Raw genomic sequence first — 1153433 nt, 5'->3', positions numbered from 1 at the left:
TCCAGGTCTCAGTTGTGAGTCAATGGGTAGACACAAAGGTACCATATCAGGGTACAAGTGAGACGAAGGGGAAACATTACCAGATAACTAATTGCTTGGGGGGTAGGAAATTCACTGTAAATGTCTATGAAGCTGCAATTTATTGCTGTAGCCAAGCTGATATTCTAAGATGCATCTCTTTCATACATTCCTTTGAGAGAAATTTATAAAAGACTGGTTTGTGAAAGACTAGAGAAAAGAAAGCCATGAGATCCTTGACACATTGTGACAGATTTTTATTTTGCAGCCAGGCCTTCATTTTCCTTCTACCCTTCCCACATCACAGCACAAGTGTTTCAAAGGGGTCTCACAGACAAGAGAGGAACAGATGTGATAACAAATAAATTTCAGGTTTATCTTAATAAGATTGGAGTTAAGCAGGCTTGCCATTCATCCATGACATGAAAAATACCCTATTTAAAAGGCTCCTTTTCATGTCAAAAGTAGATTGTCTGTGTATTACACTGCCAAGTATTTCACAGTATTTCAAACAACCACAACAAACTTATGACTGACACTGTCCCACTTTTTCTCCCTGTCCATCCCTGCTTGGTGTAGTTAAAATTGCTTTTTGGCAGCAACATCCCTAAATATTTTGGAGGAGACCCAGTATTTCCATGGCATCTCCAGAGATTTTCCTTTTCATGCCTTAGACTTCCCAACAGCTCCTCTGGGAATATATACGTGTCTTACTTCAGTAGGAGCTGTTGTGTAACTTGATCATTTGAAAGATCTTTCCATTGATCCCAGGTGCTCCTTGTTTATCCAATTTTCTGCTCAATACAATGACTGGTGTGTTCACTATCAGACTCACTCTAGTGAGGTGCCCAAAGATTTGTTCACCCCTGCAGCACTCCCAGCTGGAGGTAAGTTTGGTTTGGAATGAAAGGCAATTAGTGAAGAAAGTTCCACCCAGCCTTGCCACAGGTGGTTAGATAAAGAAAACAAAAATGCCATTGCAAAAGTGTTGCTTGTTTGTATTTTTGTGTTCATCCTATTTACACAAAAATTAATTGGAGCAACACCACAGCCCCCTGCAGAGTGGCTCATGAGCTGTCTCAGAGGAACTGGGCAGACAGAATCTGTTCCACCATGAACTACTTAGACAGCAATGCAGCTGAAATCCCTGGGATGCAGCAACCCTGAGCATTTTTCAGGGAAATACCCCAAAAATCTATTGAGAGGACTTCCCTTCAGTGCACGATTCCTAAGCAAACAACTCTTTCCACACCATTCTTCTCAACTGTGAGAAATTTGGAACAAGCATTTCCTGTTGTTTTTAATTTTTCTCTCTTTAAAATGTCTCAGAACCTGTGCTTACTCAATATACACTTTTGGCTGATGCCAAAAATGACATATCACAGCATTCTGGAGAAAGTCCATGACCATGTGGTATCCTAACAGCAACCAGAAAAAGTGGAGGCCAAGATTCATATGTGCCTCCAGAGGCAGAAAGAAACTTTATAATGCTCCTCCTGCCTTTTATAATACCTTCTATAAGATATAAAACATTTAGCATTTGTAGCTAAAGGATGCCTGGACATGATGTTTCAGTAGCATTTTAAGCCAGATCCACAGAACCATCCTGCATGAGTGGATCAACTTCTGCTGGAGTGAAAACCAGAGAGGAATGTGTATCACAAGCTCACAAAGGACAAGGTGAATATTTAACATCAAGCTTGAAAGATCCATCTCAGGCTTCCTATGATTTGTGGGGAATTTCAATAGATATTTTGATGGCCTTGTAGAAACTTTGAAAATGCCTGTCCTTGAAGATGATAGTTTTCCAAGTTACTTGTTTTTGAGCATTATCAGACACAATAAAGTCCTTAAAGCAAGAGCTATTACTGTCTAAACTTTTAATTTGATACTGTTGTTATTGCAATTTAAAATTTTAAACTCAATGCAAATTAAAATAACATCCTCCATTTGCTAACTGGCACAGGATAAAAGCCAAACACTTTCCAGCACGAGTCTTCAGAGATTCTCTTCCTTCCTGGATGCTAAAAATCTTTATTCCTCTTTATTTTTTTATTATTTTCATTGGCAAGATTAAATCCAAGCTTTAATGTCCAACTGGGCAGTACAGAGACCAAACACTTTTTCTTTCCTGACATAAAATAAGTTTGTGGCTCATTTCGTGTTTGCTCTGTTTGGAAATCACAACCTGGCAGCTGAGGCACAGCCTTGGATGCCTGATGGCAGCCACATCCCCAGAACAGGCAACTGCACTTACCATAGTCCTTGTGGCAATAAATGGGTGTCAGTCCTTCCTCTTCTATCATCCTCACCTGTTTCAAGCCCTGATGAAGGATTTATTTACACAAAAGTACAATATTACACCCACTTACTGATTTCATTGTCTTGTATCTCTTGTCCATTGGAAATCCTTAGATGCTCTACTGACAGAAGAACACTGCTTAGAATTAACATATGTCCAAATGAAAGAGAAGCAGAGTCCAGATACAGAAATTATCTTTTTATTTTTAGTTAAATCATGAATTACTGTAAATCTTAAACAAAATTTCTATGGGGAATCATAGAATCATGCACAAATCACTTAATTGCAGTTCCCAGTATTTAGGGAAATAGGCAAATTACAAAAGCATAACTGCTCTTTCTAGACTGAAAAATTGAGAACAAAGAAGTTTGTGAACATCACATAAAATTAATAGTTGTGTCTGCTTTGGGGAGTCACAGTACTTTAATTGCAATGTTGGAATAAATGTTGTGCCTAATACTTTCAAATATTCCTCTTCTCCAGCTAAGAATCTTTCTTACCTGTAGTGATGGGTAAGAATTGAACATGTTCATGGATAATGAGATCTTTGATCATGCAGACAAATGTTAATAGACTAAAGTCTGTGGTTGGACAACCAAGCTAGGCTGAGACCCACAGTTTAAGTACAGAAAGGTTGGAAGAGCAATTGCAGATGATTCTAAAGCACTTACAGCAAAATCACAGTGACCTGGAAACTACATTATCTTCTAACACTGATAATTTCAGGCAGGTCTGTAGGTGTGTACTGCACCACAGGTCAGGCCACCTGAATATAATGGTTCCTTTGGATGGTTTTATCCTGGAATCTGTGAGCCTGTGAGCAGTTGATCCTGTTCCTCATAACGAGGAATGCATAAGTTTAGCTCCTTGTGCACTACAGCGCATGATTAAATCAGAAATGCCAGTTTATGCTGCATGCAGCTGTGGTACTGAAAGGGGAGAAAACTCACCCTGTGTTAGAAACATGGTAAGAGAAAGAGATGTTCTCCACTACCAGGAAAATCAATAATTGGAATTTACTCTGAATCCTTCGTTGGTACTACATAACTTGAATCACTTTCCAAGAACACAAATGTGAATGGGAAAAAATTAAGTTAGGACTCCTCTGGAAAGTGTCATGTTGTCCTCTTCCCCTGCCTTGGTAAATGGATCTGATTCCATTTTGCACTTGTGTATTTGAAATCCCTTTCTATCCTGAAGGATAAAACCAATCTGAATTACTACTTAGCAGAATTGCTACAAAGTGGCATGAATTTCTCTTCCACTGAGCACTAGAGACTGAAAAAAATGAGCTGCCGTTTATAGGAAGGATGTTACTTTATTTGAAATACAAGTGATTATAATTGGTTAGTCTATGATGTTATTACTTCTACCACAGCCCTCTGAAGTGTTAAAATTCCTTTTTACACCCAGTCTGATGAATCTGTTGGAAGAAGAACTTCTAGGACACAGCCTTATACAATTAATAACTCTATGTTTGGAGGAACTGCTCATTTGTGCTGTTCTCCAAGCATTTCCAGGCAGTGCTTGCCAACATGGTCCCATAGAGGACACAAAACTTCAAGTTGAAGGAAATGTCACCTTCACCCCAGGTATTCAATCTCTCCAAAGAAAAAAAATTCTATTATACTAATGCCAAGGTGGTCTCTGCAATCAGGCTGAAATCCCTTCAGGAAGGAGAAAGAAATGTTTTCTCTAGCAATTGCTTTGAAACCACCATGGATGAACATCCCTAAGCAGTGAACACTGCTCCCCTTTCCAACAGTGAAAACAAGATGAACACCAGGCAACATCTAGGCACATTGTGCACTGTGCCTGGCAGTTTTAAGGCCATGTGGAGATAGTGACTCATTAGAAGCTCACCTATTAGTCCTCTTTAACTCAATTTTTCAGCAAGTGCAAAGTCATTTACAATGAGAAGAAAAAAAAAAAAATCTCATTAGTGACAACCAAAGCAAGACAAGTGACCTATGCTTGGCCTGTAAGCATAGGTGCCCCAAACAGCTTCCAACTGTATTCAAAATATTTGTGAACAAGTAACCATTCAAGAGTCTATTTTTGAAATCTTTGGCTCCAGAAAAGAAAATTAGCTGCATCCTCATTTCAGTGACTTTGTAGTTGAGGCTAATGGTGTGTCATTAAATGAAGGTTGTTGTCAGTTTTGGGGAACTTCTGGATGACAATCTCTCCAGTCAGTAAGGGGTATCAACAAGTTCCTTCCCAAAAAACATATTTTATGCTCTTTGGTTTCTGAATAGTTATAAAAGGCAGGAAGGAATTTTGTAGAATAAGAAAGATATGTCTATAAAATATTACTGGTTCTCTGATGTGCAAATTATTAATATAAAAAATTACAGTAACAGGCACATAAATCCTTTCAACTGGGATGTGAATTATTGTCAGAGAATAGGACAGAATTACAGAAAACTTCCCATCATCAAAAAGAAGCTATTATAGGTAAAATGATATAGAATATTGTTCGGAATTACATTAAATTATACTGAAATCTTTAAATAATTTTCTTTTTACATTAAATTTATATCTTACACATTCCAATATGTAAATTTTGAAAGTACAGCTTTTTAGAAAAAAAGATATTGCAAACTGAACAGGACTAAATTTTAAAAGGCACAATATGTGCAGATATTTCATTTTAACTGGTGGCAGCTGTTTCAGGAAGTGAAAGGCTGATCAAGCCTGTAATGGAAATAAAACAGTCATGAAATGCACCTCAGTGCCATGGCAGGGAGAGGAACAAAGCAAAAGACTGAGTCAGATGAGCCCCAAGTGGCCCCTGCTGTAAACATAGATTTAGCCAAGCTGTATGAAATGGGGAGCACTTCACTCCTCTCACCAAAGCAAGAATTTAGTGAACCAAAAGTGTGTTTAAGTTTACAGAATTTTTCAGGATCCCCATTGTGCCAGCCTGGATCTAATCAATTTATTTTTTATTAGGACACTAATGTGAAGTTTCTGCCTTATTCATACATGATTTGTTTCAGGGATCAGGAAGGGCTGGTGTGAGCAATGGAAACCTGCTCCTTCCACCAGGAGGCCTGAAGGGCACCATGTAAGCTTCCTTTCCCCACTTCCTCTGACTCTAATGTGCAAAAAAACAAAGTTAGCAAAGCCCCAGGGCAGAACCCAGTGTGAAGCTTTCCTACACAACAGACACTACAGATTAAACCTAAAAGTTAAGGTAGGGACCAGAACTGAAGGCACTGGTAGCTTTTGTGTGGACCTGGATTCTCTTTTATTCAGGCCCTAATTGAAACATTAATCACAGTTTGTTAAATGTCCTTGGACTGATATTTGTCAATTCCAGTTCCCTGAGTTTTCCACTTGTCATTCGTTAAAAATTTTCATTTCTTTTACGACTGGTTGCCACAGAGAAAGATAAATGAGTAGCCCTGGAGAAGGATCCCATGGTACTCTGCATGCTGGGACTTCCACAGCGAGTTTCTGCTCCAGGGATCATGGCACACACAGTGAGCTGTAGTTATTGATGGTGTGTCTCTGTCTCCCCTCATGTGTTCCCTCTACAGAATTATCGACAGATATTTGGCACATTCCATCCCCAAACCTCCTTGTTCTGCACAATCAGAAAGGGCTTTCCACCCCCACAAAGATGATTGTCATTCTTGGCACCTGCTCCACACTGCCATGAACCAACCAGATTTACTCATTTTGAAATCTAATTAAATCTCTTACTGCCTTATTGGATGAATCATTTCATTTTTTTTTTAGTGACTTGTCCTAAGTTTCCAGAGAGAAAAATAAACCAACAAACAAAAAAGCATGGAAACCAAAGTACTGGCACTGAGGTTTTGGGCTCAATTTGAGCAAGGGTCTTGGGAGTCTGACCTTGGGAACACGGTAAGAAATCTGCCATTCCCTCAGCCTTGTCCCATGATCCAACACAGGTGATCCCAAATCCCTTTTTCATTATATTGAAGGTATGACTTAAAATCTGTCAAATTCATACAAATGTTCAATTTCATTTTTCATGCTTTGGGATTGGGCCCAAAGGCATTATGGAACAACTAGATGAAAACTAACAAAGAAAAAATCCCAAAGACAGTGACACATCTGTGTCAAACCCCCAGTGAATCTGTTGGGGTTTTATTTTGTTGGTCTTTTGGGAGTTGTTTTAGGTTTATTGGGGTATTTTATATCCTGAGTTAGAAGATACCCACAAGATTCAACTCCTGGCCCTGCCCAGCACCATTCCCAACAATCCCACCCTGTGCCTGAGAGCACTTCCCTGGGGAGCCTGTTCAGTGTCCAACCACCCTCTGGGTGAAAAATCTCCTCCTAATAACCAAATTAAACCTTCCTTGATGCTGCTTCTTGGCATTCCTTTGTGTCCTGTCCCTGGTCACCAGAGAGAAGAGGTCACTGCTGCCCCTCTGCTTCCCTGCAAGGAGCTCTCCCTTCAGTCTTCTCTTTTCCAGGCTGAACACACCAAGTGACCTCAAGTGCTCCTCATTTGGCTTCTTCACTCTTCACCACAGTGCTGCAATGAGGAAAAACATGGAATCAGACACTAGGGAACAGCCCACCTTGGAAGAGCCCACCTTTCCTTGTAATCATCACATAAATGGGTTTTTTTGAAATTGCCAACCATGTTGACTTAGTTTCAACCATGTGCACAAAAAACTTCTAGACAGACTAATTCCATATCATCCAGAATTACAACAGAATTTGCATTGCCTACTCATACTGTGTAATTTTTAACTCCTGAGGATTTTTTTCACATCTTTTAAGTCTAGAATGATGCATTTTCCTCAAAATTTACCATCATCTTGAGAATCTTTTTGGAGGGTTTGTTGTTTTGGTTTGGTTTGTTTTTTATTTTATTGCACCACTCCATATCATACCATTAAGACCTTCCCTGTAACTGGGCATTTCTATTTCAATAATTTCATTTTAGAATTTAAAATCAATCATACACTTGCCTCAGCAGTTCTTTCACTCAAAGCCTTTCTTCCTCACTACCACTATTCTCTCTGGAATGTGGTAGCTCTTCCCTGGCAGCAACCTGAACTCCCTGTGGTGGTGCATCCCTATTTCTCCTTTCCAGGCCACACTATGGTCTGAGAAATGCTTCTTAGGCTCAGCCTCAAGAAACAGCACTCAGCTCTTCCTGAGCATATCAGAAACACCCAGAAACTGCTGTCTAACCAGCATTGTTTTCCTTAGGAACAGCCTTGGAAAATATTTTTCTTGCCCAAATGGCATTACATTTCTGTTCTCAAGCTTTCAAAGAAAATGCCAACCCAAACTGTGGCCAGGATGAAATGTGGTTAGGACTAAAACCCAATAAAGAGTGGTCCAAAATTAGACCCTTTGAGCTCTCCTGGGCTGTGACAAGTTTGCTGTACTTGGAGGATCTCTGCAAAACAGAGTCCTGGGCCACCACCTCACTCCTCAAGGCCAGACCCTTTGCCTGTGATGAGATGTAAAAATGTCTGAAGTGAGCATTTCACTGACCTGCAGGGGGAATTTTTCACAGGTGCCTTGCTTGCATTGACTCTTTATGTCTGTGTGCATTAACTTGTGCATGTGATATAGCAAATCTGGGAGAAATCCTTCTTCCTTAGATGTTTAAGCACCTTGGATGTTGAAGTAAGTTAGGCCAGTAAGAAAGTTTGTAGCTTATGAGTTAACCTTGCTTAAATGCTGCTAAGTGTTGTTCTTTTGCCTCATACTAAGCTTGGCTTTGAAGTCATAAATTAGGTTAAATGTTGTTAAGTTTTACTCATTTGTTAAATTATTAAGTTATAAGCTTGGTGTTATAAGGTGTTAGGTGTTATAAGCTAAGTGTTGTTTCTTTGTAAAATTGTTTGGCTTAAGGTATAAGTTCAATTAAAGTACTGGTAAGTTTAAATGCTGTTAAGCTTTTAGGCCACATTTCTTTTGATCATTGTTCTCACTGTCCTTTTGTCATGGGCACCTAAACACACACACACACACAAATATACATACAGCCCTAGATAGTTCTCAGTTCATTTCTGTTGTGATTGCCTGGATTTTATTTCATTTTGTTGTTGTTTTTCCTTAGTGTGCCTTAACTGTCCTGTAAGTTGTTGAGTGAATCTTGTCAATGAACCTTGTTGTGCTGTCACTTAATATTAAATCTGGTTTTTGCTCATACCCTTGCAAATTACTATTTAGGTGATCTCCAACACTCAGTTGTAACCCTCCCATTGCATTTAGACTTCCATGTGTCCCTGTGACCTCTCAGTTATGAATACTTTCCACCACTACTCTAAATTTCCCTATTTTTTACTATTTTTCTTCTTCAATACCAGGTGTCTTCCCTTAAAGCATTATGGAATATCATTTGTATAAAAGCCAAAAGTTTGTTTAAAGTGATGCCAAATTTTTGCTTTTTTGAGGATGGGGGTGTTTTATGCCCGGAAGCTCATGATTTGAGGATGGATGTAGTTTAAAAGAGATCAAGAGAGCCAGGCACACAGCCAGTTCTAGCCTACTTTTGAGAGCAGATACCAGTACTTAATGCCAAGTTTTTGGACTAAATATGAACAGGATCAGACTTTTTAACCTAGCAAATTTTAATGAGATATATTCACTACCAAATAATAAACATTTGCTGAACCTAATATCTCAGTTAGAAATTTTCTACTTTATAAAATTTTGAAGACTTTTCCTGGGCAGAACATATTCAAATAATTTGATAGTGTAACACAACACAATGAATTTTTAAGATGTGGGTGGAAGTTGGGCCATTTATATAAATGGCCTATATTTGGTAGGGCTCATGGGCAGCAGTGGGAGTTTTGATAAACAACCTGACAAAACCAAAAGTGTTGGCAGAGGGAGAGTGGTCATGGGGTGAGAAAGAGTCTGAGTCCAGAAATGGGGGGCTTTTACAGAAGCAAAAAGTTCTGCAAAGCTTTGAAGAGAAAGACAAGAAGGTTTAACATGCTGGACTGCTGATTCAGGAGCTGACAACCATCCTCTGTTGAAACAGGCTTGTATTGTACTTCATTTTCAGCAACAATTGTCACAGCCCATCCCTGCCACTGCAGTGCTATAAAAAGTTAAATATTGTTATCTAAACACAGAGGGAGGGAGGAAGGGAACTCAGGTTTAGATATCCACTGTTACAAAACCAGAAGAAAGAGTGCTGGAGAAGGAGCCTAAAGGGGAGATTGTTCCCAAATGTACAAAAGGCTCCACCTGGGCCATCCCATCCCACTTGAATTCTTTCTCCCCAGTTAAACAGAGCTATTATAGAGCTATATATAACCCCAGAGCCTGCATGGAAGGTTCATTTTGGTAGTGCTGCACCATCATCCTCATAGCTGTTTAGCAGCACAGGGTATCAGTCAAATATAACACAGCAAAGGAGATTATTTGAGGATAATGCATGAAATAGATAATACAATTGCAAAGCTGTTGGGACTTAATTATGGGATGCAAGCAACCACTGCATCTGCACCACAGCCACCTGGGAACACAGCAAAATGAATTATTTTCCATGTGCACGTCATATTGATGACTCTTTTCTATTGACACTCTTGGTACTGGCAGCAAATTAGATTTTTCCCATTCCAGTACATGCTAACTGAAAGGTAATTTCAAGTCTGTGCATATTCACAGACTAAACTACAATCTGCCAGCTTCAAACAAAGGAAGGAGAGAAGAACAAAGCTTTTGGCTTTTTTTTAAATGATATTGGCTTCCTTGTGCAACAGACTGTTAAATCCTATTAGTAAAGTTTCCCCAGGAGTAGCTACAATAATTGAGGAATGGCACTCTTGATTGCTGTGATGCTTAAATACCCAAACATTTTGTTTGAGGATAATATTTTAACTTTTTTTTTTTTTTTTTATAAAATCAGTGGGAAGACAAACTGTACCACCCTTGGGGCCTCTGAAGCTGTCTGGTCAGACCAAACCCTTTGGCAGAGTTTGGATGTTCCTGTGGTCACAGAGCCTGGTCCAGACATCAGAGATGCCAATGGACAGTGTCACCTGACGGGCTTTTTGCAAAGCCTCTCCACATTTGAGTTCCCTCATTTCTCAACACACAAGGATACTTTTTATTCAGCTCTTAACTTGTTTCAACCATGACCTAAGCTCTTCTGTTTCAGTACCAAGAAATGCAACATTTTTTAAAGCAGTGGTTTGGCTTTAGGTCCATCTAGAAAAAAAATTAAATAAGTGATCAATTTAAAAAAATATTTCTTACTGACCAATTCAGTTCTTCTTCAGCACCAGAAAGATGTGGCTCTAAACCAGTTTTTCATATGTGCTCAAGCTGAAGTCAACTCTCTACTTGTGAATTCCATTTCTCTAAGAAGGCAGATATTAGTAATGATTAAATAAGAGATTGTATATAAAAATCACTGTAGACAAAAACCCTCACTTCAGCATCATAATGACATTAACAACTGCTGATTGAATTGGGGATATTGAAGCAGCTCTTAAGTTTCCTGAACCTGAAAGTTTCCTGAACCCTAATTTTCCTGAACCTTTCTTCCTTGTGTAAAAATGAACACAAAAAAAGGCAACAAGAAATGGAGTATGATTATTTTCCAGTAACTTATAACTCAAAAAAGCATAGCATCTAATGTCATTGTGTTGGAAGAGTTGAACTAAATTGCTTGAAAAGATGAAGTGCAGCTTTGCCAGTCAAGGGGTTTTTTTGTGATCTATAATTTTGTACTAGTTTAGCTCAACCTTGCTTAGTTTAGAAAGCTGCCAAAACTCAATTTGGCAGTGGTGTTATCATGTTTGACAAGTTTTTTTTCCTTAGGCCTTTTGATTTTCTGTAACTCATCATTAATTTCTACCAATGTGGCAAGCATAAAGATTAAGTATTTTCCAGTAATGGATATGAGGAGGGAAAAAAAATCAAACACTGTTTACTTGCAAATATAAAATAAAGAGTAGTCAAGCAAGGCGTGAAGAAAAAGAGCTTAGCTTCTGTAGTGCTTTGTTATAACCAAAATAACAACTTGCAGGCATTTTTTCCTATGTATACCTTTTATAAGTGTTTTTCTCAGTTGATGTTTTCAAGCTTTCAGTATTTTTTCCGACAGTTTTCAGTATTTTATAGGCATCATTAATGTATTTGAACCTCACTACACATTATAAATTTTCTTCACAAAGCATGCTATGGGTAGCTGTAATTAGTAAATTTTGTTTAGACTTCCAGAAGATCCATCTACCTGGATATCTTTACTAAAAATACAACACCACCTCTGAGGTAGCCATGTGCAGGAAAGACCCATCAGAAGGAAAGTGAATGTGTAATATCTCCATTATATATTATTTTATGAATGCTAAGAAGTGCTCAAGTTTGAACTTGAGGAGAATCCCAAGCACAAAATGAGTTTCTAAGGAAATTTTTTCCCTCCAAAGACGAAGAAGATCAAGACCTCAATCAATGAAAGCAATTTGGAATACTACAGCCTTGTTGAGGGTTTTTATCACAGTTGGGAGAGCTGAGCAAGTGTGCTGAAACAGAGTGGATCTCTTGAATAAATATATGCACAGTCAGAAAAGGACACCTTCATTTCCTACATTGCTATTGTGTAAATTATGAATTCCATCAGTACATACATCCTCAAATTTTACTGTAATAGGTGTCTGGTTTGAGGGTTTGCAAGAGTCAGGCTAGCCAGAGAAAATTTTCCAAAGTGATCTGCAAAAATAGAAATGGGGATGAATCCTTCAGCCCTTATCATTAGGAGATGTCAGAGGTGTGCTCCCCAACTGGGGGTATGGGCTGGGTCCCAGTGAGACATCATCAGCCAGGGATGGGACAACTGAACCCTCTGAATGCTGTGACAGTCCCTTTATTTAAACAGGTGTCATTCAAATGTTTCTTTGTAAAGAAACAGCGTAGCCTGGAGATGTTGCTCATTTTTTGTGTTTGCCTCAGTTAAGTTTTGACACTAGAAGACAATGATAGTGAGAAAGAAAAATATCTGCATTTTAACCTGACAGGCCTCTGCCTTGTTACAGACCTCAGGAATTTCTGATCTTTGCAACAGATCATAATCTAGTGATTTTTTAACACTAGTAAATGCTGATCAAAGACATGCCTCAGACAGTGAATGTCTAGGAAATTAAGGCAGATTTGAAACATGCTCTCTAGAGCTCATAGGTTAGGACTTTTTATTTTAAAAGTACTATCTGCTTCATTGCAACCCTTCAGTAACACACACACACAAATAAACCAGGCAAATCAATCCCTGACGTGCTGGAATTATGCCAGTAATTAATCTGTTTAACTCCTGGGACTGAGAGAACAGTTGGGAAAATGCATCCCTTTCCACCTGAAATAGCAGTGCTGTATCTTAAGTTAACAAGGCCCTAACACCTCTGTAAATATTATTTTGTAATTTAGTCATGACAGCTGTAATTCTAGTCTCTGTACCTTATGTCTTCCATAACATGGGATGATTCATTGAGCTTAAGTCCTTTTGATACTTTCATGTAGGAAAGGGAAAAAGCAAAGAGAGACAAGGGAAGAGGAGGGAACTGTGATATTTAACCTGGAAAAGGTTCCCTATTAATGTGTATAAACACCTGAAGGAAGGATGCTAAAAAGGATTTGGCCAGGCTCTTTCAATGGTGCCCCAGTGTCAAACCCAGGGACAAGGGGCACAGATTGAAACACGGGATGTTCTCTCTGAGCATGAGCACATGGTTCTTACTGTGAGGGTGACTGAGCACTGGCACAAGATGCCAAGCAGGGTGTGGAGTCTCCATCCTTGGAGATATTTAAATTTTGATTGGACATTGTCAGTCTGGGCAACTAGATCTTGGGGGACCTGTTTGAGCTACAGTGTTGGACCGCATGATGGTCAAAGGCCCCTTGCAACATCAATGATTCTGTGAGAAAAGAGAGAAAGGAGAAAAAAAAAGACAGAGAGGGAGGAAAATAAGGAGAAAGGAGGAGCAGGGAGGAGGAGGAGGAGGAGGAGAAGGAGAAGAGAAGGAGAAGGAGAAGGAGAAGGAGAAGGAGAAGGAGAAGGAGAAGGAGAAGGAGAAGGAGAAGGAGAAGGAGAAGGAGAAGGAGAAGGAGAAGGAGAAGGAGAAGGAGAAGGAGAAGGAGAAGGAGAAGGAGAAGGAGAAGGAGAAGGAGAAGGAGAAGGAGAAGGAGAAGGAGAAGGAGAAGGAGAAGGAGAAGGAGAAGGAGAAGGAGAAGAAAGGTTAGTTTGTAAAGACACAATCAAGGGCAAATGCTCAGTTGGTCTAAATCAATCAGAGGGACTGTCTAATAGTACTTACTTATTTTCTCTTCAGCAAACACATTTTCTGTCACATCATGTGGGAGCTCCCACACAGTTCCAGATTTCTCTCATTCTGATCAAGGATATATCTCTCTTTGCTTATACAAGGCACTGACTGTCTTCAAAATACTAAGCAACCAAAGAGAAAACAAATGACTAAATGGATCTGCTGAAGTAAAAAAAAAAAAGAAATATTGCATTTAGGAGCATCTGACCCTACATTTCCTAGCAGTTAGAACACACAAAGTATTAATAACTCGGGCTAGTGCCTAGACCAGCTGATCTCTGTTCCCCATGTTCTCTCAGAAACTAAACTGTCTATCCTGCAAACCAGACATTCACCACCTACCATTTAAAGCCCTATTACTTTATTCTGATTTTTAAGTGATCAATAAAATAAAAAGTACATTAACAATGAAAAAACACATGAATGTCTATTAATTTCCTATTGAGCCACAGCTGTAAGAAGGTACATCAAACTGCACCCTATTCCTAATGAACAAAGCATTAGGGATACAAGAGAAATATAGCAGAACACCTGATCATCAAACCATGATGATTACAAACTATTGATTCCAAAATGACCCATCTTCCTTGGCATTAAAGAGTGATAAGTATGTTAATTCATCTGTCCAAAGATATTATACTAAAAAGTTATGAATGGTCAAGTTATTCATATATACAGAAACATTATTGGTTTAGATTGATTTTTAAAACATTTTCAATCTGTTGGTTCATATTTGTTGCCTCCAACCTTCTTAATAGAGATGTTTGGCCAAACATTGTTTTCAAAAATATTGTAGAATACTGGGAAAATTCCAATGAACCAGAGTAAAATTCTTATGACACAATATTTTAAAAGAAAGATGTGAGTGACAGCAATTGCAGCAATAAATTTTTGTCTGACATCTAGACTTGGGGGAAAAAAATTAGCCTGAACAATATATGAATTGATTAGTAAGGAATTTAAACGTCAATATGTAAATCAGGGTTCCATCATAGAAGCATGGAATATTCTGAGTTGGAAGGGACCTACAGGGTCATCAAGGCCAGCCCCTGGCTCTGCACAGGACAGCCCCAAGAGTCACACCCTGTGCCTGAGAGTTGTCCAAACTATCCCTGAACTCTGCCAGGCTGGTGCTGTGACCACTGTCCTCAGGAACCTGTTCCAGTGCCCAACACCTCTTGGGGAAAAACCTTTTTCTAGTGTGATAATAGATCTTTTAAAGAATATAGGGTATTATTTTTCTTAAGACAGCAGGCTTGGATAAAAGACAAAAATGTCAAAACAGTAGAAATCACTATGGTATTTGACTTTACACCAAAAACAACTTGTACAAGAACTAGGAGGATCTGAAATGAATATGTAGATGTTGAACTTTTTACAACCCGTTGACTGATAGTTCTTGACATGAAATTGCAAACAGGGTGTATATTTAGTTGGGTTTCTAAGCAGAAAACACTGAAAAGAAAGGTTACTGAGACACACAAAAGTGTGCTTTTATCAACTGTCAAGCTATTTATGAAAGAATAAAGAATAATATATTGGCCCCTTTCCTCTTGGAAATTAGTAACTCTCAAAAAAAATGACTTTTGAGTGTAACACAGTCAGAAATGAGAATATGACAGTTGGATACATAAATTTGAGGATTTTTGAGTGCATGAACAGAAAATACACAAGCTTTCAATTTGATAAAGTATTGCAGCTGTAAGATTGCTCCTTCCAGTTCAGGTCTCTACTCATCCATGTCAGGATGGTTATCAAAATATTAGAAAGATCACATTACACACCAGAAAGGGCAAATTGCACTGCCCACCAGTTATCACATACAGGTCTGAAAAGTGAGTTAAAGATTCCTCTATCTTTATCACACAAAGATCTAACCTAGACTAAAAAGCTCAGACAAGAAATAAGTCATGAACTGTCAACAGGCAAGGTACTTAACCATCAGAACAACTTATCAACAGCTATGATGGATTTTCTATCCCTGGAAAATTTTGAATAAATATTGAATGTTTTTCTGAAAGCTCCATCACAATTCAAGGAGAGTTAATGGTCTTGAAAAAGGAATCAGTTAAAGCATGTCCTATGGCTTGGTTTATGCATTTTACACTGGATAATTGCTATAGTTTCTTTTGGCTTTAAAAGCTGCCACAGTAGGAAAAGAGCAAGATATTCAAGAGTTGCAACTAGGGTGTGAGGGCTAGAATTTAGCATTTTCCTATTTAATACTTGAGTGGATGCCTTGAGTGTCCATCTTGAGACAGTGACTTGTGAATTCTGTCACAGGTACTGTTTCCAGTTTTGACAGGGAGATCTATCACAGTTCAAACTTATTTTACATTAGTAACCTGATGCTGAATTTTTTGAAGGCTGGAAACTAGAACCCTTAGTTTCACTGAGAATCTTGACTATAATGTGAAGTCATGGTTCTTCAGCTTCACATTAAAAGTTCTGAAAATGGTCAAGGGAAAGTTTAATCACCTGTTCAGGCTTTCTCTGTTACAGACACTGACATTTGCTAAAGGCAGCCCTGCTTTTCCAAAAGAGCTCCCTGCTGTCCAGTCTTTACCACTCCAACTAAACCTTGTGAAACCTGATTGATAAACTCATCTTCACCATCTAATTTGAATCTCTTTCCCAAGTATCCACTTCTGGTATCCACAAATGCCCTCTGAGACCATGGGGAAAAGGTAATTATATATTCTCTGCTACAAATACCCAGCTGTTCATCCAGACTGATTTCACACAGCTTCTACCTGATAGTCTTTACTATTGGAATGGCAAGGTCTTGGCTGTAGAGACTAACCACCAATGCAGGATATCTTGTGAGGACCCTGATTTAATTCATAGACTTTCATAATATTTTTTAAGTTGGAAGGAACATTAAAGATCATTTCATTCCAAGCCCTCTACCATGGGCAGGGACACCTTCCACTAGACCAGGTTGCTTTAAGCCTCATCCAGCCTGGCCTTGAACTCTTCCAGGGATGGGGCATCCTCATCTTTGGGCAGCCTGTGCCAGTGCCTCACCACCCTCACAGGGAAGAATTTCTTCCTGATATCCAATCTAAGTCTATCCTCTTTCAGTTTAAAGCCATTCTCTCGTCTTATCCTTACATTCCCTTGCCAAAAGTCTCTCCAGAAATCTTGTAGGCCCCCTTTAAAGACTGGCAGGCTACAAAAACTCTCCCTGGAGCATTATTATCTCCATATTGAATAACCCCAGCTCTCTCAGCCTGTCTGTGCAGTTCTTCAGCCCTCTGATAATCTCATGGCCTCCTCTGTACTCCCTCCATCAGGTCAATGTCATTCTATGCTGAGGACCCAGGTGGAGTCTGACTAGGATGGAATATTGGGGAGAATCACTTCCCACAGCCTGTTGGTCACCCTTCTTTTGCTGCAGCCCAGGATTCACTTGGCTTTCTTGGCTGCATTGTTGTTTTGTTGAATTGCCAAGCATCAGTAACTTAACAAAGACCTTGGGAAGCTCATGGAACTCACACTGTGAGAAATAATGCACAGCACATTAGCATATCTTTTTTCCCCTCATATACTCATTTAAATCACATAAATCCACTCTAAAGCCTAATTTTGACTCTGTCAGAGATCTTTTATTATATTATTATGATCACATGTAGCAGCATGAAACCAGTGATGTAAATCTATACATAACATATGTTAGTTAATGGTTTTCTAAGTGTATTGAAAATTCAATCTGCTTCCAGAGCTTTACAGTGCCTCAGCATTTAAATCTATATGAAAGCATCCTTCCCACAAGTAGTTTCATGGTGACCAGTTTAGTCAAACTTTGCTGTACATCTCCTCTACAGTGCTTAAGGTATTCTAAAAAGCCAAAAATATGACAAACAGGAATTATTAAATATCACCAGCCTAGGTGCAAAAAAAGCTTTATAGAGATTAATAAAATTACAAGGGTAATAAAGCAAAACCTTTCAACTCATGGGAAAATATTAATCCCTTTTATAACATTTCTGATATTAAGGTTATTGAGGCTGGAATTACTTTGTCTTAGTTATTGATTTCCAAGCCTTCATGATTACTGCTCTTTAAACATTGCAGAGTCATATTGTGCTTTGCTGCAGACTCTAAACCAACAAGCAGCTAAAAGGCCACTAGGGCCCCAAAACCACAACTTTTCACATGAGGTCTTTTCTCCATCTTCAACTGATAGATGAAACTTCTCTTTGGGCACCCTTTCTTTATCAAAAGAAAAATTACATCCCCCCTCCCTCCCTCCCTCCCTCCCTCCCTCCCTCCAGCTTGCTATTCAGTCATTAACAGCAGTCTTTGTAGACAATTATTTCTTCCTTTACATTAATCACTAGGAGCAGAGTGACTCACTCCACCAGCAAACATGAAAGTCCTGCTAGGTCATCTGCCCTTCCCTCCACTGCAGCAGGAGGTATAAGCCTATGCTCAATTGGCTCAGTTCTTGATGCTCAAATATCTCTATCTGCTCTTTTTTCAGCCTAATAGGCAACTTATCAGGGAATTTTCTCCTTAACTGGTGATTTAGAAGCTCTCATTTTCACTTCTGGAAATGGATAAATGAGCATTTCAGAGAATCATGATTTCAAGTAGATGAAAACTACACTGATGAAAGACCCTTCTATATTGCCAGCGTAGTCTCAAAGACAGTTTTAGTCTTTTTAGCACAAGCTCAGAGCTTTAGTCAGGCTCAGAAATCTAAAACTGCTGTGGCATCCATTAGGACCTGCCATTCATAAAGCCAGAGGCCCCAGCCTGGCAGGCACAGGGACCATGATGCCCATCTGGAGCAGGGAGCTGCACCAACACCCTACACACAGAGACACAGCACAGAGAATGAAAGCTGCAGAACAGCATCCAACACTTTTTGCTGTACAGAAAGCAAGAGTTTGCCATCTCCAAGGCAAGAATTCATGAAATTCCAGCTGTGTTGCACTTTGCACATCAATTATTCCTTCAAACTTGAGAAAAAGGAGATTTTTGTTTGTTCTCCTTCAAGAGCTATTCTCTTGATTAAGCAGCTCCTTCACCTACCCTGAACAAGGCTGAACTTGGGCAGCAGGTAAGGGGAGGCTGATTTTACATGAAGCCTGTGACAGGGAGATCCTTGGCCAGAAGGGGCAGAGAAAGAGCATGATAATTATCAAGGTCTCTTCAGTGGTCATTACAGATATAGAAGAGAAGAGAAGAAACTGTGGCACATCTAATGTGGTAGAAAGAAAACTGAAGCCATTGCAGATATCTTAATTTCTGCTCAGTGTTTAGCACAGGAGTCTTACCACGCTTCAGCCTCTCAGTCGGGAGAAATTACAATGCCCTATGAATAATAGATGAAGTGCTATTTTGATGATGTAAATTAGTATTAATGCAGAAGATTATTTTAATAGTGTGCATAAATGGAATTTTCAGTGCTGAAAGGAACCCTAATTAAATCTGATTCTTTCAACCATTCGCTGCTACGCCGCTCAGCATTTTGGCAGGGGGGAGGCTGTTTGTTTTCCCTAACACTTATTTCTGTCTCCTCTTTAAATCATTTATTGTTATATTTAGTCATTACAATCAAAAAGTAAAATAAAGCCCTAATGAAGAAGTCAAACAAGAAGCCTTTAATAATGCAGAGCACGCTGTACCAGAAGGAAAACATGCCAGTACCTAGGGAGAGTCATACTGGGGACAGGCATGCTTTAAAGCCAGGAGGCTGCAGAAAGTCCTTCCCATTCCTCTTGCTTGTTTGCAACAAAACTTTGGAATTTCATCAGCACAGAACAGCCAAGAGCTGCAGAAAGCCCCAGGGATTTTGCTGCCTTGACCTTCTCTTTGCCCGTTGCACACAACATATACAATGTGTACTGCTCGGTGATATACATTCACCATTACCTCGTAATTGGAACACTGCCTTAGATCTGGCTTGGGAAAAACAGCCAGTCACATCACATCTTTCAAAGGTTTTTTGTCCCACAGGAATTTCCCATTCAGCAGGCATCTACCCAAAGCCCTGCTCACATAACAGTGACTTCCCTATTTGGACTGACCTTCTGCAACTCAAGTGCTTCTAAATAATGTTTTCTAATCTATGGGTAGGAAAAGAATTATATCAATGAGATTACTGTACAACCTGTCACGTGCTGTGCTAGTCCTTTGGGCAATATTTATGATCATGTATTGTGCTATAAAGCATAATGAACAATGACAAAATATCAATTACATATTCATCTGAAGTGTCATTATTTATATGTTTTATGACAGGGCTGTTCCATAATTTATTGTAAAGCTGTTTGGTGTTGTAAGTACATTGTGCAATAGTTTCTAATATATGTTCACAATACATTATTGTAGCACTGAGATTAAAATCAGGTGTTTATTACTGAGGCACTTTTAATCTGGTACAAATCATAAAGGAGAAGCCAGGAGTGACTCACCAGCTTGGTAGAAATTGGAGTTAATGAAATACTTACATGAGAACAATAGTTGCTGTCAAACTGGAAGGCCACTGACAACAGACTGCAGAGCTTCTGCATTCAGGACCCCATATGAGGCTTATTTCAAGTTAATTTCATTTGCTTTTGTTCTGGTGATGTTGATACAGATATAAATGCCTATTTACAGATAAAAAATAGTTTTTTGAATCATTCTTCTAGATAAAGAAAGCCAAGGAGTTTTTTTCTTTGTGACCTTCAGTAACATCTCTCTCACGTAAGGATAGAGGTTATCACTCCTGCACATCCAGGCTTTTCTCCTCCACAGATGCCACTGGCTCCTCAAGCCTGTCAGCAGAGCATCAGTGCATCTCAACCAAGTTCTGAAGAATTGAGAGAATTACACACTCAGACCATGGAAAAAAAGCAAAGAGGGGAAAAAACCCCACTGTGATCAAGGCACAGGTGTTTGTGCTGTACACATCTATCCTCCAATCAAGTCATGCCTTTTTCTCCTCCTGAATCACATTTTGCTACTAAGGAGAACATCATATTGAAGTCTGCAGTCACCACTTCTGTCTCCTCCAGATCCATCCCACCTTTTTAAGGATGCTCACAAAATTTGCCCCCTGACCTCTTGTTGGGCAGCTCAGCTTGCCCTGGGAAGGCAGCACTCTCACTTGACTGACTCTCCACTGCACAGGTTTTTGGGGGTTCCCCCCACCATCCCCTGGATGGCATCTAACCATAGAACTAGACTAGGAGAATAAACAAATTAATTGGCCTGGGTCAGACTTGGGTGTAAACACAACACAAAATGTATTGTAGAAAAAGGGTTCCCTGAGAAAACCAGTTAAATTCACAAACCACAGTAGGCTTGGGGAAGTGACAGTTCAGGACCATCACCAATAACTATATTTCATCACTAATATCTGTAGTCACATTTCATTTTCTTCTGTGACTTGTATTGTGACTGGGCTGTGCTTCCTCTGTGCTGTTCTTCAAGGGCCATCACCAGGGTGAGATTTTTCTGTAAGACCTGCACCTAGCACAAAAATGGGAGGTTAAAATAACATGTGGCTAATAATTAACTCATCTTCTCATAATTTTAAATTCCTCATAACACTTTATTAAAAAATATGGGGCAGTCATAGACCTAAAGGTATATCATTGCCACCAGTGTCATAAGAATTGCTCTCAGAGAAGCAATAAGGAGAACTCTAGCATTGCATATTCTCAGCCAGCTTTCAGGGTTTGTAATGTGTCACTGCAACTTGTCTGCAGTCATTAAGGAGGTCAACTGACAAGACAGACCTGAACTTGGACTTCAATATTTTCATCATGGAAATTTAAGCTTCACTCAGATGCACTGACCTGAAAGAGGCACTTAATCAAAAGGGATCTCTGCTCAGAAAGAGAAAGCTGAGGTTTTTCCAGTAATGGCTAAAAATATGGTTGTCGTGGCTGTGCATTTAATTGCACATCTGTTTGCAAGGTTATGATTTCCATTCCAGTTCACTGACGTTTATTTTCAAGACACTTCCAATCTGATTAGAAATTCTGCATATAAACCTAGCAGCCACAAAACTAGGAAAGAGGTGTGTTGTAGCTGAAGATAAAAAGTGACATCTTAAAATCCTCGTTAACATTTTCCAAATACTCTGAGTACATCATCTTGGGAAAGTTTGTTTCTTCTTTGATTTTCTTTTGGAATGTAGAGAAAATATTTTTTTTAACTTAGCTAAGTTCAAGCTTTGTTCCTAAAGCAGTTATTGATGAAATAATTTAGGTCTGTTCTACTTTCACCTTGAATATCAAGATTAAGGCCTTTACATTTGGATGTCAGCTCAAAATTAAAGCCAAAAACCAGACATATGTGGAGGACCACTGAGTCCTCCCCTCTCTCATCCAAGTAATGGCATTTTTCTGGAAGAAGATTTTGAAATCTTGTCAGTGTTTTTTGTTGCAGTATTGTGTGGAGAAGGCGGGCAGCTGTAATGTGCACTATAAAAAGATAATTTTGAAAATGTAAGTAATGGAATCTGACAGGTATAAAATTTTCTGTCCTTAGGATGGGCTGTGGTACCAAAGGAGTGCTGTTAACCTTAGCAAGAAATTAGAGGCCCTGGAAAAATAACTCTTTCCAGTGCAGTATCCTCATCACTCAGGCAAGGGAAAACCACCAGCTGCTGCTATTGAAACAGGCTGATGAATGATCACTCTCATGCTTCCCATCCCCCTTGTGAAGAGTAAGAAAATGCTTCCTTCCAGTGGTTTCTTTGGTTAGAGTTTTAACCCAGTTCCATGGGCATCATTCAAGTGAGTTCCTGGCTGTGTTGACAGCAGCAGCTGACTCGTCCAAGAGGAAGACAGTAAGCATGGGGCTTCCAACTTTTTTCAATTTCTCCTCAAATTTTCCTCTTACAGCTTCGATTTGCATTGCTGTCATGCTCCTAGAAATCTGAATACCTTGCAGAATATACATTTATGGTTTTCAGATAGTAAGTTTGCTGTTGCAAACTCTTCATTCCTCTTCTACCAAGTCAGCATCTTCATGACATTTCTTTTTGGAGATTTCTGTGGGAAGATGTTTCAGCTTCAGCTTAGATTGATAAACATGAGTAGGACCAACACCAGCCTGAGATCTGGAGGTATAGCAGCTCTTCCACATTGGTTGGCCTCCTGGCTAAAGAACTTTCAATACATTTTGGTCTCCCAAAGAGCTCAGAGTGATCCCACCTGCTCCTTTCACTCATCATGCAAAGTGGCAGGGCAGGGGGCACAGATATCCAGTTTTTTTATCCTCTGACACCTAAATCAGAAATGCTTCTTGTGTTTCCAGAGCTCTTTCTTTGGCTTTATTTGTGCACCTTCTGCCAAAAGAATGCTGAACAAGCCTCTGGAAAACCAAAAGTCAGGTATCCTGAACTAGGCACTTTGATGGATACTTCAGAAATTGCTTGTCCTTAGCTATCTGCATTTCTAAAATTCAAATAATGATTGCAACCTACCTTGAGGGCATACTGGCAAGATTAATTCATTAACTATGTTCAGAAAGCAGAACATTATCTTTTGGCTCCTAATTTAAATTCAGTAGCCAATGTTAAGTTCCTAAATCAATATGTAGAGATGTGAACAATAAAGATTTATCTTTCAAAGGAGTTTATGTCCATTCATCTCTCAGCAAGAACTCTCCTACTCTCTCCACTTTTAATTGACTCAGCTGAGAATTGGGAACCAAACCTCTGACCATTATGATCTAAATTTGTGTTTGTCAGAGGAAAAATCCAGCTTAAATAATGTGGCTATTATGCTCTCCACAGCAGCAGCTATCCATGATTAAAGTGTTATTCTCATTAACTTCATTATAAGCCTCTGCAATCAGAAGATGCTTCACTAATGGGAACTTTCTGAGACTTTCTCTACTCTGATTAAATGTCTTTTGTGCATGTTTGCAATTACAAACATTCATACACATATATAAACATTTCAAATGTCCATGCCATACTCTTACCTCTGCAGAACCATGGAGTAATTTTATCTCCTCATAAAGCAGATAGTATGTTGTCTTTTCCTTTCTTTTATTTCCTCCCTATTTAATGGATCATCTGACATATTTTCATATTATGGGGGACTGGAGAGGGTGTGGACCTGCATGTCAAATGCAGCTTTCCCCACCCCCCTTATCCTCTCATTTCTGTCTACATGTCAGCTTCATTCCTTTCAACTTCTGAAATACCTGATGCTTTCAGGTGATGTCACTGACTAGAGCATGAAGACTAAATTGTTAAATATAGTATCATTGTCATTCTTCAGGGTTTCTGCCAGTTGCCTAGAGAGGTGATGAAAGAACTCTTTCCTTCTTAGGCATAATTTGTCCCTTGGGATGTTTTAGAGGGAGATTTTGCCTCTCTCTGAATCACTCCTGATTGCCACAGACATAGGTGATAAGTGATCTCAGAATCACAGAATCAATTAGGTTGGAAAAGATGTCTAAGATCAACAAGCCCAAAGTTTGACTGAACACCACCATGTCACTATACCATGGCACTGAGTGCCACATCCAGTGATGGAAACTCACCCCCTCTCTCCATGACATATTCATCTGAAGTACCATTATTTATCAGTTTTATGACAGGGCTATTGGCCTTCTTGCCCACCTGGGCACACACTGGCTCATGTTCAGAGTGCCCCATACATCAGAGTGATGCAGAGTGCTGGAGTGGGATTTTTGCTTTGGTCCATACAATTTTTTGCTCCCTGCCCCCTATGAGAACTAGAAAATATCATGGCAAAGCCTTTGGTCTTCTTTGCATGCCATACTATAGCACTGGCAATTGATTTTTTTATTATAAGACTTTTCACAGACTGTTATAAATGCTTTATTGGCCTGTGAAGACATGTGGAATAAATTTTTATAGACTTTTCTTTACTACACATTTATTATGCACTTGTTAATAATTGTAAGGAATTGTTGAACCAACTAATCCAGTCCAGCATTTGCATGTTCACTTTGGTGTGACCAGTTCTTTGATCAGCCAAACACTTCAATGGATTTTTCAACTCTCCTGCAATTGATTTGTGTGCAAATACAACAATCTGGACAAGTCCAAATGGTTACCACTTGCTGAAGTGGTGAACTTGCAGTACAGTCTGAACTTAGCTGAGGCACATGAGTGCAGCTGTGGAAAGAATCCCTTTCAGGGGAGCATTTAAACACATGGAGGAATTGCTTGAGATGACTGGGATTATGATGGATTTGCATTTCCAAGACAAACAGGACAGTGGGATAATGCAGTCAGGACCTCCTATATTTACAGCTAATGCAGCACCAAGGAACTGTGTGACCAAACTTCTCTGAGATCCATCAGAATGTAGGGAACTCATTAAGCAACCAGGCACAGATTTACTAGGTGGGGAAGGAAAAGCACTACCTTAGGAAGCATTTGTACTCCTGGCTGGGGTGTAACTAGCTGATCATTTGAGGTGATGAATTTACAGCACAGATGGATCTGGCCTCACCCCATGGTCACTTCCAGCTGTGTTGGGGTTTTTCTGACTCATTCTGAAAGATCTTTTAATTTCTACAGGTTCCATAATGCTAAAGATCCAGTGGCTTGGAGGATGGTCTTATTTTTCCCCACTGTGTGATACCATGGCAAGTCTCTTAGTTTCTTTCAGTTCTATTTTTCTACACTATGAAATAGCACAAAACTCTACCCACCACCAAGCTGTGGTAAAAACAAAGCAGTTTGTCAGAGTAAAAGTCACTTTTGTTTCTAAATACTCCCACACTTTATATATTGTGGAGGAGAAATTGAAATGAATACACCAGGTTTTTTTCTTGGTTTCTACTAAGATTTTTGCACTGGTTTTAACCCTTTAAGATGCTGGGTTAATACCTGGGCAATGTCTGGAGTCTCCAGACATTAGAGGTTTGAATCCACAGCATTATTTTAGAATGAGCTGTAGCTCTCTTTACCAGAAAACAGAAATCATTAAGGAGCAGACAGGGCACAAGCCAGACTAACCTTTTTATATTCCTTTAGTGCCAAAATTTTGTTCTTGGTAGCATCTTTCTCATGCTCCTCTTTCTTTCCTCTTGGATGGTCAATGGCAGAAGCCCAGAGTGCAAGTCAGGTGATAAGAAGATTTCCCAGCAGGGTCTGAAGTCAAAAATGATCCAGAATAACTAGAGCCAAAGCTGTGAAGATCTGCCAAATCTGTGCTTAGCCTAGCTCTGCTACAGGAAATTATTACCTGCCTCACACCCTGCTTTCCATCTGGCTTTCCTTTGGTTCCCTAAGGAAAAAAAAAAAAAAATCAAAGTTCTTAATTTATAATTGTATAAGCAAGATGTCAATGGCACTTTGAGAATTATACTGTATTAAGGAGTCCATGCACTCCTCAACGAAGGAGAGAAAAGATCTTGAAAGGCTTTGTATTAAATAAGTGACAAGAGGAACACATCACACCAGAAATACTGATAAACAAACAGAGCCCTTATCTGAACATATGTCTATAACCATTGTCAAATGATTAAAGAATTACATTTTTTTCACTTTGGAAGAATGGATAAATAAGTGATGTTTAAAGCTTAAAAGAGTAAGACCTGTGGTCTCACCTTTTATTGATTCAACTGCTATTTATCTCCATGTATATTTCCCTGCAACTAAACAAAAATGGTTCCTATTATATTCTATTCCTTTCAGAAAAAAAAAAAAAAATCCAACATATCCTGCCTGGGAGCAAAGCCAAAATGTTGAAAAGATATGATGAATGAGTGTAGACATTAGCTGAAACAAGAACAGTGAACAAAAAATATCAGGCATCAGCATGACACTGCTTTTATTGTCACTAGAGAATCTGAAGGCTGACACTTGTTAAAAAGTTTTTTGTTTTTTGTTTTGTTTTTTGTTTTGGTTTTTTTTTTTTTTTTTATTTAATACTAAATTCAGTGTAGACTATAGTCCTGGCTATAGTATAGTCCTGGCTATTTTTAATTAAATTTCTATTTCTGTCACACCAGTCCCCAAACAAACAGGCTGGAAACCACAAAAGACACAGGAATTGTTGGCTGGTTGGTAGGTTCCTGAGATGCTCAAGTTGGAGTTGCTCCATACTGGCTGCCAAAACACGAAGCAAACATTTTCTTCTTCCCCATGCAAGCTGAAGTGTGCAGTCAAGAGAGGGTAATGGAAACCTTTCCCTCACTGGAGAATTTTCTTGGGTCAAAAATCCTTTAGTAATTCAAAACTCAGCCCCAAAGAACAGCAAAGTTTTTTTGGTGATGTTTCCATAGAACTTCAGGGTTTTTTTCCAGTTCTGCAAACATTGGGAAATATCCCACCATATCCTTCACATCCAGAGATGACCTGGGTTCTGGGGGAGACTCACAACCCAATAAAGACCAGGTGGGACATGCCAAAAAGTCTAAGATGGTGCTAAGCACTGAAGCTTAAGCAGTGGGCACTTAAATGAATCACGAGCAGAATTTTGTCACGATCCCTTCACATTGCCCATTCCAAACAAAAAGCAGTTCCTTCCATTATACAGCAGAAAACACAATTTGCTCTGTCCTGCTCACATTTACCTCGGTACAAATCTGCTGCCAGGTGAAGATGTGCAGCTGTGCTAGCACAGTGCCACAGCAGGAAAATCAGTCTCCCAAGAAATCCATTAGATGCTCACAGATGCTGGGTCTGACACATGTGGCCAGTTTGATGCCCAGCCAGTGTCAGCTGGGCTCTCCCTGCACATCACTCCCTGCTATTAACAGATGACATTTTCTGTAAGAGCTGCCTGCCTGGAGCAGAGAATAAATTCCTGCTCACCTTTAATCTCAGAACTGGGTGATAACCTGCTAATATCAAGGCTTCTGGAAGAGCTTAGGTGGGTCTGTAAGCACACAGATGTCTCAGGCTTGCTGAGTGCCCTTTCAGCAGCCTCTGTATCTCCATGCCAGCTACAACTGTACCTGGGTGGCCTGGGTACTTTTCCTTGCTCTTGTCTTCCACCCCAGCTCCTCCAAGGAGTCAGAAATTGCTATAATTTAATTTATCTGATCATTATGTAGATAAGAGATGTGTTTTGCAGGTGAAAATTGTTCCCCTTTTTGAGGAGTGCTTTAACAGCACTATGCTATCCATAGGAAGGATGTCCGACCCAAGGAAACGTGGCAAATGGAAAAGCTAATGAGACTGAACTACAGGGTTTTTAAAACGTGCATCTCTGCTCAGAATGAGGGATGCATACAGATTATAGCTATCAACAGAGCTCTTCCTGAGCTTGGGCAGAGCTCAGGGCAGGTCTGACTCCTCTGCAGCTTCTACAAAAGATATGGCAGCAGATCTATCTGTCCAAAGTGTCCTACTCAATTAGAAAGGGGGTAAATCCCACCATCAAGGGGATAAGTGAATTTTCTATTGGTCTATATTTTGTTTTAATCAGCACTGTATCTGAAAATTAAAAAAACAAAAAACCAAAAAAACTCACCAGATGCAGAACTTATCTTAAGATCTGAACCAATAATGCATGGAACTCAATACAAGCCAGAAATTTAAAAATGGAGAGTCTTTAAGATCACTGGCTCCACTGAAATCCCAGGAGCTTCTTCTGCATACCTGTGCAGGTTATAAACAAGGCAAACATGTCCAGAGCCACTGTGGCTGATGCCTGAGCTGCAGAATCACCACCTGTCAGCTCCATGACCAATGTGGCCCCTGACAGCAGACTCAGCTCAGGCACATTTAGCTCACTGTCTGGGATGCATTTAAGCTCTTTGTTTTCTTTCTGAGATGAGGATTTGCCAGCTCTAGTACTTCTCTACACTGACAGCTTAACTGCTGATGTCAGATTTTGCTGAGAAATGAGTTAATTTATGATTGCATGAAATGTTTGTCAAAAAGACAAAACACTTGGATTTGTTGGCAGTTTATAGAACTATAAATACTAGAGAACATAGTGACAGGAGCCAACATTTTTTAAAATTATGGCCTATAATGTTTTCAATAACCTCTTTCATTTGATTATTATTATTATTTCACACTGGGAAGTATCTAAAACCATGTGATCCAGCCAGTCAGAGCATGCCTAGAATCAGGTGGGCAGCAAGTTCCAGCATGAAGGACTCAGGAAAGGGAACAAGCAACGATAGGAGAGAAGTCTGTGATCACACCTAGTCAGACTTCTTCACAGGTAAGTTCCACCACTCCTTCTGATAGAGGTGCTGCTCCTTATCCAGTGACTTTCTGATGTCTTTACTGCAGATTCTTAGATGGTAATCACGTTGGAGTAACACCAGGAAAGTGAGGAGTAGGCTGTGTTCCTCCTGACCTTCTGAAGCCACTCTGCAGAACTGAACCCTTCTGGGCTTTTGCCAAGGGTCACAGATGCTTTTGCACAGACAGCTCCTGATCCATGGAGTCATAAGGGATCTTGGTGCACTAAACAAAGTAGGGACTCTTTATAAAAAGCTGTTCTTGTTCAGTCACACCCTCCTCCTGATTGTTTTGGACCTCAGATCACTCCAAGAAACAGACTCACCTCAGCTGTGCTCTGTCCTTGCTATTTATGTCACTGATCAGGATTCTGATGGGTCAGTCCTCAGACACCTACACTTGCTGTAGTGAACCTCACACCTAAAGGCCCTTAAATAAATAAAGGAGAGGAAAGGAATTAGATGCCCAGAGAAAGCAAGCAATTGATTTGAGTAAAATAAATCATGGCTGTACTGGTGGCAGATCTTAGGTGTCCTGGCATAAAACTTAGCTCCATGTCCACTAATCCTGCCACTTAGTCTTTTTCTCCCTGGCCTCACCTGTCTTCCACAATCATTCCTATTGTATATGTGTTAGGTTGATGTGGCCAGCAATGTGGATTCTGTCACCACCTGTTGAAGCCGGGTGGGGCAGTGATTCCTTATCTCTGTGGTACATATTATCTGCTAATGGGCCATCTTTAAACCAGCTGGGACAATTATTTTTATCTTTCCACAGCCCATCTTCCCTCCAGGAAGATATCATCTGCTAATGGGCCATTGAGTCCCAGTGTGTGACTGATAAAATTACATCATCCCACTGGGAGATGCTCCAGCCAGGGGAGGAGCCAATTCTTTCCTACCCAGATAAAAACTGAGATTTTGGACAAAAGATACCTTCTTTCCACTGGATTCCAGAGGAAAGCCAGACCTTTCCACATCATCCCTGGACCTTCAGAGGAAAACTGCACTTTCTCCAGGAGCACTGCTCCAGCTGAACCACATCTGCCACTGCAGGAGGATGCAGCCACCATTGAATGGGACTGCTGCCACCACCCTGACTGACTGACAGGGTGTCAGGCTGGATTCTGACTCTGTCAGGGTTGGGATTGTTCTTTGCAATACTGTATTTCTATTTTAATTTTCCTAGTAAAGAACTGTTATTCTTAATTCCCCTATCTTTGCCTGAGAGCCCCTTAATTTCAAAATTATAATAATTTGGAGGGAGGGGGTTTACATTCTCCATTTCAAAGAGAAGCTTCTGCCTTTCTTAGCAGACACCTGTCCTTCAGACCAAGACAATATAGTATTCCTTTTCTCTCATGCCCAGGGAAATTTCCTGGACTTCATGCTCTTCTACCTTGCTCATTAAAGTATTTTCCTGCTACTGGTCCCCAGTCAAAATAACACTTTGGATTTCATTTCCTCACATTGTTTTTTGAGTTTGCATGTCTCAAGCTGCTTTTAACCATTCTTTTCCAGAGCACAACCAAGGAGAGAACCATCAGCATGAGCATGGCAAAATTCCAGAGAGAGAGCATAGCACAGTCACTCCACTGTCAATACAGGAGCCTTTCCACAGTATTTGCTCTAATTCTCTGTTTATCTTGATTTAAAATAGATTGCCCAATCATTCCTTTGAGGAAGTATAGCATATTGTTCAGCACTAGATTTTTGTCATCTATTGATAGAATCCTCCTTCCATGAAATATGCAACTCCAGTCAGGCTCCTCTCAAATCACATTCATGGCAATGTCATGACAATATTTCAATTATTGAGATTGCTCTGAATTTGTGTATTAAACAATACTAACCTCCTCTGCTAATCTCAACATTAGCAAAAGCTTAGACAACTTTTTTTTTTTTTTTATACTGAAAATTTGAAGCAGAAGCATGAGTTCTGGGGAAAGCCTGAATGAAAGATATATGTTTCTTTTTTACATTTTGAATTTTTGGGCTCACCCCAGTTGCCCAAAAATTGTGTAGCAACTTTTAAGATGCCATTGACATCCAAGATTGCTGCACAGGTATGCCCCAGGAGCAACAGGACAGGCAGAATGGGTTAGGAGCTCTGAAGTGGTCCTTTCATCAGGCATGGTGGCCCCTTTCCTGCTGAGCCTAAAGCAGGAGTGCAGCAGGGTACAATTTCAAGCTTAGCTTATCACATTTCCCAGCTGTTATCTCCTGCATAGCTGGCAGGGAACAAACTGACATCACTGAGACCCCTCTGCCCCTTAGATCCTCAGTTGCCCTTAACTTCAGCTGCAGAAGAGGAGCAACAGCTCAGCATCTTAAAACATCTTCTTTATTCCATGCAGCCAGCTGGGGTAGAGATCTGAGCAAGAAAAACCTGTTCTGGCAGAATGTTTTCTAGGCTTTTCAGGATAAATTCTGACCATCACAGATCCTTTTCTGTCTTGTAGGGAAAAATTAGTAAGATAAATGACCAGTATAGATGTGGTCCCTTGATCTTGAAAGCATGGGCAGTCAGGTAAAGAAATTGCATTAGCATAAAACAGAGAGAGCTGCTGAAGTTCACCTGTTCCAGTCCTTAGAGGGTCACAGTAATGCTAAATCTGCTCTCCTATTGGGAATATTGTCATGAAAGAGCACTCTGAAGGCATCACAGCTTTTGTAAGACTTCCCAGAGACAGTCAGACCAGTCAGGTCCTCAGGGGTGTGTCAGTCACTCATGTTTTCAAAAGCATTCATGATGGTAAACATTTCTCAAGAGGTCTGTCTACACAAGCTGCTTTACCAGCAAAGTTTCACTCTTCCTGGGGTTTTTCCCTTAATACAGCAATGATCTTCAGTCATTCCATCTCACAGTACTGAGAGATGGGGTTTTGCTGCCAACAGAAGAGCCAACACCGAGCAATTCTACTGGAATTGTGCACATACAATCATAAGGAAAGATATTGCCTAAGAAGAAAAGAAAATTAATAGGTGCTTTTAATTACATGATAGATTTGTCATGATGTGTCAGATTAGCTAAGGGCTGAAATTCCATCCTGTTGCTCACTCCTGCTCTGCCACTGCTGCCTTTGGTATTTCCAGAACTTGTTTTCATCCCAGCCCCCTCAGCCTGGCTGAGCTGGAACCACTGGGACCCACTGGGACCATCTGTGTCCCACATGGGAGAGTCCTGGACTGTCCTCACAATGACCCCCCTGCAGCCCCAGAGACAACATCTGGGCATGTGCACTGCTACACCTGAGAAGAAAGATCCTCAAATAGAGCTAAGGCATTTCAGATTTAAGGAGAACTACATATCTGGTTGAGTTAAAAATCAATTATATTATAGTAGCAGAACAAATTGGGGGAAATTATATAAGTAGAGCAAATGTACATTTTGTAGGTCTTACAGGACATTCGTAACTTCATTGTTTAAAGACAGAACTGTGGGGTAGGTTCAACTTCATCTCTTCAAACTCTAGTCTCACAGAGATGAACTCCAGAGGTGCCTTGTTGAGTAGGAAGGGCAGTGGCAGAGCTCTGATCATCTTCAGTGGGTGAAGGTCAGGAAGAATCCATGTGAGATTTAAGCAAACACAGATAAGTATAAGTTTTCTTCTTAACTGGGAAATGAGCCTGCTGCCCTTCACTAACCCCATGAAGCTCAGCATCAGAGAATGGCAATGAGGCAAGGTAGGCAACCAGTGCACAGCAAGTCCTTCTTATGTGGACAAAGGCTGCTTGAACCAAGCCACAAAGATCAGTCATAACCTCTCAGCTTGCTCCTTGGAGCAACTGTGAGTCAGACCCTTAATTTGGTTTGCCCAGTGTTTGGCTCCTGCTGTGTTGCTGGGGCTCAGCTGAGTTGGATGCATAGCAAGTGGCTGAAGTAGTTCTCAACTGGAGAAAAAGCAAGTTTAAAGCACAGCAGAGTGAAGAACACACTTTTGACAGTGGATCTGTGGTTCTCCTTGCACCTGGAAGTCCTATTTGATGAGAGGTAATAGATTGGCAGAACACTTTAATATCACATTTAGGCAAGCTGGGTGTCATCAAGAAAGATTCCAGATGCTGAAAGCAGGAGGAAGAAAAACATAGCAATGAATAAAATAGCCCAGCAATGTCTCCTTCTTCCCTCAGTTCTGACAACAAGGAAATTAGCTTTGAAGGTTTTCAATACCACAACACGACTGAAACTCAAAGAAAACAACTCTCTGAAATTTATCACAGTGTTTGCAAATTCCCCACCCTGGATAGGGCAGGCTTCATCTGCCTGCTCTTTTATCTGTCTCCCATGCAACTGTGGATATAAATTCTGCTTAAAAAAAAAAATAATAAGTGTTTTAGAACTTGTACTTCAGCCAAGATTCAATGTACTTTTCAACATCAGCAAATTGGAAAATCTCAGTGTAAGTTGAAAGTTGAAATAAATGAGCTCTGAGATCTCTGCTTCGGTGGGAGAATTTGTTTTGCCTTTTCTTTTTCTTGGCTGCTTGTGTTTTGTTTTTTGTTTTTTGGGGTTTTTTTTGCCTGAGACTTCTTGCCTCTTTCCTTACCATGTCACAAGCAAAAAACCAATAAAACATATGATGGTGCAGTCTGTTAAGGAAGATGGAGAAGAGGGCAAACTGACTGCCAGGGTAAAGGCATCACAGATAGACACTGCTAGTGAAAAAGGTAGAAAGATCCAGCTGCCTCTGCAGGTGCCAGATCCAAAGACTCATCTCCAACACAAGAGCCTGGACTGGTTGCAGGGACTGCATTTTGAAGAGAAGGCATCAAATTCTATGAGGCAGCCCATAGGAAAAACAAATTACTCCCCACACCCTCTGCATTGACCCTCTGGCTCCAGCCAAAACCTCCCAAAGGTTCGTTGAGCCACTGAGATTCAGAATGGAAAATCCTATTTTGGTGGGTGGTGTTATAGAAGAAATCTTGCACTTGGGAAAGTGCTCAGGGTGTTAGCACAGGGAAAGGATTTTTTTGAAAGGGTTCAATAAAAGCCACACATGAAAACCAAGAGCACACATGCTAGGAGATGGGAAATGCCAAATGCAGATTAATCCCTCTCATCTTCAGCATCTAAGTGTCTAAGTGCAATACTGACACAACCCCCTCCTAAGATAGGAGCCACCTTCCACAGAGACTGCTGGAAGTGCAAGGCTCAGTCTGGAATGCAGATGTGGAGCCACATGTATGAAACCTCTGGGAATTCAAACCAAGGAGGATCCCAATAATTTTATTTCCCTGTGAGCCATTCTTTTCACAGTAAGGTCCTGTCCCATACTGTTTCCCTCTTGTGAAGGGTGAAGAGCCCTGACTGGGGCAGCAGCCAGGATTATGAAGTTAACACCAGGCTGAGCAATGTCAAAATCTCATCAACTGTTCCAGCAATAAGAGGATGTTATTTGGAAACTGTGGGGGGAAATATACATGGAAAAACAAGCAATGGCAAGAAATTTCAAGAAGTAATTTAGTGCTACTTATAACAGGGGAGCACAATCACTCAGACTGATGAACAGTCTAATTAAGAGTAATATACAAATAATAATTCCATCTAAATAGCCTGTGTGCATGTGTGTGTGTTTGTGCAAATAGTGAGTCTGCCTTGGCTCTTGGTAATCCTGTGAGTGCTGTGGCAAGGGGGCTAATGAACCATGAAGTACAGAGATCCAGTTGTCTGACAATGCTTCATAATAAGAACAGGAAACCAAGTGTGAAAAAGGGACGGGATATGAATGCATTAAATGCTGCTTGTTTTTCTGCACTCACATGAAAAGAATGAGCCTCCAACGAGTGCAATTGTACCCAGCAGCACCAGAGGTGCTTCAGATGCATTCTTTGATCAGTCATGCTCCTGAAGCAGAGAACTTTTTGTCTTGCCTTAGTTTTAAGGATCACACGCCAAACTCCGTGTTGCAAGATTATTAAAAATATTTTTATCTGTCATAGCAAAAGCTATGAATTCCCTGAGAGGAGAAAAAAAAAATCCCTCCTATGATCTGTTGTAAAGCAGGGGTTGCAGACCCAGAATCAAGTTTTTATATATTTTTGTCCTTGGCTCTTATCTCTTAAACAAGTGTTTCTAAGGAGTATTAGATTTATAGTGCTGATAATGTGTAGAGCAATGTTTATTGGAAAATTGCAGAAGGAAACAAAGGAAGAATATGTAGTGGGTTTCATTTCTTTCTTTCCTTGCAAGGAACACTCATTAAGAACTTTGCTGAGAGATTACAATGGTTTGGTTGGCGTATTTTTTTTTTTTTACCCAATCCAGATATAAGATGTACTCATATGAGAACATAAATAGCAGTAGAAGTGAAGAATTGTGTATTTTTTACTAACCCTGGAGGAACTACTACTGCAGTGCTGAATGCAGTTTTCTTGTCTGCATTCCAGAATAACTAGAACAGGGACTGACAGATATGACATGGAGAAACAGCACAAGAGAACATCTGGGGTGGGCTTGGAAGTCAGGAGAGGCTTCTGTACAGGTTACATAAAGACTTATCCCACCTTTTACCTCTGCTTCATATCAACATCTGCGACCTTCCTTTTCTAGTAACTTGGGAACTTCCAGTTCCACTTTCTTCCATACAAATGACTTGCACCCTCTGGTTGCTCCAGACCTTCTATCTTTCAGCCATTTATCTTCTTGTGACCATGTGATTTTTTTAATTCCTCCCCAAAAAGAAGACTTTCAGCCCAGCTGCTTACAAAACAGCCTCTGGCACCACACTCAAGTTCCAGTGCAACATCCAGCAAGGATTCCTGTGACTCTACACTCCTTTTACACCTGTCCAGCCTTTCTTCACTTCCCTCCTTCAGAGCCATCAGAGCACTTTTGCCAAGCTGGGCTTGCTCAGCTTCACAGGAATAAAAGAACATGGAAATGGGAAGAATATCTTGGGTTAACCCCAGCTGACATCTGAGCACCACAGAGACACTCAGCCACTCCCTTCCAGTGGGATGGGGGAGAGAATCAATGAAAGCAAGAAAAATACATGGGTTGAGATAAAGACAGCTGACCAGACAAACAGACAAAAATTGTGTGTACAGGCAGAGCAAAATAAGGACTTTTGTTCACTAAGTCCCATCAGCAGGCAGAATTTTGAATTTCAGAATCACAGAATATTCTGAGTTGGAAGGGACCCACGAGGATCATGGTCCAGCTCCACAGTGAATGGCACAGACAGGGATCAAACCCACAGCCTTGGTGTTATGAGCAGCAGGCTCTGAGCCCATCTCAGCCAGTTCTAGGACAGCACAGCTTTATCTCACATCATGGTGACTGAGGAAGGCAAATGTCATAACTCCAAACATTCCTTCCTTTCTCCTTCTTCTTTCCAGCTTTATAAGCTGAGCATGATGCCATATGGTATGGAATATTCCTTTGGACAATTAATAAAATCATGAAATCATATCTTCAAGGTGATAAAAAAAAAAAAAACCAAAAACTTTGACCAAACACCACCTCATCAACCACACCAGAGAACTGAGTGCCATGTCCAGTATTTCCTGAAATATCTCCAGGGACAGTGACTCCACCACCTCCCTGGGCAGCCCATTCCAATGTTTGACCACCCTTCCAGTGAAAAAATTCCTCCTGATGTCCAACCTGAACCTCTCCTGGTTCAGCTTGAGGCCATCTCCTCTCATTCTGTCACTTGCTGCCTGGGAGAAGAGTTCATCCCCCTCCTTTCAGCTGGTTGTAAAAAGTGATAGTTGGGTTCATCAGTCCTGGAAGTTTAATATCTTATAAATCACTGTGTAATCTGCACTCTTGTCATTGCAAATCAAAAACGTGACACCAAACCAGCTACTGTGAAGAAAGCTAACTCCAAAACCTCACAGAGCAGAATAATGAAGTTTCAGCCTATCTTCCCAATTAAGTGTCCCTGATGTTACATGGATGTGGAAAAGAAAGAAGCTTTGAGGGAGGCAAACAGGGAAAAAAGTGCAGTAAAAATGCAAAACCCACATGGACTTTCATCACTGAAGGCCTCTACACATTCCACAGAGCACAAGAGTAACCAGGTTCTTTACTTGTCACTTAATGCTTGAGAATCATTAGCTAAATAAACATCTACCAGCCTTTATTTTCTTCAAATGTGTAATTAGGTAGCTTCTCAAGACTTTTTTTGGCATTGTTTGTAATTATTTTTCTTGGGTTTGCTTTGATTCTTTTTTCAGTGTCTGAGACTCAGGCAGCTCTATAAAGAAATACAGACAAATGCAATAATAAATCTGACTTCTCTCCACTTAGTCCTCTATCTAGAGACTTACTTTCTTGTATAAAATCAATCAAAACTTTTTTGGAAAACTGATTGACTCTACAAAGTAATCATAATGTGAGTAACTCAGATTTATTTCAAGCCACGTTCTTCTTTACAGCTGCAGTAGAAGATGTGGAACAAGGAAAGGCAATATACATCAACCTGTTCCCATGCAGTAGCTCATGGTACTCAGCTGTAGCATCTAAAAATAGCCCACAGAATGGGGAAAGATAGAAATGCATAGATTTACAGATGCACAGATATATCTTAAGCTTCAGAAAAAAAAAGAAATTATTCTGTTATTTCAAATAATGCATCTGGGAGGGAAAAAAAAAAAAAAAGAGGATGTACCTATATGATTTCTGGATTCAGGCTTCCCAAAAGGAGAGAACAGCTGAATTCTGAAGTGCTCATTTTTTAAGGGAAGTGAGAAATAGAAGTGGTAAGATGAGAAGATGTCATAGAAAGAGGCTTCAGTGTCTGGTTACCAGCTTGGAATTGTGTTGGATAAAGTGAGAGACAGCTCATACCACACTGACCCCAGAGCAGAACATACACAGGGAATGCTCAGAATTAGCAATGCCCTGGTGCTCTGCCTTCCCTGAAGGTCTGCTGGCATTAGTGGATGATAAAGCAGTTTATAGAATGAAAATTCCTCTGGGGAAATATTGATCAAAAGCATCTGCTGCTCTCATTGCTTATTGCTGAAAATAACTGCCTGCTTTGGAACCAAGCAAAGGAATTTGGTGAATGCGGGATTTCATAAGGTCCACAAAGGCATATTAAATGTGAGATAGGTGCTCAGTATGATCTACAAAAGAACCTAGAAAGTGAATTGCAAAGGATTAGGCACCCATCCTTCTTTGGTCCTTTTGCAAGTGCTGTGTGGCACCCTTACTCCTCTCTGTATGCAGAAATCTCTTAAGAAACACCCCAAGCTTTAATCACAATCCTTGAAATGACATTTGGATTTCAAGTTTCATGCACAGAAATGAAACACAAGCAGAATTTCCCTTTCACTTCTCAGCTCCTCTACCAACCTTCCCCCATCTCAACATCTTCAGTGAGACACAGGCTGTGCTTGCAGAGCAGAAAAAGGCACCTTTTATTTCTGGAGGAAAGCAAGCAAAAGTGAGCCACTGAGGGAGGACAGGCCATGTTCACTGATCTTACACGTTTTGACTTCTCTCTCCTCTTTGTCCCTTGTGTTTCTGCCTCAGCTTTCTCTCTTTGCCCTCAATTTCCACTGAGATCAACAGAAAGTCTCTTCTCACACCCTGATATTTGCAAACAGCAAGCTTGGAACATTTAAACATTTTCCCTTAAATGTATGCTCTGATTGTGGAAAAGTAGGGTCCTTAGGAAATTTCAGCAAAATTGCTGATTGAAGGAATAACACAAAGGGAAGAAGCAAATATGAAGTAATTTAAAGTAAATCTAGGGAAGTAAATCTTCCATAGATTTAAATCATTTCACTGTTTTCATGGCAATTTTCTAGGACCCTCATGCTGACCTTTACACTCCACTTACCAGCAGTGTCCTGTCCACTCTCCTTGTGCCTGGTGAGCTGCAGTCTCAGCAGAGTATCTGCACAAAGTCTTTCAGTCCTTCTAGAACTTTCAGTCTAGCAAGGACACTCCATCACAGGTTTTGAGCCAAATTTTTCCTGAGGTTGCTTCTTTTGGCTGGTAGGGACAATTATGGGACTGAAAATAGGTTGGTGCCCAGGCAGCCAAGAGGAGCAGAAGGTCCCAGAATCCAGCTAGGAGTCAAAATATGATGAGGAGCCAGAGAACTGTAAGGAAGAAGGGAAAAGAACTGGGATGAGCAGGGGATTGATTTCAGGCAGTGCCACAACCCCCAGAAGAGCAAATACAATTCTCTGAGCCATAGGATCGCCCTGGGATCCTGCAGCTTGCTGTCATAGTCCCACTGAAAATGGGACAGAAGGGAAAACATGCAGCCCAGCTACCACATCATCACCAGCCCCTGCAGAGCCCTCGCAGGAGGATGCAGGCTCTGCCATCCCACACAGCCAAAGGTGAATCTCTCTCTCCTCCTGAGAGACAGAGGATAGACTGCTGCAAGAAATATGCCCTGAGGACTTCTGGCAATCTACAAATGAAGTTTTCAGACTGACAAGTCTGCAAAAGACACAGACACAATCTTGTGCTGGAGGAGAATGGCAATAAAAAGCAATCATGCTTTTATATTGCTGAGCAGAGGCAGTAGGCATTAAAAAATGCTCAGCCAGCAAACTGAAACAGCAACAGCAAAACACCACATTTGTTGTCAAAATTCAAACCACCAAGGAGTAAATTAACACAACTCGGTCCTGAGTTCCTCACCCCATCAGAAATGGCAGTGTTGCCATATTTATTGTTTCAGTAAACTTCAAATGCTGGAATAGGGACCCCTGAAAAGAAACCAGAAAATTTCAAGATGTGGTGGTTGTAAGTTAGATGTGTAGATGGGGAGTTTATTGCCTGAGCTATTTTTACAGACCATCAGAATTACTCATCTATAGTGAGCACTGCTAGAAAAATTATCTGTCCAGTATATTTCAGACATCAAGTCTAAAAAGGAAACTGCGAAACCATGGAGAAAGTAATGAGTGTTATTTTGTACTCCACTCTGTATTTCAGTCTAATATTTGATCCCACCTCGTTCAGTGGCCAGTGAGAATAAAGATTTCCTAGTTACACTTTGAAATCTCAAGATCTGAGAGAGGTAAGTTATGACTGCACTCACCATGGAGAAGGGCAAAAAGAAGCCCTGAGGAACCACATTGCCAATGCCAGAATTGAGAATGAAGATTGATGTCCAAGTGTTCTGCCTGTGGATGAACCTCAATAACTCTGCCTTCAATATGCACTTCAATAAGCCAAAAGAGCTGGTTTATTCTTATAGTCCCAGGAAGCACATGCTTGACCAAGTGCAGGTTTTGTGAAAGAGCATTATGTTGAAAGTTAATATCACCAAGCAGTCTGAGCTACTGAAGAGCAAGAGTGTGCCAAAGTCCACCTTCACCTTCTTATGGGATCTGAATGGAAGTTCCTTCTTCCTTCTTTGAAACACATCAGCTTAGCTTTTCTTACTTGTTATGGATCATTGTTACGACTACCAGTGTAGAAAGAGATCTGATTTTTTAGTCTACACACAAAATTCTAGTTCTTTAATGAGTATGATGATTCAGGCTGGGATAGAGTTAATTTTCTTCATAGCATCTCATGTGGTGATATATTTATGATGAAAATGAAGTCAAATACAGGGATATTTTAGCTATTGCTGAGAAGTGATTACACAACATCAAGGGTTTATCTGCTTCTCCTGTTGTCCTGCCAGAGAAGGCTGGAGTGCACAGGGATGGGATGGGACAGAGCCAGGATAGTGGACAACAAAGGACCACTGACCAAAGGAGAGTCCCCACCATATGGCTGCACCATATGGCCTCATGCTCAGCAAGCAGCACCAGACAGAAGAATCTTGGAGCCATGGAATCACAGACTCTGCTGAGACCCATCAGGATCATCAAGTCCAACTCCTGGCCCTATGCAGGGCAGCCCAGCGGTCACACCAATGCCTGACAGCATTGTCCAAACACTTCTCAAATTCTGTCAGGCTTGGGCTGGCACTTCTCTGGGGAGCTTGTTCCAGTGTCCAGCCCTCTGAGTGAAAATTTTCCTGCTAACCAACCTAAACTCCCCTGACTCAGCTTCAGGCTGTTCCAGTCTTGTCACTGGTCAAGAGAGTGAGGTAATCAGTCCCTGCCCCTCCACTTCCCCTCCTGAGGAGGTTGAAGACCATAATGTGGTCTTTCCCCTGTCTCCTCCAGGCTGAACAGACCAATCAATCCCTGGCACTCCTCATACAGCTTCTCCAGACCCTTCACCATCCTCACTGCTCTGCTTTGGATACTCTCTAATAGTTTAATGTATTTTTTATATTGTGGTGCCTAAAACTGCACACAGGACTTCAGGTGAGGCCAAACCAGTGCAGGAGAAGGAAGAGAATTTGGCCATCAGGTTAAAATTTGTAGGGGTTAGAGGATATTGACTAACAGACAGTGTGCCTGCTCAGCCATCTTTCCTACTCATTTCAGTATAAATTCAGACTAAAAATTTTTTAAAATGTCATGATTTCTACCCATTTTCCTCATTCTAATTTAGAGAAACTATTTTTGTCAGGGCACAGAAGCTATCATCACTAATATCCAAGATCCCCAGGGTATCTTTTAGAGAAGAGTGACTGCAAACATCTGTAGTTGGCATCCCTGGAGGCTTAGAGTCCCATGAATGTCAATACCTAGTTCTCAACCTGTGTGATCATATTACTCATTAGAATCAACCTAAAAGGCAAGACATGGGCCTAATGAGCCTTGAATATTGTTCCAGATTGTGTGGGAAGAACAGCCATGGGACAGACACTTCTGTTTGTTTACAACTCCTTCCAGCTTAGGTGCATTTTGCCTTATAACAAAAACAAAAAAAAAACAAACCAAACCAGACTAAAACAAAACAAAACAAAACTAACTAACAAAAAAGTCCCAAACAAAACAAAACAGCAGCAAATTTAGTTTACTTTGTATGCAAAGGGCAGTGGAATGAGGAGAGCACTAGGACTCAGGCATCTACCCTGCTAGCAGTGCTGCTCACAAAGAAATTACTCTCCTCACAAGATTATGAACTTGACTTTTAATAACAGCTTTTATGAAGTGCTGGCCCCTCTTCCCACAGGAGAGGACCTCCATTCATGTAAACTTTCCTATGTTCTAGGAGTATTTGGTTTTGTCTTCTCTTTTGCCTTTTCAAAGGAAAGCTGAGGATGTCAAGTCTTTGCTGCAGATTCTGTCAGCTGGGACTTGCTCTACGAAAAGTCAACTAATATGTGACTCACAAGTGTGTCACAAAAGGAACACCCTTCCAGCCTGCTTTGTTCAAGCAGACAGTCCCTGTTTGAAGACATTGAGAAGATGCCTTTTCTTCCTGTGCCTCTATTTACCCTAAATCAGACCACACAAGGACCAGATCATGCCATTCTGCATCCAGGCTCTACAGTTCAGTCACCTGGTTACCCCCTGCCTGAAGCACATTTTATTACCAAGGAAGACACAGCTCCTCAACCCAAATACAGAAAATATTCAAAAAGTGTCTGTGTATTAGCCCTGCTGAAGCTCTTGATTAGGCAATTCATCATGTTCTTAGCAAAAAGACCCATCAGTGTGTTCTTGTCAAAGAGCTGCCAGTCCAAATCCTTACTTTCTTAGTCCTCTTGTATTATGCAGGTCTTGAAAGCTTTCTGTCATATCACAGCATTAGAATTCACAAGATCTTCCTAGATTTAAAAAATGTATTAGTACTAATCTCTCTCCCTTTCAGTCTCTCTCTTTCCCCTCACCTGTGCAGTTAGCCAGATGGTAACTAAGGCAACCTGGATTTATAGTGGGATGTGCAGACCATAAAGCATTTTATAACTCTCTAACTCATAATATTTCTGTAAGAATCTGTACATAAACAAACCAGGAGGATAAAAGCCATTCATTAATAATGCAGCTAACCTGAACTTCTCCATGAAACCTTTAATGGGTTAAATGGAATCTTCAAATCTTCCTCCAGATACAGACTTCACATCTCCCATCTCCAGAGACAGCCTTACTTCAGGTTTGATAATTTCACCTCATTCTGCCTTTAAACAATGAGTTAATCTCCAGCTAATTTATTTCCAAAATTCTATTTTATCATTGTCAAACAAATATTTTTGGAGGAATCAAATCTGCTTGCCATAAAAATCAAACCCCATGAAGCTTGGGATTTCATCCCATTGTTATTTGTTATTGGACAAGACTTTCTGCAAGAGGTGGTTTGAAGTCTGATGACTTGCACAGCTCTAACACTAGAAGACAGAGGTGGGATCTGCAGGAGGTGGGAAAATCATCCTTGCAGGGATTCATACAGTTGTGGATTATATGAATAAATTGGGTCTCACAAGCAGAATACATCATTCCCATGTCCTGAAGCAGTGGAGTATAAACACCTCATGAATGCCACAGGGGCAGTGCCCAAAGCAAAGGAAGACAAATTTGTGTCAGGAGCATACTTGAGGCAAAAAAAAAACTCATTCTGTTCTTCTCCTCTTCAATGCAGCTTTTTTGAGACCTGTTTCAATGCATCTTTTGGGCCACAACCAGAGGAGCAGAAACAAAGCACGTGGTTTCCATTATGCATCTGGACAGTGTCAGCCTAGAACTAGAAACACTTGTCTTTTTTTTCAGATTGCAAAATGAAAAGACTCAAAAGCAGGCAGAGAGCAGCCTGGGAAAGGTTATTCAAGGTTGCCCAGCTTTGGAAGAAGGAGGTTGTTTATTCAAAATATTGCAGTGTCCTCAGCAGCTAATCCAGTGTCTGTCTGAAGCTTAGGTCCCCACAGAACTCAGCTCAGCAGTGTCTGCAGGTGACTGCACCCAGTAATTTGAGCTGGCCCTGAACTCCTCCAGGGCCTCATTCAGTCCTGGGTGCAGCAAAGTTCACATTTAACCCAAATCTCCAGAACAGCCTCAGTCGTTCTGCATCTGTCTGCTCCTGCCTCATGTTGCTCTCCCCCTGTTTCAGTCATAGGATCTTTACAGCCACATACATTTGGTGCTCCCTAGAAGTGCTAAGCATTGCTTCCTGTATACACAATACAGATTTTGCATTTCCTTGCCCCAGAGAAAATTCCTTTGAGAACTGAAAAATGCGTGCAGTGCCACAAGTCTGTGTAGACAGAGAGCCACAGTTTATCTGCTGCCCTTCCAGATTGTTCCCAGGGCCACTGTTACCACAGGAGCTTGCAGAGCAGCAAGGATCATAGACTCATAGAGCCATAGAATGATTTAGGTTGGAAGGGACCTTAAGAACCATCTCATTCCACCCCCCTGCCATGGGCAGGGACACTTTCCACTGGACCAGGTTGCCAAGATTCTCATCCAGCCTGGTCTTGATTCTCAGTCATCAGAAACTCTCCAGCAACATATTCCTTCCCTCCAGGCACTGCATCATCCACCTGCTGTCAGAAAGAGACAGTGCAGGTCATCACCAGCACACTGAGGCTGTCTTCCAGATGTTTGACCACTGTGCTAACACAAGTGTGTGTGTGGGTGCCTGAATGATTCCCATTAATGGATAAGAACACCACTTTGCAGAAAACACTGAAACAAAAACCCTGCAGTCAAGAAGCTTCCTGTTTTAATGAATGTGGCAATATCCTTTCAATCAAAAAAAAAACCCTTGGTTGAATTTTGTTTGCAGAGACATCAGAGCTGGACAGAGCTCTGAACTCTGAGATGTCGATTGACGTCAGCAATGGTTTGATGACGAAGACTGCAGCTGTGATGCTCTGTGAACCAGGGAGATAAACCACCTGGGATCAGGCACAAAAATGAAGCTGAGAAGTTGCTTGAGAAGTGGAGCAGTCAGTAGTGTAATGACTTGAAAGCCTGGGGATCATGCAAGGGATTGTGTCTGTGCCACACACAATCCCTTCTCCCAAATAAGGACCCTTGACAGACTGTAACACTACATTATGGAAGAGATACTGTGCATCTGATGCCTTCTCTTTTATTGAAGTCCAGGATTATGAACTGTAAATCATTTAGCCCACTTTAGATAAGCATCACTTTCAAATCGGATCATAATTTGCAGAGGCACAACATGTTCAGGGCAGCACCATGTCAGACCAAGATAAGTATTCCTGGAGCTCTGCTGCATGGCTGCTTTGCAGACAAGGAACCAGGGCACTGGGAACATTTTAGTAACACATGACCTGACAAAAGAGGCCCCTTTTAATTCAGCTTGAGACAAAGGTGAGCTATTAGACCTCCCAAGGCAATTGCCACAGACAGCTGGGGAAAGCTGTGCAACAGGCAGCCCTTCGTGGTTGCTCATGCTGCTTTGGCACACATATACATTATTAATGCTGCTTTTTAAGTTTTATTTTCCCTTGTGCTGTGTGAAAAGCTATGCCATTTCCCACTGTGCCAATGACTGTCCTTTGAACATATTTTCATTTCCCATTTTCCCACATGAAGCATTTGCCCATGTCCAGCAGAGCAAATGAAGAGGAGATGCCAGCTCTGACTCAGAGGGGAGGGGGATGCCACAGGCAGCAAAGGAAGCAAAGGTGAATGCTTCTCTCCCATAACATGCAGGCAGTCTCAGGCATTCCTTGCCAGCTTCACAGAAATTCTGGAATATTAATGAAGGAAATGCAGGTCCCCCTCCTGGCCCTGCTTCTCTCAGAGAGGCCAGTGGATGAGTCAGTGCTGAGCTGCTGCTGCGTCATCCCTGTAATCACTGGGGAGGATCCCGAGGCACAGGGAGAAGCTTAAGCCATGGAGTTACTCCTCCCAGAGTGCTGAGGCAGGCAGGGCAGGCTGACATTCAGCACTGGGCTCAGAGGCAATTCCCTGCTAGGATTAGGCTGCTTTGAAGAAGAGGTTTCCCCTTCCCCTGTAGGCCCTTCCTTGCCAAGATTTGCATCCACAGCCTGACAGGAAAGGAGAGTTTTCACTGTGGCATTGAAGCCTCTGATGCCATTGAAAAAGAAGGATGAAGGTGCACAAACTCATAATCCTGGTTCACTTTTATGTCCAGCCAGATGTGCTAACACAGGAAGATATTGGAAGATTGGCTCTGCCAGAGCTACGATTGACTTGGTACTTGGTGCCAATGGCACTCATTTCTTCTTAGAATGAGAATCGCAGAATCATTAAAATCAAAAAGGACCTCGTCAATTAAACCATGTAAGTACCACATTCAGGCATTTCTTGAACACCTGGTGACTTCACCACCACCCTGGGCAGCCCATTCCAATGCTTGACAGCTCTTTCCATAAAAAATTCTTCCTGATGTCCCACATTAAGCTCTCCTGGTGCAGCTTGAGGCTGTGTCCTCTTGTCCTGTCACTAATTTTCTGGGAGAAGAGGCCAACACCACATGGCTACAACCTCCTTTCAGGTGGTTGTAGAGAGTGACAAGGTCTCCCCTGAGTATCCTTCACTCCAGGCTATGGAATGTGTTTACAGAGATCTGCATGACTCCCATTAATGCATAAGAACACCATTTTACAGAAAATACTGACAAAAAACTGTAACAGAAAAGACTCCTGTTTTTATGACTGTGATAATATCCTTTCTATTCAGAAACTCCCTTGGCTGAATATTGTTTGCAGAGACACCAGAGCTGGGCAGAGCTTTGCACTGTGAGATGTCCATGTCAGCAATGATGGTGATGAAGATGATGAAGGCTGCAGCTGTGATGCTCTGTGAACCAGGGAAATAAACCTGGGATCAGGCACAGAAACAAAACTGTAGAAGACAGAAGACATTTCCCCCTATCCTTGCATTTTTTTTAACTATGATAGTGTGTTTAGATAGTTTTTAACTATCATTCAATCATCAGAACACTGAAAATCACTGACCAGGCCTCACCTAACCCATGTGCCTTTGGGGATGGAAGTTTCCTCCAGAGACATGTTCCAAAAAACACAGTATTTGTCCATCAGTTTCAGCTGCTGATCCACAGAGCTAAGCCAAAGCAAGACCATGGAACTGGTGTCTAAAACCAGATTTGTCCTCTTCATCTTAGCAGTGGATTTGAAGTCTGGGTATGGCATTATCTTTTTAAAAGTCTTACAGCAGAGGAACACTGGTGAATGTTTGGGACTTTTCGTAGGAACAAAGAGGAAGAGAAAAGGAACATCATTGGCACCATCTGCATCTTTCTAAACTCCATGGAGTTATTCTGTGGAGCAGGAGACTCCTGTTTCTGCTATTCTGCTGTCTTGTATTCCTAAGAGGAAATGCTCAAGGGCTTATTATCTGACTAGGATTTTTTTTTTTATTATTATTTGAGCCAGGATTCTTTTCCTTGACCCATGTCCTATTTCAGTTTGGCACCTGCACTTCACTACCAAATTTTTCAAGGATCCTCCATATTTCTCTTGATTTATGAGAGGGAGTGACAAGCCTGACTAATCACTGTGTATCTCAGTCCATGACATCAAACTCTCAGAAAGGCCAAGGAGGCCATGAGAGTCATGGTCCCTTAAGAATGATTTTGACAAGGAAACTGAATTTATATTTCCCAGCCCCATTTAGAGCAGCTTGAATTCCTGCCTGTTTCAGTTTCTGGCCTTTTGGGCCACCAGCAAGCACAGAGTCCAGAAACACAGATCTACTGTACTCAGTGTTTCTTCATATTGCTCCTGAATGAAAATACCTCCTGTTCCAGGTCATTGCCTAAAGCCAGTTACTCCTACAGGGGCATCTGAGTCCTGAAGTTTCCTGGGCCATCATCATCAGAAGACACATCAGGGTTTGCTGCAGCCCAGTCTCCCACTCTGTGTGAGGGAAATGCTAATCCTTAGCCTTAGGGTAGCATGAGGGCTCATTAACTCATGTTTACACAGGGCTAGGCATTAATTATTAAGTCAAGCTGCCATTGAAGGAAACAAAAGGCCTTGGCTTTCTGAATAATAGGGCAAGCATTTCTTGGAAGACTCCCACTGCCTCTTTGACAGATGCACAGTGTGACATGACATGTGGGAAACTGGAACCATGTTTTCCTTTAAGTCACATAACTAATTAAACTCATGAGATAGCTCAAGTTTCACTGAGTAATGTGGTGTTTTGAAAGGAATATTGCAAAGCTTTGTGAACAGCTGAAACTCTGAAGGTGAGGATTGACTGAAAGAGTAGAAAGACAACTCCACTAGGATGCAAATGGTGAGTATTTTTCTTCCAGCAATTTTTTTTAGTGTCAGAAAGAAGAGACACAAAGAAGTCAACATTTCCCTTCCATGAAAAAACCCTAAATAAAATTAGGACTCAACTTAAGAATTTACCAAATAATAAAAAAACCAACCCCTTTTCAGTAGAAAGTCAGCACCCTCACTCTGCAGCTGAAGAGAGCATGGCTGCAGGTTTCCATTTGCTTCACAGAACCTGGTAACTTCATTGGTGGATGAAATCCTCTCTTGACCAAGAATATCTCATTAGCCTAAAATTTTCTGAAGATTTTCCTAAGTAACAGGAACAACTGGGACTGTGCCATACCAGTAGCTACCATTATTGCCCAGTTCTGGGATTATTTTCTTTAAAGTGGAAACAGTCAGTGTCAGGGTCAGAAAAGATCCTGACTTGGCTGTTCTGTGTATGCACCATGCCTCAGCACAACAGGTGACTGAGAATACTGTAAAAACCAATCTTTACAAAACAAGAGTATATTTCAATGTGGAAACACAGGGAGCTACCATGTAATTGCCTATATGGGCATCATTTCTGCTCTGAAAATTTTGAGTGATCTTCAGAGACATATTCCACATCTTTGTGAATTATGGTGACAATTTCATCACAAACTCTAATGCTTTGATGCAATTGCTTACAGCCCCAGCACCACCTGCACCATCAGGTGATTTGTCTTCACACACATCCCTTCTCCACCCTCTCCAACCTCATTTTAAAGGCAGCCCCACAGCAAAGCCCCAAAGTGACACCCTCAGAAACCCCTGCATGGATAAACCACGGCCATTAAAGATCAGATGGTGCTGGGCAGTCAGTGCCATATTTTTGTATTCTTGCCAGGGGCATTTTAGTGTTTTGGGAACAATGTGGGAAATGTCTTTACTATTATTATTCCTCGTTGTTTTTACCGCTAGCACTACTGGTTATGCTGTATCACCTGTAGTAGTGGTGGCACTGGCAGTAGCAGCAACAACAGTAAAAGGAGCATCATTCTTAGTAGCCAGAGTCATGACTTCAGCTTTTATCTGAAAAATAAATCTCTTCCGGGATCTCAGTTTAGTTGCACTGGCAAAGCCAGTTCAGCCTGGGGAGGGGGTGGTGATGCATGTCTGCTTGAAGCTACTGTGGCACTCCTGGCACTTTTCTCACAGGTGCCAGGACACTATCAAACAGCAGCACTGAGAGCTCACCCAGAAGCATCAGAGATGGAAAAACAAAATGCACCCCAATGAGAAAGGGAGGAGCACAAGGAGATGCTCATTTGAAGCACACAGGCTCTGCTCAGATTTACTGTCACCAGTTAACTGGTTCTGTAAGGCAACCACTTATGTGTAACTGATAGGTAGTAAAAAGAATTATTTGATGATTATCCCATTGCCTTTCCATTACTGGCCTGACCTGATAAGAAGCAGCTCCCCTATCCATCACAGCTGTGACCGTTCTAACTGAACTCATTTTTCAGACCACTATCAGTCAGCCTCAGCTATTTTTACTCCTAGATTTATGGGGTAAATTCATCCCCTAAATTCAATTTTCTTTGATGAAAGCTTTTCAGAATTTTTTTCATCCTTTTTCCATTGTCTGTGAGTTATGCTTTACCTTCTCTGTCCCAGGTGTGAGTCTCAGAAGGTTATCTGCACCTGCAGGGATATTGCATTGACTTCCTATATTTCTTTTTAACTACTGAAGTTATTATTTTCAGAAATAATATTTTTCATTCAAATGTCACTGTAAGCTCCAGGAAGCCCTAAAACAAGGCAGAATCTATGTTTGTGTATTTAGGTGGGTTTTCCTCCTCCCCAGTAGACCTTGGACCAGCTGGTGATCTGTGAGTTTCTGCAGAATTGAGGACATCAGTCAATTACACACTGGAGGATGCTCCCATTCACTTGCATTACTGCTCCAATTATCCATTAATACTTGCAGCAGGCTTGGATACTGGTAGCTATGTAAGGCACTTTGCATCAGTTTAAATAGCAAGTGAAAAAATAAATTCCACAGAAAAGAAGGGAGTGCTTAGGGAAAAGAAATTAAATTCCCCAATAACTCAAACTCCTACTCAGTCAGAAAGGTCCCACCCTCCCCATCCCTGTCAGCTCTATGCAGGGATATTGCTGCAAGCCCATTTCCCAGAGCAGAATTTGGCTCTTTGGGGAAAATTTATCTACCTACTAGTGCAAAAGCTCAACATTTATCTTGCAGAAGGGAGATAAGATAAAAATGCACAAGTCTGGATGAGGCACATTATACTCCTTGGGCAACCTGTACTGCACTTAACAAACTAGACCAAATCTGTCTGGATAAAAAATAATTTTGAGGCAGATAACTCAGCCCTACCCATAAAACACTCATTTAGAGAGGGAGCAAAATCCAACATAGTCCAGTCTACAGCCCAGACACCCAAAATTTGGGTTGGCTGAGGTCTCTTGACAGTGCTGCTTGAATTATTAACTTCAAGTGCTTTAATGATTTGGAGTGTTGCATTTTACTCCTCTCAGGCAGCTAAACCTCAGCTGTTTCAGCAGTTTGACAAGCACTGAATGTAAAACACCTCTCAATACCCCCTGTGCCCCATACAATAGTGGGGAAACTGAGGAGGGGTGGTATCCAGTGCTGCCAACCCTGGCATTCAATGGTCTGGAGGCAGAAACAATTCCAGGGAAGAAGCTGCTGGATCTCCTCTGCTCTTTGCATGTGAGCAGAAGGCTTGAAACATAGGGACAGATCAGGAGGTGTCAGTCCCTGTAGAGACCCACAAAAATCGTGTCAGACCTAGAATCTGTGACTTGCAAGTTCCCTGACATCAAGGAATTCCCCTGTCCATTGAATCTGCAGCTGTGTCTGGGGATGGAGACCCTCAGCTGGATTATGTGTGGGGGAACACGAGCACTGCCTGTGCCCAGAGATCTGGCTTTGGCTTTTGCCTTCAGCAGAGTACAGACATTCAAAACCAAAGGACCAGGGTCCCAGGTGGTTTCAGGGGAAGCCTGTAAGGTAGAGATTTATCCCCTCAGTTTTGAGTTTTAAACTAGTTTATTTTATCTAGCCTTTTTTTCCACAAAGGAGTAGCTTTTGTCTTGACTGCTGTTAAAGGAACAAATCTCAAAAACACCCCCACCTGCAATGGCCAGATGCTTCTTACTTCCATTGCAGATCTTAATTCTTTATAAAACTCATTCTCCAGCCCTGAGTGGTGGCAGAAGACATCAGTAGATCACCATCCCAAGCAGTCACTCATGATAATGTCATATAACTGCTCATATATACTGTATATGCTGCTGAAACACAATCATCCCTCAGATCCTTCCCCCTCAACAAGATGTGGCCACAAGACAGACCTGATTTAAAACATTTCCAGAGGTTACACGTGTTTGCTGATTCCCCTCCTCCACATGGCAGCAGTTTGGTGGGAAAAGCAGTGACTTTGGGAGCAGCTGGGGGATGTAGGATGTGGGGAGAAGAGCAGGAACCCCTTTGCTAGAGGGCACAGGTGTTAATTGATACCACACCCTAAGAAAAGGCTCGAGATAAAGGCTTTTCAGTGATGAATCAGCCCTTGCACCTGTCCCCTGTTCCTTCTCCTTCCATCCCAGCAGGGCTGGGCTGTCCTGTCCTGCCCACCAAGGAGCTTCCTGAGCAGAGCCCACCCTGCAGCCCTGGCAGGGAGCTGTTCCCCATCCTGCAAGGGATGCTCTGGGTCTGCTCCCTCCCTGCCTGTCCCACCCACCCTGCCTGTGTGAGGACAGACAGACATCAGCCAGCTCATAACCCCTCCAGTGCTCCATCCCCTGGGGAATGCTGATCCAGGGAATTGTTCTCTGTGCCAGGACATTTGGTTCACTGCAGGGACAATGCACATCTCCTGAATGGGAGCTGGTTTCTCTGTTCTGCAGTGCTGTGGAGCTTTGCTAGGATGAATCCTCTGCACTGCACTGATCTGTTTCTCACTGAATTGGCTTTGCCTGATTAAGGATCCAACTGTTTCTCACACTATCCTCAACCTTCTTAACCTTGGCACCAAGAAATGCACAGAGACACTCAGGGAAAGAGCTAAAAGTCTCACAGCATATGCATCCATAATCAGGCCTATATCCAGCTACCCTTGTTTTAGTGGTAACAGAACCTGCTCCAAAACTGCCTTGTGGAAAAGCAGGACTGTCTCTGTGGCAGGTGCTGCACCCACTGACATTTTTTCTCAGGCAAATTGAAATAAATGAACTGCATCCTCCCTAAACCCAGACTATTCATGGGCTGCTCCTGCTCCTTGGGCTCTGGCCAATCTCCTTTTCCCAGGAAAGGACCATGTTCTCAGCATATCTAGGTGGAATGAGTCTCTTCCTGCTGGATCAGTCTGTTTTCTATGTCTCTGCAGTGGCACCTTAGACCTTTACAGACTCAATGGTCCCAACACAAAGCTCCTGGGTCTGCTGCATATCAAAGACCTTCTGGCTCACTGGTGGCCGTGAGAAAATTCTCCTTTCTCCTGCATATGATGCTGCCAGGCAGCCTGTGGCAGGTGAGGAAGGCTACAGTCCCATTTTCTTGAGATTTTCTATGAATTAGACCATCTCAGTATCTTCATTTTAAGGCCTGGTATGACAAAAGGATGAGAAATCTTGGTATGAGCCCATTATCTCTAAATCTCTTTATTCCAAGCTGCACTAAGGTAAGAACAAATAGTAGTAATACCAGACATAGTGTGCAGTGCAGGAATAGATAATGCAGTTCAGAGAGACATTTCTATAAATATGCTACTTTCTAGTCTAGCAGGTTTCAAAGTTTCTTTCACACTCTGTGATTCAGCTAATAAGCTGAAAGATGCTTCTCAGGCTTCTTATTCAAGGACTTGCACAACCCATTCACCATCTGTCTGCCTCACAAAAGGCAACCCATGCATAGATCCCTTTGCTCTTTCAAAATTTAAGTTTGCAGTTTCTTCAGATCCAACAATTTCTCACTCAATCAAGAAGAGTTGCAGCATCCCATCCCTACACCATAGCCTGGCCCCACCAGCATTTGATAATGTCTTTTGGATATAGCCCAGTGTGACCTCTGTTTGCCCAGATGGACAATACAGTTATTTAATGAATATTCCTCTGGTCAGGGGATAAATTATTAAGTCACTGTAAAGGAAAATTAGCTTCCCCCCAAAACAGCTAAAGTCAAGTGCCAGAGTGAAGCCTCATCATTCCTCTCCAGATCCCACAGGACCATGTAAATTGATGGCCACATTTTATCCAGCTAAATAAATGTCACTGATGTGTGTGGCCTACGGTTGCATTTTGATCAAGACTGCACTGAGCTGTTAGGGAATTTGTGATTAAATGATCCATGAATTGTAGTTTTGAGGGAAAGCAGCAGAACCATTCTGGTCCCACTCAACCCCCCTTCCCCCATGGCAGCCCAGCTGGTGGCATTCTTTATGGCAAATATGATAATTCCATCAGAAAATACTGTGTCTGACTAAAGCTCTGACCAGGACTCTCACTGGACAGACATTCAGTTCTTTGAACACTGAGTGCAGAGTAGCCCATTTCTGTCTCTGTGGGCATTACTCCTCCTTTTGGCATATCATTTGCAAATGGACAGCTTGTATCTCACCTCTTTCAAAGTGCATTTATTCTCTAAAATCTTGGACTTCATTGCCCATTTGCATTTTCAAAAGCTCATTTCTCAAAGTCCATAGGGTTGTGCATCATGATGCTAGAGGAATTTGTTCAGGGCCATTCAGATTTTGAATACGTCCAAGCATGGAGGCTCCACAGACTCACTGGGTGACCTGTTCCAGAGTTTCTCAACTTCCCTCCTTCCAAGATTAATATTTTCTCTTACATTTAAATGGAGTTTCTTCTATGTCAGTTTCTGTCATTTCCATTTGTCCTGTCACCACTGAGGACATGTTGGACATTGCAAGATGGCTCCATTTTCTTTACTTCACCTCATCAAATATTTATACACCTGGGCAAGATTTCCCTGAACTTTCTCAAGGATGAATATTCTCTCAGTTTCTGCCCATATGCCAAGTGCTTCACACATGACCCATCAGTGTGGCTCTTTCCTAGATCCCTGCAGTGTCCCTGCTGCTGAGCCCAGCAGTGGCACAGCACTGCTGCAGGTGCCCACCAGTGCTGGAGGCAGGTGAAAACCACCTCCCTTGCTCTGCCTAATGCAGCTCTGAAGGCTGTTGGCCTTTTCTTTTTGCTCTAAGGGCAAATTTCCAGCTCCTGTGAAACTTGTGCACCTCTCTGGTTTCTTCTGCAAAGCTGTTTTTCAGCCACTTGTTCCTGGTGCCTGGGGTTATTCCTCCCCAAGGGGTAGAATTTGGTGTTCCCTTTGTTGAAATGAATGAAGCTTTGTCAGCCCATTTCTTCAGCCTGCTGAGGTCACTCCAAAAGGCAGCAGAACCCTCTGTTCTCTCAGATACAACTCACAATTTTGTGTACATATGTAGGACACCTGTATAGCTCAAGCAGGACTTCTCAGTTCTACTCTTAGAGCCAGAAGAGTGAAAATGAGATATCCCACAATGTAACTTCAGGGGTCTAAATTCCTTATTAGTTGTGGTTCTGAGAACTGCTCTCCCTGTCATATCTCATTATCCTCCACTGCTCACTGAAAAGACCATATTTAAATATCAAAGCCGTGGTGCATACATTTTATTTCAGCCTCTGTGTGTGTTAATATTATTAGTATTAAAATTCTGAGATTTCAGCAGAGATGCAAAGGTGTCTCTTTACCTCACACTCTCTGCACAGCCCTCCATTCTCATGTCATTGCTTCTGCAAATATGAAAGCTCCATTCCAGTCCTCCACGTGCCACAAAAATATACAACAATGAACTTTGAAAACAAGCCACTTGGAAGCTCATGTCTTTTTTAAAAAGCTCTGTTTGATTTTGTCATTGTCTAATTGTCTTGGCTCATTGAATGAGATTAATCTCTGCAAGAAGAAAGTGAGATTCTGCTTCTCCCTTTACAGCTGGAGGACAGCATGAGGGCAGAGAAACACTTTTTGAATCTGGGACACATTTCTCTCCCTCCTCTGCCCTTTGCAGGGGCTCCTATGGAAGGTCCTCATTAGGAATTCTTACTCTTCACAGTCTCGAGCCATCTGTTGCTACAGAATAAAATGTTTGCTGTAAGAATTTCTTTTCATTAACAGTTGCAGAGCAGTTGGTGCTGTCTGGTGTTTGGGGTACTCCTGGAGGGTGGTCAGTGCTCAAACAGGACCTGTCTAGCCAGATACTTCCAGTCTTTTTACAAAAAAACACCCAGCCTCTGGATCTGGGTGGATCACAGTGAATGTCAGCTGAATCCACAAACACCTTCCCTGAAAACAGAACAAGACTTGGGCTCTGCCTAAATTTCTTCTCCACAACTAGAGTGGTCTCAGCCAAATCATTTGCAGAACTCAGATATTGCCCAGTGACACTGCCCACTTCAGTGGTTTTCTTTTGCACTAGATATGAAGACACAATTCCTTTATCATGAGATGGAGCTCTGCCAAGTGGGTTTCAGGCTCACTTTTCTGATGGGTCATTCTGAGGCTAAGAATTTGTTTTTCCCTCCCTGAGCTTTAGACCCATGGGGATCCTTGAGTGCTTCCTGTGATGGGTTAAAAGGCTTGGCAGGACCTCAGACCCAGCTAGTGCCTCCCTCTCTGGAAAAGTAAACTCAGATTATACCTAAACTACTCACCATAATCAATGTCATCATTTGTTTCAGGGTCCCCTCCCAAGAAGAAGCATTCTCAGCCTGTGCCACCCCTTAGGTAGAAGCACAGGGAAGGTGGCAGCATCCCACCCACCCATTCCTTTTCCAGGAGTAGCTGAAGAAGGAAACAAGCTCAGTGATCAGAGTCACTGTTCAAGGCACAAAGCAGTGGCTGTTCCATGAGAGGCTGGTGGGAATACAGCAATAAAAACATAGAAGTAATAAATCAAGTACAGAAAGAACAAGAACAAAGGGGATGCTCCAGACTTCTTGGGACCTATAGCAGGACAGACTTTGACTTGTGGAATTCAGAAAATCAGCTACTTTTCCTCTTGGTAGCCAGTTCAGAGTTATTACAAAAGTAGCTTATCCCTATAGGTGAATTTGTAAGGGCTGAGTAAGATCTGATCCAGGGATTTTAGTGTGAGGAGAGAGCTACAGATGCCTTCACATTGTGTCTGGAGATTTTTATTCACTCATTTGCCCCCACATTAACTGCAGGGATGGTGTTACTGAAGTCTTGGCCACATGAAATCTTCACCCTACTTGAAAGCTGGAAAAAAAATACATATTGATGGTTTGACTTGATAATAGAATAACCTTCAGGTTTCTCACATGCAACAAGTTAAAAAGAGATCTCAATTTCTTTCCCAAGTCACAAGCAAAGTCTTCTTCTTATCATTTTCCCCACTGAAGGATCCTAAGATGCTGAGGCAAACCTGCCCCTCAGAGAACAAGAACTGTCATTAGAGAGAAGAATGGTCTTAGCTGTAAGAAACTGGCCTGGGATGGAGGGCAGTGTGAATGTTTTCCAGCTGTGTGATATGATGCATCTTTTAGAAATGCCATCTAATCTGTGATTTTGTAACATTATTATTCCAATATACTTCTTTTGATATCCATTTTGTTTATTTTCCCACATAGATTATAACAAGGAAATTTTTTTCTGTCTAAAGACTTAGGACATCAATGCAGACTACTACTACTTATACTACTAGTAGCACCCTCAAAAGATCACTACATGTATTTTCACTGTTATTAGAGAAAACAATCCAATACCTGTTATAACTCTGATCCTCTGATTCATTGATTCTACTGGTTCATTGATTCTACTCCACACCCTGCCCTGAATCAGTGAGTCTGTATAAATCAACTTTCACCATGTCCTGTTCCAGGCATAAGACTGGATTGGATGATCTTTTAAGATCCCTTCCAAAGTGAATTATCATATGATCCTGTTGTATTGCTCAACTGGCTAATGATGTTTTGGTGACACATTTTATCTGGGGAGGTGACATTTCTGGTTGTTGTGGTATCAAAGGCCTCCAATTACTGAAATAAACAATAAATACAGAACTCAGTCAGGTGCATTCTGATGTGTCAGCCAAGGGCAACATTAAATCTGAGGAGAAGGGAGCACTGGAGAAATTTGGTTTTCCCACTCATTATGAACAAAATCTATGAAATAGAACAATCTGCAAAAGGGGGCAACAAAAGTAGGAATAGGATTATTTAATTTACCTTTCCTACAGACTAAGCTAAACATACAGTGTGAGAGGAAAAAGGAAGCTTCTCGAAGTGCCCATGACAGGGAAATATAAAATAATGGAACAATTTAGAGTGGAAATGGAACTTGATCATCTAACCTTTGAATAAAGCAGAGACAACTTCAAAATTAGATCAAACTGCTGAAGAGCTTTTCTAGTCAGACTTTGATTATTTCAAGGTTAGCACTGGAGCAACCTGTTCCAGGATTTGACCATTCTCTTTGTGATGCCTTTTTCCCTGGATTTCACTTTCTGCTGTTCATGTCTGCTGCTGCTCATCCTTTTGCTGCACAGCTCCAGCTGGAGTCTGGCTCCATCCAACCACCCAGCCCACATGGGAATGGTCCCATCCTTTTAGTGCTGGTACAGCCCTACTGAAAATCAATCAAATTGCCCTGGGCTAAAACAAAGGGACAAATCTACCTTTTCCTTCTGTGGATTCACAAGGTGTTGAAATTTCTCCTCCCCTGTGTCCCCATGTCATTCCCAACTCGCTTTTCTTTACGCACGGATCTCAGCATTGCCTTTCATGATGCAGAGAGAAAGAACTGTTTAATACCTCATATCCCAGCATCTACTCTTGGTACCTCACTGGGATATTGCCATGGAAACAGGGGAAGTTTGAAATAAAAGTGAATACACTTGCTTTTCTTATTTTTCAGTAGGGACTTCAAAATTTACTGCAGTATAAAAAAAGCCGTGCGCCATCTGCTTATTGAAAATTGAATGCAAATATTTCTTTTCTATCTTCTGGAGCAATAAATCACTGCCACAGTGTATCCCCTCAGAAGCATCCCTAGAGGTGGTGCTGGAGTTTTTGTGTATCTTCCTGTCCAGAAGTTAAGGTGATAAGAAACGTTCTTGTCCTTCAGCCAGGGATGGCACAGATAAGGAACAGGCTGAACCCGAATGGAAGGCAACATGTACTGGAGATGAGCAGAACTGTGAAACCAGCTGCTGGAGCAGAATTTAGGCTCTATAAGTCAACCTCCCAGCTATTTTTGGGGAAAGGTATTTTTTTACGTGTGATAGGGCAATGTAGGAGAGTCTTCACAAATGCACCAGTATCACTTTTCCCTCTGTGGTCATATTTTCTGTGGTTTAATTGAGTCAAGCACCACTGAGCTGGAGGGCTGAGTCCTCAGTTTGCAGCAGCATCAGGCTCTCAGCTCTTGTGACTGTGATTTATTCACACTACCCCCTAATAAGGGGCACCAGAGTATGGTTCTTGATAAAGTCAATGGAGATCAGGAGCTATGGCATCTAACTCAGCTGTCTGGAGGAGATGATGGGTTTGTGTAAGGCACCAGTTCTTCCTGCTGAGATCTGTACAGGATGTCAGATTCCCTTCATGTTTTGTGCCATAGCAGAGACCTAAGTCCATGTAAGGCTAGAAGGAAGATCATCTCTTTTCATATTCTTGATCTCATTGTATTGAGATTTCTGCTGAAGAAAAATTTTGTCATAATTTTGAGTATTGATTTTATCATCCAGACACTTACCTGTGTACAACCTGTCTCTCTGAGGTTTTGCTCTCTGCATTGGCATCAGTGTTTTGCTACACAAGGAAATTTCCTGTCACAGGAGGGATATTCCAGACATACCACTGAGCCTCTGACAGCTTTCCAGGGGAGAAAAAAGATGTGGCAATGCTGATGAGTGCAGTTGTTTCTTTGCCTGTGATCTCAACACCCTTTCCCCAATCAGTGGTTAAAGAGCTTATATCTCTTTATCAATTTCCATGGGCTCAGGCTGGCCAGGAGAGGCTGACTTACAACTTTTCTTTAGGTACAGGGCCACCACTTCCCCTAGAGGCAGAGGGAGCAGCACAGCAGGCCTTGCACCCTGCACATAACTCTGCTTCACCAGCAGCTCTCAGGGCTGCAGCCTGTGCAGGGCCATCCATCTCCTGCCTGCCTTTCCTCTCCCAGAGCTGCTGCAGGGAAAAGTGCTCAGGAAGCAGTTGCAGCCAGATCGTGTCTTCTGTTGCTGTTTCTCTGGTAATCAGACAGCTACACTAATAATCATGTCCTTACAGCCCTGGCTCCTGCTTATCAGAGGCTTGTCTGGGAAGGAAAGCCTGCTGTGCCCTGCTCACTCAGCCATCTGTCACCTGGCCATCCCCAGTGATTAATGTCTCCCCACCTGAGCCTGCACAGCTTTCCCTGGGAGCCACTGCAGCTGCTGCAGTGCAATCTGCTGTGCCCACTGGAAGGTGGGGATGAATGATCAGAATTGGTAAGTCCAGGGTGCTATGAATATGTCCATGAGTGACTAAGATTTACACAGAATTTATTTTAGATGTCTTTAGATTATGCTTCATTTAAGCTTTTTCCTCATTCACAGACAGGTCAAATCTTCCATTGTGTCCATTTGGAGACAGATCCATTGTGTCTGGAGAAGTGTTGGTTATACTGAGAGTAGATTTAAGATACTGCTATTATATCTATGGGGTAAGTCTTGATTACAGGTGTCTGCTTTGTGTTACACTGATTCAAACACAGAGTCACAGGCTGGGAGGTATTTCAGGATGTCTCTAGCCCAGACTCCTGTTTAAAATTGGAACATCACTAAAGTCAGACCAAGTTGTTTACAGCTGTTTCCACACCTGCTGTGGTGGGTTAACCTTGGCTAGGAAACAAACTCCCACTTAGCTGCTCTTCCACATCTCAACAGGACACAATGGGGCAGAGGGGAAAAGCCAAATCCAAAGACTGGAAATTTTGTATATTGAGATAAAGACAGGGAGATCACTTATCTGTTACTGTCATGGCCAAAGTAGACTCAAACCAAGGTAACTAATTTATTGCAAGTTAAACTAAATTTGGATTATGAGAAACAACTGAAACAGCACTTTCCTCCCATACCTTTCCCAGTCCTGCCTTCACCTCTTCATTCCCAGCTCCTGAGGAGAGGAATGGGAATGAGGCTGAGGTCAGTCCATCACAGTCTCTTTTAGTCACCCTTCACTCCTCACATCTCCCTGCTAGGAACCTGCTGGATTAGTCAAACTGTCTTTGGGGTTTGAACCTGAGTAAGAATTGACCCTGTGAAAAGGTCTTTGAAGGAAATAATTTCTTATACACCAATTTCCTACAGAGGATTAGCTGGAGTAGAGCAAGCCACCTAGAACCCCAGTAAATCTGGGGTAGAATAAATGCCTCTATGTATTTATCCAGGAACACACACTCCATCAGAAGTGACTGGACACTCCACACAGCATGGCCATGGGCTGAGGAAAGAGCTGAGTCCTGGTTTTACAGCTCACCTGCTACACAGCAGCTCAGTGAGACCCTGACCCACGATGGATGTGAACCCTTGTGCTGTCTCCAGCTGTGGGACATCTGGAGGGAGCTCAGGAACATCTCCAGATCATCACTTCCTTCAGCTCTTTCACTAAAGGCCACAAAATGCAAAGTATGATCATTTATTCTTTACTGCAAGATGACTGAATCCTTCTGTCTCTACAAGCCCTGGACCACGTCAGATTATCTAATGAAGCACAGGGAGGAAATGGCAAATTTGAAAATTCATTTGCTAAAAGAAACTACATGGTCACTCAATGGTGAGATCCTTGCTGCCACTATCAACATTTAAATGGTCAAAGGCAGGCCAAAAACATTGTGAAATTACCCAAGTGCAATCAACTGTGTTTGGGACTCCACTTTCCAAGGGGGTTCCCAGAGCTCTCCCTTTCATTTAAACAGCATCTGGTCACCTCTTGTTCTTTTTGTTAGCAGATCTGCCAGACTTGATTGACTTGTTTTGCATTAGGACTCCTGACAGGACCAAGCCTGGCAAAGTCCTGTTGGCCCACAGGCTGGGGTGATTTGCATTCTAGATTCTTCCCTCTCTCTCTCTCCATCCCTCTCCCTGGGGGGAGCAGACACTAATCATTGCCTGCAGCACTGGGTGATTAATTTAAATGATTTAGCACCTGGGGATTAACCTTCACACAGAGATCGATGTTTTGGCTGTTTCCTACATTTTTACCCTTACAGCAATTACCTCCCACAGACACTTGTTCTCCTGCTAATGAGCCAGAAGCTATTAGCATCCACATCCCTTATCTACAGGTTTTAGAGTTGCAGGAGTGTTCTTCCTTGATGACCACAACTTCTGGACAGGTAAATTTACAACATGATTAGAAAAGACTTTTCTGAAGACATTTCTGGAAGGAAAAAAGAAAAGCAAAAATCGTATTAGCATTATGAAGAGAAGCGTGTCAAAATTAGAGTCAAGAAGAGAATCAGACTATATTAATTGCTGTCCTACCCTCCCCTTTCTTTTCATCACATTTATATTCAGCTGAGTCCTATCTCAGTGGTGTTGGCTTTTATACTGCCACCCATCAGTTTGTCCCATAGTACCTCACATGCTCTTGCACCAAGGTATGGATTATTTTAACCCATTAATCCAAATATTCCTCTTGTTTGGTTTTTTTTTTTAATTTTTTATTCCTCTTGTAATATACATTCAATGAGTTGCTATCAGAACAATTGTGAAATGCAGAGTCCATACCAGGTTAGTCAGATCCCATTGCACAGCATAGAGACAGACTAACACACAAACTGGGATCACTTATACTAACACACAAACACGAATTGGGATCACTTCTACTGTGCAGTGTTTCATAATGGCAGCATGAACCTAGAATTGAGGGACATTGTCTTCCTGCTTCATCTCTGCTCCTTTTATCTCTTGGCAAAATTATTTCCACTGCCTTAGCAGCTCCCTTTTTACACATAGAATTTCTTACATTTTATGAAGTAGAAATAACAAAAGAAAAGCACAGCAATAGTTGTGCTTACTAAATATGAGCCATCAAGAGGCATAACTCATAGTTTGAGATCAAAGTCACTTGGGTTGCAAGTTGGGCCTTTCCCCCTCTCCTTTCTGTGTATAACACAGCAAACTTCTATCCTAAAACTCCACAGATGTCAGCATCTTGCAGTTTGCATCTGCATCCAACTATTCAAAATGCAGCTGCTAACACTCATCAGACACTACAACAGAGAAACAGATAGAAGCTGCTGCTCCAAATCCACTGGCCAGCACAGGACACCAGAGGATGGAATAAACTCTTCTACTTGAAAAATCAGCTGCTGGGATTTGTGGATTGAAGGACCATGACATACTACATGTTCTCCTTTTATTCAAACCTAACTTGGACTATCCCAGCTGTTGGTTGCTTCCTTTGGAAATACCAAGTTCATTCACATGACCTGAAGTTTCAAAGTGAAATTGGGGTTTATTGTGATACAAGACCATTAATGTAGGAGGTATGTAGGAGCAAAATTGATATTAAAGTAGAGGGGTTTTTCCTGCCTCTCAACCTTGACTAGAAGGTAGAAGGGAAAGATTAACTCAATGTAGACTGGGGTGGTAGAGATCAGTAGCTTTTATCTCTAGCATTTCCACCTTCTTAGAAACACAGTGACACTCCTTAGCCAGACCTGGGAGAAGTAACCCTAGGTCTAAGTCAGGTTAGGTCATCTGAGTTCATGACAAATGTTAAAGCCAAGAGTTTTCATCAACAGCCACTATGGAAGTGGCACAGTGCATTGGCTTCAAGGACATTTTCTTCCTTTTCTTCAGCAGTCAGCATTTCCCAGCAGTAAAATGCTGGAGGCCAGGATAGTCTGAATATAATCATTAAACCATGAAATGGTTGGGTTTGAGGGCACCCTTAAGATCATCTAATTCCATGCCCCCCATGCCATGGGCAGGGACTCCTTCTACTACACCAGGTTGTTCCAAGCCCCACCCTGGCCTTGAACACTTCCAGGGATGGGACATGCTGTGAAATGGTTTAAACCCAGAAGAGCAAAGAAAGCTAAGCCTCTGTGAATAAAATAGATCAGACCCAGAAAGGTTTGAAATATACCCAAAAGTGTGATTCAAACCAAATGAGGTGCCAAAAAAATGATATATTTTATTTAACAGCAAAAGAGGCAAAGAGAAAGAGAAAATAAATAGGGAAAGAAGTGGGGGGGGGGGGGGGGGAGGACAGGGAAAGAGTGACAGGGCTAGGTGGAACACATCATACATCCAGGGGTCTCAGTGACATCTCATTGCTCCCCTTCATCTGCTCCTCTGGGTGATGAGGGTCCCTGTCCCTGCTGCAGCACCCTGTGAAGTGTAGGATCCCATATATCCATAATACACATTTTGGGCAGGTAGGAGCACCCAGCTGCCCCCTGAAGGGGACAGGTTTCACACTGTCCCTTGCAGTGCTGAGGGTCTGCTGCATCATCTGCAGTGCTCTGGAGCAGGTGTGGGGACACCTTTGGGGACCCTTGGTGGGCCATGACACCCTTCTGCTGTGGAAAAGCTTTTCCTGGGGTGAAGCCCCTGCAGCTGGGCTGGTCTGCACAGTGGAGGGTGGGCAGTACTGCACACACACACCCAAAACCTCCTCCCCCCACACCTTGGGGTGATATCTGATATCTGGCAGCTGATAAACCAGGGCTGTGGTCTCCACCCAAGGTGCTCTGTGAATGCTTTCTTTCTTCTCCCCCTGCCCTGAGTTATTCCTTTATCTCATCACCAGCAGTCCAGGGCCTCAGTCAGAAAGGTTCTTCAGGGTGGGGTGGTCTTCTCTGCAGCTTTTGGAATGCAGTTTTGCTATAATAGGCAAGATGTTTAAGCCATAAATGATAACATTCAGTCCCTGACACAACCTGTGCTAGGGCCTCACCACCCTCATGGCAAAAAATTTCTTCTGTTATCAGTTTAAATCTCTTTGAGTTTAAAGCCATTCCTCCTTGTCCTGTCACCCTCTAGCTCCTCTCCAGCTCTCCTGGCAGCCCCTTCGGGTCTGGAAGAGGCACTAAAGTCTCCCAGGAGCCTTTTCTTCTCCAGACTGAACCTCCCCAAGACCCTCTTAACCTGAGTTCACAGCAGAGGTGCTCCAGCCCTTTGATCATCTTTGTGTTCTCCTCTGGCCTCACTCCAGCAGCTCCGTGTCCTTCTCCTGCTGGGGGCTCCAGGGCTGGGCACAGTGCTCTAGGTGGGGTCCATAAGGGCACAGTAGAGGGATAGAATCATGCCCCAGCAGCAAAATAGTCTTTTATACATCTTTTACTGACTGAATTTGGACTGACACATGGATACCAGGTCTTCCAGAGCTTTTGTTTTCTGCCTTTTAATCAAATAACAGGTTTTTTTTCCTGGATCTGAAGATCCTATAAATATCCTTTTTTATTATTATTGACAAACTTTTTTTTTTTTTAAATAACAGAAATAAAAATATTTTCTTTTCTCAGTTCTAAATGCTTTAGTTTCTGTTTAATTGGATATTGCTTTGTCCTGGGAGAGTGAGAGAGCACAACAGGGGAGAGCTCATTTATCTCTTCTGTACAGCTCATTATTTTGTACACTTCCAGCACAATTCCCTCATTTGTTCTCTCTCAAAAGTCACTGTTTTTACAATGGACAAGCTGAACTAAAGGTATTGCCTTAGGTGAGAAAGATGCAGAGATTTGGTCACAGCATGATTACAGACACAAACCTGTTTTCAGTGACTGAAATGTGTGGTTTGCTGTCAACCAAGCAGTTGATATGTACTGAGCAGGCTCTTGCATTTTGCTGCAGGATGTTTAATTCCTGTTCTACTCTGAGACAAGACCAATGCACATGGCAGCAGCCAAACCCTAAAAAATCAGACTTTGATTCAAATTTATAGAGATATCTATAGCCAATAGATGAAAGGTTGAAGTTTTTTTTCCTTCATTTTTACATCCATCCCCTGAAGTCTGACATTCCTGTGGTTGTTAAGCTCAACATGCAAAGTCTTCTTCAAATTCTCCTGCAATACCTGGAGCCCTTTAAAATGTTGTCTTCTAGTCTATATTATTGATTCCTTAATTAATTACTCTGAAAGGTTTTTGGAAAAGGAGCAAATGGGGTCCAACAGCACTTTAGCTTTTCTGTGAATGATAAAATATGCTTGCAAATACCACTCCAAAAAGAAAGAAATAATTGATCCATGCTGCTAATAGAGATGTTCTCAGAATTCACAGAATCATTTGGTTTGAAAAGGACCTTGAAGGTCACCTAGTTCCAGCCCCCTGCCATGGGCAGGGATGCCACTCTCTAGACCAGGCTGCTCAGAGCTCCAACCTGGCCTTGAACATTTCCAGGGATGGGGCACCCACAGCCTCTGTGCCACTCATGTAAAGAATGTTATCTGATACAGCCCAAAAAACATGTGAGATTGCTTTAGTATCTTTCTCTCTGTGGTTAGTGTTGTTTTTCTCCTTTCTGTGCCATAAATACTCCTGTCTTCACCAGAAAATTAAGATATCACATGCATCTTTTTCATTGTTTTAATGTAGGCCAAGCACTAAATAAAGATATGTAGAGCACTGACACACAGGACTTCTTGGATCTTCACTCATTTGTGAGACTCATGCACAGCAAGAGCAGATGAAGGCTTTGACAACAAACTTGTCTCACTGCTGCTGCAATATCTCATTATAGCTGGTGGTGAGACCTACCCTGGCACAGGCTGACCAGAGAGTTGTGGCTGCCCCATCCCTGGAAGTGTTCAGGGCCAGGCTGGATGAGGCTTGGAGCAACCTGGGACAGTGGAAAGTGTCCCTGCCCATGGCAGGTGATTGGAATGATGATTTTTAAGATCTCTTCCAACCCAAACAATTCCATTATTATATCATAACATGTAGCTGGTTTGTGTTTTATCACTGCATGTCATGGTAAATTTGCTGTAACCAGCTTTTTATTCTATGGTTAACTATTCTCACTGTTCATTGAAGCTGCTGGAAGGAAATATAAAAACTCTCACTCTCTGTCACTGTGCAGCTGGGATCAGCTTCTGGCCACGGCATCACCAAGAAGGAAAAAAGAGGGGATTCTTCCCATTAGTGAGATTTTTTTTTTAAAGTGAAATATTAACTCTGGCAACTTTCACAATCCTTCCATTAGTAGGGTGTGGTGAAGCCCGTGTAGGAGCAGTTGTGGTGGTGCCTCCTCCCCAGACCACACTATAATCTGAGAAAAGCTCATTACACCTCAGCAGTGATGAACAGCACCCAGGCTGAGCCCCTCTTGAGTTTATCAGAAACACTGAGTGCTCCCAGGAACTTGTGCTGTCTGGTGTGATGCTGCTTTTTTCCTAATCAACAGCCTTGGAAATGCTTGTTTTCTTTTTCTTGTTGGTGTTGGGTTTTTTTTGGTTTTGGTTTTGTGGGTTTTTTGTTATTATTATTTTTCCTGTATAACAACCCAAGTGGGATGATATTTTTGTTCTCAGACTTTCAAAGAAAGCCACCAACCTGGATTGCAGCCAGGATGAAACAAAGCCCAAGACTCTCTGGTGACCCAAAAAAACCACTGTCCCAAAGTCAGAGCCTCTGAGCTCTCCTGGACCACAGAGGGCTGTGAGCAGCATCTCCCTCTGAGTGGACACTTCTCTGAAACAGAGACCTCTCAAATTTGCTATACATGGGTGTTACTGAACAATGACAGATCCTGCCCTGACACCCCAATTCCTCAACCCTTCACTGAGAACATACAAAGGCATCTGAAGTGACTATTTCAGTTTTCAAGGGGAATTTTTCACAGGCACCTTGTGCAGACTCTTCATGTCTGTTTGCATGCAAGAGTGCATATGCCATAGCAAATGTGGAAGAAATGCTGCTCTCCTGGATTCTGAGGCACTTTGGATTTGTAGGTGAAGCCTGTAAGAAAGTTACTCTTGTGGCACAGTAAGTCCTATGTGAATCCTTTGCTGAGTTGTTTAACTTAAGTTATCCTTTTGTGTCACTTCCCACCCCACCTCCACATGGATAGTTTTGGGTTTATTTTGGTTTGGATTGATTAACACTGGATTTTTTTTTTTGTTTTCCCTTGGTGTGCCTTAACCCTGTAGGAAGTGGTAGAGTGAATCTTGCCAATGAACTTTGTCATGCTGTCATTTTCTATCAATCCTGTTTTTACTGATAGCTTTGATGATGATTCTTTAAATGATCTTTAAACACTCGTTCATGACAAAATCACAGCATTAGGACAAAGTGAGGGCCTGTCCCTGGCTTCCCTTGTGACTTACCTGGATGGCAACAACAGCACAAGCTGCCCATCCCAAACAAGGAATCATGCTTGTGCCTTGAGGCAATATCTGCCAGCTGAACTTAGCACTGAGACCCACTTCCCCTCTTTTTTTTGAGGCAGCTCAGGATTAATCATTCCATGAGCAGAATCCTGGTCTCCTCAAGTCAGGAGAAGCCACAATTTTCAGCTTGAGATCCCAAGATCCTGCCCTTCAGCTCCACAAAGTCAAGATGGGGGGAGTCTCAACAGCTGACTCCAGCCCACCATGCACTGACTCTGCCTTTATGCCTCCTCTAAGCAGTTTATTTTTGCTTATTCTGTGCTGCAGTCATTTGGGAACAGCATCGTTGGGTATTTGATGAAGGTTCATACTTCACTCTGCACGTACTTTTGTCAAAAAAGCTTTTATTGCAATGCAAAATATCTTCTGTATATGACATCTTTCTGCCCCCCAACCCCCTTAAATTTAATGAGTAATCCTTTCTGGGTTTGTACATTGTGATTCTTGTGTGTATGTATGAATATATATACATATCTATATATCTATCAATCTATAGATATTATATTAATACAATCATATATAAATCTGGACCTATATCATTTTATATATACACATATCACTGGATATATGTGTGTGTGTGCATATACATATACATACATTACATATACACTATATACACATATATGCACACACATACATATTGTATAATCATAAACATCTGTTGGTTGTCAAGGGACTTTTCTTTAACAAAATAAGTTCCATCAGTGGATTTTACTTCTGTAGTGCAATTTTACAGGAAGTTAACATTTCCACATTCAATATAAAAGAAACAATATACATTTGAAAACGTGCCATAGGATTTTTAATGAAAAAATTAGAAAAGTGCATTATTTTACAACACTACAGTAAATGATTCTTTTTTTTTTCTCTGTAAAGACATTGTAAAATATATACAGGGTTGCGTAGTGCATTCATTACAAAAAAAAGATGCAATCCCTTGCATAAATTACATATTGTACAGGGGTTCGCTGTCTACTTGGACTTGTAAACATTTGTGTGATACAGTTTTCATTCTTTAAGTAAGCTGCAATACATCTTATTTTCATTGACTGTTGTTGCATTCTGACTCCAGTACGGCATTCTAAGGCCATGTGTGAAGGCATCCTCTCCCATGACGAAGAAGGCCAGGAAAAGAAATGAAAATGCAAAAAGTCTTTAATTTGGTTCTTTGTAATCAAGTTATCACTGGTTTAACAAATCACATCTTGATGCTTATGACCTGATCACTCTCATTTGCCAGGACCCACTCAACAACTATGTTGAAGTTTAGAGGTCTGAAATGAGCAGAGAAAACAGCTTCCAGGAGGTAAATTCCAAGTGCAGTCTCCACAGCCAAGCAGCTCCTCTCTCTAGATGACCGTGCCCCTAATGCTCTGTGTGCTGCACAGAAAATGTGTCAACCAGGGTAGGAATTTAGATTTTTGCTCTATCTCAGGCTGCTGAGGGCCTTTAGAATGCCGTCAATACACCGTCGGTAAGTCCGCATATGCACATTCAAAGAAGTACAAAAATGCACCAAAAAGTGTCAAGAGATCCGAAAGAGACACAGCATCAACACACACTCACAAACACACACATACACACACGCCTGTCTGAGCAGGAAGGCTCAGTCTCCAAAGTAGGATTCACAATTTAATTTCAACATGTATGTGTGTTTGGAAGAAATCCAAGAATTTCCATATAAACTCCTTAGGTCCCAAATTGAACACTTTTATCCCTGTTTCTCATAGATGAACAGTTTGTTGAAGTAAGAAATTGCACCTTGAAGAGACAGTATCCACATTCTTTTGGCCTACTGGAAACATCTGTTAAGCCCCCCTCCCTTCCCCCATTGACCAATCCAGCTCCAATTAATTTCCTTTGCCATCACGGCATTAGGATCAAAAGTTTTACTTGATACTCCTGAATGGCAACAAACAACCACACAAATTTTAACAAGTCAAGGGAAGAGGAAAAATAAAGCATTGGTTTTTTTTCTTCCACAGTTCACTCCTGACCTTGCAAAAAAAAAAAAAAAAAAAAAAAAAAAAAAAAAAAAAAAAAAAAGATGGATTATTGGTTGTATTATAGGAAATGTGCATTCTGTAAAAGAATGACAAATTAGGTTTGCATTCTAAAGGAAAAGCCATTGGCTCATAATTTCTGCTTATTTCTTAGTTGTCAGAGGTTTGCAGTAGACAGGACTCTTCCTGAAGGACATATTAGCTTTTTTTTTCTGACAAGGTCAACCCAACAGTACTTACACCTAAACTAACTTTGTGTGCATTAACCAAATTTGTCAAAGTCCAAAAAAGCAGTGCTTAGAGTGGTACCCAAGAAATTACTTAATAAACCCAACTGCTAGATTAACTGTCTTAAACCTCTTGTGACCTGGGACACTGGGACCCCTCTTGTGTTATGTAGGTATTACACTTTTCTCCACTCAGCTGCATAATATTCCTGTGCTAAGAATTTATACAGAAAGCATCTGCCACAATGCAAATGCAGCTGAACAGTTGGAAAGGAAGGAAATTGCCACGAGAAAATCATTAAGTTGTGTTGGTCTGTGGTGACCACACAGGATTCTGCTCTTCCCAAGAAAATACAAAATAGAATACCAACAATCAAGAGGAATTTCCCACTGCTGACTCTGACTACAGAGTCTCTCCATGCTGGGCATTGAGAAGATAGGCTAGAAAGGATCTTTTCTGAAAAACATACATGGCAGTAATGAATTCTTCAAAGGAAAGAGAAGTCACATGGAAATATCAGTCACCAGTCAGCTGGAGCTTCAGTGCTGAAGAACTTGAAAAGAATGTAGAGTGAAGATAAAAAATCCAACTAATTGCATTGCTAGAAGGATCTCACATACACATCTTTTGCCTCACTTGGCCAACCTTTTGGGAAGACAGTAGCTGCTAGAGAAATCGGAAGAATTTGGCAGTTTTGGTGGTCAAAACCACAATGAATTGCTGTGACCTGGCCCCCAGATCCATTTGGATGACTGGTACAATGAAGACAATGGTCTGTGCTCACTGCTGGTTGCTGAACAAGAAACTTCAAACCATCCACTTCACCATTCAGAAGGGGTTCTGAAAAGAGCTTTGAATCAGAGAGGTGAGATAAATGTGGTGGGTACTTCACAGGAAGCATTAAGAGAAACAGCTGTAGATCTACCTGAAGGCACTGCCACCCAAGCTCCATGTCTTAGTTTCTAAGAAGAAACCCTAAGGAGAAACCAGCCCTGAGCTCTTGCCCAGTGTGCAAGTCAGATATCAGCCCTGAATCCAGTGGGAATTAGGAGCCTCACTGCACTGGTGCTGAACTAAAATCCTTTCCCCAGATTGTTCCAGCACCAGCTCCAGTCAAGATGCCAAGATGATGCTTGTCAATAGAGCAGCTGAGGCATGACCCCCATGTCAGAAGTGATATCATCAAATAGGCCTTTTGGAAATCATTTTGTAGAGTTGCAGTTTCAGACTCTGGGAGGCCAAAATCGCTTACACAGTCTAGTTCAGATAATCTAATTAAATACTTTTATCAGATTAATTATCCTTTGAACAATAATTATGATTAAGGAGCTTCATACCCACTCTGCAGGGAGAGCCAGCAATAATGAATAAATGTTACTTCTCTAAAGGTCAGTTTTGATGACATTTTGACATGTAGAAACTGTCCAAACACAGTCAATACAAGAGGTTTCTATGCTATATTGTGACCTCCTGGACTCAGCTAGAGAAGCTTAGAATTTCCCACATATCCCTGTGACTCTGGGGAGGTGCAATTGAAGATGGACAAGGACACCAGTTCAGTTTTGGGTTTGCTGCAGGCAGTGGGAGGGTTGGTGTAACTGATCTCTTCTGTAGAATAGGAGAGGGAAGGTGTTCTAGGAGACACAATTTTGCCTACTTTCCCTTTGACACTGGTGTTGGTGAGGTGGTCCTACCACAACAATCCACTCCACTATGAACCAGCCCTGCTCCATCCTTCCCACACCTCCTGCCACTCCTGTGTGGGAAGATGATGGCAGATGACTAGAAAATAAACTAAAGCCAGAAGGCCATGACTCTTTCTTAATCTGAAACTATGCCATGGACCTCACCCATGATCTACACAAAATGAGCCAAACCACTGTGGCTCTTTACCTGCTTATATAATTTGTGCTGGCCATTCTCCTGATGGCCTTCTCCCAGACAAAGACACTCCAGAGTTCTCCTCGTGGGCTAATGCATTGCATCCCAGCCAGGGAAGAAACAGATCTCACCCATTCAAGGCTATGCACATTGCATTTCCTACTTAATTCCCTACATACTGCTTTTAATCAATCTGTAGATTTCTTTTGTCAGTCATAATTAGAGAGGAACATTTCCTTCCCCAGGGTGTAGTTGTGTAGCATAATGATTTTCATTAATAGGTGAGGGAACAGAGTACAGAATGTGGTGATCCTGGGCCTGAACATACATCCATGAAATGGCAAGCTCATGAGTTAATGTCTGAGTGGGAAAGGGGGCAGAGACTGTAGAGAAAGCCAGAGGGTGGCTGTCTGTGAAATGGGTCTCTCTTCTAGCCTCAAGTGTAGTGCTCTGGATATAGCAATTACTGCAAGCTGCTCCACAGGCCAGATAAACAGTGCATCAAAGCCAGGATGGTGGTATCAGAACTCATGCATGAGGAAGATGCATTATGGAGCATAGTTTCAATTATTATATTTGCCAGCTCCACTTGTGAATTCACCAGCTATGATAAATGTTATTATCTTGTTGTTTGCTGTGTATTTCTCAAAGTGAACTAAAAGACAACGCAGCTTAGAACTGGGAATATTAATTACTAATAAAATTGCAGCATTAATTTTTCCCCCACTACCCCTCCTTTTTTTTTTTTCCCCAATCTGTTGTGGGTGTTAATAAATGGAGCACTCCTTGTCAGAAAGGAAGGTGAAGAAGGGCTTTGGGATATTTATTAATTACAATATTCACAGAAGGAGAGACAAATGACAGCTGAAGGCTCCAGGGATAGTATTTCCAGCCTAAAATTAGCAGGCAGCTTTGAATGACTGGATTCCATAAAGCAAAATACAGCTGTATAAATTTTACAGGTTGACTGTTGGTGTTAGGTCTTACTGCTTTCCCTTAGGTTTAGGAAATACTGTCCATGGTGAGCAGTAGTTGGAGGCACTGACAGAGTATTTAGCAGTAAACAGAAAAAAGGTTCACGTGCCATTCTCAGGAAAAGGGAATAAATCAGGACTCATTGCATGGCACCCAAATCAGCTGGCTTGAGGAAGGCCCTGCCTACCCAGACCTTAGATAAGGAGAGAATTTGCTCATGTCCTTTTGCACTTGGGAGCACCAGGAGGAGGAAATAGCATCACTAACATAATATAGAGAGAGACCAGCACTGCTTAGGGTGGGCTGGCTGAATAAAATCTTGGTTTAAATGGAGCCAGCAGCAAAAACCTGACTGGAGAGTCAGGAGCCCTGTGAATCTCCCCATCAGCAGTTGTCAGTGGAACACTGGGGTGGGCTTTGACTGAGCAGAGGACAGTCAGTGTACCAGACTGATTCTACACATAGGAATGCTCAACAGTCCTTCAGCATCACCTCACAGCCATTTCAACTGGAAATGGCAGAACTGCTCCTGCTTCTGAAAAAAATTTATTCTTTCCCAATTTTCTTTTTGCCTTCCTACTACTTTTTTGGGGGTGAAAGTTCCTTTGCTATATTCATTATATGCATCTTAAAGAACTGAAAATGGCATTTTGGCAAAGGGTTTAATCTATTTTTCATGGTTTTAATTCAGCCTCTGAGCTCAGACTAACAGGCAAAAGTGTCCCAGGGCACCTTCCATCCATAATCAATTTCTCTGTGTTCACTGTCACACTATTCCATTTGTTTCAATTTTGGTGAATTGTTATGATAGCCAATCCTTTTTCTTACTGAAGTTCCCAAAATAAAGTTTTATATAAAAGTTAGATGGCAGCAGGCTGGTCACAAAGGCAATATTTTCTTTTTCTAGTTCTGTGTTACATATCTCTGGTTTATGGAAGTAGCAGTGGTGCAATTCTCATTGTCATTTGTGCAATAATCCAGTCAGTAATAGTGTCTTGTTGAAATATGCATGAAAAAGTCCATAACATTAGTGTAATGGACACACTCCAACACATCTCTCTCATCTGGCTTCCTCAGAAAGATTTTAAATGACTGTCTTAATTAGATCTTAATATTAACTGGAATATTACATAAAGCTAAATGAGGATATAAACTTCATCTGAAAGCTACTTCTGCCCAAACCCCTGCCCTCTGGTCTGCACACACCCCAAATAGTTTTGGAACATTTTCATGCTCCATCTTGGTTCCACTGACTGCACCTTTTTAAGCTTTTAGCAACAAATCAAGCTTTATTTTTTCCTTAACAAAAAGCTTCCAAATCTATCAGAGAAAACAAGGAATTACCTTGCTTAGGTCAGATTCACAATAATCTTGATTACTGCCCTGGCATTTCATTGATCAAAGCACTAGGGAACTAATGAGAGAATGTACAATACAGTAGATTAACTTGGTCACTTCCCTCTTTTCTTTTTTTCTTCTTCTTCTTTTTTTTTTTTTTTTTTTTTTTTTTTTTTTTTTTAAATAATGTCTGTTTCATCGTAAAGAGCTGTTTCTGGGACTTTAAACAGAAGTTTATTGCTGAAGGTCATTGTACATTTTCTCCATTCATTAACAACCAAGAAGCTATTTTGGACTCTTGAAGGAAAATCTAAACACTCCTTCCAGGGCTGCCCCACTACAGGCACCTCTGAAAAGCAGGTGCATGTACAAGGTTCTGGCAGTGCCTGTTGGATCACTCAGGATATTCCTTACACTGAAAACCAGGTAGAGACTTGTGCCTGTATTGTTCTATTAAGTTTCCTCTTGTTTCCATATCACAGCATGCTCAGTCAAAGCTATTTTGGTGCTTCACTGATCAAACTGATTTTTCCCTTTGATGATAATATGAAATATTATAGGATAATAGGGTTGTTATATAATCAAAGTCGACAGCAGGGAGCTAAATTTGTGTTGTTTTGATGAAGAGCACATTAGTGTGACATAAATAGACTAATCTGATTTATTATTATTATTTCTAATGCTTAATAATAGGGAAGGGTAGGGGAAATGAGACTCTGGGGAATGAGAGTGCATCACAAAGTGATAGCAGACATTAGGATGTCTAGTCACAAGCAACACCACTACTACCTGCTTTAGCTGAATTTCCAAAGAGAGAGTAACAAGCAAGAGAAGTTGTTCTGAAAGAGATAATATCTAAAGTGGAATAAAACCAATAATGTACTAGCAAAAATATTCTGTGAAAAGCAGTGTTATGAGAAGAAACCATGTAGGGCAATAAGAATCCAGAGACAGACCTGACAAAAGTCAGCTCACCTTTCACTGACTGATTTTTCATGTTTAACTGAAAAGCTGGGATTAACCTTGGACAAAAGCTTTCCTTTCATGATTCAGTCTGTCCCAGTTCCAGACAGCCCAAGCCATTATTCATACATCAGCCAAGAACCATGAAAACAACTAAAGAGAGAGGCAGATTTTGCCTCGTGTTCTGATGTGCACACGTGAGAGTTCTTGTGTCTGGCTGCTCACAAGGCAAAGTCCTGCAAGAGTTTCCTGGCAAATGAAACATTCTGCTCCTTCAAAATCCCACTGTGGCAAAAATGCAGGTTGGAGAGAATCAGCCAGAAAATGAAAAAAATAAGGGTGTTTGAAAATCCCAAGGAATGCAGATACATTCAAGCACACCAGTTTCCCACATACACACTGATCACAGCTTTTAAATTTAAAAGTGTGGCTACAGACATCTACTCTGGCTCCTTCATACCAACATACACAGATTTCTTCAACTACATCTACAAACTTCAACTAAGCTAAAGCAGAGCTATTACAAAGCCATTGAGTTTAAATGCAAAGACTCTAAGTGGCAGATAACCCATGGCATGCTGAGGTAAGTTTCTCCCCTGGTTAAACACCCCTTGTTTTAAAATGTACTCTTCATTTGTGGTTCCAGAGGGAAGATTCAGCTAGAGTATGTAAAGTTTTCAACCTCTGCAGTTCAATATTTTTTTAGGACATTTAAAGATTATTTTTATATGCAGCAGAAACAAGAATTTCTTCTTTTCTGAAAGGAAAATAGAAAAAAAACAACTATGCAATGTTTTATAAAATGCAACTGCTTTTTTCTTTTTAAAGGTTTTGCTAAATGTCCTGTTACCAAAATTCTCTTTTGCCAGGCACAGAATTCAACTCAAATTCTGCAAAACCCCCAAATTTTTCTGCTTCAGTGTCAAATACACCCAGCAGCTGTACATGATACAGAGGTGCATAGTCCAGGCATACTTCTTATCTCCATAGCAGGAAAAGAGACATACATTTATTTTCACTTCTGGGATAACAAGCAAAGATGAAAAAAGTGAATTTGGAGAGCACCATGAACCCTATGGGCTGTCAGGGGAAGCAGCTTTGAGGTGTCAAACACTGAGGTGGTTTAACTCATCCTGAAATTGCTTTTTTAGGTATTCTTGCTTTGATCCTTCTGCCATCAGCATTTGCCCCAGGACATGGTACTGGTAGCAGAGCACTGAGGCACCCAGCACGCCCCACACATTACTCTGACAAAGTCCATCCTCATTAAAAATCCTGTTGGCTCTTCACCAATCTTGATGGAGGATTTCATGCCACAGCAATTTCTACACCCAAAAAAGCTGAGTAACGAAGTCATGGGCAGCTTGCTTGTCATTTACTTATTGAAAGACAGATGTGGAGAACATGAGCATAATTAGTTAATAATTTAAAGCCAATGAGAAGACAACAGAGGAGGAATGAGCATTATTTCTCCCTAATAATGCTCTTTATAGATGCCTCTCTGAGAGGGTATCAATGTCCATCAGCACACAGAGCTCAGGGCTGGGCACACACCATCCAGTTTTAAGGGTAAAAAAAGGATTATTGCTTTTACACTGAGAGCACAAAATGGTAGAATCAGCAGGAGGTGATTAGTGCCAAAAATAAATGGGTTTTGTATGGCAAATTAACACGGAAAGTGATTTAAAATATAGAATTAAATCAGAGACAAAGGTGCAAGTTCATAAAACTCCCAGTCCTACCCTTGTAAAATCAAAGATAAATCTCCAAAAGCACTAAATCCCATGTAATCACTGAAAATTCCTATTCTCTTAAAAGGGAGCTGGATTAGGCCTCTAATTAGGTTCTGTAAAGTCTGTTTGGTCCAGATGAACAACTGAGAGATGGACAATGTCCAAGGAACAACTCTATGACATGGTCTCAACATCCTCCACTACAACTTGCCAACACAACTGCTCCTGCTGTTTCCCTCCAAACACTGGAGTAAAGCTATTTTTGCCTGTTACTGCTAAATGCATTTTGCCTTTGCCTAGCAAAAAAAGCAATATCACATCTAATCTCACAAGTTCCCAGTGAGCCAAACACAAGATACTGTCCCTTGAATTCTTCCTGAGACCAACAAAGGCTTTCCATTATTTACAAATCAAAAGCATTTAGAGACAATCATCTTTATTTTTTTTATTTAAAACAAGGAATGCCCTGTCCCTATTATATAAGAAAAAATATACATCCTCCTATTTATACCCATCTTAACCAAGCATTCCAAAAAATATAAATCCTAGTCATGCAGGTAATTGCTGCACAAAATAATAATAATAATAATAATAATAATAATAATAATAATAATAATAATAATAATAATAATTTATAAATAAAAATTAAAATAACAAAATACACTCTCCTGTTCCAACAATTCTCCCAATTTATCCTAAAAATTCTGCTTGCAAATTGTTGGAACAGTTGAAAATTATAAAATTAAATATAGTTAAATTAATATGGTTATTTGCTTTTGATTATTAATTCCATTGCTAGTTTTTCATGTGTTTTTTTTATTATGCATACCAGTTTTACAAAGTGCATGCTTTATTTTTTTTTTTTTAATTTTGAACCGGCAAGCTAAAATGATCCATCTTCTCCTGCCTTTTTTAAAATGTTAATACAATCTAAAATCTAGCATTAAAAAATTTGATACCATGATACACCTGGTATATTGACTGCTTATGGCGCATGCTTGTCTTGGCAAAAAAAAAAAAAAAAAAAAAAAAAAAACCAAAATTGGCTCCCCTCCCACCCTCCCCGTTCCTTTTGGAAGCAATCTAAAAAAAAAAGCAGGCTGGAACACAATTGCTTCAAGGGCAAAAGAAAAAATAATACCTGATGCTTTAATTTTTGTCACATGGCACTGGTTGTGGAACTGCACACGCACACACACACACCCACACTCACACAGGCACACACACACTGCAACCTGCTCGTGAGGAAAAAGTTTGTTAGGTCAGGAGTGCCAGTGGCACATGAAGGCTCCCAGCTGTGTGTGCAACTTTGGATTTGGTACCCACTTCACGTCACCTTGAATCCTCTGACATCCACCAAGGGGGTAATGTAAGGCATACTTTGCTGGAACAGTAATAATCCATGCTTCATGCTCAAGAGCTGAGTCTCAGAGGAGGACTGGCTTGCTCTACTCCCTTTGGCCTCGCTCCGTCTCACTCAAGGAACAAAAAACCCAAAACAACAAAGAACTGGGAAAAACAAGGAAAGCAAAATAAGACAAATCCCTTTAAATGGACTTTCGCCGTTTCATCAGCCTGTGGTTATCTGTAAAGCTGTGCAACCCAGGGGAGATGGAGCTGACAGGAGATGGGAAAAGGCTGTTTTTTAATGTGCTTGGCGAGATCTCCTCTATCTTGTAAGAGATGGAGTGAAAGTACTGGGGGTTCAGCTTCGAGCTGAACGAATTTTGGTGGGACACCACCCGGCTGGTGTACTCGTGGGACCTGTAACACATGCAGGAGCAAACTGACTGCAGGTCTGTCACTTCAGCCTTGTACCGTGGCCGACCGTGCTGGGAGTCCTCTTGGATGTGGATAATCATGCTGTTGCGGTTCCCTGCCAGGGACGCCCGCTCCTCGGCATCCCTCCTCTCATCCTCACTGTTCATGGTCAAGAACCTGAGAACAACCAGATTTAGAAATGCCCCAATGACTGTCAACCCCACTAGAATGTACATAAAGCTAAAAGCCACGTAGAGAGGTTTCTTTTGAAGGGCCCCTTTGGTCTGCAGGGCCACATAGTCTCCAAACCCTATGGTAGTCAATGTTATAAAGCAGTAATAGTAAGCATGGAAAAAGCTCCATTCCTCGTACTGGGAAAAGGCTGCTGCTCCAATGCAGAGTGTCCCCATGCAGGAGAAGAAACCCACAGTGACCATGTTTTCCATGGAGACCTCGGTGCTCCTCATGCCACAGCACTTTTTGATGCGTTTCAAGAGGTACTTGACGAAGGTGTTCATGCGCTCGCCCAGGCTCTGGAACATGACGAGTGTCAGAGGGATCCCCAGCACGGCGTAGAACATGCAGAAAGCCTTCCCTGCGTCCGTCCCTGGGGCAGCGTGTCCGTAACCTGGCAGGGGATGGAAACAAGGACAGTCAGCAGGGCTGAGAGCAGCAGCAGCCAGCAGAGCTGAGAGCAGCAGCAGCAGCCAGCAGAGCTGAGAGCAGCAGCCAGCAGGGCTGAGAGCAGCAGCCAGCAGCCAGCAGGGCTGAGAGCAGCAGCAGCCAGCAGGGCTGAGAGCAGCAGCCAGCAGGGCTGAGAGCAGCAGCCAGCAGCCAGCAGGGCTGAGAGCACCAGCAGTCAGCAGGGCTGAGAGCAGCAGCCAGCAGGGCTGAGAACAGCAGTCAGTCAGCAGAGCTGAGAGCAGCAGCAGCAGCCAGCAGAGCTGAGAGCAGCAGCAGTCAGCAGGGCTGAGAGCAGCAGCCAGCAGCCAGCAGGGCTGAGAGCAGCAGCCAGCAGGGCTGAGAGCAGCAGCAGCAGCAGGGCTGAGAGCAGCAGCCAGCAGGGCTGAGAGCAGCAGTCAGCAGGGCTGAGAGCAGCAGCAGCAGCCAGCAGAGCTGAGAGCAGCAGCCAGCAGAGCTGAGAGCAGCAGCAGTCAGTCAGCAGGGCTGAGAGCAGCAGTCAGCAGAGCTGAGAGCAGCAGCAGTCAGTCAGCAGGGCTGAGAGCAGCAGTCAGCAGAGCTGAGAGCAGCAGCAGTCAGTCAGCAGGGCTGAGAGCAGCAGCCAGCAGAGCTGAGAGCAGCAGCAGTCAGTCAGCAGGGCTGAGAGCAGCAGCCAGCAGGGCTGAGAGCAGCAGCAGCAGGGCTGAGAGCAGCAGAAGCCAGCAGGGCTGAGAGCAGCAGCTAGCAGTCAGCAGAGCTGAGAGCAACAGCAGTCAGTCAGCAGAGCTGAGAGCAGCAGCCAGCAGAGCTGAGAGCAGCAGCAGTCAGTCAGCAGGGCTGAGAGCAGCAGCCAGCAGGGCTGAGAGCAGCAGCAGTCAGTCAGCAGAGCTGAGAGCAGCAGCAACCAGCAGGGCTGAGAGCAGCAGCAGTCAGTCAGCAGGGCTGAGAGCAGCAGCCAGCAGCCAGCAGGGCTGAGAGCAGCAGCCAGCAGGGCTGAGAGCAGCAGCAGCCAGCAGGGCTGAGAGCAGCAGCCAGCAGAGCTGAGAGCAGCAGCAGCAGTCAGCAGAGCTGAGAGCAGCAGCAGTCAGTCAGCAGGGCTGAGAGCAGCAGCCAGCAGGGCTGAGAGCAGCAGCAGTCAGCAGGGCTGAGAGCAGCAGCCAGCAGGGCTGAGAGCAGCAGCAGCAGCAGGGCTGAGAGCAGCAGCAGCAGTCAGCAGGGCTGAGAGCAGCAGCCAGCAGGGCTGAGAGCAGCAGCAGCAGCAGGGCTGAGAGCAGCAGCAGCAGGGCTGAGAGCAGCAGCAGCAGTCAGCAGGGCTGAGAGCAGCAGCAGCAGGGCTGAGAGCAGCAGCAGCAGTCAGCAGGGCTGAGAGCAGCAGCAGCAGCAGGGCTGAGAGCAGCAGCCAGCAGGGCTGAGAGCAGCAGCAGTCAGCAGGGCTGAGAGCAGCAGCAGTCAGTCAGCAGGGCTGAGAGCAGCAGCAGTCAGTCAGCAGGGCTGAGAGCAGCAGCAGCCAGCAGGGCTGAGAGCAGCAGCAGCAGGGCTGAGAGCAGCAGCCAGCAGTGCACGCCATGGCCACGGCTCCCCCATCATTCAAGCCACGCCAATCACTCTGACACCAGATCCAAAGCTGCAGGAACACTGCAGCCACACCACCCTCCCACTCCTCCTCACCCATGCTCTGTGTCTGAAGTAAATAGGGCACAGAACAGCAATGCTCACACAGGAGTGGGAAAGGTGATAGAACAGGCAACCCATTCTACCTCAAACAATGCTGAGTCTCCTAAACAAAATTATATCACATTGACTAACTGAAGAAATTTCATGTTTGTTGAGTGTCAGAAGCAATAGTGGAAACTTTAGAAACAGATGGACTTTCCCAGAATGTTTTTGAGAGTAGTCGGTGTTGCTCTGTCCCAAAACTAGAGTATAGTGATGGCATCCAAATTTTGTGTCTACTGACAGCATGGAGTTAACAACATCCACAGGCCCACCAGCCAAAGAAATTCCTTTTCAAACTGTCCCATACTCAAAAAACCTTTCTCCTAGACACCTAATGAAAGTGACTCACTGCTGGAACACCATAGGAATTTAGGGATTTAATCCTTTCTATCTTTTCTTGCTGAAAAAATCAACAACTTACCAGCTTGTGCAATAGTTGTACAGCTTCGACAGTTAGTATTGCACAGGCAATTTAATCAGGATGTTAAACTCATCCAAGGATAGAGGATGTACCACGTTTCACAGCATGGTTTTCAGATGGTAAAATCATGGCTAAGCCTTTATTCTAAATCAACCCTTAAGCAGGGGGCTGCTTTGATATTATAATTACACCTATTAAGATTACATTGCTTAAAAAATCTACATTTCTTACTGCTGAGATTTCAAGAGACTGTACCAAAGTCTCCAAAATGAGATGGCTGGGAGCCACTTGGCCATGGTGTCCATTCACCATGTGGGTACCAGTGTCCAGAGTCCCTTTAGTCAGCGAGTGGAACTCAGTACTTCACAAGGGCAGCTCCTGTTGTGTACACAGAGGTGTCTAAAACAATGAGTTATTCTCAGGAGGCAAATGTGTCTCTGCAATCCCCATAATAGAAATCTTGGGACAGAACTCTGTTCAAGATTAATATACCTACATTTATGTATCTGCAAGTTTTCTGTGTGCCCAAACTCTCATTATAGTCAACAGAAATTCTATGCAAACAGGCAGTAGTGAATTATTTCACTGGCCATCCCAAGTCTGGCAAGTTGTAATGACAGCTCTGACTGTTCATTGATCATGTTCATTAGGTCCCCATTAGACTGACTAGACATCTGTTGACTGCAGAAGAATTTAGACACCCACAGCACTGGCAGACAACTACCTGTAAACAGCCCAAGGAAGACATCCTAATCATGATAGTCACCTTGAGTGACTGTCTCCAGGGTAGGAGCCTGCATTGGAGATATTGAGGGTTTAAATCAGTTTTCCAGAAAGAATCTTTATACCAGACCCCTGAGATATCAGGATACTCCTAGACAGCTGGCAGATAAAACACAGGGCATTCAGCACACCCACATTATTACAGATCTGAAGCTGGAGGACAGGTCTGATGTGAGGTTCCACTGAGGCAGGAGCACTGAGGAGCCCTGCCCAGCATCTTTTGATTCTGGTCATGGACCTGCTGCTCTGAATTTCTCTAATTCTGTTTCAAAACTGTTGACACTGCATGCCTCCTCAATCTCCTGTGGCAACAAATTCCAGAAGTTCACTCACTATCTGCTATGTAAAAAACATACATTTTAATTTCAAGGATATCTCCTTGTTTCAGCTAGAACACCTTAGTTACAGAATTGAAGTTCTAAATCTTCCTTATCTACCACCTTCATGTTTTCAGCTGAACTCAGCTTTATCTCTGCTCTCAGCTTTTTCCTGTCCAAACTGAAGCCACAGCCTTTTTAACTTATATAGCAGAAGTCACATTTCCTTGATCATTTCCATGTCCTCTGGACCTTCTGTAGCTCTGCCACACCAGTTGAGGTGCAGATCCCAGAATTCTTTCTCCTAGAATGGGGCTGCATCTCAGAATCTGCACTTTTACTACAACTGAAATATGAACACCAGGCAACCTTCAAAATGTAAAGCAAGAGTAGAGAAAGAAAATAAAACAAGAAAACCAGCAAGAATCCCTTTCAAAAAGCAACAGGTTTATTCTAGCTCAGTTGGTATTTGTTGATGGATGGATGGTAAAAACCACTTTACGAAAGAAGGAAATAGGAAGTTCTTTTCCAGGTTATAAAGGAAAGATATTCACCTCTTGTATTGAGCCAGGTAGACAGGTAGACTGTTCATCATAAAAAACACCAAAGTACCTGGACAGAGAAGTGTCTTACCAGATTGATGGTGAGTTAGTTCCACCTGACTGCCCCTCAGTAAAGGCTATAATTGCCTCTCATTACTAAGATCAGCTTTTGAACTATAGGGGTGTGCTAAGATTACTGTGTCTGCCTCATTACAACAGGGGTGTTAATTAAACCAGGGACATCTCCTATTTTATAGCTTTAGTTACAGATAATAAATAGAAGGAAAGCTTCAGCAAATGTGATCTTCCAGATGGTTGCAGAGATGGCAGTTGGTGGAAACAACTTTTACTTTGGGTTCTAAAAAAATATTTGGGGTGAAAAAAGGTTTCTTTTGATCTCACTATATCCTTCTCATTAAGGATATCCCTAAGAAACAGTTTGGGGACATCATGAAACATTAATAGTATGTGCTTACACGCTCACAGTTGAATTTCTAAGATTTGTCTTACAGACTCTGTAATTACATATCCCATAAGATATAAATATATCCATATCCCTGTTTTACAGATAGGGAAACACAGACCTCAGCAGACTTTCGTTTCCCTCCAATTCACATAGGTAGACAGAAAATCCAGAAATTTTGACTTCTATTGGGCCCCAAGTCACACTCATCTTCCAAAATATCAGATAAAAGCCTCTTACTGTATTTTCACCATGAATCTGGGGTAAAGAAAGGGCTTTATTCATGAAGTTGGAATAAGATTTTACAAATAGATTAATGCACAAGGCATTAGAGTCACAGATTTTTCCTATACAATATGGCTTTAAGGAATAGACACCCTAGCCATTGCCTTAAACACACTGAAATGAGGGGTGTGAAAATGCAACAAAGACAGACCTAACTCTCCATTTCTTAAGCATTGCAGGATCTATCCAGCAGTGTACAGAGTAACACATGGAAAGCAAACTGCAGCAGTGCATGTTCTCTGAAATTCAGTATTTTTCAAGTCTAAAGCAAACCACAGTCTTCTTAGCATCAGAGACTGACTCTGGGAAAAAAGGGGAAGAGGGAGAGGGGCACAAAGGAGCAATAATGCTGGGAAAGGACACGGGTCACAGAGTCAGGTAGTTGGTTTTTACTCCAGGTAGTTGGGTTTTACTTGCATCAAGGAAAGACAGAAGCAGAAGTAACTGCCTTGGTAGCAGATTACAGCTACAAAAACTCTTCCTGATTTCCTCCACACAAATGTCACTGCCCTTTAGCAGAGTATAAAGAGATGACTTTGTGCCATCATTAAGAAACACAAGGCTTAAAAAAAACCAGAAACATTAATGATTACATCAGGGCTCCTCTCTCTTCTGTGGTGAAGGAGATGGAGCAGCAGACCTCAGTACTGGGTACAGGACATGCCTCCCTTAACAGGCCACAGAGCTGAGGTAGGAGTGAGAAAGGTACAGGTGGAGCTTTACATTGCACCACACCTAAGCAAACACCACCCATCCCGCTCTAGTACAGTAACTGGTTTGCTGAGGTGCCACAAGGCAGCAATGTGACCACAGCAGGCAGTTTGTCTGGTGTTTAATAAGGTATCATTTGAATGATCAAGGAAAGTCTAAATGACTCTCACTCTGGTTGGAAGCAATGTCATTAGTACTCCCCCTCCCTTTCAAAACCCCTCCCAGCTGCTTAGGCTTTCAAGACAGCTCATCTGGGCTGGCACCAAGAGGAATAGCTTGGCACAAGGAAATGTCATGTTTCAGTGTGACTTCAGTTCTGGAGTGTGAAGCACCAACACAGCACAAAATCCATCTCTTCCCTGGGGTCTTCCCTGTCTTTGGCTTTTTCAGGCCTTGTCCATTCTCTGATGAAAAACTCTCAAAGAACATGTGCACCTACATGTAATTCTAGAAGAGAAAAAGAATTCTCTTGTCTTGTTTTCCAGAGTGTAGCTATAAAGGTCTGAGGAAAAAACACTTAGAGCCTTCTTCAATGCTTATTTTTCTATGGTGCCTTTCAGATGAGACACAGAGAGAAACTACTCATTCCATCTCTATGAGATCCATCTGGGGACAACCCCATTATCTTTCTCTGTGTTGTAAAGAGACATTGTCCTGGTGTGCCAGCCCACAACCAGAACATGGAGAGCAGCTCTGTGCACAGCTACCCTGAATCCACCAGTGAGCACAAACAGAGGGCTGATAGGAATGCTATAATTACATGTGAATTTCCCCCCAAGAATTCACCTATCCAGCTTCATTATTTGGTGCTCAAGGATTTCCCAAGCCAGTTTTTGCTGGGTTTAGCAAAATGGATTTCTCTTCCATGAGCTTGGGCATTGTCCCTTCAACGTCTTTAACACCCTGTGGCAAGAAGGTTCATAGAACCATGTGTTCTCTAAAAAATTGCCATTGCTCCTTTACTTCCCTTTCATTCCCTTGTCAGTTGATGGCAATGTTATCTCCTCTTTGGAAGAGACAAGGAACAATTGTTCCTCGTTCCTCCTCTTTGTGTCACTCATGATTTTATAGACCTTTTATCCACAAAAAATGCCATCTTGCATTCAGGCCCCAAGCAAGTATCTCTGACACTTTACAGCTTCATGTGGACAGAGCAGCTTGCTCAGATCTACATCAGTCATTTCTGCACCACACTCAGCTGGAGGGTATAGACAGGTCTCTAACATCTGTCCTGTCCTCCAACACAAATTTCCTGAAATAAAACTTTTCTTCTAGGGCAAAAAGAGTCTTAAACAAATTCATGCTACTGTAGTGGTACAGACTGCTTGGAATAAGTAAACCCATAAAAAAAGAAAATGTTATGGGGAAAAATCCTGAATATATTCAATGTGTTGCATCTACATAGTAGTCACCTCCACCACTGCAAGGCAGTATCTACTCTAGCAAACTAAATTGGGCTGTCAAGTTCTGCCAGGGGAGTTTTAAGTTAGATATTAGGGCAAAAAAAATAATGAAAAGGAATATAAAGCATTGGAACAGATTGCCCAGGGAAGCAGTCCAGTATTCAGAAAACATGGCATGGTTTAATAGTAAACATGACATTGGTGCTGGGTTGACCATTGGACTTGAACTTAAACATCTTTTACAACCTTAATGATTCTGTGATTCTGAGGATGAATTTCACCACCAGGCCATGATGGTCACACTCTTATCATCAGCCCAGCCCATTATGGCTTCCCCCTGGAATAACCAGCCCTGTTCCAGGCAAAGTCCATGCCTGGTCCACACAGGGGGGTTAACACTGGGTCCAGTGGAACTAAGCATCCTCCTGGTGCAGTACATGTGTTTATCTATTTCTGGCACTCAGTTTTTCATCTCTGCTGGCCTCTGTTTCCTACAAAACACAGGTCCTGCTTCACTTAGTAGCACAGATAGAGCCTGCATGGGGTTTCTGAGTGGTTTTCTATGTTGGGCTCTGTCAGAGATTGAGGGAGGTTTGTCTCTAGTTGTGCATTGGTACCAGGCCAAGTACATGGCCGTGTTAAAAAATAAAAACTGTGGCAGTGGTGAGTTAGTTATAGGTCATGCTCAGGCCAGAGTGAATCTGCAGAGCAGCTGAGCCTCATTCACATTCACATTCAATGTGCAATAAGTCTTAGGTGTCTTGAATGTCAAAGCAATGCTCTACATTATTCATGAGGGATGCCTTATTTCTCTTAGGAGGAGGTTTCTCCCCTCATTCATCTACACATCATTCATCCCCATGATGGGCATTTGGGCCAGGTTGTCTCTGACAACAGTCCCCAGGAAGGAATTAACTTCTCCATCCCTGTGACTCAAACCCTTCTTACTCATGCTGGCAGCAGCCCAGGCCAGGAGATAATGGAGAAAGGATAATGACACCTGTTCTTCAGATGGGCAAGTGTAATTCAGATTAAAACATCTTCCTGATGTCACACACTTCACTTCAGAGGTTCACCTACGTCAGAGGAACTGCCACAAGGATCAGGCTGTGTCTGCTGGATGTGCTGCTCCTGCTTTCAGCTTTCAGCAGGGAGAAGAAACAAGGTGGGCTTTGTGGTGCAGATGAAAGAGATTTTCAGGAGGGATCAGGAAGACTCCATCTAACTATCTGGTAGTAACTCATTCACCAGGACAAAGACTTTTCCCTGTGTAAGAGCCCCATGGAGAGATGGAGACTTCAGCTTTCCAGGTGTTGTTTATTGCATAGATGAGGTTACAGAAGTTGTGGGTGGTGGGTGGGCCTATAGCTGATGGCTACAGGCAAGCTGTGTGTCCTGAAACTCTGTTCTATTCATGTTACAAAGCATTGTATTTCTTCTTCTGCTGTTTATCTTATTACATAACAACCAATCAATACCTTTACTACTATCTATAGTTTATCCTAACTACTAACATTACCATATCCATGTTACTATTCTCCAATCACCAGAAGTTAGTATATTACAGTTTAAGCTAGAAGTTGTTTTTCTTGCAGTAGAAAATTCTGAGATCTTTTCTCTACTTTCAACATGGTATTTTTGTTTGTCTGTTAAAATCCTTCTCCTTGGTAAAAACATCTTTTATTTGTGGTGGGTTAATCCTCTGCTCAGAGTCATAAAAGCCCCTTCCAACCCACCTGCTCTTTGCCCTCTGGGTTACTATGCAGGTTCCACATGGAAGGTGGGGGCAGAGCCGCCGGGGGAGCGCAGGGGCTGTGCCCCTCTGGGAGCTCCCCCTGTGGGATGCAGGGGCCACTCGGGGCAGATCCGGTGGCTGGCGTCCCAGGTGGGCAGGAGAGAGTTGTTTTGTGTTCATAAATCACATTGGTGGGGGTGGCCGCTCTCTTTCGGCTACCGGCCTCCTTGGAGGAGTGGTGGCTTTGCCCAGGGTCCTGGGCTCCCCCGGGCCCGGTACCGGACTTGGCCTCGGACCCGGCACCCCGGTCCTGGCTCTGTGAGGCTCAGCCCTGGTCCTGGCTCTGAGGGGCTCAGCCCTGGTCCCGGCTCTGTGAGGCTCGGCCCTGGTCCTGGCTCTGAGGGGCTCAGCCCTGGTCCCGGCTCTGAAGGGGCTCAGCCCTGGTCCTGGCTCTGAGGGGCTCAGCCCTGGTCCCGGCTCTGTGAGGCTCGGCCCTGGTCCCGGCTCTGCAGGGCTCAGCCCTGGTCCTGGCTCTGCAGGGCTCAGCCCTGGTCCCGGCTCTGCAGGGGCTGAGCCCTGGTCCCGGCTCTGCAGAGGCTCAGCCCTGGTCCTGGCTCTGCAGGGCTCGGCCCTGGTCCCGGCTCTGCGGGGCTCGGCCCTGGTCCTGGCTCTGTGAGGCTCGGCCCTGGTCCCGGCTCTGCAGGGCTCAGCCCTGGTCTCGGCTCTGTGAGGCTCGGCCCTGGTCCTGGCTCTGCAGGGCTCGGCCCTGGTCCCGGCTCTGTGAGACTCAGCCCTGGTCTCGGCTCTGCTGGGCTCAGCCCTGGTCCCGGCTCTGTGAGGCTCGGCCCTGGTCCTGGCTCTGCAGGGGCTCGGCCCTGGTCCCGGCTCTGTGAGACTCAGCCCTGGTCCCGGCTCTACAGGGGCTCGGCCCTGGTCCCGGCTCTGTGAGGCTCGGCCCTGGTCCCGGCTCTGTGAGACTCAGCCCTGGTCCCGGCTCTGAAGGGGCTTGGCCCTGGTCCCGGCTCTGAGGGGCTCAGCCCTGGTCCCGGCTCTGTGAGACTCAGCCCTGGTCCCGGCTCTGCAGGGCTCGGCCCTGGTCCCGGCTCTGTGAGGCTCGGCCCTGGTCCCGGCTCTGCAGGGCTCGGCTCTAGTCCCAGCTCCACGGGGCCCCAGCCCGGCTCCTGGCCCCGCAGATCCCAGTCCTGGCTCAGCTCAGCTCAGCTCAGCTCAGCTCAGCTCCCCTCTCCACGTGGCGTGGCCGAGCGCAGGGATTCAAAGATGTTTCCGTTATACATACATATCTGTGAGACCCTCCTGTCACATCCTTATCTTCCCAACACCCCTGTAAGGTCATGAAGAGCTGCTGTTACCTGGATGAGATCTGCTGTGTAACTACACCACTTTCCTTGCACAGGGGCACTGCTGGCTGCTCTCTCCTCCCCCTGCACCCTGCTGCCTTTCTCCTCAGACATCACCAGGACCTCTTTTTTGTTTTATTCCCTAGTTGATTGATCTCAGTATAGTCTTCAGCTGAACAATCGCTCTTAGTTTTGCACATCCCCTTCCATCCTCAGAGAGATCCTCCTCTTCCATGACCAAAAGACAGTCTCTAATGCCAGGACAAAGCATGGCACATCTCCCCACAGGAACACACAGCAATACATGATAATATCATCTCCTGTTGGGAATCACAGGAGAAGAAAAAGAATCTGACATGCCCAGATGCAACCTCAAATCCTAAATCCCTCAACAAGCTTGGCATGGCCTGTCATCCTGGCCCATCCCTGGTCTGCTACAATTGCTTCCATGTCCTGCAGAAGTAAGGTCATGCCACCTTGGAGATTGCACTCACTGCTTTCTTCTATATCAAACCTGCAGAAGATCTGTTCTGGGTGGCAGGGATGCAACAGGCTTCTACTGATTTTTTTCTCCCTACAACAAGGACAGATTTCTTTTCTTAGTGATCTTGAAACCAAATTTCCAATATGTTCAGGGAAAACAGCTTCAAAATGCAGCAGGAAACAACTCCTCTCTTTTGAGCTTTGTTTTTGCATAATGCAAAAAGATGATTTGGTCACATTCGGCCCTTTCAAATACCCAGTGGGTTATGGCAGTAAGGAATAGGTTTATGAGATTAAATCAAGGCATAAAATTTTTTCCTTTTTCTAATTAGTTCTGTGTTTTTCTCATTTTTTGGTAAGGATGAGCCATCTATATCTGTATTTCTGACCATCTGTTTTTCCTCCATGATAACTTTGAAGCTAGCTGCTCACCAATTTCCACCACTTAGAAGAAACTGTAATGTGAACTTGATAGTGATCTGTTCTGCTGGGCCTGCCATCTGGCCAATCTGTGAATACACATAAAAGGGCCTAAAAACCAACACGCACATCGTGCAGGCTGAGCTGCAGCTGGGATCAGCTCCTTTTCTGGCCAGTTACTGGAAAGAAACAGGAGCTGGAGGTCCTGGAAAGTGGGGTGAGATGTAGAGGCATGGGAGAGAACTGCAGGAATGTCTCCATCACCTTATAAAACAGCCTGTGATGGAATATCTACCTGTCTGCAAGGATGAAGATGCAAATCAGGGCTCAAGAGACCCGGGGATGTTTCTGAGTTCACAGGAAACCAGGGTTGTTACTGTTACTGTTACTGCTCATCAAGGAACATCTTGTTTCTAGCAAAAGACAAAATTTGGAAGATGTTGCTTAAAAAAAAAAAAAAAAAAAATTGAGACTTCTGTGTTTGCTTAGATTTGTTCCTGTTTTTTCTTTGAATGTGAATATTTCTTTTTTTTTTTTTTCTGTTTAAAATTTACGTTATAAAGGGGTTTACTAAAAAAGTAAATGAGAGGAAGTGGAAAACTTCAACTGGCCCCATGAAATCACAATCTTTCTGTTCATCTATCTGGCACAGAAGATCTGATGATCTCAAACTTCCCATTGTTGAACTTAGCCTCTATTTTTACTGCTCGGATAGGAGATGTCTGCAGTCACTGGCAATTCTTTTGAATAAGGTAACAGAGCAGCTGTTAGGTAATTTCCACCTGGTCTACCACCTCCTAAGAAATCAAGGATGCCAACACTCACCAGTTCATTTTGTACAGATAGAACAGCACCTCAGCTTATTCCTAAAAATTCCTCTGCTTCAGAAAAGAGGCTGGAAAGAGAGGAGATGTTCCTCTCCAGCTCTGTGAGGAGACATCCATTAAACAGCAGTGATTCTGGTATTTCAGGTTTGTGTCTAGTGTACTATTCCTGACTCCTCCCAAAACCAACAGCAGCTCTGTGCTGGATTCCAGCTGGGCAGCAGTTGGCAGTTGTCTTCTGAGTCAATATTTCCCCATGAGCTCTATTTTTGACTGTCCCTGCACTCTTTTCCTCCCCTTCCTCTTCTCTGCTTAGTTCTCTGAATCAATCAGAGGACTGACCTGAGGCTCACATCATATCCAGTCCCAAGACAAATCATGCCCAGAACAAGCTCTCAATCTGAAGAGAATGGCCACAACCACTAGGAAAAGACTTTATCAGGTCATGTTATCCATTCCCAGGGGGTGGCATATGATTGTTCCTTACAATATATTCTCCAGGGCTTTGTCCAGTTTTGTTTAAATGATTGAAATAACAGGGCTTCTGCTCTCTCCCTTAGGAAACTGTTGCCCTGTCCAGTAGATCCAGCTATTAGGAAGTTCTTTTTTGATACACAGCCTGTACTTTTCTTGTTCTATGCTGCCTTTTATCACACTGTTCTTTTGTAGCCCTCAATCCAACATTCCCATTTCTCTCCATCATTGCTCACTCCTTTACACTTCTTGGAAATAGTCATAGCTTCATTTCTTAGTTAATATTAGCTATAAACAGAGCTCTTGGAGTCAGAGTCCTGCAGCAAGAAATACAAGAGGCATTTTGCAACATATACATATGAACATATACAGTTCAGATTTTGTCTCTTTAGAAGCAGCTCCTTACATGATCACTTTAATTGTACTTGTCTGAGATCACTCTTGCTCTTCAAAAACTTTCATGATCTTTGCTAGAACTGAGCACAGCCCTTCTAGCTGTAGAACACTGGTATCAGGGTTATCAGTTCCCTGGACTGCAAAATATTATCCTTTTTGCACATGAAGATGTGACTGGCCATCACTCTAACTGTATGTCCTCAGTGCATAGCAAACTTTTCTTTCTGTCATTCCTATACATCACAAAAGCTTTTTGTTCTCCATGGATGTGATTGCAATAAGCATTTTTTCCTTATTCACCTCAGTAAATTGCCTTTTTGGGCAATTTTAGTAGTTTTCTATAACTGATTTTTGTTGCTCACAGTTTATTAACAATGACCTGAGTCTTGTCCATGAGAGGGGAAGATGAAGGACTCACCACCTGCAGAGCTGGCAGGATGATCCAAACAGCACTCTGAGGGATCAGGGAGAAATACATCAGGAAAAAGCACAGGGAATCATGCCTTAACAAAAGACCAAAAATTAATGGGTTTCTTCTATGCTGTGATGATAAAAAAGAAGCATAAGAAGCTTCTCATTTTAATAAACTCACTTTATTCAAAGAATTCATTATTTCCAAACCACCAGGTCTGAGTCTTCACAGAGTTAGCAGGATCCTGCTCTCAGCTCTCAGTCTGACACTGCCAGGGCTTGAGAAGCTGTATCTGAACCAAAACCCTACTGAACAAACATCACCCAAGGGCAGCACAGAGCAGAGTGACTGAGATCATTGGTGACACAGCACCCACGTCCTCTGAAGCTGTGATGTCACTGCCCAGTGCAGTTCACAGAGTCATTTCATAAATCTGTGTGACATCAAAAGCTGCCAGGGCTGGTCTGGTAAAACACATCACACCCAGCAAGAGACATGGGGTGACACTCAGCAAAGTGGTTCAGATGTGTTTGCACTGAAATAATTGCATTTTTCCTCATACAACTTTCCCCTTTATGCAGCTAAGAGACACACAAGACATACAACTTGCCATGAGTTTGCTCATGTATCTGTTTAAATTTTGTGCTGTTTCTACTGCAGATTTTTCCCATGTGGAAGATGAAAAAAGTATTTTTTTCAACTTTTAAAAAATATTAATAGATCCATGGTATTTTAAGCAAATTCTCCTTTCTGCTGTTGAGAAACCAGGACTTTCCTCATCCTAAAGGGCAGCTAAAGGGAGAGTTAGTTATTCCCACTGTGCTTAAGTTCAGTCGCTGCTAGAAAAACATGGCAGTAAATCAATTTAGAGACACAACTTTGACTAAAACAGAGAAAGCTCTGATCTAGACAAAGCTATGCAGATACAAAATTGCTTTTCCAGGGAAGGCTCTGTGTCAGCAGGTGAACAGCTGAATGTGGAAGAATCAAAAATTTCTCTTCCCTCTCATTTTCTTGTGATTTTCTGTCCCTTAATGACCACAATAAGAAATTGGCCAGAATGACACAAATTTTCCTGCTTCTAGAACTTTGCAACCATAGACTTCTTTACATCAGTTACAGCATTGATTGTACCCTTCTCTAAAGAAAACCATCCCCAAACATGTCTTCTGAATCTGGCTGTCTGAAGTTTTGGCCAGGTTAATTTCCCTGCAGACAACTCCAATTTTGCAGCAGTTTTATTAATTGAAACCTGGCTTCAATGATCTAACAGCAAAAGTCAGTAAATGCTGTCATAATTTCCCCCAATACATCATGTATAGGCTGAGTAGTGATTCAATTGGATTTATAGACAGATTTCATTGAATGCAGTACATGGATTTCATTAAAAATAAAGAAAAAGTAATGCTCAAATGCTTTAGGTTCAGCTTTTACCAACATACATGTTTTTTTTTATTTCTCTTGCTATTGTTCCCCCCAAAAAACCCTTATACTTGAAAATGCAAGCAAAGAGAGATGCCTCAATTATCCTCTACAAATTTTAAAGTGTGTTCTGTCAATTATCTTTGAGAAGCTGAAATCATTCAATCAAAACTTCTGCAAAGGAAGAAGTTCCATTCTTATTGAGAAAGCATTTTTTGAAGCTGAAACCAAGAAAGTTAATGGAAATATATTACCCAATGGTACAATCCTGTCCAGCTTTCCACTGAGCCAGTACTAACTTTGGGACACATCTGTCCTTGTACTTTGAAGACAGAAGAGCTGAGCTAAAACATGAAGGTCAAAGTTTTGCAACGTTGTTGAGCTTTGGCCATGGGGAGATTTGCTGGACTTGCTGTATCAGGGTAATTACACCAGCCTAACTCACTGGGCTGGCACTTTCAAATGAAGCAACCTCATACATTTTTCTGATAGCAACTTTGATCTTGCAGAAGCAAGGACACCCCAGGAGCGTAGAGACCTTGGTACCTTTGCCCAACAAGACAAAGCCAGAAGCATTTCTCATGGGATGCTGTTCCAGCCATCAGAAACTGCCTAAGGAGAGTCAGGAAATTGAGCCTAAGAGATATTAAACCCAGAAGTTGAGATCATTGTGCATTGAAAATCTTCTTCCTTAAAAGACAGAGGTACACCTCAGTTAGGGCTTCCATCTCCACTAATCAAGCTCTAAGACTGTCCCTGAACTCACTGTTCTTACAGCTAAAAGTTTTCCTGTTTTCAATTCAAACTTGTTCAAGGTCTGATTCTTCTCATTAGTTCCTAGCTCAAACAGCAGCCCACCCAGTCTGCCTTTCCTACAGACTAATAAAAATCAGCCATATCTCACCAGCCTGGTTTGTTTGTTTGTTTTTTCCAAGGAGGAATAAACCAGTCACAGCTAGTCTGTTGCATTAGACAGGGTCACTTTGATAGCATTTTGCACCTTTCCAGCTTCAATTCAATTTTCTTGTACATCAACAACCCAAATTTAGATACATAGCCACAAAATTCAATGCTGCATTTGTACAGACTTTGAATTGTATTTCATACAACTTTAGACAGCTTTTGTACACAGCACTGACACAAAACCTGAAATAAAGTACTGCATCTCAAACCTACTTGTCCTTGGTTCATAGCTAAAAATCCATAGGATCTTATTTTGTCTTACACTGATGATAATAGAGTAATTTTTCTTGGTGTCTGTGAACTCACAGCACTGTTACTCAAGTACACATGAGTTCATATTTTAACCAGAGACAAGTATGTGAGCTTAGCTCCATGTAGCATTAAACAGATGGATGCTAAAAAGAAACTTTCCATATACTGCAAGCATCTCTCCCATGGAATGACCCATGAAAAGCAGGACAGGGTTCATATGAGCTGACAGACATATCCCAGTTACTAAAAGTGAATCTGTTCAAACTCCTCAACACATTTCCAGTGCCCAGAAAATCTTTTTGCTGAGAGCAGTCTGAGCTCTTCTTTGTTGTTTACAGACATCTACCTTTTCCCCACCAGCCCTGATAAGCACAGCAAGCAGTGAGATTGTGGGAGGCAGCAGAGTGAGACACCATTTAATGCACCTGACTGGGCATAATCAGAGCCATCCATCACTTCAGTTTTCTATTCCAAGCCAACAGGAATAGTCAAACTGAGTGGGAAGAAATGGGAAGTCACTTAGTAAAACTTCTTCAAACCCCTCACCATTTATCTTCTGCTGGGTGGAAAACAATGACCTACTGTATTATTTTAATATCATAACCAGTGTTTTTCATTTTATTTCACCACTGAACTCCTCCATACAAGGTGGCTTAATAAATCAGACTGACAAACTACTTCATGGAAGATTTCTGAGCAGTCATAAACATCATTTGCACAGTTTTTATACCTGAGAACCTCCACTGTGATCCAGGACCCTGCAGTGGCAGGGGATATATAAATGACACGGGAGATGGTCCCTAACTATTCACAATTCTGCTCTGACACACAGAATTACTGTGTGATCTCATGGATACCAGAGAGGGAGAAGGCCTAGTAATGAAGAATACAAACCAGACTAAGAGTTTAATATCCCCCCAAAAAGGAAGATTTGCAATGAGAGAAGTTATTAGTTTATTCAACACGAGAGAAAAAAACACTTAGAAGGGTTGTTTCATAAAATCACAGAATGGTTTGGGTGGGAAGGAATCTTAAAGATCATCTTGTTCCAATGCCCTGCCATGGTCAGGGACACCTTCCACTAGATCAGGTTGCAAAGGACCCCATAAAACCTGGCCTTCATCACTTTAAGGGACAGCATCCACAACTTATCTGGGCAACATCTGTCACTGCCTCACCACCCTCACAGTGAAAACTTTCTTACTAATATCTAATCTACTCTACCCTCTTTCATTTTACAGTCATGCCCTCTTATCCTATTTAAAACTTCTTCAAATCAAACATCCTCCAGAGCTATTCCTGTTGTGATTTAACTCTGTATTTCAGCTTCATTTGCTGGTTTTGAAGCTTATACAAAAAAGGAGCAGCACTGCTGAGGGTCTACTGGAGACCTAAAAGACATAATGCTCCTCCACTTGTCCCATGCATCTGCAAGGGACTTGTATTTACAGTGGGATGTATTTATCATCTCACACTTATCAGTCTGGGGTTTGAGCAGCAAACACATGCTCAATTTTGGACTATTACTAAGTTTATTAGTGCAGTTTTGTCAAAGTCAAGTTTCCTCAACTGCACATTTCTGAGAATCAATATATAGGATCATGTGATAGGTTGACCTTGGCTGGCCACAAAGTTTTCTCACTTCTAAACAGAATAGGGAGAAAAAATAGGATTGAAAAAATTGTGGCTTATGATGAGGACAAGTTGATTGATCAACAGTTACCAATCATGGGAAAAACATGCTCAGCTTGGGGAAGAGTAATTTCATTTGTTACCATTTACTCTCTGACAAGACAAGTGAGGAAAAAAGGCAAAACCAAAAACTCCTTATCCCTACTTCTCCCTTCTTCTCATTCTGAACTCCAATCCTTCACTCTCAACTCTTCTCTCTCCTCCTCCTTTCCCAATTTGACACGAGGGATGGAGACTGGGGGTTGTGGTCAGCCCATGACACTTTGTCCCTGCCACTCTTTGCTTTCACTCTTGTCCTTGCCCCAGCACAGGGTCCCTCCCATGGGATACAGTCCTTACCAAACTGCTCCAGCCTGGGTCCTTTCTCTGGGCTGCAGATCTTCAAGAACTGCTACAGTTTGGGAGCTTTCCACAGGGCACAGTCCTTCAGGAACAGACTGCTCCAATGTGGGTCCCTCGTGGACCACAGCTCTTGCCAGCAAACCTGCTCCAGCATGGGCTCCTTTCCATGAGCTGCCATTCCTGCCAGGAATTCCTGCTCCTGTGTGTGCCTGCCAAGGGCTACAGCTTCCTTCAGGGCAAATCCTTCTTCTCCAGCACAGGGTTCTCCAAAGTCTTCAGGGTGGGTTATCTGCTCTGGGTGGTTCTCCAACAGCTGCAGGTGGGTCTCTGCTCCCCCATGCACATCCATGGTCTGCACCAGGGGAATCTCAGCTCTGGCACCTGGAGCAGCTCCTCTCCATCCCTCTGTACTGATCTTGGGGTCTGCAGAGCTGTTCCTCTCTCATACCCTCACTCCTCTCTCACAGATGCTGTCTGGCATTTTTCACCCTTTCTTAAATCAAGATGTCTCCAGCCTTGCTGATGGGCTCAGCTTTGGCCATGGTGGGTTCCATGTTGGAGCTGGCTGGAGCTGGCTCTGTCCAACATGGGGACAGCTTCCCCTGTGTTCTCACAGAAGCCACTCCTGCAGCCAAAACCTTTCCACATAAACCAAAAATAGATCCAAAGCTTTTTTATATTCACTTGCTTGCTTGCAACTCTTGGAAGTAACAACTTCACTTTCAGGCTTGCTACCTCATTCATTGATGGGTCTCAGTTTGCCTTGCAAAACCACAAACAGTTTGATAGAGCTGTTGTCAGCAGCTTCAAGTGCTCACACTGAGTCTGAAGCTGCTCCTGAAGATCTCTGACTCCCTGGCTGTGCAGCAGCAGCAGGAGCATTATAAACCTGGCAAGGGTTCATTTATCTCTGCAGAGGACCAGCTCTCAGCTTCAAAGAGCCTGTCCCAGGGAGAGGACTCCAGTAAGCACCAGCACAGCTACTGGGGTAACCAAGCTGCTTTTCTTACCAGGCAGACAGGGACATGGCCTAAAGACAGGAGCTGAAAATTTCCTTCAAAACAACAACAAAAGCAGTGTCTTTGACTACACTGAATCTCAGACTTGTGTACTCACTGGCCTGGTTCTCCCATCAGTTCCTTTCTATTTTATTTTCACATTTCTCCCATTTTGTTGGTCATATCCATTCCTCTTCCTTGCCTGATCCACCATTGTTGTTCTCCTGCCTTCACCCTACTTGCTTCCATTTGTTATTTCCTTTATTTTGGTTCTGTTTTCCTCCTCTCTGTCACCCATTTTCTTTCATTCCCATCTGCCCCTTTTTCATTCTCCTCTAACTACAGCAAACACCTGCCTGCAAAGGCAATGCACAATATTTTAGAGAACTCCATAACCTGTAACCACCCTATGCAACAGTTCTCCTGTGATGATAATTGCCAGCTATAAACCATCAGCCTTATCTCGGCCGTCAAGATTAATTCTGGTGTGGGGCATTATAAAATTAGCCCTTCTTGGCAGAGCTGCTGGCCTTTAGTTTCCACAAGAACACAATTAAATGGTATTTGTGCAGTCAAGTACAGCAAAGCTAAGAGGAAACAGACATCAGGAAGTTATTAGATTAGGAAGTAAAACAACTACTCCTTGGTTAGATCAAGCATTCAAACACATTATGTAATATTTCAAAGGCAATACAAGCAAAACAAAACCTCTCAGGCACTTTGCCTTCTTCCCTCCCTTCCTATCTAAGCTGTGAGGAGGCACATATCATAATAGCAAATGAGAAAAGTCATTACCAGACCTCCAGATTTTGGGTTTGTTCACAAGGTTACTTGTGCCACGCTGGGTTAACTCAGTGGGGACTCCAGAGCACAGACACAGCTTGAAGTCCTTCCTAATTAAATACACACACATACACCATAATCAGAGCTCTTTCTTCACCCCAGGGCAGGATCTTTGCTCATATAAGTCAGCAGAATGCCCTGAGGAGCTACTTTGATTTATACTGGCTAAAAATCCAGTCCCAGAGCCTCTGTGCATTAGAGGATATTTTAGAATAACTGGTGAGTATCTGAGCTTAAAGAAGCCTTCTCACACACAGATTTATACCCTTCAGTGGTGCATCAGTGGCAGCTCAAGTTTTACCCCTCCTTCAAATCAGCTTTTGATCAGAGATGGGCAATACTCTGTGTGCACAAGCTCCATCCTGTTCCCCCTCATGCAGTCATACAGTCCAAAGGAAACAAAATCAAGCAAATTTGCTGGGCATGTCCTACATCTTCAGAGACATCCCCCTAGTTATTGCCTTTGGCATGATTTTGGAGGAAAGCTATAAAACACAAACCAGTTTCTACTCATGAAATTTTTTTTCACAGAACCTGTGATGGGGTTTGCTCAAATAAATTAGAAAAGTTAAACAATTGCTCAGCACCTTCTAAACACCTGTGCCATGTCAAAAGTTACTCATTAATATCACCATCAGGGAAACAGGGATCATAATAAGGTGCTTCTTAAGAGGAAAGCAGGTGAGAGATACCAGCTTTAGGGTAGGATCTGCAGTCCTTTGGAGTCTGTCAAGGCCAAGTGTCCCAGGCACTCAAATCATTACACAGTGAAAACACATCCTCTGGGAACCAGGTTCAACTTGTGACAACCCACACAAGGTTTATGTGTGAATCCTGCTCAGCACAGCTCTGTTTCTCCACCCACCCACGGCCAAAGGAGCAGACAGGCTTAATTTACTGCTCTTTAAAAACAGATGCTGGCCTTCAATTTATTTCCATCAAGAGAAAAAAACACCCAAGCTCCTCAAATGAAATGCCCTGCAGAATTTTGCCTGAGCAAATGTGAGATGGAGATTTGACAATAAAAAAGACATTTCATTTGTCTTATTAGTGGCTGACTACTGTGGAAGGTGTTCAATCAATTAGACTGATCTTGGCCTCCTGAATTATTGATAGAGAGATCTGGATTACACTCTAAAATGCTTTTAGTTTAATTGCCCAACCCATCATTGCTTCATTTTCCTTTTCTTATGTATATAAATTTTTGTTGTTGTTGTTTTGTTATTTAACCAAAGCAGTTTGCCAGCAGCTGACTCTGGCACTTTGCTGCTGCTGGAGGGAGCTGGGTGCAGCAGGCAGGGAGCAGTGCCAGCATCCCCAGAGACCAGGGGGAACCTGGGGGAGAACAGGCTTATCATGGCGAGAGAGAAACACAGGGGAGTCAGGGGGGCTCCTCCCTCACCTCATGCCCATTCTGTGCATGTTGTAACTCTTGGTGCTTTCCCATTCCTTTATCTTCATACTCTGCTTCCTGCCCACTTTCCTTCCCTTGCCTTGCATCGTACAATCCCTTTAATCCCTTTCCTCCCCTTGCAGAATCATAGAATCATTGATCCTGGAAAAGATAAAGTCTAACCTTGAACTAAACATCATGATGCCCAGTAAACCCCATCACGAAGTGATGCATCTACTCATTTTTGGAACACTTCCAGGAATGGTGACTCCACCACTTCCCTGGGCAGCCTGCTCAAGTGCTAAACCACTTTTTCAGTGAAGAAGTTTGCACAAATATCCAACTTGACCCTCCTCCTGGTGCAGCCTGAAGCCACTTCTCCTCTTCCTATTGCTGGTAGTGTGGGAGAAGAGCCCAGCCCCAGGTGGAATGCAATGCAGCACAGAACTGTCTTGGCCATGGCACTGTCCCCAGCACCACCTGGGTGCCCAAACAGCTTTTCTTACCCCATCATGGTTCCCCCCAGAATTTCTTAACCCTCTTTGCTCACTACCCCTTTCCACCCTCAATATATTCCAGCCTCTTCTCATGCTTCACTTCTCATCAGCTCTTATACACTCTCTCCATTTCCCAGGTTGTGCACATCACCTTTTGCTGAGGCACCAGGACATGAGCAGAGACATAATAACTGTGTTAAAGAGTGCTCCATATTTTATAGACCAAGAACAAGTTAAATGCCTTTAAAGCATGCTTCCCTTCTACTTTTTTGCAGGCTAATATAAAGTAGTGAAAGAAGCACAAATGGAGTTATAAAAACATGGAAGTTTTTTCACAGTGAGAGAGGAAAAAGGGAAGGAGGGTGGGAAAAGAGCGAAATAAGATGAGATGGGAAAGGGTATAAAAAACAGATTAAATGGGCAGAGCAGAGAGAGGAGGAAGATAAAGGAGGGTATGAAGAAAGAGGGAAAAAAAGGAAAAGTAAGAAGAAAATAAAAAGGTGAGGGGACCTTGCCCACTGGAAGTGGCAGATATACGATGTGGATGCTTGGAAGAACAAAACTTCTGGGTACCAGATGTGAAAGAGCATTTTTGTGACAACAAAATACCAAAAACATGACATAACAAAATATCAATGCATGATAATGATCAGTATGCAGGGCTGAGGGACATGATCTGAGAGGGAATAAAGGTAGTAACCACAAAGCTGCAGAGCAGGTGAACACTGCACCTCATATGGGTTTAAAAGATGAGACCATGCACATAACAGGATCCATCTGAATATAATTCATTTTCCAGGAAATCATTGGAGATCTCTGCCACTGGATCCAGACATTTTTGAGATCTCTTGGAAACCATTCAGAAGATAAATTCTAGGAAATGTGTCATTTTGTGTTTTTTCTAGATGGCAAGTGAAGAATTACTGTTATGAGTGATACTTCAGCTCAGCCCTTCCTGGATGTAATAGGCAATAGATATTTTTCCCCCTAAAATAGCATCAAAACCAGCAAAAAGCAATTTTATTTTAGACTTGGTTTAGATCAGCAGGGTGGACACTATGGAAAAGTATTTGATCAGATGTTCAGTACTATTGTTGAAATTAAAAGAAGGATAAGCAAAAACAAGTATGAAAGTCCTTAATTTCTGAATGACAAGGGTGAAGAATTAAAGGGATTAGCAATTGAGTCACTTGGTATTAAGAATGCAGAGATGATAACAAAGGAGATTGAGATTTCTCCATGACAAATTCACAAATACCAAGATTAAAGTATAATAATACTTATTGCAATACATCTTGCAACTTATTGTAAGATTACAGTAACACTTATTGCAAGGGAAGAATAGTCAGGGACACTTAAGAGGAGTGGGAAAAGGATAAATCAACAAATCCATGTCCAAGTTTTTGTATGTAGGAATAATAGGACAATGGTCCAAGAAACATTAAAACAACAGGTATGTAAGAAAAGAAAGGAGCTGAGTAACAAGGGTAGGATGAGTATGAGCTATACATTAGAATAAAGAGTTGCTTTTGGTTCCAGCAGAAAAAAAAAAAAAATAATTATTGCTGGTAACTGGTAACAAGTCTGAAAAACTCCCCATGTTCTCAAATGTATAAACTAAATATTCATATAAAAGATAAAAAGAGAAGGAAGGAAGGAAGGAAGGAAGGAAGGAAGGAAGGAAGGAGGAAGAAGGAAGGAAGGAAGGAAGGAAGGAAGGAAGGAGAAGGAAGGAAGGAAGGAAGGAAGGAAGGAGAAGGAAGGAAGGAAGGAAGGAAGAAGGAAGGAAGGAAGGAAGGAAGGAAGGAAGGAAGGAAGGAAGGAAGGAAGGGAAGGAAGGAAGGAAGGAGGAAGAAGGAAGGAAGGAAGGAAGGAAGGAAGGAAGGAAGGAAGGAGGAAGGAAGGAAAGGAAAGGAGGAAGGAAGGAGGAAGGGGAAGGAAGGAAGGAAGGAAGGAAGGAAGGAAGGAAGGAAGGAAGGAAGGAAGGAAGGAGGAAGGAAGGAAGGAAGGAAGGAAGGAAGGAAGGAGGAAGGAAGGAAGGAAGGAAGGAGGAGGAAGGGAAGGAAGGGAAGGAAGGAAGGAAGGAAGGAGGAAGGAAGGAAGGAAGGAAGGAAGGAAGGAAGGAAGGAAGGAGGAGGAAGGAAGGAAGGAAGGAAGGAAGGAAGGAAGGAAGGAAGGAAGAAGGAAGGGGAAGGAAGGAAGGAAGGAAGGAAGGAAGGAAGGAAGGAAGGAAGGAAGGAAGGAAGGAAGGAAGGAAGGAAGGAAGGAAGGAAGGAAGAAAATTGCAGGTGTGTTTCTTATTGTACTTCAGTGGGATTAATTAACATGCTCCACAGGGAATCCCTCATGAAAATGAGGAATCTCAGATCTCAGCAGGCTGCAGACAAGGGACAGTGGTTGGGCAACTGGCAGAAGTGCCAAAGCCTTGCAGGAGAGAGGTCCCATCCCTGCAAGCACATGTGGAGTTACTCACAGTGGGGCTGATTTTAATTAATATTTCCATTACTGGGACAGAAGCTGGATGCCAGGGGTGAGATGAGATGAGCAGATAGCAAGCCATGAATACATGGGCAGTAAAGGAGGGCTCTGTGGCTGATATTCACCAAAAAGTGAAGTTGGAGCCCTGGGGACATTTGCCCAGTCACCAAGCAGCCCTGACCATACAGAAGGTGTCTTTGGGGGGCTGCCAGCCCCTTTCCAGGGGGTTCCCCTTCTGCTGGCACAAAGAGACAAATTGTGTGGAAACAAGGAGACACTTTGCTTACGTCAAAGCATCCCAGAGGAGAATTTCATTCACAGTAAATCCTTCTCAGCAGTGGCAATTGCAAGGTCCTAGGCTCTTCTTGCATTTAATTCCCCTGATTGGCATTAGTCCCATTTTGCCATGTTTTAAGCACAGAACTAAGTTCCAATGTCCTTTGAAACTACTGCACTGCCTCCTGTCTAAACCTCTCCCTGCCTGACTTTGATCAGTGCTGGGACATTGCTCTGACCTTGGGCCAAGGAACTTGCACCCTGGCAACACCACCAGGTTTGGGTTAGCCTCAGTCTTTGTGGCCCTGTTACACCCCAAGGGCTGGTGCATGTTCAGGTCTCAGATCCTGGTGTATTCCCAATTCTGGACCTTCCTCGTGGCAGAAATGCAGAGATGCCAATTGCCTTGTCATCATGAAACTTCCTGGAAGCAGAACAGTCTGAATTTGAGGGGGAAGTGCAGGTATCTGTGGGACTAAAGCCATTTGAAATTTTTGGGGAATATTACATTATGGTATATCAGATATATAATATATATAACATATAGCATATCACATCAATTATATATAGTAGCTAATATATTATATATATTTGGGCATAGTATATCACAGCTTGGACAGATGTTTCTCTTTCTTTTGATGAGATGGCTGGGCCCAGAGAGTGGTGGTGAATGGAATCACATCCATTTGGCATCTGGTCACCAGCAGGGTTCCTCAAGGCTCAGAACTGGCACCAGTCCTTTTTAATGTCATCATCAATGATCTGGACAAGGAGATTGAGATGAAACCCCACTGGGCAGGAGTGTTGATGTGCTGGAGGGTTGGAAGGATCTGCAGAGGGATCTGGGCAGGCTGGATCAATAGGTCAAGGCCAACAGAATGAGGTTCTCTCCTTGTTTCAGCTGGGATACAGGTAATTTTCTTTCTAATATCTGGGACAGTGCTGTGTTTGGGATTTAGTATGAAAATAATGTTGACAACACGCTGATGTTTCAGTTGTTGTTAAACAGTGATTGTCCCAAGTCAAGGACTTTTCAGTGTGTCTTGTTCTGCCAGGAGCAGGTGCACAAGATGCTGGGAGGGAGCACAACCAGCACAGGTGACCTGAATTGGCCAGAGGAGTAATGCACACCAGAGAACACCATGCCCAGTCTATTAATTGTGGGAGATTGGCTGTGAGGAACTGGTTGCTGCTCAGGCTGGGCATCACTCAGCAGGTGGTAAGCAACACTGTTGTGCATCACTTATTTATATTGAGTGCTATTTCTCTCTTCCTCTCCATTTCATTACAATTACAATTGTAATAATTGCAACTTCATTACAATTTTTATTATTATTGTAGTTGTTCTTATGATTACTGTTATTATTATGTTTTATTTTGTTTCAATTACTAAAGTGTTCTTATCTCAACCCATGAGGTTTACCTTTTTTCCTCAATTCTCCTCCCCACTGGGGTGGCAGAACAGGGGGTAATGAGCAGCTGTGTGGTATTTAGTTGCCAGATGGGGTTGAACCATGACAAAGTTCAACAAGGCCAAGTGCCAGGTCCTTCACTTCAGTTACAGGAAGCCCCTGCAGTGCTCCAGGCTGGGGACAGGCTGCCCATTGGGAAAGGCTCTGTGGGTGCTGGGGGACAGTGGCCAAACATGACCCAGGGTGTGCCCAGGTGGACAAGGAGCCAGTGGCCTCCTGGCCTTCTGTGTCAGCACTAGAGTGGCCAGCAGGACCAGGACAGTGATTGTCCCTCTGTGCTGGGCACTGGGGAGGTCACACCTCAAATTCTTGGTTCAGTTTTGGGCACCTCACTACAAGAAAGACATTGAGGTGCTGGAGTGTGTGCAGAGAAGGGAACAGAGCTGGGAAGGGTCTGCAGATCAGGTCTCATGAGGAGCAGCTGAGGGAGATGGGGCTGTTCCACCTGGAGTAAAGGAGGCTCAGGAAAGACCTTCTGACCCTCTACAGATCCTGGCAGGAGGTTGTAGCTGTAGGTTTGTTCTCTTTTTCCACCTAACAAGTGTCAGAACAAGAGGACATATCTCAATCTGTGCCAGGGAAGGTTTAGGTTGGGTATTAGGACACATTTCTTCACTCAAAGGGTGGTCAGGCTTGGAAGAGGCTGCCCAGGGCAGTCGTTGAGTCACCATGCCTGGAGGTGTTTAAAAGATGAGTAGATGTGGCACCTGAGGACATGGTTTAGTGTTGAGCCTTGGCAGTGCTGGGTTAATGGTTGGATTCAATGACAGTAGAGGTCTTTTCCAATTTCAATGACCCTATGATTCTATTAGTACAGTGATAAAGAAGAACCTGAATGAATAAATGCATGTTTGGTTAAAAATCACATAAGTATTTTTTTTTAATTGAGTTTTAAAGAAAATGAACCACATTCCCCCGAGCATCTTCCAGAATTGAGTATGACTCCCTTCTTACTGGTGTGGGGTTGAATCATTTTGTATCATGGGGGAATCCACACACGAATATACTTTTTTTAGCATTTAATTTGCAAACTGAAATCTCAGTCTTGGTGTAGAGTTCACTAAAGGATCCCTCTGCAAACCCAGGTATAATGAATGCAGCTTGGTGTCACCACGTGGCAGTGCAGCCTGTCCCTGCAGCACCCCAAACACCCCTATCACACCCTCACCCTGAGAGCTCACAAAGAAGCCTGACACAGACCTAAACCCCTCCTTGTGCTCAAAATATCACTGCAGACCTGCAGGAGAGGTTTACTTACACAGAGCTACTGCCAAGCATTTTCCAACACATATTTTCATATTACTTAAACTATTATGGCCATGACCCAAGGCATTTCCTGGGGATCAGAGAACAGCTGAATGTACTGAGCACACAGACCATTAATCCCAGACTGATAATGGCCAGTTTGAGCATCACAGCACACAAGATTCCCTACATTCTTAGTCAGGGCCTCCAGCTGCTACCACAGTATATATAAATACTACAAAAGCTCCTTTTGCATGAGCAAACACAGAAGACAAAAAAATAAAGAAAAAAATAGAAGACAAAAAGTAAACAAATGAGCGAATGAACCCTCTAATCCTTGTGGGGAAAATGAGGGATAGACAATGGATTTGCTTTGGGTAAATGGTGCAAAGACACATCAGGACCTTGGGGAAGGCCCAGGACTTTTTTCAACACCCATCCTCTGCTCTCTCACAGCTCTGTGCATCCCCCTCCCGGGATGCTGAGGGAAGCAGGTGTGTGCCATGAACAGGAGCCACCTGGGACCACACTGGGCTGTGCTCCTTCAGCTTAATAGTCCCTGTCCCTGCAGTGCCTGCCTGGGAAATCTGAGTTTGATAAAGTCCCAGTGGCTGAGATGAGGCCTCCTCCTGCCAGCCTTGGATTTCTCACTCACCCTCAAAGTAGATGAGTGGAAATATCAGAGAAGTGAATCTCTTACCTGCACTGCTCAATGAGGCTTTTATGAGATTCCTTGTTCCCCTTGGAGAGATGCTTAGCACACTCTGGGGTATTGAGACACATTCATTTCCATTTCCAATTCCCTTTTATTTCCCATCCATCTCCTGGCTGCTATAGCACATACTCTCTTATTTCTGCAAACAAAACGCCTTTCTCCTCAGCCATTTCTTCACAAAATGCCTTCCAGTGACCCCCAGCTGGCTGCTCTAAGTTTCATCAGCACACCTGGGGTAGGAATGTAACTTTTCAGATTCCTCTTCCTCTCCTCCATCACCTTGAACAACCTTGCACCTACTTGTACTCGAGCACCTTGTCTCCAGAAAACTCTGCTCCCAGCCCCTTTTCAACAGAGATATGGTTTATTGTCCCCTAAGTAGCCCTTCACAGCTCCCCTTCTCAATCAGCACTGGGTAATGGTTTCCTGGGGATCATAATACTTAGCAGCACAGTAATTGAATGATATTATTAACAGCAGTAGCATCTGTGTTGTCTGTTTAATTAACTGGAGAGCAAATGAGGCCCTAAGAGTCATTAGTCTGATCCTTTATTGTTTTTCTAATGATATGCTGCTTCTTACTTGATTATTGGCTAAGGATCCCCTTTACCAAAAAAATGCATTTTTAATACAATAATAGCAGAACAACTCTCTGCACTCCTGAATGACATGTATTACTTCTCTCAGGCTACAGATTAAATAACTGTAAACTTCTGCTCTAAATACTGCAAGTCCACCACCTCTACTACTCCCTGAGCAGCAGAAAAGAAAGAGGAGACACCATTCCATGTTTCAAGGAACGAAAGAACAAAGCTCATTTTACTGCTGAGAAGCTGATAACAAAAGCAAAGCTCACCCTGCAGTCACACATGGGGACGCTGCAGGGGCTGAAGGAGGAAAGATCACCTTTAGAGACTGCTGGACACACACTCACAAAAAGCTACAATATCCCAGAACTGATCCCAACATCACAACATTTCATTCCACCTCTGCACTGAAGGGAATGGGGACCAAAGGAAGCAAACATCCTCTCTATTCACAATTGGGCTGAATTAATGGGCAATCTGACAGCAGCAGTTGCCATTTCTCCACTTGGGAGCTTCTTGCAAAGGTGGGGCAGCCCCTCCACAGCAGCCCCAGCACCCATGGGAACCTGCAGCCCTGTCAGCACACACAGGCAGGAGCCAGATGTGGATGTGGAGGCACCATTCCCTCCACCCCCATTTAGCAGCTGTCCTGGTTGGATCTTTGGGCTGAGGTTCATTGCCTGACAGCTGGTTATTGGCTTCTCTGCAAGGGGCATATGGAAATTTCCATGAAGATGATCCCAACTGCAGTTATTCGGCTTTTAAAGGAAGCATGGTCAATTGGAATTAACCAAATTAGGGAAAAATTCCATCTCAGACAGGAAGGAGATCTTGTTCCTTACATGCCTAAGATGTTTGCTCCTGCAGTCTGTAGGCTAAGCTGAGCAGTAAAGGATGTCAGATTCAGCCATACACTGATCTGGGGACATAGAGATGTGTGTTACAGATCCTCTTCAACAGCCAGGTGTGAGAGTCTTCCCACTACACAGCTTTTCTTCAACTTTACCTTGTGTAGCTGGTTAATCCCTGCTCTGGTGGCCCCAAGCACCAACCCCCCTGCAGCAGGTGGTTTGTGGAGGCTGCAGCTGAAGATCTGCCAAGCCTGTCTTCACACCAGCACCACACCAGCACCTTTGGATCCTCATGGGCTTGGGGCCTGTCTCCAGCTGCTGATTTGGAGACCACTGTGCTTAGTCATGGGCTTTAGAGAGCTACTGCCTCCTTTGCTGCCATCCACCCAGATGGAGAGGAAGGGCTTGGCTCTGGTGTGGTTCACGTTTAAGTGTAGTGCTTGGGAGATACTTTTCTACAGACATTTTTGGGTCTGGGAATCAAATGGGATCTCTGAATATCAAGTCTGTTCTTTGTGCCAAATCCCAAGTGCATCTCACTGCACAACACCATCAGTGCCAAGAGACAAAGCCCATGAACATCACACGAGTGTCCCTCACTGTGCAAAGTGCTCCAAGAAAACCCCACCCTGAGCAGGGAGGTTGGACCAGGTGACACCACTGGGGCTCCTTTCAACACCAATCACTCTGCAATTCTATGTTTAGGACCAAGGATGAGGCTCTGAGTGCAGCTACAGAAAGAGAACTGCCAGTAACTCCATGATCTCAATGCAAAATCCTCCAAGAGTCATTGCCTACTTATCTGAATTGTCATTAAGGAGAAAAATAAACCCATTTTCTCCTCTGATGGCCTCATTCAGTTCAGTAGTATGTTTCATCAACCAACTTCTCCTTGCACATATTAAATAAATACAAAATGAAAAATGAGCAGAAATGGATCCTGGGGCGTTAGAGAGATTGGGAAAATGACTGTGGCTAAGAATAAACAGGCACATCAAACAAGTGAGGAAAGAAAAGAAAATGTAATGTCTCTTGTCACCACTGGACCTATCCATCTCAGGACAAATTCACAGCTACTCCAAGAATTGCAGATTCAAAATGGTTTTGTTTCCAAGGAAATTTCTCTGGAGCTGACTCTTCATCAAAACAACTTCTTAGTTAGGGACTATTTTTTTGAACAGTTACAGATATTTCTGCCTCTGACTTGTTCACCTGGAAATTTTGCTTCTTGTTCACAAGGGACTTATTTGTAATCTCTGATTTGCTGCCATTCTCTCGCTCCCTGAATCCTGGTGCAACAGCTGTTGGCTGACTCCTGTGCATGAATGAAAAATAAATGAATGAACACATGAACTTGTGGCTTCCTCTAAATTTAGAATACAGCAGCTCCTTCATACTGATTATAATGACAGGCACCATAAGAAGCCAAGAAAGCTGCTGTGTGGTTGAAGTTGCCTCAGACATTTCTTCATTTGGGTCTGGAGAACCATTAAAATGTCAAACATTTTTGAAAAAGTGTTTAAAAAAATCTCCAGAGTTGTGAAGTAAATTTGACAGGTACAATATCTCTTGTGATTCAGATGGAGATGGAGATCCCCAGCTTCCCAGCAACACTTTGGGTACAGCAGGTTCCAGTACTCACTGGAAAAGGATAAAAAGGAAAAGGATACAAATTATATATGTATATATGAGCTTCAGAGATGGTACACTTCAGACAAAAGCCTAAATTATAAGAATAATTTATTTCAAGTCAGTCACTATCCAACTGACTACAGAGAGTCTTGCCTTCCCAAGTCTTCTTTTTATTGTCTCCATAAATAAAGAGTGGTGTCAGTCCATCAGTAAGTGAAAATAGTTATGAGATCTCTGAACAGCAAGCACTGGACATAAAAATGCTCAGATAAACCTTGCTGATTTGTGATTTTTCTCATCAGAATCTTCCTTGTGATAGCTGCTTGGAAAGCCATCCCACTGGATTCTCCCAGCTCTTCTGTCCATATTATTTATGGACAAAGTGAACAGCCCACATGCATTCATATCCCACCAGAATTGCTCACACAGATTTCTTTCCCCAGATGTCAATTTGCCCTTATCCTTTCTGTGCACTTACCAAACTGCCAACCAAGTGCCACACACCTCCATGGGAGCTTATTCTCCAAAGTAACACATCTGACTGCAGATTTCTCCTGTACTCAGACTGGTTTTGTTTGAAATCTTCCATAATTCCCCCCTCCCTCCCATTACTGCTAAACCAAATTATTCCCCCCTTTCTTTGGTTTTTACATCCATTAAATTTTAACTACATTTTGTAGCTAGATAGCACAAGCCCTTTAACTCATCCCTTGGGCATCCTCTCCAGATTGAACCCCTAACTAGTATTTTACAGTGCCTTCCCACTGGAGTGCATATTTTTGTGCATTTTTGGTAATTCAGGTTTTTTTAATGGTAATTACAAAAAGAAGGTCTGAATATCTGCCCTTACTAGAACTATAAGTGAGGAACTCCCTTTCTTAATAGAGTACACCACCTTCAGTCCCATCCTTTTTTCTTCCCAGTGCCTGTACTGGTGATTTCTCCCACTCACTCTACCTGTGCCTGCAGGGAGTGTAGCACATTTTATATCCTGATCTGAAGCCATCTACCTCTTTCCCAGCACCTAGAGCAGAGCTGGAAGTCATGCCAAGAGTCCAGGGGGATTCACCTACAAGCTGGAACCTCTAAGTTCATTTATAGATCACCTTTCCAGTTGCATTCTGCAGAATTAAAGACTAAAGTGTATAATGAAAACAGGAAAGGAATAAACAGGAAATAATCCAGCTCTGTGGGAGGGATCCAGGACAGTCCCCTAGAAAGGTGCATTCAAAGGAAGCCCCAGTTTCCTACCAAATAATGAAACAGGTGGCCACACACTGTGGAAGAGCCCAGCCATTGCCAACAGGCAGTGCAGGGAAACAAAATCCTGGCTCACAGGCTCTGCTCTCCACATGGAGCCACTGAGAAAAACTACATAATCCACTTAAGCACAAGTCTCATTTTATGATCTCTGGATGTAACAAGGTAGAGATCAGTGGCCTCATTGACCATTTTTGAAAGGTGCATGGGGAAGAGCTGACTGACTGGGTTTTAAAGGGTGTTCCTTGCTGCATTTTTTCAAAGTGGTCATGATTAAAATGAGGAGAGAGCAACTCACAACACAAGAAATGCATTAGGCACCATAGACACTGAACTGGAATCTGCAGGACTTTACCCAGCTGGAGGCTGAGTTTTAGGTAATTGATTTCCTGAAAACCTGTTCTTTGCCAAAATTGCTATTCCACTGGCTCTTAAAGGCAAACAGAAAATTCAGCATATTTAGATCTTTTCAGGTAGGTCTGTGGGCAAGGGGAGCAGTAGGAAATAATCACCCAGTGATGCAGAACAGGGCTGAGCCCCTGACAGTGGCTGTGCCAGGGGGTGTCACCTCCCATTCCCCACGTCACCAGAGCTCTCCCCAGCTGACAAATTACAAATTAGGGACAGAGCTCTCACATTTTCCTGTGTTCCAGCTGGAGGGCTGTGTCACATCCCTTGCTGCTCCTGGCCATGCAGGACATGGCTGTCACAGATTTCACTCTCTGGCTCCTGGCAGTCTGATCTTCTCTGGCCTAGCTCAGAGAGGGTTCCAAACCAAGAGAGGACAAAGCCTGGCTCAGGGTAGGGAAGGTCAGCCTAAGTCCTGCCACGCTGATGATGCTGTGCTGAAGGCTCCTGGGATGACACTAAATCACTCAGCTTCCTATTTCATTTGTCTTTCCAGGGAGAAATGTCTGGCAAGGGATAGCAAGGATGTTTTGATGGCTGGGCATGATCTCTGCTTCCTCCTGGCATGTTCTGGCTAGCAGGTTTGGCCACCACTGATTCCAAGGCTGGCCTGCATTTGCCCTATCCATTTTCTCCCTCCCTCCTCTTTCTTTCCCATCTGTCCCTCCTTTCCCTTCCCCTTTCCATAGCAAGCTGTGTGCTCCTACAGAACTTTCCATGCACAAGACATGAGTAGATGATTGATCTATTTTCCCAGCAGAGGTGTGTCACATTCCTGGGATTTCAAAGGGACCACCATTCCGCTAGATGACCACAATGGGCTGATTCCTCTACCCAAAAGACCAACAAACCTTGTTTACAGCAGTTTGCTTTTACAAAGCAGGCACTCTCAGGTTTTGATTTAACCTGATGGAGACCCTGATGAAGCTTCCCCCATGTTCTCTCCCTGGCCAGCCAAAGACACCAGGAGACATCAGGGTGATGAAGCTACAGCTACATTCCTATTCCTGCCTCCTCTATCACCTCCAAAAAGCACTTCTGTGGTAACCAGAGACAAAGATGACAACCTTCCAGCTACACAGTTATACATACCCATATCCATAGCTATATAAATACATATATATATGCATAAATAGCTATAGGTACTGTAGGAACCAGCCCTGCTACCAGCATCTTTCAACAAAAACATGACTGGTTTTGCAATGACTCAAAGTTTATAGTAATGCATTTTTCTGCCCACAGAGCCACCCCTGTACCTCAGCAGCTCTGAAGCAGGAACAAGGCTGTGTAGGGGAGAGCACTGACAGTGAATGAAGTAGTCTGAAAGCCTGTGGCACAGTCAGGAGCAGAACCCCAATCTGACAATTTAGCTGGCAGTGAAATCACACAAGCATTTTCTTCCATTCAGCCACAGCCTAATTGTCTCCTAAGCTGGTTATCCTTGCTTGTTGCCCATGTCCTGACTCCAGATGACTGTCTCTTGCACAAAGCATCTTTCCAGCCTGCACTCAGCTTGCCTCATCTCTGCTGTTCTTTAGGCTGCTCTCAGTGACTGCTGATCTCACTCAGGTTTACCAAATCATTTCATAATGCTGGGTGCTCTTTGCTTGGTAGCCTCACAGCTGTCTTGGTGGGAACAGATTCAGGCCCTTAATCTTTGCTGATATACAAGAAATACTTTTCTAAGCCAAATCAATGAACCCTGTTGTCAGGTACCAGGCACCAGGTTCTTTATAACAGAAGAAATGTCTCTCTAGTGAAAAGCAATCAGTTTGCACATGAAGTCCCCCCAAAACTTAGCTATATCTTACCATAAGGTAGATTTGGGTTTCTACTCTGCCTCTACACAGGAAAAGCTGTAGCCACCTCTCTCCAGCTCTACCTGCTTAGGTACCTGTTATCACTCTCTGTACCACTTACCACATCAAGAGTGGCCACAAGACAAACCCCTCAATGCTCAGCATTCTTGTTGAAATCTGCCAAATATTGCCATTAGCAGCCATGGAGGCCCATGGCATACATGCTGTCACTTTTAGTAATTTGTTCAGCAATGGACTTCAAAAGTCACAGAAAAAAGCCAAGTCCCTTAGGCCTGTGGCTTTGTGGGTGCTAGAGCGTGGCATAGTTTGGATTAAAACACACAAACTGTGACTGGCACACTCTGACAGATGTTGGCAGATGAGTAAAGAAATGACTACTGTTCTCAGAGGAGGAAGTATATCTTCCTGCTTTAGAAAACTTGGGCCAGCTAAATCAGTCACCAGCAGGGCTGACTGTGTGTGAGCTTTTATCACAGAATCACAGAATGATTTGGGTTGGGAGGGGCCTTAAAGATCATCTTCTTCCAACTCCTATGCCACAAGCAGGGACACTCTCCACCAGACCAAGGTGTTCACTCCTCATTAGCCTGGCCTTGAACAGCTCCATCATTAAAGATATAACAAGGGTTTGGGGAGCAGTATTGCTGGCTGAATGTTAAGCACAGGGCTTGACTTGCCTGGGCTAACACATTCCCATCATGTTTTTGGACTTTGATAAATGCTGCCACATGCTTACAGTAGAGACACAGCATTCACATATTGACACAGAAATAAATGACATGTAAACAGGATCCATCCCCATTAGGCTGTAAACTGGGTGACCTCTCCTGAAACCCATGGAAGTAAAAATTTTGTACTAAACAGGAAGAAAAAAAAAAAAAAGGCAGGTCTGCTTCATTAACATGCTTCTAGTAGCACCATTATCTGATAGTACTGAGAAGCTGTCTTTATGTAAAAACACTCCCATAATGGGTAATCAATATTCTACCTGGTAAACTGTTTATCTTTGGAGAAAGCATTTTATGTTCCAAAACTGAGTTGTGGATGCCCCATGCCTTGAAGCATTCAAGGGCCAGGTTGGATGGGGCTCTGGGAAACCTGGTCTAGTGGAAGGTGTCCCTGCCCATGGCAGGGGCTTGGAACTGATGATCTTTAAGGTCCTTTCCAACCCAGATCATTCTGGGATTTTATGATAGATTCATACCCAGAAATGTTATAGCTGGGCTAGATATTAGCTATAACTCTAAAATCTGACCTCATCCTCTGAGCAACAGGCTGTTCTGCATACTCATCAAAAGGGGTAACAGGAGGTAACAGATTGATTTCAGCACCTACCATGACAGGAGGACAACATTTAATTTCCCTGACCTCTGATGAGCCAGATTCCTTTCCCTGTCATATAATTTGCAATAAATAACCCATCAGTCCTTTCACTGGTGGCTGCTGCAGAGCTGCTCAGTTTAACATATGCACTTTACTGTCCCTGTTGTATCATTTCACATTAGTCCACATTTAAACCATATTTTCCATTGAAAATCTCACTTGGAAAAAAAAAATATCCCTCACATCTCAAAATCTACATTAGCCACCGTCACCACTGACTCATCCCCCTGCGGCAAACACAAACTTGTCCTGGATAATCCTGTCTCATCTCCCTTTCATCTCCATCACTGTGCTCCCCTGCCCTTCTTGTTAACCACTTCACTGCTGCCCTCAGAGCTAATTTTTGAGTGTTAGATTGAAGAGACTCTCAAAACTAGCTGAAGGGTGGCATGAGTCAATATAAAAAGTTAAAATTAGTATTTCAGCAGAGGAAAGGAGTATCATCACCATGCATTCACCAGCCCACTGTAGAGCTATAGAATTGTTTGGGGTTGGAAGTGTCCTTAAAGATTATTTAGTTCCAACACACCTTCCACTAAACCCAGAGCCCCATTCAACCTGGCCTTGAACACTGCCAGGGATGTCACCAAGGTGAAAATCAGGAGCAGCTGCACTAAGGAGAGTTGTGCTTGCCTTTGACCAGGCAAAAGGAACTTTTTCCTTTTTTTTTTTTTTTTTCTTTTGCCACCTTTGAGCAGCTTTCAGGACACAAACATATCAGCATTTGGGAATCCAAAACACATTGTTGCATTTCTATCACCTTTGGTTTTATCAAATATTTTTGTTTTATTAGAAGTATAGATTGAAATTGTTAAATGATCAAAAATGGAGATACTTAACTTCTTCTGAAACAGAAGTTTAGAATAACTTCACAATAATCTAAACTTATCAGTGTTGAGTAATCCAGGTTCCCTGCCAGGCAACCCACTGAATTTGCCACTAAATATAATCTAATTTCATACCAAAATTAAATGTGACCTGACCACTTCCATGCCTGCAACAGATGAGGGGGAAGTGGTGGATGAGCAGTTCTACCTTCCATAGACCCCTTCAGCAGATCACTCATCTCACTGCATGGAAGACAGAGATGGCAAAGCACTCACATTTCCCTGCAGGCATCAGATCCCTCCTCCAGCCCCTGGAGCCCTCCCTGGGCAGAGCAAGGGGGTGGGAGCAGAGGGGAGATGTGCTCTCCTTTCTGGAATGGGCAGAACTCAAAAAGCCTCCTGGCACACGAGTACATTAGTGAAGCACAACTGAGCAAGCAGAGGAAATGCAATGCCCCTGAATCCTCCCTGAGAGTAAAGCAGCCAGCACCAGGAACAGCTGTTCACACCAAAATGTTTTCCACCTTTACCCTGGGTAACCTCTGGGTGATCACTGAATCTTGCCTCGGTGCTGAGAGAGGATGTCAAGGCCAGGTCCAGTACATTGTGCTCTACATGACTGATAAGGGACTTTTAGTTTGCTTAAAGTAGTAATTTGATGATAAAAATCCTAATAATATCCTGCTCCTTTCAACCTCAATACACTATAATCTTATTTAACACATTGTGGGGAGGAAAAATAAAGGAAGAAATCTCGTAGTGAGCAGGCACCAGCGGGAATGTGGGCTAGGAAAGGATATTACAGTATCACTTCAGAGAGCACCATAAATAAATCTTCACCCAAGATGGGTGGGCAGATCAGCACATTTTTGCTCCACACAAAATTGCACTGCTCTACAAGACAGTGACTCATCAACTTCTCCACTTCTGATAATCATTCCAACCAGGCTTTCACTGCAGCAAGAAGAGAAGCCAGAGAAGGGAACCATCTCTGAGCCTGGCTAGAAAGCACAGCCTGGCTGTCAGAAAGGAGAGCTGGGACACACAGGTCTGGATCTGCCTCCTCTGATCCCTTTCTGATGGGCAGTGTGGATGGTGGCCAAAGGACAATGCCTGTGGCCAAGCTCTCCAAGGCTGGGCTCCACAATCCAAGAGAGACATGGAAATACTGGAGTGAGTCCAGCAAAGAGCCATAAAGGATGGGAGTACCTGGCACAGAAGAGGCTGGGAAAGCTGGGACTGTTCAGCTTTCAATAAGAGAAGGGTCAGGGAGAATCTTATCTGTGTGTATCCATATTTGACAGCAGAATGTAAGGAAGACAAAGACAGACTCTTCTCAGTGGTGCCTCTCAGAGGGCAAGGGCATAGAGGAAATGCCCTTTTAACATGAAGAACTTGTCTACTATGAGAATGGTGACCCCTAGGACAAATTGCCCAGAGACTCTTCTTCCTTGGGGATATATAACTTCTGTCTGGATGGGGCACTCAGGAACCACTGTCTAGCTGGCCCTGCTTTAGTTGGGGACTAGGTGATCTCCCTTCAAACTTCCATTGTTTTGATTTCATGAGTCTCACTCTAGTTCATTGACTGTTCAAGATTCTTAATATCACCTGCATATGGAATTAGCTGCTTAAAAGCAGTTTAAATACCTGGTAGGCCTCACTAAATGAAAAATCCAGTATTTACTCAGATGTCCATAAATTTTTGAGTCAGTGTTTAGCCAGCAAAGCTACAGAGGTTGGGTGTGTAGAACTCATTTTATTTCTCTCAAAATATATAAATTCAGCATATGAATCAGAGGTTTCCAGTGAGAATCCATTAGTCCCTGTAGGGGTGCTCTCTGGAGACTCTCCATCTGGCAGAGACCCCTCTCAGACCATCACTCTCCCCACTGGATCACCAATCCTCAAGGATTCCATATGAACACTTTCTACACTGCCTATCACCACAGTAACTTTGTTCAGGAGCACATTTGCAAAGCAACACCCTCACTGTACATCATGCACCACTCTGATTTTCTGCTGTGGTTACAGAATGCACCAGGTATAAGATACATTCACAAAGAACCAGGTAGAGTGATGACTCCCAAGACAACCTGTTTGTTTTTAATTTATTGCCAACTTGGGTTTTCTCCCTCCTATACAGCTCTTTGACTCTACACTAGGAAGTTTTTAGTTTTTTTATTTATTCTCCTTTACCTTTTGGCTAATTAATCTAACATCTCCTTGTAGGACTGGGGCTCCTCCTGTACTCCTTGTGCTAATTTACATAGCTTTTAAACTCAGGTTTGGGTAGGACTGCAACAGGCAGAACCAAGCCTTTAATCCTCCTCCTTTGCAGACTCCTGCATGCAATTCCCCTGAATGCATTATTTGGGTTGGGTTTGTTTGTCTGTTTGTTTAAGTCATTTCCCTTCAGAGAAACATCCCTGTTTTGTCTCTCCACAAGCCTAGACAGGTAATTGCATCTCCACAGAGCCCAGGATAAATGTGCATTCTGCAGCTTTGTTATCATTTTGTTTTCCTATTTCCACAATCTTCTGTTTGCTTAGAACAAGAGACACTGAAGCCAGTTGGAGGCTTCCTATTGATTTCCAAGGCCACTGGGTTAGGCCTCCATTTCCCAATAAACTCCACACTCCAACTATGAGAGCAAAATCCAATCAGCCTTTCCCCATCTGTCTTTTCCACCTTTTTCTCCCCCAAGATGACAACTTTGCAATTAGCCTGCCAACACACAAACCAGGAAAGGACATTAGGCAGGCAGCCCCTTAACTGGAAACTTTTCTTCCTCAGAAGCAGCATTGACCCCAAGGCTCAGCAGGACCTGGGAGGAGCTGAGCTCTGTGGATTAAGGGGAAAGCTGCAACCAGGGCAGCCAGACTGTTCATAAGCATCTGCTGGCCAAAGCCCAGCACCCAGCAGGGCAAGAGAGTTTTGTGTTGTCCATGCTGCCCTTAAAATGTCTCTTGGGTGCAACACCCAGTGTTCACTACCTAGAACCAGCCTGCAGGGTGTTTTATGGCAGTAGGAGCATAAACCAGGACTTTGGCTGCAGTGAATCCTCTGAGCTCAGCTGAGGTCACACAGTTCAGCCACCCCACACCAGCTGGAAAAAGAGCTTTGATTTCAGCTTGGCATTAAAAATAATTGCTCTACTCCACACTGGGGAAATGATTTCCCTGTGATGAGAGTTGTTAGGATAGCACTGAGGATTACAAAAACACAGATACATTTGATGTTGCCCCTCCACCACCTTATCTGGACACCTCCAATGGTTACCACTGGTTATTTTCTAAATTTTCCACACCCTGTTTCCTTCTTTTTTTTCTGCCTCCTACACAGTGTTTCTTCTCTCTTGCCCACTTGCACCTTCTACTAAATGTAGAAGAATTTAACCAGACAAACCCTGACACTCCTGCAGCCATGCTCTTCAGCAGAAGAATTAATTAATACCCAGGGAAAGAGAGCAATGCATATCACCTGCTCTGGAAATTAGGAGCAGCATTTACACATGCAGAACAGCTATTTAAGAATGTTCACAGAAGCTTTATGGTTGTCTCCAAGCTCTGGAGAGCTCAAGTCATGATAAATAAAGCACCTGGATTTCCAGGTGGGAGGATGCTACCCTAAATCAAAGTTTAATATCTTACAGCTCTTTGTAGTGTTTGCACAATTTCTCTGTAAGAAAGCATGTACAGAAGGAAATTTAGATGATGGGATAGGAGGAATTCCTCAGCAGACATTTACCTTCTGCAACTCTAAGCTCCATGCAATATTTAACCCACAGTTCCCACAAACAGCATCACTGTCTCTTGCATTCTGTAGGACCACCTTGGATCTTGCATGACATCCAAATCAGGATGATGAAAGGATAATTTTCAGTCAAATTACCCCACCAGCTCTGCTAATTAAAGGTTCTCTTCATCAAGGGCAAGGAAAAAACAGGTAGAAAGAAGACCCAGGCAGAGAACCCACATGAACCCCGGGGAGAGCAATACCAGGCAAGGAGAACTGAGCCACAGGAGGACAGAGACAGAGCATGGCACTGCCCAGGAATGATCTACAGGCTTTGAGCAGCACAAAGCAGAACAAAACAGCAGTGGAGCAGCTGCTGTTCAGCTGCAGCAAACCCCTGCAGCATCAGCTAGGCTGTCCCAAGGGGTGTGGGGAAGGAGGATGACCCTCCAGGTACACTGATGCTGAGGGGGGCAGCTTCATGTCACATCTCCAGAGATAGATCCCTTTTTAAAGAATTCCATGTCTCCATCACAAATTTCTGCCTGCCTGCCTCTATCCCTTTTTCTGCCACCAGATACACCACAGTTCCTGTGTTCTAGCACCCACGCTTTTAGGAGAATAAGTAAATAAACATGTTTATAAAAACAAGTCAATCACACCACATGACTTCACCATAACCTACTTACCTTTCCCTCACCTTTAAACACAGGCATATGCCTTTTTTAAAGCTAACTTTAGCTAAAGCTAAAAGCTAAAGCTATAAAAGCTATATATTAAAAGCTAAAGCTACATAAGCCTTCCTATATCTTATTTATTAAAAATTACCAGTTCCAGTGATCCAAGCACTGAGACTTCATTCAACCAACACTGGACAGGCTAGAAGAGCAGCAAATTTCCAAACTCAGCTCTTGATTTAGATGTTCACTTCCCTCACACCCCTTGCTTTTGAATGGTGTCTATCTAGATCATCAGCTTTACATAACTCACAGTTAAGGGTCTGCAACACGAGGCCATGTCCCCCCTGTTGTCATACTTGTAAATGCAAGAGAGAACAGTGCATTATCACAGAGCAAGAGTTCAATGCTGCATTGCCATTGGGGATCTTGGCTCTGTCTGTGGGACAACCTTGAAAACTGAAGGAAAAGCCAAAATCAGCTGCTCATGCTGGATATTTAGTGCAATCATGCTGCAGGATGAGGAAGTTTTGCATCCTTGGCCCTGGGTCTTGGGCACTGCACATTGGGACAAGCTCTCAATTCCTAGTGAAACACATTCCAGAAAGGAAAAAATGTTTTCTCTTGGTAATTCCACACCTTCCTACTTCTGACTTACCAAACATAAGTTGGTAAAATTACTACTGCACAGGTGGTCAGGGCACCCTATGGAAGAAGTATGAATCAAAGTGCCAGGAACTCCTGAATGTAACTGTGCCTTCCTGAAATAGAATTGAGCATTCACAAATTCAGCACCCTAAGGAAACAATCTGTGCTTTTTTAAAATTTCTAGATTGTCAGAATGAAAGACTAGGAGATAGTAAGAAAAGACCAGTACTAGCTGAATGCTTTACATTCCTGACAGGGAGGGCACATGTGGCACGTGTGACTGCTCTGGTCTGGCTCAGTTGTGTCCCCTCTCAGAATCCAAGCACTTCAAGGCAAACATCTCCAGCCAGATGTTTCCTGGATCCCTCCACTGGCTGTACACAGTGCCTCTAGCACAGACTATGCCCCTCCTTTTTCTCCTAGGCTTATTCAGTAGGCCCACAGCAGCTTTATGCCCAATTAGCAAAGAAATACCTCTGCAAGGCAATGTCGCCCAGTACCACCTCCCCTGGCTTTCTGGTTTTGCACAATTTCCTGCACTTTAGAGCTGTCCTTCAGAGTAGTTCAAAGGCCAGGGGTCTGCTGAGAGTCCCTGCCCCAGGTTTTTCCAGGGTGCTCTGTGTGAATACAGAATCATTGCTCCCTGGCTGGCTCCTGTGGCTGTCCCCAAAGCCCCAAAGGTGCAGCAGAGAGGAGGGAGAGGCAGTTTCAAAATGCCCCATCTCCCAGTGACTCATCATCCATGGGGCACTGACATGGCCATTACAGCTTATCAAGTCAGTGCATGCCTAAGGAAAGGTCTGAGCCACACATCCACACACGAGTGAGATGTGCAGACAAAAACCATCTTGATGTGATTAAGGCTGAAGAGCAGTGACTGCCTTCAACGAGACTCTCCTCTTTTCCTACGGTTTTCAAATTACACACAATATTTCCAAAGGGAATTTATTAAAAGGAGATGCCTTTTAAAAACATACTGTAGGGACATTAGAAAGTCCTTATCATTACTAAGAGAATCATTCATTGGAAAATAATGTTCTTGATTCATTTTAGAAATTACCCATGATTAAGGATTACTATTTTTGGATCATAGATGGTATGAATTTGCATCCCAGAAACACCTGACCTGTCCAAGCACATGTGGATGTTAATTCCAAGCACTGTGCAATGAGACACAGTGACAAAGAGGCAGGAGGGGAAAAAACAGCCTCTTTGAAGGGTCAGGCTTCTGCTTTACAGCCAGGGCTGGACTCCAAGAAAGCTGGAATCATTTGCTGACATTGAATTTCTTCATGGTGTGACCAGGAAATTTTCTGTGCCTCAGCTCCCCAGTGATAATTGAAGGCTGAGGCACTTCCCTGCCTTCTCAAGCAATGGGGAGATGTGATCCCTGTGTCACATTTGATCAGTGTCTTAAGTGCTTATTTAGCATCCAGATAGCTCTTCCTTGATCTGTTTGCTGCCTCTGCCATTAAGAGTGCTGTGGAAAAAGGAGGTAAGGCAAGAAGACAGCAGGTGACTTCTCAGCACCAGCTGGAGGACTCCAATTAGTGTAGGGCTAGGACAGCATCACCATTATGGGAAAGCAGGCAGATCAGGTGCCTCAGGTGGTCACAGTTTAACATGCACATCAGTGACTCCAGGAAAAAAGAGAGAAATAGAGAGCACATGTTCAGTTCTCCAGAACTGATCCCCACTGATGGCACTTGGCCCTGACATCTCACTCACAGCAGCAGCCCAACCCATCACAAACAAGCATGGGGCTTGCTGTGTGTCCAGCACGTGTGTGTGCACAGCAACATCCCAGCCTGTGCCATCACAACAGGGCTGCCAGGGCACAGGCAGTTCCTCATGGCTTTCCTCAGACATTGCAGGGATTTCACTCTGCTGTTCTTCAAAACAAACAGATCTGGAGTTTTGCTGCCCAAGAGCTGGGATGAACAGAGTTTGTTTCATTTCAAATGCTTCAGGCTGAGTGAAAACTGCAGTCACACACAGGCAAAGCCTCACACCCCTGCCCAAGCATTGCAATAGTCTGGGACACCACAAGACAGCCTGACCTAGAGCCCCAAACTGCCAAAAAATCTGAACCCTGTGCAGTTGGGAAGGAGACAACCCATGTTACAATCACTGCAAAGTGAAAGTGATTTTGTGCAGAGCAGCACTTATGAGCAGGGTGGTATTTCCATGGCATGACATCCCTTTCCATTCCCAGTTTGAAATCAGTTATGCACCTTGAACATTCACAGGCAAAGACATTTCCTTCACAGTACTAAAATTCTAGATCCTGAAAGTGCTAAATCCTTCATTAAAAAAAATATATATGCATATACATACATATACATATATATAAAAGCATATATTATAAAAGTATACAGCTGCCACCAAGAAATACTTCCCCCACTGAGTTCCACAAAATTAAAATGCAGCCTCTGTCATGCAGCTTCTGAACATTTCTCCTTTCTGAAACAAACTGCCTTTTACTGTCTTTGTAGTTCTCTGTACTCATTACTTCATAAAAAAGATTAATATACAAAAAGCAAAATCTGAAAGTGACAGACAAGTTCTTCCCTTTGAGTATTAACCCTGTAAAATACATCAGTTTTAACTTATCTTCTTTCCCTGTGGATTAAATTGCAACATTTTCCCTCAAACCTGTAAAGAAAAACTACCTGTTGCTGATCACTGTCATTTTTTTCCTATTTGCACTACCAAACACTTTTAATCATTTACCAGCAATCTTGCCCAAACTGGAGAGATCCCATTTTGCTGGAGGTTAGCAAATGTGATGCCCATTTGTGAGAAGGGGCAGAAGCAGGATCCAGGGAATTCCAAGCCTGTCAACCTGACTTCAGTGACAGGGGAGATGATGGAAAATCCATTTGGAGTTCCATCATGTGATGTCTACAGGACAACCAAGGGATCAGGACCAGCCAGTGTGGGTTTATGAAAGGCAGGTCCTGCCTGAGTAACCTGATCTCCTTCTGGGATCAAGTGACTGCCTGGTGGCTGAGGGACAGGCTGGGGATGTGCCTACCTGGACTTTGGTAAAGCCATTTCCCACAGCATGGTCCTGCAGAAACTGAATTCTCATGGCTTGGATGGACTCAGTCCTCACTAGGTTTATCTGGCTGGGTGGTCAAGCCCAGAGGATGGTGGTGAACAGAGCTCCATCCAGCTGGCAGCCACTCACTGTTGGTTCCTGGTCCCCAGGGCTCAGTGCTGGGACCAGCCTTGTTTAATATCTTTATTGGTGATCTGGATGAGGGGATCAATTTCAGTGAATTCACAGATGGCACCCAGCTGGACTGGAGTGTTGATCTTGTAGAGCATAGGAAGGCTCTGCAGGGGGATGTGGACAGGCTGGACTGATGGTGTGAGGCCAGCAGGATGAGGCTCAAGAAAACCAAAGCCTGAGTCCTGCCCTGGTGTCCTAACAATGCCCTGCAGTGCCCCAGGCTGGGGGCAGAGTGGCTGGAGGCTGCCCAGTGGGAACAACCTGGGAGTGCTGGGGGACAGTGGCCAAACTGAGCCAACATGTGCCCAGGTGGACAAGGAGCCAGTGGCCTCCTGGCCTTCTGTGTCAGCACTAGAGTGGCCAGCAGGACCAGGACAGTGATTGTCCCTCTGTGCTGGGCACTGGGGAGGTCACACCTCAAATTCTTGGTTCAGTTTTGGGCACCTCACAACAAGAAAGACATTGAGGTGCTGGAGTGTGTGCAGAGAAGGGAACAGAGCTGGGAAGGGTCTGCACATCAGGTCTCATGAGGAGCAGCTGAGGGAGATGGGGTTGTGTTCCAGGTTACACACCTGGAGTAAAGGGGGCTCAGGAAGGACCTTCTGACCCTCTACAGATCCTGACAGGAGGTTGTAGCTGTAGGTTTGTTCTCTTCTTCTACCTAACAAGTGTCAGAACAAGACGACATATCTCAAGCTGTGCCAGGGAAAGGTTTAGGTTGGGTATTAGGAAATATTTCTTCACTGAAAGGGTGGTCAGGTTTGGAAAAGGCTGCCCAGGGCAATGACTGAGCCAACACTCCTGGAGGTGTTTAAAAGATGTGTAGATGTGGCACCTGGGGACATGGTTTGTATGGGAACTTGGCAGATCTGGGTTAACAGTTGGACTCAGTGCTCTCAAAGGTCTTTTCCAACCTTAACAATTTCATGATTCTTTGATTCTACCATTCTTTTTCTCAATAAAAGGGTGATCAGACTCAATACAGCAGGTGGCACAGTTGAAGCATTAGTTCATCAGATTATTATTAGATACATCATTATTATTGGACACAGCTTCCTCCACCCATTTCTTAACTCAGCTGAGCAGGCTTTTCACTGTTCCAAGTCCTGCTGTGTGCTGCCTGAATCTCTTCTTTCAGTTGCTAGCAATTATGTCCCTATGTCTAGAGGGTTAAATTGAATGCAGAAATCATCAGCTTGTATGAAACCTTTAAATCAGTCCTTTTGAGCAGCACTGACTTCTGCTTGGTTATACTGAAATTCATGTTGGCAATTTTTATGGCTTATTAGGTTTTTATGGAGTTGCTTTTATTCCTCACAAATCTTCATGAACCTGATTCAGGGTGGAACTTGTTATTAACCTCTTCCCATGCTGAGAATTGAACTCTTGGCCTTTGTCTTTCTGTCCCTCCTCTTCACCACTGCTGAAGCAATGCCTCTGCCTTCCCTCTTCCTCTATCCTCACCAAATCCCATTAATAGCTTCTTGTAAAGCACTATTTTTCAAAAGCATCTTGAAAATCTAAATTAACTGTATTTGCTAGTCATCCATTATCTGCTCTGCTCTTAATCTTCCCAAAGAAATTGAGGGGTTATTAACATCAGACACATAACATTATTTGCATTCAGGTGCTGCAGCCTTCTAAGACATCACCAAAGATTAGGTGGCAATGTGCTGAGCTCTGCTTACACTGACTGAGAGCCCACATCTCTGCCCATGATCTTAGCAGATACAGAAATGCCAGGGAGAGGAGTAATCCCTACCCTGAGTAGAAAATGTCAATGAAAGCATGCATGATTTTACCCTTAAAATCCATGGAGTTTTGCTACTTTCAATTTGTATTTGCCCTGGTGTTATACTGCCTGTTCTTTGATTAATTTCTTGGTTATTCTTTCAGCAATTGAAATAAGACAGAGAAGTCTATGATTCTTTGGATCACCCATGGTTCATATTAAATAGATGGATACATTGGCCTCTCTCCAGTTCTGCCTAGTCAAATTATTCATCATAAATAGCATTTATTATGAATAAAGCCCCACTTGGGTTAGCAGAATGCTTGGGAACAATCCTGATTTTCTTTAAATGTATTGATTTTTTATAAGCACTTGGCAAATAGACTTGAAGATATTTGCAAATAATTTCCTTTTACTCTTTAATGGTTGGTTCCTAGTTGGTTCATAGCGTCCACAACCTTTTGTAACAGTTTTATTAGAGAAGGAACAAACTACATTGGGAAATCATTGATCAATGATAAATTGATTTAAAATAATTTAAATTGATAAATTGAAGACTGGAAGATATCTTCCCAAATCCTCTGGTGCTTTCAGCATACTTGCAAACAACATTAAGTGAATGAAGCAAAGCATAGTGAATCAAGAGCTCAGTCACAAAAACCCAAGCCAATTATTTTAACTACAGCATTATTCTGTTTCTCCAGATGCTTTTGATGCATGGCTGTGCATTTTCCACGTGGTACTGAACTGCTCAGCTCTTTCAGAACACCCCACTGCTCTGATCTGTGTCTCTTTTCTGGGACCTGGTCCTTAGGAACCAAAGCTGCACCCAGCCAACTTCACCAGGGTACAAGAGGGAAGTGCCCATGATGTGTTCCCTACTGAGCAGTAGCTTTAAAATCCCAATTTGTTCCAGTGCCACATTGATTTTGGCTCCCTTTTTCAGTGTCTCTGTTGCCCTCCCCCTCTAATTATCCTATTGGCAAAGCACGAGTAAAGAAGGAGAAATTCTGCAAAATGGGATCCTGGATTACCTGCAGCCCCAGAGTCAGGAAAGTCTTCTGGTTGCTGTGATGTGATGCACTCACAGGGGAGACACTGTGTCAGAAACACTCTGCCTCACTGAGCTCTGCTTGTGGGAATAGTTCAATGACACTCAGAAATTAAAACTCAGAAGAGGAAAGGGATTCCCTCCCACACATCTCTTCTCACCCTGTCACCCAAACCCTTCCCAATATGAACACAGCTTTGGAGTGAAGATTGATGCAAACAAGTAATTGAACTCCTCTGCAGTATGTGTATTGCCCATGATCACCCCCCCTTCACCTTGACAGTCTCCTATTTAGAGTCACCACAACCAGCCTATAACTGGGAAGAGGGAGATGAATCAAGTGTTTATTAACCCCAGCAGGAAATGAACTTGAAAATGATGCATCTCTTGGAAGCCTGCAAAGCTTTATGAGAAGCCTGATCACCTCTGCATGAATGAAGCCAGTAGGAGGGGTCCCCACTGCAATGGAAAAGGGATCTGTAGTTTCTGCCTGCCTTGCAACAACACTCCAAGTCAGCAGCAGGAAGGTTGTATTTCACATTCATTTTTATAGATGAATTCACCAATAAATTGGGGAACATATTACCACCTTCGATTTATTGTTATCGTAAATTTTGTGGCTGCAGAATGGAACAAAACACAACAGTTAGGGACTTCATCTTAGGAAAAGTGATGTTGTGCAGCCTCCCTCAGTACTCCCTGATGGCAAAGGAAGAAAAGCTGAAGGGAGGGGGGAGACAATGAAATATGGAAGAAGGGGAAATACTTGGTCCTGTTTCCATGCTGTTCACTGCCCCATTAAATCTAAAAACCTTTCAGGCTCTGATTTATTGCCATTTTATGTACCCAAGTTTTCCCCTGACTTCCAGCAGTAAACTCTTTGAGGTTTCTGCTTGCACAGTTCAACAGGAGCCAGACAATCCAAGCTTTTATTAGCCAATACTCAATCAGCATGTGTTAGGAGAATTTTCAGCTGGATATCCCACTGTCTGATTTACCCTGCAAGCAGATGCTCCATCTTTCACAAGACAAACAGCTGCCTGGCCATTATGAGGGCTGGAGACCACTAATCAGATCCCAGCTGGCTTGAGCTGTATCATTTTCACCCATTTACCCTTCTGTCAGGCAGCACTGCCCAAATCTCCAATGTTAGTGCCTTGCACACAGTTGAAGGACACCAAATTCTCAGCGCTGACAAGTTTAAGGTGCCAGCTTTGGCCTCACAGCATCATCTGGATTTGGCTTTTTGTGTCCCAGCTTGGTGGTGCACAGGTGAGACAGGGCACAGTGGAGAGGGCTGGGTCTCAGAGAGGTGGAGACCACCCGTGTCTCCAAGAGCACAGGAAGAGATGGGCTCAGAGATGTGAGACAAGGAACTCCCACTACTGCTCCTTTCATTCTGTCAGGGAGAAAAAGGCTGCCCAGGGGCCAAGCACTAAAGACCCTGCCCAGGTAATGTTGCATTTGACTATAGCAGAGCATCGAAAAGGATAATTCAACATTGATCCTGGTGTAAAGGAGAAGCAAAAGAAAGCTTTATTTAAAGAAACACTACACTTTTATATAGGGTAGTTTGTGCAAAACAAAACAGAAAAGACTCACTGGTCCAAGAAGGCAACACCCCTTTGAAAACATGCTTTCTGCAAAACATCCTGAGACACTCACGTGGCTTTCACACACCCTGCAGGTCCATAATCATTGTTATCATTTCTTGTCCTTGAGCACCTTGAGAAAGGCTGCCAGTCGTATCCAATGGTTTTACTCTTTACTTACTTACACTGCCTTCAAACTGGGAATCTAAGTGGATATGTGAGAGTGGTCAGCTCTCCTCATGTGTCATTTTTATAAGCAAATTTCTATCAGATTAGAGTTAAAATGAGACTGTCATATGGTTGTCATAGGGGTTACAGCTCACACAGGGTGGTGGGTTGTTAAAGGACTGAAATAGCCCTCAGCCTTTGGGCTATTGGGAGGAATTCCCATTTCTATCAACACCAGGCAAGCAGACTTTCTGACACCAGGGAGGCAGTGAGCTGCTTTGGAGAGGGAGAGAAGCACCTCTGCAGCCAACAGGGCAAGTCAGGGCAGGAAGTGAGAGGAGGACACAGCTGAGATGATTTTTTGGCTGGTGCTACAAGCAGTCTTTCCTCTTTGGGACTGAGATGTTGGGAGACTCCCAATTTTCCATTGGGCACATCACCCAAGGCTTAAAGACACATGGTATAAAACCTGTATCCTCACAGGAATTTCTGAACTCTATAGGTTAGTATTCACCTAATTGAGAAGAGAATTGAGAAGAGGTTCCCTTCCTTCAGACATAAAAAAGCAAACTCAGCAATTTTATGAAGAAGGAAAAGAAGAGATGAAGAGAATGAAATGCTGAACAGTGACAAGGCCACTGCTATGCCTAAGAGACCCCTACCTGATGTGAAATTGGACAGGTTAAATTTGAAGATTAGATGCATTCTTCATGTTTCCAGTGAAGCCCTCAGCTCAGCACAGACACCAGGCAGCCCCAGCCCCTGCCAACCCTCCAGTGAGGCTTGGCTCTGCATTTTCAGGGCAGACAGGTCAGACACCCAGCTGTGTTTGGGATGGCACTGAGTGTGGTGCAGAGATCAGCAGATCCTAAAAGAGCACTGCAGGGAAAGCTGATTGACCATCAGCACACAATCTCATCTTCTGCAGGGACTCAGTGTCCCCTGCCTGCCCATGGCATGACAGGCCTAGAGGACTGAGGACAGTGTTTTGCAGTCTGACAGTGGCTCAGGATGTCAGCTTGTGAATTTTCCATGGCCCATCAGCACCTCCACCAGCAACACTTCACTGGCCTGGCCTGAATTAACCTCTTGACCTAGAAGGGACTTTTGTCCTTACTGTTGCCCTCCCTCCCATCCAAACTTATTTCCCAGTGTTGCACTGCACTACATGGTGTCAGCAGTTCCCATCTCTCCAGGAGACATCCCTGGAATTGCAGACATTATTAAGTCACTGTTGGGTCAACTGCAACACTGCACAGTGTTTCAGTGGTGCAGAAAATGAGTCAGACATGTTGTGCTGCTATTTTGAATACTCTGCAAAACTCCAAGCAAGCCCACATGGGATGGAGGTTGAGATCTGTCCCTCAGATAAGGACATTGCCACTACTCAACCTGAGGTGCTGCCAGGTTCCCTCACTGCAGGGAGCTTCCTCTGTCAAAGCCCATTTCCAGGAGCAAGCACAGTGAAACATCACTAGCTAGTCTGGAGTAGCTTCTTGTTTCCATGTGGAGCTCTGGAACCTGAGATATCCCCTACCAGAGACTTCTTGTACACACCTGTAGTTAGATGGATGTAATTGCTTTTGGTAAACTGAACCCTTAGCTTTACAAAGAATCATAGGACAGTGGAGAAGGGAAGGGACCTCTGCAGGTCATCCTGCCTCCCCCTCACAGGACCCCAGAGCCAGCTGCCAAGCCCACTGGCTTTTGAATATTCCCAAGGATGGAGACTCCACAACCACCCAGCATCACAGTAAAAAAAGGTATTTCCTGATGTCCAGATAGACCCTCCCATGGTCCTGTCACTGGGCACCACTGAAAAGAGCCTGGCTCTGCCCTCTCTGTATCCTCCTTTCTGGTATTTATGCATCCTGAGGAGATTCTCCCTGAGCTCCCAGCTTTCTCAGCCTCCCCACAGGAGAGAAGCTCCAGTCCCTTAATCACAACCATGGCCCTTCTCTGGACTCTCTCCAGCATGTGGCTCTCTTGTACTGGGGAGACCAAAAATAGACACAGGACCCCTGAAACTACCCAGGACTGAAGATCAGCCCCATTTGATTACCTAGCAGGGCCAAATGAGCAACTGATCCCTAAAAAAACCACCATCAACTCCCACTGTAAACTATTTCAACCCTTCCCATCCCTTCATCTCCTAGAGACAATGTTATATCCTATGGCTCACAGGCTTTGCAGAACAATTTGGTATGTGAGTCAGAGGATTAGAAAATTCTCTTGCCCCTATCCTGTAGCTTCAAGAGAAGTTGAAGTTTTTGTGCTTTGCATTTACCAGTTTTTTAGAGTCACTTTAATTTTGCTGGCTGAGACCTTGGCTTTGTTGTGGGTACCAATTCTTGCACAGATGCTTCTTTTAAATAAAAGGGCACCCAAGACGTTGGCAAGTCTATAACTCTGTCATCTGACATTTAAATCAAAATCAATCTTTCTCTTCGCTCGTTAAAGAAAGATAAACAGAAAAGTCCTAAGGTTCTCCAAGTCTCTAACCTAAGTGCGAGGAGGGAAAATCATGACTGCCCTTGCATTCAGGAGCATCAGCTGGCATTTCCCCCTCCAGTCCTGGCAAGCTTGCCTCTGCCCGAGGAGGCAGAGGTGTGACTTTAACTCTGAACCCCCCAAGGCACTTCCTAGAGCCAGAGGCAAGGCTGAACATATGGACTGGATGCTGTTTCATGTTAGCACACGTGAGGATTAACCTCAGCAAGGTCACAGAGAGCCTCAGCTCCAGCAACCATCTCCATGCAGTTACCTGAGGTGATACCTACAGCACCAGGAGGAGTTTGAGCACAGCAGGGCACTGGGTCTCCCATGGGAGAGGCAAACCCTTCCCAGAGCATTTCAGCATAAGAAGGGGTGAGGCATCCACAAGCTTCAGCCACAGGCATCAGTCTGTTCAGTTTTGCACTGGATTTGGTTCAAGTTTTGGTATGGATTAAGCTATGTCTTATCTTTTTGTTATGCCAGAGACAAGCAAAAGAATTAAGATCTAGGACTGTGCAATGAAATCCCAGTCACAGGACAAAAACCAGTATAGCTGCCATGATGGCTGTTTCCACTTTTTCCCCTCCAGAACATTGGTAAAATGCTATTAAAACAAATCAGCTCTGTGACTTATACCACCTTTTGTGCCTGTGAAAATCATGGTACAAGGTGAGAACCAGGTTATCGTGCACTGACTCAGAAAGAATTCTCCCTTGATTGCACAAAAGATGGGAAGCTGCTCACAAACATTGCACTAATCAACACCCATCACATTTATTAGTGTCTCTGAAGGGTCTCTAATTTTGTCTCACCATGCATTTCACATTTCCCTTTTTCCTGGAATCCTAAAGCCTCCAAGAATATTACCTGTCACTCACCTCACATATATTTCCCCATAATTCATGGCTTGTTCTGTGCTTTCCTGTAACCCCAGGCAGTTCAAGGTTGAATTCTGTAATAACTCTTCTCTACTTTAAACACTTCTGACACCCTAGTGTTGGTCCCAGGTTGGTTAAGTCTGAATAAAAATGTGTTCAGGCATATTACAAAAAGGGAGGATTTGTGAAAAATACATGAAGTCTAGAACAAAGACATTTGGGGGTATGTTAATGAACTGGTCTGATAGCAGGAGACCACTCTGAATTCTTGTGAAACCATAAAAATAATTATATTATTGCAGAAATATCTTCTCAGCAAGCACCTCAATATTGTAAGTAACAAAACATGAAACTTTACATATTCCCAGAAGTTTGCAGCCCACCAATATCCTGTAATTCTACCCCTTACCCAGACATCTGACCCTCTTGGGGTTTCAAGGGATTTTCAGTATTTCTTTTTTCATGTGAAAAATATTACAGATCCTAAACAAAAACATTGTTTCACAGAACAACCCAAATTCTCCTGTCCAAAAAGCACAGACAAACCAAGGCTGCAGATGACAGTCTGCATAAATATTTCCTTCCATGGAAGCACTTTTTGATATATTCATAAGGATATCATGGGGTGTCTGACTAAATCTGTCTATCAGGACTAAATCTGTCTATCTCCAGAGATCCCACAGTGGACTCCTGGCTGCTGAGGATGTCTTTGTCAAACCTACCAACAGAAAAACAGGGCTGAAGGTGTTTTTTAAAAGTCATTTTAAGAGGTGTTTACTGAGCAGAAATTCAGGGGAACTGACTCCAACCAACTGGTGCAAGATTTGTGCCTTAGGATTTCTACATGCAATCCTTACAAAGATGGACTAACCAGGTACCTGTGGCAGTAAGGAGGCTGAAAAAAATGGCCTGAGACTCATAATGTGCTAGAACCTGAGTATTTATTTATCCAAGAGTAAAATCCAGGAGTAAAAAACATAAGATCCTACTACAGATCTCTACAGTCTGCTCCAAAATTAATACGTGTCATACTTACATTATTAAGGAAAACAGATAAAGTATTCTCTCCTGGTCTATCTCTTTCACATATGATATTTCTTCTTACACGATTACAGGGAATAATCTTATTATGACATTTTGACAGAGCCTGCAAAACTCACAGTCTCTAGTTACAGAGTGTCAGCAATTAAAAAATGACATTCAGTTGCTCTGAATATCTTTTACACATGCTGAATGGAGGATAAAATAATTTGTTTGGTTGTAGGAAGTGATTCCATGAGGGTGAAGGTGAAGAGCCCCTTTCTCATCACCACCTGTGCTCTGGGCTGTGTCAGAGCTGGTCCTGGGTGAGCTCACAGGGAAGACAAGGATCAGGAGAATTTCTTTGTGGCAGACCTTGGTCTCCATCAGTAAAAGATTTAATTCAGCTTCAAGCCTTCCCTTGGAGCTCAATTAAATCCTCACAGCCTGAAGCAGATGAACTGCTCCATTTGCCCACAAGTGTAGCTGTGACAACATCCTTAAAATCTTTACAGCAACTGTTCCTGAAAGAGCAGGCCATGTTCCTCAGATTCCCAGGGGGGACCAGCTGTGGCTCTAATCCCTCTTTTGTGCCCACCACAGGGGCCACCTCACCATGGCTTGCAAAGGCTGGAACAGGACACCCAAATGTGCAGGTGCCTCTGGTCAGGAGCCAAGCTGCAGCTCTTCCAGAGAGCACTGTGCAGAAACCTGAGGCAAAATGGGAGTAAGGAGGAAGGTCTGGGGGAAAGGGTGACAAATCAACCTTGATACTCTTACCCCAGGGAAATGACAGGGGTGGTTGGTGCTGCTGAGCACAGCCAAACCCCTGAATACAGTCAAAACCCCAAATCCCAACCCCCTGCCCTGTCTTCAAAGGACAAATAATCCCACCTTCAAGCTGGAACAACCTCTGCCCATGCCTGACACTGCTTACAGCCATGCAGCCAGAGGAGTGGGAGCTGGAGACAGGATGGCAAAGCCACTTAAATAGAATAAATATCATTAATATGCAAAGGAAATGGTTGGCAGGCTCCAAACAGGAGAGGCATTCTCCTGTGGTAATTGGGCTTGGCTGCAGCTCACAGCATCACACCCAGCCTGCCCTGCTAGCAGAGGCTTTGCTGGTACAGATAATGCCTTCACTGTGCAACACATAACATTACCCCAGGCTCATAATTCAGTGGCTAAGCAGGGCCTTGGAGTGAATTGTTCTGAACATCAGCTGATTTTGCCACTGGGCAATTCCTCCAAATGCAAAATTATTGTGCACAATTATTGTACACACACCAGCATCTCATCACTTGAGTAACAATTAGCACTTTTGGAGATATTTCTTCACTCCCACCATTAAGGGCTCAGGAAGGCAGGCAGTGGGAACTGCCACAGTTAGAGAAGGAAACAGGCATCAGTTTTAAGCCAATTGTCTGGAATGACCCAACAAAGCAAAGGAAATAAGGATCTAAACTCAAAGGATTTCCATCCCAAATTTACCCACTGAACCAGACTGCCAGGTCAGAGTCTGACCTTTCAGTGAGGTTTGCCTGTCCCTCTAAAATCTTTATAGAAAGATAAAGGCAGGACAGCACCAGTGTGGCTACTCTGGCAGTTCTGACTGGAAAAATCTCCCCCTTTCAGCTTGTGAGTGAAAGTTTTAATTTTGCTGTAGGTGCAGGAGGCTCTTTTTATGGGGAGGGACAGATTTACTGGAGCACAGAGCAGCTCTGGCTGCCCCCACTCCTTTCCTGGTCCTGCAATCCTGAGAGAGGGACTCTGGAATCCCTGGGATGCAGTTGTAAGGCCTGGGGGCTTCCTGAGCTTGGCAGGTGGTGCCAAAAATGAAGATGATAAGGTAACAACACATTAGTCACCCATTTGTGTAAGAAGCCATTATTGTTGTAAATATAAATCGGGGGATGAGAGGCTGGGGAGCAGCTCTGCAGAAAGAGATTTGGGCTGGTGGCAAATTGAATGTGAGTCAGCAGTGAGTCCTGGCAGCCTAAAGGATCTCCATGGACAGGGTGGGCAGCCAGGGAGAGGCTTCCCAGGGAAGGGGTCATGGCACCAACATGTCAGAGTCAAGGAGTGCTTGGACAATGATCTTTCTTCTCAGTTTTTGACAGTCCTGAGAGGATCAGGGAGTTGGAATCCATGGCCTTTATGAGTCCTTTCATAATTGAGATAGTCTTGAGTTTGTTGTAAGATTCTGTGTCAGTGCAGGTACTTCTAGGATTACTGATCCCATGTGTGGGACTGCTTCCTGCTGAGAAATTGGGGTGGAAGTTGACATGACTCACTGCTACTCCTAACTGAAAGAGCAAAATGTAAGATTGGTTTCAATTTCAAACATATCATAATTTCCACCTAACATTATAGTAGCACCCTTACTAGAAGGGAAAAAAAAAATATATATCAAAACTCTTTGTTTGTATTTAGTAGGATTCACTATTTAATTTCCTCTTCCCACCAAACATAATTTTGCTGAAGATACTAAAAATGGCCTCTTATGATTATGATAAAGTAGTGGCACTTCTGAATAGACAAATCAAAGGAGAAAAAGAAGAGAAATGAATCTGTTGATGAAAAATTGAATGATTCAGACAAGGGAATTGATTATTTAAGTCAATTCCATCAGAATGTGAATGTCACTGTTGTTCTTCAATTTTACTTTCTTTTATTGAAAACTTATTGTCTGTAAAGTAAAAAAAAATCATTATCTTAACAAAATATCAATAGAGACCAAATTCTGCATCATTCCCGTGGAATTATTTGGTCATTTTGAGCACGTTTTTAACCACATACTTAAAAGAAGCACTTCAACATATATTTTCTCATGATTCTTGTACTAAGACCTCCTTGAGTTAGAAGCAGTGTATCTACCTAAAACATGTATTTTTCACAGTGTTTTATGCTTTTTACAGTCTTCAAGATGAAAAGTATTAAAGCATCATTTTCTTATTCTCTTTTATTAAACACCTGTTAACCAGAATAAAATATGATTTGCATCTACACATTCAGTGAGGTACAGGAGCTGGGTTTTTTTTCCATAATCATTAAACAGACCAATTTTCACTAGATACTGACTAAAAAACAGCACTTTTTGAAGGTAATATATTATCATGAATGAGATCCATGTATACTGAAAAGGTTTTACTTGGTATCATTGTCCTTTTAATCTAACACAGCATTGTTGATTATGATGTTTGGATTTCTTCACCACAACCTATTTATTTCTTCTTTACACATCACTTCCTGAAAGTCTGGTAATTTTTTACCAAAAATTCAGAAAATACACTTTAAAGAAGAAAAAGCAAGGCTCTAACTCCATCCCCACTGAGCTCCATGGTTACAGAGAAGGAGGTGGGTAAGAAATGCCAGACCAGCCAATTTCAGATCAGTTCTGCTCCAGTAGGTGTTTTCCTGCAGCAGATGTCAAAGCCTCTCTGATGTCCACCAGCATTATTCTGCTGTCCAGGAGCTGCAGTGACCCCAGGGCACATTCAGGGGGCTGCACTGACATCAAAAGTAGTGGCTGAAGAACATGTTCCAGCATTTAAAATTCCTGCATAACTCCCACTGATTCGAAAAACATAATGTGCCTACTCTTTCCTCTCATGCTGATGGAGAACTTCCCTGGAACACCTTGGAGATTTGCCTTGGGTGGCACACACAGCATGGAGCTCCACCAGAAAATATCTGCTGGCCACATGCAACGTGCAAGTGTCCTGAGAACATCTTCACAGGGTTGCTCATCACAGCATGAGCTCAGATCCCCTGGATGGTCTCACACTGACTCCCACTCTGACTCAAATTTAGATTAAATAAATTTACTATCAAGTGAAGAAACTCCACACTGGACAAGAAGAAACTACCCCCAAATGCTAAAATGCTACTCCCTTCCCATTAAAAGCATTTAAGTGACTTAAATCACATTGGGTAAGATATTTCAAGCCTGTGCTCAAGCAAGACAGGAACAGTCAGACTGCATAAAATGGAGAGGGAAACACCAGAAAATAACCCTTGGTAAGTACACAGTCCATTGTAAAAGTCTTGCCCAGGTGCCAAAAACGAATCCAATAGAGAATCCATCAGTCTGTGCATGTCCCAGCTGAATACATAACACATTAAGAAGGAGGAAAGACTGTGTCTATGGCAAGGCAAACAGAAGCTGAGAAAGGAAAATGCCAACATTCTGAAAAGGGAGCTCTTTATAAATGAATTGACACCCCCACAGCTCCCCAGCTGCACTTTGCTTTCTGCTCACTGGCATACCAGGACTTGGCCAAGGCCTTGCTGACAGCATAAAGATTTCTGTCTTCTTCATCTCAGCTGGCCATCTAAATGTCACCCTAATGTTAACCAAACACAGTGACACAGGCTTGGGAGATGAGTTCTGACAATGGATTAGCACCTCCTCCTATAATCCTTCCCATGAAACAAATGTAACTGAAGACTCCCTACAAAACACCAGTTTGGTGGCTGTATCATCTCTCTCCTCCACAGCACCCACTGGGTTACCCAAAAAAACCCTCCAGGCCGACCCTACAGTCCCCACACTGCAGTGTAACTGATATTGCTATTCTCTGCAGCTCCTTTTTCTTTATCAAAATAACCCACCCTTTTGGGGAAGAAGGGAAGAGGAGTAGGATGGTAGGAGGAATTGATCCAAAATTCCCCAGCGAAACCAGAAGAAAAAACACGGGCTTAATCAATCACATCCCTCAAACCTGCAGAAATCCTAACAACCCAGCCAGAAATAAGCGTTACCTAGAAACATGAGAATGCATCCCAAGAAGTGGGAGTTTGGTTTGGCCAGGAATCCAGAGTTAATAGGAACATCCATCAGGAGGGTGCACAAAGGGCTGAGCACAAGTGTCCCTCCTGCCTGCTCTACCGTCCCTCCAGTGATGGCTTGAACAGAACCAGGCAGCCCAAATGACAAGAGTCTGCACACTCCCAGCCACTGGCAAATCTCTTTTAACCTGAAGCTTCTCCTACACAGCCAACGCCAAAAATAAACCAGATACAATTGTTTAAGATGCAGCGTGAGGAGTTTTGTTTCCTTCCCTATTTTGTGTTCGGGTATTTGTTTGGTTGGGTTTTTTTCCTGTTATCCCAACATCCACAACAGGTTTAATAATTGGTTGACCAGAGAGCACCTGGGGCTGCAGGGTTTCTTTTTGCATTGCAGGTGGTAATGGACACCTTATTCTGCAAATAAAACCCAAAATGATAAATAAATAAATAAATAAATAAATAAATAAATAAATAAATAAATAAATTCTACAAAGCACCCATAGAGAGGGGAAATGGAGGAGGGGATAAATTTGTGCTGAAGATCAGACAAATCTTGACTTACCTGTGGCTTTCCTGGGAAGAGGGAAAGGAGGGAAAGGAGAGGTTTGCGAGGCGGCGGCGCCGCTGCCGCTGGGGGGAGCTCGGGAGCCGCGGCTGCCCCGCCGAGCCCGTCCCCGCCCGGCGCCGGGACGGGAGCGGGCGCAGCCCCCGTCCCCCTGCCCCTTTGTCCCCTGCTCGGGAAAAAGCGTCCTCTTCCCTCGGAAATGCAGTGTGAAAATGCAGGTGTCTGCTTGACAGCGTTTTGTCAGCTTGCTTAAAGAGAAAAAGGAGCGCTGAGCAAAAACCCCATTCAGCCCCTACAATGCTGCTCTCACCAACAGGGTCTCTTTTGGGTCCTACCAGTTGTACCTGTGATTGAGATCATGAACACAAGGGCTAAAGCACCCCAAGGAACCCCAAGGCATCCCAAGGCATCACAAGGCACCCCAAGGCGCCCCAAGGTATCCCAAGGCATCACAAGGCATCCCAAGGCATCACAAGGTACCCAGGGCACCCAAGGCATCACAAGGTACCCAGGGCACCCAAGCATTGTCATGAGCACAGGCAGTGATGCTGAAGTTGGTGGCACATCATCCACCAGCTCCTGTGTCATCTCTCAGAGCCTCAGGAATTTTGAACAGCTTCTGAATTAATCAGTCTCAAAGTCTTCTTCCCTCATCACTCGGCACCCATCCCTTCTAATTCCATCAGGACTGTCACTAGAGGAGTGTGTTCATTTTCCTCAGTGATACAAAGTCCCTTGAACACCTCTTGCTCAGAATACTCTACAGGGAATATGCATTAAGCAAACCCTCACAGAATGGGGGAGGCAAACCTGTGACCCTTCTATCCCCAAAGTCCTTGCCAGCCTGTGGGATTTAACTCTGATGGTCCTTGATGTTAGTTAAGCTGAGTTTGGGAAAAGCCATGCTTCCCAAAGCAGAGGAGAACAGGAGATAGCCAGTATGTTCCTCCTCCAGCCTCAGCTACAGACCTGGCTTTTGGTTCCAGAAGTCCTCCATTCATTGTGGCACTTTCTGAAGTAATTGCTCCACTCTCACACTTTCATCAGGAAAGGCAAAATTAAAAACTTAAATCACTGATGAAATACAACCAGCATGAATGTCATGGTGAAAAAAATGAGAGGCAAACTGCTCACTTGTGATTGTTTTTCCAGAATACTCCCTGGCCCAGAAAGGGAGGATAACAAATTGACTGAGATAAGAAACTCCAAAGAAAGACACGAGAAATTATTTCTGTGTTGGAAAGAACTGGCTAACAAGGGGAGATTAAATCAGCCAATTACACATATTCTCGGACTAAATATAACCTATGCTGAGGACTTTATAGCAGCCTCTAAATATTGGAAAGATGCAAACACTTTACTAGAGACAGTAAAACTACCAAAAACTGATGGAATTTATGAAATACAGAAGGCCAGCTAAAAATTAGGAGCTGTCTCCCAAGTCTGGGTTTCTGCATCAGTGGAACAGGCTGTCGAGGAAAGCGATCTGTCCCAGAAAAAGCAAAGATTTCATTTAATGAAAACGTGAAAGTCTCCAAGAACAGCCTGACATCTGTGAGGATTCAGCAGAACCAGCGGAGGAACCTTCAGGCTCCGGCGTGAAGCTTCACACTGGCTGCTCAACATGCATGTTTGCAAATTGCAATGCTGCAGTTACAACTGACACTGTGCACCAAGGGAGGAAAAAAACATCGCTCCAGCTACAGAAGGAAGCACTGGTGACAGATCCCTCCTGAAGGCTTTTCTTTCCTTTCTTCTAATATTCATCCAGGTGGACTTGCAGTCCCTTTTTATTGCCCCTATGATCCTCTGGAAGGGAAAGGGATGGAGACAGTCATTAGGGGTTTGAAAATTCTCATGGCTGGTTAGGAGGCAGCTTTGCAGAAAAGGGAGACAGCAAGAAGAGGAGGCAGCAGTGGGCTAGGGTTGACCACACCAGCTGCACTAGAGAGCACAAGGGGCAGGTCAAGAGAAGGGAGAGCTGGGTACCAGAGATGCACTGCAAAATGGGAGGCACTGGTGACAAATTGCAGACAGAGAAACTCAAGTTTAAGGATCAAAATCTTTATGACAAACGCTTGACAGGGACAGAGAAGCTGTGCCATCTCAGCTGGGTAAAAATCTGCCTTGGAGATGATCAGAACACAACTGGATAAGGCTCCAACCTAACTCAGGACTTGGGCTAATTGGAGGAGAGGCTTGGACTGATGCTCCACAGAGAGACCTTCCATCTTAAGCCATTTTGTGGTTCTACATAAGGAACTTACTCAATCCAAAACAGAGCAACATCAGGAGCAAGTGCACTCAGAAGCACAAAACAGATTTAGAGCTGCATCAGAAACAAACCTAAGAAATCATTCTCCTTTCCCTCCCCATAAGACTGCTAAAACCCCAATATCCACCCAAAATCTCAGAGGCATAATTGGAAATCTATGCATGGTCACCTCTGAGCTGCTGCCTTCAGGACACAGCACTTCCCAGCTTAAAGATTCTGTATTGCACAAGTGGGAATTCCATATGACCCTCCAAAAAGAGGAGTAACACCTATAGACATATATGCAGGAGCTTCCCTTCTTCTTCACCACAAAATAGGCACAGAAACATCAGCTTCCTACCAGAGTGCTCTTTAAAAATGAGTGTAGGAACCAGGAAAAAGCAGGTAAGTCAACAGTTACCACTGTGTCAAATTAAAAAACAATCCCGTTTCCAAGATGGTACGTGCCTAAGTTAATTATTCTGATTTTGTTCAGAGGGACAGGTTTTTATCATCCTTAGCAGAGTAAGGTCACTGTGGGGGGGAATGAACCAGGATCTAAGCTGGCTCACATATCACCAGTAATGATGCTTCCCATGTGCTGATTGCAGGATATTACTGGAGGCAGCAGTTGTGAGGGAGAAAGCACTGCTTTATTTCCAGAACCCAGCTAAGTTCATGTGGTTGGCAGTAGGGAAAAATAGTATCACCACTGTTGACTTGAAAACTGAGCAAACCCAGCCTAGAAGTCATTGAGGGGGAATAATCTTGGAGTCCCAAGATGCCTTTTATAGAAGCACTTTATCATGGATAAGCACACTTTGGAATAAGGCACTTCTCCCACTCCACCTTCCTCGTGTCGATGTTATGTTTCTACCAGGAATAAGGAGCTTCCCTCAGCTTTTTTTTTTGGTCAGCTAGAGAAGAACCAGCTTTTGCTGAGTGCCCTCATCCCTACCTCACCAGGGACATTTCTGGAGTCCTTATGGCTTGAAAGCCAACTGAGAGTAAATGACTCCACATCATAACCAGGTCCCAACCCATCAGAGAGACGAACTGTCAGGCTCGTTCGAGCTGGCTGAGTCACAACATCATTGCTTTCATCTTTGTGATGAATATCAGGGATAAAAGAAAAAGCACTACAGTTACATTATTCCTGCTCACAGAATATTGGAAAATGTATTAAATTACTTCACACTGGCTGGAACAGAGTACTTGGCTCCCTGAAGTTTTTTGTAATGAAGTTCCCACTTCAATAGCCACGGGTGTGTTCTGGGGGAGTCCTCATCTCATCAGGTCCCACCTGCCAGCTGCCTCCCTCTGTGCCCAGGATCCCTGCCACTGCATCCACAGCTTTTAAAACAATTTTTTAGGCTCCTTTCAGAGTTGCCCTGGCTTACACGTGGCCATAAAAGGCAACTTCCTCGATGTAATAATGAGACAGATATTCAGATTGCCTTCTGGGGCTGCCCAGCAGTAACAGCCCTTCCAGAAGCAGTCATTGTCCTGCCTACACACATCTAAAGCAAATTTGTGAGGACAGACCTGTTTCCATCACTTGAGCTGTACAAGGCATTCAGTCTTTTCTCTTTCTCTGCCTGCTTAGATTTTACCAAAAAATGCAGAACTCAAGGTGCACTTCTGAATTCCCATTGCATTTTCAGGCACATATTAAGGAGCCTTCACTCATTTCAGAAACAAAACTGACTGCATTGGGATTGTACTTAACTTCAGCTCTAGAAAGAGTTTCTGCTTCTGCAGGGGGACACACAGGACACACAGCTGGATTCCCTTGCAGCAATAAGGACAGATATTGAATATCAGCCATTTCACAGTATTTTTTAGTTAAACTTTCAGTTTTGTCCTTGCCCCCCATGCTTAGGAACACACCTCTTTTGTCATAGAGCATTCCTTCAGACCAGGATGAAATGTCAGGCTGAAAAGCACCATCATTAGACTGAATTCCATTCACAAAGAACTTGATCCCACCATCAAGCTTCCAAAAATACTATTTCCTTCCCTATCGCTTGAACTTGTTCCTCACTTTGCATCTCACTGAGCCATTAGCAGAGTGGTAACATGAATCTCACCCAAGTCTATCTTTACTACCAGACTAATCCATCCACTCCTGTTCTCTCTGGAGCAGTGACAAGTACAAAGAAGGACCCTGCCAAAAAAAGAGACTGATATGAAAACCAAGAGAAGCTCATGCAAACACCATCACAACTGTGCTGTTAAACCCAAGCAGCCACATTCTGCCACACTCCTATTAAAGCACTGCCATGGTCTTCATTACTCAGGAATAAAAAGTCACAGGGCAGGAAAAGCATTTTCTTGTGCTAGGACTAAATACTCTCAGTTGTCTGTGAAACCTGAAGCCCAAGCTTTTCTGGGAATATGAATGTCTCAGGCTAGTGGCCAATTTTAGAGGCTATTGAACAGTTCAAGCAAGCATTAACTGGCACTTACTTATAGCCACCTCTGTTCACCTACTATATGCATCAGAGCCCAGGGTCATGCTAAGAATCAAAAAGGAAGATTGGGATGTGGAAGGTTTGGAGGGTTAGAAGATAAACAGTTAGTTTAAAATATAGTTTAAGGAAAAAAAAAAAAAAAAAAACGGAGCTATGCATGGGAAATGAGTCTATTAGTGAGTGCTCCAGCCTGCAGACCACAAGGCTACTTTTTTTCCAGGATTGGCTCAGACCACTCTATTTCCTACTCTACAAACTACAGATTCTCTCCTTTGTGCTTTGTTAAGTAGGATGGTTTCTATGCTGTTTTATTCCTGACCCACAAGCCAGCATAAAGAATAGTAGATAATAAGCCATCTTTTTGATTATTCTGTTGTAGGAGCTGGAGATCCTATTAAGTAAATGTCATTTATAGCCTGTTTGTGGCCACATGAGACACCAGGCATTTCTCTGATGCAAGAGAGCTTCCACTGTGCTCTCATGCAGAAGACCACCATTACTGCCAAGCACATAATGGGGCATTTCTGGTTCTCCCTGATACAATCAGCTGCACTATTCCAGACCAGCTGCTTGCTCACAGCTCGAAGCACTTTGTAGTGTAAGCACTAACACAGTAGAGCAATAACTTGAGATGATAATTTAGGTTGCTGCTCTTTCTTAAGTGTCTGGATTTTACAGGCTGTCTACCTTAATTCCCTCTTTCCCATTAAAACCTCTTTGGGGAGAATGAGCATGAATTTGTAAAAGAAAAAAAAATCCAGGAATTTGGAGAACAATAACAGGTGCATACAGAAATTGAAATAACACATTAGTTCACTGGATTTGAGCTGGGCTTTTAAATCCCCAGCCAAGCATCTATATATTATGTGCTCCAAAAATGCAGCAAAAGACAAGGAAAGGATTCATTCTGAGTGCAGACTGCACATGCAGGGGAAGAAGGAGGCATCAGTAATTGTATTGCTTGTAGTAAACTGAGATGTGGCCAAATTAAGGGTAGAAGCAGAATGGTCCTAGGGCGCCAGGTATAGCAATGTACATAATTTTTTTCAAGTTTGCAGAGTAAAACCTTAAACCTTTTCTCAGGGGCTTGGAAGATGTGGTTACCATGACTGTCACAATATTTTAATTCTAATTAAAATATCAAGAATCAGTTCAAGGAACAAAAAACATCAAAGGTTTCATCCTCATCTGATCACCATTCTACAGCATCCCTGCTCCCTCCCTTCTCCTCTATCTTGCTGGATCCTTGCTGATAGAATGGCTCATTTTTGACAGCAAACAGAGAAAGTGCTCATTCCCCACCTTCTCCTGCTCCAAGTAAGTTCTATTTATGATCCTGGGGCTGCCTAATGTGTGTTAGGTGTTGAGTTGATAAAAGAGTGTTGGCTTGGCTCTGCACACATGCCAAACTGCAGCTGTTGTGACTGGAAGAGCTCAAAAATTCACAAAAATTCAAGGAAAAAGAAATGAAACAGCAGAGGCACCAGAAGAGTGCAGGTAAGCTCACCTGAACACCAAAGGGAGCCAGCCCTAAGCATGGAGACACATCACCTGCAACTCAAACCAGCAACTGCAAGGACATGTTGATTTGTCTTTATGGCAGATGGAGCTGGGAAAGGGAACTTGTTGGACACCCTCATTTTCCTGGGGTATTATGCCCCAGTTCTGGAGCCAGGCTCCCAGACAGTTGTGCTACTTGTTCCAGACCTATTCAACCCCCAGGGCTGAATGAATATTGAATTTGATTGTGCTGTTCCACCCACAGCATGTCCAAGTCCAGGAGAAGAGCAAGCACACACCTTGCCATGTCCTCAATGAGTCCTGTAACTGATGTGCTCCCTAAAGAGTCTCTTCCCCCTTTTCCCTTCACTTTTCCACTGCAGCTGGGCCAGTGCCAGGGCAGGGAGAGCAGCACAGGCAGCAGCAGAGAGCAGCCCAGAGCCTGTGACAAATCACTGCAGAACCAGCACAGCCCCAGATGCCAGTCAGCTCTGCCATCCAGACAAAAGTAACAAGGGAGACAAGCACTGAGATATTTCCATTCCACTTTGAGTTTGCCCTGGGCACTGCAGATTTTTACAGACTCACAGAGATTGTTCTCTCCCTTATCAGCAACAGGACTCATCTTTTCAAGCTAGTCAGCCTGGTGTGCCTTTTCCAACAATAACACCACTAAAGCAATTAACATTTCCTCTTTTAGTTTTAGAGTCAAGGTAGAAGCACTCATCCTGAAGAGTGTGGCTGCCATCAGAAAGGGCTGTTGTGCTTTTCAAGGGGCAAAGAGGATCCTTAAATTAGCTGAATACACACAGGCACAGCAAAAGCTTTGTAAGTAAATCACACAGTGAGGTTTGGAAGGCTGCACATAAACAGGACCAGATTGAGGATCCTGGCAATGGACATCCTAAAAACAGGTGCAGGGGGCCAGCAGCAAGCCATGGATTTTCCACCCAGGAGCTAAAAAGGAAATTGTAAAGTCCAGGCAGTACAAATTAACCATTTATTTTTGAGCTGCTGAATTTGTTGCAGTCCCTGAAGCTTTTTTGCCTGTAACAAAACAGAGCCAGGTATGGAGAAGGTGAAGAAGCACCATGCTACAACACCCCAGCTGAATTGCAGGGTGCTGACACATTTGGCAGAGCAGCCCCAGGAGAGGTGAGTGTCAGCACACCCAGGACAGCAGCCGTGCCATGGTCCTGTCAGGAGTCACTGCTGTGCCTCTGGCTTGCCCCTTTTCAGCAGGATGAAAAAATGATGCCACATGCCAGGCAAAGCCAGTCATGTGGATGGCTAAAAGTGTCTAACACATGGGGATCACGTGGAGTGAGATGCAAAGGAGCAGCCACACTGGGGAGAATCAAGAACAGAGCCAGCCCCACCCTCCATGTGCAGGGCTGGCAGTGCCCCAGCCCAGCAGACACACAGGAACAGGAGGAACTCTCCATCTCTGCAGGACATGCTAAGGCAGGTGGGATCATATGAGGAACAGATAAAGAGCCCTTGGCATGAGCCTGGAGGGGGGCTGGGTGAGAGGGTGACTTTGAGCAATGTGAAAACCTGTCTGCCAGAAGTTGGACTGAGATCCACCCACTCATTCCACACAGCTCCCCAAACAGACACACTTCCTTTTCTTAGAAGCACAGATGCTTATATATATTTAAATCACTGCTCTAGTCAGGGGTTGTACTAGCTTTAAATTTTTTAAACTGGGGGGAGGGGAAAGGCACTGAAGATTCCAGTATGTAATTTTTTCTCTTATTAGATTATACCCTTGTTTAAGAACTAACTGTTCTTTTACTTGGTGTCCTTTTGGCAACCATCTCTACCTAGCAAGACGTGGGTGTGTGCACTCCCCCAAGTTCGCCTGTACTTGCATAGCAAGTTCAGATGAAATACAGCACAGAAATTGTACTCCTGCAGTCCAGGAGCAAGAGTATTTAGAGCAATTAATCACTAAAATGAAGAAAAGGCAATGACTGGCACTGTAGAGGAAAAGAAAAAAAATGTTAACTTAGAGCAGTACTGAAACGTGCTCCAAATACACAATGCAGGGAGGAGGCAGCACGTCTGCCTGAGCATTGCACTGATGGCAGCTGAGCATCACAGGCACTTTGGGCTGGTGCTGCTCACCATCAAAATTCTTCTCTGGGGCAATGCAGCCACAGAGTGGATTTGGCTGGTTCTTTTCTCCCCAAGGTAATCCAGCTCTCTCCAGTCACACAAGGAACAGTGACAATATTTAGTGCTCCCTGAGCGTGGTTTAACCTAGAGAACAGCTCCAGCAAGGTTTGCATGGCCCTGCCCCAGGCTGAAGACAGAAGCATCAGCACGTCTGCCACATATTGCAGCAGCAGCCTCCCTCCTCAGAGGTCTGCTTGGAAACAGCCAGAGCTGGAAGGTGGCCACAAATTCAGCTGAAGTCATTAAGAAAGCTTGATGTTGGAAAATTAGGATTGCAGATTATTGATCGATGGTTTTAATGACATAGGTCTAGCATTTCTACATTATCTAATCCTACTGAGGTATAACTGTTCCCACAGCCAAATACCTCTACAGGTCAGAACAGCACAAAGAGTTTTATGACTCTCATCAGAGTTTTAACCCCAAAGTGTTGGTAATCATTAAAAAAAAAAAAACAACTGTGCTACTAATGAGGCTGATGATAAAACCCGTGCAGAGAGCACAAAACCTGTACCTTCAGGCCAAAGGGTGATGGGATGCTTCAATCCTGCCTGTATAGGAACTTTGTGAGCTGTGTAAACCTCTGATGTTGTATGAGACCATAATACAGACAGCTGTGCAGTGCAAATAGAACTTATGGTAGTGCTGTCTCTGGAGGCTTAAAAAATAAAATACATAGCTTCAGACTCTTTCAGAAAGGACAAGGCATCCTGCATCCAGATCCCTACAATCATACAAGGCATAAAGAAAACCCTCAGCCAAGTCCAATTAGCTCCAGCATCCAGGGAAGGCCAATCAAGTTGTGACTGTTCTAAACTGCACTTGCATATGCTGGGATGTTCTATACCTGCAGGCTGCTCGCTTCAGCAGGGGTATCCTGGAAAACACTTTAAAGCAAACCAAGGCAAAAGCACAAAATAAGAACTTTGCCCTTTCCTCTCTACTAACTTATCCTTTTCCCACATCTTCAAGTTTCTCATGGCCACACAACCCTGTCCCATCTTTCCCAGTTCTCTTTTCTCATCACCCACTTCCCCATCTGCAATGCCATTTGTGCCAGCTGTGACTACAATTTTTTGGCTTCTTCAAAACACGTCTCCAGGCATTTTTCCTCACAGCATCTTGGATGCAAAACATGTCCCTGAACTAACCCTCAAGCCCAGTATCTTTCTTGGGATAAATTCTATATCTGATCAGTGATGGTGGCAACTAAGAGCAATTGGCAGAATATAACTGTTATTATTTTCCTCTTCATTCATCCATTGTTACACTCATTTGTTACCTGTCTCAAAGCGACAGAAATTTCTCTAAAGCATAGACTTATTCCTGTGTTTAACAGGTATTTATCAAGTGAAAATCAATGTGAGTTGGTACCTCATGAGTCAGCAAGCAGAAAGAGCAGCTTAAATGTCTAAGCACGAGAGATGGTAGCTTTTATTAATAGTCCACATTGTGACTTACTTCCTCAGGTGTAATGGGAGAAAAATCTTCCAAGAGGTGTTTGTGTGACAGATAGTTAAATAAGTGGATTACCAAAGGATTTGGACTTACCAGGCACCTGAACTTATTTTATAAACTATCCTGAAAGGCATACTTTTCTCATATTCTTCAATGACTTCACACTCCAACCAACCTGTTTTCTAAACCTGTATTTGGCAGGTATGAGTTTCCTTGGCTTGGAAAGCAGCCTCCTAAGTGCAAAAGCTACTTTTGAAAATGGAGCTTGAGTTCTGTGGTCTTCTAGACACTTTTTTGAAATTACTCTGAATTTCGTGCTGGTATGGAGCCCAGTGCAGCAGGGCTTGAATCCAAGAACAGGACCAATCATCATGACTGGCTCTCAGTTTCAGTGAGTAGCAAATCAGAAGAAAACTGACATCAAATCCAATTGCACATATAGCTGTGCTATTGTCACTGCCAAGGGGGGAGGCACATGATTCAGCACAGAGCTCACCTTCTTCCCAGGTGGGTCTTACAGCCTGTGCTGAATGAGAGCCACAGCAGCAGCAGCCCACCCCAGAGGGCTCAGTCTAGCAGAGGAATGGCTGCAGTAGGTTTTGGAGTGCAGATGCACTCTGGCACCTGGAAGGCTTCAGAAGAGAGCACACAGACACAAAGGACAAGCTTGCATGTAAGTGGTCACCTCCACTGAGTTCCCCACGTCAGTGGCCCCCAATCTTTCTGAAGGAACCATCAGAACACCAGATTTGGTGTCACTGTCTCACCTCTCCCATCCCATGCTAAACTCCAGTCCACTGCAGCACTGTTTCCCTGCCCTTTCCTAAAACTACTGTGCTGAAGGGGTCTCACAGCTCGAGCTCAGCTGAGAAAGAGGTGACACTACACACACAGCAGGGTGACAGATTCTGCCCTGACACACCCTGCCACTGCTCTTGTCATGGTCATGGCCACCAGCCAAATTGCAACAGCCTCTGACTCCAGTTCCTGCTGCTCTGGGACCAAATGAGAACCAGCAGCCAAAACTGCACCAGCTCCATGTCCTGAGTGCTGTCAGCTCTCTGCCAGGCTCTTGTGCCCAGCACAGCCCCCAGACACCTGGAGGCCTGAGCCCTGTGACTGTGCTCAGCTCCAGCCTTCCCAAAGACATGCCAAGTCCCTTGTACACTAGCCATGACTACCTCCTCATCCCCAAACCTAGGAAACATTCTCAACAAATTTTCCCAAATGAATGTCTTGCAATCTTAATGAAGTGGCATCTTCTAGCAAAAATACTTCATCCCCAGACCTTCACCCAGCTGTGAAAATCAGCTTCACTGATTTCAAAATGCATGTACTGTTGTCCAGCTGGATATATAGAGCAGGTTGATCTTGGCACATGATTTTTCCCCTTGCTAGGACACATATTTCAGATTGGTAAGTGGACTCAGTCATCAGTCCATTCTCCCTGGTCCCTGCTTTGTTTTTTCCAGTTATTTTAATCCTCTGCTTCATTATAACAAAGGAAGAGAGTGGAAATTTTCCACTGCCCCAGTGTCTGGTCCTGAGCTTGAAGTCTTCACAGTGACATGAAGATTGGAGGATGCTTTGCAGCTGAGCAGAGATCTCTGTTCAAGCAAAGGCTGGTCCTTCATTAGATCAGCCCACGGGTGAAATGAAAGTGTGGTGACATTAGTGAACACCCTACTAGAAGCAAAGAAAAGGCTGCAGACCCACAGATGAGTCACAAAATCTGTCTGTTCCAGTGCTCTAATTACATTGCTCATCCAAGAAAAGCCTCTTTTGGAGCCATTAGGTCAGAATCTGTTCTCCCCTAGCTGTAAATCCCTCATAACTCAGTGAAGTCAATCAATTTGTATTGGTGTAAGCAAAATCAAGCACAGTGCACTTGCACAGCCTTTGATCTTTCTGACTCTCTGAGAACACAAGCTTATAGACTGCCATTAAAGAGACAAGGAACCCAGGCCCCTGGGTCTCGTGCATGCTGCAGGCACTCTGAGCAGAGAGATCAACATCAAGCACTGCAGGGAGGTGGAATAGAAGGCAGAGGAGAGACAACAACCTTCTGTGTCCCCTTCAGGATGGATGAAAGGCTCCCAGAGGGCCTGCAGACACTTATTAAAGGGTTGGAGCACATCACATTAAAAAAAAATAAATTAGCTATCCATCTATCTATCTGTCTATCTATCAATCAATCAATCAATCAGTCTATATTTCAAGTAATATTACCTTTCAAAAGAAAGAGCAAACTCAGGGAGGCACATCTCCTGTGGCTCTCCAGCACACTCGGTGAGCATGAACAGCTTTGCTGATACATGGCACTAAAACTCCAGAAGACCAAAGACCACCAAAACAAAACATTTCTCTTTCAGGAAATCACCTGAATGTAGGATTCCAAGTAATGGTCCATTTTGTCCTAATAGTTGTTTCCAGCTTCTTCCTCTTCTTCAGAGCCTCTACCAATGTCCTGTGCAGGAAATCTTGCCAGCCTCTCCTTGGCAAAGAGCTCTGCACTGTGAATGGAAGCAGAAGTCACCATCCAAAAGACACAGGATGTTCCCTCAGTATTAAGTGTATTAGACAGGCAACCAAAGAATGACACTGGGTCACAGGAGCATTTCCTCCTGCTAAACCTCACACAACTGAGATTTGCACTTCTGGTAAGGAAGAGAATCAACCACGTGCTTAGTCTGCAGCTCACTCTTGCTTCCTGGATAAATTTGAGCACCAAGTTCTCAGGGGAACAGGAGAGGGAATGCTGACAGCAGCAAAGAGCAGCTTGGCTTGAAGGAATTCAGCAGGGAAGCCCACAAGAATAGCTTGAATACTGCTGATTGTGTTGGAAGACATGAAGAGTAAGGGAAGGCCATGAGGCAAAGGCTGGAAAGCATTAGGATATTTTTCTCTCAGATTCCCTCCAAGCAGAAGAGAAGCTAAGGAAGACAAAGATTTTAGAATGCAGAAAGCTGAAAGGCTGTCCCCTCCTCTTGGACATCCTGTACCTAACATTATTTCTCACCAATTTCTCTAGTTAGTGGAGATGACTTTAAAAAAAGGAGTTTTCAAGGAGATTTTTCTATTAATGTTGTAACAATGATTAATATGTATTAGTTTTGTATATATATTTATATTTCTTTGACTCAGTTAATGCTCTTTTGGGGGGTTCAAGGGGAAAATCTTTCTGTTATTTAGTATAAATCTCTTCCAGGCCTTCTATCCCAGGCCTTGCATTCAATACACCATCTCCAAGTTCTGAAATTAGGTCCCCTGGGTTCTACATTTTCCACAGCACTGAAATGTGCACAGTATGATGTAGACAAAGACAGAGATATCTGTAATGGCTAATATGAAACTGTATTGATTTTGTTGGTTATATGATGTTTGTTTACTTTTTAAGCCCTGTTTGAGAACATTTTCTATTCCTTTCAGGCTACTGACATATTTTCCATTTGCTACAGGAGCTAATATCGATGCTACACCATGTGTGTGTAAATTTGTTGGGTGAGTAGGAGGAGATGCTTCCTTCAAAATACAGGCTCTCCAGACCACATTCTGCACACATTTATCTCAGTTTAAAGTCAACAAATACACCAAAACAACCAAGTTTTGCAGGAATTGCAGAGATAAACCGTGATCAGAATCTGTTCCAGTCTGTCAGGATCCACCATTTTTGTCTGTTGGGAAAGCTGTGGGTGTTTTCTCCCACTGCCTGTTGGAAGGGGTGGGAACACAATACCACATGGGAATAAAAAAGCAGCTTTACGGTGAACTGAGATATGAACAGGAATTAACAGGGTGGTGGGAAGGGGATGAATCAGCCAGTCCCAGGGAAGACAAAGGAAATTTTTCAGACACTACCCTGGATCTCACCCACTCAGACACAGCATCTTTTCTTGGGCCCTGTGATACATCACTTCTTCCCCTCATAAAAACCTAGTATTGCAGGATCAAAAAACCCCATGAAAATAGCCCTGCTAGGAACAAATCAACTGATCCTACACCCAGCCAGTGCTGCACAGTCAGTCCATGAGTGCCAAGTCAGCCCAAGGTGTCCAGAATTGCTTCTGCATAAATGAAGTTCATACCAATGCTGAAGTCTAGAAAATGTGGAACCCAACAAAAGTTTGGACATCTGCACTTCCAGAATTAGAGAAGCATTCATTTCAAGCTGTAGAACCTAGAAGAAATACTTGGTGATGATCTCTGATGTTATTTCAACAGCAGTTATCTATGTCACTCTTATGGTAAAAGATCCACACTTGAAGGCCATGAAGGGGGAAACAGATTTTGAAATATAAAAATGGAGACTACACAGTGGCTTAGAGGGTTCTTCTGGGAAAAAAAAAAAAGTGCATTTGGGCTTAGATCTGTATGGTAAATTATCTGTTCTCCCCCTGGTGCAGGCAAGTAATTCCTCTCACTTTAATGGACAATTTTATGGCTGCTAATAACATTTGTAGCTTAGATAATGACAAGGATAATCAAATCTCATGCTTGAGGGCATAAACTGATTGCTGCGGGGGTTAGCAACAAAATCACCATTGCCATATATTGCACAGGTATATTATGGGATAGATTTCCTTCCTCCAAAGTAGAAAGGCATTGGTGTCTGCCAAGATAACAGATTGGATGGTTGTCTGTGCCATGGAAATTGCTGGTTTGTATGCATGGGATTTAGAGAAAGAGGAGGAACCTCTTTGTTTCAGCATTACAGAATATGCAACCCAAAATGCCAAGTGAGCAGGGGCTGCAAGATGAATATTGATGCCTGTCCCAGCAGAACAGCTCTCTTAAAGCCAAATTCAGCCTTGACCATCACAAAGTCCACTGCCAGACAGCAAATATTGCTGTACATTCAGCACAGCATTTAGAAATGTCCATTGAGTGCATAATCTCAGAAGCTGAGAGTTGGGAAAATCCTCAATAGCAATTTGACCTGTTGCAGGATGCTGAGATCCTCAGTCCATCACTTAGGGGTTACTCTTCTCAGCTCCTGTAGAGCAGCTCAGCCACCCAGTCCTAGGAGCACAGGGCTGGAGGGGCCTCAAAAGGTAACTGAGCCCATTCAGCACTGAGGCAGCCTGAAGCATACCAAACCCATGTGTTTTGGACAATTCTTTAACCACTTCAGACAAATATTCCACTGCTGGCACTCTGGGGGTTCCTTACAGATCATGTTACAGCTGCTCTCACAGCTGATGATCAACCTACAACTGGGTGTGTTGCAGAAAAAAATTATCAATGTCTTCTTTACAACAACCTTTCCCATGTTTGAAGCTGCTATTATTCACATATTTCATATAGGCTAAACCATCTCTGTCCATTTCATACTGAATACAGGTTAATTTTTCTTTAAGCATTTTGATTTTTCTCATTCTTCCTCTAAACACTATGTGCCCAAAACTGCACTCAGTTTCCAGGCTGAAGCCTTACCACTTTATCAGCATGATGTTGTGGTACTTGCATCTAGTCAGTTTATATCATTTTTTTATATGTGTCTTTGATATTTTCTTCTTCAGTGTAATTCTGTGCACTTGACTTTATTGAATTTTGTCATATTGATTCCAGACCATTTCTCCAATCTAACAAAATCGTTTTGTATTCTGCTCCTGCCCTGGCAGTGTAAGCCACCCCTCACAATTAATGTGTGTACTCTCTGTTCTACCAGACAAGTCATTAATGGGAAGCTTGAACAGCACCAGCCACAGGACAGACCCCTGCATGGCTGCATATGTTATGCCCATCCAGTCTGACAGAAAACCAGTGATAATTATTTCTGCATTTTTTTATCCTGCATACTTTTTTTATTATTTTATAATACATTATTTCATAGCATTGTACAATTATCTGGAGGCAGATTTAGCAGATCTGTGGGTTTCTGCCCCACTTACACCTGCACAGTGCATGTGTTTTTCACACATGTGATAAACCCAGTCACTGTCCAATCTCTGGTCCACAGCACGTGCCCATCCAGACTTTGCACCCACCTTGCAGTTCAACCCAGTCAAGGATTTTCTACTGCAATTATGAGAATTCAATGCTCTTATCATGCCACATATGTTATAAATGTCTCAACCAACTGATTCTTCCTCCATCAGCTATCTGCTGGAATAAAAACCACCCAGAGAAATCCAGCATGAGTTACTCAAGAAAAATCTGGGGTTGTTCCAACTTGTCCCTTGTTATCCCTTAGGTACTTTCATGCTGATTAACAGCTTGGCCAAATATCTTTCTGAAGATCAAATTTAGGTTGACTGAGCATTAACTGCCTGTTCTCTCCTGTCCCTTTTTTAAAGATAGGCAGCATGTTTGTTTTTCCCTGCAACAGCCACTGGTAGGGCTGTTCAAACAGCAGCCATAAAAAGCTGGTGACACTGCTAACACGGAGCAGTTGCTGCTTAGACAAGAGGTTTGATTCTTATCCCAGTATTCAGCTGGAGACAGAATTGTAGGGTGCACTGATAATCCCTCAGGGAAGCATAAACCTTCAGAAAAAAAAAAAAAAAGGACAAGATAAACTTACATAGATCCCAAGCAAGCTCCAAGGCAAACTTCAAACAGCCTGTGTGAAGGGAACCATCAAAAATACAGGGCGAGGAGGCCAGTCCATACCTTGCTGCAGGGCAGGACAGAATGCTTGGGTCATTCCTGGCAGATGCTTGCCCATCCTGTTCTGCAAGGCCTAGCAAAAAGAGCCCACACTCCACCCCTGCCAATACATTTCCATGTTTCACAAATGCCACTGCTAGAAAGGTGTTTTTTCTCTGTGGCCACTCACTCTAATGCTTCCTCACTGTTTTAACACTTCTTATTCACTGTGACACACTCAGGGTCTTCAGGAATAGACCTGGACTTTTGACCAGATTTGAAATGCTCCACAGGCTGGATTCTTGTCAAAGAGACCACAGAAACAGTTTTTAAGTCCTCATCACCCAACCTGCAGTCAGGTTATCCAAATCAGGACCATGCACACCCAAGAGCCAGGAGCTTTCACCATGACAGGCATTGCTGGATACCCAGAGCCAGGATTGCACCCTGTGCCTCTTCCTCTTCAATACCACCAGCCTTTACTGTGATCCATCCTGGGGAAAGAAACACCTTCTGGAACCTTTAAAATAAATGTGTTATCCCAAAATGCCAGCAGCATACCTACATCTTTAGGACACTGATTTCAAACATCAGACAGCAACAGCAATGAAGCAAGTCTGAGACTTTATTAAAAATTGCCTCTGGTGCCAGTCCAGCAGGTCCAACCAGACCTGAATGCAACCCATACTGTGTAAACTATCACAAGTACAGGAGTGGTACAAGATCTTCTGAATGAAGATATAAAAGGGAGTGGAGATATGGGGAGAAACCAAAACTAAGCCACTCTGCATTATACCTAGTGCCTTTCACTCATTAAAATAAACCTCTTGGATGTGCAGTACATTCAGTAACTGACTTGTAGCACTGCTAACTTGCCTATGTTAGCCATCTCTAGGTATCAGCTTATGCTCTTTCCTCTGACTGCCAGAGTGCACTCATTAAGGCAAACACATTGCTACTAAAGTACTAATTGTTTTGAAAAGTGCCCTTTAAATAACAGGCCTTTTACTACTAGGCAGGATGTGTTTTAAGAGCTTAAGCCTTTGTTGCCAGAAGACTGGACAGTAATTTATTTGTTTGTCAGAGAAAAATACCAGAAATGAACAAAAAAGCTGATAGGGCATCAGTACAGACTGAACAGCAACCATCTGCTTCCTTTTCTTGGGATCTTCATTCCCACATGGAACAGCAAGAGGGGAGAAACTCAAAAGTAGAGAGGTTGGGAAGGTCACTGAATTCTCAATACATCAGCTGAAAGGTCAGCTGAAGAGTTCAGGTCAATCATGGGATTTCCAGGTGCTTCCAATCCACAGATCCAGTGTTGCTGTTTTAACTTCTGTTGCCTAGAACCAGCCCTATGTCTATTTCTAACACACCTAATAATACTGAAAAAAAAAAAAAAACAAACCCCTAAACCAGAAGGAAGGTAAGGGGAAAGGACCCACGGAAACCAAAAAACAAAGATATATTTGGTGTCCAGAAGCAAACAAGCAGTAGATCAGGAACTTTTATAGAGGACATGTCAAAGTGATGGTGGGTAGAAAATTTTAAATGTTGGAAGAGACTTTCACTCCCCAGATGTTGGTCTCTAGACTACCACATCCCAAAATATAGGTTTTTTTCCTCTTTGGCAGTCTGGGGCAATCCAGATGTGATGATCCTGAATAATGCTGAAAGAGCATTCTTCAACTGTTTCTAGTCCTCAGCAGAAAATACAATATGCTTTATCCTGTAAGGAACTCTTCTAAAATTCAGGGTTTACTCTGGAAGCCCAAGAAGTCCCCCAAAGGCCACAAAAAACATGAGCAAGCATTGAGACTTCAAGTCACTTCAACAAGTATAAGGTGTTTTTCTGATGCAAAATTGTAATGGAGAGTTCAATCACCTTTATTTCATGAACTGTTTTAAAATATTCTTGATGCAGTATCTTACAAGACACAGCCTGCATGCAGAGCCTTACAGTCAGGGCTCCACATCCTTGCTGAAGTTCATTTTATTGCAGTACAATATTTTATATATTTATCCAGAGCAAAATTAAATTAAACACCAAACTGCAGATTTTTAGAAATTATTACTGCTGCAAACACTGTTTGCACTAAGTGAAGTCAGCCTTGTTTCACTATAACATTTCAAAATGCTAACAACTAACAGCAACTGTTCATTAGTTCAAGCAATGGAGATACATACCTTGGAAACAGGAATATTTGACAGCTTTTCCTACTGTGTCTGGTCCTGAGAAATTCTATATGGGTGAAATGCAGCAGAGTGACAAATCAAAACTCGAGTGGTTTAGATTTGTTATAATTTTTAATTTCTGACACAGTTCCCATAGCCTGTGTTAGTTTAAACATAGGAGGAGGACATCTTCTCCAGAGGACATCAGAAGAAAAGAGGGTGCAAGAAATAAAATATTTTATCTTCACCCAAAACATCCCTGTAATGAGTTAATGGTAGCACACATCTGAAATTGCTGACACTGTCAATTGTCTTAGGAGTGGATCACTTATTTCTATCTTCCCTTCAATGTCAAGAATATCCCTAAATTGGGAGTCTATGAGCATTTCCTCAGAGCTAATCTCCTGCACTACAGAATTAGAGAGAGCTGCAGCAGGTTTCATTCATCAATCTGTGCCCTCAAGCTCCCTGTGAAATTTTTATGCCTGAGAAGGAAAGTCCTCTGATGGGAAAGTAAGGAGACAATCAGCTTCCCATCAGATGCATTTTAACCCCACTACTTGCCTGCTTTTCTCTGAAGCTCTTTTTTCCTTCTGGTGCAGGGAATTGAAAGGACAAGGTAGTCTGCTCCTTCCTAATCATCCTAATAAGTAACAAATACATGAGCCCTTAATAGAGAGATTTCTTTCACTGGCATGCCCTAATCACCTCCATAATGAAAGCAGTTAAAGAGGATATTGAACCCTTTAACCAGCTGGTAACTGCCTAAGCCTCTTGTGGCAATTGGCCAGGTACTAAAAAAAAAAAAAAAAAAGTCATTGAACTCCTTAAAAAGAAAAAAAAAAACTGCTAAGAAACTTCAGGGATTCTTCCCCTGAAATAGAAAATAAGTAAGTGCAGCTTACACTTATTAAAAAAAAAAAAAAAAAAAAAAGAATCTCAGTAGATCAGAAAATGATAGATCAGAAGAAGTTGTTAACTGTCTGGGAGTCATAAAAGTAAGGAAAATACACAAACAACAAGAACTACACACGACCAAAAAAAAATAGAATAAAACCATCAACATTCTTCCTCAAGATTTCTCTTTGCTCAAGTTTGAGGTATGCAGCAGGCCTGTAGTTTAGCCTTTTGCTTTCAATTAAAAAGATACAAATCAGTATAAATATCAAAGTCAACTTCATTATTAAAAATAAATAAATCTGAAAAGTGCATTTAAAGATATTTTCCATTAGTTGGTTTGCTACAGAATACAGCTCCTTGCATAGGAGAATTCTTGTCAAATAATAGCCTGATCCAAAACAACTGTGACTCAAAATATTTTCTCTCTTACTTAGATTAAACTTTGGATCAGGTCTTTATTTCTGGGTTTGGAGGTTTTCGGTTTTTTTGCAAAGAATCCTTTTACAGAGGAGGTGTCCATAGACACTCTCACTTTAATCAAAGGAAGTGCAGCAGCTACAACATCAGCAATATCAATTTTAGTTGTAGTTAATAGTCACAAACACTTGGGGGGTATAGGTAACAGGGTAATCCACCTAAAATCAGTAGATTCCATGGACTATAATCCTGAGAAAATAACAAATTATAACTAATTTGCATTGCAGCAATGTCCATGGGTGAAATTTCTGGAGGAGTCCACAGCTTCATTCAGAACTATGCAGAAAGAGAAGAACAGGTCTGCTACACACAGCAAACATCTGTTGCAAGTCCACAGTAACCTCTCAGCTCGACATACAGACATCAAGGACTCATTAGTTCTGCATCACCAGTAAGTGTCCTTGCTAGCATCTGTTAGAGGGGAAGGGGATATTTCATGTGGCCTCTAATTATATCCAGCCAAGGATCTTCAGTAAAATCCACAGCAAGTGGATACCTGATAGCCTAAAGGGCCTTTGAAAGAAGACACATAGTAATAACACAGATAATTACCTAGAATAGTATATGAACCTTGAGGAAATAAAGCTCCAGGTTCTGCTATTACTGCATGGCAGAAGACCTAGGCTGCAGGAGTTTGCCAGTATCACCTTGAACTCCTTATGGATCTCTGCCTTTGGTTCATCTCCACTGTTCAATCTGGCTGTAAACTCATGTCATGTGGTCCAAAACAAAAAAGAAGTGAGCAGTTTGGCAATTAGAAATAGCTCCCAACCTGAATCTTCAGAAAGCCATTTTCTCTTCTTGTCTCTAAATTGAGGATAATTTTTACACAGAGGAGTTGTGAAGATGAATCACCTAATGTCAGTACAGCATTCTGAATATAAAGTGCTGTGCAACCCCAGCTCAAAACCATGAGAAAGGATTTCAGCATTTATGGGGGAATATGCTCTGACACTGAAGGAACTGAGCTCCTCAGCTCAGATGGCATTCAAGGAAACATGACAGCATTTTCAGCTGTCCTTCATGGCAGACCAGCAACTTCTGTCACAAAACTCATGGTGTCCAACACAAAAGCTCTCCATTAATCAGTTTTCCTTTGGTCAAGCCTCATGAAGCTGTCCCAAGAAAAAGCAAAAAGGTTTTATTATTTTTATTTGAAGCAGGCATAAGCCCATGGCCAACAGCTAAATTTCTTTCCTTATTCTTAGTCAAAACCACACTCCCAGTTCTGCCCTGTGAACTTCTGCTTGCCATCCTTGTATCAGCAGGATCATCTTCTCCTAAGCTAACTTCTTTCCCAACACTCACCAACACCTCTAGCTTCTAACCTTAACTGTGGATAAACACAGATATTTCTATTCTGACACTTGCAAGGGTACACATATGGGTTTACTGGCTAGAAAAATAATCAGTAAGCAAAGACCATCAAGTGGAGAAAACAGAATTTCAAATATTTTTTGTTGTTTTTTTTTTTCACAAGAAAAACAAGTTAACCCAAGAACTACTAGGTCTCAAGAAGCAGGGAAAAAAAAGGAAGATTGAGAAAATCATAGAACATACGGCTGATAAAGACTTCAAGAGGTCAGCCAGTCCATCTTCCTTCCCAAAGGCAAAAGCAGCAGCAGCAGCTTATTCATTCCAGGGAAACTTTTGTCTTATCTCTTTCTAAAGCAGTCTCCTTGAGCAGTCTCTACCTGCACACAACTGCTGATGGCAGGGAAGAGTTTTCCTCATTGTTAATCTAAATCTCACTTGCTTCAGGTAAAGAAATAAGTTATGAAGAGTTAGAAGGAAGTGAAAGAGCACCAAACCCTAAAAAACTACAAGACACTAATTTCTCCAGTGTTGTTACAGTAGGGAAATCTGCAGACACCTTCAAGTAGCTCAGTGACCAGAAATTTCTCAGTATTTCCCCAAAACTGTTTTCCAACTCTTACTATTCCACTTGCAATGCCAATAAACCATACTGTGGGAAGTTGCAGCTAAGCATCATTCTGGGCTGTAATTTTTACTTGTTTATCAGTGATTTTTAAAAAGTTTTTGCTAAAGTGCCTCTGGCAAGAGTCTGAGGTATCATTGCAAAACCATTTTTTTAAGAACTCAAGAACTTTTTCCACAAATGGAATCAAAGTAGCTTCAAAGTGTCCTCTGTTGGCAGAACACTATTCTGGTTTTTTTTTTGTTGTCGTTTTGTTTTTTTTTTCATTTTCATGAGACAAAGAATAGAGTGTGAAATAATCTTGCAGACTTTTCTAGTTTTGCTGGGGAGAAAAATCCTACACACAGTTCATCTTCACAGGCTCACTGTAGCAGACCTTCTCCTTGCTTGGGAGATATTATCAGCAGATATTCAGGTCTTCATCATCCAGTATTCTCCACTAAAGCTTCAGATGGCATGAATGAAGAGATTTGTTACTTCGGTGTATCTTCAAGCATTTGTCTCACCTGAAAATCTTGCTCTCTGCTTTCACCTGAATTTATTAATAATTGATTGGCTTAATCTACTCTGTGCTTGTTTGGTTTTTTAACAAGATATGACCTTCATGGTCCTGGCAAGTCATGAATGCTGCAGTTAATTGACCAAAACATTTGTGTCTTTGTTCTTAACCTCTTCCCTTATATGTCTTGTTTCCTTCCTTTCTTTTCTTTCTTTCAATTGCAGGTTGTCCATCTGCCACGATTCCCTACTGTGCTGGTTATGTTAACACCTACTCAAACCTTTTCAATGGACAGGCTCTGAATATTACCATGCATCAAAAGCCAAGATCAGACTCAAAACACCAGAGGCCAGTCTTAAAGGAGGAGCAACAGACAAAATGATTCGCTTGTGAGAACACTTCAATCTTTTTCTAACCTAAATCAAAGACATCACTGTTCTCCCAAGTTGGTGTTTTTACACCTATTTTACAGAAGGGTAAAATAATGCAGAGAAAGAACACAGAAACTCAACCACTATCCCAAAATGGATTTAAGCATGTGTTTGCTTAGTTCATTAATGCAGGTTCAAACTCCCTGTCAGGACACCATCTGCCAGAAGTATGAAATGTCCTCATCTGGATGCAGACAGTACCTGAGTGTTTGGCTACTCAGTGGCCAACCAGCTGTCAATAGGTGGATGTTGCATTCACCATTACAGGTATTGCACGACATTCTTTTAACAAGTATTTTATCTGAATAGTTCACTCACTGCCTATAGTAGGTTCAAAACTGTAAACGAAGGCTAAAAGCTAGAAAGAGAGACTCATAATTCACAGCACAAACAGCCTGAATTTGCTTCCCTTACAGTCACTTCTCAGGAAAAAATATATAAATAACAATTTTCAATCTGTTTGTTGTTTCAGTTCATTTTAGGGTGACACAAACAGCTTTCAGTTCTTTACATTCTGCATAAGCCTCCAGAAATATTCAGTGTTTACTAGAGTTTGGTGGTGTTAAATCAAGTATGACTATCACCCTTTAAGGCCTAAATTATAAAGTGATATCCATACCAATAACACATTTTGACAGTGTTGACACCTGCTTACACAGAAGCAGTTTAATGACTCTTCTAGACCTGTAGAAAAGGGCATTAAAACTTGCTAGGAATCCTAGAAATAACCCTTTATTTTTGGAAGGTGGTGTTTTCATTCATAGTATCAAGCCTTTAGATGAACTATGTGGCATATTCTACAGTGTATCTCGTAAAAGACAAATAGCTGGATGATTCATTAAACCACTCTTTTTCATGATTTTGACTGTGTAAGTGGAAATGGATAGGAATTCATACTAGCTTACTTTGAAACAAGAACAATCCTGAAATGAACACAGCACCTGGTGAGAGGCAAGAAAAGCTTACTAGCTCTTTTTGATCTAAAAACTTTTACAGGAATCAAACATAACCAAATATTTGTGGAAGCAGGTGGGGGTGGGGGGAAAGAAGGGGAGAGGAAAAGAATTTTCTGCTAATTGATTTTAAGAGCAGACTCATCTAATGTTGTAGCACCTGTTGTTATCAACCTTTCCACTGTTGTTTCAGTAAAAAAAAAAAAAAAAAAAAAAAAAAAAATTGCATCTGGGGAGTAGAAAAGCATGTTTTGCCCCAGCTTAAAAAAAACCAAAACCTGTTTCCGTATACTTGATAAGCCCTCACTTTTTTTGCTTAGTACTCAGCTCAACAAGTTAGCAAGTTAGCAACAACCCCCAACCACACTCCAATAAAAGCCAAATACCATAGGTTAGAGGAAATGAGAGACTTGACCAAATCTCAGTGGTTTGCCTCACACAGGAGAGTTTCAGGTTTTCATGGTCCCTTCCAAGCAGGTCTTTAATGATGCATTTCCACGGGAAGCAACAAGCTGCAGAGCTTGCCAGAGGAGGGGATTTCGGAGCTGCAGCAACGGATCGGAGGCGAGCGCCATAGCCCGAGGGCTCTGCCGGAGCTGTCCCTTCAGCACCACGGACTGGGGACACTGCCGGAGCTGTCCCTTCAGCACCACGGGCTGGGGACACTGCCGGGACTGTCCCTTCAGCACCACGGGCTGGGGACACTGCCGGAGCTGTCCCTTTAGCACCACGGGCTGGGGACACTGCCGGGACTGTCCCTTCAGCACCACGGGCTGGGGACACTGCCGGGACTGTCCCTTCAGCACCACGGGCTGGGGACACTGCCGGAGCTGGTCCTTCAGCACCATAGACTAGGGACACTGCCGGGACTGTCCCTTCAGCACCACGGGCTGGGGACACTGCCGGAGCTCTCCCTTTAACACCACGGGCTGGGGACACTGCCGGGACTGTCCCTTCAGCACCACGGGCTGGGACACTGCCGGAGCTGTCCCTTTAGCACCACGGGCTGGGGACACTGCCGGGACTGTCCCTTCAGCACCACGGGCTGGGGACACTGCCGGAGCTGGTCCTTCAGCACCATAGACTAGGGACACTGCCGGGACTGTCCCTTCAGCACCATGGACTGGGGACACTGCTGGAGCTGGTCCTTCAGCACCACGGGCTGGGGGCACTGCCGGAGCTGGTCCTTCAGTACCTTAAAGGGGGGACACTGCCAGAGCTGTCCCTTCGGTACCTTAAACTGGGGACACTGCCAGAGCTGTCTCTTCAGCACCATGGAGTGGGGACACTGTCAGAGGTGTCCCTTCAACGCTGTGCTCTGGGGGCATTAGCAGAGCTGTTGTCCCTTCAACACTAGAGCTCCCAGAGCTGTCCCTTCTGCCCCACATCTCAGGGGCAATGGGGCACCTGTTCCATGGTCTGGGACACTGTTGTACCTGTCCCCTGGCACTGCAAGAGAAGCACTGGCCTCTTCCTGGCTACTGATGGGCCATGGCCAACCATAAACGCCTTTGATTAAATTAAAACCACGGTAGTTGAAATCAGCACAGCAAAGAGGTAATCGCACCAGACATGCTGCTAGCATGGCAATATCACAGAGTACAATTAAGTTAGACATAAATTAGTCTGCAACCATATGCATATTGCTCAACTTTGTGGTCTGCTGATTCCTATGTTTTGTCTTAAGGGAAGTTTTGTGGAGATAGAGGTACCCTTCTAGATTAGGTAAGGTCTTTATTAATTTTATTTTAATGCTCAGCCTGTGATGTTATTTAAGACACACTTTTGCAGGAGTACCTACTGAGTACAGCAGGTTCACCAACACACATCCCACAGTCTGTGCTTCTGGAAGTCTGTCTAGAAGGTTTTCGAGGGAGAAAGATTTATATGAAAGCATACACACAGATTTGAAAAAAATAACCAGCACAAAAGATTAATATGAACATTTTAGATCACTTCCCTGTACAAGAAACATAGATAAGAACTCTTATTTTTCTAAGAACTTACACAAAGAAAATAGGGGGTTTTTTTCCCATTCACGAGGCAAATTAGTTTAGGATAATGACGAAATTTTTAAAAATCTTCCATGCTTACTTTTACAGAATAGCAGTAGATCAGATAACATCATGAAGCCACTTTAGTACTGAAGAGATGGTACAAAAAATAGAAGTGCATTTGGCAAGATGCAGAGAGCGACTATTAATAAACTTTTGAAAGACGAATCAGATATCCTCCCAGAGCTCAGCTTCCGAACTGAACAATTGTTACAGAATGTCTGTAACTTTCTGCACCATTCTTTATTATTAGTCTTCCTCCCAGTGGTTCCCTGTTGCTATATACTTTTTAAAATTTAAACAATTCGTACATCCCAAAGCGCCTCTGACTACAGAAATGCATTCTATCCTCTACATGCTGAGGCACTCCAAGCTTCCTAAACAAATCCCAGTCCTTTGAAGGAGAAAATGCTACGACTTCCCATGCAAGTTGTACTTGGTTATGGGTAAAACACCATCAAAACAGCAAAGTACTGTGCAAACAGCCCTTTCTATCTGTCACCACAAAGCTTAGGAACGCAGCAAGTCTTGCAGGCAGCTCCTAGGCAGGAGTACAAGGCAGCATGAGTACACAGGCGTGTGTGTGGAAGGCTCGTTGTAACACAGAGGAGCACGACAGAGCAGTGTACACTTAGCACAAACAAGTGGCAAGAGACAGGCTGAGGAAGAGACTCAGTGGTCAAAGGAGGAAAGAGAGTTCTGACATCGTAACGAACAGCGGGAGATACAAATCATCAGCCAAAGTTGCATTCTACTTTATATTCTATATCTTGTTAATATATGCATTTTTATTAATATATTAATAACGGAAAGGTAGAAAAATTAACCCTTAAAAATCTTGTCTTTATAAGGGCAAATAGGCTTTATAATGTCAGATGGTCTTTCAAAGGAAATTTTTTACTACCCCAGGTAGAATATAGTCAAATGAAAACATAAGCAGACACTTTTCAAAGAGCAGTACACAGCATGTTCTGCTGAAAACTCAATATCTTCAGATGGCAGTGTGAAAATTTCTTGTAACGATCCCTACATGTCAAGAAGACCAAGTCCTTCTGTATTAATAGAAGAGTTATTTTCACGTCCTGTTATGTATAACGCACTATCAAACAGCCACCGACTTAGAGGGGTCTTTTCAGACCTCCACAGATGTTAGAAGTTGTGGGAGAAAAACATTATCAACTGCCTTAGTAATCCCACCTTAAAGAACACAAAATTGGGATGAGCAAACCTGCTCATCCAGCCAAATCCAGAGTTGTAGCGCAGTCCTGTGTGCGCTCTGCAGCCTGATATCACCGTGATATTTATTTTTATGGCAGAGAAGCAAACTTTGTGACAAATGCTTGGCTTTAGCTGTGGGAAGCAGGCAAGTACAAAATGACAGCCTGTGGCTGTGTCCACTGACTGTCCCTTGACTGTCCTGGGAAGTGGCACATCTGGGAAGCTGGGCAGCAGGGATGTGACAGCGGGCATCATTTTGCCTGTCAGACCATGTGCCCACAAAGGGGAAATGCAGACAGATGTGACCTGTTGTCACATCAGACGCTCCAGTTGCAATAAAAATTCCAGGAACACATTGTCAGTGCTCAGGGTTTGACCACAACTGTGAGAACCACCACCACTGCCATTGCAACACCAAAACAAAGTTTGCAAAAGCAGGTGTCTCCATGCCTGGCTAAATTAAGGGCTTTCCCAGCTGATCCAGTTCCCATGCCTTCAACATTTTCATTCTCCTCCAGATGCTTTTTCCCTAAGTTTTCCCCGTGTCTCTTCAGGTGGAAGAAGGAGTGTGACAACAGGGCCTTCAACCTGAGGGGAATCCCAGGAGTGCCACTCTGCCTCTTCCCTCTTTCCCCCTCTTCCTCTCCATCCAAGCCACAGCACCATGGTAGTCCACTGGCCAGTGCCAATGACCTTAGCCAGACCAGCCCCACTCTTCTCCAGCCCCACACAAGAGACGGAGGGTCCATCCCCAGGAGAAGAGGTGCGGGACACCATCAAGTCCAACAAGTGCCCAAGAAGAGCATTAAATTATGTAACAGGGAGGGAAGAAAAAAGACTCATCCAGCACAGACACCTTTGCATGCCACAGCCTCCCTGTCCCTCTCCCTTTTTTCCAGCCCTGGAAGTTTTTGCCCCAGCCCCGGCTCTGGCCCCAGAGGGCCTCCCCGAGGCGAGTCACTCACCGATGGTCGTGATGACCGTGATGGCAAAGTAGAAGGAGCCGGCAAATTTCCACTGGACTCCGGCGCGGTGCGGCTCGGACTGCATGATCACCAACTCCAGCTGCCGATAGTCCTCGCTGGTGATGTTGTACTTTCCTTTGAGCCGGATCTCCTCGGCTTTGAGTTTCTCCTCCTCCCGCATCTCGTTGTCGGACTCCAGGGCATCAAAGACGGCAGCCCCGACCAGCAGGTATGTGAACGTGCAGATGATGAGGGACAGGGTCCGCACGTTCTGCCTCTTCATGGCCGCCAGCAAGGGGCGAGTGAGGGGACCATGTCCCCCCCTGGCCGCCCGGGGTTCCGACAGGCCGCAGCAGCTACAGCAGGGGAGCAGCTGCCGGGGGGGCCGGCGGCGCCCGCCGCCGCTGCCGCTGCTCCGGGGCAGCTTGTGCTGCGGCGGCGGCCGCTCCCCGCCCGCCTGCTCGGGCTCCTGGGAAGAAGAGAGGCACAGGAGGCTGCTGGAGCGCCGGGACCAGGTGCCCTGAAGCCGGGAAACTCTGCGCAGGACCTGCCCAAACCAAGCCGTCCCAGTGCGCAGGGCCATCCAGGGCGACCCCCGCTCCTCCCCAGCACCGAGGCCAGGGGCAGGGGGTCCCCGCCGAGGGGCCGGCGGCCCCGGCACGGAGTCCTGCGGCGGGAGGGTCCCCCCGCGAAGTTGGCGCGGCGGCGCGGGGAAGGGTCGCCCGCAGCCCGGGCGGGGCGCGGCGGGGAGGCGGAGGCCGCCGCCGTCCCAAGTTTCTTCAGGCGGAGCGGCGGGGCCGGGGGGAGCCGGGCGGCGGCAGCGCGCCCATCCGCGGAGGAGGAGCGGGGCGAGGGGCGGAGGGCTCCCGGGCTCCGGCCGTCGACGACCCGACCCGCCCCGACCCCGGCTGCCTGCGGGAGCGCCGGCCGGGCGGGTCGGGACGGGCTGGGCGCTCTATTCCTTCCGCCGCGGTGCGCGGAGTGCGGCGGGGAGCCGGGCAGCTGCTGCCTCTGCCTCTGCTGCTGCTGCTGCTGCTGCTGCAGGTGGCCGCGGCGTGGGCAGCGGCGCGGCGTCCGGCGCGGCGAGGGCGGCGGCGGCGGTGTCAGGCGGCGGGCGCGGGGCCGGGGGCAGCATCCCCGGGCGCGCCGGGCCGCGCCGCCGCTCGGGCGGGAGGCGGGGGCGCCGGGCCGGCGGCGTGGCCCTGGCGGCGGGGAGCCGGCGCCCAGCGAGCGGGAGGAGCGGCGCGGAGCCGCCCCGGCCGGCGGGCGGGGAGCGGCGGCCGCGGGGCGAGCACCTGCCCGGGGCAGCGGCGGGGCGGGACGGCGGCGGGCGCCGGCTCCGGCCGCGGGAGGAGCGGAGAATCGCCGGCGGCTTCCGCGGGGAGAGCGTGAGGGCAGCCCGGCCCCAGGCGGACACAAAGACGGAGGCAAGAAAATAAATAAAAAAAAAAAAAAAAAAAAAAAAAAAAAAAAAAAAACCAAGAGGAAAAAAAGGAAAGAAAGAAAGAAAAAAATAAAAGAGGCAAAAAGGAGGGGAAAATGAAAGGGTACTTTCACGGCTGCTGCCCCGGCGGTCGGGGCGGGGGCTGCTTTATTTAGGATGGTTTTAGAACAAAGCCGTTAAGAAAAAGAGCAACCGTCCTCCTCCTCCTTCTCCCGGGCTCTTGACATCATCTCGGGGAGAAGCGAGCCCGCGCCCCGCAGCCATCGCCTGCGCGTGTGTGAGAGAGCGTGTGTGTGCGGGCGTGTGTGTGTGTGAGTGTGAGTGTGCCCGTGCCCGTGCCCGCTCCGGCGCGGGAGGCGGGATGCGGGAGGCGGGATGCAGAACCCGCCCCGGCCCGCCGCGGGGAGCGCCTTAACCCTCTCGGCGCCGCCCCGGCAGGGAGCGGCCGCGGAGCTCCCCCGGTGCGGCTGCGGCTCCCGCTCCTCTCCCCGGGCTCGGCCACGCCCCGGCCGCCGAGCGGGGCCGGGCGGCGGCGGGGCGGGTTTGTGCCTTCCCGCAGGGACAGCCCGGAGCCCTTCCCGCCTCGAGCGAGCCGCGCGTACTGCCCGGGACGGGTTTGTGCCGCCTCCGCCGCCCCGGGGACAGCGGCTCCGCGCACTGCAGCTCCGCCGCCCCTCCGCAGACCGGCACGTACAGCCCCGCACGCCGCCGACACTCAGAGGCAGAGCCCTGCACTCCCCGAGCTTCACACACCATCGCCCTACCCGCCGCCGAACGCGCACACACAGCTCTACACACCCCGAGCATCACACCCGGCAGTCACACACACCACAGCCACTCACCGCACCTGCACAGCTTGTGCTGACACTCCACACACACACAGATCCACACACCATAGTTCCACTCAGGTACCCCATACACACACTAACCTCGACACACCACAGCACACGTACCACAGCCCCATGCATCAAAACTCCCTCGGGTACCCAGCCGAAAGTGCCACAGCATCACACACTCCAAAACCTGCCCACTCCACGGCCCTCCACACAGCACAGCCCCTTCCCCAGCTCCAGCACACCCCCAAAGCACACACATGCACTCAGACCATGTCATGGGGGTGGAACTGGATGATCTTTAACATTCCTTCCAACTGAAACCATTATGTGATTCTATGCTCATTACATACAACCTACATACCCGCAGTAAAATATTCCCAGTGATCCAGAGAAGCCAGCCTGGCTCCACAGGGTCCGTCCCCCTGCCCATGGCTCCTGAGCCACCACCCTGTGGAGGCTGCAATCACAATGTCCTCTAGCCACATCCTGCCTCTGATTCACCATCAGGTTTCCAGCAGCAGGTGTTACCACAGGAGCCTGAGGCTGCTTTTATGTACTCCCTGAGACAAGGCTGTCCCTCCTGGTGTTGCCTTGCCCATAATTGTAGGCATCCTTCTGCATTAGAGCTGGGATTTTCAACCTTACTCAGTGAAGGCTGAGCTGGTCCTCATTCTCTGAGCCTCAGGTTACATTCCCTTGGTTTAGGTCTTTCTCAAATCCTAGGACTGCAGGGCTCATTGCTGTAACTCTTCATCCATAAAAGTGACTCTGTCTGTCTGATTTCTGGCTATACATTGTCTAAAGGCTTTGGATACCTGTCCTGAGATATGAGGGGAAAAGGGAAACCTGTGCCTCGTAGGTGGATCAGATCAGAAGTCGATCTCCAAGATTAAAGCCCTCTTAAAGGTGCACCCCAAGCTGAGTGGATGAAATTGGTCATCAGGCCCTTTGGGAAACTCCTGGATGCAGGGACAAGGAAGAATTAATTTCATCAATTCAGCAAACAAGAGTTCACCCAGGGCAAATTCTGAATCACATCACCTGAGAGTTAGCAGAATTCTTACAGCACGACATGGAGCAAGGTCTCACCTGCCAAAAGAAGTGTGTACAGATCAGGAACAGAGGGAAGGAGGGGAAAGGTGGGGAAAAGAGGAAATATCTGGTTTCGATCAACTCCTTAAGTATAGAAGTCTGATTACCTTTGCCCGTTTCTGATTCCTCAAGGGAGAGCGGGAGAAGAGGAATCTATAAATAGTTTGCAACACAGAGAATCCTATAGCAAAGTTGCTGGGAAAGATCAATAACATGATTCAAGGAGGGCTCCAAATTACATCTCAGGGGAGGGAGGTGCGGAACAGAATTGATAAATGAGTTGCAAATGCTGTGTGTGTTGTGTGTATCTAATTAACACAGGGTGACTGGGATCAATAGCAAGGAAGGAGATGGTCTAAAAATAGGACTCAGGCAGGGACTGCAACCTGCAGGCAACAGCTTGGATGGAAATGTCCCCTGGAGTAATTAACCTTTAGCTGAAAGTGATGATTAACATGAGGCCAAAGTGGGGCCTGGGGGCAGCTGGGAAGGGATGAGGGCTCTGTGGGACTTAGGGCACAGAGCAGTGTGACATTGTGGGGGTACAGGCACGGCCATGAGCTCAGAGCCTTCCTTTGGTCAGGCGACAGTGACAAGATGCTGATTGGTGTGGTGCTTTCTGGAGAAACATCTGAATATTGACATTTTACTGGGGTTTGGAACAGAAGATACATGCTGTGCTGTGTACTCACAAACATTTCAACATTGCTTAGAGAAAAGTAACAGTAATTTTTTTAAACATCTATTTATTTCCATGAGAATTCTGCGGTTTTCTTCTTTTTGGCTGACCCTGTTACTGAGGAAGTACACACCACTCTGAGGACCAGTCTTTGCTTATCCAGACTCAACACCATATAGATATTTGAGCCACAGAGAAAATAACTTGAGAAGGGGAGTGTCCTTCAATCCTTCCATCTACAACAAAGCTGTCAGGCAAACTCCAATGGAGAAGAATTGATGTTGGGCAGGATGGTCTGTGGCTCAGCTTACAGCTTCAGCCAAGTGAGAGGCAGAGACACACTCAGCAGCAGAAGGTTCAGGATTCAAGTGCAGGATTTGGACCTGGGCTGTACAGCATGACCGAAAGAAAATGAAACTCTAAAGGTGAAGAATCTAGAAAATATCTGTCAGGAAAGGATTGGAAGGGTAAGTGGTGAGTGAAGAGCTTTTCTTTAATACAGACAGAAGTGACTAAAAATTCTCGAACAATAGTTTTTTCCGTAAGATTAAAAAAAAAAACAAAAAACCCCAAACTTTTATTCTTCTATAGATGGAGGTACCAAAGCAGCCAACCATGTTCAGTCACCAAAAGGAAAGTTAACTTAAAGGGACAACACATAACCTTGTTGGAGAGAACACAGGCTGGAACACAGCTCTGAGATGTGCAGTGGGTGCCCTGACAGCTCTGCTAACCCAAAGTTGCACCTACTGTCTCCACAAAAAGCCAACCAGAATTTGAAATTTCACACATTTTAGGTAGGAGCATGTGGGTGCTGTTGTGTCACAGCAGCTGTCCTGTTTTACCTGGAATTCACTCTGCAACCAAGGCAAGAGCCAGCAGCAAGGCACCTAGATTGTGAGTTGTCTCCAGTCCATCCTTTGGACCTGACAGAGGTTCTCCTTGAGAGAAATCTGATGACCCTTCCTGTGCAAGAAGGGGCTGAGAGCTGCCAATCCATGAGCCATCTTCCAGATGAACAACAGGAGTCACAACAAACCAGAAAAGGAAAAAGGCTCCCAAAACAAGAAAAATAACTGAAAAATATAATCAGTACTAGAAAGAACGTGTAACTCGTTCATTTTTCAACACAGGTTAATAATAAACCATTTTCTTTCTCTGAAAATGGTGGCATGAGGATGACCAGAACAGCAGTTCATATTCAGGCTAAGGTTCATTGAGCCCAGAAGCCCCTCATCCACAGAGGCTGTGCAGGCACAAGGGAGAAATGCAAATGGAACAAGTATGTGTGGTTCTTTTTCATCTCCTTAAATACTCCCCCAGCCTCAGACTATCTTAAATCAGTGTGGACTTTCTGAGTTCTCAGTTATTTGCTCTATCCAGTGACTCATGACAGATCTTTCTCCCAAGCTCTTGTCCTCCCTCTTCCTGAACCCAGCTGAATTTTGTTTGCCTCCTTAGCAAAAAATTCAAGCTAAGGGTAGGTTGGATGGGGCTCTGAGCAATGTGGTCTCATTGAAGATGTCCCTGCCCACACCAATAGGGCTGGAATGAGATGATCTTCAAGCTTGCCTTCCAACCCAAACCATTCTATGATTCTATGAAAAATCCTCATCCTTTCTGAAGATGAGTGAATAAATGGATCTGTTATTCAGAGCAGGAAAAGCAATCCCTTTTATCTGTTTTGACCACGATTCCTTCAGTGATCCCCAGGCCCTGGGCTGGAACAGAGAACACACTGTAATTTCTTTATGCCATCAGGGCTTGGTAAAGGTTTTGAAGTTCAGGAAGGTAACCCTATTTTTAGCCACACTTCCCAGTGCAGGGCCATAAAATGACATCTCCATGTGGGTCTCCCAGCTCTACTATGTAAGAGGAAGAGGGTTCATGTGTACAGGTGAGCAAGGCAGGGATGTAGCCCTGGCTCATTTTGCCCTAAAAAATGTCTCTGGACCTTTGAGGGATCATTTTGAATTACCACTATAAAAGAGTCACTGTGTTGAATTTTGCTGTGGATGTTCTTTTAAGTGACAATTCATGGAAGGTGCTGGCACACAAGGAGTAGTTGTTGCCATGCTGTTCACATGAGAGGAGGGGCTGCAAATCTGTATCAATTCCAAGACCTAGTGAGACTGGCAATAGGTAAAAAAGACACTGCAATTTCAGTCATTAAGAGTCACCAGAGGTCCTCCATAAAAATTCTTCCCTGCAATCTATAGAATTCATTCATTAAATGATCTGGCTATGAATGAAGTCTGTCCTTTACAATGCAGCTGCAGTGAAGCAGACATTGCAATTTCAAGAACTGGGAAGTGGCTCAGTAAAAATTGCAGTGCCTTACTCAAAGCCTGTCATAGCCCTGTCTATCACTTCTGGTGGCCTTTGGATCCGGCTGTTATCAGGAATACAGAGATTATGATGACAAGTGACTGGATTGTGAGGAGCCAGGCTTGTCTTTGGTGTCAGAGCTCTCTTCATGTCCTTAGCTTCGCCAGCTGTGTGCATTTGCTCAGTCACCGAGGGTTTGTGGACCATGGACTCAGCTGAGTGAGGAGGAAGCTGAGCTCGGGTTACTGGGTGAATGCACCTGTGTCCTTAGAGCAGTAGCTCGGGAAAATGATGGAGGAGGGAACCTTCCCTGTGCAGCTCTCATTTTATTCTTTGTACCTTCTTCCCATTGATGTTCAAAGGAGTGCAACCTCTGTTGGATACAGTGGGGCAGGACTCACAGGATTCAACAGCATTCCTTTGTCAGGCAGCGTTTGTGCCGAAGCAGGTAGAACAGGACTGGTGCTTTAATTCTTGCCTCCATCCCCCCGTGCCTGCAACATGACAGTCCTCTTGAAAGTAATCAGCAGTGACAGAAAACATGCACGAAGAGTCTCATTGACTTAGGGAGAGGGTGCTTGTGTGAAACAACTTCACACATGGGAGAAAAAAAAGGACAGGATCAGACCTACGCTTTGTATTTTTCCCACACTTGTTTCTTTTCACAGGGAATTCACTAATATTAAATCCACCTAGGTGGCAGGAATGCGAGCATCTGGTCCAACCTAAGTAGTCTCCTCTGTTCTATTTTTATCCTCGTGTATCATTTTTATTCTGCAGAGGCTGTGCGTGGCAGAAAGGGTGAGTTCACTTCTCAGTGTACAAGCCAAAGGTCTCTTCCAGAACTGCTGTGAGGGATTTGGAAGATATTTCACTCAAGCACAGAATTTATATATAGGCACAAAGCTTTCATTAAACTTGAGCAGCCACAGGGACAGCATCAGTCACTGATGGTAATGTATGCATGTCTTGTAGACACACTATAGAGGAGCGAGCTGCTTGGAGGAATTAATGCAGCAAAGGTGTTGGATGTGGCTGCATTTGTTACTGAATCGACTCCATCTAAGTTTCCTGAGCCACTTTTACTTCCAGGTCTATTTGTAGATTACCAAATGCTCATAGTGTGACTGTCACTTTTGCATTTACTGCAGCTGATGCCTCAACGTGATATTTAATGCATATTTTGAATGAAAAATTCTCATACCAAACCAGCCCCTGATTAAGAATAAGTCTTTCAGGAAAACCCTGTCAGGGTAGAAAGGAAGATGTCTGAACAGGTACAGCCCTCACCATTGTCCCCAGAGATAAGTGAGCTGCAAAGATGCAGAGCTCTGGGAGAGACATCTTCCTGCAGCAACGGGTACTGTATTCTGGTGCAACAATTTCTGAATGAATTGGTGGAAAATGTGCATTTCATTAAAATCACCACTGAAGAAGGAAAGCAATTGCTGAGGGGGTTTGCTGGCTAGTGCAATAATCTGCAACTGTTACTAACAGAATGCCACAGTAAAAGCAAAATAGGAGCTGTCATGTATATTTGCTGTGGAATTGTCCTTTTCTGTCCAGAAAAGAAAATTGCTTATAATAATTAGAATAATGCTGAATGAAATGTGAATGAAATGTTCTGGTTTATCTTACTTCTCTCTTTTGATTGCTTGAGAAGCAGGATCCAGCTTTTATCTCCTTGGAATGAATGGCTGATCCATTTATTCCAAGGAGATACTCATCCTATTTATTCGGAACAGATAGAGTGGGGTGTCCTACACCTCTTTCTATGTTTGTTTGGGTTTTTTTCCTAATTGAGGATTCATGATTACACTCACCCTTCAGTTACCTCCATAATTTTCACAGTGCATTTTGTTCTAACATATATTTTCTGGCCTCTACTTCTATTGTTTATGACCTGACTGCTCCCAGTAATGGAAACACTTCTCCCAACCAACATTTTCCTCCTGCACATACCATTTTTCAGGTAGGGAGCTGAGAGTTTCACCAAGCCTGTGGAAGGTGAGGTACCCAGCTGCAGCCTTGGATCTGGCACACACCTCAATGTGGCACACACCTCAGTGGGGTGTCCCCACTGCCTCCACTTGCAGCTCTTGCCAAGCTGCCTCAGTGGTCCATGGCATGAATATTCCAACAGAATCCCTGAATACTCCAATTGTGGGTTTACTTTGAACTCTACCTAGGATGCCTCAAGGCCAACCAAGCCAATCTGTTGTAGAGCAAGTGGAAGAAAAGCTTCTTCCCTCATCTCCACAGACATGCTGGAACTGTCAGCTGTATCTCTACAAATTCAGACAGTAGTTGGACTGTAGCTTGTAGTTGGATTGTAGTTGGAGTAGCAATTAAAAAGCTGATGCTAAACATTGTTATTACTGTATCTGTGTTGAAATGGAAGACCATAGCAGCAGCCTAAACCTCAGCTAATTCAATTACCTTTAGCAGTTCTCTAAGGGTCTCTTACAGATATTTTCAAAATAAATTCCAACCTGTATATACACACAAAGCTGAACTGTTTCTTTGAAAGGAAGATTATAGTGTTACTGGTAAAGATCAGGCAGGATATTTACTGCAGTGGAAACATTTCCTGAGAAACTCAGAGTCAGGGCAAAGGCAGTACCAGCTCATGGAGACAATTCCCTACCACCTCATATTATCACTTAGTTTGAAACTGGAGGAGGGAAGGAAAGTAAACCTTTAATAACTGTCCTGATCTAAAACCAATTTCAGTGCTCAAGACAGCTTGTAAACACAATGTGCTTTAAGAAGGATTGATGCTGAGCAAAGTGAGGTGCACATTTTCCTGCTGTTGAAGTCAAACAAAGCTTCTTAAACAGCTTCCATTTTCCAGGGTGTGTAAATGGATACATTAGTAAGAGCTTTCCTCTGTCTGAAGATGAGAGATTTGATTCTCAGCTCTCATACACACATTTAAATCAGGAATAACCCACTGAGAATTGACCTGGTGTACATTTGTTATGAGAAAAGAATAGGGGAAAAAAAAAAAAGAAGTTCTGTGTAAAAATTCTAACATGGATATAAATTATGATGATTTACACTTTTGGGCCAGGAGTTGAGATTCCTTTTAAAACCACAACTGATTGATGAAGCCTCAAAACATGCCTGTGATTCAGTAAGTGCTACACTCAGTTTGCAGATGGCTGCTCTGGAGCACAACATTGTTATATGGTTACAAGCCCAACAAATGAATTAGTGGCAGAGCATGAACCAAATGCAGATTGCTATATCCTAATTATTACAGAGCAGTGCTTTGGGACAGCATTTCTTCCCTGTGGCTGCTCACAACACAGCAAGAATTTCTGTGGTTTTGTGTCTCTTGGCTAAAAAAGTGGATAACTTAGCATGGTACTGCTGCCTTTATATCTTCATAGTGTCACATCCCATCATCCTGAAACCCATGGTTTTTCTTGACAACCCACAATACCCCCAGGGTTCAATACTGGGCCTGGTATTTTTTTACTTAATCCTAAATTACTTGGATAAGGGGCAGATGCCTCCTCAGCAAGTTTGCTGATGACCCAAAGCTGGGAGCAGTGGTCAAAACCCCAGAGAGCCATGGAGCCATGCAGAAGGACCTCATCAGGTGGGAGAGGTGGGCAGGGAAAAGCTGAAATTCAAGAGAGGTAAATGGATCCTGCAGCTGGGGAGGAATAGTCCAGCCCCCAGCACAGGCTGGGGGCTGATCTGATGGAAAACCACTCTGCAGAGAAGGACCTGGGAGTCCTGGTGGACAACAGGCTGTTCCTGAACCAGCAGGGCCCTTGTGGGCAAGAAGGCCAAGGGATCCTGGGGTGCTTTGGGAAGAGTATTGCCAGAAGATCAAGGGAGGTGATCCTGTCCCTCTACTCAGCCCTGGTGAGACACATTCAGAGTGCTGTGTCCAGTTCTGGGCTACTCAGGACGAGAAAGACATGGAGCTCCTGGGTCTGGGCCACTGGAGGACAACAAAACATGATTAAAGGACCAGAGCATCCCTCTTACAAGGAAAGCTGAGGGAGATGGGCTGATCAGCCTCGAGAAGATACAGGGGACATCATCCCTGTCTGTCAGTGTCTGCAGGGAGGGCTCAGAGCAGGACCAGGCTCTGCTCCTGGTGCCCAGCAATGGGACAAGAGGAACAGGCAGGAACTGATCCCAGGAAGCTCCACCTGGACATCAGGAATAATTTCTCCCCTGTGCAGTGACCAAGCCCTGAGCAGATCGCCCAGAGCAGGTGTGGGGTCTCTCTCCCTGGAGATATCCCAGCAGTGTCTGTTCACGATGCTGTGCCTGTGCTCTGGGATGGCCCTGCTGGGGCAGGGAGGTGGCACAGGGTGACCCCACTGTGGTCCCTTCCAGCCTGACCCATTCTGTGGTTCTGGGATTCTGGGATTCTGTGTAATGCATTAAAGTCACTGAAGTAGATGTTTAAAAACTGTGCTTACTAGAAGGTTTAGAGATGCTCAACTGCCAGCCAGGCTCTGTAAATCCATCCTGAAAGATCAGTCAAAAAAAGGGATGTCTGCCACTGATGGGTCACACTATAGAAGTGCAAGACAAAAAAAATCAGTGATAAGGGCAGAATGCACAAAGAGTGAAGAGAATGACAGCAAAGGTCATCACACAGGGGATCTAACCTAGATGGGAGAAAAAAAAACAGACTGGAAAGAAGATGTAGGAGACTGGGGAAAGAAGTGAACAGAGAAATTGAATGCTGAGGATGTGGGGCTAGAAGGGAGATGGTGCAATCAGTCATTTGACACTGGGCAGAAAAAAATTGCAGTCAGAACTCAGAAAATGTTTATCATTGTCCACTTCAGCTGTGTCTGCAGCTTTTCCAGCTGTCTGGAGACTCTGGATGAATCCTCTTGGCATTTTTTCTTGAAGGCAACAAAGTAGAGGAGGGAACAGATAGCACCCACATTTTATTTTCCTCAGGGGGACAGGCAGTCTGTCATACAGTGTTCCAAACCCAGGGGATTTTTGGGAAAGGCACATTATGTCCAGTGAAGTTATCACTGGCATGATGCTGGCATAATAAAGTAGACCTTCAAACCTGAACTCTGTCCTGAACTGTGTGCCTTGAGGATTTCTGAGCACATCTCTTGCTATGGCTTTTTTCTTACATGGGCATCACACTGCATCAGACTTTTTGTCTTGCATGTCAAGAGAGATATGTGAGGAAAAAAAAGGAGACAGATCTCCACCAGCTCTTCAGTTGTCTGTTCCCAGTCTGCCTTAGTGCACCTGAAGAACCTTGTGTGTGCCAATATCTGAGGGACATTAATGCTAAAACACCTCCCAGCCATTCTCCCGAAAAGACAGTTTAGGAGGGAAACTTGCTGTTTAAACAGACATTCCCTGAGATTAATTTTATGTCTGCAGTGAATCCATTTCTGTACTGCTAAACCATAGTGGAAAAGCATCTTTGCAAGTGTCTGCAGATGCCTGCCTGCAAAGCAGAGCTCTGCATAAGCTCAGTAGCTTTTCCCCACCAGCAAAGCGAGCTGTGTGACTGCAGCAGCAGCTTCTGCTGGATAACCACTCTGCTTTTAGGACCTGGTGCCAGCTTAGCTAGACAGTGACTGTTCACACCTCCTCACACCCCGGGGCAATGCTGCTTGGCCAGTGCAAAGCCTGTGGTTAGTGGTGGCCAAGCAGCGTGACTGGTGCTGGCCCTGGTCCCCAGTGTGTGCTGGGGCACTGCTGGGCTCTTCCTCGCTGAACCTGCTCTAAAGTCACATTAAATAACCCACAAGAGCTGCAGGTCAAAAGTTTATGAGACAGTGGCAAATGATATTTCTGGCCTGCTGAGTCAGGAAAAGGAGATGGGGAGGGAGGGGCTTGGGACTTTTTGGTTTTCTCTGAAGATCATGCCTTGGCAAGGTTAAAAAATTTCTGGCAGATTGAAAAGACACATTGGGCAGATTGGAAATTCTAGCAAAGGCCTTTTTAGAGCAGACTGAAAAGGCAGAAATCTGAGCTCTGAATATGAAGCTGCTTGATAGCTTCGTAAGACCACTTACTATCAATCTCATCCTCTTAGCAACTGTATGAACAGCAGGGCACATGATTGAATGTTTTTCATATATTGTGAAATAAACTGCACTCCACTTCCTACTGCAGCAAGTGTCAGGTGTGCAAGATAAAACAGGGGCTGAGGTGCTCCTGATCACAGCACCTTCTGCATTTCAAACGTGCACAGCACCTCCCCTCCACAAGCTACACAAGATTGAATTCATCACACTTTCCAGCACACTGCTAAGTAAAACAGAAGACTGATACACTACTAATAGTCGAGGCTTCTTATAGCAGCCTCATCTGTTATCACATCCTCCGCCACCGTTCAGCTTCTGCTCCCACCTCGCAGTTACTCTGCCCTCGTGCTCTGTTTATCTTGCTCTTCCTCTCCCAACTCCATGCCTCTTTCCATGCTCCTCACTCTCCTGGATCCAGTTTTCCTGCTGACTCCTGATGCCATCAGCTCGCACAAATCCTCAGGACCAATCTCTTTTGCCATGACACGAGACAGGAGCTCAGGATGACTTTGTGGGGCTGGCAGAGGTCCGTGCTCCTGGCTGGGTGCAAGGTGGGGCTGGAGCATGGCACAGCTCTTTGCACTCCTCTGGGCTACAGCTTCTTCACTTGTGGGAAGAAAAACCTTACAATCTTACTCAGGGCTTGATTCTCTGTAAGTCTTGAAGTCTAGAAAATCAAAGACTGGGTTTGGTGGAAATGACTGGTTTCACTGGCAGTTTGCATGAGAAGAGATTGAGAATGAACAAAAAGACATTTTGGATTTAACCCAAAGCATCTATTATGAATATGTCATTAAATCCATCCTAGCACAACTTCTGCAGTTAAGGAATAGGGTAGGAGCTCCAGGCCTGACCTGGAGCTGAATCTAGGGGATCATAATTCTATGTAAGATCACTATTAACTGACACACTGTCATGATGCTTTAGAGAAGAGAAAGGGGATGATTACAGAGGAAGAGCAGGAGCCACAAAATAGTACTTTTATTTTTCAAAACCTTCACATAGCTTGGCAGAAAAAATGACAACAGAAGTTAAAACAGCACTTTTCAATTTTCCATTTTTTATTTCCACATGATTTTTCTGTGGAACTGCAATTAGGATATTTATTTCCCTGTCTTGTGCTTTTTCAACACAGAATGTCAAATGGTTCAGTAACAGACAGAAAAGCATGGCTCTTATCTCCATATAAATATAAGAGTACATTTCTGCAGGACTAAATTCAGGTATTCATGATTCTCATAGTCACCATTACCCTATTACCCAAATGTCTTGCATTAATGGATTTCTTCTTGCATCACTTGACTGAGGAGAAAATCAGTGCTGAATTACTACCCTCATCTTACAGACAGGAACCTGCATCTTAGAGAAATTACAGCATTGACTGGATGCTCACAGGAAACCTGTGCAGATCAGAAACCTCAATCAAAAGCAATGCAGACACAAAGGCCAAATCTGCTCCCTCAAGTACCTGTCCAGCACTTATGGGAACCAGATTTCCTTGAGACTATTTCCCAGTCAGGCCCACACAAACAAGATTTCAAACTACTACATGATAAATTCAAAGCCAAACCAAAATCTTTAGCTGACAGAAACTGGAGAAAATGCAACTTCAAAGCTGCCAACAATGTCATTTGCACCTGCTGGGAATTTGACCCAATCCACTCACTGCATCCAATTATGCAGACAATAAACCACTGAAATTGTCAGATATTATATACCTTTAATAGCAGATCAAAGCAGTCCTCTAAACTGTAAGATCTTGGGGAATTTCTCTCTGCTGGATTGGGAAGAAGAAAAATTTTTAATGTGAGGCAAGTATTCTCTTTTTACAATATTGCTAATAAATTTATTAGAAACAGGGAATTTCTTTTATAAGGTAATATGTTCTCATGAGAAATTTCTGATGCAGAAACTTTCCTCCAGCTCTGAATTCCCATCAGATGCCATTCAGGATCTCCTGGTGAGGGTGTTTTTTAACAGCAGTTTTCCCAGTCCCATGTTAGGTCTGGCTAGGGAATGGCAGCACCAGGCCCCAGATCTTATGGTGACTTGCATCTCTCAGGGTAAAGATGTTGACACAGCTCACTGCAGTCAATTTACTCCTTGATAAAGACAAAAAAAATTGTTTAAAAGAAAAAAGTTGGAAAATCTGTCTCTACCATAAGGTATTGTCCTAGGTTATAATGTAAAGATGTGCCCAAAGGGATGTATTCTATCACCATCTGCTGAAACCAGGTGGGGCAGTGACTCTAATCTCTGTGGCAGATATCCTCTGCTAATGGGCCAGCTGTTAAAAAACAGGTGGGACAATGTTCTTTATCTTTCCCATGACCCACCCTTCCTCCAGGAGATATCTTCTGTTAATGGCCATTGAGTCCCACTGTATGACTGATAAAATTACATCAAACCATTGGGAGATGCTCCAGCCAGGGGGAGGAGCCAAACATTTCCTACCTAGATAAAAACTGAGATTTGGAGCACTAAAGCAGCCCTTACCCACTGGTCTCCAGAGGACAAGAGCTACCAGACCTTTCTACAGGATCACTGCTTTGAGAAGACCACTTCATCTGCACTGCTACCACCACACTAACTAGTGGGGTGTCAGGTTGTATTCTGACTCTGTCAGTGGTTTTTCTTTTGTACTATTGCATGTATTTTATTTTTTATCTTTTTTCATGTTAAATTGTATTCCTGACTTGGCATCTCTCACTAGTTTTGCTTTCAAACCAGTGCAGCTATTTAAAGCAGAAGTTCATCCACTTTCCAGCATAGCCAGGTTTCTCACAGCTCCATGTCCATTCAAGTTCTAAAGGAGCACCACCATTCTGGCCCTCAGTGAGACTAGTGTTAAAACGTCTATGTCACAAATTCACTTAGGGAATTTAGTAATTCGTATAAAGTCCACACACCTCACAAAGAGCTAAAACAGGCAAATAACTCAGCCTGTGGAGGAGGAAGTGCTTTGGTGCCACAATGGTTTGTAATTGCAGTGCTTTGGTAATTCTGCCCTGCTTCTGGTATGGAAGAGATTGTGTAATCCCATTTTCTTTCTCTCTTAGAAACCTGTTCTCTGCTAACATTGTTGGAAGCCTGTTGTAGCTGTTAGCCTGTCACAGTGAAAGTATGGCTTTATTTATTTAAACAAAATACAAACAGAAAAAAAAACAAACAAAAAAAAAAGACAGTCTGTGTGCCTGCTTCTCTTCCTGTAGGAATTTGATCAAATTTAGCTTTACAAATGCAGAAATAATTCCATTCAGAAGAGAATCCAGAGATATTGTTGTCTGTATGATATCCAATGCTTTCTTTCAGAACTGCAGGAAACAGAGACTCCATTTCTCAGCATTGAGATTCTTCCTGACTAAAAAAGCTCATGGAACCTTTTCACTAAACTTCTCATGTTCTCCCAGCCTGAAGGTTTTTCCAGCCCTCTCTAGCTTCAGATCATGTCCTTCTACTGTCTTGTCAGCTTTCAGATTGTCTCACCTTTTCATTTCTATTTTCCTTTGCATTTGCTCATTATCTCTCTCTTCATTCTCAGCAATCTAGTCCTTAGTTAAAGTAAATGTCAACTTTTCTCTCTACTGGCATGAAATGATATTTTAACATTTATGCTCTTACTTTGCCTCAACTCATAATTAAAATGATCAAATTAGCTATTTCATTAAAGTCAATGGCCAGACTGCTAACAGAGCCCCTCTTTTAGTATAATTTAACATCAGCATACAGTGCAATGAAGGTGCCTAGCACTTAACATACCACCTGGAATAGATACCAGTTAGCTCTGAACCCAACTGAAATAATTTGTCACCACTGAGCCAGCAAAGAATGCTTTACACTGGTTGCTGCAGTTAAGTATCTGAGGCCAAGTATTCCAGTGCCTCCATTCAATAGCATCACACAATTTGTCTTAGCTCCAGATGCCTGAATTCACCACAACAGCTGGTATGAACCAAGATTGCTTTAACCCACCTTTATGCCCTCCTGGTCCATGTGGTGGCCCTTTGTCTGCTCACAGTGTTGGTTAAAAGAGATTCAAGGTCAATAATGGAGATCCCACTGTCCCATGAAGGGCCAGCACCCAGGACTGCTCTGCCTGTGGCCTCCTTTCCCCTGTGAGACACATCACAGACCCCTAATGCATGATCTGGATAAAGCAGTTCATTAAAATCACTTACTGACTCAGTGCCTTGGAGAGATCCATAAGGGTTACAGAAAGATGCTAAAACAGCTGTACTCTAATGAGAATGGCACACACGTGCCAAAAATTTCCTTGAAGGGCTAGGTTAGCACACACAGGAGAAAAAGGGCTTTGGTATTTAACAGGGTTTTTTAATCTTGGCCTATGCAGAAATGAATCACTTGATGCTGGTGTATTCTTGTTTTTTCAGAAATTAGCATCTCAGTACTGATAGCAATAACTGAACTGAGTGTGCTTTCTGAGGCTTTCAGTGTCCTTTTCTGAGTGTGCTCCATAAAGGGTAAAACTAATTTTACACCAACAAGTCTGAATATTAATGACCTTACTGAGGTCTTGCTGTTCCCAGTGTGGGAAAGGGGAGCTGGGACAGAGGGCTGATAATGCCTTGGACAGCTAAACTTGGTGTTCAGCTGTCTTCAGGAGGATGGAAAATTACCACCCCAGTGCCCTACAGCAGATTAGCAAACCCTGTCCCTCAGGGCTCCAGCATCAGCCAGCAGGCAGAGAGCTCTGCACCACTAAAGCCCATACCTCTGAAACTGTATATCCCCAAAGTCTATGCTAATCTCATCTGAAAAATCCTCCTTGGCAATTACAACCATTTTAGGGACTATTGTAAACCACTCTGAAATCATCCTGCTATCACATTGCCTGTGCTAAGGCCTGTGGAGGAAATTTCCTTCCAATAGAGCAAAGGCACTGCAGTTTCAGTGGGACAGGGTGGGGTTTTGCTTCTTTGTCTGTGATGGTCTATATGGGAATCTTTCAATGCCATGGAAGTATTGGAAATTGCAAAGTCAAGGATATTTGAGGCAGGTTCTGTGAGGTTTGTGTGCACACACAGTAGTGGCATCAGGGTGAGGATATTTTGGAGAGAAGAACTTTGCTGCAACATGAAGCTTTAGAGACAGAGGAACTATGCATTACATGTCTGTTTATTCTCTTTTATGTTTTCATGTGTCCTATCACAATGAGATCTGTGCTGAAGAATTTTGCCAATGGAAGCTAGGATAATATCCCAATGATTAATTTTATAAGTAGCTCTCATTCTGATATAATTTTATCCAGACAGGTATTGCTTCCAATATTTCATATTTGCCCTTTTTGAGGCCAAAGACATCATTAACTCCTGGTGTGTGATTACAGAAATGATAGAGACAGATTCTTTTCAGGGGTGTAGAGTGAAAAGATGAGAAGCATCAGACACAGGTTGCAGTAAGAAGAAGTCCTGCTGTTTGCAAGGAAATATTTTTCACAATGTTCCAGCTAAGCACTGGAGTGGGTTGACCAGGCAGGCTGTGATTTCTCCATTCTTAGATATTTTAAACTCTGTCAGAGGGAACCCTCAAGCAAACTGACACAGATATGAAATGAGCCTTGCACAGAACAGGAGGCTGAACTAGAGTACCTCCAGAGGTACTTCCTAATCTGCAGTAATCCCTGATTCTAAAATTTATTTATCAGAAAAATGTATTGACCAGAGTGTTTATGAAAAGAGCAATACTATTCATTTTAAACAGCATGGAAGATGGATCTGAAGGCTTCTATACTTGGGCTCATGATTTTTTTTCAGCCTTTGAGATGAAGAGTTACCAGGTTCCTTGTGGATGATGTCTTTTGGAAGGCAACATGTGATGCACTTCAAAAAGCTTAGACAGCAAAATATAATTGCATCAATCAGCAGACAGACTCGGAATTTGGTTTCAGAGCTGTTTTTCCTGAAGACTATACTCTTAGATTTCCTGCCAACCAATGATGGAAAAGAAACAATGCACATAACATATGTGTGTAGGCAAAGCTGCCTGACCTTAGTCAATCATACATTCATAGGAAAGAGATCCTGTAGACACAGTGGCAGAAATTGTTCAGCTTCAGCACACAGTTTCAGCCTTAACCTATTAAGGGACAATTTGTGGGGAAAAAAAAAAAAACAAACAACAAAAACAAAAAAAAAACCATAAAAGTAACATTTATGAGAGAAGTTATTTATGGCAATTTGCTCTCCCAAAACTACCTCTTCTATATCCCCCATTACTGTTACACTACCTCAGAGCTGTGAGGAAGGAAGGCTGATGTATATTAGCCAGGCTACTGTGTTAGCTGTCACTCAACACATGAGGAAATAATTATATTTGCAAACTCTGCAAGCAGATCACTGTAAGCAATCTTCAGGAACATGCACTTTGACTTCATTCTCAAGTAAATGTTGGCATGTTGGTAAATAGAACAGGCATGGTTTAATTTAAAGTTTGATTTTTTTGTTGTTTTGATGGTGGACACTTATGTTTGCTTTTTTTCTTTTTTAATAGAAAGCTAAATTATTTGCTTTTAGCTTAAGTCTGCACAAATATTTATAAGGGCATCATTTGGTCATGAAGTCCTAAATAACAAATAAATTCAGACAAAAGCTACAAATTAGCTTGGATTTGCATTTTAAAAGCACCTGTTTTATCTAAGTCATGGATACATGAGGACTTTGCCTTCCTCCACAACTTTATTCCACAATTCTATGTTGGCAAAAAGCCAAAGTTTTAGTCTGAGACACACAGGCTGCATTGTGATTTAAAGGGGAGCTGAAAACACAGTTCGAAAAAAAAAGATATTCTGAAATTTCTTTATTGGATATATGGATCAGACAAACATCTGGATATGAACTCCTTTCAACAGAATTTCCTCTCAGGATCCTGGTTATTCCTGAGCTTTCTGACATTATTGAACAGTGATGAGACTACTCACAATCTGAATATCAGGGTCTTTGAATACGCTTTTAGCTGAGCTAAAAATTTGCAACAAAGCATTAATCTATTGGACTGTGTATTCACAATACTGCCAGGAATTCTGAAGGGCTCACAGTGCAGTTTTTATGATTTCCAGTTCAAGCAGTGCTCTGAGAGCTGATCTGGTGCTTCTGAGCTGCATTTCTCATCAGTGGAACATTGTCATCCCATGTGAGCACCTTCTGCTCCACAGTCCGTGTTCAGCCCGTCTCTCTCACAGCTACATCCCTGCACAAGGCCACTTCTTTTCAGGAGGCAGCAGCTTCTACAGGTGAATCCCAAATTTTCTTCTACACACTATGCCATCCCAGACATTGGCCAGAAGAGGATTCCTAAGAAAGAGAAATAATTGAGTCAGCACGTGCTGACATTTGCCCCTCTTCTGTGACTTTTCATCCAGGAATTCCTCAGACAGGCATTACATGTATGCATTTAATAGTTCTTAGCACATTTTCTTCTATGAATCTGCCTAATCACTTCTTGAACACACATAAACTTATAACAGCATCCCTTGGGAAGAAATTTCACAGCCTAATTATACATTACACAGGGGAGACAGTATCCTCTTGTTTGCACTGAACCTGTAGCCTGGTAGTTTCACTATTATCCCCTAGTTCTGGCACTGAAAGAGATCATAAAGTAAACTATAATTTTCTCCATACCACTCAGGTTTTAAAAGGCCTCTTTGAATTTTTTCCTGCTATTCACTTTTGAGGGGGAAGATTCTTAGTCTTTTATCTCTTGCTGTGTCTCCCTTTGCATGAAATACAGTCCTACTGCACCTTTTTGAGATAGATGGGACACAACTCCATACTGGCATCAGGATGTGAGCAGTGTGGGGTCACACACATACAATGAAGTTCTCTTTTATGTTGTCAACTCATTTTTCCAACACCTGATTCCTATTTTTGACCCCTGTGCAGCAGCCCAGTTATGTTTTCATGTAATGTATTCCTCTACTCTCAAAACATTGTTTCCAAGTGAAATAACCAACTGCTCTGCACATGCTCAAACATTTCTCTTTGTGTCCAAGCTCTGCAAACTTTCTTTTACTTAGCTAGCCCAGTCCTGACCCAGTGGTTATTCCTGCATGCTGATCCCCCATAATCATAGAACCATTGAATGGTTTGGGCTAGAAAGGATGTTAAAGATAATCCAGTTCCAGCCCTCTGCCATGGCAGGGACACCTTCCACTATCCCAGGTTTCTCAGAGTCCCACCCAACCCAGCCTTAGGCATTTCCAGGGATGGGGCAGCCACAGCTTCTCTGGGCAACCTGTGCCAGATCCTCACCACCCTCACAGGGAAGAATTTCTTCCTAATCTAAACCCTTCCTCTTTTAGTTTAAAGCCATTCTCCCTTCTTCTATCACTGTCAAAAATTCCTCTCCAGCTTTCCTGCAAGTCCTGTTTAGCTACTGAAGGGGGTGAATTCTGTCTTCTGGATTGCTGCTTTTTGCATCTTCAGAACTCTGATATATCTGTAGTTAGTGGAATATTTTCTTTGCATAGAAAAAAGTGAGAGTTTCCAGAGAGGCTTAAAACTTACTGGCATGTTAGAATGGAAAGGATGAAGCACCACCTGCACCACCTGCAAAACACATGGAGAAATGTTCATCTGTGTGAACTAGCAGCTTCCATTATTTCTTTCTACTGAACATGTGTATAAATCAGGTTATTGCAGACCATCCATGACATGGACATCCATTTCTGAGAAGTGTCTTGTAAGACCTGAAATGAAATGAAACTAAATTAAATAAATTAAATATACATTAATGATTCAGTTGCTGGAATTTTGCATGGTACATAACAGAGAGGGCACAGACCAACTCCATCTGTGAAAAAGCCATAGAAAAAGCAGATGTGCAAGCAACCAACTAGAAGTTTAACAGGGTCAAGTTTGTTTCTCTGTCTCCCTGCCCAATGGCAGAAGTGGGAATGAAAGCATATGCAAAAATTCCAAAATGTAGAATTTTTGAGAGGAAAAAAAAACAACAGTAAGGAAAAGAATCAACCAGGCTGAGTGAGCAGAATGGAGCTGTGGATGCTCTCGAACTGAGCTGCAACTTCTGTTGTTTTCTTCAGCTGCTCTGTTTAATTCACTGCTCTGGTTTTTTGTGAAATATTGTTAAAAAAGAAGATGTGTTATCAGCAGTGATGGATTCACTGAACCACAAAGCAAGGTGACCACCTGGGAACCCCTTCAGTTACATGACAATATTAATGTGGCTAAGTTTGAGCCTTCTTTACATGCATGTCACTCATCTCTTCATGACATCTCAGAGCCCTTCAGTCCATGGAAAACAATTTTTTGTATCACATTATAAAGACAGAATCCTTGAAAGGTTGCATCTTAAGCTTATTATCCAGGCAGACATTTCAAAGTTTTGCAGAAGTGTGTTATACATAAGACTCATCTAACCTTAGTCCTATATACAAAACAGAGTGTTGCTTGACCCAGAATCTAAACTGGCAGATCAAAAGTGGAACTAGAATTCTTCCTGATCTCCTTGATCATCTTTGTGTCCTGTTCTTCAAATCCAGTTTATGCTGGAGTATCAGAGGTTGTGACACAGCAGCCATTATAGACACAAATTTGCCACTGACCATGGGAAGTGTGGCCATTCTGCAGATGGCTCCAGCCTAGATCAGTGCTGGCACTGGAAGTTCTGTGATCAGGAAATGGGCAAAGGGCTCTAAGTGCACATTTTCTAAGTGAATGGATGATTTTTCTCCTAATAATTTTTCAATACTTTATTTAAATCATGATTATGGATAACACTGGGGAGCCATGAACCTCTTTTTCACAGATGCAGACCAGCCTTCTAGATCTTTCAACAGAAAGGCTTTTCTTCTTTCAAAACACCTCAGATCCAAAAAAATATTTCTAAACGTGGGGTTTTCTGTCTGCATCTGATGAATGGAGAAATGAATTTGGTGAGCTCAGAGAATACTGGAGAAAAAAATCCCTGTCTGCCAAACCACTGAGCTGGCAAAGAATTTGCTGAGAACTTCAGCAACTTGCAGCTGGCCAAAGGCCTGTTATTTATCTAATGTATTGACAACAGTAATATTTTCCTTCTTCAGGCTTCAGCTGAAAAATATCATAATGTACTTGGGCTGTAGCCTTGTGAAAGAGAGCAAAGATTGGATTTGCTCATCCTATGTCTTCCACAAAACTCTTGATGAGAGTTTTCCTCTCACCCTAAAAGCAAATAGTTCTGGTAGATATAAATACTTGGTTATCTGGTTTAATGTATGCCTGGAAGTTCTTTCACAGGTGATATCAGACTTTGTGTCCTTGGAATTTCCACTGGGATCTGACAAGTAAAAGTATTGCAGAAGTTCTGAATTCTATGAAGTGAGTTTAGCTGGATATTAGCCAATCAGTCAGAAGAAACTGAAGTCCTGGAAAACAGGCAAGTATCTCATCCAGCTACTCAGAGAGCTTATTGAATGCTGGAAATCTTTTTTCTGCCTGAGAAGAGAAGCAGACTGGAGGTCTTGTCTGCTGTTCATAAATGCACCTTCATGACTTCTACTATTTGAGTAAGGAAAGGAAGCAGCTCCATCCATCAACTCTGTTGAAGTTTTTTGTACTGCAATTAAAAAAAAATACACTCAGTACAGAGACAAGAATGAAAATGAATCACCATTGAGTGATGAGTGTATTCTACTGGGAGGGAAAGAGTTTGGAGCTCCAGCTCTCCTTCAGAAGGCTGTGTGCTTTATCTGTTTGTGTGATGGACACTTCATCTCACATCCCAAGGCTTCCCCACTCCAGCACTGCACCAATTACCTGCCAATCAGACTATCAGATTAGTACACACACTTTTTTTGGATGCCACCTCTGGTTTCCATAGAAACTGTTTTAAGCCTTATCCTCTTTCACAATTAGGACTTTTTATAATTTCTCCACCCTTACGAAATCATTTGTGGTTCCCATGGTAATCACTGAAAATTTGTTCCCTCTCAAGTACTGCTTCTTAATCAGAGGCTTCACCAATGGCAATGTCCTGCTGGAGAAGTAAAAGGCACAAGGAGGTTCTAATCCTCTTTTGGAATGAGTAGTGTGCCCTTTGCTCACCCTTAGGGCTGTGCACCATCAATCCCTTCTGAGGCTCCTAACTCTGGCATCAGCAGTGCAGTTCACTGCATTCACTGAGCTGCTGCTCTGTCCCCATTTTACTCAGTGCACAGGTGATGGGCACAGACTTGCACTCACTTTGTCCAAGGTGTTTCCATAGGTCAGGTTGTCTCTACAAAGCTCGTAGGAGAATTCAGGTCTGCTTTGCTGAATTTACCTCCTATCTAATTCCCTTTTCACTGGAGCACCATGCACTCTCCTATAACACAGGTGCCAAAAGTCCAAATCCCCTGTGTACATTCATTTCATGTTCAGGTATCTAAAACACCATATAGTCAATACAAACCAAATTTTATATATATACACACATACACAGAGTACATTTATAACACATTTTATTCACTCTCCTTCAAGCCTACAGCAATTTCCATGACTGTAAATACACTGATGCATGATAATATGTCCTACCACAGTCCCAGACTGAGGTTTGCTTTGACATTAAAATCTCAGCCCATTTTTTTTTTTTCAAAAATCAGCCCACATTTCCTCCTCTACAACAGCTCTTCTTGGAGTCCTGCTCTGAGCCTGTTATCAAGGTTCAGAGCAAATCCCATGGATGGTATCCTCTGGCCTTTCTGACTCAACTCCATCATTTCAGCAACTTCTATCTTTATCCATCTGGGATGAGAGCAGACAGCTCTCCATCAAATACTGGTTGTACTTGCTTCTTATAGCTGATTCTGGACTTCTCTCTGCTCTGAGTCATAAAAACCAAATTAACTGTGTTTCAAATTTTGGTTAAATCTAAAACATAGATATGTGTGCATGTATCTTCTGGATGCACAAGGCACCACTTGATGAGGTAAAATCCCATCCCCACCTGTTCTAGTGAAACCAGGACCTCACCCAGGAGTTTCAGGTTGAGTGGGGCTATTGTAACCAGCTATCATAATTTCCAGCCAGCAAACACTGAATTTCTCATTCCTCTTTGAAATAAGCAATACTTTTTGCAAAGATAGCCACTCTTGGCTGAAAAAATTAAAGTGAAAGAACACCATTTTCCCTCTACAGAACTGTCCCAGTAGCTACTTGCTGGAGATTCATTTTTTGTTTACAGTAAAATATTCCACATGACACACATCCATCTTACAGAAATTGCTATCTTGTGTATCCCTGTGTATCCAATTCCCTTTTGGTCCCGCTCCCTCAGCATAGTATATCATCCCTGAGACATATCAGACTTTTTTTTCTTTTTTTCTTTTTTTTTTTTTTTTTTTTTTTTTTTTAGTAGGAATCTTATTTTGTCTTTCATATGTGGAATTTCTTTCTCAGCTGACATTAATCCAGGGTCTGAGCTGGTGGGATCTGATCTTGATGTGACTGTGTGAATATCACCATGCACTGGAGATTATGTTTGTATTCTGACCTCACCTCTGAAAGAGGGGGATATTATCTGCAGCACTGTAGAAAGAGGTCATTGATGGACAAGGTGATAAATAGCAACAACCTCTGGAGAATTGTTCCATTTTGTTAATCAGATCAGGTTATTTCCTATACCCATAGAAACCCAAGGCTCATGGTCTGTTCATGCCCCATGTCAGGACATGGAGCTGTTGGAGAGAGTCCAGAGGAGGCACCAGGATGATCAGAGGGATGGAGCAGCTCTGCTGGGAGGAAAGGCTGGACAGACTGGGATTGTTCAGCCTGCAACAGAGAAGGCTTCAAGGTGACCTAATTTCAGGCTTCCAGTGCATGAAGGGAGCTGACAGAAAAGATGGAGAGGGATTTTTTACCAGAGCATGCAGTGACAGGAGAAGGGAGAATGGCTTCAAACTGAAACACAGTAGGTTTAGACTAGATTTTGGGAAGAAATTCTTTACCCAGAGGATGGTGAGGTCCTGGCTCAGGTTGCCCAGAAAAGCAGTGGATGCCCCATCCCTGGAAGTGTTCAAGGCCAGGTTGGATGGGGATTTTAGCAACCTGGGATGGTGGAAGGTGTCCTATGGCAGGGGGTAGGAAATGGATGATCATTAAAGTCCCTACCAACCAAACAATTCAATGATTATGTGATTCTGTGACTAGTACTAAGCAAAGTAGGATTTGATTTTAAGGCCATATATGGTATTTAAAACAACAGACACTCAGAGTTGTTAAGACACATCAGAATTCAGAAGAAACTTATGTAGCCTTTTGTATTTAAAAAGGCATTGTGAAGCATTTGACATTTTGGTGTCTCAAAAAGGTTAAATGAATACCTGATAATCATGTAGCTGAACACTGGCATCTATTTGATAAAAAAATAAAGGCATTTGCAAGCTATAGAAGATCAAAGAGCACCAAAAACCATTTCATTTATATGTTGAAAAGCCAGTGTGATGTCACACTTTTCAAAGGCCTTGCAAACAAGGCCTCAGAAGGAAAAGAAATTGTTGCAGAGGCTTATTAGCAGATTTAGTAGACACTGACAGTAACCCCAGCTTGGAAAGAAAATGAGAGAATAATAAATACAATAGAATTTTGTTGGCACTGCCCCAGAAGCTCAGTAACTCATCAGAAAGAAAATTATTTTCCCAAAAACATCAGAGTTGCATGTGGTTTCGACTGAATACTGTCTCCCCCTGAACAACACATTTTATTGAAAGAGCACATGCCTTAAAAAAAGGAATTAAGTCTCAAGAATCTCTCCCAAGTGCTTTGGAGGCTCCTGAGACAGACTGGAAAGCTGATGGCTCAGACAATTAGGGGGTAGCTAATGGTGTGCAAGGTCAGGACACAGCCCCACCTCAGGGACAGTGGGTGCTGAAGGATGGGAGGGAGGAGGCTAATAAGAGGCAGATCCTTCCAAACAGCCCAGCTGTGAAATCTTCCCTCTGGGAAAGCACTGGGACAGACACAGATCCTGAAGGCTTTCTTTTCTTCTGATGAGCCACCACTGACTCCAGCCCTGCTGACTTGAGAGGCAGCTGTGGCACCTTGGACCACCAAACACCCACAAACTGTCCCTGGTCCACAGCATTGCAACACCCAGTTAAACCCCCTGCTTGAGGGGAGGTACCTGGGCATTGATAACCCCTGGAACATCAGAGCTGCCTTGGTTTACTCCACCCTGACAGATGGAGACTGTGACCATCACTTTGACCAACAGCCACTGAAGCTGCAACAACCAAATCTCACTGTGAGGTCCATGGGTAGTGAGACCCTTCTACTCTTTCTTATACATTTTCTTAAGAGATATTTTTATGCTTTTATATTGCTATATTACTATAGATAATAACCAAAATAGCTACATAACTGATTTTCATTGCAATTAAATTGTTCTAAAATAAACCCTACATATATGTACTCACAAGCACCAATCACTCAGTGTTATTTCACTCTAATCCACCTCCAGGGACCTATTAACAAGAACCTGGTTTGCCTTTGCCTTCAGGAGTGGGTCACAACAGCTCTCAAGGCCAAGCTATCAGAAATAGAAAGTTTAATGCATGTATCAGTGTCTGCCCCTGGGAGATGGGGAAGGGCTCTGTGCACATGCTGTTTGTGTGTGGATATGCTTCACAGACAGTGATATAGAAACAGAAATACCTTTGTAAAGGAAAATCTTGGAGAGGATCAAAGGTTTGCCACATCTCCACATCTTCTCTTTCCATGTTCATCTCTTTGAAAATCACTCTCAAAATGGACCTGTTGATACAAAAGGAGCTGATTTGGGCCCACCACAGTGTGATGGGTGTAGCACAGCTGTCCTGCTTCCATCCTACTCTGCACTGCTTATTTCTATCTCACCCAGCCTCAACTTTTCCCCCTCAGAAGTACAGCCTAGACTGATGCAAAAAGATGACAAAAAAAACCCTAGAGGCTACAAAATCAAACTTTTAATTAATATCTCAAATTCCAGTGGAGTGTTAGCATTTTAAATTGCTGCTGTTTAACAGCATAAGCAATTTTTGGTGCCTCAGCAAAGCTTGGAAATAATAACTGGCAGAGCCAAATGGTGCAGATGAATACGCACCTCACTGACATGAATAAAGGATATTACAGCTATTTCTTACCTAGAGGTAAGTTTCTCCAAGGCTGAGTTAACAAAATGACAGTGCTCTGATTAGAATGCCCTGTTAGTTTTGAACTAAGGTCACTTGTGAATCTCAGGATTTTTAATGGAAAGATTTAGGCAACAAAATACCTGCCTGGTTTGCAGGATCCCAGACCCAGCAGCCAGCACTGATTCTTTGTTTTCATTAGTTCTTCACCCAGCACAGGGTGGTGGGAGGTTCTTCTGTCTTCTCAGAACTGGAAATCTTGAAGCCCCAGAACCCTCCCTGAAGAAGCAACATAGTCCATCATCCAAAAGCCATGTGCAGGGGGCTCTTTCCATCTTAGAGCAAAGCTGTACCTCTACAGGTGTCATGCTCTTTAACAGAGGTGTTGGGATCAGTGTTTTCCTCAAAGAAAGATGTATCTTGCCCTTTGTGCTATGTCTGTAATTACTGATTCAGAAGGTGAAGTCTTCATTGGCTTGTGTAAAAGCAGAAGAGGACTGGTCTGCTCTGATTTCTTGAGGAGAGGGGAGGTCTGGGTTCCTCTCACTGCCTCTGTGCCTGTTCATTGTAAAGTGTGTGGAAGATCACAACCAGACCTGGATCCCAGATGGACTTTGGTGCAGTTTCCAGCAGCAGAGCAGAACCTGGAATGCATTGCTGTAAAATAATCACTGATAGAAGATTCTAGTGTGAGCTGAACACAGGATTTTAAGCTCATAATTTTGGGCTTGGAATCTTGCCTTCCATGTTTATATACTTACTGCAAGAGTCAACCCCTACTCTGTTCACTCTCCAAAAGTACCTTCTGAAGTCAGTGAGTCTGCTGAGACAGCAGATAATCTTTCATTCAGATCAACATCTGAACTGAATCAGCAGCCATGGAAGAGTTGAAGTGGATTCCAATCAACAGCCTTAAGTCAGCTTGGGATTCACATGTCAGATGAATTTTCCTGGAGGAAACCCACCTCCACCAGATTCTGCATCATCTCAGCTGTAGCTAAAATCCCAGCATTGCAAAGCCTGCAGTAAAATTCCAGTTGTAAGAATAAGTGTGTATTTACTTCTGTAGAGCATGAGAGATTCTGCTGAAGATTTTACAGGTGGTTTTATTTACATCTGTGTCAGGGAGGTTAGAATCTTATCCAAAACATTCTGGTTTTGTGTTGGCGAGCAAAAATCTCCACACTAACTAAATCTATCCTATAAATCACCTTGACAGTCCTCATAATTCAACATAATAGGGTTTTTTGCAGAAAGAATTGTCTCTCAGCTGATGCAAGAGGATGGGCAGGATAACCTAAGAGAGTTCTACGTCTATGAAAAATTAAATTCTTGACCCTTTTCTTATTCCACTGAATTCCACCCATTCAGGAGCAGTTATATCCCAATCCTTAAGGAGATTTCCCTCCATTACCTCTCCAAATCTCTTTGCTAGTCAGTAAGGTGCTGCAGCTCCTGCTCAACATTTTCTGTCTCTATTTTCTTTGCTCCAAGAGTCATTATTCTACATTTATCTGCACTGAACTGAATTTGTCACCTTTTTGCCCAATTACTTAAATGATCTAAGACCTTCTGTGTCTGACTGCATTGTTCTTCATTGTTTACCTCTCTTCACCCACTCCTGTCACCCAAAAGTCTTGCTTTCAATAATTTCCAAGTCATGTCTGCAAATAATAAAGCATTTAAAGAGCCACGGTGTAACACTCATAGTGAAATGCCTTCTCACTTGAGACACAGAAAATAGACACAATTTCTGTGTGTTTTACACATCTTAGTCTGATGTCTTCCTGTCACTCTCTGCTACCCACAGCCTTCAGATGCAAAAGGCACATATTGAAGCTGCCAATGCAAACATTAATTTATGAGCTGACTACCTCTGGGTCATAAATCAAAGGAATATCTTCCACCTAACTGGACTTTCTAAGTTTTTAAATAACCCTCTGGGTACATTGGTGGCTGTGAGGCTTAGTAATTATGCAGATTTTTTTCTGCCAACTTGAAATGGCAGGGAAAAGAAGTGATGCAGTGACTTCCTTCAGAGCTGCAATTTCCCACCCAGCTAGGGAGAACCCCTTTTCCTCATGGTATAGCACATTCTAGGATAAAGCCAAGCTGGTCAGGTCAAGCTTTTCCTCATTCTCAAGGTAACAAATCTGCAAATCTTCTGAGAGGGATGTTTTTGACTGCAGAAAAAAACGTTCAGGAGTTTTTCCAAAAAAAAAGCATCAATATCATTGGCCTGGAAAAACTTATTTGAATTACATTTAGCCCCCCACCAGCAATAGATCAGTGCAGAATTACTGCACTGCTCTTTAAGAATTTAAACAGTCTAGCACAAAATTTGGACAAACTGCAATAAGCCACTAGAAAAGCTAATAAAACAAAAGGTAAAACATCTGCCATTACAGCGTCATTGCTTCTAAGATGCTTTTCTCCTCTGCCCTATAGATATTTAATACAGAAAATCCTGTAACATCTTAATTTCTAATTTTCTGCTCCAAAAATTCCCTTTTGCTCATGGGTCAGTGGTGGATTGGTGAGCCATCAGAAGATAACTTAGCTCCCAGTTTAATTTTGGATCCTGGTTTTTAGGCTGTTCACAAGGCAGGGCTCACCAAGATGAGAGGCAGAGGAGGATCACTAGGTTGTGTCTCCCCACCAGAGTGAGGGTTGGTAGCTAAAGGGAAGCTGAGAGCTCAGCACATTTCCTCTGTAGCTCTGTTTGGCTCCTTCTGCCCTAAAAACCAAGCAACTGGGATGAACAGCCCATGTCTGCAAGCTTATCTGGCTGCAGGTTTGAAAAGTTTGGAGAGTCTCTTGAACTGAACTGTATCAAATCTCATAAAAATGTGACCAATTGCAAGAAGCTTATCTAAGTGGGAAACATCAGGGCACAAGGCACCTAAATTTGAAAACAGAAGAAATACCTTCCTGATGTGTTACCAAGAGAACCTGTTTTATCATTTTGAAATGTACTCCAGCAATTCAGCTCCTTGAAACCTTCAGGACTGACCCATAACACATTTTACAATGCCTTTTATAATAAAATTATTCAAGACTATCACCTTTCTACTGGAGTAGTTAAGATGGACATACTGTATTAATCCACATTAGAGTTGTAGTGGAGATCAGGATTTGCCTTGGAAGTGAATTTCTCAGTCACACTTCCTGCACTTCCCTACACAGAATGAAATTGCACCTGAAATTTATTTCATTTTAGATTAAACTGAACAAAAAGAACTGAACAACCTCGAGCACTTGAGCCACAAATGGTAATCTATGAGATCAGTCTACAGACACATTGTACCATGTGGATGTCAGATAGCCAGGCTGGGTTGCTAATTATTTTATTAATTTGCTGGCAGTTTGGGTCTGAAATACATTTCCCAAGAAAACACACCTGCTTACACCTACAAAGTCATTGCCACCTCCTGATGGTTTTACACTGGCATGCAAAAAAATCCCTGTCAGAAAACATCAGCAAGGACATGGTGGTGTGAGGACTGTGGAGTCTTGTGAACTCTGAAAAACATGTGAGAGGAGTTAGGGAAGGATGTTGCTACTGGGGAAAAGAAAAAGGATGAAGAAGGTTTAGGGAAATCAGTGGAAAACTGAAGTAATGAAGAAAAGTTTACTGTGAAAGTGAAGTAAACTGTAGAAGGAGCTACAGGAAAGATCAAATGGCAGATAGAGGAGCAAGTTCTCTCCAGGTTTCCAGAGAAGAGGATACATCTTAGGGTAATTTCTGTTCCTTGTGGATGGACAAAACCAGTTATTTTTACTTTCAAATGAAATATCTTGTTCTGGACATGGACAACATTTTCTTCCCTTTTCAAAAGGCAGGAAGAACATAGCCTGGGTTAGCCAAACTCATTTGTTTAGGATGGATGGAAAGGAAGGAGTAGCACACACACACAGACACACAAACACCAAACTAACTCACCACAAATTCTGGGTGCTCCTCCTATTCTTCACTCTGCTCACTGAGCATCGTATTTAAATCAGGCTGCAAAGTCTTCCAGTGTAGAAATCAAGTCAAAACTATTACTTTTCTTCCCCTGAAACCCCTCAGCATACTTTAAAAATGAATAATCTTCACCTCTACCTGTGAACCTGAGAGCAGGGAAGTGCAATAGAAAAGAGCAGAAGTCTGTGACATCCTTCACTCATGGTGATCAAGAAATGAGATCTTTCACCATCTGCAGCAGTTCATTTCAGTCTTGATTCTTCCTCAAGTTTCCAAGCTTACAGTGCCATGGATGAAAGGACCTCAAAATAAAATGCTTGAGCAGGTATTTTCCCTTCCTTCCTTGACACCATGCACAAACTCTCAAAGCCATGATGACTGTTTACATTGTTATGAGCAGCAATATTCAAATCACAAACATTATAAAGCTGCTGATGAACTTGTTGAGGCTGCTGGAAATACCTAGAGCTGGCCAGTGCTACTGAATCCTAAGTTTTGTATATTTTTTTTAGGGCAAACTGTGGAGATCTTGAAGGGACTGGCAAAGCCCAGCATTCATTCACAGCTGAAGGCTGCTTCCCTCCCATCCATCCTAATGGAGAAAGGGAGCAGGAGCAAAGCCCTTCCCCTTGGCTCCCCTCCTCCCTTTTGCAGTCAGGGCTGGTGGAACACAGCACAGACATGCTGCATCCCATTAAACAGGCTCTCCAGCAGCACCAGGGAGTGTGATGCTCTCAAGGGCAGTAGCTAACAAACAGCTGAGGTTTCTGGATGAGCAGGTCACAGAGGCTGCAGCAGAGGTTACCAGTTTGGCCAGTTTGGCCAGCAGCAGCTCTGTCAGCTGAGCTCTCTCCTCCTGGGCTCCCACCACTCTGCAGATGCTGCTTTGGAGAGTTCAGCTCCCCCAGCACTGAAATGCCAACCCAGGAGACCAGGGGAGCACAATCCATGTGTCAGGAGACCAGGGAACTTGCTGGCTATGTATCTGCATACTCAGTCTCTCACAAATTCACAGAACTGCCCATTTTTTATTGTCATCCTTAGCAGATCTTTAGGAAGTGTCTTTGTGGATTGACTGTCCTTTGCTCTCCCATTGGATTTTGGAGTGGAATATCCAATAACAGCTATTTCTTGTGTTGACTAAAGGATCAGCACTGAGCAGTTCTTGCTTTCCCTGCCTGTTGGAGAAGAGAGGATCATTCTCCTGCTTAACTCTTTCTGGAGCTCATACAGAAACTGGGGAAGGAACTAAATTTACATTATCCTTTCTCCCAAGCCTGCTAAATTAGAGTCTTGAGGCACTATTGGTGCTTCACCAATTAGCTCTGGAGTGCCATTTCAGCCCTCTGAGCACTGAGTAATGCCCATCATGAAAGCAGATGGGGCAGGGAAGGTCAGTGCATATGCAGAGAATGACTACCTGCAGGCTTGCCTGCTGTTAATAAGGCACATCCAAGTTAATTTAACAAGCCAATTAGTTCAGAGCATCAGCAGAATTTGAATCTAGGAAGTCCAGAGTTACAATATAAACTTGAATTTGGTTGTCATATTCCATTTAGACATGTATTTTAACAGTAGGCAATTCCACCTGAGTTTATGTGAGTCCGAGTCTTATATTATCCCCTAGAATCAATTTCTGTAAATATTCTCAAAATAATTTAACTCTTAGCTTTTTAAAAAAATACTGTAATTTTGAGAGAATTTTTTTTCTATCACAGTGTTTTTTTCCTATCACAGAAATATGAGTCCTTGTTTAAAAGTTTCCATGTATATTTTTCTCTACATTGTACATTTTTCTCTTAATCCCTGCACAATAAAAATTTTCCACTGGCACTTCACTGCATCTGGCTAGCTTGATGCTTTCGTAGGTTTGCAGTTTCTATCTTCTTTTGCTTATTCCATTAGAAAAGTTGGAATTGGCCTGAAGTCCCTAGTAGCTTGAGTTAATTTGGGAAGAAATAGTGTCAAAAATTCCACCCAGAAAGGATGCTAAACAAATGTTCAGGCAAGAAATTTCTCCCTCTAAATATTTCATCATGACAGATTCCCAGGACACATTCCTGCTCAATCCCTCCAGTACTGGACTAATCAGTTGCTTCAGACAAAATTCATTTCCACTAAGTTTTCCTGTTCACAGTGTAGATATTTGCACCAAAGTGTTTAACCTCCCAGGGCTCAGGATAGCTCTGACCAAAGATGATCATTTCACCAAGGATAGTGAAATTTATCCTGTCCTGATCTCTACTGACCTTGTGGATCAGCTCTGCATTACTTTAGAGGGTGTGGGGTTTGCTCAGGAGGGGATGCCATGGCTGAAATGCAGGTTAAATATTTAGCCACATTTTTGGGGGAGTTGTACACCCAGTGAGAGAGAGGAACACGCTCAGGGTGGGTGGTGTCATAGCAGGCAGACTCCAACATATCCCTCCTGAGGATGTGCAAACACATTTCAGCAGCTAATAATTAAAATTAATGGGGATGAATTTTAATAGGAGTAGCAGGAGGCACATTCCTGGCACAAGGGGGAAATCATGTCTGCTGTGGAACATCTGGATGCTCCATTTCCCAAAAAATTCCCAGGAAACTGGGCAAAATAAGCAGCTTTTCCATTTCCTTCTTACATCTTATAGACAAATATTTTTTGCTAAAATTAAGAGAGCGGTATTTGGGGAAAGAAATAATAATTAAAAAAAAAACCAAAAAAACCCAAAAACGAAACCTCAAACCAATCAATAAAATAATAATTTAAGATAAACAGAAAGAAATATCTCATAAATACGCAGGTAGAATATTTCAGTCAAGGCAGAACTATTCCACAGTTGTATAAAAACCTATCAAAACTTTCAAGAAGAGGGTTGATGCAGAAGTGACAGTGTTGGGAAGCCTTATGGGCTGCACTGTGAGCTCTGACTCTTCTTGTTCCTGAATAAAGGCCCAGCTAAGATTTAAAGCCTCACATTAAAACTGCTCTCATTTGCTCCTTCATTTTGAGAGGGCCTTTTCCATAGACAAGAGGTTAATAATAAGATACTGGAAAGCTTCAGAAGGTGATTGCATGGCTTAGGTTAAACAAAGATTTACTGCACACAATCATTTGCTGCTCTAATTGCAGCTAAGTGTGTCTATGTTTGATTGCCCAGGTTTTCTTTCACAGCACCTTTAAATTTTTGTTCCACTACATGTGAAATGAATGGAACTTGGTATTTCAAAACACTGTGTTCTGAGCAAACCAGTAACAAAGGAGATGATTTTATTATATATTCAATGGGATAAAGATCACCATGGGTTATCACATAAGAACCTTCCTTAGTCTGAAACAACACCTTTTCAAAAAATAAACAGATTTTTCTGTGGAAAACCCATCTTCTTGAAAATTTGTGAGAGACTTTACCTACAAATTGAACCCAACTAGGGAACCAGTTTAGTTTTATTTAGCCCTGAAAGAGTTTCTCATTGCAGGATGGATAGGCAGGGGCTGGCATCCTAACATGTAGGACTGCAGGGACACTGAGTCCTGTGTCACTCTGTGTGGCATTTGGCTGCACAGATTCTTCCCTCTTCATTGCACAGAAGTCATGAGAGCAGATGCACCTGATTTACTTGCTTTTCCACCAGAAGGGCATGTCTTGGTGTGGAATATTGTCCTTTTTTTGGCATCAATCAGGATATTGCTGTAAGAAACAGCCAAGGACCTTGAGACAGTGACTAACTGAGCCTGGGAAGCTGTTTTGTGTCTCAGAATGTTGCAATGATGTTTTCCATGGTAATTAATAAATATAACAACTTTTTTTTTTTTTTTTTTTTCATTCAGCACACTGACCAGTCCCTGCCTGAGCTGAGCCTCAAGCCAGTGGAAAGCCAAGAGGATCTGCAGCACAAAACCAAACTGTTTCTTTCCAATTTGAGAAAAAAAAAACAATGTAATTATGGAGCTCCACAAGTGCTAAATGAGGTCTTGCCTTTTAAAAGAACTCTGTGATGTGGAAAGCTATGGAGGGAGCAACAGGTTAAATGAACAGGCAACAGCAGCTAAAATGAAGCCTGAATAGATAAAAAGTAACACATGATTGAGGTGAATGTCCACTTTTAAAAGTTTGGCCCTAAATATGTCCTTGACTATGTCAAAGAACTTTATAGAGCCAGAAGTTTTTTTCCCTTTAACATTTTTCTTTTAGCTAAAATTATACTGGTACTGCATTATTATATTATCACAATGGAGTATTTTTTCTTTCCCTTTCTCTTCTCTCCCATACACAAAATCAATAGAAAGAAATATTGAAAATGCCCTATTTTCCCTCTTTTATTATAAAAAGACTTTTGCAGCAGCCAGAGGTTGTGGGGTTTATGATTAAGCAATACTGTTAACAGGGCCTAGACAGATAGGAACATGAAATACAACAAAAGGTTGAAAAATATAACTGAATTTAGGGCTGTCTGAGCCTTGATATTTCAATAGTGAACCCTTTTTTGAGTCTCTCATGGCCAGTGAAACAAGTTAATGGTGCTAGAAAATGAAAAGTTCCTTTTCTGTTTTGTGTTTTAATAATTTAAGGGCACCTCCAGCAACCAAAACAAATATATTTATCATTGCACTCAAAGCCTTTAGGCATGAGCTCTAAAGAGGCACATTAGTGTCAATGCATCTGGTACACTGTCACTTTCCAGTTCAGTTTAACTTCCTTCTCCTTTTTTCCTGACACTTGTGTCTGAAGAGATGCTGCTTGATGCTGGGCAATTTTTTTTCAGACAACAGAAGCAGGTTAAATACATATTATTTATATTAAAATACACAAACATGCAAAATTCTCTTGGCAAAATTCAACAGTTTCACTATGCAGAAGATCGTGTTTGACTGTAATGATGGATGCACTTGATCTAAGACCTGTGAAATAACAGTTCCTCTTCACTCCTCATCATGCATGTGGGCAGGGTGGCTTTATTCACATAATGAAAAAAAAATTGTACAGATGAACAACAAAACAACCCCTGGAAGGAATTTTCTCAGATAAAGTAATACATGAAGGATTAGAGCAGCAGCTGTTTGTAGACAACAGGACTGCAAGCTTAAATCTGGAAGGAGTGAAAAGATATAACCATGCATAAGAATCCTGGTGTTTGGTATCTCTTCAGAAGACACATTTCATGGTGGAATTATATTTTGGGGATCAGCTTGGGGCAAAGTTTGTTTTGCATCATTACATCCAGCAGCTTACTCTAGATCATGAAGCAAGTCAAGCCAGCAGTAAATGGGAAAATTTACTGCTTTGCATGTTAGCAAACAGTCCTGCAAAGGTGGATCCTGAGAGTCCACAAACTCAATTTTACAGAAGGAAAAATAAAGGCAGAGCATCTGGGACAAGGTCATGCAGTGAAGCCATTGCTCAAGGCACACTGAGATGTCAGCACCTTGGGCTCCCAGAGCTGCTCTGAGGAGTGAACCCAACCCTCCCATTCAGCAAGAAGTGAAATGTTGATGTCTGAGGAGCAGGGAGAGTTTACCTTGGCACATCAGCAGCACCAGGTTAATCAGGGTGGCACAAGGGGCTCTCCCAGAAGCCAAGAGAGGCTGAGCTGCAGCAAGGGCAGAGAGCCCCAGTGCCTGGGAGCCAGGCTGGCCCACAGGGAACAGCACATCACCATCCACAAAGGGTCCTTCCCAAAAAACAGGCTGGTCTGGGGCAGAACAACACCCCAAGCTCATCCTCATTTTCATCCAGCAGACATCTGTGAGCAAACCCAGCAGAGCCACTCCTGGAGCCAGGAGGTGCCTGGCAGGGCTGATTTTGCTGTCTTTAGCCCTAGTTGCAGTAATCAGTTCCCTTGGCTTCAGTGGCATCAGCCATTATTTACCTTACTGTGAAAGAAGCAGCAACACAGAGGAGGTTTTCAGTTCCCCACTGGAGCTCTGTCTTGGGCACTGTCTCACAGCCAGGCACAATTATCAATCTCTTCTCCCAAAGCTCTCCTCTCAGGGCTGGAAATCTTGAGATGCTGAAGGTCAGGAGATTTAAGGTACATTGGCAGAGCTCTATATCTCCAGCTTGCATTATTCTGGGTGCTGGCCAATGCTATCAGTCTCTTGCCAAAAAGGAATAGCTATTATGGCATTGATTTTCTGCCACAAAAAAAACAGAGAGAGTGACTTCTAGTTAAATGCAACAGTAGAAAATGCTACAGCCTCAGCCTTTTATTGCAAAAAAAAAAAAAAAAAAAGGCTGTGTCTTGGTCTGTGTGTCTTGGTCTGTGATGGCTGAGTCTGGACTAAAATGTTTTCAACACCAGTTCTGCACAGAGGAATTAGAAAGAGCCAGTAGAAACAACTGGTATGCAAAGAGCAGATTTTAGAAGTTCTTACAGATTGATCCCAAGATCCCAGAGGCTCCCAGTGACAGCAAGAAAAATGAATATAAAGCTAATAATTGTTCTGGAATGGTAATATTCCACAGCAGGTTCAGATCTGTAGGCTGTATCCATCATGGATGGATAGGGCCTCACCACAGCAGTGATTTTTTTCAGTGTTTCTCTGTTGAAAATTTTATCTGCTTATTAACAATCATAAGCCCAGTCCAGGCTGCACCAAACACTTCAGCATTAAACAAACAAACAAAATCCATAGTGACAATAAACATTAGTCACTAAGTAATTCCTAAGCTTTGTTGACTATCCAGATCACTTGGCTTCTGAGAATATCTTTTCCTGCTGAATTTCTGGTATGCTCACCCTGTTTTGGATAAGAACCTATATAATCCAAGTTTTTTGTTTTATTTTTGGCTTGTCTTTTTTTTCTTTTCCAGGGCTTGGCCAGAGTGCAGAGGAAGAAAAAGTACAAAAGAGATGGGGAGAGAGAGATTTGACAATAAAACACAGGAGATATCTAACATCCCCTGAACCTTAAATAATCATCTACTTCAATTCAGTTGGAGCCATTGAAGATATGAAGGGTCATGTTTTATTCTTATTTCTGCAGATCCAAAGAAGTCAGTGATAGCTTAAGCTCCCATTATACAAGCTGAAAATGAACCTGAATTCATTGTATCCAAAAAGAAACCTAATCCATTAAAAAAAAAAAAAAAAAAAAAAAGGAGATAATTCATTTAAAAATACACAGTGACTTCTACTGCTTGTGGTTTGCAAATAATGTTGGACCTGTGCCACAGAACAGAGAAAACATGAATGCAACCAGCAATTTAACTCACAGGAGCCCCACTTTAGGAGAGTGCTTCTGGCTTTACCCAGGGTAGGTGAAATAACCTTCTCTTAATTGCTTAAATTAATCTCAGACAATCATGACAAGCTCTGTTTCTCAGCTCTTTTACTCTTCCAGATGAAATTCAGTTTCATGCACTTGGTGCAAATTTTGGAGTTGTCCTCTGCAGGACCAGGGTTTGCACTCAAAGATCTTTAGGGGTCCCTTCCAACCCAGCAGCCAGTGTGATTCTGTGGCTGGTTTGACCCTGATCTTCACTCAGATCTGGTTCTCACCATCTCCCTGGTGGTGCCCACAGCAGCATTTGCACTGGGAGAAGAATTCAGCTGGAGACAAACCTCCGTGAATAACTATGGACAACTACAGACACTCCTTTAAACCTTTCCATGCATCTAATCTCAGATGTGTTTGTGCTCTCCAGAAAGCCTGGTAGAGGCTGGGAGGAGTCAGAATTCCCAGCCCCAGCATCCCCACATGCTTGGGCTCTCATTCCCATGGATGTGCCAGTAACTCCTCTCTGAAATGTGGAAATGGGGTGAGGCTGAGGCAGTACCAGCTCTGTGCAGAGGGCTCACACCTCCCCATCCACAGGAGCTGTGCTCTCAGCCCAGCTACAAAGGTTGGCTCCCTGTGTCTGTGACTCATGCTCAGTCCCAGCAGCTTTTAATTCAATCCCAGGTGTGCTAAGCACTGGCCATCATCACCAATATATGTGAAATGGTTGCATTAATCTAGTTACAACACACGAAGGTAGAACAGAGTCATTTCACAGTAATGAATCACAGTCATGGAGATTTCAACATGGGGATTTAAAAGGAAATTAAAGTCAAGTTTCCTGTATGGCTCATTCTCTGTCCCAGCATTGGCCCAGATAGGAGAGAGATTTCTTTTTTGTTCATTAATAGCAGGGGCAGACCCAGCACTGCTTCCTGTGGACTGTGCCCTGTCCTGGACAGCAGTGACCATCCTGGACAGCAGTGACCACTCAGTGCCACTCAGGATTGGTGTTGGGAGCTCCCCAGCTGCTGCTCTGCAGTGCCTGTGGCACCAGTGTGTGTTCTGTAACACACAGAAAGCTTCTGACTTCAGATGTAACTAGGAACAAACCTAGGACTTGGACAAACCATGGTTCATCATAAAATACTCAATGAGAAAGAATCCTAAATTAAACCCCATGGGTCCTACCTGGTCATGACAGAGAGGGCTCTTCAGGGGTCCTGCTGCAGGAGGAATAAGGACATACCTGAGCAGCTACTTACCTTTGTAAGAAAATAACCATTTTTGCTTTTTCTATACCTCTGAATAATGAGCAACACAGTAATCATATTAAACAGGACTTTAAGGGCATGACCAGCTGCATACAGTGTCAAGCATAACAGCCCTTGGAAGTGCTTAGTCACCTTTTAACTCCTGTTATTATTTTCCAAGCCTGTGTTTAACTCAGACAGAAATGTGGCTTTTTCTCACTGGGTGCAATATTGCCAGCATGTTTAACCATAACCTCCCACAGCAGCAGAAGGGCAGGTGCTGCACTTTCTTTCACTAGTGCAAGAGACACAGGCTGAGAAAATTGTCTCAAGTTTTCACATGATTGTTGCCTTCAAAACATCTTTGCCCAGGGCCAGCTTTTGCACTGATGTCCCTCTGATACCTTAGGTGGAGAACTATCCTGGAAAAATTTGCTTTGCTAACTACTAGAGGACTCAGGAGCTGTAGGGACCAATAAAGCAGAAAGATCTCTGGAGGGTAAACACAGTGAATGAAGAAATACAACAGAAAGAGGAGAGAGCTCCTCTTGCACATGCCACTGAAGGGTGACAGCTCCTTTCCTAGATAATGTCACTCAGTCCTAGCCAAGGGCTATTCTTTTGATCTTACAAGGCTGAAGATGTAAAATGAAGCCAACAGATCTGGGAAATCACAGTCCTAGAAATGGGGAAGACAATATTAGATTAACACACCCAAAATAGATGGTTGACATCCAGAAGAGTTCATATTATATTCATAAATAACAGGCAAAACTTTAGTGTCACCGTATGTTTAGAGTCTTTACTGTGTAAATCCCCTCTGCTCTGAAGGTTTTTGTTGCTCTAGCAACAAAAGGGAGGGAAGGGAGAAAAAGGAGAAGGGGGAATAAAAGGAAGGAGCAAAAAAGGTGGTCTAATTGATAGGAAAGTTCAGAAAATCAGAAAAGGGGAAAAATAAACTGAAAGAACTAGTGGAGTGTTTTTGATAAAAATACAAATATATTTATAAAAAACAGAGCTGCAACTTTTCAAAAATATAAAATAGAATAGCTTTCAAATTAGTGTTTTCACAGCTGCAGGCAACAGAGTTTATTGCTTGCAGTATGAAACCTAATGACATGATGAGGAAAAAAATCTGAAAACTCTTCCATCCAGCCCTAGACAGACTGACAGCCCTGGAGATCAATGTCCATTATTAAGTTGCTGACTTCATGCACAGCAAGGCAGAGCATGAAGTTCTCTGGTTCTCTTCAAATTTGGCTTAATTGGATCACCTACAGGATGAGAGGATAATTCAGCATGCATGGCCAGCCACATCTCCATTGCACCCCTGAGCCTAGAACAGGCTCTGGCCAGGAGGGTGTGCACATCTGAGCAGTAAGATGCCCTGGGACTATCTGTCCATGTCTTGAGTCCCCCTGATCACACAGGAGAGGGCAACTGATCCAGTCACTATTGTTCTGAGCTGTCTCCAACCCTGGAATGGAAGAGAAATGCCCATGTGTCCTTTCAGTGGAATCCTGATGAGACTTCAAAGGGAAAGGACCAAGTTTCTACCTGCAAACCATTCTCCTTAGGGATTTAACCTAACCCTACTGAAAGTAATTGCAGCTGGTGCAGCATCAAGTCCATGTGGTCAGAGATGGGTTAGGGTCACAAATCACGGGTTTTGTTTTGTGTTTTCTTCCCCTGATTACCCAGGAACCTTGTCCTTACACAGGAGCAGCCTCCATGAAATTCTCTTACTGGAGCTTGCTTCTAGAAAATTAAATAGGCCTTGGTTTTTTTAACAAATCATGCTTTAAAAAAAAATAAAATTAAGCCATCCTGTGAAATTTCACAGAATTTTGTTTGCTAAAGTAACAGGAAGCACTAAAAAGAGTTTTAACTAACATTTAGAGGACATAAGAAAATTCATGGTTTAGAAACTGGTTTCTCAAAGGAGGAAAGAAGCAGCTCTATCATCTCATCAGAGAGAGACCCAGGGTCACTTTTATCCCTGAACTGCACCCCTGCCATGGTTTTGGTCCCTGGCTGCCCAAGCAGATCTGCTGGCAGCAGTTTCCAGCCAGGCTTTGCCTGGGGGGACCCTGTGCCTCAGTCAGTCCCTGCAGACCCTCTGCTCCCTCCTCCACAGCTGCTTCTTTGGATCTATTGACCATGGTGTCAGAGTAATGAGGCAGGAGTTGTCTGTGCAGCCACTGACTCCATTATCTCACACGATATCAGGAGTGAAAAAGTGGCTGCTGGGTTTTTAATGGTCTGCCAGAAGAGCCCTGTCGATAATAATTCTTTAGTTGGGTTTCCTGGAAATTACAGCCATCTCCTCTGCTCCAGCATCTTGCAGTTCTGCGGGGAAGAGTTTTGAAACAGCTTCTCCAGCCTTAGAAAAAAAAAAAAAAAGAATGAAAAAAAAGTAAATTTGCCCATGTTGAACATGCCTTCCTCTCTCTTAAGCAACAATAAATGAGACTCTCTGGTTTCTTATCTCTCACTCCTGCCTTATTATTTAGGAGTCAGTACTAGCAAGACCCTCTCTGGTTCTCAGTTACAAGTTTGGATTTATTTGACTGATCCCAGCACTCTCCTGGATCCCTGACTGCAGCTCACTAATGCCCATCTCAGCAGCACCCTGGGCAGGGCAGACTCAAAGGGATGAGCAGCTGAAAATCCTGTTTCTGTCATGTTCCCTCTGAGCTGGAGTGAGCACAGGCTCAGCACATCCTGCTCCCCCAGAACCTCCCCAGGCCCCATGCTGGACCATGCCATGCTCCATGAGCCTCTGGATTCACACAACATGCAATAAATGCCTAAAAATCCCCACCCCTGCTCTAACTGAGCCTATGCTGGGTTCTGTCCCTATTATGAGAGTTCTCTGTGACACTCTTAGCAGCTTTTTCCTCCATGTTATTCTCTGGGGGGGGGAAAAAAGAAAAAGAAAAATAAAGAAGACCCTGGGTCTCTCTCTGCTGCCTTGTTTAGTGCAAAACCAGTCTCATCTAAAACCTGTATGAAATTTCTTGGGGGGCAGAGACTCAGCTGGTTTGAATCTGAACTCTTCCTTTGACTTAAGTGGACTCATGCCCCATTACACCAACTGCAGCTCTGATTTGAGGTATTTAACTCATTTATTCTCTGGATGTTGCGCTGGCCTTCTCCTGAGATATTTCTCTCAAGTTGTCCCTTACTTTGGGTTCCAGAGAGAAATATTATTTCAATGACATGCAAAACTCTTCTAGGCATTTCCCACCACTAATTGAAAGAGACAGACTCTCTCTTACCTCAAAATCTTCAGTAAAAAACCTGCCAGGTAGAGCTGGAACTGCAAACAGTGCATCAGCTTGGTTACCTGGTCATTTGGCAAGGACAGGGTCTGAGGGGGAGGGGTGGCCAAAATTAAGTGTGGCCTGTGTTAATTAAACCTGTGTTGTGGGTCTCAGTGGTGGGAAAACAGCACTGCTTTAAACTGACAGAGACAGACAAAACCATCGCTCACAGCCAGCTGTGCAGTGTGATATGTTCTATTCCAGAAGTAGCTGTGAACCAGGAGGAGCAGTCTGAGGGTGGAGCTCCTGCAAAACTTCCAGATATGTTAATATCATCTGCAGGATCCAGGGAAGTCACTGACTGGACACAGTATGAGAAGAGAATGAATTTCTGTATGGCTATAGTTAAAAAATGGGAAATGGAGGATGGAAAGCATTGCCAGTGGGATGGCCAGGAATCATGGAACCATAGAACACCTGAGATGGAAGGGACCCACAAGAATCCTCGAGTCCAAATACTGGCTTTACAAAGGACAACCCCAACAACCCCACCCTGTGCCTGAGAGTGTTGTCCAAACACTCCTTGAGCTCTGTCAGGCTTGGGCTGTGACCCTTGGGAACCTGTTCCAGTGCCCAACCACCCTCTGGATTTTCAAATATCCCAGCTAAACTACCCCTGACACAGCTCCAGCCGTGTCCTTGAGTCCTGTCATTGTCACCACAGAGAAGAAATCAACATCTGCCCCTCCTCTTGCCCTCACAAGGAACCCTTAACTGCAGTGATGTCTCTCCTCAGTCTCCTGTTCTCCAGACTGAACATCCTCAGCTTCTCCTCTCAAGGCCCTTCACCACCTTCATTACCCTCCTTTGGACAATCTCCAATGCCTTTGTATCTTCCTTGTGGTGCCCCAAACTGCACTCAGGACCTGAGGAGAGGCAGGAGAAGACTGGGAGAGAGTGTTTGGGGAGGGCTTGGAGTGTGGGACACATAAAGAGAGCTCCAGGAGGGAAGCACTGCCTGAGCTGGTGTCCCGTGTCTGCCATAGCAGGGAAAGGCATCCAAAAAGTGGCAAGTAGTGCAAGGTAGGAGGAGTCACAAAAAAGGGTGAGGGAGTGGTGATGGGGAAGGGATTCAAAATGGAAAAAGCAGATGGAGACATTTGTTCAGAAAGAAAATCTCCACCAATGCTTAGGAAGCCAAGAGGAACCACATCCAGAAGAGACAAATTAGAAAACAACAGAACAACTTCCTCTGAATCAAAGAGCTTTCAGAGAAGCTATGAATGACAGGACTCAGTACAAGGTTGATTTTTGTGTGAGTAAGTGCACCTTCTTTGAAGCTCTCAGGCTAAAACACCAGCTACTTTTAAGGTCTGTCAACCCCTCTCTCCTGTCCTCCAGGCAGCAGCCTGAGCACATCATGTTTGATGTCATCTCAATGCATGCAAACCAGAAAGGGATAAAGACTATTTACTGTCTGCAGATCTCTAAACATTGACCATCTTTTCAACTTGACAGTCTGTTTTAAAACTTGCCACACTGCAAAGCTGGGAATTCCTTGCCTCATCTTTTATTCCACATTTCCTCCTGTTTTTTCTCAGGTGGGGACAGACTCCTCACTGGTGAAGTCTCTCATTTACTTCCAGGCATTATGTCCTGGATCACAGTCCTTTAACAGGGTTAAACTCAAACCATTATAAAGCAAACTGAATTCAACATGCACATATTTGCCAGACAAATTGAATTTGCTTTCACTCAGTTAATTAGGATAAGCATCCATTCTCACATCAACTATTTTGCATTCGTACACAGACACAGCCTCCTCTTCTCCCTGCAATTACCAACACAAGGCCAGCAGATTTGCAGACATACACCTCCTCTGTGGCTCATTCAAAACCACATTCTGGTTCTCACAAGACTCTTCCTAGACTTTGATATCCAGCACCTCCTGCAGAAGACATCTCAGTTATCATGGTCACACCTCAGGCCCTCAAAAGAAAAACATACCAAAAACAAACCAAAACCAAAAAAAAAAAAAAAAAAAAAGGAAATTTATCACTCAAGAAAGAGGAAAAAAAGTTGTTAAAAAAAGAAAGCATTTTTCCTTTTTTTTCACCTTGCCCGAAACAGAGAGCTTCAACCCTCTTGTAGGCCAGCACAGATTAGTTTTGGAAATCAGAAACAAGTGGCCTAGAAAACACCCATCCCAGGACTTGGTGGTGCTGTGCTTGTTACCCCGTAGTCACATGTACCTGTCTTTCAATGTCCTTCATTATATATCAAAGCACACAGCCACAGGACACTATTAATTTATTATCTTCCAAAGTTTCCTGTTTGCTGGATCCTGAGGCACTCCCAAAGAGTGGTTATGCAACAAAGGGAGCTCAGCTCACAATGAATATCTTCCTTTTTCAAAATTTAAATATATCAAACCTTCACCTTTTCTCCCCCTGCTCCCCCACATGTTCCAGAGGCCTGAAGTGCAATATTATTGCTTTTAGTTGCACTAAGATCTGCAGAATAAGGCCAAATTCACTCATCTACCCTCATTGGCTTAGCCCAGTTCTTCTAAGACAGATGCAAGCACACAGGAGCCTAAAGCACTGCAAAAGCTGAATCTTAATCAGACATCTTTGGTTGTACCAAGGTCCCAGGAACATCCTTACCTAGGGGCAACCTTTATCTTTCAACTCTTCTTCCATGTGTTTTCCCTTGAATCTAAGTCCATACAGCTTCTTAATCAAATCACAAAATAATCAGCTTGTGATCACATTTTAAGGGATAAATAACACAACTCCAGCATTAATCACTCATTACACCCCATATGGGTGGCTAATTCCCAAGGACTTCCAATAAAATCTAGAAAGTGCTATGTTTTTCCTTGCACACAGCAGCCTTCACCTGAATCAAGTGGAATTTTTTTATCATGTTTAATTTGTTAACACTGCAGATCTTAGAATAGGTATTGGCAGTGCTGCTAATAAAAACATTTTAAAGTTATTACCCTCATTGAAGTTGTATAGGATTTTATTAAAGCTAATGCAATTCCCCCAAACTCTAATGGTTAAACCACACTTTTCAAATCATCTTACAGGCGTAGCATTGCCATTACTGTACTCAATGGTTTCCTTAAACACCAAAATATATCAAGGAGGGAAAAGAGATTGTTTAAGCAGGTACATTTCCCACAAAACATTGTATTAACCACACTCTAGCACAGCTCTAAAATCGATAGATTTACATCTGGGAGACAAAAGCAGGAAAGGTCAGGGGGTGGGTTATTGTGAGCTGGTTGGTGATCAATCCTGGCTGAAGACAGTTCCCATACTACAGAAAACCCCAGCCCCCACTGCATTTTGTTGTGTTATGCTTTTCCCATTATGCAATGTAGTTTTAAGAAGTGCACCCTACAGATTGTGACTGCTTTGCTAATATTCTCATCAAGCCAAAGTGTTCAGTTGTTGCAGCACAGTGGGTGGAGGGGGGGAATAAAATCTTCAAAAATAGATCCTAAAGTCTTTACTTAGATTGCAAAAAAAAAAAAATTCTTAAAAAAATTTAAAAGAAATCCAAGCTACCACACACTCCCCCATTCATCTGAAAGTGATTTGTTGGCAAGAATAGAAATTTGGTTTCCAAGGTACAGTGAAAGAGCATAGAGACAGCCTGAGGAATGGGATAAATATGCCATATTTCTCAGTTACACAAGGTGCTGTAGCTAAGAGGAGAGGCAAAGGGGGTACCAGTGTGAAGCTGCTTGCCAAAAACGCCCCAGAACATTTGCATGCAATGCCTTGAGTTGGAAAGTGGAGTACAGGTGTGACTCAGTGCTGAGGCAGCCGTGCCAGCAGACCCTGCAGGGCTGAGAGATCCTCCCCAGCTTGCTCAGACAAATTCCATGTGCCAGCTGCTCCTTGAATGGGGACAGGCTCCCTCCAGCTTTCACAGAAGGACCCAGTGACACTTGCATTGCTTGTGATCCTTCAATGGCCCTGAATCCCACAGCAGTTTCTGGCAGTGTGGTGCCTTTGCTGCAAAAATCCGTATTTAGAGAGATGCAGCCCTGCACGGCCCCTTCACAGCTGTCAGCTCTCCCTGCCTGCAGAAACACAGCCAGACCTGCCAGATGTACCAAGGGACAGGGTTCCCATGTGCACCTGAGGCCAGGAGGGGGATGGTGAAGAGTTGGGGCATGAAACCCTTGGGGTGGCTGCTCCCTACAGAGCCCCTCACAAGAGAAGAGGGATTTAATTCCACCCTGATTTGCACACAGCTCTGAGGCTCCTGCTGAGCCTGGGGCAAAGCAGCAGAGGCTGTGGGAGAAGGGTTTGGATGAGCAGCCACTTCACATGGAGATGCTCTGTGGGAGTCACAGCCCTTGGTGGGGTGGGTTTCACCCAGACAGGAGCATTCTCAGAGCTGCTTTCCACTGAGGTGTCTGCTCTCATGCCCAGCCTGAACACCAGAGGCTCAAGGTGGAACACCCACCCATTGCTCAGGTGCTGGGGCCAAGCCTGCCTGGGCTCCTGCTGCAGCTTGGCCTTTGCCAGCTCTCCACACTGGCCCCTTTTGCCCCCAGAGGGTCCTGGAACCCAACTGCAAAGGGCACTGCCACCTCAGATGGGGCTGAACTGGATTGTCAGAAATGAGAGACAAGAAAACAGCACAAGTGCTGGAGAGCAGAGAGCAATGAGAGAGGAGAGAGCAAAGAGAGAGGAGAGAGCAATGAGAGAGGAGAGAGCAATGAGAGAGGAGAGAGCAAAGAGAGAGGAGAGAGCAATGAGAGAGGAGAGAGCAATGAGAGAGGAGAGAGCAATGTGCTTCAGGCTGCCATGACTGGAGCAGCCCTGGGAAGGCTCCAGTGTGTGAAATAAAGACCAGGCTAACTGTGTTGACCACTTTTTCATGCCTCATTGTGAGGTTCACTTTGTGACCCAGCTTTCTTTGCAAAGTTTTTTTTCCAGGCACCACTTTTAGCCTAAAAAATTGCTTTAGGTGTCAATCCATCAGTCAATCAATCAGCCTCATTGATGTTAAACCCTTACTGGGATTACCTGGAAATAGATGCACAACAATGGAGAGGGCCCATTCAATTTCATTCCAACTTCTTCCTTTCAGGAATAAGAGATCTCAGCTCTTTCTTATGCAGAGAAATCCCCCAACCCATATTTCCCATTCCACAGCCCACGTGAGCTTCTCCTCAAGCTGGTGGTGATGTGAAGGTCAACCAAGGGCAAGGAGATGCCCTGGATGCACTACAGAGAAAACACCCAAAGACACTCATAGATACATATTCTCTTCTCTTGTGAAGTACTTTAGCTTTCCTGCTTTATCCCATACAAACTCCCAGCCCTGGATTCTTTGGTTTTTCCAGGTGGGTCCAGCTGGAAGCACCTACAGACTTCTGTGGTGGGGTGGGAAAAGACACCAACTTTCTGTGTGTTTTTCCAGCCTGTGGGAATGCTGTGGGGAGAATGAAGTTTGAAAGATGTAGACCCAGACCTATCCTTCTGTGAACTGCCTACAGAGTAGCCAAAGCTTCTTACAGGTTATTTTGAATTGCATCCTGTAAGTAAAAAGAAAAAAGAGACAGACATTAAACTCCAAGCACACTTGCTGTGCCCCCAGCTAAAACCACTGCTCAGAAATCCCTCAGCTCATTTGCCCTAAGGGGGCTGCACAGCACTGATCTATCCCTGGGCAGAGATATTGCTCAGGGTTACTTCTCCAGGCTGAGAAACCCCTTACCCAACACCTGATATCTGAAAAGAGATAAGCAATATTTCACATTGGGCTTACAAGTACATTGTATGTCAGCACCATATATCCAGCTGCAGGTTAGTTATTTAAGGTGAAGTAAATAGTAGTGTTTAGCCACTTTTTAAATCACTTTTGAAATCATTGTCAAATCACTGTCTAAACTATCATTCACGTCATCATCAAAATCACCATTAAATATTTGTTAAATCATTGTCAAATCATTGTTAAAGCACTGTTTCACTTATTGCTTAATCACCAATCGATTTTCAATCAACAATTAATTTCCATCTGATCATTATTTGATCATTAATAGGAGCTTTAAGTTAACCCCTATGAGAAGCTATGGCTTCTCATAATTCTCCTCTGACAGAAGTCTCAAGGGCAAGCTGAGGGGATGTGGTAAAATAAAGCAATTTTGGCACATTTAGCCCAAAATCCCCAAGCTATGCCCAAAAGTCACCTCACTGAAACACCACACTCCCTGTGGAGTGTGGAACTCTACTGAAGCTGAGCTGGAAATGCATGTGATTCATAATACAGATAACATCTAATGGTTGGGTTATTTTCCTTTAATAAACCTTTCCTGAACCCAACTATTTTTCCCTTCTGGGTCCCCACCCCTCATCCTGCTTCCTCCAATAAAAGCATTTCCTATTGCAGCCACAGGAATACTTCATCACTGCACCAAAATTTCCTACAGCCTTCCCAACATTTGTCCTCTGAAACGCCTGAATGTGCATGAAGGCTTTCACACAGCTGAACAGCTCACAGAACAAGGAGAAGAAGAGCTCAGCAAGGAGTTGAAAAGTCACCCAGCAGGTAGCTGGGTCAGCTCTGCTCCTCCTTCCCTGGCAGCAGCTGGAATAAACCTCTGCAGAGTGGAGGGAATGGAGCACCCCAGTGTTGAAGCAATGCTCTGTCTCCCCTGCACTCAGCCATCACAAGTTTCAGCTCCAGGCTTTTGTTTTGGAATCCCTAATTTTAATGGTGTGATTATTGATTTGAGCAGATAAAGCATCGGGTAGATCAAATAGCTTATTAATTTTCAGGAGAGTTATATTGCATCCTGATTATATAACTCATATTTTGTTGCAGAACTGTACTAGGTTTGGGTATTAAACCACCTTTTAATTTTATTTTTTTCCCCAATGAATACTAACCTGGGTTATTCCTGGGTGGAGGAACATTATTGTTGCAAGCCTGGAATGTGCCCAGTCTCACCTGGAACATGGGGGAAAGGTGTAGTAGCTCTGGTGACATGGTGGGTGCTGTCATTTGTGTTTTGCCCACTGGAAAGGTCCCACCCAAGCCCTGTTTGTGCCCAGTGAGCACAGGGTGTCCCTGCTGTAGAGGTAAGGGGGGAATGGGTGACGCTGAGGCACCAGGGCAGGTGATTTCAGGCTGTGCTGTGCAGCTCCTAGGGGAAACAGCAGCACTGCTTTTCAGAAAGATCATTTTTCATTTGATTTCATTTTTTTCTTGCCAGTAAAAGATTCCTGCAAACACTGAGCTTTTAAATTAAAGGGAGTTAATGAAAGTGTACCTGTGGTAACAATTACCAGGTCCCCTGTACATTCAACAGTCGCATTAAGATGATTTCTTATTATCTCTAAATCCATTCCAGAGGTATGTTCTTGCTGTTACAGCCCTCCTGTGCACCATTGCAGGTGCAAGTTTGCTGCCCAGCATGGCTGATAAAATACTGTCCAACTGTGTTGGCTACAGCCCTGACTTGGTTTTTTAATTTTTTTTGTTTTCTTAGACAGAAGAGCTGGGGCTTACCAAAAGCCCGGCTCTACCTTGCCTGTGGATAAAGAATGTTCTTGTACCCACATCCCCTGGGCATTCTAATGCAAATGGATACTTCACCTAAAAGGAGAGATCCTTTGTTCTAAGAACAGCAAAGCAGTTTTGAGCTGAGACTGTGATGTGTTGTATAAAACAATATCAAACAAGACAGAAAAGGAATATTATTTTGGTGTAGACAAAGCTGCTGCAGCCTCTCCAGCCCCCTGAATGGATTAGGCAGGGTTTACCAGCAAGGCAGGCTGTCCAAAATATATTTGGTGCATTGTCAGTCACAGGTAGCCCATGAAATACACATTTCCACACAGCAGTCACTTATTTTGATTGAACCAGGCTTTAGTCCCTGAGCTCTTCTCTTTGATACAGATGGAGAGTTTTGCCACTCTTTTAATTTTGGTCCAATTCTGAGTCATAGATTGTTCCTAATTCACAATGCCTTGGGTTTTCTTGGGGGGATATTTCTTTAGTGAGAGGTCAGGTCAAACACTAGAAGCAGCTTCATAGAGAATTGGTCAGTTCCCCAAGCTTCACTCCCCAAGAGTCATTTGGATAATGATTTTAATAACCTGCTTTAAATTTTGGTCAGCCCTGAAGTGGTCAGGCAGTTGGACTGCATGACCATTTTAGGTGCCTTTCAACTGAAATCTCTTCTCTCTTCTCTTCTCTTCTCTTCTCTTCTCTTCTCTTCTCTTCTCTTCTCTTCTCTTCTCTTCTCTTCTCTTCTCTTCTCTTCTCTTCTCTTCTCTTCTCTTCTCTTCTCTTCTCTTCTCTTCTCTTCTCTTCTCTTCTCTTCTCTTCTCTTCTCTTCTCTTCTCTTCTCTTCTCTTCTCTTCTCTTCTTCCCTTTCTGATGTCATTGGGGTTGTTCCACACTCTGGCTGCCACTGTCTGCAGCTCCAGAGCCTCCTCTCTTAATGTGAGTTACAGTATCCACAAGACAGAGGCTTGAAAACAGTTAGGAGTTGCCTTTTTATCTTCAGGTGGAAGTGAGAAAAAGAGCTGCTGAAGTGTTTCCTCCTGGGAAAGACTGTGGAATAAAAACAAACTTTGTGTCAAAGTAAGCAAAGCCATTTCTACACACGTGTGAGACAGTTGTCTTTCACTCCTGAGCTCTGTGGGCTGCTCTGGGGAACTCTGTCCTTCTAGGCAGCCAGAACCTGCCCCCAGATTCATCCCACCCTCCCCTGGACACAAGCAATATTCGGGATGCTCTGGATATGGCAGAGCCAGCACTGCTTTGGTGCCAGGGAGCTGGGGGTGGCTGTGCCCATCTGCAGTGTCCTTGAGTGTTTGGAAGAGGAGCTGGGAGCCCCATTCCAGCTCTGAGTGATATGTGGCATTCAGCAAAGCTTAACCTCTTGCTGCCTGGCAGTGCTGAACATTCAGCATTTCACATCTAGCACTGGGACCCAGCATAAAGATGTTGTCACTAAGCAACAAAACACAGGTTTTGCAGGAGACAAAGAAGTGATACTGAACCTCCTCTCCTCCTGCCTCCTCTCCCCTGCACCAGGGCACCACAACCAGTCTCACCTGTGTGGTGGTGGGGAGCAGCAGGAGGATTGGTGGATAGGGAAGAGAGGAGTGTTGTGGACTAATTAAAACCAAATATGTCAGGTGTGAAGGGAGAGCCCAGACAGGCAGGAGTTCTCCTGTTCCCTCAGAGTCTAACCTTGAGATCAGGCTGGCAGCAGAGCAAGGCAGGAGGTGAACAAGCAGTGAGATGCACTTGAACACAGAGAAGGAAGACTTCATCCATGGCATAGGACTCAGGACTCTGAGCATTCCAAACCCAGAAACCCAGGGTTTGAACAAACAGGAAAAATGGTGTGGTCTACTTGCAGGAAAGTGACACTGAGAACAGTGAAGGGCTATGAAATAAATAAATCTGTTGTCAGAAAAAAAACCCTGAAACTAAAAATCTAAAGAAGCTAGAGGAGAAAGAGGTTTGGAACTGAGCAAGAGAACAGTGAGCAAGACTGGTGCAGGGGCTTTTTGGGTACTGAAAGCAGATCTGCCTGGTCTGTGATGCCCAGCATCACTGCTCTTTGCATTGCCACCAAAACAGCCAGCTAATGTCCCCAGCACGATGAACAGAGGCAAACTGACCCCAGTGATGGTGATGGGTGGCACATTTCCATTAGTGTCCTGCATGTGCAAACAGATAGAGCATCACCCACCAGCTGCCAAAACACTGCTGCCTTATCTACAGAGCAGCCAGGGGTAGAGGGAACAGAGAGAGGGAAAATATGACTACACTCATTCAGGAACAGCTCAAAAAGCCTCTCAGCTGAAGGTCTGGTCAGGGCAGGTTTGCACAAAGCTGAGATAAAGCTGCAGCAGGTTTCCCTCTTTCCCTGGACATTGCACACATTCTCCCCAGGAGAGCTGCATTTCCCCATCATGTGGCTCCCTGCTGACAGGCTGCCTGCTGCCCTGTCACCCAGGTCACCCTGTGCCTGACCCATGGAAAAGTACTGGGAATGAGACACAGCACTCACGTTTGTACCACAGGGGCTGAAGAGCCCGTGTACAAACCTGAACCCCGTGGAACTGCATCCTGGATGGGGAGGGAAAGGGGTTTGCTTTGTCTGATCCCCAAAGAAATGAGTCTCCTGTGCTCACTTGGGTTCAGAGGTGTGTCCCTGGGTCCTTTGAAACTTTTAAACACATTTGCTAACGTCATCCATGTTTCATGGGACAGGACATGGGGATTTATAGGACAAGAGGGAATGGCTTTAAACTGACAGAAAATAGGTTTAGATTACCCATTAGGAAAAAAATTCTTTACTGTGAGTGTGGTGAGGCCCTGGCAGAGGCTGCCCAGAGAAGCTGTGGATGCCACATCCCTGGGAATATTAAAGGCCAGGCTGGATGGGCTTTGAGAAACCTGGTCTAGTGGAAAGTGTCTCTGCCCATGGCAGGGGGTTGGAATAAGGTTCCTTCCAACCCAGATCATTCTGGATTTATCTCACCTGAATGCACTAGTCTGGTAAGTGAGCATCTCCATGTCTACTCATCACCCTGGCCTCTCTTTACAGGCATTTCAGGTTGGAAACTTTTCTGAAGCAAGGTGGGTGTTTCCTTACAGAGCCTCCTTGCCCTGTGGATTTTTTGGGAAGCACAGATTGTGTGGTTCCTGTTCATATCCAGTGTTCTTTAATAAAGAGGTTTGTATTAACAACATCACTGATCTCCCCTATTGTTTCTCTCAACAGAGCCCTCAACATGGACAAGCTTTAGAGGATGTGATTTTTACTGAAACCAGCAGCAGCAACATTTGGAGAGCTACACAAAAGGGAAAATCTGTTAGATTTACTCAATACTTGTGTTGAAAACAACATCCCAAAACATTTGCACCTATTTTGTCTTATTTTTGTGTGACATTTAAAATGAACATTATCCATGGGCTTTGCTCTGACACCACATGCAGTGGCTAATATTGATACACAATTCAAATACTACAGACCTGGGCCAGGTCCCTGCAGTGCCCTCAAGAGACTTGTAAAGACACATCCCTGGCCAGGATTCAGCCAAGAATGGAAAGACAAGAGCATCTTCTTTCTCTTCCACTTGTGAAAAGAGTTTTGAGACTCAGCTCTGCACAGGAATGAGAGATGGGATGGGATGGGATGGGATGGGATGGGATGGGATGGGATGGGATGGGATGGGATGGGATGGGATGGGATGGGATGGGATGGGATGGGATGGGATGGGATGGGACAGGCAGGTTTTACACTTTCCTCCAGGATTATGGAGGATGTGATGCTAGGGAAGGACAGTTCTTACCTGCTCTGCCCTGTGCTGAGGGTCTGCAATAGTAACCTCTTCTCTAGTGACATCTTCCATGTAAGCAAATGGCCAGAGTGGATGTAGGGTTCATTTTAATAAATTAAATTATCGTGTTCAAGTCTTATTTCATGGCTCTTCACTTAATTTAACATTACTAAATTCACATTACTTTTGTACTCTCTGCAGGGATCTGCAGACACACTGGCTGGCAAGGTGACATCCTGCTGGGGTGACATCCTTCTGCATCCCTGCAGTCCATACCCACAAAATTCACTAAACACATTTGCAGCAGAGGGGAGCACATCCAAATACTGTATGTGTTCCATAAAACCTTTTAATTCTCAGGACCCTGTGGCCTTTCTCAAACCAGAGGTGAGGAAAAACATAATCATTATTAAACTGGTGAATTGAGAGTTTGGGGGGAGGGGGAGGCAGGTGTTGGTGTTTTGTTGGTTCGGTTTGGGATTTTTTTAGGAATAAAAAAAAAAGGATGAAAGGGACAAAAGTTCTCTGTTTCAAAGTTCCTAAGATCACACTTCATATTAAGGCTCTATTTAGAAAGAGCACATAATTCCTTGATACATGTTGAGGTGATTGATGAATCATTCATTGTGTATTGCTGTTGAAGTGCTGGTCTCAGAGCAGTGATTTCACCATCTATAATACCTGCAGCTGCCCTGGGCAGCCATCGATAACGCTGGGACACAAAGTATTTGTGTGCATAACGTGCTTACCACATCTAACATTTATGAATGCTTTATAAACAATTTATAAATGAAATCTTAATATACAGCATAACCTATTTTTAATGTTGTGGCAGTTACATAACCTGTTTCACCTTGATTCATCTCAGTTAACTTTGGGCACCTGGTCGAGGTGTCTCTGTAGCCCTGTACCATCTCCCTCTGCATTTTTTTTTTTTCCTACCTTCCTCCCACTGCTCATTTACCCCAGTTCTGCCCCAAAAGTTCTGATCTGGGATGCTGCAGCCTCACAGGCTTCTGTGTGATGATGTAGCTTCACATCATCAACTCACTGACGTGTGCACACACTAAAGGAAAACACTCCCCTGCCTTTTCTCTCCTCTTTACAACCCAAACCCATTGCATGGGTTCAGCCTTGTGTGGCCACATGAAGAGGTGAATCAGGCAAAGGAATGGGGAGGGAATGGCATCTCTGCTCTGTATCTGAGCTGTTGGGAAAGGAGGTGGAAGGCAGATGCCTGAGTCAGACCATGGCATCACTTCAGCACCAGGCTGGACCAGTGTGTAAGAGCATGGGCAGACTTTGGAGAGCAGAAGGGCCCATTTCTGACACACATTACTGACCACATCTTCACAGTCATTAACAAGATGCTCACTGTTAAACTGTTTCAAAAGTTGGCCTGATTTCTCTCTGGCAGTGTCTACATTGTTTTGTTCAAGCTGAAGAGGGGCTGAAATTGCCCTTCTCCAACCACAGCATCAGAGAACACTGGGCCATAAAAAATTCTCTGCAGAGGCTCCATCACAGAAATGGTGCTGTGCTGCCTCACCGTTAACATAGGTTTCCATTATGCCAAGTGACTTCTGAGCACTCCTGAGGAGTTTTCCTGTGGCTGTGAAGATGGGGAGGCTGGGAGGATGTGCAGGCACCAGCCCTTGGGAGAGAAACACCTGGAATACCAACTGCAAGCAGGAGTGGCTGAGCACTGCTTTGCCTGGTGCTCAGTGCTGGGGACACTGTGGCTTCCCAGGTAAGCCTGTGCATCTGATTTACAGCTCCAGGGTGCATTTCTGTGGTTGGTATAGCCACACACTGAGCACATCTTGGCCTGGAAGGATCTTCTGCACTCCCAGACATGTACAGATGCAGTGGCAGATTTTGGTGATGCTTTCTCCCTGGAGCCAGTGGTGATGGCCATGCAACACAATGGCATGTGGGCCTCCATCAGAAATTTGCAGGTTGAGGTGAAGATTGCACATCTGGGCAGAGAGTTAGCAGATTTCCCAGGGAGATGTGTGACTGAATTATCTGTCAAAAGAGGGGCTATTAATGTGTTTAACATTAGGCACGTGCTTGGATATCCTGCTGAATCAGGAACACAGGGACAGTAAGTGAGCAGTGACACATCACCTACACAAAATCCCACTGGTGTTAGGGAATTGGTGCAACTGAATGCAGTGGACTCAAGTATCCTTCCAACAAGAAACATCAGATTGTAACAAAATAGACAAGATCCTGTTCTACTGAAATAACTCAAGATGCTTTAAGGAGAGGATAGATGAGAGTCAAACTCCAGTCTAGCAGATGAAATTGGGTTTGAAGCAATTTTTTCCCAACATGAACAAAGTGTTAGGAGGGCTCTAACAGAAATGCAGAGGAATGAAGAAAAGAAAGGGGTAAGTTAATCCTTTCTGTTGGGACCAAAGAAAAGCAGAAAAGTGCAGTGAGTGGAAGAGCCAGTGGGAAGGATGAGGCGAAAAAGAGCAAGATGAGAAGCTAAGAACTAAAAAGATGCTGAACAACCCAAGAACCCTGACCTAACCCCAGAAGGAAACAGCTATCATGGAACACTTGGCATAAAAATTTCATCCAGATCTTTTGTGTCTTCTACATTAAGAAAAGAGCACAAGTGTTTGCAAAGTTCTGTAAAGCAGCTACCTGTAGGAAAGCTGCAATCCCCCTGTGCCCACAGAGCTGGGTGCAGGGGCTTGGTTCCACCACAGGGAGCTGGCAGCCAGCACTGCTCTGGGGTGTGTAGTGCAGGCAGGGTGGGTGCACAGCCCCATTCCAGGGACAAACAAAGTGCCCACAGCCAGGCAGGGAGCCAGAGGGAGTGTGCAGCTGGCCCTCACTTAGGAAACCTTAAGAGTTTCTAGGCTGGGAATCCAAGCACAGGAGCCCCAGCACTGACAGAAGGAGCTCAGACAAGGCTGGGCATCAAATGGTTTTTAAGTGCTTGCAGTCAGTCTCCCAAGATGGTCCTTCCAGCCTTTGAGCTGTTTCTTAAAGGATGGGAAGGGTGATAGATTCATGGAATGCTTTGGGTTGCAAGGAACATTTACAGGTCTATTCCAATCCTCCAGTAACCAGCAGGGATATCCTCAGCGGGGTCAGGTTGTTCAGAGCCCTGTCCAACCCAATCTCGAATGCTCCCAGGGATGGAGCAGCCATCATTCTCTGGCCAATCTGTGCCAGGGCCTCACCACCCTCAACACCAGTATTGGGACACTGATGCATTTCACAGATTAAGCCAAACTGGAAGGAATCCACAGGAATCAGCAAATCCAGCTCCCACCCCTTCACAGCACCTCCCCTGGAGTCCCACCCTGTGCCTGAGAGCATTGTCCAAACACTCCCTGCCCTGGGGAGCCTGTTCCAGCACCCAGCCACCCCCTGGGGGAAGAACCTTTTCCTAATACCCATCCCAAGCCTCCCTGGACACAGCTTCTGGCCACTTGCTGCCTTTCATGTGAGTGTCTCTCCCCTCAGCTGCCAGTGAATAGGCACTGACACAGGAGCCACACTATAAACCAGACAGGGTTCACCACCTCTGAGCTCATCTAGGAAGAGAAAATATGAGTGAAGCTGAAATTTCAGTTCCTGGGTCCAACACATTCTTTCAGAGACACAATACAGAACTGTGTGGGTTTCCTGTGCTTGGGGGCAGGGTTGGCTTCCCCTCAGGGAAAGCTCCACGTGGTCCGGGAATGGAGGTGGCTGTCCCAGGGCCTCCCCTGTGAGCTGCTGGCACCAATCAGAGAGCTGATTTGGTGATGGACAGCTCGGGAAACCAATGGAAAGTTATTTTGCTGTCACAAATCACAGTGGATCAAGTGCTGGGGGGTCTTGGCTCTGCCCCGTGGCCCCTACACCGGCCGCATGTTGCTTCTGCACGATCTGGATACAATTTTAACTTCTTAATGCCTAGATAAGATTCTCGATCTCCTGAGCTCTCCTAAATGAGAAGAAATAAAGCATGGAGTCCATAGAAGTTGGCAGAATGAAGATAAGGTTCCTGATGGGAATAGATTGTAAAGATGCAACTGATAAGTAGCTGAAAACCTTTTTTGTGGCGCTATGAGGGGATTGTGACTTCACTAAAATTCCTTTAAAGTGTGAAATATACTTGGGGAGGATGGGTGCTTGAGATGAAGACTTTCCTTGCCTCGGGAAATTGAGCTCTCTGCTTTGGGACTAGAATATGAACAGAGACATTTGAAAGAGAAGGACATGAAGAGAATTTTGTTTTTCAGCAGCCTGCCTTTAAAAGTAGTACCCCATGTGTGTAACATAACCCATAGCACAGCCCTGGAATGACTGTGGAAATGAGAGGAAAATTCATGGTTCTGTAGGTCCTGGGCGGATGCAGACTGTGAAGGTGAAGACACCCCCTAAGCCATAACTAAAAAAGGAACTTTTCTCTCTTAAATGAACTGAACTGATTATTTGGATAGATCACTGACTGAAGTGTTCTCTGTATGTTGTTGGTAAGGAATGAAGGAAGGAGGGAATAATCTAGGAATCTTATTCTGAATTCTTTTTTTGTGTGTGTGTTATTAATAAACTTCTTCTTGTACCTTTTTAAGTTTTGAGCCTGCCTTGTCTCTACTCCTGGGTCCTGTCTCTAAAAGAAATTAAATATATTAAAATTGGCAAACCCAAGTCACACCGTGTCAAGAACCAAGAGATATGCATTATTATCAGCAAAACCACACAAGAACACAACCAAGAACTACAGACTAAAGAGACTGGCAGAGGTGTAAATAACAAGACACAAGCATTTATTCAGGTAAAGTTACATAACTTATGCTTCTCCAGTGCATTCATATATGGGATCAACATCTGCTCTCAGCAATGGACATTTAAATCAGGAATAATTTATTGCAACCACTGGTTCGTATCAGATTTACAATGAACAGTTCAGCTCATCATGTTCAAAATAATTGCTGGGTGTTTCAGAGAAAGAAAAAAAAATTCAGTACCAAGAAAGGAAAGCAGATAAGACAAGCATCATCCTTCTTTCAAGCAGTACAAGGACCAATCCTGACAGCAACCCCAGTGATATTGAGCACCTTTCCCTCAACCCTTCTCCAAATCACACTAACACTTAAAATCTTCCTTCTGGACAAGTTAAAAATGATCCCCAGAAGGAAAGAATTCTTGTGCTTCATCTCTCTCACCAAGACAAGTAGAAGTGTGAGAAGATTGGGGAAGATATCATAAATGCCAAAAGCAACTAAGCATCCAAGTTGACAAGGGACAGAGTAGTTTACTGTACAACAAACAGACCTTTAAGGGTCAGCTCACATAAGAACTTATATTTATGTGCACATATGGCAGATTTATAATGGCATATTGGATACCTAGAAAATATGCAGCCTGCTTTTGTTGTAATAAAACATGTTTCCATTCCAACAGCATCAGTGGGCTGTACATCAGGATCCTTTATCAGTAAAAGCACAGGAATGTTACATCCCAGGACAGGCTCCACAGAACAAGACCCTCTCTTTTCAGACAACACTGTCAAAAATTAATTAGAGAATAGTCCCTTAGCTGGGTAAATTGAAGGATCTTGACTGCAACTACTTTACAATAATTTTATTTCAAATGCAGTGTGCTCCTTATAAAGCCTTAGCTGTATCCCTAGAATGTGCAGATTTTCTCCTGGGAACACTGAATAAAAACCCAATTTGGACTTTGCCGCCAGAGTGTTGTGCAACATAGTAGAGACATTCATGTCAAAACTAAGCTTTTACAGAGAAGATGTACTAGTTTAGTTCCTGCTCTCCTTGGATCTTATTTTTGTGTGCATTGCCTATCCAGGGATAGAGAATTCAGCCTCATCTGGCACAGTCTGGTCAGCCAAGCTCCACCAGCACAGAAAAACAGGCCCAGCTCAGCTGTGGGACCCTCCTTCCAGGGCTGTCTAAAGCCCAGAGCCAGTCTAAGGCTAAGTTTTGTTACTGCACCTGACAGAGCAGTGAATCATTGCAAATAAATCTTCACCAAGGCTCAGATTTTCATCAGGTCAAGACTGAAAGCTTCCACTTTCAAGGCTGAGTACAGAGCCACAGCTCAACACAAACACTGATAACATTGCCACAGCACAGGTTTTTAGAGATAATACCCTGCATACACTGGAAATACAGCTACCATGCTACAGCCACAGCTCCCTCAGGTTAGCAATATATTTAGGATGAACAATCATTTGCAAACATGCAATAAATGGAGTCTTGAGCACTGTCTTTCCTATGGAAAACACCAGCCAAATCTAAAATACCCCTGGCATGATGCAGAGAGCCAGAACTGAGCAGGAAGGGTCAGGCCAGGCATTCAGTGGGGGCCCATGTTTGCATGAATTCTAAAGAATCAAGGAATCTGCAAAGAGGTTGTGCATGTAGATTTAAATTATGTAGAGCTAACTGGAGTGTCCCTGCCACATCTTGGTGTATCCACCCCCAAAGCATACTACCACCAAATTTAACTCTGTATTTAGGAAAAGACTGAGATAGGTTTTAAACATATGCTCCATGAAATAATATATTAATCATACAGCTAAGACATCTCCCTGCTTTACATGGGGTAAAAACATGTCTCACTATACAAAAACATTATTCTGAAAAATAGGCTAAATTATCAGTACATTCAACAACTACTCTCACACTCAGGAATTCCATGAGCTTAATTGCCTAATAATTAAACTTTAAAAAAACCCCAAACTTTAAAGAAAACAGAAAGAAAAAAAAAAGAGGAAAAAAACCAGACAAATTTAAAGGCAGTATATTAGTATGAAAAAATCTGATGAGAAGTGCTTGCAAAAACTCACGAAAAGTTATATTAATGATCATCTGATTAATTCTGGTGGATCTTTAAGAGTCTGCAAATATTTCAAATTACTATGACTATGCAAAACAGAACTGTGAAAGCCTAAATTCACAGGCAAGCCTTAGGCAGCCCAAAAGTTGGATTATTTTTTCTCTCAAGGACAAAACTCTTTTGCTCTTCCTCACCCTCTCTCCTTTCTTGTTCATAGATCTGCCAAACTAAAGGCAGTGACTTTACCAGCAGCAAGTGGCACTGGGCTCAGGGGAGGGAGAGAATAACTGGAGGCTATTCTTCCTTTCAGTAGCACACTAAAAAGCACCACTACTGCCACTTACTACCAAAGACACCAAATTCTCAGCAAACAAATGAACAAGAGCAAGCCAGTGAACAAATCTAACAGAGATCTGTACCCCAAGGGAACATGCCATGGGTCCAGCATAAACCAGGAGGAATTTCATACACACACACAAATCTTACTGAAAAATGATCAAACAGGATTATTCAAATAGGATTTAAGACCTTCAAACACAGGGCAAAATTCAGCCCTCAAGACTCTTTCAAACCACTGATATCAATGGAGTGTATTGAAGTATAATGCATATAGTTTCAAAGCCTGTCTGGAAACAGAGGAAAACTTCAGAACAGTTATAATCTCTCTCTCTCCCCCTCTGAAATTAGCCAAAGCAGCTGTCTAAATGACTATCAGCCAATTCAGAAAGTGTTCAGCAGTTCCTCCAAAGCAGAGACTGTGTCCTGGGGTTGGACAGAACCAAGGGTCAGGCAGAGATGTGCCAGGCATTGCTGTGTGCTGGTCAATCAGCAGCACTCAGAGCATTTACAGCTTGGCTGGGGCCACGGGCTCTGTGGCACGGATGTGCACACTGGGAAGGCAGAGCCAGGACAGAGGCAGCTCCCTGCTGCTACTGTCTTCATGGAATTTGATATTCAGGTAGAAATCGCCCGTGTAGAGGAAGAGAAGTGCTCCAAAGTACACAGAGTCTTTGGCTGGCTTTACCTGGTGAAGAGAAGGCAAAAAATCAGTACAAACAAACCATCAACAAAAGCAATTTAATTGCAGTGTGCAATTCAAAGTTCTCAGAGTAGTCCAGATTCACATCTTAATAATGCTTTCATACAAAAAAGGAGTAAACACCTTGTCCTCATTCTAGTAAAACTGCTACATTAAAAAATTAATCCTGTTATTCAGTCATGCAGTAAATCTGTGTCACAGCTCAAAACAGAGTATGAACCTTTAGGAGTCACTGATTCCAAAACAGAATTTGTTTAAGGTAGAGGTCCCCCTAAATCACCCCTAGACTGCATTTACCAACAGCTCTATTAAAGTTTTAAATCATGTCTCTGAATTAATGTTAAATACATGGCTAAACACCATTTAACAGCTTAGCAATAACTCAGTTCATTCTCACTTGTTACTTAGACACAATCTGACTGCAAATCTAATCAGGAACTTAGGTCACTATCTTTGAAATAACAAAGTTTAGCAAGAAACTTCTCAGTAACAGTACCAATCCTGTTTTACTTGTCCAAATTAAATATACAGAGTTCACACTGTTTCTACATTTATGTATCTTCCTTCATCACAAATCCATCTACAGTCCATATCTTCACAACAGATAATATATCTCAGTCCATCATTTCAGCAAGACACTTCAGTAATTTCTAACTTTAACACTCCCACCACTGTTCAGCATGTGATAATGTTTGAATTAGTATCTGCTTCCACAAGATGTTAAATTCAGTTTCAGGATGCCTAGAACTGAGTTAAAGTTACACCAAATGCAAAACACCAAATCAACACAAAGCCATTCCACTGGATGGAATTTTTCCAAAAATTGTGAAAAAGCAGCTTCATCCCAGCAGAAAAGCTCCAATAAAGGCTGAGGGTCTGAAGTGATCAGGGCTGTTCCCCACTACAAAAAAATTCATCATATGGTAAATTGGGACATGAACAACAGGGTGTGAACTGGGAAAGTGCTCATGGACACCCTTTGCTGAAGGACAACTTGCCACTGCTTGGGAAGACCAGAACAGGGATGATGAGAAAGCCACAGTGGGGAAGAGGGGGAAGGCAAATGACCAACAGAAGATTTCAGGAGTGCAGGGAACTCAAGAATATTTCAGAGAGCTGAAAACTTCCAGCCACCACCTTCCATGAGGCAGAATCTCTGCAGCTCTCAGAAGTTAAGGGAATAAGCTGTTTCCACTTTTTCCTGTTCTAGTTTTTTGGGTTTTTTTTTTTACTTTCACTTCTGGTTTCTTTAGCCAGGAGATGCATATAGCTATGCACGCTGTATAGTCCCCAGGGCTTTGTTGGACCTCCCTAAATGGGAAGAAGTCCAGAGAGGGGCCATGAAGCTGCTAAAGATACTGGAGCAGCTTTTCTATGAAGACAGGCTGAGAAAGTTGGGGTTGTTCAGCCCGGAGAAGAGAAGATTGAGTGAAGACCTCACAGCACCTTCCAGTACTTGAAGGAGCTGCAGAGAAGCTGGAAAAGACTCTCCATCAGGATCTGCAGTGCCAGGACAAAAAGTATGGGAATCAAATTGAAAGAGGGAAAATTTAGGAAACTTACATGGAAAAAATTATTTACTGTGAGGGTGGTGAGGCCCTGGCACAGGCTGAATGCCCCATCTCTGGAAATGTTCAAGGCCAGGCTGGTTGGGGCTTGGAGCAACCTGGGATAAGGAAGGTGTCCCTTATCCCAGAGGGGTTGGAATGAGATGAGCTTTAAGTTCCCTTCCCACCCAAACCATTCTGTGCTTCTGTGACTCCAAATTGCAGCTCCTGCACAAGGAGCCACAACCTCAGAGCTGGAGAGCTCAGGCTCCTTTTGCTTTTGGTGCAGAGCACCTACAGCAAACTGTATCAGCATCATGTCACCCACCTCAGTGATCAGAGAGCCACAGCTGCTCCCCTGACCCCTCCCTGGCATCTCCCCTCCTGGCTGGGGGCAGGTTCTTGCCTCTGGCAACGTGCACAGCTACAACAAGCCATGTCCCCTCTTGCTTCCTTCCCTTCTCCCAGGGCTGCCTGCCTGATTGCTGCCTCACTGGGGCTGATTGGACTTTCACCCAGAGGAGGGCAGAGGCAGCAGTGCCAGCAGTGGGTGCAGGCAAACAGCAAATGAAGCCTCCCAAGGACCCTCAGCTTTTAAAGGCTTCTGGTCCATTTTTACCAATCTTGCTGCATCACAAAGGAATATCTGTAACAGCTCAGAGCCCTGGCCAAGCAGCAAGGTGGCTTCAGGCTCATCAGCACCAACACCACACATCACATTCATGGTTTGGGGTCGACCACATCTGTTGTACCACCACCACTGTAACAACACTTGTGGTTTGGAGAAGAAACGGGGAAGCAAAATGAGTTTGAAACCTTTGCCATGCCTAAGTGCAGGTGGCTCTGCAGAAGTTACAAGATGTTTCCTTCAAAACCAACTTTGGAAAGTAAAGCTGCATCTCCAGTGGGACTGCCTACAAACATTCCCAAAAGATCAGATATTGAGATGCAGCAGTCAGGTCAGTAGAGGGTCACATCCAGCCCAGCTGCTACACCAGGCACAGGACTAATTTTGAGGTTAAACCCTACATTTAGGAGCCCAAGGTACCCAATCCTGATCAAATGGAGAATGAGGCAAAATGCTCCCTAAACTCCACAAGCTCTGGCTTGCTCAGGCACTCAGAGTGGCTTGTTCAGGTGGCCACCTCTGCAGCTGGCAGGAGACACCAGCCATGGCTGCAGGGCATGACCCAGCTAAAGCAGGAGGAACAAGGCTCATGTCTGACCCAGACCAAACCTGAGCTGTCCTTCAGTCCAACAGCACACAGCTCTGGTAGTGTGTCCTGGGTTGCAATACAGGATGTGGCCAGCAATGTGTATTCTGTCACCATTTGCTGAAACCGGGTGGGGCAGTGATTCCTTATCTCTGTGGCACATATTATCTGTTAATGGGCCATCTTTAAACCAGCTGGGGCAGTCATCTTTATCTTTTCCACAGCCCATCCTCCCTCCAGGAAGATATCATCTGCTGCTGGCCCATTGAGTCCCACTGTGTGACTGATAAAATTACATCATCCCACTGGGAGATGCTCCAGCCAGGGGAGGAGCCAATTCTTTCCTAAAAAGATAAAAATTGAGATTTTGGACACCCAGATACCTTCTTTCCACTGGATTCCAGAGGAAAGCCAGACCATTCCACATCATCCCTGGACCTTCAGAGGAAAACTGCACCTTCTACAGGAGCACTGCTCCAGCTGAACCACATCTGCCACTGCAGGAGGATGCAGCCACCATTGAATGGGACTGCTGCCACCACCCTGACTGACTGACAGGGTGTCAGGCTGGATTCTGACTCTGGCAGTGTTTTTGGTTTGTTCTTTGTACTACTGTATTTCTATTTAAATTTTTCTAGTAAAGAACTGTTATTCCTAATTCCCATATTTTTGCCTGAGAGCCCCTTAATTTCAAAATTATAATAATTTGGAGGGAGGGGGTTTGCATTCTCCATTTCAAAGAGAAGCTTCTGCCTTTATTGGCAGACACCTGTCCTTCAAACCAGGACATAGTGCCACTGCCAGATATGTGCCTGTGTGTGTCTGAATCATTCATCAGGATGCTGACATTCCTGAGTCAGGACAGAGTCAAAACAGGTTTTATTAACACTATTTATTCCACCATTCACAGAAACAAAGATGAGCAGCTTGTACCTCAGAAAATAATGATTGAAAATCAAGGAAAAAAGTCCACATTACTCCTTTGTTCCACCAAGATAGAAGAAAAATTAAGTTTCTAGCTCCATCCTAATTCTTCCCTGATTTAGGCTACCATGTGGGACTGTGATTGCTTAGAACTAATTACTACTTATTTATACTGCTGTACTACTTAGGGAGCTCAGTTGGAGATTAGGGCTGGTGCCAGCTACTGCTTGCTGCCCCAAAGAGTTTACAGTGTGAATAAAACAGTGCCAAGAAAAATAATTTGTTCCAGATGGGCCACAGAGGACCTGCCAGAAGTGAGCAAATGTTCACCATGGCTTCTGAGCTGATTCAAAATGACCATCTACTAATGAATTTCTCCTCATCTCCCACTACCAATCACTTGAGCCTGTGTGTGATAACACACACACAGGAAAAAATCCTGCTTGAGAATAACTAATGGCACAAGCAGGGACAACATGAGAGATGAACTGCTGGGAGTTACAAGATTCTCCACAAAAGACAGTATTTTTGGTTAAAATTTGGCAAAAAACAACTCTGTGATTAACTAAGTCTTCAACAAAAAACATTGGTAAGAAGGAAAAAAATAGTAATAGAGCAAAAGATAAAACTTATATTGTGAAGCAAGATTAAAAAAAATAAATCAACCCACTGTATTTTAATGGGTAGATTTCATCATGTTAACTTGTGTTTTCAAAATCACACACTGAACAAAAAAGGTCAAATATTTAAGTCATAATGGAGAAAGTCACTTTTTCTGTCAAATACAGAAAAAAGTAAGGTTAGCCAAATTTGAAGTTGTGCTTAAAAATACAGATTTTTACTTAATTTAAAATGCATGGAAATAACTCAATATCCTTCAAAATGTTCCAGAAAAGACTTTGCTTTTTGAAGTAGCACATCCCAGCAGAGACTTTGTGACACAAACCCAGGCTGCTGCATCGAATTGAGGTAAAAGCACAAAGAGGTGAATAACCATCATTACATTACTTCCAAGATAAATCTTCTAACTAGGACTTCAAGCCACAAGAAAGGGAAATACAAGATTGTGTGACTTTACCCTTTCAACAATTTATATTCACACTGCAAAGCAGCATGTGCATCCTGCAAATTCCTGTATAAGTCCCCTGTCTTCCAGGTAGCAGCAGAAACTGCTTGGAGACCTTTCAGTCTGGAATCAAAAATAATGGTGAATTTTTGAGCATGACACTTAATATGAAACTAACATTTAGGAAGGCAGAGGGATCTCCTGGGGATTTTTTTGTACCAATAATGAAATTTCTGCATGACAACAGGGTGGATTTTCAGGGTGTGAGGAGTATCTGCCCTTGCTGTAATACCTGATGCTCCCACTCGTTCTTGACCCTGCACCAGTGGTACCAAACCAGACTTGATTCTCCATCCTTCCTCCCACCCAGCTCAGCCCTGCAATAAATCATGTCAGCATTCCTGTGCCAGTGTGAAGTCAGCCCAATTAACTTAAACTGCTGACCAATGCAGTTTTTGCCAAACTGGACAACTTTGCACAAAACAAGTGCTTGCAGTAATGGGCCTGTGGGAGAGGGGAGCATCTTTCACAAGCAGCTGGGAAAGGGCAGCACCTCAAGCCACCTCCACTAAACAAGAAAAATAGTCCAGTGCCCATGACCTCAGGTTAAAAAAATGATGGGACATTTTTAACAGCTTCCACACAGCAACACTAAGTTAAAAACCAGAAGGCAATCTTGTCCAATATCTCAAGTTTTGTTTATAAAAAAGGAGAAACTCTGGCTTTCATCTCACCCAGCCATGAGCTTCTTGGTTTTTCGACCCGTGTCTGTCTGACTTTTGAACAAACTCAGGGCAAAAACACAATTCTGAGCATGGTGGTTCTTCCCTGAAGCATCAAATGCACAAACCAGGGTTTTCCCCTCGTCCCCCCCAAACAGATGGAACCTTCTGAAATTTACTTTCTATTTCTGAATTAGTTATTATGAGGGAAGAAAGGGCCTCTGAAGATGTGAAGGATTTTCTCCCACAAGCAGGGCTCTATGCCCCAGAGAAACATGACCAAGCACTTTTCCTAGCAGCCTGTCTAGTGTCAACTCCACACACTGAAATGGAACACTTGTCTCTAAGAGTCAACATTTTGTTCATTTCACCTTTTTGTATGGAAAGGAGGACAAGCAGCAGAAAACAATTCTATTTTTAACTTCTTGGGGATTGTGTTTACAGGAGAAATGTCAAAATACTGAGCAATGGGGCAAAAGCAGGGACTGTAACATATGAGAAGGCTGCCTGGGCAGGCACCAGAGATGTGACCTCCTGACTTTCTGCCCCGTAGGAGACTCAATCAGAAGCTGAGAATACATCACACTGACATCTCCCTTTTCCCTCATTAGCCTGGAGGGTCAGGCCCTTTGGCAGCTGGGCATCCAAACACCACCACTCTGATTAAAAACTCCACATTGTCAGAAACAAAGTCAAAGAAAGCCACCCCTGGATGATTTCTGTTGACATATTTAAATTATTCAGCTATAAGAATGCAGTTAGCCCCCATTAAAATTCAAGTTGATGGTATATTTCATGCTCATTAGCTTTTAGAAATACTGTCTTCTGTGATGTGTAATTGAGAAATATGCATGGTGACTATCTCTGTGGTTAACCTTTAATTTCTTTTTAACTGAGGTTCACTTATATATTTAATTTTGACAGGTACATTTTATTACCAATCTGAAGAGCTGACCTAAACAAAGGTCCTAAGCACCATCCCAAACACTCACCCCCTTCTTCATGTTTATTTCATGAGTTACCAGAAATGCTGCTCATTCCACCATGCACCATTGCCTGCAAAATTTCAATCCAGGTATTTTGCTGTATTTTTGGAAGGGAAGGATGTGGGAGAGATTAGGGTTATCTATATTTTCAGTGTCTTGCCTTAGAAGCAAAAAGCTCCCAGACTTGAATTTTCTAGAGAAATTGAGAGAAAAATCATAATCTCAATTGTTTTATAAAGGGGCTTTTTTTTTTTTCCTCATTTTAAGCATTTCTTTATAGTTTTGTAACAGTATGCTAAGCATCCAGGAAATGAACCAGCTCATCAGATTGGCCATTAATGTTTAGCATTTTCTTCTTGCAGTCTGTTGTGTTTCCTCAGGACCTGACTAAAACTGATTTGCTGAGTTCCTCAGCTCAGCCTGGGGAATGTTTCTTATGGACTAAAGAAAAAAAGAGAAGTTATTTAAAATCTATTACTGCAGGCTGTGCTGGGTGGCTCAAGGGACTGGCAATCTGGTATTGAACATTCAATCTAGGGTTACCCATTCACATCCAGCCAGATCTGCAGTGACCAGAAGTTGCTGCCTCTGATAATTTACCACTGGTTTACACGGTAGGAAATTGCAGTCTTAAACCATTGCAGAGAAACCATTGCAGATGAACACAGCAGCACTGTTAGCAGTAGCTGCCATAATGATGGGGCTTCCAAAAATTAATCTGCTTTAAAATGCCCAATAGAACAATGAAACCCCTTCAAAATGCAAAATGTTACTCAAGATCCTGACACTTGTATAAAACAACTCACGGTGTCGATGTAGAAGGTGTTGGAGCCCACAAAGGTGATGGCATCCTGCAGGTCATAGTTGTGCACCCCATTCTGGTAGTCCTGGTAGGGCATCATGGTCAGAGCAAAGGGCCCCACGCTGTGCCTGCTCCTGTTGGTCAGCTTCACCTGCAGGGGCACAGGGTCCCCCACCTGGCACGTCACCACCACGTCGCAGTCACAGACCTTGCCATCGACCAGGATGTCTGCAAACCAAGCAAAGGAGTCCTCATCAGGCTGGGCACCTGCTTCAGAAGCTGCATGGATCTTGACAGGAGACTCAACAAGAAAAAAGTAACCTTAATGAAACCAGGAGTGCCAGGCAGTTAATTCTGGGAAAGAAAACCCAACGCTGTGCTGTTGTGCAGGGCACTCACTCACTGAGAAAAACCAGCTCATGTGGGCCTGATATCTCCACAGCTGTTGAAAGAATTATGAAAAAAACTCAATTAGGATCCATACACAGGCACCAGAAGATATTTTTTAACCTCCTCCCCTGAAGGCCAAAGCCACAGACCATTCTCATGGTTCTGCAAATTAACAGCATGAGATGAAGGGAAATGCAAACAGGAACCATCAATACAAACAGCAGCTAGAGAGATCCAGGGCTGGAGGCCCATGTTCATGTGGCACAGCCAGAATAAATCCTGCATGGATGTGAGCTTTTGGAGCAGGACAGACATTGGCAGAATTTGCAATGTAATACATATATTAAAATGCAGATTATAAGGAAAAGAGGGATTTTAAAATTATACTGGAGTACAATAAGCTTGTTCACTCTTTGCACTTTAAATCACTCTGGGATTTCTATTTTTAATTTTCTACTTTTCTTTCCCTTACTGGGACAGCAGAAAATATAAAGCCTCTAAATTGGTTACTGCTGGGACAATGACAGCCAGAGTAATGTGTCCATTAACCTTGCCCATTTGCTTATACAGAACCAAAATGTTTCATTACCAACACACTATGAAATCGCCAGTCCAATTCCCTGCTCTGAAAGGGCTCCCAGTTGTGCAGTATTACTGTATTTTTCAGATGAGGGTTATCTCCAATGCACTATTAACACAGGAACATTTCTATTTCACTATGGGTTCATGTCCAGAGATAAGAGAAAGCCCTGGGCACATGTAAAAAAGCTTCCTTTGTGTGAATACCTATCCCCACAATCTCATATGCCCACGAGGCATTGCCATCACTCCAGCTCCTCCTCGGTTGCTTGCCTTTTGACATACATCATATTATTCCTCTGCATTGGATTTACATTAGTAATATCTCCTCTTCAAAGAAAAACACTATTTTTATGCTTCAGGAGTTTTCACATACAAAAAAAAAAAATACACCAAAGTGATTTTTTTTAAACTCAGTTTTGTTCTGTTGCCTTAGACAAAAAGTACAAAATGATGCATGTTCTTGTGATGCTCTTTACCCTGGCAAACTGAACAAGCCTCACAGCAGCCACTGGATAAGAAAATAAACTAAAGCTTTGCCAAAGAAGAAAGAAGTTCAGAAAGGAACACAAATTTCAGAGGTCAGTCCAGCAAAGCTGAGATACCCAGATGAAAGCCCCTCCTTGACCAAAGCTGCCCAAATGCAGCAGCATCAGAGACAAGAGGTTTGGCAAAAAGAACACAAAAACACCCTTCAGTGTTCAAGCTGAAGCCATCCAAAACCAGTGTTGGTGTCCCAGTTGGAACAGCCCCTGTTCCAAAATCTCCTTTCATTTTTTTTTTTGACAATCAGAACACTGTTGAGGAGCACTGGAGTGCTGTATCCAGTTCTGGGCTCCTCACTACAAGAGAGACATGGACACACTGGAGAGACTCCAGTACAGGGTCATGAGGAGGATTAAGGGACTGCAGCATCTCTTGCACAAGGACAGGATGTGAGAACTGGGACTGCTCAGGCTGGGGAAGACTCAGGGGATGTCAGCAGTGATCACCTGGAGGGAGGTGCAAAGAGGACAGAGCCAGGCTCTGACTCAGTGCTGGGATCAGAAGCAATGTGCACACATTGAAACACAGGAGCTTCCCTCTGACCATCAGGAAATAATTTCTTTGCTGTGAAGGTGACCCAGAGCTGGCACAGGTTGCCCAGGGAGGTTGTGGAGTCTCCATCCCTGGAGATACTCAAAAGCCATCTGGACATGGCCCATGGCAAGTGACTTTAGGTGGCCCTGCTTGAACAGGGATAGGACCACATGATTCCTAGAGGTCCCTGCCCATCTCTGTGATTCTCTGAAAGGAAGACATAATCACCGCTGCATTTTAGGCAAGGGCTGGAAAACCTTTTTGGCATTGGATTTCTTTTGCAACAGCACACTCTAATGCCATGGGCTGTCCTGCCCAACATGATCAATTTGCTTCTTGCAGTATTGCCCAAGATCATGGAGAGAAGCAGTGGCTATTATGGTATCCCATTATCAGGATTAACTGACTTGAGTTTCTCAAAACACAAAGAATGTGTGTCTGTGGATAACCTTTATGCTTCCCAGTCTCCTGGCACAGAGCTGAAGTCCAGTTGCTTCCTTCAAAAGCAGTGCATTTATATCAATTCATTATTTTATATCAGATCGTGTTTTCAAGCTTCTCCCTGCAAGGTGACTCCTTTCATTAACTAAAAAAAAAAAAAAAAAAAAAAATTAAAAACCCACTTGCTTTCTGCTTCCTCCATCCAGTGGGTTTTATAGCTGCACAAAGGGTTAGATCTCCAGACCAGCACAAACCTTTGGAAATACTCCCTAAGCTTAGTGGATGAATCTATATTTTCAAGCTGCTCATCAGTTGCCTTTTAGCTTCAATGGTGTGCTGTAGGAATTGTAAATGATCCCTTTGCCCTCTATCTCTACCTTTCTATCTAATAATAGCTCAGAGCATTTCTTTCTAATATCTTCATGAGAAATAGAAAATCCAAACAAAAGGGAAGTAATTAAGTCTGGCTCAACCAGATTAATTTTTTTTCCCGCATTCCTAAAAAAAAAAATAAAATTCAATTTTAGATTGATTTAAGAGAGAGTGTGTGTGCACACATGTTTGTGTTCATATTGAGAGATAATCTCCTCCCTTCCCAGAACACACTTCCCTCCTGCAAGGAGCCAAGGATCTCAATGAGATGTCAGATGAGAAAGCACACATGGCTGGCGTGCAAAATACTATGGAAAGGAGTGTTTAAAAACAGCCCCCTTCCATCAGAGAGAACAGCTTGGCTTGCCAGGCAGCTTCACTCCCTGCCTGACACTGAAAACATCTCATGGACCATACGGGTTTGCTTTAATATTTTCATCCATGAGCAGAGGAAAAGCCATGTGCACAGGGTCCCGTTTCTGCAGATTCAGCTCCCTCACACAGATGGCACAGAAAAGCTGAGACTGCTCACACCACTGCTGTGAGAGTGAATCATTACTGGCTTTGGAGCACAGGAGCTCTGAATCACAAGATGCAGTCACTAGCACAGAAACCAGTCGTGGCTGTATCTCCATCCTACAAAGATTCAGATACGAGAGAAACAGCACTTCAGAAAATTAGAAGGATCAAGTTTAATTCCAACTGAATAAATAAATTGCATTTTAAAAGTGGCAGCAGAAAATCTGGATAACAGAAAGGGAAAAAAAAAAAAGCATAAAGACATAGCAATCTCCCAAACTCCTTCTAATTAAAAGTTAGATCATTTTTAAAAGAATGCAATAAGCCAACAGAATGCTGTTCTCCCTACCCCTTTTCCTGTTCATTTACCTACAATGCCACTGTGTTGGCATCCTTGGGTGCCAAAATAAACCTGCAATGCCTGACAGCCATGAAAAGAGAACAGACATTGTCTCTGCCACACATTAATGAACAGGCACAGGCCATTCTCTTTTCCCTCTAGGACCCTCCCTGAGTGATTATTGCATCAAGGGAGAAAATGCTGTCCAACACATTTTGGAAGGCAGAGGATGAGGCTGCCACAACCACTGAGAAGGGTGATTGGAAAGCCTTGCTTTTTTACTGACAGCCTTTGCCAAGCCTTTTAGGATCTCCATGAATTAATCTTTAAGATGGAAAACTACTTCATGGCCCAGCTGATGGGTGATGCTCATTGACACCACAGGAAGTTTGTGAGAGACCATTATGTGAAAACAATACATCAGTATTCTTATAATGTCTTTCAGGACCTCAGACCTCTCAAGAAAAGGGAATGAATGTTACTAATAGGAAGACAATGACTACTCCACAAGAAAAACATAATTTACCATCACCTGCCAGGTGCACTTCTGTCTACATCACCCAAAGGAGCCACTTGGAAATGAATACCAAACATTATTAACATTATTAACATTAATAACATTAACTTTTTGTTATTTACTCTGCTCATATTAACACATAGAAATTTGTTCTTGCCATTTTGTTAAGTTCCCATGCAAGAACTCACAACTGATTGGTGCCCCTGTAAATTAAGAGTCCTGAGTCATGGCTAATTGCATTTTGACATCCAAGTCCCTCTTTGCCACTGTCAAAGTTTAATTTTGAAAAGCCACATACAAATACATTTAATCCCACTGGAAATGCATATTCCAGCAATGTTTTCTCTCCCCACTCATTTTTGAGCTGATTTTAGAAAACAAGCTGCAGATAAAGGCAGGGTGGTTTTGCTCATCTTTACAGGGGAGGGATGGAGAAATTTCCATTGGATAGTTCCCTTTAAACTGGGTGTTGAATCCCCAGCTGATGCACACAAACTGGCCTCTGCCATTCTCTGCAGCTGGGAACTTGGCCCAGGATTTGAGCAAATACCTCACAGAGGAATGGCTTTGCACAAACAAAACTCAACCAACAAAACCCAAGGCATGAGATGCCCAGATGAGCAAATTCCTCTCACATAAAAGGTAAAAGAGAGTTAAACCAGAAAAGCAATCCTTGCCTAGCTTTGCTGTTGTAGTTAGGGTACTCTGTCAATCAACAATTGCAATTGTTAATTACAAATACTAATTTTACTCATCTTGGTCTGTGCACCAGGAGAGCCATGGCCTGGGGAGGGGACAGGAGTAGCAGCATCATTGACATCTCTGGATAATCTCCATCAGGTACTTTGATGGAGGAAAGCCAAAGACCCAGAGCCCATGCTAGAGTTGCTGCAATGAAGGTCTCATGGGATGATTCAGTTCTTTTGTGTTCAAAATACCCAAAATGCTGATTAAAATGTTTGCCCATGCCAGATTTCCTTTTAATTGCCTTAAAAGAGCACAGAAAGGGCCAGCCATGGTGTCTGGAACAACTTCTCTGTATTTATTTTTTTCTTCCCCTTAACCATTTTTGCAAGAGTATTTGTTCAGAACTTTGCAGGAAGTTAACAATGAAAAGGGAATTATTTTTGAAATTATTTATTTGGAAATAGGTTTAATCAGTTCTCTCCATTTCTGATCTTAAATTTTATGCAGGTGCAAGAAAAGATCAGAAAGCAGGAAAAAATCTGTACTACAGGCAAACTCTCTGTACAGAGCAGATCCTGCCTATGTCCACACAAGCAAGTTTCCCATCCTTCCCCTCATGCTTTGTGTCAAGTCAGGAACAGATTTATCAGCCTGGTTTTTGGGGCAGGAACTGGTGACATGTGGCATTCCATTGAGACAACAGGATCCCTGGTTTTTCCTGTGTCTCCTCTAAAGAATGAACCTAAACACTGTTTTCCCTCTTTGCACTTGTTCTCCCTAATGTAGACCAGTTTCCTTTCATTTTCCAAACCATTCCTGCAAATTATTTGCACACAGAGAGGCAGATTTGATACATTCATTTGTCCATGATGACATCCTGCAGCATTTTCAGAGCTGAATACATCCATACAAAAGATATTTCTATAAATATAAGAACTGTGCTCCCTGTCACTTCCATCAGGAAAATGCTGAATGGTTATTTAAAATAACACAAGACCTGCCTGGCTACTTGCATTAAACCTTCTGTCTGTGATTTGGACCTGCTCCTTGCACCTGAACATCTTAATTTGGAATAACATCCTTGCATTCATTAAATGTTACAGTGACACAATAGTGAGGCAAAGTGAGCCCTTGCTGAATTTCCCTGCAGTCAGTAGTACCAAAGCACAGAGGTATACAGATGTTTGTGTTGTAACAGGTTCAAACTACACAGATATCTCACCTTGTCAACCACTGCTAGTCCTGTCCTAAAACCTGCCCTTATACTCAGAGCCTGCTGCCCCAAACCCCCTGCGCACCTCAAGAGTTCAGCTCCTCTTTGGGTCAAGGCCCTTGCACAGTGATGAATGAAAAATGCAGGAAAGGACATGAACAAACTATTGCAGCTTCCTGCAAGTCCCAACAAGCCAGAGACCTTCAGCCAACATCAGGGCATGAACCAGAAAACAGGAATGTTGGCAGAGGATGGGATAACTGGACATGAATATAGGCTGGGGAAAGAGGCAATTGCTTTCACAAGACCTCTGAGCTGCCCCGTTCCTGGCAGACTTCCCATTCCTAAACATTTTAGAATTAAATTAAGGACACTTTATTCGCTCCAAAACCAATTAAAAAGAAAAACACATTTAAAATATAGCTCTAGTAACAATAAGCAATTAGTCTTTGATAACTGTCTGTGTCTTCCTATTTAATCACTCTTTTGCAGTGCCCAGTATGCTGATAACAGATCCCAACTGGTCCCATTATCGTTCCTGCCAAATTGTTCCAGTTTGTGTCTGTTCTTAACTCTGTGATGGCAGCAGGCTGAGGATGCTGCAGCATCCCATGGGATTCACTTGCAAAAGGATTCCTCAACCTTGTAATTTGCCCTGAGTAAGATTTCTTCCTCCAAATCTGTCCAATTTTAAACTCCAAGGCATGTGACCAGCATTCAGTTTTAGCACTATTTGATTTTGGCTACGAACATCTAAATGTTGTACAACCTTCTTCCATTAACTCCCAATAATAGGTCATGCTGGCTGAGGGGGGAAGCATGAACATGACTCTGGGGTTTGGCTGCCTCCAGCTTCTGCTTGGGATCTTAAAACCTGAAAGCACATTAACCACAAATTTATTTCAGAAATGTGTCAGTTCAGTTTAACCTCCCTGATTTTGGTGGGAGTTATTTTACTTCACACATGCCTTTTATGACAGACATTTCTCCTTCCTTAAGAAACTGCTGGCACATGGATGGCACCTGCTTGTCTCATCCTCTGGCAGCCAAGATAACCTGTGATTTGGTGCTTTGCCCAATTTGCTATCAAGTGAAAATCACTGCAGATTTTATACTGCTTGTGTCCAGTCCTAATCTAAATGCACAAAGGCAGATCCCTAAAATTTTAAGATACTCAAAGCACTGTGTTTTCCAGTAAGCTTGAGTCCTTGAGTTCCTTTTGACTTATTTTAAAATATTCCATGACATTGCCCCAGCTTGCTTAAATAGTCTCATTTATGAATGTGGGCCAACCCTTTTTTATCTGTTCATCCAAGCAGGTTTAACAAAATTTCTTTTTATTATCTGCTCCACAGCCAGGAGGTCAGGCTGGCATACAGTGTGTCTTGTGTTTGAAATTTCACAAGCCTGGGATTTGCATGTTATTTCAGGTTATTGAAAATTTGATTCTACAGCTTGTCTGTGTTAGGACTACTTTCAGAGCATTCTTATCCACCTTCATGGGAAAAAAAAAAAAAAAAAAGGAGAGGGAAAAATCCTTACAATGCATTTAAACAAAACTAAAACGTGTTAGAATGTATCATGTAACACTGTTTTTTGTATATTGGCAGCTTTGTGCAAAACCTCTGCAGGAACTGAACTGAATCATAGAATAAATACCCTGAATCAGAAGGGAACACACAAGGATCATTGAGTCCAACTTTTGGCTCTGCAAAAAAGGACAAACCTAAAAATCACACATCACTTAACCAACAGTTTACTGAAAGCAAATCACCTCCTTCTTCACTAGTTGCTTAATGAGACTTTAAATTTTCTTTTTTCCTGCCATTCTGCAGTGATGGATGTTGGACAAACTCCTCCCTCTATAGAAGAGATTTTGAAAAGCCTCATGCCAACTTTGTCAGAGATTCTGACTTGTGGCTGCAAAAGTTAATGGTAAAAACGGTAAAAAATGTTTTGGGAGCATGTCTCAACCTCAAAGCAGGTTTAGTCTAGACACTGGATGGACTGCAGACCTGCAGGGAGTGTTACCTGCTCTGGAAATCAGTGATAAGGGCAGTGATTGGGGCACATTTGCTATGGAGATGGCAATGAACTACAACTGCTCCCAAGAGAAGTAATGCCTATTTAACAGCAGACACACAAAACTAGGCTCCTGTACTCAGTTCTGTGCATGCAAAGTCAAGTATGTGAGCTCAGTCACACAGCTTACTTACCCAAAATACCATGGAATATGGCAAAATGGAAGTGGATTTTTTTTTCTGGATTTTCTACTATTTCAAATGGAAACAGCATTTTCTGCATTACCCATTCAACAAGCACACAGTGCTGCTCTGGATTCTTACAGAGGTAACACTTAACAGGGAGTTATATTTTTTTAAAGTTGCTGGTTAAAATAATCCTCTAGTAGTGTAGTATAATTATCTTTTTTGAGGCCTGTAGGAAGAGATCTGTGAGGTATTGTCTGATGCAGAAGGAACTCAAATACAGAGAAGAGAGATGAGACAGCAGTATCTCCATGCCCTGATGTTCAGAGACACCAGTGCAAGATGCTTTAGGTAAGGAAAAAAAAAAAAAAAAAAGAAAAGTTATACTGATTATTTGAAGAAAAATGTGGACCTGTGACTCATTTTCCATGCTTGTCATAAAAATAACCATGAGACACTTCATGAGATGTCCAGGCCATGAGAATTTTTGTGTCCTTGTAGAGCAGCCACAGCCTGGTACAGGATAATGTTTAACCCCCTATTAAGAGGCAGGTAGATGATTTACCACATTTCAGAGGCTATGTAAACATGGGCAGTAGGGCACTGAGCCTCACTGGCCTCCTTTAGCTCAGCCAGGACTGAGATGCAATGAGCTGAGCTAAGTGAGGGATATCAAACAAGGCCAGACTACCTGTGCCCAATATCCACACTGGGGGTGTTCAGAGGGAGGGGTGCCCACTGAAATCAACATATTCTTCATAAAGCTTCTTTGAATTTCAGTCACAGCTGATTTCAGTCTTAGTTGTTTCACTTGCCAATGGACTGTGTTAATTTTTTCCCATTTTCCCTATGTATGATTAGTCCAGTTTTGCATTAAGGCATGAGACAATAACCCAGGCAGATTCAAACTGGAAACTCTCAAACCCTACTGTGACTTCTTTATTCTGACTGCATCCTGCTTCTATATCATGACCTGTCTCAAAATCCAATCTGAATGCACAAAAGAACTGCAGTAATAGATATGTGTAGATGGAAGTTTCCAGTCGTCCTCTGTGACACAAATCCATATTTTTCCTTGCTAGATTGGATATGAACACTCAAATAACAATCAAGCTTACAGAAAACAAGAAATCTTTAAGCCTAGAGTCATCAAACCAAACTACTTTTGGCCTTTCTCAGAGATATTTCTGTTAATAATTTACTACTTCTAAAACTGAACATGCTCAAAACCTAGCTCCTGCATTTTTCATGAAGTCCTTTTCTCCCCATACCTGTCTTAATTTCAGAAATAAAATCAGACTCCCTCCTGCCAATCTCAGCTTTCACTTTGACTTGATATCCTCTCATGACTCACACCTCCAGCCTGTGATTAAATTCTGATGCCACTTTCCAGAAAACTTCTCCAAGACTGACCTTTTTGCTCTGCCTGCACTGCCAAGCCCTCCTCTGAGATCTAACTGGATTATACGCCTTAAAAATTAAAGTCACCTCATCTCTGCTTTTGACACCTCCAAACTTTCTATTCCCCTGAAGCTCTTGCACCAAATACCATCCTACAGGTCCATGGCCTGGCCATGTCCACAAGGCACCTTGCATGATCTCATTCCCAGCTTTCTAGACAGGGAGTGAAGCTAAACCCCCACATAATGACCCATCTTTTCCTGGGCCAGCTGAAACCCATTGCTCAGGTCACACAATAATAACCACAGAAACCTGAAGATTGCTGCAGAGGTGGCAAATTGTGTTCACTGCTACCTGTGGGCTACAACCTGGGTAGAAAACTACTTCTTTATTTGTTATTACTCTCTTATATTATTTTTCCTTTTTCCTGTTCTTCCTTCCTGCCCACCATTTTTTTACATATATCATATATATCTATATAGACCACAACACAGACATATATATATGTGTGTGTATGCATATATCTGTATTTATATAGATAGATATAGATAGATATAGATATAGATAGATATAGATATAAAATGATGGACTTACTTTAAGCACCCAGGGACAAAGACAATAAGCTCTTACGGACCACAATACTCATGTTCCTAAGAGCTTAGCAGAACAATTTTTATAGCACTTAGAAGTACACAGACCTATTTTCCTGGGATGTGAAGAAGGCACTGCTAGAGAATCAAAACAATTAAATAAAAAAAAAAAACTTTCAAAAAAACCCAACAAACCTAATAATAAATAAATTAAAAAATTCTTTATCTGTGTATCTCAATTCTCTAATCTCAAGGGCCAAGGGAGTGAGCACTGCACCAGGTTTCCACATGGCGACACTGAGACATTTTAGGGAGGAGTTTAGCCTGTCCTGGGAAGAGAAGCAAGGAGTTCTCATTAAGCAGAAATGAACTAAGCTACCAAAAAGAACTAAGAGGGGAAAGTGACTTCCAGAAGATAGAGAAAAACATCTTAATTGTAAGTTTTCAAAATCCCCATGCTGGCTCGTTGAGGTACCAGCTCCTTACAGAAATAACTCTTACACTAAACCAAAGGTAAAGCCTGAGGATTTACAGGACATGCAGGAAGAGTGTAGAGGGGATAAAAGAAAACCCAACCACAAGGAAAAGTAAATTGAAATAAAAATAATGCTGTTTAAAGGAGAATTCTCTGAGAAAAGACTTAATGTAAGAGCCTAGAAATCCTTTCTTTCCCATCACTGCATTTTGAGGGAAAGGAAACCTCAAATATCAGCACAAGGGAGTGCACAGAGGATGAAAACTTTGTCTTTAAATAAAACTGCAAATATGACATTGTGGTGAAGAGAAGAAAAGAAACACTGAGTTCAGCTAGACAGAGTAAAAAATTAAATCCTCTCCATACCCAAGACTGTGAGCCATGCCTTGGGCTTCATCTGTCAAGTGCTGCACAGCATTCCTGCAAACCCTTCTCCTTTCACTGACAACCCGGGTGGCAAAACCTTTTTCCTCACTCAAACCCTGCTCCAGCCTGGAGAGCTGCTGGGAAAATGAGCAATGAGCAGGTGTCAAATTCTGTCCTTTTATCTCTGGCTTTTAAAAGACAGACACAATTATGTGCAAATCAGCGTAGTGTGGCAGCTGATTAAGTCCCTTTTCTAAGAATTATTTTCCCAAGGCTCTGTGCACAGGCCAGCCAGAGCTATCAGCCCATCTGCAGACACAGTATGGTGGCTGCTCCACCTTCTAGAGGCCCATAGACATAGAAACTGAGATGAGAAATTATTAATTTCTCATCCTCCACGTCAGGCAAAGGGCCCTGCATCCTCTGACAAGGCCTCTCTGGCACAATCTTTGCATGGTTTAGGTATTTTGAGATGGTGTGGGTACATTTGATACACAGTAATAGAATGCCCAATAAATGAAATGAGATTGTCAAGTACAGCAAGTTGAGAAAGTTGAAAAACTAAAGGCGAAAGTCTTCAAAATTAAGTGTATGGGAAGACTTTATGGCTTCCTTAGTCTGTGTCTTAGGTCATGCATCATCCTGTGAATTTACATGTGAAGTGCAAAGAACTGCATTGTGTTTCAACCTACAAAACAGGAACAGAAAATCCTCCCAAGCCCTATCACCTGCTGACATCAGATTTTTAAATCTTTATAAAAATCCATGGATTTACATTACCTAGCGGTCTAGCAAATGTTTTTTTACTCAGCCATGCTGGAAAATAGAGTTGGAGGGTTTTAAATAAAAAATAAAAAAATTAAAAAAAAGAAGAAGGAGAATAAAAGAAAAATATTTTTTGATGGTTTGAACTGATCTAAGAAAGGAAGTTACCCATATCATATCAAAAGGAAATTTTCCTTGCAGTCTCAATACAAAGCCTGAGTGTACTTCCAGGGATCCTGGTTGCCAGCCAAGCCACAGAAGTTGTGCCCCTGGGAGGGCAGTACTCAATAAAGCCTCCTGGTGCCTGATCTACATCAGTGCTGCTGCTTGCATAAGCACAGCTCCAAATTGTGTCCCTCAGTGCTAACTTATCATCCTCACATCCAAACCAAGAGAGGCTGCATATGCATCCTCATCATGCAAAGAGGAAAGAGGATAATTTTGTCCTGATCCTTTCTAAACAAAAGAAGTAGAAGTTTTCAGTGCCAGGGAAGTTTATTCCAGAATTTTTCAGGTCTCAAGCAACAGTTTAGGCTGCGCTTTTCCAAAAATATCTTGGAAGTAAGAGAGTGGAGAGAAGCTCATGAGTTGCTTGGAAAGTATATAAAGCAAACAGTGACATAGAATGGAAACTGTTCCCAAGAGCATTTGTGATTTCAGCAAGTACACAGCACTGGGAGTTAACCACTCTATTATGTGGGTTGTCTTTTCCAGCATTAATTTGTGAAAAAGTCCATCTTTTACGCACTTGAAATCCAAACAAAAGAACAAATGAAGAGAACGAAGCACAAAACCCACGCTGGGCAACAGAGCGCCGCAGACAGCGCTGCCAGTAATCGAAATTCACATTGTGCTGCATGAACTGACCCAGAACTAACTATGGCTGCCCTCTCCTGGAAAACTCTCTGGAACAAATGAAGCTCTCTCATCCACTTCCATTAATGGCATTAGAATGCTTGGTGGCAAGACCACAGCAGAACAACTGGATAAACAGCCACAAGGAAGAAGTAACAAGCGACAATAGAACGGAACTATTTTTCCACAGAGGTCTTGAATAGATATTCCAGCCCCTCTTGTAAACCAGGGATACAACTGAGCTCACTCAGAAAATGCAAACTCTGGCTCCTGGCTTTTAAAATGGATGGCAAATGTCAGGATGGGAATAGGAAGAAAACAACTTGGAGTCTGTTCATAGAAGTTCTTCACATTCAGACACCTGAGAGGTTTAGGAAGAGTCACTGGAAATCTTAATCCCCTTGAGGTTCACTGGTCAAACACAACATGAGCCTATGAGCTCCAAGGGACTGAGTGCTGGCACCAGGCTCAGCAGATCCTCCTGCTGGTATGTCTTTGTGCACATCTGGAGAGCTCTTTCTCACTCTTCAAATAAAGATGGCATTCCCAGAAGAAATGAGGATGGGAAAGGATGTTACTATGAGTCAGAAAAATGTCCTGACCCAAAGTGTCAATGTCATTGCTAGAATTGCAGGAAGGGTGCAGGTGGTTTCAGCCTCCTATCCACAGCTGTATAATCACCTATTAGGAACTAATCATAGACCTTTCTTCTGAAGGCATTTTTGGTTGAGTCCTCTCTGTAAGAATCCCTTAAACTCCATTCTTGAGAAACATGGCATAACAGGAAGATCACTGGCCAAATCCAAGTTATTAATTCTTCCATAAAGGTGTCACTGAGTCATATCTAGTGATAAGAGCATAAAATTACATGCTAATATTGTAGAAACACAGTGAGATTTCATTAGATTTAGTTATCAAATTGATCAATAGAGTATCCCTGATCAAAACAAATGAAAGGAAAACCAGAGGTAAAGAATTAATCATCTTCATGAGAAGTTTGACTTTTAAAGGGTTCTAAAAATTCCATCAATCTTAAACATCCATCAGAGTAGAATAATCTGTTAAATGAAGTATTTAATTCAAAACTAAAAAGTTCAGTTCAAGCATTTTAGAAGCTCAGTAGTAAATATCTACAAATGGGTTTTGCTACATCTTCTTCATTGTTTTCCTCTTTCCTCAGGTTGTTCCTGAACATTTTTTAATGTCTCCTGTTTTTGCCTCTGACAGCATCGGCAGTGTACCAGGCCCTAGATGAAAACAGGCAAAATCTGTGCCCTTAAATAATCACTTTGTCACATAATGACCAGAGAAATCTCCATGTATGCAATGAGCCCTTGCAAATGCCACATTCAATCTGCCTCAATGGAAAGTAGCTGTAACAGGAGGCAGATGCTCCCCAACAAGTTTGCCAGCTGTTGAAGTGATATCCAGATGTTGTGCTCACTGAACTCCAAACACACAACCTTTCAGGAAAAAGGGAACTCATTCCCTGTCTTAAAAATGCTGAGCCAAGACCTTTAACACCATAAAATGCAGTAAAGTAACTCAACTCCTGGGTTTCCTTCACAAGTACAGAACAACAAACCCACAAAACAAAGCATCAAAATATTACAGAAAAATAGAGGAGAATTGTGTTTAACAGGAAAGATTGATTCCAGTTGCCTTTAAAGACCTGAATGATACAAAACTCAACTCTAGCATCCACCCTCTTTTCCCAATTCTATTTGTAGCTGGGCTCCATTTTTACCTTCCAGAGCATGGCAGCCTCAAGGAAAAAAATGCTTTGTATGAGCAAAGTTTTATTTCCTCTGACACTTTTCTTTGAAATCTAATATGAATAAATATCACTACCTTCTCTCTATAAAAGACTAATAAAATTTTAATTGCTTGAAAATCAGACAAGGTTGAGCTACTCTTAAGCTAATCTAAGCATTTCTCTAAAAAAAGAAACCAGTTTCTGCCACAGTGAGCCAATGCTTGCTATTAAAACATTCTGAAAATGAATTTTTCTTGAAGGCGTGGCACTAACAGGAACTGAATATTCTCTCACGTCAAAGAACAGCTACCAGTAAAGACCAGCAGGAGGTTTGTTGGTATTTAGAACTTTTATTTAATTTTTAACATCTCAAAGTCATTCAGCAGAATGGATTGCTGTCTTTATCATCCCAAAGCACCTCATTGAAAAAAAGTGAGTTAATCAAGTATATTCTGCTAATGAGAAAACATGATGAAAAAAGTTCATGTTTTTCAAGTGGGAATGAGGAACAAAATCCATGAGAAGAAAACATCCTTTCAACCTAGAAACTTGCCTGTGGTTCCTAAAATGTTAGCTGCAGTTTGATTAACAAAATATAAGCAGTAATTATGTCTTCTGTGACAAAATAGTAATTAACCTGGATAAAAATGGGGACAATTTCTGTCCTACCCATGGTTTAATGGTCTAGAAAGGAAGAGTCTTCCAACTTTATGATAAGATTCTGTAATTAATATGCACAATTTTACATATTGTATGGCTTTGGCATTTGGGCCATTTGCATTTATTGAAAATTGGTATTAGGACCTTGCTGAAATCATTATAGGTATAATTATCCATGCATGCATCCATTAGGCTTATAGGGAAATAGAAGCAGTCACACATTCCAGGTATCAGGTTTATTTTTAAGATAGCTAATTGATTAACTATTAGTAATAGTTAATAATTGATTAACAGATGGAAGCTATCTATACATAGCAGCTACATCAGGCAGATTCAACCATGGCAACTTCCTCTGCCCTTTGACCACACATTTGAGAGTCACTGTAGCATTTCAGGTCTTGGGAGTTCTCATACATCCCTGGCCCATCCCTGTCCACAGCTCACTAAATATAGAATTTTGTTCTGAATTATGCCTGTCCAGGACTCCTTCCTATTCCAGTAACAGCTTTTCTACAAGGCCTGGTAATACCTGGAATATTTCTACCTGATACCAAGATGGAAAAAGGGCTTCGTTTGCTCAGTCAGCCTTTCCCCTGCAAATGTAGGAGTGTTTCATGCACATGTTTACTCATGCATTGTGAATTCATGGACTCAAAATAACCCCAGCAATATATCTAAATATTTGAAAGCAACCGTGGCAGAATCACTTTGGAAAATCCTTCTGAGAATGGCATGATGTTAATTTTCTTGCAGTCTACTGAAATATTTACACAAATCTTTGTTCTGTGATGTGATTTGCCTGTTAATAACACTGAGCAGCAATCTACCTTGCCTAGACTTCTCAAAATGGTACTAAATACTTGAATCCTGTAATGAAAATAAGCATTGTCTGGAACTTTGGACTGTAATGTTCTCTTGGATCATTTACAAGCGTGGCTCTTTATTGCTTGGCCATGGCATGAAATGCCATCAAAGCCAGCAAACACCATTTCCCTGACTGCCCACTCACCAAGTCCTGGGCAGAACAAAAATATGACACAGGCTGTACTGGGAGCCCTGGAAAACCACCTGCCATCCTTGGCTCTGGGAGCTGTGCAATTTGTCCTTTGCAGTCACAGGAATGGCCTTTCTGTTGAGGTTTACAGGAGAGAAAAATACAGCAGTTAATTAATAAAACAGCCAAATTTATCTGCAGGTTGTTTCACTAATAAGCAGAGCCAGTATCATGATTGCAGCTTTTCCAGCTTCTCTGCTGCCTTGCAGAAAGAGACCTGGAGCAATGAAGGGAACAGTGATTATATGAAGTGTGTCCCAATACTTCTGAAAGCATTATTATTCAGAAAGATCAGTCAAGTTAGGGGGAGATAAAAATTCCTTTCTTCTCCAAAGACTAAAAATTTGTTTACTTGTCTGGTTGCTTTCTCTTACATTTCTCTCCTTTATCTTCACTGCATTGCTGTCATGGTTCTGTTAAATTGGCAGCACCCAAAGGATGCCTCAGGAATGAAAGCTGGTATCACAAATCTAACATACCAAAAAGTAGTGATCACAACATGAGACTGTTCATGGGCTCAAAGAAAAAGACTCAAGAGTGGCAAAATATCCTGGCTTTATGTCCTGGCCCATCATTCTGGACATATGACCCTGTCTTTGGATCCTGCCCCTCACTGCCTGTGTTTCATTGCAAAAAAAAAAGCCACAGCTGCTACTTTGAATCTTAACATTGCTTTGGTCCATAATGCTGTGCCCCCATCTCCATCCATGGCCATGGCCTTGGTTTTCCTCACACTCTGTCCTGCCACTAATTGGTCTCAAATCTTCTCCTAAAATACCTGTTATCAATCCCAGCTCTTCAGAAAGAAACATATCTCAAATGAAGAATCAAAATCCATTTTTATTGTATAACTGCTGTCAACACAGCCATGCAAAGAAATCTCTTATTGTGCATTCTGCATATTTTGTCTCAGAAAATTTGTCAGTAGCTCTGGTGCTACTGGAAAAAGCTATGAATGCCTTTTGCAGCACACCTTTCTCAGGTAATCATCAACACAAACACAGCAAACTCTCTTCTCTGAAAATTCTTCCCAATCCCACTGAATGAGCTCGATAAAACAAAGGAGGAGAAATAGCCAAATTTGAGATTGAAAAGACAGGTAATCTCCAACTGTAAGAAGACTATGATTGCTCCATGTACAGTAATTTTTCTAAATTATCCAGTCCAGTTTCAACTTCAAAATGATGAGACTTCCACCATATCCTGTAGAAAATGCCTCTACAGTTCAATAGATCTTACTGTCAAGGTTCCTTCAGTCTCAGTCTAAATGTTCCCATCCTAATTTTACCCTATTACTCTTTGCTGTAGCCTATTTTCTAGCCTCAAAGTAATTCCACTCTCACATGGTGTTGGTATCCTAATATTTCTATCCTCCTCTACCCTCTGGCAAAGGAAGACATTAGAAAAATACACTAGAATAGATTAAAATTGTCAGAAAAGTCAATGAATGTCAGATAATTTTAAGATAAATAAAATTAGAGCAGTTAAAAATGGGGGAGGACTATTAGATTACTGAATGCATCCTTGAATACAGGATACCCTAAATTAATCCAATATTAAATGTGATCTAAGCCAAAAGGTCAAGAAGAATCTTGCATATCTTCTTTAATTTAGAATTTCCTGGCCTTTATACAACACCTCAAAATGCTACACAGCAGCATCCTAAGGTTTGTTAATTTTTTTCTCAGAAACCCACTTAATTTCTTTTAAAAAAAATGATGCACCTTGTCTAACAGCAAACTTATCTCCAGTGGGAAGACCTTGGATGGGAGGTTGCCTGTTGAATCTGTGTTTTCTGCAAGCTGAGTGGGAAATATTGCTGTGTCTGTCTGCAGTCAGGTACAACTGCTGCATCCAACCTCATTTCAGCTGCAGTTTCAACAAACACACATGGGAATGCAGCACTGGAAGAATATTTGATTGTGTTTGTTTACCAACAGTGTTGATGCCAAGCAGCTCTGCCTGGCAGAAAAAAAAAATATAAAAAAAAAAGAAAATTTGATTTTTAATAATTCCACAACTCTGATAGGAACTGTGCTACAAGAAATACCATTTCAGGCCATCAGAAGACAGCTGGTCTCAATGAAATAGCAATGCAACAAAATCTCAAACCTGTAATTCTTGTGAAAGTTATTTCAAAGGGAATAATAAATACATATTCCCAAAGTCAGACCATAGACCATGTACCATGACTGTGATCACCAGCAGTCTCACTTCACTTTGGGTTTGGTTTTTTTTTTTAGTTTTCTTTGTGGTTTTACCTGGATTAGCTCAAGATACAAGGAATTTCACTTTTTTTCAGAATAGAACCCTCAGGGAAGAACAGTAAAGTTGTTCCTGAACTTTTTAAACTAATAAATCCCAGTCAGTTTACAAAATATCGAGCAGGCTTCACTGTCCTAAAGTCTGCATTTATTTTAAAACATTTTTCTGAAGGACTGAAAAATTGCTTTGAAAACATCAGACATCTCAGTCCAGCACGAACTCTGTTCCTTTGAATGACATTGATTCACATATCTAGACTCAAGAAAGCATCTTCATGTAGCAAAACTCTTCATTTTGGGGTCAATTAAAAATAGATTCAAGAGCAAATAAGGTTCCTTAGCAACTTAAACAAAGCAGGAAAAGCCAGAGTCATTGCTAACCACCGAGGGAAAACCAAAGTGTCTCATCTCTTTGCTAAATTACCTTCATTTATTTCATTAGCAGCCTCTTCAGGCCTGTTGTATGAGGGACATTTGCTGCCCTGTGTAATGATTTCAGAAAGGATATTTTTGTTCTGCTAACCAGGCAGAGGAAGCCAGGCTGTCCAGGTGTCCCTGTTTGTCCATGGAGGTGGCTCTGCCCTTTGCCCTCCTGAGACCCCCCTTGGGCTGGGGGTCCCAGCACAGGGGCTCAAATGTTGGAATGAGCACCAAGGGAGGGAGGGATGGAGGAGCTCTGCTGGGAGGAAAGGCTGTGAGAATTGGGATTGCTCAGCCTGGAAAAGACTTTGGGGTGACCCAATAGGGCCTTTCCAGTACCTGAAAGGACCTTGCAAGAAAAATTGAGATTTTTTCCAAAGGCATGGAGTGACAGGACAAGGGGATGGCTTCAAACTGAAGGAGAGTAGGTTTAGATTGGATATAGGAATAAATTCTTTACTGTGAGGGTGGTGAGGCCCCGGCACAGGCTGTCCATAAAAACTGTGGCTGCTCCATCCCTGGAAGTGTCCAAGGCCAGGGATGAAGCTCTGAGCAGCCTGGGACAGTGGAAGGTGTCCCTGCCAATGTCAGGGGATTGGAATGGGGTGATCTTTAAGGACCCTTCCAACTCAAACCATTCTGGGATTGTGCTTTGTGCTTCTTTGGCATCTCATCTAAGAGGTCACTGCTCTGCTGCTTTGGTTTTCAGGCACTATGAACAGCAAGCACTTCAACAACAATACTCTGGTTTGTATGGAAAAAGTGGTGTACACAGCAACAATTATGACACCTTCTACTTGGAAACTGCAGGGAAAGAGATCTGATAGATCATGAATAAATGAAAAAAGCTTTTATTCATGATGATAAAAGCCTGCAGAGTTCAGAATATCTTTTTTTAAAAGTTCTTTTTTCTCAAGATATGTCTGGCATACTGTAGCTGGAACCATATGCCCCAAACACTATTTGGATTCTCACCAATCTTTGGAAAGTCAAAGGGATCAATTAAGATTTTCAGAATTTTAATCCAGGGCCAATTAGTTTTGCAACAAACTCTTAAACCAGGTTTGACCAGCATAATTTGGATATCAATTACAGCTATTTTGATTTGGATTTTGCAAATAGCCTCCTGAGTCATGGGCTGTGTTTAAGAAGCTGCACTCAGTGTTGCCACACACTGCAGGAAAGAATACCACTTTTTTGGTTATTAATTACTAGTTAAGCAATTGCTATTTCATATCAAAGTGAGAATTGAAATGTCTCAAAGATGTGACCTTACAGACTTTAGGGAGAATAACTGGCAAAACCAGATGAGAATGGCAAAGAGACCACAAAGCACTGGGAAGAAATCAGCCACAATTCTATATTTATGACAATATCTTTCAGAATCTTGCAAATATTTATTTTCTCTTCTGCTGGAAAGCCAGGTTGAATCAGGTTAAGGTTTATTATTTATGTTAATGATATGTAGAGGATGGCCACAAAAATAAAGCCCTGCTAAATAAATAAAGCCCTGCTTTTCCATCCTATGTATCACAGTGACTTCTGGCTGTGAGAAGGAACATCTTCCTTGAGTTTCTTCCTGATCTTAAGAGAGGAAGATGATGAGCCACTGCCAGCAGAGCAAAGCAGAGCTGTGCTGCTGATGTTTGCCTCTTCCTCATGCAGGTGCTGCAGCTTCCCTCCCTTACAGGCTGAGACTGGTGAGCAGAGTAAATCCACTGAGCCCTGGAAATTACAGCAACATTTTCCATCACTTGTGGATAAAGGAAAGGCTCCTCTGCCTGGGTGTCCTTCTGCAGCATTTTCTATCATTAAATGTTAGACCACAAGGACTGAGAAGGGAGAAGGAGATGGCTCATGCCTTTCTCCTGCCTTTTTACCTTTTTTCCAGGGGATAGTTCCCTTTTTATCCTCCCCCTTAGCAAAATAACTGTGTTCTGCCTGTGCCTCAGGATTCAAATAATTTTTAGATGCTACATCAAGGCACTTACACAAAGTAGCTCATCAAATAAAGGGTTTAATAACTGGTATGAAAAAGGTACCTAAGTGTCACTCCAGACTTAAAAGATCAGACTTTGTTTGGTCTCTTTATCATCATAGCATAAAAGTATCATCTACTATAATAATAATTATTATTAATAAGCACAGTTATTAACATAAAACTAAATAATCTCCTTTGCCTGATTAACCTATGGCTTCCTTTTCTCCAGTATTTTACCTGCCAACACAAAAAGACCACACACACACTTCACAATCCTTTTTTTAACTGATACTTTCAAATTTTTACACTGTTTTAAGGGTCAAATTAATTTTTAGCCATGTAAAGTTGAAAGTTTAATAAAAGTCAAAAATCTGCACAGGGACTGACCATCACACAATGGGCAGAACTCAGGGAAACATACTGCTGCAAAAATGTGTCCTTTTTCCCCAAAAAAAGGCCTGGGCAGTGTTGTTGCAGGTTTTACATGGAAGACATGAAGCCAAGAAACTGCAACTGTTTTTAGAAAATCACAGAATATTCTAAATTGGAAAAAACCCATAAGGATTATAGAATCCAGCTCCTGGCCCTGAGCAGGACAGCCCCAAGAACCACCAAGAATCTACAAATAAAATCACAATTTCCAGGGAGCAACAGAGTTGAGGTGTGATAGAAAGCCTTTGGTTTACCTCAGCTTCAAGCTGGATAAAGCAAGTCCTCCCTCCCTCCTAACCTATTTTGTAATGATGCTTGCACAGTGCAGAGAATTGTTTAATCCTGCCCCTGCAGCCTGTGCTGGACTGGCACAGGAAATGCACATCAGGGGCCAAAGGGAGCATCAGGTCACAGCCCCCTTTATCCCTGGGCAAACACCCCAATTCCCACCTCCAGAGAAACATCCCATCCCTATCCATTAAAGAAAAAGTTGGAAGGGAGGTATCCTAACACAAATAGCAGGACTAAGGCAATACTTCCCCCTAGCACAGTGTTAGATAAAGGGCAATTTTCCCATTTCTCCCATTGCTTCCAACATTTGCCATGAACACTAATCCTGAGGGTGGAACATCCTCGCTGTTAGAGCTCTCAAATGCTGACTCCCTGCTCATTTTGACTAATAAAAATGAAAGCAAGCAGCACACTGAATGTATCCAGCCATTCTATATTGCTCACAAATTCCCCTGTATTAACATCTCATCTACAGTGCAATGATCTACAATTTTACAGCTTTCCAGCAGCAAAATAAGGCACTATTTGGAACATTCTGTAGAGTTATTTCACATCAAAATAATGGTACATTTGCAAACTGGTTTTTCAATCCCTGGATAAGTTTTTATCCATCTGCACCCAAAACCAATCTGTCTTCAATTTTTTTTAGCTGATCCTCACCTATACAGCAGTATAACAAGCTCCAGTGTTCTACTTGCAAAATGAGCCTGTGATGAGGTATAAAGGTACAAAGGAGATTTTCACACCGTGGCATATGTAAAGAACAGGGAGGGAAAAAAAAATCCCATTACTTCTCATATTAAGCTTTTTTGCTCTTTCTCTTAAAATACCTCCTGATGTGCCTCAGGAGCTGCAGGGATTGCACAAGCACGGGCTGTACAACTCAATTACCAGGATCTGAAGGAAACTGGTGTCCTCAGACAGCATCTCTGAGGTTTCACCATGAGCACTGCCTGATCTGATTAGGAAACACTCAGAGTCTTCGTGGCAATTACTAAAGAAAATAATTATGACATGATATGACCACTGTCTTCTTTCAGCTGGAAAAGCAGCACAAAATGACAGGAAATGGAAGTTGGACAGGAGTTAATAAAAGAGCCTTGGGCAAGAGAGCAGAGAAGAGATCCATGGAAAGGTAGAGGTTTTCTTGACTGGAAAACAAGGAAAAAGTAGCACACTGCAAGCTAAGGGCCAACAGAAAAAGAGTCCATTTAGTCATAATAAACCAGGTTATGCTTGCAGACAGCTGCCTATCACAGCTTTTTATAAAAAAGAGCCTTTATGGTGCCACAGTTCATGGCTGTCCCTCAAGAGAGGCCAGGTGACAGTGCACTGACAATCCTACAGCCATTGATGGCATTAATTGAATCCCTTCCAACACATCTGAATCATGGAAAATACTCTGCAGTCCCCACAGGAGTTAATCTGGTGACTACAATGGGGAACTGTGAGATGCTCTGTAAGATGCTTGAGGAAAGCAAGATGCTCTTAAGTGCAGCCCCAACCATAATTACAGATCTGCAGGAATTTTATCCCGTGAACTTAACTGCCCTGCCTCAGTTTACTGATAAGTAAAATATTAACAGGTGGCTCTGGAGCATTCAAAGGATGGCAGACACTTCCCAAAACAATGCAGGTGATCAGAGGTGCGAGTCTTAATTAATGTTTATAGTGCCTGAAGAACCAGAGAGGGCTGGTGCTGAGGGAATACAAACTATCATTACACTTATTTTGCAAAGAGGTGTGAATATGTGATTATAATTTTATTACCCACGCAGATTTATAAGGAGGGCTTCAGCACAAAAGAAATTAAACTTTCTGACACTTTCTCTGCAGCGCAGGTTCATTATCAGAGCTGTGTATCAAAGGTATAATGTAAATTTAACAGCTCACTCTGAAGATCAACTGTGAAATCATACCCAAACCCTCACTATCTTCAAGCAATGTATAAGCAAAACACTGTGTGACAAGAGTGTTTTAAAAGTCAGGATTGTTATGTGGTTACAGCATGACACAATCTCAGTACTTTCAGAGCATTCATTTACTGTAGCAGCTGTATTTTCCTCTATATTTTGATTATCTTGACATTTTCTAATCATGAGAGTTATAAAATTTAAAATTATATGGCAGGCTTGATAGGCTGCAGATTCACCACCTCAAGTGAAGTTACTTTTTTTATTAAATGTTAAATTGCTTTTCTACAGAAGGAGAGTAGAGTTGTATTTTGGTTAATTTTTGCATTTTGAATGCTATCACAAATTTCTTCTGATAATACAGTGGTCTGAGTGACAGCAGAGAGATTTTTCTTTTCAATAATCCTTGTTAAATATTGACCAAAGATGCCAGCTCTGTCTTTCACCATTGTGATGAATTCATTTTGGCACAATAACAGCAGGGATTTTTTTTTTTTTTTAGTATGGTTCTTAGTATGACTCAAAAGTTTCTAATCTGATCTTCGAATTTGCACAGATTTCTTTTTCCTCAGCAGCTTCTATCATTTTCAGGCATTTTAGGCAGGGTCTGAAATTTGGCTGGGGAGGTATAGCTGCTTTCATGTAAAGCATGATGTTTTTCCTTCTCAAATTCTTATAAATAATAATCTATGTAAAATATTGTTCTATGTATTTGCAATCAAGAATTTTTATCCAGATGTCCTACATGTTCCCATTTCCAGTGCCAGGTTTCCCTCCCAGGCTCTGTGTCCAGTCCAATCTCTAATAGCTGTGAATCTCTTTAGAGGTAACTCTACAACTTCTTTGCTTTCAGACAGACTTATGGCACAACTGAAAACAATTCTTTAGCATGATCAGACTGTCTATTTCCTACTCTATGTTCCTTTTGCTTTTAATAATAAATTATTTGGCTAATAATAATGGTCTATCACATGGTTTCCTTAAGAATTTAACTTTTGAAGAAAGAACACTGTAAAGCCTCACTTCTTTACAGGTACCATTTGAAATAGTATCCTTTTTTTCATATTTTTTAAACTCTGTAATAAATAGACATAAAGGACCAAAAAAAAAAAAAAAAAAGAAAAAAATTACTGCTCAACCTGGCAAAGAAACATCCCAGTGTGGAATTGCTGCTCATTGCTGTCCTCTGTCCTGAGTCTACAGCTCACACACTGGACAATGGTCTAAAAGACTTCTGTGCTTTGACAGATGCAATGTAAAGATAAAAACATATTCCAAGGCAGAAAGATTTGTAGTCCTTCAAACTATAAATGAGTTTTTGCTTTGAATCCCCCTACCATCACATGTAGGAATGTGACCACTATTAGCCCTAGAAGCATGATGTGAATTTGGATTTGAAGCTCAGCTCTCAAAAGGGGTGTTTGTGCACAATCAAGTTTTATTCTCTCTGCTATAACAGCAAATAAAGTAGGTGCAGATGCCAGGTGGATAAAAAAAAACTGAGATCTTCAACCATTTTTCAGAAGACAACTCTTAACAAATCTGCACTGAATACCAAGAGAGATCTTAAACTGAGATTAACACACTGATTTCAATGCTGAGAATCACGCCAGTCCTCGCAGCAAACGCATCTGAAATATTTTTAGTCATCTTTTCCAAGAGATCACAGGTTTAGTCTGCTGACCTACAGCCCCTCCAGAAAGTCAATGTACTGAGAAGTCTATTACTGTTACTCATCTATCTCTCTCCCCATGGATCATCTCAGAAAAAGAGGTCACAATGCAAAGTCTGCCTTGTTTGCAGAACTCATTCCTCCTGCATGTATCTACAGTGACCAAGCTCTTTGTTTAGACACAGAGTTTCACTCAAAATACAGCTACCTCAGAAGGCAAACACAGAAGGGGAAACCAGATTATCAGTGCTGTCTCTGCAGCAGAGCTGAATGAATTCCCTAAAATACTTAACCCATGAAAAAAGGTTCTGATGGAAACATCATTACCCAAAACCTTCAGAGAGACCAACATGTGATGACCAAATGGTTACAGACACAAGGAGCTCAAAGTTAGATTGCCTTTGAAGTAATCAGATCACATCACTCTGTAGTGTAATAAAAATACAATGCCTTGGAGAAATAAAGGAAGAAAAGAACTATTTTTCATTCTTTTTTTGTAGATCCTGTGGTGTCCTAGTAACAGAACCACATCTCTTAAACTAACTGTAAAGCTTATGGTGCTGAAGCCTCTCAAAGCCACTGCAACTACACATGTTTTATAGCATAGCAGAAATAACCTCATTTTACATTCTGTAAGGAGAGGAAGGTGGTTTAGAAATACATCCATTTATGTACTCATTTCTATTCTTGGCACTTTAAAAAGATCTACACAGTCAAAAGAGGACGGTGGGTAATAAAAGAAATATCCTCTTCTACATATGAACAACCAGCCACATAAAGCATAAAAATGTGGATTGGGCACCAACTCCTCTTTATTCCAATTCTTAGGTCTTAATATTCCAGCTGCAATGCTTCATGCTGACTTTGGATATACATAGATGTGTCCTCTCCTAAATTTTAAAAGAAGCCTTCAAAATATTTTGCTGTGTAATAGCAGCAGGATATACATTTCACAGCTTGGATCTCCAATCAGACTGAAAAAGCTTTATGAAGGAAAGATCATTAGCCCTACTTGCCAATGAGAAACAGGTACAGAATGGGGGAGAAACAATTTTCTTACAGTTACACAACCACCAAATCCATGGGTGGGAATAGGACCCCCAAACTCCTCAGCTCTGTTCCCTCTGATGCTGCTTCTAACAACAAATTTGTTTACAACACACCTAAGAAATAATTGCTCCAAACTTCACAGAAGCAGAGAATCTGCAGCTAGGCAAAAACAATTTTATTCAATTTTCTGCAGAAAAATGTCACATTTTGAGGTTTGTTTTTGTTTCATTTGTAGCTTATTCCCTTTCAGCACAGCAACCAACAGACTCATCACTCCTTTGAAGTTGCTTTCTTTTTCCCAGACTGGCATTAGCTACATAGACAACTCTTCTCTCTCCTTCAACAGGGAAGGGTGAGCTGTAGTAGAGCTGTCTGGCATAGATTTAGGATATTATTTGCTGTCTCTGTAAATACTGTAGTATATCTACTTTCACAGCTAACTTTCAAAGCAACACAATGATAAATAATAATGGATTTTCTAGGAACCATCGAAGTGGAGACAAGGAGTACAGCCCTGCACAAAGCAGACTTCATGAAATAAAGCTGACAAGAAGAAAAGGGGAAAGAAGTGACATTTTGATGTCCAGGTGAAGAGAAGTAACAGAGAGGGTGCAAGAGTGAGACCCTGAAATGATCTTCCAGTTGAAGGCCACAGAGGTTCCAGAGGGAAAGAGAAAGTGATCAGTCCCTGTCAGTGACAGGGTAATGGGACAATGGAAAATAAGAAAGGCAAGAAGGAAACCTTGCTGGTCATCACATCAACACTGGCCAGATGCTGCAACTGGAGACACCAGAGGCAGGAGAGGCTGTGGGGGTGAGCACCATTCACATTTTGGAATTTGCAGGGAGGGAACAGACAAAGCCTTCACTGGGGGAGTGGCTGCAGCTTTGCTGCAAACTGGCAGGACCTGAATGGCACCTGCCAAAACCCAGCACACAATTTCTTATCCCTCCATCACTGGTGATCCTGCACCCAGGGGCACATCCTGGACCTCCTGCCCTGGCACAGCAGGAAGAGCTGATCCCATTTGTCTGCAAGGCAGCCCTGCAGCACCTGGCCAACACTTCAGTGAGTTACAGCTGCTCTGCTCAGCTCTGGCCATCCCATCCACCATCCAATATGTTTCTCACTGACTGCTGGTTACTTGCATGAATTTTAAAACTCTGTTTCTGCAGCTGCCTTCAGTCCAAGAAATGCTTTTCTTCAGTTAACCATGACACTGACTTTCCCCTTGCTACCATTTCTGATTTAACCAAACAGCTTATTTATGTATGTTCCCTGAATGGTTCTTAAAACATTCCCACAGGTGTTAGACCTATCTATCCCAAAATATGCTTAATTGAATACAGTGTATGAATGACTGGAATTGAGCACTTAGAAAATTACCTACATTGAACACAATTTGCTACTGAAATACATGGATTTGTTATTCACTTTATGCTGCTCTTCTCAGAAAATATGTTAAAGATATTTTCAAAATATTTGTTTAAGAATAAAACCAGCTATTGTCTGACTATGAGCCTGTGAAGCCTTTTCCTTTGTCCAGTTTGAGCTGAAATCCAGATATTTACCACCCAGAATCTGTCTGGTCATTCTTTTCTTGCTTTCCTTCCTCCACCTGCAAGGGCATCACATCACTTCATCTCTACCAACTGTACCAAAATGCTGTGGCCTATTCTGTCTCTGGAAGATTTCCAATACTTTCAGAAAGCAGATTGCAGTGTACCAGTAATTGCAGTTAAAAAGAGTACATAGCTCCAGTAGCTGTTATTTATTCATTTGACATTCTTAAACATACACTTGGAATACCTACAGAGTTTCAACAAAGCTTCAGTGAAGTCTACACCTGCACTTAGTTTTTCATCCCTGTAATTTGCAGGTCGGTCTTGTGGTTTCTTTTATTGCCAATAATTAAGTGATTCAAGGTAGATTATTTCACTCATGAAAATTTACATTTTGCTCTAAGGAAACATGCCCTGGGAAAGTTGTGCTGCAAATCCTTCCCACTTGTTGTCTCTTCATGGAAACTCCAAGCACATCCCCATAAATCAAGTTCTTCATGGCTGTGTGAAAGGAAAAGAAGGAATGTATTTTTTCACAGAGCTGTGGAGTCTCTGAGGCTGGTAGGGATCTCTGAGCATCATCCAGTCCAACCTGTACTCAAAGCAGGGTCAGCCAGAGCAGTTTGCCCAGGTTTGAACAGCTGCAAGGATGGCAAGTCCACAACCTGTCTGGGCAGCCAGTGTCAGCTTTCAGACACCCTCATTTTAAAAAAAGGCTTCTTATGTTTAAATGGCATTTCCTGAATTTCAATCTGTGCCCTTCACCTCTTGTCCTTTCACTGGATACCTCTGAGAAACTGGCTCTGTCTCTATATCCTCCCATCAGATACTTATACACATGGATAAAATCCCCTTCTCTGGGGTGGTTTCTTCCCACTGTCCAGAGAATGTCTCATCTCCTTCTTCCTTCACTGCCAGTCTGTGGTAAATGTTCACCCCTGCACCAGCTGCACTGCTGTGCTCTGAGACTGACCCAGCTGCTCCAGCTCATCTCAAGGCAGAGTTCCATCAATTCTCCCTCCACTCTCATGCAAAGTCCAAAATCTGCTGTGGATCCTCTCTGCCCTCCCCTGTCATTCTTGTTCCTATCTTTTCCCCACTTGGCCAGGCAGATCCTGACTCTCTGTGGCCACCTTTGATTCCCAAAGAAGCTCCCATAGTCATGAAAGCCAGATCCTCATTGCTGACAACAGCTGCTGGCCTACAGAATCTATCCACTCCTTCCCTGGTCCTCCCCACTTAAGGAGAAAACAGAAAACAAAAATCTGGGCTGCATATGCTCAACCACAAGCTGTGAAACCATCTGGAAACACCTGCTGTGCTCCAGGATTCCTTGCCTGGATCACTGGTGCCCACTTGGGATAATTGCCCAGTGGCTGGACAGGCCTCAACACCCTAGAGCTGAGCCCCTGGTGAGCAGAAAACATCCCAAGGCTGAGAGATGGGGGTCAAACCCCCTGGGAGGGAGACTCCAGCTGCTACCAGCCACCCTTCTGTGGCTCAGATGCTTCCCTGGCCAGAGCTCCCAGCCCCTCACCCACATCCAGGAGCTGCTCTGAGCTGCAGGAGCAGCAGGAGATTTCCTCCAGAGGCCACAAGTGTCTGAGTTTGCCATCATGGAAATCCTCATTCCCCACTCTGGTTAGCACAGACTCCCAGCACATCCTCCAGTACAGCTGGGAGCTCGAGGCTTTTTGTATCTTCAGTATGTTGGAGAAGAACCACTCTCTCTCTGCACCAGTTCTGAGCTGTGCTTTGAGCCCAGCAGATAAACAGGCTTCTCCATAGCACCTGCTGAAAGGATGCTTGGTTTTCCCCAACCAGGAGTCAGCTGGAAAAAAAGAAACTCGAAGTACAGTCTGATCAGAAACAGCTGGAAGAAGCTGTTAGAGCCTGCTGGAAGTTATCCTTTCCCAACCAAAGTCAGCACCATAAAAATTCTTAAAGAGCTCCCAGGAGACCTCTGACAGCCCTAGAGATTCCCAAGAGACCTCAAAGAAAAGCACAGAAACTGTTCATCTGCTGGCTGCCTCTTCCAGCTGCACTCACCTCCTGAATTTACTGCTGGAAGCATCCCTTTTTATTTGGAAATAGAGGGAAGAGAACAACTTTACAGATAAATAAGACAAAAGCCATCAAGTGGAACCTTCTTAGCTTACAGTGGAGTTGCTAAATCCTATCCCATCGCTGGCCCAGACAGTGAAAATTGACATTTAACCAGAAATACTGTAAATTTCTACATTGCTTTGACATTATCCATCTTTCTTGGTGCCTTTATTTTCCTGTGCAACCAACAGCTGTTACAAATCTCTGTGTAAAAAAATAAAATGGAAATACTTTAATTTCTTAAAAGTGATGGGGGAAACAGTGATTAAGTTTGCAATGTTGCAATTATTTAAAACCCATCTACCAAAACTCAAACTTCCAAAGGTTGAGGGACCACTATGGTAGTTCAATGAGGCATTACATAAACTCCACAAATCAGGTGCTGATTTGAAACTGCATTAAAAAGAACAGTATCTGAACTTGCCATGGAATAGACAATGCTGGCATACAAATGAATGATTTCTGTTCTTTAATGCTGACACCACTAGTCCAGAAAAAAAAAAAAAAAACATATGTAGTTATTCTTGTAGCAGTGGTTGTTACTCTTCTAGGACTACAGGAAAAAGTAGAGGTCAATGCATGGCACTGCTATATTAATGAATTTTTTGCAGTAAGTGAAGAAATATCTTATTCTTATCCCTCTGTGCTTCACATTTATAAAAGAAAAAAGTAATTCCAAGGGTACTGGTTACCTACAACTTCTTTTCCTTAAGGTTGATTGACTCAACATCAGCTTCTTTTGTAAAAAGGAAGCTAAAGGGGATTATAATCTCAGCCTGCCCCTATTCCAAGGGGAGTTGTAAAGATGATGGAGACAAGTATTCCTCAGTCATGGGCAGAAGAGCACAATTTGAGGTTTAGACTGGATATCAGGAAATGATTCTTCACCTGCAGAGTAGTGAAGTGCTGGAAATAGTCATCAAGGGACCAAATCTCTGCTGCCTGGTCAAATCTCCAGCCTTAGAGGTATTTGAGACTCCTTCCAGGCAAAGCTGACCTGATAAACTTTGGACTATTGGATTTCCAGCAGCCATTCCAAGGGACATTTTCACCTTCTGTGACATGGGCTTTGTGGTGCCTGAAAAGGCTTTTGTCCAAATTGCAACCTGCTCATTAGTGCCTTTCCCTCATTCTCTCAAGTCTCTCTCCTCTCCTCCAGATTTCACAAATTTGCAGGAATTTCATTGACACTGAACTCTCTACCTCTTTATCAAATTGCATAAAAAGTTGGTAAACAAATTCAAAAGACATTTGGGGAGACTGAAGGAAAAAAGAAAGTCAGAAATGCAAACACATTTTCTCTTTTCTCAGACAGGAATGATGACACATTTAGTTTTAATTTTGCTCCCACAAAATGGTTCCAGGGTTGTGGTAATTCCTTTTTGGGATGTCCTGAACACAGATGTATGAAGGCACAGAACCACCATTCATCTTCCCAACACATGCACAGCCCTACTCTCCAGAACACTCCTTTTTCTGAAACCTGTGGTGCCAGCTCTGCCAGACAGGAAGGATTCCAGACAGGGCAGACAACTTCTCTGACCTGCCATTGTAATTCCTGTGTTCTGGCTCCCATGTAACATTTATTTCCATGACCTGATTTGCAAATCCAGATGAGGATACAGGACAGGACAGAGCAGATGGAACAGTATGTTATGACCTCCTGGTGGTTTTTCTCCTCATGTAATGACTGAGTTGAGGAAAAAAGTTACAATGTCAAGCTCTCCAAAATGCTAAAGCTGAGATCAAAGTTAGCAAATAAAAATGTCAAGTGAAAGATGTTCCTGTGCATCACAAATAGCAGCACTGCCAGGCAGTGAGTCCAGTGGGACAGACCAAGCTGCCCACGTTGGGAAGTTTTTGGGGACAGAGCTGGAACACTTAATGCTTCATGTATTTAACTGGTCATTTCCACACCTAATGATTAACACAATGGGCACCCACACAGTGCATGAACCATGCCTGAAATACCAGCCATTTCCTCAACTGGGTTGAGAAAAGAGAATTTTGGTTTGCTAGGAAGAGATAAGTTGTCCATTATGCACTCCCAGGCAGAGCTGCTGGCCCCATTGCTATGGGAAGGAAGACAGGACTCCAGTGTCTTTAGAGCTCTGACTCCACCATAAAATGTCCTTTATTTACCACCACCTTTCACCAAAACCTCCTCAAACCTTCCATGTAAAAAAAATACCAAAAGTGCTTTGAGTTTCTTGAGAGCAACTTCTGTCTTGATACCAACCCTAAATGAGAGAGAGCTGTTTGGTGTTACTTTTGTTTCACTATTTGACAAGGTTGCTTCTGCCTGGCAAGTGGGAGCAGCAGCACTGTGAATGCCAATCATTAATTTCCTCTTTTGGAAAGAAGTTCAGGCCAGTTTCTGAGTTATGGTCAAGGCTTGTGTGGATCCATCTGTGCACAGGCACATCCCAGAGCAGATTTCTATTGCCAGAGACTCCTCACTACAGCTGAGCATGTCCAGAGCTTTCTGACCCACCTTCCTTCATTTACAGGGGGGAAATCAGGATCTTGTTATGTTGAACCATTCAAAACCAGGCAAAGCCCACCTGAGACAAAGTGGTTTTAAGAGAGTGACATCATTAATCTGCTTCACCACAGGGGTCCCACTACAAAAAACATCTGAGGAGGTTTCCCCCTGTGTTTGGGACTCTGTATTGTGCATCACTCATCTTTCAGCATCTTATTCCTCCTCTCATTTTCATTGTTCTGATTATCCCTGTTTTTGTTGGTGGGACTGCTATTTTTATTATCATATTTTACTCTATTTCAACGATTAAATTGCTTTTATCTCAACCCAATCCATTTTACCTTTCCCTACTCTCCTCCCCATCCCCCTGGATGAGTGACTCCATTCTGGAGAGTGCTGCACAGTTAAACTGCAACACAGATAACAACAGTACTTTGCTCATATTCCTTAAGACTCAGAGTATTAGTCAGCTAAAACCCACTGAGCCATTAGAAAACCACCCACGAACTTCAAATTTTTTCTTTTTTTTTTTTTTTTTTTTTTTAATCGAGAGGCTAAAATCATCTTTGTCAGAGATATGCAAAAGAATTGTGTAATGCACATTTTATTCTGGTTTTCTTAGCTTTTCCTACACTTCTGAGCTCAAGCATCCCCATTTTCTCTTTTCTTTGTTTCCTATTTGCACAAGTTTTTTTATTCACCCATGAAATTCATTAGACATTATTGAAGACAACTCTAAGCACAACACACCAACCAAAGAATGGGGGAAAAACCCAAACAAGGATGAGTGCATAATGACCCACATGGGACAATTAAAACATGTCTGTAATTATTATTAGTGCTGAAATTTTACAGCGTGACAATGAGCTAAAACCAACATAAGACTAAAAAAAGCAAAGCAATGCCAAACCACCTTGACAACAAGTAACCATATGAAAAAGATAAAGAGCAATAGTGAATAAGTGAGTTCTGCTAAATATGTTCATTTGCTTCACCATTATCAGCTAAACAAAATTCTCCTTGCAATAAAAGGTTTTTTTTTTTTTCTGTAGTTCATTTCACTTCTGTTTTACTGTTCCTGACTGAATACTTAGGATTTTCCCATTGTGCATGACTCAGTCCTTGTCCAAAAATATGCATGGGCACTGGGGAAAGCACCATTACTTCCTATTTTGTATGTTTTTCCCCCCTAAATTTTACCTTGAAGTTAAGCAGATTTTCATGTTCCTCCACAGCTATCAAATTAGGAAATCAGAGCCAAGCAATGTGCACACTTCCCTCCTTTTGGGTCTCCAGCTGTTTCAACAACCTTTTCTTGTTAAACTGTACAAGAACTTCCTTCCATTCCTAAATTCAGGGCTTTACTGAGAAGAATCTGCTCCCAGTAGCTAATTTAGGTACCATGACTGCTCTTGTGCACTGACAGCACAGCCAGCCTGGTCTGGCAGTGCTGGATTGTAGGTGGCCTGAATCACTGATCACTTTCCCAAATTCAGATGCTAAAGATAGGCTCCTGTAGAAAAACAGTCTGAAATGGCCCCACACCTCTGCCAGCTTTTCTCCTATGATTTGTGTTTGCCCAGCCCTGAACCTCCCAACATCTCATCAAGGATGCTGCAAGAAACACTTCAGAGTCTCCTTCCTGGAACTTGTAACCATGCCTGTGCTTCACAGGGTGCATTCCTCCTTCTTAATGCTTCCCTTGGTTTAGATTATGCAATCCCTATGTGTAAATCATCTGTAGATTCCATTTATATTCTATAGAATATAAAATATTCTATATTAGAATATCCTGTATTCTATATTCTATATTTTATAGAATATAAAATATAGAATATAAAATATAGAATATAGAATAGAGTTTTAATAGAAAAATAAATAAAATAGAATTTTAATAGAAAATTAAATAGAATTTATATTCTATTCCTGTTTCTATTCTATTCTATTCTATTCTATTCTATTCTATTCTATTCTATTCTATTCTATTCTATTCTATTCTATTCTATTCTATTCTATTCTATTCTATTCTATTAATAGAATTTACAGACTTGCTTAGAATGGGGCTGACCATGCAATCCAAATGCCCTCCAAAAGGACAGAAATGGTCTCTCATTCAAGCCATCATCTCTATTTGCCTAAGACTTTTTTTTGCCCTTTAGCATCTCTTCAAACTTTCCTGATTTAGCTGAGTTGACTATTAATTCATCTACTTTCTATTTGCCAGGCTTCATTGCAGTCAAAGCAAACACAGTCAGGTGACTGACATGGTCTGAAATACAAATGGCTGTGAGAATTTTAGTGCTTGGTTCTGCCAGCCTTCATTCTAAGATGAAATCCTGATTTATAAAAAAGGTCACCTTTCAATGAGCAACATCAGTGCTGATAAAAATCTGTAGGACTGAGCCTTACAAATGCAATTTTTTGCAGGTTATTTAGAGAGAACAAAACAAGCAGACGATCAGATTTAGACATCTGTTTTAAAGACAACTCTGCAAATTGTCTGGAGACCAAAATAGATTATTAGCAGGAAATGGAGTTTTCGTAATATTGCATTTGCACTGAAAATCAATGGAATTTTGTCCCAGACTTTCATGTGAAAGGGATTTAACAAGCAACATATACAAAAGCAGAGTTACAGCAACTGTCAAGGAGAAAGCTTGGTTAGGATAAACCTTAAATTTCAATATAAAAGCATTCCTGCTCAAGAATGAAAGAGAAACATGGGAGGAGAAAAATGTCTGATTTGAGTGGAATTGCTGAATGCAGTGATGGAACCATTCAGCTTTCTGCATAATCCATGACGTATAAGAACTGAGGGAAAATAAAGGAAATGTAAGACTTAGGTTCACAAGGGTGTGGTTCCATGCAGAAGGGCTCACATGGAAAGCACTGGTGCTTCCCTTAGTGATGCTATTTTCATTTTTGTATCTTCACATAAAAATATCAGAATACTTTACCCATGTCAATTAGGACTCAGAATCCTTCTGGGACACACATCCTTATTACACCCATTTTTGCAGACTACAATGACACAGTGTTTGACTCATTAAAGGCCAGAAAATGAGTCAGCAAAGAAAAAGAACCCCAAAGCCCCAATTGTCATCCATTGTCTGTGATAACCACTGAATTACCTCTCTCTTCGTCACTGCTCAGCCTTGGGAATCAAATCACTTATCTGAGAAATAAAACTACTCCTTACTTGATGTTTGCCTTTTTTGTATGTTTGTTTTCCACTACGATTGCCTCCCAACATTTCCCAGCCTTGCACACAGACTGATGCACTTAATTTTGACAGATATAAAATCCATCTTAAATCTGCTGCAGTGTTTATACTGGGATGCATAAAAATGACTTTGTGAAACAGAGTCTTGGAATAGAAAACGAGATTAAAAATATTTTGTACATGAAGACTTCTCTAGGCTATGAGAGAATAAGGCTATACAAACCTCCAGATCACCTAAAGGGGCCCCTACAGCAGAACTATTACCTTTAATCTTATTTTCTCTTTTCAGCATGTATTTTATTTTCTTCTCTCTGCTAACAATACCCTGGCCTCTTAATAGCTCCTGAGTTTACCTCCTAAAAATATATTCTAGGATAAGCCTTGTCAGTATTCAATTTGCAAAGGTTTACAAACAGCTTGGGTTCTCTCTGAGCTAACAAACACTTAGTGATAAATGCCTTCTCAAGGAGTGTATTGCAGAGTGATTTGGTCAGTGTATGAGCCAGTTTGCTTTACAAGCATGAACTTCCCTGGCCTGCCAGTATTACTGCAAAATAGAATCATTTTCCTAAATGGTTTCATTAAAGGGACATTGTGGGGCTGAATAAGAGCTATTGAATGAAAATGGACAGAGTGAATTTTTAGTCATGCCAAACCAGTCTGTGGCATCAGTCAGAGAGGTTTCACTTAAAGAAAAAAAAAAGTCTCCATTGCTTTATTTGGAGTTGAACTCATTTGCAATGACTCTGAAAGATTCACTGCCACTGTGGCTACAGAGCCCTCATCAGCCATCATCGAGCCAATCTGTCAGGAGAACCCAGGATGAGTTATTGTCTGACAATGCCAAGACTTTCATTTGCTGTGGAAAATCATAATCTTCTTTTTGCTTTAAACAATTCCTGCTGAATTGCACCCCCCCCCCAACTTATTCATCCCATAAAAAGCCACAAGGGGAATATCAAGAAGGAAGAGCGAGGCACACGGAGCAGCCACAGCCTCTCCTCCAAGGGCTGTCACACTGAGCAGCAACAAATTCTGCATTTTAATGAAAACCAGGAGGATGAGGGCCAGGAGAGCATCATGTGAGACAGCTGTTGCTATTTTTAATGTACAACGATGCTGGAGCACAGACTGTGCCTCCCATGCTTTGGGATTTTTCAACTTTCTCTGGAAAATGGGAGGATGGGATATCCTGAAGGAACTCCACCTACACAGTAATTTAACATAGCCCATGGCCATGGGCACCAGGATTTTTCTTGCTTCTTTTTCTGCCTGAAGCCCACATTTGAATTTCTGGAAGACTGAAACATACCTCCCTAATGTCTTCAGGCTGGTAATACTGTAGTTGAGTGACACTTAGTGGGCTGTGACAAAAAGAGTTGAAGATTTGTCCTTCATTTCTGCTGAATCTCTGTGTGCACTTCTACGCAGGAGGGCTCTTTGGTCAGGTACAATATACTTTTTCCTCAGACCTATCCCATAAAACAAGTGCAATTGCAAAATCTTCCCATAAAAGCCATATAAACTAATACAACCATTCCAACCAATAGGATTCATCTCCTCAAACTGCAGCCATGCAAAAGCAAGATCCTCTCTAAGTTCATGGAGATAAATACATTTGCAAATGTATTTCAACTCCATCTATCCTGGGCAGCTCTTGTAGGATGGGAAGAATTGTCCTGGGACTGTACATCTCACTCCACTGACAGTGTACAAAGCCTGGAGTTTCAGGCGTTTCAAATTAAAGGAGATTAATATCTCTATCTAAACCTATAGTCCACAAGTGAGCTAATTATCTACAAACTCCTACAGTCACAACCTTAATACTAATTCAGTGGGCTGCCTTTTTATTGTTATCAATATTTTGAAGGCACATTTCTAATGCCAAATCCATTTTCAGACAGCATGGGCATAAGAACAGTTGAGAAGTATGTAGGTGTCACAAGTGTAGGTGGGGTTTCTGTAATTCATCTTGTTTCATATCCACTGTAAAGATAAAAATCAGTGCATGGCAATACTCTTGGAATTTGTTTATCTTGCTGCTGATTCATGGCTTATTGGTCATTAAAAGGAAATCAGTGGCATGAAGTTATATTTCTGTATGAGCAGCAAGCAATGCCAAAATATAATGAGGACAAGCAGATATAAACTTTTAATGGCCTAGGGAAAACACATGGTTTAGCAAGTATGTGGTGTTATGCACAACCTCCTACAGAAATAAAAGGAAGAAGAGAAAGAAACAAGAGAAGAGAAAGAAAGGAAAAAGGCTGCCTATTTCCCTGAACTCAGCCACCTTTCCTTCCAGCCTGCTCTACATTACAGACCCCAAATGCATCTCTGTCACAACAGCCTATGTGGCTCACTGTAAACTGCTGTCATCCAAGCTGGGGCCTGAAACAAAACTGAAAGACCAATAAATCATGCTAGAAACTCAAACACCACACAGTGGGCTCTTTTCTCCTTCCTCTTTTAATTTCCCCATGCCTTTTTTTTTTTTGTTGTTGTTGTTGTTGTTGTTGTTGTTGTTGTTATGTGATGCATCTTGCAGAGGCATTTGGCAGATCAATAAAGCTCATGCACAAAGACAATTAATCCTCATCATCCTTAGTGTGACTTGTGGTAGCCAACTGAATCTAAGATCATTTTCTTTGGGAAATGGGATTGGATTAAAACCCTGATATCAGAAAGTGACTGAACTTTCCACAAGTTCACCAGAGAGAATTTTCTTGATATTAAGAGATCCAGAATGTGACCTCAAATATATATTGATGGAATCTGTTCATTCCATAGATTGATTGCACCTTCCTAGTACTGTGGGATGGCTTTTTTGTAGACTTAATTCTGGTATTACCTGCAATAATAATATATTTGTGCAACAGCTGTACATCTGTGTTGTTAATGAATTAGCAGAGCTGAATCAGGCCAGTCATTCACTGTGTCTGCTTGTCTAGATACTGAATTTCATAATAGACTGTGCTCTTAGCAACAGGATGAGTATTTCAGGATGGATATATTATGGGGAAAAAAAAAACCCCAAAAAACCCAAAATGAGATGACTACTGACTATAGCACAGTCAGGGCTGGAAGAAGGACTGATCCTTGGAGAGGACTTTAACTGAGCTAAGCAGGAAGCTTTAGCCACACACAGGGTATATTCATAAAGTATAAAATAAAAACAAATTGCCATATCCTACCCAGTGTTTCATTCCTGTTCTTAACAGATAATGATCAGTGCTAAAAATACATCAGAAAAAAAGGCAGCCTGGGTACCCAAAGATTTCTTACTTCCATAGAAAATCTTCCAGTGGAGCCTCTTTGCTGTGATGACAATCATCTCTATGGAGGAGTTCAATCTCCTGCATTTTCAAGAGAACAATCTTAACCAATATTAACAATCTTAAATTTTCTCCTCCCATGCAAATCATCACTACCATGGCAAAACCCAAATTCATCTCTGGGCAAATATTCAAAACATTTTGCTGTGCTGGTTTTTTGGGGGATTGTTTGCTGGGTTTGGTTTAGGTTTTTTTTTTTGTGGTGGTGGTTTGTTATCTTTTCCCCTCTGTACCTCAAATGAGCTGCCCAAGAGGCTGTTCAGAGCAGAGTACCACACTCCTTACTCCAAGCCCTATGCTCTCAAATTTCAGATGCAATTACTCCACTCTGACCCCTGGAAGTGAGAGGAGTTGGACAGAAAAATCTCAGTGAAAACCAACTCAGAGTGAGTGATATTTACAGCAAACAGTAATTGGCTAAACCTGTGGTTGTGAGGCAGTTTCACACATTGCTTTCCAGGATCCAGGGGCCTCTGTACCATGTTCTATGCAACTGCAGCTGAAAGCCTTTTGTGCAGTGTGAACTGCCCAATTTAGTGCAAATAAGTTAGTTTGCCTCCTATATCAGTACCTGCCAATGTTTTAGCATAAAAAGAAATGAGGATATTAAGACTATTTCTTTTTCAGACAGCATCTGGTTGGCTATTGTGAAAATGCTAGGCCAGTTGTTCACACCCATTTTCCATTTAGCCTAAATTAGCCTTTTAAATTTAAAAATACTCTCGTTTTTCCCACTTTTGCCTTTGATACTATTTCTGAACTGATGGAAACTTCAATCAGAATGTTCTTAACCTCTGACAAATTGAATATTGGGAGAGTATATTAAGCAGAAAACTAAATAGATTTTTGGAAGGGTTGTAAAAGGCAAGAAACAAACTAGAATAAAAGATAGCTAGAAGAAAAAATAAGATTGATTTCTAAGAGTGAGATCTGATTTAAAGCCAGCACTCACTGAGAAAGAGTACCTTGTGTTGTAACAAAAAAAAAAGGCAATGATTAATGTTAAAATAATAGTTTCCATTTCAATTTGTGTGGGCACAGGTAGGTTTAAAAAATGTTATCCCTTCACAGTGGTAAATTAGTGTATTTTTCCCACACACATATTTTCTTTTAAAAAAAGACAAAGTCATATAAAACACAATTTCCCTTTTGCAATGCCTAGTCACCCAGCCAGGTGCAGAGTTTTAAGGCTCAGGATTCTCAGCCTTGTGTTCAGACCCCAGAATTAAATGACATCATCTCTTCTTTTATTTCCTTAAACCCAGATCCAAAAATACCTACTACCTCAGGGTGCCTGCTTCATATTGTCACAGATACAGAATTTTTATAGGTTACCTGCTTTTAAATCCTTACCCTGAACTCAAAAGGCTGGCTGAGGCAGGGCTACAAAATTGACAATAATTACTGATATTCAGAGAGTTTCCTGCTTTCAGGTGGGATGGAAGAACACAGTGGCAGCCTGTGCCATGGCACTTCACTGTCTGTCTTTCCATTTGTGATCTGAGTCTGTTTGTAATGCATGTGATTTAAAGATAATGGAAAATCTGGCTTCAGAGAGAGATCACTGAAAATGTGGTATTAATTTTTCCAAAAATATTTCAAAGAGATGAAACTCATGAGGGTGAGACCTGAGATTAGGCAACAATGAAGTTTGAGGAGAAGAAGAAAAATAATCTAAAAAAATAAAGGTAAACTAATTCAACTTATAAGATGCTACTGATGATTTGGAGCAAACAATAAAATTCAACAGGATTTTTGGTAACAGCCCAGAAAAAGTAAAATGCACTGAACACAAATCTTCAGTGAGAGGATGCAAATGTAAATATCTAGCTGCTAAAAATTAAACCTACCCAAAAATCTGGCTTGAAGAGCAGAAACTCTCGTCCAGATTGGGTAACCAATCTGGTTACCCAATGGCTTGTAAAGCAAAATATCAGAGGTTCCTCTGGGCTGTGCTGATGCTCAGGAGTCTGGGAGGGCATCACTCCATCCCAGGCAGAGCTGCTGGAGTTTCAGCACAGCACAGCTTTGGGTTTGGCCACACTGAGAGAGAGGTCAGCAGGAGAGCTGGTCAGAAATAAGGGAACAGGAGAGCTGGTCAGAAATATGGGAACAGGAGAGGTAAGAGGTTTTCACTTCACCAGGAGGGAATGTGTTTGGTTGTGCCAGAGACCAGAGAAAAGCTGTGAAGGGGAAGCCAGCTTCTCCCAGAAAGGCTTTTAAACAGGATGGGAATGCAGACCTCACAGGGCTGAAATGTCCAGGGAGAATCTGGTGTTTATTACATCTTGAATGTCTGTTTCAGGTAAGATTGTATTTAAATCTCAGCTCCCAGGGAGACATAAATCCCTGCTTCTCATATAAATTTTTAATGCACTTCCATTATTAAAGCAAATTTTATTCCAAGGAGCTTTGCCTCTAAAATTAATCAAAAGATTTTTGTTGTACTCCAGATGAAGCAAATGCAGAATTCCAGGAGCCTAACACAGAAACCAGGCTTCTATAAATAGACCTTGTGGAGCCTGATTTGCTGCAAGTGGAGGGGGGAGGTCACACATCACATCTCTCCAGGCTGATCAGCTTTGGTCAGGTATGGCTTGAAAGGCAGCCCAAGATGGAAAGCAAATAGATTGATTCAGCACCCAGCTCAGAAACACACACTGCTCTGAAATGAGAGCTGAAACTCTCATTTTTACACTAAATGCACTGATTTCTCCATATATCTGAAAACAGAGCTTGAGGTGGCTCCCCCACCCCCTGCCTGTTTATCATTCTGAAAATAAAGCATGTTGGTTATGAATAAGTGGAAGTTATATATCCATCCCAAACAGAAATATACCCTAAAGCATCTTTCTTGGTTCTTCCCAGTTTGGGTAAATTAATTCCTGTCAACAGCAGAGGTGTTTTGCATGACCAAAAACAACAAATCCAGCTGGGAATACTAAACCTAATAGGCCATGCCCATGGTCTACCCTCTGTGCTAAGGCAAGGCTCAGAGAGGACCATGGAAGGAGTGTCCTGGCTCTGGACCCAGTGTCAAGGCAGAGCTGTTGAGCACAGCAACACTCAACATGAGCCCAGGAAGGGATGAAGATCTAAGGTGAGGCACGAAGAAAGTGTTGGCAGATAAAGAGATCATTTTCCTGCCACTCCCAACTCTTTGTGGGGCTCTACAGAGCTCACATTCATGAATTTCATGCTATGGATTTTGTTGAAAACAGGCTTAAAAATGCCATCCCAATCCTCTTTCCCAATGCCTTTTTTTTGGTATGTGACAAATAGTGCAGAAATACCTAAATACAGAGCAAGATGCCTTTAGTGAGAAAATCTGTCTCCTTGAGAGAAGGAATTTGGTCCAGGAATCAATTTTCTCATTAATTATTTGTATCAACAGAAATGCTGACACATCAAACTATTTACTTGGCTTCTTATATATTACCCTCAGGTGACAGCCTTTTGCTCAGTGCCCAGAAAAATATTGCAAAGATTTCAAAGCTGCTGCTTTTGAGGACCTCTCCCCAAGACTGCAGAGATGAAGCAATTCCTGGCACCTGGCATTCAACCACTGAGCTTCACTCAGTGCTTTCACATCCTTTTCTTTCAACCACACACTCAAAAAGGGCAGAGTCATCTTCTAACCCACTGCTTCAGAAATGGAGAGGGGGAAAAAAGAACATTCATAACCTTCACTTGAAGATTTGTTCCACGACCTTTCTTTTGTGAGACTGAGAGAAAATGGGAGAGTAAAAACCTCCATGGAAGGTACTTTGATCTTACACCAGGAACCCATAACACCCTCTGTCTGACTCCATTTTGGCTAGACAGAACTGGCTTTCCTCAATGTAGGAGACAGTGGAGGAGTTAGGTCACGTGCCTGGTTCAATTCCAGCTTCAATCCAAAGTTGCTCTTGACACAAAACCAGAGAAAACTTGGCAGCATCATCTCCCAACCTTGGGTTGAGTCCCGAGCAAAATTCCAAATGAAACACAAGGTCCCAGATCTGCATGGAGCCAACCAAAGAAAATGCTGGCACTGATGCCAACAAGAGCAGCAGCCAAGTTTTGCTGATATCTACATGGTGCTTCTCTTCCAGCTGCCCACAAAGAACTCATATTGCTTTGTGTGGACTATTTGCCCTGCAGATTGGGATCTAAAGCCAATGACAGGGATGTCATGGGAAGCAAAACTGGTGTCAATCCTTGTGGCAGGGCCATGATCTCCCAGGCCACTGCACACAGAAGAGATCAGAGCCAACCTGCACCGGGCAGCGTTGAAAATCCCAACAAGAACCAAAAGGAAAATTTCAAGAATTACTAAATAGTCCATCACATCGAAGAAAACAGCTGCATTTTAGCTCATGAGGATGGATGGGTGGATGGGTGGATGGATGGATAGATGGATGATGGATGGATGGAGGGATGGATGGATGGATGGATGGATGGATGGATGGATGGATGGATGGATGGATGGATGGATGGATGGGTGGATGGATGGATGGATGGATGGATGGATGGATGGATGGATGGATGGATGGATGGATGGATGGATGGATGGATGGATGGATGGATGGATGGATGGATGACTTTCAAATCATCTCTGTGTATGACAGAGGATGGGGGCTGATCTTTCTGGAACATTTCCAGCATGATTAGGACAAAATCACCAAAACTGTGACATCTTTGCTCACATCAAGCAGGATATTTATGCAGAGGTTGAAACAGAGCTTGGAATGAGTAAGGATGCCAAATTGCCCCTTGATGCTTTCCATGATTCAGCCCTGGCTGCCCCCTGAGGTGCAAGGCAGAACTGGTAACCACCCAAAGTCAAAACAGCTTCCTGCAGACCTAAATGCCACGAAATCATAGCACAGATTACACTGCACAGACACTAAACAAGCCTGTGACCAGCTTCTTCCTCAAATACACTCACTTTTCATTGGGCTAAACTCAGTGGTGCCCACAGAATGGAGTTAGACCTCCAGAGACAAGCACTCAGGAGGATGATGTTCTCTGTGCACTGGATCACAGACTGGGAGGAAATTTTTCATTGCCTGGAAGTGGTTAGAGAATCAATGGCTCATTTTTCATGTTATGGTTATTGTGCCCAGTGCTTCATGGGCACTGTGTCATATTCAGCCTCTATAGCAACAGCTCAGATTCCTCACTCCTGTTTGCTCTGTCAGTGGCAATAATTGCAAAAATCCCCAGGGCTCAGGAGTGTTTAGCTCCAACTGGGAAATACAACAGTGGACCTAGTAAAAGTAAAGTAATAAAGAGAGGCCACACAAATATGAAAACAGCTGCAGCATGACACCTCTCCAGTTTCATTAGAGTGATTACCCCAGTGGCAGCCCAGCTCCTCACAAAATGTGTGGTAAATGGTTGGGGTTTTATTGAAAGTGCCTTTCACCATTCTACAAGAATTGCTCCTGAGCACTGCAGAACATCACAGAACTGCACACACTGCTTGCAGACATCCCCTGCATTCCTTGAGCAGCAGGAGGGCTGGGAAGCTGATGGTGACTTGGAGATGACTCTCCCCTCCCAGGGTCCCCCTCAGACCAGGACAGGGCAACCTCATCTCAATATTCAACTTTAGTCAACCTGTGAGTGCAAAATGGACATGCCATGGGAGTTGAGGGGAGGGAACAAAAACTGCCTGGTGAAACACACCAAGCTATGAATCCCCCAGACCACAGCACAGAACTGAATATACCTTTGTTTTGGCTTGCAAAAGAGCCTGAGATCTGATAGCTAAGAGAAACATTAAGACAGCAACAGCAGAAACAAAAACAAGCAGTGGGCTTGTCTTTCAGGTAAGTGAAACAGGGCATTGAGTAGAAAATGGCTCCTTGGTGGCAAAGACTTCCAAGCCAGTTTAAGAATTGTAGAATTGCTTGGGCTAGAAGGGAGCATTAAAGGTTACCCAGTCCAACCCCACTGCAATGATCTGGGACATCTTCTACTAGATCAGGTTGCTCACAGTCCCATCCAACCTGATCTTGAATTTTATCAGGGATGGAGTATCCACCATCTCTCTGGGCAACCTGTGATGAATTCCAAAAGCTTATGGAATCAAGGGCTGATTCCCAGGAGTACAGACTGGGGCTTGGACCTGCAGTTCCCCTGCACTGAGCAGGACTGAGATCACAGCAATGCATCACCAGTGGTAAAGCCACCCTGTCTCACAGAGATCTAACCCCAGCTCACACCCCTGCCACAGGTCACCAATCCAAGGCTTGGGATTCTTCCAATGCTTGCTTCTGCTTCCCAATGATAGAAGAGCCAATTTGGAAGGATCAAAAGGCAACATTGCTATGAACACTTGGCTGCCACAAGCCAGTCACCCCTGGAAACTTTGCTGGCACCTCCTGCTTAAAACACCAAAAGGCAGAAGAATCATGAGGTTTTCATACTTGTACTGGAAATGGACATTGAGAGAGCTTCTGCCCTTGTGCTCCATGGGAGTTTCTGTCCCCTCTGAGCTCCCTCAGGACACCCAGAGCAGGCTGTTCCAAGCTGCTCTGTCCCTGCCCTGGTCCCTCCAGGCTCCTGGTGCCAGAGGCAGCAGCTTCTCTCACTTCTCTGGGGAACTGAAAAAACAGAATGAAGAAGGCCTTGGAGAAAGACTCCATCCCAGCTTTCTCCACATCCCACTGACTCCCAACTTCTGTTCAGGGCTGCTTTTCATGCAGTGTAGACTTGGGGATATATAGAGGATCTTTTTTAAGAGCTGCCCTGCAGAGACAATGACAGGATACACTGCCACTGCTACCCCTCTATCTTCCACTCATAACCTCTATAAAAGTTCCTGTGACAGCTTGTGTAGCAAATAGAAATAATTTCCTACACCTTCAATTCACAACTATAAAATTCCAAAATTTCTTGTCTCTGCAAAACATACATATTCATGTATATATATTCTTATATAGATCCTTAAGTGTAAAGAAAGCAAGAATATTTTATTTTCACCCAGATATACTGTATGAAGGTTGAAGTTAGACCTCACAAACCCTTACAGCCTAAATGAAAGTTGCCTGTTGTGTTTAGAGGAATATAGAAAACATTTTCATCCAATTCCATATAGAAATGAAAAGCACTGATGACTGAACAGCAGAAAAAGAATGAGAAATCTGGTTAGACTCTCATTTTCTTCTGACTACACAAGCAAATGATCTATCAATAAAACTAAAAGATAAAAATTGATAGGATGAAGCAGCACACACATACTCTAATTCAATTAACCTGCAGAAATCCCTGCCAAGAGTTCCAAACCAGGGCTGATTTTCATGTGTATTAATACAGTTTTCACCATATTACCCACTAGATTTGAAATGTCAGAATAATTTATAGCACCAGAGAGCAAACTGATGGTTGTCTCTGATCAAAAACCTGCAGCAATGTTCCACCACTGTTTACAGTATTTACAATTGCTGATACACATTTGTCTTCTGGTACAAATATTTAGCTTTGGCCACTGCTGGAGCAATACCAATTTGGTCCTGAAGAGATGTTCTACTGTTTGTTTATGCAGTGTCTTTAAAAGGGCTATTTATGCATTTAAATAAATAAAGGGTATTTGATGAAGGTTTTGCAGGCTCAGGAGTTGCCAGTTTTACCATCAGCCTGAGGTTACACATGTGCTCACCCAGGTTGTGTTGGGCAATGTATTTCCAGGCAGTGAAAGGGGCTGGAATGCCAAATTTCATTAATTCACTTTATCCAGCAACTGCTTTGAAAGGATTTAGCATGAGAAGCAGAGCACAAAGCTATCAGAAGAACACTGCACGAGTGAATAGAAATTGAAGACAAATGAGTTCCTTGTGAAATACTGCAATCACTTCTTTAAGCAATAAAGAGGTGGTTTGTTAAATAATAGACTAGAACAAGTCCAATAAAATAAAAAACTGTCAAAGTACCCTTTTCAAAGTTGCTACATAATCTTCCAATTTTGTGTTCATTAGTAAACAGTAACAGATGATCAGATTCTATCATCATCTTGTCTGGACAATATCTTAGCAGCATTTGAATACATTACAAAATGAAAGAATACCAGAAGAAGGAAATTTAATGTAATTACCACTTTCTGAAAATAGATTGTGCCTTACATTCACTTAATATAGCTCAAATAAAATGAGAAGGAAATCAAGGATGGAGAAACTGTTTCCTATATAAGACCAGATACAAACAGTTCCTCCTAACCATTTCTACTTCCCCTTCATTCCCTTCCCTGTATGTTGGACCAAATGAGCAAAAATATTTGTGCCAAAAGTGGTGACACTGCCTGATCAGGAGCCTCAGCCTCAATCAGCCCAAGGATGCTCTGGCTTCACTGGCTGCAGACCTTGAGTCAGATGGATCCTCTCCCACAAACACCTTTTCCTTCACAAAAACAGAATGAAAGGACAGAAGGTGAGAAATTTGCAGTAAATTCTGTCCCAGTGCAGCAGCAGCTCTGCCCTCTCATGTGCACACACAGAATATGTTTTCCTGCAAGCAGGAGAATAAAAAATGCCCAATTTCCCTCAAAAGCTTATGATTACTGTCCCATGCCCTGCCCCTGGCTCCCACCCAGTCTCTTGTGACCCTCTCAAGGGTACAAGAAACCATCTCTATCCCACTGAGATCTTCACCTGTGCCAACTTGTAGAACATAATTACTTTTTGAGATTTCTCTCCTGTTCCAAACACTGTTGAAATCAATCACTAACTTGAAAAATTACTGGGGACAGGCATACAGACAGTACCACAGTTACTGATTTCCTTAGGAAATACAGCTAAAAAAGCAGCTTCCTGCCTGTATTGCCAGGCAGAAATCCCCCTTCCTTAACCCCATGTGTCTCTAGCTCTACCTGCAGCAATCCTGACCTACAGCCAAGCTAAGGAAACAAGGCACAGCCTTAGTTACATCAATCATTAACACAAGAGCAGCTGATAATGAGAGTGCACAATGTCCATGTGTCTGTTTATCATTAGAACTGCAAATATCCTTTGGCCTTTTTTAAATTCTCAACCAGCAGGGGAAAAAGGCACAGTTTTGAGGGAGGAAATACTACATTGGTGCCTTTCTCAAAGTCCTTTACCCCTGATTACAGAGAATGTTTTTTGTCCCTTTCCCAACTAGTCTTCACTTGTTGGGCACAGACTGAAAAGCAGAATGGAAAAAAATGAGCCATCAGCTGGGTCACCATATCTGCTCAGGGAACTGATATTAGAGTCTGCTTTCATTTAGTTGACATTGAAAAGGTGCTCCACTCCAGCAAAATCATCGTGACATCCACTGGCAGAAGCTAAACCGAGAGGAATTAGAATGGGAAATTAAAGATGAATCATAGGGATGGCTGACTTTTAAAGGACATGGAAAATTCAAAGCAAAATATGGCATTTGTCTGAAAAATCCTGTGGCACATCAACCAGAATTTAGTGGGTGCAGTGCAGAAATGGAGAAGTAGTAGTATCTAGGATATTTAGGAACACAATGACCACAGCAATTCTCCTTCAGACCATTCACCAGATCTGTGAAAAACAGGGAGAGAAGAGAAGCAGGGTATATTAAAGGAGAAAGCTAAACTGGTCAGGAACTCTGGTACCAGTTTTGGCAGGGAGATGTCACACAGAGTTTGCAGCTCCTTGATGTCTCCTGAACAGGAGATGAGCAGTTCTCCCTCCTTGAGCCCCCAGGGCAGCCAGGGACAGAGCAGAGCTCTGCCACCTGCACTTGGGGCACAGCTCTGCCACTGCTGGGCTGGGCAAGCTGCTGCCTCACTGCCAGCTTCGTTCTCACCACCTGCCAAGGGTGAAGGATGCCCTTGGGGGTTTTCTGTTTACTGCTTCAAGGTCTGCTGTTGAACAATATTTCAGTAAAGTGATGTTGCTGTTAACTCAGGAAACTTTGTCAGGGGTTAATTGTAAATCTTCAATACAAAGGATAAGTCTGTCATTTTTTCCTAAAATAATAGGCTCACGCTATAGTAGGCATCTGCTTTGGAAATTAAACACCTTATTCAAAGTGAAGGCAAAACCCTTTGAAAAGAGAACAAAAAAACTTTTTCTTTTTTTTTGTTAAATACTTTCAATGCTTTTCTTTTACTTCTCTGCTGAAATCCAGAATTGAAACAAAACTCTTAATTATCTATCTTCAGTTTTATCAATGGACACCTTTGAATTTTATCTGAAAGGCTGCTTACTTGCCACCCCCATCTGAAAAGAACATAAAAGATTTCTGCTGCATTGATAATCTACATGTCAATTGTTAGAAATAAATTTCAGAAAAGGTTAGATGACACATAACTTACTGGGAACCACTCGGTAGGATTGCAGGCAAGGTTACAGTAATGTCCTTTCAACAGGATAAATAACATATCCATTCACCACAAGCCAACCCTGTCATGTTACCTCATTTTAATCAGCCCTTTTATGATACAATATTCATGTGGAAATTGGGCTAAAAATATCCCCTGCCAAGGTGATTGAAGAAATAAAACTAAAATAAGAATTTTATTTTGCATATTTTAAGATCAGGTTTTGTCCAGAAATAATGTGGCATAATAATTGAGTTTTATGTGGGGCAGAGAGGGAATGAAAGCAAGGGGAGGGAAGGAGGAGATGGGCCAGGAGCCTGCCCATCAATGATTAACCAGCCTAAGCTAAAGCTAACACCATCTTCTTGCACTCCCCAGAAGCTGCCACTCAGCACCTGTGATTGCATTCAAACAATAAAAAATTACAAAGCCAAATGCTGGGCCTGCAGGCTGGACTGTGGCCACTCAGCAGCATCCCCAGGAGCACAGGTGGCCCAGTCAGCCCTGCAGCTGGTCCTGGGTGGGTCTCTGGACACACATGTGCTTTCCCAGCAGAGAAAATACTGCTCCTGGGGATGTGCAAGGGGGGGAATTCCCTCTACCTGTAATCCCCATCACACAGCAAAAGTCAGCTGCCTAGGGAGTGATTAAGAAGAAAAAATCTTTTTGGTCTGTTTGAAGATGTTTATAAAGGCAAGGGAGAAGCACTGACTGTGCATGGCAGCCACACAGCCGTGGCTTTACGTGGTCTCACAGCTGTTCCCCCAACGGGTCTCCTTCTCTGCTTGCTCAGTTTACAAATCAAAACAAGGTATTTCATCTGTTCAGCCTGCAAGCCCAGCCTGGTGCACTGAAAGATCAGCCAGTGACCTTTTCCCACTAGTATTCCATGCTCATCCCTGAGCCAAGGAGCCCAGAGACACAACCAAGCTCTGCTTGATCCTTCACTCTCATATTGGCTGTGCCACACTGACAGTAAAGAAATTTGTATCTGTCAGGTTATTAAATTGATCTAAGTGAAAAGAATCACAGGGGACTGAGGCTGTGATGAGGTAGCTCTCTCCACAGCCACATGCTGAAAACCTCCTCCTCCCTTCTCCCCAAATCCTTCCACAAGCACACTCAACCCTCAGTCAAACTCATCTGAGGCTCAGGGTGCTCTTCTTCCACAGGCAGAAGGACACATCAATACAATGCAGACCAGGACCAGTCCTGGCAGTTCCATACCAGTGGTTCTGTGAAGCTTTAAGCTGCTTTTTGAAAGGGCATTTTGTCAAGAATAATTGCAGCAGTACTTTCGACTTTTTGCAGCTGAGCTGAAATAGATGAGAAGTAATAGTAAACCAAATAGAACAAAATTGACCATCACACTGCATACAAAAAATTACAAGACAATCCTTTTCTGCTATTTTATGTAATAATTCCACTCTACTGTATTGCCATAATACTCAGCAAAGAAAATTCTCATTCAAAAAGCCCCCATCTGACATTAAGAATTAGACTTTCTCATTTCAAGTAAAAAAGAGCCTCTGTTTCCTCTAGTGTTTTTCCTTTTCTTTGCATAGAAAGAAACTGAGCATAACCAGAGTGGTGCCTCTGAGCATGAGCTTTTACAGGGTTCCAAGGGATGTTTCTGAGGGCAGTACCACAACTGATAACATTTCCCATCTACACTTGGCTGACCAGGTGCAATGAGCTCTCAGCAGGTTTGCAGATGACCCCAGACTGGGGAGGAAGAGCTGTCCAGCTGCTGGAGGATTCTGCTGTTCATGAGGACATCCAGAAGCTGGAAGAATGGGCTTCCAGAAACTGCACGAGGCCAGTCCTGCATTTGGGAAGGAACCATCTCAGGACAGGTGTCCAGCAGCTAAATGCACATTGCATTGCTGTCCTAAATGCACATTGCAGTGCTGTTCTAAATGCACATTGCACTGCTGTCCTGAGAGCCCTGTCTGCAAGTCCTCAGCTCAGCTGCTTCACCTGGGATGCAATGTTCTGGAATGCCCCCAGTACAAGAGAGATGTTGACAAAGTGGAATGAGCTCAGGTGGCTGGGGGCTGGAGAACACAATGGATTTGGAGAAATCCAACAAACTGGGAGAGGAGACTCAGGGGCTTCTCACCATCCATGTCCTGACAATACAGACACAACTTACACAGAAGACAGGCTAAGACTTTCTCAGGGGTGCAGAGAATGAAAGGAACAATGGTTAAGAGTTTTAATGAGTGAAATCTTGATCAGAGATATGGAAAAACAAATGCACACCAGCAGAAATCTCCCTGTGCATGGAGATCTGCTGAACCTGCTGGTGCAATCCAAGCAGTATAACCTAACCTTGGAGGTTACAGCTCCTTGGAGCAGTTGGCTTCCAGAAGGCCCTTCCAAATAAAAGTTTTATATGATGCTCAATACCTAGATCTCCTTTCTTGCACTTCTATTTTTCTGTGATGTCTGCTGCAGCAAAAGGCAGGCAAGGGAGTCAAGATTCCACCACTGCTTTTCAAGAACACAGAAGAAAGAGTACAGTTTAGACTTGGCACAACTTATCCACATCTTTAAGGACTCCAGAAATGGAGAGCCAGAAAGAAAGCCAAAGCCTACTGCTAATTAGAAATGAAATTACCTCTCTTCTGGTTTCTTCTGGTGTTAAGAGAAAGAGCACCTTCAGCTTCCACACCACCAGGGGATCCCAGTCAGACCAAAAGCAGCTGATCTGTTGTGACTCAATTCCCAGTTTTTCCCTCTGAGGGAATGAAGAAATAAAATCCAGAGGGCAACAGCAAGCACAGAGACAATTACAACGTTCTTCACAAGAGCAGCTGTGTCTCTATTTGTGTCATGCTTAGATCATTTTGAAAAGCAGCCCCCCTGCTACCACCCTGCAGCACACAGGGAGCAGCACAACTTCAGCAGCCAAACAGTGCCAGAAAATCACCCCTGCTTTTCAAGTTAAAAATTAGAGATCAAAGAAAAAGGTGTTTTCTAGGTCATGGTGTCAGATTCCAGAACTCACAGTTAACAACAGACTTTGTGAAGAACAGCATAAAGACAGAAACTGCACAGTGATTTTATCTGGTTAGTCCAGAGAATAATTTCACTGCAGGCTGGGCTGGGAAACAACAGTTCTAAAAAACTTCCTACCTTGTACTTTTAATTGCAAGTAATTAAGCATCTGCATGCTTGCTAAATCAATAACCTTTTGACAAAAGAGACATTTACTCAGATTTAAGAACAATAGAGCATGAAAAGAAAAAAATGATCTTGGGATAGTATCCTACTTTTAGTATTTTGTCTCAATAACACTTTTGTCTTAATGATCTCAGCAAAGGTTTAACAGAGAATTTACACCTAGCAAATTTATAAAAAAAAATTCCTGAGTTTAGACTATATGGAGTTAGATTAATTCTATTAAAATATTCAAGAGGAATGTAAAATTATTGTGGAAATAGTCTCTGACAGAGCATGGGGAAGGAGTGAGCTCTGGTGATAGGGACAGTAAAAAAGGAAAATAATCTTTTGAGTATCTGTGCCCCTGCTCCTATGACTACTGGTTGAAACAATAATTGGGTAGCAAAAGAAAATTACTTTTTCTTTTTATTCATAATAAAGTCACTCATATACTGGTATAGCAACACTTACTTTTTTTCTGGGATTTTAAGAAGTTTCCAGGGCATTAAGATGATGTATGAAACACAAACTCTAAGAGGGAAATTTTTAAAAATAAATAAATACAATAAAAACACGGCATAGCAAAACTAAACACCTTGCAGTATTACTCCCCAACACTTGAAATTAAGGATGCAGCAGCTGAACTAAGAGTTGGCCACTTCTTTGCAGAACTTTTCATGCTGGGATCACGGATCATGCTTCATTTTTATGGAAGATACGTCCCTAGCAAAGAGACATTCCTAAATGTCTGTAGTTTTGATCCAAATTTAGCAACTGGAATTGCTGTATTCTGTAAAGCACAATATATACAGGCCTTCCACATGGGATCTCTAGTAAATAACTTCTAAAGAGACAGTCTGGAAACAGCAGGGAGGAAACAAACAGCTTCTTTGTAATAACAGAGCACCCCAAGGAAAGGTATTTCTATGCAGGTAGCAGAAAATTGAAAGAAAAAGAAAAGTATAAAAATGCAATGGAAAGCTTCTGGTTAATCTATCAGAACTTCTTTACTAATTTTAACTCATGAGTCAGAGAAATGTCATTTTTCTATTGACTAATGTGTTTGGAGCATCAAAACAGTTTTGGTTCTGTTATTGATTTATATTGTTAAGCAATTAATTAGTTGGGGTATTGCACTCTTCTCCTCATGCTTTATCATTTTATTAAGGTATCCAGGGGTGCAAAACTTCACAGAATCCCAGAATATTCTGAGTTTGAAGTGACTCTGCACAGGGCACACCAATAATCCCATCCTGTGCAGCCTGTTCAGTGCCCAACCACCCTCTGGGTGAAAAACAAAAACCTTTTTCTAATATCTAATCTACATTCAAACAAGGGAAACTCTGTTTTTTTCATCTGTGGAAAGATATTTTTGATAACTCATTGCTCTAACAGCAATCTAAGTGAACTAGAAATTTTGGAAGAAAGGTAACATGAACATTTTCAATTACTTCCTTTAAAACTTTGAGACCAGAACTAGACATGCAGCTCTTAACAAATGATGCTGCAGCACCAATAATGTCTTTAAATTGCTTAGGTGAACTGAAGCAATTAAAAAAGGGTAAAAGCATGGTGCAAGTTCCTTTTCCTGTGCACTATTTTCTTTCCTGTACTCATACACAAAGAAGGGTGATGTTTTCTATTTAAACTGAAGGATTAACAACACCATGGAATAAGTATTCATTACTCAGGAGAAAGGATCTTTGAAGACAAACCAGCCACCATCAATCTTAAAACTCCAGCTGACCCTAGTTACACACACAGACCTTGTCAGCACTCCTTTATTTCAGAGTTAGAAAGACTCATCCTCTTACTAACATGATCAGGCAGGAAACTTTATATCAAAGCTATAAAAAGTAACAACATTTTAAGGATAGAGAGGCCTATTTTTCTACAAGCTAAAAGAGACCTTTGAAGCACAACCCAAAATTAGATTAACTAGGTACAACTTTAATCTGTAGCACTCTGGTCCCCCTACAACATATCTACAATATTAAGAAAATTATCCTAGAAATTTAAAACAGGGAAGTTGCTAATCATGCAGGGGGAAAACTGGCAATGCTGGGTTCAAAAGAAAGGGGGAAAGCGAGGAAGAGAAGAAAACCTGTTATTCCTGAAATGAAACTTTAGAAAGCAATTTTTTCTCTTCCCTATTTCCTGCAGAAATAGCTCTTCAAAGGCCATCCTCATGCTCTTTGGGTGACCTTTCTGCTGTTGCATTTCACTGCCTGCCCTGAAGGATATCTTTTTAATATCTTGTTAAACGGGGAGGGAAACGTGCAAGGAGCAAAACACTCTGAAATGGAGGCACTTCTGCTTCAGTAAATACTTTGAGGATATATAAAGTGCAAAAAAGGGTCTCTCATTTCCAAAGGCCAGAGATATTTATAGAGTGCTTTTTATCAGTGTGTAAGGAAAGTGGTTCCTATACAGTAAAAGAAAACTAAGGAAATTAGGGTTTTATTGACTGCTGTACATACTGTCAATGAAAATATCATTATTAATGCAACCCACAATAATTAACCCACAATTTTAAAACAAACCGATAGTGGCCAATCCCCTAAAATCTTTGAACACAGCCTGACATTTTATTAGGGATTCCAGAATGCAAAAGGAGAGGATTCCTGATTAACTAAATGAGATGTTTGGTTGGGAACACCTTTCAGTATCACTATGAAATAACACACTGATCCCATTCACCTATAATGAACAGAAAAACAACTTTTTCAAAAACTTATAGAATATATTTTCTTTCTTAGCCTCATTTTTCCTGCAGTGAGAATTTGGTTAAGCTCTTGTCACCTAACAATGGCTCCCCCAGTTCCACCCCTTCCGTGGGACACAGAAAACTTGAAAGTCTCTTTTGTCTAAAAATTTTGTGCTACATTTTCTGCAAAAGACACCTGTATTCAGATAGACTGCATTTCATACATATCTTTTCTTGGGAAGAAAGCCCTGGCTAAGATTAACAGGCAAGCAGAACACTGGTTACTATTTTAAGGGCATTTTAAGGGGTCAGAAATCAGGCTTTAACATTAGAACACTGCTTGAGTCAGAAAGTTTATTAAAAAAAATAAAATGTTAGGAGAAACAACAATGCAAAACCCTAAGGTCTTTATCAGACAAGATTTCTAACTATCCACTTTCATCTTTTCTGATCTGTTCAGCAGCAGCCACTGCCTTGTGTGGTCCCTTCCACTCAAGTGTGCTTGACAGGAAGGCTGTCAAGTTAAAAATTACTTTTTTTTAAAAAAAATAACTTTAAAAATAATTCATGCCCACAAATCATTGGGACAGCCAGGGAAGAGAAGCAGAAAAGCAATGAGGGAGAATTTACCACTCTCTGCACTCATAAAATGAATGTTTAGGAACAGCAGGACAGTAAATTTCTCTAATTTCTCCACTTTGTGGGGGGGGGCATCAAGCCCATGGAGCAAACCAGAGTTATGAATTCTGCAGTTCCCAACCAATTTGCTGACACCAACCTGAGGTGAGGCAGTGCTGTCAGAAAAATCTCCTTCTCCTCCTGCCCATGCTCCTGCACACCTGGTGATCATTCAGTGATCAGCCTTGACTGCCTAGATCTTACTGGAAAGCTTTTTGTGCTTAAAGCAATGCTTCATTTCCCTTTTTTAGATATGTCTATCAAGTAAAGCTTTATATTCCACCTAATGCCTTCATTCACTTGGACATTATGAATTTAAGCTTTAGCTCTCAACCTTTTGACCTGACTGTAAAATAAACTTGTAAAAGATTATTTCACTCTCCTCTAAATCAGCACTGGAATAAGAGGTAGAAGAATGCAGCTTCTGACAGGAACTGCCCAGGACATCTCATCAAGTAATTGAACAGAGATGCAGTGATAATCACTGAAAAAGTAATTTTCTAAGTTATTTAATTAATATTACACTATATATGAATTACTGCTCAAGTATTTATAAATACTCAGGATAGTTCATCAAAAGACATTCAAATCAATGAGATGCATTGTTGTCTTGAGCAAAATATCCAATTTATATATTTTAACATTTTATGCTAGCATTGTCACTGAACCTATGTATTCTTTTGAAAATAAAAAGATCTCCAACTTTCAAATTACAGCTCTCCCCACCTACGTGATTTTATACTTTCAATAGTATAAATTACAACTTTCAATAGTCTGAACTTAGACTACAGATTTATTCTAGGGTTTTCAACATATGCTCTGACACACAATTAATTAAATTGACTTTTTTTGCTATTATCCTTGTACTGATGTGCTGGCAAGTAAAAGCAAAACCTTTAGCACTTAGGAGAATATACTGGTACAAAGAGACATTTGCTTGGACTAAGCAATTATCTAAAGTAAATGAAATGTCTTTTGAAGAGTTAGAGATTTTAGGTTTCTAGCAAAACATAAGGCTCAGGTTTGTTCTCTGACACAGACATGATCTTTTACTAGATTTTACTGTTGTATTATATTTTGATGGGAAGGTCAACCTGCACCCAAAAAGTGAATTATCTTATCTATGGACCTAGAGTTTGGATTTTTATCTTGAATTATGTCATGGCCAATGGACAGAGGTGCTCTGCTCCAGAATCCTGGTTCCCCAAAACCAAGACCAGAGTCCTCTTGAATGCACCACAGCTCCCTTGCTTTTTGCAACCTGACTACTGAGAAATATAGAATACAACTCTATGACAATCATGAGGTTTGAAATTTTTATTAGTGAGAAAGCATTTTTGAAGGTGACATTTGAAGACTCCATTTAAGGCTTCAATGTACACACAGATTTTCAGAGCAGAGTTGGCATTTGGAGATTTTGTAGTGACAATACAATGACTTTAAATAATCAAATTAAAATCACTGTCAAACAACTCCAGAATGAAAATGCTGAGATGTTTCCACGCAGTTCTGTGGAAATCATAAAAACTATTTCACACACACCCCTCCAGCAGCATCTCTGCAGGTTGGATGGGGCTTTGAACAACCTGGTCTAGTAGAAGGTGTAGAAGGTGTCCCTGGCAGGGCATTAGATTGAGATGAGCTTTATGACCCTTCCAGCCCCAACCATTCTTTGACTCTGTTAAAGGAATCACAAAGAAGTGCTGCTCCCTTACAGTGCTGCAGGACAATCAGAAATCACTCTCAGCCTGTGTAGAATGAACATCTCCACACTCCATATCTTTAAAATCCCATCTGGACTGTTTATTTCATCTTCATTTTTAGTGCAGCATAAAACCCTGTAAAAAGCAATGCCCAGAATGGAGGCCCTGAGGAAGCAGCACAAACTGCCCGTGGCTAGAACAACTCATTGTTTAGGCTACAGAGGGAGGACAGAAATGGAAAGCCATAAAAGTGATCCATGAGACTGAGGCTCTGGAAAACAATGTGTTCCTACAGCAAATCAGGCTTTCATCACACAAGATGTATTTCAGTATGTGCAAAGCCATTCTGAAAAAAATTGACTATGTTATTGAGCAACGAAAGGGATTTTTTGGGTGCAGTTGCTTGTAATTTCTGTTCATTGTACAGAAGGTGGAAGCACAGGCAGACCCTGCCCCATTGTCAAGTGTCAGCTTTACTCTGGCAATCCTCCCCATCAAACACAGGAATGCACCTCACCACACCATAATGCCAGATAATGCAACCAGAGACTTTAGAAACCCTCACCAACATATCAATGCCCTCTCCCCAAAGGCCCAAACATCTATCAGAAAAAGGAGACCCAGTATTATGGCAGATCTGAAGAAAGAAAAATTCTCACTTCTTTTTATTATTTGTGACTTACAGATTAACATTTGGTTTGCCACGGGAAATGGAACACATTGGAGGATCTAGCTGTACATGCAAAATAAACTCCCAATATTTACAGTAAAAAACCTGCCTTCCTTACCCCAGTGTGGTACCCACTATTAATAAAAAATTAAAAAAAAAAAAAAAAAAGGAAAAAAAATATTAAAAGATAGTTTTATAATCTCTCTACCTGGGGATACCCAAAACCCCATTTAAATTACTGGAGTTATATCCAGAATGCTAGAATGCAGAAAAGTTTGCAGAGCCCAGCTCAGAAATGAATAAGGAAGATTGCTGCAGTCCTCATTAACATGCTGCATTTCAGTTTGTGTTTTTCCCTTTGGGTAGTCACAGGCACAGCATTTTCTTCTGACTTCATTAATTTTTGCTGCTATCAGTTTTTGATTACTTTCCTCTCAGACATGCTCTTAAAGCCAACCAATACAGACACTCTAGCAAAAGCAGACCAACATCAAAGAAGCCTCTGTTAATGCCATAAAGTTCACACAATCCAAAATTATCCCCTCTGTGACAGCACCAAATCATCACACAGGGAGACAGGGGTTTGTCAGGAGCACAAGACATCACAGCAGGGTTTTAATTTGCCCACTGGAAAATCCATTCTCGAGTGTTTACAGAAAAGTGGAAAGATAATAGATGTGAGACACTGGAGACAGATTGTATCATCTTTTCATGAAATTCATTCATATTCCAGTTCCTCCTTGCATTTAAACTCACCAGCCTTGCAAAGCTTTGCTGACAGCTGTCCCTGTTCACAGCACTCCTGCCATGGATTTCTCACCCAAGTGCCAGTGCCAGGCCCTGTGTGCTCAGAAGAAAAGCAGATTATGCTCATCTTTGTCATCTCCCTGTTCTCTTTACTGTCAACAGCTGGAGTCTCTTTTTTGGTGTTTGGATGATAAATTCACTGTATCTTCTCTGCATGCCATGTCTACTGCAATAAGTCTGGGAGCTGTGCAATAACAGCAGCGTCAAAAAAAGAGAAAACTAAACCCAAAATCCAAAATATGTTCTAGAAGATTTGCATTGTATAATTATTGAACTATAGCCCATAGTTAGTGTTAGTACAGGACTATACACAAGTAATGTTTATTAGAAAGACATTTTTCCACTAAGTGTTTTAAGAGTTCAGATAGATATAGGAGATTATTCCAAGAGAGAAACAAGTAAGTGCATAACTCATTTATTTAGGAAGGGAACAAAGTCCCAGAGCACTGGGCAGAAGTTAGTTCATCCCCTGGGTAAATGGAGGGATGACTTCAGCTTCCTGAACTATGTCATTGTCTTTATTTGTCACTATAGAAGTCTTATTAAAATTCAATTCAAACTTCTATTAAAATTCAACCAATCATGGCATCAAACACCACTGTCTGAATTTATACAGATGCCTAAAGGAAAGATAAAGGCTAAAAAGCCTTATCTCCTTCAGTGTTAGACAACAGTCTGCCAGTCAGTTCACAAGTTTCTCTCAAAAGAAGTTCATCCCCTTGAAAAGGGCAGTTTAGTATGTGAAGGGAGCAGAGAATGAGAAACAACTCAGTGTAAGAAGTCACAATAATTGACTTGAAAAGTTTCTAAAGAGAAAAAAAACCAGATTCTTCTTGTTCCCTCCACTGACTAAGCAACAGAAATGTTGTCACAAGTCACTGGTGCAGCAGGAATTTACAGGAGGAAGAATCCTTCCAGGTCAGACACTCTCCCTGCCAAAGGGTAGAAAAAGGAGCAGTCTATCACAGTTCCCCCATCACTCACATTTCCATGTCTTCTCTTTCAAACCTTCTCACCTCTTTAGGACAATGAAAAACAAAGAAAATTGTAAACCTTCTGGAAATCCAGGAAGTTAATTTGTCCTTCAATAAGAATTTATACAGTTCCTCTATTTTATATTATATTAGATATTATATCATGCAGTTCCCCTCATCCATGCAAAAAACACCACCCCAAAATCCAGCTGCTCTTTATAAAATATGCTTGTGGCCTCTGTTTCTTGAAGAAGGTCCTGATGAAGACTAGAACATTGTCCTGATGAAAACAAGCATTGCAGAGGAATTGTAGAAGTATTAGGAAAAAAGTCTGTCTCTCAGCCTCTCAGAATAGTTATCCTGGATTTAAAGACAGCAGGGTCAGAGGCTTTAGCTGTACAGAGAAATTACTACGTATTTTGCAAAATGAAACAGAGTTCTGATCAGTAAGGAGAGGAAGACAGGGCTAAAAATGCTTCTTTAATGTCAGCCACTGAGGGATGGTAATGAGCAGGTCACTGAGTGTCCTGAGACACAGATCTATTGGCACAAAGTCCATCATCTGGAAATGTGCACCCATCAAACCCCAGCACTGGGGAGCAGAGAGCACCATTTCCCTCAAGGCCTTTGAAAAGCATCTTCCTACAAGCAGGAAAGAGGAGAAATACCACCAACTCTGCAGCTCACAGACTTTCAGCATTCAAAGGATTGTTCTGGGACTTTTATCTAGATCTCAGTATTTTTCAGATGCTTGAGGGCAATTGCCCAAGTGGGTTCCACACAGAACAACCAGAAGCCCCTAGAGATGGAGAGCTTGGAGAACTTCCAAAGACAAAACTGTTCTTCAAAATGGTGAGCAATCCAGAACCATTTGGATTATGGTCTGGATTATCTGGACCCAAACATGCTACTGAAAGGGCCCATGTTATGGGCTGATGTTTGGACTGGCTCCTCTCCTTGCTTCCCCCGTGCAGCTGCCGGTCCCTCCCTCGGATGGTTTTATCTAGGCTGGTGTTTTCCGGCTCTCTCTCTCTTGCTGCGCTTCGGTTGTGGGCTGTGTCTTGCTCTCTGCCGTCTGCTCAGCTGTGACCCCCTCCCCTGGCTTCTTTGGCCGTTTTTTTCCCTTTTCCCCCAGCTGTTTTGTCTGTGCCCCCGTGTTGGCTTGTCTTGGGTTTGCTTTTGCTTGTCTTGGGCTCGCTTTAGCTTGTCTTGGGCTTGCTTTGGGCCTGCTCCCGGCTGCCCCTCCCCCTCTCTCCCTTCTCCCTGCTCCAGGGATTTGCACCGACTCCGGAGGACAAGGATCTGGACTTCGGGGGCCGCTGCTGGAGGTCGGCTTGGGAGGCTCTGCCGCTCTCCCCGGCGAGGACCGGCTGGGTTCGTCTCATCTGGGTTTGGGTTGGGGGAGTGTTTCTTTTGTATTTTTTGTTAATAAAAAGTTTTTTCCATTTTCACCACAAGAACAATTCTTTCTGAGCTCATTGAAGGAAGGAATTGTAAAAAAGAAAAGGGGGGGGGGGGGGGCCCTTTGGAGCTCTTTTTTCCCCAAATTTGTCCTAAACTTGGACATACTTTTTGGTGGCCCGTACGGGGAACTCACGACCTTCAGATTATCAGCACCAGAAAAAAGTGGAAAAAACTTTTATCTAATACTATGTTGGTTTCAGCTGTCGGCATGGCTAAGTTTCTTAAATCCATAATGTCTTTCGTGGTGGGGACCTGTTTGTATGTCGGCTCGTTAGGTTTCTTTGATGTTTTGATGCCTTTGTGGTCAATGGGTCTGTTTACTCATCCGGAGATAGCTCCGGTGTTGTCTTTGATGCGTAGTTTTTGTATGAAAGGAATATTGACGAAAATGCTCATCGGGCTAGGCTTGGTTGCAATGGCTTACAGGAGATTTATGAGAATGTTGGAATCTGCTTCAGGAATGTATAAATCATGGTTTGTGTTATTTATTAGAGGAGAAGCAGGCAAAGAAGATTTCCTGCCTTTATTTCCTTTCCTCTCCTCTGAATCGGTTACATCTTTATTAGAAAACATTCAGATCTCCCTGATCTCCTTGAGTATTAAGGAAATCATCTTTATGGTAATTAATTTAGTAAGTCTTTGTTGCACCATTTACAGTCTATATAGAATGAAGGCTGAGATTTCTAAAGGGGCTGGGAAGACTCCTGATTTAGGAGTCAAGCTCGGCAGGAGGAATCTTGAGTGGAATGGCAAATGGGAGAAAATGGGCCAGATTTTAAAGGAATTTTCTGACCCCATAATCTGGGAATTCCCAACTGAAAAGATTCAGGATCCAATCGAGGTTGCAAGCTACTTAAAAGGGAAGTGCCAGGATGGTTCTAAAGAGAAAAGGATTATTACAGTGAGCTGGGCCCTAGCACATGCATATCGCACCCTGCTAGGCACTATAGAGCAGGAGACAGAGGAGAGGGAACAGGGAGATAAATTGTCTCCTATCCCAGTTACGCAGGTTGTTGCCAACACCCTAGGCCGAAACCCAGCAACTAAACTGGAGAATAAGCCCCAACCAATGGCTGTGGCTACCAGTACAAGAAGTGGGAAACGCACCAAGAAGACCGATCGGCCGGTGGAGGATGATGATGATGATGATGCTGGAGAGGGACCCTCGACACCTCCTGATGTAAAATTAGGAGTCAAGACAACTGGTGGGAGAGCAGAGACCAATAATGAGGCTTTTTCCCTGAAGGATCTTCGTGGATTAAGAAAAGATTACACCCGGAGACCTGATGAATCTATTATCAGCTGGCTGGTTCGTCTCTGGGATGCGGCAGGTGAGGCCACAGTTTTGGATGGCTCTGAGGCGAGACATTTGGGGTCTCTGTCTCATGATCCTGTTATCGACCAGGGCGTGATGAGAGGGGCTAACCCTCAAAGTCTCTGGGAACGGGTCCTGGATAGTGTGGCACAAAGATATCTGTGTGCAGATGACTTATATGTTCAGCAGACCCGATGGAAAACCATAGAGCAGGGGGTCCAACGCCTCAGGGAAATGGCAGTAACAGAAATTATTTTTTCGGATGATGTAACAACTAGAAATCCAGACCTGGTACCATGCACACCGGTGATGTGGAGAAAGCTCGTGCGGCTTGGGCCACCTGAGTATGCGTCTGCCCTAGCAATAATGAAGAGAGATGAGGTGTATGAGACAGTACTCGATATGGCAAAGAAGCTTCGTGCATATGCGGATGCAGTACATGGCCCGACTCATGCTAGGATTGCAGCTGTGGAAACACGTTTGCAAAACTTAGAAGATAAAATAGAGAAAAATCATCGGAGACTCAGGGAGGAGATTAAGGAGGACCTCCTCCAAATTTCAGCTGTACAGATTAGAAACCCTGATATCCAACGCAGACGTTACCCCAGTTGGGAGAGAGGGTACACTCCCCGAGCTGAGTTGTGGTTCTTCTTGCGAGATTCTGGAGAGAACATGAGAAGATGGGATGGGAAGCCTACTGCTGTTCTGGCACAACGAGTGCGGGATTTGAAGGAAGAAAAAATTTCCAAAAAGAAAGCCGCTCCTGTTTCTCGCAGCCAAAGTGCCGAATGTGATACTGATAATGACATGTCTGACCCTCTTGAGGGAACTTCTAAGATGTATGCCTCAGAAAAGAAGGAGCAACAGGCTTAGAGGGGCCCTGCCTCTAGCCAGGGGGAGGCAAGGGAGAACCGTGTTTTTTGGACCGTGTGGATTCGATGGCCTGGCACTTCGAAACCACGGAAATATAAAGCTTTAGTGGACACAGGTGCACAGTGTACGATACTTCCATCAAGACACGTAGGAGCAGAATCTGTTTCAATTGCTGGTGTGACAGGTGGATCGCAGGACTTCACCCTGGTGGAAGCGGAAGTAAGTTTAACTGGAAAGGATTGGAAGAAACATTTTATTGCGACTGGTCCAGAGGCCCCATGTATTTTGGGCATAGATTACCTTCGGAGTGGATATTTTAAGGACCCAAAGGGACTAAGATGGGCATTTGGAATTGCAACTGTGATGGCAGAGCGCATCCGGCAATTGAACACCTTGCCTGGACTATCTGAGAATCCAATTACAGTAGGACTTCTGCAGGGAGAAGAACAACAAGTACCAATTGCCACTTCAATAGTGCACCGTCGGCAGTACAGAACAACGAGAGATGCCGTGATTCCTATTCATAAGATGATCCGAGAGCTGGAAAGCCAAGGGGTGGTCAGTAAAACCCACTCACCCTTTAACAGCCCCATTTGGCCTGTGCGTAAATCTGATGGGGAATGGAGACTGACTGTGGACTATCGGGCATTGAATGAAGTGACTCCACCACTGAGCGCTGCCGTGCCAGACATGCTGGAACTCCAGTACGAGCTAGAGTCCAAGGCAGCAAGGTGGTATGCCACCATTGACATTGCAAATGCATTTTTCTCCATTCCTTTGGCAGCAGAATGCAGGCCTCAATTTGCTTTCACCTGGAGGGGCGTGCAGTACACCTGGAACCGACTACCCCAGGGGTGGAAGCACAGTCCTACCATCTGTCATGGACTGATCCAGGCTGCACTGGAAAAGGGTGAAGCTCCGGAACATCTACAATATATTGATGATATCATCGTATGGGGAAACACAGCAGCGGAAGTGTTTGAGAAAGGAGAAAAAATTATTCAAATTCTCCTGGAAGCCGGCTTCGCCATCAAGAAGAGTAAAGTTAAAGGACCTGCTCGAGAGATTCAGTTCCTGGGAGTGAAATGGCAAGATGGACGGCGTCAGATTCCTACTGATGTTATTAACAAGATTACAGCTATGTCCCCACCTACTAATAAAAAGGAGACACAAGCTTTTCTAGGTGCCATCGGTTTTTGGAGAATGCACATTCCTGAGTACAGCCAGATTGTGAGCCCTCTTTACCTTATTACACGCAAGAAGAATGATTTCCACTGGGGCCCTGAACAGCAGCAAGCCTTTGCTCAGATTAAACAGGAGATTGCCCATGCAGTAGCCCTTGGCCCAGTCAGGAGGGGACCAGATGTGAAGAACGTACTTTACTCAGCAGCTGGGAGCCATGGTTTGTCTTGGAGCCTGTGGCAGAAGGTGCCTGGTGAGACCCGAGGCCGACCCCTGGGATTCTGGAGCAGAAGCTACAGAGGGTCCGAAGCCAACTACACTCCCACAGAGAAGGAAATCTTGGCTGCCTATGAAGGAGTTCAAGCTGCCTCAGAGGTGATTGGCACAGAAGCACAACTTCGCCTGGCACCTCGACTGCCAGTGCTGGGGTGGATGTTTAAAGGAAAGGTTCCCTCTACTCACCATGCCACTGACGCCACATGGAGCAAGTGGATTGCCCTCATCACGCAGCGCGCCCGTATTGGTAACCCAAATCGCCCTGGGATTTTAGAGATAATTACAAACTGGCCAGAAGGTGAAGATTTTGGTCTCTCTGATGAAGAGGAGCAGGAGCAAGTGACCCGGGCTGAAGAAGCTCCACCGTACAACCAGCTGCCAGCAGATGAAACACGCTACGCCCTTTTCACCGACGGTTCCTGCCGCATTGTGGGGATGAACCGGAAGTGGAAAGCTGCCGTATGGAGCCCCACACGACAGGTTGCACAAGCTACCGAAGGAGAAGGTGGATCGAGTCAATTTGCGGAACTCAAAGCTGTTCAGCTGGCCTTGGACATTGCTGAGAGAGAGAAATGGCCAAAGCTCTACCTTTACACCGATTCGTGGATGGTAGCCAATGCTCTGTGGGGTTGGCTGGAAAGGTGGAAAAAGGCTGACTGGCAACGCAGAGGAAAACCAATCTGGGCTGCTGATGAGTGGAAAGACATTGCCACTCGGGTGGAGAAGCTCCCCGTGAAAGTCCGTCATGTGGATGCCCATGTTCCCAAGAGTCGGGCTAATGAAGAACACAGGCACAACAAGCAGGTAGATCAGGCTGCACAGATAGAGGTCTCAAAGATAGACTTAGATTGGGAACATAAGGGAGAGTTGTTCCTGGCTCGATGGGCCCATGATGCCTCAGGCCATCAGGGTAGGGATGCCACCTATAAGTGGGCACGAGACCGAGGGGTGGATCTTACCATGGACAGCATTACCCAAGTCATTCATGACTGTGACACTTGCGCTGCCATCAAGCAGGCCAAGCGGGTAAAACCCCTCTGGTATGGTGGACGGTGGTCCAAATACAAGTATGGAGAGGCCTGGCAGATTGATTACATCACACTGCCTCAGACCCGCCAGGGAAAACGTTATGTGCTGACCATGGTGGAAGCCACCACTGGATGGTTGGAGACTTACCCTGTGTCCCATGCTACTGCCCGCAACACCATCCTGGGCCTGGAAAAGCAGGTCCTTTGGAGGCATGGTACCCCTGAGAGAATTGAGTCAGACAATGGGACTCATTTCAAAAATAAGCTTGTTGACACCTGGGCTAGGGAACATGGTATTGAGTGGGTGTACCATATCCCTTACCATGCACCAGCTGCAGGTAAAGTGGAGAGGTACAATGGATTGTTGAAGACCACATTAAAGGCATTGGGTGGGGGATCTTTAAAAAACTGGGAGCAGCACCTGGCAAAAGCCACTTGGTTAGTCAACACTCGAGGTTCCACCAACCGAGCAGGTCCCGCCCAGTCTGAAGGCCTTAATGTGATAGATGGAGATAAAGTCCCAGTGGCCCATGTTAGAGGGTTGCTAGGAAAGACAGTATGGATTCATCCTGCCTCGAGTACAGGCAAACCCATTCGTGGGATTGCCTTTGCTCAAGGACCAGGATGTACTTGGTGGATAATGCAGAAGGATGGAACAACCTGCTGTGTACCTCAGGGAGATCTGACTATAGGATGAAGTATAGACAAATGTTATTGTTGAGTGTTGCCACCATTGTATACTAGATTCTATGAATAGAAAGAAATGTGTAAGTATTGAAGGTTTAAGCAAGTCAGGAAATTTCCATATCGTGTTTAGTGAGTGTGTATCCCAATCGTGTGTCAATGATCACGATGTGGGATAAGGGGTGGAATGTTATGGGCTGATGTTTGGACTGGCTCCTCTCCTTGCTTCCCCCGTGCAGCTGCCGGTCCCTCCCTCGGATGGTTTTATCTAGGCTGGTGTTTTCCGGCTCTCTCTCTCTTGCTGCGCTTCGGTTGTGGGCTGTGTCTTGCTCTCTGCCGTCTGCTCAGCTGTGACCCCCTCCCCTGGCTTCTTTGGCCGTTTTTTCCCTTTTCCCCCAGCTGTTTTGTCTGTGCCCCCGTGTTGGCTTGTCTTGGGTTTGCTTTTGCTTGTCTTGGGCTCGCTTTAGCTTGTCTTGGGCTTGCTTTGGGCCTGCTCCCGGCTGCCCCTCCCCCTCTCTCCCTTCTCCCTGCTCCAGGGATTTGCACCGACTCCGGAGGACAAGGATCTGGACTTCGGGGGCCGCTGCTGGAGGTCGGCTTGGGAGGCTCTGCCGCTCTCCCCGGCGAGGACCGGCTGGGTTCGTCTCATCTGGGTTTGGGTTGGGGGAGTGTTTCTTTTGTATTTTTTGTTAATAAAAAGTTTTTTTCCATTTTCACCACAAGAACAATTCTTTCTGAGCTCATTGAAGGAAGGAATTGTAAAAAAGAAAAGGGGGGGGGGGGGGGGCCCTTTGGAGCTCTTTTTTCCCCAAATTTGTCCTAAACTTGGACAGCCCACCATGATGAACAATTACCATATTACAGATTCATACCTAAACTAAAGGAAGCAGCCTCTGAAGTCGATGTGACCCAGGGAAAATGGGAATAACAGGAGGGCTGAAGCTCCCTGAGTAACAAGTCAACAAAAATACATCAATAATGCCTTACTCTGCTGGAGGTTCAAAAGCCTGGGACACAGTAAAGCTCTCAATGTGCCCTTTTTATCCTCCTTGTGCATCCTTCAGGGTAGAGTCTCCCTGCATGGTAATGAAAGGAGAGGCACAGCATAAGGAATTCCAAATGAGCTCCTGGATGGGTAGATTTGCTGTATAAACTCAAATCCTGCCACCCAGAGTGAGGTGAGAAGAAATATTTCAGCTTGGACATCTTCCAGTCAGTCAAAAGATATTGCAGAGCCAGATCTTTTCCCTGCACAGCCCAGAGCAGCCACATCTGGGGCTTTTTCTCCACCCACTCGACTGGGCTTTGAGAAGCCTCAGATGCCTTCCTAGAGTTGGATGCAGACAACAGACAGGATAAAACAGAAGGGCTTGTCCATGGAAAGAGTGCAGCCTGGCAGGAAGAAAACCTGGAGAACCAATGCTTTGGAAACAGCAGCACAGGAAAACCCTTTGGCCAAGATGAGGAAAGTAAATTAGAACTGAAAGGGCATTGCTTACTCCTTGTTTCCTGACACTGGAAGGTTATTTTGTCTTGCCACTGGAAGTTTCTACGTCTTCAAGAGCCTGTGCACAGCCTGGCAAGCAGACCATGCAGACTCCTAACTTACAGATTATTGGGTTACCCACTGTTTGTTTTCCATCTCAGCCCTTCGTAATGCCATCAATTAAAGGCTAAATTTATAACTGGTGTGGCTTTTTGTAACAGAAATTTACTCAACACTTCTCACTTGTAATGTGATTATTTTTTCTTATGGTCTCCTAAAGTGTTTCATGAAATTAAAAATTGCAGTTAGCTCCAAGACAGGAAAGAAATACTGGAACCTATTCTAGGCAGCATGGCATCAGCCCCCAATTACCGTAAAAAACTATTTATTTAATATGTCAAGGCTAATTGTGGCAGCCCACCCAACACTTCCAAATAAATAATTAACAGCTGAATTTAGGAGCATGAGGTAATCAAGTTATCCACGGTATATGACATATTAAAAAAATGTATTGGTTTTATTTGAAAAGAGAGGAAGCTTTGCATGAAGAGTATGCTATTTCTGAGTGTGAATGTATATGTATGAGAAAGGAGAGGGAAAGCTGCACAAAGAGTCATTATTCACTTTTAGCCCTAATTCATAGAAATTTTGACAGAGAATTTACAGAGTAAGTAATCTACTTTTCCTCTCCTCCTGGTAAACTAGAAGTTAGGAAGTTAAGAGGAGAGTGGGAGCATATCTGAGCCTCTGCTTCTACAGATAAATATGCATTTAGCTGCACCTAGGAAAGTTTAATTCAGACCCAGTGAGGTCCTATGTAAGAAAGTTTATAGTTAACTCTGAATTTCTCACAGCATCTATTCTTTTTCTGTGAAGTAACACCCAAGCCTATTCTTAATCCCAAACTGTTTGATGATGTTGGATCAACAGAATAACTGGTTATTGCAACAATTCAATTTAATACAAGAAAAGTTTAAGTGCTATTTTGAAGGAAAATCACCTTCTCAGAATCCCAAAGTCACTGCTTGGGACAGGATTGATATTGAGACTGGCCATGCATCTGGGTTACCAAAAATTGCTTCTTTATGAGAAATCACATTAATCAAAAAAAACAAATACAAAAGGCAAGGCAGGTTCATAAAACACTGCTGCTGTAGCCCATGATTAAAAGATGCTTTAAAATTTGTGCAATCTGAGGGGGTTGAAATACTGAACTTTGTGGTTTTACACACAAATCCACAAGTCAAGCCTCATTCTGTCATCCTTCCTAGAACTGGTGAATCTTTACCTTCCCCAAATACCAGCCACAAGCGTGTGAAAGACTCATCTTCTCTCTTCCCTGTGCCAGAGAGCTGTGGTCAGGCTCTAGACATGTTTTTTAGTGTATTGCAGGTATTGTTCCAGGTTTGTACATAGGATTATTCCAGGTTTTGTACAGGTTCTCATTGAAGGGACGTAGCCCTATTTGCATCAGGATCATAACAGGCAAACACAGCACAGAACCTGGATTATTACATGGAAATGTCCCTGTTCTACTCACATGCACTGGAATCAAAAGTCTAAGTGCATCCTCTGGATAACAAATCCTAGAGGTGTCCCAGGAGGCACTGAGTGACCCAGGTGAGGCTATCCCCTCTCCATGACTGCAGAAAACTGCTTCTCTCCAAGCCTTTTGTCCAATTTCCTTTTGAAATTCCTTAGGGAGAGCATTCAGCACTATGCTCTCAACACTTTTAACAGACCAGTGCCAAGCCATTGCCCATTAATTCCTGTGTTCCCATTTTAATTAGATTTTTTTTTGTTGTTGTAATAGTAGAATATAGAACTGAAATACTTGATCTTCATTCTAAGATTCTTTTTATGAAATACTTTGCAAGTTGGTTTCTTTCAAATTATCACCAGCATCATGTTAAAAAGCACTCCACCATTGAAACCCTTTTATGCAATTCTGCTGCCTTAGGAGACCAAACACATGGAACAGGATTCTCATTCAGGAGGTGAATTTGTGCCAGTGTGTGACACAGCCAAGAAGGGACAAGATTTGCTTTTCATGTTTTCTAACAAGAAGTTCATAACTGATCCTCTCCACATGAGCCAGTATTTGAAGAGCTGATCTTTCCACATTGAAGTGAACCCTTGATATTTTATATGGATAAGAATGTATTTTAACTATGCAAAATGAAGTATTTCAGCAGATCAGGGGGTTAAATTCACCAAAAGTCATGGAGCCTCCCTAGAAGAGAAGAATTCACAGTTTTTTTCAGTAATCCTTTACATTAAATGATGGTGCATATTGCCCCATCCTTGGAACTGTTCAAGGCCAGGCTGGAGGGGGCTTGGAGCAAGATTGTCTAGGGGAAGGTGTCCCAAAGACAAAGGGGTGGAATGAGAGGATCTTTAAAGTCCCATCCAATCCAAACCATTTTATATTTTCACCAAACAGGTAACTTTTCCTTCTAATCCACACTGCATTAAAAAAATTGTGAAATATATAAACAGGCAATAAGCAGAAATAAATAATTTACTTATTTATTTACTAATAGCAATTGCTATTAGTAATATTAAACCTATAACCAAAATGCTGTTCTGATGTCAGAATGCAGGACAGTAGGGAGGGGGAAGAAGAGGGGCGGAACCCTGAAGGTTGGTTCATTTTCAGTAAAAGACTTTAAAAGCCTAATCTATTTAGTTTATCAGAAAGATTGTAAAAGTTACTTGATTAGTGACTATCTCTAGGAGTGAAAATAAAGAGCAATAAAGGTCTCTCTAGTGGGAAAACTTGCTACTAAAAGTAAGGGTTGAAAGCTGGAGCAGAAGTTGAAATTAGGCAGGGAACAGGAGGGTTACTCCTATCCTGACATCTTCTAATGAAAGCCAGGGACTTTCTACAGCCAACCCTCATTTCTGAGCACAATGTATTAGCAAGGAGGGCCAGATAAACTCCAGAACAAGGAGGAGATCAGATTGAATGGCACCTTCTCACTGAAGGTGTTTATAAATCCCATGGAGTCAAGGAGATCCATTGGCACTGGTTAGTGGGGAAGAAGGGAACAGCAGCAATAAGCTGGGACTTAGGATGGGATATAAGAAAGTCTCTTGTCAAAACTGGGGAAAGAATCTGCCAAGAAGTGCACTCAGAAGCTGTGAAGGGCAAGGCTGGGTGGGAGGATCAGGAGTGAAGGATGTGAAGGGTGAATGCAAATAACTGCAGCTCAAGGAATTACTGATGGGACACAAGCAGGGAATGACAAGAGCAGGGCGGTTTCTAAAATCAGGGAATGTGGGGAACAAGCCCAAACCCTGAGAAAGATTCAATCCATCATGGTTTTGCAGGTGTTCCTGCTCCTCAGTCACCTTCTGGAGGTGAGCAATGGGGAGGGCAGGAGTCTGGGGTAACACATAAAGATGTCCATGGAGACAGAGCAGACAGAGCAATAAATCTAAACCACAAATACAAATTATAGTTTTTCTAGATATCATAGATATAAAATAGACGATATCCGAGTTGTTTTTGGAAAAGCAGGGAGTGTCTGACAGGGATCTAATTTTATTGGGTCAAAATAGCTATTAGCAAAGAGTTCTCTACAGAAAATGAGATCATTTCCAAAGATCTTCTTAAATGCAATGCTTTATAAAGAGACATCAAGTCCATATTAGCTTGCATTGAACATAAAAGGGAGGAAAGATCCAGTCAGAGGTCTGCAAGAACTAGGAGTTTTTCCATCTTCTTGGACTCAGAGCATTTCATAAAACTGATTGACTGTTCACCCTCTCACATATTTACTCATTTGGCAGCCTGGTTTTCCCAGAAAGCTTTCTCAATTCACCAACGCCTGTGGAGCAGAGACAAAACCTGGGAACAGGGAATGATGGATGCTTTGCTCATATGGCAGTGTAAGAATGGAATGGCAAGGGCTCATACAGATGTCCTCACAACAAATAGAAGAGCATAAAAATATTTATTACCAACTAAGAAAGAAAGCAGCATCAGAAAACAAATGGGAGCTAAAGGAAGCCAGGCAGAGCAGAGGGGATGTGGGAGCAGGAAAGGGAATGTCTGAACTGGTGCTACAGCACAAAAATGACATCCCTCAGAAGCCAAAAGCAGCACGTTGATCTTTGCATCATGCAGGAGACTGAAGCCAAAACCAGTCTGCAGCCCCTGTGAGCAGAGCATGGGCCTGAAGGCATCACTGCTGCCCCTGCTAAGTGGAACTTCAGGTGCAGCCTCTTATTCTATTTCTGTGTTGTGCTTCCTATATTTTTTTAATATCATTTTAAATAACTACACCCAGTGGATCTCAGTGCAGGCTGGTCTGTGGACCAAGAGATTTCACAAACAGCTGTTTCCTTCATTTTCCTTTCCCACATAAAACCATGTTGTGTGAAGTTATAGCTCCCCATGCAACTCTGAAGAATTTCTGGGAACAACTCAGCAGTGGGCTGAGCAAATTAGTAAACATAGAAAACTTTCTCAAATTTCTTCTTGGACAGTGAGCAGTACCCAAGAGCACACATGGGAAAGACAGGACCATTAGGCTTTTTGAAGCTTTGCTGTGTGAACTGGAGATGGTCAGACCCTACATCCCAGTCCCCATCACAGCCCAGTTTGTCCATGTCAAAAACTGCTCTCCTGAAATCCAGGGCAGTGAAATTACCATTTCTCTCATCTCCTCAGGATCCTGAACTCCACCATCCCATGGTCACTGCAGCCAAGGCTCCCCTGGACTTTCCCAGCTCTGCCCAGCTCCTCTTTGTTTAAAGGGTCAGGCCCAGGCAGATCATCCCCATCCACCAGCTGCTCACTCTCCTGTGTCTGGAAGCTGGCACCACTGCACTCCAGTAGCCTCCTGAATTACTTCTGTCCTGCTCTGATGTCCCTCCAGCAGTTTTTGGGATGGTTAAGGTCCCTGTGAGGACCAGTGCCAGTCCAGGTGAGGCTTCTTGCAGCTCCTTGCACAGGGACACCCAGCACATTGCCCCTTATCCCAACCCACCAGCTCCCAGCTCTCTCATCACAGTTTGTGTTTGCATCCTTCTGACTAAACACACTGCACTACTCACAGGTTTGTTTCCTGTTTGGTAATAAAATCAAAGTGACAAACTGCTCTGATTTATCTTTCCTGTTACTGACACTCTGGTGCTTCCCAGTTGCACTTGCAGGAATTCTGCTTAACCCACCTCAGCTCCACAGGGAGGATAAAACTGGAAGAGGCTGCATAAAAATATTAAGAAAATGTTTAGATAGGAATCACAGATGGAAATGTTTTTTGGCCACTGATATTGTGGAGTGTACTTGACCCCACTAAAGTTCCTTCCTTTCTCCCGGGACCATTCACTGTGAAATCTGCACATTTTTAGATTTGCATCTCTCTCTTGAATGCCTTTATTTTCCATTGCTTTGAGAAATTCTGCAAATAAAGTGTTGTTTTAACAGTCTGCATGAAAACACAGCAGTGACTAAGATCCATTACACTACATTTTGAGCCCAGACACCTAGAGAATTAGCTAAATGTGCACAATCTACCTCCTACATAAATGAAGATTATGGTTAATTTTCTTGAAGTCAGTGCAGTTAAATCAGTGTAAGGTAAGATAGACAGGAGTAAAGTCTACAGCATTATTTTAAAAAGGAGGAAATACAAAAAATAGAAGTAAACAGACCACAGTCTTTCTGCTAGAAATCACAAACAACCACCTACATGAAGAAAAGTGGAGTAGGTGTGTGTTGGCCATTATTGATATAATTAGGTTCTGGTTTTAAAAAATATGTTTTCACAGGGGAGAAGGTACATAGTAAAAATGCATGTCAGCAAGATATGTTATTTTAATTATATAATTATAAATTAGGCTTACATACATGACATTTTTTCTGTAGATAAATCTAACAGGACACAGGAGATGGATATTACAGAATTTGATGTTGTCTTAAAGCTGTAATTTCAACTTCTGACATTCTAAAAGTTGCAAAAAAGATCAGAGCTTTATCTGAAAGAAGACACTGCTGGACCTTGCTCACCTTTTATAAGGTATTTTCACCTAAACAAGGTAAACTGAATTAAATAAGCCATTTCTTTCTCAGATAGCTGTGTACATGAAGAAGACCAGGATGAGCCCTGGAAGTTCTGCACTGGCAGCAGAGAGCAGAGCTGGTGGGATGGAATGGGAAGGGCTGAAGGAGAGAAAGGGGGGGATCAATGGAGGTTAACAGATGAGCTCTGGCTGCAGTGCCTGGGCAGGGCAAAATGTGACAAGAGTGGCCAATTAAAAGAGATGAAAAACTGCTGGAAAAAGAACCAGGCATTAATTTAAGAAGCCTGACTGTGAACATATTCCAAGCTAGGAATGAAACTAAGTTTGTGGATAATAAAAAACACTGCAAATCTTATTAAGCAGGAAGTCTAAAGAGGCTTTTCTCTCGTTTTGTACCTAAGAGTCTGAAAATCATTGCATTATTAGATTAGCTTACAGAAAGGTAGTCATTCAATACCCCCAATCTTATCCATGGGGAAAAAATTTTTGAAGAAAAAGATTTATAAAAACCACTGATGGCAAGGCCTATAATTGGAGAAGAAGGATGGTTTAGCCCAGAGTTGGGATAACAAATGGTAGCCCAGGGAACTCAGACATTGAGTTCAATGGGAATTATAAAGCTTAATAAAAGGCAATACTAGTCAGCTTGGCTCATTTTTTCCCAGCACTGAGACAAGAAGCAGTTGCAAGTGCTGCCTGCAATTGTTCATACTGGCTGAACAGTTTCTCTCTGGCCCTAATCAGAGTCAGAGGAAACATCCACACCTAAAATGAGTTCTCACTCCTCAGTCCAAGTGGGACTGAGAGGCTGCAGGAACAGAAACAAATCAAGGAGTCAGTTCACAACTGCAAGGTTTAGTCACATTGCTCTAGTCAAGGACTTGGGGGACCCAGGTTTCTTTCCCTGCTCTGCCACAGGGTTCTTGCACACCTTGAAGAACACCATGAATTCTCTCCCCTCGCTTCTCAGCTGCACAGCAGAGATAAAAGTTCCTCCCTAGTTTAGGAGAGTGCTGTCAGCCAAACAGAAAACAAACAGGGGGTGCTCACACATAACCACACGGTAAAAAGTCAAATATTAAATTAAAAATTCAGGAAGGGACTTGTATTCAAAATAATGTTAAAGTACAAGCTAAATATACAGGTTTATTTAAACTAGTGTGGAATAATTAAAAATTTAAGGGCACTTCAGTTTCATCGCATTTTCATTCACTGTCCGAAACAACATTTTGAATACAGCCAAAGCATGTTCATTAATTCCTAAAGATGCACATAAAATCCTGAAACTGTCAGAAGAAAAATTAGCTGAAAGGAGTCCAGCAATTGAACTTCCAAACTAGTCTGGCATAATTAGCACAGCAGAAAAAAGACACTACCAGGGGGTAAAAAGAACTTTTGATTTCCTACAATTTTGCACCAAAATTCTCCAAACTATAAATCAATGTACCAGCTCAGTGTAATGCAAGCTATGAGATTTGTCAAGTATTAATTATTTCTAAGTATTTAATACTTAAAGCAAACCAAGCATAGTCCCAACTACTGTGACTCACTCAGATGAAACAGAAAAAATTAAGTTTTCCAAACCATCACTATATTATAACCAACCTCCTTTTTTTCAGGTGTTGAAAGATAGCCTCTCCAACCAGATATCAACATGGAGAGACAGTTAAATATTTTTCTATCTGCTCTTCACTGCTGAAATTTAATCTCATATGCTACATGCCAGCCATGAAGGTATTAGAGAGCTTCATGTCCATCACTTTTTAATCATATGCCTGTTGTACTTTCAACCTCTCCTAGTAAAAAACCCTCAAACACTGGATTTATCTTAGCAGCATTTTGGAGTTCTTTTTGATTATTTCCTATATATTAATAAACATTCCCTGCCAGGTTGTTTGTCTGATAACCTCAATAATCTTATTCTTTCTAACGTTATGCTTTGGTTTTGGTTAGCAGAGCTGTTTTCTAAAGCTCTCTGTAGCATCAAACATGATCAAAACAGGGAAAAACACATTACTTTAGGCTAGTAAAGAACCAAACTTACAAGCTGGCTTCAATCTGAAGGGTTCACAGATTTTTTAACTAATTATCACAGCATAAGTCCTTCCCAATATCCCACACACACTCAGAACCTATTAGAGACAAACAACATTTTAGCCTGCATTTACAGAACAGTATTTTTAATTGACCAGAAAAGATACAGATTCAAGCAAGGATGTCTGCAGCTGTCTCAGTGGGGTGTTCCCTTGGAGACATTGGTACAAACCATGGGTAAAGTCAGAGGGCACCTCTGTGTCCCCATTTATGATCCTGCATCTTTGGCACTGGCTCAAAAAGCTCCTGTAATGTCCAGATATGGAACAATTTCTAGAATTTAAATATAAAACATCTTTTTTTACCTGCATAAAAATAGGAAAAAGAGGACAATATACAATTTCCTTCTGGTAATAAGATCTTTTTTAAGCAAAACTAATATATTTCTAATTCAGAAGTAACTACAACTTTTTTTCAGTTTTACCTCAAATTCCTCTTATTTCTCATCACCCAATCTTTGAAGATATTACACTTATTATCATTGATACTTCTCCAGAGGCTTTCTGTCAGTTTCTGGTGAATTACCAACACAATGAACAATTTCTCTGTACCATTAAAATTACAGATCACAGAATGGTTTGGGCTGGAAGGAACCTCACAGATCATCCTGTTCCAACCACCTTGCATGGACAGAGACACTTTCCACTAGACCAGGAAGATCAGAGATTCTTTAGTACAATTACCATTATATTTTAAAGGAAGCACAGAATCCACACACTGCACAACTTCACATTGTAGAAAACACTGAAGATTTTATTCTGGTTGCTTTCTATATGCTGCAAAAGGCTGATTTTCCTCTGCTGTGTCATTCTCATTAGTTTGTCTTCCAGGTGCCCTCATTTATTAACAAAAGGTCTGAATCACCTGAATGTGAATAGTGAGAATCTCTACAAGAGATTTTATAGGGATCCACCAAGTCTCTGTTCCTAAACCACAGGATTTCAAAGATTTTTTTTCCAGAGATAATGACAGTTACAAAATGAATTTTAATGTCCTATCTTGGGATAAGTGGGAAATGTTCTGGCACCCCCTAAAAATGCATTTTTGAAGCAAGAATGGTAATGTCCTGGTAACAGCAGCTCTAAAACATTTCCCACATGAATCTCCAAAATTACTAGTCTTCCTTCAGCTGTTGTTTATGTCTTTGTGGTGCCTGTGTTGCATCCTTTTCTATGTCTATATTCCTTGTAGACATTGATGGAGACCAATTTAAGGTACAAAGTAAGGAGCTGTTTTCCTTTAAGAGTTTTAAAGTTGAACAAGTTGTTGAGAGCCTTGGATCCTGTTCTGGCTCCAGTGGTTCTGGGGTTTGTACTTTTTGCTTCAAATGTATAGCCTAACATCTAATCTAAGCTGATTAGATATGTAAATCAAAATATTCTCCTGAAATTCTCTTTAATTCACAGAACTCTTCATTCAAAATAGGAGGAAAATATCCTAGCACTGATTGCAAGCAACTTCATGGTGTGGTCAATTGGCCCATTAGTGCATCTCAAGGCATTGTATCAAGAGAACATTTCTTCTTAATTTTATTTCTGTGACTACCAAGGCTGCTCCAAGCTGTTCTGAATTATTATCTAGCACTCATTTTCACTTTCTTAATAATAAGTTGACAGCATGCAGCAGATAAATTGATTCACACAGCCACAAAATTGGTAAATTCTGAACTGGAAGGAGATGGCTGTTGCCATGCAAGTCAGCAGGAACCCTGAGTTTGCTTTCTCTACTCCTCTCTCTTCCACAAGCTCAGGCAGAAGGGAGTTTGTCAAGAAAACTTTAATAAGAACAATTAGTAGAGGCACAAAATGCTTTCACAGAACAAATAAAAGAACAACTGTGCATGTACACACAGGGAAAAGCTGTAAAACACTTTATCACCTAAAGCTCTCCTAAGGACCACATGTGCAGTGTATCCATGCCAGAGGGGAAAAGGACACAAGGCTCAGGAGTGGCAGGAAAGCAGGACGGCTGTGAAGCACCCCCAAACCTCCCCCAGGTGCTTCCCCACACAGTCACTCTCAGGAAAGGAAACCCAGGGGTCCTGTCAGCCTCACATAAATGTGGTTTTCCCCATAGATTTCACATCTAAGATAATGAAAGAAAAGTAAAGAGACCTCAACCAAAATGTGAAATAATAAGAATTAACATGGAGGGTGCCATGGTAGGTCCCATATCTGTGTTTTGAGCCAGGTCATTACCTGGACCTATGAAAAGCTCCAATGCTCATCAAGATTCAGAGTCATACAAGAAGTCTTAATTTCCCCATTTGCTGACTCCTTAGGGATTTGACTTTGCCATTCAGTCTTACCTTTCCTGGCCTGACCCTCTTTCAGTGCCATTTTCAGGAATCACAGAGCCATGCACTGACTGCAGCAGGAACTGGCTGTGGGGTGTCTCATAACCAGCATGTGATGATGAATCAAAGAAAAGCTGACCAAGAACCTCACTGCTGAGATTTATAGCCACACAACTCATGGCCTCACCTTGAAACTGTCTTGAATAAAGAAACTGAAATTTTCCTTCCATCTGCAGAACCTGATATGGTCACATTACAGCTGAGGAGCCTGTGCCCCACTTCAGAGAATAAAAGCTGTTTTTAAGCAAAATGCAGCTTTAGAGTACTGTGGTATTTTTAATGACTAAGAAAAACTACCAAAGGGAATTCCCAAGCAGTAATGCAATTTAGTAGGCTAATACTCACTTGTACTTTGAAAGAAAGCCATTAAATTATGTCAGCATAAAATATGCTGAAGAAATATTTTTAATGTTTGTATACAAACAACTGACACAAACATATTTAAGGAAAGCTGCCACCCGAGGAGACAGCGTTAGGGTTTAATTTCAAACAAAATCAATTTTAGGTACTTGATGTGCCCATACAAAGGCAGAGGCTTTTGGTAGTGAGAACAGAAGGCAAAGTATTGGGAAGAAACTATTCACTGTGAGAGAGTGAGGCCCTGGCACAGGGTGCCCAGAGAAGCTGTGGCTGCCCCTGGATCCCTGGCAGTGTCCAAGGCCAGGCTGGAGGGGGCTTGGAGCAACCTGGGATAGGTGGAAGGGTGTTGAGTTGCAATACAGGATGTGGCCAGAAATGTGGATTCTGTCACCATCTGTTGAAGCAGGGTGGGGCAGTGATTCCTTATCTCTGTGGCACATATTATCTGCTAATGGGCCATCTTTAAACCAGCTGGAGCAATCATCTTTATCCTTTCCACATCCCATCCTCCCTCCAGGAGATATTATCTGCTGCTGGCCCATTGAGTCCCACTGTGTGACTGATAAAATTACATCATCCCACTGGGAGATGCTCCAGCCAGGGGAGGAGCCAAACCTTTCCTACTTAGATAAAAACTGAGATTTTGGACAGCAAGATACCTTCTTTCCACTGGATTCCAGAGGAACACTGGACCTTTCCACATCATCCCTGGACCTTCAGAGGAAAACTGCACCTTCTCCAGGAGCACTGCTCCAGCTGAACCACATCTGCCACTGCAGGAGGATGCAGCCACCATTGAATGGGACTGCTGCCACCACCCTGACTGACTGACAGGGTGTCAGGTTGTATTCTCTGTCAGTGTTTTGGGATTGTTCTTTGTAATACTGTATTTCTATTTCAATTTTCCCAGTAAAGAACTGCTATTCCTAATTTCCATATCTTTGCCTGAGAGCTCCTTAATTTCAAAATTATAATAATTTGGAGGGAGGGGGTTTGCATTCTCCATTTCAAAGAGAAGCTTCTGCCTTTATTGGCAGACACCTGTCCTTTAAACAATGACAGTCCCTTGGCAGAGGGTTGGACCTGGATGATCTCTATGGTCCCTTCCAACCCAAACCATTCTATGAATCTCTTTTTATACAGCCACTCTCAAGGAGGTGATATTCCTAAGGAGTCCATCCATACTTGCTAATACTTCCCTCACCTCTCAGGCTTGAAGTGATTCTTAACTGCTTTCTAATTAAATCAAGATGTTATTTTTCCCTACATTTGCTTAAATTTAAATATTTGGTTAAATACTTTCTAATTAAGACAGGATATTATTTATATGAGAAGTCTGATACTTCATTAATGATGCAAAACAGAGAGATGCAGTTCTTTCCTATGGAACAGTCTCAGATCACACGATTTTCAAAATTATAACTTAAAATCTGAAGGCAGGAGATTTATTCCCTCCCTGTTGACCTTAATAAATAAACTCTAAGAATTTCAAAACTTGGTGCCTGGAGTGAAGGAGCTTTTCTTGTTCAGAATATTCCCTCTAAAGATTACTTTTTCAAGGAAAAGATGAAACAATTTCTGAAACTGTGATGGGTTAATTTTCCAGAAATCAAGCTGCACTGAAAACAGCAATGAAAATTGGCATTTGACAACAGTATTACATTATTTAGTGCTGACATTAAACAAGTAATATCTTTTGCTGCTACTGCAAAGCTTTATATTGCATCTATCAAGCACTTTTCAGGTTTCCAATGCAGTCAAAATGCTAATCAAGTTAAATAGTTACTGGGCAGATCCTGATTTAACGTTTGCTTTGATTTCAGCACCAGCAAACTTCCTATTTCTTTATTGGGCTGAAGTTCAAAATACAGCGTGGTGTCAGAGAGGAGGACAAGGGCCATAAGAACTCAGTTATCAGAAAAAAATGAACTATCAGCAATCAAGGGTGTAGAAATCAGCCTTTTTGGACCCAAGTTAAACAAAAAGCCAGAGGTAGGGAAATGATTGTTAAGCCACACAGACTTCCCATTTGCAAGATTAAATAAAGATAATGAAGGAATTTCTCTGTTTTTCCTCTGCACAAACTAAGTCAGCCTCTACTCTCTGCATACTAGAATACTATCATTATTATGCTGCATTAATATGCAATATAATACTTTTCCACAATTTTGAACACTCTGCAGGAGTCTGGTGGTAAACATTTCATTTTACAGAGGGCATCACTGTGAAAGGGATGGCAAGTAGCATGCCCTAGACCACACAATAAGACAGAAGCATCTATTAAGGTAATTGCTTCATCCTTAGGATATTACAGCATGCTAGTATTTCCCAATGAAAATTCAAAGTCTCAGCCCAAACACAGCATGAAAGCACAGTGCACAGCCCTAGCTCCTGGACAAACATCACAGCATTTTGCTTAGATACATGCAGAAGCCACAAAGAGTCTGGAGTGGCCAGCAGTGCCTGCCTAGTGAATCATCCCATTTCTGCAGGCTCTCCAGCAAGAGCCTGAGCCACCTGGTTGCAGTATAATGAGCTATTAGCACCTTTGCTTCAGCAATTCACTGGAAAAAGGTGTCCCTGCACAGCTCTTTGGGGCTGTAAATGAAATTCCTGCAGCTCACAGATGCTACCACGACAGGGCTGCCTGCTCCTGCAGGGAAATATTTTGTTGCCCTGATTATTAAACTCTGTAAACCCCACTGGGAAGAGTCACGGCCATCTAAGCAACTCCTACAAGGATCATCATCTATTTTACAGCTGATTTATGTGTTCCCTGTTGAGAAGTAACACCATGCTTTTAACTGCAGCTGCTTGCTCCAAGGGTGGGTGTAAGGGGAGGACTGGGATGAGCCAGAGGCTCTGGTGGGAGGAGGACATTGCACTTGGTCTGAGCACCCTTTTTTTCTTTAATCAGTAGAATCACAGAATTATTGAAGTTGAAAAAGACCTCCAAAATGACTGGGGCCATTTCCTCTTGTCCTATTGCTGGCAGCCTGGGAGAAGAGGCTGAGCCCAGCCTGGCTACAACCTCCTGTCAGGGAGCTGTAAAGAGCAATGAGATCTCCAGCGTTCACATAAAGGGTCAAATATTGAAGAGAAATGTGTCTAAATATTTGAGGTCACCTGACACAGAAAGTATTAGCAGTAGTTTCTTTAGTTGTTTCTTCCAATAAGAAAAGGCAGCCTGAAGGCAGAGACATGCTAATTAAGGTAATTAATGAAAATTGAAGAAGGGGAAAGAGCACCTCAGTGCCACACAGCAATCCACTGTCCAACCACAAGAAAGAAGGAAATAAAATCTCAGTGTTGCTCAGAGAATGAAGGCTCTGTTTGAGAGTGGAGAAAAGACCAGTCATATTTTGGGAAAAGGTGGAGAAGGGAGACAAAATCCATCCTGCAGTAGGAAGAGGAGATGCCACTTAAAACCTATTAGAAATAGTGGGAAAGTGACTATAAAATTTTCTCTGGTATTCGGCAGGGAAGGAGAGCTCCCCAAGAGATCTTACAGCTGAGAAACACAAACATGCCTACATTTGATAAGACACAAAATTCGAGTCCAAGTAATTAAAGGGATTTGCCTCAGGCCATTTTAAAGTTTCCCAACACCTGCGTGTCCACACAGAGACCTCCACCAAAAGCCAAAATCTGCACAGGGAACTTCTCCATGGGGATCAATGAAGCAACACAAACTTTTTCTGATCCTCATCCAGATCATCACACTACCCAACAGAATAACTCTCCCTGGGAAAGGATTGGTACCTTCACTGAATTTTTTAGAGCTGATCTGCACTCCACTGATCATCTCACTTTTTCTTCAGTAGGGAAAAGTCAGCAATGAAAAAAAGAATACAAAGAATTTCTAAGTTTTATGTCAGATTTTTTTCTCTTCCTCTCAATTAGATTATGATTGTCCAGGACTCAATTCCTAAGATTATACTCTAGATGACCTCTAAATTTTTACTGGAATATGTTAGGTCATACTATGTTCTTAATAACTATAAAATAAAACATATCAAATACCAGACCAAATACAAAAAAAAAACCCTCTTCTTTTACCAAATCCAATATCATCTTTCACAGATATAGAGAAGAGATTGATGTTTTCTCAGATAAAAATAAATACAAAGCAAAACCAAAGAATAAGTTATTTCTATGATACATTTTGGAAAGAATTGAAAATTACAAATCAGTGGCTCATTTTTTCATTGTACATCTTTTCCTGATATTTTGAGAATACATTAGCTCAGCAGTATCTGTAGTTTACAGTAGCAATTAGCATCCTGGGGAGTCAGCTGCAAATAACAAATTCATAAACAAAGTAGAATTAATCAAGGGAAAAATTAAAAATAAGGAGGAGCTTCCATAATCTTAGAATGACAGAACAGCTAAGAGAAGCCCTTGCTCCAGGCAAGGATTAGTCTGTCAAAATTATGGTCAAATATTTAAACATGCTTCTTTTTCCTTAATGCTTTTTGGAGTTGATGCAAGGTAATTATATAATTAAATAATAACTATATTATGTCCTATGTAACAATTAAATTCAAACCATAATCACCTCACTAAACTTCAAGATGTCCTTGCAGGTTTTTCATTTCAGTAAGAGAAAGTACAAGGGAGATGCTCTTGTCCATCAGTGCATAGGCAGACAAAATAATGGACAGCAGAACAAAATCCCAAAGCAAAACTATTCCTAAATGTAAAGATGTGGAAGAAATGCCCCCTGCCATTGCATGCTTAGATTATCAGACCAACAGCAAGTAAAACCAGCCCATCCATTATTTTAAACACAAGATGGAAAGGGGAGCTGCATGGGAGCAGCTCAGAGCTGCAATCTCACTCTGCAGCTGAAACTTTCCCCTCACTGAGAGAACACCAGCCTGGCTTTGGTGAGCCAGGCTTTCCTCACTGTCCTGTGCTGGAAATCAGCTACAGCAACAGACAAATCCCACATGGATTTCTGCAAATGGAGTGAGACAAGAGGATGGACAGAGGGAGGGCAAAGAGGTCACTTGTCTCATTCATCTTTTCTTACAGTCAACAACTCACAAGAGAAACTAGAGCCATAATTCTGAAATCCCTGTCCACAACTTCATAGTCTGCTAAAATTATCAGGCCAAGACCACTGTCCAGCCCTTTACCTGGCTCTGTGCTGGAATCTCAGACTGGGCAAAATGCATTTCCACTGATTTTTCTGTTTCAACTATTCATATCATCAAGGCTATAATTTCACTGGCAATATGTTGGTTTTTGGTTGTTTTTTTTATTATTCCCAATCCATGACAGTCAGGAAAAAGCACTCCTTGAGGAGGATATTTTTAACAGAGCTCAGCATGAAACAGAGCAGAGATGGAGCTACAGCTCTTCTGACCAGCAGACACCAAGCTCAGAGATGTTTTACCAGCAGCACACAACTTGTAGTTAGGGGTTTTTTGGTGAAGCTTACCCATATTTTGTGTAACAATACTTTAATGAGCATATTTATAAAGAGAAAACCACTTGGAACAAGAATCCATGTAGTCTACTGGAAGGCTTGCTGTGGTAAATCTAATTTACCCAGAAGTGCTGAAGTACTGACAAAAACAGAAACTTAAAAAAAAACAAAACCAAAACAAAAAACAACAACAACAACAACAACAAAAAAAAAAAACCAAAAAAAATCCAAAAAAAAACCAAAAAAAAAACCAAAAAAACCCAAAACCAACCAAACAAAACAACAACAACAACAACAAAATTAAAAAAAAAAATCAACAAAAAAAAACCAACAAAAACAAAACAAAACAAAACCAGAAAGAACAAAGACAGAATAGAGACAGAGTCATCTCAGCTTGTCAGAAAGGCAGGAAACATTGTCTATCTTGGACACACTTTACTTGATATACCTTGTAAACTTAGAGGAAAATTCCCAAATGCAACGTTACATCTTTAAACAACAAGACGAGGCTGTTATTGAAGTGCTATGGGTTTTTTTTCATCTCTATTTAAAAGAATTTCTCTTTAGAACATCCTATTGAAAGTCAGTGAAGGGTTCTGAAGTGCTATTTTCCTCACATTTGTGAGAAAAAGCCTTTGTACTTAATATTGGTTGAGACCAACAGTATTTTAGGATTGCAAAGCCCACTTTGATTGCCCATCTCAAACATGAAAGCCCTGAGAACAATTCCATAACAGCAGAATTAATACAGTCTTAAAAGAGAAAAATCAATGGTACATTTGTACTTCTTTTTTTTCTTTTTTCTTTTTTTTTTTTTTTTCTTTTTTTTTTTTTTTTTTTTTTTTTTCCCCCACGAGCACCAAAACATTCACTAATTAGACTTCATAACACTGCTCCTGGCTGGGTAACAATTATCAGCTGCATTTTACAGGTTGCTAACGAAGGAGTTTTGCTCAATTAGAAGTGAAAGGATCAATACCAGGCCACACCACATCTCAAAAGGACAGAGGCCACCACAACCTGAAGTGCCTCAATCCACTGGGTAACAAGATAAGGTGCAATTAGTTATGCTTTTTCTCTGATCAAAGAGAAAAAATTCTAATGGACTGCCCTTCTCTGGCACAATGTGCCACTATCTTTCCTCTTTGTAACAGCAAAATTACAGTGAAAAGAAACAATTTTCTACAAAGCAAGTTCTAAACACAACATTGCAGAAGCTATTTTGGCAGCTAATGCTCAGTGTGTCGTGCTCCCTTTATTCTTAAGGCACCACATTTCATCAGCTGCAAGCTGAGAAGTGGATCTGTACACAAAATGAAGATATCCCATGCCTTAACAGAATGAAAGCAGATGAGTCACTTTAAATTATAATCAATGGGAACAATAATCCGACAGCTAAGTCTTGATATTTCTCAAGTACTTTCATAAATTTTCAGAAGGGGCATTTCTACCACTTAAACTAATACAAAGCAAGGGATCAATATTACAAGGGTTTTTGTATTGCACCAGAGAGTTGAAAAAATTCAACTTGCTTCTGTGCTTCAGCTCTTCCTATTTAAATTCTCCCCGTTCTCTTTTTCCTTCAGCAGCACACAGTAATTAAATGAACAAGCTTAAATTTTTCTAAATAATTGCAATATTTTATTACTCACACCATTTTATGCAAGGAATGTATCTTAAAAGTATTTAAAGGATATTTATGAGCTCATGCAGAACTGATGTAGAGTTATAAATCCATGCTAGCCATGAGGAGCTATTTTAATTTCCCACAGCCTTGTACTGACCAGGGCTGGCTTGCCAGGAAAACTGAGTACTGGGCAGGTGTTTCAATTCTTGGCTACAAAAATGCCTCATTTTCCCTCTCCTCCCATTTCTTTCAGTCTCTGGCCTTCATTATAAATCTCTGCAAGGTCTTCAGAAAGCAGAGCTGGTCTGACAGCCATACTGAAAGGCTGAAGCACTGTGGAATATCCTGAAGCAGAGTAAAACCTCCTGCACATTGTCACAGCCACCACCCTGCACCATGGGCTGCTCCACTCGTGTGTCTCACTCAGCACTTGGGAAAGAACCCAAAAAGGCAGCAGGGCCAGGGGATTGTCAGTGTGTCAGCTCAGGGCCTGTGTGTCTGCCCACCTTCTTCTGGCCAAGGCTGTGGCACTCATAAACAAGAAAGCAGATTATAAACTGACTTGGGGTATTGTAATGATGGAAGTGACACACGTGGAAACAACACTTTTTCTCTTTTGGCTGTGTCTCATAATCTCTCTCTGCCATCCCCCATGACTTGATTTTTTTTTCAATTTATTCTCTTCCATATGCTTCTGTATAATGGAGAAAGCACAAATAAATTACAAAGTACAAAAAGGAGAAGAGAGTTCTATAATGATAAATCTCGTTGTGTGATGCTTTGTATCTGTTGAGCATTTGGGGAAACAGATTTTAAGAGCAGGTTCCATTAACAATAAAGGGATAAGTTTCCAAAGCAATACAAGCTGGTGCACTTCAGAGGGGCAAAGGCTTCCATTACAGGCTTCAAGCAGCTTTTCCCTTTGCTCTGCAATAACAAAGCCACTAAATCTATGGGGTAAAACCTGCAGGCTTTACCTAATTCCATAGTGACAAATGCTAGAGAGTAAAACTGCCCAGGCACACCAATGACATAGTGATGCAGTGACAGAATAAACTGTACTGCTTCCAAAGCAGTGTCAAATCCTTAATCTCTGCTGGCTCACTACCTCGATATGGTGTGCACTGAAGTGCTCAAAATAGGCAAAACTACCCCAGAGAAGTTAATTGATGTCCAAAAGCATATTTAATTTGGTTTAAGCAGCATGACAGAGGAGCATGTGAACAATCAGCCCACCCAACTTACTTATTTCCATGAAGCAACAGATTTACAGTAATGGGTTTTAGCTTTCTTCTCATTAAGGAATTATTTGAACCCCATGAAGAAATATGTGTGCACCTGTGTTCATGTGGATTCCTGAAGCCTAAAGAAAAGATAACCCTGAGGTGTGGAAAGATAATGTGGAAAGATAACGAGATGACCCACTGTGGTCCCCTCACACCTCACCCATTCTGTGATTCTGTCATTATGTATTTTCCCCCTCTATCCAATGAGCCTGGTGATCATTTTCATGTAAGACTTTGCAACCAGCCTCTACTTTTAATATGCAGAGTGCTAGAAAACACTTGTGCTAAGACACTTTGCTAGACACATTTCTAGTTATGCATGCAAATCTACTGCATTTCACAGAAGCTGGTGTACCATACCTCTGCTTTACCAACATACATCTCCAATGCTCTTTTCTCCCTTAGCTCTTTAAATAATTTAACACATGAAATTGGAAGTTGCTGAATTTTTTTAGCAAGTTAAAACTTTTTTCTGAAGCTCAAAGATGCTCTGGATGACATTGGATGGGACAGCTGGAAGCCAGCAACAAGCATTGCTGCAGCTCTCTCTTAGCAGGCACAGAGAAGTTTTCCAAAACATACTGAGGATGAAGCAGATACTGCTGTTGAAAAGCAAGTGCTTTGCTTAAGTTTGCTCAGTAAATTTCTGAAATGTTATCATTAAAAATTAAAATTAACTTTCGGTTGCTTGCGCTCTATATTCTGTTTCAAGTGGTTTTAGATGCAGTGATCTGATTTTCATAAAAAATTCTAATTTTTGCTTAAGGATGTTTCTGTATGATTGCCAAGTCTCCCTTTAAACTAATCTCCCCTCCTTTCCTGTCCACTGTTGCATTTATCATTACTGCACTTATTAATTTTTAAAGGCCCTTCTTCACAAGAGCTAAATAGGAAAAAATGGAAAGGTGGAACCATGACAGATAATATAAATCTGGAAAACAACTTCCTTCTCCATTCACAGCTGCCAAAACTCAAAATACCCCCCTCTTTATGACTTCATGCACTGCTGGTGACTTACAAGTGAAGTAAGAATTTGTTCCCTTGCATTTCAACAAATAGGAAGAGCAGCAAATTGCCATGGATGCTTCTTTCCAGTAGCAGTCATCCTGTCTGGCCAAATACACTTTTTCCACCTTGTGTGGAGACACAGACATCTCCTGGCTGGCCCCTTTCCTACAGAGAGCAGCAATCCAAATCCAGACAAATCCTGGAACTTCCAAGCATTTTGTCAGCTCTGAGCCTCCTGCCAGTGATCAAACCCAAAAGTTTCCTGCTGAAAATATCACCTGCTCTGAGCTAGGGACAGCTCTTTTCCAAGTCCTGCCCCAGTTCTTTTCCACAACAAAACTCTTGCCATTTATTGTTATTGGATTTAGCCAAAGAAATTCCAGACCAAACCCCTCTGGGTGCTCCCCTAAGGTGGTACTTCAATACAGGTAAAAGAGGCTGAGTAGTCTCAGAGAAATTAGGGATTCTGTTGCTTTTATACAAACTACTGTCAAACTACTGTTTTATACTTGGAGATCACGTGGTGGACTACAGGACATGTGGTGCCATTTTTTGGTACAAAGCAGTCACTAAACTGCTGAATTTCTACCCAAACCTCTTTTGTTTTAATTTTGTTGGGTTTTTTGTTTTTTTTTTTTTCACATGCAGTCACATTTGAAATAATAGTTTTCTCTGTGTGTTTTCTCTTTAGCCATAAGAAAACTTGCTTTAAATCACAAAGACCACAAAGTCTAAAGCAAGGAAAAAAACTATTACAGAATCAGAGAATCACAGAATGGGTAAGGTTGGAAGGGATCATAGTGGAGTCATCTGGTCCAGACTCAAATACTACAAATTCTGTTTAACCCTTTAAGGGCTAAGTTATCCCTTATAATTCCCTTTCAAATAGTTTTAAATTATTAAAGCCTCTAAATGTATTCAAGCTGTGGCTGATGGTGCTCTATACAAGCAAAGATATAACCTGAGCTGCAAGATCTATTTGCTTGTGCTTATTTAATAATAAGAAAAATACTATTTCTGAAACCCATTCTGTTCAAAAGTAGATGAGCAAGTTTTATTCAAAGTTGAGAAGTCATGTATTAGTCTTCAGGCTGATATCAGGATGGGAAAAAATTCTCCTCAGAGGAAAAATTCACAAAGGTTTAATGTCACAGTCAAAGAATTAGGATGGAAATATTCATGCAACCCTAAACGTGAAGATTTTTGCAGTGCTTTTTGTAATCAGTGTGGATGTATTTAGGTAAAATCTAATTTTCCAGGGAAATCATAAATGCCTCATTTTCACAAGAAGCCTGAGGGAGACTGTATGTACCAGAGATAAAACAGAGATTGTATCAGAATGCAATATCTTTGGATATAAATAACATGAGGAAGCACAGATGCAATTTCATCAAATATCACCTCCCCAGAGTACAGACAAGACCTGGTACACACTGAGCATCATTCTGGGCATTTAGAGGGCTCTGCACAGCAGGATTCACAACTCTCCTGCTGCCAAAATGTGCCTCTCACCTGCCAGGTGGTGCTGGGATTTCTCTGGCCAGGCTTGAACAGGGCTAAAAACTGCTCTGCAAAATAAGAAAAGGTGCTGGTTCCAAAGTGTTTTACAGATCAGGTCTGTATCCACATTTTGCAGCCCAGTTCATCCCTCTAGCTACAAGGCTGGATGCTTTAGCTCTTGGCTAGAAAGAGCCACCAATATCTGCAGTTTATCCTAATATGGTTTTATTTCTCTAAAGAGAGAACAGAAAAAAACCCTTTACCATAATTTGGCCATAGTAAAATGCTGTTTGGCCCCAAGATTACAAAAGAAATGCCAATTTTTCCATATTTTATGAATACTAAAATAACAGTCATTAAACAAGTAAAAACGTTGATATTTTATCCATCATTAACAGGGATAATCTCATTATTTGAAATAAAATACTGTTGTTTCCTCATTCTCCTCTTTTTGAAAAGACTGTAGTGCAGCTGTTCTAAAAATACACTTTCTTTTCAATATATTTTTTCCAGAATCTTCATGATCACCCTTGAAATTTGTAGCTATAACTTCAATTAAGGATGTGGAAGAACAGGACGGTTCTGAGCACTGTTTCAGATCCTGGAAAACATCTTGGAAATAAGAGATGAGCATCCAAAACCACCAGCTGAGGAAGTAGTATAAATCCCATTGTTAGATCTCAAGAATAGACTAAACATAAATACAAAGAAAGAAGTCAGCTTTCCACAGAGGTGCTGGAATAGCCCAGGTTTTGTTACAGAGTCTCAAAAGTTCAGGTCTCAAAAAGTGACAGGACCCCAAATTTAAATCCTTACATGAATATCCACTCTCCAGACAGAGCTGGATGTCCTTTGGTCTCCCACCCCTCAGGACAATGGAAATGTTTTTGTGATCCCAAACACATCTACTCCATCCTCCCTGATGGTACCACCTTCCACAGAGCACTCTGCATATCCAGGAACAGGACCAGCAGCAGGGCTGGGCACCCATCCAGGAAAATAAATCCTTATTTAATCCCATGTGCCACTGAGTGCTTCTTTAACACAGGCAAATCTTGTTTTCATCTGCACAGCATTTTAAAGACCAAACTTTCTTCATGTTCTACTGAAGAACATGCAAATCATATCAACAATTTGTGTTTTTATTTTTTCTGCTTTCCCCATCACTAGGTATCTTTTTTAAAAATCATCTTTAGTTGGATTAAAATAGAATTTTTCTTCTTGTAAGATCAGTTTTTCACATGGGAACTCCCCAGCTTTAGTGTTTGGTAGGTCTGACTGTTTCCACCTTTCATCCAACAGGGACTCAGGAAAAGCACAGCAATAAGTCAAGACACAAATGGAATCATGTCCTCTTCTGGCCAGCTGTGTTGGGCTGATCCAGTCTGACCCACATGAGGCACCTTCCCAAGCAGCTTGTGACAAATTCATGGGACACTGAACAGAAATTCCATCCCAGTCTTCCCAGACCTGTGGAGATGCCCATGCTTCATTGCTGCCAGGTTTAATGACTGAGACACAGCCCAACAAGCAGTAATCCATCACAGGATTCCTCCAGTGCATTTGGAAAGGAAGATGGAAGAGAGCACCAGGATCAATGTTGAGAAGAGACCAATTTCACCAACACAAGAGTAATGAGCCACCACAGCATCCAGGAGGTATAAAGCTGTTAGAAGAACTGGATTATCTTCTAATTCTGGCCCTTGTGAGCATCTCTCTGGAGACAAGGATGCAAAGTCATGACAGTTTCCAGCAGTGGTTTCTAAACATTTGCAACCACAAATTCTCCTCCCTGAGCAGTGAACTCATTTTCATTTACTCTGCCAGGCTCTTTCCCCCATTCTGAGAAATGCTGGTCTAATGGGGATGCACAACATAACCCATCACACTCACAACTCATTTCTGGGATGCTGCATGACCTAAAGGTTCCCACCTTAGGTGGGAAACCACATTCTGATGACAAGATCCTGACCCAGTGTGTGCAGGAGAGCAGCAAGAATTTTCACTGGAACATGGTTTCTCTTTTTAATATGTTATAATTTTATAGTTTTTAGCGCATTTCTGCTTCCCCTTGGCAACAAACTTGCTATTTAATAAAGTCCAATATTAGTATCCTCCACTAAAAATTAAAACCTGTATTGTTTGCTGGGCACTGCAATAAAGGCAAGTCTAAGCAGAGCAGCTCCCAGTGCTCTGCCTTTCCTGCAGCCATTTGTTAACTGTGTCAAATTAAAAAAAGAAAAAAAATTAAATCACCAAATGCAAATTTTACACATATGAAAACACTCCACATTGAGACCAACTAGCTGATTACTATTTCAGGTGCAGTCAAATTGAAAGGCAGCTTCATACAAAGCTTTTAAACTTATTTCTCCAAAGCAAATCCAATGGCTCAGTAAGGCTTTACAAACTTTTCTTCCTGGGTTATTATTTTGATGAATAAAGAGGATGTGGTAGAGATGCACATTTTTACCTTCAGAGAAGCAGGTGAGAGTGTGGGAAGGCTATGGAGCCATTTTTTCTCTTGTCAAGTATTTTCAAACATGCTTGACCCCAGGTGTGTTCAGCTTTGCCCAGAAGACCCAGAGGAGCCTGGCCTGGGAAAAGTGAATGGCAGGAACCACTGGCAAGTTGGAAGGACAAATTTTATGCTTCTATTTCATTTTAAATCTACTGTCAATGAGAAGACAAAAATGAAAAAGAAGAAAAAAATGGAGGCGCCAACAAACAAATTTTATGAAAGTTTATTGCCTAAATATTACTTTTGAGTTTTGTACTCACAGACACCACAATAATGGTGCCTGTGTTTATTGATGAAGGAGAGACTTCACTCAGTTTAGCACTATAACAGACTGAGAGACATTGCAGTGATATGTCAGGAAGGCTTGGTAGAGACTAAAATTAAAACCAAGCCTCACTAAATCTTAAAAATGGGATTGCTACATCAACAGCTTGATGTATAGCTTCTATTGTTGCTCACAGATAATAGTTATTTTCTGTACCTATGAAGTACTTGCTGTATTAAAGTACTCCTGCCATCATAAAACACTTGTGAAAATTAACAGCCAACTTCTCTTCTGCACTGAATATTAATTACTGTATGAACATTTCTTGCCACACAGCTTTCAAAACATCTTCTCTCCTAGGATATTTAATTTCATGTGGAAAGTAATTTTTCATCAGCCTACAGGAATCAGTGAATGGAGAGGACATGGTGCATCTGCCTGCCTGTCTGAACTCAGAAAGAGCTCTTCTCACTGCAAGTTACTGGGCTTGAAATGAAACATTAATTATACTTTTTATTTATAAACAGGAATTGATCAAAGGACAGATATGGAGTGGTAATGGTAGATGTCAGTGGGTTTATTAATAAATGTGAGAGCTGTGAGGCAAATGCTGGACCTGGTTTAGTTAAAATGAAATGTTTCATATGTGTCACTGGAGTGAGCATTGCCAATACTGTCAAGCTGGAAAAGGTTAAAGTACAGGTGTGAATACAGAGTGATCAGAGTTACAGCAAGCACTGTAAGAGAGGGGGATTGATATCAAAAAGGTGTTTGGGAAGAGAGCAAACTCTTGAAAGCAGCAACCCCAGAGAACCAAGAGAGTAACTGAGACACAGCCCCAAACTGGTCAAGACAGCAAGGTCACTGGCTGCTTATGGAACACGTACATTAGCCCAAATTAGTTATTCCTGTTTGCCACAGAGGACTTTACATCAAAACCAGTTCATGCACTTCAGCACATCTCAGGGCTAGAAAGGTTCAATGAGATTTCTGAGCACAGTCAACATTAATCATTCAAGAGCTGAAGTGCCTAAATTAGTATGAAAGATACTGCAGTAAGTGAAGCTCAGCCAAATAATAATTAAATGACTATTGTGAAGAGAGACACAACAACTCTGTGCAAGTCCTTGGTTTGAGGAAGGGGCAGGACCCAGCCCAGGTGCCTCTCCCTGCTGCATCTCCTTCTGAATATTTCTCTACTGCATACAAGGTGAATTAAAACCTCTAAAAGCTAATTCCTCTTTTTAAACTTGGCCCTAGGAATATTTATAAACAACTCTAAATCTTTGCTTCTACACATCCAAGCTGAGGTTGCTGCAAAAATGTTTCCAAGATCAGCTTTCTCCACCTCTACTCAAACTTTACAAGGGATTTATAAAGCTGCTCATAAAACACAATCTAAAAGTTCATACCTTATTTCCCTAGAAAAAGCAATTAAAATGATACTCCATGCTATAAAAGAATTAAGTTGTTGCTTCCTTGCACTTGAGTCAAATACTCAAACCTCTTGTATTATTTTAATTTTCTTCTTGCTTTGAACTGCTATCAGATAGCCCAAATGAAACATTTTGCTGGTCAAAACTTCAAAGAAAGAAAAGGAAAAAATATATCAGATTTCTAGGTTTTTTTAATATAAAGACCCTGTTTTGTTCTTGATAGTATGCTAATAAATAATTAAAATACATGAACAGCAATAATAGCAAAATATGTTTCTTATAAGGCTTGAACTCAACTTTCTATCACCATGATGAGCCTCTATTTATCTTGCCTGTGGTAATACTTTATAATGATTACATTAAGAGGTCTATTTTAGGGAGGTTTTATCTTTGATCTCTCCTTATATCCATATAAACCACTTGCAGCCAACAGATCCATTACACTTACACATGATACTCTTTGTCTGCTAACAAAACACTTATGGAATCATTTCATTTCCTTTAGAAAAGTGCTTTCCTGCTTCTCTCATGGAATCACAGAATGCTTTGGGTTGGAAGAGACCTGAAAGATCCTCTCATTCCACCCCCTGCCATGGGCAGGGACCCCTTCCACTGTCCCAGGTTGCTCCAAGCCCCATCCAGCCTTGGACGCTGCCAGGGATGGGGCAGCCACAGCTGCTCTGTGCCAGGGCCTCTCCACCCTCTGGGTAACAAATTCCTTCCCAATATCCCAACTAACCCTGTCCTCTGTCATTGTGGAGATGTTCCCCCACGTCCTGTCTCTCCATCCCTTGTCCCAGATTCCTCTCCAGCTCTCCTGTAGCCCCTTCAGGCACTGGAAGAGGCTCTAAAGCCCCCCAGAGCCTTTCCTGCTCCAGGTTGAACACCCCCAACTCTCTCAGAGTGAGTCAGAAATAATTGAAAACACACTGTGAAAATCAAAGAGGGCACTGATTCCTCAGGCAAGCACGTAGATGTTTGTTATTTAGATTTTTTTTCCTATCAACTAACACATAAATACATCAATTTTTAAAAATCCTGCCTGCAAACAAGGCATTTCTAAGGCTGGTGCAGTTTGTTGGAATTTTCTAGAAAGCAGAGAAAAGGAGAAAGGTGAAGGAGGTTTTTTTTAGTTGGCCTTATGAATGAAGTACACAGCCAAGCCCTTTGAAGCACAGGACTTGTTCCCAGTACTGCTGAACCCATCTTGCCCTGAACACCACCTTTCCCATCATGTGCTTCACCCCCTCTTCTCTTATGTAAGATCATTTCATTCTTTATGTATTCGCAGTCAGCTGAAGAAGTTCCAGGAATTACAGAATAAATTTCCAGGTGCTTTTCCCTCAACGTCTTCAGTAAATACCTCAAATAAGTTGTGTTCATTATGTGCTTCACCTGAAAATAGTTACAGTGACAGTTACTAGACCACAATGAAGACACACAGGGACAAAGCCAAGATGTCTTGATATCTTCTATCAAAATCTTCTATCAAATTTAATCAACATATTCCAAGGGAAGATCGAGGTCAAGACCACTGGGAAAAGGAGTTTCACAGGACCCATGTACCAAGGAAACAGTATCATCTCAGTTTTTAATCAACAAACCTACCCATATCTAAGTGTCAAAAAAGAAAAGTGGGGAAGAGAGAGAAGTGGGGGGGAAATGTGTTTCAAAGGGATAAAAAGAAACACATTTCTGAAAGGGGGCTACCCATGGCATCAGCCAGATAACATTAGAGAAGGATGCTAATCACTATTTCATAATTAACTGAGTTGAACTCGTATTGTGGCTCTTAAAACATCCAACAGAACCTGTGCATTCCTCTGCCTGGAACTTTGATTCCTGAACAAGACAGCTCTTACAGGTTTCTCAGAGTTTCAAAGGGTCCTGGAAATGCTGTGCTGTTTTATCTTTATTTATCCCACACAAAAGACATCCCCTGATTTAAGTCAGACTTAATCACGGTATTAAATGGGAAGAATTCTGCTAGGATGACACAGGCTTATTTACATCAGTCCTTGTTTGATCCCAATGATTTGCAAGCAGTTTCCTCTGATTTGATGAACCATATTGACAAGACAGAAAAAATGCTGCAAAGCACTTACTTATGTGCAAATAAATATGCATTTGCCACCAAGACTTTGTCCAATATAAGCTCTGAACTCCAGAGACAGGGAAAATATGCTCCCCAATGAGGTACATGCTCTCTGCTAGAGTGTGACTAAATCTACTCTGCTGGCAGACTGGATTTAATAACGTTCTTCTCCTTCCCAAGAACGTTATAAAGCTGCATTAACATCCTCAGGCAAAAGTCTCCACAAAAATGAAAAGGAATATTGTTTCTATTTTAGAGATGTGATAAAACCCTATAGCCAGCCACCTACATAGTAAGTACTCCCATTCATCTTGGGAGCTGAAAACCCAACATTCAGATCACCTCTAAGCTTAGAAAAAAAGTAGTATGGGAAGTTAAACACTTGAGCAAATTCAGGATTGCAATTACCTTTAACTAAGTGCAATCCTGATTTATCACCTGATCCTTACTAGGAATTTCTCTGTCATCTTTCCAGAATGAATTCAGATGACTGCACAGAAGGCTCAAGGCATATAGCAAATAATATGTACTACATGGACTTTGGAGAAGACATCTTTTCATGCATATATCAAACCCTAAATGCTTCATTGAGAGACAAATCCACATCCAATAGAATGCAAAAGAAACCACCAGAAAAAGAAAGATAAAAATCATTTCAGCACAAGGAATCAAGCAAGCAGACCCAAACTGCACTTCCCAAAATAATCTAAATTCATCTTTATGACGCTGCTTTAGGTGTCTTTGCTAAACTACCTGAAAAACAGGCCCCAGAGTTCCTGCACAGAAACCTTAGGCAGAGTTCTGGTTGTACTGCTAATGTGGAATATGAGACAACAACTCATTGTTCATGACCAGATACTATGAACATGAGCAAATTTAAAATAGGCTCAGCACTGGTATCTACAGCAGCAAGAACTGGGCACTTTACCAGTGCTTGCTGTACAAGTGCTGCCTTACAGTTGTACTAACACTTAATCCTTACCTCTTCACTTCTCTGTTACAAAGCCTAAGTGTAAAATGGCACTAAATGCAGTGTGAAAACACAGTAATTCCCAGCTGCCTTATTAAAACATTGACAAGGTTGCAGTGAGATGTGCTGGAGAGGCAGCTCTGCAATGTTATTACCACGAGGTGGAAGAAACCTTGTCTAGAAAGTGAGTTCACTGAGATGATATCTTCATATTTCTTCTGACTGATTACTGTTCAATAAATAAATATATTCCTATTTTAAATAAACATGGAATTTTCAGATTCCTTCATTATTACTTAATCTCTACCAATAAAATCTTTTCTGTAAAGGAAGGGCACAGTACTGGGCAGAGATTCACCAAAATCTTTCCAAATGCTGTAATGTCATAGTGGCAGCACAAACTACCCATAAAAGCACTTAAGCTGCCAGTACCCAGAACAGCACATAAAATCCAGGAAACTTATGGGAATTACACTGGTACTTACAGAAAAGCTGAGTACACAGACAAATTCCTAACATCAGAAAGCTCCATCACTGTCCCCAAGCTGGACACATCATAGGCAGGGCCAGTGTTTGGGTGACACTGTACAAGCACGAATAATCCACTTGAGTGACATCTTAATTAATGTCTCTTGAATTGCTGGAGAATACAAGCATTTCTCAGATACTTCAGAATTGTTAAATAATGTGGTGAATCCATCACAACAACCTGCCTGAAGTTCCTGTAAGTCTTTGAAAAGTTCCTGCAAGTCTTTCTGGTTACTGCTGTGATCTTGGATGCTCCACTGTCCCCTACACCCTTGGCAGACACCAGCACATGTAGGCAAGGGCATGGCACTGCTGGGAAGATGGAAACTGCTGTTCTTAGCAGAAAAGGAAGGTGGTGAAATGGGTGAAATCAGTAAAAAATGCAGGAGCTGATTTCAAGCTGCAGTTGCAGAGCAGCTGTACCTGCATCTGGTCTCCTGTCTCCTCCACCAGACCCGGACCTGCCCCCTGGGATTCCTGGCTTGGCCCTGGAGCTGTCTCCAGGCTGTGGATTTCCTGGGCTGTGTGTGATGCTGAGCAGTGCCTCTGGACCACTCCTGGCTCAGTCTCCTGTGTGCTTTGCCATCTCCTCATCCAGGTGGGGCTGCACCCTCCAGCCTTTGGAGCATCAACTCCTCATCCAGAGGCACCTGAAATCCTCACAAACCTTCCTGAAGTGCTGCTGCCGAGCACAAAGCAAACCCAGGGAAGGCATGTTGGGATCATGATGTGACACAGCAGACAGTGCCCTGCTCCATGACTAAGGACTGACAGATGTTGTCTGCTCCTTCAAAGTGATCTCCTTGGAGTGACACTGCAAACCCTGGGAGGTGACATTAAACACTGCCTGTGCCTGCTCCTGGAACAAACAGCCACTAACTGGAGTTCTCATTCTTACTAACAGCAGCATGATTCTAATGTGAGGATGAAAAGGTCCATGCTCCTGATGGTCCTCAGGTTTGTGTGAGAGGCAAAGACCACAATTTCCCAAAACTTTACAGTGACAAAACTACCAAGATCCTAGAAATTTTAAAAAAGGCTTTGATCTTAACTGCCTATCATTCTGCTGGTTTAATTCTTCAGACAAATTTAGAAGGTATTAAGACTTTTTGCTCCTGGTCTTGTCACCAACGCTGACCCAACCACCTCTCCAGGAAAGAAAGCAATTTACAGTACAAACATCTTTCCCATGAGAACAGGGATGGTGGAACTTGAAGCTTTTTAAGAAGCAGCACCAACATGGGCTCATAGTTATCCATGTGCCAATACTAAGATGAATCCACTGTTTTTATCTTTTTATTTTACATGTGGTGCCTGACAATAAAGATGGAGATCCTGCTGTAAGCTCGTATTCCAAAATGAATTTGGAGTTGCAAAGCACACTTGGACAGTGGGAAAACTTGGTGACAACTGTGATTCCTTCAGTCTGTTTTTGCTTCCAGTGCAAATGTTCAACCTTTTCCTGTGACCAAAAGGGACAGCAGAAAGCCCTTGCCTAGACAAACACAGTCTAGATATAGAAGGTGAAAAATTCAGATGCATCTCTAAGATAATATTAAATCCACAAATTTATTTGAAAACTAGATTCATTCTTTAAAAGATAATTCATAAATGCCTTAAAGAATAATGATTCAATGCCATATATATGGAATTAACAACAAAAATCCATTGCTCATTTGTAGCAATTTCACAGAGAACAGAGATGAAATGTCTTCCAAACTAAAGAGAGGATTTTTCTAAGATTAAAAGTAATACGTAGCTTTAAGTGGGTTAATATTTATGTTAGACCAGTGTAACAAATCTAAATGCACAAAGAAATGTAATTCAAGCTTTGGAAGAAACTGCAATTAAAAAATAAATTAAAATCAAATTAATCTTTGCCCTGTCTCAGTGTAATGATTTAATTGCAATTATGAAATCTGTAGCAGAAAAAAAAAATAAATGAAGAATAAATTACATATATAACTGAACAAAGGCAGAGAAAGCTGAAGTACAGCAACTCAACAATGAAAGTGCTTGCTTGAGGTCAAAACTTATTATTTGCATTAGAGGTAGTTGGGAGTCATCTGCATAGCAGAAGGAAACAATTTTACAGCAAACTTGTGAAGTTTTGAATGAAGCAGACTGGCATCTGGGAAAGGATATTTCCATAAACAAATGTTGACACGTGACAGATGGATACAAGGGCTATTTGAGGACTACTCTATGCATTCATGCTTTTCATACCATATTTCTCTTTACAGGCTTCCTAGCAACAGAATTTCTAACTAAATCCCTCAGAAGCCACATGCTCTCTGAAGGACTCACTACCCTCCCCCTAAAACAGCATTTGTGGGGAGAATTCAAGAAAGTCATTCAAGAAGAGCATTAAAGAAATGCTCTTCCTGGTTAGCAGAGAAGTACATGAGTGATCTGAGCTGGCTGAGTTGGAAAATTTTAAGAAATATCTTCCAGACAGGATTTGTTCCAACTGTGCCACATTTTGTTGAATGTGAAAACATTTCCATTACCTGTGAAAGGACAAACGACACAGGATGAAGGTGTGATTCCTCAAAGGTTTTCCAGGGAGAATTCATGCTCTAAGGGCATGAGCCAGGTAACACTGAAGCAATGCTGGGAGCCATGAGCACCTGTGGCTGTAAGATCCTTGTGGGCCTCAATTTTGGATTTTACATTTCCTCTGTCTGTCAACAATGCTGGAGATTTGTCTGAGAATATTGGCTTAAGCATCAGGAGGTTCAAGACCTGAGAGTGACATGAAGCAGCCCTGGAGGACAGGGCAAAGGGGAGTGCCCAGGGAGTTGACCATGGAGCAGTAAATTTAAAATAATCAAACCACACAAGGTCTTCAGGGCATTGGTCTACACATTTCCCCAAATGATAAGTTGCTTCTCTGCAACTGAAAAATAAAATGCTGTAGAAAATATATTGGAGGATGATGGTAACTTCCTTCATTTGCCAAAGGAACAGTGAAAAATAAAAAGCCAAACCATTCTGCTACAATCTGGTGTTTCTGCTTTTTTTCCCCTGAATTTCAGAAATAAAGATGTCAGAATCTCACTGGAGATTGTCCTAGAAAGGTTTCACCCTAATTCCATTTCACATTTTTCACACATTGCAGCAGATATACCACTTGAAGCCATTAATTCAACAAAGAAAGAATATTTGAGAGTATCCAGAACAATAAAAACAAGATAGGAAAAAAAGAGCATTATCTTTAAATGCATTTTTATTCATAGCTATGAACATAATGGGTTGTTGCCTTGGGGTATGTTTATTAATCTTTTTCCCTTTTTTTTTTTTCCAATTGAAGCCAAGTAGACTTTTATGACTTCCCAACACACACAGCTCAAATAAGGAGACACTGGATATGAAACACACCCAAGTTAAAACTATGGTCTGCATTAATTCACTAACAGAGAGCTACATGATCTCCCAAAGATCAAAGCATGCATTTTTAAGCCAGAGAATTTATCAAGAATTAATCTTCATCCACTGACATATCATAAGGATCCTTTCATGATTTAACCATGCAATGCATATGTGAACTTGCTCAAGTGACAAATACTCCTATTACCTCAGCATGTACTTCCCTAAAAATCTTGAAGACACAAAGAGGTTGCTCATAATCTCCTCACATGTATTTCAGGCATCTCTTCACCTTGCATTTTAACAAAGACATTATTTTAGAAGCCTCAAATGCCTTAATTTTGATTGCCCAATTTGCACTGAAAATTTATTTGTCATGCAACAATTTGTCTGGAGATTAAAACTCTTCCAATAATTAGTGCTGTGCTTGCTCTTATTTCCACTCTGGACATGCTTTCTACAGAGTCAGGCAATGCTTCATCCCACTGCCAGTTCCAAAGCCCTTCCTTGGCACGTTCCTGTTATTCTGATACATACAGCATGAAGCCACAGGCTGTCAGCTTCTCTCAGAAGACACAGGGATCAAAGAGAATTCTTTTTTCCTTCTAATCAGAACTTACACACAGAAAATATTATGCTAAAGTCTAGATTGACTTTAGTGTTTTTGAGTATCATCAGCAAAAGGTGGAAATACAAATCCTGGAGGCAGCATGGACACAGATGGATGTGGCAGCACAGCACAGCTCTGCCTTGGTCCATTCATTTACCTGAGTCCTTGCTATTACCTCAAACACCCCATTTACTTACATTAGAGCCAGCTCAGTTTTTATGCTCTAGTTTTGATAATTCATGTACTGGATTTGATATATGATTTGGCATGTTTTCTTTTTTTGCCATGGATTTGGCCATGTCCTTTTATTGCTGCGTGTATTCATTACGATATGGGTCGTAATTTTTAAGTAGAGAATCTATTACTCTATAGTTCACTGAGATATTTCTTAACCCCTGTCATAAGGAAAATCTTTTGCATTTAAAAGGTGCAAAAAACCTCACAAACTTCTGGAATAATTTGTTGGATTTATGCCACTTTATGGTTCTAAATCACAGTACTGATGAAGGATGCATTCCCCTCCTGAATGCTGACTGGGCTCATGACACAGAGGTTTTTCATCTCAGGCTTCCAACATCAAAGCATTTACAAAACTAAAGACATCTCTCCATCCATGGTCACTCCCCTAGCAGTCACCTCCAGCTATGTCAAGTCTCTCTGCAGCAATGTTTAGTTTTTCCTTGGGTTTTTATTATATAAAAACAACTTTTAGTGAAGATGTGTTTGGCTACTTTACCACTGGGAAAGGAAAGCAAAAAGGAATGGTGCATTCTGGACTGCTGCATACCTTCAGGGACCAGGTTTATAAGAACCACAAACTAAATGGAACAGATAAATGAAAATCCATCTGCTGTTAGGAAAACCAAGCCTCATAGCCATGAATCCTCCAAAAGAAACTGTACAAATTTATCTTCTGAATGCACACCAAAGGTTGTGGAGAACAGACACATATGAAATCAAAATATGAAAGTATCACTGACTTTACCATGGTTCAACCTGGTAAATTTTACTGAATAGTAGGGCATATAGTGATGCCATCTGGGTTTTGTCTTTTTCTCTTTTATGTGTTCTCTGTATTCTTCACACATATATTTGTAACTCTGTCACCTATTCCCAGTGCTTTTTCATGGCCTTTCCCTAAGTAGAAACACAAAAATTCCAGAGCTCAAGCCCCTGGGGTACAAGGCTCCTCTCCTGTCTTGGTTCTTCCTGGGAGCCAAGGTGGGATCAACTCTTGGAGACAAATTCTCCTGGACAAAGGACAGCCAGTGCTGAAGGAGGGCTCCAGGGAAGGGGCTTGACCTGGGGGAGAATTGCATCCCCACTTGTCCTCCTAATTGGTGCTTTTAATCAATTATGCTAATTTCCTAAAACCTATACAAATGTACTCCCCGGGGGGGAGTGGGCTTTTGTAGACATCTTTCCATAACTGCTCCTGAAAGCCTTCATTAAAGATCCTCTTTTATATTAACTCCTTACTAAAATTATCTCGAGTTTCATTTCCAGCTTGGGCAAAAGACAACAACAGCAGTCAAAAAAACCTCATCAGTATGTCCCCAAGTAGAATTTCAAAGACATTAAACCAGCAGTTTAGTTTTGAGTGATTAAAGAAAAACACATTAAATAAAATGTATTTGATGCAATACTAGCAACAGCTGCAAGTACCTGGATGGTGAAATTCAGCTTACTGGCGAACATATTTGAAAAACTATTCAAATTTACTCACCTACGTTTATCACAACATTCTGAATCGAAATGTCAATCCCTAATTTAATTTTGCTGAGGAAGAAATCAAATCGCAGTTCAATGGCTCTTTCAAGGTCCAAAAAGTGAGAAGCTCTTATTTACATCTCCTATCACTGAATAACCATCTTCCTTTAGTACCACAGCTCAGTAAAATGCTTTATTTAATGCCCCCACCATTCAAAATATCAGAAGTTTAAACTCTGCTCTTTGTTTTGTGTTATAGATTAGCACCTTTGTTTTTGCTCTCTCTGAGAGAAATCCTAATTATGCTGTATTTCTCTATATCACACATAAAACTGCACTTTCTTACTCTATTCCTTTACTAGTTTCCTTTAAGCTGAACTTGAAGTTTACAGCTTGGCTGTGAAAAAATGTAACTGAAATAATTTCTTGCTTAGGTGACAACTGGAAAAGAAAATAAATTACAGAGGAGGCACATGGACTTTTAACTGACTATCATGACAATTATATTACCCCAGTGATACTCATTTAAAAAGGGTCCTGGCAATAAGACATTAAAACAACTATATTTTCCATGTCTTGTGTATCTTTCATCAGAGGTTCTCAGTGCATCTACAGTCATTCATTAATTAAACTGTAAGAGCCCCCAGTGTCATCAAGCAATTACTGCTTATCTCCCCTTGGTAAATACCAAATCAGGGCAGGGACAGTTAATCTCTAGGAAGATTTTAAATATGTCCTTCCCAGCTGACATTCCTTTTATAAATTAATTAGGTTTCCTAGGTGGTATTTGAGGTACTGATGAGTTGTATGTGAGGCAGAAAGAGAAGCACAAGCTGGTGCACACAAATGATTGAAAAACCAAGGCAGCTCAGAGCCAAAGGCACTGCAGAGAAGTGACCCAAAGAGTCCCAAGAAAAATCTAACCCTCCCAATCTCATAAAATGCACAACAGCCCCAAGGTACAGAGTTCCTTTCCAAGGAAAGTTGGTTGAAACCCGTAATTTCATTGTTTTACACAACAATTTACATCCTTATGTACCTTTTTTGGCTTCCATGAACAATGCTTTCCTCGGGTTTTTGGTCATGATTTTCATTCTTTTTGCACACAGACACAAGTCTGTCAGAAGATCCAGCAGCAGTAATGTCACACCCATCTCTCCTGCAGGATCCAAATGCAATTCTAACACCAATGATATAAAGTCCATCTCCTTCAATCAAACCCAGGACACAAATTCTCCTCCTGTCTGATAGCATTCAGCTTTGTAAAGTATTTTAGATGCAGTTTTTTTGCTGGGATCTACTCATTATGCTTTCAATGTCCAAGAATTCTGAAGCTCTTGTAAAAAGCCTTATTGTTTAAATAAGAACATATTTATTACTTCAGTTTAACTTTAATTAGACCTTTGCCACAAGTCAGAAGTAAAAAGAGAAGGCTGCTTTCCTCTCTCAAGTAGGTGTTTTCATCACCCTGAAGGAGCAGAAGTGTTTCTTTGGGGCAGGTAAGCACAGTAAACATTGAGAGGTTCCAGGGCACATAATGTATATATGAATATAATGTAACAGCCTTTTCCATTCAGGAAGCTGAGATTTGTATCTACACAAAACAGAAGCAAAACTAATTTGATGGCCTCAGTATAGACCTCTTGGACCTAATTAACATTCCAAACCTCTCTCAGAAACAGTACTTGAGTAGTTTCATAAATGAGAACCAAAAGGAAATAACACTGTAAAGCCTGAGGTGACAAAGCTCAGAGGGAACAATCATTTTGGTTCATGATTATGTTTTCTATAGAAGAGAGAACAGAAATGTATATTAATGAGAATGAAGGGTTTGGAGAGAGATGACCTCTTCTTACAAACTTTATCTCATTTATATCATTAGATACAGAAAGGAATCAGGTCACCTCTTTTGCACTGTTGTACTATTTGCTCCAACTTTTCACCACCTATGTCCAGACAATAGTGAAGATAAAGAATTCAAATTCTGTTTCATCTTCAGTGTTTAAAAGATACTGTGGGCTAATATCTTTTACCAGCACTAAGCAATGCATGACTGAAAAATGAGTTCCATAAATATCATGCCTCAGCAGGCTCCAGAGCAGATCTAAAGCCATTGGTACAAATATGATACCTCAGCCTCCACCTGCCTCTTTATGGAGTCCTTTGAGCAGTAGAGATAAAGAAAAATAAAAGTATAAAACAAGTTCATACTCACAATTTTAATCAAAGGAAAATATTAAACTGGGGACATCATTTCCCTTGTTTTAAGCCATGGTCAGGGTGTGAGACTTAATAAAAATGAAGTTTCTTAGAAAAGTGCATAAATCGAACCAAATCCCATGTTAATTCTAATTCTCCTTGCAGTTTTTAAAAAGGACATGTGAGAAATTTAACTTGTGTAAGTTTGTGTAAGTTTGATGCCAAGCTGTGCAATAAACAGATAACAGAAGTGATAACTTAGCAGAGCCCAAGTGACCCAGTGAGATCTTGTCTTAACCTTTAGCCTTAAGCAGTCACTTGGCACATGCATGACATGAGGCCTTTTCCCATTTTTCATACAGAACAGAATTGCCTCCTATCAGCAGAAATGAACATTCCTCCATCCTTTAAAAATACTTCCCTTTGTGTCTCTCTATTCTATGTGAGCACACCATAAACTCCAACAGCAAGACAATAACCTCTGCTCCTGTAAAATAAACAGCAGGAAGCTTCCCAGCTTTTCACATTCAACAGCAACAAATTTATTTTAGTCTAGCAGACTAAAGACACGTTCCTGCTAAAGCAGCACTCGCCTGATGAAACCAAAGCCATTTCCAAGGCTGCTGCCTCCAGCTCTGAGCTGCTCTGCATGGGCTGCACCATGTGCCTGCAGAAAGCACAGAGCAGGCTGCTCTCCAGGGCACCAAAAACTGCTTTTCCATGGGGCTCCCCAATGGAGAGCGTGGGCACGAGTGTGAAGGCAGCACGAGAACTCATTGTGTGACTGAGCCTTGCTGGGAGCCAGACGTCTGAGCTGCTTCAAAGTCCCAGCAAGTCTTTGTCTGAGAAAACAAGTAAATAGCTCTTTTTATTTGGCCTCTATTGGAATAATTGATGTTGCTATAGAGAACACAGTCATAAATTTGATCATCATTCTCTCAGAAAACCAAAACAGTCTTTCTAAGGAACAGTCTGAAAGCAAGCACAGTAATTTAGCAGACAGATTAAACATGACCATAACTACAGAGAGAATTTACTTTGCAAATGTAGAACCTACAGGTCTAAATCTATATATCTATTTAAAATGGCACACAATGCTATCTTTCCTCAAAGGCAGTTCCAAATATCAAGTGAAAACAGAATTTTCAGATATGGTACACTTCAAACATCGACTTTTGACAGTTTGTACTTACACAGGAGAAAATCATCCCAAAGAACCGAGGTTCCAATTAAATCTCAAACTTTTTTTATCTGAGAATTTGGTGGCCAAAAAAACTCTTTCAACTATGGGCACAGTCACAAAAGGAATTCAAGATACTTTTTTTTTTTTTCCTACCCAAAATAACTTCCAGGAGATTTTCACAAAACTGTCTTGTTATCCATCCTTCTGAGTGCAGGTGACAGTGACTCCATGATGGGCAGTTGGGAAAGCACTTCTTGCATTTCTTCCTTTTTCTTGCCCTTGCTTGCTTGAGCTCTGTCTTGGCAGCCACTTGCTGCTCTCTCAGTGGTGGGTTAAGTTCACAGTTCAGATAAAAGCAGCTTGCTCAAGGCATTCTCCACTGGGGAAACCATCCACAAAACCACTTACACTCTTTTCCCCTCATGATAGCAATTCATTTTAAAAAACAATTTAGAAGGACTCTAGGCTGCAAAGTGGATTTGAACCCATTATTATCCAGGCAAAACCACCTCAGCTGCAGATTTCATCTGGTTCTTTAAAATCCCTTCTCTCAAGATGGGAAGATGTAACCATTTTCCCACCAATAGGTCTCAGAAACTTGAAATTTCACTCATCTTTACATCTTCTGTCAGAAGGAATCTGTGATTTCAGCACACAAAACATCAGTAATGTAATTTCATGGAAGTCAATGTTTGTGGAAATCAGATGCTGAATTGCACACAAGACTCATCTAGACCAGCACTGCCTCTGCACCAGGTTCTCCACAAGGAAAGCAAAGAGCTTGATCCTCTGGTACAGTCAAAGGTCCCAAAAAACCTAGCATTTAAAAAAAAATACTTGAATTTTTCAACAGAGGCTGGAAAATGGTCCTAAACTTTTTTTAAAGTTTCTTCATAAATCACCAGTGAAATAGGAAGTGAGTACCATTTTTTAAATAACAGTAACTTTACCCATTTCCCAGAAGTTTCTCAGTTTTCTGAAATGCCACTCAGGTCAGCATGAAGTGTTTTAATGAAGGTTCCTCTGCACCAAGGCATTCCTTCCCAAACCACAGGGAGAAGCTGGCAATCACCCCCTCAGCATGCCAGTGGCACAAAACAGGATTTTTATGGGGCTGGAGACAAGATCAGACAGGACGAAATAAATTCTCCCTGGATGAGCCAACGGGAATTGCATGTCAGCACTTCAGGAGGAATCAAATTTCCTTCATTTACAACAAAACACATTATATTCCAGGAATTCCTATATGAAAAGTTGTTCCTCAGGCAAGGTCTGCACTTACTCTTGCCTGAGGTAGACTCTGAGTCAGATGCTGGTGACAACAGGCAGGGGAAAAGCTTCTCCCAGCCACAATGTCACACTGTGAAGGACAGATCCAATAACTTCAGCAGGAACAGTGGGCCCATCACTTCTCCCTCCTAGAACCAAAATGCATAAATGAGTATCTCAGGGAGTTTTTTAATTGGCAGCTTTCTCTGAAGAGAAGTTGGATTTGCTAGTAAAGTATTCTTGGTAAAAAACTCTCAAATCTCTTTGCCCTTAAAGGGTAGAAAATCATGTTTGTAGTTCTAGTGTGGCCTGCTTCCAAAACTTGAACATCTGCAAACTTTAAATCCCCTTTTTACTATAAACTCAAAGCAGGCTTAACCAGGAAAGAGTTTATACTGATTACTGAAGCCAAACAATGCTAAAAAAAATTTAAAACCTGAAATACTAATTAGTAGTATACCCTTTTCCAAGACAAGAGTGCTTTGAAAGAATATGAGCAAAAATAAGAGCGATATCCAAAAAATTACAATTCTGCTTCACATTTTGGGATTTTCATTTGCCAACAAGGGCCTGTGACTTCAACAGATGATTCAAAACTCAGGAAAAAAACCAAAACAATAAGTGTATTTCTTGAGGAACTCACCCAAAGTTAACACATTTATAATTTCTGCATATTAATTAAAGAAACAAGACAATCTCATCTATTTTTCAAGATGTTTAAAAGAAAACAAACAAAAATTTTCACTGTCTTTCCCTTTCCCTTTCCATCATTGGGGGTCAAAATCAAACAGCTGCTGAGGATCATCAATTAACCTGAATCTCCAAAGACTGTGGAATCAAAGCAGATGCACCAACCTCCTCGAGGTCAGGTGTTTTATGCCATGTTCTCATATTTATACCCTTAAAAAGCAAGGCTGAAGAGTGCTGGAGTATGAAGGCTCGAGGGGAAAATGGACATCTGTTCTTTCTCACACAACTATTAATGGTCAAAATGTTTGGGGCTGTGTGCAGGAAGTGTTCATACAGAATGTCCAAGGCTGAGAAAGAGCATTATCTGGCACAGAAACACATTTCTGGTAACAGAAACTCAAATTTTACTTGCAAAACCCCTCTCAACAGAACCCAAAATATGATTTGGTGGAAGGCAAAGATAATTTCTGAGAAATTATTTCCCACTGGCTTGTACCAGAGAAAGGAAAGCAAGATAACTGAAAACAGAGCATGCAGACCTGCCTTTGCTCTAGTCCTGTGGCAGAAAGACACATATTATTCTCAAATTCAGTTTCACTTATTTTCTGTAAGTTCCAATTACCACCAGTACTTTAATTACTGCATTTTGCAGAAGACCCACACAATAACCATTGAAAAAAGTCATTAAAGCTAATGAAAAATTCAATTCCAATGACTTCACTAGGTTGGCTTCCAAATTCAGCTTTTAGAGTCTTGGAATAAAAAACTTTGACAGTTTACATCATTAAATAATTGAATGTCATATAAATGTCCTCTTTTAGTCATCATTCATTTAATTATCTCCACTGTTGAAATAATGCAATAAGCCCATGACTTAGCACTTCTAAGCCCAGATCTAAGTGTACAAAACCAGTTATAGCATTTTTCCTCCAGAAAGATCAATTTCAATTTCAGTGTAGAGCTTCTAATACACATGATTATTAGCTCCTACTGTTGGGTTCACCTTTCAACTCAGACTTTTGGAGAAATACATATTTACATATATAAAAAAACCTAAGAGGGTAAGAACTGCTGAAATCAAGTAGGGATTGAAATAAAGGAGATGGTAAAAGCCAGATCAAACTTTACTCTTTTTTTGTCTCTGTATCTCTACAATGAGATTATTTTCCCTTTTCCAGTACCTTGTCAACCTTTTGTCCCTGGAGTGTAGTTGGTATTTCTTGTTTAAAACTCCATGGTAGCAAACTGATCACGTTTAGCCCAGATGTGGGATTTGAAGGTAGAAATATTGCTGTAATTTGTTTTGAAGTGTGTGTGTATTGAAAGCCCATATTGGAGTCTGTAACATAGTGGTATCTGAGGTATTCTTAGAATGGATGATACAATATACTGAAAACACAGTATTTTGTGTTGTACTGATAAGTACAGATCAGTAAATGTGTGTTTTATTATGATTCATTGGTCAGTAATAATTTGCCCATTTAATACAATTTTAAGTAGCAGTATCTCTATATTACATCCATATACCAACATATTTCAGACTACATTTGCAAGAACTCAAAAATATAGATACATTTACATGTGTGTGCCACTGCTACAGGTTTCTGTCTGCAAGAGAGATGTTGTATGTGAGACAGAGGTACTGTTCCTCAAGGCTGTAAATTCACTTTTATTCACATTAAAAATAATCATGCAAGTACTGGCTACCAGGAAGAATCCTCAAGCTTTTCCTATCCAAAAGGAACATTCCTGCTTCTCACAGGTTGCTCACTTGCAACAAAAGAAACCTGTGACTTAAATACTTTTAAGTATTTAATATTACAGCTTCATTCATCCCATTCTCTGAATTGTTTTCAGAAACTATAAAACGCAGAGTAACAACATTTTTTTAAGGAGAGTAGGTTCACTGGTAGCATGGAATCAATAACCAACCACGAGTCTGACCCTTTGTAACATTCTTCCAATACTGCACTACCTCCAGTGAGGGATGAATGAAAAAAATCTAAAGAGATCCTACATCCTTCTTTTTGATCACTGCAGACTTGTATAGAAACAGATCTCAATTTAGAAAGAAAATAAAACAGAACAAATAAACCAAATCTGCACAAAAGGTCTTGACATATAACAGGCACAATTCTTGCCATCAAATAAGCATGGACTTCTTTAACCTTCTCTGGAGAACTCAGCCTGTGGCATTAAGCTTGCACTGGGAAAAAAATGCAAACTGTAGCATTCTTATTTTCAATCTAAGTCATGCAATGGGATGAATCATGTGCCTGAGAGTGGAGCAGAAAAGCTTGTCACTCGGAAAAATCATTACCTAGGTGTGCTGGATACAATGATTTCCCTCCAACATGACCTGAGTAATGAGGAGAACAACTGAACATCACCTTCTTCCCATGATGGAGCAGTGACTGCTCCTGCCAGTCTGCCTGCTACACAGGACTTAGGGCATGAGGAGTATTACCAAAAACTTCAACATTTCAGAGAGCAATCACAGCCCTGAGGGGACCTGACACCAAGGATGGCAGAGCTCATGCAGAGATCACTCTGTCACTTCCACAGGTTGCACCATCTCTAACACACCCACCCACCCCAGCTCAGGGAGAAAACAGGTTTTCTCAGAACTTGCAGGGTGACCTCTACAACACATGCCACCAGGATCCTCCAGTTTATCTGTGTTCACATGGGAACAACTTCTAGAAAAACATCAGGTGCTGAGCGCTGGTAAATCCAAATTCTTCATGTGAGTGCCCCTGTGATTACTGAGTTATTCCCTCTGTTCAGAAAAGCAGCCTGGCTCAAGTCTGCAGTCAGCTTCAGACTCCATTTTGGTGGATCCTTTCCTTGTCACCACCAGGTTTTTTTTCTCCCATTTTCCAATTCCATTCCTCAAAAAAGATATGCACAGATTGTAATCAACAGCCCAGATCCTTGTCTTCCAACAATGAAATACACTGAGCTCCCTCCCAATCCTTTTAACACATTTTTCTAGTCATCTGAGCATTTCTGAATCTCATTCAATTTTTCAAAACTATTGCTATTTTTCTTTATATCAACAAGCTAGATGTGACTAGGATGGTCTAAAGATATAAGTACATCAACATCTGCTCACGTGTTAGGAACCCATATAGCTTTAACATAACATTTTAAAATCTTTATTATAGAAGTACTACTTGACAAAAAAGGAAACATAAAAATAGCCTACAACTGAAAATGTGCAAAGAGTATATATAAAATGGATATATATAGATAGATATATATATTTGGATTACCATATTCAGGTTTCTTCCAGATTTCCATAATGCTGTTACATAAGACAACTGGAAAAAGACTGAATTTAATGCACTATAAATGATGTCTGCTGCCTTTAACAATGAAATCTTCCTGGTTAACATTTTCTCAAAGGTTTCTTTGTAAGGAACAGGGTCAGCTCAGAGAAGAGGATGGGCATAGACAACCTCAGCCTGGCAAACTGAAAACATGGACAGTGAGGTAAATCTCTAAGAAATAGCAAGTCTTCCTTTACATGCTAAGAAAAATAAAAATGTCCACAGTCTATCATAACAAATTTATAAATAATTCTTATTCTGGGCTGGCAAGGGATATCTGGTTAAAAGACACAAATCAAACACGTGCAACTGGGGCAGGTGTGACACTCCACATGGGTACAGACAGCCTGCAAAACCTGCATCATTCCTTGGTGCAAATTCCTTCCAAATCTGAAACATTTCTGACATCAAAGTATTTGTCCTGCCTTCATGGTAATTTCAAGTGATGAACTTACAACATGATTACAACACTACAGTAGGAACCAATTGGAACCTTTTAAGTTTACATTTTGCAGGAGTCATGTAAATGAAGTAACTCTGGTTATCAGTCTCATAAGCAGCTCTAAATTCACTGATACCACAAAAATGCTTCAGGTAATCAGCAAGCTAAGTGAAAATATTTCTGTTTTATAGAGTTAGTTGCTCCCAGATTTGAAAATGAGCATTTGGGTGTAGTGAAATGAAAGAAGCAATTGGAAACCAATTAGCTGACTGAAAATGGAAATGGATTCAGCCCCAGATCTGCAATCTGCACTGAGACTTGCATCAGTGTTCTTATTATATCTCATGCTTTGAATTGGGCTTCATGTGAGGAAGAGCTGCAAATGCTCCCTGGTTTGGTAGAACTGGAGTATTTTGATATTTATCAACAATGGCAGCAACACAAACACCACCCATGTTTTGGGTTATTTGCATTCCTGAGTTCAGAGCTGTTTAGGCAGGTGGGGTTTTGTCTCTTCAGAGATATTAAATTCAGACTGGGCCTTTTCACCCAAGGCTGCTGTTAAAAACTTGATTCACCAATGCAATTTACCCCACCTAACACAGCCAGAGCCAGGACAATAAAGAAAGCTTGCTTGGGCTTCTCACTTCCCCAGAATGAATATTTGGAAAGCAGATATTTGGTCACAGGATTAATACATAGTATGAAGGAGTAGCACACAAAACATGACATTTTTGTGGAGCTGCAGAGGCAATGCAATGCTGAGACATTGCAATGTGGCCAGCTTGCTCTCACTTAATAAATTTTGCTGTAATGGTAACAGCTGAGTGATCTCCATTCTTATTTCACCTCATGAGCTTTTATCTCTTAGTCTCTCCTACCCTGCTGAGGTCAAGGAGCAGTTCAGTGGCTGGGGGGACATCTGGCAGAAAGGTCAACCCACTGAACACTCCCCCAGGAAATAACTGCTGGTGTGCCAGGTAAATTTAATTCTGTGTGTACAACCCTTCCACACACATCTAGAGCTCCAGTGTCACAGACTTCATACTGAATGCACATGGTATTCCTCAGAGACTATCATGTGGCTACAGCCAGACAGAAATACTCCATATGGTGCTGCTACTGTACCTATAAAAAGGCTTTAATGAATTCTGACTTCATCCTGCCACATAAAAAGTATGGAAATGTAATGCCTGCCACATTTTGTTGCTCCCAGCCTCTCCTGCAGTCTGTCCTCCTGTGTCTTTTCCTCTCCAGCTCTGCACTGAGGCTGTGCTCACCTCTAGCAGGCATCTAAGAACATCCAGTTTAAATCAAGAACATCAGTTTAAATCATCTGTTTAAATCAAGCTTTTTTCTTCAATCTGTTGCTCATGCTGCCCATTGGCTCCTGGAAGAATTTTGCTGCTTTATCCCCTCCTTGAAGCATTTCCTTGGCTTCACAAGGGTGGTGCTATTGATATGTTAGAGATCACTATTGTGATTGTGGTGAGCCACAGCATCTCCTGGTTTTCTTGTGTCCTCCCCAGCTCATTCAGTAATTTCCTTTCATCTTTCACACAGATGGTTATTTCTGGACACAATCTTCTTTTTTTTGTTTCTTTGCTTGCAGTGAACCATTTATTCAGCAGGATTAGCAGGATTTATAGGTTCCATGCTTGTACAAATAAGAAATAATAATTAACTGACTAGGAGTTTGGGAAAATAAATAAGTGATTTTTCCATTTTCATAGAGGTTATTTTCTAATTTGCTTTCCCACTTTAGCACTTACTAATACCTTCAAAAAAGATACTTTAAGTTTCTTCTTATTTTTCCTCTTTTTAAAAGAAAAATTATGCTAATATTAGCACTAAAATTATTTCTAAACCTTACCAAACTATTCCTATACAGACATGTGGAAATACAGTCTAGCTTGAAGATACCAATGGGATTTTCATTGTCAAATAGGAACAATTTATATCTCTGGCTAGTGGCTGGCTCTCCAAAATCCTCACCAGGATTCACAGACATGGACACAAAAAGCAGCACTATTTTAGGTTGCTGGAAAGAGGCCATTAGTCACCATGAACACTTTACAGCTGGTGTACATTGCAGGGGCTGTTGACCAAATGAACCTTTAAAGGAGAGCAATTTTAAGCCTACTAAAACTAAGACACATGCCAACTCAAGAGGAAAAAAAAAAATCTTGGGAATTAAGGGGAAAAAAGCTCTGTTAAATCACACAACTCCAATATTGTCCATTTAGAAGGTGTTGATGAGCTCAATCACTTCTAAATACATTTTATAAAGGGGATTAGGGTTGTTGATTTTATGTTTGGGGGTTTTTCTGAGTTTCTGGAAGTGTAATTTCAGGTGATATTTTACCTGAATTGTCTGGTGGCCAAATGTGTCATGAAAGACATTCAAGCCTGGTGGGAGGAGTAAAGGAATTCCAGGCTAAGCACTCCACTGGAAACAAGAGAAGGAAGTTATGAGGCTGAGGCAGTTTCAGCTGAATATTTCATTTTGGGGTAGTAAATACTCTGAGGAGTTCAAGCTTATGAAACAGAAAAGGATTGGTCCATATTTTCCCTTTTTTTTTTTTAAATAGTGACAAAAGCCCTGCAGTGATGGGACAATCACAACTTTTCTTACAGGAAGACCTAACATGTAGATTTTTACTTTTTTCTTTGGCTTTAAATTACATTTCTTTCCATCACATAAAAATTCATAGTCCACACCACTGGAAAGTAAAGCTGTAACAATAAAAACTAGGTATTGCAGGGGAAACAAAGGAAAATTGTTACAGAAATTACAGAAATTCAGTGTAATGCATTACAGCTGCCTTTTGCAATGCTCTATATAAAATAGAGCTCTACAGAGCTGTCAACAGAGGCTTCAGCTCAGGAGATCTCATTTGTTTTGAAAATGATCTCTCTTTATCTGAGTATCATCTGATTTCTGGGCTACAATTTAAAATAAAATATAATAAAGAAAGTTACTCAACTCCAACACCTCCAGAGATCAAGGGAACAGAGAAAAGCAAACAAACAAGAACAGTTTAGCAGCCGGTTTCATTTACTTTCACATTTTCAGAAAACAAATTAGTGTTTTAATATTCCAGGGACAAACTACAGTAGTTGAGCTGTCAAATTTCAAGACACACTCCAAAGCTGTTCCTCCTCTCAATTTTGTTTATTAAACATCCCATCTGGTTTGGGTCAGATCCCGTAAAACTAACCTGCATCCTTCAAATATCCTTTAAATGCTGCATGCTGGAGTTTTAATAACTTTATGAATATAATGTGTGTTCTGCTCTTCCTACTCAATGAATCAAGGGCTTGCTCATATTTCAGTGTTTGGCAGTTTGTGTGCTCCTTAAATCCTGCCCTCAGACACATTTAGGAATATTACAGAGCCTTCCAGGTTTCTCAGAAGCAAATTCCACTGTGAAATTTTTATCTGAGACAATAAACATTCCCTAAATTACTTTAGTGCACAAAGCAACTATTTAAGTAGAGTTCTTCAAATGGCATCACCTTTTGGTATTACCAATCTCATCTCATTTATAGTTTATAGGCACAGTGCTTCCACATTCCCTTCAACATTGAAATATTTATATCCCAGTTCTGCTCTGGGAGGGAACACAAGCCAGTGGCTGTTAGCAGGATGTAAAGCAACATTTGGATTGGTAGTCAGTCCAAACCTTGCTTGACTTCTTAATAACTCTAAAGATTTCATCACCATGCTACCCTAAAGCACACTGCATGGCTGGAGTTGTTCCAGTGACATGTTCTGCAACTCAGAGAGTGGGGAGAAAAAAACAAATTAGTTCCTTCATAGAGGAAGTAATTAAGGGAGAATTCAGCCAAGCAGATGAAGCTGAGTTTCACCAGTTTTCCACCTCCCTCTGCTCCCCTCAAGGTGGTGGGGACACAGACACCCTGACCCAGACACCAATAAGCAACTCAAACCTTGCCAGTGCCCCTTGCTGCCCTTCCAGTATTAAAGGCAGCCTCATACAACAAGATAAATTATGGACAACTACACAGGGTACCATGAATCTTGTCCTAATCCTGTTTGAACACAACTTCCTTTCACCAAATATCACCTGAGACAATTTTAAAAATATATATATAATTTTTCTTGGATGTTTACACAAACAAATGAAGAGTATCTCTAATGACTGCAAGGTTGCTAATTACTTTCTCCTTAACTACTCAAATCATAAACCCTGTTTTGAATGGAATAGATTTGTTGATTTGTTTGTTCATTTTCACAGCCCTTCTTCCAATAACCCTGCTTTGCACCTCTGATGCCAAAGGCTGGATTGGTTTTGAAAGGGTTTTTTTTAGTGTCTTTTTGCTGTTGGCTAGAAATGGAAAGGCATATAGTAGTGTGTCATAATATACCTTCATCAATCAGTAAAATGTGAATGCAAACTCTAGGCAGGCCAAGAAGTAAGAAATTACAGGCATGGTCTTCCCTCTTTTTTGGATTTCATGAAGCCATGCAGATGGGAAAATATCAGACAGGAACATTTGTCATTTCTGTAAAGATAATCTGAGAATTCATGTTCTTATACACCAAGTGAAGTGACTTTGCTGCTGTTCATGGTGCAAAGAGGCTGAACACCAGCCCAGCAGTTTGGCTTAAAATAAATTCAACAGGGAAGTTGCTCAGATTTATGAATGTATCCTTGGGGAGTTGGTCCCTGATTCACAGACATTACCACCAACAGATAACATTATATCTTCTTCTCTGACCTCTTGTAGTTCCCAGGACATATAATTTCATTCCTTTCTCCTACAGAAACTCCAGTCCCTTAAGTTTGGATACAAATCTCCCCCACAGGTTTTCTGGAGACAAATTTTAGAGTCTTCTTTTTCCAAGGGGTCACAGATTAATCTGTCCTGAAAGATGCTGGAAATTCAGCTTTCCAAAGGAACTCTAATGGCCTAAAACACTAAATTTGTATAGAGAAATAAAGCCTGAGCATGCAGGTAAGAGCCATGGCAAGTCCCATGGACACAGGGTTAAACTCCCTTCCTCCCCAAAAGAGTGCATCCTCTCATCTCCTCTTATTCCCTTTAAAGCTGACAAATTGCATGATTTGTGATTGCAGAACTGGAACTGCTGGAGACCTCTTTACATATATAGATACCATTTTCCATATTGTCCTTCTCATTTTTTCCTGGAGGAAATGGAAGGCAGGGATGGAAGGGGTGATACCTCAGCAGGAGGACCTGCTCTGGGTCTCTTATTTGCCTCTTGTATCAGTAAAAAGCTGAAATAAGTCATTGTGGCACAGGGTTAATGGCTCAAAATGGACTCCTGCCTTTGATTTTCTGGCTTTGCTTCCTGAAACATCTGCTGGCAAAACCACTTTCCTGAGAGAGCTCAGCAAAAGGACTGTTTTCCCCAAAAGTTAAGTGCAATTCCAGGTATAATTCAGAACTGGAAAAACACACTGCAGAGCTGAATCATTATCTAGAAATAATGGTTTAGATGTTTCAAAGACAGGAATTTCCCTGTAAATGAGAAGAATTAGCAGCCAGGACTGCCAGGAACACTAATGGAGGCTCTAATGACCCAAAGTTGAATGGTAGAAACAGCACAACTTCCTGCACTAAAACAGCTGATTTACTTTTTTTAAGGACCTATGAGCACAATGTAGAAGACTGCAAATGAAGCTCCTTGCTGCGGTTAATAGCATTAATAATAGGTAATAAAATACAATAAATTATATACTATTCTATAATAAATAAAGCACAATTCCAAGGTGGGAAACAGTTTGACAAATTGAATAACATCCTTGCTTGGTTCAGAGTAGTGTGGGGAAGAACCACATTGTGGTCACTTCCACAGGGAAATTTCCTGCATTGCAAAATACCAAAGCAGAATTCAAAATGGGAATGCCTATTTTGGGACCCTGTGGGAGCAGGATGGGGAAAAAAAAAAACCAGAATTTTTACCTCTATATTAATTATTTCTTAGTTTTGTTTCTCCTCTGTCCTAATGTTGTTTTTTATGCAACTATTTGCATTTATTAAATTGCAATTTATTACAGCTCAAAAAGAAAATAAACATCTGAACGCCTTGTACTGGAAGAGAAAACCAATATGACAAAGAAAATTACTAATATGATAAAAAATTTATATCCAACCAAGGCAGAATATCAATCTTGCTGCTTCTGGCTCACATTCAACCTTATGAAGAGGCGGAATGAAAATTTAAAAAAATGTATTAATAAGTAACACCAGCCCTGTTAGAAGCAGGATGCCAGGACAGAAGGATCCTAAGCAAAATCTCACTCTGAAAAATTTCTAGATGCAGGAAGGGTGAGTGGAGTAAATATCAATTTTATCCCATTTTCACCAATGAAAGTACTAATGGACCAAAAGGAGCCAAGAATAGCAAGTCCTTGGGTATTTATTGACTGCATTCATAGCCAGTGACAGTCAGGTGCCTTCATTTGGTCTCATCGTGACTGGCAAATGGTCACAACCAGCTGACAAGAGAAGCAGAGAGAGCCAGCAGCAATCTCTCACCTCCCCAGATTTCAGCAGCTCCAGAATCACTCCCAGCACTGAGGATCACTTCTGTGCCTTGTGGATGTTCACAGCTCTGCTCCACCACCCCAGCACAGGCACAGGCACGACTCGAGCCTGCTCCCCATTCTCAGAGCCAGCTCTGCAGGGTGCACAGCACTTCCAGGGCAATTATGGTACACCATGCTCTAAAATAAATTCAATTATTAAACAACACCATATGGCACTCTCCTCCAGCTGGAAGCACAGCACACTCTTACTTTGGTAAAAAATCAAAACCTGCTGGAGGAGATAGTATTGGATGTGACTGAAAAGCCTCATTCTCCACTGTGGGATGGAATAATAGTGTGATTGTAAGTTTGGGTAAACTTTCACCTCCTCTCTGAGCACTTGCTCAATTTCTCTCTCATTTCACTCTCCCACCTGTGAAATGTTTGCCTATGTAAGTTCTCACCTCTGCTGTTAAAATTACCTTCCTGGTCTGATAGTCTGAAAATATCCTTCCCTTCCTCCCAAGCTATTCCTGTGCAGAGCCATCCCCTCCATCTCACCTCTAAAAACAGCACGTGCACCTTCTTGGCTCTTGTCCCTGTTTTGTTTCTTGGATTTCATTCCTCCTGTGGCTCTCTGCTCCTTCTTGAAGCCACCAAGCCCACAACCTTTATTTTCTCCTCACTTTTGTTCTTACTGTTTCTCTTTTATCCTCCCTCAGTTTTCCACAAATGGAGCTGAAGAGTATCTGCTGCTGCAAGGTTTTCCATTAAAAGATTTTCATTACAGGAAAAGCTCAACAATTTCCAGACAAATTGTATATAAACAAATATAAAAATCTGAAACACTTAACATGTTATAATCTTAAAACTGGGGCTTTATAACAAGAACCAATTTTGGATTCTTAAAACTATAAAACTATAAAAATATTTTTCCCCATTGCAGAAATTATTACCTGTGTAAGTTTTACAATTTCCTTTGGGGTTTATAAGGATACATATTATATTTCAGAACACTGGCAGCATGGATTGGCAATTTAAAAGCAAGTTCAGGTACTTTAAAGTCTGTAAGACACACACTCTCTGGTATTAATCTTTTACAACAGCCTGTTAGTTGCATCCAAAAAGCTTCTTTAATTTCTGAATTTTCCTTTATGTTTAAATTGTTAAAAATATAAAAAAGAAGAGGAACACTAAAGACACCAGGAGCCTAGAGTGCCACTGTTTGATGTCAGAGTTTAAAGGACGGAAAAAAAAAATTCCAAAATTTCCCTGTTCACTCCTTGCCTGCACTCCTCTGGTTATGAAACAGATACTCCATGGAAGGGAGGAATTACCAGTGCTATTTACCAACAGAAATTCCCTGGAAGATTCACAGCTCTGGATACCACATAAGATTTGGCAAATAAAATAAATTTGCTCAAATGGGAAACAGCAAATGCAGAGGAGACAAAAAAGAGCCTTTAAAAGGGGAGAGGCTCCTGATGAGCTGAGCTGAGAAATCCAATCTCCAAAACTGAATCAAAGAGGAACTGCAAGTATAGGCTCTAAGATAGAGATAAATGCATTTTACAAGCTACACCTAAGACAAGACAAGTAAAATAAAAATTATCGGAAAACAAAAACAAACCAAAAAAATAAAAATAAAAAAAAAAAGTGCCCTATAGAGAACATGGAGCAGAAGAAAAGCTGTGTGTTATGAGACTTCCAGAGGAGGTATCCTATTCAATAGTAAAGTAAGCCCATTATTCCCTTCTGGCTGCTAAGAAATACACTGAACACTGTAGATCACCCACCAATTTAGGGTGAAGAGGCTGGAAATAAAAAACAAGCAATACTCTTAGAGATTCTGCTTCTTAAAATTATGAAAGATTTCTCAGAACTGGAAGAAAAGGATAAAGAAATACACAAACCCCAGAACTACTACCAGCATGGCTATGATGAAAAGCACCCTTAATTGATAAAGCTTCCAATCCTAAAACCCAGGCACTGAATGCTATCTGACAAAAATCTCATTATCCGTGGAATTTAAACACAAGGAAATCTAAAACTTTACAAAGAAAATACAGGAGGGAGAAACAGCCAAAGACAAGGTAAAGAAAACAGTAGAATGATAAGTTTAAGGGGAAAAAACAAACAATGAGGCCACTCACTTCATTAGGAATAGAAAGTATCTGATAACTAGTTCAGAACAAACAGGAGAAGGTTTTGGACATGTTTTATAAAGGATTATGTGGAACTGATACATCTTCACAAAGAAGACAACCAACGCTGCTGTGGATTGACACCAGCTGCAGAAAAAACAAGAAGGTGAGAGGATAAGGCTGGATAATCCAGTTATAGATGAGTTCATTTCTGAATTCTGCATGCTTTAAAAGAGCTTGAAAAATTTATTAGTAAGTTCCTGTTATAAAATCTAGCAAGTAAAAACATTTCCTTCTCCCACGACTAAGAAGAGTTGTACACAGGAACTGGAACAACAGCTTGTTATATAAATCTGTTGATAAAAATGTTGATGCAGAAATGCTTACTAAAATGCCAACAGATAGAATAAAAGCAATACTAATTGGATTTATGCACTTAGAAAAGGATTTATGGTAAACAAAAAAACCCACAACTGCAGGTAATCATAGGAGCTCCTTTAGGCTGCCTTAAAATATGCATAAAAATCACTGCTGGTGATACAGGCACTGAAAAGTACAAGTGGTTTCAAAGACTAATTAGATAAATCTGTCTGAGAAAGTTCAGCATGACCTAATAAACACAAAACTGTGGATCTAACCTCTGGCTCAAAAAGTGCCCAGGATGCAGTTTTCCAAAAGGAGAAGGGCACTCATTTGGTAAAGTGTAAGTTTAGACTTGACACTTTATTCCCTAAAAAAGCCTTAATGCTACTGGCCACTGTCAGAAGAGGGATACAGGGTTGGGGGGAACCTCTGGTCTCATTAAAACAGTTTTTGGTGTGGCTGCTATTTCTACACCCCAAAAAGCTAAAAAGAAAAATTGAAGTGCTCTAAGAAAATGTTTATTTTTCAGTGCAACTTATGGGCACCTGCTTTGGATTTTACACCTGCTGGATGGAAACACAGGAGGGTGAGACTTTCTGATATGTGACATCCCACAAGCACAGACACAGGAGATGCCACTGAGAAGTTCAGTAATAAAATGCAGGAAAGGGCTTGTTATTTATAGGTAGGCACCAGACAAAGAACAAAAGGGGCAAAAGGGCATCTCAGGTCTGAAAAATTCAGATCACTCTGTCTAGAAAATAAATGAAATCCCTTTGTTTACAATATGCCTTCACTTCTCTGCCTAAAAAAGAGAAACTGTGATCTTTTCCTACTAAGAGTTTTAAGGGTGGTATGATCTGACTCTTTGGGGTCCAAACCTGCCTTGTAATGTACAAGAAATCTTACTAAGAAAAATATACAATATCCCAATTATTACAGTGTTTTCAGAGAAAAATAAGAAATAAATATGAAAGAGACCTCTGCTGACCCCCTTTTGAGGGACTGAAATGCACAGACAAACACTTATTTTTTACTTGCTTATAGAGTCCAAACTTTCAAATGTAGAAGGGATGAGCTTCTTCCCTTTCTGAAAACTTTCTGTGTTCTAAGAAATCCTCAGAGCTGAAAGCAGACCTCAGTCCCATCTCTCAGAGTAGCCAACTTCCCAGACTCTGTGTTACAAAGATTGAAATGCAGCCCTGCTCTGTGTTTTAAGGCACTTTGGAAAACATCCAAATCTGCTCAGGGTTTAAATGTGTTTGTTACCTAACACAAAAAATATCAACAGTAAAACAATGCATAAAAACCACATGACCTTGAAATCTCTCCTGTTCAGCCTCGAATTGTGAGGCTGAAAAACATTGAAATTTACATTTCTTCCCCAAAATGCACTACTATGTTAAATATATCTGCAGATGAAGAACTCTGTATTTCTCCTTTTTGTATTTTCTCCTGCTGAACTTCCAGCATCAGGTGACAGCTTCCAACACCAGCTGGGCCTCTAAACTTTAGGAATAAATAATTTCTTTGGTGTGAGAAAGCTCTCTAGGAGAGGCAATCCTTTGGGGTTAGAGCAGCTACCATGCCTGGCTACCACAGGTGCCTAAAGCTCATGCTCATACCCTAAATAAACCAGAGCAGTGATAATGATCCAGGAGTTATAGATTGACCTCATATTGAAAGGCATTGAGAAAGCAGATTCTACAGGGTTCCTGAAAGTGATGAATCCTCTGGAAGGATGTTTTCACATTGGATTGGGAAGGTCTCAGTGAAGCCAAAGAGGTGATCCTGTATAGAGTGGCAGCAGACATTTTCCTAGTCTGGTGTCTTGCTGGGATGTAAATCTAGGACCTAAGTTTCTCAAGAACACAAATGAAAAGGCTTTTTTTGGCCTAAAATAAGAGTGTAAATCCATCAGATTTTCCATTTTGTATCCCAATGAGGAATAACTGAGTGACTTCCAAATCACTGCTGCCAAAATGGGAAACCATTTGAAATGGTCTGATGAGACAGAGGACACTGAGTGACCATTAGCCCCTGACATAAAGGATGTACATCAGAAAGAACTGGGGACAATGACAAACACAATCAACTTGCAGCACAGCTGTGTCCAACTATGGTATTTCCTTTTTGCTTTTATTTGTGCTGCAGACAATCTTTATTTTACTAAAATCTGCCACATGCCACCAGGCAGGATAACACTACAGAATGTTTTAATGTGAGCTACAAACACATTTGGATATAGGACTGATACATTCCAACCTAAACATTGTACTGGGCTCTTCCAATCCTATCCCACAGCCATGTGCTGAAAAGCAACCTGAACTCACCCTAGCTTGGTACCTCTGCTGTGACAGCCAAATCTGGAAGTTACTGCCTGTAGCAAAGCAGAGCTCTCTGCTAAGGCACCCAAGCAGGAACCTTGTCCACACAAAAAACCCACACACCCCACAGGAACATTTTGACAAACACCATTTACACAGCACAAATGTGTGATTTTAGGGGTTTCCCCCAGGCATTGGATGAGTCAGCTAAGATAGATGATTCTTTTTTGGTGGGAACTTAATTCTGTTCTCAGCCCTCTACACCAGACACCACAGCCAACCTTCATGAGCACTGGGTGCTGGAAAATGTGCTCAGTCTAGACTTACATATAAAAACCTGCCTGCAGAGCTACTGGGGATAAAACATATTGCTGTTAATCAAGACAATGAAAGCAGGGCAAATTTTGTGTGTAAATTAATTATTGGAAAGAAATAAAGGGTAAGAGATATTCTAACTTTTCTGCAGTTTCTAGTCATAACTGTTTATTCAGTGGCATAAAAAAGACTGACTTTTACACCTGGATATTCATACAGCAGCTGAAGGAGTCAGAAGCAGAGACTTCCTAATTACAATGAGAATTTTTCAGCCTGTAGAATAGAAGAGACCATTTCAGATCCATACCTTGTCTTCTTCCAGTCCAGGAGTCCCACTAATAATTCCTCATTGCCAGACATATTTTGCTGTGATGAATGAAGCAAGGTCTAAAGGAACCCCTTGAATGTGGGTTTCCCTAGGAATTTGTATCCAAACTGATGGGATACACAAGTGGGAGAAAAGGAATAGCAAAGATGAGACATTAAACTTTGTCCTTCAAGTCATGACACTGCCACCAACAACACTTCTAAAAATTGAATTCTGTCACTTATGAGAAAACAGGGTACTCCATTTTCTGAAAGGGTGCTCAGCAGTATTTAACATTTAGAACAGTTTGACTGCAGCACACACAAGACTGGACACACCAACCACCCAAGTGAGGGCAGCTTTGGAAAGCTGAGCCTGCTTGACAAGTTTGATAGGGAGGAATTGAATCCTGGCCAATGTGTTCTCTTCCCTCATCAGAAAAGTTTCAAGAGTCTCTCTGTATGCCCAGGACAGCACTGCTTTGTTTTCACATCAAACCCATGAAAGGGTGTCAGAGTTGTGGTGCTCAAAGCTTGTTTAGAGCTAATTCAAAGGACCCAAGAGAAAAGGCTGCAGAGATTAAAAAAAACTCTGCTGGTCATTTTCAACCAGCCGTGAGATCTGGCAATTGATTAGAAACTTTAGCTGAATATTGATGACTGACACAGGAAACAAAAGAAGACAACTTTAAAAAAATTGGAATTTCAAAACATTTTAAAAACAACCCCCTTTTTCTTCTTGTAAGTTGGATGCCCAGATGTGACCCTTCAGAATCACACTGTACTTACAAAGAAATAAAGTTTTATATTTTTATATGAGGCTAAAACAGATCTAAGATTGAAAGCCTACAAAACTGAAGGGAAACATATGGCTGTTTTAAACTGTTATTAGCCTCATTCAACTTTATCATTAGCTCAGCTCAGAGGTTAACACATTACATATTTCAACTTAGCCAGTCATATCTGCTACAGGCATGCTGAACAAATATCATATAAATCACAGAGCCTGACAAGACTTAATAGGAAAAGCTGCTAAATTGACCTATAAATATAATGTATTACAATGCATCAGCTGGTGTTGCCACTTTCTTGGAAACAGTGGAAGAAATGGGATAGCTGTCTAATACCCTCCAACAAGTTTTTTTACATTACTATAGGATGAATATTCAAAAACTTAAACCCAGGGAACTAATCCCACATTCAGTGTTTTACACCTGAGTTATTCTTCAACAATATGTTGAAATTTTCTCCAAGACTCCAACACCTTCCCCTGTTCTAATCTTCTCTGATCTCTCTGAAGCCACAATTCACCTCTTTGACAAGTGCATTTACAGTTATTTTAAAACCACTTTTTTGAAATCCAGCAGTTCTGCAAACCCAATTTGCTTTGAATCTCATTCCCTCTTTGCTGGGGGAGGCAGAATTTAATATTCATGATCCGTGCTCCTTTAAGGGAGTATTTGCAATTCTTCTGATACATGTTACTGGGTTAATCATATTTTCTTTCTTGAAATGTATCTTTTGTTCCTACAAAGGTAATGAAGGAGAGTTACTCATCTCCATAATGAATCTTGAATTTTAATTAAACCTATTAACTGAACATGTCAAATGTTTGTCACTTTCAAAGCAGCATAAAAAGTACATTTGGTAATAAATGTTACTTATTCCCATATTGCCTTGGGTTATATTGCAGCCACACTATCTATAAGAAGATCCTTATGCTATTTTATTCCATATTAATACGATTTATTATGCTAACAATGCATTTTATTCATTCCTCTGTACCACCAGCAGCACAAGGATAAATTGTATTGTAGAACATGCTGTATGTTCTGTACAGCACACCCTGAAATAAATGAGTCTGCAATGACACAAACACACTTTCCCTTATCTCCCTTAACTCTGCATAACACACTCAAAATGTACAATTTATGCATCTCCTATTCTGCAACGAGTCAAGTCAAATGAACAACCCACATGAATAAATATAAGGAGGTAAGAAAGGGTTTGAAAGATCAGAGAACAAATTAGCAGGGTTGGGATATCCTTTGCCTTGTTACCTGATATCTAATAAAAATACACATTATGAAGGACACTGGAGATGAAACAGACTCTGCTTGGAAAAGAATTCCTAGACTAAGAGCCTTATGGATTTCCATGGAATCCATCCTGCCATGCTTGGCACATCAATCTGCTGTCCTCTAAAATCTGCTGCTCTGTGATCAGCCCAGGATCTAAAACTGATCTAAAATTGAACCTGAGTTATCATCTCCTCACAGAGCATCACCAACAGCAAAGATCCCACCAGTGCCATCAACACCAGTTAATTACACATTCTTAATGCCTCCAAGAGATCGATCTGCAGACATCCAAATTATCTCCAAACACTTTGGGGATAGCAAATCCACTCCTCAGATACAACAGGAACAAGAGGAAATAGTTCAAGGCTGAGGAATTGCTAGCCATACCCTCACATTCCAAACAGCTTTGCTTTTGCTGAAAGAAATATCATGTTAATGAATTATTCACTTAACTAGCTCCTGTATTTCTTTACATCAGTTTTTTTTCTTGGAAACATGGCAAGAACACCAACAGTGTTTATAAAGTGAGATGTCATGATGGATGCAGCACAGGTAACTGCATCAAAGGGAACAAAAGAGTGTGTTTCCAACAATCCAGCACAGCCCTTTCAGGAATGCTATAAAGCCTCATGATGATGATGCACAGGCATTAGTTGGCTGCCTTTGGTGAACTGGCTTCTAGGGTCCCAAGGAATAAAAGCAGAAAAAACCACTTTACCACAAAACTCAGCAAAAAAAAAAACTACATAGAAAACAGAGCCATGAGTGAGCTTTGAAGAGTGGCATGAAACTCCTTTCTAGATAACTCCTTTCTAGGTAAAACTGGGGAAAAGCAGACTGCTATTATTATTGTTGTTACTATTATTATTATTGTTATTATTATTATTATTATTATTATTATTATTATTATTTGATAACTCCAGCTGACATAAACACAGTGAGCTCTCTGCACATCAATATGCAAGTGTGACAATGTCATTTTAGTTTTCATTACTATTAGTCTGTAGGGCAGGAGAACAAAGCACATTAGCATTGAGCTATTTGGGTATTAGAAATCAGTGCTTTCAGTCCTGTTTTTGACATTTTTGGTGGAAATATAAATATGGAAGTGTTTTAATCAAGGAGGAGGATGATATGGAGTCTTCCCTCTAGGTACAAGATAAATAAAAATTAACTGCCTTAAAGTGAGCTTTAGATTGTAGCATAAAGCACCCTGGTTTACTCTGTTAAAACACAACACAAACAACAAACAGGACTCTTTACATGGACTCCCCAGGCAAAAAACTTCCCATGTACCACCCCATTTAAACAATTCTTGTCAGTCAATATCATCCCAGCCTTCTGAAGGGCTGGAATACAGAAACTCTAAACAACATGAGAAATACTAGCATAATTCACTATCTTTATGGATATATTCTTGTTCCATTACACCAAATATTGATTTACTCTGTATTATTACAAATATTTTGGAAGCTGCTTGACACTGATCTGCTTTGCATGCTGGTAATCAAAGAGAAAAAAAGTATAATGACCAAGTCTATTAAGAGAAACATTTTTTTTTGCAACCAGATAATTGCCAGAGCAAAGTATGATGATGCTAAAGTGATAGATAAAAGGACAGCCATAGATGTTCATATGGGGGGAAAAAAATCCATCTAAACCCCTTCCTGTCCTGATTAACTGAGATCTAAAGCCAAGGTGGCCACATGGAAGCACCTGGAATGATTTGGAATTTCAGTGACACCCATAACTTGCAGAATCACAATAGTGAATGCATAAATATCCCTTAGAAAGCAATTAAAACAGTAGAATTAGGAAAAAAAATACACAGGCAACGCCTTATATCTGAATGAGATTACAGTAAATGAAAAGAGAACAAGAGTGATATTTAACACTAAAACCAGATGAACATGGATGGGGACAGAAATAACAAGTTTTGGCCACAGGGAAAACCAACCTCAGGCTGGCAGAACCGAGATTTCCTCTGTATTTTCAAATGCACCGTGACCTCCCTGGTTCAGGCTCCAAGGAGTGGAAATGACAGAGGCCAGCCCTGCAGCTGTTATGGCAAAATACACTGAGAGAACTCAACAGGAGACACTGCTGGAGACCAGGGAGGTGGGAGGGAGAGGAGGAGCCAGGCAGCTTCTGCCAGATGCCTTGGGGAGACGTTCTCTCGCTCCAAGTGACAGTCACACCCTCAGCTGAGAGCAGAGCACACCACACATCCATTTCCATGGATCTCAGAATGATCAGCTCCAGCTTGCATCCTTACATAAGTGCTTTGCCTCCTTGTTCTCCAACATTTCCAAAACCTCCTCCAGGAGGCTGTGTGAGTCAGGAGACTCCCCAAATGACATTTTCTCAGGTATTTAATCAAGGGTGGTCTTCTGGGGCCAACCCAGCATATGCATAATTTCACAGAACCATAAAATGGTTTGGGTTGGAAGGGATCTTCAAGATCATCAAGCTCTAAACCTCTGCCATGGGCAGGGACACCTTCCACTGTCCCAGCTGCTCCAAGCCCCGTCCAGCCTGGCTTTGGACACTGCCAGGGATGGAGCAGCCACAGCTTCTCTGGGCACCCTGTGCCAGGGTCTCACCACCCTCACAGGGAACAATTTCTTCCTGATATCCAATCTAAACCAGCCCTCTGTCAGTTTGAAGCCATTCCCTTTGTCCTATCACTCCATGCCCTTGTCCAAAGCCCCTCTCCAGCTCTCTTGCTCTCCTTTGGGTGCTGAAGGTGTCCAGAGATTCCTCAGAGCTTGCTGCAGGCTGAGCCCCAGCTCTGAGCCTGTCCTCACAGCAGAGCTGCTCCAGCCCTCTCAGCATCCTCCTGGCCTGCTCTGGACCTGCTACAACAACTCAATGTCCTTCTGATGATGGAGGCCCTGGAGCTAGACACTGTGTTCCAGGTGGAGTGTCTTGATGTACAACAGATACAAAACATCTTTTCAGCATCTGAACAACACAAAATATTGCTCCACATAATCATGACATGGGTAAGCTTCTATTGACTTTTAATAAATGTCTTATGTACAATTTCACAGAATTCACAGAATGACTGGGTTGGAAGAGACCTTCAAGATCAAGTCCAACCCTTGCCCTAACATCTCAACTAGACCATGGCACTGAGTGCCACATCCAATCTTTTTTTAAACACATCCAGGGATGGTGCCTCCACCACCTCCCCAGGCAGACCATTCCAGTACTTGATCACTCTTTCAGTGAAAAACTTTTTCCTAATATCCAATCTAATTTTCCCTTGGCACAGTCTCAGACTGTGTCCTTTGTTTCCATCAGTTGCTGCCTGGAGAAAGAGACCAGCCCCACCTGAGCACAGCCACCTTTCAGGGAGCTGTAGAGAGTGAGAAGGTCACCCCTGAGTCTCCTTTTCTCCAGGCTGAACACCCCCAGCTCCCTCAGCTGTTCCTCACAGGATTTGTGTTCCAGCCCCTCTCCAGCCTCGTTGCCTCCTCTGGACGCGCTCGAGCGTCTCAACGTCCTTCCCAAACTGAGGGGCCACAACTGGACACAGCACTCAAGGTGTGGCCTCAGCAGGGCTGAGCACAGGGCAAGAATGAGCTCCCTGCTCCTGCTGGCCACACCATTCCTGATCCAGGCCAGGGGCCACTGGCTTTGGCCACCAGGGCACTCTGCTGGCTCGTGTCAAACAGCTGATCATTTCTACAGCAGTAACAACCCAGGACAGTCTTTGCACACTCCATCCAGGCTGCCAGTCAATGCTGCTGGGCTCCCAGATCAGACTAGACAACCAGGATGATCCTCCAATGGAAAAGAAAGGCCAAATTTTGGCTACATTTTTGTCACAGCTACTAGACAGTCTTCATGCAACAGTTGTTGCAACTTCTTGCAGTTGATTGGTTTAATTAGGCATTTTCTAACACAGAGCCAGAACTATTTTAATCACCTCTCTTAAATAATTACTTAAAAAATTTAAAGAGTACTCTGATCACAGAAAAAAAAAATAAGGAAGGAAAAAAAGGTATAAGTAGCATTCATTCTCAAAGCAACTAGAGTAGTAAAGGAAAAGCCCTCAACTCTTGCAGGAAGAATGAGTTTTTAAAGTCAAGGACAATAGTTTAAACATGGAAATAGATCAGAGCAACTTCCCAGGATTTGCTCTCTGTGTCCAAATATAGACTGCCTTGAAATTTGTCATGATTCTTTATAGTCACACAACTGATTTAAGAAATTCAGACCAGTCTGTCTGGAAACATCTGGAGAAAAGCAGATAAATATCTATATTTACAGCCAAAAAGGAAGAAATTATTTTCTGATCAGTGTGCACATGAAGTTATCACTTGAAATACTTGCAATTACATCAAATCAGTGAATATTTAAAAAAACAAAAAAACAAAAAAACAGCAACAAAAAAAATCATGACCAACTATAAAGATTAGATTACTGGAGTCTATCACTAAAGATACAAAACTTAGAGATTTCCCCACATGTCCATGGAAGCCAATGTGTGGAGCAGCACATCTATTTCTGATGGACTGATAAAAAGGATGTAGAGAAAATGTTACAGATCCTCCAGCCTTATACAAATACAAACCTATATTGCTTCTCTTCTTTTCCCCCTCCTCTTAAATATTCATTTACAGTAGGCAAGCAAACATTCTGTAGGCTAAAAGATGCTTGTCTCATTTTTCTTCTACAGAAGACACTGAGCAAGGATGCCACAATGATGATTCACTTCAGGAGAGGCAGATGGATGTTTTTGGTCTGATGATCTGATGTTGTACCACATACCAATGCTGATTAACTATTACTACTTAGCATATGAAAAGACAAAGTCCAGAAGCACAGCCCATTCATTACTTTGCTAGTAAAAAATAAGTATTTTAAAATGCTGCATCCAATAGTGATGGATACAAAAAGGTGATAATCAACTTAAGGGCCTAATTATGCTTAATCTTCCAGAAATGACATGAGGCATAGAATTAAGAAAACATTTTTCCTCCATGCACCAAACCATGCAGAAGGAATTGAAATCAAAGAAAGCTGCCTCTCACTGATGTACCTTGTAAAACAACAGGTAATACATACATACATACATACATACATATACTAGAAATTATCCTGAAAACTGTTTCTGCTCTCCCATTTCTTTGTCTTCCACAACGAAACTTTTCTGTTCTACAGAATCATCGAAAGGTTTGGGTTGGAAGGGACCTTAAAGGTCAGCTAGATCCAAGGTTCATGCCATGGGCATGGAAATACCTGTTATGATAAAAGTTCCCCAATATCCAGAGAATTCCCTGTGTGCAGCTCACACCTCAGCTCATGCAGGGTTCACACCAGGGATGTGAACATGTGGAGCTGTTTTGGCTGGTTGTGTCAGTCTGAATTTCTGTAGTGTGTACGTGCATCCCACTGGCTAACAGCAAATTCTGTAAATGTGGGGTGTCCACCTGCACACTCAGGAACTTTTCTTTCTGGCAGTGAAGTCAGAGATGGGACAGAAGTGGGAATTTTACATCACACAATAATAAAAAAAAAGCCTTTTTGTAAGAATATAATCAGATGAGCTATATTCCTAAGGAAACCCTTAAACCTGAAGGATTAAAAAGTGTAAAATATGGATATATTTCTTTGGGAGGAATCAATATCTGCTTTGCTGTGGCTGTAAGTTAATACACTGCCTCACTTTCAATTTAACCCATTCCACCCAGACATTCTGAGCTTCAGTTGGTGTAGGGGACAAAAGGAGCCACAGAGTTTTACCATGATCCCTCTTAAAGGGAACAAAGGGAAAGCCACATTCAGGAAACCACAGAAACACTGAATGCTTTGGGCTGGAAGGGACCTTCAAGGTCATTGAGTTCCAACCCCTGCCATGGGCAGGGACACCTTCCATTATCCCAGATTGTCCAAACCCCATCCAGCCTGGCCCTGAACCCAGGCAGCCACAGCTTGCCTGGGAAACTTATGTCAGTGCCTCCTTATCCTCACAGCAAACAATTTCTTCCTGATATCCAAGCATCTCTTGACTGAATATTGGATATTGATTGGTACCCTCTTTCAGTTTTAGCCATTCCCCCTTGGTCTGTCACTCCATGTCCTTGTCCAAAGTCCCTCTCCAGATCTCCTGGAGCCCTTTAGGCACTGGAAGGGGCTCCAAGGTCTCCCTGGAGCTTCTCTTCTCCAGACTGAACAGACCCAACTCTCTCAGCCTGTCTCGATAGCAGAAGTGCTCCAAGCCTCTCATTAAATTTGTGGCTTTCTCTGGGCCTGCACCAGAATTTTGGGGGCCCCAGGGCTGGATGGTGCCCATGTAAAGAAAGCACTGTGATTAGGTATCACAGTCCTGCCTCCAGAGGTATTTTATTTTACAGATTTTTATGGCTTCTGCCTCCTGAGTTCACTAACATTTCTAAATCTGTGCCTTGTGGTTTGGGAGCCTTGAACAATACAACTTCCACAGACCTTGAAAATACAGGATCAACCCTGATGGGCCAAGTGCTGCCCACTCCTTTTTTGGCCCCTACATAAATAGTGTTTTGAATATTTAATTCCTTGCATACAAAGCTGGTGTGGGGAGCAGGAGCACCTTCTGCAGGTGACTCAGCACTGACTTTCCAGGGAAAGGTGTTCTGACACTGCACAGCAATGACAGGAGCACCAAGTGTGGGCACAGAGGCATTCACATCATATACAAGGGAAAAAAGTGAAGCATCGAGAACAAGATTAAATGAATAGATTAGACAGACAGCAGAGTCTATTTTTAATGTTCCAATAATAGCCACCTATGAGAAAACAAAATAATAGTGCTTTAAGAGATCAGCCCTAACATCAGCTGCCCAGAGTGCTCCTCAGCTTTAGGGACACAGACAACATTGAATGAGAATACAAAAGCTATTTTGGTCATAGATTTATGTACTTTCACTTCTTGCTTTCTTCATACAAATAAACCATCCACTGACAATGTAATTCTGCTGCCATACCTTTCTCTACCAGAAAACATTTGCTTGATATTTTTAAATTGATAATTCTGAGGAAGTTGAGGACTGTCTGCCTGATTTGGGATGAGTTTGCAATGCACTGAGATGTAGCAGTTTGATTATAAAAATAATCAAAATAAGAGGTGTAATCACTGAGCACAGAGCAGTTACTCTTCCCATGAAGCAGTGCTATGGATGTTATCCAACTGCAAGTACAATCTAACGCGTGTACTCTACTAGTTGTAGAGTCTGCAATCCTAAAGGAGGGTCAAAATAGAAGATTAAAAAAAAAAAAAAAAGTCTTTCCACCCTAACTGCCAAATTCTGAACTTCTGTTTCAGTTCCTTGGAGACAAGCAGTAGTATTTCTGGGTTTGCAGAAGCAGCTCAGGAATGTGTGAAATATAAGACATGACTGGACAACATCCATGCAGCTCCATGTATTCATCTGCTGCCTCTTCCATGCACAACAGAAGGGTTTTTGCAGAGCTCCAGGGCAGCTGATCCGTGCCAGGCCAAGTGCAAACCTCTCCCAGCCCGTGACAGAGCTGACACATCAATGGCACAACTGCAGCTCCTAAAGCTCTCTCCTCCTCTTTCAAATGGATTAATTTTTAAAGATAACTTGCTTTTCATTTTCCAGCAGGGAAAGAGTGGGGACAGACTTCCAAAAATAGGCTAGCCTGTCACAACTGCTAACTGTCACACAGTGCTGAGATTGGAGCTGATCTCTTGGGGAGGCGGCTGAGAACAGAGGGGAGTAAGGAAGTAAAGAGTAATTTCTCTTTCCATAGCCCAGCCAGAATGAAGATGAATAGACAACCTGTAATCAATCACAAATAATGCATAAGCCAAAAAATCAGTCATTCTGAGTAAAGATACATAAACCTATCAGTTCACCAGCATTTATTAGCACAAGTGCTATATTCTGCAGCATCCAAAATGATGCCCAAAGTACTCTCTGTCTAAGGTCTCACCAGAAAAAATACAAGATTATTGTCTATTTAAACAAATTGACCCAGCAAATTAAACCAAAATGCTCTCTTTAAATTCAATTTTCAAAATGCTGTCGTAAAAAGGCCCCTGTCCACGTGGCCTCTACAGTACCTAGACACTGAAGTCACAAGATGACTAGAAAAAATGATGTTCAGACTTCTGTGAGATGAAACTCCATTCAGATTACACAAACTGGAATCTTATTAAAATAAATTTAAAAAAATAAATAAAAAGAAAGAAAATAAACTCACTTAAACCCAGGCAAAATTTGCCCAGTACTAAATATTTAAAGTTAAAAGAGAAGGTAGGAAAGAAACCCTACAACTGCATCATTATTAAATGGATGAGAACATAATCTCATTCAACAGTGATCTTAGTTCTGTGCATTCATTTTATTAAGAGGTCTGAAAAGGAATATTTAAAAACAAAATCTTATTAAGAAAGTTTTCATCATCCTTGCTGATGTTTTTTCCTTCCTGCTGCATGACGGAAATGTATTTTTTTCTGTACAATCTTTGCCGATAACAGATTAATTTTTCTTCATTGCCTGCCTTAGTCAGATGTTGTTGTGGAACATTAAGTATGCACTTAGTTGAGCTTCAATACCAGGTGTTTTCTGATGCATCTGTGTAAGATGCTAATCTCAGCATCAGGACAAGAAAAAAAAACAAAAAATAAAAAAGACAACATAAAATTGGATATCATCACTAATTCATGATTTAATTTCCCTTTTTAGGTCTAAAACACAACCCACTTGTCTGCAGACAACAACAGACTTTTGTTGTGTAGAGTCACGAAACACTGATTTAATAAAACAGAGATACTGACCAAGAAAGATTATTTGATTTTTTGAATGATGACCATACCTAGAGGCCCCAGGAATGACACAGCCATGATTTTAGGGGCTGGGTACAAATTGTGCCAGCATGGGCTCTGCCTGACAGCCCCTTCCTTCAGCATGCTCACTTCTTTATTTGTACTTCTGAATACCACTCTCACATAACAGAACAGGCATGGCAGCTTAATTGTATTATTATAATACTTCTTGAATCCTATATAAAGCATTGCTCTGCCCCAGACATGAATGTGCAGCACAAACAGCAAATATTTTCACTTTCTTTGGATAAATACTGGACTGCTCCTCCAGAGCTGCAAGGGGCAGCTCCCACACCCAGAGTGCTGGAAGGGACAAGAGAGCAACAACTCTTCAATTCCTGCTCCTCAACAGAAAGTCCTTCCACTAATAGTCTATGATAACCCATTAAAACAGGGTTGGTTTGATAGGGAACAGGGATGAGTAAAGCCTGTGGCAATGCACACCATCATCACAGCCATCACAGACAGCTGAGGGCTCCTTCACACTGTATCACAGCACTGTCCTCCCCTCCAGGCTTCAATTATCACAATAAAAGCCTACTTAAAGAAATAATAACCAGTGGCAATTATTTTTCCTTAATGTCAGATACAAAACAAAATTAATTCCAGTAAACCATTCCTGAACTCAGAGTCTGAAAAACAGCACATAAAAACCACAACAAACCTTTTCAACAAGCTCACCAGGAGCTTTTTATTCTCCCCTAGTGTTTATGAGAGCTTTTTGTGAAAGCTTTTTTGGGGATCATCCCTATCAGAGCAGGCACAGTGATTTCTGTGCTCTAATAACACACGTGGCCCCTTGCTGGGAGCCAAAACACCACAGCAAAACATCAGCCAGATCACAAAACAGCTAAGATAGGAACAAAACAGCAGCTTCCTCTGGGTACAGCAGGAGAAACCCATTTGCAGCAAGGGATGACTGGAGTCCCAAGGCAATTATTTAGTTATCTAAAAGTGGCTTTCAATGTCAGACATTCTGCCCCAAGACCTGAGTAAAAGCAGTGTTTAGGTGGCTGCATGGAGGTTTGTCACAATTTTCAGGTATTAACTCTCTTCTAGTATAAGTAGCCCAGGGAGAGCCAACAGAATTTATGTGTTTCACTGGCTCTGTGATCATCTCCTAATGGAAAATTAGACCTAACTTGGATCTTCTCTTCATGTGTTAAGGATACCCATGAATTATTGGTGGGTTAGTAGAAAGAAGGGAGGGGAGGCCAAATATCCCAAATAAAGTAGTTCTAAAAGAACATGGCTTTAAAGCAAGTGCTTCTGCACAGAACGAGGCATCTAGAAACAATTACTGCAATTTCTTCCCTGATCTGAATCTCCTCAAAGGTACTTCTTTCAGGCAGATGGCAAGAAAACATACTGAATGTGCAACATGGCCATTTCTTACTTATCTCCTGAAACACCTTGGCAGCCTCAAAAATTGGCACATCCCATGACTTCAGCTCAGGGAGTGAGCCTCACTGAGAATATCCATCTTATAGACTCATCTTAATAAATGTCAAGAAGCAAACTTTGCACTGGTGGGGGAAACCCTCTCAATTCCACATTTCTGGGTGGAAGGGCAGGATGGGAAAGACAGCTCTTGGGGGCACAAAAGAAAATCCTCTTCCACTCATTTTCTCAAGTCAAATCTAAAGGCTTGCCAAATTTCTTGGACACTAACATGCATTTACCAAGGCAAAATACTGATTCACTGCCCTCACTGGAACAGAGTGATGGTTAATGCTATTTGCCAAATATCTGCTCCTACCTTTCCATTACTGAGATAGCAGTGCATGTATCACAAAGGGGTTTTGAGTGTGTGACAAAGAGTTTTGGCTACTGAAAAATAGTGCTGAACAATTTGCAAACCAAGAAGGTTATTTCAAGACAAAATTGCCATGAAACACTGTCATTTCAATAATGAATGGCTATGCTTGCTCGCTTGATTTCTTTCTTCTAGAATAATTTTTCTTGCTTTCTGTCAGTTGGCAACAAATATATCTTAACATTTGCATTTCAAGCAAGAAGAGAAACCAGACAGTTGCTCCAAAAGGACTGGAAAATGTACTCTGAACTCTGGTATGTACAAAACCATCAGAACCATCCAAACTCAGTCATTAGCATTTTGCCAGAAATTCAGAAGGAACCCTAACTTTGCTTAGAGATTTGGAAGTTGCTCTTCCCTCCCATTTGAAAATGCTTTCCAGTCTCATCCCAGTTTTCAACATCCATTCAAACACTCAGATGAAAAAGGGCACCTCATTCTGCTCCCTTCCCATATCCACACACAGAGACACAAAATGTTCTTTGCATAATTCATGAGCAAAATGGCTCACTTCGTTTGTAGTTGTTGCATTGGGATTTTTTGGTGGTGCTGTTTTATCACCAACAGTCACTGTGGAAATCACAGGTCAAGTATTCAAGAAAAATATGCCCATCCAAGAATCATCAAATAGGTCCAGCTCTCATTATTATTCAGCAATAAATCAGAAATTGGGCTCCATTGCTATCAGAGTTCCTGTTTGCAACAGTCTAACTTAAGCAAAAGAGAGATATGGAAAGAAACCCCATTTCAATTGCTTACCTCATTACAGAGAGCAGGGTAATTTTGGGCAACAGATTTTAGCCCTGTCAGTAAGAAAAAATAAAAAACTAGAGCATTTGTTTGGGCAGAAGGGAAAATAAAATTAACACCCCCCCACCAGGTGTTGTACAAATATTTGGCTATGAGATGCCTACAAAGCCAACTGGTCAAGCATTTTGTCTGATAATTTGAGTTTGCAGCCTCATGGACACAAAGCATCTCCTCCAGAAGCCATCTCAGCTGATTTTTTGTGCACTGTGGGCATTTGCCAGAGGCTGAAAGGATGCAGCCTTGGCACATTCTCCTCCTCCCTCAAATGGAAAAGAGCACAGAACAAGTCTTCTAACCCCAAATTCCACCCCAAAGGCAGCTTCACCACCCTTTTGTTGCAGTGTCTTACCAAGTTAACAGTAAAAGAAAACACAGGGCACAGATAACATTGCTTGAGAATAGCCTTGGATTTTTTTAATCTAAGGTAATAATGATGTTAAATGTGATTACTTCACTGATTTGTTACCAAACATTACAGTTTACCATATATAATTTACTGTGCATGTCAGCACTTAAATAATAGTTTGTGACATAAATAATCTCATTTGGAACTGCACATAAGATTACACAACTTCAAACACAGACACACACACGTGTATAAATGCATTTAGAGAGACAATAAAGATCTCCACACACATTTCCACTCTCGACTCTCAGCTTACATTCTGCTGTGTTTGGGTGGGATGCTTTTAAAAACTGTGACATTTTATCTCTATTTCTAAGACAGCTTCCTTGTGAAAAGAGAGAAAAAAATTCAAAGGGTTTAATTATTTTTTTATCTTTTCCTGAGCGTTCAGCAATCCCTCAGTGAATTATTTTCACTGCATTTAAACAGGCAAAATAAATCTACCACAAGCTAACTCCTAACTCCCTCCCACCCACAAATAAATCCTAACTGTTGCCCTCTTCCAAACACAAAAGAATACTAAACAGCAACACCACAGACTTTCAGGTTAAGCTGAAATGAACAGAGATGCAAGATTCAAAACTATTTTAAAACATGGGCAACATAAGAACCACAGAAGAAAGACACAAAATACAGAGCCACTTGTTGGAAACTATTTAACTGAGAAGTCTTATGAAAGATTAGCATTGAGAAAATGCAAGTGTGAGAAAACAAGAGATTTCTCATCCATATTATTTAAACTGGCACAATACTTTTATTATATACAAATACAAGACTGGTAAAATTGTGCAGGCAGAGGGTGGGTGAGGTGTTCTCCAGAAATTGCCATCTTTGGAACTGAAATTATTCTATGGAAAGGAGGCAATGACTTTACAGGATGAACTGAGGGTGGTAAATCCCTGTGGAGAAAACATCTTCCTAGGTACTTGAATAATTTATAGCAGCATGGTGCAATGGTCACTCCTGGTAAAACTCTGCTGTATTCAAAGATTCTACAAATTCAGAAGTTTTAATCATTTTCTATATTAAACTCATGTCTCTGCATTAACACAGCCTTTCAGAATTAAAAAGGCTTCCACAGTAGCATATCAAGTGGATGATTTTAATGGTCTTTCAAACACAGTGGCAGGCAGAGACTCAAGTTACATAGCTTTCAGGGGAGAAAGTGAATTTGGAAGCAGCTATTCATTTCTTCCTCATATTCTACTATATTTCAAAATGTAACACTAGTTCTAAGGCATTATAAATGCAACAATTTAACATTAATACCTATTTTTTGAGTGTCTAATGAAAAAATTAAACCCCAAATCCATCTGCAGCCTCATACAATTGTCCTTTGCATTTTTTATCCGTAAAGATGCTCTAACTCAGAATGACTTTTGGCTACATTTGTTCTTGGAAACTAAAATAAATACCAAGAGAAGCTGGCGACATTCAAAACAATCATCCCTGAGCTCAAAACACAAAGATAACAACCCCAAACAACAGTTATTAAAGAAAATAGGCAGAAAGCAGTCCTGTCATCAAACCCTGGGGGCCCAAGGCCATTGTCACAGCAGCCACAGCACAGGAGGGGACAGAGGTGTGCACAAAACCTCTCCCAGCTCCAAAGGCACCCAGCACCTCCAGCTGCCCACAGACAAGCAGAAAACAAACCAAAACCAGGTAATAAACCCTGCCTTAGGGTGCAAAATGGGGTGCTACTTTGTCCATGGGCATTTTTATACATGCACACCCCATGAATTTTAGGTAAAATATCCTTCCAGCTTCCAATTTGTGCTCTACAACCATTGCTCATTGTCAAAACATCTGCTCCTTTCTGACATGCTGCATTTTTTTACTCCTGTGAAATAAACTCATGGACAATGACAGTCCAGTTCCAAAACCAATTTTTAGCTGGATAATGAGAATTCTGGTAGGAGCTCAGCCTGAAACCAAAACTTTCTTTAAGATGTTCTGTACACAGTTGCCACGTTCAGCAGTGCCCAGCACCCTCTGTATCAGGGCCCATTGTAGCTGAAAATAAACAGCTGCAGGCTCCCAAATCAACAATTCCAGCACAGCCTGGCAAACCTGGCAGTCAGATTTCAGTGATTATGATCCCATCTTAAAATACCCATCTATGTTTTACTATTTACAAGAATATTCCTCAGATTGAATACTTGGCAAAGCAAGTGATAGAAGTGTCTTCTTTGGATTTTTGTGTGTGTGTTCAGATTGTTCTGCACACTGTGTGTAAGGATGCTTTGAACTCAGCAGCAGAAGGGCTCATCTCTCATGCCCCACACAGCTCTGAGGAGCCACAGAATTTTCTTCTTCAGGTTGATAGGACCTCTGGTCCTACTGGCTTCAGAAGGACAACTTAGGCACAGACATTAAATGTGCCCTTTATCATCTCACAAGATCATGGCCAGTGATCAGGACCCTGCAGCATGTTAGCTCTTCCCAAGATAATTTATTTTCTCTATTTTGTTACTCAGAAAGTCAATCAGTCAATGTAGTGATTTTCCTCTCAGAATCTGCACTTATTTTTAAAACGTGATTAATGGGTCTTAATGTAGCAGCAGCTCTTACACTTGACAGAAAATAAAAACTCAACCCAACAAGCTCAACTTTAAAAATGTATAAGGGTAACTAGAGCAAAAACAAAGCAGTTATGTCTTACAATGTCATCTGAGGTCTGCTCCCATAAAGCATTAGCAAACTAAGATATATTTAGTAAAAATTAAGGTGGCACTATATATCTGATTTATTTAAAAACCTCAGAGGAACTGGGAAAAAAAAAAAAAAAATAAACCCAACAAAAACCAACACTTACTTTCATCCCTGCTTTTGTGCTTCCTGAAATGTTAGCAACCATGGCTACCAGACGTCAGCGTGCTCTCATTTTCATCACCATGAAATACCAAAATGTAATACATTCCCACTAAACTTTCTGTCTCTCTTTTTTTAAAATAAAAGCTTCACATAGTTCAGTATCAGCACAATGGAGAGGTGACCCCACATATCCCACCATTTTTGCCTAAGAGCTTGTGAAATCAGCACTCCTTAACCTGCAGGGTAGATTAAAATCAGGAGCTACAGTGGTAAAAATTCACAGAAACATGAAACTATAGAATATCCTGAGTTGGAAGAGATTCACAAGGATTATCAAGCCCAACTCCTGGTCCTGCACAGAACAACTCAACAAGAGAAGAAATCCATGCCTGCCCCTCCTCTCCCCTCATGAGGAAGCTGCAGACCAAAACTGGGCAGCAACAGCCTTAAACAACCTCAGGACATTGGCCTTCAGTAACATCTGGGCCAGATTAATCTACAAAAACAACAAGGAAACCCCTTTTCTTCAGTGTTCACTTACTTTGGAGACAAGAAAATTAATAAACAAAGCATGTCACCCCCTGGGAGATAAGAGCAGTGGTTGTACTGGGAGGTGAAGTCTGATTACCTTCAAACACATCCTGGTTCTCCCATCCCAAGTCAGAGCAGTGTTTGTGGGATAAGAGGCTGCCTGTCTCCTCTCCTCCCAGAATAAGCATCTGCAGCAGCTTAATTATCAAGTTACAAATAAACATATTCAGCTTGGTGCATACATTCAATTACAGATAACGAGCTCTAGACAAAAGCTATTGAACTATAACTGAAATCCCATGAGCTGGTGCACAACAAGCCAAGATTAAATGATACAGACTAAGGACAAGGGGAAAAAAAAATATTCTTCCCCTGAAAAGCATGCAGAGTAAGGAGATTTTCTGGGGAAAATCTGACAAAGAGGTAATTGTCAATACCTATTATTTTCTCTAGTCTCATCCATTTTTCATAATGTTCCAGCAAAAGTTCAAGTGGTACTCAAATTTTTTTCACTCTGACTGTTGCTGTTTAAATGAGATGTTTACAAATAAAAGCTTAGTGTTTGCTCAAAGTTGAACTTTATAGTACCACCAGGATGCACCATAATATGCTACAGGCCTGCAAATAAAAGCTAAGACAAAGTGAAGGCTGACGGCACATTTTGGAAATTTCTGTAATTTTAAACTCTGCAGCCATACACCAAGTAAACCCCAAGTATTAGAAAGTTGGGAAATTCAGATATCCAGTTTACTTTAAAGGAAATGAAAGCATCAGGAGTGCAGCCAGGGAGAAATGGAGTCAGTGGCAAAGCCTGACGTCCGTGCAATGCGTCAGGCACGGTCAGCAGCTGCAGATCCATCTTCTCTCAAAACAATCTACAAATGCACATAGAGCTCTTTCAATGCATTATGACTATGAATGGCTATGAAAATGTTTTGCTGTCTCAGTTTTCTGACATATGGGAGTGTTCTTTACATTGGCTTTTTTCCTTATCAACTGAGTTTTCACTTGCAATGGCATGAAGATTCTAGGATTCTGCATGCAAACCTTATCAGAAATACAGTTTCTTTATCTCTTCAAAAAGAGCCTGCTGTATGTTCCATCTGAATGGTTTGCTGTAATCCTTCATCCTGGATTTAGTTTATTCAGATTCCAAATATAAAGTAATCTGGAAATGCTAACAATTGCTTCTGCTCAGTATTTGCCCAGTGGCTGCAAGTTCATCATATTTTTTTATTTTGGACATGTCAGTTCAGACTGCACACTCCTGATAGCACAAAATTAAAATCTCAAGTGCTGCCTCCTATTTCCAGCATAGCAATACCTAGACACAGACAAGCAGGATGATTACAGATCACAGAGGGCTTTTGGAAGAGGTATCTCACTGTGTTACCTATTGCTAGAGAAAATTGATTTCTCTACCCAAAACCTGTAGCAAGCTTTCACAACACTGCAGCTATGACCTTACAAGCACCCCAGTCAGCCTGGATAACCAGGGAGAGCAGGCAGCACTGAACAGATTCCAAGGTTGACTTCTTCCACATCAACAGGATGCTCAGAACTTGCTACACAGCAAGAAGAGACAGGTTTTCCTCCTTTCCAGGGCAACTGCAAATCACTGCAACCTGCCAACAGCCAAGGAAAGTTCACCTCATACAAAAGCACATCTTCCAGTAGACCTGGAGCATGTTACCCTGACAAAACCCAGCTGCTTTCTCATAACTCAGCTCTCAGATGGCCACTGTCTTGGAAAGTATTGCTCTGTGAAAATACCTGCCTCCCTAACCCACTGTCAGGATATTCCATATTACAATGTTTCTGCATCTCCTCTTGGAGCCATCACACTCTGCTGTTAGGGCACTGAGGTCACTTTCTTCCCCCCTTTACTGTTACAGCTGATGACTGGAGTTGTGTCTGGAAGTGGCCACAAGCCTGGCAGAGTTCAGGGAGTGACTGGATGAGGCTTTAAGTCAAGTCAGATGGTTTAGTTTTAGGCAGCTGTGAAAGGAGCAGGACTTGGGCTTGATAATCCCTATAGATCCTTTCCAACTTGAGATTTTCTATGATTGTATTATTCTATATAACCTGTTTTCTGTTATGCAACCTCTAAAACTCTCAACTGACTCCTATCATCCAGGTCTTATTGTAGGGATGAAGAAATTTTTCTCAGAAGTTTTAGTGTGAATGATTACACAGAGTGAGAAATATTGGGCTAGACAGCAAAAACAGAAGAAAAGAACATCGAGTTTTGGGTGAAAAAGAGTTGAAATTGCATCATTTTCCTGCAGTAGCCATTGGCTGCTGCATGGCAGTACCCAACAAATCAGACTTTCTAATGAGGTGGGAGTCAATCTTTTGCAAAGATAAGCTTTGGATTTATTTTCTCAAGTTTTTTTTTACAGCACAGGGCACAGCTTGTTTTTTCAAATGATGTAGTTTTTCTCAGCTGTATCAACTCCTCTCTGGTGCTCCAATCTTGGCAGTGAGGCCCTTGGTGCCTGGTACAAACTGTGTGTCTGATGCTCACTCACACTCACAGGTGGGGTAAACCCAGCAATCAGAGTCAGCAGCTGAAAACATCCAACAGCTCCTCCAGAGGGCTGGGGATGGCTGGTTGGAAGGATGGAGATGAAGGTGCAGAACTTCTGAGGAAATGAAGCCCCTGACAGATGTTGGCAATGCCTCTCTCTGAATGGGAGAGGGGACTCACAACCACCATGGGGCCACCAAAGTGTCTGCAGCTCTGTGGAAGCTGAAATTACAGGAACACACCAACATTTTACAGATGCCCAAGAAAAAACTTCTCCCAGCCCCACACAAAAGGCTGTTTTAAACAAAGCAATAGCAAAGGTCAGGAGGACAAGGCAATCAGTATAACCACAGAGGGGATTAACCAAACAGATCCTCAGGCTCTGTTGTGGCTCTTCCCAAAAATACCTTCTGTCCCATGCTGATGCCTAAACCTTATCAGCAGGCTGATTTAAACCCATCCTTTTTGGTCAGCCACATTTAAACCTGTTTTACACATTGAGTTTATTGTGGTGTCTCCATCTCTCTAAGGTACACTTCTGAAAATTAGTTTCTACTTATGACTATATTGTTTTAAGACTGAAAGAACAAAGAAAAAATCCACAAAGAAACAAACCACAAACTTGCTACTCTAAATAGTGTGCAAAAATCTATCTAGTCATGTCTTAGTTTCATTACAATTGAGATGTTCTTTTAAATAAACTATTAATTATGACATAATTCTAGAAATAACTGTGCTTCTAACAACCTCTGCTCCCCAAAAGGCTGCACAGCTTTTTCCTTCTTCAATTCTTTCATATAACATCAATAAAACAGAAAAGCAATGTATCTGCTCAATGGAACTACAGGGTACATTCCATTAATACACCCAAAAGCAAGACAACAGATGAGCACATGAAAGCTCTGAAGACATTTCCTGGGACAAGCAGCAATGGGAAGAAATTGCAAAGATTCTTGTTAAAATTATTTTTCTTGAACTTAAATCCAGTTGTCACCAATGAACCAAGCTGTGAGAAGGCTGAAAATTTCCTCCAGTCCCACCAATTATCTCCATTCTATTTATAAACTGTGCTCATTTGTGCATTGCTTGTGATGTACAGAAGAGGAAGGGAACTCAAAGAAGCCAGAAGTGGTCAGAATCATGGCAAACCAGTGTGGCAGTTATTCTGCTATGAATTATATGCAGTGATGAGCAGAGACAATGAGTGCCAAAGTGCCACATCTCTGTCAAGAACTGAACTTCCAGCTCCTGGTCACTGTCACATTTTCAGGATGCAATTTTAGAAACAATTTTGTGCTATACTTTTAAAGAGTTTGAGAAAAATCACAATGCATTTTGTTTTAGAATGAATTCCCAGCAGTAACATCACCATTTAACTAAAATAAAATCCACAAAATTAGGTCTTCTGCCACTGGAATGTGACAATGTCTGATGCAAACACTTTGAGGATGAAGCAAATTCATAAATGAGCTTCAAAACCTCTGAAACCCTCTGGAACCAAAAGCAGAACTGAAACAGCTGAGGGCCAAGGCACACAAACTAAAGTGAGGTGCAAGCAAATAAAGTTTGGTACAGGATTTTCATGGAGTTACAGTCTGGTCAACAGAGGTTCAGGAAAGGAAAATCAGCCTTTTAATATGAATTTAAACAAAACTGATAAGGAATTCACATGATCTTAAAAACCAGCTAAAAGTGCTAAAATATGTTAGAGGCCACATAAAAGGAAAAAAAAAACAAAAAAAGATAATTAGCTGAGAAGATTAAAGCAAAGCAGAGAATGTGGAACGTGATTTGAGAGGTGAGAACTATGTAGTTTTGGATGGAATGCCAAAGCTCCTGTTATCTGATTAAGTGATGAACTGGAACCCACGTGTGAAATGTTTGATACAGCCAAACACAGGAGTGAGGATGTTCTCTACAATGATTTCAGTTCACATGGTACCAGAAGGGTACAAAGAGTGTCAAGAAGGTCAATTAAGAACATTTATGAGCAGCTGAAGGACACTGCCACAAATCTCTCCAACAACCTGGATTCCCCAATGTCTCTTGCATCCTGCACCCAATGGCTGGGCACTAGAGCAGCTGAAATAACTCACAGGAGCACCTTAACAAATCAACAAAGGCCCAAATCAAAATGCAGGTATAAAGAAGCTGATGTCACTCCCCTTGAACTGGATTTGGGGGATGGTTCATCTGCTGTGTTGAAGGAGTAGAATTCAGACAGTCCAGCTACTGCACCTACATCTTAATATATTTAATTAATTAATCATTAATATACACTAGAGTAAAATGCTTAAATAAGGAACCTTAAATGCATTTTCTGCCTTTTCTCTAAGAGTTGGGTGAGTCAAAAAGAGATACAGCAAGCAAACTACAATAAAATCATACCCCCAGACTATTAAAATAACTGTTTTTGATGACTATCTCACTGTCCACATTTAATTTTTAAAAAAGTCCAAACAAGTGAAAAATAGAGCACAGTGTTGCTGTTTGATGCTTGAAGGCAAGTATAAATGGAGGCACATTAGAGAATTTCCTCTCATCATGTAATTTCAGCTGTCTGGAGTCACACACCTGAATGGGGAGTGTGAAGGACACCTGAGCTGCTGCTGCTGCTGCTGCTGCTGCTGCTGCTGCTGCTGCTGCTGCTGCTGCTGCTGCTGCTGCATGGACTCCACAGCCCCAGGGAAGCTCCAGAGGGGCACTGAGCTCAGCTGGGGGATTTGTGGAGGTGACAGGTGAATATTTACATCCTACCCCTGACTGAGAGCAAAATCCTTTCAAACAGCAGGGAAGCAGTTTTGTTTCACTGAAAGCCACAATCCTGATTTGTCTCTGAGTGAAATGCAAGTGTCAGCCTTCCTGAAGGAACACAGGGTAAAGAACTGGTTCTGCCTTTCTTGGATACTCCTAAAATGTGGGAGTCTGCCTCTCCCACTGCCCCCTGCATTAAAAATCTTTATCAGGAACACCACACTTCTCCCATTCTTACATCTTTTGGGCAAAAAAGTACCAATTACTCAAGAAAAAAAAAAAAGGAACAGACAAAGAAAATGGCTGTGATGCTCTGCATTACCTTCCAGGTAAGACCCCCCAAGCCATGTATGCTGAAGAATTTCTACATTGTGGCTCTTGATAACAATTTTGCCTTCAAACACACATGACAAGTCTTCCAAGAAATCATGCAATTGGTGTGGTTAACCACTCCTGTAACAAAATCACTCCTGATCCCATCATTCAACAGCTTTTTCCAATCTTCTCTTTATCACTCCTGCTAATAATAAATCCTCTGCATATTTCACAAGTAGTTTGGCCACAAAGACATTCACTTAAATAATCAGCAGTGAGATCTCTCCACTGGTACACATGTATTATTCATTACTATATAATCTCAACAGCTTGCTCAACATGCCTGGGGCTTCTTTAACTTCCCACAAAAGGGCTGACAGAGAACTTTTTCCCCCATTTTTAAGCACTCACAAATTCAGTTTAGTCTATATGTTAAAGCTTTCCTGCTTCCTTTTCCCCCAGCCCTTAAGTATAACAAATCACAGGAAAATCCATCAGGAAAAAGTTTGACTAAATTATTTCTAAATTCATCACCAAACTATAGTTTCAGTCTGCTGTTAGATAGCAATAAACCTGATTGTGTTTGCACTCTTCCCCTTCTATGTGAGTACAGACAAAGCAACTAAAATAAAATTTTGACCTGTTTTCTGTACAGAAGTTAAAAATCTCCCATGTATGATAGCAAAACTTCTTCTTTAGCTTCAAGAAGTAGAAATTTAAAATCCTTACACAAGTACTTAGAAAGTGAGTACCCCCAGAGGAGAAGGGGAAGGACAAAGGTGAGAAATTTCATGTTGTTTAGGACAATCAGTTTGGCACAGGCATCTTTTTCAAGGAAACATCTTTGAGTGAAAGCAAATTAGTATGACTCACTAGATCTCACTCACCTGTCACCAGATGCCTTTTCACTGTTGAACTTTGGAGCTCTCCAATGTGGCTCCAAGCAGGGTAATGTTGCCAGGCTCAGAACAGTTTATTTCTACTTGCCACTCATTCCTGCAATTGTCTCTTTCAGAGGTGAACTCATCATAGGAGCTACAATGAAGCATCTCACCAAAATACCTTCCCAAAGCTCTACAGTAACTGATTCCTCCTACTGCAAAGGAAACCAGGCTGAAAAACAAGGCTCTTTTTGAGAATGAAAGACTTTTTCTCCCCTCCTTTCCTTAATTTCATTTTGTCTTTTTCTTCCCCAGTTAGGACCATGTGAGTGCTGGCCTTCAGCTCTGTGACTTTGCCATTCCAGTGTGCCATGTTATTTCCCCAGGGATAAAATACTTTCTTTTAAGCCCTATGGGATAAAGGATTTTAAAAAAAGAATCCTTTCCCATCCCTTTTCACTATTGTCCAGTGACCCAGATACAAACCAAAACCGTATTTCCAAATAACTTTGCTCATGCTGCCAATCTGTCGTGTCCCAGTGTGGCTGAACAAAAGTGTGAGGATTGACTCTGCACCTCTAAACTGCATTTAATGTTCTCCTACACCAGTCAATAAGCAATTCACTCACAAGCACATACTAAAATGACATTGATAAAAACCACATGAATTTGATTCAAAGGCAATTGAACAGGTGAACAGCCAGGTGCCAGCTGTGTGCAGCCTATGAGAAGATACATGAAGCATCTTCTCAAAAGCCTTAGTCTGGATTCTGCTGGCAAATAGATTTACAGGGTTTTTTTGACTTATGAATTTATTTCTAAATTCAAAATAGCTATTTGCTATTAGCCATCAATAATGCAGCATGCCTCTGAAATAACAGTTATTCTTTCCATTCCACTATGGAAAGTGCCAAGAATTATTCCTTCCATTTTTTTATGACAACTGAGTAATGGAAAAATTCTACTAACCCAAAGCATACTGCACTGAATCTCAGTAACTCACTGATTCCAGCAAAGAAGCCTTTCAATGACAGCTCAAAGTCATATGGCCAATCAGTACAATCAAAGTACTTCTAAAAATCAGAGCCTGTGTTTATGGTTTGTCAATTAACAGATGATCAAGTTTTAAAACAGATATTAGTTAAATACTCTGAGTTGATTTTAAAACTAAAAAGACTTTTTGCTGATTATATTAACATTTTCCAGTATTTGACATACAGGCTTGAACACTGTTTTACCACCCATGACAGGTCAGGTCAGGTCTGAAGGAAGCAGGTTGTGAAAATTCACATCAGTGACAAAAATAACTGTGTCTGTAACACACCTTGAGAACTGCCAGAAATGCATGATTCTTATGGAGAAACATGATCTTTTTAAGCATGACTTTTGATCGTACAGCACTGCCCCATATGTCCAACCAAATGCCATTTTTAAACCCTGAGGATATATTTAGCACAACATACATCATCCTGCTGTCGTCATTTCACCCAACAAAGCTAAAGACAGGATCATGCTAAATGATGCATCCTCAGCTTGTGTCAAGAGCACAGCAGTGAAAGGACTGCAATACCAATGATGGCTAAAATGCAGCCAAGTAAGCTGAAGAAATAAGATGGCAGGATGGATACCCATGGATTTGAATGATGAAGTCAAGAATAAAGAATGGGAACACAAAACAGGCTGACATACAAACTCTATCTGTTCCTGAATAATCTCTGCTCCCCTGCCATTCACATAAGGCACCATCTGATCTTTCCAGCTCCTGCATGTATGATGAGCTCTTGGCTGCAGCCTGGGCTGCTACAGCCAAATCTTTGCTATTCCACCTGGGCAGGACAGAATGCAAGTTCCCACTTCCGACTGGCACCACTCCCCATGCCCAGAGTGACCCTGCATGACAACTCCATGGCTCATTACACCAGCCAAGAAATTAATGTGCATCACCAGCCCTGCAAAGCTTACTGTCATATCAGCAGAAGCTTGAATTATTTACCAAAATTTAGAACAACTGACGAGTTTTGTTTTTTTTATTTTTAAGAGAAACATTTAGTAAAGAATAAAATGTAACTGTTTAGGGGAAAAAGTGCTTTTGTTATTCTGTACTAGATGTCCATCACAATAAATCATTTGTTCATCTCACCTTCCTGCTAATAAACTGCCTTTCTTCTTGTCTTTGGGGCCCTGCCAATCACTTTGTACTGGTTTGTAAAGCATGAGACCCCCTTTCCCCAACAAACTCGAGTGCCCAATCCTTTACTGCACAAAGAAGAACCAGAAAGCAAAGCCAACTAATTCAGCCTGCACTGGAGGACAGAAGCAAGCAAAACAGCTCTCGGCATGTACCCAAAATTTAAAGTAGGCTTCAGAATGTGAGTTTTGTTCAGTTTTTAGGGAGGTCTAGAAGGTACTTAGACACACTTCAGAGATACTTCACCATCAGATATTGCTGATCAATCCTGAGGGAATCATTTTGTTCAGCATCTACCCAAACAGTAACCAGCCCTTGTGTCTAGCAGGATAAACAAAAATATCATCTAGTAAAGAACCAGCAGAGTGAACTGGCTTTAAAAACAGCAGTTTGAGAAGAAAGTACAGCACAGCCAGAGCCTTGTGCAGGAGTCCTTGATGCCCTTCAGGTGTCCACACCAGACAGCTGCTATTTCCTACACCTTTTGTTCAGAGCCTGCCTTGAGACACAAAATAACTTGCCCAAGCTGATAAAAACCACCAGAGCAAACAGGAGAAATGCCAAAAGACACGTGTGCTCTGCCCCTCCATCCTCTCCATCACAAGGTCACCTTTACCAAGCAAAAACAGTTCAGCACTGGGGTTAATTTGGACCTAGAAAAAGCTGCTGCCAAACACAGAATCATTAAGGTTGGAAAAGACCTCTAAGATTACTGAGTCCAAACATCAGCCTAGCAATTCCAAGTTCACCACTAAACCACATCCCTAAGCACTACAAACCTGACAAATGCTCCAGATTCTTCCCAAGTTCAAAAGCATTTTCTTCAATTTTCTGTAAAAGAGATAGATCTTTAAATGACATTTGAGTCCTCCTCCACTATTTTTAAATTTGGGGTAGGTTACCTGGTAGGTTAAAATGTAGTGAGAGTGAACAGAGATAAGAGCCTCATTCCACAGGGATCAATTAAAACATACTAATAAATACAGGGAATAACAACTGAATTCATAGTACAGATGTGCAATAATGGGATTCTGCTCTCAGCTAAGATGACTGCCTAAAGACTTGACATTAAATGAAATTCCTTCTCACATAGATCACTCCAGTCAGAAAACACATGCACCTTTCAAATATTTGGAGAGGAAGCAGTTAATTTTGTTTTATTCCTTGAATGTCCCAATTAAAACATTTCTACTAAATAAGCAAGGCATTTTCAGTATTGATTTGGGGGATTATTGGCAGCATTAGCTTGATGCACAGTTCATCCACTTCTTCAAATCCAACATTATCAAGGTTAGATTAAAAACAAAATCCATAGATATACTTTCTTGAATTTCTCCTGTATCAAGGAAGGGAAAAGGCTTCTCTCTTTTCTCCCCATGACAGGCACTTTATTTCACTTGTGCATTTTCAGAATACATATGCTGTAGACTGTTTTCTTCTAAAGTCAATGAAAGCTTTACCTAAAAAAAAAAAAAAAAGAAAAAAAAAAAAAAAAAGCCAAAAAAGGAGATTAAAAAAAAGAAAAAAACTCCTTATTTTCATAGAATTGTCGAACTGGCCATGGACACTCCACGGATGGGGCAGCCACAGCTTCCCTGTGCCAGTGCTAAATCACAGTACATCAGATAATTCAGGGAACTTTATGATTTCACAGGACTCATGTCTGCAGTGAAATATCCCCCCTGCTGGCTTTCTGGCCTGGTAGTTTCTCTTTGCAAATTCTAGGACAGCATTTGATTTTTATGAAGATTTAGTGCTCAACTCTCCCACAGTTTGCTCAGAGTTCATGAAAGTTGAAACTTTTGACATGCATGGGAGATCACCCCTGAGGGACAAGTCACCCACTACATCCTGTGCTACCTGATGCTACAATTAAACAAAACCTCAGTTTCTTAGCAGGACTTGGCTGGGCAGCAGAATCCACAGAGCTTCTTGTAAGGGAGAGAAAACCCCAACTACCAAAACAATTTCCTATGAATACAGAAAATAATTTAAAAAAAAAAAAAAAAAACAAAGTATGAAGACAGATTAATCCAAGTTCTCAACCACAGAGAGAGAATCTGAGAGCTACCACTGCTGCCCAGATCCCAGCACACCTGAGGTTCACATGGAAATCTCCCATATCAATTCACACTTTTCATCACCTTGGCAATCTCTTCAAGGCTTCAGGGGCCAAACATCCAAATTTCAATTGGAAGAAGATCTACGGAGCAAATAGGGGATGAAAACAGGGCAAATCAAGGAAAATAGCTAATAAAAGACAACTGGGAATGAGATGACAGTCAATTTAGAGATAGGCAACACTGTGTACCAGGTACATTGTCAGAAAATCCACCAGTGATAGCAGCAATTGCCAAATATTCTAATTATTTCTGCCACCAAACAGCACAAATAGCAAGTGACTGAAAACTAAATTACAGAATTTAAGTACAAGAATCATCTTCTGGTCGTGACTGCCAGCTCCTTCAGATAACAGGGGCTGAAAATCTCAGGACACAAGAATAATTTCTAGGGAGTCAGACTGATATCTGGGGTTTCAGATACAGAATATATTCAGAGCAGGAAGGGTGGAAGGGCAGAGCACAGCTGACAGTCAAAGGCACACGATTTTTTTCCTGTAGCACAGATACTTAGATCTGCTACCCAGAATGCCCAAAGCCAGAATAAACATTCATTATTAAGTATGGCTTGATTTACTCTGAATCCAAATACATTTTCTCTTGTTACACTATAAAACTGAATACTCAGAATGCAACAACACTGCAAGCAAAAGTACAAGTACTGCATGTACTATTTACCTTGGGTATATACATTGCCTCTGTGTGTCAAGATGATAATCTTCTTTTTCTTCTCATTCTGAAAAGTATGAAATGTTTAAAGTATGGTCAATCCCTCCATCCTAACCACAGCAAAGTCAGCTGTCCCATGAAATGAACTTTTTCCCACTCCTATCAGTCCTTTTGTTATACCTTTGCTGAAGAAGCTTCCAAGTCCTTGACAACATTCTTTCTGAAGCACCCACTCCTGTTTGGAGTTCCAGGATTCAGGACAGCATTTTACAAACATGGGGCATCACTGCTTTAAGGGCAATGTGCTGAGATGAAACATTTAATTTGTGTTTGGACAATTCTTTCATTTCATCACAGTAATTCAGAGCTGCCTGTGTGAAAGGTGTCACACCACAATTCTGATTTTTAGCTGTGACAATATGTTTGGCAAGAAAGTGTGTGAGGGGATGTTTAGGTTGGATCTTAGGAAAAGATCCTCACCCAGAGGATGTGTGAGCATTGAACAGGCTTCCCAGGGCAGTGGTCACAGCACAAGGACTGACAGAGCTCAATCAGCATTTGGACACGTGGAGTGACACTTGGGGTGTCCTGTGCAGGGCCAGGGCAGGACTCAATGGTCCCTGTGGGTCCCTTCCAGCTCAGGATATTCTATGATCCTGTACATACCAGCCTTGCTTCATTCCACATTTATCTGCTGGCCAAACTTTGCTGGTTCCAAGTCTTGTTCCATGGCATCAGAAGCTTTCTTTTCCCAGTAGAACACATTCAAAGTCCTCTTGCCCATCCAGATGTACATGCCATCTTCTCAGGCCATTGACAAAGAAATTAATGCCAAACTTCTTACATTTTATATGAATTTTTACTGGAAATGGGTTCTGAAGCACTTTAAATACTCCAAACTGATTGCATAAACTATAAAACAAATTCTGCCCTTCCCTGCATATGAAAGATGTTCTGCTTTTATAATAAGAGCCAGGGCATAAACCATGGTGATATAATGGATTTCAAGGCTTGAATGCAACATGTAGAGGATAGTGAGGTGTCTATGCAGAAAACACCCTCATTTTCTCCTGGGAACTCTTCTGTATCCCCAGGGGAGTTAAAACAAAGTCTGCTTATTTCATTCAGAAATAAGCATTGCTGAATTGTGGAACACATGAAGAAGTCCCTGGATAAATTTTGAGGAGAAAGTCCCACTCCTCTGGATATTTAAGGACACCTTTTAGCTATCTTGTTTTGGGTTCCTGGCTTTAATATGTTTTTAAAAAAACTCCATAATTTAAAAAATAAAATCCAAATGAAAAATGAAAAGGCTTTGCTTTAATTTTTAAGCATTAGATAAATTGCCTGATAGACTGAAGTGCTGAGAACCCAGTAAACCCCAAAATATTGTTTGGCACTGGACTGACCATAATTTCTACAGGAATTCAGGAACAGAATTGCATGGGGTTGGTTTTTGTTCAAATCCCTGGGCAACTTCACAGTCCAAAAGATTTCATAATTCAGCACTACAATATGTAAAACTGATTTACATTAATCTATTTGTAAACCTAAAAATCCAATGCTACCAGTGGTGTCCTTATGATTAGCACAGTAGTGTCATATTTACAGAATTTGCTGTCTTCCATACTTGAAAATCATTCAGGCAAAGCCAAATAACATATTAAGATCATTATTTCAACTTAAAAAGAAAAAACAACCCAAACAGAAACAAACACCAAACCAGAAATAAAATATAGATGATTACAAAAAAAGCAGTAAATAACTTGTAGAAATGGAAGCTCCAGGGGATGTTGCCATCTCCAAATTACCTTGTTTAGGATTAGCTGATACCCAAAAATGACTGAAAACTTGCCTGAAGACAGGATATTTAAAATAGTTTTGAGTATCCATGTGAACACTGGGTTTTGACAAGCACCAGCTTGTGTAGGAGTACACTTGAGCAATATGGCAATTTTACAGTTGGACTCAATGATCTCAAGGGTCTTTTCCAACCCAAATGATCCCATGATTGGTGGTGGGGCAGCCATGGTGATTCTCCTCAGCTGGCAAAGACACAGGACCAGAACAGAACTCAGCATCACCACTGATGGGAACAACACCAAAGCACAGCAAAGACAGAGACACAACTCTTAATTAGCTCTGTTTTACTGTCCCGTTAACAAAGATGACAAACCCCAAGAGAGAGGAGAAAGAAGCTGTTCCATACAGGTAGATATGAGCCTTCTTGGGCTCCTTGCCTGGCACCTTGGGTCTCTAGGCTTGTCCCACATTTAAAATATTAATTTCACAATTCTGCAGACAGCCTGAGGATCGTTTTTAAGAAGCATCAACAAGCTGTGTTCAGCCCTTAATTTTTGGCACTGATGTGAAGGCTCCATTTGGTGATGCATCTGCAGTGCTGGGGAGGTGTTTGAAAGGTGGGAGAGAGGGTGATTTCCCTCCTCCAGCATATGCTGAGATTATTGGGTGATTTCAATACACATTCCAAACACCAGCTGTGGTCAATGGGACCTTCTGTGTATGTGCTGTGTTGTGTTTCTGTGGGAATTGCTGCAGCTCAGGAAAAATCAAAGGATGGTTTGGGTTCAGAAAGGCTCTTAAAGATCACTGAGTTCCATCCCCCTGCCATGGGCAGGGACACCTTCCACTGTCCCAGGCTGCTCCAAGCCCCATCCAGCCTGTCTTGGACACTTCCAGGGATGGAGCAGCCACAGCTTCTCTGGGAACCTGTGCCAGGGCCTCACCACCCTCACAGCAAAGAATTTCTCCTTAATATCTGATCTCAATCTCTCCTCTTTTAGTCTGAAGCCATTCCTCTTGTCCTGTCACTCCATCCCTTATCCAAAATCTCTCTCCAACTCTCTTGTAGCCCCTTTTAGGCTCTGGAAGGGGCTCTAAGGTCTCCTTGAAGCTTTTCTTCTCCAGGCTGAACAGCCCAGCTCTTTCAGCCTGAATCCACAGTGGAGGCTCTCTGTGATCCCCTGCAGCTGATTTCTGTGTTGGGACATTGTTAATGGGTGGAACTCATGCTCAGATACACAGATTTTTGCAAAGCATGTGGTTTTTTTTATCATCCACTGCACCTTATGGAATTGTTGGGTGTAAAACATACCTACAAATACTTCTTTCTAATATTAAGTATTCTATATGATCTCACTAGGTTAATACCAGTGAATAGCATAGCAGCTATGTCAGTAAAAGAAATAGGTAAAATTTTAAATCCTTAGGTCCAATCTGCTTTACATGCTTTTGCTTCACTTTGTTTTTAAATAGGCAAAAATAAAACTTTTCTTTTTCTTTTTTTTTTTTCCTTGAAATTCTGGTATACACTTTATTCTGTTTCCTTTTGCACTAAATACTGTAGATAAATAGCCTGACAACAAATAAAAAGAAAAGAAATAATTCATCCTGTGATCCTGGATTCTGCTGACACCAAACATTTTCTAAGAATATGCATTTCCTATTCACAGTACTGTTAATTCCTGCAGCACTCTCATGTTTTGTTCATTAACTTCCTTTTAGCACTACTGTGGAGTTGGGGAAAAAATATGCAAATGGAGCAGAAAACAGAGCAGGGAACTACAGAAGTCTGCTAGTTTAACATGAAGCTCCAGGAGAAATAACATTTTCAAACAAATGCAACACAAAATCCTCCCACACTGCAGTGTAACAATCAATTTGTTTGCCCAGAGAACTTCTAAAGCTCTCATAAGGGAAGAAAAATGTAAGACAGACACCTCAACAATATCAGGAGATGGAAATCCACAGCAAAAACTCCCTACAGCAAACTGTAAGCAAAAAAGGAAAGCTTCCAGTGAATAGACACAAATTCATTAAAAAACAATAATTAGCAGTCCTGTCCTTATTTCAGCAACAGTGACCCCTTTTGCAAGAGTTTTCATGCAGAGAATGCTCAAAATAAAATACCAACGTTGGGATTTTTCCCCAAAGGGGAAAAAAAATACTCAAAAGGGAAGATTTTGGGGAAAAATTAGAAAGCTGCAGGAACATGGAATGCTGCAATAGTGCCTTATTTCAGAAGCAATCTACCCAATCTCATCCCCAATTCACGAACTGCACAGTAAAACTGTGAATAAGGCCACACTTCTATGCATGTGCCTACAAATTCAGCCATTTTCACAGAATAAATGAGAACATGGACACATTTGAGAGAAGGAGAGAGAGCAGTTCATAGAGATACAGAAATAAAGTACAAATCAAGCCAAGGGTGAAAACATCACCTCTGATACTAGAACCTCTGATATTAGAGCCATTTCCCTTAAATAAAGCTCCCTGCAAAGTTGTCTTTCATTATAAATTTGAGAAGTTTAAAATAAATAGCTTCCCTGAAAGAGAAATCTTTAATAAAGACAGATGCTCTGCAGATGCATCAGTGCCTGTTCATTTTTCTTCCTTCTAATTAAAAGACCATTCTAACTCCTGGTTGAATTCTTTCCCATCCCAGTGCAGAGTATTCCAGAGGGCTGCAATAACAACTTCACACACATCCAAACAGGATTTCACATCTACCCAACAGTAACTTTGCCTCAGATTCCAATTTACTCCATAATGGATTACATGGCAGAGATTCATTCATCTGATTTCCATAATGACAACAGTAGCTGAACAGAACTACTTGCCTACTAAATGGAAATGTGACATCAATATTAAGGTAAACATTTGAGTCTGTTGAATACTTTATTGGCAGCTGCACTATTTTAGCTTCAAAATAAATTTTCCCCAATAGCAGCTTTTATTTAATTTCAAATCCATCAGCTCTTCTGGCTGCTAACTCCCTGAGCTGCCCCTTCAAGTTTTTAATCTTATCTTCCTAGTGTGAAAGTACTGCAGACCAGCACTTTTAAACACAACAATGCAACAGTTTTTGAAAGCTATATAAATTGTGTGAAAGACTATCCTATTAATTCCCTTTCTTATAACCAATCCTTCTCTTTTATTTACAGGACTTGGTAATTCAGTTACTTGAAAATTCAGTTACTCTCAGAGAAGGAAGAACTTCAATTTCACTGGGACCTCCCCTCTGGCTCTTGACATTTTCAGAAACCTGTTGGACAATACCACTCAGGTCAGCCCAGACATGGAGATTATGCTAAGCCTAAAGCAGATCAATTTTAGTTTGTAGCTCTCAGATAACAACTTTGTGCTCAAGGCATTTTACAGAGACACCAGTAAAACAAGATATCTACCTTCAGAATATCAGACTGGTAGTACTAAGAAAACCTGGCTGGAAAATAGGTTGGTAAATTGATTAAAGAGCTTACCAGAGGGTAGAGAGGCAACTGTTTTATTTGCTCACAAGGACCAGTATCTTTGTGCCATGTAGGAAAGAAATTATCTAGTGAGCTGTAAATAGACAACTTTCCTGGTTTAGATGCAAACATCTGTAAGTAACAGACACAGAGGAACTGAAAACAAATATTTATTAAATAATTACCAGAGTGCAAGCCTAATGTTTTATGGGACTTTTGTTTTTTAAACATTAATTCTCCAAGGAGGGAAAGGATTAAGATAATGTCACATGCCACTAATAAGCCACTGTTGAAATGTTTATTTATCTTCTCTGAGTTGGAATGACTGATCTAAGTATCTGGAAATTATGAATATTAAAGCTAAGCTAAAAAACTTGTCTCTCAGGCAGCAAGTTCTTGCTGATAGTGTAACCTTTTGCACCACTCTAATCTGGGCCATAAAACTGCACCAGCCATCTGGATCAGGATCTCCCTAGATGTTTCCAGCCTCCTTTTCCCTCTAGTGGTGCAGTGGCAGCTGGAAGCACTCCAAGAAAAGAAGATTTGCATCTCTCCAAGCCCCCTTAAAGGAGATGCCACACATGAAAATTCTGTGCTTGCCCACTGCAGATAAAAAACTGATTTTGATGCAATAGATGATCTTACAAACATCAGCATCTGCATGATCAACTCATGCTACCAAATGACCTCCACCAGCTCACCCAACCTCCTGAATACCAGTTAGAGACAGTGTCCCCATCCCATCCATCTCCCCAAGCTCACACACCAATGGCATTCAGTGCCACCTAAACACTTCTGGAATTTCACAGGCTCAAAAGTTTCTTGCCTGCATCCCATCCAAAAATAAACCTTCATAGATATGAGTACCCTTGAGCTGTGCTCAGTTCTTCCTTGTCACAAATTCGCTCAGAGAATTAATTGGCTTTGTGGAGCATGAAGAAACAGAAATGGCAATATGTACCTCGATTAGACTCTATTTTTAAAATAATTTTTAAACTTCATAAATTATGAGACTTTAAGGACTTTAACAAGTTTGCTTGATTCACTTTGATCAAACAAGGTTAGGGATTCATTATACTGTACATGCAGCTGTTTAACAATATTAAAGTACACCATGGAGTCAATCTTTCCCTAAGTGACTTCACATCACACAGCAAGCAGATCCAAAAAGCCCTGTCATTTCCAACTGGCAATCACCATTCTGGTACACTGTAAGAGGCTTTCTTAATTCCACTGGTGTTCAAATTCATGAGCCAAAACTCATCATAAATTGTCTTTTATGGCTGTCAAGAACAATGATGTATATTCTCTTATTTAGCCTTCTGTGACTTATTGGGAGCCTCTGAGTGCCTGAGAAGTGTTTACCCCACTGAACAGTAGATTGAGACTCTCCTATTTTCATGGTGGAAAGACACAGTACATAAAGTAACCTTAGAGCCTGCAGTCAGAACCCACTGGCTCTTTACAAGCAGACTTACATCAGCTCTTAATTATTTTTATAGAAATTATTAGAAATTTTCAGCGTGGCAAAAATAGAGGGTGAATGCTCCAACTCCAAAAGAAACTGCCACCTTCTGCCAGAAAACTGAGGCTGCTTTGCCTTGCTCTGCCAGTGCCTCAGGGGATTATAAATGGGCTGAGGAGGAAACACATGATGTGTCACTGATAAAATAATCTGGCATTACAAAAGGATGGTAGCTACGGCTCCACCAAGAGATCAATAAATGTGCAAATAGCAGCCTCTTTAGAAATCATTGCTTTCCCTCCAATATGTGGTGACAAACTCTGTGACAGCACTTACTTCATGCTATCAGCTTCATTAAATAAAGCAGCCTGGCCCCATCCACCCACAAGGCCAACTCCAGAAGTCCATGGAAAATATTGATTTTTCTTGACTACGTTCAGGTCAACAATGCAATGCAATAAAACAGCTTAAGAGAACTATTCCCTTTCCAGCTTGTAATTAGAGCCTTGAAACCCTGTTTCTAGGTCTTGGTCTTGAATTGACAAGACCTCTTGTCAATTCAGTTTGACCTTAGGCAAGCAAATTTCAGCACTGGGGAACTTGCTGCTTGCTGTAAAATGAGCAGAGTCAACTTCTCTCAGAAGGCTGGTTGGCTGCCTTTGAGACTTTTTTGCTCCTTTAAGTTTTAATGATGGGATAAAATGCACTTCAGTTTGAGTTTGTTAGATAAAATACATCCTCAAGTCAAATCATTACATGTGAATGATTACACACCTGAGGATCTGTGCCAGGAGTTGAGGCTCCCTGCATGTCAGGAAGAGGAACAGGCTCTCCAGAGAACAATTTCCAGAGAAACCCTGCACCACCAGTGAAAGGAGTTTTTCCTGCACTGTCACTCCTGGGAGGACATATTTTTCTGCAAATGATATAGTTTTGAAGCAAAGAGACACCATTGAGACAGTTAAATCCACAAAACAAGAAAAAGCAATTTCAATTTCTAGGTTTAGGTAAGACACAGAATTATTTCCCTGCTATTGCCAGGAACAAAATCAGCCTTTTTCTGCTATCTATTATATATATCCTATATATACTGGGCAAAGAATGGAGTCCTGAGGAACCAGCACAGATATCAAAGCTCATCTTGCTAGACCTTCCACACAGAACCATCCTTAAGGAACAGAGTAGGTGCACCCCACAACAGCTACAAGAACCCTTGAGCCACATTCTACACACCCAAAAGGAAAAAAATCTTCAGGTTTTGAAATACATTAATATGGAAAAAGTTCAATGTTTTAAGAGAGAAGTAGAAAAGAAATTGTTGTCCTCTTCAGCTGTTATTTTTTTGTTCTGCAAATTTAGATAATGACCTATGGGGGATTCCTGTGTGATTCCAAAATTTGAAGGAGAATCCCCTTCATCCTAAAGTGTTTAGACCAGCCTCAACAACAGAATCAAGGATTCCAGTCTTTCCAGACTAGGACCAAGCAAACACTGGTAATTATAATTTCAATTATAATAATTATAAATTCAAGCACTTCCACCCTCTTTCCTCATGCTGTCCACTTCAATTTTTGGGACAAGAACCTGAGTTTTGTGGCATTTCACAAGGTTATAACCTCCTCCTAGTTTAGGAGCTGAATATTGAAGGCTGTTATGAAAATCAAGCATCCTTAACAACCTTGCACATGAAAGATACACAAAATCATTCCAAGTCCTTGGGACATTTGGAGTTTGAGGCTCAGCTTTGAACCAAGGAGAGCTATCATCTTCTTCCCCATTCCTGGGAGTGACAGCAGTGTGCTGACTGTTCTTGCCTAACTCTGTGATTTCAAGGTGATTTATGGTTTTGGGCACTGCACACCCACCTACTGTGAATTAAAATTTCCATCTTGCTTTACCATTTGGGTAATCATATAGCTCTCAAAGGAACTGTGGTTTATAGGTACCAAAAATATCCATCCAATTGCTTTAAAGTAAATCTTGTTCCCTCTCTTCCTTATGGAAAAAAGAGTAATAAAGGGACAGTTTTTGAGTCTTAATGTTGGTGCAAGCTCCATGTACTTTTTCAGTTTTGGCTTAATATTTTCCCAGCAGCTGCATCCCAAAAATTGAGCACATGAGCTACACAGAGTCTAAAAAATATTTTGAAGACAAAAATGCTATTTAGTAGTGAAGTATCAAAAATACTGAAATTTAAATCTCTAGATCTGATTTTTGCTAGATGGCATACAAGATGCACATTCAGGTTGTTAAACTGCCTCTTCAGGATGTATTTATAGGATTTGTATGAGCAAAGAGGTCCACAGAGACAGAGAGCTTGATTTCCATGCAAAAACACCTGGTCCTCCAGCCAGCAGAGCAAGGCACTCACTTGGGCTCTTATGAAACCTCCTGGTCATCACTGGGCTGCCACTGACTCATTTCATCCTTCAGGTCAATGCCACCATCCAAAAAGTGACAGGAATCCAACACATAAACAAAGATAATAGAGTGGTTTGGATTGGAAGTGACCTGAGAGATTAACTCATTCCAGCCCCTGCCATGGGCAGGACCCTTCCACCATCCCAGGCTGCTCACAGCCCCATCCAACCTGGCTTGAACACTTCCAGGGATGGGACACCCACAGTTTCTCTGGGCAGCCTGTGCAAGGGAATAATTCATTCCCAATATCCAATCTAAACCTTCCCTCTGTCATTTGAAGCCATTCCCCCTTGCTCTATCACTTCAGGCATTTGTCCAAAGTCCCTCTCCAGCTCTCTTGGAGCCCCTTTATGCACTGGAAGGGGCTCTAAGGTCTCCCCAGAGCCTTCTCATCCCCAGGCTGGGCATTCCCAACCCCTCAGCCTGTCTGAGCCCCAAAGGCAGCCTCAGCCTTGTTCCCAGTACCCAGGCTGGCCACAGTGCTGTCCTCCCATGGGCTGATCCACCTTGCTCTCCTAGGATTCAATCACAGCATCAGCACGAGCACACAGACAAGAACCCCTCTTCCATCTCCAAACCACAGGTGCTGCCTGGGTGTGGCTTTTTGTACCACTGAAAGAGCTCTGAGGGATCCACCAGAACTGTTTTTTCTCCAGCAGTGAGAAGATAGTCTGGTAAGAACATCCAGGAAGGGCTCTTTGGCTCCTCACCCTAAGCTCCCTGACACCCCCATGTTGTGCAAAATCTTTATGTCCTGGAGAAACAAAACCCTTTCAACTTACAAAGGACATGAGATTTAAAATACAGGACTAAGAATTCTTTTTTCTTTTTTAATGTTACAAGAGGCAGCTCTCAAAACTGTTGGGAACAGTAAATGGCCACCAGCAAAAAGAAAGCAGAAAGAGATAAATAAAACTGCATCACCAAATGAAACATCAGTCCTGAATCTCTCTTTTTTTGGGTGCTTTCACCATAACTTGTTGCCATGAGCACATTAAGATCAGAACATTGTTTTCATATTGATATGGAAAAAAAACCTGCATAAAGCACTACTCATAAGGTAATGACAGTGTACCCAGCTTATTAAAACTGTCCTTTAATTTAGCTTTATGAAATTGCAGGAAAATCAAGAGGTCTTGAATATAAACACAGTTCCATTGTTCTACACTGTAAGCAGGAGAAGCACAGAAGCAAAAAATATGCTGAAACATGAACAAGCTGAAGGTTTTTTTTTAAGGCTATCAGGATTTGAAACGGATCCAAAAAAAAGTTAGTATTTGATGAAATTTGAAATCAAAGTAGAAGGTATTTTAGAAAAGGATGGTATATAGAATTTCTTCATTATTTGCCTGCAAAAAGCAATAGGATTTTGTCAATGTCCCCTGGCTCACAGTGCTGGAGGGATTTTTATCACCACCTTTTTCCTTCTGTTCTTTGTGTGTTATCAAACCTAGTGATGCTAAATGGCTGTATGGAAGTCTGGAATATGGGGTGCAAAAGCAGATGAAAAATGAGGAAAATAAGAATGTGCTGGTTCAGTTCAGGTCCTTCCTAACAAGGTAAAGTATCAGCTAAATACAATAATAACAGCAGCCTTAATTACAAAAGTCATCTTCATCATTACACAGCTTGACAAGGGGACACCAAGCATCACAGCTGGAAGCAAAACACAACTCATTGACTTCTAGGAAATTAAAAATAAAAAAAAAGTAAGTGTTAACATGCAAACACAACTAAGACTACCAAATGCTCCAAGATCTTCTGTCCTGTCCTTTGTCACTCAAATGCAAGCTGCCAGAGATGTGGCTATGCTTGCTCTCAACAAATCTTAAGCCATTATCTGAAGGAACTTTTAAAACAATCTTTGGAACATCTCTCAGGTTGTTAAATTTGGCTTTGGAGTTCTTTGTTTTCCAGATCTCTCACTTAGCCTTTGATAGATCCCTGTACCTCAGCATGTGGTTTCTGAAGAAAGAGTAAAAATGAAAACTTACTATAGCTCCTTTTTCTATATTCTGCAGATCCTTAAACATAACTTCACCATCTTAAAATAAGATGTTAAATTTGTAAAGCTTACTACACATTCCTGCTTCCACTGCTAATTAACAGCTTAAAATAAAGACATTCATGTTCTGCAACTCTGCTGGAACACAATTATAGAACAAAATGCTGTAGAAAAGTCGAAGTTACTGAGACAGGCTGTTACTAAAATGCAAAACCAAGTAGGAGAGCAACCAGCAATGTCAACTTGTCTATGTAGAAAATACTGGGCAACTGAAACTTAGAAGATATTTTGGGGACCAAAAACAGGATATCTATCGGAAGGAGAGTAAAAAATAATTGGAAATTGGTAGCAAAATGAGTCAAAGCAAAGGAACAGCTCTTAACAGCATTGAATTTTTGTACTTTAATTTAGTCCAACTGCATATAACAGCTACAGAAGGCAGACTGAATATTTATAAGTGAACTGGCAGAGCAGCAGTTTTGCTGTGTCTTTTTGATTTAAAATCATCACAGTCCAAGAAGTGGCTCAAGGATGGAAGAAGTCTCATGAAAGGACCTAAAATCTTGAAATAGAGGAATCAGTCTGGTCATCCTAATGGCCAGTGTCAAACCCAACAACTTCCAGGCTGATAGTTCTGCTAAATATTATTTATGTGCATAAAAGCAAAAGCTGTGTCCTCTTCTGTGTGCAGCAATCTCAGAAACAAGTCAGCACTCACTGACTTTGGCCAGGGTGTTACACTCAAGGATTTAAGGATGAAGCAGTTCAGATCAAAGACAGCATCTGTCAGTCCAAGATGCAGCTGAAGGGAGAAGGTGCCTCAGACAGGAGGAAAAGCTACTGATATTTAGCTGCATCCATCCACTGAGGGCTCAAATTCCAATTTTTCAGCTAACAGGACAATAATCAGAGGGACAGATGTTACCATCAAGGGAATTCAAAATTTAGCAGCATGCTTCGAATGTAATGACTACTTAAGAAGCAAATCTATTTCTGAATGGTAATATGCAACACATGGTCAAGTTATGAAAACAACTCTTAAATCCATGCTCTTCTTCTTTCCTAAGTAACCTTTTTTCCTTCCCCTGTTAAAAAAATCCTCCCTGAAGCCCAGTGTCCTATGTAATTTCGCTCACCTTTTCCCTAATTATCTGACAAACTTTTCCTGGTGAAATCTGTCATTTCTAGGAAAGACTGAGGACAGAAGAGAGGGATACAGTGATGAGGTCTAACAGAGCCCCCACGAGTGCAGCTCCCTGTGGTGGGTGGAAGGTTTTGCTCTGTGTTTTATTTCCTCCTCTCAGAGCACCACTGATGTGTGTCCTTCTGGAGCCTCTTGGCTATAAAGAAGCTGCTGAAAATGAGGGAACTCAATAGGGTTGACAGGGCCTCAAAGGACCAATTTCATTCTGCTTCCTGCAGCTCCCACCTAACAGCTGGAAAGGGAATTAAACAGAAACAGATTTCTCCATTTCTTGAAGCTCAAGTCAACACCAAGTGTAACTCAGGGATCTTTTTAATCTAACACAATATTACATCTCCTATAGAAGTGACCTGGGAGAAGTCTACTTCCCATTTACACAGAATAACTGCTTCTTCTTGAACCACAAGCCTACCAAAAAACATTACCTCTAAGAGAGCTCCAGTGTTTTTCACAGAATGTAAAATGGTTTGGGTTGGAAGGGACCTCCATAGGCAGGGACACCTTCCACCACGCCAGGTTGCTCCCAGCCCTGCCCAGCTTGGCTTTGGACACTTCCAATAATCCAGAGGCAGCCACAGCTTCTCTGGGCACTTCTGAGTTTACTGCACAGGTTTGAAAATCAGCCACCTCCTCTGCCATGCAAATAAATCATGAGGAATAGGTGATCTCTAGGCAGAGGGAAAAGGCAAGTGCTTATTTTGGTAACTGATGCTCAACACAAGAGCTGGGCAAGAGAAATCCTCTAAAACCAAGCTCAGTGTTTCAATACAGACTTTTTGTTTTGTTTTGTTTCGTTTTTTTTGTTGTTGTTGTTTGTTTGTTGTTTTGGTTTGGGTTTTTTTCAATTTTACCTGATTTGAAAGCCCAAGTGCAGCAGGGCTAAGGTGATGCTGTTGGGTTGGCTGCACAGGAAACTCCCTCATTTCTGCAAAGCTGTAAGACAACACTGAGCTATTTTAATACAAATTCAACGACAGACTTTTGTTATTTTCTCTGACAGTATTGCAGCATGTAGCCAGATATAAAAATATCTGCTATTTGGCTTCTTACATAAATTGAATAATAACAGCTAAATTATCTCTAAATGTTCCATGAAAACTTTCCATTGTCTTTCCAGACAGTTTTTTTAAAATGTCTGAGCATTATTAAGTGTCTCAGCACCTGCTTTTTTCTTTGGATTTTTAGATTTAAAAGCAAGCTTCTGGTAATGTTTTATTCACATGTCAAACAGTTCTATGTGTTGTTCTGTAATTAAGCAAAATTTAATATTGGGTAATTAAAGTATTAGGTTGTTAAGCATTGAGCTTCTCCAATATTTTATTTTTAAATAAATTGAAATTCTACATAAATTCTTAATTGAAGAACAAGCAATAAATAGACAATTTTCACTGAGCACTTACTTTTCCAAAGTTTTGCTAAAACAATGCCAATTTGATTCTGAGGCTGATACACTTCCAGTATGCAGACTGCATCCTCTTTTACAGTTTTCAGATGTTAAAAATTACATATAATAATTAAAAAGCAGACCACTGAAGCTGAGTATAACACAGGCCCTTGACAGATCAGTGGTTTCTGATTTCTACCTCCACCCTTTTTGTCAATTGCAGCCACTCAACCACACATAAAACACCAAATCCTGCCAAAAGAGAAATGCATGCTTTCCATTTTACTTATTTTCACAAACTTTTTATTATAGTAGGAAGATAGAAAGGTAAACATGGGGGAAAAAAAATCATTGAGTATTCAACGTGGTTGTGTCCATGAGAAGCAATTGTTTTAGATGTTTTTTTGAAGTGCTGTTTCTCAACTCTGCTGATGGAATCAATAGCAACATCTCATATTTGTGACAGATTTTTTAAAAAGTCATTAATTACAAGGTTTTTAATGTTTTTTTCTCCTACATTAGAAGACTATGAAATACTAAAATTCAAAACAAATACACTATCATGAAAGTAACCTTAAATATGAGAGTGAGCTAATAAAGATACAGGAAGTCAAGAAAGAAGTTCTGGTTATTAAAAAGTTAAAATATTAAGAGGAATAACCATATTATCTTCTGTACCACTCTAGAATAACACCCTATCAGCAGTAAATAAAAACAAAACTGATAAATTTTCAGCCTTCTGCTTGCACAGCTTTAGTTAGACACAGAAATCAAGGTGTGGGCTGAATTTCACTGAATCAGTGAATTTATACTGACATAAAACTGCAATGAGACAGAGCTGAATGGGAACTATATTCCTGCAGGCTCAGCTATTTCACCTTCTCTAATAATACCTGTAGACCACTGAGCTGTTGACATATTTTTCCCCACTAGCAAGAAATGCTGACAGTAAGTTTAAATGTATGTATATACATAGAGATGATAAAAATTTTAATTACTTCTACCTATATCACTTCCTTACATTTTTCTCTTACATTATGACACCTCTCCTGCAATTTTAATTTTTTTTTTAAAGCACATTTTTTATTCAGACTGCACCTCTTCTCAAAGTTGTTTTAGGTTTTCGTTTTGTTTTGGTTTTTGTTTTTGTTTTTGTTTTTTGCAGAGGGAAATCTGCAGCTTGAATATTGTTAGGGCTTGGGCCCACTGCATTATCTAACTTTTTATATTCATAGGATACACACAGACCTAAGAGATGATCCATTCTTGGCAGCACACTCTCTGTTTCACACACTAACATAGCATCAGAATATGGAATAGCAACAACCCCAACCACAGTTTTTCATTGTTATTCACTACATGTGCAAGGAATCCATTTGTTTCAGATTCTTTATGAATTCAACTCAATATGTTGCAAAACAATCCTGAAAAAGCCTCAAGTCAAATTGCCTAAAGTAAATAAAGAAAAGCAAATTACTTTAAATTCTTCACCTCTACACTTCCAGCAAAAACACAAGGTTGTGCATATTGCCAAGCATCTTTTCACAATAATCAGTTTCAGAGAAATTGGAGATTAAAAAAAAAAGATTAGCAGACTCTTGCATCCACTCCCCTGAAATATGAACAACTTCTGAATATTTTCCAGTGTTTTTTAGCAGAGGAGGGAGTCCCACACGTGTGGCATGGTGACCAGAGCTAAAAGTGATTTTTCCTGGGCCAGCTGGTGCCTTCCTGCCAAAATGCTTCACCAAAATCTTGCCTGGGGGCAGGATCCAGCTCAGGAGCACGACATCCAAATTTAGTTACTGCAGGTGGGTTTGTCCATGTGCAGTTGGTGTTTCCAGCCCCATGGAATGGAGATGGAGCTACCAAAGGATGTGCAGGAGGAAGAGCACCAGGACAAAAACTCCTGGGATCTGCTCTACCACCTTCAACCTTTCACTGTCTAATACTCAGCAGGCACCCAACCCTGCTGAAAATCCTTTTAAAACACACCATAACATGCACATCATGCATACTGCAAATTTTTGCATGCATATTATAACAGCATAACCTATCACATGCATTTGAAATTTCTTAGGCAAATTTTAAGACATTTTCATGCACTTCAGATGTATTTTATTTCTGGCAACTTCTCCCACTGTTAAGTCTGCAGATTGATCAACATCAGGCAATAAATTTGGACAGTGCCCATCAAACAAGAAAAAGTCCAACCTGTTTGGATTCTCACCTGGTAATTCTCTTGCAGTTAAATGTAATGCTCATGAACATACCCCCTACATCTCACACTCCATGTTTGACAAAACCATTTCCCTTCCCACTCTTCCACTTGCATAAGAAGCCACAATTTAATACATTCAAAGAACAGCTGACACCTTGTGGAAAATTTAAATAAAACATTCCATTTTGAAGGAGTTTTCATCATGTCAGGTATGTTTTTCTGCTGGCTTGTTCATGATGTATAACACCAAACTACTTGTTCAGGCAACATCTCTTTTAAAGGTCCTGTTCTCAAAGAGCACAGTGGTTTCTACAGCAACCAGATGTGAAATTTTAAGTTTGAGACTAGCACATAAATAAAGCAAAAAGTGAAGGAAAATGTTCCTTTCTATTATGAAGAACCAGAGAGAAACAGCCTCAATGAGGTCTAGTGAAAGAGCTGCACATAAATAGAAAGTTTCAGGAACTTTATCAGCCACATCAATTTACCAAAATTTTCTTCAGCAGTTAAGATTGAATCATAAACATCCTTATCCTGTGTGCAACAAATATTCTGAGTCTGCTCCCGTATCACATTTATTTCATGAATCTTCATAACTCAATGTCTTTTTTCCTGAGTCTCCCCTTTTTGACATAACCAAGCAGAGACAAATCTCTGGAGGCTCCAGTATATGAGCAGTGTGCAACAAGAAAAAAAAATCATATTTGCAGGAAGACTCAACATAAGGAGCATCACTCTAGAGATGGCTTTATCAGAGGGATACACATAAACTAAAAATGTCCATGCGTCTGGACAATAACTGGAGCATCCAGATGTGGATGAGATGATAGCACTGAATGAGAAGAGAGCAGGGAAGGGTGCTAGAACATTTGCAAGGCAGTCATGGGGTTATACTTTTAAGCAGAGATTAAGCAGCTAATTAATTGATTAATCAAAACAATTAGCTAGATGTCAAATCACCACAGCGGCAAATTTAAAGTCAATTAATTCATATATTCAAAAGAACAGCAAATAATTAATAAGGAATTAAAGAGTTTGTTAATTATGTGGCAGTAGATTAGTTATGCAGAAAACTAAGTGAGAAGCAATTAATTAATTATGCAGAGAATCAAATGAACCACAAAATATTTATGCAAAAAATTCCCACAAATGGGCAGTTTAAAAGCAGATGGTGGGAAAATGCTGGGGTACGTTTACGAAAAAAAAAAAGTTTAGTAAAGTACCAATTGCTGGCAACTGTAGTTAGCTGAGCTATTAAGAAAATCATTTGAAACAAGAATGGAAGTCAGGTCAGGAATCAATTGACTGAGGAGAATTAGGTTATCAAAGAGATTCTATGGCAAAGGCTCATGGAGACACTGCTTGTTATTGACATCTCCAAGGGGCAGGTCTGGTTTACAGACACAGGACAGTGAAATTCAAATGGATACTGCAAGTAGACCTTTGTCACAGTATTTTATTATCATAATGTCACCACATGCTTTGCCTCTTCCCTTTGCTCACTGCCCCAGTGCTGGACCCTACACTGTGTTCAGTTTGGACTGGAAGTTAATTAGGATTCATGTCTCACATTAATGTGTAAATTGTCGTGCATACAACTGTAGTTTCAGACAGAAATAACACTCTGCACAGACATTATCTCCAAAATTTAACTCCCCCAACATGCCTTGGTTAAAATTGTAAATGAGCTGCATAAGGGAGCTGAGAAAAAAGGCTCTGTTTACATCAGTAAAAGGAGTGAAATTCACATTGTGGTGTCAGTGTAGCTGGATGGAATTGCACAGATGTGATGCTACAAACTTCTCTGAGCAGTGCCTTCACATTCAACCACAGAGAATATTAGGTCTCAGTAAGATGAAATGTGGTGTCTACTGAGAAGAGATATTTCATTTCAAATGCTTGATTTATTACTCAGAAGACTGAGATGAATTTTTAACACTTCAGCTAATGCTGACTTGTGGGGGGAAAAAAACTCATGCACATGAAAATGATCACAGGGCTGGAGCACCTTCCTTATGGAGCCAGGCTGGGAGAGCTGGGGGTGCTCACCTGGGGAAGAGGAGCTCAGGGACACCTGGAAGCCCCTTCTAGTGCCTGAAGGGGCTCCAGGAGAGCTGGGGAGGGACTGGGGACAAGGGATGGGAGGGCAGGACAAGGGGGAATGCCCTCAAACTGAGAGAGGGCACTGCCCAGAGAAGCTGTGGCTGCTCCATCCTTCCCAGACAGCAAGACACAAGCTTTTCAAATAAAAAAAAAAACAAAAACCCTGCTAGTATTTTTCCATACTTAGGAAATGTAGCCTGAAAATTTTGGTTCAGAATTTAAAATTAAAGAAATCTTTTCAGGGAGAACATTCACCCCATTCCCCTCACACTCACAGAGGTTTACAGAAGACACCATAAAACCTGACCTGAGGCCTGAAGCTCCAACATGAAATGCTTCAGCAGCTGTGTGAAATTTGGGACAGAAGCACTATTTATTAAAGAAACATTTCACATGTTCAGGAGCATGGTCAGAAACAACGCAGCGTTTTGCAAATTTGTACAGAGCAAAAGTGGAATAAATAAATGGTGACAATAAGCCACCCTATTAATCTCTTTTTGATTTAAAACTGACCCCCCACTATCACTTCAAGACAAGTGTCAGCAGAAAGAGACAATCACCATAGCTGAAAAGTCATTGTGCTCCCTTAAGAGCTGCAATTGAAATCACTTTTAGGAGCCACAGCTTTATCACCTGGATGTTTTCTGGAAGTGTGTTTGTCATTTAGGGTGACTACCTGAAAGGTTATATGCACTGCAGTGAAAAAGCAAAGTAATTGTTATTTTTCTGACACACAACAACTACAGAATGATGTCATAGGAATATAGTATGTGAACTCATCTTGGTATATAAAGGCATTTAGCACAAATGGAAGGTATGTTCTTACAAATGCCCACACTCTCAGACTTCTCTCCAGGCACTGTGGTAGCTCCTTGCTCTGCAAGATGCTCAGTCATTAATAAGAAAGAAAATAAAACCAGTAAATGATACTTAAAATAGTATTAGAGTGGAATGAGATGCTTGCCAAGTGGGGGGAAAAAAAATCAATATTATTTAACACATTTCTAGATTGCCAACCACCACAGCACATAGGAGCTTACAACAATAAAAATACTGTTTCAATTCAGTACCAACAGTGAGCAGCAACAGAATCGATCAAAGGCTAAGTGAAATGCATGAGGCTTTGGTTCCCAGCTGGGAAAGCTCCTCTGTCCTCCCACAGCAGCCTGCACAAAGGAGAGTGGGCTCTGACTAGAAATTCTCATGGTTACAGCAACAAAGTCAGGCTATGGCTGAGAAAAAAGTGTTATTAAGTGTAAAATAACTGAAAACACAGTATTTCCAAGTGATTCAAAGGTAACAAGAGATGGAAATGCACCCCAGTATTATTTTTCCAAAAATAATTCTGAATTTATCATAAAACTGTGCATTTAGAGCTAGAAATACATATATGAGTCAGGGACAGTCTCAAGATATTTTCTACCAGTAAGACAAACCTAGAGCATTCAGTGAAAAAGCCAATTGACATCAAAGATCTTAGTCCTGCACTTTACTCTGCCTAAGGACTCACATAGGACAATGAGCATTTCCCAGATTTACAACTGAATTAAAGTGAAACATTACTTTCTTCCAAGTGTTCATTCATTAGTAAATGAGAAATAAGGAAAAAAAAAGTCATTGAATGCCTTCTCATACTTTATCTGACTGGAAAATTACTTTAGTTTTCAGGGCAAATACAGCATTTTACACACACACTTAGTACCCCCACCAAAAACTCATGTCCACATTGCTGTGACTCTTAGCAGCTCTGAGCATATGAGGAAAAGGGAGAGGCAACCTCAACCTTCTGGGTTAGATAAGGGCTGATGAGCTTTTCCCAGATTTCTCTGCTAGGAAATTATGTTCAGACAAATTCTGAGGTATTTTTCCAGATAGCTGAGGGACAAGTCTGAGCTACTGAGTCAATTTGGGTGTCCAGAAATTCAACCCCCAGTGCACGTGCACATCAACCACGGGCAGCAATTCCACATAACCCAGTAAACAACATCCAAAAGTGTGTGCTGACACTGCCACCAGTCCAGAGACCCGTGAGGGAACATGCAAATGCTGTGGAATACACAGTGAAATATCTCTCCAAGAAACTCCTGCAGAGGAACAAGCAGATGTGCAATGCATCTGATAAGTGCATTCCAGCTGTTGCTCACCTCCTGTGCAGCCAGAGGCTCTGCTGCTCTCCTCTCCTCTCCTCTCTTGATGGCTGCAGGACAAACACATCTCCTGATGAGCTCCACATCAGCAGGGAAGTGCAGGAGTGCCCCAGCACCACCACAGCAGCCAGGGCAAAGCCCTGCACAGCACTGGAACCAGCAGGAGGAGTGGGGCAGAGGCAGGGGAGGAAGGTTTTTAGCCTGGGCAATCTGTAGGAAGGTTCACAAACCACAGAACTGAAACCCAGGCAAAAACAGCCCCAGTCCCATTTCACCTGGTCACAGCAGTGCTTTAATCAAACTCCTCAGCTCAGTATTGATGCACTGGATGAAATGAGGTGCTCCAGCCCTCAAGTTACACAAAAATGATGAATTTTAGTAGGGCTGGCAGTGTGACACCACTCAGGGCAGTGACAACTTCTCACAACCCAAAGCTTGGCTTTGCAATAAGCACAAGCAGAACATCTCACATTCCAGACCTCCAACTGGCCTCATGCCTTTTCCAGTTAGTCTTTATTATTAATACAAAGAAACATATGTGCCAAATGCTTTTATTGCTTTCCTAATCACCTTGATTGATATTTGCATGGAACCTGACTATTTTCTCAGTCCATCTGTTCCTGCTGCTCATTTATAATGTGAACTCTTAATTCTGCCTTGTTAGAACTGGCTCATAGGGAGGTAATTATGTCAGCAAAAACAAAGGATTGTGATTTCTAGAGGAGAATGGGAAGCAGAAGCCACTAGGCTTGCTATTAATGGCATTTCTAATAATCCTTAAATCGAGCTGCTTGTACATACAGACCTTTCCAGGATGTATTGACTGTATTAAAAAGTCAAATAAATGTTATGTTAAACTAAAAAGCCAATCTTTTTTAAAAAAGAGTAAAAATATTATCTCTTTTGACCTTTCTTGAGCAAAAGAGCAATAAGATCTATGGTGTTTAGAAGACATCAAACTAGTTTCACTCCCATGAAATGTTTAATTACACTAGCCAAGAAAGAATAATTTTTGATAGGATAAATTATATCTCCTCTATACCACCATGGGAGCAACCCATTAAAATGTTTTTAATGTAGACCATTGATCATGTGCTTTGTTGTGCCACGGTGAATCTGAGATCCAAGCCTGCTTCACACATCCTAATCCATATGCCCAATTTTATTTTTGAAATAAATACATATTAGAAGGACCTGAAAATTCCCTAAGCTTACATCAGGCCTATTCAAGAATCTATTGAATTAATTGTAGTTCATTTTTCACTGGGAAAATAAAATGGTATGTGTAAGACATTCACTACTTCATTAGCAACTCTCACATATTTCTAGTTTGAAACTCATTTCAATTTGCCAAGATAAATGCCTTGATTTTTTCTCTCTGCTTAGTAACAGCATGCAGGGTAATAGAAGCTGGGAAAGGCAGCATTTTTCTTTGAGCAAATTCTACTCAGCAGGATCTAAAACCTTAACTGGAGAAAATCACCATAATTTGTTGAACATTAAATGCAAGAAACACTGAGCCGCACCTTTCTGAGAAGTTCTGAAATAAATAAAAAACCCCAAACCTGTACTTTTTTTTAATTAGTGTGTTAGCCTGCAGGAGTTAAATTTGATTAGGGGAGTCAATAATGCTTGGAAATGGTGATACATAACCCCAAAGAGCTCTTTCCTAGAAAACTGAGGTGTAATGAATGAAGCAGGCACAGCCGCAATGCAGAGCCTCTCCCAAGAGCCAGACCTCAGAACTTCCCACCAATCCTCCAAACAGCAGCTCTGATTCTTCCTCTAATTACAATTCACTCCTGTCTCACCCCCCCCCACCACAGCCCAAACTAATTTTAACATAGCTTCTTGTTAATTAACAATGTTAATTTCTAATGCTTCTTGGCAAATTTAGCAGGTTTCTGCAAGCATTGGCTCTAATATCTATGTCTAAATGCACAGTCATCCTGATAAAATTAATAAAAATCCCTCCCTCCAGTCTTTACATACTTCTAATTCAAAAATCTATCTTCTCTTTACCTGAAGTCTGGCTGTGAAGTCCCAGAAAATTCTGAGAAAATCACTGCTGAATACACTATAAGCCAGAAATTAAATGAGCACACCCCATGCTCTAAACCTCTGTTTGTTGGGATATTTTCTCCTGAGGGTCTCTGAATATGCTGTAGTTACTAATTTCTGAAAAAGAAAAATAACATGCAAGTGCAAACTAATTTCATCCAGCCCTGCAAACACATTATTAAGTGCTGAATCTTCTCTGAGATTTGGAATTTAATGAATTAAGGAGTCCAAGTCACCTGTAATGGCATGGAGCTGAATTTAGCCACAATCATTATTGAGTCAATGGAAGCCACTGGGATTTAGCTTCATTGAAAGCTGTTTATTTATTTAGGCTTTCAATTATTTATTTACCCAGGCAATGAGCTAACTATAGATTTCAAAATGCTGGCTTTTGTGATTTTAAATTAGTTTTTAAACACTCATCTGTGCATTATAACAATGCAACCAAAGGATGTCATCACAGTGATGTTTTAGCAGGATTTTAGAGAAGGGAATCTTGTATCATCTCCCCTTTGATTAACCAGGATCTCCCACCCCAAGAACCAACACCTTGCACTGAGAAAGTGCTGTGGAGTTCCTTTATAAACAAATGCTTATTGAAAATATTGCAGAATGCTACTGCACAACTCAACATTCAGGTTTTGTTCTTTGAAGGAAGGTAGATAAAATAAAATAAGTAGGCAGTAGCATCCTCCCCACTCCTGTCTTGCCCTCCTTCCTCGTTCATTTTGCACACAACCTGGAGCAGGACAAAGGGTTTTTAGGATATCCCTTTATAGGGAAGCACATGTTTCCCTGCCATCCTGCTCACTGCAGGCATGATCCTGCAGTACCTAGAAACAAGTGACCTTCCCCAGAAGGGTGGAAATCACTCCAAGCTGTGATTCCAATTTGTCCTAATAGGTATATCCAGGGGAAGCCATTCCCCCTTGCTGCTGCTCTCAGCACAGGAGCACTTCAGCATGTTCTGCAATGGGTTTGCTAACCACAGCTCTGAAATGAAACTGGTGAGAAAAAAAGAAAAAAGAAAGAAAAAAAAAACAGAAAAACCCCCAACCCCCCCAAAACAAACAAACAACAAAAACATTCGAAAGCGATTTTAGAATTAATTCTGCAGCCACACAAGAACTGTACTGGGCTCTGGGAAACAGGAGCTGCCAACTCAACTAACAGAGTAAATAGGAGAGTAAAACTGCTGGAAAATAACTGCTAATAGGACTGGGAAGAAAAGTGCCAACTTCATCTGTACCAGGACTCACATCCACAGCAACACATATGCCTGACCTGCAGCAGAACAAGTAGTTCACAAGTCTTAGTCCATAAGGTAATGAAAAGCTCTAAAAGCTGTAAAATTTTCAATCACTCATTACAAAGTGACAAACCTTACAGTGTCAGAAAGGTGTCATCACTAATTTGTCTCTGCACCTCTTTCCTAAGATATGTTGTGATTTTAATGTATGTCTAAAAAATGCACCATGTTTGTCCTCTCAATTCAATCTTTAAAACAGTTTCCATGAATATGTGTTTAAAAACTGTTAAAAACTGTTTAAAAAGTTTTTCCTGGTGGAGATTTAGGTACAATGTTATATTAATAAACTTCAATATATGTATTTCCACAGTGGAGTTTCCTCTTTACCAAAACTCTAATAAATGTACTAGTCTTCAAGACCCAGGTGAATTTTGGAATAAATTACCATTTATTCTGAACTTTTTTTTTACTTTTTTTTTGCATAAAATATTTCACACACTCATTTTTTATTATTTTTCCTTTTAGCTACTTCCAACAAGATATAAATTCAAACCTTAACACTAATAAGCAGAATCTCCAAGGGTTCCATTTACAGCAGCATAAAAAGCACCAAATTAAAGAAAAGTCACTGCATCCAGCTCAACTTCCCATCTTGTGTGAGATTCCTTGCATTTAACTACACATGGTTAAGTATCTGCCATAAAATAAAATAGCTTACAAATAATGGGCTCATTTTCTGCTAGCCTGCCCCATATCTAGTTGCAGGAATACCTTAATTTATTACAGAATCACAGAATGCTTTGGGTTTGAAGGGACCTTCAAGATCATCTCATTCCAACCCCTGCCATCATTTCTGTAGGAACTTGCCTCAGACTGACAGAATCTTTCTCTTAAAAACCAAAAATAAAAAAGGCAGAACAACGAAAAATACAAAAACCTGCAATCTAAATATGTCAATGCATCTGATAAACAGCTCATGTGATGGCTGTTAAAATCTATCACTGGTATTCTACTGAAAACTATTGCAATATAAACTTTTGATACATTATGCTGTCTAGAGTTTTATTCCACCATGGCAGCATACACTATCATACAATTTAAGAAAATACAGCAAAGGACATTAAATACAACAGCATTGATGAGACAGTTCTGCATTTGAAAAAAAAGGATCATAAAACTGAAATATGTAAACATTACTTCATTGTGATGGCCAGACTAGGGCTGTAGAGCAAACCAACAAAGGGAAACTGTACTTATGTGCATCTAAATATGGGGACTACCAGATGATCAATAGTTATTTCCTTGCTATTTTTCTGTCTAAAGAATCATAACACAGTAATGGCTGCAGCAAAAAAAATCATTCCACAGCTTCATAAATTTTCCTTAAAAATAAAAAGTCACTTTTCATTTATGAGCAATGCCTCGAGGTTGATGGTGATTCATCCTTAAATGTCCATCTAATCCCAAAAGAGGGGCTGAGTCTCTCCCAGCCAAGGCAGTCCTGAGCCTCCCTCCAAAGCAAACAAGGCACAGAGCAGGTGAAGGGAAGTTCCCCCAACATCTGCTCAAACCCCTGCCCAGCTCTAACTTGATGGTGCTGAGAGCCATGTGCAGAACACCAAAGACACCAAATTCTTTACATGCAGTTCACTGGAGAGCTTCAAAAAGAGACATGTTTGGATATTGCAGGAAAAAAAAAAAATCCATAGTTTTTTACAATTATAGCTCATTTATCAGTTCTCCACAGCAGGGAAACACACAGGGAAAACTGTGGATTTAAAAGATTTACATATGATTTGAAAAATGGTTGACCAGCATAGGGATGAAGTTTGCTGACAACAGAAGGTCAAATGGAATCATCAAAAACAAAAGTTTACTGCAGCCTTGCACAGGGCACCCAAGTGATGGGGAGATAAAATGGGAGCCCCAACTGCACTGCAGGGGGGAGGAAATAAAGGATATGAGAGAAGGGAGAAGTGGGGGAAGGAGTTTTAAGATTTAGTTTTCATTTCTCATTATCCTACTCTGACTTGATTGATAATAAATTACATTTCCTCCAGTCAGGCCTGTTTTGCCCATGACAGTAACTGGTGAGTGATCACTCCCTGCCCTTTTCTCACGTCATGAGACTGTAATTATATTTTCTTCTCCCTGTCCAGCTCAGGAGAGCAGTGACAAAGTGGCTTTGTGGGCACCTGATGTCCATCCAGCCCACCTGGATGAACCACCTGAGGGATGGGATGATGAAAGAGCAGCTGGAATGCAAAGGGAAGCAGGAGCTCTGAGGTTAAGGTAAGCACTGACAGCTTCTTACTCATCAGCACTCTATAAAGCAATCCCAGCTACATGGCCAACAGCTCTGTGAGAGCCACAGCAAATGGGACTGCTCAGCATACAACACAGAGGAATTATTATTGTGAGACAGTAACAAAGAGAGCAGGAAAAAAAACAACAAAACTCCATAAGGTGTGACCAAAAAAAAATAAGAAAACCAAATAAATCCCCCCAAAAAAACCCATAGCACTTTCAGCATGAGAAAAAAAAAAAAAAACAACAAGGATTTTGATTCTACAGCTGGTAAAGCAGGATCTGATACAGATGTATAAAATCAGGAATTATGAAATAAAGATGACAAGGGACTAATTCTTTCACAGTTACAGATGACATAACTGGGACACGAATAAAGTTATCAAATGACAAATGTAAAGCAAACCCTTGAAAATGCATTTCAGACAGCACAGATGAGCTGTGGGACTTTGCCACCACCAACTGCTATAGGGCCATGAGTCCAGAAGCCCACAGAGACATCAATCTCACTTCTGCAGCACCACACCATTAGCAGCTATTAATCCACTGCAGCTGCAGATGAGAAAGTCCTGAACACGTTGTTCCCAGAAGCTGGGAATGTAAATCCTGGCCATGTCTTTATGGGAAAGTGTCATGTGGCACTGTCCCTGCTCCTTACACTCCCTTTGAGCCACCAGCTGGGATGAGAACTCAGCTTGTGCCATCAGAAGAAATGAATCTGTGTCCTCCTCCTGCAGGGCTGCTCCTGTGAACACACCTGCTGAAGGGCCCATCCTCCCAAAGGTGAACTGGAGAGTCCCAAGGGGAACTTGACTGGGAAGTGGAAAGGACACATTACACAGCCCCATCCTCCTCCTCTTCCTCCTCCTCCTCCCCTTCCTCCCAGCTTCTGTCTGCAAAGGAGAGTCTGATTTTGATGGACTGAGTAGTTACCTCACTGTTCCTCCCAGTTTAAGCTCCCCAGTGCTGTGTGATCCTTTCCTATCCAATTTAGTGAGGCTCTAATGTCTCAGATATATCTTCCTGCTCCTGGGGAACTTCAGGCAGGCACTTCTTTCCCAAGAGAATACTTAAGGGCAGAAATGTGGTTTACTATACCAAATTGTCTAATGTTTACAATCTGTTTCTGTGTAAAGGTGATCATTTTTCCAAGCCGTATTAAAGGAGAAATACAACAGATAGCAAGGGCTGGATAAATAGTCTCCTCTCCCAATTTAAAATCTACAGTATTTTACACAAAAGTAATTTTAACTGAAAGGAAAATCTAAGTGGTCATTCATCACTGGGAAGAAATGCTGTTATGAGTCTCCAAGTCTAAGAGCTGTGAGAGGCTGAGATCACTGCCCCCAACAAGTAAAAAATGCTTTTTTAAAGTACTGATATAAAATTTTGCTGCTTGGTATTTCCATTATGACAATTTCCAAGAAAATTTTAAAACTGTGATACATATTTAATAACATGGATACCTTACACAACATTAACTTCTGCTGACACTTTGTCTTTTCCCCTCTTTTCCTTTAATAATATTTAAATTACAGAGGAAGCTTTTCAAGTATCATTTCCCAGATCTTAGGGTATTATTGCTAATGTCTAACAGGTCTGCCAACACTATTCTAAGGAGATTTTGGGGATGATTCCTTCTGTTGCAGTTGAGTTTAGAAACTTGAACAATTTGTAGGTAATTTTTAGGCAATTACTTCAGAAATATGACAATTAAAAGACAGTTACTTGGAGAATGCTCAAATTCCCATTATTTTCTTTTTTTTTTGTATTTGCAATAAATATGCAAATTCAGGCATTTAAAACCAGATGAGAATTAGAGAAAAATGGTACATATATAAATAAAACAGGCACTGTGATTACACTCCCCTTTTAGTAAATGCCTTTAAAATAATAAAATGATTATAAAATGCATGGTTATAGTTTGTCTACAGTTTTGTCAGCATCATAATGGAAGTAAATCTTCTGAGGCAATCTGAATTTTACAAGAATAGACATGGGCCTGGTTAGACATGAAATAAAGACAAGAGCAGATGGTTAGGTAAGGAAAAAAGGCAAGAAGCTTGATGTAACAAAAGTGATGGACACTGACTAAAAATCTAGAAACAAAGGGACTATGAAAAAATCAAAGTATATGTAGAATAGTCTGTTCCAAACAAGATGAGAAAGAAGTTTGAAAGCCAAGAGAATACAATTTATATGGCAGTAAAACAAAAATGAGGAACATCAGAGGCAGACCTAAAGCCTCCATCTGATGATTCAAGCTGACATTGTGTTTGTGTGTCCAAAACCACTATAAAAGAATTCCAATAAGTGTGCAAGAGATGAATTACAAATATCTCCCTCTAATAACATAGAAAACTTATTTCTAATCACATAAGTCACTCTATAGTTCAACACACCCAGTACCAGTTTATTTTTATAATAAGGCTAACTATCTAATAACAGGGATAAAAGACATTTTTGAAGCATATATTATCCATTACTACAACAATTCTGAGCAGCTTCCAACTTGAACAGTTACTTGTTTCAACACTCTTTATCATACAATTTCAGAAGTCATTTTATCAGCAGTCTTCAATATGAGAACATCAATCAAGATGCAATTTTCACTGGAACCACTAAGAATTATGTACTAAAGGACTCAGGAAGAGGCACTCCAGTGCACCAGACAAGAAGAAAGTGATGTCCCTCACAAGACTTCAGAAGCACCTAAAGGGCTAAAATAAAATTGATGACTCAAGAGATTTCATACTGCTATAAGATTTTAAATCACAGCCCTTGAAGTTTTTTGCATACGCTGGGTGGCAGGAGGTTAAATGCCCTTGCCAACTCTCATGGGTTTATAGTCTCACAAATGCAAAACAATCAGCTAAGAAGAGACTACTTGGAAGGATTGATAAAAAACATCCATATCCTAATAAAAAGGGGAAGGTCTCTTATATTTGATTGTTAAAAGCAATGACTTAAAACTATTTGTTTTAAAAAAGAGGCTGTGAAAATCATCTCCAGGTGCACTTTTTTCTAACTGCATATTCTGATCATAATGACCAAGCCACTTCTCAGTTTCAAAGGTGAAGAAAAGCCCTGATGTAGAAGAAAAGATTGAATGATTGATTGATTGATTGATTGATTGATTGATTGATTGATTGATTGATTGGAGTGTATGCTATTCAAAAAGAGACATTTCTAAGTCATGTCCCTGCTGCTTGGAACATGTTGGAAAGTGCAAGTTCTCCATTTCAAAACAGCTGTAAAGAGGTACATTTAAAGAGTCAAATCTTCTCTCAAGAGAGATGTCTCAACAGAGACATTTTAAACATCTACAGAGAGAGCAGAGCTTTCCACAGCAACCGAATGTGCCTGTTAATGAAGAAATCCTCCAAATCACAAGCATCATTTGGAAAGGAGTGTAGTTTTCAGAAAATTCAAGTTACAGCTTGCAGTTGCTTTGCAGTCAATGTTTATGTCATTCTGGAATTTCATAAACCATAATTTCAGAGAAAACAGTGTAAGACTAATCATTTTAAATTTTAATTAAGAAAAAGTACTAAAGATACCTTTTTCTCTAAATCCAGGAAACTGTCTGCATGACCTGATGGCCAGGCCATCTCAACAAATGACATTAAAGGTGAAATCCTTGTTGTCACTCACCCAAAAGTCAAATTCTTAAGAACTGAAGTAAAACCAGGATTTATCTCTGATGTTAAAACACCCATGGGATGGATGACATATTCCAGTACAGGGAAACATTCAGCACCTGAGAAAGCACCTAGAAATACACTGTCCAACATTCAAATGGAAATTAAAATTGCTTCAGGAAAAAAAATTATTGTGTTTTATTCACATGGAGAAGGGAGGACTGAAAGCTCAGCAGCATCAGTTGCTGCATTTTGCAAAGATAAAAAGGAGCAGCAGAGTAGAGTTCCCCTTCACCACAGCTACAGCTGAGTGTCTCCCAGGAGTACAAATATTCAGTAATTAAGAGGGTCTAATCAGCTCCCAGGACCCACCTCACCATTTCATTTTCTTCAGACTGCCAATAAAGATGCCAATTACAGCTAAATATAACAGAACAAGATATGCTCTTGTGAAGTACAAAGAAAGATCACATCTTATTTCAAAATGGTCATCAAATAGCTAATAAATTCTAATGGGCTTTCATTGCTTTGATTTTGAACACAAGAGAGTAAACTGCAGAAAAAAAAAAACCTTCAGAGCACTCTGCCAGGTCTGGGAATTGGATAAATACATTATTTTTTCTTAGAATCAGAGAATCATGAAGGTTGGAAAAGACCTCTAAGATCAACTATTAACATAACAGCTAGGTTCACCACTAAATCCTGTCCCAAACACCATAATGTGATTTACATTAAAAAAGTTGAATTTCCTAACTTTCTCCAAAATAGCAACAGTAGGTAGATAACCCACACCATCCTAAATGAAACTGTGAAATTTGAAGTAAAATGAAAACCACAGAATTTCACTTTTTCTCCTTCAATCATCATGGTCTGCTCTGAAAAAAAAAAAAAACCCAAAACAAAACAAAACAAAACCTTACAAAATAAATAACACCATAACACCCCCATACACTTTACTTGCTCTACTTATTGCCAAAAGTAATCCATCTTTACACACTGGGCAATTAAATATTGGATATAAAAGGTACTGACACTATTAGAGCTTCCTCCCCCTGGCTGAGTAGTAATGTGCAGAGACTGCAATTTTATTTTTACAGAAGTCATATACCCCTTAAGGCTGCCACAGCACAGCTGCTAATTTTGAATACTTCTCTTACATCTGGATCAGTAAACTCCAAATGGGAATGAATAAACAAGGTAGGTGGTGGATTTTTAAAAGGCAAGTGAAACAAAAATAGAAGGATCTTTTTATAGTAAGAAAAGCCTGGGGGAGATCTCACCACCTCTTCTCACTGCTGAAAAATGCTATTTGCTTTTTAATTAAAGCTTCTTCAGTGTCTTTTTGCAGCCCAATTTTCTCTGAGAGCCAGCACGTCTGAGGAGATGAAAAATGCACTGAGTAATGAATTTTAGATTTGGAAGAAGTCAGCTCTAGAAATAAAAAAGGCCTCCATATGTAGCCAAGATTTGAAGGTGAAATGATTTAATGGCTGACTCTACTCATTATAATTATCATTATTCATGTTGTGGTGCCACCCAGAGGCTTTGTGTTCAGTACTATACCAGTAACACAACCCCAAAAAATAAAACTGCAGAACTGGGCAGGGGCTTGAGAGACCAGGCAGACTTCAGGCAGGAGGAAGAGCAGAGATGTGGCAAGAGGTGGGAAAAGAAGCTCCACCAACACTTGATGCAGTTTGGATTTGCCTGTTAACAGGAAAGTAAACATTAATAGGGAGAATAACCTGGCACAGGTCACTGTCCCTGGAACAAGGGAGAGAGGACACCAGGAGTGACAAATATTGCAGCAAGACACCTGTGATGGAATGGGATCCACCCATCTCCCTCTCCTCTCTTGGAACCTTAGCTTTGAAATAGGAATGGTAGGAACAGCACAGGAAGAAGGAAATCCAGGGTTCACTGGGGGATGGAAAGTCAAAGATGAGCAGTTAGTGGCAAGAGGGAATAAAAACAGAGATGGCACCATGGAAGGCACTAGGAGCAAGGGAGGTTGGAGCAAATGTGACAGGTTGGTGTTCAGCTCTAGTCAATGATGTGGATAATTTACAACAAATCAAAACAAAAGAAAGATGCAAGATAATGTTGGTGTAATGGAATGGCAAAAGGCAATTTGATGCTTCAGGTGATAATGTTTAGGCTTTTAATTTTAGATTATTCCTTGCCCAGCAACTGTGCTAGGCTTTCTTCATAGTGAATTTAGCAAAGCACTTTGTGCCCACCACCTTCTTACACAAGAAAATCCACTCTTTACATTACACTCCAAATTAATAATTAAAGTAATTATGTATAAATTCTGATTAGACAAAAATAAGATCAGAGCTGTAGGATGGAGAACAGCTTGAAAATGTGTGTATAGAGGAGAGGGAGGAGCCAAGTCATTGTCAGCAAGACTTGTTTTTTCTGATGTCTCAAATGACCCAGGTCATATCCTTCACTCTGCCAAGCACAGCCCTCATGTAAACCTCTCACCAAAATTTAAATGCAATACCACTGACATGAAATTCACCTTTGCTAAATTGATAGAAATCTGACCTTAATTAGAACAACAGTAAAAAATAAGCCAGTAAATTGCTGTGAGGCTGTGGCTATGCCTGGGAGCTCTGCAAGGTTTACTTATGTTTAGTAGTAATCCTTCAACTCTCTTCAAAGTATATTCACATTTGTGATGATAACAACTATTAAGATGTCTTGACCTGTATGGTCATCAGATGCAACTAAAGGAAACAATAATATCAGTAAAAAAATTCCAATTATTAGACCCAAAATCATGCTGCTCCTCAAGTACCTTGGGACTCGTCTGTGGGACTGTAAAGCAAAATATTCTGTATTTGCCATGAGAACCTAAACTCAGCAGCAGTTATATTAATGCATATTTTCTACTTCACTTCCTTTGACTTTATTGCTGCTCATCACTCACAAAGTTTTTTCAGTCCATACTTGTGCCATCAGAATGATCAAGCACCAAAAATCTTCAACCATTTAAGCAGCCCATCCTCTATGTTTATTAAAGACAGGTGTCCATTTATTCTCACAGGCACAGCACTACTGGTTAAATAAAACATAACTGCAGCCACTAATTCCCAGGCAGCCCTGTAAGGACACAGGGTCAATTATTTCATCCTTGTAAATTAAAGACTGGAAACAGCATACCAAACAACTAAAAGCCTAACAACAGGCTGCTTTCATTACACTTCATATCAATAACAGTTGTCAAAATGAAAAGAGCTAAATTCAAGCTTCATTTGCTTCCTACAAGCCATTAGGAAATGTGTAAGTTTCTGTTTTGATATGTGAAGGAAGCCTTTACAGTCTCATAAATGTAAAAATAAAAGAGCTAATTTATGCACTCATCAACAATGGAGGATATAGCTTGACAAGTTTATATGCCTGAACACACACCCACCAATTAAAATGGTGAGGATGGGTGAGCACACAGATTTCTGGTGTAACACAGGGCAGCCTCACAAGGCTGTCATGGAAATCAGATGATCTTGCTCCTGGAGAAGACATCTGCTCCATCTCCTTTTCCCACATGAGTGCCTTGCTGCACCTGATCATCTCTGAGACATTTCTGTCTTCTTGGAGCTCAGAGGTTTCCACAGTGAAGCCACCACAGCCTCCCATGACAACCTCTTCCCATAACTTTGTGGTTTGTTTTTTTTTTCCAAATACATTGTATAAAAACCACTTTCCCTAGAACTTTATTTCAAACTTGTTTTTTTTTAAACCAGAAAAACAAGAAAACTGGTATTTTTTGTCCTCTCTTACAAGAGAGGTGTTGTGGTTAACCCCAGCCAGCAACTCAGCCCCACACAGCTGCTCACTCACCCCTTCACTGGGATGTGGGGACTACTGGAAGGGTAGAACTGAGAAACTAGTGGTTTGAGGCAAAGGCAATTTGGTAGGGAAAGAAAAAGCTCTGAACACAATCAAAGCAAACCAAGGAATTCATTGACCCCTCCCCATGGTCAGGCAGGTGTTCAGCAAAGCCAGAACTTGGGAAAACATCACCCCTCCCTCCTCCTTCCCCCAGATTTTCCTGCTGTGCACAACCTGACAGGGTTTATTTCCACATCCCTGGGGTCAGTCAGGGTCAGCTGTCCTGCCTGGGTCCCCTCCCAGTCCTGGTGCATCCCCAGTCTCCACTGGCAGGGCAGAGGGAGCAGCAGAAAAGGTCTTGACCTTCTGTAAGCCTAAAACATCCTCATGTTATCAACTCTGCTTTCATCACAAATACAAACCACCTTACAAGCCACTGTGAAGAAAATTAACTATCCCAGCTAAAATCAGTCCAAGAAGTAACAAACTAGAGGGCTGTCATGTACCTTCTGGTCTTCTGTCAAGCCAAAAAAAAGATTTTCTCCTTCTTCTCTCAGATCCTGCTGTGCAGATGTCTAATCAAAACCATGACTGTACTCTGAATTCCCTGTGTAGCCTGCTGGAAAGACACACCAGAGAATCAACAAAGGGTTCTCTCCCAAGCTCAGGAGCTTGTCCTTGTTCCTAAAAAAAAAAAAAACTTATATTTTTCAGACCAGTTCTTCAAGTAATTTCTCTCCCAGCTTGCCTGCAATTTTCATAAGAATGTCTTTTAGTCCACCAACAGGCTTGGTAATGAAAATACTCATCAGGAAGTCTTTGCTGAGCTCCATTCCACACATCCTGCCAGTCTCAACAAACAACTCATCATTTTTCTACAGGTGGAAATCTGCATTCCTGTACAGAAGAGGAATTTAAACCACGTGTCTTCAGCTTCATGTGTTATGAGAAGTAATGTCAAAACCTTACTAAGCTCCCCAAAATAACCTGGTTCTTCTCTCTCCATAGGGATTGTCACTTCCTCCTGCAAAACCTTTTTTTTTAACACTTCCTGTTCATTAATTTTATTCTGTTGTTTGAGGGTATTAATGCCTTTGATTGGTCTTTTTCAATAACAATTTTAATCTGTATAACAGTTCCAAATGATGAAGTGGACATACCAATGCATCAGAACCTGTTACTGTCACTTTGATGGGCAGCACACATACAGAATTCACCAGGAGTGCCAAAACCAACTCCAAGTAGAAAATTCAGCTGCTTGAAAGAGCAGAAACATGAAACATCTCAAATTCTTTACATCCCAGCCACTGCAAATAGGTTGTTGACCACTCTGAAGTGTGAGTGCAGTGCTCATTCCTGGTGGAATCCTGGTTTATGCCTCCCTTTGCTCAGAGCCCTGTGGCTCTGCCATGTGAGACTATTTCAGAAAGACAGCAATAAATGGCTTTGTAGGAACATTGATATTTTTGTGACTCAAGGTTTCTTATGTGCCAATGGCTGCAGATTAAACTGGCTGAGTGCACACTCAGCAAGGCACTTTTTCAATTATGAGCCTTCACAAACTCTCAGGTTGATAGAGGTCTAATAAAGAATGAGCACAATACAACAAACCTAAACAAAACATTATTTAAAAACATACAGATTTATGTTCCTGAAAGAACAGCAAAAACCAGCTGCCTTATCTGAAATCAAATATGCACCAGGACAGATGCAAAGTTTTCCTGAAATATTATTTCTTTTTAATGCCATATTTTAATCAGATTCTTAGTAAAAAACACCAAGTGTCTTTAAGCTGGTTGTTTTGGAACAGAAAATCAAAGAGAATGAGAAACAGGAGTGGCATAAACAGGTAGACACATTCTAGTTCAAAAACTGGGATTTTCCAGGTGCATGCAGCTCTACATTCACTGTAGAGAAAAATTAGCATGAGAATATTAAGGAGAAATGGGGAATGCTATTGCAGAGCTATTTAAAAACTTGCTTGTACACACATCATCTCTGTGAGCAGAGCTTTGTAGAAGTGCAGGGATTTTAGAAAGCTGAGAGATTTCAGAAAATGCAGACTCCTTTCTGATGGAAAAATAATTCCTTTCTGCAGAAATTCAGATGGAAGTGTGAAGAAAAGCATTTTTGTCCTGCATTTGTAAATTAGAATTCACACTTTTAAGAGCTGAGCAAATGGGAGTTTTTATACTCCCCCATCACATGCACAGGTCTCCTTTAACACAGATCACTCACTGGAGCTCTCACACCAAAAAGGAAAGGAAACTTTGGGGTTTTGTTAGTGAATAATGAGTGAGGTGCTAAGAAAGTGTATCCAAGACAAGAGTTTTTTACAGAAAACTGTTCAGCACATGATTCCCACTGCATGGGAAGGACAGTGGAAGGACAGAAGAAATGAAGGAAAAGCAGAATATTGAGTCCCCCAGATCTGTTTTTTCTATACTTATTCCAGAGTGCTGAAGAGCTCAGTGGTAGCTCTTGAAATATTCACCTTACAACAGGAAGAAGTTACAAATATTCAAGTAATATGTCAAGAAGATCAGTAGTTTTTCCTGTAAACACAACAAAATGCCAAATGCTTTAGCCAGAATTTCAGAGGTTAAAATTTTATCAGGTAAACTTGACAGATATTGAACAAAAATCAGAGATAACCACAGTGACCCATCTTTACACATCTTTGTGCTCCCAATTCTTTCCTTTACCCAAAGCAAAAATTGGAGCAAAATAGAAGTAGCAAAGTTTAACACTGGAAGACACCAACCCTTCCTTGGATTAGTAAGAAGGAAATAATTTTATCAATCAGTACTTGTTTAGGAAAACTTGTGAAAGAGCTGTGATTCTCATGTGTGATGATTAATCTCATCAGGATGGATGAGAAGAAAGCCTTCATTGATAAACAATCATTTTTTTTCATCAGAAGTTCTGTGGTAAAAGAAAGCAGGCCCAAAGAAAATAACTTGCATCCCATCTGGATTAAATCATATGGTTAAAATGCTACTGTAACAAATCTTGCTCAAATCCAAAATATTGCACACTTCAATACTTCTCCCTGTGCCACAGAAATTAGTTCCAAGGGAAAATCAACTGACACAAAGTGATTTTATAGCAGCATGACATTTATAAAAAATTGATGTTCTGCTAATTGATTGGCTGGGACAAAACATGGAGCAACTCAGCTGAGTTTGATGACAATGCCTGCAGAGTGGAAAAGGCAAAACTCTTTGTGTTTCTCACTCAGATCTGCTCAAGTGTGTCAGGTTTCATAATAAAACAAGGTTTAGTCAACCACACCATCTCCAAATTGTCTCTTTCCAGTAACTTCTTTAAAAATATGTTTTATTACTTCAACCAAATTTGACAAAATGAGCAGAGTTATTAAAGTATAATATTCTGAAGGGCTTCTCAAAATATGTATGTTCTAAAGGTGAGGAACTTCACCGGTTCTCAAATTAAGCTAAATGAAGGAAGAAAGCAAAAGCCTTTTAGCTATTACATCCAACACTTTTATTTTCAGGTATCCTCCTTCATCCCTGCCTGCAAAGGAAGAAAGGAAGAAACCTCCCTGCATCTCCAGAACATCACCTTCCAAAATCAGGCACACCACAGTTCTGCTCTCACAGATGTTACACCTCAGCATCATTGTGCAGAGCACTCTGGCAGGGTAAAGCAAAGATAAAATTAGTGCAAATAAAAGCTGTTACTTGTTTTTTGTTTTGTTTTCAAAAGAGGCTGAAACTGAAATGGGGGATATCAGAGCTGGTTCAGGTCTGAAACACCATCTAGGAGCCCACAGCAACTTTTGTGTTCAGTTTTACTCTTCCACTCAGGGCACAAATGCAAAAGAAAAATAGTGTTGTTTTTCATTAAAGGAAAAAAAATTTATGTGTCATTTTAAAAAATCAGCAACACAAAAAACAATTCTGTGTTGAATCTTCACCTTTATAACCAACAGAAAAACTAAAGACAAGATGTGGAACTTAAAACTTTTCCTCTGCTGGTTTACAGCCAGCTGTCTCCACCTGTGCTGAAATCAGAAGTAGCTTCTACTAGTTATCAATTTTAAATCTAGTCCAGCCATTTGAGGAGTCATTTTTTAAAGTATTTCCTATCAATGCAGTTTACTTCAAACCTCTCTTTTATTTTTTTTTAAGATCTAATTTGCATTTCCTTTGTCATCTTGTCACGAAAAACTCCTTATTTAGACCCTTATTGCCATGAAACATGAGAAATGCTTCAAAATAAACTTACTCAGCTAAGTTAGCTTTTTAAGCAGTCCTGAAGAAAATACTTCAACTACTCATTACAGAAGCAGCCTACCATAAGCAGGCACGTTTTCCCAAAAGCAGAGCTCCAGAGTGGGGTCATATTTGTCAATATTCTGCCTGAACCTGGGAAAGAAACCTTGCAGAACTTTCTATTGATAATTTCCCTTCCATGGTGATTGATGCTGACCTTTCTGCCAAGGTTTGAGGTGTCATTTTCAGACCATTTCCTTCCCTCAACAGCCAGCAGTTAATAAAAATATTTTCCTGAGAACTAAACACAGCATTCACAGCATCCTGTAATATTTCACATTTCCAGCTCCAACTCCTTTTTGACCTTATGACATATTCTCAAGTGAACACTTTGTGCTTTCCCTTTTCCTTTTTCCCCAAGAGGAATTCATGATGCTAATGAACACTTGGAAAATAAAGCCCACATATGAAGTGTTCTTTCATCCCACCAATAAAATGACAGCTCAGAGTCACTGGTTCAGCATCCTGGAAATCACTGAGGGATTATTGCACTTGGCACTGTGTGGGTGCATTACACATTATTAGACTTCAAACAATACACATAAGAGATTCAAACACAACAGAACATCATTTTTATCTTTGTTTCATCTACACAGTTGATCCAGGACAGCTGATGACTTCTCAACCTGCAGAGCAAACAAGGGCACTCTTATTTCAGGAGCTGAGATTACCAAATGAACTGAAAAATTTACAGAACTGTGTTTCCCTAGGAAAAAAAAAATGCAGCAAAAGCATCCACCAGCATTGTTTCACCATCTCTTGAAATTTGTCATAACTAAAAATAATATAAAAATTCATACTTCAAAAAACAAGCTAAAATTATACGTTTGTCTCCTAGTTCTTAGGAAAACTGATTTTCAAAAAAGGAAGTAAATACTGTTTTCTCTAAGCCCATGTCACCCTTCACACAAATGACACAATTTGCAACAGGTCTGCAAGGCTGGAGCATTGCAATGAAATTCCCCTCACCCTTCCCTACATATCTGGGGTTTATTAGAAGAGTTAAGAGCTGGACTGTTTCCTCAAGAAAACAGGATTTCTTTATCTTGTCCCTTTCTGACAATTTAGGATGCAAAGAACACAGTGGCCTCTGCAATAATCCCTTTTTCTGTGCTATGCAAACCTGCCAAGGCAAATGCACTCTCACTGCTTTCCCCCTGACACCCCAAACTGATAAATGGATCGGATTTTGCTCGAAATTTCTAAAAACTGTGGTTGCATTTGACATTTATACCAAAATCAGGGGCACTCAGAGCCACCCTCTTCCCCCTTAGCTCATGGCAGAGCCCCAGAGAGAAGGAGCTGACAGGGGAAAGTGAATTAATGCTCACAGGAACCACCTGCTTTGTGTCTCCAAATATCTCAGCTCAATCAGAGCCCAGGGCAACACTGCTTAATGTCAAAATTATCCACTCCCTTTGCTACCAGAATTCTCAGTAAAATACATCAGTGACTGGAACCAATGAATAAAACCCATTTCTATTATTAATGTACATCTCATCTATTTTTATTGCTATCAACATTTGAAAACTTTTCCTTTTTCCTTTTTTTTCCCCTTGCAAGAGCACACATTTCCTAGGAGTGCAAACACTGACAAATTTAAAGTAAAAAAAAAAAAAAAAAGAAAAACAGATGAACGTGTAATATAATGGAACATCCACTGGGATGAGTACAAAAAGATTTATAATTTATTTATATTTTATGAGCAAGAAGATTTTGCTATTTGCTTTGGGAATCAGGAGAAGCACTTACAATGACTCCTAAAACCAGCACAAATGAAAACAGCAAGAGCCTGAAGCAACTCCCATGTTCCTTCTCCATGCCCTGACTTTACAGTACATCGTTTTTATCTCTACTGATCCTTACTCCAGGTAACATCACTTTAAGCACCTAAAACAGAATACTACACACATGTTAGCAAATAATGCATCTTCCAGTGTAATTATGAAGGATTTCTCAGACTCTCATTCCAAAGTGAAAACCTTATTACTATGGCTTCATAAAAAATGAAAGTTTAAAAAAAGAAAAAATTAACATGCTAGAATATATGTGAAAATACATATTATTGTCTAATTGCAGCCACAGGCCAGACTGCACCAAGCCTTGTGACAGGGCACAGCAGAGGAACATAGGGGTACAGGGATAATCCCCACTCAGGAGATCAACCTCAGGATGCTCCCATGGAAAACCATTGAATGTGAACCCATCCAAGATACTCCTGGCAAGGCCAAATTTCCAAGCCCCAGCTGTAGATGGGGGCTGTTAACCCCAGTTCTGAAGGGGAACTCTGCCATGATAACCATTCCATTTTTCCACACTGTCAAGAAGAAAAACCTTGCACACACAAGCTTTAAAATATTGACAGCTCTATAAAGGTTTCCAGCTTTAAAAGAAAATAATTCCTGAGTAAAGGGTAGGATGGTTACTTGACATCAAAACAAAATCATCTCATTATTTCCCACATTGCACTGCACATCAGCAACAATCAACAACTACCTCAAAAATTCAGTATTATCCACCTAACATTCTGACCAAAACAAAGAAACTTCAGCCACTACCTGAGACAGTGTTGAAAGAAGTTAAAAAGTACCTCAAAAACAATTGATGGATGGCTTTGTGAACTTCCATGCTACTTAAACAAGGATAGATTTCAAAAAATTCTCTGAAGTGAGGGTGGCTTTGTACAAGGGAATGGACTAATCACTGACCACAACAGAGAGAAGAATCCTGAATTATTTTTTTTTTTTCCTTTTTTCCTTTCCTGAAGGCTTCCTGCTAAATTCCTTGTATTGGATGAAATATTACTGTAGAAAATTGTGAAATTGCAAGAACGTGCTGCAGTAATAAAAGCCCAGTTTGCTGCAGGAGATTGCAGGAAAAGCAAGGACAAATACAATTGTAAAGGCTGAAGTGAGACTGGACACAAGCCTCAGAATTACTAGTGGAATAACCTAAAATTTTCTTACAATATGAAGCAGAAGTTTTCCTTAAATAGAATTTAAATTGAATTTAAGGTCCTTTCCCAACCAAACCTTGCCATGATTCCATGGCTTTGCAGGGTCACTCACACCAGGGTCTGTGCATTGGCTGCAGATTCAGGTGACCAAAGGAGGTCGTCACTCTTTAAGATCCTGAATTAAGACATTTCCAAACAATTTAAAATGAGAGCAAGGAGCCTGTTGGTTTAACATCAGCATGTTCTGACTGTCAAACAGCTGCTCTTTGCTTAACTTTAAAAACGTGGGAGAAATGGAATGTTACATTGAGCATTTTATATGATAAATACGATTTTGTTGACCCCAGCTTCCTAATGTTAGGCAGGTATCTAAATTTATGCCATGAAAAAACCTACTACATTGAATTTCATTTGATAAAAGTATCAAACTTGGTAATTTTGATGGGAAAAGTTAGGATAAAATGCCAAATGAAGTAAGGATTAGCTGAAGTTTTTATGTAATCACCTGCTGGTTGACTCCACAGGCAGCAGAATGTACAGCAGGACCTCTGTGCCCTTTGCACCCCATTCCCCTACACAGACACTCAGGTGAGGTTTGTAAAATATTTCAGTAAGAACTAATTCTTGAAACTACACATATTTTCACTTCCAACTTCTATTCTGTCAACTCAGTTCCTAAAAGAGGAAGAATGAGCAAAAAAACCCCAAAAACCAGCAGGCATAGAAATTATTTTTAGTCTGGCCACAGAAAGCAGTAATGCAGAGAAGATAAGCTCTCCTGGTATGTCATGAAAGAATTTGGTGCAGACAGAAAAAGTAAAATACAGAGCCTAAAGAAATACCTTTTGTGATGGTTTTGCTGCAGTTACAGCCTGCCTGGAGCCCACAAAAAAGCCCAAGACAACTCAAGTCACAGCAGCTCAGTGAATAGGAGAAGATGACTGAATGAGCATCCCTGAGAGAAGAGTTCACTCAAGTGTGAGACTGCTTCTGGTTTTAATTTTGATTTTATTATAAGCCCCCTTTAGGATCTGTCTCCACAGATCTATGTCCCATTTATGCACAGGGTAAAAAGGAACTACACTGTCAAACAGGGATTTATAAATTAGGGAAGTAGTGGGAGATTTCCTAAAGGTCGATTTTCCTGCAAGAAATATAAAAGCAAAAAGCAATTTTTTCCAATGAAATGAGAGAAGGGCTGGTTTTTCAGGATAAGAGGGAGAATGAGGAGCTGGCAGGTAAGGGCTTTATTGCTCTGCTCCTGATTTCCTGGAGCAGAACTTGGGAAGTTTTTGACACAGGGTCAGAATTTTTCCTTAGAAATACAAGCAGAACCCCAGAAGGACTCAAGGTCTGGATATTTTTAGTTTATCAAGGAGGTTGATGGAGACACTGAAGGCTCTCTGATAATATTGGGTTGATGCTGTACAACTATTAAATGAAAACTGCTGAATCATTAGGACCTCTCTTAATATGAAGCATTTTTTAATTAAACATGTATGATTTTAATACACTTTCCATGGTATGGCTTGCTTTAATATCTGCTTGACAGCCAGAGTGGGCAAACAACTGAAATTCAGCAAAGTAAAACTCAGCTGAGTCCATCCTGTGGTATTTTTTATAGAGAAAATGGCTTTATTTCACTTGCTTTCTAAGGCAGAACAGGAGCTACATAAAATTGGAGGGATGCAACTATAAAAAAACCACAGGGGAATTTGGCTCAGTGTGTGTATCACTTTACACTTTGTTTTTAATGATTGTTTTGTAAAAAATGTTCTCACTGAAAATTACTTTTCTGAATACAGTTTTACATTTCTTACTTTCCTGTAATCACACAAGGAACTTCAACAAATACTGGTGCCCACTCACTCAGCCAGAATTAGTGGGAAGTTAAATATAAAGTACATAGTGAGCAGGGGAAAATGCAGCCAATCTCCTGAAACAAGGCTCAATGACTCTAAATTGGAATGTATAAGCAAAAGTAGTGGAAAATAAAATTGTTTAGAAAATAATCAAAATAAGTCATAACTGTAAATGCTTCATATTTGGGTATTTTTCAAGGTATTGCAATTTTTTCTAAGTTCTATATGAACATAAACATGCATAATATTTCATTTTAAAAGAACAGTTTTTAAAATATTTATAACAATTACTGAAGGGAAAAAAAAAGTCTTCAGGAAAAAAAAATAGTCTTTTTGGGATTAAATTACTGTTAATCAATTTGATTTGTATTTTTAAAAGCACTTGTGCTAGCCATCATGTACAGATGCATTGCCAAATTGGAATAAGAAGTTGGTTAAATTCAAATGGATTTTTGCAATTAAGAGCAAAGAAAATTAATCAGTCCAATACATACAATCCTCCATATTGTTCCAAAATGCAGAGATACAGACAATAAATTTCCACATTCTTCTCTTCCAAACATATTTAAACTCATGGAACTGCAATCCACAACTGAAAGTGGCCCATAAGGGAAAACTGTGTCAACACATGAAAACTGATTTTCCATAATCTCACCAGCAGGCAAATGCCACAGCATCTAACACCAACAATAACCTGACATTCCTGAACTAAAATGAGATCACTGCTTATTTTCCATCATCATCATCACCAGTAAGGTCCTGAGGAGAGGAGATGAGCTGCACAGGGCACCAGACCAAGTCCAAATCCACTTGAAAGGTTACAGGGAAGAAAGCATCCCTCTTCCTTAGCACAAACTTCTTGTCAGGCTTCTCTGCATCACAGGAAAACTGAAAGCAAAGTTTGCAGCTAAAGCCTCACTGTCAAAATCAAATTTATAATTTGGAACTGGTAATTGTGTTTGTGGCAGGGTTTTGTTAAGGATGGTAAGTATGGTTAAAAATCTTCCTTGTAAATCTGGAAGGTCTTGGGTGTTCCCTGCCTAGAGACCAAAGGACTGGGCCAACATTATCAGCTGCTGCAGAATTTTACATTCCTGTTGAAATCATCAACTGCTGTGCTCCTCCAGAGCAGAAAGAAATCTCTTAGAAATCTGCATCATGACTCAAGTTCTCCTGGATCTGCTGCCGGTCACACTTTGGCTCAAGAGGATTATTGTGCATTAAATTATATTAAGAAGGTAAAATCTGGAGTTTCCCAGCTTCATTTGGAAGGGATGTTAAAGATCATCTCATTCCAGCCCCTGCCATGGGGAATCTTCCACTGCCCCAGGTTGCTCCAAGCCCAATCCAGCCTGGCCTTGGACACCTCCAGGAGTCACCAAAACAAAAATCAAAATCAGCTGCTCCAAATGCTGCACAAGAATAGCTGTCATTGGCTTTGACCAGAGAAAATAACTTACTTTTAAAAATTTCTTTCCTTTTTTTTACCTCTTTGGATCAGCTTTCAAGCCACAAGGATAACAGCATGTGAGAATCCAAAACTCATTGAGGAATTTCTATCATGTCTGATTTTATCAAATATGGTGATTTTATTATAATAAAAATATTGAACGAAGCTACTGAATGACCTGACTGAACTACAAAGATTTTCAGAAACATCTAGAATATAATTTTTATTTGTCTCACGTTCATATCTTTCACTCCAATCTTTTAAATTTCTTCTGAAATGAAAGCAGACTGATTTTCTTTTTATTTTTCAGGGATTTTAAACTTACATAAATCAACCTCTTCTATTATAATTATTTACCCTCTTCTCAAAGCAGAGTTACCACTTGTGATTTTTTTCTGCACTACATATGATTTCAGATTTCATAACAACTGCATTCAGCAGATTTTTCTTTCTCTTCAATTTTAACATCATACATTGTTGTCTGTGCAACTTTTCTATTTTTCTACTCAGTATTTTTTCTTGTTAAACCTTCTGGAGCTGATTTTTGAGATTAAGCCTATCCTGAGATGAGCTGGTTTTTCTAACAGCCTTTGCTACTGAAGAGAACAGCAAAAAAATTCACCTCAGAGTAATTTGGAACAATGAAATTAAAGAGCTACAAAACAATTTCAAGGAACACAGGTCAGCACAAATGCCAGTATTATGAATGGCCAAGAAAATAGACTGGGGAGAGGGAGATGAGGAAAGAACAAACCCTTCATTCTGGATTGCAATGAAACATGAAAATTCTTTCTGTGGTGAAGATCCCTGCTTGTTTACTGGGGCTGATGAATGCCACCAATTTTGGTTCAGCTTCACTTTGCTAAAGGGCTTTGAGAAAATTTCAGTAACAAAAACCAGAGCAATAATGTCATTATGGCTCTTTTCTCTTTCTGAGTTGGAAAATCACAAGGGTATCTAATAAAATTCAGCAAAGAGGGAAGAAGGGTACTTCAGGTGACCTGGGGATGATCATTCAAGGAACAGATTTTTATTGAAAAGCATTTTACTACCAGCCTTTGCAGGACTGGCATTATTTAGAAACACTCACTTTGTTTACCTCTAAATGTTATGCAGTTCCTGTGTGCAGCAGAAGAATTTGTAAAGTAATTTGCTGATTTTATTTGTCACTGTTGGCACTGAAAGGACCACATCAGTTTGTTCACCCACAGATTCAGAGTTTGGGAAGAAAATGGTTTCAGGAAAAGATAGTAAATGATTCTAATTATTCTATTTTTAAAATACTAAAATAAATCAAGTAAAAATCCCTTCAGCTGCCTGTTGCCAGTTTAGAACTCAAGTTCCAAGTTTCTTCTCTCTTCAGCATTGCTTTCCCATTTATCCTTTGTCACACATTTCTGGAATGGTTAAGAATACGGAAATATCACAAATACAAGAAAATTCTAAAAAAATATGAAGCCCCAACAGCACCTAAGGTCCCAGTAAAACAAAGAGCTCTTTCTTTACAGGGTTTCTAACTTCCTGTTTAGTTTTGAACATTTTATCAATTCTAAACAGCCATATATCAGATTTTGACAAAGATGGTGTGTATACATTTATGCATTTATTAATTACTCCTTATGAAATAGAATAGTTTGTAGAATTCAGTGCAAAGCTTCATTAAGCAATACAGGAGTTTTAATCAAATACATTATGAATTTTATGTATTTGCAAAGCAGCTAGTTAGAACATATTCTGATCCCTTAAGGATTTGCTTATTGCAGAGTAACCAAAATATTCATGATACCTAATTATTTTCTTTAAAAAAAAAAGACAAAAAAAAAAAAAAAGACAACCCTTCCTTTGAATTATTAATTAGTTCCAATATTTCTTTAGGGCTTTTTTACCTCTTTCTGATACTCTAGATTGTTCCATTTAGTGAAAAGCCAAAATGCAACAGCAACAAGTAAGTATTTATCCCATTTTCATCTTGGGAAGGAACAGAGGAGGGAGTTGGGTTGTTGGAATGAGGGAAACCTGTTGCAGCTCTAGCCCACCTCAAGCAGTGTCAGGCTGTACTCTCTGCATCCCATCTGTGCTCTCACATCTACTTTATGTTTGGCCATTTACACTTAAACACTCAAGGTATGAACTGAGAGAGAGCAGCTCCCTCCTCAGCCATGACTCAGAGCCCTTGGTGTCCACACAAGGTCCTGAGGCTGGAGATGCTGCTCAAAACCAGCAAGTTAAAACTACAGTGAATACTCTTTTATTTTCTTTCTTATCTTTTCCTTTTTTTTTTTTTTTTTTTTTTTAAATTTAAATATATGGCTTTAATATAACCATATTCAAACTTTAATTTGGTATGCCTGGGATGGTAAATAGCAATGCACCAGACTCAATGTTGTTATGAAGAATGAGTTGCCCATAATCTGTGTAATAGAGCCTCTCTCTTGCTCATCCATCAAGCACTTTGCCAAGGACACTGCAGGGACACTCCAAGCACCAGCCCCACTGTCACAGGATTTCTGCTCAGGATGGAAGCACTTGCTGCCATAAGGGGAGAATATAATTTGTTGTGACTAAGAGATTTCATCTTTTGAAAATGAAAGCACAGCAAAGCAGAGCAAAGCTCTTTTCCTGTTGATCAGTTTTTAAACCACTGTTAACATATTAAATCTGTGATGTTTGCAGCTCCCCAGCCCAGGCCTCAGCTTCAGTTTCTCCCTGAATTTCAGTTCCTGACAAGCAAATCAAGAATGGATGATTTGACTGGAATGTGACACTGCACACAGGTCTGAGGGGAAGCCACAGAAGTGCAGAGTCCACTGAAACCACACCTTATCAATCAGTTTCTCAGATTGTTCTGAAAATCTTTTGATTAGCCAGCACCAAATGCTTGTAAAAATTCATTAAGAATTCTTTTTTTTTTGTCTTTGAACTCCTCAGGAATTATCTTCAAGCAATAAAATCATATTTTCTGCCAGAAAGGCAAGAAAAAAAAAGAAAAAAAAGCACTTCTATACTGCTCATAGCACTGCAACATTTATGAACCAGTGAGCTTTAGTGAAAGCTGCAGCATTCAGCTTTTCCATGAAGCACGATCAGCTTTCCATAAATTGCAGCCACATTTCTCCTAGAGGGATATGAATAAAGTCTATTTATGGAATGTTCAGCAAGTGGTTGCAGGGTGAAAATACCCCTTGTTTCTTCAAAAAACTAAATTACCAAGTTTCTGTATCCTGGATTTCACAATCTTTTCTTCCCCTCCAAACCTGAACTTCTTTTGCACAAATACACACTAACCACGTAAACTAAACTGGCCCACATACAGCCTTAGTGCATTTCTTGTACATGCAAACATGCAATAGGAAAAAAAAAAAAATAAAAATGTGTCTAGAAATAAAAACAGAAGCAAAGACATTTTATGGGAAAATGTGAAAGCAGAGACAAAAAAAAAATAATAACATCCTTAAATGAATACCAGGATGATCAGGGCAAAGGAACAAAGACCAGAAAATCTTGAAAAATCCCAATTTACCTTGGCAAATTTGATTTAGGTGGCAGGAATATGTGCCATAGTGTGTCAACCACAGATAATAATTTTTCACTCAGAATTCATTATATGGTAAAATCCTATTTCCAAGGAAATCAAATACCCATTAGTCTCATGTTTTGCTTTAACTTGATATATACAAAAAAAGTATGTTCCTGGACAAGGAGGGTACAATTCCAAAATTATTTTTTCATAATATATACAAAAGAATGTGCATAATTAGGAGCCGAAAGCCTTTTCCTATAACATCAGACACTTGATTCTAGCTAAAATGTAAGAATAACAGTTTATTTAAGTCAGGGATCCAAATATTGCTAATGCTGAAACAAATGAATGCCTTCAATAGACCATTAAAATCTTAAAAATCACCTGTTTTGAAAAGGCCTGAAGCTGTTAAAATGCCATGTGCCTTTTCTCTTGGAATGATAAATGCAGACATCAGCTGATGTTCTACCATAGGTTCTATTATTAAGCTGTGTGAAGAGGCATTGGCAATTATTACTGATTTTATTTTCAGCATTAGCACAGAAAAGTAGCTGGAGAAGTTATTTTCAAGAAGTTTTCTCAGTCTGTCCAGACAGATAAAATGCAGCCATCTTCCCAAAGAAAATGTCTGTGTTTTCAATATCTTGAAAGGTCAGCCATTCTAAAAAACTAAGTTCTTAGAAGTTCTGGTGTTATTTCGTGGAAGGAAAACCTAAATAATAATAGCATAATGAAGTTAGCTTGGTAACAAGCTTCCAGGAAAGAACCAACTCTCTAAAGAAAATGACAGAGAAAGAATTTTAAAATCTCTGAGATGAAGTTAAAATACATAAAAAGCTATTACATGTACTGCATGACTTATTTATATGTATTAAATCACTCAGTAAGACTACACACCCCAGATTTCAGGGACAATGAAAAATACAAACATATAACTGTAAATACCACAAATGGGTTCAAGTAAATCTGGATTATTATCAGTGTATGTGCTGATCAGTAGGAAAAGCATTGAATACAAGTGTGCTGCTTTGGATTAAAGCTTATTTTGTGGGGTTTTTTTAAATAAAGATCATGTTGTTACACTTCCAAGATGATGCCATATACTTTAGCAGATGAAATTACACAAGGAGAAAAGAATTATTTATGAACAAGGTTTCCTGTGTTAACCTTGCACCTTTTTAACACCTTAAATTAAGGCAACAGATTTTGAGCTCCCATTCTAAAAAAGCTCTTTAACTCTCTTGTTTTCCCTTTCCTCACCGTAACCCTAAGTCCTTCTTCTCACCTTAAATTCTAAATATAAATAATGTAACTCCTGAAGAAAAGCTTCAGTGCATCTAAGGGGCCTCTGCAGAGATCTGTGAGGAAGTTAACTGGGAGACTGGGGTGGAAACACGGAATCAAAGCTGGCTCTAGCACCAGTGCTGGCATTGGGAAATTACAAAACAATGATGGTACCACTCCTTTCCAATACCTGACTTGGCATTTCTTTTTAATAACAGGACTGGCCCTGCTCTGAGTGGGGTCTGGAATGGATGATAGCAGAGCTCCAGCCACCTACATTCTTTAAAACTTTGATAGCTCACCCACAATACTGCTTCAACAAAATTAAACCAAAGCAACCTCTCCACAACATCACAATAGAGGTGAAACACAAAACCAGATATTCTGAGAGCTGAAACTTCAAGATTTGCCAGAAGTTTATTACTTCCTTTTCACTCATTTTTACTTTAGGGCTTCCATCTTTTATCTAAATGCTATATTCTGAAACTCTGGGTTTGTGGTTTTTAGGTGTGTTTGCAAAGCATTTCAAAAGTGGAATGTGACTACTAGGAGTGATTTTATAATTATAAGGTATCAATGTAATACATGGCATTTTTCATTAGTCTTTATTCCTGTTACAAAATATGCAGTGAGAGTGTTAAATGAAAGATGCTATGGTGTAGTCTCTACACAACACAGAGAAGAAGGTTTAGATTGGATTTTAGGAAGAAATTCCTAAAATAAGAAGTTCCCTGGGAGGGTGAGGAGGCCTGGCACTGGTTCCCAGAGAAGCTCTGGCTGCCCCACCCCTGGAATTGTCCAAGGCCAGGCTGGTCAGGGCTTGGAGCAACCTGGGATAGTGGAAGAGGTCCCAGCCCATGGCAGAGAGGTGGAATGAGATGAGTTTTAAAGCCCCATCCAGCCCCAACCATTCTATGATTCTGTGATTCTACAACTCCAGGAAACTAGAAACAGTATAGATACTAAATAAAGTGTTTCCATCTGTGACTCAAAGCAAACTTCATACACAAATAACAACTATACAAACCTCCATAACCTCCCACGTCATTATGTGAGCATTAAATTTAACTCCAATTCTGTATTTCCAACCCTCTGGGACAAAGCAGAAACATCTGTCTTTATTTCAGCAGTCAATCTAACAGTATGATTTAAGACAAATCACCCTCTATGAATAATTAATACAGCTTTCTCAGTTAGATTTGTGATTATTAAGTCATTATTTGTTTGTTTTCAGTGATGATTAATCTGTTTTCCCTTCTCGTGCTTAGTCATACAACTCTGGAGGAAAACGAAACCCTTGGATAACTTGTAAATTCTGGCTAGAACTGAGCAGTCAGTTCTTAAGAGCTTTGTATTTCAAAATACTCAGCTGAAAAGGTGCTCAGGCCAAAGGAGATTCTGCACAGAAGGAACCCTGGGTTATAAATTACTCCAGCACTGGAGGGTGCTGAGTTTGGCACACTGAAGCCCAGGGACACAGACATCAATCATAAAACACAGTTTTAATGAGGATCACATGAAGAAGGGTTGGGATAGGAATGAAACAAAGTCCATGTCCTTAGAAATCTATTTCCTGTCTCATTCTGGGAACAGAAGATCTGAGTCTGCAATTCTCAAAGCAATCAAGGCAATCATCCCACCAGCCTTTCCAATCACTGATGCCATAGAAAACTACTGGCATTTCTCACTGAGTTTGTCTTCTGTGGGACTGGTCTCGTAAACAGTACAGAGAATCCGCAATAATTAGGTAGTAAAAATACACAAAGTAATTGAGGAAATAATTTGGAGGAAGACTTGGCAGTGATGAGTGAAAAATGTTGCCTGAGAGATCAACTCCTTAATTTGACTTACCCAGCAGCAATACAAACACCATAGCCAAAACCCAGTACACACCTGGGAAGTGGGGGATGCACAAAGACTGCAGCAGCCCTCAGCTTAGAGCAATAAAAACATCCTCCTCAAACTACACTTGAGGAAGGAGCAGGAAAGCAGCAGGTTGCAGGGTCAGGAAGACACTGGGAATTTGACATCCCGTCTGGAGTTCCTCTGAGCCTTGATAATGGACTTGGAATTAACTGAGTGTGGATTTGTGGATCCTCTACCTGCAATTAAAATAAAACCTCTTCCTAGAGGCATCTTCTTGCAATTCCAAGATCAGGAAGGTCTCTGGATATAAATATGCTGTGATGTTGAGGGGGATATTTAGAAATCCTGTCAACCAGAAGCACAGAAGCCTAGTGCCACCTCATTGCCAAGCCAGTGACAGGCAAATGGAAAACCAAAATAAGATCTGCCAAAAAGCCAAACTACAACTGAAAGGACTGGTCCTATGCACTGAATTAAAGACACTGACAGCAAGTCAATGCAAAAAACATTTGCTTTGCTTATTAATCAGGGATGTTGCCAGAAGCAAAATACAGTCACATACTTTTAGTTTAATCTCAAAATGGGTGTGAAAAGTCCCAGGTTATTAAAAACCCAGAACAGGACATTCTGTTCTGACCAATCATATCCTAAGCTTTATTCACCACCATTCACTCCTAGAGCTTTTTCAGCCAGTATAATGAGTCATTCACTGGTTAAACCAGGAGGCTGTGAGACTGAGCTTCCCACTATATTACTGTCTTATTTCGTAGCCTGAGGCAAAGTAATGATCTTTTCTCAGTCTGTCTATATGTAATATGCACATTATGCTCCTCACAGGGATATGATTCGTTCGCTGATGATAAAAAACATCTCGGTGTTCTCAGAAAAACAGCATCATAAATCCACAAGAGGTAAGCAACAGGGGGAAAACAACTGTCTTCCCATACCAGTGCAGCTGGACAATTTAGATGTTGTAACAAACTTTTTACCTAGAATTATACCATTCTCCAATATCAAGTTCTTCAATACTAATTTTTTACTCTTCCCAAGAGAGCTTCCAGCCTTATAAACATAATGTTGGCCAGAAGAAGAAAGTCAGAAGTTCATCCTGCCCTTAGACAAAGATACCCATTTGACTATTCCAGGACTTCTAATCTGAAGCCAGAAGGAATGAGATCTTCCACATCATCCCACAAATCCTGAGAGCATGGGAACAGCAAGACTTGAGCTCTGTCAGCTTGGGAGGACCACACAAGCCCCCAAAAATGATGGAGATGCTACAGAATCTCCAACAAGCTGAGTTGGAAAGCTGGCGTGGGAGAAGGAGTTCAGGAAAGCAACCAGAAAAAATGAAGAAGATGGAATTTGTTTCTGCAGTTAAACAGACTTGCTCATTTATTTTATCAAAATTCCACTGGAGTCTTAGTCAGCAATGCAGTTGCAGAGACTGATAAATGACATTTCTTCAGATAGGCACAGTATGAAAGAGGAGTTCCAGCAGTTCCACACGAGAATTTTGCAACTGTTTTTTTTTGGAAAATAGTTAAACACTTGACCTATCAAAGATGTTATTTGCTCAGAATCACGTTTCATGTTTCTAGCTCATATTTCACTTTGTTCTTAGATGCATAGTATGATGCCCAAATTAGGCATCAACACAGGCTTTGATCCCCCACACCATATCAACATTCTCCTTCCATGTTTTTAAAAACCTGTTATTGGGTGAAAAGGAAAAATTATCCTTTCATCTCCAGCTTTTCCTACCTAGCAACAGATTTATTACGTTAGAAGTCTGTCCTAGGTTACAATGTAAAGATGTGCCCAAAGGTTTGTATTCTATCACCATCTGCTGAAACCAGGAGGGGAAGTGATTCTTATCTCTGTGGGAGATATCCTCTGTTAATGGGCCAGCTGTTAAAAACCAGGTGGGGCAATGTTCTTTATCTTTTCCACAACCCACCCTTCCTCCAGGAGATATCTTATGTTAATGGCCATTGAGTCCCAGTGCATGACTGATAAAATTACATCATCCCACTGGGAGATGCTCCAGCCAGGGGGAGGAGCCAAGCCTTTCCTACCTAGATAAAAACTGAGATTTAGAACACCAAAGCAGCCCTTACCCACTGGTCTCCAGAGGACAAGAGCTACCAGAATCACTGTCAGAATTTCTACAGGATCACTGCTTTGAGATGACCACTTCATCTAGATTGCTACTACCACCCTAACCAGCAGGGTGTCAGGTTGTATGCTGACTCTGTCAGTGGTTTTTCTTTTGTACTATTGCATGCATTTTATTTTTTTCTCTTTTTCCTATTAAACTGTACTTCTGACTTGGAGTCTCTCACTGGTTTTGATTTCAATACCATTACAAAGTCACAGGTATTTCCTTCAGAAGTGTCAAGGAATGTTTTGAAAGGAATTTTTTTGGCCTACTGAAATACAACTTGGCAAGAACATAATTTTCCCTAATGAAGTCTTGGCTTATTTATCTATACTTGTCTTGAGCACAACACAGAAGAATTTTGTGAATTAAGAAAACCAGTACATGTTTCTATGTAGCTACTTAGGCCTCTGTATGGAACAAGCCTGTAGGTGTATTTATGCAGCAAACAAATGACATATGTGGGCAGGCAATAGTAACAGTACCTTTTATCACATCTTATCTGCATTTCCATCATGTCAACAGGCACACAAGCAAGAATCTTGAACAAAGGGGGAGATTTTACACTGAGACTTGCTCATTTAATTGACAACAGGAACAACAAAGTTCATTTCCAGAATGTTTTACCCTTTAAGTATCCCAATTTAGATTTTGTCAACGTGAATTGCATTGGATCCCAAATGCTGAAATGTCACCTAGAGAGAGATGCAGTCAGATAAGGCAACCTTACAGCTCTTAATTCCTTATAAATCTTGAATGACACCCAACCATAAGCAGGAAACCACAGCAAAAATGCATCTTAAGACACTTCCAGAGATTCATGAGAGCTTTAAACAGACAATAAAACACATCAGCACTTACACTTAACATCCACCAGCAGCAAGTCATTAGCTGTAAATTAAATACATTCACTTAACAAATAGGTCTGGAATCACAAGTCATTCTGGCTTTGCATGAGGGAGACAGCATTAGCATTGACAAGACTCCCAAAATGAGCAAATTTAAAGGACAGGACAATTAAAATGTAAACCATTGCCTGCAGCCTTTTTTGCAAAACATTCCCAACATTGCCACCATCAAACAACTGCTGCTTCAGATGGAAGAGAAGTGCCAAGACCTTGCACTTTGTTTTAATTTGAACTGCATCTAAGCATAGGCTGGGTATATACAATAAACTCAAGTCACAGATTAACTTAAGTAGATGTACTGAACTCTCCAGCCACTGCTCTGCAACAGCCAAAAAAGTGCAGCTGAAAAGATGAGACCCTCAGATGTACATACACAGCTTTGCACTGCTCTCCTCACACCTCACAAAACAACTCCATCTGTCCCTAATAACAATCCTTGATATTTCAGATGTTGCAATGAGCTTTAAACTGAGAAGCCAAAACTGGAAGTTCAGCTGTGTCAGGAATCGTTAATCCTTTTATAGAGAAACCAGGAGCCAAATCCATTTTATGATGACAGACTGCAAATAAAGTGACTTGCAGGGCCATCAAACATGCCAAGAGCATCGCTGCAAGATGCAGCGTAGGTATATTAGGTCAGAACTGGGTCAGGACTATATCATTTCCATATTCCATATTTCCATTGCCAAGTTCCAAATTAGAGGCAATCATATAAATCTCAAAACGTGACAGTAAGAAGATAAAAATACCCCTTGGTTAACAAACAAATGAAGACAAGAGTATACACATCTCAGATAAAGCAGAAAGGAGAACAGATAAAACCTCTCTCAGAAAAAGAAAATAATTTAGAGAACAGATTACTGTTAGGCAAGTATTCTTGTCTTTACAGACACAGCTTTGGCATTTCCATTCTCTCACCAAAACTATGTATTTAAAGTAGAAACCAGTAAAAGACAACTGTCACCTGCTGCATGCCCATTGACTCTACATCAATACAGGCTGGCATGTCTTTACTCTGCAATTATTTTTAAACCTATCTCTGCACAAGAAAGAAATTCAGGAGAGAATTTAATGATCACAAAGTGTTTTAACAACTAACTTGCATTGAATTTTACAAATTTACAGCAAATTTGAATGCCAATAGATACCAAATTCTTTCATTTCAGGCCAAGGCACAACCAAGCAGAATCACTGGCCCACTGAACTCCAAAAGACCTTTCTTTGTTTTTAATCAAAACCACCAATGGTAAAAAAAAAAAAAAAAACAAAACAAAAAAAAAAAAAAAAAAAAAAAAAAAAAAAAAAAATAAAAAACAAATAAATCTCTAAACAATTTTAAAAATCCCTTCGTCTCAGAAATGTTTGCCTAATAAAGTAAATTGGGTGGTATGTGAACAGATAACTGTGAAAATAGCAACTATGGAGGAAAAAGAAAAGGATGTCATAGTGATTATTAAATTTCAACAGACACAAGCAGTAAAGTAATTACAGCCAGTCTAAGCCCTAACAGGAGTGAAATAGTCTAAGAAAGCAAGAGAGAGAATGCAAACATGGGATTGCTCAGGACTAATGAGTATGAAAACCATCAAGATAATTAGAGAGGTGGAGGAAAACTCACACACAGCAATACTCTAGCAGTCAGAGCAGCAAAACCATATGCAGTTTCACAGAAAATAAACACTATTTTATTTTATTCTAGGTCACTACTCTGTGACCTAGAACTTACTTACTTTCCCCACAAACACCTGGGCTGTAAAAGCTACAAACATATGAAGCTGTAATAGATGTGAAAGCCATAAACAAATAACTTATTAATCAGCATGTTAAGATCATGGATTTTATGTCATTTTTATCATGTTTTCTGCTGATTCCTTCTGTAGTCCAAATGAGCCTGTCTCCACCTATTGTCCCTGTTCCTATTTCACATGATGGTAAAGCTGAATTAAGATGAATTAACAATTCATGAACAATTAATGCCTCCTGCCCTCCTCTGTGCCCACCCCAGGGGGTGCAGGACACACTGACTCAACATTCCAGCCTGATCCCACCCAAAATCAGATGCTACTATTTTTTCTGGTTTGGTGTTGGTTTATTTTTTCCTGCTGTTTTAGTGAGTTGAGTCACTGTGCCATGAAGTGACACAGCCAGGAACACCTGAGTTTCTTTCACATAAGAGTGAGAGATGAGAGATAATGTGACTAAGTAACATCTGGCAGATTTGATAGGAACAACCCATTACTGTCTTGTCTTCTCACAAAGCCATACTCTCCTTCCTCTGTCCTTCCCTTCAGCCAATGCCCATTTACCTATATCTCATTTAATTACAAAAAAAAAAAAAAAAAAAAAAAAAAAAAAAAAAAAAAAAAAAAAAAAAAAAATTAGAATTAAATCTCTTCAGTTTCCCCAATTCTTTTTTGACAATCCTTCAATTTTTTGGTTTATTTATGTACTGAGACAGGAACTACCTGTTAATCTGTGCTCACTCTGTGCTCCTGCCTGGCAGAGGGAACAATTTATCAGTTATAACCACATGGATTTAGCCAAATACTGCAGAAAGCTTGGGAAAGATGGTGTCAAAACTGGTCTGGGTATGCAGAAAGAGAAGAATTAAAATAATTTCCTGATATGAAAGAAACTGTTTTAAAAGGTACAGGATAATGGACTCCATGTGTCAGAAGATAGGAGCCTTCAGCAGCAAGACCTTGAATAAATTCTCAGAGAACTGCAATTAATTTCATTATATCCTCAGAAGAAAGTGTACCTATCAGTGTATTATTGTACTCATACTTCTCCTGTGCCACATGTTTGGTGAATAAAAAGGGTTACACAGCAGCTTATTATTATTAAAATATGGTGACAGTGCCTGTGTCTCCCCAAGCAGCACAAACCTCCAAACTCATATCCTCAGAAAAATCTTTTCATTTTTCTAAGCCATCTGTCAACAGGCCATTTCTTCTCTGCCTTCCCTTTGATCATACAACCCTAATTTTCTCAATGTGGCAATTAATTTCTTTTCCCCCTGATTTTTATATAAAGATATTAGAAAACCCTCTGAAGTCTCCACGCTGAAGACTCAGCTAATTTATGCAGACTTGTATTCCTATAATTATCCTTTTTATTCCCCCCTCCTTTCTCCCTTCTCCCTTTCACATATCATCTATCATATCGTGTTTCAATAGGACCACATGGTCTTTTTGTGCTCACTGAGTACCTACCCAATGTGCTCAAGCTGTCCTGTGCCAGATATAATCACCCACCACCCACAATTCTGCTCCTCAAATTACCAACAGAAATGTCCAGGCTCTTTTTTCCTTTGGCAAACTCCACGATAAAGAACCAAAAAAAAAAAAATAAAACCCCACAAAAAAAACCCCCAAAAACCAAAACAACAACAACAACAAAAATACTAAACTGAACAAAACAAAACAAAAAAAAACCCCTCCAACTTTCCTAGAATGAATCTTTTGAAGAATGGGTATTGAGACAGTCTTTGGGAAAATAAAATCATCCTCCTAAGCAGCAGAACATTTAATGTGATTGGATACATCACTCCCCAAGCATTCACTTCATGCACAAAATCCTTTTGATGCTTTATACCTTCAGTGTCACAATAAAAATATCTTCTTATTACTGAGGCATGATAAGAGAGTAAACAGCAGCTGTGTGATAGCACTGATGTAGCAGAACATATCCCCCCGAGGATTCTTGACCTTTCAGCCTTGGTTTTCAATGCTGCACCTAAAAATAGCTTTTCTCCACTGACAAACATTACAGCTCCATGCTGCAGAATAGCAATGAGGAGCTTTATGCTCTAATGGCTTTACTATAAATAGAATCTCTTCACTGCTAAAAGCTCTTCATTAAAAGGATTAGTGACTACAACACACAACAGGAACAGCCGATACCAAACCTCAGGCACAAGCTGATTTTAAATTTACTCCATTTTAAGGTTTATGAAGTAATGGTGTAATTTGGTGAGTAAAAGAGAATGAAAAAGAATTCCCTCCCCCCTCCCACACAACGTTTTGGAAGAGTGATTTTGATATAAAATTAATAATTTGAGGAATCAGCTTCCTACTATTCTCATTTTCTCCAGTTCGATGCCAAATTGTCTGTATAATGCAACGTCAAAATGGAGCACAAAGTCACAACAAAACTGATGTCAGAGCTTGAGCATAACAAATGATCAGCTCCCTGCTAGAGCAGAAAAAATCCCATTCCTGCCTGGCTTCAGACACGGACACAAATCCTGGCAGGGCTGGGCTGTGGCTCATCTGGGCTGCAGAGGAGTCACATTTGGGGACTGAAGCAGGAGGGTGACAAAGCCAGGGACAACAAGGTGAGCAGCAGAGTGGAAATCCCACTTCCCATGTCAGGGCAAATACTTAACAAAGCCAGCATTAGGGGTTACTTTGAGATATGCACCATTAGTGATGCCTCACAAATACCCAGCCGTGGGAAGAAGACTGGACACAAAATGTAATTAAAGCAGAAATAAAGCACAATTTTAAGTGATGAGTTATCCCAACATGGAAACAGTGAAAGACTGACCAGGAAGTCCAAAATTTCAAGGAAAAAGATAAATATTACTTGCCAAATGTGAGATAAGTTGACCATTACAAACATTAGAAGACGAGCTTGTCAAACACTCTTAACAAAAACATGTCTAAAGCATTCAAAGATTTTTAAACTTCACTGGTATAAATGGTGGTGAATGTGCAGTCAGCCAAGGAAATTCAACTCTTCTGAGACTGATTCTTTTGAAGATATGCAGTAACTTTGCATATCCACTGGAAAAAGGAAACTATCCCATATCCAGGTGCAGTTTCCTTGCTCCCATCTCAGCCTGGCTCACAGAGCCATCTCTCCACGAGCCACACCAGCCAACAATCAGCATTGCTCACAATCAACCTCCCACATGGGCTCCTGCAGCTTCTAAGCACTGGCCAGCCCTGGGCCCACAGCCTCAATTAAAAGGCAATTTCCATATGGATGTGAGCATCTCATCCCAAAACAGCCACAGATAAAAGGTGATTGGAAGATTCATACTGAATATCAAGCCTTCAACCCACTGAGGTTCTTAAGGACAGGAACATCTGCCCATGGAGCCATTCTACATTTTTAGTTGACAAAGCAGTGCACCACCTGATTGCCCATCAATAGATTCCACTCATGGGTCTTTGATTTTTTTTTTTTTTCCTGAGGTTCTGCAAATATGGTCTTGCTTCAGTACTTTTAATTTGCTTGAATTAAAGCAGATGTGGTAATGTTATTAAAATTATTTTTTTAATGAAAGCCACAGATCTGAGTAACTACTCAAAGCAATGGCTCATTTAACTATATTCTGGGTTTTCCTCTTTTATATTTGTTTACTGTTAGAGAACAGAAATTTTATCAAACACAAACCAAATTTAGATTACCAAAATAACTAAGGATGGCTTTTCCCCCTCTGACATTTAGACAAATGGCAAATTTTGATTGCCTCCAAAAATTGCTAATATGCAGAACTGCATAGATTTTTTTTCATTTTAAATTAGAGGATTTGCTACTAACATGCCATATGCTGTGTGATATGTTTAACAGAATGTTACACTTCTAATTGCATACCAATCAAGGCTTCATATTTTTCAACAATTAGCAGAGTAAAGTATAAATTTCCTTGTGTCGTTGGTGCTTTCAGGCATCCAACAGCACCTACAATATTTTAATCCACACTTTTTCCAAATCACAAACATGATTTCTCTCCAGTGAGAGGCCTCCAGATGCAGGAGACTGAAAAGGAGAGGATGGGGGCAGAGGAGAAATAAAATGTATTTCTACTGACAGCACCAGCCTTCTGACTTCCCAGGATTTCCCACAAAAGTCTAAAATATTCAACACCAAAAATGGGGAGGGGATCTCAGCTGGGGCTTTATCTGAATCTGTTCATAATGTCTTGACAGGAAGATGTTTTATGTTTATTAGTTTATGTGTATATGTACATGTGTAAAATATTATATATATATATATATATAATTAGATATTTATATAGAAAAATTAGGCTTCTCTGTTAACAGGAATTGAAAGAAAGAAGTCTGCATCTATTCCTGACATCTTAAGGATCTTACAGAATTAATTTATCTGGACATTCAAAAATCACCCATTTTCAGGGGTGAGGAAAATAGATATTCTCTAGTCTTGGCAATTACACCTAGTTTGAATGCAATATAGGAATGCAAAAATCAAGAAACAGCTCTCAGGTAGATCTTGGTATCTTTCATTTTTAGGCAGCAGAAGGTATCCAATCCTGATTTTCACCACACAGTTTTCAAAAGTTTCAAGACATTTTATGCTGATTATAGCTATTTTTTATTTTTATCTATTAACTCACTTGCTGATACTCAAATTTCACTTACAATGAGTCTTCCCATCATATCATTTATTATTTGCAATGGAGCATGAGTGAGCTACCTAATGAATAACAAGATTACTTGGATTCATTTTAATCCCTGTTTCAAAACAGAAATAATCTCCAATGACTTTTCTCCTAGACATTATCACATACAAGTGAAATTTTACAGATTAAAATATTCACTTATGTTTGTTTCAGTGTTAGCAAACTTTATTAAATTCAGTTTGCCATCAGAATATGAAGTAATGAAATTAAAGTCTGGCTAATCACTGCTTATAAAGGTAGTTGTAACGTGCTATTCATTGCCATATACCATGTACTCAAATTTGATTTCTAGTGAAATGCTCAGGGCCAGCTGAAACTTTAGCAATGGAAATATTTGAAGCTGCACATATATCTCCTGTTTCATCAGTGCTATCTCAGAAAACCTTTACACACAGCCTCCTCTCTAGATTTTTGTATGTCTGGAAAGCCACAGGAGGCATCACTATATTATTTCAGTTTAAAGCTTCTTCTCAAAAGTGGTTCAAAAACTTAATTACTGCAAGTTTATGTAGAAATAGTACTAGCCATCACTATTACCTAATGGCATACTGGGAGTAAATATGAATGCTCTTAGCATGAACTTCTGGGAACAAAGACAATAAATGAACAGTCAAGGGTCATATTTGGAACCTGTGCCATGGATAAATATCCACAATCCATACAGAACACAGTGAGGTTCTAATCAGAGGAGTAAACTATAATGTGAGATAACTGATGACACAGCCAGCCTGCTTCAACAGTCCAAAGGAGCAATGTTTTAGAATCTACAAGCAAGTAAATCTGAATAAAATTTAGTTCTTGGGCTAATTAACATCTCTGGTTTTCTGCAATTTTCTGGTCCCTTCACCTTCAAATTTAGACATGTAACAATTTTCTGCTCAGTTCATGGCATCAAAATATCCAACTTAACTTAGGGTTTGCTGATTATTATGGCACTTCAGCAAACAAACAGCTCCACACTCTGAAACTCCAGTTGAATGGCAGAGGTAAATGCCATCTGTGGTATTTTACATAAATTAGGTAAAATGACTGTATTATTACCAAGTTGGCAGCACCAGAGGAATTCAGAAGACACTTTAAAGGAGAACAAGAAGGATTAAGAATGATGCCGTACCGTATGTCAGAGCTGTTGGTACTTTCACTCAATGCACAGCCTTAGAAATGATTTATTACACTAACAGAAGGGTTTGTGAAGGTAAATTCTGCATGATGAACAAGTAGCTGGATTTTTTTACTCTCTCAAAATAACAGAAGAGTTTCATTATCTGCCACTGTGCCTTTTGAAGAACAGCTTCCAGATTATCGTCGCCGACCTCTATTACGAGCTGCCTCCCCTATCAGATGTGTATCACTTCATGTCACAGTCCTGCTCCCTTCTGCTCATTTCTACTTGTCTGATTCATGCACAGCATTCTCAGAGGTACAAAACCATGCACTGTGACAGCCACAAAGCCAAAACAATTCCTCACCAGCAAACAGTCCTGCATTGCCTCTTTGTCATTGCCTGTCTTGTCTCATTACAGAATGGTTCTTACCTTTGTGTAGCAGCTATTTGTTCTGCAGGGATTTCTGAGTATTACTGACTCCAAAAAACTGTTCTACTACCTTCTCAAAAATGCAGTTTCTATGCAATGAAAATTAATATGAACTTGAAATTCACTTGCATATCTGGCGTTGCTGACAACTGTTAAATTTCCAGATACTGCTTTATTACACTCGTGGTCATGGTGCTGAGTACCTGAAACTTGAAATCTAATTAAAATTAACTTCTAATGATTTTGGTGTTTTAATTATTCTGTATTTAATCAGTGACTACATTATTATCCATCTTAAACATTAAAGATCCTACCACAGATACACAGGAGAGACACAGCAGCAATTTGTTAAACACTGTGCTGTAGCCAGGCAGCAACAACCATCACATTGGTCTTATTTTATAAACTTTGGTATGAGCCAGAAGGTTTAACAAACTGGATTTAGTCCATTATTGCCTGTTTCAAACTCCTGCTTGTGAGATAGGCAATGCTGGTTTCAACAGCTTACATCATGTTCTATGAAATAATAAATATTCACTATAGTGTTGGTTAATGAAGGACAACAGCCTTGGAAATGATAGCACAGATTCACTTTAAGGTGGATCATTAAGGCTCCATGTCAGCAATAATGCTGCTGAAGATCTAAGCTTGTCAAGCAGATCTAAGAAAACAAAAAACACACTTTACACCAGACACAGACAAAGGCTACTGAGATAATTGTGGGGTGAGAAATTAAAAAAAAACCCTCTGCTATCAAAGAGACTGGGAGAGTTAGTCCTGACTGCTGTCTCAAGATGCACAAAAGAAAGAACAAAAGTGATAAAAGGCAAACATCAGAGATTGAGAAAAGCTATTTAAACTAAAGAACAATATTGACATGAGAACAAAAGAGCTGGAAATGAGTCACAAATAAATTTAATCTTGAAATTCCTGTTTGCAGCAAGGATCTCAGACAGAGCTCAATAAGTTTACAAAAGGCTCTCCAAACAAAATTATATTGAGACACCTTCTGCAGTCTACTGAATTAAATAACATGAAGATGTATATTTCATGTTATGAGATTAATTTAAAGCAATATGCAGACAAAGCACAATCTACTAAGTACCCATGAGCAGAAATCCTCTCCTTCAAACACAGCCGAAATGTTGAACAAAACCAGTTCATAATTAGTGAATGGTGAGCACATTGCTGATTAATACCTTCATTAGGAACAGATGCTCAGAAACTCTCTTGTTGATCCAGCAAAAATACATACAAAATTACAGTGGATAGGAAAACAGAAGTGGTCATTTTCACTCTAACAGGCAGAAGTTCAGGCTGTCCACTCCAACTAACAGCTGCTCACTGACCTTATTTCCATCCCAGTCTCAGACCTGAGATTACATTTCTCACTCCTTTTTATTTTCTGTGTTTTACAACTGCTTTTTGGCTATTTGTTTAGGGAGATAAACCTGGATGTTTTCTCTCTGGAGGGGATGCAGTTGCTGGGAGTTAAGCACCATGAAGGAGCTCAGCAGGCAGGACAGTGTGGGCACCCATCCCTGTGGGGTCAGCTCCTCTTTTGGGGGATTTATGCCTGGGTCTCAATTCCTGGGCACAATGAAGGAGCTGTGAATATGTCTCATTTCAGAGAAAGGCTGCAAGTGCAGAGGTGCAAAGTCCTGTTTTAGTTATCCTGAGCTCTGAGGCCAAGCCCAGCCAGGCTGGCAGCTGCTGACACCCCAGAGTCTCCAGCTCCAGCTGCAGCTCTGAGCTTTCATGTCCTGCTAAAACAAATTTATTAAATGCTCCCACAGCTGGGACCACTGGTGGAAGCTTCCCACCAGAACCACCTGAGGCTGGTGGCACCTGCTTCTGCTCTGAGGTTTCTGATTTAAGGTCTCCAACACTTTTAATACCAGGGTTTTTCCTTTGACTTGAATAACTCAACCCCATCTTCCACTCAGAAAACTGACAGTTGAATCTTTATCAAAGCACAGAAATGTAATTATCCTTTGACACTTCTTTTAATTATTGAGGATTGCTCCTGCTGCCTTTTTTTCTTTCCTGAAGTTTTCACGAGGCAACCAATTATTTCTCTGTGTAATTCTAAATACTGCTGAGACATTTCACCCTTTGCGTATTCTAACAGTTTTAAATGACTCTTCCCTATTTCATCTCATGTGTCTGGCCTTGATATAGAAATTCTGAAACAGCTCTGTACATGTCTGGTATTATTGAGCCACAACTTACATGATACTATGAAAAATGTAAGGAGTAATAAAAACCAACTTGAGTATCATTTGACAAAAGCCCTTTTGTATAAAGCCATCCTACAGAATGCATTTGCTCAGCTTCCCTTTTATATTCTGAGAATGGAAAAATTGTCTCTTCTCCTGTAACTTTTTTTAATGTATCCATAGGTTATAAGAAATATTACTAAAGTGACCCTGAATTTCTGCTTAGTAAGGAAACAGACATTGCATAAAAAGTCCAAGTTTCCTATTGAGCATACATTATGAATGAATACACAGAATTACAGCTTAGAAAATATTTTCTGTTTCACTGGCCTCTTTTGTAAAATCAAGTCAATTAATGATTCAAATCAACCAAATGAAATTGTTTCACCATTTCAATTATATGTAGTAAATTTCTTAATCTAAAGGCCTGGGATAGAAAATTAAAAAAAAAAAGTAATATCTAGTTCTGATACTGTTATACTGAAGGGACAATGGGGAGATGCACTAGGCTAAGAAAAATCACAAAATGGAGGAAAAAATATAGATAGCTAGATGTCAAATTTGAGAGAGACTGAAAATGAGAAAATGAGTGACATGAAAGTGAGCACTTCAGTCAAAGCATGTGTTTCTTCATACAAATCTGTCTGCTGTGGTCTCTGCTTGTACTGCTGAGGTTTTGACTGCTGGAAATCATTAATTTCAGAATTACAAGGCTTATTGAGCTGGATTTATGTTCTTTGCAGCTGTTAATTCACTTCTGCTTCCTTGATGAAGCAAAGGACTACTTCAGAATGAACAATGAAAATGAAGCTGACTTCCCTCCCCTCCAAACATCTGGAGAATTTCTGCTGATGGAAGGTCACTGGCCTTAACCAGTGAGCACAAATACATGAGGAGGGGCAAGAACGTGTGCAAATACTTGGAAAAAATTGCTTTTAGCACAACAAAATAAAAGGGAAATGTTCTCTTTACCTTAAGTACAAACTTCATACTGCAGCAGAGCACTTCTACCGAGCAGACATCACAATCCAGTGAAATGACAAATTTTCTTGGTGAAACAGGGGCTGATCCCAAGCACAGCAGGGCCAGTGAGGGAACTGCTTTCATTTAGAGCATTCCTGATTTCAGCTCCAGGCATGGGCATTGCTTTTTCCAAGTGAAACACAACAAAAGCTGAGAAGTGTCAGCAGCCAGAGAAAGAAAGCTGTTTATTGCCCCAAATCAATCTCATGTAAAGCCTGACCTACACAGGCTGTTCAGAGTAGTCCTCCACTGCAATTAGCATATCTTCCATTTCTCATTCTCTGCACACTTAACTGTACAGTTCCTTTAATTGTCGGGCAATTAAAATCTTGCCTGATCAAAGCATTTTTCTTGCTTCTCTTGTTAATAGTACATCTTCTGATCTAATTTCCATTTTTTTGAAGTTGTCCACAAGCTGAAACATTTTTTTTTTCTAAATTTTTATTCAAATGGTATCTTTTGTGTTCATCAAAGTAATAGAAATCTATTTCCCTGCAAATTCACTGATAGTTTTTCACCAACTACCTTACAAGACATCTTTTTTGTCTTTTCAATCTTCTTCCTTCCAATTATCTTCACACAGTTCTTTTTGAACATGTAACCCATTGTCATAATTATTACAGTAGCTTTTCATTTTTTAATTTGGATGTTCATTTAATCTATTATTCAATTTACTTCTAACAATACCTAGAAGATGAAGTACCTTTCATAACTGCATGACAATTTATCATCATTATGCTCTTTCTCAATCACCTGTTATGGCTTAACTGAAATGTCATAAGGAATACTCCTATAAAGAGGTAAATAAGGCATGGCTGCTTTTTTTTTCTTTAAAAATATAATGGTTTTGTAAATTAAATATTGAACATAGTCACTCAACACAAAAAAATTGTATTAGGCACATGTGCCTGATCAAGCTGGAATTAGTTCATTTTCCTTCTTCCACAATATCCTGTTTCTTTTTCTCTTTTTTGTATCTGATTAAGCATCATTTTTGGTACTTTTCTCTGCACCAGTATTTCTACTGTAACATTATTTTGAAACTCTTACTGTTGTGCTGAAAACCATCTATGCTCCTATGCCAAAAGTTGCCCTACTTCAGCAATTTTCCTGCTCTCCTGGTCCTCTGATGGATTTCTGGAGAACAGTCAACTTTTGATTTTGCTAATTAAAAAAAAATGCATCTCAGAGATACTGCAAGTCAAAGCAAGCAGACTGTAGATGTTCTAAGAAGTGAACACAGAACTCACCTGCCAGATTTTCTCAACTTTGGAGAATTGCTCAAATTTTAATCAATGTAGTATCTTTATAGTCTAAACCTGCTAATAGTTTTCATTCCTAGATCACCTCCAAAACTTTACATTTTCTTATTCTGGTTTGATTTGAGCTCTTCTGGTAAGAAGTTTCATTAGAGGTTTGGATAAATGTCACATATACCTTTCTTCATAGCTGAATTACTCTGGCAGCTCACAGTAACACCTAATTAAATAATTTCCAACCACTTCAGACTGCTGAACTTGTAGCAGATTTCTGTGTTACTTGTCTCAGAACAGATAAACACCTTTTTTGGACTACATTTCATTCATTTCATTTATGCCACTTGGTTTTTCAAGATTATTGAAATATTGTAAAAATTCAGAGGGAGATTTTTGACCCTGACCAGCAGTGACAGGATGAGAGAAAAGGGTTTTAAACTGAAGGTGGCAGGTTTAGATTGGACTCAAAGAAACAATTCATGACAATGAGGGTGGTGAGACAGCACAACAGGTTGCCCAAAATATCTGTGGATGATCCCAGACCAGTACTTAGACTCCTCCATTAGTATTTATTCTCCCATTTTTCCTCCTAGTCTTCTCACTGCTTTGTTAGAAGTGCTGGACCTGAAGCTCCAGCTGCCAGTTCCTTCAGAAATCTGGTATGAAGTAACCACTGGCACTCACACAATCTCTCTCAGGCCATTCCATAAGAGCTTTTGTTGATTTACTTTCACTTCAGGGTGCTCTCTTTATTCTTAGCATCTTTCCTTTGAAATCATTACTGATCTGGTTTTATTTGAAACCTTTTCTGTGCAAGTTTGTATTTTCAGTTTTGAGTAACCAAGGCTTGGGTAGGAATTAGAAACAACAGCTGCTTCAAAACACATCACACAAATAGTGTGTTTTGACATGAGAGACCATTATTCCTGTGCCAGATGCCCCAGTTCCATCAAGTTAGTCCATTTTTTCTATTACCCTCAACACTTCCCAGGAACTAAAGCATGTTGCTTGCTTGACATTGCCAAAATATCCTCCCAAACAGCCTGCACACAAGCTGCTATGATATGGAAGTGTTCCCACCTCTCTTGGATCTTAAAATTAAAAAATGAAAAACCTGAAGATTTTTCTAAATGGATGAGAAAGGTCAATTACCTTGCACAATCCATTTACCACCAGATTGTTTCTCAGTTTTGGTCATCCTGTGATTTTCTACCTTACAGACAGCTCACTCTTGAGATTTCCTGGCTAATGCTCTTGGTTTCATCTTTCCAATGATGACAATGGCCAGGCTACCATAATGCTAAAATAGAAATAATTGCAGAATATTTTAGTTTGGTGAATGAACACAGTAACATTCCCCATTTTTCTCAAGGGCAGGCCCTTGCATACCCTGCTGATCTCTCTGTATCTCCAAGCCTCTATAAATATAATACATTTTATCCTGTCCAGGGCCTAGGAGAGGGTTTTTTTAATTAAAGAGAAAGTAAAATTACTTCCTTACAGTTGCCCACTAAGTTGTCTTTGAAAACACATCCAAGAATTTCAAATATAGGGAGTAGCAACATTGTAGGACTGCCCTGGCTAAAACCAAACTCTGAATAATGTTGTGTGTGCAGAGATCTGGCTCATTTTAACTAAACCCATGGGGACAAGATTGTCCAGGGGACATCCAAAACAAGCTTAGAGGTGCATCATTTACTCACTGGTAGACACTACAAAGTATTTTCCTGAATATTTGGGATGCAATGATCTCACACTGCTGAAATCTCTTACAGTTAATCACATGAATTATGGAAAGATTTAATTATTGTCCAAGGTCAGGCTGGAAACTACAAAATAAAATCACTGTGTACCTTCAGTAATTAATGTTAATATCCACAAAACATAAAGCTATGAAAACTGATTATGATTTGGTGCTCTCTAAAACATACACTTAATTGTTAAGATAATTTATTTTTAAAGTAATGCTTCCATAAGATGCTTTATAAAACTTAATCAGACTGAACTTCCAAACAAGCTGCCATGAACCATATGTTCATAAAACACTTCAAAAGACTTTTAAATCAACATCTTATATTGATTCTAACTACCTCTGAGGGACAATTTAACACCACCTTTTGAGTTTTTTAGTTTTCTCCAAATATAATATTCCTACATGCTGCAGGTAGGCACAGAATTTGTTGTGGGCCCACAACAAGGAGTGTAGCATTTTCTACCAATAAATAAATAATCATTACTTTTTCTATTGTCTGCTTTTCTTATTTATGACCTGAGCAGCATCCAGCAGCAGTGATTTTAGTTTTCCTGTAATTACAAATAAGGAAATAAAATGCACTGCATTGTGGAAAGGCGTCCAAGTACACTTAAACATTAAAACTCTACTGAAATTCACATTTTTCATGAAGAAGGGAAGAATTAATAAAATGGGTGAATGAAATAAAAGAGTGAATGAAAGCAAAAAGCTATGTCTGGACTTTTTCCATGGTGAAGCTTGACAAATGCATATTTCTTGGAACACTACTGTTAGTAAAACTAGTATTCATGTATAATCATTGATTTTCACTTATTCAGTTAGTTGCTATGGAGAAAGAAAAGCATTTACTTGATATATTAAAACCTCTAGCACTTCTCAGTGTCTACAGTTCTAAATTCCTAAAGCAATTTTCTCCAATAAATCTTCCCTCTTATACACAAGGGTCATCACAAAAAGATTTCTATACCTGGTGCTCAGAGGCATTGAAGGGAGTAATGTTCATTTTGCTTTATCTAGGAGAATTCAAAATAAGTTCTGTTGTGAAAATTGTTTACAGTATTCAAAGTGTCAGGAGCCTCTTGTTTCAGGGAAAGTTTTCACTGAATGCAGGAATATCCCAAGCCAAGTTCCAGGATCAATCACGAGCTTATTTCAAACTCGGCCACTTCAAGTTCAATAAAATCTCGTGCACACATTTGTACCTAAGATAATTTTGCTATGGAAAGCAGAAGAGCACCATCAAAACTGGTAACTGTTCAGTCCCAGGATTTTGCTTGCTTACATAGTCAGTGACATAAATCAAATAAAGATTGGAAAAATGCTGCACAGGCAGCAGCTGCAGATGAGTCCATCAGATCATTCCCAGCCCCACACCTTGGAGCAGGTTTGGTTCTCCTCATTAAACTCTGCAGGCTCTGCTTCCTTGACTTGATGATATTAATGTATGCACCTTAAAACCACATCCATGCCTACAGTTGGTTTGTTGCCCAGCCATAAAAAGAAAATATGTCATAAATTTTAGAGAACATTGAACCTGGTGGTGTTGAGCAAGATGATGCTTTTCAATTATGTGTGATTTACTCACCTGCCTAACAGACAACTTCATTTTACAGAGATGTCCTAAATCTTAAAATCAATTTTAACAATGCATTAAGAACTCTCACTCCAGCCTTTGAAGTATTTTCTTTTTTATGAATCCTCATATCTTAAATACTTTTGCCTTCCCCAGACATTTAATTATATGAAATCAAAACAAACTATTCACTACAGATCACTTTTCCCCTCTATGACAAATTTCAAAGGTAACTTCTTACCCTCAGACCAAAATTTCAATGTCACCGACTTTTGATTCTACTCTTTGCCTTGCATTTAATGAAAAAAAGGGCAGGATTGTCAAATTTACATGAAAAATTATTTCAATATCCCTTCATAATTCTAGAGATGTAATATTAACTCTTATATGAATTAAATATGCCAAATTTTTAAAGGAATGTTGGAGTACAGCTTCTACAAATTTGAATAAGAGCCAGTCATTTTTTTAATCAAAACCATGTTAAATATTCATTCATGTTTCACTGTGAGCACTTATAATAAAATAAACCCTTCAATATGACCATCAATATAGCAAAATCCTTGAATAATCACAGGATCAATTTTATTGCATAAAACTAAGCCAAATTTTTAGCCAGTTTCTGCAAAGGCTATGTCACAATAATAGGCAGTAATAAAGAGTTCATATTAAAACACAAGTTATTGTTAACACATGGAAAAAACAAAACTCAATGCAAAGCCAGGTTGTAAATACAAACAGTGTAATGATTAAAAGAAAAAAAAAATCCTGCTGATAATGCAATATTACAGAATTTTTAACTCTCAGCATGTTTCCATGCCTCTGAAAACTGAATAGGAAACACATTCTGCCACTGAAAGAGAATTTAAGTCCAAAAGGGAGTGTGTCACATTGTCTAAGTGCAAGGCTCACTCATCAGGGGGCTGTCCAAACATTTCAACATCTCCTCATTACTCCTACCTCCCAAACAATAACAACAATCTCTTAATTCTTCCTCCTTCCCACACATTATTAAAGAAACAAAACCCTGGATTGCCACAGTTCAGAGTCTGGAGGGACTGCAGGAGCTGCAGGTAGAGTTACCTGGCTACAACACTACCAGAGAGTCAACTGCTGAATATTCAGAATTGTGGTTAACTAAAAGAAGCTAAAATGTCTCCATTGTCTTTAATTTTCAAAATCAGGCATTTAGCCAAAATGTCCTGTTCAATAGTCTCTGCAGTAAGCTACAGCTTACACATGCACATACTTACTGTGTTATACAAAATTGGTAATATTCATCAGCAATTCAGGACTGAGAAAAATTAAACAAAAAAAGTTAAGCAAACTTCTGAAAAACTGAGCTTTCCAGTAGGAAATATCATATATAAGTGGTGGCAAACCAAGCATTCAATATCCCATAGGATCTCCCTTTCCCTGCTTTGCTCAGTGTAGAAAATTAAAATGTACAACACCATCAGTCAACAGCCTGTGCTTCAAAAGTCTCTGCAGCTATGAAGCAGAGAATATCACAGAGTTTTGGCTGAAAACTCAAGTAACTGGGACTCTTTAACTGAATTAATCAGCAGCCTGAGAAATAAGCAACTCCACAGGAGATTTTATAGTAAATCACTGCTATGTTCATGTTTTTCAACCAGTGCATCAAAGATCACTATTCAGGCAGGAATGCCAGGCACAATTCTACAATTCAAAAAGCCCTTTTTACTAAGCAAACAGTGGAATTTGGCATAAAGAGAATTTAAATAAGCAAACCAAGGGTACAGGGAAAGAAGAAAAACATGGTTTTCATCCTTAAGGTGGTGATCTCTGCAGAAGTGCCAAAGGAAGATTTTCCCCCCCAGAGCCCAGGTTACAAACCTGCTGATGCTCAAAGCCACTCTGCAGACTAAGAAGAGACCAGCCTGAGCTCACAACACACACCTGACATCAACCACTGGTTTATGGTGAGCCCAGGGCAGTCATGGCCAAATCCCATCAGTCATCCCAAAAAAAAGCTGCCAAATCCTTGAATCCTCTGAAGAATTGAGGCCAGGTGAGCTTGATTGCAGAGGTAATAGATTATGGCTAAACTTGGACATACTTATAACAAACTACTTTAAACGATTTTTAATCTTCTATAAAAAAAGTGCTCACAGGTTTTAACATGAGTTGAGGGTGGTCAACATGCTTGAACAAAAGCAAACACTTAAAAGAGTACACAAATAATGGAGTTTGGGGCCATTTAAGTTTCAATAATTAACACTGTCAACAGTGATGGATCATTCTTCCTTAAAGTTGCTCCTCATTAGGTCATCAAAATATTAAAAAATGGAGCATGTTTGCTTTAAAAGGAAAAGTTTTGACAATTTTCTGATGACCTGGGGACTTTATCTGGAGCTTGCAATTCCCATTGAAGTGTTGGGGATAAAACTTCCCATGTTCCAAAGCCTCTGAACAAGCATTGCTGAGAACCTCAGACAGAAGTTGCATTATTACAACTCTTCAAAATTAAATTAATTCAATTTTTCATTGTGGAAACATCATTCTAAATTGAAAATTAAGACAACAAATTCTTCCCTGCTACCCAGAGTAAAAATATGTTCTGCACCTCAAAAGTTAGTAATGCAGTTGTCTAGACCATAATAAGAAATATATCACAAGGACATTACCATTCATATGAAAAAAAATTAGAGAAATTACTTTAAAAACACACACTGTAAGAAAAAGGGGAAAATTCAGTAGCAGCCACCTCTTATACAAGACAACCAGGACTGAAAATTACAGGAAAAAGTGCACAGTCAGGTTTCATATTTACTGCCACCAAACACTGGCACTTAAAATAAAGCAGATATCAATCCTACATTTATCTTCAGCTAAGTAAAACAGCTACAGAAAATAAAATTCCTATCAAATTCTCTGCTATCACACATTGTCAGTAAATGAAAACATTCTCATTCTCATGCTGCTGCAAATTATGAGTGTAGAGTCTGTAAAAAAGATGATCAGTGGATTTTGACAGCACTCACCCCACTGGAGAGGAGCCAGCTGCAGATGCTCCAGGACCAGCTGATTCAGAACCCCTTCCACACTTGCTTCCCCTTCACGCTTCAGGGAGGGGTGAATTGGAATTAAGGAAAATCTTATTTCAGAGAGGAAAAGAGCATGTGATATGCACAACTTTTATTATTGCAAATCAAAACTGCAATCTACAGATTCATTAAAGGTTAATGCAACATATGGCTTATTAACCCATAAATTGACCAACAGTAAAAGTACAGCAGTTGGTATCTTCTGAAAATAAAAGTTTAATTCCACTGAGGAGTGTTAAAGCACAAGTAAAATATACTTGAACCATATAAAACACGAGGATAAAAAAGTCTGGGAGCCACAAAAATGCCAAACTTCTCAGTGTGTGGTACAGAATGGGAATTCAGAATGATAAATTAGGAACAATCTGAAAACAAAGAGGTTAAAATTTGATAGGGAAAGAGAAAATAGAACAAAATTTAACAGTGCAACAGAAAACAGAACAAATGTCTGCTGGACAGCTCTGACTGCTGACTTGGGGCCAGTCCCATGGGGGTACAGGGGTGCTGGACAGTGACAGTGTCATTACCAAAAATGAAAAAAAAAAAAAAAAGAAAAAAAATACATCAGACCAGAACCAGGCACAGCACCTGCAAGCTTCCCTTCTACCCTCCATAGCTCAGAAACAGGCCCAGGCAGACAAGATAAAAAAAAAAAAAAATAGGAAATTGTCCTTACTCTAAGGACAGCAGAGCACTGAAATAAACTGGTGTGGACAGAAGAATCTCTTTTAAAAGAGTTTCAAAACAGGTTACCCAAGTGCTAAAATAAAAGCATAGGCAATACCCAATGTCATGCAAAGGCAGTATTATCCATTTAAGGCAATTAATAATAATTTAGTGATGAATCAAGCAAGATAATATTTACTTGTCACAGGAAAAACACTGTATTTCTTTTTTCTAATTCCCTGACTGCAGAAAGGCACTGAATTCCAAGGGCTTGGAAGCACATGCAGATGTCAGCACCATCCTGTATCCAGGCATGTGTCCCACCATAATTAAGGAATAAGCTCCTAGTAAAATTCATCAAGATTTCAACCAACTACTCCAAAAGTACTGGAATCCCAGTCCTCAAACATATCAAAAAATAAAAGAATACCTGGGCTTTTATCAACAGCTTCTAAATGTGATCAAACTCTTTCCTGTAAACTCTGGAAAGGGACAAACATCATCTGACTGCTGTAGTACAGATTCACAATGTCACTTAAAAGCAAATTAACAAGAACTGCAGATAACTAATTTCTACCCCAGAACATAATCTTGCAGGGTCTCCAGGAGATTTAAAGAAAAGTCTTGAAAGCTCAGAACAAAAGCAGAGCTAGCAGTGATTGAGACCCAAGAGCTCAGAGATGACAGAAGAGAAAATCAATACCAAGTACAGGATTCTTGCCATTATTTTTAAAATATTCTCATTATGTCCTAAAAAAATGTCATAAATAGCACCTTTTTTTTCTCCTAAGGAGACCACAAATAAAGAATTCCCAACCCCAAAGAGTCTGAAAGCTGTAAACATCATTACAGAATAGCATTTATTTAGAAAACTGAAGGCAGCACAATATCACCTTAGAAGAGTGCTGTTGCAGAAAAGTAAGACTCAGAACACCAGCACAACTCAATAATTTCCATAAAACACACTAGAGGGTAGAGAATAGTTTGAATTATTTCACAGAAGCAGCAGATAAATAATTCTGTTATCACATCTTTAATCTAAGGACTATAAGTGAGAGAAAACACTAATAAAAGGCAGTATTTAAATATCCTTTAAAACATAGTGGCTGCCATTAACAGTAACATTAAACTAACTTTGCTGTAATTTACTTACAGCAGACTCACAGTGGTGCCTGGAATATTACAAAATTTCACTGTTTAGAGCTTCATGGAAAGCTTAATGTCTCAAATAACACTGTAAAATTACTACAAAACAGGTGGTTCTCCATTCTTTACCACTTGTAAATGCTACCAAAGCAGATCCTTGTATTCAGGTGCAGAATATTCCCCCTGGAACATAAAACCAGGGGAGGCAAACCTGGGCTGCTGTGTCCATTAAGGGTCCTCAGGAGAAAGGGACAGGGAGCTCCTGGAGGGGAGGACACCAAAATGGGATGAAAGGGCTGGAGCAGGGAAAGGCTGAGGGAGCTGCTCAGCCTTAAAAAGAGACTGAAAGGGGACCCCATCCCTGTCTGTGCCTGCAGGGAGGGCTCAGAGCAGGACCAGGCTCTGCCCCTGTGCCCAGCAATGGGACAAGAGGAATGGGCAGGAACTGATCCCAGGAAGTTCCACCTGGACATGAGGAATAATTTCTTCTCTGTGCAGTGACCAGGTTGTCACCAGAGCGGGTGTGGGGTCTCTCTCCCTGGAGATATCCCAGCAGTGTCTGTTCACAATGCTGTCCCTGTGCTCTGGGATGGCCCTGCTGGGGCAGGGAGGTGGCACAGGGTGACCCCACTGTGGTCCCTTCCAGCCTCACCTGCTCTGTGATACTACTCGTGGTTTTATGGTCACACATTCCAGAAAAAAAAAAGTTAGAAATCAAACTCAGTGACTCTTTGCAAAAGCTAAAAAATGTTTAAAACAAACAAACAAAACCAAGAAACCCAAACAAACAAAAAGGGAGGGAGGGCACAAAAAAATCAAAACCAACCAAATAAAAAAATCAACAGAAAACCAACAAACAACAACAAAAAAAGAAACCCACCAGAAGAACCCACAAACTGATTAACAGAGAAAAATCATGTAATATCTCAAAAGCATTTTGAGCTTTTACAGCCCAACTTTTCAGATAAATAAATTTCCCTATTCCATCACAAGCACCCAGCTATTTTTAGCACATTGCTTATTGTCATCTTGTGGCAAAATAAATTCTGTAGACAAGAAATAGCTCAGTGAGTGTTCTTGTATATTAATCTAGAGGTTCAGGGTCTTACTTGTTTATTTGTCAAACAAATTGATGGTATTAGTTTATCCTAGATACATGGCCATGGACTGTAGAACTGAGGAGAAATTTCATTTTTCACAATGCTACGTGAAAGAAAAGTGTAGCATTTAAATGGTTAGGGCATGCACAGATTGACTCATGCATTGAGGAAATAAACTGCATTTGTCTAATGAGATAATTGAATGAAGCAGCAGAAGGGAGTCTGGTGGCAAAGCAGGGAAAGGCAAGGTTGAGATGCAACCAAAGAAGTGGACTTGTTAAAACATAAAGGAATAAACACACAAAGGGATTATGTGTTCACATGGATCTACAGAGGGACCTGGATCATGGAATTCCAAAACACTGATCTTTGTCTCCTGACTATATCATCAGACAATTACATTAAACTGTTCATTATAGGACAAATACAAAACTGAACATTGCAACAAACCCATTACCTTGGAGATGAAAAGAGACCAAAATATGCAATAAGAAAACATAAAAGGAACAAGAAAGAAAAGCTTAACTCCAAAGTTTGCCTAAGACAAAGCCTTTAAAAGTCAATGAAAGCAAAGGAGTTGAACAGGGGTTGCCAAGATACCCTTTTATTCTTAGCTCAAAGTCAAAGCTGATAAAAGACACAAGAGTAAGATCCAGGATTTAAAATTCATTGAAAAAGACTGTCCAGATAAACACGAGTACAGACTGCCAAGGTTAAGTTTGACCTTGCAGAATCTCTCTACTTAACCAAATCTCCACAGATTTTGCTGAGGTCTCACTGCCAAACCTGATCTTCTGTAGGAGCCACTTTGCTGACCCAGGCCCCATTTCCTAAAGTGAAATCTGTTATTAACAGCACAGGCACCAGCCAGGATTCAAATGGTTGAAATTCCAGCTTCCAGCACAACAGTTCATATTTAACAGTTCAAGATATTTTCATCTGCAAAACCAAATCAGTCCCAGTGGGGGCTCAGAGCTAACAAACACACAATCACCAGATGTTGTTTAAAAAAAAATAAAACAGACCTAAAAACCTAATTTTTCACAGTTGACACCCTTATTTCATGTTTCTCTAGCAACAGATTGCACATGATATAAACTGTTTCATACCAAAACCCTAAATGCCAGTCAAATGAACCAGTTATTTCCCCTGGGAAAACTTTGTTCTTTTACACTCTCTGGATTGCCTCATGTGTAGCTGGGTATTCACAATTAGAGCACAGCCTGGTACCTAAAATCTACTGCTTGAAAAGACAACAGGCTTTTAAAAATGGCTTCTATCTGGAAGTCACTCATGTTTTTTCTTGCTACAGCATTCCACATCTTACATCCTAAAAAAAATAATTTTCAATACATATGTCTTTTGCAAATTAATGCAGGTGGGAAAATGCACATGATCATAAAAAATAGCAAATATTCATAAATAAGGATTATACCAATTAAAAATAAATCTGCATGAATTGCACATTTTACTTACAGCAGTTGTCTTATTCATATTTAAAGCTTTCTACTTGCTTATTATTGTGTTATTTTTATACTAAAACTAATTATAAGCAGTTATTTAGGGTCTTAAATAATAGTTATTTTTGCAAACAACAAGAAGCAGCATAGAAAGAAACTTTCACTGTACATCCACAAGATGTAATATTCTCATAACAACTGATGATTCATATTTATGATCAAGATAAAGTCATCAAAAGTGGAATAGACAGAAAAATGAATTTCAGTAAGAGTTATCAGCGATTTGCTGTCAAGCAAATGAGATGACTCAAGGTTCTGTCTGATAGATAATAATTTCAAAATCTTGATTGGCTGCTTTGATGACAAAATACAAAAACATTCATAATTTTAATGTATTTGGGAAAGATGTCAGTGCTCACAATCCTAATAAATGAGTGGAACTTATGAAGATCACTGGGATGAAATGACAAAAAGTTCCAAGTACCACCCTAGAAGAAATCAACAAATCTATAAATGAAAGTTGGGAATAATAATTCAGTCAGTTCTCCTGGACCACATGCAAAAAAAGAATCAATCAGACAATAGAATAAAGAACAGCTCTCAGAGAAAACATCATCTCTGAAACCTGGAAGGTAAAAATTTATCATGTGAGAAATCTCACCTGCAGTATTGCCTCCAGCTTTGGACCCCACATGTTGAGAAAAATAGAGCTTTAGTGCAGAATAGAATCAGTATAGAAAGAAAATGTGCTTTGAAAGAAATGTTGGCAATTAGGTTCAAATATGGGAAACAAAAAACTGAGGAAGGGGCACAAGATACAAATCAAAAAATGTAAGGAAACATTGCAAATAGGACAGATTTCCTATACATCACAGATATTAAGGCTGAAGTAAGAAAAAAAAAGTCTAACTATTAGAAAAGTTCAAAATTAAACATGATATTTAAGGTGGCACTGGAAGTCTGTCTCACTTTTTTTAAAGGCTGTTAAGGCCAGGTTTAGAATATTTTCAAGAAATTACCCCAAAATGTTGTAGTTTTATTTCACTGAAATAGCAATTCCTTCACAGTACATTAGAAAATTTCTCTGACTGCAATCAAACCTGGGGATAGCAGAAGATGGAGGGAGGAAAGAGTTTAGTTTTCAGAAGTCATTCTCTGACCCAGCCCTCTGCCCAGCTGCAAAAATCACAGAATGATTTATATTGAAAGGCAATTCCAGAGTCACTGTCAGGCCCTGTGCTCAAAGCATAGAAAATACTGAAATTGCACCAGGCTGTTCAAGGCATTGTCCAGAAGTTCTTAACATCATCAAAGGCAGCAATTTTACAGCACTTTTGGACAACCTGTTCCAGGATCTGAGCACCCTCATTGTGAAAAGGCATTTTCCCAGCACCTAACTGGAATTTAGCAGTCTCCTCATGCCACACCTTGCTCCAAGGGTTGGATGAACTCATCTGGCTGCTGTGACCCTCAGGCTTTGAGGAGGCTGCTCCTGGGAGCTCAGAACTCCACTGGGACCAGGGCAGCATCCTGTCCAACCCTGCCTTCCCCAAAGTCTGCTCAAGCCCAGAGTCATGATCCTGCCACGTGCCCTCCTCACTTCCCTTGGGACACTGACACCAAACCTCATTTGTTCAGGGAGCAGATCCCCCACAGCACCTCCCAAATCAAACCATCCAACACCTGTGCACAAAAACTCTCCTTAAAGTATTTCAGAAATAAGCAAACCTGCAACTGGAAGACTTCTTCCAGTCCTTAAAGCAAAGTCCATCCAGCTTTGTTTCTTTTTTGGGTGGTCTGTAACAAACACCCAGCACCTCACTCTGCTGGATGACTCTGTCCCTGGTCAGAAAGCTTTCAGTTGTCTCATCCCTCCTTTCCCAATAATTCCCTGTGCACACTAATTTCTCCTCCACATGCTTTTGCAAGTCTGGTGCAGGAATCTGATGTGGGATCTCAGCTCAGGGCAGGCTCTGGGAGGTTAACTTACCTCAGCCCATCCCTTTCCCAAGTCATGCACACAGGGCAGAAAAGTTACCTGGGGAGTTCTAAGTAGTTCAGAGATGATGGATCAAAGGGAGCACTTGGCATTACCATTCAAGAGACCTGCAAAAATGCCTCCTCTAGTAGGAAATACCAGTAATTTCACCTCTTTGCAATTTTGCAAATACTTTTTCTCTCTTGGCTGTGCTGAGGCTGGGTCCTGAAGGAAAACAAGGCTAATGCAGCTGAACTACCCATCCATTTCTCTGCCTGTCTGTCCATCAGTAAAAACTCTGCTGACCTGTGTCCAATTACTCTGATGGGAGAAAAGTATCTCAGAAAACAAGTTTCTGAAACGTAGCAGAATTGAGAGGAAAATATTTTTTAAATTGACTGCATCCAATTACTACTGCTGCAAGAAATGAAAGGATGAAGCCAGAGAGGTTCCTGTTGGACATCAGAAAGAATTTCTTTATGGAAAGAGTTGCCAAGCATTGGAAGGGATTGCCCAAGGAGATGGTGGAATCACCATCCCTGGAGGAGTTCAAGAAAGGACTCAGTGTGCCATTCACTGCTGTGGTTTAGTTGGTGGCATTTGCTCAAAGTTTTGACTTGATGATTTTGGAGAACTTCTGAGGTCTTGTCCAACATTAATGATTCTACAGTGCTAAGAGAAAGACTAACCCTACTTGGGACATGACACCTGGAAAAGAATGTACATATGTCTTCAAGGATTTTTATGCACATGTGAAACTTGTTTCATTAATTAGATGAGTTTTGGTTCCTGGAACAGAGAGAAGAATCATAACAAGCACTAAAAAACTAATGGTTGCACTAAATTTAAGACACAGAACCCACACACTGTTCTACTGGTTTCTAAGGTACTGACTTTGATGTCAGCCACAATGGCTCTGGGATCAAAACTCAGGTTAAATCCAGAACACAGGAGGGATGTAAACAGTGTTGCCCAGCAACTGGAATGAGTGAGAATGAATTTTTACACCTTGACAAAATGATTACAACTATGCACTCAATTCCAGTGTAAGAATTCATCTGTGCTATCATAGAATATTTATATCTTTCCATAACACAGACATTTTCTAAGTGAGTTCTGGTTAAATATTGACATTTTTGCATAAAAGGAGCTCTCTCTGAAATGTTGCTTGGGGAATCTGGACTGAACCAAGCATTAGGAATCTCATTTATGTCTCAAGCCTTGCCTTTGACAGATCCTGATCTGATTTAATCACCACAGGATGGTTAAGGTTGGAAGGGATCCCTGGAGGTGAAGTTGTCCACCCCCTGTTCAAGCAGAATCCCCAGAGCACAGACTGTGTCTGGGACAGCTCTTGGATATCTCCAGAGTCCCTGTGCCAGTGCTCAGCCACCCTCCCAGTAAAGTTCTTCCTCACAATAATTACTAATGGAACATCACTTCAGATCACTGGGTAAAAGTACAATTTAAAGTACAAACACATAAAGCATGATTTGATTGCCATTCTTCTCTCATCTTCTGCCACCCCCTATCATGTGAATTCGAGGATGATCTGAGTGAAAAATATAAATCTCCTGGGAAGTGCTGAGTACCATCACATGGCTTGGGGGACTGTTTGCTGTACAGAATGTTTCCTGAAGAAAATCATGAGAAAGTGTATTTTTGACAAGCCAAGCACAAGATTTTTTATAGAAATCACGAAATTTATAGCAATGCCATTGGTTTATTTTAACTCTAAACTGAATGCAATTTCTTATTAATAATCATAAGGCAATATTTTACTGCATTTAGAATAATTGTGGGGATTTTTTGTTTAGAATGACTAACTCATCACACAAGTCCTTAAAAAGCTACCCAAGATTAGATACATTACTAAATCTATAAAGAGGACTTGGAAATAAATTATTCTAATATGTTCTGATTTACCCAAATTTAATTAAATATATGCAAACTCTCTAAATCCAGCTTCATTAATTTCTTCATGATTCAGTTACTTGGTGTGGCAGAGAATAGAAAAATTTGACCCCATGAATCCACTACTCATCAATCCTAACTACACTTCCTCAGTTCCCTAAAAGCTGGGAAAAACACACAGGATTTATGACATGCCCAGTGACTCAGAAAAACCCATTATAGGATGACCCAAGCATCACCTAAATAATATACAGCACAATTAACCTTAAACAGTCTATAATTATGATAAGCTTCATAGTTCTAATTACTTCTCTTTTCAGTAACACTGCCATGCAGTGAGTTGAATTATAAAATAAAATGTATCAGAGGGCATCTATTTATATACTTTTAAAGCAAGTATTTATGAAAGGATATAATTTTCCAGCAAATATCCAGCTTGCTGTTAATCTCCAGACCTCTTGCTTGTTGCCTTTCTTCTTCCAGCTGCTTTGCATTTGCCAACTGTGCCCCATCAGTTGGGGATTCTGGGAAACTCTCAAAATTGAACTTGTCCACTTGGATGGCCATGCTGTAGCAAAGGAACAAAAAAAAAAAGAAAAAAGCCAACAACATCATTTTTGCTGATATTATTTCTGCAGGAACTACAGACCACTGTGAACACAGGTACTACAATATCAATATATTGGTTTCAGTGGCACCCATTAATGATGTAAATAATGATATATAAACCATATGGTTTATGCTACTGAAAACAGAAGTCTAAGCCTGTTGATGGTAAAAATGTTTTACAAATCATTAATCAACATGACTGAGTGATGCACTAGACATTTCTTCTGCAGTTGCAAGGAGATGATTTCATTGTGGCTCTGCAGAGGTTCACCTGCCTCCACACACTCCTAGAGTGCTCAAGAACTGCTGAAAAAAGCAACAAGGCTGGGCCAAAAGCTGAGGAATTTACTATTTAAAGCTGTTTATTAATACCAACCCATAGAAAAGGGAAGCAGAATATTATATATGAAAGTGTCTCCTGAAGTGAACTGTAACACACTTGGAGACACCATTGGCTTCTCAAGGCAACATCCTCACTTTTCCTTGCAAGACTCAGGAAGAAAAAACAAAATAACCACAGAAGTAGGGCCTTAATGTGACCTTTGACTTTTTTTTTTAACAAGACACTTCTCTCTTGCTTTTTGCATTTTCATGAATTACAGACCATATTAATTTCAATATCACAGTAAAATTCATTGGTAGCAAATGGTTAAATAATTGCTTTATTAAATGTATGCTAAGGCATAAAAGGTAATCAAATTAAATATAGTACACTATAATGCATACTAAATACTGATATGTTAAATTAGAATCACTAATCTAATATAGAAGGGAATTTAGACCAGCTCACATCACATGAAATGTGGTTATGGAAGATCTAATATACTATGCTGCCAAAACAGCTTTAATTTCCTGAATTGTCTGAAATAGAAAAATAATTAGGGAAGAATTAAAATATATTGCTCTTGAGATGACTTTGCACTTAAGGAGACCAAGCAACAGCTTTGAAAACCATTCAGGATGAAATGCAACTACAAACTGAGAAGCAGACTGGGAAGGACATTTCACAAAAACAGAGAATTACTATTATACTTATATCTATTAGTCCATATAAAGAGGGAAAATTATTCTATTAATATTGCCCAAAGGAAAACACCTTTTATAACAAATGTCAACAAGAAAAAGCTTTGAAATCCCTCCAGACCAGAAAATATTTTCTAATTCACATTAATTCAAAATAATCTTGACCTCAAAAGAAACTGGGTGAAAACAGATGGAAATAACAAGGAATAATCTAGAGTTTGTGAAGTTGGAAGTGGGAAGATGAATTTGAATCAGCTTTACTGAGCAAAAACTGAGGAGAAGCTTCTCAAGTTCCCCCTTTACCATTCCAGTGGAAAGTGTGCCCATGGCAGGGGGTGGAACTAAATGGCCTCTAAGGTCCCTTCCAACCCAAAGCATTTTATGCTTTTATGACAGAAAAGTTGAAATACAGCACTCAGGCAAAGGTTTCTGTAAGCCCCCACTTCTGCAGTCTGCATCTTGCTGATCCTCACAAAGGCAGAGGAATTAATCTGTTCCTCTCTAAGGGGGGGGGTTGTTTTGGCTATTTTTAATGCAGCAAGAGATCATTAGAAATTCTCCATTTGCATGCAGAATCCATCAAGTGCTGAGCATATTCAAAAGCTAAAGATGACTTTTAAAAGTGGATCACAGGAACTGCCAGAATCAAGCCAGAAATAAAGACCATAATGAAAAACACCCAGATACAATCTAAAGAGTGGATTCTGAAAAAAAAAAAAATTACCAGGCCTGAAACTATGACTAAGAACATCAATTCTTACTGGCATTGAAGTATGATTTGATTCTGCAAAGGCAGGAAGGGTTTCCTGGATTTTGCACAGGCAATGCACGTGGAATGCACAACTACAAAATTTTTAATTTCATAGTTTTTGTTTCTGAGATCACTCCACCCCTCTGTGGTACCTGAGCAAAACCAGCATTTGATTTCTATGATATACACAATAATGTCTGTATTCTCACAGAAATACAGTTAGTTTCCCATAGTCATATTTTAACAAATTGTCTTTGCTTCTGGACAGTCAGAAATATTTAGAATCCATCTCCAAAGGGACCAGGAAAAGAGCTCCCATCTAATTAGTACTGCACTTCTCTAAGTGATTGATATTTGAGAAAAATATTCCTGCCTAACAATATTTAATATGCAACTGAAGCATTCAGATTGCATTCCTCTGTTGAAGGATCATTGCTGGCAATATGGTAATTTTTGTCTGGAAATTAAATATGCATGTAAGCACTTTGTACCCCAACAGCCTCCAATAAATCCACATCAGCTTTAGGAATACAGCCTAGATTGCTCTTAGCTGTTCATTGTGCATCTCTGCTTGAAGTAACTTTTATTAAGCTCTAAGTTATGGAAAACTTCAGTAAACAGGGCTCTCAGTAGTCAGAGACTCTACTAAGTTTTCAAATCTTCTAACCATGTTTTTATTTATAATGTTTATACTGTATTTAGCACAGTGACACCTCATGTCACATGAGAAGCCACAAAAACACCCCCAACAACACACTTGCCAGCTAGAAAGGGAAGAGTCTGAGTAAAAGAGAACTACAGAGAGAAAAATATCCCACAAAACAGTACTATGAACACAGCTCTAGGTAGGATATATGAAAGCAATAAACAGAGATAAAATAAAATGTTTCAAGACTATAGTTCCTCTCAAAGCAAAGCACAACAGAATTAAATCCTTGCTCTTTTTCTTAAACATATCTGCCTTTTATCACTAGTATTCTGCTTCCTCTCATGCTAAAAATATTCATTTCAAGTTTTGTCTCTGCATTTTTTAACTGTAACGTTGCTTCAGTATTTTTTCCTCAGCCTATGGAACATGTAGTACATGGGAAGGCTTTGCACAAGAACAAAAACAAAAAAATAAATACCATAACCTAAATCAGTCATTCATGCTGAAAAACGTACCCCTACTCAGACCCAGCTTCGTCACTTTCTTTTTAAATATGAAGATTTCTCCCATCTCAAGAGATGCATTTCACCAGGGAGGTGTTAACAAGTGGACAAACAATTCCCAGAGCCAGCTGATGGAGTTAGAAAATGGATAATCTGGACAATGAATTACAATCACCAACTGAAAAAATGATCTTTTTCAACTTCTGAGAGATGTCTAGAGAACACATGGCCCTCACCCTGGAGAAGGAAAGGGCAGTGAAAGGCAACCTTTTGAACATCACCAACCCTGTCACTGGGCTGTGCATCAGAATAATGAGACTGAAATGTATTTTAGCCAAAAAAGTCATTCTCTGCTGTCTTCTGCACTTACATTGAGACCTGTTTCCTGTCAAGAGTTCTCTGTACTTCTCCCCAAATTTGTCCTTGCTTGTTGTGATATACAAGAATCTATGGAATCTATATAGAAAAAGGTAAAAATAGACAATTCAGTCTGAAACAGGCATTCAATTTATTGCAAGCAGCCAGGATAATGACAGCTCACATTGTGCAAGGGCACCTGTTCCTTGCCCTTCACTGTAATTACATATCAGGGAAAACAGAGAAGATCTTAAAACTCAGAAGTTTGGAAATAAACTTGTTCCAGGAAAAGGCACTAGAATTTTAACTTCTTTGCCTCATGGGGAGCTATCCAAATTTCCTACTAGATGAGTTTTCAATAAATAATGAGATATTTGTATAAAAACACTGCATTATAAAAAAAAAAAAAAATCCAATCCTGCAAATGCAAAACAGTTTTTTTTTTTTCTCTCTGGCCAAACTTGTCTGAGCAGGAGGAGGAATAAAGCAACAACAGTTTTCATGAATAATGAAACAATTGTGTTTTGAAACTACTGGGTTTTGTCACGAAACCAGCCCAAGCTGTTGTGACAGCTCCTCAGACAACTGAGCATCGTTACAGGGATGCAAATTATTCAAATAGGAATTAAATGGATGAAGAGGAGAAGGTCAGCTCATTGGCAATGCTGATGGTGTGTCTGCATGGTATCATCTCACATCATCTGTCAGGATGGCTCACAGGGAAAAAAGTGATAAACCTTCTGATGGCACAGCCACCATCTCAATGACAGTCACCTGAAGTGCCATTGAAGTCACAGGGCAGAGCTGCTAAAGGCACTGGGCAGCTCAATTCACCTCTTCTCATAAAAAGAGTTGCAACCTTACTGGAAATCCTACCCTGCCCTGACAACAAGATGCTCTGCAGAAAGGATTTGCAGGGAGGAAAAAAAACTTCCTGCAAATGACATCATGATGCTCCTGAGCCAGAGCCTTCCACATCCCCCTTCCCACAGCAGTGCCAGTCAAAATCCAGCAGCACTGAGAGCTTCAATGGCACCTGGCAGAGAAAAAAGGTGAAAAACTGACTAAGGGAGCATCACTGGGAGTGCTGCAAACTCCTGCCTTTGCTCCTGGGAGGGCAGTGGGCAGGCCCCAGGCACAGCCCATCCACCAGTGACACACCTCAGATCTTTCCATGTTCTCTTCTAAGAGTATAAACCCATAAAGTGAAATTAATTATGTGATACTCTCCAAATAAAACGAGGTTAAGAGCAGGCATGGTATTAAAAGAAAAGCAGCAATCTGGTCAACATAAGTAGATTTCATCTTTCATTAAGTAAATAAAACACTGCTGCTTAGCTTGGAAGAATACAATACAGAGATAGTCCTTATTTAATTATCCTTAGGAAGAAACAATATAACAGGAACCCACAAACTCTTCCTCGTGGCTAACTACCTATTTAAATACTATCATCCACAGATGAGTTTGCAGGCTGCTTCCAAAATGAAGCTGACAGGAGGCAGTTAGAGACTATATTCAATATTATCCTTCCTGTTCATCCTCCTTTCTTATATAGACAGTAGGGACACTGTGCTGACCATGTTATTGCCAATTATGCAGAATGTTTATGTGCATGAAGAGTCCCTGTACACTCAATGATTTTAAATTTCAGAAAAACTTGAAGTTAGGATGATACTCTTATTCTTACATTCAAGAGGGGGAAAAAGTGTATAAGGCAAGTTTCCTTTTAAAACTTTGCCTGATACTTGCATTGTGCAGTCTCACCTGCAATATATGACATCATGTTTCAGGTGCACATAATTCCATCCTAAATTCAAGTCCTGCAGTTGATTTCAAACTGGAAGTGATGTCCCAGTATACAATAATTTACAGGCAAAGAGGGACCTCAAGAATCAAATCTCTTGTGAGGTGAATACATATGTATCATTGTCTGGAAATAATAATGTAAAGTAGTGAAAATTAACATACACCTTGTGTTTACTTGTAATTACTTCATAGATTTATAAGAATAATGTGTATTTCATTCACTACTATAAAATACAACTGTAAAATTCAGTAGCTCAAGTGAGCCACAAGTAATGATCTTTCTTCCTGGCCTAGAACTGACTGCAGAAAGAAAAATGATAGCTTTAGTATCTGTGCAGAGCACAAGATAGATTTTTCCATTAATCTTGAGAAAGGTCAATTAAATTTAAAAATTTGCATTTAGAACTTAATTATTTATTTAAACTAATTGAAAAGTCAAACTATAGTGCTGAAGTCTGTGATATTCAACAGCTTAGACTTATCTGAGCAACAACATTTTGGACAATAAAAAGTTAAACCAGGAAGGAATTGTTCCACTGGATATAATGTAATATCTGAAAATGGAGCAGTGCTAAGAGATAGTTGGCTACATAAATCTTCTGCTTAAATGTGATTATACTATGCGTGCTGGGCATATAGCTTCTTAATTCCTAACTCCAAATCTGAAAATCATAAACTGCAAATGAAGAGGCAGAACAATTAACTTCAACTTGCCTCTTTTTTCACTTTCCCATTTAAATAATTTGGATTCCCATGGCAATCACCATGCAGCAAAGCTGTTAGTTACCTAAAGAAATAGAAAATTTAAAATAATAATAATTATGGTTATAGCCCACTTTATGAATACACCAATTTCCATAGGGGGCATAAAAGACCATTAATCAATAGCCTTTCATTAGGAAATCTGGAAAAGCCTAAGTACAGTAATACTTAAAGATTGAGTTAAATATCCTCCCTTTATCAAAGTTGAACTACACAAGGATTTCAAAATTCTCTTTATCCAAAATAATGCCATACTGTACCTCCTACCTCTCTCAGTGGTATATAAAAATCAGAGAAATAAATTTCAAAATATATATGTTCATATTCAGCTGCTCATTTGTGCAATTCATTATTGCCTTCATATGGCAGGAAATTCAGAAGAAAGCATATGCAAATTAAAAACATGGATTTTTGTGCCAGATATAACAAACAAGACCAAAAAACCTCAATTCTACAGTCATGCCTAGTTATCACTCCAGCTGTCTGAATCTCCTTGGGAAAAGATTGAGAAGATTGCCCACCTCAAAATATGAACAGTAAGAGTGGAATGAGGTCCATCTGCTCAAAGCCTCTTTACCAGGAGAGAAGGAACCAGGTGCTCACCTGGTGCAAACCTGACTTTCATTCTGAATCTGCTCACACCAGCAAATGTCTCTGCTCCTAGAACATCCCAAAGAAACCAGAAATGCTGGTCAGGAACTACCCCAGGATCATTCCCAGCCTGGGCTCTGTCCTGACCCAGCAGTGATGGTTTTTGCTGGTCCCTGAGCCCTGCAGGATGATCCAAAGGAGTGGAGTTGGGTGTGCAGCACCCCAAAACACTCAGAGGGATCTCACAGCCTCCTGCACATGATAAACATGGAGCATCAATCCACTTTTGTCTAGAAAATAAAATAAAAATTCCCAGTGCTCCTCTTTTAAAGGAGAATGACTGTTACATGTGACACACAGCTGGAAGGATACTTGAGAGAAGATGCTGAGATCCTACTCAGAAACAAAACTAGGGGGCAAAAACTCCCAGGACAGCCTGTACATCTGGGAAATTACTCACATCTCAGTGACTACTCAAGGGAAAATGCAAAAATATAGAGCTTTACATACAACATAAAGAAAAGAATGTAAGTTTTTCACAAAGAAAGTGATTCAAACATCTTTTGGTAGAATCACAGGATGCATGAATGCTCAGTGTGCAACAATACACATTTTGCCATGGACTGTCACTTCGAGACACAATTAGACTTTACATTCATAATGAATTATTAATTTACCATCTACTTACTTGTCTTCTCTTTTTATACACAAAGGTAACATTTTCCCTTTTCCCAGAGCACTGCAGCAAAAGTTCACCTCAAGACGATTTAGTGTAATAAAAAAATTCTTTTCCAAGTCACTGTTTTTCCAGTATAACCTGTATAATTTTATCAGACCTGCAACATTCACATTTTTGTTCAGAGCACTCACTCTTTGGTTAGTCCCTTTTATTTCAAGCTAATCCAGTCCATTGACTTTGCAATGTCTATTTTGCCACCTTTAGAACTGCACAGAGAGATTCTCAAGCCCCACATGCAAGTTTTGTGAGTGATGCCATCCCTCAAAAAGGAAATCTAGAATCTCTACTGAAGAGCAAAGCTGGGGAACAGTCAGGACATCCTCAGTTTAAGAAACCAAAGCATCCCAGCAGCAGTGAGCATCTCCCAACAAAGCTATGTGGTCCATGAGGTGCAACTTACAGAACTTATTCTTGAACTAGTACAGGAATAATGTTCACAGACATGAGTGGGAGCACAAAAGCTTCAATCATGCTCCAGAAATCCTAGCTCACAGGTTCCATAAACTGCTCTCAGCACTAATAACAGAAATGACACACAACTCACCCACACACAATTTCACCTAGATTTTTTTTTTCAAAAAAATCACTGTTCATATTAGAAGTTTATTTAATGTTTTCACCAGCAAAGACACCTCTATGTGCGTTTAGAAGCATGCTCAGAAATAAGCTATTTTCAGAAAAGAAACAGCAGGGATTGTTCACCCTGGAGAGGAAAATGCACTCAGAAGACCTCAAAGCTACCTTTCAGTGCTTAAAAGAGGGTTATAAGAAAGATAGGGGCAGATTTTTCATCAGGACTGCAGTGATAGAATAAGGGATAATGGTTTTAAACTGAAGATAATAATGGGTAATAAACCAAGATGCTGCTTCTGCTGCTTCTGTGGGTCATTATACCCAGCCTTTGGCAGCCCTGGGTCCAGCTTCAGCCAAATTCAGAGCTGGGATTGCCTCCTTCACTTTCATCTCATCACATTTATATTGATTTACCTTCACACACTTTGCCCCACATACTGCTGAGCTGAGTTAGTTGTCTGATGTGCTTTACCAGTTTATCAGAAAATGAGCACAGCTCTAAAATACCTTGTTATTTTAGCCAAAACTCCCCATGTGGAAATCACCTTCCCAAATAATTGCCTTGCCAGGTGCCCTCCTGCACAGTCAGCCTTGAGCTTCCCTGGGAAAGGGCAGCAAAGCCAAATGTTCACCAGACTCAGATCTGAGCCCTACAGTTAGAAATTCAGTATTTATTTAATTATTGTGATGGAATGATACTCATTTAGGAGCAGTTTCCTGACACATTAACCTCCCTTGGCCAGTTAGTGTGGTATAGACCAATATTATACATGGACAATGATCCTGCTCCCTCCTGGCCTGATGTCCAGGCAGTGACCAACCTATCTAAACTAAACTAAACTAAAGAAAATTAAAGAAACCCTCTAAAGTCAAATGAGATCAAGGGGATTTTTACTCCTGCTTCCTGTGGCTCAGAAATAGTTTGAACATAGTAGTCAAAATTTAAGATGGGGAAATTCCACCTGCCAGCAAAGTCATCTTGGGAAGCTTTCACAGAAAATGCAGCTCAAAAGGATCTCAGAGATAAAACCAGGATTTTTGGTGACTCTTATAAAGTAACTTTTCTTACCAACTTTATATACCCAAATCTCTTATATGAGAATGGATTTCTTCACTATATTTGGAGGAAGTGAAGAAAAAGGAACTGTAAATACTAAAAGTTATGAGCAGTCAGCTAATTCTGAGACAAACACCTTGGTTTTAAACATTTACTTGTCTGAGCATCCTTTCTTATCATGGAAAGCACAAAGCCTCCAGCTGTGGAACAATTTAAAAAAAAAAAAAAAACCACCCAAAATAAGACCTTTCCATTACAAGTTTGCACTGAAACTATAATTTGAAGTCTGCAACTAAACTTCTTCAGAATTTTCACTATTTTTAAGAGAAAGTATTCTTCTTAAAATGAGGAATACCGTAATATGATTAAGGAGTGATTTAACTTTTCAATTAAGTATTTCATTCATGTCTACTTGAAATAATGTTTGGGAAACGTCTAACTTTGAAAATACAGAGATTTTAGACTTTATAATGCTTCACAAACTGAGAAGGAATTATTTCAATTAAAACATTAACATGGTATTATTTAGAAGCTTTGGCAATGTTTTAAAATATTTAAATATTGAAGGTGGGTTTTTCAGTACTTATGTTTAGCACAGAAATTTTAAAAGCTTTTTCATTCACCTAATTCTAAATTTTATGAACTAAGAAACAATTTTAATCAAGATTCTGTTATTCTCTGACTATATGTAATATTCCTTTACATAATATTCCTATATCATAAAAATCCAGATGATGAGTGTCTAAACATCTGCCAGACAAATTTTCCTTTAGAAAAAAAGGGAAACTGAGAGGTAAAATTCAAAGATATTGAAATAGAAAACAGAGTTTTGCCATCTCTTTTATAAAACTTACATCTACTTTTCACTCATTTACTAGATTTTTCTGACTATAAAAAACACAGGCATTCTAGATTTGGGCATCTATTTTAAACTGAATTCCTGTTTAGGAAGCATATTTATTCTCCACCTTTAAAGAATGGCAAAATTATCAGTTTCACTTTCAGCTTATGAAAGAATTGAAATTCATTTTTATATAGATCACCAACATGATTTTTCTTAAAATCATGCTGTGCCATCAGGCTCCCAGTTCCTGCAAAGAACCCCCAAAAAAGCACAGAAGGCACTGACATTAAGTCAGAGCTTTGGACCAATTTGACAGTTCAAAGAAAAGAATTTTTTTTTTTTTTTTTCTCTTTTCCATCTACAAAGATCAATTTAAAATAGAAAATCAAGACCCAGATTATCCCAAAAAGAGAGACTACTACTACCAGAAATGCTGCACCCTAAAATTGTGCAGCAGTTTTATAAACCTCCCCATCTACAGCTGAGAAGTCACCATGGTTCTGACACACTAATTTGCCCTGAGTTACTCAATTAAACAGTTATAAATGGATTAAAGGGTTAGAACTAAAACTGAAAGTATATTATTATTAAAATTGGGTGTATATATCCTATGCTAGGCAAATAATGCTGTAAATACACAAAGCAAAGATTACACAATCTGCTTTGTTCTCAATATAAGCTTTTCACACAAAATATTTCCTTTTATTACTTACTCTGCTCCATCTCTCTTCTTCCACACAACTACAAAAGAGATGCCATCAAGCAACTAAATCAAGAAATAAAGCTGCAGAGATTTTTTACTCCCATTTATTCCCATTGAGCCTCCCTCAGGGATATACAAATTGGAAATTGCTAAATTGTCATCTAATAGGCAGAAACAACGTAGGCGAGACCAATTAAGTAAAAGGCAGAAAGTTGTATTACACATGTAATTAAATTAAATTCTTTGACTAGACTGCATTAGAATCACTCCCAAAAAGGACAAAACTCGACTTTAATCAGCACATGACACACTGTAAGACATGTCACTAAAACAATATCTCAGGAGTTTGGATATTACTACAGAGAACACTTTTCTTAATTGTAAATCAAGTTACTTCCAGGTGGTAGCAAATTGGCTAAACAGCAACATTCCCTCCTAAAATACAAGACTTCAATGATGCATAATTGAGTACAAAGTCATCAAAAGTAGTTTTCTTCTCTTTTGTTAGCTGTAATTTCCTTCAGCCAGGTACCCACACACATCTTTTCAGTGGGACTGTTCTCTTACAGAGATCCTCATAACCCAGGAAACCACCAGATGAAATCACCACCTTAGCTGCCAAATGAGTGACAGGAACTGGGGATAATTTGGCTTGTAATCACAAACATCATCAAAAGGAACAATGCAGTGGGGAAGAAAAAAGGAGCAGTGCAAACAGTTCTGACCTACAAGGTTTGGTTTCTTCATCTCTTGCCATTCCCAGCACTGAGGCCAAAACCTGCTTGTTGTAGGCAGCAGCTCAGCTGGTGGATGGAAATCACATCCCAAATGCAGATACCAGGGACTGTCCTGGACTACAGGAGGAAAAACAGAAGGAGGAGAAGCAACATTTACCTCTGCCCATTTTGCTTTTCCACACTTTTCCTTTCTGGAAATTGGCTAAACCAGGCAAAAAGCCATCAGCACCCCATGTTGAGAACAGCACTATTGAGTTAAACCATTAATTGTTCACCTAGATGATAATCAGAATATCAGAAATGGATTGACAGCTCTAAGCATAAACTCCCTTTTGGAATTAAATCAATTCTGTGATTGTCCAGTAACAAGGGGAGACAAACATTTTCACAGCCTCTCTACCCTAAGCCAAGTTGGTCCAAGTAATTCCTAATAACTCACTTTTTATCTATCTCTTTTTTGTTGTTGTGTTTCTTAGATAATGCCATTTCAATGGCAAATCTGTGACTTTCTGTCTAAAGAAAGTTCCTATCCTGTAGGAACACATTTGCTAGGCAGGCTGAGAAACCCTGGTTGAGAGAACCTGGTTGAGAAACTCTGGTTGAAGCACTATTATTACTTCAATATTGGGAAAATCAGCTTATTGTTTATCTCATACATATACACAAATTAAAATGGAGACTTGGAAAGGAAACAAAGTGATTTGCTTCTTGATTGAATAGCATGGAAATGCAGAAAATGAAAAAAACCACATGGCTTAAATTGCCTTAAGAAAAAATTAACCCATTTATATGAAAAGAACAAACAGCTTTTAAAAATTATAGATATTTTTAAATGCTAATTACTTGTATAAACCAGTTCCTGTGCACAAGGGATCAAATGTAAGTGAGTTAGTGTAGCTGACAGCAGCAGTGAGAAAAGCAAGAGGCCATGAGAAAGACAAAAACCAGGGCTTGTTTTGGTGAGCCTGCTCTGAGGACAAGTAGTACAGACATAACCCACTGTCTAATGTCACCATGTGCTTGCAAATATCACTGTACAGCAGCCCAGCCTGCACAGCCTCTCAGATAATGCCAGATAAATGGCAAGAAGCTCTCCTTCAAATTACAGATGGATGGTTCTTCCCAGAAAGGGAGACATCATGTCAAAACACAAAAGAGAACACAACAAAGGAACTGCTCTGAACCCACATGGAACTGCCTCAGAAACAATGAGCACTGACACAAAAATATTCCTCATGTAAATTCAAATTCCATCATTAGAGCCTGCATACATGTATTTATTGCCTGCTGTCACCATGTAATCAGCAGTCACTAATCACCCCATAGCTTACTCTCATAAAGTTCTCTATTTCATATTGGAGATCATGACTGAATATTCTAAAGTCCCATCCTATTTAAGTCCTTGTGATTCAGAAAGAAAATAAATGACAGCTTGAAATAAGCTGCTAGTGGTGTCCATCTTAAGAGATGCTTTCCATCAATATATCAAGAAAGAAAAAGGAAATATTGGGGAAATGTGATGTAGATTTATTGTGCCTGACATTGTTGAGTGCTTGGCAGAGCTGCTGTAGGAAGAGATGGGGTAAAGGCAGCTCATGAGTAACACAAAACACAATAATGAGAAGCAGGTTAGAGCATTATTTAAAGAACACAGCATAGCTCAGTATTTTATGCATTATTATTATTGATATTTTAAAAAACATCTCAGTGACTTACCACAAGTTTCCCTTTCCCAGTTTACTACTTAATGAGTCTAGACTCAAATGACAAATAGGACTTCACTCACAGCTTCCATCATGATGCCTATGCTCTTCTACCTTAAAATTAATGGGTTTGAGTTTCTTAACATTCACCTTTCATTTCATTTTACATACATACTGTGCTTTTCCCTCCAGTGGATAATAAATAATATACAATATAGAGTGTAATGCCTGGGAATAAATCTAAACTGAATTCAGGGGGGAAAATGAAACAGAGTTGTTACATTCATGTCAGGATCCAAAACAGTAAGGTCTGATCAAGCAGCTAAAAAGACAATGCTTGTAACAATAATGGGTATCAAATATATAAGAAGAGAAAAAAGAAACACCAAACCCTACAGATTTCCAAGTGTGTGGACTTAAAAATGGTGAAATATTTACTCAGTCTACCAATGCCACTGCATTCTTTTACTCACAGTTCCTCCAAAGGTCAGTAGACTTCATAATGCAGTTTCTTTTCTAAGGGTGAATAATTTGATTATTTCATGATTTTTATTGTCATAAGCCTTTTTACAACAATAAATTACCTCTTCCTGGGACAGCTTTAGGAGGTCTGAGGTCTGCCCCATCTCTCCCTGAGAACACTGAGACCTTCCTCAAGACTGGGTGTTCTGAGACTTTTGGTTTTTTTCATTTAAATATAGGAAACCAAGGAAAGATCAAAAATCGAGTGAGACCATCAAAGCCCAACAGCTTCAAAGTCAACACCCACAAATTCAAACCCCCTGTACAAATTTTTGTCAAAGCTCTCAGAACAGAAGCAAAGCAATATTCTAGAAGAGACTGCAAGGAAAATAAATGCAGCTGCAATGTCATGCTAAGAATGACACAGGTAGATTAATCTCCTCCAGCTGATATCCAGGTATTTTAAGGGCATTAATTAATTGAGTAGAAGAAGTTGAAATATTTGGTGACAAGCAGAAGGAAACATGTCCCTGTTAGAAAGCACACATGGGGCAATCACTGAAAGAGAAAAAAAATCCATCCATATTTATTTTATCAACACAGAAATGCGTCAAAAGCCAACTACACAAAGAGAGCTGACGCAGTTCTGTAGAGCATTGTTTCCACAGGCACTTTTCATTAACAGAAAAATACCTGCAGATTCTAGACTTTGATCAAATAACATGTGCAGAAGAAAAAATGGTATTTTATGAGATTCTAAGACAAGCTTCTCTCAATCCCATCAGTAAAAAAAACAACAGAAAGACAAAACGCAAGTCACTGCTGGTGAAAGTGCCACTCTACCACTGCCTTACACATCAGTGGCATTTCTCTGGGCAGTTTCAACTGCTAATTCATTGAAAATTTAATGATTAATGTGCAGGTAGTTAGGGTATCTATTTTTTTTTTCTTCTGGTTTAAATTGCTGATTCAAACCTTAGGCTATTTTAGGGAAAGCTGGAGCCTGAGTTTTATCCTGAAAATACAGTGCTTTTCAAAAATTTCTACGAATGCAGCATCAAGATGATACACAGTACAAACTACGCCTGTTTGGGGCTTTTTTTAAGGCAGAAAACCACACAACCAGAGCAAAGCAGCCTGAAGCTGCTTCCCAACAAACATACAGTTGCATTGAATCATTAAGCCAGCACAAGGCTTAAAAGAATAAATCTCAGCTTTTAAGTGCAAAAAAGAATTCAATTTTAACCACTGAGCCATGACCACTGCCTCTCTAACAATGCTATAAAAAGCTTCTTGGCTTTTCAAATTTAAAAAAAGTCAGTGTCACATAAATACTCTCACAAAAGATCTAAAAATAACTTTAAGCTGCCCACCCTCGAGGTCAGAAGGAGCAGATGCAAAGAAATAAAGCTCTTCAAAGAGCTTCCAATGGGAAAATACTACTGACAAAAGTGAAGGTGCTGCCACTTTAGTCCACAGTTATTTCTTTACAGTTCTGTGTCAACCTCTGCTGAGTTCTACCCATGCAGTTCTCATCAGTGAACCACTCTGCAGGTGGTGAGAGAACACTTATTCAAACTTATTAACTGAAAACAAACTGTGGTGCATGTCCTTTCCACTCTTCAAAATGATGCAGTGAAGGAGAATAAAGATGGATATATTTGAGGTGCATTAAGGCAGAAACCAATAATTTCCAGCGTTTCAGTGTAGTACAGAATGGCTCATTACCATGCAGGCAGAGGTCACAAACAGTGCTGATCCTGCTTCATCAGGAAACTTCTCCATGTGGATCTGCTAATGGATTCCTCTCCAGCTCCTGGTGGAAACTGGAGCAGCCTCATCACAGCCCAACCATTCCTTTAACACACTTCACATTTCTCAGAGTAGAAAAATACAGTGGAAATAGAGGCAGACTGCCTTGAGAATTTCTTTATTTTTGGCTGCAGCAGGTCCACACTTGGCAGAATGTCCTTTCACAAGGGAGAGAGCTGCTCTTTATGGACCTTGAAAAACAATCTGAGACCATCACTGAACACCAGTACAGTGATTCCCTGACACAACAATTTAGAGATTTCAATGATTCTGCATTGAGCTGAGTTTATGTGGCTTGCAAAAGATGAAGGACTGAGACTTCTCTCCTGTGATTTGAAAGTCTGATTTAAAGAATTTAAATATTCCAAATCTTATGTTTCAAGCATGCTCCCATCTCCTGCAGCTACACTTTTTTTGTTTCAATTATTATAATGCCTTTTTTTATTACAATGCTTTTTTTTTCCTGAAGAATGGGCACAGAAAGTATTCAATTACTGAAGTCAGAAGTCACAGGCTGAAACAAAGCTCTAAGAAATACTGCAGCCTGTCAAAGGTGATAAGTGCCTCTGATTATCCTTGACTGCATTCCCTGGGCTCAGCATTTCATTAAATAGCAATGCTCTCTTTTAAAAATAAATTTACCACCATATCCTGAGGGTCTTTCCTATTTTTAGCTAAAGCTATGCACAAAAATACCACTTTCCTCACTAATTGTATTTGATTTTCAATTTCAGTGTTACTGGTAAGATTTGTTAAATTTGGGAAATGCAACCTGAAACAAGTCATGAACATTAAAGCAGTTTTTTAACTCATTTTCACAAATCTCCCTTCAACTGGATGAATTAATAACTTCCTTGGAGAAATGACAAAATGCTTTAAAAATTAGGTATTAAATTAAAGAGGGTGAACTTGGATGTTAGATCCTTGAAGAAGAGCAATCCAGTCAATTATGGATCTATGCCAAAATAAATTAGTTGATAGGTGAAGAAACAAAGTAGAAAGGGTGGTCAGGCATGGAACAGGCATGGCCAGAAAAGTGGATTCTCCATTTCTGAAGTGTTCAAGACAGGCAAAAGTGGTGCTGAAAGAGAAGGTTCCGTGGTGGATCTGGCAGTGCAGGTTTAATATTTGGATGCACAATATTTGGTCTTCTCCAACCTTAATGATTCTGTAATTCTATGAATGAATGAAGTTTTTTCACCATGTGCTAACAAAATTCTTCTAGCACACATCAGGAGAGAAAGTGTTTGCAACACCTTTTTAATAGTGCCTGATGAAAAGCTGTGGTTTTTTATTTTTGTTTCTATTTTACTGAACATGACAGTAAGTAAAATACTGACTATGTAGTGAGAATACAGTGAGTATATTTAAGTAGGAGGAGATCTTAAGGAAACATTGGAACGAGCCAATTTATTTTCAAATAAATTTTTTTTTTTTGATGCAATGGGCATAAATTATTCTGCTCCATGGAATAGTTCTCTAACTGGGGACAACAACAGGAAAGCTGAATTGATTTAATTGTTAACTGAAACTCAGAAAACAACATTTTCTACAACATGTCAAATATCCATTTCCATTCTTCATTGGCAGAAGACTCATCAAACATCAGACAGAATAGAAAAAAATTGAAACAAATACTGTATGTGAGGAAGAAAGTTGTGTAATTCCATAGATAAGCTTTAAAATGTGACACAACTACAGAATAATTACTTCTAGGAAAAACAGAATTATCTCATGCTTCCACAAGCCAAGATGTTCTTCTAAATGAAAAACCTAACTCAAATACTGGTAACTTTTTATTAGTTTTGAAATTACTTTCAGCTGAAAGAGATTTAGATCATACATTAGGAAGAAATTCTTAACTGTGTGGTGAGTCCCTGGCACAGGGTGCCCAGAGAAGCTGTGGCTGCTCCATCCCTGGAGTGTCCAAGGCCAGGTTGGATGGGGCTGGAACAACCTGGGATAGTGGAAGGTGTCCCTTGCCCATGGCAGGGGGTAGAACTGGATAATTTTTAAGGTCTCTTCCCACCTAAACCATTCTAGGATTCTGTGATCCTTTGAACACTAAGCACAATCAATGAAAAAATGAAGATGTGAAAAGACATTAATGAGGTTTGATCTGGTGTCCCAAATCAACAACTGACTGAAAGTAAAGCTAAGGCCACAAGTGAAAGGAAACTACATTGCAAAAATATTCAGAGCTTTGTATTCCCTCTTTAAAGTAAACACAGCAGTGTTTTGAAATAAAGACAAGTCCAGCCCAGGGTCATGAAGATGACTAATGGATATGAATATTTGTCATACAAGGAGAAGCTGAGAGAGCTGGGAGAGAACACAGAGAAAAGGCTCAGGAGGATCTTATCCATAAATTCTATTTGGGGGAAGGAGTAAAGAAGCCAGATCAAGGCTCTTCTCAGTGGTGCCCAGTGCCAGAACAAGAGGCAACAAACACAAATCAAAATAGGGGACATTTCATCTGGACACAGAATAAACTTTATCCTTGTGGGGTGGAACAGGCTGCTCAGAGATGATGTGGCTGTGATTCTGTGACCTTGCTCATAAAATTATCAGTTCTGCCTTCAAACTAGTTAGGAAGATTGGAAGGGGAAAAATCAGTCTGAAGGTTATTCCAGAATGTCCATCCTCTAATATGCCCCCAGTCCAGATTTTGCTTACTAAGAAATAATTAGAAAGTTATGGGGGTAAATATTCACTGGAAGAATAAATAAACATTCCCAATTATTAAAGAGGCTGAAAAGCACAGAACAAAACATTTAGGGGATTGCTCTAGATGAATAAATGTTATCTGCAGAAGGACAGCATTCCTATTTATCAGGTGAAGTTATGCAAAGTTGGATTGGATTTTCTTACACTCAGTACTTGAAGGATTGCTTGCATAAGGCATAGTTAGCTCAGAAAACATGTTTAACATAGTGGAAAAGAAATGTGCACAAGAACTTCTGGGATCACCTCCTGCTCATTATTTCTGCCCTCACAAAAATTGGAAGTTTTCTGGTACATTCATTTCCTACTGCTATTTCAATTAATTTCACCAAAATGAATTCTCTGTAAGGAAATCTCCAAGTTTCAGCTACTCCCAATGCCTAAACACAATATTGCCAAAAAGGAGAAGAGGAAAAAAAAAGGAAAATTTTCTTTTGCTTCCAAAAAATATGTTTAGTTGAGATGGGGAGCAGCTCAAGGTGAAGGAGTGAGAGAAAAACAGAGGCAAAAACAGGATATGAGTAAGAGAGAGAAGGGGAATGAGCAGCAAAAGAACCCCTGAGGAATTTTGTAATTTTGGAGTTATACATGGCTACTTAATGCACCCAGAATTGATACAAAGCAGACAAAATAGATATCCCAGCTCAACACCTGATGGGCACAGCCATGAACATGGAACCTCAGCACGCAGGGGAAAATACAGAGAGAGCACAGATCCAAGGGAACTCATCCAGGTACCTCTGAACCAGCAAACAGCTCCCAAAGTGAGTTCTGAACTTCTTAAAAGAGAGTTTTTACCATAAAGCCCAAGCACCACAACAACTGAAGAACTGCATTTTACTGATTTTTATTTACTACAGTGTTTATGGCTGCCAGTTCACTCAACAACACCATTAAATACACTTTAAATACCAATAAATCATTTTGTTGAAGGAGCTCTTGATGAACAGGGAGCTGGGTCCTAATGGGAATCTCAAGTCCAAGTTCTATCACAGAAGGAGGAAGCTGCTGGGGCAGAGACTTTTAAGGAATATCAACCATAATACACCAGGATAGCTCAGATGAAACATCATTACACTTCAGATAGATGAGGAATTTGCTGCAACAGTAGAAGTTTTATTCTCTTTCCATCTGAGAAGGTCAAAGTTAGTGCAGATAAGCTCAGTATCATTTATCTTCTGGCAGCATCCTGAATCACTAAGAATTGGGATGCAACATACTTCTTCCTAAATTACATTTCAGGGATGATTTTCTGCTGGATTCAGAGGGGGAAAAGAAATCCTCCTTGATTACTTTCTCAGATTTCTGATTATCTTGCAACATATTAATATGGAGAGCTTTCATGGTTCCCTGCCCATGGCAGAGGGGTTGGAATAGATGATCTTTGAGGTCCCTCCCAAGTCAAAGTATTCTGTTATTCTCTGACTTTATAAACTCAAAATAGTATGTTCATTATGTGACATCTCTTCACTCTTCATGAACAGAAACTTCTCCTTCACCAGAACTAATAAACCTTCTTATTTTCATGTTCTCTCTCTAGCAAATACCAGGCTCAAGTATCACAAAAATACTGATAACAGCCAGTTAAGTAACACAGAAATGGCAATAATGAGAAAATTACCAAAAAAAGTAAAGCACTGCTCCAACTTTATGCCAATATGACCAAAAAAAAGTTATTTTAAATTAATTATTACTGGCGAGTACAAGCAGAAAATAGAACAAATATCCCATCATTAAATCATTAAATCACACCAAATCAGCTTATTTGGGCATTTTTAAAATTCACTAGCTGTAACTTTTACTTCCTATACTTGCACTTTCATTTCACTATCTAGGAAAAAAAAAAAAAGAAAATTGTATTACAACTCTCCATCATTATCAGGACTTTTCTGACTCCTGACTGTTTAATTCCTTATTGATTCATTCTTTTTTTAATCATATCCAAAATGAAGCTGATCCTTTGCCTGCTGAGGACAAAGCTGGGAAGAAATACATGAATTTGCAGAGCAGCATAATAAAGACTATCCTGTCTCATAGACAATGGTCTCTGTAGGAGCAAACCTTTCCTTTACCTTGACAGATGCAATTCCAAATGGGGCACGGTGTGAAATCAAAATATTGAAACTGTCAAATATAATCACTCTTCTGGCACATCATGCAAAATTGAACCTTTATTTTATAGACAAGAAAGATGGTTTATTTGTTTGGCAGACCAAGGTCTCAGAAATGACTCACTCACACTGAGGAATGCAGAGCCCCAGGGGGAACAGGAGCACAGAGCCAAGCCCAGGGTCCCAGGGCAGGGGGAAGGAGTTTGCACCTCAGAGGGGACCACTGCCCTGCCCTCATCAGTTTTTAGTTTTTCATGTTGTCCAATCTAATTTCTGCATTTCACAGCCTCAACAAAGATTGCAAACACCTCATCAACACCAATATGACCACCTGCATCATGATTTCCAGAAATACTTGTATTTCCAGATCACAGACATTCTGAATTGGCAGGGAATATTACTGCTTCTTTATCTTGTTTTCTAAAACTGCTTCTGGAAAGTCAAGTTTTGTTTCCCTCAGGTTGTGTAATTTATTTCTTTATCATGTTCCCTACACTAATCAAGACCTTTGACAATGATTAGTTTTGCTTTAAATGCTAAGAGAACAGCACTGGGTTTGGAAATTTGACAGACTGATTTCTGAACGGAAGCAAGGAAAAATGCTGAAAAACAATGAAATACATGTATAAGTGAAGGATGATTATTAAGAGAAAACAATCCCAGCCAAGCAGCAGAATATTGCCATATTATGCATTATTTAAATTAAATTATTTTAAACCCCTGTAGGTCATTATTTCTGTGCAAGGGTGTAATTTCTCGGTAAACATATTAGACACCACACTTAGCAGTAAGTTTAATCTGTATGATCTGAACCAGACCTGAAAACCGATGAATTTCCAAGTGATCAGCTCTCAGCATGTTGTTTTTCAGTGGATTCAGAAAAGCATATTTGATTCATTGTTAGTTTTTAATGCAAAACAGTTGCAACCAAGGAATTGTAATTGCACAGTTCTTGTGGAATCTGTAGTGCTGATAGCAAATAAAATAAAACCTGCAACACACCCAGAGGTACCTGTAAGGCATCACTGATGGGCTTGCCAGGTACTGACAGAACTTCAGGGAGTAAAGTTCTCAAAAAAAAGCAAAGTTCTAAATTAAAACTAGACTTGTTTCAGTCTAACCTTAACCTTTCAAGGAGCTCATCAGAGTAAAAGGGGTTAACAGAAAATTAGAACTTGTTCCCAGATTTGGTGTATGTTCCTTAGGCACCAGATTCTACTGAAATAGCTTCCTACTGGCTTGTTGCATGCAGTACTGTGATTAAATCAGTATTTAATTGGACCCAGCATCCAGTGAAGGTATCAAGGCTAAAACTTTCACCAAATTCCAGTACAGAAATCAGGAATGCAGGATCTGTTCTTCTTCCAAGCAAGAACTGAGACCCCAGCACACATTAAATTCCAAAAGGTGCCCAAGTACTGGCACTGGGGGATCTTCCACACCTCAGAGACAGCAGAAAATTATATTCTATCTTCTTCAGTTTCCCTTTTCATTCCATCTGCAATCATTTGAAGTACAGCACAGAATACTCCACTGGCTTAAACCTTCTGTGAGGAGCAGAATCTCATGTCCACAGAGAAATTCCTGCAGTTCCTACCATTTCTATTTAAACAATTCCACAGCACTCCATGCCTAAATAAGGAGATGTTTTTCCTTCAAAAATCAAATCTAATGTTTTATTTCTGTAATTTTTGTATACATTTCTCTGTGATGCAGTTGCTACCTCTCCATCTGAATCAGCTTAAAATAATCAAAATATTCCAAATAAAGCAAAGCAAATAATCCCTCAGGTATTCTGTAGCACCACAGTTGAAGGTTATTATCTCACCTTTACTAAAGAAAATGACATCTGCACTGCTTGTGTTTCCTCAAGCATCTTGCCTGTGAGGCTCAGCTGTAATTTGGATGCCACACAAATATGTTCTTGTAAATAAAGTAATTTTGAAAACCTGCTAACTTCTTTAAGATACAAGTATTTCATTCTTGATGAGCATCTATTTAGTCTTCATGCACAGATGGATAATCTATTTGTAGTTTTTCTGCAATGAAAGAAAGCAAATTATTTTGCCAGAAAAGAGGGTATAAAAAACCTTAAATCAAACCCAAATTTTCCTTTAGCAGTATTGAGATACTGAGGTGTTTCTCAGAATTAAAAAAAAAAAAAGTTAAAACTCTAATAATTTTTGATCTAAGAGATCAGTCATCCACCACAAGCACTGCCATGATTTTAAAGTGACAAATTTACTTACAGTTCATAAATTAACCTTCAAGTTATGAAACTCTAATTATTTTTTAATTAGTATATGACACTAAAAGAAAACTGAACTGGAAAAGCAGCTTCCAGTTTTTTAATATTCTTTCAACACTCCTCAAATAAAGGAGAGGAAAGGTAAAGAATACACAAGAAACTCAAAAGCCTTCAGTGTGAAAATATAATTGTGAATATATATACATACATCTGTCTCTACACATATCTATATATTTATGTATCTATATATATCTATAACAGTCTGAAAAAAGAGTGAGACACCAATCCCTGACAAGGGTCAAACCTGGGTTAAAGGGAATTGCAGGAAGCTTGTCAATAAATGGAGATAGAACTTTGATTTTAAGATCAGATAATGATGAAAATTCCTCCTTAAGACATTTAAAACCAGTGGAGAGTCTTTGCTAGGAAAGAGAAAACCCATGGAAGAGAGAGAATGATACAAGGGAAAGAATCTCCAGATTTTCTGGATCTAGGCAAAAGGCAAGACAAGTTTCATATCCAACCAACAATGTCAACAAAAACTGCTTTAAAAGGGATAAGAGGTTAAAGATACTGAATGTAATATTGGAACTATTTTTATCTTGGAATGAAAAAAAAAATAAAAACCATGAAACAAACCCTTTTCTGAAAAGGTGAAGGGTCAGAAGTCATCAGGCTGGACCCAGAAGGGGCAGGTTTTCCTGAACACCTCATTCCTCTGTCACTGTCATTTCAGGGAGGACTCCCAGCATCTACACAAGTCACTGATCAGCTGCTCTGTGGGACCCTTCCCACCCTTTCATCATCCAGGACTGAGTCCCTCAGAGGCAGAGAGAAATGCCTCAACTTCTAAAAGTGTTCTTCAAAGACACAGGAGCAGAGAGAGCAGCTTAAAAGGAATCATGTCTTGGGAAACTCAGTCCTTAAAAGAAACAGGACACTTAATACTGGGATTCTGCTCTTTGTGAAGTTACTGTGTTCCTTACAGTCAATATAACAACTTGTCTCAGGTGCAGAAAAAACCTCAGAATCTTTTATTTAAAAAAAAAAAAAAAAAAAAAAAAAAAAAAAAAAGAGTAAAAGAATAAAGTAAAGGAAAGCACAGGAAGTATTTGGTGAAATTCCTTCCCTCTGAGAAATTTTAGCAACCACTCATTTAGTACAGCAGTGCAGCAGATTACACCTGTGCTAGGTGACCCTGCTTGAGCAGGGGCATGGCACTTTCTGACCTGAAAGGTCCACTCCAACCTAAAAGACTCTGAATGATGCTGTGACAACACATTTCATTGATATTTCTGATGGAGCATTCACATCCAAACCAAAATGATCTTAAAAGTTCCTGAGTATTCAAACTACATCACTAATGACAGATGAAGAAAAAACTTTGAATGGCTCAAGCTGTCAGGAGCATATGTTTCATACTTTAATACATGATGATAAAATTTAATGTGATTTTAAACAAGTGCATTTTTGCTGCAGATTTTATTAGACAATTACCCTCCATGAGCTTTCACAATCCTCTCAGAATGAGCCATTCATAAACTGGATTCACACTGAAGAAAGCACAGAACTGTGTCAACAGCATGAGCACTTCATTCAGTTTCTAACTTTCCTTAGTTCTCCTGAAATATCCAGAATTTAACAAAAACTGCAATGCAAAATCTGAAAAAAAACCACACTGAGCATTTTAGGTAGGTCAAGTGAAATTCTTCCAGAATCAGGTATATGACTAAACTTCCATTGAAACTTTTTTCTAGTTCCTCCAACAATAATAAAACCAGTAATTATGACTTATTAAATACTTTCTGTACACTAAAGTGAAATACATGAGAAAAAAATTGCTGCTACAACTTAAATTACTATTTTCCTCTTTTCCATATTTTTTTCTTATTCCTTAATCTTTTTTAATTTCTGCAACAGCAAGTGTTCAAACATAAGTACTGATCAGAATCACTTTGTGTCAGGGAGAGAAGACACACAGAAAAAAAAACATCCCACTGACAATGGATCTATGATCAAAATGAAGATATAAAACTGCTGGGAAGAAATAAAAAACACAGTCAAATAGTCATAGCCAACACAATATAAAAGTCATCAGAAGAAGAAAAAACCTTCAGTAGGTGTTCAGCTGCAAATTCTATGCAGCAAATGAGTATAATTTGCTACATAAAATTAAAGTTTAAATGCCTCAAAAGCTTGAAAAATTATCACAGCATGTGAATGCTGTTTCATTTAACCCACATTTAATTTCAGATTTCCAACAGGGCTCAATTATTTTCAGGACTGACCACTGGAAGAAATTATTTGTCTCGAACAATGTTGTAATTTTCTACATGTCTGCAAGTCATTTACATTTCAGAACACCACTGCTGATGTATTTAAAATAAAAACTTCTGGAAACTGTGAAGATGCTCTATCCAAGACCCAGCTCTGGGCTCACAGTGTTTATCTCAGGCAGGGCAGGTTCAGCTGCTCCAGGCAGGATTCAGCACCCAGCAAGCCCAGAGAGCAGATTGTGCTCCTGCTCGTGGCACTTTCCTGCCCACAGCCACAACATCACCCCCCATTTGGCCTCTCAGGCTCCAAATCACACCTGACAACTCTTTAATAACATATTCAGTTTTTTTGGGGAAAAAAACATGTAAGAGGGAGTTTGCTATCCCAGGTCACCCTATTAGATGAAATGACTGAAGTCTCTCAAAAAAATGAACAAAATTCCAGTTCTCAATTCAGTTTCTGTTCAGGCATTCCAGGTGAAGAATACAGGAAAATCTAGAAAGCTCAACAGTGTGTCAGGAATTGTAGCATCCAATACCTCAGGGAAGAGAATGAGAGCTCTACAAAGCCCATGGAACTGACTTCACAGTGACAAAATTCCAATTTTGGATCCCACAAAGCCCTGCTAACTTCATTTTAAATCATATGAAAGGCAGACTTACTGTCAACAAGATACAAATCCTGTCCATCTATGTTAGCACAGAATAATCCTTCACCTTATCCTTCATGCTAAAGAAGAATTAAAATTGCTGAAAGCCACTGACAGTCTTCCAGATTTCTTTTTTGTTTTATATTAAAAAACAGTCTTCTGCTCGAAGTTATACACAGGGAAAAAAAAAACAAAACAAAACAAAAAAAACCAATAGCAAATGAAACCAGCTCTGAACAGCCCCTGAGGATGTATGTAATTCCCAGACCTCCATTATTATTTAATTATTTTCAACATTTCTAGCTTTGTAGCAAATTCCCGTTCCCAGGCATGAAATTAAAGTCCTTGTAAATTTCTGCTGAGGAAGCATGGAAAGAAAATGAAATTGTTCTAACCAGTTCTAGTGCATTATTCTTGGGCATCAAAGCAACTAAATGCATCATCTTTACTGCTTCAGGGTCAACACTGAATAAACATCTCATATCTTTTAGGCTTGCCTTGTGCTAAACTTAAGTGCTGATCTACATCAGGACTGAATTGATGTTAAAATGAGAAAGCTCAGTGTTTAAAGGATGTGAATTTTTAAGAGTTTTTCTCTTACATTTCAAAAAGAAGAGAAAGGTCAAGTGACTGCTGGCTGCACCTTTGGGTGAACTCTGCCACACAGAGATCGGCTGAGTGTAGAACTGAACATGAATCTGTGTCCTGCACCTCACTGAAAAGCTTAGAACTCCTTTCCCTTTCCTTTCCTTTCCTTTCCTTTCCTTTCCTTTCCTTTCCTTTCTTTCCTTTCCTTTCCTTTCCTTTCCTTTCCTTTCCTTTCCTTTCCTTTCCTTTCCTTTCCTTTCCTTTCCTTTCCTTTCCTTTCCTTTCCTTTCCTTTCCTTTCCTTTCCTTTCCTTTCCTTTCCTTTCCTTTCCTTTCCTTTCCTTTCCTTTCCTTCCCTTCCCTTCCCTTCCCTTCCCTTCCTTCCCTTCCCTTCCCTTCCCTTCCCCCCCACCTTGTTGCTTTCTTTCCAGCCACATTTTCCCTTTCCCATAACTGCAATCACATTTTCCCTGTTTTTCCCCCCTCCCAGAGCTGCAGTGCCCCCCAGCCCCATCCCAGCTCTGAGTTCTCCCTCTGCTGCCCTGTGCCATGGCTTGAGTCCCCTGCCATGGCTCAGCCAGTCACTGCTCTGCCCTCCCAGTTCTGGGCCTGGAAAAGGGAACTGCACTCAATCAAGCAATTAAATTTGAGATTTCTCAGCCCCTGGAAATGTAGCAGTCGTCCTCTGATACACCTACAGGAAATTAAACAATGATATCATCAGCCTATGAATAACTTTTTAATTCAACCTGCTGCACCAGCAGATGCCAGGTAGCTGCATCTGTACCAACACAGCACCTGTCCAGGTACCAATATAGCACAGCACAAGGCAAACTCTTCTGTTTATTAGAGGCTTACTTTAAATTAGCTTTTCTGCTCTTCAGGATATGGCTTGTTTCCCTCAATCTCTGCTGGTAGTAATATCTGCTAATAAACAACATGACTAATATTTGATAATAAACAAGAGTAGAAGCCTGCATGAACCAAACCCGTGTCTCAAGAGCACTGATATTGTTTCATATCAAAATATTTGGAGAATAAATCTGATAACTTTTTAGTTTCCAGTGGAAGTTATGATTTTGATTTTTTTTTTTCCACACTAGGGAACAAAACACAGAGTTTAGCTGCCAATTAGTCCTACCCTGTAAAGCATTTTCTCACTAATTCTGCCAATTCATTCCACTTAGGATCTGGAACTCAAATAGAGGAGGAGGGGATGAGTTAAAAATAGCAGCAGGAAGAAAAAAAAAAAAAAAAAAAAAGCAAAAAAAAAAGCCAATTACTAGGAATTGCCACAGTAACCTTTGTCAGGATAAATTTAAGGTATAAGGCTCCAAGATAGTTACTATGGTGACCATGGGTACTTGCAAGGTATCTCTAATGAGAAATGCAGTATCTGTCACACAAGCAAGTGGATGCAGCAGCAGCAGCCTGTTGGGCTATTTAGAGACACTCTTCTCCCCTGCCCCCTTTTTCTAAGAGCAGCAGGAAAACAAACTGCTGCTCAAGTAGCTTTAATATGTGTATTTTTTCAATTTTTTGTTCTTTCCCCACTCCTTCAGTCACTGAACTGTTAAGATCTCAGTGTAAGATTTATCTAAATTGAACAGGTTAGATTTACAAATATTACCCACACTTTGCCTACTCTTTTCAAAATAAATTTAACTCACAAGTCATCCAAAAAACTCCATGGAGTGCAAAGTTTTTAACCTAGAAAAATTACATAGACATAGGTTTAGAGTAAGAAAACAAGAAAACTGTTTGTGAAAAATCTTCCATCAATTATTTGTCAGTACAATGTGCAGCTGTTATCACTGAAAAAATACATTTTATTAGATGGAAACTATCTCGGATGTATGTTTGGTACTTTCTCCGAAGTACTCAAGAGTGTGTAGCTTAAAAAAATAAGGTTTCTCCTTTTCCTACACAAAGCCTATTTCATTTTCAGTGCTTACAAGCACAGTCTATTTCAAATCTGGGCTCTGGCTGCCACCACAAGTTCCCTCATTAAGAACAAGCGTGGATTAACTTGTTACAGTACACACAAAATGACACAGTTCCCATCAGGACCCTAAATGACACATTTCAGACCATGAAAAAATAATAAAATGTGTGAGTGAGTGCTATAATAGTTTTAGTTAGTAAGTTAAAAATTAGAAAATGGAGCTATCTCTCTTGCTCGTTACAAGGTCTTTAAAGCCTAGCTATTTAATTAAAAACTAATATTTATATTATTTATATTTTGACTTAATGACCAAATACCTTTGACCCACACTGCAGGACTGTCTATACAACCAAAAATTACTACACAAAACCAAGAAGGAGGAACAAGAAGGAAGAAGAGCCAATGCTCAAGAACTTCCTGCTTGTCCCATACCTATTACTATATTCCAAAACCCCAAATTCCAAACCCTGGCTGATGCACAGTGCCAGTGTCAGCACCAACAACACTTCACTGCAGCTTCCCACTCACAGCTTTGTCTTGATCCAGTCTGCTTTTGAGTAAAAGAATCCTATTCATGCCTCTTCTTAATTATCAATAAATTACTAAACTGCTTTTTCCCCATGTTAAAGAGGCAGCTTCTCTCCTTTTAAACACTGCAAATTAAATACTAAAATCTTTCTTTAAGTAATACATCTAAGCCCAAAGCACTCAGGAGAACACACTGTGAAAACCAGATCAATGGTAGCTTGTGATTTAAATAGGTTAAATGTGGGTTTGGCAACTTTGCAGCCAAGCTTTTGCATTGATGTTAGCAGGTGTTAGATCTCCTTGAAGCTGCAAAAGCTCTGCCAACTCATCAGGAGATGCACAACTCATTAACTCAGTTTGGATATAAAAGATGGGGCTGAGAAGCTTCCCTGATGAAGGAACCCTGGAAGGAAACTGGTGGTGAGTATAATTTACATGTTAGGCCCTCACTTGTCAAAGATAAAGGTTTTAGCTGAGATAATCCCATGGCTGGGATTTTACCACACATTTCACAGCCAACTATTAACAGAATGAATATTCTGCCATGTGTTCTGAAGAGCTGACATACATTTCAGGTTCAACTTTTTTTAAAAAAGACAAGGAATAAATACTTCAGGAGAAATACTCCTGACCTAGTAAACTGTTAGTGCAGGAGTCAGTTAGAGACAAACATTTCCTCATGCAAGCAATGATTCAGTAGGTCTTTTCAAAAAAAGCTTCTTTTCTGAAGACTTACACAGATGAGAAAAAAAAAAATTAATTATATGAAAGGCACACTATATCAGTGGCCCAACTCTATTCTGCTACACTGAGTTTATCTAGTTGCTACAAACACCTGAATTTATCCAGACTATAACTGTTTTGTAATGTAGTTTATAACTCTTTCAGCTGACTAAAAATATTAAAGCAAAGGTTGTTCTCCTGCTTGTCCACTGCCTTCCCCTCTCAGTTAAAGTAAAACCTCCTGCTTGGCATCTGCACAATTCAAGGGAAAGAAGACTCTAAAAAGGAGAAGAAGCAACAGGGGAGGGGAGAAACAGAGTATTTGAAGCACCCAGAAGAGCACCTGCCATTGGTGAGGAAAATCTCTATTCCATCCCCAAACAATCTGCTACAAACAGCCTCCAACCAGCTCCTCTCTCAGCAGTGCAAATCCTGCAACAGCTGCATGTGTGGGAGCACTCCAGAAACCTTCAGGGCAGGAGTCAGGAAAAATCTAGACAACAGCAAAACCTTTGCCAAGAAATAAATAATTCAGTTTGTGAAGACAAGAATCAATAAACCAGTTTCCATTTAACCACCTTAACAACAGTTACACCAAGCAGCAAAGCTTTATCCTGTAATTGGGTGAGGGGAAAAAATTATAAATACTACCAGTCACCTCTATTAAACTTGAAGTATTTTTATACTTCATTCTTCTATTCACAATGTGTAGTTGGTTTTATTTTCTCTTTTTTCCTCTCAAGTGTAACATTGGATTCCTCTCTCATATCAAGCTCCCTTTTGCAATTTTTTTTTCTTAGCACTTCCTTTCAACTTAAATAGTTTTCAAGTATCATCTTCTCATTTGGTGAGATCATTCCAAAGAAGTGAAAACATTCTGCCCTGTGCTGATACAAAACATTCTGCTCAAAAAGATGCTTGTTTAGTATTCAACCACTACTGAGCCACAGGTAGGATTCTCTCAGATGTAATAAAACCTGGATCCAATTCCTAAGAGGTAAAAGGCAGCCCTGAGCTCATCACCCACTATTTAAAGCTCAGATTATTTTTCTGCCTTATTCACTTTGGATTTATTAAGGCTTGAGAAACTTGGGAAGTTTCACCTGACAATTCATCATTTTGTCCTCTCTAACTCCTCACATCCTCCTCCTCTGGTCCAGAACCAGGGACCTTCCCTGCCCTCTGCTCCCTCCCCTTCCAACACAGTCCCAAACCAAGCAGGGCATTCAGGGCCCAGCCCACATTCCAGAGGGGCTCCAAAGAACTCCACAAGTTATTACTTCCTTTCTTAACTAATTAACAACTTTCCCTTCCTATCCCAGAGCAGCCTGCTTTCTCTACCAGCTTCTGGTGGGACACTCCATCCCATGTCAAGAATTACATTAATTAGACCCCTCTAACCCAGAAGTTTGTTCATTCCTGAACAGAAATTCAATGGATTTATGAGCTACATCTTCCCTGATTACTCCTCCCTGGTTCAGCAGACTTGTTCTATGCAGATATAGACATAAAAGTGAAATAAACACATAATTAACCTTCCTTAGCACAAGTCACCCTCTTTCCTAAGGGTACTTATTTATTATTTGACATATCAAACTGGAATGTTTCCATGATGTCAGGATCTTTCATGGCCTGAAAGCACTATATAAGATAAGGAGTAATTTGGTAAGTGTATATATGGAGGTTTTAAGCACACCTCCTGCATTAGGCAGAAATCAAGGTACTGAACAATCCAAACTGAGAGTTTAACTCTCACTGAGGGCCAGGGAATCAAACAATTCCCAGAGATCTCATTTCAGAATTGCAAATTATACTTCAAAAATACAAATCTAGAGCAGAATTCTTTATTGTTATGAAAACACATTAGAAAGAGTCTGCATTTTTGAAAACTTCCAATGTGTCAAAGCTCTTGCTGGGGAGGATTCAGCCACTGGAAGAGGCAGCTGGAGTGGACAGAAAAAAAAAGATTGAAGAAGAAAGATTACAGATTTAACATCCCACTGTCAAGATTAAGAGACTTTTATAGGGCAAATCACAGAGTGTATTCAAACTTAGCAGAATACTGGTTTGTTTTTTTTAAATTCAAGTTCTATAAATCCTTCCATTATTCCAAAGAAGGCTTCAACTTTTAGCCTGTGATCTCAGTTATTACAGTGGCATTGGTGAGGGGGGAAAAAAAACAGAATTTCCAAATCAGTATCTGGAAACATATTTGTAACTGCAAAATAAAAATGCCATAAAAGGTTGGCTTTATATACTACAGCATTTACTTAACATCTTTCAGTGATCTTCTCAAATCACTGTTGTTTTAGCTTTTGTTTCCAGTTAATGAAGGCAGAATTAAATGGATGTCAAGAGTAAGGAATAAATTCAAGCTGATGAAGCACTAATTTTAAATTAGTGTTCTCTTTGAAGGAAATACTCACAAACCAGCTATTTTAATTATACTTTTGATCATCTAAAACAAATTAATAGAAATTGGATATTTTCATTTTCAACTTCAGGAAATCTGTGCTGTACTGTTGTGATCTTTTACAGAACATCAGAGAGCAGGCAGAATGCCAAATCTGGGCAACATTCGAGTGTAACTTTCATAAATCCTTTGGCCATTAAGGCAGACAGAACTGGCAGCCACTCAAGACAATCTTCTTTCATCCCATTAACACAGCCACTGTGTCACCACAGCCACAAAACACAGCCAAGTGCTCCTAAATATAGGGAGGGCTATGGTCTAAATTAATTTATTTATCTGCAGATATCGATCAAACCAGGTGTGAGCTGGAGCTGCACCCTCACCCAAAAGCTCAGTCTCGTCCTGGCAGCATAAACAAAAATGACCTGAAATGTGTTAGGGAGCTTTTCCACATAAAATCAAGATGATGGTTAATTGGGAAATGGACTATTTATGAAATAACTATTCAGTTACCTTCACCTCTTTGTCCTGCAATCTCTAAAGGGGCTAGGTAGCATCCAGATACCCTTCACTCCTCATGTCCAAGTGCCCAAATATCAAAATACAGCAATTTATTAGGCAAATGAATTCCACAGAGATTTTTCATCTGCTTAGATGAGCATACAAGGCACCAGGTTTAGGTGACAGTGAGAAGAAAAAGTATTGCAGCAGACTGAACCTATGGAGGAGGACTGTGCAAATTCACATTTCTCACAATAACACACTACTTCAAGCAAGGCACGAGTCTGGAGGTCAAAGCCTTATGAAAAAGTGGCACTGTGCCATCTGTAACAGCAGAAAAAACAAGGAAAAAAGGCTGAGGAAGAAAAATTAGTCCTCCAGAGAAAGGTAAAAAAAGCACCAAGACAGATTAGGACAAATATATGGTTTGAATATGTGTGAATTAAGGGCAAGCACAAGTCATTTCAACTCTGACTTCCTCCAGGAAGAGATATTTTTTTCCTGTTTATCTTGTTGCTCCATCATTATTTAACAAAAGAAACAATTACATTTTTTCTTACATTCTTATTTTTTCTTCCACATGCCTTGCACAGAAATGAAAATCCAATTAAAAAGCATTAGCATTTTGGTCAATTTTTTTTTTAACAGGCCTGCATTTTGTCAAATGCTTCCAGAACAGTGCCTAGCATCTAAAAATTTCAATAAATAAATATTTTTTTTCAAGTATTGAAGAAATTAAGGAAGGGAAAAGTCTGGTTTCTTCTATGAGAAAAAAAAAAGTTCTTTTAAAGAAAAATTCTAAATCTGAATCCTTGAATCAATTACACTGAATTTTTTCAAGAGAGGGCTTTTGAACCCTGCAAGTCCTACAACCTGTAATCTGCTTAGGATTTAAGGGGAAAATGGTTTGGATTTTGAGTGATTTATAGCTCATTTAAAGCAGGGACAGCAAACTCATGGTACATCTGTGTGATATTTTGTACAAGGGCCAAACCATCCAGCCACGTTTATGTTGTACCCTATTAAACTTAATAAATCCTGTCAGAGACAAACTTGGCTGCTCTCACAAAGCTCCTGTTTCCCCAGCTGCATACACAAAATATTATAAATAGTCCAAATTGGGTCTTCTGAGGCCAAGGCAATGTTCAGAGAGGTCAGAAAAACTGCCAGGCAGGCTAGATGCAGTGAGTTAGTCACCCCTGATTTAGGAAAAGGCAACTGAAGAAGTGGGAAAAGAAAAAGAATCTTATGGAAAGTCCTGTAATACCAAAAGAGCTGCCTACCCAGGGCAGTGTATCAGGATTGATATAATCCATACATTGAGTTTTGGGGAAGGGAGAGAAGGGAAGAGGAGAAACAATCCTCCTTTCTCAGATTAGCCTGAGAAAGTCAACCCAAGGAAATTCTTCAAACCAGCAGCTGGAGAAGGAAAGTTCACCTGAGCTCAAACAAACATTCCTTGATAGAAACAAATGCTAAATTCAAATGCAAATTGTAGGAAATAGATTGTCTGCACATTCCCTATGGAAATACACCCTAACTATTCAAAGGAAAAGGTTGATATTGCATTTGGGATGGGACAGGGAGAGGAACAGAAACATATTGCTGTAAAACCTACAAGGACATTTATTCTCATTAGCAATTACAGGGGTAGAACCCTGGAAAAGGTCTTCATTGGGAAGGTGGGAATTGCAGGCAGACCTTTGGCAATTCCATGGAGTTCACTCAGTACCAGCCTTTGTGAAAGTCTGTACCTCCACTTCTCTGCAAGGGAGATGCTCTGATGATGCCTTGAAATCTCTTCATTTCTAGATGCATTCACAGACAACTCAAACTTAATTTTTTATTCATATGTCCACTTCCCTTAACCTTTACAGGAGAGCTCTCCTCTGTCCCCACCTCATACAGTGCATTAATAATGCCCTTAAATTTTACTGGGCTTGTCAAACCAAAGCCAAAGTTTTTTATTTTCACTCATCACCTGCATCCTCTATGGTTTGATCTCCTCTTTGTCTTGTGTGTGTGACCAGAACTGAATATTGTAATTCTCTCCTATCAGTCCCTCTCTCTATTTGTCTCTCCTGTTCTCAGATCACTTTTGGGTTTTGCAGTCACACTGAGTATCCTCAATCCCTGTGATCACCCACCAGGCGAAGGCACCTTACAAATCTGGGAAGGGACCTCAGAATGGAATCTGGCTTTGGCATGCAAATGGATTCCATGAGTACTTTAGCCACAAAACAGTCCAAACCTGAAATTTCTCTATTACTTCTATTGTTTTTTTTCCTTTTTTCATTATTGTTTGTTACTTTGCCATTCCATAGTTCTTGCAGAATCCTCCTGTTTATCCTGAATCCTGAAATAAATATGAACATCATAACTGGTTCATACTATGGATCTGACCAGTGCCAGGTGTATCACCCTTTCCTACCCAAAAAATCCCTTTGCAACTTTTTTGTTGAAAATAACTAACTATTCACTCAAAATTATGTATTATGTTTAAAGATTGATTTGGCTATTAGTAGAAAAAGGCAAGCCTTAAAAAAAAAGTGTACTTAAAAACTGCCAAATAAGAGACAAAATAAAAACTATTGCCCTGAAAACAAAGGATGATTTTCGTGTTTTAGTTAATACAATTTGACTTGAAGGTATCTCAGAAATATCTGGCTGGCCATAGATTTAACATGAAGACCAAGGGCAACTGCTGTGAAATTTTATTTGCTCTTGACAGCAGGGAAAGCCTTAATCATAGCAGCTTTGTCTTAAAAACATAAACTGTAACAGCAATGTATGGAAAAAAATCATTAATCTCATACAGACATACATGCCCTGTCATAAACAGACACACAAATTAAACACTGACTTGGCAGCTCTGAGAAATAACAACCATCATTTACTTACACATGGACAATAAATTTATTGGGGGAACTTTTGGTTCAACATGGGGCAGAATTTTTAATTCTCATTGCCTTTGAAAGAGGACTTATTTCAAAATGTGCATTGTTAACTGACACTGCAGAAATTGCAGTGAACCACTGCACAGGCTTCATAGCTCAATTAATCAACATATTTACATCAAATAATTAAGCAGCAGAAATGGCCCTCATAATTAGTATGCACATAAAGGACTTTTTAAAAATTCTTTAGTTTCCATGGATGAAAGAAACACCAGGCTATGGGATGAAAGGTATAAAAGTGAAAATAATAATTTGTTTCTTTAACTATTTTTGTCTCATTAGTACATAACAGAAAAAAAATCAAACTGGGTGAAGTCAATATACACAAAAGTTCACTTAGCAAAACTGAGCAAAATTCCCTTAATTCTGCTGACTATAAAAAAAGAACCAAAACTTATTGTAGAGTATATGTGTAAGCAAACTCACTCATTTAACCCTGTAACCCTGCTAAAAGGCAGAGTAAAACTGCTGACCCAGAAAGGAAGCCTGAACTTGAGTGTTGACTTTGCTACCACAGTATTTCCTCAGCTTATTTTTAATTAGGCAACTTCCAATTAGAAAAATGAAAAGGCCAAAATTCCATCATGTCCTTTCACATCAGCATCCCCTGGGTGACCAGCACTTGTCAGAACTTGTAAATTCTGCACAAAAGCCTCTCCCACTTGAATTACCAACAAAACTATTGTCTCGCTTGTTCTCCATTTCTCAACTCCTCACACCAGTCCTGTCCTGGGCATCCCAAGCTTTAAACCCTGTGGTCCAAAACCAAGGCTGGAACAGCCTGAAAATGTGAATGTGCAGAGTCCCTGTGTAGTGTCACATGTGGGGTGTGTGACAAGATTTCCCCAGCCCAGCTCTGCAGTGTCACACAAGGGGTGTGTGACAAGATTTCCCCAGCCCAGCTCTGCAGTGTCACACAAGGGGTGTGTGACAAGATTTCCCCAGCCCAGCTGTGCTGTCCCACAAGGACAGAGGACAGAACTGACCTGCCAGACCCTCCCTCCATCCATCTCCCCCCAGTGCTGATGCCTCAGACACGGCGTGCTCAGAATGGGAATGGAAAGGCAAGGCAGGGTGTGTGGCATAAAATGGGATATCCTGGGGCACATAACAAGATAACAACTATTACCATAAATTATGAAGTGATTTGTGCATAAATGAGGGCTGTCATGAAATTTAATTTTAATGGTTTGATAATCAAGTAAGAAACACAATAATTACCATACCTACGGTTTTTCAATAAATTCAGATCACTGCTAGTGGAAACACTTTTTGATCACAGACATTCATACAACTCCCTCCAAGAGCTGTCTGCTATATTTTTCCATGTCAGAACAACCTGTTGATCACCTTGTTGCTGGGATAAACAAGCTCAGATTTCCCACTGATTGCATTCAAAACACTTGCACTTTGCTCATTGCAAAACTCCTTTAGCAGTGCAGCTGTCTGCTTCAAGAAACAGTTTTTTTCTTCAAGAAACTGGAGACTCAGCTAGTCCAGAAAAAAATCTCTGGAGGCTGAACTTTCCAATAGCAGACATGAGAGAATTTTGCTTCCCTCATCACATGTTGTATGTTCAACTGGAGAGGTGAACAAAACCTGTTGATACCACCATGTGATATTTTAAATTAACTGGAGACATTACCAACCCCTCAGCATCACTCATTGCAGCCAGACTTCTGCAGAGTAACTTGGCTGACATCTTTTCATCAGGACACCAGGGCTCTAGTGCATTTCCCTGTGGATAGTGAAATTAAAAAAAAAAAAAAAACAAAAAAACAAACCACTCTTGCAGATGTAAAGCAGCAAAAATTAATTTGAGTTGGAATCTAGCTTGGCAAATGAACCCTAAAATTATTTTCAGGAGTTCAACAAATGACCATCCAAAACTCTTGCTCCATTCTTTTTTTCAACCAACCTCACAGGAGAGGGAGGACAAATCTCCTGTCTTTTCCTTCTCTATGCCCAAGGAATCTTGGTTCTCTTGTCTCCCCATCATAATCTCGTGGGAACAAAAGACCTCAGACTAAAACATGTCCCTAATTGTCCCACAATGGGATACAAAGGAACATTTCAAGTCATGTGGAAACCAGAGATGGAAATATGAAGTCTCTAATTAACATCTTGGGATACAGGGGATAAAAAAAAAGGCTGATCCTTTCACTTGTTTGTCTGCAAAACAAGCAATGATGAAAGACAGAAAGATGAGTGAACAAAATAATCACTGAGCTCAACTTATCATTTCTGACTATAAAATGACAGGGAGCAAAATGTTTCTCTATTCTAAGATAGAGGGGAAAGAGTGTCATTTCTCAGAAACACTGCTTATATATATATATATATCTCCAAGAACATCTACAATGCACTCAGTAAATATCCCAATTATTGGCTTAAAAAGTACAGCAAATTGTAAATTTAAGCTTTTCTGAAAGCTAAAATGATGATTTTCACTAGTCATCAGAATAATCTTAGTGTAGAAAAAGGCATCTATTTCCCAGATAGTCTTTTAATGGCCTATAGGATGTCTCTTTTCCTGAGTAGTGTAATACCAGTTTTTCCTGATATATGCAGTGCTATTGTAGCAGCTATTATTGCTCTGTCTCCAAGTTAATTGAAGCAAATTGCCTTTCAGACCGTAAAATAAAAATATTGTGCAGTACACTACACATTTGATCCATTTTACATGAACACAAATAAGACAGAGAACAGGACAGGGTTGGAATGCACCAAATGATGTGGGTACTACAAAATGGATCCAATCCCAGGGACTGCTCTCCAGGGGCTCAGAAAGATTTGGCAATGCCAACACTGACCTGCTGACCATCCCAGACTTTTTTTTGGCATTTCTGTTTCCATCTCCTCACCCCTCCCATTGCCACCACCATGTCAATTGTACAGCTTCTTTATAAATCAAATATATTACAGGGAGTGTTCTAATAAGTGCAGCACCCAGGAACTTCCATCAGCATTGATGATTTACCATGAGAGCAATGCAAGAATCAATCCCCTGCAAATTCCCTCTCAGGAGGGAAAAGCTTGCAATCTACAGTGACCACTCTGTAATACAGAGAGGAGAAGCAACACATCAAAACTTCCAAGGTATTTTACTTTCTAAACATTCAAAGTGGGAAGCAAAAGAGGCCAGAGTAAGCAGGATGCAGCATTATCCTCCTTTGGGTCTGGAGGCAGAGAATATGAAAACACTTCCAGTCCCCAGCAATAACAACAGGGAGAAAGAAAACAATTTCCTGCTACCTCCACTGTCAGGATGGGAGATTTCAAAGTGAGGGTGATGAGTGGAGAGAGAGAAAATTACAAAAGGAAGAGAAAGTGACCAAAGCAGGAAAAAGTCCTAATTTAAATAAAGGTAGAATGAGGTAGACATTAATAATGAGGACAGCATTAAAAAGGTACAGGGAAGAGGAAAGAAATCCTGACTTGACTGAAAAGACTTTATTTAAATATTAATCAGGTATTAATAACAAACAATATGCAAAGAAAAAATTCCTAAAAGGAAACTCCTAAAGAGGGATGTGTTGCAAAGCTTTGTACATTTGGGTTGAAAATCTTGGTTCAAAAGCAGATTCCAGAAAATGTCTGCTCTGTATTAAAAAGCAAAGATCTGGAACCACTCCTTAAAAAGGAGAAATTTTTTTTTTTTTTTTTCTTCCCCCCCAAAGAGCAACAAAAGCCTTTTGAGAGGCACAAAAGCTAAACTTAAAGCCCAGTGTATGTTTCATCTGCTTTTCTGTAGTAGGTCCGTTGGAAAAAAAATTAAAACTCATGGCACTATAGGAGCCATATACATAGTTTTACAATTAAAAGCACTTACCTTTAATAAATAGATAATAAATGAGTTTAGAACCAATAGGAAACCGTGCAATTTCTAACCAGCATAAAAACATATTTTGAAATCTGAATAAAAATAACTTTAAAGGTTTAAATACCTGCAACACATACACAATCTCCCTTGACAAATGACTGTTTCAAAAGAGTTATTGAAAGGGTTTATATCCATTACACTGTATTGATTTAAGAATATTTAAATTTAAATCCATAGGAAAATAAAGTTTAATCAAAGGGATGCAAAGAAATTTTATAACCTGATTTGTAGCTTAATTTCTGTTATATTTTGTCGCAAAAACTGGAAATTAAAGATTTCAAGTGTTTGAAAATTACAACAACAATGCAAAAAACAAGAGGTATGAAAATAAAATTATAAAACAATATGAATAAGAACAAGAACATTTTGGTAAGTGTTTAGACTGATTTAAAAAAAAAAAAAAAAAGAAAAAAGCCTATTCTTTCCAAATAAAAGGAAGAAGCACTGTATGTTACTGATGGTTTTTATCTTCACATTGCTTGATAAAGTAAAATTCAAGCTGAATTTGAGTCAACACATTTCCACTTGGTTGTGCTTTGGGAGTCACCAAGGCAAAAAGCATTCCAAATTTACAATTTTACCTATTCTGTAATTATTTCTGACAGCTGCATTCCTTTCAATTAACGTGGTTTGACTTTGAACTTAATATTCATGCAGGGATTTGCAGACATGAAAACATCTCTCTTTAACCAAGTTTCTCAGCTGCAGGTTTTCAAGAGTGCAGCAAAACTCTCCCAGAGAAGAGAGCAGTGTCAGGAGCCCCTGACCCAAGAACAAGATTCCCCTTTTCACATGAAAAAGGGGAAAAGGATGAAATTGGAATTCAGTGATCATCTGAAGGAGATTAACAAGGCAACCCTGGGCTACAGCAGCAGCAGTTGTATAATGGCAAATAATGGTTAATAATGAGCTGTGCATCACTCCAGTAGGGTTGTAAGAATCAATACCCAAAACAGCCTGCTTGATCTGAAATTTATTTTCCCCACAGAGATTGGAATTGCTTTTTCTTCAGTTCTATTTTTCTTGCCTGTAGTTTTCTATGTAGGAAAAGTGAGGAAATGGATCGGGAACCATGTAAAGAAAATTTAAAACTGGGAAAGAATAACAAACTACTGAGATCAGGTTTTAGCACCAGGATTACATCCAGAGCACATGAAAATTACATTCAAACACTCTACAAAAGTTAAATGAGCTGTACACCTTTGTATTTCATTATTTTCAGGACTACTACACGCAGAGCCAAAATAAATTTCCTTGAGATATTGCTAAAACTTAATGATGCACCTTCAGGAAATCAAAACTTTTCTATTCTTGGACACGTGTGCAACTTTTAAAAAGAAAACCAGGCACTTAAATGTCATCAGTTGTGCAGAGGGAATGAAGGGGGGGATAGATGTGTGTGCTCCAGCAGGGACACTCACCGCTGGCACTCGCCGGCGCGCAGGATTAAATCCTCGTTGTTCCTGGCACTGATGGTCAGCTCGTGCTCTGTGGAGTTGAAGACATCAAGGAGCAGGTGGCACTGCCGGGTGCTGCTCAGGTGGAGGGGAAAAAAAGCACAATTTCAATGGTGATATTAGTGCATGTCTATCAAAATCAGTATTTATACACGGATATAAATATGTATGAAAAAATACATACAGGTTTTATCTCCTGCTCCAAAGAATATCTTTATCTCTTTTATCTCTTACTAAAACAAACTTTTTCTTTTTTCTTTTTTTTTTTTTTCTAGAACTAAGCAGAAGGGTACATCCTAAAGAGAAGCAGTCCCATGATAATTCTGGTCTGCACAATGTCAAGCCCCACAGCATTTATTCACCTGTTTTTATTATCACTGTGCAGCTTCCACATTCAGTTCTGTGGAGAAAGCCACATACATTTTTCAGTTCTTGGAGCCTGAGTTGTATTAGTTTAAATTACCTTGATGTTATTTCTTGAAGGCACAAATTTTCAAGCAAAAATTTAAATTGCTTTAATTTCATTGTAAAGGAGAAATTCCATTTCCATGACTTGTCTACAGACCAAAACAAGCTGGCAACTGGACTTAAACTTGAGAAGAACTTCTCTGAGAGGGAAAACTGTCTCACCTCTGTAAGATATGCAAACACAGGCATTTCTTACAGAAAAAATATTTGTCAGCTACTGTCCTTCAAATCCAAATTTCCCCTGATGCATTTGATAGAAATACACCAACTGCATTTGTGGTAACCTCAGAAAATAATACTGACAAAGTTGCAGAATAGAAACTTTACTGCAAAAGTTCATTCTAGTAAACTTTTAAATTATAATTAATATTATTTTATAATATTCACCACTCATAATTATGTTAATATTAATAAAAATAGTAGGTTATTAATTTAGTTACTATTTCATACAATTAAGTGTTAATACTTTCAATAATTTTTTTTTTTCTAATTAATATTCTGGAAAATGTTATTCTAATTTACAACCTTTTCTTCCTTGTGAGAATAAGTAGAAATAGCAGCATTAGTGATAAAAACAAAATACACACAAAAATGTATTGGAACCAGGTATCAAAATACCAAATCCAATCAGACAGCTGCAATAACACTTTATCAATCTATCTGAATTCAAAACCTCCCAAGAGGCTACTGAACAACCCAGAAATATCCCCCAAAGGGAAGAAAGAGGAATATTGGTGAGCTGAGAATTGTCAGAGCCATCCTTCAATGTGCTGAAGTTGTGTGTCTGAGGCAACCAAGAATATTTATATAAATTATTTAGATTGAGATTAAGATTTATTTATAGTTATAGTTATGTTTGTATTTTTATTTACTGCACAATAGTTTACAACTGAACTGCAATACCATTCCAAAGGCAATTAAACTCAGAGATACAAGAGTTTAAGAACTTTTCTGCTGTGGAAATGTGTTCTCTGGTCCATAACACAACTCTGCTCTGCAAACCAAAGATGTCCCTTGCAGAGCACACCCAGCAGGAAATGTTTTCCCAACCCTTGGGGTGGGAACACTCCAGGACAAGCCCAGGAGGTTGAGGTTGAGGTCACCAAGTGACAAGGATGTCACCTGCAGCCTGGCACTGAGACAAGCAAGCACTGCTGGGGTCAGGACCAAGTCTCTTAGCAAAAATAAAAGGCAGAAGTGGGGGTGGAGGATTTTTTAATATATATTTTAAGAGATTTCTCTCTCTTTGTAAAAAACCCCAATGACTACTGAATATAGAGGGGGATGCTGAGTGCCTGAAGCAAACATGTCAAGACTCAAGAACTTAAATAAGGAGAAGTGGCTCTTGTTAGAAACTTCCTTCCTTAGAACTCACAAGAAATAACTAGAAGGGCAGTACTTGAGTCAGTTACCAGAAAGGAATGGAAAAGAAAAGGGGGAAAAGCTTTTATCAGCTTCTGCTTCATCCCTGGGAGAGTGGGATGAGAAGTCTCAGACAACCTCTGCATCTCCAGTAGATACAGAGATGATCTGGAAGAGAACTTCCAGTGTAGATTAGTTTTAAAAAATTAATATGGGAGGAATTTGTTATTTCTGCCACAGCAAGCCCAAAGAAAAAAAACATCCAAGCCTCCTGCAATATCTTATGGAAGCAGAGACAAAGTTTTACAAATAAAACAATTCATGCCACGAAGGACCTACACAAGCAGCTGCCCTTCAGGACTAAACAACATCACTGATATTAAAAATTTCCAAATATGAATTCTTGAAAATTATTCATCACCATGACATTTATTTCTTCCTCTTCCAACACTGCACAAAATAGACGTGTAGGAGAAATAATTCTTTCTCATAATTTTACATTAAATCTCAAGGGAAATCTTTAGGTAAAAAAATATAAAACTTGAAGTCACAGAATTATTACAGTACTTTGAAAACTTAGAAGAAGAAGATATTAGTGTGAAAGAACTAAAAGTAACTTTAAGACTGTAGAAAAGGTATCATTAGATCTTCAGAATAAATACAGGACAGTATCAAAGAGACTATTACAGCAATGAAAACCAAACCAAATTAAAGACTGATTTTTATTTTTTTTATTAAAACAAAAAGTTTCAAACAGAAGCTGCATCCACGTAAGGAAACCAAAAAAGTATAAACTCTGAAAAATCAGATGTAATGTCAAAAAAAAAAAAAGTTTGAAAGAAAAAAAGAAACTCTGAAGCTGTTAAAGAACAATTTGCTGAAGATCTGAGAATTAGCAGAGGTTTTTTTTCTTTTTTTCTTTAACATCCTGCAATCAGTAGAACTGTGTAGAACTCATGATACTGAGTTATGAAAGTTCCAGGAAAACAAAGAATTAACAACAAAGCCAAATAACTAATAACAATTTTCCCTCCAGCAGAACATACAAAAAGCCATCCTTTGCAAGACAGGAATTAAAGAACCTATTTCAGTGTCAGTAAAGGAGATCTGAGAGGCAAATCATGTTCATGTAAGCATGAAACAGGAATTTCAGTAAGATTTTGCTGAGCTCCTATATTTAATTGCAGTCAGAAATGTGTTGCTTAAACCAAGCTCTTTACCAGAAAATTTCAAACATCAACTTGTTTTAAGGATTTTAAAGCAATCGACCAAATCTTAGACCAATAGTGCTGACGTCAACACTACATAAATCAGGTTTTTTTAAAAGTCTGACAGCTTAAAAAAAAAAAACCAACACAAAAACAAAAAAAACCCACTCAAAATAAGAAATGGATTTCCAGTTGATTACATTATACCACAAAGGCCTACTGACATATTTGGCAGAGGAACACCAGTTGTAAACCACAGATTTCTGGAACTGGGAAAGACTTGTCCATATATACACAATTTATTCTCCCTTCCCCAAACTATCCACCACCATGTAAAGTTTACACTAAATATTTAATTGGCTGAGGAGGGTAGATTTTGAGTCCTCCAAGTTTATTAAGTAGGTGTTAGTTACCATTCATCCCAGAGATGGCAGAGAACACCATTCCCCACATTTCACACATTCTGAAGGGTCACCAGTGGCTTCCCAGTCCTTTTTAGGGGTCATTTCACTTTCATCATCTCCTGTGGAAGGTTTGGGTTGAACACATCCAGAATAAGTCAGTTTTGGTTTGGGTGGGGTGTGTTTGTGGTTTAGGATGGCATCAAACACACAACATGAAACCATCATCAGCTGTGCTGGATCATGTACAGACACCAGGATACAGAACAGAAGTTAATGAAAGGGTTTGACTCTCCTTCCCATCTAATGGGAAGGAAGTAAGTCTGGTCCAATAAACTCAGCCTACTGAAAAATCACAGCATCCAAACATTTTCCATTTTGATAATCTTCCTGATTTGTTCATGATGCTTGTTTTTGAAAAAATCTTCCATAAATGTCATGTACAAGATTTTCTTTTACAAGTGACACAAAACTGCAGAAGGTTGTAGAGGCAAAAACTAGAATTAGAAAGAAACGTTTTTAGTAGATCGATTTATCATCTGAACATCTCAGAATAACAAATTAAAGTCAATACTGCTATCAAAACACAATTAAGAAAAATTTTAATTGAAAATTGAATTTGTTCAACAATATCTTATTGATTTAGTGTATAAATGAATTTCTGTTATCATCTACTGTCAAACTGAGAACACAGCACTAGGAAAAGTTAGCAGCACAATGAATCATGCTGTATTTTTAAAATCTTACAATGCCAGTTATGGTTCCAAAAAGAGTCACAAAACTGGGGCCATGGGAACTTCAGGCAAGTGACAATGACACTGTGATCTAGAAATCTCTTTCAGGAGGATTATGATTACTTGAAATGACAGCTGAGGATATTCTTCAGTAACACTGAACACAGAAATAAACCCCAAATGCAGCTGCAATGATGGCTCACTTCAGTGAACAATCTCTCTGCAGTTCTGTCTCCAGCTTAGTTTAAAAGTCACTTTAAATAAGAAACTCTCAGGAGGGTTGGCAAGTTTTCTACATCCTGACTCATCCCAACTTTCCCATCAACTGAAATCAGGGAGTATTTTCATATCCACACTTCTCTTTTGCTTCTCCTCTGTTTTCTTTGAACAGCCATTGCTACACAGAACAGGACAGGGAAGAGAAACTGTGGCTTCTCTTCTCTCTTTTGCAGAACAACAATCTTCACCACCTTTGTTGATGCTGGTGTGTCTTCAGTAGGGTCTCTTTAATTTAATTTTTTAATAAATGATCTAAAAATGGAGTTCTCATTTCTAACTTCAGATGATTAAGTCAGTTTTTCCACCTTACTGGCAAAAGGTCTTTTCACATATTCCAAGAAGTGTCCTCATCTGACATCCTTCTCCCAATTGTAAACCTTTGCACTTATGCTAAATATTCCCAGCACATCTATAAATATTTGCAAATTCTCACATCTTCATGTGTCAAACCATACATATTTAACATCTGGATCTCAAAAATCAATTCTCTCAATCTGCAAGCTACTTTCTGCTGCTCTTTCATGAACCCACTGCAATGGTACACCATTAGCAGAAGTGAAATACCTCTGATTACCAAGATAATTTAACTATTGGATGGGACCTCCCACGTGTCATGAGTTACCACTCAGTAGAATCTATATTGAGCTCAACAGTGTATAAATAAGGAATATATTTTAGAATGACATCCACTTCTGAGAACATTAATATAAATACATTGCTTGACAGATTTTCCTAATGATTTGTCAGTTTAATTGCACCAAATGAGTGCTTTATTTGCTTTCTTTAGTTGAATCTGCCTGGTTCCAAATCTTTATTATTAATATTTTTCATTTAAAAAACAGTGAATTTAGTATTAATTATTTTCTCCATGTAAAACATCAGATCAGTTTAAACAGGACATATTTTAGCCCTCCTCCAAACTAAACATCTTGCTGTTTAAGCACCCAAACAAGAGAGGTTTTTCCTCCACCTTTTAAAGCTCTATGACATTTTGAACACCAAAACACTAAGAAAGAGAAGATTATAAGCAGCTGGCTATCAGTAGTGACTGATTCTCATTCTGAATGTAGCAAATGTGAACACTGAATTTTAAAATCTGGCCATATAAAACCAACAAGGGTTTCAGAAACTGCTACATAACTTTTTATCATATAACAAAAAAAGTCTGTTAGAGCACAGCTGAAGAAATAATGCTGTTTACTCTTTCCTTTGTATGATTTGTAAACATGCAATAATTAGGATTTCTGATCCAAATCTGACATGTTGCAATTCACTGCAGTAAAAATAGGGGCAACCTCAAAAACTGGAATGAAAATTCTATAAATTATGTCTGATTTCATTAAGCCTCAAAGTTCTACTCACCCAACTGAGAACCTCCTGAAAACCCTCACCACAGCCAAGATTTCTGTCTCCAAACCTTCAGTGAAACCAAGGTGGAAAAACTGCATCCTAATTTTAAATACAGAACATGAGGAGTCTCAGACTAGGGAGCACACTGCAGACTCTGCTATGAACTGCTGCCTTCTGGACAAAACCAAATCATTTCATTTAAGGATGTACATTCATGATACAAAGGAAAATTACCTTGAACCTACAGTTAGATGAACTGGCAGTTTGAATTTAACAGTGTCAGACCTGATACCATTCCTTTTTTTTTTTTTTTTTTCCTCTGATTTAAACACAAGAACAGAGTCTAAGGCTCAGCACTTGCCAGAAGAGATTTGCAGCTGATGTCTTGGCAGCTGTATGGTGGTTTTAAGATAGAAAGGAAAGTATTCTGCCCCACCAAAGAAAAAACAAAACAATACAAAAGAAGATTAAAAAATTATCTTATAGTCTTGAATTTGTAGAATTTACAGATAAGAACATTATTACACATCTGGATTCCCAACTGTGCTTAAAAGTGAAGGCATCATCCCTCAGGATTGACTTCCTCTACAAATTCAGACAGTCCTACCACATTTGTAGTAACAAAGATCAATATTTTCTTAAGCTCTCATTTAAGACACTCCTGCACTGATGGCACAGTGGCAAGGGACACAAAGAGCCCAGCAGACCCCTCACAGTCTGCAGAGCATTTCCTTGAGCTCTTGTCAGACCTGCAGTATTTTTTTTTTGGCATTTTTACATGTTCTTTTATAAAGGCAATAAGGAAGGACATTCAGTGCCCATGAAAACTGGCAGATAACACATCTGAGAGAAACAACAGGTATAAAGGAGATTGTGCAAGACAACCTAGGTAAGTTTCAACAGCAGACTGGCTCAGAGCTAACAGGATATCAAACTGAGGAGAATCCCACAAAACTCTCAGCAGAATGTTTCCTTCCACTGAACCATCTGCAGCCCATCTCCACTGGCAGCTCAGGATCAGATGATGGGATCCCCACTGGCAGCCTGGAACCTGCTGGTAACTGCAGAAGCACAGCAGAGTGCTGGGGCTAAGCCAGCATGGAAACAATTAACATGGCAAGGCCAATTACAGAAGACAATTAGTACAATTTTACTCTACAGATGTATCTGCATTTTATGGTAAACAAGAGGTTAAACAAGTAGATCCTTGAAGCCCTTCAAAATTTCACTGAGCTGCAGGACAGAGTGGGAGAGCTTTCAGCATTAATCCCTTCTCTCTTGTACCCTGTTCCAGGGCTGGTTCAGACTCCTGCATCATTCTGGATGGTGGCTCCTGTGCCAGTCCCCTCCCTGCACACAGAACAGGCAGAGCCAAGGGTCACAGGCATCATGATATGCCGGGAATAGTTCCCAGCACAAAGCTGCTCTGCCAGCCCCTCTGGAGGCAGGCAGCTGAGGGAGCACAAGGTGACACCCAGGGAAGGACCTGGGAACAGGAGAGACCCTTCACTGACAGAACATCCTCTGTCCCAACAGGAGAGCAGGGATCTGAACCAGAAATGAGGTGAGGAGAGCAGGGATCTGAACCAGAAATGGGGGTGGACAGAGCTGAGATCTGAACCAGAATTGGGGATGAGGAAAGCAGAGATCTGAACCAAAATTGGGGTGGGCAGAGATGAGATCTGAACCAGAACTGGGATTGGGAAGAGCTGAAGTCTGAAGCAGAATTTGGGGTGGGCAGAGCAGAGATCTGAAGCAGAATGAGGCAGATCAGGCACTGCAGCACAGCAAGGGCTGTATCCAGCATCTCAACACCCCACAGCAGCACAAAGGTTAAAAGGATCTGTTGTCATGACTAAACAACTGAAGATATATTTGAGGTGTGGCTAATGAAGCTTCTCCCCACAAGGCAGGAGCTTGTGCATTAGTGGAAGTTATAATTTTGTTTAGATATTTAAAAAAACAAAACCCAAGCTCAAATCCCCATTTGGTTCAGAGATATTTCCCATGCATTTCTGCTCAAGCAGCTAAATAGAAGAAATACCAATTAAGTTTGGAAGACTTTTACATAAACCATAATCTTTATGTTACAATTCAGGGGGGTGAATTGTTTTCATTAACATTTTTCCTGAGGTTTTTTTCACTATAGGCCTAAGGGAAAAATCAATGTTCAATGTTTTTTTTTAGTTTGCTTTGACTTTTTAAACCCAGAAGTTAGTAAGCTAATGTTTCCTACTTTTGTGGAGGCAAAAATGTAAAGTAAAAACAATAAAATGAAAAAGAAAAGGAAAAAAAAATAATCCAGATAATGAAAGCAATGATAACCTCCATTCTGAAATGACAGTTAAAGAGGTAAATTATAAAATACAATTTCTTGTAATGGCTGAACAAAAATAGCTCAGCACCTCAGACAGTACTTAAGCAATGAAGTCTCAGATGTAATCCAAAAAGAAATCAGATTTGAGTTTTTACCAGAGCAAGTAAAAGTTAAAAAAAAAGAAACCCAAACTTTTAATTTGCTGTCATTGTGTCTCAGATATTGGCAGAGATGATCCACAGTTAAAAAAACAAACTTTGTTTAGTCTAATGATGAACAGTTATCCTTAGAAGACTGGCATACACATTTCTGCCATTTTTCACTCTTAATAAGTATATAACAATAATAATAATAATAATAATAATAATAATAATAATATCAAATGCCATGACTTCTCCTTTTGATGGAGAACCTGCACAGGGATGCATAAGAGTAAAGGAATAGTGCTACAGATCACTAAAGCCAATACCATGGAACAAGCAGTAAGAGATAAGAACACCAAAACACATTCATGCAAACAATATATACCTAAAGTAAAAAAAAGCTTTTTGATCTTAATTGCATCTCCCATCAGCAAAGCACTGAAAGTTTCCACTGGCTTAACTGATGATCAGGGTGATGAGCAGGAACAGGATGAAGCAAACACACACAATGTGAGCTGAAACACTTGGCTGAACTGGAGCCACACAACTGTGCCCTGCTAACACAGAAACTCTGCCTTTCAATTAGCAACCCCATCTCTTTGTAAAGATTTCAGGAGGAAATGCTTGCCCCACATCATGAACTCCAGGAGCAGGTTGACAAGGCAGGGGTGGGATAACCTTGGCCAAGCTGGGGAAGCCAAGCACAAAAAGCCAAGATCCCAACAAGGGAGAGTCAAATGAAAGCATCAGGTTGCATTTGAAGCTTTCAGGGGAGGTTTGCAGCTTCACACACAATCCACCCTGTAACTATAAGGAATTGCAGTGAACCACAGAGAAATCTGTCCATTAAAAACACACATTTTGAGAGTATGGAGAGCTTTTCTGACACTGAATGGAGGGGACTTTGTATTCAAATAATAAATGAAATTTGGTTATTTTAACCTGTATAATGAGTCTTCTTAAAAACCATTTTTAGCTGATGCTGTGGTACTTCCAGATTGTTTAAGAGAGATCATTTATTCAATCTTGAAAACCATACAAAGGCTGAAGAATGTGCCATTGCAAGGATGAAACAACATCATTAAAAAGAGCCCAGAATTTTGTAAACAGCTGTTCTGGATACCATGTTCTGACTTTGCCATGCAGCATTAGATTTGCTTTACTTGAGCAATTCCTAAAGCAATAAAACCATGTTATGCTATACTTAAAAGTAGCCAAATGCTCTAGAAACTTGTTTGCTAATAGAACCATATGGTTTTATAAGAGCTGGGCACAAATGACTCATTAAAAATAATATTGTTTGTCTAATTTTTGAACATTTTCTTAAAAAAAAACTATTAGAGTGTTTGAGTAGTTTTGCCTACCTAAATTTCATTGCTATCTGCAAAGGTCATTATTTGCTGTATCACCTGTGGGGAAGAACAGAATCCCATCCCTCTTGGCAATGTCATGATTAAAAACTCCACTTGCTTGTCAGTCATCTCCCCTTCAGCAGGAACACAAGTTGCTTTAAACATATGTTTTAGCAAAAATCCCATCTTATCACTATTCTTGCTCCAGAGCCTCCAACTTTTCTTCATGTTCAAGCCTCAAACTTTCCTTGATGCCCTGTTTTTCACAGGCTGTCCATCTATCCTTGGATATTTCTGCCATAGTATGATACTGGTGACTCAATTCTTTCCTTTGAAAATTAAATATTCACCCAGTATCTCCTAGGCTGGTATTTCCTTCTTGCCCATCTTTAAATTTTTGAAGTCCCAGGTGTCTCAGGCCCAGTAGGAATCTCTTGGATCAATTAAGTTCCCTCTCAACTATGATTATTAGTCTTGCATACATAACTGCATAGAAATAATCTCAGAATTTAATCAAACCAAATTCTTGCTCCCACTGTGCACAGAGGGTTTTTTACAATGACCCTATTAATTATTAAAACTGCATTCAGTGGTTGATAAATTTTATTCAAACAGATTTTCATGATCACAGCATTTGACCACCACCAAGTGTTGCCTTGATTTTTTAATATTCACTATGATATGTGAAACTACTCTGTGGTTTATAGGAGAAAACAAGCACCAAAGGAGAATCTGGTCACAATTTATTCATATCATTCACACGTGCATTTTCAGTAGGATTTTGTTATAAAAACACCAAACTGTAATACACAACACAGCACAACTGCTAAGAGATACAGAAAAAAAGTCATCAAATTGTACAATAAACATGAGCTATCCTGTCCCTGCAAAAATACATCATCATGAGAAAACATTTGAACCTCAGCAGCTGTTGAGTGCATATGAATTGCTACAATAAACTCCTAAATCAGCAATCTTGAAAATTTCTTCATGTAATTCTTCACCTACACGTTGCTGATGATACCAGAACATTTCCAATGTGGTCTTTAAGATATATTCAGTAGGACAGAGGGAATGAGTGAGATTTCAGGGGTCAGGGCAGGGCTCACCTGGTTGCTGGCAGGGTGCTGATGCGAGTGAAGAAAACAGAGGGCTCCACCTCCACGTGCAGACCCAGGGCAAGGTTCCTGTAATATCCTTCAGCATGTCCTGGGCCTCCAGAGTACTTGAAATTCAAAATGGCCTCCAGTGTCTAGAGGAATAAAAGTCAATTCCTTGTTAGCTATTTTTCACTACTGTGCATTTCACAAGTTCAATTAAATTAGGCCACAGAAGTGATTTGCAAATTTGCTTTCCTAACCCATCCATTCTGTTATCTCAGGAAAAAAGGCAATCTAACAAATAACTGCAGCTTAGGCAAACAGTTGCCTAATCCTTTTGAAAACTAAAGAGTGCAGCACAAAGTCAGCTGGACTTCCCTTTACATAATTCCTCTCCATATCACATTCAGCATAGAGAAAATGAAGAGTTGCTTAAGAGTTAGGGTTTATTAAAGGCTGCACTCTTTCATACTCCTGAAAAATATTCACCACTTCACTGTCTGCAAAATCAAATGGAAAAGCTTCAAAGTTTAGGGGCAGATAAAGATTATACAAAGCTAAAAGAATCTGGTCTCTCAACAAATCACTGCAAACTTACTCTCAGGTCCATGAAGTATCAGAGTGGAACAACACCTAATTGAAGGCACATTGTGTTCACTTTATAGGAAATGCTTGGTCAGTAAATATTAAAAATTAGGATCTAGCATGAGCCTTATGCACTCATTGCTCTCAGCAGCACTGAGCCTTTACTTCTGTGAGGGAATTTGGGTCTTTGTGTCTTTCCCCTCAATGAACAGCACAGGAGAAGCTTCCCAGCACAGTCCCCACCTCATCATCAGTGTTCAAGCTTAGAACAACCCTTTGATTGAGCCAAAGGGATTATTCACCACCTCTTCTTTCATTATTTCCTGAAATATGATTTGCTGGATGCAAGGTGAGAATTTGGGACATGTCAGTGGATTTTTCCCCCCCCCCGTTTTTATTCTGGTCCTCAGGCAGCTGTTGGTGCCACATCTCAGAGCAAGGACAGAGGCAGTGCCAGCCCTCCACCCTGAGATGGACATCACACATTCTGCTGAAGTCTGTATCTGGAAGGACAGGCACTTCCTTAAAGGCTTTAGAAACAACACCAATTTTGCCTTTGTTTGACTTTTAGCTCATTCTTTATAAAAAAAGGCAAAAATGCCAAACCTCAAATCAACAACTTATCCAGGAAAGCAAATCTATTTATCAGACAGCATCAAACCTCAGATAGGTAAAAGCACTCTGCCTTTCAACTGAAGATTTACAAAAAGAAAATATGAGACCTGTTATTTTTTTTTTTCATGAGCTCTAGAGAACAATCTAAGGATTTTCTAACTTAAAAAAAAAAACATTTCTGTTTGATACCATTCTGTTTATAAGTCTGGCTGGAGGAAAAACAAGAGAGAGAGTAATTTTTCTTGAAATAACTACAATCCAGCCATTAAAGAATACCAAAATCAAGAGTTTAATGTTCTGCTGCATGTGTGCACTTTACTGTTCTGCCTATTTCCAACTCCTGTTTAAGTGGACTGATTTTAATTCTTAATTTAGTTTCATTAAAATTCATGAGAGTCCCCTTACAATACAAATAAAACCCTTCACTGGGCACTCTGGACATGCCCATCTACTCTGTTTATGTCAATTCCTAATTTGTAGTTAATGAACTTAAGTTCATGTTATGTCAGGAGAGCTAATCAATATTAAACACAAAAATAAAAAAAAAAAGCACAAACCCATTCAAAACAGACTTCATCCTAATTAACCAGCTCGACCATTTCATAAAAATCAGAGCCAGGCTCTGTAAGTACAGGGATCTGACATGACTTATGTTGTCATGTGAGGATGGACTCCAGTTTCAGTGAGGACTTGGTGAAAACTGTTCATGCTCTGTGTGATTGCTGTGATGCTCAGTTTTCCCTGCTGGGAAAAGCTCCATGCTTCACTCCACACTGTGGCACAAAGCTGCTTCAGCAGGCCCAGCCCCATGTCATTACAGCTAAACACACCAAATTTCAGCCTGAAAGGTCACAGAGCATCACTGTTAGAGATTCAAACTCCTTTCCATCCTAGACCAAGTGAAAAACCTCCAGGAAAAAGGCTAAAATTACAACCATTATGAGCCACTGATGAGCAGGAGAGTTTAAGGGCACCATCATCATCTTGGTCCCTGTTGCAGTGAGGAATTTGTGGGAGAAATCCTGATGATGATGCTGTGTCTCCCAAAATTCCACTGCAGAGAACAGGGAAAAGGAACCCAACCATCTTCTATTAATACAGACAGCAGCAGGACATCCCTTCTCACCCAAAATGTAACTGGGCACATTAAACACTGAAGAGAGAAGAGATTCTGAGAACTGCAGAACACCCAAACCTCTGTTCTGTCTCTGGCCATGATGATTTGCAGGAGTCTGTGAATGTGCATGTGCACACAAAGAAAAAACATCAGGCAGACTTTACAGCAGGACTGTAGATGGATGTGTAGGGGAGGAGCATGACTGAAGAAAATATTTTTTTAGGAGCCTTCAGGTGGTTAGAGACAATTTTGTTGCTTAGGATTTATGTAATATGAACAGAGAAAAATATTTTTTTTAAAAAACCACAACAAAACCAAAATTCAATCTGCTTTAAAACTCAAAAATAATTTCACCTATAACATGAAAGATCAATTTTCTATCTCTATTATAGAAAAAAAAAAAAAAGAAATCCTATATTTTCATAAAACTACAAATTTAAAATAACTTACCACTCTCTCCCACAGCAGAGAATGGCCCAAATGCTATAGCCCTCAATTTAAATAATGTGTTCTGACTCCTTATCAAACCTAGACACAAATCACAGCCTGAGCTGCAGATTCTCTTCATCCCTACAAATCCCAACAGCATCTCTTGAATTTCTCCACACTGCATCACTGCAGACTGAAAATGGGATGAGTGCCAGGTGATGCCACAGGTGTGCCTGTGAGCATCATTCTGCCTGCAGATGATCCACAAAAACAAAAGGAAGGAAGGAGGGAGCACACCAGGCTCTCAGAGCAGGCAGGAGAAGAAGCCTATTGATAATTGCTGAACACATCTGAAATTCAGAATTCTGGGAACTTTGGGGGATTCTTGTTTTTAAGGCAGAGCTCCATTCTGGAAACTCAACAGTCAATATTTACTATGATGCTTTGTTTTGATTTTTTTTATTATTTCATTGATTCTTCCTTCTACTGATGAAGAAAAGGAAACAGAAATGTTTCTGCATCTAAGTTCCAAATGAGAGATTCTTAACCAACAGCACCCACTATCAATGACACCTACCAGAAATATTCTGCAGACAAGCTATCAAAAATTGCTGGTTTGGTTTTTCATGCATTTTGTCTTCAAAGTATTTTCAGCACAGAGCTAGCACCAGTTTGTTCTCTCATAATAAAATTTAAAGCAAATTTAGAAAGGAACTGAGGTTTGATGCCACAAATGAAAAGCAAACCATTGGGCACTAAAGTTTCCTGACTCACTGGCAACATCAGCACCCACCTGCCAACACCTCAGTGGTGACTCTGAGCAGCAACACCTGTAACACTGATTTTTAATTGCCAATTCAATTGCCATCCACAGCTCACAACAAGAATTTCTACTGAACTACTACCCCAGTACTTCCTACACAGACTCAAATCTAAAGAGAATTTCCATCTAATTCTTCAGATTATTGCTGCTCATGCAGAAGCTGGAACATTATTGAGAACAGAAAACTCCAAAAAGAGTCAATGACAAAAGAAATAGAGAAATGAATGGGGGAAAGCTGGGTGAAGGGCAATTCTTGTGCTCTTGTGCTCTGTCCCTTCTCTCTGCCTGTTCTGAACTCAGGGATGGTTGACTGAACACCAGACTCAAGAAAATTTGTCCCCCAAAAAAGTGCTCAAGCTCTGGGTGGCAAATAACACTATTTTATCTCAAGAATCTATCTTAGACTAAAAGCATGTTAAGGAATTATAAACTACCCTGCAGAAATGTAATCATTATATGCTCTATGTAAGGGAAAATAAAACTTCCATAGAAGAACACAAACCATCAGCTAAATTTAATATTAGCAACTCTCATAATCAGATCATTTTTTTAGAAAAAAATCCTTCAATATATGAAAAGCATTTAAAATGTCATTTTCTTTAAAATAATTTAAAAACAAGCTGTAAAAAAGCTTTTTAAAACTGTTGAACAGCAAAATTAGAAATAATCAGCAAAGAAACCATCAACAGTGAGAATGACACACAGTGCATGAATTAGTAGTCAGGAAACTCAAATTTCTTAATGTATTGTAAACAAGTAAACAATAAAATGTTCATTTACTTTCCTCATTTCTGTTGAAAATTACTTTTATACATCTTAATTTGGGGTTTTGTAAAATTTACCAGCTTGGAAACATTCAGGTCAGAAGCTCCTGGATAGAATTCCTGCATCATTTATTTTGCTTGGTCAATTTGTTTTGCTATTCTTTGCTTCTTTATCTCTAAACAATTTTACTAGCAATAATTGACTTTATCCCTGTGTGTATCTTGCTACTGAAAGAACCAGAAGATTCTGTTGTTATTACAACATTTTCTTCTTGGATTATCCCATCACTCTACATCCTTTTCTTTGTGTTTAAGAGAGCCAGGCAAGATTTTGTCCTCAACTTTTTTTTCTAAACTGAAATATATTTTTTGAAATATTATTGGTGTTTTCCATAATTAAATTAACAAATCGTAATTTGTGAGCAAGGCTCACAATCACTGTGTTTGCAGCTCTTTTCTAAATTCCTTTAGTATAGTAAAAATGACACTAAGTAGATCTCAGCAGTTAATAGAAGATGAAATGTCAGTGCTACAGGCAGTTTGCTCCAGAGGAACTGCAGATGCTGACTGCAGTGACTGAAGAAATACCAGACTGTAGCACTACAGACTCCTCCTTAAATTTGTAACACTTAAAAACTAAAAACTAAGGAGAAAAAAAAACAGCATGAAAACCAGACTCAAAAAATACAAATCAGAACACAATCTTTCCATTTTAGATTCCCAGTGCCTTCTAGAACACAATTCTCATTAATGAGTGTAATTTCTTATGTGATTAGGGCTTGAAATTTGAAAAATAATTTACTCTAGGTATGTAACCTTCGAATACACCTTCCTTTGGGAAAAAAATACAGATTACTTGTTCAACTGTAAACATGATTTATTCCCAAATCCTATCCTGCTCCTGATCTCTTCTCACCCAAATTCCCATTAGCAGCACTGGCTCCACATATTCCTGAGTGTTCAGACATTTTTTTTCTGATTTTAGCCCCATTTCTCACCTGTTGCCTTGTGTTTTCTGGTTTGGATGTGGGATTTTTTTCCTTAAACTTACTAGAAATCCCAATTTTATTAAGTTCTCTCTGCCTCCCTCATTTCTTTTCTTCTCTGACCATTACACTCCCATATTCAAGTCTGACCAAGAATCAGTAAAATCCTCATCAGTACAAAAAGAGAAATAAAAATGTGCTACTTCCTCAGTTCCATCTCACAAAAATCACCAGAGCATCTATCTCAACAAAATTAATTTCTCCATTTCTTCTACTGTGTGAAATGCTTAAAATCTTTAAAGAGCTCTGTGCAAATAAAGCCATGGATCAGGAATTTCAGCTGCCTAGCTGTAACTAATTAAATGATCTGGCAGTAACAAGGAGAAAGTGAGTTTCTCCAATTAACCACACTCTTTTCAAGGGCAGCAGATGACCCTGGCAATGCTCAAGCTCCTGACAAGAGCAGAGATGGCCCCAAAAACCTCAAAAAGGTCCAGTCCTGCAAGCTTTAAATGCAAGCACGTTAATGCTGGTCCAGAAACACGTTTCAGACACAAATACAGGGCATGGGACACAGATGAATCATTTCTTTTTTAAGGAAAAGGCCTAAAAGTAAGTATTGGGAAGGAAATGGATATGCCTAAATAGCTGAAATGAAGGAAGATGAGACTCAAATACATCAAGCTTCCACTTTGTAGCAATTTGTGCACACAAGGGCTGTGTCTATGTTTAGCACTGAGCTCCAAAGCCAGTGCTGGCATTTGGAAATGCACACAGCTCTGCCTGTGTGTTCATCTGGCTATCAAAATTAATAGAGATTAGCACTTCCTTGAGCTTTATTTACAATGGTCTAGCAAAATTATATCTGACATTTTTGCTTCTTCCTCTCCTCACTGAGCCTACAGCCCATGGTTCCACATGGTACCCTGACAAAGAATAAAGTCTGTGTAAAAAAAGAGGCTTGAAGGATGGTTTTGTGTAAAAAGAATGAGGCTTAACAACAGAGTTGGAGGAGCAATTGGTGCCTCTATGTCCATGGGCTGAATATCCACCTGCCCACTGGTCCTCAGGATAAAAGGAAAAGAAAAACAAACAAAAAACCCCAACAAAACTAAACCAAAAAGCAAACAAACAAACAAACAAACAAAAAGGGCAAAAAAAACCCCACTCCTATATTGCTAAAGAAGAAAAGCAGGGACACTTTTGGCTACCTTCAAATTCTGTAATTCTTCTTGGGAGGAAAAAAAATCTCCAATCCAATAGGAAAATAATCATCCAGTTAAATGACAGATGCTGCTGGTTTTGAGAGACGCTGCTCCTTAGCATGGAGTCTCTGATCTTGTGACCCTCAAAGCTTCTCCCAAGCAGGAATTCACATCATTCCTTCCCACTCTGACCTTCCTTTACTTGAAATGCTGGTATTGAAAGGAAATTTGGGAGTTTAGCAGTTGTTATGAGGAGAGCATCAAGCCTTTACACCTCACAAGCATTAATTCAAGGTGAGTATTATTTCAAAATTTAAAACTATTTTTTTCCCTCCGATGTCTTTAGTGCCTGGCACAATCTTAGGCTGCCCAAGAAAGGTCCATGTTAAGAAATGAGGATAAGAATTTGAACATGTCAACAAACATTTATGAAGTTTCCTGTCTGTAGAAAACACTACTTCATTAATTTTTTTTAATAAATTATCTATAAACTGAAGTTTTACATTAAAATAATTGGTAAGGTAATTGCACAATCGATACCATGGAGTCATGGATTCACTAAGGTTGGAAAATACTTCCAAGATCATCAGGTCCAACCATGGACTTGAGATTGGCAGGAAGAGATCCATTTGCTTTTCAGAAAAAGAATTATTCATTGCAGTCTCACTGGGCAGTATCAGTCTTTTCACTCTGGCTAACCTGTCTGATTTTCAGATACACAAAATGTCCTTTAGGGTTTTTGCATTTTCACAGATGCTATGACTGTACTCCTTTTTTTGCTAAAACATAAATCCTGTGTTTCTAATGAGAAATTAAGCACCCAAGAAAATTCAGAAAGCACCTCTACTTTTCTCTGCATGCCAATCCAGAAGCAAATCTGAATGCACTGGAATACTTCATTGTATCAGGTAGAATTCCTGATTTTCCCCAAGTAAGAAAAGGAGACTGTCCCTGTAGATATTGCTCCTTAGAGCACAAAAAAGTGCAGTAATTGATAGCAGGAGCCCTGATACATGCATTATAAAAAGGATATGCATATGTAATGATCTTGTAGTGCATATGTAATCATCCTCCTGGACCTAACTCCAGCACACACTCTCCATGCTAATTTTTCTCTTCTGTATTCCATTAAAAATACACTTGGCAACTACAAAAGCCAGGATAAAATTCTTAACAACTGATTAAGCAATGAAATAAATTGTACCTCTGCAGCAAGTCAGACCTTTACATGTACAAATACAAACAAAGCCCACATTGTCACTCCTGTTAAGTTTCTCTATTGGTCTAACACAATTAAATGTGATTTTTAACCCCTGCATTAACCAGGTGAATTTACACCCCAGTTTAGTGAACAAGGTGACCATTGTGTGCAGTGTTACCCCCAGTCACCCATACTGGACTTCCAGCAGCAATTCCTGCACCCCACCAGAATTCACCCACCCACATCTCTGTCTAGTTAAACCCCTGAACAATGGAAGTGCTGCATCTCTTAGTAAAAATAGCACAATGGCAATGACAAGTAGCAGAAGCTAAATATAGCTCCTGCAGGCATATGCTGGGAAATAAATTGTACATTTTACCCCTCCCCAACCCTAAATCAGTAAGCTTCAACAAGGAATCTCTAGTGAATACACACAGGAGCTCAATAAATCCCCTCTAAGCTTACAAGGCATATTCTGAATCTGTGCAGGCTAAAAATAGCCATGTTTATAATGAGAATGGAGATGTGAGCAGAATAATATTAAGTTTAAAGGCCTGGTGTAGTCATTCTGCATTAACAAACAGGGTGAATCAAAGGTCGCTCTGACAAACAGATACACAGGCTGACAGATAAAATATAATATCCAGCAATCTTGTACTGAAGAGCATTCATCTCTCATTAAACTCTGCACTTCCTAATTGACTACTGCAGCCACACATTCACAAGTGATGTTGTGTGCATTTTTTAGCTGGAATACAAGTTGTTAGTTCCTAAAGACAGAAGGCAGGAATACACAGAGCACAATTCCCTTGGACAATATTCCCTCCTAGAGTTTAAATCCCCTCTGGAAATATTCAGGAAATACATAATTATTTTTGTTGTAACAATCACAGAATTCTGCCTTCTTTAATTTAAGGCAAAGCACATGCAGGCCTCCTGGGTCCTCCTACTGCAGCTGGATGCTCAAGGGGCTGCTGCCCATTCTCAGCTGCCCCAGAGGTTTCACCTCCCCCAGCACTGCTGACCACAGCTATCACAGCATCTCCTTCTTGGCTGAGATACAGATGAGAGATTGAAAATAATTTAAACACAAGTAACTTTTATGTGGAACATTCCCATAGAGAGAGAGTTTTCTGGCTGCTGACACTAAGCTGCAGAATCTGTTAGAACAACATGTGCTAGGGAATGGGGCAGCCCTGCATGCTGGTCTTGGAGGATGAGAAGGAATGGAGAGGCAAGTCAGATCACATATTCCTCAATAGCTTCTCAGATTCTGAAATCACAGAATGGCATCAGTTGGAAGGGACCCTAAAGACAATCTCATTCCAACCCCCTCTGGCACAGGGGGACACATTCCACTACACCAAGGTGCTCAGAGCCCCATCCAGTCTGGCCTAGAGCAATTCTGGGAATGGGGCAGCCACAGTTTCTCTGGGCAACCTGTGCCAGGGCCTCACCACCCTCACAGTAAGGACTGGTTTTGCTTTTATCTAAACCAAGCCTACTGTCTTTCAGTTTGAAGCCATTCCTCTTTGTCCTGTCACCCTTGCAGTCTCTCTCCATCTTTCCTGTTGGCTCCCTGCAGGTACTGGAAAGCCATAATGAGGTCATCCCAAAGCCATCTCTTTTCCAGGCTGAATAATCCCAATTCTCTGTCTTTCCTCATAGCAGAGCTGCTCCATCTCTCCAACCATCTTGATGGGTTCCTCTGGACTCACTCCAACAACTCCATGTCCCTCCTGTGCTGGGATCCCAGAGCTGGATACAGGACTGCAGGTGGGCTCTGACCACAGCAGAGGGGCAGAATCCCCTTCCTTGACCAGCTGCCCACACTGCTCTGGATAAATCCTGCTCTGACTCAGCAGTAGGAAGATAGAAAAAGAGAACAAATTCAGGGACACATGTTGATGAAGAAATCACAGACATACACACACCCTTCCAAGAAGAAATTTCTCTATGTGGAGACCACCAGGTTCTGCCAGCAATGGCTAAGAACATGCTGGGTGCTGTAAAGCAGCATCACTGCATGTATTTCCTCAGTGAAACCTCTTCATTTCACCCTCTAGACAGAGTCCCAGAGTCCCCAAGAGTAAAGGCACAAATGTTGGCAGCTCCCTTCTCACTAAAGGCATACTCCAGTGAGAAGTGGATAAAACCAAGATGTGGGCATAACAAAGATATCTCCAGCATAAACCCCACTCACCCCATGCCATGAAACCATCAGTGAAATAACATATAAACCCTGTCACAATCCAGAAAAAACTTCAGGAGAAAAGAGAAACAGGAGCCTCCCCATCTGGGACTGACACCCCTGCTCAGTGCTGCTGCTCGTTCACAGGCAGTGATTGAGCACTCTCACTTTGGAGAGAGCACAGGGCTTTCTTCAATGGCTCCACACACATCTGGCTGCTCCAGGCTCAGCAAGCAAGCATTACCTCTCAGAATATAGTCTCAGTTTACCAAGTGAGACTTTTACAAAGCTCTATAATTCTGCTAAGGTCTGTAAATATGAGGGGGAGTCCTCCTCCAACCTTCCCACAAAAGCAACACCACCAAGCCTGAACAGGTTCATATGCAACATCAAGTCCCTGGGTAACACCACAAAGTTATTCAGTTTTGTTTTTTCAACAAGTCTACACTGTTTCACTCTTCCTCAACACAGCCCTTCCCGTTCCTTCTATTTCCACCATGTCCTTGGTGAGAAAAGAGGGAAAGATTGCACACAAAGAGAGAAGAAAAAACTTCTTCATTTGTTCTCTATTCCTTTACTTGCTAATATTCCATTCCTAATATTCTATTTGCCTTTGCAGAGCATCTCATGCTTTCAAGATCTCTCCCTACACTGCAATGATTAATTCAGATTCCATCACTGTGCATCTGGAATTAAGACTCCATCTTCTTCATGTGCATGAACTTCATCTTGCACATGTGGATCAATGCTGATCTTCCCTCAAACTTTAACAACCCACCCCTACTGCAGGACAAGCCTGTAATCCCTAGGAGCTGGTTTTCATGTGTGATGATGATCTTTGGCATATTGCTAATCACCCTAATGAAGCACCCAGACCCTGTGTGTGCATTGCCAGGCACAGCACAATCCCAGGGATTAGGCAGGAGACTGCCCTGCAGGGTGTAAATGGACCACCTATCCTACCCTGAACCAGCTCATGATGGCACCTTCACTTTCATCTCACTGCACACTTGTCTCTCAAAAAGCTTTTTGTCAGAGTTTCTGGGAGTGTTTTAGGAATCAAGTGAGCAGGATCAATGGTTCAGGAGCTCTGAACATGTCACAAAGAACTCTGATAGATTTGCTTACCATGATGCTGACCTTCATTAACAAAACCCATTTTGTACCCCAAGATATGTACTTTATAATTAACTCTGCAGTTTCATTTCTGGTTTTGCCATATTTACCAACAGTAAGTACTTGTGTTAATTGCTCTGCTTCCCCAATGGCAACATACAACTTAACTTGGTAAAGTTGCAAACTTTTGTACCACTAGAGAATATGAAAATAATATTCCAGGAAGAATCACATGCACCCCTCTATGGGCCTAAGGTCTTACACAGGTCCAGAGTTTCCATTTTATGTCACAGGGATCCATCCCATAGAAATGGTTTCATAAAGGTATCAAATCCACTCATTGTTCAAAAAACTTTGCTGAAGAACCCAGCTCCCTTCACTATGTGTATAATTTTTATTCATAATAATATTGCACTACATTCTGAAGAAAAATTAAAGATAAAAATCCTCCTCTTCAATAACTGAAGTATCTTTAAAAGAAAAAATGCATCTAGTAAATCAAAAGAAAAAATCAATTATATAAAAGATTCTTGGAACTGATCAGATTTTCACATGAGAGCTCTTTGGAATTTATGAGTTAAATAATCCTTTTTTTTTCAGGAATTCCTCTGATTAGAAGGGATAAGCCCAATTAGTGACTTTTCAAAAGCAGAAGTAAATGAAGAAAGGGACTTTAAAAGAGGAATGCTTGAACAACTTAATCTATAAATCTGTTTATTCAGCACAGACATTAACACATAAATATGAGAGATTGAGCACTTCAGATTTTTCAGCTGCTGCTTGGGTTGGAAACAGATGCTCCAGTAGCACAATCACTTTTAAAATCAGTAAAGTTACTGAGCTAAATTTATCACTGATTTAATGAGTTTAATATGGAATGAATAGTGCAAATTCCTACTCCTTAATACGATGATCAAAACTAACAGAATAAGAAAATAGTGAAATTAGTTTTCAAGAACTAAGACTTCAGAAGTTAAATCTGCCCTCTAGTCTGGCTAGGAATGGGTTCTTCCAGTTGCAGAACAGCAACACTTCCCATTCTGATGAATCTTTCTTCTTTCTCTGGGCAGGCTCTTTGAAAGTCAATCTGACAAACCTTGAGTCACACCATTAAAGCAGAGAGTCAGTGCTCCTATAAACTCACTGTATGTGATTCCTGCAAAAGTTTCCCCTCAGGAAAGGCAATCTGGACTTAGCTCTTCAGTAACCATAAGAAAAATAATTGCAGATGTGAATCAGAAATAGAACTGACACTAAAATTAATTTCCATGCTTTGCTGATCCCATTTTGGCACAATTCTGCCAGGTGGACATGGCTGTGCTGGCTGGCTCCACTCCCACCTGCACTGGGGATTCCTGAAGGCTGAGAATACACTTTAAATTCTGTGATGTTACCAAAAAAAAATCAGACAAATTTTCCAGAGGCAAAGGTCACACAGCAAATGGGAAGTGTAACAAAATGCTATCTCAGACACATAGATTTATAAAGTGACCATCTGATCTTCACACAGATAGGAAAGGAAAGGAAAGGAAAGGAAAGGAAAGGAAAGGAAAGGAAAGGAAAGGAAGGAAGGAAGGAAGGAAGGAAGGAAGGAAAGGAAAGGAAAGGAAAGGAAAGGAAAGGAAGGAAGGAAGGAAAGGAAGGAAGGAAGGAAGGAAGGAAGGAAGGAAGGAGGAAGGAAGGAAGGACGGAAGGAAGGAAGGGAAGGAAGGACGGAAGGAGGAAGGAAGGAAGGAAGGAGGAATGGACGGACAGGAAGGAAGGAAGGAAGGAAGGAAGGAAGGAAGGAAGGAAGGGAAGGAAGGAGGAAGGAAGGAAGGAAGGAAGGAGGAAGGCAGGGAAGGAGGAAGGAAGGAAGGAAGGAAGGAAGGAAGGCAGGAAGGAAGGAAAGGAAGGAAGGAAGGAAGGAAGGAAGGAAGGAAGGGAAGGAAGGAAGGAAAGGAAGGAAGGAAGGAAGGAAGGAGGAAGGAAAGGAGGCAGGAAGGAAGGAAGGAAGAAGGAAAGGAAGAGGAAGGAAGGAAGGAGGAGGAAGGAAGGAAGGAAGGATACGGAAGGAAGGAAGGAAGGAAGGAAGGAAAGGAAGGAAGGAAGGCAAGGAAGGAAGGAAGGAAGGAAGGAAGGAAGGAAGGAAGGAAGGAAGCGAAAGGAAAAAGGAAAAGCGAAAGGAAAGGAAAGGAAAAGGAATAAGGAAAGAAAGGAAAGGAAAGGAAAGGAAAGGAAAGGAAAGGAAGGAAAGGAGGAAATGAAAGGAAATGAAAGAAGGAAAGCGAAAGGAAAGGAAAGGAAAGGAAAAGGGAAAGACGAGGAAGCGAAGAGGAAGCGAAGGAAGGAAGGGAAGGAAGGAAGGAAGGAAGGAAGGAAGGAAGGAAGGAAGGAAGGAAGGAAGGAAGGAAGGAAGGAACTGATGTTTAAACCACTATTTTGATTTTATTAAGGATGCTAACTTGATTCCCAACCTAAGTTGGTTAAAACAATTACAAATGCTTACTTAAAAAACACACTGAGTCATCTCTGAGCACTTCATAAATATGCAGCAGGAAACTCCCAAACAGTGACTCATAACTTCAGAGGTTTAAAACATAATAAGGCATTTTCCAGCTGTTACTCATACTCGATTAAATCCTGAGCAAAACCCATCCTTATTCTGTGAATTCCACTTGACAAACCATTAAGTTCTGCAGAAAAAAAGAGCACAATGGGAAAATACAACCAAAACTTCCCAGAAAAGTGGGAAGAGTGCTGATTATTACCAGCTTCTATGGAAACACTAATTGACATAAACATACACTGAATATTCTTTACCTTACAACTGAAGCCATGTGTGGCTTTTGTCTTTGCCTTATTTTGACCGAATGACTGAGGAAAACAAACAAACAAAAAAACTAAATAAACTTGACAACTTGTTTTAATCTAGAAAAAAGAAAAACAACATGCAACAATCTCCAAGTTTCTTCTTCACAAAATTCTATTTGTGTACCACTATTTAGAGTTGCAACTCAACAAACCTGACTCATTCACAGATGCTCTAGCTACCTATTCCTACAGAATTATAATGCTAAGAATACATGTTTAATGGGTTACTATGTTAAACCACAATACTTCTGTTCCATCCTGAAAGTTTTGTTTTTTTTTTATTTTAACATTGCTAGAAGTGTTATTACTGCAAGCACTGTTATTTCTGTAAAATTGACGAGAACTTCTTGTAAATGAATTTTCCTAAATCTTAGTAAAATACTGGCTTTGTTAAAAATCCATTCACCAAAAGGCAAGTTAATGCATCCACACTGTAAAAAACACAGAGGTGTTAATGCTTCCCATTTACAGCAGCAACACCAACTAAAAGACAGGAATAATTTTTGGCATGGTCCCAGGCAATTACACAATAGTCAGTAGCCAAAAGAAATAGTCTCCTGCTCTTGAAATATTTGTAGAGAGAATGAAATTTTCAGACAAAAAAAGAGACTAGGGAAAAAAGCTAATTAAAGGAATTATGGTAGAACAGCAATTTTATTTTCTAATTCAATTTTATTTAACCAGAATCATGGGGCTTTGCTTCATTTAAAAACATTTTTTTGTCTTTAGTTTGAGACATTTTTGGTGGTTTGGTGTTTCTTGGGTGGGTTGAATTTGTTTTTGTTTTTTGTTTGTTATTTCGCATTTTTTGTTGAGTTTTTTTGACAGGAGATTAAAATGAGATTTTTTTAAATTAGATTTGTTTATAAAGTGTCAAAATACATAATTTCAGCAATCCAGAACTCCTTCTATGTCCACTCCTCTTTTTATTAATAATTAGAACAGGGTCAGGAATTGTATCATTTAAAAGTTGGAACAGTTTGACAATAAATTTGTATGACCCTCTTTAATAAAAGAAAAACAGTAGCCAAAAGTTGCTTTTAAAAGTCAAGCAACAGTGAAGCATCAATACTTGACTCCACATTCCTGCATCTACATGACAAGTGTCACACCCTGCTTTAAAAAAAAAAAAAGAAAAAAATTATAAAGAATCAAGTTGTTCTTGTCCATCTCCAAGATTTTAATTTTATCACACCAAATGGTAAACAATCTGTTTGGCAACTTATAATCTATTTTTACCAGGTAGCAGGAGTGTAACTTTTTCCTATTGAAATAAAGAGACACAAGAAACCAGTTAAAATATATCATCATCACAGCTTTAATATAGGAAAAGTGTAAATTACTCCTGAGGTCTCTAATTGAGGGTTGACTGGTAATTGTTTGCCTAAGGCAAACCACCCACATTCAATCCATGTCAGAAAGAAAAAGAAGCTTTTCCAAAGCTGACAAGAAATTCTAATGAGTTCTGAAAAATGAAATTTATTAAACTTATATGTAATATTACAAATATTTCATAATACACTTGTGCCAAGATATTTGAGCATTAAGCTCAAAATGTTAAAAAGAAAACATCCAAGTTTAAAATACCACTGGATAATATGAACCACAACATTATGACGGGACCTGAAGTCAGCCCAATTTTGGAGTAGAATAATCTGGAATTCTGTCTCCTACTCATCCTCTCTTTCCACCCACCAGAAGTTATAATATTCTGAGAACTGGTCCCATTTAAAAATAAATAAACAGAAAATAGAACAGAATTTTTAAAGCTTTGTAAGTTTCTCCTGCCCACTATACTCTGACACTTTTTTAATCAGCTCACCCTGCTGATAATCCACCATGGGGCTTTATGGGGACCCTTTCAGGACTTGGTTTGTCTGGAACAGGGAGATGCTTTTGTGGTCACTCTCCTCCTCACTCTTATTTCTTGTCTTTGTTCACACTGCAGGGTGGTCGTGAAGAATGAAACTTGACATTTCAGGGTGAATTAGGAGAGTTGCATCAGGAGCAGCACCAGCTGAGAACCTCAGCAGAGCTGTGCCCAGAGCTGGCTCTCAGCCCAGGAGAGACACGGACACTGCAGCAAGTCCTGCCCAGGGCCACTGAAAGGCTGAGGAATTTCATCAGCTGAGGAGAGGCTGGAGTGCTCTCCTGGATAAGAGAAGGCTCAGGGAGATCACACCATGCATATAAACACCCAGAGATGGCCTAAAGAAGATGGAGCCAACTGTGTTCCAGTGGAAAGATGAGCAGCAATGAAATACAGAAAAATCCCCTTAATCACAAGGAAGAATTTTATTATTGTCAGCATAGACAAACACTAGAACAGGCTGCCTAAAGAGCTTATAAAGTTTTCATTCTTGGAGATATTGAAAATCTGAGTGGACATGGCCATGAGAAACCTGCTGTAGCTGACAACACTTTGACAAGGAATGCTGGGCTAGACCCTCTTGAGACATCCTTTCCAAAAAAATGATACTGTGATAGTAAACTGGCAGGTGCACTCCATCCACTACCAGACATTCAAGGCCATAATGCCAGACTGGAGACGGTCTGAAATAAAATCCCTCACCCTTCCTCAAAAGTATTGGTAACACAGACATCCTATCCTCAGCACTCCCTGCTTCACTTTAAAACTCTGCAGGCTTTATTTGCCACATTTCTTATGAATGTAAATCCATTTTGTCACCAGAGAGAGAGATGATCCAATTTTTGCAGCTCCAATGAGTGTCTCTGGCTGCTGAGGTCTAACATCCAGATGGCAGAGCTTCCATCCTTTCAGCCATTCCTTTTTCCCCTTTCTCAGTTCTCAATTGCAAAACCTCCTCTCATGAGCCTTCTGATCTGCTTCCACAAATGGAAACCTCTCTCCCTCTCCAGAAGGTTCAGAACAGGCAGCAGCCAGGCCACAGCAGGCAGGGATGTTCCTGCCACCTCCTGTGCCACCAGGGAAGCCCTTGGGAAGAGCACAGCCCACAGCTCCTCTCACCTGAGCACCTCTGAGCTGAGCTGTGTAACACAGGTGAGTGCCTGAGCTTCTTTAAGGATTAGAACCAACTCCACCACTTTCAAAAGTGCTGTGGACAAATGTCTGCACCATTCCAAGTATATCCCAAATGTATTAAAGTTGTTCATGCTCTCAGACATTTAAATACAGCTTTTGTGCTTGATTGATGGAATCCATGTCCATCACTACCTTGAGCTTCTCTCCAGTTTTTCTGTGTGATTCATTAAGCACAAGCAGAAGAGTTCCCAAGCTTTTCTCAGCAGGGTTCAGCCGCCTGCTTCACTGAGCTCTCATGTGTTAAGGGAAATATACAAGATTTCTTTTAACTTTATTTCTTAATTTTTCTCTAGTGTATTCCTTTCCAACTATATGACTTAAAGAGATCCATGGGTAGAACAAGCAAGTGTTCATGTAAGGTTTTATAAAAGCATGGTACAGCTAGACAGCAATTCAACCTGTTTCCCATTTAATATTTCAAATCATATAGATTATAAAATGAGAGGGAAAAATGAGAAGACAACTCCTAGAAATTTCAATAAAAACGGAGTTGCTTTTGACATACATAAATTCCACCTTTTCCATTTACAGGATTGCCAGTTGTCTTGAATTTTGTCACAGGAGACTCCCAGTTTTGATAGACCTGTCATGTGCCCTGTCAAACAAACTTACAAGATATTGTAAAATGTGTAGAGGGAAGTATCTTTCTATTGTGGTGTGGGGATGACAGCTTTATGAATGATGTCAAGGAAAAATGTTGTTCTACAGAGCAAATATCTGGCAAGTTATTATACACTGCTCACCCACTGCCCACATTACTCAAATGTTTCAGGCCTTACTCTCTATTTCTCCTACTTCAAATTCAAATATTTTACTTTTTCATAGGCTATTTAAAAATATAAATAAAGCTCAAGACAACAACTTAAGTTTGGTAACTGGAGAAAGAATAATTAGGGAGTTTGGTTATTTTCTGTATAATGGAGATTATAATACAAACAAACTACAAATATGTTGTTAAGTGGCTGCATGTTTTCACTGGTTCTTTTAAAGTAGTAACACCATGTTATGTGTGCTCTCACATTTTGAAGTGCTTCTTTGAAACATCTGTTGCAATAATCAATGCATGAAAATACAAATATAAATCAAAAATAGATCCTGGCTCGCACTAAGAGTTCTAATACAAATCCACTCCCTAAAAAGTTACAAAGCAGTACGATAATATAAAGAATAGATGCTTTTTACTCCAGATTTCATGCAGCTCACAGCTCTTAATACTTGCTAGGATGCATCTTCAAAAAAATTTAAAGCAGCATTTTTTAAATGTTCATTTGCTGTTCTCTCTTTCAGTTAAAAAACTACTATACAATGTGTCTGAAATTTTCCACAGCAGGATACTGCTCACCAGCATTTACTGAGATTCACTGCTGTAATCTAAGAGTCCTTATCCTAACTAAGATAAGATTAACCAATGGCACAGTCCGCAGAGAAAAGTTCTGAGTTCATACTTCTAAGAAATGGCCACAAACAGCAACCAAAACAGGATATCTGATGAACAGTGCCAGAACACAAAATACCTCTCAACCCACTCTCACAGTCACAAACAGTATGAGATTTCTTGAAAATGACAGGAGAAATGGGTGTGAATGTCCTTTTCTGCACAAAGCAAAGCTGAATTCTACGTATTCAGTAACCCTCACTGATCCTCTCTTCTCTGATCATGTTGAAGGTTTCTCTGAATCCAGAAGAACTTTCACCATCTCCCTCCTTCAAGTATTTCTTCACATCTTCAAAGAACTCCAGTATATCAAGCATATGGACTGTGAAGCAGTGACTTCAAAAGCAAAATGAAAGCCTTGTCCCCAGTCTATGGGACACACTCATGTGTCCACTAATTACAATTTCTGTCAGTGTCCAACAGAGCCATCAGGCTTAGCAGCACACTGTGTCCCAGACCTGGAACTCTAAGAAAGTACTGGCATCATGTTTGCCATCTGTCAATCAGTCCACCAGCACAGAGATGGTTGGAAGCAGGAGGTGACAAACTGCATTTGGCAACTCAAACCATCACAGCACTTCACAGAGCTGCTTGGGGTGCAGCAATAGGGATTTTGTTCATTCCCACCACATTATTTTCCACATAAAATTTTCAGCCTGGAAAAGGGAAAGCCTCAGGGGGACTTAAGGGAGCCCACAAGAAAGATGGAGAGAGACTCTTTACAATAGCATTTAGTGACAGGACAAGAAAAATGGCTTCAAATTGAAAGAGAATAGGTTTAGGTTAGATATTAGGAATAAATTCTTTGCTGTGAGGGTGGCAAGACACCAGAATAGGTTGCCTGCCTTCCATGATTTTATGAAATTCTGTGTTCCTTAGTGATATGTTTGATCTATTAATCCATTTTGCTTTAAATCTTCCATGATTTGCAGCATTTTGCTACCTTAAAAAAAGATCACTGTGAATTCACTGAAACACCCATCATTGTAATGCAGAGGAAATAATCAAAAACCTTGAATTATGTTAACAGAGTTTGTAAAATTATGTTCTGCAGTATATCATTATGCTAAGGTATGGCTGAGGTATGGCATTGACTTCAAAGCTCAAATATCTACAGCCTTGTCTAAAAGATCTCCTTTCATCCCACAACACAGTGAGTATTCTTCACTTCTGGAGTACTCTCCTGCACTCATCTCTAAGCCTGGAGCTATGTGACAGGTAATAAATTCAGGATTAATTTAATATATTTTAAGTCATTATTAATGGAATCCACTAATCTTCCAGTGCTTTTAAGTGGTTGTATCAGTCAAAACATTAAGAGATGTGACAGACAATTCCTGCATGCGAAGATCCAGGTTGTTGATTTATCCACAGATGTGGACTGTTTATTTCAATCGAGCTAAGAAGTTGGTGTCAAATGTTTTAATGTATAGAAAATCTACTCAGAAATTCAGCTTTGTGCTGCTGCAGATACACAGCACCACACGGAGGAGAGCACAAGGAACAGGAGAAAGTATTGTAGTTTGATTTCCTGCACGATATCTAAAAATCATTATCTCTGAAAGACCAAAACCTCTTACTTGTAAAAAGCCCAATATTGCAAATATGCCTGCAAATGTTCTCACTTCAAATTTTCTGAGTATTTTAACAGCAAATTACTCATTAAATTCACAGCTAAACAAACTAAAATTTGGTTCTGCTCTTAAAACAGCAGGTCCTTTGAATGATCATGATGGATGGTGTAATAAGTGTTTTGTACAGCAGTATTTTTGTGTTTTAATTATACACACACTCAGCAGAGCTCCCAGGTGTCTTTTCCTGCACCAGCTCACAAAGAATCCCTTTATCCACTGTTACTTTGCCCACAACTTGAGAGTTTAAGGAATTTTATCAGGAAAATCTGGCAAGCAAAAAGCCAACGGGGAGGGCAAAAGGATGCTCTCAGTTTTGGGTGGAGGGTATTTCCAGACTGGGAAGGCAGCAGAAGGAGGAGAAGGGCAGGAGGGACAGCCAGCCCAGAGCAGGACCCCCCCTGCAGCCCAGGGATATTTCCAGGGGGTTCTGCCCCTCTGCTCCACTCTGGGGAGATCCCACTGGAATGCTGCATCCAGCACTGGGGCTCCCAACAGCACAAGGATGTGGAGCTGCTGCAGAGAGTCCAGAGGGGGCCACAAAGATGCTCCAAAGGCTGGGGCACCTCTGCTCTGGAGACAGGCTGGGAGAGCTGGGGCTGTTCAGGCTGGAAAAGGCTCCAGAATCACCTTAGAGCCCCTTGCAGTGCCTGAAGGAGCTACAGGAGAGCTGGAGAGGAAACTTGGACAAGGGGCTGGAATGACAGGACAAGCAGCAATGGCTTTTAACTGAAAGGGAGGAGGTTTAGATTAGACACAGGAATAAATTCTGGGCTGTGAGGATGGTGAGGACCTGGTACAGGTTTCCCAGAGAAGTCATGAATGTCCCATCCCTGTAGTTTCCAAAGGCCAGGTTGGATGGAGCTCCTGGTTTAGTGGAAGGTGTCTCTGCTCATTGGACTGGGCCAAAATCAACACCACCAACACAGGTGGACAGTTTACACACACAAACACCAACTCTTGTCCCTTCACAACAAAAGATTCCCCACAATTATTCCCCTTCCTGGCAATGTGCAGCTCTTGAGTCTTGCCTTATCACCAACCATGAGCTTTTCCATATTATTCTCTCCCCATCCCACTACTGGGAGGAAAACACTATGGGGGGTGTCTGGCAGCCAGCCAGTCATCCCACACTACTGGAATTGTCTACAAAAACATAGTTTTAATTTAAATTTTCTTCTTACTAAACCTCAAATGGGTAATTTTCTTCTCTCTTAAATGGCCTCAGAAAACAACTGCATTCAGTCACTCAATAGCATTTTAACATGAACTCACTTCTCTCCTGATTTCTTAGTATTTATGGTATCATTTGATGTCAAAATTTTAAGCAATTCTTGATAGGAGTCTAGTGTACTTGTTAACAATAAAGTATATACTGGAAATAACCAGAAAAGCACAGCTTTGATTCAGGATAATAATAGGAACTCAAAAAGGCTAATGAATAAAATACACCATGTAGAAACTTAACAATATGTTCTTGTACTTGTAAAGACTGTGAAGAACCAAATCTTTCTGGGTCTTCAACCCCAGCACTTGCTCCACTCATTGTATTTGTATAACCCAAAAAATAAAGCACTCAGCACTTCACGAATGTCAAACTGACAGATTCAAATTAACAATAATAAATGCTCTCAACATTTACTTTAAATTGTCTTTCCTAACACATTGCCACTGAATTTTTTATTTTTTATTCTTTTCAGATTATTAGTTCTCCTGTTGTAGCCCATGTGTCATGATGGAGAACTGCTGACTTGGTCTAAATGCAAGCAGGCTTGTCAGAAACAGTACCAAATCTGAGTTAAATATAGGTAGTGAACAATAATAAATGTGTCATTTACATTGTACTGCACCCTTACCAGTTCCAAAACCAAAAGGAACTATTCACATTTTATATTTTATTAAGTAGAAAGCAAAATGTAAAGGGAGTCAAATTACAGAAGATTTCATAAGTGCATTTGAGCTTTGGAAAAAGAAAATATATAGTTTAAAAGTCAATAATGCAGTGTAAAGAAAGGAAATCCTTCATCTTTCAGAAGGCAGCACTCTTAACTTTGGAACAAGGCACTGACTTTATATCCTAGTATTTAAACACATTGCTGAAAGAATTATATTTCTGCTGAGACATAAAACCCAATTGTTTTCACACGCAGAGAAGTGTTAACCTTCATGTTTTGGACAAATTTCATTTGGACAATTACATTCCAACTAACTACTCCTGTGATTCAAATGTCGAAGAGTCACCAAAACAAATGACACCACCTCAGCTCTCAGACCAGAACATGAGGAACTAGAAGGTCACTGAGATAAACAGCAGTGTATGGGTAGACAGTTTTAAATGTCAGCAAGGCAATTTGTGTAGGATATAAAATGCAACTGAGAATTAAGCAGCTTTTTTGAAAATTATGCTGAAAAGCATATGGGATCTTTGGTTAAGTCACAGGCACAGGTTAGGAACCAAATCATTAACCCATGAAAAAAAAAGGTATAAACAGTGAGTCCTTTATTTATTAGTAAAAGCTAATTCTGTGTTAAGTGGAGTTGCTTTCTATAATTTGGCCAAAATAAACCCTGCTTTTTGTGCATAACCTCTGCTTTCAGACACCAGAGTGGAGTAGGATAATTCTTCAATATTCCTTACAAGGAATATGTCAAGCATACAGGAAATACTGGATCAGAGGGAAACAGGCAAACAAATCAAGGAGACATAAAAAAAAATATGCAAAGTAATGAATCACCAAGTGCAAGAATGACAACATTACCTAAAATAGCCTTGAAAATGGGTAAAGTCAAAGAAACACATTGTTTAGAACTCATTAGGCAAGATTAGAAAAATACAACAAGCTTGCTTGATTTTTTAGAAGACTTAAGACTATAATATCAAAGGTAAAATTTTAGAAAAGCTTGAGAAGGGTCAGAGTAGGAAATGTTTTTTTCGTAACATTTATATTTTTTCATATAGGAACTTTCTATGCTTAAATCAACTCCATGCATCAAGCACTAGAATGGAACTAAGGTGTTCCAATTGTTTTAAAAATGGGGCAAAACAAAGACTATGGAATAAGGAAAGAAACAGACAAGAAAATAAAATAACTAAATCCTCTTTTTGAAATATGACAGGAAAGTTTAGCACTTACACTAGAATTTTTTAAGACAGAAGCCATTCAATAGACTGTATCTGATAAAAAGAAGTATAAAATTACTTCTTTTATGGTATAAAGAAGTACACCAGGAAAATAAGACAATATTTTCTGACTAGATTTATTTACCTGAGATTACTTTCAAGACCTTGCATTGCCATTGGTGAGATAAAATATCCTGCTAAAATAAGCTATCACTCTGAAAAATATACAGAAGCACTGAAACAACACTTGACTGCTTGAAATCCAACTGCACCCATGTAGCAAACCACAATCATCTTGCTGAAAAAGCTCCTGAAGCCCTCACTGAGGAATTTATACACTTATCCCAGAGTAGATTTGTAGATATTTTGTATATTCTGTAGTACTGTATATCATGTTTATATTTTGGAATAAATTAGCACCTAATGTAGTAGAGCAAAAGGTTGATTTCCTTTAGAAGGGAAGACATTATCAGTATGGTTCTTGATGAACCTCAAACTTATACTCTATCACTTCTATTTGATATCACAGATATAAAAGCCAGCCTTTCAATGGCTCCACTAAAACTACCCTACTTTTTAATCTTTGATGGTAAATTCACTCTTTAAACATGAGATCCACTTTTTCCTTTGGTTAACAATATTTTCCACGCCTTATTCTCTGTTGAACACTTCAGTAACATGTAAATAAATGCACAGCCCATTTTAATCCTAAAATACAAAGCTGCCTTGTAAAGAAAGAGCTAAAGACTGTAAGCAAATGTTGAATATATTTGTTAGCTCACCCTTAACACTTCTAAAAAATTATATTAGACATTTGCAGCATGACAGTGATTTGCTCTGCAATATGGCATCTCCTCATGAAGGCATTTTATCATAGATATTTTTTTAAAGTTGACTAGTACATTAGTTGTAGTGAATCCAAGTAATTCATCTGAAACTCATAAAACACACCTATGCACTGCTTAGGAAAGATGAATTTCCCAGTGTTTTCTCACAGTCTTCTGTGAGAAATCCACTTAATGTGAGGAGAAGCAAGTTTTGCCTCAATCCACAGTTGCAGAAAAGAATTACCTTCTGAACATACCCCAAAGTGAGGTTAAAACAAAAACAACACTAAAATTTGGGATCCAAAGATAATTCAGGGTTTTTTTCCCCATAAAGGAAAGACAGACAGAAAATGGGAAAGTAGGAGAATGTCAAGAATGTCAAGAAGCACAGAAAGGGGTTACCCCTATCTGGCTCCAGCTCTGGCTCACACAGTGCATGGGGAGATCTCCTGGGGGCTCTCCCAGGATCCCCCCAGAGCTGCCCAGCCAGGGAGCAGAGCCAGGGCAGCAGCACCAGAGGGGTGGAGCAGCCCCCAGGAGCAGCCAGCACAGCAAGGACAGCAAACACTCAGCACTCTGCAGATTTTGCAGCACCTGTGGCAGGTTGGGCACACTTGCTTACTGAGGGCTTTGACAGTGACAATGTCACAGCCACCTCACAGCAGCATCTTCATCCATGCTGTCCATGCTGAACTTCATCTCTGCCCCAGATGTTCATTGCCTACTCCTTGGTACCAGGCTGAGATCACCTGAAGGATCTGGCAGTGTACAGCTTGATCACCTGATGGATCAACTACAGGCTCTTTTAATGACCTTCAAACACCCTGTCTCATTTTTTAAAAAATAAAGCAGTTTCTAAAGTTTTTGTTTGAGGAAGTTCAAAACTTTAACTTTCAAAGAGGCAATGGAGAAACATTCCTTAATTTTTACTTGTTCACCATATCCCCAAAAGTCTGACAGGTTATTTACAGGAAAGCAGAATCACTGTTTTTGAGGTGCTCATATTGATACTAAGAAAATTATTTCAAACTCAGACATTCAGCCTCACAAAACTTTAGACTTTGTAAAATAGCTTTGTGTTTCTTGGTGAACTAGCATAAAGGTCCAAGAGAATAGAAGAGCTCTATTCTCTGTCAGATGCTCATTCACAAGGTCTTTTTGACCCATTCCCTTAGTACTTCAAGGCAAGGGCATTTAAAATTCAGGCAATGAAAACAATACCTGGAGTGTTTTAGTGCAATAATCAGTTAATTCTGACTAATAATTAAGCAGGCTAGTGAAAATGTATCTAATTACATCGCTCATCAAATTAATGTTCTGATGTTGTCATGCTATTTAAAAACGACTTCTCTTCAATACAACAGCTGGTGAGTTTTTTCACAACCAAGCCAGTACTTTAGACCTGGTGTTAGATCTTCCACATCTACAAAACCCTAAGATCTTGGAGTACAGCAAGCCCCCAACCTATTTAATTTGGCTGAATTAGGATGTGGCACTGACTGCAGAAATCACAGCCCAGTGCAATATTGCATAGGACAAAGCCAGGCTGTATAATCTTGCAGGAAGTCAATGTGCAGTCTCAAAAAAAAAACCAAAGTAACTCAGCAGAAAAGAGCACTGGCTCAATGAATTGCCCAGAATATTGGTTTTGAAGCATTACATCTGTCTCCCATTCTCTGGAGAGATATAATATTTTAATACATGACAAAGTCAATGTGCATCCTTAAAGGATTAAGAGACATAATACAATATTGAGACAAAAACAAGATCTGGAAATTGGGGGTTTTAATGGTTTTGTTAAGAAAGCTCATATTCAACAAACACTCTTTCCAATGACTGTAGTGACTGAAATATAATTGAACATCTGTATAACTCCCAATTAGTCTTCTCTCAAAAAACCTGCTAACACAAACTGTCAAAGAGACAGCAAAATTGAGAGAAAAGTAAATTAAAAGCAGTAACTACAACCATTGACAGGAAGTTTCTTCAAAGTTATGGCTCAGAGATAACTACCACAGTAAAGATCTCCATTCCAAGTCAATATAATTCAAGAAGTACAAAGTCCAACACAAAAAGAGCAGCAAGCATATCTAAGGATTTCCCATCCCTGGAAGTGTTCCAGGCCAGGCTGGATGGGGTTCTGAGCAGCTTGGGATAGAGGAAGGTGTCCCTGCCCAGGGCAGGAGGTTGGAACTGGATGATCTTGAAGGTCCCTTCCAACCCATACCACTCCATGATTCTGTGATTCTAAATACATGGCCTAGAAAAAAAAAGGTTCCAGCCTTGAGCATTTCATGATGCAGAAAAATGGACATTATAAATACACATTTAAGTGCTTTCTGTTCAAAGCCTTCTTAATCAATTTTTTTTTTCCATAGTATAGCCAGAATCTCCAGAGAGTTTTTCTTTGTTATTTGTGTAAGTAATTTAACCACTTTTTGCTCTTTTATGGTAATAGCTATGTACCTGATTATTTCAGCAATGAGGAAAAAAATTCTAACCAGAACTGTCAACTGTGAGCATAGCACTGTAGCTGAATCCACTAAACCAAAGTGAGTATGAACCTTAGAACCAACAAGCTCTCACCATTTTACATCTGGAAATCAAATGAAAGATACATTAATATTACTGTGCAAACACGTGGCTACACAGGAAAGAGGAATCTGTTTTTCTAGTTTATCTTGAGTAACTGTATACAGGAATATCAAGAATTGACAAGCAAATAAGGTGACTGCTGAAATTTGGGACAGTACCTTCAAATAATGCTAAAGACTTTACAGGACACCATCAGCCGTCATATAAATCAAGACAAATAGAAAAATGTTTAACAACACATGGAAGGATTAACACCTAAAAACATTACACTAAAACATACAGCCTAGCCTGAGAGCTCTGCAGAAACACTGATCTCATCAGCTACACCTGGACAAGTTGGACATCACTAAAAGATGTATTGTAATAAGTTTTTCCTCCCTGAAAAAAAACATTGAAAAGACAAAAACATCACAAAAAAGTCAAGATTTTCCTTTGTACATTATCAAATGCATTGCGAGTTTTCATGCTTAAGAATGTTTTATGCAGTATTTCATACTCAATAAAATTTTCCACTGTTACTATAAAAACCTTTGCAACTTCCAAATTACTGACTTAGGATGGCAATTTTGGTTCAGAGTGTATCAGTTATAGTGCCTTCTAAAATATTTATAACTAATAGTAATTAGAATGAAATGGTTTCATGTGTAGTAAATCACTTAATATATTCTGTGTAAGGTTCAAACTTAATAAAATAGTTGCTCTGGCAAACTGAATTATCACCTTTATGTAGATCACTCTGCTACTTCAAATTAACAAAAAAGAAAAATCAATCTTCTTTGAATTAAAATGCCTCCATCAACAGGCCAATTTCTACAAAAGATAACAGAACCAGTGCTCAGTGCACTTAAATCTTTCACAAGTAGTAAAAATAAACTTCATGAACATATAAACCACATACAAATAAAACAAACCTTCATCTTTCCACACTTCAGGTGTACACTGCTAATTTGGCCATGTTCAAAGTAGCCACAGTTGAAAAATTAAAATACATCTCTATAGGCAATCAATACATTCCTTTAACCATTTCAACTCTGCAAGGAACTGTATACAGTTTAACATTTCATTTCAACAATATCTAGGATCTTGATAAGGAAAAATAAAGAAGGGGAGAATGTATTGTTCAATTTCATATCCCTGTTTAGTTGTGAAGTTTTAGAAATTGTAATCAGTTAATGCAGTTGAAACTGATGATAGAAGTTTAAAAAAAAAAAATCTGAATTAAATTGAAGTTATGAATAATTAACCAATATACTAAAGGCCAAATTATTTATTTAAGGGACCCGTCCTGAACTGAGTTTCAATAAAGTGAATCAATAAAGTCACTGGTTGTCTTGGTTCCCACATGTCCAGTGCATTTCTTGCTTTTGCTGTGTGTCTCAGCATTCCAAACTACTGTTGTTAAATTTTAATTTACAGTCTTCCATAGATTTCCTACCTTGTGCAGGTCAGTAAAAAAAAAAAATTAAAAATGTAAGGGGAGAAAAAAAAATATGTTGTTTTTTTTTTTTCTCAACTCCAATACTATAACATACATTTATTTTCTCAATTTTTTATTGCTTGGGGAACCATCTACCATATGGTACCTCAGTCTGTAACAGCCTAAAGAAAAAAATAAATGTCCTGTTGAATAAAGCCTTAAAATAACTTATAACTGTATGGCACCCAAGAAAGAAAGGCATTCTAAACGCTAAACCACAGATGAACAAAGAATTTGGCCATACTTTCTCCAGTTCTATGCTAATAGTGCTCACTGACCTTTTTTCTTACCATGCCTCTTAAAATCCTTTTTAGAAGAAATACCACAGTTGCAGAATTTTTAACAATCCTACATTTAGTCTATTCAGCTTGTTTCATTAACTAGTTCATTACACCTGACAGCTGACAGTAAGAACACAAAAACCTTTAATATATTTGTCAATTTATAATCATAGTCATTCTGATATTAGAGATTTGCCAATCAACCCAAAAGTTACAGAATGCCAGAAGTCTGGTTAAAGTTTTTTTAATCCATGAAAGTTAGCTACTTCTTATATGGATCACAGTTTTTAGTTACAGCATTGTTTTTCAAAATTCAGTTTTGTCTTCCATCTGAAACAGCTCCGTGACTAGAAATGAAACACTCTCCACCCCAGGAAATGAATTTAGCTGTGCTCAGCCAGATGTAGCAGATTTTCATCTTCAATCAGGTTTTTCCTGAAATGACAGCATTACTTGTCCCTCCCAAAGCCAACAAATGAACCAGTGATGCAGATTTGGATTAAAATTTAGTTATTTCCTACTCAGTCCTTTCTCCTAACTTGTAAAACTCAGAGAGTCTTGATAGAAAACATCAAATAACAAATATTAAGTCATCAGAAGTCCAATGTGCAAAGGATGGGAACAGTTTCTACTGTGGACAGGAAAGACATGAAGAGGAAGAACTTGCTGAGAAAAGTGCAAAAGCTTTCTATAGTTTCCTGGAATAGGAAAGGCTGGAGGTGATTAAAGGCAGACTGTGGAACTTCCATCACCAGATCTTCTTCCCAAAGGTTGCTGCTCTGCAACCTCCAAGGGAGCACGATGGAATTGGATGTTCTATCCAAGTACCTCCCAACTCTACTTTCCGTGATTTGTTTAGCATCCCTTGTATAAACATGGACAGGAAAATTCACTAACTGCAAAGGAAACAGTTGTTTAAGAAGTCAGTATCAAAACTGAGAACAAACTAACTGAAACCCTACTTTTCTCCAGAAAAGTTGCTTTCCCATTAGGTCAAATAGAAAACTTTCTAAAAATATTATGCTACAAAAGCTTATAATAAAGCAGTATTATTAACTGAAGCTACCTTATCTTGATGGCATATACATAAAATAACCTAACATTCCCTTTTGGTTAACCAGGAATTTGAAAATAATTTAGGTTTTACTGACCTAGGTCACAGCTGCAAAAAAGGACATCAATGTATTTGGCAGCTACAGACCAGATAATCTCACCTCTCAAAGAGAAGAAAGATGACAGAGTAAAGTATAATGAAAAACATCAAGTGTAATTTTGTAGTCATTTGCAAACTCCCATCTATAACAAAATCTGCAATTTTACAAGTTCTAAACTTTAACTAGATTACCATTCACAAGATCAAGAAAACACCTAGCACCAGAAAACATTTCATGAATCTAAAATATTAAAAGAAAGCTCTAGTGTTACTGGTAACATTAAATATCATTCCTACAGCTTCCAGCAGATGAATGACTAATACAACCACCAGAACTAGCATGCACACTTTTGTCAGCAAATATTTAAAGAGCAGTCTTATTTAATTTTTTAAAGGGGTGTGATCTAGCACTCTAAATAGTCTGGAGATGTAAATGCTTCTGAATAGCTGGGAAACTGTCCTTTCTTACATATGAATTTATTACATAACCTTTTTAGAGCAAAAATACTTACACAATTTTGAAAATGTTCCAGTCTAATAATGCTGTTCATAAATACATAAAGATGTACTTGATATTTGCTAACATTTCCTAAGTAAAAAGTTCTGAAATATGACACAAAAGATAATGCTCTTTACAAAAAAGATAGTACAGCGTTTCAAATACAGAACATTAACCACACCCCTGCTGTCTTTTTAGGCTGGAAAGCTGCATTTTCACTGTTTCTTTCAGCATCTCTGGTCAACTCTGATTCAGCTTTAAAAGTTAGTCTTGATGGTGCATTCATCTGTGCTTTCACTTATTTTGTGAATCACAAAGTAATTAACCTTTAATCATGCACATTTCTATTTCTGTGACAGACATGGCATTTCTCCATCAAGTGTTTCTTAAGAAAACATTGCTACTGTTCTGTTCCCAAAATATGTATGAAAACACACACTGCTGAAAGTGTACAAAAAGACAAAAATCTAAAAATGGTCAAGGAAAAACTCATCTCCACAATGCCTGTGTAATACTGCTTATTGGCAATAAGGTCAGAAAACACACTTTATAGAATGTCCTGGTCACTGCCAGGAGGCTCTTGGGAAGCAGCTGCTCTGAATGGCCACCAAGGAGCACCAAAGGCAGGAGGGGGAAGAGAGACCCCAGACCAAGGGGGTACAGCCAAGCCTGTCCAGGGCCTCCTCCTGTACCAGGAGCAGGACAAAAGCAAGGACATCCCCCCCGGCACCACCAGGCCTTTGTCACCTGTGGTGGCACCATGCCCAGAGGCCCTTGTGACGGGGATTAATGCAGTGACCCAGAGGGCAACAGATCCTACAGGGATCTCCTGCAGTGGTCACTCCCAGGAGAGCAGCTCTCCCAGGACAGCTCCCCTGGGTGTGTGTGACCAGTGTTCATCAGAGCACTCCCATAATGTCGAAGAAGCAGGAGGCAAATGCCTACAGCCAGCCCCGTGAGGGGCAGCCACTGCTGGGCCAGCGGAGACAGGTGAGGGACAGGGATGGAGGCACAGGCTGCAGTGGGAGCTGGGGGAAGCCCTGGGGCAGAGACAGCCAGGCCTGGCACCAGGCCTCCATGTGGGGAGGGGCCAGCGCTGGCATGGCCCAGGCACAGCCATGGCCCAGAGGCAGCCAGCACAGCTGGAACCCGGCCCAGCCTGGCTGCCTCTGGCCAGCACCTGCCCCGGGGCCAGGCCCAGCACGTGAGGGACACCGTGCTGACCCAGCCACCTCCATCCCACACCTGCTCCTGCTCCCCACAGGTGACACAGAGGCAGCCACAGGCAGCAGAGACAACAGCACAGGGAGGCTCCTCCTGGAACACAAGGAGTCTTCACGGTATTTGAGAGCCAGCAGTGCCCTTGTGGCCAAGAAGGCCAATGGGATCCTGGGGTGCATTAGGAAGTGCACTGCCAGCAGATCAAGGGAGGTGATTCTGTCCCTTTACTCTGCCCTAGAGAGGGGCATCTGGAGTGCTGTGTCCTCTTCTGGGCTCCTCAGGACACGAGAGATATGGAGCTCCTGCAGTGTGTCCACTGGAGAACAACAAAATATGCTTAAGGGACTGGAGTATCTCTCTTACAAGACAAGCTCTGAGAGCTGTGCCTGTTCAGCCTCAAGAAGAAATATCTGAGAGGGCCCTTTCATCACTGTCTCTCAGGAGGGTGTCAGAGGATGCACCTTCTCAGGGGTGCCCAGCAGTAGGACAAGAGGCAACAGGCAGAAACTGATGCACAAAAGTTCCACCTGAATATAAGGAGTAATTTCTTTACTGTGCAGTGATCAAGCACTGAACACTTTGTCCAAACAGAGTGTGAAGTCCCTCTCACTGGAGATATTCCAGGACTGTCTGGACACAAACATGTGCCATATGCTCTATGATGACCCTGCTTGAGCAGGGACATTGGACCAAATGACCCAGTGTGGTCCCTCCTAACTTGATGCATTCCATGATTTGGAGACATTTTAACACAGACTGGCTGACACTGAAGTGGACAAAGTCTTATTTAAACAAATCAAAATCACTTCCCATGTCCTTCTAATGGAGAACAAAAAGCTTTCAGCATCCACTAGGAAGGCAACTTTGCAGGACACAAGAAATCCATGACATTTCTGAATTGTGGAAAGGGTAATTTTTTGTCACAGATCTTGGAGAGGCCTGCTTTCTCTAATCTTTGGAAACTTCCATCTGTCCAAAGAAGCACTGTTGCTGTATGTCACATTACTTTTACCTTGGAAAAACACACACTTTTTGCACTGACTTGCTTATCCAGCACTTTAAAGTAACCAGAGTATTCTTGGCTGCTCTGGATGTCCTTTAGTTAAGGCTGTAAAAATTAGTTCCTTGTACTTACAAGTCAGAGCTTCCTGAAGCAGCTTACTCCTTTTTCTCATAATGGAGCATACAGATTTCATCAGCAGTGCTTCCACTAACAATCCTAAAATCAACAGCCTAAAAAAACCATGATGAGTCCTTACAAGGAGTCTGGAAGCAATAATCTTCTCTTAAATAGAGACAGACCAGATAAATGCTGAGCTGGCCGCAAATCTTTAGACAAACAAGAACTTGTTAATGATAGATTTTTGAAACTAAGAGGAATGGGGCAGTGGGACAGCCAATCATTTGCAGGATTTCTCTTGCAATATAACAGTGCCCAGCTGTACTAGAAAAAAATGTAGCAGAGAACTCAAGGTTCCTGGAAGATTGGATGTGGATGCCAAGATTAACGTGTCATTATCAGATGACATTATAAAAAAAGGTTTTGAGAACCCCATTCAGTTAACCCATGACCTCAAAGAAATCTAACAAAGTAGTGCATCAGTCTTCTTTAGAAGACCAGGATGAAGAGAAAGGCCTTTGTGATGTTACACAGAACATTCAGAAACATGGCTCGGATCTGCATGATGAGAATAACATTCCTCCTCTTTTCCAATGACTGAGTTTCAGAGGTTTTAATTTTTTTCCACAGCACTCAGGAATAATAGGACTTGATCCCTTGGATCCCTTCATAACTATCAGTGTTCTATACCAGTTTTTAAAGAGATGACCAAAAAAAAAAAACAAAAAACACCCAAATCCACACAAATCAGACATGGCCTGTCAAGGAATGTTTTGCAAAATAAATTTCCCATTTGTCTAAGTACATTAAAAATTTCAGCCACAGTTGCCTAAAAATGGATGGTTTTTATGCACACATGGACTCTTGATGTGTGGCTCCAGTATATGGAATTGGATACCTCTTCATGAAGTCAGTAACACTTTCAAAGGTTAATTAATATTTTAGGCTTACTCAGTTTTTAATACAGCTTCATATCTCTTTTAAATCTCAGTTCAAATTCAGGGTATTTGCTTGAGTCTTTTAGGCATTTACATGCTACCAAAAACAATGTCATGCAGAACATCTCAGCACAAGGGTACATGATGTTGTCAGCCATGCACACTTGTTGATAAGTGAGTGATGGAAATTATTATTTCTTAAATGGAAAGCAACTAATATGCCAAGCAGAAGATGAATGACAGCAACTCCATCTACAAAATATAGAATTCTATCTGTTCTCAGTCAAGAGAACAGGAAACTGAGATACACAAATGCAAACTGTTTTAGGACTCCAAGCAGAAATAAAACCCATTCTGAGAGGTGATGCTCCTTGCAAAAGGCTGCATATAATGTATTCTTTGCAAAACACTACATAGAAGAAGGTACATGCTGTATCACAGACACTATCAGTAACTGGAATTCAATACATCCAAAGGCAAAACAAATATCTCATCAGTAAAGTAAAAGGAGAAAGTTACATTTAAAATTAACATAGGAAATACAACTGGATGCCTTTTCTTCTTCATATCTGAAAAGTAAAAGTGATGTGACCTCAGCCAAGCACCCTGTCTTAACTATACAGCTACACACCCTCCTGAAGAAACAAATTCCTACCTTTTTATCTTTTCCCCTTAGTCAACCAGTGTCATCTGCTTCAGTTAGGATGAGTTTCAGCCAACACTCTTAGCCAAAACCCAATTTCAGTGACACACTAATCATCTAAAAAACCTGACCATCTGTGTTTCATGAAAGAGAGACGTAAAAATGAGTATTAGCAGCATATTGATGAAACTGCAAACCAATCTGTCACAACCTCCTTTGCAGTCTCACATAAAAGGCACAGTTGGCAGGAAGCTAAAAAATTCCATGAGAAAGCTTCTGGAAGAGAAGAAACAACTGCTTCAAATAACTCAGTTGTCTGGAAGAGAATAAAAAAGGGAGTAATTAAAGCATGGAACTGCCAAACACTAAGATAACATGGAGACCTGGCATCTCTCATGGCCAGTGAAACCAAACACAGCACTTGTACTTCACATCCCCCACTTGCAATATAATACTATTAAGCAATAAACCCAGTGTGATTTCTGCATGTTTGAAGGAAGTAGATGAAATGTGTTTGAGAACTTGACAATGATCAAACTTTTTTACCTTCACAAAGGACTCCATAACACTCCATAATATAAAGAAGCAGAAACAGCTGTCCTTTATTCCCAGTGAGAATGCTCTCCTAGCTCATATTAAACTTGGCATCCACTGTGACTACAAAGACCATTTCATCAGAACTTTGCACTTCTCCTTGTGGAACTTCTGAAATTGCTATTGGTGCCAGCCTCAAATTTCCCAAGATACTTTTGCACTCAATCTCTACCACTTACAATGTTTACTCAACACTCAAGTCTCATCCAGGAATTTGCTGAGGACACATTCTGTTTCACCATCTGGATTTTTCATATATTGGATGGTATCAGCCTCAGCATCATTAAAGAATCAGTCATTTCTGCTGAGAAAGACAAACAGGTCAGTCAAGCTTGAACTGAAGTTGGTAACTCCACACTGATTGTGCTCAACCATGTTCTCCTCTTTCACATGTTTGGAAAAGCTCCATCATCTTATCAAAGTCAACTAGCCTGAGCAACCTATGCAACCCCAAATCTGCCTCCTTTAGATAAAATACTAATTTTTTTCAGTCATCAGGAGCCTTCCTGAGTCACCAATCTCAACTATTTTGTCCCTTCAATATGAGAAGAACACCCTGTCCTTCCCCAGACTTCACTAAAAAATTGATTGCATCACTTCAAAAATCACACCTGGATACCATCCATGGAATGCTACTCAACAGTAAATTAGCTTTCCTTCAGAATTCCCCTCTCTAACAAGACACTTCTTCATGCCCTCCATCATTATCTTTACAAATTTTTCGGGTATTACTGTAACTTCATCTTCAGGTATTTTTTTTTTTCTCATTCTGCATGTTCCCAGGACTAAATACCAAGTTCTCCCACAAGAAGCTGGGTATCTGCCTCATTTCTAGACACCATCAGGCACACCACAATTCTAGTATTGAATGAGAAAAATAAACTGCTGCATGATTCATATTTCTGGTGCAAAATTTGAGCAAACCCATGTCAAGAATCTGGATTTGTGTTCATTCACACCTCACCATGTTCACTATTAGAAAGCACCAGGCCACTTGCCTTCACTGATTATAACAGAAGTTACTGCCAAGAACACCAGGCAAACCTGTAATTGCTATCAGCTACATAAAAACACCTGCATTACTTCAACATTTTTAAAGGTTTTCATGAAAACTGTATAAAGCAAATTTATTAAAGAACAAGCCATTGTATTACCTTTCTTTAAAAAAATAAACTGCTCAGCAATTAATGAGATTATTGATAAAATCCACTTAACAGAACAGCAGGAAGTATGAAAAATACTAAAAAAAAATTCCTCTGAGCAGTCAAACCAAACAAACTTGCTTTTTGTATTATACATACATCAACAAGATGCTTCCTGATATATTGGATAACTTGTCACCATTTCTTAATTTTTTTTTAACAAAGTCCTTTAGTCACATGAAACCTTATAACTCTGGGTCTTAATACAGAGCTTTTGTTACTGGAACAAGCCAGGCATTCCCACAGCTCTGAATCCTACACTGGACAGCAGTACTTGTCTGGGGAGAAATATGACAAGTAAGGCATGAAACAATCATCACTCTCATCTATACTCAGTACCAAACAAGTTTTTAGCACAGACACTGCCTTTGGATCATCTGGACATCAGGCTATCTAGCAAACCCAGTTTTCCATTTCTCTTGTTCCATGTTGAACCTGTCATGGCCTTCCTAACATTTAGCAAGAATGAATTCTACAATTTGCATTATGTACATTGTGAAAGCAAACTTCCTTTAGATTATATTAAAATTTCACCAGAGCTGAAGAAAAGTATTAATGTGGTATTGTCTTCTTCTAAATATTAATCTTACTACAAATCTTCCTACTAAAACAAAGTTAATTTTTAGTTTCCATTTTTCAGGCAGATGGGATATGCATTCCATGTGCAACATATAGCAGAAAATTTATACATTCAGAGACAATGATGATACACTAAAAAACACACTTATCTTTCTATTATTAAATTATATTATTGTATAAAAATCAGTGTAGCTTTTTTAAATCTGTAATCAAACAAAAAAAAATTAATGGCAAATTAACATCTACCACTGCTGTCCATGAATCACAGAAGCCCCTTCCCCAACTCCACAGCAGTAAAACCCGACTGGATCCTCTTTCCAGCATGGTGGATGGTAACAAATCATCCCAAACCCTGTAATCCATTGTTCAGAGCCTGTTACTGCTACTCATGGCCCCACAGTGCAATTCCCTGCAAACCTGACAGCACAAGCAGTGATGCATTGTATTCCCCTTAACTCTCTGGCCTCTGTTTCAGCTCCTCTAGGCATCAGTTTCTGGTGAGCCAGGCAGGAGAGGTAAGGCATCTGGAAAACCCCAGGACTGAAGCCCTGCTGGCAGTCCCAGAAAGGCTCAGCAGAGGTATCAGAGCCAAGAACCCTGGAAATGGAGGCACGTGAGTGACCAAATAAAAGGGTTTTCTGTTTAGCATCTGAGTTAAGCACTAAGAGGTTCTGTAGATTGTAATTTTGTAAACTGTAAGTTTGTTTGGGGAACTGTGTTGGGTTGATGTGGCCAGAAATGTGTATTCCATCACCATCTGTTGAAACCGGGTGGGGCAGTGATTCCTTATATCTGTAGCACATATTATCTGCTAATGGGCCATCTTTAAACCAGCTGGGGCAATCATCTTTATCCTTTCCACATCCCATCCTCCCTCCAGGAGATATTATCTGCTGCTGGCCCATTGAGTCCCACTGTGTGACTGATAAAATTACATCATCCCACTGGGAGATGCTCCAGCCAGGGGAGGAGCCAATTCTTTCCTACAAAGATAAAAAAACCTGAGATTTTGGACAACAAGATACCTTCTTTCCACTGGATTCCAGAGGAAAGCCAGACCTTTCCACATCATCCCTGGACCTTCAGAGGAAAACTGCACCTTCTCCAGGAGCACTGCTCCAGCTGAACCACATCTGCCACTGCAGGAGGATGCAGCCACCATTGAATGGGACTGCAACAACACCCTGACTGACTGACAGGTGTCAGGCTGGATTCTGACTCTGTCAGTGTTTTGGGTTTGTTCTTTGTAATACTGTATTTCTATTTTAATTTTTCTAGTAAAGAACTGTTATTCCTAATTCCCATAACTTTGCCTGAGAGCCCCTTAATTTCAAAATTATAATAATTTGGAGGGAGGGGGTTTACATTCTTCATTTCAAAGTGAAGCTTCTGCCTTTATTGGCAGATATCTGTCCTTCAAACCAGGACAGGAACCTTAAGGTTCTAAGTAGAGTTGTTTTGCTCTTTATCCGTGGGTAAGAAGGAATGCCTTCTTAAAGAGAAGGTTTAAATTGTAGGGGTGTTGGCCTGAAGCCAAAAGGTGGTGCAGTGATTAGCTTCTGTGCTGTGGCTTCAAAGGCTTTGAGTTCTAATCCCAACTCTTCATCTATGTCTTCTGCTCTTTATTTTTGGATATCAGACTGAGTTGTGTATCCTCTTGTGAATATAGTAATAGTAGTATTCCAAGAGATAGCCCTCTGGGGTTAATATTGAAAAACTGGGTGAATTTAACCAGGGAAGAGTCTATGCTTTTACAACCTAAACTTATTAGACTCTCAGAGAAAACGTGGCCAAAGTATGAACTAGATAATGGAGAAATATGATCTAAATTTGGGAGTTTAGACCAAAAATTAATAGCAAGTTTAACCAAATTAAAATTAATATCAATGTATTTAACCAATTAAAATTAATATCAAGGTAAACCAAAGATCTCCTGAAAGCTCCACTACCACGCAGGTCTACATTCTCTTCTCTGGTGTCTTTTTCAGCCATGTCACAGTGCTGCAGGTTCCTTACAGGGCAGGCACTTAAAACAGAGTCAGTTCAAAAGTGGGACCTGATGTCCTCACTCCAGTCACACTTTCAGCCTCCTCTGTGCTCTGACCAAGCAAACAGAGCAGCTGAGGCCCACGCTCTGCATTAACTCCCAGCAAATATTTACCCCAAAGAGTCACAGAACCATGGAACACTCCCAGGGATGAGGAGCTGGACTAAGAAAGCTGCAGAGGACCTTGGATCCCGTGGGTTTAGGCCCAAATGAAGGTGTATCCAAGGACACTTCCACAGGATCCCCATCCTCAGACGAGCTGTGGTGCCAGGCAGCCACCACCACAGCAAAGAGCATCTCACAAACCCACGCCTGGAGCACAACACACAAATGTCCAGCCATGAGAAACCTTCCACCTCAAACTTCATCAGAACGCAGACAAATCACAAATTTAGTACAATTCTGTTATTTCTCCTAAGGCCCAATACTAACCTCATCAGCATAATGACTTTCTACAGTACCGAGTGCATGCCCACACACACCCATGCTGTACTTGGTGTCAATCCATCACCAATCCAGCATGAAATAAACCCCACTGAAATCAAACTGCTTAACAATAAACACCAATAAAATTCAGTAAGAAACCCTCTTACAGTTTGTTTCACACCCAGACTTCAGAATATGTAGTACTCAAGAAGCTATTGTAACTTTTTTTCTGATTTTAATTTTCATGTGCTTTTCTGCATGTATCATTTCTTTGATTATCATGTCTAGCTTTGTTCTTTCTTGCAGTGTAAAAATGTGTTGGGATATTAAAATGTTACTAAGTGTGTACAGATGTATAGCTTCTATTTGAGCAGCTTGGGGACTGGTAACCATGGCAGTGCTTCCAAGAATAGAATTATCATCTGTAACAGCACTCATGCTGTGGCAGTTGACAGAATGGTTATAAATATATCTATTAGCAGCCTGAGCTGAATCTTTAAACAGCACTGTAGGGACAGCAGTTGGCTAAAAATAGCTTGACAATATTGTATTTGAACACTTGTCCTCAGAAACACTTTGTCACATCCACAGAGCGAATTTCAGTTGGTTTTTTTTTCCTGCATGAAGCTGAAAATGAACTTCTGTGGCACACAGGAGACAGACGGTGTGACATTTTTTGACCTCTCTCCCCCCTAGAACACTACAAATAAAAGCACAACAGCAACAATCTTGAAAAGATTGCTATAAAACATGAAGTGATGTCTAGAATTCAAAGTACATGAAGCAAGAGCAGAATCAAAAGTCATTTTTTCAAGGTGGGAAAAAAAAAAAAACACACGGCAATCAAGAGCACACAAATAATCTGTGTGAGCTGCTGGAGCTCAGTTTCATTTTAATACATGTCCATAGAACTGGAACAGGGAAATGATGGTTACACAGTTGTTACTAACAACTGTATGGTCCACCACTCAATATGAAGAAAGAAAAATTGTCTCCATTAGATTTCTAAATACAAAAGATTTAATCAATTCAGACATACATTCTCAATAAATACCTTTTGCTAGCCACTTTTAATAATTTCCTCATCCATTTAATCCCAGTTGATACCAGTGCAGTAATACCATTGTGGCCAGTTCAGCCAGCTGATGAAAAACAAACAAGTGTCCTTTATTACTCAGGGAAATGTTTGCATTTCTTTAAATTACCAAATACAAATGCAGGCTGCTAATTGCCTAATAATCATCTGTACACTGGAAAATGTGACTCACCGAAAAGAAAAAAATAAGGGATGAATGATGAAGGTCCCTACAAAGAAAAAGATGTGCTCACAGAGTATATCATGTCATATAGCATAACATATTTTATCTGAGAAGAAATCTCTGGAGGTTCTCTGATCAGCCCTGCTCAATGCAGGGCTAAATTACAGCGGATTGTTTCATGGAGCCAATTCTGAAAATGGAGATTCTGCAACATCTCTAAGCAGCCATTTTGTGTCTGACTGCTCTCTCTGTGAACAAGAAACTCCCTAATATGTGACTGCAGTTTTTTATGTTCCAGCTTGTTCCTACTGTTTGCAATTTGGGTGGTGCCCAGTGGCAGACAAGTGGGCACAGACTGAAACACGGGAGGTTCCCTCCGAACATCAGGAAACATTCCTCAGTTATCAACCTATTTCCAGCACAAACCCAAACCATAGCCCCACACCAGCCACTATGAACAAAGTTAACTCTGCTGTAGCCAAACCAGCACAGGGTGAGAGCCCTGGAACAGGTTTCTCTGGAGGTTGTAGAGTCTCCCACCATCAATACACTTAGAAGTCAACTGGACACAGTCCTGGATGCCTGACTGATTGAGCAGGGTGGAACAGAGTTCCTGTCCAGATGTGCCTTCCAGTCTCTTCCAGATTCTGTTCTTATTTTTTCACAGTGTTTCCCAGCTAAGCCCAGCACCCTTCACTCTACACTCTGCCACCAGGTAATGCCCTCAGTCCCTCCCCTTGGGGCTGCAGAAACCTCAGATCCCACCACATCCTTCCTGGACCCCACTGCCCTGCACTGGACTCACTCCAGCATCTCCTTGTCCATCTAACACTGAGAACCCAAAACTGGACACAAGTGCTGACCAGAAGAGAAGAATCCCTGAGCCTGCTGACCACACATTCCCTGGCACATCCCAGTTGTAGCTGGCCTTCACTGAAAAGGCACAGACACTGATAACTATTCTTCCATCAACATCCATCCAGTTTTTTCCTGCCATGACTTTCTATCCAGTCAGCCTATACAACTGCCTAGTGCAAGAGAAGTATCCAATTTTATTTTATTTTATAAGCATAAATATATATATATGTGCATGTATAAAGTTTCATTAACAGTGGTTTTGAGGGGTCTTACCTGCATTAAAAATAAGATATTAAACACAGTTTAAAATGCTCTGAACTTGTGTTCTTCAAAAATAAAGGTAAGACCTTTGATATATACTTCCAAATGCAAGTGAAAACAAGACTCTAGGAAAAGAAAAATTATGCCCCAGCCAAAACTAAATACAGCTTCTAAAACAGGTTTGCATTACACCTCCATCTTTCTTGCTGATTATTTAAGGATGAAGTACAACTTAAATAGAACAAGTTCCACATGTTGTATCCTTCTTAAAGCTTAGTTTTGGTAAGGGAATGTAATCTGACATTTAAAACTTAGATAATGCAAGTCTACTCCATCGTAGTATGAGACTTGAATATTCAGGCGAGAAAATTAAGCTCTTGGGATAATTAGAATTGCTGTTTTCATAAGGCATATGGATCAACTTGACCGTGGCAGTGAACTCAGGCTGCAAGGCAAAAAGAATTAACACTTCTACTCAAATTTGCCCATTATCAACCACACTTCCTTTAAAATTTAAACACTTCCAATCTTTTTTCTAGATTTATCACAAGAGAATTGGAACATAGAGCACACATTACAACTCTGAACTTCTGAAAATTTATGCAAATGCTGACAGTACTACTCCACATCTCTCTAGGATTTCTGCATATCTGCCAAGTGATATTACCACCATGAAGACTTTACTCAACCAGTCAAAGTGTGATGCTGAGGACTAAGGAAAAGTCATGTCAGATCTGGTAAGATACTTCATCAAACAGAAAAATTAATGAGAGAACAAGCCTTTAGAACAAGCAATAGCTTGATTGATATAATTCCTTACCATTTCGGTAACTGATTTTACAAATAAAGCAAAAATTAGGTGAAACCTCTGTGCAAAGGAAATTAATTCTTGTTCCACTTAACTTCAATGTCAGCTAAAACAGCGCTGTTATTCCAAGGATGTAAAAGCTTTGCTAAGATCTCCAATTAAACCTATACCACAAATTTAAACAGAATAATATCTGACCATTACTTTATGACTCTGTCCTGGTAAAAATCTTTGGTCAAGTAGCATTTGGCACGATCACAGAATGAGTGGAAGAGACCCACAAGAATCATCAAGTCCAACTCCTGGTCCTGCACAGCACCATTCCCAATAATCCCACCCTGTGTTGTCCAAATGCTTCTTGAGCTCTGTTAGGCTTGGGGCTCTGACCCCTGCCCTGAGGAGCCAGTTCAGTGCCCAACCACCCCCTGGGGGAAGAGCCTTTTCCTGATATCAAACCTAAACCTCCTGGACACAACTCCAGGCCATTCCCTCGGGTCTTGCCACTGGTCACTGCAGAGAAGAGATCAGTGCCTGCCCTCCTCTTCCCCTCACAGGGAAGCTGTTCCTGCAATGAGGTCTCCCCTCAGTCTCCTCCAGGGTGAACAGACCAAGTGTCCTCAGCCACTCCTCAAGTGGCTTCACCTTCAGACCCTTCACCATCTTTGTTACCCTCCTTTGGATGCTCTCTAACAACATCACACCTTTCTTATATCAAGGCACCCAAACTCACACACAATATTCAAGGTGAGGCTGCTGCAGTGCAGAGCAGGACAATCCCTCCCTTGCCAGGTTGGTGATGTTGTGCCTGATGTCTCCAGGACAGGGCTGCCAGGACACTGCTGACTCACACTCAATTTTCTACTGAGCAGGATCCCCAGGTCCTGTCCCCAGTCTCTCACTCCCCAGTCTGTCTGTACAGCCAGGGTTGCCCATCCCAGGTGCAGAATCTGGCACTTCCCTTGAGCTTCACTTGGCTGGTGCTTGCCCAGTCCCTTTGTTCAGGTCCCTCTGTGAGGTCTCTCTGCCTTTGAGGGCATCAACAGCTCCTCTCAGTTTTGCTCAGTGACTCTTCCAGTCGTGTGTCCAAGTCATTTATGAAGATGCTGAAGAGCACAGGGCTGAGGATGGAGCCCTGCAGAACCCCCCTAGAGACAGGTCACCAGTGATGTCACTGCTGTCATTGCCACCCTTTGTGCCCAACCCCTGAGCCAGTTGCTCACCCATCCCATGATGTGTTTACTCAGCTGGGGACTGAACATTTTGTCCAGAGGGACCCTAGGAGAGGCAGCATTGAAAGCTTTACTGAAATCCATCAAGATGAGATCAGCTGGCTTCCCTTGCTCAGCTGGGTGGGTGACCTGCCCATGAAAGGCTCTTGTCAGGTTTGATAAGGGGACTTTGCTCTCCTGGAGCTGAGCTTGCTGTGACCAAGGACTGCCTTGTCTTCCAGGTGGTTTTCAGTACCTCCCAAAATAATCTTCTCCAAAACTTTGCCAGCCACTGAAGTGAGACTCTGATCAAAATTACTTTTTCTCCTCAAGTAATCTGTTGCATATATTCCTTTAGAAGCAAAAGAAGACTACCAAAAGTTTCCTGAATTTTTTATAATTTTATCAGATAGTCTAAAATTAATCATTAGCAAATATCAATTGGTTGGCTCCATTGACATAAATGATCTTGATTGGATATAGCACAAGCTACTGAAGCCAACTGAGCTACTGAAGTTCAACACAGACAGAAAAAATAAAAATAAAATTTAAAAAACCCTCCCACTGTTTGATATAACAACTTCAGAGCAAACTAACATTTATTCCAAGCTGTAGCTGACTATATTTATGGGTGCTGTGCTTTATCTCAGTCACAGTGCCATCTGGTGACTATTTATACCCTTATACATTTTAAATAGATGGTATCTTTTGGGCTCATCCAACCACTTCATGTCATCCATTAACCTCCTCCTAAGTCTGATCTGAAAGTGAGGACAGGAACAGTTTTCTAGGATATTGAATGATTCCAGATTTCCAGTTTATGTTCTTCTTGTGAGCTTAGAAGTTCATTAGGAACAGAGTTAACTTTAAACACTAAGATTTATGAATATTTATATAAAAGAATAAAACTTCTATTGCTTGAAATGAAGTCCTTGAACTCAAGAAAGAGATAAATGGAAGTGTTTGATTTTTTATTTGCCTTTCCCTGGAAATTAGCCTCTAAAAGCCAGCTGTGCAAGGGCAAACAGCACAAACTGCCTTTCAAGTCCCACTGCTAAACTTACCACAGCTTTCATTGAAAAAGTGGTGGCAGATAAATAAATTTAGTGAAAATAAATCAGTATTGATCAGCCTACTGTATCTACATATGAAAAATTCAAATAGATTTCCCAGGCTTGTTACATATTTTATGTCTTTTAACAATTCGCAGCAGTTATAAGCCAGTTCTGACACTTTGGTGAAAGCAGTAACATGGTTAAAAAAGACTTATGTTGGTGTTAACTTTTATTTCTACCCCTTCCCCAAACTCACAAAAATATTTCCATCATTACTCACCCTTTATCCATTCCCATAACAAAATAAGTGGCATTGTTTTCCCCCAATTAAAAAAAAAAAAAATACTGTAAAATAAATACCTGATTGGGAGTTAGGACAGTACAGACAATTCCCCAAAGTCCCCATGGCAGGGAGACTGGAACTAGAAGATCTTTAAGTCCCTTCCAACCCCAACCAGTCTGTGATGCTACAGCCAGAAACTGTTATAGTAAGAAAGAGGCAGCAATTGGATACAAATATGAAATAGGCTCCTGTCTCTCCTTCTTTCTGGAATAAAAGGATTCTATGTAATATTACACTTATTTCAGGCTTTCAACAGGCATAAACAACTTCATATAAAACAAATGTGCATACCTGATAAGTTAAAAAATTAATTCATATTGTTGTTTCTTATGCTCTCTGATACTACCTCAATTTCCACCCCAATATCTCTGTTGTTATTAAGTATATTCACATGAAATCAGGTGTATAAAACATTAAATATTACTTCAGCTGTTACCAATACCAGTAGTAACAAAATGCTTCGACCACCCCATAAGTAAAACAGTTGTGATACTCAGAGAGAATAATTATTTTCTATTTTTCTGTGGAAGACAATGTCACATTCCATTTAGGGGAGAACTTCCAGCAGGCCTGCTATTCACTGCATAAAATAGGACAGGCTGTTGTTCAAAACTCCAAATCTGCTGCTTCTAATGGTTTCACTGGAAGAAACTGCTCTGATCCCACACTCTGTAAAGCAGAACTGTTCTGAATGTATTATACTGGTCAACAATTTCTTATTAAGTTTCCTTTCCATAAATCATGCTATTAATAATTTTGCCATTATTCACTGTTTTCTAGAAAGCACTTCACCCCCTAAAACATAAAAGTTTTGGTTTTCAAGGGTAACACAACCTACTCAATGAGCATACACAATTATTTGATAAATTAGAGAGGAAAAAAGGACCCAATCTTTCCCAAGTAATTGTAATTAAACTCATCTATTCTCTTCCATTAATATGCCAGAGTGCCACAGAATCATTTTCTATTTACTTGGATGAATATTCATTAGAGAACTGACTGGAACTCGTGTCCACTCCCTCACGTGCTCATCATTTCAAACAAACTCTTGTCCAGGCTGGGCAATCCTGTAACACTGCAGTGTCCTAGCCTGGAAAGGACCTGAATTTCTATTTTTGATGCATTGTATTGAGCTCAAAAGGCCTCAGGACTGAGGTTTGCTCAGTTTGCTCTGACTGACCTGGCTGCAACTTTATTTTATGAGCTTTAGCTGCCACAGCAATTTGCTCACCTGACCAGCATACTGTGCCTAATTTGTTTTAGTTGTGTGGGACAACCACAGCTTTATACACAGAGTTGCAAGAGGCAGTTACTCTGTGGAGAATGACTCATTTAGGAACAATATAATTATGTGGTTTAAACAAATAAAGGCCCTGTCTGAGGATGGACACTTTGAGAGGTGGTTGCAGCACAGCTGTACAAGCAAAAGCCCAAAGGCTGTAAATCACTCACCAACTATCAGATAAAGAAATGCAGGGACACAGCTGGACAAAACCCAGCTCAGAGCTAACAAGAACAAATAACATCTAACATATGCTGATTGGGGATTAACAAGGAGCCACAGACCACTGAAGAAAAAGTAAGGTGTAAAAACACACTGCAAAATGCATCCTAGAAAAGAAACCACCTGTGGCATGTTCCAGTGAAACTTCACCAGCACTGGGAGGGTGCCATAGATCCTGCCCCTTTCCTATGCTAAGAATTCAGTGTGCAAACCTTCCAACTGGATTCTTGTTCTTCCTGTAATGATTAAATTTGGACTAATAATGACTAAAAGGTTACAATTTCAATAGTAAATACTGTGCTAATACTGAAGCACTGGTTTAGCCATGTAAGTGCCACTTTCTCACTGGCTGCAGAGCAATAAAAGGTGGCATTGGGTGACCTCCAGAGGGGCCTCCCAACCTCAACCACTGTGAGTCTGATTCTGTGAATGATGCCTCATCAATAAATAGCTGGATAAATAAGAAAATGAAATTGGAATGTTTCCTTGAACTCTCTGTGCTATGTTCTTCTATCCCACCTCAGACCTACAGTTCTGCAACATTAGGGTGAGACATTATTCTGTTTTGCTGTACAGATCCTAGCCAGAGAACAGAACTGTGTAATGCAGCTATTAATTTTCCTTAATGAATTAGATCCTGACAGCTCAAATAATTTTGTATTTTTACTTATGTTTTTCACCCTAACAGTGATGACTGATGTCCGATATACCTTGCACCATATATTCTCAAAACTTCTTTGTGTACTGGTAAAAAATGCCACAGAAATACTGCAGTTCACTCAAGAAAAACAGAAAGATTATAGCACAGCTCCAAGAACACAGTTTGATGCTGAAAAATATCTTTAAGTTTTTTATTTGGAACTTTAACCCTGAAGTTCCTGGATGAAAAATGGCATGGAGCAACCTACAATAAAATGCAAAAGTAGTCTCCAAAGAGAGAGACTACTGCAATGGACTGGGCTAAGGTCTTGAAAAAGAGACTTTTGATCCAAAATTACTGTTTTAAGATTCTGGGTCTTCTGCAGCTCTCAGAAATATTTATGTCAAGAAAGAACAGTTAATAAAAGTCAACCCTCAAAGTTGCACTTTTATAATAAGTGAAAAATGTATTCAAAATGCCTTTCCTGCTCAATTCAACCTCAACCCCCCCAGGCAAGTGCCCTATTACCAACCTATTCACCTGCCTGGCATTTACAGCTTGTTGCAGCAAGAAATCTCCTCTTGACAAGAGCAAGTTACAGAATTTCCTTCAAACTACTAAATCTCAACCACTACCTGACATGTCCCTTTCATAATTAAAACCTTCAGTACAGAACCCCCGGGGTAAGAATTCAGTTCACAGAACTCCAACAGGGTGAGGTTTCATTGAGGTTTTCAGAACCTCCCAGGAGAAAGTGAGAGAATCTTTTTACAGCTGCATATATAGACATTTGTGCAATCTCTTACTCAGTGGAAACAAAACAGCCTCAGATTCACATTAAACAAATAATGGTGGCTGGTTTTAATTCCATGATTAAGTTAAAATCAAACAGGAACACTGGGAGATGCAGTCAGCAATTGAAACAGATTTCTGAAAGTAAACAGGCTCAAATGCTTGACTTCAGCTTTCACCTAAAGATGCATCTTCAAAAGTAGCACATTTCCAAGCATGTGTTAAACAGAAACAGCAGCAGTCAACTTTCCATTTTAAATGAAGAAATTTGTAAACTTGTTTGGAAAGAAGTAAATTAAGAACTGACAAAAATGACAGCTGAAAGCAGTAGAACAGTCACGGTATTTTTTTTTCTAAATATAAATCAAGTAAGACTGAAATATCTTCAGTTTCATTTATAAAAGCAAGTTCTATTTTTCTTTTTTTAAATCTTCCTACTTGTATACAATTTTAACTGGCATTCAGTTAAAATTGTTTTTCATATTGCTGAAGTTCTAGATTTTTTTTGGTTTTTTTTTAATCTCCATGTTTATATACTATCTTAACTGGCATTAATCAGTTTAAATTGTGTTTCATAATGCTGAATGAATCAATTTTATCTTGCAGTTTCCAAGTTACTAGTAGCTTATGGGGCTCAAAACCTAAGCCACAGATTAGAATACTAAAAGCACCAATACATATATTTAATGAAAGTTAATTTTCCACGGACTACAGCATAGAATTATACAGAAAAAAAAAAATAAAAAAAAAGAAGGGACACACCAGGAGAACGTGAAGGCTACATCAAGCACCCATCTCAGCTTAGTAACCAGGTAGCCTGCATTAATATTCCTCAAAAATAAGCAGCTCCCTATCTCTCTGCTCCACATCTAAGCATTTGTACTCACTCAGATCTATTTTCTCCGTGCTCACAAAGCTTTGCTGGCTTTGGGATTTTCTTCCTGCAAATTCTGTTGTTGTGTTTTTATATTACAGCTCTTCAAACTAAGGGGTATCACTAAGTGTAGACTACTTGGACTTACAGACTTAGCCTGGGTACTAAATAAATGGGTATATTTCAATTATTTTCTGTAATGGAATCTAAGAAAAATGATCTTTCTGAATACTTTTTGCATATTATGCAGTCTGAATATTCCCAGATTGGTTTAGTGCATTATATTCGTCAGTTTTTCTGAAATCTTAGAAATGTAGAAACTCAGAAAAGCCTTAAAACTGGTAATTTCAGTCTTTTGCATTAATGGTATTCAAGAGCAAACAGATCAAGTACTTTCAACAGAAATATAAATGTGTCTGCTGAAGAAGATCCCTCTTCACTGTTATTTCTGGAGTTTTCCCCACAATTTCGTGGTACAAACCTCCAACACACACACAAAAGACCCATTTTATTTAAAATACACACTCCAGTATGTGGGATATGAAAATAAACTACTTTGCACAGAATAAGAACAAATCATCCAGATGAAACATTTGCATGTATTTATGACTTAGGTTTACCATTCACAGTACAATCCACCTTGTGGTATTTAATTAATAGGAGGGAATTGTATTTACACCAAGCCTAAATTCCATTCTTGAAATATTAATTTTTTATTAGGAATTCCTGCTTAGATTACACTTCAGTTTCTTAACTTAAATAATGTCTAGTTCCATGTAGGCAACAAATCTTTTCAATTACCAACAGTCATTTTTCTAGTCTCTCTTCAAAATCTATCACGAGTTGATGGTAGGACATGCAAATCCCAGGTTATAAATCACAGGGAATTAAAGTATCCTGTAAGATTTTTTTTTTGTAAATATCATGAACTCTCAGTCATGGATAACTTGCAAGCAAAAAGATTACTTAATTTACATATGCATTCTCTAGCAGTCACTAATGATTTAATTCAGTTTTATCTTAAACCATGTATTAATGGAAAATTAAAATCTATTTAAAATTAAACTCTCTGTGAGGAAATTTCATTTTGGTGGCATATTAAATAACGGGATTAACGTTCAATCAGATTTCTTTAAAAGAAGGCTCAGATTTCAGTCAGAAGGAAAAAAAAAAAAAAAGGAACCACCAGAAGTTGCTGGGATGCTGTGATAATTTAAGCTGAATTTTATCCAAATAGCACACAAGTTTGGGTAGCACATAAGGATTAACACATTTAACACTTGCCAAGACTGCCACAACATTGAAATGCCCTCTTGAATTAATTTCAGAACAGGTGCATCCCTACATTTCCAAGAACAATTCCAGCAAGATCCAGCCTGGAGAGGTCCTGTGACAGGGATGGGGACCCTGCCGACATTTTCATCAGCACACTGTAATCACAGCAGACAGGACTACAGAAGTTTCAGAGCCTTAACTCCTTCTTCTAAGTCCTGAAGTGAAAAAGTAAAGCAAAAGTGAAAACCTTCTCAGAAGGAAGTAAGGGAAGCTATGCAATCAGAGAGGGAATGTTGACAATTCCCTTCTGCTTATTTGCAGCTAAATAATTTTGTTTATATTACTGCTTAAAACCTCTACCTGCAGAAAAAAAAAATCTTAATTCCTTCTATAAGGTCATAGATTTGTTTTCACTCTATGCTCTGAATATTCATTAAAGGTGCAGGGTAGCATTTGTAATAAATTATATGATTATAAGCTGATAGGAAGACCTGAAGAAGTGGCACTGGCAATTAGGGAAATTCCTGAGACGGGGTAAAAAAAAACCACGAACCATCAGCAGCAATCACAAGTATTTTAAAGAACTTGGGCATTATCACAGAATATAAAGGAAAAGGCAAATAATATTCATATTTCAGAGTTTTTCCTGTTTATTGTCGTTGCAGTCTTACTTCTTCCCAATGATTGTTACCATGCTAAGGCAAGGACATGCAGGAAAACAGGATCTGAACTGAATACAAAGAGGAGATGAAAAGAATCATCCTGATACTGCTAGTTCACAAAAAAGGAGCATCTTTGCCTCATCACAGATAAAGCATTACTCAAACTAGGAACTGTGTCTGCCCTGGAGTCAAATATGAAGAAAAACCTCAGCTATTGCCAAATTTGTATGACAATAAACAAAAAAGCCTTTCTAATTTTTCCTGTCTTGGCAATTTTGGTCACTCTGTCTCTTAACTGAAAAAAAAAAAAAAAAAAAAAAAAAAAATATTTTGATATAAAGAATGTAACACAGAAAAACAGACATACATATATTCATCTATCTCTTTACTTAAAATTCATTTAACAGTAGGCTTGACTCAATCCCTATTCCTTTCAATTTAGAATTCCCTAGAAAAAGCTCAGAACCTGATGTTTAGGGAAAAAATTGAAATATTGAAATTCTACATTTGATCTTCTCCATCAGTTCAGAGCTGCAACTCCAGATCTGAACACACTCCCTGAGTATTAAACTCTGCAGAAAAACTCTAAACCTGTAGTGTCTATTTTTAATTTAATTGCTTTCAAATAAAACAGAGCCTGAACAAAACCCACAGACAAACCTGCAATGAAATGCATTTGCCCTACACACAGCATAACACTGCTTCAAACCTGCTGCTATTCTTTAAGATTTTCCCAATTCATAAATCAGCAGGAAAATGTAAACCAGTGAGCTGGTCACACAGAGAGAGAAGTATGAAAAATTTCAGTTTATCTTGAGTGATGAGCTAAAATTCAAGGCTTATTTTTAAGGGAAAAAAAAAAAACAAAAACAAAACCTACCCACCACAACTCCCAACAGGTAACCACACAAATGTAAAGGAATATGTTATTAAAACACAGGGACTAAATGATCAAAATAATCTGAACCTTCCTTCAAAGGAATGCAGCAGGGGGGGAAAAGAGGGGGAAAGAAAAGATGTTATAGAGGCTGAGGAACTGTGCTGTGATGCAGAACTCCACACTGCTCCAGAGCCAGCCCAGCACATTTCTACAGCTTAGTCCAAGGACAACTCTTCACCCTGGCTGACAAAATTTTAACGAAGTGTTTCAGTGTTCAGGAGGTTTTAACCATTTGAGCACAAAGGATGAACAGCTTCTCACTTGGCTTGCTGCATTCTGAATTTTTCAACTCCTTCAAAAGAAAAAGCTTTGCTTGTCTTGTACAAAAGACATTTTCCATTGTTTTCCTAATCGTGTAACCTGCAAGTTTTGGTGCCCTAAAGCAAGTTCTGCTTCTATAAAATTCAGACTCTGCTGGGAAAGCACAGGGAGCAGTGGCTGAGCAGTCTCCTCTCCTTCCTGAGATACACAAAGACTTTCTAACTCTTCTGAAGGCAATTAAACCTTCAGTCACTGAGACAACTGCACAAAGTTTTTTACTTTTTAGTTCTTTTTAGCAGGGACATGAGCCAGCTAAGAATCAAAGAATTATCAATCCAAGATATCAAATCCAACCTTTGAGCAAATATCACCATGTCCACTAAACAGCACCACAAAATGCCACATCCAGTTATTTTTTTTTAACACTTCCAGGGATGGTGACTCCCCCAACTCCCTGGGCAGCCCCTTTCAGTGTTGAACAATTATTTAAGTGAAGAATTTTTTCCTCATACACAGTGTAAGTGTTTTGAAAGAAGAGAGATTTTGTTGCTCTGAGGAATGAAGGTAAAAGTTAAGATGCAAAATGAAAATGTACCACAGTTAGAATCATAAACAAACTTCTATCCCCATTTGATGTTCTACATATCTTTAAAAAGCCTGATGGTCATGGTTTGATTTTCTTTCTGAGTAAGATGCAAGCCTGTGAGCTGAACAAATGAGGAAAAGAGAGCATGAGCTGAGCCCTACAGACTTTCACACGTTAGGCTGGTACAAGGTACTCAACAGATGGCAATATTCCTGAAAAAGCCAGCCAGGATTTTGTACATGGCAAAGCAACAGTGAGTAGAAAATACTATGAGGAATGAGAAGAGACAAAAACAAAAATACAACCCAAAAAAAAAAAAAAAAAAAAAAAAAAAAAAAAAAAACCAAAAAAACAGAAAAGCTTCAAAAAGTATATTTATGTTATGTTATATTATGCTATATTATGTCATATTATATTATATTTATTATATTATATTGAGAAAAGACGTTTCTACACAAAGGTAGAAACATGTCAGTGTTCCAGAGAAGGAAATTCAATGGCACAGACCTTGCCCTTCCTGATGTTCTTTGTGCATGGGAGACACTGCAGGTATCAGAACTGGTCTGGGCCATTTCTCCTGTCTCAGGACAGCAGCAATCACAAGTGATGGGCAAGCAGAGCTATTTGAGATTCCTGCTGTCAGGTTCTCCTTCTGGTATTATTTTCCACACATTCCTCACTGGATGAGGATATGATGATAATGGATATTAAAGAAACATCTATGAATTTTGTCTGGAATGGAGAATATTTTTTCACAAAGCAATATTATTAAGTTGATTAAGTTGACCTGAATTCCTCCTCCCTTTCTCTTCCAGCCAGTATTCCCTTAATGTTTGTCCCTGGAATGTAAAGATCCCTATTTATGCCTTCCTGTTCCTTGGGAGATTTAACACACACATCTAGGAGAGCCTGGTGTGATGAACACACAGCCCAGCAGGACTTTCCTGGCACAGCAGAGTGCAGAACTCATGTTCTTTTGCACACAAAATGTCACAAATTCTGATTGTGACAAAGAAACAAGGTCAGTAAATAAAGAGAGAATGTCCACAGGCTCATTGTGTTACCTTTCCCATCAGGGACTTTTCAAACCAAGTGGCTTTAACAAAGGAGATGAGGTAAGCAGAGCTGCCACTACACAAACATCTGAGGATTGGATTGTTTGGGGTTTGGGGGGTTTGAGTATTTTTACTCCACAGAATCATAGTCAAAGTTACTATTCAAAGTTATTAGCAAAACACAGGGTTGTAACTACTGAGATCTGAGAACAGCTTTTGCTTTTCCTCAACTCACCTCTCTTAATTTGAACAATCACTCCCAGGAGTATTCACTGAAGTAAGAGGTATAGAACATGATAATAGAATTATTTCTACTTTTATTAATTTTTCAGTTAGAAATCTAATGACCACCCACAATTTCAACTCCATTCCATATAGACCTGGAGATCATAACCCACACTTGGATATCAAGTACAAAGAACAGTTATAATTCAAACTATTTTACTTCTTTTGTGGTAGAAAATTTGTCATGGTGAAGTTATGCATTATAGTTGCATGACAGTACCACCAGAAAGGAAACCTGAAAGGTCAGTTTCAAAAGTGAAAAACTAAAAAAAAATGTTCATTATAATTCCTAAAACTTCAAAACTACAGAAATACAGCTTCAAGAGCAAAACAAGCACTATGGGGGCAGCTATCACTGAGCTGTATAATAGTGAAGCAAAAGCAGTGTCCTCCTTCCTGAGGAATCTGACACTTCTGTCATACCCAAAAGTTCTGAATAAAATTCTGAAAATAATTGGTCCCACATTATCTCATTTACAGTAAGTAGAGGAAAAAGATACCTAGGGCATAAGGCCCTTTATTTGCTTTAAAACCCAGTGGTGGAAATTGAAGGTAAGACGAATTAGAGCTAATGATAAAATGCACTTTTAAAAGGCTATTTCACCATTACAGGAACTGCTGTAAGGATGGAGAAAGTTTTCTGCCACTGAAATATTTCCATAAAATTGGCTAACTTCCCCAAATGCCTGCTTCAGCTCAGAGTTCTTGGCTTGGTGCTGAAACCTCAGAGGTAAATTTATCAGGATCAGATTAGATGAATGATCAGTAGGAAGTTTTCTACCAAGGCCACAAGAATAGATTCCCTGCAGAATAGATTTGTAGCTATTCCCCTCATTATTCCAGCCAATCTACAGGTGATTACCAAACAAGCAGATAAACTCAGGGAGAGGATTTGGATTACCAACAGCACTGCACTAACCAACAAGAGGTAGAAAAACAAATGAGGAATAACATGGAAGAATTAAAACAAAGACACAGACAGCTGCCCACAGGAAACAAGCACCATGCAAGGGGTAAAATCCATAATTGTCTTTTGGTAAAAGATCAAGGTTCTAGATAAAGAAAACCTAATGTTTAATTTCTCCAGTAGTGAAGAATGCAGGCTTTCAGATGGTTTTCTCATATTCCTAAGAAGAAAGATTGCATCACCTGTTTCTCACCCTCTTCATGGGAGCATGGAGCATTTAGTGGTTATTTTGACAATATTCCCAACTGCACATCTTGTGTGATCTTGGGCAAATCATTTATTCCTTGTTCTGAAGTGTACCAACACAAATAATTGCCTATGACTTATATTTAATAGTAATAAAAATACAACTTGCATTTGCATAATGTCTAACCAAAATGAGTGGAATTTCATGGAATTATTCAAGAAATAATAGGGCTGCTCACCTTACTGGGCATTTGATACAAAGACATAACTAGCTGAAAGTAAACTTGATAAAATTTAGACACATTAGTTATAGCTATGAAGAAATCTAGAAGCTTCCTTGCTCCAGGGATTAACTTTATTACAATATGTATTTTAATTGCTGCTTGTCATTTTTCTTTTTCTCTTCTCAGACCTATTTCAGCTAAACCAATAACGTTTTAAGAGCCCCAGGTTTAAAATTAGCAAGTCATTCTGAGCTCTCCACTCTTACCCATCTGCAAAGTGAGATGTATTAAGCTCACTGTATTTAATAACTACTGACAGCTGAAGCACATCCAAGTCACTTAACAGTAATATTTATAATAATATATAATCAAACTACACACCTCTAAACAGTACAGCAAAAACTCCACACAAAAACAACATGCACTAGTGCAAAGGATCAATTTCCCAATGTAATATTCATAGTACTTTTGATCTTATACTACCAGAGAATGTGCTTTTTATTCCATTTAAACACAAGAACATTAGGAATTTAATTTACTCTAAGATTACACCTACAGAAAATCAGAAAATACAGAAAAGTCAGGTCTAAATGAATCATAGAGAAACATCTAAGAAATTATACTATATTTGATCAACACCCCCAAATTCCTACACTTTCCCCTCTTCATATAATATTCATTTTTTTCATCACCTGTTTTTCCCTCTCTCACATCATCAGTCATTGCAATACACAGCAAGATCAGCAATTTATTGACAGTACAGAGAAGCCAATTTCATAAAATGACCAACAAAATATGAGTTGGATCTGTTTTAACAAACACAATATTAAAAGCTGGATTTATTTAAGTCTCAGGGTTTTTCCTCTTTGTGTTACAAGAATTTCTTCTCCTTTACTTTTGATAATTTTAGATAACTTTCATTACTTGGAAATTTAAGTATTTTGAAGTCAATCTTGTCCTACTCGCCCTAACAGAGAGTCAACCTCTGACTGATTAATGATGAATTTAACACATCATTCCTAGTACTAAATTAAAAAGCTTTAAACACACTTGTAAATAAACTGAAACTCTCTTATGCAACTCCTCTTCTAGATCATCTTACTAAAAACTTGCAATCTATGACATTTAAAAACTGGTTTACCCATAACCAGCCAATGTGGAGCTTGCTGGGATGATTCTCCAGTCACTTCCCTCAGTGAAAAGAAGTTGGTAAAGCAGATTCTGAGGTGTCCTTTCAAAAATGCTTTGGCATCAATTACAGCCATCAGTCTGCACTTCCCACTTCTTCTGAGCAAAACAACCACACTTGACCTACTCTTCTGGAGTCCCACACTGATAAATTACCAAACTTCATTCTCTTTCTCATACTCCTGGGCAAGGCAGCTATTAAAAATGCCACTTCCAGCTAAACAGAATATTCACAGTCTAGAGATTCTATTTTTTTCCTTATCTTTATCTCCTTGGCCAGCTGCCCAAAAATCAGAACAAAACACCAAGCCTTACTGTGATCTGCCTCTATGATTGAGGAATTGAAAATATTTCAATCAAAAAAAAAAATTAAATATTAAGAAACTGAACGTGCTTGAAGATTTATTTATTCTCAAACTGAGAGAAAAAAAAGCTATGGCACAGTGTTTATCACAGCCTGCAGTAAAGCTATTCTTCATTACTTGTAATTGCACTGAGTTTTGTGGGTAAAAGACCACAAAAAATTATTAAATCAATACAATTTATGGAATTTCAAAAAAGTTCCATCAAACATTTGAAAAGAAAACATTACCATATGCAGGATGAGCAATATTTAACTAAAAATGCAGCAAGAGGCTGAAACCAACTTCAGCAGCAAATGTCTGGATCTACCACATGAGCAGTATAAATGTGCACAGGTAAGCAACAAGAAAATAAGGGACTAGAAATAAACAGTGGTCTTTGATCCAAACCCTGTCTGACCTCATCTGTTCTCCTTAAAAGAGGAAAATCAAACGTGCAAAAAAGTGCAAAATTCAAGTGTAAAAGCCCAAAGGGATTCTGCCTTTGTGACACCTGGCCACGGGGCACAGAGCAGGTTACACTCTGAGAGCTCCAGCTGCAGGGGCTCTCTGACCTCTGGAAGAACAGTTTGAGGAAATTTATCATCTGATGCAAGCAGAACATTCACACAAACATCTCAGTTTCTAATCATTCTTAACATTTCTTACTGACCTGACTGGACTTTCACTACCCTGTTCCAGATGTTTGTTCCAAACCTCCCTCTCTCTACTTCAGGTTTCCAGCTCAGCAGGAAAAAAAATCCCATCTTTTTTTATTGCTCCATTATTCTAACCCAGTCAGCTTCCCCTCCTTTCCTCCCCTCACTTTCTGTACAGCCAATACTCTCCTACAAAAGCCAACCTCAGTATTAAGATTTTTTTCCTTTCTTATCACAATGTCATTATGGATGTGACCACCTCCAGCTGTTCACATAAGCTCTGTTTATTCTGTTGGTGTCAACTTTCATTTTTCTTTCTTCATCTTTAGACAAGAAAGAGATGAAGTGTGGTTTATACAGGAGATTGCACCTGCAGCTATTCTGATGAGAGATTTGTTTGGGTATAAGCAGGGTATCATCACTTGTTTTCTGAGTGGCAATGAAGACAGTCCACAGAAACAGTGCTTTTGACAGGCAGACAGTGAATCTATCCAATTCTTTTCTATTAGCACTTCATAAAAATTTTAATCCTTCTTTCATGTCAAATAAGATGGGAAAAACAGCAAGTTCTAAAACATATTGCATTGAAATTGCAGATGATACTGTGATAACATTGAAAACAAACTTCCAGACAAGTTGAATGAATTGAATTTATCCAAATCCAAGGGGCAGAAGAGTTTTTTTCCTATTCCTGGCTCTAGGGAATAGCTTCAGTAAAGTGTTTTCTTAGTGTTGTGAATTACAGCCCTCTCTAGGGCACAACAGACTGTTCCTTTCTTGAGAGAACAATCCACAGAAGAAGAGAGGAAGAGGAGTTGTGAGCAGAAATTGTGTGGAACACTCAACTATTTATAGAACTTCAGGGAAGGTAAGCAATGCTGAACTGGGCAGGGAAGGAAAGTTAAAAGCATTTAGACCCAGACTGCTCAAAAACTGCCAGCTCTGATCCAGATCCAGATCACAATCTCATTTTGCCAGACAGGTACCAATGCCAAAAACCCATCTCTCCCTTGTTTTTGCAGAACAGCTCTATTTTTATAATTCACTTTATCTCAAAGAAAACTGCAATTCTTGGCCAGAAAGGCAAGAGTGAACACCTTGCTGACCTGGCAAAGGTTGATGTGGCTCACAGCTCCAATCTGAACAGGCTTCAGGAAATGTCAGTAGCCTTCTGGCACTCATATCACAAATTTTAAATTACTAAAAATGAGATATGTACTATTTTGATAAAAATCAGATTTGGAAGTGAAAGAGCTTTGTTTATTTTTTTATCTTCTAGCATCTTGAAAGCTATTAGGGAAACAAGAGATAGAAACATAAGACTTGACATGTTTAATACTGAGGGAGAACTCAGGGCAACAGAATTTACAAGCACAGTACTGAATTCCAAAATAGGAGTGTGGATGTACAACATTTGTGCCTAAGATCTCTTTCCTATATTCACATTTCTTCAATGAAAAGGAATCTACATTTCAGTTGTGATCCGTACAACATCCACTCTAACTTCAGCAGCACCCAAAACTATTTAATTTTTTTTTTTAAATCCCACTTGTTCTGTTTAAGGGCTTAAACTCAGAATAGAAATGAGGCTTATGAATAAAAGGAGTTAGAACTTAAAGTATCAACAATATAAAGTTTATCTCTATTAGCAGCACACTTTCACATAGAAGAGTAAAGACTGAGAACTGAACAGAAAAAAATCCAATTAAGGCCTGTATCTCATCTTAATACACTGCAGAGTAAATCAGAAAAGATACTTTAAAGGCAGTGTGTTAAATTAAATTAGCTCTACATACTGTATTTTAACACTTCCTACCATTTACTGAGAGTGCAGGAGCAGAGCAGTTTTATGAGAGTACTTAAACCTCTCCAGCTTCTGCAGCTGAATCTCCAGAATTGCAGCTCACATCCAGGATGCAGAAGGAAATTCTCCTGAACAAACAAGTCTCAAAACAAATAAAGAAGTCAGCCAAATCCCTTATAAATTATAAACCAGCCCTGTCTGCCAAACAACTGGCCAGTAAGCACTGGGTGTACTTGACAGCTTAAAACAAGATTTTCAAAAACTCACAATATGCTTTCAAAGTTTTCATCACCCAGCTAAAGGAGTTCTCCATTTCAACTCTTCATTTGGGTTGCAGTGATCTCTGAAGCTCAAGTCCATATGGAATATGGAATGAAGTGCCAGTGTGCTTCTTCCATCTGACAAGAACTAGACTACACCACACAATCTCAGCTTCCAAGCATGAAAAGCAGTGCAGAATTCCCTGGGTTAAAACTAACATGTGTTTGCTGAGAAATTATGACATCTGGCTGTACTTCTCACTGCAGCTTTTGCCTTAAGACATAGAATAGTCAAATATCTAAACACACTGCACTGTTACCCAAAAAGTAACAGATCCAGCCTCAAAACTGACATTCCCACACCAGTGTCACCACAGCAATGGTGAAAGGATGAGTGACCCTAAGCAGGGCAATTCATCCTTTCATTCAGATGCACCCTGGAACAACCAAGGAGTTTAGACAAGGCTCAGCACAACAGCCCAGCACTGAACAGCACAAAAGAGTATCTGAACATAATATTAAAGCATGAGATTCTATTCAGCTTGAGGGTATAAGCAAGCTTTATGATGAGGTCATAAAGCAATTTTTACACTGAATTTATGAGCTCATTGTAACAGTCATTTCCAGAAGCCAGTGACTGGTTTATTAGGAGACAGCCTGCAGCCAAATTGCAAACAGAGATTGCAGAGAAGCTCGACTGCAATATCCAAAACTAAAGCACAAAAATTGTAAGGCAAACAAGTAAGGAGGGAAGCTTTAAGTATGAGGCTTATAAATATCTGAACAAGGACATTTCAGAATCAGCAACACGAGAAGCATTGATTTACATTCACTTTCATTTGCAGAAGTTCACTTTTATTTGAAGATGAGCTTATGCACAGCATGCAGGATTGAAAAATAACCACTACCCCTGAATATTCACACCAGACACCTATTGTTAAATCATGAATAAGTGACAGCAGAGTGTTTTCACCACACATACAAATTGTTTAAGATCCATCTTGCTTCTTAACTTAAACTCCCACTTGCTTCTTACATTAGTCCTTGTCAAACCACTCTAATTGGCACAACAATAAAGCAAATGTAACCCAGCACTCATCCCAAACTGCACCGTGAGGGACAAACAGCCCACGAGCCCAGATCTGTTCTGCTGCCACAGGGAGAAACTCAAGGATCTTTTAAGGAGGTTCTAGAAAACTCAAAAAGGTTCAAAAATATCAAATATTTTGAGACTTGCTATTAAAGAGAACCTTGGATCATTTCTCGTGTGCAGATCTCAGCTTGTTTCCTTTCAGACAGTGAAGGCTGAGCAAAAGCATTTGATAAGGAACATAATTCATGTACTTAAAGATACCCAGTCCAAAACAGAGAGACTCAAATCCAAAACTACAGCAAATTCCTCAAAACTCAGACAAGAAAACAGGACCACAGCACATTCTAATTATATCTTGAAAAGCTTAATTGACAGGATTGTTTACAGTAACTCCCTGATTCTATGGTTTATCTAGTTTTTTAGAATTTATCCAGCTTTCATTTTAAGCTCTGGTAGTACCTATGCTGCTCTCCAGTAAAGAGCAGTGTTAAAACAGAAGTCACAAGCAGAAACCCACATTATCACAGAATGACTGCCTAAAGAGGCAAAAACATCTCTGCAGTTATAACAGGTAATTTTTTTTCTGGTCATTTATCCACTACCTCTTTGCACATGTCTTTCTATGTACATAGAAAGTTACATGGATAGTTCAGTGAATCAAAAAACATTTCTAGCATAGTTCTAAATAGTTTAGAGCTCCATAGGCATTTTTAATCCAAGCAGATCCAACTATAGTAGTTTAATTGGGACAAACTCCAGGCACACTACAGGTGTTGTACAGCAGTGATGCTCATGAGGAACAGAGAATTATCTACTCAGCAAAGAACCCTTTGATGCTGTTGAAATGTGTATTCTCTACTCAACACAGTTTTGATCATCTGAATGGTTCTTCCATTGCAAAATACCAATTAAATCAAAATTCATTCCATAAACCTGCAACAGAATCCAGCATGTGCCTTCCCACCACACTGTTTTAGCTACACATGCTAAAAACCAAGTTTCTGTTTTACAGCTCTCCAACCATAATAACAATAATAATTCTAATACTATCATACAGATCATTTGGAACCTGCAACTTCTTGATTGCCAGGAAAACTCATTGACAAGCAAAAAGGGCATCCAAATTATTTTTTCCTCATATTTGGTGCAATGTTGTGCATTTATAGGTTTTTAATCCTATCTTGAAGTAATACTCCCCTTGCTCCCATGACTGAGAAGTGTCTATAGGTCAGACATTCCACACAAATCTCCCAACTTAAAAATTAATGCTGGACATTTTATTCACTTAAATAGCAAATTATTTCCTCAATCATGCTGATTTATATTTATAAACCATTAGAACACACCTTGCTATGTCATAAAACACAAAGGCTTTAGTAGTTTTGCTAGCACCTCTCCTATGCTGCAGTCATGCTTTCTGTGCTGCAGAATCAAGTGATGATGAATTAGCCGTGCTAATGGTCCAAAAGAAACACACTTACAAATTAACAGCTTCACCTGTTTATTGCCCAGACAGAACTGTGAATATTCTCACTGTGCAGGAAGCAAATTCACAGGCAAAGCAAGTAACTGAGAAAAGCAGAGCCTGTGTTTGCTTCTCAGCCAAATATGAGAAGCCAAATATTGCCATGCACAACACTCTCTCTAATTCCTGATGGGATGAGCTGATGCAGAACACGGATCTGTGCAGGGAATGTATCAAACACTGCACACAACACAACACTCACCAAAAGATGGGAAGAGACCAAAGAAGTGCTGCAGTCCATTATTTACAATCTTTCTTATTTTCATCTTAAATGATATCTTCTTCAAATCTGGCTATACAAAGCTAAGCATATTTGATGCTTGAAAGAACAACTTTAGACAACAGGTAATTGTGTTACAGAAATCAAAGAGAGCTCAGGCTAGGGCAGACTCTTGGTAAGCACAGCACAGCTTTCACCTACACAACTGTTCTTCCACCCTGCTACTTTCATTTACTTTTCCTTTGACTCTCTCAACTATTCTGTTTTATTACTTGTATGAACAGCACTAAAAAAAACTCACTGCAAGAAAGCCAAGAATTCACAGAGAAGCACCTTCCTGCAGAGTAAATAGCACAGTGAGGTGAGCTGACAGCTCCCCCAGTGCACCACAGGGACAGCCAGCTCTGCAATTTCCACTCTTAGCCTGATCTTTCTTCACCTTTTTTGTTTGTTGGCTCTAATATAACAATCCAAACACAGAACATCAAGCTGTGCTAAAGGAAACCAAAGGGAAATATTTATGAGACAAGGAAACCTTGGTTTTTTAATCACACAACAAACCATAGCACAGTACAACAAAAAAACATAGGTTTTACTTATTTTGATGTCATTGCCTTACCTTGACGTGACTGAAATCACCAACTTTGCTGCTTTCTTGGGGATTAAGGGGTTTGGTCTCCACTCTTGGTTTTACAACCTGCCGAAAGGGACTGGAGAGTGGGAGCCCACTGACACTGATTCCATCTGGAAAACAGAATAAATAGAATTACTTTTGCTTGTCTAATGCTATGTTTTGTTGCAATTAATTTATATCTGTACTACCAAAGGGAGGGAAAAGACACAAGAAGTGATATTAACCTTTTACACAAAAAGACAAAACAAAAGACAAAGATTATTTGGCTGTTTCTCCCAGGACACCAAAAATAATCAAACTTGAACACACCAAAAGCTCAGTGATTGTCATAGGGAAAGATGGCAACCACATTTGAAATATGACAACAGAGATGTCAGAGTTAACAATTTAAAATTAGTTTTAACATTTAAAATCATAAAACATCATAAAATCAAAGTTTGTAGTTTTCCATGACACTGTGACCCTATCAGCTCCTTAGGATCTTTAATTTAATTTCAGGTACAATGATTTCTTTTTCAAGTATACATTGTGGAAAAAAAGAAAATAGAGATGTCCTGTTTTGTACATCTACTGATGCAAAAATAGATAAAACAGTTCTCATTTATAAGGTTTCCATTGTAAGAGTCAACATAAAAGCTTCAGAAATACCCTGAATGTCCCTAGTTTGGAGCTAACTCCCAGTTTGGGTGCTGGCACACACAGCAAGATACAACACAAGCACTAACAGTGTCTGTTCCTGCCAACAAGGTGTAACTTGAAGGCAAATAAATGCACTGCAGCATACTTGGGGTTCTCAACACAACCAGGGCTGCACTCTAAGCACAAACTTACAATGTGAAAATTACTGCTGAGTCAAAAGAGTTAAAAGAAGCCTTAACAAACAGTAAAACTAGATTCACTCTTTGTTATTATTTAGATTTACATTCAAAGAAGAGAGAGACTTTGTTTCTTCATGCTGTGCAGAGCAACTGGAATCCACAAACACAACTAAATACAAGCAAAATCTCATGTACAGCAGCAGAGACATACAGCTGAACACATAGGAAACACCAAATTGCTACACAAAATCCAAACATATTTCCTAAACTGCTGCTATGAAATCTGAACATGTTGAGGATAAATTCCTCAAAAGAAAAAAAAACATAAGAACAAGATGCAATATGAGAGGAATTTTTATTCATTAAACTCCACCGATATCCAAATGAGAAAACAAAGGGAGTATTCCCAAATTCCCTTACTTGCAATTTCCTTCACTAAGTAATTCTAAAATGCACCTCAGCACTGAATAAATATCCTGTTCTATCAGCTCCTGGGGGAGAGCAGCACAGGGGGTGAGAGCACCCTGCCCATGCAATGCAGCAGGACCATGAACAGGGTAAAATACAGATACATTTGATCACAGGCCTTGAAAGCTGCTCTTCCAAAATGAAAATTAGGAGTTTTAATTGAGGAAAAATATTCTTTGCCAACTGATGAATGATTTTCACTAGTTCTATATTTAGAACAAAAACTGACACTGACTGGTGCATAAAATTGCAAATTAAAACATGAAAAGAACCAAGTATGAAAATCTGCATGGCATTAGTCAGATTTTTCACTTTTTATATGGCATGAGCTTTATTTATTTGAGAGTAGATAATACCTAAAACAACATCACAGAGACACAATTAACGCCTTCCTTAATTACTTTATCCTTTAAAATCCCATTTTTATTTTTATTTTCTAAGGTGGGGTGGAGAAGAAGAGACAATAGTTTAAACATTTTCTCTGCAAAGAGGAAATTTTGTATCCGAAAAAGGAGGTTGTTGAGCAAAGGAGACATCAGGATGAAAGGGATGTCCAAGGTAACGTGGGAGTGGTTGAACTTTCTGTCTCAAGTCTGTGGCACTCTCACAGAGCCAGTGCCAGGAACTTTGTTATGCTGCAAATGACTCAGCCCTTCACAGCCTGCACTGTTCATGGCAACTTTACTACCAGAAGACCAAAAAAAAATTAATTTTCTGCCACAAATAATTATTTTTTAAAATTATTTTGGTTTTTCTGGTTTTTGATCAAGCAGCAATGGGGGAAAAGACCTTGCCCAGCTCCTCTGCAACACATTAAATAGTCAGAATGGGGGAAATCCTGTTAAAAACTCTGGTAGGTTTCAGAACTTAATGATGGCAAGAGAAAACAGTGAGCACCAATGAAGCAGATCTCCAGAAGTTTTATTTGTTGAGATTTCATGTATTTTATTTTCTCTCATGAAGTTCAGAGAGATGAAGATGCTAAATCCTCCACAGTTTTCTTTTGTTAATCCCTACTGTCAAACAACCTGAGCAGCCTTGTACTATAAAAAGGATAATTGCCTTTCTACTCTGTCCAGAAATTTTCCTAATTTCAACAATCCACACTGAATATCTCCATGGTAACAGCATATGACCAACACTTTTTCCATGGTAACTGCAAAAACACAGCTTGCCTTTCCAACATCCCAGTCACTGCTGTCACAACAGAGCAAAATCTCTTCCCAGCATTTCCTCTCTCCTCTCAAATGTTAAGTAAATTGTCAATTTAACTTCATTAGGCACTTTCCCAACACACTGCACAGAAGAATCCCACAAAATTTCTTACTTGAATGAGGGAAAGTGCATTCAAGGAGTAAAAGCCACAGATTTACAATGTGGTAACTGAGCACAGAAGGGAGAGCTGGCATGGGACAGCTCCTGTCCCTGTCATCTGTGCTGTGCAAGGATCACTGGCCTGATCCAGGGGATAAAAATGACATCAAACTGACTAGGAGAAATTCTGTACCCAGAGGGAGATGGCACAGGTTACCCAGAGAATCTGTGGATGCTCCATCTCTGAAGTGTTGAAAGCCAGGCTGGACAGGGCTTGGAGCAGCCTGGGATAGTGGAAGGTGTGGCAGGGAGGTGGAATCTTTCCAATCTGTGATGCTATGTCATAGAACCATGGAGTTTTTGAGAAGTACACAGTTCATCACAACATATGAAAACTAAATGCCACCTCAACCCACTTGCTTATTTTGTCAATTGTTGCCTGTTTTAAATTTCCTAACAAAAACATATTGATAGGCAACATTTCATAAGAACACTGCAACACCTTTAAAGTACTTTAAACATGCAGACAAATAGAAAAAAAAAAAAACTTGAGACAGGAGACAGACTCTGTTTGCTGTGCTTGAATGTTTTCTTTTTTCTCCTTAGAAAAAGAGAACTGTATTCTCACAAAGTGTGAAGAATTCTAAAAACTTGTGTGCAGCAACAAAGAGCAGAATAACACCAGAATACAGAGAGTTTGAGGCAATATAATCCACCCTTCACACTTCAGGTGGGCACTGAGAGGCAGCTCCTTCCCTCTCTAAAAACATGCCCAGGTCCATGACAGGAGGGGCTCCAGGCAAAGCTCCTGGGACTGCAGCAGCTCTCTGGATCCCAGGAGCAGGGCAAAGCCAACAGGCTCCACACCTGAGCTCTTCTTTGAAACCCCATTACCTCTGAAGACAATAATCAGCAACAAAAAATGCACTGGAAGTAAGGATTTATGTCCTCAGGTTGTTGAACTGAACAAAAATTGGAAGATAAATTTACAATAAGGGTGAATGCAATCAAAGAGAACAAATGAAGTGTAAAGAAGTTCATAATAAACACTAGAGATTATGTATGCAGATTACTTTAGATGCTAAAATAAAGTGCCTCAGCAAAGGAACAGCTTTACAGGATGGCAGGTTTATTGGCCTTATATGTGCCAATAATCAATTTTATTGTTATTTGCCTCATGTTTGTCTTGGTTATTTACACTGTAAAGATTTGGGGTCTGAAACAGCAGCTCTGTGCATTTCTGTAGTGGCTGGTACAACTGCTTTTGGCTGAAGTACTCTGGCACTTACATACTTTTAAAAGAAATCCCACCCTGTATCAGTCAAACCATGAGACAAGATGATTTATCAAAGTGCAGTGGGAAGAGAAAAGGACACATTATCTTCTATAAGTACTAAAGCTGGAATTCAAGAATTCTGTAGATCTCAATCAAGAATATTTTTTTAAAGTTACACAGTGATGAATTCATAGAGGACACAGAAGCATCTGTATTTTTAAAAAATAGAACAAAAGGAAAAAAAACTCATTTATTCATCATGCCATTTACTCACATCAACCAAACTGACATCTTCAAACTGCAGAGACAAAAAAAAACTTCTTAGAAATGAAGTTACTTCAAAAGAATACTCAGAATGATTAAATGTAATAAAAGCTACCAAGCAGAGTAACATGAAAATGATAATACTGAAACATCTCTGAGGACCTCATCATCATAATCAGTGACACCATTATCCTAACAGAGTCTCCAGGCTACTTAGTTTCTTGGAAGAACTGTCAAGAGACCATTGAAATTCCAAACCAGGTATCCTTCTAACAAAAAAAATGCTTTGTCTGTATACTATGTGAGTGCAGAGACATTTTGAAGTAGATAAAATCTGTCCATTAAAGCAGAAAAACAACAAAGAGAGTGTGAAAAATACACTGGTCTTGCATACCAATGTTAAAAACTGTTCAAGATTAGTTCTTCTAGAAATATGCTATTATTTCTCTGCAACCTTTTTCCCCTAGAGTGATGCCTTAAGTTTTAGCTTTCATATTTTCCAGATTCTGTGGTGCATTAGCACACAACTCTGAACTTCATATAAAGTCCTAGCAAGTTCTCCTCACAGTTTAGTCAGACAAAACAATCCTTTTCCAGCCCAAGAACCAAGGACACCATTGCAGCTTCAGGCCCAAAAAGTGCAAACAACAGTGAATTGAGGAGAGCAATCAGAGAATGGGACTGCATAACCTGGAGCTGTAATTGGACAATCAACCCCAATATGTGAATGGACCAAAACTCATAAAACTGTGAAAACTTGTGACCCATTGTCCATCCTGGCTGGGCTCTTGTACTGCCCCAGGTTATCCTTTAAGGCCTTTTAATAAATACCTGATTTATTCCTTTAACTCTGTCTAGCCTCTGTTCCAGGCAACATCTCCAGGCATCAAGAGGAGGGAGAGACTTAAGGCACAGATTTGCTTCTCTCTCAACATGTAATTAATTAGTTCCTTTGATGAGTTTATGAATTTAAAATATTCTCACACTTGTCTTTAGGTTCCCTATACAGGGAATAAATGAACATTAACATTCTACATAATGAAGCAATCATTGTAAATTAATTCATTAACTTTGCAAAACACTGTCCCCACGTAACAGGAGCTTTTTTTAAAAGCCTCAAACAAGTCACCATGTACAATATAACCTGGAAAGAGCAGCTGTTGTTCCTACCCCATTTAGTATCAGAGAAATGCTGAATTTCAGAAATTGCAGTATAATATCTGGAAAGGGGAATTCATTATGCTCATAATGTGAATAACCTGTTGATCTTTTCAGTCACCTTAACAGGTGACAGAGATCTCCCTGCTTCAGCTCCTTGCAGCTCCAAGCAGACTGAGCACTTCCCCCTGCCTCACACAGTCCAACAACCTCAGAATCAAATTAAATGGTTCTGCTGACCTTCCCAGCCACAGGAGGAACCCTCAACCATCCAGCTGAGGGACATGAGATCCAAAATTTCACTAACATTTATAGCAAACATGGATCTCCCAAATCTTGGTCAACTGGCTTTAAGACATGGAATCACAGAATTGCTAAGGTTGGAAAAAACCTCCCAGATCATCATTATTCAACTCCCAGCCCAGCACCACCATCATGTTCACCACTAAACCATGTCCCCAAGTGCCTCATCCACACATTTTTTGAATGCTTTCAGGGCTGATGATTCCACTCTCACCCTGGAAGACCTGTTCCAATGTTTTCCAACTATTTCAGTGAAAAAATGTTTCCTAATTTCCAATCTAAACATCCCCTGGTGCAACTTAAACCCATTTCCTCTTGTATCTTGTTACCTGGTAGAAAAGACCAACACCCAGTAAGTTGTCAAAATTCAGCATAAATAAATGGGGGGAAACAATCCTAAACTTATACATGCAGTAAGAGGCTCTCAGCATTTAATTTCTGTTGAGAAGCAAGATCATGGAGTTGTGGTTCACACATTCATGAATATCCCAAATCAATGTTCAGCAACAGTCAAAAAGACAAATGATAAATTTGCATTACCCCATGAGGAATGTAATATAAAACAAAGAGCACCATTAGGTCATTACATGAACACACAGATCACCTTTACACAGTGTGCACAGCCTCCCTCAGACAGAATTGAGAGTTCAAAAGGGACAAAGCTTAGGGAACAGTTCCCATAAGAGGGACAACTAAGCCCTCAACAGTTAGGAATCCCCAGTCTGCTGTGACAATTCCCTGGGAAAATGCATCAAATCCCTGCAGGAACCATGTTTAGAAGATGTGTTCTCTCATGCAATAAGAAAACCTGGGAATATAAGGACATCAGTAAGTGCAGAGCTGTTAAAAAGTAATTTAGCTGTGACTCTTCATGCCAGGCATGTTGTGAAGTGCTGACAGGAAGAATGAAAAATTTTAGGAAGGAGAAATCCACTACTCATCAACTAAGGATGAGTAAAAGTGCCTAGAACCAGCCCTGGAAGCTCCTGAGCTAACAAGAGTTGGAGGCCAAAGAGGAAAACATAAGAATGTGCACATTTGTTCCTGTATTGTCCCACTGAAATCTGCTCTTAGCCACTGGCACAGTCAGATATTGGCTGGATGGTCACTGAGCTGACTCTATACAGCCACTTGTGCTTTTGTTTCCTTTAATCTGGAAAAACACCCAACATTTTTCCCTGTGAGACTGCACACCATCAATACACATCAGCAATTCAGATTGAGAGCTTAGGTTTACTTTCCAATTGGATAAATATGTATCATCAGAAACATCAGTAATTTATCCCTTCTGCACCATGTCCTGATTACAAAAAACTACAAAAAGAAGCAATTCCAGCAGCAAATGAAAAGACTTGAAAGTAAAAATTGCCCTACCAAAGACATTACTTTTAAGCAAAAAATATTTTGATAATAATTGTAAATATAGTTGGTCTCCAAAAGAAAAAGGTACCACAGCTACTCTATGATTAAAAGTCATGATGCCATTGATTTTTCTAGCTCTTGATTGTTCTTCCCATCAGGCTCTTACCTCCTCCTTGGAAAGCATTTGTAAAGTTTCTAAAGTTAAAAGCAATACATAAAAAATAAAGTAGCAACTACATTGTCAATATACTTAGCATCCCAAATAACCCTTTCAGAGGACACAGAGTACACAGCACCCACAGACACCAAAGTTCCAACAAAGGATGGATCCTACTCCCTTACCATCAGTGAAAGAGGAAAGGTTGAACTGCTTCAGCCACACAACCTTCCAGAGAAGCAGGAGGTAACAGTAGGGTAAAAATGGTGTTCAAAGGTTTTGTTCATCTGTGGTCCCATAAGAGCTGGTTACAGAGGCCAAAATCCAAATCCCAAATCCCACAACTGTTCAGTGTCTATATGAAGAAGTATGTTATCCTCACCTCCTACAGAATGCTTTGGGTTTATGTTATTTCATCAGAAAAGCTCCTAGACAAACACAGCTTCACAGCTTTTTGGACACTGGGCAAATGAAGGAAATCATTTATCTGTGTGCATTTATATATATCTATATATACATATCTACTATGAAATTTCACTTGCTATCAAGGGGCATTTCTCAGTGTCTCAATTCCCTGGCACCAGTTTTCACAATATCAGGGTGTCAAGGCTCTCCCTTCACTATCAACATTTTCAACAAACTCTAAATTGAACATTAGTGTAGCAACACTGTAGGGTTTGTGCAGTTAAGTCCTAAAATATTTTTAAAGTATCTTTAGATCTTACATTAGGGAGGTTTCAAAACCAAAATCTTTCAATCATTACTAACAACTACTATAATTTTTGTCTCAATGCATTTGCAAGGTAACTCACAGAAATCATTCCTATTCAACCTGAAGAAGCTCTGCATGCAATTTTGTTTTATTTTTCTGTACTGAAAGATTACTTATAATGGTAATTCTTCTTGCAAGTGGATCCTGGGAAAAAATCCAAATAACAGAGAGGTTTTAACACAGGAATATCTTGCTTTGTCAAGGTAATTTAATCAGTGTAAACATATCAGACAAATGAAGAAATACAGAGTAGAATAATTACTCCAGAAAGACTGTGTGTTTATTACGAAAAGGAAATAATTATTACAAATATCTGATACTTGTAATTCCAAATAATTTTAACAGAAGCAAACACTGTGGCTTCCTTTCATTCAAAATAAGTTTAAACACATGGCACTTTCTCTGCAGTACAAATATTATTATGCCTTAAATTTCAGTCTGTCACTTCAGGCAAAATTGCATTCAGCAATCATTCAGAATTCTGCAATCCTGGATAATGAAATAATCAACTCAATGCTATTTTTCTTTAAACCCCACTAATGTTTGTGAATTATTTTTCTTTACCTTCATAAGATAAGGATTCAAAGAGATACATCAAAAACACTGTCACAAAATATTTTAGAAGACAGCAGGGTAAGGTCTCATGATGGGGAAGTTGGGCCAGACTCTCATGCCCACAGCAGCCTCAAAAATTCACCCTTCAGTCTGCAGAGCTCAGCCAAGGGTTGTCTTGGCTTTACAAGACACAAATATTTCAAACACGCAGCCACATCACAAATTGGTTTAACACAAATGGCACAGCAATTAGAAAAATATTTCCAGCAGCACATACAATCCTCCTAAGCAAAGAGAAATGAAAAACTCACCATCACTGAGATCCTGCAGAAGGTTTTCTTGGCAAGAAAAGTCCAGCTTCACTTTAATGTTTACAATAAATGTTGCAATCTTTCCAGGTTTTAGAGGAAACTGGCAGAGGGTGTCTTCTAGATTCCAACTCAAGAAATCTCCATACAGCTTCTCTGTATCAAAATAAGTAAATATTTCATAAGCATAAGCCCTGCATTAAGGGAAGTTTCAGTTTTGAACTGCTGTAGAGAGTACCGACCAATTTTTCATGTTCTGTTTAAAATCTAAAATATTCAGAATTAAGGTATTAAAACTAATGTAGCACTAGAAAGATATAGAAATTACTGGGTACTGACACTGACCTGGAATCACACAGATCACAATGTTCAAATTATGAATTTAAATAAAGAAGATCACTACCAGAAAAAAAAATTTACACAACAGGCAGCATTAAATAGAAACTTTAAATATAGCCTGCAGGGGTTCTAAATGTTGATGTAGTTTTGAATCCTACACGGTTCAACTCAGGAGGTGTCAAATGAATGAAGAGCACTTTTCATCAAAATACACCAAACTTAATCAGCTGAAATTCTGAAACAGCTGTAACATCATTCTTCAGTTATTTACTGAGCAACAGAACAGGCTAAGAAGACTACTGGCTCTCATCTTTATAAAATGTTCTTTCTTAAAGCTGAGAAGCAGCTTTTTATAAAACCCAATCATTAAGGATGCCAGACAGGATTAGTCCTTGACAAAATAAATTTTGTTTAATAAATTATTTGTCATTGGTCCATTTGAGATAGGGGATCTATAATTATTAAGTTTTCCCTCATAAGACATACCAGAAAATTATAAAAGGGGAGAAAACCCCCAAAATTTACTGTTCATCTGCACTGGGTCTTCAGTTCTGGCCAGGGTTAACCCACCCCATCTATAACTCATTCATATATGCCAGAGCAGACAATGCTAAATACTACAAGAAAGTCTATGATACATAAAATAAACATGATGGTTTAACTGGGAGATTCCTAAAGGTATGTTTATTGATTTATTATATAATATTATTATATTATAGCAATGCACGTTATCTCCAAAGTATGCTGGAGAATTCTTCCAAAAGCTCATATAAAAAATACCATTTCAGCACAGCAACTGTGAAGTGACACAGTTCATCTTTACATCCTCCCAGGCTAATTGATAAGAGCAAGATAATTAGAATCTGCTGTGATTTTAGAACCTTTCCAAAACCACCATCTAAGATACTGTGTGAGGCAACAGGGTGGGCAGGTCCTACAGCCTGGAATAAAGGATCTTTCAGAAACAGCAATCAGAATTCCAAATTATGTCCAAATCATGCTGACTTGCACAGAAACCTTTGGTTTCCCTTTCTAGGGATGGAGAAAACAAAGAGAATAATTTTCTATTAACTTCTACCTAAATAATAAAAGTTTTGCCTGAAAGATATTCTTCGCACAGACCACCAGATGTTGTGTCTCTCCCCAGCAAATCAATAGTATAGATTTCTTTACAAAAACAAAGACAAGGTAAAAATAAAAAAATCCTCCCACAAACTGTTTCCTTAAACTCACCTCCACCTCACCTAATGATTTAGCTGTAACCTATCACCATTCTGATAATTTTCTTCTACTTGCAAGTAAAAATTAAGTTGATAGCTATGACAATCTCTATCCCCTTTTCCTGTTAAGTAAAAATCCAATATGCTAAAGGAGTGTTTTCCCTCAGTGTAAACAAAGAAAGATATATCCCAAGCAGTGGAGCAGCAAACTCTTTCCAAAATGTGTTTTCCTTAAGAGATTTATTCGAAGACATTTAAAGAGATTTATTTGAAGACATTACAAGTGAAAAGACTTTTGAAGTGAGAACAGCCCTTGCAGATACTTTCTAATTAACACCAGTAATTACAACACAACATCTAAATGCTTGAGCTGAAAGCTAAGCTGTAGATGTAGAGAAACAGCTAATTTATATTTATCTGACACTTGGTTATAGTTGAACAATGTTGACCTTGTTCAGTAATTACTATTACAGTGAATTATATTCTGGCTTCAGACCTTTCAGTTCAGTTGAAGGCTAAATTGGAGCAAGCCTGCATTCAGCTCTTTCTCAAGTCCAAAATCTGTGTTTAGCAAACATCTTAAGTTACAAGCAACTGTTATCAGGAGTTGTAAATAGCAAAATGTTTCATTAGACTGGGTACTAAATCACTAAAATCCTAACAAATATAACAGAAAAGCTTACCCAGAAACTAACTTTGGGTCATCCTAAGCCAATCTAACCTTTCAAAGATTTTAAGGTCTGCCAAAGAAAAAGCCCACACTGACATTTTGCATAGAGAAGCTTGACAGAAAAGTCTTTTGAGAACACAAGAACCCCAATTCTTTTCCATCTTAAATCCCCTGATAAATCTGGCTTTTTGTTATAGTTTATTTTATAAACTCAAAATAACTATCAGTTCTAAATGCACGGGCATTGGCATTCATACATTTCAAATTCTCCTAGACCTGCTGGATAGAAATGAACCTGCAGGACTTGCTATGCTCTTTCCAATGTGGGAACACATTTAGGAAGGAAAAAAGTCACTGCACAGAAGTCACTGTGTTCAGGGAGAGTGAGAATATGTGAAGAACAACTCTGCAGACACCAAAGGTCAGTGGAGAGGGGGCAGGAGATGCTCCAGGTGCCAGAGCTGAGATTCCCCTGCATCCCAGGGGGAGAACTCCTCTCCTGAACAGGAGCAAAGTGAGGTGAACTCACTGCAACCCCCATCCCCACCTCCCTGTGCCACTGTGGACATGGAAAACCTGGGAAAGAGGGAGTGGTGGGGGGAGGTGTTTTTAAGAGATATTTTACTTCCTATTATCCTGTTCAATTTTGTTAACAATAAAATTCAATAACTATCCCAAGGTGAGTCTGTTTTACCTGTGACAGAAATCAGTGAGTGATCTCTCCTGGTCCTTAACTCATGAATTCTCTTCTTTGGCCATTTGTGGAGGGGAGTGACAGAGCAGCTTTGATAGGTGTCTGGCATCCAGCCAGGGTCAACCCACCACAATAACCCAACTCCAATTTGAAAGAATATACGAAGCTTTCTTTAACAAAAAAAAAAAGTAAATAGATCTAGTCCTAGATATTCATAGTTTTTCCTGAACCTCAGAGTAGATTTTTCATTTGTGGTCTGGCAGATGTGTTCAAAGGCCATGGGAAGAACACAGCTGGACAGGTGAACCTGTTTCTCTATATTTAAATTCCTGAGGTCTGTCACTTCTAGGAAAGACAAGCGAGGATTTTGCTTCATCCAGGTTGATTCAGAGTGTGTAGCTGGGCTCACCACTTATGCTAAGATTGCCTCATGGGCTATTCTCAAGTCTCAGGTTTGAAAAGACCAGATTTATATTTTCCTCTGAGTGGATCAAACAGTTGGTTCATTAAAGCCTTTGCACTGCAGCCCCTATGTGAGGCACAACAAGCCTCTAACAAGAGCTGACTGGAGCCAACGGGAAGGCATCCAGCTCTGCACAGGTCAGCTTTCCAAAAACAGGATTACACAGTGTCTGATCCAGGGTAAGGGACACAGAGGGACAGTGTAAGGTGACACAGAGCTGACCCTGACAGTGGACATGTGATGTTCAACCTACAGATGCCCCAGCCTGGCTCAGGGGTGCAGTGAGACACTAAAGCCATGACAGACGTGTCTGTTGTGGCAGCATGACAAGTTCCTCTTGCTGATCTGCCTCAGGATCTGTTCCATAACACAGAGCTGCTGAAGGACTCAAAACCCTGTGATGTCCTTTATGAACTGTGCAGGGGGACCTGCAAGTTTTAATTTATCTGAGGGCCAGACTGGAAAACCCAAAGAGCTGCATCTGATAGTGACAGAAGAGAAGAAGTAAGGGAAGGCAATTGTGAAAGTCTCACCTCCAGAGGTTCTCATTAACATGACATCACTCAAACAATGCCAGAGAAGCTGGCATCCTCAAGGACAGTGACTGGCTATAAAACCAACAGTGAAAAAGAGAATGTTTGCCACTTACAGCACTAATCTGTGTGCTGAAAGCTGTGGCTCCAGAAACAGAAAGTAGGGAAATGGGTCAGGCAGGCAGCAGCTGCAAGAGATTCACAAGCAACTGCCAAGGAAATCAGGTGTAACAAAGGTTGACTGAAAGCTCTTTGTATTTGGCTGGAGTTGGGCAACAGCTTCCCATGGGGTCCTGAGCTGACAGGCAAGCTGTGGTCAGGCAGATGAAGGTGACCACCAGCTCACAAGGAGACCTTGGGCAGTTTGAACAGACACATTTCAGGGAGGAGCAGTACAAAATAACCAAGAGACAACTTCTTAATGCACCATGGACACCTGCACGTGCTTTTAACTTGTGTAACACCAAGAGTCTGTGTTGCTGTTAGAGATGGTTTAATGTTGTATCCTCATGATTCCATGCATGTATTCACTGACCAATGGAGCTGCTGACATTACTTTAGTTCCCTGTTGACCACCAGAATCCCATCTCACTGTACTGTCAGCCCAGCCTCATGCAATTTTATGAACTTATCATCAACTAAAATGGAAGAGTCCATGAAAAAAGGCAAAGCTCCACCCCCAACACATGAAAGACCTGTTGGAAAAAGTCCAAGGGAGGTCACTAAGGTGGTCACAGCACCTCTGCAATGAAGACACAGAGAGCTGGGGCTGTTCATCCTGGGGAACAGGGCATAACAAAGGGGAATGGCTTCAAACTTGACAGAGAACAGGTTTAGCTGAAGTATTGGGAAGAAGTTCTTTACTGTGAGGGTGGTGAGACCCTGGCACATGTTTCCCAGAGAAGCTGTGACTGCCTCATCCCTGGAAGTGTCTGAGAAAGGCTGGATGGGGCTCAGAGCAATCTGGAATAGTGGAAGGTGTCCCTGCCCAGAGAACTGGAAGTCCAAGGTCTTTAAGGTCCCTTCCCCAAACCATTCAGTGACTGATTCTATGATACTCTGCAACAGCTGCATGCAATCACATTTGAAATAACAAAATTATTGCATGCTTAATGTGGACCATTAGTTCCTCTGCCATGGACAGACAGACTTTTCCAGTGCTCTACATTGTTTCCACAGCAGTCATTTAAATAGTCACACTTATGGTTGTTTGGTTTTTTCCTCCAATAACAAAATTCATCTCAAGCATGCAGTTCCAAATACAGGAATGCATTTCACTTCTGCAAGACAACACAAGAAACTGAACATTCTGCTTGACAGAACCCTGGATCACCTTAAGTTCTGCTTTCAAAAGAAGGTTAAGATGATTTCCAGAGGTCCCTGCCCACACAGACATTTCTGATTGCATGATTCTGATGGCAGAGTTCTCACACTGTCAGAACAAATATCATTCAGTGTCTCTCAAAACTCACTTCTATTTTTCTGAGATAGGGATTTAAGCTGCATTTTTTGAGTGTGCACGCTTACAGCTTACTCATCAGAAATTTTGCTTTCTCTGATAGATAATTATCATGCCTAACAACATTTAAACAGTCAGATACACAATGGGGCTTCATCATAAACATCTTCTATAGAGAAAGAAAATACAGGATGAAGTACAATTAAAAGTTTTACTGAACTTAGAGATGAGTCTATCAGCTATTCTCCTTTTTCCCCCACAGTTTTTAACAAAAGTTGTCATGAAGAGATGGTGGCTTTAAAATTGGCATGAGTCTCTTTTTCTACATTGTGAACCCATGAACTGTGCAATGCTACGTACCAAAATTCTGAATAACATGTGATTCACAGACTCATTTATTCCACTATTTAATACATAAATTTCTCCATTTCACCTGAATTCTCTATTGGCCTCTCCATTCCATACATGCAGCCCCTGGCCTAGGAGGAGCATGCTGGAATTTCTGAAACAACAACAGTAAGTCATCATAGGTTTCAACTCCTAAAATAATTCCTGGTAACAAGTCTCAGGCCGAAAATCTATTTTGAGATGATTGGCAACTCCTATTCTCTGAGGTTGTGGAGAAGGGGATACTCTGTTATAAAAAAATCACGAGCTTGAATACTGAAATGAACAGAAATCACAAGGTATCACACTGCATTTTAATGCTCTGGCACTGACAGAATAAAACCTGCAATAAAATAAAGTATTTCTACTGTCAGTAAAGATTATGCTGCTTGTCACCTGCAGTACTTCTGTTAAGATCATTTTCATAAACCAAAAAAAATGGATCGCAAAACAAAAGCAGGATCCACTTATCAGACTACTTTTTAATACTAACATGGACAGAGTATTTCAAGAGAATTAAGTGTACACAGGGGACGTGCTGTATTTCATCCAGAGCTTCAATTATTCTTTTAACTCAAAATAGCTTATTTTATTTATTGCCTTGTCTTTTAAAGTCTTCTCTCTGATTTTTTTCTTACTGCTCACTGAGTGAGATAGAAAGAGGCTTATTTACTTTCACTCCCTCAAGTAGGACAACATTACTGCTAATAGTAATTTATTTAATGAACTAATCAGCATATTTAGACATAAGGAGAAAATAATTTAGACCCAAGATTCTTCCTCTTGACAAGTAATTGCTTCAGGATTTTTCCCCAAGTAACACTAAAATTAAATCTAGATTTCCAAAAAGCAGGTGACCCTTTAACACACAGACAGTTCTACAGTTTCCTTCATCTTTCTACATTTTCTTACATTCTCTTTCATTTCTATAATCCTGCAATAAAACCAAACTGAATTATTTCAGTTCTGTAATGGCTCTAACTATGATATTTATTCTAAACTGGCCTAAAAGAAGTATAACACAAATCATCTCCTTTTTATCAGAGAAAAAGTCAGCACTATTATTTCCAAATATAAACCAGCATACACACCCTTGGTGTTGACTGTTTTTGCTGTCACCTCCAGTTTCTCCAATGGTTCTACTCCAATATTTTCTAATTTAATGATGAGCTGCTGGGTCTCTCCATTGTACAGCTGGACAGACACATTAGTGGAGATTTCATCCCCTGAAGAAGGCTGAAGTGTATGAGCAGACCTGCAAAATGTGACAAACAAATTATTATGATGAAAATGTTAAAAGCCTGTCCAGGTTACTCTATTCACTATTCTTGGAAGACTCTAAAATAACTGCTGAAGACACTAGATACCATTTTCCATTCTCATTTTTAGAACCATTGAGAACAAAAATTAATAATTTATGCATAAGACAAGTCGGATTTCAAGCAATAAAGAATACATATTCTAACTCTGAAAGCTTGTTAAACTACCTGCAAAAACTGTAAGGGAGGATAAAGGAAATAAAAATCAAGAGCAGGTCAGTGGATAGTGCAAGGCATAAACATCATAGCAGTGGATCCTGGGAAACATTCCCAGTGTGAAAGGCAAAATAGTGACTAGAAATGAACTCTTTGGAGCATGAATGAGGGAAAGAGGTTGCAGAACAAGACAGATGGGCAGAGGTTCCATTCCTGACTGTATTTTCTGTGCTAATGCAGAATGGTCAGAAGGCACAAAGGATACAAGGACAGAAGTTACTGAGATTAATGACCAATAATTCCACTTATTTTTGCAGGTATTCCTGCATCCTTCCCTTTGATCCTGTCCTTCCTTAGCACAGGACAAGCAGCCTCCACAAACAGGAGCAGATTTCAGTCTTTCAGAACAGATCTGTGATGAGGACTTCAAACAAGTATTTTCTGATCATTCAGAATGTACTGTCATGTGCTGTTAGCATTTCAGGGCTCTGAAATTTGAGCACGTGGAGTGAAAGAGAAAAAAGAATTTCTTTTTTCCCCCCCCTCATTTTGAGATAAAATTATCATGGAATTGCATACTAAAAAGGAAAACAAATCATGTTTTCAGTTACTGTAAAAATGTACCTGTATTACTTAGTGATTTTTTTCTGCATATTTTTCTCTCATACTTTTTCTTTCTTCCGTCATAACTGATCTGAATTAACAGTGATGCCTGAACTGGATTGTTAAGATACAAACAGTGAATTCTTGGCTTGATACATCCCTCTTTGCCCAAAACCAAAGTTATGAGCACAACAATACTGCAAAATTATTTCTGCATATTTCTGTGAAATTCCAAGGTTTCAAGCAGTAAAACAAAAAACCCAAATTTGCATTCTAAGGCAAATAACGCAAATTTAGATTATGTCCCGTTTTACTCAAGCACTGATAATACACTCAGGTGGAACAGCTTTTATTTAGCACTAACAAATATGACCAAATAAAATGATAATTTAATTTAATTTTTCACCTTGGAAGGGAGGTGCTGATCTGCAGCCTGGGCAAAGCTGGGATGACTTCAACAGTGCAGCCATTGGTCTTCACTCCTGGCAGATTGTCCAGAAGGCAATCACTGAAGACTCCAAAAACTGAAGTATGATAACCTGAGATTTAGAAGAAAACACTAGTTATGTTGTGAATTTTACTGCTTCTTGGCAGGTCCAAAAGTACTAAGTTTACTGGTCAGATCTTTTCAGTGTATCTGCTGCCCAAATCACCACCTTCTCTACAGGAAAATCTTCTCAGGACATATATATGTACAGGACTTTCAAACCCCTGAAATAACAACATTTATAAGTACCTGACAATGTACAAACAACACATGTTCACCTCTGCATCTGTGGCATGTAAAATACAAGAAACTGTAAAGAGCCTCTGATTTCTAAAGTGCATTACAGTAACTTCTGCAGAATTCTTTACAAGGCCAACATCACAAGTCATGGTAGAGACACCATTTTATAACTCATCACCAAATTCACTGGTTCAACCTTCAACATGCAATTCCCTATTTCCTCAGAAAAATGTTTATAGGCAAGAATCTCAACTGCATCCAGAAGGATGAAAGAACCCTAAAGGACATTATTAATGGAAAAAATAAGTATGCATAAACACAGACACCTGCCATGAAATACCACAACTTCTGAAAGTTCAACTTAGTAGAAAAATATCTCCCCACTGATTCCTTACCAGGCAATATTTATGAGTTGTATCTGAAGGAAAATTTGATACACTGGCACACAAAAAGCTGCCAAGAACAGAAATCAACTCCTCTACTTGCAATACATTTTTAGTACGTGGAACTCAGGAGACAACTACAGTGTAAATGTTCTGACTGCTTTGATGCTATTCTGTATTTACTGAAATACTTTTTTGGGGAAAAAAAAAATCACATCAAAAATTGTTTTATGAGCAGACACAAAAGCACTTAAGAAAAACTCAGAGAACAGAGTTTCTTCAAGTTCAAAGCCATCTTTCAGTGCTTAGCTTTACTAAAGTGGTTCTTATCCTGTATCCTTATTTTGCATTCCAGGAAGACATATTTAAAAATGTGACTTGGTAAGATGATTCACTCCTACTACATGTTGAATCCATCCTCTCCACATATGCCTCCTTTTCTAGGTCTGCTAGTCTTTTGTAAAAGCTCTTTAATTTTCTTCCTTACTACAAACACAGTTTTATTTAGGCTTATTAATGAAATGATATCTTGACTGCAACAGGCCATATACCCTGGCTAAATTGTTTCCACGGAAGCAATCTGCAAAAATTTCTGTAATCTTACATGAACACGATTAATTAAGGCAAAAAAAAAAAACCCTGCAAGATTATCTTCTGCATTCTCAAGGAAAAAAAAGTTCAAATAATCTTCCTCAGAAGCTTTCCAAATGAAAGCATTAATAAAGGGGAGCTGGAGTTCATTATCCTCATCCTCTCACACATGAGATACTCCAAGAATGTGCTTGTTACTGCTGCTGCAACCAAGTGATTCATCAGGCTGATTTTAATGAAGCCTGGTACAGGAAACAGATTCCCTTTTTTTCTCTTACTTACTGAGGAGAATTCAGAGTGGTGAACACACACAAGGGTGTAAAAGCCAGGCTGTTCTGCCAGCACAGGGGAGTGAGCCATCCCTTACCATTGACAGTGATCTGCCCTGTGGTTTGGGGAACACCAACCAGAGTCACAGGATAGAGCCCAGATTCTGCAGGGAGGGAAAGGGCAGCAGGCAGGGACTCAAATTCTACTCCAGTTGTCAAGAGACCCTGAAAAAACAGATAAATCCATTTATGAGATACACTTACATTTTTATGCTACATACTTATATTTTAATCCCATGCATTACACCAGCCAAACTTTTATGATTTATTCCAATTTACTCATAGCAGTTATTTTGGGGTTTAAGTTGCAGTGACTGCAGCGTGCATCCAGAATTACAGCAGGATTTGTATTCAACATGGAAACGTGTTTCAGGAACTGAGCTGAGAATGATGCATGAAAGACTAATAAAAATTTATACCCAACCATAGTAAAAAAAAAAAAAAAAAATCACAGATACCATCTGCAGGGTGCTGTTTTGTACCTATATTTAATTGCAACTGTGACTTTAACTTGAATATTTGATAGATTTTGGGCACTGGAAATCAAACATCAATAGCAAATCTTGCTTAGCTTTAATCACCTCACCAAAATACATTTTCTAAGAGGAAAAATAATATTTGTATTTACAGATAACAGAGCAAGTCTAGCTTAATCATCCAACCTAAACATTGCAGTGAGTTGGAATAATGCATTCATTTTGCTGAAGTGATCCTCTCCAGCCTAAATGCCTGCAGTTACTCCCTTAGTGTCAGAGAAATCTTTTAGAGTCCTAAATTTAAAGCATAGGACAAAATGAGAAATGAAGCAGAAAAAAAAAATCATTGAAAAAATTTCTGAACACAGCATTACTGTTTTTAGTAGACTGGGGGTTTTCTTTAAGCTTGGTTAATGAATTGAAGATGCTTGAACATAGAATGTGCTGTTAAAAGTAAATTTGATTTTGGAAAGCATAGAAATGAAAGTTACCCATTGCTTTTCTACACACATTTTTATTTTTGAATGAAGATGCTACAAAGACCTCCATCAATAAAAGCAGTAAGAACAACTGGATTAAATCTCAACTCTATGAATGTTTCAAGAGAATTGAGAGCTCTGTTAAAGAGGAACATACTGCTTTTGTGAAGAGAGATGGAAAAACTCACAGTTTGAGCCACAGAAAAACATGTAACATACCTAAAATCTGTAAAATCTTTGTTCTACCAATTTCTTCTTTGTAGACTTGACACTCTTGAGACAACACCCAATTCACCCAAAGCTAATCTGGCTTTGTGGAAAGCTGCATTAGAGAACTCTGTCCTTGAGACTGCACAAAATTCCATCTCACCATTTTACTCAAGCTGTAAGCAAATACTCAGCTACACCCTCACTTCTACTGAATTTTCATTTTCCTCTCATTTCCCATGGAGACTTCAGCTGCCAGAAACAATCCACAAAAACACAAGTAAAACCTAACTTTGTCCTTCTGTATATTCACCACCCAGTGTATCAGAGCACTGAGACTTTTTGATTCCCACATTAATCCTCCCAGTGGGATTCACTCCACAGAAATGGGATGAACATTCTTTCTTTAACACTGATATAGCCTCAATTTTCACCACAATTCTGCTGCTTTTGCTTTGGCTGAAGCCAGTCTTAGAACAAAAACAAAAGATGATCCCATACATTCTCCAGAACTAATTTTTTAAATGGGTACAGAAAGCTTTTAAACTTTAGTCTCAAAACTACCAATCTATCACGTGACCTAATATTCAAATTTGAATTATTCAGAATTCATCTCAATTAAAAATTTTCATACAAGGACTTAAAGTCCTGCAAAATCAGTGATAAAAAACCCATAAATCCTCCAATACCTTGTTTACTATCAGCTGTAGCAAATGTAAACAAACAAATCTGACAGATACCCTTTAATATTCTTTAATATGCAATGCAAACTTTGAAAACAAAGGGATTTTTTTAGTGAACAACACAATGTAAATGCCAAAACACCTGCACTAAGCACACACTCTGCTTCAAGTGCACTAGTACAGAAACAAGAAAGCAGCAGCCCATTCCCCCACTTTCAGAGGTCTGCAGTAAAACTTCCAAGCTTTGAAAAGTAAAGACATTAAGAAAGCTTTAAAACTCTTTGAAATGGGGTGAAAAAAATAAAAATCAACTAGATTTCAGATTTCCAGGTATAAATTGAATCAAGATATTTACCCTTAAAACTCAGGCCACACAGGTGAGTTTTAAAAGACACTGATGTATCTCAGAATGTCTGAAAGACGATTTCAAGATCCCAACTTGCTGAATTGGACAATTCTGCAATATTTGCCCAACATTGCCCTCTGGTGCCTGCAGTTCTGCATTTTAACAGTGAAAACCTAAAGCTGAACTACTCTCACACCCATTAACTAAAACATTTCAGCCACACCACCAAAAGTAGGGAACTGTGTTAGATTTCTTTTCCTGAGAGTTTCATACATTATTTCAAGTAGTGATACTCAGTAATCATTTAGTCATCACTCAATAATCATTTCTCTTTCTGACCCTACAGAAAAATATCATCCAAATCCAAGGTTCCCTCCATGGAATACACAAGTGAGGCACACAAAAAAAGTTTTCATTTTTTGTATTCTTCTAAAACAATTTAAATTGTCTTAGAGTGAATGTATGCATGCTTTTAGCATAGCATGTCTTTCAATCACTTCAAATCTCATTTTAGTTTTAGAGGAACAAAACAACTTTCATGTAAATGGCAGCATTTGGGGATGCTGTTAAAATAACATGAGTATGTAACTGCTTTTTTTAGGTTTTACTTACCAATCCCAAAATGCAATCATTCTTTTTTAAAAGTAACACGACCTTCAAAGTTAGTTTCCATGCTGAACATACTTGTAAACCATGGTGTCAAATACTTTTCACAAAAAACTGTCAAATATTTATTTTAAAGGAAATTTTCCCCACTATTTCTAATATGGTTATTTTAGGCAGAGCTAGAAAAACACCAAACACAAACATTTTTATTCTTTTCCCCCCTTCACCTTTCTGTGACTAATGCAGTCTCCACTAAATGTAGTGTAGCAGTAAATAAATATTCTCTCAAACCAGCAGAAACAGCAAAAGATGTGAACTCAGAGCAGTTCATGGAAACAATTTAAACCATCATAAGCAAAGCTTTGGGACTGATAAAACATCCAGATTTATGAAAATTTTAGATGCTGTTTTTAAACATCAACATAGCTCTTGACTAATAGCACTGTTTTGAAGTTTAAAAAAAAAAAAAAACCAAACAAAAGTAATGTCCATTCAAAGCATCATTAATCAAAATACCACACTTGATTGTGTTCAATTAAATACAGGTCCCAAACAGAAAGAGAACTACAGAACAAATACTTAATTCTTGAATAATAACTAAGTATTATGTATTACAATGTTTTCATGGTTTAGGGTAGCATTTTTTTTGTTGTTTCTTGATATTTATTGATTAAATACAGTTTACACTGTCTGTAGATCTTGCACCTTTCTTGGAACTATAGCTGTACTTTCCACAGTAAGAGCAGAGAAAATGTTTTCCCTCAATACATAACATTACCTCAAAATTTCTCAGCTCTTTTTTTTTTTTTTTTTTTATTTTAATAGAAAATTTGACAAAGATGAAAAAGTAGTTAAAATCTTAGATACTTGCACAGTATCTTCATATGTATTTTAGTAGTAGATCTTCTCAGACTGTACTGTAGTTTGCTGCTTTAAGAGTTTGTCTCAAGATACAAAATAAAACCTCTGGAGATCTCCCTGAATTTTTTTTTTTTTCCTGCATAGAAAACTGCAGTAAAGGAGTAACTGCAGAACAAACTGCAAAAGGGCTGGAGGCCATCACTCAGATACCTGAACAAGTCTGTACAGAAATCAATATTCCTGGCAGAAAAGGCAAAGTTGTGGCACTTATTTACAGATGAACATCCCTTCTCCAGCTGACCTGGACCCCAGCACCACGGCAAGAATATTCTGTCTAATCCATCACAGCCAATTCTGCTAAGGCTCATTTTTGTCTCTCATTCTGCTGATTTAAGGTACCTGCTGAGTTTTATTAAAGCATTTGTTCTGATCAACCCCAAGATCTCTCCTACTTCACTCTATTGACTCACACAGTTGTGGGAACTAATCACTCCCATGTTCCATGATTGAACATTTTCATTTGTTATTTTACAAATGCACCTTTTACTGGACCAGCCCTCTAACTATATGGGCTGAAACATGAAATAGAAAGACAGAAAAAGAACACAGAAATGGGGCAGGAATGAAGAACAGGTGCCTAATTAGAGTCCCAAATCAGGAACAGTCATTCAGGAAATCAACAGTAAAAACAACAAAGATGGGCCAAGATCGTTGAGAACAATAAAATAAAATTACAAAGAAAATCAATTGTTCAGGATTTATCATCAGAGCAACACTAATCAAAGTCTTGTGTCCACAGCCTCATGTCCAGTCTGGAAATTCAATGCCTTTTACTTAAGCACACCTCAATTAACCTACATGGACTCAGCATTAATACTTCAATTAATGAAAAAGCTCAGGAAGCTTTTCCTTTGGGAATCACTCTCCTTAACAACCTGTGCTCAATGCTAAGTTGTTTACCATCACAACAGATACTCAACAAACAGAAAGACACAGTAGGAAAAGTACCATGGCAAAAGCTTGGATTGCATTTAACATGAAATGAATAATTTATCAGAACCACAAATCTAAATTGAGGAAAAAGGGGACATTTTAACAAATAAGTAAGACTCAGATTTCAGTACAGTTACATATTGGTGAATGGTGGACCATGGAAAGAACAAAGAAAAATTAAACCAAGCAATGGAGAACCCAATGATGATTGGAAACAAGCCTGAATGAGCAGTAATACTGAAAATGTGAAGTGCTGAGTCAGGCAGGAGGAAAAATGTGGGAAAAACAAGCTGAAATTGCTACTAAATGACAGAAAAGGTTACTCTTGCTATGAAACTGAGTCTGTGAGAGCAAATAATCTGAAAGAAGGTGATATGTGATGGGAAATCAGACAAGAAAAGGGTATGGGGACTGCAGGAATGAGAACATGTTAATAATAAAACACACCATTTTAAAATATTAACCAGCACTCTGAATTATTAAAATGAAAACAGCAGAGTTTATTCTTATGATAAAGTAATACCTATTCCCACATTCCAGAAAGTTCACAGATGAGACTGGAAAATCAACAACTTAGGTTGGAAAGCAAAGGTAGAAGTCATCTTGTTTAGCCCAGTGCTCAAAACAGGGGTAAGTGGTGTTAGCTCAGGTTTTTCACATTCTGTACACTCAGGTTTTAATGATTTCTAAAGATGGAGGTCCCAGGCTCTCTCTGGACAATCAGTATCTGATTCCCCTCATGCTTGGGAAAAGGGAGTTTTGTTAGGGAGGGAAGTTCCCCATGGCTGCAGAACATTCCCTGACTCTCATCCTGACACTGGGCAGAGCTCAGCTCTGGTTTTGCTGCACTTTCCCATTCTGGGATTGAGCAGGAATTACCCCAATATTCTTCTTCTCTACAGACTGAACAGATGTCAGTGGTTTTGTCATTTGGGGAGCTCCAAAGTGGCCTCAGTTCCAAAGAATTTGTCTCTAAAATTCCCAATCAAGGGGAACAAGCACTTTCCTTAACTTGTTACAGTCTTGATCAGGATACAAATCTACCAGAAATCAACCAATTTCTCTGAGTGAGCCCACATTAGTGAAGAGCAGAATTTCTCAAAGCATTGACTAAAGAGTTACATTAATCATTTCAATTATTTGTATCTGGTTGGCAAATTAACCCCTCTTGTGCTTATCACTGGAACTGGAATTCAATGTTAATTCCAAGAAAGAACTTAATCACAACAGTAAGAAGTACTGGTGCTACTACAATTAACTTGCTCAGGGAATGGATGTTGTGCAGATCTACTCAAATAATTGCATTCCAAGTTCTTGAGTGCATGTAAGCACTCAGAAAGAATTTCCTCACTAAGTAATTTTCCAAGTATTTACAATATATAACAACATCATTACCTACACAATACAAGTCAGACTGTAAATCAAAATGTTCTTCATCAATTAATTCCCACAGAGACCTTTCTGATGTGCAGCTTTGCAACTAGTTTTTCTGTTAATCCCTAAAAATATCTGAATACCTCTGTGAGAGTGAGAGGAAAATTCTGCTGGAGAAACTGGCATGTTAGCTCCCAAGAATTAATTTTATTGTGCTATAAAAACAAAATCTTTGGGCACATTCCCTTCCCTTGGAAAAACACTTTATTATATGTGGTTTATTACCAGTAATTTAGGGCAACTTGTTTGACTAGACACTGCAGTAGACATATTAATAAAAACAAAACCCAAACAAAAATCACAAGCAAATAAATGTACAGAGATTCAATTAGCTTGATGGAACAAAGGACTCTAAGAGATGTGATTTATATTTAAAGCAATACTAAAGGTAAAAATATTTAACATAAAAGAAAATGTTGGATTAGGAGCGGATATTAAGTTGGTCTGGTAGTTACAGAAATTTTAACCTTCAAATGGATAACTATTTTTTTTAAATCCTGCTAGTTGAAGTAAAAAAAAAAAGGAAAAAAAAAACACTATTTCCTTTTATTCAGGATACACTTCAAGCAGCCAACTGAAGTGGTAGAGAGCTAGGGCCTGATCCTTCCAACCTCACATATTTCTCCAGTGGTTTAGCTTTCTTTTCCACTCCCTTCTGATCATCAGACATTAGAGCATTTTCAAATAATATAGATCATTGGGAACAACAAATGCATGAGCCAAAGTTTTTATTAAAACCCAAAGCTTCTCAGATCTAATCATTTTAGTTCATCAGGTTTTCAAACTGTGGTCAAAATGGGAATTTGAGAAGCAAGGATGAATGTGGACTTTTAAACTACAGTAGCAAGTGTACAATAATTATTAGGTTTCAACAATAATTATTAGGTTTCAGGATATAATTATTACTTGAAAAACAGTCAATGTAAATCATGTAGCAGGAGTTCTACTCAATGCAGAATTGTACAGAACTGATTTATGGGTCAGTGCCAGTAAAGCATTTAAATGCTCTTGAGTGGCAGAGAATTTTCTTTTCAATACCTCATCATCAAAAATATGAGAAAATTGACAACAGCACATTGTTAAACTGAGGTTATGCTGGCTGAAACCATCTTCTAAGAATATTTATACAAAACCATATTTGAAAGTCCAAATGAAATTTTTCTTCAGAAAAATAGCAGAAAGAGAAGATTCAGAAAGATGCATACCATGTTTTCTACACGGAGCTCAAAAGGCATAGGGTTGTACACCATCAGCTGAACTTCACACACATCTCCCTGCACCCACTGGAAGTCTGCAAGGAATAATCACAGAATTAAGGCAGGAATTACCTAATCATAGGGTTATAAAAAAACAGCAGCAGCTGAGCTGTCAGATTGCTATAATACTTAATATCTCTCTATAATCTTCACAGCCCAAGTCCTACTCAAGAGCATTGTGTGACACAAGCTGTAAATCCCAGGCAAAGCAATAGGTTAAGGGACTGGAAACATTCATTAACACAAAAATAGTGCTCTAAAGACCCAATGCTTCACTGGCAAAATTAACTCAGGCATCAATTCAAAACACAACCTTCATGTTCAACACTTAAAGGTTTCCATACCTGGAGTTATGTAGAGTACACATGGCCTGGATATTGGAGACTTGGATAAGAATCAACCAAGTAAGAAATGAACACAACAGGAAGAAATAAATCACAAGTCCTCATACAGACACAGCTGATTATATGGAGTAAATAAAGAGAGAGAGAAGTGAAGTGGGCCAGGTAAAAAGATGTACTTGCAGTTAGTTTATATCTTAGCATGAGACAGGTTCGACTTTGAAGATATTTCACTCTGCCAATTTTAATATTTTTTGAGTTTTATAATTTAAGGAGATGAGGCTGGACTAGTGGAAGATGTCCCTGGCAGGTGAGGTTGGAACTGGATGATCTTTAAGGTCCCTTCCAACCCAAACCATTTGGTAATTCTGTGGTTCTGTGGGAGATTATGGAGGTCAGCAGCAGAGATGCAAATTTTGAGCAATTGTTCAATGCATAAAGATTCTTTTATATCAGCACTTCATAACCTTTCCAGCCCCCAAGTTCATGTCCACCTTCCAAATTTCTCACAGTGAACCACATGCACACAAAGTTCAGACTTTAAACTGAATGCAGCAAGATTCTCCCTGCAAGCTGAGGATATGCACTTCAAGTAAACAAAAGGTGGTTTAATTACATTTGTCAAATAAATCATGATTATAAGCTAAATTATAACATATATGGATTAGTTCTTACTAGTTTACCCAATGATTTTAACATACACTGCTAACAGTTTTTTACTAGGATATTAGGAAATGTCCAGTAAAAAAACTGGATGATCAATATTAAGACTTTAATGCACAGTTGAAGCAATCTGTACTCTAATTGTACATTCACAATTATTTACTATCTGATTACATTTTGCAAGCAATATTAGAGAGCTCAAGGGAGATGTACTTAATGCAAATGTTTAACTCCAATTAATGCTAGTGGAAATTAAACACATACATCCACAGATGTTAATGGTTATATTACTGTAAGACCTGAAAAGCAAAACTGTTGATTAAAACAAAATGTTCAAAATCACAGTGGTATGAGATGTTCTCTACATTTCATATTTAATTGCTTATCAGTGTCCATGATGTCTTATGCACTGTGCAGCCCCCAAAACAGCCAGTGACTGCTCTGCACAGGTAGAGTTAATTAACCATCATGGTTTGCTACAGCAACAGAGGCACCTGCAGCAGCACTGCAGGCCTGGATCTCCACATCCCAGCAATTACCACACTGTGGAATGTCTGCTCTGAAAGCACAACCACCCAGCAGGGCTCTCCAGGCACAGGACTCATCCCACCACACCTCACTCATGCCATGGATGTCAAACCTCTGGGGCTGGGCCAAAGCTCCCAGCTGGTGTTTGCTCCTCATGCTGTGTGCATCAGTGTGGAAACATTTCAGCTGTGGTACCTTGTTGCCAACACCTGGTGAAGCAGATTGAGGGATCCCATCAGGATCCTCAAGGTCAGGCACAAAATCCCATTGCTCACCATTAGAGAGGCTGATTTTCTCCCTTTCCCCCTTCCAAGTTAGTTCAAAGCTCTGTCAGTGAGACAATGCTCCTGTGCTAGAACTCCTCTTCCCATCTGAGAAAGGCTTATCCCATGGTCAAAAAAACCACGTTTTTTCCATTGACACTAATCTTGGACCTAATGGAGCTGTCTGTTCCTATCAGTATTATTCCTTGCTACTGGAAGGATCAAGGGAATCATTCCTGTGCTCTTGATCCCTCCCTTGAAGTCTCTTTGGATTGGCTTCAAACCTCTCTTTGTTGTTTTGCTGCTGCCAGTCTGAACAAGCAATATCAGATAATAATCAGAGGGTTTTTCTAGACTGCAATTTTCCAGTAATGTCCCTTACCTGAGCCCCTGGGAAGCAGCAGACTTCCCCTGAGCAGGGTCAGGTCTGCACATGGGACCCTCTGCTCCCCTCAGAAGGGAGGGAGTCTCCTGTGAAAACCACAATTCTTCTGCTGCTGACAGAGGAGGTTGTGGGGCAGGGTCCAGCTGCTGCTGCTTCAGGGGGCCCCTCTGTCCCAGAGGACCCTCAGCCACCTGTGGCCTTCTCATAGAGCCTCACCCCTGTTGTGGTGCCAGTCCTATTTGTCACATTCTGAGGAGGAGGAGGAAGAACCTTCCTCCTGGTACAGGGACCTGGCTCCATCCTCCACCTGCAGCACAGCCCTGGCTGACAGTCCCTCCTCCCTCTCCCTGCTGGGCTCTGAGTCCATCTGCCCTCCAGTGCAGACAGAGAGGTGATCACTGCACCCTCTGCTGTGTCCAGCTGTGGCCCCACAGCTGGGAATGACAGACAAGCTGGAGAGGATCCCAAGGAGCACCACAAGGGTGACCCAGGACTGGAGAACCCACCTGATGAGGAAAGAGTAAAGGAGTGAGAGATCCCCTCTGGGGAGAAGGCTCAGGGGTGACACCATCACAGTATACCAGTAATTAAAGTACTTTATGCTCCTGCATAAAGAGGACAGGAGCTCTTTCCTCACAAGGAGCCACAGAAAGAAGACCAAGGGTAACAGACACTAGTTGCACTGAAGCAGATTTTATTTTCTTACTAATTTTTTCTTTGTTTCAGTAAGAACAGTGATTCAGTGGAACAACCTCCCCAGGGACATGGTGGAGTCTGAATGGATGGAGCTTTTGAGATGAGATTGAAATCTCCTGTGAAAAATGCAGGGCAATGCTACTGAATTGTTTCCTTGGGGAAAAAGGTTTAGAAAGGAAAGGCAAAATGAGCTATATTTGTATTAGCTAATACAGGTATGACAGAGCTGCTGGATTTACTAACAGAACTATATTATATATTCTTGCTGCTTTAGATTATCAGCACTCAAAACCAACTAAACACTTCATGTCAAAAATCAGTACATTTATTTTTTATGACTAGCATGCTATTAAAGCAATTTAACTAGAATATAATTATCCCTGTTATTGTTTCCAATCAGAAAAGCTTATCAAGTTGAAAGCTGAAAACATTTCAAGACTTTCTAAATGGGTTTTGTTTCCCTTTGGTTTGTCAGCAGTGCTTGATTTCCTTTGCTGTAAAACAATAATTTAACCAAAATACGGAGTACTATCTCCATGTAAGAAAAACAATTCATTTGTTATTGTTGCTTTTAATTAATGTTAAATGCATACCATTAAAATACTCTCATTAATTTTGAAGTTTATAAATTTCTCAGCTTCTTTCAAAGGAAGTATCTGCTTCTATTTTGTATTTTCTTTTGTTCACTAAACTTTGAAACATTAGAGGCTTTTAGCAGTGACTGCAATGTTTATATACTTCAAAAGACAAATGCTGTATAGGCTCAGAAGCAATCAGACATCTCCTTAGGCTAAATAAAAACCAAAAGAAGAAAATTCACTGTAAAATGTAAATCTCCTATGGTACACAAAGCACCGAGACAAATCCTAACCAGTTCAAAAATGCAGGCTCCTTTTGTATCCATCAAAGAATGAGAATACTGCATTACACAGCTGTGTGAAAAAACTGGGAATAAAGTTTTATTTAAATGAAAAAACACAACATGGTATAGCTAAGAGATTAAATTTAATAGTAATCAAACTTTCAGTAAATTATTAAGAGAAATCAGGAGAGCACTTTAAGATGTTCCCCTATGTGCACGTTTTTTAATTTATCCTTTAACTAATTCTTCTTATTCTTTTTTAAATTTCTTATCCTTTCTCTTTTGAAATCAAAGCAGTGCTGCAGCAAAGTCACACTGTGCCAAGTGCATCAAAACTGCCAGAAAATCATCCCTGCCTCTGCACATCCCAGCTGTTCCTGCTGCAGCTATTTATTGAAAACATACACCACCATAAACCCAGCAAGAAAACATGCAGGTTCTTCTCAGGATGAGGGAGATCACCTTAACCATAACCAGGCTCCTCAGCAGGAACACAACCCACACATTTTGGAAAGAGGAAACCACCAGAGATTCTCAGAAAACTGGTTCTGCAGGCCAGCACAGTCCAGATGAACAAGGAGCCAAGTTAAGATAAAACATCCTGCAAATTTCTGAAGTTTTTACAATCAGTTCTGTTCCACAGTCACACAAATCTTTTTTGTGCTGATATTGATGCCTCTGGCAAAAATTATCACACATGTGATACACAAAAGCCACAAAAAGAACTACCAGTATTTGTAATTTAATCTAGGATTTAAACAAACTTATATTCTTTTTCCAATGGCACAATCACTGCACTGAAAGGCTTTATAAGCTTTAGAAAAAGGAAATTACTAATATTCCTAACAGGGTTTTAAAAGTTTTCTTAGCTGAACTGTCCTTAAGTAAAAGGGACTAATCAGTCAATTCATCACTGAGTTTATGTTAAATCAGAATAGGAAAAGGAAAAACCACAACAGTGCATTTTCCTCAGGGCACTGAAACTGTGGTGGCTGCCAAGCAGAGCATGTCAGAACAGTTTTCCCTGAATTCTCTTTTATTTGAGAAGGAAATAAAACTAGTTTATCTCTTCTGAAAAATCAGTGTAATTACCTATGAGACTTTATTCCTCTTTTGAATATGAAACTGTGCCCTAGAGAAAAAAGATTTGTTCCTTCAGGAATTTAGGATAAAGGAATGGTTATCTCAAATAAAAGACAACAATGTTTAGGTTTGCTTTCCTTGACCACAGAAAATTCTCTAATTTAACAAAATAACAGAAAATCCTGTAAGTTATTCTTACCTATTTTTTTATTTCTTTCTTCCCCACGACTGTGTGCAATAATTGGAGAATATATGAAGGGGCTTTTGGTTGACACATTCTGACCAAGTAAACTTTTCATTTTATGAGGCCGGAGACTGGTTGGGAGGTTCAAGAGCTTCACAGATCTGTTGAGTGGAAACAAATTCTAATTATTTCATTTATTCTATTTTGTAACAGGTGACTGCATTAAAAAAGAACTGATAAATATGAAATGTCAGACTGAGAATGAAATACCTGAAATGGAAAACTTGAAGAAAACACAATTTACAACACAAAAGGAAGTAACACCAACCCAAGGAAACTGCAGATTCAGAAAGCTCTCAGAAAATAAATAACAAAGGGAAAAAAAAATCTTGTTTAGAAACCAACAAAACTAAAATTAGCCAGAACAGTTATTTGAAATCCAGCTATTAATTTTTGAGTGTAGACTAAACTACAACCCTAGTGCAGAAAACAGCCAAATGTTTAACTTAAACCCAAACTAGGAACCAGACAAGATTTCACTGGCCAGCACAAATAAAGAAACTTCTCCACAGTGAATAAAGCTGATTTGAATACAGTGAAAATGCAGAGTTGCTGCTGGAAGGAAGGAAGGAAATGTCCCAGGAATTTGAGTGGGTTTGTTAAACAACCAGAAAGCAATTACAAATACAGAGAAAACAAATGATTTATTAGACACATCCCTGCTAGATCCAATTCCCTACAATGCCATGCAGGGAAATCACTGCTCTTCCAATGCTGAGGGGAAAGAAGAGACTAAATTTTAGGCAGAAGAACAAGAAATAAATTGGTGGATATTCAGTAAAATCAGCAGCATTCTATAAACCTGTAGGATACCTAATTACCTCAAATCAGGAACTCAGCACAATAAAGAACAGATATATCAGTATCACACTCACAGAAAGCAGACACACACAAGAAACCAAGATAATGTGCTTGTGCTGAAACAAATTCTCTCTGTGAAACAAAACACCTGATAAGAAATTACTAAATAACACTAAAAGTAGGTTGAAGAAGAAATAAATTACATCCATATATTATATGTTGGTGACATTTAGTGCCAGCATCAAAATCATATGCAAAATCACAGACAAGCTTGAGGATAAGAAGGAAACTGTAAGAGACCCCTGATATTTCATATTTTAAAGCCTCTTCTGATAGAATTATTTTACAAATTAGAATGCAACTTAAAGCAAAAATGTGGATTATACTTCTTTGAGGAAATAAACACTGAATTTGATAAAGAGTTAATAATAAAGAATTTTATTTTATATACAGAGGAAAGTGCTTCGTGGTTATTTTATAAATCCTGATGGATCACCTGAATGCATGACATTGGAAAGAATGTTCCTCAACCACAAATCAGAGAGCTGTACCTCCCAGGTCAGACATAGAAGAGGGCAGAGTTTTTAAATCCTTCATGTGAAAAGCTTCAATCATGTCCCCTGGCCAGACACCACTGACTGCAAATGAGTGACAATTAAGAACTACTAATTAATTTCACTAGCTACCCAGAAGATCAAAATCCTGCATTTGGAAAATGTTAATTAAAACCAATGTTGCTTACATGGAAAAGGAAAATTTATTTTTCTTTTAAGAAATCCCACTATACTAAATAGACAGAGGGGAGGGAAAAAATGGCACTGAGTAAATGTGAAGTAGTAAGGAAAGTATGTAATGACAACTAAAAGCAGAAGTGGTGAAAAGAAAGAAAATTTTCTGCTTTTAAGTATATTAGTAAGACAATTACCTGTAACACAGGTGAATTATAAAAATGGGAATAGTGCATTTTTTTATCTGAGAAAATACCAGATGATGATTTCATACTGAACACAATCAACAGAATATAAAGATTTTGCCTGACCAAATATCTTCTATTGCTTTTAAAGTACTGGGGAGAAAAGGTAACATTGCCACTGTTCCTATTTCACTGTAGCATCTCCATGTCTGACAGCATTTTGATTAAGAAATCAGCATCCAAAATAAGCACCTCACATTAAATGGATCAAAACTCATAGACCATGAGATGCCAACAGTAAATAGAAGTCATCCCCACCAGTAAATGTGGGTTTCTAGGGGATTCTAACATGGATTGAATCATAAGCTGAGGTTATTCAACATTGATCAAAATGATATTTCCACACATTTTTAACTGATGTCACAAAAATCAGCATGATTTAGCTCAGAGAGCTCTGCAGTCCAGCAGCACAGCTGGTTCCCCATGGTCTGGGCAGCTCTACAACACCAGATCTGCTGGGCAGATGTAAACAGAGGCTTTATATCTAAATTCAACTAGTATTTCATTGGAGTACAAATTTTTATTACTATGGCTTTTATAGAAATTTTGACAAGCAGGAGGATGAGAGGAGTCGAAAATCTTAAATGTTAATTAAAATTGATGCTGGGTTCCTCAGCCCATGGCAAAGCAGAAGGAGCTATTCCTAAAATTCCAAGCACAACAAGATCAAGACATGCTGATAATGTAAGTGGCTATGTTTGTCCCCTTCTCTCAGCATACAAAACATCTTAAGAGACACAAAGTCTTTCCCACTGAAGTCTTGGGAATCTCTTGCCAGAGTCCTGACTGGCCTCTTCTTCCAGTCTCTTCTCCCACATAACAAGTGACAGAATAAGATAAAATTGCCTCAAATTGCAACAAGGGAGGTTTAAATTCAGTATTAGAAGAATTTTCTTCATGGAAAGGGTTGTCAAGTATTGGAAGGGGCTGCCCAGGGAGGTGGTGGAGTCACCATCCCTGAAAGTGTTCAAAAATATGTGGATGTGGCATCTGAGGACATGGTTTAATGGTGAACATGGTGGTGGTGCTGGGCTGATGGCTGGACTTGATCACCTTAAAGGTCTTCTCCAGTTTTAACTATTCCATGGTTCTAGGATGCTATGACTAAATGCAAGACTCCCATGAAGAAGGATGCAATCAGCATTTGCCCCATTTTCTTCACTATTCAGAATACTTTTCCTGAATAGGTATTATCTTTTCTTCAAAAAGAAAATATTTTCTTTCAGACTTCTATTCTTGATACCCAGGGGCTGCCTTCTTTTTCTGACTCTAATATTTCATGCCAGGTTTCAACCTGAACAAGTTATTATTTATTGGCCTGACTGCAAGGTGTGCCTGAATGGAGATTTAAAACAGGCCAGTGAAGGTGTCAGCCTGAAAATGCAGCATCTGGAAAGGGAGAATTACAAAAAGCATCTCATTTCCAGGTGAGTTCCAAACTGTGGATGGAGACTGCATCCAACTCATGGACCTTCAGTACTGAAATGTTCAAGTATTCAACTAAAATCTCAGCTACAGCCAAATACCTTCCTTCAACTGAATAAGAAACTGATGAAGGACAGTTCCTCCAAACACAAAATTTCTCTCTTACTGAAACTAAAGGCCACAAAGTATTTTCTGGTCAAAGGCTCTATTTTTGCTCAAGAGCTTCTCAAAACAATTTGACATTTTGACATTTTTCCATGTTCCTGTGATCCACATGCATAAAGTGACACGACTGCATCCTTTCAGTATCCTTTAAAATTTGACAGGTACTGTGAAAAAGTTAAAGATTGTGTTTTGGTCTTACTTCACAATAGGCAATTTGGTGAAGGGAACAGGAGGCAGCTTCAAACCATCTGGAAGAGTGATGACTTCCATTGTCCCAGGGCATTTGGCCGTGTAGCTTTCTAAGCTCTGCGTCACATCTTTCTTTTCTAGAAAACAAAATTTAAAAACAATTTCAAACTCACATTTAACTGAGACTATAGCCTTTTTTTGCACAAAATAACTCAAATGGCATGCTAGCAATTTCTGCATTCAGGACTTGGAGATATGTTCATCCTCGACAGATGCATCAAATATAATTAAGTGACCTTAAGCAAAAGAGATTTCTCAGAATTTTTCAAGTGCCAGTCTATACCTATTGTTTAAAAAAATACATGTCAAAATACAATTTTTTACAATTCCATCTATTAAATCTATATATCCAAACAAAACAATCAGCCTCACTCATATAAAGGTTATTAATAATAGCATTGTATGGGAACAAGGGCTGCTCTGAAACATTAGATTAAATAATATCAAAGGCAATGAAGAGAAACAAATTACTTTTGATGTTAACTTGTGTGGAAACTATCTAATCCTCAAAATAACTGTACTGTGTTATGCTACTAAATCATAACAACTGGTAAGAACCATTTTCTTTGGTTTTGCTTAAAAATACAAGGACATTGAAATAAATATATATTATTAATGTTATCTTCAAGAATGCACAATGATTGCATATTAGTTTTATCCAACAATTCTTTCCAACAATATGTAAAATTGTGTCTCCAAAAAAAAAAAGTCTATTTGGAAATACAAAGCCTCAACACAAAATTGTATTTGATCTTCATGGTGCCTTCCAACCTAAACCTTTCTAATATTCCATGATTCCTATTTCTTTGATGAAATGGAAGTCTGCAAAAAGAGAAAAGCCCGGGAGTGTTTGTTTAGAGGGGAGAATGAGGCAGCTGTAAAGACCTATATTGTTTTCAAGAATATTCATAGAGTGTTGGAAGGAACCTTGAAGTCCAACCCCCTGCCATGGGCAGAGGCACCCAGGCTGTTCCACATGCTACCAATAAAAATAATTACTCAATATCAAAACTGCATCTAGAAAACAGTTAAAATATCAAAATACTCAATGATAAAACTAAATAGGAAAGGGGAAGGTGATAGCAAGTAGTTATCAGTAGCAGTACTATCAAAAAACCTGCTTAGACAGGAGTAGGGTTATGCAGAGAGGTTCTGGTGGCCTTTGGGAGAAGGCACCAGGGAATCTCCATGAGCCATTCCAGACAGCCCCAAAACAAACCTGCTGCTGCCCAGAGCTGGGCAAGTCACTTATTGCTGGTGGCACCTCTGTGAGAACATATTTAAGAGAGGGTAAAAAATGCTGCATAGCAGCTGTGAGAGGGAGGAGTGAGAAAAATGTGAAAGAAACATCCTGTAAACCGTGCCAAAAATATCAAAACCTGCCCAAAACACCATCTTGGGCCTTGAAAAGCACAAACATCCAGCAATGCTTGTGCTGCCCACATCAATCCAGCTCACTTTGTGAATTCTACAGCCATGAGTATACACTCCTTCAAAGCAAATAAACATTGATTGTAATCCCCTTCACCATGGAATTAATGCTGCATAAATGACAAATTGCCTTGCTCCTGTCTGTGTTTCACTGAACAATCTCTTGAGCCATTCCCCACATTTTAATTGCCTGTAGGAAATATTCCCAAAACCACAATAATTAGACATCCAGATACACTCAGAGCACCACAGCACAGCCAGGAGTTGTAGCAGGTCAAGGCTGAGTATTACCATCAAAATTCCAGGTTATTTGGCATATTATGAGCCAGGGCACATAATGCAAGCAGAATCCACTGAGATGGAAATCTTCACAGCTAACAGATAATACTACAGCATATGCTTAATCGTGCTTGAAACCAAAGGTCTGCCATTGCTGAGCACTGGCATTCATTCCCTAGTGTGAAGCACTGTCAGTTATTGTTCCCAAAGAAAGCAGGCTGCCATTTGAAAGAAAAATTTGTTTACAGATTTTTGACTCGTGGTTATTTCACAGTAGCAGCTCCCCACACTTTCTCTGAGAAAAAAGCTAAACCAAACCATTTTTCTATGTTGATGTGGTGTGAAGCACAGCTTTAAACACGCTGCTGCCAGGCCAGCAGCTCAATTCCTTTTCCTTAGCACATCTCAGCCAAGATGCTGAAGGAACCCACCCCAGCAGGTCACAGTGGGAAGTATTCACAATGCAAAAGAGCTGCCTGATCCTGCCCAAGAGCCACTTCTGAAAGCAAACACTGGAACCTTCTCCCTGGAGGAGCAGCTCAGCTCCCTGACCTCTGCAGCCCAATGGTTGCCAAAATCATCTGCAGCAATTGCAGCTCTGAATTCTCCCAGCTTCTGGCTGCCTGACATTGTGCTCTGACAGAACCTCCTGAACCTCCCTCCTGACCCACACCTGGGAGATTTCTGTGACTGCTATCACCAGCACTTCTCTTTTTGAAAAGAAGAGACAAAAAGCAGCTGCTCTTGGAGGTCTTTACCCACCTGGTGCCTTCATGCTTGTGCAGGTCAGCAGGAAGGCAATCACCACTTGATCCTGTGACCTGTGAATTCACCTCAACAGCTTTAAAAGCCTGTCCTGCAGCTGGAAGCACTACTGGATACTCTTGTGTAGGTATTAAAGACTCATTTACTGAGTGAGAAGTGACAGCTTATTTTCTCATCTGGATTAACTATGTTCACAATTTTTTTTCCCCTCAGTTTCTCTCCAGACTCAGGACTCATGAAAGACCAGGATCACAGAATGGCTGTAACCAAACAAAGCTGAGCCAAGCCACTGTCAGCACTGACACTGGACATATTCTGCTCAATTTGTTCAGTATAACCCCATAGTAGTTTCCCCATTTCATACCAAATTGGTTTTGACTGCTTCTGACAACCAAAAATTTTTCAAGTCCACCCATACTTTTAGAATTCCATTGCTTAACTACTTCACCTCAACATAATGAGCACTGGTTTTGTGTCCAAGCTGCTTCAAACCTTGTTCTAATCTGAGAACACAAAAATCTGAGAGCTTCAGATGCACAGTCAGAAACCATTAGTGATTGAAAGCTACTAAATGTGAAAAAGACAAGACTTTCTGCTCAGTTCACAGTCGTGTGGAGCAGTATTTCACAATAATGGAGCCATTGAAAAACCAGACCAGCACAGGACAGAAGGTCATGTATAGACTAACATTTTTAAGCACTTCAGTAACTGTGATTTAACAGTGTAACACAAACAGCAGTTCATGTCTTGGCAGTTAACACAGAAAATTACAAGAACACAATTACTGTAACTGTGCTCTTTAATATTTGAAGTATTTTAAAATAGCTGTATTCAGGTTCAGTCACTACCCACTGAACACTAAGGCAAAGAATAAAAACACAACATTTGTTCTTTGGCAACAGTTGGTTGATGTAGTGTTGATCAAGTCACAGTGTCCCCTGTAGAACAAGCTACAGCCAAGTGGAATAAAGAAAAGGAACATTTCCTGTCTGACCTCACTAAAATATTGAAAACAAATAGCACCTTCTGACTCTAATTTTACTTCAGTGATATGCCCAGAATCAGCATTATAACAAAAACCCTTAGGGTGCTTTGTGCTGGATGAACTCTTTCCTTCTCCCTTGAAAACATCAAATAATGGTCACAAAGGAGAAGTCTGAGGAGAGCTCCTGTAGCAGTCCTGACCCAACTCTCTCAGGACAGACACAAACACCTCTTTTATGAGTTAAAGTAATACAGAACAAGATAGAAAGGTCAGTCTAATGAGAGAAAGAAAAAAAATAGAGAAAAAGTGTTTGTGAAGGGAGGAGAGGAGGGGAAGGGAAGGGGAGGGGAGGGGAGGGGAGGGGAGGGGAGGGAAGGGAAGGGAAGGGAAGGGAAGGGAAGGGAAGGGAAGGGAAGGGAAGGGAAGGGAAGGGAAGGGAAGGGAAGGGAAGGGAAGGGAAGGGAAGGGAAGGGAAGGGAAGGGAAGGGAAGGGAAGGGAAGGGAAGGGAAGGGAAGGGAAGGGAAGGGAAGGGAAGGGAAGGGAAGGGAAGGGAAGGGAAGGGAAGGGAAGGGAAGGGAAGGGAAGGGAAGGGAAGGGAAGGGAAGGGAAGGGAAGGGAAGGGAAGGGAAGGGAAGGGAAGGGAAGGGAAGGGAAGGGAAGGGAAGGGAAGGGAAGGGAAGGGAAGGGAAGGGAGAAGAGAAGAGAAGAGGAGAAGAGAAAAAAGAGAAGACCCTGACACAGTTTGGGTGATGCCACTTTCTACACTTTAAGTAACAAACAGCATCACTAATATTTTTGTGAAAAATACATGGAGCAAATAAGCAATTTGAAACTGCTCAGAAATATCCTACTTGAACAATCTGCTTTGAAAGCAACAGAGGATCCCTGGGTGTTGATCCCACTACTGCCACTGCAATAGATGTGTGCTCCCCACAGACTCCAAAGCTGTTCTTAGGAGAAAGGCACTGGCAGACTGCAGAGTATGAATGCCACTTCCTTAAGAAATCAAGCAACATAAATCTGTAAATAAACACAACAGAGACTGATAAAAATCACTGTCTGACATAAAAAGGAGCAGAAACTAGAAGAAAATAATTAATCTATGCTACCAGAGAGTTAGACCCACTTTCATGAGCAGAGCATCATGAAATGTATCAGAGATAATGACTCCATCCACACAAAGGATTCAGTTATTTGCTCATCTTTGTTCATCTTTGGAAAATAAGTTCTCAATTTACTACTTACTTTGCAGGAAGGGGGAAAAAAAGACTATTTTAGACACAATTAAAAGTAGCTGTCTTTTAGAAGCAAAATGTTTTCCACTTCTTAAAAGACAGACACAAATAATCTTTCACTACAAAGTTTTCACTAATTGTACAAAATGTGTACACATGAAGTCCCAGACACTTTGCACAAGATTTTATATTTATAATTGAAACCTCATTTAAAAAATCAAACATAGCTGAAGACAAGAGTTCCCAAAGACACCACTAAAATTTCAGTATTTGGTTCTCCAACACATCTCAGATGTCTGCACACTTTCAATACTAAAAAAAATACATTTTGTACACACAAAATCAGTATACAAACCACTGAAATTAATACTGATATTTGCATGTTAAGGAAGACAAGGAGTCCTACCTTTACAAAAAGTGGAGTAAATTAGGCATGGATAACTTCTATAATGATAAATGGAGTTAAGGACTGCTGTAAAGCTGCTTCTGGGCAAGGTAGGTTTTGTAAATATTCATAGATACAATGGTGCAATCATTGAACACATCTGATTCTGGATTTTTTGTGGAAGAAGCAGAGACAGATTATGGAAAGAATGACACATTTATTTGGACACTGTTATGCAGCATCACAGGAATTTGGCCAGAAAGGTTTATCAGGATTCAAAATCTCAATGCCTGCACTGGTGATCAAAATTTGCTTCAGAAAAGGATAGTTTAATTGTTGAAAAAACTGGGAAACTGTCTGAAAACTTAAAATAAAAACATGTCAGCTCTCTCTCCTAATGTACAGTTGAGTTAACCCATCCCTCTGTAAAAACATCTCTTCAGCATCACTCCTACCCTCCTCATCTTTTCTTGGCACATCCAATCACACTCAATGGACATCATATGGGGAGTTCACTAAGGTCCATGGATGATCCATTTTTAAACATGGATATTTATTTTTTCCATATAAAGTGCCAATTTCAACAGCAGCCTTGACTCCAGTGCTTTAATTTGAATTTAGGGTGAGAGAGCAGTATTGAGTCTGTTAAATGTCACATAAAATATATTTGAATTTTAGTTATATAGCACCTCCTAAAATAGCTTCCTTTGGTACAAAATAAAATTAGCACTTAATAATACAGCACAAATTCTTCATGTCTTCATCTTGCCAATTAAAGCAGATCTTCCTCGAAGGAATTTTTTTTTCCTGGAACAAAAACCTTGCAATGTCCCTCCATTTGCACACCTGTATTATCTTTTCCCTCAATTAACTGAGGGAAATCACACTTCTTTAAGATTAGAGGTACCTACATGACAATGGCAATTTTGGGGTAAAGCTCAATGACTTTGAATTTTTTTTCATGAGTGACCTTAAAAAAATTAATAGATTTTTTTTTGTCATAAAAAACCACTATTTTATTGTAACAATCTGCTGATCCTAGTTTAAGAACTTGTCTGTGGCACTGGTTGGAGATTTTGTCTGTACCTCATTGACACACAAGTCTGAGCAAAGGTAAATCGTGTGAGGCTTTCAAGCTGGTCTGAAATGATAAATATTTGCTTCACAGTACATTATTTTTGTCATATAACATCTCACTTAAAAAATCCTTATGTTTCATATTTAGTGCTATGCAAATGAATTTAAGTCTTTTATTCCTTTTACTCCATTTCATTCATTGCACTTCAACAAAAATCAAAGTCTAAAAGACATGTAATTCAGGAAAATAAATTACATCCTCTTAATAAAGCAATTTGAGCAAAGTTATTTAATAAGTTGTCTTGTCTCTACAAAACACAAATTCCAGGGAGACATTCTGAAAGTGGGGGGTTAAAAAAAGCAGGAAAAAGTGTAGCAGGAACACAATAGTGCTAAAGTTAGATAGCACAGAACTGATGAAAAGCAGCAGAAGTCACAGTACCATGATGAATAAGATTTAAGCAGCTTCTAAGGAGTCTTCTTCTGCTTCATATTCAATCTCCCAAGTCTTTTATTCCAGCCCATCAGAAAGCATTTCTATTCAGGCTTTTTTAATATATTTGCTCTTACACCACATTGTGCCACTGCTATACATCAAACACACAAGGTGACAAGTCTGTTTAATTACATTTTTATACATATATATGCACACATACACCTATTTATATATAAGTACACAGGCAAGATATGGCACTAAGCTGAAGCTGTGAAATATTTCAAAGTAATGGCTAAGAACTACCCAGGCTGCTATAAATATTCCCTGGTAATTATACTGTAGATTTCCATCTTCATCCTGAAATCAGTTAATTTGAATATTATAAGACCAACCAAAGTAGCTCCCTTGTGAAAGGTTTATTGGTTGGGCAATACCAATTTGCAGGTACTTTGTCAGCTAAAATACAACACAGTCCATTAAAACCAGTTCATCAGTGTCAGGCAAGTAAACCTCACTCCAATTCTGAAGTTTACATCAAGTTTTAATTTGCATTAAATTCTCTGTTCAGTCTGATTAAAGCATCATTCTTTCTAGCCCTTGCAATCAGTAACATTTACCTTTCTAAAAATGAATTTACACACTACAGATGATCTGGGAGAAATGCTGCCCTAATTTGAATGCAATTTGAGGCACTGCAGCACAAAAGAGAAGCTCCAGAGCAGAGCAGTTCATTACACAGCTTTGGGGGATTACCTGTGACAGCAGCAGCAGACTCAGAGAGCAGGATTCCAACACAGCATCTTGTATTCTCTACTCTCATTATCACAATCAAGTCTACTCCAGAAATTATTCTAAATAACCTTGGCTTGGCAACAAATTGTGATATTGTCACTTTTGCCAGTTTCCTAATATCTTCCTTCTGTTTTGCCAAGTGCTGCTTGGGCTGGGGTAGAGTTAATTTTCTTCACAGTGGCTGGGCTGGGGCTGTGTTTTGGGATTTGTGCTGAAGACAGTGTTGATAATACAGGGATGATATGGTTATTGCTGAGCACATGACTGGGAAACTCTTCCCTCAACATCCTAAACTCATTAACTTATTTCTATCTCTTCTAATCATTAATAAACCAATGTACCAACAGATGTTGTTTTCAGGTTTTGTTGGTTTTGTTGGGTTTTTTTGTTGTTTTTTTTTTTTATTCAGGAATACTGTATCAACTAAATCACACTCATTTAAATGCCCCATCATTCCTTGAAAAAAAATCACGCTTCAAAGATGTACCAGCCTCTTCCTATTAAATCACAAATATCCACACACCTACTGTTATTTAACTACAGCTTCTTGTAATGCACCCAGTACTGAGGCCAAATTTATTGAACTCCAGAGGGGTTCAAAGGATGGAATTTGGTTTACCTCATTTCAAGAGAAGCATCCATGACCAGGGTCACTTAGTCAGTACTGAGACAGCCACAGATGTGTAAGGGGAGTGACGAATCTTGTAAAAAGAATCATTGGTGTGGCCAGGGTCACTAGGAAGACTATGACATAGATATATCAGTGGGAAGAACTTCCATCCCTCCTGAACTTTTAAAAAAGCAATGCAGCAATGCACTTGCCATTTGTAATTTTAAAGTGAGGATAAAAACACTTTAAGAAATTAACTGCAACTGTAGTTCAGCTGTTTAAAATTAAAATGCTTTTAGTACCTTTGAACCTTATCTGGTATGTTAAATTTATTACTGTTCATTTTACAGTTCAGATCACTCTCTACCATAAAGCACTTCTAATTGCATTTCAAAATAATTTCATAGATTTATTCTCTTTAGAGGAAGGACCAGTCTTGGAATCTTCTTCCCTAAACAGAAAATCTTGATCCAAATGTTCTGATACAGCTCAATCTTCCCTGAGTGTCTCTTTCATACCTTAATTATCTTTCAGTTCTGGAATGCTTCCTGCTTCTGTGTAAAGTTATTATTTTTCATGATGAGCAAGTTATACCTCAAAATAATTTCTGGGCTTATGTCTTTATTTGTAATATTTATAATCTTGTTTCTTCTAACCTATATATGAAAAACAGGAGAAAAAAAAGAAGAGCAGCAGAATAGGCAGAAGAAATGGCAAACAGAGGGGAGAAATGGTAACCAACCAGCTCAAACTGAAATGAGCTGAAACTCTCAACAACTCCGGCTGCAGCTCTGAAAACATGGGGAAATCAGAAAGTCACAACAAGGCATGAACAATAGAACAGGAGGCAGTGAGGTGAGCAGAGCCACCTCACTTAGTTCCTAAAAAAAGTATCATTTTTAATCATTCCATGCCCAAAAGTTATTTATAGGCTTGCAGGTTATTCTTATCCCCTGCTCCAGTGAAATCTACTTAGCCCAATCTCTGTGGGGAGGCACAACCCACCAAGTGCCTGTGCAGCTGCACTTCATTTTCCAGGTTTGCATGGAAATTCAGGACAATGATGCAGTTTTAAGTAAAGATGCTCAGAAACTGTCTGGTCCTTACTGTTGCTTGGCAGGAAAGCTACAAAGGGTTAAAGTCTTTTCCACATTCACTTGTGGTCCAGCTGTCAATTTTCAGGAGCCCAGTTTAATATTCTTCCTTAGCTTCCATACTTCTACACAGCAATTTGAAATTTAAATGACAACGAGGGGAAGCATATGCAATCTGTTCTATAATAAAAATGTCTAAAATACTGCATAATTCCCTCTTTCAAACTGCAAGATTGAAAGACATATTTTAAGAGTTGTAAGACACCACGTCTGACATCATCAAATTATGCTCAGTCCAGGCTTAACCATGATTTCTGAAGATAAACAAGATTTGGGGTTTCTTTCTTAGCTCAAGCTCATCACTTCTTTGCAAAAGGCACAACCTCACTCTGGCAGCTGAAATCTCACCCATCACCTGAGCACAGCAGGCTTGCAAGGAAAAGGTTCTGAAAGTGCTCTCAGGATAATGGTGTGAAGGCTCTCAGCTACCAAGAAGCCCAAGTTGTATCAAGGTGACCTGCCCAGTCAACACTACAGATCCATCCCAATCCACCTATGGGATGAGAGGAACTGAAACAGCTTTCAACAAATTTTGGCAGAAATTCTTCATCAGTTACAATGATCACAGTACAGGATGAGAATAAATACAGAATAAATACCTTTTATCGAATGATTTAAGAAACAACCACACAGAGGAAGGACAGAAAGGCAGAATATCCCAGGATATTCTGGGAAGTTCTCTCCATCACCTACTGTCAGTTCAAGAACAAACACATCCAAACCCCCTGGTCATCAGATGAAAAATTACTTGTGCATGTTTAATGCAGAATCATCACAGAGTCATTAGTTTAATTCATTAAGTACATGACAGAGCAGTTGGGAGCTCAGATGTGAAGGCTGTCACCTCACCAGAAGACTGGAAAGAACTCAAGTGCAGCAACAATAACCACAGGACAGGAAGATCTTGGCAGGGCTACAATGAGAAGCACTGAAAAATGCACATTATTTCCCAAACAACAAAACAGACAAACCTTGAGGATCTTTAAGGAATTCCACAAAATGGAATACTCCTAGTTTCATCCCATACTATGCATGGTAGGTAGGAAAAGGTCACCTCAGCACATTGAGATCCTTGCCACCAGAGGCAAACAGCAGGAATCCCAAAATCCTGGAAACCTGCTGAATGTCTGAAAGAACATGAGCTTGCAGGGGTGAGGGACTGTTCTGATCTGCTCAAGCTGAAGAGAGACAAGTTTTGCCTTGATCCACAAATGCAAGACAGCATTAGGTTCTGAACATAGCCAAAAAGAAGACTAAAACACAAAGGAGGTTAAAAGTTGGGATCCAAAGCGATAACTTCGTCAAAGAGGAAAGAAGGAGAAAAAAGGAAAGTAGGAGAATGCCAAGAATGCCAAGAAGCACAGAAAGGGTTTACCCCTACCTGGCTCCAGCTCAGGCTCACACAGTGCATGGGGAGATCTCCTGGGGGCTCTCCCAGGATCCCCCCAGAGCTGCCCAGCCAGGGAGCAGAGCCAGGGCAGCAGCACCAGAGGGGTGGAGCAGCCCCCAGGAGCAGCCAGCACAGCAAGGACAGCAAACACTCAGCACTCTGCAGACCTCAGATTTTTGGCAGGTTTGGCACTTGCTTAGAGAGGTTTCTGTGAGTGGCAACCTCATTCCACCTCACACAACAACACAGCACTGCTGAACTTCATCCCTGCTCCCCTAAAATCCATTGGCTGCTCCTCAGTATCCAAGCCAAGCTCACCTGATCTACCTAAAGTTTATTGCTCCTTTCCCTACCCATTACAAGGCCTTCCAATGATCTTCAAACAAAGTGCCTCGTTTTCTAAAAGAAAGCAGGTCAAAGCTTTCACTGTCAAACCTCAAATCTTCCAAGAGGCAATGGAGAAACCTTCCCCAATTTGTACTTGTTCACCACAGGACTGCCTGGTGAGTGGACTGTCACATTTACACAGTAGCTATTTTCAAACAGTTCTGTGTTTCAAGAGGCCCTAACAGATGAGCCAAATCAGAATTATTTGCACTCAATGCAAGTCACAGCCCTTTTAGGAGGGAGGAATATTATCAGTGAAGAACCACACTAAAATAATGGTGTTTTTTTTCCAAATATCTAGCACTACTCAATTCTAATTCACTGAGCTGTACACACAGTTTTGTTTCAAAAAGCATTATGCAAAAGATAGGTTCAATTCCAAGCAACTTTGCAACTGCACATTTTAATTCTTATTTAAAGAAAGTGATTCTTAAAGACTTGTTACCATTAAAACATAATAGCTTGAGATTAGAGGTTTTACACAGAATTTAGTACCTCTTTTTGCTTAGCAGAAGACTGCATTTTACATATTTATATAACTAAATAGCTTAATTTTAAATCTAACTTTTAGCTTCCATGTTGTAAAAATAGTGGCTGACATCTCCCATTTACTTGATGATACTCTTTATTTAGATTTGCCAGGCTGCATGGTTGAAGATTCAAGTAAATTCAAGTAAACATAGTCAAGCTGTATTTAAAATGCATCATTCAATTGAAATATTAAGTTTTGTTTTAAACACAAACCAGTTTTGACTATGCAGTTGTGTTCCATAAACAGAAGCAAGAGTTTCTCATTAATAGATCTAGATTTCATTGGAACAAATAAATCTCATCAGCTGAATTTCTACTTGGAGAATAAATCTATTTTTTTCTGTTTTCTGAACAGAAACTTGTACTGAACTAGTAAATGAACAGAATTAAATTTTAAAACTAGAAAACTATATTTTTCTGTGTCTAGAGGCAGCTAATCCTGAGAGAAAAAGGGTTAGAAGGTCAAGTTCCAGAGCTGGTAACTTCTTCTCACTTCTATTTATTCTAATTTCAAAAATGATCTGCAAGCCACCCAAACTTTAAATACAAGAATAGGATTTAGCAGATAATCCGTAACAAGCTTTAAAAATATGAAGCTTATTTAGGAAGGAACACATTTAAGTGAAAACTCTTTTCAGAAGAGAGAGTTTTCCTCCACCCTTAGTAAGTGGTGACTTTTTATGCAGTATAGAAAAATAATAAAATCTGAGTACTCTTGAACTCCAATACCACTGCATTATTTCTGTTTTCTAATTAAACCTTTAATTGATTAACAAAACCTGGACATTTCAGTCATGTGACATCAGAGAAGAACACCAATAACACCTTTTTACCAGTTTATAAGGGAACAGCTTACAGTAAATAAAACAGGAACCTAATCCTCTGCATTGAATTGTCTTGCTTCAACTCAAGATTGAAGGAAGTTTGTTGGGTTATTTTTTCCCTATTATTCTAATATTTTTAGAAGAACTATAAATTTAAAGTAATTTTCTATGCTAAATGGACCCTTGCACAACATCAGGTTGGACTTGATGATCTGGGAGGCCTTTTGCAACCTTAATGATTCTATGGTGACATAATGTCAATCTCTAATCTTGTTGGTAACTCTTCAAAGGCCAGAAATAAATTTCTGGCACTGTCATCCACACTTTCACTCCTTTGGAACACCACTCACCATGTCTGAGCAAGAGCTTATCAATAAAAGACAAAATCAACAGCAAAGTTCTATTTTGGATGGGAAAAAAAAAATCAACTGTTTTTCAAACACATGGGAAAATATTTAGTTTAATTTTTTTCAAAGGCACTAAACATCACAGTTATCCTAGGCCTTACAGAACTGGAAGCTTTACACAGACATACTATATCTGAAGGCAAAGAACACAGAAATTTCTTGCCTTTAAGAGTTCAAACATTTTTAGAATTAGGGATTAACAGTATTACATGTGGAAATGCAGAGTGGAAGAGTTTAAAACCTTTTGTTCAGCACAGCTTTCCATAGGTACATCAACAAAGCTTCACTGTAAGTCCTGGAAAATCCAAGGACCTTTTGACAGCAAATAAGGTTTAGAGGCAGAAAATTAATTTATTCCAGTTTATTACTCTCCTTCCTCCAGCACTGATTTGAGCCACTAAACAGAGGGAATAAAGCAGGCAAATACCTAGTTTGCCAACAAAGTTCTTTGCTGCAGGCATCACTATGGGGAGACATTTAGCCATAACTGAAGGAGAAAAGGAAAAAAAAAAACCACCTATTCTGTTTAACCTCCATCCTCTTTGTTGTAAACCAAGGAGTAACTGGCAAAAAATGCATTTTTTCCCTAACTTACTGATAAACAAGACCAAATTTTAAAATCTTTCAGCACTCATTAAGATCACTGGACTCATTAAACTGGTGATAAAAAGTTACTATAGAATATTTTTCCTAAGAAACATAATACAAAATAACAGTTGCCACTTTTGGCTTTTCCAGGTGATTCTGTAAATGTTATATGGTCCTACCACACAGTTTATTGCATTGTCAACATTTCACAAATTACATCCTGTTAAAATGTATTGCTGAATTAAAAAAAAAAAAAAAAGCAACTGTAGAAATGTAGAGGAACTTAAGACCACTGTCCCAATTAAACACTGTTTAACTCAGGTCCATCACATTCAGTTTCTAAAAGTTAGAATGATTTGAATGGTTTGGTTTAGAAAGGGCCTTGAAGATCAACTAATTTCAACTCTCTGTTGACTGACTACCATCAAGAACCAACCAGGCATACAGAGAATTCCCCAACTTCCATGCTCTCCATTCCTTCCCACATTAATTCTATTTCAAAACAGAGTCACATTATTTGACTGTGGGTCAGAAGAAAGTGCAAATATCTGCTTCTTTCAGAAGTGCTACCTTGGTCAGAAAGGAAATCCAGCATGGTCTGGAGCAGGAAGGAGAGGTGCCTGACACACAGGGCGGGATTGCCCATCCTCCTGGAAGCGTAGACGAGCTCATGGAGCAAACGCATCTGCACTGCAGCCCATCCCCTGTGAGTGCCTGGAAAACATGCATGAAGGTATTTAAGGTAATTGAAAGATGGAAGTCATCACAAACACATTGATTTTGGTTTTCTTCACATGCTAAGCTGTAATTTCATGGCACTTATACCAGTCACCCAATGGTTGTTACAAAATTCAAATCTCATACTCAACATAAAAAACAGGATTGTTGCATTTGCTTGAATATCTGAACATGCAATAAAGTTTTGCTTTTTACGTTTGTCTATTGACTAATGAATGTACAATTAAAATTCTTAAGATAAAGTTAACACTGCCCAAAAACCAAAAGTACACACAAAGCCTTTAAAGTTTTATGTTTTGGGTTTTTTTTTTTAATTCTCTGGACAATGAACGTGAGATTTCATACAGAAATTGAAATCATAGAATCACAGAATGGAAAGAGCCTTAAAAACTATCTATTTCCAACTCCCTACTACAGGCAGGAACACCTGCCCCTAGAAAAGGCTGCTTAAAGCCCCATCCAACCTGGCCTTGGACACTTCCAGGGATGGGGCAGCCACAGCTTCTCAGGTGCCAGGGCCTCACCACCCTCACAGTAAAGAATTTCTTCTTAATACCCAGTTTAAATGTACTCTTTCAGTTTGAAGCCATTCCCCTTGTCCTGCCACTCCATGCCCTTGTTAAAAAAAACAAACAAACAAACAACAGCAACAAAAAACCTGGTAATTCTTAACTCTCTTTAAAGAGATCCTTGCCAACAAAAGCAATAAAACTTTAGAACATGAGGCACATATCCTGATTTTCAGTCTTTAAGTTTCAGTCTATGAATTAGTTCATATTTGCAGAGTATCTGTGGAAAAAATAAATATATCATCATAACAACCTTCCTCCCAGAACCATAACATGCAGAACTCTTCATGAAGCTTAACCTGCTTTTAGTAGTAAGCAACAGCAATGATTTTTAAATAACAGATATTTCAAGATGTGCAATTCTTCATAAACTTCAACAGCCTTCCTTGTAATATCACCCATCAGCATTTGGCAAACTGTTTTAGGAATATTTACTGCAACCAAACCTTGAGAGTTTATATTTTGAGAGTCTCATTATTTTTCATGTGTGAAATGTCATTTCTATCTTAGAGTTTGCAGTGATCTTTCCATATGTCTCTGAAAGAGCCATTTCAGGGATAAAAAATGAAACAACGCACTCCAGTGCAACATGAAGGTAAGGTAAAATCAAAGATAAACACCAATCATGTCCTTTGCTTTTTTAATTATCATTTCTTACAGAACTTCCACAACTTCTTCTCCCAACATAGTCCCATTCCAGGCCACAGTGTATTTTTCCCAGCACATTTTCTCTTCCTGGATTCTTAGCATCTTTCCACCCAGTCCACTTGGCATTTGCTACCTCCTCTCACATAAATTTGACTGCCAAATCACAACAGTTTTAAAAACCCTGACATTAATCATCCACAAATACAGCTCAGCCCATCACTTCCTGCTCTTCTCCTGCAGCTACAACATTTAGGGAATAGTCCCCAAACTGTTACTGTATAACACAATGCAAGGTTTTGGAAAGATTACTCAAAAGGAGTGCCAAGCCATCCCTGATCTCAATTGTGGGAAAACGTGACATATTTGACCCTACTAATTATATGCATCTATGTGTGTCTATATACAAATTTATGTAAAAGGATTTTTAATCTTTCCTTATAAGATCAAACAGCTACAAAAACAAAAGAAATACTATTTCTGATGGAACAGCTGAAGGCACTTTACTTGAGAAAATAATCCAGAAGAATATATGACCAAGAAGTATATTATCAAAACAAAGACATTTTTGAAAAACACAAGAAACTAAGTTTTCATAAATAACTTCCTGCAAACGGGGAACCACAGAAACACATTCAGCAATGGATTGCAGAAATCTGAAATTATTGGAACAACACTAAGAAAAAGTGAAGGTACAATGTTAAACACCTGCTTTATCTGCTGGAATTAATCTCAGATTAGAAGCAGTTTAGGTCCATGATGAAATCTCTCAAAGAAATGATTAGGGAAAGGACCTAAGCACCCAGCTGTGGTGACCCAGACTGACCTTGGCTGAAGTCCTGAGGGTCCAGGGAGAGGCTGTAGCCAGGCAGGGTCTCCAGCAGCAGCTTGTAGCAGGCTCTCCAGCCGGGCTCGGGGATGCTGGGCGCCGCGCACTGCATGGCCGCGATGCGCTTGAAAAACGCCGATTTGCGGCGGAAACCGATGCGCTCGTACAGCTCCGACAGGATGCTGTACCGCTGGATCTTCTCCTCCTCTGAGAGCTGCAGTGGCAAGGGGGAAGAGGAGAGGGAGGGTTTTTACCAAACATTTAAAGTGCTGAGTTTTAAAAGACACAGCAGCAGCCAGTGGCGCCGCAGAAGGCCGGGGATTTGCAGGCAGCCAGGCACGACAGCTTCTGCAGCCAGGAAAACTTCAGCTTGCTCCAACTGCTAACAAAAATTGCAAAGATGAAGTTCTGCAGCTTCAACTTTAGTTGTCAGTGGTACTAACAAGTAAACAGGCAGTAACAGCTAAACAGCTCTTCATTGTATAAAAGATACTCAACATAACATTCATGTGAATGAAAGGAGTGCAAAAATACACCACTTTCAAGATTTATTGATTCACTGAGATTTTCATCTCTTGAAGATTAGATTTAATCTTAAAATCTCAGGCTATGAAAGCAAGAAACTACTGTCTTGGGGTTTTTTTTTATGCCTCTAATCTTGTAAACCACAATTTTTTTCATTCCATGAAATCATACTGTGATTTATACACTGTGAGATTGAATCACAGAATCATAAAATAGTTTGGGTTGGAAGGGACCTTAAACATCATCTTGTTCCAACTTCCTGCCACGGGCAGGAGTGTCTTTTTCTAGACCAGGTGGCTCCAAGCCCCATCCAACCTGCCCTAGAACACTCCCAGGGATGGGGCATCCACAGCTCCTCTGGCACACCTGTGCCAGGGCCTCACCACTGCCTTGCACAAAACAAGTTTTGGAGGGCAGCAGTGAGTTCAATGGGAGCTTTTCCCAACAAGGTGAAAAATAATGTCAAAGTAGCAAAATTTCAAAGAAAGACATACATCCAGATTTCTTCACTGAGTTCAGTATTGGAACAGCCTGCCCAAGATCATGGTGGAGTCACCATCCCTGAAGGGCTTTAAAAGATGTGTAGATGTGGCACTTGGGGACATGGTTTAGTACTGAGCTTGGCAGTGCTGAGTTAATGGTTGGTGTTGAGGTTTATTCCAACCTAAACAATTCCATGATACATTTGCACACTGCCAACAAGTGAAGTGGAATTTAGTTAAAGTCTCCCATTAGGCTTAAAGTTGAAACCAACTTGATAAAGAACTACCACCATGTGCTTCTTTAGCTTATCAGTGTACTGGCCTAAGTCCCAGATAACTTAATTCTTTTTGCCTCTGGCCTGAATGATAATCTTGCTTTGGAGCAGCCAACCACAAAGAATCTGCCACAGAAACTCTGGATGATTCCTACTCTGTGTCCAGGAAGCAGCAGTGCAGACCAATGCTGACACCTAGTGCACAGGATCTAGCACAATCAAAAGCAATAAAACATACTTTTAATTTCTCTAAAGCTGCCAATACGCTTTGCAAAGGCATTTCAAGTGACAAACTTCACCCAAAAATAGCCCTAAAGGACAGAAACAGCAACTCATTCTTCAAAACTGGAAGTATCAATCAGTGTGTTTAACTTCAGGCACTTAAAGGCTTGGACAGTCAAGGGAAGCTGCTCACCACACTGGTTGGTTTTTACAGAAATGAGCAGAGACATTTTGTAAGCAGAGCTTCAAAACGTCCTGTAGCCACTTAAATCTTGATGTAATTGAAAAAAGCAGTCTGTTCTCAAAAGTCACTTCCAATTTTGGACATAGGGATAGGAGACTCATCAAAGAGGAGTTATCAGAGGGCACCATAACCTTATCTGACAGTTCAAATCTTTGTACTTCAGGATATGAAGAAACACACAGAGTAGCAAAGCATTTTGGAATGTTGCAGACAATTTTTGAAGCTGAAGTTATTTTTTTCAGATCTGATAACATAAGACAGTGCCCAACACAAAAGTACTGCCCATGCCTAAGAAAGAGCAAGCCCTGTATCAATAGTTGTGAAAAAAAGGTAATTGAACCAGGATGAAAACTTTCAGAAACCAAATCAGCTGGACAAAACTGAAAACACAAAAGGAAAGCACAGAAGAATTATGAAGAAGTTATCAGAGTTCCCAAAAGTAATCACTCAGAAAGAACACAAGCTGAAGGTACCTATTTATGCAATTTTTAACAGGTTAGAACAATAAAAAATATGGCAGCAAAGCTGAAAAGGGCACAAGCACATGATGAGGAAATAAAGAAAAAAAATTTTTAAAAAAACCTATCAGAAGCTATTGCTTAAATACAAATACTGAGAATGTTCATTAAATTCTTTAATATGAGAAACGAAATTCTTTAAGATTATAAAAGACAGTGTTATGCTATTTTGGTAGACAGGAGCACTCACTAATAATTGGAACAACTATGAGAGAGGCAGCAGATTCCCAAAAGATTTTATTTTCACCATATCTAAGTTTTTACTGCTGTTACATAACTTGTTGCTTAATGATTGTACCCAAAATTACTCAAGTATTTTCCTCAGCTACAGGAAACCTTTTTTTTAATCATCACCACAAAGACAGCAATATTGCATTTTCCTGAGCACAAATAGTTATGTGTTACCATCCAGGAATTAAAAAGAAGAAAAAAGGAAAAAAAAAACCCACACAGATATTCCAACTAATTAATTCTGGGAAAATTACAGCAGGCATTCTTCAGGCCATGGGTGTAGCATCTACAAACATCTCTCCTGACCTCATGAATTTATAAAAGTTTAATGCCTGCAGAGTGGCTGCATAACAGCCACCACCTGAAGCACAGCATCATTTCCACCTGATTAATTTTTATTTAACTGCCCTACCAGACAAAGCTACAATTGCACCTGGAAAGGCTGTGGGTCACAATCCAGGTAATAAAGCCAGGGATTTTTTTCAGGCTTGTTTCAAGTCAGGCTTTCAAAGAATGCAGCTTTTTATTTGTTTTTTAATTATTCCTTACTACATTAAAATTTTATAATCTCACTTTCTCCATAATTGTATTTTAAAATTTATTCCTCATAACTGGATGCAAAGTTAAGTCTTATTACCCTGCAGCTCATCAGAAAATACCAATTACATTATATTACTAGACTGAGTATGAAATTGAATTTATGGATAGGAACTAGTTTTCCTGTTCATAAGTCTTACACTTTAAACTGTGAGGTGTTTTTCTGCTGCAGAATATTGGTTGTGCTGATGTTCTACTTATCTATAAATGAAAAGCACTGTCCTACAGTTTATTCCCTCAGTTATCACAGGATGACCCCTCCTCAGAGTTAGTCCAGATTATAAATACAATTTATTTGTTTCCATGCTTTATACAGCAAATCTTAAAAACCTGCAAATACAATTGCCAGCCATAAAAAGTGAAAGTTGCAATATCAATGGTGTCAGGGAGAACAGGGCATTCTCTTAATGGCAGCAATTACTTCCAGAAAAAGAAACAACAATATTGGAGTTTGCAGGCAGCAAGAATACCAGCACCAGAACAAGAGGATGTGTGAACAAAGGGTACAGAACTGCCAGCAAAAAACACAGGTTACAGAATTAAAGAAAAGGCCTTTAGCAGTACAAGGATTATGGCAATTAAGGCACTCTGTAACAAGACTTTTATAACATTTTTATAACAGCTTATCAATTAATTATTGTCTCCTTTATGCTTTGTTAGAAAATTGATTCCAGAGAAAGGATTCTTTGAAAGTTAAAGTATTCTACCTCCCTCATAAATCTGCTGTCCCTGCCTGGGCCTAATAAGGTCAATGGTGTGGACTTAAACTGCTCATTTTACCAACATGTAATGAGCAAAACCCAAAAATGAGTAAAAACTTAACAGCTTTTTATCAGTTCTTTCAGCCACAGTAATCTCTCTGTGAGCAGTGACACCAAGCTTGAGACACTGCTCAAGTGTTAATGCTGTTTTGTGGTGATACTGAGCACTTTCCACACAGTTCCAAACACTGATTTCCCCCCTGAATTCCTTTCTGATTTGGCTTAATTAAGACTTTGCATTACACAACAAAAACTCATTTGATTAAGAGCACTAATCAGACCTTTCAGCTTACTCTGCAGCAGGCCATTCCTGATTTGCTCAGTTTCACTGAATGAGATGCAATCAAGAAAATTTTTTAATCCACTGCAGAACAGTCCTAGGCAGCTGTTTTTCCCTAGTACAGCATCACAAGAGAACAAAAATGGGATTTTTTTTTTTACCTTCACAAGGGAGAAGAAGGAACAGAGTTTAATCTCAAACTAAGTCCTCATGTTTTTAGATGAACTCTCAACACCTTGTAACCCAGACTCAGAGATGTGAAAATCCTCAGAAGCAAAGCTCTCATCAGAAGGAAGGCAGAAAATAAACTGCAGCCTCCTGAATCTAAGTAAATTTCAGTCCATTCTGTCAAATGACAAGAGACAAATAACTGGGTTTCCAACCGACCTGCCGCAGGTTGATATAAACTGCATTCTGCAGAAACTCAGAGGCCTCCATGCTCCTCTTCTGCATTGCCAGGACCCTCACAGCCTTCACACAAGCTTCCAGTTCAATCACACCAGCATTCTTGTACTTGGAGAGGGAGAAAATTAAAATGATATTGAAGTATTGCACCTGTTAGATTTTATAAGCATTTCTGCTCAACACGTGAATCAGCTGTCACATCCTCCAAACCCAGCAATTCCTTAATGCTAATGACTATACTGTTAAATTATCAACATATGCCCAAGTGAAAATTAAGGTGTCATCTAAAATATTATTATGCAAAACAGCTATTTTCATCCTCTTCACTCACTGCTCTCATTTTGAGACAGAGTACAGCTTTAGTCTGAGAGTTCAGATGAGGAGAAAAGCTGGGAATATTGGAACTATTTGGGATACCCTCATACAAATGGTTGGTTGTGGGTGCTGCATGAGCAAATAAATTCTACCTTATGATGCAAGTATTTTTATTACTGCATCCTCTTTAACTCTTAAGTTAAAACAATATTCCTATTGAAAAGAGAATTAAAAACCAATCTGAGTGTTCCAGTATTTATTTGCAAAAACTTTGCTGTAAATAACTGTTTAGTGATTTAGCTTGCTTAAGGATGCTATGGAGACAATGCAGATGTGCATTATGCTCAGATAACAAACAGGTAATTTTCTAGCCAGGCAATCTGATCTGGTGATTTCCTCAAACAGCATTGATACTGGGTATTTGTTTGGCCCAACTCCTGCTGAAGTTAAGCTGTCTTGAGGTAATCATATTTTAAAATCCCTATTTCAATTTCCCCCATTTGAAATAATGGGGGAAAGAAAGCTCAATAACAAAAGGCAAGAGTTATGCCAGCAAAGCTGTCACATACTCCTCTCTCATTTATACTAGCAAAAGCAAATCACTGGAGATTGAATCTATTTTAGAAGGTGCTACAAAAGTTTTTTTCAGCTGAGTGAGAACATAAAAAGTATGCAGAAAGTGCAGCTTCCTCAGCATTAGAGCAAGGAGTTACTCTGTAGGTCTGGAACAGGCAGGAGGTAACTGTGCTTGTCTTGAAGGGTTATAAATCAGTCCAGACAAAAAGATCTTTGTTACTTCAACTGAAACTGCAGTGGAGCACAGTTATTACTTGCTGAGAGCACACTGCATATTATAAATAATCAAGATATAAATATCCTGCCCTAAGCCAAACAAAGTCCAATAATTTTATACTTCCAGAGACATCACACTCTTTCTAGATGAGCAACATACCCTTAAGGTAAATGCATTAAAAAGCTGAATGCATCCTTGACAGTTATTGTTTTACTGATGGATTCTAATTTATCTGACACTGTGCCCAGAACTATCACCTTTCATTGCTCCTGATCATAAATTTCTCATGCACACAATTAAACTTGTTTCACTTGGAGACTCTCCCTTCAGTATGGACATGAAAATGCCTGTAACAAATATTTAAAAGCTTAGTCTAAAGATACTTTATCAAACAAGAGAAATACCTGAAATTAAAAAGTGATTAAATAACTCCACTGCAATACAATTACACTTTACTGTTGATGTGGACACTGAATCACTATTTTCACAGCACAAAACAATCCTTTTTCTTTCCTTATTATGACTGCAGACATTAAGCTCATTTTTCATCTCAGGCTCTGAGCATTTGTACAAAAACCTAAAAACTGCTCCACTAGAGCTGGATCCTATTTTACAAACCTCACTGCCATGCTTTAAAAAATCCACCAAAACTAAAGCCTCAGCAGTTCACTGTTACAAAAAAAAACTTGAAGTGTTCATTTAAAAATAACCAGGATTACCTTGCCATAGTAAGAAATAGCTTCTTTATATTTTTCTATGATGTCTTCAGGACTCAGGCAGTTCTTGGCACGTCCTATCTCAGCACTGGTATCTGCATTTATCCCATTGGAAGTCAGAGCACCTAGAACAGAACAGGGTCAGAAATGAGCACAAGGACTCTTGGCAGATATTACATATTTAAAATCAAGCTAGGGTATGCCAGGTTTGACACACAATACACAAAGTACACTTACCCTACCTAGAAAGAATGGAAATAATCTTTCACTTAGTAAAAAACAAATATATTTGTGCTTTTTAGCACATATCTGAATGTTGAGACTATGAATGAAGCAATAGATTGATAAAATGATATTATGGCCACATCTGTTTTAATCTTTGAACTATTCCTTCTTCTACTTTAAAACTGTGTTCCTAAAGCACACCTTAGGAAAATAAAAAAGGCTCAGACAAAACAGTAAGAAATTGGTTTCCTTATATAAGAAAGAAGGCAAGAGACAGAGAGGATCTATATAAGGGATAAGAATTTGAAATAGATGCCAAGGAAATGTGGGGTATTAGTAAGAACAAGAAAGATTTATTTTTAGAATTTGATTTTATTGAGGGGTTAATATAATAAAAATAAAAGCACATGAAAGGTTTGGCAAGGCTTGATACCTTCTTACATATTACTTAATCTGTAGGATTATACTATAATTTATTTAGGATTATACACCAATTTATTTCTCCAAGGGGTTTCTCTAGTAAAATGGCAAAAAAATCTCTGTGTTTCAGAGCTAGCCCTAACTGTCAATAGACAGTTAAAACTTCTGTGAAAGGTATTTCTCAATACACTGAGGGAGCAAAAATAATGTTTCTTTACATACTTATATGCTAAAACAAGTTTATTAATATGTTTATTAACCTTAAGGAATCAGACCAAGCACATCTGGAAATTAAGAGTATTTTTATGGAAGTGAAAGATGTTTTTTCATCATGACTGAGGGAGCACCATGACACTACAGAATTACAAATGACCATTCAGGTTGGTCACTTCAAAATATTTTTAAATCCTCACTACTCATGGAAAGAAATCCTATTGATTATAATTTATGGAGACACAATCATGGAATTACAGCATTTATTTTGTGCCAGCTACCCTTCAGTCTCTATAATTTCTCAAGATTTATAGCCAAAAACTGCAGCATCAGGGATCACTACTAATTCTGGCAAGTGGCAACAACTATCTATACAATTGCAAAACACATCAAGTAATACAAGAAAATACTTTGGAAACATGCAGGAAAATAATGTACCTGGATCAATGAGAACTTCTTGTGCCCCTAAAAGGAGGAACAAAAATGATTTTTTTTCAGCCTTAAATACAGCCAGAAAAGTAAGTTATTATAATGTTTTATAACATCAGGCTTGAATAATCACATCAGATTTATCAGGATTATCACTGCTATTGTGAAGGACCAATTATAATTCAAGTAGTCACCATATGCTGAATCTCATTTTATTAATAAATAAATGTAAAAATCTATAGAATTATAATGAGTTCTAAGACATACTAAGAAGAAATTCAGAATTTTCAGTGTATAAGTTAAAGCTGTATGTTTTTTCTTTTATCTTTATTGTTTTGGTTAGCAAGTTTTCATTACAGTCCACTCAGTGTTAGTGCCAGGACCTAGAGTACCTAAATCACCTTGTGGGAGCTCTTTAATCTGCACAATACTCTAGAATAACATTTCCAAGTAATTTTGTCCCTTTTCATTGTCATTAATTTTTCTCCATTGAATTCTCTGAATAATTGAGTCATGTTAACCCAATAAGCCAGACTGTCCATGCATGAGTTGCAAAGAGCACTGAAGACCTCATTGCCCTAAACTTTAGTTAAACATGGCAATAAGATTGTTCATGTCAAGGGTTAAGCAATAAAAACAATTATTTTATCAGCAAGACAGACCCTCCCTTAGGTTGATTTGCTCAGATTCCAAACAAATGAAGCAGAGATTTAGATCTAGACCCAAATACACACCAATACTTCACTCAGGTGTCATAATTCTGCCTGGGGAAAGAGGAAGGTCAGGCAATAAAATCAAGATCTTAGAACTTCCAACAAATAAAATCCAGCGGAGAAATCCAAAACAGCAAGTGACCTAAGATAAAGCAATCCAGACTTATCTTGTTTGACATACAAATCCCATAACTGACAGACCACATCCAGATTTCCTGGCCAGGAGGAACTGAGCAACTCAGAATCTTCCTCTACACTGAAGGCTGCAGAGACACATCCAGGAATCTGAGGAGACATGACCTAGACCTGTCCCCACACAAACAAAAGGGTCTAGATACCTGAGAAGTCAAAGCTCCCTTTCCACAGAATCACAGAATGGTTTGGGAAGGGAGCTTAAAGAACATCAAGTTCCAACTCCAAGTCCCTGTCCATGGGCAGGGCACCTTCCACCAGAGCAGAATGCTCAAAAAACCACCCAACCTGACCCTGAGCACTTCCAGGGATGGACAGCCACAGTGTAAAGCAGAACCTCATCTGCACTTTGGAGCTTTCTTTCCAAAGTTGTTTCTACATAAAGCAGACACCCCATTTTCTGAGTAGCCAGGTCTTGTGCTGTAGCCTAAAAATGCCAAATGATGGAAAGCACAAGGGATTCCAGAGGAAATGTTTCTCTTGGCTGGATCTGGGCAGGAAACTTCATCCTGTGAAGGTTGAAGTACAGGCACAAGAAGATGTGCAATTCCAGGTAAAAGAGGAAACACTAAAGGTAACTCTCACACCTACATGCTTCAAAATCAGGCACAAATGTCAGTTCCAAGAGTGGTATTTCTTGATTTGTGCAGAATTTGGAAAAGCTGGTTTTTTTTTGTTTTTTTTTTTTTTTCTGGCTGTATCCCACAGAAAGATACAGTGGAATTTGTTCCCCAGATTAAGCATTGTCCTCACAAAATCAATTACAGGAAAAGAAACTATAACTAAAGTCTGAAAAGATTTTAAATGAAAGGCACTGCAGAGTCAGGAATAGGTAATGAAAAGAAACTTTCAGAAAACTTTGTAGGAAAATAACATCAAAGCAACAGCTGTTTGGCCAGAGAGAGCTCAGCAGTTCACACCTCAAAACAGAGATCATGACTAGACTTAGGGAACAGTATCTAATGGGCCACAAAGTCATATCTTCATCTGCAAAAGATGACCAAAAAAATCCCTGTAATCAGTTTTTCTTCACAGGAAAGTCTTTTGAAAAATCTTGTAGTGTAAAACCAAAACATTTTTAAAATACAACTATACTAACAAGTTTGCAAACTGGACTTTGAAATGTAAGACAACTTAAATAGAGACCCAGCAATAATATACTCAAAATATACTCAATTGTTCTGATAGCTTTGACTTATTTGTTACCTTCTTTAGTAACCAGGAGTAGCCATGAGAAACGAAGAGATTGTAACATCTCCTGATAAATATTCATTGAAAAGTAGGCAAAGGTCACTAACCAGGTAAAATAGTAACAGCCAATGTAAAATACATTCATAGGCCATGGGACCAAGTGCACAAATTTTAATGATTAGATATTGTATAAAAATTAGTATTCTGCCCTGAAATAAGGTAATTTTACTATCAAAACTATTTGAACACACACAGTCATAATAAAGGTAATACAAAGCAAGCAATTTGATTGTGACTTGTAAAAGAATAAAGGTTGCTGCTTTTAGATGAAGGAATTAATTTAGACCACATTGCACACAAGAGAGCTTAACACCAGCACTTGAACCCAGCTATGTTTCAGTGCTGAGTGAATGCATTCACAGCAGCAGCTGTGCTGGGTTAGCCTAAGGGCCCCTGATCAATGTATTTCCATTTCCCAGCCCACTGTATTTCCATTTCCCTACCCTGCCCAGCCTCTCCTGAAAGCCACAGAACCTTTCAGGAGCTATAATGCCATGTGACAAGTGTCAGGTTATGTGACAGGCCCATCTGCACAAATGAGCAGAGAGGATCAGTGACCATCAGTTGAACCCCAAAAACCAAATGAGAGCCAGCAGAGCAGTGTGGGGGTGAAGCCCAGCAGCTCAGTGACACAAGCAGCTCTCTGCACCCCCTTACAGACAGACTGGGGGGTCACTCCCTACAGGGATATGGGGCTCTCTGTAGGGAAAGAACATCTTGGGATTGTACAAGATTCCTTCTGGGATGTAGGGGACCAGCCAAAGACAAGGAGAAGGAGGGACTCAGGCAGCTTAGGGAGCAAGCATGGAAAAACAGAGGGGAGTGGTTGTGTGTGTGTGTGTGTGTGTGTGTGCTGGTCTAACACCTGGAATGGGCTCTGGGGCTCAGCCCTGTGGGCTGAGGTGTCAGCAGCTGGTGCAGCTCAGTGGCTGAGGCTGGCTGTGTTCCCTGTGTGCTCCTCCAGGCTTGCTGGGAACTCCTGCTCAGCTCCTGTTGCCCTGGCCTGGGGACATGGAGCTGCAGAAGCCTTGGCTCTCTCACACACTGCCAGACCTGCTAACTCTGAGTGACAAGGAGCTCCATGCCATACCTGTAGGCTGGATAAAGAGTAACTCCTTTCATCTGCTTCTCCATCTGCTAAGCTCTGTTGGATGTTCTCCAGTTCTTCTCTTGAAAGAAACATTGAGCTTTTGATCCCTACCCATCCTTTTCCACAGTGTTCACTGTATTACAGATTGCTCTCCTATTTCTCCTCAGCCACCTCTTCTGCAGTCCAAGAGTTTAGAAAAAGTATACTAAACCTTTAAAATTATGTTAGTTTATTGGCATTTCATTAACAAAATATATTTATTACTCGTTGACTTTAGAATAGCAAAAAAATATGAATAAAATGTACCCAATTTTATTATTTTTAATACATGCAGCTCTGCCAGATCATATTTTATGAAAACTGTCTGCATGTCCTCCAGCAAAATTCAAACTAATACAGACACTACTAACAATCAGGTGAAGAAAGCAAAAGCTTTGTAATTCTATGCAAATCATGTCTTGATATAAACACCAAAACAGAAAAATAACTGCAAAAATAAATAAAAAAATATTTTAAAAATTTCTTCCCTAAACCTCCCTCCTCTGATTAAACCTGTCATCTGTATAATTTTACAGAGTTAAGATGTAGGGAGAAGTTTTCAGATGTTTAGTGGTGGCAAACAGAGCAGAAGTGCAATGCCATCCTTACCTGGCCTGTGCCTGTTTCCTGCCTCAGCAGAAAGGGAACCTCCCTGAGCCCTGCGAGACCCAACTCTGCCCCCAGTGCCACCTGGGTAGTGATAGATGACAGATGCTGAGCACAACCCCTCAAGGGCAGCTGCAGAGAAAAGAAAAAAACCCAACAGGTTAGTAAAGACATTTGCAAGAAGTCAAGTTATCATGTGGTAAAGTCCATTTACACAAACAAAATATGCCTGAAATTGGAGGTCTAATGACAAAGGCCACAGAAAAATCTGAGATATTCAATGTGCTTTTCACCTGTGTGTTCACCCTCAGAGTTTCCATTGTCCCACCCTACTGAAAGAATCTGCAGGAGTAAGAACTTGTCACAGTAGAGGAAGTTCACATGAAAAGCACTTAATCCAACTGGATGCAAAACCAGGTAAGATGCCAAGAGAGCTGACAAAGGTGAGGCCATTCTCTCATCACCTCCAACAGGTTCATGCCCACTGGGAGAAGTTTCTAGTGGCTGGGAAAAGGGAAATGTTATCTTCCTTGAGAAGGAAGTACCAGCACAGATAGATCAACATCAGCTCCCTGGAGAGATTCACAGAAATCCTGCTGGAAGCACAAAGTGAAAGAAAGTGTCTGTGAACAGCACACATCCATTTACTGAGGATAAATCAGTCTTTGGCAACCTCATTGCCTCCTATGAGGAGGTGAAATTCTGCTTTAAGTTAAGACAAATTTATGTTTTGTTGTTGTTTTTCAAATTATAATCAGCAAAATGTTAGAACAGGTTGCTCAAAGTCTGCAGAATTTCCATCATTAAATATATCTGAAATTTAACTGGACAGGTCCCTGAACAACCTGATTTAACTGGATGTGATGTAAGCAGGAGATCAGACTTACAGACTTATCAAATCATTTGGATTGGAAGAGTCCTCTAGAGGTCTCTAAGTAGAATTTGAGGAATCCTATGCCATTTAAATTTTAGGAATTGTGGAAGGAAAGAAGTGGGAGGTCAAAAGGTGATAAGGTTTTCACAGTATGTAATCTGCAGGACCATTAGGACGATAAATGGATTTGCTTGTGGAATGAGAAAGGTAAAAGCAGAACTGGAGAAAATGATTGTCCTGAAAGGGTATGAAACTGAGAAGAATAAATTGTGCTCTAAGATCATTTTGTATCATTTGTATGGCAAATAAATAACAAAAAGCAGGTATGAAAAAAAGGGAGGAAAGGCAAGGGAAAGAAGCAAATCCTAGGACCGAATATGAAAGGAAATTATGCCAGAGGCACTTGCAGCTTTGAGAGATGTAAAGGCAAAAATCTTTTCCCAACAGTCCACAGGAAATATCTTTAAAACACCTATACAACCCAGTAAATAAAAATCAAATACTTTCCAAGGAATCATGAAAAAATCAGACATACTTCACTACCATAACACAATTTATCATGTTTAGCTTTCCCTAAACACATTCCCTTCTCATGCCTTACTCACCAATTTTTGCCTCAACTTAATTCCTACTCGCACCTGATATCCAGATTTCGGCTATCACTAAAACCATTCCTACTTCTCACAACACCTCAGGAAATGACAGAGGCCAGCTTGATTTACTTGGTTTGAGCTGTGCCAGCACCCAGCCCCACCTCCAAGCCAGAGGAAGTCGTTGACAGAGCGCAGCAGCTCCACAGCCATGTGGTAATGCACCAGGGAGTCCTGCAGCATCCCAGCCTGCAGGCACAGGTCGCCCACGTGCTTCCGCATGCGGCCCTGGCAGCGCTTCTTGTAGTGCCTGCAAGAGGAAAGGGACTCAGTTACTGCCAGGGAATGCCTGGCTGGGGTAATAAACACCTCAAGGCAATTTTCTTTCCTTCTTAAAGCAGATCAGTGCTGGTTAACTCTCTGCCTAGTAATATGCAAAAGGACCGACAATTTGAGGATATGTTGGGAAAAAACAATGTATCGCATGTTTTGGCTACACAGCATTTACACACCTAGAGTTACAGCCCCTGAAAACCTCCAAAGCAAGGTTCCTGCAGACTGCACTGAGTATTTGCCTGCCTATCCATAGCTGATATGCTGTTTTTTTGCTTTTACAGTATACCCAAAAGCTCACTCTTAAGCCAGAGTGGTCTCTTGTTCGGCCTTTTTCCTGTCCCTCAGCAGGGGATGGATTGTTCTTGTGTTTCCAGGAAGCTGTTCTTGAATAAATCCCAGAACCCCATGGATGCTTCCCATGGAATCCCTCACATTTTGGCTCTGAGCATATTAAAGGTGAACTTTCCAAAATCCTGCTCTGGGCCTCTGCCTCCTCTGCTGGGACCCTCTCCATACAGAGCCCAAAGGCTTCACAAACCTCCCCCTGCTGCCAGCCCCTCCTTTTAAAGGGATGATGAGTGAAAAAGCACCATCACTTCAGGCAACAGCTGACAGGGTTTCTCTCCTGGTTTTTTACATGTTAAAATAAAGGGTGATGTTCTTCCCAAATGAACAGACAAATGATTCAGCCTACTGAATATATTCAACAGACACCTTGGTACAGCTAAAAAGGCAACCTGGGCATAAATCTGTGTGATAAGGCACTAATCCTATTGTTTTATTTGTTCTTTGCAGTACATTTCAGCTAAAGAAATGTAACAGATGCAAAGCAAGACACAGTGGACTTGGAAAACAGAACAACTCTGCTCTCCCAATCCTCCTGTTCTCCCTCCTGCAAAAGCATTCCCTGGCAAGAATGTCCTTGCACTGTAATTATGAAATTGTTTTATGAGGAAAAAATTTAAATGTCAACTTAGATATTTTATTAATTTATCTATGTTACTTTCAGTAGTATATCCTGTTGTTCTACCACTGTCTTCTAAGTATATACAGCGAGGTATGAAAAATTACCTTCCACACAGCACACCAAGGAAAAATAGACTCTTATTTCTTTGGATAGTTTAAAATAAATGTCAACAATAAAATTTTGATTAGAAAAATTGTTGCAGATATCATTTTTTATTGTATACATGAAGTCCAAAGAATCTGGTAAAAATATAAAGAACTAGCTTGGATTCCCACAGTTGTAAACTTTGAGTTTTTAGGAGATGTAGTGATACTTTTTCAATTTAATTAATTTCATCAGAATAGCTGTTGAACAGGGTGCCCAGAGAAGCTGTGGATGCTCCATCCTGGAAGTCTTCCAGGCCAGGCTGGATGGGATAGTGAAAGGTGTCCCTGCCCAAGGCAGAGGGGTTGGAACAAGATGATCTTTAAGGTTTGATCCAGCCCAAACCAGCCTGTGATTTTTTAAACAGTTACCAAGACTATTTGAACTTAACAACTTTAAACAAAAAAAGAAACCCCAAAAAACCCTAGGGTTGCATCCACTCTCCAGATGCTGAATTCTTATTCCCTAGAGTGAGACCTGAATGTCTGTAAGAGGAATGCCAGTGTTATGGGTTTGGGGCAATGGGGTTTTTTTTTTCAAGCAAAGAACTCCCCAGAGAACCCAAGAGATGAACTGAAACATCACTTAAATAATCTCCATAAGGCATCTGAACAAACTGTTTTCATGAAGTCTGTAATGTAGAAATAATAAAAGGGGCATAGAACATATGAAATACAAGGGTAGAAATAATGACATTCATTTATTTCCTTTAGGTTTGAAGGCAGAAAGGCCAAGAGGAATGGCAAGAATCCAAACAATTACATGTCACTGGTTTATCTGCATTCAAGGCCATCAGTTTGGCTTGGGGAGTTTACACCAAAGAGAAGAATCTTTTCAGCCACCAAATAATGTCTCATTCCTTGCAGTTGGTTTGGAAAAAGGAGATGAAGAGAAAGTGACTGATTTATATGAATAGGGGACAGAAATTGAAAAAGAGAAGATATAGAGAAGTACAATAGCCTTGCAAAAAACTAAAGAGAAAAGCTATCAGAACCAGTGTTATTGTCTACAAATAAAATGGAAATAATAAAAAGAGACAAGAAATATGTCTCCTACTGCTTCTCTCCATCTAAAGAGTTACAAATAATTCCTATATAAATGTTTGCACTTTTCTGATCTATCACACCATATTCACAATTGATGTAAGGTGTTGACATTAAATGAAGCTCAATACAACTGTTGTTCTTTATCTTTCAGATATGTCAGAAATTGAAATATTTGTCTTTTATTTTTGAACAAGTGTGTATTTTATAGATCTTTTAAGAAGAAAAATGCAAGAAAATTCAAAATAAATGCTAAAGCTGCTCTGTTTGAACTATGGAAGGGCACCAAATCTTAACAAGATTTTAGTCTGAACTATGAGTTCTAGAAAAATAATTCCATCAAAAAGTTCCTTTGTAATCTGGAATCAGCATTGCACAGGAGTGTTTAAATTGATTATTATAGATCAGATTTTGCTACTCTCGGCACTCCAGATTGAAAATAACATTGCAAATGTTATACTGCTTTAACTTTTTTTTTTTTTTTTTTTACATAAGCAGTGGAATTGGAGAATCACTGTTTCGTTACACAGTTATAATTCCTTTCAAAGATTCAACTGCTTCCAATTCCCTTTACACTTGCAAGCAATCCTGATGTTTATGAGCAAATAAAGTTCTTGTTTGCTCAAAACTACATTTTGTAAGTGTTCTTACAGATTTTCCAAGTAGCAGATTAAGTTCATAAATATGAGTCTTACAGGAAAGGAAAAGAGATGATGCCTGACTCCTAAATCAGGACCTGATACCAGAATAGTTTTGATCACACTGCCTCACCACCAGCTCTTCCTAACTAATTCTGCTGCTGATTTTTGTCCACATCAATATATCTGAGGTTTGAAGGCATTTATTCACCTAGGCATCAATAATCTCATCAATAATGAACATCAATAATGCTCATAAAAACACTGTTCTTTGGGAAGCTCTCCTTATTTATAGACAAACAAATTATTATTCCTGGTAATGAAGAAAATTTGCTATTAATTATTCAAAAACTGAATTCACACCACCTATTTTTAGACTCTTCAAAGTATTGCCAAGACAGGATCCATCTCTTACAGTCCCTGCAAGTCTTTGCCATCCTCTTGGAAAATATTTTTTCGCTAATTACAGAGTAAGTTTGTACAAAACAAATGTGTAAAGTGTGTCTTAATTAGGCACTCATAATGAATTACAATGAATTCAATTACTTCAAGTATGTCCAAAAAGACAAAAGGCAGACTTCATTGAAATTAAATCCACTCTCCACAGACAGCAAAACTTAATTCACATTTGGGAAGTCTCTTTCTAAAAAAATCCACTATCTACAGCATCAGGCCCTTAAAATCATATCCAAGGGATTCAGTGTTTCTTCAGTGTATCCTGGGGTGCAAATTAAATGGGAAAAAGTCCTATGTGCATACATATTCATATATATATATATGCATGTATGTATGTATGAGCATAAAATGATGATTTTAATACCAGCTAGTTTTGCTTCACAGCTTTAGCTGAAGAACCTGAAAGTGAGAAACTTACAGATATCTTCCAATTTATTTTTTTTTAAAGCACTGTTTACATATTTGGGTTCTCTCCTGCTTAATTCTTATCTATTTGGGGACAGGAAGGCCATGTAAATTAACAACCATTTCCTCTAGGGTAAGAGACAACCCTTTTCTAGCCAGTTCCTTGCAGCACCCTACTGCCACAAGCAGTTCCTATTAAATTTAATTAATAAAAAAAATAATTTTTATTAATTTTTCCTCTAGATCACTTGCAACACTGAATTTCACAGAAGCACCTGAAGCCTCCCCTACAAACCCCTTCCTGAGTGTGATGCACTCAGAAACATCCCCAGGGAAAGCAGTGCCACCTCACCCAGGACCATCCATGGAATTCTCCTTGGTGTCAGTCACCCAAACTCCTCTGCTGAAGGGCCTTGCCACAGGGAAATATTCCATTGACTACAGAACTAGTTTAAAATCTTATTTCCTAAAGTTAATTTGGTTAACCAAACACTCTTATATTCAAAGGAATCACCACAATCACAACCAGTGACCACTGCAACCACTTCAAAGGAGAGGACAATAATCTAGGAACTACAAAGAACTACTTGATTTCCATTTCTGCCTTATTTGCTCTAGAGGATATGTGCTTTATTCTTTCATCTCCAGCTCTTTTCTAGGATCCCAGGATAATTTTATGGAAAATTCAGTGTAACAGTGTTATATTTCAAGGCAGAACTTATTTTCACTACAAACCCATCCAGAAACAAGTTTGACGGAATTTCTGGATCCTCAAAATTTGGCTAAATTTACAAACAAGAAACATGCAAAATCAATTCTCAAAAGTGTATTCATGCAAAATGCTCCAACAGAAATTTCCACCAAGTTCTACTAATTCCAGTTAGCATGCAGAGCTATAGATATCACCAATCATAACATTATCCAGACTTAAAGAGACACAGCTACAGCATTGGATTGACTGCCAGAACTTTTGAATTTGGAAATCAAACACAGGCAGCAACAGCTTCATGGCTTTGGAGTTTAAAAAATAAAGCAAATCCCAGAGGCCAGCAGCCACCTAAGCAGACTATGTGTGTCCTACAAAAAAACTCAGCATTGCTACCAAATATAATTGCCAAGTGCGCCAAAAGGGGGCAACTGCAGTGGTGAGGCTCCAGCAGCAATTATTTTTGTGTGTGTACTGAAAAAATAAAGATAAAAAGCAACACTAAAATATGCAATGAAGGCGAAGTGGAGAGGCAGGACATGGGAAAAAAGCTAACTATTTTCAAAGATACACAATCACATCCTACCTTTTTAGACCCAACAACAAACTCACAGGGCAGTATGAGAGAAGAAGGGGGGGAAAAAAACCAGAAAGGAACAAAACAGAAATTAGAAAGACAGAGAACAGAAAGAAAATTAACAGCCACGTACACATCCTGAGATCATCAGCTTTGATAAATCAGTGCACAAATCCCAGCTATGACACCATGCAAAGACACATCCATAAACAGGGCCCTACATCCTCATCCCTCCACAGCATTAAATGATGCCAGTATTAAAAAAGAAAGAATCTAAGACAGATGTGAACAACATTAAAATGAGATTATCCAAGTAGATTTACAATCATACTGAAGTATGTTTATTTTTAACTGAAAACAGAAATAAAATAGAAAACTTAAAACAAAGGGGATTTTCAGTATTTCTGGCACATTTCCTAGTTTTCAGTTTGTAGAAGGTTTCTATAGTTTGTGTTTCTATTGTTCTCCATCAATCTCCCAGCTTCTACAAATAACTATCAAGTGCAACTGACTTCAGAAACTTCTTCAATTACCCTCAGCAGCCCTGTGACTACATAAATATTTTATCAAATTTACAGCTGAAGAAACAGAAAGAAAAAATAAATCAATTTTCCAAAATCTCCTCGTGGCAGAATGCTCTGGGAATTAAACCATAGTCAGCCTCTCAGTCCTACAATTTCTGTTTAACAGACCAACCTTTTTTTCAGAACACTTAGGACTTGACTCACTATTTTTCATACATAAAGTTTTTGACCAGCCAGAAAAAAGTTCTTCTAGAGATGAAATTCATTGAGTTTGTGTAAGTTGTCATCTCAATTAGTTCTGGGAATGTATCTCTCCTGCTCATCACACAAGAAACTTGCAAAAGACAAAGATCATCATTACTTTTCTCAAGAATTACATTATTTTAAATTGTATTATTTTAAATAATAATTCTTCTTCCTAATTTATGAACTTTGCATCTTAAATGAAGCCAATCAATTTGCTTCCATGGCAATTATCATGCAACCAAGCTAATGAAAGTCTTTTAATTGGTTGAGGGAGAAGATCAGGTTTATATACATAGCCCTGATCATCACATAAGTATTAACCTTAATATTTGCCCATAAAATACCTGGAGAAGAGTATATTTTAAAATACAAACTATGTTTAATAGGTTTAATTAGTCTTCAATAATGTGATCAGAATTATGTGGCCCATGTAAATTCTTAACATATTTTCCCTCAAACTATTATCCCAAATAGCTCCAGGCTACAGCTGCACCACACATTTAATTAGACCATTGCTAAACACTGCCATTAAATTTAATTTTAGAAGTTTTAGGAAAAGATATGCTTATTTAGCCTAAGTAAGCATCCCCAATTACAGCAGCAGAGACACGTCCTCTGTTATAAGAATAGAGTGTGGCTTCTCTGACACCTCTTCAATAAAGGACATTTGTGCTTTTCAAGTAATTGGTTGCACACTGACTGGGAAGTCAGGATATATTATATACAAAAATTGCAAATAGACAGAAAGTATAAAAAAAGGTCAAGGGACATTCTTTGCCTTTAGCCCTTTAGAAATTTCCACCTGTTCTAGAAAGAGCTGTTTCATTTGGCTCAATATCTCAATACCATTATGTTTTTATTTCTTTCTGTAAAATCATTATGCTGACAGACTCAAAACCAACAAAGTAGCAAAAGTTGTTCTACTAGATGTTCTCATATCCACTTCCTGCATTCAAACAACCTTGAGCCCTCCCTCAAAAGAATTACACATCCAATTTTGCAAAAGCAGAAACCAGTCTCTATTGAAGAAGGTCCTTCCTAGCCCTGTCCTCCCCTGGTATGCAGTGCTTTCCCTTAATCAGCCAATCTGTCACTACAGAAGGGAATGTGCTAAAATAAAATCCTGTAAGCTGCAATCCAAACAATAAAAAAACTCACAAGTAATAAAATGCAACGTTATTATCACCAGCTCACATCCAAAGACTTTGGGTTGAAAGTGTAAGTTTAATAAACTGATCTGAGTTCAAACTTATTCCATGGACCTGAGTTTCTGCTGTAGAACAGAGGGCAGAGATGTATCAGGCTTGATGAAAGCAGCCTAGAACCTGTGCAGAGAAGCTAAAAATACATTTTCATTCAGCATTCTGAAGTTCTAGTGTATAAATCCTAAGTTTTAAAACAATCAAAAGCACTAACTCCACAGCAAAATAGAACTGAAGAACTTTCTTACTATTGAACTGTAAAATTCGAATATTTAACACCTTTTCCTCAAGCAGCTTGGTGCAGCAAACATTTCAAGTACATCCATTGATCCACACTTACTGAAAATCTGTTTAGTATTCAAACCTCCCAGCAAGGGTGTGTGCAGAGCTGAGCCAGTGATAAACCCCTGTGTCTACACAGGCAGGGTCACACACCTTCCATTCTGCAAAGAACTGAAGCATCACACTGAATCTGAACTCCTCACTGCAACAGCATCAAGCACCTGCTTGGAGATGTGTGGGCACAGTCACTTGAGCTCCCCACCAGCTCAGAACTTCACAAGGAATATTTCCCACTAGTAACAACATAGCCACTGCTCAAAAATAAGTCATTTATCTAACAAAACGATTTCCAAATTACAATTTTTAGAAGACATAACTGAAGAGCAGAATTCATTCTGATTTTGAGATTCTTGGCCAACAATTGCCATTTTCTACCTATTTGGAACAGGAAATTTTGATTACATTCAGCCAAATTTCATTCAAACAAAGTACTTAAAGACAAGATTCTAAAAAGGCCTGTCCAATCTTCACAACTTTAGCACCCAGTACAAATGTAGTAATACAGTAATTAATATTGATAACTGAGTAATAGTGCAGGGACAAACCAGGGAGCAACAATTCAGAGCCAGTTCAAGTGCTCACCAAAGAGGAGCAGAGCACTGAGATACTGATGGTCTTTCAAGCAGCCATAGATAATTTAAGAAAAGGCTTCAAACTGATTAGAAACCTGGAATGCTTTCTTCCAGTTTCTAAGGCCAGGACTAACTATGCAGGCAGAGCTGATGAATGTGATCAAAAAGCTTCACAAACCTGCCAGGACACCTCAGAGCTTTTACACATACTAATAACCTCTGCTGGCCTCCCTACAGTACAACACAGATTTGAACACCACTATTTCCACACACAGCCTGAGTTTTGATAGAGCTTCCCCACCACTGCCTTTGCCAGGACAAAAGGTGGTTATTTCCATCTTCTGGATTTGACTGCAAGCAGCAGAGTCAAACAGATTTTGCACCTGCCTGTAGCTATCAAGCCAGAATTACTTATCCCTTGCACAGGAACTATGCAACACAAAAAATCTGAGAGATGAGTATGCAAATGAGGAGGAAGAAAACTCTAACATAAAAAAAAAAAAGCAAACAGGTAGCAAAAAAAGACAGGTAAAAAGCGATAACAAATAATTACATAAAACAAAGAAGGACAGGGAAAAGATGCTGGACTTCATCATCAAAATAAACAATCATTGTCTCATAGAATGAAAAAGTAGACAGATTTAAAGGGAAAAAATACAGTAAGTAGGATTAGCCAAATATTACTCAACATGATTTAAAAATACTTTCATTAATGCTAACTCATTTTTTTATTAATACTGTATATCTATAAAACATTGGAAATTTTCCAGCAAAAAGCCTCAATACAGCAGAATCTGTCAAACCACTCCTGTGACTTCTTCCTGCTATTTGATGAGCTTCATCAATTATATGTGTATATATAAGCAAGCTCAGAACATCAAATACAGTGAGACTACACGTTAAATTCTCTTAAAACTACAGCAGGTAGACACAGAAAGATCAGGGCCTCTGCTGGAGCAAGGCTCACCTTGTTCTTTCCAATAGGCTTATCCTAAAGGCTGGCAAGTGCCACAGATGTGGGTTTTTAAGACCTGCAAGCTGACAAAAGTAGCTGCTTACCTACTATCAGTGTCCAGACCTACAAAATCCTTCTTCTCAAAAGGAACACAGAGGAGGGGGATCTTGTCTCCAGACTTATCAGTGGCTCTGTCAAGACGTTTGGACTCCAGCACTATGAAGAGGGACTCGATAAAATCTTCTATTCTCTTCTCCACAGTTTCACACTCGTCGTAGCTGGGATAAAACGCCACATCTGTGCGGGGCTGCTCTGCGATCTCTCCTTGAAGCCCAAAGACAAACAGCCGGGAATCGTAGAGAGTGGAGCCATACATTTCCTTCTGAAGATGGAATTTTTCAAAAGTCTGAGGCCATTCCTTTGCTGAAGAGCACTCTGTGATAGTGATCAGCCCCACGACTTTGCGGTGCGTCTGAAAATCGCCCCACTCGTTGTTCTCCGGGGGATAATGGTGCCTGTAGCGGATGTAGAGCACTCGCTGCGAGTCGCGCACGTTAACCTGGCTCACGGCCGCAATCCGCTTGTAGATCCTGAAAAAGCTCTCCTCAGGTACAATGCCAACGGGCTGAACCACCACCAGCAGGGTCTGATGATCCTCAGCACACTGCATGTAGTCAGGAACACTCATTTTGCATCAACTGCAGGCTAGTGAAAGAAAAGCGCATCGTTATTTTTTAACATTTAGAAATAGACGGGGTTGCTGAGTCAAACCAGAGCTTCGATGCTAAACACTTCTGCATCCTGAATTTGTGTGCTACAATACCACTGTCTGCTTCATTACTCTACTGAATCTTCAACCATGCAACCTACTGATGCTACACTGTGCACAAGGAGTACTTTTAGTCACCTAAAGGGTTTTCCAAGTGAATCTCACTCCCTGTGTAGCTACACAATCCAGCTCACACAAGTCTCTACCACAGCCACTAGGCAGAAATGCCAGCTCAGGACAGCCTGTCAGACTCATGGTCTTCAGCTCCATCTTCTTGGGAAAAGATGCAAAATTGTGTGGAGTGAGAGGTAAACAAGCACCAAACAGGGATCACTAAACTTTACACAGGTGTCAGTGCTTGCACATGGCCGAGCAGAAAATCAGGACCAGAACACCTATTTTTGATGAAAAGTGAAGTCTTGCTTTCTCTAAACACACCTAGGAAAGAATCAGACAATGTTTTCTGCCTTTACACTTAAGCATTTAGAACCCCTTTTTTCCTGAGCTCTCTAAAACGCATTACTGCACTACACCTGAGTCTTGAATGAAGGTACACATCCCTGAGTCCTTCCAGGTCTGAGACCTCCTGGACGCCATGGATCCCTTTGTGAATTTCAGTTCCAAAGCCCTGAACTGTAAATACCACCAAAAAGCACCAAAAAAACCCAAACCTCCACAAAAACAAACATAGGGACAAAACAAAATAAAGCAAACGCAGCCGAGGTTTAGAGTTGACACCATTGGTTTTACAGGCAGAACGACCAAATCCGAGCCCAGGGGGACACAGGTGACAGAGAAGAAGCAGCCTTGAGGAAACGGGCTCAGAACTACGGACTGTGCCTCCCTTCTCGCACTGTACCCGGTACTGCCGGGGTCTGCCCAGAACCCCCATTCCCAGCGGAGCAGCCCCATCCAAACCCCGGGATGCAGCGCCATTCCCGGGGGCGCAGCCCCATTCCCAGGGATGCGCTTCCATTCCCAGCACACAGCCCCATTCCCAGAGGTGCAGCCCCATTCCCGGAGGTGCAGCCCGGTTCCCAGCGTGCAGCTCCAATCCCAGGGCAGCAGCCTTATTCCCAGGGGCGCAGCACCGTCCTGACACTTCCCCCTGGCAGACGCCGCAGCGTTTGGGAGCTGCCCCCCTTCCCTGTCCCCGGGGCTGGCCAAGTTCAGCAGGGAAAAGCATAAACCGCAGAAGAGCCAAGCGCAGCAGAGGCGCGGCGGAGGCGAACACCCCCCTGTGCCCCGCCAGGGGCAGCGAAAGGCGCGGGGGAGCCGCTCTGGGGGAGCCGCTCTGGGGGAGCGGCTGCCGGCAGGAACGGGGAAGGGGCACTGACAGCCGGGCAGGAGCCGGGCTTTGGGCAGCGGGGACGGGCGGTAACCGGGGAGGGGGCACTCTCAGCCGGGATAGGAACCGCTCTAGAACAGGGGGACGCGGCTCCCGGGTGGAAGCGGCACTCACAGCCCGGACAGGGGGACGCGGCTGCCGGGTGGAAGCGGCACTCACAGCCCGGGTGGGGGTACGCGGCTGCCGGGTGGAAGCGGCACTCACAGCCGGGAAGGGGGGACGCGGCTCCCGGGTGGAAGAGGCACTCACAGCCGGGACAGGAGCCGCCCCGCTGCCGCCGGAACTGACGGCAATGGCCGCTCCGCCCCGCATGCGCGCCGGGCCGCGGCGGGAGCGCCGTGAGGGGAGCGCCGCGATTCTCCGGTTTCATCCGCGGTGCCGCTCCCGGGGCTGCCACGGGAACTGGAAGCCTCTGTCTGTGAGCACGAGGCATTCCTCCAAGAGGAACGCGTTAAAAGGAGTGGATGAATGACTGATTCACCTGGATGGTAAATTTCAGGCGAGTGTGTATGAAAACTTAAAGGGCTCTAGCTCTTAGAATGCAGTGAGCCTTCCTGGCATTCCCAAATCCCGAAATTGGTCTGGTGTCATAGAATCCTCCAGTCCAACTCTTAACCTAGCACTGCTACTGTAACCCCAAAACCACATCGCCAGAGTCTGATACCTCTTAAACCCTTCCAGGAATGGGGATTCCACCACCGCCCTGGGCAGTGTATTCCAATGCTTGACCACCCGAACAGCGGGAGGAAAAAAAAAAAAAATTCTAATATCTAATCTGTGTCTCCCCTGTCTCAGCTGAAGTCCCTTTCCTCTGGTTCTTACACGGTTGGGACAGCCAGAGCCCGGCCCCGCTCACTACAAGCTCCTTTGAAGAAGTTGCAGAGGGCAATGAGGTCTCTGAGCCTCCTGGAGAAGAGAGATCTTCCTCTGAGAGGACTTCTCTCTTAAATGGCAAAATCTTGAAAACTTGGGATGGACAAAACCTCCAGAAGTAGAGCCTTGTATGAGAGTGCAGGTGAATTTCTGGTGTAGGATGTGAGCACCTTAATGATGTTCTTGGAGGCCAAGTGCAAGATGTTGCACCTGGATGAGCAACCCCCGGTATCAACACAGGTTGGGGAATAAATGGATTGAGAGCAGCCCTGCCAAGGAGCACTTGGGGGTGCTGCTGGAAGAGAGGCTGGATGTCAGCTGGCCATGTGTGCACTTGCATCCAGAAAGCCAAACATTCCTGAGTTGATCCCACAGTGTGGGCAGCAGTGAGGGAGGGGATTCTGCCACTCTGGTGAGACCTCATCTGCACTGCTTCATCCAGGTCTGGAATCCCCAGCACAAGAAAAACTCATGGACTCCTTGGGGCAGGGCCAGAGGAAGCCCTGGAAATCATCAGAAGGCTGAAGTGCCCCTCCTGTGGAGACAGCCTGAGAGAGTTTGGGATGCTCAGCCTGGAGGAGGGTCCAGGGACTCCTCATTGCAGCCTTTCACAAGGGGCAATGTCATGACTTAAAGTAGTGGCACTTCAACAAAATACAATGGAACTTGCAGTGTTTGAAAAAAATGGATGAACAATTGCATTTAGGTAGAATCATAGAATCATTTGAATTGGAAAAGACCCTTAATATCATCAAGTCCAACCTAGTACTGCAAAGGCCACCTCTAAGCTATGTCCCTAAGAGCCTACATGTCTTTATATCCCTCATAAGATGGTGACTCAACCACTTCCCTAGGCAGATGGTTCCTGTGCTTGACAACCCTTTTGGTGGAGAAATTTTTCCTAATATCCAATCTAAACCTCCCCTGGCACAATTGAGGCCATCTCCTCTTGTACTGTCACTTGTTACTTGGAAGAAGAGATTAACCCTCACCTGACCACAACCTCTTTTCAGGTCTCTTCAGCCACTGTGGCACAAGCTGTGGGCTCCAGGCAGGTCTCTCTGCTCCCCTTGGGTTTCTCCAATTTGGGAGACATGAAAAAAAAAAAAAAAAAAAAAACAGCATAAAAGAAACTGAACAAGCTTTAACTTTGACCTTCAGTTATCTTCCAAAAATGGACAATTTCCAGAGGGAAAGGAGCTGCAGAGATGGCAGCACCAGCTGGACTCAGAGTCTCAGACAGAGGCTGCCAAACCCCAGCAGCAGCAGGGCCTTAGGGCCAGAGGGATGGGGTGTGCTCAGCTCAGCTCAGCTCCCTTTGTCCCTTCACTGGGGACAGTGACTCACAGAGGCAACTACACCTGGCAAGATCTCAGAGGGGAAAAGAGCAGCTCTGAGCTCAGCCAATCCTTCACCACCACCAAGATCAACACCCTCAGAAATGCTGGTAGTTTGATGAGGGTTTATTTGTTCGTTGAAACCATGAAAGACCCCGGTAGTATTGATAAGGAATTCACTGCTGGAGTAATGTCAGCTGTCTCCACAAGATGTCACAAGACACTAAGGATCAGAAAGGAAACCCGTCCTTCCAGACATCCAGGCAGCATCTCAGGATACCTTGTGCTTCCTTTCAGATATAACATACACACAATGGCCTGACATAAGATATAATCTCAAGAGAATTGTACAGCCTAAGAGACACAGACTATCTGCAACAGCTTACAATAAGTGTTGTCCCTAAATGCAGTAATTTTGGAATTTTATCATATACTGTTGTTATTTTTGCACCAAGGTGCTCCCAGATGTTCATGGTGCAATATTTTATTAATAAATCAGTATCATCTGTGCCCTTATCTTATGTACTGGGCAAATTTTGTATAAGATAGTAACGTTCAGTCAATAAACTCCCTGTGTTTTCCATTCAATGATTCTTCATGGGCATCTTCCTTTCTCCCTTAAATTCCATGTGAATTACGATTGTGTATTCTGGAAAAGCTCCTGCTCTTCTCTCTTCTATTAAGAAGAGATAATTTAGTGACTTTAGCAGATTTCTCACCAATACAGACCATCAAGCATGTTGTTTGTAAGGCAACTGGAAACTTTGATTGAAACCACTAATGAATTGATGCAAATGATGTGTCACCACTTCTTGAAGGGCTCACTCACCCTGCAGCTCTTACCCAAACAGGCACAGGCAAACTTCTGGAGCCAACCCTCCCAGCAGCAAAACCCCATCCCTGTGAGCGGGCCCATGGTGTAAATGGGAGGAATGTGTTAATAATGAAGATACAGCCAAATCATCACTTCACAGGTTATTCTCCCCCACAGCTCTGACAAGTGTCAGGATGACTAGACACATTCCCTGGCACTGCACTACAGCTGCAGAGGTGTTGATCAGCCTGTAATTAGTGTTAAAAGCTTTGTAGGCAGTGGCCTGTAATTCGGATGCACGCAGGAGGTGCCCAGCTGCCATTAAAAACAAACTCCCCAGCCTCCATGCCAGCCTGGGGCTGAGGGGCCATGATGAGAGCTGAGGAAGGGAAGCCCCAGGGCTGCTCCTGCTGCATTGGGGCAGCAGGAATCCACCCAGGTGGGAAGAGTGACTGGAAAGCTGCTCAGTACAAAATGACCTGGTGGCAAAGGATCTGGAGTTCTGGCTAACAGCAGCCGAACGTGAGTGGAGGTGTGCCCAAGTGGGCGAGAAGGACAATGGCACGCTGGCCTTCTGTGCCAGCACTAGTGTGGCCAGCAGGACACGGGCACTGGTTGTGCCTCTGTGCACTGGGGAGCGAGTGCTGTATCCAGTTCTGGGCCCATCAGTTTAGGAAGGACAGTGAGGTGCTGGAGCGTGTCCAGAGACGGGACACAAAGCTGGTGAAGGGGCTGGAGCGCAAATCTGACCGGAGAAACGGGGGTGTTTCGCCTGGAGAAAAGGACCCTCAGGAGTGCGACCTTATCACTGTACAGCCGCCTGGTGGTCGGTCACAGGTTGCACTCGATGATCTCAGAGACTTTTCCAGCCTACTTGACTGTGATTTTATGAAGGGACACGCAGCCGGAGCCTCCGGAGCCTCAGCGCGCCTGGGCGTCCCCGAGCCCGCTGTCCGCCCGCGGGGGATGAGAGAGCGAGCGGGGCCGGGGAGCTGCGTCCTGTGAGGGGCTGCACGGCGGGGAGCTGAAGGGAACTGCAGTCCCGGCTGTGGGCGGGTTTTGGTGCTGTAGGGAGCTGTAGAGAGCTGCAGTCCCGGCTGTGGGTGGTTCCCGGTGCTGTAGAGAGCTGCAGTCCCGGCTGTGGGTGGTTCCCGGTGCTGTAGGGAGCTGCAGTCCCGGCTGTGGGTGGTTCCCGGTGCTGTAGGGAGCTGTAGTCCCGGCAGGAGGCCGTTCCGGATCTGTAGGGAGCTGCAGTCCCGCCTGCAGGCGGGTCCCGGTGCTGTAGGGAGCTGTAGGGAATTGTAGTCCCGGCAGCCGCCGCCTACAGCTCCCGGCGGGCCGTGCCCGCGCTGCCGAGGGCACGGGCCGAGATGGCGACGGCGCGGCTGAGCGGCACCGAGAACCGTCTGGTGTCGCTGCCCCTGTCGCGGATCCGCGTCATCATGAAGAGCTCCCCGGAGGTCTCCAGCATCAACCAGGACGCGCTGTTCCTCACCGCCAAGGCCACGGTACCGGCTCGCCCTGCCCTGCCCTGGCCCCCGCCGCCCTTCCCCGGCTGAGGGGCCGCTGCCTTCGGAGCGCTCCCGCGGCCCGGCCGCGCTCCCGCTGCCCTTCCGCGTCCCGACACCGGGCTGGCCCTAAAGCTGCCCCGAGGCTGGAATCGTAGAATGGTTTGTGTTGGAAGGAGCCTTAAAGAACATCTGTTTCCGTCCCTCGGCCGTGGGCAGGGACACCTTCCACTGTCCCAGCTGCTCCAAGCCCCGTCCAGCCTGGCCTTGGACACTGCCAGGGATGGAGCAGCCACAGCTTCTCTGGGCACCCTGTGCCAGGGCCTCACCACCCTCACAGGGAACAATTTTTCCTAATATCTGATCTAAACCTACTCTTTGTCAATTTGAAGCCGTTCTCCCTTGTCCTGTCCATGCTCTTGTAAATAGTCTCTCTCCATCTTTACTGTAGGCTCCCTTCAGGTACAGAAATTTAATGAGTCTCTGCACTGAGTGCCCAGTTAAATGTGGTGCTCCTGCCTTTAGATAGGGATCATGTGTGAATTCTTAGTCTGACTACTCAGTTTTGTTTTAATTTTTTAGGAGCTTTTTGTTCAGTATTTGGCTACATACTCCTACAAACACGGCAGAGGGAAGGAGAAGAATGCTCTGACTTACACTGACCTGTCTCATACAGCAGAAGAGTGTGAGACCTTTCAGTTCCTTGCAGGTATTGGTAACACAAGGCTAAATCCAGTGTCTGCTTTGGAAAATGAAATCTTGCTCTTAATGTTCTGTTTTGTGGGGACTCAGTTCTCCTACTGGCCCTTAATCTTCTGCTTAGCATTCAACTGGAACTCATAAACTACCTCACTATAAACGTTTCTTAGTAAATGGGTTTTTTTCTGCTGCATCTAAATTATTCAGTTATACTGTATACAGTTCTCAGGATACTGCCTTAAGCATTTCTTAAATTCCAGCAGTTCCATCTGAAAGCTTCCAGCCTGTGAAAAAAGGTCATTGCACATTTTTAGGTGAGAAGTTACGTGGACCAAAAATGACACATAGCAATCTGTAAGTTTTGAGAAAAAGAGCTTAATCATATGGTCCCTCTGTGCTTTTAGATATATACACACACACACACACGTTTTTATTGATACTTGGGTTTTATATTAATGGCTTGTTGGATCTAAGGCAGTTGAGCACTCAGTTTTACATCAAATAATTTACATCAGCAGACAGTAAAAGTTGCCAGTAATTAGTCATGAACTAGAGTCCTTATCTTTGGCTACTTGTACCATAAGTGGGTAACTCCCTCTACTCCTACAGCTGTGTGTGGGCCAGGCTGACTTACCCAGTTATTCACCTAAAGTTTGTTCAAAATACTAATATTTCTTTTTGACTCCATTTCATTAGTGGTTTGGATGCAGCAGTATTAGTGAGGCAATACAAGTATTCAAATTGACTCTAAAAGCCACGATTCTGCCTTTCAGATATCTTGCCAAAGAAGATCCTAGCTAGCAAATACCTAAAAATGCTTGAAAAAGAGAAACGAGATGGAGAAGTGAGGGAAGACGATGATGAGGGTGAGGAGGAAGAGGATGAAGATGAAGCTGTTGGTCACAGTGTTGCATCTTAAGGCCAATGGAGAATTGTTTCACAGTTGATCCATTTTCTGTTGTATACAGGATGTTATTTTTGTGACTGAGAATCCAGATGCTGGATATATTTATACACTGAGCCATCTGCTTTTGCTTTAAGAAGTTTAGGAATTGAACTTTATACTTGTTGGAGAATGGAATTCTTCCCTCAGAAACAAGATGGGGTAAGAAGAGACAGTGCAAACCTGACAGCAGAGATTGGTCAGATAATTTGAAATGACTTTGTCAGACAATCATTACCAAAATCTAGAATTTTTTACAGGCAGCTTTCAGTTCAAAAGCTCCAACAGTGGACCAAGTCCATTTTAAAAGTCTGTAAAAACAGCCATGTGGGCACCCAGATGGGACAGGAGGAGATCCATCCCAAGAGCTAATGTGATTCTGCAGCTGCACTGGCAAATAGGGTAGAAAATTATGTAAATGTGTGCATCTAGAACCCTTTTCTTGAATGAACTCATGCAGTTTCTCTTGCCAAAAAGCACATTGAAGTCTGTTAATTGGGGGTTCTTGAGAATGAGCAGCTCCTTTACCAAGTGAGGGACAGAGATGGATTTTTCATTTGGTTTTGGTTTTTCTTTTCTTTTTTTTACTACAGAAATGGCAACCGTCCCATGTAGAACTTCACATGTAACTTTTTAAAATAAACGTTTTGTATGAAAACTGACAATGGATGCAGAAACTTCCTGTAGTTCCTTCCAGTTTCAGTCACTCTCATGGTCAGTGTGGCAGAGTTTGCAGAGTGTCATGGTCAGTCTGAGAGAGATGACTGAGATCTGTCCCCAGGGGTGAAAAATGCCCCAGGTAAGCACGGGAATGTCAACAGAAAACTCCAGAAAAGCCAGGCAGCAAATCAGCCAGGGGTTTGTCCCAGGCAACACCCTAACTTGGAGGGCATGGTAAAGAGTGAACAGCTTCTCTTGGGTTGAAGGCACAACCACACTCAACTTCCCTGAAAACACAGCAGGGAGCTCCAGCATATCCACAATCCATGTTCTGAGAAAGCCAAGTGGAGCTTAGGGCTGGCAGAGCTCCTGAGCCACAGCAGAAATGCTCCTGCTCTTTTAACAGATCAGAGGATGCTGCACTGTAAAACATTTTCCTGAAGTTGCCATAAATGAAAATTGTATTGTACCAGGAATGCTGCAGTGAGTGCTGAGTGAGGCTGGATCCCTGGGGGAATTCCCAAGGGCGTACAGGCAGAACTAAACCATTGTTCCAAGAGTTGGTTTGTGCTTTTTTAATTATTAAAATGCATGGAGATGTGTGGGAAATTTGAGTGTGGAATGCTGTTTAGGGGGATGGGGTGCCAGTTTTTTGGGAAAGAAAAAAAGACCCACCAGCACAAAATTGCAGAGAGATTCTCTAGCAGGAACAGGGCTGAGGGCAACAAGCAGATACCTGAACCATGGATGGGTCAGAACCAGAGAGAGGAACATCCTCAAACAGCCCTGGCAGGGGTCTGACCACAGCCCCATCCCCACCCCTGCACCTGGGGAGAGGAGGCAGGAGGGGAGAAAGGGACTGGGAAAAAATGGTGGAAGATGTTTTAATTTGTGACTTAGTTTCTCACCATCTCATTCCATTAATTTGATAGTAAATAATATAATTTTCCCTCTGGTCATACCTGTTTTGCCCATGGCAGCAACTGCTCAGTGAGCTCACTGTTTGTACCTCAACCCTTGAGCTTTTTAATGCAAAGTGCATCATTTTAATAGGAACTTCCTCAAAAGTGACCAAGTGTCCTGACCTCTTTAAGGTGTTGAGGGATTTCAGGCAGTGGAACACAGGCCAAGGAACACTTAGCAGGATTTATTAATTATTAGTATTAGTATAGACATGTTTCTTTTTTTTTTCCCCTAACAACACCAGGTTGTGAGACCCTTTCCCACCCCAGCCAATGCTGCTCAAAGGACATGAAGTTTCCTGAACTTGCCAAAATGACAAAAGAACTGTGGTTACTAAGTATAAATTACCACATTTCATCCCTCCTAGAAGTTTCCTGTGGGATGATGAACATACTCTGTGAATTCCTTAGCCTAGAAGAATGTGCACACCCTTCTGGATTCATTCAGCCAGAATCCTCCATGGGGACTTCAGAGCTGCCAAAATTTGCCTCAGTCCTCTCCCAGGCCCTGCATCTGCCCAAGCTTGTTGCCATCAAACCAGTGAAGAGTTATTTGTTTTTCCCAAGAGCTGACACAGAGCAAAACCTCATCCAATTAAAAGTGGCACTTCAAAAAAACAAGAGAAAAAATAAAGGGAAGAGGCAGCTCTGACAGTATTTCACATTACTGAGTAAAACCAATCAGTGTTTGCAGGTTGGGCTCCCAAAGGAATCCCCTTGGCATCCTTGCAATTCTGTTGGATGTTTTACAGTCACCACCAGGTGCTACATTTTCTTCATTTAAAAATTGATCACTGTAGGGATTCACTCAGAAAGAAGAAAAAAAAAAAAAAAAGGCATTTCAGGCATGTGGTTTCCAAAATGTTCATCTCCCCAAAACAATTCCAGGATTACAATTTGTAAGCAGTTAAAGCAGCAGGGATTGTCTCTAGCTGGGCACGGAGCAGGTGGGAGCACAGGGAAACATCCAAACACAAGGGGAAAAACCAGAGATTTTGGCAGAGTCTCACAATGCACAAGCAACTGCAGAAAATGGCCAAATATTAGATGAAAAGACATCAAACAATATCTTGTAAAGATGAGGAATTTTATTTTATTGACATACTATGAGGCAAAACAAAATCGACACCATACAAAATAACTTTATAAAATATCATTCACATCATTATTTTGTCAGGAATTACAGCATTCTGAGCTTGTTACAAGTCTTATGTTTTGAGGTGAAAAACACTATGCTAAATCTTTAGTATTAGTTGTATATATACAGTAAGAAACCAGAACAGAACCTGTTAGGTTTTTCATGAGTTTATTGCAAAAGTAGTGCAAACTATTTTTACCTTGCAAGCTGTAAAACAAACTTGGAAAAGGACCCATCTAAGCTTAAAAACATGACAATAAATGCTCAATTTCACAGCCTTTGAAGCTTCCTTCAACAGTTCTCAACACAAAAATTCCCCATCTCTGCACATTTTTAGATTTTCACTGACTCGGAAATGAAGGAGTAGAGGGTTGATCTGCAGGAGGGAGCAGGCCAAGAGCAGGAGAGCTCTGCTCCAACGTGGGCACTGCTCTTACCCATGGATTTGGGGAATCACCCCCACAACACCCACCAAGGGGGCAGGTTTGGTCACTGTGTGCCCCCATTAATCAACTGCCCTTTTCCACACTCGTATTTGAGAAAAGAGTCAAGAAAGCAGAACGAGCCAAAAAAAAAAAAAAAACCAAAACCCAAACAAACCATAATTAAGAATTAGGAACATGTATTGTCTGTTTTAGAAATATAGTATCCTTTTCTTCCTTTTCCTGAAGTCCATAAAGCAAATTTCCATGGTCCCCCTCCCCATGTGTGCACACTGCAGGGCACATCCCATCCCAAACTCCTGCAGGATCCCAAGGCAGGATACTACATTCTGTGAGATCCAGAGAAAACAACAGCCTAAAATGCTATCGGGGTCCCCCAAAGCAAACAGGTAGCTAAGTATTATCCTAAAAAACCAGAAAAGCAAACAAATGCTACATGAAAAATGTTAAAGAAACAAAATGCAGCATATTCAGGCTCTTTTTTTTTTAATCTTGAGGTACCTATATAAATATTACCTTCTGCCCAAAGTACGATTGGTTTTGTTAAAAAACTAAAGTCCTTATCACGAGCCAACTGCAGGGCAAACATTATTACTGAGAAAGTGCAACCATGCTGATCATTTATCTGCAGCATATTAAAGGATGATTAGGCTTTAGAAAATATAGCTTAAGTCTAGACCTGATGGAGCAGTTTTATAAAAACACTGAACAGAGGCATTTTCCTTTTGTTTGAGTCTCTCTGCAATAGAAAGCCTTAGGAAACAGCTTGGAAGTCCTGCCATGATGGAATGTCAGCACTTTTACAATCCCATATATAGATTTTTTTTTTTCTTTTAATATTTAAACTAAATACAATTTTACAGCAAAGATTCCCCCTCTGTAGTAGGTACTGGTAAAAAGTGGATTTTTTAAAAAAAAATTTAAAGTTCAAAAAATGATAGCGTATCACAACTTAAAGCTTTCTGAAAAGGAATTCTTTTTGAGTAAAAGAGGTTCACATAGTAGAAAAAACTTACACATGGTTGTAAACTGTTACATACAAAACTGTGGAAAGCTCAATGATGTTTTATTCGCTCACCCTTACACATTTATCCCTTCATTTTATATTCATATATACACACATACACACACAAAGTCGTGTGCTATGTGCATATATAGAAACACAGAGATGTAGAGATTTGGGGTCAGGATTAAACATTTCCAAAACCTTTATTGGGTACTTCTCTTTGCCTAGGTCAGCTGTGATACTTTATTTTCAAATTGCTATACCGAAAAATATTTTCAAATTCAGTTTTTTGTGGCGCAGTTAAAACCCATTTGCTGTTTTTAATCAGGAAGTTTTGATTGTTATGCACTGGGGGGAAAAAACCACAAAGGCACAAAGAATAGAACTCAAATCCAAGATTGTTGTCTTGGAACAAGAAACCCGAGGGTCTGGGCCATGGATGGGGTCGGTTTGGTCGCCTTTGCCAAATCTCCTTGACAATTTGAGTCATTAGCACCCAACTGGTAACATGAGGTAGATCCAAATTGGAAAAAAAAATAAAATAAAAGCAAGCTGGGTCCCCAACACTTTTTTCTTTTTGTTGCCTCTATTTAAAATGTTTTAAGGATCCTATGTCAGTCATAAGAAGTGGAAGCGATGGCACCTACCCGAAGCAAGCGTGGCTTTTTTTGGGATGTAAAATTTGAAGTGTTAAATCACAATCCTCCTTCAGGCAGAGATTTGCTGGCAGGGGGAGGGAGGAGAATATGTCTGACAACAAGGACCACAAAAAGCTGGGATTTGGGAATGCCTGTTTGGGGCTGGCTGCCAGAGGAATGCCCCAGAGCCCGCGACAGCCGGCGCCCAAAGAGGCATCACAGGACAGACAGCTCAGGTGTTCCTTGATTCCCAGCTCAGAGACTCCTTCACTAACACAGAAGCTCTGCAGGAACATCCTCCTGTCAATAAACAGTATTTCTGCATTCTGAGAGAGGAATCTGACACATTTAGCATTTAGTTAAGGCTTAGTTTAAAGTGGCGTGGCCACACAGCATCACACAAGTGCTCACCTACGGCAGCGAGAGAAGCAATGGATTAATTGCTGTTAATTAATTAATTAACACCCCCCTGTGACCCCCCCCCAGCTCTGCCAAGTGATGCCTCCAACCCCCATGGGAAACCCTGCAGTGCCAGGGATACCCTTCAGTCAGCTGAGGGTAATTCTGGGCCTGGCTTTGCATTACAAGTGCTACTCTCACCCCACCAGCACCACTCATTTCTACACTGCAAGCATGAGACAGCTCCAACAGGGATGCAACACACACACACAGCTACTCAACACACATTTAGTACCACTTGGAACAATCTTAACATCATGTCTTTTTTTCTCAAAAAAAACCAAAAAAAAACCAAACTGAAAAAAAAAAAAACCCACCAACCAACTTTATATAGTCACAGAAACATTTTGATTGGAGGAAGCATTTAAAATATGAAGCTTCTGAATTGATTTTTGGTTCTTTTTTTTTCAGTTATTTTATAAAAAATATTTAAAAAAAAAATGAAACTATTAAAACTGAAGACTAAAACCTTAACAGATAAAGTCAGTTAATTTTGCAGTGTACCAAAAAAAAAAAAAAAAAAAAAAAAAAAAAGATTTAATCAATACATTCTGTTTTCCATCTCACCCTCCCAAGATCCAGTTAACCACTCTGCTGCACAGAAATCCAGGGCTGGATCTTTACTTATCAACTACCCTAAATGTTGAACTCTTTGTGATTGTACAACTAATAAAATACTGTAAAAGCCAGGGAAATTGTGCTTGTTATTTCCAGCCCAATACTGTCTTTGTTTCTTTTACAGACAGCCCATACACTGTCCCCTGCCCTGTCACACACGTGTGTACACACACAGAAAGGGACAACACACACATCTAGTAAATCTGCTAAACTTTACCAACAAATTGCAGAAAGGAAGGGTAACATGGTAACAGGACAGCACAGAACTTTGCCTGATGTAATTCCTCACTGCACCTCATTGAAAATTTGATTTTCCAAGAAATCTGAAGCTTATTCCTTAATGGGTTTTGATGCTTTGTTTAGTTGGGTTTTTTCCTCTTATTTTCATTAATATGCAATTATGAAGTTGTTTGTAAATGAGATGAGTAATTGAAGGGCTCAGATGTTAAGTTTCACAAGAAAATATATCATGAATGACAAAATTTGGATGAAGTCCTAATTTTTTAATAGCATAGAAACAGTGCTATAAAACAGTGAGGGTTGAGCACCTCACAGCTGATGCAGAACTAACTTTGGTGAAATCTCAAAACAAAATTCACTGCATGTCATGTTGGCACATGAGAGGTCTGATCCAACCCACAGCAGCTGAGGTTTTGGGGTGCCCATAAAGCCCAGACAGGATCTGCTTTGAGTCAAGTACATGTCAGGCAAAAATGTGCAATTTCACAAAAACCAGCATGAGTGAAGCTTCCTCTATTCATGGCTTTAAAACCAGGAAAAGCTGATAAATACAGAAAAGAGTCCACATTCTATTTTTTTTTTTTTTTTTCTGACAGGAAATCTAACCTAACAAAGCAAACACAAACAGCACCAGCCAGGGGATTAGAGACTCCCAAGCTTGCCTGCTGACCTGTTCACCATTCATGCTTGCCAAGCACACTCAAAAAAACCCCCATAAAATGACCACAAAAGTTTAAATTTGTATTTTGGGGACAACTCCTAGGCTTGCTCCCAGGTCAGCATCTGCAATCCCTGCTGATGAGCAGAGAGCAGCTGTTCCAGCAGGTGGTTTAGTTGTGCTTAAAGAAGGGAGGAAAAAAATAACAAATTTAAAGTCCTTGGTTCAACAGCACATCCAAAATGTGGGGAAAAAAATACAACTAAAACCTGTGCACTCCTGAGAACCCTGTGGAAAGGATTATTCCCTCTGATACACAACATGCAGCCCAAGGCTCCTCAAACCACACAGGGAGGTTGGCTGGTGGAAGAGCAGCCACAGGCAGGTTTACAGTGGATGTGCTGAGGCAGCACACAGACAAATCCAAAGAAAAGAGTTTTTTGGGGAGTATTTGGGTGGGAGGAAGGAGCAGCCACAGCCTGCATCTGGTGCTGTGGGTTTGTTGTGCTGCCACATGCAGAACTGCCACAATTAACTCCTGCCAGCCTCTCATCCCTCCAAACCCAGCAGTGCCCTGTCCTGGCCCCAACCAAGCCTTGGGGAGCTCCCTGACACACAAATGGACTTGGGGAGCTCCCTGCCACCCTTTTCCCCTTGGGAAGGGCCAGCAGATGGTGGAGGGTAGAGGATTTCTGAGGGGCACTTACAGGGAAGCCAGAAGGAAAACTAAGAATTGAATTATCACCTTAACAAGTGCCTAAATTGGTAATTTTGCAAAGGTTCATTTCCCCAGGGGTTGGGGCACCCAGTGCTTCTCTTCTCCAGGGCATGAGGAACACAGAGCTCCTTCACTCCTTAAACTTCCTGATGATCCCAGCTCTGCCTTGTCTGGAAAACACAAAACTCTGCTCCCATCCATGACAGAGATGGGACTCTGCACAGTGCAAGCCCTGCCAGCAATAGTGTCCATGATCTGCAGTGCACAATGTAGTGAAACATCTTCTCCAAAGCACCATTTACCCTGCACTTCACACTTTTGGGGAGGCTTTGTTAAACCATGACTGAGAACTGAACCACACCAACACGATTTCAGCCCATTCAATTATTAATGAGCTGATTTATAATGGTTTATTCAGTCACTTGCAAAATCTGGGTTCCAGAAAGTCAGGACATGAGCAATCCTCCTTCATTGGTGTCTAGATCCAGAGATTATGGGAAGGAAATTGCAGGGAGCACAGAATGCCAGGAAACTCCCTCTGATAGGCCAAAATCCACAGCACAAAGCCCAGTTACTCATAAATAAAAAGCAGCTTTAACACTGCTATGAAACCACACCAGCACACTGTGCTCCAACAGGTATTTGTGTCAGCAGAGTGGTTTGTTCTGAGATGAGGAAGCTTGTTTGGAATAATTGTAAACAAAATCTATTAACACAGTTTTCTACAGTTTCATTTCAGGTCACTTAAAGCACCCTCAGTCCACCTGCACTTATGTCAAGGTAGAGTTTTGGCCAAGGCTTTGCACAGAACTGACACTAAATAGTCCCAAAGATGAACATACTCAAGTTTGGGGATGTTTTTTGGTGTTTTGGTTTGGGGTTTTTTCCCCATATTTTAAAGTTTATAATTTTCAGAGCAGGGACTAAAGTATTTTCATTCTTACAGTCGCATGTCAAGTTATCTAAAATACACAAAAAATTATTTAAAAATAATTCAGTACATATTTTTTGCCTCAGACTCAAAATGTATTTCAAGCACCTTCATGTCATTCGCAGAGAAAACCTGACACTTTCTGGCCAACAGGTAAAGTACAGAAACATTTTTCATTTGGAAAACAACAGTATAGAAGCTCAAGTGAAGGGACAGGTCACAGAAGGAGCTGCTGCTGTGGAGTGACCCTGACCAGAAGCAGATGTGCCAGATGTGCCACTTGCCAGGTCTGGTACCCTCTCAATGCACAGGGATGCCTCTGGAAGGCTGAGCAGCCACCCAGGATCACAGTATGGCACTGCCACTTCCCAGAAGGGAACAGACCAGGACAAACCCAGTCCCTCTGGGAGAATTTTGGCTGCTCAGTGGGAGGTTCACTTCAATTAATTCTTCAGTGAAGGAATACAGGAGGTAGCCTTGAACTGCACCTGCTTTTAACTAAAAATTCTCACAAACCCACTTTTGTAGTGATTGGCCAAGCAATTACATTCAAATTAACACTTCAAGAAATGACTCTGACAAAGCAACTGAAACACTGAATGGGACTGAACAGATTCTGTGCCACAACAAGCACACACAGCACCCCCCTCCCCAGTCATTTGGATTAAACCCTCTGAGAAATGCATTTTTCCAGTCATTAACCCTCAGAAACAGAAGGCAGAACTTGCTGATTTGCATCCTAGCATCAGACCATGGGGCTGGAGCTGGGGTCTGTCCCATCCCCAAGGGTTATGGAAGCAAAAGGCAATTGCTGATGGATGGGAGATCCATGGGCAGCCAGAGGTGACACCATTCCCTAGCTCAGGGCACTGGAACATCCACTGCCCAGGGACAGACAGCAAGACATTGTAACTGGATCCCAAATCCCTGTATTTCCACTAATTCTGCCACATCCACTGCTTCTGCTTCTACAAAACAAGAATGAGACAAGCAAGGAAAACCTGTGGGAGCTACAGATGATAATCCAGATATTGCATTAATGCCATCAGTCATCAAACTGATAGCAAAACTGGCATTTGAACCTTGCACAGACAATGAGCACAGTGAGAACTGATAAACTGCATCTCTGTGGTTTGGGAGAAATGTACACAGAGGAGAGAAGGAAGAAATGTTTTATGAATTCAGACAAACCCTAAGTACTTCCACTGTCATACAGCAACTGTGCCCTTCCTGGACTGATACCACAATGCACACAAAGTATAACAGCATTTAACACCAAAGCTCCTATCTCAGCACTGGAAAATATGGCAGTATTCTGGAAAATATAACTAGGAATGGTATCCCCAGCATTTCAGTATTTGCTGTACAGAGCAGTATTTACAGTATTTTCAAACAGCTACAGCAGATGCAAACAAAAAAGAAAATTCTTACAGTAAAAAGGGAGTTTAAAAAAAACCCAAAAATCAGTGCAATTACCTTCTATTTGAAGTTTTCCTTTAAGAAAAATGGCATCTGTGCATCAAGAAGCATGTTACCAAATGGAATACAAAAGTAGAAAACAAAGGGCTGCCCTGCATTAGGAATGGGAAAAGCCACACAGAGAGATGCTATGGCAGGAGAAGAGTATTAAAAAATAGGAAAACAAGTGAGTTTAATTACACTGGTCTCAAGTGTGAAAAATACTGAGAACTCTTCTTACATTCATTAAGTTAATGTGTAAAAGATGTCTTAAAAAAAAAAAAAAAAAAAGTCCCTTATGGGTTATTTATGCCACCAGTGATCCTTATTTGACTGAGTCTGCTATTTAATCAAAAGTCTTTGGGCACATACATGAACAATTTAGTCAGAAAGAAAAAAACTTAGAAGCATCTTAGAAACTTCCATCTTCTCAGAAAAAAACCCCTAAACTCCTCACACCTACTCTCCAGAAATTTTAATTTGAAAATCCTTATGGAAAAACCTCGTCTTATGTTACAAAAATGATTCCACAAGAAAAGATTCTGTTACAACAGAGAAAGGCTGCAGGAGTTATTGAGAGAGGCAGAATTAAAGCCAAACCTTCACAACCTTTTTGCTTTTACAATCAGGGAATGCTGCCTGGGGGCCTGGATGGAGATCAAAGGTATTTGTTACCTGACACATCAAGAAACAAGGGAATTCCTGTGCCAAAGCCTCTGGAACATGGAAGATCATTGATTGTAATTCACAAAGTCAAATATTCTAAAGCAAATCAAGCCAAAATAAGGAGCTGTAATAAAACAAGTGATCTCACTCTGTACATCAGTGCATTCACACACATACAAGTGTTAAATTGCATAGGGCTGTCTGAAATGCCACATAAAGGCAGAGACAAATCCACCTCCTCCCAGCATTTCCCAACAGGACATTTAGTCCCAAGGATCAGCTCAGTTGGTCCCTGGGTGCTGGAACAGATGGAGTGGACTCATTACTCTGTTCAGCCACTGGAGCAGAGATTTCCACCACCAAGCAAACCTCATTATTGCATTTGCACATCAGGGAAAAAAAGACAAACTTTTAAGTATTTCATGTCTTCTGACAGTACTGTTCTATAGTTCTGACAGTCACCTCCCAAGAGGAGCATTTCACACTTGCTGATGCTGTTTTGGGGGGCTGTGCAGCAGGACTCCTTTGCATGGGCTGGAAAATGCCCCAAAAGTGCCCAAAAGTGGCACAAATTTGGTTATTGCTGACCTGACCTGCACAGTGACCCAGACTCAGAGCTGTGACCTCAGCTGGCATTTCTCCACCAGAACCTGGGGGAGACTGAGACTTCTTAAGCTTTGTGTTGACCTGAGATGTTTCTTTCTGCACCAGACGTGGGAGGTAAAGAAGAAAAAGTAATACTAGGATTTTAGGTGTTTGTGGTGGAGTTTTTTGGACAGGAAATATTCTTGAATATGTAATTTATATTACAACTATTCCCAGAAAGAGAGGTGCTGGACTGACAGCATGCTGTACTTCACAAAGCATATATCTAATCAGTTCTTTGTTTTTTTAATGTTTTAAATGATTCACTAATTTACCACTGGTGGGAGGGAAAAGAAGGGAGACACAAGGCATAAAGAATTAGCAGTATTAGAGGCTTAGAAACATCTGTAAAAGGTAAAAATGTCCTGAAAAGCACATAAACATCCCAAGTTCTTCATACTTAGGGAAGGAAAGCTACACAGAATTTCCGCTCATTCCAAGAGGATACACAAACAACAACTACTCTCAGATTAAGGGCCTGCCTAAAACCCCTTTTCTCACAAAGGAGATCTTAATTAGGATGCAGTGCAGTCCCAGGCTGCTTCAGAAATGAGATTTGAGGTCAAGACAGATCCTGCCCTTCTCACCCCATCTGACCACCTGTACAATTCCATTGTCCCAGATCTGCACGGAAAGAGGGGGATGAATTTCACATCCAAGAGGTCTCTGCATAACAGACAGCAAATAAGTTAAGTGATGTCTTAAAACAGATGATCTTTATCCTATTTGATAAGAAGAATTCATATAAAAATAATTCTTATATAAAACTCTGCCAAATGAATATCTTCACTGAAATAGGAAAGCTCTGAAGGAAACACAGAGAAGTGCAACACACCCACCAGGGAGGATCTGCAGCTTAGGGTGCTTGAGGGGAGGTAGGTACAACCTCGCTGGCACTCAGCAAGACAGACAATGCTACCTAGGATTTGCTTCAAATTTACAGAACTCTGAATTTATAGAACTATGACCAAGAAGACACTCTGAGCCAGCAGCCTAATCACCCAATTAGAATACTACAAATACGATTATTCCATTAACAGGTTCTACATTTCACCTACAAAACACCAACACGCTGCTACAAGGTGAAGATCTGAACTGGAATTATGTACCTAAAAGTCTTTATGCAGCAAGGGTTGGGCATTTTCTAGCTTATCCAACATCACCTGGTTGCAGCTGACCTGCTTTGTGGCCCAGAGCTCTGCGTGGGTTAAAGCTACTCGCCCATCCCAGTGGCCAGAGGTAAAAGTGTCCAGAGACTGAGCAGCTGCTGGAGAAAAGGGAAAAGACAAAGCAAAATCCATCTGTGGAGGAGAATGAAGGTTTTCCAACCTTCCTCTCAGCATCTTATTTCAGTTATCCCATGGAAAAACAAACAAGATCAAGTCAGCTTTTCCATTTTCTCCTAAACCTGCTCATGGCATTGTAATTAGTGCAATGGTTTACGTCTGTGTTATGGTTTTTATGAATCCAGTGTGCAAACTAATAGAAGCATCTGTCTAATAATTATCAGTTTTAATTAATGCTTCTCCTAAGAGAATGGCAAAACTCTCACATTTCCTACAGATCTCTTATGCATAATGAAGAGAGTTTCACCTCCCTCCCTAAGTAAACTTCAGTTTCCTAATTTTTATCTTTACTGCATAGATTCTCTGACTTCTGCCTAACTTCCAGCGAGCCACTCTCCTCTAGCAGAGCTCCTGCTTAACACTACTCAACATATAAATAAAACACAATTGTTTTGTGCTTGAATGAATGTAGGATGTTGGTCTTGTGTGCGTCTGAACCGCAGAGGTAAAACCTGCTGTGCTGTGTGCACAATGAAAAAGCCTTTCTGCAAATCCCAAGCTACAACAGACACTGGCTGCATCTCTCTCCTCTCACCACGTCAATTGCATATATATATTTTTTTTTTTTTTGCATTTGAAGAGTAATGTCCCCACAAAAAGGATTTTACTTTCTAAGTTCAAAGCATTCTTGATATGTTAACAGAAGTATAATGAGCACTCCTTAGTAAATAAAAATAAATAATAGCATCTAGTCTATCACATTAATACTGTGAAACATATATAAAATTTACATTAACTCAAACAACAGTGAAAAAGGATTGTACTGTATTTATCACCACAGACCCGTATTCTTTAGAGACTTTGGAAAGTAAGTGTCACAGTCCTGTATGACAAATCCTAAAGTTAGCTGTCAGTATGACTTTAAAAAAATCTTTACAAATTTTTTTAAATGGCACATTTTCTTCTGCCAATCTAACTGGAGCTATTAAAAACTTAGGTACAGGTTTATTCTTTCTCTTTTTTTTTTTTTTTTTTTTTTAAATTCATCTTTAGTCTATGAAAAACATTTTAAAATGCAGCACAATAAAAAACATTCAAGAACAAGCTTCAGAAAATACATTTGCCCTTAGACACACAGAGAATAATCTGAGAATAATCTTTATAAGACAGTTAGAAACCAGAATTTTGTCACGGTCTTATTTTGAAAATAAAATTTTGTAAATGCATCTAGAATAATCAAGGCTTCATAAATACTCAAAAAAATGCTTTGCTCTCCTTTGTACTAAACACTGACTCACAGAATTTTAGCTCATCAAATCTTAGTATGAATTAGATCTTTCCAAATTATCAAAAGCAACTCAATGAACAGCTAACTGAATGAGGAGTTTTGTGGGTTGAGTTGTTGGTTTGGTTTTTTGTTTTTCTTCCCTAAGCCCTGAGATTGCAGCTCTTGATTTAATTATAAAATCTGGGTCTGTTTTACACCAAGCAGCTCAGAGATTTTTTGGCAAACCACATTTCCGACAACAGTGGGGTTTGGTACAAGAATGCAGTTTGTGATCAAGTCTGAAATTCTGGACGGAAGGCTTCCTTGCAAATGGGAAAGAAAGAAATAAAGATGCATCACTCATTGCTGGCTGTCCCTGGGGTGGGGCATCTGTTGGTCTAAGTGCAGCTGGTCTGGTGTGAATCCAACTCTGCCTTGTCCGGAGCCGCTGAACACTGAAACATGTCAAGCAAAGTACATGGTGCGCAGCGTGTCCTGGTGCACCTGGACTGCCTTAGCAAGTGCTTGGTGATCTCTGCCATTGCTCTGGCCTGAAGTGTGGCTTCCTTCAGCACTGGAAGAGAAGGGAGGGGGGAAATAAAAACCAACAGGTTTGGGGGGGAAGAGAAATCCTATTTAATCTGCCTCTCCTCGCACGTTTCTGCATTGTTAGTTTCTTCTGAATAGAATGGTCAAGCATTAATTACCCTTAAAGCACCACTGAGGTTCTGAAACAGAAAACAGCAGGAACAGGAACACCTTCTGCAAAATTCAGCACTGAGAGCAAATCACCCTGGAACTGCTGAGGACACCACCCATCTCAGAATGAACCAACCTACCGCCTTCCAATTCTGCAAAAATTCAGAGCTGTGAACTCACCTGTCGTGCTCCTTATCCACCAGATGGTACCTGGCTCTGAAGGCCACCAGGTGTGCATAGTAAGCCGGGGCGGGGATGGAGACGGAGCGCGTGCAGCGCACGTAGGTGTGGCACAGCTGGTAGGTGAGGATCTGCAGCTCGTCCGACGAGAAGCGATTGTCGTCCCACAGCACGTGGTAGTGGGAGGGTCTGCTTGTTCCCTGGAAACAGACAACAGCTCATCAGCATCCCCACACATCTCCTGAACTCTCCTCTGCTGGGGAACTGCAGCAAAAAGGCCCCTTCCTCAAAAGCCACAGGCAGGTCTACACATTTCAGCTGATTTTTCCTTTAAAAAGCAAACAACCTCCTTCCTTGCTCCCCATCAAATGAATTCCTTCCCTTTTTTTGATAGGACTGTGTTTCTCAAACTTTCACCTCTGAAATTAAATGATCATACTGAAATACACTTTCATCTTGAAAACCTCAGATCTGACAAAAAGCCATCAGTAACACAGCTTTAGTACAATCATTAACAGTTAAGAAGTTATTATGCCACATCAAATGTCCTACCTGAATCCCAGCATGACTACACAGGTAGAAGTCAAACTCTGAGGGGTGGGTGATTTTTGTGTCCACTGTGGTACCAGCTGGAATGTTTCCACTTTTTCCAACCTGTGTAAACAGGAAGTGCAAAGACACTAAGGTACAACACAAAAGGTTTGGTTTTTTTTTCTTTCCAGCAGTACAGCCAGGAAAACAAACACAAGAAAAAGATATATATATATAAAGCAAAAAGTGAAGAAAGAATGTGTAAAACTGAAATTTTGTTCCAAGTGAAAAATTTGGAGTGTCTCTACTATGGAGAAAGAAAAAGAGACATGCTGCAAAATCTTCTTAGAAATTACCTAAAAAGATTTATTTTTCTGAATAATGTAAAAAGAAGTTCCCACAACTGATTTGTCAAATCTTTGTTCTTTTCACCTTCCACTCCAGGACAGGAGTAACTTTTCCTGTTCCTACCTGCAAGGGGACAATCCTTCCTTATCAAACAGGTCACCTCTGCCCTCAAATTCAAAGCAGAACGTTGAAATACTCTTTACTTTCAAACAATTTAACATCTGTAATCACAGCATTTATTAATTTATCAACCACTTCATGTCAGCTTTGGGAGTTACTAATTAGTACCTGGAAGCCTAGTGGGCTCCAAGTGCCCCACAGAGAAGCCTGACAGAAGGAAAAAGAACATGGAAAGCTCAATCTGTGAGCAGAGCTTTGCCATGAGGAACTCTCCATCCTCAGCAACAGCTCCATTCCTGCACTTGGGGAGTCTCCTCTTCACACAGAAAGTACCAAAATGAGCTGGGGCAGTGTGATCTCCACCCACAAAGTACCACAAATGAACAGTAACTGGTGACTTGGCTGCCTGCTGGATGTTTGGGGGTCCCAATCAAACGTACCCGTTCGTTTTTATCTGTGCAGAAGAGTCTGGTGTGGTGCCTCTTCTGCACCACTATAAATGTGATGCCAGGCTGATAATCCTTCTCCAGTTTAATGCAAGCCTCCCTGATAGCCAGCAGCTCGTGGTGGAGAACCTGAGCCACACACAGAGAGAGGGGTGATCAACATGAACCATTGCCATCATACAAATCACTCTTTATTTGCCTACAGATTCCTTTTACTTATCCACAGATAATTTATCATGTTCCTTCTTGCACTGTCACTCAGAGTAACAAAATGTCAAAGCTCTCAGAACCAAACCTTAATTTCTTCCCCTGATAAGGGAAAACTGTATCAGCAATTTCCTGAGCCAGCAGAGAGTTACTTCCACATTTGTTCAGCTCCAAGCACAAGGACTAATAACCTGCATGTCAAAACCTTTCTAACTACCAAATATAAATGCACATTTAATTAGGCTGCTGAATAGAACAGACTGATTATTTTTTAGACTAGAACAAGGGATAAAATCAGAAGAGCTCAGCTGCTCTTTGCCAGCTTTGTGCAGTCCCATGCAGGACTACAGACATCAATAATAACAAAAGTGGAACAAATCAAAAAGCAATAATTTGGGGAATGTGGGTTAATTATACATGAAAAAAAAAAAAAAAACAGTGAAAACTAAAAGGAGGATATACCAAAAATTCATACAAGGATAATTTTATCAATTCAAGTTTAGCAAGTGACTTTTCCTCTTTTCCCCCAGGATTTTGAAAAGTTGACTCAATCTGTATCTTTTATTTACATACATAAATACTGGAAAGAAAAGTGTATATAAATGTCTTTAAAATATATAGAAAAGTATTTCATAAAATATGGTACTAGTGAGCAAACAAAATAAATATTACAAAGTATCTGATGAGATTTATCAGGAATAAAAATGACCGAAAATCCAGTATTTATTAATCCTTGTTTAAAAAAAAAATTATTTTTCTTTATTGCCCAAGTTCTATGGGATACAGTCTGACTAAACAGGAAGCAGATATGGAACATAACCTGAGTGCTAAAACTACACTTTTCACTTGTAATTCTGTAAGGGGAAATATTTTAAAGGGGAAAAGTATTTTCAAAAACACATGTAAATTTGGAAACACTTCTCCTGCCTGCTTGGTTCGAATCCAACAAATTTCTTGAGGGAAGAAATGTTGAGGTTCTACTTCTTATAACTCCAACCACATAAAGATGGAATTACAAAATTTCCTTTACTACCACAAAATTACACCATCAGAATTTCAAGCAGACAAATCTCACCTGTTGGAACTGGCCCTCAGAAACCCCATCCCTGTAGAAGATGATGCGAGTTGGTTTGAATCTCGTGGATTTGTAGAATTGGATCAGCAGCTCCCTGACCATGGCAGCCAAATCCTGGATGATTTCCTGGCGGTGCTGCTGCACCCGCACGGTGGCACAGTAACGGTTGGGATGGGCATCCATGCTTCCCACAACCTGGGGAGAAATGCTCAGCATCAAACCTGACAGCCCTTTCACATCAGATAACTGCACTGTCTCTAATGGTATCTTGAACACTGAGTGATTGGCTTGGCAAAGATGCATTTGAAATTAAAATGTGCTTGGAAAAACAGCTCTGGGTTTAGTGCACCTGTGGCAGCACACCCCGCTGGAAAGAAAAGAATTTGTTTGAAATCTAAAAGACTCATTTTCTGTTTGCACCTACAGGCACTTAAAAACTCAAATACAGTTTGGAGCACTGATACCATGAAACCATGACAATAGTTCAGAGTGCAGCACAGGACACCAAGCCTGTTTTTTGGATCCATCAAACTGAAATGGTGATGGACCACAGAAATATCCAAACTCTTCATCAAGGGAAGGGATTTTTCTGTTAATGAAATGTTAACATCCATATCCCATATAAGTGGCATGGAACTTAAAAGTAAACAAAAAGACCTAAAGAAGTGAGCACATCTCCACCTGGTCTTCCCTGGACACACAGGTGTAACCTTTTAAAACATACATAATATCACCAAAGATCTTAATTATTAAACACTCCTGAGCAGCCACTACAGGTGTTTGACATTGTATTTAAGAAGTACATTTCCAAGAGGTTACTGCACATTTTGTGTTTCCTGGAAGCTTGAGTCCTCAGAAACCACAGCTGATCCAGCCTAGCTCCCTATCAGCAACAAAGCAATTCTGAACATTTCTAAGTGCTGAAGAAGCAGATTTAAACGTGCACCAGCTCATTATCAGGCTGCTGATAAATATCAGCTCCCAGAAAAGCTCCTCTGTGTACCAGCAACTCAGGCATTTTACAAGCTAATACACACATTTAAGTAATTAGCATCAGAGCAAGCTCTCTGAAGTTTCAATAAATTCCTGCAGAAAAATAATTTATAATGCTATAATTAGGCAATCAGAAGCAATGGACCACAAAAGGATTGAAAGCAATAAAATGCATTAGAGCTGAGCAGCAGGAGGGAGCTGGGGTGGAAGACCAGGACACAATTTACTCACTGCAGCAATGGAAGGCTTTTTCCCATCCCCAGCTGGTGGGTGAGTTACATCTGCACCAAGGAATATGACAGGCTGCTGGAATACTGGGGGTCTGGCAAAGAGAAGGGAAATTTGTAAAAGCAGCAAGATTTATGCTTAATAAAGCACATTAAAACTCAAATAAACAGCACTCTGTACTCCTGAAGTGAACTCATCAACAACTGGCATTTGAACAGAGTTTGTCACTTGTCCTGTGGCAGTAATTAAAAATTCTGATTAATGTTCTCATGCTAAATACTTAGGCAGATTTTTAAAACATGGCTAATTGTTGCTCTTAATTAAAAATTAGTTAAAAAATATATCTAGGTTTTTTTCTAACTTTAAGAATTGCAGTTTTTATCCACTGGACCAATGGAAGGAGTAAAAGTTGATCCCTTAATAACAAATGGCATCTGAGAAAATTAAAGGATTGTGCACATATACAGTTGCTACAAAGAAAAATATTTTTCCAAATAAAAAACAGTCTCAGTAAGGAAGTCCATAAATAGCAGGTATCAAAGTTACTATTTACAGAGTAGATTTTTTTTTTAATTATCTTGAAAAATTTTAAACAAATCTTTAGGTTAAGATATTAAATCACTGCACCAAGAGAGGAACACCAAAAGCACTACAACACAAGTTCTAAACTTCAACTCTATTCCTTAGTAAAACAATTTCAAACAGGAAGTCTTGGACCACTGTAATTTCTTTGTGGGTGTGTGCAGGAATGATTTAATGGTTATGGAGATAAATTTATCTGTATGCAGACATTCTTTAAAAGAAATGGGAAGGTAATGTTGGGGCTTAGGCTTTTTTGTTTTTTTTTTTTTCTTTTTTTTTTCTCAGGGAATTTTCTTACCATTTGCTGCCTAAGAGATGATGAATGGAGAATGGACTGTACTTAAGAGAAAAAAACCACAATTGGGTGTCTTGGAATTGTGTCGATTTTTTTGTTGCTGTTTGGGTTTTGTTATTGTTGTTTGTTTGTCTACACACACACACACACATATATATATATATATATATATATTCTAGTAAAAAAACTGTTATTCTTTTATCCACATCTTTGCCTGAAAGCCCCAAAGTTGCAATAATTTGGAGGGTAGGGGGGATCATGTTTTCCATTGCAGGGAGATTCCCATCTTCCTTGGCTAACACCATGTGGCTAAATGGCTGTGGCTACATTTTTCCCATTTGTCCTTATCTAAGCATGGATCCTATGACTAAGGCCACTGTGGCTGTTACCCAGTTTGCACAACAGGTCAATAAGGTGAGCAATTCCTGCATTTTAAACTTCTCTGCAACGTGGACACATGGCTGCCCAGCTATCACAGACTAAGTTCATGTCTCTGGGGTTTCATTAATAATGGTGGTCATTGTGAGAAAGCAATAGATGGGGCAGTTTTTCCACAATCCTTCAGCCATTTCTCTGGATGCACCCCACCACCTTTCAAAGGGTTCAAAATTTTCTCTAGATGTTGACAGCATACAATGGCTAGCATTGCTGATAGGCCTCATCTATTTAGAGATAAGGTAGGACTGTCCTGAGTAAGCACCCTGACATCTGCCCCAGAGACCAGGCACAGTGCCAGGAGCAGGGAGCAGTGCCCCACAGCCTGACCCTGCCCCACTGCCTGACCCTGCCCCACAGCCTGACCCTGCCCCATAGCCTGACCCTGCCCCACAGCCTGACCCTGCCCCACAGCCTGACCCTGCCCCACTGCCTGACCCTGCCCCACAGCCTGACCCTGCCCCACAGCCTGACCCTGCCCCACAGCCTGACCCTGCCCCACAGCCTGACCCTGCCCCACAGCCTGACCCTGCCCCACAGCCTGACCCTGCCCCACAGCCTGACCCTGCCCCACAGTCTGACCCTGCCCCACAGCCAGACCCTGCCCCATAGCCTGACCCTGCCCCACAGCCTGACCCTGCCCCACAGCCTGACCCTGCCCCACTGCCAGACCCTGCCCCATAGCCTGACCCTGCCCCACAGCCTGACCCTGCCCCACAGCCAGACCCTGCCCCACAGCCAGACCCTGCCCCACTGCCTGACCCTGCCCCACTGCCTGACCCTGCCCCACAGCCTGACCCTGCCCCACTGCCTGACCCTGCCCCACTGCCTGACCCTGCCCCACAGCCAGACCCTGCCCCACTGCCTGACCCTGCCCCACTGCCTGACCCTGCCCCACTGCCTGACCCTGCCCCACAGCCAGACCCTGCCCCACTGCCTGACCCTGCCCCACTGCCTGACCCTGCCCCACAGCCCATCTCAGAATGAACCACCCACTGCCATGGGGGTATGGGAGGAGACAGGCCAGGTGCTCAGGGAATAATCTTCCTCAGCTGGTGGGAAGCCCTCTCTGTCCCTGCCTCAAAGAGAGAAACTCTGCTGGTGCAGCCCTGGAACCCAGAGACATTACAGCCACCCAGGTCCCAGCTGAACCATCCTTGACCCAGGACACAGGGTGTTTGTGAGGGAGCCAGGGCCCTTTCTTCTCTGGGAGCAGCTTGTAATGAATGTTAGAGAGAGGATTTTTCACAGAGAGAGAATGCAGGATCACCATCACAGAATGCCCTGGAAGACCACCAAGGAAAGGGATCCAACAGCTGAGATGTGGCAGTACTGGAGGTACTTTCTGGGAGGGATGGACAGCACAGTAACAACCCTGACAAGGTCAGGTGCACAGGGAAAATGGAGCATCATTGTTCTAGGTAGTTTCTGTTTTCTGAAAACTCATGGAAAAAGATTATAGATCTTTCATTCTAGTTATAGTTGTGTACTTCAGTGGTCAGATCATTAAAACAATACTTTTATTCTAAATTTCAACAGAATCAAGTATTCCTCTCCTGTCTTTATAACCTAACTTTTACAGGACTATTTATTAGAAGCCAAAAGAGAGTTTGTCTGAAGAATCACTTCAGCTACAGTGCTATGGCTGCAGATAAAAGCTCCCAGTTATCTCAGCATGACTCACATTCTCTTTGGAATACAATAACCTCTCCCCCTTTGAAAGATGAACTTACCTTCCCTGTGGCAGTAGAATGTTATTTACACCTCCTAACTTGACATTTATTTTTAAGCAAAGGTTGGACAGAGTTTGTGGTGTTGTTCTTTGGACATTTTTCATCTGCACACACTGAGTGGCCATTCCCAGCACCGTGTCACCGACGCGCTTCACCTCCGCTAAGAAGGAGAAAAACAAAAAGAAAAAGATTTGCAAATTGCAAATCAAACAATGGAAGATATTTGAATTCAGTGCAAATTAATCACAGCTGGAGTTCTAGCAAAGTGGTGCTCAAGCTTAAAGGAAAACAATGAAATCTACCCCCCAAACCCACCCAGACTCCAGAACCTCCCCCAGGTTCTGCTCTGCTCCCCCTGAGTTCTAAATGCAATAACTAAAGGCACTGCTGGCTTATATTAACTAAGAATTTTTAAATTAGTTCTTATTTTACAATTCTAGCATTGTATCATCAACTTTGGCTAATGATGTGGGCAATGTGGGCAATATTAGGATACTGAGTACTTGTTGCATTATTAACCACTAGAATAGTAACACATCCCAACAGTAAAGTGCTGAGCAATATTCAGCCAAGCCAAGTTTATCAGTTCTTCATTGCAAGTTTATTTAGCAGACAATGGTCCATAAAAACTCCAAGAACTCATTAATTCCAAAGGTTAAATCAAATCCCATTGTTAATAACAAAATTTAGACTTCAAGGCTTTCAGCAACCCACATACTCTTACACTCAGGGAAGAAATTTAGGCTCCAAGACTAGCTCAGAGAAGATGAAACACCCTTTTTGGCAACAGGAGAGGGAAAGAGCAGAGTGGGAAGAGGAGAAATGACAAGACTTTGGGTCTAGGAAATGCAGGGTATGAAAGAGCATAGGGAGAAAACAGGGAGAGATGATTAGAGGGACAGAAATAACTGTAATTAAAGATAATGACAAGGAAAGAAGAGGAGAGCAGCACCACATCCTCTCATTGGTTAAGTAGAGGAAAAGAACTCCCTTTTAATGCCAAACAAGGAAAGTAAAAATGTCATTTTGCACCCAATTTCTATTGTACAAATTAGAGACAAGCCACTTCCTCTGCAGGCTGAATTCAAAGGGGGAAAAAAAGTACTATTTCCTTAAGGTTCCTTGCTTAATCTCTTTTCATCTTGTAAGAGATGGTATTAAAGTTGGAAAATTATTTTGTGCTATATTAAAATGGTGAGGGATGGAGAAGGCAAATCTGCAGCTGCTTGGTAGATCTGGTCCATCAGAGAAGAGTCCATGTAGCTATGGGAGAAAAACAGTGGCTGCTCTCCAGCTGGGCAAGGGAAGTGAAAAAATGAGGGAAAAGGAAGGAGGCAGGACAGGAAAACAAGCAGTCCTGCCTATAGGAAGAGCTGAGAAGTGCATGGTTTACATAAAACGTTTTAAAACCCATCTGTGTATGTCATGTAAATCACACTGATTGTCACTGTTTCCAAAAAACAGTTTAGTTTGTTGAATTTTCACTTTCTGTGTACCTGTATCCTTGTAACCCAAGTTTAAAAATTTAAACAATTAGAAAAATAGACAAATCTCTTTCACTCAACATTTTTTGCCAAAGGGAGACTGTGTCAGTAAGCAAAGATGTTCTAAAAGCTACAGAGTTCTGGAAGTCTTGAAATTTTCAGCACACAAATTTCATCAAGCATATTATAATCCACTGCCTATCAATGTCAATCTCACCAAAGCCCTGTGCTGGCTTTCTCACAACCTGAATCTCAAATGCAACCATCAGGGAAAATGGGGAAATGTAAATTAAAAGCAGAAAACATCCTGAAAATAATTAACTCTTAATACTATACATCATGCAGCACAAGAAAAATAGCAAAATTCATTTACAGCCCATCCCCTAACTGGAATTCATAGAGTTAAACCAACCATTAAACCTCTCTCCTTTGGACAGCTGACAAAGAACACACAAAACTGTGAGTGAAATGCACCATTTCCACTCACTGACCATAGACTGGTGTTTTTCCTGGCAAAATGACCACGACAAGCTGCAGCCCAGTGTAAGTGTTCTTGAGGTGTCTGAACATGGGCTCCACGCTGTCGGCTCCCTGGGCGTATTTGCAGAAGCAGGGCTGCCCCTGGATTGGCATCCCAGCATCCCTGGAAATCTTCCTCAGCTGCTCTGTGAAGGACCTGGGGATGCACATAAATGCATTGCATTATCAGAGAGTAAAAGCACATCTTGAGTTTTGGTATTATTTTTATTGGAACAATCCATAAAAACTTTGTTAAACTTGCAAAGCTGCGCTGTCCAAAAATCTGGGAATTTAATCCCAGGTGCATCTTTAATTGACAATGCTTGTGTAGTCACTGAAAAGACAGGAAATGTGCTGTATATATAACATCATTGACAAAAAAAACCCACCTCATTTCCAAAGCAAATTCTACATTATTTCTCTGGGAAATACATAATAAAATACTTTTTTGCAAAAATATTGCAACAATGACAATTTGGCATAGCCTGCTCTAACATAATTCCATCTGTTACCACTACAGAAAGTTCTTCCCTTTTTTCTTCATGATGAAAACAACCAACAGAAATTACCAACAATTGTCTCAGTGAATTGCTTTAGCATCCATAATAATGCACAATTCCATAGATACCAGAGAAAATCCTGGAGGTGAAAGCAAACCACCTCCTAGGCTGATGAAAAAAAAAAAGGCACCCTTTGATGGAAATGGTCAGACATAGAGACAGCCTCATTTCTTCAGAGGCTTCCACTTGTGAGCCTTTTAAGCTCACTGATAAAAACCCTTTTTATTAAGTTGGAGAGAGTGTCCCCCCCACCCCAGTTGTCTAAAACATTGCTCATCTTCACCACAGGGTGACAGGATGCCACTGACTGAGAGGGTGTGAACATTTAGCTTTTTCCAAACCTGTTGTTAACTTGCATGAATCATAACAGCCTGTGAGCTTCAGCCCTGCAGCCTGAGGCTCCTTGCAGAGAATGGATATTTCCTCTGGAAAAACAAGCACTCACTACAGTACAGTCAGTGGCAGAACATCTCCCCATCCCTGGGAGTGTTCAAGGCCAGGCTGGATGAGGCTTGCAGCAGCCTGGGATAGGGGAAGGTGTCTCTTCCCATGGCATAGGGATGGAATAAGATGATCTTTGAGGTCCTTCCAACTCAAACCCTTCTGTGATTTCAACATTCAAGTACAAAGCAATACAGGGTTTGAGCCTTTAAACGTCCATCTGGAAGTACAGGACTATGAGGAAGGTTCTCCCTCTGTTCCCAAGAGGTAAAACAGGATGACTTTGAAGACTTTTAGAGCATTTGAAGGTGCTTACTCTGTTAAGTCAGCAGCATTCAAGTACCAGCTTGCTCAACAAGATAGAAAGGGATTCAGATCTTTTCCTGGCATGAAGCAATGTCCTTTCATGATAAACACAAACTGATTCTACACCATCCAAATAATTTTATTCTGGCTCATTATGTTGAAGACTTCTGCCTATTTCTCAAAACTGAGTAACTTGGCTTACACAGCATTTCCACTAGAAAGGAAAGGAAAGTTCTCTGGCAGCCCAGTTCTGGACATGTGCCTGAAGAGAACAAGTTCCTCCCCTCCTCACACAATGAGCAGTAAAAAAGATTCCCACTTCTTGCTCATCACTTGCTAGGGAAAATCTCCTAAGCTGTTTGGCAAATCACCTGAAGGAACAGTGCCATGGCAATGCCACTGGTGTGAGCAATCTCTGCATTGCAATCACCTCCCAGAGAGCAGCTGAGTCACTGCCAGCACAGGTCCACAGGCTGCACTTGTCCATGGCAGAAGGGAAAGCAGCTGCATGTGGAAGGAGGGTCAGACACTGATCTGGGGCTGCACACCTTCCCTGAGCCAATGGCAGATGTCACTGTAACAACAGTCTTTGAACAATCATGTCCCAACCAAAGATGGAGAAACCAAATCCAAAAGTTTCATTCAAACACTTAAAATCAATAGAACAACCAGTCCTACTCATCTGGCAAATACAGCAATTTGCACATTCTAGAAACTCTATAGACAAAAAGGTTTTGGACAAAACATTTCCTTTTAAAGAAATTCTGCATGAATAAATCTACTCCATCTAACCAGGAAAGGAACCCAAGAGAACACACATGTTAGCTGTCACTCTTGAGAAACACTTAGTGATAAACACCCATCATTACATCACTTCAGTTATCTTAAACTCTGTCCTGAGGCCTCACTGGTCAGAAACCTGCCAGAGAGAATAAATTGCTTTTGTTAAGTCTGATTTGGAGGATTTCCTGATGCTGGCATTGAAATCAGACTGGCATCATTCAAAACACAGAGACAGAAGATTTATTGCTGTATGATAAACAATTCAACCAAAAATAAGCTCTTAATAAAAGTGAAATCATGAGGTTTGCATCCATAATAGATGATAAAATCACCACCTTACACAACACACTTACTTAAGATGAACTTCAGTGCACTGGCGCTGGGGAGCAAAGCAGGCAATTGCCCAAACCTTGATTTCAATTCCAGTGTGAAATTGCTTATTCCTCATGTCCCAGACACCTTGCACTGGTGTAGCAATTGCTTTATTCTGGAAGTAGAAGGCAAAAATTAAAAATTAATGCAAAACTTGATTGATGCTAAACAAAAATTAGCTCTGCTTCTATTTCCCTCTAACTGGCAGGTGATTTATACTCTCAGGTCATTTTCTCCCCTGTACAAACATCCATCCTATTTTAATAATTATTTTATCACTGTAGCAAGACATTTTCTTAGCCAGGTGAAAAATAATGCTCACATTGTTCATTTTTATTGCTGATCATTGCCTTTGGGTGTATTTATTTATATATGGCAAGTAAGATTCATGCTTGGTATGGAATGTGAACAAGTACAGTGAATTTACAACTGCTCAGTGAACTTTCCAGGGGAAATTTACCTCAAGTACTATGAATATTTTACACATCACTAAACAGAGGCAAATAATGGTTCAATGTCACATACAACTCCAGAAAAAATGTGAACAAGCTGAGAAAGGTGATCAGTTATTCAACTTGGACCTGCTCAACACTTTTATTTCCCCCATCAAGGAGATATTAGTAGGATGGATTATCCAGAGTAATAAAGCAGCTAAAGTAATTTTGGTGATGTTAATTACCTTAATAAATACTGATAGATGCTTTAGACAAGTTACCATGATGTCTTCCTTCTCTCCTAGCAGCAACAACTAAAGTTTCTGGGCATTTTTCCAATCACACACATGAATTTGATAATGGATTTTGGAGAGTTATGACTTTCCAAAATAGCTCATGAAAGCAGTCCCCTAATCAGGGTCAGGCCTGGGGTACCTTAACCTGCCAGTGAAGGGAGGTTTGAGCTAATTTGCCTGAGTCATCTGAAGGTTTTGAGGCAAAAAATCCAAGACCCTCTCCCATTGTGGGCTTGGAGGCACCAGTCTGCTGTGCACAGGGACAGAATTATATTCAGCTGGCAATGCATGATCTGAGGAGGTTCATCAAAGGCCTCCACAAATGAAGTTATCCCAGCTACTACAGCTTTCATCTTGCAACATGTCCCAGTATATAACTGATGGAAAATCCTGTTTCTCAAGCTTTTTTTAAGAGGTATCAAAGGAGAAAGATTATGTCAGAAATGCTACCTGAAAAGCCATTGCAAAATAAAAACCTTTGGGTAAATATTACAAACAGGAAGAGATGGATTTGGGGAAAAACATGTTGATGGAGTTGACACCTCAAGACAGCTGCCCTAAACACAGCTGCTCCACCCAGAATATTCAAAACCAACCAAAAGTTCAGGAATAATTCAGCCCATTTTCAAATATAATATGAATAATATAATTCAAATATAATTGAAATGATCCTTGTTCTTCTCCATACACATTTATTTGAACCACTCTTTGCAGGCTGCTTCTTGAAGCACACAATGAAAGAGTGGTTGAGGCAAAAAAAGGCATTTATAACCCAGCTTTACTTTTAGAAATAAAACAGCAATTGAGAGAGATGCAAGTTGGCCAATATCTTTAAGGACTTTGAGAACCTAAATTTAAATTCTGAACAATACAGCCCTGACAGCTCTCTCATTGCACATAACACATTTAATTTAAAATAACCAGATTACAGAGGCCATCACAGACTGCACAGAACCCACTGGACATACCCTGCCTCCATAGAGGATTGAGGGAGGCTGTAGCACTCTGCCAGTCACATCTGTCATTTCATCCTTGACCATTATCCCAAACTCTCGGACGTAAGGGTCGGTGTTAAAACTTGCACTCCGCATCTGCAATGATAAAAATGTACAAAACCAAGCTCAGAAAAATGTGTAAAACCAAGCAGTGCACAAACACATCAGTCAGTACCTGCTCAGCAAAATGAAGCCCATTCCTACATTCCCCACATTTGACACAGCACTCACCAATTTGCTGATCTCTTCCTGCCTGTCCGGGGCTGATCTGGCAGTGGCTCGAATCATAGTGGAAGTTTGATTGTCAGTGAGTTTCTTTATGCATCTTTGTCCTGCCACTATGTTGCACACCTGAAATTTCCCCACAGAAAGAAAGTTAAATACAGTCCAACTGCTTTTTTGGTTCATGTTTTTTTTTTTTTTTTCCCCCACTGAATTTCACTACAGAATTTCTCAGAATCTGGCTGCTCAGAAAACAGCTTGCCAATATTTGAATCTTTTTTCCCCCAGGCCCAAAATACAGAATTCTGAGTTTACTTGCCTCCAGAGGAAGGTATGTGTGTTTCTGCTCCTGTCCAACTTGTAAACATGGAAGGTGAGGGTAACGTAAAACTAATTTATGCCTGTCCTTAAAATACTGAGCTACAGTGCATTCAACTGTTTGTCCATTCTCCTGCTGAAGTGGGAATCTGTTGGAAAGCAAATATGGAAAGTAGCTATTATTTAATGCAAAATACTTCCCCCACAGTTCCTCAGTACACTTTTTGGCACAAGTTAAGCTTATTGAAGGAGGATGAAACAAAGCCCAAATGATAAAATACCAGACTCAGATACTCAGTTATCTTCTTGTAAAAAGATGGTATCAGTTTTGTTCCTTATATTATTTCCCTAAAAATCTCCATATTCAAGTTATCTGCAAATCTCTAGTTGGTAGTTAAAAAGAAATAGTTTTTTTTCCAGAGGAAAAAGATATTGCAAATAAGCAACATCAGGAGGCTGATCCCAACTGGAAGTACTTTTCTATTCTAGTTGTGGGAAACAGGCTACAAACAGGACACCCTGTCCTTCCAATTTTAAAGAAATCCATAAATGACAGAAAAAAAAAGTGCACCAAACAAAAAAAACCCTCCCAGATCTAAAACACTGCAATTGGTTCAAATGCCCTGATAATCATTATAGCATAAAAATAGAACAAAAAGCACAGCAAAATTGGGCAAATACTTTGAGGTATATTTAAGGGTATTAACCAAAAAAAAGCCTCATTTTTCAAGGTAACTTTTCCCACCTCAGTAAGTCAGGCAAGATATTTTTCCAGCCTGAGATCAAACATATGATTAAAAACAGAAAAATACTTTACGTTTGGTGACTTGCTGGTCGTCTGGTGACATTGCACACTCTGTACTTCCTTTTCATTTGTCCACAGTGTGTTATCTCCACCTTCAGACCTAAAAAATGGACAGCACAAATCACCATTTCCCCAAAACCAAGGTATCAGCCCTAAACTGCTGCATGACACCAGTTAAACAGTACAATAAAACCATTCTATTCAGCCCCAAAGGGTAGCCCTGACAAAACTCAAAAAGCAATTTACAGTCTTAAAATTCAAAGTTCAACATAGAATTTCAGAGACAAGATGAAATCCCAAAGCCCCCAAAACTCACACATGATGCTCAGCACATTCTGAAAATTCCAGTTCTGTACCTCTAAGGAAACCCAGGATGGGGAAAGGACAAAAAGGTCACACAAGCTCCTTGAAACAAAACCCCTTATTTATATTTTCTGTCTAAACATACAGGGTCTGTAAGACCTCCAACTTGCAGCCAGCCTGAGCAAATGAACTGAGTGTGTGTGTGGAATGGAATCCCCAAACAGCCTCTAGAGGAGCTCATGGGAAAAAGGCCAGGGTGAAGCCATTTGGTGCCTGATTATTCTTTCAAAACATCCACAACCAATGCAAACTCAGGATTTATTTATGCTTTACTTGCTAACTTCTAGTTGGGCAAAGATAATTTTGTTGATGTTTTTTTGGAAGGTGCAGAATGGATTTATGGATTTATTCTTTTTTAAGTTGCTTGCTTTCTACCAAGAGTATCAGGAAGAAAGGATCTCCATTATGCAGAAGAAGCCTTCAGTGAACAAAACCACTAAGATTTCTTCCTCCTGTTCTCTTTGATTCAGTCACTACACACTTTTATTTATTTACTATAGTTATATATTTTTTTTTTATTATTATGTTATTTACTTCCAGGAGAGTATATGCAGGACAAATGCCTAAGTATGCAAAAACACACTGCTAAATTATCAGTAAAATCTGAAATATGAAAAACCTGACAGCAGTAATTGGAAAAAATTAAGGTTGGGTAATTAAAAAAAAACATGAAATCTCAGTCTCTGTAAACATTTATGAATCATCAGATCAGGAACTGGAATATTTTTGTATGAAACTGGGATTGGCACTATTGAAAGATTTAAAAAGCAAAAATTATGAAATGTTGGTCTCCCAATAAGGCAACTGCTGTAGAAAATATTTAAAACACATAGTGGTAACATATCAGACAGAAAAAACCAGCTATATATAATTTCTTTATTACCTTTTATTTCTTTGGTAAACTTTACCCTTTGGGAATCTGTCAGAGGTTTTTGTTGTTCTTCAATACTTTTGAAGTCCAGAACTTCACAGACAAACTCAATAACTGGCTGTGCTTTGTAAAATGCAGTTGCAGACACTGCAGAAATAAACATTAATGGTGTGTTACAACAATACAGAGGAAACTCTTAGGAAACCAAAAAAACGGAAATAAGATTTTGCCTTTCCATCAAGGAGCAAGAAGAAACAAGAAAATATTTCCTACCATCAATATTTAACATCATTTTCCATAATGAAGGTCTGACTGACTGATGGAAGCCAAACCAAACTTCTCTGCCACCACCCAAAGGATTTGAGCACCCTTCTGATGCTGTGAAGAAAGATCTCCCCACAGGAGTATACCTGCAAGAAAGCAAATAAATTCACATCAGAAAACTAAAGCACAAATTGCAATAAAGCCCTAACTAGTGCAAATTCCTTTTCACAAGGCTCAGGTTACACCTCTCAAAATCCAGCTTGTTACACTAAAAATTGACTACTACTCAAGTTTGAATTTATCTTCAGTATGTTCCTTAATATAACTACTAATTAAAAAAAAAAAAAACAAAAGGCATAAATAACTTGTTATTTGCATTCTATAAAACTTCAGCTGTGCCTCTGTAAGAAAATAATTAAAACTCTCTGCTAGTAAAACACCAATGTAACAATCTCTTCCCATACTCTGAATTATAGACATCATGTGAGGGCAAAGAACTGATCAAAATAAAATATTTCTGATCCATCTTTAATCTTGATAATTAAGTACTGTAAACTTAATAGCAAACAAATCATATCCAGAGCCAGTGTGTCCTCTGAACAAAGCTATCTGACATTCTGGGCTGTTTACTGTGCTGTAAAATCTGATTAAAGTAATTTTACTTGTTTTTTATCCTAAATTTAAGGATAAAGTCACAATACTATAAGGCTATTTGAAGTAATTTACATATATTTAACTCATATTAGCTGTTTAGAGCTTTGATATGGGAAAGTTAAGCCCTATTAAACTTTGTTCTCTGCTTTCTAATTGAATATAATTTGCACTTTGCACAGTGGTCTTAAGTGACTTGTGTCATGGAAACAGAATTAAGCCCAGTATCTCTTGGGTATGACTGAAAATGCTGCAGGTCCCACTTGAAAAACAAACAAATAATTTTCAAGTTTTTCTTTCCTATTAAAATAGCCACACAGGAAGATATTAACATCCCCCTAGCCCTGTAACATTTATACAAATTGGCAATAAATATCTGTCCAAAGACTCACAGGAACAGAGTAAGAAGCTGATTTAAATCCACCCTTCCACATCTACCAACTTCCAAGCACTTCCCACTTGGGGAGAGCCTCCTTCTCCAGGGCTACAGAGGAAAGAGGGAGGTGGCAGAGCCTCCCTGAGCTGAGAGCACACAAACATGGTGTGTTGGGTTGATGTGGCCAGAAATGTGTATTCTATCACCATCTGTGGCACAAACTTTCTGCTAATGGGGCATCTTCAAGACAAGGTGAAGCAATCATCTTTACCTTTTCCACAACCCATTCTCCCTCCCTCCAGGGAGATATCATCTGCTGCTGGCCCATTGAGTCCCACTGTGTGACTGATAAAATTCCATCATCCCACTGGGAGATGCTCCAGCCAGGGGAGGAGCCAAGCCTTTCCTACCTAGAGAAAAACTGAGATTTTGGACAGAAAGATACCTTCTTTCCACTGGATTCCAGAGGAAAGCTGAACCTTTCCACATCATCCCTGGACCTTTGGAAGAAAATTGCACCTTCCACAGGAGCACTGCTCCAGCTGAATCACATCTGCCACTGCAGGAGGATGCAGCCACCATTGAATGAGACTGTGCCACCACCCTGACTGACTGACAGGGTGTCAGGCTGGATTCTGACTCTGTCAGTGATCTGGGGATTGTTCATTGTAATACTGTATTTCTGGTTTTTTTTTTCTAGTAAAGAACTGTTATTCCTAATTCCCATAACTTTGCCTGAGAGCCCCTTAATTTCAAAATTATAATAATTTGGAGGGAGGGGGTTTACATTCTCCATTTCAAAGAGAAGCTTCTGCCTTTACTGGCAATACCTGTCCTTCACACCAGCACACACAGGGCCAGAGTGAGGCCTCTGGGGAAGGGCTCTGTGCCCAGGCTGAGGCTCTGGATTCCCCCAAGGAGCAGGACAGCACTGATGGCCACTGGCCTGAGCCTGCCACTGCCACACAGCCACAGCTGTGCCTGGGCTATGGCAGCACACGCTGCTCAAAGAGCCACCAAGCCACACCTAAAGCACCCCCAGGGCTTCCCCTCACCTCATGGAAGGCAAGTGCCTCATCACCACATCCAGGGCCTGGATGGTCTCAAACGGGACACTCGGCAGCCGGCCGGAGAGAGCATCGTGTAGAGCCTGCAAACTCACACAGGACATCCACTTGATGGCCACCTTAAATATCCTGTCCTTCCCTTCTCCTGGCAGTGTGACCTCCAGCTCCACCTGCAACAATGCCAAACAACAAAACAAGATGATTCTTTCCATTGAAAGGGGGGAAATCAGGGGGACAATGGATTCCTCTGAACAGCGCCACGAAGCAGGGAGGAGGCAAAAAGTAAAAATGAAGCAACAGCATGAAAGAGGAGCAGCCTCTTTGTACAGCTCATCTTCCCAAGGGGGTATTTCAGAAGTGCCTCCCAGCTGGCACCTATCTCCTCTGAGGCAACACTGGAATTTGGAGACACTTGTATCAACGGGGAGGTCTCGGCAAAGATCCCACAACCTGATTTCAGATCCCTAACACACCCAGTGCATCGCTGCTCCTGTCAGCTCCTGCGTGCCCAAAATACAGCATGGGCTGTCACCACCTGCCAAGAGTCATGAATTTCTGCTATTTGCTCTCAAGAGTACCAGATTGCTTTACACATTATTGCTGCAGACAGTTCAAACAAGAGAAGAAAGGAGCTTTAAAAGAGGGGGAAAAAATCAGCAATCACCCAAACAAAACAAAAACCCACAAAAGCCACCATGCCAAAATTCTTAAAGCGAGAAGAGAAAGAATAAACTACAACTCCCAAGTACCAGTGATGGTACCCAGGCAGGAAACTGTCACTTCTTTGCTGTGTTATGCCCTACTTTAAATTTTTTGTCTGAAAAACAGTGGCAAACTACATTGTGGTAAATTACTGCAGCCAATTACTGTAATTACTTGTAATGCTAATTTCTCCCCTTTCTTAAAACAAAGGAAGTCTGAGCACCAAAGTTTTTAAGCCGACTAAAATTAAGGATTGTCTGAAATGATCAGGAGGTCTGGGAGTGACTACAAGAAATAACAAGATCAAAGTATCCTTTGTGTTGGATACAAACAAAACTCTGCATTTCACCCTGCTAGGAAGCTTGCAATTTAAATACAGAAGGCATCCACTTAACAGGCAAACTGTAATTAGCAAAAATAATAGGTGGATAACAGCAAACTAATATTTGCCAGCATCTGGTCTCCTACAACAATTTGCTTCTTTGGTCCAAAATTAGGAAGGAAATATAAAATACAAGTAAGAAGCCCTTCCTGTCTGCCCCCCAAAAATGACCTGACCATCTACAGCAGGCACAGAGAATTAACATTACAGCTGAATCTCTCCTCCAGCACAAAGACCATTCCCCAGGGAGACTCGAGCAGAGGAAGGAGCTGCACAGCTGTGGGACAGCCATGGGAACTGAGTCTAATCTTGGGGTCACTGCTGTGAGCCTGGCCAGCTCAACCCTGCTGAAAGCTGGGCAAAGAAAGGGACAGTTCTTCAGCTCACACAGGCTGGAAGCTTTCCATGTAGTATTTTTTCCACCACATCATCAAAAAGTCCTCAACTTGCCTCTCATTTACAGCAGATGGAAGATGTCTGTCACACCTGACCTGCATTTTCCTTTAAATCTCTCCTCCAAATCAAGTTTCACCATTCCTGCTTGAGCAACCTGGTCCAGTGGAAGGTGGCCCAGCCCATGGCAGGGGCTTGGAACAGGATGGCCTTTAAGGTCCCTTCCCACCCCAACCACTCTATACTGATTCCCAATACTGGTAATACACAATTCATCTGATTATTAAACATTTTGGTGTCCTTAATTTAAACAAAAAACAAAAACCAAAAAAACAAAACCTTTTTTTTTTTTTTCTCCTTTCCTGGTATCAATTTACAAAACTCCTTTACCATGATGAAAGAGAGATGAAGAGGAACCTGTGCTGCAGTACCCTCCTCCCTGGTGGAAATAAAAAGTCTGGGATTGAAAATTTTCTATTTCAGGTGCCCAAGTGCAAATACCAGTAAAAGCAGAGCTGTGACTGATGAATTTGGCCTAAAACAGTTTTTGTTGTTGGGTCCAAATGAGTTAGGAGTCACTGCTAAAATAAGCAAGATAACTTTCCATCCCACATCCAAAAGTTCACATATACTTTTAGGCACTGCTAATCAGAATTTTTCCTCTCTCAGTAATACTTTATTTATCTCACTCTGTACTTTTGAGGACAAATAAACACACTCATGTTTGGCAAAGTAAGCAAAATATGAAAAAATTAGGACAAAGTAGTTTTAGATGGGAATTTTATTGTTAGGGATAAATCCTAAAGCAAAATGTAAGATTTGTTTTATTCTCTATCCCCCAATTAAAAAAAAAATGCTTACAATGTCAGAATGCTACCTGGTTGACCCATTGCTAAATTGCAAGAGAGTTGAAAATTTTTCAGGTAAGGGAGCTAAATGAAAGGGATTTTACTCTCAGATGTCAAAAATCATTAAGCCTGTATAAAAATTTCAAAGCTATTAAAAAGCATGGGTCTTGAAGCTGATGTGGTCTGAATGACTCACACAAATCAGCATTATTACTGTTAAAACAAAAAAAAAAACAAAAAAAAAAAGATTAAACCTGACCATGTGTTTCTGAGGAATTCTTAATATTTCTTCTCCATAAAATAAATGCAACATCACATGATTATTTTATCATGCTCTGAGCATACAATGTACCTTTTCTCTATTAATCCAAGAGCTTTTCCTTCCCAGGGATTCAGAGGAAAACAGATTAACAACAAATTATGGATGCAGGAAGGAGCTCTGCTTCTGTCACATGTGCAATACTTCAGAAAGACCAAGTCAGAGGAGCAAATTTGTGGCCACACATAGGATTTCATTTTCCTTCTAGAAAGCAGGATTTCTCTATCAAACTGCTGCTCTGTTCATTCATAACTACTGTTTTTCCAATAAAAGACTAATGAAGATGTATAGGTTAAGATTCAAGAGCTGATGTATCTTGCTAGATGAGAAAACTTCCAAGTTCAGGTAAAATTAAATTCCAGCTTTTAACTGCAGAAGGATATTTTAGGGAAATGCACAAGTAAAGCAGGAACTGAATACAAAGCTGCTGTTAGGTGACTTGGGTTTACTGTGTAGAACCTACAATGAAAGAGACTTTTAATATCTTCCTACCTTGACATTGTCCTAAACACTTCTTTCTTCTCAATGTGTATAAGTAAAAACTAAGAAAATATCATGTTAATATTTACATATTCCATATTTGTTCTAAAAAGTTTAAAAAATGAAGAAATTAAAGAGTGAAAATAAGGCACACTAAGGAAGGAATGAAAACAGATTTGATAACCACAAATGCCAAGCAGAAAAGTATTTATATAGAAGAAAAAGTTATAAAAGAAGCAGAGCTGCCAGCAAGCACAAAAAAACCCAAACAAAACCAAGCCCAGAACAACCACTACCAAGAAGAGATGAGGACAGATTACATTAATTAACTTAAAAGAACAACAAGAGGGGGAAATATCCTTGGCAATTTGGTGTCAGCCCTTGTTGAGCATCAGTTTTTCCACTACCAATGCATATTGCAAGTCATTTAAGATCTTCCACATAGATTAAACATTTTATGTTCATTAATCTTTCCAATATGATCCTAAATGTAATCAGATGTGCAGTAAACTTGCTACATTTGTTATGCACAGAACAGTCAGGAAAAAAACAAAAAAAAAACCCACCAAGTAAACCTAATCTAATTATGCTGGAGGAAAGTCCTAATACCTACAAGCTTTATAGTGGTTTAAATCATGCTTAAACTAATTTAGCACCATGTAAAAATTTCCTTCATTAAGCTAAATTTCCCCCTGTCTGATTTAAAACAGCTAAAGATTTATCTCTACTAGCTCTTTCCTCCAGGGTAATGTTAATATATGTAGAGCAGAACAAGTGACAAAGCCCTATAACCATAGGAAACAGGGGAAAAATAGGAGTTTATTAAAGTGAGCCTAGATGTGAACCACAGATGAAACCACCTGAAACTACCTCGTGCCAAACTCCACCACAAAGACTCTGCTCAGTGACCATCCACTCCAAATGCTGACTGCTCTGGCAAGACTGGGATTGGATGAGATGATTTCTTGGATGAGATGTTCCTTCTGTGCCTGCTGACAAAACAGGACTTTTAAAAGCCCCCACACACTAAAATACACATGGTAAAACTGAAGTCTAGGGACAGTGTGGCAGCAGGAAATGCTATTGATGCCCCAATTTCTCTGTGTCTGTGCAAATGAACACAGTAACCACACCTAGGAAAAGGCTGACCTGGAAGATCTGTCCCACTCAAAATGGTTATCAGAGCAAGGAGGGTCAACTTGTTTCTCATAAAGTCTTGTTAGATCTGAGGATGAATTTGATCCCTGTTTATCATGTATAGATAAAGCATTTTTTATTTACCTTTACTTATTAAATGCAGAACTTCATACTTGTCATAAGGTATATTTTTATTTATCCATAATTTGTAAATTATTATAAAGCAACTCTGCATACATCCAGAGTTGCTCAAACTCCTAAGAGACTCTCATCACCTATCCTTCCACCTTTGCAGTCTTGTGTGTCAAACCTGTAGGAACTGGAATATTGTACAAGAAAGTAAGGAGAGAAAAAACACTAAAACTTTTAATAATTCCTTTATAGTTTTCCCAGACGTTACCTTATCAGTTAATGAAAAGTGATTAACACTGGAGTAGAGACTGACCTTTACTGCATGGCATTCACTTAAAGAGACTGGGAGGAAATAAAAATTACACATGTGAGATTAAGAGCTTGATTCAGGTAGAACTATTAACCACATCAAGCACTGCACAGGCATCCAGTGAGACAGCAAACGACAGCCTGAACTACTCTATAGCTGATGAATTCCAGTGGTTCCCAGTTTCCACATTTCTCTGTCTTTCTCCTCCCTACTTATGTTTTATTTTTGTCTACTTAACTTGTAATCAGCTCCTAGGAGATAGAACAATCCTCTCCTGCAGCTGTGCACCCCCAGCAGAAGGGGAATACTGCAATTCCAACAGGAATGACCGTACCCTCCCTCAGGGACTCACCTGAACAAAAAATAGGCACAGAAAATTCAATCTGGTATTAGATCACAGATGCACAGGCCAAACTATTTTCTAGGGCTTGTGTGCTAGCATGTTCCAACAGAGTCCCTTCCATTCCAGCAGTCAATGGCACAGGAGCAGCCACAGCAGAGCCCAAAGAGTCACCGCCCCACCGGGAGCTGGCAGCACAACCCCAGCCCTCCCCAGCTGCCCCAGGGCAGAGACTGCAGGTCTTAACCTGTGCAGAGTCAATTAATTTGGCTCTCAGTCATGAAGGATTAGGGAGGAGAGGTTCCAACACAGGCAACAGAGAGATGGAGGAGCTTCTTTCAGCTACTGATAGTGAGAGTAAGCTTCAAGTGGGCTTTGATGAGATTAGTGAGGTGACACAGCAGCTTCTTGCTGCCCAGAGCAGTATTTTCCCTGCTCTCTCTCACACTCAACTGTGCTCTCACTTTCTACCTAGTGCCACTCTGGAGATTGTCTGCTGTCTGGGGCAGCTGATCCAGCTCCCTAAAGTGGGAAGAAAGAGAGGGAGGAATGAAGGGATATAGAACAGGAAGTGACCACTGGGATAGCAACAAGCTCACACTTGTGTCCTGGCAAAGCACACCCTGAACAGAGTGGCAATAACAGAGACATCTATTCCAGAAACAGAAAATCAGTTTCTATTAGTCATTAGAAATATTCTGCAAATACCATGTTAAAATATCTAGAAATTTTTCTATTCAAAACTTACTTTATCTCTCCCAATGGGAAGTGGCATAGCTGTATAAAGGTTTTTTCTTCCATCAAACACTGGTTTGCGATCCCCAAAAATCTGGGTTTTAAAGTGCTGAACCATATGCTCCACTATTTCTCTGAAAATGCAAAAAGATTAAGTTAATCCAACTTTTTACTTGGAATGTTAAGTAGCAGATGAGTACTAACACTAACACTTACCAACAGAGGCATTAGACAAATGAAAGAGTTGTCCACTCCTGCCTGCTAAAGGCAAGATTTGTTTGACTGATCTGAACTAAAAGCAACCTTTTCACAGACTAAACTGATCTTGAAACTGCTATTTTTAGGGGGTTTTTTTCAGATTTAAACTTTCCTTCCTCTTCTGTGACCTGCTGGAAGTGGTGAAGTGAAAGCTTGTGCTCTCTCAAGCTCAAACAAGAGGTGAATGGTAGAACCTGGGGATTCAGCTCCCCTGTCCTACAGCCCTTTCTGCAGAGGACCCTGGACCAAAAGATCAGCAGCCTGAGAAGCTTTCAAAAATATCATTATCCCAACCTATAGCCCCAATGTGTCTTTCACACACACAACAAAACTGGGTATGTGCATTCAGTGGATCTGTGAATATTGAAAGTACACATACATTTAAGAGAAGCTGGAATTAGGTTCCATTTTTGTATTAATGGGGAAACTACTCCCATAACTCTTGTCAAACCAGTGTTTACACATCCAAAGCAGTCAATGAGAGGTCACCTGGAATAATAACACTCTGATGCCAAAGGTCTTTTGGTCCCAATGTCCCAGAGAGACATCCTTAAGTCTACCTCTAATACTCAAAATCCATCAGCAGGCTGCAATCTTAACACAGAGTCAGGGACAAAAGGGTATTAAGAGGTTAAAAAAGACACAGAAAGGAAACCAGTGCTCCTCCAGCTCTGCTGACAACCACCAGCTCACAGATGCTGCAGGGGGCTGCTCATGCACCCTGACTTGGCAAGGTAGTTAACCCAGCACACATGTGGGCACTACACTGCTGAAAATCTGAGAGGAAACCAAACTCATTCAAGAAAATAAATAAGACTGTTTTAATTAGCAATTTATTTGCTGTGTCCCAGGGTTTATCTTAAAATAAGATGTGGCCACTGAAAGAAACTCTGACCTCCTGCAAAGCATGAATCAATCCTGACCCAGTAACATCTGCCTCAGCTCTGCATTGTCTGACTGAACACAGATGTCACTGTGAGGGTGGGAGGAAGGAGGTGTTTGTCAGCCTTGAGTTTAAGATTGAGAATTGGAAACCCCAGTCTCTTCCTGAGCACGTTCTTCCGATTGTAAACTGCTTAATATAAAAAAATGAACATTTCCACTTAATGTTTTCAAGCTTCAAAACACATCCACAATTAGCAGTGGTGCTTCTCAGCTGTGGGTGGAGGTATTTTAATGAAAAGTAAGTTATTTTCTCCATGCAGAGCTAAAAGAAGAGTTATTTACCACTTCACTAACTTCAGCCCTTTGGGACGACTGCTCTACCAAGCTCATGCAAGCTCACCAAGAACCCTGGGCTGGCAACTGCAGGCAGAGTTCATCTTACACAAATCCTCAAAAATTAAATTGAGAGGACACCCACAGTGCAGAACCAAACTCACACTGCCCACTCTGACTGTCCAAAGAGATCTGGCCTTTCTGCCACATGTACAGAAGAGTAGCCAGACTGTATTAATTCAGGATCATCTTGTCCCAGCTGTGTGTTTTCCAGTTCTGCTCCAGCTCATGTCTCAGTGTGGAACTTGCATGTACAGTGGATACACCCTCTAGTGGGGTCTTCAGGGTCACACTACAAGCTGGAGTAAAACTGAAGAACAAAGCTGACACAGATGAGGGAGCAGAGCAAAAAATAAAATCTCCTCTCTCCTCTATAACTTCTCTAGAGGTTATATCATATAAAGCAATGACAAAAACTACTTACTATACACATGTGAATTATATAACCAAAATACTAGAAACCTGCAAGCCAGCAGAAAAAAAACATAATTCAGAGTTGGATTACATGCATCCTGCATTATATAGTGTGTGTACATATATATATATATTTATATACATGTGTATGTATTTGCACACACAGCAATACATGTACAGACATAGGACCACAAGGTCACAGCTCACAAAAACCCACGTGCAAGTGAGTACAGATACATCTACAGAATAGAGCAGTAAGCACTCAAAAGAAATAAAAAACACTTCAGTATGTGAACCCAAACTGTACTCTTACTGCACTGAGAAACATCCACCACACCACTGCTGAATGCATCTATGGTATCTCTGCCTACTGCAAAAGGCATTTCATCTGTGTAGATCTGTACCTGCTCCCATCACCACAAAAAGAGTGACTAACCTGACCAAGCAAAGCATTAGCTAGCACTGGAGAAGAACTTGCTACTGAATAGAATCTGCCTTTCCAGTGAGAAAAACTGCTTTAGGTTTTGTGGCAAGCACCCCCACACTGGACTGTGAGGGAAGTGCTCACACAGAAACCACACATGAGCTGTGCAGCACTTGGCTCCCAGAGGAGCTGCAGAGACAACCTGGATCAGCCAGCAGCAGCTGGCAGAGCTGGAGGGGTGGCTGGGACTGCAGTTAAGGAAAGCACAGCTCCCCTTATGAAAAAAGTGACTGCTCAAAGTGCTCTGCAGTGCTGCAATGCAGGAAGAGCATCTCAGTGAAATCAGCAGAGTTCAGCTCCATTCACGTAACAATGGTGTTTGCTTTTAAAATTAACCTCAGCTTTTGACTTGCTGAAAAATTAAACTTATAATAGATCACCATAAAAAGAAAAAAAGAAACTGAGCAGCAAAGCACAGTGATGCTGCTTTGTGAAAACAGTATCATTACCAACTCCTCAGTGTCACAACAGAGAATGCCCTCAGGTTTATTAACTCACTTTAGGAAAACCGTGGCTTTCGGGTGGCTTTTTTGACTCCACACTGTTTATTTTCATGACTGCATATTCTACCCATGTGACCTTTTTTAACAAGGAAAGGCTTTGCTCTTGAATATATAAACAGGCCACTCCAATTGTCTACAGTCAAGGTGTAGTTATGATGATGACACTTGTGGTTTCCAGTTGGTGCCAAGTCTCATTCTCAAGTTTCACTTTTGGCAATGCCGCTCCTTTTTCAAGTCAATGGAGTTGCACACTCTAACAGGGCACAGATGCCAAATGCAATACCTGGCTGCTTCCTTCCCTGGACAGCTGCTCTGTGTTTTCACCTTGCTTTCTGTTCCAGGAGCATAGTTTTCCCTTATATAGAATCCAGTGATGAAGGATAATTTCCTACCTGCTTTAGTAACTCCTTAATCCTCTCTCACAAACAAACGGGTTTTGCCTCCTCTTGTGAGTAGGGAAAGGTGGGAAAACAAGCTGGGAACACCAGCTCCCTGCTGAAGACCTTCAGCAATTACACTCCAATCTTTAACCAGGCAATAATAAATCATTTTTATCAAGTTGGCTTATACTGACCCAGCTTCAGTAGAGCTAATTCAGCTAATCCATCTGCCACCAGTGGCTTCAATCAGCAGCATCTTAAGATTCTGACAAAATCAATCCAAGACTTGGAGGGGGGGAAAAAAGGGATTTGTATATCCTGTTAATGGAAGTGATCAGTACAATCACTGATTAAAGCCAGACATATCTTTCCACACATCAGTAAGGGCACCTGGCTCCAGCTTTTTCAAAGAAAAACAAGACTGCAAATACACTGAGCAAAGGCAAAGCACAGTATTACCTGTTAACTCTTCTAGGACATTTTTCTGGCTTTATATCCAATTCATAATGGTAGATATCTATTTTGGGAATGTCCATTTCAAAGAAGTTGGCCTGCAGTTTGATTGTTCTCCCAGAAGTGCCAAAATCCGGCCGAGGAGGAGGTTTAAAGGCATATCCCTGTATTGGTGGTGGCAGTGGGGGAGGAGGTGTGAGCACTGCAAAAGAGAAAAAGCAAGACTTAGCCATCAGCTGTTCTCAAACAGACATTTCAGCAAATTTACAGGCTATTGGACCAGGGAAGCCCAGCACATTTAAATCATGACTCTTTTAAAACAATCTAAAAAATGAAAAAATAAAAAAAAAAAAATCCCACACCCTGCTTTCAGGAGAACATGAATCCTTTTCTCTCTTTCTTTCTCATACTGGTTCACAATTTATTTCCTAGCCCAAAATACTGAAAAAAAAAAAAAAAAAATCTTAAAATCAGTTGCATTTTCCTATACCACAAGTCATCTGGGTGGAAATTTCACAGGCCAAGAAGGAAAGCATGAACCAAGATTTTCCTTTCAGAGAAGAATCTTCATTTTAAAACAGATTTGACCATATTTATTTGAAGAAAAACCCGTAAAATGGAGTTTCCACCACTTTCCTCCATGCTGCAGCTCTGCAAAATTCTGTATTAGAACTAAACTATATCCCACTGCTTCCTTCACACAGAACACAGAGCTGCTGTGCTCAATTCTTGAGCAAAAACATCAGCTGTTGCTCAGACAACGTGAAGCAGAAGCACAATGGCTTCTTGCTGCTGTTTCAATCCAAGAAAATCCATTAAAAATCCACAGAGAAGTGTGTAAGGCACCAACTTGAGTGTTCAAAACTCCTGCAGCCTCAGTGCTCAGGTGCTCTGGAGCAAAAACAACTTGCAGCAAAATCTTCACATGTGAAATAAGCCAGGAGGTTTCTCATTACTTATGTAAGAATCCAGGTGTGGTTTCTTAAGATTATCAAATTCAGTTCTTTGCTAGCACCAGAAACAATTCACATTCCTTCATTAACAAATCAGTCACCACTTTTCTACCCTGGCTTTCTCTACTGGAAAGCTGTTCCAGAACTCTGATGTTTTAATGCTCAGAAAACATCCTTCTATTTTTATTTATTAATTTTATTTTTCCTGGAGAAGACTAAGTGATAACCACACTGGTGCTTCCATCTGTCAACTGGAAAAGGCAGATGAATGAGCCCTAAACTGTTTTTGGCTGCTGTACCACTGCCTTGTCAAGGCCATCCAGTGACCACTGAGGGCATGTCACCCATTCCAGGTGCTTATGATCATCTCCCAGTTCCCTATTAACCCCCATAAAGTGTATTTAATATATCTACTTTTTTGATTTGTATCTATTAACCTACTGCTTTCTGAATGATGCTCAGACTCTCCTTTCCCTGACAATGCCTCCTATACCTCTTAATGAAATTTCATGTGCTGATTCCTAACATTTATGCCATGTTTGCTAATGAAATAATAAGACTATTCCCAACATTAGCAGCACAAATTCCCCACTTTACCCCTCAACACTTCCCGTGGCCAGTTTGCCACTCATGAGTATCTCCCTATTTTTACCACTCTACTAACAGTCAGCACCAATCTCCCCCTGCACCAACTACTTAATCAGATTTGACACTGGGGAAATGAGAGAGTTTTGTTATGATTTTTGGAAAATCTTGCTTCTGATCTTGTCTCCCAAATATATTCTAAGGCTTTTAATTCAGGCTACTGAAATCCAATTTCCTTTTTTCCCTCCTTTTTATAAACACTGCCATTAAAGAGTGTGGTTTTCCAACACTAACTCAACACATTCAAGTCACTTCTTACTGAAGATCTGCATTTCCACAGTCTAAAACTTCATGTTTCAGTATTTCAGTTTTGCCTTCAATGACAATATAGCAATTTTTATTTACACATTGCTTTTGCAGTGTCAACAGCTGCCTTGAAAAATGGAGCCAAATATCACCTTAGCTCTTATCTGTAACCCAGTCTTGCCACGAGCAGCACATCTGCCTCTGCATCTGACCTGACCCAGCTCCATCCCTCAAGGCAAGACAAACACCCAGCTCACTGATTCTGTTCAAACTTGGGCTCTGTGTTTTTTCCAAATTCCTACACATCCTGACTACTAAGACACCAAATTTCATCTCTTCCCAACACTTCCAGGCCCTCTGCTGCCTTCACATTTTTCTGATGGTGATTAACTCACTCAGGTGGCCCTGCAGTCACCAAATCCCCATTTGGTGGGACAAACTCACACTGAATCCCTGTCATTCAGTGGAAAAAAGTCTTGGCTGTGGATAGGACACCTAATAAAGCTAGTGACAGTATTATAACTACAGCTGGAAAGAAAGTAACAGAAAAAATACTCCCACAAATATTTGTACTTGCAATACACCAAAGGTTTCTGTGATCCACCTCCAAATCTGATCAAGAGGATGTGCACAAAGCAGCCACCTCTACTCCTCCACAATCCTGTTTGCCATCACTTCCACCACCCCCCCAAAATTTTAAAATAATGTCTCCCACATACATTTTCAGTCACTCTGCAGCTGAATCCTTTATAGATCATCACTGCACACCTTTTCATTTCCACCTTTCCATAACAAAATGTTCCCATTTGAAAATTATGTCCTAATCACTAACTTTATTCTGTGATTTTTGTGTTTTTCCATGATTACTATAATCCATTATGGGAATACCCATTATGAAATATTTTAATTTTCTGTCCAGGCTCCTGTGTTTTAACAGTTCCATTTCTTGCTATCCATACTCTGCATTCCACATTGCCTTACCACTATTACCTGGCCAACCATTATCAATAGATTGATTTCTCTTCTCCTTCCCAATCATTTCTATGCCTTCTAATATTTCTGTATCTACTGCCACATGCTAATTCCACTGCCCTTCCTTTTCTGTACCATATTTGGTACATCAGGACTAATTTGCAAAATGAAAAAAAAAAAAAAAAAACCTTCAAAATTAGAAGTACAAAGAGAAGCATGATGGAAGGGGACACACATCCCCACAAGTTATTTATGCTGTCAAATTAAGTAATTCTGTAATTAAGCAATATATCCTCCCTCTGTTTTAAAATGAGATTGTTCAGTGTTTCACAGGGATGTCACAAAGCCATATCTGCAAGTGTTCAGGGATCAACATGAAGGCAAGTTGCTCAACATCACTGCATTCCTCCACTGGAGTTTTAATGGCAAATAGTGAATAAAAGTGAGGGTTCAGCCCCATTTTCAAGAATAATATGAAATGCTTAGAGAAGCACAGACTCCTGGGGAAAGATGTGAACAGTTTTATAACCTGCATGACTCACAGAGATAAAAACACTGCCCAGAAAGCAGGACCACTGCCACCCCCGATCTTCATCTTAAACAGCTTTTTCAATTATTTGGGTTTTACGATCCAATCAAAGAAAAAAAAAAAAAAGGGGGAAAGCTATTTCTGACTCAACTCCCAAGGCAAAACTTATTTAGGGCAGGGTGTTGCTTCAAGGAGATAAGTACTGTTTATTAAACAGCAGCAGTGACCCGATAAGAGCTCAGCCTACATTTCTGCCGCCTAAAACAGACACGTATGTGTCAACTACAGCACCCAGGGATGGGAACTGAACTGCAGGGAGAAAACTAAATACTGCAAGCACTGAGCTGAATTCACTTCTTGGACTGCTGCCTCAAATTAAGAAATCAAAAACTATCTTGTGTAGAACTTATTGAAGCAAGCAGCTTCATATCACAAAATACTGAATTTGGTGCTGACAGAACAGAGAAATAAGGCTTGACCTCCTATCAAAACATGAGAGAGGCCTTCAGCCTTGATCAGGAGGCACAATTGCTGCATTCAAAGTGATTCAGCTGCCCCATCTCCCTGTTGAAACACTCCTGCAGAATTCCCATCACTCACTCACTTTTAAATGCAACACAGCTGTATCAATACAGGAATATTTTCCTCAGTGCCAAGGTTCCTAGCAGGAAGTTTTTGAAGCCTGGTGAGGTGTGGTACAGAGGATAGCACTGGACATCTGAGCTGGAAGTGATGCCCTACCCAAGGAAACCTCCCAAAATTCATGCAGAGATGCCTTCATGAAAACAGGTGCTGCTTCTGGAGACAGTATTTCAAAGTGTTGGAAAATCTACATGCATTCCTGGATTTTAATTTTAAGGTGCTGTCAAGGAAATAAGAGACTAGAAAAAAGATGAAAGACTAATAAACTGGAGCCTCCATGTGATAAGTATTGGAAGCTCCTCACTCATTTGCCAGATGATAAAATGAATAAGGAGAACATTTCAGCCTTGATATGATGATTGAGACCATCAAGAGCCCATTTTCAAGGTGTGAATTAAGGTGAGCTGGGTGTGGAATAACGAAGTGCCCCTATGCTGTCTTTAGGCTTACTTTTATCAGGAAAGAAACCAGACTTCCTATTATAATTCACTCCATTTACATAAACTAAGTGTTCATAGCTATCAATCTTAAAACCAGCAATTTCTACAAAAAAAATTCCGAAAAGACAGATCAGAAAAAAAAAGCAGTCTTGTGGCAGTTCTATGAAATAAAAATTAGCAATCAAGCAAAATTATTCTGTCAAAAAAAAAAAAAAAAAAAAAAAGAAAGAAAAAAAAAAGACGTGGGGGGAAGGTGGTGGTAGAGGAAACCTGGAATCACAGAAATGCTGTGTTAGTAAAAACAATTTTTGCAAATTGAAAACTATTGCAAACACAAGGCTGGCTGCTCTTATTCCTGTATATTACTGAGGATCAAAATCAGAGATAAAAGTGACTCAGGGAATGAGCAGGCCAAGACACTCCTAGTCTATAAAAGGTGTGAATGAGCCACACACTTTGACGAGCTTCTACTCCAAAATCCCCACAATTATGTAATGAAAGCTTTTCAGGACCATGTGCTCCATAACCATTTCCCAGACTTGGAGCATTCACTTCTTTTGTCCTTCACCATTTCTTAAAGCTTAACTGCTGGCCTGCTCAGAATGCTGAAAGTGCTGCCAGTCAGCATTAAACTTGCACACTGGAGATTTTTTAGTAAAGAATTATGCAATTTTAATGTGCAGTCAGAGGGCTAATGAGTTACTAAATCAGAAGGGGCCAAACGAGTTGCATGGAAGGGCTTGTTGACACAGGAAATCGTCTGAGCATAATTACACCAGTGCAATTATATCACTAAGTTTCCTTGTGTGGCAAGTCCTAACTCATATTTAATAATCAGGTGATGTTTTCACAACTCTCAGTAGGTTTTAGCATTGGGCTCATGTAATCTATGTTTGCCAAGGGGAACACTCTCTAAAACGATTTCTCTAAAAATATAAAATCTCTAAATGAAACTAAGGTGAAGGAAGCCTTATTTGAAAGCATCACTTTGGGTTAAGGTTTCCAGTATCAGATAATGGGGCTGCTCTTCCAGAACATCACTAAAGGTGTTTTGGGTACAACCACAGTGCACATTCACTGCTGCCTCCAGGTCAGTCACTGATGCCATCACACAGATCCAGAAAGGATGCATCACTCCTTGGGCAAAAAAAAAAAGGGATTTAGTAACTTGTCCTCAACTACTGAGCAGCTATTTTGCCTCCAGAACTGCAAGAAACAAATAAAATGACAAATGTGATCATGGTGACCAGATTAAAAAGAACCCAGACTGGCAAAAGAACAGTTTCCAGCAGCTGCTGCAGAGGAGCAGAGGATCATGAACACAGAGCAACACAGGTGGGAAGCGACCAGGCTGACTTGTCAAGTTTTGAATATCTTAAAGAACAGAGTTTCCACAACACCTCTTACAATCTGTTCCACCCTCATCTTAAAATAAACTTGCCTTCTACTCAACTGGAGTTTCCTGTGCTCCAGCTTTTGCCCTGTTCTGGTGCACCTGCCACAAGTCTGGCTCCATCTGCTCCAAAGGTTCCCTTTTGCCAGTTGGAAAAGCTGGAAGATCATTCTTTCCCCACTCCTCCTAAGGCTGAACACACCTGATTCCCTTCACCTCTCCTGGTGTGCCATGTGCTCCTTCCCCTGGGCTTGCAAAAGGATCATGGCCCCTTCTGGAAGTGTTCTTTGAAGTGGCAGAAAGGGAGACTTGGAAAGGGGACACTCCACACCAGGAGAAACAGGATTTCCACAAATAGTTATTCAACTACCAGTAGTAGAGAGAATTCAGAAAGAATGTGGAAAACACCCAGTACAGATCCCTGACAGGACCTGCACCATTTTTATGTATTATAGTAACAGATATATAGTCAGAGCAAGAAAAAAAAATACAGGGAGTTCAGCTTTTTCTTTTTAGGACCCAGCTAAAGAAAAAGTTGGGGCTGTCTTCAAGTTTTCTGACAGTCTGGGTTTCATAAAGAAGTTTAACTTCTGACTTTCTGTTAAGAACCGTTAGGGAATGATAGGAGAGAGGCTGGCAGTGTTTTCTGTGAGATAAGGGAAACCCAAAGCTGCAGCTCATAGTCCCTTGATATTCTGGGGACAGAGGAATCTATACGGGACCTCTAAGTCTGTCTGCTGCTCATTAAGGATATTTTAGAGCAGGGAAACCAGAAGCTCTTCAGTCAAGCTACAATATTCTTGATGAGGTAATGCACAATGAAAAAAATGTTACAGATTTATCTATTAATCTCCAAGAACTCAGCAAACCACAAGGACAGCAGAGGAGGTAATGCAATCAGATTTTCAGCTATCAGTTTTGTCTAAACCTCTCTCTAAAGGTTTTTCTGGTCTCTCAGTGAGCAGCTACCACACTTTCTAACCACACCACACTGCATGCACCAAAGAGGGCTACAAGTAAACGGGCTGGATTAATACTGATGAGTGAAAATGAAGGAGATATCCTCATATTTGGCCATATTTTAAGACCCTTGTATGACTACTGAGGTGTTTGATGCTACTTTGCCAGATTGCTTCCAGTTTCTTAGTGCTGTAGTATGAAACTAAATACCTCAACAAAGAGTAAAAGCATTAGATAAACAGCACTGCCTTCATAACTGTAATCTCATTATGTTCAGTAGACTGCTCCAGACATCATTTTATTGAGTAATTGTCATTTCCTGTGAAAGAATTCAAGCAAGATTAACTTTCAAGTTCAATGTCAATCTTTTTACCTACTGAAAGATGTCCCTGCCCATGGCAGGCAGGTTGGACAGGATGATATTCAGAGGTCCAGCCCAACCCATTCTACAATGATTTTGTCTGGAATAAAGAACCAGTTACAGACCTGCAGCTCCCTCAGTTACCCTGATGTCTTTTTGACCTCTGTAAGATACAGACACTATCTTTGCACAGTGCCACAAGTGATGTGATCCACTGAGACCACAATCACACCCAGACACCAATGGTGTGAGATGCAGTCACAGATCAAAGGAAGAAGCAAGACATCAATCCAGCTTGCTTTTAAGTCAGGACCACATTTCAGAGAAGAATATGTAAGAACAAAAGAACTGAAGAGGAAGAGATCAAGGCTCCAGCAGAAAGCAGCAGGCAAGAATGGTTCTTTCCAGCCCACAAGCTGCTTCTGGACAATGTCAACCAGCAAAAGACAGCAAGTGGTAGTACTTTGCTTTCCTCCCACATTCTCCTTGCAGCCTTGACCTTCAAAGTCAGCCTCCAAAGTTTTGAATACCAACAAGCTGCTTCCCACCACCTGCAAGAGGGGTGAGCAGTGGCACAGCACCACCAGAGCATCCCAAGTGCAGAACTTCCACCCTCAGTGCTCACAAACCAGGTGCCTTAACCAATCCCTGCACGTGGAATTTTACCAAGTCCTACCACAACCCCTCTTAAGGGCCACAGAGAAATGCTTTTAATTACAAGCTGCAGCTTGAATCAAGTCATCCAAATAGCAAGCCTCATCCAAACAATGGAGGGATGCTTATGGCTTACCCACAAGTCAGCAGCCCAGTTTGAAGCTAAATGTGAATTCAAAATACAAAATAACTCCATCTTCAGACAAACTTCTACTCAGTGAAGGGGGAAATGGAGAACATTCTTGGTGCTATATATCACATTCGACCATCATGATTCATTCCCTTTTCCATGCCTTAGAAAATGATGATGAACTAATTCCAGATGTCTTTCCTAACAATTTGAAATACAAAATATGACAGAATTTTCTGCATTCATAAAGAGCAATGCCTCCATTCAATACAATCTCTGTTCTTTGCCATTTCAAAAGACCCAAAATGAATAAACACATCTTTTAAGAGAACAAAAAAAACCCCAACCCACCTACTAGCACCTATTGCTCCCTTCAGGCTGCTTCTCCTCCTAAGGAGGTAAAACCAGAAATTCCATATTCACCATCCCACATTATGCTTCCCTCACCTCTTGTTTGCATTTAGGTTAGAAAAGAAATGTGGCTCCCCCTCCTTCTGTACTACCTGACTCTTGGAACTGCACAAGTGTGTAGGAAACAGCCTAACCCACCTTTCACTGTTTATTTGTTTTCATTCTGACTCACTACAAGGCTGGTAAAGCATGACTTCTTCATACATCAGCACTGACCCTCCCAAAACATTTAACACACAGACTAAAGTTTCCATCAGTACTTGGTGTGAACATGAGACAGACAAGCCATTCCATTCAGCCCCCAGGAGCCCCAGCAATGCAGCTGCTGCCAGGTGCAGGGCTGAGCTCAGCAAGGGGGGCACAGCCCCATCGTTAGGGATTTCAACACTCCTGCACACACCAGCTGCCATCACACAGCACCACGAGACCTGTACAGCTCACCCTGACACTCCATTACCTCCACATCCCAAGCTTTCAGAGATTTTTTTTTTTTCTTCCTCAGAAATAGTAAGAACTGGTCTCTGCATTAAGCCCATGAGTGGATGCTGGGTAGATTAAATCCCCTGATCCAGAGTCTGAGTTCTCAGCAGTGCTGCTCCCCCAACACTTTTCCCTTCCTCATCTCACTCCGTTTCTCTCCTGCATTTTTAGAGCCATCAGTGTCCACATGCACACCAGCTCCACTGAATTGATGACTTCTAATGGCTCAGGCTCTATTCCATAGCCACTGGCATGGTTTTCCATGTGCTGTGCCTCACCAGCTGGGAACTGGTGCCACAGAGGCCCCAGATCCACGTTCTCTGTGGGATTCGCATTGTGCACAACTAATGAAACACAGAAGTGATTTGTCCTCAGTTGACTAAAGAAAGAAGCTAGGATGGCTCTGCTTTGAGTTGTACCTTTGCAAGTACACTTCATACCCAACACAGACTTTGGCTGGCAGTGTTTTTTGTGCAAAATACAAAAATAAAACTTGTCTTCATTCCTAAAAACTTTTTAACACGCAAAACTCAACTGTAGAGCTGTAACTCAGAAGTAGTTGTATCTTCCTTGGAAAAAAAAAAAAATCTTTTCCCATCCCCACACTGGATTAATCTATGTGAACACTCTCGTGGTTTAGTTTCAGAATAGAAAAATTCCCAGTTAAGAGCTGAGGTTATGCTTTATTTTATCATTTCAGATAGTGAAAGCAGCTGTAGCAGCATCTTCAACACAGTAGTATTTCCTGCGGTTTCCAGAGATAGGGCTGTGGTTTTCAGCATCACTGCAAAGAGGGCAAAATGCAGGTTCTTAATAATGGAATAACTGAGATATTACAGAGTGTAGGCTGGCAGCAGAAGTCCCTTATCAGAATTTTTCTTCCATTCCACCTCAGGGTTTTTTCCTCCACCTGCTTCTTGTAAGCAAATTATATTCTCATATTACCTGACACAAACCAAAACTCAGCTATGAAAGGTTAAAAAAGTCACATAAAAGTTTACTACAGAGAGGCCCCCCCTGAAATTTGACATTAAAGGGAATTTGCAAGTAAAACAGTTAGGAAAAAACCCACCATTACTGTATTCTTATCACATAATGAGACCCAGACAACAAAGCTTAATTTCCTTGCCCTGGCGGGAAGTTTCCTCCTCCTGAAAGAAGCTCTGACTTTTTAAACAACACACCCTTATGCAAATATTCTGAATCCCTATGAGTTATTCCTAGGCATTCCCTCATTAAACACTGAAGCTCTTCCCAAAATGAAATGCACTGGTTCACTGAGAAATTAATTCTTCTGCAATGTCATTTCTACATGAACCTGGATTTCTTCTCTATTTTATTTTTGTTTTGCTTGTGGTTTGGAGGGTTGGTGGTTTTTTGGTTTGTTTTTTTTTTTAATCTGTCTCTCAGTAGACTTCACAACAAAAATATGCAAGCCAGCAGAACTGAAGTTGACAAGTACTATTATTTGAGAAACCTTAGGTTTCACTGGCAGTTGGAAACCACAAACAAGAGAAATCCCTTCTCTCCCAAAGCCTTGTCCTCCACGAGGATTTCAGAGATGATGGAGGAGTATGATGGGGCAAGAGTGTAAAACCAACAGAGAAATTGATAAAAAAAAGCCCACAAAAACCAGTAGAAAGGGAACATTCAGAGCAAACCACAAGCTGTATGAAAGGGCAATGAAATAATTTCATTATCAAAGTCAAGAGCACAGCAACATTTAGACAGGAATTCACCCTCTGTATGAACAGATGCCTGTCCTTTAATAGCAAACACTTGCTAAACAAGTTTCAGAAGGTACATAATGAGGCCCCAGTAATAATTATGTTTTAAAGCTTTATTCATCTACATGACAGGTTTAACTTCAAACATTTTTTTGATTGATCTAGTTAAGCCAGTGAAACCTCCACTCTTGGGAATTCTTCTAAAATTGGCTTATTTAAAATAAATCTAAATTAGCACATCCACACACACTTCCTACTACTAAATTAAAATTTAAATTTCATTATTTTCTCACATTAATAAGCTCTTATGTAAATTTCCTGACTAAACTAGGAACATAAAAAATGCATCACTGAGACAAAAAGTTGCAATGCTGACAAGAGCAGCTCAGAGTGTCCAACACTGCAAAGGCAGCTCCTCAGTGGCCACAGAAGAGCTACTTTATTCACAGACTATATAAAAAATCATAAATATCACTTGATACATGTAAGTTTCAGAAGTACATTTTCAAGCTTCCCAAGATAACATGCTGAGATTAATTTATTCCTCAGAAAAATGAAAATTTCAATTGTATCTGCATCTCTGAAAAGTTAAATATTTTACTGCTTCTCCCAAAGACAGAGACTTGCATGATTTATTCATACTGGGACCTGGTCCCCAACAACTCCATTGCAGGTGGCAATAAACTGCCATACAACAAGACAGAGCACAACTGAGCAGCACTACAAAAAATAGAACAGGACAAACAAATTTCAACAGCAGAGAAAAAATTACTTTCACCACACTTGTGATAAAAAAATACATAAATCCCTTTCACAATCTAAACAGTAGCAAAATTTGGTAGCACTGTGGACAGCTCAATGAGCACCCAATTCAAAATAAAAACCTCAAAGCAAGCTTTGGACTGGCTTGATTATGGCAGGATCCACAGAACTTTCCCATCTAAATCAATGGTTTGCTTCCACCTTGGCTGTGTCCAGTTTTGTGAAGCCAGACAGTAAAAAAAAAACAAAAATAAAACCAAAAAAAACTCAAACAAAACTTTCCTTCCTAGAAAGCCTGGGCACCAGGTACCACGTGGCTTCCCAGCTGCAGCACAGCTATAAAACAGGACATTTAGCAGAAGTAATTTTGCTTCATATGAAATGCAAAGACAGAGTACAGAAACAGATGAAACAATGCTCACACAAAAACTTTCTATTTGAAAGCACCAAATACTGTTCTGAAAAGAGAACAATAAAAGCAGAACAATTAAAATAGAGAGGTTAAAATGAATTGCACTTATTTGTGGAGATCACTAAACAGACTAAAAGACATCACTGATTAAAACAGTCCTGAGTATATAAAAATACAGGCATAACCTCAGCTTCAAGGATTTAAAAAAAAACTCCACTTCCTGGACACTACTAGAAAGTCTCTTCAAAGCACAAATTCTTAGAAATGGCTACCACAGGGACTCAAAAATTACAACTCTGGGGTAAAACATGAGGCAGTACACAAACACCTGAAGTTGACATTATCCAGGTCTGTCTTTTCCCAATTTCTGAAGTATGAAACATATAATGAAATTTTTAAGTTCAAATTTGTGCATCACATGCAGGGAAAAAAACCCAACCAAAAATCCCTTTGCACTGAATTCAAAGGGCAGTGCTTCCCCAGTCAATAGGATAAGAGATGTTTTTCATTTTAGTGGGCTGCTTTGTGAGTACATCAGAAAGGATGCAAGATACTAAAACAAATTAATTGAACAATGCATGGAACAGATCCCTACCCACAGCCACTACAGTTAAAACTACGTAATATTTTCCACCAGCTTTTTTTTTTTTTTTCCTCTAGTTCATAACTTACCAAAAATAAGATACTGGAAACTGACTTTTCTTCATTTAGATATTTAGAAATAATTTCTGATAGGGTGAGTATTACAAACTGCATCACTAAAACCAGGACCAAGTATTTTGTTTAAACATGAAATAAGGGAAGCAAAACACCAAAATTTTGACAGGCCTTGCAAGTTCTGTGAATCTGTCAGCAGGACAGGCTTAGCCAACATGAACAGGACTTTCATCAGGTATGTAAAGTTCCTAATTAGTCAAAGCTATCTGAGTTTGCAAAGCCAATTTAGCAAAAGTTGACTGTGTTCATCAGCTGGTCCCTGCAATTTCTGGAAGGCCAGAAGTGTTTGGAAGGGCTGGTGTCTGAAATGGAAAAATCTCTCCCTCCTCTACAGTTCTAAGGGTTCAAGAATATCAGATTATCATCTAAAGTAATTTCTCTTACTGAGTTAAAGCATTTATATGCCTTTTCCACCCTTCTGTGAAAGAAAGATCACCAGACTGGTGGTGATAGCAGTGAAGGAACAGCTACAAATTGGGAAAAATTTGTATAAAAATTGTGAAAAAATAACTTTCCTGGAAGTCAGGAAGGTTTGGGTGTTCCTCTGCACTGCTTCTGTACATTCCAATGCACCACTAAGGAGCACACAACAGTTCTGCAAAAGTGAAAAACTTCAAGATGAAGTAAGAGTAAGTGCACAAAATCCCAAGTAACCACAGAATATGCAAGAGAATCACTGCTGAAAAAGATGTTTCACTTTTCAACAGTAAATAGCATAGTTCAGTTCACCAAGCAAAGGAGAAAGTTTGGTGACACATCTGACACCACCAATTATCTTTCCACCAAACCACCTCATCTTTAAGCCACCTGAAAACAACAGTTATCTGAAGCAACATTATAACATAGAATTTTCCTTTCCTTAGGAAAATATATTGGTCATGACAACAACACATTTGAAAAAAATCATGCTGTGTTTTGTAGGCTGTAACTCTGTCAAATGCAATTTCAATTTTAGCAAAAATGAAGGGAGCTGAGGCTGTATATGAAGTTTTCATTCTCTCCTCTTTCTGTAGCAGCTTACAAGGAGTTTCAGCATCAATTTATGGTTTAGAATTAAGCCAAAGAAACTGGATGACTCAGTGATACCAGCAGCAGAGTGAGACCAGGTCCACATCCACCCCAAGAGAACAGAAAAAGCTTTTTTAAGAAGTGAAGGGCAGAGCTTTAACAGGAGGAACTCTTGCTGACACTGAAACACAAACTAAGAGGACTCTGGTGCATTAAATTCCACCAGATGAAGACACTGCCATTTTACTACCCCAGTTAAGGCATGAGCACACCCTCCCCTGCACCACATCTTAAGACTGAAGACTACTAAAGAGCATCAACATCCAACATCCAAAATCTTCAAGAAAATTTATGGAAGGTAAAAACAAGTACCTGCACAGAAAACCAAACAAGACTGACAAGTTTCAACAGTTATTCACAATTTTAAAGGGTAACTTAAAACTAAATTACAAGAAAATAATTTTAGTTTCACTAATTTAATGAAGTTGTGTTTTTGCTAGGGAAAAAAGTTATTTCATATGCAAAGCTATAATCAACTTCACACTCTTTTTCAGACAACTGCTGCTTCAACAATAAATGAGAACCTTCAGCATCAGGCAAAACTGAATATCCTTTCAATGAATAAAAGAGAAATCTGTGGCATGTAAAGTTCAGAATTAATTAAAACATTAAGACTGAGAAGTGCAAGTTCCAGAAGTTTATGTGGTTTTTAATCAAGTCTTTTAACTGAATGATAGAACTTTTATTATGCCACTTGGACATTTTTCTTCCTTCTAAAAAAAGTACACCAAAAAGTAGCAGTATCAAGCTTTTTCTTTAAAAAATAATTCCCTCTCAGATTTTCACATTTTTATTTTTCACACATTCTAGAAGCTAAGAGTATGGACACAATGTCACAACAAATTCAACACCAAGTCAAGAACTCAGTAATTGGGAAAAAGCAAAAAGAGATCATTAAACTTCCTAAATATGGAAATAGTGATTTCATGACAACCTCTTCGTGTATAAAAACCCGTTTTACCCGTGACATAAGAGAATGTTTGAACAAACTTTCCAGGTTCAGCAGCAATTTCTTGCCATCAGTCAGATACGGCCTCCTAACTTGCTTGATACTGTTTCCAGACAAAGAATTAAGAGTAAAACAGCAAAGGCTGTGCAAACTGCGGGTTCCTGTGCAGGGACCAGCAGCAGGGGCGGCTCGGAGCTGCAGAGTCCGGTCTGGAGAAGGGAACGGGAGAGCAGCAGCCCCGGGGATGGGCAGGGAGCGGAGATGAACGGAGCCTTTGCCGGCTGCCAAGGATGTGCTGGCACACCTGCAGGGGCTGCAGCTCTGTGTGTTCACACAGCTCCGGCTCGGCGAGGGGCTGTAAACCACGCTTCGCTCTCTCCTCCCAGCAGCATTTCACACACGGTGCTTTTGTAGTTTTCAGTTTAACATGCAGCAGGGGACTTCACAGTGCCTGCTTCCAGGCTGCTCCACAGAATAAAAATCTCCAAGATGCCCTGGGTTGTGTGTGGAGCGGAGCAGGAAGCCGCTTGGGCTGCCAGAAGCCGCGGTGCTGCTGTGGATGATTTCACAGGAAGGAAGCAGAGCCCCGCTCGCCATGTGGAGAACAACTGGCAGCTCCCGCCCGGCACAGGCACGGCAGGGGAAAGGCTGAGCCGCGCCGATAAACTCGGAAGTAAACAAGACACGAGATGAGCCTGGCTGGAGGCAGCAGGAGTGACACCAGTGACAACACACAGCCACCCAGAACTTGGCGAAAGTACGGCAGGGTCAGCAGCCCGGGGTTAAGAGGTTGTTGTTCCAGGAAGGGGAGAACATTCTTCCACAGCGAAGGTGGGTCCCTGATTGCAAACAGCAGCCACCAGCTGGGAGATCATTCCAAGTGAAAGGGAAAGTGATAGGATCGGGTAGAGAGTAAATAAAGATAAAGAGACTCCCGCATGTTAAACTACTCTCAGCCCATATGCTGGTAATATTTTTAATTATCTGCCTCCTTAAGCACAATTTCGAACGAGATCTATCACCAGGATCTATCAGCCCAATGTGAGCCACCACGAGCACCTGTAAGCTCAAAATGTACCTGTGCCAGAGCAAGAGAACCCGACGCCAGAAACCACCAAAGGATCACATCTATAGTTCTACACAGTTACCGGTGCTGAAGTGTGTAAATAATGTTTCACATGAAAGCAACATCCTGAGCATCAGCCCGGACACACAGAGCTGTAGAGACCTGTCTGTCTGCTGTGCTAGCAAGAGCCCAGCGAGAAAGTAAAAACAGAGGAGCTGAACTTCAAGAAGAAAATCATCCTGACTGCCTTTCTGGATTATTGCCCCTTCAAGAGAACCAAATCAGAGAGAGAAAAAAAACAAAAAAAAAAAAAAGAAAAGCTAGCACATAATTGTGAATCCCAAGATATGAATGCTTTTACAGAAGCATCTATAAGAGGAACAGTAAAAGATATCTGAGGTACAGGTCCTGTATTTCCCTACACCAGTCTTTGCTACATTATCCCTCTAGGAAAATAAATTTTATGCAAAATCATTGAGAACAGTGGCATAAAATAAAGTTCCATTTATTCTGAAACTTTTCTAGAAGAAAACTAGGTGCCACTCACCCAAACACTGTTGTTTCTACATAAAAATTCTCACCACAGAAAGAGCCCAGCACTAAAAATGAAAAAACATTGTCTCATACGAACTGCACCAACTCGCTGAGTATTAACCTGTATTTCCCCAAAGTGATATTAAGCGTCCCTAAGAGAGTTGCTGACCCTCTTTGCAGCACGTCCCCCTTTGCTGCGCTCGCAGCTTTGCCCAGAGCACAGAGCGCGGCAGAGGACGCTGAGCGCTGCCCCTGAGCTCCGCCGACACGCGGGCGCTGCGCCCGCGGCTCCGCAGCACAACTATCGCAGCGCGGCCGCTGGCGAACACGCGGCCAGCCGGGAATCCCGGGATGGAGCGGCAGCGAGGAAATGGAGACCCCGGTCCGCAGCGGGAGCTGCGCCGGCCCCAGGGCTCGGCACAGGGAGGGGAGAGCGCGGCAGGGAAGGCGACCCTCCCCTCAGAGGGGCCCCCGGACACGCGGCCCTGCGCGGGGTGGCGGCGGCGCCCTGACCCTCCTTCCTCCCCCGGCCAGCGCGGCCGCCGCTCCAGCCAGGCCCGAGCCGGGGGGGCGAGCCGCTCCCGGGGCTCCCCGGGGACACGGAGCGGGAAAGCCGCTCCAGGGGCAGCGCAGGAGAGAAACAAACCCGGGCGAAAGCTCACCGGGTCCGGCGGAGGGGGCTCCCGGGTACATGTCTCCGTGTGCGGCGGCGGAGGCGGCGGCGGCGGCTCCAGGGGAGGGCACGGGGGAGGGAGCGAGCCCGAGCCCCGGCTACGCTGTCGGGGGAAGGGGAGGAGGAGGAGGAAGGGGAGGGGGGAGGAAAAGAAAAAGGGAGAGGAGGGGAGAAAAAAAAAAAAAAAAAAAAAAAGAAAAAAAAAAAAAAAAAAAAAAAAAAAGAAAAGAAAGAGGGAGGAGGAGGAGGGCCGGGAATCCAGGTTACTCGTCGGCACTGAGGAGCGGGGAGGGAGGAGGAGGAGCCGCGAGGTCACGGGGAAGGGGCGCTCCGCCCTCCGGCCCGGGCGGGCGGGAAGCGGCCGCGGCTGCAGGACGAGGAGCGGCGGCGCTGAGGGGCCCCGGGCCCCGCGCAGCCCCCGCGGGGCTCTGGCCGCGCACACACAGAACCTGGCGGCTTGGGAAAGTCCTGGCGGCTCACCGAGCCCAGCCTGGCACCGGGCAGCACCGCCTCAGCCGCGCCGGGGCACGGAGCGCCACGTCCAGTCTGTGCCTAAACGCCTCCAGGGATGGTGACTCCACCACCACCCTGGGCAACCCATTCCGATGTTTAATCACCCTTGCTGTGAAGGAACTCCTCCTAAACCTCTCCTGGCGCAGTTTAAGACTATGTCCTGTCATTCTGTGGCTTTCGGTGAGACCTCGGGAAATGACTGTGTGCCTCTAGCGCTCCCTCCACTACCTCTCCCTGTTACATGTTGGAAAGGTATGCTGGAATTATATCAGTGTTACACATACTGCTAGATCTTGAATTAAATTTGTTTGTTTATATTCTTTTATTCCTCCTGTTGCTGTGAAAACCTCAGTTACCTCATGGATTCCCACATCCACTTTTAGTCATATCTATGAAACGCAGCTGTGGCGGGGTTGCCTTATTGTCCCAGTCAACCAGATAATGTCTGGTACTGCACACATGTAAAGTTTAGTACAACCAGATAACGCCTGGTGTACTTCTGTAAAGTTTAGTAGTGGGGAAAACAAACGAGAAATGTTGTGAAAGAGGCACAGTACTGATCAGCATGATGCACTGAGACCCCAGAGGTATCCTTGGAGGGATTTAAAATCGTGGATGTGGCATGTGGGGACATGGGCTAGTGATGGGTTTGGCAGTGTTGGGTTAATGGTTGGACTTGATCTTACATGTATTTTCCAACTTAAACAATTCTATGATTCCACATGAGAGATGATAATTCCTGCAGGAGCTGTCATCCTTTTTAGTACCCACAAGTATCTGTAGTCACCTAATTAGTACTTCTTTCTTTCAAAAGAAAGTAAGAAAAATAAAGTTAAACCTGCTAAGGAGGCAAAAAGCAAGTTAATGAAGCTCACTTCCACTGGAATTACCTACAGAGTTCCAGCACAGCCATGATCTGTACTTTTAATCACCTTCTTCATGTTGATGTGGAAGCCTTTAAAAAATTAATGCAGTTTTCAACCCAGAACAGTCAAGCCCTGTCAAAGTCATACTGAATTCCTTCACCTTCCTTTACCTGCCAAAGGGCAAGGTAAACATATAGCTCGTAGTGTTCATCAAGCCAATTAATATCTTTCTTCATCAGTTTATATTTCAAGTACTGTTCCAAAGTACTTACTCTCCCCTTTGGGTCATACTTACAGATATTCAAGGGCTGCTATTAACAGCTCAGCTTTCACTCCAAGTGAACTGTTCCTGAAACCATTGTCACTGCTAGAGTTTCCACTGGAGTGATTTTGGATTTGTCTCCATTCCAGGATTCTCAAATTGCTGGAAAGTCAAGATTTACCCCTAACTGTAAACAAATAAAGGACAAAATTATGGGTCAACTTTAGTTTTAAAGTAAAGCCAAGCAGCTCTAGCAAAAAGATAAACAAAGGAGCTGGCAAAGGGGTTGCTATCTTCCTCCCTATGAGGAGCTGAGTAACATTTTTGCATAACCACCAATAATTTCTGGTTTATGCTGTATTACCTTACTACAGGCTGAAAAAAAAGGGTGGATGGGGAAAAGTCTCCCAAAACAAGAGCCAAAGAGAATGATCTGAGGCACATTTGGCCTTTCTGCTGAGGTGGCAGGAGGAAAACACAGTTTCTGTATCAACATCAAATTTTTTTACTCTGTATTTAAACCAATCTCTTCAAACTGATTAGCAATGGAACTTCCTCTAAGATTAGACATACTATTGTGCCTGCTAGACCTGCATTTAAGAAAGAAAAGTATATAAAACACACTGACAACTTTCTGGAAATGTTCACTGGAGTAATTTGGTCACCCTGGTTATCAGCACTGACTTACACTGAAGCTACAAGTCTACTGTGGTAGCAGTTTGAAAATCACAGGCTAACAAGCATCAGAAGACAGGTGAAATACAAGGGGAGGTTTTACAAAATACTAAACACTCATCCCTCTGGCTCAACACTTCTCTCTGGCTCAACAGGATCTCTGCAACTGATTTCAGAAGTTCTTTGAAAAACAGAGATCTGAAAATGCCTCGAACATCCTAGAGTGCAACATTCTTGTCCTGATTTAAAGCTGATTTCTCTGGATTTAGCACTTAATAAGCAAAAGCATTTATCACTGTTTATACAAGACTGTGGAACTGCACAGTTAGCTAAATAATAAATTAAATTGTTTTATTTAAGCACAGTTTTCCCATGTGGAAATGCTGCTGTTCCTCACTTATATTTTCATGGTACTGAGCACTTCCAGCAGCAATTCTGTACATCTGAGGAAAGAGAGTTCCAGCTCTCTTCTACCTCTGCTCACACACTCATTTTAGGCCATGTCACTTGTTTTATTTCCAATGCCTTCTGTCACTGACAACTGCTGTTTTGGAGCACAGTGAAACCTAATTATGTCTTACTGGGCCATTTCACCCAAAAAAGGCCTCAGTTCTTGAAAAGGTTTGTTCTGAAGGAGAGCTTTGAAAGCTCTCTAACAGCATTCTTTTATGCATGATCATTATATGCTGTATTAACAATTATATGGTAGTATAATAAGAACTGCTTAAACACTTAAAATTAGGTTTTTCTAAAGAAAAAAAAAAAAAAAAAAAGAAGAGTGACTGTTGGGCACAATGCCTGTCTTAGCTGCTGGATTTCAAGTTGACATTTCCCAGAACTGATAGGTGTCACAGAAGAAATTATTAGTTTTAGAAAAAAATCATGTTCTAATAATTCAGGGAGCAAAGACAGTATTTAGGAGCAGCATTAAAAAATCATTTATAGCAGCAGCAACAATCTAGAGAAAATATTTTCCATACAAATGGGCCAGTGACAAATGATACAGTTTTTCTTTTGATGAGAAAACATATATTGATCTCCCTAAGTAACAACCATTCCCATTTTAAATAGAATTAATTTTAAAACCCCAGGGTTTATAAATACCTGGTAGTCTGCTTACAATACAGCAGCAAAAATTTTTGCTAAGAGCTGAAAGATGTAAATTTTATTCTTGACTTGGAGGGGATTTAGGCTTATATTTGCCATCTCTCAACAAATCTAACGTTTAAGATGTTATCCTGGAGTACATGCATTAGATCTGTCACATATTCTGCATTCTACCTCATGTAAGAATTTAATATCAGAACCAAAGTGAAGAAGTCCTAATATGTTCACATTTTGCAAGGACTTGGGGTTCTGTTCCTGCTCAGGAATTGTTTGTTATTTTAACAATTAAATATTTAACCACAATTAATCCACGGTGGAGGGACCAAAACCTGATTTTTGTCTTTCTATAATCACTGTCTCAACTACCCAGCTACAAACTACATTTGATTTATTTTGTCAAATGAACTGCAATAATAATTTATTAAAAAACAAACAAACAAATGAAAAAACAAACAAACAACCAAAACAAATAATTATCATTAAAGACAACTTTGCCAGGTGATCAGGGCCAACAATGCAACAATTCAACTTGATGGAAAAGATGCAGCACCACCTGCTGGGGATGTGTTACCTACACTGGTTATTACAGTTTTAAGAACTACGAGAGTTTTGTTCTTCATTGTAATGACCTGGTTACAAGGGGAAAAAAAACACCCAAAAATAAAAAACCCAACTAGGAACAAAAAAGGCTTTCCAAAAATAAGATAGAAAAGCAAATACTGTACCTGAGACTGTTCACCAGGAAAAAGGCATGTCCCTAAGTGCCACATCTACATCTTTTAGATACCTCCAAGGCTCTTGGCTCACTCCCATCTCTGGACAGCCTGTTCCAATGCTTGACCGTCCTTTCCATGCAGAAATTTTTCTTAATAGTGAAGTTAAACTTCCCTGAGCACAACTTGAGGCCATTTCCTCCCATCCCAGCAATTATTACTTGGGAGAAGAGACTGATCCCCACCTGGCTTCAGCCTCCTGTCAGGCAGCTCCTTCCCAGCTTTGTTCCTTTTCTTCAGACAGGCTCCAGTGTCCTTCCTGTGGTAAAGAACCCAAATCTGAACACAGGACTCGAGGTGTTCCTCACCACTGCTGAGTACAGGGGGACAATCACTGCCCTGGTCCTGCTGGTTACACCTTGGTCACTGAGAAACTGCAGCCTGGAGAGCTGGAGAGAAACAGCTCAAAGAGAGAAGAATCACCTCAGGAAGGTTCTAAACAGCAACAAAAGAGTTAAGCATTAAGGACAAGGAGAGAGAAAGGAACTATCAACTTCAAGTCCCTTTGGTAAAGACCTCTTTGGCAACTTTGGTCATGTTCTGATGCTCAGGCATCAGCTCTGGAGTGTTCACAGGCTGATCCAGGATGAGGTGCTAAGGGCTGACTGCTGTGTGTACCATGATGACAGATCCTGCTGATGTTTGCATCTTCCTTGGCAATGCACAAGCACATCCAGCCAGATCTCTGCTCTTCACCATCCATCCTCCAGGTGTAAAACATCCACCTCAGAGAAGTTTCATAGCCGAGTTACTTGTTTTGTTTATCATAAAGATGTGTGATCCTGCAACAGTGTGCTAGTACACAGGGAATAGCAGAATACACAGAAGAATGTGAGGGGGGTTGTAGAGTTTTTTTCCCATCTATTTGCTGTAGATTCATCCAGGACAGAGACTTTTGCTCCAAAAGGATGGCTATGTGTTAGACAGTAAAAATACAGACATGTACAGGATCAGAGGTGAAAAGCACACACCACTACAAATTTCTAGATCCTTGGTCTGCTCTATTAATCAGCTTCATTAATGAAGCTTCATTAACCAGCAATCCTGATCAGATACCTAGGCTTCCAAAAGCTTTAGGAAGCAGAAAAACTAGGGTTTCTTTTGGTTTTTTGCTTTCTTTTACACAGTGATATGTTTTCATCAGAACTTTATTCTGGGCTCCTACAGAGCAGCTTTATCAGTGTCACTCAATAGATGCAGCAAGACAGCCATGAAGCAAGGATGCAGGCAAATCTCATTTAATTAATATCTTTGCCAACCAAAGCCTAAGCTTATGTGAGTGTCACAAATTTTGGATCTTTGTATTTTATTTTTTAACAACCTACCAGCATTTCTAATAACTTTTAGCTCAAGGACTCTTATATCAGAACTGTTACAAAACCATGTCTATTAAACCTATCATTTTGTTGACTGCTTGCACACTTCCAGTACTCATCTCCCAGGCCAGCCACATTTGCAAGTTCAGTTGATTGAAAAGGAATCTTATTTCTCTCTTGCTACTTTTCAGTCAGATCATCATCTCCTGGGCCACTGGGACAGCTCTGAGGGCTTTTGCAAAGGAGACCTTGGCAGCTCTGGAGTGAGAGACAGACAAGGCAGGCTCATGCAGGTCCCTGTGAAATCCCAGCCTCAAGCAGCCAGCAATGACAGAGATTCCTGGATGTTTAATCCCACTGGAAAGGTGCATTTATTTGCTGCTTTGAGTTAGGTATAAAAATGTAGATAATTGCCCTGTGTTTTGAATAGAAAGTTTAAATGCTTAAATTCAGAGCTGGTGACCCCACTAATAGGTACAAGCACCCACAAATTAGGCACTGCATCACAGTGCATTTATCATCTCTAGCAGTGAGCAGTGTCAGATCTTTGTTAAGTTAAATTCTCAGTTGTTTCTGATCCTTAGGAAGGGATGGATACAACAGGTAAAGTAACTCTTGCCTACCTCAGGTTTTACTTGCAATGGTCTAATAAATCCTGCAATTTCTGTAAAGGAGCACTACAAAAGGAGGCTGTTGGATACACTTTGCTGGTAATAGAAAATTGTCATTTTAGGATTCTAAGCTTTCAAGTTCTTTGCAATATTTGAAAGAATTTTGCTTAAGTTTATTTTTGATAGTTTGACTTAATTGTTTTGGGTTGGAAGGGACCTTTGAAGGTCAGATAGGCCAGCCCCACTGCAATGCACAGGAATATCTTCACCTAGGTCAGGTTGTTCAGAACCCCATCTAGCCCAGATGGAATCCCATCCCTCAGGTATCAGCCACACCACTCAGCTTGGAGTCATCTGCAAATGTGCTGAGGGTGCAGCTGAACACCCCTGTTCATGTCTTTGATGAAGACTTTAAATCCTAATGGTGCCAAACAGACCTGAGGGACACATCACTGATCTACATCTGGACATTGAGTCAATCACTGCACTGTGGATGTGACCATCCAGCCAATTCCTTGTCCACCAAACCATCCATCCATCAAATCCATCTCTCTCCTGTTAGAGAGAAGGATGTTGTGTGGGACTATGTTAAAGGATTTATAGAAGTCCAGAGGTGACATCTGTAGCCCTTCTCATTTCCACTCCATGTGGTCACTCCATCACAGAAGGCCCCTTGGTTGATCAAGCAGGACTCGACCTTGATGGAGCTGTGGCTGTCCCAAATCACATTTTCCTCCAGAACTCCTCAGCACAGCTTCTAGGAAATCTGTTCCATGATCTGATGAGCCACTGAGGTGAGGTTCATCAAATGCACATCTGTCAAGAAGACAAAATAAAAGAAAAAGACCAACCCAGAGAACATTTGTTTTACACAATTGGATGATGCCTTTGGAGCAAAACTCTGGAATTTGCTCAGACTCATCAGAATCCCAGAGCCACAGAGCAGGTGAGGCTGGAAGGGACCACAGTGGGGTCACCCTGTGCCACCTCCCTGCCCCAGCAGGGCCATCCCAGAGCACAGGGACAGCATTGTGACCAGACACTGCTGGGATATCTCCAGTGACAGAGACCCCACACCTGCTCTGGGCCATCTGCTCAGGGCTCGGTCACTGCACTGAAGGAAGTTCTTACTCGGGAAAAATTAGGCTACACAGTTCTGCACCCAGGGCTTGTTCTGCACCTTTTCTTCCCATTTTATTACATACAGAAAACTGAGTTTTAGCGAGATCTGAAATAGGTGGGGGAGGAGGGCTTGGGTCCCTCAAGCCGTGCCAGGGAGGTTTAGTTTGGATCCTGGGAAAATTGCCTCACCAGAGTTTTCCAGCCCTAGCAGGGCTGCCCAGGGCACTGGTGGAGTCGGCATCCCTGAGGGGATACTGAAGCCGTGGATGTGGCACGTGGGGCCACGGCCGGACCCGGTGCTCAGCGCTGTCTCGGTTTTTAGGAATGAATTATTCCATTATTGCCCGTGAGGGCGGAGATGGACGCGGGGCGGGAGGAAGGGGAAAGGAGGAAGCGCGCGCGGGACCTGCCATGCGCGGAGGGTCACGAGTGACGTCACGGGTGACGTTACCCGTCCTGCCATTATAAATCCGCCCCGGCGTGCGCGCCCCCTTTCGCTCCGCGGCGGCCCAAGGTGCTGAGTTCTTCGTACGAAGCTAAGGCCGAACCACCCGGCGACCAGCACCGCGCCCCGCCATGGCCTCCGTCTCCGAGCTCGCCTGCATCTACTCCGCCCTCATCCTGCACGACGACGAGGTCACCGTGACGGTGAGTGAGGCCGCACAAGATGGCGGCGGCCGCGCGGCATGGCCGCCTGAGGGGCCGCGCCGGGCCGGGCCGGGCGGGCTCTGAGCGCCGCCGTCTCGTTGCAGGAGGACAAGATCAACGCGCTCATCAAGGCAGCCGGAGTGAACGTGGAGCCTTTCTGGCCGGGGCTGTTCGCCAAGGTGGGTGAGAGGGGCCGCGGGGCGGCGTGTGGGGCTCCCCACCGCAGCTCCCGCCCGTGTTAACGAGGCTTCGCTGCCGCTTCTCGTTCTCCGCAGGCGCTGGCGAACATTGACATCGGGAGCCTGATCTGTAACGTGGGAGCGGGCGGCGGAGGGGCTCCGGCTGCCGCCGCTCCCGCGGGTGGCGCCGCGCCCGCCGGCGGAGCCGCGCCCGGTAAGTGGCGGCCGCGACACGGATCCATGGAATGGCGTGAGCTGGGAGAGGCTTAAAGGCCATCGCTTCCCACCCCGCTGCCCTGGGCAGGGACAGCGTGCTCTGGACCAGGCTGTTCACAGCCCCATCCAGCACTCCCAGGGATGGGGCAGCCGCCGCTTAGAGAAGCTGTTCCCACGTGGTTCTGCCATTGCAGTGCGTGTGTGAGTGCTCTGGGCAAAGCACGCCCTCCCCTTGAGAAAGGCTGGCATTGCAGAGGAAATGAGTGAATCAGCATACAGGACTAGTGTTCCCTCAGAATTATCATACAGAGCGTGAGCATCTCCTAAAGTTTTTCAGGTTTGATAAAAAGTAATTCTGAAGGCACAAAACCACTTTGTTAGTGGTATAAACACTATTAGTGGGCTGCTGGCTTTGGTTGTTAGGACTGCTCAGGTCTCCACGCTTGATGTTAGTCATTGTATGTCATCTTTTGTGACAAGTGACTTCTGTGAGCTAGTAAATTAAAAATTAAATCCTGTTTTCATTTCTTTTCCAGCTGAAGAGAAGAAAGAAGAGGAAAAGAAGGAAGAATCAGAGGAATCTGATGATGACATGGGCTTTGGTCTTTTTGACTAATTAGTTTTGTACCAGCCTGTAATAAAGAACATCTACTTGTACTCGTGTCTCCCAGTGGATGTTTGTGAAGGGGAGAGGGTGGAGGATGGCCAGTTACCTGCAGCTCCTGAAACTGCTCTCATGAGTGTTCAGCTGGCGCTTTGCAACTTCCCTTGTCAGCTTTTTGGTATTTCACAAAAACAGTTAAGGCTCCTAAAGGCACCCACAGCCTCTGGACAGAGGGGAACAAATTCCCAGTGAGCAGAGGGTGGTGACAGCCTGGAGCTGCAGGATGGGACTGTGTTCAGCAGAAGGGCAGAGCCTGGGCTGGTGCTGTGGCACCTCTGGTTACAGCAGCAGTGCAGCTCCTGGGGCACAGCAAGGCCAGAGGCTTTTCACTGTGGGGGAAAAGGCTGCAATCCTCAGGTGAAGGGCTCAGGCTGTGTAAGATACAGAATGTATTTGCCTGGCCAGAAAACTGGTTTGGAGGGTGGGTGTGGGAGATGTAACATTGTACTGGAAAGGAGCTACTTAAAAGGCATGAATTTAATAAGTAACTTTTGAACAGGACTTTTCCAGAGCAGTTCAACAAGGTAAGGGCAGTTTTGCAAATGGGTATTCCAAAGCATTTGAGGCATTACAGAATTCCAGGTTGTAAGATGGGTGCCTCCAAGTTGTTCCACATCTGGACCAAACTGATGCACTCTGCACTGTCCCACCTTTTGCACTTACATAACAACTTTCTGAAAGGATGGTAGGTATTTGTATAATCAACTCATAGTTAAAAAGACACGGGTATCCAGGGAAGAATTCTTTAGCAGGGCACATGCATGAAATAATGAGTCAGCGTTTCACTGGTAACACCTTTTTAATAGGTCAAAGTAACTGTACAGTTCATTATATTCTTCCTGAGAATAATTTATATCCCTCAACAGCAAAAAGGGAGTGTGGTTTTTATTTTAACAGAACAGATGGCATAACTGGAAAACCAAGGAAAATCTAATTACACTGCTCTACCGTAACTCCTCCCAGGCAAGATAGACAAAAGGATGGGTTAGTTAACTACAGTGGGTTTAAAATAGTCATCATGGCTTTAATCTGTCTTTATAAATTATATAAAAATGGGGGACATGAATGGTTACAGATCTCCTCTAAATGCAGCTCTGAATTGCTCTGGTACAAAGCAGCATTTTCACTTCCAAGGAAAACAACATTGCTACAAAAGAACTGGCACGTTATCCTGGTGAAAAAGACGAGTGTTCAGTTGTGTCCTACAGCTAGTTCCAAACAAATGCTTCACACAGTCACGTAAAAGTAAAAGGCAGGAAGATGAAGAGGGCTTTAGTTTGTCTTGAAATGACTGAAGTCTTGAAAATATAGCTTTTTATTCTTTCTCTGTAAATCGTGATTAGCATATTGCGACGTAAGTGTTCTAATAAAAAAAATTCCAGTCTGGATAGTTCATATACTGTGGGCAAGAATTCTCAGCCCTGAGGTTTCCCCGAATTCTTCACTTCACAATATCTTTCTCCCATCTGCTGCTCCACCAGTTTTGGCCCCGGGAGCGTGGCCCGGTGGCAGCTCAGTGCGAAGCGTGTCCCATGCGATGGTGCGAGCTGCGGCTCTGAGCGCCCGCGGGCTCTACAAACCTCATCTGCTGACAATGCCGCCTCCTGAACCCAGCTCGGCTGAAGCCACAGGAGGCCAGGACTGCACTGGGTTAATCCTCACTGCTGGTGGAAGGTGAAGAACATCCTGTCGCAAGCAGAATTCCGAGGCTGATGACACTCTCCCCTCAGTGCTTAGTGCGGTCTGGACTGGCTGATTTTCAGTCTGGCTTGATCGATAACATCCAGCAGGTTTTTGGCATCCACAGCCAGGGCGTGAGCAGCTGTCAGCATTTGCTTCTTGTACTCCTGCTGCAGGCTGGTCATGACGTACTGCTGGGCCAGCTTCATCTTGTTGATGAGCTCAGCCAGGTCTGAGTTCAGCAGCTTCTGTGCCATCTCAATCTGCAAGGAGACAACCCTGTCAGCCCTGGGGGTTTGAGACGCTGCACTCACAGCAGAGCCACAGCCCCTGCCTGAAGCTGGGCTGTTTCTGAGGGCACCACGTGGAATTTGGCATCTGCTGAGCCACCCACTGGTAAACAGTACCAAGACCCAAGTGGTGGATTTTAAACCACAATGTGGTGTTAACAGCTTGTTATGGGTTTTCAGGTCCTTATTAGTGTCACTATTTTTATTACTGAAGCAGCTCTAAAGCATAGAAGTCGCTCTAAAAATTAAACAAGGTAGATACAGGTTGCTTAAGCACATGGCCAAGTCAGCATGAACCTCTGAGATGGCACTTAGAACCACTCTCTGGCTTTCTCAGTACCACACTCATTCAAGGTTTTGGACAAAAACTGTTTTCATTATGAACTTCACTGAAAGCTCCCAGTCACTCCTCATCCAGAACCACAGACACCCTCCCAGCTGCACCAATCTCTGCTCCATTACCTGTTTAATGACTTGATGTGCAAGTGAATGACAGGTGACATCTGCAGGTGAAATCTAAGAATTAACCCCCAGATGATTCTCTATTGTGGAATACTGGGGTTTACGTCACCTTCCTATGGGTGACACCTATATTCACTAATACCAAGTCTAAGTCCTTGCAACAATTTTAATAAAATTCATTTAATGCAGAATTATAACTCAGGAGCTCAGGGAACCAAAAGGTGTGTCTGTGCCAAGAAGGGAGCACCAAAACCTGTCCCAGAGGGCTCAGGCTGACTGGGAAGGCAATGGCTGAGCACCTGGTTAAGCAGAGCTCCACGTACCTCTCTGTGGGTGCTTGCAGGGAGCACTGGGAGGGTCTCATCTACGGTTGCCAGTAAAGTTCTTAGTGCCAAACCAACCTCCTAAGAAAAAAAGATGAAAAAAATAAACTTTTAAAAACTTGGAAGAAATGGATGAGAGAATTTTAGGAGGGCAAGAGGCAGTGGATACATTTAATTGCTCATCTGGAAAAGAAGTTGGAACATGCCTCAGGCACTTCAAAATCCCACCTGCAATTGTGTCCATCACCATCAAAACAAGATGCAGGGTTAATAATAAGTTTTTCTCATAAAAAGTGACAATGTGGAGAAGACAGCACAGTACTCAGCACCCTGACTAAGCACAGGCAAGCTGGGCATGAAGCAGGGCTGTCCACAATCCTGGGCACAGAATCCAAAGCTCTGGCATCTGACCACAGGTCACCCACCCCATCAACATAAAAAGCTTTTCTGCTTCCAGCTTTCAGGCAGTTTCTCCTACACCACATGAAGACTCATTCAGGGAAAGAATAAACCCAAGCTGGGCACTGCCCCGTACCTTCACCATGGGCACGTACTCCTCGGGCGGAGCCGGCTGGATTTTGCTGGACATTTCTATCACGGCCTTGACCAGCCCGGTGACGTTCTCGTACACTTTGTCATTGGAGCGGTCCAGGTTGGCCGTGGGCGGGGGGCTGATCTCCTGCGGCTGGATCTGCGGGCAAGAGCGGCGGCTGCAGCTCCGGCCCCGGCAGAGGGCGCGCGGCTCCCTCACGGCCGGGAACGGCTCGGCTGCGCCCGAGCCCCGAGCCGAGCCGAGCCGAGCCGAGCCGAGCCGAGCCCCGAGCCCGGCCCCGAGCCGAGCCGAGCCCCGAGCCCAGCCCCGAGCCCCGAGCGGAGCCCCGAGCCCAGAGCCGAGCCCCGAGCGGAGCCGAGCCCCGAGCGGAGCTCCGAGCGGAGCCCAGCCCCGAGCCCCGAGCGGAACCCCGAGCCGAGCCGAGCCCCGAGCGGAGCCCCGAGCCCGGAGTCGAGCCCAGCCCCGAGCCCGGAGCTGCCCCGGCGGCTGAAGGAGGCTCCTTTCAGTTCTGACTGAGCCTCATCTCCGAAATGACACTCCGAAATGAGCTTCCAGTGTAACACTCTCAACAGAGAAGGGAATAAACTGAGGAATGAGAGCACCGAGTACTTAACATGTCTTGGGTATCAGGTCGCTCATTCCAGAAGGGCTTTTTGTGCTCCAAAATAATGTCAGAGCACACATTGACATACTGCTAAGTTAAAGAGAGAACTGGAATGAGATCATCCTTGAGATCCCTTCCAAGCCAACTATTCCACGATTCTATGTTATTATTATTATTTTGTTAGTGAAAATCTGTGGCAGGTTAACAAAAATGGTTTCACCAGTACAGGTGGGAAACATGGAATGCTTTTAGAAGGCGAATTCCAAGAGATCAGAAAAAAACTACTTAGTTAAAAATCCTGTGGTCTTTACACAAGTAAAACTTTCAACAAGTCTGGAGTTAAATCCAAGACAGACTGAAATAATCCCAGGTCTGAAATAAAACAAACTCTGCAAACTTCCTTTGTAAGGTCCTCAGTATCACAGATCTGTATAACCACCAAGCATCCCAGTTTCCTGCAGCTATTCCATACTATGGGATGCCCAAGCAACCACTCAATGTGAGCAGGAAGTTAAAAAATTCCTGATTTCCTCCTGGATCCAAAATGGTCCATGGCACTTCAGCTCCCTACACTGGGTTAGTGCTGGCTCTCAGGACTGGTCCCAGCTCCAGAAATGTTTCACTGCAAGTCCCTGATACACTGCCCTGAAGAAACTATGGAATGCTTGGATGAGACTTTCTCTAAGGAAGGAGTGCAGGATTCAGCACATGGTGATTCCATTTTGTAGGTACCAACAGCTAGTGCATTGATCAGAAATTTAGCAAAAAGAACACTGTAATTGTCTCAATCAGCAGGGAAAGGCTGTGATTTGAATCAGTTTCAGCAATCAAGAAGTTAAAACAGTCATTTGGCAAAGTCACATGCAAAGACATTTTGGAATAGGGAACGTACACACACGCTCACGCACTGCTTACCCTCCATGGCTATGGTTGAGCAGAATGTGAGGGAAGGTTAAAGAAATTTACCAAAAGAAGGGAAAAAAAGAAAAACAGTATTAATAAAACTCAGCAGGAAAAAAAAAAATAAAACCAAACAAACCCAAAACGTGTAGCAATCAGAGACCAGTTAAAAAGCCTGCAATGTAAAGGCATCCCCAGCAGAACCAGCAGCCACTGTTGTTAGCTCTGGGACCTGTGGGGCAGAACGACTGCTGTGCACCCTGAGGGCAGTGGAAGGGTTTGCCATGCACCCCGTGCTCCCTCCTGGCTCACACACGGGCAGGAGAGCATGCAAAGCTGGACAGGAGCAAGCCAGTGTGGCAGGCAGCAGGGTGGGGAGTGGGGCAGAGGGCCTGGGAGACACCTGTCCTGGGGACACTGCTGGTCCCTCTGCACTAACAGACCTGGGCTCCATGCATTCAAGAAAATTCTGTATTTGCCTCTCTGACACTTTTTGTTTAGCTAAGACATGATGGTCATGTAACTATGCAGGACTTGCTCACAAGAACTCATCCCAGCCATTGTTAGAACTGCCAAGATCCCATCCCAGATGATACCAACCCTTGGAACTCCAGGCCCTAACCTCTCAAGACTATGGACATTGTGCTTCTTAGCACTTGGTTTCTCTTTGTTCATCCCCAATATCAACACCACTACTCTGCAGAGTTTCTTTGTGGAACTGGCTGACTCTGCCTCACCCAGGGCAGGCAATTCCAACCCTCTTCATTTGTGTTCTCCCTGAAAAGGGAGTCTGAATTGGGTGTACAGAAAAGGGAGTCTGAAATTAACCCTAGAAGCATCTTCAGTTTAGGACTGCAGCCTAAAAAATACTATGCCAAAAAGTAATGGACTGTTTCTTCAAGGGGCATAAAACAATCCAATTTCAAGAATTTTTTGACAGAAAACGACAAAATCAGCCCTTCTTTCCTAACTCCAAGAGTTATTTAGTACACAAATCCTGTTCACTTGTCATTACTGATGTCTCTGACTGCTCAGGTTTGTTTGTTGTCAAAAGGATGTATTTCAAAAACATTTTTTCATGTTCCAGCATCAGCATTTAGAAAGGAAATTTCAGAGGAGCCGAGTTTAGTAACACATCTGTTACTGCTTCTTGACATTTTCTGAGGCTTGGCAGCTTGGAAAGCACTGGCATCAGTTTATAATAAATAATCCTGCTCAAATTCACCACTGCTGGTTATTTACACTGATTGTTCAACATTCCAACAATCCCAGAACAGAGCAGGAGTGAGACAGGCTGGCAGTGGCTGGGATCAAGTTGTGCTCAACACACTGCTCTGATAGCAGGTTCTGAATTTCATGTTCAGATGAACTGGGTTTTTTCTGTCTTTCCTTAAATCCCCTAAAATAAGGGTCACTCGTCCCAGCTGCTGTGGCCACCACACCATGGATTCCTGCTCTTTACTACAGGCTTGGCAGGGCTGTTTCCTGGAGATTAGAAAGGTGGCAGAGTGCCAGAGGCAGGGAACAGCACACAAAGGATGATTTTGGGAGTGCCTGGCATCCTCAGGAGCACTTCTGTGGGCACCAGCTGCAGCAGGGGCAGGACACAGCACCCTGCAGCAGCACCTCTGCTGCAAAACCACTGTCGAGTTTCTGTTTTGGCTTTACTGCTATTTATGGGAAATGAAACAACACATCAGGATGTATCTCACTCCCAGGTCAGAGAGCCCATTTCCCTTGTTCCCCAGAGCTGGTAGGGCATGAGGAGCCCTGGTGCTGCAGCAAGAGCTTTTTGAACACTGCAGGAAGGACAGGTCTCACCTCCCTGTGACCAAGACAGGAGACTCAGGTACCATCTGAGTAACTAGGATGCCTGGGCTGAACAAGGAGCTGGGTCCACTTGGGACACCTCATACACTCTTCAAATTAGAAATAAGCTCAGTCTGGGCAGGTTCTAGCTGAGGAGCACACTAAATCACAGCCAGGGAGAACATGAGTTCCCTCCCCACTCCCTGGAGAGCTGCCAGGGCGTTTGCCCCATGACATCATTTACTCATGAAGCTTGGTCGCTTTTCCTTTCCATGTTCTCTGCCTCAGGAACACCAAACTACCTCGTGTTTGATTTGCTGGGGGTATTTCTCGTGGCCCTGCTGATGTCCCAGTGCTGGGGGTGTCTCACCTACCTTGACACCCTCGTTGTAGCTGTCCCCAGGGCTGTTGAGGCTGGCCAGGCTGCCCAGGTGCCCGGGGGCTCCGGGGCGCGGGGGCTTCTTTGGCGGAGCTGCGTGATCTGATCAACAGAGAATTTGTGTTTTTAGAGCACCAATGTGTCAGATGTACCTGCACCCTCCTGCTCTGCCAGCACTGACAGGCTGCACGTGCTCTTCTCTGCCAGAGATGGAGATCTTTGGGTGTCCTGCAGTAAATCCAATGTTTGTGGGAGCTGCACTTCTTGTGAACAGGATGTTTTATTAAAATATTCTAAACTCCTTTTGTGGGGTAATTGCTACTGCTCAGGGTACAGGTACCCCAGCCCTGAGAGGGTGTCACCCCTGGTACCACAGCTGAGTGCCAATGTGCTCTGTGTGTGTCTGGGAAACTGGATTTCTTCTCAGCAGCAATCCTGGGTGTGATTCATTTTTGAAACCAAGATACCCAACTTTAGGCATCTACTGCTGTTTTACATGTCTGAACTCCACTCTGGGTGAATTCCCACTCTGACTCAGCTTTCTCTAGACATTTCGTGCTTGTTGATCTGAACACTTCCTTGGCTTTGCTGACTGCATGTCTGGGGCCTGCACGAGGAACCTGAACACACAGCACACAAACCTGGGACTGAATCCATCCTGTATGGAAATACTGCTGTGAATTTCTGCTCACTACTGCTGCTGCAAGACTTGCAATCAAGTACTCAAGATGTCAGTATCTGCATTTACTGCTTACCTGGTTTTCCCACAGGCTGATATATGTGCTGGTTACCAGCCTGTAAAAGAAAATAAAATAAACATATAAAGTAGTTATTGCAGTGCTTGCAGCTTTCATCAGCACTATCTCAATCTCAAACAACAAGAGCAGCCAGCTGTCAGCAGATTTCCCACCAGTTAAAAATACACCCCAATTCACCATCATCAGTCCCTCACTACAGGTCTATTACAGAGCAATAAAAGAATTTCCATGTATTTTGTACTGCTCACAACAGCCCTGGCCTCTCTACATTTCAGTTCATCCTTCCTTATTGCTCAAAGGTAGAGGGACAGTCACAGCCATTTTCAGCCTGTGCCCACAGATCCAACTGTAGAGGTCATGGTGGTGAAGGAGAAAACACAACAAAGAGACTCCAGAACTTCCTGCTGAATGGTTCTGTAATGGGAACACACTTCTAAGCTGGTTTGGTTTTTGGTTTTGTTGCAAAGCTCTTAGTCAAGGCCCATTTGCTTATCCACTTGGAAGAATTTTGTAATAGTCTATAAAGTGACTTTCCCTGGTAATTGTATTCATACATCCTTCACACAAACCTCATCACCACTGTGAGCAGAACAAGTGTCAGCACAGTATTATGGAATATCTCTGCTTCAACTGCCTTGGGCCCTTAGGGGTGATTTTAACTTCCAAAATTCAACTGGGAATATCATACAGTGGACACAAAGAGGTCCAGGAAATTTCTGTGAAAATAACTTCTTGGTGCAGGTATTAAGGAATCTGACTGGGAAAGGTGATTCCTGGAATTGTTGTTTGCAAACAGGGAGGGACTCATGGGCCAAGTGGTGAGCAGTACCTGTCTTGGTCATGGTGACCACAAAGGAGTTGAGTTTCAAATTGCTGGAGGTAGGAGAAAAAATTCCAGCAAAACCTTGGCAGTGGAGAGAGTGGACTTTGGGCACTTTCCAGGAACTAGTGAGGTCCCCTGGGAATCTGCTTTTGGAGGAACTGGAGTCCATGGATGCCAGGTGCTTTTCAAGAGCACAGAGACAGGCAATTCCAGAGTGCTGGAAATCCAGCAAGCAGGGCAGAAAAGGGCCTGGCAGTGCAGGCACCTTCTAGAACTTAGGTGGGCAAAGGAACTACAGACTGGAAACAGGGACAGGTGGCATCCCTACAGAGATGCTGTTTGCCACTGCAGGGAGAGAATTTGTGCTAAGTTTGACCACAGTTTCAGCTGGACAGCACCACAGAAAGGGCTTTTTAAAAAATGTCACAGAAATGAGATTGGTCTGTTGGTCACCTCACAAGCAGTGGACAGTGGAGACATTCAGTCATGTCATTACCTTTGATTTGTGCTGTTAACCTAAATATTTCAAATTTGATAACCCCAGGGGAAAATAAAGAAAGCAAGAGAGAGGCAGAAGAATGAAATTCCATTAAAAAAACTCCTGCATTTTTACTTCCACAAAATTGTGTATTGAAAGTATGGGTCAAAAGAATGTGATCAGACAGGAACTGCAACATGTGGGTGGTAACTTCTCATTTGTATCACTGCCCAATTTCTAATCCTCTCAGTCAGAAACTCAAATTGACTCACAGCAGCATTAAGCATTTCCCACTGCAAATGAAGTCAGAGTTATGTTCTCACTATGTTCTCTCTACTGCGAACTACAAGATCCAATTCTGTGACTAGAAATGTAGTTATCATGCACTAAAGAGTCTCTGAGCAGACAGGACTTCCCCTGGAAAGGGTTTGGAATCTGTAACCTGTGACATGACCTGAAAATCTCCTGGACATCTCAAAGCATCTTCACAAGCAGCACAAAATGCAGCAACACTTTTCTTGCTCTTATATAAAGATGCAACAACAGCCAAGGCCTACTAGAACTAGTACTGGTTCTTCAGCTTCATGGAAAAAACATTAGCAGCTTCCAGACATGACTGTCTCCAGAGACCATGCTGCAGTGTGTCACTGATACACTCATTCATGATTTGTCTTGGCTGCAAATCCAGGAAGAATCTCAAAATTCTTAAGAAGTGAAGAAATGCTGAAGCCAAAGCAGGAGTTTACAGTCACATCCCAAATGAAACAGGAGGGTGAATTTAAAATATCCACTACTTTCCTGGGGAGAAAGGAGGATAAAGCACCAGGTTTGTGTCATTAACAGTCCCTAGCCTGATCCCCCTTTTCCAAAAGTATGATCCAGAGATTCCAATGGCAATTAAAAAATTGAAGAGATGGTTTTAGTTAGGCAGGAGTTAAGCCACTAAGAAAGAACACTCGATTTGCAGCTGCTGTCTGGGAATAAAGGAATGGCTGTGGGTTTATTCCAATTGTTTCATAGTGGATCGTTTACCTCAAAGAGATTTCTGGGCAATACAACAGCAACATTTACATTCCTTGTGAGAAAACCCTTCAGATATTTAAACAACTGCAAAAGTTACTTTAATCCTGTTTCCTGTTGACAGAACTTGCAGAAAACAATCCCCATTTTTAAATAAAAGGCCAAATTCTACAGCACGTGAGCACTTGGAAATTACTGTATTTGTGGAAACATTTTAGTATTTGTTTCAAGAACAGCTTCAAGGGGGGAAAAAAGAGAAACAACCAACAAACCCCAAATCCCCCAAACTGCTGCATGAACCACTTTGCTGTGGCTGCTGTTCCCACAGAAGCTGAGTCTCTTGGAAAGCTGTACCACCATGTAATAATAGTGGAAACGTTTAGCAAAACCTTTAAATCTTCTCCCACAGCTGAGCCAGTGCATGTTCCAGCAGGAACCTGGAGGAAGAGCTGGGAGAGCAGAAGATAGAAAATCCCCCCACACTCACTGGGCCCTGGAGTCCTCCGTCCTCCCGGTCGATGCTGCCTCTGGAGAGCCTCATGTCGGGTTTCTGAAACACAAATCCAACCATTCACCCTGTGCTCTGCTCACCCATGATGTTCCCCTGGCTCAGAGGGGTGTAAAGCCAGGAGAATCCTGTTCCAAAGGCACACTGACAGATCCAGATGTGATTCCACTCCCACCCCTGTGCCCCCGCTGAGCCTCGGCTGCTCCTGCTCCGCAGCACAGCAGTGAAAGTGCTCTAAGAAATACCCAAAGCACCACTGCCTAACAACACTGCACATCCTGCACTTGAGTATTCTCAAAGGCAGCAGAAGTTGGGGTTTTTCCTTAAAAAAAACCAAAAAACAAACTTGTTTCTCAACAGCAAAATTCCAAGCAGAGGATGAGAAACGCTGCACATTAATTCCCACTTCCTGCCCCAGGATGGCTTAGATGTACTTGGCTCCCTGTCCAAGCAAATGGGGCCAATTATTGCAGCTCTCTAAACACTCCATTTGGATACAGACAGCCAACAAAGCCATCCAGATGCCCTTTTCTCCCCAAACAAGCAACAAACAAATTTTTATTTTATGTGTTCTAAGCACAATACAGGAACCCGGGGCTTGGTTGTTTTTAAAAGCAAAAATAAAACCACAGCAATTTTCTTTTTTTTTTTTTTTAACCTCCCACACATAAATCAGTCATTTTTCTCACAGAATATCCTAAGTTGGAAGGGACTCACAAAAACCACAAAGTCCAATTTCTGGCCCTGCACAGGAAAACCCCACTTATCTCCCCAGCAAATCCAGGTATGCTGTATTTATTCTTCAAGGACAATGTTGATTACACAGAGAGACAAAGGAATAGTGGATGTGAAGCCAAGGTTAACAATCATCTGAAGACACAAGCTCAGCAAAATTACAGTGTGCTTCTTGTGCACAAATTCTGGCACTTAAAAACAGGATTTATCTGGCTCTCTCCTATGAGACTGGATGAGGAGTCACTGATAACTCAAGGGATAAAATGGTCACACACAAGATGAAAATTACATTTTTTTTAAAGAGAAATGTTGGTGTAACTAAACACAGTGTCACTAAACTGACCACATGTTATTTCAGGGTTAATTTCAGGGGACAAATACATCCTTTTCTTGTTTAAAGCTATTTGAGACTCCTTCCTCCTTTAAGAATACTAAAGAATAATCTCAACTCACAAATCCTATCAAATGACCCTAAAAACCAGCAGGGCAGAAAGAACCTGCAGAAACACACTAATATTGACCTTCTGTCATTAAAAATAGTCCAGTTGTGCTGCCAGCCTGTCAGAAAGGTTTACATTTGGGATTTTCATTCAGTCTTCTGCAGACTGAGAGGCACAGCCAGAGACAGCCACTGCCTGAAAGAACTTGCAGATTAAAAACAGGCAAATCATATCAGACAGGGAGCATTTAACCCCATCTTAAATGTGAAGAACTGAAACAGACACAAATGGTCTCCTAATGGTTTTCCAGGAATTTGTGACAAATTTCAAGATGAAACTTATCACTGACTCATCTCATTTATTTTCTCATTATGATGAAGGAATTTTTCTTGATTAAAGTCTCATTTGATATGAGTAAGTCTGAAACTTCACTAGACAGGTGAAGTCTTGATTCTCTTTGTATTTTTCAGCTAAAGTACATAGCTATCCTTGTTAAATATCCATATAAAGCATATGATAAACTACATTTCTATTACACTGCTCACAATTTGCCATCATTTCATGTTCATTTCTATCCAGGGAAGTGCCCAAACTCTTTGGAAATAACCAAAGACTATTTTATCACAGAGTTCTTTAGTGCTCTTTGCACTTAAAGCCATTTATTACTCAAAAATTGCACCTTAAACCATAGAATATTTTGGGCTGGAACTGATCTTAAAGATCATCTTGTTCCAACCCCTGCCCTGGACCATCAGAGCAGACTCCAGAGACAATGAGATACTGAGCATTGTGAAAGAGTCAGAAGCACAAAAATGCACACTAGTCAAAATAACAGGACTTTTTTTTCCTAGTAATATAAGCAAAAAGTTAAATTAGCAGACACAATACCCATCTCCTCTCCTTGTCTTGCTGAGAAGGTCTCTCCTTCCAGCATCCAAAGTCTCCACACCACAGCAACAATTCCATTCCCCAAGTCTCCACCAGCAGGCAACTCAGCACAGGACACCCCCCACATGCACAGCACACAACCCACAGCCCAGAAAAGCTGCAAATGCTCATAAAATGTCACTAAAATGCTGATTAGTAACTTGACAAATGCCTCACACATTATCAACAAAAATCCCCACACAAAAAAAGCTGTGGAGGGCAGGGGTGCTGCCCTGGCATCTCCAAGAACCTGATCCTAAACTGCAGATCCCAAATGCCAGGGGGGGATGGCAAACCAGAGGGACCCTGAGCAGCTGCATCTTAGAAATAAGGAAAAAATCCTTAAGAACATAAACTTCTTTCAACTTCCACAAACATTCTCCTCTGCCCATCAAAACCTGGGACACTCAGGAACACACAGAACAAAAGAGAAGCATTCAACTTTTGTGTTCAATGACTAAGAAAAGTCCCAATTATATATTTACTTATTTTAATATTCTAATAAATTCTAACAAATCCCGTTTGACCAAGTGATTTTCTGATTTATTCATCTGTGCAGATGTGGAAATGTCAGAAGGCAAACTATTTTACAATAAATGTGATTTGGATGATCAAACTCCCACTGTATTTTAAAGTATTATTCAGCAGCAATTCTACTTCTGCAGTAGCAAGAGCTTTGAGACCCTCATGCTGCCAGACATCAATGCGTTGTTAAATTTTTAATACTGAGGTCCTTCAGCTGTTTAATGCAACATTAATATGTTGCATATATATTGCATAACATATTAATGAAATATTAATTCTCTAGGCAAAGAGCCTCACACCAAACCTGTTCTGTACTTCACCCACCATTTCACAGCCCCAAAGAACACCCTGCCATCTTTCCAGTCCCTGCCATGGCTCTGGACCTCCCAAAAACCACAGAGAGAAAGAATTTTATGTCGTTAAAATCTTGCAGAACAACAAAGTCCTTCAAAGTTAAATTGATTTTTTTTTTTTAATAAATAAGCCTACTATCTGAAATCTTTGGAAATGTCAAGAGGAGTTTTCAGACAGGATGTGTATGTTGACAAACTGGGACATAATCCACTTTATTCCCAGTATTTCTGGTTACTTGCTAATAAAAGAACATGTAAGCCTTGTAGTTCTCAGGACATGCTGAATTGTAATGTCTTGGTAGGATTTTCTCAGGCTTAAAATTAGAATCTTATTTTAGCAACAGTTCACATCAATTAGACTTGAATTGCAGTTCTTAGTGTCAAAATAAGGACAAAACCACAACTATGTGGGAATTTCAGGAAAAAAACCAATGAACCCAAGCATGATAAGGAAAATATGTGAGTTATTTCTTCTTAAGCTATCCCAGAAAGGACTATAAATTTCTTAGTACAAAACTGTTCTGTCTGCTGATGAGTTACTAACAGGCATGCACATACATATCTTTATTTATCTGATTAAAAATAATGTACATAACATCAGCACAGCCAGAAAGAAAGGCTCAATCTGGAAACTCCAAATAAAGGAAGGAGCAGCCAATTAAATAGGCCTAAAGGAAGAGAAGTGTAAAATGTTCAGAGATAATTTTTGATGGTTTCAGATTGTTTGTAGCACAGCCATTTCATCTTCCATGTGAATGTGCCCTGGACAGAGACTGTCTCCTGTAGTGATCTGTACCAAGCTTTAGGTGCAGTAATGCTTTGTGTCTCCACTTCAGCTTTCTCAAAAATAATTCACCTATTCCTGTCCTTCCTGGAGATGCTCATCTCCACAGCACTTTTATCAATACAGCATGAAAATTTAATCATCACAAGTTTTAATCAGTGTCCATTAAAGCTGGCAGACCCACAGTCAGTCCTGGATCCCCCAAAGTCAACCCCTACACCAATTCTCTTCTCATTCTCCAATGAATGTATTTGGTACAATTTAAAATCAAATACTTCTTTACTCTTCAATTTTTACACAACAGATTAATTTCTGTTTGGGAGCTTCCCACGAGGAAAGACCTGTTTGTTTTCTCATTTTACAGCAGAATTTCCAGAATTCTGAATTCTGTTAAGGCTGCAACTTGAAACAAAATTTTTATCCTTTCAAATACTGACTAGTGCCATGTTCTCCAAGGACCAGTTTCAGGCAAACTGCTTACACTGATAACAACCTCCCCAAAGACCAGCACATTTCCATTTCAATGCCACTGCAACTGAATTCCCCATCTGGGGAGTCCCTTCCAGCAGCATCAGTGCTCTTTATCCCTGTACTAATGTGCTGTGAGTTGTATTTTCTCCCTGCAGAAGCAGCAGTAAATTTCAAGTTGTGACCAAGTTGGTGTTACTCTGGGGAAACAATAAATGTACTAACAGAAACCCACAGAGGATTTTTCATCTTGTTGCAGTGTCTTACAATAAATGATTTGCAGTTGCTCCCTTGTGAGTCCAACTCTCAGTAGTACAAGTGGGATGTGCTGTAGAGCCTGAGGATTGGGTAAATAGAGCTGTTTTTGGAAGCAGACAGTTTACACTGAGAATACTGCAAATGGTTACAAAAGTTAAATATTATAGTTAAGTAAGTCAAATATTAAAATCTGTCTCTAATCTGTTGTCCTCTGTGCTGAAAAGGACAAATATTATTTAAAACCTGCCTAAAGCAGGCAAGGGAGGGCCAGATTTCTTCTCCCTGTATCACCTGGAATGAAAATAGGGAAGGCCCTTCTTCCCAGAGCAGAAATGTAAATTGTCACTCACTACAGGACAGTGGCAAAGGAGCATGTGTCTGTAATATCTGGCTTATTTATATGCTGGACATCATTATATGGCCTTAATGCCTCAATAAATGGCTTATTTTCACATGTTTGGATTGTCATATCTGGATTGTGGATATCCTTCAGGAGACCTGCAAGGCTTCCAAGAGTGACTCCCCAGAATGACTTCCACATCAAGACTTCCTCAGGGCTAAACTTAGAAACTCACCCACATTCCTGTTCCAAGAAACACCCATCTATAAATAAACTGAATATTCTCCTGACCCACATCCTGCTATAGGCTCAAAGGCACCCTGTGGCTACCAGCAGCTCATTTAGCTCCTAATATGGGGTATAAATTTGTAATGGGCATTCAAGGGTGAACCCCAAAGTCAAAATGTTAATGTGCACAGAAAAATAATTGAAGTGTCTTATGGATTCCAATTCCTCAACAGAATAAATGCAAGAGAGATTGTGTTTCCTCACAATAAAACTAACACAAAATGGAAACACAGCAAATCTCTCTCAAACAGATGCTATGATTGTATTACAGATAAAATTAAAATCAGCAAGTTTCTTCTCAATGTCAGTTTGGGGGATGATAAACACCCTAATAATAGTCCAGACACTGAATCAACAAACACTACAAATAATAATTATTTATCCTACACAAAAGGTCAGAAAGTTTTCTGCAGAAAGTTCCCACACAACCTACTGCCACCACCTACAATGTCAATGCCTCATTCCCAGAAAGCACACTGATTCCATGAAAAGTTCTTGACCATCTTTAAACTTTAAACCATCAGTGGGATGAGTTTGACCTCCTGGATTGTGTGGGTCACAAGCAAGTGGTGCCAAACAAGACTAGAAAAGCTAATGCCTAAATTAGGGAAGAAATTTTCCTTTCCCCTCCCTCTCTTCAGACCAAGCAATCTGGGCACAGTGGTTTGTTTGCTGTCATCCCAGTGGGAAACTGCAAATTCCCAAGTGGACTTAGAAGGAAACCAGTTTCAACACCAATTAATCAAAAGTCACTTCTTAGCTCAGCCACAGTGTGGATCTCAGCCAGATCATGTCCTGGACATGGGGAATCTACCAGTAGCTACAACACAGATTTCCAAACTGAAACATTCCTTGAAATTTGTCTAAGATCAAGCACAGGACTGCTGTCTGTCACAGCCCACACCACAGCACTATAAATTATCCCCCTCTCCCTCCTGGTAACATTCTACTCCCACCTTCTACTCCATCTGTAGCCATCAGCCTCAAGTAGGAGAAATTTAACACACAACTTGAATTTTGACAGCTGGGAAGCCAGAGCTGAACCAAAAAAACAGTGGCACTCACAACAAGGAACTGTGGAATTGCAGAGAAACAGCATCAGAAGATCCCATTACCAATGATTTCTTCTTCCTGCTCATGGTGAGGTTCAGAGCTTTTCTCCTACTCTTAGCACAGCCAGGGCCATTAGATGGCTGATGGTTACACCTTTTTATGGTTAGAGTACACACAGACAGGTCTGTTTAAGAACAGAAAACCTCCAGACAGGCACAGAATTATACTCACAGCTTCCCCCACACACTCAACTGGACAAAATGAGATTCACCAGCTGTTCAAGATATGTAAAATACAGTTCTCACCAGCTGACCACTTATTTTAAAACCTGTTTCCAAACCCACATTTTGGGGGCCCTGTGCCCTGTAAATTTTCTCACGTCACAGAAGTGACCAGTTTTAGCCAGCTGCAATACAAAACCAAAAATCAGGAGGAATGAAGAAGCTCTGTGCAACAAAGAATTACCAGGAATCGTTCTTCCTTCTCAAGCCAGCGCTGATCTTCCTCCATCTCCTGCTGCTGTCGTATCAACCTCTCCTCCATGAGGTGTGTGGGGAGAACCTGGCTCATCCCTCGGATCTCCAAAGTGCCTGAATCCTACAATCCACAGCAAGTTTACTCAGTCTCACAATTTCAAATTTGTATGAGCAGGTGCAGGAATTTAAGAGATTATAAAAGGAAAGTTTTTTAGAAGTGAATTCTTAGCAGCAGACAAGCAGAGTTTCTTTAGCTCCTCCAAATGTGAAGCAGAGCAGTGGAAGAAGATCTTTCCAAACCTAAAGTTTTTATCTGCCCTGTTCTTAGTCACTGCAACCAAAAAAGATTTGAAAGATTCTGTTCTGTTTTTCAGCAACATTGTCACTTCCTGTATTGCACTTCATTGAAGCTAGACAACAAAACCAGAATTATCAATTTCATTTTCTTGATCTTGAGCAATAATGTAACCATCCAGTTGTTAAAAGCTGAAGGATACTTTTTTTTTTTTTTAAATCAAAACAAATATACCATTCAGTGTTAGCCAACAGTGGCAAAGCATGTCACAAAAACATTTTTTAATGAATTCTTGACCACAAATATTTAGGTCTTTCTTAAGCTTACAAATACTCCACATACCACACCCAATGCTGTCTGGAAATCATTAGGAAATAGTGTATACATTTGTATTTTTACAAAAGCCAAGGGAAATTTGGTAACAAACTTCCCTGTATTTAACAGCTAAGTCTCAGAGTTTGCTTAAATGTTTACCAGGAACGCAGGGAATAGAGCTGGTTAGAGAAGAAACATTTAAGACAGAAGCTGCACAAACTAAATCTTTGAAAAAAGTGGAATTAAAAAGTGTACAACAGTAGAGAACAGAAAAAAAAATCCCAGAAAGTTAAAGGGGGAATTAATTTGATGTTCCTCAGCAGCTCAGTGCAGTCATGACAGGCTGGAAACAGCCCAGAAGGAATTCAGCTCAGGAACAGACTTTCAGACCATTTCAGTTTCTCTTCTGGGTAAGTTACAAAGAAGTCTCAACCCTTCAGCTGTGCTGGGAATCTCCCAAAAGGTATTTTTTTACATGAGTGTTCCCATCCCTGTGAACAGCACTAAGTTCCAGTAAAGCCTTCTCTTACCAAACAACAAATATTTGTTATCACTTGGTTAAGATAAGTAGTAACAACTTCATCAAGAATTCATGTGAAGTGACACTTCATGCCCAGCCTCACATAGAAGAATTTGTTTAAAAAATATAATTCAGTCCTGACTCCCAGTCCCCTGCAGTGAGGTAATTTTAAAAGCACCAGAAAAACTCACTTTTCTTATAACAGATCTACTTAAATAATAAAAGTAATGCAATTTATAATAACAAAAAGTGCACTGAACTGTACAGAACACAGTAAGAGATGTGTCAGATCTCATACCTCCATGTTTGGTTGCCACACTGATATTTCCTGAGGCCTATGGTTCCAGGAATCTGCTTGATCCAGGAGAGAAGCCTGCCCAGGATAAATGCTGCCTGCCATGGCTGGTATCCCATGAGAACCAGGGTAGCCAGACACCTTTAGGGGGCAAAAAAAACCCACACAGGCAAAAACAAAGAGAAAAACAGAGATATTAGTAAGACTTGTGCTTCCCCATAATGAAAACATCCCCTCCAAGACAACATAACATAAACATAAAAGCACAGAAATGACTCAATTCAAGCAGTCACTGGGAGGAAGAAGGGGAGGCAACATCAAAAGAAGGAAAGTGAGCCAAAATATGACACTTCTGTTTGAAGTGTTTGAGGATGCCCATCATAACATAAGTATTTTAGAGTAACTGCAACAGTACAGAAATACAACTTTTGAGGATAAGTATTTTATGGTGCCTATCAAACCTGCAGCATCAGAGCATGCCCTAACCTCTGCAGTCAAGGAGATCAAAGTCCTCTGAGGACAAAAAAAAATCTACAGATACATATGTAAGAGCTACACATGCAGAGCTTATGTTCCAGTTAATAGGAGCCTGCAAATATCACCCTACAGAGCCCCATAAAAATGTACCCCCTGTTGTATCTTACAGGCTTAAGGCTTGAGTGGCAGCATGTAATTAGTGTGCTGAGCTGAGTGGCCTGGAACTTCTCCACAGGAAAACCCAAGTAGTTTTAATGAGCCTGAAGTACTTATTAAATCAATGAAAACCTCCCTCTCTTAATGGAAAAAAATTCCCTTGACTGAGACACTGTAATATGGCTGCAGCCTTGAACAAACCTAAAATTGCTCAAAGTCCTTTAAAGACAATTTTTATTTTCTGAATTTCTTCAGCAGTTTGAGGAAGGAAACAAAGCCTGTGAGTATACAATGTTATAGAGGTAAAGGCAGCAGCTATCAGGACACAGAAAACAAAATACCAATGATCCCAAGGAAAGGCCCCAAATGAATGCCATTTTATAAAGCAAGTGATTTCATAGCTCAGCACAAATGTTAACATGAACACCACATTCCTTCAATAAATATGGAAATGTCTGATGTGTTTCACTGCAGTTTCAGAATCTGAGCAACACATCAGATGTGGAAATATTTGCCAACTGGAGTAAACCTACCAGGCTCAGTTTGGGGATTTTTTTTAATGCAAAACAAAACTCATTGAACAGAACTGAATTAAAATAAACCATGTAAAAAGTGCTTCAATCCACCATCTGCATCTAAGACAGAGAACCCACATATGTAAAAAAAATACATGCATAGTATTAAATGTAATACCTGGTAATGATTTGGCTGTACCATATGCTGTGGACTTGGATAAAACCCTTCACTGGATCTGGGACTGGGGTAACCAGGTCTACTGGGCTGTAAACAAAAAGGAATTTTTAGAATCATTTAACACACACAGCTAAAACCAGAAAATTATATTTCACTGAGACAAACATTTACAGGTTTGGCAAACGTCAAAAAAACCAGCCCAAAACAGATTTTCTGTAACTACAAACACTTTTTTAAACAACTAAAATTTAGTTTTCCTCCATTTTTGCTTCGCAATGGATGCAGCTGAATTGTTTGCTGAGTATGTCAATAAATAATGGCTGCTCTGTGAATTCTTTGTGGTTATTTAATTGCTTGCACTAAATGACCTGCTCTGTTCTGTTTAACTCTACAGAGAACACCATCTAAGAATGCAATTCTTAAATCAAATTCCAGGTGCAATACAGCCTTGTTTCCAATGTTTGCTGTTAATTTGTTGCTTTTGTGATTGTTCCCAAAAGTAAATTCTTTTGCTCCACTAAGAATAATACAAACCAAAATGATTTATTTGCATGGCTATTTCTATGTGGTATTCTGAGGTATAAAGTTAGTTCTGATAATTAACTTCTGTGTAACTAATTACCTCAACATGGAAAGTGCTTTTGATCATAATCTGAATCTCCAAAGGTATAGCTGAGGGTTTGGTTTTGAATGAGGAACAGCACTGCTAGGTATTTCAGGAGGAGAAAAAACTACCAGAGAGAAAAAAACCCCAAAGTTCATCATTGTGCAAAGGGCTCTCCCAGTCCTGCTGGCAGCTAAAGGCAACACACTAACTGGAGAGTGCAAAATTTATCATTGCTTGATGAAAAAAATCATTCTCATTCCAGATTAGGATGTTTTCTGTCTTAGATTTTTAACAGAAATATCACTGTGAGATACAAGTGATTTCATAGTATGGATTGTGTGACCTGGTAATTGTTTGAGGATGTGTAGGAGTTTAGGACCTGTAACAACCTGCAACTCTTACAATGAATCATCAGAAGAATAAAAAAATGTGTTGTATTAAAAATTTAATAACTTTTACCTACAACATTCCACTTGTTCCAATTCCATTATTAAGCACATCCGTATTTTACACAAAAGAAATGTATAAAAAAAACCTACCCAACAACAGCATCAGAAATACAGTGAGGTCATAGCAACCCCCCCAAAACAGATTCTCTCCAGTGGCAGAATTAACTGCATTTTTAACACACCTTAGGTCAAGTGTTTCAGCTCATACATCACACACAAAAGGTGCTCATTTCAAATTAAGCATTATACTGGTCCAATTTATGCAGTTTATCTGCTTCTGTAACTTGGAATATTGTCTGTTTAGGTGAACACCAAATCCTGCTAATTCATCTCAGATAACTAAATAGGTTGATGGATTGTCTGGTGTTTCTAACTCTGAAATGAAAACTGCAATTCCACTGCCCTCATCTCCTGCTTGCATTCAAGGTATCAAAATGCAGAACTAAGCTCAGAAATCTGATCAGGCAACACTCTGAAAATGGAAAGAAAGTCACCTCAAAACCCCCAAACACACACAAACCCTCCCCACCCCTCAAACCAAAACCAACCAAAAAGAAAAAGTTGCCTTTCTATGAGTGCTGGGGAATGTGTGCAGCACAAGTACTCGTGGAATTATTATCAGCTCCAGAAGCTGGGAGCTCCAGGAATTCACCACAAGCTATCAGGACACAGACAATACGGTGGTGACTGCAGAAAAATTACATTCCTCAAAATACAGGCTCCAACTTTCGAGTAAAAACTTGCAAAAATAACTCTGAGGGGAAGCAGACAAGTCACTGAGAGGGAAGAGGACTCAGTAACTGGTGAGGCTGGACTCCCACAGCTGCAGAACCCATCAGTGACATCCAAACAGGACAGAAATGAAAATGAAGTGGAAACTAAACCACATACGTTCCTTGGAAACAAACCCCTAATTTTCTGTCCAGAAGAAGGAAAATGCAATTAGCTGACTTCTGTCCTGTCACTAATGTGTTATAAATAAACTTCACGCTGGCCTGAGAGCTTATTAACCAACAATTTACAAGAGTGCTAAAAAGAAAGCAGGAGAAGGAAAGGCCAGGAGACAATTTTTGTGGCAGCTATGGGTATCTTTTACAATTTAAAGCAGAAACAGAAAATCTTTAAAGCAGTATCACAGCACAGATCAGCTCTAAGCACAGCTCAAGCAGAGCTGGGTCATCTCAGGCAAGGCTTCCCAGATGAGAACAGAACTGGCCAAAATGCCGTGGTCTGAACCAACCCATCAGGGCTGGCTTTGAAGAAATAAAGGAATAAAAAGAAAGTTGAAGTTTGTTGTTTCAAACACACGTAATTCTCAGTGTTGGCTACCTTGGGAGGAGCTTCATCTGATCCTCCGGAGTCCCAGGACACCGTGACTTGTCGCCTGGATTCCATTCTCATTCGCTCTTCTTGTTGCAGCTTCTCTTCCTCCAGTATGGTACTAAGGAAAACACATTGTAACCAAGTAAAACTCCAGCTCCAGTGACTAACAAACCTCTCCCCACAGCTCTTGCATTTTTCAGACTAATAAACAGTACTTAACTTGAAATGCTATGAAATTACTGAAAGCCAAACTTATTTTGCATTTTGTGTCTGAAAACCAGTCTCAGGAAGAAATATTTCTGTAGGATTACCAGAATATTTTTAACAACAAAAACAGCATCAAAATTTCAGAAAGCTCTGGCTGATCTTGCACACAATTTTTTTCTGTAGCAGTTCTTTTTAAGTGAAATTACACAGAGAAGTCCTCAAAGACAATCAATCAAGCACTTACTTGCATGAAAGCTTAATCTTCACACGAAAATATTCTACTGAACTGCTGCAAAGGTTCAAAACAAACCGAAAATGTTCTTTACTGAAACTCAAAGAGCTTCAGATCACAGGGATTTTTTTTTTTTTCTTTTTTAAAGAAGCAGTCAAAAATACTTCTTCAGCTCTTACATTGTAGCCTAACCAGGAACATATTCAGCAAAGCAATTTAGCAAAACAGAAAGATCTGACAGTATTCACTCAGTTCCTAAGCATTCAGGTCAAAAGGATGCATTTTCACAAAGTACAAGACAGTAGTAAAACCAGTTTGCTACTTACCACTGTTCTGACTATTAAAAAGCCTGTTTGAAGCTGAACGTGCTCCTGCTGCCCCCACAGCCAGCCTCCTCCCAGCTCTGCTATGTGGCTTATTAATGTTGGATATTTGCCATTTGAAAAATACTCAGAGAGAAGCTTTGAAAGAGGGAGCTGCCAATTCCTTGGAGCCGCACGCTACGCGGACAGTCTGGAGATGTGAGCAGGGCAGATTATTTCCATATCACTGTCCCCAGGGTAAAGACAATCCTGTGGAGGAGCTACTTCAGCTTCTTTATCACTCAGGAGTTTCCAGAAACAAAGCTAAGTTCTGAGTTTATAATCTCCTGTTCAGTCTGCTAAACAACCACCCAGAATTACTCATTCAGGGGATGAGATCAACTCCAGCAATCTATTCTCATCGTGGAACTTCACTGCTTATTTCAAGAATAAATTCCTGCTGGAGATGAGAACTCTGCTTTTCCTTACTCAGCCAAAAAAACCCCAAACTATGCCACTTCTAAAAAGCAGAGAAGTCATCTCGTCTCACTGCAGCTAAATCAAGTTTATAACTACTGCTGCAATTTCAATCCATCATTGCTGAAGCAACACAAGAATGTGGAGTAAAAGCAAAATCAGACAAGTTATTTGCAAGATAAGTTTGCTAGAACTACCATGGAAACACAGCTATAGCCCAACAGAGGGAATGGAGAGAGAATCCTTCTATTTCACCTCTCTCTTTCTTCAGAATAAAGAAAATGCAAGATTTCCTACTTGAACCCATAAAGAATTAGCACAAAACCCCTTCTTTAAAGCTATCTCACACTTCAGGTATCCCATTTTTATGTAGCATGAGAAAGCCAACATGCAGCCACAGCCATGAACCATGATTATCACCTTTCAAGACAAGACCTCAGGACTAAAAAACCCCACAACAAAACAAGACCAAAAATATATCTGCCCAGATTAATCAATGAGAAATGAGTAAAACATAGATTTTTAACCAAGCTGTTGATACAGCTGTTGCTCTAATCTGAGCTAAAGAATAAAATGGAGTTGGCTGGTAGTAGCTGGCTAAATTTAGAGATGGCTTATTGACAATTTGGGGCCATGTGTAGAATTTGTCACAGCACAGTCCTGGTTTTCCATAAAAAGGAATGAAACCCCAATACCTCTCTCTGCTTTGCTATCAAAGCCATTTTATCTGCAGTGCCCAAGTGTGCAACACCATCAGCCTGTTATCACCAGAAGTGACAAATTTATTTGGAAATTACTTTTTTTTTTTTTTTTTTAAACACAGGCTCAGCTTTTTGCCTTACAAGTGCAGCTCCCTGCTCTCCTACTGCCTGTGCCATCAGGAGGTTCTGTCCCAGCAGCCCAGAGCAGCCTGGCCAGAGGCTGATGGGCTGCAGCAGCATCTGTACTTGGATGCCCTTGATTCTGCTGACAAGAATATAAAATAGAAATGCCTCAGAGAAGCACTACTCGAAAAAACCACAAGGAATATAAATGACTCACAGAAAGGTCTTTGTTTGCACAAAGGGAAGACCAGTCTGTGGATGAAGTAAGAGTGTGCCAAGAGATATTTTTGACGTTTCCTCAGTGCAGCTGCTCAAGTTCTCTGAACAGTTTATTAGAATTTGCAGAAGGTCAGGAGAAGTCAGATCTAGGCATATTTTCCCAAAGTGTATATATTTTTAGCAGCAAAGAGGAGCTAGCAGAGAATTCTGTCCCTATGGTTTCCCTAACAAACCTTGAGGTAGCACAGACAAGTTTAACTCAGCTTCTTGGTGAGGTGAAAGCTCAAGAAAAATCTCAATTATTAAAAATTTGCATAATCGATAAACTTAATTTACAAAGAACTTTTTACTGAAATTGGCCTGTGACAGCAAAAGGGAAACATTCATGGGGACCTCCAGTGTAGGAATATTTAAAATACTAAATTGCATCCTCATATTCCAAAATGCACAGCAGCACCAGTATCTCCTGCTACAGTGGTGTGGGAACCTACATGAAGTGCTGACCCTAAAAAAGCAGCTTCTTTCTCTCCCTCTGCCACCAGAAATACAAAGTTGGATGCAGAGGAACATACTTGCACATATTTTTCTAATATGAAAGCACTTTTACATGGATTATGGACTATGCCTAATGGTCACAGGCAAAGAACAGAAGAACAGCAAAGCATTTTGCAGTCTCCACCATGTATTTGAAGTATGTGTTAGAATATTTTCTTATCAGAATGCCATAAAAGAAGACTGAAACTGCCCTCACTCTTACCAGTTTTCATTTATAAGCAACGTTTCAGGACCTAAATCAAATGCAGTGACAAAAAGGCTCAAGTCCAGTTCTCATCAATTAATTATCTCACTGTTGTCATAAAACCACACTTTAAAAGCATAGAATCTTTTTCTTTCCCCCTCCCCTATTCTTTTTAGAGCTGTTTTAATGTGACCTGCAGCCCCAGGTTGCCAGTGAGGTCAGGCACTCTGTTAAAACCTGTGACCAACAATGGGCCACAGTGCCACTCTCACCTTTGCAATGACACAACTGCTCCTTGTTTTGCTATTTGTAGCAGAGCATGTTCATGAAAGGTACTTTAAACAAAATTTCTTCCATGACACAGTGAAAAATGTCATGAAATGACATTAATTTCAAAGTTTAAAATTAAAATCCTTTTATATTATTTATCATGTACTGCAAGACAAAAAAATTTCTTCTACACAAACCAGCAAGGCAACACACACTCCCCAATTTAAAATATACTATATTTTAATTCTGATCAAGTCAGAATTGCAGGACTAGCAGGATAGCACCTCAGTGCCCTGACCTAATCTGACTTTTAACCCCCCTCCACCACTTGAAAAAGGGATTTGGAATGTGAGGATAAATTACATTTGGAAATCCACAATCCACCCATTTGTTTCTGTGTTTGCTGGGAAGACTGACTCAACCACATCCACTTCAGACAGATCAAATACTATCAAATTACTACCCTAATAACAGTACTTAAATTCATATGTAGCAACAAATAACAGTACATAAATTGTGCAGCAATCAGCACCTTTGCCTTGCACAATCAGCTGCAAACTCAGTTTGGGCAAAGCAGCTGTTCCTATGAAACGGGAAAAGCACCGAATAACAGAGAGCACGTGAAATGCTCATGCTCCCATCAATGCTATTCCAGATGCAGGCTTTTCCCAAAGCCATGGAGTTTTTTTTTCATTAAACCAGAGAGGAATGAAGCTGCAGTGCTGTATCTGGCTCTCAGCTTGAAACTACTCTGGACAGCATCCAGAACGAGCAGCAGCAACACCACAGGGAAAGGCCACCAGGGAAATGGCTTGTTTTTGCAAGTTCATGGGAATTTGAGTTCTGAAACCCAATCTTCCCTGAGACTGCTTCATCATCAGGGAATTGGCAACCTTTCCAGTGAGAGGCTGCCTCTGTCTGGAGCAGCAAAAAGCAGCCCTAAGGACAACCATGTTGCCTAAATTTGGGAGATAAAGGTCACCAGTTTGGAGTGGCAGAAAGTTCCCTGCTTTGGTGGGAACAGAGTAAAAACTGGATTTTAGGGTTTCAGTATTCCCAGTAGAGAGTTGATGCTTCAAATCTCCCAGCAGGACCAGAGGTGCAAACACCTCTCCACACTGGGTGCACTTTTCACTAGGATGAGATGGAAGGGGTGTCTGGAGGTCTCAGGTCTGATCTCCTGGTGAAGCTGGGCTCCCTGCACAGCAAGGGCCAGGTGCTCTGAGCCTTTTCCAACAAAATCTGAATGTCTGCCAGCATGGAATTTCCAGAGTCTTTCTGGGTGACCTGTTTCAGAGCTCACCCACACACACTGGGAAACATTCTGATGTGTAACCAACGAGACCCTGAGTGCTGGTTCTGAGGAGAGCTCTTGGGCACACTCTGGGTTTACTCATCCTCTTTCCTTCCTGGTGAGATACTCTCCCTGCTCAGGTTTACACACCACAGCCATTTCCCAGTCACTTTTTTAGGACTTCATTCTCATCTGTGCCAACCAGCTTTAAGTTAACAGCTACAACCTGGCTGCAAATTATCAGTCATTCTATACTTTCAGAGCCAAAAAGAGAGAAAAAGCAAGTGAATTGCCAATTTCCACCTATTACCCAAATCACACAACTGTACCACATCTTTTTCATGCAATTCCTCTCCAGCCCAGACATTCCCCTCTTTGTGTTAATTCCACAGAGTCAAGAGGATGGGAAGTTATCTGTGAGAAGGGTCAAGTTTTTCCTTAGTTCTACGAATTATTAGTTTACACAGGAATTCCCAGAGTAACAGATGGTGGAACTTGTAAGAAAGAGGAAAGAACTTTAAGATCTTTTAAGTTCTCCACACAGCAGCTTTGAGATAGCATCATAATTATATTCAAATTGTCTCTCATCTTAACCACCAGTGAATTATCTTGAACCATGAACATCCAGTGACAGCAAAAACATGATACTATGAAAATAAAACATGACACAAAGCACAACTTTGAAACAAAACCTGAAACAAAACCAAAGAATTCAGCAATGAGTTACAAGAACTCCCAGTGTGGATTGTCAGAGTGCAAAACCAAAGTGTTACTCAAAACTTGTACTGACTTATGCAAAATGCATCCTGAGCAGTCATGAAATCCAAAAGTCACAACATTTGTGACCCAATTTGGTCGCAAATATCAAATGTGCCTGCACATTAACTCAGTGATGTTTCAAAGCTGAAATACCCCTCCCACTCTGGACTGGTGAAATGGTGATACAGACACAGTAATATAATATATTACTGCAGAATAAACTAAGGTGTGAATTTAGACTGTTCTGCAAGGTGTGTGACCACACTCATTCCAAGATAAACACAAAGGTAGTTTATATCCTGGTTTACAAAGGGCAAAGGAATTTCTATATTTGATGCTGCATTTACTGCAGCTCTGCAATTGCCCTGTGACACCTGTAACTGTGCAACTACTGTGCTACATGTCGTGAAAATAACTTCCAACAGCACATACCTGATGCTCCATTTATTTAAGATACATGTCTACCCCAGAAACTCACTGAATGTTTGTTTAGATAATCACTCTAAATTCTTTCTACCTCCTTCCCCAAAGATTGTAGCTAAAATTATAAACAAAATGCTGGTAAAATGTGCAGTTTTTCTTGGGAGAGAAAGGAAGTGATTCATATTTCCAGTTATTTGAATTTATTGCCTAATCTCATTTTCTCTACCAGATAAGGTTTTCCCAAAGACCAGCAGCAACCTGGCTGTCTGAAGATAAAAACTCAAAACACGGTGCTTCATATTTTCTACGGAACCAAAACACTGCAACACAAGATTAAGCAAAAAGAAGCATTTCTGAACAAAGGAAATGACCTCTCAGAATCCAAACCCTACCTGAGTTGTGCTTTAAGTTCAGTAAACCTGGGTCTCCTGCTGGGGTCGTAGGCCCAGCACTTGGTCATAAGGCTGTAGAGGGTGGGAGGGCAGTTTGGAGGCATCGGGAGCCGCTCACCGTTCTCGATCCTCCCAATCACATCGTTGTTCTTCACTCCCTGGAAGGGCTTCACCCCGTGCATGAGGATCTCCCACATACACACACCTGAGCAACACACACAAAAACACATTTCCTTCACTGGGAGCAAACACACAGAGCTGTCTAAAGAGAAAGAAACCCCAGTTTTGTGCTAATAATGCTATTTCTTCCTAAATATATAACCAGGGAATTGGTTTGGGCTTACCTGCAGCAGGATCACACAAACAGCACCAGCCTCACCTACTGATGAGGCAGAGTGACCCACAGCTGGCTCACAGTCTTTTACCTGCCCTAAACCAGTGCTTGCTCATATTCAAATCTTATGAGGCAGAATGTGTTTGCTTTTCCCTCTGACTCCTTCCAACAGGCTTGTTTCAACACGTAGAGTGCATTTGCACTTCGAGGGTTTTTAGCATTGGCATTGATCCACATTTTTTGTGCTGAAAACGTGTAATAAACCAGTTTCTATTGAAAATGTATTAAAAGGACATGGTCTGTCACTTTAGAATTGATCAAAATATTCCACAAACTTAATTTTTCTAACTCTGACAGTAATAGAGTTTTCTTCAAACTATAATAAACCCTTCACTTAAAAACATTCACTTGACTGCTCTTATTTCAATCTCATCACTCATGTTCCCTAACACAGCTTCTGTTCTGTCTGTACAGGCCAGCAGTCAGCAGGACACTAGATTCATACAAAATATTGTGTATTTGGGAAAAAATACCAAGGTTACAAGATATGTCCATTTGCCCTTATAAGCCTCTCTTGTAGGAGGCCAGGAGGCCAGAGTCTGTTACTCTTGTAGGAGTAACAGACAAGTTAAGTGGGAATCTAGCACTATGGATCTGGAAATTTGGTATCTCATAGGATAATCTGCACATTAAGCAAGGAAATGTGTATCAACATAAAGGAAAAGTCAAAATATAACAGAGAAACAGCAAATGACAGCTAATGACAATGGCATAATATAAAAAAACCAAACCAAACCAAAACCAAAAGACCAAAATAATCTCTGACATAATTATGAGTTAATTTCTTTGTACCTTCATTTCTGTCAGCTTTTTACTAGAGGTAAAGAGGCCCAAGAAATTTCAGATTTATTAAGCAGGAAAAGGAAAGAAAAACACAGAGGTGGAAAACATGCTGGAAGAAAGTGTATTTTCAGAATGCACAGTAAAAACTGTGACAAATATTTGGAAACTATACATTTAGAGCAATCAAAATGAAACACTGGACATGTCCAAGAGGACAGAAAGGAGCCTCCCCATTTAATTTTCACTTACCAAACATCCACACATCACTAGCTGAGGTAAACCGTCGGAAATTGATTGACTCTGGAGCCATCCACTTGATGGGTAATTTTCCTTTGGAAGCTACAGGGAAGGCAAGAAAGGGCAGGCTGTTATCCCCAAACACAGCTCAAAACCAGATTCTGTTCCCAGTGAAATAATTCCCAGACAAAACCAATCTCCAGTGAAGTACTTCAAATATTTATATATAAGGCTGTTAGGCTTTACGTGAAATGGAGAAATGAACCAACAAAACCCAAAATAATAATAATTTTCCAAACCTCCCTTGAAGACCCCAATAACAAACCCCAAAACACACCAAGAAATGATCATGTCAAAATATTGTAATTAAAAAGATAAAATGCAGCTCAGCAAAGTGAGATAAATGAAATGAGAAAACACAATAGTGTGTAAGGGGACAGATAAAGGATAATTTAAAATATATGAAACCAGAAAAATATTAAAAATGAGATTTATGTACCCAGGGTTTAACAACATACACCAAATTACACAACAAGTACAATGCTACTGTTTGGTACCCAACATTCAATCTTTATTTATCAGGCACTGCAGGACATCTCTCAGCTGCTGGAGACACCAAAGCTCAGTATGCCATCCAAAATGGGGCAAAAAGCAGGCTTCAAAGACAGTTTTGTACTGAATCTCCCTAGTCCAATGGCATCTGAAGTATGCAGCACAGAGTGACAATACAAACTCAGCATTTCTGCACCTACATGTGAATTTGCTACTTTCTGTACCTTAAATCACACCCTTGGGATCCTCCTTAAGCACATACAGGAATTTACTGCCATTAATAAACTGTTGAATAATTTGCCTTTTTATACAAATGCACCAGCTAGACCAAGGAAATCTGGTTAATTCCTCAATAATGGGACAATCAACTGTGTTGTCACTGGCCTGCAAGAGGGATCAGAGACACCTCACCTTTGTAGTAAGTACTGTCTTCCATGTATCGGGATAAACCAAAGTCACCCAATTTCACACAGTCAGTGGTAGATACCAGCACATTTCTAGCAGCAATATCCCTGCCAAACAGAAGAAACAGTATTTCTAGTAACTTTAAAATATAAAGAGGTTAAGTATCATCACCTGAGGAAAGTTTACTTCTTGCCCTGCAAAGGTAAGGAAGATCACAGTCCTGTATGAGGTTTCCTTGTAAGGAGCTCAAGTTCTCATTGCAGAGAACAAGATCCCTCCCAAGCCTCCTTTTCTCCCCTGTTGTTATTTACAATGTTTTAATATAAATATCTCTGTGTCTATGCACAGTTATTACTTTACATGTAAGTGTTTGCATATACATCATCACAAGATATATATAGAATTAGACAGTCAGTATTTAAACACAAGTGAATTGCCTAAATTCAAAATTAATTGTACTTAGTAACTGGAGTTTTGTGAACTCTTAGTTGCACACAATAAGAACAGTCTCTTCTCCCTAGAATCTCGTGTTCACATTCAAGGGAACAGAACTCAAAACACACCGTGAAGGAAGTTTAGGTTCATTTTCTGGTTAGGCAAGTACTTGTATTTCATAAATATTTTATTTCCCTTCCTCTTTCCTTAAGAAGCCATCTGCCCTTGTTTTGCTTTTCTATATTTGAATGGTTACAGTTGACTCACAGCTTGAAAAAATACTGTAACCACAAAGCAGCAACTGAAAATGATTCCCACTGAAATCTGGCACCAGCTCCGAGTCAATCCAGGAGTGAACCAGCAGGTGTCACCCTTGAAAAGGGTGTAATTTTAGCAGAAACCTCTGCAAAAACGACACTCCCTAAAATTTTAAGCAGTGACATATCAAAAATAGACAAGTACAGATAAATATGTATGAAATCTTACCTATGTACAAATCTTTTGCTCTCTAAGTAGGCAAGAGCTGTGCTAAGCTGGTAAGCATAAAGTATCAGAGAGGCCAGGTCCAAGCTGTACTTCCTTACTTGCAAAAACGACCTCAGCTTTTTGCACCAAGGAGGAAAAAAGAGAAAGAAATTAGGACAAGAAAATAACAAAGCTGAAAAGGGCATATTTCAAATTGAGAAGTTTACATGAGGATCAATGGGCATGACTTGCTTGTTTTAAAAGCTGGATGAGGAAAAGCCACTTCCCATGAAGAAATGGGACTCTGCATTAGAATTCAAGCACTTTTTCTACATGAAAATTGTTAAACTAAAAAAAAATCTGTAATTTTGTGCATTCCTTTCAGTCTCCTTTTGAAAAGCATCTGCTGTTGCTGTTCCAGAGTGAAGCACTCTTGGGACTTTGTGATTTTTTCTACCCTTGAGTGCAGCCTCCATTTATGGTCTATATCACTTCAGAATTGAACAGGACCTGGCCAACCCAAAGATGGACCAGCATTGCTTTAGAAGCATTAATTTTAATAATTAATTTTAACCTACATGTGCTAAAACAATTGTATTTAGGTCAGAGTGGCCAATATCAGTGCAGAATACCTGTCAGCTCTATTCCCAGTATAAGACAGGGAGCACCTACTGGAAGGTGGCACTAGAGTGTTTTTATACATCAAAACAAGGCTTTGAAATGAGATTTGGGCACTGGAAAGGAAATCTATTGACAGAAAATGACTTCTCCACTACAGGCTTTTCTATCCATCCCTCCTATTTTTTTTTTTTTTTTGAAAATGTACTGCAGTCTGATAATTGCAATGGCAATCATATAATGTTGTATGAAATATCACTGCAGTTCACATTTTCAGAAATGCAGGTCAAAGAAAACTGATTGATTATAAAAAGTGAGATGTGGTTTTCTTTAAAGCATTCATCCAAAAAACAAAATAATGAGGGAAGTCATCTTATCTAGGGCCTCTGCTGCAGATATTCTACAAGAAAAAAACCAAAAAGCCAACATAAGAAATTCAATATTTCAAGGGAAAACGCAGCATTGCTCAGGAAGAATAAAAGATGTACAGTTTCACTTGTGGAAGGTATGTTTGCAAATGCTGTTTAACTGATTATCACATTATCATCATCTTGACAGAGGTCATGCTCTCACTCTGGAACTGCAATTGAATGCTCTGAAAACTCTGACTAAATCACTCTGGAATGAGGTGATGCAGTTCCCCTGGTGGAGGAGAAGGTCAAAAGCTGCCACTCCTGTTTCTGAGTCCATAACTCTGCAAAGGAGGATGATATCATGTTGATAGCATGTGTTAGTACAGTGAAGTGTTTTTTCAGCCTTTTGTGTGAGCTAAAAGAGAGAAAGCTGCACAAGGATTTCTCATACCTCTCCAAGAGTACAGAGCTCCATGATTATCCAGACTGGGTTTTCTGTAATGACCCCAATGAGCTTCACAATGTGAGGGTGATCAAACTGACGCATTGTTACTGAAAGGAAACCAAACAATTCCGTGTGGTACATAAAACCTTCTTTTAAAATAAAAAGAAAGCTGCTGCTTAAGCATTTAGCCCATGAGCAGAGAAGATAATCACAAGACTTTAAACAATTGTAACAAGCAGTTATGTCTGGTCACTCCAGGTGCTGAGGGCAGGTGGAAACACTGATTGCTTGAGCTATGTCCACTCACAAAAATGCAAGGTGTTGTGGAAAGTGCCAGGCAGGTCAGGCTCTGTCTCTCAGCCCAGTATCTGATTATGAACATAACCTAAGTTAATAAAATAACCTGTCAAACCAGTGCACAACCAGTTAATCTGTGCCTCTCTGCTGAAATAGTCTGTATAATTCAATTACTGGAAAAACCATGTTTGCCAGATTATGACATAGACAAAAATCTTATTTAATCATCACATCATTATATTTTCCATGGAGTTCATTTCAGTCCCAGCAGTGCACTCAGTGTGTTTTATGCAGTGTGACATATGAATCACAGAATCACAGAATGGTTTGGGTTGGAAGGGACAGTCAAAACAAACCAGTTCCAAACCCCCTGCCTTGGGCAGGGACACCTCCCAGCTTGCTGCCCCAATCCACATCCATCCTGGTCTTGAACACCTCCAGAGATGGAGCAGCCACAGCTTCTCTGGGCAACCTGTGCCAAGGCCTCATCACCCTCATCAAAGAATTTATCCCAGAATCTAATTTAACCTGTCCTCTTTCAGGCAAATCCATCACCCTTGGTCCTATCCCTGCTTTCTCTGACAGAATCCCACCCCATCTTTCCTCTTGGCATCCCTTAGGCACTGGAAGGTGCTCCAAGGTCTCCCCAAAGCCTTGAACAACCTCAACTCTCCCAGAGCAGAGCTGCTCCAGCCCTTGCAGCATCTCTGTGGCTCCTTTGGATCCCCAGGTCCTGCCTGTGCTGGGGATCCCAGACCTGGGTGCAGCTCTGCAGGTGGGGTCCCACCACAGAGGAGCAGAATCTCTCCAAAACAGGCATGGCAAAAACTCCTTTATGTATCCTCAACAAATATCCTTCATTTGACCTTCCAGCAGCATCTCTACAGGTGCAGTTTGTAGTGGCAAAAACACACAGCAATTACCAAGCTGCAAAGTCTGCTTCAGTCTGCCTCAAGTCAGGCAAGAATAAAACACATTTTCTTCTGCTTTACACTAACCACAAGCTAAAACCAGGACGTGTTTCTTGATTTCTGTTCTGATGGGCTCTGAATTCTACTTCTGCACATGGATACATAGCAACTCCAAAAAAAGCCTTGCATAATCCTAAGACCAAAAGTTATAATAGCTTAATAACATATCTTTCTGAAAATAAACTTTATGGGCAAACTTAAAATAATATATTATTTAAAATATTAATGTTATTAATAATACAGGGGAAAATGCAATAAAGCAAACATCCTTATCACTGATAGAGCTTAAAGCATTAATAAAAGGAAATGAATAACATGGTGAAATGTCATACAGCTATAACAGCTGCTAAATCTTTTCAGTGTTGAAAACTCCACCATAGGCAAACCTCAAAATGTCTTAATATTCGTAATATTAAAGTATTAGGAATTAAATGTATTAATTCAGTGAAGAAAGCAACTGCTCTGAGTGAATTTCTAATCTGAACACAAGACAAAGGCAACAGATGGGAATTAGAATGAAAAAGAAGAAGAAGAAATGGCAAAATTATTAAATCAAAATTGAAAAATACTATTTATGTGTCGATTACAGCAGCATTTCCTAATCTGTCAAACTTGAAGCATAATAAGGAGCATTCAATGAGCAATTATTTTCTACATTGCCAGGAGACAGCAGCCTACCTTGTAACTGCTGAGTTATTACTGTAAGCAATTGTATTTACTGTTCCAACAGATAGAAATGCAATGGCAAAAATTACAGTAATTTACAAAAACCTGACATTCAAAAATAAAAATCCATTAGCTATTAACACAGATCTTCCAAACAAGTTGAAAAAATTCCTTGAATAAAGGAACAGTGATTAAATTATATTGTGACATCTGACCACAACCAATTACTTAATTGATAAAATACAATACTTTAACAACATTTATAAGTATACAAGAGCAGGGGATAATAGGCAAAAATTAAGGCTTAAGTGCCATATCTTAATTTTCCTACAAAATCAAACAATAGAGGAACCAGTAACTTTAATATTCTTTAAAAAGTTTGTGCTCCTATTCACCCCAACAAAAAGCCTTCCTCCACACATGAAATGTGCTACTTGGAGAATACAACATTTGTGGGCAATTGTTTAGAAAAATTACTTATTCTAGCATAGATTTTAATTCTGAATTCTCAAAGCAGATGCCTCTTAGACACAACATTTCTAGCAAGGACAACTACCTGACCTTCCAAAGCAACAAACTGGAGAAAGTGCTGTGGTTTTTAATTCAGTAAGGGAAAAAAAAAGGAAATAGAGGATCAGATTTAACGTTCCAAAACTGGTTCTAAAGCCCTACAGGAGACAGACATCACCAGTCAGTTTGGAAAATCAAAGAACCCACATCCAATCACACACAAGGGCAATGCAAGGATGTAAAGCAGTGCCCTGGCACATGCTGTAGGAGGGGAAAACATCAGGCTATATATTAATAAACTATTTACATCAGTGAAAGAAGTTTCTGGCACAGGTGGGCACAGTCTTTGCAAGGAGCAGTAACAGAAGTGATCCCAAAAGAAGTTGCTTAATACTCACAGGCTTCTTGTAAGAATTTTTCTCTAACACTGTCTGAAGTGCAGTTTTTACACGTTTTGATTGCAACAGCCATAGCTGGATTTTCCTGGAAAACATTATTGAGAAATAGCTGAAATACAACCCACCAAAAAGAGCCCACCAAAAGCTGGCCCTTAAAATTCTGGCAAAACTACTTTGGAAAAAAATACTATTAAACAAAATAACTTTAGTTGAGAAATTACATGTTGAAAGCTTCAGTGTTTAAATACCATTATAATCAAGATACCTTGCATACAACATTTACATCTAATGTGTCCTGGAAATATTTAATCTGTTTTAAACCATGTTAAATTTTTTTGTGGAAAAATGAAGACAAAAGTTGGCAAGTTTAACTGAATAGTACTGTAATTTTTTTTTTTTGTATTATTGAGGAAGGTAAACCCTTGATAATGTTTAGCTAAAATAAGAGGAAAAAAGAGATAGAAGTCTAAAAACCACAGTTGGCTTATTCAAGGAAGCAAAGCAGAAAGGCAAATTAAGGACTTTTTGTGGCTCTTTCAGAGGAAAGACTGGCTGTAATTGTGACCTCAGACTACAAAGGAAAGCGAAACAAAGATTTTCACCCATTATCTTCACAATCAGTCAGATCAAAACCTTAAAATCATGTTCAACAGAATGTGTATTTAAAATCAAATTGACTTTCCCATCTGGTTTCTCATCCTCTGAATATCCAAAAATGAGAAGTTCTTGATGGGTTAAGTGAGAGAGAGAAGCTGAAATGTTTCAAAACTAAAGCTTCTACATGAGGCATGGGCTGTATGTCCTCCTTCCAGGTGGGAAACTGGGAACTGCCCATTGTTTAATGAACCTTCCAAAATGCTACAGCACTGATGAATAGCCTCATCCAATTTTTAAGGCCAGTAGGAGATGAAGATTCAGAGTTATGTTCCATCTCTACTCATGCTTGGTCTATTTTAAATCTATTTACAGACAAAAATTACCAGAATTAGAATAATATTTATATTTTATAGGCTGAAGTGTCTTATTTTTGAAGTTGCTCACCAAAAAGATCTTCAAGTTGACTTTGCAGGAAAATACTGATCTAATACTTTTCTCACATCAAATGCCCATGAATTATCTAAAAAAGCTGATGGTAAATCATTCTTTTATGCCTTTATGAAACCAGGATTGAACAATCAGCCTGGGGATGAGACCTCTGCATGCCTGCCAGACCCACCCCTCTCCCAGTGCTGCAAATCAAGTTTTTAAAAAATCCTTTAACCAACAGGAGCATGAAAAGGAAGAACCTCAGTGTCTGCAACCAGCAAAGAAATTTTGAAGAATAAATGTTGGAAAAGGCCTGATATTGGGGTTTTGCAGATTTTTTGACTTTGGATAAGGAGACAAATCAATGAGAATGTATCAGACTGGACACATTTTCTGTACTGAGCAGGAAATGGTATTTTAAATGACACCTTGGGATTAATTCCACAGTTAATCAGCCTTTGAAGACAGTATTTCTGGGCTGAGCAATAGGATCCTGTACCTATAAACCCATTTTCCATTCAGTTCCTCACACTTAGAGCCTGGCTGTGACCCCTCAGGAATACCTGGGAGAGGTGGAAGCTGCAGTCACTAGAATCAGGACTTTACAAGGGCAATGAACAGGGATAAATGGAATTTCTGAGATTCAGTTTTGAGCTAGCAGAACAAAAGGCAAGGAATATCCTTTATATTTCTGCACTCAAACTGAACATATAAAAGGGTAAATTATTTCCATGAGTGGCTTCTCCCCTCCTTACTAAATGTCAAATGTGCAAAACCACAACTACCATATTATTAGAACTAATCTTACATTGACTTTTAGGATTTCTTCCCAGAGTGTAAGTTACATTCTGTGACCAGAACATTAAAATTTAATGACATCACTGTTCTGTTTCACCTTCACCTATCCCAGTGTTTTAAATGAAGTAAATTTTTATGAATAAAAAAAATCCACAGGTGATGTTTAAAAATCTCAACAAAGAATGCCTGAGCAAAATTCATTTTCTAATTCACAAAAAAGAATGGAGACAGCCAACATTTTCAAAAGAACAGTCCATAAGAAAAGAGTTTTTAATAGTTTTACAGAGCTCTGGATTTATCCACCATGCCCCAAGTGAGTGAACCATCACTCCTTGGTACTCCTTTTAACTTGGACAGAACTAAATGAAAAATAAGAATCTCTCTCAATGCAAAGTATATCAGATGTACATTCTATTTAAGGGTATCAGACCAGACTCCAAACTTGTCTGAAATGGAACATTTATCTTTATTCACTTAAATACTGCACTGAAGATTATTTAACCCACCAAACCCAGGACCCTAACCAGCCATTTCTGAAGTTAGAATTAGATTATTGTCCACAAGAATTCTTGTATAATTTACAAAAAAATTCAATAATTTCTTCTAATATGAAATATTTATTTTATTATAAACTTGAAATTTGTTGAAATTAACTATTTTTTGCAGCTTTCTCTTGCTATTTTACACAATTTTTTTATCTATTTAGTCTTTCCAGAAAAGCTCATAAGCACCATCCTAAATTACACAAGTCCTGCCACCCTCCTTGGTTTCACTGAAGTGCATTGGGATTTTGCTGGATCAGCGTCCGAGTATTTTGTATTTTATTTCAGGAAAACACAGGAACTTTATTGGGCTTTGCTGTGAGACAGTGAGACTGTCAGTGGACCAAATTTTCATTTGTTCTGGAAGACTCAGACCAGGACCTCTAAGGAATACTGTATTTTTTTATCCAGGAAAGCTGTGAATTGTTTGAGAAGCGAGGCTTACCGGGCTCATGTAAACTCCTTGGTGCACATCTCCAAACTGTCCTTCCCCAATGCAGCGCCCCAGCTCAATCCTCTCCCTTTGAATCTCATAATCTCTGGCTACAACAATATAATGCACTTGAAATATTAAGTTTCTGCTGAAGGGTAAGGAAATCATCCACAAGACACAAAACTCAAAGTAAGTCACTCAAATGTCTCACATATGAAGAACTAAGATTAACTTTTGCTGCACACCAACCTATAGAGATGCTGCACACACACAGTGGAGACCTCTCAAACCTCTCAAAAGTTTGAACCAAAGCAAGGGGGAAAGAACTGCAAGATTTACATTGTTAAATTAACCACAGTGCACTCATTTCAGTGCAATAAACATAATTAAATCCTTTTTAATTACAGCTGGTGAAAGACAAAGCACACAAACAGTTAAAGGCAACACCAATGATGTTAAGCACAGCCTTAGCACACACTCCTTTGGCTGTTTAAGAGGACTCCACCATGTGCTATTTTAGATTTTGGAACCATCAAAAAAGCCCAGAGAACTTTTAAAGAGGTAACTGCAAGGAAAAAACCCACAGGAACAAGAGCATGGCAAATAAAGACAAAATGAAAAAGTGAAATTTTGAGTGCACTACACCTCTGCCAGTGTGTAACTGAAGTAAAATTGAGATGTTTGGAGGCCTTATGCAATTTTGTTAATGTCACAGTTTAACAGGCTGAGGATATTTCTGATAAAAATGGCTCAGCACTTCAGCAAAACATTCAATCAATTGCAATTGAATGATTTCATTTGCAATTTAATTTCTAGCAGACATGGAAAAATATTTCAGGAATAGCAGAAAAGCATGCACAGTATATGTTTTCACCTGTAGTTGTATTTTTCAGAGAAAAAATAACCAACCAGATTAGAACTTCATAACCTTGACTTTGACATCACTAAGACTACAGAAGTAATGTCATGTAGAGCTGGCTAACCAGGTGATAAATGTCTTTTTCAACTCTTTTTTTTGTTAGGTACTGCATTTTCCTCTTTAAAATCCCAAAGCTAACTGGTTTAACTATAATAAATAATGTTTATTACATGAAAGTGAATAGTAAGCTTAAAAATTCCACATCATTCCAAACTGCAAGCATACAGGGATGGGTAAAGGGTCTCCTGTTACCTTCATCTATTCCATAGCTTTCTGCAGTGCAATTAAGAGAAAAATCAAATGCTTACTTAGATAGAGCTTCTTACAATCAAAACAGGACAAACATTTTTCAACATTAAAAAAAAAAAAAGAAGAAGAAATATACTGATGCAATTTAAAGTTTACATTAGCAGAAGTCACAGGCCTGTTCTTGTGATCTTTACTGACTCAGTCCTTTGGGAGCTGAACACTTGAGTCCCCTTCAATCCAGCAAAGCACTTAATGAATTTCCCTCCACAGCCCATCTCCTGGGTTTGCATTGAAGCCATATTCAAGTGTTCAGCACATCCAGGGCTGGGCCCACAAGTAATTACTTCCATGAGAATTTAAATAAAAAGGTGGGGGGGGGAGGGAATGGGGGAAATAAATTACACAAAGTTAATCTGTTAACAAAAATAGAGGATATACTTTATCACAGTATGTTTGGATCCTAAAACTATGCTAATAGAATATATAGTGACTTAACTGCAAGACAATAAAAATGCTCAGTTTGTTTCTGGAAAACATATATTCTTGCTTTTCAAATACTGATGTTCATACATATATATATGTTTTGCAAAACATATATTCTTGCTTTTCAAAGATTTTCCACACCTGTGGAAATAATGCTGCAATCACTGAAGTGATTATGAAACATTCTGCACCATGGTAAGCTCAGAAATCTATGCAAGCTCATGGTCCTTCAGCAGAATGTGCCCCCAGCTCAGCAGAACTCCCCTCTCATACTGACCAAACCTGATGTTTTTGGCAGGATTCTGTATCAAGGGATTGTCTGCTTCCAGAGGAATCCTTGGTTGCCCAAATGCATCTGGAATTTCCCAGATGCAGCTTTTAAAATCAGAATATTGGACTTTCACATTAAATGAATTTGCCTTGATGTTTAGGATTATATCATAATTCAAACAAGCTGTAACACAAAATCCTTGTAGTGGCTTAAGCACCACTGTTTTTACTTCAAAGATGAAGACTCAGCAGAACTTGGAATTTTATTTTTGTTCCTGCAGTCCTTCATCTTTAACAAAATTGCATGTGGTACAGTTGAGTGTTGCTCTCTCATGGAACTGGAGAGCACCAGATCTGTCACAGAGCAAGGTGAGACAGTCAGACAGCAATCCACAGAGTTTGCTCTCATCACAGAGATCTTATCCAATCTTTAAGTGTTATGTTCAGCATCACAATAAAAAAAAAATCCACATTTTAGTCCCTGCTAAACTAAGGAAGCTTTTGGAGAGGAAAGTTCCCAAGTTAACCATGGCACTTACTTGAGGGCATTGTGTAAGTGTCTTCTTCATCTATAATCTCTGCATAGTCATCAGTCTCTGCAAAGGGAGGAATTGAAGAGTTTCGGGAAAAGCAGATGAAAACAATTCTCCAGAACAACATCTCCAATGTATCAAGACTGAGATGTCCCAGACCCCAAGTTCAGCATTGCCAGGTCACATTGAATACAGCATGACTAAAGCTTGCTCATGCATAATTCATGGTATGATAATGACCTCAGTGCCAATTGCATTACATCACATAGGTGCACTCAACAAAGAAAAAAAAATGAAGATACCTTTGTATTCAAAAAAGATTGAATTTTGCAATTGGGACCCATCTAAACTGTTGATTTAAAATCTTTTTAAACAGCAAATTCCATTTGTAAAGAGAAAAAATTATGAATGAGTTTAATTGCTTTACCTGCAATAAAGTGTGAAAACAGTTTGTTATTTTTTATGTCAAACAGGCAGAAGACACCAATGATGTTCCAGGGCAGCTTCCCCCTACTGTCAGTCTGGCCAGGTGAGTTATTTACCACAGAATCTTCTAGAGCACAATGACCTTTCAAACCACACTCTCCTCCCCATTTTTATCACAATTTTCCTTGTTTAGTAGAAATTCACCATTAGTTTTGTAGTCAAGACTCGAGATTTCAGTGACAGGTTTTGGAAACAGCTTCCCGAAATTTTCAGAAAAATGACAATACATTTCTTCCTCTGTTTAAAACTTGCAACTTTTATATAATTTGTTCTCAAAATGGCTTAAATGGTGTCAAGTCATATCAGAAGGTCCTTCCCTTCCCTTGAACTTTCAGTGTGTGTAGGTCATTTCCTAAAGGTCACATCAATTCCTCCAGGGGCTTTAAAGCCAGTCCACAACAGTGGGTTCATTTTTTACTTCAAGGCTGTCAAATTCTACTCACCAACTTTAAACACAGAGAGAGGTTCTCAAAAATGAGTAATTTCCAAACCCACTGTGCAGTTTTTGTGGTTGATTTCACTGGAAAGCCTCTGGAAGTCATGATCTCCTCCCCTTTTTCCCCCATCTGCCCTGGAGCATATGGATACATCCCTGCAGCTCCCTGGCATCACTTCCAGAGCAATGGCCTGGGCTGGGACAAAGGCACAGTGAGTGGGAAGAAGGATGGCATGGTCCTTCAGCTCAACCCAGCCCTGAAACCAGAGCAAGGCTCATCAATACTGCACATACAGATAAGCAAGAGGCTCAGTTTTCAGGCAAACTGAATATTCAACCATCAGGAAACTGCAGGCTGCCTATAACCTTTGAAGTTCAACACACTTCAGGGACTAAGTTTAATTTTATGATCCTAGTTTCTTACTACTTAAATAAAATTAAAGCTGTTTTTTCTTTTGAACTCCTGTAGGAATATGCCAGGTGTTGTAAAAAACAGAACTGGGAAATTCTATGCAATTTTAAATTTTGCTAGGCAATTTCTATTTGGGACATAGCAAAGCAAAGTCACCTATTGAAAATGCAATAATTGCAAAGACAGTGCACAATTCTGAACAGGCAGAACACTCCAAGAGCACTTATCTCTTCTTTGGTACTTTATTTTCTTCCCTACATTATAAACTAATGTTTTTGTAAATATAAGCCTCAGTTTGATTTTAAAAACAAGCATTAAAAAAAGATTTCCAACATGATGGAGATAATCCATTTCCTTCTAATATTGTGACAGGATTTCGTTGAAAATAACAGAAAGTTCTTAATCTATGTTAGAAAAAAATTGCTTTCAGAATGTGATCAGTGGCAGGGCTTGTTCATCTCTCTCTATTTTAAATTAATGAGTTAATTCATACTAAAAGCATTCTCAGAACAGCACAGAGCACTTTTACATGGTTTTGATACATTGCCCAAAACCATCATGAAACCAGAAGTGTCTTCATCATCAATCCAAATAAATCAGATGTACACAATTAACTACAAAAATATTTCTTTTTCCACATTTAATACTCTGGGGAGGAATATGAAAAAAAAATTCCTATGTATATCTGATATTGTTTCTGGGAATTAAGAGGAAAATTCAGTCAAGGCATCAAACATTGCTGGGCTCAAAGTGGTCTGGAACAAAGAGAACTGCCCTCCCTCACAGAGGGGCTTGAGCCCAGTATTTATCACAGACTGAGACTATCACCAAATCTCCCAGAACTGTGTCTGCTAAGACATATTCCAGCACCTCCATGGAGCCTGAAGCAAATCTGAGCTGGGCAGAGCTCTCCAGGCTGCTCCACAAAGGAGGATGTGTTACAGCACTCTCAAGAGCTGAACACATTCAGAGATTCCAGATGTCTTTGGTAAATCCAGAAAAACTCAGATTTAATAACAGGGCTCATCATGCTGCCCTCCTGCATTTTTTAAACCCAGCACCACCACCTGGAGATGGCAAAATGAACAAGTTGTTTTCAGGAAAAGGTAGTGGTGGTCACACACATGAATGAGCCAATTTGATCTTTACTAAATCTGAATGCATTTATGGAACTGTAGGGAGAAACATCCCAGGGTATTAAATCCATAATAGCTAATCCATGACCTTAGCACATGTCTGAACTTCCCTTTTTCATCATTCTTCTCATTTATCAGACCTTGTCATTTACAAAAGAAGGCAAGTTTTAATAAAAAGCTATGCAGGGGTAATATCTGAAATATAATTTTTAAATTTATGACAGAAAAAATGTTCTTTTGATGTTTAAGAAAATAAAGAAAATTGTGTGGTATTATCTTTAGCTTGTATCTAAAGGAAAGGAGATGAAAAGTTAATACACCCCTTCACATTTTACAGAAAGGAATGTCACAAGACGTGATCTCTATTTCCTCTTATCTCTCTCCTTTGCATATTGCTTTTATGCCCTTTTAGTGTCTCCTACTTAGAAGAATAAAGATACACATGCTATCAGTAGCAGCAGTTTGATTCTTTCCCAACATCAGATGGAATCCTTTAGAAAAATAGCTAAAAATCTCTTTTAAAAAACCAAATCCCAACTTCTTTTCAGAGGAAAAGAGACTCAAAAAATCTGCAGAATTTAAGTATTTTGTAGTAACTTCTGAAGTTTTTAAAAGGAAACCCCAAACATTAAAATCTATCTTTATTAGTTTGAATAGCTGAAACCTGGTTAATATTCATGTATTCAATCTGTATTAATCTTGTATCTTCTTTTAATGCAAGCAGCACTTTGATGTCTTTAAAGCAATATTCAGTAGACTCATTTCTCAGGTGTTACCTCCATTGATCTCACCCACTGACCAAATTAATGATGATGTAACCATTTCAACCAAACTGGACACTTGTAGATTTCTAAACCTTCTTTGCATCATGCCACAAGTCTCATTGCAAGCACATGCACCACTGCATCCCTGTACGTTTGAAATAGAATTTTTCCTTTTCCAATCCCAGTTTAGCAGAAAGCATTAGCTGCACAGCCTGTAAAGTACAGAATTTATCAGCTAATATCCAAAGCAGACCACTTTTCAACACTAAAAGCTGCATAAAATGTATTACTGAAATGTGCATTAAGTGGTATATGGAGATAAGAGTTGCATATTGCACGTTAGTAACACAGACTAGAAAACATATTACCGTCCCCACTAATTTCATCTGCAGATCCAGGTGGCATGCAAGGAGAGAGAAAAAAGAGGGGGAGAGAGAGGGGACAGAGAAGGGGGAGGGGAAAATATACTATTAAATTCATGAGTAATCCAAAAGTATTCAGTCTGTAGTTATCTTATATACCTGACTCAAGAGAAACCAGAAAAGCAGCAGAATTTAAGACTTCTCACCTAAAACCCAAGGGACAGAGATACGCTCTAAGAAGCTTTTATGATGAAACAGAGATAATGTTTTCAAACACAAAGGTACACAAAAACTAAATTTGGAACTGAAGCTAGTTTTTTTAATGCATTGTTAAGGAAAGTCAATTTCTGGGTTTATTCAATTCTTTAAAGCAGTTCTCCTACAGCCAGATGAGTCGCCTCAACTTGACTCTGCACATACACTGAGGACTTTGGACAAGCAGAGTTGGTATTGACCTTTCCAGAAGAAATGTGCTCCTGAGCTATCACCAAGACATGACTGAGAAATGAAACCATCTAAGTTTTAAGGACACAGAGCATTGTGCACTTGTACAAGGCTGAAATTTAAACGAGTGGCAAAGAGAGCGACTCTACGGGCAAGATTCACACAAACACCAGACTCCACGTGTACTGCAGCAGCCCTAATGCAAACCAAACCCAACAGCACAAGCTAAGGCAAATATTTTAGACAGTTTTTATAGATAAGAGGAAATTCTTCTTACCCCTAATAAAGTCAAACTGGTCTAGATCAGTGCTGGACCAGTATGCAGCCAAAAGCATCGCTGTAGTCCGTGTTTAATTCAAGTGATCTCAGCTGATGCTTATTGTTGCTATTCTGTTTCATCCATAGCATGCTGTGTTCAGGGGTCCAAGAATGAAGTAAAAATATATTTAACAAAAAAAAAAAAAAAAAAAAAAAAAAAAAAAAAAGAAGGCAGACAAGGTCTGCATAACTATATAAACAAAATAATTTAGTATGTTTGTCATTGTAGCACATGATGCTCAAAAATACATTCCCCATAAAAACAGGGACCAGCAAGCTGGTGACGCTGCATGAAAATCCAATTCAACAGGAGGAAAACATAATGAAATTATTCTTGGAACTCTGTTTACCTGAGGCTAAAGTAGTTTACAAACAGTAACTGAGTTAGTATATTCAGCTTTTGGGTTAATAAGGCAGCCTAGACAAAGAGCAGAGCAGTACCCTTGGGCGGCGACTCATGGGCACAGAAGACGAAAGGCAGAAAGCGTCTAGCTTTCTTTACTTTATGCTGACAGTGATTGACTCCTTTACAAAGAGGCAAGAAAAGGAAAGAGAAAAAAAACAGAAACAAATTATTTGGAAATAAAAGAAAAGAGACTGAAGAGAACATCTACAACGAATGAACATAAAAGTAAAGATTTACATTACAATTCCATATATCCAAACGAAAATATAAATGTATCTGAAAGTCTAAAGCATTTTTGGTATTTTCCTTCAAATTCCTTTCTACAGTAATTAATATTTCAGTTCTTAGTAGTAGGAATAGAACCAATTAAAAACTCAGATCATGCCAGCTATTCATACCATTCATTAACAACACAAAGAATATTGTCTATCACAGAAGTGCAACCTGCTTTTCCAAGTTTGCCATCTAAGTTCTGTCAGACAGCTATACTCCAGCTTAAGTGGCAGTCACCAGACTTAAACACGTATGTATTTACTCTCTGAACCCTTAAAACAACACAAAAGAAGTATTTCACATAGCAGGGTTACACACAACAAGGGAAAACATGGTTTTCCTACCTCCTGAAATACAGCACTGACAGATTTTATGATCTCAAATCTGCCACCAGTCTTATCCCCAGTGCAGACCTGCCTTGCCAATGGATATTCCAGGTCTGCAAGGATCTCTGGGTGAACAGCCCATGGCAGCCTCACTGCCCTCTTTCCCAGTCACCTCACTGCATTTTTTAGCAATGTGCTTATCAGGAGTGCTTATCATGACAAGGGAAATTTTGGAGTAGGAAAAAATACAAAGAAGTCACACAAGGTGAGAAGGAGGACACAAGATGACACTCAGCACCTGAGGATACCTGCTCATTTTATTTCTCTTGTTACCTGTTTGCTGTTCTCTGCTTTCCCCTTTTTCCTCTCTCCAAGGAAATGTGAGAAGTGGTTAAAAAGATCAATTAAATAAAAAACCCACATCTTGCTGCTCTTCACAGCCAAAACTCAGGAGTGAGGTCCAGCCACCTGGAGTTACACAGGCTGGGAATGCAGGGCTTAGAAGACCAGCCCAGTCCCACAGCAGCAGCTACTGGGATAGTCAGTGGTAGCAGGAGTGCAGGAAGGGTAGAAAAGGAAAATTACATTTTAATGAAAGTAACTTGTACAATCAACAAAAGCCACCATCATAAAAACTGCTGGGTGCTGAGCAAACAGGAATCATTAATCTAGTGGGAAAAATGCACATATCAGAGAGAAAGAACAGTAATCAGATTCAATGCCATAAACTAAAAAAGATGCAAGGAGAGGGTAAAATTCTTGACTAAGTCAGTGTATCAGTATTTCCATTTATCTTGGTTTAAGACAATTTAAAGGGGAACACTCTGAGTTCTTCCCCTTGATACTCCCAAGGATCTTCTCTTCCTAACATCACATGACAGACAATTTTCAGCACTGTCATTCTAGCATAAACCTCAGGTAACATTTAAAAAAGCTTCAGACATACTGTGAAAGAAAAGGAAAAAATACTGCAGCTGGTTTAAGTGACTACTGAAAAGGTGTTGACATGAGAATGAGGGAACCCAACACTACTGAAACAGAAGAACAGGTATAGAGTCACTGCAGGCAACACAAGCCATCTAAAAGGGAAGGGATGCTTCAACTCCTGACCTGCCTGCTCAGGATATAGAGATAATTTCAGCCTGAAGTGCTGAAATGCTACTCACCCTCACACTGACAGGTGAGTGGCAGAAGCTGCTGACACCTGACCAAACCTATTTCAAATGAAGGCACATTGCAAAGGTAAAGGTGTTTTAAATTCCCCATCTGCATGCCCTGATGCCCTGAGGTCCAACTATTCCATTGCATTACAATTTTTTTTTAAATTTTCTGTCTAAAATTTGTTCAACTGTTCTGCCACACTAAATGGAAGATGCTTTGTCTTAAACTTACCACATCTGCAAGTCTAGCTACAAAAGAAAGTTCATTTTAAATTTTAAAAAACAGAAGTTCTAACACTTTCCCATGACTCTAGAGAATACCTTCCTTAATGAAATGAATACAACTTTGAAGGATTTCCAGCACTCCACAGCAGCTTCCAGCCAGGATATCACTGGTGCTTAAGAATGCTGCTGAAAACTGCATGGGATTCTTTATTTACTTAGTTCCTATACTCAGTATTCATTAAAATTATTGTGGAAAAAGATAAAAAAGGCAAAAATGAGGAAAAAAATCACTTGCTAGGCAATAACTATGTTAGAAAAAAAGAGACCAGGCTTTTACTGCTCTTTTTTTACAGGGCAGTTACTAGTGGAGCTCCTTGTATGAGCAGATAGCAAATACTGGAAGGCTGAACCTGATAATATCCCATTCTACTTTGGTTTCTTGAACCAGTCTGAGGAAAAACCTTGGAAAAAAATCCTGTAGAGAAAATATATCTATTGATTTTTGAGCTTTTGAACTCAAATGAACACTATGGGGCTGCCACACCAAATATGTTTCTACATAAACAACAAACCCCCAAACCTGCATGGGTTATTTCTCCAGTCATACCACACTATTACTATTTGCACAGCAGAAGTGTCTGCTCAAATCCAATCAGAAGCTCACAAAGGAGGAGCACAGGAGAGCAAAAACTCCTTAAACAGCACCAAAGGCTGATGGAATCAATGCAGGAACTTCCATGACACTGATAGGGTAGAAATGTCTTTAGACAGTCACCACAATTCATTCTGGTCTTCTATGCATGAGTTGAAGCCTTTTAGCCAGTCAGGCTAAAATAGGAAAAGATAACAGCACCAGTCTATTCAACTGTGATGGGAATCTCAAATACTGCAATTTATTAGCATTAAGGGCTATTTCAACTATATTATCTTATTAATCAGTGAAATAGCTGGGTGAGTTAAGAAGCAACTCCCTCCTCCATGAACCTGGGGACTAATGAATTGCTCAAGGTTTGTAAAATTAATCTGCAGTAAGCTTTAAGCTTGAATGTCTCCCAGTGCTGTGACCATATGGCAGAGCTACAGCTTTAACAAAGTCTTTATATTCCTCAAATTACTTAATAATTACTTGAGTTGAATTTATAACTACATAATTTATGGCAAGACTCTTTAGTCTTTCTTTTCAGAACTGAGCTGTGGAGTACAACACAGCTGAGCTGTGACACAGTCCTAAATGCTCAAGATACAATTTTTCATCTAAAAATTTACTTACACTTCTCAGCTTTCTCTTTTTGGAGTGAGTGTCTTGACAAAATGGACATTAAAAAACTGCCAATTTTTCAACCTCAAGCAAAAGCCACCTTCTTCCCCAACTCAAACAAGCTAAGAAATACAAGTCCTACACAAGAAACTCTTTCAGACAGGGCGGAGATTCATGCAGAGCACAAGAATCATGACAGAGCCTGCACTGTGCTCTGCAAGCAGAAGTGATTCCATAAAATTCAATTTGTCTTTCCATCCTGTTCACAGTTTTGCTGGTGATCAGCTTGGACTCAGGACAGACAGGTCCTTTCACACACCAACATCTCCTTCATTCAGAGCACTTTGAAGTAACACTGACATCAGGTGAATAGATTTATTTTTTATTTTTCCTCTCCTGTTTGTTTTTACATTTGGCTTCTGCTCTATAGGAAACTTCCTGAAAGCCTCTTTTACTTACAAACCATACCATAAAGGTTGTCTTTTTTTCCTTCATTATAAAATCTCACTTAAATCAGGCTTACCTCCTTTAAAACAGGGTCTTTTTTCCATTCAAACCAAAATTTCAGCTGAATGGCATGACTAAACTGGCAGCTCCCTCAAACAGGATCTGCTCCTCAGCAGCACCTTAGAGAAGAACTCTCATTTCACTGCCATGACCAGGAGTTAATCACAGTGATTAAAGTCTAACAGTGTTATGATATACATTTTTGATTTTAAAGCAGAACCTGGAAACTTGCTGAGAAGCCCCCTCTTTGAGGTTACTAAAATCCTTCAGCTCCTATATAGATATTTGCTCCAAGAGGTCAGATCTTCCACAGGGCATATTACTGAATATATCTAAACCATGGGATAGAGAGGCAATGGCACAACCACAATTATTAGAAACTCCTGCCATCATTTCATGATGCCCTTAGAGCTGCACCCCTTTGAGTTTAAAATGCTGCTTGTGCTACTGACAGCAGCTGCACCAGCTGGGGAACAGGATAACAAACCATATTTCTCTTTAATATACTTATTTTCCTCTTAAATGTTTGTGTCCTGGGGTCTGTTACTCAGGTGCCTTGAACACTCTGCATTATCAGCTGAAACCAGGACTGTTTCAGAGACCTTTTAATTTCCTTCACCAACTAAGCTCATATTAAAGCTGCAAAACCAGCACTTGCTTTAACAAGACTAACCCTGTGGGACATCCTAAAATCCCCTTCAGACACATCCCCTGATGCTGGACATCTCATCTCCCCCTCCTTGTCATCTTCCCACTCACAGCTCCCTCCCCACAAAAACATCATTTCACAAGAGTACCTGAATATCCAAATGCCAGGAGGGAGTGCTTGGAATCACAGGAGCCTTTAGGTTGAAAAAGACCCTTAAGATCATCAAGTCCAACCATTAACCCAGCACTGCCAAGAACTTGCCAACACTTGTTCAATACTCTGCCTGTTCAGTGCTCACTGGAACACACAGGCCTGAAATTCATATTCTGTGGCACTGCATGGAAAGCAGCATTTGAGCTAGGATTAAAAAAAATTAATGAATTCTCCAGGGCAAAGGAGGCACAGAGATTAGCCAAGGGATGCAAAAGCAGAATTATTCTTCTTAGTCATATTTACACAAGCAAGGAAGGGGCAGAAGAAACCAAAGAACTCTGTGTCAGAAGGAATTCATGTGAAAAGGGAGCAAGCAGCTACTGCTATAGTGATTTAATTTTATGAAAAACTTTCTGTAATATATAACTGACCAGGTAAGTTATTATTTTTGGAAATATGTGTATCTGGAAATATAAGATCACTTACCAAGGCTAATGTTTGCTATTTAAAAACAAACTGCTGGCCAAAGTAAGTTCCTTTAGACTACAGCAGAGAGTTTTAATAAGATGCCTCCAAGTCAAATAGTGGAAATGTAGTCAATAAAATTAGAGTTAACTGGTGTGTTGCTTCTTACACATTTCATATACTATTTGCACAGAGCAAATAATTTAGCCATACCATTTCCTGAGTGTACACTCCTGGCTAAGTACAAAGAACTTCTTTTTAATGCAGAGGGAGGAGGAGGTAAAAGCAGCAATTACCTATTAGCTAAAACACTCATTGTTTCTGGTGAATGACAGCAACTTCAGCCAAAACATGAGATGGTTACCAAAGAAATCTAAATTCCAACTAATTTAATTTAGCTTATTCACAGTTACTTACAATCTTACACAAATGTGTTGAGGCATAAAATTACTATGCTTTTAAAAAGGAGGGGAATCTGGCAGGCATTTTAGCTGCACACAAAGATAGTGTCCACTGCAAGGAACAGAGAATTTGAGGAATCAAGGCAGACAACACAAGAAGAAACTGAAGCAGCAAGAGATGTATGGTGAAACCTGGTTCAGTGACACAGACTCACAGATCCAGCAATTTGCTGCTTTGGATTCCTGAAACCAACTTCATCCCTCACTCATTTCAAAAGGCCTTTTTTAGAGGAGAAAAAAATAAAAACAGAAGTATTTACAAACCTTCTATCTTTGTGTGCTTTGGAATATTGGAGCACTTGGAAAAGACCAAGTTTTCACTTCACTAGACCAGAAATGTTCCAAAGTATGTTAATAAATATTTAAAAAAGACAAAGTGTCTTTCACTAACAAGTTCCTTTTAAAACCTGCAAAGCTTCAGACAAATACCAGAACTTTCAAACCACCAAATCATATTTCCAACTGGGTTTGGATATTGCTGGTTTATTCCACTTTTGGAACTCACTGTTAAACTTCCCTTTTGAACTAAGCAGGTTAAAACTATTAATATATCTGACTTCTGAATTTTTTTGCTGAATCTCTCTGTTAGATTTTTGCTATTTATCTTTAGCATTGGGAGAGGTCTAAAGAAAGGGGAGCAGTGTTAGTGAAATCAAACAGCAGAGTTAATTTATGATTTAAACCACCAAAGGTGTGGAGCAGTTACAGATGTCACTGAGCTACAAAAGCTCATCTTATCTGAAACCTTTGGCTCTGAGCCACTGCAATGTCAGCAGAGAAAAGTTCCTGTTCTGCACCCACAGCAGCACCCCCACAGCCCTGGCTGCTGCCAGGCTCTGCTGAGCTGGGACTGGGCTGAGCTGAGCATTGTGCTCAGCTGGTGCCTCCCTTGTTCCATCTGACAACAGGAGTGACACTTCTCCACATCTACATCAAGCATCACTTCATTCAGAGCAAACTGATTCCTCTGGGGATTCAAGAGATTCTTACAGAAAGCAGCTCCTGAGAATAACCCCTGTCATGTGGGTTCATATCAGCAATCTGCCTCTGGTTTAAATTTAATACAATGGCATACTCAGTGCATTTCAAATAACTTCAAATAATAAAAAATGTATTTGTGTGTTCTGTGTCATTATATTACAAGAAGAACAAACCCTTGAGACTGAATATTAAATGCTTTGGCATAAACCACTCCAGCATTATGTCAGCATTTCTAGTGGTTTGTAACATGGTATAAAAACAAGCACCAAGCACAAATGTTTTATTATAGAAATATATAAATCATTCCTACAATATAATAATAATATCTAATTTTTTAGGTTTTGGTATTGGGAGAATGAAGATGATATTTTCTGGTTTAATTTCATTGCACTGCTCACAGGAGCCAGTTGTGCAGCTCAGTGTACCTGAAGAACCATCTCACCTCCAGCACTGCTACAGCAATGCTCTCATTTCCCCCCATCCTTCATGTGATCCCCACAGTGCCAGAGCTGAAGGTATTACAACTAACTTCCTACACTAACTTCCAAATGCTAGTTTAAAAAATAAGTTGTTTGTGCTCTGAAACACCAAAGAACTTCAGCAGAAGATACCCAAATTTGCAAATTCAGAGTGACAGCAAGAAAGGATCATGAAGTCAGCATTTATTATTGGTTTTATTATTAAAAGTATTATTGGCATTCTCAGAAAAACTGAAGGAGTGGAAATTTGGGGCTGTAGACAGCTTGTTTCATCCTGAATATTAGCCTTTTTGAGGGTGAGTGGAATAATTAAAAAGCACAGCACTAATCACTTCAGAAATTCCAACTTTTTTAACAGCTAAAGTGAGTCACACAGGTAAGAATTAAGAGAGAACATGCTGACCATGCTTCATGCTTATCTACCTATTCTACCATGCTTGCCAGGCACTGAAGAAAGAAGAGCTATTTGACTCTGAGAGGCCACAGTAACTGGTAAAGCTCTATTAAACTGGTAAAGTTCTATAAACCCTGCAGCTTTATCCTCACTTTAACTCAAATCTTCTCACCTAGTTTCTTGCAGTGTCTATTTGGGCTTCCTATGTACAGCAGTGAATCTCAAACATCTTTTAGAAGTGTCAAAGGGTGGGGAAAGGAATCTGAGAAGTAGGAAATTAATCAAATGTTTCTTTATCTTTCTTCCTTATTGTATGAAATATGTTGGGGTTTTGAGTATTTGCCACTAAGAGCTCACATAAATGTTAAAGTGGGGCTGAACCTCCCTCTAAGTCAGGAGTGGGAAATCCACTGAGTCACATATTGGTTCCTCAAGTTTGTGACCAAGTACCAGAAACCTATTGGAACAGATCATATTTTAAATACATTCATGCATCAAAACTCCCTTAATAAATATTAGGTATACTGATTTAGAAATAAATTTTCTACTAAGACACTACTATGAATCAATCCTTCAAAATTATTTGAGATTCTGAAAAAGAAACATATTCTCTCTTAAGCATAAAAACTTTTAAAATCCCATGTTAACTTAGAGAATTCTTAGAAACCTATAAAGAATAGAAACAACACATATTACCTCACACACCCATCCTTCAATTAACTTGTCATTTTCAAGAGCAAAAATTAAATGCTTATATCTAAACAGCTACAGAAAACCAGCTATTAAGTTTCTCCTTTCTGTAAAGCAATGATTAATATTTAATTGCCTATTTTCCCTTTTCTAAGCTGCTCCCTCACAATTAACACATACACAGGTAATTCCAGATCTCACCAATGACATTCTACTTCATCACAAAGTTAAGTGCAAATTCTGACAAGCACCCTGGCTTTGAAGTAACTGCACAGATGTGGCTGTTGCACAGAAGTTTCTCTTTAGAAACTGTTCTACAAAGGCAGCACAGATCCAGTCTGGGGCACTCAGCAGCTCTGCAGCAGCAGTGAGTGGAAAAGCTGCCTGCACATCTGCCAGCTCCAGAAATAAACTCAGCTCCTGGTCTGGATGAGCCTTACCTGACACAGAGACTGTGTGAGACCTCACTCCTTGCTTCTCATTGTTGGCCAGCCTGGAAAACAGAAGTTGGAAGTGCTGAATGCTGTACATCCTTCAAACACTGGCAGTTCATCCCAACAGGCACCTACTGCAATCAGCAGGGCTGAGCCACCTCCCAGCCACAGGATGAGCAGGGGAGAGAAGCCAGGCAGGAATCTACCACTAAATCCCATCTGGGGGAGCCAGGAGGGTTTTAATGAGCACAGCCATTCACAGAAACCTGGAGAACTTGAAGGAAAACACAAAACCTAAACTATGCACACTTTTAAGATGTGTGTAACCTGGCTGTGCTCATACTGTCTGTGAGATCTGCTGGAAACTGAGTATGAATTGATTTCCTGTCTGTAAAAAGACTTATCCTGTAGTATTTTGAATTAATTTACAAGTCAAATATAGAAAACCAATCACATTTAAATGCAGTTATTTATAAGTGTTCACTGTTAAGTATACATTATGTATTCATCACGTATAAATGTATTGCCCATTACATATAAATATTCATTATCTATGCATTATATATAAATGTATTGCTCATCACATATAGATTATGTATACATTATGTATATGTTATGTTACATATAAACATTCATAAGGATCAAAAATTCTAACAAATTCTCAACTTTTCACCACTTACATATATAACCACAATTTTAATGGTCAAGAGAGCACTGCACTTCCTGCCTTCAGGAATCAGGATTTTCAGCTGGCAAAGGTAAATCTTCCCAGATGCAAGATGTTGTTGGCTGGCAATTTTGTGCATTTGATAAAAGTTCTGCTGCCAGACTTGGAACACATGTGGTGCCCTTGTTTAAAAGACTCAAGTGTACAAATTTAGTTTTGGTAAAATGCCCCAAAAATGAGAAGCTTTCTCTTCAAACCTTATTTTATCCCAGAAATCCTTACAAATAAAAAAGGGTTAAGCTTTATGTAAATACAGTGTTATTCTGTGTTTCTCATTTGTGTCTATTGAAGTAAAAAGAAATTTTAGAAATGTTCCTGTTTCATGAATGCACACTAACTTTACTGATTTTATGCTTCCAGCCTCAACTTTTCTTCCCTGAATTTTAACTTCCACAGTGTGAGAAAGCTGCCTGGTAGTGAGGGCTGCAGCAGAACCTGTGTGAAATAACTAATTCAGGAACAAATTGTATTCTATGCTCCATCCAGTAGTTAAGAAAGTAATAAAAATAGTTCTGGACTCCTTCCAGAAATAAAGGAAGAAACAGAATGAGATGACTGGGACAAAGCAGGCACAACCTGTATCCCAAAATAAAAAAGTGTCTTGCTTTAAAGACTCATGTTTAGAAGGCCACAAGGAACTGCCCATGGAAAGGTGGGACAACCATGACAACCCCCAGAGAGGATGGAGACCCAGCCACTGACACCAGGGGAGCACAGAATCATCAGGAAGAATTCAAGGCTTGCTACATTAGAGACCACCAACTCCAACAACAGAAAGAATAGTCTAAATCAGAGCTAAAGCAGAAATTTATTATTCACCTTAAAGATTGGGAAGAAGAAAAATGCAGAGAGGTATCTTAGCACACTTTGTAAGAATTATTAGATGCAGGTAACTTGTCTCAGGGCATCTTTATTCAAGTATCACCATAAAACCAACCAGGGGAAAAAAAGCATCTCTGTTTGCCTGACATAGAATCAGTGTTTTCCTGGCATCCACAATTATTACTGGAGAATAGATTTTCTATATTTAAAACAATAAAGAGGTATTTACTGTGCAAAATTAATATTTAAATTAATAACTGCTATTCTTTATTACACTGTCTAGATCTCAACTGGCTCCATTAAGAAGTTTTATTAAGAAAAGGTAATGTGACAGATTTATGATAGAAGCAAAAAGTGTGTTTTCTGTATTTCACATAAGCAAAAAAGATGACAATTAGGAAAAAGGAAACCACAGACTGACTCACAGATTGAAACCACAATTCACAAATTGTTTAGCATCACTCCTATAATTATATTTACTCATGGATTCAAAAGAAATAGCCTGAATCCCAGTCAAGTTTTTTCCAAAACATCCTGCTTTTGTTATTGTCAAATATGATGAATGCATTATGCACTTTTGTTCTCAGATTCTCTTTCTGATATCTTTGTATTTTAATACTACTGTGAGCTTTTTATGCCCTACGTGCTATTTGTCCTGAATCCAGAAGCAACAATAAAAATTAGGCAAGTGCAAGAAATTCCAAAAGCATCACTATTTTTCAAAATATTTTTTTTTAATATATAAGAAAAGAAAGCACAAAACTTACTTTGGTATTGATGGTAAAGCTCTTTCACCTTCTGTGTAAACAAGAAGAAAACAGGATTAAAGCTTTTTCAAGTTTTCAAATAACCTCTCTCAAAGTGAAATACAGACATGCCTGAAACAGTAATCATCACAATCTCTCAGGGAAACTGAGGTGACTCAAAAGAATGTTCTATACATATATAAACAGCAGCATATCAACAACTCCTTCTACCCACTCACACAGACCTTTAGGCAAACTCTCATCTGAGGAAACAACACACACAGAATACAAAAGCTCTTTTTGATTCTTAACAAATAACTCCAATAAATCACTTGCAGAAGGTGTGACACTATCTCATCTCTCTGGTAAGAAATGCTTTTCTTTTATCTCCAAGATGTCCTAAGTGCTAACATATAAATAAAACAATTTAATCCAACTTGGATTTCCAAGTAAGACAACTGAAATAAATCATTAAAGCACATATTATCACATTGATTTCACACTGGCTTGAGACTATACAATAATAATGCTTTGTGCCAGAGAGTAAACCTGCTTTTTGTACACTATATTCAAATCCTTGCCAGTCTTTCTTTGAAAATGGTAATGTGTGTAAGAGCTTGGATGCACATATTCAAGGGGTTTTTTTCCTATTGTATTTGATGAAGCCCTTGGTATTCCTGTGGGGAAGTTACTAATCTTTTAGCAAAACACCTTTTTCAATAGATTGGAGTATGCAGGGAAGGAGGGAAGATGGTAAGAAAGTGTGTTTAGCTCTCTAAATCAATGTAGCTCTGATAAAGTGACCTGAGAGAATGGCCACACTTGCAGAAAATGGTGATGTACACTGTTGAACAAAATCATGTAAATTCTCATTTGTTTTTCTCTCATGCCAAAATTTCCAGGAATTACAGGTGTAAACAACAGTCTCACCACTGTGGATTAAGGGACTGAGCAGAGAAATACCCAGTACTCAAAAGCCACACTCAGCATTGCAAAATACACTATTTTGGTTCTTTTTTCTGCTGTTTACAGGTAGAAAAGCATTGTTTAGCTCAGCAACACCTGTTTAGATCTGTCTCATGGAGGGTGCTTGAAAGGAAGCTGCAGAAAAGAAAGGAAACCAGAATCTGCAATTTCAAAGCCCTGGAGCAGCTCAACAAGGTGGTAAGAGCAAGCACCTGGAAATGGGGGGCAGAGCAAGGACAGTAAGATTATATAAGCAGGTGGGAGATAAAGGTACTGTGATATGTTAGGGTAAATGATATCTTTTGGGAAGGAAACAAAAGGCAAGGATCCTCAGAGATAGTGTGGAACAATAAATATGAGACCAATGGTGTAGAGGTGCAGCCTGGCAGTAAAAGACTGGGACAGGTACCCAAAAAAGAGAATGTAATGGCACGAGAGGTTCAACCTGGATGAAACTGGGCAAAAGCCACCAAGCCTGAAGGAACAGACACAAGAGTCCTGCCCACTGCTATTCAGACCTCCCAGGGCTGTAAAGAACACTCAAAAGAACCTTAATTTTACATGACACTTACACCTGTCAGTATTGAAATCATCCTGAGTTCTGGTTTACACCAATTTATGCTGCTACTGCTGGTTGCTCCAATGCTGCTCTTACACTTGGCAATGGATTTAAGGCTTAGATGGTGCTGATTAATCACACATGTTACTGGTGGAACACAGAGTCTTTGTGTTAAAAGAACTTCACTGAATTGCACAGTTAGCCTTATCATTCTGTATTTTTAAATCAAGGTAATGGATGCACAATTAATAAGCAGCTATTCAAAATAATTCTCCTTGCTTTTTAATATGTGGCTCCATTGCATATTAACTGCATACTATTCAAACTGCATTCTAAAGATGGAATTTTAATTTCCCCTAGGGCTCCTTTTTTGTAGAGTATAATATTTGGGGACTTCAGAAAGATCACTGAATGATTTCATTAGACTTGCTAGGAATGATTTCATAACACTTGCAGGGCCACATTGCTTCATATGTTCAAGGTACTGAGCTCAGATCAGATCAGATCTGATTTTCCCTCCTTCAACCTCCTAAGAAAGTGAGAAATACCACAGGTGGCAACTGCTGAAGTCAAATACTACCTTATCAAAAAGGATCTAAAGAAGATAGAGAGAATCTGACTTCCACTGTGGTATTAAATTTCCTTAAAGAAGAGAATCTCAAGCCTCCATTCCATTTTTCTGAACAGCTTCCTATCAATGCAAAGCAAGGGTCATAATAAAACATAATAAATCATAACAAAACAAAATCTTGATTCCATTGTAACAGCAAATTCTTTCTCAGCCCTTTGTGAGACAGGGAGAATGTGAGTAGAAGCAGTCTTACACAGAAGTAATTTATGAGTTCAAAGAAGAAGAAAAGAAGCAAAGGAAAGGTGAAGGGATTGAAGGGAAAGTGATGAAAAGGTGAGAAGAATTGAAGCAGTCTGGAAAACTGTGAGGAAAAAATAGGGTCAGACAGAAAAAAAGCAGAGACTGGCCCAAGTTAAATGAGTATTTGCTTTCAGATCCACTGGGAAATCAAGCAGCACCCATGGGTCCACCACAACCAAACCTGTTTTATCTGATCATCCCCCTTTACACTGTCCCCTGCTGAATTCCACAGGACATAACTGGCTTTGTGATCATTTACATGAGAGCAAGAGATCTGGACCCTCATCCTCTGGGCTGATGGGGCTGGGAGATGTGGACAAGGCAGGCTCAGTCCTGGGAAGAAGGACAGAGCACCCAGAACTGGCTGGAAGCCACAGCCTGGTGCCTGCAGGGACTGGCTACAGGGGCCACACATCCCACTTGTGTGCTGGAGATGTGTCAAAAGCAGGGCTGTAAATGGACAGAGGAAGCTGGAAAAGCAAGTAGATGTTAAAAAAAAACCCACAAAAAGTATCCAGGCATTAAAAAAACCTCATACACTATTAAGTCATACCAGAGATGTACAGGGTTTGTTGCAGTAGGGGGTTGGAACCAGATGATTTTTAAAGGTATCAGCAAAACTGAACTATTCTGTGATTCTACTGTGACTCCATGCCTCCTCCATCACTGGATATAATTAAAGAAAAAAAGAATCAGCATGGAACTCCTGTTCTTGCAGACGCCTACATGTGCTCTGGATACAAACTGCTTGCTTCAGGCACTGGTGCCCAAGCTGATGCTCATCCTTCTACAGTTTATATCCCAAATAAAATACCAAATATTCATTAGTACCCCTGCAGGTCTGAAGTCAAAATTTCTTACTAACAGCATCCCAGTTAAGGCATATGTTGTTTTTCACAAGTTGAAACCCACAACATTTTTGCCCATTTCTGTATTCTCTTAAAGAAATGGGGTATGGATGGCTGTACTGGGGTTTCCACTGGATTGTCCAGGTGTTTGCACTCTGAGCAGAGCTCCATACTGGACAAAGCAGAACCCAGGCAGCTCCAATGGTCCCAGCCAGGCTGGGGGTGCCAGGGAGAATGTAAATTGTCTTCACCTGACTGAAATTATTGTGAAAGCAAAATCAGTGAGGGGCCAAACTAGAGGTAACAGTATGCTAAGAATGGGAACACATGCTACCATTCCATTAAAATGAAAATGATGGCCAGGGTAAATCTGGGTGAAAATAAAAAGCAATTAAGTGGAGAACTTCACAAACAATTCACACTTGATATTTTTGAACACTTCACTGGGCAGCTTGTTCCAATGCCTAACTACCCTTTTGGGGAAGAAATTTTCCCAACATCCAATTTAAACTTGCTCTGGAGCAACCTGGGGCTGTTTGTTCATGTCCTTCCTGTTACTTGTTACCTGAGAGAAGAGACCAACCCTTATCTGGCTACAACCTTCTTTCAAGTGGTTGTAGAAAGTGATAAACATCCCATAATAACCTAAAAGTGGATAATCAGTTCAACTTTTTATGAATTTTTTCATTTGTGCTCTTGGGCTGTAAAAGGTGTGATAATGGAAACACAAACATTAGGTGTCACATTTCCACATTAGTCTAAAGGGACATGTCCATCAAAATATTTATGAAAAATAAAACAAACTGAATGGAAAAAATGCCAAATGCTGTCCACATCTTAAAACATTACCAAGTGCTCTCCCCAAATTAAGAGGAACTGGATAATGAATGGATACCACAATAGATATCACAAAACCAGGTTGTTAGTATCAAGAAGGACAATTTAGGAAGAGACTTGCAATAAATGTAAATTTGCAACATAGTATGAGAAAGCTCAAAAGGGGGATAAAACATCTGTGGGATCAAGAACTGCTCCATGGTTTGTTTCTGATGTGTCATACACAATCAAAGCTCTTTGTGGGAGGGATCTAAGAATGCAGATCATGATGGGCACAGCTCTCATATGAAATGTTTAATGAATATGTTGGGCATTGCTATGAACTTCAGAAAAAGAAACCTCAGACAGAAGAAACCCAGAATTTATTTTAACTAAGGAGCTCTCTTCAAGTGTGCATAAAGGAGAGTGGTCCCAAAGTGCTGTCTTGATGTTCCTGTTCTGTCACTGCTCATTTGCTCCATGTTAAAGTTCTGTGTTATAAGAATAGCACACTAATCAACATCCTGCATTAAATGCATTGATTTATCCTGCATTCACACCTACCAGAAACCTCAGTGCAGGGCACAGGAAAAACAGAGGTACTGCCCCTCAGAGAGCTCAGTGAGCCTAGAAGATGTACCAGCTGCTGAGCAAGAGCAAGACAGAAATTAGAAAGAAAATGCAAATAAAGCAGGTCAATTTTGATAGGCACCACCACCAGTGTGGAACTGGCAAGAACTGGACAAAGTCCATATGTGCCCCTAAAGGAAAAGCAGAAACAGAGACAGAGCTATTCATTAACTCATGGAAGAGGTCATGTGTAGAACATGAAAAAGTTTTACAAGATCAACTGTGGCTACAACAGTTCAGACTGGAAAACAGCCAATCCACTGGCATTAGAAGGAAAGTTTTGGGAGTGAGTAATTAGGGTTGCAGCAAACCCCAAACCATTTCTCAGAAAAGAAGAGGCACAAAAGACCTCCACTTGCAGGCATACACTAGTCTAATGACATGGAAATCTTGATTGTGATGCCTATTTTATTTTTAGAACAATAAATTATTACTATCTCTGATGCTAGCTTATCCTTTGAGTGTCTGATTGTGAGGCCAATGGTTCATCACCATCAAGTTGTGCACCAGGTTGGCTTGGAGAGCTGAGTTTGTGTTGTGGGAAGATTTTCATCTGTGTGGAGGTAAAGCTGAACAACTCACACAGGTTGTAACAAAGCTGCTTGTTTTGGAGATCAAGGTCACTCACACACACACACAGGGTCAGAAATAACAAAAAGCATGCAAATTTAAGAATAATTTGAACAATTTCCATGTGCTGTCAAAACAACTAACACCCTAATATCACATTGCCTTATTACTGAATGACCAAGTTTAAGTCTGGGGATTTTTTGAGCCATGCACAGGTAGGATGTTATGGATGGATCTGGAAAAGACCTGAATTTTGTTGACAACATTACCCTAGGGAAAACTGTGGCAGAAAAAAGCAAGGACATGGCTAAAAGAGACTCAATTTCACATTGGAGAGATGCTGGGATAGTTTGTGTATATTTTTTTTTTATTTTTTGTGTAATACTTTTCTGTATTACAAACACAGAAGAAGGAAATAGTTTTTTTGTTTCAGAAAGCAGGAAAGTTGGATTAATTTCTGTGAGTAAAGATGAGAAGAACATGAAAGAAGAAAACTTTATTCTTTAGCAGCTTTGCTTGCATGTTTTTTTAATAATTAAAGCTGTCTGAAACTGGAAAAAATACTAATGAATTTAATTAAATTATCTCTAAAATGAAGTGCACCTGCAACCTTGTTTCACAGCTTGCAGCTTGTGAGATGCTACAAAAACAACAGATAGACACCATAGAATGTATCTCTGCTTTAGTTCTACTTTATGACAGAAACTTATGAGACCTCTCAATTTTCTGTTTTTGAAATGGAGATATTTGAGTATCTAGGAGAAGGCAGAAACTAAAAAATTATCACCAGTCAGAACCTTATCAAACGCATCCTAACCAACCTAACTGAATTTCCAGCTGTATATTGGGAATCATGTTAGAAGATAACACAACCTTGTTAAGAGTGCCTTTACTAATTACAATTCACTTCTGCAAGTTAGGTTTGGAATTACTGTAAAGCAGCAATTACTGACATTCTTAATTATCAGCCACTAAGCACTTTTTGATGCAGTGACAATTTACTATCAGTGTTTCTCATGGCTGCTCCCTGGAAGAAAAGAGCCTCCAAGTGAGGATTTTTCTGCTAGCTTGTGTCATGTATTTAAATGCAAAATGGCCTGTGAGAGCTCAGGAGATGGAGTGTCCTTACCTTTCTGAGGCCTGATGATGAAGGACTGCGTGGCGCCGTTGACCAGCCGGCAGTAGCCGTCGATCAGGTCAGCCATGTTCTCTGCAATGGTTAAGGATGGTGCTGTCACTGTCAGAGGCTACAGAAGGGAAAAAAAAACAAGGCACCAACAAAGAGGAATTATTGTAGTTGCAAACACTGAGTGGAACAGCTGTGTCATTGCATCAGAACTTTACACACGCCTGCAAAGCGTAAACAGAAGAATGTGGGTGAGCAGGGAACCACCAGAGAGATTCTTGCTTTAACTTTTGTGCAACAAATTTCAAACAGGAGGTTTGAAAGCACAGGTGGTAAAAACCCTCCACCTAATGTAGTGTTAATTTGGGTTTATGAAGTGTAAACCACTGTTGAATACAACTGCTATGACTTTCAGGGTTATAATTAAGACAATTCTGAAGAAGATGCTTATTCCTTAAAGTTCTCAAAGGTGGTATCTTTTTTCCCACCTTCTGCAGTAATTTATTCTTTGCCTAAAAACAGCCCTTCCCAATTTCAAAAGAGATTACAAAAAAGTAAAATACCTACAGTGGAAAAAGAGATGAGATTCATACAGACAAGCTATTAATTTCAATACCACCAACATTCATCATCCTCTGCACAGATCTGCCACCCCCCCTAAATCCTGCTCTACCACTGTTCACTGGTGCACTGGAGCAAGGAAAAGATTTGATTTCACTTCCAGTGCTGCTTCCATGTAATACAGGGGAAACAAAACATAAAACTTGTAATGAACTTTAAATCTATTTCAAAACCAAACTCAGAACAGAATTCCAGTATACAGAATATCCACAATAAGAATATGCCACACCCCACTCCTTGCAAGGAAAAACAAAGTTTATCACTACATACAGTTTCAACAGCATACCTCAGGTGCACCTGCTATCTTGAGTTGCAACATCCCTTTCCTGTCCTTGTCTTCACTGTTTGAATATTGGATGGTTTGCACTTGATTGAAGTCTGCTAGATGGGTGGGCTGAAAAAGAAAATACAAAAAAGGAAAAAAAAAATCAAAATTACAGCAAAACAGCCTGCCTTCATCCTTGGTGTTGCAAAAGCACAGGGAGACTTTGATCCCCAAATTACAGGAGCAGAAATCTGTTCTCAGTTTCCTTCTGGAGTTTCATCACCACTCAGACACAACACACACAAATCTCCAGTGTTGGAAAAGGAACCACTGTGCCCACAGAGGTCACTGTTGAGCAGTGCCAGGCACACGCTGAAGAGGGAACAACCTCTTGGATGTCAAAGACAAAACTCAACAGGTAAAAACCACAGGGAACACACACTGACACATTCCAAACACCCCTCCAGACTGCTGGAAGAGGTGTGTTCTTAGCTGTATTCCTTATTTCCCCATCTTTTCACTGCTTCTGAATTCATTTCAATAGAAAGCTCAATGGCTTGATTTGTGATTGTCAAGTTCCCAAACATTTACTGGAGGATCTATTTGGAGAGAGCTCCCTTGCACCATGGAGATGCACAGGAAATACTGAAATATAGCTGGAATCAAGTAAGGAAAAGGCTGTGAAGGGTAGGAAAAAAGTAAATAAGCAGTGCCTGCACAAATGTGCTCACCAACTAGTTAAACAAGCTCTGCATTTACACATTCCTAAGAAAGAGAACAACTCAGAATAATTCACATTTCATTGGTAAAAGGTCCCCACCAATGCTTCAAATTCTGCAAGTGAGCACTTCACTGGGTAGAAAAGCCAACAAACTCAGTGCTCAAGTTGACACTGTCTCTGTACCTCATACCAGTGCCTTTTCTCTGATCCCAAATCACAAATTAATATCTGACTAAGAGCTGTACATGCTGAGAGCTCCCAGCTCTGTGTGTTTAATTCAGAGATTAGACTGGTCACTCCCCTTTCTGTGACACTCAGTTCACAAGAGGTCAGGGTTGCTAACACAGTGACTGAGAAAAAACCCCACAAAACAGAAGCAGACTTACATTAGCACCCTTGTCTGTCAGGTAACTGATTCCTTCTTCTGGGCCAATTGCCAGTTCCACTGAAATAATCCAGCTTGACTTGGGAATCAAAGGAGAAAGACAGGGCAAAATTTCAGTAGGCTTGCTATGGAACACTATCATACAATGTGATAATTACTTGTTTTAGTAATTTATATCCAGAAGTTTTTCAACTCTTTAAACAAAATTATATTAAAATCAAGTAATTCTGTAAGTGACAAAACCCTCATGACTGGTTTCCTGGGGATCTCTGCTACTCAGACTGCATTTCCATGTGTTTTATCTTAGGTTCTACATGAGAACTATGGATTTCCTGTATTTCCTCTTCTCATGAACATTAATATTCAAGTTCTAATTTCTGCTGGAGTCTCTATTTTCACAAACCTTCCAGACTTGGGCCCCTTCCTTAAAATTTGCTTGAAATAGGTAGAGATTAACAGGTATTAGATGAACATTTACTAACAGAAGTTGAGAAGTTTCGTTTCCTTGTAGAAACAGCTGAAAAAGTGTTTGACTTTCACAAACAAAACACCTATAATAATATTGTATTTTACATACAATTCTTACCCAACTAATGAATGATGATTTTTTTTTAAACAGTCAACGGAGAAAGTTCTAAACAAAATCAATAAATACAATTTGTTGCCAATGAAATCCAATTGTCTCTACATGAAAACAGGACATGAACAAAAAGTTATTGCAGAACCAACAAAAACAATTTGACTTAAAACTCCAGAATGTCTTCTGGTGACTGTCACATTCCTCTACTTACACCAAGAGCACACTTGAAGCATTCCTTGTCAAATCTGTACACTGGAGAGAGGATCTCAAAGAACTTCAAAATACTTTCTTCTCTATTGAGGTTGGCAAATTGTCGAAATGTTTGTTGGATTAATTTCCGTAGTGTTTTGGCCTGTGTATTAAAACATTAGGAGAACAATTATTTTACATCTAATAGCTGAGGGATATTTGAAGAGTTTTGGTCACTTAGTAGCACTAACAGTGTCTTTATCAATGAAATGCAGACAATTCTCAAGGAATAAAAAAAATTTCAAAATGTAAGCAGCAGTTCTGCCTTCTAACTCATGCCTAGGATCAACATTATTCCTGCTGAATTATAGAGAAGATACACAATTAACAACATCTTGAATAAATTATAATAAGAGACCCTTCCAGGAACATTAGTTGTAATTTCCTCATTTCTCTCAACTTCTGAACTGTGTCCCAATACAAAAAAACCCCATCAAACAACACAAACCCAAAACCAATTTATATCTTCATATAGTTTTTTAAACCTATATCTCTATTCTCTCTCTTACCTGGCTGTAGCTGTATCTTAACTCTCTTAGACTATTTGTAATAAAGTGGATTCTTTCAGTCTGATAATAAAAAATCCCTTCAATATAAAAAGATGAAATTTAAATAGTAGACTGAATGCAAAAATTAAACCATACATTTACATTGAACTATGTTAATTATGTTGTCTAACACTTTATTAACTGTTTTCAGGGTACAAATAACCACTTAGACCAGCACAAAGGATAGCTAAATGATTACTTTAAAAAAATGAATTATCTGCCTGTACACAATGCATAATCCCTGAAAGGCAGCCACTTATATGAAAATAAAAAAAGGGCCTGAGAAGCATTATCTCTAAGATGCCCCCAATGTGAACAAGCCATCAAGAACTGTGAATAAAAACATCTGTCTGAAGTGACTGAATGGCCTTCAAAAACCCATTTCTAGTACATTTTCCAACTAACAACAAGGACAGAAATTAAAACCAAGCTTATCTTCACAATATGTCAAGGTTAAGACAGGAATTACCACTGTTCCTCCATGCAAACATATCTGAATGTCCCATTTCAACAGTAAAACTCTTTATTGTCCCACACTGCCTGTTAACAGCCCCAGGCACTACACAAATACCAACTTCCTTTTGCTGTTAGCACTTCCAGCCAGATTAGACATTCATTTTTAGAAAGCCTTCACAGAATGTTCAGAAGTCAAAATAGTCAGAAATGTTTATGTGGAACAGTTACTCCAGTAGCTGTAATCAAAGGTTGTTGCACATTCACAAAATCATCAGTTTTGCATATATAGGTTGGGAAAAAACCCTCTCAGCACATACTATATTGTCAAATTAACAAAAAATCTGTGAGTTTAGTGTAATTTCAAACTATTTTGTCAGTTTAGAAGAACCAACTATCAGGTGGATAGTTAAGGAGTCTGCAGAGGTGGACAGGTTAGGAGAGCCTTTGTGAAGCTTTTCTTGTGCACCCAGAGCTGTCTCAGGCTTTGTTAAGACTCAGACACCCTACACTGGAACTCCCTGTTATCTTTATTTTTATAGAGAAAACCAACTTCAAGGCAAGTGCAAACCCCAGCCTTAACTTATCACTGGCAAATACCATGAGCAAGACACAACAAAATAAAAAAAAAACCAAAATTTGCCAGCTCAAGGTGTCCCAAGTATTTCAGCCATTCAGTTGATGAAAGATACTTTATTCTGCCCATGCTTGGTTTTCCTGACCAGCTCCAGCATCACAGGTACTGCCAGGAGTACTGGCATATGTTGTCTGGTTCTTTTCAGTCCACTAAGAAGAATGGGTCACTTTAAATTTTAAGATAATGAGCAAGGTATAAAGATATAAAGTCCATTAGAGTCACAGGCTGGTTTGGGCTGCAAGAGACTTTAAAGCCCATTTGTTTCACCCCCTGCCATGGGCAGAGACACCTTCCACTATTCCAGGTTGTTCCAAGCCCCATCCAGCCTGGCCTTGGACACTGCCAGGGATGGAGCAGCCACAGCTCTGGGCACCCTGTGCCAGGGACTCACCACCCTCACAGAAGAATTTCTTCCCAATATCCCATCCAGCCCCACCCTCTGTCAGTGTGAAGCCATTCCCTGTGTCCTTACTGCATCCCTTGTCCAAAATCCCTTCCCAGCTCTCTTTCAGCCCCTTCAGGCACTGGAAGGAGCTCTCAGCTCTTCCCAGATTCTTCTCTTCTCCAGGCAGAGCAGCCCCCAAAAACACAACTCTTCCATAAGAGAAGCATCAATCAGAAATACCTGCAAATAGCAACTTCAAGTAAAATGCACTGAAAACTTGCTCCTAAAAGTATTTCCAAGAACTACAGTACCCCCTCTGTGTTTGTCCAAAGCAGAGAGAATTGAGAGAAACAATTAATTTTGTATTTCACAGCTAATGAGAATCCTCCTTTGCCTGCCAGTTCAAATTCCCTGGTTTTCACTAAGTGGAAGAGCAATTTAAGGATTTGGACTGATTCTGTACTATTCTGAATAGGGACTTCATTTTCATTAAAAAGCAGACACACTTCTCCTTCCCTTGTTTTTCTTCTTCGTATGTCCAAATTTTTCTTTCATGTCATTACAAGGTTCCACTCAGCTTCACCTTCTGGCAACTTTTGCTACTTCTTTCTACTATTCTCCCCACTTCAGGATTTCCAAAGTGCAGTTTTCTTGGTCAGTCAGTTTTCTGGCTCCATAATATTATTTTTGAGACAGCTATTCATACTTTTACGTCTGGAGCTTTTTACCACAATTTTTCCCGTTAGCAGAAAATACAGTTTCAGATAATTGCTTAAATTAAAATGCAGAGGGGATTACTTAAATCCACTTGACTTCATTAGCTTCTGATTTTCAAAAGTCTTTTCAAACAAAACCTTGTCATGACAGACCTTTTGTGTTTACCCATTTAAATCACAATGCAGATTCTTTCCAAATTCAAGTTGAATTCTCTTCTTTCTATAAAGCTCCACTGCTTACCAAAACCAGCTCCAAAATAGCAATTTATGATTTCTACTTTCATGTATGAATTGTAAGAGACATTTTACCAGGACATTCATATTGAGGTGGCTATAAATGTAAAATACTTGCTGACCATTCTTAATCCTTCTTTTCAACACATATTGAGAAAAATTTGCATTTTTTACTCTGAGAACATATGGACTTCAATGGGAGCGAGATGCAAGTAACGTTTATAGTCTTAGCAAGGATTAACATAAGCAGAAATTACTGGAAATCTTCCTTGAATAAATTGGATACAGTCTTGAGCAAGGAAGGCATCAAGTTTATCAAGTCCCCAGTGAAATACTCTTTTTTCTTACATGTTTCCTTCCTCTTTCTCCAGAAGTCTCATTTTTCTTTTAGGGAAGGAAAAAAAAAAACCAAGTTATTTGATACAAGAGGCTCCAAGGACTTGTTTTGCATTTTTACTCCCAAGGTTTGAGAGGCAGAGCTGTGCCCCTCTCACAGCAGCTCACAGGCTGTGTGAATCACTTTATCCTTGTCCTGCCAGCTGCATGACTGGGATTTAGATCCCACCAATCCGATAAGACAGCTTGGATGTCTTCTCACAAAGCAAAACTGCACAGCAATTCCCTTAGGACTGTACAGTGAAAACTATAATGCAATTTTCAGATTTCTGACACTTTTTTCTTTGCAGCAGTATAGGATTGACTGGGACTGTATTTACCTTCACTGAATCTAGTAAACTCTTCGGGAAAAACCGTCTCAAACCAACATCTTTCCTGAAAGAAAAAATACACACAGCATTAACATCAAAAACATTGGGCAGTATCATATTTATCTTTTCAGGGTGGTGCTTTGGGTCTGTTTTTTCTTTTGTTTTTTTAACTAGTATATACAATTACTAAACCATTTCCCTAACAAGGTCTCAGAGAAAATCTCAGAGTAACAAACAGACTACCATTAAAATTCTAACTAGAGCCATTCCATATCAAATGTGGCACAGCACATCTTCTAGTTTAAACCCCAAAGGATATTACACTTAACCAGGTATCTGTTCCATTATTTGAAATGGTAGCTTGGGCCACAAGGAGTTTTGAGAATCAAAAAATTATTTTACATGTTTTAATAATTTCAAGAATATAGAAAAAATATTGTTAGAGCATGCAGTCAGGTGAGAATTGAACAACATGAAAGTGGAAAACCCTGACAAGCCCCTATTAGAATGGAGCAGAAGATATAATAAAGAATTACAGAATGGTTTGGGTTTGAAGAGACCTTAAGAGACCATCAAGTTGCCATGTTCCACTAGACAAGGTTGCTCAGAGCCCCAACTTGGCCTAAGGAATCCAGGAATCCATAAAGGAATACACATGGTATCACCTCACTAAGCATGCTGAGTGCAATTCCACTACTGCTTTACCCTTTGAAGCACTATAATTAATGAGTTGTTTAAATTTCTACTACTATTTTTTCTCATACTGAACAAATTAAGATTACCAACTTTTTCTCCCAAGCAATGTCAATTTTTGCAACTGTAAACCAGGTGACTGTGAGCTCGGATTTTGAAAACTGAGTTTATCAAGCTCATGTTCATACTTACAAATTGGGTTGTAGCCCTGGTTTGAAAACCAGAGCCAGTAAATATTTCTAGGCTTTGATGTGCTGCATGTAACTTATGTCTGACATGTGTTTGTGTCACTACAACTGAACATCAGCTTCCAAAAAAGGTGCTGAAGAAGCTGCCAGTGATATTAGTGCAGAAGACATCCTGTACAACCAAGTGCAAAAAAATGCACATAAAAAAGGAAAAAATAAAAGAAAAGTATAAATAGGAAAAGGATTTATAGCTCAAAGGTGTTACTGACTTTTTTCTTTTAAATTTAGGACATGACCATCTCTTTCAAATGTTCCTATCTGCTTCTGGAACAAGTATGAAAGTGAGCTTTCCATGACTGCATGCTTTGAACATACACAGAAATACATCTGGAATTCTTACAGTTGGCAAAGCAAGGGAAAGCTGTTAGCAAGTGGAGATATTCAGGATTTATTTACTGCTACCTAACAGCACAAGAACAAAGCCAACAGTAAAATCAACATAAAAAGCTCACTCAGAAGAATAAACCAGGGTATTTTTAAAGCTCTCTGAAGATGAGTAGTATACAATTTCATACTAAAAACATCCTCAACCAGGAGGAGCAGAATGTTCATGTGCAGCACTGGCAGCAATGACAGTAAGCTGCAGGATTATAAAACTTCATAAATGTTAATTCCTTCCATGCATTTCTTCTCAAATGCAAATGGTACTCAGTTTATCATCCCACACAGTTAAATGAATCTAACACACTATTACCATCTAAATAACATGCAAAGACATCTTGACAGGGATGTATTAGTTTAACATTAAGCATTTGAGAGTTGGTGCTTCTGAAATGAAGCACCTTCCATCACCTTGGTATTCCTCATCTTAACAGTCCTGCAGCACACAGCTGCCACAGCCTCACTTGATTCATTACTAGGACAAGCTGTAGAGCAGCCTTTTGTACAGATCTGTGTGCAACAAACTGAGAAAAAATTCTTATGCAAAGTACAACAGACCACAACTCTTAACAAAGCTTGTTAATAAAGCATTTCATGTGTTTAGCTGAGATGGCAAATTTATTTATTTGCTGGAGGAGAATTTAACAAAAGAACCACCCAGATTTAATGCCCTTGCCAGCAACAACTTATGGAAACCTACAAATAAGAGAATAAGCACTGGAAATTGGAACATACAAACAGTTTTATAAACACAATCCTACAAAGTCCTTCCCAGCTGTGCTGTGTGGGAGTGGAATGGCCAACAAGGGAGCCACCAACTCAGGGCTCTGGATGAAGGACTCAGACATCTGGTTTCTGATTGCCACCAAGAGATAACCAGCACTGAGAGCCTGGCTCCTACAGTTCTACCACAGCTTTGTACTTAACCTCATCTACTCCAGCCTACTTGTGGGCCTAAATCTGAATTCAATTCTTTTAATGTACAAACTTCAGTGGGATTAATAAAACACCAAGTACAGATAGGTGATACTGCTTGTCTTACAATAACAAGCAGTTTAGGCAGCATATATCATGTATTTTTCACCTCAATTCAAGTTCCAACACAAAAAGTAACATTAGATTAACATAATAGACTTTAGCATGCCTTTTACCAAACAGGCTGCACCTGTTCCTTCCTACAGCTCCCATTTCTGCACTTGCAATTATCCCTGTTCTTGCTAACAGGCTTCACATTTATTATGAAAAAATTCTTCTTTCACTCCATGAAGGCCCAACTATTAAAGGCTACTTAACAATCTGATCCCATCTACCATTTCCCATCCAGATCTCTTCTTGTATGACAATCTGATCAAAGACAAATATACATCAAATAGACATCTGACAAAAGCAGGCAAGGAGCAATCACACCCAATGCAAAAAAAAAGGCCATTTAAAAATTGCTCTCAGCTGGTTAAGTGCCTCATGATGTACTAAAACCAGCAATCCCCCCACAAAAAATACCAAAAAGCCTCACTTGAGCAATAAATATTACTTGTGCTGTTAAACATGTATGAGCTATTAAGGTGGTGAGATCAAATTAATGCATTTTGGGGATCACTGGCACTTTTTGCAGACCCTTTCCAGCTTGTAATTATCTACAGTATAGTCAGTTTAAGGTGGTTATATCCTTCATCTCTCCCAGCTAAATCCCATATAAATCACATCTAGGTTCTCAAACAAGAAAAAACTTTTGATATGCACAATTCTTCATGTCCAATTCTACATGGCATTAAGCTGTTACATTTTGCATAGCAAGGTTTTACTTCATTTTGCCTTTCACAGCAGCAATTTATTACTTCCTACCAAAGCAACCACTGTTTGGAAAACACAGACTGAGGGAAAGAAATCACTTTTAAACTGGAAGCAGAATCACACTGAGTCCTCCTGGAACTCTTACCTGTTACAATTGCTAATTTATACTTTGTGTGACCTTAAGTCTCATTGTTTCCAAAATCATTAACCTAATCACTGATGTTTGCAGCTTCTGACTTACCAAAAATCTAACTTAAAAGTTATCTTTACCTATTAGTATGATAGATCCCTCAAAAATCCTTGTAAACTTACTCACTGTTGTATAAAATCTTACTTTCTTCTTTCAAATGCTCTAATTTCACATCTCTAAAAGTTAGCACCTATTTGTCATTAAAAATAAGATTACAAATTGAGACTTCACTGCTGCAACAACTTTTTATCTCAATTTTGTGTTAAACTGGACAGGATCTTTTCACAAGGGTAAATAGTAGAGATGAGCATATAATTGGTGCATATCACTGGAGTATATAATTTATCCACTATATAAACACAACCAGTTTTCAGGTTTTTGCTAGAAAGCTGAGGGACTTTGGCTTGTTTGAACTGAAGCCACTTTCTGTACAACATGAACAAGTAAACAAAATATTTCAGTACAAGGATGGTTCTTGGTCTTAAAATTTGTGATACACAGATAAACAATAATTTTGTTAATTGCAAGGTCACAACTCAGAAAATGGCCACACTGAACAAACAGAACAAAAAACAGTACCACAAACATTTTCAAGTAGCTCAAACTTTACCACAAGTGACTCCCAGCTGAAGAATGCAACTGGGCACAGAAAAACATTGAGGAATAAAAATCACTTCACACCAGAGTTGGTAAATCTCATAAACATCAGCACAATTGCTAAAAATCACAGAAAGCCTCCTGATCAAGTTTAAACTACTCCAAACCTGCTTCTCTGGACTAGAGTGAAAGGCACTTTTCCTACTTCTACATCTCAATGGGTTTCATCATCCTTTTCTTACATTAAAGCATCTTAACAACCTTGATGGAATAGAAAAATTACAACAGAAACATTCTGTCATTGAACTGAATTTATTGTTCCTGATACAGAGAAGGGACAGTTCAAACCTCAAGCTAGAACACAATACTTACTCTAACACTTCATAGTTGGACTTCTTTTCTAATGCATTGCCTCTCATCTCTCCGTAGGATCTCCTGAAGTCAGGAAAAATATTTGAAAGCAACAATTATTGGATAATTCATCCTAAAACTACAACATCAACATAATCAAAACTTCCACACAGCATCATAAAAAACTGGCAGAATGAATTCAAAGGCAAGTATTAAGTACATTATTATTCAACCTCAGCAGAACAGATTTTTATTTTACAAGTTAACTGCATTTTCAGAACCACTTTAAATCACTGCTGCTACCAAAAGAAGTGACCTAACCTGGCCCTCAGCAGCTCACACTGCACTTCCTCATGAGAGCCCTCTGTGCATGGAACAGGGAGAAGCAGAGCAAGCAGGGAATAATAAAAACTGCTTCAATCCAGACATGCCCACATTAACAAGTAAATTAATAAATAGGAAAGCTTTGTTAGGAGAGGGCTGAGATCATCATTCTCGTGGAGAAAATGGTAATGCTCATTCTAAGAGATTCAGCAGTTCATTACAAGTATTTCATCAAAATGCCCTGAAGAGCCACAGATTGAGAACCAAGGAAGGCAGGACCTGGCTGACAACATAATCACAAATTATTATATTCATCACATGTTTTGAAATAAGACACAATGATTTTCTAAGTGCATAAGGAGTTTGCAGTTACACAGAGAATTTTTCTTTTCTCTGGGGCTATCAGCAAAACTTATAACAAAGGCATCAGGTTCTCCTGTGATACCTGGGAAATTTAACAAGCCTAAATTTTGTTTTAATTTGGAAAGGAATGTTCAAAGGACACTTTTATTCTCTTCTAACAAGTTTACATTTGTCATTCATTTCTTATCAATTTTACTTCTTCCCTAATCTCCCTGTATGAGACATCAGCACAACCACAGCAAATGTTTCAGGCTGGAAATTCTCCATAAATTAGCAAAACCCAACACATGCATTTCAAAGCTGGGAACTCTCTCAAGGATCTCTTAATCTGATATATTTATCTTTATTTTCCAGCTGTCTATACAGTTGACAAGAACATCAAAAACACCCAAAAGGATCCTTAAGATTTAATCATTTCAAAACAGTACATTAAAAATTGAGTAAATACAGAGAGGAAAGGTAGCAGCATTTATCTATAATTACATTCTTTAGCTGTAGGATTTATATATGCAGAATCACAAGACTATTTACTAAATAACACCACAGATGCATTTTTTTTTAAAGCATACTTCAATGTACTCTACAGGCCTTTGAATTATTCAGATGAAGAATTCACCCAAAAGGCAGTATCAAGATGTAATTAATTAAAATTTTAAAATAATGTTAATTTTAAAATCACTAGAAATTAGTTACAATACAATCTATTCAGTTTTTCTTCAAACTGTTTCATAGCAAAAAAAAAAAGGTCTTATGATGTTTTATTCAACTCTACTGGTCAAAATTGATGAACTTTAAGCAGTTTTAAAATTAATGTATATATTCTGTCAGAAAGATGTTGAATAATAAATTAAATTATCAGCTTACCGGATTTCAAGGCAACCTAGTTTCAAAGCAATTTCCTGGTCCACTTGATCTGCTATTTCTAACATATAGTCATTTTTCACCTACAGCAAAAAAAGCAGGTAGGCATCACAGAAAAATCAGTTCAGTGCCAATACAGACTAAAATATTCCCCAAACAACTTTGAAATTAATACATCTTAATTTTCTGGAATGACAATTCACAGTCAGGAAAAGAAAAAATAATTCATGTTCATATTCTTCACAAATGAGCTGCACTTTGGTAAAAAACACAATGAACTTGACTGAAAAATTCCTTATCTATGTCAATATTGGGTATGCTTTATTAAATATAATTAAAATTCACAGAGGACTGAGCAGATGGTTACACCTGCATTCCAGCCAGGAGAAGCCAGGTTGCTTTCTTGAACTATCCTGGTCAATAGGATTTAATTGTCTAAGCAGATCTCATAATACAAAAAAACCTGATAAATGCCTGGGATTATTGTGAAAATAAAGCAGAAGTAAACAGAGAAGAATATGCAAACTGTACTGCACACTCACTTAAAATACCACTGAACTAGCAAGAAGAACCAAGACTTAAACTGGGTGGTGACCACCTACAGTAGGAAACACTTCAAATCTTCATCCCATGCCCTGGACTTGTTCTATTCACCTACATGGATGTGGGAAGAATCCTATTTTTTAGCTAATACTTTCATCACACTGGAGTAAGCAAATTATACAACAACAACAACAAAAAAAAAAAAAAAACCAAAAAAACAAAAAAAAACCCCAAAACTCAGGCAGTAAGAGAGAACAAAATCAGCCCCCAAGAACTTCACTCTGCAAATTTTGCAGCAGTAACAAATCTCAACAGTTTTTCCTTTACAGCTCCTGCTATCCTATTATGAAAAGATCAAGTTGCTATTGAGATCCTAAAGTTGCAGCAAGTCCCAAAATACCACAAAAATCCACGTGACTGACTTGTGGATCAAAGAGGAGATGCTGCACTATGAAAGCAAAATGCTTCCCCAAGTGGGTTTGCTGAGTGATGACAAGTTGTAAGAACAACTATTTCAAACTACTACTGCTAGGAAATGCATAATTTAGGAGATCCACAGCAGTGGATCCAACAGCTGGAGGTGCACAGCATTCCCTCAGCACCAGTGTGGCAGCTGGCTCCTGCCCCAAACTACTAACAAATCCCTAAAAACTTCCTGGATCTGAATTGCATGAAAAGTTTTATTTTAATTTGTTATTGAAAGACATGAAAGAAGAATTATGATAAACTGTGCAAGAGTGAGAAAATGAATTATTGCAATAGCTGAAACGTGAGAAGAAAGCTTTTTGCATTTGAATTCATACAGGCACTCAATATGACAAAATAATGAGCTTTTAACTCTTCTCAATTCAATTCCTACAAATACTAATGAGACAGGAGAATAATTGCCCTTCAGCATCATGTAGTGTGCTATTTGTACACACATATGGAAATAATAATTCTGTATTCCCATAGTAATAGTATACACAATATGAATTAACAATTCTCCTCTTCATTATGCTTACAATTTTAAATAATTGGATTTAGATTGGATATTAGGATGATTTCTCCACTGAAAGGGTGGTCAGGGATTAGAAAGACTGCAGAAAAGTGGTGGAATCACCATCTCTAGAACCATTCAAAGTATGGATGCAGCCCTTGGGGACATGGCTCAGTTGTGGATATGGCAGTGCTGGGCTAGTGGTTGATATTCCAAGTCTTTTACAACCTAAATGGTTCTATGATCCTATAAACAGCAAAATGTAATAAATTACACCAGGATCTCTGTTCATGAGAAAGGATTTTGAACTGGTCCTGCACTAAAACACTCAGACAGGAGTTCAGGGTAGGTAAATCAGGAATGGAGTTTCAGGCTCCACAAAATGCCATAAATGACCTCTGCAAACACACGTGGGTGGTGAACAACAGCACAGCCCTCCTCACCCTCAGGTCTATGTGGGATATCTCAAAATGAAAAAGTGCTAACATGAGGTCAGATCATATATGGATACCCAAATTCCAGAAATTCTCATGTCCTTTTTCTGAGAATTCACCTTCATGTACAGCCTAAACTACTTCACCTAAGTAAACCTGTTCACAAAATCCCTTGGATAACCTGCCTTACATCCACCCAAATCAAATACCCAATTGATTGATCACTTCTATTTCATTAAACTTTTTTTTTTCTTAAACTACAGATTCAATTTTTTAAACCATTTCCAAATTTTTGCATTACCAGGAAATTGCAAAGCTGTTATCCATCTATTACTTAAGGTATTCAGACACCAAGAAGAACTGGCTGTAGCAAAATATTTTTTCAATCCTGACACACAGAACTTCCACTAGCAGGAATGCTGCTAATTTAAGGCCCAGTGTATTATGAACAAATGTGGATTCATTTATCTTCATGGCTCTTTGCCTTGTGGATCCCAGTGCTCCAGTGCTCAATTTGTTAAACTAAACAGCTTAAGAGCATCTCCAGTTTCATGCAAACATGATTGTAAAATGCTGCTAGTCTCTTATTTCATAAATAAATAAGCAACATTACCCAAATATTTAAAGTTTGGGGTTTATCTCCTCTTGCCCTGTGGCTCGTGAGCTTTCACAAATTCCAGTCATGTTCCCAGTCTGACTGTGCAACTGCAGACATCAGATATTGACTAAGAAAATGTAAAAGACCATCCCCCATTCCAACAGAACGGAAGGTGAAAAAGAAGTATTTTACATTATATACACCTACTTATTTTAGTGTTTAAATTTTGTGAGTTATAGAAGGAGATTATAAGCTTCAGGAAACCTGTAGTGAGAATCCAGTGGTCTGGATTTGTCAGTGTCCTACTACAGGTAACCAAAGGTGCTTGGTTTTTCCCTTTTGTTCATAAACCTGCCTGCACACATTCTTCTTTCAATTTCAGAAAAAAAAAAAAAAAAAAAAAAAAAAAAAAAAAAAAAAAAAAAGATTCAATTTCTACTCCCCGAATACCAATGAGAACTTCTCTTATCACCTTTAATTTTGCTTGCCTATTCTCTTTGAGATGGCATCAGATCAATGGATGAACTAATGCCTGTGCAGAGATTAGATAAGAATTTTGCAGGAGGTTCAGCACAATCTCCTAAGGAAAAAGGCTGAGCAAATATTAAGTGGAAGAGACATAAGAGATAATTTAATGGTAATTAAATGCACTGTCACAAGGCAATTGAATAGTTTTCCAAGAAGTCTTTTGTGTTTGCTCAATTATAACTTTTATTATTATTATTATTGTTAATATAATTAAATGAGAAAAATGAGAGTATTTTCTGGGTTAGACAAACAAAGGCCCCATCTTCAAGAGCACAAAGCCTATATACATAAAAAGGCACAAAAATTGAACTCTTAGAAATCTAACAAAACCTATCTGGCTTTTTCTGCTGACTACAAATTCAGAAGTATGTTAAGAGAGAGGATGAATCCTTCTCTGTGGAGCTGGAGATCCTGTTACCTGTGAGCTTCTCATACCCCCTGGCAGTGTGTGCAGAACTCTGGCTGCAATTCCTATGGTTTGGAAATTCAGGTAACAGTGTACAATACCTGGAGAAACTGAAAAATACATCTATATATACACAGATATATAAATACACACATCCTTTTCAAGCACATCAAGCATCACTGCCATAATTTCCTCTGCAATTTAATTGTTCCGAATGGGATCTCTCCAAAAGCTAAATCAGAAAACCTGTAGGATGCTGTTTAATACACCTGAATTTTATCTAGTTTGTAAGACAAAACCCATTAATATAAATTTGTCAGACAAATTTGGTTTTGAAAAAGCCACCCCAAAAACTCAAGTGGCCAAACAAGAACCCAAAACAGCAACCCCTGATCTCTTTCTCAAGCCCAACAAAGCCTTTAAGGTGCTCCTGCTAAACCTGTGTGCCAATACATCATTTATATTCCAACACTAGAGGCCAGATGCTCTGGCAATGGTAAAACTGCATGATGTCTGTATCTATCTCCAGTACTTTATGGTCACAATGTTACAGCAATAAAAATGCATAAAGATCAACAAGGCAAACATTTGGATTGACTCCAAGATTAAGAATTCAAGTGTCAACACTGCTAAAATCCTATACAACCAAACCCCAAAACATGATATCTGAAGTGAGTCACTTTGGTCTATGTTGCTTGTAACATATTTGCTTCCACTGACTTATTCATTCTGTATTCCCACATAATGTGCTTATCTCAACTCCCTGAGAAAAATATATTGGAAAACAGTTTAAAGGAAGATAAGAGACAAAAGTAATTTATTTCTGCAAACTGTGGTGCTGATTTCAAGAACCTTTTCCCTTGGATTTTTTTAGTATGTTTTAACAAATTTAAGTCAGATTTACAGTCTAGCAGGTGCAAGCTTTGGGGGAAAAGGATTAGACTACTTAAGTTCCATTAAACATGGAATAATGGAAATAAAAACTGCTTCAGGCCTCCAGGCAAGTACTACTGCAGTGCCAGTGTCACAGGAAGCAACTCTACCAAAATTTGCCCATTCATGGGGTGGCAAATCAGAATTAAAGTGTGACCTAAACTTCACATTTGGAGTTGACTTCTTGACTATGAACAGTCTGATACAAAAAAGGGAAGCAGTGTGGGGAAAATAGGAATGCCAAGCATAAAGGCACTTCTAAGAGCTAGGAAAAAGAAGTCTTTCACATGTTCTGATAAAATTAAAAATGAAAAAAAATTGTCATTGTCCCCACACATAGAATACACATTATCCACAATCAGTGAATAAATGCTTAGAAAGGGCAGCAATATCCAAAGCGAAGAACACAATCCTACACCATATTTCCTGATAACTGCCCTGATATTCAGCAACAATTCACTTTATTTAAAATACTTTTTATTCTTAATTGTATTTTAATTTTTTTATCACTATTCTTCTTTTAGCCAGAGCAGAAACCTCTCTTCTGTCTCCAGTATTTTGGCATTAAAAGTTCAAAGATACTCCTAAATCACAACAAAAGAAAGGAGGTGAATGCAATGTGAGCTAAAAGGCTTTTCCCAAATGGAAGATGGGCACATAAACAAAAACCCAGTTTCATTTCTGATGTCAAGACTTATAAAATATTTGTTCTTTTACTTGAATGGGGAAATTACTGATGGTGTCACTTCTAACTTGTAAAATTTATTAGAAAATAATGGGCACTTTCTCAGCTAAAGAAATGGACAGCAAATTCCAGATGGAACAATTTAAAATAAAAATTGAAAACAGAGGAAAGCCCATGTTTGTGAAGATGGAGAAATTAGAGAACAGCCCTATGCTATGATTTAAGGAGAAATCTATCACTGGCCTTGTATTTTATATACCAGCTGCTACTTTCAAAAGCCATCTGCTTCATTTTCCTGCACATGAGTTTTTTATGCAGCTGCAGTATTTCAGAAGAAGGTTCACCCAGGCTGACAAGCAGTTCATAAAAACACCATGCTGGATTTAGATTTCTTTATTAAGAACAACAGTAAAATAATTCTGAACTTGGCAAATGCTTTCCAGTTTCGGATTTTTTTTTTTTTAAAGCTATTAGATATTGTGTCTTTAAAAGATATTTTAGGTATAAATTTGTTTATGGCCTGATAAATTATTACATAAAATTATCAAACTTAACATGGAGTTTTCAAGCATAAATACTGTGGAAATTCTTTAGCAACAGTAGTATCAAATGGTGTCTGAAAAAAGGGCAAATACCAATAATTAGCCACTACTGGCTTTCCCAGCTTAATGTTACCAAGAAATTTCCCACAGGATAAACTCCAATTTTTCAGGAGGCCAGTTTAAAAATAAGCAATCTATTTTTCTTGCTTTTCTTTTCTATGACCTACTTACACAACTCAGTCCTTTTTTACTTCTATTTTTTTTTCCAAATTTGCATGGCTTTGACCACTGCAATTAAACCACCCTTCAGTGACTAAGCTCCCACTGAAAAGTTAAGACCATACCCAAAAAGAATCATCCAACATATGAGATATTTAGATAAGCAACCAAACAAAGAAAATGTCTTTTGTACTCCATTCAGTACATAGCACACAAATAGCAATTATAATCATTTAATGAAGCATGAAAACAAAGATTTATATTACATCATTTTTCTCCTTATCCATTTGTTCTACAAATTTATTTTTAGCTGATGCTTTTGTAAATTAGGAAATTATGTACTTCTGCCTAGTTGGTGAAATTTGTATTAAAAAAATACAACCTGTCTCTTAATTGTCCTGTATATGCAATAATTTATTTATTTTCAGTAATTTCTCTGGATTTATTTTTAACAGCTCAGGTATGTTCTAGTATCTGTTTTTAAACATGCAAGTTTCTAACTGTGAAAAGTAATTTGGTGTTAGGTTTTGTACATTATAGTTCAGCCTCAGCCACCACAACAACCGGGATCTTTGTTTTACACCAACACTTCTGGTGACACCCATCCCTTCAAAATCCAGAGAAATTACTCCTGCAATTTACCACTTCCAGATTCTGCAATGAAAGACCAGAGTATCTCAATATATCCACAGGAAAAGGTGATTTTCAGCAACCACTTTTGTGACCAAGCCAAAATCCAAACACGCAGCTCATTTGTTTTCCCCACAGTTTCCCATTCAAAATGAAGGATGATGCCCTGCTCTGCACCTGCAACTCATACAACACACAATTCCACCCCAAATCCACCCCAATCTGTGTATCCCACCAAAAAGAATTATCTCAGGCATTCTCTGCTTTCAGCTGTATTCTCCTGGTAGTGTTAAACACAGCACAGAATCACTGTAGGACAGTGATTGGGTTAATGTGGAACAGTCACCCAGCACAAATCCTGATATTTGTAAGGACCAAACTGTTCCTCCATCCTTGTTTTCCAACTGCAGGTTTGTGTGGGACACCAAATTTCCACCATTACAAAACCAGTTTGGAAGAACAGGGTCCTAATCCTCACTACTACAGCTTCAGAAATCTGATGCAGCATTAACCCTGAAAGATTTGTGCCTCATCTGCTCCAAGTGAAGCCCCATATGCACAAAAGCCCAATGCCTGCTTCTAATGTCATCAATATTTTTAGGAGCCACCTTAATGATCATAATGGTAGTTTTTAAAATGCACACAGGAGAGAAACACATATGTGTTCCCACCCCTATTTACCCATCTGATAGTATTAAATTTGCTATAGGAGATAAGTCAATATTAGGGAAAATTAGGGCTTTGGGCTCCTCTAGGGGAGTTAAAAGCCCAGATCCAGTATCAGGATAACATTCATCTGCCATCTGCCCTCAGCTGCTCCTCCTCTTCGTGTCCCAAGGTCACAGGCTCTATATTATCTAGGGGTGATCTTTGACATCTCTGACTAATTTTGGAAGCTCCTCTGTTAATAATAAGGGCATTAGAGATGGGCTGGGGGGAAACCAACTTCTGACAAGGCATTGTTGGGGCAGAGCAGCTACACTGAGCCGTCTGTCCGAGCGGGCTGAGCTCCAGATGTCACTGCAGGAGACGCCGCTGCCTCAGCCCCTCCACAAAGTAGGACTGGGCTCCTGGGAGCCAGATAGGATCAACCTACTAAACAAACCTTGCTCCCAGCTAATTTTATACTTCTCCCTTCCAACACACAACTTTGAGTTTCCAGATCAAGAGAGTCTAAGGATCAACGTGAATCAACTTGTCTGTGGGTTTCTTTTTGTTGTTATACAAAACTGAATATGGTAATCACAGCAACATTTTGTTGCAGACTACTAAAAAGACAGATCCACACAGCAATACATGGAAACCTGTCCCTGGCATTTCAAATTTATCAGGCTGAATTATGAGTAATTTGAGAAAAGCCCCATCAAGGATGATTTTCACTCCTCTGGCTGACAGGTGGAAATTTTAAATGAAAGCAACTCTTTCCCTTTGGCCTGAGCTGGCTGACCATGTAGGAGGTGTTAAGGAATACAAGGAAGTTTCACATTCCTACCCTACAGCACTAAGGAAAAGCAGACACTGGGCATACAACATTTGTAGCTAAAGTAGCTCCACAACTATACAAACAGCAGGGCTTGAAACAAAAATGTCAGCATAGTTTTGATGGTGTAAATCAACTTAAACGGGAGAAAAAAAGTACTTTATGGAATATTGTGTATTTCAGCAACTTCAAAATCTCCTGCTGTTAAGGAAATCTCACTTTTAACTGTCTTTTCAAGCAGAAGAGGTTCAGATTAATTTATATTTTTATCAAAAAGCATGTTCTTGGTATCTTTTTAATCAGCTGCAACTCTTATATTGCCACGTCCCTCTAGGGCACAGTTTATGTCTCAGCCTTTAAGTCACCATGATCTGTTGGGTTTTGGGTAAGGTTTTTTTTTTTTGTTTTGTTGAGGGTTTTTGTTTTAAATAGGCTGCCAACATCAGGAACAACACTGGCTTTTCTCCCAATGTCCTTCATTTTCTTCAAAGCTTTTCCTGTCAAAGTCATTTGCTTTAGGTCTCCTATTTTTATTAGGGTGTAAGAGATGTTGTTATTTAATTAGGTTAAAAAGTCTAATTCCCAGACTGAATTCAAATTACATCTCATGCACCTAAGCCTCATAAAACTTTAATCATTAAGTTATTACAGTAATTGCCTGGACTTAAAATTTCCTACATGTCAGGGACAGAGTTACAAAAATAATTTAATTTGCATGATGTATTTATCTGCCACCATATAAAGAGATATTTCATTTAATGAAATACCTTTTGAGTGTGAACATAATCCTTACAGCCATTATAGAGATAGAGAAAAGAAATGCCAATTGTTCACAAGAAACTTTTTCTCCTCTTTTACAGAGAATGTTTTTCCCTTTTTTTTTTTTCGCTTTTCTTTTTAAAAAGGATTTTCTAATGAAAATGGATAGTGTCTGGTGACACACACAGCTCTCGTGGCACAGAATTCAGATCCATTTTTTCAGGGCATCACTGACCTGCCCTAACTTCAAGATCATCCCCTGCTTGCAATTCCTTCTTAGACAAACTGGTTAATTTTAAAAAGCAAATTGAAAACACAGTTCAGTCCTGTGGTCTCCTTTATCATATATATGAACATCTCCAGGGTAGCTCCACACTGCAGGTTAAATGAGGCAGCAGAGAAAAATTCAACACTGATAAAAACAACCTTTTCTTGTTTTGCTGGGATCTAAAAAAACAACCCCAAAAAGTTACTTTAAAAGTCTTCTGTTTGAAGCACAAGGACAGCAACAATGGAACAGCTGATGCCCAAGAGCTGCCCCCACCCCCATACAGATGCTTATTCCCTTTTCATCAAGGGATAAACCATCTCCAATTACTGCAGGCTAACATGTTATTCAAGGATAAATGTGTGCAGGCTCTTGTCCCACAATAAAAGGAAGGCAATTCAAGTAGCTTACGTCTGATTCTCATTACATGAATGTTTTTAAAAGCTGTATTCTATCTTGATTTGAGATATGGCATTCATTCCTCACTCAGCTACTAAGGCAAAATAGAGGAGCCTGTCCCCTTTATTTCCACTTCCCAACAGTCATTGGAACACAGGGAGAGGAAGACACTCACTAGGAATTTCACCAACACTTATTTAAAACAACTGAAAATACTCCCAAAAAAGGACAGGAAAGTGGTGAAAACTTATTTCATTACTCAATACCTGCAATTTTAAATTCTCTTTTTGTATCTTTATGTTTGTTTTCTGTGAAAAGTGTCTAAAAATCACACCAAAATCTAGGTATCTTCATTAGAGATTTACAAAACAGTCACCAGAACACACACACACACACAAAGGGTGTAACTTTTTGATAAAACTCTAAGTATTTTTATTCACTGTACTTCACATTTAAGGTTTTGTGGATGGGATTAGAGCTCACTTTGGTTCAGATTTGGGTATTCAATACCACAGGACACAACTGAAGGCTGGCACATAAAACCTGTGCAGCGAGCATCTGCCAACTGTGCACACAACCACAAATCTGGCTTTTCCTGATTTTTGAATACTTCAGCCTCACAATTCCAACAGCACTGGGTAGGATCCAATTTGCTTAATTTGGCTGAAACTATAAGTGAATAATGCAGTTGATGTAGAATCACCACCTAAACGCTCCACAGATTGAAAAAATAAAAGAGACACTCCTGAAGTCCTGTCACCCACTACCTCTGACACCTGCCAAAAAAAACAGTAACAAAAAAAAAGAAAAAAAAAGACACAGTTCCAGCATTACTTTGTTGATGAGAGCTCTCAAATGGGATGTGAAATGAAATGACATGACTGGAACACAGAGCTCCTCCAGTGAAGGGGAATGACCTAAAGATCAGTCTCTCCCCATCTCTGGCCTCAGAGCTGAGGCACAGCCTGAGCACAAGAGGCACCGTGTGGCATCGTTAACGGGACTGATTCTGATGTTATTAACGAGTTGTGTGGTTTCCCCCTGCTCCCACACACCAATTTTAATCCTTTGCTGTACAGATTGCAGAATGAAAGGTCTCATTAAGTGCCCTGCTTTACACTTCCAATTAAGAGCAGCTCACGCCCACCGCAGATGGCAGAACGAGCGCCACCATCGCAGCACGTCAAGCCACAAACAGCTCCGGGCACAGCACAGCTTCTTCATTTGCTCCAGACTCTTGGAGATGAAGAATATCCAGAACTAAAGAAAGGCCATAGCATCCTTAAAACAGTCAAAAATCGAAAATAGTGATTGCACATATCCAGCCCAAGCATAGGAGCCTGAACTGCAGTGATTTGCACAGGGCAGTGCGCTCGCTGAAGTGAATGGGACAAGTCATGCGTGTGAAGGCACAAACGTGTGCCAGCTTTGGCTTCAGCAGCCTGGTAATTGAGGTTTGGGTGAGCTGGATGAATAAACCCTGTCTGTTGACACTGATTAAGGTAACATTTTGTTATCTTTACAAAATGTTCTGTACTTTTCCAGAAAAGGAAGACCACTTGAGGATTTAACCGTTCTTTTTCCACAATATTGTGGCTTGCAACTGAGATTCAACAAAATCATTACAGTTCCAAAATCTGTAACAGAGATGGGTGACAGAGGTAACATGTTTCTTTTCCTTCCTCATGAACTTTTAAATTTGTTGCTATATAATAGACAAACAATGTGTTTGAATGTTACCAAGTAAGCAATAAGGTTCCCAGTCTCATCCTGACAAGAAAATCACAGGCATCTGATCCTCACAAAAATCTTTTTTTATTCATTTGCAACCCACGAGACAGCAATGTCTGAGTTTTACATTGAGAAAAGTCAATCTGACAACAGAGGTGCTGTTTTTGTCAGATTTTTAGAATTTTGTGACAGGGTTCTACTCTCCTTATCTCTGACAGTTACTTCTGTGCAGAAAGCTCAGCATATCTGTGTATGCATGTATGAATTCTGTGCATTCTGTTGTTATTCTTGGCCACACACAACATGATGCATCTGACTGAGAGCAGTGGTTAGGAGAAGATGATGATAAAATGTTGCAGGAACTGAGATAGGAACAGAATGCAAAATTCATCTTTCCCTATATTTTCATCCCTCCCTCTGCTGTAGGTCTGGTTTATAGTGCAGTGTTACTGCTTAAATTCTTCTCTTGCCTTCTTTTCATATGTCACTACTGCTGCCTTAACACTTCACCACATAAAAGTTATTGTCCTAGTTTATCCAAGAGGACAAATAAAATTTATGGAGCAAAGCACAATCATGGATAGAGAATGACAGCTCTGGAAAGTTCTACACCTGATTTCCATGACAACGAAGACCCAAATACCTTACAGCACCCCAAAACAAAGAGCAGGGACTTTTAAAGAACTGGATTCAGAAATACCTCACTGGAAGGTGGAAAAGAAAGGGGAAGAGAAAATAAATGGGACAGTGTGCAGAGCAAGGAGACAAGAAGCTCTGATTCTCATTTTATAACAGCACTGGGATTCAGGGCAGCTCTCAGCTTTCCCTATCAATCCTGATGACCTTCAAAAACCTCCTATTCTGAGCCATTTGTATCTGTAATGATTTCTCCAAATTTAGTTAGAAGCTAACAAATACTCCTCTGGCATTTCAAACTCCTTGCTTTAAAGAAACAGTTCCCTGAGGCAGAAAAGGAGAGGACACTGCAGGCTTGCCAGGTGTTAAACAGGAAAGTGATGGAATTCAGGAAATTATTTTGGAGCTGATCATCCACTTTTGCGTCATGGGAAACACAAATCTGTGTTTAAAGCCAGTATGAAGGAAATTCCTTGTTGCTAAAGGAAAAAGGAACACAATTTTGTTGTACAAAAACCCCTGGCAGTACTACACTGAGAAGTCACCAAAATTTGTGCACAATTGTGCTTGTGGAAGTTTAGGGACAGGGTAAACATTTTAGTCCTGATTCTCTAAAAAGTGTCCCCAGGAGGTTTTATTGTGAGCTTTCAGTCTAAAATCACTTAACTGAACAAAATTAGAATTTAGTGCCTAATTTATAGAGACTTTGACTATTACACAGTTTTAGCAATCCAGAAGAGATTTTAAATCCAAGAAAATTACCTCAGAATGTGAGTGGAAAAATCATTTGATGGTTTGTAGTGAAATGGTCACTCACACATGCAAAAATTAAGAAATTCATCAGTTTCATCAAGTGTGGATTAACTATACCAAGGCAGTTGAACAACAGCCAATTTTATCAGAGACAGGACAATTATTATCTGCAGAATCACCTTGTTTTTGGAACATATTCCTCACCACTTCTCAAGGAGAAAGATGCCATGGGCTTTGTGCCCTTTCTGCTTTAAATATGCAACCTTAATTTTCTTCTATTTTTCTGTAATATGCTACCCACATAAACAAACCCAGAGCTTTCTAAATTCAGCAAAATCAGCAAAACACAACGTAGAAGAACTGAACATACCTGCTGATAGAAAAAGTTTAGAGTTGGTTTGTCCTCAGTGAACTGGTTTAGAAATCCTTTTGGCAAATACCGAATTCTCAATTCATATCTGAAAAGCAAAAAAAAAAGAGACTGTTGAACAAAATTAAAATTAAACTTAGAAAAGTAATAGAAAATTTCCTTTTTGATTACTCAAGAGAACTAAACTGCAATTTATCTGTAACTGACATTTCACAGAGATGTTGACAAAGTACCTTGTAACAAGCACACTTAGAGCCCTGCTGCCTTCTCAGAGCTTCAGAGAGGACTGAAGCATCAAGGCTTGGAGCAGATAAGCTCCAGATCCATGGGAAGGGAGGCCTCAGTTAGGTGACAACAGATGAGCTGCCAGAAGCACTGACATGACCCCTGGCAACAGCTTTTATCTCTGCTTCTCACAAGCAGGGACTTAAAATAGTGATACTGTTGCTCCAGAAGTGACAAACAGTGTCACTCACCAGGGAGCCACATCCTACAGGAGAAAAAGGAACAGGACTCCAATATTCATCTCTGCATTTCCCATAAGGTTTTGAAGGGATTTCTCTGTATTACAGGTTTCCTGGTCCCTAATTCATCATCAAGACACATGCAAAAGCCAAACAGTTTTGAACCTGATAGTCATATTTTTAAAGGTAATTGTAGACCAGAAGTGAGAGAAATTCAGAATGACCCACGACCTACACTAAATTTGTATCCCTTCTCAAACCTTAACTTCTGCATTCAACCCTTAAATTTGGTAATGTTTCTTGTCATAAACTTCTGCTTTCAATCCCTAAATTTAGTATTACTGCTTGTCCTGTGGTAACAGCCTGCAGTGTTTGACACAGACTGTTTGCTTCCTCCTCTGACACATTCCTTCAATGAAAGTCTGATAATGAATGTCTCCATCCCTTGGGCTGTGCCAACACAGTATATCCTAACAAACACTCTTCACAGTACTTCCCAAAGTAAGTCTATTTAACAACCTGCTCATGATAAGAGCAAATATTACAACATTTCAATCTGTTGGTTTCAGCAGGACAAGAACTTCTTTTCAGAAAATGATCTGGCTGCCTGTAATCAAGACTTACATGGGGATTTGGTAAAAATTTACTAGGGGTAAGTGCTGCCTAGGTTTTCACAGCAAGCAGAAGTTGCAATATCCTTATTTACTTTTAATTCACTGAAAATATACTGTCCTATTAGAAACCATTAAAATAAGGAAAAAAATTTGGAAATTGTAAATACACATGCTATATACAAACAAAGAATGCTAGAATGATGCCTTGTTGTAGTATGGCAATATATTTAATTCCTGTGCACAGACAACTTGTTAAATGAATTCAAGAGTGAAATGCATGAGAGGCTGGAAACACCTGAGAGAGTAGATTTCACTGGATATGAGGAAGAAATGTTTTACTCTGAGTGTGGTGAGGCCCTGGCACAGAGAAGCTGTGGCTGTCCCATCCCTGGCAGTGTCCAAGGCCAGGCTGGATGGGGCTTGGAGCAACTTGGGATAGTGAAAGGTGTCCCTGCTCATGGCAGGGGGTTAGACTTGGTGATCATTAAATGTCCTTCTCAATCCAAACCATTCTGTGCCATACAGACACAGATAAAAAAAAATATTCAGTGACACAGTTAAGACAAACTCTCACGGTTTACTCTCATAAGTAAGGGAACAGAGAATCACTTTCTATGGCTGATCAGCCTTTACATTTCATGATCCCCAGCAGGTAACTAGTTATTCATTAAAACTCAGGTATCACCCAAATTGTACTTCCAGGTATTTATGTGTCAGGGAGAGAAGGCAGCATGAGCACACTATCCAGTGCAGAAAAGCAGAGCCTCTCCTGCTCTTTGTTCTGCCATATCCACTAAAATCTACAGTTGAACACAAATGCAGAGACTGACATGGAATAAAATCGAGTCTATGTAAAAGACTTCCTTCCTTTCTGGGGGCTCTATAATCCAGTACATTTTAGAATGTCAGAATTTTTAAGGTAGGAAAAGGCCTTTAAGATCTTCCAGTCCAACCATCAACCCAGCACCACCACCATGTTCACCACTAAACTGTGTCCTCAAGTTCCAAATTCACATTTTTTTTTTGGAACATTTTCAAGGATGGTTACTCCATTGCTTCCCTGGGCAGCCTGTTCCAGGGCTTGACAATCCTTTCCATTAAGAAATGTTTCCTAATATCCAACCTAAATCTCTCCTGGAACATAAATATGTTTATGAGGAGCAGCTGAGGAAGAAAAAAAGGCTCAGAGGAGACTTTACCACTCTCTACAACTCCCTGACAGGAGAGTGTAGCTAGGTAGGGGTCATGCTCTTCTCCTAAGTAACAAGTGATAGGATGAGAGGAAACTATCTCAAGTTGCACCAGGAGAGGTTCAGACTGAATCATAGATCAGAAAATTGGATATTCAATATCAGAACAAATTTCTTCACGGGCTGTCAAAGATTGGAAGAGGCTGATCAGGAAAGTGATGGCATCACAATCCTGGAGGGATTTAAAGGACATGCAGATGTGGCACTTGGGGACATGGTTTAGTAGTGACCTTGGCAGAGCTGGGTTAACCATAGGACTTGACCTTAAGAGGTCTCTTCCAGCCCCAACAATTCTGTGATTCCTGGATGCAGAACACCATTACTATCTGTGATTAAAAAAACAAACAAACAGACAAAAAACAACAAACAGAAGAAAATAAACCTCTCTCCTTTACAGGGATTTGTCTTTTTAACTGATCAGCCATGAAAGTGCTGTTTTTTGCAACAGGATCTCATGAGAAAATCAGGTAAGGCAAAGCAGCTCAGCTGGGACAGTCACCCTGAGTGACCTTCATTACCTATTTATAACCTAATCTCTGCCTGGGCCTGTGGGAATGAGGAAGCTGACTTGCAAAGGCCAACTCAAGGATGGGCTCAATTTTCAATATCCTCTGTGTTTACTGTCTTTGAAATGCAGCCAGCTGACAAGGGTGACTGTCCCTGTCTCACAAAGCAGGTCTGCTTTTGGAGCAAGTCTCAGCTGATGATCACACCCCTTATGTTTGATAAATTATCCCTGGAAGATCACCACTGCTTGGTGCTCTGCCCCTCTACCTGGGCTCAGAAGCACTCTGACACACCTCACAGAGGTGGGCATCAATAGAGTTCATGAGTTGCACAGTGAAGTGACCCATTCACAGCAGAGTGAACACCACTGAGCAGTTTTGGGAGCTTCCCTATCAGTAACAAGCACTACCAGGGCAGCTGGTAGAGCCAAAAAAGAATGGATGATCCAACTCTTAATAACTTGTGCCACTAAAAGAAATAATCTTGCCAGTCCCAACCTTGCCTCCAGCAAGTTCTGATTCAGTTCACATCAACAGAAAAGTAATCAGAACAGAGAAGATGAGAACCTAAAGGGCAGAGAAAGGAGAAGTCTTTGTCTGGAGAAGTGTGAGTTTAATGAACTGAATCAGCTCACTGAAGGCTTATAGAAGGAAAGGAGAAGGGCTGGATAACTGGAAGCCAGAGAAGAGAGAAGACAGAGTGCAGTGAGGAGAGGGACAGATCTGTTAGATCAACTTAGCTCATTAAACCATCCCACAGGAGATCTAGCTTTGTTCTTGTGTTGTACCACAGCTACCAAAACTCACAGCCCAGGACTGCTGAGCACTGGGTGTCTCCCACCTGCCAGAGCCACAGCCTGGATGTCACCTGGTTACAGGGACCTGCTTTCCAAACCCAAACTACAGAGCTACAAGGTGTCTGCTCTGGGGAACAGGGTGCTCCAACACACACAACTTGGCATGTGAACCTCTTGGATATTTCTTTTGTGTGACACAAAATACCAGGGAAAGGAACAGTGCACACAGCAGTTTTGGGGGCATGAAGGACAGCAGCTGTGCCTGCTGTTCAAGGCTCAGTATTACACAAAATGATGGGGGTTGGTGTAATCTATGATTTAAGAGCCCCACATCCTGCTAACCTGGCTCACCCAACTGGGTGATGGATTTTATTCTGGTAACTCTTGTGTGCAACCTACTGACAATCCATGTAACTTCTAGTACCTGGATTAGTCCAGAAGATATCCAAGATGTAATTTCTGAATACACAACCCTTTAATTTGGATGATAAAAATAAAATAACCACATGAGGTATTTAGTGGTTTACCAACACTATAGGAAGCTTTTCATTTAACAATCATTCCAAGACTACTTCCCCTTTAGTAACCTAAATATTTCTACAAATACTGTCATATGATCTTAGACACTTTGTGTTATGGCATTACAAATATGACAGCAGCATTTTGATTATGCACAGCAAATCTCTCTGGGTTTAAAAGGTATGTCAGGCTGCATGTATTCAATAACACATTAAATGACATTTGGAAAGGTATTGAATAATTTACACCTTATCATAGCTCTTTCATGAGCATTTTACACAATTCCTTTCTACAAGCTTCAAAACAATATCTAACTTTGTTTTTAAAACCAATTAAATGTGTTCTGCAATGTGTACCATGCAAGTTGTACTGCCTTATAAAAATGGAACTGACACTGGTACACTAGGTAACAAATTTCCACAGTATAAATTATTCACATCTCATCCACCACTTGATAACACCACTAATCACAGAAAGGATTCAGGAATCTCTTCCTTTCTGCGGTGTGATTTCACAACATTATTAATGAAAATTTTCTTGTGAGGGAAAATACCTGTGAGGATCACAGAAACAATAAAATATAACATGCACAGAAGAGAATATGCAACATTCCTGAAACACAGGTTTTATATATTCCTAATTTCTTTGAATTTGTTAAAATCAGGACCTTAAAGAGAACTTACAAACTGAATATTGCCAATTGTGACATCTGCTAGAATATAATAACTCCATTTGTGAGAAATTCAGTATATACTATTTACAATAATTTTGCAGAAGGTATGTGCAGCCTTTAAAAGAACCAGCAACTTCAGCACAATTGTGGTTATGAACATCAACCACAGAAACAGATGCACAACACCCCTGCAGTGAACAAGCAACCACTGAAATCCATCTATTCTTTGGTTTAATCTCTATTTGGTTTATTGGTATTTTCGGAGCTCCTCATTTTTCTAGTAGGCTACTGTGTCTTTCTGCAAATAAATTTTAGTTTCCTTTTGTCTTTTTACCAGGAAAGTGAACAGAGTTTCCTTCCTTCCTCTCCTGAGTGGGCATCACCAGCTTACCTCCCAAAAAAGCTGAAGAAACTTAGGCCATGTCACTTCTCTTAATCAACTAACCAACATCATGAAAAACCTCAGCAAATGTGCCCAAGCTATGAAAAACCCCCAGAATTCTGCAGTTATCTTTCTACTGTTCACTGCTCCTGGTAAAACTTAAGAAGATCAGAGTCAAAAGGAAAGGAGATGTCACTTATTGCTCTGGGCCTCAATATAAGTAAATTTAACAACTGAGAAGTTTTTCAACAGCAGAGGGGTAAAATAATTTTTGACTGCATTTCACTCTTTTCAAATCACATTTCTCCTACTCAGTCTATAGATAAGTACAACCATAATATCCTTTTGGTTTTATTTAAATAACAAGATTTATCCTTTTAAAACCACAGCTATGTGCTTATACCACAACCAGGAATAGCATTCCTGTCCTATAACTTCTAAGTATGACAAAACTTGCAGATTTCAACATAAACAACTAAGAGATTTTTGTTCCTATTTTATGTTTCCTCTAAATACCAAGTTTCTCTTCAGTTTGCAGAAAACCCCTTACAACAACAAAAACTTCTTAAAGCAAACAAAACATTGCTCACAGCTCTTAGTGATAAGTTTGGTGGGTTTATTTCCCCCCCACTTCACCAGTTCCATTCCACCACAAGATCTTCCTTAATTAACCAAATTACAGAGTATTTTTTGTGACAAGGCAAGAAGACTTATATGACTGACATTGAATAGACTTATAGTCTTACTTCCATTCTTCTGGAGGGTGAGTTAGTTCAAATTTCTCTCTCACATTGGACACCCCCATGTCCAGGTGTAGCCAGTGAACTTCCTCAGACTGCAGGTGACTGAGCCGTAACCCATAGCAGGCCACATTTTTCACTTTGTGACAGTCCACAATCTTCTGAATTATACCCTAAAAACAGAGAAACACATACTCCTTACAAGCTGTAAAATACAATAAATATATATTTTTTAAATTTTACATATTACCATGTAATATCCTACACAAAATACTAGGCAGTACACAGGTAGAAACTTGATTAAAAATAGTAAACTTATTTTATTGGAAGCTACTCTTTCACACAACCAGTTACAATTGCTGAAGTTTTACCAGCACAACTTCAGAAAACATCAGTAAAAATGTTCAATGTATCTTATCAGATTCAGGCCAGTATTTCTATTTCTATGTAAAACAGAGCAACATAAAAGCCAAAAATTTAAAAGCAGATTTGTGGATAAAAGTAAAATGCATTAGTTAAAAAAACCCCACCAGCAGCCTTTAAAAGTCGCTCTCCATCAAGAACCAGAAAATCATCCTGGATTTTCATCCTCTTTAGTGCCCCAGCAGCCAGGATTTCATAGGACACACCACAGCCCCTTGTTTTCCTTCCCCCTCCTCCCCCAACTCATTTGAGATTGAGATCCCTTACAAAACCACACAAGAGCCAATTATTTGGGAACATTCTCAAACACAACAAATGTTGTTTGCCCTGAGGTAAATTCCAGAGTTTGAAGATCTCTTGCCCAAGAAAGGAACTTTTTACATAAACCATAGCAGATTGCCATGTCAGACATCAGAAAGGTCTGACTCACAATAACTAAAAATCAGAGGTGTGAGTGGAGCAGGGATAAGCAACCTCTCAGGTGCAGCATGCCACAAACCTTTGCTTCTGTGCCTGCAATGGTCTGAAAATTTCCTACTGAAAATGCTCATACAGGTTCACACACACACAGATGCACACAGAGATGGCACAAGGTGCTGATTCTTGCTCAGAATTCCAGCAAAACATCAACACATAACCAGTGGAAATTCTACAGGAGTCAAAGGGGGTTTCTGGAGTGAGTTAGGTCAGAGGGTTTTCTGTAGGATGATACTGTGGGTCTGGGCCATAAGTCTGGTGAGGAGCAGTGAGAGGGGCCCAGCCTGGACAAAAGGAGGCTCAGGGGGGCATTAATCTCCTCAACTCCCTGACAGGAGGGTGAAGCCAGGTGGAGTCAGACCCTTCTCCCAGGGAATAAGGGATGTGAGGAGAGGAGATGGCCTCAAGCTGAGCCAAGGGAGGTTTAGACTATTAGGAACAATTTCTTCACTGGAAGGGTAAAAGCTTTGAAACTGGCTGGCCTGTGGAAGTGGTGGAGTCATCATGCCTTGAAGTGTTCTAAAACCATGTGGATGTGGCACTTGAGGACATTGTTTAGTGGTGAATTTGGTCGTGGTGCTGGGTTCATAGCTGGGTCTGATGACTCAGCCTAAATGACTCAGTGATTGCTTTCCAAAATTTATTGTTTTATACCCCAAAGAAATTGTTTAAAACCCTGATTCTGCAAATTAAGCAAGCAGAAAACTAACTGCAAAAAGAGAATTAAAGAAGCACTAAATCTGAATAGAGGGGGAAGATGACACGTGTAGGAGTGGAATCATGCTGTTGGTGAGGTGATATCAAGCTGTTAAATCAGCTCATACATCTCCTCAAACTACAACCTTTAAATAATCTTTCAGAAGCAACACAGTGCACAGAGAAATGTAAAACAGGAAGAAAACACAAGCCATGTTTAGTTGAAGTCCATGGAGACTGAGTTGAAGAGATTCCATCAAGCCCAGTAGGACCTTGTATCCAAGAGCAGCATCCTCAGAAGCATCTTTCTGGTTCAAAACCTGCAATGCCCCAAATCTCCCTTGTCTCCCATGCCCTGGGGTTGGACAACCAGGGCTAAGCAGAGGGCGAGCCCAGGCCTGAAGGAAGATGGAGAGCAGCAGCAAAGCAAGCAGGAGGCTTGCAGAGGATGGTATTGTGTGGGAGGGAAACTTCACAACACTCTGGGCAAATCCAAGCTCTTGAGCAGCTGGCAGCAGCACAGACTCACCAGCCACAGCCTGCCCGACAGCCAGAAGGTGCCCGAGCTGCCGGGACAAAGGTCGGATGCAAAGGAGCAGCTCCCTGCAGGCAGCTCATAAAACAACTCAAGGAGGAACCAGAGGCCACAGATGGGTGCCAGGGGATGAGGCAACACCAGGCAAGCACACAGGAACACTTCCCCCAAGTGCTCTCCTAACCTCAGACTATTTTTATCCCAGTGGATTTCCCAAGCCAAGCATTGTTTCTGTCATTCATCAGCTTTCAGTGAAACTCTTCCAATTACTCATCCTGTCTCCTCTTAAAGCAGTTCACTTTTTGCAACCTTCCCCAGCAATTCCAAAGGTCTATTATCAGGTCAGTGAAGGGTTTTAAATCTGCATTTAATGTAAATTGTTTAAGTTTGTTTCTTGCCTGCATTTGATGCTCTTTGTATCACAAACTACAAAGGAGAACAGTTGCTGTATCCCTGGAAACACTCACCACCACCAAGCATTCTCAGAAGAGACAGAGACATATTTAACCTCTTCTTCACCAAAAGGACAAGCTCTGCTGACTTAGTAAAGCCTAACATTTTGGCAGGCAAGCTCTCATCCACAGGGAATGGTGCCAGCTTTTCTATATGCAAACAGAAAGGATTCATTCATTTTCATCTCCTGCACCCTGCACAGAGCATGTAACACACAGCATTACTGGGAATCCATCCCTCCCCCATCTCTGACACTGTCAGTTGATAATGAAAATGGAGGTGCATGTTCTTAGATGATAGTTACACCTGCTGTGATAAGAAATGGCTTTGGAAAGGAAAAGTTTATGGTAAAATTATCTACAACCATGAACTACTGAGACTACTGATGCATAAGGCTCAGCTGAAACCATCAGTGCTTACTCAGCACTAATTGAGATGGACATCTCAGATACTCTCTTAGTCTTCAGGCTGGGATTTCAAAAGGACTGAAGAAGTCAGATGTCCTAATTCCCACAAATCGAATGAGATTTGAAGCCTCTGTCTTTTTTTGTATCATCAATCAAGTCTAAACCTATCACAGAATCAAAAATAAAAATAGACATATTTTCTGATTTATGTAAGAAGGGTGAGGTATATGGTGAGGTAGTTGTCAGCCCAAGAAAATAATTAGCAACAATAAGTACACGCTGCAACTCAAGAAAAAGCACAAGCACTAAGGAGACAGCAGAGTGGGTGCACAGGAGGTCAAGTGCAAATGTTGAAAAATGTATTCTAAAAAGCCATGTATTGTCAGGAAGGAAGAAGTGGTGCTTTACATGAAACAAACATATGAAGTGCTTCTCTTTGCTGCTGTCAGAACTGAAAACTGGAAAAAGAAGGAAACTTGGTGATTAAGACACTCAAAAGAGCTGGTCTGCAGTCTCTAGTAAAACATCTATTTGTTTATATACTGTTTTATTAATAAACCAGAGGATCTGAATTTTAAAACATTTAGAGCCACACTGCCATCAGGAGAACCCAGCACAGAACAGGGAGGCTCATCCAGCCCCAGGGACTTGCCCAGGCCTGGCTGCTCTTTCCAAACAGTCCAAGATTAATCCCAAGGCTTGCACTGGCACTGCAGCCAGCATCAGGTCAGTGCATTTAACTCCCATCTGTAGTAAATGACATGCTGAGTCTCCTGAGATCCTGGGCAGCCTCCACAGACCCCCTGGAGGCACCTGGAGTGTCCAACAAAGCCACTGCCACCACTCCAGGGTGGGTGGCAGCCTCTGTCCTTCCACAGTGGCTCTGAGAGGAGCCCTGCCAAAGCAGCCCCATGTTCTTTGTGGCAGTGATGAGAATGCTTCAGCAGAAGTTTCCAGACAAACAACTTAAATGCTTAACCACTACACAAGAGCAACTACAGCATCCTGCTGAGACATGTCACCACAATCTTTTAGCTGGAAGCACGGCCAAAAAAAGCTGAAATCTCTCCAGACTCTACTTAAACCAGCCTTTCAGCTCAGGAACTCAGATGGAATGCTGAGTGGAAAAAAACAGGTAAGGACCATCAGTTTCAACCTGGACAACAAACTTCTGACCTCAAATTAGTCACACCTAGAAGTATTTGTTGGAGAGCCTGGCTCCAGCAGAAACCTCATCCAAAATGAGGTACTTTGGGTACAGGGGATCCCTACATGAATATAAATTCCCATGAGGAGTTTTCATGTGTCTGTTGGCAGCTCCCTACAACTGCAAGGCAGTCACACAATCATCTGCCACTTGAATGTGGTTTACCATAATCATATTGATTTTAATTAAGGTTCTGAAGCTGACATTTACATCCTGAACATAAAATAGACTAGTACAGCTGAGCAAGAGACAGTGGGAAGACTTCAGAGGAATTTCCTATCAATAACAGGCAAGGGATAGGTGACCTTTCTCTCCCTTTACCCCAGAGAGAAGAAGGAAAAGCTTTTTCTATAGGTAGAAAACTGGATAGCACTCATTTTTATTAATTTGTCTAAAAACCCACAGATATGCATCACAGCTAATTTAAAAAATAGATTAATATTTGCCCAAATTAGGAGACTGTGCCCAAAAATAGAACTTACAGTACAGTATATTTAGGAGAATGCTGAAAAATCAAGACAGATCAGAGAAAGGCCAAAAGGCACAAGGTACCCTTGGGTCTCCCAGTATGCATCAATAATACTTTGCTTCTGTAAATCAGTGAAAATGAAATTGCTTGCTTGTAAATTAACAGGAATGATGTGTTACTATGAATAAATTGAAGACAGAATAATATACTCCCAGTGTGACTAGAAACCTAATTTCCTTATTTAGTAGAAAGGAGAAACTTTTTTGCACCAGAAAAAGGCTTTAAGTAGCAACTCTGACATAGGCACAGTGTGCTAATGTTTGTGCAGCACTTAAAATATGTCAAGCACTATTTATATATCAAGTATTGTAACTCCTGATGACAGATTTATGTAGGGGGCTTAAACAAAAAGCTGAACAAAAGAAAATGGCAAAGGTCTGATGAAAATTAATTTATAATTTCTAAAAACGAGAACTCTAGAATGTGCTCACTACACCAAAATCTGGGCTGTCCTCTGACAACACTATGTCTGACAGTCAAAGAAAAAAGCCCACATTTGTTTTTTTCTCATTACTGTGCTTACCCAGCAAACACATTTGTGTATCAGGTGGTAAATAAGACTGGGAAAGTGATGAGGCTGTACAAGAACTCTGGTCCCTGAAGCCCAGTAAGTTCATACTGAAACCACAGCCTGAACAGGCTGTCCTGTGGCCAGGACCCTGTCACATTCCAGCACTGAGACACCTCAGCTCAAGCAGTACAAGTGCCTCAGAGCCTTTCTTATTTAAGCCATACTTGGATCTGTCATCCCAAATACCTCTCCACACCCACACACAATTCCACAAGGAACCTTCCAAGCACAGGCTGACAGCACTGACAGAGCAGAGCTGGTAGAGCCCTGTTTTCCAGCCTTCTTGGATTAATCAGCACTTTTCTGATCCTACTGCACACTTCCCAAATACATGCAATGCTGTTTTAAAAGCTAAAAATAAATCTAGTTTTCCAGAACCTTAACATTCAAAGCAATGTGGGCAGCAGGGCAAGAGAAGAGATTCCTCCCCTCTGTTCTCTCTGGTGAGACCCCACCTGCAGAGCTGCATCCAGCTCTGGGGCAGCACAGGAAGGACATGGAGCTGCTGGAGCAAGGACAGCAAAACTATCAGAGGGATGGATCAGCTACCTCATGGAGCCAGGCTGAGAGAGATGGGGGCTGCTAAGCCTGGAGAAGAGAAGCTCCAGGGAGAACTCAGAGCCCCTTCCAGGGCCTAAAGGGGCTCCAAGAGAGCTGGAGGGGGATTTTTTGCAAGAGTATGAAATGACAGGATACAGGCAAATGGCTTTAAATAGAAAGAGAGTAGGTTTAGGTTAAATATTATGAAGAAGGTTTTTTTTTCTGATGCCCAGAGGTGTGGTGGATGCGCCATCTTTGGAAACACTCAAGGCTAGGTTAGACTGGGCTCTGAACAACCTGATCTAGTTAAGAATGTCCCTGCTCATTGCAGCAGGGCTGGAATAGATAACCTTTCAATGTCCTTTGTAACCCAGATTTTTCTCTGATTCTGTATTTCACTACACCCTATCCTCAGATGCACTTGCAAGTCTATAGATCCCCCTTGGATCCAGTTCTTGTACAGTCAAACACAGATGCACAACACTGACTTGAAGCACCTACAGATCTAGATGCTTTCAGAAAAATGTCAAAGGGCTATTTAGATTATGTTTAAAATGTTATTTTGCATGTGTCTCATCTAAGGGTATCATGAGTATTTTGCACAACTAAAACAGGCATTCTAAAGCCCAAGTTTTGTCTTAGTACACTAATTATCACTATATCATACACCTTCTTGTTTACATTTCAAGACCCATAATTTCGAATTCTTGGTACCTTTTTCAGGTTCTTAGAAGGGAGGCACCTACAAAATAGCAATACAACCATGCCTTGTTATGTGGTATACCTCATGCAGGCACACAGCAGAGAAAAAGAAGGAAAAGAAGGCAAGTCCCACCAATTTTCTAGGTCTTATACTAGACCATGAATGATTTTATACTTTTTTATACACATCTGTTTGATGTTTGAACTGCTGCACTCCCATCTGCTTCTATACATCAAGTAGTTCCACTGCTTCAAAGCAGGTATCCCTGTACACATGTAGAAATGAGATTTGAATATGCAACCATTGCTGTAAAGAGCTGACTTCACCAAAAATACTAACCCAGCCTTGACTCCTGCCAGCACTCACAGCCTCCTTCCACAGAACTTTGTGTGACCAAGCTGCTCCCCCTGCTACTAAATCTACTAAGAATCTATTTTAAATCTAGTAGGAATCTATTTTTAAAAAGAAACCCAGTAGATAAAAACCTTATCCAATTAATATATTTGCATTTCCTTTACAGTTTGCAGTAGATACATCAGAGCAGCTCCACCCCATGCCCATTATCCTACAACTCTTCAAGCTTCTGGCTTGGGAGGGTCTGAGCAGCAATAAAGCACATCTGGCCATTCCACAGTTGGGTGAGTTCAACTACTGCCTACCTGTCAGCCAGTCAGAATCAGTACTGTGTAGCCCAGACCTGCTCCAGAGTAGCCACAGCAGATATCTGGCACCTTTTGTCCAGATACTGGCTCTAAATAACACGGGTTTGAAAAAGTGGGAGAGACTTGGAGGTGAGAGGGTGGAATCACATCTGCAACTGAGTTAGGACTAACAAGCCTCTTGCCCTTTTTCAGTACAGGCAGTATCCTTCTTGGGAAATGTCTGGAAACCAGGAATGCTGCTGTGGATGACAAGGGATGTTCATCAATAAGGCTTTAATACTCTATCCCCTCGTGGTGCAGTAGCAGCACGGTGCCAGCATGAACAGGCATTTCCTTTCTCCCTCCAGCCTTCTCAGCTGTGTCAGCCTGCAAGACAATGCAGCTAACAAGATTACAGAACTGATCTGGATTTACAACAACAGCAAAACAATCATTCATTTTAACTTGGACTGAGTTTGCCAAAACAGTCACAGCACCTATGCCAGCACAGCTATGGTGGTAGCATGAGAAAACAAACAGCAAGAAGGAAGCTGGCACAGCTGCCAGATGAAACACGTGTCTCAACCAGGACAGCATTTGAATTGCAGACCTTTGCACTACAGGATCTTTCCATTCTTCCAACACAAACTGGATCTCCAATCAAATACTCTGCTCTCTTGCACCAATAGGTGAAAGTACAGCGTGGATTGAATGGGAGAGGCAAACAGGAAAGAAGATGCAACACATATGAACACAGTAAGGCAGCTGAATAAATTGCTTTAGTGCAGACCCAGCTGAATGTGCTTCAACCCCTCCCCTAAAGTGCTCAGCTTAGGGAATAGACTGGAATACATAAACTTCCAATCTGCACACATGCCTTCTACCTGTTAGAAGTAGGATTTTGAAAGTAGGTAGTCAATTTGCTGGTGAATTTGCTCTGGTCTTTTCACAAATGGGATGGGATGTAACCCATCATGCTCCTTGCAATTAGGGTTTTTTCAAAGCTAGATAATATCCTTCCCCATAGCTAAGGATGTACTTTTTAAATTCAGCTTTTTGAGTTCTTGTTCTGTCAATATTAAGGAAGCTGACATTTTAAGGTGGTACTGCACAGAAAAGAAGACATTTGAATTGTGAACAGGTTAAGAGAACCCGAACACTATATTTGTTCAAGAGCTTTAACCATATTTCTCCTCTCTACCAAAATAAGGACCAATCTGACAGGTTAAAAGTTTTAATGCTATCACTATCCAGCTTAGGTTTTAGACAGCATAAAAACAATTGGAACTAAAAAAACTTTCTGAGAATCAAGGTCTGCTAATAATCTGATTTGAGATTTGTGGTTGTTATTTTCACATAAATAATGTCTTTACTTCTCATAGCTACTAGAGAATCAAGGACAAGATTTAAAGGCTAGAAGTTTTTAAAAAGGTGTACTCAATGCACAGTGAGCACCTCTGGGGTGGAAAAGGAGACTACAGAAAAGATCTGGACTTCACCAAAAGTCACTTGTAAGGACTCATGCAAGGTTTCCCAGAGCCTATTTTCTAAAAATCCCAGATCTTCTCTACACACTCAATCTGCTACATGCATTGCACTACTTTGTTTTTCCTTTTTTTTTTTTTTTTTTTTATTATGGTTACAATTCTGCTTCAAGCACCTGAAAACAGAGGTGATTTTCTCCTAAGTGCTGATCCAGACCCGGTGGCAGTGTTTACTTTCAGGGTGCACTTGAGACCAAAAAATTCCATCTCAGCAACACCCACCTCCTCACATGCCACACCTGAGGCTGTGAGCAGGGCAGAGAATGTCCTGCATTCTCCCCAAGCCTGGAAATCCCTTTGTGCATAAGCACCTAGACACCACATCCAAAGAAGCCATACCAAGATAAACAGCCAAGATAAACAACCTTTTCTCCCCTGGCAAATGCTTGGCTGTGTCTACATACACATTCACAGGAGGAGACCACTGTTTGCACATTCATAAAAGCCTTTCCTTTCTTTTGGAAATGAAGCATGTCTTTAGTAGAACACCATAGAAAAAGAGGGTAAAGAGAGCATGCCAGTTCTTTGAAATCCAAGAAAGCACTTCCCAGAACTGAGAAACTGCTCTTGCATCCACTGCAGAGCACAGCCTTCATCCCTGGGAGGAAACAGCTGTCTTTGAGGGACTAAATCCATCCAGAATAAGCAGAGGTCCACAGCACAAAGTTCTCCTCAAAGCAAAGCCTACGTGTAGCCACACTGTTGTCTTGGTGAAATATATTTTAAGAACGGCAAGGAAATCACAGTCCAGCCTTTATGAGACTCCTACAGAAAGCTGAATTCTGTTCATATGAGTTTAACCACCTGAGTTTTCATGAAAACTTTCCTTCATGACCAAGGAATTGTGTAGAAAGTATACAGCACTGTTTCTATTCTACACTTAAGAGTACCAAATCTTTTTTTCTCTCCTTTCTTTTTTGAGAGGAAAAGGCCTTTTTATCACTACTTTGACTGTCAAACACATCCTTCATTCACAAAGGCAAACTGCACTTTGTTTGAATCAGAAGACATTAGGAACCACAAATCAGGAAAGAAAATTCCAGCTCTACTTTCCCTTGGTACAGCCCATAAAGCCCTCTGGCTTTAGCAGCACCTTTAGAAACCTTTAATTCTCTCATCTGAAGATTTCAGACCAAGTCTGACTTCTAACACAGGGAATGTACCCCAAATACTGGAAATGTTCCCCAGCTCTCACCCCAGCAGCTGTGCTGACCAGGGACTACTCTTGGAAGACATCTTTCCTTTTCAATTGCAGAGCTGTCCCAAAGACATTCACCTTTGAATACTCCTTCAGAGCTCCTTGGAAACAAACCCAGCTCCAGTCTCCTTCCTCAGGTTGTAATTCAGAAGAAATGGCAGATGTCTCCTCCACAAAAGGAGGCATAAAAACCTTACAGGCTATTTTAATCTTAAATTATTCAGCTTGGTCGAACAGCAGTCATTCCAATGGAATGTAGGCTTGTACTCCAACAAGGGTTTACTGTTTCTAAAATAAATGTCATGGTAATACATCAGTGCTAGACCTTTACTACCTGCACATTCACATTCAACAGTCACTGTCCCAGTTTAACAAAATAACAAAAGAAGGGCATTTGCTAAAAGAAGGAAGTTTAACAGCTATCCATCAGACTACAAAAATCCCATTCTTTTTGGAAACATCCCTCCAATTAAAAGTACTTGTAAAAATTAAAAAGTAAGGCAAGCCTCAAGTAACTTCTATGTGCCTGTTCTTTTGATCCTCTTTTTATTAAAAAATTGCATATTTTTGCTTTAAAAATTATATATAACTGCGAACTAAGCTCAGCACTGAATTTCTTACAGCAACTCCAAGTTTTGTATCCTTAAAGTCCATAACCACAGGTATTCCTGAGCTGGAAAAAAATACAGATTTAATCTCTGCTTTTGTTTTCCAGGGTTTTACATACTTCTCTGGAAAAACAGACTCCATTTCAAGTACCACATTAAGAGCCTTGGACATCTATCCACAGGAGAGGTTTGCAAGGTTAAAAATGTACTGAGACATAGTTTTCCTCCTCTTGTACCAGGTAATGCACTTTATGAAACAAATCAATCAGATTAGAGATAGCAAACCATTAATACTTAAGTCAGAGAGCAAAAACGCTTCAAGTTGAATCTAAAAAAACTTTACTCCACGTAAAAAAAAAATGTATGCAACTGATGATTAAAATTTCTGTTGTTGAAGCTCTGATCTGTCCATTCACCAAATTATCCCTGAACACAGATAGGAGTTTATTGAACTGATTAGAGACAGATTTTCTGATCATCACCAATGAAAATCCCTGGATTTCACAGATCTGTGATCAGGATCACAAGACCTCCTCCACTGAGGAATGCTCTTGTGTCTTGGCACATGCAGCCATGCTAGGAAATAAACAGTGGGAAAGGAAGATAAACAATCAAAACTCCTTAGATTTTATTTATTTATTTATTTATTTCATTTTCTGTGTCACAAATGAAGCTTAATAGTGGGCAAAAGGAGAAAACAAGTCTCCTTCACTCTGTGACAACTCTCTCCCTCCAGCAGAATCACATCTTTGCAGTGGAATTTGAAGAACTGTTTGAAGGAAGGAGCAGATGGGGATCTGCTTTTACAGCAAGTATCTCACAGCAGAAAACAACCCCACACACCACCTACCACCCTGCAAGATTCTGCTCTGGGAGGAGAATTAAAAAACAAGCAAACCACAATAGCATTTGACACATTAAACTGGGCTTTGTGACAGTTTAGATACAATACCTAAAAAATGTAAAGAATAAATACAGAAAAGGTAAAATCTCAGCATCAGAGAAGATGTAAGTTCACAATAAAGTGTTTTCATGCATATATAGCATTTCCACACAATTCTAAGACCACAGATACTTATTCTTTAAAAAATCACAACCTTTGGTTTTTTCCATAGACGAACTGAAGGACAATATTGCAAAAATACAAGCAGCAGTTGACTATCAGGGGGAGAGGGTGGACAAACAGACTTTCTAGGGGGAAAAAAAGGAACTCCTCAGAGCTCCATTTTCCCACACTATGGGGGAATAAGCTTCCAAACAGTATTTCTTTCCCTAAGTGATGTACACATTATATTTAAACCTAAACACATGCATCTTACAATTAAACACATTAATTTCTTATTATTACATTAAAACATGCAAGATGTCACTTTAATGTCACTTTCATCCCAGTCTCATCCTTGCCTTGAGGTGTCACACAGGTTGGTATCACTTAAAGTTCCTGAATTTACTCAAAATATACAACAGGTCAAAATTCTTTTCAAATAAACCATGAAACTTTTGTGTTTGTTTGCTTCCAGATTTTTACCTCTCATTTTTGAAGATAACTCTTAGCCTAAAGATGGCACAGGAATGCTAAAAAATGGACTTACTCGGACATCAGTAGCATCTCCATGGCGGATGATGCTGGCCCAGGTGGTCGGTTCACTGCTGTTTTCAAAGTAGTGGAAAACCTTTAGGACTCGTTCCATGGCCCCTGGGGAACGTTCCATCCCAGTGCTGAGGTGAGTCTTTGCACCTGAACTTGGGGTGTGATTCAAGTTTGGGTCAAGGTAAGCTGCTGCCATGGTTTTGCTAGATGCTAGGTATCTGTCATATTCTAGGGAAAGGAAAACAAGAAAGAAATTCAGTTTAGTTATGCATGAATCTTATACTTCTTCATACATGGCATTTACCAGAAAACCATGAAGATTCACTTCTTTTATGGAAAGCAGCTAAAATATTTATGTAACTACAATTGTAAAAACCTACCCAGATGATCACCAAAAAGAAACTGCAAGCACCTTGGGGCAAGTGATCTGAACTTGAAAACCAGTTATTTACAGAAGTGGTATCTTTAGCAAAACCTCTTCCATTTGCTTCTCAGTGACTCAACCCAGGTCCCTAACAAAGCCTTTAACACCAAATACCAGTTCCCAGTTCAAACAGGAGTTTTCATTCCTAAAATCAGCCAAGTCTGGTCTTACAACAAGCCCCCAAAGTGGCATAAGGAAACCCCAGCACTGAATTGGTGGCTCTTCACTAAGAATCCACACACTAACACCAGGCTCGCCTGTTCCAAGGCTAAAACACTGAAAACTTCACTCCTTTTGTGCTAGTTTGGGAACAGTGTGACACAAAACCATCCAGATCTAAGGTCATTATTCAGTGAGGAACCATTAAGAACACAGCTATCCCTCCTCTCAGCAATTCCTGAACAACCAGCTAAGTCTTCCACCAGTCTGATTTCAAAGTCTGATAGCAAAAGGCACAGACCGTGGTATGAGTTTGCATGTCAAAGGAGAAAGAAGAAAATTGCCTCTTGGCTACTGCTCCTAATTAGTCAGCCACAAGCAGATGGTGTCTGCGAAATCAATGCAGTCCAAGAGGAAAAGAGCAGAGTGCCTCCTCCCTGCCTGCCAGTCCAGAGCATCATTCCAGTCTGCTGGCTGCAGAGAGCAAAGGACTGCAAGGCTTTGCTCCAGGGCTTGGACAAGTGCACAGAGCTTTCCCTACCTCTCCTCCTCACAGCCAGCAGAGAGGCAGTTTTGAAAATGTGAAGTTAAAAATAAACTAAACTTGTTTTTTTTGCCATAGTGCTCTGAACGCCTTCCTGGTAGTAAACTGAAGGCCTGAGCCCTGGTTTATTCACTGAGAGGCACAAAAGAGACCCTGCTTCCAGCTGAGCTCCTGTAATGCCTGACTGCCCCTCAGAGCTTCAGCCCTGCCACCTGCCATGGTGCTCTGCTGACCTCCCCAAAAACTGGCTCAGGGAGAAAAAAAATCATCAAAACCAAAACCTAGGTGATTTGTTTTTCAGGACTGGCTTATTTCATGCCACGGGCTGCCTGAAGCTGCTAAACAGGAAGAGAAGCAGAAGAGGGTGAGGGAGAGCATCCCCCCTCCAGCAGCAGCTGGTGCTAACACCAGCCACGGTCAAAACACACCATGAGCTCAGCTAACAGGAATTAGCACCAGCAATATCAAGGTTTGAAATCTTCAGACTGTAGATAACAACATTTGTGAGGCTAAAACCCGACTGGAAGTCTTAAGCATCAATTTAATTCAGACCCAGCAGATAAAGAAGAAATAACAGCCCATCTGGGCAGGATGTCTTTACCTCTTGAATAAATGGTTGAATTACATCAATCCAAAGGAAGGGTAAAAACTTACACTGGACAGACAAAAGGCCTCTCATGTCCTGCCCTCAGGAAGATGGTGGGAAAAGCCAACTCTTCTCCCAAATACTCCCCCAGTGTCTGACCTTGAAGGACTTCCCCCAGCTTCCAGTTTCCTATCTCTGTGAAAACCCAAGAAAACACTACAGCTTTATCATTCCTGCTTTCTGGCCAACAATACAAATGAATTAAGCTAACCTTAGGCCCACATTAAAGGCTCTCCTCCTCTTCATCTCTCATGAACAGACACAGAACTGAAAATTCCAGGAGCTCCTCAGCAACTCTGATTTCTCACCAAAGGAGCTGTGAGCTGTTTTCACACAAACATTGACTTTAAAGCTGAAACAGGCACAAAAATCTCCCTCCTGGCAAACTGACACCAAGACAACAAGACTCTGCAAGCTCCAAACTGCAGGACTACTTTCCTGTAAGGTTGAAACAGTCATTGCTAAACCCCAAAGGTCTGCAGGGTGGGGATTTTCACCAGGACAAATTCAGGCAGATGAGCAGTCCAACTGCTCAGAATGAAATTGCAGTTTTCAGGCTCAGACAAGACCACTGACCTTGTGCAGGATGCTCTGCACCCTTCAGAACCATCCAGCTTACCTCAAGATCATGGCTGAAACTGCTTTATTTAAAGTTTACATAAGCAGACAGCAGGGAGAATTGCTACAACACAAAGCAAAATGAGTCATTTCTTCACAAAGAAGAACCAAAAGAATGCCTGTGTTAGTATTAATCCACCACACTCCATCCACTTAATACACACATTCATCAGGTTTTATGTGGCTGAAAAACATGGACAAAACATCTTGGGGAAACACCAAACCAAACATTTAGATGTCTAGCCATAGGCTTAAATATGGCCAATCTACAGCCCTTGGGAGCAGCAAACAGGAAAGCAATGCAGGACTCCAGTACCTACTCACTGAACTGCTCCTACAAGGTGCCATGGAAAGCAAAACATTATTTATAATATTTCCATATTCATCAAAATGTGGAATTGGACATCAGACTGACAGCACTGGGTATGGGGTCAGTTTTCACAAGGTTGTATTTCACAGAGGTTTTTCAAAGTAAAACCACCCTCACCTCCACAAAATTTGAACAGCAGCTTTCCTTCAGAATTTGATCATTGCTGGTTCCTTACAACTTCTTTTAAAATGCCCAACGCTTAGTTTATGAAGCACCAAAACAGCAATAAATCTGATAGCTGCAGGTATAGAAACACATGCCATATCTCTGGTTATGGACCTATTAACATTCCCATTAAAAACAGCCCCTGGGTTTGAGCTTGTAATGTGACTGTAAAACTCTGCCCCGGGCCAAAACTTTGTAAAACACAGCTGCTGTTAAACAACTATTTTACAAGAGCTGTCAGGCAGTTTTATGATACAAAGAAAGCTCAGATAACAACACCACGGTGCTTATTTGGGCTGTTCTAAATTCAAACCAGACTGGTGTGTAAAATTACCCATCTTGGTTTAAATGAGCAGCTTTAATCCTCTTGGTATTAAATAGACAGGTAGTGTGTGCTGCCATGGGCCAGAAACAAGCTGCAGTCAACTAAAAGAAGGCAGATTTAGATTATACATAAATCAGAAATTTTGGACAGAGCAACCTGATCTAGTGGAAGGAGCTCTTGCCTGTGGCAGGAAGTTGGAACTAGATGATCTTCAAAGTCCCTCCCAACCCAAACCATTCCACGAATCCATGGCTTAAGTCTACTGTATTTTATTGAATCTTGTGGTATAAAAGGCTAATGGTCTAAAGTCAAGCGTGGTCATATTTCTTTGTATGCAAGGCTCTGTGCCAGCATCCCTTACAGCTTCCAAGAGGAAAGACTATTGTTCTCCCAGTGCTTGCACTTCAGAGAAATCACAGGGATTTCTCAGCAGTGTCAAGGACCATTCCAAGACTGGGGGAAGAGCAAAGCAAACCAGCCCTGGCCTGGTGACACTGAGTGGGTCTGCTGAGATGCTGCAGTTGTCACCAGACTACAACACAGATATATGGCTGCTCACATGGATTTCCTTTACTGTGGTGGGAGTACCTGAGATTTAGGCAAGCTGAATCCTTCCAGAGGTCATTTCCTCTAAATGTGACTCCTCCTGACACATTCTCACATTTGCTGACTATATCAGAAACAAAGTCAGTGTTGTGACTTCCAGTAGCACAATCAAAGTTCTAAGTCACGTTTCACTATCAGCTTTGAGTATTCAGAAATGAAATCATTTTCACTAACGAGACAGTCAAAAGTCATTAAAAAATATTTAAATCAATTAACTGCAAATTGGTTAATAAAGTGATAGTAGAGTCATCTCATAAGGGAAATGTTTTAATGCAAATAATGTCTTCAACATCAGCAGTTTGATAATAAAAAATAATTAAAAAAATAAACAACACTTTCTCCTATTAGTGTTGGCTGATGGCCAACAATGCAGTGCTAACAAGTTCATGTTACAAGGAATCAAGCTGTAATTATTCACACTGTGACTCTACGCTGTCCTTTGTAGATGCCATGAAATCTTTTTATTATTTAACCTCCACATTCTGATCCCCATCTCAGGCTTGAAGGCATCGACATCTATGAGCTAAAGCCCCTTCCAGGTGGCATTTCTGCAAAATAACTTGGTCCATCTAAATTCAAACCTATACAAATCTGAAAGAATCTATAAATCTATTAGAAAAGATCTATAAAAATACAGTAAGCATTCAGAGTTCATTCAGTTCTCTGGTCCTGGTGTAATAATCCTTCTGCAAGACTTAAAATACTTTCAAATATTACAATTATTAAAGTAAATCAAAGCCTTTAGATGGCTTGCACCTTTGACAAACAATGCTGCTTTACTGGACAGACTGACTGGAAAGCAGCTTGGTGGATAAGCAAGCCAACCATGAGCCAGCAATGTGTCCCTGCAGCCACCAGGCTCCTGGGCTTTGTTTCCATCCTGACAAGAAAGACATGGACATTATGGAGACAGTCCAATGAAGGACCACAAAACAGTCCAGGAATTCGAGTGTCTGTCATACAAGGAAGGCTTTGAGAAATGGGATGGTTTAGCCTGGGGAGGAGAAGCTCAGGGGGATCTTCCAAATGTGTATAAAAAAGTAAAGATGGAGGCAGACTGTTCCCAGTGGTGGCAAGTGAGGACATTAAGCAATGGGCATGAAGGGACAACACAGTCCTGAGTAACTGCTGTAGGCTGACCCTGCTCTGAGCAGAGGTGCTGGACAAATCTCCACAGGTGCCTTGCAACCTCTGAAATTTTATTTGGCAACAAAAACTAAATTAAGAATTTATTTCACACTCTAAAATCATAAATTATCCAAAATACATCTCACATCAGAGAGTAAACATCTCGTGCATTCCAAGCCAAATCCATTTTCACAGCTTGCATTAAATCCTGCTCTAACTCACCTTGCAAATATTAACTTGACTATCTCAACCTCACAGACAGGAAAGGTGTTAAGGACAATTTTAACTACAATCTCCATGACAAAGCCTGTATTTTTGGGGCCCTTGTTGAGAGTCAGCACATTGCTGACTTTTGGTATTCCACTGCCTGATACAAACACATCCATGCCACAGGAGGGAGGCAGCCAATGGGCCAGGTGTATAACAAGTTCTTTCTGCATTTCCTTGATGTCAATATCTTGTCACACATTTAAGGATGAAACCTGGAGAAAACCATTAAGTTTGTGATTTCAAATTAGGGATGAATGTAGCAAGAGAGGAGAAGGGTTATTTTTTCCTTTTATCATCACTTGAGCCTTCAAAGACATTCAATAATTTCAGCAATTTCCATAAGTCACGTTGGAATGTCCCTGTTTGTTCCCTGCTGAGTTTATTTTTCTTCTACCTTTTCTTTCAGCCAACCCTGGTGTTCAAAAGCAGAAGAAAAAAGGAGCAATCCTTTGTTCCACTTTACCCTGCCTTTCAGCTATGTTCACTGCTTTTGGTAATATTTGCTATGACTACATCCAAGAACACATTTATTTATTTATTTCGCTGCCTCTTTTTAATCCCCTCCTGGTCACTGCTTTCTCCCTCCTCCTTCAAATATATGTATTTCTAACTGTAGTATTTGTAGTCAAAAGCATTTATCAAGGTTCTCAGGTCAAAGTATAAAGCCAGACACATTAACACAAATTTTAAATCAAGTTCTTAGTATGTACTTTAGCCTGAACAGTCTCACCAAGTACTTCACTGTATCAGTATGAAATGGAAAAACAGTACTGGCAAATCCATTTTTTCCCTTCAGGGAATATTTCTTGAACAGTTACTAAATCTGTGTCTCAGTATAGTTCAAAGATAATACAGACCAAAGTCAAAACAAGTTTAGCAATACAAATTGCCAATATGGGAACATTTATTTCAATTAGAACAATGTTTTAGGAGATTAAATGTTCAAGGAAGCATGAAGGAGGAATCCAGAGACAGCATGAACTGCAAGACCCACATGAAGTAAAGCAATATGACAATCCTGTGCCTGTAAATGTAAGACAAGTGTAACTCACTAAAAATCAATAACAAATAAAAATACCACCTAAATTAAATGATACAATGGCATATTTCCTGTACAGCTGCTGTGAAGAGCTCTGAGTAATTTTGCTGAGTGACAGAGAAACAGTAGCTGTTGGTGGGGTAGCTGCACCTTGGGATGCAGGAACTGAAAAAAGTTTCAGGGCACTGACCAATGGTTACATAATTGTCCTGTCCATCAGCAATTTTTCAAATGTCACAAGATGTCTTGTACTCATCCACCCTGCATTCAAAACACCACCCATCATTCTCACTAAAAATCCCACAGGATTAAGTCCTAATGTACCTTTAAACACTGTGTTTAACCCAATTTTATTGTACCATTACATAATCTGCACTACCAGCATTCCCTTTGGAGTTGGCACCATTTTCTATTTTTAATATTAAAAAATTAAATCATGAGGAAACATCAGTTGTGTTGGGAATACAAGAAAATCAATGTCTGTACAAGCTTTAATTAGAACACAGTATCCAGTTAGATACTCGCCTAATTTCTCAACAGCACTCTGAACTTTCACTGTGGTCCCTTGGCACCACTGAAATTCAAATAAACACTAATCTCCCCCTGCATTTTCTATTGCTTGCTTCTAGCAAGCTCTAGAGAATCAGAGGGGTGCAGTTTTATTTCAAAAGGAACCAGAGAAACGAGCAAGTAACAACTGTGCAATTTTAAAATAAAGATTTAAATTAATCTCTGTATTTTGAAGCTGCAGTACTTGTTGGCAGCCACCCTTCCCATGAACACTGAAATAAGAGACTGAAAGAAGCTGTATGAATTCAGATGACCTTTTCTAACACTCCTGTGTGAAATACTGCTCCAAGGAGGACCCATATAGCCCAGCCCTTCTTCCAAATAGCTTTAGAGGCAAATAGAAGCAGGGAGAGTTTACTGTCCTTCTAGACTAGTAAAAACTAATGAGAATGGTGATGATGCAATTGTGTTCCTCTGAAATTAAAAACCAGAAGTGCCTGAAACAAGGGACAGCTGAGGAGACCAGTGAGGTATCCTGGCTATGCACTATTCAAGGCTTTGGCCACCATTCGATTTTACTTGGGATTTCCTTGTTTTGTATTACTGAACGACACCATCCCAGTCTACAATTCAAAATGTTCCAGCTATCTTTTAATAATTTTAACCATCAGATAAAAGGCACCTAAGTGTTCAGAAGGAACAGCATGACAACCACCCTGCCGTTGCTGCATGACAATGGCCTATTACAGAGTTCAATGACCTGTAAAAAGTTTCTCTAAAGCCTATTCTGGCTCAGGTTTTTCAAAGCCAGTAACAACAGCCAGGTAATATAGGCAGAAATGAAGAAAAAAGTGACTTTGTATTCTGGCTAAGTCAAGCTAGAAGCAGACTAACATACACTGTATGGACCATTTGAAGATTTTTATTAAAAATAACAAAAATCAACAAAACATTAAAGTCTCAAAAAGGCAATTTTAAAAGCAATTTAAAACACTTCATCCACTCCAAACAGATCATCAGGGCCCTCTTCAGACTTACGGAGTCAGCAGCAAAGATTCCATATTGCTTTGGCCCAGAACACAATTTATGGATTCCCCAGCAGTGCCTTCATCCCAGGTGGATGCTCCTGACATGCAGGGCTGGATCTAAACCCAGAACTCACAGTGAAGCTGGAATTGTCCCTTGGACATGGTCCCTTAGCCCCACACCCTCTCCCCAAAATAGAGACTTCTGTACTGTGCACTGCACAGCTCAGGGGAAGGGCATTCTGTGCTTTTGCTCTTTTTTAGTCCCAGTGGAGTTGGGAGGTTTCTTGTGCAGGTTTTCCAGTGAACACATTATTAAATCTCTGAATAGAACTATCAACACTGAAAAGCTCTGAAAATTGACATCATCCAAGAAAACACCCTTGGCCTCCACCCAAAGCATTTTTCAGTCTTTACCTTCAATCTTCTAACACAGGGCTACAGAACCTTCCTTGAGTTTATATTAATTAATGCATGCCTAATATACTACAAGTCCTGAAGTTCAACATTTACACTGTACTGAGAAATAAGGAATTCACAAAATTTAAGGGAAAGCTCTCACTTAAATAACTCAATTACAATATAAAGTGGATTCAAAATGTGTGTTTTGGGCATTTCCTCAACGTGCAGTAAACAGAGAGGAGTTACACAACAGCTTACCAAAGAACTGATGTTCAAAGAACTAATCCATTTTTCCTAGAACCATCTCCAACATGTATGTTGGATCAGCTAAAAATTTGGCTTTGAATGAGACACAAATGACCCAAAAAGGGTTAAAACTTCTGAGTTTTAAGGTAACAGCTGCAATTAGACCACTCTACTTTTTTTTATTCTACTTCCAACTGAGTCACTACTTCCTGAAGTTTTTAAACCAGGGGAAGAAAGCCATTCCAACTGGTGTTAACCAGTTGAAACACATTAATTTAATGCTTCCTTCAAGAGAGTTCTCTGAAAGTGGAATTTAGTACTTAAAAGGATAAAATATTGAGTCTGTGGTCAAAAAATTAATTGGAACCTGGAAGAGGTGGGTTCAATCCTCTAAAGCAAGACAAGCTTCAGTACATCAAGCTTCATCAGTTTTGCCATTTCCAATTGTAGAAGGAATCATGCAGGAACACAAGAATAATCAATCACAGCATATGTGGCACTATTTTCATCTCCTCTCCAACCTCCCCTGACAGGAGACATCCTGGGTCAAAACCTCATCATGCTTTGCAACACAAGAGGCATAAATACAACCCAGCCTGTGCCAAAACCAACATTATCCTCTTCCACTAAATAACTGTTTGGGTTGTTCCATCTAGTCCCTCTCATTCCACCTGAGATAACCCAGATATTTATTTGTTACTGGCAGTTATCTAATTCAAACAACAGGGAATGAGGTCAAAAATGTCTAATTCAACTGCCACACATTTCAAAAACAGAAGTAAAATCGAGTCTTTGCAGGTTCTGTGACAGCCCATCTGTGGTGAATTAGCACAGAGCCAGCAGCACTGAGGTCCCAAACCAGAGTGAGTGTTTCCTCATCATGGCAGGGCAGCAAAGGAGATGGGGTGACTGGTTTAACATCTTCATGGATGAGAAATTCAGGCAAACCTGAAGGCATCAAGTCAGCAGGTTTTGCTAGATCCACGAGAATTTACTGCACTTTTTAGAATATATTTGATCATGGACAGGCATTAAGAAGCTCATAAAGATGCAACTTACTTTACAGTGCATTTTTCTTCTATTCAATTATTTCCCTGGAAACAATAAATCAATTCCCACCATCACAGTGATGAAATATGCAATTTGTGTGCGACAATCTCACCATTTGCAGAAACAGCAGGTGGTAATAAATTAAGTTGGTGTTACACAAACAAGACACCTCCATAAGCCAACACCACACACACAGAGCTATCAATCCATCCTCCTTCAAGTCTCTATTAGAACATACAGGAATATTAATTGGAGAGGGGGGATGCACTTCAACACATGCAGTTTTTAAATGCTGAACTGACTTGGCCTGAGAACACAATCCAAAAGGATCTGGCAATTAAAACACCTTTGCACATGAGCTTCAGGAAGCAGAGCTCTTACATGTTTGCAATCTGTGCTCTTAATATGCTTGGATTTATTTTAAAATAAATACTCCATAGCTAGAGAGAAAATAGAAGAACAATTCCCTTCAGCAAAGAATGTGTGTGCTTTTATATGTATGGAAATATTTTTGCACAAAACCTGAATGTTGCTGTGACAATACACCTTCCACAAACGTGCAGCAAGTCAGAGGTACCTAGGTCAGAAGCTATAAACACTTAAATCTCTACACCAACTGAGCAGAAGCTAGCATTATAAAAACTGCACAAAGGGATAAAATTACTAAATATTTCAAACAAAGAATACAGTATTTCATCAGATTACTAATTTTTGCCTGAAACTGGGTTTTTGGGTTGTGATTTGGAAGAGGTTCTGTCAATTCTTACTAAAGGCAAGGGGTGGGTGTCTTCAGCATCATAAAAACCCTATACAGCAGAGAATTATCATTTAAATATTTTCTATTTTAGCCCCCAAAGTTCAACAGAAAAGTCAGTGGAATTTCCAGAACATCTTCTGCACTGTCTAAAAGTCCAGGGAATAGCAACTAAAATAATGAAGGGGCAGAGCAAGAGCCTTGTGAAGGGAATCTAAAAAAGGCAGGAGTCCAGATGAAAGTTTGATCAGTATTTACAAGATCCACGAGGATGGATAAACTGATACCAAAATATTCTCTAAAAGTGTCTAATGCAGTGGATACTGAAGAAACATAAGGACAGGCTGTAGGCAACAGTCATGCTCACACAGCCTCCTGAGGGAGTCACAAGTAGGAGATGCTGTCCCAAGAGACTGAATCACTGATGGGATTTTTTTTTTATATTAAGAACATCTATAAAAGCTTCAATTTTTGCTTTTGTTATTGAAGCTGAAATACAGAATTACAGAATGGTTTAGGGACACCTTCCCCTAGACCAGGTTGCTCCAAGCCCCATCCAACCTGGCACTGAACACTTCCAGGGATGGGAGATCCACATCCTCTCAGGGCAACCTGTGCCAGGGCCTCACCACCCTCACAGGGAACAATTTCTTCCAAATATCTAATCTAAACCTCCTGTCCTTCATCTAAGCATGAAGGACATCCTTCCTGTCACTCCAGGCCCTTGTCCCAAGTCCCTCTCCAACTCTCTTGTAGCCCCTTTAGGCTCTGGAAGGGGCTCCAAGGTCTCTCTGGAGCTTTTTCTTCTCCAGGCTGAACAGCCCCAAATCTCCTGGTCTGCCTCCACAGCAGAGGTGCTCCAGCCCCAAGATCAACTTAGTGACCTTCCCTCCCCCTGGAGTTTTTCCAAAGGCCAAATACAATCCTTAAAGCTTGCAAAAAGTTCTGATGAAAATACAGATAGGCAGTTTTGGCAGCTTTCTCACAGACTATATTTATCAGATCAATAGATGCCAGTGCAAGATGATGATTTCTAGGCTTGGAAAAGCCTGACATCAAATCAGAAAACTGAAAGAAGCTAAATAACATTTTTATTAGAGAACAAATCAGAAAAATAAACAACCCTATTAAAAAAGTCCATCTGTGAACATCCAGAAAGCTTGCACTGTATATTCTGATTCTTTAAAGGGTTCATATAAGTACAGTTAAAAAAAACCCAACAAAAATCTAAGAAAATTAGAGATGTCCCATCACTCAAGCCTATTTTTTAAGTTTTTTTAAAAAATAGTTTCTTGCTCACAGTTTCTCATGTATAGTTCAACATCCAAATATCATTAAAGGAATTTGTCTGGTTATTCAGATATGTCTATGTTAGAAGCCACAAAATTGATGTATGATCATTTCTGAAGAGTGTATTTGTACAAAGGTTTGAGTTAATTTTTCAAAGGCAAGTAAGCTGTCACCAGAGGCTGCTTCACCAGCTGAGTAATTTGTCCTTGCTGCTGCCAAAGCAGCAGAACTTGCTACCCCTTTCCTCCCTGCCAAGCATTTCTTTCCTCATCCACTCTTCACAACCATGGAGCCCTTGCTTCCCTCTGAGTCTTCCTGGTACTGCTGCTTAAATGATTTCTGAGTTGCTTTTACACATTAAGACAGAATAAATCAGTCTGGGCTTGTTTTTTCTGGTTTGGGGGGGTTTAGTTTTTCTTGGGGCTCACAGTCTAAAAGTCTACATCTGACACTTCTAAGCCTCAGTTGCTAAATTATTAGAGAACATTTACTGATTTTCAATACCTGGTCAAGACAGAGGTGAAGAGGAAGGACAAAAGGGGGCATGGAACAAGTAGGACACCAAGAAGAACTATTCTATTGTAATGATTAAAGAAGGCAAAAATAATTTGGTGAAAATACTAGTATAACAAATCCAAGTGTAATTTCCTACTTCAACCTTCTCTATTTTCCTCTTTCTTTAAAGCCATTTCCCAACTCTTAGCTGGTTTACCCAAACAAATTTCACCAAACTAAATGGACAGATGCAAATAAAAAGATCAAGGATCTTTAACATGGGCAGAAGCTGAAGGAATTCTCCAGGAACAAGACAGACAAGTAAGGCTTGTTTGCATCTGATACAAGGAAGCTGATGAGCATCTGTAATTTGCACCAAAATCAACAAAATAGTTTATCCCTGACTATCATGGCACCACCCACAGGTCTCCAGCCAGGCACTGGAATTTCTAACAGGTAAGGAGGTGCTTCTTTTCAGCCAGAGACCAATGGAACACGACAGAACAAGTAACTCCTATGAAATGTAAAGGAAAAGGTTAATTTGAGATATGCCTGGCACAGCCAACGGCAGCATAAGCACAACTAACCTCTAATTATTTCCCATTATTTTGCAAATGTCAAAGTATGGTCTTTAAAGATGCTCAGCATTTGTCAGAAACATGATTTCATTACATTTTAATCAGCTGCAGAATATTTCACTGAGCAAGTTTCACGGCTGACAGGAATTAGATGAGAAAAACTCACTTAAAACACAGTCATGTTCTTCTGTCAGAGACAACACCACTCAGAGGGAAATCTGAGACATTAAGAGTTAATACGATTTGCTCCGAAGAAATGAGCTGCAAATGATTTTCACACTCCAGAAGGAAATTAGTTTTCCCACTTTAAGAGGTGAACAGAAGAATACTTTGCTAATACAAAGAAGAGTACCCAGCAGCATACTTGATGAGACTACATGGTTTACTCTACCCCTTTAGGCAAAATAAGTAAATTTTATAAATAAATAAATAAATAAAGATCAAGCCCCCTAAACAAACAGCCCCAAGCCACTACGTTCCACTTACTGCAATGCTACACATTTAAAAAGTTCTAGGAAAGAGCAAATTCTGATTAATTAATGGGCAATACTAATTCCTTATTTAAGATGCCAGTTAAGAGAGATTGAAAACATCCCTGTTCCACCCTTCTTTGTGGAACATGTATTTTACACAGCAGGAACTTGAGCTGCACAGACTGTGACACTTAGAGCAGAAGTGAGATAGGCACAGAAAGGGTGAAGCTGTAAAAAAAAAAAAAAAAAAAAAAAAAAAACCAAAAAAAAACCCTTCAGGAACAAATCCTGGTGGCTTCTCCACTGCAGAAGTGGCAGCACAGCCCACCCCCCATTTCCCCACTCAGTTTAACATCCCCTACCACGCCCAAGGTCAGAAAGCTCCATTTCTTTCAGGGCTTCTTCATTAGACTTGAGATTTCTGGGGTCAACTCGAACTGTGGAAGACTTTTTTCAACACCAATGCATACTCTTTTTTTTTTTTTTTTTAAACCAGACAACTCAAGAGTCTGCATTGTTTTAATTAATCAAAAGAAACTCACAGCATAAAGATTTTGGAGATACAGAAAACTAATACCAAAACTAAACACAATCCTGGTTTCGTTTCTATTTACTTCACTTTTGTGAAATACAAGGTAATTTACTAAAAACATCTCTTATCCATTTTCCCTTGTGTATCACAATTCAGTCACAGCACTTAAAAACACAGGACCTGAAAAAAGTTCAAGTATTTCTCTGGTGTTTCTTCCTTCATTGTCAAGGTCTCACCAGCAATATTATCTGATATTAAAAAAAAAAAAAAAAAAAAAAACAACTTAAAATCTGAGTTTTTGCTCTTATAAACTGGACAAATGTCCAGAAAAAAAAAAAAGCTAAATACTTTTTTCATCATTTTCCAGATGTAAGACATAAATTTAAAACTGGATTTGTTCTTTCAGAACCTAATTTAAGAAAGACAATATATTGCTGGATAGCATATATTAAAACATACAGATTGATCTTGATCTGGTTAAAGGTACTTAGCAAAGATCTATACCAAAATCAGGTATTTAAAAAGGAATTATTCTGGATAGAATTTTGACAGTTCATATAGGACATCTTGAAGGAGAAGCTTAAATTCCATGTTTGTTTGTTTCAATGCAACAAAATTAAGATTAAAGGGAGACAACAAATTATGCTGGGAGGATGCCTATGAACATGTTGTTTTGACAGAAAGCTCTGAACTTAATAAATCAAGTTATTATAACATTTATATAATCTTCTCTTACATGCTAAACAAAACAGTTCAGTGATAAAACAAACAGCATCTCTGTGGTCTGAAAGAGAAAAAGTAACACAAGTAATAATTAAAGCAAAAAATAATAGTCCATCTAAAAATTCAGTGCCAAGTAACACTGCACCACCAATGTCAAAGAAAACACAGACCATAATTAACAAATCCACAACCTAAAGGGTTCAAGATGCACCTTTCTTCTTCAGTAGGGTTTTAATTGTGCAAAGCAAGACCCATCCCTATGGATTTCCAGCAGGCTGGAATATACCAATGTGCTGATGGTGTGAGTGCTGGAGGCCTGAGGGCACAGGGATGAGGAAGGAGGAAGCATTCAGCACCTGAAAGGACCTGGCCCTATAAAATCTGCCCAGCCAGTCACAAAGGACACGTTTTATGAGCAACTTTATTGCAGTGCAGGAGGTTGTCCTTGTGAAACCCAAGGGCACAGCTCATGTCCTACCTACTGCCTGATCTCACAGATACTTTTCCTAGCAGAGAAAAGAAATAAACCAACACATTTTTATTCTCATTTACAACAAAACTGGAGCAACATTAATAATGTGAGTGCAAACTGGATATGCACAGCAAGAAAAGTCCTAACAATGAAAGATATTCAATAATTTTATGGTAATAACCTACAGAAAGTTATAGATTAACTACTGCTTTGTATGATTATTCCAGGGCTGAAGTATCACATGTACCATAGACAGAAACAAAACTTAAATTCATTATAATTCCCACATTAGGGAAAGAGAATGACTCTCACTTCCCAAAATGTAGCATTATCCCAAAAAATCACAGCCTCATATTTATGTTCCTGCCACTGAACAGGAAAATACTCACTGGACTGAGGCATCAGTGACTGATTCATAAAATAAAATTATTATTCTTGGCAGACACAAAAAAACATTTCAAGCTGAGGTTTGGTGTTCTCCCTCTTGATTTTATGTCTCCAAATGCTGTGCTCCTACTACTAAACTTTCCTGAATTTCCCAATACCATGCTGAAGAAAGAAGATTTGTGACTGCAAGTTTCAAAGCTGCCTTCATTTCTCATTCTCCTGAAGATGCACAAGCCATTGCAACCACACAAATTAACTTGAGACAACTGAATGTAAAAATTCTTCAGTTCTTCAGTATTTTTGACCTCTGTGTACTCAAATACAGACCCAAGATCCCATCTCACAGACAGTTTCAAGTATGAGAGGTTTTTCCCCCATTTTGATGGGTTTTTTTTTTTTTGTTCCTGAGATATTTATACCCAAACTTTCCCACTGTGGTTTATTTTATTTAGGCTTGACTGTGATTTTAACAATAAAAAAAAAAAAAAACAAACTGGAGATAAATCTGGATTAAACAGAAGTGCCTGGGTGCCACTGCTTTTCTCTACTGCATAAACATCAAGGGTGTTTTAACTTGCCCAGCTTTTCCTACAGGATGAAACAGGAATTGTGAACATGACCTTGCTGTGTATACAGGAGTATCCAGGGTGTGCTTGTTCCTGATTTCAGATAATTCTCATTTTCAGCTCGTTCCCACTCCCATCCCCAACAGCCACTGCTCCTTCCACATAAAAAGCACAACTATTTTCCCTTAAAATTTTAGGAATGAACAATTTCAGAGACTCCAGACTGATTTCAGCATAAGCAGTTAAGGACTTGGGTAATTCTGAGTAGAAGACTGCATGAAGGAGGGTTTATCACAGAAATTATTTGGCAGCCATGGCCACAGCAATGCTCCTGTTCCTACTGCAGCACCTTGGTTTCATCAGTGTGGGAAACTGTACTTGAACTGCACAAATGTATCACAGCCAGAGCTGGGAAGAGAAGTGAGATGTGGCAGATAAAAACATTATTCCAAATGCATTTTTATTGCACCTCTAGACTGACAAAAGATATTTAAATTATATTTAGATGTGCAAATTTGATACTTTAAATATGAAGTCCAACACTACTGGACAATACAGGTCACAAAGCTTGTTCCAGGGAAACTAAATTAATGCAATCAAGAGAAGCAAGAAGTTTGTTCAGTATCACATAAAACCAGAACCTATACAAACACCAAAATTACTTGGAAAGAAGGAAAGTAATGGATATTTTCCTGCTGAAGAACTGACGATGCCTTGTATTCATATATTCAGTTTATATATCCTGTATCTATAAAACACTTTATATAGTATATACTATACTTGATATTTTATATTATATACTCTATTAAATACTATGTGTATGTATTTAAAAAAATATAAAAGACTGAATGGGCAGATCTTTCATTTCAAGGATAGAACAAGAACAAGGAAGAAATTCTTCCCTGTGAGGGTGGTGGAGCCCTGGCAGAGATTGTCCAGAGACCTTGTGGATGTCCCATCCCTGGAAGTGTCCAAGGCAAGACTGGATGGGGCTTGGAGCAGCCTGGAATAGTAGAAGGGGCCCTGCCCATGGCTGGGGGTTGGAATGAAATGGTCTTGGAGATTCCTTCCAACTCAAACCATTCAGGGTTTCTATGGCATCCTCCCAATTCTGTGTAAGAAAACCCCAGGCATTAAGTCCTCACAATTATAACTAGAATCCTCTTAATTTAAGGTTCAGAAACACATGCATAAAAGCTCACCTTCTGCTAAACCTGGTTAGTTGATAAAACATCAACTTACTGACCTGAAGGCACCACCCCAACAAGCCCAAGCCACTTCAGTGCCAGAGGACACTGCTTGGAACTGCTCAGGATGCAAATCTTAATTTCTTTGCTGCTCTTTGACAAACATGACACAGGAAATCAACCCTGAAATGGGAACAGATACACAGCTCCCTGTCACCTGAGCAGTGAATTTTCCTCTGGGGAGGGGCTGGGATGGATATCTGCAGCACACACATGTTCCTATTTGATGGTACAGCTATACACAACCATAAATCAGAGACCTTTTAATTCTGCCAGGATGAGTTCTGCTGCAATCAAACACCTCAATGGACAAAAAGCTGCTGTTCAAGTACCTGGCAATGCAATTTGTTGCATGGGAATCATTTGTCAGGATCAAATTGAAAAGGTTGCTCTACTCCAAAGTATCTTTGTTGCAATTCTTCAGATTATCTTGACCAACCATTGTGACACAGCCAAGACAAAACTGCCTTTGAGCTGAACACACTGAGATTTCAGGAACATGATTCCTACTCTCTCTCCATACCAGCAAGAACAGATCACTGCTGAGCTGTAAACATATTAGCAGAAAGGTTGTGAGGAGAGTTTAAACCCTATTGCCCCTTACTCTCCTTCCCAGAAATAAAGCTGTAACAGGACCACAGACCATTACTCACCCTGCCATCACTTATGATGAAAATGTTCCTTGCTTCAATGACCTTTATAGGGATGCTAAAGGAGAAAACTCAAACGATGTGAGAATCCATGACCAAATACTGGCAATGAAGTGAATAATTTTCCCTCATCAACAGGTATTGTTCAATGAGGAAATCTGGTTTTACTTCTAGCTCTACAGCATAACCAACTGAAGTAAAAAGTTCAGCTTTCAGTCTCAAAATGCCACACTTGAGTTCATTCCACTCATCACCTGTTGATGTGACCCTACACAGGACAGTGCTCAGCTGCTGTGAGCCACTGTCCCAAGTCATGGCAGAACTGAAGCACACACAGATTTTAATTTTACTCCTGTATTTACTCAAGATGAGAAAACTTAGGCCATGGAAAAAGCTGTTTCCCCTTGGTAAAGCAAGGGACAATACTTCATTTGCAGATTCCAATTGAAATAGAAAGCACAAACCCCTGGTGCTTGCTGTTATGGATCTGAAATCATTGGCAGGAGAAACACTACTTCAGAAAGCAGCGACAGCACTTGGGGACTAAGCAATCTCCCTTCTGGCAAAGTAACAAACCTCAGTTATCAAACAAATAAATGAAAAAAGAGAGCTTGTTTACAGGTTATTTTCAATGAAATGACTCAGCAGGATTAAATACACACAAATGCTTTTCTTAATATCTATGCTAAGCTACATTAAATATCAGAAGAGGACAATCCTGCCCTCTTTCTGTATGCCAATAAACACTGAATCACCCAGTGCTGGGCAACCACCAGTTCCCTCCACAGTTGAGCAACCTCTCAATGACCTCCATACCCCAGCAACCCCTGTCCTTGATAACCCACCAGGGAAAAGTGGCACTGGCAGTTCTCAACATGGATTCAACAGGAGATATTGCAGGGATCTCGCTGCTTTTGCACGATGATAAAATCTTCATGAATTATACAATAGTTTATAACTCCTCTAATCAAATATATTTATGATGTCCTGTACTTAAGCTCCTTTTAATGTAATATTTACAAAGATATTTCCTTATGTCTGCCTTTTGTTTGTTGTGCTGGGTTATAGAATTCAGTAGCTTGTACATGCTTCCCTGTTGTATTGTTATAGTGCATATTAATCTATAATGTCTCCAGTTTCTAATAATTCTATGAACAAATCTATATCAGGTCATGAACTTAGAAATATTGGTGAGGGTTTTTTTCCAGACAATTAATGAAAAGTACATACTCTTTGCTGGCACATCAAAATTTTTACAATACATGGATTTGCAACTATTCTATTTCAGCAATACTACAGCAAGTGAAGGACTGAGACAACCTAATTCATTTCTTACAAATATAACACCAGTCACAAAAGCTAATTTCAGTACCATAGCCCTACCAATGAAAGCTCCCAAAAGAGACACTGCCCAATGAATTGCATTTGCTAAAAATACATAAAACAGGTAAGAGATCATCTTTGCCATGCAACGTTGAGATACTACAAGTGTTGCCAGGCTAACTGGGTAGATGCATTTTACACACAGAAAATAAATATACACAAACACACAATGGGACTTGTGATAAAGAAATTTCAACTATAAACTGATTAAGAAAGCGATTAGGGCTATAAACTCCTGGTTAACTTTTCTGCTTAATGCATTATTTCCAACAATGAAACATTCACTTGGGTGCTAAGTTCCACACTTTGCTCTTAGGTCTGTTTTCTAATGCTTCTTTAAAAGTATATTTGTAACATTTTTGTAACATTTCTCCTTACTGAAGTTTTAGGTTTTTTTCCAGGCAGCTCAGAATTTAATTCCAAGCTGGTTGGCTGGCTCATTACCAGGTGCTACAATTGATAAGATCACACATCTCCATTACCCAGGGACTGCCAAATGCTCCCCCAGCCCTTAAAACAATCACTTTCCTTTCTTGTAGAAATATCTCAAGCTCCATCTTCCATTCCAGTCGTCTTTGAATACGGAACAATCACCCCAGTGGGAATGCAGCAGACTCCCGGAGCTGCGGAGTTCCTGTATTTTTAAGAATATTGAGCTGCCACACGCTGTGCTGTAACACTGAAGGGGAGAACCCCCCTTGCTTTTCCAGATTATTTTCCACCTTTAAATATATACAGGCATATCAGGAATATGATACTCTGAGCAATCCAGTCTAGTGGAAGGTGTCCCTGCCCATGACAGGGGAGCTGAACTATACAGATGATAAAGCTTTAAGGTCCCTTCCAGACCAAACATTCTGTATTCTATGAACTTTTTTTCAATTGCCTTTGAAAATTAGTGGTTTGATGAGATTAACATTATTTTCTTCTTTCTACAAAAACCTCCAAAAAAAACCCTAGGAATTGAAGAGATATTTTTTACAGTTTGCAAGTCTCACAGCTCAAGAAGATAGAAAGCTATTATTAAGTTTAACAAAAGTTTAGGCGAGATTATCATTTGGAATGAAATGGCCAGTGTAGCCCATTGAGTTATTAACAACATACTGTTAAATGACAGACCAGACTTTTCCTATATGTAATGCCCTCAGACACCAAGGAAAAAGAACCTAATATCACTCCTAAACTACACCTACAGATCAATGAAAAAAATGCAAGAGCAGGTGCTTCCCTATAGTCACTTCAACTGAAGTTCACTGAGAAGATGCAGCAGAACACTCATACAAGCAGAATGTTTTTTTTCCTTTCTGATGCACAGGAAACAATTATATTTCCATGTTACATTTACAATGTCTGTGTCAAAGAATTACAATATCTTGGTTCAGAGTATCAGCAGTATCAGCAATTTCCCTTATTCCATTTTCTATGACTGTGTTCCTCTCAGCGATCACCTAAAAACCTGGTTGATTGGAAGTTATCACTCTGTTAGCAAAACAGCAGAGATTTATGACATGGAGATGAAGGAGAAACAGCTCTGAACTCATCCAACTGTCTTGCTGATACTCAACACATGACCAGGAGGTCCCATCTGAACACATCCCCTGAATCAAAAGGGTTCACCAAAAAACACACCCACAACATTTAACTTAGAACTCCTTCGCCCTTTGAAAAACTATTGCAACATTTGCAATAGGGCAAAACTCTTTCCCAGTAGATTAAATATATTTCACAACACAGGTTAATTTTTTAAAAATTTATTTTAATCAAGAAAATGTTTTTGACTGAATTTGGCTTCATTATATTAAGCCAGTATAGACTTTCCATGTTAGTTTGAAGGGCAGAGTTCAAGGACTGTGACCACCTTGCACTAACAACTCACATGGCACACACTGAACTACATCAACTGATTGTTCATAAATGACTAAACAGAGCTCTTCACATGAAAGATATTCAAGAAACTTCCTCCTCCTTGGGGTGGATAATTCACAGACCTACAGCAGAGTTGCCCAACTACTCTTGACTGTCACGTTTACACTGCTTTCACCCAGTTATTCTGTTAAGGTTAAAATGGCAGAAATTCACAGGAAACACAAGAAAAAAGTTCACCAGCAAAAGTATCTAAGTCAAAGTACAATACATTATACTCTTAATGATCTTAACAAAGTGCAGAGATGTTAGTGAAAAGTTTTTAATGATCCATGACTACTTTCCAGTCTGCTGTTACAGGCACAAAGGAAGCATCCCTGTTTGATAGCAGCACAAAGTTTCAGCACTTAGCTGGGAAAGGAGGGGTGATGCTCAGGGATCAAGACACCTGCTTCAGCATCCCCTGAAGTTGTAAATGAGCATCAGGATAATTAATCCACAAGACCTGACATTTTAAGTTTCAAATTACTTAATGGGAGGGAGGAAGCAGACAAAAATTATCTTATTCCTATCCTGACTAAAGTAATAGACTTATTGAGAAGAAATATCCCAGCAACAAAATACACACTTTCTCTTCATTCACCCATTAGAATACCCTCATATCTGGAGTGTGCAGATCCAGACTAAATTATTCAATTCAGTAACACAGATTAGATTTAAATGTGAAGAGGAGGCAAAAAAAGCAACAACACACATTTACACAAATACTTTCTAAAGCAAGCAAATATCTTATTCTCTGCTGCAGTCCTACAGACAGAGCCACTGAATTGGCTGCAATTAGGTCATCCCACGCTATCGCTAAGAAGATTTGACGATTTCAGATTTAAGAACGCTAAAAAAAAAGTGGAAGCTCTGTATGAATATAGGCACTGAAATATTTCAAAGCATTTTCAAAGAACAAACATTTGCTGAGATCACACCTGGTACAATCAAAGCTTCATCTGTCCCATTCAAAAGAGAACAGAGCACTTAGAAAGAAGTTATGGATAATAAACATCAAGATCCCATTTTAAGACATTTTAAAATGCTTAGAAGTTTTATCAGTTTTTGGTACAGGTAATCTTAAGCTTTAACAGAAAAACTAAAGAGTCAGAATAAAGACATCAGAACTAAATGGTTCTCTCATTAATATATTACCTTTCTTGGACTGCAGATATCTCACAGCCCTTATCAAAGTAGGCCAGATCCGTCTCATTTCCCTAAGGTTAAGCCGGTGAACAGTACACAAAGTAATCATCGACTAAAGCATGGCCACCATTCAATGACAAATATAGCTCAAGCTATTTCTCATCTGTCCTATTTTTTTGGGGAGGCTGCGATGAAGCTTTTTCTAGAAATCACCGCAATTGGCAGCTGTGAAGATCCTGGCGCCTTTGTCCTCTTACGCAACTCCTGGTGTTCCCCTTCTCCCCCCAACAGGAAAAACAGGAGATTACAGGGCTGCTCTCTGCATTTTGGGGCAGAGGGAGTGGACAAGCAATCTTCCCTGAAGTCATGTTCTGAGAACACAGGGGACCAGAGGAAGAGGTGGGATCGTTTTTCATTCATTTTAGTTGCTGGAATGGCTGGGGGGGAATCAATACCTTTTATCCTGGCCCAATGCAGCCATTCCCAGCCCTGCTAGGGGCATCCTATGGGACTGGAGTAAGGGGGAGACATTGATACCTCAATACTAACCAGCCTGAACAGCAGATGGCAAAAACTTGCTTTTGCTTTCAGAAGAGTCTTCTTCCCTACTTTTAAAAGTTACTTTCTGAGCAGCACATTCATCCTGACCCTCGCAATAGTCCAAGAAGATAAATCCCAATTTAAACTAATACTTTTGTTATCCAATTTATGGCACACAGATCTGGCATTGTTGTTACCTTCACGGTAAACAAGTTTTACTAAACCAAAGGACACTGTTTTAGCTTTGTTTCCAGCCACCGGTACTCATTGTTTACTAACTATTATTACCCAGAGAGCTGACAGGTTCTGCACTTCAGGGTGTGGTGTTCCAACTTCTCCCATTTCTAAGTCGTTTCTACTCTTATGCGCTACTACAATGTGTGGCAAAGACTAGTTTAGTTTGAGTATTTCAAGACAAAGACAGTGTTAAATGTTTCTTCGTGCATCCTCCTAATCACTAAACAATAAAAACTGTAAATAAATTTAATGTTGTTTTTACGTTTGCCCTGAACTTCTGAAGTAACTGGCTGTCCGTGATCCAAGATCACGGTGACGCAATACTTCACTGCCAGTTTCTCTTCCAAAAAAGAAAGTACGTTGAAATGAAAGCAAGCACGAGGAAAGTTATGCTTACAACCAGCAACACTCAACTTTTTACAGTTGTTTTCCATCTAAGGAAGATTTGATTCCTGGGCTACTAACAGAATTTCAACCTTAATCCCTGTACACTCACATCCCCAACTCCAATATACAAACAACGTCCAGATGATAATACGGTAAATATTAATGTCTCGGGGTGCAAATTAAGATTACCACGGGAATGACTTTCCCATGTCCATCTAACTATTGTTAAGCCTCAATTTCAAGTCCAACCCTCTCATTATAATAAATTCACACTCTGTGGCTACTGATTGTCTCAGTTTTGGGGTAGATAATAGGGGTGGCAAATTCGGAGACATCAAGGAAAAAGATGTGTCTTGCACCGTAAAGGCTCCCGACGATCAAGATCAGACACTTACAAACTACTTCTTCTAAAAGGTGACTGAAAGCAGAATCACCCTCGCAGTGGCTTCAAACATACAAAGATCACAAACAAAGCCGTCAGATCCTCACATCGGTGCAAGTACAAACCAAACAGCTCAAACGCTCTTTTCATTTCAAATCGCTCTTAAAGGCAGAGGGAGAAAAAAATAAAAAATCCCGAAGCATCCCAGCTGTCAGGTGAAGCATCTCCTGCAGAGGGGCAGCTCCGCACTGCAAGCGCATGACCAGAATATTTTATTTTCTAGCCTGGCTCTGACAGGAAAAAACCCATAGAACCACAGGTGGTAAAACGTTAAATTAAGAGGGAAATACATACAGATATACACACATGCATCCATACACACGCACTCACATACAAATAAAAGGTCGGAGTACCTTTAGCCCAGCACATGGGGAACGGGCTGCAGCCGCTTTTCTCCATGCAGCCCGCACCTGCCCGCCTCGGGGGCTGCTGCCCGGCCACCTCCAGCAGCCACATACACAGAGCGAGCTCGCTGCCGGCCAGCCCGGCACACAATGTCCCGATTCAGCGCTCCGGGCTCCCGCGGGGGGAGGCTGGAGCCGCCTGGACGTGCCGGATCCCGGCGAGAGGAGGGAGCCCCGTCCCTCCCCGGGGCGGTGCGGCTTCACCTGGCGGCGGGGGGAGCGCGGTCCCCCGGCCCGCCCGGGGCTCCGGCGCGCTCCGCAGCGGGGAAGCCGCGCCGCTGCCTCATCTCCCCCCGCCCCGGAGCATCATCCACCTCCTCGTCCTCCTCCTCCTCTTCCCCGGGAGCGGTGCCGAGGCGGAGTGAGCCCTGCGGAGGAGGGCGGGCAGGGGCGGGAGGCGATTACCCGGCTGCCATTAATATGCTAATCCCCGTCTGCTGCCCGCGCCCGGCAGGCTCCGGTTCACCCTCTGCGCAAAGCCAGAGCGCTGGAAATGCCGCCCTGCCCGCCTGCGGAGCGGCCTCGCTTCGCCGCCGCCGATGTTCCCGCTGCCCTGCACCGCCCCTTCCCCGGCCGCACCCGCGTTTTGCCATCGCTTTTACACATTTTGCTGTGTCCGCTTACCGACACAAGCGCCAGGCACCCTAAAAGCGCAAAATTTCCCTCTAAGCGCTGGGGAACTTCCCTCTAAGCGCTGGAGAACTTCCCCGAAGTTCAGCAGGAACTGGGGTCCCCCCCTCCATCAGCACTTGCCTGACTCCACGAGATTATGGATGGAAGAACCCTGCTTCGCCCTAAAGAATGAATATCCAGTCCTTAATCAGTGCCACATCCAGTCCCCTCTAAACCCGGGGCTTCTTTATGGACTTCTCATCAGAAGGCAAAGGTCACCTCAAACATTCACCCCAGATGCAGAACAGCATTTGCTTCTTCCTAACTTTGCAGCACCTAACATCAAAACTGCTTACAAACAGTTTTCTTTTAAAATGGTGAGTACAAACACTGCAAAAGCCTATGTTTATAATAATCACACACCCAGGCAGAATGTGTATATGGAAATAAAATAAATATCTGTTTTGCTCACAGCAAAGTGTTTCACAAAAATGATAAATAACTGATTCAGCTCGAATACGTATTAAAATCAATAGGAACAAGACTCACACTTATCATTAAAGCTCTTTATATATTCCACGATAATCTCTTCTCACTCCCAGCCCTCAGCAGTAAGGCGTAAGGCTTATCCAAGACTAGAACCAAAAGGGAATTAATCTAAAGCCAGCAGCCTTCAACTTAACCTATCTGCCTACTTGTAGCAGCATGCACTTGTCTACAGCATATGTTTAATTACCATTCTTTACAGCCATCTCATTTCTGAATATACTGACTAGCCTTGCAGAATTAGCTGTGTATGTCAAAATTCTTGATAAAAAAGAAGAAGAAAGGAAGCAGCAACTGCATTTAAGTATTGTCTGCTTCTCTATTTAAACGAGAAAAAATATTCACTGGAAAAAAAAAAAAAATCAGAGAGAGAGATTAGGCCACAAGCAGGCCCATCAGATGTTCTGCATCACTGCTCAGGCACAAAGCTCTTTCTGGGGCTGAAGAAAGCCAAAGGGAACTGAAGACATGCCTGGGTGCCTTCCTCCCCCCACCACAAAGTTTTCCAAGCCCTCAGTGCTACACAGACAAACACTTCCAGCGACAAGGTCGATTATATTTACCTTCAATAATAAAACAAAACATGCTACAGAAATGTTTAACCCCCCAATTATCGTGTTTGTGTGGGTAGAGAAGGGGCACAGACAGACTCAGTGCCTCTCTGGTTCACCCTGCAGCTGGCAGGGCAGGAAAACTGTTCTTACACATGCAGCTCTGCCATGGGATTCCATGGTGACCTTGAGCAAGTCAAGACTTGATTCCTTAGAAAAAGAAAACTGCAGATACTTCTTCAGTTTTTCTTAAGTTGGTTTGATCTGTGCTCTAGGGTGTAAAATATATTTTTTAAAATATGTTTCTTCCATAAAAAAGAAAATGTTTTCTGGAAAAGCAGATTTAAAAATATCAATAAGAAAAAAGGGGAAGATCTAAATTAAATTTTATTCATGAAAACAAAACCCTTTAAATATCAACTGGTAAGTGCACTGCTGAGGAGAGTTTTAATAAACAGAATGTGTGGACTCTCTGTATTCTTTACACTTCTAACAGATGAGGTTAATACAGATTATCAATCCAAGTGTCAAGAGATACTGCCTGCTCATATAATACCAGTATTATATTCATTCTTCTCAAGGACATACCTTCTTGTTTTTGTATTAGACTACAAAACTCAGTACTTCATAGCATGAGAATTTTTTTAATTCAATTTTAGAAGCTATCCAGCATTTTACACTCTGAATATGTATTTTTTCACTTAAACCAAGTGCATCCTTGATGCTTTATAAAAAAATACTCGCTATTTGTTATTGTAAGAAGTACACAGTAGACACATGCTCAATCTCTTCTTTCAAATAACATGATAATCTTTTTTTACACAAAAGAAAAAAAAAATGGGCCAAAAGCATGAAATCTATGTTCTGGGGTTATTCAGAAACCCCAAAATTCCAAGTTGCAAGAAGGAAGGCAAGCAGGGATGGAGCAGCAGACAAGGCACAAAGTTAAAATAAACAAACTTGGGAAGTTAAAGACATCTCCAGTATACTTAAAGTATTTACAACATTTTATAAATACTGTTCATCAAGTATCTGAGTAGCATTTATGTAAGGTAACCTGTTTTAAGTAATGCCAATCAGATTATACAATTTACTGAGGTAAGAAACATCTGTCAGAAATTAGGGCTGTGGAACAGGAGGGTTGGTTCTTATTGTGCAAGATGCATTTGCTGACACACACTGATAGTATTTGCGTAGTAGTCTGTGTAAGCGATGATGATAACAGCTGTAAAAGAAAACCCTAAAAAATATCTATTACAAAAAAAAGAATTCTGAAGTTTTTACTAAGAATATGTAGAAGCAACTGGCCATTTTCCTGAAGCACACATTATAACCAGAAAAAAGCTCAGACTACCCCAATAACAACAGACAGGCCAAGGTCAGCTAAGAAATGGCATTTTGCCCCAAGGAAATTCAAGTTAAGACTTTTCTGCTGTGACTGTGATTTTGGTTGCTCAATTTCAGCCTGCTTTTAAAGACTACTGCTCATCAGCATCAGCTTTTGGAAAGCAAGAGGGAAGGAAAAAAAGTCAGAAGCATTTTTTCAGTTGTATCAAGATTTTTTTACATTTTCCTTAGTGCACAGTCTGTCTCCTATTGATGTCACCCTCAAAAATCAGACAGCTTTGGGGAACGAAGGGTTAAACAAAAGGGTTTTGTTTTTGCACTTGTGAGACATATAAGGTTGTCTAATTTTTTCCACTCAAGCTTATCCAAACAAAAATAAAGATCTAAAAGGCCCATCAGATAAAGTGGCAAACTTTGGCTTCCTCCACAGTTATGTCCAGAGCTCATGGGGGTGTCACAGAGATCTCACCAGCACAGAACTGACCAGTTTGTCTCTCAGTAAATGGCATCATTAGGAACTCTCTGCTATTAAATTAATTTTTTCCACATCAGTTAATATCTCTATTCATCAAATTTTAATGAAACTGGCTGGCAAGTTGGAGCCTTGTTAGGAAGGGGACCTGGTCAGAACAAAAAAGGGAATATTTGTCCAAGTTCCACTGCCTTGAGAAACCCACTAAACTCAGGATTCAGAAACTGTGAAGAAAACAGACAGATCAGTACCATGGAAGTGTTGAAGAAAAGAAATTTGCTTTTCAGTTCTTCTGCAACACCTCAGCAACCAGATGAACAGAACAGCAACTGAGATCTCCTGCAAAGGAGAAAAGAGCAACCCATTCATTTGTTATAACAAAAACCAAGAGTGACAGCCCAGAGCACAGCAATGACATCAGCATCAGGGCTGGAGGGACCTCTGCTCTGGAGACAGGATGAGAGAGTGGAGAATGTTTACCCTGGAGAAGGCTCCAGAGAGACCTTAGAGCCCCTTCCACTGCCTGGAGAGACTTTGGTGGGGCACATGATGATAGGACAAGAAGACTGGCTTTGAACTGAAAGAATATGTGTTTAAATTAAGTGTTAGGAAGATACTGTTCCCTATGAGGATGGTGAGACACATCCAGAGAATGGATCATGGATAACCATCCCCGTAAGTGTTCAAGACCAGGCTGGGTGGAGCTTTGAGAAGCCTGGGCTGGTATAAGGTGACTATGTCCTTAACAGGGGGTGGGAAGTACATCATCTTGAAGGTCCCTTCCAACCTAAACCGTTCTGTGAGGATGATGGTGATGCTCATTATTATTTTGGAGTCAATAATTCATAGTCTTAGCCACTTCATGGGCAATTGTTTATCACTCTAATAATCACGAGAAACTAAAGAACAAAGGCATTGTTTTGAAGGAGATCTGCATATTCCTGTAGGAGATGGAAGAAGAGTTCATTGAATTCATGTTGCTGATAAAGAAAGTTTTCAGAGTTTGCTCTCAGAACAAGTGCAGAATTTTTTTGTAAAGCCACAAATGCTTTCTACCATGACAATTATAACCCATAAACTGAGAGTGACTGATCAATGTTCTAAACATTAAAACATGGTTATTGACCAAGTGACAATTTTCTGCATTCAAATTAATATGCTTTTCTATGTTGGCATTCAGAATTCCCCAAACACACTATCCAGACACTGTAACTGCACTGTTATCTTTGTTCATCTTCATTCCCTCAAGTTAGTTCTTTCTGTGAGTTTTTCCTAAATATTCTAATTATTCTTTGGGTGTATGCATTATTTAAGGGTGGAAAATATTATCTACCCTAAGTTTCCTCTTAGCCAGTCAAACATCATCTTTGTTCAGAGGAACTACTGAAAAATGGTATATTGTTAATTATAACAAATCCAAAACAACAACTCCCGCCTTCTGCCTTATTCTAAACTCTGGTTTGCTATGGCTGTTTTGGACATCTACTTTGGAGTACCTGGTCTCTGAATTTATCATCCTTGCCTCCAAGCAGCCCTTTTCCACTCCTCCACACCTTCTCTAGCTCAGTTTCCTCCTGAACACCCTTTGCCAAAGGGCACAAAGAATAGAGTGATGGGCTCCATCACATCCAGAGGTGTCTGGAGACTGAGAAGTTCCATCAGCATTATCCCACCACCAGAGATAATGATTTATCATTGTCTTTTCTATTTAACTATGAGCATTCTGACAGGCAGAACTGAAAGAAAATGGTATTTTACTTCAAAAATTCAAGCCCAGTTTTTCAACAGAAATGATTCAGCACAACTGAGAAGCAGCATCACCTCTGTGAATTCCTTTTAGACTCTGCAATATGAGCAAACTCTAATTCCATACTATAGACTACATTAGGCCACTTTTCTCCTGAAGAAGAAATAGAATGATTTTACTTACATAAAATCATTCTAGAATATAAACTGCTGAGGATATCTGCTTAAGACATTCTTCTGGCAAAAAGTCAATCCAATACTGAATTTATTGTTCTATTTCCCCATTTGGTGAGCTTAACAGTAGAATAATCTTGGGTATTCCCAAAAAGTAGAGAGTTTTAAAACAATACTTTGTGACCTTCTGAACCATGGTCACCTATTTAACCTTATGATCATTTGAGCTACATTTTAAAATAGTAGTTGACAGAATTCACTGGTTTTATTTTCAGCTCTTAACCTCTTGGTAGTAGTGAGATGGGGAGCAAAACAGATCAGGGTGTTGGGAGAGAGTAGGAATGCAGCATTAATGAGGTTTCCCACACCTCCCCTTCCCAAGGGATCCTGTGATGCTGTGCAGCAGAGCAGGCAGCAGTGCAGCCTCCCAGCCTATGCTGTTAAGACAACAGATGTTAAAAGGGCCACTAAGTTAACTTTATTTTTATTATTCCATAAATAAAGACTAGCCATTTTTTTAAACCCATATGGGTTGTATTAGTTTTCAGGCATGAAAGTTGTAGCAGATTTCCTTGTGGGTGGACTTAGCTGCTCATCTTCTCCCACTTCCTTCCATTTGCTTTTTGAAGGCTTTACTGTAGAGAAGGATAAAGTCAATGCCATGAAAGCTGAAAAAGTTCTAAAATTATTCCTTCCTTAGGACTCTGATTCAAAATCTCTGTTTTTTCTTGTTCTAGGCTATTTACAAAAAAAAAATCCACCCAACAAAACCATTTATATCCTCAAGACATCTTTGAAAAGTTCGTTCACTATTCCATTGCTTAAGGCTAAAATCTGCTTCATGGAGACCTGGAGAGAAGAGGTAAAAAAAGAAAGAAAAAAAGTGAATCCTATACATACTATTCCTTATTTTACTGCAAAATAAAATCTGATCATTTTGTTTTCTGACAGATTCACTGGGCTTACCAGCTTGCATTGCATATCTTCAGCCTCTGATGTGGGGTGACTAGAAGGAGTGAGACAAAGCAAGCCAAATAGTCACCAGAACCTTTCTTGACCTTATAAAACTCCCCCTTTTTAAGGCAAAAATCTTCCATTTATGAAGCAAATACAAGAGAAGGTATCTGAAGAGGAAGGACCCCAGCCCTTTAATGCTGTTTAAAGGAATTGCATTCTGTGAGGATTACTTTTGTTCATTGGAAGAAATCCATGAGTGCATCAGTTGACCTTAAAGATGTTTCTTGAACTCCACCTTTACCAATTAAAGGGTAACCTAGAAATAATTAGCCACATCTTCTAAGAGGGATATAGGAAAATGAAGTTGCTTATGGGTCAGCAAATCTCTTCAGTGTCTCGTCATATCTGGGCTGTTTTCTCTCTCATCTAAGAACCAATTAAACAAAAAAAGTAAGAAAGCTGTGCAGCCACATAGGGCCCAGTTATTTAGCAGAAATGGTGTCACCTGGACGTGTCTTCCTTGTCCTGCTTCTCCTCCAGATGCCAAATACAAAGTTAAAACAGCAGCTCATCAAAACACTTTTAGTTGCAAACATCTTATTAGGAAAAAGTTGAAACTGACTCCCAGTGTTACATAAACCACAGATATAACACCAGCAACTCCTCAGATTCCCAACCTATTAAAAGCAATTACAAACTGAATAAAACAGTAATCCATGACCTCACAATAATGCAGTATTATTCCATTTATACATGAAAACATACTGGTGGAACAGTTCCTATCATATTTCTTGGAGAAGGATGAACATAATATAAATCCCTTTGTTTATACAAACTCTTACAGGCTAAAACAAAGAGCTATTTAAGTTTAAAATTCCAGAGTCACAGAATAGATCAACAAGCCAGTGCTGATACCCTTCAAGTCTAAGAAAGCAGAAAATTAAAAATTAATTATTAATTTTTACAGAACATCTTTTTAAAGTTTTATAACACAAACATTAAGCCTGCTCTATTACCAAGCAAATACAGTGCTTGAGCTATCAAGCAAAGAAAAGCATATTTTAAAAAAATTAGAAAATATTGTTAAATAGGCACAAATCCCCCTTTCCTTCTGCAATTAGCAAAATTTGGATTAAAAAATTCCAAAAAAATAATTTGATGCTTTGTTTAGGAGAACCTGTACTAGAGGCCACAAAAAATTCAATTCCTATTCACTTTAATCAACCCCTTTTCCTATTTTGGTACCAAGAAGGGACATTCACTTTTCAGGAGCCTTCAGCTACATCACTGCTTCATGAGACCAGCAATAAACTTGCAAGGAACAACTCCTCAGGCAGTCATTTTATGCTGTTACAGGGAATCAAAGGTCATACTCAGCTAACACAAAATCTTTCATTCAATGCAAAATCCACCACCTTAAAGCGCCTCATTTGCTCCTCCAATTACACAAGACTGCACAGTTCTGCTGAACAAGTTCTGTTTACCTAGGAAAATGCCTGCAGAGTTCTATCAAAGAGCTCAGAAACACAAGAACTTGTTGCTTAGTTTTAAAAAAGGCTTCCAGGAGCTCACGACCAAATGCAGCTCAAGTTAGTGGAGGTAACCAGCTGTGAAACAGGATGGAACAGCATTCAGTGTGTCAAAAGAAGCACATATCCCTCTCTGCATCCTTTTACAGCAGTAAATTGATGAGCACACCAATGCAACCTCTGATCTGTAGCTCCAAACTCAGCTGAGCTTTAAGTGTAGTAAGCTTTACCCAGTGACTTGACAACTTCAGCACAAAAAGCTTTGGTGAAGCTGAAAACAGATGTGCAAGAATGCTGATGCAAATATGAAAGTAAGCAAGGTCAAGATGTCCAAAACTAACTGATACAGATGGGAAAGAGATGTTTGGGCAGCCCCTCTTCAGATCTGAGGAAGGGATGTTAAATAAGTATCCTGTCTTCAGATGGTAAACAAAACCTCAAAAAATCAAAAATCCTTTTCTGATGTTAGCCCAAATGACCTACTTTACCAAACATCACAGGGCCAACACTGTCAGCATGTAACAGCATCTGACAGGGCCAAGAGCTCATCTCTTGTGCAGCTCTGAGCTGCAGAGCACAGCTTCCAAAAAACCTCTGGTCCTGCTCTCACAATCCCATTTGATGCATTTCAAGACTCAGTACTAAAGCTTTTAAGTGAACATGAGATCAGGACAAAAAAATATCAGTGACTGCATAAACAGAGGAAGAATATAAACCTTGTCCTGCCACACAGACATAAAGAAGCAGCATCATAAACTTAAACTGGGAGTAGCAAAGTTCAAGGGCCCTGAAATAAATACATAGTAAGAATTTTTAATAGCAGAAGATGATGTGAAACTGTCACTTCAATCAGATAAATATTTTCAAGGAATGACTTAAGTCACATCTGCCTTGAGATAGCACAGAATTCCTTCACCCCTCAAGTTTTAAAGTCACAGACCATTAGACAAAGTCTGATTCCTGTCCTTAAAATTCCTACTTAATACTCTACTTTTAGAAGTTCTGTATAAAACTCTCAATAATTTTGTTACTGATGTTTCCAGAACCTCAGTGGTAGTCACTACCTCTAACACCTCAATACCATTTGGCTCTCTCATCCTTCTCTATCACAAAGCCTCAAGTTACAATAATACTTTTTACTCCACCTCTTGGAGGGCACATAGATGATGAGGGAACAGTCAGCAGGAATTTCAACGCTCGTAAATAATTTTTTTACTGGGACTAAAAGCCTTAGTATCATCCTAACATATCCTTAGTATCATAAAACACCCTGAGTTTGAAGGGACCCCCAAGAATCATTGAGTCCTAGTCCTGGCCCAGCACAACCCAAACAATCCCACCACATGCCTGACAGCTGGGTGATGAATCTTTTCCTAATATCCAACCAAAACCTCCCCTGACACTTCAGGCCATTCCCTTGGGTCCAGTCACTGATCAGCACAGAGAAGAGATCTGTAGTGGAGATCAGATATATTAGCTCATCTCTCTTCAAATCCATGAAAATTTGCTGCACTAAGGCATCTGAAGAAAATGTGAATCACAACATAAAGTCTATTAATCCTGGAAGTACAGTTCCAGTATTTCTCTGTATTAAACCTTTCAGAAAAAGAGTTATCACAGATAACTCTCCCAGATAGCCATGGAAAAAAAAAATCAAACCATGTGAAACCATTTCAGTAAGTCATCTCAATGGACAAAAACTAAAAACTTTAAAAACCTTTCAAAGATCTTCTTAAAGGAATAATTAGTGCACAAAGATACAATCTGGAAACATCTTTGTGCCAGAGTTAAACAATGTAAGAATTATTTAAGAAGTTTCATATCCATCTCAAGTGTAGTTCCAGCCCACTATTGGAAGCACCGGCATTTAAAAGCCCTCTTCTGTTATCCTGACCCTTCTTCAGAGTAAAGTCGTGAGGAAAAATGTACTTGCTACAAGAACAGACTTTGTTGTTACTAAGTTTCCATATGAAAACCTGAAGAACATCAGCTTTATACCTGACAAAATAATTGTTGCAGTTTTTCATATACCAATTAGCAACCCCAACAGAAACTGCCTGCAAAACACACCACAGCTATCATAAGGTGATGAGATATTTTCTTAAATATGTTCTTATTTTAAACCTTAAAATTAATATTTTCTTCTGAAAATAATATAGGGGAGGGGGGAGCCATAGGTGTCATTTTTTATTATTACTTCCTTCTCCCAGTCTTCTGCTAGGCAAACAAAGCCTGCACAAATAAGTTAGGAGCTAAGGACACAAGGAGAGCATTCAAACTATACATTAAGATATGTCAAGGACATAAAAATAAACTAAAGGAAAGCTCATATAATCCTTTTTTATGGTCATTTTAGGCGTAACTTACAACAAAATAGTTGATTAAAGTTCACCCTGCAATGTTTTTCCTCTTGGTTCACTGTAGTCAGTGATGTTCCTCTTCAAACAAGCTCATGTGTATTTTGGGAGAAGATCCCAAGCCACTCCCAGGTCTTGCAGAACAAAACACACACTAATAACTAACATTTTGGATAAACCAACTACACAGGATCCAGCTTGATAGTCAGATTCTTTCTTTTACTCACACTGTTACCCCCACCCTTCCTTTTCTCCATAGCTGTTGCTATGAAGACCCTGGGTATTAACACTCCAACACTCCAGCAAGGGGTTCCAGAAATTCACAGAAGCTGCACTTTCTGTGGAACAGTTGTATAAAAACAGTGAATGCATCATGGGCATCAGCAGAACAGTCTAAAGAATACATATTTAGGAACCATGATTACTGGACTGCTTTAGTTTGCCAAATTTCATCTTCTCCTTAAATAATTCTGCACCAGAAAAAGACACTCTCAGTAACTGCCACTGAAGGTTTTGTGCTGTAAAGGAGCAGCAGAATCTCATTCCCAATATCCAGAAGCCCTGATTATAGCACAATGCCCTCCATGTGCAAGGCTGGCTCTGTTCTTGGATTTGTTTTTTCTCCTGTAAAAGAAGATAGATGAATTCTCCAATCACTCTTAGCAGACACACATTCCCTACCTTGCCTATACAAAAAATGTTACAAACCAAAAAAACCTGCTACAACAAAAGTAAAAAATAATCCTGAAACTCCTACCCACTTACCAAAAATCCTTAAAAAACAGTTTTAAAACGTGCAATCACATCATGTCCCGGTTTTGTAACTTTGAGAGTCCAGACAAAATTTTAATTCACATCTCCACATACATCATTTGAATAACCCTTGCCAACATCCCTCCAGCTGTTTCTGCACAACCACCACCAGTTTGCCACAAGAACATCCAAGTGGCTGTATAGAGTGCAGTGAACTTTCCTCACTTGGGGAATGCCTTAGCTGAGTGCAAACTGCCAGGTCCTGGATATCCACTCATATTTAATGGCATAAAAACCACAAGGAACCATTTTTGCTCATATTCCTTTGACACCAAAACAGGTAAACATCTTCTCAGAGTACATAAGCATCCTACTCCAAGCAAAACATTACTGCAAGTTATTTATTTTTTGACAGCATGTAGTACAGAACTCTAAGTTCCACTACAATTCCTCTGATACTGTACCAACAAAAATCTGTAGTTCAGATTCAACAGTCTGTCAAAAGTGTCCCTTCCCCCCTCCATAAAAAAATAAACCTTTAAGAATTTTTAAGATTTTCTTCTTTTATATTTTGTCCCAAAGCTCTCTAACTTGCCTTTTTATTTTAAAGAAGAATGCCAACTGTTAGTATGTTTAAAATAAAGCACTGAATGATCCCCACTCCTTGCACTATTAACAAGACAAATTAGCCACCTCTCAGGTGGAAGCCTGACACAGCTCTCCCTGGTAAATCTGGCTGAGGACTGTCACCAGCTGCACACATGACACTGAGGCTCAAGTTTCTTGTCCATCATCCTCAATGAGAAAATAAATATAATCTTATTATTTCTAAAACAAACTTTCCAAACTAGGAATTAAATCACATACACTATCTAAAAGAATGAAGAGTGATGTGCAGCTGACTTCATTCAAGGCTGAACTGCATAACTGTAATTCAGGATATTTCAGGTTATCCAGGGTGGAGCAGCCACACCTTTTTCTGCCACTTGCAAAAAGAAGTAGAACCATTTTCCCTTGGAAAAGTATCCTTATCCCTCCAAACAGCTTAATTCCTAAAGCTGTCATTTGTAATATCAATTTCTAAAGGAAAGAGATAAAAATTTCCAATTTGTTTTGAGAAATTAATCAAAGAAAAATATCTTAGATTCTATACATTCAAGTGGTACATTTGCATATGATGCACCCTTGATTACTGGAATTTTTCTCCTTTGACATGACTGCCCAGGAATAAACAAGAACAACCCTCACAGCAGTGTGGATGTCTTGAAAACCATGGGAGCCAGAATTACAGGAAATGATAGGGGAATGTGCTGAGCTGCTGATTTTTTTGTTTATTTTTAAGTGTGAGACTTTATTGATCCAGCTTGTTAAGTTTCATAAGGACACAAGACAGAGGACTCAAAGGACCTTTCATGTCATCAAATCTTACTCCCTGCCCCCTCATGCAATCATGCCATAGTCCCATTAAGTGACCAATATATCAAATTCCACTTTCTTTCAGCATAAAATCAGTCCAGGGCAGACACCAGGGGTGCCACATCATTCCCAATACACCTGGTTTATGTCCTGATTTTTTTTTTTTTTTAATAATACTTTGAATTCTCTACATTGAAGCTTCTTTTCTTCTACCTCCTCTCCTCCTTTTTTTTTTCCCCTCTATCTCTGTACACACTTCCAGAAAAACAATGTTCTGCAGCCAGGGCAAGTTTCTTAAGTATAAATCATTTCACAGACTGCCCTGGCAAATGGGGGAGGTTCCTGACATCTGGAAGAGAGGAAATGGAACTGGAAGAGGGGTGGGTCTGGATGACTAAGACTGGTCACCCTTCCCTCCATTACTGACAAAGTGATGGAAGTAACTACACTGGAAGCAATTTCTAAACAAATGAGAACAATAAGGTGATTGGAAATAGTCAGCAAGGATTTATGACAGGGAAAACATGCCTGATCAATGTAATGAACTTCTCTGATTAAAATACAAGCTTGGCAGATGAAGAGTTGTTATTTCTCTTAACTTAAGCAAGACTTTCAACACTGTCTCCTATGACAGCACCATAATAAACAAATTGATGAAGTTATGGACTGAATGAATGGACAGAAATGGCCTGGAAACTGTTTGCACTGTCAGGCTCAAATCTCTAAAGGAAAAACACTACAATTTAGCTAACTTACAATTTCTTGAGGTGTTTAATGTATCTCATCACCTCAATATTACTACACAGCTGAGCCTCACTAATAAAAAAGTTTTTCTTGCCAAATCATGCTGTTGCTCTTCCCTGTGTGGGCAATTAGCTGTAAAATATGGATGGGAATGCAGGGAAGAGGGCAGTGTCAAAAGCACAGCCAAAACAAGCTCAGAAAGGTTCACTGGAAAGGTTGGGAAATACACAGATTTCCTGTCAGGGTCTAAGCTGTCACCTCCCTAAGCCCTCAACACAAAAAATGAGATATTCACCAGTGATAGTTTACAAAGGATAAATACATTGCTTTTCCAAATATCAGAAGTATACAACAATGGGAAAATGGATTTTATGAGGGATAGATGATTAACCTATTAAAACTACTGAAAAATTTCTAAAACAGGAAGATTTAATGCACAAATAACAAGAGAAATTTTTTCCAAGTAACATTTCAGCTTTGTCAGCAATAAACTCATCCAGAAGTAATAGCAGTTTCGTGATAGAGAACTTGGAAATCCAGAAATAACACCTGCCTTGCTGGTAGTGAAAAGAATTTAAGCTACAGGCCATATCTGCATCAAAAGAAAAGTCCTTCTATATTTTCAGAGCTGTACAGGACATGCAGGCAGCTATTCTAACTTAACAACACTAATATTTCATAAACTGTTTTCAGTTCCATGCTCATCACTCAAATAAAATGATTATAACCCAAGCCATTACAAATATATGAAAACTAAGTCTACTGCTGCTTAAAAATCAGAATTAAGTAACATTTGCAGAGATTCCTAGAAAAAAAAAATCCTGATTTTCGAAGGCATTACTGAAAGTGCAGTTTTTAGAGAAGTACAGTTTCCTTGTGCAATCCCTTCAGCAACATGCCAGGCATTCTAAAGTGAGAGGAACTGTTCAATCTTAGAGCAGCTTGTATTTAATTCTTACTTAAAATTGAAGTTACAAATCAAAAAGCCACTATTTTGTACTTTTTTTACTTCAGCTTACACAGTTGGTTACCTTTTCCCCCTCTTTAAGGAAAGATATTAACAACAGTTCCCTGCTCAGGCTACTGAGTTTATTCTCAGCTGCATGAATAATTGCTGCATAATTTATTACCCTCTCTAATACATGTGAACATTTAGTTTAGGAATTCTGCATAACCTCAATTCTGTCAATTCTTGCCTACTGCAACTCTGGCAATACCTCAACCAATTTTTAATTTTCCATCTTTTAACATGGTAGGAAGAACCCAAGCCTTTGGGGCTTTTGAAATTCTGGTTGCTGTATTTAAATCCATCACACAGGCAGATGTAGGTTTAGGGTAAGGAATATCTATTACACAGCACAGCATTAAACACCCCATCTCCTGCCCTGTGGGTAAGAGGAAGGGGAAGCAGGAGGTTGTTCCAAGGCTGTGAAAAGTGCCAGGAGATGAATCTGATTTCATTAAGTGGATCATGAGCAGGCCCTGTGTAAGCAGCAAGGCCAAACACACCAAGAGACTGAATGAGGACATGCCTTTAATTCAGAAACAAGTTTAGGTTGAGCTGAAATTGTGTAACTTTTTTTTTTCCCCTAAATGAGGACTTGGAAGTAAAAATAGTTACAAAACCATTTAATATTTCAAGATAACAATGACAGTGTGCAAATGGTGCTTATCTAAATTGTACATTACACAGCAAAAAGTGAACACAAAACCATCAGACTTAAAATATGTTGCATATCTGAAATTAGAATTAGGCAAAAGATGTGTATTTCCTATTAATTTTTTGATACTTTATGTCAGGAGTCAGCAAGATCTTATTTGAGTCACCAGATATTATCTGGAGGACTCATCAAGAACAACTACCTGAGATTCAGTCTTGGCATAATGTTTTATTAAATTTTTAACCAAAAATCCAGAACATGCTTGTTTTTTATATTTGTCTTTATTTTCCTCTAGTTCTCTGATACAGTTTCTTGCTTCCTTACTATTTCTTGATTCTGGTAATGAAGACATATTTGCACTGCAGGATCAGAAATAAAGGACCAGCTCTTAGGAAAAGTCACCTACATCACACAGATACTAGAGCTGTTTTAAATTCAGAGGAGACAAAAGCCAGGAGGGATTGGTTTTAATCCCAACAGTGTCAAGAGAGAAAGTTTAACTGCATTTACCAGAGAAAATCAGTCTTTCATGCCCCCAGGCATGCTGTGAACACACTTGTGTTGCAAGAGAACTTCATTTACAGAAAGGAGAATTGTGTTCTCTATCCACCTTCAAAATGATAATATTTTAGCACATTGTTCTCCAAGCCCCTCCTGGTTCACATTCTAAAGATTATGCTCATCTCCATGGCCTCAATTTCAAGGCAGTAAAAACCCAAGTTACCCATGAACTTCAAAGCAGTGATAGAGATTAATTCAGGATAACTCTCCTGAGTAATGATTTAACTAACGACCTCATCAGCTAATGCCTTCTCCAGCACAGGAACAATCCTTCTTTACAAGGTTTTGTATGAAATTATGTTCTGAATGACCTTGATATACCACTGACTATACCAAATTTATGTATAATCCAACCTCAAACAAGACACCACTGGAAGTGGTCTACTTACTGCAAAAGCCCCCTCCCACCATATTAGGATGAAAATTTAGAGCACTAAAACCAGGTGGCAAAAGTGAGAACATTTCTAGTGACATCTATTGTCCACTGCTGAAAGTGGCATTCAGGAGAAAAAAGTTCTTTAAAACTCGAAGTAAAAAAATACCATTATTTATTGCAAAGATGAGTTCTGATGATTAAAACTTCTCATCTGAATGCAGAACCTCATCTTTATTCAATTATATTAAATCTTTTATCCAGGCTGCTTTTCCAATTTATCAAATTTCTTTTGAATTTTAATCACATCACCCAGTGTGCTCGTAACTCTTTTTGTGTTGGTGTTACTGGCAGAAAAAGACAAATCAAGTCCATTTTCATGGTCATTAATAAAAATACTGTAATACCACAGGACAATTCAGACCTCTGTGAGACTCCAGCCTTCCCTTCTTGCAATATTTTTAGCATTTTTTTAAAACAAGTTTCCTTAGTTCCCTTACCAGGAGGGAATTGGTAAATACTGCCAAATCTCTGCTACAGGCCAGCCATGGTGTGTAGTTTGTATATTCTCTAAAAAGGCTTCTTGCCATGCCATGGGAAAAGCTCATCCTTTGAAAATCCTGGGAAAACTTCTGCCCTCTATCAGTACTCACAGGACACAGTTAAGGAGTTGTTAGGACACTCCCACACACAGACTTGAATTGAAAAGAATAATCTCATTGTGAGTCAGATTCACACCAGCCAAACTCTTCAAGTTCCAAATATAAACTCATAAAAAGTTTCATCACACATTATTGTCCTAAAAGCTGCAGAAAAAACTCAACAACAATCCTTATCTTCTTGTCAGCCTGACTTAAACATCAGGTATTTATTTTTCCAATATTTTCCCAAAGTGCCTGCTTGACAACCACTCTCAGCATTCAAAATAATTTTAAAGATGTTGTCCTGAAAAGAAAATTTCCACATTTAAACTTGTCTTCACTGCTTCAAGAAAACATGATTTTAAATTTTTTTTTTTTTTTCAGAAAAGCTGCTCTGAAGTTCTTGTGGAAAAGATTACAACATATCACCTATCAATCTTTTAACTGAAATTGCCATTTCATTCCAACAGGAAAGAACAGCTTCCTTCAGATCGGGTATTAACATCAGCAGGAAGAAATGAAAGAATGGATACAGAAGCAAAATCACCCAGGCTGAGGGCAAGGATAAAAGGCAGCAGACTAACAGCAGATATCCAATCCCTTGATCAATTAGGAGTAAAAGTGCACTTCAGTCAGGATTCCAGAATTCTCATCACAGAAAGGGAATAGATGGACAAATTCTATCTGCCAGGAACAGGAAACATCCCCACTCTGATCTCTGACCACAACACCAGCCACAGCACAAATGAATGCATGAATTTCAAAATGCCGGTAAAGACCAAATGTAACAAACAATAAACAAAAAACGTTGTTTTTAAAAATCACATCAGCGGAGTTGGGTTTTGGTTTTTCCTTTGGTGGGGTTCATGGGTTTTTTTTTTGGGGGGGGGGGGTTGTTGCCTTTTTTTAGGTTTAGGGATGTTCTTTTAAAAATGTTTAGACACCATTGATAGAAGAGTCCAACAGAGCAGCTCAGACACAAATCACCTGTGACTCCAGTGAACACTGAGTCACCTTCCCTATAATAACTGGGGAGATTCATTCCACCCATAAACCCCCCACCCCATTTCCTTGCTCTCTGTCCCTCTGAACCCCCACTAACACCATTTGTGGCTGCTCCCCTGCCAGCTGTATCCCACATTGTGCTGAGTTGCTTTAAGCATTAACTATCTCACACACATATTTAACAACTGCCTATAAATACACCTCAGTCACCTCCTCCCCTTGTCTAAATACACCATTTAAATGGAAAAACATCTGTACCTCAACAGGTTTTGTTTTGACCTCAGATCCCCACATGACTAAGTACCATGACACTGCCAGTAAGAACCAATATTCTGATTATATAAAAGCAGGGCTGTATTGTAAGCAAGCCTTTAAAAGCTGCCTGCTGTCACATAAAGACATAACTGAAAAAAAAGAGAACTTACCTGCTGGCAAGGGAAGTCTTGAAATATCTGTAACAATAAAAAAATACATTTAGAAACGGAAGAAAATAGCTCTAAAATTGCATTGCCCTCATAATTTTTCTGCAAGGCCATACTTGTTTAATAAAGCACATTATCTGAAGCAATTTTCTGGCTGCCAGGGATGCCACATGCAAATCAAAAGCATTTTCCTTGTCTTACCCTGTTCATTAACAGGATTATGCTTTGCTCACCTAACTGAAGGACAAAGATTATACTGAAAGCAATGAGTGTAATTACTGCAGCAGAATACAGGTCACTACGCACAAATGGAGTGTTACACACAAAATTCACCATCATCACCTACTGAATTTCTGAGCTCAAAGTGTCAGGGATAGTCTTTGCAAATGAAGAGGACTCTACAGAATGTTTTCTTAAATCTTTACAGAAGAAGTAGCCAAGCTTGCAAGCAGACAAGCATAGAACACAAGAAACAATATTAAAAGAAAGGACACTGATTTTCATCACCAAGGCACATTAGACACAGTTACTGAACATTTTTATAGTAAATGCTGAGGCTGTCTTGAGCTGCAAACAATGACCACTGTCTCAAGGGTCTAAATAGAACATACTAAAAATTATACACTAAAAAAATATACATTATATTAAACTGTAAGTCATTATATTGTTCCAGCCTGCTTTTCTATTGTCATCTCAGTGCACATCCTGACTGGAACCCGAGGTGCCCATCAGAGTTTAGAACAGAAACTAGAATCCACAAAGAACTAAAAACAATTACTCCAGTCTGTAAGGACATGGACTGAGTACACACATCACAGGGTCAATGAAAACTGAAATAAATACAAATGGGGAGTGGAGGTGCAGGGATGAGAAAGGGTGATCAATAAAATAAATGAGAGAAAAACTGAACTGAACCTAAGAAAAAGGTATGTGTAGTTATTTGGTCAAAGGAAACAGCAAAGTTGAGTAATAAATTGTCACACTGGGTACAAAATCCACATGGAAACTGAACTTTAACCACAGGTGCAGCAGCTGAAACAGATGCAGAGATTATTGGGGCAGATGGTCACTGCTGTGCCACCTATTAGAAGAAATAACGAGGCTTAATAAATGTATTAGTCCTGCTCTCACCAACAGATTGTTACAATGCATGTCTGTGGCTGGAAAACATGATGAAACTTGAATAACAAACAGAATTAGACCTAAAATTTAAAGGCAGCCCACAAAAAACTTCAAAGATAACTGCACTTCTCTGAGGAGATGATGAAAAAGCAAGACAAAGTTGAAATGTGCTTTAAGCGGGAAATCAAACTGGCAACAGGACACCACAAAAAAACCCAGAGAAAATACTGAATGCCTTAGCCTGGTAGAAAACAGTATTTAAAGTAAGGTACATTTAAAAGATGCTCATCATGATGTCTGGAACAAAATCATCTTTCATGTAAGAAAGGCCTTGAGACAGGAGATGCAGCCAAGGAGACACAGAAACTGCAGGAAGCAAAAAACCCAACAGCTCCTGCACAGAATCCAAATCAGCACATATGGAATGGAGCTTTCGTCCATCAGAAAGAGATTGCAGTGACAATTAACTTGGAAAGTTACATGAAGAGAAATGTTGCATCATTTTTTGTTTGTATATGTTTGTTTCCATGCTTTATGAAATCACAAAAAAATTCCTGCTTGTCACTAGGCTACACAATACAAGTGCAGCCCCATGAGTAAAGCATCTAAAACCATGGATTAGAAAATACTGGTTTTGATTTTAGTTTTTCTACAGTGATAGCAGCTTATGTTAAATTCCATTTATAATTAACAGCTATTGAAATATTTAAGTTGCTACAAACACTTAAAAGTGCATTAAAATCTTTTAATTTTTGTGTATTGGGAATGTTTTATCTCAGCATTTATTACTTCTGAAGCAGACTATTTGGTTAAATGTGCCTACACAACAGATGTCAGGAAAATAACGGCAAACATAACCCCAGAAAAATATGTTTTTATATACACAAAGGCAGAAAACAATCACATCTCAGATTTAAACAAGGAAAAGCTCTGCAGCTAAGACACACAGATTTTTAACTTCAAGAAAGACCTGATCATATTCCAGCGTTTGTCCCTAACACCTGAGCCACGTTTCTGCTGTGATCTCTCCCTGCCAGTGCTCACACAGATCCTGTTACTGCACCAGCTCCTCCCCATCAGCACCACTGCTACATTTAAGTCAAACACTGTGAAGATTTCTTACTTCCATGTTCCACTGCAAATTAGTCCCACAAGTGCATTAACTGAAGAGATGCTGCACCCCTGGGACAAGTTTACTGAACAGCTTCCTGCAACTGCACCTTCTTCTATTACAACACAGTGCAAGAGACTATTTTCTACCATTAATTGACATACATTAGATCTGAAAACAAGCTGGACAGAAGAAATTGAAGCCTGAAGGTCGATTCAGTAAACTCAAAACTGCATGTGGGCACTTAACAGGTTACTTGTGTGGTATTTCTCAATTATTTCCATTAAACACCAAGTCCTCTGTAGGTTGGTTTTGTATCTTAATTTTAGCAAACATCACCACGACAGAAATGTCAATTCATAACAGCATGAATTTAAACAATATTTAATAGTCCCAAAGATAACAGTAACAATTCCACTCTTTTGTGTATCCTGACACCACAAAATAAGTGCAATGCTCATTACCTTCAGGTGTTCCTGTTAGTGTGAAGTCACTTTAGAAATTTTATCACTGAGTTTGCTCCATCTCTCCAGCTCACTCTCATCTCTTCTGTCTTGAAACCTCCTAGCTTTATTCTCAAATATAGTTTTTCATTTAACATGTAACACTGAAAAATAATGAGTGGATTCTGGCCACACTTTAAAAACTTCCTTCACAGAGACATAAACCTAGAGTACACACTCAGGAAGGTACTCATTTCAGGTTGCATTTACAAACTTGCCTCCTCTGCTGTGTAAAACTTCCCCCTTTTTGAAGCACACTACAGCATTTTAATCTCTAGAGAGAAGAAATTCAACCAGTGCTGAGATTTGAGGAGGAAAATCCCAAAGTTAGGGTTTTAATCTGGTTTAGGAGTAAAATGAGAGGCTTGAGAGCACTTTGGAGAGCTGTCCTGTTGGGAAGGACTCCCTCACATCAGGGAGGCCTGGACTGACTTTTCTCCTACAACTCAGTTTCTGAGTGCCTGGAGTGCTGTCACACAAACCACATTTACAGCAGCTGTACAGCATGAACCAATCTTACTTTTTTTATCTGCTCCAAAGTAGTTCTTCAAAGTGAAATCTAAAATGAATCATATTTCAAGTGCTGCTGCTCCTACTGATCCTTTCAAGGGATCACTCGTGTTCTGCATTCATATTCTTATGTATCTCACTGTGCTACTTGGCAGGGAGCAAACTGCCAGTTTGAACAGGCAAAAAAAAAAAAATTACTTTCACATCATACTCTTTATCATAGTCAAACTTCTACATACTTTGCAAAGGCTAATCAGTTCTTAGAGAAAACTGGTTTCATCCCATGTAGATATTGGGAGGATGGAGGAGATTTCCTCAAGAGCTCTTTTTCAAGCAAGGTTTCTGTTATATTGGACACAGGTATAAGACATAAGAGATAGAAGAGACCAGGAACCAGCTGAAGGGACATTAGAGGTGGTACAAAATAAGAAAGCTCCTCAGACAAAGAAAACATGCCAAGTAAACAAGTTATGTACATGAATTCATCAAGGAACAGAAAGGACAGTATTTTAAAGAAAGAATACTATCATTGCTTTTATATGCATTGAGATGGTTTTGAGCACTACAGTCCTCAAATAGGCTTAGTGTATCCCAGCACCAATGGCTTTTTCTGATTTATGGATGCCCTGAGGACTGGATCTCTCTACCACTGCATTTGCTTTTATAAAACTATGCATTTTACATTGGAGAGTTTCAACAAATGTTTTCATAAAAATGAAACAAAAATAACAACTTTAAATCTTCCTTCCAAGAGTAACATCTAATCATCAAAAACAGGAATGTTCTGTGAGCTTCCTATTCCTGCCTAAAGGTAAAATGAGAATATGGCTCTGTGGACAACTCTAGAGGCTCAGACTCTGCCCCATCTGCAGCACTGATCTCTTTCCAGAGCTGTGGTAAGCAGCAGACCACAAGAAATTGAATCCTGTTCTCCTGTAGCAGGAGCTGGCTGACTCCAGCCTAGCAACATTCCCTTGAAATTAATTCAGATATTCAATTCACAAACCAATCTCTCTTTCCAGGGAAGAGTGAAGGCTCGCAGCACACAAGGAACCACAGACCACAGTCTGCCTCCAGGAAGCCAAGCAGCACATGTCATTGGACAACAATCCTTCCAACTAAATGAGGAATATCACAGACTCAAGATAAAATGCAATTTTCCTATTTAGCCATGGTACCAAAAATGATGTAGAACTACAGATGCATATTCAGCTTTTGGCCTTTGTGTGCCTGGTCTTGAAGGATGTTGTCTTAGAGGCTGAATTCAACCACCTGGAAGTCTCCTTCCTTATATTCTCTGGCAGGCCAAAAGGGATGCTCCTCCTACCTTTAATGAAGTTGAGATGTCATCATCTATCTAAAAAATATTTTTTTTTAAAAGAGCGAAGTGAACAGAAAACACACGTCACCTTTCAAGAAAAATGCTTTGTAAAATTACATTTGTTGAGAAACTCAAGGATTTATCCATGACCATCTGATCTACCAAACAAAGACCTTGGAGATACAATGAATTCATCCTGACAGCACACCTATTAAGGAAAAGCTATTAAAAAGTTTTACAGTATGATTAAAAGATTGCATAAACCACCAGTTGCGCTGTTCCATATATTCTTCCCCTTCATCATTAAAAGTACATCTCATTTGTAACCTACATCTAACCTACTTCTAATTTAGAAATCTGCAGGGCTGAATGTTAACAACCTTTTATTATATCATTTCACATTAAGGAAGTTTTTTAGGGCAATTTTCAATGCAACTCAATAAAATCTTTTCATGTACGATGTAGAATGAGAGGCAGCAGTGCCTCACTGTAAAGGTCCATTTTTCCTAAACATTTTATTATCCTTACAAGTCTTTCAATTCTCCAGCTGTTTTGGCTTTTCAGATTTGCAAACACCAATACCTGACACAGTCTTCGTATGTCAGCCACAAACAGCACTAAAACCACCATTTGCTTACTTAGATTAAGAGTTTTTTCCCCTATTGACATATTTATTGCATTTGCCTTAGGCACAGCAGCAGCTGAATATCCAGCTTAGCTGCAAATCTTCATCTGTAACCCTGGGGAGAGATGGAGGGGGGACAGCTCTAGGACAGACACCTCCACCCACCAAACCTGGCAGCAGTTCTTTTGTGCTTTAGCCAGATCAGAAGAAATTCAGCATACAAAACCACACGTCTTGTGTTTACAGCCCTACTTCACAGGAGATCCACGTTGCACTGGAGTCCCTTATTATCTTGGTTAAATCTTAGCTTCAGCTGTGAGTATCAGCAGTAATGATTTAATGCTCTCATTTCTGTCTGTTGAAAAGGTTAACGAGCAAGCGGCCGACAATGAGCTGCTGTGACTCCCTGCAATGTGCACAGCCTGTGCTGTGCTTTTGAGAAGGTCTCTTTAACCTCACTAGGTCTAAGCAAGCTGCTGCCTCTGAAACACAAAAGCCACGCAAAATGTAGCAAGGAAAAATGAGAGGACCAAGTGAAATACTGCATAGAACACGAAGGGTTTTTTCAAAGTAAGTGTTTGGTTGTTAAAACAGGCACAAGGCAAATCTATGGTGAGATGATCACCACATCTGACATACCTCAAGTGGCTTTAAATATGAAAAAGCTTGGTGGTGCTACACCAGTAGAAACATCAGCTGATTTCATCCCATACTTCGGGGACACCTTCAGTTCATATCTGGTTCCATAATTTCTCAATTTGTTGTCAGTTTACTGCCACATTCCTCTCACTGCCTCACTTTTCTATTTGTACCTTCTTTCCTCTTCCCATTTGAAAACAAAATTGGTATTGAATGTCCTTAGCTTACAGCATCCACACCAAAAAAAGAAATCATTCAACAGTTTCAAATCTCAATTTACCCACTCCTACTGGTACTCTCCCAAAATCACTCCGCTTTTGTTTCTTAAATACTAGTTTTTGAAATTGAAAAAATACAAACTCTGATTAAAACCATCAGAATAATCCACCTGTGTTTTCCTCCATCTCAGCTGAACTCCACCCTGAACTCTGTATGCACCTTGACACTCCAAATTAATTTGCACCACATCACTGAGCATGACCACTGAGTTATCTATGCAGCCACCAGGAGCCAAATTTTCAAGCAGGCACACTCAACAGTAGGATATTAAATGAAAAGGTTCTGGTGGAAGTTACATTTAAGGAGATTAAGAAGAGCAAGAGAAATCACTCAGTCATTACTCAGGGCAGGTGGGATCAATCTCATTACATACTGAGTTACAGAACATGCAGTATCTAAGCAACTCAGATAAAGAATTTAGTCTCAGTATCTACACAAGAACTATATGCACCTTTTGCCTATGGGGAAGAGAGGTTTGGATAGAGAAGAGGATGCAGTAGTTCCCCAATAATTGGTTTCATTCAGCATCACAAAATGGGTAAGTCAACTCTGCAAGCCTGCAGGTCATATTAAGTTCTTATGGGTCAGCAAAAGTCATATCAATAGGGGTAAAAAAAAAAACAACAAGGATCTCACAAAATTCAGCAGGTTACTAAGACAGCAGCTGCATTTCAACACAGAGCTGTGATGTAATGCATCTGGGGAAAAAATTCTGAGCAATACCTCCTTAACCAAGTAACACTTGCACTTTCTCCAGTTCCAACTGAGGGAGGAAGGCTGAGTCACTGTTTTCTCTGAAATCATCAGCTCAAACTGGAGTAGCTGGCCAAAAGCAATAAAACATTGTGTCTCATTAGGAAGGGTACTGAAAACATGGTACTTAAAGATATTACTGTGCAAAACAAAAAAGCATCAACATGGGTCTAGTTGTGGTTTCTGCACCAGAAGGAGGCAGAGATGTTTAAAGCTGGGCAGCTGAAGTGACTGAGGGACAGAGCAGCTGCCAAGGAAGGCCAGATTACCAAACCTGGGGCCCCCAGCAGGGAGGACATGAGGATCAGGGTGAACACCACCACAGCACAAGTGGAGGGAGTGGGGGAAGAAGAGAGGAAAGATACAAAAAGGAAAAGCAAGTTAATGCAGCACAACCATTCAACAAATCCTGCCAGGACTCGAGCATTAGGGAGCATTTGAGGAAACTACTGGAGATTAGGTTCAAACCAGTAAGAGTGCCTTCTCCACAGCTGGCACTGAGCTCCCTGCAATTCCTGCAAAAGAAAAGCATGGAGAGAGGTGCCATCAGCTATTGAGCCAAGCATGCAAACTCTATATAAATAATATTTTCTGCTGCCATTGAGGGTCAGTGCTGGGCAGTCCCTGGGCTCATTTAGCAGCATCTCTGTTATCTGCAACACTGTGGCCAGTGACTGTCCCCCTGTGCTGGTCCCTGGGCAGGCCCCACCTCGAATCCTGTGGTGCTCTCATGACAAGACAGACACTGAGGTGCTGGAACATGTCCAGAGAAGGGAACAGAGCTGGAGAAGGGGCTGGAGGTCAAGACTGATAAGGAGCAGCTGAGGGAGCTGTGGAGATCACCCTGGAGAAAAGGAGGCTCAGGGGGATCTTCTCTCTGAACTCCCTGACAGAAGGTTGGAGCCAGGTGGGGATCAGTCTCTTTCCCAAGTAACACACAATAGGACGAGGGGAAAATAGTCTTGAGTTGTGTTGTGCTAGGGTAGGTTTAGCCTGGATAGGAAAAACTCTTACATAAAAAGGACAGCCAAACACTGAAGAGGCTTCTGGGGAAAGGGTTGAGTTGTGGTGGCCTTGGCATTTCTGGGTTAACAGCTGGAACTACCAATTTTAAAGGTCTTTTCAAACAAAAATGATTTTGTGATTCTCATGGTATTAAATTCCCTGTCGTGGCTCTGTGAAGTCACGAGCTTAAACACAACCTTTAAGAACACCTACTCAGTCAAAAGTACTATTCTAAGAATGTCAGCCACATTACAGGAATATTCTTATTTTTTAATGGTTTATCACTAAAGGAGATGTGTTTAAACAAGCCCAGGAAACTTTAAAAGCATTTAAGATGTTTAAGGAGGGACATGTGTGTGCTGGCAGTAATTCAGATCTATCAGGAATATCTCCAGCATTATGATCTGTGATCACATAATCCTGATGGAAATATTGTGACATTCTATGAACAGAACAATTCAGGCCCTCAGGCAGGCTAAGGGAAAGCTGTAGACATGTATTCTATACGTGTGTAGCTACCCCCTGTTTGTACTACAGAGCACTTGTTCTTCCAAGTGATAGCTTTAGTGGATGTTTTTCTTTCAAGAAACATTGTCTTGACACTGCTTGCTATGATTGAAGCTCCCCTGTCATTTTCCGTGAAGGACTTGTGACACACAATGTGCCACCACAAGTCACCCACGTCTTCAAAAGGTGACAGGATTGTGTAGTTCCTGCACTGAAATACAAATTAGCTCTACATGTCAGCAAAGGCTGGTTTGTGCTTTAGGTATGACAGGAACTTAGCACAGAGCACGGAGGTGTTCCAGAATGTAAAATAAATGCGTTTCCAGCTACAGAAAGGCACAACCAGAAGGGGAGAGAACGAGGAGAAATTACTTCAGGCAAAACATCAAAAAGGTCCTAACAGAGCTGCACAACCCAGACCACAATGCAAGAGAAAATTGCTTTCCTGAGAGGGTTTTTGAGGGGGTCAAATGGGAGTTTTATTTTGGTTTTAAAACAGTAACTAGTCAGAATGATTTAGAGTAACAGGTTAATAATGTAACAAAAACAAACAAAAAAAACCTACCCGAAGTTTCTTTTTTAAAATATTAGAACAGTATTTTGCAAGTTTTGGGTGGGTTTTTTTTGTTAAAACGCAAATTCTTAGAAAGTTGGGCGAGTCAACTTCCTTTCATGTTTCACCACTGTAAAATTATGCTGTTTCCATGGTTCTGGCCCACACATGGATTCCATTGTTACAGCAGTTTTTCAGGAGCTGGAATTCAAGTTTTAAATTCTTCTTATTTGAAGTTACAGATGGGTGAAAGAAGGTTGAAGATGCAGCCAGCACAGAGTGAGAGAGAAAATATTTAAGAGTTTTCCAGTAAAGAACACACACAAAGTAGTTTGTCAGAAGTTTAACAGAAGAGTATCACCTTTGCACACATATTGTTCTGACCTAAAACAAAAACAAAACAAAACAAAACAAAAAAACAAAAAACAAACCCCCCCCCCAAAAAAAAAAAAAAAAAAAAAAAAAAAAAAAAAAAAAAAAAAAAAAAAAAAACCAAACCACAAAGAAGGGGGAGGACCTTTATACTTCCATCTATGAAAAGACAGTGCCTAAGAAATAATGTTTTACTGGTCACAATGTGATTACTTCAAAGTAATCACAGCGAGTTTGACAGCAGCTACACGTTTTGCTCTATACAGAAATCTGCCTCAAAAAATAAGATGAAATCTACTTGTAATGAGAATACCAGAGTTTTCTTAGCACAACTGTGACTCTCTGGAAGGAGAAAGAATTTTCTTCAGCTTCAGTGAAGCTCAGCATCCCTTCACAACAAATGGGCATTTACAGCCAGAGTTACAGAGGCTGAAATCAGTTCTGCAGTGAAAATTACATTTTTGGATCTTAAACATGCAAGAAATAATAGAACTAAAGATACTCAGTGTGCTAGAAAAAGTCCAATAAATTCACCACCAGATGCATGGGAACAACTCCTTTATTGTCATCTGGGTGTTTCCACAAGTCTTACACATCCTTGCAGGGACACAGATTACACCACTTCCAACCACTGTAGTGTTTGGAGACACAAATGCTGCCAAGTGTCACTCTGCTGGGGGGTGGGGGAGCTTTAAGGTTAATAAAAACAAAAAAAATATTTCCAAAACCGAAATTATAAAGGAGCATTGATTCAAGAAGCATCTAGGTCAGGTAAATTATTTGTCAAACACCAGAGCAGACACAAGGCAATGAGAAATAGCAAGAAGATAAAACCAAATGTTACTTCTGTCATTTCACAAGAATACACAGTTTTTCATAAGCCAAAAAGACACAGAGCCTACCTCACAGGGTAAAATTGGAGTTTAGAGGCAACAGAAGTAAAGACAACAAATCAGGAAAGAGCAGAAGAGACATTACAGAACTATACATTATGTATTAATCTAAACTGACAATTCTTTTTTTTTTTTTTTACATGTTGCATGTTAGCAGTAGTTGTATTAGGCTGATTCCCTCCTCACACTACAACGTTGATTTACCAGCAGTAATAGAGAAAAAAAACTTTTCCCTAGCTTCTCCTCTGCTTTTTCTGTCCCTTTTTATAAAGTTTCCCAGATGTAAAATAGACAAAGAATAAAGACAGCAAAAAAAGATGACAAATGAGGCAGGGAGGAACCATGGGCAGAATTAAAAAAAAAAAAAAAAAAAAAAAAAAATCAGAAGAAGTACACACATAGGACAAATAAACCCAAAGAGATGACTGAGAAAACTAGATTATGAAGGTAAAGAGAGGGTAGTGGGGGAACAAGAGTGCAGACAGATGAACTGCAGCACACAACATGAGATGGGCTTTCTTCTCCTAATTGGTTCTGTCATGTAGTCATCAGAGAGCACCTCAAAGACAGTGCTGCTGGTGCAACAGCAAACCCCCCAAAACATGTGTTCTACAAGAACCTGGTCAAACAGGAGACCCAGCTGGTCTGACAGAACACAGCACACGTGCAGCTCCCACATCCTGTTGGTCCCTTCCCAGCCTGGCCATTACTCATCTGGGCAAAGGGAACAAGGCACAGAGTTTGTTTCCAATTCAGCGCCACGCCAAGTCAAGCGTGTATGATTAATGGATTCTCATTTCCACAAACCCACTGAAAAATTTCAGCTTGGCATCATTAAGATTCTATCAGCCCTAAATTGCAATTTAAGATAGTATTTTTCGCCTTAATCTGCTGCTCTATTTAATCAATTTAATGCACAGTAAAAACTTAATTTGACAAAATTGAAAGCATTATTTCTCCCTGCCTCTGGCATGAAACAGATTAAGACCACCAGAAATACTTGCAGAAAGATTTAAGATTCATTACATATTGGGTGGCAGATAAATATTAGATATGCTATAAACTAAGTCTAAAAGCTGTGGGTTTTAGTTAATGCTGCAATTACCCCCCAGCAGCTAACCCAAGTCACGCTTCCTGCACAAACCATGGCTGTGATTTTTGAAGTCAGATCGCCTAAAATACTGTTTTATACAATACTGACAAACTCCACAAACAGTAGGGAGAAGGAACAAGGACAGCAAAGACAACTTCTGATTTATGTACATTTTATACCTCCTTGATAGGCTTCTGGCCAAACCCATGATGGACAAAGGCACAGGTCAGAACAGAACATGTTGTAGGTCCAGGATGAAATAACCAACAGTATAACACCACAATCCAAAATTAAATTCCAACTAGTGAAATTATCCACAGAAAATAAAAACACAGTAACAGAAAGCTGATACAAATATATTAGGAGGTCTCTGCAGACAGTCCAAAACTCCAAGATAACTCAAGTTACAGGAGACACATCCACAGTTCAGTCCCAGAGCCGAAGGTACCCAAATGGTCCCGGGGCTGTTGCAGGTTTTCCAAGGAGCAGCTCCTGTCATCCCATGACCAGAGCTACAGCACTGTGGCATTACTTGTACTGTGAACTGAACACTTCTGCCTTCAGGGCTGTCAAACCAATTTTCCTCATAAATAACTAACAAGCCAATTTTATGGGCAGCAGTGGGGAGAGGAATCCTGAAGGCGTGCTGCTCACAAAGCACACTCATTACTTCTTAGCTAAGAATCACTAAGTCCCTTAGAAACTCTGACTTGCCTTGTAAGTATTTAAGTGGAGTATTACAAGTTTATTTGAAATGGATTTTAAAGCTATGACTTTGTACCTAGACATGACCTCTTAAAAAAGAAAAATCAAATACAAAATGCATCTACTGTAAAAACAGTCTGAAATGTGCTATTCGTGCTGATGTTAAGAAACAGCGCTGCCTCACTTGAAAAGCACAAATATTTCAGTAATAGCTTTTTCCATTTATGTCAAGGGATTACATAGTGTATATACACTTGCACAATTACATCTTGCTTCAGTTTGCTTTGTTGATATATAAAGCACAATACTAATGGTGAATACCTACCCTGCTGATGTGTAACAATTCCTTATCAGCAAACCAAGCTAGCTGGAGCATAAAGGAAATCATGATGCAATCCTTTAAGAATAAACAGAAAAGAGCCACAAATATCCTGATTACATAAGGGTATTTGGTACATACATATATATATATTTTGGTATCCTGTGTAGCTGGACTCAGTGAACAAATATTTTCTGCATAAAGATAAGAATACTAGACCACAAAGAAGTGTACAGTATAAATGTGGCTTTTGCCTCAACAATGAATGCTGGGAGGCAGAAAAACGTAAATCTTTTGTACCACAACATAATCCTTAAGAAAGAACAGCAAGAGTAATAAAGTCTAAACCAAGAAAAACATTGTTAAGCTTTTAAAATTCTTCACTGATACTGCAGTTTATTCCTTGCCCCACCATTTCATAAGAATGAAAAAACATTAGCTCACCTCTTTTGTTATTTCAAATAAGAAGATATTATTTGAGGCTTATTCTCAAAAAAGCTTTTCCATTTCTGATCATTCATTAGGCATGAAAACATGAGGGAAAATGAGCAGAAAAGAAACCTATCCAGCTTTCTCTGCTTCTGATCCAACTTGGACAGAGTCAGATGCCACTGAATCCCACCAGAGTGAGAACAAAGAACTCAATTTGGTCACAGTGATGATCCAGAGCAGAACTGACAGTTGTTTCATGCACTTCTAACCTCAGCAACGTGAAGAAGGTGAACATTTTTTAATTACTCTATAATCTAGTTTTCAATTTATCATGTATGAAGTGTCAGGTACTCTGAGCACATTAAATTACATTTTAACTGTATCTTCTGCCTCTCATAATGTGCAGAATACATATGCATTACTTATTAAGAATTTTAAATTAAAATATTGAAAAAACATGCAGTTCATCAAGGTCTCCAGTTCCCCAGTCTTCCCTCTCCAAATTGCTCCTGAACATGAGACTCACCCTGTGAGTTCAAGCTTGAGGCATAAATGAGAAAGAAAATGCTCCAAATTAAAAAACTTATCCAAATTTCCAATAATTATTAAAGAGACTCATTTTCAAGCCCTTTAAGACCTAATGAGGTTCAGAGTGGACACAAACTTCAATTTGCTTGAATACAGTAAAGTAATTCTGGCACAAGATTGGGCAGGTACTGCCCAAGGAACTTTTGAACACATCTTTTTTTTCCACTGATATGAAGAAGGAGATCAAATTAGAGAACTGCAGTGTGTACTTAGGCCAGTGTCAGCTCTGGTACAGTTAATATTTATGTCGTCATCCTGCAAACTAAGCATTTGTGACAGTACAAAGAAATTTCAGGCTGCATATGCAAACAACTTGTCACAGAATTGGAGCTGGAATAATTTCTACTTGTATTTGTCTGTTACAGCCCCACAGAAGAAGAAATGCAGAAGTTTTTAATAACAGGACACTGAAAGCTCAGAGCAAACTACAGGAAGGCTCAAAAGACCCAAAAGAATTATTTTCATTAAAGTGACAGCAATGTTAAATTGCATTGGTGTGGGAGCAGAGTTAACTAAATCTGTTGATCTCCCTTTTCCCCAATTCCTGAATCACAGAGTAACAGAAGTCATGAGGCCCAAAGGAAACCCAATGTATGCGTCTCCATAGCCAAGAGAAAAAACAAAGAAATCTTCTAGAAGAATTTTGGGTAAACTGGGCAACTCTGACCTTTGAACTCCTCAGGTGCCTGGAGCAGATCTGGCTGGATTAGCTCTGTCAGATGCCTAAAGCATTCCCCAGTAACTCAGCAAGGCTGGAACCACAGAATGGTTTGGACTGGAAGGGACCTTTAAAGGTCACCTGAATTCCAACCCATCCACCACAGGCAGGGACATCTTCCCCTAGACTAGGGCTGCTCCAAGCTCCATCCAACCTGACCTTGAACACTTCCAGGGATGGGGTGGCAACAGCTTCTCTGAGCAGCCTGTGCCAGTGCCTCACCACCAACACAATTCTACCTCCTTAAAATATTTCAAAACAATGTTAAGAAATGCCAAACTTTAAATTTTCTTCTGAGTAAATTAAGAAAGCATTATCTACCACACACTCTTATATACAACACCCTGGCAGTGTTCACAACTCCCCTGAGCAAGGAGAAGGCACCTCCAGCACCACTGTGGCTTCTTTGTCCTAAAGCCAGCACAGTTCTTAAACTCACCTGACCCCCAAACCCCCTCCTTCACAGTGCTCTGGAGGGTTCAACGTTCCAAGAGTCCCAGGTTTAGGGGACATCCAAAGGGAAATCACAGAACCATCTAGGTTGGAAAAGACCTCTGTAACTGATGATCTCAGAGGTCTTTTCCAACCTAAATGATTCCACGATCCTGGGTGTGAATGCTGCTGTCAGCAGCCTGAAATCAGCAGCTCTGCTCAGCTGTGGTTTGAAGCTTCTGTCTCTTGCAGAGTTTGGTAGAAATCACTTCATGGCCAAAATGTACATGGGGGAGAGGATAAGTGAGATGGCAAGCAGCACAAGCCTTGCTATTTAGGAAACAGAGGTAACAACATGACAAAATGACAATATTGTCATTAATTACACAACCATAGAGAGATGTCAGGGGGAGTGACTTGCAGTGTTTTCATCCTGTCCAAAGGAGTTTCTGTGCTGGGAACAAGGGAATCATCTGGTCCAAACTACCTCTTGACAGAAAAAGACACTAAAAGTCCTAACCCAGTGATGCATGACTACAGTGTACCAGCTAACACTCAGTTCACCTCAGAGAAAGCAAAACCAAAAAGAATTTTAGGTATTTCCCACATAGACTTTTCTAATGAAGAACTTGTCACACCTGTCTGTAGACATTAGACAATGTCAACAGGTTTGGTAATTACATACAGCTCTGAAATTTGAAGTCTACAAATTAATTAGATGCTGTTCCAAAAATCATGAAGTGCAGCTTTGATGTTGGGCAGTGACTTTGCCACGACTCAACCCAAAAGCTCTTGCCAAAGCACTTAAATGCAAAGACTGCTGAGTTTCACCTTCCTGAAGTGTCCTGCATCCACAATGTCTATTTTTAAAAAGACTTTTAAAGAAATTAATATTAAGATTATAAAAATCCAATCCTCTCTATCTTCCTCAAAGTACAAAAATATCAAGATATACTGAGATACAAAGGACTGGCTTTATTTTTCCAGGACTTAGAAGTTACAGAGGTTTTTGACTCCTCATTGTCTCCTTGACCTCTATTCCAAATCCTAAAACTACAGTCATTCAAAATTCAAATATGTTGGGTTTTGCAGACCTTTTTCTACAAAACTGTTTCAATGATGCTCCCTTTCATATAGATCATGAATGAATAGTTCATCTCCTTATAAACTGCTGGTGGATGGAGCTACATCTGTTGTCCTCTGGCCAACTATATCATTATTAAAAACCAAATGAACACAAATCCAAACACTTTTAAGTAGCCTAAAATATTAAAAACAACTCTATGCCATCAGACAGCAGCCATAAAAAAAAGTTATTTTTAGGGACAAAATCCTCTCATTCAAGAAAAACATGACAGATGATGAAATTTATTTAATTTCTGTGTATTAAGTTGTGAGACTAAGTGAGTGGAAACCTATTTGGGGAACACTCCTGGGCTGGATTTGCAGCCCTGACTAATGCCTAAATGCTGATATTAATGACTGGAAGCTCCAGAAAAATCAAGGTCTTTTGGGGTCTCTGGGAAACTGAATGACACGAGAGGGACAGTGTCAATGGTAAGAGTGCAGAATTTTCAAATATTTTACATGCAATTGAAATTACTTCTGCATTAGAAAACTTGCCAGCAGCAGCTTGCTTCTTATTTTGTTCTATCCTTATTTTCTGCTCATATTTACAGGCAATTAGGAGAGCAACAACAAACCTAGTTAATATTAAGTTTGTGAAACTGGTTAAACACATGAACCACGTGTGTAGGACATAGAGTAATTTAAAATTCAGATGTCTTGGTCTCAGATCCTCCATGTGTTAGTCTGGAGTTAGAGATCAGTTAACCTCAACTCAAAAATACTTTGAAGCTCAAAACTCAGCAATGCACAAATCAATATTTAATTTGCAGTGAGTGAAGGAGTTAAAAATGTATCAGAAGCTATGTACAAAGTATACATTATAAAACACAAAATGAAATGAATACCAACATGCACTGCCAACAGACTCAGCAATTACAGATTAATATTTCAATGTAATTTCTTTCAATGCCCCCTGATTTAAACAAAAATTTGCACAACCAACCCATTCAAGTTACAAATGGTTTGTGTGCATCATTATTTGCATCATCCAAGACTATATTTTTCCTGCATATTTCTCTTTCTATCATAAGGAATATTGTAGTAGTGGAGAGGTTTTCTTGTCCTTGGGCTATTCACATCCCTGACTCCATCCCCCTTTCAAATTCCTGCATTCTTCAGAAATGTGAGATACAGTGAGCAGATCAAAACATGTCCTTGCTTCACAACACCTTTTAGGCCATTTTAATAATATGAGAGAACTGTAAAATAAGAAAATGCAAAGTTACCAGGATTTCCTGAACAGACTGTGGGTGACCTCAATTAGCCAGTCATCAGATCAGCTACACAGAAAACAAGGATGCTTGAAAACACAGAAACCAGGATTAACTGAAATGAGCCAATTTGCAGAAATTCTAAATTGCTGCCTTAACAGGCCTGAGGAAAAAAATAATAACTCTACCACCCCAAAAGCAACAAGCTTTTTGTTCAGTTTCTGTTATCTTCCAGAATTAACTAGAAAAATTTTAGCCCTGAGGCTAAACTTGGTGTTCTTCCTACAATTTGCTTTTCAAATGTTTACAGGTTCACACTCAGTTATCTTTAAAAATTATTTAAATTATTTCAATAAAAAACAAGAAAAAAGAGGCACATACTTAAGCAACAAATTTAAACTCCATCTAACTCACCAAAATAACAAAAAATTGGGATTTTTTCTGACAAAAATATATCACAGTTCACATGCAAATTGAGGATTTTGTTTTTTTAAATATAAACCAGGTGAGAAATTTGAATGAAATGCCTTTGCAGAGCCATCCAGCTGAGTGCAACACTCCTTCCCCACCCCAGTACTACTACACTTTGCCCTCTAAAAATTATGAAATGCAGAACTTACATCAGAAAAGCATTAGATGTCAATAGAAAAATTAACTCTGTATTGACATATCAGCTGCTTTTTCAATCTGCAATGCTCCCCTTAATGTAACAACTGCAAATTTTCTTTGATTCTTTAGTGGGAGTTTTAGTCAGACAAGCTAAACTGGCATCTTCTGACCCCTATTTCTCACATTCCTGGTATACAGATAATGCAGGAATGGCAGCAGCATTCTCTGGACATATGGATCTATTAATACAAAGACCATCAGGACATTAAGTAATTTACAATTAAATTTACAGTTTAAGTAATTAAGTAAATTACTGTGTCCCTTATGTCCTACTTTCTCCGTCATGAAGAGAGACCTGAATTAAGCCTGAATTCAGAGCAGTGTTTATTATCAGAAGTAACAGCAAAACCACTAATTCCTTGTATTAAAATCAAGATTCAGTGATTTTTATGTCACTCTAACTCTGGATTTACTGTGAAGTTCTTACTTAACCATTCCCTTCAAAAAGCTGAAGAGTAGCTGGTGCAAGTTTCACACCACATATGTTTATACACACACCCCCCAAAGAAAATCTTCCAGGTAGCTTTGGCTTGGCTTCTCTTCAGACCTTATCAAGAGGAGCACTCTGAACTGAAGCCCAGATTTCACCACCAACACCAAATGTTCTATTTTTCATTGATTACTTACATGACTACAAGATCTCCTGGAGAAAGTGGGCCTTAAATTAAGAACAGTCTCCAAAAAAATTGCTCCAAAAAGATACAGAAGTCACTGTGCATTGATCACCTTCATTTAGGGACACTCCTGTTTAGGATTTGGCATAGAGTAGAAGCAAAAGGCTCAAATTGGATACAAGTACATCCTATGCCTAGGAAATGTTTTAAGGTATCAAAGAAGGATTCATACAGAGCCCCTAATACCACACAAAATGAAGTGCAAATTAACATCCTGCTTGCTTGGGATTTTTTCCAAACCAAAAATAATTATGCAGAGGCATCTAAGGTAAATTATTCACCATAAGAGTCCAGTGAAAAGTTAGATGTAGAGAGATTTATAAGAGTCAGCATTGGTCACATTAAAGGCACAGGAATACAGGCTGAACTGTTCTGTTGAAAATAACTAGGATACAATATACTTTAGACTACCAGGAATATTATTACTAGCAAAAAACCCCACAAAACTACTTTCAGAAACAGAAGGAAGTATAATATACTCATGTATTTTTAGAAAAACCCTACCACTCCTTTTGGATATTATTCTTAACAGAGATCATTTAGTATAAATGAATAGGCTGAAGGAAGTACTCCATTATTACAGCTGTTTCAATTCCTTTGGACCTTAAAACTCTCTAAGATTCTGCCAAGCTTCTACCATCCTCTCCTGAAAGTTCAGCTGAGTAGACTGATACTGAAAGAGAGAAATGACAACACAGCCACCTGCTTACAATACACACAAAAATAACCTGGAATGCCAAACTTGGAGTCCTGTTGACAACTGTGACTTTTTATGTGCCCTTTTGCTCTGCACAGTCTAAATCCTAAAATAAGAAATGACCTTTTTTTTAAATGGGAAACCTGGTTGGCAATTTAAAGCCTGCACCTTCCACAACACAGCTGGGAGTGGATTGCTAACAATAAACCTTCCACTTGCTCTTAAAGGGCAGCATTTCAGTGGCACCTGGAACAGCTATTAACTCCTGCCAGGTGATCAAGGCTCCCTCTTGGTACAGATTTCATCTCATTTAATGCATTCATTTGCAGGTGCAGTTACAGACTCTTACTGCCTCTTTGTGTACTCTTCATCCTCCTTATTAAAAAAATGCTGCCCAAGCTGCATTTGTCTGGACTCTGGATAGGGAATTCAAGTTGTCTGCTTTACTTCTTAACTGGAAAGGAGAGTACTGATACACAGCTACTGGTAAGAAAGAAATAAAAGTAATCACATTACTTACTTCTCAGAGTCACCTAGTCTATACTCAAGACAGCAGTGTGAGTTGTGTGCAGTACATGAAAGCATAAAAAATAAACCACTTTTTTTGCCAATTCTTGTTACTGAAAAGGGATTTAATCAAATTCAAGCATATGAAAACACTGCATTCTTTCAAAAACTCAGTAGTTGCAAATGAAATTGGCATCTAAGGAATTGTGATGCGTTAGGAAGACTTATGCAACATCTCCAAGGAAAAGAGAATAACAAAACCAAATTATCTACAGGCATCTAGGCATGAAGGGGGGGTTCAGGTTGATTTAAAAGGTTTTACATAGGGTATTCATATAAAATTGATATGTCTTAGAAACACATGAGAAGGAAAGGAGTCATATCAAAGGCTTCCAATATCATCCCATGATTTTCCACCAGCTTTAAAACTAGGAAAGAATAACTAACCCTGCATAAACAAAATGAGAATACAAGCAAGAACAGTAATACCAGAGAAAACAGGGAGGGTTTAGTTAGTAAATGAAAAGTTACAAGGACTATTGGCTCAGTTGGTCAGGACTTGTTGATAAAACCAAGGTTGTGGGTTTGATCCCTGTATGGGCCATTCACTTTAGAGATGGACTCAATGATCATTGTGGGTTTCTTCAAACTCAGAATATTTTGTGAATCTATCAAGACTACTGAGATAGAGGGGAAAATAAATAAAGCAGTATGATGTTGGTACTTGTGAACAGGGTGAGGGAGACAAGTAATGGTTTCACTTTGCACGGTGCTGATAAGGGCTAGGCTGAAACACCAGGGGTGAAATTCCTGCCTCCCAGGCACTGCAAATAAAAACACATTTCAGGAAGTGCACTTCAGCCCACTTCCCTCCAGAGGAAGCTCTCCATGAATGTCTGCCAGGAAGCAACCCAGATCCTTCCCTTACCACAGCACACACAAACCAACCTTGGCAACCCCTGGGCTAGCACTTGCTGGTCCTGCTGCCTATTAAACTGGCCTTTTTTTTCCCAAATGTTTTATAACATGTCACTACATTTGTGTCCCCTAATATTCCTTCTCTTGTAAGGACACTCACTACAACCCTGCCCCACACTACAAGTCAGGATACAACACCACTAACAAACACTGCTATGAAAGAGAACAGGAAGCCTGGAAAGCTTCACTCTGGTTTTAAGGCAAAAATGGAAATTTTCAAGCCTTGAAAAGATTTGAATCCATCTGGTTTGAATTTTGGTCTTCTTACATTTTCAAAAAATTCTCTTCAGGTTTTCTTCTTACAACACCAAGGAATATTTTGATATGCAAGGTTGATAGGGAGTTGATTCAAAGTATCTGAAACCTGGACATACTGCAAAGTTAAGAAATCTACCACTTAGCAGTGAGGAGCACATTATCACTGATAATTTTGTATCAGAATGGTCTTGTTCAAAGATTCAGAATACTCTGCTGCTTTTAGAAACTTTCCTAGGCCAGAGCTAAACACTTTTGTGCATTTCCTACAATAAACAACAGCCAGTGCAGACCTTAACCCACTAACCAAGATGCAGGATCAAAGGCCAATTATAAATTACCACTGAGCAGGCTAAGTCTTCTTAAAGAAGCAGAGCTACAAACTTTACCTCAAATAATAACTAGAATATCATTACTCAAATCTGCCATTTAAACAGCCAGGAAGGGAGCAGCAGCAGCATTGCATGGCTATCCCTGGCATCATCAGAATGTGCTGCTCCAGGCCCATCCAAGCTGCATTACAAAGCAGTACTATTTACAGTCAGAATGTTTTCTGCTTGATGTTTCCCTATTCACATTTACCAGAGGGCTAACAACCAAAACAAATATTTTGTTTGGGATACAGAAGACCTTTGGCACCTCCAGAGGGAAAACTGAAGCTCTACTTCATTCTATCTCAATAACATATTCCAAGATAATCCAGACAGGCTGAAGTTTTATTGAACTTCACAGAGGGTTAAGACAATGCAGGACAATACCCCAAACACTGAAATTTATTTGCCCAAGCCCACATAGTCCCCTGAAAGAGACAACAGTTACTCTGGAGACAGTCTGAGGAGTATCAGCTATGTCAAGCACAGGCCAGGACAGAGCTCAGAAAGGCATCAGGCACCACACAGAGTGGTTTATGTTCCTTACATCCAAGCTCATTGCTCTGAAACCCTGGTGGTGCCTGTCAGCACAGACAGAGCACAGAGCCCCTGGAAGGGCCCAGCCTGAGAGAAGAGGATGTTCTGTACTGAACTCACACGTGTGAGCCCAGCTTGCCTGGAAGAAGCTGAAGTTTATCATAACCTTGGTGGCAACATAAATCTTTTTCTGCAATCACCCAGAAGTCCAGAAAAACAAACCAGTCAGGAAACCCAGCAAAATTCCACTTCCAGAAGCCAGGAGGAGCTATAAGCAAGCAGGTCTTACTGGCAAGGAGCATCATCCATTAATTAGCTTTACACCTGAGAAAAGAGTAGTTGTTCTTTACACCTCCAGTTGCCAACTGAAATCTTTTGAAACAAATTTTACATCAAGAGAAAAGCCCTGAATGTATTAAAACAAAATTACATGCATAACATCCAAAATACACAAGAATCTAGATCTCTGAGATTTCACTAGGGAAGCATTTCTAACCATAACAGATAAAAAGGAACATTAATTTGCCCATCTGCAATACTGCATTTAAACAAGTGTCTCTCATCCAACAGTAGTTTAATTCCACCTGAAATAAAACCATAAAGTTGGAAAGCACCTGAAGTCACCTGCAATAGAGATGCAATCCAGAGAACATCCTTTGGAAGCTGGTCCTTAGATGGAAGGACTGGCAGCACCTACTGTCAATGGCTGACCAGCATGTTTAAAATCACACCAATAAGTACATGTAAAATTACACAGTTTTATCTACACAATGCCTGCACCAGTACCATGCTCAAACACTGGCCTGAGGAACAAGTCAGAATTATAAAGCTAAACAGAACTGCTGCTCATAGTCCCTTCCTATTATATCATTTGTGTCTTCTGCACTCATTATCTGAGAATCATTGTAGCAGTTGGGTTGGAAAAGACCTCTAAGAACCATTGAGTCCAACTCATTGAGCATCAACTCAGCATTGCCAAGGCCACCATTAAACCATGTCACCAGTGTCACATCTACACATCTTTTGAATATTTCCAGGGATGGGGAGTCAAACAGTTCCCTGGCAGCCTGTTCCAATGTTTAACCATCCTTTTGGTGAAGGCATTTTTCCTAGTCCAATCTAAACCTCCCCTGCAGCAGCTGGAGACCAGTTCCTCTTGTCCTGTCCCTTGTTTCCTGGAAGAAGAGCCCAATCCCCATCTGTCTACAGCCTCCTGTCAGGAGTTGTAAAGAGCAATAAGGCCACCCCCTTCAGGCATTCAGGGACTCTGGATGAAGTTAGCAGAGCCATTTTGTCAAATTTCCTGCTTTTCTTTTATGGCCTTGATACCTGGTGAGTTAAATACAGAACTGCCAAGTGATTTCAGTGGTGTTCAAACCAGCAAGAGATCTGCTCCAAGTGCACATTTTAAATGTTACAACAAAAACAGGTATGTCAGTGCCCAGACCCAAAATTGAAACCTTTCATCCTCAGTTCTGTGACTCCATCCAGTACAAATACTTTTAAACCATAAGATGAATGGGTGAAGGCAGCACACTACCACTGCACACTTGTGTAAGACAAAGGCTTGAATACTGTCATGAGCAGACAAGGGTACAGGGAGCAAACAGGTCCTGATTCTATGGAACAAAGTATGTGATCACACCATGAAAAGGCTATCATGGTACAAGTAACAGCTTGACTTTTTGTAATATGAATACAAAAAGTAACAGTTTATAAAGCAGCTGGATAAAGAAGAGATGCAGTACATTGTTTTTGTCATTTCCACTGAACTGTCATTGCAGTATTTGCATTTACAATGCCACTTTCAAAGACAAACTAGTACTAATCCCTTTCTCCTACCAAATCCCCAGCCAGAAATAATAAAAACAAAAAACAAAAAACCCCCACAGACTTCAATGTAAACCTGACAAGTCAGAAGCACTTACAATCTACATTTAAGATTTTTCACTGTTTCCTCTTACTCTAAGTTGCATTTCACAGCTTTGTTATTCACTTGGCTGGTTTTCTATAAAGTCTTATCTAGGCAGGTACTGCAAGATATTTACCTAACAAACTAATAAATACTTTGTTGTCATGGTTTTACCAGGATATGACTCATTGGAACCATGTATTACAGGGAGCAAATGGTTTCAGTTCACAAAACATACAAGTGCACTCTTTTGCTTGTGACATCAGAACAGTTAGAGCTGTTCCTTTCAAAAGGTCAAACAAAATTAAAGGAAGCATTTAAAACCCCCTGAAATCACAGATCTCATTTGCAGGCCTTTACATATGATAAAATGTTTTGCTCTGACCTCCCTACCCTTTTTTTCTGGATTTCCCACACTATTAGCTCTCCATGTCCAGGAAATATTTTTCAAGTGTCTGGGCTTCTATCTCAATCATAAGTCAGAATTAACATGAGGCATAAGGTTACAAATTTTGATTTTAACTGATAAAAATATCAGTACTGGTTCCAACCAAAATACTTTGGGTTTTTTCCAACTTCAGTGACAAAACAGAAGACTACTACCTTTTAAGCCATTCAAACTTTCTCTTTGGAGTGACAAGAGTAGGTGGAATTCCTTGGAAAAAACTAACTGCATAATATAAATAAACATCATCCCATACCAGAAAGGTAAGGAAGAAATTGGAGAGAAGAAGCAAATATTCACCATAAACTTGAAACCTGAAGTTTAAGAAAGGCTGACGACATCCAGAAGTAAACTACTGAAGAATAAATACATCTATCCCTGCAAATTTAGATGGTCAGGAGACATTAAGTGACCCTCTGCTCCATATATTATGCATACAAGACCACACCCTGAAGTCTCATTAGGGGCCTGCTCCATGTGAAATGTGGGCAGCCACATCACCTTTGTTGTCAAGTGTATCACAGCCCAGGCAAGATCATTAATGACTCTAAACCAGGTGATACCACAGTTTTAAATAAGGGTAATCACATCCACAAGTTAGATTCAAAAGTGCTCCTGAAGTAGCAGGAGATAAATTTTGTTACCTGCCAAAGCAACAGGAAAAATATTTAATACAGGCTCCCAAACCACTAACCACAGGGAAGGCTGTAGAAAGGGGGGGAAACTGAACCACAAAGACAAAATAAGGATCTAACAAGTTATTCTAGCCACACTCAAATGTAAGAATATTCCAAACATCCATATATATGAGCAACAGTAAAGGCAGAAGTCAGAAATACCAACTACACTGAGGAGTAAAACTGAAATTTTCAAATATAACCATTCACCCTGGAGACGGAGTGTCACAAGGAATCAAAAATATGCAGACCAGAAATAAATTCCTATAATACAAAGAATACTGTGGCTGTAACTTCTCTATTCCTGCTTTCAGCTAAACTTCTTCATATTAGGTCAAGCACCCCCACAGCAAAGGTTTTGTTCTATTAAGACCCATTTCTTTGCACAACAGAAAAGCAGAACATGAGAATAGAGAATTATTAGTATTTTGCTCCAAAAGGCAGCACATGGGAGTGGTCAGACAATTTTCATCCAAGTGTCTTTGGCAGGTGAGAAAACACCTCCTCCCATGTACAATAATTTAATTGCTGCACAAGGCTGCCCACCTCCATACCCTTGGGCTGAATGGAAGGACCATGAACAGGCTGTCAGAGAAAAGCCAATTCCAGGAGGCTCAGGGAAAAAACAAAGAAATTCTGTTATAACACCCACTGTTTAACAACCAGGATTTTCAACAATAATTACAAGGAAAGAACAGCAACAACAAAATCTCATCTTGACCTGCTTTACCCAGAATAAAACTCAGTGAAAAATTGAAATCATCATCTGTTGTACATACCCTATGTAGACTTTCCAGCTCTCAGCAGCAGGTGCTCAATACAGGATGAAACATGAAATCTGAAACAAATATTTAAAATTCATTAGGGTATTCTCTTAACTAATGTCAAGGCAGTCAAACACCCAAAAAACTTCAGAGCAAATTAACTGATATTCCTGTTACAAAGACAACTTCCTAAGGAACCAGCTGCAGTACATATCCTATTTTACAAGTGCAGATTATTTAGATAGAAGTCCTTAGGAAAGGAGCAAAAAAAAAACAAAAACCCCACCCTAAAACAAAACACAGAAGATTGTAGAAGTGGAAGCCAAAGACTTATATTTGAATTCAAAACAGACAAGTTGCCTGAAATCCTGCTGGTCCCATGAAAGTAAATTAAAAATTTCCTGAATTATATGGATTTGTTATTTTGAAGGAGGAGGGTTAAAGCATCACAAAATGAACCTTTATTACTGATAATATACATTTAATAGCAAAAACAAGTGAGTGCTGAAAACCATGATGAGTGATTCAAAGCATTAGCAGTATCCAGATCTAGAATTAGAAAGTGGCTCCCTGGAAAATAAAAAGTGTGTAGGAGGAACTAGTGAAAAGCATTTATTTCCTCAGGGTATGTGCATCACAGGGCAGCCAAGCCAGTTCTCAGCTGAAGAAACAAATACATAAAGATATTGCTCAATACACACATAATACACAGAAAGTTGTGGGATTGTATCTTAAAGAAAACAATTGATCCAAAAGAATCTACAGTCAAGTAGAGAATTGAGTTTATTACTTTGCTAGTTGTTTTTCTTCCTTCCCTTTCAAACAAATATATACTATAGGGACAAAGACAGTACCAATAGAAAGCCCAAGCTTATATATTATGCACATAAAACCGGATTTCTAAGAACTGTTTCCCAAACTTTATTCACCTTGGATACTTAATCTTCCACACACATAAGGACCATCAAAAGATTTCCACCAAAAATCTCATGAGATAAAGTAACATAGAAAGTTTAAATAATCTCTGCACAGTTTTTGCTTTCATCTAAGCCATAATAAACTGGGTGTGGTGGGAAGAAAAGTAAAATACTTTATTTCAACATGAGAACCAGAAAAGAGTCAGAGACATTTTTACCTGAAACACACATCCATACCATGGAAAAAAACATTAGCAAGAACTTGAACTGCTTTCATGGTGCTACATAAGATGAACAGCACTGCCTCCAAATCCTGATTTTATGGATAACACAGAATCTGCTAAGTCAGGCTGTCCCACCATCTCTGCCAGACTGAGTGGCAAATGACAGCTTTCCCCAGAATCACGCCTGCTCTGAACATTTTTATGGAATTAGTCATGATTTGGGACAATTTGTAAAAACACTGATAATTAACACAATGGGAATGATAACATGGCAAGTTTTTATGAAAAGGCAAATTGCTCATTAGACTGTTTCTCAGCCTGAGAAACCCATGCACTTAGTGATTTAACTAAAGATGTTTTCTGATAAGACAAAAGCTACTTTTAATTTCCAAGGCCAGTAATAATGCCCTTTCCCTACTCTGGAAAGTTACATCAGTAGCACCCTTAAAACACTTGCTAAAATAATTGTCTATGTAATACCATGGGACTTATATGCAGCATCAAAAAAGCATCAAATACTAGAAAAATATTATTTTAATTGCTGAGGCATCGATAATGCAAACACTTACAGGCATGTTAAATTTTCCACACAAGTTCTCCCACTGATTTTCAATAGAACCACCCATGTGTGTAAAATTCAGTGTACAAATGCATGGCACTGTGATTTGATTTGATGTTGGAAGGCAATCCCAGAGGACAGATAAAGGGCCTCTCATCTGTTCATTAGCTGCTACAAGTAATGCAGTCAGGACCATCCAAACATGGCATCATTTCTTCTCCCTCAGCCTTTTCCAGGCACACCTTCCCAATATTTGTTTTCACAGGTTACTTACTGATTGACTTCATTCATCAATTACTTAGGCAGCAAGTGGTGACAAGAACTCTATGCTAAACTCAAGTCCAACCAGTTGTAACACTTCTTAAAACACCAGTTAGTCTCCTCTAATAGGGATAAAATGCTGAAAGCTTCTAAGAGGTCAAAAGGAGATTAAACATAAAAAATGTTTTGGGTTGTTTGTGCTTTTATTTTGACTTCTTGTAAAAAAAAAAATTAAAAATCTATGGATCTTACAAAATGATTTCTTTAAAATAAATAAAAAAAAACCAAAAAACCCAAGTAAGTACATCTGCTCAGTGCAAAAATTAGAAGGAGGATTTTTCATAGATTCTGAAATTTCTCTACCTTTTACCACATGGGAAAGGTTTCCAGCAAAGAGACAATATTTAAATGTTAATTTAACACTTTTTGTAGTGGAAAACTATTCCCTTTTAGACTTTTCCCAGCCAGCTGCAAGTCAGACACTTGGTCCAGTTTTGCTTTTTTATTTTTTCTTGTTCTGCTTTGTCTATCCCTGTAATACTCTACTCTTAAAATCAACACAGAATTCTACCTATTTGCAATTAAAATATAAATTACTTGTAGATCTAATTGTCCACATACAAGGCCTGAAAGTTCAAGTTTTGTCCTCCAGTATCATTCCATTCCCTCTCTAATTTGATTCCTTCCCCAAGGACACCACTGATCCATTAGACAATTACCAGTATTCAGGAGTAAAAATCTTAATTTATCTTCTAGGTACAGAGTTCCTTCCTTAGCTACCTTATGTTTCCAGCTACCTTTAAAGCTCTTTGATTTTGCTTTTCAAGAAAATTTGTCCTCTTCACCCTTTTCACACACAGACACCTCTCCTTCCAACCCCTTCCCAGATTCTCCACTCCATTTCAACACAGCAGTGACCTCAAGGACCTCAATCTCCACAAAGCTCAATATGAACCACTAAAGACCAACATTCATTGTTTCACTTCCCTCTCCTAACTCTGATCCACAGCAACAAAGCAAATAAACAATTTTATGCACTGCAATGTTTCTATCCTTACAAACACTTAAATCTGGTCTCTGACAATGCCCCTTTGGCTCTACAGTCAAAGGAAAACTCCACAAAGATCACAGAAGACACAAAAGACTTGAAGAGCTCTGTCAGTGCAGGGAAAGAACAGGAACAGCAACAGCCAGCACAAGTAATATCTTCTTTAACAGAGATGAGACAATTATAGCCAAGTTATCTGCAATGTTATTCCTGTAGCTGTACTCTCCTGTATCTTGCACAAACAACTGAATCCAGTGAACTTTGGCAGTCACTGAGCAACCACAAACAAATTTCCATCAGTGAACTGCACACTGTTCACTGGGAACTATTCTCCAGCCACTTGTTTTAAGGAGGCAGAAAGGGTCTAAGCTTTAATGTTTTAACAAGATAGGAAGTGAAGCATTCCATAGATCTTTTTCAAAAGTGTAGTCTGGACACAAAAAAAGGGGGGATGAAGCTGCATCAGGGGGAATTCAGATTGGACATGAGGAAAAGACTCTTCACAACAAAGGTTGTCAGTCACTGGAACAGGCTCCCCAAGGAAACAGTCATGGCACCAAGCCTTAGCTGGACTCGGTGGTCCTTTTGTGTCCCTTCCAACTTTTACAAACATGCAATCCTAAATTATCTCACCACTGCCCCATACCTCAAGCAGAGAGGTCAGCAGACCTGTCTGGAGCACTTCCAGCAGCAGCACCAAAAACACTGCCATGCAGAAGAATAATTACAACACAGCCCTGAGTACAATCTATTAACAAAAAACCCTGACCTTCAGAAGAAGCCCCAGAAGAGTCAGGGCAGTTACTGAATTCTAGACTGACTCAAAAGCACTTTTTGCACAGCTAGTGCTGTGAGGATTTAATAGCCTTGTTTCAGAATAATTGGCATACAAGCACTTATTGCATCTTACCATTGCACAGTGGCTTGGCCACCAGAAGAATATAGTCCCTAATGCAGAATCTGGACACCTCACTGGACCCAAACATAGAGCCTAAGCACATCACCTCAAAAGACACCCCCCCTATGGCCACTGTCAGCTGCACCACCAGCTCCTCTGCAGAAATTTTTAACCAGGCTGATCTAACTTAATTGAGGAAAGAAGTACAACCTTCAGTAACATCTCAATTCCATACTATCCTAAAAACACATACACACACACAAAAGGTTCATACTTACTGTTACCTCCTATTCACGTGAGCCATCAGATAAAATCAGCTAAAAAGACAAAGCTTTAACAACACAGAACAAGTTCAACATAACACTTCAAACTGCTGTAACACAGACTCAGTCCAAAAAACTATCATATTTCAAGTGACAGCTGTGCATTAAGTCTCACATTATATGCACATGGGCACCACTCTCCCCCTCCTCACTTCATTTTGACTGTGCTCCAAATCCTTTCTCAAACTCGCCACTTTCATCTTGCATTTCCAAACTGATCTTGACCCAGCTACCCACAAGGTCTTGCCTTGTTTTTCTACTTCTATCAACCTCAAGCGTAAGGTATTCACAGGAATGTGTTTTATGCACATTTATTTTCCCAACTTGTGCAGTCCTCACCCTTTTTGTACTTTCATTCTATGATCTCTCCCTCGATATAACATGATCAGTGTTCCTACTCCCACCTGAGAATACTGGTGCTCAGTATTTATTTCCACAGAGGTACCAAATGCTTTTTTTGAAAGAGAGAACTGCAATCCCCATTTAACAGCAAAAAGCCACACAGAAAAATACATTCTAGAACTCCAAAATCTGTTTCCTAGGAAGGGAAGCTCTGTTCAATACTCTCTTCACATTGTGAAACAGTTTAAAGGTTTCGTTTGCCTTTAAGAGAAGAAAAAGCTGATTCAGTTGTAAAATGAAGCCAACATTACACACTCCTGTCTTGAAGAATTCCCTCTCCTCTTCTGATGAAAGGAGAGCAAGACCCAACACTGGCTGCTGGAAGCCCTGGAAGCCTGAGAGGAGCAGTGCAGCCATCACAAAGAAACCCCCCTCCACTGAGCTGAATGAGCAGGGGCTGGAATCCTATGACACAACTAAACTTCTGCTTCATTTAAATCCCCATCTGAGGATTAACTGTGCTGCACACCAGCTTCCTCTAAAGGGGCCTAATCTTCTAAAAAAATTCACTTGGTCGTTTAATAAATGCATGTAGGTAGCAAATTTCCAGAATACCAAAACTCAATTTCTTATACAAATGAAATACTGTCTGGAACTGCAGGCACGAAATGGAACAGAAGTGAATTCAGTGTTACATCCCACTCCTCCTTTTGACTCCACTCTTTGACTAAGCTTTACAGAGGTTCTGACTGATTTTTTTTTCCATCCACAAACCAAAAAACAGAGGGACTGAACTCAATCTAATATTCACAAAGTGTTTGAGAAGAAACAAAGCCAGAATATTCTCCTCAAAAAAAACACATGCCATTTACTTTCTTCCCCACTATTTCTATTCTAAATTTCAATACTCAAATTGTACCATTAAAATATGTGGTCAAAATAAAAACAGCATTTTCATCTATGGAAATGCTTTGATTTTTCCTGATAACCATTGATTAATATGTATAAAACAATTTCTGTACATATTCCCTAAGGAGTATAGTAACTGCAATCCTCCTCCTTGGTGGAGACTACCCCCCAGCCACCAGCTGAAATCCCAGAATTTACAGACAATCCTAAACAAGAAAAACAATTTTGAGAACTGATTATACAGGTTTTAATGCAGATGACAAAAAAAAAAGGCTTCCCTTTACTTCCACACCAACTGGGGGGTTCTTAAATTACATTTATTTCCCCAGACCACAGCAGTTGACACAAATTCCCACACACTGCACAAATGCACACTCTTAGCTTCACCTTTTAGCCCAAAGACACCACCAAAACTCAGATGAAGCACTGAAGTGTTAATTCCAACAGCTTCTGCCTCTACTCTTTAATCTAGTGATTAAAAAGCTACCAGATCTGTGCATTTATTCTTTCCTAAGGATCATCTCAAATGCAGGCTGCTTCATGAACCCCAGCTTGCAGCAGCAGCTGTACCAGGTACAGCCAGACAGGAATACATTTTGTCTCCTCACACATTTCCACTAAAGATTACTTAATTTTGCTACCCAAACTCAATAGCAATTTGTTCCTTCCATGGCAAAATGCAGAGAAACATTCTGACTTGCTTCAAAACAGATTCATGCAAGTTATGATTAAGACAAAGCCTAGTGGTAAAACATCAAATACAAATTATCATACTAAAGAGAGAAAGACTGACAGAAAAACAAAGAAAAAAACCAAGAGAAGTTCCTATTATTCTGAAAACAAGTGTAGTTTTATTAGTATATAATAATATCTTGCAATTAATTAAAGGGCAACACAAAAAGAAATAAGCAAAGTCATCCTAAGGCCACTTTATCAACTTGTTTGTACAGTTTCACACTCTTGCATGTTTTTCTCCTTGAAATTGAATAAAACAGCAGCTGAACTAATTGTGGTAAAATCAGTAACCAGTTTACAATGCCATTTTCCAAGTGCTACGTAGGTAACATCTGCAGAAGAACATGATAGTTTCATTTACAGTAAAATTCTCCCCATGACCTTTCCATCCTTCCACAAAGGAAACACAACCTGCTTTTCCTGGGACAGATTCACATCTCACAGTCTCGGGCAATACAGAGATAACAGAGAGCACATGAGCCCAGAGAGAACTCTCAGCTGCTGGGGTTACTGTCAGCAACCTTTTGATTACCATCATAATCCTGCAAATAACCACCCCACATTCTTTACCTGTTCTCATCACTAAAATCAGTGTTGGACAGGATTCAAGAGGTCATCTTGTCAAGCTGCCACTCCTAAGGCAGGAATGAACAGCATCCCTTTCTGACAGATACCTAATTTGTTTTTGAAGATTGTCAGGGATGAGTACCTTCCCTAATCTATTCCAATGGTTTGTGATTCTTGGAATTAGAAGTCTTCCTCCCCAAGTAGCAACCAAGTCTTTGGTCTGATTATTTAAGTCAACTAATTCTCATTTTAGTCCCTGTAATCCTTTATCATCTTTAGCCTCACAGTAGCCTAAGGCATGGGAATAATTTAACTTCTTATCTCTTGTTAAGTCTTAACATCTTAATTTGTTCAGTTCTTGGATGTCATATTCTCAGGCATCTGCTACTAAAAGCATCCAGAAAAATAAAATACTTCTTGTACAGTACAGTACCCAAAACTGAACATAATTCTAATGAAATCCTACCTGTAGTGAATCCAGCAGAAAAATTATTTACCCCCTTGCTACACCACAACAGAGCATTTCTTTACCTGTACTAGCAGAACAAGGTTAATCACAGACTGAGCATACATCAGTCAATAACCTGCACACCCCAGTTCACTCAGCTCTTGCAGGAGTTTAACAGCATATTTTGAGCAGAACATTTGAACAACAAAATTCAAAATGCACTGAACACTGAGCAGTTACAGAGGCTGTAGAGCTGAACAAGTGCAGAAAACAGCCAGCTTTGTGATTTATACAAACTGAAGTGGAAATGACAAGATAATTAATAAACTAACTGAAATCTAGAAGCCTCTAGGATATAGTGCTTAAGCCTGAAATAGAAAATGAGAGCTGATAAAAATTCAGAATTAGTTCTTTAGCCATTAATTAACAGTGTTCCCATAATGGAGCTGTTAACACCAGAGTAAGAACTGAAACTGTAATTTGTAACATTTGCAAAAAGCTTCACTAAGAGCGAGAGACCAACACATGTCAGCAGTCTGTGAAGGTTTCCTGGGTGAAAACTGGCAATCGAAAACAAGCTGAAAATGTAACAGTATTAAATAGTTTTTGATACAATTAAAAACTGAACTCAAGGGATTAAAACTTTCCAACTTGTGGCTCACTAATTGGGAGGTACAATTCTATACATACATTATCTATTAGGCCTTTTTCTGCCATACTTGTAAAATTAAGTGTATTTTATTTAGCAAATGCAGTTGAGTCAGGCATGATGAGGGGTAACGAGCACACTGACAAAAGTGAATTAACTGCAATGGCCATGCCAAAGTTCATTCCAAGCTGTAAGATAGAACCTTAAATCAACAACCTGGATCCAACATCAGTTTCTGCTTCTCCTGGTGATGGACACTTCAAACTCTCCACAGGAAGCACCTCAGAACTGAGGTGGTTTTGTGCCAGGGCTCACTATCCTTATATAAAAGGGAAATAAACAACAACACAGCAGCTGAATTAACTCTGCCATTGAAAGGAAAAGAAGAAGCCACAAGAGAAGAAATAATATTAGTCCAAATTTCAGATACTGTAGCTGTATTAGTGGTCCCCATCTGCCTGCACCACTGGTTGACAAAACCAACATTACCAGGCATGAAAGATCCCAGACAGTGGCAAAAATACAAGAACACCTCCACCAAGTTCTGAAACTTGGTAGGGGAAAGGGTGAAGAAAGAGGGGTAAGCAATTACACAAAGCTGAAGTATGAAGTTCACCTCTATAAAAAGTTACTTCCAACAACTGAATGACAAAGGCATCTGTTACACATCCCTTTTGTGCCTACACTGGGAAATCCATTTTGAATTAACTCTGCCTGTAAAGAGCTTCCACTACAAGAGCATCAGTAAAGCAGCAAAGGAGATGGAGGAGAAGACTGCTAAAACCTGAGGTACACCCAGGCATAAAAGAACCACAAGAACATTCAGCCACTAGCAAAAGGAATTTCTGCTTAAAAAGTGCATTAGAAACAGCAGGGGGAAAATCTGCTAAACAACTTGGTTGGTTAACCAAAAATAAAAAGCAACTCAGGGAACTCTTTGAAACACTAACTTTATTTTTCTTCTTTCTGTATTAACCTTTACTTGAAAAAAGTGGGCAATAAAAATTCCAGCATACTAGCCCAGAACAAAGACTATTTGCCCCTCTGAAGACAGAAAGATTGGAATTGCGCCAGTTAAAAAAAAACAAAAACAAAAACAAAAACAAAAAAAAACAAAAAAAAAACCAAAAAAAACCCGAGAGAAATCAAGAGCAGATACCTATGTGCAAGTAAGAAAATGGTGGCAGATTTTATGTTTTCACATTGTCTTTCATAGGAAAAGAATTTAAAAGATTGCCTGAAATCAGTAAGAAGAAATTCTCTTTTGAAGATCACAGAATTTCTGAATCTCAGAGCTAGAGAGAACTTTTTTCTATTACTGACAACAAACTTGCCTCAGCATTCATGCTGAACATAAAACCTACAACAGACAGGATGAAACAGGTATTGATTGATGTAAATCTCCACCACTGGGTGTAACTCAGACATTGGGATTTCTAAGTCTCTCACTAGTACCTTCAATAGAGTGATCTTGAATGCACTGCTAGAAAATTACCTGTTAAATGCTGATGGAGCAGAGACCTTACTGGCTACTGTACATCTCATGGATTATATCACTGAAGATTCCAGGCAGTGCTTAAGGCCTGGGGAAAGAAGTGGATACCTGGTTAAAGAGGTACATTCACAGCTGCAAAACACATCATTTAACTCATTCTGAGCCTCTGCTAAACTAAACTTCTGGTATCACCTTGACACCTAATTATTTTCAGCAAGAAAACAGGAAAAAGGATTAAAAAAAAAGAAAAGGAAAAAAAAATCATCACGTGCTTCAAATCCTTCCTACAGACTTCAATGGGACTACAGGAAAAATGATCTCTGCTTTCCTTAGACATTTTAGAGGCTCAGTCTGCTCCCTCTCTCCTCCTCCAAACCAAAATAAAACAAAAGCAGGAATTGCACATTTCTATGTGTGTGTAAACAATGCAAGGCCCAAGCATGACAGCAGGAAGCAGGAGCAGTTCAGAGTCAGCAGAGCCCTCTGACCCTCCTCACTGTCCCAAGCACTGGAACAGATTCAGCTCAGTCACTTCTATCTCTGCAAAGGCAACAAGTGCCTCATTTAAGGACTCTTGACACATACCCAGGCCAAATCTTCCAAATGTACTGTTCAACTAGCTGGATGACAGCAGTGGCTGCAGGACACTGATGCCAAGGTTTTGCTTATACACTTCTGGGCAAAAGGAAGAAAATTAGTCTAGGGTCTTGAAATGAGTTAAACTACAGTTCCATGAGCAGGGAAAGAGTCAACATTAGAGGGATTATCTCTAAACTGACCTATACTACATTGTTACCAAGTTGGAACTATGCAGCAAAATGAAAGAGTTTAGTGCTTGTCAGGTTGCCTTGACAGAAGAAAAACAGAAAACAATGCTTCCATGTAACAGGAACAAAAACTACTTCAAACTTCTTTCATATGCCCATTCTGCACTGAACTGAAAACGGGGCAGAGGGGTAATGCACAAAATCAGAGGGCAGAAAAAAAGTCTTGAAGTCATAGACAAAAAAAGACATCCAATCCAGGAGTTTTGTCAGTTCAACCATGGACTGCTGCAGATGGAAGAACATTTAAATGCATCCAGAATTCAGACTAACACAGGTGAATCAGACGTTCTCTAATGAAGCCTGCTGCCTCCACCATTTGTTAATTACCTCCTCCATTCTGATTTTTATTTGACAGAAGTTGCATTCAAACACTGGAAACCAGATTTCAGAAACTCTCTTCCATTTTCTTCCTAATCCATGTTCCACTGACACCACCACTGAGCTGCATCTCCACGTTTCAAGCACTGTCAGAACCACACAGAATCAGTTTCTTTGCTTCTCCTGCCACCTCTGAAACTTTTTCTTCCACACACCATTCCCCAAGTCAACTCTCTCCAACACCACATCCCTCTGATGTGCTGAAATGTGTATGAACTGCTGAAATTTGCATGGAGATGCTTGGAAAGCTACCACACACCTGGGTAATCACAGCTGTCTCTCTGGTGTGTGCTTTAATACAAATCCAGAAAACCAGAACAAGCCACACAAGGTTTTTTGTGCTTTTGGTTGTTTGATTATATTTTTGTAGGGTTTTTTTAAATAAAAGCCCTAACACTCAGAAGTCTGCCCAAATACAAGACTTGTGTCCCAGCACCAGGAGCATAATGCTGGACAAGCAATAAACTCCTATATTGGGAAGATTACACAGTGGAAAAAAACCAAAAGTTATACAGGAATGGGATAGGAAACTAAAATTTAAGCCCTCAACCACAAACTCGCAGGTTTTATAACTACAGTTTAAAAGAGATAGATAACCACTTTTTTTCAATAGTTTTTCTTATTAGCCATCAACCACTGCCTGAACATGGAGAACAGGACATGAGGAACAGAAGCTTTCAGAAAGATCTACTTGATCATGTCCACAGAAGTCCTTCCTTTCCTACACCCAAAAATCCCCTATTTAAACCCTGATATCTATCTGGATACCAGCTTTTTCACTTCACTTACCATTCTTTCAGCTTCCTGTCTTTGTGACAGACACAATAAACCACATCCATTGAACACTGGTAGAACACACAGCTTTCAAGGCTTTTAAGTGGCATTACATACAAAGAGACTCACTTGAAATTGCTAACAATTTATAAACTCTGCTCTTGCACTAATCTGCATCAAGGTTTTTTTGTTTCTCCCCAACACTTTAACATATAACTATTTTGCAAAAGTTACCATTCAGGGACACACAGATCACTGCAGTTCAGGTGCTAAATAAAAGCATTCTAAACTGACTTTTAGAGTGTTTCTCCATCATTTCTGCTCTTATTCCATACAGGAACTCAAAGTGATGCAGTAAGGATTTCTTTGTTGCAGTTTTTTTAAATTCTGACCTGCAATTAAAACCTTTTCAAGAAACTATATCAATATATCCACGTTTTTGGTGGCACTTGAAACCTTAGAATTACATTAAGATGAGATGAGAAGAAACACACATTTAGTCTGGAAACCACCTCTGATGGAGTTAAGTATCAATCACACCAGGAAATAGATCTGGAATATGAATTCCTGTATGAATTACATTTTAAGCACCTTCTGCCCAGTTACTGACATTTATCCAGAATGTGAAAATACACTTTAGGCAGTAATCTATAAAAAATGTAAAGGTACAAAGGTCCAATTTAAGACAAAACCACATGAGTCTATTCAAGTCTGGTGTGTTTTCATAGAGATTTAACAGCAAAATCACAACCTATTTATAGTTACCAGTATTGTTCAAAACTACTTTGAGAAGACAGAAGGATCTTTTTCACAAGGAAAAGGATTTCTACACACATCCTAAGAGATGTAAAATGAATGGAAAAAGTTTGTGTTATTATATTATGTAAAAATAAAGACCATACTACTACACACAGCAGTGCCTACTACAAAAAAAAAATCATTTTGTTATACAAACGACAATAAATTAATTGAGTCTTAGTTACCTTCCTAGTGGAGAAAAAAACAATCCACCACATTCAGAGATGCATTAGGAAAACAACATAATCTCCTAAACCATCAAATCCACCTCTAGTAGTACTTAATCTCTAGAAAACACCCCTGCTTTTCTGTCCTATCATCCTCCCCAAAATATCTATTAGCTTGCTGGAGATCATAATCCTGAGATCCCCCATTCAATTATTACTCATATGGTAAGCCATTATATTAAAAAAAAAAAACCAAACAAAAAACACAAAAAACCAAAAAAAACAACAAACAAAAAACCAGCCCTTTCCACAACAGGTAATACACTTGGAAGCAAAGTCACATCACTAGGTATCTTGACAGAATTTTTAAAGCTGTTTCAGCAAATTACACATTCAAGACATGAGTGCTATTCTAAGAATATTCCTTTCTGGATGAAGTATTCCAATAGACTACTAGTTGATTGCTGTGTCACTACACATGCTTAGTTCCTTCAACACCCAAGGCTGAGGCCAAAAACAGCACAGAACTTTTGACAAATAAGCACTATGTCATTCTCTTTTCATGTATACATTTTAACCTTCCTGCAAAATAAAAGGTCACCCAGCACAAACATCAATCCCAGCCATGTTCCACAAAAACATAATAGCACAAAAGATAAACTAATTTCAGGACTGTTTTTCTCTTGTTGAGTGTCTGTGGAGTTTTACAGTCCTGTGAGAGAGAATCTGTTCAGCAATCAGTGTCTCTTTCCTTTCTTTTCTGTTAACAGGATCCCAGATTTCAGATCCATTAAATTTCATGCAAGGAGTGATCTCAAAGATACACACACACATTCTGTACAGAATCTCAGCCCCAAACCCTGCTTTAAGAAATCCAAGGGCTGTGTTCCCCATCCACAAATCACACCACACAGGCAAAGGTGCTCCTACAAAGGGGGCAGGGTAACAGCCTGATTTCAGGAGTAACAAAAAAAGGCCAGGTGGAGAAAGGAAGTGGTGGAATTTTGGACGTGGACAACATCAGTGAGATAACAAACTGTTCCAAATAACTGTGTAACTTTTAATATTTTCTGGCCCCAATCCAGTTTTGCTCCTGACCTTACCTAGGTTTTACAGAACTAGAGACGATAAAGGCAGATTAGCTTTGAGGAATGTGCGACTTTTCCAATTAATGCAGGAGGGGAGAAAAAATATATCAAACAACCTAATGCCAAAGGGGTGTGCATTTTAAAGGGACACTGCAATACCACTTCACTCTTACACTGACATTTGCATTAAATGCTTCAATATAAATTCCCTAATGTTTCTGTTATCAAGAGAACTTTTTGCTTAATGCCTACAGCACTGCTCTTATCCCAGTGGAAGTGCCAAAACCGGGGCTCCAGGGTGAGGCTGCTCCAGCGCCAGGGCCTGCAGGGTACCCTGCTCCAGAGAGTGGAACAGGACTGACTGCGAGGCAGCCAACACAAAACAACACGGCCAGCACTGCTTCAGCCAGGCAACAACAAAAAAAGAACGGGAAATCAAAGAGTAAAGTCTACCCCTTGTCCCAAAAAAGCATCATCAGGGCACAGGAGGTCTGGGAAGAGAATAGATGTGAGAACTGGAAATGTACAGCGTATGTTTCACAATTAGTCGCGGGGATTTGAGAAAGATTCTCTGTTACAGCTGCTGCAATTCACCAAACTCAGGTTTACAACCGGAAAACGAATATATCTCAGATTTCTGCAAGAAGTGCAAAGGCTCCTCTGTGCGATCTAACTTGTGCGGCAGCAGCGGCGCTGAGGGGACGCGGCGCTGAGGGGACGCGGCGCTGAGGGGACGCGGCGCTGAGGGGACGCGGCGCTGAGGGGACGCGGCGCTGAGGGGACGCGGCGCTGAGGGGACGCGGCGCTGAGGGGACGCGGCGCTGAGGGGACGCGGCGCTGAGGGGACGCCGCTCCCGCCGCCGCCGGGGGCTGGCCCCGGGTGAAGGCACCGGAGCGTGGCCCCGATTCTCTCCGGATCACACGGTCCCAGCCAGCGCAGTACCAGAACAAACCAAAAATAAACCCCAAAGCCCACACACCTAAAAAAAGCCCCAAACCCTGCAAAGGAGAAACCTCAAGCACTTCCCCAGAGCTCCCGCTCCAAGAGGCAGCCACGGATTTACGCGCTCGCACGAGGAGGGGAAGGAGCAAAGCCAGGCGGTCCGGCTCCGGCAGCGAGGGGACACCTCCTCCTCCTCCCTTCCCTTTCCCTTTGTTTACTTTACGGACCGTCCCGCTCCACCTCGCCGCCTCCCGACACATCCGGTGGGACCGGCCGGGGCTGCGGGGCGGGCAGGGCGCAGGGGGCGGCCGGATCCCCCGGGGTGGGGGACGGGGCAGGCGGGGCACCAGATGACCTCTCCCCGCAGCCTCCTCCTCTTCCATCCCCTTCCCATGCTGCCCTCCCAGGGAGGGAAGCGGCTCTGCCCGGAGAGACCCCCAGCCCACCGCGCGGTGCCTGCTGCGCCCCGGTGTCCGCGGCAGCCCCTCCCCGGGGACACAGGAACGGGCGGCACCAGGGACGATCTTCCCTTCCCTGCGGAGCCGCCGCCGCTCCCCGAGCCGGGGGCTGGGGCGAGGGACACGGAAGGAGACGCCGCTGCCCCCCTACACCCCCTCCCCGTGATGTAAACCGGGGCCGCTTCGCCCGCCCCCTCCCCGGGCAGCGCTCGCCGCCGGCACTCACCGCGCTGCGGGCACAGCCGCCTCCGGCGCCACGGCCAAGAGGAGAAGCCGCGGTGGAGGACGAGGACGAAGAGGAGGAGAAGGCTCCGGAGGGTCTGCGCGGGCAGTGCCGCCTCCCTCTCCTGCCCTCCTCCCTCCGTCCCTCTCTCCCCGCCCTCCCGGCGCGCTGCACCATGGGATGCGCCGCTGCCCCCCCCCCCCCCCAACATGGCTGTGGGGGGGTCACGGTGCCGCCCCTCAGGGAGCGGAGCGGGGGAGGCGGCGGAGGCGCGTCCCGTCCCCGCGCCCGCCCCAAGGGCTCTCCTCTCCTCCCTCTCTCCCTGCTTCTTTCCTTCCCCGAGGCAGCGCGGATCCTGACGGGATCTGCCGGATTTGCTCGGGAGAAGGCGAAATTTAACCCCTTGTGCTCGCTCAGTGGCAGCGGCTGGCACAGTTGTTGTCTTGTTCTAACACTGGGATATTGCAGCTGTGGCGTCTCCCTCGCTGGAGGTGTCGCGGATCCTGTGCCCGTGCTCTGGGATGGCCCTGCCTGAGCGGGGGCTCGGGCCCGATGGCCGTGGGCACAGCTTGGTGCTCATAGCGCCGAGGTTGTGGGTTCGGTCCCCGTGTGGGCCATTACAATTTCAACTTAGAATATTCTGTGTTCTGTGACCCACTGTGGTCACTTCCAACCTTACCCAGTCTATGGTTATGTGATTCTGTGATAATCTCTTTCAAGGAAATATTTGGAATTTTAAGATTACCACAGCGTTTGAGTGCTCATAGTGATTGTGTATATTTAATAATATAAGTCTGAAATCACAGGATCATGGAATAGGAAAGGGTGGAATGCACCACAGTGGGCTCTTCTGGTCCAACCCCCTGCTCAAGCAGGGTCATCCCAGAGCACAGGCACAGGATTGTGTCCAGACAGTGCATAAATGAAAGTGACTCCAGTGAAAGAGACTCCACAGCCCCTCGGGGCAATGGTGGAACTTCCTGGGATCAGTTCCCGCCCGTTCCTCTTGTCCCATTGCTGAGCACCAGGAGCGGAGCCTGGTCCTGCTCTGAGCCCTGCCTGCAGACACTGACAGACAGGGATGGGGGTCTCCTCTCAATCGTATCTTCTCAAGGCTGAACAGCCCCAGCTCCCTCAGCTGTTCCTCACAAAAGGGAGATGGTCCAGTCCCTTCATCATCTCTGCAGGAGCTCCATGTCTTGTACTAAGAGCCCAGAGCTGGACATTCCAGGTGAAATGTGGGAGTTGGCCTCTTCTCCCCGGGAACCAGTGACAGGAACAAGAGGAAATGGCCTCAAGCTGAGGTTCATGTTGGACATCAGGAAGAATTTTTTATGGGAGGGATTGTCAAGCATTGGAAGAGGCTGCCCAGGGATGTGGTGGAGTCACCCTCCCTGGTGGTATTCAAGAAATTACTGGAAGTGGCACTCAGTGCTGTGGTGTAGTTGACATGGCTGTGCTTGCTCAAAGGTTGAGCTCGATGATTTTGGAGCTCTTTTCCAACCTTAATGATTCTGTGATTCTGAGAAAGAGCAGCTTTCAATGTCTCTATTAATCTTTCCCTTATCTCTCGTGGTGTTTGAACTCAGTTTTTGCTCTCCTGGCTACCCCAGGCAGCTGGAGCTTGAGCAGATCTCAGATTTCCACCTCTGGAAGTTACTGTGTGTCTGGGAACTGGAGGCAGGGGCACGGAATCATCATCAGTTGGATGGGACTCACAAGGACCATAGAGTCCAGCTCCTGGACTGCATCTAACAAGGGCTGATAGAGAACTAATCAAGAAAATCAATGATATTTGGAATGTGATTTTCACTGATAAAATCTGGACAGTTTACTTCAGGGTAAGACAAGTCCCACTGTTAAACTTACCTACATTTCTTAGTTTACCAGGCACCATAGGGAAACTCAAGGGGAATGTGGAATGAGTAGGGACCTAGATTATAAACACAGTTTTTCAGGTGAGTCCCACCTGAAATGTCCCAAGCCCCTCCAGGAGCCAATCCATTAGGTAAGCTCTGAGCATGACACAAATGCACCATATAAAAATGATTCCTACAAAGCCTCTCTTAAACAGCAGTCCAGTGTTCCCATCCATCTTCTGCAGAAATGCTGGGACATGACCAGCAGGCTGTTGGATATCCTGGAGTCAGGATACCAAATACCCTTTTACTGAAGCTGGATCACTATGCAGAAATGAAGGAAGGAAGGAGGAAGGGAAGAATTATTTCAGTTATTTTATAATTATTAGTCTTGGGTTCACTATTGATACTCTTGCCACAAAAGGTAGAAATGTGCTAATTAATCCAACTTTCTGATGCCAGAAAGTTGGGAGACATCAATAAAGATGATGTTCGTGGTAACACACAGGAAAAATCAAATGCCTCTGAGGACTGGAATGGTAAAAATGGAAGGAAATGACTGAGTGAAAGAGGAGTGTGTGTTCTGATTAATATACAGAGAAGTGGTGGTATAAATACTGGAAACAGAAAATGAAAGGGAAAATGGAGCTTCATAAATTTTTATGATACAGTTGTTACCAACAGCAGGGAATTGCACTAAATGACCCTTCCCAGCATTTGATCCCAATTACTGATCATCCCTCCTCTGTCTCTGCTTTCACCCAAAGATGTCAGAGTGCTGTAGCCTCTGAGCAAACTTGTGAAGAAGATAGTTATCCCCATTTTTCACACTGGAAAGCTGACACAGTATTTGAGTTGCCAAAAACACAAATAATTGACTGGATGACCAGGCCTAAAAGCAAACAGCTCCCCTCTAGGGCTGTATCCTGTGCATTCAGGACAATACCTACTTTGTCATGTATTGTATGTCTAATTGATTTCATATAAAGGTTCAATAAACATTTTTCATTTAGGCATTTTTTCAAATGTCCTTGCTTTAATAAATAGTTATTAGTCCTGGATTTTTAGAACTTTGTGCTCTGCAGATTCTCTGAACAATGTCACTGTACCAATTCTCTCCAATTTACAGGTGGAAAAACTATTAAAGAGTTATTTAGGTGATTTATGGAGAGGAGAGAATCAATCCAGAGCAGTGGTAAAGCTGAGAATCTGATTCTTACATTCTGTCCTATCTTCTAATACTTTCACTTTTTCATATGGAAAAACAAGGATGTTGTCTGAAGTCCCTGGCAGATTTTTCATGGGTTCTAATACGATGAAGGCAAGCCCAAAATAATCTATCAAATTGATGGTTTGTAGTAAATCCTGAACATTCTGTTTCAGGTCCTGGTGGCAAGTTGTTTTGGTTTTTTTTTTCTTTTATTATTTCTTGTTGCATTCCTTCATCAGAAAACTGCCTGTAAAAGCAGAAGCCTTCAGCAACGTACTGACTTTGGTAAAAATGGGAGGAAATCTTCCTTGTGTTATAGAATCCAGGTTTTAGTGAAATACAGAGAAAATTCTACAAAAGCTGATGATCTGAGCTCTCAGCTGGGAGAGGGGAGCTATGGTGATGTCCATTGAAAAGTTTCTTCATTAATAATCTCAGCAGAAACTCATGAGGCTTGAGCAGTCAAGGTCTCTGTTAGCACTACAAAGGCACCCACATACAAATCTCTGCAATTTTGTTCCCCTCCAGCTTTAGAGCCTCATCCAAACTAATTGCCTATGAGAAAGGCACTTCCAGTAGCATAGCCATCCCTTCCTTCCTTCCTTCCTTCCTTCCTTCCTTCCTTCCTTCCTTCCTTCCTTCCTTCCTTCCTTCCTTCCTTCCTTCCTTCCTTCCTTCCTTCCTTCCTTCCTTCCTTCCTTCCTTCCTTCCTTCCTTCCTTCCTTCCTTCCTTCCTTCCTTCCTTCCTTCCTTCCTTCCTTTCCTTCCTTTCCTTCCTTTCCTTCCTTTCCTTCCTTTCCTTCCTTTCCTTCCTTTCCTTCCTTTCCTTCCTTTCCTTCCTTTCCTTCCTTTCCTTCCTTTCCTTCCTTTCCTTCCTTTCCTTCCTTTCCTTCCTTTCCTTCCTTTCCTCCCTCCTATTGCCCCTATTTTTCTCAATTAAGTGAGGGAGAGCCCTGGTAATTAGCCCAAATCTTTACTCAGCTAAACTTTTATAAGTTGTGATGTGCTCTTTTGTCTTCTAAGATCCTTGTTTTGATTCTTGAGAACTTGTGTGGAAATGTAAAATTATTTTCTTGCCCACTCTGTCCACACAGAGGTTATTGGTAGGTAGAAAAGACAACTGTCCCTTATAATTTATTATGGAATGATTAATATGGAGGGAAGACATTTAGTTTAATACTACTGGTATTATTTGAGCAATCCATGCCATTACCTCATTTAATTTACAGGGCTTATTAAACCTGGTATAAACAAAAAGGTAGGAAATTTCATTATAGTGTAGCATGTATTGTCTTTCCCTCTATTAAGTGACAGAGCTGGGGGTAATGGCTCTGAAGAGAACAAGTTCTTTCCGGTGTTTGGGAGCACAGCTGCAGCCAGGCATCCTCCCCTTTCCTGCAGGATGGTAAATATTCATTAAAGGGACCAGATTGAGCAGGTAAATCTGAACTGCAGGGCTATTTCAAGCTGTGCTGATGAAATAGGGATTTGAGAAAGAAAAAAAAAAAAAAGGCAAAATGCTAAATATTCCATATAATACACAGTAACATCCTTCATTGTAAGAGAATTTTTTTTTTTCCAAAATCACCTAAATCAACCTCAGATGGAGAAGTCAACTGCATATGTAAGGAGTCTACATAGTACTCTGGCATTGGTGAAGGAAAAGTGGATAATAAATACCATTAAAGGCCCCAAAATGTGAATGTTTATACATCTCTGCTTCTTTTTGGATTTAAAAAAATAAATAAATAAGTATTATATTAGCAGTACTTGGAGTAGGAGCTGAATGGAAAGTCACCAGTGGAGATTTTTCTAATGTATTAAACAAAACAAAATACAAAGAAATTCTTAAGAAAAGCTCCAAGGGAAACTGACAAACCCACACAGGATCAGGAAGGAAATTTCAGGTAAAAAATCTGGTATGAAAAAAGCAAATCAGCAGCTGGGGGACCCACTTGATGAGTTGCTGTTATTAACTAAGACCTCCAAAGCAAATGTTAATGTGTTAATTAGAGACAGGGTAATAACCTCCTAGATTTCCCAGTGGGAAACAAAACAAAACAAAAACAAGACAATTTCTGTTCTGGATTTAACTGGCTGAAACCAAACATGGCATGAAAGGGAACCCTCCCAGTACTGAGTCTGCATTTTCTGATGGGGGTTTGCAGCATCATTTCCCCAGTGGTACTGAACAACACTTACCTGACCCTGCAGCATGACCAGCTGCAGGCATGGGACCCAGGAGTTCATTCATCTTTCTAGAAAATCAAACTAAATCTCTCTTCTGACTGGTAGCCTTGATTTCTAAAAAAAAAAAAAAAAAAAAGGGAAAGATCCCACATTGGCTTAGTGAGACTGGTTTCAGGGGAGGAGTAAAGTCAGGACCCTATCAGGTGCAATGGCAAGGAAAGAAGGGCCAAACTTCCCATCACAGTCTTGTCTTTGCATTTTATTTTGGCCCCCAAGACTGAAGTCAACTTCTTGGGGTTTTTTTTCTCTCCCAATCAAACCTCAGGCAAACCTGGTGCTGAGCCAAATCAAACCATATATTTTAAAACTGCATTCTCTTGAGACCCAGAAGCACGAAGGAATGGAGGTCTTAAGGATATTTAGAAACATGTGAATTCTTTGACTCGTGTTCTGCTGTTTTCTATAATTTTGCTGCCTTGAGCTGTGGTGCCCATTGTTCCCAGGAAGGCTCAGGAGGGAAAAAGGGTGTTCAGGACTGTGTCCAGTCAATGGAGCACACTCCTGGGACAGTCAGGATTGGAGCCCCAGGGTTTACATTCCAGGATTGCACTTGGTGGTTTTCCCAGTGAAGATACAGAATTTCAGCCCCTTCAGTACTGAGCCAACCCCAGATCCTTTTATTTTTACTTATTTAAACTGCTATCAAAAAAAAAAATCTCCTTTTTTTAAGATATTTTGTCCTTCTGCAGTCCTGGTTCTTTGTCATTAAAACATCAAGTCAATTTTTTGCAGGAGCTATGACAGTTGCATCATACCCTGCTCTCTGTCAAATCCCTCCCCAAATCCCTCCAGCTGCTCTGGAAGCTTACACTTTTCCTAGAGCCCCTTGATGTGTAAAATGTGTGCGATGTTTGGATCAAAGGAGTTCTTGTACTTAATGCAAATTTCAGCACACATACAGCAGTTGGATGTGAGTGTGTGGCTCCAACCCTCCCATCCCCACTGGGCCCCCGGGACATCAATCCAGCCAGCAAGGAGAGCAGGGATGGCTGGTGCAGAACACTTCTTTATTTTTAAGCCTATGTTAAGCTTTCTCCATATATGATAATTTTAGCTAATATTTTGAATGCCCATCACCCAAAAGGTTAATATGACCACACCTGAGAAAACTTGCCCTTTTTTCTCTCACATTTTTTCTGACATCTGAGCAAACAGCATAATGAAAGATCTCCTTTCTGCAATTCTTTTAGATACTTCAAGTGATATTTAAGATAGCAGACAATAATTTTCTGAAAATGTGTTTTCAAACACAGACCCAAGTACATTAAGTAGAGAGACTGTTTTCTGTGGGAATTAGTGGTCATTGCTGACCAACCTCACACTTAGTGAATGATTTGGAATGTATATGGATATTGATCATAATGTTTTATGATCAAAATGCTTTCTTTATTTACTAGTCTCTGTCTACATTCATCTGTGCTACCTACAAATTTCTTTGTCAGTTTGAAGCCAATCCCCCTTGTTTCTCTTAGTACATGGCCTTGGAAAAAGCCCCCCTCCAACTCTCAGGGGTGAGTGTTCCTGTCCTCTCTCCTGTTTCAGAGAAAATCCTCCTGCACTACACTCACCTCTTGGTAAAAAGAGTTATCCTAAGTTATAGGCAAGATGCTGCTGACCTGTGTGAGTTCATTTTAGAATGGCTGCAAGGAGTCCCTTCATGCTGTCTGCATGAAATCATTTCTTGGGAACCACTGAAACAGTGACCTCATAAATTTAAGTCAACCAGGACGTAGAAAGATTTTTCTCATTCCTCTAATTTGTTCATCCTGTGCTGCTTTGACAGCTGGAATAAAAATGGAATAAAAGAGCATTGTAATTTTCTTGAGCTCTTCAGTTGCCTAATTAAAAATTGATCATTTATTCTCATTTAGGATTCTGCAGAAAAAGGATGCTGCTCTTGCATTAAAACAAAGTTTGTCAAGACAGTCTCTGGACCAGATAAAGTATGGAGTTAATAACCATAGCAGGTGTGTTTAGAAGACATAGTTTTCCATGTTAGACACAGCTCTGTCCTGGCTCTCTCAGTACAGGCACAACACTTTTCCAAGGTGTTCTGTGAAGTGCCTTTGTGGCTGACTGCCTCAATACCTCACCTGAGTTTATTTACTTTGTAGGAAGAATACTGCACACCAAAAAAAGGTGAGAGAGGAGACCTGTGGTTTGACTGAAAATCACAGACTCCTAGAATGTTTAGGGTTGGAAGGAACTGAAAGATCATCTCATCCTGCCAGGTGCATTTCAGTATGCACTAAAATTTTGCTCATTGGGGCAATCTAACATTCTTGCATCAATGTCACTACTAGGCATAGAAAAGTGAATTGATAGTAGGTGTATCTTCTATAATACAGTTTTAATCAGAATTTGTTCTTGAAATGTTTCTCTCCCTCTGTTCTTGAAATGTTACCTTCTTTAGAAACATGTTTTTTACACATCACAATATTAATTTTGTAAGAGTATTACTTCTCAGCATAACAGATATACAGGATTTTAACTGCCACATTGTTTACAAGTCAAAACCAGTGCAGTGTTAGATCTTTTTATCTGCTCTGAACTTCGTGTAGTTTTTAATGTCATTCAGTGTTTTGCTGCCTCAGGTTCTAGCTCATAAAACTGGCATAGCAATGTGATCCTGTGGGAAGATACCAAGGGTTACAATTAGGAGAGGTTCAGGAAAAAAGGTTGAAGCTGCTGAACACTGAAAATAAAGTGTACAAGCCAGAATTTTTCTCTGTCTTCCTACAGTTGTTGTTTTCTCAACCCTCTTATCTGTATCTTAATAAAAACCCTCCTACAGTTTCAGTGAGGGACTGGAGCTGTGTGTAACAGAGAAGCAAAGATTTCCTTACTGTTTTGTTTTGATGTTGCTAGATTAGCTCCTATGTCAGACTTTTTAAAAAATCTGTTTATGTTGAGTTAGTTACAGGCTGAGCTGTTTTGTTTATTTACCAAGCAGGTGCAGCAAGTGTGGAGATTTTTTCCATGCTCCTGCTAAGTGTTGTTTTACACTATGATTTAAATCAGATTAATGTGACCAAAATGTAATAAAGAAAAAGCATTACATATGTTACAAAATATGTATAAATATGTCATTAAAAATCCTGTTAAGACATTTGGCAGATTTCATGCTTAAAATGAAAATTCTTGTCCGTAGAGGTACACATTCATAAAACCATGGAATGGTTTGGGTTGGAAGGAACCTTCAAGATCACCCAGCTCCAATTCCTCTGCCATGAGCAGGGACACCTTCCACTATCCCAGGTTGCTCCAAGCCCCATCCAGCCTGGCATTAAACCCTTCCAGGGATGAGGCATTCAAAGGCAATCTCTGCCAGGACCTCACTACTCTCTGAGTAAAGAATTTCTCCCTAATGTCCAATCTAAAATGAATTTAAAACTATTCATGGTATAAATTAGTAGTCCTCTTTTACAAAAATGTATTAATACAAATAGTTATTAATTTTCCAGCTGTTGTTATTTTGATCACAAATCCATATATTCATTCTTACCACTGGATTTCTCTTTGTGAGTTGAAAAGTTTCAAAACAATTATTCATGTTTTTCTTAGGTAATTGTATCCCAAAAGAGGTCTAATGATTTTTTTGCACAGGGTTGCTCTCTTACACAAGTTTCTTTATTGTGATACCTCAGAGATTTAACTACTGAGCTATTTGAAGGCAATGTGGTTGTTGAAAGGTAGAAAAGTGAATTTTACATACATGACGTTTGGCAGTGGATTTTGGCAGCTTCTGGAATTTCAAGTTTATCTGTAATTTCCCTGCAGTGCAGACTACACCCTTTCTCTAGGGCTGGAGAAGAGTTGAAGCAGTTTTATTTACATCTAGTAGAAATCTGGAGAAAGTCCTCAGCACTTGTTCTTCTGCGGATAGATCCAGTCCCTGCCCCATTTCAATCAGTCTCTGCCTGAGAAATACTACACAGGAAACAAAAGTGGAAAAGAACAAATTCAATAGCAATAGGAGTGTTATTTTTAAGCTACTGTGCTGAACAATGTCCTCTTAGAAAAATAACACAAATGCAGGACTATTGGCCACAATAAATGAGGAATTTAGGCTTCTGTTATGCTGCAGCTGTGTGAAGGATTAGAATTACCGGAAAGTCACCTGTGGAATATCTGACATCCTTAAATACAGGCTTGATGATGTTTATTTTTAAGCACATGGAGCAACAATCCTTCATTATTTTGCCTTTTCACTCTGAATTAAAGTATTTGTCTTGAATTTCAAGAGACAACTTGATACATTCATTCATGAGCTAAAATAAACCACAGCGAGCCCACAGAGGAAGAGATTCTATAGGAGAATGGCTTTTACTCTGCTAGACTGGCCAAATATTTGCAGCTTTGCAATGACTCATCCATTTTCCTCTCTTCTTCAGCAGAATTTTGGAAGAAAGGACTAAGGAAGGAGAGCTAATGATACTCCTAGAGGAAAAGAAGATCAAGTCCTTTTTTTGGTGCTTAATTTTATCTGAACCAAATCCTTCATTGCCATAGTGTGGCCACAGAAATGAGTAGAGTTGCCTCTGTTCATCCCAACTGAGGAGCAAGACTTTAATCATCTCCTTTTATTAATATTTATTATTTATTTTATAATAAATGCTACTATTTAGCATCTATTATTATTTTTATGCAAGGAAATACTCAGGATTGGGGATGTATCCTGATAAAAGTTTGGCAGCACATGAATTGGGGCCATCCTGAGTGTTGGGACTAAAAGGTAGCTTGTAAATCATCAGTGCAGTGTCCTGCTGCCACCAACCAACTCATGGCATGAGCCTGATCCTGAACTGGAATTCAGCCATAAAACTGTCTGTGGAGCTGTTTTCCTTTTCTCTCAGGTTGCAGGTTAAACAGTTCTTTTCTTTCCCTTCCCTTTTCTCCTGTTTCTGCCCTCCTTGGATAAAGCCAGAATACATTTCACACTCTTGGGGGTTCTCAGGCCTGCAGTTTCCTAATGACACAGTATGCAAATGTTAAATCCTCACAAGCAATAATCATTTAAAGTGATCTCATTTCTGACTTTTCACTCCATCCCTGTGCACTGTAACAGTGTCAGTAAAGATGCTTGGGTTGGGAAACAATTGTTAAATATAATTAAAAGTTGGAAGGTAAGTACCCAAGAATGTGCCTATCAGTTGTGTAAACCAGACGGGAGGACAAAACCCTTGAGGTTTACTTCCACTTATTTAGTTTTTATCTTACTCATGGTTAAAGGGATTAACTGATTCCTAATAAAATTAAGGAATACACAGAGAGTCATAGATTCATAGAATGGTTTGGTTTAGAAGGGACCTTCAAGATCATCCAGATTCAAATTCCCCTGCAAGGAACAGGGACTGCCTGTGTTAAACCAGGCTGCTCAAAGTCCCATCCAACCTGACACTGAACATTTCCAGGGCTGGAGCAGCCAGAGCTTCTCTGGGTAACCTGTTCTGGTGTCTCAACACTCTCATAATGAAAAATTTCTTCCTAATATCCTATCTAAACCTGCTATCTTTCAATCTGAAGCCATTCCTCCTTGTCCTGCCAGTCTATGCACTTGTAAATAATCTCTCTCCATCTTACCTGCAGGCTCCTCCATGTTCTGAAAGGCCAGAATTAGGTCACCCCAAAGTCTTCTCCAGACTGAACAATCCAATTGTCTCAGCCTTTCCTCACAGCAGAGCTGCTCCATCCCTCTGGTCATCTCTGTGGCCTCCTCTGGCCTGGCTCCAACAGCTGCATGTCCTTCCTGTGCTGGGTCCCAGGGCTGGGTGCAGCTCTGCAGGTGGGGTCTGACCAGAGCAGAGCAAAGCAGAGGGGCACAATCCCCTCCCTCACTCAGGCCATGCTGCTTGTGATGCAGCCCAGGACACAATTTGCTTTCTGGGCCATATTCACATTGCTGATCCCCCTCTTCATGCCAAAAAGAAAAAGCCACACTCAGACCTTTGTGTCCAGAATGCACCAAGTACAATTGCAGACAGGCAATTGAAGCTGTGAGAATCATTTCCAGAAAGATTTTTTCAGTGCTTCTACCTGCATGTTTCAGTAACAGCTGCACTACTGTGATGTGTCATCTGAAGAGCTCAAAGCACATTATAAGTTCAGGTTTAGCTAATGGATAGCAGTCACTGAAAGAAGGAAGGATTCCCATCTGCAGGCACATCAGGAGGTACCTGAATGGATAAAATGCCTCGCTCAAGGTCAGAAAAAGAGTTGGTGGCAAAGCTGGAGAACACTGAGAGGTGAATTAATATGTCCTGATGGCAGCCAGCTGCCTTGCTGCAGCTGTGCTCAGAACATTGATCTGATTCTTGTGGATACAAGGGAACTTCTCTAGACAAAGGATCTCACATAAAATCAAATCATTTATCAGCCCCCAAGAGAAGTGAACTGTGAAGTGTTGGGCTGTCACCACTGTAATGCAGGCAGCAATTGTTAGGCACTAAAGTGGTCATGTTTTCACACTCCCTTCTTGGTGCATGTTTCCATAAGCCTTGGTCCTGTGGAAAAACTATTTGCCAGAGTCTTAGCTTGGTAAGCAGATATTCTAGTCACAGAGTGCTTCAGCCTGCAAACCCTTCACTGCTCATGCTTTTTTAAAATGCAGTATTCAAGGACTTGGCATTTTGACTTGCTAGTCATGTTTCTGGAAGCAGAAGCACCTAAATTATAACTTAGTCCCCAAAGGCCTGAAAAGAAATGTACAGTTGCAATACTCACAGCACAGGTGGTGCAAAAGGTTGCTTCAGAGGCAACCTACAAACTTGGCAAACTAAGGGTAAATTCAAAACCACTGACTTAAAAAAAGTTCAGACAATGTTCTGAAGATATACTTTAACATTTGGACGAACCTGTATTGATCAGGTGGTTGGACTAGATGTTCATTGTAGGTCCCCTCCAACTGAAGTATCCTATTCTATTGTATTAAAAATTTAAAAAAAAAAAAAAAAAGAAGCAAAAGGAGGGAGGGGGGAAAGCACAAGCTCAAAGTGTGGAGATTATGGTATAAATCCCTTCTCTTTTCCACCATCCATCTATCTCCACTGGAGTCATACAGTAGCAGTAAAGGGAGAGTATAAACCTCAGCAAGGTGCCGTGCACATCTCTGATTCTTCCAGCACTACCTCAGCTGGTGGCATTCAAAGGAGATAACAGAACAAATCAAAGCTTTCTTCCCAGGTGGGTAAATATTAAAACAACTGCAGGAAAGAGTGAGCAGTAGTTCACTGCCCACAGCTAGAGCAGAGATACCCCAATCTCCTCTAGCTCCAGGTGAGTCTTCCTGGCAGAGCCAACAAACGTCATCCCATATGAGGTCACATAGGGGAATGTATCAAAATGAATAAACCATCAAGTCTGGTGAATACTTCAGAGGGTGAAAATTTATTTCCTCTTGGCTGATCCTTGCTTTTATGTCATCTTGAAGTGCCTTTTTTTTCCTCATCCTTTCTTACAGAAGACCACAAGTACCTTTGTCTCCCCTGCAGGGACATGAACATATTAAAAGGTCACTCTCAGATCAAAATGAATATGCTTTTAAAAAGAAGCATTTCCCTCAGTTCCCAATCATGCCACAGTAAAACTGTAATAAAAACCATGCACGGTTTACCTGCATGATTTTTATCATTTATCAGAGCATATTGAAAGCCAGAGTCATTCTTCTTCTACCACTCACTTGTTCTTGCTAGTTTTGCACTCACTGATGCAGTAACAGTGCCAGAGCTTGCAAGGAAATATTTAAACACCAATTAACTTGTTAATTCTGTGTGTGGGCAGGCCCCTTGTTCTCTCTGGAGCACAAGTGATTTTCAAGATATTTGTTTGGGATTTCAGGGTGTTTGCATATTGTGTATGGCTCCCTGTGTATGTGCTGGTATGTGTGTGGGATGCCTCTGGCTGTATTTGCCTGCAGCTGAGACTGCACCACATTCCCCATGGAACAGGCAACTTTTCCAATAAGAAAGTTTAAAAAACTCCCAGTCCTCTCCTATTTTATTTCAACCACTGGGTAAAAGGCAGCAGATCACATGGGTCTTCCATGGAGCAATGTTATGGTGGCACAATAAATGCATGTCTCTCTTGGCTGTGGGGTGCTTGGGGAGATCAGCTTTCAGCATCTGTCCAACAGCAGTTCAGCCTGGAGCAGTCACACACAGCAGAGGTTTTCCTGTTTGATTTTTCCAACAGAAGCGTGGTGTTGCTAACACCAATCTGATTTTCTCTGGGAGGTGGTTAAGCATGTGGCTAGAATTAGTATGAATAAATTTTCTTGTGTTTCCATGCTCCCTTCCCATCCTGCTGCCTCTTTCAAAGTCCTGGTCCAGTGGAAGATGCCCCTGCCTGTGGCAGGGGGCTGGAACTGGATGATGCTGAAGGTCCCTTCCAACCCAAACCATTTGATGATTCTGTAAGTCACCTCTGCTATGGCACATCAGAAATTGCTGGGAGAGCAATACTGAGACTCTGCACTGAACCTGCATAGAAAATACATTCAGGCTGTGTGTTTCTGTGTGTTGCATGAGAAACCTTGACAGAAGGTACATTCTTAATGCAAAGTTCAGCCCTCAAAGCATTAATGTTGGTATTATGAAAAGATTTTAAAATATTTTGAGCAACTGTGACAATGGCTATGTCTCAGTAATCCAGTTTATGATGTGGCACCTCTTGTCCCAAAGCTGCCTGGACAGAACAGGCTGAGACACACCTTGTGCACACCCACTTGAAGCAGTTTCTTCTCACCATTAAAGACCAAGGCAATTCCAGGGAGAAAAACAGGCCATGGCTTTGTATCTAGAAATCATGGAGAAGCCAGAGACACTCATACACAGTTCAGGTGGAATTGCTGTCACTGAACTTTGGGTGTAATAGTTGTACTTCTTAGTACTGGGGGAAGGACTTTAGGTGCTTTAGGGACCAGAAGGCTTTAGGGACATAGGAGGCACCTGTGGTGCGAGGAGCAAAAGCTGGGAGAGGTAAGTCCCACCCTTTGGGAATACACCCCGTTCCAGCCCCAAGGAATGCTGAGGCAGCATGGAAGGACTTGTTGCTTCACGCCTGCCTGACAAGAGACTGGAGGCACATGAAAATAGCTCAGAGCAGCCCAGCTGCTGTTATCTCCTTCACATATCCCCCAGAGCAAGAGTGAGGTGCTGCACGCAGCCACCGGCTCTGCCCCTGCAGCCTCCTACAGACACTCACCCAGATGTTTCAAGGTACAGATGTGCCCTTTGCAGAGGAGAAAACATCCACCCATGACTTTTAAATTAGTTTTTCCTTTGATTTGCTTCCTTCTGTGGGATTTGTCATAACACTTCCTAAAGAACCATGTATGTTATATGGGTAATGCTGAGCACTAACCTTAAATGTTTTTTCTCCTCATTATGTTGACCTTAATAGTGCTCAGTTACATTCCCTGTGTGCTGAGAGCAGGAATTACCCAGTAAATGTCAGAAGAAGCCAATGTTTAGGCTTTTATTATCACTTGATAAACCCATGTAAACTCCATTAAGGCTGAGAGGAGTTCTATGTGTGTATCAGAGGAAAAAGGGACCATTTGCTCTCAAGTGCATGTAACTAATTAAAAATTTAAAAGCATATAGTACATAATTGTATTAGACTGTAGGTTAATGCTCCTGAATGAAGAAGGCAGATGAACTGAAATGCTTGTACAGAACAGAATCTCTGTCTGCCTCTGTGCAGGGAGTCCCTGTGCTCTCTGTCAGTGGCCCCAGTATTTCCTGCTCAGGCTGGCTCCAGGGTTGGGGGCTGATGGAAATGGGCAAATCCCTGGCTGTGACCTTGGTCAGATCTGCTGGGCAGGAAACAATTCAAGGAAAGACAGGACAAGTTTTGGCACCTCTGAGCTGGTTTCACATCCTCTGCTGAGCTGGTCTGTGGTGTGGTTTACTCCCTAGGGCAAGCAGCACCAAGGTCCTACTCCCACCTTTCACCAAACAACAGCCTCTCACATTGAGGAAGCCCAGGTTTAAGGCAGGCTGCTCTCCTGGGAAGATCCCAGTGGTAGCAGAGCCTGAATTCCTGTTGATATCAGTCTCCAGAGCAGTTCCAGAAGTGTACCTGGAGGAAGGATGTCACCTCCCTAGAAGCATGAAGCCATTAGCCTCTAGAAAGGTCCAAAAAGGATCTTCATGGGGGAGTAGAAACCTGGAGTAGAAAACACAGATCCGTTCCTTCTGCTTCCTATAGAGTTGTCTTTCAATACACAATACTGGTTTGCAGCTGTGGTAGAGTTCATATAACTGTTATGCAGCCAGTCATCTTTGATTAAGACACAGATAATTGAAATTACACAAATCTGTGTCTGTCCCTGCCCAAACAGTCATGTGCAGGACACATGGATGGAAAAGAAGCTTCCATGGAGCTGAAAAAGTAGTCCCAGCCTCTGGCACAAAAATGGTAAATACAGTCCCAAGGAAAAAGACCAAAAATTATTTTTTTTATTGATTCTTCTCCTGATCAAGGGAAGAAACCTCCTAAGTTTTTGTAAATAAAGAGAATGGTACCAAAGAAATACTCAGCTCTGCTACAAATTTGACATCTTCCTAGGAAAAACTCACAGGGAATTAAAACCTGGCATTTCAGTTAATGTACATTTCTGACAATCATTACATTTGATGGCAAAATCCATGGGCAAGTGCACAGTCACACTTTTTAATGTGACTATCAACTTATTCCCATTTCCTTGCAATCTTTGTATGGCTTCAGAAAGCCTCAGCAACAAAAAAACCCAACCTTTAAAGTTTCTATCATGTGATTTACACCCCTACAGCCACTGCTGGTTTGAATTTCACATCCATTTTGGAAGTGAAAGTTGAGCTGATTTTTTTTTTTTTTTTTTTTCCCATGATAAAAGAGCAGCCACTGAATTAATAGCAGGTCAGTATGAGATATATTAGAGGGTGGTTTGGCATTTTTGCTGAGAATCTCCTGTCATCTCCACCACCACCCACAGGCACCATAGCAACCACACTGCGGAGGGGCTGGAGCGCACGCACTCGAACGTGCTGCTACATGAATGCACTTCTTGTTTTGCCATTGTGATGCTGAATTCATTTCAGCTGCAGTTGCTCCTCCCTTCGTTTTCCCACTGAAGAGAAAATAAACAAACAGCTCCAATTTTTGCCCTTTTGGAATATAGCAGTTGTGTAGGATTCAGCTGAGTGGGCAATTAAGGAAAAAGTCCTCAAATTATATCTTGCACTTGCACAAAAGTGTTTAGCAGTGCCGTAAGAAAGTTTTCTTTACAGTCAGCATAAGGTTCAACTAGAAGAAGCAACAATTTCTTGAGAAGTCACTACAGAACAATACTTGTTTATTCACCAGAGTTTGAATATTTAAATAGTTCATGCAATTATTCTGAAGTATAACAGCCTGAGTTTCAGCAGAGCTGCCTAAAGCTTGTGCAAGTCAGTAATTTGCTGCAATTAAAAATATGCAGCTTGCAAAATACAGGAACACTGTTTTTAGCACATTCTTATAATGTGTTAAAGACACTTTTAAAGTGTGCTAAAGCATCCAGCTTGTTCTTCAGCACTACTTTCTTCACAGTTTGTTCTCCTATGAAAAGCTACCTCCAACGGTGTGGGCTTTTCTCAGCTACTGTCGTCTACACCCACTTCCAACTTCTCCATAACCCTGTGTATCACTTCCAGGCATTAATTAATTACACCAATCCTTGTAGAGTTCATTAGGCAAATATTTCATTTAAACACTGCCTTACATATTGTCCGAGGACAGCCCTAAATCCAAGAACAAATTGTTCCTGTTACATATTCACCGTTCTTGTTTTTTTCCTCTCATTGTGCTTCCAGCCATCTCCCAGTAGAGTTGAGAAGAAAACCCCCACACAAAGGGAGGGACTGCACTTCAGGCAGGATCTGCAGCCAGATGGAGTCATCCTGATGTGAACCACCCGTCTGACCTTTGTGCAACTGTCGTGTTTGGCTACTGGCCTTTGAAGTGATGGCATAAGAGGTCTCCAAAAGGGGCAGGTAGGATGAGGAAATAAATGCTGCTGAGATATGGGCCCAGTGAATAACTTACTTTTAATGTCTTTCTCATGTACAGCATTCTGAAGTGTTACTGCTCTCCAGCCTTTTCCCTTTTGCTTGCTGAAGATGGTCAGTGCATAATCTTTCCTGGATTTTGGGAGAAAAGACTCAGCAGTTCTCTGCTTGAGCCTGCAATCTCTGTCTTCTGGTTTAGCTTCTTCCTTGAGAGATCAGATGAGAGCTTTGGGAGTGCTTGTCCTGAGACAGGCTATGCCACCAGATTCACATCTCTCAAACAATGCAACATTTCTTTGGCACTGGGATCAGAACAGAGACAAAAACCACAGAATGAAAACAGAGCTGGAGGATCCCAGCCCTGAATTCTTTGGCCACATTCATGCTGAAGATCTGGTATGCAACAGGCTCCTGGTCCTGGCTGAACCAGCTGGGGGGACCTGTCAGAGTGAGTGTGCCTCAGCTCTGCTTGGAGCAGGCACCTGGACTCCTCTGTGTGAGAAAGGTCAATGTGTCCCCTGCTGAGGTGGCAGGACACGGCCAAGCTGTGCACCTGGTGTGGGAACTCAGAGCAAGGCTGGTGGCATGGGATAGTCCTGTTAGTGAGAATTAAGACAACTGATACTGAATTTCTCCCTGGAGGTTCTTGGATCAGTGTCCAGCCACCCTTTAGCTTTCGTTTGATGAGCTAAATGGACCAAGCTCCTTAAATCTCTCCCTGCAAGTCATCTTTCACAGATTTGTGTACATTCTTGTGCCTCTTTCTTGAATTGTCTCCAGCTTTTCAGCCTCTCACTTGTGGATGCAAGAGCAGGGCACAATGGCTTGGCAGCATTTTCAGGAGATGGGGAATACCCAAACAACATTATCACCCTCTTTTTCCTGGATTTGCTCTGCTTATACATACGAAGATTAGGTCAGTTCATGGACAGCTGATTACTCACCATGACTTGCAACCCTTTTTTTGTCATGACCTTACAGTGTGGAACCACTGCAGCCCCCACCAGGCAAACATCTTCTTTCTCCAATGTTGTGACTTAACTACCAAGTTAAGTACTTGCTTACCTTCTTATTGTCAGTTACCTGTTGGTATCAGTGACCTAGTTTCTTTCTTTTGACCATTTCCCCAGCCTTTTTCATCTGAAAAATTTGTTGATAATGACTTAAAGGGTTTTTTTTCCTAAGCTGTTGATAAAATACAATAGTGTAGAGCCAAGAAGTAGTCCCTACGGGATCTGTCCAAATACACACCCACTCTAAGAAAATTTTTCTGGTTATAACAATATTTAAGACCTGAAGTTAGCCAATTCTTAATCCATTTAATGTGTTTCACAGTGGTTTTGTATTGTTTTAGTTACTTCATCAACATTTTGTACTGTTACAAGACAAATTTCTTACAGAAGCCCAACATCAATTCCCTCATCAATCAGACTTAAAATCTAAGACAAAACTCCCCTGAGCTGCATTAAAACTGGGGCCATGGGAGACACAGTGTTAAAATGCCACATTTGGGTATCAGCAGCAAAGTGGGAACACCAGCACAGTGTTGTAAAAATTATCTTTGCCCCCACAGCCATGCTCTTGGCAAGATGAAAAGGTGAAAAGCTGCTGCACAGTGCTGGTGTTTCAGGCTCTCCCTTTGGAAGCTGGTTACATGATCCACTGAGCAATGTCCTGGGAGAAAGTCTGATTTTCCAGGGCTATCGCCACCCCTTTGTAACCAGAGAACCTCTTGTTTGTAATTCCATAAAGGACTTTTAAGCTGAAGGTGATAAAAAATAAAAATCTGGCATATCAAAGATAACCTCAGCCCTCCATTCAGGTATCAATAAAGTGCAGCTCCTCAGTGATTTCTCCAGCACTTGAAGGGCAACATGCATGGAATGAAGCTTTGAGAAAGGATGTTTGTCCTCTTCCCCCAGGGTGTTTGGTGTGATTTTTATCAGGGAGTTAGATTCATCAAATTGTCTTTCCTTTCTCCAACTATAGCAGCATCTCACATGAAATGCTCCTAATGTATTTGTGCTGATAGAGAAGGAAGGAATAGGGTTTAGGTCATGGTACATATTTTAGTGACTTGTAAGTGGTATGGTCAGCATAAATCCATTCATTTCCTTGGGTGCAAAGAGAGTAATTTAAACAATTGTCCTTTTCAAAGACACCTTTTGAACCCAGAGAAAAGACCTGCAGAATTTTCTTGTCTGCTGCAAGAATGAAATTTATGTATTTGCAGCAGCCTTGAATGTCTTGACTTCACATAAAGGTAGACAATGAACAAATTATATATACACACAAAATAAAAATTAAACAATTGTTATCTGGATTTAGATTTGAGAATGAACAGGATGCTAATGAGATAATGTCTAGGCATCACTTGGTCTCACTACTTGGCACAAGAATGTGTAATCATGTCTTCTACACTCTGTACTACACTGAGGACAAACTCTAGAGATACCTTTTCAGTATTCCATACCTGTTTACTTCTATACATTTATTCAGACTAGATAATTTACAACTTCAATGTTTCTTAGTGTACCTAAATTCTGATTTCATGCTTGTATATGACTTAAATATAAAGTTCCAAAAACCATGAGAAAACAGGAAATACTGGCACAGGGAGCTTAACTCAAGGGTAAGGCTGTTCCACTGGGAACTGGATCTGCTGCCTAAAAATGAGTCGTTTGTGGTGAAGCCCAATAACACTTTCAGGTTCAGTTTGATCTCAAATTCCAGGGGGGTTTTAAGCAGCATTAGCTTAAAAATGAACAGAAACCATGATCAGGGATGAAATAGGAAGGCAACATCTCTGCAGCCAGGCTTTGATTCATGCTAATATGCAATTAGGGGAGGCTGTGATTGCAGGACCATGTGTCTGACCACATGCAAATCTCATTCCAACCACAGCAGCCACCCAACACCAGGTTGGTAATGGATGATCTGAGTTATCACTCAGCAAACTCTTTGGGGAGGAGTTCATTCATATAAATAACAGAGAGGAAAAGGAAGATCAGCTCAGAAGGGATGAACAGAGGGGTCAGTTGGGAGATGGAGCAAATCCTCTCCTGATGATCTTGCTATACCTATAGTTCCTGGCAATGTTCCAAGAGTCCAGCCCTGCTGAGAGCAGGAATTATGAAGCAGAGCTGCATTTTTTTTTCTCCTCTCCTGATCTCCAGAAAAGATTGAAAAAATTTGTTGCTGCTGGTAATCTTTAATCATTCAGAAACCAAACCTGGCCTTGCAGAACTAACTATGCAGTCAGAGCACTGGGAACACTAGGAGAGGGAAGAAAGTGGTCAGATGGTTTCTAGATGTCTAAAATTTGGGGGTTCCCATATTTCATTTCTGTGACTATTTTGTACTTTCATAAACTACACTCTTGAGAAGCATTTATTTTTGCATGATCTGCTTTTTTGCTTGGACAGTTACATCCAAATATTTAAATTTATTATTCCCCATTCACTTCTGAGTGGGGAATGATAAAGAAATAATAATGATGTCCTGCTACTCTCTCATCTGTCTGCTGATTCAGTCTGCTTCAGTTGAGAATGGATGAACCTATTTTGTGCTACCTGAAACAGGGGGTAAATCCCAGTTGCAAAGCCTCAGTGCTCACCACCAGCTCTGAAACCTCTTGATCTTCACTGGGACAGGCAAGCAGCTGTCTAGAAAGCAGAAAGTCCCAACATAAACTGGTGGATGCAAACTAAAGGATGGGATGCTGAAGTTTCTTTCTGGATCATTGGATTTTTACAAACTTTCTATCCTGTGATTCCTCTGTAAAAATGTCATTTAATAGCAGCAGGGGATTTGATTTGCTGATCTCCCTCCAGGCTCCTGAAGACAGATGGATAAACACATGGCAGGTCAGTGATGGTCAGTGATACTGAGAAATGGGCACAGAGGGAAGGTGCTGGACCCTCAGGACACAGGCATCTTGAAGACCTTCCTTACCCACCCTTGGGTGCATTCTTCACTTCATGTGCAGGTTCAGACTCATTCTCTGAGGTTTTCAAAGGTATAACAGCAAGTTGTGGCAGCTGAATTTTCCTGACACATTCTCAGCTAAAACTCCTGAGTCATCTTTTCTAAGATTCTAAGATTCCTTTAGCTGTCATTTTTATACATCTTTTATGCATTTTTTAGTTTCTCCTTTGGGTCTTTGTGATGGTGTGGAATTGCAATAACCAGCAGTCATTTGTGGCTGGCACGAGCACATGTGAGGGAAATGGAGAGGAACATTTGTTTGGAGAGGAAATAAAGGTGAACAATCACATGGACCTTACAGACACATTGAAATACAATAAAACACAGATGGTTTCAACTTTGGCACTGAGGAGTGTTTAAGCACAGGCTTTTAAAGACCATACAGATAATTTCCAGAGAGAAGAAAGATGATGCTGTGGTCTTTGTAGCTTGGACATGCCTCCAGTCTAGCAGCAGTCTAGTGTAGGACTGCTTTGCCCTTTGCCATCTGGCAGGTGGCTGTCTCCCTGCACTGGGCTGGCTGTGGGATTTTCCCAGCTGAAACTTTGCAGTTGGCAGTTTCACCCATTCTGTGATGTAGCAATGTATGTTTATAATTTGTGAAGCACCTCAGGGTGAAAGGCCTTCTGTAAATGCTGTTATTCATCAAGGATAACTGGGTCTGTCCTCTAACTGTGAGCTGGAATTGTTCCCAAACCCCACTGGCACATTCAGCTGTTTATTATTTTTACTAGAGCAGCACCCAAGGATGAAATGGGGTGGGGGTGCCTTGTGCTGAATGCTGTGTGAGTATAAATGTCATCTTCTCACTGAAAGGAGAGGAAAAGGCTGTGGGAAGGGAAGTATTTTATGTGCTGTGTCTGAGAGTCTTTCTTTCCTTCTTTCCCAGCTCAGCAAGGACAATCATAAGCAAGGTCTGTACATTTTTCATCAGACCTAACCTAAAAGTGAGGCCTACAATGAGAACAATCCCATCTGAGCAGCTGGACTCCCCTTTTCACTGATGTTGACAAAAATTCATTTTAAGGATAGTTCACCCAAGCAGGCTCAGCATCAAATTTAAGCTGAGATGAACCACATCTTTACTGAACCTCTTCTCTTCCATTATTAAATAATAAACCAAATCCAGATGTAGACACTTAGAGGAGAGTTGCAGGCTGGGATGAGAGGAGCACCCAGAGAGAAACACTGGGTGCTCCCTGTGGGGAACCCCCACAATACCATTCTGTACAAACAGAAAGGTCCCTTAAGATATGTTGACTCATCCTTGGGGCTGAGCCACACACCAATCCTCAGTTCTATCCTCCTTTGATTTGCTTTACAGGAGATAAAGCAATCAAAGAAGGTCTGAACCCTCCCAGCTAGACAGAGCAGTGCAATGGTAGGAGTATGTACATCCAACCAGTGCAGGACAAGTAGAAATACTGCCATGAATTAGATGTTCTGTTCTGACAAGAGACCAGTCAAAGCTGCAACAAACCTCCATTTATCCCCATGGGAATGTAGCATGTCTTATAGGATGCCAAGGACAGTATTCATGTTAAAAACAAACAAAAAAAGGTCTTCTGTGTGAATTAGTACTGAGTGTTAGTGCCTTGCAGAGGGATTTGGACTCTTTTAGGTTTTTGAGCTGCAGCTCTCTCAGGGCAATTAGAAGCCCTGCTAAAAGTGCACCTGCTTAAAGCTGTGATGAACCATTATGGGTTTAATTCCATGATTAGCTAAAATGCAGCTTCCAGAGCCAGCACTTTGGGGCTGGAACTCCTGCACAAACAGGAGTGCCTGTGGCTTCCCTGCTTCCTGGCTTCTACTGATTTAGAAAGGTTCCAGCAGAGCTGTCCTCCTTTTGGCATTTTAACATCCATTTTTGGCAGGGCTCCACTGTATCAGCAGTGCATAAAAATACAGAATAAAACAAACATAACAAAAGGAAGTAATTGTGAACAGCACACAAGGCCCTCCTGATGCAAACACTGGGCCAGATTATTTAAAGATTTCACCTCCAACCCTTTTACCTGTTTCTGCTGCCCATTCATTAGGGTTTCACAATGTCCAAGCCTCTCCACTAAGTTGAGATCAACTTCTGAGATGTGCCCAGGCTCTTGGAAGCTGGTTGGAATAAATGGAGATAGTTATGAGGAAGAAATTCTTTATTCAGAGGAAGATGAAATACAGGGAAATGTTTCCCAGAAAGGTGGTGGATCCCTCATCCATGGAAACGTTCAAGGCTGGGTTGGACAGGGCTCTGAGGAACCTGATCTAGTTCATGTCCCTGCTCATTGCAGGTAGGTTGGACTGAAAAGAAGAAATAAGGAAAAGTCCCTTCCAACCCAAACTGTTTAATAATTCCATGAATTGAAGTAAGATTTTACAGAATCACATAATGAACTAGGTTGGGAAAGGTCTTTGAGATCATCAGGTCCAACCTATGTCTGGACACCTCCTCATCAACTAAACCATGACACTGAGTGCCATGTCCAGTCTTTTATTAAACACATCCAGGGATGGTGACTCCACCACCTCCCTGGGCAGACAATTCCAGTGCCCACTCACTCTTTCAATGAAGAATTTTTTCCTGATATCTAACTCCTCCTGGTCTGGTTGAGGATTTCAAAGATGCTTTGCTCTGCCAAGAGAGAACTACTCCCCACCAGGAGGGATACCAGTATCTGGTGTAGTGTTCAGTCCCATTTCCTTCTTGCTCTAGTTATGAAGAGTGTTTTCAGAGACTTTGAGGAAGTTCTGGTTATTTCAGGAATGGCTGCCTCCTATGCCTGAAGCAGTTATTGCCACACCTGCTCTCTGGACGAAAAGCTGCCATCGATAAGGTGGTGTTTGATACCATCAGGTGTGGTTTTCTGCCCCTAAATCCCATGGACCTGCCAGGGCTCAGCTTTGTGAGCAAAACCACTGCAGATGCACTGCAGCAGGTGTATCACCAATCACAGACTTATCCTGCTGCCCACCAGCTTTGCAGCACTAAAATCTGTCACATCAGTACCAAGTTGCATTGCCTTCTTTTCCTATTGTAGTAATTTATTCTTTGGACTTTGTGCTGATATTTAAAACACCCAACAACCAATGTAAACACACGCTCTGACTCAGTCATGGTGTACTTTAAAAGACACAGCCTATAAACATCCTTTCCTGCTGAGGCCCAAACAAAGGCAAAGGGTTTTCCTCTGAGCAGGATGCTCAAAAGGTTGGCTCTGAATGTCTTCTGCAGATGCTGTAGAGTCCCCTGCAGCTCTCTACTTTTATCCTATTTCTTCTATGAATTTTATTTATTACACCCCAGATGTCTGACTGACAATGTTTAATAGCACTCCTCAATCACAATGCCTGGTGCAGCAGGGCAGAGGCAGAGGTTTGCCTAAAAGCAACTTCCAAAATGCCACTGGCAGATTTGTTTTATCCATTGAGGCAATTCACAAGCAAATAGTTTCATTTCAGGTGTCTGTATGCACACTTTGCTCCTTCATTCTTCATGTTTCTGACAATGACAGGAATTGCAAATGCTTGTTAATTAAAAGAAATGGGAGATAATTGCCCAAATGGAGTGAGAGCAGGCTGATTTCTATGACTGGAGCATTAAAACTGCTGACTAAAACCTGTGTGTGAATAACAGTGTGTGCCCAAGAGAAAAGGTGGAAAGAGAAAGGAAAAGAGACCATGACCCGTTTAGTGTTAAATGCAGAGATATTAAAGCTGTAACTATCAAAGCTGGGGGGGATGTAGTGAGAGGTGAGTGTGTGGTGCCTGTAAAGGCCATTACAGACCATGGGTTCACATTAAGAGGTGAGCTGCTCCCGGAGCTTTTATCTGTAATAAATGGAAAGAAATACCAGGTAATGGGAGATTTCAATCATAAAGATGTATGCTGGAAGTCTCATATAACCAGAAATAAATCTCTTTGAAGTTCCTCATATGATGTGTGATCATTTTCTAGCCCAGGAGATATTGCACCCAACACGAGATAACAGTATTTCAGATTCCATTCTGACAGATTGGTTGGAAGCTGGCGGTATCTGAGGAACATATGGCTGGGACTCCATTTCAATAGAGGCAGAGGATGGACCAGAACAGTAATGAATACATTGGGTAGCTCCAAGGGGATCATTTCCTAGGATTGAAGCAGCATAAAAAGAATGAAAGTTGGGCTTTCTATAAGAGGATTTTACCAGCTGACCAGCCACCTTGATTTCACAGTGATGTGAGAGAGAAATTTGATTAAAAATCCCATCCTGCTAAAAAGGAAGGATATCACTCAGTGTGAGATAAATGACTTAATAAACTGATTGGGACAAATAAAATCTACATTAAAGTGGAATGGTATAGCTATGCTATCCCCATACTGCCAGGGAAAGCTCAGGGCAGCTCAGGGGGAATTTTGGCCTTTGATGGCTGAAAAACTGCATCCCATTTGTATGTTCAGGTTTAGAACAGGTTGAAGACTGGGATGAGCTGGTGTTGGTGGAAAGGAGACAACCCCAAGGACCACCAGAAATGCTTTGTAGCCAGGTGTAGGAGCTTTGTGTGGTTAGTTTATCCAAAAGAAGCCAAGATGTGATATCCCATCTGTGCCTGTGTGCTTTGTGGGGAAGCACCAGGTAACTGGCTTGGGAACAAGGGCTAGAGGAGGAGATTGTGCTGTGCACTCTTGGAATGGAGCTGCTGGTTCTTCCTGCCTTTAAGAAATCTCTGAATCTGTGAGATGCTGGTAAGAACACTGGTGATATTTGATTATACAAAGTTTTTTTGGTGTTCCATGCTTTTTCCTGGAATGATGCAGCACTGTCTGCCACAGGGAGCAGACTCAGCAGGCTGCTGGGTGAGGCTAATTCCAGCAAGATTACACTTAAGGAACAGGCTCTCTGCCTTTGTTAGAGCCAGTAGATGAGAATTTTGGGTCCTGGAGTCCTGGCATGTTACTAGGAGAGTGGGAAAAATAAGCTCAAATTCAGAAATACTGTGAAATGTCAAAATGTTGTGGAAAAGGCTGGAGGTTTTATGTAAAGCTGCCTTTAGCTATGCCACTACATCCACCTCAGGGGACCTCTATCCTCATCTCAGCTCTGCTGAATGGCAACAGGCAAGTCACTACCTTCCCATGTGTCCATTGCCTGGCTGTAACACAGTATTTTAAAGAGCAATTTGGCATTTCCTGTGCAGAATGGCTCTTTAAGTGCTTGATGTTGTGGTTAGATTATGATTCCCAAGCAGGAGAAAGTTTCTTTCCCTTTGCACCAATAATTGAGTTTATCTAGAATGAGACATTGATGGGCTCTGGAAAGGAAGAAGGAATGATGTCTATGAATGAAACTGGCCTGAAATTCACTTAACAGCTTGTAGCATCTCCATGAGCTTCTGAGTGCTTGTTACTGTGTCTTCTGTCTTAAAATTATGAAGGAAATCAAAGAGAAAAAAGTGTGAAATTTTTGCAAGCGGTCAGATGACTTTATTTCTTAGGAGTTCTCTGGTAAGGAAAGCTTTCTTATCTTTTTTTCCCCCCACATTTCTCCTTTTCTTTAACTCACATAAAAATACTGAATAATCTGTCTCTTATTACAGTGCTTTCCCAGGGAAAGGAGGGATAAAAAGACATTTAGGATCTCTCTGGCATTTCAGAAGGGCTATTTCCCAGTGGGTGGATAGGTCTGTTTCAGAAAATTGAAAAAAGAACCTTGACCTTGCTGAAACTCATCCATCTGCAGAGCTCAGTTCCTACAGGTGAAGAATTCAGACCTGCAGTAGGACCCTGTGTCCTCATAAATCCCTCCTGGCCCTCATGCAGAGGAGTCACTGTGCTGAGGGGCACTGAAATGTTTGTTCCCAGCCATTCTGCCCTGGGTTTGAGAGAGAGGAGAGCCCCAAAAGTCTGAAAAAATCACAAAGTCCAGCATGGAAAAAAAAAAAAAACTTGCACAAAAAGTTCAGCTGTGTCTGTGAGATTTAATTCATTTTAACTGCCAGACATGGACAAACTCACTTACTCTGGCCTAACACCACTTGTTTTATTTCTAACACGGGAAGGGCACAGGGGGTCTTTGTCTGTAGTGTTATGAAAGTTGAAAGAAAAAGGGGAAGGATAAACCCCTCCAGCTCCCCATGGCTAATCAGGTATTCACCTTGAACAAGTACTAATGAAAGCAGCACCACATCAAAGGGGAAGCTGGCTCCAGTTGAGAAGGTTATTAAAAAGTTTAGGAGTAACAGGCGGCCCCCAACCAGCAGAAGTGACTTCATTTCACATTCTGTTCTGAAGAGAGAAATTAAGCCTTGTGCTTGTCTGCTCAGCTGTCACCTGCTTTGGGCTGTCACCATCAAAAAGAGGCACTGGGGGATCTGTCCTTGCAGACAGGGGTGGGTATTTTTTGCTCAGGGACTCAGTATTTCTCTTGCATTCTTCACACTGACATTACTAGAAGGTAACAAACCCACCAGTACTGACTTGATTTTTGATGCCTTGGTGATAGCAAACTCCTTTCAGTCACAGTGCTAAAAATATGTAAAATATACTGAATAAAAAAAAGAACCAAAATGTCCCACTTGCAAAGCCAGTGGATGAAAAAGAACCATGGTTTTGTGACAGCAGCTCACAGGGAATGGGACATTCCAGTATAGCCTCCAGCTGTGTACAAATATAGGAGGTGAGGAGGGAGTCCCAAGCTGGGATGGAGCCACTCCAGTGCTCGTAGGTTACTTCTGCTGCCACAAAATGGATATTTGTATCAAATAGTGCTGTAGGTGAAAAGCTCAACCTCTTTGCCAGGGGCAATGACAGGGCATCTCCATATCCCTCCATCCTGAACTGCAGGATCATGCTCCATACACACTCTTTTAAAGTCAAGAGCACTAAGATTTCTTGGTGTTTGAGCTCAAAGGAATCTCTATTTCTACCATCACTGGGGAATTTCCCCCTCAGCCTCAATAGCAGAAATGCAAACCTGCAGGCTTGTACACTTGGAGACTGGGGTAAAAATTCTTCTCACATTAAAGGCTTAAAATCCTTAATTTTTGCAGCATTTTGGACTTCTGTTATCTGTCATGAGGCCCTTTGAGCTCAAGCTGAAAATATCCAGGGTTTTATCTACAAAAAATGGCAGAACCACCCCCAGCTGAGTGATGCCTAATGTTGGGCCATTCCTTCAGTGAAAACTCCCCTGTAGGGCATCAAAACCCAGATTTCAGAGTAAGCTGATGCCAACTGAAGTCCAAAGAATCTGCTCTGTTGCACACCTGAATCTCATGATCTCAGAAAATGACAGAACTGTCGTTAGCTCCTGATGAATTCCCACTGTGGAAGATTCCAGGAAATGAAATGATTGTCCTGAAAGTGTAAGGTCCCTCCCAAGTTACATGGCAGAAGAAAATGTGTCTGCTTGTGGTGGCTGTTTTGGGGATTTTACTCACTCCTATTTTATGATAATGTCTGCACCTGTGAAATTGGGGCAGGAAGTCTCCAGAGCAGCAAGAAAAGGCACCAGGCACCACTATTTGGATGGAAGAGACAAAGTTTCCAACAAAAAAAAGCATTTTGACCCTGAATGACAGGGAGGAAATAAAAATAGAGAGCAATGACAGTCTCTGTCATTTGTGTCTTGCCTTGCCAGGGAAAATAGGAGTGTAGCTACACAAATACACTGAAATGTGCCAATTTTACCTGGCTCCATCATCGATTTCTTTTTCACCCTGAGTTTCAATAACCACATGGTTTGTATGAAATGAGCATTAGCTCACTTCAGTCTCCCCATGGTGCTGTGGTTTGTGTGGTTCACTGATTTTCCGGAGTCTGGCTGAGGTACAGATATGCTGATGCTGTGACTGGGGAAAAAAGAGGCCAATGTGCTTCTAAGTAGTTAATGTATTTATCCACTCAGTATCCAGTGAGGTAGACAAATGGGTTTTCCATGTTAAAGAGGGGCATGGAGTCCAAAGGGGGGAAAAAAGGTGTCATTAAGTGTTCCAGAGCTGTACACAAAATATATATTTGTGCATTTCTGTATGTGTGTGTCTTCCTAGATGGGTGGATGTGACTTAGAAAATGTTAAAAAATCCCAACAGCACCAGGAAGTCTAAACTGGCTTAAAAATTGCATTTACAGAGGAGTCAAATTAGAGTGATGGAGGGAGCCCCTCAGCCCAGGGCTGACCTTGGTGGGAGTGACTCCCTGCAGCCCAAGGGGCTGAATCCACAGGTGTGAGAGCACCATGAACCCCATCTTGCAGGAGACCTTGGAATTCCCACCATGGGAATTGGTGAAGCAGCTGCCTGTGAAGTCTGACCCAGGAAAGCAGGACCAGCACAGCCCATCCCACTGACCTCACCAGGGGTTAAGGGAGGAGCCCTGACCTGGACCATCCTTTCCCCAGCTGTGTGAGCTGCCTTTGTTTGAGGCTTTCATTGTTCAAGTCCTGGAGAGGAATAGGCTGTCCCCGGGAGCAAATGCAAGAAGAAAATGGCCACACAAGCAAAAACTGTCCTCATGTCCTGTTTCCAATATAAATGGATTTTTTTTTTTTTTTTAATGTCTGGTTTCAATTAAAAAAAGAAAGAATTGGAGAAGGCATTGCTTTTAATGGAGTGCCAGCAAGTAATTCCAAAAAGTTGCTGGTTTTTTAAAGAGTTGCATGACCAGGGACAACACAGGGTGCTTGGGGCTGTGCAGATCTGCCAGATTTTGCACCAGTTCTGGATTATTCTTCCCCTTGAAAACGCCCTGGCCTGGGCATTTTTCTTCATCTCCCAAAGTTTCCCCTGCTGCTGGCTCTAGCAAGGACTAGCATCAGCTACTGCTCAGCTGTCCAAAGGAGTGTTGAGCCACAGTGGTATTTCTGTATGAAGATATTGATCCTGGCTCTTGACAGACATCACACAGGCATTGGGGCCAGTGCTGATTCTCTTTGGCCACTGCAAGGTGACAGCATGGTCAGGGTGGAATTGCACCAGCAAGCCTCCACTTCATCAAAGCTGGGCACTCCCTGACACTAACAACCTCAAAATAACCCTGAGACAAAACATTGCCAGAATATTACAGAAAGTCTTGAATTTATGATTGCAAAAAACCAAGCATACAGATCTATGCTATATATAAATCATGCTGTGTTTTTTTTCTCACAATTTACCAATTTTTCCAGGGAGTTTTGTTTACTTTGAATTTATCTGTTTTATTTGTACAAAGTTAAGGCCTTCTGGGTTTTGTCGTCACAATCACTCAACTAGTGAGTCCCTCAAGTTTTTCTGCCTTGCACCATGTAGTAAGTCCTGCTAAATTCCATTTGCATGTCTATTCATGCCAGAGAAAGTATTGCATTGGTGGAGCGTGTTCATCATGGGGTTAAGGAGCTTAGAGTCAAGAGATATAGGATGTTTTTTTGATGTTTCAAATGTCACTCTTATTTGGAACTTTTAGCCCAGACTTTACAAGCTGTTGACAATGTGCTGACACCAGAAGCATTGGTGGGGGCATTTTTGCCACTGAAACTCGTGGCAGGTTCACTGTCCCTGCTGGCTCTTCTCAAGGCTCAGCAGTCCCATGACATCAGAAAATTCTAACAAATTTCTCTGTTTCACCTTAGATAAACTGATTTGGTTTTTTGTGCTGTCCTGCCAGTTTGCTATAGAAACATGGATGTGGAGCTATGATCTGAGCATATTCCGTGTTATAATCCTAGATTAATACAGTTTCTTCTCTGCAGGATCAGCTGAGAGGCTCCTGTGAGCAATGTCAGGAGAGCCTACAAAAACCACAGACATTTTGATCAGTTTGGGGCCAGATGGGGTAAGGCAACCCTCCAGTGCCAGTGTGGCTCTTGCCCCTCTGAGTTCAATAAGCTTTGTCAAAAGTTCTAGGAAACCTTTGCAGAAGCAGAACAGAGTGGAGGGATTGCTGCTGGGGGTCTGCAAAACTATTGTTCCCAGTTGGTGGGGAATTGCAACAAAACATACCAGAGTCATATGTTTTGAGGAATCTATAGCCACAGGTGCTGCTTGGGCTTTCCCATCCTTGAGCCCATCATGATCCACTCTAGAAAACAAACTCCCTCTTTAGTATGTGGAGCAGCATGGGGGAAACAGGAGGAAAACTCCTGCTGCACACCTCAGACCACAGATAAATAGAGATGACAATAATAGAGATCACTAGGGATAACAGCAGTGATAAATAGAAAAGAAACAGGGCCATGGGTATGTGGCAACCAGCAGCAGAAGACAACTCTGTGCTTGGCAGTTCCCACCCAGGACACAAAGGAACATGGAGAACCTCAGAGGCAGCATTGCTTCATCTGCTGCTCACAATGGGCAGCCTCAGGGTGTTTCCAACCTCCCTGGTCAGGAAGAGGGGAGCAGAGTGTGGGAGATTGGGCAGAATATTCAGGATGGTAAATTAATGAGCTTCTTAGAGGCAATCATAAGCCTCAGAGATGGTGAGGCTCCTAAAGAAAGAGAAGAAGAAGACTCACAAGGGAGGTTGTGACTGGCTGGAGCTCATCCTGCTATGCTCCCAAAAACCATGACTTCAGGGAACGGCGTGGGAAGGTGTCCTGCCCTAATGGGAGAAATAAGACAGCTCTGCCTTGAAACGTCTGGGCAAAGATTAAATGTGACTTGCTGGAAGAACAAAGTGCTGTGATATTGTGCCAAGGGGCTCCAGAGCTGTTCGTGTCGGGATGAATTCTCTCTGTGAGCAGCACGGGGGCCCCGTGCCTGCCAGTTACAGACTTTGGGGAATGCATCCCGCGCTCCTCCCTGCTCCTGCAGCAATGCAGCTTGGTGGGGCTGGAGCGAGCTCTCTTCCAGAAGCCAGCAGCTCATTGCTCCATTTTTTTTTTTTTTTTTTTTTTGTAACATGATTTTAATAGTTCAAAGCAAGCAATGCTTGTTTTAATTAATGAATATATTTCTCTTTTCTTGCTTCTTGGCTTTTTGCCTGGTCCTGCATTTTCATGCCTTGAGAATAAAACGTTTCATTCAAAACAGAATCCTCTTTGTCCACGTGTGGCTGCTGCTCAGAGAGGTGAAGGAGCTGGGGAGGTGGCAGGGGTTTCAGTTTTGAGGGTGGAGAAGCAGAGAGGGAGAAATGGGCTGGGTTACAGAAGAACTGCAAAGAAAAGACAAGTTTTGTAGCACTCACCACACTTAACTCTTCCAATTTTCCATAAGCCGTGGCAAATCCTATTTATGCAAATCCTCACCTTAGCATCTTTCAAATATTTTTAGAGCCACTGGTGTGAACAGAAGTGGAAATTGGAAGTGTATAATCCCAGCAAAAGTCTATGTACCTGTGGAGTTCACTGCAAAATGTGTGAGTAATGATGTGGCACATTTAACTGGTGTTTGGTGACCACCACCCCCAGCATCAGCTGTTTTTTCACAGCTCTGCTTTAGCTTATCAGCCCTCCTCGATATTGGGATAAATTCCAAATAAAGCAGGGAAATCAGCTGGCAATTCATTTGATGTGTTACTTTTTTTTTTTTTTTTCTCCACACTTAATTGAGCATTCCACTTCGAGTAATCCTCAGCATTAGATTAAATCTCTATTGATCTCATTTTAATGAGCTCACCAGTGTGACCAACATCCCTTTCTCCTGAAGCAGATGCAGATGTGGCTGTCCCAACATGCAGCAGAAATACCTCGTTTCAGAGGGCTGACTTCTTCTCCTCTCCCAATGTCCTCAGCACCCCATTACCCCAGAATCTGCACACCCAAAGCCAGCAGATGTGTCCTGCCCTTTGTCCTGCACCTTTGTGAGGTTCCTACTGCAGGGAATTGCTGTATAAACACTGTCAAGAGCTTCCTGCTCAGATTTCACTGCTGAGCAGGCAATGTCCCTGTCCATCAGAGTGAAGGCAGGTAGCTGAAGGCTGTGTGTGAGCTTTCTCCTGTGCCACAGGGAAACCAGGAGTGCTGGAGTGCTTGCAGCTCTGACTGCCTGCTTAAGGGGAAATATTGCAAATTCAGGTCTGGGACAAATCAATTTAGCAAGCTACAGAATTGATTCTACTCTTGCATTTAAATTTTCACTTGAGATTAAACTATAAAATGAAGGAAATCTCCCTTTCCTTCCTTATAATGAAAAAAATAAAGTGATTAATGAGTGCTTAAATCTTAATGACAAACACATCCTAATGACCCAGCACTTTATAATTTGCTGCACCATAGCATTTTGTAGACTTCATGGATCAAATGACCTGTAGGGTCAGCTAATTGCACCTTCTACCTGGCAAAGGTCACAGGCACATCCTCAGTGATTTCTGAATAGAGTCCAACAACTTGTATTGGAAATGAAGAGTTCAACCCTTTTTGAAAGACCTTGATGTAAAGACAACATTGGGGTGTTCTTAAGCAAGGAGTGGGGAGCAGTGTAGTGCTATGGATGAGACAGTTTAATTGAAGTCTCGTTCTCCCATCATTGTATCATCAATAGATGTCATATACTAAGTAATATATTAAATCTGTATGCCCAGTTTTCACGGGTTGGTGGCAAATGTAATTGCCCAAGCACAGCTGAGTGCCAGCAACCAGGGCAGGGACATTGTCTCATGTCTTTCAGCATGAAGTGTGCAATGTGAATTTGCCAACACTGCCCATCATAATTTTCAAGTTTGGTTATTGCTCAGTTGCTTTCTTCCTCTTCCTTATCTGCGAGAGACAATATGTCTTGCATCAGCAGATTGTGATTAATAGTCATGATGTATAATGACATTAATTAGCAATAGCTATTGCTAATGATTAATAACAGCAGCTAAGTGAAACCTTGGCTGCAATGATTTATTTTAGTACTTTCATTGAGCTGTGCATCTGGCAATATTGGGATGCTGCAGCATCTTCAGGGAGGAATGTCAGTGAGGGGATGTGAAGAGCTGAGAAATGTGTTGAATGAAGCAGGTGGGTGGACTTGTCCCTCCATATTGCTGCACACAGTGATCCACTAGGAAATTTGGGTGCTTCAATGAGAGGGAAGATGGAAGCTCATCATGCAACGTTGTGAATCTTCAGCACAGTCATAGGATCAACAAATGCGTTGGTTTGGAAAGGAACTTACAGATCATCTTGTTCCAACCCCTACTGCCATGAGCAAGGCCACCTTCCATCAGACCAGGCTGCTCTAAGCCCTGTCCCAGCCTGGCCTTCAACACTTCCAAGGATGGGGCATCCACACTTTCTCTGGGCAACCTGTACCAGTGCCAGTAAAGAATTTCTTCCCAAAATCTAATTTAAGTATCTGAACTTTTCATTTAAAGGCCTTCCCCATTTTCCTATCACTATCCACCTTTGTAAAAAAATGTCTCCTCCCCTCTCTTTAATAAGTTTCTTTTAGGTACTGGAAGGGCTCTAAGGTCTCCTCAGAACCATCTCTCTCCAGGTTGAACAGCCCCCTCTCTCTCACCCTGTCTTCAGAGCAGAGAGGCTCCAGCCCTCTGATCATTTTTATGGCCCTCTCTTTACTTGCTCCAACAGGTCAAAATCTCCTTTCTTGGGGACCCCAGAGCCTCACAAGGGCAGAGGAGAGGGGAAGAATCACCTCCCTCAACCTGCTGGACACCTAGGTCCCCTATTGACCATGAACTCCAAAAGGGTTTGGTCAAAATCTAAGTTCTGTTGCACAGATTTTTTTATAGCTCTTTAACAGGAAAATGTTTTTATGCTTTAAGTTGTTTTGACATTGGATGGGAGACAAGCCAGAAGCACAAATGAATAATCTCCACCGTTGCTAGGAAAGGCCTAAAAGAAACTCCAGCTTGAACATCCCTGCACTTTGCTGAAACAAATTGGAAATGTGAATTTGCAATAGGGGCACATAATTGCTGCCCACCACCCAGCTGAACGGAATGGAAGGGAACAGGTCTGTCTTCAGCATGGCCTTAGTGCTGATTCCACCTTCTGGGAAAACTGAACTTGCATTTGGATTAAATACAATTATTCCTTTCTTCCTCCTGCTTCCTATTAATTATATGCAATTTACTCTGAAAAGATCTGTTACTGTGCTAATCTTAGCAATTGCCGTACTGCAGCGAAAACATCACAACCCTCTACGTCTGCAAGTGCTTCCAACGATGAAATTTCAAATTAAAAAGCAACAATAATATCCTGGACCACTTTTACAATTTCTCTCTGTGGCACAAAGGTTTCTAAGAGAAACATTTTGCTTTATTTATAGGCACTTCTGCTACCACTGCAGTTGTTTTTGTGGTCTATTCTTTCTAATTTCAGCTGCAGCATGAGGCAGTACCCGGTTATTTGATTTGTCTCGAATGAGCCACGCAAACAAGTGATGCAGACAATGTAATAACAGTCCATGCTGGGCAAGGACTTACAGCCTGGCTTGTACAAAAACATCCTACAAGCTTGAAGGAAAGGTGGGGCATCAGAGAGCAGCATGGCATGAAACTTTCCAGTGACAGGCTGGTGGCTGAAATGCAGCTCCAGGTAACTGTGATGGAAAGATCATCCCAGTTCTGAGCACTGGGAGATCCCATGGTGTTTTACACCATGCAGATGAGAAAATGAGCATAGAAAGAGAAGGGAAGAGGTGAAAACCCAGAGAGCACAACTGCTAAATTTGGACAGAACTCTGAGTTTTGAGACAGAAGTGGCTCCTGCACCACAGGCTGACTTTTTCTGCAGGCTTTGCTGGAGCTCCCAGCCAAGTCTCTGTGAAGGAGCCCTGATCTCTTGTGGCCCATGTCATAACAATTTTGGGAGCACTGGACTGGCAGTGGTTAGGTAACAGCCAGCAACAAACTTAAACAAACAAGATGACCTTCTCCTCTGACAACAAAGGAGCAAAGACCTCAGAAGGCCCTGAACTGGAACCAGCAACTTGAAAACCAGTTCAATCAACTATTTACAATAAGGCACTGTCTTTGTAGTGAACTTTGCCAAGTGCTTTGAAGACCCCTGCAAGACACATCCATTTTCATTCCCATCACAGCTAGTGACAGTCTGTATCCTGAGAGGTTCAAAGGATCAAGCCAGCAAATTTTTCTTGGTTAAGGCAATGATCCTGGTGGAGTTGCAGTCCAGCCAATCCTGCCCAAGCAGCTACCACATCCTGAGGACTCCTGGACATGAGATCATAAAATCATGGAATTGTACAATATCCTGGACTGGAAGGGATCCACAAGGGTCATTGAACTCCAAGTCCTGTCTCTGCACAGAATAGATCCAAAAATCATGTCTTGTGCCTGAGAGCATTGCCCAAACATTGCCTGAGCTCTTGCAGACTTGGTGCTGTGGCCACTGCTCTGGAGAGCCTGTTCCAGTGCCAGGATCCATCTGACTAAATGTGGATCTACAGGCTGGGTCCTGAGAACTCACCCTGGTCACTTTTGCATTCAGTGGAGTGAGAGGCACCTGTCAGTTGAACTCAGGGTGTAATTAGTATCCTGAAGAAGACATCTGCATGGTTTGGGTGAACAACATCCTATACTTCATGCCAATGACTGGACCACTTCTATCTCTGATGAGCACACAGACCATTAGTTTAGTTTAGATGTGGGTGTCTTGAATGATATTAAGTGCCTCAGTAAAGGTGACAAAAGTTCTGCTGGTTGCCACTGCAGAATGTGCAGGTCTCCTGTGTGTCCAGTGTCACACCTGGCAGCTCTGGATAGAGGTCTGGGGTGACACAGAGTAGCCCCTATGGCACTGGATGTCTGGTAGCCACATGGTCAATTGTATCCCAGTCCTGCATTTTGTGAGCTTCTAAAGTGAGGTGAGATAAATCATATCCTGCGTGTCATTGCCTGAACTGAAAATTCTCCTGCAAAATTCCTCTGAATGTACCTAACCAAAAGCAGAGAGGGCACTTAGGGTGATAAATGAGCTGAGGATGGCTTTGGTGAACACCACACTCCTACCCACAGTGCTGGGGCCCAGAAAGCATCTTTGAAAGCCAGGTTGACTGGAGGAGCCCATTTTGTAGCCCATGTGCTGCCCAGAGGTGAGGTCTTAGAATCATAAATGGGTTGGATTGGAGGGGACTCTAATGATGTTCTGGTGCAGCCATGGGTTTTGTGTTTCCTGCTGGTTCATTCCACACAGCCCCTGGGCTGATGCTTGTGGTGTCATGCTGTCTGTACAAAATGCCTTGCTCTCCCCAGGGACTGCAGAAGGATTTCAACATATCTCACTGGACTCTTGCTTCCCTGGTGGGACCAGTTTTGCTGATGGTTTTGTGGCACATAAAAATAGGTTCTGGAACAGAGCTACAACCAGAGTAAAAGTTTGTGGGGCTGCAGATTCTCAGACCTTAGACTGGTGGTAAATGGAAACAGGAGACTGAACTGAATTTCCATACCACGATGTGGCTGTTTGACTCACTAAGGTAATTTGAAACCAACTTTCATATTTATTCCACTCTGCTCTTGGTGCAGCCTGGTGTGCAATTTTTCAGTGGCAGCACCGAGCTAAGTAGAGTCAATGAGGGTTAAAAGGGCTTAAGAAAAAAAAAGAGAGTCATGTTTGGTCAGGTTATTATTATCCCAGATCGATCCCTGCAGGATTTATTGGGTAGCCCATGGAATGTTGTACTAACACAACTGAGTGGGCAGCAGGAGGAGATGTTGGGATTGCTCAAATTCACACAGCAGTGAGAGAAAGTGGTTGCCAGCCTATGGCATGAAGGGAAAGGACTCCTTTAAAGTGAAACTCACTGGAGTGACTTATCTATTCACTCACTTATCTGCTCACTCACCTCCTACTGACTTATCCACCCAGATCTCTATCCCCAGTACAGTAAAAACAGACTAAAAATAGTAGTAGATCAGGTCTTTTTTTAGGTTTTGTTGAAAAGAACTTGATGCACAGAGATGTTCATGAAAGCATGTTCAAGACTTCTTGGTGAATAGTATGGAAAACTCTTAGTAAACTCCTCAGCGCAATTCATCAGCACAGAGCTGGAAAATGAAAGCTAGAAATGAAAGTGAGGCAAATCAAGACAAAAACATTAATGATTTACAAAACTGAGTATCAGCCCAAACCATTCTATGAGCCTATGATTCTATCTGAAATAAGTGATCTTCCATCTCCAGGACCTAGGAGCTCATGGTTGTAACTCACAAGGGAGCTAAGGTAACTTGGCATCCCCTTTTGCAATAAGCAAAGTGCTGAGCCCCACTAACAGCAGTTAAAACCTCAGCCTGTGTTTCTTATTACCACTCTGTATGGAGTCTAGCCCCAGTGTAAGTGTAATACATTGAGCTTATTATCCTTATTTTCCAGCACAGCAGAACTGAATGCAATTACAAAGCCTCTTAGAGGTGATTTGACTATGCAGACGCTCTGCAGCCTGCTGGTTTTTCAGACACATTTAGCGCCTGTTGAAGAACAGAAATCCTTCTAGGCTGATATTGGAGCCATCTGGTGATGTCTTTTTCAGTCCAGTAAACACTTCTGGGTTCAGTTTAGAGGATGTCAGTACATAACAGCTTATTTAAGAGCCAGAACTGGGTGACTATGGAAAGCACATACACCTTGGGAATGATGCAAGTGTGCAGCAGAGATTATTCCTAAATCTAATGGTAGACAGAAGATTTTTCTTTAAACACGGGTTAGGGGGTTGAGTGGCATTTTAGTGGCACTCTGAAAAGGACAGCAAGCCTCCTATTTTGTGGGATGATTTGAATATCAAAGTGTTTCTGCATAGAGTGGTCTCCTGCTGTACTGCTTGGATCAGAATAACACCATTGCTCCCTTGGGCTGCATGTAAAGAATGCACAATGCCTGTTACACACAGGATTAGGCCATGTTGCTCCCCTGGAGGTGTTTCTTGTCACCACATAAAGACCCTGGCTCAGCACCATGGCCTAGGGAAGCAGGTCACTTGGTGAACCTTCTTCCCACACCCTGACTTTTCTTTACATCTTTTCTTTCCTGTCCATGGTGGGATCAGGGATCCGTGGATGCTCCATGGGACTGACAAGCTCTTCTGAGCTCACACCTTTGTCTGGCTTTGCCCTTGGCAGCTTCTGAACTTTCTGCTTCAGGCCAAGGTGATTTATGCAAACAGCATGGCTTGGTTTTGGCTGTGATTTAGAAATGTCCATCTTATGATGGTATTTCCAAAGGTCTTTTTGTTACTGGGTTTTCTCTTCACTGAAGTGCCTCTCAGTAATTTGTGCTGCAGCTGTGACGGTTCCAGGAGCCTGTTCACTAATCAATGTGATACGTGCTCACACATCCAGCTGCTCACACACCCCTCTGTCCCTCCAGGTCAGTTTTTCAGGCAGCAGATGTGTCCCTGTCACCCTCTAGTTTGCACACTGATTTGGCACGCCTTGCTTTCTGCATCAACGCCTGCAGCAGCACAAGGCATTGCTGGGAGCCAGGACAGCACTGCAGATCCTTCTTCTTCAGATTCCTCCCTGGCACTGCCCTTTCTCCACTTGTCACCATGGGCTGAAGCAATAGGAAAAGCTTCCAGAAAACTTCCAAGCAGATATTCCCCTTGTGCCTTCACTTCCAGACAGGGCAGTCTCACCTTCCTTCCTGTCTAGCCAACTGCTACAGTGTGCCCATGACTAAGCCACACGCTGGTACCTGTTGCCATCAGGAGCTTCACCTGGTGCCTTTCATTATCTCTTTTCTCCATGATGTTCTTCCTGCCCCCACGCTTTAATGGGATTGCAGGTTCCCCTGGTTGCAGCCCTGCTGTCAGGCTGTGCAATGAGGCATTTGCCTGCTTTCAGGTGATGTCAAGCCATAACTAATACTTTTAAAATTAACTGCTAGAGGACAAGGTTGTGAGATGGTTCACAGACATTTCATATTATGAGCTGTATTTTATGGTGGAAATTAATTCTCACAGTCATTCATGAGTGCATGTTCCTCCCCCTTACAGCTCTTTGCTTCTTCCCTGGCATCCACTGCTGTTCTCTGCATGGCACAGTGGTATTAGGAGGCTGAGAGTGAGATTTAATCATATTTGTGATCCTAATTAGCAGGAAGGTGTTGTTGGAAAAGATGGTCAGGCTCACCAGTCTGCATATTTCCACTAAATCCTATGTATTGATCCTGCTGCATGCTGGTGCTGGGAACTGCACCAGAAAAAACCTTCTGTGGCACAAAACCTGGAGTGCTCAGTGCTGGTTTAGCTCCCTGGACTGGCACAGAGTGGGTCAGGGACATAGAAGTGAGGTGAAAGGGAAGTTGTGGGAGGCATGTTGGGGTCAGGGAAAGCATCAGGGAGCCGGACATCCTTCTTGGCAGTACATAAAAGTAGGTTGGCTCCAGTGTTTAATAAAATCACAGTTACCCAGACCCCTATGGAGCTGTGTATCCTGTAGCAGCTGCCCTTCAGTTCCAGTGTGAGAAGTGAGGTAGTGAAATTTGTTTCAAAAATAATTTGTTTAAACAAATACAGTCTCTTTTCTTCTTCAGGAGATGGTAAATCAGATGGTATTCAGGCTACCTCTGCCCTTCTTCAGGGAATGAGATAAGCAACAAAGTAAGTCCCAAGGTCTGCCTGCTTTCATATACCATCTCCTCCTCAGCCCTGATGTCTGCCCTGATCTCAGGAACCTTTGGGACAAACCAGAGAATTCTTGAATTGCTCAGAGCATCCTTGGGCTGGGAGAAAGAAGGAATGGCAGGCAAGGAGGATATGATTCCCTTAGTGTAGGCAGGTGGAAGCTCTTCTCCATGACAGCAGGCAGTGGTTCACAGCCACAGGACTGGGCAGCCATAACAGACCCCTGAGGTCCTCTCTCCAAGGACACAGGGGTTCCACAGCCTGTGCATCACACCCAACATGAACATGCCTCCAGGTGCTGAATTTGTGCTCACCTGGATTACTCATCCTGACCAAGGTTTGCATCCTGCACATCTGTGTTCCTGCCAGCAGAGCTCAGTAGCATGAGTCACTCTGCAGTGTGGCAGCTGGTTCCTGCTGGTGTCTGCTAAAATCTTTGCACCTCTTCAAACTTCCCAGGCAGGTCAGCTTTGTGATGGGGGCTCAGTGCAATATATAGGAATGGGTTTTGGGAAAAGACTCAAAGAAATACATTCCTTGGGCAGCTCAGTGGTCCAGAAAGACCTCGGCAGTCTATGCAAATCTCAAAAGTGCTGGTATTTCCCTTCATTCAAAAATTGTTCAAACTTAAAGAGGGATGAGATGTACTCCTCATGGGAAGGGAGCATGCTTGTTTGCCTTTCTCTGGTTTATTTTTGAGGAAATGACCTTTCCGAGCTGCTTAGCAGCTGCTCTTTCTTCATCATTTATTTTTTATTCAATATTTTCCAAAATTTAAAGAAGTCATAACCACACTACCCCAAGAAGAAAGATGGTATGAGACTGCTAAAATGGTTTAGCAAGGCAATCAGTGAAGATAAATTGATTGATGAATATGCACCCTCAAAATCAAAAATCATCATGGATATCATCAGGAAATAATTCATGCTGGCTTGTTTTATGAAACCAGACTCACCTGTCTGAAATTCCCTCTGAAAAGGGAGGGAGAGGTTTGTCTGTCTGGGAGCTGTGACCATGCTCCTGATTCACTGCACAGACTCATTCTAGTGCACTGTAAATAACCTCATTCCCTGGGGACAGACTGCAACCAGCAACTGCCAGCAACCAACTTGTCTGGTGTTTTCTCCCGTTGTTGGCAGAACTCCCAACCCCAGGATTTTAGGGGACATGGTGAGAAAGAGGCATTTCCTACCCCTTGGAGGGGCAAAGGAAGGGAAACAAGCACTCATCTCTCAGTTCTGCCAATGTGGAAAGGACTGACTGCAGCAGGGAATTTTGCATATAAGATTTTGTGGTAGATAGAGGAAACCTGACCTAGGGAAATGCTGCTCTTTCAGTGTCTTGCACCCACTTCTATACCTGACCAAAACCAACAATAAATACTAAGAGGAAATTCTGGAAAAAATATCCCAACTCCTGTGCTTCCGGCACCTGAAAGTGATGGTCTGGAAAATACAGCTGCAGTGGGAGCACCTTAGCCCCAGCCCTTCAGATTAACACAAACTGTCAGCTCTTCAACAGCATAAGAAGATGAAGCTCAGGTTGGTATTGTGCTGCTGCTTTGTAGGAAGCAGCAAAATAAAAAAAAATGAATTATTGGATGCAGAGGTAATTGTGCTGTGGAAGTCAGAATGGCTTTTATAAAGGGAAGCCCTGCCAGAATCCCTGGAGTTCTCTGAAGGTGTCAACAAGCCTTTGGATAAAGGATATCCTGTTGATATAACCAGCTTGTATTTCCTGAGACCTGCAGACAGCATCTCTCACCAAAGGCTTTTAAGGAAAGTCAAGGCGTAAATGGAAAGGTCCCTGGATGAACAAAAAAGGAATGAATTAAAAATAACAGGAAACAGAGAGTGGGAGATCATGGTCAGGTCTTGTGGTTGAGGCTGATCAGCAATGCTGTTTGCTTACAAACCCATTCATGAACTGGAAAGGAGTAAACACTGAAGTGACAAGGTTGAGTCATGATACAAAAGTCCTCTGGGTATTAAAGATCATTAAAAATTGGGAAAAATTGCAGAATCTCAGTGACTGGACAGAGAAGTGATGCCCAAGGGGAAAAACAGCCCTTAGCTCACATGGGACTCTGAGCTGGCCAAGAGAAAAAGCTGAGGCTGTAACAGATAATTCCATGAAAATATCAGCTAAGCACATTGTAGCAGTCAATAAAACAAGTAAAATGTTGGGAATTGGAAATTCCCAACTCAAACCAGATAATGTTGCTAGATAAATAAATAAATAATATTAGATTGTTTATTATTATTATTATCATCATTATTATTCAAATACAAAATCTATGAGTTTTCTAGCTTGAATACTGTGTGCAGCTCTGGTCCTCTCACTTGAAAAGGAAACCACTGATGAAAAAGGATTCAGAGGATTAAAAGGCTCATAAGAAGTACATAACTACTCAGTGCAAGGGAGAGCTAAATAAGTTATCTCTTCAGTTTAAGAGATGACCAAGATAAATCTATAACATCATGAACATGATGAAGAAGGTGAAGAGATTGATTTTTCATTGCACTTTCCAATAAAAGAAGAAGCAAGCAGTGCTTTTAGGTGGGAGAGGACAAGCTCAAAGGAAAGGGAAGGAAATGACTCTTCATGCCTGTAGTTAAACTTTGGAACTTCCTGCCAACTTCCCTGTGTTGTGGGAATTAAAACTGATGTGGTTTTAAAAGCACCTCTTCAAGCAGGGTCTTTGAACAAGAGAGAGATTGAGGGTTATTAATATACCAAGTCCATCTTTTCAGGAAGTCCCTGAACTGCACATGATTGCAAAATGGGAGTCTGTTTTTACTCCTTTCCCAAAGCATCTGCTTTGGCTGATACCAGAGAAGGAATCTTAGAGACAACAACTGGTTCTTGAGCTTCACAAAATCAGGAAATGCACTGACCATCTGCACCATCACAGTGGTCAGAGTGTTGCACATTTTTCTCAATGTTGCTTTGCATTTAAAACCTTGTCATGATTTAATTCTAGCCAGCAACTCAGCCCTTCACAGCCTCTCACTCACTCCTCCCTGGTGGGATGGGGGAGAGAATTGGAAAAGTCAGAAAACTGGTGTGTTGAGACAGAGACTGTTTAATAGGGGAAGCAAAAGCTGTGCATGCAAGCAAAGCTAAAATAATAGGAATTAATTCCCAAGGGCAGGTGTTTGGCCATGCCCAGGAAAACTGGGTTCCAGCAGATGAAACAGTGATTTGAGAAGTTAAACACTGCTGCTCTGAATATCTCCCTGTTCCTTCTTCTCCCAGCTTGCTGAGAATGATGTTCTATGGAATGGGATGTCCCTTGGGTCACACAGGGTCAGCTGTCCCTCCTGTGTCCCCTCCCAGCTCTGTGCACCCCCAGGCCATTCACTGGTGGGGTGAGGTAAGGAGACTTTTGCTAAGCTCTGCTCAGCAGTAATGAAAACATCCCTGAATTGTCAACACTGTTTTCATCACAAATCCAAAACACAGCCCCATAATTGCTATTATGAAGAAAATTGTCCCAGGTAAAACCAGACCTCAAGGACCTGGCCTGGGAAGTAGACAAAGCAATGATCTCAGACATTCAGGTGCTATTTTTCTTTCAGCTCATTTCCATCAGCCTGTGCTCACCATTCCATCTTGTGGCCTATTATTTGTGAATTTTCATTTCTCTTAGAGGAACATCATTTGCAGTCATTAGAAGATTGAGAATTTTCCTCCTATCCACTGCATAAAAAAGGTACAATGATCACAGAACATATGAATTCTTGTTATATTATTTCAAATGCTATATTTAACTAAATTATCCCCTCTTTTGGAATTGTTTGTTATTCCTTTGGTGATAGAACAGCATCCTGTTTGCCTGCACATACTGCAGCTGCAGATTTTTAGTGAAATCCTCATGGGTTTCTTGAAATAGCTTTAGAACTGAAACCTCCCAAACACTGCAATGCACTTCCAATTTATTTAACCAGATCCTATTGTGAACCTACACTACTCCTATCACATTGTTGCTCTTCAGAATGCGTGACCATGGTATTTGTTTAGTGCAAGGACTTAAAAATACCCCTAAGTTATGCAATTTTATCTTTACCAAACTATATGACTCAGTTTGGGCAAATTCCAGAAGGTGTGTTTGCTCCCATAACCTTAACTCAGCTATGCTGTACATCCTACATGAATAATCCATTGTCAACCACAGGAAATGGGGACCTTGTTCAACTATCACAACCTGGTTACAGACAATGATCCATAAACTGCTAGTTCTGAGTAATATTAATCACTTTCCTGAACACTTAGATTGGAGTTTAGATAAATGGATAATTAATTAATTCAGCACTATAAATTTGGAGAGCATGTAAGAGCTAGGCTGTGCTGTTGTTAGAGAAACAGCTACATGTCCCAGTAATATTCCTTGCTTTCCATACTCTACAAGTATTTCTCTTCCTCACAGGGACAGCCTAGGAGCTGGGATTGCTAATTGCTTTTTGAAGAGGTGATCTTCACATGAAGGTTTTATTTTGTAAACAGAATAGGACAGAGTCCAACCTAAAAGAGGCTTACAGGTTAAGGATGTTGGTGTTAATTATACCTAATAACAACTGGGTAGCTTTGGAAAATCAGAATCTGAACATCTGCTGCTAAATAACAGTGGAAAGCAGAGTTGAAAACCTGGTTGTTAAAAGATTCAGGCAAAGTAGCTCCCAATTAAATCCCTGGGAGATGAGAGACAGATTGGACAAACTGTCAGTGCCAGAGGTTTCATTCTTCCCAGACACATATCCACTGTCCTGTCTAGCAAACAAAGTTCTGCCATCTCTAACTTAACCCTTCAGTTTCAGTTTAAACTTATTACACCTGACCCACTCCCAGGAAACATGAAGAACAGTTTACAATCTCCCTTTCCAACTCTCATATAAAACTGTCTGAGCAGCTCTGGGCAGGAGAACTTGCCTTCCTTACAAAAAGAGAAATGAAGGTGAAAACATTGGCTTCTATATCCTGTCTAACATGTTACACAGATCTGCAGGATATCAGCTTCTTGCTCTTTGATAGGCATAAAATTAAAAGCATGGGCATGGCATATATTTAATCCAGCCTATACTCCTCACCCAAGATGATGTTTTTCAAAGATGTCTGGACACTGCAATGATCTCCATGCAGAGGCTTAAAAATGCATCAAAAAATAAGACTAATGAAATAGCCACATTCTCTACCTGAAGTCCAGAAAAATTACTAGGAGCACTTGAATTTTGAAAGTCACCAAAGAGCTCATTTCATAATGTCACCATCATGGCAAATCAACATGCTGGGGTCAGTGACATTGTATTTCACCTAGGAGAGCAGAAGGACTTGTAGAAAGGGAACTAATGACAGTGCCTTCTGCATGACAGATGATCTCACATATGGAATCCATTTGGCCACAGGCAGAACCACCCATGGAGCAGATTACAATGATCCTCAGCTCTGCACAGCTCCAGCCACTCTGCCAGGACAGACGGGTTTACACCAAATACTTAAATATTCATTACCTCCATCCAGCAGATTAAAGAAAAAAGAGCAAACTGTGGAGATACAAGATTCTAAAGCAACAGCTGACAATATAGGAGATGCTTTGCTTGGTGCATCTGTTGCACAGATAAGGATTTGTGCTGCTGAGCCACAGCTTTTCTAGAAATTCTGTGTTGGGGGCACATTTTCCATGTGACAGGCTCAAATTCTGTGTCTCCTTCAGGGTATGAAGGAGCTGCCTCTGTTCCTTCTGGCAACTTTTTCAGTACTTAAAGATGTTATTTAGGGAGCAACAGTGGAAACCAGAATGGCTGAGAAGGGTGTTAGGTTTCTGCTTGGATACAGTTAAGTCACTGTATATATGATGAGGGCACTGTATATATGATACAATATATGTACAATCAGGGCACTGTATATATGATTAGGGCACTGTACCCACTAGAGATGGGTTTCTCTGTGTTTTCATATAGAAACCTCTTAACCTTAATGCTCATCTTATGCTGCCCCTCGTTTTTCTCTGACATTGTGTTGGACTTTGTGCTTTCTGTGCTGGTAATACTCGGGGGTTTTCCCCGTTTTAATCGTTATCACCACTGACAGAGTTGCAGAGCAGGAAACCCCCGTGAATGCTGACTGATCAGGATTAGGTGGCACCTTAAAGTGACTGGCAGAGACAAAGCTCAGACCAAACAATCTGCTCAACAATTCACCCAACACACAAATGCTGCCCTTGCAGGCTGAACTTCTAAAGAACTGCAAATTAAAAACAAGGTTACCAGCAGCTTATCACTTGCTTCAAGTGCTGAGGATAAAGAAAGCTTGCAAGGAGTTGCTAAAAAACACAGGAAGAGGCAGGGAAAGTGTTCCATTAAAACAAATTAAGGGCAAGGAGAGATTGGTGGTTTCTGGGGTTACACTAAAGGGCTTTGATGAACGGCAGCTCCCAAAGGATGGCATCAATTATCTGCTTCAAGCTTGGACACACTGGTTGCTGTGTAAGCATCAATGCAGACAGTCTTTCTGACGTCATCTTAATTCACATTAGAACAGTCATCTATTCCTCCTCTCCTCTCCTCTCCTCTCCTCTCCTCTCCTCTCCTCTCCTCTCCTCTCCTCTCCTCTCCTCTCCTCTCCTCTCCTCTCCTCTCCTCTCCTCTCCTCTCCTCTCCTCTCCTCTCCTCTCCTCTCCTCTCCTCTCCTCTCCTCTCCTCTCCTCTCCTCTCCTCTCCTCTCCTCTCCTCTCCTCTCCTCTCCTCTCCTCTCCTCTCCTCTCCTCTCCTCTCCTCTCCTCTCCTCTCCTCTCCTCTCCTCTCCTCTCCTCTCCTCTCCTCTCCTCTCCTCTCCTCTCCTCTCCTCTCCTCTCCTCTCCTCTCCTCTCCTCTCCCAGCACAAATCTTTATTTACACTCTATTTTCTTTTTTTTTTACTCATCTGTGACATTTTTCTCTTCTCTGACCCTCCCCTTCCATTACCTCTGAATACTCTCACTCCTTTCAACCATCTTCATCCTGTCCTCCTCTTTTGGTCATGCTGTCCCTGGAATCCTTCTTCTATCACAGGCAAGATCACAGCTACCCAAGGTATTTTTCCAGCTCTTTGGGTCTTAAAGACTGCATCACCTCAGGGAAATCTGCCATTTGTCAAAAAGGGAGAGGGCAGCAGGTGAAATTCAAGGGTTGTGCTATATAGGACATAAAATCTAGCAGTTGGTCACATTTGGTTCTATTTCTGGCACTTTTCTCCCTCCACCTTCTCAGAGGTTTTGTCCTCTTCATCTCACATTTTTTTTTCTCTTGCAGGGTAGTTCCTGCTGGCACTCCCATATTGTATCAGAAAGAAAAATGTTGAACTTATTCTCCACTTGCTGCCTTGAACCCTCTTCTTTTGAACAGCTCCTTCCCTCATCTCTACTGCTACTGCTTATCTGTAACTGCCCAGCTTTCCTCCATCATCATTATGTTAATTTATCTTATTTCTATTTTATTTTATCTAATTTTCAATTTTTCCATTTTTTTTCTTCACCATCTCCCTGCTTGGTTCTTAATTAGTTTGTTAATGTAGATGGGGGTTTTAGATTTTCCATAGGTACCAAAACCAGGACAGCCACAACCTATTTTTTCTTTTTCTGACCATTTGCAGAATAGACATTCAGTTCACTGTTTCCTCATATTGATTTCCTCAGCAGCTATTCACAGGGTTTATTTTGTGAATTGATTCAACATTAGAGCTGTGTTATTTCCACCTAGTTGGAGAAATAGTGTGATGCTGTTTTCATTCCCTGCATATTCAAGGGCAGAAAAGATCAAGCATAAATACCTATCTGATCTTAGCCATTCATCCTGAATATGGAATGTGCTCCCTATCAATGTTTTTACCTGAAAATAACTTTATAATGTGCAGCATTATGAAATTAGACATTAAATATAAACACTGTTCTGCTGTTATATCTAACATTGATTAAAATTGGAAAGAAATATTCAGAAGCAGTTAATTTCATACTGTTCCCTTAACTGTAATTGCATCTTTCTCTACTCAGACAATAAATCCATAGCAGAGATGACAGTTTCATGATTTTTAGTCCACAGATACTTCCTCTCATGTATGTAAAAGAATTAATAAAAATGGAGAAAATTCTGTAACTTTCTTGACTAAATGAGGTAGATGTGGGCTACTGTTTGAATCTTTAGTTTTTCATCTCATACATAATAATCTTAACTATCCTGACATCTGGACTGGTTACTAAGGGAACAATGGTGAATTCTATGTTGGGTTGGACAGGTTGAGAAAACAAAAATCTAAACCAAAGCTGGTGTTTAGTCCTAATGACTACTTGGTCTGAATGCATTTACCAGAAGCACCTCTGTGGAAACCTTGCCCACAATCAGTCTCTAATTCCACTTTGCCTCTGGGTGGCCTCAGGCTGGTGTGCCACCAGGGTGGCCTGACAGCAAATGAGGACAGACAAGCTTCTCACTCTTTCCTCTGCCTCTATTTCCTCCATGATTCTCTTCACTTAGATACTGATACAGGCTACAGCTTCTTCTAAGCTGAACATCCCAAAATCTGGAATCCTTCTGCCAGTGAAACAGAATGTTGTTATTAACCTCATTCTATCAATGTGGAAGTTAAAGTGACTCACTATAGTCTTGGGTATCAAGTACCTCACAGAGCAGGGCCATCAATTAAATCAGCAGAAAAACCTTTTGGAAATTCTGGAGTAGAAGGCCCTCCAGAGAAAACAGTAATTATCATGGTTAAGTAAGGTGGTCATGTGGCAGGGTGCTGTGACTTTGCCAGCTTAACCAGTGAATCCTTGTGGGAGTGTTCCTGGGTAGAGGGACACCACAGTGACAGAGTGACAGCTGCAGGAGGAGGGAGCAGTTTGAGGATTATCAGGAAGTCTGAGAGAGAAGCTGCTGGAACACACTCTGGCCTGCTTGGGACTGGCCCAGAGGTAGACAGGGCAGATGACACAGAGGATTACTTGTCCTCTCTCTGCCTGGCTGAACTGAGTGACTTTAGGGATGGGGAGCAGTGGCACCAAGCCCTGCCTGGCACAGCAGAGGGGTGTCCCCTGTGACTGTCCCCCCTCCCAGGTGCCCCAGCACAACAGGCACGAGCTCTGCAAGAGGAACTGAACAACAGTGAGCATGATGGTTCCTCCGGGTGGGAGGTGTTGCTGAGGTCAATTAATGGTTAATGCAGGTCAGAAGTGTTGCCAAGGGTAAATCACCCTATGCTGTGCATCAAAGCTGCTTCCATAAGGAAATAAAGATGGGTCATTGTCATAGGAAACTCCCTTCTGAGGGGAACACACGGCCCAAAATGAGGAGCCTGATGGACACAGTCCCTTGGGAGGCAGTCCTGAAAGGAAAAGAATCCAGGAAGGCTGGACATTTTTCAAGAAGGAAGTCTGAAAGGCACAGGAGCAGGCTGTCCCCATTTGTCAAAATACAAGACAGAGGGCAAAATACAAGCCTGTCTGGACAGAGAGATTTGGCTGGAACTCAGGAAAAAAAAAAGAAAGAGAAGATTTTATGACCTTTGGAGGAAGGGGTAGGCAACTCCAGAGGACCACAAGGATGGTGTGAGGTTATGCAGGCAGAAAATTCCCAATTTGGGCCCAGCTAGAACTTAATCTGTCTACTTCTGTAGAAGACAATAAAAAATGTTTCAATAAATAAATTCATAACAAAAGGAAGCCTAAGAAGAATATCCATCTTTTATTGAATGCTGAGGGTAACATAAGTAACAAAGGATGAGGAAAAGGCTGAGGTACTTGATGCTTTCTATAAAAAGGCATTGAGAAGCTAGAACATGTCCAGAGAAGGGCAACAGAGCTGGGGAAGGTCCTGGAGTACAAGTCTGATGAGAATCAGCTGAGAGAGCTGGGGAAGTTCAGCCTGGGGAAAAGAAGGGTCAGGGAACACCTTATTGCTCTCTAAAATGACCTGAAAGGATTGTAACCAGGTTGTAACCAGGTAGGGATCAGCCTCTTATCCCAAGAAACAAGTGACAGGACAAGAGGACGTGGCCTCAAGTTGCATCAGCAAAGGTTTAAATTCAATATTAAGAAAAATTTCTTCACCAAAAGGGTTGTAAAGCATTTGAAGAGGCTGTCCAAGGGAGTGGTAGAATCACCATCCCTGGTGTTATTTTATAGACATGAAGCCATGGCATTTGGGGACATGGCTTGGTGGCGAACTTTGCAATGCTGGGTTAATGGTTGAACTTATCTTAAGAGTCTTTTTCAACCTAAGTGGTTTTGTGATTAACTCCCATCAGCTAAGGATATAGATTCTGGCTGCATAAATTTGTCATTAGAATTTTGTAAAACCTTGAGATCGAGGAAGAAATTTGGCCACAAAGTATCTTCTAAAAATATAAAAGAGGGATAAAAAGGGATCCTGGTCCAAGAGACACTGAGCACACATAACTCCTAATGAAAACCATGAATGCTGCAGTTTCTCAGCCTCATGTAGCACAGAGGTCAGGGGCTGGGAAGATGATGGGGAAACTGGTAATGGAGCTGAGCAGAGTCAGTCTGGCTTCATCTCACAGTGAAACTAGAGAACATCTGTGTGTTTGGTAGTAGACTGTGATATAGTGGCCAGAAGTATATTCACTGTTCACTTTCTTTTGGGATGGGTTTGAACTGCCTGAGCTCCCTCTGTCGCTTTGCAAGGGCAAATAAGAGACACCTACCTTGGGGAATGAGGACTCCAAAATCAGGTACAGCTGCTATATGGCACAGATGTGCACTGGAACTAAGGAAACTCAGATCAAAAAATCTGGGCTGGATATGAACCAGTATTAGTTTCAGAGAGGAGCAATCTGACCCACCCTGCAGTTGCTGAGTCAGACTGAAGTCGATGTCCCAGAAAGTGCTGCAGAGGCTGAGAGGAGTCTTAGTACTGAGCAAAGGCCTTGGACAAAGCTGCCCTGAGATGAGATGTCTTCAGCATCCCGGTGTTTCCAGGGCAACCAGAGCTGGAATTCAGTTCTGATGAAAGTTCACCAAATCCAAGCTTTTTCAGACATAATATTTTTCACCGGCTGAACTGGCATCTTTGGAAGTTGTTTCTGAACAGTGGCTCTAGTGTGCACAGCCATGTCAAGCACCAGCAAGGGCACAATAGGCAGACCTTACCCATTTCTAGAAATGAGAGGCAGCTCCTTTGCCCTCAGTACTGCTATTGTTCCTTGGAAACACAGACATCACTGTACTGTTGGATCCATGGCCATTTGGTGGGATCACTTTTTTCTGAGAGTGTTTAGTGATGGAGACATCAGTAGAGGGTGGAAACAAGCCCTGATATCTCTTTTTCCTGATGGTGTAATGTAATTCCCTATAGAAAATAGATACTAAGGCATTTGTCTCCCTTCTGGGTTTTAGGGGTTAAATTTTTAGTTTTCAGTGTTGTAACTGTATATGTTCCCGTTACTACATTAAGATTTCTCATGTTTTGGGTTTTCAGGAAATTCCAGTGCTCACTCATTTGTAACTATGTCGAGCAAATCCTGCTGTAAAATCGTAATTTGCTATTTCTCATCTCTTTGAATGACACTTTGCTCTTTTATTATATGAAAGGGGAAACAGGCACTTTCAATCCATGTGTCCTAGACTGTTCATAGTTTGATTTATTACATCTTATCCTTCCTTCCCAGATATATGGTTCCAATCCTTTAGGTTTTTTGTTCATCGTTGTGAGAACGCTGCTTGTCCCTGCACTCCCCAATCCCATTATTTATTTTTGAAACAGACTAACAAGCACTGAAGACTGTCTTCTGATGACAGCAATCACATACATTGTGTAACTGAATTATATAACCCTTCGTCCCATCCTTTATATAGCCTCATCTATGTTTGCTTTTTGGATGTGGCCACACAGCAAATGCAATTCTCAACTGACCTTTCTCCAGTAATAGCCAAGGACTTTTCCTGAGTCAGTGCATATCCTAATTTATCGTGGCACAAAAGCACACTGAACTGTGACAGCTCCATGCTATAACTCCCAGCTGTGCACATGTATGCCACAGCAAGGCTTTTCACAGAGAGGAGTTATCCCAAAATTCTGGAATGGTCTCTCATGTAGATAAGTCCTAATTTAGGGCCACATTCCAGTCTCTAGAGTCAATTTGGGAAGAATCACAGAGCTGCGTAAAGGAAAAATAAATGAACGAGACATGAATGTTGCCATGGATAGTGGAGCAGGGAATGCACAAGGCTGGTGTGACAAGGTGGCTAAATAAAGTGGAAGTGACACAATGAAAGACCTTGAAACATGCAGCACAAAATAAAATATTTCCCCTAAAGACAGATCACTCAATTAAAAAAGAAAAAAAGCCCCATTTCTAGGCAGAATGAGCTGTAAATCTCTGTGAGAATAGAGACAGCAACGTTTGTCTCAAGTTACAGTGAAGGACAATAAATCTGCAGGTAATTCTCAGAGCTACCGTTCAGCACAATGATGGACAAAGGTCTGCAGGGCTCTGCAGCCTGGCTTGCAGCTCCTCCTGCTCCTAGACTTAGCTGGGAGAATCATACACCAGGTCAGGCTACTGAGATTGCTTTTGGGTGCTGCAGGCTGGAGACTACTGCCTCAGCAGGCAAGATCTGTGTACTGAGATACAGGTGACAAACCTATGTGCCTTCCCAGTCCCAACAGACATACCAGAAATTTAAGAACTAAAGGCTTCAGCTGAAGCATCTCTGGTGAAATTCAACAGAGCTTTGACAAGCACTGAAGCTGCTTTCACAGCATGTTTAATTATCAGATGTAATTTAAATGGCTGGGGAGCTGAAGTTGAAGGGGGAATCAGTGAATCTCAGGCAGACAATGCAAAGCTTCTTTCAGAGCTGCTCAAGACTGAATTTTTCTTAATAATGTTGTTAGACGTGCCAAGGACACTGGAATGTGTTACCATGCACCTTAGTGCTGTCCTCAGACTGACAGCCAGACAACCCTTTCCTTCTGCTGTAATTTGGAACCTGTGTGGAAATTCTATTATTTTGGGAAGGAGCAAATAGTGGGGTAGGTCTCTTATATTGCACCAGCAAAGGTCTCTGTGGTTGGGAAAACCACATGTCTGAGTCAAGAGGCCAAGATAAGGAGAGAAGAGATGAACTGATGAACTGGAGAGTTTCTTTATGTGATGTCTATTGCCTTGCTTACTCTGGGAAGCTCTGGATACAGCAGCATTTCCCTCAGCAGCTGCAGTAATCCTGTCCCAGCCCATATCTCCAACACAATCTACTCCTAAAATAGCCTGTTCCTCTGCACAGAAGTAGGAGATCTCATTTTCAAAGCATTTCCTCTGCTGGTAGTCCAGCTTTTACTCACAGTGCTGGTATCCAACGCTGCTGCTGTGAACGGGCAGCAACTCCCATGCAGAGGGAGGAAGAGAAGGAACCCAAGGAGAGGAAAAAATCACCTCCCTCCACAGGGCAGGAAGCAGGGAGAGGCAATATGCCAAAGGGCCCACACACAAAAGGCAAGGTCTGGTGCTGCCTGGAGAAGGATGGAGGTGGGGACAGGTCTGGCAGGTGCTTCAATACAGTCCATACAAGGAGCTTCTGCAGTTCACAACCAGAAGCATCAAGTGCTGCATCTTGTCTGAAAGCCATGTGAAGGGTGATGCAGGATGTTACCAGCAGGGAATTGTTCATGGTGGCAGAAAGAAACACATTTGTCACCAGGAAAGAGCCCCCCCTGCTTTTAGCAACAGCTCAAGTAGGAGACTGCCACCTCAGCTGCAATGGAAAGAACAGCCATGCTCAGAATCTCCCAGGACCTGACCTCTTGTCCTGATACAGTGCCTTATCAGGAACTCTCACTCAAATCCTTACTGTCAGTTATCTTACTCAGACCCTTTGGTCCAGAGTCATTCATCCTTGACCAGCCCATTTCCCTCATCTCATACTTTCAGTCCACTATAAAATTTAAGCAATTTAAAGCTATTACAAACCATGCTTGCCATCTCTCCAAAGTGCAAAACTAACTATCCATCTATCTATCTGTCTATCTATCTATCTATCTATCTATCTATCTATCTATCTATCTATCTATCTCTGAAGGTTCTCATATGTATGAACACACCATTTCTGATTTCAGCCCTGAATTTCAGAGCAAATTCCCCAGCACTGCACAGCACTCTGCTAAATGCATCTCAAATGGAATTTATCTCAAGCCCCTAAAAGCCACATGTACACAAATTAATATTCATTACTGAATTAATAGTCACATTCTGCCTCTGTGATGATTTATTTTCATAGTCCTGGGTTTGGCACTGTCTGCTTCCTTCACACTGGGATCTGTTCCCTTCTCCCCACCTGATAAATGTGTTGATATGAGGCTTCAGATAAATGGCCAAACTTTAATCTATCTGTTCTTTAAACCAATTGCTCTTTCATGGCTATAATTCTGTCTTTGTTATGAAAATCTTGTGGCTTTCTGTGCTCATGGGACATCACTGCTGGCTAAGCATTGTCTCCACATACCATAACACCAAAGAACTTCCTTCTAAGTCTGAACTCTCATGTCCTGGTCCAGCAGGAGCTCATCTCCTCCCTTCCCATCCATATGCACAGCACATGATAGACAGTGATGGATTATTCATGGGAAAAACAATGTGAAATTTTGAGCTGGCCTTTTTTCTCACTTCCTCTGCTAGAATGATAATTTGAAATATTTGTATAAAACCCAACCTATTTCCCTAGTGGGTTTTTTTTGTAGCAGAAATCACTTTGTAGTAAAGTGTGTTTTTGAAGCTAAGGTAAGGTTTTTCCAAGCTGTTTAAATGAAATCCAGCTGTCAGAAAACAAACTTCTCCCTTTTATAAAAATACCAAATCCATCACCTCCTTTCCTCCTTCACCGTCCCTCTCTGGGCAACATCTGGAAAGAGTCCTGAACATAACTCAGCAAAATACTTTCTTGGCAGAGTGCTAGAGCTGAACCATAAACCAAAGGCCCTATGATCTCCTTATTGTAGCCAGATCCTTGCTCATCCCACAGATCCTGCTACCTGGGTAGGGCTGAGAGAGTTGCCCAGCTGCCTTTTGCTCCCTGTAAAATGTGGGCAGCCTCAGCAGTGAGGTAGCAGCTGCTGATGGTACAGGAGGGGGATGAGGAATTGCTTAGGAAGTGGTGGGGCTTCCTTATCACACCAGAGCCATTTGCACATCAGGTGAAATCCCACCAGGGGTGAGGAGGTGATTTCCTTCCTGGCAAAATATCCTGCTCCAGCTGCAGCAGGGCAGCATGAGTGGTGAGAGGTGGTCACGTCTGGCATTTGTGCATCTATGGTTTGGCTTGGCTCACAAGGGCTCTCTACAACCTGCAAAAGGGATATTTCCCTCCAGTTTTCCTTCTCTATTGTACCTTGGATGGTAAGAATTTCACAGCAAGGACTTTGTTGCAGGCTCCCACGGCAGGAAAAGGTTTTAGTGATACAAGAATAGATGGATGCAAAAAGAATTCCTTCGGATCCTTGAAGATTCCCTGCTTTAGAGGCAGACGTGGGTTTGAAGTGAATTTTCCAGAAGAGAAGTGATCAGTGCAGAAATCATGGAAAACAAGAGCTCCTAGTTAAAGGAATATCCAGCCACTCTGGCTTTCAAACTGTAAATAGCAAACAGTCACAAAATCTTATCTGTACTTTGCAGCTAATGAACACACTAGTCTCTCCTGGGAGCCAAGTCTTTGCTCTAATTTTAATGCATTTTCCTGGGTTTTCCTTAGCTGTGACTAATTTGTGCTGTCAGGTGTGCCTTTTTTGAAGTTAAAAAGCATATCTGAAGTGCCACAATCTCTAGACAGAATATTAAAATTAGTGAGTATCCACATCTCAGAGCCTGTCAAGTGAGAGGATGGCACTCAGCTGCCCTCATGCTCTGCTGAGCCATGGGTACAAGCAACCTCTGCTCTCACAGGAGCCTGTGGGGAATTCTTCCCAGGTGAAGTGCTGTGCTGGCCCCTAGCACTACGTGGGCTGTGCACAAACTGCACTTGGACTGTCAAGCACAGAACATTTCAAAGCTAGATCTCAGCAACCTCCTAGAATAGGTCTAAATAGCTATAATTGTGTATATTTAATTATAGCTTTATTATAAGATATAACTTCAAAGACTTCATCCACCTACTTGCTCTGGCAGTGTTCATGTCACAAATTAAACTTGGCCCTGTTGATCACACCATAAAACCTCTATCCCAGGCCACAGAGTCTTTTAGCCAAGAGTCAAAGGCTTTAGGAGACCCTGGGGTCAGAATCTGGTGGAGTGGGGTGGGCTGGGATGGCACTGAACTGCTCCTGATTGCTGTTCAGCTGCTGCTTCCTCTGGTTCAGCTAAACCCTATGCTCAGCTCTGCTCAGTGATCCAGGGTACAGAGAACAGAGGGCTGGAGGAATCCAGAAGCAGGCACCAGCCCCAGCTGGGCAGCTCACCCTGCATGGCAGGTGTGATATATAGTGTGTTCATACCTTATGGTGTCAGGGAATAACAGGGCACTCTGAGTTCAGGAGAGCATTTCAGACCACCTGCTACTCACAGCTATGAGGCCATGGGGCACAGGGTACAATCAGGGCTGTGTGGGAAGTCTCTGAACTGTTGTTAGAAGTAAAGATGGTATAGTAATGTAGTAAAATATTTAAGTGCACTTCCTTCTAGAAGTGTAGTTTGGAATCCACATGGCAGTTCCCACCAGTGAGCCTATAAAGACCAAAGGAACTGTGGTCTGTTACTCCAATAAAACCAAAGAGAGTTTCAGTTGAGGTATTCTGTGCCACCTAATGCTGTATATTCAGATATGGGAGGGTAGGCAGGGACTTGGACAAGGGCCAGAGATGAGATTGCACATGATTTACACTTAATGTCAGGCATGTGACTTGCTGCCTACAAGGCAAGGAGTTGTTTGCACATAACTGTGTCTGCATTGTCCCTGCAGCTGAGCAGAAACAAATGATTGTGCACTTGTCTGCAGACATTAACCCTGCAGAGTAGAGAGATTTGTTCCACCAGAGCTGGATCTGCAACAGCCAGCATTAACTCCTGCAAAAGCACAAAAGGTGTGGATCTATGTGACACAATTAATATCATGACAGTGAATATTTTTCTACTGGGAATGAAGTCAGAGGAGGCTTTTGTGTGTCTCCACAAAGCTGTCAGCCCTATTCTCCATGCCCCCTCAACAGAATTTATTTTCTCTAAGCATGGAAATATAAAGCATATTTTGCATACCTATCTATCCTTGGTTTTTGACATGAAGATCAGATAAAGATATAGGTGCTTCCTGACTACAGCAACAGCATATGCAAGCAGAGCAAAAAATCCATTCAGTGCAGGATTCAAAAGGAAAAGGTTTGGATATTCTGTTCTGCCTAGAAAGAAACATGCACAGAGAGTGAAACTGTTGTTATTTTGTACTGCCAGAGCATTTTCATTTTGTCTAATGATAGCTGAGTCTTCCTGTCTTTTTCCGATGCTGGCTAGAGCTAAATTCCTTATTTTCTGATTGATTTTCTGTGGAGACTTGCAGAACCATGCCACCTGATGGATTTTCCCATCCTTCCTCTTCCTGCTAATAATATTTACATCTGTTTTCAGTCATATAAGACAAAAGGGCAAAATGCTGAACAGAAGTTCATGCTACCTTTGTGATACAGGCAGATGCATAGAAAAACAAAGCACTTGAAAGCATAGCTAGTAAAGGCTGCAAACTCATGCATCATTAAAGAATCCAGGTGGGAAGGATATCTTGTAAGTGCTGCTATTATGGGAAAATTTTCATTTTGTGATTTTGCTTGGAAGTCAGTCAAAGCAGAAATCTTTAAGAAACCAGGATTCACTGGTGCTGGTGCTCAAAAATTACTTGTGTGCATGTACATCACAGGTTTTGCAGGTTACTACAAAGACTTGTCTTTGTAGTTAGTTTAGTAAAACTTGGTGCACAGCTACATCACTGCTTTTAGAAAAGGCCATCAGTCTGTCCACACTTCATGCTGCAAATGCCGTCTACTCTTTGAACCAATTAATGTACTACCTAGCAAAACATTCAAATTTACCCCTCTAATCAGAGGCTTGCAAAGCACTTCGATTCAAACCCACATCCAAACAGCACACAATGATCACTCTCTTCCACACCCTTCACTAAAGATGGCTTCAGTGCTGCTGCTTCTCATACCTATGATTGTAGCAAGTGGTGTTTGGCTCATACCTGTTGAACTCTAAACCTCATGGGACCAAATTTCATCAGTAGGTCATTCAAGTGTTCATTGATTGCTGCTTCTTTATGTGAGAACTGCACGGCTCTGCAATTCTGTTGCATCACACAGAAATTAAATATCTCTTGAAGTATCAAATAATTAATCTTCCCTGTTATGGGTTTTAGTTTCCAGGGAGGTGGCCAGTGTAGCTGAGGCTGTGGAAGTTGCTGTGATAAATCATGCCCATAATATATAAAAATTTGTATATGATTGACTTCATTAGATAGCAAAAAATCCAACAAAAGTTGGATAAATAATTTTCTGAGATTTTGAATTCTGCACCAGCTTGTGAATTGTCCTGCAGACTTTTGTAAATTGGTCACACTAGACAGAACTTGATTGAGGAAAATGGCAGAGATCAGAATTTTTTTCATTAAGCTTCTCATATTTTCAAGCCTGTTTGGTAATCAGGCAGTAGTAGAGAGATTCCAGTCATTCTGCAGGTGACCTGGCATACTTTTCAAAAGTCATTTGGGATATCTGAGCTTTGAAATGGTGAATATCACAAAGTGCATAATACCCCAAGGGGGAACATTCCAAGCTTTGCAAGAACAAGTATTGAAAACAAGTAAATGCCAAATATCATCAGATTTCCAGGCAAACAGAAGGAAAAATGTGGATATTAACCACAGCAATTAACAATCCCAGCCAAGGCATGTCTGCCACCACTCCAGGGTGTTGTGAAAAGAGGATGGGTGAAAGTGGAACTGGGTCTTTAGCTGAAGTGACATCCTGAAAGGAGTTATGGCTACAAATCCCCTTCAGAACCAGAAATGCCTACAACTTTCTTTAAAAACATTGCCTAAAGTTTTTGTGTAAGATTCAGCAGAACCACTTCCCCATCCCTCCATCTCTGCCACTACTGGCTGTCTGTGTTGGGTGTGATGGGATTGCACTGGGACAGTGAGGAAAGCCAGACTGGAATCAGAGGGTAAGCTCTAGACTCAGGTCAGGCTGGGACATACTGAGCCTTGCTGGGCAATCCCAAACACAATGAGTGGATGAAGTGTAGGTGATTACACATCTGGCAGCCCTGGGTGGTGTTGGATCTTAACTGGTTGGGCTTGTGATCTCAGAGGTCTTTTCCAATCCAAATGAATCTCTGATTCTGTGATTCTATTCCCCTGACCTAAATGCTAAAATTTGCCAGATCCATTACAGGCAGGAGATGGTCTGAATACGGCTCCTAGTGGTTAAAGGCACCCATAACACATTTTATATGAGCTTGGCTCATATTTATGAGCTCCTGGGAAATTGGATGAGTAACTGTTCCCTTTCACTAGAATTACCCATTGTAATCTTCCTGGCTTTTTTCTTTTCTTTTTATTTCCTTTTTGGTTTTTTGGTTGTTTTTTTTTTTCAATTTGATCTTTCATCCTTGCTAGAATGCCTGGACTTCCTCTATAATGAGGATAACAGCTGTGAGAAAAAGGATGCAAACACAGAAAGATGAATAGTGCCCTGACTCCCAGCTTTCACAGGATATTTTAAGCAACTCATTTTGCCTTTCCCTATCTGTCTTCCCCATTTGTTCACTGCTGTGCATGTTGCATGTTGGAATTTCTGTCACAGAAAATGATCCCATTGTGACTGAAGCAATAAAAATCTGAAATGAAAAGCTAATCCTGCCCCAAATTGCTTTTGAGGTGTAAGACATGAAACAACAGATGGGTACAGTCACGGAGGGGAATTTAAGGCAATGGTGAAGCAATCCTGATAAGTGTGATAGGCATCCAGCACAGGGTATGAGCTGTTGCCAAGGCTTCTCTATTGTTGCAAAAGAAATTTAAATGAAGGATTTGAGAAAAGCTAATGAGAGAGCTCTGTAAATATTTTTGTAAGCCCAAAGCATGAGAGAAAGTGTGAAATTGATTGTTTGAACATCTAACAGTAACTAATTTGTGTAATAAGTATGATACCCATTAATTCGTAATGGAGGTTATGAAGGTTAATTCATGACCATGTCTAAGTTGTTTAAATACCATTGAAGAGTATTGTTAAATGAATCAGGCCAGGGAAAATTCTTAAAATCATTTTTTTAAAAGGCAGCATGATTTTTGCCAGGCAATGAGTGCAGAAATTGGAAGCTGCTAGGCCATAACCTTTTGATATCAGCAAAGGAAATCATGAAGATGAAAATTGCCAAAGGGTTTTTTTTAGCAATTGCAGCCTCTGCTGTATCAATTGGGTTTTATTTTCATTTTCAGTGGCTAAAATACTGGTGGCTGCTCTGACTTCAGTACAGTGCTGCTTTCTGGAAGTAAAAGACATCTCGCTGGGGATGAGAGAACTATTTATGAGGGTGACATGAAAAAACTAAAATACACAGCAAGTCTTAGAGCCAGCACGTTCCTGTCAAAGCAATAAACCCATCTCAGCACAAGTGAGGAACTGTAATGAAGGAAGCATCATAGCTAAACCCACATAAATTTTGGTTTTGAAACTATTATTTGGAACAGAAAATAACTGTCAAAGAACTCCAACTTTTAATCTCATAAAACTCCTCAGAAGAAAATTCCTGACATGGTCCACTGACCCTGAACACTCTTCGTCTGTTGTCTGTAGTGAAGACAACTGGGAGAGCCACTCTGAAAAAGGTTTTGTATGAAGTTACAGTTATTTGTGACATGTAACAGCAGCTTGAATGCTTTTCCCAGAAAACAGACCCTCCAGGTTTTGTCTCCTTTAGAATTACTGCAAAGATTTGTCTATCACTGTTTCTTAAACTTAAGAGATTTTCTCTGTCCTAGTTTAAAGAGTTGAATTTGAGGCTGTCAAATCTGATCTCTTTCAAAAAGCCTTTAGAAAAATCTTTCTAAAGTGATTTGTGCAAGATAATTCAGGCCTGAGCAAATGTGACCCCTCTGTGCCCTATTCCTGCCTAGACAGAAGCAGTTGCCTGCAGCTGTGTCCATCTTGCCCTCAAAGGATTATTAAAGTGCCACTTGACACACTAAATGTATTTGAATGAATATTTTCTGTCATTACCAATTGAAATGACTCCTGCCTTCTCCCCACGACCTTCAGAGCTGGAGCCCATAGAAGAACAGTATTCTTCCCCTTCCTGACAATTATGTGTCTGATCACCCTACACCAAAATGGAAGTTTATGACATGGGAAGTATTTCCCTGTCTTTGAAGGGAGGTGGTGGTTTAGATGCTCTGTGTAGGCTGATGTTAAATTAATTTAACAAGTCCTGAGTTTCAGGCAAACTCAGACAGGAGCTCACTCTGTGGACACATGTTGGGGTATTTTACCAAGTCAATTTTTTTAAAGTCTTTGTGAAACCTGAAACAGGATTGCTGAGTCTCAGTGAAAATCAAACTGGCAGTTTTCCAGGGCAATCTGAGACTAGACTTAGCGAGCGTTAAGTGGCCGTATGTTGGGGGTTGGTACCTCCTTTTCCTCTCTGCCTGTAGAATTCTTTCCTATTGACATGCTAAGAAGCATGGATGGCTGGGTCTTTGAGCGGGGGAGGAGGGGGGCAGCAGAGGGGGAACTTTCCATGTTCTTGGGAGTTTTCTCTCGGAGAGAAAGGGGACATCGCGAGATTGGAAGCAGGTAAAGGAGGGTGTGGGGCAGTTCCTCACTCGCTCTTGGCTCTCACAGGAGGAAGGCGTCTGCAACCCTCCCCCGCCATCCCAACGCCGGCAGCTGCCTCTTGGTGCTGGGCTCCCACTCCTGCTCGGACACTCTCCTGCTTCATCTTGCTGTCTCCAAGCGCCCTGTTGGAGCACCGGGACCGACACTGCCCCAAGGGCTCGTGAGCAAAGTTTCTCCTCCACATTCCCGTGTGGGACACGGCCGCCATCGCCCCCAGCGCCCCTGCAGCTGCACGGGACCATCGGCTCTGCCCTGTCCTGCGGGAACCTGCCAGAGCTCACTGCCAGCTGGGACGGTAATGCAGCACAGGGAAAAGTGCCCGCGGCCAGGAGAACTGTTACTGGGTTACTTCTCTCATTGTTGTTAATTTCATAGTTGTTGTTGTTGCTTAGTTTGCCTCGTTATATATATATATATATATACATACATATATATAATAGTGAAGAACTGTTATTCCTATCCCGGTATCTTTGCCTGAGAGCTCCTAAATTTCAAAATTACACTAAGTCAGAGGGGCGGATTTACTTCCTCCATTTCAAGGGAAGGCCCTGCTTTCCCTGGCAGACACCTATCTTTTCAAACCAGGACAGATTTGGGCACCCAACAGTGGGGCCTGAGGGCATCGAGAGGAAAGGGTGAAAAAGGAATAACAGTTCTTGAGTGAACTAATTTTTCGTGTTAGGTGGCACCATGTGGTCCAGCTTACCGTGGTTCGGGTTGCACGTGGTCACAGCTGTATCTCTCGCATTTGCAACCTTTTATCTAAACATGGGTCCTATAACTAAGGGTACTGTAGCTGTTATCCAGTTCATTTTGTTGGTCGATATGGTGTGGAATTCATGCATTTTTAGCTTCCTCTGGAAGGCCGATACATGGATTCAGAGCTATCACACACTTACTGTATGTTTTTGGGCTTACTTCAATAATGGTACTTACTGTGAAGAAATGACAGCAGGGGAAATTTTCTCCCAACCCTTCACCCAGTTTTTTAGGTCCATCCCGGGAGTTTTTGAAGGGTTCATAGTCTCTCTAAATGCTAATTATATAATACAGTGGCTGGGGTTTCTATGCCTGTTTTATTTAGTATTGAGAGATAACGGGGGATTGACTTGGATAACAACTCTGATACCTACCCCAGCAAATAGGGATACTGCTGCAGAAACTGACCCTGCCCCAGGGAACAGGGATGCTGCCCCACAGCCTGACCCTGCCCCAGGGAACAGGGATGCTGCTCCACAGCCTGACCCTGCCCCAGGGAACAGGGATGCTGCCCCACAGCCTAACCCTGCACCACAGCCCACCTCAGAAATGAACCACCCAGATTGGGTAGGGGTTTCGGTGAAGGAGATACGTGATGAGATAGGCCAGATGCTGAAGGAGTACCTTTCCCCAGCTAGTGAAAAACCCTCCCCCTGCCTTAAAAAGGGAGAGTCTGATGGTGCAGCAGAGGAACCCAAAAATGTTACAACTGTCCAGGTTCCAGCTGAACCACAAGGGCTCTCACAACCAGCAGGGGAGCCAGAGGTTGAGAGGATCACTGAGTACCCATGGTATGAAAGTCTCCGTAATCTGCGAAAAGACATTGCACGGCGGAGCTGTGAGGCTACTACAACCTGGCTACTTCGGGTCTTGGACCTTGTGGGACCAGGTGTGCAACTGAATGGAACTGAGGCAAGGAATTTAGGACCCTTGACCCAGGACTCAGGTCTGAATCAGGTATTTGTAAGGGAGTCAGGACCCCTGTCCCTCTGGGAGCGGCTTTTAATGAGTGTGAGAGAGAGGTTTGTCTACAGAGAGAGGATGCCCGAGCACCATCGTAGAAGGCCCTGGAAGACCCTTGAGGAAGGGATCCAGCAGCTGAGAGAAGTGGCAGTATTAGAGGTACTCTTTGGGAGGGATGGACAGCATGACAATGACCCTGACAAGGTCAGGTGCACATGGCAGATGTTGTGGAATCTGACAATCCTGGGGCCACCTCAATATACCACCTTCATAGCAATGATTGATGCTGATAACCACCCAGAGACAGTGTGTTCTGTCACCAGCCAGCTTAGAAATTTTGAGGCTATGATGGAGGCCTATGTCTCTGCTGTGGTTAAGGAACTCGAACAGTTAAAAGAGGAGATAGGGGAGATGAGGGAGGAGATGAGGGAGAAGATCAGGAGGAACATTTCCCATATGGCACCTATGCAAGTTACAGACCCCAAAGTCAGAGCCCAAAGTCTCCCAGCTAGGGAGAGAGGGTACACCTCACGAGCTGACCTGTGGTTCTTTCTGCGTGACCATGGGGAAGACATGAGAAGGTGGGATGGGAAACCCACTTATGTCCTGGCAGCACGGGTGCGCCAGCTCAGGGAGGGAAGCACCAACCAAGTGAGTTCTGCTAAAGTGAAAATAGCCTCAACCTCCCATGACCAAGGTGTAGGGTATTACAGAAGGGAGGATAATCTGTCAGACCCACTTGAAGGAACCTGTAGCATGTATGCCTAGGAAGGAAATAATAACTAGGGCTAGAGGGGCTGTTGGGGGTTGAGTGTTTTTCTGTTACTGTGTCAATTGAAAGAATTTTTCCCATTATCATGCCAATGGAGCTGGCCGGGTTACACCCAGGGTCCCTGATGGGTCCAGACAAAAGGGGGTGGGTGGGGACGGCCCCCGGAGGGGCCTCTGAGGCTTCCGGGAGGGCACTCGCGTTTCCGGCGAGCTGGGAGGAGGACGCCTGGGATCGTTCAGCCACGCGGCCGAGCACAGCAGAGCCAGACCCTCTGCGATCACCTGCCCTGCATCTGCCCCGTTCCAGCCTCCTGCCTCTGCGGACACAGCTGATCCCCCGGACACACACGGTGAGCGAGGAGCCGCCGCCCTCGGTGAGGGTGAGCCCGTTCCCGCCCGAGACCGGCGTGGCCGCTGCTGCCCCTCACCCCTCCCTCCTGCCTTCGTTCCCGTCTGCCCTCTGGCAAATCCGGGCTCTGGACTAAGTACAGAGACAGCGTGCTTGCATCTAAAGGGACTGACACCGAGTTATCTATTTCGTTCTGTTAGCAATTTTAACTGTTATTGTTTTCTGTTTGTATAGTTAGATATATTAGTAAAAGAGCTGTTATTCCCACCCCCCCTTATCTCTGCCTCAGAGTCCTTGATTCCAATAATCATAATACTTGGGGGGGGGGAGTGGAACCAAAGTCTCGATTCCAAAGGGAAACTTCTGCCCTTACTGGCAGACACCTGTCCTTTCAAACCAGGACAGGGGCCCTGCCTCTAGCCAGGGAGAGGCACAGGAAAACTGAGTCTTTTGGACGGTGTGGATCTAATGGGCTGGCTCATCAGAGCCAGAGAAACCTAGAGCATTAGTTGATACTGGTTCACAATGCACCCTGATACCATCAGAACATGTGGGGAAGGTACCTGTTTCCATTGTTGGGGTGACGAGGGGATCACAGGAATTCACTTTGCTGGAAGCTGAAATTAGCCTGACAGGGAAGGGGTGGCAGAAACATCCAATTGTAACTGGCCCAGGGGCACCGTGCATTCTAGGCATAGACTTCCTCAGGAACGGCTACTACAAAGACCAAAGGGGTTCAGGTGGGCTTTTGGAATAGCTGCTGTAGAGACAGAGAGCATTAAGCAGTTGAACACCTTGCCTGGACTGTCAGAAAACCCCTCTGCAGTAGGACTCCTGAAAGTGACTGAGCAACAGGTGCCAATTGCCACCATAACAGTGCACCGCCGGCAGTACCGGACAAATCGAGATGCTGTGATCCCCATCCACAAAATGATCCGTGATCTCGAGAGCCAAGGGGTGGTCAGCAAGAGCCACTCACCCTTCAACAGTCCTATCTGGCCTGTGCAGAAATCTGATGGAGAATGGAGACTGACTGTGGACTATCGGGCATTGAATGAAGTGACTCCACCGCTGAGCGCTGCCGTGCCGGACATGCTGGAACTCCAGTACGAGCTGGAGTCCAAGGCAGCAAGGTGGTATGCCACCATTGACATTGCAAATGCATTCTTCTCCATTCCTTGGCAGCAGAGTGCAGGCCTCAGTTTGCTTTCACCTGGAGGGGCGTGCAGTACACCTGGAACCGACTGCCCCGGGGTGGAAGCACAGCCCCACCATCTGCCACGGACTGATCCAGGCTGCACTGGAGAGGGGTGAGGCTCCAGAACATTTGCAGTACATCGATGACATTGTGTGGGGGAACACAGCAATGGAGGTATTTGAGAAAAGAGAGAAGATCATCCAGATCTTCAGCTGGCTTCACCATCAAGAAAAGCAAAGTCAAGGGACCTGCCTGAGAGATCCTGGGAGTAAAGTGGCAAGATGGCATCAGATTCCCACTGAGGTCATCAATAAGATCACTGCAATGTCTCCACCGACCAGCAAAAAGGAAACACAAGCTTTCCTAGGTGCCATGGGCTTTTGGAGAATGCACATCCCTGAGTATAGCCAGATTGTGAGCCCTTTCTACCTAGTCACTTGCAAGAAGAATGATTTCCACTGAGGCCCTGAACAACAGCAAGCCTTTGCCCAGATCAAACTGGAGATTACAAACTGGCAGGAAGGTGAAAATTTTGTTCTCACCGACAAAGAGAAGCGGTAACAAGTGACCAGGGCCAAAGAAGCCCCACCAACCAACCAACTGCCAGCAGATGAAACATACTATGCTCTTTTCACCAATGGTTCCTGCTGCATTGTGGGGATGAACTGGAAGTGGAAAGCAGATGTATGGAGCTTATGGAACATTGAGATTGGAAGCAGGTAAAGGAGGGTGGGAGGCAGTTCCTTACTCGCTTTTGGCTCTCACAGGAGGAAGGCGTCTGCAACCCTCCCCCACCATCCCAGCTGCCTGTTCTGGTGCTGGGCTCCCACTCCTGCTCGGACACTCTCCTGCTTCATCTTGCTGTCTCCAAGCGCCCTGTTGGAGCACCGGGACCGACACTGCCCCAAGGGCTCGTGAGCAAAGTTTCTCCTCCATATTCCCGTGTGGGACACGGCCGCCATCGCCCCCAGCGCCCCTGCAGCTGCACGGGATCATCGGCTCTGCCCTGTCCTGCGGGAACCTGCCAGAGCTCACTGCCAGCTGGGACGGTAATGCAGCACAGGGAAAAGTGCCCGCGGCCAGGAGAACTGTTACAGGTTTCCTGTTTTGTTTGTTGTTAATTTCGTAGTTGTTGTTGTTTAGTTTGCCTTGTTATATATACTAGTAAAGAACTGTTATTCCTATCCCCATATCTTTGCCTGAGAGCCTCTTAATTTAAAAATTGAGTCAGAGGAAGGGATTTATTTTCTCTGTTTCATGGGAAGGTCCTGTTTTCCCTAGCAGACACCTGTCTTTTTAAACCAGGACACTGTAGACAAGAAGACCTGGGATTTACTCAGCAGGAAGACACTGAACATATAAAGGAAGGTAAAAGGAGTACTTTGTGGTGGGGGAAACCCAAGAGCTCAGTTATAGGAAGCGGTTCATTCCAAATAGATCCTTTGGAGAAAACAGGGCTTTGATTTCACACACTGGCAGGAATGAATAATTGTAGTTTTTCTCCTCTGTTTTAAGCAGCAGAAGAGAAGGGATGGGAAGTCCACAGTTCAACTGCATTTTATCTGATTTCTGTTTTGTAGAGAAAGGGTAAATAATTTTCCCTGAAGTTTCCTCAGAGATGTCCTCAGCTGCCAAGAAGCCGTGATGCCCATATATGTTCAATTTATATTGGCTGAAACCACAGTCACAGAGGCAGCCTTTCTGAAAATTTCTATTAATCTACTTCAAACTCAATATATTAACATATAGTCAAAACCAGTAGGTACTATTGAAATTCCTTGCCTCCATTTAGGATGTGCATTCCATGCAAAGCATAAAAAAAGAAAGTACTCTCTTCATCTATGCCTGAAAGATCTCTTTGTTTATTAAATTTGAAGAGCACTAGCTGAATAAAATATAGCAGAGGTAATTACCTCTGTACATATAGTTCTGCCTTTTACCTGCCCTGTTCACACTGTTTGTTTGCTTTGAACAGATGGAGCAAGGTAAATAAGCTAGATAAAATAAATCCTGTGGAGCTACTGTACCTGCTTTATCTGCAGAGATGAGAAAAAAAGAAGGCAGCTCAAGTCCTGAATGTCAAGGCATGATGGCAACCAACACTGTTTGCCTGACAGAGAAGAAAGGTGCACACTGGTTTTTCCCTTGTGATATTACAGACATGAGATGTGGTGAAGAGAGGTGCAGATAGAGTTATTTAATTTCTAAACCAGAGGAACCAAGTAACAGCATTACTGTGCATCATACAGAAAATGCTGCTGGTACTACCCAACATGAGTGGGCTGCCAGGGAAGGAAAATCCAGCTTGTTAGTTTTTGTTCATCTGAACTATAAACTTAGACCCAACCTCTCAGGAGAGTAATTTGCCAATCTTATTGATTGTTAGGATTCAAAACAAAAAGGTGAAAAAGCCCTCCATAATCATCTGCTTAGTCATTCCAGTGGCAGACTAAGCACTGAGTGCATGAGTGTGGGATTTTTTCCTCCTCAGTTGTAGCTGGAAAGATGCAGACATGCAAATGTTTCTTGAGAAACTTGCAATTTCCCCATATGTATGTATTATTTATTCTTGTGTCTCCGCATCCTTATTAGAACAACTAATCTGAGATTTATCATATCAATCTTTAGGTACCATCTGAAGTATCCAAGCTGCAATCCAGTCTAAGCTCCCTCTGTTCTCAGTGGTCTCATCTCAGTCAAATGTCATTTTGAATGCTGGTCTAAGTTGCTCCACAGTTGTTACAAGCAGGAAGTACACTTTCAAAACTTATCAATCATCTTTACATCTACAGGCCTGAAGCATGAGGAGCTGGAGAGAGCACCTGCTTTGGCCTGCTAACATAAAAAACTACTTGGCAGTGAAACTCAGAAATTCAGATGCTGTGGAACACCCTTACCTGTCACCAGTTTTTTGCATAGTTGTTAACTTGTGGGTAGTCTTGGAAGATAGCTGTTACCTAGTTACAGAGTAACAACTGTTTTCTTACACCCCATTGACCCACACTGCCAGTCAGAAGTGGACCTTTGTTTACAGTTCCATGATCTGCATCCAGGATGTTTGCACATCCTTACAAAGGCAGGCTCCTTCCAGGAAGAGCCTGCATGTTTACAGGGTGCCACAAACAGCTCTCATATCTGTCATATAAATGCATCACTAGCAAACAGCTTTCCCCCTCTCTTTCCCAGGAAAACCATTACCATACAATCACAGAAGAGTTGGGTTGAAAGGGCCTGTAAAGATCATCTCATCCCAACCCCTGCCATGGGCAGGGACACCTTCCACTAATCCAGGCTGCTCAGAGCTCCAGTCAACCTGGCCTTGAACACTTCCAGGGATGGGCCATCCACAGCTGCTCTGAGCAACCTGTGCCAATGCCTCACCACCCTCACAGTAAAGAATTTCTTTCTAATTTCTAATTGCAAATGCACTGTGATATTATTTACTTGCATTGCAAATTCCCTAGCTTTCACTGTTCTGTAGCTGCTGACGTTTGGGAGCTTTGTTTCTGTTTGATCTGCAAGAACCCAGTTTGAAACATTCAAACAGGTTTCATCAACACATGCAAGATAAACACAGCAGAGTACTCACCAGTAAATGTGCAGCCTCTTCCCAAGCTGGTGCTTTCCTTATTCCTTTCAGTGCTACCAGAAGTAATTTTTTTCCTACTTCTGGAAAAGAAGTGGACACTAGTGAGAGCAGAGGATTAAAACTTAAAAAGAAAATAGCTGCAGTGGAGGAAGGTAGATAGCAATGACTCCTGCTCACCTTTGGATGTGAAACCAGTCAATCCTTTTCAATCAGTTTGCAGTAACTCTGGTTCACCAGCCTTTAGTACTGCCTTGCTACTGGGTTCTTGTTTTCCTTAACCTGTTGAGAAATCATCTGTTACACATATCAAGCTTGTATTTATTCACCAAAAAAAAAAAAAAAAGCTTAAACTGACAGTTGAAAGAATTTAAATTGACAACTGAAAGTTTTATTGTTTCAGTCTGCAGTACTGGATTTGACCTTGGCTGGCTGAGAAATGCCACCCAGTTGCTCTCCCTCTTCCTCCTCAACAGGATGAGGGCAGGAATGACATGGAAAAGTTCACAGGTGAAGACAAAGACAGATGGATCTCTTAGCAGTTACCATCACAGACAAAACAGACTTGGGGAAAACTAGTCAAATTTATTGCCAACTAAAAATAAAGCAGGATAGTGAGGAGAAAAGATATAGTTAAAAACACTTTGTTCCCATTCTCTCCTATTTCCTAGGGTCAACTTTGCTTCTTTCTTCTGAACTCTTCTACACCCCTGCCTCTCTCTGTTCAGTGCAGGGGGATGCAGAATAGGGGCTGTGGTCAGCCCATGACACTTCCTCTCTGCTGCCTCTTCCTCCTCAAACTCTTCCCCTGCTGCAGTGTGGAGTCCCTCTAACAGGATAGAATCCTTCATGTACTTCTCCAGGGTGGGTCCATCCTACAGGCTGTAGCTCTTCAGGAACTGCTCCAGTGTGTGTCCTTTTCATGGGATACAGACCTTAAGGAACAGACTGTTCTAACACAGGTCCCCCATGGGCGCAGGTCCTGCCAGAAAACTGCTCCTGGAAGGGCTCCTCTCCACAGGCTGCCAAGTTCTCTGGTGTGGATTCTTCACCTTCAGGGTATACCCACCTGTTCCAGAGGGATCCTCCATGAGCTCCAGGTAGACAACCTGCACAGTCTTCTCCATGAGCTACAAGAGAATCTGCTCTGGGGCCTGGAACACTTCCTCCCCTCCTTCTTCTCTGATGTTGGTGTCTACAGCATTGTTTCTGTTGCATTTTTCTGACTCCTCTCAGCTGCTGTGCAGATTTTTTTCCTTTCTTAACTGTTTTCCCAGAGGTACCACCAGTGTAGCTGATTGTCCCAGTTGTGTCCTGTGGTGAGTCTATTTTGGAGCTAGCTGGAGCTAGCTCTGACACAGGGGAGTCCTTGGCCTCTTCTCACAGAGACCACCCCTGCAGCTCCTCCACTGACAACACCTGGACATGGTCACTCAATACACCATCTCTTATAAAATGTAGGATCAAAGAAAAACTCAAGTTGGAAGGGAACTCTGGAGGGGTCTAGCTTAATCCCCTGCTCAAGCTAACAAGGAAATTAGACAGGGAATGGGAATTTCATCTCTCTTTATCAGTTAGAAGAAATTAAAACTGGATGAGTAGATGATTGGCAGGAGGAGAGACGAGACTAATTTGCAATTCAGACTTAACCATTACTGAGGGTGGCTGAATGTCACAAAATTGTCAATGTGAAGAAAAATCAGTATTGGCATCCCCACAGTTTGCAGTGAGAGGTGTTCAGGTGACAGCAGTCATGTTGCAGCTACCACTAACGGCTTCCATTCTGCCTTGGGGCAGAATATGCAAAGAGAGTGAGGAAAGACAGAGAGAAAATGTTCCCTAGGGGAAAGACTTCGAGTTTATACTGCATTTAACAAAATCTGGATCCTGATGGCTCTAGGCACCACTGGAGTATAAGTTCTAATGGCTCCTGTAGGAACCATTGAGAGCTACATTTCCAAAGGTAAGGGTCAGGCAGTCTGTAAACTTCTATACAACTGAAATACCTGATGATCTCAGCCTCCATCCTGACCCTTTGCTTTCACAGAAACCTTGCATGTTCCCCTGTGGCAAATCTGAAAAGGTCTTGTACATGACAAAGGACAAAATTATTCACTGGGCATTTCCATTATGCTTTTCAGTGGTGCTTTAGCTACAGGTGAAAACAACCTTAACAAATGTTGAGCACTGAAATCAGAGGATACTTTAAAAGTCCCTATTTTTCAAGTGTGCATAGTTCAGGGTTACTGTGATCACAGGCAATCTGATCCTGGTCATCCTAGGGAAAGAGAGCAGATGCCTGGCTGGGACAAAGCATTCCTTGGCACAGGAAGCAGGATGAATGAGATGACCTGAGCTAGAAATCTCATGGGAAAGCTGTGACAAGCTGGGCATGTTCTTTCTATCTTGAACAGAATGGGAAAGCAGAAATCAGTAGCTGTTATTTATACATGGCAACCTTTGAATTTCATGCACCTTTCTCCTTTTCCTTGCTGGCAGCTGGAGGGGTAAGCACACAATTTCAGAGTTCTGCTATTGACTACAGAGGTAGCCATGGATATTTGGTTATCATAGAGTTGGAATGTGTTGGAGTTGGCTTTGCTGTCTGCACTGAGACAGATAGTGAAAGATAATAAGGAGAAAGCCTTGCCTGATGATGCAAGTGAGATGCAGCTAAAATTAATATGAAAGCAAGGCCACAGACTTTGCATATTTATGCAATCACTTGTCTGGAGGATGTGGATGTTATATTTAAATTCTGATTTTTATTTTAACTTAGCAGAACTGAATGCCATCTGTACTCAGAGAATAAAGACAAAACATGCCCATGTTGCTTGGCTGTGGGTTCTCTAAGCTCTTCAGAGAAGAGACTGCCATGGGGCTGTGGGGCACTGAGCATCAGTGGTGTTATAAGCCCCATGGGGTATTTAGGTGCTAGGAAAAATAAATTCAATAGTTGGCTTAGTGTTGAATTACAAATTCTGCACAGTGCCAAAGCTTCAATGCTGTTTATGTTTAAGGCTTGCTTTCTGGCTGTGCTGAAAAACAGAAGGCTTGGCTGTTATTATTTGACAAGAATTAGAAAGGTCCAGATCACTTGGAAACTTGAAGGTTGCAGCCTCCCAAACAAAATTTTCTGCTTTTTAAAGATATTGATATTGAAATAAATGCAGCCTCTATAGCATATTGTAACTCCATACTGCAGCACAGTGCCCTGTAGAACTTCCCTTGGCACTGCTTTAATAATGTCTTTAATTCCTTCCTGGTTAGCTGTTTCGCCTTGTTACCGTTACTCTAAAGACTTCCATATTGAGACTCAGGTTTTGCTCCACAAGAGACTGAATGTTTCTGGACAGTGCATAAATAAATTACCTTCTTCCCTTTGAAATCTTTATCATAATTGCATGATTTGCAGGGGTAATCATGCATGTCATTATGAAGAGGTGATTGTATCTTGTTCAAGTCAATCAGCTCTCTAGTGGTGTGCAATATATTGACAGCAAATCTCTGTAAGAAAGCTTCCATGAAAAATCTTGTTAAATGTGGGAGAAAACCCAGAGAAATATGAATTAAAGAAGAGAATTTTCAGGAAAATCTGTTTGTAGAGTCATTTATGAACTCCAGTAATGTGCTTTCTCAATTAAACAATGCTGGTTTTTTTGTAATTATAGCCATGGAAAGACAGGAAAGACACCAGAAATTTCATTGAACCAGCTTTTATGAGCAGCATGTACTGTGGTCATCAAAGACACATGGATTCTATCAGTGTATGATTGGCTTTTTGACCTATGAGCAACTTGCAGTGCCTGAAGAAAGGTCTGAAAGGGAATGCCTCACATATTAGTGCCAAACTGCACATTCCTAAAATGCTCTAAAAATCACCTTTCCTTTGGTGCAACAGGGACAATGCAGCATTGATGTATTTCACAATTTATATGAATGTCCCCTCCACCCATGTTCGGTGAAGGGGCCAAAATACAATCTGCTGAAAGATGCAAACCAGCTTCCCTCTCAAACAATGGAGAACTTTAAGAGAGATACCAGAAAGCAGTTGGTTATTGTTGTGCTGTTTCCGCAGCCTTGGACCGGTGCCCTGCTCTGCGGGATGACTGAGCTCGGCTCAGAGAAACGCCTCCCGCCCTCAGGCTTTTCCAGTCTCAGGTTGCAATGCCATAATGAGTTGTGTGGGATTGATCCTGAAGGATAAAAAAAATAAATAAAAAGAAGGCTGAAGGCTTAATTTTAGGAAAGATGCAGCAAGTGAACAATCTGGGGTTTTTTTTTAGCCAGGACATGAAAGGAATTACTATTCTCTATAAAAGTAGTAATGAATTTATTTCTAGCTTGGGCTATATCTGGTTTTAGTTTTTAATACAAACTTAATACAATCTATAATTCTGTATGTTTTTATATTACATCACTTTTACACTAAGTAGGTGAACAGCATTGGTGACAGTATTACAGGAGCTAAGAGCAGTGTTTTCTGAGTCACTGCTTCTCTTAGGAGGAAGCTTTCCCAAATCATATGACAAACTCCTTTTCCACATCAATAACTGTCTTTACCCTCACAACAACTCTCAATAAAATAAAAAAACTCTCTTTTTTTTCCCCATAGTCACCATGAACACAGCTGTAACTAATTATAACTTGGCAGGTAACTAAGCTGGGCTCCTGGTGTTGTGTGTGCTCTGCAAACACAGAAAACCCAGAACCACCCATGAGGAGAATCATCCTGCACCAGGGAGGCCAGATGTCATTAATGGTTTGCTCTTTCTGACACTTCAAAATTGGACATAAGGTTAATCTTTGTGGAATATGAACCCACTTTTATAATTTTCAGTCATTTCCATTTATGTCAGGTTATGTTACTTCCTCCTGTAAAACATTATGTTTTGGTGGGTTTCTCTTACAGAATATAATAGGTGATTCAACTGAAAAATTCTCCAACCACCAAAGAAAAATAAAGTGAAACAACAAAAATAATATTAGATTCAACTATGCCAGAAAAGAAAGACTAAATGGCTCTATAAATAATTTCTTGAGATATATTTGATCAATAATTCACCCTGGTAGCTGAGATATTCTCTCTGTTCTTCAGCTAACTGGATACCCTACAGAAAGCTGACATAACCATTACAGAGGAATAAACAAGAACCACAGAAAACAAGACAGTGAGGTTAAGGTTAAGTTTCCAAGTCAGTTAAGGTTTCCAACCCAAAATTTGATTGTTTTTTTTCTTTTTAACATTAGAAGTGCAACATGGAAAACACACACAGACTATTGGGTAGTGTTTGTACAAATGCCCTTTTCTCTATAAAGTCAGTTGTGCAGAATCTTCCTTGCTCTCACTGTAGAAGTTGACACATGATTAACTAGGAGTTAATTATTTATGAGGTTATGTTCTGCCCAGTGTCAGTCATACATGACACAGCAGCACGTGCCTACTTATTATATTTGATGTGTCAGGCAATATTTAAATACATTCCTTTTATAGTGCCATACCAGTACACCTAAAAGTAGGTTATATGTTCAGCCATGCAAATAGTTGAACTTTGTCTGCTGCACTGTTAAATCTCTAAGGAACTTCAGATGCAAATAAAGCAATATGGGCTTAATTATAGAATGAAATACAAATGTTGTTTAGAAGGGACCTTTGGAGGTCTCTTGTCCAACTCTTAGCTCAAAGCAGCAACTTCAAAGTTAGATCTGGTTGCTCTGCTTCTCATCCAGCCAAGTTTCAAAAATCTCTAAAGAAGGAAGTCACACTGGCTCCTTGGAGAACCTGCTGAAGTGCTTAATCATTCTCATGGTGACAACTTTTTTCCTTGTATTCAATCAATAATCCCTTGCTGCAGCTTTCAACTGTTGTCTCTTGTACTCCCACTGTGTGCCTCTGAGTTTGTGTTGCTCTTCTTTACAGCCCCTCTTCAGGAGAATGGCTCTGGGATTCTCCTTAGCCTTCTCTTATGCCCACTCTGCCCTTCAGCATTCACCCATGGTGGCATCCACAACTTGCTGGGGACATCTTTCACCCCATGGTCCACATCCATGGTGAAGATGCCAAGTATTTTTAGCCCTGTACCAAACACTGAGGAATGCCAGTCAGCTGTCAGATTTCAAGCTGTTCACCCCAACCCTTTGAAACTGATGGTCCAGCCAGTTTTTAACTACCTCAAGGTCTGTATGTCTAACGCACCTCTTCCTGGCTTTGTATACAACAAAGTGAGGTTGTTCTGTCCCTTCTGTGCTTACAAAAGACTTTCATGAGGTTTTGCTCCACAACATAGCACTGTCTGCTAGGAATGAGGAGCAGCAGCTTTGAATGCTGACAGGTTGGGATGGTGTCACATTATCAACAGCAACACGGGATGATACCAGGCAATTCTCTGTATTAGGCAGCTCTAAAGCACACTTGGTCTGTGCTGCCTTTTTGTGGTTCTTCTTAAAGCATTTTTTATATGGAGATAAGCAGGGGTCACTTGGAAGCTAGTTATTTTATATGGAACATAAGATGGCTGTTCTGGTTGGATCTAAGCCTGGATTATATTTCTTCAACAGCTTTGTTATGTGAATATTTAAAATGAAAAACCTTTTCATATATAAACAGTTCACCTGCTTAGAGAAGATTGTTTTGTATATAACAAAGGCAATTTTGTTTACATACACTGTTTTTCATAACAAGAGTGATGTAAGGACTGCTACAAAAAATCAAGAGGAAACTCTTTGGCTTTTAATGTGCATTGAACTAAGCTAAAATGAATTAAGGGTGAAGTTTACTATACAGTGCTTTTGTTGAGCCATGAAACTGCTGATAGATCTTTTCTGAACACAGTGGAGTATCCTAAGAGATTCCCCAGATTCCAGGGAAAATCATCATTCATAGTTATGAAGGATGATACCTATGCTGATGTATTTTTAAATTTCTTACAGTGTTCTATACAAGAAGCTATTGCACAAAACTTGGTCTATCTGAAATTTTATTTTCTGTATCTGACTGACAATCTTCATGCACTAATTGACCTCTTCTCTCTCTTGTCCCATCACTTCAGGAATTCTGAGTCTGCATTTCTCTTAAAGCAATGCTGTAAAATGCTACTATAAAAAGCAGCTGCAAAATCTCCTTGGCTGCCCAAGATTGTGCCAGATGGTAAAGAACTGGAAGTATAATAAATGTCATATTAAGCCAGGCAGATTTGAGGGACATGTTATGCATCCCACATAAATAAAATACTGCTGAAACTGCCCCTGGAGTGATGAGATTCAGAAATAAGTTCTTCTGTAGCCTCGGGAATATCTCACAGTATCTACAATGCAAACTGTTTCTAATATTCAGAGCACTCACATTAGTCTGGTTCTCTGCCAAGGCCTGACAGCTCTGTGTTGCTACATCTCTCTAGATGTGGGGGCTGTGATAAAGCTAATCTCCTTTTTTTCCCCTCCTAGGACTTTCACCATTTTTTTTTCTTTCAAAAATAAAACTACAGCCAGCCTCCTTATCAAAAATATAGAGGTGATGAGAAATAAGTGCTGCATTGACACCCAGAGCTATTTCCTTGGGACTCAATTATCCCATCACAGAAAAATTGTGTTCATTTGAAAGGTCATTGACTGTACAACTGGCTGAGGATTTTCCCTATTTTGTTTGCTATAATTCTAACATCTTGTTTCCTTCACATACAAATTTTTAATCCTCCTGCTGTGTTAGTACACAGAGCCCCTGAGAATGGCAGAATCATCCATGTCAGAGAGAACCTCAGGAGATCTGTAGTCCAACCTCTGCATGAAGCAGGGTCAGCTGTCATGTCAGCCTAGTTTGCTCACAGCTTTCTTTGGTCTCTTCTTGAAAACCTCTGAGGATAGAGACAGCAAAGCTCCAGGCCTCTGCTGCCTGATTTTAGTACATGCTCTGCCTTTCTCAGAGGTGACAAACATGACAAAATCCTTTGGCACATGTGGATAAATCACAGGGATCTGAGCTTTGAGGGTTGTGTTTCCCTACAAAAGGTTGAATTGGGGGTATATTTCCATAGGTCAAGAGCTGAGGAAATAGGAGGCAGTAGGTGAATTCTCTAGTACATGGGCAGGTTCAAGCTGAGAACACAAATCCCACATGATGACACAATGTAAAACCTGCTCCATCCTGGCATTTTTCTGTAATGTCAGTGAAACACATCCATGTATTCTTAAAGAGATGCATGACAAATGACAGCCAATGTTGCAGAAAATTTGTAACCTGTAATACCATAAATAGTAACAGCACAAACCAGACAAGCCAAGCAAAAAAGAAAGAAGATGCAAATGAAAAGGTTAATAGGTGCAGAGATCTCTGAACTGTCCTCCTTCCCCTCTGACATGTTTATGCTCAACCTGGTGACCTCTTACAGAATAATTTTGAGGCCAAATTGCACTCAGTTGGACAACACCTGCAACAATAAAGAATTCTCATAGTAGGTTTTTGTAGCATTATTAAGAATGGCAATAAGTCTCTGAGGCACTGAGAGAGGAATTTTAAGTCTGTGCAGGGCCCTAATTTGTAAATCCTGATTTGATTTGCATAGTCAGTAGTTGCTTGCTTGCTAATTTCAGTGTAAATTTAGAAAGTGAATTGTCCTGAATGAAAGAAATGTTAGGTCTGTCAGTAAAGATCTTTCACTGCAGATTCCCAGAAGTCTCCTGCTTCATTATTCTGGAAGAAGGAATATAAAATGAGAAATGCTAACATTGGAGAGAATATGTCAACCTGACTCCCTGAGTTTTGTTCAAAATAAATACCTCACCCTATGAATGACCTTGATTATAAGACCATAAGAACTGTATTTAGAGATAAGGAGTCTAAAATCCTGAGAGGTGGTGTTTTCAGATGGACTTCCAGACTGCTAAGAGTTGTCTGATATGTATTACAGCAGCACAAGTCAAGCTGTGTGTCCTGCCTTCTCTGTGGCTAGAATACACAGTTCTTACTGGACTGAACAAAGATTTCTTACTTAGGCAGTTGTGCTTAGCATAGACACAGAAATCAGAATAATGGAACAGTCTGGGTTGGAAGTGACCTTTAAAGGTCATCAAGTCCAATCTTCCTGCAATGATCAGGGACATCTTCAACTACATCAGTCTACAGCTGTCCATGGATGGGGACACCCATCACCTCTCTGTGAGGCAGGCAGTGGAAGGTAGCAGTGATCTGAGTTTCAGTTCTCACCTACAGATACTGCTGTGCCATAGGCTTGACTATAAGCCCAAGAAAGGGATTAAACTATCAGTAAACATGCAGAACATGACTGATGTCTGTATTTAGTTTCAAAATGAAAATTCCTGAAGACCTTACACCCATCATGGTCAAACTCTGCAGGATGCACAAGCCCTCAGTTAGTCAATGTGTAGTTTTCAGCATTGTTTGGAAAGGGGCACAAGCATGAGTGAAAATCAGACTTCCCCATGTTGGTTTTCTGCAGTTCTCCTGTCTTATTTATCTGTGTGTGTTGGGGGGGAGGTGTGGGGTGTGTGTGTGGACTCTTTCTTTAATCTTCCAGTTTTGACCAACATACCTGTAAAATCCCTTCACAAATTCAGCTTCATTTGTGCCTTTGGCTTTCCTGATCCCATCTCTACACATCTGGGCAGTGTCCCTATGCTCTTCCCAGGATACCTGTCTCTTGTTCTTCTGCTTGTGCATTTCCTTCTTACACTTTGGGTGGACCAGGAGGTCCTGACTGACCCATGCCATTCTCCTGCCTTCCTTGCTTCATTTCTTACACATGGGAATTAAACACTCTTGCACTCAAAGAATTTTGTCCTCAAAGAGCTGCCAGTTCTTTTCAGTTCCTTGAGAGCAGTTTCCCAGGGGGTGCCATTCACTAATTCCTTGCAGAGCTGAAAATTTGCTCTCCTGAAATTCAGAGTCCTGACTCTTCATCTGGCCCACATCCCCCAGGACTGAGGTGTTTGCACTGCAGGCATCTACAACTCAAGTCAGTCATTTCATAAGCATGATCACATCAAAGAAAAACAACTGGTGAAATTATTTTCTCCCCTTGACAGAGACAGTCTGGATAAAACAGAAATACTGTATTTGGAAGGTAAATTAGATTCTATGCCAAGAGATTATTTAATTATTCAGATATGTCCCTGTTGGTCTGATAAAGCCTTTCCCATGTTGAAGACATATCAAGAACAGCAGTTTTTTTTCTGCATTCAGCAGCCCAGTACTGCCTCAGAGAGTTAATAAACAAACAAACAAACATTTACTGTATTTGTGATCTTACAAAAAGAAAACACATATTAAAAGCTGGCATTTCTTCCTTAGTTGACAATTTTTCTTAGGAAGAAAATTACTCAGCTACAGGAATCTCTTTTAGAACAGAGGAATTCTTCTCTAAGTGAATGATTTTGTCTCTTATAGTGACCCCATATGGCAGATTTTCTGCTACCAGGGTTCTTGAGATTTTACCAGATTAACATTAATACCTTTCATCTTAGAGTTCTGTTTTGATACTAACTTCACTGTATTTTTGCTTTGAGGGCTACATTAATTATGAACATGAATCATCCAGTATTTATCATTGCAGATAGCAGAGAAATAAGAAAATAATGATACAGATTCATTAACTATAGGTGACCTGCATTGCTTAATAGCCTTGGTTCATTTGTAATTTTCTTATAATATGATCAAATATTTGGTCATAGTCAAAGGTCAAGCAATGTAAGATGTAAAACTGTCATGTTGGAAATAATAGCCCTAAGAAAACTGTATTGTATTGCAGTGAATAACTAATTAAACACTACACCCTTTCTGAATGATCCATGTATCTGTCTGTCTCTGTTTTAATTAGGTGGGGATATCAGTCAGAAACAGCAATGTGATTTACCACTGAGCATTCAGCAATGATACAGCTTTGGTTTTGGTGTTCCTAATCCAAAAATAATACTGGAAAACTTTGAAATTTTTGAGAAAAGATGCACAAAGGTGATCAGGAAAGGAGTTTTAAAAATATGAGTCATATAATCTTTTAGATATAGAGATTAATAATCTTGAATTCTGCAGAGGGAAGTCTTTTCATAGGAAAAAGTCTGTTCAAGCAACATGATCATGTAACATGATCCAGTGATAAAGGGCTAAGCTAAAAAGTAAAACTAAAAATTAGATGCCCAACATTTAACAGTGGCTGTTAACAATTCCTGTTACATGGCCTCAGCCAGAAGTTTCAGCATTAATACTGGACTCAGTCTGATTCTGTGACCTGGGTTACACAGGCTAAACAAGATCATTTTAACAATCCCTTATGACCTCAAAGTTCATGAATCTTTGAGACTTGGATCTTCTACCACTTCGGAGAAGTGATCCTTGAAACTTCCAGGTTTTCAAGAATTCTATTCTTTTAGTCACTGCTATATGAAGCTATATTCCTATATCCTGGATGTGTGTCTTCTTCAAAATTTTAGACAACCAGGGACTGTGTAATAATAAAATGTAATATAATGTAATAATAAAATCACCTCATTCTTTATACTTTTTGAGGAAACCTGTTTTGACCCCTGTACTGACAAGAAGTTCATGAAACCCTTGAACTATTTAGACTGGGAAAGTTTTTGCATTTAAAATACCAGAACACTAGTCCACAAAAAAATGTTTGTGGTTGTGATGAAACTTTATCTCGTACCTCCAGTTTCAGAGAAACCGATCTCTAGTTTCGGGTGCTTTATGCTCCGGTCCTGGAGGAATTACATTCTCTCAGCCCAGTTCTGCACAGAGCCAATACGGAGTGACTCACGGTGTATTTAGATTAAGCAGCTCAAGAAGAAACCTCGGAGTTTCCTGTGCTGTGCCTCTGCTGCTCCGGAGGGGAACCACGCAGCCTGCACCATCTCTGTGCTTATAGCCCATTGAAACTGTGACCCGTGGAAACATAAATAGAAAACTCCCGTGTAGTGGCAGTGACACAGTGAAGTGACACAGCCCTGCTGAGTCACCTGCAGCAGCGAACAGCAGGGAAAGGCTGTGCTTAACAAGGCGCCAGCCCATGGCATCACCCGAGCCTGACAGGGTGACAGGCAGCCCTGAGGCACCTCAGCCCCTGCGGGCAAACTGCCCCACGAGGAAAACAGTCCGTGGAGAAAAATTAACTCGACCTTGAGTCGGGAATTGTCTTTCCCAAGGGCTGTCCCGGTGAGACAGTGAAACGAGGCGAGGAAAGAATCACGGAATGGTGTGGGTTGGAGGAGAACTTCAAGATCATCCAGTTGCAAGTCCTGCAACTTGCACTAGGCCAGGCTGCTCGGAACCCCATCCAGCCTGGTCCTGAACATTGCAGTGATGGAGCAGCAACTGGGGACTCCCCTTGTTTGAGTTGGGTCCCCACCTTGTTGCTTAAAACTAGTAAATATTATAGTCCTTGGTTATGTCAACCTGGAAATCGCGTGACAGTAAATAACAAACTCCATCGCTACTTTTTAACGGGGCCAGTGGTATCTCAGCCCCTCAGCTCTACAGCCTAAGGTCTCAGTCCCTCAGCCTTCAGTCCTGAGCCCCTCATGCTTCCAACTCTCGAATCCCAGCCCCTCAGCTCCCACCTCTTATCTTTCATTACTCAATCCTGAGACCTGAACACCTCAGACCGCAGCACCTCAGGCCGCAGCCCCTCTTCCTTTCAGCGCTCTCACCCCAAAGCCCCGCCCCCGTCCGACCAGCGGCACATCCTGCTATTTTGATTGGTCACAGCTATTAGAGTGACAGGGGAGACAGCCAATCAAAATGCGCAGAGTTGTGACGGGCGGGTTCCCGTGCGCGGCCCGGGCGCTCCGCCCCACCCCGCGGGGAGGGCCAGGGCGGCGCTGAGGGCGGGAAGGCGCCGCTGTCCCGAGGGAAGGAGCCGCTGCCCGCGGGGAAGGAGCCGCCCTGTCCCCACCGTGCCATGGAGGACGTGCTGCCCTCGGGCCTGCTGGAGATCTGTCTGCTGGTCGGTGCGCCCACAGAGCGGGTGCGGGCGCTGCTCCAGGTGAGCGGGGTTCGGGCGGGCGGTGCCAGTGCGTGGGGCTGGGTTTGTCAGCGCATGGAGCTGAAAGATCCCAACAGAAAGTTGTTTTGACAGGCGAACGTCAGCAAAGCTGGGAGAATTTGCTAGCGGTGTGTGGTAGCTGCACTTTTCCAAAGGTCTGAGTTTAGATGGAGAACTCACTGTAGGCTTATGTAGGCAGGGACAACAAAACGCTTAACGATGCGTTCTTTACTGGGTGTTACTCTACGTCCTGTCTTCCGCTGGAGAGAAAGCAAAAGAATAAAGGTTAGTAACTTGTATCCTCAGGAAAACACGAGATCTAAATCCCCGTGAGCTCAAGTGCTCTGCGCTTGGCGTAACCTGAACCACTTGGATACGGCAGGAGCCGATGGGTCGGTTGCTGCTTTGAATATGTGGTTTGGAATTTGTTTATAGTTATTCACCTGTGGGTTCACGGTGACAGCCCTCCTCCTCCTGGTTCTGCTTGGTTCAAGTGTGCTGATGGGTTTGTTCCATGGGTTTGTTCCATACCTACGAGCTGCTCCGCAGCGGGAAGAGCTGTGGTGCCAGCACGTGCAAAAAAATAAAAAAAAGCCAGACAGCTCCCAGGGATCTGAATTGCTCTGCTTGAACTTGAATTTGATTGCGCTCTAATAGCATTAGATAAAGAAGTCTTTGTTGGGCTTGCTTACTCGCACAGGAGTTGGCTTTTGCTGATGTCAGCTCCTTAAGTGATAACAGCCAAGCAGAGGTTCACATTCCAGGATTTCATTCATGTGTACCTTCAGAATGTAAAATAGTTCCTAAATGTCAGCACCGGACTTTTGAAATCAGTGTGTACCCGGTGTTTTATCAGAAGTGTGAGAAGTGAACCCAAAACCAGGGGACTTTCTTATTCTGAAAAAAAAAAAAAAAAACAAACCTGTGGAACAACAAATAAGAAATCAACTGCAGAAAGCAGAAGCCATTCTGATATTCTGATCACACTGCAGGTTCTGAATTGTTTCCTTGCTCAAGATACAAAAAAGTATGAGAAAAGAAAGTAGTCCCTTCTTTTGTCAATATGAGCTTCAGTAAAGTCTCTACAAGCTGTTACACCACGGGGATTTCAGTCAGTTTCTTAGGGCAAGCTTACAGATTTACTCCACTTCCTTTTACTTCTGCAGCACTGTCTATGTGAGGAGAGTGGAATATGGTTTTATGGTTAATTTTAGTGACTGTAGAAAGAAAAGACTTTACTGAGAGAAGATAACATCCCAAATGAAATAGTGGATCTCATGATATTTACAGATTAAACAGTGGGTAAAAATTCTAGTAGCACTTCTAATCGTGGTCTTCATAGTGTGTTGGTGCATTCTTAATTGTACTGAGACATGGAGTGATAAAGCAAATGAAGTCAATGGGACTATGATATAACCCACCCCCAAAATAAGAAAAGTTCTATATGACTGACCTGTTGTCAATGGGGACTCCAGGAAAAAAAATGTAATTTTCCAATGAAGCACTTGAAACAGAAGTTTCTGGGCTGTCATCTGTTGTTCATCCTTATTACCAAGAAAATTGTCACGCTGAGATTTCAATTTGAAAAGATCAAAGGCTGCTATTTTCAGCTAGAGATTTCTTTCTTAGCACTGGAAGTGTGTGTTTTTTAAGAATGAAATGTACAGAAGTGATGCTTCTTTTCCTTAAGTATTCTACAGCTATAAAGCTGGGTTTTGGTTTGGCTAGCATGCACAAGCTGTGACATGGTTCAGATCTTCAAAAGGTTCCATTGGTGAGTTCTGTGTCTGCCCACCACAGTCAGTGGTACAGAGCTTGTCTCGTGCTTTCTGGCCCTGCTAATGCAGACATAACTACCAAAACAAATTTTTCCTGCTTCTGTAATGCCTCCCTGGCTGTCAAGGTGCCTGTAAGAAATTAGGTGTTATCAGATTGAGCATCAGTCAGCAGTATGTGCTTGTTGCAGTGAAAAACACCTGGAAAAGCTCTAGAAGTGAATCCATGGGAACCCTGGGAATCAACAAAGCCAAGTGCAAGGTGCTGCACCTGAATCAGGGCAGTCCCTACTGTTGGTACAGATTGGGTGATGCAGGAAGCTCTGCCAAGAAGGTCTTGGGAGTGCTGGTGGGTGAGAGGTTGCACCTGCCCTGGCCATGTGCACTTGCAGCCCAGAAAGCCAAACATGCCCTGGGCTGCATCCAAATCAGTGTGGGCAACAGGTGAGGGAGGAGATTCAGCCCCTCTGCTTTACCTGGAGTGCTGCATCCAGCTCTGGGCTCCTAAGCACAGGAAAGATATGGAGCTCTTAGGATTGGATCCAGAGGAGAGCCACAAAGATTATTAGAGGAGCATCACTCATATGAGGAAAGGCTGAGAGAGCTGAGGGTGTTTGGCCCAGAGAAGAGAAGGCTCTGGGGTCACGTTATTGCAGACTTTCAGTACCTGGAGGGGCTCCAAGAGACCTGGAGAGGGATTTCTGACAAGGGCCCGGAGTGTTAGAATAGGGGAAATGCTTCAACTGATAGAGGGCAGGGTTAGATTAGATGTTAGGGAAAATATAACTGTGAGAGTGGTGGGGCACTGGCACAGGTTGCTCAGGGAAGGTGTGGATGCATCATCCCTGGAAGTGTCTAAGGTCAAATTGGGTAGGGCTTTGGGTGGTTTGATCTAGTGGAAGATGCCCCTGCCCATGGCAGGAGGATTCAAATGAGATGATAATTTCAGGTCCCTCCCAACCCAAGCTGTTTTGTGATTGTCTGAAAAGTAACTGCATAATGGCCTTCAGCATCAGGACTGTGACTCACAGGCAAAGGGAGGGATTTATCACTGTTATTGTTATTACTCAAAACCCGAATTTACATCTGGAATACTGTCCCACATTTGGGTACCTTTATACTGGAGAACTGCTGGCAAATGAGAGTGAGACCAGAAGCTGCACTGAGGGCTGGGGCATAAGGAAGGGTCTCCTTCCAAAGGGACTTCTGAAACTTGACTGGATGAAACCCAATGCAACCAGACCTAATGTCAGCCTTATCATCAGTTTGAGCAAAGAGTTGCACAGAAATCTGCAGAGATCATTCTACAATTGTTTGGGTTGGAAGGGACCTTCAAGATCAGTTCTGCCCCTGCTGTGGAGCAGGAGCACCTTCCACTAAACCAGGTTGCTCTGAGCTCCATCCAGCCTGATTTTGGGCACTTCCAGAGATGGAACATCCACAGCTTCTCTGTGCAAATTGTTCCAGTGCCTCACCACCCTCACAATAAAGAATTTCTTTCTAATACCTAATCTAAACTTGCCCTCTGTTACTTTAAAACTATTCCCTTTTGTGCCATTACTGCAACCTAATTGACCTGCCCAGGTCTAATTTTTCTGAGGCTTTGTACTTTCCCTGCCTAATTGTTAAAGAAACCAGTTCTTTCATGACATTCAAAGTAAAAGTAACTTCTTCAATGATAGGAAGAGGAGAATGAGGTCAAGGAAACACCAGACAGCTGAAGTCATGTTCTGATTTGTGGTTTCAACACACTGCTGTTTGTGTCTAAAGAGTGCAGTCATTGTAAAAGTCTGTCTTGTATCATTGTCCTTTACAGCAATGCTGTTACAGGAACATTGTCAGCAAATGGGGATGGAATGAAATCCCCCACTTCTGTTTGTAAGAAGCTATGTATGATGAAAGCAGATTTGGTAGCAAGAAGCTACAAAAAGGAAGTATTTCAAAGTGAAGAAGTAACAGTAGCAGTAGCAAAGATAAAATGTTCAAAGAACAGCAGAAACAAGTGTATATTGTTCTGTTGCTGCCTATTCACTATCCCTGAATGCAAGGACTAAGAAAATATGACTTCAGCCAAGACATTAATATGAACTGACTCAGATGCTGGAGACTGAGTCAGTGGGTCAGTGACAGTGCTGACAGTGCTGTTCTGTGGGGGAAAATGGTGTTTAATGTCTCTGGAGTAGTTCAAGACATCAAGGATCTGCCATTTTAGGAGCTGTGAGACCATTAAATTGCTGGCTGCCATCCAGCACTTTGGAGCATGGAGATGCCTCAGTGTAAGTTCAGGGATTGCCCTGTCAGAGCAACTCTGTATGAAAACCTCAGCAGGGCAAATCTGCCAAGTTGAGATTGCTTCTGTTGGAGTAAGTCTGTGTTTTTCTTGCATGACAGCCTCAGGGCTGAGCCTTAATTCTTACTTTCCTCCTGAAAGGTTTAACTGCATGTTAGTTTGAGGGTGATCATGGTGAATTTATCTGTTTCCAGTTTCTTCACTGCCTTTGTCAGCTGCCAACTAAGGAAATTACACTTGAAATTCTTAGCATGCAAGGATGTGGCACTCTGTACCCCAATGTGCATTTTAAAGTCATTGCTATCTTTTGACTATCCCACTGGATACTTACCTGAACTTTTTTTTTCCACTCCAATTTATGTTAGCTAAAAGTGTGTTTTTTCTCTTCTTATTTTTAGTGAAGTATATTAGTTTGAATATCTTATTATAGATATGGTGTAGTTAATGGTATTTAAGATACTAATATATCATGGAACATTTCTTCACATTTTTCTTATGATGCTCAAATGTGGAAAAAAACTCTTAGTGGACGTATCTACTGGGACATAAGATCTGAGACTTCTGTCTCAAAACCTGGACAATGGAAGATTAGCAACAGAGTTTTCTATGTTGTAGTTATTAAAAAAAAAAAAAAAAAAAAGGGGGGGAAACAATGGGTGAGGCCAGCACTGGTTCTCAAGGAGCATCTTACATCATATCTGGTGATAAAATCAGCATGTATGCTTCACCTCATCTGACTTTGAAGATGTTTGCAAAAAGTTGAAAATGAAACAACTTTTTACCACAGTGGGGCTCGCCTTTCCTGTTTCTAAATATCCGTTGGTTAAACAAAGCTTTTACTTATTTGTTTAGCCTTGCAGGAAGAATTAAAATTGCAATGAAGTAATTGGAAATGCATCTGCTTGGCTCGACTATATGGTCAAGAGTACAAAAAGTGCTCCTAAGTACCAGGAAATCTCTCTGATCACTTCCTCCACAGCTTTTCATTGCAGGGCAGTGAGGGCTTTCAGGCTGGTCATACTTTGCAAAGCTACCTGCAAAAAATGTAATTTCATACCTGCTCTTGATGTGCCTGTTCCAACTGAATCATCAATATATTGAGGAATTCTCATGGCTTCAGTGTCTTAAAGTTGTGTTTATTGTAACAATGATTGTAGATTTTAATTGCACTTTGTTAATTGCCTTATAAAGTTAAGTGTTGTCTTGTAAAACAAGACAATGTTGTTTATGTGTTTAGAGTTTTTTTTTTTGGTTCATGTTATTTGTTCTGAGTTGAAAGGAAGCTTTTCCTGAAGTAGAACAAAGACTTATCTAAGAGGCTCAGCTGTTTTTCTTTATTTTCGTTTATTTATTGCCTGGTTTCTCTTATTGCCAGTGTTTATTTTGAGCATAGCTTAAGTGTATCTTAACATTGAAAAGGAGGAAATATGGTATTTGATACTTGTTAGTTTCTTTTGCCGAGGTCATAATACTGATATGGGACATTTTGAATGGTGGAGGATTCCTTGCCTGCTAAAAATGCCCATGTTCCTTGCATTAGGATGCATAAAACAAAAACTTAACAGAAAAAATAAATTATTTAGGAAGCAGAAAAAGACATTATAAACCCACCATTTTAGAGGTAGAGAAAAAAATTATGAAAAAACCCTCACATATCAGGATGCATATCAATTTAGTGCTTGTTTTGTTTGTTGATTTTTTTTCTATAGGGCACTCAAAGAAAGCTCAGAAATCTTCCTCCCCTCGATCCAGAAGTTCTTTCTGTGTTTGTGCCTCCATTTATCAACAGAGATGATGTTCAGGTGATTAATGCTGGCAATAACTTCAATAAAAGCAAACGCCGATCCTTCCGAAAGAAAAAGGAGAGGCCCAAGATTGAAAATGTCAAGAGCCTCAATGGGGAGCAGAAAGCACCTGACACAGAAGATGTGGTTGTTCCAAAGGACATTGATCTTATTGCTTTGCCACAGCTCTGCTTCCCAGGTACATGAGGGTTCACACTTCTTGTTGAGAACTAGTTTAATGTAAATATTTATTGAGCCATAGTTCAGCCCTTATTTTTCAGCCCTTGTTGGTAAATCTTGGCCTGAGTGAAGTGCAATTATGCACACACTTGAAAAATGAGTTTTCACCCCAAAAAGGCTGGTTCATGATGATCTCACTTTTTATTTGGTGTTTTGATATACCTGAAGTACTGAATATTTCTTCCGGGTTTAATTGGAGAAATTTTAATATGTGTGTCATTATGCAGACCTTTTTATTATCATGGGGGAAAAAAAGTGATTTAAACCCATTTATTGTATTCTGTCACTGAAAATGCAGAATAATTGCACTTTTGCTTCTTCAAGAATATGCAGCTTCTGTAACAAACTTTCATTCAAGTGGACTGTATATTACATTTCAATCTCTTAAAATGAAACATTTCACTTGAAATGAAGTGTCAATGTGCAGTATTTGTCATGAAATGTCTTTCACACAGCTGTAGTTAAATATGTAATTAAAAATTCGGTTTCTGCCCTCATTTCAGGAGGACTTTATGTAACTTCTGAATCAAAAGAAGACCACATCCATTTCCTGGTCTTTACTGATGTTTGTGGTAACAGAACCTATGGTGTTGTTGCACAGTACTACCAGTCTATGCAAGTATGTTATTTAACTCATTCTTCTATTAAATCATATTAAAATGTATAAAAGCAAAACACTTTGAAAGTACAGCGAGAGCTAATTTATCAAGTTAGTTAACAGGTATGTTTTTATGTTAGAAGGAATAAAGGACAAATACTTTAATATTGCCATTTTAATTGAAGTACTTTGGAACACATTGCAATAGAAAAAATAGTTACAGATTTCATTTAGGAGATTTGGATATTTAGGAGCTGACTTTATCCCCTGGATGTAATTTTTTTTGGTAAAGATTGTTCTTTCCAAACAATGAAAGATGTTCTTTGTAAATACATTTTGTGCTGAAAGTCTTCAATACATGTTTAAGTCTTGTAGGCTGACATTTTTCTGAAGGAAGGGAGATAGACATCCAAATCCCTTTGAAATATAGAGGGAATTGGATATCACATCTCTAAGGTTCTCAAGAAAATATCAGCCATAAATTTATGATTAACATCAAGGCATTAATGTGCATTTTTCTTGCAGGATGGCTCCACCTCCTCGAATGGGCAGAGCCATTGGGAATCTGCACAGACTGGGAAGGTGCCTGTGTGTTTTGTACCCTGTGCTGTTTGTGTTATATCCAGATACCCCTATTTTAGTGCCCTCAAGGATTGTCTCTCTAGGTAAGATTTGCTCCTCTGTGTCTTTCTGCTGGAAATGACTTCAGGTTTTTAATACCAGAATTTGCTTGATGTGGTCAGGAAAGCTAAAGCAGGGTTAGTTTTATGTTAATATTGTGTAGGAGAGGAAAAGAAGAAATGTTATGTCAATGTTGCCCAAGACAGTAACTGCAAATTCTGGACACCAAGGGAATTAGTTATGATGTCTTCATTTTCTTTGGGGGTTTTTGCTAATGTGTAGGGAATGGATGTTTTACCGATATTATTGTTTTTTTTGAAAGAGGGTTAACTGTAATTTTGCCACTCTTATGAAAATTGCCTTCAAAGCATAAAAAGCATTATAATGCACCAAGTAAATGTCATAAGAACATGAATATATGTATTAATAAGCAGTTAATGATACTTTAGGGAAATAATCCAAGTCACTGGTGGAACTAGAGTGGTTACTTGGGTGTTGTAGAACTAGGAGAGAAATTCTTAGGATACACTGGTTAGAAATAAATACTCTGCAGTGTAGATGATTTAAAAGATAAGTGTACATGGATCTATCTTGTTATTAAGTAATTTCACTTATTTTGAGGATACTTTATTGTTCAATTGCTAAGATCTATTTGCATCTATTTTGGATGAAAACCTTCTCACATCAGGGAAACTGTCTGTGTATATTGGACATGACTGTGTGTCTTCACTTGCAGACCTGTTGTTCAAAGGTAGAAGAAGTTTTCTTCACTAAATTTCAGTCAAGCTTTCTAGAGTCAAATCTGAATCCAGTTGCAAGTATTTGCTTCTTGTATGTAAGTTGAAAGAGGTTTTAGGTTGGAGCTTGAGTCTTCCCCTTTTTTCTGCTGGTGTCTTTTTCCTGGGCATTTTAGACATTGACTCAAAAAGGCTGTGAGATCAGAAATCAGTCACTCTAGCAGCCCTTTTAAGGGCATGTACCTCTGCTCTGTCATTTTTAAAGCATTAGTGAAAGGGTTTAATGTGGACAGGGGACTTCAACATGATGGAAACTGGGTGTGTACAGGTCAGTGTGAAATCAAAATAAATGTTCAGTGAAATAAAAAGGAAATGTTTGTTTTCCTTTTTCCTTTCATGGCCAGGTCACTCCCCTCCACTTTATATTTAAATGAATTACATCAGCCCTTGGCATTGCAGGAACTGATTCACTGCTGCCTTTTATAAGTCTCAAATCTCAAGTTGCTGCTAATCTGCATATGGAATTCTTCCAGCTGTGACTGCAGCTGTGGCTACTGTTTTCATCCAGCTTTTATAGTGGGATTCCTGCTGCTTTTATTCTGTGAGCTCAGCCTGTGAGAGAGCTCACCTCACACCAGTTTTCCCCTGAGTGGGAAATGGTATGGATTCAGCTTGGCAGTTACAGTACTCATCATGGTTTATGTAAAGTATTCATAAGTGAGTAATTTCTTCTCTGAAGTGAGACATTTCTGAGCTGGGAGAAGCAGTCAATTGGCAAATGGATTTTAAAAGCACCCGTTGGGGGAGAAGTGGGAAAATCTTCAGGGCAACCATGGAAAATTCCAGATGTTGTAGAAGTGTTTCTAGTTCTTGCATCTGTTTAGAGGAGACAGTAACCAGACAGAGTTAACCCTCTAGATCTGCTTCTGCCTCTGCATGGGTATTTTAAACTTTGTAATTATTTAAACATTATAATTAACCACCTCTCCATCACATATAGTGGGGTCTGGCACCTATTTAGAGCATTAATGTCCACAGATGGCTTTTCTCTTTTGAGTCAGTACTGAGAAGAGTTCAGATTGATCCCTACAATCTGAGCTTAAAATGATTTGTAAATATGTGCATAATTATAGGGAAGTTCAACAGGAAAATAACCTTCCAGGTTAGTTTTGTGTGTTGTCCTGGTCTTTTAACAGGGGGATTTTTCACACAGCTGCACAGCTCTTCTCCTTTTTGCAGCTGCATCTGTGAGATGGGAGGTAGTGTGTAACTGGAAGGAGGTGGGGGGGGAATGCCAGTGACAGCTGAATTTAGTGTTGGCATTTCCCATGGTACTGCAAACTCAGCTGTTAAGCCTTCCATTAAATTATTCATATTCTGTTTTTGCAGTTTTTTAAAAATTTCCTTTTTCTTTATAGCATTTAATGGTTCATTTTAGAATGTCTGCCCTTCTGGTTTTGGTGTCTTTTGGGGGTTTTTTTTAGTAAGTGTTTCACTGTGCTAGAGTACACTAGGGTGGAGGGAAGGGAAGGGGTGGAGAGGTACCAGTTTTCCTTATTTTGGTTATACTACTGAAATGAAACAGCTGCTGGGGTGTGTGGCTGTTCTGAATGCAACATAAACAATTGCAGCCAAGCCTCTATGAGATATTTTGAGTGTAGTGCCCTGTACAGCTGGAGATGTTCTGAGCTTTTGGGATACTATAGAGCACAGATATTGTATTTCTGTAAACCAGAAAGGGAGTTATTGTGTGTCTTCAGATAACCAGCAAGTTAAAAATCTATTTAAGTGTTTTCATTCCTTGAATGTACTCAGGTAGCACTGCCTCTTATACTTAACAGATAATAACACCTTCAACAGCACACTTGTATCCTTGGTATGCTGCAGAGGTGTTTTGCAGGATGCTTCAACTGATTAATCATTCTCCAGTCAGGAGTTCTGAGAGCACTTGCTGGTGGACCTCAAACCACCTATTTCTAGTGTGGAGCCCTTTCATTGTGATCCTAGTGCAAGAATGCTGTTGCTCCTGAAGATCTGATGTTGAAGTAGCATCTAAAGGGGTTCTGCTGCCATTCAGAATGGCTTTTTGCAGCAAAAGGTTTCCTTTTCTCCAGAATTCTGTGCATAGATTATTTTCTTCAGTATCTAAGTGCACAGAATTGCTTGTAGGTGAGGTGGTACTTGTTTTCAGTCAGAAAAATCATCAAAAGTATAATTTTTACATAAGTATTCCTAGATAAAATCCAGGTTCCTAAACTTTTTCAAATGGCAAAATAGAAATCACAACTGAAAATTGAACCAAGCTGAGATGTACAGGCAACATCAAGCTATAAATCCATGTAGGTGCTTTGAGCTGCAAGGGAATCTGCAAGCTGTCATCATGGTAATGAAGGTCTTTGTATTCTGTGCCATTAATTTTATAACTAATTCCATATTGCTATCACACAGTGCTTCCAAATCCAGAACATTTTGTGTGGGGTGTGTCTGCTTTTGTCCAAAGCAAGCAGATGTGCACCTAAATGGCTTCACAGCACGGTGGCTGTTGGATTATTCCATATTTTTTGAAAAGGTTCAGTTTAACTTGAGAGGTTTTGGCACTTTGCACGTGTAGTATTACCTCAATCTGTTTTACTGCATGAAAAGTGAAATATTCCTGGCAGTAATCTCCTGGATGAACTCCTGTCTTGGATGGATGAATAGGCTCCATTCAAACAGTAAATCTTCCAACCTGTGTATTCATCCTTTCAGCTGCCTTGAGAAGAGGTGGGAGTGTGCAAACAGCTCCCAGCACTGAGGCAGTACAAAGGGCCTATTCTGAGCTGCTCCTGCTTTCTGAAACACCTGCCTGTGGACAGTTAATAGCAGTAATGAAAGGTTCATAAACTCCTTAGCTCTCCTCTTGAGTGTTTCAGAGATTACTTCATTTATTTCTGCAGACATTTGCAGTGCAGAGCTGTCAGCTGCTGTTAGGCTGCATTAATGGGCATCATGTCCTGATTAGGGGGCTCTGCCTGTCCTCTGTACATCTGCTGCTTTCTCAGTCATGTTGTTTCTGTTGTGGCATTTACTGGATGTCTTGATAAGAGCTTTTTGTCTCAAAGAAAAGGAGAAAAAGACAAGTCTGCTTACTCTGTTGGGCCAAATCTGAGGCATCACTAAGTGTGACAAAATGCTTGTTTAAATTGGCAGTTCTACTGTCTGGTTTTCTTTGATACTTCTTAAATCTCTCCTTCTTTGCACCCCTGACTTTTTGGGCATATATATGTAAGAGCCCTTTCCTCAAATAGGAAAATAGTAAATTTAAATATTTCATTTAAAAGTACAGTAATATATGACAGAATATGTTGGGGTTTTTTCCTGCTGTACACAAATATAGTGTCCTGGATCCTTATATATCTCTTGACCTGTTCAGTTGCTTCCTTCCTGAAGAGCAAGTGTTCTGCAGGAAACCAGTAAAGCTGCAAACTGAAGTAAAACCTCCAGGGAGAAGACAACCATATTCAGTTCCTACTTTCTGTATATGTAGATTTGCTGGCCTAGATTTCTGATTTTGTAAATATTTGGGGATTTTGCTATAAATGTACGAGTGAATCTTCTATTGAATGAAACACCCTCTGTGACCACAAATGTCCAACTTGGTAATTGTTACATTTCAGAAATGTAAATGTGAATGTGCTGTGGGAGTTAATAGTTTTCAGTCTTGATTGTGTGTATGTTTAAATGTTCCAGAATTTATTTGGTGTATAATATAAACCATGACCTTTGTTAGGGTAATGCAGTTTTAAACCAGAAACATTTGGTAGGTTTACACAAATGTTCTTACTCTTTGTGTGGGCAGGAATGGCAGCAAAGAGTAATGTCCATACAGGCCTAAGCCTTATGCTAAATATGGCTCTTGCTTCACATTCCTCTGCAGTCAAACTCAGTTCTACAACCTCTCTTTTCCTCTGGTGCTGTTTTCTATCTCAGAGCTGGTGTGTGATGCTTGGGATGGGAGGAACCCCAAGGCAGTGTTGCAGCTGTGGGTTTTGGTTCCTTAAGCAGTCTCTGTAAGACACTTACTGTAGCTACACCTCACCATCTCACCTCACATGTGGTTTCCTTTGGCCATCAAACCACTGTGCTATATCCTCTGATGAATATAATGCAGCAATATTTTATGCATGGGAGTACAAAAAAACTCTGCTTCTGTTACAGCAGCATCATTAAAATTTAATGAAGCTGCTCAAGTATCTAATAAATTAGAAATTAATTAGCTGAAATAATAGCTTCATTACTCTTAATAATTTTTTTCTAGATTATCAGCAGGAAGAGTTTTTTGTGTTTGCATGTTACTATTGATAAGTAATTTCCTACCATTTAATTACAGCTTACTAGTGCAGCTACGACCTTTCAGGGATTTAGATGTCAAGGAGCACATAAAAGAATTTGCAGCAAAGCTGTTTTTAATCCCCAGCCCACCACCAGGACCACTCCACTTGGTAATTATTCCTCCTGAATTTCATAATGATTTTAACATTATGTCTTCTGAGATACTAAGATGCTGTTTTCAATAAACTGGGTGACGTTCATGAGTGTCAGGTCAGAGATTACTTGGTGATATGAAACTGATATCAATACCTGTACTTTAAAAATCAGACTATGCATTATTAGTAGAGAAAATAACAGTGTCACCAAGGTTCAGGTTAGAGTGCTGGCACAGCAGTCATGTTATTTAGTTTTCAGTATTCCTCTGGAAAGGCTTTGGCTCATGCCAACTATTTGTGATCTGAGGTGATGCCTGGGTAGGTCTGGGAGCAGCAGAACACTGTGCAGTGGATGAAATGTTGAGTTGGCTGCTGCCTGGATAAAACCAAGCTGAGAGGGGAAACTCACATCAACATTTGTATTCAGTGCTGTGCATTTGTTGCTTTCTGAGGCTTCCCAAGTCAAGCCAGATGTCAGCTGGGTCAGTGATTTCAGCACACACTCTGTTATCTACTGCAGAGGCTTCTAGGGAAGCAGAACTTCAACCATGGACTTCTCCTTAGCTGCTTTCCTTGACCCTGGGATGAGGGGTTAGGAGTGGAGGAAAAATAGCATAGCTGGAAAATATCTGAGTGATTGGCTAAACCAGCTGTGAGTGCTGAAATATGCAGACCCCCAGAGATTTGAGCTGAAGTATCTAAAACACTGAGAGACCTTGTTCTTTTGGCTTGTTTTATTTTCTTAGCATGGCAACCTATGCTCACTTATTTTGTTCATATTTTTTGTATTTCCTGTATGAATTTTAGCAATAGTTTCAATTTCCCAGTTGTATCTACTAATATAAATTCAATTATTTTGTTATGCTTATAATAAATCAAGTTTAATTCTGTTAAAATATGTTTAAAAAAAAATTACTGACCAATCACCCTATGAGAAGGAGATAAGCTCAAATTAGTCTTTCAAACTAGTAATTATGTCTTTGAATATTTCCCTCTCTTTTTATTTCACTTTTCTACAGTGTGCAAATACCTGTCTTCCTTCTTTCAATTAAAGGTAATATTTTGTAGATGGAACTAAAATCTTGAATTAAATGTGCTGTGGGAACATTTTCATTAAGGAGTAAACAAAAACCATCTGTTATTATAGGTATTTCATATGAAACCACTTCAAATAATAATTCCTTCACGAGAGGATCCAGACAGTCCAATTATTGACTTGGATCTTCATCTTCCCTTGCTGTGTTTCAAGCCAGAGCAGGTGCTGCAGGTAAAACTAACTAATACTTTTAAATGTTTGAGATTGACAGTATTGGTAATTTGTAGTTTAGGGAAAAAAATCAAGATGTTTATTTACTCAAAAAACTTTATAAACCCAGGAATTCAGAGTAGTCTTGCTTCTGAATATTAGAGCTAGGGCACATAAATAATACTTCTTCCTAAGATATTTTGTTATTTGCAGACCAGATTAGATTAAGGCATATTGCATTTCTTCAGCTGTGGTTTAGAAATAGGTGCTAAATTTCTTAAGAATGTATTTTAAAATGTAACTACCCAAGCCAATTGACAGATTTCATTTTGAAGTGCAATTCTACAAGATTTATAAGAATATTTTCATGTTTAAGAGAGGGGCCTGTGGGAAGGATTGATGACTATTGGCACCCTCATACAAATAAGATGTAAATGTTATATAAAGACAAGAAAATACAAAAGGCTGTTTGAATTTTTTCAGTGCTTCACAGATTCTTACAATAATATTGACAGAAGTGTCCTTTTTTAGGTTTCCTGATCCAAATCCCTGTGAAGTTAAATTAGGTTATTTAAGGACATCAGTATTATCTGAGACACTTTCTCTCAGAAACCTTCTCAATCATGAGAGTTAGCAATTCTGCCTTATTTTTTTGGGTTTTACCCACATGTGTGTGTTATAAATAAAAGTGTCTTACATCAGCTGTACCATTTAGGATTTATCTTGAAGTGGACATTATTTCATTTTATAAATATAGAAGGTAGCTACTAAAAATAGAAGTTTTCTGTTTGACTCTCACAAACAGATGAAATATTTGCATTTCTGGTGTGTTCTAGATACCTCTTTGCAAATATTTAACATTCTGGGTTTGTTTTCCAGATTATGACCTGTATTTTGACTGAGCAGAGAATTGTTTTCTTCTCTTCTGACTGGGCCCTGCTGACAATTGTTGCTGAATGCTTTATGCTGTACCTCCATCCTCTTCAGTGGCAGCACACTTTTGTGCCTATTCTGTCCCGGCAAATGCTGGATTTTGTGATGGCTCCAACATCTTTCCTCATGGGATGTCACATTGATCATTTTGATGAAGTGAGCACGGTATGTTTTACACTATTACCACTCTTGATTTTTACTTGCAGTGCATTTGTCTCCTTCCATATTAAATTACTAAGTTACATTTGTTAAGGCAGTTCATTTTTTTTGGTTGATTTTTTTTTTTTGCATTTATTTTTCTTGAATGTAATTATTTAATTATCCCTACAATTTTCTACTTGTGGAAAGAATTTCAGTCCTTTTCTGTTTTACCTCCTTGATGAAATTAATTGTCTGAGGAGTTTGTAAATGAGAAATGAATATTTTTACAATATAAGTGTATGTACAGTCATTCTATTTTCTTTTGTTAAAAGGAAGGTGAAGATTTAATTCTAATTAATATAGATAATGGAGATATTTCTCATTCAAAAATGGTTGAAGAGGAACTTGAGATTCCAGATGTTCCAGCACAAGCAGCAGAAACTTTCATAAAAAGGTAACAAAATCTTGAAGATATTTATCTTACTGCATAAATCATGCTTGATGTGCCAAGTTTTTTATTTTGTATTATTCATTATTATTATTATATTATTTCATTAATATATAGCCCTCTGTAAAAGGGAAATTTCAATCAATTTCATTTATTTAGTATAGAAGTGGCTTTAAGCAGTCGTAATCACCAAATTATTCTGCTACAACTTGAATGCTTATTTCTTTCTTTATTATTGATACAGATTATATTCTGAGCTTTACAAAGAACACTGAGTGCACTGTGATTTAATTGAGTGGGGCTCCCTGGAATCTTGTTAGCTTGTCAGCACTTGTAAATCAATCTTGCACCTCTCTAGCTGTAAGATTCATGGGCCTAAATGACCTTTTTTTTTTTTTTAAAGGTATGAAAAAAATTGTTGTTGTTAGGATGTAAGCTAATAGTTTTGTTCTGTGTGTAGAGTGGAGGGTCTGCAGCTGCACTTTGATCTGGAGCTCTGCCATCTCCGAGCCAGCACAGACCTTGGGGAACTCCAAACCTGCAGGAGAGCTTGGCAGCAGAAACTCAACATGGAAGTGCAGCAAACCATGCTGCAGTTAATTGTTAATATCTTCAGGTAATGGGTCAATACTGGGTCTGGTATTTTCTATTATATTAGCATGTGGTACTGGTTAAGACACTTCAAGCATCAGTGAAAATATTCTCATTTTGTCTTTATAGATATTTTATAGAGCTTAGGTTTTGTTAGGGAATATGAGAAGGAGGTCTGTAGCCTGATAGAATATGAGTCATTGATGTTTTGATGTGTATGCATACATTGCTAGAATATCTTAAATGAAACTCTTCTGATTGTGAGCTTGTCTTTTGTAGAAAGATTTCAGGAAGAAAAGTGCAGTCCTTGGAAAAACTTAGGCCCCAGCAGGGATTCACTCAAGTTTTTGTTAGAGGCACATGAATTCAAACCAGGACAGGGTAGAAGAGCTGAAAGCAGGAATGAGAGTTCAGAATACCTGGGTGTGTTTGGACTGAAAATGGATGAGATACCTGAAGAGTTCAACAGCTGAGAATGAAGGAGGGAGAGGAGCTGTTTAAGTTCAAGGACAAAGTGTTGGCACAAGAAGGGACAATTGGACAGGAGCTGAACTCAATGGTCCTTATAGGTCCCTTCCTACTCAGGGTATTCCACAATTCTATGGTAAGAAATGTGAAGTGTTGGCTGTGTTTGGGACTGGGCTTTTTCCCTTTGGATCAGCTACTGAATTGCTCACAGGAATTCTCCTTGACATTTTCAGTCAGAAGGTGCTGAGTTAATTTACAGAGTCCAAATTATTGTATCAGCTTAAGCAGTGTTCCTGCAAGTGTCTGGACCCTCTGAGAAGGACAGTAGCTGCTGGGTGTGGGGAATAGAACAGCCTTTACAGATAGCTGATTATAGAAACTGAAATGCATTTATTTCCACAGTGGGATTTTGTGGATTTCAGTGTTTGGCAATGATAATTCCAGACAAGATGAGGAGAAATTCATTTTTGCTCATAATAGCTTGAACTCTTTAATGCACTAAACATTTGGCTGCAAAAAATGAACAGATGCTTTGCTCTTTAAGAGATAATATGTATCACAAAGGGCTTGATTCTTTTGCTTTCTTTCTCCTTTCCTTCAAACTGTCTTTGTTCTTTTTTTCAGCCTTGTTTCTTCTATCTTCTAACTCTACCAGCACCCAGGAGTGAAGGAAAGTAACTCTCAATGCAGTTGTGCTGCCAGTTCTGTCTGTTCTGTCTTCAGCAAAGCATTGTAGTGATTTTGTGTGTGTGGAAGTTCCATGTCTAAAGCTAAATTATATGGAATTATATAAAGCTATGTACTTTTATTGACCATACTTTTTCCTGACCCCATATTGTTGGATAAGCTGTTAACAAGATATAGTAAGATCCCTGTTTTTCATGTGCCTGTTACAGATGCAATGTGATGGGACAGTGTGAGGTCAGGTCACATCTTTCAAATTGCCCATGATAGGTGCACTTCTCTTTTGTGCTCCAGTGGGTTGTGTGTGATTCAGGAACCGTGTAAATGGAATTCAGGGGTTGGAGCCTAAATCATGATTTACACAGATTGTCCTTCATGGTTTACTAAATCTTACAGAGTATATGTGAGCAGGTAGCCTACTTTACCTGTAAAAATTTGAATTCTTTTTGCTATGATTCAGTAACAGACTTGTTCATTAAAACTGGGTTTGACTTCTAATACTGCAACACTGCAGCACGTTTCTATTTTGTCTTCTGATGCTGCAGCATATTTCTAGTAGTATCAGTGAGCTGCTGCTATTGCAAAAGCACAACTTGCTTACAAATCTCCAAGCAGATTTATCTGTTTATTTATTTTTGTCTCCAGGAAGGTAAAAGACCATCTAAATTATGAACACAGAGTGTTTAACAGTGAAGAATTTCTGAAAACAAGGGCGATCGGAGACCAGCCATTCTACAAAAAGGTAAATTCAGTGCTGTGATTATCTGCTATTAATAAATCTATATTTTAGAATTAATACAAATATCTGGAAATTTAAAGGTAAAAAAGTGATGAATCCTACATGAGAAACAGTGTTTGTTCAATAAAGCTTCCAATATGTGCAAATGTTCTTAAAAACAAAGACTGAAAGGAACTACTTAATGTATCCTAAGGAGAGAAATTGCTATAAATGCTATAAATGAAATGGTGGCAATTTTATGAATTAAAATTTAATATTAGTTTAAAACTCATATGTACATATTTAAGAAGAGCTTTGAGCAGCTGACACAATTACCAAATAGCAAAGTGGCAGGTTTGCTTTCAAGTGAGTCTTAGAAAGTAACACACTATGGAATCGTTACTAGTGGTGTCTGGAATTATATTAAGAAAACTCAAAAAAATCAATTAAGACAAAAATTTGGAATTTCTTGGACATACAATTGCTAGCAAAATATGCCACCTACTGGAAGAATACTGGAAATTGTGAATCCTAATGCTTTTAGAGATGTTGTTTACATTGGACATTACAAGCGGATTAGTAAGAGGCATTTGCACATTTATGTAATGTTTTATATAACTTATGTAAATTTATATAAATTTTATATATAATAATATATTAAAATATACATGCAATGAAATATATATAAATATATATATCATATATATGATTTATATAATAGACATGTTGTATAGCCTCAAAATCCAGATTTCACCTTGTTTAACTGTGCAGAGATGAGAGGTGGTGGATTTCCCCCTTTTCAATTCACACTTGGAATTTTTTATTGTATCCTTTATCCTAAAAGTAGCAATTTGACCTTTTAGAAGTTATTTCTGAATGATACCACAATAATTACCTAAGCAGGGAACAGTTTTGGGGCTTGCCAGAAGAAAAGATGATTCACTTGTATTTTCAGTAATTTAGAGTGCTCCCAAATTCTTATTCCAAACCATAGACAGTATCATCAGCACCTGGTTTAAGTAGAAAAGATAATACTAAACTTGTAGCTCTGTTTTGAACAGTATTTCTCTTTTTTGTTTGGTTTCACCTCTTGGAGGGCAGTTTGAAACTACTGTTTGCCACTAAGCAAATATCATCAAAGTCCAGAAAGTGTATGAAAACTTAATTAATTTTCACTTGAAGCTTTCAATCTTTTTATTTTTGCAATTACTGAATTGGAAGGTCCAATTTTCCATGCGTAAAGGTAATAAAAACGAACAAAAACATGCTAATAAAAATGTAAATTTATAACTGATCCACAGTTAACTCCTTTGTGTCTCACAGGTTTTAGAGACCTACATGTTTCACTCTTTCCTTAAAGCTCGTCTGAACAGAAAGATGGATGCTTTTGCTCGGCTTGACTTGAGTACCCAGCCTGAAGAGGACAGGTACAGTCTTCTCATTTCTTATTCTTCTGTTGGTATAGGTGATAAAAGTCCTTTTGATCCTACTGGTATGAGATAAGGTCATCTATAAATAAGATAATGATTAATTATTAACTCACTTATGGTTATTGTAAAAGAGTTATGTGAACACATGGCTGTTGAGATTGTAGAAATAATACTATGATACAAGAAAGAAAAAAAAAAAAAAAGGGAAGTAATTTAGTGCATATGTATACTGAGTTCTTGTTGGAACCCAGAAACCTGAGATTTTTGAGCTTTCTGTGCTTTCTGACACTGAGCCCCTGGAGAACACTGCTTTTTACTTGAGGCCTTGGAAAAGGCTTCCAAAATTGAGTGATGGAGTTAGTCACAGGTGTGTAGTTAAAATAGAAGTGTGTGAGTTCACATGCTGAAGGGTTTTGAATTTGAGGTTTTTAGAATACAGTAATAGGTATGGGACAAGATGGAGGATTTGGAGTGTTGTCTCCTTTCTGTCTTCTTCCTTCTTCATGATTTCAGGTAATAGTTTCTAGTTGGATAGTTGGTGCTGCACTGGGAGCACAGGAGTTTGGTTATTGGGTCAAAAGTATAAATAATATAGGTGTCAGTTCTTTATTGCAGTGTTAAGCTATAAAAGACCTTGTAATTAGTTTGATTTTTTTTTTATTTTACTTACTTTTAACTGGTAGCTAGAAGTCTTGCAGAACTTTCTGTACTTTAGATAAGATTTCATAGACAACTAAGCCCAAACATGAGAAAATTTGTCCCCTTCATGTTTTTTTTTATTCTCCGAGTGAAGACAAAAAATGAAGACAAGCCACTAATTTAGTGGTGCAGTTACCACATTTGCAAGTTCTGAAACTATTAATATGTTATTTTGCCTTTGCTCAGGTTGGATCTGATGTTTCCCAGCCCCAGAAGGCTGACAATAGAGAAAATGGCTTCCAAGCGGATGAGCGCGGAGCGCAGGGCCAGCCGGCGCATGGTGATCAGCATGCCCAACCTGCAGGACCTGCAGCTGCCTGAGGGGCCCACCAGGAACTCCTCCCTTCGAAAAGTGGGAACTGCTCTTGGTGAGGGAAGACTGGGATGGACAAAGACACTTCTGCTGTCTTTTGGGGTGACATCACTGAGTGATTGTCACAGACACACTGTTAGCTGCTGTGAAGAAAGGATGGGCTGAGTCACTTTGAGCTGGGGTCTGTCTCTGCTTCCCCTTGCTTGTGAAGTCAGTCTGTAGCCTGCTGTAAGTTTTGCTGGACCACAAAAGTGTGATTGGTCCCAGTGGGATTGATATTGGAGAATTGATTCTTGAGTCCTCACCCACTTTATGTCCAGCTCTCTACTACCTTTAATTTAAACACAGGCTTAAGCTTATCACTGTTCAGAAAACTCCATGAGAGATTTTTTCTTTTTTTGTTTTTTTTTTTACCTTTTCCAAAATTTATGTTATCTGATTAGGGAATATTCTCATAATAGGGATGATAGATACAAAAATGCATTTGTGTCCCTAGCACAGCTGTTTCTTGTAATTGCTGTGATGGAGATTCTGTTTGTTGTTTATGGTATTGCTGGTTGTGAAGATACTTGTACTCCTTTCCCTGATCAGTGTACTCTCTTGGTGTTTGTTTCTAGCTATGAGAACGCCCTCCAAATCCATCACCACATTCAAAATTCCTGAAATTCACTTTCCACTGATGTTCCAGTGTGTTCACTCTTACTACACAGACTTCTTCAACCACCTCAGCAAAGCTATCAGTACCTTACCCCCCGAGAACTCTGCGTTGCTGGCAAGGTACTTCTACCTCCGGGGCCTTGTTAGCTTGATGCAAGGGAAACTACTAAATGCACTTTCTGACTTTCAGAACCTAGAAAAAACAGACTTAAGAATTTTCCCTACTGATCTTGTAAGAAAAATAGTGGAGACCCTGCCTCGCTCAGAGCGCTTGCAGGCAGACCGCAAACCTGAGCTCAAGAGGTTGATAAGTCGAGTGATGGAAAAGCAAAGGGAAGTTCTGAAAATAGATGACCACGTAAAAAATTTTGAATTGCCAAAAACACACATGCAGCTGGATGATTTTGTGAAGAGAATTCAGGAGTCTGGGATTGTCAGGGATAAAGACACTATCCACCGGTTATTCGATGCCCTGACAGTAGGTGAGTATGAGGTTGTTGGTGGTTTTTTTGATTATTATTTAGCATTGTCACATGAAAAAGGAAGATTTACTCAAACCCTTGGTGTTGGTTGGTTTGTCAGTGCCCTGGGAAAGCTGAGCCCGTTGTGCCTGACCAGTCTGTCAGTGTTCCATTGTGGGGGCCCTTCACTGAGCAGCTGCTGCATGGAGGGACGTTCCACTGACTTGTCCAGGGTCACCTGCCAAATAAAGAGACACCTCCTGGGTGTCCTTACCCACTGCCAGCACACTTGCAGGACTCACATTAACAGCTTAAAGAAGAATACTGTCTATTAGTAAAATTATCAGAGTTTGAGAATTGCTGGTTGTAATATCTGACTGTCAACATGCTTTTAAAATAATATGTTAATTCAAAGCCTTATATGGACAAGCTCTAATCCCCAGTAAGAGCCAGCTTGAAATAATGATTCAGTGTGCCTAGAGTGTGATTTTTACCCAGTAGGTGATCTATGGGAGAGAAGACTGATCCCAGAATTTATATGGAGTCTTGTCTAACTTCTCCCCATTCTTAACTCACTTTTATACTATTCCTTTACGTTTAGGTGGAGCTGGACTGTCACACATTTTACTCACATGTTTTACTCAGTGAGGAGTGGTTGTACCTTGGGAGTGTATCTCAGGATAGTGCCTGAGATAACCTTGGGAGGGGGAAATGTGCTTAAAATGTCTATAATTCTATGCCCAATAAAAAGGCACAATTTGACATTTACTGTCTTTTCTAAACCTGTCATCCTGTACAAATCTGTGTAACAGTTTCTCACACTAAAGGGGTTCTAAAAAAATTTTTAGGACAGCAGAAACAAATTGATCCTGAAACATTCAGAGATTTCTACAACTACTGGAAAGAAACTGAAGCAGAAGCTCAAGAGGTGAATCTGCCACCAGCAGTAATCGAGCATCTAGATAAAAATGAATGTGTCTACAAGCTATCCTGCTCAGTTAAAACCAACTATGGTGTAGGGAAAATAGCTCTGACCCAGAAACGTTTGTTCCTGTTGACTGAAGGAGGCCGTCCTGGCTATGTCCCAATTGCTGCTTTCAGGGATATAGAGGTGAGCACCAGCTTCCTGTCCTCTGGCATGCCTGTGGGTGTAGCTTGTGTCCCATTCTCCAGAATGAGCTGGCTCTCAACATAAAGTTTCAGTAAGGGGAGTTGGGAGACAGTGCTGAAGTTGCTATGTGAGTAGGAGGTAAAATTCTGGGGGTTTGGAACAAAAATGTCATGAGTGAAAATCAAGAGGTTATAACCTCAGAGAAATGTGTAGAGTGCAGCAGATAGGATATGGAGTAGATAAGTTTAATAACAGGAGCATTAAATGTGCTCATGTGACTGAGATATTAGTGGGTCATCTTATATCCACTGTAGAGCAAAGGCTTTATAAATCCAGCTCTGCTTAATGATGTGTATGGACAACTGAAATAATTAGCTGTAATTAGAGAAAGCTGCCCTGTGGGCTGAGTCCTGAATCTTCTCTTATTTGGGTACATTCTCTTTGTTTTCTCTTTCCTGTAACTTTCCAGGATGTTAAGAGCACTACTGTAGCTTTCCTTCTTTTGAGAATACCTACTCTGAGGATTAAAACTTTATATAAAAAAGAAGTCTTTGAAGCCAACCTTAAAACTGAATGTGATCTCTGGTACTTGATTGTGAAAGAAATGTGGGCTGGAAAGAAAATGGCATATGATCACAAGGTATATAAATATGGGAATTTGTAACCAAATAATATTAAGAATGTGTTTTCTGTTTCTATTCTAAATAATCTATGCACTAATCTTAGTATTTCATGGTACATCTCTCCCATGAAGAAAGATCCATCTTGGAAATGGGTATCCATCCTATGTCTGCTGTACCTTTTCATATGGTTTTGTTTGCATATCCTGTATTAAGTTGTGTCAGATCTCAAGTATTCCTGTAATAACACTGGTTCTGACTCCCTGCTGCAAGACCTGTCTTGGAACATGAGATGTGGGAGTGGGGTGTGACAGCAAGTGACAGGAATTGTGCTGCAGGGCACCAACTGCCTGGTGCTTGTGCTAGACATGACACGTGTTGTGATTTTGAGCATGGTGTCTTGTAAGAATAATGAGCAATAGATAAACTACAGTAAGACTTCTGTCTTTAGGATCCTCAGTATATCCAGCAAGCCCTGACAAATGTTCTTCTGATGGATGCTGTGGTTGGTGCCCTGCAGTCCTCCAAAAGCATCTATGCAGCCTCTAAACTGTCTTATTTTGACAGGATGAAAAATGAAGGTCAGTCATAGCAATGCTACAAAGCCTGTTGGTGTTGCATCATCTCTTTCTGCTCTTTCAGGTTGTATTCTGTTTTTCAAGCTGGTTATATGTAGAAATACAAAAAGACATTAGCCTGATTGCACTTTCACAAATGCAATTTAATAGAAAGTAGAAAGTTTAGGGTTTGTTCCTTCCTTTTTTTCCCTTTTTATTCCCCCTGCCTTTTTTGTTTGTTTGTTTGTTTGGTTGGTCTTGGTTTTTGCCTCTGTGTCCATGCTTTTGCTTCTGTCTCCATCTTGGATGCTGTGTTTTTGTCATGTCTTTTTAGATTCCTTGGGTGGTGGATGTTTCTGCTACCAGAATTCATACAAGTGGTGTTTGGGCTCTGAGCTAAAGCTTGAGCAAAAGAAAAGTGAGAAATGTGAATGAATGGTGTAGAACTGCTACTTCATAAGAACTGTAGTTCTATTCTAGGCTTAAATGTGTACTTCACTACCTTCTAAAATTTATTTTAGTGCCTATGATGGTCCCCAAAACAACTTCAGAGACACTAAAGCACAAGATCAACCCCTCAGCTGATGAGACATTTCCACAGGCAATAGATGTCTTGCTTTATACTCCAGGTAAGATGATGTGTTGCTCTCTTTAGGTTAGCCCTGCTTTAATTAGCCAATAAAGCACATTATCTTATAACACCTGGTATTATGCCTGCCTGATGTGTTCACATTCTGACATGGATTGGTTGTGTGTTGAATATTAAACCAGAAAAAACATTTTACAAGAACAGTAATATTGCATATTAAGATACTCCAAGGCATAGTTTTCACTGTGTTAATTTGCCTTTCTCTGCTCATATGCCTTATCACAGACTTCAATTCTGTGTTAATGGGCTGATTTCTCATTAAGGTTTCTGGCTCACTTACTGAGCTGGGTGGATGGATGGATGATGCTTCCCTGTTGATCAATATTCATTGTTAGGATTTTATTTTTCAGTAGAGTCCTGTGGAGGAGTTAGTTTGAACCACAGTACAAGGAATAGTGTGGAGAGTGTTGGATTTAGTGGTGGTTTTTTCTTTCTTCAAAGTATGAGAGGCTTTGATGGAGTAGACAAGAGTGAGTGGATTTATTAGTTGTATTTACAGGGCTTAAAAGCCTTCCTGCAATCCCAGTGAGCTCAGCTCTTAGTCATCAATGAAAGAGATTATCTCTGCCCTGAGTATCTTTGGAGTATAAGATTAAACCATTGGGTGAACTCAGCAAACAGATGATAACAAGGACAAATGCATTGTGAGAGCTGTGTCAGTCAATAACTGATGATGTAAATTCCAGAAGATGCATTTCATTACAAACCTGCTCTGCCAAATAATGGCTTTCCAACAGGTCTCCATAAGTATTTTCTTTTACCTCTCTCATTTTCACTACTTTATATCTAGGGCATCTTGACCCTTCAGAAAGACTGGACAATGCTCATCCAAAACTCTGGTGTGCTTTAAATGAGGGGAAGGTGGTGGTTTTTGATGCCTCTACCTGGTCTATCCAGCAACACTGCTTCAAAATGGGCTGCTCTAAACTGGTAAGACTGGCACAGGACCACAGTCCCTGCTTCAGCTGGGTGTGGTTTTGTGTGGTTACTGTAGCCTGTCTGACTCCAAATCACATAGTTCCTTGAGAGTTGTGGAGTTGTTTGGGCTTCAGTTAGCCTGATGAAGTGGAAATTTTTGAGAAAAGCTGAAAGGAGGTTAAATGGATTAATAATGAAACAAGTCAGTTGGTGAGAAGTGATGGTTTGGACTTGGGATGGCCTGATGGGTTCTTGGTGCAGAAAGCAGGATTGAAACAGTTGAGGAGAAAGAATAAAAGACAGTTAACCCAAAGAGAAGATGAGAAGGGGAGTCCTAGGAATAGATTAAAATTCACCCATACTGAAGAACTGGAGCTTGGGAAGAGGTGTAAGGAAACCAGGTAGATGCTATTGAAACAGTGACAGAGCTCTAAAAAAAAGTGTCTCAACCAGCAGGAGTAGTTTGTGAAAGAGCACCTGAAAGAGTAACTCTTTCTGTGAAAAGGGAATCTGAACCAGGCATGCAGCTGGGTGGAAAACACTTAGTAGAGAGAACACACAGAAAAGGGACTGGACATGTCACTTGTGTGAAAGATGAGAGATTGCTGTGGATGAGTGTGGGAGAGAGTCAAAAAGGGAGCTGTTAAGCTGGTGGTGAAGAGTTTGGTGGAGGAAAGATAGAATTTCAGAAGAGTCAGATACCACAAAAAAAGTTGGCAAGTGATGGCTGGAGGGAGGTAAATGAAGAGTGTGTGATGGAGGGAAAGGCCATTCCAGAGATAGTAGAGGAGACAGTGTTTTCTTAACACTACTTTTAGCTGAAGTAGGAAGTGTGGGTATATTGGACAGTTAGGTTGGCTTCCAATCCAGAGGAAAGGAGCACACTAACTTCTGTGGTTCCCTTGATGCCCTCTGTAATTTTACTTTGGGCCAGGAAGCACACCTTCAGGCAGTCCCTAAGATAAATGATTAATCCTATTTACTGAAGGATCAACTTTGCAGAGAGATCTGTTCTCTCATTATTTATAGAGCAAAGCAAAAGGTAGAACACTGGAGAGCCAAGTCTCCATCTCCTACAGTGACCACCAGCAAACTGCAGCTTCTGAATACAGCCTTTCCTATGCTATATTAAAGACTGATTTCTCTTCTAGGCTTTATTTAACCCAGCTTTTTCTCCCCAGACTTGCATGGTTATGGTGGAACAGAGTCAAGTGTGGATTGGTTCTCAGGACTCCATTATTTATATCATCAACACCCACAGTATGTCTTGTAATAAACAACTGAATGATCATCGCTCTGATGTTACTGACATTGTTGTGGAGAAGAATGGGACACCCAGGTAGATCTAATTTGATTTTCCTAGATGTTGAAAGAATTTAATGTTTTAAATGGGAGGGTTTATCCTGCTAATAAAGTCTTCATTTAGCTCATTTTTTATAGCTCCCATGTTGTGTATGTCAACTATGAATTTCCTTTTTAAATAAAGAGCTCTATGTAGCTTGGAACAAAGATGATAAAGAAATGCTCTTTTGGATGAGGATGAGAACAGTCAGGAACTGGCAGCATCCAGTGAAGAATTGATACAAATGCAGTTTAAAGACCTCTTCACTTTTGCTTTGAGCATGTCATTGACTACATGTTTACAGCAAGCTTCTGGATTTTTCCTGCATCTTTATAAAAGAAATAAGACATTTATTGTTCTGTTCAGGCAAAATGCTTTTGATCTTTTGGTAGCAGTGGGAAGAACGTTGGCTGAAGGTCTTAACCTGCTCTCCTCCCTGGGAAAAGCAACTCCAGGGTCAAAGGTCTGCCAGGTGTTACTGAGTTTCAGGAAGAATTTGTTTAAGTGTTGTAGGAACCTTCTGAAACATTTTCTCATTCTAAGACAGCAGATGTTAAAGGTAAAAAGGAAATGGATAGTATTTGTTTGCTCAGGTGCTGTAGCAAAGGAGAGCAGTTTGAAATATTTTTGTTCTAACTCAAGAGAAAATCCATCAGGCAACATTGTTGAGAGGAATTATAGGGAATGTTTTGTTGTGCTCTACTTCTCATGCATGATGTAATGTGCTCTTGTTCACTGAGCTCTGAGTTAGCCTGCACTGTTTCTGGTTGATACAGAGTTTGTAAAGGATAATCTTGAAGATAATTTAAAAATGAACATCAATTTGGCTTACTGTAAAATTGGTTGTTTTGCAAGTAAGTCTCTTCTGTGTGTACACTCTTTTCTGAACATGAATGCACACTATAGTTGTTTATTTTTAATCTGTGCCAACAGTGAAGCATATTCCAGCAGTCTAGATGGAATGGTGATTGCTTGGAACATCAGCACTCTCAAGGTGAACCGTGTCTTTCAGCTGCCCTGCCAAAATCTCACCTCTATGAAGCTTCATAATGACCAACTGTGGTGCTGTAAGTCCCTTCCACAAATCATAATCATTACAAAAAATAGCTTCACATAAAGAAACAAGATAGTTATTGGATGTCCCATTTTATTTTGCTTTTTTTCATCCATGTTTAGTAGAGATGGAAGAAGTGGGCACCTCTGTTACTAACTCTGTCTCTTTAATATTGAAGGTACAAGAAGCTGCATTCTTGTAGTGTCAATTCACGAGTTTCAAGTGCAGATGAAAATGGAGCACCACCTGAGGGATCTGTGTTCCTCTTTCCTTGGCTTCCAGCTCTTTCCTGAGGTATTGTACTTACTCTGTTGATAGTTTAAAGGAGGAGGGGCCATGTGGCATTACAAGCCCTTGTTATTTTGATGCATTTTCAGTCAGCAGTGCTTAAATGTATCTTTCTGTGCTTTAGAGAGATGAAGTGTGGGTGTCTTACTCTGGGAGTAGTGACCTGTACATTTGGAACACCAAAGACCTATCCAATACACCTCAAAAGATTCATCTTCAGGATTGCTCTGAGATTACTTGTATGATAAGAGTTAAAAATCAGGTGAGAAACATCTTGGCTGTTTTTTCCTCTTGTGGATTTCTTTACTGAAGTTTTGTTTGTTTGCAGCTGTCATTGTCACTGGATGTGTGCATGGGTACACCAGGTTGGAATATTGATTCCCCTTTGAAATCAGAGATGCTAAAGGCTGCCCAACACAAATAGCTGTTGCAGGTCTACCCCAAAATGCTTGGCAAGCCAAGCCCCTCATCAGTAATTAAATGTGTGGTGGCATGCATCTATCAGCCATTGACATTTCCAGGGAACTGCAGAAACTGAAAGTTTAGGCCCTTTGATATTTTATCTTAGGGCTTCTTAGACTAAGCCTTGAAAAAAGGTTACCAGACAAATGACAAATGTCAATTAATTGGCCTATTTTTGTAGATGATATTTTCCTTAATTAGTTACCACATTCCTAATTCAGGACAGACAAAGGACACAATGGATTCCTGCTTTGGCATCTTGTGTCCATGTCACTACTGGCCTGGGTGTACCTGCTTTTATGTGGTATCAAGGGCTGTGCAAATTGTTGTAGTTATGCTGCTGTAGGGGCCCATTCAAGGTTGCTTTGCAAATAAATAGCTAATGGATACCTACTGGGAAAGCAACTTTTGTAATCCTTTTCTCAGATTTTCCTCCTTCCTTCCTCAAACATGATTTTTTTTTTTTAATGGAATAGGAAACTTTTCTCTGTATTCTGCCTCTGGCTAGAGTTTTGCACTAAAATGGAAAATCATTTTAGGATTTTCTTCCCCTAGGCAGAGATTAATATATTTAACCTCTGTTTCAAGGGAGTGAGAAGATTGTTTGGAACCCCCAAGGCATTAAGCTCTCTTGTTCTACTGAAGAACTTTGTTCCTTTTTCTTCTTTTCCTTAAGTAATTTATGAATAAGTTAATACTGAGCCCAGTACTAACCCTTGGGGGACACCACCAGTGACAGGCTCCAAGCAGACCCTGTGCCACCACTTGCACTCCTGTTCCCTCTACACACCAAAGAGTTATGGAGACTCAGCTTGCAGCCTGGCTAAGGCTGACAACAACATTGGTAGGGCTGTCAGTCACAGGCTTTAATTAAAAACAAGCAATTGTTTTTCCTTAAGAAACTGGAGGAAAACCCAGCTGCATGCTGTGTCTGTCTGAAATAGGATGTGTTCTGTCTGGCACCTTGGCCTGTGTCTTTTATTACCTATTATTTGACACAGTCTCTGTGGCTGTGATTTCATTTTGGACTTGCTGGTGCCACAGTTCCCTGCAGAGCAGCAGGTTCATGGATTTCACTGTCAGTCCTATACAAGAGAAGTACTTTCTTCTCAGTGAAACTGAACTATTACTGGTTCCCACATTCCTGACTTCCTTAATTCAGGGTGGAACAGTGGTTCTACATTCAGCTTATCTGCACTTCTGTGAGTTCATAAAGGCTTCTTAGCTGCCTTCTCTCCAACCTAAGGAGTCTTGGCTTTTCCATCTCCCCTGTGGGGATGGTGAGGCCCTGGCACAGTTTGCCCAGAGAAGCTGTGGCAGAGCTGGAGCTGGTCTCGTTCAAGCTGAGATCTTTCAAATCCCCTTCAACCCAAGCCATTTTCTGACCTTTGCTCATATGACAGCTGCTCCTTTCTCTTGGCAGTTTAGCTCTTCCCTGGATTTTCTCTGCTCTTGCAGTGCAAGGGCACACTGTGCCTTGCACAGGGATAAGGGGGAGCATCCCTGGTGCTGGGGATTGGCAGCTGAACATTCCAGCATGGGGCACTGGGGCTTTCCTGAACTGAGGGAACCAGAGGGGAACAGAGACACCCCCTGGAGCTCTCAGTTCATGCCACAGCAGCTGAGGACACTTGAAGAGGACCAGGAGCAATGGTGTCCAAGCCCCTTATTGATGAGGAAATTTTCAGAGTTTCCCTTTTCCATCCAAGCACGAGAGAACCCTCATTGTACCAACGTGCCACATAAAAATCTCTTTGTGTGCTGGACTGAAATGTGCAGCAGTGAAAATGGCTGTGGGTTTGTTTTGTTCCCCCAGCTGTGGGTTGGCAGCAGTGGGAGGCTGCAGGGCAAGAGCCAAGGGAAGATCTTCGTGGTGAGTGCTGAGAGGAGGAGCGTGGAGAAGGAGCTGGTGGGGCACGGGGACGCCGTGCGCGCGCTCTGCTCGGCCGAGGACAGGTACGTCCTCAGCGGCTCGGGCAAGGAGGAGGGCAAGATTGCCATTTGGAAAGCGGGATAGTCACACTGTTCCACACATCTCTGCCTTCTCTGGGGACAGGTAAAGACCTGGGACTGTGTTTACTTCAGCATTTTGTATCTATTTCAACCACCTGCCAGTGTTACTCTCTTGTGTTTATTGGGTTTCCATGCCTGTGTTGTAGAAAATGGAGATCAAAGCAAATCTCCCTTCACACCTTGTCTCCTGCTCCTGCACATTTGGTAAAGGAACAGAAATGGGAGAAGACAGGTCACTGTCTTCAAACTGGACATGAGGTGGTGTGGATGGAGGGTCAGGGTTACCTGCCTGGGGCAGGTCATGTTGGGAACACCAGAGCCAGCTCAGTAACTCCATGGGAGCTCTCTCTCAGCAGTGCAAGGTTGCTTAAAAAAAGGATTTTATGATGTTTTTACAGCCTGTAAGAGGTGGAAAAGGGCACTGAAAGGTAACAAACTGAATGTGCTTTGACTTAGAGAGGTGTCACTGTGATCATCTGTCTGAGCTCAGAGCTGTAGGTGGGCAGTGTCCCTTACCCTTGATGAGATTTCTGGGGCTGTTTTATTTATAATGCAGGCTCAGGCAGGCCAACAGCACTGAAAGCTCTTTCAGCTGAAACAAGGTATTTCTAATGAATATTTTAATTTTTAAATATATTTTTTCTTTGAAAACAATGCACAGCACTTGGCATTTGGAACAGTTAGTGAAACTGATTATTTTTTATCTGAAGCATTAATTTATTTAATTCCTGTATATATTATACTTGCTTTTGGAAGCATCTCCCAGTCCCTGTGCAGACCAATCTCTGCCCCTCCTCCCTTCAGTTTCTGTTTCTGCAATCAGAGGAACTGCTGTTACTTTGAGTAGAACCTGCTTCATTTTTAAGTTCTGCACAGTCCTCCTCAATCCCTGGAGTGAGCACCAGGGGCTGCAGCCTGCAGGAGTCTCCAGAGCAGCATTCCCTGATTGGTGCCTGATGTACAGTGGTTTTTCCACTGGTGACATTTATCTGAAAATAAAACTCATCTGCACAGATTTATTGTTTTATCTGCATCAGTGCAGAGTGCAAAACAGTGTCTAAAAGACTGTTAACAGAAGGACAAAATGGGCTGCTACTTTTCTTAATAAATATAAACCAGTGTAAGGCTAATTAGAAGGGTGTAAACAACTGGAAAATATTATGACTATAAATTTTATTACTCTGTATAATATTTCTGCTGATAAAAGTTTTTGTTATATGGTAACTGAGATTTTACTTTTTTAGCTTTTGTATCAATTAAAGAACATTAAACACTATATTGATATATATTGATACTCTGGCCTCTGTAATTCTTTTTCCTGTGTAACTTGATACTCAACAATGATGATTTTAGAGCTAACTTGCATCCTCTCTGTGTGCTGTAAAGAATAATTGCCTGGGGTTTTCTCTCTGCATGTTCTCTTTTCTTAAACAGCTTCTGCTGTAATGTGTCCCCTTTTGAGCTCCATATCTGTGACTTTCAGGTTCTTTCTTTCCTCCCCTGGCTCAGTCAGGCTGCCTGGGGTAAGTGACAGGAATTATTTACTGAATTCTAAGACACACAAGGGCTGTTAATGAACTTTCCCTGTCTGCAGAACTGAACCAGCTGCACCAACCTGCTGCCCACCTGTTGCTGTCTTCACTGATTTTCATTCCTTTTTAAACCTGGTTTTGTTTTCTTAGCTGGTTTTTACATGCTCACTGAGCATTTCAGCTTTGCTCCAGGATTTCAGCTGTGGGAATGGACCTGCAGTCACAGCACAGTGAGGTTCTGTTCAGCTCAGAGTTTCAGGTACTTCCCTGGGCCCCTTGGTGGTGGGAAGGCTCCTCAGAGCTGTTCTTTTCCCCTCTGAGATCTTGCCAGGTGTAGTTGCCTCTGTGAGTCACTGTCCCCAGTGAAGGGACAAAGGGATCTGAGCTGAGCTGAGCACACCCCATCCCTCTGGCCCTAAGGCCCTGCTGCTGCTGGGGTTTGGCAGCCTCTGTCTGAGACTCTGAGTCCAGCTGGTGCTGCCATCCCCTTCTCTCTCAGGGAAATGCTGCCTCTTTCTTGGAAACAAGGCTAAAGCTTGTTCAGCTCCTTTTTAAGTTTGTTTTTTTTTTTTTCTGTTCTCCTGGCCTGAAAAATCTCAGAGGGACAGAGAGACCTGCCAGGAGCCCACAGTGCTCTTAGTTCTATGGTCCAGTTTTTAGAGGCACTATGTAGAGCAAAGAGTTGGACTTGATGGTGCACATAGGTCACTTCCTAATGGAGCTGCTCTGTGATTCTTTGATCAAACCAAGGGATGGCAGTGTCTGCTTCCAGAAATAACCTGGCTGTGGAGAAGGGAGCTGCTTGGAAATTCAGGCTGTTGCATGCTGGCTATGATCTCCCCAGTAGAGCCATGCAGGGAGGGAGGGAACAGCCCCTTCCTCTGCCCCCCAGCTGTGCTCACAGGCTGCTGGGACATTTCATGGGACCAGGCCCCATTTTCCTTCAGTGCCAGCTGAGTCCTTTTGGAGGCAAATGGAACTAAACCCCATCTTCCTGCCCTTGTGTGCATTCCTTACCTGCCTGCATCAATTTAATCTGCCACTGTGATCTGCAGGATTTCTCTTGGCATCTTGCTTTTCTCTCCAGGGTGAGTTCCCCACTGTCTTGGCACAGTCCCCTGCTCTCAGAAGCAGGGGGTGACCTTGTGCCACCCCAGCTGTCAGACAGGGACACTGCTGCACAATTGCACAGAATGATGCTACCAGCCACCCTTGTCCCTGGGATTTGGGCACTGTCCTGCTGAAACTCATCTCTGGCCCTGCTGGGTGGCTGCCCCTGCCCCTTTTTGGGATGTGAAGGGCTGCTTAGCTCATGGGACCCCAGCATGAGGGGATGTGGGATGGCAGCTGGAAGATGGTGCAGTCCCACAGGGACAGCCCATGTCCCCAGTGAGCTCTGTGTGCAATGAGGGTTACACAGCCAGGCTGTGTGACTGCTGGGAGTGCACGAGGTCTCTGCTGGTGATGGACATGGGCACCATGTGCCAATGGACACTGGCACAATATGCCACCCTGCCCCCTGGATGGAGATAACCCAGCTCCTGTGGAGCCTGGAGACTGCAGGGCTGGCCCCACTGGGGCAAACTGGGCTAGGGAAGGGATAAATACTGGTTTGTTGGTTGTTCTTGGCCCAGAGTGGGAAGTAGAGGCAGTGCTGGTGCAGCTCCTCTCCTGGCTGTTCTGAGCCACTCCAAGGCCACTGTGGGTTATTCTGTAATGAACAACAGCTCAGGGAGCTCCAGTGTCCTCACCCCCACCACAGCACCCTCTGGCCAGCCCAGACCCAGCACCCCACTCCCAGCCTAGGCAGGGTCCTGCTTCTCTTGGACAAGGATCAGAGTCCCACTCCCAGGGCCAGGGATGAGTCACATCCCCTGAGGGGAGCAGGGGGATCACCCTGAAGCAACAGCAGCACCCAGGAGGTTTCTGCTTCTTCTCCCTTTCTCCAGGCCTTGTCCCTGCCATGGTGCTGGAAGTGATCAAGGTTTCCCCTCCTCCTACACTTGTCATTGTGCCAGGAGAAAAGACATGGATGTAGGACAATCCCTGGCACTTAATCCCCCCCTCCCTTTGGGCTTTCCAGGTACAGTCCCTCAAGGTGAGGATGAGCCCAACACTCTGCTGGGCAGAGTGGGGCCAGGAGGGGAGGCTCTTGCCCTATTTGCTCACATTCTTGGTGGTAGCTGTTAGGAAGTAACTCAGCTCTATCCCACCCAAACCCAGCAAGGCCCCTCCCTCTAGGGGAGGCTCTGGTGCACAAGCCTGGTGAGGAGCAGCTGAGGGAGTTGTGGGGTTTCAGTCTGCAGGAAAGGAGGCTCAGGGGAGACTTTGTCAGTCTCTGCCACTCCCTGATAGGAGGCTGTAGCCAGGTGAGGGTTGGTGTCTTCTAAGTCTCATCATAGAATTACAGAATCAACTAGGTTGGGAAAGGCTTGGAGATCATCACATCCATTGCCTCAATTAGCACCTGGGCAAGTTTAGATTGGTATTGGGAAGTATTGATCCATAGGAAGCTTTGTCAAGCACTGTATGGGGCTGCCCAGGGAGGTGGAAGAGTCTCTGTTTCTGGATGTGTTTATGGAAAGACTCCATGTGGCACCCATTGCTCTGGTCTACTTAACAAAGGTGGTGATAGGTCATAGGCTGGACTCAGTCTTGGAGGTATTTTCCCATTTAATCTATTCTCTGATGATTCTATGAAAAATGAACCAAACCCCAGGTGGGCATTGACTTCTCAGAGCTGCTGATACTAGTTCTGAGGAATTTCCTTTAGGAAGAAACAGAGGAAATCTGTCAAGGAAACTAGAAATCAAATGGGGTGAGCTCTTCACTGCAAGTTTACTCATCAGCTGGTGTTTGTGATCTGGCTCCAGCTTTTCCCCTCTTGTTCACAATGGTCAGAGAGGTTGATGAGTTTGGATGGGAGCTGATTTCTTTGGGAGCTGCTGGTGGCTATTAAATCATAGACTCGGGTGGTGGAAAGAGCCTCAGCTCCTCAGCCCTGGTGGTGGCATGAGAGGTGACAGATTCTGTGTGACAGCCACCAGCCTTTGTCAGAGCAGAGCCTGGAGCTGGGGACACACCCCTGCCCCAGGTATCCTCATTTTGCTCCACCTGTAATCTCTCCTGGGTTACACTTGAACCCTGCAAGCATCAGGTGAGTTCAGAACCACCCCTGAATTGCAACATCAGCATTTTTACCAGGCCATATTTGGCAGCTGAATTTTTGGAAATATTCATGAATTTCTGGGATGCAGGTGGGTTTTATTTGCCTTGCACAGCTCAGGGATAAGGTCACCTCCTCTACAAACACCAGAGGGACACGAGGCACCAACTCTTACTGAAATGTTTATTAAGATCGAACATCGGAACAACAGATTGGAACACAATGTCTCGTGGAGTAGAATATTTCTAAACTGATTTTTTTTTCTTTTCTATGCATAAATGAAAAAAAAAATCAAGATTATACAAAAAGAACAGAAAGTGCAGAACACAATAAAACAGTTCTCATGCAACAATTTTTTTAACCTTTAAACAGAAAATAAGCTCAACAGTGTAGAAATAAAAATCATACATACATTATGCCGTCTACGCACTCAAACATTCATCTGTGACATCACTTTTCTTTATCCCTTTTTCCTCATAAAACAACATTATGTGTTTAACACATGCTTATAAACATTGCTAAACTCAGCAAGAGCTATTATTGTGCCCCAACTTAATAAGTTGATAAAAAAGTAGTTGTCATATGGCCAGTTCACAAAGGAACTAAATATTCTCTTTTTTTTCTTTTTTTAATTTTTTTTATTTCTTTCCCCGCTATGAGATGCCTATATGCAGCTTTCTAGGAATACGAGGCATTTAAAATCAGCTGGTCATTTGGCTACTTAAAGGGCTTAGTGTTCATGTTACATCAGGCAAAACAAATTCACATTGGGAACTGCCAATTTGTTGAGAGAAAAGTCTGGATTTTGGGGTTAATACAATTTGGCTGTCACTCTGTGCAGGTGCACAGTAAATAAGGTGACACTAAGTATGACTGAATTCTCCCAGAGCTTCACCCCAAACTTCCAAATTTAAGAATAAATGTGCCAGAGCAGGTCAAATTGAACCACGCTGTGCATTTTCTCTAAAATTTTAGCAGGTTGCAAGGGCATCAAAAACCCTTTAATTACAGCAGATGCTCTCTTTTAGTGGGGGATGTACTTGTCCCTCCTGGGCACCCCTTGCACTCCCTGGGGCAAGGGAAGCTGAGGTGGAAATTCAGGAGAAGCTTGGGTTGAGGAACCAAACCAAATTAGTTTTCCAGGAAGTGATTTTAATTTAAACGACAGGAAAACCTGGAACACTTTAATGAGCAGATCAGTGGGTGCGAGTGCCATGCCAGGAAAAAAGGAATGGAGCCTTTTTGTTGTTTTCTAAGGCAGTTTCTGAACTGCTGAGCCTCAGATTCAAACCCCAGTTGGTATTTGAGCTGCTGCAGCTCCTTTGGATGCAACATGACAAAGAGAAAGCTTTGGGTAGCTCCACTTTTTCCAAATGACCATTTTGTGACGTGCTTTACAAACGTTCAGCTTTGTCATTTAAGGAAGGAAAACAGCTAAAAGACTCTCTGGAACCATAAAGTTTCTGCAAAGAAAAATAAAATTTGGTATTTTTTTTCACACAGTCATCAATAACATTTCTGTGCAACATTTGGTGTCCATTACATTTATTTGGCCTATTCAAAGGAAAGGAGGACAAAAGAGCTGCAAAGAAAACCAACTTCTCTTTCACAACAGACACTTCAGATGCCGAAGCTGCTACATGTGCTTGGAATATCATGCAGGAGTTCATTTGTTCATTTAAATAGGATACATATTTATAGCTGAGCTTGTCTCACATGGGACTAGGGTGAGGGAAACCTGGAAGAACTCAGTTGAAAACATCATGGAATACAGTGACAGCAACACACACCCCCAAAGGTATTTTGGCCCTAGCAGTGTGTCTGGAAATGTACAAGCACACAGGTACAGACACACACACACATCCCTAAAAACCCCAAATATCAGCACCTGCCTCCTGTGCTCCCCTCCTGCCCAGAGGTCCCAGATCTCTCTACTCAGAGATGGGATCTCAGCCTGCATGACCATGAGATCTGGCACCCAGGAAAATCCTGATTTTCGTGGTGGATGCTGGAGGAAGCCAAGCTCCCCATGGATCAAGGGCAGGGGTCCTGTTCTTAATGAGGTACCTGGCAAAAAAGCACCATGGTTGCTGCTGTCATTCCAAGTGCTGGGGGGTTCAGATCAGGTGGGAGAGGGACAAGAAAGACTCAGTCCTTGCCTATGAGGAAAACCTCATGCAGCCTGTTCCATCCTGGGGTCTGAGTGCCAGCATTGGCATCAGCAAGAAAACCAGGAGGGTGAATTTGCAGCCACCTCCTTTTCAGACTGATATGCTGGGAATATTTCAGAGCCTAGAAAAAGGCTTCAAATGAAAGGGGAAAAGGACATCATGTGTTTCAAGAGCACAAACCTCTGTAGGATTTACTGGCCTCCTCCCTTCTTATGATGAACAACTCCTATTTTTCCACAACTGCTTACAGCCAGTGCCAGCAAAACACCAGATTTGTGTTATTAAAAGGCTATTTAGGCAATAAATCTCTATGAAAGTCATCAAACCAGCAGGAAGAGAAACACTCCTAAGAAATTATTGCTTCTGGAGTCTGAAATTGCCATCCACAAACAGCACAGATCTCACTTGGAATAACCCAAGAGGGCCAAGCCCACACTCTGCCTTTCCAAGGGGTGAAAGTTAAAGCTTCTCTACTCTCACATGAAACATCTTGAGAGGTGCAGCTGATCAATCACAGCCTTTGAGGGCCTGAGCACCAGCAGTGCCTCATGTCACACATCACTGCAGCAGAGCATGTAAAATTGTTTATAGTACTGAACAGTACAGAAATTAACCACTAAACCTTAGTCCTACTACACTGAAGGTCCTGTGGCATGACTTCAACTAGACAAGAATACAAACAAGAAAAAAAGATGCTCGTTGTCACCAGGAATAAAAAAAAAAAACCCACTTCAAACTTGTCTTTCTGCAAGCTCTGCACAAACACATAAAACTCTATTACTTTATCTTTAATTGTGGCAAAAAAAAAATCATTTCTGTATGAAAAGATAAGGTAAGGGACAGATGAAGAAATAAATCATTGCCCACTCTACCCTGAGACATGCTGGGGCTAGAAAGAAAACTTTCACATCCAAGGAAAAGCCCTTGGGAGACTCAGCGGGCGAAGCTGGTGTAGGTGTTTCCCAGGCTGGCCCAAGGACAGGAGATGCTTTGGCTGGGGCTCCCCAAGTTAATTCTTCTGGCAACACTACAAAAACTTCAGTGCATTTACAAGGAATAATAATTTCCTTTGCCTTTACCAGGGAGTGAAATCAGCTTCCTGCCGTGGCAGCGTGCGTATTACGAGCCCCACGAACAATCCAAACACGGATTGTGACATCCAGTTCTCAGCAATGAAACTGCACCAAACGCCTTTGCTTCAAGTCTCTGGGTTAGAAATGAAAGGTCTTTCCTCCCTCCTTGCCCTTCCCTGGCTGAGAAAGCTCCATAAACATGGGTGAGCTCACTCCCAGAATGGTTTCATGTTCCCTCTGTGGGATGTGAAGTCAGAGGGAGATTCAGCCTCTCCACCCTCTCTGCAGCTATTTGGTCAGTGTGATGGTGCAGTCAAAGAGATCTTGGCTTAGAAAGTGCAATGTGGAGTAATGGAGGTTTGATCCATGCTGGTCCATGGAACCCTTGGGAAAAGGGTAAGGCTGACACCAGTCAGAAGATGCAAGTTTTTAAACTGTTGAGGAACCTTTCCAGCAGTAGAGATTAAAATAAGGAGTATTTGTATGGTTATTTAACCAAAAGCAGGATATTCAAGGAGCTTCAAAACTAAAATATTAAAGCCACTTTAAAATGTGTAACTCAGCATGTAACTGACACGAATGCCAGTTCTAGGGTGAAACACAACACTTGTCTCTCACACATGAACATCATCAGAATATATTAAATGTAACTGAGATGATAAAATTCACGGCAGAATTTCTCACAACTGCTTTCTTCAGTAAGGACTCAAGCCCTTCAGTAGTATTGCTCCCCTGGCTGAACACAGTTCACAGTACATGTTCTACATAAAAAAATATTCACCATAGGAAAAAAAAAAGACTTCCTCAAGACACTTGGAAAAACAAATACAACCCCTAAGTCTTGTGTGATTACATGTACCTCAGTGCTCTGTGATGTCACCAGCCCAAAAACATCATCACCCTTGATAGCAGAGGCTATAGGTGTTCCAGGCATCAACTGGAAACTTCAGAGAAACCCACGGATGCCACCTTCAAATACACCCAAACATTCATTTCTCAAATACACTGACAATTCAAGTAATTCATTAAAAACTGCTTTTCATATTGAAATACAGCTTCTTTGTCTGAATGCCTGGATTGCAGCATGATTGACACAGGCATTTGCAAGTCTTGGAGGAGGAGGAGTTTGAGGGCAGGAATCTCACACCGTGCTGTGTTTGCCTGTCCAGCACACAGACTGGGGGGCCCAAGCCAAAATGAGTCAACAGCATCACAAACATGTGTTAAAAGTGACAATCAGAAGTTTGTGAAACACAAGTTTTGGAAGTTGCTTTAAATGGCTGCTGGATAATGATCCAAACCTATTTTAAATCAAGTTAGCACAACTCTTTAAACCTCTTTCCAGAAAAGTGTCTTTGCACTGCAGCTGTGTCCTGAACCATGGAAGGGGACACGGAGGATGTGCTGACAACATTGGTACGGCAGCTCAGAAGAGCTCCAGCCTACAATTCCTCCAACACAGGGACTGGAACAGCAACAATTGAATTTTAAGGCCTAAAAACTGTTTCTGACACAGATTTTTATACACCCAGACTATGCCATAAAGTGACAGAGGTAGGCCTTGGGCTCTCCTTGTTGTACTGACCCGGTGCCTTTACCTCGGCTGCTGCATTCCCAGCCAGGAGGTTAAAGGATCGTGAAAAGTGCAATTAATCAATGACTTCCTTTCCCTAGGGAAGAGAATCCACACGCCCCCTCCCACGAAGCTGACCCCAGAGATGCCCTTTCTCCATGGCAGCTTCATCCAGAGATGATCAGGTTTAAATGCTGAGAAAACCCCCGAGTTCACCGGCACGTGAAACTCTCAGCTAAAAATTGTCACAGCGTATTCCAACGACATTCATAAAATGCAGCACTTGTGATAAAGAAACCTGTGAGTGCTGGTCACCTCTCCCAGCTGCTGCTCCTTCCATCTACAGCTGACATCCAGCACCCAGTGTCACCCTCTCCTGACAAGCAGCAGATTTGGGAGTGGTTGTGAATAGTATGACTAAAAGAATTCATGGCAGTTTCTTAGAAACTGCAGTAATTGCTTTTTTTTTTTTTTTTCCTTGAAAATAATTGCAAATAAAAGGATTCTGCAGTAATTGCACTAACAAAAACATGAAGTCTAAAATTAACGTAGCTGTCAGACCAGTAATATCATGCTCGTGAAAAAAAATCAATCGATGTCTAAGCATTTGATTCAGTTATTACACTAGTGAAATCTGAAATGTTCAGACAAAAAAATGGCAAGAGACTATAGGCTGAGATAGCTTCCATTTTCTGTTAGTTTAAAAACAGTCGAAAACTTAATTTTTTCTAACTGCTAATTGTATACACTGTGAGTCTCATGCAGATTAATAAAACTTATTTGAAATCTAAATGTATCCTTAATAAAAAAGTGTTCAGAAATGACGTTTCTAAGTTGTAGAGAAAGCAATTAGCATCAGAGCGACCTGCTCCAACCTAGAGGAAGGACTACAGAATTTCATTTACATTTTTGCACGAAACTGCCTTTTCTTCTGCAAATTTTAGCTACAAGTAGTGAAGGTCCTAATTTGCTTTCTTGGAAAAGAAAAAACCCACAGTAGAAGTTCTTGATCCTGCACCTGCACTCTGGAATGTGGGTGAAGGAGCGTCGGGGGCTCACACGGCCGACTCGCCCTCCGGCTCCGCCGCGGCTCCTTTGCGCGTCAGCTTCAGCACCGTCGGCTTCTCCGCTGCCTCGGGAGGACCCAGCCCCTTCTGCTCTTCCTTTGGCTCCTCGTTGACTTCGGGGTAAATCACCAAGAAAGTGGCTGTCAAAAAACCCAGGAAGGATCCCACTGAAGCCACCATGGGGATGACTCTGACCGTGCCCACCACGTCCACGACGCCGCCGAGCGCGGAGGCCACCAGGATCTGGGAGATGTAAACCTGGCACGACAGGATGGCGCAGTCGATGCCGAACCCTCGCTTCGAGTTCCCGGGGCTGTGGTGAATGTACTGCAAAGAGTCAAGAAACGTGGTAGGAGGCAAAGCAATGGATGAAAGCAGTACTTAAACACCAGAGATTTCCTTAAATTTCTCAGCCCCATGGTTAACTTCACATCATTTTTGTGCAGCACCACAACACAACTCCAGAGCGACCCTGCAGCACGAGGCAGGTATTGACTGGGTCACTTCTAGCCCAAATCAGCTCCAAGATTAGGCTTTGTAGAAAAAAATCTACATGAAGCATTTGCTGATACATGAAACATTAATTTTATGATCATAAAAAGGAATTTCCCTCCCAACCACAACTCAGGAACTTGTAATAAATGATCCTCCTGTAATTTGTAATCCAAATGGAACAGTGGAATCATCCTTGTTTCTAGAAGAATTGTTTTGCTTTATGCATCACCAAAATTACAGCTGCATTTCCAGATTCACTTCAAAATCTAAGACTGTGAAAAACCTGAGTAACATCTCTGTACCACATCCAAGATAGGAGTAACAACTAGATATATAGTAAATACTCCAATAATAATTTAATTTCTCTTCATCTGCCATATGCACCCAGATTGATTTATACCTCAGCATAGGAAAAAGCAATCATGACTCCCTCTGAGCCAACTCAATGCCAAGACTGTCTGATTTCAGCACCAGCTCCTGCCATTTACTATCTGCTCACACATTGGCACACATGCAAACAGAGCAGGTATCTTCAATAGTGGGATTTAACAAATCCATTTTGCCACTGTGAAGTTAAGAGAATGAATGCTCTGCCTCGATTCATATAGTTACTCCAGATATACATTCCACCCACCTGTTTTATCTCATGGTATTGTCCCAGAAGCGCGTAGGGGCAGTAGGAGATGCTCATGGACACTATTCCCATCGTGCTGATCATTATCATGGTGACGTACACGTTGGGGAACATGGCCATCACTGCAGTGCCAAGGGAAAAACCCAGCGTGCCCAGGATGTAGATCACTTTTATGCTGAGGTCATAGTTGTCCAAGTATTTCTGCAACAAGGCTGCAGAGATAAAGAATAAAACAGGAATCATAGAATGACTTGGGTTGGAAGGGGCTGTAGAGACCATCTAGTTCCAACCACCCCGCCATGGGCAGGGACACCCTCCACTATCCCAGGTTGCTCCAAACCCCATCCAACCTGGCCCTGAACACTGCCAGGGATGAGGCAACCACAGCTCTGGGCAACCTGTGCCAGGACGTCACCACTCTCACAGGGAAGAATTTTTTCCCAATATCCAATCTAAACCCACTTTTTTTCAGTTTGAAGCAATTTCCCCTTAGATATCAATTTACTCACTGAAGTTTTAGGGGATTGATATAGCCATGCCATCTCTATACCCTCTTTAGGAGGTGGATGTTAAAATTTGGGCTGTCTGACTAGCACAGCCCAGCCCTCACTGGGAACAGGATGTGCTCCTGCTTCAGAAAGAGCCTCTCCCCACAGTACTGAGCTTTGCAGACATGCCTGCTACGTACTGCAAAAGGCAGAATTTAAGTTTGGCAAAAACTCTCAATTTCAGAGTCTATTGCAAGCTCAAATTATCTGCAGAATGACTCTCAGAAATACATATTTATAATTTTGATTTAAAACCAGTCTTTGCAAAAACCCTCTTGCATATGCTTAAATCTTCTACCAAGCATGATTTTAGTATCCTGAAGGCTTGTTAAATGCCACTCAATATCCTTTGATTTCATTTTGCGCTTTATGCCACTTAACCATCTGTTCATATTCCACCTCTACATTTGGAGGAACTTTTTAATATTGATTCTTAAAGAAGCCCTTCCCCTTATGACCACAAGAAACGTTTTTCCAAAATATCCTTTACCTCAAGCATGGAGGTAGATGTCAACTGAAGCAACATTGTTTCAGAAGGGCCAGGAGTTAGATGATCCTTGTGGGTCACTTCCTACTCAGAATATTGTAGGATTCTACTTTCACCTTAGAAATACACGCATGAGGTGCATTCCACTGTGTCTCTTACCTGAACAAACAGCAGCAGTAGCAGCATAAATCACCAGCCCCCAGCATCCCATCTGAACTCCAGCATTGTAGGCGTGCAGCTCAGTTGAGTTCGAAGGGGCCTGCAACAGACACAACCACCAACATCACTTTGTTGTACTGAGCACATCTCAGAAACCAGGGACTCTGAGCAGGTGTGCCCATGGGAACTGCTCTCCTACCTTGGGATCACCCTGGAAGATGACCTGTCCCATGAAATCCGTATAGAACACAGCCTCGGCGATGATGGAAAACCACGTCAGCAGGTGGCAGACGCAGAGCCTCAGCAGCTCCTTGGGCATCTTCAGCATGGAGAGCCACAGGAGCCGGACGGTGGTTTCGGTCTCGCCCTCCTCGCTCTCCGTGTCCCCGCTGGAGTTGGTGGCGCCGCTCTGGTTGCGGTGCCGGCAGCGCTGCCGCTGCCGTTTCTGCATGTCGTAGATGTCGTTCATGCTGCGCGAGGACTTGATGAGGACGATGGCGTTGGCCCGGCGGAAGCGGTAGCGGTGCGAGCCGATCTTGCCGTAGTAGGAGAAGGTGTAGGACGGCTGCCGGTAGAACATGTGCCGCCGCCGCCGCATGGAGTTGGAAGTGCTGGACTGCTTCATGCCTATCCTGGCGTGCCCATTGAGGAACTCTTTTGGTAGGGAGCCGTTGATGTTTGGGACTTTATCTTCATTTAAACGATTATCGAGCAACATTTCCTCCTCCTTCTCATTCTCCCTGAGGAAAGCAGACAGGTGGTTGAGTTTGGATTTCATGATCTCCTGGCTTGTGTTGTGGGGAGTGTTTGGGTACGAAGCATCCTGAAAAATGGAGGGTTCGATGTCGTGCAGGAAAAGCAGCTCCGATTCAATTTCCAGTGTGGCATCGGGCATGTGCAGAACTGAGTCACTCTTGCTTCTCACAATGTTCACCTCAAGGAACTCCATACTGAGGTCATGCTCCGACTGAACCTCATCATGGAACATGGAAGTTCCGTACGGCTCTTCCTCACTAATTACATTCAGCCGATTCAGAGGGGGGAGGCTGCCACTGAATTTGGCACTGGAAAGTGTGTCTCCTTCATCATCGATCCTGTCCTGCTGAGGGTTATATTGCTCTTCTTCAATGCTAAAAAGGTGGAGAGCAACGGAGACAGAGAAAATAATGGCTGCAAAGAAAAAAAGGACTTGCTCTTGAGATTTAAAAATGCTACCCAAGAAGGTCTGTGTCCAGTCCAGCCCTCCTAACATATAACCAATCGCTCCTCCAAGACCTGTGGAACAGAAGAAAGTGAGAAGTAAACTCAGGAAAAATCAATTCAGCAACAACCTTGTTTTCAGTAACAGTTGCCAAAAACATCTCAGCTAACTCCCTACCAGCTGAAAAGGCATGGATGTTCAGGGCCATGTCTTGTTCTTCACTGTCCACCACATCCAACAAGTAGGCCCGAATTGGCCCTTCGGTTGCATCGGCACAGAAGTCCAACACCACAACTCCAAGCACTGTGAGAACTATTCCAATGGGCTGCTTCTCCGGGACATCACCAATAGCCAGACCTGGGGAGAAATGGCAGAGACATCTGAGCATCTCATTTAAAAAGGACAAACTCCTAAGAACAAGATTAACACCCTTAGAGAGGGGTGGCCAACATGCTCACTGCAAACGTTCCTTCATGAAACAAAATGACAATTCCACTCTTTGGCACAGCATCATGGAAGGTCTGAGACAAGGACGGTTTTTATGTTCTTAAGACTGACATTTATCAAAATGTTATTTTATAAAGCATCTCTTAAACCTCTGGGAGCGCTGGATATTATTTCCTATTCCTCCCATGTATTTTCCTTAGGATGCTGGAGACTGTTTTTATAAAAAACAGCCATGGTGGGAGAGGGGAGTATTCAAAATGACATATTTCATCTGTCAGATACATCCACAGGTAACTGCACTGCTGGCAGCATTCCTGACACAATGCTTAATGTCCAGCAGTCAATGCTTAATGCAGTTGTTGCAGTACACGAGGATAAAGTGAAATTTAACCCCTTCATATCTCTTTTTGTTTGTCTTAAACATTCTTATTTTCTAGATCGCTTTTTATAAGCAAAACTTCTAAGGATCAAGCAACATGGATGTATTTTGCACTGCAAAAAGCATCAGTCAGCTTGTGTTGACAGCATGAGATGAAATGCTTTTTTGTCTACAGAGTAGAGAAAGGCAGCATTAGGGCAGAGCTGGATAATTTGTCATGAGATGAACCAGTGACAAAAAGCATGAATTACTCGAATCACAGAGATTTAGAAGTTACACATGCAAGGCTGATAAAACCATTAGTGTAACTGATTAAAATGTCTGTGGAAGGAGATGAACTGGCTAAGCCACTAAAAATCATCTAAATCTCAAGTGCTGATTCCTGCATATTGAATCCTCATTTATACCAAGCCCTTTGAAGGCTAAAGAAGTTTATAAGCGTTTCACACTCAGCTGAACCCTACAGCAAAAACCACAAAGAGTGCTTTAGATCTGCTGGAAACCTAAACAGGGCAGGAGAGAACAGGAGCTTGGGTAAGGTGTTCTCCTGGGACATGGCTGTATCACAACTGGGATTAGCCAAACTCTCTTCCTGGTTTCCCTCCCTATGACTCCTACTGCCAGAGGTCATGTTATGAAAGAGGGTCTGATACAGTTTTTGCAGCATCTTCTGTTGTCCCAAATTGCAATTAGGATTGCAAGTAACTGGAGACTGAGGATAGGAAAGCAAAGAGGAAAAATTGACAATATTTTGTGCTGATTTATTAGAAGGCTTTAAAACATGCCTATAAACTGAGCCTGAGGTTTGCTTTCCAGTATCAATGGCTCCTGACCTAAACTAATGTGTGGAATTGAGAGCTTCTTATCACTTAAAAACTTGTAAGAGGGTTGCAGTGTAACACCCTGCAAACATCTGGAAGAAGAGAAATAAGTCTTGGAGACACAACAACTAAATACAATTGACATCAAACCATACAGTCACCCCAGGACAATGCCATATGATAAAAATTCAAATAAATAATATTTAGTGTTTGGATAAATTTAAAAAAACATAAACGTCATCTATCTGAATAGTTTGTCCACTGCAGTTTGCAGAGCACTGAAGTCAATCATATGGCATTCTAGTCTGGCTTTAACAGGCTGAGTCAAGGTAACATTCCACTCATTTCCCTCAATTAGCAGACCTGTTTCACAATAGAACTGCAACTAACCCCAAAAGAGAGAGCCAAGAGGATGTTATTAGGTGCTAAGTTCCTTTTGTTTCCATCAGTCCAATCATTTTGTAAACATTTTCCTAAACGTACTTGCTGTCACCTCTCCTACAATAAATTTACAAAGAGATTGTAGATTAAATTCGTAGTAAACTATGTTCAAGGGAAACTATTTTTACCAGCTTTGATGGGTGCTCAGGAAAAATTATTTTCCCACATAGTTTTTGATAAACAAATATTAACTGTGTTCTGGACTTTTTCAATACTGGGTCTAAGAAAAGCACAAGAAAAAGTGAAAAGATAATTTTTGAAATAATGCTGGAAACAGGATGTGTTGCCAGATATGCATTAAAGGGAAAATGGATCACAACAGGAAACATTTCCCTGTGAACAGGTTGCTACAATTTTCCCATGTCAAGGATCGACCAAATTCCTCACGGTGACTGCAAACATGCTGGCAACCATTGTATTAATAACATTGTTATTAATACCAGTTACAGCTAGGATTGCACAATGCTCAGCACAGAGCTGAAATTCATGAGTTCCAATAATAACAGGCAAGATGGACACAGCTCAAGTGTAGCCTTGTGGAGATTTCTAATGATTTTAACAGTATATATGAGGCAAACCAACTGCAGAATGATATCTTCACTTCCTACATTAAAATCTCAAAGCAGAGGATCCATGCAGGGGAATCCTTGTTATTTACCTATCACAGAGCCATTAAGGAAAAGTGCAACTCCAAAGAGGACACCAATGCAGAGAGCGAGGATGAAGGGCCGCCGGCGGCCCCAGCTCAGCGTGCAGCGGTCACTGGCAGAACCGATGAGTGGAGTGAAGATCAAGCCCAGGATAGGGCTGAGGAACCAAGTCAGGCTGTAGTATTGTTCAGGAAGACCTAAAACAAAGACAAAAATGATGGAAAGGTTATGTGGTACACACCAAGCATTGCACTCTACACGTGAAGTTTTGTTACAGCATTGAAAATGGTAAATTGAGGGTAATTTACCTACTGTGAATTCTTTCTCAAATTAAAAACTCATTTAAGATTCTTTAGCAATGGTTAAAAAAACAGCTAAGATAAGCACAGATCATTTACCTTTCAAATACCTGGACAAAAAGAATGTAACAACTGGAGAATTTCTGCTACTGAATCCTCTATGGATTGATGGAACATAAAACCAGAGATTTTGAGGTGCTTAGAAGCTACCCAGCTGTCATATACATAGATCCCCTGCTTAATAAAGCCTTTAAGATTCAAAACTGAACATTATAGTGGTGTTGTTTTCATCTAAGACCACCCCCACAAAAGAGTTATTAAGGATTTAATGGACTGAGTGAAGGACAGAATTTGAATGTTGTATGAAATTTCCCATTTCTGAGCACAAAAAAAAGGTTTACTTACAAAAATGAACAACAGACAATAAAAACAACAATTAGCAATTATTCATCAACTTAGGTAAATCTAAGGTTTGCTCATCCCCACTGTCTTTGCTTTCTTTAAGAACAGAGATGACTATTCATAGGATCAAATGGGAAAAAGTTAAAATTTATTACATAGCACTTACCAGAAAAGAACAACTTGCTAGAAATTATTATTTCAGGAGAAGAAAGGGCTGCCAAGGCCCGCTCTGCACATCCCCAGCACGGAGCAGTGGCCTGCAGGTGGCAGAGTGGCCACAGCAGCAGCCACACCAGCTCCTCTGGGACCTGCCTCCTGCTCTTTATCAGCACAGGGCAGGTAACACTCCAACACGGTTCTCAGAAAAACGTTAACGACAAAACAATCTATTTCTTGCAGTCCAGCTGATGCCAAGACAGAAAAACTCAGTATCTTTATCCCAGGAAGGAAAACCATTTATTATCTAAACCCATATATGGTGAGTGTGAGCAGCATTTGACCTTTGCTGGCAAGATCAACCTGTACCTTGTGCTCCCTGCTCAGCACACTGAGGCATCCATTACCAAGCAGGATTATACCAATCCCTGCCCAAAATAGCCTCTGATGTAAATTTGGAAGTCTAATCTGCTGCTGTTTAAAGTAGCACCAAATCTTGACTAGCAAGAGTAACTTCTTCCATGAGACAGATCAGATTTTCCCAAGTGTTGCACGTTCTGTGGTGATACAGAGATTGTATTATGAAAAATAAGCTATTTTTTTGGCATAAATAGCCAATTTCATCATCAGGATTCAAAATCCAGGTCAGAGGCCAAGGTCTGTGTGATTTGACTCAACTTTGGCTAATGAGCAAGCTAACAGTGACAGCTGCCCTGATGAGTCCAAGCTACTGGAAGACACCTGCCTGTGCTGAAAGCTCCCAACCTGTTTGCCATGAACCTGGTGCCACAGGGAATGGCATCATGGTGCAGCCACCTTTCCTTGTCACAGGCAGCTGCAGGCCTGTACTGAGGCCAATACTCCACATCAGTACTGGCCATGGAACTGCTGACTTCTTTTGCACAAATGAAAAAATGGCAATGTGTAAATGCTCATCCCATTTTGCCTGCACAGAGCCATCCTGGGAGCAGTGGTCAAGCACCCACAGTTATTGTGTGAGGCCAAGTCCTGCAGAGTCTGTTCCAAACAGTGAGAGGATGCAGCTTAACCAATGTCATGGATTTTTATTGCAGTGATCACCAACATCTGGAATAACTTGATGGCATTTCACTGCACGAGGGCTGTGTGTTGAAAGCAGACATTTCTTTTCTGAATTATGCTGTGACTTGTGAGTTATGAGCTGGGACATCTCAATCGAGCCCATCCATCAGTAAACACTTGTGAGATGCTGGGAAGGTTTTGCAGTAAATCATACAGAGATTTTAAATAAACACAGGGGTGAAGGCTGGCAAGAGCTCTGTCATCAGCCTAACAAGCCTCATCACATCTTATGTGAATAAACAACCAAACAGAAATATTTAAGTAAAATGGACACAAAGAGATTTGTGTTTAACAATCCAACATCCATTGAAACAAACAATTTGTTTTAAAGGAGACTGTGAGCAAAAAACAAGGAAACACTGGTAGGTCAGAGACAGGAGTGCAAGTCAGAGACACCAGGAGTTGGCACAGCTCACTGTCCCTCTGTCCTTGAGGCCATCACTTTGTCTGCAGTCTGCAATGACACTTCTCTGTGGTATACACAAAAAAATAAAAAAGTTCTGGAAACACACAAACCATTTGAAATGATGATTTGAAATGACTTCTGCAGAGAACTAAAAACTGTTTACAAATATTTCTCCTTCAACTGTGAAACCTGCACATTTCTAAATTGGACAGATAGGTATTTTTTATGCTTTACAGCCACAGCTAACTGTCATAAAAATGTCCTAAAATTATTTTAAAAACATTCAGTACTTGACTTCAAGTACTTTCAAGATCAACTTTGCATGTAATAACTCAAAATCAGATTAAGGCCTGGTTTTACAGGTCAGTAAAAGGAAGGAAAAAGGTTTTTTACCCAACCTTTGATACATGACTAAAATTAATGAGTTTTATCTTTCCATGCATGAGTCAGAAGAGAGAGACTGAAATTCTTTCTTGGGAAGAATTTATTTTTACTTTTTGCAAAGGGTGATGTTCCTAACATCTAAGTATTATAAATAAAAGCCTAAATCTAAATATTTACAATTAAAATGGCTTACTCTGCAGAAGACATGAATTGCAATGATTTCAGAACAGAGCCATGGATGTAGCTTTTATGGAAGGGTAAAAAGGACACTTGAAACCCCAAGAACATTATGTTTCAAGATTCTTCTTTAGAAAAACCACTTTGATTCTTTTTTATTGAACTACTCATTAGTAGCCAAAAAAAAAAAAATCTATCTTTAGAAAAAGAGGCCATGATAAAAATCTATACAAGAATTAATAGCCCCATGCCAAGAAAAATGGAAGAATTGCTAAAAAGCTTTGAGTGCTCCCCCAAGTAAACAGGAAAGGGATAACTTTCAAGTGAAACATGAGCCATTCCCACAGATTGGGTAATGGCAGGAATCACTGACAGGAGCACAACCTGCTTTCTCTCTTGCTGGAGAAGCCATGCCATGGGACTGCTTCCATCAGCTAAGTGGCAGGGCCCTGATAAACTGCATTCCAAGAGTAAGCCAGCAGTTTATAAAATCATCATGTGTGTTTTACATACAGTTATGCAGAATTCCAAACTGTTGCCAATTACTAAGTGACACTTTATGTATGGCTTTACTGTAAGTATGTAAACTGTGAGATTGTCACATCAGAATTTAGTTGGTTACTCAAGTGGAAAACAACTGAGTGGGGTTAGAGAAGACTCCTGGTGGGAAGCAGTTGAAAACTAAAAGCAGTAGAGGAAAAAAAAAATTAATCTGCTGTTGGGAGAATTCCCTCTTGAACCTGACAGACTGCTCACCTGAGCAATGCACAGGCAAACAGAGCAATCATTGCAGCAATGGCAGGAAAGTGAATTATCAAGAGTTTCCTTTTGTGTTTGCTTTTTAGATCTGGAAGATGAGATGTGTAATTGATAAGCTCAGTCTACACAGTGAACCAAAACTCTGAAGAGCTCTAGTGCCCAGAAGAGTCTTCTCTCTCTGTACAGATTTAGGTGTCACCTCTGATGTCTGTGCTCAGCATTGTGGCTGGGAAATCAGACTTTTGTAAAGCTCACAGCCATATTCTACCAGGAGTTTTCCAGGAAAGAACTTTCTGAGGCACTGAGAACAACCTCCACTCTCCCATGAAGTGAGACTTCAAAAGGTACCTCACAGATGCTCTTCCTAAAATTCACTCTTCATGCTGGCAGAGTCTGCAGGACCTTCATAATTTCAACAGTAGCTTGCTTTAGTGCTAGACAATTTCATATAAATGAGAACATTCCAGACAGACAAGGAGAACTCAACCTCAAAATACTATTCTTCCCTTAAAAGAGGCTGTTCTGGTTTTATTATCTTTAATGTCTGCATACATGATATACATATTTAGGTTGGCATCTGTGATTTGGCAGGAGAAGCAAAAAAAAAAAAAAGACTGAAAATTGAAATACTTAAAGAAATTGTGTGTGTATGTGTGTCTCTGCTTCTAAACAACAGAAACCCCTCTAAGTCTTCCAGAGGTTTTCTGCCTCACAAGAATGCTCCACAAATGAAAGTTTATAAAAATCCTGTCTGCAAGGGCATTAGAAAATTGTGGAAGGTAGTTGCATATCCTAATGTTTCTTTTCTCTGTATATGTATGCTGCTAAACCTACAGAATGTCACCATTTTTTGCAACATTTTAAAATGAGAAGACAGTTCAGAAAGCAGCTGAGGCAGGAAAGACAGCAATAAGCAGAAATGTAGAGACAGAGGGAAAAGTTTTGACACCAAGAAGTTCCTTCTGATGCTCCCATTCAGTGGCAAGGACTCAGCTGGGGGTGTATTGAAATAAACTTGGCTATGGTTACGTGCTGGGCCAGCAGCCTGCAGCATCCCCTCTCTGACATGCACAACAGATGCACTGATGCTGGTCTGGACTGGATTTCAAGGCAGCACAGCCATGAGAGTGTCATCCATGTGACAGCCTGTCCACAACTTCTTATAGCCAAAAGTGAAATGTCCCAACTGCTGAGAGCTGCTGCACCCCCTAGAACAGGCCATGGCTGGGCTGGGACTGATTTTGTATGGCCAAGAGTGGTTCCATGCAGCACATGCATTTACCAAAGGCTGCTGAGACTCACAATCAGACTCAAAGGCCAAAGCAGCTGCATCCCATTACCAACTTCATGCTGTTCTTTTATTTTGTCTGTAATTTTCCACCTCCACACTTGGCTTGCCAGGTAGCAGCTCTTGGAAAAGCAGCCTGGTGGCCTCACGGGGGAGGATTATTATTTAGCCTTTTACTGACAGCTAATCTGAGGAAACACCAAGGACAGAAAAACATATTGGATAAACAAGGTTAGTATTTGTGGCGTGAACTGAATGTGGAGCAGGTCACAAGGCAGACTCAAAAGTCTCATACAAATCAGTGAGAAAAAGAGCAAAACACAACAACAGCTTCTGTTAGGAGCGACGACTGCCACTGAGACCCTTGTAATATGGCATTTCCCAGCCAGCTACAAACAAACAGGACACTGGCTTCTAGTAAATAAGGGTTTGTTTTTTCCCAGACAAAAAAAGTGCCCAACAATAGTGGGACCAGCACTGCTCACAGTTCACAGGAAATGCTCACTGTGTCACCATCAGTCTAAGGGCTGCGTGAGGTCACGAGTTACATGGAAGAAAGATTAAGTCTCATACAGCAGTTTCTATTCAAAATCTCTTTTTGATAAGTTGTATTGGGGGAAAAATAGTTCTTTATAAGCTTAACAATAAGATCTGATATGGGAATAGGATGCTAAGGTCCTATTTTCATTTGTTAGAAATCATCACCTAGAGACTTGTTTATACACTTTAAATAAACACCATACAAATTTCTGAACGAACACAAGAAGCTGTCATGCCCTGCAAATGCTTTCTATTCCACAATTCCATCCTTGTATAAAATACTGCAGGCTGCTAAAAATATTTCACATTGATCTGTTTAAAACTGCATTGCTTATACAATCTGCTTTGTTTAGACTATTTTTAAGGACTGTAACAAGCAGAACCTATGCTTGTCAAAAAGCTGTGAAAAAGTTCAAACTCTGGTATCTGTTTTTCATCTTATACATAAAAATTATAGAAACCACTGCAAACACAAGCACTTTAGCTTTGGAGGATCTATATGAGGTGTAGGGGTTTCAGAATAATTTCATAAAATTGAGCCAAATATGTATTCCCTTATATTTAAAATATAAAAACAGACTTACCACACGTTTATGTCTCCCAGTTTCTCACTGCAAATAAGCTGCAATGCCTGCTTTGACACCATGAAACTTTGACCATATATTCTTTGCTTTTTCCTATCTCCACTCAGATTTTAGGACTTTTAATGACTTAGAGTGGGACCCTGAGCTGCCACAGAAACCATACCTGAGCCACAATGCATGTTGAACCAATGCACTGGAATAGGTCTGATTGGTGGTCTGAGCACTACTGAGGCACAGTCAGCACTTGTACATAGAGTTTATTGCACCCATGAGAAACCACATTCTAACTTCTGGTTTGAAACAGGAGCTCTAACCAACAGGGAAGGGTATAAAAAAAAACACAGTTAATTTCTCCTAGTGCCCATTACCATGATCTGAGCAGTGAGAGTACAAGCTTTTAAGATTTAAGTACTTATTGAAATCAGAGTCTGGTAGCACATGAGATGAGACAACCTCTAATTTGCACTTCTAATGTGACCATGTCTTACAGCTGCTGGGGTGAGAAGAAATGAAGCTTATACAGGACTGGATTTTTAGGTGACAATTTTGTTTTCCATTCAATGACTCCTGCCCAGCCTGTACCAGGCATTTGCTCAAGCCAAGCACTTGTTCAGAAGTCCTTTGGAAGGAGCAGCAAACAGCACAACAACACTGGTGCAAAACTGACCAATTCTTATGATCACAGGGCTCAGTTCAGTTGCAAGAGAGCAGGTGGAAGAACTCAGAACAAAACTGAGGTTTTTCATTGCTGCTTAGCTTCCTACATTAAAATGCTTGCTCAGCAAGCTGTCAGGCATCTTGATTTGTTCAGTGTCTCGGGAACAACCTAATGCATAAACTAATTTTTTGTGGGACACAATTTTTTCATTGGATGGGGTTATGGGCACTGAGGAAAGTGATAATCAAGAGAACAAATAATTAACAGGAATATTGCAGACACATCAAAAACATGGCACTGCAAAATCCTGACATCCAAGGGCAAAAAGCAGAAAATTATTTCCAAAACTACCAGCAGAAGTCAGCTGCAGCCACTCTGGATTGGTCAGAAAAAAACCAGAAGGCCAAAGACACACTTTGCAGAGGAGAGGGCTGGGGCACTATCTGTATTCTAGGACAGGAACCTGCTTCCTGCATTGCTGTGACATTCAAACCTTCTACAGCACATTCAGCCTTTAAAATGCACCCACATTTCTGCTTTAGTCACTCCCTGTCACAAGGATAGGACTCCAGACAAATTCTGCATCTACATTAGAGACACGGGAACAAATAATTATTAGGACATTTAAATTTATTACATTAGGTTAGAGATGTAAGAAAACCGTATGACATTTCCTTAAAACTTGTATTTCAAATGTCAGATTTTCTTAGGAGTTGGCTGCAAACAAGTCAACACTGTTACAGCAGAATTAACTTCCAAAAATTTGGAAACTATTTCACGTTATGTCTGCACCTAGACTAGAGCCATCCATTTTGAAAGACCAGCTAAACTGGTAGTAAAACAAAGCCCTTGCTCTTCAACATCTTCAGTACAGAAATATTAGTAGTGTTTCACATACAGAGTTCTGGAGTTGTTTTTAAGCTGTAGAAGAATAATATCTGCTTCTGGCAAAGCAATTTTGCCTTTTGAAACTCCCAGTGCAATAGCACGCCAGCAGCAACCATGGTGGATTAAATAACACTTCTGGAAAATGGAATTAAGGAAATAAGTGACAGGCCTCTTAAAGGATTTCATCATCCAGCTCTCCCATTTTCTGTCTCTGCTCAATTATTGCTTCTCAACCTCCTACAACTGTCCTCCCCTCTCATATTTGGCAACTGTGGGAGTTGTCAGTGTTTCATTAAGTTCTGCTGCTGCACGGCTGTTCTGCCAAAGTTGTAGAAAGGTTTATGTGGCTTTCTGACAATTTCTGGTTTATAACCCAGTTTTATGGTGCTGTGTCAGGAAAGAGAGGCGTATGTTAAGAGAAGTGAGCCAAAGGTATGTGTGGAAGGGGGAGAGGGGAAGCAAAAGCCTGGGAACAGATGAGGTTTCAGGCATCAGAGAGAGAACACATGGGCTGATCTGCAGGCAGGCAAATGTGATTTTCCTTTTAGCATGATCATAAATGCTGTCAAGCATAGCTTTTAAAGCTTCCATTATTTATTTCAAAGTTTCTAACTCTCCTACTAACCTACTTCCACAGGGATAACCTATGGTAGAAGGCAGAAGACTGTTGCTAGCTTACTGCCTTTATAGCAATACAGTTTCTTACTTTCTTATCTAATATTGACACATATGTCTATTACTTGATTTATTTGCTATTCCTGCTGCTGCTGCTGTGAAGGAGTCAAAAGCAAAGCATATGACCTGCCCTGCTCAAGGAAAGGCCAAAGAACCAACTGCTGTTGAAGATTTTTTGTTTTTGCTTTTTTTGCTGTAGGTAATTAGCAATTCCTATAGGTTCCACTGAATTATACCCTTATCAAACCCACAATATTTATTTTTGCCAGACTGTGTAAAGTACAAGCTTTACTTAAGACAGAAGCTAAACCTTTTATGCTCAGACACTGACAATGCCAAACAAGCTTTCTCCATGCTGCAGCAGGAAAATAAGCTGCAGAGAGAGCAAGGAAACACAACATTGCCAAGGGCTCTCCTCTACTTCTGAAGCTGATTCAAGTTTTCTAGATTATCTGTGCTGTCCTTTTCAGCTCTTGGGAAACTTGTTTATAATTTTTCTTGCTCTCTCACTTATTAATCAATACTTACAAATATATCACTTTGACACTAAGAAATTTGCATCACAGTGTTTAACGAGCTGAAATGGAATATAGATGAAATCTGATGCAACTTCCACTGTGCTGAACCAGCACTAATAAAAAGATTTCTTTCTAACCACCACTGTAGAGCAGTTTTAAGGGTATAACAGAGATGTTTACATCAAGTAAAAAACTGAAAACTTCCTTCAGTGTCCCAGAGAAGCACAGGTTGTGCTCTGTGTCATAGAACCACCCAAGGCTGACTTGGGTGTCAATACAATGTCAGGGTATTTATTCCCAGCCTGTTGCTGGCAGGTTAAGCAAGCTGCAGACACAGGACTCAAAGGTCACACACAGAACATCAGCATCCATTTCCCTTCTCTCCTAAGTGCCTAGCTGTATGCAGACCCATGTATGAATGCAGTCAATAAGCTGTTTCACCACACTGATCCTTCCCTTGCCCTTATGGGATGTAATTAAAAGGCACCAGCCGTCCGTGATGCCCCACTTGGGCTGTGTGCATTATGTAACTCTGCAGCACTTCCCCTCCTCTGGCTGCAAGATTACACATCAATTACTGTGACATGTGTTGCCTGAAGAGATGCAGCAGCCCAGTTTATCCAAAGCTCAATAGCGTTTTTCGTCACTGTTAGAAAATCGACAAATTTATAAACACAGGACTTTGGCTCCAATTCCTTAAAAATTCCCAAACCCAAGAGGTTCTTACACACACAACAGAAAATCTTTCATCAACCTGTTCTGTTAATCAACAGTGGAGCTTTTGTTGCAGTGATTAACACATTAATACCCTGGAATATGACCATTTACTTACATGTCTGAGTCAAATCCTGACCAAAAACTTGTGTTAACCCCTAGTTTTAGTAGAGTCAAACCTGAATTGTTAACTCTAGGTATTTAACCTATATTGCAGCACCTCCCACCTCCTAAAAAAAGTCTGGTCAACAAACAACTTTTCTCCTTAAGAGCAAGTTTTTAAATAAAATCATACTGCCTTAAAGGAGACTATTCAACATGGGGTGCCCCAGCAGCACCATGAGGCAGAAGTAGGTACAGCCTGTGCCCTCCTTGCTCTGGTGCTGTTCTGCTCTGCAGGGCAAGGAGTTTGTGCCCAAAGGAAGCTTTGAGTATCATTCCACACTGCTCTACCCAGACCCCAAGGATAGGTGAAAGTCTGATTGACATAACTAAGCAAGGGCAAGATGAACAGCAGGGCTAGGAGATCCCAAAAGTTCTGGGATTTGCTCATGGTCAAGATTTTAAACCACCATTGTAGCAAACACTGAGCTAGAAAGCATCAGCAAAATATTAATTCCTATTCTCTGCAGCAAAAGTTTTCCCCAATGTGTCTGTTCTGCCCCACCAACTCCCAAGCCCTAGGGAATCATAAAGGATCTGGGTCACCCTGCCAAACAAATGACTGGCATATACATAGTCCAGCATGGCATCTGCTCAGTGTATCCAGGAACAGAACTTGAAAAAGGAAGGCAAGCAGACTTGAGGGTAGCCAAAAAAGTATTTTTTGTTGAGCAGGCAGCCAGACAGAGTCTGGTCAGCACAATATTTGCGCCCTTGAATTGCAAGCAGCAAAGAAAACAGTTAATTTCCAGCTTTGAGGGTAAAATGCAAGGAGCTTGTCTCTGCACATTGATAAATATCATTCTTTCCTTCCCCAGTTTTTAGACTTGACTACATGCTTGGAAATCACATGAAAACAGTCACTTATGGAGGTGTTTTTTGGCCTGTGACCCCTGCAGACACCATCTGAGAACCGTTTTTTTTCCTGGGGATTAGTGACTAGACAGTTGATCTTCACATTTCAGCTGGGATCACATTTTCATCCTCCTTTTAAGGGTCAGAAGGTGGTGCAGGCAGCTCCTTCTATAATTACCCCAGTTGACCCAACAGAAAAAAAATAATACCTAATAAATGTTATAGCTATGCAATATACACTTTATATTCCAAAAACCATTTCACCCCCAAATTTCCAGAAAAGAAAAAAAAAAATTAATTGATCCTACCTACACTTCTTAGGCCATTGACATCATGCAGTCTCAAAGTACTTTATTTCCCTTTACAATACCCAAAGCCTCCCAAAAAGGCACCATTCTCCTGACAGGCTTACAAAAAGGGTATTGTTAATTGTTACCATGCTGAAAAATCAACCTTCTGGACTTTCTAAAAGCTTTTGGACCACAGGTTTGTTTATGATAGGAATAAACACTCTGCCTGGGATCATTCTGGTCACAATTGTGCTACTGGGAAGCACTACCAGAAAGTTAGCAGAGTGGTAACACAGCATTTGCTTTTAAATTATTTGCTCTTTTAAAACTGTTGTTGAATTATACGAATGAATATATAAAGAAACACACTGATTTTTCAAACTCATTGTTTGCTTTAAAAAAAACCCAAACAGGCAAATTTTGCAAGTAACCTAAGGCCGTAAAGAGAAACTGCATTTCTCTGTGCAGTTGCCTTTATTGAGGTTAATTCCTCATGTGGCTACATCAAGCAGAACAGAAATCCTATTAGTGCTTTCCCCATTTGCTGCAATAAATGAACAGCGTGTTGGAGTTTGCAGGCACAGTTTTCCATGTACATTGCTCCAGGAAAAACAGTGCAGCTCAGCAGAGGTTGTAAAGATCTCTAGATATTAGAATGAGGACTATCAAACAGAGAGTTTTAATCAACTGAGGATTTCCCCTGCCAAAAAATGTGGGTTTTCTCTGTAGCTATTCATGTCCCTAACCACCTGCCTTGTGGTAAAACATTGTAGAAAACCATCCTCTCAGATGAAATTTTGGGGGTGGTTAAAGCCAGTGTTGGTATTTATGGGACCTGCCTCAAACTTTCAAACTTTCCTAATGTTTTGGCTTGAACATTAACTTATGTGAAACATGTTTTATACATGTGCAGGGGAGATTTAAAAAACAGAGCTGCTTTCACATTGAAGTCTTCTCAAATCTAGTTAATAAAACCCTTGATCTTAGTATTTTGAGCTTGCAGGGTCATACTACAGGGTTGCTCTCCTAGGAAATTTTAGTAACTAGAGCAGAGTCTCAGGCATCACTCCAAATAACTCACTGTGTCCCAGAGAAGTGGCTCCCCCACCCTCACTCAGCTGTTTAAAAATTATACTACAACTGCATTTGTACATGAAGGATAACAACATCCATGGAGTGTCTTTGCACCAAATAACAGCAATTGATAGCCTGAAATAAAATGTAAAAATACAAGATGAATAAGATTTCTTATTGCAGACCCTTAAATGTGATCTTTACTCACATGTACTATGTTGCCCAATCAATGAAGCTACATGTGATGTGGAAGGATAAATTTACCAATAAAACCTGAAGTTAAACAAGCAGAGCACACCAGCACAAAAACCAGCAAACATTTCCTTTCCAAATGTGCAAATTACCAGAGTTAGACGCCACTGGGGAGGAAGCAGAACATAACTCTATTCCAACAACCAGACAAGTGTTTTTATTATATTATGAAGAGCTATTTTCTTTTATATCACTCTGCATGTAAGTTTTCTTGCCAATTAAACTTATAAAGGAATGGAACAAGTTATATCTTATATATACATGTATATACTATTATATATGCTATTTATACATATATACAAGTTATATGTAAATTACAGGTGTAGCAACACAGCATTATTCAGTTATCCAACAAAGAATCTGAATAATTTTTAAGATTCAAACCTAAATAATTTGCAAGATTTGGCAATCCTATCATACCTGACAAAGTTGTCCCAAACTCTTCTCCTGAAGGTTACAGCTCAAAAACATTTGAAAACTTATTTAAAACACATTTGCCACATCAACAGGGTAGGAATACACAGTGCAGAAAAATAACCTTCCTCTCCAATTATCTCCATAACCTCTGGCACACACTGACTGCTCTCCAGACCGACGGAGTCCCTGGCACAAAATTTATGACGCATGACTTTGACTACCTCAGAGAAAGGGGAGCACTTGGTAGACTATTGTTTAATTAAATTACAGAGAAAGAATCACCCTCAGCCTTTTAACTGCTTACATAATCTTATTTTCTTTTGCCAACCTCAAGTATCCTGAAGTTCCCCCATGTACTTCTTGAGCTTCTCCACTGTTAGACAGTGGGGACCCAGCACATCAACACTGCTGCTCACTGCAGCTCCAGTCATGATCTCTGAGATGCCAGCCAGTTTGGGCTTGAAAACTCTGTTTCTGGCATACTTCTGTTGTTGCAATGGAAAGAAAATAATTTAACTCCTGTTTTAATTTCATACAGATGACAGTTTCCTTCTGCTCTTATTTAAGGTCAGTATTAAGTAAGCATTATTTGCTTTGTGTTAGAGGGTAGGTTTAGATTGGATATTGGGATGAAATTCTACCCTGTGAGACCCTGGCACAGGCTGCCCAGAGAAGCTCCATCCCTGGAAATGTCCAAGGCCAGGTTGGATGGAGCTCTGAGCACCCTGGTCTAGTGGAAGGTTCCGTGCCCACAGCAGGTCTTGATGAAGACTTGAAGGTTCCTTTCAGCTCAGGCCATTCCATAATTCTATGTTACAAAATGTTCTATGTTACAGGAGTACCCAAACTCTTTTTTTCTAAAGCAGCACATGTAGTGCAGAACCACTACAGAGATGATAAACTAACACCAAAGTCTAGCAACCAGAAATTAATTTGTTTAAAGTTTTGCAGAATAATGACTTAAGGGGAGAAAAAAAGAGCAAAGCACATTGCATCTGCTCTTCTGCTGCAGCTTGGAAGAAAACAGCAGATCAGATATTTCAGTGACATCCAATCACTGCATAAATTGTTTAAATTGCAGCTGAGTATGATAAACAATCATTTTGAAGTCACCTGATGCACTCCATATAAGACAGCAGGTATGCCTGCAATGACTCTTCCTTGCCAGAAAATGTCTGGCTTGGTAGGACACTGACTCTGACTTTCCAAATCGGGCAAAGAAAACATAATAAATACCACAACAGTCTCCACTACAACTACTTAACCCCAGTAAACAACCATTTAACTGAATACTCGAGACACTTTGGTTTAAATTAATGCAGATTTTTCTCAGTGTGCCCACGTTTAATACTAATTTTAGAATACACAATTTAATATTTTTTTTATTGCCACCTACACGAACTCTTAAGGGCATGAACTTTATCTCTATTCTCCAAAGAAATACTTTTCAGAACTGTCCAGATATAACATTTGTAAGAGGTATTAAAACACTTCCAGATCAAGAGCTCATTTAAAGGATATTTTTGGAATTTACAGATTATCCTGTCTGGAGGCAGGGGTGGGGGGGTTGTAAGTTCAATTCTGAAAGACTGAATGATTAAAAGACCATTGTTTACAGAGCAGAACAACTGATAAAAGCAGGAAAATCATGTTCTTATACATCCAATACAGAGAACACATAGAAAATTATCCAGCTCAGATTATCACTTGAGCCAGAAAGAACAGACACTGGGATTCAGGGGAGGATGGGAATTCAAGGTAAAGATGATCTGTGCAGAAGTTATACAAGATTTATTGGCATAATAAAAGCAATTGCACTGGCTCATGATGGACACTTGCCAGAGACAAAGCTGATACCAAGGACAGAGCCAGGCCACTGTAGGGACTGAGCCTTTCTGTTGATCATTCCCTGTATCAGCACCTCCATGGGGAAAAGTATTTTGCTCTGGAAGTGTGTTAAGACATTTTTGAGCTGAGTGTGGAAGTTCTCTCCTTGCATGGACCACTCTCAACAGCCTGGAAAGACAGCACCTAACAATGCTGAAGAAAACTGTAGCCCAGCAGTAATGATTCCCTAAAAATAATAGAAACTCAGATTCAAATTCTTTGGTTGACATGCTCTGCATCTACTACACTGCAAAAAAAATTACCTAGAGGCTCCAACTGAAGATCACCAAATAACAGAGTTGGCTTAATCTATTTTTTGAAAAATCTGCATTTGTGCTGCTCTGTACCCAGCTACTCAAGACTTCAGGGAGAGGAAGATGTTTATGGAATTACATGAGCTGTAGAAGATTTATCCAAACCAATGCAGACATAATCCATAACATAGATTTTCCCTATTTAGTTAAATGGACTTGTATTAAATATTATCAAACTGAATCAGTAGCACAGGACATTTCCAATAATTTTTTGTGAAACAGCCTTGCAGGAAAGTATATCTGAAACTTCTTCAGCTGTTGTTTGGTGAAAAGAGGATGATTAAATGGGGTCCCAGAGGGGCATTACAACAGAAAGACTCTTGCAACAAGCACACAACAGAGCTCAAGGGGCTGCAGCTCTGACAATCCTATATTAAAACATTTCATGAGTTGGCCTGCTGACACTCCTTTCATTTCCAAAGTGGCTTTAATTCTATTTCCTTGAAAAGTAAGACTCCTGTTCACTAACGAGTTCCCAGCTATTCCCATTTCATAACCTGTCTCACAGTTCACATTCAACAGAAACCCACTGAAGCAAACTGTGGGATTGCCAGTTCCAATGCTGGGCATGTGAATCTCAGCTCTGCATCTGCAAGTCTCTGCCACCAGAACCCCATCCAAGAGCTGAAAGGTTTCTTTTCACAGTAAAGAATAGGCAATTGCCTGCTGGAAAACTGCCCTGGTACCAATTACCTTGTAATTGGAGCATGGAAGCACTATCATGTTTCACCTGTTACTGCTATGGCAAAGTTACCTCTCAGTCAGAGCTGAGGGGAAACTCAAATTCTGAGCAGAAAAACTCATGCATGTACATTCAAGGCTTCTCCTGACATCCTGTTTCAGAAGAGGGTGTTTAGACAGAAGTATAAAGAGATGTTGGGCATGTGGGTGGAAAGCAGATTAAGAGGAGGAGTTTAGGCTAAGAAAGAAGTTGTGTAAATGTGTTTAAAACCACTCAATTTTAGAACATTTCCAGGAGGCCAAAGTTTGTCTCTACATCTTTCATCTTTTCCCCACCACTCACAGAAAATCTTGGTAAGAATCCGGGGATCATGCAGCTCCTTTACTCCCATCTGTGCCCATTTCTACTCTAGAACTGCCCTTGAAAGCAGCAGAAAGGTTTGCCTTGAGTGTCACAACAAGGTGGGTGTGGTATGTGTGAGAAGAAGGAATTTCAAGTCAGTTTGGTGACCCAGTGATAGAGATGTAAAAATCCTGTTTACAATAGACTGAAAAAAGAATTTAATGCTATTGGCTGAAATGAAAATTAAAATTTAATTTACAAAAGCTTTAGTTTAATATGGTCCCATACCCAGTTCACCACAATTAGCTTCCAGCAGCAATAAGTCCTTATTTCTGTGCTTTACTAGATCTTTGGGCAGGAGAAAAGGAATTTGGGAAAGAAGGGGAACAGAAATCACAAAGTACACCTAAGTCATGCCAAACAGCTTAGCCTCTCCTAATCCTTGGCTACTCCAGATAGGCAGCATGCTGGACAGGAAATATTTACAGCTAGGAAGAAGCAGCTACATAAGGATAGAGATGCAAATTTCCTTCTTAGAGAGTGATTATTTTTGGAGGCTTCAAGCTCCTCTGACAAGTTACAGGCAAAAATGTCTATTGCTGCAGGAAAAAAAGTATTTGAAGAACAGAGGTGACAATGAAATCAAAAATTGCTTTTAAACCTCCATCCTTCACTGACAGCCTGCATTTTTTACACTGTTTGTTTTGCTTTACCCTCCACTGTGCTGCTTCTATCAGCCCACAGTTTTCAGACCTGTTCTTGTGTCATATACTGGTCACTTGCCCTAACCTCAGACCACACAAACTCTTAAAATTAAAACTTCTGAGAAAAAAAAAGCATGTGCACACAACAGCTTTTACTGTCAACACTCTTTATGCTGGGAGGGGGGGCGGGGGGTGAAATAAACTACACTAACTTTCCCAGAGTATACAGTTAAAAGGTCAAGGAATTCTGTTAAATATTTGGAATGGGAAAAAGCAACATTATAATAAGTATTAATCTTATTTTAGAAGTAGTTTCTCTAGCAAGCCTTATTCAGCAAAACAAAAGGGAACAAAAAGTTACCTACTGGTAACTTTTTTACTCTCAACTTCCCTCTCCTAGAAAGGCTTTTCATCCAAATTCACAGTCTGTAGGACTCTAGAGCCAGCAGGAATCCTCACATTACCCAGCTGAAAATCTGCCATGTGTTATCAGTGGTGCCTCTGAAGGCCAGTGTTACTTAAAGAAAAACAGAACATTGATATAAAAAATGCTGTAAGGAACAGCTATTGCACAACTGCCAAACCACATGGCATTTGCCTTCATAAGGAAATACAGCACATGCCCCTAACTGCCCCCAGGATTAAAAATCTTAACAGTTCCATAGCATATTTCTTTTAAAAGGGCTTTAAATATATCTTTAACCCAACCTTCCACTAAAGGCTATCTGTGCTCAAAATCTGTGCTGCTATTGCTACGAGGTCAAAACATATTTTATGTAAGAGTGATACATTATATGAAAGCCTGACTTGCTTGTTAGTTTTAAAAAAGTACAGTAAAATTAGTCTTACACAACCCCTTAGTGGGCATAAAATTAGTCAATAAGTAAAAAAAAGATAGGTGGGGAGATTTTATGGAGCAATTAACAATCCTCAGGCACAGCATTTACAGTCTTACACATTCCACTACATGAGATGTGAATACAAACTTTACATGATCTTGACAGACTAACTCTAAAGCTAACAAGGCTGAAAAAGGATTTAGTTGTTTATTATTCCAGGTTTTCTGGATTCACTGCTTATTCAGTTCTTGCCCTCGGGTTGGCTGTGTTACAAGGGACAGGTCAGCTCTCAAACCATTAATTCTTCCAAAGAGAAATTCAGATCCTGCAATTCACTCTCAGCATCAAATGCAGCCATGCCTGGGAGCAGGGATGCAGCTGGATTGAACAGGAATTTAACCCTGGCAGTCAAAAGGCAGGTTATAGCAATTCAGTTTCTTCCTGGTAAGACAAGGCAAGGTAGGACACAGCTGAAATGAAAGATGCAGCTTTGCAGAAAGGCAGTTAAAAATACATAACCTTAATGTAACCTCTGGCAGAGATGAGGAACAAACTCAACTACTCAAGCTGAGCTGAAATAGACTCAGTGCTGCTTTGTGTTGAAGAGCTTCCTCCATCTGCAAAAGGCTTTCCAGCCACTCAGCTCTTTTTCACTTCAAGTACAGGCAGCCCCTAACAGCCCATCCAGCACTTTGCTCCCTTCTCCCCAAGAGATCTTTTTGGGTTTTTAGATTTCCTTTGATCTCAGGCTTAGCCTTAGGAAGGTTATCCGTTTCCACACTGAATTAAGTCAGCAATTGATACCTTAACTCCTTTGAAAAAACAGACCTAGATGCCAATTCATCTGCAACATTTCATGCCTGGTTTCTAAATACATCCCCATAATCTCCCTTTACCTACAAGCATTCTTCTCAGGCAGGTATCAAAACTACATTTCTATTGCAAACTAAAAGAGTTCACTCTGGAATATTGAGTCTCTTCTGCATAATGAGTTCTCAGCTACCACAGAGATTTCTCAAAATCAGCAGTTTGAATTATTGCTTAACACACTTTTTCCATACTGGCAATTTCCCATGAACTAGATTTCAAGACCCTTTATGCACAGTCTGTTAAGCTTTAGGCTGGATGAATTTGGAAGGTTAGATAACTGCATTTTTATTAGATATTATATCTAAATGCTTTAGCTGTAAAATAACAGCCCAAACCCCTGAACAATTTTCCTACATATGTAAGACTGGAGCAACTGCAGCATTTTGCTGATTTGAAAGAATCTAATGAGAGAAATAATTTCGAACCAAAAATAATCCATGGTATTGTACTCTGCATAGCTCAGCCTTTCTTTTTAGTAAAATCTAATAATTAGCAGTGAAATACTCAATTTCCAGAAATTCTAGTCTTCAGTGCTATTGCCTAAAAACAACACTAATGCTCAGGTTTAAGCTTAAAATGTCCAACTTAAATATTTAATGCTAGACTAGCCAATGTTTACTGCAAGAATCCATTAACTCTCTCACAGTAAAACAAAGTGATGCCATCACAGAGAGGCACTCGGATACAAAATGCATAAAAAACACAGCTATTGCTGCAGAACACCAGACAAACATCCCTAAATTTAAGTGACATTACAAAGGTAAGCAGCACATGTAAACTCATTTTCCTTATGTTCCCTTATGAAACTATGTAAATGTAGAGAGACACTTTTAAAGAGCACTAGTGTAATATATTTAATTTATGCAGGGGAATGAGGAAGAGCTCTCGTGCTGACAGTCACTTCTGTGCCTATTAACTATTCATAAAAAAACTCAATAGCATTGAAAGAGCCTTTGAAGAAACAGTAAAGGCTTGACAAAGCTTTTATCATAATAAATATAAAATGTGAAATTTTGTGTTTACAGCTACCACTACTCATTAGTCAAACAGTAAGTTTTTTATGCTGAAAGCAGCAGCCACCCCAAGCCACAAAATACAGATTTTTCCATAGTCCTAATTAAACAGATACATGGATCCCATATTTCAGAAGAACTAAAATGGATTTACATCTTGTATTAAAACAAAAATTTTGTTTGAATTAAAGTAGAAATAATCTGAAACTACCATATTTATTAATGTTTAAAGTGTTTTTAACACAAGTAATACATTGTAATTTCACTGAACAAGTCTTCAAAAGCAGTTTCTCCAAGTTCACACCATACCAGTCTTTGGTTTCTCTTCTTTTTGCTTTTATTCAAGCAAAATCCTGTGCTAAATAATTTTATTATATATTCAAATCTTCCATGAACTTATGAACTGGAGATGATTTTAGAGACTTAATCCTTAGAAGCCAAGTTTAATGATGGAAGAAAATACACTGTCATTTACAAACAATAGCAGGGATTTTAATTCCCTCTCACAGATAAACAGCATTAAGTACCAGATGTTTCAGAAGACAAAGGCTTCATCCAGCTCCTATGGAATTTGTAGTTTATGTGCAGAGGAAGCAAACAGGAGTGTTAGTACTCAAGAACAACATGAATCACTCAGTTTCCCAAAATCCTTAGACTCATGAACAAGGAAAATTTAAGTTCTGAAGGTGCTGAAAGCTTATTTTCTGGTAAAATTTAATGCTGGCTGGGAGAAACTGCTTATTGAACATGTCCCAAAAAGGTTAATGAGGATTTTAGAAGATTGTAACTTCTGCAAGTGTCAACTAATAGAATTTCATCTGGACTCTGACTGGAATTCTCATATTTGGCACATTTTTACATTGTTTGAATTCTTAACAAGTTCACCGCTTCATTTTGAATTTTTAAGCTGAAGATACTCAGAAATCAAAGAGCAAGCTGTAATAAAAAACCATGCAATTTATATTTGGCTTGTACTTGTTGCTAGGCTACTAAAGCCCAGTTATGACTACAAGGCTGTTACAGATTTGTAGCTGCATTTCTGACACAGCAATGTAACATCAATTATAGCAATAAAGACAGTGATTCAAGTCAGAAATCAGAACTTCTTTCAGTAGGGCTGCAGTAACTTGGATGATTCTGCACCTTTACAATTCACAGTATGCATTGAGTCAAGCAGCTTCCACTGATGCTTTCAAGATCTCTTGTTAAGATTTGAGAACTTCAGGAAACAAACACAATGAGTTCAACCACCACTGAACTGGAAAGGGACCACCCGAGATTCCATCTCCTTCAGCTGATAAAATCTCGTGGATTACAGAACAAGTAGGACAGGCTGGTCATCTGCCAAATCATAACTATACCTGTGATCCAGGGTACTCAAACTGCAGAGAAAGTCAAATACTTGCAAGCAGAAAAATGTGTCACGCCATATTAATGTGCCTAAGGTTTTCATGGTGGTATCTGATAAGAATCTCAGATTATTTCAGTGACCAAAGTTTCCCCAGGCACAGAAAAGCACAAGCACACACTGTAAAGTTTAATTGTTAATATTCAACACACTGTGTAGAGTCATCTTTTTTTGGGATACCCAAAAGGCTTCTTGTCCTTCAGTGTATTATAAGCAAAATTGGTTGAGTCACCACAGTTCCCCAGGTGTCAATTCTCAAATACAGTTTCTTGAGCCAATTTAATCTCACAGAAACTGATCTTTGCTTTTACCAAAACAAGAAGCAAGGGGAGTATTACATCAGTTCGACAGCTATATTGCAACCCCCTCCAGTGAGGAATAAATATAGTTCATGCTGAGGCAGACAGATGTTGAGGCTGATAAAGGTAAACAGAACCATGTAAGAGGTAATTAACAAAGAGGCCAGATAAGTCACCCGTGAATAACTTAACCCTTCAGTGAATTAACATTGTTTTTAGCCCTGCTGAGAGCACAGGAGCCAAGCAGAAAGATTTCAATTAACTCCCAAAGCACTGACATTTGCAATTGCTACCTCCATTTCTTATCTCTGTGCTTGCACCACCACTGCTGCATCCCCACAGACTTTGACATCGCTTTGTCAATTTGCAGCTTTTCTAGAAGTGGGAGCCTTCCCCTTCCCCCAAATCCCAATGTTATTTTGATCACTGGGGTTAGGGAAGGAAGGGAAGAGATATTTCTCAACTATCTGGAGGAAACAGCTAGAAAAGCTCACAAAAGAAATGTAAACTGGAAAAGAGGTCAGTAATTAGGAGGATGGTTTATTTATACTGTCTGACCTTACTCTATGGTAAGGTAAAGTCAGCTTAGCCAGCCATACATTTTAATCATCCAAATGCCAGCACAAACAAAGCACACAAAAATGTACAGGTCACTTACAAAACCAGGGATCATCTCCATGCAAATCAGGATGCAAGTTTTTGAGCTTATGGTAGATAGTTACTGAATCAATGCTGCCAGTACAAGGGACTGAAGTCTCTAAATCTCAACTTACCCAAAAGGCAAAACCTCAGAAGTTACATCCTAGATGAAGATGCATGTGTTTTATCTAGCAAGTTAGGTTGATCAAAAAAAGCTGGGGTTTTTTGAGCTTTTACAATCTATTTTAACTATGGAAACAATAGATCCATGAAGACCATCTGATGAGCTCTGAAAACTAAAATCTTCAGGAAAACATAGAGGCTTAACTCATCAGCATCTCCCATGGCACCAACTGCACTGATTATTCACTCAAAATAAACCAACTAGCAATTTCATATGAAAACATATTTTTAACTGCAGGTAGACTGCATGAAAGGACTTATACATCACATGCTCACAAGTTGAATCTAAAATGCCTTTTTTTCATGTCAAACAAACAAAAGCTCCCCCCATGTGTTTTGTTCAAGATGCTAACCTGGAAATTTTTAAATAATATTGTAAATAGCATTCATTGAACATTATTATTTAGTTGTTTGAGTGCTTCTGTTTGGCCAGAGCTGAGCAAGCTGTAAGGCACACCTGCACAGGTAAGCCAAAGCAAACATATAATATACAAATATATAGACAATTATACAGTGCACACACATGGCTGGTTTACTCAGTCTGGCATTTCCATTCCATGTTGTGTAATATTCTCTGATATATAATTGATAAGTTTCTGTATTTGATAAAGTTAGTATCAGATAGTTTTCATAATGTAAACAGTTTATTTGAAACCTAATGACAATACTCACCATGAAATTTACTCCATTCTAAACCCCACCAGTCCCCCCTTATCATCTAAGACTATTGGTATCATTGTTTATTCATGTGTACTCACATGCCTTAAACTGCAGATTAATCACACAAAACAAGACTCTCTAGTCGTTAGAAATAAATGCAGTAGTTCACTGGAAAAAACAATTTATCTCCTTAAATATTCTAAAGTACTGTAACCTGAAGCATTTCTCCAAAAATTTAAAAAAATGCTTCACTGCAATCCTTTATAGCCTAACAGTAGTTCTAGTTTCTAGGACACTTACCTTGTAGTAGAGAATTTTAGAATCAGGTTACATTTTTTACAGAGGGAAGCAATATTAGACAGAAGATGAAAGCATGTAGAAATCCTTCCCATTTAAACATGATCACACAGTTGAATCAGTGCTAGAGACACTAAGGAAAACCAAAATCCTTTTTACCTTGTGTACCTTTAGCTAGCAGATGCATCTTCCCTCTTTGCCTGGCTTCAATCAATGTAAAAATATACAGAAAGCTTTGACTCACAGAAATGAGAATTACTTACCAATTTGTAACAATACAGGTGTTACCAAAGCTGTCTCCATGGCATAACAAAATTCCCTGCCAAACATTACTGCACCATGCATCACCCACAGGCGTATCGGTATCCGGTCTATGGATCCTTCACTAATGGTCTCCTCCCTACTTTCATTCTCCTTGTTTTCTGGTTTCTGAAGCTGTGCCACAGGTAGATCTTGAACTTGCATAGATTCCGAGTCAGCATTCTGAGGAGCCATTTTCATTACCATAAAAATAGATATATATTTGTTATAGCTATATAAATAATACTACCATAACTCCACAAACAAGTTTGGGTGTCTTCTCTTTCAGCTTCTGTTCCTCAGGCAAGTAATGCTTATATTCCTCTTGTACAAACAGGTATCTTACAACTTCTTGTATAGATACGAGACATTAAGAATGAAAAGCTATTTGGTAGGAATTTCAACATATGGCTTGCTGGTTTACTGTGAGTTAGAGTTAAAAATCCATAATTGCCATTCAGTTAATACCAGTTTCATAATTATTATTGAAGAAGTGCTGAAGTTGTTATTCGTGCTGCACAGAGGTGGAAAGGCGACACAAAGAGGTGCTCCACTGTTAATCCCCATCGAGTGGCTGATTAATCTGCAACAAAAAGCAAGCATTTAAAAATTTCAATAGGATTTTTCAGGATATTGTGTTCCCCCCCTTAACCATATAACCTATTTCCTGCTTCATGCTTTCCATTGTCCTTGCCTAGCATAGGGTCCTTTATTCCAGGTTCCCTCCTACCTCTGCACTTTCCATTGAAAAGCAGTTGTGCCTTGTATTTAAATGATGCTTTACTGTACTCCAGTTCCTCTGGTTTGTGGTCCTACACAAAGCCACAGAAGAATGTCAGGGTACTTGTCCAAGATCCTCAGAACACTGAGCACAAGACTAAAATTCTGGGAAATTCAAAGCAGGTTGCATTTCAGAAACAGCATAGGATATTCCAGTTCTATGCCAGGAAGATGATTCACCAATTACCATTACACAGACATCTCCATTTAGACTTTTAGAAGTTGCAATTTACTTTGCAGTAACTATCACACCATTTTATACTGAAGATATTTCTCAAGGAAGCAGGAGCAAAATAAGCCATTATGAATATAACAGGATTGATATTTAAATATTTAAACTTTAATGAAGATATAAACAGCATATGAACTCATCTTCTTTCTGTACACAAGACCAGAGCATCTTACTCCCACATCCTGTGAGGCTGCTGAAATTTGTGAAAGCAGAATGGTACAATATCTTACACATTAAAATTATTAACCAGGTAAGATAAGCTTCTTCTGTACCTTCCACTCCTCTGTGCCATAGAAAAATCGAAGTAGATGTACAAATACTGCACCATGCCAATCAAAATTTGTTTAAGTACTAAGGAGAAGAAAACAAAGCATCTTACAAAAAGTCAGATTACATAAAGTTTGTATTAGAAGGATGCATCTTTGCACACAGGGTGACTGGGCTGTGACCCCAGGACAAACCCCTCAGGGATATGGTTCCATGAAACACTGGCTCTGGCAGCAAAGCTGGCCTCAATAGAAGTCCCCATGCTGCAACTCCCAGTCTCTTCAGTTGCAGCAACAAAAACTCTTTGTGGGCTTAAGCACACACCAGATAATTAGGTGGTAAACCTAAAACTGAGCCTTAGGAAACAGTTGCCATGTCAGTGTATGAAGCACATCACAAGAGCAGCTCTGTCTCAGTGTGACACTGTTATACTAAAAGTGCATTATGAGAACACCATCTTGAGCACTCTCCTGCTGATGCTGTCCTTCAAGCTGTTTATTGCACATATTTTGTTCTTCCATTCAAAAGAATCTTTTTTGGTCCACATCTTTTCTTCCAGGCTCCCCAAGATTACTGAAATTCTCATATTTGACCACCTCAACAACAAAGTAATAATAAAATCTTATTTTGAGATGGACAAACCTTTAAATTCCATGAGAAAGTTAAAATACTGAACTAGTTCTATAAACCAAGTTTTGAAATAGCTCATCACAAAAAGGACTTGGAAAGCATTTCACTACCCACTCAATATTAACAGAAATTAAGATGCAAGTAGTTTATCATAAATGTAAAGTACTCTGTGTATCAAAAAAAATCCACCTTACATAATAGACATTCTGAGTGAATAAAGCCTACAAAATATATGTTCTAGAGACAGAGCAATTATTTTAATTACAGACTAGTCATAAAATGTTTAACTGCTGGCAGACTCAGGCATCAGGACATTCAGCAGAATTTGAAAGCACATGTTAGCACTTATTATCCAAAAATCTGCAGACCATGTATGTTGTGTTACAGACTAAGGATCATGGATTACTCTCCTGCACAATCTGGCTTTAAAGTCTCTGCTGTTTTCTCATGCCTGATTTCCCCTCCTGTGAAGGATTTAATTCCCTCTCCTTAAACACCTCCTCCCATATGCAGTTCCAGGGTGAGGCACTGAAGTTCATCACTCCAGAATATTCTGTGTTGCACGGGGGCAGCCTGCACATGGCAAGGAGGATGACACCAAGCCAGGAACATTTGTCCTAGGAAAGGATAAAGAGGCAGGACAAAAGAGGATATCTGAGATTTATCCCATTTGAGCAAGGCTCTTAAGGGATGACTGAAAAAGTTATTTCTGAAGTGGAAGATGATGGGGAGTGATCACATAATTTAAGAGCCAGGAATAATGTGTGGTAGATGGAGGTAGACTTTGAAGCTGCAATTGACACAGATAAGAACAGCATATTTTAAACATGCCAGAAAAAGCAGTTATAGTGTTCAAGTGCAATAGGAGGAGGCACAATGGACAGGTTTTATCTAAAAGAACAGAGAATTACTGTTCCATTATGTCAATTTTGTGGTAAGCATAACACTAGACTTCCTGCAGCACTTTCATCTGACTCCAAGTGCATGTCTAATACAAGAGCCAGAGAATAACAACAGCCTCTCAGAAAAGTCTTCAGTTCTTTCCTAAGCCCTGTTTAGTTGTGTTCATGTTCATTTTATACTGATATATATTCTGCTACTGCTTTTTCCAAGTTCATTTTTATTTTGGGAAGTTTGAATAGTGGAATTCTTTCTTCTCACAGAGGGAGACAAATTCATTTACTTGATGGAAGTAAATACAATAGAGGCTTTTATACAGCAAAGAACTCCAAAGTAAATGGCACCTGAAGAGAATCTGGATTAAAATACTAATGTAGAATTCTCTGATGTCTGCATCCAGCATTAATTGTTTTACATGGCTGGTTTTCAAGGGCATTTTCATAGCTAACAACAAATAAAGCAGTAGAATGAAGAATTTCATCCATGGGTAGAGATTCCCATTGATCATTGTACACGGGTTGGGTGTGAAGAGAATTTAAGATACAGAAATAGTTCTGATCTTGCCAAGTGTTTATGGGAGGAGGGGATTGATGACACTGGCTCTTTGTCAGCTTAACTGCATGTTTTTCTCTGACCTTTGACCATATTTTAGCAATTAAAGCAATAGTTAATATTCCAACAAAACAGGTAAGTGATATATTCCAAAACCTAATCTGTAAGCAAAATTTTTATAAAGCTTCTCAAATTGCTTGCAATCTTATCTGTTATGCTTTTACTACCCACCTTCTACTGAGGCATAATATGACTGTGTCAAACACAAAACATATTACAGGCTTGACAAGTGAATAATCCTGAGCCTCAAATAGGTACTGTACACAGACAGAGCCTGTGAACCATCAAAGAACCAAAGGAAAATCACTGCCTTTCATCAGGGTTTGCCAAAGAAGAGGAAGTGTTATATAGGTCGTATTGTAGCCCACAAAATTCCATGGTTTTCTTTTCCCTAGGGAGCACTATGATGCTTAGGATGCACAAAGAGCTCATGCTACACAATTATAAAACATGATGCCTCAGGCAAATGACTTCTATCACACATGTCAGTGTGTTTTTAAGTTCAGGACTTGGGGTTTTGACAAGCAGTGCTCCTGCATTTGTGATGCCACCATCTGGAGGTCAGGAGATGGGTAGTACAGCCATCAATACTAAAATAAAGTGAGGTTAACACTGATCCTGCCCAAATCTTTTAAGACTGAACTATTTTTGATACATGTTTCCAGATCTCTCTTGCTAACAAGGAATTGGAATGCACTGTTTGACAAGTAACTAGAATTTCTGAACCAGTGCCAAAGTATATGACTGTAAGCTGTGGAGTACACAGCACATTTCAGGTAATCACACACATTTTTTCGGGCTGTAATAAAGCTTGGCTTGTAATAAAGTAGAAAACAGTTAAATGGACCCAACTGGATAGCATGAGAAGATTTCAAATCTTTCTGAAGGGTTTCTACCCAAAGCCATTGGGCATTTCCTCAGGCATTTATTGGTGTAAGAAATTATCTCAGAAAAGGTGGTATGCACGAATTACAAAAACCCAAGACAATGAGAAAAATAAGCAGTGCCTAAGAAACAGTGGAACGAGCAAACTGAAAATGATGGTAACATTTCTGTCCAAGCACTACTGAATATCTAGGGGAAAAAGGAGAGGCTTGAACAGAGAAGCCACTCAATTTCTCATCCTCTTCTTTCAAGTTTATTGCATTAACTGCTAGTCATTTATGTAGTTATCTCCTGTCTTCCATCTCTGCCTCTTCCATTATCATGACTCTTTTACATGCAAGGATACAGACTGATCAAAGTTGCCTCAAATCACAAAGAGCTACATTTGGTTTTATAGGAATTATTTTTGAATGATGCACAAATTACTTTAACTCAAATATTATACAGTTTAAATGAATTTTACCTTTTTGATGTGGAAAGGAAGGATGAAGAGACAACTTGAGCCATGATTGCATACAATGACTTTTCACTGTTTACCACTACCTTCGCAAGGGAAAATAGCCAAGAACCAATTAATCAGTTATTACAGAATTTAAATAGGCTTTAATAATTCTGTCATTGCCACATTAGAACCTGTCAGTGATCCATTCTACTCATCACAACAAAAACCCCCCAAAAAAACCCCAAGTAAGTATGAAATGAAATATTCAAATGTTTACCTGGGAAAAAAGTGTAAGACTGCAGAAGCTGCCAGTCTAATAGGAGATTTTCATTCCTCCCAGAGCCTTACAACTTACCCTCCTCCAATGCTTCAATGAGTGCATCCCACAGATATCCATGCTAGCAACCACACTATTTCACCTGTGAATCATGTCAGGCTGACAAGCCTGAAAGTGCCAAGCCATTCCATTTATTTGTCAAATACTTTTCTGCCAAATTGGTTTGTGATCAGGTTTTCAAGTAATCTGGCTGTATCTTGAAGAGTTATCTAGACTGATTTAAGCTTAGCTTTAATATTAGCATTAGAAAGAAAGGCATTCTGAGTTTATCTGTCTTTTCCTCAGGCTAAAGAAATGTTTGGCTGAGCACCTCTACCTCGTGTTGCAGACAAACATCACTTATTATTTCTTCCACAATTTAATGCAAAGTGGACAATGGATTCTGCTTCAGCATCTGACTGGCTTGTGAAAGGACACATCGTTTGGGCTTGTGCCTTTTCAAGGGTAATATGGCTTTTGTCTAAGCATAATTGCTGGTGTTTTGAGTTCAAATGCTCTGTGCTCCACCACACCAACAGACAAAGCAAATGCTGCTGTAAAAGAGTATTTCTTAAAGGCAAGGCTGACCTTCAATCCCTCTGCAAGCATGGCTGCACCACCTTATAAAGCCTTGTCCATTCTCAAAATACATTCAAAATCACTCAGTAAGATCAGGTAACTGATTTTGTAAAGAAATATCACATAAAATACATTACCAGCTTATCCCACTGCCTATACTCTAGATTTCTCAATCACTTTAAGCTGGTATAAACAAGTACTTCCTCTAAGAGCACCGTTCTGTTCCTTTTCTTTGCCCCTGGTTCCTTACTCCCACTGCTTCCTGTGCAGCCACATGAGCAGCACAGCACTGAACCAGACACTGTAACTGATCCAGGCTGAAAACTAAGCTGACAAAAACATGTCCAAGCAGCTAATGAAATCCTTTATTAAAATCCAGTTGGCTGCAGGGATCCATACCATCCCAACAGGGAGCCACAGGAGCAGCTGGAAGTGTCCCTTTGGGCAGCAATACCCCAAGTCAGAGTGAAATTGCAGCTCACAGAGGAAAGAAGCTGTTGGTGGGTCCCTGCAGCTACAAGGTCAAAAAAGCAAACTCATCTGCCCAGCTCCAGACACCTGCTATGCAGAAGGCAGAAGGATCCTCAGGCATGCTGGGAGAGCTCTCATGTATTCTCCTTGTACTTGCCAGATGCAAGGCAGAACACCACTTGCTTGGCCAACAGGCAGTTATTTTCTCCCTGGAAGTTTTGTGGCTCTGTTGCTAATAATTAGCAGCTGTTTATAGTAACAGAACTGGCTACAAGGGATGTTTTTTTGGCCCATGTCAATACTCAAAGTGTTCAGTCACTGCACTAGGAAGAAAAACATCTAGAACACATACCTGGAAGTTTTGGCCCAGCTGGATAAATGTGCTCAACTACCCTACTCAGAGGAAGAGATGTATCCCTCTGTGATCTGATGAAGTTGTTTCATCATAAAAGTGTAGACAAATCTGATGATTTTCTATATAGGTGAGTCATAAGGCCTTTGGTTCAAAAGGACAGCAATTATAGGCAGGCAGTTGTTTCAATTCCCATTAAGACTTCTGACAGTGCAAACACTAAAAGCTTTTTAGCTACCATTTTCTAAAAGCAGAACTGTATTAACCCTATCAGATGGGAAAGACTACACTTGTTCAGGATTTTTTTTTAAATCAACTTTATCATGTATTACTAAACATTCCCACACATGAGCTATGTTACCTCCGGATTCTGAAAGTCAACCTCTAATTTTAAAACATTACACTGGACTGGTCTGTTGTGAATCACTAAAATCCTGCCAAATGAAAAAGGTTAAGGCCAACTGGCTGCAATAAACAATCACACTTGACATGTCCTAACATCTAATTCATCATTTCAGAAATCAAAGGCATTGAAACACAACAGCATAAAACAGCTTCTGCTACAAGAACATCATGCCCAAACAACACTAACACTGACTGCAGGTTAGATTCTCAGCAGGTTCACATTGAAACCTGAGATTTGGGGGGAAAAAACCAAAACAATCCCAAAAAAAAGAGAAAAGAGCCACTGGAAACAGCACAGTGCTTTTGCATCATGACCTAGTTTTAGGCCACACAATTTAGGCCACAGAAGCAAAGTCTGGGCAGGGGTAAGTCATTCTGCAGCACGTTGTGAATTAAAACAATATGGAGCAATCCACCTCACACAGAGAAACAGCATTTTCCCCACTTCTTCCAACACAAACTTTTGCCTGTCTTCAGAACTCTTCACACACTCTAAGTCAGTTTATGTCTTTTACAATCTCTGCCTTGCTGTTTAAGCCAAAACACAATGTTTCAAATACAAATTCATCTAAGAGAAGCAGATGATGCTGGCAGCTTTTCTACTCATAATGCTGAACATCTGACACCCTCTACTCCCCCCAACAAATAAATATCCAAACCATAATCCAAAATATAAAAGGAAGGGCGTGAACAGCTTGATTTTGGAAGGGTTAATAAAGACTTGTTGCACCCTTTCCTTGGTATGTATACAAAATTCCAGAAATTATTAAAGTCTGTCCTGCACAGGCTTACAAACTCCAGCCCTAAGTTAAATCTTCCACAGGGTTTCATGCTTCCTTCTTTCCATAAAGCATAGCCTTGACTAGAACCCCCTTGGCTTTCTTGGGACCCTCTTTCCACCCCCTCACAGCTCACTTGGAAAATGACCAAGGGTAAGATTTTGCCTCCTGCTGGAAGATATGGTGATGCAGTCACAGATGGCAATCTGGGCATGACAAACTCCCCTGACGAGAATTTTCCTGCCCAGACACATCAGGAGGAATAGAAAGCTCAAGAGGTAAGGTGGAGAGGTGAAGGTGCTTGTGACATCAGGGAGAACAGCTTAGTAAGACAGCACTATTTCATCATTCTTGTATTTTGGGTGCCAACATAATTTCTCCATTCATTACTGGGAAAAATACATAGGAAATCATGGGTCTTTATGCAATTACTGAAACAATTCCGGGAAGCCATCTTTTTATGAGGGATTCAGAATTTAATGTGAGACAGACTTTACTCAGTGGATTGGATATTATACTGCTCCCTAAAGGCACAGCCTGTTACTAATATTAGATCAGATTACATTGTTAAATCACGCCTGCTGCTGTTTTTAGTAGGAAATACTTCATTTTGTTAAACTGGAGAGGTGGCATTATCTGATTTACTTTGTATTTTGATTTACTGATAGGTAAAAAAGTCATATATACTCACATTACCTTCATGTTTATGAATACAGATACATTAAACAAGTAAACAGCTAAGGGAGTACGTGCATAAACAGCAGTAGAGGAGCCTTCAGAGCTAATGGAAAACATAACAGCTGGGACTAGAGCTGCTGGGAAGAAAACATGCACTAAGAAGCAGTTTCACAGCACAGCAAAGACATAGGCATGGCTGATTTGTGATGGCTGCATCTCAATTAGCAGGTTCTACACTCAAAATTAGGTTAAGGGCAAGACAGCAAGCACTAACAGCTTTCAAAACCAAAAACTAACAATCAAATCACCACAAAAGCACAAAACTCAAAACCTCATGGGGACAGAGATGACTCAGGCCAGTGTGCAAATATGCTGTTACTGGCTGACACTGCTGCAAGGAAAGAGTTTCTCTAAGAAAACTCACAGATTTGGTCAGATAGGCACAAACTTCAGTCTGGCCTGAGCTAAAGCTGTGGTCCAGCTTGGAACACTCTGTTAAAAGATCCTCCAGATTTTAAACCATGTTGATCTGGATTGTTATGTCCCAAGCCAGTCAAGCCAGTACTGATTATTTAGTCTCTGGAAATTTAAGACATATCATGCAGATGCTACTGGGAAAAGCACATTATTTTCACATACTGGCATTTAAACTAATCATATTCACTGCCTGAAAATTCACAGGCTGGCTTCTTCAGGCTGCAAATACTTAAGAAACCCAAATACTGCCAGAATATGTATTAGACAATTACAGAAGCTATTCAATAGATCAAGACAAAAAAAGAGCACAGCATAGATCTTCATAAGCCGACTTCCTCCAGCATATCATTAACATCTGCAAAGTCTAATTCATTGGAATTATCTTCAATTACCAGTCCCTAAACGCATTAGCATCATTCAATCTCAGAAAACTCTGTTAAAAGAAGCTTTTGAAAATATCCCTAGAATTTTGTTCACCCTCTAACAAAGACGGAGAAGTCAGGTTTTGACCAGATTTTACTAACTCTGAGGAAATAATTACTCCCTCAGAGAAAAACCAAAACATCTCAGAAGAGGGTTTCTCACATTTCAGATTCTCCAAAGGGTTTGTAAACAAGTATATATAACTGGTTGTATCATCTTGCACTAAGTGTTCTCATTTTGCCTTGTTTGAGTGAACTCACAGATCAAAGGGGAGCCTCATCACTGTGATTGTTTGATAATAAACCAGCATTTACAGCCTAACCTGCAGTTTGAGCCCACACCGATTCATGATTGCTGGAAATTGTCTCCTGTCAGCACAAAGGAGAGAGATTCCTTCCCTTCCCCACAAAGCTTTGCAGAGCTTCCCTCCATCTGAGCCAAAGAAAATACTCTAACATCCCCGATGAAGTATTAAATGGAATTCATCACTTCAGTACTGAAAGAAAGGAATAAAAGGTGTTTAGAGATAACATTTATTTCTTTCTTACTTCCTGGCACCAAAAGATTATCACCTCCTCCCAAATCCTTGCTGCAAAGGGTGTGGTAAAAGAGCTGCCTTCCACCCCTCTGGCCCCACACCTGCGATGCACGAGGTGGTGCTAACAGAGGAATCTGCAGGTTTTAGGGTGCAGCACCTTTGGTAAACATCTCCAGCGCCTCCCTTTAGCAGCACAAATAATTACAAACAAACGTTGAGAAAGCACATTCCATAAAAAGTATTGCTGGAGCACTTGAGCAGATCCCTGCTCCAGTTTTTTAGGCTGTCCCAAATACCAGCGTGACAGACGTGTTTATGTACAGTGCCATGAAGCAGAGCTATTTGATTTAGTTTCTCAATTATTTAAATAAACATTTGAACTGACCTAGCAGTGATGCACAGTATATTTTAAGTAAGGTGTAAGATAAACAAAATTAAGAATCCCCTCTCAACCCAAATAATTATTAAACCTTAAGAAAATCAGAGAATTACTGTTTGGTATGGATAAATCAGCACTTAAAAGGGTTGCATCACTACACTGATTTCAGACTTTATTTATAGCATTTAGGATCAACACATTAAGAAACTCCACAACCAGTACTTTTAACAAAGCAGTGAACCCATACCACATAAGAGTTACACCTTATAGGAGACAGAACTACAGGTAATAAACAGACAATATTTTGGCCAAGTTACAAACCATCCATTTTAGTGCAAATAATATGCTTTAGACAGCTGGTTTATAAGCAGCCCCATAGAAAGATGATGGCCATATTTAATAGCAGCTTGATTGGAACATTTTGATTTTGGATGATGAACAAATGCTATTTTAGAATGTATTTTGCCAAGCTCTAGCCCTGTTAGAACTGGCAGGATAAGATATTTACTGACATGTACACTAAAATAATAAGAGGTTACAAGTGCTTGGCAGTTGGACTCGATACATGAAGAACCAGCTAGCAGGGCAATATTTAGAGGACACAAACCTCTTCCATTTGTGACTCTGGAGAACTATTAAATACTTGGCAAAGCCTTGCCAGAATTTGGTGTTTTTACCTAATTTGGGAATGACTGTCAGCTGTTCTCTTCTTAGAGGATGCACAAGCTCCAGCATCCATGCCACTTCAACAACACACATTTGGAGCACCCTGGGTGAGACCTGCAGCACTCCTGCACCAGAGAAGTGCTTGGACCCTGCTCCCACATCAGTGCAATCAATACAGAAGTTCTTGCAGGTGAAAATAATTGAAAGCAAACCCATCTCCCAGTCTAGGTTTATAGTTAGCCCTGTCACAGTCAGACAATCCAGTCATGCTCTGTCAGTCCCATCAACTTTACCTGTATGCTTCCTGCAAAACACACAGATGCCATTCACAAAGAAAAACTCAACATATAACCCAAGGGACAGAGAGGGGGCAGATCTCACCATGGAACTCTAAGCATCATCACAGCATCCAGATCATGGCTCTTGCACCTCTCTAAGTCCCCACAGAGACAAGTTTCTAAGGCAAGTGGTTAAGTGGAACCAATGGTTTCAGCAGCTGCACTATAACTGTTTCTTACAAGGCAGATGGGACTACCACAAGCAGGTTGTAAAGGGAGTAGAGATGCTAATGCATATTTAAATACCTTGAACACTGGTTGCCCTTGTGAGCTATTATTCCCACGTCCCACCAAAATTACCCAAAACCAACCCACCCAAAACAACAAGCAAATGCTGTTTGAAAGGCATCTAGTTTCCCAAAAGCATTTTCTGTTGGAGGTTACTATCAGATAACACAGATAGATTACCTAAAACATCCTCAGCAAATTAATCTTTCACATGCTAAAGCAGCTTTTCTTGAATATACATAAGAACAAAACATTTTTGCAATAGTGCCTACAGGACTAGGCAGGCTTCTTCTAGGAAGGGGAGAGTTTCTCTGCATTAAAAAATATTTAAAATCAACAAGTCATAGCTAATGTTAATTTAGCTGTAAGATTCAAAGTGATTGCACTTGAGTCATACATATGATACAGGGCAGTGAGAGGTTCAGCCTATACAAGCATGATTGATTGTTTAGAAAACAAAGCTAATCCAGTGGTTGTTTCTTTATGCAAGGCTAATTGCATACCAGCTAGAGTGCCCTGCCAGATCATTCTCAGAGGCAGAATGAATTTGTGGTCAGATAATATCACAGGTATTTCTCTAAGCAGGCAGAGCTGCTTTAATGCATGCAGGCACTGAAGGCACCATATCATATGTGAAGAGAAAAACAATGAAGGAAACACCAGAACTGAAGTGCTCAAAGTAGCTTGATACTGAAGTGTAACAGCTGAGCTGGCAGGTTATCCTACTAGACATCTAATATCCTCAGAAAGGGATGGGATCCTCTCTACAAAGTGCACTCAGAGAACAAGCAATCTCTTTTGCTCATTCTATTACCCTGGATAGATCCTGAAATCTCAAGTCACAGGGGAAATCTAGAGAAAGAAGTAGTAACCTGAACACCTGACAAGATAAATTTGGCTTTGTGCCTTTATTGTTTAAAGGGACACCAAAACACACTTGCAGTTAGTGTAAGCCATCTTCAGAGGAAGGAATAGAAAAGGGACTACACAGAGTAAGTGCAAATAACAGCTTCAGTTCAGGACTATCTCCCTAAAATTTTAAAAGGCACACCAACTACAGGTTGGAGAGTAACAACTGAAATTTGGTGGGTGTTGATTTGAAGGATAGACAAGAACAGCAATGTCTTGCTCAGATAAATCTTTAGAATTAGTCTAATAGGCACCTAACATTAAAGGACCTCTCAGCTCATGGGCTGCAGGGCTATTCACACAACAGAGGAAGAACTCACCAAACTGATCAGTGAATGCTGCCTTCAGTGCTCTAAGCCTACCTGCTTATGCACCTCAACAGACTGACAGAGACATTCTCTAAACTTGAGTAATAGCATCTAGCAAGAGTGTGGGCTCCATGACAACAATTAAGTTAAATAGCTCTCATTCATCTTCTGTCATCCACACAGCTTTATTATAGCACTTAAAGTTTGTGGTTGCATCACTGACTTTTCCTCATTTTGCTCCACTCATGATCAGCCTGGATTTGTCTCTGCTGCTCTGCTCAGATGGCAGAAGAAATACCAGAACAAGGGACTCTACTCACTTGTGTGGTTTAATCATCTTTATGGTTTGGCAGCAGCTGTTGGGAACAGGCACACCACAAGACAGGGATTCAGCTCAGAGCTTTCTGTTCTCTGATCCTAAAAGTATAATGGATGCAGAGTCTTCTCACTGCTCCTCTGGAAAGCTGAGCCTGACCTCACAGTATTCCAGGTGTTACATTTCCAGCTGCCTCATCTCTCAACTCCTAATCGACTTGCAACTTATTATCGCAAGATTCTGCTTGAAATAATATATTAAATTTCTCCATTTTCAAAACTATCTCGATATTTATCTTCCAGGAGATAGCAAATGCCTACAGCAGCATCCCAAGCAAGGAGTACCACTAAAGGCAGAGGTCAGACAAAGGATGATGGCAGCACACATACACCTGGCTGAAGCTGTTTGGTGCTTCTGACTAGATACACTTCAAAGGGATGTTCTCTTTCTGACCTGCAGAAGAAATCACTGCATCTGCTTGCATCTGTGGGGGCAAATGGGGTGACCAGGAGGATAGTTGTCATTTCTACAAGGGGATGAGTAAAAGTTACAAAACTGAAGTCAGATATTTGAATGACTACTGCACATATTACCTAATCTCAACTTTTCAAAGAGTTTTACATCTTCACACTATTTCTTTAAACACCTGCTCTACTTTTAACTGAACACTTTCTCTTATCAATTTATTCTGGTACAAGATAGTGGCTTGGCTTCCACCCCAGTTCCCATGAAGATAGTTAACACTTACAGATTCCTTTCTCTAACATCACAACCAGGTAAATCCATTTATTGCACGTGGAGTTGATAAGGGATATGACATTCATTCCTGAATTGTTTTGCTGTCTCACTGTCTGCAAGGCATTTATAAGTTAGTTTCTTGAAATTAACAGACTTGCCACTCAGCTTTACTACCTACTTGGCAAAGTCCTCCAAAAGCAGATGAAAAGTTGTTACCTTCATATAGTGATGTATATAGTCCTAAGTATTTGAAGTGCTATACCTGCTTGAAGTATACAGCTATTAAGAGCAGGCAAACCAAAAATATGAAACCAATGAGGCTTCGACCAACTGGCAGTTATCCTGGTGACACTGTGGTGACATTAATTCTGCCTAGAATTTCTAAAAGCCTTGTGTAAGCACTGACATATTGGATAGCTTGTTATAGACCTCTGGTTCAAACAAGAGATTATAAAATTGGTTCTAATTTGGTCACTCAGGAAGTCATCCAGGGAAAATTCTACTCCAAAACACTTGAAGGTTTTAATAAATTAGCAGTCATGTAGGATTTCACAAACAAACAGTAGGACTAATGTATTCAGGCTCTGTCAAACTTCGATAAAAACATGACTGAAGTGGGTGGTACATTCAGAGGACATTACAACAGCTTCCACAAATTTTGCTGTGTAGTGTAGCTGACTCCAAAATAATATTCCCAATAGCTTTCCAGTGTTGGTCCAGAAGCATTATCAGCCCATGCACTGAAAGCAGGTTTACTAAACAGGGATCTCTCTGTAAGGATTCAAAAGCATAGTGAGAAATAAAACCAAAAGCCTAACAAATATTTATTCAAACACTGTTCCTGCTAGCAGTTTAGAGAAGGGATTGCACATTTTTCAGGAAGACCTGTGGATTCCAGCAGAGAAGCACAAGTCAGTACATCCTGTTGAGATATTCTCACTTCTGTCCTAATGTTCTCTTAGAGGTGAGGATCACCTCATATGACAAATGATTCCTCATCAAGCACAACATTCAAGGCAAACACCTCAGTGAGCAAAGCATGCTGTACATCAGATTGAGCCAAGCAGAAAAAGCTGGGAGAGGAAATAATCAAAAGGACAGGAGCCAGAAGACATGACTACAGAGTCTGAAGGGCATGAGATCATTTTACATCTCTAAACAAAGTCCTGACAGAGTGTTTCAAATGTAGAAGCTATTGAAAGAACAATATGATGTGATCTCTCCATCAGAAAGGTAATGACTGGCCCAAGTTGTTACAGAATTAGAGAATATTTTCTAGATGCTATGATTAACAGAAGTACTATTATCCATCATGGGGAATACAACCAGCAGGTTCACTCCCTTCCTTGCCTCACTCATGGATCAGTTCCTCATGGCTCTACAAGCTGAGGTTGTTCCCTGCCATTCTTTCATCTTCACTTGTGAGCACACACAATTTCCCACCTCCCAGAGCCCAAAGGCAGACATGTGCATGTGCTGCATGTGTAGGTGTGAGTCTACAGCAGTAACACAGGAAGCTGAGGAAGAAAACCATTTATTTTTTGTCGCTTGTAAAAAAGAAAGTACATCTAGTATCTGACTAACAAGATCTTAAAGTTAATGCAAGTTACTGGTCAGCACAGAGGTATTTGACATTTTACACTTTAGTCACTTGTCAGAGTGAGGAAGCCCTTAGGGTGATAAATTTCATGGTTACTGAACCTTATTTTAATGAAATGTGTGTGGCTTGCCCTTCTGGGCTGTATTTTATTTTGGCAGCTTTACTGAGAACATTGTGCTTAGTCATTTTACTTTTTCAATTACAGGACCAGCATATGCAATAAACTAATGTTTTTATCGTTTGAACAATCACCTGCCAGATTTTCAGGCAGAATAAGATTTGATTAAAGCAATCAGCAGTTAACCATAACATATCCTTAACTGTTTTAGGTTTTAAGAGTCTAAATAGATTTGAAATAATTTAATGTTGCTTTGTACAGCAGTCAAGATTTAACAGATAAAGCAGGGGCACCACATCCTTGTTATCTCATTTCAGTGAAATCCATTTATCATCCTATTAAGTTTTTATTCTTCCAGTAAGAAATTTCAAAGTTCAATTATATTACCTCTATATAAAGATTTCTGCAAAACACTGGGCAGACTTTTGACCCACAGACTTCTCTGGAGAAGTACATATGGTCATATAGTAAAACAGGCATAATTCAAAAGATCACTTCCATTTTGTCTTAAACCTCTCCTTTTAAGCCAAAATATAAATTTAAATTTAAGTTTCAATTCCACATTAAAACAGCTATGATGTGACACCTTACTATCCTTAACTTGTATTCTGGTTTTCAGTCAAACTTAATTGGTATAGTGAGTTACAGGATAAAAATGTATTAGTTTATCAGGAAAAACTAAAACCTGCAGGAAAAGACTTCACAAGGTGCCTGTAAAATTCTTCCTACTTATCCATAATGTGAACAGCAGTGTGCATAACTCAATGAAGTTTTTGCTATGAAAACTTTTTCACCTTCCTCTGAGGATTTTGTATGCTCTTGCTCACCACTCATACATGAAGTCTGGAAAAACAAATATAAAATGTGCAACTGTATTATGTATTTTACCTGATGAAAGAGTATTTGTCATGTTACAATAAGCATCAACCAGGCTTAAACCTTCACTGGCAAGGAGAGCAAAACTCAGCCTACAAAACATGGAACTGAAATTAGCATAGACAAATTTCCCAGGTATGAAATGTTAATTCCTTCTAAAGAACAGTGCAATCAAAACAGACTCTAGTTTATTTTAGGACACAGGGGCTAAGTCAGCTATCTGGGTAGGATCTTGAGAGGCCTGATCCCAGATTTCTTTGCTGAACAAAACAAACTGCACACACGTATGTGCCTTCTCACATGTTTTTTATTAAACACTCTCTACCATGAGGACCATACCTGACAACCATTGGCTGAGATCAAACTATTTCAGAAGCACTGGCAGTACAATAGTGCAGCCACAGCTGAATCCCACCAGTCTGTGAGCAGTGACACTTGTCTGTCACTTTGGATACATCCTTCCTACATATGCTGGGAGCGAACATCCCCCACCCACCTGATGACAAAAGCTTCCCTGACTTTCAGGCTTTTGCTGCATGATCTACACTTTAATTCTGCACCTAAACTGCTTATAAGTCTTGGGAGTGAAGATGTAACATGAAATTAAAAGCCCAGATATAAACAATATAGGATGTATTCATTGCTCATGTAAGCCTGCTGTATTTTCATTATTCCCTGCAATAATGGAAGGGTCACAGCTTTGTTACAAGCTTAACCCCTTTCAGATGCAAAAAACCAGACTTGTGTAGCTTTAGTCTTAGCTGCTCACATCAAGCAACTCAGAGCTCCAGTTTGTCCTGTGAGGCCAACAAATTAATAAAGGAAAATTCTGGTTCTTGCTTGCTTTACCAGATAGGATGGAGCAGAGAAGTTTCCAGCCTTGGCTTCCTGCTTTCCTCTCAGCCCAGTCCAATATTTTAAAAATTTCTCTGGTGAAAGCCAAGAATTGGCCGGTGTTCTTGTTATTCACATTCTTTGAAAAGATATGACTATTACCCAGACAATGAGAAAGGAAGTTATTTAATCCCTACATCAACAGTGAGTAAGAAAATGAAGTATTATAATGATACAAGCATAACTGCATCAGGTAAGAATTAAAAATTATGCTGGACAGTCGCTAATGCAAAAATAAGGAACCCATTTTTATTTAATATTTTCACAAAGGCAGGCTTCCACTCATTTTCTAAGTTACAGGGAAATGCAATATTAATGAACTGAATGCTGCTACAGAAGATAAACCAAGTATTACTTTCATTTGCACAGTACTTCCACCCTGACCACATCATTTAGATACAAGAAGAATATAGTACATAGTGAAGGTGTTATAAATACAAAGCTGAAACACTTAAACACATGCCCTTATTAGAAAATATACCTTTAGTATTAAAGGTTCAGGAACCACTACCAACACCTCTTTATTTCAAACTAGTTTTTTTTCCACAGAGAAAGCAATTTTACTGTGAATGCCTGAAGCACAGAACTGCAGCAGCTTTCTATCTCATCTTCTAGGGCAAGATCTCCAAATCATTTGAAGAGCAGCAATTTCTGCATGTAAAGCTGAAAACTTATTCCCTACTTAAAGGATTTATCTTTTGCAAGCTATGGCTTGTGTGTATATCCAGTAAATACAGTAATTGTGTGCAGTGATGTTTGACCATGGGCCACTTAGCAGCAGTGGCTTTGTCAGCGGGTAAGCCCTAAAACTTCAAAGGTCAGGAAAGGCCATCAGGGACATATCAGTTACTAAGTTCCAAACAGACAGGACGAGGCTGTGATCCACAATCGGGGCAACTTACCAGGTTCATTGAAGGATCCTGCAAGTGAGATACTCAGCAATACAAACTCCTCACAGAGCCACCCAGACAGGGAGTCTGCTGACAAAGAGCTTCTTAAAGAGGCTGAAGTGCAGGGAACAGTGTAGCCAGTATTGTACCAGTGATAAATTCAGGCATTAATTACAACCAGTTATTCAGTAATCAGCCTTAACAAAGGACTGGAACTGATCTCTTAGAACGTGTTAATTTAGGAGCATAGTTAATGAGGAAGAGAAAACTAAGTGCAGTTGAGGGAAATATATGCAGTACTAGGTGGCTGGAATGAGCTGGAAGTTTGTAGTCTGAGGGGTGTACATGTTTCCTAGTTTGCTGTAGTTGAGCAATGGGTTTTTTTAAAATAGATCTCTAGCGTGAAGAACTAGGATGATGCAGTGAAATCTGTTCAAGGTGCAGAATCTAGTTTATACTGTATAACCCTGAGACTCATTAGGTTTTACATTGACAAAGTCATGTTACAGAGATCTAGCCATGGGCTAAGAATACCCAGGGACAAAGTAGTAAGGCTTTATCTTAAGTCATCACACCAAGACTATTACTTGTCCACAAATACATCCTGCTGCTCCTAACCAGTAAAAGACTTAGTGACAATATAAAACCAAACTCAGACATACAGATATCTGATGTTAGCACAAAATGCACTATATGGGAACCCAAACCCTTTTATATACAGCTTAATTGGAGGCTACTACACAATTGAAAGGCTGTGGTAGCATCCAGGCCATATGCATATAAGTAAGATTAGAGATCCCACTAGTGCTATAGGGTCAAAAGGCTTATTTTCAACTGGCACCCTGAATTGTCACGCAAACTATTCCAGAGCAATTTCTGGAAGGGGACACACTCTCTGATTCAATTTCATTCCATTTCTTCAGTAGACTGAAAGATGTGCTATGCAGCTGCATAATGAGAGTTTTGAACAGACTGTACCTGGAAGACGACAAACTGGAAAGGTGATTTGAAAACAAAGCAGCAGAAGAATCTCCAACTGTAAGGTCAGAAATGACTGTAGGAACATGAAGGGAACTGGTAACTTCCCATTTGCTCTCTTTTTTCAGTTCATTGAAGGATATTTGACTTTTAGTGAGCTGGAAGTGCTATGATGTTAGGAATAATCAGGGTACCTGTGCACTGAGAAGTGGAAGCCTTTTCCCTCTACACCAAAGTTAGAAGCAGAACAAGAGCCCAGAAAAAGAACAAGCCTACATCACAAGCTGATTCCCCCAGATACAAATCAGACAGCAAACGGGACATGCACTAGAAGTGCTGGTGTTAAAGCAAGCTGTGCATTTGTTTTGGGTTATTTTTTGAACTCTTGGGAGTTAGCTGGCCAGCCACACTACTCTAAGGAGCAATAGTTCAGACTGTCAAATCACTCCTCTGGGAGTACCCAGAGCCAGACTGCTCAGGCCAATGTACTTGCTCAGATATTCCCCTCATAAAATGGGAGGAGTTTTTTTTTTCACTCTGCATGTATGCCTTCTTCCCTGCCACCCCCCAACAAAAAAAAAAAAAAAACAAACCCCCCAAAAAAAAAATGAAAACCACCAAACAAAAAAACTCTTGTTAACTAGAAGCACAGATCCAGCATCAAGACTATTTAAGAGTTGACTCTTGTTTGTTATTTGTACTTCCATGTGATTGATAAGCAAGTTGTAGGTTAAACAGTGCTCATGTTAAATGCATTCTGTAAGACTGTTTGCTGTGTGTAAGTGATGATAGGAAATTAAGTGGCACAGAAATCTGACTGCTCTGCAGTCATCGCTTGCTAGGTTAAGCCACTGGTTTCTGGATGTGGTCCAGAAAAATTGATCATATATTCAAGGGCAGAATGCAGAAGATAAGAGTGACATGCAGTTGTGCTTTTGTAAAAGAACACTGGGTTTGGCCCCCAGTTAGATCATTTATTTATCTAGCACTGAAGGGTGATAATGGCTTGTTTTCAAGTCTCCAAAATAAATGAACTACACTGCATGCAGAAGTAGTCCAGGCCAGCCAGCAGAGGATAGAAAATATGCGGGGTCAGCATAACACTGGTTTCAATTTCAGTTACAAAAACATTAGAGCTCTCATTTAAAACAAGATGAGGAAACTAGGTCCTCTCTCCACTCAGCTAAGAGAGCCTTGCTCTCCCCAGAATACAATATCCTCTTCAGAGTTCAGCAAAACAGTTCAGGGTAACACCTTTCTGCTGCCATTTACATATTAGAATTTTCTTAAAAGTATCTTTGGCTTACTCAGAGTCAAGCTTTATCTCCTACCCTTTTATGCCTTGCTACATAAGCAGTAGCTATTGAGTGACAATTTCAATTGTGCAAGGAAAGTATGTCTCAGTCCCCTCCCAGAACATCTCAGGCCACCAGATTAGTCAGTCTTCATATAACACTGCAGAAAAGATTGAGCCAAGTCTAAGGTGTCAGGCCAACCAGGTCTCCTAAAGCTAAAGTTTAATAATCTTTATCCTCCATAAATGGGAGTCCTGGAAATCAAGTCTTCCCCAGCTTTAACTGGGTTTTGTTAGTGGTCCACATTGCGGAGACCAACTTCCCATCACCTATAGATTGAAATTCATGTTTAGAGCAGAATACATGCCAGCAAGAGCCAAATCAAGGTCAGGAGCAGCTCTTAAGCCAAACCAAATCATTACCCAACAAAAGCCTTGTGTCCTGATGCTTGCCAGAGTCACTTGCCAAGAGCAAGTTTGATGAGGAAACCTGGCTGCTTGTCCCGAGTTGTTACAAAGCCGTATGCCAGCTGCAGTCTAAATGACTGCACAGCACTTGTTGGAAGTACCAGCAAGAAGGGGCTTTAGTTAATAGCCACCGTGTGCCAGTTAGGTCACAGCACAAACCACTCCATGGCTCACACACTGCAGTGCTCTGAACCCATCACTGAGATGCCCAATGTCAGGCTTTTTACTAAAGACAAATTCAATTTTGGGCAACTCTACTGAAGGTCTTGATTTAATAGTATGAAATCAGCTCTTTTTCATGTAGAGTACCTTGTTTCAGTTGGAGGAATATTATGCTTAACACGCTAAAGAGTAACTAGTTTATTTAGAAGAGCAATAATTATACAGTGCTTGGATACATAAGCCCTTCACAGTCCCAAATGCAGGATATAATATCTGTTTACCAGTGGAAGTTTCTCTGGGCAGGGCTGTGACCCAACTGCAAGATGTGTGGGTAACTGATAAGCCGGTGACCATAAAAGTCACCTGACAGCAGCAGCTCACTGAAAGCATGCAGTCCTTAGTTCACAACACTCCACAGCTTAGCAGTCTCTGTTTCCATGCCTGGTTTCTGGGCTGCCCAGGATCTCCTATCTGAAAGGTGACTCTTAGGTTGAAACATCAGCTGTCAAGCTACATGCAGGGTGTCACTCATCATCACAGTGGTCTGCTTCAACTTGGCAACTGGATTGTTTTCTGGTTTTGCATGGAGCCTTAAACAAACAATGGCTAGAAAATTTACTGAACTTGATACAGCCATTGCTGGGCAGGTGTAAGGCTCTGCTTAGTTAAAGTATTGTTTCACTCATGTCAGTTTAGTGCTGGTATATTAAGCTAAGCAATGCCTGCTGCACTCTGTAATCCCCAAGTCAACGGGCTACTGAATTAACATGTTCAGTAAGGCTGACACTAAACTGAAGGACCAGGATCTCCAACAGAATAGGTTTCAGATCAGTTAACCTGTCTCTAAAGGGAACAACCAAGTTCAGCACACAAGGCTGTACTGTTGGAGCTTTGGTGAATCTTATGTCTGTAGTTAGAATAGGTCACAGCCTGAGATCTTGCAAGTGTTACAGATATAAAGGTCATGGGAGTGACCCTTGCAAAACTAAAACACAGCACAAACAGTTCTTCATGTTACTCATTACTCTCCAAGCTGCTAAAGCTTCCTCCTCCATCACAACAGCCTCGTCACTTCCACAGGGCTCTCCTGGCAGAGCAGCTGGAAAGCTCCATTTCAACTCCAATAGTTTTACCTCTGTTCAGCATTTTTTTTTACAATATTAAAAGTAGTCCATAGCATTGCAGTCAGTTTGAAGGGCAAGCGAAGCTCATTTTTATGCCAAATGTGACACCAGCACACATGCATTCAGTATGTGTTGCTCAACACATACTGCCTGATCACTTGATGCAATTATTTTAGGGTGGCTTATGGTGTTAGAGGGGCAGAGGAGGTACAGACCACAAGTTAAGCTCAAAAGGAACTGCCAGCTCCAGCTTCTTGTGATGTGAAGCATTTCACTGGTTTTGCCTAATGCAAGTAGCAGTGTCCACATACTGCCAGTGGAACTGGCTTTCTACTGCAGGAATTGATGCTGGAAGCCATAAGTTGCTCAACCAAGGATAACAGCAGTGCATCACTGCTGAGTTTACAGACTAAGCTAGACAAGATCAAATACACCTGTGTAAAGGAACTGTTTACAGCTTAAATCAGTGTCTGCTGAAAGTCCTGAAGCGTTACATGCAGCTGTGTTCACAACTGCAGGTACTACCTGGCAGGTCATTCCAGCCATCATCTTTTTACCCAGGAATTCCTGATTCCTAAAGCTTCAACATCTTTTCTAAGATGCTCAGTTGGCAATAGATTTTGACTGCAAGTTTTTCAGATGTTAGATGCAAGTTTCACTGGTGAATTACTCTGCAGGTACCATCCAATGTTAATATTCTCCTTGCTTTTATAAATTATCCATTTAAGTTTGTACAGGGATAGAGGCAGAGTCCACACATTCCTGCCTCAGCACACAAGCAGAGCAACTTTATATTACCAAGCCTTAATTTTCCAGCTGCCAGAGAATCCAGGACTGGAGTGAGTTTAAAGGTAATTAACCTTGGAGGTCACAGCCCTGTGAGACAGTTCCAACTTCAGCCTGCTCTCTGAGAGCCTGTATTTCCACCTGGAGGAATCAAAGCAGTTACTTCAGAAAGCTCCTCAAATACTCTTCACACTTGCTTCAGTGTGAAGATTTAAGGTCACATGCACTTAGATATACAAGCATGTGCATTGTTTCAGCATTACACCACGCTTCGCTGGAAGCCGTGAAAATATTCCACTTGTGTCACCCCACTGAAAAGGCACATGAACAAAGTTGCATTTCATGAGTTTTGTTGTAGCATGACACAGAAGGAGCAGCAGGTTCAGCAGCTGTCAGTCAGTATTCCTGCCACCTTCTCATGGCTAACTAAGGACACCTCCAGCAGAAAACAACCTTCCTTGTCAGTGCAAGGCAGCACAATACAACTATATTTAAAAGACTGAATTTTTAGGCACCTTTCAGCTTGGAGGGAGAGGATTGCATGCAGTCCCCACAGCACCCAAACAAAATCACGTCAGCAGATACTGCTCATTCCTTTCTCAGCAACAGACTCCCAGAGAGCAGCAGGCTCCTGCAGGAGTTAACCCACAGTTACACAGGAGGGTTTATCTGTAGAACCACACGTTTTCCTTTTGCTGGAGATGCCTCAGTCATACATAATTGAACACAAGAACTGCTATCATTTACTTGCTCAGAGAGGCATGAGCCAACCCATGTAAACCAGCCTCTGACAGTACAAATAGCTAACTAAAATAGAAGTTGCTCCACTGATCCCACCCATTACATCATGGAAATTGTTATTTTGTCATGAAAACTCCCTTAAGTATCCAATTTTATCTCATTAATAGAGGAATGAAGCTCTCACTTCCAAGACAGCAGCTGCCACTACCTTTGACATACACAGAAACTCACAGATGTTTTTGGATTCATCAGAGAGCACTGGATGCATCTTTAGGAGCTTAAGGTAGCATCAGCTTTTCAAACTTACAGTAAAAAGCACTTCTGTAAGGATTTATAGCCAAAGGACCGAGTAAGTAGTTTAATCTCTTGCCTGAAACCTTATTTAGGAAGGGAAAAATTAAGCATGTTGAACATTTCACCAATCTAGTATAATCACTAAACAAACCAAGCAAGGAAGACCTTATCTTTCACAATACTGGTAGGAGGGAAGAAGTCACACAAGTCATGGCAGTGCAATCACATCAGCAACCCCCCTCTGCCACATATTTACAAAAAAGCCTGACTTGGGGAGGGAAGCAGGAAGTATTCACCAGCTTGCTCTTTGAGCTCAAGCACCTGCTCAAGCCATATTTCATTAAATATTTTAGTAGCACTGTCTGATCCCAGCAGTGGAACATGACGCAGCTCACACTGGAGCAGTTTTTGCAGAGCAGAGAGGATACATGCTGTAACAGTGCAGTTCCTTCCCACGGATCCTCATAATGCTGCAGTTGTCTGAGCTCTGTACCTAGTGCTGCCTCTCCTTGTAACATCTCTTTCCCTGAAGGAGAAAACATCTCTAACATTCACCATCCTGCAACATCTTTCCTATCCCATCTGTAAGTCCCTGAATTAGCCAGGCTGCAGCAACATTGATTGACTCACCCAGTGCCAAGTCAGAGCCTCTGCAAAATCTTTTCTTCCCTTCCTTTTCCCCCTAACTAGAGAATACTGAAGGCAAAGCACTCCAACAGAAAACTGCCCCATGGAGAGAGTATTTTTCAAGGTAAAGCAGAGTTTCTGCACCTGCTAAAGATACTAAATTAAGGCAGTTAAGAGGTGCAGATCACTGATAACATAATCTTGAGGAAAACTGCTGCATTCATGCGAGGTTTAACAGCAAAGTTGCAAGTAATTTCTTCCCCTAGCACCCTCCCACCATCATATCAGGCAAGGAGAGACTCAATTGTTTTGTGATAAAGCTTTGAGATCAGGTGACAGATTAAGTGTGGAATTATTCAAATGGCAGACTACTGAAGTTTAATAGTCTGAAAAGGTACACTAATTTCCTTCTTTGATCCCTTTGTCAAGTCTTCTTCCAGCACAGTCTCCACCCAACACAATCCTAAAGGGGCACTTAATGAATTCTGATGAGAAAGAGATGGCTATCTCAGACACCCCAAACAAGTCTCTCCAACATCACCTTACTCATTCCTCATTCCCTTCCCAACCTTTGTATCCCAACATCTCCTTTGACCTGATTTCTCACCAAAGCACATGGCATTTCCACCTCTGCAGCCTAACATGTCCCTCATCCCCAAGATCTTCATTATCTTCCCATCTTCATGACTTCACATACCCACACCCCAAAGCTCCTCAAACCTCTCACATTTCCAGTCCCATAACTCCTTCACCCCAAAACCTTCTCAGCCCCTAACCCCAAACCTCTCTCATCTTCACCCCAATCCTTCCTCACCTTCATTAGCCCCCCACCTCCCTCACCTTTGCTAGCCCCTCACCCCAAACCCTTCCTCACCCCAAACCCTTCCTCACTTCCCTCACCCCAAACCCTTCCTCATCTCCCTCACCCCAAACCCTTCCTCACCCCAAACCCTTCCTCACTTCCCTCACCCCAAACCCTTCCTCATCTCCCTCACCCCAAACCCTTCCTCACCCCAAACCCTTCCTCACTTCCCTCACCCCAAACCCTTCCTCACTTCCCTCACCCCAAACCCTTCCTCACCTCCCTCACCCCAAACCCTTCCTCACCTCCCTCACCCCAAACCCTTCCTCACCTCCCTCACCCCAAACCCTTCCTCACCTCCCTCACCCCAAACCCTTCCTCACCTCAAGCTCTTCCTCACTTCCCTCACCCCAAACCCTTCCTCATCTCCCTCATCCCAAACCCTTCCTCACCTTCACCAGCCCCTCGCCTTCACCAGCCCCTCAGCCCCCTCACCCGAAACCCTTCCTCGCCCTCACCAGCCGCTCATCCCCGTCACCCCACAGCTCCTCAGCCGCCCCTCGCCCCCACACCCCCTCCTCACTCCAGACACCCCTCACAGCCCAAGCTCCCCTTACCTGCCCCCGGGTCTCCCCCAGCACCCGGGACCTGCTCCGTGCGGCGGAGGGGGGAGGCGGCGGCGCCGGGGAGGGCGGGGGGGGGAGCGAGGGAGGGAAGGAGGGAAGGGACGAGGTCACTGACGGCGGCGCGAGCGCGGCAGCACCGGGCAGCGGCGGCCGCTTTATACCGGGTCCTCGGGAACCGGCACCCGCTTCCGCTTCCGCTTCCGCCCCCTCCCGCCCCCGGGGTCATGAATATGCAGCGGGAGAGGCGTGGCCTCCCGGGGGTGCGGGCGGTGTGGGCTGTGAATATGGAGCAGGAGGCGTGGTGGCCTCTGGCTGTGGGCGTGGCCTCATGAATATGTAACAAGGGGCGTGGCCTCGGGCAGGGGGGTCGGGCGGGGGGCGCTGTTGGGTGGCGGCGGGAGGGCTACGGGGGCGCCCGGGCGTCCGCCGCAGGGGTGCTCGCGTGAGGGGAGCGGAGGCGGGCGGCGGCGGGGCAGGTGTTGGAGAGTGGCGGCGTCACAGAGTGACACACAATATTCGCAAGGCGAGTCCAGCTCCTGGCCCTGCACAGGAGAGCCTCAACAGTCCCACCACGTGCCTGAGAGAGTTGTCCAAACACACCTTGAGCAATGCTTGGTACTGTGACCACTTGCCTGGGGAGCTCTTCCAGTGCTCAACCACCCTCTGGGTGAAGAACCTTTTTCTAATATCCAACAACTTAAACCACCTGGATACAACTTCAGGCCATTCCCTCGGGTCCTGTCACTGGTCACTGCAGAGAAGAGATCAGTGCCCTCCTCTTCCCCTCACAGGGAAGCTGTTCCTGCAATGAGGTCTCGCCTCAGTCTCCTCCAGGGTGAACAGACCAAGTGTCCTCAGCCACTCCTCATGCTCCTCATCTTCTCAAGGCCCTTCATTACCCCCCTTTGGTTGCTCTCCAATAGCTTTCTATGGTACATTGTGGTACCCCAAACTGCACACAATATTCAAAGTGAGGCCACCCCAGTGCAGAGCAGAGCTGGACAATGCCTCCCTTGCCCAGCTGGTGATGTTGTGCCTGATGGCCCCAGGACAGGGCTGGTCCTCCTGGCTGCCAGGACACTGCTGACTCACATTCAGCTTGCCACCAACCAGGGCACCCAGGTTCCTTTCTGGAATGCTTCTTTTCAGGATCTCATTCCTCAGTTTGTGTAGCAGGAGATTTTCCCACTGCCCAGGGATGAAGGATGAGCCTTTTGGCACCGCTCTGAGGTTGAAGTGGGGCTCTTGGTTGGAAAGGGAGCAGGAGGGGCAACCTGAGGGCAGATGGAGGCTCTACCTGCACTGTCCCTGCCAAGGTATTGAGTATTAGCACAGAAACAGAGCGAGGACTCCCTTGCCCCTCTCAGGCAAAATTGTGCCAAGTACAGCTGCAAACCAACAGCTTGGAAAGTGTAGGAGTGGGTGCTGTCCTCTGCCTGAGATACTGCCAACATGCTGGCTGTAAACACATTTGCTGAAATTGTCCTTCGTCATGAAGGAAAATAATACCTTTTCCTCAAGGTCCCATCCTGCCTCCCCCACCTTGTCCCTCTGCTCTGCCCACCAGATGCCATGAGCTGCCTCTCTCCATGTTCATCTCAGCCCTGTGACGGGGTGGCCCTGTGCCAGGCCACTATGGAGAAAGTGCCGTGTGGCATTTATCATGTATTTGTCACATCTGCAGAACACAACCCTCAACACACAGCGCCCAGTGATCCTCAGAGCATTAAAACACTTCATTCCCCATGGCAGCCATAGCCCTGCCACATTGGAAGAGCCCTCTGCAAACTTGCCATAAAAGACTGTGTTTTTTTAGTGCTGGCGTGTGTTTTTTTATTCCCAATTAAGTTCTCCCAGCCTTAATTGTGCTGACTGCATTGTGCAGGCTAGCGTGATATTTAATTTTCATTACTTACATAAACTGGGGATGCATAAAGCAGCCTGCAAGTGGCATGTAAAAATGCACGTTACATTGCGTAAGTGTAATTGTTTTCTGTTTCTTGACACGCCATTAAGTATATATTCCAAAACAATTTTTTTTTAAATGGTGAACTTCTTTTTCTACAACTCATGAATAAATAAACCGCAAAGCATACCAGACTTCAGAAAAGGAAAACCACAGAAGGCAAAATGGAAGAACTGTACACATCTATTAAAAAGCCAGATGAATCTTGAATCTAATAGAGAGACTCTATTACAAGTCCTGAAGAAAAAAAAAAAAGTAAGCAATATTTTGTTCTACAGTGCTGTTATCAATATGTTTTTGGTTTTAGGCTAATTCAGACCAAGGGCTAAAAAACATGCATGACCAATCATGCATAACTCACTAAATTAAACATCCTCTGGGGAGGATGTCCGAAGTCCATTCAAAGAGTGATGGTTTTTAAGACATACTACTGATGTTTATAAACACAAAAGGTGGCAAAATAATTATCTTAAGTAGTCAAATCATGAAGATAAAGGATACACACCCCTGACAGCCCAGTGTAACACCTACTCTTGACAGCAAAACAACATCCATTGTATCAAAACTGTGATACAACTTAATAAAACATTAAAGCATTTTCCATAGAAGAAACAAAATATACCTATATTTATAAAAATGTCTAATGGTTCTTTGGTAAGAAAAAAATACTTGTATTACTTTAGTGGAAATTCTGAAACCCTAACACACCTAAAAACACCTAGAAAGGATCTCAAGATATCATTACAAGTTTTAAGATATGCTTCTTGTTACCCATGGTTTGTGGCAACCCCAGATACCTCGTGTTTTGACACTTCATTTAAAAAATAACTGAATAAAATTTAAAAGTGCTTCTTTTTCAGTCCTTTTCTTGCCTGCTCTTGTGGTGAAGTGTGATCCTTACCTCAGCCTGACATTTTAGACCTGTTCTGGCAATGTCCAGACATGTCCAGACGTGTCCAGATATTTCTCCATTGTATTTCCTCATGTTATTTTCACTCAATAGTTGTTCATTCTCAGCCTCTAGCTGTGCCTAAAGTCAGAAAGGGGAATTTTCCATAAACCAAACATTTTTGTTTAAAAAATATGATTTTTCATACTGAATGAGTGAGTGAGGGGGTAGAAAAAAATCCGAGGAAACAGGCCCACCTTTTCCCCCGAGGTTCTTACTCAACTGCAAATATTTAACCCTTAATAAATAAATGCACTCTCATGTCTTGGCAGGGGAGAAATGAGTATCAGCCTGATGAGCTGGCCAGATGTGCTGCATTTGCCTGGGACAGGGGCTGGGTTTAGCCCCTGGACTAAGGTTGAGAACAGGATTGGTGACAACCCCTGAGCGCTCCCCTCAGGTCCCTCCTCAGCAGGGTGGCAAATCCTGTTCTTTGGAGAGCCCCTAGGCAATGTGTAGGGATTTGGGGCACTTCAGGGAGAGTGTTTTTTTTCAAATAAAGCATCCAGAAGTCACCTTAAAATCTCTCTCTGGCTCTTGGCATGCACGTATCCATTTTGTTGAGTCATGTAGTTGGTGAACACCCCAAGGTACCGATCCCCTTGCTTGCCCTCTCTTCCACTGGTTGGTTTGGCATGGAGTACCCGAGGACTTTAAAAGAGAAATAACCTACAGGACCTCAAACCACTGGAGAGCAACATCCTACTCCAAACACCTTGCCTTGTGTCTTGGCATAGATGCTGGAGCAAGGGGTCTTCCCTGTTTAATGAGCTATGTTAATCAACCAGACGGCAGGCTCATTTCTCTGTACTCCATTTCACAGGTACTTGGCTTACCAAATTGTTATGAAAACTCACTATCCAGCCAAGCTAAACAAACACCACCCCCAATATTATTTTACACGCGTGTCAAAAGAAATAACTTGCCGCAGGCCAAGAGGGTGAAGGAATTTTACGAGGCTGTGTCTGATCCTCCCTTCTCCCCTCCCTTAGACAGTTAAAGAAATGTTTGTATGATGAAAGGGGTAAGGGTGCAGAGGACAGCTGGTTAGGAATTAATGAAATGTTTGAGCATTATCATGTGATAATGGATTTAGCTGACTGTTTGCCAGTGTTCAGATCTAGTGTGAATTGCTTTATATCAAACAAGGGGATTCCTAGATTATACAAACCTCCTGAGATGGCTGCTGCTCCTAAATCCTGTCAAAGCTGTGATTTAAAAAAAAAAAAGTAATTCTCCCTCTGGATGGACAGAAGCCCTTGGGATTGTTTTGACTTGCTTTCAGATTTAATGATATTTGACACAGCTGGCTCTCTGAGGTGTCTCCTAATTGGGAGTGGCCGTGGGTTTGGGAAGCCTGAGGCTATGCTTGAAGCAAATCTGAGCACCCAGAAACCCAGGTGAGGTCTCCCAGCCAGGACATTTATAAACAGGACATGAAAAATGAGTCTCAACTTTTACACATTTGGCCTGTAATTGAGCCCCAGGGTATCTCTCACAAAGGGTGATATATCTGATGGGAGACCCAGGCTCTGGACTTGAAACTGCTGTTTATTCTTCTTCCCACCCTCCTGCAACACATGCTGTCATTACAATGGAACTTTAATGGCTGTGTTAAACGGCCCATGTCCCTTGATGCATATTTTTTTTTTTCCTAAAAGCATTGGGATGCTTCTGTTTTTTTCAGATGTGGACTTGTGGCTAGTCAGCCAAAGATATTCTGTCTGGACAAGTCTCAAGAAGGTTTTATGAAAGAAGAGCAGGAGATTGTGTGAATTTGTGACTGGCATCCAGACAGGCAGATTTTCAGGTCCATTCAGGTTGCCCATGTTAGCCAAACTGACTTTTAATTCTGAGAGCCAAAGGGCTTCAAACAGAACCTGCAGGAATAGAGAATGACTCAGCCCTTTGCCCTGTCACCAGCCCAAAGTCCACCCATCTAGAGCCAGTTGGTTCGTGCCACCCCAGAAAAATGTCAACAGTCCTGAGCAAACAGGGTGGTGCAGGTCTAGGTTCCCTTTGCCCTTGTCCTAAACCTGGAATCCCCCTGTGCTGGGCATTGGTGAGGTCGCACCTCAAGTCCTTTGCTTGGTTTTGGATCCCTCACAAGGACATTGAGGTGCTGGAGTGTGTCCAAAGAAGGAGAGTGGAGCTAGAGAAGGGTCTAGATGACAAGTGGCTGAGGGAACAGGGGGTGTTCAGCCTGGAGAAAAGGAGGCTGTGAGGTGACCTTACCACTGTCTGTCTCTTGGGGGAGATAGTTTAGTGGTGGACTTGGCAGTGCTGGGTTAATGGTTGGATTTTATGTTCCTAAAGGTCTTTTCCAACTGAAATGATTATATGACTCTAAAAGCAGTAGCTACAACTTCTCTCACATCATCCTCATATGGAAAATAAACAGCTCACGATAGCAGTTATGTTACAAGGTGCTCATACAGGCTGTAAAATGGGATTTGCTGCTTCTGCCACTTGTGAGGTCTCATCATGAGTTCATGCCTTGAAGAATGAGAGTTCCCTGTCATTATTTTCCTGGTTTGCACAGCTAAAACCTGATATTAATGGCTGCAGAAATTATCCTGCCTCTTGAGTTTATGCGGTCTGTAATTATCTTCACAATAAAACTGTGAGGAATTAGGCTTCAGAGCAGTTTATAGGTGTCGAGAGGTGATGTGACAGTCCTTCTAAGAACTGTGGCTTTCAGTCCTCAAGTGCCAAGAGCAGTTAAGATGCTGGTAGACAGCACTTAAGAACTGCAGGGCTTGTTCAGTTCAATCACTGCTTTTCTTGTCTTGGAGAGATCAGAACCTCTATTTTTTTTTTTTTTTTAATTCTGTTTACTTTTCTGAAACTTTTCTGTTTCTCTGCACTTGGGCAATGAGCTGAGATTAGTCAGTTTTCCTTCTGAGCTGCCTCTTATGAAGCCATGACTAGGATGTTTATGAGGTTTCCATTGCTGCAGAGGGATATTTGCATTTTGGTTGCTCTATTTTTATTGAAAAATGGATATATTTTCATCATATTGGATGTGCAGAGAACCAAAATCCTGAATTGAAGCCTGAAGTGCAGGAGACTGTTTAAGTCTGAGATGATTTTCAAGTGACATAATTAATGTTAGCTTTATCCTGGTGAAAGCTGACTGGTAATATTTTCAGTTTACACTGGTGAATGTCTAAAAAAGACCAATTAGTCTTCTGCTTCCACAGACTCCTGCTGCCTCCCATGAAGCCAAATTTTCCAGAGTTTCACCTGAGAGATCTTGTGGCTTTTCAGTACTTAATGGGAGCTTGTAAAAAAGATGGGGAGGGACTTTCTATACAGCCAGAAAGTGATAAAACAAGGGGAAATAGTTTTAAACTAAAAGAGGAGAGTGTTAAGATTAGATATTAAGAAGAAATTCTTTACTCAGAGGGTAGTGAAGAAATGGCATGGGTTACCCAGAGAAGCTGTGGCTGTCCCATCCCTGGAAGTGTTCAAGATGAGGTTGGATGGAGCTTGGAGCAACCTGGATAGTGAAAGGTGTCCCTGCTCATGGCAGGGGAATTGGAATGAGATGGGCTTCAAGGTTCCTTCCAACACAGACCATTCTATAGTTCTTGGTTACTTAATGCTTTCTCATAATAACACAATGTTTCATGGATTAATAGCTAATAGCCAGTTGGACTATCCCAGAGAGAAGAAAAGGCCATTTCTTACCTGATCACCACACAAATGCCTAGTTTATAGCTCTAGATACTAAGTGATGACCTCTAGTTAACTGAGCATTTATCACTGTTCCCACTGCCTGCTTGTTTTGCAGCCTTGTGGCTCCAGCTGGATTCAAACTGTGCAGGTGTTACTGGGCAGGCTGTTTTGATCACCAGGTGGGACCTGAAGGCTCTGTAGCCTTCTTGGAGGATTGACTTTACTCCCTGCTCTGCTAAGGCCTGTTAGAACCACGTGCTGTTATTTATCTCATCTCTCCACTTGCCTAATCAGTCGCATACCTAATTGGTGTTTGCAATATTTTGGGTCCCAGCATAAACAAATTGTTTAGCCCTGTGTCATCAAAACTGCATCTGAACAACCATCAGCATTCTCCATATTTTTGGAAAATCCTAGAGAAGAACTCAGAAGCTACACCTGTGTTAGTGACTTCTGCAGGTATGACTCAGTGTTAGCAGAAGCCAATGAGCAGTCACAAAAATAGACCCTGTTGTGTTGACTGTATTCAGAGTGTTTTCACATTTCCATGAAAACATGAGTAACACTCACCTGGGTGATGGAAAAGCAAGTTGGATTGGCACTGGTTGGCAACGGGGTGGAAAATTAGTATGTAAAGAACTTAGTGATTAAGATAATGAAAAACAATGTTAAGAGTCTTAGGTGAAGCCAAGTTTTGTAGCCCTCGAGCTTTTAGTTGTGAAATTGTTGGCTCTTGTGTTGTTTCTGAAATAGAAATCTATTTAAATGACTTAAGCAACCCAAGTTTCAAGAATAACCCCGAGCAGGCTGTTTTAGTTGTGACTGAGAAACTAAATTGGGTGAATACTTTTTTATTCTAATTGCTTGAATTTCCAAACACAACCAGAGAACCAAACAGCTGCAGACCCTAAAGTGTTTATTATGAAAGCAATTTAAAACTTTGAGGAAAAAACGAAATGCCAAAGTTGATTGGAATGGAAATCCCCTACAAAATACTGGGATTTTTTTAGAATTCTTTTAATCATCCCCCCCCCCCCCCCCCACCACCACCACTCCTAAAAGCTGAGTGTAAACTGAAACATTCACAGTTTTTGGAATTAACTTGAAATGGTTGTTTTGAGTTAATTGTATTGAGCAATTTTTCCCTTTTCCTAGACCTGAATGTCACCCCAGTCATTGATTTTCATGTGGTGTTGGACTTGTGAAAGTTCCTTTACCTGAAGTACAGTGTGAATATTTCACTCCACTGTTCTTGGGCTCTAGTTTGCTTTTCAGCTTAAATTATTTTAAAACCACTTACTCCCAAAAGGAGCAACTTTTCCTTTCCATCTCCTCAAACTTTATAGAATCATAGAATGTCTCAATTTGGAAAGGACCCATGAGGGTAATTAACTCTAAATCCCTGTTCCTTGCAGGACCTAAAACTAAACCATATGACATTGTCCAGGCACTGCTTGAACTCTGTAGAGGCCCTTATGAAGACCCCCACAAATACAGCTCTCCATAAATGACTGCACTGGATAGAAGCCCTTTGCAATGTGGGATAGGTAATGCAATTTGCAGACATATTTGTAGGGATAAATGCATGGCAGTGCAGTGGAACCCCAGAACTCTGCCTAAGGAATTTTAAGAGTTTTGTCTTGGGATGAGTCAGTTCATCTAACTGATTTGGTAGGAAACCCTAAAAAAAAAGAGAAGTATGGTTTTCTGTTGAAGAAACCACATACACTGACTCAGACAACGCTCCTAAACCTTGTATGAGCCTGCCAAGGTCATGGTCAGGCCCTTTCACAGAGCAAATCAGCCTCCAGTTCGCATTTCTGAGCTCTATAAAAGCAGCTTCATTTTCCAGTTTGTCCTCAAGCCATTTCATAATTTTCCTCAACCACTTCCCAGACCTTCCAAGGGTTACAATACAACCTTCTAGAGGTGGACCTGGAGGTGGCCTATGTGCATGAACACTGTGCTAACAGTAGAGACCAGGAGCATTATAATGGAGTTGTGCTTTCCTGCTGCTCTTCTTCCTTAGACAATCCTATGCTTCTTTCCTTATATCAGGAGCCTGGCAACTAAGCTCCTGACTTAAGCACCTCAAAGACTCAAGGCTGCTTTGGTAGAACCAAAAGTTTTGGATTACTGTCAGAATAGGAATGAAGAATCTTTCTCATTGAATGGGTTCCAGCCTGTTTCTTTGTATTGGTGGTGCATTTACATTGGGCAGGCAGATGCTCTCCACAGGGATGTGTTAACCCTCACCTGGGCCAGAGCACAGAAGGGCAACAGATGATTTGAATGGAGATCATTTGCAACCTGGAGAGCAGACTCAAGAGGTTTAAGCTGAAGATAAAGGAGTTTGTAAAACTGAGAGAAAGTTCCTAGCAATGAGGTTATTTGGGAGGTTTAACAAGCTCCCCAGGGAAGCACTGTTCCAGTAGATAACTTCAAGAAGAGACCAGGAGAAATGTTTTTGAGGAGTTCAGATTTTTCCTGTCAAGTAATCAGCTGTGTTTCTGCCAGAAAAGGCCTTCCCCCATTCCCAATTAAACAAGAACTGGCTTGAGTGGATTGCCCCAAATTTGAACAGAACTTTTTTCTTTTTTCCAGCTGTCAGATATTTTGTATATTTTCCTTGCTCTTTTGCACACACCCCCCCCCTCCCCCTTCCCTTTTAGTGGTTTTGGTCAGACCATAGGCATATGCTGCAGAATCTGCTAGAAAAAAAATGTTTTCACAATTGATATTTTCCCAAACGCCTTTAAAATTTTTTCAGTCAGTGCCCATGTGGTTTCCTGCTAACAAAATTTAAAGAACCATTCCTTGTTGTTGGATGCAAACTTGAACATGTTTTCCTGTGGTTTGAATGGATACAAGGTCTCTCTACCACATGGATTTACTCACATTAAGTACCACAATCCCCATATTTCAGATGAGCTAGAAATCTCCTCCTCTAAGAGCTTATTTTAACAGACTTGCAGTATTTCATCCTTTCTGTGGCTTTGATCTCCCTCTGAAATGCAACTGAAACCAAGATGTTTAAAACTTCTCAGAAAAAGGGACGCACTGTTGGACCAACCTCACGTCCCCAGAATACTGGTGTAAAAATCAGAGACAGGGACAAGCCTGTAAATTGGAATTCCCCAGTATTTCCAGGGCTTGAAGGCATTTGCACACCTGTTGCTGAGTTTTGCTCCAGCTCCCTGAGCTCTGTGTGAATTTTGCACTTGAAGCCAGCCCTATGAAAACTTACAGCTCTTCAGACCTTTGCTTTTTATCTATGGGTGACAAAAACCACAGAGCTGGTTGTAGCAGAGCTCTGGCAGCTTCATTGTTAATAACAGGAAGAAAGAAAGAAAGAGAAGCTGTTCTGCTGATCCATGACCATCTCCAGCTCATCTTGAGATGTATTATTTGAACCACAAAAACCCTCCACACATTTCATGCCTTGCAGGGATGGATGTTCCACCACCTGTCTCACTGGTGGTTTGCAGGATTTACCTTGTTATCAATCAGAAATAGTGCAGGGGTGCAGAAATACCCATTATTTTCAGAGTACAAATTATCTTCTGCTTGTGTGTGTGCCTTTCATTCATGGACTCTACTTTCTCTCAAATGACCTATGAGTATCTCTTGTCTCATGGAATTGAGTGTTGTTTGCTTGTTCACAGCTTCCTTTCCTTCCGTTATCCAGCAAAGAAAGTTTGCTTAAGTGGCTTTTGTGAACTCTTTCAAGATCCCCAGAAGGATGATACAGGAAACAGAGAGTTTCCTTTCTATACAAACTTCTAGGGTGTTCCCATAATAGTCTGAAATTTATCTGCCCTCAGCAGCCTGCAATTGGACAAGAAATTAATGGACTGTCAAGGGATCAGGCCAAACACAATTAACATATCAGAGAGGAGAGTTTGCAATAAGAAAAAAATCCTCCATTTACACAGCACCTTTTATCCCATGTTGCCAAACATTTTCCCTTCTACATTTCCAATTACTTTACAAGTTGGTCATGCTTTAACCATCCAGCCTGAAATTTTCCATAATTGCTCCCTGCACGTTGTATATGTTTTCAGAGAGCAGTGAAGGGGGGAAAAAGCTTCAGAAGAAAAAAACAACAACCCTCTTAAAAAGAAGTTATATTGCAGTAGTCTTAAAGCTAACAAATTAGTTTTAAGGGTGTTTAAGCATTCTCCCTCTTTATTTTGAAGAGCATGTTTGCACCTTAGGAGGTCAGAGTGGGAATGAGACTCCTGACATGGCAGCAGTGCTGGGGGTGGGAATCTTTCACCATTGCTGTGAAAATGCATCTGGGTTTGTCCAAAAAATAAACCACAGACAAACCCCTATTTGAGTGTTTTAGAGGCAGCTTTGTGCCTTGGTTTTATGCCTTCTGACTGCTGTGCCCGTAGTTTCTGCAGCCCCCCAAAAAACAGCCCCTGTAAGCAGAACATCTGGACAGGGTGCCACAAAATGGATCCTTCAGGATTTCACCTGGTGTGACCTGGCACTGTGGGTGAGATCTGGGAGGATTGTAGCACTGGGAGGGAGGGCAGGGCCCGTGCTGAAAGCTGACAAGGTAGAAATGTGAGTCATTAAAAGGCAAAGACCAATCTGTAAAGAAACAATTACTTACATATTTAAAAAAAAAAAAATCAGATCTGGAAGGCACGTTCGCCTGGTGGTTGACACTCCCTACAAAAGCACCGTGTTGTTCCAAAAGTCTCCCATGAGATGAACAAACCTTGCCAGCAATAATCACAGATCTGGAGCTGTGTAATTGCTCAACTAAAGGCAGGCAGGGAGCAGATAGGGAACCTGTGCTTTGCTTTTCCTGCCTGCTTCCATTCAGGGCTGTGTGCTGCTCTGGAGCACTGGGGCTTGGATTGGCTGGAGCAGTCAGAACACCAGGAAAATAAATAAATAAATAAATAAAGCTTCTAAGCAACAGCTTCATGGCATGTGTTGTTTTTAAGTCCATTCATAAAAGCAGTGATCTGGGCTGTGTGAGGCAGGCTGGGCTCTGAGCGCTTGTGCCTGCCTGGAGCAGAGAGCTTTGGACGTGCTGGAGCTGAGCACTGGCAGTTTCAAACCCTTCCAGCACTAATCCAGCAAGAAAGAAATGGCTTTAAGCCACTTCAGACCCATTAGTGCTGTCTAGAATGCCAGTATAGCATAGAGATGAAAGGACTGCAGTGAGGGGAGTCAGGAGATGGGGGCAGCAGCTTTGCCTCCCCTGTTAGGGAGGTTTGATTCATTCTCTCAAGAAGCAGAGGCCAAATTTGGGGAGCAGATGTCATGACAGCACAGCACAGCAGCACCCCCAAGTCATGGGACTCAGGCAGCATTAATGGCAGGGCTGGGGTGTCTTTATTTTTTAGTGACAATTTATGGTTAATCAGAAATCTGATACTTGATGTGCTGCAGCCTGGAATGCCAAGTCTTTTTTATGACCTATATCTGTGTGGCCACAGGCGGGAGATGATGTGAAAATCATTTGGTAGTAACAATTAGCACAAAAATAGTTTTTCGTTATTTTCTAAATAGGCCTGGGAAAATAATATTCTTTTTTTAAATTAAGAAACTAAGTGTGTCACTTTTACAATCAAAACCCTCACATTTACTGTGAAAGGTCTGTCTTTAGTGCCAAGAGCCTATATTTTTTTCCAACTCAAAAATCTTCTGTGAAACAGCACTATGTAAAAAGTCCCTGAGAAAAGATAAAAAGCTAGAAAGTCTCCTGATAAAGGGAAAGAAACTGAGGGGGATGGTTGATGGACCATCTGGGACTTCACAGGTTTGGAAACCGGAGTGTGGTGGAGCTCCGGGATGTTTACACTGCAGTAGGGAAGGTGAGAAGGGATTTTGCCAGAAATACCTCCAGCAGAAGGTGTCGGGTGAAAGCAGACTGTCAAATCTATTAGAGCCGTTTGCTGGAGATGGAAACAAGAGATGTTCCCGCTGGAGAGCAGGACCAGAGGTTAATTAACTATAGGAACATCCTACTGAGGAGCCGTCCTGTGAATTCCTATGTGATGCCTCGGGGGCATTGCCATCAGATGGTTTCGGTGTCCCACTAAGCTGCTCACCACGTTGTGGAGATAACCTGCTTTTCCACTGCTTCCAGAGGGATGCCAGGGCTCCTGCTGCAGATCCCCAGCCCTCAGGACTGTGGATACACCGGGTGCCTGCTGCAGGACTGTGCCCTACTTTTGTGTCTCTCAGTGAAAAAGCCTCATCAAGGATCTGGGGAAAAAAAGCGAAACAAGGACAAAGTTCTGCCCTTCCACTACTCTGTTTTCATTTACAGCCAAATTCTGCCAATCTTTGAGTGTCTATTTAAAACTTCTATTTCCTTCCAACCAGTCTGTTTCCGTGCTAGGGTACATGTTCCTCCTTTTTCTTTTTCTTTTTCTTTTTCTTTTTCTTTTTCTTTTTCTTTTTCTTTTTCTTTTTCTTTTTCTTTTTCTTTTTCTTTTTCTTTTTCTTTTTCTTTCTTTTTTCTTTTTCTCTTTTTTCTCTTTTCTTTCTCTTTTTTCTCTTTTACTTTTTCCCTATTGTTTCACAGTCCACCTGATGATACTTATCACTCCAGACACACCAGGACCCTGAGCTGAGCCCAGTCTATGTGCAGACACTCTTATATGAGGTGTCAGAGCCTGCTGAGCATCCAGGGGAGGAGACTGTGCCTGACTTTCCTTGGCTGTGACACTGTGGCTCAGCCTGGAGCTGACAGCTGTGGAAAATTAAAGGATGGGCCCTGTTTCCAAGGAATAACCATCAAGGTCATGATTTCGAGGCTATAAGGACACAGCCCTTTCCTACTTGGAGCCAGTACACATGCCAGCTTTGCTGTCCCCTCTTCAGATGTCACCATGTCACCAGATCACTGTCACATGAGGATACCATGGGTGGGGGGGTGCCATTGGCTGCCCAGCCTGTTTACATGCCCAGGGACTCTATGAATACAGCCTGATGATGCTCGAGGTAACTGAAACCTGCTCTGCAGACACAGCTCCTGGCTGAACTTTCCCTGCCCCTTGCAAGGCTGAGCAGAGGAGTTTGTTTAAACCAGCCTTCAGGACAGGGTCACCATGGAGGTCCCTGGTGCTGCCTCTCTGCTGAGGGTACTGTCCTGTTTAGTGCTCTTGTCCATCTGTTTGGTGGTCAGCCCACTTGATTGGAGCCAATTTGGATGCAAAGAAATGAAATTTTTCCCAGGAACAGAAGCTAGAGATGAATCCTTTTGGGCACGAAGGGCCTAGGCTTGGAATACATTGAGCTCTGTCTCTGGGCAGTTTAATCTCACCAGCCAGAAACCTGTATGGATTTACACTTCCATATGCAACTGTTTGATAATCACGTTGCCATGGCTACGTTTGAATTCTGCAATAAATGTGTAATTTCACACATTTACATCAAAAGGACCTCCAGAACATACAGCTGCCTCACAAAGCAGCTGATCTCTCTCCATAAGCACTTTCCATTTTTAACACCATATTATTGTACTCACTGGTGTGCTTCTTTTGGGAGGGGGGTGAGGTCTGTAGGGCAGGTTTGGCAGTCAGTTTCTCTAATCCATACTAAAGTTCTCTTAAAACTGGCACCAGGGCCGTTGCCCTGCTGGGGTCACAGCAGAAATTTCTAGGGCAGTGCCAGTTCTGCAGCCACACCAGCTAGAGGGGACTGAGATCCTTTGCAATTAAAGAAGGACAAAGTTACCAGAAGGTCCTGGTGTGCCCCAAATGCAGGGACAAGGACTGAGAAAGAGGAGCAGAGTGTGAGGCTCTGCTCAGGGATGATGCCCTTTCTTAGTCTGGTCTCTTCATCCCCTTTTCATCTCAATCCTCTCAGGTCTTCCTCCCTGGTACCTTGCCTCCTCTCTCCCACCCCCTGCCAGCCTGATTGCTCCTTATCTCACCAGCTAGTTTGTCGTGATGTTTTGCCCCCGGGCTACTTGTCCCTCCAGTGCTCTGAGTTCTGTCCTACTTGTGATGGCTCCTTGTCCCACCGACACCCTCTGTAATCCCATGGGAAGCTTTTTCCTTGATCCAAGCCTCTTTCTCTGCCTCTGACAAGAGGCAGAGGCCAGGGAAGTGTTATTTAAAGAGGGGCAGGTCACAGGGGGAGCAGAGAAGAGGCTGAACCAGGATACAGCTTCAACCAACAGCAACTGAATGAAGTGGTAGATGGCACCCACTGAGCATCAGATCTGGAGAGAAATTTGCATCCAGATTCTATCCCTGCTGACTTAAACAGATTTTTTTTCAGGAACTCGAAACTTGGACAGTTCTGCCTTTGGGTTTCTTTTTCCTATAGCAACAGCAGCTGGAACAATGTTGGCACCAAGGCAGGGCTGCAGCTGGTCTACTCCTTGCACAGAGCAGAGAGATGCTGGAGAGTCTTCAGCACTCACAGAATATGGACAAAGCAAACATTTCACTTCACTCCATAAATTACTGTCGTGTGGAGAGAGAGGAAATTTCACTGTGACAAACGCCCAATACTGACAATTTCTGTGTAAGAAACTGGAAGAAGGAAAAATATTGGAAAAGCACAAGATGCTATTTTTTTTTTCTCAGCTGTTTATACAATTGGAAAAGTTAAGTAAGTCTAATTATTGAGGTTATTGGTTTTAATGAGTCACCACCTTGCTGTTATTATTCCTGGTTCCTGTTGCCATAGGACAAGAAGCTGCAGCTGGGCTGAGCTGTGCTACGCAACAAATACCACTTGCCATTCCAAGATTAAGACATAGGAAAATGGGTGGCTCAGACAAATGGGAACATGGAGAAGGAAAGTGATATTTGCCAATGTGTTGTGTGGCAACATGACCAGTATGCAGATACTGGGAGCAAAGATGGGTTTCTACTTGAGACTGATTTTTGAGGAGCACTTCCAAAGACATGATAGAAAGGAGGTTGGCCTTATTGTGGGCTCTTGGTGGGAAGGGCTATGGACAGAGAAGTCACAGGGGATTGAGAGGGAAGACCTGAGTTTGGTGTTATGGGAAGGGATGAACAGGGATGAGGCAGGTATGAAGGGATACAGCCTGAGAAACAGGACAAAAGAGAAAGGTTTTTGTGGAGGTATCGTGAATGGGTAATCAAGGCCCAAAGGAAGTGCTTTAGTGACAGACAAAAGAAGAGATATGCAAGCTTGTTTACCTGCAGGGCTGGAGAAACTGGGCTTGAAAAATTCTGCAAGGTTTAACTGCAGCCTAAATTCATGGGCTTTGAAGAAGAGATATGAAGTGGCATCCAGAGCAGTTGCCTCCATGGCAGATAAACCATTGTGTTGCCCACTGTGTTTTGAGAAGATTTAGTGAGAAGATTTGGAAAGAAAGGGATATCAAAAGCTGTTATATCCAGGCTGGACTTTAGACAATAATTAGACACCCATGAGATATGTTGGAGGGTCAGATGTCACTGGAGGGTCTGTGCTTGTGTGTGCATTAGCATGGGAGCCAGCTCTGCTGCTGTTGGGATGAGGCAGAGCCCGCAGGGAGGAGGCAGGAACACCCAACCCCCAGCGTTCATCGATTGGTTTCAATTGATCAGTTGTGTACAAACAAAGCAAACGAAGCTTTTGGTCTCTTGGATGTTGGAGTTAGAAGGTGTCGGGTTTGCTTGCAGCAAGTTCATCTTTTTCAGCTGATCATGCACTTTCAGTTCTTTCTGCAGGATGGTAAAGTCCTTTTTGAGCCGGGCTCAGAAATAAAAGGGAAGATTTGCTAGAGCAGTGGGCTGTCAGTGGGCTGTTTTCTTTCCTTCTCAAATGTATACAAGGATGCCTACTGGAAACTCCATGGCAGAAAGCACAGGAAGGGTAGGCAGTGAGTGTGAAAGTCATTCTGGAGCCATTGGCTTTTTCCCAGTGTGGCCCCTCCCTGTAAGCCCCACAAGAAAAGTGTCACAGTCTTTTTTTCACCCAGTTTGGACACCGTGTCCATTCAGTTCTAGCATCCATAGCCTGGGAGGAGAGGGAAACTCTCCCCTTTATCTCTATGGCATAGTTAATGTGCGTCTCTCCTTTTCACAGCTACCAAAATCTGGCATTTCCTGTTCTATTATCCATTTCCTAATGCCTCCCAGGGCTTGAATGCTGGACTCGGCCAAGACTCCAGAGAGGGATTAGCATGGACTTGCCCTGGCCGTGGATGACCTTCATTCTCTTTAGCATTTATTCTTTCTAGAGGATTGAGGAGGAGAAGGGGAGGGTGAGCCACAGCTAAATCCTGTTCTTGGATCTCCCTTCAGCCACTGAAGAATGAGCTGAGTGCCTAAATGAACCCAAAAGGCACCATGGGGTGAGGCACATCACATCCAAGCCGGACGTGGTGGCCTCTTCCCAAGTTCCTGAGCTGCCACACGCTCCAGCCATGCTTCAGCAGGCAGGACAGCCCAGGGACTCTGGGGACTGTGACAGGGCTGCTGCCAAGGCTCTCAGCTCCCCTCTGGTGACTGGAAAACAGCAAAGACACAGGTCATGAATGCTGTCTGGAGTGAGTGACCTGGATGTGTCTGCCCAGACTCTGTACAAAGAGGCAACGTGGCCCTGGCTCCGCTGCTCCCAGGGCTTTGTGCCGGAGGCTGAAGTGGATCCTGTCCAATTGTGGAGAGCCAGAGCTCTTGCCCAGTTGCAGGAGAGGCCTCTGTTCTCTCTGGTACCCAGAGAGGCTCTGCAGACCCAGCTGCACAACAGGCTGGTCAAAATGGATGCCAGGAGCATCTCCATCATCACTGCCAAACTTCCCGATTACAGATTGCTCTGCAGCCTAACACAGCCCACTCAGGGGGAATTCAGATGCTCAGATGAGAACTGCATAAAATATTGGCAGTTGTCCATGTCTTTTCACTCTTGGGGCCACTTACTTTTTCACATATCATGCCAAGCCCCCCTGTGCAGCACCACTGCTGTGAATTTTGTAGGTTGCTATAGTTAAGCTGTGTTTTTCTTTGTGTGCTGATCATTACTTTCTCTGTAGACTTGTGTATATGAGAATTGTTTTCCTAAAGTTTCTTGCCTCTCTTCCAAAGCACACTAGTCCTCTGACAACGGGAAGAAGAACCTGGCTTACCACCTAGTTCATTCTCTCCCTCTCCCAAAAGGTACTTGCTTAAAGTTTGTGAACACAGGAATCTACCCCAGGAGTTCCCAGTTAATGGCACATTCACGACCCCGACAGAACTTGCTTCTGTCTGACAATTAGGTGAGAAGTACCTCAAAAACCCTCTGATAGGTCTTACTTCAAATACCCTCTGATAGGTCTGACAGGACAAGTGCAGGAGACATGGGAGGTTGATCAGACTGACCCCAGCACAGGGACAGGGCTCAATCCACTCCATCCACTGAATCCATGACTATTACTCTCTGGTAAAATTATTTGATGAAATGGTTTCCTTGGGCATTTGCCATTTCTGAACATTATTTAGTGCATTGCATTATAAACAAAGGAAAATAATAAATTTCTGCTCCTTGTTTGTTTGAGGTTTAAATTGTATATCCCCTAATCCTTTTTCAGCAGGATAAAATTAATGTACTTTTCAGGGTGATCAAGGGAGAAATAGAGTATCAGTTTCTTACCAAATGAGACAACATGGGAAATATTAATTAGATAATTTTGGATAAACACCTTTTTTGCCCTGCTCTTCCCATCAGATCAGTGTATGGGGTACCAGGGACAGACAAGTGGGAGAAGCATGGCTGCTTTTGCTTCTTCCTCCCTCCTACATACAGAAATGAGGGACATGAGGAGATTGCAAGCTTGGATCAAAAAGTAGTGTCTGCCAAGGAGCAGAGCTGCTCCTGTAGAAACATCCCTCCATCTCTGCCATGTGGGAAGAGAGGGATTTTGGCCATTTCTTTCCCTTAGTTATGAACAAATGGCACATGGCTGTCACTCACCACTAAGAAGCCCAGTTAATGTATCTGGTGATACACCCTGGCTGCCCTGAGGTGCTGTTGTGCAATGGAAGCTGATAAATTGGGCCAAAAAAAATGCCTTAAAATCTCCCTGTTTTCACAGTAGCTTAAACTCCAGGTCAGGGTGGTCACAAAATTCATTGGCCAGAAATCAGATTTTACAGACACTATCCATTTCCCTCCACATTATCTTTTTACTACCAATAATTCAGCTAAATTAGCATAATATCCCAAACAACTGGAGTTAGTGTCAGTGTTGAAGGATCAACACTGCTTCTGCAACCCCCTGCATGCCAGCTGGGAAGAGACAACGTGCCCTCCTGGAAAGGCTGTTGCAGTGATGAGAAGATGAAGAACATGCTATTAAACTGGTACATGTGCAAGGCCCAGGGCCTCAGATTTCTGCAGAAAGGTGTGGACCTTGTCTAACTTAAGGTTGGAAATAGACAATCTTCCAACACAAACCATCCTATAATTCTGTCTTCAGCAGAAGTGACATGAAATGGCTCAGTGCTTGATTTTTTGTGAGGATACCCCTCAAACTGTGCCCACCAGCACAGACACACCAGTGATATGTGAGAGCCCTCCCAACCCCTGTGATTAGGGAAAAACAAGAGCTGGCATGAGATGGTAAATGCTGCCGTGCAGTGTTCAGAGAAAACGTGTTTGCGTGGGATGTGCTGGAAAAATTGCTCAAGAATGGTGCATTCTCATAAGAAAAATGATCTGGCTGGTGTTCAGGTCAGTGGTTTTGTATCAGGGCTGCAGGCTGTGTGGTTGCTTCAGTGTATGGTGCAGCAGCTGGCAAAGTGTTTGCTGTGCGTGTGATACAATTCTCCTTGCTCTGGGGTGTTGGAGGCCCTTGCCTTGACTCAGTTTTGGATTTGGGTCCATGTTCTCAGAGCAGCTTGCACTGACACAGGGCTCCATGGCAGAGAAAGTCAGCCCAGGAGAACAGGGCAGTTTGTTGGTGGGGCTTCATCCTTTTTTTTTCATGGGGGAAAGATAAAATGCTATGCCCATGTCAATAGCAAGTGATAACCAGGATTCTGATCCCTGCCGAACAAAGCAGTGTTTCAGAGTTGGATAAAGAGGTTTCTGAAAACACAAATCAAGAACCAGCATTAGTTGCTGAAAGAACTAAATTACAGGAATGCCCAGGTGCTAACTGGAGCCACCTCCCAAACTGTGCTTGATAAGCTGTTAACATGCCATGAAGGGACAGCTTTCACTCCATCTCCTTTTTCATCTTAGGTGAAGGCTGAAGGAAAAAGACATGTGGAAGGTCTCCTGCCAGCCAGAGAGCTGTAAGCCCTCCCTCACACACTATTCTTGCTGTTATATCAGCAGATCCCTGGCCTTTGACAATAGCAACATTGGTTTCTGCTTGGTTCCTGTAACCTTCAAGACTAGAACCATCAGCAGGATTTCCACCAGCACCAGCCATCCCCTGTGATTTCATGGGGTGAGGTTTAATAGGCATGTTTTAATAGGGTTGCTCGGTAGAGAGGGCCCTTTTTCCTCAGCAGCATTCAACAAAATAATACAAATAGCAAATTTAATGATAGAAAATAAAACAGCCCTCCAAGGCAGGCTGCTGCTTCTGCAGAGGTTGTGCTCATGCACTGCTGAATGGTTTGGTTCTGGTCAGTCCCAAAGCAGCCACTGGGAATGAGACCAGAGAAAGGTTATGTCAGAGGAAGGTTGTGCCTTAGGTTCCTTGTGCTGCTGCTTTAAAAAAAAATAAGCCTCCACAGCAACTGCTCTTTTCCCTCTGGAAGGAGAGCTGAGGTAGAATTTGCAATGTAAAGTTTAATAGAGAAATGAGGAAGGAACCAATACCCCTTTTCTTGCAAACACGCAAGATCTCTCCTTCGTGGCTTTGTGCATTGCTGACAAGTACAGACAGTGATGGGTTAGCACAGGGAGCACTTCCTGCCATCACAAACCCTTGTCCTCTCCACATCCCTGTCCCAGCACACACCAATGCCATATCTCCCTTTTAATCCCTGGTCACCTTCTCTCCAGGATTATCCACTGCTATTTGCCCACCTTTCCAATCCCCATTTTGTCCAAATCAACCCTGCCAAGTTGCCCTCCATGGCATTTTCACTATGCCACTCCAGCTGCAGCTGCAAATCAACTCAGACCTTGTGTCCTTGCTGTGTCCATGCAGGAGGTCCTATGGGAGCACTGGGAACTTGACACCAGCTTTTGAGGAACAGGCACCAGTTTTATCTGTGAGAGACCCTGAATGCTGAAATCTCCAGGAGGGATCACCATGTTAAACCCAGCCAGGCTGTCCTTTTAAAAGCACAGCCCTGCTTAACACTCATCATCACAGCTACAGTAATTCTATGGCTGCACAGCCAGGTTTGGGGTACAACGAGCAGTTCATGTCTCTTCTCCCCAAACACAGACACACATTTGCACCCACACACAAAACCGGGGCGTTAAAAACTCCCCCGTGACGGATCTTTCACAAGCAGTGTTTCTGGGAAGGCCTGGCATTCACAGGATTCACAGGACAGCTGGCATCAGCAGTGCCTGTCATTGTGGTGTCAAGGCTTTGCAAAACAGGATCTGTCTTTGAAAATGTTTTAAATTTTTTAAAAAAAAATTTTATTAAGAGTAGCCCTCTAAGATAAGGTCTCCCTGCTCTTAAATATCTCAGAAGATAAATCATACCAAACAATGTTTCTCTGCTTTGGGATTACTGTACCATTTCAAAACACCAGCCTAATCTGGTAATTCTGCATTTTAACCCCTCTGCCAGGCTGCCTCCTGTATCTGCCAGCAAGCATCCTCTTCCCAAATTAACCCGTCCACAATGAGCTGCAGCAGAATCTGCATAATTGATCTTTTTTGCTCCAAACAGCCCTACTTAGGAAGGGGACATTTCATGCAGCAGCCAGCCCCGCTATACTCATTATTCCTAACTCAGGGGCTGTTGCGGTATCTTTACGCTTTGATACCGCCTTTAATCTCGCACGCTGCCTTTAGCAGCACCGCTGGCTGCAGCAGCCCCGCAGGATGCCCTCTTTCCACGCTCTCCCAGGCAAGGGCGCTGCCGATGGAGGCGGCGGTGCCCCGGCGAGAGCCGCATCCCCCCGTGGAGACCGGCATGCACCTTCCACCTGCGCCGGCGGAGCGCTCGCTCACTCACTCACTCACTCACGGCGGCGGCAGCGCGGATCCCTTTCAGCAGCTTAACTGCGCCTCATTTCTACGGTCTAAGCTGCTCTCCGCAGGGCTCAGACGGAGCTGCCCGCATGGCACCGAGGCATGCAGACATGTCAAAGCGACGTCGTGGTTAGAAACTCATCAGCAAATGGGCTGACGAGGCGCAGAGCGGCAGGAGCGGGTCCCCGCGTTCCCGCTGCTCCGCGCTTTGTGCAGCCCCGTCCAATTCCGTGTTGCTATCCGGCGTTTTCTGCCGGGGTCTAAAATAGCATCAGGAGCGTTCCCTGTTGATTTCCCCGGCGGTGCTCGCTGAGCTATGCCGGGGACCACGGTACCCTCAACCTGCCTCCATGCATGTTAAAAACATTTTCTTGCCTTCTCCCTCCAAAGGAGATGGAGAGGGGGGGGATAAAAAACCCTGTTGATGCTTTTCTGCCCAGCTACCAGCAAATCCCGACCTGAGCTAATTCTGCTATGGCTGACAGCAGAGGATGTCTGCAGTGCATGGAGCTGATTTGCTGACTTACCCTTCATCTCTCCCAGGAATGGCAGGTGGAGAAGCCGGCCTCTCGCTCCGGGAAAGAGCCACGGAGCCGGGCAGCAGCCGCTGCAGAGCCTGCTCACAAGTTCGCTCCCTCTGTCACAGTCTGTGCAGCTTGCCAGGTATAGCCGGGATGAGAACACCCCGTGCTTTTCCCAGGATGAATGAGATCAGCACATATTCAGTCAAGGGGAAAAAAAAAATAAATATATGTGATGGTTTAGGACCCGGAGGGAAAGTGCTGGTCCACAAGTTGCTCTGCTTTACTACTCAGGATTTTCTGAGGTGAATTTCATAGGTAGAGTAGTTTCTCCTCTGCATTTGGTGTTGTTGGATGTGTTAAAAAGCAAGCAAATGGTGGTGACATGGGGTAGGCAGGAACCCATTCTCAGTTACATCAGGTGGAGGCCATGTAAAGGGCACTCTCCCAAGCAGCAGAGATGCCTTTATAACCTGCAGGCTGATGCCTTTTGACTCAAACCAGCACCTTGCTGTTACAGGCTCCACATGGGCTGTGCAGATCTGGACTCCACTGGTCCTGGCTTTCCTGAGTGACATTGTTAGGGTTAATCTCTCTTCCACCTGGCTGCTCCATGACTCCCCAGGTTGACAAAGTCTCTTTCTTCTGCCATGTCCTTCACATCAAGTGTCTCTCAATGCTAGTCATCTGCCTGTCAGGTCACTGATCACCTGCCTGATCACTGAGCTGAAACTCTGGGGTGGCAGGGAGGCAGAAAAAAGGCCTGAGGTGCTTGGAGGACTCAGGTGGACTGAAACATTTTGGTATCAATGTTATGTCAAAGAGAATCTTGTATCTCTGGGTCTCTTGTGCTGGGAGGATTCTGTGCTGCAGTGCAAGGGACTCATGGCATGGCAAGAGTTTTGATGTCTGCCTTGGTCTTAGCTAATGGTTGGGAATCTGTGGGCCACAAAGAGCATGGCATTTTCCTTTAGTCTTGGAACTAGAGTGACTGCACTGGAGGAAAATGAGATGATTTCTCAGGCTCAAGCCCCAAGCCTTGCGTGGCTGGGAGCCCAGCTCAGATCCCCAACTCCCTGGCTTTAGCTACAGCAAACCCTCTCCCTTTCCTTCTCCCAAAGCCCAGGGTTAGGAGTCACTGAGACACTGACCTCTGCCACGGACTCTCTGCAAACCCTGGGTGTGTCCCTGCACCTCCCCATCCCACTCATCTGCACAAAGTTCCTGTGCAGTTCATCCATGCAGGGAACAGGCTCCCTGCCTCCCACACGTGCCCTGTTCCCTGCTGACATCCAGACTGGAATGGGGGGTTTGATGTGGCCAAGACAGTCCCTGTGAATTGGCTGAGGGGGAAGCCTGGGTGTCACTTAGCAGGATGCAGCAGGGCAGGGTGCTGTGCTCACCTGTCACCATCCTAAGGCCAGGCTTGTTCTGCATCACCAGAACTCATGGATGGCTGCCAGCCAGACCCCAGGGGAAGGTCAATCCCACCTGCACTCGAGGTCTGGCAGAGCCTTGGGCAACTCGTTGCTTGTCTGAGCAAGTTGGCTTCATCTGCTGAATGTGCCCAGAGCCCCACTGGGTGGGAGAGCAGGGAATGAAGCAATCGTGGAGGGCCAGAGAAGATGCAGGAGAAAAGGCCATTTGAGGGCAAGCTTGGCAAGAGTCCTGGGCTGGGGACATGGTCCCCTGAGCCCATTGATCTCTGAAGTCACAGCACAGAAGGGCAGTGCTCCAGGAGTCCCTCTTTGAAGGGTGGGCAGTGGGGATGGTCCCATCACCTCTGCAGAGCTGCTTCTGCCTTTGACCAGTGAGGCGGCCATGGGCATGTTTGGAAGCTACACACAAGACTGAACTAACCTACCTCAGATAAGGCTTGGATTAATTAGTCAATACATGTTAAGTGCTGCAAAGATTTAAGGCTTTGCTTAATTGTTAAGTAACTCAATCATCAGAGGCTGCGTGGGATGCCTGAGGCAGAGAGTGGATGAATCAGCCATTCTCTGGCAAGTGCAAGGTAACAAGGGAGGAAACTTTCCAAGGCTGGGTGACAGCAGGATGGGTTGGTTAGGGGACAGCAGCAATGACTGAGGTCACTGGGACTGACACAGGTCACCCAGAGAAGCTGTGGATGCCCCATCCCTGGAATGTTCCAGGCCTGACTGGATGGAGCCATGAGCAACCTGGTCTGGTGGAAGGTTGGAATGAGATGATCTTGAAGGTCCCTTCCAACACAAACCATTCTGTGATTTCATGTCTGGGAGCACTTAGGACATAAAAAAGTGGTCAGGTCCTGCACAGAGCACCTGGTTCTAGGGAGCAGGAGTCCCTTAGGCAATGGAGGGAGATGCAATGATTTCACAGAAGAGAGAGGTAAAAAGACCATGAGGAACTTCATTGAGCTCTTCAGGCTTGTTATGGCCAAGCCACTCTGAAACAGGTGGGTTTGGGGCTGAACCAAAATGCACTGGGGGATGTGAGAGTGGTTTGGGTGAAGTGGGGAGCACTCAGTGTGCCATGGACTCACCTGTCTTCCCTGCAGGGACTGGCCCCATGTTATAGGCTTGGGTGGGACATGAAGCTGCTGCTGAGGAGCCAACTTGTGCTCTGCAGGTCAGTTCTCCATGCAGTGATTATGAGCTGAGAGGGTTCCCAACAGGAATATTGGTGCAGTCCACCACCAGCCTGAGACACCTCTTCTGCTGCCACCAAATAACATGTCCTGTCACTCAGGGGTGAATTTCAGACCTGGAGCCTTTTTTCTGTGCCATCTTCCACAGTCTCTCTATTTGCTCCTACCCTTCCTGCTGAGCTTTGACCTCTGCTTCTCTCCATGTGGGAGCTTCCCAAGTATGTCATGGAGTCTGCTCCCAAAGACCTTTGAACAGAGTAGGAATGTCCTCAGAGTCAGCCAGGGTTTTTTCTACCTCCTTGTGAAAGGTGTAACTTACTGGTACTGAGGCTTTAACCCCAGGGTTAATCCCTGTGCAGAGGTGACTTCCTGCCATCCATGATCATGGCATTTCAGCTAGGTAAGATGAAGGACTCTGGCATTGTGCCTCATCCACACACATATTCCCAGAGCTTTCTATGAGGCTGGATGTGGGAAGGACCTATCTACCTGGCATCACACTGGCTGGAAAAAGCCTCTGAGCGCTGCCCTGGTGAAGCATTAATATTTTCGGAAACAGGGAGTGGGTAGGAACAGCCTGTACTGTTGTGACAGAGCTGCTTGCATGAGGTGAACCTCACTGCCAGGGGTGGGATGGGTGCAGTGTGGGATGAAGGTGTGAGCTCTGGAAGGAGGCACAGTTTACCACAAGCTCCAGGAAGGGCCAGCAGGACAGCATGGAAGCACTGGCAAACAAGCCGTGACTGCTTGCTTTCTTACCCTGCAGGCTCCCACATCCCTGATCCCAATCCTCGCCCTGCAGCTCTCTGTACAGAGCAGCCCTGGCATAGGCAAGCAGCCCAGATAGGTTGCCTGGGTCTTGGATTAGACCTGCCTTATTCTTGGAGAAGCTGGAGTCACCAGCAGGCAGTCCCCTGTCCCAGCAGCAGCTGCGGGGCTTGGCGTAGGTTCGCAAGGCACCCCTTGACCTCAGCATCGCCCACGTCCTCACAGCCGTGCTTTAATCCCTTTTTAATTAACTGCTGAGGGGTGTGATGGTATCAGAAGGGTGGGAGGGGGGTGGCCTGGGGTGTTTTGGGCTCAGTGTGTGTGCCAGCCAGCTGGGTTTGTTATGAGCCTGTCAGATCTCACGGGCCAGCGCTGCCTCTCCAGATCCGGCTGCAGCTCAGGCGCTGCGCGGATCCTCCCCGCGGCTCTCGCCCTGCCCAGGGATCCTGCCCTGTCCCACCTGGCAGTGCTGGCAAATCAGAGATTCCCATGAAACTGGCAGCTGAAAGGCAAAGTGGCTTCTCTGACAGCACAGAGGAGGTTTGACTCCAGTTAGAACACCCTGGAGTGGCCACAGAGATGGAGATGGGGGTGAGGTCAGCAGTTTGTTGGTCACTGAGATCATCAAAAGAACTCCTGAAGGGTTTGGGTTTATTAGTACTCGGTGGTGGATTTTCACAGGGATTCAATAACCTGCTTGCCCGGGGTTTGACTTGAGGACAAGGCATATCCAGGCTTTCCACACCCCCTACACCATGGGGCACCCAGAGTGTCTCCAGGGATCTGATGCTCCTGGGGCAAACAAGTTGCACACTGGACCTGAATGCCATGAAAGTGGCTGTCCCCAGGCTTAAAGCAGCCTCTGGCTGAAAGGATGAGGTGTTCTGGGGACAGGTTACCTGCCTCTACCCATGGGCCTGCAAGACAGCAGGATGATGCAACTGAGATACCAGGCTGTTGGCACTGCCAGGATCACCAAAAATGTGTGTGCTGGGGGTTAGTGGAGACTATGTGAGAGCACATGATGTTGAGTCTTAATAAAAGTACACCCAGATAATAACATCCACAGGTCCTGTGTGTCTGTCCTGCACCCTCACTGTGATTTCTATGAGAGAAACTTGTCTGGCAGATGTTGATTTGGCCTTTCCTGGTCCTGATGTGGCTCTTCGTTTTTGAACATCTGGGAAGATCTTGTGTAACATGGCCTTGGGGGGAATCAAGGGCCCAGAGCAGGGAACAGAGCACAGCTGTTGGATGATGAGACACAGCTGTGCCCAAAGCACAGTTCAGAAAAGAAGGAGCTGACCTGGATGAGGTGGATGCAAAGAGTTTCCAAGGGTTGGACAACACTTCAGCCCCACTGGGAAATCCAAACCACATCCAGTGATATGGAGTAGAGGCCAGATGTGTTCAGTCAGTCTGATGCTCTCCTGGCTTTAACTGGTGGAGGCTGCAGACCACTGTGATCAATCACCTGGTGCACAGTAGGTTCTCCATTGCTGGAAATCTCCAAATCAATACAGCAAAATTATTGCTCAAAAGGAAATTGTGGGCTTGGCAGAAGTGGTCAGTGCTGTGTTTTGCAAGAGTGCTGCGATTGCTGAGCACTGTTCATTCCATGTGCCTTAAACCCTGTGACTCTGAACCAGCAGCTGGTCACTGGTCCCTCTTAGCCAGAGTCATGAGAAGCTTTGTGAGCCTATTACAAAGCTAGGAGGTGCTCTGCAGCATTGCTCACAAAATCTCTGCTTCCTGTGCACATAAATTTGGGGAGAGACTTTGAGGGAACGATCTTCATGCTTGTCTTTGAGCTGGCCACAAACAGCTGAGTGAAAGAGGTGCCTGAAATGAAGGAGACCTGTAGATGTGCAGTGTCTCTGCCTGCAACTCACCTCTTTCCCTGCAAGAAAAGCTTGCAGAGGTCCTGCCCACCCTGGTTTCATGTTTGCTGGTCCCCTTCCTGAGCTGCTCCCTTGGCACTGGGATGTGCACATGCAGAGCACCAGAGAGGTGCTTGGTGAGGGACAGCTGGGCTTTAAGGAGACAATGCTTAATAAGAAGCATGACCAGAAGGTGGAAGGCAAGGAGATGGATGCATAAGTTCTCTTGATGCCCCATACTGCTGTCCTCTGTCAAAGCTGGGAAATTTGGCAGCAGCAGGAGCCTTGCCTCAGGTTTAATACAATCCTGTGAGTCAATGCCTCATGAAACCTCCCTCCAGGCACAGGGATGCTTCACTTTGAACTTTTGTTGGTGGGTTGCTTTCTTCCCCCTCAAGATCTGCTGGCTTTGGGGTTGGCATGAAGTCAAATGCTCTTCACTGAAGTCAGCCTTTAGCTGGAAATGAGTCCAGTTTTCATTCCCTTTTCCTCACTGCAGCCAGATATGTGTTGCTCTCCTGAAGTAATGCTGCTGGTTTTGTATTCCTGCCCCTCTCTGCTCTGAGGGATCCCTTCCCCACAGCCCTGCTGATCTGCAACACAGAGGAGTCTCAGAGTCTGGCTCAGCACACAGCAGCAGCTGGTTCAGCTGGTGGCAATGTGGAATTTTGCGGGCACCAGGCTGAGTGAGGCATCAGAAGTAACTCAGAGCTAACCTGCCTTTTGTTCCTGGGGATGAATCATGGCAGTGTCTAAGCTTCAGGCAGCAAAGAGGGAGTGGAGCAGGGCAAATGCAGGGTCACAGAAAATAGGATTTCTTCATTCCTCAAACAGTAGTTCAGTTGTGCTGAGCTCTGGTGCTGTTTGGCTGCTGTTTTTCTGCACTCTCCATGGTTATTCCCCATGGGGCTCATTAAATCACAGTGTTTGTCCCCATGGCACTGTTGGCTTGGAGAAATGGCCACAGCTCTCTGCAGAGTGGAGCAGAGCACATGTGTTCACTCAGTTGGTTGGAGAAGGGGTGGAGCAAAGGAAACATGAAAGGGCAGCAGCTGGGGAGATCAGGACCTGGTGGGAAGGGAGGTCTGCCAAGAATGGGCCATGACCACAAAACCAGAGCTCCTGACATACCCCATGGGGCTGTGGGATTGACCAGCTTGGCTACACATCTGTGCTTCCAACAGGCTGTGCCTTTGTTATACCCTGCCCTGTGCCCACAGCAGGAGGGATCTGTGGGACACAGCAGCCCTGCTGCAGACTGTCTGCCAGCTCAGACCAGACCTGGAGGCATCAGGAGATGCTCAGTGAATGCAGACAGTGCTCAGCATGGGGAATGACAAGCCAGCAGGACCATAGATGAGACAAATGGGATGTCCCTGCCAGAGGCAGGTCGTGCCTTGGCTTTGTGCTGTTGAGTTGGTGCAGCTCTTGGCTGGTCACCCCTGGGAGAAAGGCACCTGCATTGCAGAGTGTGCTCAGAGCAAGGCAGCCAGGCTCTCTGCACCCTGCTGCAGTGGCACTGGGGTGTGGGCCACCTGTGGGGCTGTGTCACCACTTTCAGTTCCCCCTGACAGTGTCTCACACAAAGGGAATTGTGCTGCTTGCGTTCACATGGAAAGCTGAGGAAGGCACAGGGAGCTGGCAGGGGAACTTTTTATACCCCAGAGCTGATGGTCAAGGCAGCTTTGTGGATGTTCCTCAGCTTGTTCAGAGTGGACCTTGGGCCAAAAAGATGCTCTGAGGGATGGAGAACCTCTGCTATGGAGGGAAGCTATTAGAGCTGGGGTTGTTCTGCCTGGAGAAGATAAACTAGGGCTCTGGGGAAACCTTAAAGCCCCTGCTAGGACCCAAGAGGGCTACAAGAGAACTGGAAAGGGAGTTTTGACAAGGCCCCTCAGTGATAGGGACAAGGCAGAATGGCTTCAAACTGACAGAGGGGATTTTTCTTTACTATGAGGGTGGTGAGGCCCTGGCACAGGTTGCCCAGAGGAGATGTGGCTCCATCCCTGGAGGTGTTCAAGGCCAGGCTGGATGGGACTCTGGGCAACCTGGTCTAGTGGAAGCTGTCCCTGCTTATTGCAGGGGGTTTAGAGCAAGATAATCTTGAAAGTGTCCTACAACCCAAACCATTCTGTGATTCTATGGTAACACAAAAACAAGATGTGGAAGAGAAGGGCTTTTTAAGAGCCTTGGTTTTTCCCATGGAAGGTTCCTGTTGTGCTGGGTGGAGAGGCTCTGCTCTGGGACCTTGGTCTGCAAGGGCCACAAGAGGGGAGGAGGCAAAGGCAAGCACAGGAATCCTGGCAGGCCTTGAAAACATGAGAGAGAATTGCATCTTCCAGTGAGAAGGATGAGCTGGCAGGGAACCTTCCCCCTCCCCTTGCATCTGTCCAGTGCTGAGCAAACAACAACTAATCTTCCTGACACTTCCAGAAGACTAGGAAGCATTAGAGTGCCATAGTGGTCAGTCAGTGAAAACCACAGCTCCAGTGACATATGTTGCATAAACCCACCTCTCAGGCAGGCTCAGCCCATCAAGAGCAGGGCTGAGCTGTTTCTCACAGCAGGTCAGGGACAGAACCAAAGGGGAGTCCAGACATCCTGTCTTGCAGCCTCCTGCTCTTGCTTCTGGGCCACAATGAGCTCAACCAGCCGGGGCAATAACTTCCCAAGGGGGCTATAGGGGTGAGGAAATAATTAAAAGCTGACCTGGGCTCCTGCTTTGGAGGAAGAAAACCCCTCTCAGTTATTTTCTTAATGATTTTAAAGCACCTTTCATCTCCAAACCGACAGGAACCTTCTATTGTTTGTTTCTCTTATGTTTGCTGCTAATCAGTTTTTGCTCAGCAGAGGTGGAGATGTGGGAGCCAATTCATCAGGCAGAGCAGAGAAGACATATGAAATAGAGTGGAGAAAGTTAGTTCTCGTCAGCAAATACTTTAAGATCTGCTGCCAAAGATGCAGGAACTTGTTTCTTGCTGCTCAGGCAGATATTTGACAAATATCAGGAGGTATTTGTTGGGAGTTGATTAAATTTAAACCCAAATCAAAACAAAAGTTGTTGTCACTCATTGCCCACATTGCCCAGCTGTTGTCATTTCATGCCCACAGCAGCTGTGTGTACCCATCAGTCTGGCACTAAAACACTCAAGGCCAACTCTTCTGTCCAGGGCTCCCTGCAAAGCCATGGAGAACAAGGGATGTCAGCAGTTGAACCTCTCCATCCTGTCCCATGTCTGAAAGTCACCAGGATCTACTCACTGACCTATCCTGAATGCCCTGAGATGGTGAATGGAGATGTGCTGGGATCTTGCTGGCTTGTTCTGCCCAGTGCCACCAGAATGTGCTGCTTGTGTAGCCTTTTCCTGCCATTTGTTCCTTCTGGTCCATCCACACAGAACATCTACATTCCCTCCAGTCTGAACATTTCTGTTGTGGAGCCCTGCATGGCAAAGGAAACCTTTTTCACTTGGAGAGGAGACAGGTATACAGGGCACAGAGCTGTATCCACACCTGGAAATAACCAGAAGTTACCTGGCTAAGATCCTAACCAAAGTTTGAAGACGACTCTCTTAGAGCAGGAGATTGGACTGGAGATGCCCAGAGGATCTTTCTGACCTGAATTATTCCATTCTCCTCAGATAGCACATGAAAGAGAAGGTCTTTGTTTTGATAAGAAGAGGAAAGGAAAGAGAAGGGGGGGCAATGACTTCAGTGTCCTTCATTGACCTTACTGATACACTCTGAATCGCCAGCAGCTGTGTACTCCTGTGCTGGCTGCAGGAGAAACTGTGCCCTTTCCCTTCACAGGGGTGACAGGGACAGGCTTGGGATGGCTAATGAACAACCCCTGCCTCCTTCAGTTGGTTTCAGAGCCCAGTGTGGGGACAGAGCTGCATCCCAGTTTCTGTCAGGAGAGGAGGCATCAGGGAGCAGGCAGCTTGCCCAGCTCTGCAGTGACGCAGTGGCAGCAGCCAGACTGAGCACTCCCATCTCCAGCCAGGCCCTCTCCTGTGCCAGACTGCAGATGTGGCTCTCTCCAGGTCCCTCCTCTGCACAAAGCCTCAGAATGCTTGCCAGGGTCCCAGAGCAGGCCCAGCCCTGGCTGCAGGCAGGCAGAGATGCTCCCCAGCAGATGGGAATGCTCTCCATGTCCTGTCCATCTCTACAATCTGAGGTGTGTCTGAGGGTGGGCATCCTCCAGCTTTTCTGCAGGGATTTGTCCTCACCTCTGGTGTTATGGAGGGCACAGAGAGACTGGGATCCCATGCTTTGCTTAAACCCTTTGATCCCAAACACCTTGTTCTCCTCATCCACCATTTTCACATCATGTGTTGAAAGAACCCTTTTTTGGACTTCTGAGAGCCCTGCATTGGTGAAGTAAAAATTGTTGGTCAGGAGCAGAGTTAGTCATGCACAGTGATTGCATATGGGGATTTCCTGGCCACTTAGGAAACCTGACAGAAATACAAATCTGAGCAAAAAAAATCCCTTCTTGAAATAAGGTTCCTCAGAGAGCTCAGGGATGTGGTGACTGGGCAGGACAGACACAGACACTGATCCTGACCTTGCTCCAGCTCAGCCACCCCAGTTCCCTTGGGCACCCTCCCAGCCTGCCCTCCAGCACCAGCTGAGTCTTGGGTCACTGAAGGGATTTATCCCCCACCTGCCACAGAAAGTTTTAGTCATCACCCAGCTGCTGAATAACCCTCTTGTCTGAATTGCCCTGAAGGCCCAGAAGGACTCTGCTTATCTAACACTCATTTGACCAGATAATTTGAAAGCAGTTCCAAGGAAGCATCTGGTGAGGTTTCTTTGGCAGTCACTGTGGAAGTGACCTGCTCTAAGTCAGTTCAGCTTTTCAGTCCCCTCGGCTTCAGTATCAGCAATTTTCCTTGTATTTTTTTCTTCTGCCTGGTGCAGGCTCTGGCATTTCTACTGTCCCAAGGATGGTGTTTACTCTGCTGGGACTCAGAGGATGGATGGTGGCTCTGGTTCCCACCACAACCTGTGTGCCACCTTGCCTGGACCCATGGAAACTCCATCACAGGGGATCTTTTACAAAGAGTAATTGATCTTAAAAGCTTTTTTTTGTCTCATCCTCGAATGCTTGAAAGTGGCTTCCTAGAGCAGGTTTGGCCCCTAGGTAGAGTAGTTACAGCTTGTTCCTGTACTGTCTCCTTTTTGAGTGTTATTGATTAATCCTGCTGCTGTTTGCTGCTTTGCTGGAGGGCTTGTGTTGCTTTCTCGATGCTGGGGAGATAAGCTGCAACCTTGCCATGGGCAGAGTACAACAGGTATTTAGTTCCAGTGCTAATACTTTCCAACAGAAACTTTTTTTTTCTGCCACCAATCTCGTGCCTGGCTTTGAAACATTTTCAATGGGACCATTCACAGCACAGCCTGTGTGAACGTATGTGAAAGTTGCTCAGACAATCGCCTTGTGTTTGCTCTCCTCCTCCCACTGGGTGCCCAGCTTTTCCTGAAAATGCTAATGGAAAGTGACAAAATCATCCTGAACCTCTGAAATTATTGAGCCATCTTTTCATACCCTTCAAGGGCTAGTTCCTGCAATAGCAAGATGCCACAGTCAGCAGCTAAGGATGTTGATTTCTGATATACTGGAGATAGCTAATGCTGCCTTGCTTTCTCTTGATGTGCTTCATCTTCTTTGAATCCCTTCCCATTTCAGCCAAGTCTGGTGAAGCACCAATGATTGTAGATAGCAAAATTCCTACCACTTTTGCAAATACTAATTGCTGGATAAAGGAAAAGTCTCTTTCAGTGCCTCACTAATGTAAATACAATGATATGAGGACAGTACATATTACCCCAGAGCAGAAGTTTCTAAAAATCTCCAAAATCTCTCTGTGAAAACCCTTCCAATCTCTTTAAAGCAGGTTTCATTGATCCACTTTTCCAAGGAAAGCTTGTTCATTGCAGTGAATGAGTTGCTGGGTTTTGGCAGGTCTGCTTCCTTACCTTGTTGCCCTTGTAGCTTCCCCATCTGGGAGCTGGACTTGAGCTAAGAGACCACAAAAGCTGCCACTGCAGGAGGATGGCTTTGTGGCCTGGGTCATGCTGGTGGTGGGAGGGAAGACCACAGCAGTATCCTCCAGCCTTGATCTCTGTGCTGGTTAAATCAACTCCTGTTGCCACTCACGAGATCCAGCTGCAGCCTCAAGAAGGAGGGATTTATTTTCTCCAGGAATGCATTGAAGTTGGATGAGTTGTGGTAGGGGAACAGGAGGACAAGGGGCAATGGCTACAAACTGAAAAAGGGCAGGTTTAGATTAGATATTAGAAAGAAATGTATTATTGTGAGGGTGGTGAGGCTCTGGCACAGGTTGCCCAGAGAAGTTGTGGCTGCCCCATCCCCAAAGGTGCTCTAGGCCAGGTTGGATGGGACTTTGGACAACCTGGTCTAGTGGAAAGTGCCCCTGCTCATGACAGGGGGTTGATCTTGAAGGTCCTTTTCAACTGAACCATTCTGGAGTTTTATGGCACTGCATTGTTTTAGCTTTGAAACCCAAGGGGCCTGAATTGAAGCCAGAGAAATGTCAATGAAAGATAATGTGGGACTTTTAGATCAGAAGTGAATGAGCCTAAATATGGGGTGGGATCTTCTCAGAAATAAACTCATCTGGTTTCATGTTTTTCCTCTTCAGGGAAGAGCCTTTAGGAGGCCCAGACACACCAGCAGGTCACAGCTGTGCTGTGTGTCTGTTGTATATCTGCTCCTGGCAGGGACTCTCTGGGGACACCCAAATCCTGCCCCTAGTTCCCTGTCCCCTTTCTTCCTTGTTCCATCTCTTTTTCCTTGTGCTTGCTTCCCTTCCCTTTCTAGCACCCAACTGTCCTAACCTGTCTTGCAGACTCTGACCTTGCCATCATGGCCTCCCTCTCCTTGCTTCCCATTTGCCTTTATCCAGTTATCATGTTATCTTCTGCTCTCTGAGAGGACATCTGTCAAAATTTCCCCTCTGTGCTGTGTGCTTTCCAGGTCTGAGCAGGAAAATACTGTTTCCTGCTATTTCATTATCAGTGGTTAGGAAAGTTTCTCCTGCTGAGGGAAGGCACTTCAGTGAATTACATCTCTCCTCAGCTGACTCAGAAGACATGATTCTATTAAATCAAGTCCTTTCTGTCCCTGATTTTCCCCTTGTAGCTGAACCATGGATGGCAAAAAGAAGAACAGAGACATGAGGCTTATCTCAGCCCCTGATGGGCATCCTCAGAGCCACTGCACAACTTGGCCTTATCTCCCTTGAGGACAATACATTGTCCTAATCTGAGCCACCAGCTCAGGGGGAAGCCATTGAGGGCAAGAGATCCCATAGCTCTGCTGTGAGGGTGCAAGCCCAGGCCTTCCCAGGGTCTCTGGTTGGGGAGCAGACAGCAGGGATCTTTTATTCCAGGTTAGCTGGCACATTTGCTGGTTCTATAACTGGACATGGTTCTTCAGGACACACATGATGTGATTTTTCCTGGGACAGTTGCTATGTGCAGTACCATAGGAGGTGGTGATAAAGCTGCCCATTGCTGCACCTGTTTGTAGAACTGGTGTTCTCCAGGTGCTGCAGATTGTGACAGATTCACTCTCCATGGTCAGAGGGAAACAGGCTTGACTAGGACATCTCATCCTAAGGAATGTCTCCTTATGGATGAAGTGGAGTGTGGATGAGAGGCCATGTGCAGACACCTGCTCCTGTCTGCTGTCACCTTAGGATTCAGACAGGAATTGCTGTAACTTGCAGATCTTATTGCAGTTTTGAATAAACTAGGAACTAAGGGAACCCCTGGCAGAGGGAGCAGCAGAACTACCTGTCCCTAAGGGAGCTTCTGGCAAGCATCTGGTGAGGTTTCTTTGGCAGTTCTGTACCTGCAGGTCTTTCAACCAGAGTCTTGCTCTGGCCCATTCTCCTTTGCAGGAACAACCCTTGTCTGCTATAAAGGATTGGACATGTGTGACTGTAAGCACAGTGTCTGGCATGGGTCTGTGATTCATGAGTCAGAGCTAGAAATTAACCAAAGAGAACAGCCAGCAGGGGTGAGTCACTGCAGGGTTAAAATCCTCTTTCCAGGTCAGTCAGGCAATTCAATCCAGCCACCTTCCCTTCCTTCCCATGATGTGTGTTTGTGCACTTGCACTACAGCATCTTGTTTAATGAAAAGGATTTATTTTGATAGATGGAAGGCTTCTGGTTATATAATTGCCCTTGTAAGGAAGCACAAAGGAGAATTTTAACAATATTGCTGGCTCTTATGCAAGAGTGTTGCCAGTGTTTACTCTGCAGACATGTGAATATCCTCTGTCATTTGGGCAGAAAATGATGCCTTAATCTTCTAAGACATTTATGAAACATTGGGTTATGCCAGGATCAGTGTGCTATCATCTGTAAGAAATTTACTGGCTGATTGGATTGCACAGAACTTTTCAAGGCAGGTTTTATATTTAAACTTTGCATTTCCCTGCTAGAAGAACAGCAGATATCAAGCTCTTAACAGACTTGGATAAATCATGAGGTCCTAGTTCTCAGCAATTACTATCAGCAGAAAGCTGGGCTTGTGCATCTGTCAAGAATAGAAGCTGTATGGCTGATTACTGGTCTCCTAGATACATTTTCATCATATTTCCTGGCTAAAGGGAATTAAACAGACCTAAATTGCACAGTATTGCTGAGAGGCCATTCTGAATTGTATCTGTTCCCCAGAGAGCTGTGAGATGATTTAATGACACAGGTTTAGTGTATCAAGTCACTGGCTGAAGCAGTGACTTGAGAGCTAAATTAGGAACATAATAAGATATAGGACACCAAATCAACTTCAGCTGAGTTTGCTCTGGCATGTGCCAAACCTATTGTTCAAATTTGAGAAAAAAAAAAAACCTTTTCGGTTTTGTTTTTTTTTTCTCCCTGCTCCTTTGTCATATTGGAGTTTTCTGGGATGTAATGCTGTTATAGTGCAGAAGAGGATCTGGGGTTAAAAGCCTGTTTTTCAGCCTCCTTTTGTCCATGGCTCCTCATGTTTTCCAGCAGAGGTGCAGCCCATCCATGGTTTCAGACAGATGAAATAGGTTTGAGCCTCTGCATGAGCCCCAGCACCCAAAGGACTTTGATACCCACAGCCCATGTTGGAGCCTTTGTCACCTCCTGTCTTCAGACTCTTCTTGACCAGAGACCTGGACGCACAATAACCAGTTTTGGAGGCTGAAGATGTCTTTCAAGGTGGTAGAGTTCAAGTCTTGAGGTTGTAAGTGCCATAAAAATGCTGCCCTTTTAAAAACACCCTTTTGAGTGTACTTGGAATCATGTGCTCATACAAGTGTCAGATACATGAAGTGTTGGACACAAATAATGATCCTCTTGCCACTCTCCTGACTGCAGTCAGATGCTGGCCAAATCTACCAAATGTTGACATTTCTTATGAAGTCCAGCTCTGTGATTCCCACACTCCCCCATGCCCAATAAGATAAAAAAGCAAGGCTTGCTACAAGTTAAAAGGAGATACCTGGTATCCTTTGGAAATCTGGTCACAGTTCCTGCCCATAGGTACACAATACTCCAGGCTTATTTAATGCTTTTCACCAGATGTTTGTGCATTATCAATCACCAACCAAGGGTTTCCCTCCCCACTTCTTTCCTTTCTAGTAACACAGCAATGGATCCACTAGTTCTGACCATTCCTCCTTTTACACGTGGGGAAACTGAGGCAAGGACTTGGCAGAGCTGGAGGCAACAAATGTTGTGAGTCTGGATGTTCCAAAGGCAGGTTAAACTGAGAACTCTCAGGGCTGGTTCAGGCATGCTTGATGCTTGATCTTGCCTTGGGGCAGAGGGAAGGACAAGGTCACCTCCTCATGTCCTTCCCAATCCTGCTCTCCCGTGGTTTGAAGATCCACCCAGTTGCTTTGGAAACAAGGCCCTCCCATCAGTGACACGGTTTCTTACAGTCTTATTGTTTATGTCTTAGTGATGTTCTTGTTCCCACAGTGTTTGCAGTGCTTGGGGCTCTGGGGCCTGAGTGGAGGATTCAGAGAATGACACACAGAGATCCTTGAGCAAGGTGCTCACCCAGCAGGAATGTGAATGCTCCCAGTACATGGCAGGGGAAGGGAACTGCAGAGGTGCTCCTGACCCCGAGGGAGGGACTGGGATGCCCACTGGCAGATTTTGGGGCTCAGAGCGAGTGTCAGCATTGTGGGCAGAGATTGTGTCACCCTGAAATGGCCAGGGCTCCCTGGGTGTGACAGGGAGTCTCACCATGGGTGGGAAGGAGTTAATTTCTCCTTGGGTGGGGAGGGCAAAGAACTGGGTGTGGGTCAAGTAGGCACATAGTGTGAAACAAAATAATGGCATTACCTGGGAGATCTGTGGCTGGATGTGGAGTAAACAGTGTTTTGAAACCCCCTTGAAATAACTCAGCCTTCCCAGAGAGCTCTGCCATAGCAGGGGAGGAGTCCCCGGGTCAGCCTGGTGTGGGATTGCAGGAGCAGGATGGGCAGGCTGGGACACCTCCAGTGTGACACCTCCCCAGGCACTGAGGGCATGGACACCTGCCTGCCCCACCTTTGCCCTGCTGTAAATGATTCAACAGGGTGCTGAGTAACGAAGAATCCTTCCCATGGCATGGGCCAGGAGAATGAAATCACAACCTCCATTCAACAACCATCACCAGTGTTAATTCCTGGGATGAGGATCCAGACTGCTTGTGTAGCCATAGCCCAAGGTTCAAAGTCATCAGCTTAGTGAACCACATAAGGAAAGGCAGCTGAAATAGAACTGATAGAATTGTATAGGTTGGAAAATACCTCTAAAATCATTGAGTCAAACCATTAACCCAGCACTGCCAGCTCCACCACTAAATCATTTCCCCAAGTGCCACATCCATGTGTCCTTTGAATCCCTTCAGGGATGGTGACTCCACCAGGTCCCTGAGTGGCCTCTTCCAATGCCTGACTACTCCTTCTGTGAAGAAATTTTGCATAATATCCAACTGAAATCTCCCCTGGTGCATCTTGAGGACATTTCCTCTTGTCCAGTCACATACTACTTGGGAGAAGAGACCTACTCCCACCCAGCTACATCCTCCTTTCAGGAAGTTTTAGAGACCAAGAAGATCACTCCTGAACTTCCTTTTCTTCAGGCTGAGCGCCCTCCAACAGCTCCCTCAGCTGTTCCTCACCAGATTTATGCTCCAAATCCTTCCCCAGTTCTGTTGCCCTTGCCTGGATGTGGGTTAACTGCTGTTTATTTGTCTGACTCACAGATAAATACTGATCATGGGTCTTGTTGCCAAAACCCTGTTCAGAAGCAGGAAGGTCAATCACCTGCTGGAGGGGGGCCAAAACAATGCTCTGGCCCTGCTGTGCTGTTGCTCAGAGCTGGACAGAGGCAGAGGTGTGCCCAGCCATGCTGCCTTGGCAGGCTTTCCACAGCCAGGTCTGTCCAGAGGAACCTGAGGTCTGCTGTTAAGGCAGAACCCCCCAGGCCTCCTGGCACAGAGATATGAGAGAAGAACAAAAGACACAACTGGTGTTATTCCAGAATAACAAAAAACTGCCCCTTAAAGAACCCTTCCTGACACGAGGCCACACTGGTGGGCACAACATTCACACCATGCATTCATGCTTTGTTGCAGAAGTTTGAGATTGCAGGATAATTCAGGTTGGAGTGGACACTGGAAGGTCCCTTGTACAACCTGTGGCACACCTGGAGGAAGGACAAGGAATCTCATTTGTTATGTGTCACTCCTGGGGAGCAGAGGGCTGCCAGCAGGATCACTGCTGGTTCCTGCAACTTTCCTGATTGGAGCAGTCAATCACTGTTAATGATGTGGTCTGCATATGTAGCAGGGCTTGTCTTCTCCTTCACAGACATTAAAATCTTCAAGGAGGGGTTGAAGTATGTAAATATATTCAAAATACAGATGTCATGTTTGGCTCATCTGGAGATTTCCATGCAGATGTGAGATTCTTATAGAAGCCCAAAACTGAGTTAATCAGGTGCTGAGCATTGTGACCTTGCCGCAAAGCAAAACTCTTGTGCTGTTACTGATATAACTGATGTCTCAGTTGAGCACAGAGCTCTGTGCTCCTCTTACTGTGGGGAGTGGGATGTCAGAACACTCAGCTGCAGAGGAGTGAGCTGTAACATCTCCATGTAACTGGTGGGGAGCTGCACCATGAACAGATTGAGCAGGTTTCAGTCAGAGATACATCCAAGCATCTCAAATAACACGTGGTACTTATGTTTAGGCAAATGGGTTAACTGTACATTCACTCAGTTAAATTGCTAATTAGTCTGTGCTGACAGTGCTGATGAGCTCCTTAGTGGCTGTAATGTGAGATCAGGCATTAACACACAAGGAGACACCTGCAATTAAGCATTGTAAGCTGCATCTGCCTTCTGTCTCCAGTGGCTTTCCAAATACTTCCTTGGAGGTCACTTAGGAAGGTTGTGATGGAGATGGGGAATGCTTCTGAATCTCTCGGCTCCTCAACTTGCACACTTTCACCATCCAGGGTGCTGACATGTATCATGTCCCCACTTCTTCCCCTCCCTCCAGCATCTCCCCAAGCAGCCTCTTGGGCTGTGCTTTGAGGCTCAGGCCACCATGGTTGGCTCAGAGAGAGCCTGGAGCAGGGGTGTCCTCACCCATAATGAGCAGTCTGAGGTGCTTCAGGGTAACAGGTCAATGACAACAGCATATAACATTCACAATAACTCTATTATTCTTCTAATTGACAGAGAAATAACAATTACTATCATCACTATTAATAACAATGGAAGTAAAATTAGGTATTAACATCTACTGTTAATTACCATTACTGTGTGAACCCATGAACTTCAACAAGGCCAAGTGCACAGTTCTGCCCATCCATTGGGGCATTCCCAAACACAAATACAGGTGGGCATAGGACAGACAGAGAACAGGCTTGGTGGTGGTGGATGAGAGGCTGGACATGAGCTGTCAATGTGCATTGGCAGCCCAAAAATCCAATTATGTCCTAGGCAGCTACAAAAGCAGTGAGGGCAGCAGGTGAGGGAGGAGATTCTGTCCTGTGCTCTGCTCTGGTGAGATTCCACCTGGAGTGCTACATACACCCCTCGTGTCCCCAACATTAGAAGGATATGGACCTGTTGTGGTGAGTCCAGAGGCTATGAAGATGCTCAGAGGATTGGAGTACCTCTCATATGAGACAGGCTAAGAGATTTGGGGTTTTTCAGCCTGGTGAAAGCTCCAGGGTGACCTTACAGAAGCCTGCCAGTACTCAAAGGGGCTACAAGAGAGCTGGAGAAGGGCTTTTGACAAAGGCAGTGATAGGACTGGAATGGCTTTAAGATGGAAGATTATATATTAGGTACAAATTCTTTACTGTGAGGATGGTGAGGCCCTGGCACAGGCTGCCCAGAGAAGCTGTGGCTGCCCTATTCCTGGAAGTGTTCAAAGCCAGGGTGGATGGGTTTTGAACAATGTGGTCTGACCAGGCATCAGAACAGGCTGCCCCTGGAAGTCGTGGAGTGATCATACCTGGAAGTATTTAAAAGATGTGTAGATATGGCACTTAGGACATGGTTTAGTGATAGACTTGGCAGTTCTGGGTTAATGCTTGTAAATGATCGTAGATGTAATTTTTGACCTAAATGATTCTGTGATTCAGTGACTCTCTGTTTATGGGTAGCAGGGATGTGGTTAACAGGGGCAACTTTACCCACAGTGGGGGACAAGGCTTCTCTCAGTCCCCATTAACAGGTGGGTCCTGCAGGTGTAGGAGAGTCACTACTGTGGCCATATCCCACCCTGACTGATGTTCTGTCACCAGTAATTCATATCCTGGGTGCTTTGGAAACTGAGCACTGAAGATCTGTTTTTAAATTGTTTGGGGATTATGCCAGCCCTGGGATTGTATCTGAAGCTCAGCAATGTTGCAGCTTCAAGCTGCACTACTGACATCTGCCGCTTGCTGCTTCATTTCCTGAACGGGCTTCACAGTGCTGAAGAAAGGACTGGATGTGAAGGGAAATAGCCTCAATTCTCATTGCCCTGATGGAGCTTGAGCACTCAATTCTGCCTGGCTGGTTGCTCACTCTGGATAATGCATCACTATAGTGTAAGGATGGCCTTAACCATGCTTCCACTCTGCCAATTGCCCAGCAGTGTCCTGTGCTGAAACTGGTGGACATGGAGCATGGTACAGACCTCTCCAGGATTAGGCAGGGAAAGCTTCTGTTCTGTGGAATGGTACTGAAGGGGAGGAAGGCAGGGTTACTGTTGTCTTAGCCCTCTCTGGGATAAATTCACACCAATCTCTGCCAGCAAAGACAAGTGTTCCCCTAGGGACAACTCGGTGTGAACATGCAACCCTTGTCTCAGGGTGTTTCTTGGCTGATTGCACCAGAGTGGTTAAAAGTTTACAGTTGTTTCTAACAAAGGAATTTGAAGAGAAGTAGCCTCAATTTGTTGATCCTGCAGTATTTCCCACAGGAGCTTGGGACTGTGTTTGAAATGTCTCAGACAATGAGGTCTGTGTGGGCAGATTCTTGTGTGGCTGCATCTTGTCCCATCATGAAGGTGGTGTTATGCTGGTAGTGGGAGAAGGGATTTTGTGTGTGTTGGGGAATTATAATGGAAATGCTGGGACTGGAAAGAATGGAAGTTGGATGAGGATTGGTGTAGAAACACCAGAAGGGACAAACAGCAGAAAATGACAGGTGTAGATTGCCACTAGATGAGCAAACCAGAAAGATCTCAGCACAGCTATGTGCAATGTCCCAGGACACCCAGACTGGTAAAGAAAAGCCAGTTAGTAAATCCTGGTGACTCACAAAGGTTGCTCAGGTTGGAGAGACCACTGGCAGCTCCTTCAAGGATAAATAGGTATATCCAAACTCAGCACACTGTCACCAGCCTGGGAGATACCCAAGAAATGTGCTGAGGGCTGTATAGTCATTGCCCCCAGTGCCTGGAGCAGAGAAATGCTGAAGGGCGATGGATACTTATGACTTAGGATGTGACAAGATCCCAAGAGGGTGCTGCAGTGGGAGTAAGCCTCATCCATTCATATTTCTGTAACCACTGAAGAGCTGTCCTTGGATATAAAATTGGATGTGAAATTGCCTTTGCCTCTGAGTCATTCCTGAAATGTCTCCCCATTGCTATTTGTCAGATGCAATTACTCCACAAATAGAAAGTAGTGGCAGAAGCAGCAGCTGTGGCCCAGGGAATATACTGCAGACTTCAGGAAAATGGTGTCTATAATGTGCCCAGCTGATGCAGAATTAATCAGGTTTGAAAAAAGAACACAGTTCTTGCACCCTGGGGGACTGTACCTAAAAATTCCTGCCTATGTGGATCTTCCCATCGTGCTCCTTGACATAACTTCTAAAAGAAATAAATGAGTTTATCTCCCACATTGCCTGCAGACCTTTCACATGGAAATAGTGGGATTAAGGAGATTAAGATTTAGCTTCAACTTGGATAAAGAACAACAAAGACTGATTAACACTTGAAATGGTTCCCAGTTGTCAGATCTGAACTTCAGTCTCCCTGTATTTCCTCCAGTGAAGAGTTTTTCTGTTGTGTTCACTGCTGTCACATCTGATCCCATAAAACAGCAGGAGTAAACCAAATTGTTCCCTGTGTTGGGATGGGCTTGCTCTAAAACACCCATGGTTTGGGCTATAGAAGATGTAGAAGACATGAAAAAAAAAGGATACTGGTAAGGTTTATGGGATGGATGGAGGGAAGGCTGCCCTTGAAAAGGATCAGGAATCAGGGAGAGCAGGGCCAAGGAGATGGGGAGTAGAGTCCAAGCATTGGGATCTCGGTTTCAAGTGAGCAAGAAGAAGAAGGTGGGAAGCCATAGGCTTAGAGGGGATCTGAGTGATTTCTGGGAATTTTACCATTCAGAGGGGATCCTACTCCTGCAGGATTGAACCCTTCCTACATAATCCAGGCTTCCTTCCTGAGCAGCTGGCTGCTTACAAATGGTGATGCTCAGTATCTTAACTGGGTGCAACATGTGAGCTCAGGAAGGGGCATAGGATCCCAATCCCAGGCCTTGCACATCCTCATACATTTAATAGTGTTCTGGAGACTGCAGAGCAGTGCAGACCAGCTTAAAACTTTCCTTGTCTTGGCCTGATCACCAGGTTTCTTTATAGAATAACTTGGTCCCTTTTTGTGCTGTCCCATATGTTAGATGAGACATGGATGTTTGCTCTGACAACGAGTCATTACCACAACTGTTGCTGTCAAGGAATCTGGTGGTTTTTGCATCTGGATCAGGAAAAGTCAAAGCCTTTAGCATAATTCAGACTGCAAAAGTTCATGTGCTTTTTTGGGATCAGCCAGACAGATCAGTCCCAGCAAAGAACTTCTCTCTGTGACTAGTGCAATAATAAATTTAGAGTAAAGAGGCTTTGAATCTCTTCTTCCCCTATCCAGCACTGCATGTGCCTGCTCTATCCTCTCTGCTGTGCCAGTTTATCCTGCTTGGGGTCAGGGATTCAACTCATCTACACAGGACACTACATAGGCCTTGCTGGTATCTGAGGTTTTCAGGTGTCACTGCAATGGCAGTTCTAGGGTCACCCCATGTGTGTGTAAGTTGTATTTTCAAACACATGGAGAAAAGGGATTCAGATTCTTCCTAGCAAAGCAATTTTTGCTAATGGCTTTTATGATACAATGACTTATCTGCAGGACCTGACCTTCACAAAGGTGCCTGGATACACCTCTTTCTCACTCTCAATCCAGCTGGATTGTCATATTCCATTCCTGTCTCCTCTTATATTCACTATAGTTTTGTCATTTACAACTGTTTGTCAAAAACAAGTAACACTTATAGACCATCAGAAATAATTAATGAGCTTTTAAGCCAGTGCAGAGAGGCAGTCTGCATTTGCCACTCAGAGCCAGAGCCAGGTGAAGGCAGTGACAGGCAGTATGGAAAAAAAAGGGAAAGTGCTAGGAAGAAGCAGAAAAATTAGATCTCTTGAACAGAAGTAATTTTCCTGGTCCATTGCTGTCATGCTGTCTAGGCAGTGCAGATGTGTTTTCTCTAAGGGAAGAAATGCAGGTCCTGCAACAGTTCCTTCTCTTTATAAGGAAAGTCAAAAAGAGCCTCTGGGACTTTCAGGGATTTTGTGTGTTTCATTTAGAGGAACAGCAGAGGACACAAGCAATGTCACTGTACTCTGCCATGTGTGCAGGAGAGCTCCCACCCTCATACAAGAATTAAAAACCCTAAAGTAAGAGGATAAGTCTGAGGATGCTGAAAAAAAGGAAAAGTAAAATACTGAGTTAAAGCTGTGTACATGTAAATAGGAGACAGAGAGGTGAGGGAGAATGACTTCTTGCCCTCATAAAGAGGGCATGGAGATCTCCAGGGTGAAAGCAGAGGAAAATGGTACATGCCCCAAGGGAGATTTGTATTTGGCTCTCCTGGAGAAGTAGCCACTGCAAACCTAAAGAAGGGAAGTTATCCATAACCTAGAAAATACAGGGAAATATTTTCCATGCCGCTCTGGGAGACCAGGAAGTTATTTTTGGTTTCTGTAGCACAGTGAGTGTTGTTGGGAGCATGTGCAACAACAGAGTTTTCAGTGGCTCCCATTGTAATTGCTGCCATTGACCTTATCACTAATAAGTGCAGGATGTGAATTATAACGGCAAAGATGTAATCAGAGAGGCCTGGAGACAGCTCGTCTGCAAGGGACGAGCAGTTGCCATGACAGAGCCTCTCACACTGCTCCCTCTCAAGTGGAACATCAGGTAAAACAAGGACTCTGCTGCTTCTGGTGATTTCCATATAATTTAGGGGATAAGTGACTTTGCTGTTTCCCTGGATGTGGGAAGCAAGGACATTTTTGTGATTCTGAAGGACAGAAGAAAGTCGTGCTGTTGCACTTCTGGTGAATTACTTTGATATTCTGCACAGCACTCAGGCTGGGAGGCTAAATGCTATTCTTAGTTATTGCTTATAAAGTCACAGTAAATGCAGGGATGCACCAGAGGCAAAGGATCCAGATCCTTCCTGATTTACAGCAGCTTAGACACCCTTGATGGTGCCATAGCCATTTGTGCCAGCTCAGAGTCTGGGCTGAAGTTTCCACAAGGTGTAGTACCAGGGGAAAAACAGGCAGCCTCTGACCCAGCACCTTCCCTGTGCCCAGCAGCACAGCCAAGTGAGTGAGGAGTGCCTGACACTGACATCCTTTCTTATAAACAGGCCAAGGCAAAAAGATCTGAAGCTGGGCAACATGTGCTTTATGTCTGCCAGAGGAGCAGTAGGTCCATTCAGTCCCTCATTGCCCAAGATGTGGTGAGAATGCTCACCCAGGGAGAGATGTTCCACTGTGTTTCTGAAGGACTTGGAGGCACAGGTATCTTCCAGATGCCTCTTCTTGGTCCTAAGGGCTTGGGAGTTATTAGGGAAAGGAATTGTAACTGTGAAATATATCAATGCCAATGGTTTTTGTTTTAAAAGAAAGGGATTTTTCATTTTGAGAGGGCAGATTGTTATTCTTTGACAGTGTCTGATTCACATCGCAGCGCCTGAATCCAAAAGCGAAGGTTTTCAGATGGAAATGAAAAATCAGCACAAAGAATGTGCTAAATAAACAGAAATGAAGGAGTCTGGGGATTTCAGACCTTGTGTACTTGGAATAAAAATGGCCTAGTCTTTAGTTTTGATCTGAGAAATGCTGTTCAACTACTGTATGCATGCACCAGGTAAACAAGTCCCAGGCATCTCACTGTGTCTTTTGCCAAGACCCCATAGTATTTCTGGACCATCAAAAGACCTTGATATTTATCTGACTGGTTTTGTAGGAAAAGACACAAAAGAGGGTTTTCTCTAACTGGTGTCTAAGCAGACATCTGCTGTAGCTCAGCCTGTGCTCACTTCTGAGACAGATTTCTGCCACCTCATCCAGCCATCATTCAGTTGTATCACTTTTATGGACTGCTCTGCTGAGTGGGTGTTATCCCCAAAAGAGGAGAATGAAGGCTGGTATCTCTCAGCAGAGCTTGTTTTCCACGTAGGCCACCTTCCACCCCTGGCCTGTGTCTGCATTCCTTTATCCAAATCCCAGGGAGACTTGTTACTGGCTGAAGTTTTGTAGCATGTCTCTGGTGATTGCTGTGCTGAAGCACAGGGTGTTGTGCTGAACAACATTCTGAAGATCTGGGAAGGCACAGGGCATGGCTCTGTCCTTGTCTGCATCAATAATTTTCTCTGTGTGTTCTCTTACATCTACATATCTCAGCAAGGTATTGCTGGCAGTTTTAGGGCAGCCATAGAGATGTGTCCATGATACACTCATAGCTTTATTTTGCAAGAATGAAGAGTTGTTGACATTGTTATAAACAAACTGCATCACCAGATCCTGCACCTGGAAATAAACCAAAGCCTCTCCCAGGCTCTCCAGAGCACACTGACTTTTCCAACTGCCTGTATCTCTCAGTGGGGAAGGCAGTGGGACTTCATGGATGAAATTGCATCCCTGAAGGTAGTCCCAGTGATCTCTGTGTCATAGGATGCTGGGAATGATGGACATGATGGGAATGATTTGCAAGCATTCTAATTCTTCACCTTTAGGAGCCATGTGTCACATGTGAATGCAATCTCTATGCACAGTGAAGTCTTGTGCTGTGTGTGAAAGGGCTTGCATAGAATCATAGAATAGTTTGGGTCAGAAGGGGCCTCTAAAGGTCATGATTTAATGTAGGCTGGTTCTGAGCTTCACAGCTCAGTAGCAGGCTCTTATTTTTATTCCCATAGCCTTAGTAGTCTATAAATACCATACCTATTTATTTTGACCATTTAGGCTTTAAAAGCCTGTCAGAAACACTCCTTGCCAATTCGCTGTAGAAATAGGAAGAGGGGAGGGAAGCTGATGGTAAGTGCTCATATATGCCTGTTGTCTGCATAAATGTTATGTGAAGTATGAACTAAAACTCCAATGCAAATCCATGGTGCTTGATCCAGTGCCAAGGGAAAGCTTGAGTTCAATTGCTTCAAGGCATGTCTGTGTAGACAGAGGCAATTTGAGGTTAACTGAGATGAAGCCACTGCTAATTTCACTTATTGGTTATAACCCTGGGCAGACTTGAACCTTCTCCCAGAACCATAATGTCATCTGAAACACTGTGGCTGCCTGTACTGCAGCAGAAGGGTGAAGTCTTGGAGCAGCTTGTCTCAGCTGGGGGTGATTTTGGAGAAGTTTGTGTCACAAGTGCACAAAGGCTTCCTTCAAATGATGTATTTATTTGGTTTAATGAAGACTAAGCTTTTATGGAGATACAGATCAGTTTGGACATTCCTGAGAATGCAGCTTCCAATCTGTGGGAAATATGATGTACTAGCAGAGGCATAATTTACACTTTTAAAAATACAATACCTCATTTCATCTCACTGTGAGCTTCCCTATACCTGTGTAATAGCCCTCCTGAAGACATCTATCATGTTCTCTGTCTTGGTAGGATCTACATGCAACACAGGCTGGAAGCTGGCAAATGTTGTCCCAGTTTTCAAGAAGAGCAAGAGGAATGACCCTGGTAACTAAATTGGGAGGAGCTGTTGATTCCTTCAAAGGCAGAGAGATTTTGATGAAATAGAGGGCTGGACAAACACCAACCATATGAACTTCAACAATGGCAAGTGATGGGCTCTGCAGATGGGATGGAAGGATCTTGGATGTATGGTCAGAGTGGGACCAGTGCTGCAGAAAGGGACCTGTGAGTCCTGGTCAAGGAAAGTTGAATGTGGATCAGCAGTGCCCTGGCTGCCCAGAGGGCCTAAGCCTGTCCTGAGGCCATGAGGGACAGCATCACCAGCTGAGCAAAGGAGGAGATTGTCCCACTCTGCTCTGCACTTGGGCAGCCTTACCTTGAATATTGTGTGCATTTCTTTTTGGGGCACCACAATTCAAGAAAGATACTAAGCTGTTAAAAGAGCAACCAAAGGATGGTGAAGGGTGTAGAGGGGAAGGAGTGGCTGAGGTCACTTGGCTTATTCAGCTTGGAAAAGAGGAGATTGAGGAGAGCCTTCTTCACAAACTACAGCTCTCTCAAAAGGGGAAGCAGAAGGACAGCACCAGTCTCTTTCTTCTAGTGACCAGTGACAGGACCCAAGGGAATGACATGAAGCCAACTCAGGATATTCCATGACTCAGTGATTCTAAGCTTTGCTGGCTCCTGTACTCTCAGCAAGGAAGATTATTTGGGATGCAGCAGGGCCTCTTCATGAAAGTCACTAATGCCTTTTTTTCTTCCTTGTCTTTGGCTGGGACCACCCTCTGCTGATGAGATTTGACTTGAGTGTTGTCTCCTCAGGGAGGGAAGGAGGAGCCTCTCCCACCACATTTCCCTACATACAAATGATGGAGTCAGAGTTTTGAGTGAGTCTGACCAGAGCACTCTATCTATTGCTCTCTGAGCTGTTAGCACTCTCCTCTTCCCTTCAACCACCACAGCCTCACATTTGACAGCAACCACCATAGGCTTAAAGGGGCACCTGCTCTGTCCAACACCCCTGCCCCATTAATTCTGCTCCTGCTGGCTTATGCCAGCTCCTCTCCCTGGATGGCTGTAGCATTCTCCCCATGTCTCTCTGCCCTCCTACACTACAGCTTTGCTATCAGCTCAGATCTAAAGGGCTGGGCTCAGCTCCCCAGATAGATGTGAGTAGGAAGAGGATTAGGTGGGTCCTGTGTGAGCAAATGCAGGGGAGAATAAATAGAGTCAACATTTATGTTGAAATTGTCTCAGCTAGGGTGTAGATAGCACCCTATAAATACTAGCCAGTTTAGTCCTTCCTGCTGGAGTGTCCAGAGCTCCCACTTCCAGAACCAGGCTAAACTAAGCACAGAGAAAGAAGCCTGTGATTTGTGCTAAGGCAGTAGCATAGAGCACTTGGGTGAGAGCTCATCTCTGCAGAGACATCTTATAATTTTAAATTGGTTACCCAAGGGCCCAATTGAAAGAGCGTGCATTAAACCAGGACAAAGTGAATGAAACTGCTTATAAATCAAGTTACTTTTGTTCTCACAGCAGACACAGAAACTTAATGTGGTCTAAGCAAGATGTCTGTATACTGAGAAAACCATCATATCTACCAGGTAGGTTAATGTTTTAGGGTAAAGAGTATAGGAGACCCCAGAGCTTTGATGGACAACAGTGTTGAGGTGGCAATGATATAATTTCTCCACATGGATATTTAGCCAGATGTAGCCACTCACTGCACTTCCTCCATGGAGTCTACATTTCATCTGCAGGCTGGAGGCTCCTCTTTCTCTGAAATAACAGCCTATGTTGACCCATGGGACACAGCTCTGCAGAAAAGAGGGGAAGGGGCAGATTTTGGAGTTTTCTGGCTGCTGCACTCAACTCTTTCTGACTGATGCATCACCGCGTTTTTCTGCATTGACTTGTCACTCAGAAACAGATCAAATCCCCAGCAGGTGAGCTGCCCCCTCCTTAGGCTGGGTTGTAAAAAGGCTTATGTCAGTCAGATCTGTGTTTTGTTTTGGACTTGTGTGAATTGCTGTGTCACCGTTTCACTGTTTGGATCTGTTTGGAAACAACTCTGCAGCTGTCTCTCCTTCTCCTGTTTTGCTTGGAGCGAAGCAGCCCAGCGCTATCCTGAGCCATTTTGAGTGTTCTTCCTTTGTGGCACTTTGCCTGAGAACGAGATGAGTCACAGGCAGGTTACATGCCCTGTCCTCGTGAGTGTGAATTAGAGGCAAAGGCTCCGGGATTACTGGTGATTGTCTCCCTGAGCACCTCACCCAATTATGCATTTCACGGGGCTGGAGGCTGATGTGGCCTCCTGGTCCTTTGGGTCCTGCTTAAAGGGGGATGAGCTCTTCTGTTCTGCTCTGCCAGCTGGGAGAAAAACCTGTTAGGTCTGCCTGACCTGTCAAATTGTAAGGAGTTCAAATGGATTAGGAAAGGAACGTCAAAAAATGTTCCCAGCATATGGAACATTTTCATGGCTCTGCAGCAAGGCTGTGTGTCATTGACAGAGCTGTGTGCAATGAGGGACAAAAGTGGGATAAGGGAAATATTGTCTCCCTTGATGCATTTTGAACCATTGGAGTTTCTGTTCCTAAGGAAAAGCAAAGAGGAATTAAGCACTGAGTGTTACAAGCAGATCCACAGAGTGCAGCACAGTCTCAGGAAATTCAGACTATGCTTGGATCAGAGAAAGCAAGATGTGTATTTTGTTACAAGCAACCAAATCACTTAATCAACCAAAGGTGAAAGATGCTATTTGCAAGCAAAGCAGAAGTCCAGGTGAAAAAGAAGTATTTATATTAAATATATTGTGGTAAAAGAGCCACAATATATTTATTTACCGGTGGAACCAGTGGAGAATCAAGTGGAAATAAATTGGACATGGACATCTTCAGCTTGGGAAGGAGAATAGTGTTCCTAAGCCTCTGAGACTTTTTAGGAAACCTTTCCAAAGAAAGGCATCAAGCCTCTTTCAGTGAAGAGGTAAAGTTGAGGAAAGGACTGCCAGAGTGAGAGTGTGGAATTTCTTAATATTCTGAGGAAGGCATTGGAAGAAGATGATCATTGCTGTTCTCAGTTTTTTATGTGCCATTTTGGCTGGGTTTAATTATTCCCATGTTTCAGGGTTTAATCTTTCCCATGTTTCAGGGTTTCTGCCAGGAGGAATGCAGAACTTTGCTTCAGGTTCAGTTTGTTCCTGGGATTCTTTTCTCTCCTTCACCAGTTAGCACTGGATGGACCCACGTCAAAGTTAGCTTGAGGCAAGGTTGGGCACTCCACTTGTGCTTTAAGAAGAAAGAAGTGTTTTGAGTGCCCATTCTCACACCCAAAAGTTGTCCCAGAGTCAGACCTAACGTCAGAGTGGAACTGGGCTGGGTCCTTCCTTCTCTGTGATGCAGAGGGTGGGTGACATCATTGACATGGATCCATGACCTTGGCAGCACACTTGCTGTCTCTTGCCTTTTTCCAATGGCACACTGCGCTTGGAGGCTTTTAAGTCCTTTACATTTCAAGTCTTTTATTGACTGTGAACTGCTGGGGATGCCCATGAAGGGCTGTAGTTGAGCAAGACCCTGAACAGATATTTTTGGGAGTTTTTTCAGACATGCAATTACTGCCTGGGGACAATGCATAAGGTGACCATGGTGATCTGTTTTGGAGCTCTGTGCTCCAAGGAAAGTGGTTCCCAGGATTGGTGTGTGGTGACTTATTTCCATCAGAACCTTTTCCTTCCGTAGTGACTTGGTAACCTAAAGGAAATTCCTGATGCAGGCATTGCCTAACCAGAAACACTTTGTGTTTGAGAATGGAAGGGACAAGTCATAGCATTTTCCCTCCTCTGATAAACTAGAAACTCAAGAAGATGACAAATGAAACAGTTTCAGACAGGAAACTGTCAGAGTCTAGTGCAGTGTGTAACTGTGCAGGTTTGTATCAAAAAGAAAAAATATTCCCATACGTGCTCCAGTGATGTGACTGACCCAGACCCATTTCTTAGTCATGGATCCAGCAGTGCACCCGTGCTGGATAATCACAGTTCTCTTGGAGGTGTGGACAGCAGTTCTAGCCAGTGTTTCTGGGACACTGAACATGGTTCAGCAAACAAGTCAAGACATAGATAGTGACCTCCTCACGTGGCTACAGGATGAAAGGGGTTATTTAGACCAAACTGGGGCTTCAGCAAATACAGAGGAAGGATTTGTAGGGGGAAAGGATAAGCCAGGGCTCTCCCATGGCATTTACACAAACATTTGCCAAGGCAAGAACAGGGGAACCCTTCTTGTAAGGTTTCCAGCACCAGCTAAACAGGAGAAGGGTCTGTAGCAGGCTGACATCCCTTCCAGTGTTTGGCTAGAGGAGCTACCCCTACACAGCATCACCCAAAGCCAACTCCCAGCTGTGACCATGCCCAAAGGCAATTCCCAGCCCTGACCATGTCCCATGCCTGACTGCTGCTGTTTTTAGGAGCACATAGGGTGTTCAATGTCCAGACCAGCTGAGCAGTGGGGCCACAGCTATGTAATGTGTGGGGGTGGGCAAAGAGAGGAGAATGTCCTCCTCCCTGTGTCACAGGCTGGGGGAAGCAGGGCTGCCCAGAGCCTCTGAGGGCTCCCTCTATTGCTGAGCCTCTGCTTCTCACAATGGCCAGTGGTTTTTGCCTTGGCCACAGCTGTCAGGACCTGGTCTGGGCCCTGCTTCTGACTGCAGGCAGCTGGAGGAGAGTCCAGAGAGCTCCAACACCCTGGGTCTGGTCAGAGGGGCAGAGCTGGGCTCCTGCCTCTGGGGGAGAAGATGTCTGAGCACTCCACCGAGGGATGGAGCTGGGGTCCTGCCCTGAGGGGATGTGGTCTGAGCTCCACCACAGGGCAGGGTGCTCCTGCCTCTTAGGGGACAGTATGAGCACTCCACCGAC

The 1153433-nt window shown here is 41.0% G+C and overlaps 8 protein-coding genes across 28 annotated transcripts; 3 read left to right on the top strand and 5 right to left on the bottom strand.

Moving 5' to 3' along the window:
- Positions 1 to 77413: 77413 nt before the first annotated feature.
- Positions 77414 to 166289, bottom strand: KCNK9 (potassium two pore domain channel subfamily K member 9). Its single transcript, XM_079301133.1, has 2 exons — positions 165492 to 166289; positions 77414 to 78694 (listed from the first exon to the last, which is right to left on the bottom strand). The coding sequence occupies exons 1-2, from the start codon at positions 166072 to 166074 to the stop codon at positions 77853 to 77855; spliced, it is 1425 nt and encodes a 474-aa protein (XP_079157259.1). The 5' UTR covers positions 166075 to 166289; the 3' UTR covers positions 77414 to 77852.
- Positions 166290 to 224803: 58514 nt separating this feature from the next.
- On the bottom strand, positions 224804 to 658418 carry TRAPPC9 (trafficking protein particle complex subunit 9). 4 transcript variants are annotated; one of them, XM_079301130.1, is made up of 23 exons: positions 658284 to 658418; positions 656112 to 656712; positions 647059 to 647204; positions 645434 to 645562; positions 641549 to 641575; positions 640256 to 640377; positions 638411 to 638536; positions 633886 to 634102; positions 631678 to 631821; positions 617781 to 617907; positions 614173 to 614318; positions 609102 to 609187; positions 601850 to 601976; positions 600188 to 600320; positions 598795 to 598958; positions 591942 to 592094; positions 583169 to 583293; positions 520688 to 520830; positions 509929 to 510039; positions 469694 to 469847; positions 460953 to 461043; positions 235164 to 235387; positions 224804 to 227883 (listed from the first exon to the last, which is right to left on the bottom strand). In XM_079301130.1, the coding sequence occupies exons 2-23, from the start codon at positions 656693 to 656695 to the stop codon at positions 227704 to 227706; spliced, it is 3459 nt and encodes a 1152-aa protein (XP_079157256.1). In that variant the 5' UTR covers positions 656696 to 656712; positions 658284 to 658418; the 3' UTR covers positions 224804 to 227703. The 4 variants fall into 4 exon arrangements, with proteins under 4 accessions (XP_079157256.1, XP_079157257.1, XP_079157255.1 ...); XM_079301131.1 differs by having other exon boundaries at positions 658329 to 658418; XM_079301129.1 differs by having other exon boundaries at positions 658239 to 658411.
- Positions 658419 to 662443: 4025 nt separating this feature from the next.
- On the top strand, positions 662444 to 664963 carry CHRAC1 (chromatin accessibility complex subunit 1). Its single transcript, XM_079302538.1, has 3 exons — positions 662444 to 662656; positions 663239 to 663365; positions 664129 to 664963. The coding sequence occupies exons 1-3, from the start codon at positions 662519 to 662521 to the stop codon at positions 664272 to 664274; spliced, it is 411 nt and encodes a 136-aa protein (XP_079158664.1). The 5' UTR covers positions 662444 to 662518; the 3' UTR covers positions 664275 to 664963.
- A 2027-nt stretch (positions 664964 to 666990) lies between these two features.
- AGO2 (argonaute RISC catalytic component 2) lies at positions 666991 to 723646 on the bottom strand. Of its 4 annotated transcripts, none has more exons than XM_079299809.1 (19): positions 723352 to 723646; positions 706645 to 706840; positions 702882 to 703002; positions 697079 to 697260; positions 695006 to 695142; positions 694745 to 694879; positions 693511 to 693598; positions 692695 to 692842; positions 692385 to 692504; positions 692127 to 692249; positions 690410 to 690543; positions 687939 to 688123; positions 685964 to 686123; positions 682922 to 683012; positions 681698 to 681892; positions 680410 to 680544; positions 679523 to 679624; positions 678971 to 679170; positions 666991 to 678665 (listed from the first exon to the last, which is right to left on the bottom strand). In XM_079299809.1, the coding sequence occupies exons 1-19, from the start codon at positions 723380 to 723382 to the stop codon at positions 678557 to 678559; spliced, it is 2592 nt and encodes an 863-aa protein (XP_079155935.1). In that variant the 5' UTR covers positions 723383 to 723646; the 3' UTR covers positions 666991 to 678556. The 4 variants fall into 4 exon arrangements, with proteins under 4 accessions (XP_079155935.1, XP_079155933.1, XP_079155934.1 ...); XM_079299807.1 differs by having other exon boundaries at positions 697079 to 697272; positions 723352 to 723520; XM_079299808.1 differs by having other exon boundaries at positions 697079 to 697263; positions 723352 to 723520.
- A 7416-nt stretch (positions 723647 to 731062) lies between these two features.
- RPLP1 (ribosomal protein lateral stalk subunit P1) lies at positions 731063 to 732307 on the top strand. The gene is made up of 4 exons (XM_079299811.1): positions 731063 to 731255; positions 731360 to 731434; positions 731531 to 731648; positions 732187 to 732307. The coding sequence occupies exons 1-4, from the start codon at positions 731184 to 731186 to the stop codon at positions 732264 to 732266; spliced, it is 345 nt and encodes a 114-aa protein (XP_079155937.1). The 5' UTR covers positions 731063 to 731183; the 3' UTR covers positions 732267 to 732307.
- A 787-nt stretch (positions 732308 to 733094) lies between these two features.
- PTK2 (protein tyrosine kinase 2) lies at positions 733095 to 921263 on the bottom strand. Of its 13 annotated transcripts, XM_079302187.1 has the most exons (37): positions 921104 to 921263; positions 915445 to 915532; positions 906085 to 906143; positions 880768 to 880794; positions 838761 to 838987; positions 826643 to 826809; positions 820692 to 820779; positions 807802 to 807881; positions 806272 to 806334; positions 802009 to 802063; positions 798282 to 798422; positions 797492 to 797569; positions 796406 to 796513; positions 795502 to 795619; positions 789134 to 789164; positions 786824 to 786876; positions 778398 to 778481; positions 777201 to 777218; positions 773605 to 773661; positions 772316 to 772336; positions 771157 to 771254; positions 768346 to 768430; positions 765510 to 765610; positions 764109 to 764224; positions 763194 to 763294; positions 762243 to 762332; positions 760817 to 761021; positions 754685 to 754796; positions 752300 to 752386; positions 750977 to 751114; positions 749538 to 749669; positions 742881 to 742943; positions 740070 to 740109; positions 739310 to 739416; positions 735605 to 735760; positions 735070 to 735150; positions 733095 to 734257 (listed from the first exon to the last, which is right to left on the bottom strand). In XM_079302187.1, the coding sequence occupies exons 5-37, from the start codon at positions 838953 to 838955 to the stop codon at positions 734048 to 734050; spliced, it is 3279 nt and encodes a 1092-aa protein (XP_079158313.1). In that variant the 5' UTR covers positions 838956 to 838987; positions 880768 to 880794; positions 906085 to 906143; positions 915445 to 915532; positions 921104 to 921263; the 3' UTR covers positions 733095 to 734047. The 13 variants fall into 13 exon arrangements, with proteins under 13 accessions (XP_079158313.1, XP_079158312.1, XP_079158314.1 ...); XM_079302186.1 differs by lacking the exon at positions 915445 to 915532; XM_079302188.1 differs by lacking the exons at positions 880768 to 880794; positions 915445 to 915532.
- Positions 921264 to 1004204: 82941 nt separating this feature from the next.
- DENND3 (DENN domain containing 3) lies at positions 1004205 to 1035986 on the top strand. Its single transcript, XM_079302482.1, has 23 exons — positions 1004205 to 1004380; positions 1010155 to 1010428; positions 1010973 to 1011088; positions 1011593 to 1011732; positions 1016795 to 1016906; positions 1018039 to 1018158; positions 1019017 to 1019235; positions 1019544 to 1019665; positions 1020120 to 1020275; positions 1022048 to 1022144; positions 1023444 to 1023547; positions 1024436 to 1024617; positions 1025180 to 1025701; positions 1026529 to 1026791; positions 1027261 to 1027431; positions 1027863 to 1027992; positions 1028490 to 1028597; positions 1029408 to 1029547; positions 1030717 to 1030874; positions 1031811 to 1031944; positions 1032110 to 1032225; positions 1032344 to 1032481; positions 1034498 to 1035986. The coding sequence occupies exons 1-23, from the start codon at positions 1004297 to 1004299 to the stop codon at positions 1034696 to 1034698; spliced, it is 3807 nt and encodes a 1268-aa protein (XP_079158608.1). The 5' UTR covers positions 1004205 to 1004296; the 3' UTR covers positions 1034699 to 1035986.
- A 3568-nt stretch (positions 1035987 to 1039554) lies between these two features.
- On the bottom strand, positions 1039555 to 1122828 carry SLC45A4 (solute carrier family 45 member 4). 3 transcript variants are annotated; one of them, XM_079302484.1, is made up of 8 exons: positions 1122722 to 1122828; positions 1074538 to 1075157; positions 1051547 to 1051735; positions 1048978 to 1049157; positions 1047799 to 1048874; positions 1047600 to 1047699; positions 1046406 to 1046617; positions 1039555 to 1045603 (listed from the first exon to the last, which is right to left on the bottom strand). In XM_079302484.1, exons 2-8 carry the CDS (start codon positions 1074779 to 1074781, stop codon positions 1045265 to 1045267), a joined length of 2340 nt encoding a protein of 779 aa, XP_079158610.1. In that variant the 5' UTR covers positions 1074782 to 1075157; positions 1122722 to 1122828; the 3' UTR covers positions 1039555 to 1045264. The 3 variants fall into 3 exon arrangements, with proteins under 3 accessions (XP_079158610.1, XP_079158611.1, XP_079158609.1); XM_079302485.1 differs by having other exon boundaries at positions 1122190 to 1122725; XM_079302483.1 differs by lacking the exon at positions 1122722 to 1122828 and adding an exon at positions 1100494 to 1100691.
- Between the last annotated feature and the right edge of the window lie 30605 nt (positions 1122829 to 1153433).

Source organism: Erithacus rubecula (assembly GCF_903797595.1).
Source record: "Erithacus rubecula genome assembly, chromosome: 3".
NCBI lineage: Eukaryota > Metazoa > Chordata > Aves > Passeriformes > Muscicapidae > Erithacus > Erithacus rubecula.
The sequence above is the reverse complement of the archived record's forward strand: the minus strand, read 5'-3'. Positions and strand labels throughout refer to the sequence as shown.

Excerpts from the sequence above, each read along its gene's own strand:
- RPLP1 (XM_079299811.1), top strand. The coding sequence starts at position 731,184 with ATGGCCTCCGTCTCCGAGCTCGCCTGCATCTACTCCGCCCTCATCCTG. Across the intron at positions 731,256-731,359 it reads ACGACGAGGTCACCGTGACG|GAGGACAAGATCAACGCGCT; the intron begins GTGAGTGAGGCC and ends GTCTCGTTGCAG. Across the intron at positions 731,649-732,186 it reads CGCCGGCGGAGCCGCGCCCG|CTGAAGAGAAGAAAGAAGAG; the intron begins GTAAGTGGCGGC and ends TTTCTTTTCCAG.
- CHRAC1 (XM_079302538.1), top strand. The coding sequence starts at position 662,519 with ATGGCGACGGCGCGGCTGAGCGGCACCGAGAACCGTCTGGTGTCGCTG. Across the intron at positions 662,657-663,238 it reads TCCTCACCGCCAAGGCCACG|GAGCTTTTTGTTCAGTATTT; the intron begins GTACCGGCTCGC and ends TTAATTTTTTAG. Across the intron at positions 663,366-664,128 it reads GACCTTTCAGTTCCTTGCAG|ATATCTTGCCAAAGAAGATC; the intron begins GTATTGGTAACA and ends TCTGCCTTTCAG.
- DENND3 (XM_079302482.1), top strand. The coding sequence starts at position 1,004,297 with ATGGAGGACGTGCTGCCCTCGGGCCTGCTGGAGATCTGTCTGCTGGTC. Across the intron at positions 1,025,702-1,026,528 it reads ATTCGATGCCCTGACAGTAG|GACAGCAGAAACAAATTGAT; the intron begins GTGAGTATGAGG and ends AAAAATTTTTAG. Across the intron at positions 1,028,598-1,029,407 it reads TGTCTTGCTTTATACTCCAG|GGCATCTTGACCCTTCAGAA; the intron begins GTAAGATGATGT and ends CTTTATATCTAG.
- KCNK9 (XM_079301133.1), bottom strand. The coding sequence starts at position 166,074 with ATGGCCCTGCGCACTGGGACGGCTTGGTTTGGGCAGGTCCTGCGCAGA. Across the intron at positions 78,695-165,491 it reads CACGGTCATCACGACCATCG|GTTACGGACACGCTGCCCCA; the intron begins GTGAGTGACTCG and ends ATCCCCTGCCAG.
- SLC45A4 (XM_079302484.1), bottom strand. The coding sequence starts at position 1,074,781 with ATGGTAATGAAAATGGCTCCTCAGAATGCTGACTCGGAATCTATGCAA. Across the intron at positions 1,048,875-1,048,977 it reads CATCCATGCCTTTTCAGCTG|GTCTTGGAGGAGCGATTGGT; the intron begins GTAGGGAGTTAG and ends TCTGTTCCACAG. Across the intron at positions 1,046,618-1,047,599 it reads TACTGCTGCTGTTTGTTCAG|CCTTGTTGCAGAAATACTTG; the intron begins GTAAGAGACACA and ends TTATCTCTGCAG.
- TRAPPC9 (XM_079301130.1), bottom strand. The coding sequence starts at position 656,695 with ATGAGTGTTCCTGACTACATGCAGTGTGCTGAGGATCATCAGACCCTG. Across the intron at positions 609,188-614,172 it reads AGAAAGAAATAAAAAAATAG|ACTTCCAGTGGGTGCAGGGA; the intron begins GTAAGAATAACT and ends TATTCCTTGCAG. Across the intron at positions 583,294-591,941 it reads TCTGCAGGATCTCAGTGATG|ATGGAATCAGTGTCAGTGGG; the intron begins GTGAGTTTTTCA and ends TCTGTTTTCCAG.
- AGO2 (XM_079299807.1), bottom strand. The coding sequence starts at position 723,382 with ATGTACCCGGGAGCCCCCTCCGCCGGACCCG. Across the intron at positions 681,893-682,921 it reads AAAAGCCTTCCATTGCTGCA|GTTGTGGGAAGCATGGATGC; the intron begins GTGAGTAAATTG and ends ATTTCTCCCCAG. Across the intron at positions 679,625-680,409 it reads GCACAGATAAAAACGAACGG|GTTGGAAAAAGTGGAAACAT; the intron begins GTACGTTTGATT and ends CTGTTTACACAG.
- PTK2 (XM_079302177.1), bottom strand. The coding sequence starts at position 862,949 with ATGTGGCTGCTGGAGGTGGCCGGGCAGCAGCCCCCGAGGCGGGCAGGT. Across the intron at positions 765,611-768,345 it reads AAAATTCTTACAAGAAGCCT|TAACAATGCGTCAGTTTGAT; the intron begins GTGAGTATTAAG and ends GTTTCCTTTCAG. Across the intron at positions 763,295-764,108 it reads AGCAAAAGATTTGTACATAG|GGATATTGCTGCTAGAAATG; the intron begins GTAAGATTTCAT and ends TCTGTTTGGCAG.